This window comes from Mytilus californianus, unplaced genomic scaffold (assembly GCF_021869535.1).
Source record: "Mytilus californianus isolate M0D057914Y unplaced genomic scaffold, xbMytCali1.0.p SCAF_6, whole genome shotgun sequence".
NCBI classification, from domain to species: domain Eukaryota; kingdom Metazoa; phylum Mollusca; class Bivalvia; order Mytilida; family Mytilidae; genus Mytilus; species Mytilus californianus.
This window is the reverse complement of record NW_026262712.1, coordinates 77,087,188-78,240,620: the sequence shown is the minus strand read 5'-3', so window position 1 is coordinate 78,240,620 and position 1,153,433 is coordinate 77,087,188. Positions and strand designations below refer to the sequence as shown.

Below are 1,153,433 nucleotides of genomic sequence, written 5' to 3'. Positions count from 1 at the left end.
GGGTAAGCAGATCCTGCTCCACATGTGGCACCCGTCGTGTTGCTTATGTTATTACAAATCCGGTAAATAGTCTAATTCGGTAAGACACATTCGTGAAAAGGGAAGGGTATTGTAGTTACGACATAAGGAACATATCCGATATCATCTGTGAAACGGTTATTCCATAACGGTCAACCAACTCTTTAACTGTTAAGTCTTTTTTTTTGTGATATCCATTTTACGTGACTCTGTACTTATGTATCCCGTCATACTTTGAACGACAAAATTATTGTATGTCTACCTGCGCGAATTTCAAACGCGCGATTTTACGCCAGTACTTAAAACCTTCCATCATTTGTGGGTGGATTTTACATAGATAAATTAAATCGTATAATAAAAAAGCAAAATGAGGATGTTAAATTTGATGTATGCCTTTTTTTGCTTCTTCGTTACATTTGTTTGTTTTTATAGTGATTAAGATGATAACACAATGTTGACTGCTGTACCCCTATTTTTGACATTTTTACCTATTGTGTCTGTTTGATTTGTTCACGCATCGTTGTCAATAGAAAGGAATTTGATGCGACTGTCATACAAGTGAGAGGTTTAGCTAGCTATAAAACCAGGTTCAATCCACCATTTTCTACATAAGAAAATGCCTGTACCAAGTCAGGAATACTGTGGAATCATTATTATTCGTTGGATACCAATTTTCGTGGATTTCGATGGTACAGGGAAACCACGAATTCAAATGTTCAACGAATTACAAATTTGCTGTATGATTATATGCAGATTTTTAAAAAACCACGAAATCAAATATCCACGAAAATGCAAGTTTTCCTCAATCCACGAAAATTGGTACCAACGCAAATAAATGAATCCACAGTATGGCAGTTGTTATCCAATCGTTTGATGTGTTTGAGCTTTTGATTTTGCCATTTGATTAGGGACTTTCCTTTTTGAATTTTCCTCGGAGTTCAGTATTTTTGTGAATTTTCCTTTTTGTTATTCCACTGACCGAGTTTAAAAAGAGAAAGAGTTACTAGTAAGTATTTAAAAACCCAAATTATTTAATACAGCAACATGTACCTGTTCCATGGCAGTGGGTGTATCGATGTATAATATAAGTTTCTTTTCTTGGAAAAAATTATTGTTCATGGAGGTTCTCTTTTTTCAAATCAATTTTGAACATTTTATTCCAAAAACATATCAATAAAAAGGGAATAAATATCACGTCGAATTCAGTTAGCATCTCTTTACTAGGTGATAACTATATGATCTTTATCACTTTAAGTAAAATGAACTAGTCTATTCTATTATTTTCTTAATCGTTTCTGGTGTAATTGCAGTTCTTTATTAGTTTCAACCTGATTTTGATCTGCCTTTAATAAATGAAAACAGCACTTTATAAATTGCATACGTCCGAAGCGCGTTTCTGGTTTTACATGTACCTTCATCAGGAACGCTTAAAGCCGACTATTTGAAAGTCAAGGATGTATAAGAATCGCAACCGTTGAAGAGCTGTATAACCAAAAAGGACATAAAAAAAGCCAAATCCATCAAAGGTCAACTTTGCCTAAGGGAGTTGAAACCTTAGTTTCTTTATAATTTCAAAATTTATTAACGAACAATTTCAGAAAGGTTTGTTATAAATCATGTCAGTACCAAAGTACTGACTACTGAGCTGATGATACCCTCGGGTACTGATAGTCCATAAGCAGAGGTATTGATACAGTGCTGTATAAAATGAAAACAACACGTTTTAAACTAAACAGAACCAATGGTTTTTGTCTTCATATAACAGGAAAATAAGCATCAATGCCGTGTATAGATAACACCTTGTGTAAAGATTGCAGAAGTCAAATTTTTCGCAGGAAATTTTATGTATATGAATTTTAACGAATCTTTGCAATTTTTTCTGATTATATAATCCTTTACAGTAAACATATCTATCATATAAAAACTTACCATTGAATAACAACTGGCTGTGACATTGTTGTACTTAAACTCTAGTTCATCATATTTTACACGCCAGGAATCATTCAGTATATCTTTTTCATGTTTCTTATGTCTAGAATGTAGCAACAATAAGACAATTACATCATGTTCGATTGAACATATTCATGACTGGTATGACAATGTATGCGATGCGTATCCCCCTTTCCTGACTGTCTAAGAGTATTCACATCGAGGGATGGGGGTCTTTTGTTTTGAAACCATCTAAGACGAACAAAAGACTTTATAATTCGCTGCCTCTCTGCTACATTTGTAGCATTAATTGTTCAATTGTCCAAAAACCATAACAAAAATATAGGATCAAACGTCATGATATATTCAACTGAATCCACACAGCACTAAAGGAAAGCACCGCAATATCAAGCAGAATCCATATATAACCTTCTCAAAGACATAAGAAACAAGAATGTGTCCATAGTAGACGGATGCCCCACTCGCACTTTCATTTTCTATGTTAGTGGACCGTGAAATTGGGGTCAAAACTCTAATTTGGTATTAAAATTAGAAAGATCATATCATAGGAAACATGTGTACTAAGTTTCTAGTTGATTGGACTTCAACGTCATCAAAAACTACCTTGATCAAAAACTTTAACCTGAAGCGGGACAGATGGACGAACGAACGGACGGACGGACGGACGGACGAACGAACCGACGTACAGACCGAAAAACATAATGCCCCTCTACTATCGTAGGTGGGGCATAAAAACATTTTGCAAAGTGCTTTAATTTCACTCTATATGAATGATGTGTTATCACTCAATAACCAACACTTAAACAAGTGCTTACATTTCATATAAATCTTAGTGAACGTCAAGCTAAGGATACTACCGAAAGTAGACGATCTGCTTCATATCTTGATCGTTTCCTCGATATTGACATATATGGACGACTTCAAACTAGAATCTATGACAAACGTGATGGTTTCAACTTTTCAATTGCCAACTTCCCATTTCTCAGCAGTAACCTACCCTCTACTCCATTGTACGGTGTTAACATATCTCAGTTAATATGTTACACCCATGCATGTTCACACTATACGGAATTCAATTACAGAGGTGTGGTACCCAGTCACATTATGTCTGTATGAATACGATAGTTCGAACGCCTGGATTTTTTAAATTGCAACGATATATGCACGTACAAAAAGGTGACCTATTTCGGGGGAAACATATTTGCCCCTGTTACAACAGTTTCAGTGCTTCTTATTCTCCTCTATAATCCCACCTTGAAGAAAGTTCCTAATGTTTCAGGTATCGAACATGCACCAAGAGAGTTATAAGGAAGCAAGAAATCGTTATCAGTTTTCTATCGGTTTATATGTTAAGTATTTTGGGGGTATTTTGTCGGTTATTGTTTTTGTGCCAAGGAATTTGGACTTCCCAATCATAATACAAATAACCTATTTTTCATTTATTTTTAATTGTTCTCTATTGTTTTTTGTTATAGGATAACCCAGAATGTGTTAGATCTGGGGGCTATTTTTCCTATAACATTTGTCTATTTTTATTAGATTATGTTCAACAAGATGTAGAGTATTAATTAAATTCAATGAGTCGATTTATTTTTAACTGCTGTTTATTTCATTGTTACTAGTTATTAACATATATAGTATGAGATTAAATACAAATAAATGATATAATCTGTCTTTCTTTTCATATTACTTTATCGTATCTTTATTCAATATCCTTTTTAGGCAATCTTATAAATTAATTGAGAAGATACAATTCAAGGTAACAAAAAAACAATGAAAGAATCGCACAAAACCAAAAGGTGAGAGGCCGGGTGTGTCGCAGAGTAAGGTGAGAGGCCGGGTGTGTCGCAGAGTAAGGTGAGAGGCCGGGTGTGTCGCAGAGTAAGGTGAGAGGTCGGGTGTGTCGCAGAGTAAGGTGAGAGGCCGGGTCTGTCGTAGAGTAAGGTGAGAAGCCGGGTGTGTCGCAGAGTAAGGTGAGAGGCCGGGTGTGTCGCAAAGTAAGTGTCTCCTGCTAATCATGCATCATTACCATGCTGATCCACAATAAGTAAAAAATTTAAATCTGGAATAGGACATAATTGGTAAAGTTACAGATCAGACAACTGTTCTGTTACAGGTCAGACAACTGTTCTGTTACAGGTCAGACAACTGTTCGGTTACAGATCAGACAACTGTTCGGTTACAGATCAGACAACTGTTCTGTAGACTGCGAAAACTGTTGCTAGTGAGATGAGACAGTCAAATTATTAGACCAACACAATGTATCGGTCAAACACTTCGTGTGTGATGTTAACCATTGATCTTATGTACTGTCAATTATAGAGGTTTTTGATTGGGTTCATGTTGCTCAGTCTTTAGTTTTCTATGTTGTGTTTTGTGTACTGTTGTTTTCTTTTAGTCTTTTTCTTTCTTTTTTTTTGCCATGGCGTATTCAGTTTATTTTCGACTTATGATTTTGAATGTCTCTTTGGTATCTTTCGCCTCTCTTTTATAGTCGTTCTTCATCATCACTCAGTTGGAGAAGTTTTTTGTGTAATGAACCCCGTATGGTATAAATATGCACGACCGTAACGTATTAATTGAGATTTTAAACGTCATACCATGGGACAGAGGCCATGCTTCTGCTGATACAAGGAAAGTTAACAATTGGAATGTTGAAATCATCACGTTTGTTGTAGAAAAATAACAAAGAGAAAATGGTTCGCTAATAGAAAAATAGCATGAATGTTGTCAAACATTTGTTATGCTAGCCTTAGAGTTTTAATTATACTTGCTCTGTCTTGTTTTGTTAATATGCCTGATTCGACCAGTAGCGAGCTGTCGTTAATTTCAGGTTGTGTTGCTGGTAGAAAAGACAAGATGCTATTCTGCCGTTGTATCTAGTTACACACCTGAAGTGCTTTGTGCAATGCATTTTGTTTTAATTATAAACCTATAATTCATTACCCTTCGAAATTGAAATCTTTCTTTAATCAAATTTCTTACATTAAACGTTAAATTATTGAGAATTCAACTGAACCTTTGCACTCGTATTCATGTTCATGTCATGTTCATTGCATTTCTACATTAGAGTCTGGCGTATTAAAATTTAATCCTGGTATCTTTAATGAGTTTATTTAGTACAAAAATACAGTACGTTACCTGTAGAGTAGTACAATAAAAGCCATAATGAACAACACAACCATTGAGCTAAATATCACGGCATACATGTTGGCCTTCTCTGTAAAACAGTATTATATTTATAGACTTTTAATTGTAAATGCATTGCTTAATTACTCCTCACATCATTCATGTTACCATTTAAAGGCGCTTTGATTTGTATTTGATTTCAAAAGTATTGCATATCTCTATCTCCAACTTTAATGCAATAGTCTTATTAAAATCTACTGAAAAAATGTTCATAAACATCACTTAAGAACTTAACCTGCCTTGATCTTTTACTAGTGTAATTAAAAAAACATATTTGGTTTTTTTTTTCATTACTGAACTTCTGTAATTGAAAACGTTCATGGAATAAGATGTCGAGAATTTTCTTGTATCATTATCTCGCATTTTAATGCATTCATCTCATGTTAAGATAAATATAGATCCATTAAATATGATATCATAATGACTTTCAAATACCACCTCAAACGTAATTGTACATTGTACGCAATTAAGAACATCGTGTTGCTTTTAACGACACTTGGTTGAAGTAACTTCTGATTCTTAATTATCTTTTGTCTTTTGAAGTTCATATATATACTGACTAATTATTGACGATTATTTGTTTTATTTATCCTGTCTACCATTTATAACCAATTACAAAATGTTTTACATGAAAGACGAAAAAAACTTGCATTACAGCAACACAACAGCAACTAAGCCATGACTTGAGTTGTTTGATAATATTGGCATAAATGAAATCAACACTTTATTAATTTCGTGTGTCCGAGGGCGCATTTCTAGATTTGCCTTCATCAGGAACCTAAACTTAGACCTAAACTTAAAAAAAATACGCTGAAAATATGGAAGGATACGCTGAAATGTCACACAATTGCGTATTTACACAAGGGGCTGATAAATTAGAAGGCGTACATGTACATCGACTCAAATGATTTCGTTTGTTACTTCTGTGATCAATTTGAATATTCAATATTCTTTATAGGTTTGCTACCTGGCATTTGTCTATGTTGATTTTTAACATAAAGACTGATTTTAAAATGAAATGACCATCAACAATACCTACTGAAAGAGAGGCGAAGAAAACCAAAGGGACATTCAAACTCACAAGTCGAAAATAAACTGCCAACGCCATGCTGACTTAAGTTTGGATCATATGCTGGTTTTATTAACGCCATTTTGGAAATGACCTACTGAGTAAGACATATAAGAATTCACATGCGTCATGAATTTGAATAATGAAGGTGGATAAACTGTGCAGATAAACTTATCATAAATAATACCAAGATTTAAATTTTGTACGCCAGACGCGCGTTTGGTCTACAGAAGACTGATTAGCGACTCTCAAATCAAAAAAGTTAAAATGACCAAATAAAATTTGAAACAAAGCTACGGTAATCCATTCCTAGGGTAGAAAATCCTTGGTGTTTCGAAAAAAAAATGTTTTGCAAACAGTTAATTTATAATTATGACCATATCAATGACAATTCATGTCAACACAGAAGTGCAGAAACCAGAACAACTGAATGATTTATAATTGGTTCAGTGGTTTCATAGGGAAAAGACTTTGGAAGTATTTGGACAACGACGACAAACAAATTTCACTTCATTTGAAGTATGGTGGATAGTTCTCTCACTGGCAATCATACCACACCTCCTTATCTCCTTATTTTTAATAAGAATTGGTAATGTCAGCACACAGGTCTTATTGTCGCTGCGAGTCTTAAAATAAAGGTTCAAAATAATTTATATTACTAAATTGTATTACCGCTGATATGACATTCTGGATTGTCTCCTTCATACCAACAGAATGGTTCGTTAAGTGGTGGTGTTGTTCTTCCTCCAGCCCAATGAACATATTTACCAGGAACAGGATTGTAATATTGCCGATCACCAAAGAAATTGGCGACCACCTTTGAATATGTTTAATAATAAATTATCTATTACAATTCTGAATAAAAAGGTAATCTTGGCTGAACGTTATTCAGACAACAACCCTGCAACACAGTAAACAAAATAAAAGACTTCTACCAGTCATTTGCTAACCCACTACAGTTAGGAGCCTGTCGTTTAGCAGTTATCGTTGGTTACTGTCTGTCATATTTTATTTCCGTTGGTTTTGGACTCTGGTGGATAGTTGTCTCACCAACAATCATACCACATCTCCTTGAATTATATTATACATAAACGTGTGTAATACTGTTTTTGGAAATATTGGTTGTCCTTTTGACCTCTCTTTGTTCTCTTTGACATCTTTTCTATGTTATTGATTAACGGGTTACACTATGGACAAACCCATTCTCGCTCTGGTTTGAGTTCATTTGATTCCCTCAGATCTTTCTTTGTTTTGAATATTCAAAATGAATTTACGAGTTTAGGACATAGGTAAACTACTGCTCCTCCTTTCTGTGATTTGCCAGTTATTATATATACGTATCTTCCTAAACCCGTGCTGAGGAGGCGTTTGTTTAGCTCAGCAGATTATATAACTACGTAGGCACCTCTGGTCGGAATGGAGACATAACATCCTATGACACGTGTTGGTTATTATTATGCTCTCCGACTCTTGCTGTTAGTAGCTCTCTTAAGATCAATGAAAACTTACATATACTTTCTCTTTTTCTATGAGTTGTCTAAATTGTCCATGTTGTTTGACAGAAGATACTTTAGTTAGTTTGATATAATTGATTAATTTTAGTGATTATGCCATCTTGACTTCGGAAGTGGGACGGTAGTATTTGTAGGGTGCCATGTCTATCCAAGGCAATATCTTATTATCAAACATCTTATACTAAGTACATGTGATACCCTCCTCCCAAAAAAATCCTTGAAGATGAAAAAAATGGTGTAATTTTAAGGATTCGTACAGTTTTTGAGCTGATGTTTACACAAAATTCATGTATTAATTATTGAAATGAAACTATACAATTAATATACATATTATTAATAGTGTATATTTGTATATCACATGTCCCATCGTTAACTACCGCATGAAATACAAGATAGATAATCAATATCAAATATTCCACACCTTGTCCATCTATCTCCGAAGGGAAAATTATATCTCATTATTTGTCGCTTCCTCGTGATTGCGTTTATCGCAGGATTGATATTGACTTAATTACATCAAATATTAATATTGGAATTTTACGTTTTCTTAAATAAAATATAAGTTTACGTGCATCGGTACCTGTAACGAAAGAGCTCATTAGTACAGATCAAATAACTGTGTCTTTGTTTAAAGTTTTTGACAGATCATATACACTTTATGAAATTTATCAATGTGGTAGCAACGCACCTGAAACTTGCCAGTAACCGGGTCCATATCAAGGATGGAGTAACTGGTGTCTCTGTCGCCATTGTCATCAATAATTACTTGTCCTGTAATGCCTGAAATGTACTCAAAATGTATAAAAATTTCGATCACGAAGCTAAAAAGGAAAGTTATGAACCCGGTTTTTTTTCTCTTGCTTTGGTGATTTAAGAATCTGAGAAATGTTGTATGATGTTTTCCCATTGGCAAGACTTGTACTTGAGTCCCTCTTATTGACGGAATAAGCATAGACTTACATGATGGTGTTCTAAAGGAAGTCTTTCGGGTAAAAAAAGGTAAAAAAATGTATTCAGGTGAGATGGGAATTGTACTTAATAAAAAACGATTCAACAGCCGAAGTCGTTACGCGTATTTGACTAAGAATATAACTTTTTTTATATCTTTATACATGCTTAAGGTTAAATACGATGTTTTGATACACACAGCACTGGTAGCATGACACCCTTCAAGCACCGTATTTATTTAAGAGAACAACTGTTGTAATTTGTTATCAATAGGCCCGACTCCTATAGAACATGACTGTACATCCTGCACAGCCAAATGGTTGCTCTCAAGCATGGAACATGTATGACTGACGAACGGGAGACGTTAAGATGAACATATTGTATACCACAGTTAATGCTTTGTTTCATGGACATGGGAAAACTACAAAATAAATCATAAAAGATTCAAAAATAAAATTAAGGATACAAGCTACCGTACCGTATAGTAGGAGGAGCCGTAAATACTATTTATAGTAGGAGGAGCCGTAAATACTATTTATAGTAGGAGGAGCCGTAAATACTATTTATAGTAGGAGGAGACGTAAATACTATTTATAGTAGGAGGAGACGCAAGTACAAGATGTGTGCAACTCTGAAAAACACTGAAACTTTCTGATTGGCTAACGCTAACCTAAATCAACATAATTCAAAAGTTAAGTAGGGGGGAATAAGAATAAGAGAGGGCGATCTAAAAATATAAATCAAAGAATGTCTTTTAACATTCATTTTATTGATACTGCTTCATTACAGATTATTTTTATGTCAAAGTAGTTTTGGATGAATTTTGGATTAAGAAAAGTGCGACAACGACACAAAATGACGACACATGTGGCGCAAGACGACGATACATATACGACGCATGATGACTACACATACGACAGATTGTGGTCAATGTGTGTCGATTGTGCAACCCGATTGACGGAAACACCGGCAGTCAATTGTTTCCCGACAGACTCGTGTTTCAACAGAGATATACGAAATATCAGGAATTGAAAGATAACGATACTTGCAGATAAAATAGTCTCTTGACCAACTTTTCTGTATTCGTTCTAGTATACAAAGATGTATTGTCAATAGTAGAATTTGTGATCAATTTTCAAACAGATGATAGATGGTTGTTTAATAGTTTATGATTCGACATTATTTTTTCCTTAATAAAGCATTAATAATTGTTCCTGAACAAATGATATTGTGTTGAAAGATATGAAGAATTCGAACAGGATATTACAAGTCTGAAAATAAGAGCTTTTTACAGAGACAGGTTACAATCATGTACCGATAAAGGCAATCAAGGCAATCCAGGGAAAATAATAAATTGAGTATAGGATGTATTGATATGGATAAAAGCTAATGAATAATAAATTGGAATATAAAATGCTTATCTTCTATTGTATATTGTCACTCAGTACTTGGTAGACAACCAATATTGACCAATGTTCTTTCTTGCATACTATTGCTTAGGAAAGCATAATGGTACTTTTTACATCTTGTTTTCAGTATCCTAAAATTGTAACCGACTACATGTTTATAGATTGAATTAAGATTTTTAATATGTAAAATTACCATTGAATATTCTGTCCCACATATTTCGTGTAAAATTATAGCCGTCAATAGTGCCTGTTAAATTTCCCGCTTCTAGAGATTCATTCAATGCCATTCCAAATAATATAACAGCATCATGAAAGGCACCAATGAAAAAATTAACCTGAAACATATACATATAAATGAACAACATGTAAAGTGAGATATACATTTATGAGACTTTATGTATACCAATTAAATAAAAACTTGTATAACATGACACCGACTTTGATTAAACGAGTGTCGCATACGCAACAGGATATGAATTATCTCCCCGAGCACCTGATATCACTTTCGGTTGTGATGGCAATAGCGTTTTGTCTTGGGGCTTGGTTTTTGGGGTGTTTGTCTTTACCACTTCCTTTTTACGAAAGTTGATTCAGTCTCTTCTACCTCCTACTGACAGTAAGCATACTTTAGTACGTGTACAACTGTTCCACAAAATAAAATCTCTCTAGCTGGTAATGAGTGCAACGGTTGAACAGTGCACTGTATATGCAATATTTAACAAAAAATAACTGAAGTTCAGATAATTGTCATTTTGGTCGTTATTCCCTTAAATTAAAACAAACATTAGGAGTTCCCAAACCTTTCCAATTATGTAAATGTTCGCTCTACAGCTTAAATAATGCTAAGATATAGAGTCTTTTTGTGTTATATACGGGACGTCAAAAATTCCAATTTTACTTGATTTATGAGGAAATTAAATTTCAGTAAATGCCTACTCAAAGATTATATCTTACTTATATGGATAATTTGGTTATATACATTTTATCGGAAAAAGCCTTTTTGGATAAGATTGTTGAAAATAACTGCATGTAAATATTATTGGTAATATATCAATTATTGTTTACTGAAACTCAAGATGTGTAAAGATTTTCATATAATCTTCTCATCTAAATCACATTGGACAGTATGGGGGTATAGAATCATTTGAATAAGATATCTTTAAGTTTTAAATATTTTAATTTACACTGTCCTACTCACCTCTTCATTAGTAAAGTTGAACCCGTATTTCGACAGTGCAAGTATTTTAACGTCATTAGTAAAGTTTGTCCATTCTACTGATGTTGGCACCTGTAAACTAATTCGTAATAACGATTCATACGCATGCTTTGCGTCTTGGTCACGTAAGTCGTTTCTTAACCAATCATGATCTCCCCAATATTGTCCCGGAAACGGAAATAGCCAAACGTCCATAAAAACATATTCACCAGATTGTATTAAACCAAGATCAAATGCATCCAACATGAACTGTCGGAGTGAGTCCCCAGGCACGATGAGTAAGATAACTGTAAATGTTAAATATGTTATTCAATAAAAGATCTCTGCATGTGCATTATATAAATAGGAAGATGTGGTATGAGTGCCAATGAAACAACTCTCAATCCAAGTCACAATGTATAAAAAGTTAACAATTATAGGTCAAAGTACGGCCTTCAATCCTAATTTAATTAAAACTTTTTTCATGTTTTACCTTAAATGGTTTTTTTTTTTATTCTAAAAAGTTTCTAGTCTAGAAACCTTGTGTGTATGTGTGTCTTTCACAGGAGAACATATGATTTGTTTAGATGTGCATTCACCCTTTTCTTCCGAATTTTACAACTAATGGGAAACCCAATTTTACATTTTCTCCGCTGTGGGTATATACATTGAGGTTATTCTTTATTCATGTCTCGTATAATGCTGATTTACATCCCGAGATGACGTTTTGTCAAATTTGCCATCGCAACAAATTTCCATTCATGTTTTTGTCTTCTGTGTTTTAGAGGTCAGAATTATATTACAAATTCCATTACTAGTACTAGCATGTCTGAGATCACCCCCAGTTTTTGGTGGGGTTCGTGTTGCTCAGTCTTAAGTATTCTATGTTGGTTTTTTTTGTGGACTGTTGTTTGTCTGTTTGTCTTTTTCTTTTTTAGCCATGGCGTTGTCAGTTTATTTTCGACTTATGAGTTTGAATGTCCCTTTGGTATCTTTCGCCTCCCTTTTCAATTTATTCGGCAAATGGCTCGCTTTGACGGAGAATGGTTGTGTTTATATCTGAATGTGATTAAGTGCGATCCTCAGGAATTAAGAATATTGTGGTTCATGTTATCGCAATCCTTTAGTAAACATTTAGTACCATCTCATTGGTGCTAATCTCCGTCGGAGAGTTCATATTCGTTCCTTGCGTGCTCCGCAATATTCCACTTAATATGACCTCGGGTCCATATTCAGTGTAGTATTACGTAATATTAAATGGACGGATAGGAACTCTTCGACGGCGATTGCAGTGATACATAAATCCTATTTAGCCTCTAGTCAATCGTTTATCAGTATTTCATTTCTGATGCAAATAACACATGGTTCATCAAAGGGTATGGCAGGTTTAAAAAACATATTTTACGAGCAATCTATTTCATAAAACGGAATAATTCATTTCAATTGTGTTCTTTCATTATCGTTCGAATGAAAATGTAGTATCATTTGGCCTTTGGTGGAGAGTTATCTCATTGTCAATTATACCACATCTTCTTATTTTATAAGCACGTATATCTTTCAAGAGAGATCTGTAGTCCTAGGGGTGCAAGCACTTTAAATTCTAGCTAAAACGGAGGTGAGTGATATACGTCAACACACAATTCAAGAAATGATATTTAGAGGTCAAAATACGATCTTCAACAAGAGACAAGTGTCTGCGACTTAATCATTCTGAGTCTTGAGAAAATGTAATTAATTTTGATGGCTTTTTTTACTTCACATATAAAAAAGAAGATGTGGTATGATTGCCAATGAGACAACTCTCCACAAGAGACCAAATGACACAGAAATTAACAACTATAGGTCGCCGTACGGCCTTCAACAATGAGCAAAGCCCATACCGCACTGTCAGCTATGCACTGTCAGCTATAAAAGGCCCCGAAATGACAATGTAAAACAATTCAAACGAGAAAACTAACGGCCTAATTTATGTACAAAAAATGAGCGAAAAACAAATATGTAACACATAAACAAACGACAACCACTGAATTACAGGCTCCTGACTTGGGACAGGCACATACATACAGAATGTGGCTGGGTTAAACATGTTAGCGGGATCTCAACCCTCCCCCTAACCTGGGACAGTGGTGTAACAGTACAACAGAAGAACGAACTATAAAAATCAGTTGAAAGAGGCTTAACTCATCAGATGGATAAAAATACAAATACTACAAACACAAGTGGACGTGGCCGGGTACTTGTACATTCACACAACAAAAAGACACTAAGTACAGATCTGAGAGTACTCGCAGTTACTGACAGCTAGTTCAAAGCCACTAACAACTAATAAAAAAAATCATGCATCTAAGACTAAATTATGACATGTTTTCTTCATTGAAATGATATATATTTATATTTTTGTAATTGAATAACTTACCCCTAGAAACTTTTCTAACTTGTAATAAAATGTCTTGGTAACTTGTGTTTTGTCTTCCATAGTAACTAAACATTTTCGGAAAAATCTGTTGTTTTTGAAGACCTGTCTGCAGTGTTGTGCCCAGTACTTTTGAATAAAGATCGTTAATGTCATATATGATTGCAATGTCTGTCCATTTGAACTCTATAAATATACTTCCGAATACCTTTCTTAAACGACATTGGCAATAGGCTAGTCTTGTAAGTGTGGGGTATTCGGTTTTGTTCTTGAATAATCCACCATCTCCAAAACCTAAATAGGTATGAAAATTCAAAAATGTCTTCAAAGTTTATAAACTGGTCAAGGATATGCCTTAATCTGTTTTTTTTTTTTTTTCTTTCTTTCTTTCTTTCTTTCTTTCTTTCTGTAACAACCATGTATAGCTCATCGACTGGTTGGTCATATTAAAAGTATGAAAGTCTTTCAAACGGCATGTTAGGGGAGGGGTAGATGGGGGTTTGCCGAATAGAGAATAATGGGCAAAAAATTTAAAATTTAAGAATATAGAAAAATGGACCAAAAAAATAAAGAATAGAGAATGTTGAGGTGCTAAACTATAAAGAATAAAGCATAATTGGCAAAAAGTATAAAGAATAGAGAAAATTGACTAAAAATTGAAGAATACAGAAATGAAGAACCCCATCCATACCCTCATGTTGATTCGTATTAGGAAAAACCACATCTTCCAATTTAGTTGTCGATTTCAATCACCACAAGTATAATCACCAATAGATATGTTTCATTTATTTAAATAGTCCTGAGGCATTATATTTTCTGAATAAACGTCGTCGGGATTTGTTTTTTTATTATTGTTATTCCCTTTACTATACTTAGTATTTGACAAGTGCTGCGTAATGAATACATCAAAAATACGGCTAATGGGTTGAGCAGACCTAATGTCGATTTTTATGACGAAATAGCCTTGATTATAATTACACATTCTCAAATTTGTTGAAAAGAGATAAAACATAATGATAAAAACTGTCACAGGTGTATGTGTCTGTCCAATGTAAAAAACTTCTTCATTGGTTTTTCTTTTCACATATCCCCCACATCATTTTATATTCATAATACACCCATCAGAGTTAAATATATTGTTAACAGTTACCAAAATAACAAAAGATGTGTCATTTTACATTACTATCTGGTACAATAAATGTGAGTCGATAACCAAAACAAGAAATGATTGTAACAGGATGCTGTTACGAAGTCTCCCAAACGAAGCTCCCATAATTCGTAATTCCCATGGTCGCCTGAAATTGGGCAAAGTCCAATGAAAATTGGTTTGGTCCAGTAAAGTTATATGCATTAGTGATGCCTGGGAACTTACCCTGTATATCATTCAAATCATCTTGGCATGACAAACCAGAATATATATGGTTTAGGGGTGGGGATCTCGACCATTTACAAGATATTAGAACTTTCTCAAATGGCAGGGGGTGGGGGTGACCCCTGGGGACTAACCCTGTATTTCATTTGATGTGCTTTATCATGACAAACCAGAATATATATGGTTTAGGGGTGGGGATCTCGACCATTTACAAGATATTAGACATTTCTTAAATGGCAGGGGGTCGGGATGACCCCTGGGGACTAACCCCATATATCATTCAAACCATCTTCGCATGACAAACTAGAATATATATGGTTTAGGGGTGGGGATCTTGACCACTTACAAGATATTAGAACTTTTTTAAATGGCATGGGGTGGGGGTGACCCCTGGGGACTAATCCTGTATTTCATTTTATGTGCTTTATCATGACAAACCAGAATATATATGGTTTAGGGGTGGGGATCTCGACCATTTACAAGATATTAGAACTTTCTTAAATGGCAGGGGGTCGGGATGACCCCTGGGGACTAACCCTGTATATCATTCAAACCATCTTAGCATGACAAACCAGAATATATATGGTTTAGGGGTGGGGATCTTGACCACTTACAAGATATTAGAACTTTTTTAAATGGCATGGGGTGGGGGTGACCCCTGGGGACTAATCTTGTATTTCATTTGATGTGCTTTATCATGACAAACCAGAATATATATGGTTTAGGGGTGGGGATCTCGACCATTTACAAGATATTAGAACTTTCTTAAATGGCAGGGGGTCGGGATGACCCCTGGGGACTAACCCTGTATATCATTCAAACCATCTTAGCATGACATACCAGAATATATATGGTTTAGGGGTGGGGATCTTGACCACTTACAAGATATTAGAACTTTTTTAAATGGCATGGGGTGGGGGTGACCCCTGGGGACTAACCCTGTATTACATTTGATGTGCTTTATCATGACAAACCAGAATATATATGGTTTAGGGGTGGGGATCTCGACCATTTACTAACCCTGTATTTCATTTAAAGGGCTTTATCATTTAGAACATTTTCAATTAAAAAGATTGTGTCTATCACAAACGGTTTTCAATTTATAATCATTTGAAAATTTTTAAAAATAAAATCCCATAGGGTTCTATAGTAAAACCCTCTTTTCTCTTTGCCCCTTAAAGTACCCCTTTATAAACCCCATTGCACAAACAAAACCCTGATTGCACCACTAGACATGTTAGTCTAACATATTGTGAAACCCTAAGTTAATCTGACAAGCGGTTTTGGAGAACGGGTGCGGACAAGTTCAAATTTAAAAGCGGCGGAAGAAGAAGAAGAAGAAGAAGAAGAAGAAGAAGAAGAAGAAGAAGAAGAAGAAGAAGAAGAAGAATAATAATAATAAGAACTGAGCAAAAACAATAAGTCTTCCCAAACTTCGTTTGGGAGACTTAATAACTTAGTGTTATTATACATTAATGAATTTATTTTGGTGAGTTTCGTGTTGCTCAGTTTTACTTTTTTGTTCATGATCAACACAACAGGTGTCACAAGTCAAGCGGAACTTACTTACTCCTCCGGAGCACCCGAGATCATCTCCGGTTTTTGGTGGGGTTCGTCTTGTTAATGGCGGTTTGAATTTTTGTGTCAGTGTAATCAAGCATTTAATTGAAGATTGAGCGAATATATTAGCTACTATTCATACAGATATTAGATATTGGGTATCCTTGTTGTCATAGATTTAGTGTAAAATACCCATACAACCATTTCAGTATGTTTGATTATCTTGCTATCGGTTAATATCACTAGTGTGCATGCAACTGGTAAAATGGAATTTTTCTTTTATCACCTTTAGGAAACTGACCTTTCTTCAAATCTTGCTCACAAAATTTAAGTTTTGCGGTGATAAAAAAATACATAGTAGCCCTAACTACACAAAATACTGGTTTGTTCTATTAAGGGTGTATCAGTTCTACTTAAAACCTTTATTATACGCCACATGATTTTGATCCATCAATATTTCTCCGCCAAGCAAAAGAACATCCTACAAGTTCTCTACTACTGTTGAATGCTTTAAAAATTCGTCGTCAAAATTCTAGTTTGAATCATTTCTCTGCGTATAAATAAAAACGCCACTGACCAAACAAAAAATAAATATATTTTCTGCATTGCTCCAAGTCCCTAATGATAAATATAGTTTCTGCATTGCTCCAAGTCCCTAATGATAAATACAGTTTCTGCATTGCTCCAAGTCCTTAGTGATAAATATAGCTTCTGCATTGCTCCAAGTCCCTAATGATAAATATAGATTCTGCATTGCTCCAAGTCCCTAATGACATATTTTAGCGAATAGAAATGTTATACCACGGGGAACACATAAAGCATGTCTCCAGAAAGACAACAAAATGAATAATTCTTTAAATATATTTTAAATATTTTAACGCACGAAATTCAGAAAAACTTTAAAAGTTTCTTACATATGTCCTGATTCGAATCATTCAGTTGTGTATGACTGTTGTGTTCTTTCATCGTAAAAGCAGTAACGTTAAATATTAAAATATTAAATTGACTATATTTTATGGTGCGTTTAAATGCCATTTTATAGCTTTTTTGTGATGACCGGGGAATTAAAGGCTTATTTATAGAATCTGTATCATAATTAGGAATTCTATTTGTACTTTTGATAAAAGAATAGCTTATTTTTAAGTTACCCAAATGAAATCAGTTCAAGAATAACTTCAATTATTGGAAATAAAACTTTAGATCTAGATTTCAATTAAGTACTGTCATAAGAAAAGCAACCATGGCGGTTGAATACGACTTTCAAATCGATGAGTTGGTACATGCAATATATAATGAGGGTCATGACTTGATCATTTCTGTATTCTTAATTCAAGGCCGTTTTTCTCTATTAATATTTTTTCCCTTTTATTTTTTTGTTTGTCTTTTTTGCCTATTACTCTCTATTTTATAAACCCCCATTCAGACCCCGAAAATGTAGATTAATTCCTAGTCATTTCCAATAAATGCAAAAACACTGATAAATAGAATAAGATATGATCCGAGGACACAGTTATCGTCCTTTGATTATCGTTGTCAGAGACAAATATTGTTCCTAGTGTGGACAGTGTATAACTTGCAATTTTTTTTTCATACACTTTCCAAATTTATTTCTTTATATTTTATGCATGAAATATTAAGTAAGGGGATGAAATTACATGTTAAAAAAGTTTGGGTGCTGAATCTTAATGTTAAGGAGTGATTTGGTCCTGTTAAAAAAGGTCAAAAATTAGTATGTCTGAAGCTGTCAAACTGAATTTTAGACCCCCTTAACATAGAATTGTCAATATTTTGAGTTAGAGCTGGTAGACTTTTCTATAATTGTGATATTATTTGTCCCATTAGTAGTACACTTCACTGTAAACATCTTTTTGAGATAAAGCAGGTGTGATTTCTTTTTATTTGAATATATTGTCTAAAAGAAATGCACTACGAAATAACGATATTCTCGGGCCTAAGATATGGGAAGCGCAGACAGCAATCAAATGACACAATAAAACTAAAACAAACATCTTCTTTTTTTTTGGGGGGGGGGAAGGGGTGGGTGAAGTGTTTATTCCTTTTTTAGGGGAGAAAGGGGTGGGTGAAGTGTTTATTCTTTTTTAGTGGAGAAAGGGGTGAGTGAAGTGTTTTTTCCTTTTTTAGGGGAAAAAGGGGTGGGTGAAGTGTTTCTTCTTTTTTAGGGGAGAAGGGGGGGGGAAGTGTTTCTTCTTTTTTAGGGGAGAAAGGGGTGGGTGAAGTGTTTCTACTTTTTAGGGGAGAAAGGGGTGGGTGAAGTGTTTCTTCTTTTTTTAGGGGAGAAAGGGGTGGGTGAAGTGTTTCTTCTTTGGTGGGTGAAGTGTTTCTTCTTTTTTAGGGGAGAAAGGGGTGGGTGAAGTGTTTCTTCTTTTTTAGGGGAGAAAGGGGTGGGTGAAGTGTTTCTTTCTTTTTTAGGGAAGAAAGGGGTGGTTGAAGTGTTTCTTCTTTTTTAAGGGGAGAAAGGGGTGGGTGGAGTGTTTCTTTTCTGTATTTGATACCTGTTACTATTGGAATGTTCCAGTAGTTAGCCAACTTTGCTGTAGGGTCCAATGCATAGGCACAGGCGGGTCCAACCAAACCAATGATGGCATGGTCTTTTACAAGATCTGCAACAATGCCTGCAAAATAAATAGTGTTGTCAAAAAACTGTGAGTTAAATCATTAAGCACTAATGAATTAATTATGCCTATTTGGTAACAATGACGGTTCCACTGAAATGGCTCACTGACACTATCACAATGACAGATATTACCTTCTTATTATATTTTACAGTAAACTTCGGTTAAAAAGGGGAATTTAAAAAGTTTAGTTGGTCGATTTCAAACTACAGTCTCTTCATGAAATACATTGTGCTAAAAAAACAGTTCAACAAATGATTTAAATATTGAACAACTTATGTATGTGGTGAAGCAATCAGTTTATTGATCTTATTCAAACAATATTGATACTATTAAAAAGGAAAAAAAAATCTAGAAAACTTAGGAGAAATATCGTTTTGTAAACCCGGCGTTTTATTAATTCAAATATATTCAAATTCTTTCCAAAATGTATATACTGTATGCCTATACTTTAAACTTGAAAAAGATTAATACGATCCCACCTCATATATATAATTAAACGAATTTTATCTGTGATAACTAATTCTGTACATTCATTATTACAAATTTAATCTGTGATAATGAATTTTGCAATTCTTGATCAAGATTTTATAAATTCATGATCTCGAAGTCAAATTATATTTTTGGGAGGTCCTAAGTTGGCTTTCGGACGATACACATACCACTTCGATAAACTCAATATCATGGCATCTAGCAGGTTTTTAAGGGCTCAAAAACTTAAAGGTCAAGTTGCAGTTAATGGGTTATTTCACAGATTTTGGCAAAATTTTGCATATAACTTTGTCTCATTGAACTATAACTAAAAATAGAAAACATAATGTAATATCTTTTTTTCTGAAATATTTCTGAATTGATTCTTTCAAAATAAATGCAGATTTGTATAGAAAGCACAAAAATTCGGCGAAAACTTAAATTTGACTTAAAAATCATGAAATCTCCAATTACAAATGCATTGATTTTTCTTGAAAATTTTCTATATTTTCGATACACAAATTTCCATTTGCTGATAAGACAAAGGAAATTGTGTTGGCTTGACTTTGCAACCAGGTCGGGTTCTGGGATTTTTTTTTGTGTTTTTTTTTTTAGCATGAGCATGGTACAGGTTCATTATTCAATATATCTCGCTCCATCACGAAACTAATTCATATATGGTTACGAACTTTGAATCGGGTTTCACTTCTTATAACAGGAATGTAATATACCAGTATGTAATATTTTTTCTATAATAGTCAACTTGCTTTTGGTTTAATTTGAACACGAACCTTTCCTTCTAAAGTTACGTCTAAATTATACACATTAATAACAATTACGACTTCAATTTCACACCAATATGTCCATATTGAAAAAATAGTCCTCAATGAACCCATAATCGATTCATTTTGAGATTGTATACTTGGATTGTGTCGCCGGAAAAAAAAATAATTTGAAAATACGATTATGGTATTATGTAAAAAATGTCTAGAAATGAAATCAATCCAAACTTAAGTTCAATAATTATTTCTATATGAAAGAAAATAATCGCGTTAACAAGCTTGTCTTTGTCTTAATCTAACATATCTTGAAGAACATTCCATTGATACATTTAAACTTTAGATTGAATGTTTCTCCATTACAGTGATCCCTTTAGGGGGTTTTTAAAGGCGTTTTTTTTTTATATAATTCTAGTCTTTTGTTTCTAAACGGATTGTTGCCAGGCTTATTTAAAACGTTACTTATACTTTTTTAATATTTATTGTCTGTCTGTTTATTAAAACTCTTTTAAATGGTGTAAGGAAAGGTTACACGAATGTCAGATTCCGTGAAATATTATTTTTTTAATCAATTCCTGTTCAGGTAACGCAGTCATACGGTATTGCAATTTGAATAATGATGTCAGATGAGGATATCATGGATAAAAAATACAATCTTTAAACTATGCCATTTTAAAATAGGGAATTCCAGGAAAAGCAAATCCTGTACTGACTTGTATATAATGTTAAATTAGGAGGTGTTCATTAATTTATTAGGACTCCAACGGTTTTTTGGTGTATAAAAATAGGGTCGTCTCTACTTGTCCCGTCCTTGTCCGTTTAATTGTGTGGTAGGTCTTTGGTTTACTTTTATAAATTTTGACTTGGATGGAGAGTTGTCTCATTGGCACTCATACCACATCTTCTTATATCTCTTTACACACATGATAGATCGGTCAGAGTCAGGAGAATGGCACTCTTCTCTCTGCACATTAGAGAACCCTTGCTTGGGCATATACACTGACATATACTGTTAACGTTTGAAGAGAAGAACACGTTTCTGAGTGTTACATATGTTGTTAGGGTGGATGGAAGAAGTAACTATCAAAAGGGTGTTATCCCGCTCGCATCTGTAAGATACACCCACTTGATATAAGAGTGGCGTGGTCTTGAAAATTTTAATAGTCAACATGAATACTCACAAACTTAAATCTAAACTCTGATTTATTTAAAAAGAACAAAAATTTACTCTGATTTAACTCGGAGATATCAAAGACGGTGGTTTTTATATTTAACAAATTATCAGGTTTTTTTGTTATTTCTTCAAGAAAATATTTTGTGATGAAATATGATTTCAGCTATAAGTACTGTTCACAGACTTCACGTTCACTGATTACTGATTTTCATCAAATGTTTTATTTCTTATTATATGAACACATTAAGTATAAATTTTGTCCTGAAATTTTCTTTATATTTCAACCAAATTCAATTGTATAAAATCATTATACATGTTAACATCAGGAGAAAAAAAACCAACAAATTAAAAAAAATGAGATCAAATAAACAACAAATAAGAGATAATTTTGAGTCTTTCAACATATCGTTTGTTCAAATCCAACCATAAACGCCTTCAAAATAATTTTCGAAAAAAAAGTGTTTTTATATAAAATATATTGCATAAAATTGTACGTGTTGAATATTTATGGCCATGCACTGTGCAATGTATATTCATTTCCATGTTTCGACTTATGATATATTACTGTTGTCTACATTTAGTTTATTTACATGTTTGATTTGAGATAATCTTCGATGTTTCATTTTATACTGTATGTAGGTTACAATGTTATTTTATACTGTATGTAGGTTACAATGTTATTTTATACTGTATGTAGGTTACAATGTTATTTTATACTGTATGTAGGTTACAATGTTATTTTATACTGTATGTAGGTTACAATGTTATTTTATACTGTATGTAGGTTACAATGTTATTTTATACTGTATGTAGGTTACAATGGTTTTTTATACTGTATGTAGGTTACAGTGTTATTTTATACTGTATGTAGGTTACAATGTTATTTTATAATGTACACTGTATGTAGGTTACAATGTTATTTTATACTGTATGTAGGTTACAATGTTATTTTATACTGTATGTAGGTTACAGTGTTATTTTATACTGTATGTAGGCTACAATGTTATTTTATACTGTATGTAGGTTACAATGTTATTTTATACTGCATGTAGGTTACAATGTTAACAGTTTCACAATGAATGTAAAGTTTTGGGAGTAAAATATGCTGGTGTCATAATGTGTTTGATTTCTCGACAACGCTGTATTTTCGCTACATAAGGAAATACCTGTACCAAGTCAGGAATGTGACAGTTGTTTTCCATTCGTTTGATGTGTTTGAGCTTTTGATTTTGCTATTTGATAAGGGACTTTTCGTTTTGAAATTTCTTTGGAGTTCGGTATTTTTGTAATTTTACTTCCTAATGGTCTCTCTACAGAGAATTGAAATCGGTATATATCTTTATTCTGACAAACCTTCGTCAATATAATGGTATACAGAAGTTACATGTAATAAATAGTACAGTTATGAATTAAAATAAACATAATATGTACGCTATTTACAAATCTAAGTTGAATTTAGCCAGGAGAACACACACATGAATTAATATGCCTTATAAATGTACATAGCTTTTTTAAATATGATTGTTTTGTCATATTCATTACTTCCTTAAATTTAATTATATTTGGGTAATTAATATACTTTTTATCAATATACTTTTGTCTTTCTATAGCCATAAATTTACACTTCATTACATAGTGGAATTCATCTCCAAGATCTTTTAAGTCACATAATTCGCATATTCTTTTATCTCTCTGAATTTTTTTCCATCTACCACTTTCTATCGGTAATCTGTGGTTAATTAGTCTAAATTGACATAAAGTATAAATATCACGGGGTTCCAAAATATCTAAATACTTTTCGAATCCGAAAAGTTCCTTAAAAAGGCGGTAATTTAATGTTTTTGAGTTCGTTTGAATATCTGAGTACCATGTTTGTTTCAATTGATCTTGGAGAGATGTTCTAACAACAGTCTTTAACCAAATTTCATTTATACAAGTTTGAATTAACCATACATAAGATAAACCAGTATCATTTAGAATAGATTCTATACATTTCATCCAATAAAATTTAACATTGTTTCCATGAGATAAACTAAACATTAATTTCTATGCTATTGTTGATAATTTACTGGGTTTGCTAAAAATCAACTTTGCACAGTATGAAATCATGCGAACTTTGATTTCTAAGCTAATATGATAACGTCCTAATTCTCCATATATAACACAATTCGAGGTGGAAGATTTTAGATGGAGTAGAAGTTTACAAAATTTCAAATGAACTCTTTCTAATATATCATTATTTCCACATCCCCAAATTTCACAGCCGTAATGTAAAACAGGTTTAATCAATTTATCAAATAAATCTAATTGACAGCTTATTGATAAGCCATGCTTTCTCCCTTTTTTGATAACTTCATACATGGCTCTCATAGCTTTTTCTGCAAGATGCTTCTTATTTGCTTTAAATGAGCCATTTTTAGAAATTAAATTTAAGGTTAACAGGTTGTCTACCACTACAAAAAATCATGATTTTATTCTTGTCTACATTGACTTTCATTTTCCAAACATTACAATATGATTCAAATTTTTCTAATAGTAATTGAAGTTCTGTGGCTGATTCAGCCATTAAAACCGTATCGTCTGCGTAGAGAATTTAACATATATGTTTAGTTTGTCTTCTAGGGCATCTGATATAGTTTTTAAGCCTATCAAATTCCCTTTACAAAAGAAATCTTCCAAATCGTTCAAAAAAGCGAAAAAAGAAAAGGGGATAAATTCTCCCCTTGGCGTAGACCAATGTTGCTTGGAAAATAATTAGATTTCTCACCATTGTATGACAAGCATGATTTTATATCATCATACATAATATGGATAATTTTATACATATAACCATTAACATTATTTACAAGCATCTTATACCATAAAGCATCTCTAGTCACTGTATCAAATGCGTTCTCAAAATCGACAAAAGCACAGAACATTTTTTCTTTTTTAATTTCAAAATTAAAAAAACAGAGTGTAGTGTAAAGATACAATCACAAGTTGAGTAACCATTTCGAAATCCACACTGATTTTCATTAAGTAGTAAAACTTCATCAGAGAACCTTGCAAGTCTATTACTTAAAATAGCTGTAAATAATTTACCCATACAACTTACAATAGTAATGGGTCTATAGTTTTTAGGATCAAACTTATTGCCATTGTTTTTATAAAATGGCTTGATCGTTCCAATCACCCAAGATACTGGTACTATTCCAGTTCTAAAAATCAAGTTAAACAATGCAGCATAAACATCAATAAAAAAATCGCCAGACGTCTTAATATATTCGTTAATAATCATATCATCACCACAAGCTTTGTTATTTTTTAAATTCTTAATACATTTTAATATTTCTTCTTTCGTAATTGGACTATTCAAATTATCATTCAGTTCACTCATCAAATTTGTATCATTAGTTGGCAAGTCAATTGAATCTGAGTTACCTGAGTTTAGCTCTTTGAAAAAGTTGAGTAAATCCTCAAAATTAATATTCGGGACTTTTGCGCTTTTTAATAGGACATTTGCTATTTTTTAAATGTACATTTGCGCTTCAATTTTTGGACATTTTAAAAAATATACTGAAATACTAGTGCCTGTAACATTATTCATAACAACGTTGTAATGTCAATAAAGTAAGCGCATTTGTTACAGGCACTAGTATTTCAATATATTAACAGAAGGTGTTAAATTTTTACACATGCTGATCTTATATTGGCTGAAAGACAAATCATTTGACTCCACCAGATGTTTCAATTTTTTATGAAAACAACCCGAGACAATAGAATTGATTGCTCCGACCGCATAAACAGTTTATTTTTGTTTCACACATTGTTCATTGCAGACGGTTATGTTGTTTTTTTATAAATTCCAAATTCGATTGGAAAATGTTATTGATATCATAAATATTGTAAATATCAATAATTGATAAAAAAAAATGTAACATTAAATTGCCATCTAATGAAATGTTATATAATTATTATTGAAATTTGATAAATATTTTACGAGCATTCTACTTTAAAATCGACAGTCAGCTGAATGGCTGATAATTAATTTCACGTGGAATGATACACTAGACAATTGCTACCGAAGTCTGTCTTTAAATTTTACTTTCAGATTCAAAATGTTAACATCACATATTAATCTTTCGAAGATATGATCAGTAAATATAATTATTGAATGGTGTTGTGTTGTTGGTTTTTTTTTTTAATTTATACGATATGAAATCAAGTGATGAACACATTTCTATCGAGAAACGCGAGGGAAAAAAACATTCAATTTTACTAGTATTTAAAAGGATATCATTTTTAGATGAAAAATGTTATAAATGTTCAAGAAATTAATGAATTCTTGGTATTTATGGGTTTTTACTTGTACTCCAATTTCTCCTATTACCCGGTATTAATAAAGATGACACAAATACGACGATTTCCTATCAGTACGGGGTTTATACATATTTTATAGATCAAATGTTAACCATTATTTCTAAATTTATTCATACAAATGACACAAATACTACGATTTCCCATCAGTACAAGATTTATATATAGTTCCCAACAGTACGAGAATTATATATAGTAACAGATTACACGATTATTTCTAAAACATAATTGTGGTAAGACTTAATTTTCTATAGAATAAATAAATGAGTATGTAAAAGCTAATTTTGATATAATAATTGATACCTGGTGCTGTAGATCCACTACAGAATTTCCCGTATGGCTTCTCAATGGTAACTAACTGGTAACTTCCATTCAGGATATCTCTGTTCACTCTCTCGATGGCAATGTCAATTGCTGGGCCAATACGCTCGATGTCATATGGTGTTCCAGCAGAGGATATTAGAGGCACCCCTAACTTAAATGTTTGGACACTGGACACTTGTGTAGATCTACTTGATATAACGGTTATGAACAGATAGAGTCCAAACGGTAGCATAGTCCTCTTTATGGCCGTCTTGTTTTTTGCAATGTGAATTTTGCTCTGTTTTCTTGCAAAATAAAAAAATCGTTGTAAGAATTGAAATTGAATCTTGAAAATGCAGTTTTCTATGTTTAACAAAATTCCATTTTATTTCCCATTAATCCTTTTTCCTGGTTACATGATTGTGAATAAAACCCATAACCTTAGTATTAAGCAAATTGTCGCCTAAGCAATCAAGAATTACGTGTTGTAACTAAATATCAAGATTGACAATCGATTATAGAAAATTCAACCGCATCTATCAGAATGCAACGGATTACTAGAATCTAATGAACATCAAAGCGTTTAATGAGGACAGTTTTCAATATTGTGTTGAGTTATTGACAAATTGAACCGAATAATTGCCAATAATTATTCCAAATACCGGATGTAGGGTATAGATAAGACAATTCCAATTGTCGGTCACATTTTAATTTTTACTTTTTTATCGTTTAAATGTACTTTAGCCAGCAGCAAGAAAGAACAGAACTTTTGATAGCGTTGTTTATTTTTTCGTGATTTGAATATTCATTCCATACCTATGTTTTAAAATGCCATGAAATCTACAAAAACAGGAAATATCTTAGTATTTAAAAGTACTTTTTAGACCATGCATGACAAATCCGAAGCACCTGCATACGATGCTTGCGTCTCCCTTTTTTATTTTTTTCTTCAGTTTTTATATTATAGTTATAGATACATGGATATACATGATAAACGATAGGCGATTAATAAATTTCACATCTCAAATTCTATCAGCCTACCAAATAGTTTATAGACACAACACGCTTACTAGAAGATGGCATTCTTCTTTTAATTTAGAAAGGTAAGCTCAAATTTAAATTTGTTTTAAGAAACATTGTCAAATTAATTAAAATAATTATATGAAATGCTTATTGAATTAAAGGCAGTTAACAGTAGTTAACCGATGTCCAAATATAAATCATTAAAATAAAAACCTAATTAAAAAAATTTGGGGGAATCGTAAAAAAGTTCTATTTTGATAAACATAAGATCCATTCTAACACCATTTTACATCACACGGCTGTCATTCGGTATATCGATTTAAATGATCGTGAAATAATTTAAATGGCATTGCGATCAAAATTTTAGTCAAAATTGATCGTGAAAGATCAGACAACGCGTAAGTTTGATCGTTAAGGGAATGCGTGATAGGTTTCGCTCATCGTTGAAGGCTACATACGTTGACTTATGACTGCTTAAATCTACGTCGTTTGGTCTCTGATGGATAGTTGTGACATGACTAGAATTTCTCCAACATTGGAGATAAATAACATTGTTTTACAATCCAAATGATTTAGGCCCGTTTCAGATGGCAAAGGTTCCATACGGGAAAGTTGTTGTAAATCAATACACGAGACAGGATACATGAACGTTCAAATACTTTATTTTTCCATCCAACATATATACAGTCAGTTCATAAAGCATATTTACAAAACAGTAATCATACATTAACCCGCCGATGCTCGTAGATCGTAGATCGAGAGCGGGGCGGACCGGTGTGTCACATAGTTCTCTCTCTTTTCCCTACCTCCTTTTTTTTCGTTTCAAAATTAACCTTTTTAAAACATGATCATAGAAACGTTTAAACCAATGAAAATAGAAAAGGGTACTTATAAACAAATAGTTTCCAAACAATGAAATATATCAAAAGCAGATTAAATCAAGACTTAGTGTTAATAGACATTATTCACTCTATATACAGCTTGGGTGTTGACAAATAAATTACATTGATGACCATTGTTGTCAAAAAGTATTCTCACGACATAATCTAAATCTTTCTAAGTAACGCTAAAACGGCTTATAAATGTCTTTTATGAAATTATTTGAAAAATAGTTCAAAATCTTGTTTCCGGCCTAACAAAATGCACTTCTTCCGTAATAAAAATATTGAAACTTAATTACTCATAAGAAATAATTACTTTTGATACCAAACACGACATCCAGTATGGAACCTTTGCCATCTGAAACGGGTCTAAATCATTTGGATTGTAAAACAATGTTATTTATCTCCAATGTTGGAGAAATTCTAGTCATGTCAAATAACGAAAAATCAAGGGGTCATATTTACACCTATATACATATACATATTAAGAATTATTGAATTATGACAAACAAGGTACAATAATAAACCTTTTTGAAAATTAGCAGTTCACTAACTTAGGAAATGAATTGAGAATTCATGCTAAAAGACTAGGGTATAGTGAATCTGAATCAGCTGCTAATGCTTGAAATTTTGGCTTAGAAGCATTTGCTTGCTGACTCAACATAGAAGCGAAACCATGATGTGTCACATAAATATAGGCATTAAATGGTTGTGCCAAAACTTTCTTAATTCTTTAAGATTGGAGAAAACTTAGGGTAAGTGTGGTCGGAATTTTGACAAACTTTTGGGTTAGCAAATGATGACCACACTGCAAACATTTTACATGAGGGGAATGAGGCAACAGTCAAATCTAAGGCCGATGGTCTTGAAAATTCGTAGTAAGATGGGAATAAGGATAAATCTAATATTGGGAAGACATCTTGAGGGGATGAGGTTGCCGCACCAACAGAAAACATACTTATAAGGACTATATGGGTTAGAAGGAGACTGTTCCAAATAGTCAAAGAATGGCCTACAACAATATCAAATGCAGAAAGTTAGATATGCCAATTTTAAGGTGACTGAAAGTTGACGTCTCAACATACAATGTAGCACTAAGGAGTACAGAAATAACTGTAAAATAACATCAAAAGCAAATCCAAATTTCGAGATCTGAGTACAAGTAAAGCAACTTATCAGAATAGATAATAAACTAAGACATATATATCTAGAACAATAATCTCAAGCTAGCATTTCTTCAACCTATTATAACCAAAAGGTATATGAGTCAAAAGTAGAAAATGGTGAACCTCATAAGACATAAAATAATATACTATTAAAACTAAGGTGAAAATTCATTTTCATACACTTTCAAAATGGGTGGGGTGATACTGAATTATCCTATAATCAACAAGGGGGTGATACTGAAGTATCCTAAAGTAAACAAGGGGGTGATACTGAAGTATCCTATAATAAACAAGGTGGTGATACTGATGTATCTTTCTAAGAACAAGGTGGTGATACTGATGTATCCTTCTATGAACAAGGTGGTGATACTGATGTATCCTTCTATGAACAAGGTGGTGATACTGATGTATCCTTCTAAGAACAAGGTGGTGATACTGATGTATCCTTCTATGAACAAGGTGGTGATACTGATGTATCCTTCTAAGAACAAGGTGGTGATACTGATGTATCCTTCTAAGAACAAGGTGGTGATACTGATGTATCCTTCTATGAACAAGGTGGTGATACTGATGTATCTTTCTATAAACAAGGTGGTGATACTGATGTATTCTTCTATGAACAAGGTGGTGATACTGATGTATCCTTCTATAAACGGGGTGTTGATACTGATGTATCCTTCTAGGAACAAGGTGGTGATACTGAGGTATCATCTATGAACAAGGTGGTGATACTGATGTATCCTTCTATGAACAAGGGGGTGATACTGATGTATCCTTCTATGAACAAGGTGGTGATAATGATGTATCCTTCTATGAACGGGGTGTTGGTACTGATGTATCCTTCTATGAACAAGGTGGTAATACTGATGTATCCTTCTATGAACGGGGTGTTGATACTGATGTATCCTTCTATAAACAAGGTGGTGATACTGAAGTATCCTAAAATAAACAAGGTGGTGATACTGATGTATCTTTCTAAGAACAAGGTGGTGATACTGATGTATCCTTCTATGAACAAGGTGGTGATACTGATGTATCCTTCTATGAACGGGGTGTTGATACTGATGTATCCTTCTATGAATAAGGTGGTGATACTGATGTATCCTTCTATGAACGGGGTGTTGATACTGATGTATCCTTCTATAAACAAGGTGGTGATACTGAAGTATCCTATAATAAACAAGGTTGTGATACTGATGTATCTTTCTAAGAACAAGGTGGTGATACTGATGTATCTTTCTATGAACAAGGTGGTGATACTGAGGTATCATCTATGAACAAGGTGGTGATACTGATGTATCCTTCTATGAACAAGGGGGTGATACTGATGTATCCTTCTATGAACAAGGTGGTGATACTGATGTATCCTTCTATGAACGGGGTGTTGATACTGATGTATCCTTCTATGAACAAGGTGGTGATACTGATGTATCCTTCTATGAACGGGGTGTTGATACTGATGTATTCTTCTATGAACAAGGTGGTGATACTGATGTATCCTTCTATGAACGGAGTGTTGATACTGATGTATCCTTCTATAAACAAGGTGGTGATACTGAAGTATCCTATAATAAACAAGGTGGTGATACTGAGGTATCATCTAAGAACAAGGTGGTGATACTGATGTATCCTTCTATGAACAAGGTGGTGATACTGATGTATCCTTCCATGAACAAGGTGGTGATACTGATGTATCCTTCTATGAACAAGGTGGTGATACTGATGTATCCTTCTATGAACGGGGTGTTGATACTGATGTATCCTTCTATGAACAAGGTGGTGATACTGATGTATCCTTCTATGAACGGGATGTTGATACTGATGTATCCTTCTATAAACAAGGTGGTGATACTGATGTATCCTTCTATGAACAAGGTGGTGATACTGATGTATCCTTCTATAAACAAGGTGGTGATACTGATGTATCCTTCTATGAACAAGGTGGTGATACTGATGTATCCTTCTATGAACGGGGTGTTGATACTGATGTATCCTTCTATAAACAAGGTGGTGATACTGAAGTATCCTATAATAAACAAGGTGGTGATACTGATGTATCTTTCTAAGAACAAGGTGGTGATACTGATGTATCCTTCTATGAACAAGGTGGTGATACTGATGTATCCTTCTATGAACAAGGTGGTGATACTGATGTATCCTTCTATGAACAAGGTGGTGATTCTGATGTATCCTTCTATGAACAAGGTGGTGATACTGATGTATCCTTCTATGAACAGGGTGTTGATACTGATGTATCCTTCTATGAACAAGGTGGTGATACTGAGGTATCATCTATGAACAAGGTGGTGATACTGATGTATCCTTCTATGAACAAGGGGGTGATACTGATGTCTCCTTCTATGAACAAGGTGGTGATACTGATGTATCCTTCTATGAACGGGGTGTTGATACTGATGTATCCTTCTATGAACAAGGTGGTGATACTGATGTATCCTTCTATGAACGGGGTGTTGATACTGATGTATCCTTCTATAAACAAGGTGGTGATACTGAAGTATCCTATAATAAACAAGGTGGTGATACTGATGTATCTTTCTAAGAACAAGGTGGTGATACTGATGTATCCTTTTATGAACAAGGTGGTGATACTGATGTATCCTTCTACGAACAAGGTGGTGATACTGAGGTATCATCTACATGTATGAACAAGGTGGTTATACTGATGCATCTTTCTTCACATGTATTTTCTTGACTTGTCATGGTCACGTTTGAATACTGAATTCAAGTAGAGACTTCTTTGCATGAAATGTAGAAAAACAATGACTTGAAACATGACCAGAATGAGGAATAAAATAAGAGGGTCAGAGTGAAAACAAAAAAAAACTAATAGATAGAAAACGAGTTTACCGGTATCAATTAAAGTAGGATTTCCTGCGTTTTCCTTGTTTTGTCCATCTACTGTTAATGGAATCAGACATTTCTTCGTCAAAGCATGTATCTGGTTCCCAAGTACATGAACCATCAAGCCATTTAATATACATCTCTCTGCGTCCGTGTTTTCGGCGTCCTCGTAAAACTTTTTGAATTTGGTACCTTGTAGCAGGGTCAGGAAGTTGCTGAGGGATTGGGATGGGTTGTTGGGTCGCTTCAACTTATACATTTGGGTTTACTTCATCATCTTGTTCAACTTCTGGGTCTGAGTCAGAGTCTGAGTCTGGATCTGGGGGAATATTTTGAACTTCTTGAGCGAGTCTCTGCCGAGTAGGATCAGGTCGTATATATGGTTGCAGATTGGTAGCATTGACTAAAGAAGCTTGCTTTTTGTGGTCTGAGATTCTCCATATACCATATTTGTAGTTTGGGCCAATTTCTTCTATTCGATATGGACCAGAAGCTTTGTCACAAAGCTTTCGTGACTGACCTTTGGGAAATTTGTGTACCTTTAGTAAAACAAGATCTCCTAAATCAAATGTGCATACTCTAGCTGTTTGGTCATGCCTCACTTTGTCTTTTTCTTTTTGAACTGCTTCATTCTGAAGTGCAATCTTGTGTGACATCTTAATATTTGACAGGAACTGGTCAATGTACACTCGTGTGTCCTGTGGCAAGGAGTCTTTTGGCTCTAATGCAATATCAAATGGGATTTTCATCTCTTGGCCAAACAACATGTAAAATGGAGAAAAACCTGTGGATGCACAAACCGATCTTCGAAAAGCCATCATGATACCTGGGATGAGAGAAGGCCACTTGTCATGGGTATCATTGCAGTAAGTTCGAAGTGACTGAGCAAGTGTGTGATTTTATCTCTCGACAGTGCCATTCGTGTTAGGATGGTCAGATGTAGTATGATGCTGAGTGATTTGGAGGATTTCACACATGACTTTGACAATCTTTGACATGAAGGGCTGACCTCTGTCGCTTAGCAAAACTCTTGGGCAACAAAATCTAGAGACAACTCCTGTGTATAGATTATCAGCTATTTCCTTTGCAGTTTGGGTTTTCATGGCAAATGCTTCACACCATCTGCTGAAAGCATCTATGACCAATAAAATGTACTCGTAACCTTGAGAGTTTTTAGTAAGAGGGCCAAGAGCATCTATATGCCATCTATCGAAACAACCAACTTGGGGCATCTTGGTAAGACGGGGTCTGTTTGGGTTGCAGTTTTGCTTGGCTCTCTGACACCGATCACAGGATTTAACATAGTCTGTGATATCTTGATGCATACTTTTCCACCAATATTTTTGTATTAGAGAGTTGCTGACTTTGTCAATACCAAAATGTCCTCCTGCTGCCAATGAATCATGATATGATTGGAGCGCTTCAAGTCGAAGAGATTTAGGAAGGGCTATTAGCTTGATCTTAATCTAAATCCATAAATATTTCCAAGTAACGCTAAAACGGCTTATAAATGTCTTTTATGAAATTATTTGAAAAATAGTTCAAAATCTTGTTTCCGGCCTAACAAAATGCACTTCTTCCGTAATAAAAAAATTGAAACTTAATTACTCATAAGAAATAATGACTTTTGATACCAAACACGACATAAAAAGATGAAAATGCTAAAATTCCCAATTTCACGCATTTTTACAACATGACAACTGTCTCATTGGAAATCATACCACATCTTATTTTTATCAACTCTATTTTTCTAGAAATATCATCAGAAAATAAAATGTCTGTTACTGATTTACTTTTATTGATTGAAGCGTGTGGTATTTTCATAAAAACGTAATTTTTGGGGTGTAATTGACCACTACCGCATTGTCTACAAAACATATGAAAAAACTTGATTAAAGAATAAATAGTTTTTATATTTATATACAAAAAGTACTTTCATGGTCATTCACAGAGGAAAAAATAAAAAAAAACTTTTATGTTTAAAGCATGGTAGCGCTTTTTGTTCATAACAACCTGTTGATACGTATATTTTGACATTGTACAAGGTCATGTTTTTCTCTGACTGTTAATTACGTCTTTTCACTAAATCCATTGGATGTTGGATGTGTACTGATTGATAATTTAGTCTTAGACACATGATTTTTATTAGTAGCTATTGGCTTTGAACTAGCTTTCAGGACTGCGAGTACTCTCAAATCTGTACTTTGTGTCTTTCGTGTTTTAATTAGGCCTTGAATGTGCTTTATATCGATCTAATGAGTTTAGCCCTTTTTAACTGATTTTTATAGTTGGTTCTTATGTCTTTATATTTAAAGACTTAAAATACAACTGTTTATAATGTACATAATGGTGGCCTTCGGCTGTTGTCTGCTCTATGGTCGGGTTGTTGTCTCTTTGACACATTCCCCATTTCCATCCTCAATTTTAATTTTACATAGTTTTGGTATTTAACCTAAATTAATCCCATTGGGAGTGACCCTTAGAAAGGGTGAACCTACCAGACAGGAAACAGGTTACAGGTATGTCGTATTGTTACACCACTGTCCAAGGTTAGGGGGAGGGTTTGGCGCCAGCAAAAATGTTAAACCCCGCCACATTCTGTATGTGCTTGTCTGAAGTCAGGATCCTGTAATTCAGTGATTGTTTTTTCGCTGTATATCGTATTTTTCCGTTTATTGTTTTTGTACATAAAAAAAGCCGTTTGTTTTCTCGTTTGAATTGTTTTACATTTAACATAACGGGTCCTTTTATAGCCTAGCTATTATGCGGTAGGGGATTTTCTCATTGTTGAATGGCGTACGGTGACCTATAGCTGTTAACTTCTATGTCATTTGGTCTCTGGTGGGGAGTTATCATACCACATCTTCTTATTTTTATAGGTCTGGTCCAGAACTTTGTCGTAGGTCATTTCCGAGGAAAATCTAAAGAGTGTTTTGTTGATATTAAAAAAAATCGTTAAGTTGGAACTTTGAACCCTTGAGGTGTCCAGAAGGGCCCGGATCCCAAGACGATATTTAAGTGGGCAATGGCCTCGGTCAATACCATTGAAAGGTCTGTTCCAGAACTTTGCCGTAGGAAATTTCCGAGGAGTACGAAAGAGTGTGGTTAAAAAAAAAAATAATACGCAAATTATACAATAAAGCAAAACTTACTCATTAATATGCCGGTTTCAAATCTTCATGTGTGCCAGTCAATTGCAATACTGACTTGCGTGAGCTTCCATCTCATTTGATAAAACAGTAACGTGATCAGTGTCTAAATAGTAGTTCAAGCTGTCAATCATATTATTTCTATCATAAATCATATATACCACGTGTTTTACTCGTTGGCATATCTTAACAAACTCATCCTACAGATTTTGACCATGACATATATAGTACTAGTACTTGTCATTCCGCTGTCAAAGGTGCTTTTATAGTAGCTAAGATTTTGAGATTTTTGGAACTTATGAGTCTTATACAGTTTTTGTTTTTGTTTTAGACATATCATGAAATTTGGCTGTTGCCTTGATTGGCTCCTAAGTTGCTGCCAGCTTGAGTCTAGTAAAGGGTTTATGCTAGTTTCTATGTAATATCTGTATCAAAATGTTGGACATATTGTCGTAACTAGGAAAATCAGCCGTGATATTTGGCATGAAATTGTGAAATCGTTGATCTTTGTTTATAATCCGAAAAGTGTGTCTAATAATCAAAACAAGATTGACGTCATTCGGTGTTTTAATTTTTATTTGTCTGATTGAATGTAACCAAACCCAGAAACCATTATTGCAGGTAATTGCTGTCTAACAACAAATATAATAATGTAAGTGTATATTAATATGCTGTCTTATTCTTTTATAATACAATCATGTTTACCAGCCACGACAAGCCATTTGAATGGAAACAAATGAATAGACGCATTTACACGGATATGCACATTTGTCTGCCATTACTTAAAATCACACAAGTTCCCGCAAAATCTTGCATCACAATTAAAAAATAATTGAACGAATGGGCTTATCCTTTTTGCAATTACGCTTACACTATACTTTCATGTTAAAATTACTGATTAAGATTGAAATGTAATGCATTTACTTATAAAAATTCAGTAAAAAGGGGATTGTTGCTAGACGTCAGAAGGTTTTTCGGAGACAGATATAGGGTCAGTCGGAGACATTTCAGCTTAATACAGATATGTGTTAATACTTTTATTAATTTTATTGAAGAATTTAAATTTTTTGTTCAAAATTAGTATTTTCTCTTTCTTTTTTAACTCATGTATACTTTATATTAAAATTGAAAATAGATTATCTTCTTTTTTCAAATTGTAGAAACTTTGATAAAAGCGATCTTAACAAAGAACCAATGCAAACCTAATGGAAGTATCAATGTTTGATGCACGTAAGCTGTTGAGAATTTTATTCCATAGAACATATTTTGCAATTCATTTTGACCATAGGTGTGCCTTGTAAAGACAAAGACAGTTTATTTTACCGTTTGCGTAAAAATATTTGAAAACAACGTTGGAAATCTTAAAACTGTTACTCGGGACATTTTTAGGACAAAGTTGTGTTTTCCTATGTTTAACGTTCCACTTGATGATGGATTCACGCCCGGTCGGAATGAAGACGTTACATCCGTTTACTTCTGTAGGATGTGTTCTACACTCTCTGCACGTTAGATAATCCCTACGATAACTCTGTGAGGCGTCCGTAGCTTCATGTAGGTGGTAAAATCCCCCTATCCAACATACTTTCACTTTCCAGTGGCAGTACAAATTTCCCGTCCCCATCTTGGATTCATTGTTATAACTCGTCCTTAATTATGAATGAAATATTTGCTACTGGACGTAAACCAAACAATAATCAATCAACCTAGATATTACAGAATCCGGATATTAATACACATCTATCAATAACTCACAATACTTTAACTTTCATTTTTACGAAAACAAATACTGAAACTGCTGTTTTTTAAGACATTCTCATTTCCAGAAAAAGAAAAGAATACAAAAAAGGAAAACCAATACAATATATGTATACTAGTACAGGTTAATTTTATTATGCAAAACATTTGAGCCTTGTGTCAATCTTTGGTTGTCTACAGGAAAACAAAAAGTCTCGTTATTTTCTCTTATTTCCTTGTTATTGTGTATTAACACATAGCTATAAGCATACTTTCTATAATCTATAAGTTAAACTTTTAATCGTCCAATATTAAAAGAACTGCTTACTGTCTATTATAGCTTGCGTCAATCACGATGTCTTAAAATCTGTTATTATTCTTCCAATATGGAGAAATCGGATTCTATCTGATCAAGTGAATTGATTTTCTTACTTGATTACCGACGTTTATTAGAATTAATTGTTTCTTGATGTGGTTGTCCTTACTGGAATGGTCAAACGCTACACAATTCAAACTCGACCGTCAATTTAAGTATGTGGTGATTGATAACATCCGGGAAACCGGACGAAATTTTGAGATAGGAAGTATATTAAATGCACAAAAATGTAGTTGTCATTAATGATGTTTATTAGCAGTAAGATAAGCAATAACCATCTGTGTTGATTCGAGCGCCACTAGTGTAGACGAAACGCGCGTCTGGCGTACTAAACTATAATAAGCTTGGTATCTTTGGTGAGTTTTTACCACTGCTTAAAATTTGAAGGTAAAGAATACATGTTTTATACACCTAAAAAATCTTCATCAGTACTATTCCAATTTGTTTTATTTATGTACTACTAGTAGGGGTTGCATAACGGCCTTAATTGTTCATTTGGGCCAAATTTCATACATGCTTATCAATATTAAAACCCCACTCTTAAATACTAAAATACTAGTTAGTATTGATCTCACACAGCTTTATTTTGAATTCATATGATTTCTTAACATACAGATGTATGATAAATTGTAGTTTGCTTAACGTCTCGCGGTAAAAATTGTATTTATGACAGCAACCATCAGTGCTGCAAAATTTCAACATCATATCCTAACTAAAGAGTTCTAGGTCTGCAAATGTATATGCCGACTTTGCGATATTGGTTTCTCATTGTTGAAGGCCGTGCGGATGCTTATAATTGCTAACTTCCACTTTATTCGTACTGTGGTGGATAGTTGTCTCATTGGCAATCATACCACTTCTCTTCATTTTTGTATATGTGTACAAATGCAACATGCTTACATAACGGTAATTGTTTCACTTTAACATATCAGGTACTTGATTTGAATAAGATTTCTATAAGTTGTTAGTCGTTGTAATACTACGACGACAATGTACAACTAAAGATGATGGAATCAACACAGGGCCGTTTGCTTTAAAATATCAACTTATTGGTACTGTTTCGTTATCGTAGGTTTTCATTAGGGTGAGGTGGTCCAAATAGAATAGTTTGGTCGATTATTATAATTGGAAATCTATTTATAAAAGAAAATCCATATGTTTAATTTGCCTGTGTGAGAAACTATGCAGACGTAAAGAAAATTGTCACGTGATACGACTTTTTAAACCTCCACATTGAAATAACAATTATCTTATGGTTCTTCCCTGTTATCTATTTCTTGCATGACGAGATATATCTCGTATCACACTGCACGGAGTGTGATGCGAAAAAGTGATACGAAAATCTGCGTTAATTTGATTGGCTTATCCAGCATCATGAGACGATATTACAACATTTTAATTGGCTATTCGTTAGGTCATCAAAGGTTAAGACGATGTCTATTTCGTCCATGGCAACGGACATATGTGGATTTTTTAATAATATACAAAACACTCACACTTTTTACCTGAAAATAGTCAACTTTTAATACATTCTGAAGCGTACAAAAAGTTTTAAAATGACGTCATACTGGTATTTGCAAAAGACTAGATCAACGTTTCGTGCGGAATTTTTAATTAAACACAATGAGAGTGTTGACCATAAGAGAAATAGGTTTAACAACTAGTGAGAATTGGCCATGATATCGCTTGGTATCAACTCTCGTTATTTAAATTAAATAGTAATAATAAACTCGCCAAAGGCTCGTTTATTATTATATTGAAATTAAATAACTCGAGTTGATATCAAGCGATATCCAATTCTCACTCGTTATGAAACCTTTAACTATCTTGGAGTCTCCTATTGCTATTATATGCCGCAATATTATTCCAAGTTCTTACCAAGGTAAAGATACATGATACCGATATCCGTACTCAAAACTCGTGTTTTTAACCTGACAAATCGGAAATATTGTCAGATAGATCATTCTGGACATAGAAAATCGATAACAGAGTTGACTTGTCCAAAGTAAGATGGGGAAAGTAATATACACGTTAGATCAGCCCATAACAAATTTGTTTAAGGTAGATGATAGGTATATATTTCTTGAGATAGAATTATCTTAGATTTTGCCAAAATGAAGATTTTACTATGCTTTTTTCAAAGATATAATAAAAAATATGGGTCACCGTGCTATTTTCCAAGCTATGAGTCGTTGAAAATTGCCTAAATTTTGTTAGATTGTTCATGAAAAAACACATTTGTGTGCATAAAAAAAAATCTATGAGATAGAATTTTGAAATAAATTGTGAGAAGATAAGTTTTATAATATGTTTTAAGAAAATAAAAAGAAAAAATGGTGTCACCGAACTTGTTTTCTTGCTACAAGTAAAAAATAAAAAAAATTCCCTATCAGACCAGTATATATTTTTTACTAAAAGAGTTATCTCCCCTTAAATTGCTTTTTTGAAAAAATTTGTTATAAAAACACAAAATTTGATATTTGTTTAAATATTTTGAGTTATACAATAAAACACCAAGTTTTCTTTATATAAATTAACAGTCTTACCAATAAATTGCATATCTGTCTCCAAATTTGCAGATTTGGGCAAATAACTAGACCGATTTTGTACTGGGATTGTTCAATCCAAGATGGCGGTATACCATGAATCTACCTTAATTGCGACCATATGATAACGTCAGACGCCATATTGACTGGAATACGAAATTTCAAATAACATATTCCTTTTAAACCGTGTACCATTTTTACGATTTTTATTTTTATTTTTTTTGTTCAGTTGACAGAATATATACATGATAAGAACAATGTTTCACAAATATTATTTTGCCATTTTTCATGTTCAATAAGCTTGTTTAATGATCAAAATTATATATGTATTTAAATAAGCAGGTAGGACACTTAATAATATTATCATTTGATGTATCGATCATTATCAAAATATGCCAATGATGTGAAGGGAATTGCAAATATTGAAATATGTTCATTTTTTGTACATTAACTGTTCATGAAATGTTCAGGGGTAGAAAATGTCAAAAACTGAATTGGGTTCTGTTCAGAAATATCTACTGCGATACATAAAGTACTGTTCTGATATATTTACCGCGGTTGTGTTGAGTCGACTACTGTGCAGACATATCTAGAGCGGTACATTCGGTACTGTTCAGATATGTTTTAATTACTACGTTGAATAATGTTCTGATCATACATATCTACTGCAATAAGTTAGTTTCGTTCTGTTCAAACATATCCATTGCGGTAAATTTGGTTCTGTTCAGACATCAACTGCGATGAATTAAGTACTGTTTTGACATATCTATTGCAATGAATTGTGTATTGTTTTGACATATCTATTGTGATAAATTCAGCAGTGTTTTTATATATCTACTGTGGTTGTGTGTTGAGTACTGTGCCGACATATCTAGGGGGTAATTTAAGTACTGTCCAGATATATGCATTGCTTTAACTTGGGTTCTGTTCAGACATCTACTGCGATAAATTATGTACTGTTCAAATTAAACATGTTCGTTCCGTTCCCTATTAGGTAACAGTACATTGAATATGGACTCTGCAATATATTTTGTCATATAAATGGAGTATTGCGGATTTCCAATGTTTTGGTGTTGATTGTAATTGGTGGTGGCTATTCCAGATGATTTCCAATGTTTTGGTCTCGATCGAACTTGATAACGGCTATTCCAGATGATGTACAAAGTTTTGGTCTCGATCGTACTTGATGACGGCTATTCCAGATGATTTCAAACGTTTTGATCTCGATCGCACTTGATGACGTCTATTTTCAGATGATTTTCAAAGTTTTAGTCTCGATCGCACTTCCACTTTATGACGGCTATTCCAGAAGATTTCAGATGATTTCCAAAGTTTTTGTTTCGATCGTACTTGATGACGGCTATTCCAGATGATTTCCAAAGTTTTGGTATCGATCATACTTGATGACGGTTATTCCAGATGATTTCAGATGATTTCCAAAAGTTTTTGTTTCGATCGTACTTGATGACAGCTATTCCAGAAGATTTCCAAAGTTTTGGTCTCGATTTTACTTGATGAAGGCAATTTCAGATACACGTGTCGTGCACTCAGAAATGTTCTCTTGTTTTCTACAGATATAGCACAATTATAATAGAACGTTTCCACCCTTGTTTGTGTCAGTCGTCGTTTCATTATTGATCATTGAGTTGTAGTCAAATTAGATATTAATTAAAGGACAAAGATACATAGATGTTTTGTAATGGGTTTTATAATAAACAATTGAAAAGAGACACGGGTAGAGTTAAAATGATATATTTGCACTCTGAGAGATGACTTTTAGATGATTAACCGTTATATTGTTCAGTAATTGACAGAATGTCTTTGGAATCGAAGATATGTTTATTTCAGATAAGAGCACTTAAATACACATTTTTGGCACAAATGATTTTCATATGGTTGTGGCACAAATTCACATAGGTTACTGAGTAAATTGCAGTTGTCCACAACTTCGCGCAAAAATTCGTTATCTATAAGTATGTTGCAGCTAAATAATGTCTATTTCCTGAGATCGGGACACTGTTTTAAGATACGCAATAGACCAGATTTCGACAAATTAGTACATGATCTGAAAGTTAATTCTTTTAACTGAGAATGATGGACAGTTAGCTTTAAATTTTTACCCTGCTGAAAATCATTGCCAGACACTGTATCTGAATTCGACTTTTTTTTACGGCATCATCCATTTCGAATTCGACTTTGTTTTACGGCATCATCCATTTCGAAGTCACTACTCATTCCATTTGATGGTATGCACATTTTTGTCTCTGTTTGCACGTTAGATATTTCTTGTACAATTGCAAATGCTTCTTTGTCCGATATTCCGTTACAGTCTGAAACGTCAAACTGTCAAGCCATTCACAAGATGAAATAAAAAAAGATACTCCTTTTAGAGTGATTTTACGGCAGTTATTGGTACATACTTCTTTTAAAGTTTTAGAATGGCTACCAAGGGCAAAACGTGAGGCAGTGGTGATTTTGGAACCGCCATTTAGTTTGATATACATCAATCTCTTACAGGATTTGATTAGTTAAAGTATGCCATCATCATCAATATTGTACCAGCCAGTAGAAGGAAAATGGATAAGTTTCGGGCAGCCAGCCGCTATAGCCAAAAGACCACAGTTTGCTTCATATAGCTCATTCCTAACGTCTCCTTCCTGCGTATATGGGTGTCCAAATGATAAGTTTTCCAGTAAACTACAGCTGGCAACATGGCATAACCAAGAGCTCGTTATATTTTTCAATGTTGTATATTAAGTTTTCTAAGATTTTTAGTACGCTCTAGAATACAGGCAAGCTCAAAGTCAGAAATTGAAGTTGTTTGAATAATGAGTTCATTAAGCATTAATCCCTCTGAAGCACTCGTAAAAACCGTACCTGTTATACTATCATTTGAAAATCTTGATGCCGTACGACCTGTTATTTCGCGAAGAATCTTCACAATTGTATCATCATGAATAGTGTGGAACACTCGAATAGCAAGTTTCTTTAATTGGTGCTGTTTCTGTATTAACACCGACAATGGTTCATCCAACGTTCCCGATCCATAAAAATACCCTATATGAAACGATAACAATTGTAAAGGCGATAATAGGTCTATGAATAGTACCATATTAACTCGTTTGTCTACAAAAAGTTTGAGTTCTTCTAAATTCGGACATTATTTTACCATTTTGCGGACAAAAGTTTCCGACATCGTAAATTTGCATGAAACACCCAATGACAGTAAGTTCGAAGATTCTAGTTGACAATTTTGTGTGAATAGTTGTACCATATGAATAGGGTTTATGACCAAATTAGATACATGAGTCTGTATGTTGCTGACTTTTTGCAGTGCTTCGTAAATGTCTTTGTATGTTTTATCGAAACGAATATTCTGCCAAATAACAGATGAGTTACAAAGCGTTCTCCAGTGTTGCAAACATCCCTAACTGCATTCAATAATTCTTGTTTTCGTATATACAAAAATATACGTTCAACGGTGTCTGGTGGTAAGATGTTTATACCCACAGTAACAGAGTTGTATTGTCTGGAATTAAAAAAAAACATAAATAAAAAGTATGTCAATATGTTTTGCTTTTGAATTTACAATTATTTATTATGAACAACTATTGATACAACTTATTATGTGTATATTTGTAAAGATATAAGGCTTATGATTTAGTATGCTAGATGTACGTTTCGACTACATAAGACTCATGAGGGGCGCTCGAATCAAAACAGTTGAGAAAAAAAATCAATTGCGAAACTGAAGAGCCCTGAAAACCAAAATGTCTTTCAGTCGTGCCAAATCTGACCATAACTGGGCCAAAAAAACATCAATGTTGGATTGATTTTAACATTTTAGATACTAGTATTTAATTTACAGGAATCGACCACATCAATGAATTGTAATATAAAGACTGTCAATACACACTGGAACTTCGTTTTAACCGGCCGAGTTTCTCACGGAAAGGAATAACATTATTTAAAAATATTAGGAATTTCCGTATGAGCTCAAGTTCACCTTGAGTAAATAACGTTCAAATAAATAAAAAATATAAAATAACACGTTATAAATTGCATGCATCCCAAGCGCTTTTCTGGATTTACCTTCATCGGAAACTCTCAAAGCCGCATATTTGAAAGTCAGGGATGTATAAGAACCGAAACAGTTGAAGAGCTATATAACCAAAAAGTCCCTAAAAAATAGCCAAATCCATCTAAGGTTACCTTTGCCTGAGGGAGTTGAAACCTTAACGGTTCTATATAATTTCAATATTTAAAAAAGGACTATTTTAGAAAGATTTATTATAAATCATGTTAGTACTAAAGTACTGACTCCTGAGCTGACAATATTTTTCGAGTAGGTTCTTGGATTAATTTTGTTTATCAAATTTTATTGCTTGCCGGACTGGACATCAAGCCTCCATGCCTTATCAAATAATTTAGATTTTATGCAAAACTGAAAATTGAAAGTCTGTAGTCACTTTTTTCTAACAATTGAGAAATGATAAAGATTTCTTTGTTAATGAAAAATTTCCTAATTTATATGAATATCATACAAAAATAATGGCAAACAAACTATTCCATGTCGAATGACTACAAAAAAAATTGTATATTTTCTCTCCTCTCTTTGTTGTCCTGCAAAATAGGGTAATACTACCATTATGTTTCCCCTATTAGTCTTTGTTAAATTGCCATTTTTCAAAAAAATGTGCAGAATTTATCTTTGTTTCAAATAAATAAATACTTGACAAGTGAAAATTTCACATACCATTTCATTTCATATTTATAAGATAATTACCATCACCGGAAGTAAACCAATCAAATGTTCAACCATGTCACCACATGTTTAAAAAATATCTTATATATAGAAAAACCAAATAAAAAAAGAATGATGCTTTGAAACATCCCAGATTTATATTTATGACTCAGAATTTTTTTTCTGAAATACAGGGTTAATTTCAACAACTGTCAATTCGAGGTAATACGACCCTTTTTCGTCATGAAACCGGATGTGACGTACAACGTTGTAGTGTAATTACTACTGAATGTGAATTCAATGTTTTCTACAAGACGTTTAGTAGCTTTCGGATACTGACAAAACAATATTTGTCGCCATTGATGCATTTTGATTAAAATTAAATGTTTTACTTTTCTTTTTCGCTCACTACTTTAGTGTACGTGCTCTCCTGCATTCTAAGAAAATCAATAGCTATAAAATAAAATAGCTTTTGTATACCAGACAACAGGACTGCACAAACACCAATTCAAATATTTGTTTGTAAATCGGTTGAATTTGTTCTTAATTCAATTGACACTTAAATTCAAATGTCGTAAATTTATATAACTTATTTGTGGTTCATATAAGGAAGGTTCGACAACTCTGTGCAAGATGTCAGCGACATAAAATTTGTAATAAAAGTTACCTCAAAATCCTGATACATGTGTCTCACCTTCAAGTCTGTTATTTGGAGATAAACTTGTTAAAGACGATGATCTTTTTAAAAGAAATGCGATAGTCACTTGTTGACAGCGCATTTAATTTAAACAAGCATTCACATTTAAGTTAAATCATGTAAAATGTATATAAATAGCACAACATGTTAATTGGTCCGAAAGCCGGTAAAAATGAATACATTATTGCATATGAAGCTTTTCCGGGTCATTTAATTCTATTAGACCAGATTATGTTTTTTAGAAATGATAATCATGATCGGTCCATATGGACATAATTTCACATTATTTCATTGATTAAGAACAATTATTGTTAACATTTTATTGAATATTCACACTTCAAGAGTCTATCCTAAATTGAGGTAAATTGTATGGCTTTCCAAATACCGTTTCGATTCCTAACATCACTGAAGAGCCATTAATTGTCGAAATCCGGATATGGTGTACAAAAACCTTTGCACCTTTTGTTTGCGTTATATCATCTTTTCCGCAAGTTTATTGTTTTCTGTTTAGTATTAAATTTATAATTAAGATCCATTTATTACATCGGTGATCCGTTTATTTGGCAATCGCCAATGGCAGTCAGCAGGGTTTAAGAACATTTGTTGTTCGACCTGTTAGTCAAATGCGTTTTGTTAAAATATACTTTTTCACTTTTTTGGTCTTTTGGAAAATGTTGTTTGTGCTGTATTTAGACCCTTCTAACAAGAAATTTGTTTTGCATGCACACGTATAACAATTGCGGTTTTTATCCAACGCAATCATAGGTTTGAACGTTGTTTTCAATTTAGACTCAAAATTCAAGAGTCTATCCTAAATTGAGGTAAATTGTATGGCTTTCCAAATACCGTTTCGATTCCTAACATCACTGAAGAGACATTAATTGTCGAAATCCGGATATGGTGTACAAAAACCTTTGCACCTTTTGTTTGCGTTATATCATCTTTTCCGCAAGTTTATTGTTTTCTGTTTAGTATTAAATTTATAATCAAGATCCATTTATTACATCGGTGATCCGTTTATTTGGCAATCGCCAATGGCAGTCAGCAGGGTTTAAGAACATTTGTTGTTCGACCTGTTAGTCAAATGCGTTTTGTTAAAATATACTTTTTCACTTTTTTGGTCTTTTGGAAAATGTTGTTTGTGCTGTATTTAGACCCTTCTAACAAGAAATTTGTTTTGCATGCACACATATAACAATTGCGGTTTTTATCCAACGCAATCATAGGTTTGAACGTTGTTTTCAATTTAGACTCAAAATTCAAGAGTCTATCCTAAATTGAGGTAAATTGTATGGCTTTCCAAATACCGTTTCGATTCCTAACATCACTGAAGAGACATTAATTGTCGAAATCCGGATATGGTGTACAAAAACCTTTGCACCTTTTGTTTGCGTTATATCATCTTTTCCGCAAGTTTATTGTTTTCTGTTTAGTATTAAATTTATAATCAAGATCCATTTATTACATCGGTGATCCGTTTATTTGGCAATCGCCAATGGCAGTCAGCAGGGTTTAAGAACATTTGTTGTTCGACCTGTTAGTCAAATGCGTTTTGTTAAAATATACTTTTTCACTTTTTTGGTCTTTTGGAAAATGTTGTTTGTGCTGTATTTAGACCCTTCTAACAAGAAATTTGTTTTGCATGCACACGTATAAAAATTGCGGTTTTTATCCAACGCAATCATAGGTTTGAACGTTGTTTTCAATTTAGACTCAAAATTCAAGAGTCTATCCTAAATTGAGGTAAATTGTATGGCTTTCCAAATACCGTTTCGATTCCTAACATAACTGAAGAGACAATAATTGTCGAAATCCGGATATGGTGTACAAAAACCTTTGCACCTTTTGTTTGCGGTATATCATCTTTTCCGCAAGTTTATTGTTTTCTGTTTAGTATTAAATTTATAATTAAGATCCATTTATTACATCGGTGATCCGTTTATTTGGCAATCGCCAATGGCAGTCAGCAGGGTTTAAGATCATTTGTTGTTCGACCTGTTAGTCAAATGCGTTTTGTTAAAATATACTTTTTCACTTTTTTGGTCTTTTGGAAAATGTTGTTTGTGCTGTATTTAGACCCTTCTAACAAGAAATTTGTTTTGCATGCACACGTATAAAAATTGCGGTTTTTATCCAACGCAATCATAGGTTTGAACGTTGTTTTCAATTAAGACTCAAAATTCAAGAGTCTATCCTAAATTGAGGTAAATTGTATGGCTTTCCAAATACCGTTTCGATTCCTAACATCACTGAAGAGACATTAATTGTCGAAATCCGGATATGGTGTACAAAAACCTTTGCACCTTTTGTTTGCGTTATATCATCTTTTCCGCAAGTTTATTGTTTTCTGTTTAGTATTAAATTTATAATTAAGATCCATTTATTACATCGGTGATCCGTTTATTTGGCAATCGCCAATGGCAGTCAGCAGGGTTTAAGAACATTTGTTGTTCGACCTGTTAGTCAAATGCGTTTTGTTAAAATATACTTTTTCACTTTTTTGGTCTTTTGGAAAATGTTGTTTGTGCTGTATTTAGACCCTTCTAACAAGAAATTTGTTTTGCATGCACACGTATAAAAATTGCGGTTTTTATCCAACGCAATCATAGGTTTGAACGTTGTTTTCAATTTAGACTCAAAATTCAAGAGTCTATCCTAAATTGAGGTAAATTGTATGGCTTTCCAAATACCGTTTCGATTCCTAACATAACTGAAGAGACAATAATTGTCGAAATCCGGATATGGTGTACAAAAACCTTTGCACCTTTTGTTTGCGGTATATCATCTTTTCCGCAAGTTTATTGTTTTCTGTTTAGTATTAAATTTATAATTAAGATCCATTTATTACATCGGTGATCCGTTTATTTGGCAATCGCCAATGGCAGTCAGCAGGGTTTAAGATCATTTGTTGTTCGACCTGTTAGTCAAATGCGTTTTGTTAAAATATACTTTTTCACTTTTTTGGTCTTTTGGAAAATGTTGTTTGTGCTGTATTTAGACCCCTCTCTCTCTCTCTCTCTATATATATATATATATATATATACATACTGTCGAGAATTGAGCCATGATCTCAGCCTTGTTTTGTAAAATCTCGGTCGGTTTATAACACTTCGGGTATTTCCGTTCTTACTCGGATGTGTAATTAGGACAAAGTCTCCCTCTGCGACCGAATCGATCTCAACTAATTAACACCCACTTACAGAAAAGGCGGTAACATTTTTAGTGTAATTATCGTCTTTCGTGCACTCTCCTTCTCATATAACCTCCTTGATTAAACCATGGAAGTAATATATAAAACTAAATTTATCATTAAAAGACTATAATTAATGATGGTATATTATGTCCCACGGGTTTTAACTTATTTTATACCGTTTTCGTATGGTTTTTAAGTTTCTGCAATAAAATAGAAAGTTAGACTTGAAGAAGAGATTGATTTGATAAAAAAAATGTCCATTAGTAAAATATTTGACGTTTGTATTTATTGATAGCATATTTTAAATTTCCGGGAAATATTTATTAACAGCTAAGAATGTTTGTTAATTAAATTTCAATTCTCTTTTTGTTTTTAATAGTTCAACATTATAGAATCTAAATCTTTGCAATATGGTGCTATTTCGAAAATTGTATGCGTTGTGTTGACCAGCTATTCTACACACATCTTGCTTCATTTACATTATATTACATCCTGTTCACACGACACAACAAAATCAGATATATATGAAATCCGATTTGACAACAATATCGGTTTGCGTTCCCACAAGTTCCGGATTAAAAGGCAATGAACCCGTAGTCATACCACTTGAAGTAAGTAGTTTGACATTCGAAATCAACTAACATTAGATTTGAGCCTAAAATAAATAGACGTGATGACGCTAATGCATATTCTAATCCAGAATATCAGTGTGTATGCTTTCCATTTACCATTTCTTGCGCAAGAAAAACCACATGCATGAGTAAACAATAATTTCATTCGCGGAATTTGAATTTTCGCATTTCTTATCTTAATCCACGACACGACAGTAAGAGCTTGACAAGGGACTTTGAAGCATGGTCATCATAAAGGTTCTCTGACCTCTAGTTGTTTCTCTTTTCTTTTTCTTTATTTGAGTGACTATCCTATAACAAAAATTGAAATTTTCGAAAAAGGATTTCTTTCCGAGGAATAGAATGCCTTGGCTGTATTTGAAAGAACCTTTCGGAGTTTAAGGTCCTCAATACTCTTCAACTTTATACTATATTTGTCCTTTTTTTACTTTTTTAATTCGAGCGTCACTGATCAGTCTTTTGTATGCGAACCGCTGGTCTGGGGTACAAAACTTTAATCCTGACCACGTGTCTGTGATGAGTTTATTGACTTTTACCAAACATAATTTTTTTTATATAAGGGAGATACCATTTGATTTTTATGGGGGGCTAGGATGAAATTTGAAAAAATAGGCAGGACAGGAGTTTTGAGTAAAAAAAAGGCAGGATGAGACACTTTTCAAAAAAAAAAGGAAAGAAGGCAATTTATGTAAAAAAAAAGTCAGGATAAACTAAAAAAAAAGGCAGGACCAAATAGAGTGAAAAATAAAAATGGACAGAGATTACAATTAAAAAAAATGCAGGCATCCTACCCCCCCCCCCCCCCCCCCCCCCCCCCCAATAAATATCAAATGGTAGCTCCCTAAATTGGTTCTTTTGAGAGCATAATCAGGTATTCGTAAAACTTCTGAAAACAAGATTTTCTTCAAAACTAAGTTTTCCTGTCGAATATTTGAATTGATTTAAGTGATTTGAGGAAATTCTTAAAATTTGAAATGTTTTATGAGACCAAAATAATTGTTAGTATAAAAGAAGTCCTGATGAAGCTGGTGTGTTTGTCCTGATGAAGCTGGTGTGTTTGTCCTGATGAAGCTGGTGTGTTTGTTTTACTCTCAGTATAAAAGAAGTCCTGATGAAGCTGGTGTGTTTGTTTTACTCTCAGTATAAAAGAAGTCCTGATGAAGCTGGTGTGTTTGTTTTACTCTCAGTATAAAAGAAGTCCTGATGAAGCTGGTGTGTTTGTTTTACTCTCAGTATAAAAGAAGTCCTGATGAAGCTGGTGTGTTTGTTTTACTCTCAAGAACAAAATACGAAACCTTCTTATAAGTTGCATGCCACAGAGTAACACTTCACAGCAAAATTGGACTTTCAATTTCTCTATACCAGCTTTATCATGAGTAAAGACAGCTTCAATAATGATTATAAGAATAATATAAGGCATCCAGGCAACAAAATATGAAGACGTGAAAGATGAAATAAACGCATCCAGATTATAAAGCAAACTGAGTGCTGAACTTTATATTTCGATTGGTCTGTGTAATTTGCTTTAGACATCCGGTTTGCAGAAACTGAGAAACACGTAGAAAAAATGATGTACACTCCCAAATAGTAAATAAAGTAGTCAAGCCTTAAAATGTAAATTCACATGGTAGCTGTATACAATTTTATGTTTTCAACTAAAACCCAACAGTGCTTTTTAATTGACTTATGCAAAAATCTACACACAATGGCATATTTTCAATAAGGTCGTTCTAACATCATCATTATTTACCTCATTCTATTCACAGTAATTTTTTTTCAAATCAAAAGCAAAATAAATTCAGCAACAAGTTTTAGTGACCAGTCAGCTGTCTCGGGTTATCTTAAAAGAAAGCAACTTGTCTTTACCTGGAATTGTGAAGCGGAGGTTGCAAAGTGATCCTTTTGCTTTTTGTTCTTCTATATTTTGTTATCTAAACCAGTAATTGGCCTTTCAAAAAAAAAATTGCTGAATCTTTAGTTCCCGATGACATTGTGCATCTTATATTTCGTCTTATATCCAAGGGATTTTTTGTCGGAAAAGTTGAAGCTGGGGTCCTGTAGCAAGTATGGGCTTAAGTGACTCAACAAATGAAGACTGATATCGGTAATTCTTTCTACATCCCTGACTGATTTTAAATAACAGATTTTTAAGATTCTTCCATACATGTGTCATCATGCACCAGGGGTGGATCCAGGGTTTTAGGTTAGGGGGGGGGGGGGGCGCAAACTGAAATTTTTTTGAAGTAAAATTATCGAAATATACTTTATTAAGCTGAGGACAACCCATGCTTTGCAAATTTTAGGGGGCGCACGTCCGCCCCGCCTGAATCCGCCCCTGTGCACCTCCTATATATGTTGGTGTTGATACAAATGCCTTTTCAATTGGGTATCGATAGGATTTCTTCAAAATTACTAACTAGATTTCAATGATATTTACGAGGTAGTTCAGTCTCGCCTCAACAATGAATTAGTTTGTGATTATGTCAGTTTAAGAGGAATCGGCATGCAGCTGTGTAAGCATTGGTACATTTCATTTATATGGATATTATCCATGCCCACCCCCTCATCATGGTTTATTGACTTTAAGACTTTTGGATATTTAACATTGTTAAATTTGCGTTTAGGTCAGTTGAAAGGATAAGTCTTAGGTATGCAGTTGTATTATCATTGGTATTTCTTATTTCCACGGAGATTATTTGGACCTGGACCTTCAGTAATGGTTAATTGACTTGAAAATTGCACAGATTTAATTTAAATGTTTATATAAGTATTGCCATTTCAATTTTACATTTGCATCATATTATCGAAATTACATAAAGGCTTGACATATCTTTGTGTCAACAGTTTATTTATTGTTTTTCTATCTTTTCTACTTTTTTACATATGATATGAATATACATGACGTCATCAGTGTTTTCTGTTGGTATATTTGACACTAATCGACAATTGTATAACTAAAATAACTTTTATTTCCATTAAATTAAGATTAAATAGCATCCTGGGAAATAAATTGACGTTTTAATGTATTTGACTTGATAAAGATTAAAGTTGTAATGTCGTTGATATGTATACGAAATCTCTGTCTGAAACATTTAGATTGACTTGAAAAAAGTAACAGGATGTGTCAACAATTCGAATATTCTTTACAGTTTACAGTGCCAGAAAAGGCACAACCTCTGGTGTTAAGATTTGTGGATGTGTTTTAACGGTCATGGTAGTGATATTTAATAATAAAATGATAATCAGAAGACATTTATCATCTCCTGCAACTACATTGATGCAAGGAATTGACATAGCAGAGGCTTAAACTGCAATATGTTGATACATTTATTTGAAATAATTCTTCTGTCCAAATGTGGCGTCTTCTACGAAGATCCGGCTGACACTTACGTTTCTGAAATAAGTTTCTATGTATGCAGACATATTCATTTCGACACCAACCATGCTAACACTATCCCATAGTATACCGAAAGGAATTTCATTTCAGTTCGTTCATCAACCCCAGTTTTTCTTTTTAAATATCAACTAAATCCATGCAAAAAAAAAAAAAAAAAACAGAGCACGGGAATACTTATATAAATAAGGAGATGCGGTATGATCGCCAATGTTTCAGGACCAAAACGGGTACCTCCACAATGACATATGGTAAAGACAATGTTATGTTGTTAATTACTAGAACATATGCTCCCGTCTAGATGTCTTTTTTTGTATAATTTGTTTAAGAATTGTTTTCTCATTGACGTTTAGTCTCCAATTCTTTTTATTTGTGTGTAAAGGGGAAATAAAATACAATGTACAAAAATCTATTAAACAATTCACGTACAGTACAAATCAAAAGCCACGAGATAGATATGTAGAATAATAAAAACAGATATACTATTATGTGAACAATCAATAGAAGAAAAATAAACTAAAACTTACAACAATGAGATATTAGGATGAAGTCTATTGTTGATCATCTTCGCTAGCCAAGGGTTACGATCCAGTCCCCTCCTCTCCACCCTTGGCAGACTAAGCCAACATTTGTGGTTACAATGCTCTGCCATATACCGGCAGACAAAAGTCACGTCCATTCTGACTACATCATTCTTGACCAATGGCAGCATTTAAACTCTTCAGTGTGGAGTTGTAAAATGGTTGTGTCTAGTGTTTACAAATTTCGTGAAGCAGGAACCGAAAATATACGTTGATATTCCAACATTTGCGCAAAAAATATATCCAGGAACTTCAATTAGTTCATTAAGAACTTTAAAATCAATTTGTATCAATAAAGAAAAGAATGTTATAAATCATATCGGTACCGAAGCACTGACCATTGCACTAATTATGTCCTCGGGGGCTAGCAGTCCTTCAGCAGCTGTATCGATAAACTGGATGTCCGTAAAAATGACGGAAGCCCACTTGTCAGAGGTTTGTTTATGTTATATGTATACCTTTCATGTTGTTGTTATACCGACTGCTGATTTCCTACTTTATAAGTTTACTGGAATATGGTAAGCATATCAGTTCCATGACGAACTATTATAAGATGGTTAATACTATAACTAGAACGATACCCTGCTGATGAGAAATTAATAGATGGTTAATATTATAACTAGAACGATATCCTTGCTGATGAGCTATTAATAGATGGTTAATATTATAACTAGAACGATATCCTTGCTGATGAGCTATTAATAGTGAACCCCGCCACATTCTATATGTACCTATCCCAAGTCAGGAGCCTGTAATAGTGGTTGTCGTTTTTTGTTTTTCGTTTATTATTTTGTATAGTTTGTTCTTGTGTTGTGCCGTTACACCACTACTAGGTAAGGGCCGTGGGTAAGGGGACCGGGGGGAGGGGGTGCGCCTTCAAACATGTTTAACTCCGCCACATTCTTTCGGTGTCTGCCCCAAATCAGGAGCCTTTAGATGAGTGGTTGTCGATGGTTCGTGTCTTTTGTATTTGTTTTCCGAAATTGTTTGGTAATAAATTAGGTCGTTAGTTTTCTCAATTGAATTGTTTCATAATTTTCTTGACAGAGCCTTTTATAGCCGACTATACGGAATAAGTTTTTTTCTCTTGTTGCCTATAATTCCTTCCGTCTACTTCATTTGAACTTTGGTAATCATCTTTGCAATTATAGTTTATCTCCCTATTATCTTTGTATGAACTTAACAGTTGTAATTGTAGTTAAATGAAGCAATTTATAAATTATGAAAATATTAAATAAAGTGATGACATTTTGAACATCATCGTTTTTATTTCAAAATAATGATTAAATGAGTTTTAAGACCGTTTATAAAGCACGATTATAATTATTTGATAAATGACGGCAAGTGTTACTTGCATGTGATTGAAAATGAAACATTTTTTTTTCTCTTTTTTGGAAGGAAAAAGGGTAGTAGTATTGTTCTAGAGAAAAAAGCAACAGGAGTTGTTATAATGACAGCTCGATTTGTATTCACTGTATATACCGATAGAGAAGGTTTGATTTCCCGTGTTTGGATTAGTGGCTGTGTGTTGTCTTATATAGCAGTGATCTTCAATATAACAATCTTTATAGTTTTATGTAGGAAAAACCTAGCATCTCCAGCATCTGTGCTTATGCAAGGATTGGCTATAGCCGATGCCTTAACAGCTTTCTGTGCTTATGGATTCGAAATTTTATACCAGCTTAAATATATGGATAATTCATTCGACGAATCTAATACAAAACTGACCATAGCGTATCCCTATTGTGTTCTTTATGTCCATGTTTCGTTATGTATAGATTTATTTGTTATGGTTTCAACAATGCTTACACTTTGTTTAGGGATACAAAAATGTCTTGCTCTGAAGTTCCCGCTATGGACAAGATTGTATTTGACAAAGAGACATTCAATAATATGCTGTGTCGTTTGTTTGTTTGTGTCATGCTCTATTCATATTCCAAGAAATTTGACAATAATTGAGGAAGCATATCGAGCAGACCCTGATTATTGTAGTACAACGTACAGAAACGACCGTCTATTGACGTACTCTTCTTTTTATTTTATATTCATTAAAACCATGTTACTATCGGGGTTTACTTTCGCAATGCTGTTTTGTACTATTAATATTGTATACAAAATATGCACGTACAAATTTCGCGACCAGCGTAAATCTCGAAGGGTTCAAGAACGGAAGTCAGCTGTATTGGTCATCGTGATAATGATCATATTCTTAATCACCGCAATACCTGAAATATATCTTTATATCTTATTTTGTACGGAAATAACCCCGGATAATGAATTCTATTCCTTGTGGAATGTGGAAAATCACAAGTTTGCAATGACGACTATTGTAGCAGATAAAATCAAATTCCTTCAACAACTGGAAAGACATACCCTGAAAAGATGGGAAATTGTTCTTTTTGTAAATGAAGGCAGAAAGATGTTTTCACTTATAGGCTGTATGACAAATTCAATAATATATTTCGTAATGAGTGAAAAACTGCGAAACGAATTGAAGTTTCTGTGTCATAGACAACGACCGAAAAGGAATCTAAAGGGGAGCAGACATGCGCATTCAATAAAATGAAAACGAAAATATTTTGATATATCACGGTTCACTGTTCACTAATGCTTCAATCATGCTTAGTAATAAAACTTTATTCTTATATACAAGTAATCTTTTAAAAGTAAAGTCATCAAGTGCAATATTCTTGTTAGGATATTAGGGCAGAGGTGCGCAATTTTACTATGAAGTGCGATTTCTTATCTGAAAACGGACAGCTTGGTCATGTTGAAAGGTAAAAATTGAAATAACTGAATAAGTTTCAAGTGTATACAAAGTGCGAGTCCAGGTAGTTCATTTCCACTGTCATACGCGAGTATTACTATTGTAGACTAAAGGACGATGGGAAAATCTGTTTGTTTACGTCTTGAAAATACAAATAGAAATGATTTTCTTAATTTAAGTTTTAACACAGTTTCATAAGAATACGACTTTACTATGTACATTAACATGGTTAAAGTCAACAAAATGTGTTATTAATTTCTCAATTTTATTAAAGCAACAGAATCTAGAATATCGATTATTGAAAGCGATTCATTTAAACTATAAGTACGATGCATTATCATTGTTAGCGCGATCCTTTTTGATGTTGGATTTTTGGAGGTGCGATTTATTTTCATTGACTGTGATTTTATGTGATACCTGGACATGCAAAAACTGACTATATTCATTTGATAACCTTGATATTGATGATATTTACAATTTAAAATCCAAACTTGTCGTATATGCTTACTTCAATATTCACGGGGTATAACCGCCGTACAGTTGATTCCGATGAGCATGCGCTGTCTGTTGAAATAACTATGTTTTATTTTTTTATTGACTAAACTATTTGACATTTCTAACATTTCATATTGAAAATTAAAACACCAGAATTTTGTATATGTTTAACGTGAAACAAAACTTGCTGTAGAAATTGTCACTAAGGGACTTATCATTTTTTATCTGGGAAGGGGGGGGGGGGGGGGGGGGGCTGGTCAAAATGCAGGGGGGATCAAGTTTTTTTCTGTATGTGGACAAGGGGGGTTCAATTTTTTTTATAAATTCAAAGTGGGGGATCAATATTTTTTGCACTTGGAAATAAGTAGTTCACATACCTCAAGAGACAAAATGTCAAGAAGACATTACAACAGTCAAATCAAAATATATTTTTAACACCATTCATATACAATTAAGTAAGCCATCACAAGACTTTGGTGATGTAGGAAGCTGCCATTTTGTGTCATTTTGTCCTATATAAAACGCCTAGGTGCTTCATAATCCGAAAAATTCAGTTGTTATATTTCACTCACGTCGATCACTAAATTAACAAGCATTATTGCCAATGTATCTTTTTGTTTTCATTACAAGAGCCCTTTGGGTCCATTTATACCTCTCACTCCCTCAAAATTTGTACTTTTTAAGCTAATAAATCAAACATTTGAGGTTACTCTCACACTTTTATGAATGAAATGTGACAATAAATGAGTAATTGAATTGTTCAAGCTGAAAGCATGAACTATCCATATAAAAGTTTAGAGACTCAATGGAGGTTTCAATAAGGCCATACGTAAAACTTAAGTTTAAGCAGCGTTCAAAAGAGGGACATATAAATAATGTGTTGTTACTGTTTCAAAAAGTTTACTTTTTAATGTATATTTTTTACAGAGTTACTCAGAATCAAGTTTTCTTTAATAGCCCAATATAGGAACTTAAATTAGAAAAAAAGTCAGAAAAAGCTACCCAAAGCACTGGCTTGCTCTACCTACTAAAATTCATGGAAGAGCCCTATTTCAAGGCAATTTTCCCTCAAATAAGTTTTGGGACTCAATCCACTGAGAATATTTCAAATATTTCATTTTCAATATTTCCTTGAAATAACATGATATTAAGTGATTTGCATGTTAAAATTTTGGCATGTTTAATAGAGGGGGGGGGGGTCACATTTTTTAAATGTTTTTACAGGGGGGATCAAATAAAAATAGTGAAATATTATGGGGGGATCAAGATATTTTGTATGTATGATTTCAAAATGACCAGCCCCCCCCCCCCCCCCCCCCCCCCCCTCCCAGGTAAAAAATGATAAGTCCCTAAAAATCTAATATTTTGATCTCAAGGATTTTCAAGGTCACACGAAGGTCTAGATGATATGCGACACATCGTCTTGAAATGATTCACGTTCATGTCATGCATATTCAAAGATTTTCGGTCAGTTCGTTATTAGTGTCGGATTCGAAAATAGTTTGAAGTAAAAAATCAATGAATGCAACACATTTTTATGTCGAATGTTCAAAATGCACAGCGAACAGTACAAGAATTTGCAATGAACGGTACAAAACAAAAACAAAAAGAATATAAAGACAACGAACTATGAAGAAATTCGGAGTTTAGTCTTTAAACATCTATAAATGAAATATAACAACGGGTTTTTCATTAGTTGTGACAATTTTGAATAGACATGTGTATGAATTACTTGTAAATGTCTGTGTGTAACGCACACTTGATTAAACTATTAATAAAAGCATGGCATGTTGACTCGAAAACTAAATGTGACCGTGCGTTTTGTGATTTTTTGTTGTTTATAATCATAATGTTCATGTAACATTGACAATATACAATACTGTCAAGAAGCAGTTAACTTTTGTTGTCATGAACATTGAATACTTACTGCTACGACCATAAGTCTTTGAAGAAAAATATTTGAACGTTCTTTCTATCAACGTCGCTTCTATTCATAGCAACGTCCAGAATCAACTGTACGGCAGTTATACCCGGGCTGTAAAACCTTGAAAACTTGTAAAAATAAACTGTTCTCAATATGTCATTGTAATTTCAAACTTACCTATTTGCTTATTTGTCACAACAAACTGCAAGAAATTCAAACATAAACCAAGATGACTTAAATGTTGCTTGGATGTTCTTTACTGTGTAAGATGTGTGCACTAATCAAGATTCATGTGACTTATAAATTATCCAAAGTCATTCAAGCGTGAAATGTAAGTCAAGTTGTGTGGACGATGTTTTATGTATAAGATAATGGATGCCAAATACACCAAAATTGTCAGAATATTTAAAACCACAGTATAAATATATTCAAATACATCTATTTAAAGAGAGAGAAGATAGAAAATGAAAGGATATGGAGTAAACGTACATGGGACAAAATCGCACACAATACATAGAAAACATAGAAAAATATCAATGAACAGTGCTTTTATTCCTGTTCTTCATCTTGATGCTTAGTTGACAGACACATTTCAGAAGTCCAATAAAAATAAACAACATTATAGACAAAAAAAGCAACTATGAATAAACACTACACATAAAATTAAAGACTGAGTGACACTAACCCATCCAAAACTGGGGGTGATCTTGGGGTTCTGGAAGGATCTGTCAGCCGTTCCTGGCATAAAACTTCGTGACAAGCATTTAGTAAAGTAAAAATCGGGAAAGGTGGACGAGATTGTGGTAACGAAAAAGTGGAAAATAATCGTGGTCATTTGTGACACAGATCTTTCATACTGGTCCACCAAATTATAACGGGGTGCGTAAAATTTTCGAAGGAACGACTTCAATTTTCTCATATGGAACCCTTGCTGCAATAACTTCCTTTCTAGCAGTAATCCTCTATCAAGGAAACATGATAGCAAAGGAATATCGTACTTGGAGATATGTCCTTTCTACATTATGTCGTTGTTGTGATTATAGTACATAAAAACGGAAAGATCACAATAGGAAAATTGAAATCATCTTTTGTCGCAAAGTTTAGTTCTCAACCGAACCTCATTTTTAATTTCTAGATGCAAGTCAATATGAAGCAGACTTGACGGCATTTAAGTTATTCTTTATTTCAAGTTCATTGGGATATATATATAGTCGCTCAACTTTGAATTATTTATTGAAAGGGCATCATATCTATAACGGTATGTGAAGTTAAAGGTTAATGCCATCTTCTTTTCATTTTTCTTGGTAGAGTCAAAGAAATACTAGTACCTAGTAGAATTTTCTAGGTAAATAAGTAAACTTACTGCCAATCGGATCCCTAGACATTCTCAGTAAAACTTACTAGAAGGACAAATAAATTAATTAGTAAGACCAGTTATTTCAACTAGAAAGACTAGTAAATTAACAACTGTACTAGTTAGAATTTACCCTTTTACTAGGTAAGCTAGTACATGTACTAACTACTAATCTGTTAGTGCTTCTAGCAACCTTCCTTACTTCTATCAAAGAACTTGTTATTAAATTTTGTAATAAAGTTTATGAAAATAATGGTATTAATTATTTTTGGAGTGTTCAAAATTCTTAAGAGGTTTTAGATAAAATACGTGCTTTTGATGGTCCTTTTATTTCTGTTGACAGTTATGATTTTTCTACTCTCAGCACTACACTTTATCACACAATATTATCAAGAAAAAATTGTCATATTTAATTAAATGGTCTTTTGAAAAATCTCATTGCAAATGTATTTGCTGTAACTCGTTTAAAGCCTTTTTCTGTAACGAAAAAGGAAAGTATGCTAGATACACTTACTGGAAATGTGAAGATATGATTGAAGCTTTAAATTTTCTCCTGGACAACATATATGTACGTTTCGGCGATAAAGTGTATCGACAATTAGTAGGCATTCCTATGGGCACTAATTGCGCCCCTTTAATAGCAGATTTATTCCTATATTGCTATGAATCACAGTTTATGGCAAAACCAGAAAAGACACGTCATTGTTACATTAAGTTGACACATTCAACAATACATTAAGTTGACACTTTCAACAATACCTACCGTTATCTTGGTGATATTTTTTCATTAAATAATCCGGAATTCTCTAAATATACTACCGAAATTTACCCAAAGGAACTTACTTTAGATAAATCTAACATAAACAGCAGTAGTTGTCCTTTTGTAGATTTAGACATTTCAATTTCTAAAGGGAAACTCCATACAAAAAATTACGACAAAAGAGACGATTTTTCATTCCCTATTGTTAATTTTCATTTTTTAGACGGCGATGTTCCTTTGGCTCCATCATACGGTGTTTATATTCTCGTATATATACTCGTTCGTTGTGCCCGTGTGTGTAGTTGTGTCATAGATATTAACGAACGTTATCAATGTACCACTGGAAAATTATTAAGTCAGGGATTTCGTTACCAAAAATTACTTAAAAGATTTACTAAATTCTTTCATAGATACAAAGATTTGATTAGTAAATTTGGCTGTACCTGTAGAAAACTTACTAGTAATAATGGTATTTCACATCCTAAATTTTACGGTAATATTGTACTAAAGGCGCGGAAATCACTATGTGATTCGTATAAACTTATCGAACCTTTAAACAAACTTATTAGTAAAGGTTATCTTATTAATGTTGTAATAAGATCTTTGAATATTGTTTTCATTGGCACTAACATCGATTTTGTCATCAACAAATTAAAACATAACTAAATTTGTATTCTATCGAATGTTTTTTTGGGATGTATATATACACATCCACGTTTTTTTCTTCAGTTTAGAAATTGTTTTATTTATACATAACATCATACATATTTATTATAAGGTTAAATCCTAACTATCCTACTGCCTGTCGTTACTTTTATTTTGGCATTGCACAAGTCATGTCTTCTTTGACTGTCCATGGCGTTAAAACACTAAATCCCTGCCTGGGATGTGTTTTAATTGATTTTAGTCTTTGATGCATGATTTTTTATTATTAATTGTTTTTGGCTTTTTACTAGCTTTCAGTAACTGCGAGTACTCTCAAATCATACTTTCATGTTAATTTGACCTGTTGACACAATTTGTTATTCATTTCTGTTATTCAATGTCTACTTATTTTGTGTTATATCTCGTCTTACTATTTTTAATATGAACCAACTTTGATAAGTATTTAGTATGACGAAAACATTTTCACTTCTGTACTCGTACTATGAATAACAAATTTATTTTGTAAAATGTTTCTGTACTCATAACAACACAATTATTATATTTAAATTTACCTGTGTTCGTTACTTTATTTAACACCATTTTGTCCTCGGTTAAAGTTGTCTTTTTGACATTGAAACATCTTTTTTTATTTATATTGTGTCATAGATCAAACTTATTCGTTCAGTATATATTTACTTGTTTTTGTGTATTGTCTTTTTGATCGAGTTAAGCCATTTCAATTGATATTTAATTGTGTGTCTTTTTATGTTGTAATGTTAAACCACTGTTTCATGTTAGGGTGAAAATTGGCGCCTGTTTTATTTATGCATCTGTCCTAAGTCAGGAGCCTGTTTTTCAGTGGTTGTCGTTTGTTGGTGTGATTCATAAGTGTTTCTCGTTTCTCGTTTTACTTTTTACACATTGTGACTTGGATGGAGAGTTGTCTCATTGGCACTCATACCACATCTTCTTATTTATAAGTATATCTTTCAGTGATATAGGCAGAAAAGAACAAGTCGGCAAGCAGACAGTTTTTTTTTTTATAAAAATAACAATTGTCTGTTGAAAAACACATCCCCAAAACGAAAACTTTTTTTTGTAGAAGTCAGTTTCAGACGACGTTTTTATTTTTAATTGTAGAAGCTTTTTGCATAGTTTTAGTATAATTCACTCCTACTTAAAACAAGATATGTGTATGTGCAAGTTTGCGATTCTGCTTGATGAAACGAAGATGGACTAATTATTTCGGGTTGTCTTTAAGGTTATAATGAAGAATACATGTGTAAAGTGAAGAGATATTTTACACTATTGCACTAGGAGACGGACTTACTTAGATTTTTAAGTATCAACATCCGATTGATATCGCCCTAGGGATATGTACATATCTTAAGTAAATAACCTTTGAAGCCAAAAAGTCCTAAATAAAGCAGCGTAATTGAAAGTAAATAATTTTGAAATCCTTAAGGCCTTATGTAAAGCAGCATAGATTAAGTATCAATCTTTAAAGCTTAAAAATCTATATAAAGAACTGTATTTAAAGTATATAATCTTTTAACTCTTAACATAAAGTAGTAATATTTTCACTAGGCTAAGACTAAACCTTCTCGTATGCACATATAAGTAGTTTTCTATGGATCTGAATAGTTCAGTTTTTTTTAGTGGGATTCGTGTTATTCAGTCTTTAGTTTTCTAGATGTTAATAAAACAACTATAAGTCACCGTACGGCCTTCATCAATGAGCAAAACACATACTGCATAGTAAGCTATAAAAGGCCCTGGAATGACAAATGTAAAACAATTCGAACGAGAAAACTAACGGCCTTTCGACTCATGAGTTTGACCTTTGGCATCTTTCGCCTCTCTTGTAAACATTTTTGACACTTTTCTTTTACTGAAAGGTGGGGGAACGGGCCATTTTAGAAAGAAATATTGATATCGAAACGCTTGTACAAATGTACAGCTGATTTTAAACTGTAACATACTAAAATAATTTAGACAATTGTATACCCACCAACGCTAAAGACCAAATCTATTTAAAAACCATTAGTATTATGGTGCGTAAATATGAAACATTTTGCCTTCAGAAGGATGAGGTTTACAGAATAGAGAAAAATGGTCAAAATGACAATGAATAGAGAAAAATGATCGAGCAAAATATATAAAGGATAGAGAATAATTGGGTGCAAAAGTATAAAGAATAACTGTGAAAAATAAAAGAATTAGGTAATACAATACTGACCACAGAAATGAACGATGTACAGAATAAAGAAATCATAAAATTACATGAAAAATTATTAGTACAATCATTTTCCAGAGAATTTTTACTAAATAAGCATTTGTTTTAAAGATAAAGAAAAATACTCTTAAATTTAAAGAAACACAGGCATGAAGGACCCCTTCATCCAGACCCTCGTAAACGGGAATTCAATGAAACAGTGCAAAGATAAATGTTACTTTCTGATTTTAACGAATAGTGTTTGGTTGATATTTACGTTTGTTGAAACATTTGCTGTCAATGATAATAGAAAGATGTAATTATTTGTATGTAAAAAAGAACTTTTTGTCTATAGCGGTATACATTATGAACATTTGGTTTGTTTTAAGGACACCCATGAAAAGTAGCTATGGCTACTGATGTTATCATCTTTAAACAAAGCTTGTTTTTTTATTGTTATCATTCAGCGAAAAGAAATATGACCTTAAAGTTTCATTTTTTTTCATATTCATTAAATCACCATGTTACCTTTCTTAATAATCATATATTAACTGTGATTTCGAATCTTCGAAAGTTTTACGGATGCAATCATGGGTTTGATGACCGCTTTAATATCTTTATGCCACAGATGCCCACTGATATGTTCCAAATTACGTAGCCACGCTACCTTCCTCTTTTCCTCGATTTTGACATCACAGAATGAGACTTCATTTGTTTTACTAACAATGAGCAACAGAACGGGTATCACATGTGGATCAGGATTGCCTTACCCTTCCAGAGTATCTGAGTCACGCAGGTTTTATGGGGATTTCGTGCTTTTTTTTCCCCATTTTTTCTTGTTTTGCCATGATTTTGTCGGTCTTTCTTCGACAAATGACTTTTGTGTCACTTCTTCCTTTGGTATCTTTCGCCTCTTTTTAGTCGACCTTGGACAGTGTTGTAATACGATTTAAAACGTGACATATTGAATAGTGGGCTGTATATGTCTTCTGGTTTTGTTTTTTTTGTTTTGTTTTTTTTTTGGGGGGGGAGGGTCTTTAAGGTTGCTATCTTATTGAGGTATATCCCATGTAAAGTCTTCTTTTATTTATACAGCAGTTTTGTTGTATTCAATAAATATCAAGCCCCTTACTTGGGCAGAACAGATAAAGTATGTTACGGTGTTCTGAACTTAGAGTACTGCCAGCTACTAGAAAACTAATGGTTCAACTGGAAAACAAAGGAATCTCTTTTTCTAAGTACTCAGTATACTTCTGAATCCAGTTAATATAAAACATCATTAAAGGTAAAAATGGTATAAGTACGAACTATTGTTGTGTCTTGTGTACTATTATTTGTCTGTTTGTCTTTTTATTTTTTAGCCATGGCGTTGTCAGTTTATTTTCTATCTATGAGTTTGACCGTCCCTCTGGTATCTTTCGCCCCTCTTTTATGGTATGCCTAAGCTAAATTAAACTGAAAACTGGACGTAGGACAACACGTACAAACATATTATATCTCGTTTTGATATCCACTTAATCTACAATCAAACTTTACAGCCAACTATTTGTATCCTTCAAGAATTTTGTAAAAGATTTTAGGAATTAATAGATCATGCAAAAATGTTCAGTTGATACACAGATTACTTGTAAAGAAATCCAAACATCGATATCAAGGCAGACACGGGCATGCCACACAGGTATGCACACCCTAAGATGATACGAAGAAAACATCACCTTCTAGAAATTTAAAAATACGGAGTGACTTTAGCTAGCCGGACGAATAGTGCCAGGGCTATTTGTCCGACCATTGCAATGCGCATGTGCGTACGGAAGCGTGTGTAATATTATCTTCAGTAGCACCAGGGGGCGCGTGTAATCCGATCACTGATTTTCAATTTTAAGATAATGGCTGAAAACGGCGATATCAATATTTGTGATAAATTTTCCAGTTTTCAGAATTTGACAATGGAATACGATAGTATGAACTTCAAAGAATAATATAATCTTAAAAAAGGGACTAAAAAATAATTGAAATCACAAGGAAAATGGGAAATAAAAGCCGTTTACTTGATCGGGGAACTATAGTTTTACCAAATTATTCGACTTACTACAGCTGTATAAATGGTGGAAAAGATTTTCAAACAAGAAAAGTTAAGAGAGACAGAAAATTAATATTGCAAGTAGCCCTCGAAGTGGGATTATGTGGGGGGGGGGGGGGGGGGGGGGGTAAGATTTTTACAGTGTTGTTTACTTTTTTTTTGGGGGGGGGGGGTAAGATTTTTACAGTGTTGTTTACTTTTTTTTTGGGGGGGGGGATTATAGAAAAATCTCCCACCTCTTACTCAAAATATGGATAACTTTATGTCAAGGGGGTCTATAAATCTCTTTGACAGCTTCAGACATAATAATTTTGTACCTTTTTAAGCTAGACAAAATCCTTTACGTTAACTTAAAATACATGAGTCAAACACGACCCGAGTTTGTTTTACAAGTAATTTCATCTCTCTTCTTACAATGTAAGGCCATAGTAATACATATGGAATATATATGATTTTTTTCTAATTATTCGTTATCCACATTGGACTATATATACTAGTATGAAGAAAACAACCATTTCAATTACCAGTAACAAGATTAGGCCCTAACAATAAAGATTACAAAACATTGATTTATAAATGTCCATATATATAATTTGCTACCCCCTGCTGCTGCTGAAGTTAATATTACACGCATACACAAATAGTGACATGCGCATTGTATTGGCCGGACAAATAGTCCTGGTACTATTCGTCCGGCTAGCCGGACAAATAGCAACTGCCTTAAAAATAATAATCAGGTACAAGAAATTTTGAATATAAATGTAAAGTTTCCTTAAAAAACAAAATTATCTAATGCAATAGAGGATACGCTTTCTGGCCGTATCAAATTTATGTATGAAGGAATATTAAGGAGATTCCAATTAATCAGATAATTTGATTTTAAATAAGAGTATACACATGAGTAACAATACATTGTTTATCAAAGACCGGACCGGACTTAATTCAATTTCCCGTAAACTGTTATGTAATATTATTTTCTTAAAGGTTCACAGTTAGTGTTAACAGGCATTACTACGATTAGCCAATGAATTGTATAACAATATGGATGTTAATATTTAACAGATTTAATTTACATTTTTGCAGTTTCAGTGAGTAAACATAGTATTAAAAAAGTGTAAAAAAAAAACATTTTGCAATATTGCAGAAATACCATTTGACAAAATAAAAAAACTGTGTAAAGGAAATGTGAGGAGATTGATTTTGTAGTCACCAATAGTTTTCTGAGCTGTAATTTTACAGATTGTGTCCTATTCCTGATTTAGAAATTTTGACCGAGTATGGATTTGCGGTGATGCTTTTTAGCAGTAAACGCTTACCTGTTCGACGCAACCGGTCTTGCTTCTTTTAGAGTTCATGCGATGCGCTTAGTTTTTGTTTGTTGCCATTTTTAGTATCATCTTAATCGATGTGTGAGATTTGAACATCGGTTGAGTACTGTTGTCTTAATTTATAGGATTGTGGCGATTTTCATCAATACGTATTAAGATAAAACCTAACACATTTGAAAAAATTCCAGAGGATTCCAGAGTGCCTACGCGTATATAAGGTTTTACAGTTGTTTTAAAACAAGCATGGAGTTTCACTTACTGTATAATCGACATACATATGTACAAGCTTGATCAAGTATTAGACATAAATGTGTACAATCATAGAAAATATAAAATGTATCACACAGGATCTCTGTCTGAATATTCAAAAATATTTGTTTTATTTTTTATATCTCGTAGCTAATGCCCCTTTTAAGCATTGGTTAACTAAAATTCGAAGAAATTACAATAAATATCAATAGATCTTTAACTGGAAATAATGTTGGAAAAAAAAAAAAAAAAAAAAAAAAAAAAAAAAAAAAAAAACAGATACATTACATTAGGTATTTATTAACCATTACATATGAAATTTTAAATTTTGAAATGAGAATCTTGCCAGCACACAGGACACTTTACTCCCAGATCAAAACTGTAAAAATTTGTGAGAAGCACAACGTAATTCAAAGTTACCGAAGATAACACATGATGTCAAATATACCGCCATAACACCAACTCTAACAGACCGCAGACGATCCGTATCACGTGATGTATAGTCTATTGATTGAATTGCTAGCCTCAAAAATCTTATTTTTATTTTATTTTATCTGGCAAATAGTCAGCTTCTTTGGGTGGGTTGGGATGGGTTTTTTGTGGGGGGGAGGGGAGGTGGCGAAAAATGCACGACCTTAATGTCACACCTCTATGAACATGATTTTAGTCATATTTATAAACCTTCATATGTCTTCTAGAAACAAAAGAAGTGATCTTTGTCATTATCATGATAATATCAATATAACCTTTTTCGTGTTGGAAAATTAAAAAATCTCTTCTTTTGTTTTATCTTTATAACATAGAATTGTTATTCCGACGACTAAATCTGCAACATCTAATCAGAGCATGTCTAAATTGAGGCGTGCTCAAGAAATATATGTATGGATTAATTGTGTAGTTCAGAAATAAAAGTATATTTCCAATATGTCCGAACACAATGTACCATTCATCAATCATAGGACAGAAAGATTGCTCCAACACTCCCTTTATATTTACAGGAGTAGTTGTAATGACGTAAGCTAAAATTACAAGGGAGATTATTCTAGACACCCTTTTCAATGCAGCGTCTCTGTTCAGTAATGATGATCTTAAGGCTTTGGTTTTCAAAACATGAAGTGTTAGTAATATAGCGATTGGTACCACATAGCAAATAGCGGTATACACGTCATTTAAAATCGAAGCCTCTCTCTGGTAATCATGATTAATAAATGTAAAATAAATGTAAGGTGTCATAAGTATCAGAATCAAAATCCACAACAAAACGGACGAAACAACTGTTTTCTTTCTTGTTATCCAATATTTACTTTTTAGTGGGTAAACAAGTAGAAAGTACTGCTGAACTGCTAATAAAAGAACATGCGCAACTGAAGAAACACATGATGTCAAATATACCGCCATAACACCAACGCTAACAGCCCGCAGACGATCCGTATCACGTGATGTATAGTCTATTGATGGAATTGCTAGCCTCAAAAATCTTATTGAAAGTACAATTGAATCTGGTATAGATAGCAGTTGTATCCCTGTGTATATAGGATGGTTAAGATTTTTATCAATCTGAATGAAAATAAATACTAACACATTTGAAATAAATCCAAAAGCCGCCAGAGTTTCCAAGAATATATTCATAGGTTTACAGTTGTTAATATACAAACATGAAGTTTTACCATCTGTATAATTAACATACATACATGTATACCAGCTAGATCCAGTATTAGACATCGTTGTGAACAGTCCTCAGAAAAATATAAAACGATCCTTGAATATTTAAACAGAAACTAATTCGCATACCTGTATTTGCAACTTTATTTCACACCTAAGAGATATATCAACTTGCTTTCAGTCATATTTATAATATTTGATAGATCATCTTTATCAACCTCAGTAGTGATTCGTTAATATTCATGATATTTCATATATTTACATTTATCCGTTTACAAAGCTCTTTTTATCTTTATAACAAACGATTGGTTACACATAAGTGAACGATGGATCTTCGGTAACTTTGAATTACGTTGTGCTTCTCACACATTTTTACAGTTTTGATCTGAGAGTAAAGTGTCCTATGTGCTGGCAAGATTCTCTCTTCAAAATTTTAAATTTCATTTGTAATGGTTAATAAATACCTAATGTAATGTATCTGGGTTTTTTTTTGGTTTTTTTGTTTTTTTTTCTCAACATTATTTCCAGTTAAAGATCTATTGATATGTATTGTAATTTCTTCGAATTTTAGTTAACCAATGCTTAAAAGGGGCATTAGCTACGAGATATAACAAAAATTAAAACATGATTTTGTTTTGTTCAATCATTTATGAAAGTGAAATAGTGAAATAATAATTTGCTCTTTACAGCCAGTTTGGTTCAATTTTGTCAAAATAAGCTAAAAAACATCGCTGATGAATTATTCACTTGCAAAAAGGAAAAGAATGTCAACAATGAAAGCGAAACAAGGGTAACTCATTCTTATACAGGTACAAACGATGATTGACATATTGATTAACCTATAATATAAAATCAAACAGACCTAGAAAAATCCAATTGCACGTGTTCGCCATCTATTTATATCTATATTTATGTTTATATCCGGTTATATGACCGTCGGCAATCTTCGGAGGTCACCTCGATGGTTAAGCAGATGGCGTCCAGACTAAAATACACACGAAATGCTGATACATATTATCAAGTCCATGCATCGAAAATTGTTTATTTTAGACTTTTTATAATTTGGATGAATTCAATGGTCGACCTCATAATATCGGAGATGACTTGTGATTGACTTTTTACATTACTTGATGAAACCCTACAGTTAATCCAAACTGCATGTTAATCTGATCTATCATGGCCGTGCCTATTAATATGTATTCAAATACCTCCCGATGAACAGAATGTATCAGTTATACAACAACAACCGAATCACAGACTTCCGACTTGGGACAGGCACAATTAATAGCACTTTACAAATTTGGTGCGTCCGAAGAGATTTTCTGGATTCACCTTTAACAGGAACGGTAAAAGCCAAAAAATCTTAAATACAATGTTGTATAAAACATGAAAAATGTCATCAAAGATACCAGGGTTATAATTTGATACGCCTGACGCATGTTTGGTCTATTCAGTCGGATGTGCTGGAATCAAACAGTTGGAAGGCTAAATCATTTGTTGAATTTGGAGGTAGAATGTTCTAGCAGGTTGTCGGCATTCCTATGGGAATTAACTGCGCGCTGCTCCTTACCGACCTTTTCTTATTCTTAATACAAAACAAGACGATAAAATAAGCTCGATCTTTTTTCCAATTTTCACAAATAATCAAATCCAATGGTATTGAACCATCATAGCTCTATTCACAAACAAAAGTGAAGCGGAATAAGTCAAGCGATCCAATCTTTTGTTATACCAATTACAAATACAAATCATCTTTTTTTGAAAGGAAGATTTGATAATTTTCTTGGCTTTTTTGCAATAACGAATAAGCGGCAATAGAAGTTTCGCGATCCTTTATACGATAATCAAAATGCGGTACCCGATCTTTCACGATCCGAAATTTCAAATTTTTACAAATTATATTACAATTTTTGCAAAGTTTCTGATTGAACTAAATTAAAATAATTTTAAGAACTACTTTAAACAGTAATATTGGACGATATTTTTAAGAGAAAAGTAGTTTATGCATAAAAATTTTGAAAAAAATCATGTTTGTTTACATTTTTATTTCTCTGAAATTTCGATGAGCAATCTTCCTTTTGTATTTTTGTAAAAATGGAGTACTTTTAATCCATGATTTTTCTCGTATACTGATCATAATGTTGAACCATTTTGACAGACAGTTTTATTTTTCTAATATTTGTCATTATAATTGATTACATTAGATTATTTACTGGCGATCCTATAGTAGATCTTTCACGATCCAATCGCAATATTTGATCACCGTTACTTATTCTTTCACGGTAATTTTTTCTCGATATACCGAATGACAGCCGTGGTCTTACGCATTATTACAACACCAACAATGAAAGAGTCCGAAAGAAATCTGAAAGCTGAAATAGAAATACAACCTCTAATAGAGCACTGAAATAAAACTTGTTTCTCAGTCAATCAAAGACCATTGCTGTCCCTAGTATTACTGGTATTGTCCTCAAATTACAATCAGATGTACATGTTTGCATATCTGTACAAGAAATTGAGGTGTTCACTCTTGATTTCATATCTGTACAGGCATTTTGGACTTTGACTCTTGCTTTCAGAAGAAAGTTTATTTGACATATATGAAACTCTGGATGCGAACCGGCCATAGATGAAAGCTAAAGATGTATAAATACATGATTATATTCATCTCCAAAATAAAGGCTAAATAGGTAGCAAAATCCGTATAAGGTCAACACTGGCTTAAAGATTTGGAATCTGCTTTTATAAGGTTTAAATTGTAAAAAATGAAATTATACTTCAACTGCTAAAAACTTACAAACTTCGAATGTAAAAATCTTTCATTATATATGGACATTTCAGCTTGCTAGCTGTTACACGCTAAGGCTTTATTGACTTAAGATGATTGTGTCTAATTTCTATGGCTTCAATAGGCTACTTTACTTCCCCATACAAGTGACTTGTAATAAAGAAATAATGTTAAGTATAATAATAACTATCATTGTACTTTCGATTCAGACTAAGTTGATTAAAGATGGTTTTGACTATTTTTTATGCTTCTTTATGCTACATTGCTCCCCAAATTAAGTAGTGTCAGACAAGTCTTCTCTCAGCTTTTGGCTAAAATCCTCTCCTGCAGAAAGTTAATCCAGAAATACACATCGGAAAGAAACATAACGTTTTACACATTGACATATCTACTTTTAAATCAAAAATATTGATTTTCTCACACCAGGAAGTTAAAATATACAAAATGGTCTATGAATAAGGTGAGATAATATTTTAAAGCGTATGGTGAGTCCATTTATCTCTTGTACCTGCGTCAATTTCGCTGTGCGCGATATAGAAAAACGCAACCACGTCCGGTCAGTATGGGGGTGCTAAATCCGGCCATGTGTAGGGTGTGTGTCACGTTCCCTGCACGTTAACGAACAAATGCAACACATTTTCGAAGGGTCCTTGGGTGACCTGTTGCAAGGTTGAAGTTATGTCCCTATCCATTTTACTCTCATTTTACAGTGTCAGTTGAAATCCCGTCACTTCATCCCGATGCACCAAATTCGCAGAACCTAATTATTTAATTTATTAATTTGTTTTGTTCTGATTAAATTAAAAGAACTTAATGCTAAAAACTTCATAAATTTAGTTCGTCCGATATTTACCTTCATCAGGAAGACTCAACCCAAAGATTTGATAGGCAAGGATGTATGAAGATTTGAATACTTGACGAGCTATATAACCTACAGGGGCATTAAAATAGGCAAATACACTATGGTCAACTTTGCCCGAGGGAGTTGGAACCTTATTTTCTTAATAATTTCTAAAGTTATCAACGGAGAATTTAAGAAGTTATGTTATAAATCATGTCAGTAACGACATGAATAAAAAAAAATGTAGATCGACATACGGTCTTCATTTACAGATTATATCATTTAAAAACTTTTAAGTGGCTGGAGTCCATAAATTTTGAATGCATTCAATGGAGAGTACCGACGATGTGTACAAACAACAAAGATATAAACATTACCACGTCTCCTGAAAATTTTCAAAATGTTTATGTTTTTCCTTCCTAGTTTCGACTATATCTAAATAATTCTTCTACAACCTTGAAAAATACACCGACGAAACACGGAATTTTTGTCATGCCGTACTCTTTATAGATTATTATGATTTAATGTTTTATTTGACAACATACAAATTCAAGTAGACAACAGCGGCTGCTTACGTCTGGAACTCGTAATGCATATTTTTGTTGTCTGTTTTCAAAGTCAATTTTAAATGTTATGTCATCAAACCATCTTATTTCATGCACGAATTCAGAAAGCTGAAAAGGTCAAAAGTCACAATGACAATATGCTCCATTTGCCTTGAATATCTAGAACAACCAGTGTGCTGTATTCCTTGTGGACATCTTTACTGCAATCGATGTATCTGTGACTGGAGAAGGGGACACAACAATCGATGTCCAGAGTGTAGGGAAACATTTACAACAGTACAATCTATATACTTAGACACTGAATCTATCAAAGGTTAGTTATCAAAGTTAAACGGTTTTTGATGGGGTTTGTGTTGCTTAGTCCTAGTTTTCCATGTAATGTTTTGTAGACCGCTGTTTGCCTTTCGTCAATTTGCTGTTTTAGTCATAGTGTAAATAATCATTTCTGACTTCTTTCAATTTTTTCATTGTCACTTTGGTTTCTTCTGCTTCTTTTCTTACATTAGGGGTTTTCACAGTGCATTTTCTCTTCTTTGTCCAATTGTCCCACAATAATTATATCAAAGCTTTGTTATAAATAAAAAAACAAGTTGCACATTTCAATCATGTAATATTCACAAAAGATACTGAACACAATTTCTTAAAAAAATATACTTTATTACTACATATCATTATTATGATATTATTGTTGACATAGAGAGGTTTTGTTTTTAATTATTTCTATTTCTATTGCCATTTTAATTTTATTCTTTCATGTCAAATTATCCCACAAACATCTCCATGCTACCCTTAATTGCCTATTTGTTTGTTCACGTTCCATTCTGACAGTGCCTGATAGAATTTGTAGAATGACAATATCGGTGTTAGACTCATTTATTTCTTACTGGCTTTAAAGACAAATGTAGAGATCAGCGAAAAATACTCTAAAGTTCATATTGATCGTTTTATTCTCGTACCCCAAAGTACAATAGTGGTAAGCGCATAAATAAACATAAAATTACCAAAGTTTTACAGTAGTAACGATGTTTAAAAGCCACTTACAAATAAATCTTATATCTAGAGACAATATATTTATTTCACATTTTACTGGAAATAAGTCATTGTTTTAGAGTCCTTAACACAGACTCTGTTATAAATTAAACTTTTCAGAACTGTTTGTTGAAAAGACAAGACTAAATGGTTGTGTTAACGAGCTAACAGCAACTATTGAACATTTGCGCCAGAACACATCAAATGAAGGCAAGTGGGATAAATATATTCAGAAAAATATTTTTCGTATACACAACCAATACGATGTGACTATATGTAAAATTACTCATTTACATTCCTGTGTGAGCATTTTGTCTTAAATCTACATAATAACACCGAGTTCACGTGTAATTTATTCAGTAGAAACAGCCTAGTAGCTCAGTATTCTCTAAGAGTTCATTTTCGTTTATCCCAAAACCCAACATTGCCTTTTATTCAAACTAACTAAATCCAATAATGCTGAGGGTATTGAAAAGCGAAATTCCTTTATCGAGGGTGGATGCGCTGAAATGTCTTGCCTGCTTTATGATTATGACTGATGTTTTCTGTAGAATCTTTAAGCTAACGGTCTTATGTAGGCATTGCTAGGTACTGCAAGAACTTACCACTGATCAAAGATTGGTGAAAATGAGGTCAGGGTCAAGTGAACATGCTCCGAAGGTCAAGAAAACTTTTTAATGCTTCTATACAGCGAATATAACTGATAGGGACTGCGAAAATTAATCTAGTGAACGCTGTCAGACGGACTCGTACGTATACCTTGCAACGATGATATATATGATAGTTGGTATATAACTCATGATAACTAAATATACCACGTGATAAAAAATATATACATTTTCAATTCAGTCATTGCCAATGACTGAATTGAAAATGTATATATATTTTTTGGACCATTAAAATGAGGTCAAGGACAGTAGAGATATTCCAAATGGTAACTTCAAAACATAAGGCATCTGTTTGATTATATAAGGTATGGCGGATTGTTCGGCATTTTTACTTTCTGAAATAGAAAGTTTTATACAAATTATTAGGCGAGAAACACTTATCATGTTATTATGTCATGCCTGTAAATAAAACTCCTCTATTTCTTAGTATAACGTATGCAATTCGTTTGACGAAATTACACTATGTAAGCTCTGGGAAGTTACTGGTAATTATTACCATGTTTATTGTCATTTAACCTTTTCTTAAACAATTTCATAAAATTGTATTGTTCATTTATAAATAATCACTGATTTTGACATATCTGCAGAACCAGGCAATCACTGTTTATATTCTGAAGTAGAAGAAGTGCAGACCTTAAATGCAGTATTGTTGAGTGATATAGGCAAGTTTAAACTTGTGATGTCCTTCAATTCTTATTTCTTGTTTACCAATAAAACCAAACTTTTAAAGTCTGTATCAACGTGTTGTTATAAAGCAAAGAATATAAAATAAGGAGATACATGTGATATGATTGCTAATTAGCTTTCTATGAAGCAGAGTTCAAATAAACCTTAATTACTATATATTCTAGGAGCAGCGCTTAATGTTCCAAAAGGCCAGAAAAATAATGAAGGCCTGACTATGATTAAAACAAATAATTAAACGTTAAAAATATGGAAAATAAATAATTAATTGCTATTTGATGATAGCAAACAATATAATTTCAAAGACACTACATTATATTGTTAACTTGAGTTGTAGCGAGTACAGGCGAAAAAAATAATGCTATCACAAGTCATCTGCAAATTTTTCGTTACCGATAAACAATCTTCAAATCAGTAATCCCTTTTTAATTCCTGGTAAATGTCTCTTTAGATCAAAAGGTGCTAGAGTTGGAGGAAATGAAAGACAACTTTGAAAGAGCAGAAGCAACTTGTCAGAGTCTACAACTTCAAAGTAGTAAGATTTTAAGGTCTTGTTTACATCTTCTCTGTGATTCTTAATCCATATCTTCTCAACTTTAAAAGGCCCGTTTATAACTTTTTATAAATCAGATGAGGTGTATTACATAACTTATCAAGACAAAAGACATCTAGATGCATCAATGCTCTGATATTGACCATGTAACACTGGAGTATTTGGAGAAGGAAATTAGGTTTGTCTTAAAAGAGCCTAAACATTTCTTAGATGTCCTGGCGTAACTTGAATGTGTTAATTCATGTTAGAAACAAGATTAAATTGGGGTCAGCTTACATTAAACATGTAGGATTGCAATGTTTAAATATACTATGAACGTGCAATTTGTTTCACGTCATAATTATGAAAAAATTCACTTGGTTTATTTGATATTCCGATTGACAAATTGTTTTGAAAGGTATTAGATATGAATATATATTATCAGAATTTCAAACAAATATCGTAAAATGTCAGCTACGAGTCACAATATTGAGCTTCTTTGACCACTGAGTGCATCAAATGAGTTACAAAGCTTTCACATATACTTAAAAAAAAAATACGAACTACAAACTGTTAATCGTATGACTGGCTGTTCAAGTGTAAGGATATTTTGGCGTTATTTTTCTAAAATCAATATTAAATTAATTCAGAAAGTCTTCTGGAAATGCCGGTAAAAACTATTTGGGTCACTAAAACTGGGCTGGATGAAAATTGTGTAACCATTTTCCTACTTCACATATACAATACGTAATAATGACTATCAGAATGTAGAAAAAGGAATATAAGCACTTGTTGCTTGTTTTTGAATCCTGTTTGCCACAATGTTAATTTATATTGTATAAGATGTATTCAATTTCATAATTAAATATTGTTTACATAAAAAAAATGCTGATGACAAGTTTGACTTTATTATGAACTGTGATTATACTCAAGTTTTATTAGCAAAGACATTGCATCTTATGTTTAAGCGTAGGAAGATAAATTTGTAATTTTTCAAAAATCTTTTCTGAATGTATAATTGAATTTAAACGATTATTTGAAATGTTTAGTATCATATCAAAACTATTTTTAGTATCTAATTATTCATTTTTGATATTTCATTCTATATAAAAATAAGAAGATGAGGTATGATTGCCAATGAGATAACTATCCACTAAAGTTCAAATAAAGTGGATGTAAGCAATTATAGGCAACCGTACGGCCTTCAACAATGAGAAAAACCTATACCATATAGTCGTCTATAAACTGCCCCGACATGAAAAATCTGAAACAATTCAATAGAGAAATCTAACGGCAAAATATATAACAAAACAATTAACCAAAAACAAATATGACAGACATGAACCAACGACAACCACTGAACTACAGGCTCCTGGGACAGACACATAAAGAATGTGGCGGGGTTAAACATGTTCGTGAGCGCTCAACCCTCCCCTAACCTGAGACAGTGGTGTAAGATCACAACATAAGTACAAACTATAAAATCAGTTGAAAAAGGCTTAACTCATCAGATCGATACAAAGCAGAAAAACATAAAACAAAAACACAGACCGTACGTGGCAGGGTATTTATCAATTCCTCATCCCTAACAACAAAAAGGACAGATCTGAGAGTACTTGCAGTTACTGACAGCTAGTTCAAAGCCAATAACAACTAATAAAAAAAAATCGTGTATCTAAGACAAAATATCAATCAGTACACATCCAACATCCAATGGATTTAGTATAAAGACGTCATTAACAGACAGAGAAAAACATGACCTTGGGCAATGCCAAAATAAAGGTATCGACAGATTGCAGTACCGTTAAAGTGAATATGTGTATAACAAAACTATTTAGTATGATTTTAATTTACTGATAACAAAATCAATATTTATACCAATAAAAACAATATTCAAAGATCTAATTGCAGTGTTGAATTGGTAACCTTTTAAAATAAGTTTATTTAAAGGATTGATAGTTTTACCCGGATCGTATACAAATTTCCGGGCTAGCATATATTTTTATTTTGAAAAAGATGAAAGTGTCTCATATGTCTTAAAGGCAAGAATCTAATATGATTTTGAAGATTTATATATTGAACTATTTGCATACTTACTTACTTACTATTTCCTCCAACAAAAAGTACACAATTATTAAAATAATAACTGCTTATTCAAACAATCAAACTTGGAGAAGGCAATCATGGTGGACATTTTTTAAGGTTTTGTGGAGTCAGAAACAAATACAAACTTGCAGAAATGTTGCATTCCTTACTGCATGCCGCCGTGATACGGAATTTCCAATGTTGAGCACAATGATATAAATATCGGTAATATGAAACCATTTGGGTTTGTTTCTTTTGGATGTATGCGTATATTGATTGATTCATTGATTGGTTGGTATTTAACGCCACTCCCAGCACTATTGTGCTATTTCGTGGCGGTCAGTTTTTGTTGGTAGAGGAAGCTTTCAGAGAACCACATACCTTCGGAAGGAAAACTGAAAATCCTAGTCAATTTAGATTAGAGTCGAGCGCACCTGCCATGTGCGGGATTCGAACTCAGCCTTAGTGTTGAAAGGCTAGTGATACGGTAGTTCGACTATTTTTTTCTCTTGATAAATTTTTATTCAAATATTTACAATAAAAATTCACCAGAGAGTAGTTGGTGAAACAAACAAACAGTTACATGTAGTAAATTAAAACAACAGCAAAAGCAATTCAATAAAAGTTTAAATATGTTAACTCTATTACATACTAACTAGTATAGTTTAGAATTAATACAATATTGCTGCATGGTTATCTATTACTTTAATAACATGATAGTTTTGTCTGATATAAAATATGTTTCTAATAATAAATGTTCTTTTCTCAGATTAAAAAGATAAAAAAAAAAGTGAGAGATGTATTTGTATAACAATGTTTTAAGATAGTCTACTAAAATGAGTTTAGCTTGAGGATCAAACAAACGAAATGTCTTCTTTTATAAATACTTAATCTTGCTATACTCATAATAAAATTTGCGAAATAAATTAAAACAATTACTTTTCTTCAAAAAACCCATTAGCATCGTTTGGTCAAAATCAAGCGTGTTTACAAAAATTTATTAAATTTTTTTTCAGAAAATCAGTCAATTATGACAGATTGGCACAATTAATAAACATATAAAATTGAGAATGGAATTCTAGACTGTGTCAAAGAGGCAACAACCCCACCAAAGAGCAGAAAAAAGCCAAAGGCCACCAACGGGTCTTCAACACAGCGAGAAAATCCCGTACCCGGAGTCGGGCTGCAGCTGGTCCCTAAACAAAAATGTGTACTAGTTCAATGAAAATGGACGTCACACTAAACTCCAAAACATATAAATGAACTCAAATTAAAAAAACATACAAGACTAATAAAGGCCAGAGGCTCCTGACTTGGGACAGGCGCAAAAATGCGGCAGGGTTAAACATGTTTTGTGAGATCTCAACCCTCCCCGTATACCTCTTGCCAATGTAGAATAAACAAACACACAGCAATACGCACAGTAAAACTTAGTTTAAAAGAAGTTCTAGTCCGATGTCAGAATAGGTAACAATAGAAACTAGCAAAATGACAATGATACATACATTAACAAAGGACTACTAGCAGTTACTGAAATGCCAGCTCCAGACCTCAATTGAACTAATTCAAAGATTATGTCTTCATCATATGAAAATCAAGTACAATCCCTCCCATTAGGGGTTTAGTATCATACCATCATAAAATATATGAGAAGAACATAACCCGTATCATGCCAACAACTGGTTTTAGAATAAATGTGTTTATTTCCGATGCAAAGACCCTATGAGTGAATCAATATTAATACCAAAATTTGCCATCTTTAATGACCTGACAACAGTATCGTAACTATATCCCTTCTGAATAAGTCTGTTTAAAGGTTTGGTTAGCTTTTGAGGTGAATGTCGACATGTTTGTGCTTTGTATAGAATATTACCATAAAAGATTGGATGTGAAATAACTGAACGTATAAGATGTCTACATGTTGATTTTATATTTACGAATGATGTCTTTGTATCGTTGATTCAATTTAGTAAATATTTTGACTTAGTTTGTGATATCGAAAACCTTGGTGTAATAATTTTCAGTAATACAGAGATTTTTTTCGTTAAAATAAAATACGTTGTTACATACACGAGCAATCGAACAAGTTGAGATATATAAACACCATATACGAATGATGTCCTTGTATCGATGATACAATTTAGTAAATATTTTGACTTAGTTTGTGATATCGAAAACCTTGGTGTAATAATTTTCAGTAATACAGAGATTTCTTTCGTTAAAATCAAATACGTTGTTACATACACGAGCGAATCGAACAAGTTGAGATATATAAACACCATAAGATGGTGACAAGGGAACGTCACCGTCTAAAAATTGATAATTAACAATAGAAAATGAAAAATCATCTCTTTTATCATAAATTTTGGTATTAAGCTTCCCGTTAAAGATATAGATATCAAGATCCATATGTTCGAAATCTTCTCTAGATTGTTTACACATTGGACAAGTGTCATTATTAGACATGTAATATTTCAAAAGTTTAACTTTGGTAAACAACGTTCTATCAGGTACTTGAAAATTCAGTTCTTTGCATTCACCAGGCAGGATATGTAAATTTGAAAAAATATAACACTTTGAAAGTTCTAATTCTGGATACTTTTCAATCCGATAAGATTCTGATACAGGAGATTTATTAGTTTTATTAGATCATAAAATGTTCGAGTACTTTGTGGCATAGGAACTTGTTTATCTTCAACAGAAAAAGAAAAACAATCTGCAGTTATTTCAAAATTCTTTACAACTGGATTGACACTTTCATTGACAAAAAGTAAAACAACAAAAATACCGAACTCCAAGAAAAATTCAAAACGAGAGTTCCTTTACAATTGGCAAAATCAAAAGCTCAAACACATCAAACGAATATTCCTGACTTGCTACAGGCATTTCCTTATGTAGAAAATGGTGGATTAAACCTGATAAAATGATAAAATGTACCCATTCAGGAGGCAAACTGACAAGCAAATTTTAAAAAAATTTGCAAACATCATCGTATTTCAGATCAGGATCTTTCTCAGATAAAATTTCATGGATTGCAATAAATTTCAGAAAACCAGGAATTACTTCATACGTTAAATGTTTAACTTTTATCATTCCTGCAAAACTGAATGGTTTATAATTTAATTTACCGTCTCTTTTTATACTGGACTTTAAAAAAATGGTATCTCGTGAATATTGTTTTCATTAGCTTCAAAGGCAACATAAGTGTTCATTTTGCTCCATGCAAGCAACATTTCTCGAACGAAAAAAGGAAGTTTTGAATAAGAAGACTGTTTCAAATCGCAAAGTAAAATTTCTTTTCCAGGATTCATTTTTTCTATTTTCGAAAAGAAGTACGTACAAATATATTTTCACAGAGCAGAAGAATCCGAATTTAATAGTCTACCTAAAGGCAAACATGTTAAGCATTATGTCTGGAAACGGTATTTTTCTGAAATAAATGTTCCATAAGCTACATGGTAAGTTTTAAAATTCCATTAAAAATCAACACATATTTTCTTAATGTGTAAATAATATTTAGATGGAATTGTCTGCACTGTAAATGTGTACCATAATTTTGTAGAGATGGTATAACAGCAAATCTACCATGATGTGAAAGATATCTCTGTTTCCATAAATTTAAAACAGTAGTTATGGAGTTAATTTTTTTCTTCCAGTTTAAGATGTTGGGTTTTTCTTGAGATTTTCCTACCCGAACTCCTAAAACTTCTACTAGATTCTCACATATCTTAATACCTAATTGCTCAATGTCATTTTGTTGCAAATTACCATTTCCTAAAATTAGAATTTCAGATTTTTCTTTGTTGATTTTTGCACCTGAAGCACCACTTTAAATTTGAAGAATATCAAAAACAATCAAAATTTACTTTTTATTTGCTAAGGAAAAGGTTGTGTCATCTCCATGCTGAAAAATAGTTGAATAAATATTTGTGCAAGGTATTTTTATACCAGTAATTTCCGTGTTTTGTAAAAATTGCTTGTCCTTATGTTTCTGAAACAATTGTGTATAGGATGGAACTTAGAGGACATCCTTGTTTTATTCCTTTATTAAAGCTGAAATACGGGGTCAAATGTCCATTACACTTAACAGAACTTCTAACATTCGTGTAGAAAATTGTTATCCATTTTCTAAACCTTTCTTCAAAACCAAATTTTTCTAAAACACTAAATAAGAAATCATGACTAACTCTATCAAAGGACTAATACCACTCGGCCATCGAGGCCTCTTGGTGCGTATAACATTCATATCTATTTCGCTTTATCATATTTGTTTTTCATATACATACTTGTTTTACAGGTGTATTGAATCTAGAACTTAAACGAGCCAACACTCGAAATAGATCTACTCCAACTGGGAAAGGTATGAATTACCTTTAAACATCTTTCATTTTTAGATAACGGTATACATTTTTGTACCATTGCGTAAGCCTGCTGTATTGTTTTTTTTTTATTGTTTCCGGTTATATAGAAAGAATGCGGTGTTGAATATATTTTTTAAGGAATATTGACAAGAAAGTATAAAAAGTGATGTACCATATTCAAATGCTAGAAACCACTACGGATTCTTGAGAGTTTTATGAAGACTTGCCTTTATTTTGCTTTAAACTCTTAATTTTAATTATAAGGTTCCATTCATTCTTACCTGACATTCCCTGTATAAGTTTGTTTGCCTTCCATGTGTTAAGGTATAAGGTGTCTTTAATCATACTTTAACATAGAATGTATGTAGGTACTCTACTTTTCTAGTGATAACATATTATGCTACCATCCATATAAGCCTGGTAATACAGATATAATGGTGCCGGTTCTGTACATAACATTTATTATCATTATTACATGTAAATCTACACGTATTTTTTTTATCGCCAAGAGAAATTAGTACACAATCAATCGGTTAGCTGTTAAGATTTCAATACCATAATATATCAGAGTTAAGAAAACAACGATTTGATTTTGCTCTTATGGGCTTTTTTTTTCTGAGCACAGAAGCAGGTAAAAAAGATTCAAACAACATCTGGCAAGGATTACCTCTGTATTATCTTTGAAAAATATTATTTTTATATAGGTTTCAGAACTCCTGACTCAAGCGTGCCTGGAGACAATTATTACAGGAACGCAAGTGGCGCACACAAAAATCACTCAAACGTTTTTATTAAATATCGGCGCAGAATTTATTCATAGTTCATGCATATTTTTAAAAATATTTCAGGTTTCAGGCGGATGATCTTCTTAATTGAGAGAGGGGTCCTTGATTCAATTATGTTTATTGAAGGTAAGTTAAAACTAACTGAGTGAATATTTCTTTCCCTTTTTGTTATAACGTTTATTTTCATATAATATATATTTACAATAGCAGAAAAATGAAGTCAATTATTCAAAATTTTATATGAATCATAATTCTTAAAACCATAGTCAGGTGGAGATGTAATGGATTGTAAACGCCTGACTATCGAAACAAAGAGTTAAAACTTACATGTTTTTTCATGAAGATCAAATTGCAAAAATATGTAAAATGTCATGACGTATAGTTTGGATAATATAATCACATCGTATTAAAGTGCAGAAGAATGCTAAGTTGTGATAACATTAGTAGGAGAAAAATACTTAATCCAAAACGATCCATTACCCTTATGGTCTATACAAGAATATAAATCTGTCCAAAAGAATAACTATTTTATTTACAAAGGGAGATCCAGACCAAGGCAATATACAATGTTAACAACAAGAGTGCACACGCTGAAATGTCTCGACTGCTGTACTGATCATGATTAAATTTATGTTGAATCTCTTAGAAAAAAAGGTCATACAACAAGTATTACATAAGATTAACATTATCAATAATCCATGTAAAAGAGTCAAGGCTACGTGTTGAAGGCCGTACTTTAACCTATAATGGTTTACTTTTACAAATTGTGACTTGGATGGAGAGTTGTCTCATTGGCACTCATACCACATCTTCTTATATCTATATAAAGGTCAGAATTACCCTGTCAGACGGACATGCACTCCTTACAATTATACAATACACCAAATATAGTTACCCACCTAACCAAGAAAACTAAACTTTGACCAATGAACCATAAAAATGATGTCAGGGTCAGGTGAACCCTGTCAGATGGACTTGTACACTTTACAATAATTCAATACACCAAATGTAGTTGCGCTGTCGCTTATAGTAACTGAGAAACGGACTCAAAAACTTAACATTGACCAATGAACCATGAAAATAAAGTCAAGGTAAGATGAAACAATCAGACAGCGGCGGCAAAAAATATTTGTATTAAACTTCATACCGGTATTTCAGAGGTAGAAGACCGTAGTGCTTCATAACTTATTGTACACAGGTGCCTATATGTGTCATATGTCCGTTGTCCTTGACCTCATTTTCATGGTTCAGCGACTGCTTAAAATAACTATATTTTTTCTCATGCTAAAATATTACGAGCAATAGGATAACTATATTTAGTATATGGGTTCCTTTCAGGGTCTTAATATCCGCCAGACAGGGTTCACCGGATCTCGACCTTTTCATGGAGCAATATAAAGTTTTGTGGTAAAGTCCAATATTATGAGCAGCAGGTCAACTATATTTGGTGTATGGAATAAATCTAAGGTGTACATATCTGTCTGGTAGACATCGCAGGCGTGACTAAACAGCAATATAGTACTAGTACATAAAATGTGTTGACATGGCCTGCATTAACAAAGTAATGAAATTATTATTTTCCCTTTCAGATAATAGTGTAGCCCGTTTTGCTACAATCATCTTCCTGATCTTTACATCGATCTGCTTTTTATATCTTGGTGTATGTATATTTACTGAATGGTTTTCTGAAAAACCTGAGTTCCTAGAAGATATAGTAGTGCGACACTTACAATCCTTGAGTGGAAGCAGTGCTTTTATAACGTCGACTTTCTCATTTGCTGCATCAAGTGTCAATTATTTTATTGACACGTATACTCCAGCATGTATAAACTATATAAACATTTGTACTAATATCATTGCTGAGAAGGCAAGTACATATTTTAACGAAGATATACCCAATTTTGATTACAAAATTACTGTTTATTGGGCGTGTCTAGTAGTATATACTGTTCTTTCCGTATTATTTGCCCTTTGTATTTTTGCGATTTATGCCTTTATATTATTATTTATATGTTTATGCATGTCTTTCTGCTTTTTTTGTTGTTATGCTGTATTGATTTCTACCTATTGTTTCCTTTTGATTTGTTTATGTTCATTGGTCTTTCTAAAAAGTTTGTTAATGTTCTTTCTTTTGCGCTAATCATGATTGTTGTATATTTGTAATTGAAGAATCCCAAATGATAAGATGTAAAGCATAATAAAAATCTGAGATCATTTTCATGAATAATTATTGTGACTGAAGAGTGTTTTATAATTGGCTCACTATATTGTGCAAATATGTCACAACAATTAGATTTGATTATCAGAAATGTTTATTTATTTAAATAAAATAGAACTTGGAAACTAAATTGTCTATAAATAAAATTGAAAATGGAAATGGGGAATGTGTCAAAGAGACAACAACCCGACCAAAGAGCAGAAAACAGCCCAAAGCCACCAATGGGTCTTCAAAACAGCGAGAAAATCCCGCACCAGGAGGCGGGCTTCAGCTGGCCCTAAACAAAAATGTGTACTAGTTCAGTGAAAATATTCCTTCCATGAAAACATTGATTTTAAGTAAAAAGAAATTGTTCAAACGTCCCTTGCTCAACTTTTGTCATCTCTATGTTTATCGTCTGATGCCTCTTACGGTTTTAATTAAAAAAAAATCTTAAAAACACTGGGTCTTTGGAAAGCAAACTTTGTATGTCTATCTCATTTTAATTTTCAAGAAGGCAAAAAAAAATCTATGATGTGTATAAAATTCACAATTATTTCTATAGGAAGTCATGTGATACTTTGGAAGAAATCGAAAAAGCATTGGTAGATCATGAATTTCTCATAATTTTTTAACCTGTTTTTAAACTAGCATGTTACCCTTGTCTCTATTAAAACCATAGCGACTATGTTGACAGGTTTGTGGGTGAAACAAGTTTACATGCACTGAAATGTCTCACTTGTCTATCTGATTGATTGAATTTTATGTTGAAGTCTTTAAGATCAAGGTGCAGGTACAACATAATTACCATGAATAAGATTAAGGCCAGATAAACCCTCTCAGTTGGACATGTAGACCTTGTAACCATGCTAAAAACTCAATATTGTTGACCTATTACTTATTGACACAGATGGATACCGGTTCATCAGTTTCCACAATAAGTAGATCATTTTATGATAAACATTTCTTTGAAATACCTATCCATCCAGTTCAAGAAATCTTAAAAATTGAATGTGCAGATGGTCAAGAACTCCCTTATGAAGGTTTTATTGAAGCAAATATGAACATCTTAGGATCAAGAAGTAAACAGAATGAGGACAACACACTGAACAATTGCCTTTTCCATATCGTTCCTGACAGTAAATACAATATCAATGTTCCAGTTTTGATAGGTACTAATATTTTGTCTTCTTTTATGGAAGTTCTACAGAAAAGATATGGCGAAAGATACCTGCAGCAGCAGGCCGAATTATTTACACCAGTATACATGACCCTAAGATACTTGACACTTAGAGAAAAAAATCTGCAAAGACAGAATAATAAACTAGCTGTTATAAAGTCTGCTGAAAAAGAACGAATTACAATAGAACCCAATTCTGAAGTTGTAATATCTGGCTATTTAGACAAGAAAGTGCCATACCAACCGGTTTGTGCTCTACTGCAGCCTACACAAAGATCATCTATCCCACTTGACTTAGATATTACACCTGCGATAATTTCTTATAGTTACAGTAAACATGCTTTTGGAACAACAAATGTACTTATTTCAAATCCTTAGACAAGGACCGTTACAGTTTCACCAAACAGTGTTTTATGTGAACTTCAACCAGTCCATATTGAAAATATTGAACGATATGACGATGAACAACATCAAAAAGATAACACAGAAGTCATAGAAGGAATAACTATGTGTACAGATGGTCTTACTCAGACACAGATACAGAAAGGAAAACAACTTGTACAGAAATATGCTGATATTATGTCCAAAGATGACCTTGATATTGGACACAATAAAATGGTTAGGCATAGAATACAGTTAATAGACGAAACTCCATTCAAACAGAAACATAGACGAATACCACCATCAATGTATGAAGAAGTTAGAGATCATCTTCATCTATTATTAGCAAGCGGAATTATACGTCAATCCTTTTCACCATGGGCATCAAATGTAGTTTTATGCAGAAAGAAGGATGGTAAACTACGCATGTGCGTGGACTATCGCCAACTCAATGATAAATCTGTCAAAGATTCACATGCGTTGCCTAGAATCGAAGAAATTTTAGAAGGGCTTGCAGGAAACAAGTTCTTTACAGTAGTAGATATGAAGTCAGGGTATCATCAGATTGAGATAGAAGAAGATCATAAGGAAAGGACTGCGTTTACAGTTGGCCCGCTAGGCTTTTATGAATATGAAAGAATGCCATTTGGTTTAGCAAATAGCCCAGCAACTTATCAAAGATTAATGGAAACCATATTGATGGACCTAAATTTGAAGATTTGTTTTGTCTATCTTGATGACGTTATAATATTCTCCAACACATATGAAAAACATTTGAATAGAATAGATCTTGTCTTTAGTCGACTGAGAGAAGCAGGTTTAAAATTATCACCAAAGAAATGTTCTTTCTTTATGAGAAAAGTACGCTATGTAGGACACATAGTGTCTGAGGAGGGAATTGAACCTGATCCTGATAAAATAGAGAAGATCAAATCTTGGCCAATACCAACGTCACCAGAAGAAGTTAGAAAATTCTTAGGTTTTGTTGGCTATTATCGTCGTTTTGTAAAAGACTTTGCAAAGATTGCTAGACCACTTACCAATCTTATGCCAACACCTATCAAGAAGAAACAAGAGAAAGGAAAGAGAACAAAGAAAGTAGAGAAAAAACCAGAATGGACATGGGGAACAGCACAGGAAGAATCATTCAGTACTTTAAAATCTTGTTTAATGACACCACCGGTTTTAGCCATTTGAACTTCACACTGATGCTTCGGGTCATGGCCTTGGTGCAGTTATTTACCAAGAACAAGACGGATTGAAACGAGTTATTGCATATGCAAGTCGAGGACTAACTAAAGCAGAAAAACATTATCCTGCTCACCGTTTGGAGTTTTTAGCGTTAAAATGGGCTATAACTGAAAAATTCAGCGACTATCTGATTGCCTCCACATTTGTAGTGTTCACTGACAACAACCCGTTAACTTATGCAATGAAATCTGCAAAATTAGATACCACCACTCAAAGATGGGTTGCTGCGTTATCTTCTTACAATTTTGAAATCAAATATAGACCCGGTTCGAGTAATGCAGATGCTGATACTTTATCAAGACTGCCAGGAATAGTGTCTGAGAAAGAAGATACAGTTAACTTACAGAATGAAACAGTTAATGCAATCTGCAATATAACATCGATACCAGTAATAGAAACAATCTCTTTTTCATCAGAAATAGTTGATAATCGTGCAGATCCAAAGACAGGCTTAAAGATAGATTTAGCTGAAATTCGACGGAAAGATAATGTTTTAAAATACTGGATAGATAAAGTAAAAATAGGTCAAAAACCACTGACGATAGATACTCCAAAGACACCTGAATATCATGCTATGTATAAAAACTTTGAAAAGCTAAGCTTAAGTGAAGGAGTTCTACAAAGAACCATTACAGATAACATCAGCGGGGAAAATGTCAACCAACTAGTCATTCCATCATCACACCGTTCTATGATTTTAAAATACCTTCATGACGAAATGGGACATCAGGGTAGAGACCGTACACTATCATTGGTCAAAGATAGATTTTACTGGTATGGACAGACAAGAGATGTAGAAAATTATATAGCTGCTTGTGGAAGATGCTTACGTAGAAAGACGCCAAGCAGAGATAAGGCTGAATTAGTAACTATTCAAACATCACAACCACTAGAATTAGTCTGCATGGATTTTCTTGGTTTAGAAACATCAAAAGCAGGGTACCAGTATCTTCTTGTTATCACAGATCATTACACCAAGTATGATATTGCTGTACCAACTAAAAACACTACTGCTAGAACAACAGCTGAAGAATTTATGAATAATTTTGTTGTTCACTACGGATTTCCACATCGTATCCACAGTGACCAAGGTGCAAACTTTGAAGGCAAGTTAATGAAAGAGCTCTGTGATATAACAGGAATGAAGAAATCAAGAACTACTCCATATCATCCCATGGGTAACGGAGTATGCGAAAGATTTAATAGAACCTTGATTAGTATGTTAGGAACACTCAATCCAGACCAGAAGAAAGATTGGAAATTTCATGTTGGGACAATGACTCATGCTTACAACAATACAAGACATGACACTACAGGATTTACTCCTTATAAATTAATGTTTGGTCGAGACGCAAAGTTATCAGTAGATGTTATTTTTTCAACAAAATCACCAGATACCAGTAAAGTTCCTGTTACTAAATATATCAAAGATCTGAAAGAACGAATAGACACTGCATATAAATTAGCATCAGAAACAGCTAAAAAGTCTCAACAAAAGCAGAAAGAATCATATGATTTAAAGAAAAGGGGATCTATTATTCATGAAGGTGATACAGTACTAGTTAAAATAGTAGCCTGGGACGGAAAACACAAATTATCAGACAGCTGGGAAGAAGAACCATACACAGTACTGAAACAGCCAAACACTGATATTCCAGTTTACACCGTAAAAAGAAAAGATGGAGTTGGTAGAAACAGACCTCTTCACAGGAACTTGTTATTACCAATTGGGAACCTATCTGACGGAACCACAGATCGTCATTATGAGGATGAAATCGAAGATGAAATCGTCTATACAATTGAAGATTCAAGTACAAGTAGAATTGGTACAACAGATGCACCAGAAAAAGTTCAACTTGAAGTGCTTGATACAAGTAATTACACAATGTCAGCAGATGAGCCCTCTGCAACTGACACATGTGAAGAGGATATGACAGGGGACGCCCTATATCCAGAAAATATAGATGATGTTTCATCTCAAGATATTCATAGAAGCGAGACAGAAACTGAAACCATAACACACGAATCTCCTACTCAAGTACAGCATACAGTTGAGTCAAGTCCACATAGGACTGAACAACAGGGCCCTGATGAAGAAATTGAAGATGATGAGTCTGATGGAGAGGATAATTCTGAGAGGAGACCAGTACGGACTAAACGTAAACCAGCCTGGATGCGAAGTGGTAAATTTGTCATGTTGCAACAGCCAGACTGGATGCAGAAAGCTGAATATTTAAAACGTCTCGCTCTATCTGGAATGTTTCCATCTGCTGAAGAAGACTTTGGAAAAGCATTGCTTCGGATTGTGACTGAAAATATGTAGCTAATGTTGTATTTATTAAGTCATGTATTTAATGCCTTCTAAGAACATCTCTTGGAAAAATGGTATGGAAACCATTTTTTTGCAAGGACCGGGAGAATGTGATAGGGTCATTTATATATTGAAATTATTTATTTGCAATGTACATATATTTTATTATTTATTATTTTCCATGTCCAGATAATTGTAGTTTAAAATATATGTAGTATTAATTTATTACGAAAGTATGGACATAAACAGTAGATTAATACAGGTGATCTATACTTTATATACATGTTTTTACTATTGTGATGTCATATCGACTGTTTAGTTGTGATGTAAGTCTTGTGATGTCATTTCGTATATCTGTGTGATGTAGATTTGGTACAGGAGTTTCATTGGACGATTATGTCACAAGGGATTATTTCTATTTTCTGATTGGTTAGATTTGACCGAGGGAAATTACAAAATTTTGATATTGTTTGAGAGAAAGCACTGGATCATTTTGTCTTGTGTAACTTTCGGAAATTTATTATATTTCTGTGATTATTTATTAGGAAATGTTCCTGTTGTCTCTAAGAATAAAGATTTAAATGTTGACAGTTGAATTATTCTTACCATCTATTAAATATTTCCTGTACACAAGAGTGTCTAGTTTTTGTGATTAGCCAGTGGCCACCCCTGTTACAAATTATTGTTACCAGTACGTGTGGTATTATAACCTAAGTCCCATAGACAGGTAATTAAATGTTTTATGTTATAATGTAAACAATGATTAAATAATAATTGATCTTGATTGTGGTATTTAATCAGTGTTTGTATAATGTTTACATTCTTGAAACTTTTATAGTTTGATAAACGTATAAATAAAGAAATACTATTTAATAATTATTTGAATATTGTATATTGAATATTATAGCAATTTACTATAAAGAATAACCTTCTTTTCATACTTATGTATTTGTGATACTTTGCAATAGCACTTTTATTTATTTACTGTTAATTATCAGGGACTAGATGTACAATTGTCTTTTAATGCATAATGTGATATTATTGTTTAATACATCTGTTTATACATATTATATTGTTAATTGCAGGGTTATATTCTTACCATCTATTAAATATTTCCTGTACACAAGGGTGTCTATTTTTTGTGATTAGCCAGTGGCCACCCCTGTTACAGACATTGAAAGTTTCTTAAACTTCATAAAGGGAAAATGCAGAATGGAATTGTACGGTATGCAATATAGAGCGTGCACATTGCCGTATCACTGGTTTGTGATGGCTGCTTAGAGTGGTTTCACCGAAAATGCGCCGGACTAAAACATGCTCCAAAAACAACATACTGGATTTGTAGAAACTGTCATTGTAAATAAAAAATCAAAATATTGTATGCAATATTGTAAATATCAAATAAAATTTTCAAGTTTTATTTTAATACATATTTATTACTATTCCCATCGTACATTGCAGTGCGTTAATGTAACAATAACTCAATGTAACCGTAGACCAAAATATTATTGTTACATTCGTAATTAATCGGTTCCTTACCCAACCCTGCATTCCGGCAATTAGTCTCCAATGTAACAATAATTTTTATATTATTGTTACATTTCCATGTAACCGTAGCCAGTGCCTTATTTATAGTATCTGAGAACTGGAATTTATCACGAAACCTAGTATACCTGATGATAGTAAATCTAGAAAAGCGCTTCTGACGCATGAAATTTATAAGGTGTTATTTTCATTAACGTTGATTACTGAACATGAAATAAGGTCAAGGTCAGAAGAACAGTGTCTGGCCTACATTTTTACCTTGCAATGAATCTATATACCAATGATAGTTTTCCTATTACTCATAACTGAAAAAATAATGTAATAAAAAGCATTTAAGTATTCATAAGGGATAACAAGAGGCTCTCCAGAGCCTGAATCGCTCACCCGTATTTCAGAGAAGAAGATTTTTAAATGTTAGCAAACTTGATGAACAAATTGTGTAAAATTGTCTTTAAAGGACAATAACTCCTTAAGGGGTCAATTGACAATTTTGGTCATATTAACTTTTTTGTAGATCTTACTTTGCTGAACATTATTGCTGCTTACAGTTTATATATATCTATAATAATATTCAAAATAATAACAAAAAACTGCAAAATATTGTTAAAACTACCAATTCGGTGGCAGCAACCCAACAAGGGGTTGTTCGATTCGTCTGATAATTTCAGGGCCGATAGATCTTGACCAATTAAACAATTTTACCCCATGTCACATTTGCTCTAAAAGATTTAGTTTTTGAGATATAAGCCAAAAACTGCATTTTGACCCTTTTGTTCTATTTTTAGCCATGGTGGCCATGTTTGTCGATGGATACAAACTTCGGATACAATTTATAAACAAGATACCCTAAGGAACATTTAGTTAAAGTTTGAAGGTAATTGGCCCAGTAGTTTCAGAGGAGAAGATTTTTAAATGTTAGCAAACTTGATGAACAAATTGTGTAAAATTGTCTTTAAAGGACAATAACTCCTTAAGGGGTCAATTGACAATTATGGTCATTTAACTTTTTTCTAGATCTTACTTTGCTGAACATTGTTGCTGATTACAGTTTATATATATCTATTATAATATTCAAAATAATAACAAAAACTGCAAAATTTTGTTAAAACTACCAATTCAGTGGCAGCAACCCAACAATGGGTTGTTCGATTCGTCTGAAAATTTCAGAGCTGATAGATCTTGACCAATTAAACAATTTTACCCCATGTCAGATTTGCTCTAAAAGATTTAGTTTTTGAGATATAAGCCAAAAACTGCATTTGACCCTTTTGTTCTATTTTTAGCCATGGTGGCCATGTTTGTCGATGGATACAAACTTCAGATACAATTTATAAACAAGATACCCTAAGGAACATTTAGTTAAAGTTTGAAGGTAATTGGCCCAGTAGTTTCAGAGGAGAAGATTTTTAAATGTTAGCAAACTTGATGAACAAATTGTGTAAAATTGTCTTTAAAGGACAATAACTCCTTAAGGGGTCAATTGACAATTATGGTCATTTAACTTTTTTCTAGATCTTACTTTGCTGAACATTGTTGCTGATTACAGTTTATATATATCTATTATAATATTCAAAATAATAACAAAAAACTGCAAAATTTTGTTAAAACTACCAATTCGGTGGCAGCAACCCAACAATGGGTTGTTCGATTCGTCTGAAAATTTCAGAGCTGATAGATCTTGACCAATTAAACAATTTTACCCCATGTCAGATTTGCTCTAAAAGATTTAGTTTTTGAGATATAAGCCAAAAACTGCATTTGACCCTTTTGTTCTATTTTTAGCCATGGTGGCCATGTTTGTCGATGGATACAAACTTCGGATACAATTTATAAACAAGATACCCTAAGGAACATTTAGTTAAAGTTTGAAGGTAATTGGCCCAGTAGTTTCAGAGGAGAAGATTTTTAAATGTTAGCAAACTTGATGAACAAATTGTGTAAAATTGTCTTTAAAGGACAATAACTCCTTAAGGGGTCAATTGACAATTATGGTCATATTAACTTTTTTCTAGATCTTACTTTGCTGAACATTGTTGCTGATTACAGTTTATATATATCTATTATAATATTCAAAATAATAACAAAAAACTGCAAAATTTTGTTAAAACTACCAATTCGGTGGCAGCAACCCAACAATGGGATTTTCGATTCGTCTGAAAATTTCAGAGCTGATAGATCTTGACCAATTGAACAATTTTACCCCATGTCAGATTTGCTCTAAAAGCTTTAGTTTTTGAGATATAAGCCAAAAACTGCATTTGACTCCTATGTTCTATTTTTAGCCATGGCGGCCATGTTTGTCGATGGATCATAACTTCGGATACAATTTATTAACTAGATACCCTATGGAACATTTAATTAAAGTTTGAAGGTATTTGGCCCAGTAGTTTCAGAGGAGAAGATTTTTGAAATAGTTTACGACGACAGACGACGACGACGGACGCCAAGTGATGGCATACGCTCACATGGGGCCAAAGGGCCCCGGTGAGCTAAAAATGAGATCATGGACAACTAACATATGTCAATAGAAATTTCAGACCCTAAAATCTATATGTGAGAAGTGGATTATCCAGCTCTTCGATCTTCAGAAATCTGAAGCTTCATACAAAAAGCTAATGCAGCCACCACATGATTAGCATCCTTGTGTCTATCATTTTTAAGGCATTCGTCTCTTGTTTTCAGAGAAGATTTGTTTGCCCGCTGCACTAAATATCCTTAGCACATTTTTGGAAAATTAGTGTATAATGATCACTTAATAAAGTTTGCATTTTGTTATCATTGACTAACCTTTCCAGGATAAGGATGCAGGTGTGGCTTAAGTTTCCCACTAACACATCAAGTTTTGTTGCTTACTACAAACCCCAAGTAATTTCAAAAGCTCACATGAATCCGTTAGGGTGAAAGGCGTAAAATTGAGACTGCCACAGAAATTACAGTGCATGTTAAATAGGGGCAGAAATTTAACCTTGCAACAGACCACCTTCTGACCCCTTCAAAATGTTCTTGCAAATTTCTTTAACATTTAAAGAGTGTGGCACTCTCCCTATTTGAGGCATTGGATTAGGAGTCTTCAAGGGACATGGCTGCATATTTTCATATCCACAGAGCAAAAATGGAAGATCAACTTTAGCAACTTTACTGAATGGGAAAAGCCTTAATTTACCTTATTTATATACTGTAGTCAACCTTTTTAGGTCTTTAGTGACAAGGTTATTGCTGGATTATGTATACTGCACGAGTATAATTGTGAAATAAAACAAATAAAGTGCTCTTCTAGGCGCAGCTGGATACCACCACAGAGGTCAAACCCTGAACAGTCGGGGCAAGTATGGACACTACATTCAAGCTTGATACAGCTCTGAATTTGGATTGTGATTAAATATTTGACACATCATAGGTTTCTGTCAAAGAACAAATGTGGTCAAAGACCTGAAAAAAATGAAATTGGATTTTACCTATTATGGTTCAATATCCAAAATCTAAATACTCGGTTAGATTCAGCATATCCAAGTACACCAAAAATCCAATTCATTTATTTATTAACGGACCATAATATCTTAGTACACCAAGAATTTAATTTATTTATTAAAATCAATTCATTAATTCATTAATTTTGGACCCCAATTTGAACCTAAATTTAATTTTGGATACTTTGGACCTGAATGTGGACCAGTTTGAAAAACGGGCCCTAAATAAAAAATGTGGACCAGTTCGAAAAACGGGCCCAAAATAAAAAATCTAAACCACTGTTAGATTGGGCACATCAAAAAACACCAATAATTCAATTTTTGATGAAATCAAAACAAATTTTAATTTTGGACCCCAATTTGGGCCAACTTTGAAAACCGTGCCCAAAATCAAATAAACTGTTGACACAGAGATATGTCTCCCCTATCGGCATAAAATTCAAAAAAAGACAATCTGATGGACAGCAACATTGCTAATTAATTCAAAGTCGCTGGACCAACTAGTGGGTAGGGTTGATAAACTGAGATGTACAAACAGCAATGTAATTTCATAGAAAATATTGTCAATTGTAAGTAGTTCCTATCAAACTAACTTAATCATAAAACCTAACATTGAAAATTGTTAATTGATTGAAAGTCACTGGACCATGACCTGAGTGGCAGGGCCTTAAAATAGTCGTCAAACTGATATGTACTGATAGTAATGCAACTTCATACAAAATATCATTGATCTATCACAAGTAGTTTCTATCAATCTAACTTAAGCAGAAAAATTAACATTCAAAATTGCTAATTAATTCAAAGTCACTGGACCATGGCCTAGGCGGCAGGGCCTCAAAATTGTCATCAAACTGATATGTACTGAAAGTAATGCATCTTCATACAAAATATCAATGATCTATTACAAGTAGTTCATATCAAACTAACTTAAGCAGAAAACTTATCAATTGTTGACGCCGTCATCGTAGCCCTCGCCGCTGCTATCGCCGGAAAAGCAATCCCTATGTCTCGCTTTCCGTGACTTTCATCGCAGGCAAGACAAATATCTTAAACACTGTAGGATTGGACATATCAAAAAACACCAATACCGTAGAAAGGCTTGTATAGTCCGCGGTTTTATTCTCCAAAATTGGACCTTCCAGACGGGGTGCGGACTATAGAGTACAATAAGCAAGAAATAAGAGAAAAATTTCAATTTCGCGGTCGAGGTGGTTTGTTTACGTTCCGCCATCTTTGTTATTTCTATTGTAGAGGTCGCTCTTATCATTTTTCAAACTAATAATTTTAACTCATCCATATTAATAAGTTATTTCTATTCAATATCAAATTAATACTGATAAATATAAAAACTAAACCTTTCATTACAAATTTCTCGTTTCTTTTCAATGCATTGGTTGAAATAAACTGGTATCTGCTCGATTGAAACGATACAAACATAGTGAAAAAGACAACCGTAAACCAGCTTAGAATTTGTAAACTACAAAACCAAATCGGTTATTGTTCGTTCCGTTTTGGTGTTTCATACTGACTAATATGGTTTGTATTAGCTTAAGACCCTTCAAACATTAATGTGATAGATATATTAAAGACTGTTTTACAAAAGGATGGAACTGTTTTACTTTCAAAGTCGTATTATAGTGATATCTGTTATGTACGGATTTCGACTCTCACCGGTTAATTTCTTCTTTTACACATGCTTTTTAACCTTCCTGTTTAAACATATACAAGTTTCTAAATTGTTTTTTAAGTGAATTAAACTTATTTTAACAATCATGAAGCGTTCTAGAATCATTAACAAGCAGTTTCAGCTTCTGTTTGATGATGGAAAACAGATTTTTCCAAGAAAATACCGCAAACGACCGCACAGGATTTGAAATTACCAGAGTTTCATTAGACCTTTTCTAACAGTTACAAAAAGTTTTTTTTACCTAAAATTTCGTGGGGAGAAGGGGGTGCGGACTATGTACCACTGCGAACTATACAAGCCTTTCTACGGTAATTCAATTTTTGATGAAATCAAACAAAGTTTAATTTTGGACCCTTTGGACATGAATATGGATCAATTCAAAAACAGAGCCCAAAATCCAAATTCTAAATACAATAAAATATTGTTTTTGGCCCCTTTTTTCCTAAACCTTTAGGGTCATCACCCCCAAAATCAATCCCAACCTTCATTTTTTGGTATAACACCTTGTGGCACAATTAAATAGCAATCAATAGACTTATACTCAAGTTATTGTCCAGAAACCAGAAAATCCTAGTATTTTGCCCCTTTTCAGCCCCTAACAGGGTTAGAGCAATGACCCCCAAAATAAATCCCAACGTTCCTATTGAAGTATGGAACCTTGTGGTAAAATTTCATAGAGATCCATACTCTTATACACAAATTATTGTCCTGAAACATGAAAAATGCATGTTTTTTACCCTTTTTTGGCCCCTAATTACTAGACCGCTACGACAATAACCCCTTACATAAATCCCATCCTTCCTATAGTGGTAAGGAACCTTGTGCTAAAATTTAATAGAGATGCATACACTTATACTCAAGTTATTGTCTGTGAACCAGACAAATAATTGTTTTTGTTAGGCTCTTTTTGGTCCCTAATTCCTAAACAGCTATGACAATAACCCCCAAAATTTATTTTCAACCAGTAAAACTGACCTTTTTTGGCCCCTAATTACAAAACCGCTAGGACAATACCCCCCAAAAACAATCCCAATATACCATTAGTGGTATGGAACCTTGTGCTAAAATTTCATAGAGATCCATTCACTTATACTCAAGTTATTGTCTGCGAACCAAAATGTCTTTAGATGCAGATGCAGACATCGCCATAACATAATACGAATGCAAAATATTTTGCGGTTGTATAAAAATGATTAAAATATTATACCATTATGTGTTTTTTTTAGAAATGGACTTGGACACATAGAACTTAAGTATGATGAGCAAGTATGAAAGTAAATGCCCATTTCAAACTCTAGACACGGCTTACTAAAACAAACAAAAATTCAGTAGAACTTAGTATTTTTAATATCACATAATTTGCAGGTTCTTCATCTTGAAGAATTTATTTGAACATTATTTCATTAAATAAAAATAATTAAACAAAAACTGTACAGTTTGATCATAGCACTTAAATACAATTAAGGCAAACAAACAAAACAAAAAAACAAGTATGTGATCTCCAATATGGAGAGGAGATTCGTACTATTTCTGTGTTTTTAATTAACATAAAATATTCTTTATACCGTGCATTATCTTAGACAGGATAGAAAGGAAAGTTTGTTTACCCAGTAATTGAAATAAGAAAGAGGAGAAATAATCATTTACATTTAAATCCCTCCTACAGATGGTTTTCGAAATTCACATGAAATTTTGTGGAAAGTCAGGGATTTTTTTTGGAATTTCTATCAAAGTTTTATACATATGAATATCAACTCTAAATTTCTTACAACACATGCCTCACAACAATATAAAATTTAAGACACAGTCCTTGTGTTATAATTATAATTATGTTCATGTGTAAGAATTCTGCCTTCTTTAAAACAATAAAGAAGTGTATGAAAGATAAGACAAATTCATAACATACTTGTAAATATAGAATTTACTTTTTTCATCATACACTGAGGCTATCATTTACAAACTCACCAGTTATACTCAATTTTTTTTAAAACACATTTAGCTTATTCAACACATGCATGATACTTAAAAAATTAAACAAGAGGGAATCTTTAGCCAGAAAATATTCATGCAGTTATATTCACATTATACTTCATAAAAATTATACCTTATATTCGACAAATTGTTTTGTTGTTAAAAAAGGTTGTTAAGTTTTATAAAATAAAGTGAATAAATCCTCTTGAAACACCTTACAACACAAATGTCAAATGCCGAAACGAAAAAAGTCAAAATCGCAAGAGGAGAAACTGAAGAACAATACCACACAAAATCTTAAGGTAGAAAGTTTTTTCACCATTTCCCCCCCCCCAATTCAAATGACTTTCTTTTGAAATAAAATAAATTATAGGATTATATCTTATGATATTTTTTGTTTACAAATAGATTTTTTAAAATTTTTTATAGAATTTATATTTATGAAGGAATGTACATTAAATTATTTATTTTTTATGTTACCTTTTTATTTTTATTTCCTGGCATATTTTAAGAGCTAACTGCTAATATTTCATTTCAAAATTTTTCCTTTTTGTTTTTTATCTTTTCACATAAAAGTGCCTTTTCCATATATAATCCTTACAAAACTAAGGCAATTTTACACAACCTGTGCCTTGAAAACAAGCTTTGCAACCATACTTTTTATCCTTATTTTTTTAAAACCACAATTTAAACTATATATTTACAAAGTGTGAAAAAAATCTCTATCATTTTGTTGAAACTCCCATAAATTCAAACTTTAAAAATCTATTTGAAATCTCCTTTTTCATTAAACTGAAAAACTAAGGAAAATATATTTATTAACCCATGTATTCCTTATGAATGAACATTCTTTGTTTAATAGTCCATGGCATACATAATGACAAAATATTTCATGCATATTCAGGATGAGAGATGCAATTACGAAACAACACTACTGAGCTATAAATTAAAATTTGTGCAACTCATGCGTAATGCCTGAAGTTTTACTGTGAATTACAAGAGTCAGAAATGAGTATTGCACATTTCCTTAATGATCGAACTACATTTAGATAGCCAAAGTTATATGACCTTGAAGGTAGTAATATGATGTATTTCATGTTAAAGCATTTAAAAGATAGTGGCCAAGTATAATTCAGTACAAAATAAAGTGGAGACTATCATGGGAACAAACAAAATTTACATATAACAAAAATATTTTATTTTCCTTTAGCAACTAAATATTCATTTCAGTCTCAGTAGAAATAAATTTGAGCCAAAATGTTGCCTTAAACCAATTACAGAAAATTGCTAGTCACTGGTATATCATCATTAGAAGTTATCTTTGGTTTCTACCTCAAATCTTACTGAATCATTAACAATGTGTATGTGTGTATAAAGGAGTACACGTTTAGTGCCTATCGGATGTTTAAATTGTTGATGCTAAATGTTGGAAATTATTTAAGTTGTGTGTGTGTACGTATAAAGGAATACAAGTTAAGTGCCTCTAGGATTTGTTGATGTTAAATGTTGGCAATCGGAATAATGAACAATGATTTACAAACTGTTTGATGTAGGACTAATATAAAAAGGAAATGAATATTACATTGATGCTATCCTCTATTTGGCAGTTTTTTCCAGTAAACAAATGAAACTTTTCTACTGCTGAATAATCTACTGTAAAAGTCACTACCGTTACAAAAATGAGTAATAAAGGCAATCTGTTGTACCCAAAACAATGATGATTCTATCAGCAGTCATACATCCAACTTTTTATATAATTTACATGTTCAAAAATACATTAATTTAGCACAAAGGTATGTAATACTGAAACAAATTGGTGATCATAGATGCAGTCAAGAACAGTATGGATTTTAATGTTTATCCTAAAAATATGAAAACAATTCTAAATTGTGTACAAAATAAATAATTTAAGGCTTCAGTTTTTCTAGCTCATCTAATAAACATCCACTGCTGTTGGTTACTGAGTGTAAAATAAAAATTCTTACTCATTTGAAGATTCCGGGCCAACCCTCTTTTTTAAATGGGTTTTGAAACTTTCAAAAGTTGTTGAAAATCTTAAAGTATCCAAAACAAAATCTGTAAATGATAATTAATATAATTTTAGGTTTCAATCATTCAATGTTTGAACTGACATTATTTAGAACACATTGAAATCTTCCTACTCCATAATTGTGTTTGAAGGTTTACATAACACACACAAATCAGATACCTTTCATTCAGATATATATCATAGATTTATAAACACATTACAGCACACCAGTCTGATATTAGCACAAACACACACAATGCACAGACAAAGCACTCAGCTGAAAAATTACACCCTTCAATTCTTTGACGATTGCAGGAAACACTGTAGCTTTTAGAAAACATCTAATGTTTAGATGACATGATAAATAGGCTAATGCTACAGACACCAAGTTGTATACTAATGGATCTTAACAATATGACTATGGCAATGTAAATGTTATTGTAGTTGTTCAACTTTTAGCTAATTTCTTAATTCGTTCAAGTCTTTGTTTTAATTCTGACACATCTGTTGTTGAGGTTGATCGAGGCATTGTTTGGTCGGTCTCTATTTCTGGGGCCCTGATTTCAACCTGAAATCACAAATTTTCACTTAAATAATGATATTTATATCAAATTCACATAATGGACTGATATAATAATCAAAAATATCTGATATTTTTTTTCAAGATAGCCACTTTATCTTTTTGCTATAAATACAATTCATGCTATTACTTACTAATTAATTTTATAATTTCCTTAGGAAAAAAAAGTATAATAAATATTAATTTTGTTTTTCTTCTTTTGTTGTTCTATACATGAAAGTACAGTCAAACCTGTATTAAGCAGTCACTCATGGGAAGTATCAAAAGTGATCACTTAAGGGAAGTGACCTTTTAAATGAGGTTTGAAAAAATTCTGACCCTGACATCGCATGGGGTAAGGGATCGGGGCATATTGATTTAGTGTTGAAGCAGAAATATAAATAAACAGCTGCGCCATGAGCGCATGATACGCCCGTCGTCTTGTGTGTGAATTTTTATGCAATAAGCATAAATAGTTTCTGACATACGGCTTGACATGCGAAAACCCCCTTTTTTTTTAACAAAAACTCAATATCTCCAAAATATAATTTTGAATCAAAACCAAAAAGTATACAGATCTTTAGATTAATATAACTAAGAAGTGTGTAAAATTTTAAGCAATAATCATAAATCGTTTTTGAGATACGGCGCGACATGTGAAAACCCCCCCTTTAAAAAAAAAGAAAATCAATATCTCAAAAATAAAATTTTGAATCAAAACCAAAAAGTATACAGATCTTTAGATTAACATAACTAAGAAGTGTGTAAAATTTTAAGCAATAATCATAAATCATTTTTGAGATACGGCGCGACATGTGAAAAACCCCTCCCCTTTTTTTTACAAAATACTCAATAACTCAAAAATAAAATTTTGAATCATCACCAAAAAGTATACAGATCTTAAGGTTAATATAACTAAGAAGTGTGTAAAGTTTTAAGCAATAATCATAAACTGTTTTTGAGATACGGCGCGACATGTGAAAAACCCCTCCCCCTCTTTTAACAAAATACTCAATATCTCTAAAATAAAATTTTGAATCATCACCAAAAGTATACAGATCTTAAGATTAATATAACTAAGAAGTGTGTAAAGTTTTAAGCAATAATCATAAATTGTTTTTGAGATATGGCGCGACATGTGAAAAAAAACACACACCTGTTTTAGTTACTAAGTCCTGTAACTCAAAAAGTTTTAATCTTATTTTCACCAAAAAGTATACAGATCGTTTGACCATCATAAGAAACAACTATGTTAAGTTTCATGAAATTTGGATAAGTCATTCTCAAGTTACGGTGCGACATGTTTACGCCGGACAGACAGACGGACGGACGGCGGACATTTGTATAACATAATACGTCCCGTCAAAAATTTGACGGGCGTATAAAAATGGCGGAATTCTGGTGCTGAATATTTTCAAATTTATCGCTGTGTAAACTTGGCATTCATTATACTGTAAATCACGAGTATTCACAAAATTGATATGTAAACTGTTTTCACCCTAAAGGTGAAATAACATTATATATGAAATCAGTCTTTTGTGTTAACCGACAGATCACAAGAATGTGCATATTTAATTAAGATCTCTCTGTTTTCATAATAACATAATTGGCTAATCATACGTCATACTCGATATGGGATACTTTACATTTCTTATACGAGCCTCGTATTCAGGACACATCTTATATTTAAACGTTTCCGTTATATTTTTACCTGTAAATTGGCACACAAGCAGTAATCATTTTTGGCACATATTATTACTGCATTTTTTTAAAAGTTGGCGCAAATGCAATGTGCCCATGTCATACCGTTTGACAACACAGCAACCAGTGACAATGACTTGTTCAAAAATGTTAATCAGTGACACTCTATTTATTGTTGTTATAACCCAAACATTTTGCATATAATGTAAAAATAAAATATATTTCAATCACATTTACAGGGATATTTGCACAAATATGCGATTGTAAAAATTGTTAATTCATACCATCATAACCTTCAATTTCAGCATGCAGCAATGTACATAATTTACTTTCCTTGAACCTTGTCCACATTATGTATTTTAGATTTTCGATTATCTCAGTTAATAAAGATTATGTTGTTAAAATCTCTAACCGTTCTATACAGTGATTTTTTCTCATGTATTTTTCCATTCAGCAAAAATTATACACAGTGAAAATTTATCCTGTCCATTTTATCATCAAATTGCTGAAAAAAGCTGACAAGAAAAATACCTGATATACTGTATATTTTTCATCAGGCTTATATTTTGGTTTGTTAAAAACATGAATGTGACCGGTGTTCAAAGTTGAAGTGATGTTTTAGTACTAAAATTAGGTGACTTCTGATCACGTTAGATAAGTGACCGCTGAAAAGAGTTAAATTATATAGAGAAAACGTTTGGGAAGGTCTGAAAATGACCGTTAGAGACAGGTGACCACTGAAACGAGGTGACCGTAAAGGCAGGATTGACTGTATCATGATTTTTTAAAGTTGTTTACTAAAATGTAGAATAGGATAATGTACCTGTATTTCTGGTTCTGGTGATGGAGGTTTTGTTATCTCTGGTGTAATATCTGTGTCTAACTTGGCCTATAACAATTTATTATTAATAGTTTTTATCATTTATCAATAATTTGTACAAAGATTAGTTGTAATGATTTTTGTGTAGCAAATGCTTAATATAATGTGGATTCATTTATTTTTTGTGGATTGAGGTAAAATTGTATTTTCTTGAATATTTGATTTCGTGGTTTTGCCAAGTCTGCAAACAAGCCTAAAGAAAATCTGTACTTTGTTAAACATTTAAATTTATGGTAAACCTTTACTCTTGAAAATTGATATCCCACAATAATAATGAATCCACAGTAAATTGTGCTCTATTAATGACACAAAACACTTACACACAAATATTCTTATGAACAAATACTGATTAGAACTGAATGTTACAATTTATGTATTTGATCATACCTACCAACAATTGAAAATCTCAAAAGGTTGATGTGACATCTTTTAAACATAATCGGGTTTGTAAAAAAAAAATTTACAATGTGCAATGACAAATATGCATTTTTTAAATCTTTGCCATTTACTAAAGAATAATTAAAATGAAAAATAAATAAAATTTTGACTCAATTGTTGGCAATTTACCATTTAGTGCAAAACTGCATGTGCGTTTTAAGTGTATATGACTTGACCTGTAAAATAGAGTTTGTTTTCTATACCTCATTATCTAATCCACATTTGGCTCTTAGTATTTTGAGACGTTCCCTGTAATAATCCACCTGTTGTTTCTCTTGATGCCCTACTGATGAATCATTGGTACTCTGTAGATTGTCAGATCTCACTGAGACTAAAATAAAAGTTACACATTATTAATTTTGCATCAAGTTGTATTTGTCTTTGAACTAGCTTTCAGTAACTGTGATTACTCTTATTTTGGTGCTTTGTGTCTATTGTTTTTATGTAAGTGGTTTTTGTAACTTGTACAGATCTTTTCAGATGCCAAATTACAATTGATTTTTACAGTTTGTTCTAATGTTGAGCTGTTACATCACTGTCCCAGGTTAGTGGAGGGTTGAGAACTCACAAACATGTTTTATGTCACCACATTCTTTATGTGTCTGTCCCAAATCAGGAGCCTGTAGTACAGTGATGTCGTTGATTCATGAGTGTCTTATTTGTTTTTTTTTTGTTTTTTTTTAATAAATTAGGTCGTTAGTTTTCTCGTTTGAAATATTTTGCATTTTTTATGTCGTTTCATAGCCGACTAAACGGTATTGTTTTTTTCATTGTTGAAGGCCAAAGGAGGCCTATAACTGCTAACATCCTCTTCATTTAAACTCTGGTGGACAGTTGTCTCATTGGCAATGATACCACATCTCCTCATTTTTATCAAAATAATCAAAGAGCTGAAAGCTCCAAGTAAAAATGACGCCATTGTCTCTCATATTGGGATATTTTTGATACAAGTCTTGATTTTTACTTAATTTACCTACTGAATCTTAGGCGACGTTTCAATTTATGGTAGGTAGGGTGACTGATAGAATAGATATGAATTGTTTCCACAATCTATAGCGTTTTTATTTGTTTGTCAAGATATATATATATGTGTGTGAAGTGAAAATAACTACTAGTTGTTCTGCTGTACAAAGAAATAACTCAAGACTACCTGAACAATCTACAATATTCAAAGTAATATGTGAATGTGTTTCCCTTATTTGTAGAATTATTTAACAAAATGATTATGAAGAGCCTGTAGTAAGAAAGCTCTTATACCCAACATTATTCAAGAGATAAGTTACAGGTGACCTAGTGACAACATCACATTGTTATTTCATTTACCTAAACATGATCAATTTCTATAGATTTAGACAATAGTATTGTTATACTAGTTTCACAATTATAAACAAAGTGACACCATCTATACAACTTAATTTCATTGTGAAGAGGCTGTAGTAAGCAAGCTTACACTGAAATCTTAAAATGACAACATAAATTATTGCAAAATTATTTTTTTTCAAATGATTTAATGTTGAGTACCATAGTCATTTATTTCAAATAATTGACCCGTAATAAAATAAGGAGATGGGGTGTGATTGCCAATGAGATAACAGTCTGATGTACTATCTACCAGAGTACAAATAATGTGGCTGTTGGCAGTTATAAGTCACTTTCAGACACCAAACCAGTTTATTGTTTTCAGGTACCACAGGAAAAAGAGGAGTTGTGGCCAGGTGCTGCCAGGATTTAAAACTATTAGAATTACACAGTTTTGTCTGCATTCAGAGAAAATTTCATGGTGTAAACACAGCCATTTTTGTTGGTGTATATTAGATGAACCTTTAAGGTGGATTATCAGATTATTGGTCACAGGAATATTAAAGTGACTGTTGACTTTTCAAATATAAAAATATGCACAAAGAAGGAAATATATCTGATTCCTTGTGAAAATTAAAAGATAGAACATTGTACTTTAATTGATTTGGTAATTTAATTTCAAGAATCATGTATGATCTGTTACCATAAGGGAGCTACCATTTGATTTTTAAGGGGGGGCTAGGATGAAATTTGAAAAAAATAATCAGGACAGGAGTTTTGAGTAAAAAAAAAGGCAGGATGAGACACTTTGCAAAAAAAAAAGGCAGGATGACAATTTATGTAAAAAAAAGTCAGGATAAACTAACAAAAAAAAAGGCAGGACCGAATAGAGTGAAAAATAAAAAGGCAGGACAGAGATTACAACTAAAAAAAAATGCAGGACAAATTTTTTCATCCTAGCCCCCCATAAAAATCGAATGTAGGACAGAAAGTCACAGGACAAAAAGTCACGGACAAAAAGTCACAATTCAGTTTTGAGATTATTTTTCTTTGAACAAGAAAAAACTAATTTAAAAAGAAATATTTTGGTTTTTTTCTTAAACTATTATGTATAAAGCAACTTTGTAATTAAAATTTATGCAATAAATATTAATAATGATCAAATAATTGCTATGAAAACAAAATGTCAAACAGGCTTGATCCTTAAATGGCTTCATGGTGCCAAGAAATATATCCTTTGCACGATTAAAATTTAATAAGTTTTCATTTATCAAGGCTTATGAACAATTTTCTAAGCTTAAAAATGAATAAAAAGAAAATATTTCAAGATCTTTCTCTTATATATTCAAACAATTGTCAACAAACTATTTGTGACTTTTTGTCCTGTGACTTTTTGTCCTATCAAATTTGTGACTTTATGTCCTGTGACTTTTTGTCCTGTGACTTTCTGTCCGTTTACCTAAAAATCAAATGGCAGCTCCCTAAGTGTAAAATTTGTCCATTAGCTACTGTTTATTATGTTTATGGTTGAACTGTATCTTTGAACTTTGTCAATCAGTCATGATTTACTTCTTAAGCTGTGTAAGAACCTTCTTGTAATTGAAATTGGTCTGCCATGATCACGATTTCTACAATATTCTGAGTTCCTAACAAGTTAAAAATTTAGCACATTTGCAGTTGTCTCCCTTGGGAAAAGTTTGAGGAAAGTTCGAAATATTGGGAACAGTAGAATTTAACAAAATCGTGGTTTAGAGGTTTTTACACGATCACAATCGTGCAATCGTGACAAGGGGTCAAAATCGAGTATTTCACGCCTGAATCGTGCAAGTTGGCAGGTATGACAGGTTAAGAAATTAAAGAATGAAAATTACAAATTTAATTCTGTTACAGTTGTATTTCCAACAATATGATTGAAAATTGTCCGACGGTCATGAAGGTTAATGACCGCCATTTTGTACACAACAAGACATATTGAAGGGAGACGACACCATCTGTTATTTTAAAATGTACATTTGCAACGCTGGAGTTGTCTTTCTTTTACCAATGTATGAGCATACTAACATTCACTTTAAGTATGTAAAATACGGAACCGAGTTCCGAATGCGGGTTGGAAGTCTGGTCAATGGTAAAAGAAAATTGACTGCGTCATTTTCTAAAAACAAAAATCAAAATAACATGAAAAACAAATCAATTACAATAGAAGGGTTGGTTGGAATCCTTTACAAATTTTCATTTCTTTATTCTTCACTTTGCTATAGATTCCCTTTTTAACTGAGAAAAAAAATTTATTACCTCCAAAATCTGACGACACTTTTCCTTCTCTCTCCTGCTCAATATTTTTAAGACCTCTTTCTATATAGTTTTGGAAGAAATTAGATGACTTCTTCAGAAATGGTTCCAGATCAGCATCAGGATACTTCTTCTTAAAGTCGTACAAGTCATTCAGGCCCTAAAACAGATTTAAGGAATTTTATCTATATCTAAATCATAAACTGTTATCACAGAGATATGTCTCACTTTTTTGTAATTTTGATAATGCAAATGTTGAAATTAAACTAGAGGCTCTCAAGAGCCTGTGTCGCTCACCTATATTTACTGATGCTTTGGAAATCATGTAAAATAAGGTTAAAATCATAATTAATATTATTAGATATCAGATATTATAATGATATCTAAGATAATAACAAAAAACTGCAAAAGTTTTGTAAAATTACTAACTGAGGGGCAGCAACCCAACAACAGGTTGTCGGATTCATCTAAAAATTTTCAGGGCAGATAAATCTAAATCTGATGAACATTTTTGCCCCCTGTCAGATTTGCTCTAAATGCTTTACTTTCAGAGATATAAACCAAAAACTGCATTTTACCCCTATGTTCTATTTTTAGCCATGGCGGCCATCTTGGTTGGTTGGCGTGGTCATCGGACACATTTTTAAAACTAGATACCCTAATGATGATTGTGGCCAAGTTTGGTTAAATTTGGCCCAGTGGTTTCAGAGGAGAAGATTTTTGTAAAAAGCTAACGACAACGGACAACGACGGATGCCAAGTGATGAGAAAAGCTCACTTGGCCCTTCTGGCCAGGTGAGCTAAAAAGCAATACTTTCAACATGTAAGTTATGCAAATATTCAAAGTCAATGAACCATGACTGAAGGAACATGGCTAAACAATCTCCATGGAAATGAGATGTACCAATGCTAATACAACTGCAAACCAAAAACCATTGACTTATCATTAGTCATTCCCTTTAAATAAACCTAAACACAAACATTAACTTGTAAACTATGTAAAAGTTCCAAAGTCTATGAACCATGATGAGGAGTAGGAGCTATATAATCTCCATGGAAACGAGACTTGCAAATGCCAATACATTTGCATACCAAATATCATTGACTTAACATTAGTGGTTCATCTGAAACTGATCTAATAACAGACTAATACATGTAAACTAAGAAAAAGTTTCAAGTCAATAGACCATGACTGAGGGGGCAGGGCCAAATATTCTCCATGGAAATGAGATGTGCTAATGCTTAAACAACTGCATACCAATTAACATTGGTACCACCATACCACTAATGGTTCCCCTTAATCTGACCTAATCACAAACTAATACATGTAAACTAAGCAAAAGTTTCAAAGTCAATAGACCATGACTGATGGGGCAGGGCCAAATAATCTCCATGGAAATGAGATATGCCAATGCTTATACAACTGCATACCAAATATCAATGACCTACCACTAGTAGTTTCCCATAAACTGACCTAATCACAAACTAATACATGTAAACTAAGCATAAGTTTCAAAGTCAATAGACCATGACTGAGGGGGCAGGGCCAAATAATCTCCATGGAAATGAGATGTGCCAATTGCTAATACAACTGCATACCAAAAATCACCACTAGTGGTTCACCACAAACTAGACCTAGTCACAAACTAATACATTGTTGACGCCGCTGCCGCCGGAAACAGCATACCTATGTCTCGCTTTTTGACTCCGTCAAGGCGACACAAAAATGAAGTTTTATGAAATGTACGATGCTAAATTATTTTTTTTGAAGAGTTTTCTGCACCTTTCAGCCACGTGGTTGAAAAAAAGTTAATAAGTGATCAAGATAAAAACTCAATATTTTGTGCATGCAGAAAGTTATGTTGTTGTTAAGTCCTCTTTGTGCATGTTTATCCATAAGGTCATCATACAGAACAATGAAGACCAGCCATTATGTTCTGCAGTCATTAGCGTGTAATTTTTTTTAAGAGAATTAGTCAGTTACTCAAATGCATGATAAATGGTTATAATGAGGAACACTCTGATTCACTGGTCAGAGTTACCTAACTGTAGTTTTGACGAAGTCTTTGATTAATTAATGGTCTTTTTCATTTTTTATCAATTTCCATAGTTTTTCATATAGTAGTCACAGCATGTATTTTGCCATTGGAAGTTAAACAACAATGAATCAATCACGATAAGTATTTATTTTCTGTGTATATATAATATGCATTTCACGAAAATAGAAATTTATGTAGAGTACTATTTGAGCAAATTTGTAGGTCCATGAACAATAAATTAGAACAAATTACAAAATTTTCTACTTTCGCAGTATACCAACAAATTTACAATCTTATTATCCTTAAACAGTCTTTATTTTAACTTACCTCTCTAGTATTTTCTTTGGATCCAATCTTTTTAAATATCTCTGCTAATATGTCATGAGTATTCTTATTCAATTTCTTTGGTTTTTGGGTACTCTGTAAAGAAATATTATAAATACCTCAGTCCCATACAAGCATAGATCATCATACATATGTCTAGGAATGTCAAAATTTACTTCAATGAAAAACAAGAAGTTGCATGAGTTGGCATGTTTATAACAAACAGTAAGTTGGTGTCTGACTCATCTAAAAAGTGCTCACATATTACAACTTACAACTTATCACAGTCAAGCACCTGACCAAATATGAAGTTATTCTGTTCATTAGTACATGAGAAAAGTGTGACGAAAATATTTGTTGGACAGACAGACAAAGTGTATGCAATATAGCCCCACTCCTAGGGTGGGGTATAACAAAGTAGCCTTCACTCGTAGAATGGAGGTATTATACATAATAAGGATGTCATTTAAGTAGCATGTAGTCAAAATCAAATTGTTAGTTTTTTACATGTGCTATTTATTTGGAGTTCAATTTAGAAAAATACAATAAAATAATTTGTTTTTCTAAATGATCAGCCTTTAACCAGCTTATTTCAATTATTGAAATCATAATCAGATATAACATTTTTTGGGTACCTTTTAGTTACTTTATCAAGAATGTTCTTTTCAAGATGTAACAAATCACTGTTTCCAGTTTTACAACACATTAATTTGTGAATTAATTGGTTTTTATTTCAGTTTTGTATATTTTCTCCATTCATATAACATATTATATCAATAAATTGATCGTACAGAATATCTATACTAACCCTAGGAGTTTTCTGTTCTTCATTCCATTCATTCTTGGCATTAGGATCGTTGTGGAGAATTTTCTGTAGGTATGCCTTTACTTCAGAATTCTCAGCAGATTCAATTGAGCCCATATGTTGTATAATCTGAAAGGATAAAGAGCCCATTAACAAAATTAAATACCCAATATCATTGGATTACTAAATCAAGTGCAAATTTTTCACCTTTAAATTTCCAATTGTAACAGTATTAGGTTTGTCCATTACTGAATTAGAAATTTTTGAATTTTGTATTTAAAATATATTTTACACACACACTAAAAAATTGCCTAGAATAGCAAGAAAAAGCTCAACTAAACCAGTTTTCATAATTTTTTTACAGTAAATATTGGGCAACATGTTCACAATTAACAATATTCAAGGCTCTGATATTCCTGTTCACAAAAAAAATTTCTCTATTCAACATTTTTTCATCATTTCATGAACAACTTAAATCTACAATGTGTACTTACTTTTGCCCCTTTTAACTTGACTAAGGAATGTAATACTGTTTTAACTGTCCTCAATGGCAGATCACTTGGTCGATTCTTCCATGACGTACTTGGGAATTCTTTTAGAAACAAGTGTGTATCCAGTAAGATTCTGTCTAGATTCAGATCATTTATTATATCTGGTAACATTCTTATCATTTTCCATACACACTGGAATAAGAAAGTAATAAAACTAAATACTGACCTATCAATATTAACTTTTTTATTAGTAAAAGAAAGTCACAAACAAGAATATGTGTCCATAGACCACAATGACCGGCTCACACTATCACATTTCAATGTTCAGAAAACTATGTCTGGGTAAAATTTGGCATATATTTAAAAAGTTCACTTCATTATACCATGTGCATACTAAGTTTCTAATTGATGTAACCACAAACTACTTAACCAAAACTTTAACTCGATATGGGACAATTGTACATGCAGATAGGAAAACATTATAGAGGTTATTTTTAATGATAAAAAATTTAATTTATATGGGTTTTTTTTCTTTCCTCAATCACACATCTGGATTTGTTATGAATTAGTTATGGTCTGAAATGTGTATCTACTCATAATTTCACTGCTTTTTGAAAATAAATGGGAAAACTGTTGTAAGCTTGCATCTGAAAACAAATTTTGTAAACAGTTTTAGAGTGCAGCTTTTAAAATATTATTTTATTGTCATTTTGAATGTGATCTATAAATGATAGCAGCTGTCTCAGATGGTTTATGTTATAACAATATACCTTCATAATTAACTCTATAAACTTCACAGTACATGTTTCACTAGTAACACAATCTTGTAACAGTCTGATCAATGCACTGAAATCAAAAACATAATGATGTAAAGATGTAACTAACTGATAAATTTTCCTTAGAGTAGTGATAATAAACTCCTGCTATAAAAAAACCCATTTTAATTCTAACCAGATGATAGTGATTGGTGTAGTCACAAAGGACTCTTCTTCATTCAAATAACTTAATTGTGATGTAAGTAATCAGAGTTGTTTCATTTAAACATAGGTTATACCCATAGAAGGCAGAAATTTTACTATAAATGCACCACTAGAAATTTTTGATATTCAACTTTTATATAGAATTATGTTCAAATTTTAACATTGAAATATCCACTAGAACAGAGATGGAAATATCTGTGAAGTTTTTCACCATGACCTTCAATGTACCATTTTTATACATTTACCTTAATTGGCATTGTAAAGTCTGCACTGGTACATTGTCCGCATCCCCCTTTTCGCCACCGGGAATTCAGGAAAACTTTTTTAACTTGTAAAAAAAGTCTATTGGGAACTCCAGTAATTTCAAAGTGTGTGTGATCGTTTGCGGTATTTTCATGCAAAAAGCTGTTTTTCATCATCAATTAGAAGTTGAAAATGCTTGTCATTGATACTTGAACACTTCACAAGTGTTAAAATAAGCCAAAATCACAGGAAAAACAATTGCAAAAGTTGTAAGGGATATCAGAATCGAATGTGTAAATCGCAAACAAATACGATGAGTGTGTTGAAAATCCTTACTTAATAGATATCACTAAAGAATACAACTTTAAAACTAAAATAGTTCTGTCATTTAGTGAAATACTGTTAGAAATATTCATCACATTAATGTTTGAAGAACCTTTAAACACATGCAGCAGTATCAAACACCAAAAAGGAACAAATAACCGATGTTTTGTAGTTTATACATCGTTATGTTTAAGCTGGTTTCCTGCCGACTTCTTTTACTTTTTTCATAGCGTTGTATACAAGTGGTTTCTAGTATAAATTATGCAATGCTATGAAAAGAAATGAAAAATTTGTAAAGAAACATTTGATTTTGATAAGTATCAGTTAATATTGGATTTTTAAATAAAAATTGCATATTGATATGGATTAGGTAAATGAATAGTTTTGAAAAGAAATAAGGGCACCCTCTAAAATATCAACAAACATGGCGGACGTAAACAATCATCACGGAATCAAGTTTTTCTCCTATTTCTTGCTTATAGTACTCTATAATCCGCACCCCTGTCTTAATTTTGGAGAGAAATAAATGGGGAATGTGTCCTTGGGACACAGATGATGCCCCTGCTTGCATATAACATTATAAAGGGATATTACTCAAGAACTGTAAAAGTGACGCTACCCAAATTTGTACTTGATCTGAGTTTTGTGGTAATAAACATTGTTTATAAGTTTCATAACAATTTGTTGGGGCAAACTTAATTTTAGAGAACAGAAACGACAAATTCAGCAATTTTTCCATTTGTACAGGTGCATAATTCTAGAACGGTATAAGTGACACCACCAAAATTCGAACTTGATCTGTGTTTTGTGGTAATTAGCATTGTGCACAAGTTTCATCACATTTGGTTGAGGGAAACTAAAGTTAATGAAAGGAAACCAATTTTGGGACGTACGTACAGACGGACAAGGATTCATGATATATGCATGGATCTAGGCTCATATTTTGTCAAACGATCATGAGGAAACAGAAGTATGTATTATCTTATCACCTAAGAGCTCCGACCTAACTTACCTTAGTACACTAGTGTGATCAGCATGCTCCACAATTTTCACAACCATAACATTAACAGTACGTATGACCTGTGCTCCTTCCTCCAGACTAGTCAGTCTGTTATCTAACAGAATTGTTATTAAACTATTGACTAGATCTTTTAACACATCCTTAGAAGCTTTCTTTGCCAGGGATGAATTCTGGAAAATCTGTGGTAAGATACATCATTTTTTTGTAAAAAAAAAGGTGCATTTAAATTAATCAGAACAAATATCAAATCAGTGTTAATTGGAGCATGCCAGAAAGACAATATTTTTTCAATGCTTTTTTCCAAAGACTTCAAGGATTCTATCATATTGAAGATTTACTAGGTATTGGTTCACTTGTCTATTTTTGTTTTGTTTTTGGTGAATCTAAAAGTTTCTAAACAAATCTCTGTAATTCACTATTTCAGTTTGATCATAGATTTCATCTAATAAATGTATGACCCTAATTTAAAGTATTTATTAATATTACCTTAGTGATACCAAATTGCGAAGATTAATCCAACAATTAAAAAGAATGACCTACCATTTCTAATTGCCAAGACAGAATGATTTACAGCTAACAGTGCAAAACATACAATAATACACCTTACTCATATTTACTTGTAAAATTCATTACTTATGTGTGTAGAGTAAACTTACCGCTAATAGAGTGCCAAGTAAACACCTATACAACCGAGTTACATCGTCTTTACTGGTAAATTCACTACTCATGTGTGTAGAGTAGACCATCTTTATTTGCATGGACATAGACAGTAATAGCTGGTCGACATGGTTACTTAATACTTCTGCCTTTTCTTCATCTTTAAGAACCTCATCTATCTGTGAAATATCAACAGAAAATTGTCATATCAATATTTGAAATTAAGATGTTTGCTAAGATTTTCTGAACTGATAATTTGTAAGTCATTTTTTATTTGAACAACCCAAGCTGTTTGTTTTCACTATTATCAAATTAAAATCCCACCCAACCCCCAATGCATTATAAAGATTATTGCATTATAGAACCAGTTCAGACTTTTTAATTTTCATATTCTGGTAGTGGTATAATTGATTGATGTTTGATGTTCAACTGCAAATAGTAAATGCATATTTAAGACAATAACATGTGTTCATGAACCCAGTCTTGTTCTATAAAAATAGGGTGAGTTACATTTCTAGCACATTAACAGTCTGCAGGAGGAACTTACCCAACACTGATACATTACTTTTACTCTTACTCTTATATGCTATGGGTTCAGCTTAGAAGGGACAACTACTAATTTTAAAGTATTTAGTTTAAATAACTCAAGAGATCGAACCCACAACTTTTATAGATACTCAAGACAAGTATGATATTATGAGATACATGTAACAATGGCAGTGGTAAAAACATGAGAACATGCACACAATTCTACATTTAAATTAAAACATGTAACACGAAGTAAAATACCTGAGTCAAGGCTTGTATGCACATTGTTATATCTGATGTAGTTATTTGTGAGATCACCATAGCAACAGCAGCTGATGCATCATGGGAATTCATATTTCTCATAGGTGAAGCTGGTCTGGCTCTATTTCTACAAAGCATAGATAAAAGAAGTCTAAATTATTGAAAACTTCAAATCACTTTAAATTTCAAAGTTTTGTTTATCCTCAGTCTTTGATGATAGTACCAAGATAATATATTACCCAGTTGCAAAAAAATCTCCAAAAAATGATGTATTTAAAAAATAATGCAGACTGCAATCTTGTGTTGACATATATTGTGAACAGAAAACAATTGGTTCTTTTTTCAGTGAATTATTTGAATATCATTATCAACATAGTTGCAATGATCTATCCAAAAAAGTGTTGCAATGTATTTTTAAAAGAAAAGTAAAGACCTTACCCAGCAGATGGTAGTGACACGGGTTGAAACAGTTCATCAAGATCATACTGGTAAAGTTTTGGCATTTCTGGCTGAGACATTTGGTCATCGTCAACTTCCAAAGCAAACTCTTTCTTCACAGAGTTAGACGAGGCAGACTTAGGCATGGCAGTGTTTGGCCTTTGCATATTTGATCTTAAATTGAATGAAGATTGAACAATCAATAAATCCTGAAAATGTGCTTCATGACATTAAATGTAACAGTAGTACAGAATAAAATACTACTACAATTACTACAGGCTGTGAAAGTTGTTTCTTATGTTATATATTCACTGCATCACATCCACCTATTATCCTATAACTTTACACAGGGATTTTATTATTTATCATTGAAGCAATACAACTTTTTAAATCAAAAGCAGCAATTCTGAATTGGTGTAAAATATATCCATCATATAAATGATTTTCTTGAGTACAGGGTTCAAAAATTACCACAATCATTCTATGGAAATAAGTTAAGACAAGAGAATTAAAATTATCAGTTGCTCCATGGCCGACTCAGATTTTTTTTGGGGGGGATGGGGTTGTTCTTTTTGGTAACTTTCACATGTTTGTTCTTTAAGTTACACAAAATTTCAGTAACTATTATGTTACAGAAACATTGTTGAGTGGTCCCTTTGTTGTTCCAGTTGTTTAAGTAAAACATTTTTTTTAGCAAATTTTTCTGCATTATTGATTGACTGATAATTTTCCCAACTATCGCTGATATGAAAAAGTTGTTTGTTTGGTTTTTTTTATATTAATAAAAGGTAAATATTTCATTTAAAACATATATGAACAATAATCGTGTGGAATCCAAGATAATTTGTTCATGCCTGTAGATTCTCAGGAGTAAATACATAATCTGAAATCAGTGCAATACCAAAACAAAGTTCTGTAAAACAATAGAAGAGAGAAATGATTTAATTGACCTATCTATGATTTTAAACAGACTGAATCTATACTTACTGTGAAGGAGCTTTTTGAGGTTGTGGAGCTGTACGAGGTCGTTCCTCAACAGCTGCTTGAGCAGGTTTATTCTTCATGGCTCTCTTTATTCTTTCATCCAACATGCTTTGGTCTTTCTCTTTTAACTGAAAAATTCAAATGGAATTGTATAGATATCTTCCAAGACATCATATTATTCACAGATAAACTGTAACACCAGTTTATATTTACTGGGGATTCATTTTTTTTTCCGTTGGATTCAAATTTTCATGGATTTTTTGGGTACCGGAGAACCATGAATTTAAATATTCAACAAATTACAAATTTTCTATAGGAATATATGCTGACTTTATCAAAACCATGAAATCAAATATCTAGGAAAAGGGAAGTTTTTCGTCAATCCAAGAAAATTGGTACCCACAAAAATAAATGAATCCACAGTATTATATAGATCTATAATAGGATAATTGGTTTTTATTGAAAAATATTATGAATAATCTACTATTGAAAATTAAACTTAGTTTAATTGCATTGTTACCTATTCATTCAAATGAACTGTCTAGTTGTTGGTTAAAACATTTATGGCTTTCGTTTTAGCGTGCAATATTTTACAAGGTTTTAGGTAATGCCACATGATTTTTGGTTTTAATAATAAAAAATCATAATTTCTTTTTCTTTTAAATGTTTCGTTGTGAGTTAATCTTTCCTATATTCATTGATATTAAATAAATTAATCCAATTCCCAACAAAAGATTCTTTTAATTGTAAATTATAGAAGTCAAGTTTCATTATTCTTCTCTCAGCACTTGAAGCTCTAACCTCCACTTTATTACTACTTACTGAGATGTATTTAAAGAGTTTATCTTGTAATATCATATAAGCTACAACAGTGGTGTTGAGTGCTGCATTCCTCACGCCATTGTCCTTATCACCTATATTACCAGCTATTGTTTTGAGAGCCTGGGCTGGAGTTGGCTGACAGATATTAATGCCATGGCTTTCAATCAAACTGCCTAATTCTTCTAAACATTCTGGAAAAAAAAAGAAACTTTCTTTAAACAAGCATTCTGTGAGTATTGCATGGCAATACATAGTCCCCTACCAGTTACAAATTCATTGAAATGGAACGAAATTCTAACTTGATCTATAACTTGTCATGGTGTAAACTACATAAAAATATCAAGTCAAAATCTTTAAGCATGACGAAAAAAACTGTTGAAAACTGATTATTTAAGTGAATTTTTTATGTCCAAAGACCATAACTCTCGTCAGTAGGGGACTAATTAAGTACATACAAGATAAAACTTCACATTAAATATTATTCACAGATTCCACAACATAACAAATCTGATCAAATAAAACAGTCTATAATTACAAAAAAATTTTCTCAGATACATTGAAAAAAAAAATTTCAATCTGACATAATTTTTTTTAATTGAATAAATATCTATTAAGATTGAGCAATATATACTTGTTTAAAAATTTATGAGTCCATTTAATTTCTTTGTTCTTCACTATATTTGTTGTAAATATACTTTTTATCACATAAACTAAAAGAACTTTTCTTCTATTTCATTATACAATTTGCAGTATGGAGTAGAATAACAAATGTAGTACTAACCCATTCTCTGTTTGGAATTCTTAGACTTGAGACCATCAATAAGATAGGTAAACATTTTACTAGCAGGATACACTTTACATATCAATTTAAATATACTTCTAACTTCTCTCCGAACATTATCTTTATTCTCTCCAACCTAAAATCAGTAAATACACATATCAGTGAACCTATACCACTAAATACATACATGAATTAATCAACTTAAAATAATAAAACTTTTTTTAAGGGCTATCATAGAAAAAAATATAGGGGGGGGGAGGCACTTGAATTATTTTTGTATTGGTGGGGGCAGGTCACAAAGTTCATATTGTGTGGTTATGTATGCAAAGTAAAATACAATTGTATGAGTGATGGCCATACAAAAAAATGCCTTCCAACCCCCTATATTGTATTTTCTGGAATAGCCGTAAGCTTTTAACGTAGCTTCTTTGTACTTAAAGTTTATTTTTTTACTTTAAGTTACTATGTTTCAGACTGTCAGATCATTTTGGTTATACAGTGTGTTACCAGCATAAACAAATTATAGAACATGTATCAATTAAAACAAATATATAATAAACTATTTATACTAAGGTTTACCTTTATAATGAGGTATGGAATAAAAGATGAGGCTTCCAACTCCACCAGGTGATAATCTTCATCCGATAACATGGTGAATACTTCACGTACATATTCCATGGCCTTGTTTAACATGCTAGGGTTGGTATCAAAGAATCGAATGGTGAACCACTTCAATATCAGGTCAAGGTTTCCAACAGTTTCATCATGTAGAGTGTTTATACACTATAAAGGAAATCATATTGCATGTATCTCAGAATGAATTTCAATATTTTCCAGAGGTTTATACAATTCCTGTGTTCTTAAATCACCATCAAGTTATGCTGACCACTGTTAAATTATTTTTGTTCACCATTAATCATTTGAAAATTAAGGGCATACGCTAACGTAAAATGTTATTTTCGCGATGTCAAAATGTGACATATCGGGAAAAGATGCATTTTTAGACTGATTTTTATCATTCAGACTGATTTAACTTTATAACAAGTTCATGGACCCCTCTTTTTTTAAATGACATTAGGTTTGATTACGTATGAAGAATACTTGTACCAATTTCTATGAAAAAGTCACAGTTGATTTTTTTTTAAATTAGATAAATATACAGCCAAAAATGCCTTTTTTTTCTAAAATCATGAAACTTTGATAAAAATTAATTATTTCCAAATAGTTGTTACACAAATTTAGAGCATACTCATGTAAAGAAGATTTTCCAAATGTTTTTACAAAAATTTGCTTGTGTTTATCTTTTGAAACAAAAAAGTTAGGTACATGTATGTCTATCCAAAGGATAGAAATGTAAAAAAAAATGAAATTTTGAGTAAACGTCTAAAATTTCGACCCCATTTATCTCTTAAAGAAGCACATGAAGGTATGTTTTTTATTACATATTTGAATCAACTAAGTGAAAAATAGCTTGTATGCAAATTTTCGTAAAAAAAATCACTGTAGGATCAAAACTGTATCGTATGCCCTTAAGATATTATAAGTCCCCTTAAAACGATTCCTTTGATGATTGTTGTTTGAAATAATTAAAACATTACTTTTTTGGGGGCTAAAATGGGAAATTCATCAAAATTTACTGATCATTATATAATCAAATCCAATAAATCTGCCATGTTACAAGTAATTTGAAGCAGGATTTTACATGTTAGTGTGTGACATATGGTCTCTTGATCATTGTAAATGCAGGAAAACCATTTTAGACCCTAAAAAAAAGATGTGTAGGAGTTCCCCTAGCAAGGCTAACCTTCCAGATATATAGCCTTGAAATGTTAAGTGGAGCATATCATTTTCTTCTTCAGTAATTAATTGTATTTACAACCTTGCTGAAAAACACAAAGGCCCACTGTCAAACTACAAAAGTGGAAATAATCAGCAAAAATGAAAATCACAAAACACAAAGGGAACCAGTCATTGATCCATCTTATCCTTGTGCTGAAATATTGTGAGAATCAGTCTAACCAAAATTGAGTTCTTGTATGACTAACGAAGATGATGATTAGGCATTTTAAAAAAAAACAAAGTCCCATAAAGGCAAATAAAACAAGAATATGTCCATAGTACACGAATGCCCCACTCACACTATCATTTTCTATGTTCAGTGGACCGTGAAATTGGGGTCAAAACTCTAATTTGGCATTAAAATTAGAAAGATCATATCATAGGGAACATGTGAACTAAGTTTCAAGTTGATTGGACATCAACTTCATCAAAAACTACCTTGACCAAAAACTTTAACCTGAAGCAGGACAGACAGACGGACGAACGGACGCACAGACCGAAAAACATAATGCCCATAAATGGGGCATAAAAATCATCAAAGTAACAAAGAACCGTCATTTTATAGATGTACACACTATACAAGAAAATGATTGAAATCTGTAGTGGCAATGTTGACTTATTATACCACATAGAAAGTGCTGACAGATGGACAGACAATGACTAGAGTAATTACTATATCTCTTCACTTGTCGCTTGGGACCTAGTAAAATGTAACTAAGTAATAGGAATATAACTTTAGCAAACTGTAACTTATTTTTTTTACCTTCATTAAACTCTCTATTGCTTTTATATGTAATTTGAAATCACTTTGAAACATTTGGTCAATGATTGTTTTGGTGAAATTCTTCTCCATCTGAGTTCTCAGCTGTTCTATAAATTCCCCTCTCAGCTCAATGAAGTTCCATTTGAGTACCTATGTATGGATAAAATATCAAAGTACTTAAACATCAAAACTATTAGAACCTTTCTAAGTTGTTCCCACATTTATAATGTCATCAATTATATTTATTTTATTTTGAAACTGTACTATTTGCAGTCAAATTGCATTGTTTGTATAAATGTTGGCTTTATATAGTCACTAGTTGTATAAGACCTTGTTTGTAAAATTGATAGTGTGTTTCCGTAGAGTTTCATTTGGAACAGGTTTAAAAGTTGCAGTATCAGTCGATTTGAAAAGCTAACTAGAGCTTGTGTTTATGTAGTTGATTGAATATTGAAAATTTAAATAAAACTTTGATTGAATTGAATTGAATTGAAGTATAAGGAGAATAGCTAAACATTGAAACAAGATAGAAATGCTTGGCACAGCTTGTATTCTATAACACCTGTTCTAAGACTTGTACAAATAAATTTTATATTTTGAGAGTTGAGACAATGTAAAGTTATTCTATATAGCGCAGAGATAAAATCATGATTTACTAGAAATCCAAATTTTAAAAAATAACTGTTTTGTGGGTTTTAAAAATTATATGGTGTTCAGAATGTTTGCAATGTTTTTATTATTGAGATGGCATAGGTATTAAAGAATTAAAACTCGCATTTAACATTTTGATGGCATTTACTGAAATTGTAATAAATATATAGAATGAAATTGTAATAAATATATAGAATGAAATTGTAATAAATATATAGAATATCTCATTTTTGTCCATTCTTCAAAAATCACAATAATAAGGCATGCAAATATTCTGATTCTACAGTATACAAACATATACATTTGTAAATGTAAAAATGGATATAATTAATAATATTCTGAGCAATTGTTTCAAATTTTAATTCCAGAGATAGAATCTTAAAAAATTTGCAGACAAATGATAATTTACCTTCAGAGCTTTTTCCTCTTTAAATCTCTGTTCTTTAGTAACAGTAAGTGTCATCAATGGACCTGTATCCTCATCAGCCTTCTTCTTTTTACTGGTTGCTGGTGGAGGAGCCTGAAAAGTAAAACAAATATTTTCCTTTATAGTCAATTTGGTTCAACAACAAGGGTCCGGAAACGGTCATATTTGCCAGTCATGTCCTAAGATGAAAGCTATATGTCCTAAATGAGTAATTGGGATTTAGGACAAATTTAATTTTTTAACAGAAATAATTTCAGTCATTTCATTGACTTAATGTTTGAAATCGTGTTTCTTGATCGCCATTTTCCACTTGTGATCACTTGTTTTTGTTTATAATCCCTTTCCTGTAATAAAACTGCCACTCCAGTAGTTTGATAATCCTGAGGGCTCTCCTGTGGTTTTAATTCACACCTGACAATTGATCACATTGATCACAAGCTCAGAATAATATCTTTAAGAAATTAAAATTCCCTGACAAGTGTATTCATTATTTAATTACTTTCAGCAAAGACAATCATCAATTCTGATTTAAAAATAAACCTTACTTTAATTGACGTAGAAAAAAGTTTTTTTTCATGAGTGACACATGTGCCTTATTTACTATGTATTACGCATGCATGAAATTGTCTTCAGCAAATTTTAAAATATTTAATCGTAAAATGCAAATTGATTTCATGCTAAAATAAACGAGTGCAACTATAATCTGTTATATTCAAACACTTTTAAAGGTAATAAAATAAAAAGAAGCCGATGATTTCCTGTCAATTTGATAAACAAAACGAATCCCGGAAATGAATCCGGAATTATTCGTACTTTAATATTATCCCAAAACTTCAGGTTTTAATTTTGTCGAATCGAAAGAAACGTAAGCAATGTCTGAGAAATTAACCATTTTGAGTCATTAAAATCATTTCAATTTAATATGTTGCCTTCCCTAAACTGTTCTTGAAGGTTTTTAGAAAAATGGTAAGATTTACTTAGTAAATGCGATGAAACATCAATACAAGTTCGTTGATGCTGTGAATCTAATTTGACATCGACAATTTGAAAGGAGCACCAACTTTTCAATCATCTCAAAATAACCGAAATTGTGTGAAAAAATTTCCGGATCCTTGTTCAACAACATTTCCATCTTCACATGCATTAAAAAGTGATATTAAATATTATAAAGTTGGTATGAATTTAGGAGATATAAGTTTTCCTTATAATAATATTGATTAAAATACTTTTTTTTTAATAAGTGTGAATATATTATAAGATGTTATGAGAAAGTGACTTACTGCTTTTCCTTTAGCTTTTGTTGTCTTTGCTGGTTTGGAATCCCCCGAATCTGACAAGGCAGCAGACACAGGTCTAGATTTAACTGGTTCTGGTTCGTCGTAATCATCTTTGACTGGTTTACTGACAGCAGATGATGAAGCAGCTTTCTTGGCTTTCACAGGTTTAGCTGGTAGATTACCTCTGGCTTTCTCAATTATAGCCATAATCTGATCCTTAGATGCAGGCTACATGTAATAAATATAGTGAATAAGACCGGATTGTGATAATAATAATTCAAATTACAAAAATGTACCTAAAATTTGTGTTTAATAGGTTTGTCTTATACAAAGATTGATAAGACAACAACTCTAAATGGTCCAACATTCATGATCCTTTGTAAATACAAATAACTAACAGGCTAGTTATATTTGGTGGTTTTTGTTTGGTCCTGTATACTATTTGAGTGCCACAGGACAAAGAAAGAGTACTTGCTTGTGCCCTTTCTTCTCATATCTTATATAAAACATGCTAAAAATGTTTAAAAATAGTATAATTATCTCAGTAAGATAGCAAAAAACTTTGTGTTTTGAATCCAAATTTTAGCAGGAAAAAATGCTTAGGACCTAAATTCTTGTCATTCAAACGGTTAAGAATTTTTTTTATATCTTTAAGTTCCTTGCTTAAAGCATGTATAGTTACAAAAAATTAAAATATCTTTTATTTCTTCTGCAAAACATAGGAGACATACATGCAAGTAATTTGACATACCTTGAGTTTAGAGGTAGCTTTGAAGACACTGTCATACCCTGTATGAATCATGAAAGGAACAACAGCGTCCTGGGCTTTCTTCCTCACATCACCATTCCTATCTTCCAGGCACGACAGGAGATGTGGGATACACATTTTAAACTCTACAGGTAACTTTTTATGATCTGGTAGTTTCTCTGTCAACCATCCCAGTAACTGTATTGATCAGAGACAGAAAGAGAGAGATTTAATACATTGAATAATGTGTAATTACCATCATTTTATTAAATAGACACGTTTAAAATCATTTCTTAATCTTATATAGTAAAAACAAAATATCTCAACATGACAAAAACCTGCAATGTAAATGAATAAAAGTAATATCTAAAAAGATATTCAATGAAAACAAACTTTGGAAACATCAAATTAAACTAGAGGCTCTCAAGAGCCTGTGTCGCTCACCTGTATTTACTGATGCTTTGGAAATCATGTAAAATAAGGTTAAAATCATAATTAATAGTATTAGATATTAGATATTATAATGATATCTAAGATAATAACAAAAAACTGCAAAATTTTTGTAAAATTACTAACTCAGGGGCAGCAACCCAACAACGGGTTGTCTGATTCGTCTAAAAATTTCAGGGCAGATAAATCTAAATCTGATGAACATTTTTGCCACCTGTCAGATTTGCTCTAAATGCTTAAGTTTCAGAGATATAAACCAAAAACTGCATTTTACCCCTATGTTCTATTTTTAACCAAGTCAGCCATGATGGTTGGAAGGCGGGGTCATTGGACAAAATTTTTAAACTAGATACCCCAATAATGATTATGGCCAAGTATGGTTAAATTCATTTGTCTCAGTAGTTTCAGAGAAGAAGATTTTTGTAAAAGATTACAAAAATTTACAAAAAATTGTTAAAAATTGACTATTAAGGGCAATAACTCCTAAAGGGGTCGACTGACAATTTTGGTCATGACAACTTATTTGTAGATCTTACTTTGCTGAACATTATTGCTGTTTACAGTTTATCTCTATCTATAATAATATTCAAGATAATAACCAAAAACTGCAAAATTTCCTTAAAATTACCAATTCAGGGGCAGCAACCCAACAACAGAATGTCAGATTTGTCTGAAAATTTCAGGGCAGATAGATCTTAACCTGATGAACATTTTTACCCCCATGTCAGATTTGCTCTAAATGCTTTAGTTTCAGAGATATAAGCCAAAAACTGCATTTTACCCCTTTGTTCTATTTTTAGCCATGTCGGCCATGTTGGTTGGCAGGCGGGGTCATCAGACACATTTTTTAAACTAGATACCGTAATGATGATTGTGGCCAAGTTTGGTTAAATTTGGCCTAGTAGTTTCAGAGGAGAAGATTTTTGTAAAAGTTAACGGACGACGACGACGGACGACAAGTGATAAGAAGTTCACTTGGCCCTTTGGGCCAGGTGAGCTAAAAATGGACAAAATAATTGCTTACTAAAATCAAAATTAATAAGTCTCTTGATATGAAGGAAAATAAAGATTTTTTCTTTATTTTTCTAAAGAATTCAAGCATCTTTTTAACCTTACAACCCATTAGAATCTGATCACTATAACAGTATAATAACATAAATGTGGATAGTGTCCACATGTGGACACAGATGATGCCCCCGCTTGCATATCATATAGTTATAAAGGGACATTACTAAAGAACGGTAAAAGTGACGCTACCCAAGTTTGAACTTGATCTGAGTTATGTGGTAATAGGCATTGTGTGTGAGTCTCATAACATTTGGTTGAGGCTTACTTAAGTAGAGAACAGAAACTAAAACTTCAGCAATTATTCTATTTGTAAACACGCATAACTCTAGAACTGTTGTGTATAAGTTTTATAACATTTGGTTGAGACAAACTAAAGTTAGAGAAGGGAAACGAAAAATTCAGCAATTTTTGTGTTTATAAAGGGACATAACTCAAGAAAGGTAAAAGTGTCGCCACCAAATTTCGTACTTAATCTGTATTATGTAGTAATAAGCATTGTGTATAAGTTTCATATCATTTGTTTGAGGCAAACTAAAGTTAGAAAACGGAAACAAAAAATTTGTACTTGATCTTAGTTTTGTGGTAATGAATATTGTGTATAGGTTTCATAATGTTTGGTTGGGGCAAACTTAAGTTACAGAATGGAAACTAAAAATTTTGCAATCTTTCAATTTATAAAGGGGCATAACTCAATAATGGTTAAAGTGACACTACCCAAATTTAAATTGATCTGTGTTATATCAGTGGAAGTCAAAATTAAACATTGCATTGTATAAAGCATTGATTGTAGTTGATTCAACTATAATCATGGACAAAGGAAGATAACTCCAATTTTAATAAAATGCTTCGCTGGGCGCAGCTTGATACGACCGCAGAGGTCGAACCCTGAACAGTTGGGGCAAGTATGGACACAACATTCAAGCTTGATACAGCTCTGAATTTGGATTGTGATTAAATATTTGACACAGCATAGGTTTCTGACACAGAAAGAATGTGGTCTAAGAACTTCAATTTTTTTAATTTACCTATTATGGTCCAATGTCCAAAATCAAAATACATGGTTAGATTCAGCATATCAAAGAACCCCATATATTCAATTTTTGTTGAAATCAAACAAAGTTTAATTTTGGACCCCAACTTGGACAAACTTGAAAACTGGTCCCATAATCAAAAATCTAAACACATGTTTAGATTCAGCATATCAAAGTACCCGAAGAATTCAATTTTTGTTAAAATCAAACTAAGTTTAATTTTGGACCCTTTGGACCTTAATGTAGACAAATTTAAAAAACGGGACCCTAAATTAAAAATCTAAAAACACAGTTAGATTTGGCATATCAAAGAACCCCAATAATTCAATTTTTGATGAAATCAAACAAAGTTTAATTTTGGACCCTTTTGACCTCAATATGAACCAATTTGATAGCGGGCCCACAAATAAAAAATCTAAATACATGGTAAGATTCAGCATATCAAAGAACCCCATATATTCAATTTTTGTTGAAATCAAACAAAGTTTAATTTTGGACCCCAATTTGGACCATCTTGAAAACTGGGCCAAAAATCTAAAATCTAAATACATGTTTAGATTCAGCATATCAAAGAACCCCATATATTCAATTTTTGTTGAAATCAAACAAAGTTTAATTTTGGACCCCAACTTGGACAAACTTGAAAACTGGTCCCATAATCAAAAATCTAAACACATGTTTAGATTCAGCATATCAAAGAACCCCAAAAATTCAATTTTTGTTAAAATCAAACTAAGTTTAATTTTGGACCCTTTGGACCTTAATGTAGACCAATTTAATAAAACAGGACCCAAAATTAAAAATCTAAATACACGGTTAGATTTGGCATATCAAAGAACCCCAATAATTCAATTTTTGATGAAATCAAACAAAGTTTAATTTTGGACCCTTTGGACCTCAATATGAACCAATTTGATAGCGGGCCCACAAATAAAAAATCTAAATACATGGTAAGATTCAGCATATCAAAGAACCCCATATATTCAATTTTTTGTTGAAATCAAACAAAGTTTAATTTTGGACCCCAATTTGGACCAACTTGAAAACTGGGCCAAAAATCTAAAATCTAAATACATGTTTAGATTCAGCATATCAAAGAACCCCATATATTCAATTTTTGTTGAAATCAAACAAAGTTTAATTTTGGACCCCAACTTGGACCAACTTGAAAACTGGGCCCATAATCAAAAATCTAAACACATGTTTAGATTCAGCATATCAAAGAACCCTAAGAATTCAATTTTTGTTAAAATCAAACTAAGTTTAATTTTGGACCCTTTGGACCTTAATGTAGACAAATTTAAAAAACGGGACCCAAAATTAAAAATCTAAATACACGGTTAGATTCGGCATATCAAAGAACCCCAATAATTCAATTTTTGATGAAATCAAACAAAGTTTAATTTTGGACCCTTTGGACCTCAATGTGGACCAATTTAAAAACGGGGCCCAAAATCCAAAAACTTAATACACGGTTAGATTCAGCATATTAAAGAACCCCAAGAATTCAAGAATAAAACCCCATTGAAATTGATCAAGAAATAAGCAATTTATACGAAGTATCTTCTTTTGCACAATACTGTGCAATTGAATATTTCTTGCTATTGCGCAATACTGTACAATTGACAATTTCTTGCTATTGCGCAATATTGTGCTATTGGATATTTCTTGCTATTGCGCAATACTGTTAAATTGAAGATTTCTTGCTATTGCGCAATACTGTGCAATTGAAGATTTCTTGCTATTGTGCAATACTGTGCAATTGAAAATTTCTTGCTATTGCACAATACTTATTATATAATAATTTACACATCCTGTTTGGTGTGTATCTCCTACCATATCATTATTATTTGCTTTTAAATATAAATCAGAAATAACCAACTTAAAATGGAAAATTTTAAAAGAAAAAAAAAAGGAAAAAAAGAAAAAAAAAAAAAATCCCCCCCCCAATTTTTTGAACCCCCTTATGATTCATTACCCCCAAACTCAATCCCAGCCTTCCCTTTGTGGTATGGTACCTTGCAGTACAATTTCAGAGAGATCCATACACTTGAACACAAGTTATTGTCTGGAAACTAGAAAAATGCTTATTTTTGGCCCCTTTTTGGCCCCCAATTCCTAAATGTTTCGGGCAATTACCCCCAAACTCAATTCCAGCTTTCCCTTTGTGATATGGAACCTTGTAGTACAATTTCAGAAATATCCAAACACTTACACACAAGTTATTGTCATGAAACTAGAAAAATGCTTGTTTTTTGCCCCTTTTTTGGCCCCTAATTCCTAAAATTTTGAGGCAATTACCCCCAAAATCAATTACAGCCTTCCCTTTGTGATATGGAACCTTGTGGTACAATGTCAGAGAGATCCATACACTTACACACAAGTTATTTTCTGAAAGTTACAAAAATGCTTATTTTTGGCCCCTTTGTGGCCCCTAATTCCTTAACTGTTGGTACCATAACCCCCAAAATCAATCCCAACCTTCCTTTTGTGGTATTGAACCTTATGGTGAAATTTCATGGAGATCCATTCACTTAAACTAAAGTTAGAGTGCGAAAACCAATGTGTCTTCGGACGACGCCGGACGACGCCGGACGACGACGACGACGACGACGACGACGACGACGACGACGCCAACGTCATACCAATATACGACCAAAAAATTTTTAATTTTTGCGGTCGTATAAAAATTACTTGATATTTAGAAGAAAATAAAAATTTTGCAATTTTTCCATTTATAAAGGGGCATAACTCTAGAACGGTTAAAGTGACGCCACCAAAATTCTGTATTTTGTGGTAATAAGCATTGTGTATTAGTTTCATAACATTTGGTTGAGGCAAACTTAAGTTAGAGAATGGAAACCAATTTTGGGACGTACGTACAGACAAGGGTAAAACTTAATGCCCCCACCGCCACGGCGGGGGCATAAAAATTGTTTGTTGTTTAAATCGTATTACACTCCATTGATAGTGACCAGTATCACTTTTAGCATAGTAGAGTTTGAATAACTGGTGCACCAAAATAGACACTTAATTGTAAAAAGATCTACATTTTCATATAACATATAAATTATAATTCGTCTCTATGTAGCTGTATTCATCTATGAATTGTAGACTTTAAAATCTTTGTAAAGACAAAAGGTGACATGCATTGGTAATTGAGAAGAAAGGAATATAGAAGATTTCAAGTAATCATAGATAAAATTTTACCTCTATCCTAAGATTTGGATTTTCCATTTTCAGTGTATCACTGAGTGCTTCACATTCTACTAAAGGTATCAGTGATGTTTGATCTGTCCACAAAGTCAAAGCATTCACAGCCTGCTGACGTAACAGTGGCTGTAAGAAAAATATAACTCTTAATTCTTTAAAAATACAGGTATTAAGATCAACTAGAACTGTGAGTGAACTTACAAAAGAATACACCCCTTTTTTATATGTGATTATCTCCCCTTTAATACGCCAGCCTTGAATTATATTCCTATATGCAAATCTTCTGGTAGTGTTCTGCAACTGCGTAAACTTTCATCCATATACATCATGCCCTTAAGCAGAAGCTGCAGTTAAAAATGCACACGGACAGACAGACAGAAGGACAGAGTATTTCTATATACCCCATTTGTTTGTTAGGGTATAATAAAATATGGTTATCATATTGAATAACTAATCAATGGTTTCTTTCATTCAATCATTCATAAAATAATTAAAATTTGAATGAAAAGAAAAATCGATTTCATCAATGTGGGCAAGTCTTTATATTTCACATGATTTTTATTTAACTCACATTGTAATTAATATTATAACATACCTTCATATCCCCAAAACAACCAAGAAGGGCTGGTCCAATTGTTTTTACATGTGCTTTACAGTGTGGGCCCATGTTGGTCGCTAATGTCACACAAATGCCTATGGTCAAACCAACCTGAAAAAATATACTGATTAATTGATGGGTTTCTTGTCATTAATGTCCAGTGGAAAATACTACAGTCATCATGTTTTCATAAAATAACCCTGAGTTCTACCACTGGAAATTTGTCATACTCGTGAGTAAAATCTTTATGACTCCCTCTATATGTCTAAATACAAGTATTCTGTGGCATCAGTATCACTTCAGAAATATATATTTTTATACTTTTCATTGAAAATTGAAAACAATGAAATTCAAGAAAGACTATTGGAATATCGGAAAATGTAACATCTGAAAAACCAGGACAGTTGGTTTTGAAACTGAAAGAATCCCTATCTAAGAAGAATAAACAAGTTATGGTGAAATTCATACAAATGTTACAAAGTAAAACCTTAGTATACTTATCTGTAACTGGTGTATAAATAATTCACTTACAGAAAGATATAGTCAAACCTGCCTTAACAGACACCTCGTTTCAGCTGTCACCTGCCTCTAACAGTCACTTTCAGACCCATCCGAATATTTTCTCTACATAATTACTCTTTTTAGCGTCACCTGTCTAATGGTGTTAGCTGTCACCTAATTTATGCACAAAATCGTCATATTCAACTTTTAACAACAGTCTTTTTATATTATAAACTATCAAAATATAATCATGACGAAAATAGATCTGATCAGTATCGTGGTCAAAATGAGAATCGGAATCTGTTTGCAACCAAATAGACACAATAGGTGGAATCCGCCATTATTTTATTCGTCTGCTAACATAAAGGATAACTCTACCAATTGAAAACACTAAAATAATTTGCCACGATCCTGACCATGTGTCATGTCAGAATAAAAATTTTTCCGAAACATCATTTAAAAGGTCACCTCTCTTGATTGGTCACTTTTGATACTTCCCATGAGTGACTGCTTAATACAGATTTGACTGCAACTTCAGTGAAACCTGTATACATAGGTCATTTTCAGAACCAGAGAAAATGCACTACAGCAGAAAAACGAGAAAGTGAACTGCTGAGACAGATTTTCACTAAACTTTATAACAGGTGTGACTGCATATTAACAACTTTGATGACCTTCTCCACACTCATTTGCTATAGTAACATGACATTTACAGGAAAATAATTTTAGTTTTTGATGTAACTAATTAGTGATATCAGAGTACTTCAGAGTATTTATGGTTTAAATATATTTTAAACATACTTACCAAAACTTTATTATTATCACCCAGTCGAACTTTCAAACCTTCTGGTAAAGAGCCCAAGTTACCGGTTATAAACTTAGCTTCATTCAATATGGCTGAGATTTTTTCTAAAGCTTCTTTCCTTATCTTCCAGTTCTTATCTACCAATGATTCCATTAATTCTGGAGTGAATTTTTCTCTAAAAAAAAAGGTAACTGTCATCTAGCATTAACTATTAAAAGTAAACTCTTCAATGCAGATGTAGCAAATGAAACCTAGGAATCATGCACATTTCTAACATCACACAATGTCTCCCTTTTACAGTAATTTTTAATTAGTTCTGTTAAAACTCATATCTGTTAGTTTTGAAATAATTTAAGACAGAATATAATATGATAACAACCAAAACCCTTAAATATTTGGCCATTTTTGGCAAACAGTCAATTCTATTTTATACTGCAACTATATTATTTGTGCAGTCAAAATGCATTGACTGTATAAACTTGTTAGATTCACTGACCGTATAAAGCCTGGTTTGTGACTTTGATAATGTGTGTCCCTTAAGATTTATCAATGACATTGTAAAAGAATGCAGGTTTACAGAATTTTTAAGTCATCTGCTTCAAGTTCAAAATTGTGATTTTTACACAAAGTATTTTATTAAGAATAAGAGCATATGGCACGTGTCTCAAACTTAGTAGTAAATTTAAGATAAAGTCACCTAACAAAGATTTTTTTTTTAAATACATGTAGTTCTAGGTGAAATTCAAACTGAACCAACCAGCTGCATGAAAGTTAGTAAAGACTATGAATCTAGGTGTAAATGTTCCATGAATAATCATGTATATCTCAATTTACATAAATCCGTATGAGGACAATACCCTATATCATTTCTATCAATCAGATCTGCCATATTAACTTCCTCTTTGGGTGTATCTTCATCATCTTCCTCCTCCTCCTCCCCTTCAGCTCCTGCTACTACACCTCTAGTAGGAGCTGGAGGTTTTTCACCTTTCACCTAAAAGATCAGAAAAGAAATTTAGGCTCCACAGCTATGATGGTAAATTATCTATCACTGTAAAACCTTTTTATATATGCAGCATGATCTGTTTCTGAAACAGACCTTTCCAACTTCATAACAAAATTGTCTTGATTAAAGATGAATATACAATTTTTACTTAAGGTGGTACCCAACACCTTGACTAATATTAATTTGGCTCGTTTAATTTTCATAAAATTTTGACAAAATGTTTACTTTGACCCTTTGACAAAAATATAAAAATTTCAAAAATTTGAACCAACCACTTTATCAGAAAAATTTCATTGGTTATATAGCAGTTTGACAAACACTAATTTTGATCATTGAGAAGCTTAATATTTCCTTAACAATACAACGTAATTAAAACGTTTAGCTGATTTTTACAGAGTTATCTCCCTGTAGTGTTAGGTACCACCTTAAACAACATATCTTTCTTCCTGAAACAGGTATCAAAGCACCTCATGCTTTTGGTCCTTATACCCTTAATGTTTTCTAAAGGATAAAATAAGACATCTACATACAACAAAACAGGTAATCTCATGTGTTATTTTTTATTCAGATTAAATGTTTACAGAACAAATATATTTGCACAATACTGAACCTGACATGAACTCATCTTTTAAGCATATTCTGATGGGAAATATTCACATTTACTGCTTAAACTTATCATAATGGTTACAATGATACATCTTATTCTTTAACAAATACAAAAACTAACCTTTTCAAACTCAGCATCTATCTGCTGCAACAAAGCTGGTTTCTCATCCTCGAAAAACATCCTAAATTGTTGTCCCATGTACATATAGATAACAGAGGTTACAGTGATTGCTGATGCCCTCACAGCCTGAAAACAGATCATATAATTTAGACACTGACATTTTTGCAGGTTGTTATTTTTGCAATTTCGATGCATAAACTTTTTGCGTAGAGTTACTTTGGCAAATTAACAATAAGTTGGCACTTTACAACAATATCATTGCATTCTAAATAATATTCACACGGGGAATATTTTCATGCATTTTATGCAAATGAGGAATTAATGAGATTAAACCACAACCCATGTGCCAAAATTTCAAAGTTCACAGTACACATGTAGTTCGTTTTAGCTTGCTAAAGTTAAAGCAATAGTATTCTCAATTTAACAAAATATGGATAAGGGAGAACAATTCTCTATGGCTCAGATTTATCTATTCTCTTTGTTCAGGATCCAATATCAAATCAACTTCCTGTATGTGATTTTCTGTTTTTTTATAAAACGCTCTTTTGTTGTTCCTTTTGACTAAATGTTATAACACTGTTTCACATGATGAATATTTGGCATATATTCTAAAAATTTATACTATAATGAAATGTCAATGTTTCAAGTTAATGTTACCACAAAAACTCAATGGTACATTACACTAAATCAAAACTTAGATCTTATATGGGACAGACAGATGAACACACAGATAGGAAAACATAATGCCCAACTGCTATCATAGATTTGGCATTTAAAATAAAGATCTTTGTGCATTTTGGGAATATATTAGCATAGTGATGAATGTAACTTATTTTTTAAACAATCTAAAAAATACAATAAAGCATAACTTACTGGATTAGTTGCTGCAAAAGCTTTCTTTATATAAGTTATTAATGGTTTGACACTCAACCTGAAAATGATTCAAACAATTAAAACAATCTAAAGTGAAAGTCTATCAAAACTCTGTGCTATGCTGTTCTGCATAGACATAAAGACACAACACTTCACTATAAAATCCAATATATTTTGTTTCCTTCAAAGAACTTTTATATTTACAAGCCATATTGTTCAGACAAGGATTAATGTTCAAGTTAGATTCAGAAATTAAAAGTGCCAAGATAAAATCTAGAGTAACTATTAAGGTTGATCTCCCTAATAATACTAATCTATGATCCACCATTTTATTTACACTACCACGTCATATATAAAGGTCATTATTTCAGATATTAACCACAGTTGTTTTATGTGGGTTTTTCTTATTCAAAGTTTAATATAAAGTTGGAAAGTGAAAATGTAGTGAAATAATTTCACACAAATAATCGGCAATAAGCAATTTTCAAAGTAAATTGTTTTCTATCATTTTATGTTTATAGATACTTAAACTTACTTCAGTCCAAAGTCCTTCACAGCTTGAGCCAGCCACACTAATGTTTCAGCTGTATTCTTAGGATTCTTGTTCTCAAACCCTAGAGGTATTACCTATGATAGAAGAACATTTATAATGTATTCTAAGGATTCTTGTTCTCAAACCCTAGCCGTATTACCTATAATATAACATTTATACTGAACACACAACGGTATGTTTGAAATAGTCATTTATGAAATGATCTCCTCCTTTATAATCTGTAAGCATCACCAAATAGAACGAGAAAAGTGATATCTAAACAAGGCACATGAGGTCAGGTCTGAAATACACCTGATGGTAATTGAAATTACAATCATATATAAAGGACTGTAGTAAATAGAGATTCACACATTATATCAACACATTAGATGTTTTCTCTTTTCTCCCTAAAGTAGCTTAATATATCCTAATCAACCAATAAATTACTATTTCTACAGAATAAGCTGACTAATGGCAGACTTCTATTGTTACCATATAATTATTAATAATTTCATTCATGGGTAATAAATCATACTTAAAGTTTTCTTTACCTCTTTACAAATAAATTCTAATGATGTAGCCTCAGCAATGCAACTGAGACATTCCTGTACAGATTTGCCCTGCTTAACATCCCCAATCTTATCAATCAGGTCTGATAAAACACATTCTGCAGATACTTTTGTGAACTTGGCATTCTTGGCAAGAATTGTAATAAGTTCTATTCGTAGCTTCAAAACCTGAAACAAATTAATCAATTTGTGTAGCCTTTTGAATTTCAGATGAAAATATTGTAAAGCAGTATTTTATTTTTAGAATCCCTTTTTTTTTAAATAAAAAATTTCATACAATATAAAAAAAAGTATACTAGAGCCGAGTTTTAAATACATTGAGGTATTACGTATCTATTCAATGCATTTGGGTATTTTTACATCACAAACTTTAAAAATAAAAGAACAATATGTCTGAGGATACCAAAGCCAAGCTCAAGCTTTGCAATTTTCCAATGATAAAAAGTAGCATCACTCTAGAACAGTAACCGACTCATAACCCAAATTTGAACTCTGTCTGCGAGTTTTAGTTCTTATCATTATGTATGAGTTTCATAAAATTTTAATAAGGCAAACTTAAGTTAGAGTGCGGAAACGGAAATGGGACGAATAGAAAAGACGGAAGGAATTGACGGATAGAAAGACAGACAGTCAAGGGTAACACTTAATGCCCCCATTGCCTAATGCAGGGGCATTAAAATTATGGTAAATTGACTATTAGAAAGGATTAAAATTGATATATATAAACATGTTAAATGTATTAAATAAGTACAACTGAAATATTTTACTTAATCCTTAGTTATACCCTTATCTATGGAAACTTATCATTTTACAACTGGATATGCATATATGGTACAGAAGTCACTCTTTTGATATGATGTACCATGAATGGTAACACTCAACGTACAAAATGCAGGTATCATTTTGGAAGTCTATTGATTCAAGTTTTAATTTTTTAATTATAACATTTCCATCTAAATATTTCTAAAATTTTATTTCATATTCATTTCAAAATCCCCTTCATTTAGCATCACTGGAGACATTGCTGAAATGTGCATCAGGTCCAGTAAAATTGGTACCGTTTAGGACTGAACTAACCTGGAAATTGTTATCTTTAAGACCTGGTTTCTTAGCAACTGTTTTGACAACAGCCTGACATGGTATTTCATCTTTAGACATACCCTTCATTGTCTACAAATATAAACAACCTTCTTATTATAATATCAACATTGGTTTGCAAGAATCTTATTATTACGATGCTAATTCAAGTTAACAACTGTAATATCTTATATCTGGATGAACATGTATGATAATATATTCAAATTTACTGCCTATATTATGTATTGTGTGTATCATAAAATATATATTTGGTTAAGTAAGCTTCTGTTACACTGTCCTCAGCAGCAGTGTGTTCCCTAATCAACTATGAAACTACAACACAGTGTGTATATCAATGCTAACTTAACTCAATGTTTTGGTCTTATTACTCTAACATAAAATGTATTGTTCAAACTGTTTATACTTATTAACACTTTCAATTTGTTTCCTCTGAAATGGTTACACTTTGTATAATAAGTATAATAATGATTCACACATTGACTGAACATGCTTTTGCATATTTATATTTATGGAATACTTTCTTTTGTATTTTGTGTACAACTTAATTTCAAACAACACTTTTTTTGGCTAGTAACATGCATTTCCTTTAAGTATTGACCATTGTTTATCAAACCTGTGTGATATTTTCCATAGCAGCCAATCTATCTTTCCAATTAGCACTTGTCAACTGTTTCAATGTATCCCCAGGAAACACTGCACCAGCTTTATCCTCTACAGCTTCATCCTTATTTGTTTAAATTCATTAATATTAGTGCATGTGTTGCTTAGTACAATAAATTATTACTATTTGAATAAAAGAAAAACTTTATAATGGACAGAAAAACAATTTGCATAAACACATAAATACAACTATAAAGTCAAGAGAAAAGGAGTGAATCTGCCGTAAGACATTTTTCCATGTTTTCACATACTTTCCAGATTATCAATATGATTCAGTAATTTGAATGATTCAAAAAGGTTTTTATCTAAAGAAGTTTTAAACAAATACTGTACAAGTACTAATGTTTATAGACTACCAGTTTAACAGGATTTCAACGATTAACACCACAACAAATGTAAATAACAGTCAAACAAGTGAAACTGCGAGCTACTGCTCACTGATGATACCCCCGCTGCAAGTGGATAATTTTAATAGTGTAAAAATATGCAAGTGTTAGGTAAACAGGAAGTTGTTGAGTGATGAATCTGAAAACGCATCACACGGTATAGCTGACTTATATAAACCCTGAAACCAAATTTCAGAAATTCTTGTATTGTAGTTCCTGAGAAAAATGTGACGAAAAATATTCATGGGACGGACGGACGGACTGACTAACGGATGGACAGACAGAGGTAAAACAGTATACCCTCCGCCTTTTTTAAAGCGGGGGTATAATTACAAATTATCCATTCATATCATATACATGTATATGTATATATAAAGAGAATAAAACAAAAAGCTACAAATCAATGATTTCTCCAAGAAAATAATGATGTATGAACAAAAGTTCTGTGGTAGTAGTTACTTACAGAGAGAACACTTTCTGTAGGAAGTTCACCAGCTGCTGCACCTCCCTTCTTTCCTCCACCTTTACCCTTAGTATCTTTCTTTTGTGTCTGAAAACAAAATATAGAATGAATGAATAAGAAATATGTATCCCTGTAATCTGGAGGTAGGGATTCACTGTGTTAATGCTTGATTTAATAAACTATAAGACATATAGTATAGACACCTCTTTATTATTAAAAACAATGTGTTGCCCGATAGATGTCTTTTGGTTATCTTTGTTTTCAGGTTGATGTCTCATTCATAAATCCTTGACATATACCCGATAACTCCTTTTAATATTACTTTGGGCAAACTACACCATCTTTAAGTCATTTCATAGAACCTTTTGACAACTATTTCATATTGTCCATACTATTAAAGTAATACAAGCAGCATAGGAATGGGGATATAGGTGCATAGTTCTTCTAAAACTGTCAGTTTGAAGTACTGTATATATGAATAATGTCTAAGGAAATTAAGCAGTTTCTTACAGATACTTTGATCTTTTATAACTGTGATTAATTTTGAAAGTATTTTGATATTTCTGACACTATTCATTGTATATAATAATATGTTTGTAATCTTTCATCTTGCACAAAAATAATAATACACCAGACAAGAACACCATATATACCTCATTTAATATATTTGTCTTGACTCAGAAAAGTATCATACTCAACCAATATATGACATTCTATGACAAGCAATAATACAGTAACAGTACAGGTAAAACACTTTATACTTTATAGCATGAGGTACAAAATGAAGCTATGAATACTGATGTTGCTGTCACAACTAAATCAAATCAAATATTACATATTTAGTCTTCAAACTTACAGATTTTTTAGGAGCTGTTTTTGGTCTTTGATCCTAAAAATATAGAAGAAAATACAAGTATTATATAAATTTTTTATTAAAATTAACAGCTAATTAAGAACTAAGGATGCAACTCCCAATGTCAATGTTGACCTAGATGGTTTTGGCTAGTCTTGTAAGGCCACTTTTGGTTAAACATCTTTCTATGTGTGCAATGACTACACCATTTTTTTGGCTATGAGCATATACATCAAAAGTTAATCTAAAATTGTACATCATCCACACTAAACATTATGTTTCAAATTTTTTTAAATGTAATTTTAATATGATTTCTTAAAAGAATTAATGTCAAAACAGGTTTTGACATAAATTTTCAGTTAATCTGATTTGATTAATGAGTTTAATATGATTCTACAAGTCAAAATATAAAATACGGAAATGTAATGTTCAACAACCAAAAGATGAGATAGTGAACACATTTTTCTAGCTTTGTTCATAACTCAGTTTGAAACAATACAATCATGGTGATGTATTCACAAAGAGAATACAGTTATTCTTTAAACAGTAATTAAATCTATAATACACTTGGTACTTACAGGTTTAGCTGTAGACTTAGGTTTTGCTACAGCTTTGGGTTCTGGAGCTTTGGTTGGAGCTGGTTTACTGGCTCCACCACCACCACCTCCAGACCTGGGTTCTCCTTTAGCGTTCAGTAGTACAGCTTTGTCACAGCTTTCTTTTATCTGAAATCAAGAATACATAAATCACTGAAAATGTATTCCTTTAATTGTGTTTGTGTGATTATAGGACTGTTCCAAAAAATCATACACCTGTTAATCTTTAAATGCAATTATTTCATGCCAAATTATATGAGTAGAAAAATTATCAGTCATATCAAAACACTTTTACAAGTCTTAATTTAAAATTATGTAGATTTACTGCCATTGTTTAGTCAGAAGAAACCTGTGTAATGAATCCAGATTCATTTGGAAGTTATAATCAACTTTAGATATCCTGATAACATTACTTTTCTCAAAATCGAAAGTGGAGTGATCAATTCCTATGGAATTGACTTTCCCAGTGAATAAAATCATTCCAGTTTTAAACTTTTGCATGACACATATCATTCTTAAATGTGTGTTTTTTTTTAAAAGTAATAACATTTTATATAGTTCATTAAAAAGGGTAGTTGTCCATAAAACCAATTTTAATTTATTTAATGCATTTACCTTCGCAAGATGCTGCAAAAGAAACCCACCCCAAAAACCAATCCTTTCTGGTGTGTGTATGTTTAAATGGAAAAGCCTATTAAAAACCTCCATAGAAATCTTGATTCTACTTTTATCATAAATAACTGTAAGGAGTTACCTTCTGCATTTTAATACTGTCTACATCTGGTAGAAAAGGCATGATATTTTTCTCTGTTACAACTCTCATGGCCATACCAAGTGCTGCATACGAAGCCTCTCTTACTTCTGGTGTTGTATCATTGATCGTCTGGAATAAAAAATACTTCATGACTTTTTTGTAACTATGTCTACATTTAAAATTAAATCTCACAATTGAGCTATTTAAATAATCCTGAACAGATGCATATGCAATATGATTGTTCAACAACTCTCTCATAGTATCAATTCGTTCCTATGATAATGCAGTGTACATGAATACATTCTGAACATATTTTTCTGCTCTATGATGACACAAAATGAAAGAAGTCTTCACCAAAAATGATGCAGATAACATGTAAATATAGAACTAAATTGATCATTTAATCACATTGACAATACTATTAAGGCAGAATATATGTTATAAAGCAGTATTTTGACTTTTTTTTTATGTATTTAGAACTAACTGAACTGCATCTGAATATAGAAAAATATAATATGTAGCAGCTATTCTTCTTGATACTTATTAAAAGTTTGTGAAAAAACATCTATAAGTATATAGAATGCACTAAAAAAAACTGCAAACATACAATTTTTCACTTTAAAATTTGATTTCTAAAAAAAAAACATGGGCCAAATAATATTGTTTAAATTGATATGTTATTGCTATGAACAATTTAGATTTAATTAATATAAAATTAACATGCAGTCACCTAAACAAAACAACATAACATTGTGATGTCATTCTGCAAAATTGTAGTGTTTCATATTTTTTCATACAGTACAGTATAAAAGTCAATATACAAATCAAGATACTAATCGTAATTTTTCTTTTTCCGTCTTTTACATCTGTTCAGTAACCCGTTCTGGCTGAATCCATGTAATTTCACCTTTCAATGCCAATTTGTACTCAATCAACAAATACCTAACTTTTAAGAAGCATACTATTTCTCATAAATTTGTATTACCAAAAAATTATAATGGCAATGATAAGGACTTTGTTCTATTTAACAGTTAAGACCTGCCTACTACATGTATTTATACATCCACACTAATTAATTTCTTAATTCTTCTAAAAATACTATTGAAAGGTATAAACAAGAAAAAGGTGTATGTGTTGGTGTTAATAAAATTAGAAAAAAAACTATGAATACCTGACCAAAACATAAAAGTTCAAATTTAAACTAGTTCAATACACCAAGAAAAAAAATTATATCTCTATGACTTCTAATTTAATACCTTTATTTAACATTAAAATACCTTCATCATTCTAAATAACAAAATCCTTGTTACTATTAATTTATGTCCAATATTCTCAAGGCAGAAAACCTCTAATATATTAGACACATTAGTATGAAGAGGTCTGTTGGCCAAAACATGAATAAAACCTACTATGAAATACTGAGAACCGCAAACATTTCTATTTTGAGGAAAAAGATACTTTCCTACATTCACATTGGAACAGTTCAAATTCTGAAATCAACAAGTTATCAAATTATGTTTTTATTCAATTTCAAACAGAATATTACTTGTGCATTTATGTAAATAAAAGCCTCAGCATTCACATTTATATAAAAATACTACCAAAACCACAAAAAGATTGTTTCAATACTGCAACAAAATATTTGACCTACCTTGAGTAAAGCTGTACAGAACATCTTGAGCATTTTTTTAGGTAAAGTTGCTGTAGTACACTTAGCAAAACATCTGGATAAAAACGAGGCTGTCTCTGTTTTGATTTGAGGATTTTTGTTGTCTAGTGCTGCCACGACATCTTCAGAAATAGCTTCTAAAGTTGTCTGTAAAATAAAAAATTTCATCTTTATATTTCTTGGCTAATAAAGGCAAAACAAATCTTATATGCATTATAACTATAGATTATTGACAAAATCTTCTATTTTTAAAAAGATCTACATGTTGCATATATTCATATCTATTTCCTTAATACCAAATTAGCTTCAAATCATGATAAAACAAGTATTGCATGAATTAACGACAACTATCATAGAATATAATATCTTTTTATGTTGTTAATAAATGGAAGTACAATTTGAGGCTCATTTGAAACAAAATTATGTGCATTTTATTTAGAAATATTTTTAATTCTAAGGAGGTTACAGTCAAATCCCATCATCAAACTACAATTAATGCTAATTATTCTGCAAGTCTTTATTCAGACATTTAAATTAATGTAATAAACCCGATACAATACATATTCACTGTCCTTTAATTAATACAGTCAAATGAGATCCAAAATGTACCATCTACTTTTAATAGTAGTGTACAGAGTTGATCATTTTTTTTATTTTCCTTTTACACAAAGAGTTTCACACATGAGTAGGTCCAAGTTCAAAAGTCTTTTAACTGTTGAAAAAACTTCTGGACCTACTCAACTTTTACAAGCTTCGATGTAAATGGTATAACTCAGATCTAAACCTTACAGAAGGGTAAATTGCATCACTAGCATCTCTCAGTGCAGTTACAACTGTAGGTTTCTTTTCTTTAAATTTGTCCAATATCATCTGTATACACTGTAAATAAATAACACATATATATATATCAATTTTTTCTCACCATATGTTTGTATATACAACTGTGTAGTTCTGTGATATATTTAAAAGAATATTAAATAATGTGCTGCCTTATTCTTTCAACATCAATATGAATCCTAGGAATTAATTAAAATCTGATGAAGCATTATACAAAAACAAGCTAATAAAAAATTCCATTTTGTTTATTTTGATAATTGCTTGACCAGTTCAATCAAAAAGGAAAAGTAAACATGGCCAGTTAGGTAACTGCTCACTGGTGATCTATGAAAAAACTTGCCTTGTCTCAACTTGGACACAAACGATTCATTTTATTACATCTGCTTATATATAACTATTAATTCTCATGAAATGATATGAAATGGACTTGAGCAAAATAAAACCATACACTAATGAAAAACATATATAGATTAAACCTATCCTATTGTCAAAAATCAACAAGACACAAATTATACAATAAACTCATCATAGATAGCAGGATTAACTTGTAACTGTTATCTCTATCATAGAACCATCAACCCCGTCAACAGACATGTTCAGAATGAATTATTGGATTTTAACAACTGTTGGAGTCTCCTACATACCTGCCAAGACAAACCTATATATCTATATCATTTGTAAATGTTTCCTATGATAATCACACTTACATTTAGTGCATGAGGTGAAAATTTCTTCCTCAACCCAATGGCTAATCCAGTCAAACATTTGCTTGCAATACCCACTAATATAACATTGGTGTCTTTCGCAATAACCTGAAGAAATAAAGAGTATATCATCACATTTATATATAATACATTTTCTGCATGCTTACTACCTTTATACATTATCTTCTCGATTGTATTAGATGACCAACTTACCCTTACCTCTTAAAGTATCATATTAGTTATAATATCTTTAAATATATTTATTAGTAGCTAAGCTATATGTAATATTCCTGAATTCTCATCTTCATGGTCCAATTTGGTTATTTCACAAATTAACCCCTTTAAAAAACATGCACATTTTCAATTTAAAAACAGTTCATTTCAGTTAAGGATGTATTCTTCTGACGTTACAGTCTCGTTGAAAAACTTAACTCTGTGAAAAAATTGTGTATTTACAAAGAACAGTTTTTGAGTAATCAATTTTTCAAATTTTATTACCAATCAAGTCAGTCTTTTTAGCCAAAATTTTGGGAAAATGGGTGAGGGGTAGGGTACAAGAAATGATTTTACCAGAAACATGTACATCCCATATCACTTTCCAAATTTCTTAGATATGTATTTTTTCAATCACTTATAACAAAGAAGTTGAAATAATATGCATTTTGTTCATAAAACAGAGAAAAATCACAAATTTACAAAATTGACAGCATGGTTAATTTGACACAAAAAAGCATCAAAATATGATAAAACTTTCTTATATTAACACCTACCTATAGTTTTTTTAAGTTAAATTTATTCAGATTGGACCACTTCATCTTTATTGAAAGTATCAAAATTGGGTACTTTCAAAGGGCCGTAGCAAAAAAAGAAGTGCACCACCATATGATTTTTTCTTCACCAATTATTTTTTTACAGTCATATAAACCCAAAATTCAGGTTAAGAAAATAAGTTTAATTCTAGAAATTTTCTGCTCCTCAAAGGTGTACATCCTTAAGGATGGGATAAGACTCAATTAACTCAAATTTGTCTTATAAAATTTTGATGAGAATCTAGAAATGTTTTTAGTACATTTTTCATTACCACTGTTGTTATTTTGAAAACAAAAGCGTGTCATCAATAAAAGGCTTTTTATATAGTGTATATACACAGTCTTAATATTGTCTTTATGTTTATAAATGTCTCACTTGTCATTCTGGAGTATCTTAGACACATGTTCAGTTATACAGTTATATCCTCTCCTGTAAACTTCCATAAAATGTTCTATCAAGATATTGTCAGACAGATGTTTTCATTTGAATTCTCTAAATAACAAACCAGTTTCTGCAGTTATCTGAAACTCTTTTAGTACAGTTACTCATCAGAAAGAAAATAAAAGTAGATGACCAGCATCTGAAAAGCAACATTTGCCCTTTTATTAGGTCTCAGGCCTACAGGTAGTTTGTTCAATTTGACCCATTGTGTGTTTATTTATGTTTAAACATATTCATTATCTGCATAAAAGTTTGTGTCAGAATGTGACACTGCAGCAATTTTTTTTTAAAAAAGAACAAACAAAAAAACCTATGCACTTGTTCCTGAATTTAGATTAATAACAGTCTTACCTTTGAGATACACTTAACCAATGGACCAAAATCTCCATTTTCTATTTTGGGATTCTCCACTAATTTTAGCAAAGCATCTAAAGCTTCTTTCCTTTCCTGCCATTTCTTTGCCTCCTGTAAAGTAGATTATTAATTTAAAATTAAATAAAAGAAGAATGTGTCTGAGGACACGGATGCCCCCACTCAAGCTCTGCAATTTTCCAAGTTAAAAAAGGGGCATAACTCTACAACGGTAAGTGACTCACTGCCCAAATTCGAAACTCTGTCTGCTAGTTTTGGTTCTTAGCATTGTGTATGAGTTTCATAAAATTTTGATGAGGCAAATTTGAGTTAGGGTGCAGAAACGAAAAAATATGCAATTTTCCAAGTTAAAAAGGAGCATAACTCAAAAACCGTAAGTGACTTACTGCCCAAATTTGAACTCTGTCTGTGTGTTTTGGTTCTAAGCATTGTGTTTGAGTTTCATAAAATTTGCACGAGGGAAACTTAAGGTGGATCATTGGTATATATTCCCTCAGAAAGAATTTTCTTATACTTTGCCAGAATGTAGATTTTTTGGTGCTTTTTTCAAACATATAAAAAAAGTATGGGTCACCATGCTATTTTTCAAGCTACAAGTTGTGCAAAATTGCCCAAATTTGCATAGATTGTTCATGAAAAAAACAATTTTTTCTGAATAAAAAGAAATCTATGAGATAGAATTATGAAATAAAATATGAGAAGAAAGGTTTTAAAATATGCTTTAAGATAATAATAAGTGTCATTAACCTTGTTTTCTTGCTACAAGTTAAAATCAAAATTTGTCTATCATTCCTTTGTAAAAGTTTTACTATTTAAGTTATCTCCCCTTAAATGGCTAAGCTGACAATTTGATTCGAACAAACACATATATTTGGTATTGATAAATCAGTCTGAATAATGCAATAAATCACTTATTTTTTCTTCATTCCAATAACAGTCTTATCCATTAATTGCTAATCTGTCTCAAAATTTGCAGACTTAAGCAAAGAACTAGACCTATTGTGAACTGCTATTTTACAATCCAAGATGGCGGTATACAGTTAATCTACCTTTTGTTAGAGTGCGGAAACGAAAATGGGACGGGCAGAAAGACTGACAAAGGGAAGGTCGGTCAAGGGTAACATTTAATGCCCACGGCAAAGAACTGAATTTTTTACTTCCAAAAGGAAAATGTTTCAGTGTTGAAAGGGGCATTAGCTGTCAAATTCATGTTCACCGATTTGACTTAAAATCTCATATTTGATTTATAACATACTTAAACGTATATCCAAATTAAAAAAAGTCTAAAAAAAAAAATTAACAATGCATGGACTCATTTCCTGTGATTTTTTGTCTAGATGTCATCTAATTAACCATTGAGATGACCTCCGAAGACCTCCGACAGTCATAACCCGATATAAAAATAAATATAAACAGATAGCGACCCTGTGCAATTGGATTTTTCTAAGTCTGTTTGATTTCATATTGTAGGTTAAAAAGTATGTTCATCATCGCTTTTACCTGTATAAGAGTGATTTTTTTATAGATCGAATCAGTCAACCAAATGGTTCATCCTTGTTTCACTTTCAATGTTGACATTCTTTTCCTTTTAATAGCTGAATTCTTGCGTAACCCATGTCCAGCTAAGGGGTTAAATTGAAGGTCACATGAATACGGATTCAATGATGTGGAATTATTCACTTGCAAGCGAATAATTCATCAACAATGTTTCTTACTTGATTTTGACAAAATTGAACCAAATTGGCTGCTAAAAGCGAATTATTATTTCACTATATCACTTTCTTTAATGATTGAACAAAATAAAATCATATCTTGATTTTTTTTATATCAAGTAGCTAATGCCCCTTTAATATAATGTTGAACTTAAAACTAAACAGTGCATTGTATATAGCCAAAAAAATATATTTATTCAATATTGTGAATTCAGTTACTTCCCTTTGTCCATAAATTTAAGATACAACAGATTGATTGTTTCACCATGCAGTACTTTCTAGAACTTGTGTAATTTTTAATAAAATGGTATTCTTGATAAGTATGGTAAAAATGCAAATTCACACATCATTTTGTAAATTGGATACCAGAGCACATATAATTAATAAATTGCTAGAAATGGGTATGGAAAAGATCTAAGTAATGTTAGCATTCCTTCAATATGTTGTGTGTGTACTCACAAATCATGGTGGAGAAGCAGTTGATAAAAAAGCAAACCAGCCATCTTAAGCCTGGTACCACATTTTATTTGTAGTTTATATATATCTTTAGAACAATAAAAGCAAATTAAAAAAATTCCACCTGATTTTTGTCAATAACTTTTAATGAACTACTTTTGGGGAAATTATATTAAAAGTATAGAAATGTCTAACCACTCTAACTCAAAATATAGACACTTTATGTAAAGGGAGTCTTTAATTCAGTTTTACAGCTTCACATGTACTCTTTTTTCTTTTTTTTAATTGGACCAAATCACTTCTTTACCTTAAAATTTATGACCCAAATATCTTTTTCTACAGGTAATTTCATCCTCCTTGCTTTTTTATGAATAAACCATGAAGCATAAATTTGTAAGGTGTATGGAAAAAAATGCAAGTAGTACACTGTCCACACAAGGGATTATGTGTGGAGACGACAAAAATGAAACGGTGGTAATTGTGAATGTAAGGATTCAATTGCACTTGGGGAATTTTTCACACCAATGAAATCAGTTTACCTAGTTTATAGAAAAGATTCATTAATAGTGTTTTAAACAATAAATGGGGAATGTGTCCATGGGACACAGATGATGCCCCCGCTTGCATATCATATAAAGTTATAAAGGGACATAACTGAAGAACGGTAAAAGTGACGCTACTTAAATTTGCATTTGATCTGAGTTTTGTGGTAATAAGTATTGTATAAGATTCATAACATTTGGTTGAGGCAAACTTTAGAGAATGGAAATGAAGAATTCAGCAATATTGCTGTAAAGGGGCATAACTCTAGAACAGTAAAAGTGACGCCACCAAAATTCAAACCTGATCTGTATTTTGTGGTAATATGCATTGTGTATAAGTTTTATAACATTTGGTTGAGGTAAACTTAAGTTGGAGAATGGAAACGAAAAATTCAGCAATTTTTTCATTTGTTAACGGGCATAACTCGTGAACGGTTGAAGTGACACCACCAAAATTCAAACTTGATCTGTATTTTGTGGTAATAAGCATTGTGTATAAGTTTCATTAAATTTCGGTTGAGGAAAACTAAAGTTAGAGAATAGAAACGGAAAAATTCAGCAATTTTTCCATTTGTAAAGGGGCATTACTCTAGAACGGTTAAAGTGGCGCCACCAATATTCAAACTTGATCTGTGTTTTGTGGTAATAAGCATTGTGTATAAGTTTCATAACATTTGGTGGAGGCAAACTAAAGTTCGAGAACGGAAACCAACGTTGGGACGTACGGACGTACAGACGGACAAGGGTAAAACTTAATGCCCCCTACGCTACGGCGGGGGCATACAAATATATTCTGACCATTAAACAAATAGCATTACATCTTACAAGTAATAATAACATACAATTTTATCAAAGAAATCTGATGGAAGTTGTTTGAGTATGTCAACAGATGGCATTAGTTCATACGGATCTATAGCTTCCTCTTCTTCTTCTCCACCATCTGTAAATAATCAATGAATCATTACACAAAACATTATGATTGTTTAATAATTCAGTCCTAAATTGTACTGAATGTGAGGGATTTACCACCATTTGCAAGTATGAAGATCTTATGGAAACTATATCCCGAAACACTACATGCTTCAGAATGGGCTTAGAATAATTATGAATGCTAGCCTCAGAGTTGACAAAGATGTCATGTGTGGTTGTTTTGTGTAGCAGGATTGCCATCTATTTGATATAAACCCCACATCTCCTTTCCTTCTTATCATATCTTTGTTTAAATGTCTTGTGAATAAAGAAACGATCATTTTCAGAAACATAACTTGCTTGGCTTGTATATCAACACAGTGTGTACTTCAATGCTAAAGTCTTCATACAGTTTGAATATTCTCTTTTATTGCAACTGGTTTTTGATTTCTAACACCTATGTTATCTTCAGATATTTAAACTTTGTAGAAATCATAAAATACATTCAGATATTATAATACTTTTATATAGGAATAAACTTCATAAGGTTTTTTTGTATTGAAGTCATTGAATTTTGTATGGAAAACTTTATATTTTGTATTCTATAGATTACATTTGTTTAAAATTGTATCATTGACACACAAAATATATTTCTGACACAAAATGATAAATCTTTAATGCATTTAACCTATCCCCCTTACCATCTCCTCCCTCCTCCCCTCCTGTGGCAGCAGCTTCTTCCATCTTAGCTTTCAGGTCCTGTTGAGATCTCATAAATCTTTGCTGCTGTGCCTTCTCATTCCCTAACTTCTCAAACTCTCCTTCTAATTCAGTCACCTATTGTAAAAACGACAAAAACATTGAAAAATATCATTAAATGAAAGTAACTGGAGAAATGTAGATTTTTGAACTTAGTTGCTGAAATCTATCAAATATTGGTAAATATGAATCTACTGATTAAACCTAGTTCATATCTACCATATTGACAAATGGATAAAGGATGAATCTACTGATTAAACCTAGTACATATCAACCATGTTGACAAATGGATAAAGGATGAATCTACTGATTAAACCTAGTACATATCAACCATATTGACAAATGGATAAAGGATGAATCTACTGATTAAGCCTAGTACATATCAACCATATTGACAAATGGATAAAGGATGAATCTACTGATTAAACCTAGTACATATCAACCATATTGACAAATGGATAAAGGATGAATCTACTGATTAAACCTAGTACATATCAACCATATTGACAAATGGATAAAGGATGGATCTACTGATTAAGCCTAGTACATATCAACCATATTGACAAATGGATAAAGGATATCCACTAGTTATGTTTTGTCACCTGTAATGATAAGAAATATTAACAAATAAAGAAAAAGCTGGAAAGACTGCCAATTATATATACAATGTAGACACAGCATACAACACTTAATTTTACTAATTCAATAATTGATCAAATATTACTGACTTGCACTGGTTTAAAATGTGACATTTGTGGTTTGATAGCATTGCCAATCCATCTGTATATTTCTATAACTAGCTGCTTCGTCTCTTCACGGATGTTCTTATCTCGGTCTTCCAATAGTTTAGGTAAAATTTTCATCACTGGCTTAATTGGCATTACTTTATAACCAAATTCACTGAAATAAATAAAAGAAGTGATATTTATTTCCTAATCTGAGATGTTTCTGTAATGGCAGCTTCCATTCTTCAGTAGTATTTTTCAAGCTGAAAAAAAAAATTCCCAACTTTTATTTTAGTTTCAGAAAGTACAAGAGTGCACACGCTGAAATGTCTCGCCTTCTTTACTGACCATTGATTTTATGTTGATAGTCCTAAATATAAAGCTTTACTAAAAGTATCACATAAACTTAACATGATCCAAGAAAATGAGGTCAAGGTCAGATAAACCAAACCGGAAATACATGTACACCTTACAATCATTCAATACACCAAATATGGTTGACCTATTGCTTATAGTTTCTAAGAAACAGACTTAAACAGGAAAACTAAACATTGACCAATGAACCATGAAAATAAGGTCACGGTCAGATGAACCATGCCAGACAGACATGTACACCTTACAATCAATCTATGCATTAAATATAGTTGACCTATTGGTTATAGTTTAAGAGAAACAGACCAAAACACAAAAACTAAACACTGAGCAATGAACCATGAAAATGAGGTCAAGGTCAAATAAAAACTGCCAGACTGACATGTACATTGTAAAATATTTCCATACACCAAATATAGTTGGCCTATTGCATATAGTATTAGAAAAAAAGACCAAAACACGAAAACTTAACTTTAACCACTGAACCATGAAAATGAGGTCAAGGTCAGATGACACCTGCCAGTTGGACATGTACAACTTACAATCATTCCATACACCAAATATAGAAGACCTATTGCTTTTAGTATCTGATATATGGACTTGACCATGAAAAACTTAACCTTGTTCACTGATCAATGAAATGAGGTCGAGGTCAGATGAAAACTGACGGGCATGAGGACCTTGCAAGGTATGCACAAATTAAATATAGTTACCCTATTACTCATGATAAGAGACAAATTACCATTACAAAAAATCTTAACTTTTTTTTCAAGTAGTCACTGAACCATGAAAATGAGGTCAAGGACAATGGACATATGACAGACAGAAACTTCATAACATAAGGCATCTATATACAAAGTATGAAGCATCCAGGTCTTCCACCTTGGAAAATATAAAGCTTTTAAGAAGTTAGCTAACGTCGCAGCCGGATCACTATCCCTATGTCTAGCTTTCTGCGACAAAAGTTGCAGGCTCTACAAAAATGGATCATCTGATTACAAAATTATCTTTCATCATATGGAGAAAATGCCATATATAGTTTATTTTATGTTGGTCTTCATCCAAAAACTGTCTTCAAATAAATGCTTAAATAATATAACCACTTGCCCTTGTATTTTTAAATCAAATAAGATATCTGAGAACCAGAGATTTAATTCTTCATGGCCTAATATATTCCTATACAACATATGTCGGTATGTTTACTAAATGAAACTAGTCTTGTTTTAGGGTCAGAACAGTTATCTGTGAAATCTCTTTGGAATATAGCTGTTTCCAATCTTACTCTCCTCCATCCATCAGATTTTACCTTTTTTTGTTCAAGTGATACTTAAAACATCAGTCATGGTGGATGACAAATTCATTTCTTTTTTAAAATGAAATTGTAAAATCTGATTAAAAAAGAAGTTCAACAACTTACTGAAGAGCCATTCTCAATATCTGTATAGATCCAACAACTATTTTAGGATTTTTATTTTCTGTTCCTTGCAATAAACATTCCTGCAAGATAAAGGAAAACAAAATTATTTTGGACAGTAAATAACACATACAAATGTAGTTGAGGCTTATTTATGATTTTTAGAGAGGATTTAACAGGGATTCCCCTTTCAGTACTAACCCCCCTTTCCAAAAAAAATAATTTTGAAGAAATTTTCTTTTTGTAAAATGTGGCTTGTATAGTTCGCACTGGTACATAGTCCGCACCCCCTTCTCCCCACGAAATTTCAGGTAAAAAAAACTTTTTGTAACTGTTAGAAAAGGTCTAATGAAACTCAATTTCAAATCATGCATGGTCGTTTGCGGTATTTTCTTGGAAAAACGTGTTTTTCATCATCAAACGGAAGCTGAAACTGCTTGTAAACGATTCTAGAACACTTCACGATTGTTAAAATAAGTCTAAATCACACAAAAAACAATTTAGAAACTTGTGTATGTTTAAACCGGAAGTTTGAATAGTATGTGTAAAAGAAGAAAAAAAAACGGTGCGAGTCGAAATCCGTACATCATAGATATCACTATAATAAGACTTTGAAAGTAAAACAGTTCCATCTTTATGTAAAACAGTGTTTAATATATCTATTACATTAATGTTTGAAGGGTTTTAAGCTAATATAAAACATATTTGTCAGTATGAAACACGGAAACGGAACGAATAATAACCGATTACGTTTTATAATTTACACATCGTAAGCTGGTTTACGGTTGTCTTTTTTTACTTTTTTTGTATAGTTTCATTCAAGCAGATACCAGTTTATTTTAATCAATGCATTTATAATAATAAAAAGAAACAATTAATTTGTAATGAAGTGTTTAACTTTTAAATTTATCAGTTTTAATTTTCTGTTGAATAAAAATAACTTATTAATATGGATTAGGTAAAATTATTAGTTTGAAAAATGATGAGCGCCCTCTACAATATCAATAACAAACATGGCGGAACGTAAACTAACCACCTCACGATTTTATTTCTCTTTTTTCTTGCTTATTGTACTCTATAGTCTGCACCCCTTCTGGCAGGTTCAATTTTGGAGAATAAAACCGCAGACTATACAAGCCTTTTAACGGTACCAGTAATTTAAAAGACCCCTTACAGTAAAATGCAACTAAACCCTTCAGTCCAGAATAAACCTCATCGGTGGCTGTATTTGGTTTTGAATTCTCTCATTAAAATAATGTATACATGTAGATAGAAATCTCTGTTGAATTCATTCACAGCTTGTTTAGACTCCAGGTGATTTAGAATTTGACACTTTGTTATTGACACCTTATCTTTTTGGAGACCAAATCTTTTCATTTAGATTTCCTCTGTTGTTTTATTGTGCTGTCAGGTTGCTGCATCAGTGTCACATACCTATTTTTATGCCCCCGCCGTAGCGGAGGGGGCATTAAGTTTTACCCTTGTCTGTCCGTACGTCCCAAAATTGGTTTCCATGCTCTAACTTTAGTTTGCCTCAACCAAATGTTATGAAACTTATCCACAATGCTTATTACTACAAAACACAGATAGAGTTTGAATTTTGGTGGCATCACTTTTACCGTTTGAGAGTTATGCCCCTTCACAAATGGAAAAATTGCTGAATTTTTAGTTTCTGTTCTCTACTTAAGTTAGCCTCAACCAAATGTTATGAGACTTACACACAATGCTTATTACCACAAAACTCAGATCAAATTTGGGTAGCGTCACTTTTACCGTTCTTCAGTTATGTCCCTTTATAACTATACGATATGCAAGCGGGGGGCATCATCTGTGTCCACATGGGGACACTATCCACATTTATTTTATTATATTCATAGAAGGTTTGAAAATATTCTTATTTAGTATATAAGAGAGCAAGAATGGAAAAACACAACCCCCAAAAAGACAAAGATAACCTTTGTGCACTAGTATCATTTAGAAACTAAGACAATGTTAACTTTGATTTGATGATATTTTTATCATGGTTTGTATCAAACAGTATACATTTCATAATTATATCAAGACATAATCAGAAAGTCCTGATAACATTCTGTTAATGAAGGAGCATGCAGTGTTTTTGCTTTTAAAGGAATGATTATTTGGTGGTTGCTAAACATCCAGAGGCAAATATTTCGTGCATAATTGGGACAACTTTTACCTTTGAATTTTAATTTTTTTAAAGGTATTATAAATCTATCAAAAAAATCCTTCAGATGTTCACGAGGCATTTATAAGACAAGTCTCTGGTCTGTTATGATGTGAACTAGCACATTAAAACATCAGCTAGTACAAAGCAGGTTTCATATTCATATCTCATTAACATGTTCTAGTCCTGATATTCACGCAATATTTGCCACTTGACATAAAACACCAATTCATCATCTAATTTTACCAAAAACAATTTTACTATTTTTGCAATTTTAAATGGCTAGTTTCATATTCATATCTCATTAACATGTTCTAGTCCTGATATTCATGTAATATTTTCTACTTGACATAAAACACCAATTCATCATCTAATTTTACCAAAAACAATTTTACTATTTTTGCAATTTTAAATGGCTAGATCATGGGTCTTATCCTTCAACTCATTTCAAAAAGCCTTAAATGTTAAACACAATCACATGTAAAATAAATGGGGAATGTGTCCATGGGACACAGATGATGCCCTGCTTGCATATAACGTTATAAAGGGCCATAAGTTACTCAAGAACTGTAAAAGTGACACTACCCAAATTTGAACTTGATGAGTTTTGTGGTAATAAGCATTGTTAATAAGTTTCATAACATTAAGTTGATGTAAACTTAAATTAGAGAACAGAAATGAAAAAATTCAGCAATTTTTCCATTTTTAAAGGGGAATAACTCTAGAACAGTAGAAGTGACAGTACCAAAATTCAATTTTTATCTGTGTATTGTGGTAATTAGCATTGTGCATACATAAGTTTCATAACATTTGGTTGAGGCAAACTAAAGTTAGAGAACAAAAACTAATATTTCAGCAATTTTGGGATTTGTAAAGGGCATAACTTTAGAACGGTGAAAGTGACACCACCAAAATTCAAACTTGATTTGTGTTTTGTGGTATTAAACATTGTGGATAAGTTTCATAACATTTGGTTGAAGCAAACTCAAGTTAGAGCACGGAAACAAAAAATCAGCAATTTTTTCATTTGTAAAGGGGCATAACTCTCAAACGGTAAAAGTGACGCCACCAAAATTCAAACTTGATCTGTGTTTTGTGGTAATAAACATTGTGTATAAGTTTCATAATATTTGGTTGAGGCAAACTTAAGTTAGAGAACGGAAACTAAAAATTTTGCAATTTTTCCATTTATAAAGGGGCATAACTCTAGAACTGTTAAAGTGACGCCACCAAAATTCAAACTTGATCTGTGTTTTGTAGTTATAAGCATTGTGTATAAGTTTCATTACATTTGGTTGAGGCAAACTCAAGTTAGAGAAGGGAAACCAATTTTGGAACGTACTTACAGACTACAAAGGGTAAAACTTAATGCCCCCACCTCTACGGCAGGGGGCATAAAACCATCAATATTGAAAAGAAGATAAAGTCTTATGACAAACTCCGAGCATAAAATTTACCAGACATTATGATCGGTGATATATTTTTCAATATATAATTATCAAAGATATATAGTCTTCTTGTGTTTAACTACCTGAACAACATCTGGTTTTTCTATTTCGACAAACATCAAAACAATTTCTATTCCTTTATCTTTGGTCTTTTGCTTTGGTGCACCAAGACATTTAGCTATTACACCACTAACTACATCAGCACATACTCTGGAAATAAAATCAAGGTAATGTTAATAAACCTCATGTCACTATCTTATATTCATAGTTACATTATTGATGTAAGTCTCCAAAAGAAAAATACATCCAATTGTAAATTAAAATATCATTGAACCATAAAAAAAAACTCCGAGGATGGGAGCAATGAAGCCATCTATAATCATGGTTTTCATCTGGAATACAGTTTAGCTACATAATGAAAGTCTATATGAAGTTGTTTAATGTTTCTATTTGTGATTGATAAGTCAAGCAACTGTCTTACTTGGAAAGAATTTAATTGAACTGAATACCTATACACTCAATGTACAATTGTACTGAATGAAATGAGTTAATATTAAGGCGAAGTGTACGTAATTGCACGCCTCTAGCGGAATTTAGGATAAAAAACGTGCGTCGTTAGTTACGCGGGTTATCTCCCCTACTCCAAGAAAGGAAAAATGGGCACATGAAAGAGAAATAACTTCGTGCGGTCTATCATGAATTCAAACAAGTATTCATGTGCTATCTCAAAATTTCAAAGAAATTATTAGAATGACTCTAATCAGAAATCTGAGTATCCTATTGTGAGTTAGTATGACTATATTACCACTGTTTTTGTTTTAGTTAAACACGCAGGAGCAGGTACACAAAACGACTCGTGTTTATTTCAACAGAAGGTAAAAACGCCTAAACAACAAAATTATAACCAAATAAAAAATAAACCAGTGACAATTCTGCTTCTATTCGTTTCAAATTCATTAAAATCAAACCTGAATTGACCCCCACAATATTTTTTTGAAAAACCATAGTTTTTATTGAATTTCACAGTGTACTGTAGCGTAAAATTGTAGGTAACAAATAATTATATTGCATGTGAATTTGTGTTTTGAACAAGAAAGACGTTGGCATGTCCGTTTTTATGCAATTGAAAATTTTTATGATGTTTTATATTTTATTATTTAGGTAAAAAGTATAAAAGATACGGGGGTAATCGACCACTAGTACAACATTTATAAGCCGAAGAAAAAGCCAACAGCAAAAAAAAAAAAACCCATCAGATTCCGTCCACAAAACATTACACTCTCAGAAACTAAGAATTGAGCACTATTACATTTATCTCAGAATAAGTAAAATCTATGTCATCCAAATCTCAGTTTTCAAGGTGCAAAAAATAAACAGGTGTCTTCTCTTCCGTCCGCAATTTTTGGGGAAAGTAAAATCTAAATTTAGAACCATGGTTGAAACTGAAACTACACATGTATGATAAAAATAGAATGTGTTATTTTTTTCTTTATCAAATTCAGATTTCAAAGGGATAGCGAAACTTGTTTTCTTTTTTGTTGTGCTTTTGTGTATCATTCAGCAGTAGTATGAGGTAGGGGAAGGATGGGGAGGGGGTGAAGAAAATTAGTTCTACAATGTCGGGGCTTTTTATAACCGACTATACGGTATGGATTTTCTCATTGTTGAAGGCCGTATATATGATTGCCTTTAACAATTGCTTACATCCACATCCTTTAAGGTAGCTGGGGTGTCTAAATGTTGGACGATAGATTTTTCTTAAACTTCTGTAAGACTTCTGTGTCAATGTTATATAAATTTCAATATAAAAACTGGGGATCACGGACCTTGTTTTTTCGTAATAACACATTGAAATTAACGAAATTTGGGTTATTTTATATTGTTAATATAGGGGAAACTTAAATTTTCCTTATTGCAGAAACATTAAACGATGGAATTGGCTAAAAGTCGATGAGAGAATTGCTTTTCATTAATAACTCCGAAATATCAAATAAAAATAGGGTGTCACATGCCTTATTTTCTTGAAAAAAATCCCCAAATATTTTAAATATACTTTACGACACTTAATTTCTTGAAAGTTCAATCTTTAAATTTCAAGTTTTAGGTATTTTGTTGTATGTTGAATGATACTTGGTAAAATATTTTTAAAACAAAAAAGTTTTTGCAACATGATCAGAACGGACGCTCAGAAAAAGGAACCCGATCTACCTTAAACGTGGCAGATAGTTGTCTCATTTGCAATCATACCACATCTCCTTATGTTCATATTATATTAACAAAACTGCAATTCAAATTTGCACTATATACAGGAACAATTTGTATGGCACTATACTAGGTAAACTCGTATAGCATCGCTCTTGGTACATTCTTATAGCATTACACCAGTACATTTATAGCATATCACTATGCACAAAGCTTTAGCATTACACTATACACAATGCTATAGCATTAAACACGATATACACAATGCTAAGGCTAACACTGGGAATGATCTGTGCTACGTGAAGTTAAAACTCCAATCTGTTTTACCTTGCTAAAATTCATATGCGGGTTCTTCTTTTGACCTTATTACAGTCATAAAAATTCTCAAGATAATATGCAGATGCAGTTTTCTTATTTTTTGGAGTCTTGCATGTGGATATTTAACAAATAATGGTACAAAAAATTATTTCCTTTTTTACTTAAAATCTCCAGCAAACATTATATCATGCTTTGTCGTGTAGTTAAAGAAAAGGGAAAGCGATCGAGACAGGAAATTTTTTAAATAAAATTGCAGAGTTGTGTCACGTGCACGCGTGTGAACCTGACAAATAAAATGGGCTTTGTGCGCAATACCTCGAATAGCGCCGGAAATGGTGAGGATGAAAAGATGCAGCAAATTATATTCACTTTTTTAAAATACAAACATGCAGAAATAAGATTTAAAAAAAGACGTGTATACGCGATCCCAATATTATAACCGATTATTTAAATACGTATAGAATCATTCTGTCAACGCTGTGTTAACTGGGACAATTTCAAACTTGATATTTGATTCATAATTATTAAAACAATACACTATAAAAATAAAAAGAAGATGTGGTATGATTGCTAATGAGACAACTCTCCACAAGAGTCCAAATGACACAGAAATTAACAACTATAGGTAACCGTACGGCCTTCAACAATGATCAACGCCCATAGTCAGCTATAAATACATGCATTTCAAAAAAGATGTGGAACCCTGTCTAATTAAAAAAAGATGGAGTTAAAGTCTATACAGTAACTTTCTTTCACTTGCAGTATATTTATTTGCCAATTTGTTTTTTTTTTTGGCAGCAGAATTATCCTTAAAAACAGTTAGTTTATTTCCTTATCAATTGATTACGCTTGAGCATTTGCAATAATTAGGAAAATGGGTTATACCCACTCACGATTTTTTTACAACACTGTACGGTATAATAGCGTTATAGAGTAGAAATTGTGATGACGTTACAGTAGACATCAATTACGTCGCCGAATGTTTTTATTCTTTCCGCTAAAAATCAAACTTTAACAGGATATAGCTTGAAAACTAGCACGGTTGCTAAGGACTTTCTTTGCACCAATGGGTTCGTCGTTCATCTTTGAATCGCATATCGATTTTTAAAAAAATTCTGTGGACCAACGAATTAGAAAATCTTAATAAAGTAAAAATATCTGCCGATTTTTATGATTTTCCCTATATATCCTTTGTATTTTTGGCGTATCATGCTGTTAATTTCAACAGCTTGTATTTGAAAAACGAAAACGGTTACCCCTTTTTTTTATTTTATTGTCTGGTGTATTTTTACAAGCAGAATCCACATGTAAAATTTAAAAAAATTCTGTGGAGTAGTTAATTACGTATACTTCGCCTTAAACAAAATCCCAATATCAACCAATCCAGTCTTTCATTACAGTATCGATGATCATTGCAAAAAATATAAATAGCATGTTAGGCAGTTAATTTAATATTACACGTTTTAAAATTTAAGCAAAGAATTGTGTGTCAATAATAAAGTGTTGATGTACTAAAATAAGAATATGGACATGATGGAGCCTGTTTTGTGCTAGACTGACATGCTTGGTTAAATTCACTGACAAGTCCTAAAATCATGCTAACATATTTGCAAATAAAATGCTTCGCTGGGCGCAGCTTGATACGACCGCAGAGGTCGAACCCTGAACAGTTGGGGCAAGTATGGACACAACATTCAAGCTTGATACAGCTCTGAATTTGGATTGTGATTAAATATTTGACACAGCATAGGTTTCTGACACAGAAAGAATGTGGTCTAAGAAATTGAATTTTTTTAATTTACCTATTATGGTCCAATGTCCAAAATCAAAATACATGGTTAGATTCAGCATATCAAAGAACCCCATATATTCAATTTTTGTTGAAATCAAACAAAGTTTAATTTGGACCCCAATTTGGACCAACTTGAAAACTGGGCCAAAAATCAAAAATCTAAATACATGTTTGGATTCAGCATATCAAAGAACCCCATATATTCAATTTTTGTTGAAATCAAAAAAAGTTTAATTTTGGACCCCAACTTGGACCAACTTGAAAACTGGGCCCATAATCAAAAATCTAAACACATGTTTAGATTCAGCATATCAAAGAACCCCAAGAATTCAATTTTTGTTAAAATCAAACTAAGTTTAATTTTGGACCCTTTGGACCTTAATGTAGACCAAATTAAAAAACAGGACCCAAAATTAAAAATCTAAATACACGGTTAGATTTGGCATATCAAAGAACCCCAATAATTCAATTTTTGATGAAATCAAACGAAGTTTAATTTTGGACCCTTTTGACCTCAATGATTTAATTTGATAGCGGGGTCCACAAATAAAAAATCTAAATACATGGATAGATTCAGCATATCAAAGAACCCCATATATTCAATTTTTGTTGAAATCAAACAAAGTTTAATTTTGGACCCCAATTTAGACCAACTTGAAAACTGGGCCAAAAATCAAAAATCTAAATACATGTTTAGATTCATCATATCAAAGAACCCCATATATTCAATTTTTGTTAAAATCAAACAAAAGTTTAATTTTGGACCCTTTGGACCTTAATGTAGACCAATTTGAAAACTGGACCCAAAATTAAAAATCTAAATACACGGTAAGATTCGGCATAACAAATAAATAAATGTGGTCTAAGATTTTACAAATCTAATGCGCCATACTGTGCAATTAAAGATTACTTCTTGAAATTTTTCAATATTTGAAATTTGAAAAAAAAATATTATTTGAAGAATAATTCTTTTTAATTTCTGAAATCTGAAAAAAAAATTGACCCCCCCCCCTTTTTCCCCCAAAAAAATTCTTTCCCTCAAGATATGGTCATAATCTCAATTCAAATTTCCAATGGAGTTTGCAACCATAATTACCCATTTAAATTTACCATAGTGCTAACTTAATCTATTTTATAATAGAATTTAAAATATAGTGTCAAATCTTTCATATGGATTTTTTTGTAAAAAAAAAAGATGCAACATTTGCAGATATTTTTACTGGTCTTCCTTTATAAATATGCATTTCTTTAAACATAATTTAAAAGCAGTGTAAGGGAAGTAACCAAAACGTTGTATTTGGATTACCTCCCTTACACTGTTTTAAATTATCTTAATTGTTCATTAATCATTACTTTATACATAATTTAAAAGCAGTGTAAGGGAGATAATTTCAATGATGTATTTGATTTATCTCCCTCGCACTGCTTTAAATTATGTTTTGTACTAAAGTATTTGTCCATTAACCAGGACAACCTTGTTTTTCTCCCTTTTTTGCCCCTAATTCCTAAACGGTTTGAGCCATAACCCCCCAAAGCAAATCCTAACCACCCCTTTGTGGTATGGAAACTTGTAGTATAATTTCAGAGAGATCCATACACCATTCCACAGTTATTGTCTGGAAACTAGAAAATGCTTATTTTTTGCCCCTTTTTGGCCCCTAATTCCTTAACTGTTGGTACCATAACCCCCAAAATCAATCCCAACCTTCCTTTTGTGGTATTGAACCTCATGGTAAAATTTCAAAGAGATCCATTCACTTAAACTAAAGTTAGAGTGCGAAAACCAATGTGTCTTCGGACGACGACAACGTCATACCAATATACGACTGCGGTCGTATAAAAAGTAACTTCCATCAATTTGAAAGTTATTAATATGACCAAGCATGTGATGAAACTCAATAATTTCTGCACTTAAGCAGAATTTGCAATCAATTAAATGAGATTTAGGTCTGCATCAACGAGACAGCAATCTAACGGCACAATAAATGCAAAAGGTCATGCATATACCATGTGATTCCATATGATGGTGAAAGTAAGTGACAAATATCATACATCTTGCAGTCATACAAAAATGATCAAACCTGGATGCTACAGCAGCATTCTCTACAAATGCTAGAACAGCATCCAATGCTTTTTCTTGAGCCACGGCATTGGAATCAGTTACAAATTTCTTCATAAGGCCAGCATAGCGCTGAAATTCAGGAGACTTTGGGTCAGTCTGTTGGCTAAATATCTTTGTAACTTCTTCATATCCTGCTAGACGTGCTTTCCATGTCTATAATACAAAAAAAAAACAAGTTAAATTCCTCCTGCAACCCTAAAGCTTCTATTTACTAGTACTCTTCCCATTCTATTCAAGACAGTGGGTAGGTCACCCATGTCCAATCAAGTTTGAACCTCTCATGTAGTTAAAACTTTTTTTTTTAATTCATAACTAAACAAGTATTGCAATCAAGTTATAAAACACTTATTCAAGTTATTGTTCTACATCTTGTTGATACTAATATTTTGACATTGCACTATGTTATATGCTTTTCTCAGATTGCTTATGATGTCATTACACTAACTCTGTTGGTGGTGTACTAATTGATGTTTTAGTTTGGGATATCATATATAACCTATATCTATGTGAAAAAGCTTATTTTTTACCTTATGTTGGCACTTTTCTTCAGCAGGAAGTTTCAGCCATTCACTGTCATCTCCCATTATGGATTAATAATACTCCTGGAAAATATACAATTTGTATATACAAATGTATGTGGTTTATTTTAAAACAAAAAATGATCATTTGATATTTCTTGAAAATGTATTGATTATGTTTATTCTACATAACGAACAGGATGGAACATGTTGCCTTGTATAATCACACTCACCAGATAATACCTATACAGTTCAACCCTGCACGACAATTTCTGTCAGAACAAAAAAATCTACATCTTTCAATTCCATTTATGTATAAACTTGACAATTTTCAAATACTGAGTTAAATCATGAATTTCATGAAATAATTTTTAAAAGTTCATGGAGCTTACCTGCTTATTTACAGTTGTATATTCATTTTTTGGACGGACAAACATTTTAGCTATTTGGCTACACCAAAAGGTGTGTGTTTTAAAATGTTAATAAAAAATTTGGGTTTGAAGGAATATATTGATATTCAAGGGCCTCATAGCACCATGGTGCTATATTTTTTACCATGGTGCTATCTGAATGGATTTTTTGATAGAATGCATTATGAATGCAGTGCTATCATGGCTATAATTTAAAAGAAACAGTGCTATTTTCAAATCCCATGGTGCTACATGTATATAAGAATGTTGGAAAACACTGTTTAATCTTACTTCTCATTCTGATTCTGTGGTATAAATATTATATTTCAATGACACATGTCTATTATTTATAATCTATGAGACATTTTAAAGTGCAAGAAATCAGGGAGCTTTTTACTGTACGGTTACCTATAATCTCGTCCTGAATATGCATGAAACATTTGCCACTGGATGTTAAGCCACCAACAATCAACCTATAATTGCTTTAATCTTCGTCATTTGAAATCTGATGGATAGATGAAGTCCCCATTACAGTAAGAAAATCAAGAAAAACAAAAATCCATATAGTAATGAATCCAAAATTGTTAACTTTTTTGTTTATAACAGCTGCATTTGCACATTTACATAGCTGACCATGGCTGCTGTGTTGTGAAGCATACAAATTATCAGGGTTCGACATTAACTTTTATACCAACTTGTCCAGTTGGGCAAGTGCCCTATTACTTTTACTTGTCCGAAAGTGAAATCTACATGCCCAAACTTTTACATGCTATTTTTGTGGTTGTAATGTAGTACATGCAGATAAAATATAGTTATCATGTATATGGGGTGTAAATTGATTATGGAGTATGAAAATATACTATGAGGCATATATGAGCCGAGGAGGGAGGGAAAAGATCGATGAATATACGGAAATTGGATCATTTACATAGAGATACTTATTTCATAATAATTTATCTAAGAAATGCCATTTCAAAAAACCCTTCTTGATAAACTGACAACAACTGACAAATTTGTTAAAGTTTAATTTCATTTTCTCTTTCAAGCTTTTACGTTTTTCCATCTTAGGGAAATACACATCCGATGTCAAATTATAAAGTTAGAACAACGAAAATAGACCTCCGCTTTCCATTGGTCGGTGGGAATAACACGTGCGTCGGAAACGCCCGAGTGGTGTCCCGAAGGATAACGATAATGACGAAGCAATATTTTTAAACGTGATCTATTTTTGGTAAAATGGGGAATTCAGTGCGAACAATTGACGAAATATACGCATTGAAGGGGGGTTAAGACCACTTTACTCGACCGTGCGGTGTTATCACTGAGTAATCTATGGACAAAACAACAGACACTATTGATTTTGTGAAATTTTAATCATATAACACTTTTTTTTTCACTTGCCCGATCGGACAACCAAGATGATGTTTTTACTTGTCCGAATACGGCATTAGCTTGCCCCGGGCAATCGGACAACCGTAAGTGTCGGACCCTGAAATTCTCACAAATTTGTATATGTCTGACTACTGTAAAGCATCATGAAAATAATACTGAATATGACCTCATTCACAGGTAACACCTGCCTCATATTATAACTTCAAATGTTCTGTATTCTGCAGTACGATTGTGTGCATTCTGCAGCGGTGCAAACCAGTGGGGGGATTAATTGCTTAGCTGGAGGAGACACAAGGGAACAGTGCTCAAGGCTCGACTACAAAAATCTCCTCTGGTTAAGACTCATTTGAATCTCCGCTATCTAAACCAGCAAAGCAAGCATTCAAGTATTAGATAGAAAAAGAGGGGCCGTTATAATTAGTCTATGTGCTATTAAAATGTCACTTTAACTTTGTTGAATGCCATGACTTGGTGATATTCATTAATATATCAAAAAAGTATAGAGTATCGGGTTTTCTACACATTGATTTCATAAAATATCAGCCGCGAGCCATGCTGTGAACCTTTTTGCTGAGTGAGTGCAGCAGTTGATATTTTATCTATCGTGCTATTTATGTTCTTTGTCATCGTTTCCCTTCAAGAGTTTTGTGCTAGACAGAATTAAGCTTGATAATGTCTCCTCTCACACTCAGACATTGTGATGTCGCTGATAAGTTCTGCTTATGTGAATATGTCTCAAAATTATCTGTGATACAGGAACTATGTATCGACTGAGCAAGGTGATATAGGGGAAAGGGAAGGACGATTGGGCTATTCCAGAAATAATCCATACCCCCCCTATAGAAGGTACATGTGGTTTGGAAAAAAATCCATGGAAAATTTTGGATGTGGTTCAGAAAAAAATCTGGAATTCCATGTCGGTCCTATAGAAGGCAAATAGATAAATAAAAATATTCCATGGAAAATAATGCTCTTGTTATTAGAAAATTTCTGGAAATCCAGAGCCATCCTACATGTCCTATAGAAGGCAACTATAAAAGTTTAAAAATTCCATGGAAAATCTGGATTTTAGTCACTTTCAGTAAACCTAATTTTTGAGCTTGTATGTGTATGTCTGTAGTTCATTAAGTAATTATAAAGCCCAATATGTATCTTTACAAACAATGTATCAGAATGTGGTTTAGGTTTTTGCACATTGGTGAAGGCTGTATGATATTCTTAAGTTGTTAATATATATCTTTTGACCTCTAGAGGGGAGTTAGTCCAAATAATTGTGATGTCTAGGAAAGCTATTTTAAGTTTTTGCTTTGACGCGCCTTTCTGCATCAATGTTGAATCAAAAGAAGTGTAAATTGAAAAATACCCACAGCAGACGGCATGATTATCTGGACCTATAGTGGAGAGTTGTCTTATTGGCAATTTGGAAATTATACCACCTTTTATTATTTTCATACTACATCCATACATGTTGTAAGCCAGAGTTATCAGTACTGAACTTCAGTCTGAGATTTGTAAATTTGAAATCGTTTGCAATAGGACCTAAAAAGAAGATAAATGTGTACATTTGTTAATGTACCTCAGCTACTAACATTACATTCAGGGGTAAACACGTAGATGCTGATAGTGATAATGCTTCAAAGAGATGCCTACTTCCAACACCACATGACATGTTTGCTTTTTAGTTTATTGGGGCGTTTCTCAACTACTTATTGGAGAGATAATAAATATTATTCCCTCTTTTCTTTTACCATGGAAGTTACATGTTTATCAGTATATTGGCCTGGTATTATAGAACTTGTTTGCTCTTTTGCATTTTCAATAAAATATGTGTTATATTTCATAGCATAGGGGAGGGGGGGGGGAGGAAATTCTCAGACAATAAATGCCTGTGATTCAAAAATTTATTTTGAAACTTGCATTTCTAGAACTTCAAGTGAAATTGAATTGATATGAATACTGTGTATTCTATAATTCATTCATGACAAAAATAATAAAAAAAAAGCTTTATAAACATGATAAATGGTTCTGCATTGACCTATAATGGTTTACTTTTTTTTAAATTGTTAATTGGATGGAGAGTTGTCTAATTGGCACTCACACCACATCTGCCTATATCTAACATCCAAATTCCACTAATAATACTTAAAATTTTGATTTTATAATCAAACTTGATTGTAGACCCAAGTTTGTTTTTTATTATTATGAAGGAGTCATAATTTAATGCAGCTTTTAGATTAATGATAAAAAATGCAAAACATCCATACTCTGAGGCGGATCCAGAAATTTTCATAAGTGGGGGCCCACTGACTGCCTAAAAGGGGGCCCGCTCCAGTCACGCTTCAGTGATTCCCTATATAAGCAAACAATTTTTTTCCCAAAAAGGGGGGGGGGGGGGGGGATGTGCCCCCCCTTAATCCACCTCTGATAACAAGAAATGAAGAATCAAAAGAAATGACATAGTAAATATACTGGATGTTAATATCAAATCAAGATTTTTACAACTATTTACAAGTCAGTGTTTTAAAATAAAAACAAAAACATAGTTCACTATCTGGATTTACAGGGTTTTATTTATGTTCTCTACAAGTATGTTTGTATTGAAATTTGTGAGAAACCACACACCAGGACCCTCCAGGACCTACTGCTTTTCATAGTTGTTGAGGTTGAAGATTATTTTATCTAGCCTTTCAGTTGACTAACAATCAGTTGTTCAAGCTTTATGAAGTCCCACTGTGACCACATGGCCATTTATGTGGACTTTAATTATATAATAATATACTACATGTAATTACTTGAACTACATGTTATAAGACAAAGGAGATAAAAACTAGGAATTATGTATCCACAATCCCTTGCCCGGCAAAAATAAATATTAAGTCTCAGTTTTAAAATTAGAAAAGTTTATTTGTTTATTAATAAGTTGTTTCATTTATTTATCAATTATTATAATACATTGACTCTATTGTCATTTGATGATTATTACAAATTGTTGAAGTGGATTAACATGATTACATCTATTATATAAATATGTTTTGATTATAAACATAATCTATCATCTTTCAGTTTCATTATAACTAATTTTAACTATAAACATGTAAAAATTGAAAATGTCATTTATATTTTTATATTATACAAAATTAGAATTGAACAAAATTATTGTTTAAAAGTTTTGAAATTTTCTTTACTTTCATGATGTTTTAGGAAATTATATATATATAAATTATAACATATGTAAAGAAATACAGATATTTGGAAACAATAAGAACTTGTATAAATCGTTCCCAAAAGAAGGATTGTTATGTCTAGATTTGGTGACTTTAGTTGCAAGCGACAAATAGCAAATCATAAAACTGCATGTACAGGAAATATTAAAAATGTCAAGTTTTTGTTTTGGTTAGAGCAAGGACTTTATATGAGATTAGACACACATTTGTAATGAATTGTGAACTACTTTATAATTTTTTTTAAAAACTTGTGTTGAATTTTTGACACCATTTATATTTGGAGAAAACATTTTCAAAGCCTGTGATACGAGAACATTAAATTTGATAACTTCTCAAATTTCATTCCAGTATACAATTTTTTTTTTAGAAAATCAGTCTTTTCTTATTCAAATTTATATTGAACATTTTATAATATAGATATAAAGATAAAATACATACTAAACACAAATATTATTTTGCGGAAAAAAAAGAAAAAAAAGGGGGGGATGTCTGGAGCTTATAAAATTCAAACCTCAGAAGATTTTGCCACTAGCTGATTTTGATATCAATGTATTTATGTGGAACAATACTTTTACACTATATAGTACACATGTGGTAATTTCTGGTCAGTCATCTAAGATATTGTGGTAATCAGAAGATTTCATGCGGTGATGACAAATAAACAAGTGTTTGAAATTAATGATTTGTCAATAAGCTGTTAATTGGTTAATGTTCTGCCTATTTTGCTGAAGAAACTCAAAATCTGGTGTTTATCATGTATACAGCTTGAAAATCAGAGCAGATAGGTTTTTTTCCTAACAATAGATATTAGAAAATGATAAGTTCAATGTTATTATAGGCACCAATTATGATTTGAATCATCGTTATAAATATGATAGTAAAGTCACAATAAAACTATTAGAAGAAAAAAATATCTCCTTATTTTAAGCCACTGTAAAACATTTGGTCATAATGGAATTGTTTTGAGTTGTAAATATCATTTCAATTTTTTAAAAGGCTTTGTTTCATTCTTGGAAAAGTTTTCTTTTTCTTTTATGAAGTCAAGTTAACATGTACATGTATATAAATTTGCATTTCAAATATCTGAATTGAGAACCATCATGTTTAAGAATTGATTTTCAAATGTTTAGAAAAATATATCAAACTTGATGATTTCTTTCTTTGTGAATCCAGTACACAAAAAAAAATAATTAAAAAAATTGAAAATTTGTAAAAAATCATTTAATATGGTCATTTATGCCTTATTTATTCATATATCTCAAATGTGTTGGTAATATGCTTTAAATTACACTAAAATAGGAGACAAACTATCCATATTTTTTTTAAATTTATGAATTTCCTTGTAAATGATGTAGTAACAATTTGTAAACTGATCAAAACATCAGCAGACAGCTAGTCACTGATGTTTGCCAGGTCAGGTGTTGCATTCCCAAATAGCAATAAGGTTTATTGACTGTTAAAGATGATAAATAATCATTAATAATGTTTAAGATGATGTAAGCATACAAAAACACAAGCTCTTATGATCTTTTAAGTCAATCCCTATAACTTTAAAACAATGTCATGAATGAGTTGATATAAACAAGGAGTTGATATAAACAAGAAGATGTGGTAAGAGTACCAATGAGACAACTCTCAACCCAAATCACAGCGCATAAAAATTTAACAATTATAGGTCAAAAACATGGAGACTTGGCTCACACCAAACAACAAGTTATAAAGGGCCCAAAAAATAACTGAAAAACCAACTGTCGAATCAATATGTAAAAACAGAAACCAGAAACACCTATGAACAAGTTTCTACACCAACAAATGACAACCACTTAACAATGGCATCTGATTTAGGACAGGTGCATACAAAAAAATGCAGCATTTTAGACATAATATAACAGGAGCCAATCTTCACCCTTACTGGAGACTGTAATGTAACATTACAATATAAAAAGACTCACTATAAATTATCAATTGAAATGGATGAACTTGATCACAAAGACATTTAAACAAAAACAAGTAAGCATACAGATATATGCATACACTCAAATGAATGCCAGTTTGATATAATCATCTACATGTATGAAACAATATAATCAATATAAACAATATAAAATTTTCTGTTGGAAGTTAAATTTGCCTGGAAATTTTCTTTTGGAAGTTAAATTTGCCTGGAAATATTTATTTCCACAGGATACTTTCTTGGAACTTTTAGTATTATTCTCATTTTTTTCCTGGAATATTTTTTAGAATTTTTAAAATATTCTGGAAATTATTGCCAACTAAGAGAATATTTTCTGGAAAATCTGAGATTTTTACAGATTTTTTTTCTGGAAATCCTAAACACTCTATAGGGGGGGTATGGATTATTTCTGGAATAGCCCATTAGGCGGATTACAAGTCAGGTCAACACCTCTCATGGAGAAAAAACATCATATATGGCAAAAGTTGACAGTTTGTTACATTTCATGATCAGACAGTAAAACAAAATATGAATCACTGACAGCAGATTATGACAGTTGGCAACTTTACAAGTAAGAAAAACAGAGTACCTGCAAAAACAAAAGGGGATATCAAAGCAATTTTTCGTGACAGTTTCTGATGATGATTTGGTTAAGATCAAAGCAAAAACATACTTACATATATGCAACAAAATATTTAGATTTCTCATATGAGCGCTTGATTTGAATGGTAAATATTTCGGTCAACCGGAAGTTTCGTGGCGCCATCTATAAATTTGGTTTAAGTTATTATTTTTCTTTAATCAATCCAGAATTGTATTAATAAATCATGATCTTTATTTTTTTAAACTACAAAAACATTGTTTTCAACATTTATCAATTTGTTTAAAAGCAAAATGTTGTCACATAAGTTCGAGAACTTTAGAAAAAAAATGGCAGCCTCCATGGAACATACACGATTGACATTTTCCGAGGCAAAATCACTAATTTCAAAGTGCTCATTTTCCCACCTTGAAGCTGTTTCATCTAAGCGACATGTTGTTTTACCTCCTAAGTTTTTTAACAGTATTTTACAAGGCGTGAAGGAACATCTCAACTCCGAACTGCAGTTAGTTGCAAGCTGGTAAGAACCCAAGCGCTTTGCCTTTGGATATCCCCCTTTTAAAAAAATAATTTTCCGTGTACCACTTAAACGGGCACTTATATGTTTTTGCAATAAATTTCTCTACAGTTTCAGCTTGTATTCCCTTAAAATTGAGACAGATAATAAAGGACGGAGTCGGTGTAAAGTGCAAAATGGAGCATCCCCCCCCCCCCTTTTCCCATAAGGACTAATACTACAGTAAAAATTAATATGAGGCAGGCGTTACCTGTGAAAGGGGACGAAGTCTGTATGAATTTTTTTTTTTTAATTCAAACATATTTTAACTTCAAAATCTGTTCAAAAAGAAACGGAAATACCCTTACGTTTCCGATTTCAGTTCTGTTGTTTGGAATTTTAGTTGTGACGTTATTTATGTTATGACGTCATATTCAATGTAAACAAAGAAACGCTATCAGGTAACGTTTTTTCATATCAAGCCATTCAAGGAATTATTAAAAATGGAATTGGTATTGCGTTCCTTCCTATATTTTACTAGACTGATAAATATATATTTTACTCAAAGACTCATGCAAACGAGACTGGAAAAAGGATGTAGATTTCTGTGCAAATGCGGGAAAATATAAAAGTCTGAAAATAAAAAAGTTAATGATTTTGAGTTCATTAGTAGAATGAAAATTTCGGGAAATTTTCCAGATTTCTTTTTTTTTTTTTTTTTTTTTTTTTTATTGATTTTTCTACTGTAATAGGGGACTTCGTCCCCTTATTATGACGTCTTGAAAGGCTCATAATTATTTGGACTAGAGGACTAACAGACTAAGTCTGTATAACAGTCTGTACCAAAATCTTTTCCAACAACTAGTCCGAAGACCAATATTCTGACAATTTTCTTATATGTCTAAACAAAGTTCTACAATTACTTACTAGTCCAAATAAAATTTTACTAGTCTGGGTGCAGACTAGTATATTAAAACATGATAAATATCTATTTAAATACTGATTTTTGATTTTGGAATTTTTTTTACCTAGAGCATCATTAAATTCATTTAATTTTTACATTTTATAAATTATGACATTATATAAAATCACGATCATTAATAAAAACTTATGAATATATGAGCTACCCCACATTTTCATCTGAAAACTTCAAAGATGCAGCTAATTGTTGGCTCTGTTTGACCTAGGGGGCAGAATTTTATAGGGTCCTTCAAATGACGTCTTTGAATCAGACCAAATGACCGACAAAAATTTTATACGACCGCAAAAGGTCGTACATGTATGTTGCTATCACGTCGTCAAAAAGGGGCCCAAAACAAGTATTTTTGTAGTTTCAGGACAAAAACTTGTGTATAAGTATTTTGATTGCTCTGAAATTGTACCTTAATGTTCAATACCACAAGTAGAAGGTTGGGATTCATTTTGGGGGTAATTGCTCAAACTGTACTGGAATTAGGGGCCAAAAAGGGCCTAAAACAAGCATTTTTCTAGTTTTCAGACAATAACTTGTGTTTAAGTGTATTGATGTCTCTTAAATTGTACCACATTTTACAAAAAGAAAATTTCTTCAAATAGTATTTTTTTTGGAGGGGGGGGGGGGCAATTTTTTTTCCTCAAGATTTAAGAAATTTAAAAGAAAATTTCTTCAAATATTTTTTGGAAGGGGGGGGGGGTCAATCTTTTTTTCCTCAAGATTTAAGAAATTATCAATTTTCTAAAAAATTGGGGGTCACAATTTATTTTGCTTTTTCTTTGTATATAGTCTGAAGACAGATTTACTAAGTATTGCGCAACAGCTCAGTGTATTGCACAACAGCAAGAAATCTTCAATTGAATATAAATTCAAATCATATAACCAATTTCAAGTTCTTTGACTACATTTAATTTGTGTTAGAAACCTATAATGTGTCAAATATTTAATTACAATCCAATAATTCAGACCTGTATCAAGCTTGAATATTGTGTCCATTTTGCCCCAACTGTTCGGGGTTGGACCTCTGCAGTCGTATCCAGCTGCGCTCTGCAAAGCAGTTTATTACTGTTTGGGGTCGTCAAAATTGAAATTTCTGTTGGTCCTGGTTAACTTGGCTTCAAAATCAATTATTTAGTTTAAAAACATTAAAAACCAAAAGTTCTAATGACACATAATACGTTGGTATTAATTGTTTTTGGCTTTTAACTAGCTTTCAGTAACTGCGAGTACTCTCAACTCGTACTTTCGTGTTAATTTGACCTGTTGACACAATTTGTAATGCATTTCTGTCATGTCTGTTATTCAATGTTAACTTATTTTGTGTTATATCTCGTCTCACTATTTTTGATATGTACCACCTTTGATAAGTATTTAGCATGACGATAAATTTTCACTTCTGTACTCGTACAAATTTATATATTTTGTAAAAAAAAAATTTTCCATACTAACAACAATATTATTATATTTAAATTTACCTGTGTACGTTATTTTATTTAATGCCATTTTGTCCCAAGTTAGAGTTGTCTTTTTGACATTGTTCCCTACATCTTTTTTTTTATTAATATTGTATTTTTATTGTGTCATTGATCAAACTTATTCGTTCAGTGTATGTTTACTTGTTTTTGTTTACATGTCTTTTTGATCGAGTTAAGCCATTTCAATTGATATTTTATAGTGTGTCTTTTTATGTTGTAATGTTACACTACTGTTTCAGGTTAGGGTGAAGGTTGGTGTCTGTTAAAACATTTAAACTCGCTGCATTTGTATGCACCTGTCCTAAGTCAGGAGCCTGTTGTTCAGTGGTTGTCGTTTGTTGGTGTGGTTCATAAGTATTTCTCGTATCTCTTTTTTTATTTAGATTAGACTGTTGGTTTTCCTGTTTGAATTGTTTAACACTAGTCATATTGGGGCCCTTTATAGCTTGCTGTTCGGTGTGAGCCAAGGCTCCGTGTTGAAGGCCGTAGTTTGATCTATAATTGTTTACTTTTTGTCGAGCCTGCGACTTTTGTCGCAGAAAGCTCGACATAGGGATAGTGATCCGGCGGCGTCGGCGGCGTTAGCTTACTTCTTAAAAGCTTTATATTTTAGAAGGTGGAAGGTCTGGATGATTCATACTTTGTATATGGATGCCTCATGTTCCGAAGTTTTTGTCAGTCACATGTCCAATGTCCTTGACCTCATTTTCATGGTTCAGTGACTACTTGAAAAAAAAGTTCAGATTTTTTTTTAATGTTAAATTCTCTCTTATTATAAGTAATAGGATATCTATATTTGGTATGTGCATACCTTGCAAGATCCTCATACCCGTCAGACAGTTTTCACTTGACCTCGACTTCGTTTCATGGATCAGTGAACAAGGTTAAGTTTTGGTGGTCAAGTCCATATCTCAGATACTGTAAGCAATAGGTCTAGTATATTCGGTGTATGGAAGGACTGTAAGGTGTACATGTCCAACTGGCAGGTGTCATCTGACCTTGACCTCATTTTCATGGTTCAGTGGTCAAAGTTAAGTTTTTGAGTTTTGGTCTTTTTTTCTAATACTATATGCAATAGTTCAACTATATTTGGTGTATGGAAATATTTTATGATCTATATGTCAGTCACGCAGGTTTTATTTGACCTTGACCTCATTTTCAAGGTTCATTGCTCAGTGTTAAGTTTTTGTGTTTTGGTCTGTTTTTCTTAAACTATAAGCAATAGGTCAACTATATTTGTTGTATGGAAGAATTGTTAGCTGTACATGCCTGCTTAGCATGGTTCATCTGACCTTGACCTCATTTTCATGGTTCATTGGTCAATGTTTAGTTTACTTGGTTAATGTTAAGTTTATGTGAAAGTTGTGATAAAGCTTTATATTTAGGACTATCAACATAATATCAATGATTAGTAAAGAAGGCGAGACATTTCAGCGTGTGCACTCTTGTTATACATTGTGACTTGGATGGAGAGTTGTCTCATTGGCACTCATACCACATCTTCTTATTTATAAACGTGCTGATATAACTATAGGTCACAGTATGTTCTGGTATTGATTCTGGTTAGGCCATGCAAAAAAAGGTTGTCGATTTCCCCTAACCCTGCCCGGTCTGTTTTTTACCCTCCAGGTCAATTCTTTTTTATGCCCCCGCCGTAGCGGAGGGGGCATTAAGTTTTACCCTTGTCCGTCTGTACGTACGTACGTACGTACGTACGTCCCGAAATTGGTTTCCGTTCTCTAACTTGAGTTTGCCTCAACCAAATGTTATGAAACTTATACACAATGCTTATTACCACAAAACACAGATCAAGTTTGAATTTTGGTGGCGTCACTTTAACCGATCTAGAGTAATGCCCCTTTATAAAAGGAAATATTGCAAAATTTTTAGTTTCCGTTCTCTAACTTAAGTTTGCCTCAACCAAATGTTATGAAACTTATACACAATGCTTATTACCACAAAACACAGATCAAGTTTGAATTTTGGTGGTGTCACTTTAACCGATCTAGAGTTATGCCCCTTTATAAAAGGAAAAATTGCAAAATTTTTATTTTCTTCTAAATATCAAGTTTATATAATATATTTTTAAAATTGGAGTTATCTTCCTTTGACCATGATTATAGTTGAATCAACTACAATCAATGCTTTATACAATGCAATGTTTAATTTTGACTTCCACTGATAAAACACAGATCAAGTTGAATTTGGGTAGTGTCACTTTAACCATTATTGAGTTATGCCCCTTTATAAATAGAAAGATTGCAAAATTTTTTAGTTTCCATTCTGTAACTGAAGTTTTCCCCAGCCAAACATTATGAAACCTATACACAATATTCATTACCACAAAACTCAGTAAGGATCAAGTACAATTTTTTTGTTTCAGTTCTCTAACTTGAGTTTGCCTCAACCAAATGTTATGAAACTTATACACAATGCTTATTACTACATAATACAGATTAAGTACGAAATTAGGTGGCAACACTTTACCATTCTAGAGTTATGTCCCTTTATAAATATAAAAATTGCTGAATTTTTTAGTTTGTCTCAACCAAATGTTGTAAAACTTATACACAACTGTTCTAGAGTTATGCGTGTTTACAAATAGAAAAATTGCTGAATTTTTAGTTTCTGTTCTCTACTTAAGTTAGCCTCAACCAAATGTTATGAGACTTACACACAATGCTTATTACCACAAAACTCAGATCAAGTTCAAATTTGGGTAGCGTCCCTTTATAACTATATGATATGCAAGCGGGGGCATCATCTGTGTCCACATGTGGACACTATCCACATTTATTTGAACAGATGTTAAAAAAAGAGTTGGACTCTTGTAAGACATTTATCAATGATGCTTTAATTGTCTGATGATTTCTTAAAAATGATTTATTTATCATTCTAAAAGTTTAAAATATCAAACACTGATTAATAATATATAAATGTACTTGTATTTACATTGTGCAACCTTCCATTTACAGGACAGATGGAGTACTAATGGCCTATAACAATGTGAAAATCTTGGAAACAGTCGGAAGGATATTTGATGAATCTCCTTACATTCATTTTAATGTAGAAGCAGACTTTATAATGTTTAGACCTACAGTTGGGTGTTTGTTGAAGGGAATTGTCAACAAAAAGAGTACTTATCATGTTGGCTGTTTGGTCCATCAGTGTTTTAATGCTTCCATACATAAACCAAAAGACATGCAGTCAGAATGGGAAGGCACACAATTGCAACTAGGAGATGAGTTTATTTTCAAAGTCACAAACATTTATACTAATAATGGAGTATTATCACTAAGAGGCAATATTCACGAGAAGTAAGTTTAAAATTATATCGGTATATTTCAGAAAAAATGTGAGTTTAATTATTGCGATTTTAGGAAAAGCTTCATACAGACATATATGTACCAGATATCAGAATGTGAGTTCTTATTATTGCGATACTCAAGGAGTCACATTATTTGCATTAATAAAAACCTCACAATAATTTCTGAATTTACAGTATTAAGATGGTTTGTTTTGTTTGTTTCATTGATTGGCTGTCTCAATGATGTTTACCCCACATCTCCTTTTATTCATATATATACATTTTGAGCATTCATCTGCTGGAAGGACCATGACATATTGAGTCACATTGTTGCTACATACTTTAGACATATTTTGATATCCTAGAAAGACAGGATTTAACAAAAGCTGGGAAGAGGATAACTACTGGGTAATATATTAAGTACCAGACAAAAGGTAGTTCACTTGATGTTTGTACCAACCAAGCTTTATGTAACTTGAAACAATTTTAACTATTTCATAATCACTTTTACCTTTGTTTACAGTGGATTCATTATTATTTATTATTATTCTTTGATTTCGTGGTTACTGGTGAACCATGAATTTAAATGTTTACAGCTCTTCTATAAAAGCATGCAAAGCAAACCTTTGATCAACTTGCTTGCTATGTTTGTTTGGATGTTTGTAAACAAAAGGTAGATAGTCTGTTTCAGTCTGTTTACTATATAATGGAATTTGATTGGACAATAAGCATTAACTTCATTGCATGTCAATTTTTATTGTCCAATCAAATCCCAGTATATATAAAACAGACTGGAACTCCGCCTACCTATTGTTTGCAAACATCCAAGCAAACATAGCTAGCAAGTTGATCAAAGGTTTGCTTTGCATGCTTTTATAGAAGAACTGTAATGATTTATAAATGTACCTATAATGGTTTACTTTTATAAATTGTTACTTGGATGGAGAGTTGTCTCATTGGCACTCATACCACATCTTCCTATATCTATGTAGATTAGCTGTAAAAGAGCTGTAATCACAAAAGTAACATACCTTGATTTACATTAATAAGCAGCTTCTTAGTACACACATATATATATATATATATATATATATATATACCAGTTTTGAGTAGGCCGACTACCACTGACAGATAAAATTATGTTCATAACAATGAATCCAGATGAATGAGAAGAACCTATCGTTCATTTCAATACTAAATAACAGTGGGAATAATGGCTGAAAGAATATCAGACATTGCGGAATGAATGGGTCTTCATGGGCTAAAAAGGGAAATTATACATGTAGCACTTTTTATACGGCCGCAAAAAAATTTTTGTGGTCGTATATTGGTATGACGTTGGCGTCGTTGTCGTCGTCGTCCGGCTTCGTCCGAAGACACATTGGTTTTCGCACTCTAACTTTAGTTTAAGTGAATGGATCTCTATGAAATTTTACCACAAGGTTCAATACCACAAAAGGAAGGTTGGGATTGATTTTGGGGGTTATGGTACCAACAGTAAAGGAATTAGGGGCCAAAAAGGGGCCAAAAAGGGGCCAAAAATAAGCATTTTTGTAACTTCCAGACATAACTTGTGTGTTAGTGTATGGATCTCTCTGACATTGTACCACAAGGTTCCATATCACAAAAGGAATGCTGGGATTGATTTTGGGGGTAATGGCCTCAAAATTTTAGGAATTAGGGGCCAAAAAAGGGGCAAAACACAAGCATTTTTCTAGTTTCATGACAATAACTTGTGTGTAAGTGTATGGATCTTTCTGAAATTGTACTACAAGGTTCCATATCATAAAGGGAAAGCTGGAATTGAGTTTGGGGGTAATAGCCGAAATATTTAGGAATAAGGGGCCAAAAAGGGGCAAAAAATAAGCAATTTTCTAGTTTCCAGACAATAACTTGTGTTCAAGTGTATGGATCTCTCTGAAATTGTACTGCAAGGTACCATACCACAAAGGGAAGGCTGGGTTGATGATGGGGGTAATTGCCTCAATATTTTAGGAATAAGGGGCCAAAAAGGGGCAAAAAAACAAGCATTTTTACAGTTTCAGGACAATAACTTGTGTGTAAGTGTATGGATCTCTCTGAAATTGTACTGCAAGGTACCATACCACAAAGGGAAGGCTGGGATTGATGATGGGGGTAATTGCCTCAATATTTTAGGAATTTGGGGCCAAAAAGGGGCCAAAAAACACATTTTTCTAGTTTCCAGACAATAACTTTGTGTTCAAGTGTATGGATCTCTCTGAAAATGTACTGCAAGGTACCATACCACAAAGGGAAGGCTGGGATTGAGTTTGGGGGTGATGAATCATAAGGGGGTTCAAAAAATTTGGGGGGGGGATTTTTTTTTTCTTCATTTTTTTTTTCTTTTAAAATTTTCCATTTTAAGTTGGTTATTTCTGATTTATATTTAAAAGCAAATAATAATGATATGGTAGGAGATACACACCAAACAGGATGTGTAAATTATTATATAATGTGTATTGTGCAATAGCAAGAAATTTTCAATTGCACAGTATTGCACAATAGCAAGAAATCTTCAATTGCACAGTATTGCGCAATAGCAAGAAATCTTCAATTGCACAGTATTGGGCAAAAGCAAGAAATATCCAATAGCACAATATTGCGCAATAGCAAGAAATTGTCAATTGTACAGTATTGCGCAATAGCAAGAAATATTTAATTGCAGAGTATTGTGCAAAAGAAGATACTTTGTATAAATTGCTTATTTCTTGACCAATTTCAATGGGGTTTTATTCTTGAATTCTTGGGGTTCTTTAATATGCTGAATCTAACCGTGTATTTAGTTTTTGGATTTTGGGCCCCGTTTTTAAATTGGTCCACATTGAGGTCCAAAGGGTCCAAAATTAAACTTTGTTTGATTTCATCAAAAATTGAATTATTGGGGTTCTTTGATATGCCGAATCTAACCGTGTATTTAGATTCTTAAATTTTGGTTCTGTTTTCAAATTGGTCTACATTAAGGTCCAAAGGGTCCAAAATTAAACTTAGTTTGATTTTAACAAAAATTGAATTCTTAGGGTTCTTTGATATGCTGAATCTAAACATGTATTTAGATTTTTGATTATGGGCCCAGTTTTCAAGTTGGTCCAAATCGGGGTCCAAAATTAAACTTTGTTTGATTTCAACAAAAATTGAATATATGGGGTATTTTGATATGCTGAATCTAACCATGTATTTAGATTTTTGATTTTTGGGCCCCGTTATCAACTTTGTCCACATTGAGGTCAAAAGGGTCCAAAATTAAACTTTGTTTGATTTCATCAAAAATTGAATTCTTGGGGTTCTTTGATATGCTGAATCTAACCATGTATTTAGATTTTGGATATTGGACCATAATAGGTGAATGTCCAATTTAAAAATTTTAAGTTCTTAGACCACATTCATTCTTTGTCAGAAACCTATGCTGTGTCAAATATTTAATCACAATCCAAATGCAAAGCTGTATCAAGCTTGAATGTTGTGTCCATACTTGCCCCAACTGTTCAGGGTTCGACCTCTGCGGTCGTATCAAGCTGCGCCCTGCGGAGCATTTTATTTTTATTGTACATAGAATTTTAAGTGTTCCTCCAATTGAGATTGGATCTTTTCATCTATTTCAAAGACAAACACTTAAAGCTACATGTATGCATCCACAGATTTTGCATAGCTTCTTTCGTTTCCTAGAAAGGAAATAATTTGAACTTTTTTTATTTAATTTTTCTATTAGAACTCATTTAGAAAACCCAGATTTACTTTTTGAATGAGATTTTAGGAAGTTCTTATAACTCTCTCCTAGATATGAAGGGACCCAATGGAAGAAAATTCATTCTGTATGGATGTTCCTCTTAATGAGGGATAAAACAGTAATACAACAGACCATGCACACAACTCTTTCAGTTTCAAAGCCATCATATATAACCATAGTGGTAGAAATCACTCTTTTACATAGGGCATTTTCATACGTACAATATTGTATTTAAAGTCACTTTTGGTATTCACTTGTTCAACGATCTGTGTTGACATGTTGACATGTTGCCTTGTATCATGTTGTATTATTTTTCAAATTATGCTAAAATATTGTAAAGGACTGTTTAAGAATGTACTAAATAGATAGCACTTGTGACCTGAAAGTGTACCATACACATATAAGAGGGATAATACAAGATTACAAAAATCGAATAATAGATTAGAACTATATTTAAGTTCATTGAAAACTTTTGATTTCATTTAATTTTAGAACACCAAAAAAGAAAAAGAAATCCAAAAAGAAAAGTTTAGAAACAGCAGACAGTTCTTTGAAAGACAATGAGGACGACCTTGGGAAAGGAGATAGTTTTGTATCAGATTCAAATAATTCAAATGTGGATAGTGGGATTGGAGATATATCTCTTATAAAACCCCAAAAAAGGAAAAAGAAAACAAATGAAGAAGCAAACAATAACTTAGATATTAACAATGGTTCAGAAACACCAAAACATAAAAAGAAAAAGAAACACAAAAATGAACAAGATCCATACGAAAATGGTTTGGATATAACAGATGAAGACAGTTCCAGTCAAAAAAAGAAAAAGAAGAAACATAAACATGACAATAATGAACATGATAATAGATCAGAAAATGGTTTCTTGTCCAAAAGTATGAATGACGGTAGTTTTAAACAGAAAAAATTTAAGCAAGAAACATTGAACCAAAGTGAATCAGACTTACAGCATATACCTGAAACCAGTCTTATTACTGATTATAAAACTGGGAAAAAGAAGAAAATTAAGCAAGAATGTATAGATGAATCATTATCCTCAGAGAAAATTTCAAAGAAAAAGAGAAGACATTCTAATATAGATGATAGTCAAGACTTTACAGTCTCTTCAACAAAGAAGATTAAAAAAGAAAGAATGTAATTTTATCAAATTGATTAAAAAGTCTATATTAAAAGATTTATTCTGAGAAAGACCACATGAATTAATATAACAACAAATTATGAACATCATTTATCATGTTTATAATTATTGAACAAATCAATGTACAATGTATTGTTTCTCTATCTTCTCAGATTGTCTTTTAACTTGTATCCCATGTTACAAACTATTTGGCAGGACGATGATTTAAATATCTGTCATTCCTTTCTTATTACATGGATATCAATATTTGGACTCATTTGATTTTTGTTTCCCTCTACAACACAGTTCTGGGTAAGAAGAAATAATGGACGTCTGTCTGATCTTGCTTCTACATGTACAATTCTTGCATAATTTCTATGAAACTTATGTCAAAGGTATATCAGTACAGTCTTGGATGAGTTTGATAATCAATGCTGATCAAATAATTTTAAAGGAGTTATGCCTGGCAATAACTCAAGTTAGCTATAGTAAGTTCTTACCAAATTTTTACACAATGCTGGGTTGTATTTAAACATTAATTATTGATTTTAATAATTTTCAGTTTAGTCTTTCAACAGTTAAGACACTTTAAATCAACAAAACCAAGGTTTTTTTCATACCTTGCACAATAACCAGATTATGTTTTCATAAATCCTTATGATTCTTTACTTTTACAGAATGTTAAAAAGAAAATTCAAGTGATGATTTTCAGATTTGTCATTTTACAGTTAAGTAACTTTTGAAAGTTATAAAAAAATAAAAAATTAGTGTATGAAAACTTGTCTTTGTTCCCCAAAACACACGAAATTTTTTGGCAATGTCACAGTTCACAACAACTAATTATATAATAAAAGATTGCCCTGTTTTGATTTTGACAATTTACGAATTAGTTGTTCAAAAGTTCTTGGAGATTAGATGATAAAAATCTAGGCAATGTTTCATATGTCCCGCAATAGCTCAGTATAAAAATAAGAAGATGTGGTATGATCATGATGATTGCCAATGAGAGCACTTTCCACCAGAGACCAAATGACATGGAAGTTAGCAACTATAGGTCACTTCACAGCAACACCCATACCGCATAGCAAGTTATAAAAGACCTCAAAATGACAAAAGTAAAACAATTCAAATGAGAAAACTAATATCTTGATTCATGTACAAAACAATAAACTATAATCAAATATGATATACAGCAACAAATGACAACCACTGAATTACAGACTCCTGACTTGGACAAACACATAATGTGGCGGGGGTAAACAGGCGTCCAACCCTTCCCTAACCTGAGACATTGGTGTAACAGCATAACATAAGATCTATAAAAATCGAGTATGCTTTCACAAATCCTTTTGAAATTTTATCACAATGCTTGGGATTTGTCAAAACTTAACAACTCTATATGTTTATTACAACTTAATTTGCTATCACCCAATCACTAGCAATTATAAGCAATGTCACCACTAATAAAAGTAAGCTCGAGCTCCCTTTTCATTTTTTAAGATTTTCAACTTAATCATTCCAGAGTTAAGGGACTTTATTGCCAGAAACAATGCAATTTTTGTCGAGCCTACGACTTTTGTCGCAGAAAGCTCGACATAGGGATAGTGATCCGGCGGCGGTGTTAGCTAACTTCTTAAAAGCTTTATATTTTAGAAGGTGGAAGACCTGGATGCTTCATACTTTGTATATGGATGCCTCATGTTACGAAGTTTCCGTCAGTCACATGTCCAATGTCCTTGACCTCATTTTCATGGTTCAGTGACTACTTGAAAAAAAAGTTAACATTTTTTGTAATGTTAAATTCTCTCTTATTATAAGTAGTAGGATAACTATATTTGGTATGTGCGTACCTTGCAAGGTCTTCATGCCCGTCAGACAGTTTTCACTTGACCTCGACCTCATTTCATGGATCAGTGAACAAGGTTAAGTTTTGGTGGTCAAGTCCATATCTCAGATACTATAAGCAATAGGTCAAGTATATTCAGTTTATGGAAGGACTGTAAGGTGTACATGTCCAACTGGCAGGTGTCATCTGACCTTGACCTCATTTTCATGGTTCAGTGGTTATAGTTAAGTTTTTGTGTTTTGGTCTGTTTTTCTTATACTGTATGCAATAGGTCTACTATATTTGGTGTATGGAATGATTGTAAGGTGTACATGTCTAGCTGGCAGGTATCATTTGACCTTGACCTCATTTTCATGGTTCAGTGGTCAAAGTTAAGATTTTGAGTTTGGGTCTTCTTTTCTAATACTATATGCAATAGGTCAACTATATTTGGTGTATGGAAATATTTTATGATCTATATGTCAGTTGCGCAGGTTTTATTTGACCTTGACCTCATTTTCACAGTTCATTGCTCAGTGTTAAGTTTTTGTGTTTTGGTCTGTTTTTCTTAAACTATAAGCAAAAGGTCAACTATATTTGTTGTATGGAAGAATTGTTAGCTGTACATGCCTGCCTGGCATGGTCATCTGACCTTGACCTCATTTTCATGGTTCATTGGTCTATGTTTAGTTTTCTTGGTTAATGTTAAGTTTATGTGACAGCTGTAATAAAGCTTTATATTTAGGACTATCAACATAATATAAATGATTAGTAAAGAAGGCGAGACATTTCAGCGTGTGCACTCTTGTTCATCTTTCTCACAATAACTCAAGGTATGCTTTTAGAAATCTGTTTAAAACTCTTGCAAAATTTTGCCCATGTATTAAATTTACATACTATGTCTTCTCTTACTGATTTGTGGATTTGTTAGCTTTTGAAGGCATAATTTAGAATTTTATCTGAATAAGGGATTTAGGGTATAGATGACAATAAGACGGTAAACCAACAATACCAAAAAATAAAAAAATAAAAAAATGTCATCAACAATAGGCAGGTGTCTATAACATATGTCAAGCTATCTTGCGAAACAAAGATAACAGATTACATATATGCCTTGAAATATTGTAATAAACAATAAAACACTAGAAACAGTTTTGATTATCAATTAAAGGTAGTGTCAGTAAGAAAGAAACCCAAAAACACAAATCAGAAGACACATCTAGAGGCTTAATTTTTTAGCATTATTTCACAATTGCTTTAGAGAAGCAGGTTGATAGAATGGCTCCTCCGTCATTTAAGGGAATTCATCAGGGATTGGACATTAATTTTATTCTGTTGTGCTCCCTGAAAAAGTTTCTTGAGCATATAGTTATCAATTTGTCCTGTGTGCTCAAAACAAATGTATTCTGGATAACTAGAGTATGCATTGCTTCATTGGAATGAAATTTATACAGATGGAAGATTTTGGATAGTGGAAGAAGCCTATAGACCTTATTGCTATTTAGAAATCTGCACCGATTGACCTGAGAATCTGCGCCGTTGGAACTATTGACGTCATACAATAATCAATTTTCCTTTGTGGCGTCAGTTATTTTCTACTGTGACGTCAAAATTTTACGGGAACTTTTGTGATGTCCAGTAATGGCAGACAAATAGCGATAAGGTGTATTGATTTTGGTATGAATTGATTTTTGGGTCAACAGGTCAAAGGTCAAGGCCACCTCTTAAAATGTTCTCCAGATGATAATTTGAGTATCACTTGATTGATTGTGATGAAAATTATACATATGAAAGAATTGGTGATGGCAAAGACGCCAATTGATTTGGGGTCAGCAGGTTAAGGTTACTGTTACAAAAAAACAGAAATTATTTAAAAAAAAAATGGTTTCCAGTTGGTAACTTCAGTTTCATTTGATTGATTGTAATGAAACTTAGATTAGATGGAAGATAAAGGGAAGGGGAACGAGATCTATTTATATTGAGATCAAGGTCAGTCACTAAAAAAAAGAAATTATTTAAAAAAAAAAATGGTTTCTTTGTTATAGCATGAATTGCCCTTTTTTGATTGGAATGATACATATAAATATTGATTATAAAGGGAATGGATCAACAGGTAAAGGTCACTCATTAAAAATATTTCTTTTTGAATCAAGATGGTGACTTGAATTTTGCTTGATTTGATTAAATTGAAACTTTATCAGATGAACGATACAAGGTAAGGAAAGGGACTATTGATTTTGAGTTCATTAGGTCACAGTAACTGTTACTAGAAATCGAGAGAAAAAAGTACCCATATGGTAGCTCGAGTTACTCTTGCTTAATTAAATGGAAGCTTATACAGATGGATAAGTAAGGGAAGCTGATGAAGTCTATTGATTTTGTGTTCAAGAGGTCAAACTTAGGCCAAGATCACTTATAAATAGAAAAGTTTTTGGAAAATGGTTTCTTGATGGTAACTTGAATTTTGCTTGATTGATTGGAATTAAACTTATAAAGATTGATGATATAAGGAAGGGGAAGAAATCTTGATTTTGGAGTCAATAGTTCAATGGTCAAGATCACTTAAAATAGTAAAATTATGGTAGATTAGTTTACAGATGGTATTTTAGTATCTCTTGCTTGATTGGAAGGAAACTTATACAGATGAGTGATAAAGGGAAGGAAAAGAAGCATATTGATTTTGGGATCAACAGGTCAAAGGTCAAGGTCATTAAAAAAAATTGGTAAATGTTGGATAAATGGTTTCTTGATGACAACATGAGTTCCACTTGATTGATTGATTGGAATGAAACTTGAACAGATGGAAGAAATAGGGAAAGTAGCTTATTAATTTTTGGGTCAATAGGTCAAGGTCACTGTTACTAAAATGCATATTTTTTTCAAATGTTCTAGATGGTTGCTTCACTTAAACCACACTTATACAGATGGATGATATAGGAAAGGGGAAGAAACCTTTTGATTTTGAGTTCAAGAGGTCAAAGATCACGATCACTTAAATTTTTTGGAAAAATGGTTTCGGATTGTAACTTAGAGTTTTGCTTGATTGGTTGGAATGAAAGTCAACTTGTATACATGGAAGATATAGGAAAGGGAAAGAAGCCTTTTGATTTAAGTTCAAAAGTCAAGGTCACTGTAACTTAAAATGGTAAAATTTTGGATAAATGATTTCCTGATGGTAGTTTGAGTTTTCCTTGTTTGATTGGGATGAAACTTGTACAGATGAATGATATTGGGAAGGAGAAAAAGTCTTTAGATTTTTGGTCAACGGTTCTAATGTCAAGGTCACTTTTTAAAAACAGAAAATTAAAAAAAAATGCATCTAGATTTTTATTTGAGTTTTTCTTGATTGATTAGAATGAAACATGTACAGATGGAAGATATAAAGAAGGCGGAAAAGCCTTATAATTTTAGTTCCAATGAGTTGAAGATAAAGGTCAGAAAGAAAATTTAAGTGTGTTTCAGGATGGTAACTCTACCTTCCTTTTACCTCACCATCACTTGGCATATGTCGTCATAAACCTTTTCAAAGATCTTCTCAAAAACTACTAAAATCAATTTCAACCATAATTGGGGTGAATGATTATTAGGGTATCTTGTGCAAAGTTTGTGTTTTTTTTACCGGTCAGTCAACAAACATGTCTACCTTGGCTAAAAATTGAACATAGGGGTAAAATGCATTAATTATCTTATCTTGAAAACCATAATAGAAAGAGAAAATCTGACAGGGGTAAAAATGCTTAGAATGTCAAAATCTATCTACTTTCTATTTATAATAATTCTTAGGTTATGTAGTATAAAGTTTGGGGTTTTTTTTTGCTTTCAATCAACAAACTTGACTGCCTTGGCTGAAAATTGAACATAAGCGTAAAATGCCTTGACAACCATAATAGGTAGAGAAAATCTGACAGGGTCAAAAATATAAAGATCTAGCTACCTCCAATTTTTACCAACTAATCTTGTTGCAATATATCAATTTCTTTTTGGCAAAATTGCCAGATGAGCGATGCAAGCTATTATAATGAAACCTTTATAGATAAAAAAGGGGAAGAATCCTTTTGATTTTCATATGTTCAAAGGATAAGGTCACCACTGTGAAAAATGACCTGAAAATAAAGAAAAAACTAATTATAATTGCAATTGGTTTTTTTTAGTGACAGTGTTTAGGTAAACTTTTTATATAAAACTTATTCAAGTGATGAAGGCAGAAAAACATAGGAAGCCTTTCGATTTTAAGTCAGTAGGTCAAAAGTCAATGTCATACTGATATTTTCTATTACAGTGCTTATCCAATAGGCTTTGCCCTGTCACAATAAAATTGCTTATATATTTTACCAAATTGCATCTCAACAAACTAATCAACTGGTAAAACAGTTTAGCTCATATCAACTGAAATGTTGTTAGTATAAAGCAAGTGCAGTGGTTAAAATAGCCAGTCATGGAATTTCTTGACTTGAAAAGCATGGTCTCAGAAAGGGTTTCTGTATATATCAAATAAGAACCTTGACTCGGTATTTCTATATGAAATCTCTTAAAATGTTTTCTCTCAATAAATGTTCAGTCTGGGGAGCATCAGTTGGCAGCACCAGTTTATTTTTTACTCTACTACATCTGTCTTATTGCTGCCTTTCATTTACAGATCAAAGATATTCATTTTAATCACATTGATATTAAGTCTTTCATTTTACCCCCAAAAAACACAGAAATGGAGTAGGTTTTATAGTTCATAAAGGGTTAATAACTGCCCTATAAATCCTTGAAAAATTGTACTATCACTTTATATCATCTTATCTGTCTGTCTGTCCAACTTATATTTTCTGCACATTTTTCTCATGCACTATTTAACAGAATGGCTTTGTATCACATCACAATTTGTAAAAGTAAACCATTATAGGTGTGTATGCTTAGCATGATAACACTTGCATTCTTGTTCAAAACAGTATACTACTTTTACTGGAAAATGTTTTGATAAAAAAACTAGCAACAAAAGAAATTTTAGTCTCGCCTGCGAAGAAAGTCGTAGAATTTGAGACATAGGGATTACAGCGGCAGTGGCGTAAACTATTTGTATAAAGCTTCATATTATCGAAGGTAGAAGACCTAGATGCTTCATACATCTGCATACATTATGTTAAGAAGTGTCCATCTGTGATATGTCCATTGTCCTTGACCTCATTTTCATGGTTCAGTGAATAACTATATTTGGTATACGAGATCCTTGCATGGTTTACTTATCCATCAGACAGGATTCACCTAACCTCAATTGCAATTTCATGGATCAATGATCAATTCAGTATCTCAGATACTATAAGCAATAGGTAAAGTATATTTGGTGTGTGGAATGATTGAGAAGTGTACATGACAGACTGGCAGGTTTCATCTTACCATGACCTCATTTTCATGGTTCATTGACAATGTTAAGTTTTTCCAGTTTGATATATTTTCTCAGATACTATAAGCAATAGGGCCACTATATTTAGTGAATGGAATCATTGTAATGTTTACATGTCTGTCTGATAGATTTCATCTGACCTTGACCTCATTTTCATGGTTCATTGGTCAATGATAATTTTTCATGGATTATGTTAATCAGATACTATAAGTAATAGGTCAACTATAATTGGTTCATGAAATGATTGTTAGATGAACATGTCTGTCTGGCAGGGTTCATCTGACGTTCACCTCATTTTCATGGTTCATTAGTCAATGTTAAGGTTTCATTGTTATTTTAGGTTTTAGATACTATAAGCAATAGGTCCAATTTTTATACAACCGCAAAAAAAATTTTGTGGTCGTATATTGGTATGACGTTGGCGTCGTCGCTGTTGTCCGAAGACACATTAGTTTTCGCACTCTAACTTTAGTTTAAGTGAATGGATCTCAATGAAATTTTACCATAAGGTTCAATACCAAAGGAAGGTCGGGAATGATTTTGGGGGTTATGGTACCCACAGTTAAGGAATTAGGGGCCAAAAAGGGGCCAAAAATAAGCATTTTTGTAACTTCCAGACATAACTTGTGTGTAAGTGAATGGATCTCTCTGACATTGTACCACAAGGTTCCATATCACAAAGGGAATGTTGGGATTGATTTTGGGAATTTTAGGAATTAGGGGCCAAAAAGGGGCAAAAAACAAGCATTTTTCTAGTTTCATGACAATAACTTGTGTGTAAGTGTATGGATCTCTCTGACATTGTATCACAAGGTTCCATATCACAAAGGGAATGCTGGGATTGATTTTGCGGGTAATTGCCTCCAAATTTTAGGAATTAGGGGCCAAAAAGGGGCAAAAAACAAGCATTTTTCTAGTTTCATGACAATAACTTGTGTGTAAGTGTATGGATTTTTATGAAATTGTACTACAAGGTTCCATATCACAAAGGGAAAGCTGGAATTGAGTTTGGGGGTAATTGCCCAAAAAGTTTAGGAATAAGGGGCCAAAAAGGGGCCAAAAATAAGCATTTTTCTAGTTTCCAGACAATAACTTGTGTTCAAATGTATGGATCTCTCTGAAATTGTACTGCAAGGTACCATACCACAAAGGGAAGGCTGGGATAGATTTTGGGGGTAATTCCCTCAAAATTTTAGTAATTAGGGGCCATAAAAGGGCAAAAAAACAAGCATTTTTCTATTTTCAGGACAATAACTTGTGTGTAAGTGTATGGATCTTTATGAAATTGTACTGCAAGGTTCCATATCACAAAGGGAAAGCTGGGTTTGATTTTGGGGGTAATTGCCCTAAACGTTTAGGAATTTGGGGCCAAAAAGGGGCCAAAAAACAAGCATTTTTCTAGTTTCCAGACAATAACTTGTGTTCAAGTGTATGGATCTCTCTGAAATTGTACTACAAGGTACCATACCACAAAAGGAAGCTGGGATTGAGTTTGGGGGTGATGAATCATAAGGGGGTTAAAAAAATTGGGGTTTTTTTTTTCCTTTTTTTTCTTTAAAATTTTCCATTTTAAATTGGTTATTTCTGATTTATATATAAAAGCAAATAATAATGATATGGTTTGAATAGGTAAATTAAAAAATTCTTAGACCACTTTCATTCAGTGTCAGAACCTATGCTGAGTCAAATATTTAATTACAATCTAAATTCAGTGCTGTATCAAGCTTGAATGTTGTGTCCATACTTGCCCCAACTGTTCAGGGTTCAACCTCTGCGGTCGTATCAAGCTGCACCCCAGCGGAGCATTTTATTGGTATATGGAATGATTGCATGGTTTTCATATCGTCTCAAAGGGTTCATCTGACCTTGACCTCATTTCTATGGTTCATTGGTCAATGTTCAATTTTCGTATAATTAGGTCCGTTTCTCAGATATTATAAGCAATAGTCTAACTATATATTCGGTGTATAGTATGAAATTCAAGAATGATAAGTAAAGCAGGCGAGACATTTCAGTGTGCACTCTTGTTGTTACATGTATATAGGGGTCATAATATCATTATCACACAACAGTATTCCAACTAGAAATAAAATTTTGTTATGAATTTTGGGCTATTTCTGATTTCAGAAGATGACCAATGATTCTCAGATACAAAAAGATTTTTGTTATAACATGCAGCTTTTCATTGTTAATCTTTCAACATTTTTAATCTATTGCCAAAAAAACTAATTGTAATCATCCTTGTTCATATCCCACTTTCCATTCTCTATTCTATTACAATGTCAGGGTTATACTGTAAACCAACTTATTTTTGTAGATATTTTTCTCCCTTTTCAGCCAACTTTGTGGCAATTTCATTTTTGAAGTTATTTCATTCTTTATAGGAAGACCCTAATTTTACATAATAGGGTTATTTTTTACTCATGAAACTAAATAGCTCCCAAAACTAGTTGGTTTAAGAGTATGTATATCAGCAGTGGTGGTCTCATCAACATTCTGGTTCTGTCTATTTGTAGATATTTAAAATAACTTTGTTAAACCTTTATGGAATGTAAGAAAATTAGATTGACACTTCATTATAAAAAAATAGCATCTGAGGAAAAGTTTTATTTTCCTCAAATTTACTAATAAATAAGGGTCTGGATGGGGGGTCCTTCATTTCTGTATTCTTTAACTTTTAGATAATTTTTCTATATTATTCATATATCAGCACCCTATTTTTCTAAATTCTGTAATTTTTGGTCCCATTTTTCTTTATTTTTTATTTTTTTGGTCCATTTTTCTGTAGATTTGGCCCGTAATTCTCAATCTGTAAACCCCAATCCAGATCCTCATTAATAGACTTAGTTTTTGGCAGTCAACATTACACTTTTACACTGACAGTAACAATCTCAGTCAAGACATATGAAAACCCTTTACAATTATTTTATGGAATATACAGATGCTGTCAAAATAGGACTTCCACTGAGAAAACACAAGACGATTTTAAAAGTTGGACAGTGGCAAGAATAAGAAACTGGGTCCAAACCATGATAAACTTCAAATTACAACAAAGAAATAGTCTAAATCATAACAATATTTATTTCAAATATAACCCAATAACAAATGCATTTTCTTGGATGCAACACATTTAACAAAATATAACTGGCTAATATAGTGCCGAGACAACAAAACTTAACAATAAAAACAATCCTGTTGATTATCAATAACATTCTTTATCATTCAAATAATACAGGAAAAAATAGTTTCTCACTCAACTTTTGATTTGAGATGTACTTGTTAGCAACATAAACACTGAACTGTACTTTTAGACTTGTATTTATTAATGTGAATTTCAAAAGATAAAAATGTATGCATACTATTGAATAGTGATCATGTATTTCTGTCATCAATAAAAAATTTGAAACTACTGTAAATTCAGAAATTATAGCGATGTCTTTATTAATGCGATTAATGCAACTCCTTGAGTATCGCAATAATAAGAACTCCCATTCTGATATCTGATACATATATATATCTGTATGTAGCTTTTCCTAAAATCGAAATAATTAAACTCACATTTTTGTTCATTCTTCAAAATCACAATTACAAATGCACGCTATAAATTTCTGAATTTACAGTTAACTAATTTCTTTAACAGAGGAAATTTTAGACAGGATAGGATGCTATTTTGGGTACAATAGTACTTAAATAGTGCAAAAGAAATAAATTTAGATATTAAATGAAGTTAGTAAAGTGGGTGATCAAAATGAGTTAAAGACCAAAAATCATTTAGTGCTACAACATTTCATTCATAATGGACTCTCAAAATCAAATAGACCTAACCCTACTCAAACGTTTTTAACCATTTCATCCTGAATTATTTGGAAAAATGTTTCCCCATCAAACAATTTTACACTTTATAACCATACCAACAATTTCTATCAAAATCAGTCTAGTATCAAACATTTATAACAACAAACAATAGCCTGCTTTTCTTCTAACAATTCCATTCTACAAAAATGTCTTCTAACCAGGAACCGGCCATTATTTACAATTCTGTAAATTCTGATCAAGTTCATTTCAGTCAATCGAAGATATTGTACCTCTGCCTTTATGAATTTTCTTTTGTAATTTAAAAGCTGGTATTCTTGGAATCTTTTCCATTTAAGCAATGAAAAAATTAAAAACAAGGATATGTTACCGCTTATATATTTTTTTGTGATTCCTGTATCCCAAAGTCAAAGCAAATCAGATATTAGCACTTGACACCATGATGAAAAAGTCAAGAACTTGATCAGAAATTTCCATTTGGCGATTAAAAATCTTTAAAACTATGAATGAAATTAAAGACGCCAAGGTCCAGTCAGTCAAAACTTATCTTTGCACTAAAATGGGGTATAAAAATGTCCCTTCCTATCCTGATACACCCATCTGAATGGGAAAAGTTTAAGCTTGCCATTGCAACCACAAACTTATATCACCATCAATTTTAAGCAAAGCTCCACATAGCAAAATCTATATACAAACAAAGCCTTCTTTTAACTTTATTAAAAATTAAATAAAACACTCTGTTTTTTTCTATATACATTTATACATAAAAAAATATTAGCTTGCCTTATCTTTTTCTTTGATTCCAAAAAATATCTATATGTCTTTTGTAGTTGTGCCTTTAATTCCATTGTTTGCCATTATAATAACTTGCTTAACCTAAAAATGTTAAATTTTCTGAGCTGTTTTAAAAAAATATTGATTCAAAGCATAAAAAGCACAATATATTTGTTCATCACAATTTTAAAATATAATTCACTAGAGCTGGAAACTTATCTGTAATATCAGGAAAAGCTAATATGTTTTTAAATGGACTGATATTAAGAAAATCACAGTTCTAATGATATAGTATATTCTTCTTTAATAGCATGCTTCTTGTAAAACACCCAATTGATGTAGGGTAAATTTCAGATACTTCTTTCTATCAAAAAATATACATCTTTTTTAATCATTCTTAAAACTTGATCAGGATAATGTCTTCCTTTTCTGAACTTTAAAAAAATATACTCAATTTCATATATTTTACAAATTCTATACAGTATAAGATTTATTTACATACAAGTTGTTCAAAGAATGGTTAACAAAAATACTTTATTACATGTACAAATGAAAGGAGAAGGTAAGACAAGAGGTTACAGCCAGCTTTCACTTTTATCACTAGACTCTAAATAGAATCATAAAGTAATGTACACTTCTAAATATTGCATCATCACATCAACATTTTACTTTTGTACATTGTTATACCCCCGCTTTAAAAAAGTGGGGGTATACTGTTTAACCTCGGTCTGTCCGTCCATCCATCCGTCCCATGAATATTTTTCGTTGCATCTTTCTCAGGAACTACATTACAAGGATTTTTGATATTTGGTTTCAGGGTTTATATGAGTCAGCTATACCGTGTGATGCATTTTCAGATTCATCACTCAACAACTTCCTGTTTACCTAAATATTTGGGCAAGGGTATCATCAGTGAGCAGTAGCTCACAGTTTCACTTGATAATCTGGAGAAGGTTACTTAAGTATGATTTACTTGTTTCCAATCTATTTACTTTCATTATTATAATATGTCTGAAATAAACTTTACTTGGCGCCTAAAATTGTAAAGAAACTTCAGTCCTTGCAATTCAAAAAGGCTGTTGAGTACAATATACAACCTATACATAAATCTTTTAATAAGGAAAGGAACAACTTATTTCAAGTTAATTGTTCTTTTAGCAGAATTCTCGAAAAGTGGTGGTCTGAAAGTTTTGACAACCAAAATTTTGCAAGGACCGACACAATTTTGGTATCTTGAAATAGAAATAATTGTGAGGATCAGCAGATTTTCTTCAAGGACCACAAAGGGGAAAAAGATTTCGAGAATTCTGATTTAGGTAGCAGTTCATATGAAAATAGAAATGCCAACTATGCAAGTTCATTTATGAATGTCAAACTTGAGAGATCTTATCATACCTTCTCCTTTCCACAAATATACTGACCTCTAACGTATTCTAAATTAGAACTGCACATACCTGTGTGCAACTTTAGCCTCCCTTTACAAAAACTTCATTTCCAACATATTTTCCTTAGCGTTCTAGCATGTTTTATCAGCCCACTTCTTTATAACAAAAAAGTGCACTTGAAAAAAAAAACACATCCAACTTTTCAGAAACCTTCTTATCTTATTCAGTTTTTAAAACATCTAAAATTTAGAACGGAGAATGACCTTAAATACATGGTCATCAACAAGAAGAATATTAGATGTTTTATAAAACTAGCATCGATAAACAAACTACCACATCAACTTGATACAACAGGTAACAAATTAATTTTTAATAAAATCAACATCCACAGTGGATTTTTGCATGATCATCGTTAACTTTATAAAATACAACATATTCAAACAAACATCTTCACATCAATATCATAACTCTGATTAATCTATTATTGCCTACAAAATAGATAAATAATCCTATCAATCCATTAGTCCCCACAAAAAAAGAACAATTTGTCATAGTTATAATTTTATTTATTTCATCTTATACTTGTCGTTTTCTGGTCTTTTTTTCCATTTTGGCCATGTCTGTAAAAGAAACTTCAGTGGAAGGATTTATAATAAGGCACATGAAATTAATGGTTGGAGGAATGACCTTTAGAGAAGGCATTTGGTCTTTTAAAGTTATATTAATAATATGTTTGTTTATTCAATACCTCTGAACCCCATCCCTGTCTCCCATTCACACAAAATATTTTTTAGGCCTTATGAGAAAATTTGACAAAGTAATAACCTTAAATAAGTTTTCAAGATTTTGTGACCTACTTGGAATAGTTTATATACCCAGTATACCACTTATGAAGGGAGATAATCAATGTGTTTTTAAATTGGCTTGGGAGTGTATTATAGCACCTAGCATATCATAACATTGTACAACTTATTATTTGATATTTAAACATTTCTATGAATCAATCACTTCAAACTAATGGCACTATCTGTCCTTTCCATTCTGTCAGATCTTCTGTTGTAATCTGTGGACATACTTCTTGTTGAAACTCCTCATTCATGCTGTTCTGTAAAAAAATAATGCAAGTTTGATGAAATCTACATAAAACACTTGTGTGATGTATACATGATAAATCTGTCCCAAGGAATCAAGCCTCAAAGGCGTTTGTATTAGTCACCTGACTTTTATTCAAATAGTATAATTCAAGTACTAATTAATATTAATGTACCACAAATGTTAACAAAAATCTAGAGATGTAAAGCACCAAGTCACAGTAGTTTTATTCATGGTTATATAAAGGTAAAAAGACAGCTTTTTTCAGTAAGATAATATCAAAATGTGCTTTCACATCCAAAAAGACACTGCTATTAGCTATTTAGTATTTTTTTATGCCCCACCTACGATAGTAAGTGGGTATTATGTTTAATGGTCTGTGGATCAGTCTGTTCATTTGCCCTGTATCATGTTAAAAGTTTTTTTTTAATGTAGTTTACCAAGTGGTCACCTCAACTTGAAACTCAATACACATAATAGTGCAAGACTTTTAAAATATATGCCAAATTTGGGTTTCGACCCAGATTTTAGTGTTCACTGAATATAGAAAAGTGATAGACTAAATGTGTATCAGCTTCAAGTCTTGGTTGAACTAGTTTACCATGAAGTTGTGGTCACATCAACTTGATACTAAGTACATGTGCTAATTATGGTGTAAACTTTTAAAATTATATGCCAACATTAGGATTTTGAGCGAGATTTCATGGTCTACTGGACATGGAAACATAGTAGTGCAAGCTTGTCATGGTGTCATTTTGACTCGGATTCCTGTTTTTTTCCAGAAAACATTTAAAATGAGACAAAACAAAAATAAAGTAGGAATCACTTCCTTTTTTCTGCTTTTGAAAAATAAAACTTATGCAAATACATACCTATTCAATTTCAATTCAATAATTTTCTATAAGGGCTATTCCAGAAAAAAATATATGGGGGTTGGAAGGCACTTTCACCAAAAATATAGACCTCATGCAAGGACCAACCACATAATTAACCACATTGTTTGTCTATATGTACAGTGCCTATCATGCAAATATTTTTGTGGTACTCAATATATCCCACTTACAAATATGTGTGAAAATATACTAATTTTATTATATTTTGTAGAAAATTGATATTTTGCTATCTTTCAACTGTAAAATATCTGTAAATATTTCAAAGATCTTACTGTATATACTTTGCACACACTTAACAATAAGCTAAAATCTCCTAATTTTGTATAAATCGTGTTTTTTAGGCCAACCAAGATCCCTTAGTGCATCTCCTGCATTGAGGGTAGCCATATAAATGAAATATTAAATTATCCTGCAATTTTTACCTCATTTGATAATGAAATGAACCCAAGGTCATCAGCCCTTGTTCTGTCAAAGTGACATAACTGACTTTCTGGAACCATGTGAAAATCTCCTATCTCTGCATAAACCTCAACATTTTGTGCTATCATGTGATCCATTTGTATAACTGGTTTACTCAAAGTATAATGTGGTTTGTTCATTGTGAATTCTGGAACAACTGCTGCTTCTGAGGTATCTGGAACTGTTACCTGTTCTGAAATCTCAGGAACTAAGATCTGCTCAGATACCTTAGGTAAGATAACTCTACCTAGTGGAACTTCTTGCACATTATGTTCTGGTAAAAGGAAATGATAAGATTTGGGAATAGGTCTTTGTGGAAGGAGAATTTGTGGTTCTTGTTTGACTGAAAACATAACTTGATTGGCTCTAACTTCATCACTGTGGAATGTGTGGTGCGCATCATCTGTAATAGATTTTTTCAAGGAGAATAAATAATAATTCAATATCATAGAACTGTTTGGTTATGACCGTTACCAAAAACTTCTTCACTACATGCACCTTTATGATGTCATTTACTGGTTACTGTGAATTTATAATTATTTTTGGTTTTTGTGGAATGAGTTTAACAAGTGTTCCACACACAATAAATTTTCTATAGGCTTGTATGCAGTTAAAACTCTGAAATCAAGTATCCACGAAAATTCTAATTTTTCTCAATCCATAAATAATAAATGAATTCTCAGTAGCAGGAGCTACTGTATACCTGCCTGGCTCATTAGTTGAAGCCAAAATGATTTACTCTTATAGGAGAGATCTGGTCCAATGCAAACACACTTCACATTACCATATGACCTCATTTCTGATGTATGCCAAGACATGATCATTTATTAATTTCAATCTCAACTTACAAATGTCAAATTTTGACAAAATATTAAATAGTTTTTGCTCTACCTTTGGACCATGAGTTATTTGACTGTTGTTTGTCTTTGCTTGTATGTCAGTTTTGTTGGAAGAGTTTGGTGGTTGATGTGGTCTGCTATGCAGTATTTTTTATGAATCCTATTATCTATTACTACACAGTGCCTTATATTGTTATGTGCTGGCCTGGTGATCTAGAATGAATCAAGAGTCTACATGCTTTCAATATAGTGATATTTTTTACCATTACCTTTTTCAAAAGGTTTGACATCAAGTTCTCTAAGGTCATCGCTGAGGTGACTAGAATCTGATTGTGAACCTTCTAATGCTGCCATGGTAATAAATGTATCTTTCGTGTCATCTGGCATTTCTTGCCACATCTGTGAAACCTCACTGGCCATTTCACCTTTTAACATCTTCTCTTTATCACCAGCTACAAATTGATAGAACAGGAAATATCTGAAAACAAAACAAAAATATAAACTATAATGTACACAATATAGCCATGTTGACCCGTCTTATTTTTAGATGGGTACAATCCTCAATCTTTTAACTTATATATCTATGCATGCAGTTCCTAAAGGTAGATTAGAAGTATAACAAACAAAAAATCGTCATTACAGCAGATTCCATTGAGTGTGTAGTGAAAGGTAATATCTTTGGTTAGCTTGCTTGTTAGCTGAACCGTGAAGTCATTATTGGGTCAGGTATACTACCCTCCTTTCAAAGTAGCATAGTCCAACAGACAGATCGATTGGTTTTCTGTCGGACTAGTCTATTCTTAAAGTAGGGTAGTTTACCTAACCTAACAATGACTTCACGGTTCAGCTAACAAGCAAGCTAACCAAAGATATTACCTTTGGCTACACACTCAATGGAATCTGCTGTAAGTCATTCAGTTATTGCTGTATGTCCATTTGATATACTGTTATTGAAGAAAATTTTGTGTCAATTTATTATTTCAATCATTGAACAATTGGCAAATAAACTATCAATATTCAAAATTAACAGGTTTTTTTTTTCTGAAAACCTGGCCAGTCACAATTTTTGCAATAATAAAAATAATGTTTGGAGAATTTTTAAGTCCTCTAAATGGAATATTCCTCATTAGTTGGGTATTAATTTTCACGAATTGTGTTTCATGTGTAGGAAAACGTGAGTAAAAAAGATTCATCAAAACACAAATTTTCTATAGGCTTGTTAGTAGAATTTGTTAAACCTCTAAATCAAGTATCCACAATAAATGTATCCAAAGAAATGGATTTTTTGGCCAACCTGAAAAATAGTTTACTTTCTATTTTGAAATGGCAAAAAAAGTTCATTAGGTAACATTTATTGTCATAGATAAATGGGAAACAATCTATATTTCATTTTAACCTTAAAGAATTGGCCAGATGAGGAAATATTTGTTTCTCAATTTTTCTTCTCTATACCTAAAATAACTCTATTATTCAGGTTTTTTTGTTCACTGCAAAATTATCTTCCATAGCTATAAAATCTGCTTTGAAAGTATTGAATTTGGTGCTTATGATAGAAAATTTAAAGGGAAAAGTAAACATACCCATCAAAATCTAGACAATTTGTATCAGTATTATCGAAAACACCTGTAATTATTGGCAGATTGTCTTTTTCTGCTGTAAAGCACCTGAAAAAAAAATTAAAAAAAAAATTATCAATATTTTCCTATTGAAAAGTTCAGGCAATCATGAACTTTATGTAACAAATGCATAAAAAATTGTCTGTTTAACTTTTTTTGCATGAATTTCATAAATCTACTAGTTGCAAAAACTTTCAAACTTTTTCAACAAATGCACAATATTTTTTGATAATTCAATTTAACAGAAAAATCACAATCATTTTTCATCATCTAATTGCAAAATATACAAATAATATAGATCTTATTTGTAACGTATTCTAAAACTGCTTATTGAAACATATGAAAATAAACAGGTTTTTTTTTTAAATAAAATTGAAATAAATTAGCAGAACCTTGTCGAATTTATTGACTTGTATTCCAATTACCAAACCCTTTATCAAACAAAAATAATTTTGTGTCAGAAAACAAATTTTGTTGATTCACTTCTTTTTCTTAAATTTCACAACTTACTTTTCTAATTGCCTTCTACATTTTGCCTCTGTATTTCGACCTTTTCCTCCAGAGTGGTTCATCTGGGTTGAGTTACTTCCACTTGATGACAACGACCTGAAAATTATTTGCAGTTATTAAATTCAATACTTGTTTTGTTTGCAGTTTTTTCTGATAATGAATTCACAACCATTTGCTAGCTATATATCTTTCTAGCTAAATTCTATTTCATTTCCTCAAAGCAGAATGGAATATTGAAGCAGTAAAACATTTATATTAAGTCTTTTTTTTTGCAATAAATCTAATTAAATATTTTATGTGGATAGAAGAATCTATTTTGATTATTAGCCAGTCAAGGTCGTTAAAAACCCCCATAAGTCTTTTTTGATTATCATGCATGGGCTATTGGATTGTTGTCTCACTGATGCTAATTTCACATCTTCTTTTATTCATAGACAGTAGAACTTGATGTAAACAGTATAATGTGAAGGTATTTTTATACCAGAGCATTAATTTGTGTAGACAATAAATAATGTAAATTTTAACATCAAACAAAATGCACATTTTCCACAAATGTGTTTAAGCATGTGTCAATTTAGGTTTGAAAGTAAAACCATAAATAAATATCTGTCCATAAATCTGGGGCAAAATTTGAGTCCTATAATTAAAGTACTTCATGATGATGACAAAAATGGCAAAAATGATAAAAATTAAAGATGAGGTGGGTACTGTAATCAGCCTTGTAAAGTTTGCACTGATACATTGTCCGCACCCCTATTTGCAACACAGGAAATCCATGAAAAAAACTTGTTGAAAACATCTCGGGATACTCTGGTAATTCCAAAACATGTGGGATTGTTTGAGGTATTTTCATGGAAAATCCCTTTTTCCATCATCAAGTAGCAGTTGAAAATGCTTCTATATCATTCTGGAACACTTCACGAGTCTTAAAATAAGCCAAAATCACAAGAAAAACACTTGTAAAAGTTGTGATGACATTAACCGGATATCTGAATAGAAGGCGTAAATTGCAAACAAATACTGTGAAAGTGTGCAGAAAATGCGTGCTTAATAAATTACACCTAAGAATACGAGTTTGAAACTAAAACAGTTCAGTACTTAATTGAAAAACTGTCAGCTATATTCAACACATTAATGTTTGAAGGGTTTTAGCTAAAACAAAACACATGCAGCAGTATAAAACACAAAACGGAACAAATAACAGATTATGTTTTGTAGTTTATACATCGTTATGCCTAAGCTGGTTCCTGCCGGACTTTTTCACTTTTTTCGAAGCATTTTTAACAAGTGGATTCCAGTTTAATTTATGCAATACTATGAAATGAAATGAGAAATTTGTAAAGAAGCATTTGATTTTGATATGTATCAGTTAATATTAGATTTTTAAATTAAATTTGCATATTAATATGGATAAGGTAAATTAAAAGTTTTGAAAAGAAATAAGGGCGACCTCTAAAATTTCAATCACAAACATAGTGAAATCAAGTTTTTCTCCTATTTCTTGCTTATAGTACTCTTTAATTTATACCCCTGCCTGACAACTTTTATTTTGGAGTAAAAAACCGCGGACATGGACTTAATTTCACAGTGAAATATTACCATGGACAGTATTTCATGGTGAAATATTTTCCAGAAGGAGGTGACAAATTTCATGGACAAAGACACTAATTCATCATGAAATATTGTCCTGGACATTATTTTATTATGAAATTTTCATGGGAGACATTATCTTTATTACCAATACACGACTGAATTCGGTATTCATTAATGAGCAGCAACCCAACAAACACCTGAAAAGATCTGTTCTTTTTCACTCTTCATGCAGTCTGTAATTAAAATTTTCTAGTCTATTACCTGAACTTCTTGCCATTCTCAGCCATTTTATGTCTTTGCTCCTTCGGTTTAATACTGTTTTGAGGTGTCCTATAAAATTTGAAAAGTTGGTAGGTAAAAAATGTCAAAATCATAACCTTGTTTATTATTTTATTTTTTGTCTTCCCCATATCCACTGGCCTAAAGCCACCTAGCATTAGTGTAGATATGTTCATAAATAAATGACTATCTTATTTTTTCCACTGTGCATAACATTTTACCTATTATTTTTTACTTTTACTATTAAATCTAGGTTTTTGTAAGACATGACTCCTTCAAAACAAAAGAAATGGAATAAGATTGTGTGATGTTACAAGATTATTTCCATAAACTCTGTTCCTTTTCTTTAACTCACACGATATGACACGAAAATAACAAAAAATTCCAAGCAACAACACACCATAACACATCTAAATAAAAAAAAATGAGCTTGTACAAAAAATTACAATGTAAACTTTATGACAACCTTGGCAAGAAAACTAAACAAACTTTAACATACATTAAATATGAGAGGATTCATTCATTTTAACAATCTTTCTAATTTTGATCAATGATTTTTTGATATCTATATCCATTCAACTGCTTTTCATGGTAAATGCTTTTTTCCAAACACGAGTCTTTTTTTAACAAAATGTACAATTACCTGGAATTTTTCTTTGCTAAATCATCGTCGTCACCAAGATCCATGTGATCAATTGTCTCATCACACAACAAACTGGTCAACCCCATCTGTTCAGACCATGCATACTCATGGTCAAGGCGTTCCTTACTATCAGGACTTAAAGACTAAAAAAAAAATGTGTAAAGATTAAAATATTTGTCCATCCCATCTCTGCAAATTACACATCACACAATCATACCCTAACTTCTGAATTGTTATATCCTAGCTCCTTAATTATTGCATGCGTCCTGTTAATCAGGAACACCATAGGACTATTCCAAAATTAAATGTATGGGGGATTGGAAAGCACTTTTTCATCCCAGGACTCTCACACATACAATTTAAATTAGATATTAAATGCTTTATTGTGTGAAAATTTGTTTCAAACCTCAGTACCCATAAATCTTTAATGTTAGGTGCCTCTCAGGGCACAGGATGTTTAAGCGAAAATTCAAGACTATCAGTAAATATATTTGCTTTGACATTATATATAAAAATAAGAATATGTGGTATGATTGCTAAGAGACAACTCTCCACCAGAGACCAAATGACATAGAAGTTGACAACTATAGCCCATTTTAGAGCAGGACAATTCCATGCACCTTTATTCTCAATATCCCATATTAGCGCAGGAGTAATCCGTTTACCTGTATTCTCGATAGCCCATTTAAGCTCAGGATTATTCCTTTCACCAGTATTATCAATATTCCATATTAGCGCAAGAGTAATCCGTTCACCTGTATTCGGTATTGCCAATTTCAATTCCAAATTATTCCATTCACCTGTATTCTCCATAGCCCATTTTAGCATTAATTCATTCCATTCTCCTGTATTCTCAATAGCCCATTAAACGCCAAATTATTCCATTCACCTGTATTCTCAATAGCCCATTCAATGCCAAATTATTCCATTCACCTGTATTCGCAATAGCCCATTTCAGTGCTAAATTATGCCATTCACCTACATGTATTAGTGATAGCCCGTTTTAGCCCAGTATTAATCCATTGACCTGTATTCTCTGTAGCCCATTTTAGCAAAAATCTTAACAGGTCAAACAGTATTTTAATAGGTTGGTTTGGTTGAACATGGAAATAAATGTTGATAAAACAAATCAAAGAAAGGAATGTGTAATAGGAGTAGGATTTGGTTATCAGATCAACAGTATTAAAAGGCCTGGAAACCCAGTTAGATATGAAGAAGGAATACTGTGGATTCATTATTATTCGTTGGATATCAATTTTCGTGGATTTCGTGGGAACAGGGAAACCACGAATTTAAATGTTCAACGAATAGCAAATTTGATGTATGATTATATGCAAACTTTTGGAAAACCACGAAATCAAATATCCACAAAAAGTTTCCCCAATCCACGAAAATAAATGTATCCACAGTAGTTCCATTTTTCTGAGATTTTGTGATCATTCATACATATTATATATAATACCATAACACATGAAATTGGTTCTAAATATATATGTACCCAGAAACAGCTGATTTGATATTCCATACAAACTATTATATTAATTTTGATGGTGTTTAAGACGTCGTCATCTTTTTATACGACCGCAAAAAAATTTTGCGGTTGTATATTGGTATGACGTTGGCGTCGGCATTGTCGTCCGAAGACACATTGGTTTTCGCACATTAACTTTAGTTTAAGTGAATGGATCTCTATGAAATTTTACCATAAGGTTCAATACCACAAAAGGAAGATTGGGATTGATTTTTGGGGTTATGGTACCAACAGTTAAGGAATTAGGGGTCAAAAAAGGGCCAAAAATAAGCATTTTTGTAACTTCCAGACAATAACTTGTGTGTTAGTGTATGGATCTCTCTGACATTGTACCACAAGGTTCCATATCACAAAGGGAATGCTGGGATTGATTTTGGGGGTAATTGCCCCAGAAATATTAGGAATTAGGGGCCAAAAAAGGGGCAAAAAACAAGCATTTTTCTAGTTTCATGACAATAACTTGTGTGTAAGTGTATGGATCTTTATCAAATTGTACTACATGGTTCCATATCACAAAGGGAAAGCTGGAATTGAGTTTGGGGGTAATTGCCCAAAACGTTTAGGAATAAGGGGCCAAAAAGGGGCAAAAAATAAGCATTTTTCTAGTTCCCAGATAATAACTCGTGTTCAAGTGTATGGATCTCTCTGAAATTGTACTGCAAGGTACCATACCACAAAGGGAAGGCAGGGATTGATTTTGGGGGTATTTGCCGCAAAATTGTAGGAATTAGGGACCAAAAAGGGAAAAAAAACAAGCATTTTTCTAGTTTCAGGACAATAAATTGTGTGTTAGTGTATGGATCTTTATGAAATTGTACTACAAGGTTCCATATCACAAAGGGAAAGCTGGATTTGAGTTTGGGGGTAATTGCCTTAAACGTTTAGGAATTTGGGGCCAAAAAGGGGCCAAAAAACAAGCATTTTTCTAGTTTCCAGACAATAACTTGTGTTCAAGTGTATGGATCTCTCTGAAATTGTACTGCAAGGTCCCATACCACAAAGGGAAGGCTGGGATTGAGTTTGGGGGTGATGAATCATAAGGGGGTTCAAAACATTTGGGGGGGGGGATTTTTTTTTCCTTTTTTTCCTTTTTTTTTTTTTTTAAATTTTCCATTTTAAGTTGGTTATTTCTGATCTACATATAAAAGCAAATAATAATGATATGGTTTGAAAAGGTATATTAAAAATTTGTAAGTTCTTAGACCACATTCATTCTGTGTCAGAAACCTATCTTGTGTCAAATATTTAATCACAATCCAAATTTAGCTGTATCAAGCTTGAATGTTGTGTCCATACTTGCCCCAACTGTTCAGGATTTGACCTCTGCGGTCGTATCAAGCTGCGCCCAGCAGAGCATTTTATTGGATATGAATTGCAAAATGTTAATAATGTTGTCTTCAAGATGTTTGATACTAAAGTCTTGAACCTAAATTTACCACATGTAATAAGTTTTATTATACGACCGCAAATTTATTAATAAATTTGCGGTCGTATTATGTTATGGTGTTGTCTGCGTCTGAAGATATTTTGGTTTCGCAGACAATACTTGAGTATAAGTTCACAGATCTCTGAAATTTTAGCACAAGGTTCCATACCACTAAAGGATGGTTGGGATTGTTTTTGGGGGCTATTGTCCTTGCGTTTTTGTAATTAAGGGCCAAAAAAGTTCAGTTTTACTGGTTCATGGAAAATAAATTGGTTCGCAGGCAATAGCTTTAGTGTAAGTGTATGGATGTGTAAGAAATTTTAGTACAAGATTCCATTCCACAATAGAAGGGTTGGGATTGATTTTGGGGGTTATTGTCTTAGCGGTTTTGTAATTAGGGGCCAGAAAGGGGCCAAAAACAATTATTTGTCTGGTTTTAAGACAATAACTTGAGTATAAGAGATATTTATCCGGTCAATATTTCAGCACCAGGTTCCACACCACAATAGGAAGGTTGGGATTAATTTTGGGGGCTATTGTCATAGCTGTTAAGGAATAAGGGGCCAAAAAGGGCCTAACAAAAATTTTTAATTTTTAGTTTTAAAGTTTTTATTTAAGAGACAGTTTTATTTATTTTTTCTCTGTGTTTTACTGGTTAAATTTCTACCTTATATTTTCTCTTAGCTAAGTGAATAAATCCTTTAATGCAAATTTTTATAGGTTTTACTTGTGTATATACGGCAGGGAATGTAAATACTTATAATTTTCATCATTATTTTATTTAATTTTGGTTAACTGTTATATTCTAATATGTTTTTATGGTATTCATTGTGATATATATTTCCCCTTTCAATGCTTTTAATTTACATCATTATTCTATTTAATTTCTGTTTCATTCTTATGTTCATATATATATATATATATATATTTGCTATTATTGTATGCATTGTGATATATATTTTCCTTCAATTTTATATGTTAAGCGCTTAGAGTATTATGTTTATTAGATAGGCGCTATATAAAAGCTATGTAATAAAATAAATAACAAAAACAATTATTTGTCTGATTTACAGACAATAACTTGAGTATAACTGTATAGATCTGTATTAAATTTTAGCACAAGGTTCCATTCCACAATAGGAAGGTTGGGATTTATTTTGGGGGTTATTGTTGTAGCTGTTCAGTAATTAAGGTCCAAAAAGGGGTCAAAAACAAGCAATGTTCATGTTTCAGGACACTAATTTGTGTATTAGAGTTTGGATTTCTATGAAATTTTACTACAAGGCTCCATACTTTTAAAGGAAAGTTGGGATTGATTTTAGGGGTCATGGTCCAAACTGTTCAATAATAAGGGGCTGAAAAGGGACCAAAAAACTAGGATTTTCTGATTTCTGGACAATAACTTGTGTATAAGTCTATGTATTGCTATTTAATTGTGCCACAGGTGTTTTACCATAAAATAAAGTTGATTTTAGGGGTTATGACCCTATTGGTTTAGTTAAAAGGGGCCAAAACCAGTACTTTGTATAAATTGCTTGTTTTTTTAGCAATTTCAATGGGGTTTAATTCAAAAGTCTTGAATTCTTGTTTTACATTAATTTAAGATACCTTCATACAAATAGATGTGAATGGTGATTCAGGCAGCATAGAATCCATTGGCATTTTGATAGGAGTATATCCTGATGGGACATCTGAAAACTGACTTGGTGTACCATACTCTGTAGGTAGTTTTATGGGAGTAAAACCAGTGGGTACACTTGGTAGTTGTTTAGGTGTATCGTGATCCAGTTCTCCTGGAAGTTTGACTGGAGTAAATCTACTGTAAGTCTCAGGTTTCAACTGAAAAAATAACCAATAGTCCAGTTTATATTTAAAAGGGCTCTTAATCTTTGTATATATCAAGGGTCTTTAAACAATAATTTTTGCCAGTTTTGATTGACTTAAAATTCAAATGACTAAAATGAAATTTATAATTTAAGTCGAAATGATTTTTTGGTAATCAGTTCATATATCTTAATTGCAATGCTTTCCTGGAAAAAAACTGCCTCTTGGTATTGAATGATAATTGACAGGACCCTATACATACTGTTTTATCATACACATGATGGATAATCACTGTTTGCCAAGGTGACACCTGACAAGAGAATATATTGATCAAGTTCAGATGGTATACTTTATTGATTAATAAATTTTTGGCAATGGCTGCAGGGCTTCCAAAACAATTGTATTGTCCGGACTTAAAACGATAAATTATTTTATTATTGACTTGTTGTGCCGAGCCTGAAGTGGACAAATTACGTGGGGTTTGTCATTTTAAGAATAATTCAGTAAAAATTGAAGTTTATGCGATCTTTTGGACCTACCCTTTTGCCTAAAACAGCAACACATTTCCGGTCATAAAAGTGACTTGATGAATATATACTATCAAAACAAACCCTACTATAATACCACCTCATTAAAATCAAGGTTAATTAGTTGTTCGACAGCTGAAATTTACCTGTTCAGGTGACAGGTAAAGTATTTACTGTTAAATTTCAACAGTTTGCATCTTTCTAATTTTGTTAAAAAGATTTAGATTATCAGAAAAACATATTTAGATATGATTTGACAAAAAATTAAAAAAGGTAGTAATTAAGGTTTTACGCGAAAAATCATCAGATCCACATGTTTAAACTAGTACAGATGTGCGCATGTGTGCAGGTGTGAGATTTAATTATGCATCCGATTTCTTGAAAAATACTAAAATTATCATTGTTCATGTTGATACCTTTATCTTACATTCATTTCAAGTATTTTCTTGGAGAAATAACGTGCAAAGAGATACTTAAACTCAATTGTGCTTTGTAAATGTAAATGAATTTGCGTATTTGTCTCTGGTCCATGTTTTTACCATTGTCAAGTCAACATCCGGTATTCTGAAAGTGTGCTTTTTTAAACAAAAGTGAAGTTTTTGACAGTGTAATTTTGCACTACTAAAGAGTCTAAGGCAGATATTAGTATGCTGATGTTGCACAGTTCTAATAATGCACTGTCAATCAGGCCTCTACAATAACTTTTTTTTCAACTTGCCCAATAGGACAAGTACATACAAAAAATTACTTGTCCGAATGGAATTGTAACTTGTCCAAAAAAAACCTTTATATTAACCTTTTCTTTGCATTTTAGGTTAATTCAACATGTTCAATGAACAAAATGAATTAAATCAATACAACATAATTTGATTTATATCTCATGATATCCTTTTCAAAAATATGAGTCGAAAACAACTGAATCTAGTCATGTCTAGTCACAGGACTTAGGTTCTAGTTTTCATCAAAGCCAAAGTCTCATCAGACTCTGCACATAAGGCACAGTCTGGTAGGCCTCTCAGTCTACACTAATTAGGTTTGTATCCTGGTCTTTTATGCTGATAAAATATTGATTATTATGATTATTGCCTTACTACAATCAGCTTTGTTTTAATATCTTAAAATGCTTATTCAAACACAATCAAATTTTGTTTTTCTAAATATGATCAAATATGATTTTCTGAATTCTATGGTCAATAATTTCTTCATTTTTATTTTCAAAATATTTTTTTTTGTTAAATAAAATTTATCATATATTTATTATAAAGCAACAGAATAAGGTAGAGACGAGTAAAAATGTCTCCAACAGTGCCGAAATGTCTATTAAACATGAAGCTGATTCGTTTCCGTGCCGGTGCCGAACTATCTTGTTACCTTATATACAAAGCGCACCGCATCCGAGAATAGTATGCCTTTAATCTGTTATAAAGTATCTGACAAAGAACCAGTTTTAAATTATCGATCACAAGTAAACATGTCAAATTAATATTTGTTTTTATCTTCTTTTCTTGTTTTTTTGTTTATTTCTTTGAACATCAAAGTTGAATTTAATTTATTTTCTACAGATTGATTTTACTTGTCCCGTCGGACAAGCTTGATATAGCTTTTACTTGTCCGACCTTTTTTTCCTCTGGTACCGGACAATCGGACAAGCGTTATTGTCGAGCCCTGTCAATTTAACAGTTTGCGTCAGAACTTTGAATTTATATCAAAAGACTGAAAAGTCAAGTTTAATATCGTTTTTATGACAATCATTGTTTATATGATGCTAAACTGATTACCATGTTTGTTTTATGTTACTAAGTCTTATGGGATTTTAATCGGTATAAGACAAAAAATGTCAGCTGGCTCAAATTTTTCGGAAGCCCTGCATGCATGGTTATCAGCAATTAGGGTCAAAAATCAAAACTTTTCACTCATTTTCTTCCCAAAATTTTTTTGGGGATGTCCAACATGCTTTTATTTACCATGCAATATGCATGTATGCAAGTGTCCCCTATTTTAAAAAGTACAAGATTAGATTCTTAATCGTAAAATATGTAGTTATTTCATGCCAAATTACACACGTAGAAAAATTATTAGTCATTTACTGTTGTCGTCGTGACAGAAGAAACCTGTATCATGAATTTGAAATGCATTCAGAATTTATAATCAACTTAAAACTTCCAGTCTATATTTATTTTCTCAAAATCAAAAGTAGCATGATCAATTTTTAGTCATCCAAAATTAATCATTTTAGTTTTAAACTGTTGAATGACACATCTCAATCATTCAATGTTTTAACAAAGAACAGGAATGAAATCTTAGTAAATGTTGTTCAGGCAATAAAATCATTGACACAGGGTCGTCTTTGTCCTGAATTCTGATATGAATTTGACTGTTTGAAAAAAAATGAGCTGTACACTCTCTAGTCCACAAAAATAAATAACAGAAATTTCATGACAAAATTTCCAGACCCTTTGTATATATATATATATGAATTTCAATAAATACTCATATGTATATTGCTAAGGTGCAGAATTAAATGGCTGTCTTGAAAGGTAAACATTACCTTTGTTGAAATTCTCCCTGGTATTTTGTAATGTTGATGTTTGTGACTATTCTTTGGTGTAGTAGATAAGTAGGAATAAGCTTTATTTGGAGTTACTTCCCCTGGAGAATGGTATTCAAAGTTCTTCACACATGATGAGGCATGGTCTGTTCTTGACTTTGATTTCACTGGAGTTTTAAGCAAAGAGATCTGTTGAGGCACAGTCTGGAGATGTTCAAATGGAAAGTGGGTAAGATGTACTCTTTCTGTAGGTCTTAAAATTGGATTACAGCCTGGTGTATATACATTTTCTTTGTTCTTTTCTAACTGACTGTTAATCTGAAGAAAAAAAAATACAAATACACGTATGTTATTTGTTATATCTAAACCAACCATTTTAGCTGTAAATTATTTTCTGTATAAAACAAATATCCCTTTGTGTAATTTTATTTTCCAAACAAACTAATCTACCAGTAATTGCATTTAAAACTTACAGTAATCTTTAAGCAATTTACTCTAAACTTTCCACCAAAATTTAAATATTAGTAGGAACATTATTAGTTGAAAGGTATTAAAAAAAAATAGGCCTTACTCATATGCAGATCAAGGGTTCAAAGAAAAGGGGCATTATTGTTTGTACTAAATGGGAAAAAATAAAGCAGAGCATAGCTAGACAAAGTTTTGTTTAGACAATTTTATGCCCCTAAATTTTTTTTTTAGATCAAAGGTGGACATATGTAAAGCATAATTCTCTCCCAATGAAAAAACATCCAGCAAAAAAAATATTACATATGTTATTGTAAGATTCTTTCCGGAGGAAATTATTTCACTGCGAGATATTTTCCATTGACATGAAATTTTTACCGCAAAGTTTTACAGATAGAAGGTGTGAAATTGTTGTTTTCAGCCAAAGTAGTCATATTTAACGATTAAAATATCGAAAAGTTTATAAAAAACTAAATCTTTGCAAATACTATGGAATAATAATGGAGTAATTGATTAAAGCTAAAGTAGTGATTAAAAAACCTAAACATTTGTATTGTAATCGGAAATAATATCACAAATGTTAATTGTAAAATAATATCTGGAAATAATTTTACAGAAAAATATCGTCCGTTTGAACCAAAATTTTCTAATTTATAATCACAATATAAAAAGGAAAATAATTATCATGAAAAATATGTAACAAAACCAGAAATAATTTCATAGATCTTAATTGTGAAATAATATCCTGATCAATAAGAAAATAAGGTAAGTTAAAGACAGGTACAAGTGAGTTGTTTTCAGATGCGAGTACAATTAAAAAAGTAATGGTAGAAATATAGTTACATCACTATGTACAGTAAAGGAGGAATCAGAGTATGATGATATATTCAACTATATAAATTCCCAAGAATATCGCAAAATATTTCACAGCTGGATAGTATTTACCTGTAAAATATTTTCTGTCTATTTAATTTTTAATTAAAGTCATCATTTTGTTTTTAAGAAATTAAGAAACAAGAGGCTCATGAGAGCCTGATATCGCTCACCTGTAATTTCAGTTTCAGGCATTTGACTTATTTGTAGATCTTACTTTGCTGAACAATTTTGTCATTTCCACTTTCACTCTTTCTATAATAATATTACAGATAATACATAACCAAAAACTGTAAAATTTCCTAAAAATTAACTATTTCTGGACAGTAACCCAACAATAAGTCGGCCTATTGGTCTGAAGATTACTTGACAGGTAGATCTGACACCTATGTCAGTTTTGCTCCTTCTGCTTTAGTTTTTAAAATGAAAGCCAAAAACTTCATTTGACCCCCATGTTCTATTTTTAGAAACTGCCGTCATGTTTTTGAATGGATCAAATCAACGAATACAATCTATAAACTACATACCCAAAGGAACATTAAATTAAATTTTTAAGTATTTGGCCAAGTAGTTTCAGAGAAAAAGATTTTTGAAAAAGTAATTAGACTTTCATAAAAAATGTAAAAAAAAAACATTTTAAGGGCATTAACTCCTTAACCTTGGAGTCAATTGACTATTTTGATTATGTTGACTTATTTGTAGATCTTACTTAGCTGAACATTTATTGCCATTTATACTTTCTCTCTTTCTATTATAATATTAAAGAAAATAACTAAAAACAGTAAAAATAAACTATTTCCAACAGTAACCCAACAATGGGTTGTTGAACTTGTCTGAAAATTTTATAACAGATAGATCATGACCCATTTATCACTTTAACTCCCTTCCACTTTTGCTCTAACTGCTGTAGTTTTTGAGATATTAGCCAAAAACTGCTTTTGTCCCCTATGCTCTATTTTCAGCCATGGTGGCCATGTTTGAAGATGGATCAAAACTTCGGATACAATTTACAAACTAGATACCCTAAGAAACATTCAGTTAAAGTTTGGAAGTGTTTAGCCCAGTAGTTTCAGAGAAGATTTCTGAAAAAGTAATAGACTTGCACAAAAAATGTAAAAAATAAAGGTTTCAAGGGCAATAACTCCTTAAGGAGTCAATTGACTAATTTGATTATTTGACTTATTTATAGATCCTACTTAGCTAAACATTTTTGCCATTTACACTTTCTCTCTATCTATAATAATATTAAAGATAATAACCAAAAACAGTAAAATGTCATAAAAATAAACTATTTCGGACAGTAACCCTACAATGGGTGGTCCAATTGGTCTGAAAATTTCATAACAGATAGATCATGACCCATTTATCACTTTAACTCCATGTCACTTTTACTCTAACTGCTATAGTTTTTGAGATAAAAGCCAAAAAGTGCATTTGACCCCTATGTTTTATTTTTAGCCATGGCGATTATTGTTTGTTAATGGATCAAAACTTCGGATAAAAGTTATAAACCAGCTACCCTTAGGAACATTCAGTTAAAGTTTAGAAGTATTAGGCCCAGTAATTTCAGAGGAGAAGGTTTTTGAATTTTAGTAAACATGATGAACAAATTGTGTAAAATTGTCTTTAAAGGGCAATAACTCCTTAAGGGGTCAATTGACCATTTTGGTCATATTAACTTTTTTGTAGATCTTTCTTTGCTGAACATTTTTGCTGTTTACAGTTTATCGTTATCTTCAATCATATTCAAGATAATAACCAAAAACAGCCAAATTTCCTTATAATTACCAATTTAGTGGCAGCAACCCAACAATGTGTTGTTCGGTTTGTCTGAAAACTGCAGGGCTGATAGATATTGACCTATTGAACATTTTTACCCTGTCATATTTGCTCTAAATGCTTTAGCTTTTGAGATATAAACCTAAAACTGCATTTGACCCCTATGTTCTATTTTTAGCCATGGCAGCCATGTTTGTAAATGGATCAAAACTTTGGATAAAATTTATAAACTACATACCCTAAGAAACATTCAATTAAAGTTTGAAGGTATTTAGCCCAGTAGTTTCAGAGGAGAAGATTCTTGAAATAGTTTACGATGACGACGACGAGCGCCATGTGATGGCATAAGCTCGGTGAGCTAAAAAGGAAACAATTTCACTATGAAATTTATTCTGGAATGTATAGTACCCATAAAATGAAAATCTCATAATTGCCTCCCTTTGATTGATAAATTATGCAAATATGTTCTACCTTGGTGACACATTTATCATTATGGTTAGGTATATATACATTGAGAGTACCTTATATAGTAGACAGTGGGATTGTATTTCACAAGCTTAAGTGAAATTATAACCAGAAAGGATGTTCCACATAAGATGGAAAGAATTTCACTCCTCTGGAAGAAATCTACGCACGAAATAACATGTCTGGAAACTATTTAACGGTGACAAATCCTCCACCGCAAAAAATATCACAGAGGAAGAAATAAACTGTTACATATTTCACCCTCTATGCCCTCATTGATAATATTTTAGTTCTTACTGGTTCAACATCAGGTGTACTTGGAACAACTTGTTGTTGTAGACATTCAACAGGTAATACAGTCAGAGGACAGTATGTGGACCTGAGGTTGATTATCCCTGTTTCTATATCTGATGGAATGTTACTTCTCTTCCTTTGTCCAAAATTTCTATAAAATATATGTACACCATTAAAAAGGTAATCTGTTCATCAAACTTTGAAGCATAATAGCAATGCTAAACAGAAAATTGGGAAAATACAATACATGTATATCCAGCTCAGCTCAATTTTAAATTGTTTCTCGATTCTTTTATTTTGATATTAGAAATATATATATTATATTTATATTAATTTCTAGGTAAATACATAATCAGTGTATCAAAATCATAGTGCATTTGATTAAATGTCATTAGAAGAAGTAAGTGTTTTAACACAAGTCCTTATTTTCTTTTGATAATGTGAAACTGCCTGAAAATTATCACTTAGAATAATTTGTAAGGTAGGTAAGCTTGAAAAAACAAAGATTTAACACAGTCATATATTAATTTTAGAAATTTTTTATTGCAGAACTAAAATAGAGATTAATGTATACGTAAGTTGATTTAAAGATTCTTCAAAAACAACAAAACTTGATAAGAAGAAAACATACTGTAAATACATATTCTGCTGTTTTAAGACTAGGTCTTGCTGAACATCAGCCATGTTAGCTTCTACAAGTCCCTGATCTGTCTGATACAAAACAACTTTACCCCTGGACCGGGCTGGAAGAGATACATCAGGTCATTTAACTTCCTTTTCAATTAATAATATATGTTTATAAATAAAAAAAAATGCAAAGAGAAAAAGAACTAATTTTATAAAATTGTAAATGAATTTAGCCATTATAAATAAAATGGTATTGCTGCCTTTTAGGTCAATATGAGTAAGTCAACAACAAAAAAGTTGTGTGTATACAGTCTCCCCAATAGATTCTAATGTTTTATGAGAATTTCTTCAAAACCTTTCACCAATATATCATTTGTTGTTACTGTTAAATTATTAAGAAAAATATGCAACAGAAAATCAATCAAAACCAAGTTAGCCATCAGCATTTTGTTCATAGATGTGAGCAAAGGGAAATGTATATATAATACTGGAACTAGACTAGTTGAGTTAGCACTATATTTTTCTGATTATAACAACAACAACAATCTGACCTACTGACCCAATAACTTTAAGGTAGCGTTTAACCCTTAAAATGCCTATTTATTTTGCCTAATCTCCCCAATCTTACTTAAATCTTATTTATACACAAAAATTATATGCTTGCAAGGTAGATAAGAATTGGAGTATTTTCCTACAAACAATGATGTACATTAACTTTTGATGCATTTACAAGAAGTATACATGGAAAAGGCACTATTATGTGACTAGAAAGAAAACTAAAAATTATTGTATTTTAAAATAAAATAAAATATGAGACAACAGATCTTACAAAATGCTTTGAAACAGCAAATATGTCATGAAAATATGGTAAATACATTTTTTCTTGCTTCAGCACAAAATAGGATAAATTTACGGTACATGCTTCTAAAGTAAAGTATTTGATTTATCTCCCCTTCTGGAGCAAAGTTTTTTTCTCAATTTCACAAAAATTTTGACATTTGGAAAAAAAAAGATTATTATCATAACTTAAAAATCATATGAATATATTTTTTTAATGATAATGCACACAAATGAATTGCATTTCTGTAAATATCTGGTAGGATCATATGCAGTCATTTGCACTGCTAAGATTGTCAAAATACTTCCTTAAGAATATACAAAATTACTTACAATGACATCAGAAAATCACAAATCAATAAGGGGAAAAAAACATTAATTCTATTTTTATTCATATTACCTTTATCAGACAGTATGTCTGAAAGTACATTTTCTAAATTATTTATATGCTTCTCTGTTTCCTGCAAAATCAAGGCCTGTAAATAAAAAGTAAACCATTAAAGTAAAGAATTCATTTAGCCTGTCTGTCAATGTAACATTTCAAATCTGTTTTTTTTTTATAATGCTAAGTCATTTCAAAGACTTATACATCAATATTTATTGCTTCTCTGCTAGCAGCACAACATTTACAAGTAACATAAACAACGGGTTGCCTCAGAGTCAAAATGTGTTCTAACCTGGAACTGAAGGCTTTAAAGAACCTGTATGGTAATTGCCATCATTGTAAAGTAGTAAAAAGAAGACTTAACAATAAATTCTTTTTGGCTTTAGTAAATAAGACTTCTTTCTGCTTTAAGGGTTGTTTTTTGTGTGTGCTTTGTATTGATCTGATGAGTTGAGCCCTTTTAAACTGATTTTTAAAGTTAGTTTTTAAATTGTACTGTTATACCACTGTCCCAGGTTAGGCAGAGGGTTTGGCACTAGTAAACATGTTTAACCCGCCACATTCTGTATGTGCCTATCCAAAGCCAGGAGCATGCAATTCAGTGGTCGTCATTTGTCGCTGTATCACATTTGTTATTCATATATTGTTTTGTTCATTAATCAGGCAGTTAGTTTCTTGTTTGAATTGTTTTACATTTTTCACTTCAGAGCCTTTTATAGCTTACTATGCTGTTTGGGTTTTGCTCATTGTTAAAGGCTGTACAGTGACCTATAGTTGATTAATTAAAATTTTACCTTTGAAATTTTCCTTTTTGATATTTTATCACAATCTGGTATAACATGTTTAAGTGTTTCATAGCAAGTAGCAACACTAGCCCTCCATTTGGCGTCAGATTGGCGTCTTCTAACACGCATTGGTAATGATTCTCTTCGCATCTAGTTAAACACTGCAATAAATACATTATTACATGTATATAAACCAAAATTTTTCAACCTTAAATCTTTATCTATAACCACATGTTTTTGGTTACTGAATTTAAATTTGATACCAAATTTCAGCATCTCAAAATTTTCTATTTATTTCCTGTTTGTTTTTGTGAACTTATTAACATTACAATTAAGATCCATCTTTACTATCAATAGACAGTATTCTATCTACATCTGTTTACTAACAAATCCTTCAGTATATAAATAATCATTTGATATACCAAACTTTCTGGTGAATTAAATATGTTTTACATGAAATCTTCTTGATTATAGTTATTACATGTAACTTCAAGTGTAAGGAAATAGACTGAGAGTCACTAAAGTAAAGATCCTGTGTCGTTCATCTAGGTCTATTTGCATCTTCAACAATGGACACTCTCCAAAATTGTAGACTAATAATAAATAGAATTCATGAAAAAAAAATCTCTTTTTTCTTGGTCTTTTATTGCTGATAATTTTTTCTCTTCAGTTTCTCTTTATCTTCTTATAGTTTTTGCCCAAAACACAACAGAAGTTTTAAAAAAAAGTGTCATTTAAGGGCAATCACTACTACTTGTATAAAGAGTTTACTAACCATTTCAGCAAAATTTGAGTTATTTAAATATCTATCTTGCTGATTATTTTAAAGTGTCAATCTATCTTTTATAGTTTTCAAGATAATAGGCAATTGGTAAAACTTAGTCATTAGAGAGCAAGACCTCCAATAAGGAGTCGATTGAAGATTTTGGTCATGTTGACTTATTCTTAGATCATGTCTTGCTGATCAATTTTGCTTTTTAAAGTTTCTATCATTATATTATTTTTAAGATATTAGACAAAAACTAAAAAAATTGGTAAACATTTATTAAAGGACAATAACTCCAATAAGGCCACCCTTACAAAAAATATTTGTTTGATATTGCCTACCTGGGCCTTGTAGGGTTGGGTAGGTAGTAGGGATTTCATATATTTGGCCAACAACATGAGTTACCCGGTAAATGTTTTAGACAAGAAAATGATGTAAGAGCAGGAAAAAATCTTTAAAAATATTTGAAACGATTTGTGTCATAAAACTTTTTGGGTAGGCTGCTTTTTAGGTGGGCAAGTAGGCATCATCAAACAGTTCAAATTTCAATTTTGGCCTAGGGATTGGTGTGACAATTTCGACTTTGTTGCTTTTTATAGATCTTTTCCTGCTGAACATTTTTGCTCCTATAGTTTCTCTTTATCTATTATAATTTTTAAGAGAATAGGCAAAATGAAAAAAATTAGTAAAATTTGTTATTTTAGGGCAAAAAGAAGTCATCTGACAGTTTTGATGTTAATAGACAGTAAGTAGATCTCAACATTCTGAACATTTGTTAGATTTTTCTCTATTTATAGGGGTCTTTAAGATAATAGAAAAGCTTGAATGTTTCCCCTATGTTCTATTTTTAGCCAAATAGGCCATGTTAGTTGGCAGGTGGGGTAATCAGACACATCTTGATACCCTAAAGATGATTGTGGCAAAGTTTAGTTAAATTTGACCTTGTAGTTTCAGAGGAGAAATATTTTTATAAAAGTTTAAGGACAACAACGGACGCCAAGTGAGAAAAGCTCACTTAATTTTGGTTTGAATGTTCTGAGGCAAAACTCACAAAAACATGTAACATTTGCAATATAGTGAATTTGTCTAAAACAGCATTTTGTCGCACAAAACATTTACATTTTATGGAAATATTTAAAATTGATAACAAAATTTTTTTTTTAAATTATATAGACTTTTAATTCCTGGACCTGGAAGTGAAAAACATATTGTTGAAATGTGCAATGTACAAACAAATGAATAAAAATAGAATTATAACATTTCAGTCTATCAAGTCCAGCTATTTTGTTCATCAGATTTAGACATATGTTAACATTAGTTTTCCTCTTCCTAGATCAAATAGGTCCATGCATTTATTTGAAGTAACATTAAATGAGAGGACTCATGGGGCAAGACAAATTTTGATTCAATGTCATCATTTTATTGGCAACAGTCTATCTCTTGCATAGAAAGTTCTCAGCATCATACTTTATTTGTTAAAAATTGGATGGACCATTATATTGATTCACTCATAGGGTCTTTGCATCGGATATAAACACATTTATTCTAAAACCAGTTGTTGGCATGATACAGGTTATGTTCTTCTCATATATTTTATGATGGTATGATACTAAACCCCTAACAGGAGGGATTGTGCTTGATTTCCATATAATGAAGACATAATCTTTCAATCAGTTTAATTGAGGTCTGGAGCTGGCATGTCAGTAACTGCTAGTAGTCTTTTGTTAATTTATGTATCATTGTCATTTTGCTTAGTTTCTTTTGTTACCTATTCTGACCTACATTGGCTAGAGGTATAGGAGGAGGGTTGAGATCTCACTAAATATGTTTAACCCAGCCACATTTTTGCACCTGTCCCAAGTCAGGAGCCTCTGGCCTTTGTTAGTCCTGTATGTTTTTTTAATTTTAGTTCATTTATATGTTTAGGAGTTTAGTATGACGTCCATTTTCACGGAACTAGTACACATTTTTGTTTAGGGGCCAGCTGAAGTCCGCCTCCGGGTGCGGGATTTTCTCGCTGTGTTGAAGACCCATAGGTGGCCTTCGGCTGTGTTTTTTACTCTTTGGTCGGGTTGTTGTCTCTTTGACACATTCCCCATTTCCATTCTCTTTTTCAATTAATATCCATAATAATGTATAATTTTCATGTATTTTTTTTTATGAATATGGCACACATTTCTTGGACAAAAATAAGATGGGCCATTTGGTCATCTACTATCTCATCATTAAACCATGTTTGGAATTTTATAGTAAATAATTTCAGAGACATTTTTATAATTCTTTGATAGAGACATTTTTATAATTCTTTGATAGAATGCTGAACAAATTTTATCATTATCAAATTATGTGTATGCATGGCATTTACATATTTGCATTAATTTAGGACTCCTCATATTCTCTGTGCATACATGTACATGAAGAGCTTAGGATATAAATGTATATTTAGCTGAATATTGTCTCTGAATGATCATCCTTTTGATGTCACGTAACAATCATTTTGAATTATGTTGTAAAATGTTTTAAATTGAGATGCAATAGTATGTAGAAACTTGTGAAATTTAGGTAATGGCAGACATATTTGCATACAAGTGTAAATACTCAGAATACCTGTGTTTAACAAAAAATAATATAAATCAAAATAATTAACCCCCCCCAATTTAATGATTGATGTACATTGTAATCAAATTTTATGTTTGCCTGCCATGCTTTATTCTTGATACCCAGCAAGTGATATTGTGGAAGAGGTAGCCTACATAAGGCAAAACAGGTCATTGTCATCCTGGGTAGCATAAAAAAAGTTTCCTGTGTACTTTAACTTGATGAAATGGTACCCAGATTTATTTGTTTTTTCAAATTTGTGAAATAGTACCCAGGGTAACTTCAAAGGAAGAAAATTATCCAGATCATTGAGAATTTTGGCATATCTATAAGTTTTTATTCATCCAGGAGAAGCAAGACAAGTGGGCCCACTGCCAAATCGCCCCCTTTTTCACCAACTCGCCCCACTTTCTAAAAAATCGCCCCACTCTTGTTTACTAACTCGCCCCACTTATGAAAAAGGGTTAAATTCAGTTAAATTTACTCCTGCCAACCCTCCCCACTTATGAAAAGGGTAAAATCCTGATGAATATATAATAAAGGTATACCGAAGTTCGTCCGTTATGTCAGCAAAACATGGATCACCAGCTCTTTCTACCAGTTTACTACATGGTCTGTCTTCAACCAACCTACAAGGACAAACAAAGACGTAGAAGGCTGGCACAGACGCCTCAACAAAAAGAACGACGAAAAGTCAGCCTTCTATGACCTCATCCAGAAACTGCATGAAGAGTTGCAACAAGTCTACTACCCATCCAGATTAAGTTAGTGTCCGAGGGTAAGCTTACTCTGTACTAGCGCAAGCAAACCTGTATTACTCGAGTAGGTAGGCCTTAATTCAGTACAGTTTAATTCTTTTTTTTTATTAGTAGGGCGAGTTGGCAGACATTTATTCAATGGGATTTAACCTTTTTTCATAAGTGGGGTGAGTTGGCAGAACTAAATTTATCGGGATTTTACTATTTTTCATAAGTGGGGCAAGTTGGCAGACCTATATTCAATAGGATCTTACTATTTTTCATAAGTGGGGCGAGTTGGCAGACCTATATTCAACGGGATCTTACCCTTTTCATAAGTGGGGCGAGTTGGCAGGACTAAGTTCATCAGGATTTTACTATTTTTCTTAAGTGGGGCGAGTTGGCAGACCCATATTCAACGGGATTTTACCCTTTTTCATAAGTGGGGCGAGTTAGCAGACCTATATTCAATGGGATTTTACCCTTTTTCAAAAGTTGGGCGAGTTGGTAAACAAGAGTGGGACGAGTTGGTGAAAAAGTGGGACGATTTAGTGTGGGGCGATTTGGCAGTGGGGCGACTTGTCATGGATTCTCATCCAGGTAATGCTTAGCCTTTAAATCATTTTCTTTCACTCTTGTTATGACTGCAACTAGTGCAAGTGCGGGTTCAGCGTCAACTTATGGTCAGATCATATGTTTTCCTACGTCATATGAATTTCGTGCTTTTTCAAAGGAAATTGTGATGTCACAATGCTTTCTTAATAGGCAAAAGCCCATAATTCGAGGATAATTAACAAAAGGTTCCAACCTGGGTACTGTTATAGTGTTAAGATTGGGGTTATTAACCTAGGTACGCTTAACAGCTTTTATTTAGACATGTGTACTTTTCTTACCATTTTCCGGGTACGTTCTTATAGTACCCAGGACGACAGTGAACCGTTCAACTTCAGCCGACCTAAGGGAGCTACCATTTGATTTTTGATTTTTATTGGGGGGGGGGGGGGGGGGGGGGGGCTAGGATGAAAAATTTTGTCCTGCTTTTTTTTTAGTTGTAATCTCTGTCCTGCCTTTTTATTTTTCACTCTATTCGGTGCTGCCTTTTTTTTTTTATTAGTTTATCCTGACTTTTTTTACATAAATTGTCATCCTGCCTTTTTTATTTTGCCAAGTTGCTCATCCTGCCTTTTTTTTTACTCAAAACTCCTGTCCTGCTTTTTTTCAAATTTCATCCTAGCCCCCCCCCCCCCCCCCCCCCCCCCCCCCACACACACACACACACACACATAAAAATTACATGGTAGCTCTCTAAGGTGGCTTTTGTGTGACCTATTATAGTATTAGGGCCCTATACTATTCGGACAATATTCTTCGTCTTATTCTATGCAATGTTTAACTTTTCAGTAGATGGCTAAGATGCATTTATTATTTTTTTCACAGGTCTGTAATGATCTGTAATGTTTTAGCGTATGACGTTAAAATCGTTGTTTACCTTTTTTCTTCAGTTTATTTACGTGTGTCTGCACAAGTATGAAAGAAATGGCCGATGGCGCAATTTTGTGTTTTGTAAAAGTGCGCATTCCTAACTTATTACCACGTGACCTACTGTAATCGTCGCCTCTCTTTTCCCCCTTCCAAATTTATATTTTGTACGTTCAGTCTACTTACAAATTTGGATGACAAGTGTACGTACAAACAATTTGATTAGAAAGATTTAGGTCACACAAAGGTCACCAAGCATCCTCCAATCACGTGCGTAAGTGCAACAAACTATCGAGGTAACGTTCGAGTTCGAGTTCGAAGTCGGATTGTCAATGTATAGTTATTGGGACATATAGTTGGAACCCCCCTCCCCCCTCTTTATCCTGGGTTAGGAACCCCCTTTTATAAATGGCTGGATCCGCCCCTTCAAGCTGCTTGGTATTGATATCAATTAACAACTGAAATGTGATGGCCATATCAGCAGCCGTTGTGCAGAAAGGCGTCACAGCAACTAAATATTCTTAAACGACTGGGGTCTATGTTATCGAGACTAAATAAATTGACAATATTTCATACTTTTATTTTAAGTAACTTTAATTTTTGTCCTCTAGCGTGGCACTTCTGCACGGACACTAACTCGAAAAAGTTCGAAAAAGTGCACGAGAGGGCACTCCGTTTTGTATATGAGGATTATACCTCATCATATGAAACCCTTATAGATGTGGGAAAGGTTACAACTCTACAGGTGAAAAGAATCAGGACAATACCACATGTAAGAACAAGTATATACCAGTATACGGTAAGAGATCGTTCAGATATGCAGCCTCTTCACTGATTTCTTAAATCATCTCCCCTGATATGGTAAAGTTGAAAAATTGATTCGATCAAAAACAAATATTTGAAATTTGTGAAAACAGTCAAAATAATGTAATTAGTAACTTATTTTTCTATATTCGAATAACCAGACTTTAACGTTAGTTGCCAATCTGTCTCAAAATTTGCCGATTTGAGGAAAGAACTAGACTGATATTGTATTGCTATTTTACAACCCAAGATGGCGGTATACAGTTAATGTACCTTAACTATATCATCTTCTTCAATATAGTGTTAATTGTTGATTTTAGGTGAAATAAATTCGTGGTAATAATACAAAAAGTCCTAGGAGTAATCAAATGTACTCTACAAGCGAAACAGTCAGGCTCATAAAAATAATATCTGTGATTTCGCTTTTCTTATAACGTATAATAATATATTGTAAATTCTAAAAATCCCCCAGATCAAAAGAAACAATATGACACTATTTTCTTAAATTTTCCGTTTAATTTTAGAAATTGTTAAGAAACTAAAGTTTTCAAGTATATATATATGTTTCAACTCCATCCGGCACAGTTGACCTTAGATGGACTTCGCTATTATTTTAGGTCCTTTTTGGTCATATAACTCATCAACTGTTTCGGCTCTTATACATCCTTGGCTTTCAAATGTTCGGCTTTTAATGTTCCTGATGAGGGTTAATCTACAAAAGCGCTTTGGACGGATGAAATTTATAAAGTGTTATATTCATTTGTTTCTAGATGAAAAAACATGCATTCAAGAACGCAGTTGAAATTGTAAACCTTAAGAATGCACAAAAAAAACAAAACAATTCGAGATTTTCAAAAATGGAAGGTATGGCCTATGAGATACTTATAACTGTTACATATGCCACTTGACATTTGAAATACAAAATAACTATAAATTTTAGCTCAATGTTTAATTGCAGGATTAGTATAATGTATGACAATTTTTACTCGCGTCGAAACAGGAGCTGTTCCTACAAATGCATTTTATATTTTCCTACACTTTACATATGTTGTAAATGCATTGATGTTCAAGTCAGATTGACTGGCTCTCAGAATCAGCGATGCTTTGATTAAACTTAAATTTAAAGAAAGGTGCATCTAGATAGATATAGGAAGATGTGGTATGAGTGCCAATGAGACAACTCTCCATCCAAGTTACAATTTATAAAAGTAAACCATTATAGGCCAAGCTAGAACATATTTATCCGTAGTATTCACTGAAATCAATATATAGAATAAATTTATTACAAACTAGAACCAGATGTTGTAACATTACGAGTCGCGAGAATTCGCCAAAAAAAATAAATGAATGCAGCGGATTATTAAAAAATGTCACGAAATTTTACATAAAGTTAAATTTGGAATGACACTATCATTATTATTAAGCATGGAAACCATTTTGTGTTATTGGGACTGTCGACTTGTTAATATTATGCTTTTTTTGTTGTTAATCATTTGATTTTTAAGATTTTGTTTTTGTTAAATAAATTTTGTTTTTGTCCCGATTAAACAAATAACCTATTACTATGCTTTTGTAAACTTTAATATCATGGTGACATACTGGCGATTTAACAATGGTAGATATATTTTATCATCATACATTTCTTTAAGACAGTTTAAGATGGTAAGGGTGACTTGTATTTACTACTGAACAAACAGCTTACACAGATATTGATACCAATATAGGTCTGAAAGGACAATGCTCTGCCAATTTCATGCGTCACCCAGCTTATAGGGAAGCAACAAGTTTTAGTAAATGATTGATGATTCAATGATTCAATATGTGTGTATGCTTTCATCGCAATTTAGAGGACGTGTAGTGAGAAATGGTGAAGGATACACGTAAATGTCCAGTCGAGAAAACCACCAGTTGAGTCATATTTTAAGTCAACGCTTATTCAATAGTGTTTTGATCTAAAGCAGGGACATGAGTATTTCAATCAATTGTTTGTCCATTGCTTGTCATTAAATAATGATTTTGAAGAATAGAGCTCGTTAGTACTCTATTTGTTAGAGTTCTCATTCTATCTAATTTGTTCTTGTCCATAGGAATATTTTGTGTAGTTGACATGGCTTTGACATTCTTTGTTCATTTTTCTGATGGGATTTCTAGTCTTTTAGCTGTTCAGAATTGATTTATTAAATAGACACGTATCTTTGTTGAAGACCACATGTTGAACTGTTTAACGTTTTAGTTTACTTTCTTGTGTCGTTTGGTCGCTTTCTCATTGGCGTTCACACAAATTTATTAAAGCTATTGCATGTCATTCATACTACTGTTGCAATGACATTATTCGATATTGGAAAGGTTCGACGATAGTTCTGCCTGTGTTTATAATAGTATGCGTTTAGAAATATAAACATTGAAATAACCTTTGAAATGTTCTCTTTTCTATCTTACAGGAAGCAAGATGTTAATGAAAAGTTACATTTATGAGATATCGTCAATGTTGAAAGGACTGCATGTCAGAAGATTTCTAACAACCTCCGATTTTGCTTTGGAGACACGATGAACACCATAAAATACCACACATGAAAAGGAAAACGAGAATTACCAAAACTATTGGACAGAACAACAGGCCACACGAACCACCAACACCCGCCTCTGAAAAACAAAGACATACAAAGAAAAAGAAAGAACACATTGTCCAAATAGCTTAACAAGGTCATGTGTTTCTCTGACTGTTTATGACGTCTTTACACTAAATCCATAGGATGTTGGATGTGTACGGATTGATAATTTAGTCTTGGATGCATGATTTTTGTTATTAGTTGTTAGTGGCTTTGAACTAGCTGTCAGTAACTGCGAGTACTCTCAGATCTATACTTAGTGTCTTTTTGTTGTTTGGATGTACAAGTACCCGGCCACGTCCACTTGTATTTGTAGTATTTGTATTTTTATCCATCTGATGAGTTAAGCCTCTTTCAACTGATTTTTATAGTTCGTTCTTATGTTGTACTGTTACACCACTGTCCCAGGTAAGGGGGAGGGTTGGGATCCCGCTAAACATGTTTAACCCCGCCACATTCTGTATGTATGTGCCTGTCCCAAGTCAGGAGCCTGTAATTCGGTGGTTGTCGTTTGTTTATGTGTTACATATTTGTTTTTCGTTCATTTTCTGTACATAAATTAGGTCGTTAGTTTTCTCGTTTGAATTGTTTTACATTGACATTTCGGGGCCTTTTTGTAGCTGACTGTGCGGTATGAGCTTTGCTCATTGTTGAAGGCCGTACGGTGACCTATAGTTGTTAATTTCTGTGTCATTTGGTCTCTTGTAGAGAGTTGTCCCATTGGCAATCATACCACATCTTCTTTTTTATAATCTAGTATAAAGTCACAGCATTTGATGGTGTTAAACTTGATTTACGTACGCACTATTCTCCCCTGCGACTATCTAAACCATATATCGTTAAGATAAAAATCCTGCACAGTCAAGCTACCATCACAGGATGACATTTTACTTGAAAAAGGAATTCAAAAGCCGACCAAAATCAAAGACTTTAGGATTTACTTGAAAAAGGAATTCAAAAGCCGACCAAAATCAAAGACTTGAGGACCAGTGTGTTGTTTCTTCGATAAGCACGTGGCATTTAAGAGTATGGGAAAAGATTGGTCGGCTCAGAATCAGAATAATTCGTCCCGGCTCGGTGGGATATCATCCTGCGGACTGTTTCCTTTATGAACTATGATCAACTATATAGCTAGCACTTTAAAAACCCAGCTAAACGTATCGATTTAGTACAAAGTATGGTTCCTATCAAATTAACATGTTCTGTTACTTATATGTATGTAATATTTGTAAATCGGAAAACGGAAATAGGCATATAATTTTTCAATGCAAAATCTAAAACAAAATATCATTTATTTAAGAAAAAAAATAATTTCCTTAACAGAAAGTGGTTTGGAAAAATAAAACAGATTCCTTTTCTTTCAATTTCAGTTCCTTAATATAACATAATTTTACTTCTTTTATTATCATTATTAGTATAGCTGCTACTATCATTATCTACCTTTCTTTTTATTTTGTTAATCAGAACCAATTTCAAATGACAAACTAATGGTTTCTTTTTTCAAAATATTAATCTTCTGAATGATGTAAAATTAATACCAAAATATATATTGTGATAGATATTTGACATAAATTTTGGATATAGATGACGTTACAATTATTCCTTTGATTTTATGTTTCAAATGTGTCGGATAAGTGCTCTAATGAACTACTGAACTTGTTTGTTCTATAAAACTTCGGCTGATGCCAGACTGACCTCCAGTTGTATGTCTGGCAGAGTTTAACATAAGGTCTTAGAAGTTAGACAGCGGTCAACCTGCGTCAGCAACTTTATTTATAACTCATAAAGCATAAATTCTTTTGTTTGTTGCAATCAGTTAAGGGTTACTAGGATATTCAGAAATTAGTATATAAACTGATCAAGCCGTTATAATATTAATAGCGAGTATCTTGATGTTCTAGGTGAGTCTCTTGATTTTGGAAACAATTTAGATTTTAAATTATTTTTCTTTTAATTTTATTTTGGAAAAAAAAAGATAGATAAAGTTTATATTAAGTAACTAATATTTTAATTCAAAGGTTGAATTTAACAGTAATTAATATTGTTATTATTTGATATTTAATTGAATTGTTTGTAGTATTTTATTATTGTTTTCAACTTATTTTGACATTCAAACTTTGTACTTTGAAATTATATTGTAATTATTTCTTTATTAAATTAATAGCGAGTTTCTTGATGTTCTAGCGAGTTTCTTGATGTTCTAGTTTGGTTTACTTTCCTGTTGTTGTTCCCGGCCTGCCTCTACATCGGCAACAACGCCCGGCCTGCCTTTACATCGGCAGCAATGCCATACATCATCAAAGGCATTGTCAGTCACAGTTAGTTTCCCCCGAACATGTAAAAATCAGAATCAGCTCTCACAGAAGTAGTTCTTCTGTTGAGAGTCTGCAGAGAAACAACTGGAACCATATATATCTCAAATTACAACTAAATGGATAGTAACATCTAATTATTTAGATACATTAATTGGTGGAGGCCCGTTAATAAATGTTGGACGACTTTTAAAAGCTGACACCAAACATCGACATCCAGACCTTACAGCATGCTAGCGTTTCGACAATTCGAACAGGAATATTTACATTTGAACATTATTTTTGTACCGTTCGGACTATTTAATTTTATATGTTTTTCCAGTAAATGATTTATTTGTGAATTAATCAGAATACACCATTGAACAACGACACCAGCTGAATATCAAAGAACATATATATATATAATGCATTATTTTCAAAGAAGAACTTTTATCAACATCAGTGACATTAATAACTTTAAAGTTATATTGTTGTGTATTTTTATTGTAAACATATTTCATGAAACTGTGAGTATATCAAATGCTTATTTAAAATCTATTTTACAATCTAAATTTAAAATTTAAAATTTTCAGCTATGAAACAAAATGTTCATTCTCATTTCACAAATCGTATTGCGTTTCATGTCTTAAAATTTTAAGAAAATCTTTACTTAAATACTGTTTGAATAAGTTATAAAATTATTTTTTGATAAAATGTTGTAAAATTTTATTCATTTAAATCATCCATTGAATAACTTTTCAGAATGATGTTAATTAGAACTGAATGTTTGTATTTCAAACGCATGTCAATATTAATATTTGCAATCAGTCGTCTTTAAGATTAGGTTCAACTTCATTAAGGGTTACATAAAGTAAATCTCCTTGTTTGTAAGTTACCTATTAGGAACAAGTTAGATAAATTCTTGTTGCCGTCTACTGTTGGATAATCTAATACCGGTACAAAGTAATAATAATTTAATATATATATATATAGGCAAGCATATTGCATAGGCTACCTGAATAGCAGGGACGCCACACAAATACTAAATAAAGGGCTACCTCAGGAGCAGGGACGCCACAAATGCTTAACATAAAGGGCTACCTCAGGAGCAGGGACGCCACAAATATTTAATATAATGGGTAACCTCAGAAGCAGGAACGCCATAAAATCGATTAAACAGTAACTTAGAGACTGAAGTAAGCAATTCAAATTCTGTTAAAGTTTTATTCTAGTATTTTCATATTTCATATATTTTTGCAACATTTTGTTTAAAACACTTTGCATATATTTTTAATTAAATTTCATTAACTGTAAAAATAAACGTTCAATTGTAAGCATGCGGGTAACAAACTTTTAAGAACAACGATTTAAAATTAATACCAAAATATTGTAACATCATAGACATCGATTGATTTATAAAGAATTACAAACAAAAAAAACACCAATTAAACAGGACGATTAACATGCAGTCTCGAAAATGGAAAAAAAAAAAGAAAAAAAAAGAGAAAAATATTTAAAAAAGAGGATTCAAGTTTTTTTTTATCGCTTAAAATCAAAAACAAAATACTATACTTTATTTTTTTTTTGCATCGCAATCTTCTCAATTGCTTGTCTTCTATATTGTTTTGAGGTTTAATATGGATATTAATTATTTATTTACGTTAATAATTAAAAGTTATAAATCCATTTTCAGATTAATATAGTAAACATAAAATTGTATGCGATTTCTTTAAAATATTTTTTTTATATTTATTTAATTTTGGAGTCCAAAATTTCTAAGGAGAGTGATATATTGTGATAGATATTTGACATAAATTTTGGATATAGATGACGTTACAATTATTCCTTTGATTTTATGTTTCAAATGTGTCGGATAAGTGCTCTAATGAACTACTGAACTTGTTTGTTCTATAAAACTTCGGCTGATGCCAGACTGACCTCCAGTTGTATGTCTGGCAGAGTTTAACATAAGGTCTTAGAAGTTAGACAGCGGTCAACCTGCGTCAGCAACTTTATTTATAACTCATAAAGCATAAATTCTTTTGTTTGTTGCAATCAGTTAAGGGTTACTAGGATATTCAGAAATTAGTATATAAACTGATCAAGCCGTTATAATATTAATAGCGAGTTTCTTGATGTTCTAGGTGAGTCTCTTGATTTTGGAAACAATTTAGATTTTAAATTATTTTTCTTTTAATTTTATTTTGGAAAAAAAAAGATAGATAAAGTTTATATTAAGTAACTAATATTTTAATTCAAAGGTTGAATTTAACAGTAATTAATATTGTTATTATTTGATATTTAATTGAATTGTTTGTAGTATTTTATTATTGTTTTCAACTTATTTTGACATTCAAACTTTGTACTTTGAAATTATATTGTAATTATTTCTTTATTAAATTAATAGCGAGTTTCTTGATGTTCTAGCGAGTTTCTTGATGTTCTAGTTTGGTTTTCTTTCCTGTTGTTGTTCCCGGCCTGCCTCTACATCGGCAACAACGCCCGGCCTGCCTTTACATCGGCAGCAATGCCATACATCATCAAAGGCATTGTTCACAGCTAGTTTCCCCCGAACATGTAAAAATCAGAACCAGCTCTCACAGATGTAGTTCGTCTGTTGAGAGTCTGAGGGAAAAAACAGTAAGCAGACCATGTTACATTACGCAAATATCAACCAACTTCATATTACAATAAATGGTGGTTCATTCGTTTGATACAATAATTCGGATTCATTTGATACAAAAAGTGGTTCATTCATTTGACACAACAATTGGTGGAGTATTCGTTTATTCATTTTATTACAATAATTGGTGAATTCTTTAGATACAATAATGTTAGATACAATAGATCCTCCAGAAAATGGTTTGATTTAAGTAAATATTTTGAAGAAGACTACATGAATCAGTGAAAAATATTTTGAAGAATGAAGCTACAGAATGGATGCAAGAAATATTCAGTTTACCAGCTGACTGAGGGAAATTCAATTTCAATTTCAGTTCCTTAATATAACATAATTTGACTATTTTTATTACCATTATTATAATATATACTTTATTCCAAAAGCAAATACAGCTTATATAGGATACATACATATAATGATAATAATTTTATATGCACCTATAACAAGAATTCTTACAAAATATTGAGTTACACAGTATATAAACAGGGGCGGATCCAGCCATTTTTAAAAGGGGGGTTCCCAACCCAGGATGAAGGGGGGGGGGGTTCCAACTATATGTCCCCATTCAAATGCATTGATCGTCTAAATAAAAGGGGGGTTCCAACCCCCGGAACCCCCCCCCCCCCCCCCTCTAGATCCGCCACTGATAAATTAAAGGTGTACACGAAATAAAATATAATACGAAATACGAGCGGAGAATTACATACTTTTTATAAACACAATATGTGAGAACAAATATACTAAATACAGGCAATTAAATTCTGAGTTTTTCTGATGATTTAAAAATATACCTAAGTTATTTAATTCTTTAACATTTCTTACAGATAACAATTCGATAAGTTTGTATGATCTTTGTATGCAGATGGAATTCTCCAATAATACGTTTTAATATACTTTTCTCGGATTTGACTATATTTTTGACACATTAGTATAGCTGCTACTATCACATGTATCATTATCTAATTTTATTATTATCTTCTTAATCAGAACCTATTCAAATTGACAAAATAATGGCATAATATAATAATGATATGAAAGGAAGTTTTGTTTAGATATAGTCATAAGCTCAAAATTCAACCAGCATCATATTCTAAAATGAATGAAAAATTTACAGAACGGACGAACTAACAAATGAACAGTCGAAGTTATTTATTCCAATTCATATATTCTCTTTTTTCAAAAGGAGTCATATAATTATACATGTATTATGTGTTCATACAATAAATAAGATTATTTTGATGCATACTCTTTCACAAAATAATAATAATAATAACAAACGAGTCTTCTGAGGAAGACGTGTGTCGCCTCCCGTCTCCAAAACCAAAGCAGAAACGGAGAAGTCAATGTTTTTGTAAAGTAAACCACAGGCACTTGTCTATGGAAAAAAACCTATATACTTTAATATGTAGGTATTTTTTTCAGAAACAAGTGCCTGTGTAGGAAACCCCTAAATTCACTCAGATAAAAATCAATATAGCAAATGCACACTGCATCACCTGTAGGAGAATATGTGCAAGCTTATTTTTTATCAAGTTGTTTTCTAGGAAATTTCGATTAACAAAGTGTGACACGGACGACGACGCACCGTGACTGACGTTTGTTTTGTTAGCAACAACAACAATAATGAATTGTAATGATAATGATAATAATGATTATAAAAATAATAGTAGTAATATAATAGTAAAATAATAAAATAAAAAGATGAAGAGGAAAATACTAATAATAACAAATAAATATGTACAAGGAACACATAAATGACTATATTTAAACAAGATATAGCAGTTATAAAAAGAGGAAAAAACAAAAAGTCAACATGATACCGCACAGAAAACAAGATTGCGAACACGAACCCCGACCGGGGTAGGGGTAAGGGTGGGGAGGGGGGGAGTCGGGGGAAATGAAAACACCATTTTCAGGACAAAGGATAGACCAGACTGTCATCGGTAGAAACAAAGCAGACATTTAAAAAGGAAGACAAATACAATATGGAAAACTAAAGCAAAAACAGCACGAACCCGTATTTAAACAAAAGTTGGTTACTCCCGAATTTAAGACTACAAACATATATACAAAAAATTATTAACAAAAATACCGAACTCCAAGGTAAATTTAAAATGGGGAAGTCCATAAAAACTGACCCAAAAAAATCCCAATAAGCAAAGGTAATTATAAATACATAAACCAACAAGTAAAGCAGCAATTGGATCAAAGGCACCTTTAAATGTCATAAAAGCACATAAATATGATTAAAACAAATCATTGAAGAAAAAGCAATTAAAATTCACAGCACAAGCATATAGCAAAACATGTAGATAATAAGCAGGTAGCAAATAAGATATAACAGATATATAAAAAGGCAGATTTCCCTGTCACTGATCAATTACTTCTAGGATGCTTTATGATGGGATTTTCTACCCTAGGAATAGGTTACCTCAGCTTTCTTTGACAAAACCTTTCGGAATTTTTGGCCCTCAATGCTCTTCAACCGTACTTAATTTGACCTTTTTAACTTTATTTCTTCGGGCGTCACTGATGAGTCTTTTGAAGATAAAACACGCGTCTGGCGTACACAATTTTAATCCTGGTATCTATGATGAGTTAACTTATAGTGTTATGGTTTTTCTCGGGCAAATGACTTTGGCCATTTTGGCTGTAATGTTATGTATATGCCCCGTAGTTTTGATGGTTTTGAATGTTTTATGAATTTGGCTTTCCAAACTGTTGAGGTGACGGTTACTTCTGAAAATTATACCCACACGACTATCATTAAGTTGGAGCGCTGTTACACGAATGTTAATCGAAGAGGTAACAATCCGCCCTGTTGCCAATTTTCAATATTTAAATAGTATAAATGATATTTGTAAATTCTGAAACTGAGGTTACATCTATTCCACGCTGACAATAAGACGAAATTGGCTGATCTGTAGAGGCCGGCATGGTTTTTTTTTATGCACTTCAATGTTTTATTGTCAAACTGATTTGTCTTGAGCGTATCTGATAAAAATTATTTTGGAAATAAGTGTCGTGTGCATCAATTGGCATCCTACATTTTAAATACAATACATAACTGGTGAGATTTCCTGGAAATTCTGCCGTCGATTTGCAAAGAGAAAATAAGTATGTTTCTAAATGAAAACAACTATCTATAAATAATCATTTGACACTATCAACTTATTTTTCTAACTAATAGATTTTATGGTTCACGAAATAAGACTTTGTTTAAGGATGCAAATATTCTTCTCTTAAAAATGCAAGTCCACCAGAGTCTGTACGCTGGAGGGCAACCATCAATCTATATATGGTTGGTTTTATACTGCTGGATTGTTTCCATTTCTTCAAAATGTCATATAACTGACTATACATATCCTTGAAGTGGTTATGCATGGTTTCCTCGATACTATAGAAACTGAGTCCTAATTCAATACCAAGCTGTATGACACAGTTTCCTATATGTTTAGGCAGTCTGTTTAGAACTTCATCAGCAGGAATCTCTTGTAAGCGACTGTCTGCAATATCTGAAATGCCAATTTAAGATGAATTAAAGAAATATATAGAATGTATCGAGTGCCTTGCAATAATGTTTAAACATTAATCTAATACAAGAAATTGTTAAGAGCATCGATACAACAGTAGTGTATGCCTTTTTATAACATAGCTCAATAAAGATGCTGTTCACATTATTTTGCAATATTTGATTAATTGAATGAACGCGTTGAAGTTCATATAGGATTTTTCCCGATATATTTAATAATAACAACAAATAGCTGACAGGATAAAGGAGACGATTGTTACCCCTAGAAACAAACATTGTAAAGCATCTTCGGCTGTAATCAGCCTCTCACCTATGTGTTATTTATATAATGACTGCGACGACAACGATTGGGCATCCTTTTAAATTTCAGGGTTGTATAAATATACAGCTACGTCATGGAGGAATGTGGATGTTAAATCCTACTAATGTTTGGACAGTGAAACGCAGTCTGCACGTTTCAAACTTTCAATTCATATGATGGGTTCGTAGTTAGCGTATTGCACGTCTAGTTTCTGTTCATATCCAACACTACCTCTTTTTCATAATATAGATTAATGGAATTTTTAATTACCAGCTTCATTTTCACCCAAAATATTTAATTTTGAGCGGTGCAGTAAAAGGGAACAACAATACATTGTTTCCGATATAAAATTTAGTTGTACGCGGCACGAACTAAAATTTAAATGCTCAATCTGTTTCGAAGCCTCACAAAATACTTTTTATTTCAAAGACGATGTATGGTTATTCCATATTAGACATGAATACGGTTTTTTTGAAAACTATCAATTGTTATTTTTTTTTCTCGACTTACAAAAGAGAGGTTCGCTCGATATTCTTGCTGATAAAGTCGGTATCAAAAACACATATGCCATTATTCTATGTGTATTCGATTAAAGACAGGTTTGATTTGTTAAAGTTTTATTTAAAATGCATACGGAGATTTAGGAAACATTATGAACCCTAAATATAACTTCTTCGATGAATTTTAGTTTGGAAAATTGCACATATTATTATTATGGATTTTTTTTATTAGTATCACTAGTTTAATTGTAATATTTAAACCTCATTAAGGATTACAAAAGGGAAATACATAGACATATAGTTCCAACCCCGAATTGAAATCTGAAAACGAAGTTTCGATAATATTCATTAAACTGAAGAAATTTCAGATCCGTAAAAAGATACAGGAATGAAATCGAATACAAATTCCAATCATTTACATTGTTTCGCTGCGACGTTCAACGTTCACTGAATTTTGTATAAACCATATAAACATTTAACAGTTTTACTAATTCCTATTAAGTTATTCTAGCCGGTCTACAAACTTACCTATTAGGCAGGTATTTTCTCTCAGAATCTGAAAGTTAAATGTACAAATTAGCGACACCAATTACCTGCTCTAGCACTTGTTATAATTCCATGTATGAAACGGAAACTCATAAAGTAGATTACTTTGGATCTTGAAATAACGAGACAAAACAATAATATGGAAGAACCTTCTGTTAGCAAGATCACCTACCCAACACATAATGACAACAAAGTGAAGACGGACGAGCTTACACACAGACTAACGGTCGGATGAACAGTTATAAAACATAACACGCTTCGAAACTTCGTTGCATTGCGTATACTAACTTGGAATGACAATTGTAAATGATTTGATGATCTATTCAAATATCATATCATCTTCAAGATACGGTTGGATTATGATAATGATTGAAAATGAGTTCGTTTTCTATTTTTCCGGTCTGTCTGTGTTTAAAAAAGACATTTGATTGTTCACAATCTATAACTGTGACTTTTGTTGTTAAACTTGTTTTTGTATGATTCATATAGAGATTTTCAGTCATTATTTGTGCTTACTTCTGTGATTAAAAGCCTGAAATATGCCGGGTATGAATGCGTCATGCATACTAAAGGAAACCTATTTTTAGGCCTCTTGTGTGTGCTGTTCAGTAAAAAATTGAAAACAACACGTTTAATAATTTCATGCGTCCGAAGCGCTTTTCTGGATTTACTTTCATCAGGAACGCTCAAAGCCAAACATTTGAAATCCGAGGGATGTATAAGTACCGAAACAGTTGAAGAGTTAAGTTACTATCTTATGGTCGTAAATCGTATATTTCATGCAACTACAAATGAGGGGGTGAGAGAGCTAATAATAAATTTGCGTTCTTGATGTAAGAGAGGCTTAAATTGCTGTGTTGTTTATTCTTAAAAAAATATTCGAAAATTTTAAGTAAAGTTAACGATTTAAATATGATTGCAGTCTCATATTCAAGTTTTATCGTTATCAAAATTTTTATGACGGCTATTAATTTATCACCGTCGGTAATAAGATAGGGTTTTGATTCGTTTGTCAATCTTTATGAAAACAAGGAGATTTACGACATCTACAGGTCAACAGATGTTTTTGTGACCTATATTTCTGCTTTTTTGCCGTTCCCCTTTGGTCATGATTTTATCTGTTTATCGACTTGCGAGTATTACGGCCCTTCTTGGTATCTTCAGTTTTCATATAACTTCACAGAAGTCTTCTGTAAATGTTAAGGTTACTGTATAAATATCCTCTTGACAAAAATGACAAATTTGATCTTCAACTGATTTTCTTCGTGATTGATTTTTGATTATCAAGACTGTGCATTAAATCCTCATTGGTATACGATATATGTTCAAATTTAAAGATTTAACCAAACTGTACTTAGACAAAATGTAAGATTACCAAGTCTAGCCGTTTGATAGAAAAAATGTATTGAAAGACATAATTCATAATCAGACTGCACATTAATTGATGGCAGCATTACCTCACCGATGTTCTAAACTAAAACGTAGATATAAGCAGTCTATTTGCTTATATCTATGTCATTTAGTCTCTAGCAAATAGCCGTCTCATTTGCTATCATGTCGCATCTTCTTATGTGTATATCGTAAATCCATAAAACCAAGAGAAAGAAAACCTGATGGAATCGTATGAACTCAGAGAGAGAGAGAGAGAGAGAGTGCAACATCCGCTCAAAATGTTACAATAGGGGAATGATCATAATCGGTAAATATTACATTGTATCGGAGACTTATGATGTCGATTTCAGCCATTCTTGCGCATAACCCTGCCTGAGCAATAAGTTAGAAAATGTCACAAACCTGGCAAAGATAATGTTGCCTGTCAACTTCTATTAAAGCATTAGAGACCAGCTTCAATTTAACTGGCTGAAGCTTTGCCTCTCTCTTCTTTTTCCACTCATACAATGCCATTAGCTTCTTGCCGACCTCCCCATTTCCGTCATATTGATATACAATTCCTTCCCATTCTGCAGTAGTCAGTCCTAGATGAATCAGAAATTGGTCAAACACGCTAACCTCTATTTGTTTCGCTAATCGAACAAAATGTTGATCATTTGGAGTTAAATCAAGGGCATCACTTTCAAATCCTAAAAATATAGTACAGCTGAAACTATACAGAAACAAATAGGTTTCTTTACCCTTTATCTTGACAATAGAACATCAGTGATGAACTTGAAAACAAAAGTTCTGTTTGATTGATTGTTGTTTGCGTCGTCCAGTGGCCTGTTCAGGACGAGAACAAATTAACAATAAATACAATAAGGTCTTCAAACTTCATTGATGTTTTCAGTCATTTTGGCATTACATGAATACAAATATTTCTTTTTAAAGAGGATAATAGCTATCAAAGGTACCAGGATTATAATTTAATACGCCAGACGCGCGTTTCGTCTACATAAGACTCATCAGTGACGCTCAGATCAAAATAGTTATAAAGCCAAACAAGTACAAAGTTGAAGAGCATTGAGGACCCAAAATTCCCAAAAGTTGTGCCAAATACGGCTAAGGTAATCTATTCCTGGGATAAGAAAATACTTAGTTTTTCGAAAAATTCAAAGTTTTGTAACAGGAACTTTATAAAAATTACCATATAATTGATATTCATGTCAACACCGAAGTGCTGACTACTGGGCTGGTGATACCCTCGGGGACGAAACATCCACCAGCAGTGGCATCGACCCAGTGGTGTAAATAGTTATCAAAGGTACCAGGATTATAATTTAATACGCCAGACGCGCGTTTCGTCTACATAACCTCACTAGCCAAAGCTAATCGTTCTGAGGGTCCTCATAATAATTCTTGTATTCCTGAATATTTCTGCTGTTTTTAATATATATATAAATCTATGATAGTTTTAAAGATAATACGCCAAAAAAAATTTAAATTGACCAACACTAACGCCTTTACGGAGAATAACTCTCTAAAGGAGTCGTTTGATAATTTTTGTGTATATAGCCAATTGGTAAATATCTACATTCTGAGCAATTCTATCTTGACGACACATTTTCTCTGTCTTTTGTGACTATTCTCTGAATATACAACTACGATTTATTTAAGTAATAACTGATTATCTGGGAACAAATATGAAAACTAAACAACACCAAAGATGATTGACTTTGGTTTCAATTGGCCTTGGGGTTTCAGAGGAAACTATTTTGTAAAAGTTTATTGACGGACGACGGACAGAAGATATGAAACCAAAGAATTGCCATTTACGAATGGAAAAAAGAAGCCATACAACTTTTTTTCTGCCACATAAACATCTTACCTTTACAACTGGTAGGACAAAGTTCATTTGTCTGAAATTAAAAACAAATTAGATATTCTTACATTATGTTTACTATATCTATCTAATAATACAAAATTATACTCCACTATTTTGACGATTGAAGATTAAGATCACATCAAGGTTGACTGTCAAACAAACGGTATAAGACAAAAAGAGGGAACATATATCAAGGGGGCAACACAAACAATAGATCGAAGAAAAACAGAAATACCATAGTCAGAAAGAAACATAAAAAGAAACGACAAAAAGAAAAACAACAGTCAAACTAAAGACTAAGCAACGAGCTCGGCAAAAAATACCAGGGTGAACTCAGATGCTTCGGAAGGACAGTTCCTGCTCAATTAGTATCACCCTCTGCTTTACTCTTGTCAAAATGAGTTGTACATAGCGTCATGTACGTTGATAAAGCACAATGCAACAGTGGATTGGTAAATGTATTTGTCTACCAATAAAACTTGATCGAATGTGAAAGTTTAAAATGAAAACGGGTTTTCCAGCAAAAATCATAGACACGACTGTTACTGGTAGAGACAAAAAAAAACAAATCAAAACGTGACATATTGACGCTTCGAACTAAATTTTACGAGAATAACTATTTCTTATTAAACTTGTTTTGGCCGACGGAAGAATTAAATTTGCAAAACGATTTTTAGACTATTGATTGAATAGATTGTTAATGAAACGCTTATTTTTTTATCAAACAATTTTCGGAAATAATTAAACATTTGTTAAAACAGGTGGTTGCCTATGAAAAAATTGAGTGAGAATTCAATTAAACAATTTACCTTGTCAAATATCCAGTACATTGGATATTTCGTTTGATGCTTTACTTCGTGCTTGCATGTCCATTCTTTCTGTAGTTTAACATCCGACAACGGTACTAGGCAAACCTCTCTGTGACAAATCAATCCAACTTTAATGTTGAAAAAGCGAGAAACATCCAGGTCGACTGAAAACTTTCCAAAACTCTGAAGGTAAAACTTGAGAATGTTGGTCAAGGCTAATGTAAGACATTCTTGAATACTTGCCGCCACATCTGGTGATATCAAATGTATTGATTCTGCATTTGTGAGGTACACCATGACATGCTGTCCTTCAATCATTATACGAAGTTCATTGCGTTCATCAACATTCAACAAAGCTGACTGATAATATAGACACGGCCGACCGTTTTCTTCTTTCAGTGGCCACACCACCAAAGCTGTGGCAATTAACTTGAACGATAAGGCAGACGGGACAGCTAGATCAGTCATTTCATATGCTATTGCTATTGTGTGATTCGTTAAGAAATTTCATTTCCGCTTTGGTTATCAGTTTGACATCGCGCGATTTCATTTCGGAAATTACCAATTCTAACGGAACCCAAGCTATTGGCTTCCTTTCACCCCATGTTGGCTGTTGAAATGCAATTTCAACCAAATCAGCTGTAAGATTTTTGATTTCAAGATCTTTTGGATTGGTAGCATTTATAAAAAATACTCTGCCACAAACAATGTGTTTGTTATGTTTATGGATGCTAAACATTTTTGTCAGTTCCTCTGTATACTGTTTTGCTTTTCTTTTCAGTTCTTTCTGAAAATATACCAAATTTGGAAGATGAAACAGCATCTCTCTGTTTAGTTATCTAGAAAATTTAAATCTGGAAAATAGTTGATATTTCTTTCTGCAGTAATTTTTTTTTTTATGATTTGCAATTATTTAGAAATTTTTTGAAACTGCTTAGATAATTTATAGATAAATTCAACCAACACTTCTATCTTTTAGCATAGATAAAGCTTTACTAATTACCATAAGAAGAAAACAACCGATCCAATGAGACTGAATCACTCATTTGTCAGTTTGGCATAACTTTTAATCTTTATCACAATGTTTTCTTCCAGAAACAAACTATTTTTTTTAACAAAGATACCGTTTTTCATGTGCATTACATTGAAATCAAGGCGATTCATTTTTCAGTACCAAGATCACTTTTAAAAAAAAAAAACACAATCAAAATATTTCTAAATAAAGGCAACAGTAGTATACCGCTTTTCAAAAGTCATAAATCGATTAAGAGAAAACAAGTCTGGGTTACAAACTAAAACCGAGGGAAACACATCAACTATAAGAGGAAAACAACGGAACAACAGAAACACTGAACTGCAACAAAAACAAACGCCAACATACATAGAAACAGACTACTTGATAACAACTGCCATATTCCTGACTTGGTACAGGACATTTTAAGAAAAATGGTGGATTGAACCTGGTTTTATGGCTAGCCAAACCTCCCGCTTATATGGCAATGTTAAAAATACCGCTGACAACACTACGTGACAGGAATACAGTACAAACAAACGCAAGAACACTCAACACATATAAATACATAAATGAATAATATAATAGTATATTACAACCTGTAAACCGCAAAATAACAACGGACACCTCCCATGAATTTACGACAGCACACCAGGACACCACAAACGAAATATAAACTGCGCGTCACATGAATGGATCAATGTCACAAAAAGGAACGTATTTTTTGTGACGTTTATATTATCACGGGTAGATTTCAAAAAATAAAATAGATTTGTTTTATTTGTAGACACGTATAAGAATATTAAATTGGGATCTAAAATCTTCTTAAGTCCTAATCCCTCCTTAACTGAAATGGGTCTCGACTTAGCACCCATCACAATATTTAATTCCACTGAATTGATCACACTTTGCCATGTTTATCAATTTAATAAAATATATGAAAAATGAAATTTCATAAACGTCATCAATAAAGAGCAAAAATTCCAGTTTCAGTAATATCAGTTATCTGGAGATCTTTCTTTGCTGGTCATTATTAATGTTAACAGTTATTTTTATCTGTCAGAGTTTTAGAGATAATAAGGCAAAAACCTAAAATTGGTGTAAAACTAAATTTAATAACAATAATCACTTTACTCTAATTCTCAGCAAATTGGGATCTTTTGCCAAAATCTTACGTTGAAAAGAAATTTGTGTTACCAAACTTTCAATTATGGTCAAAAGCTCTCAAAACACAAGATTTGTGAAAGGTCTACCGAGAGCAAATGCGGTTGTCTAGAGCAAGATCTTGTCTATCTTAGGGTGTTTCTATTTCTTACCAATTTACGCGGCTTACGTTTGATTCTTATTAGGATTGAAATAGGAAGTCAGCATGAAAGGGATTGTTTTGTTGACACTTTTCTCTTTTTACGCTAAAAGTTCATCTATGCTGATGTTATGTGCACGAGAGAAGCCTCTTCTTTCTTTTATTCATATATGCAACCTCGATTGTTTATGTGGCTGAGAAGTTTAAGTTATGGCTGAGTCACGGTATCATTGATGGAATAAATCCACTTAATCTGAAATATTGGGTAGATTGAAAACTCATTGTAGAACGATGTTGGTCTCATTTGGATTTATTAGCTCAGTGCAAATGAGCTGTCGTCCAATTCCTCATTTATATAGTTATGATAAAGAATGTAATAATAAGACAGAGATTTCAAAGGAATTCTGTTGAGAGATTGGTAATGTAGGTATGTTGCATGAAAGTACCTTTTCCTTATGAGTCCATTTCATGTCAACGTCGTCAATGAAAGTCAATGAAACGAAATGAATAAACTCATCATAGATACCAGATTAAAATTTTGTACGATGTGAGGGTGGCAAAGAGAAGTAATTGCCATTAAGACACGAAAGCAACTGAACAAAACATTTAGTTGGTGAGTCTATAATTACCGTGAGATTTATATACCTATCCCTTTTAGGGAGTCAGAGGGGTTCGGAACATTTTATCTCCCACGGTTCTGTCGCCTATGACAGTCAATAAGTAAATCAATACCAATAAAATCCGCACGAATTCATCTTAAAGATATACAAAATAAAACAATTGCGATAAAAGAATTATTGCATGTTTACTTGGCATACATACACCTTTTTAAAATTGCCACATGGTAATTTTATAATGAACTAAATTGTATAGATAGTATTAATTTAAGATTGGAAACTGATCTTTAAACGTTTCGTCAATAGATTCTGATAAAAAAAACGTACTACTCAGATCAAAGGACTTTTTTTATATGCAGCTCAATACAAATTTGTATCAACGGACTGATTCCTCGATAAGCCGAATAACGCCATCGGAATAAGTACATAAGACACTGGGTTTTCCGATATGAATATTATACTAATTCATTACATCTGTATTATCCAATTTTTAATTGATATCAAAACAATTCACAAAACGTAAAATTAAATTCCATTCCACAATTGTGTAACATTATTATAAGAGTCGATACCGGTATAAAAGTAGCAAAATAAAAACAATGTTGTGTATACAAACATTGTATGTCTTAACATTTAAACATATCTTTTTGTAGGTATTGGATAACAGCTTTTTATCAAAAATAATCATATGTAAAAAGAAATATGTTCAGTCTTACCAGACACTGCAATATTTTCTATCATTCTATGTAAAATTTCATGTTCGAAAGAGAGTCGAAATAAGGGATCAAATTGTATCAACATAATCAGATTGAAAAAAAAAAAACAGGGAAGCTGAATTTTCAGTCGACACCATAAACCATAAAAAAACAAGTAAATACCAAACTGACCTGAAATTTGCTTGACAGATCTTTAAAAATTTCAAATGTCGTCAGTTTTTTGTAACTTGTGTTGTATCTGTTTGTTCAGTAACAGCTTGTGTATGCTATTAATTTATCAATATCGAAAAAGACAAAATAATGGTTTTAATTTTTTCTTTAGATTAAACTTTTATCAGATTAAACTTGCATAGATTTTTTTTCATATAAAAATATAAACAAACCTCTTCAAAATAGTCGCTATGCGTAGCAGCGAATACTATCATTGGCATTTTGTCATCACTGTCTCCACAATACGCAAGAACTGAATTGACCCAATGAGTAAGTATTGCTGAAAAAATATCAGCAAATAAAAAAAAATACTGAAATGTCTTATCAATGTACTTCTTCTAATGATTTTATAGTTGATAATGAAAGTATTGTGTAAGAACATCTTTTTAAAATGAGTTGCATTATCAAGTCAAATTGTTACAGTCATGAATTACTTGTTGTTTAAAATGAAAATGTTCAACAGCGAGTTTCTGGCTTTTAAATAGAGTAAACTTCAAGATATTTCCTATTTAAATTGTTTTTGAATAACATTGCATATTTCAGAAGAGTTGAGATAGTTACGTCTAGATATCGAATATCTTTTTTGATAATACATTACAACTATGTTGTTAAACGTACATGCCGCTGTGAAATTGCCTTGTGGATTTTCCTTCAGTGGTTCATATAAACCTATGCTTCCATCAAACATTAATACAAAAGTTCCTTTTTGCTGAATAAATAATTGATGAGTCATATCAAATGACCTTTGTCCACCAAAGTCAACAAGGTCAGAGGGAGCAATTTCCATGTTAAATTTCCCATCTTTAAGCTCTTTCAAGACGTCTTTATGAATGGATAAAGCTGTATAATCTGATACTTGGCGCCTTTGAAATGATTTCCTTTGTTCACCTTCAGGCTTACTGGCCTCTTGATTTTTTAATTTCGTGATATTACTTTTCTCTGTTTCAGTTGACATCTCTGCATTGATAAATTTTGCTGTGCGTATTTGGGTTGTGTTAGGCTCTACTGTATTTACATGATCAATTCGATTAACACTGGAAAGATCGTGTGTTACGGAAGCATCTTCGATGATTAAATTTGGCCTTCCACGCAGTAGTTTCAATATAACTTCATTGTTACCTTTATTAAAAACATATTACAAGGTAATTCAATCAATAACATCTACATGTTTTCAAATAATGTAACAATTCTTATATGAGATTTACAATCAGCAGATGAAATTAACTGTGAATTAATGAGCTTATAATACTTGGAAGGTAAATATATAAGACATTTCGAAAAACAACACCAAAACGCGATCAAGCAACAAAATACTTCTAAGGGCAACATTAAATTACAGAGTTGTAGCCTTAGCTGCTGTAGAACTACACTAAACATTTGCAATTTATATGCATTATTCAAATCATGCCAAAAGTATTGAAGTCTTGTCGACTAAGCTGAGGGCGTTCTCAAGAACTAAGAGTCAACCAGCAGCTAAACTGATCAAACGATAACAACATGAACGTATGACTGAATTAGCAGTAGTTGAATTACTTGTACACATCATGAAAACTATTGGACAGTACAACAGACCACACGAACCACCAACACCCGACTCTGAAAAACAAAGACATACAAAGAAAAAGAAAGAACACATTGTCCAAATAGCTTAACAAGGTCATGTGTTTCTCTGACTGTTTATGACGTCTTTACACTAAATCCATAGGATGTTGGATGTGTACGGATTGATAATTTAGTCTTGGATGCATGATTTTTTTTATTAGTTGTTAGTGGCTTTGAACTAGCTGTCAGTAACTGCGAGTACTCTCAGATCTATACTTTGTGTCTTTTTGTTGTTTGGATGTACAAGTACCCGGCCACGTCCACTTGTATTTGTAGTATTTGTATTTTTATCCATCTGATGAGTTAAGCCTCTTTCAACTGATTTTTATAGTTCGTTCTTATGTTGTACTGTTACACCACTGTCCCAGGTTAGGGGGAGGGTTGGGATCCCGCTAACATGTTTAACCCCGCCACATTCTGTATGTATGTGCATGTCCCAAGTCAGGAGCCTGTAATTCGGTGGTTGTCGTTTGTTTATGTGTTACATATTTGTTTTTTGTTCATTTTCTGTACATAAATTAGGTCGTTAGTTTTCTCGTTTGAATTGATTTACATTGTCATTTCGGGGCCTTTTTGTAGCTGACTGTGCGGTATGAGCTTTGCTCATTGTTGAAGGCCGTACGGTGACCTATAGTTGTTAATTTCTGTGTCATTTGGTCTCTTGTGGAGAGTTGTCCCATTGGCAATCATACCACATCTTCTTTTTTATAATCTAGTATAGAGTCACAGCATTTGGTGGTGTTAAACTTGATTTACGTACGCACTATTCTCCCCTGCGACTATCTAAACCATACATCGTTAAGATAAAAATCTTGCACAGTCAAGCTACCATCACAGGATGACATTTTACTTGAAAAAGGAATTCAAAAGCCGACCAAAATCAAAGACTTGAGGATTTACTTGAAAAAGGAATTCAAAAGCCGACCAAAATCAAAGACTTGAGGACCAGTGTGTTGTTTCTTCGATAAGCACGTGGCATTTAAGAGTATGGGAAAAGATTGGTCGGCTCAGAATCAGAATAATTCGTCCCGGCTCGGTGGGATATCTTCCTGCGGACTGTTTCCTTTATGAACTATGATCAACTATATAGCTAGCACTTTAAAAACCCAACTAAACGTATCGATTTAGTACAAAGTATGGTTCCTATCAAATTAACATGTTCTGTTACTTATATGTATGTAATATTTGTAAATCGGAAAACGGAAATAGGCATATAATTTTTCAATGCAAAATCTAAAACAAAATATCATTTATTTAAGAAAAAAAATAATTTCCTTAACAGAAAGTGGTTTGGAAAAATAAAGCAGATTCCTTTTCTTTCAATTTCAGTTCCTTAATATAACATAATTTTACTTCTTTTATTATCATTATTAGTATAGCTGCTACTATCATTATCTACCTTTCTTTTTATTTTGTTAATCAGAACCAATTTCAAATGACAAACTAATGGTTTCTTTTTTCAAAATATTAATCTTCTGAATGATTGTTTAGGAGATCCTCCAGAAAATGGTTTGATTTAAGTAAATATTTTGAAGAAGACTACATGAATCAGTGAAAAATATTTTGAAGAATGAAGCTACAGAATGGATGTAAGAAATATTCAGTTTACCAGCTGACTGAGGGAAATTCAATTTCAATTTCAGTTCCTTAATATAACATAATTTGACTATTTTTATTACCATTATTATAATATATACTTTATTCCAAAAGCAAATACAGCTTATATAGGATACATACATATAATGATAATAATTTTATATGCACCTATAACAAGAATTCTTACAAAATATTGAGTTACACAGTATATAAACAGGGGCGGATCCAGTCATTTTTAAAAGGGGGGTTCCCAACCCAGGATAAAGGGGGGGGTTCCAACTATATGTCCCCGTTCAAATGCATTGATCGTCTTAATAAAAGGGGGGTTCCAACCCCCGGAACCCCCCCTCTAGATCCGCCACTGATAAATTAAAGGTGTACACGAAATAAAATATAATACGAAATACGAGCGGAGAATTACATACTTTTTATAAACACAATATGTGAAAACAAATATACTAAATACAGGCAATTAAATTCTGAGTTTTTCTGATGATTTAAAAATATACCTAAGTTATTTAATTCTTTAATATTTCTTACAGATAACAATTCGATAAGTTTGTATGATCTTTGTATGCAGATGGATTTCTCCAATAATACTTTTTAATATACTTTTCTCGGATTTGACTATATTTTTGACACATTAGTATAGCTGCTACTATCACATGTATCATTATCTAATTTTATTATTATCTTCTTAATCAGAACCTATTCAAATTGACAAAATAATGGCATAATATAATAATGATATGAAAGGAAATAAATGACGAAGATTCAAGGACCCTAATTATTACATCATGGACATCGAACCATCTTACTGTCCAAGATATGAACAATACTTTAAAAGTATAGTTTTTATGTGGCTTATAGTTTGTTTAGATATAGTCATAAGCTCAAAATTCAACCAGCATCATATTCTAAAATGAATGAAAAATTTACAGAACGGACGAACTAACAAATGAACAGTCGAAGTTATTTATTCCAATTCATATATTCTCTTTTTTCAAAAGGAGTCATATAATTATACATGTATTATGTGTTCATACAATAAATAAGATTATTTTGATGCATACTCTTCCACAAAATAATAATAATAACAAACGAGTCTTCTGTGGAAGACGTGTGTCGCCTCCCGTCTCCGAAACCAAAGCAGAAACGGAGAAGTCAATGTTTTTGTAAAGTAAACCACAGGCACTTGTCTATGGAAAAAAAATTACCTATATACTTTAATATGTAGGTATTTTTTTCAGAAACAAGTGCCTGTGTAGGAAACCCCTAAATTTACTCAGATAAAAATCAATATAGCAAATGCACACTGCACCACCTGTAGGAGAATATGTGCAAGCTTATTTTTTTATCAAGTTGTTTTCTAGGAAATTTCGATTAACAAAGTGTGACACGGACGACGACGCACCGTGACTGACATTTGTTTTGTTAGCAACAACAACAATAATAATGAATTGTAATGATAATGATAATAATGATTATAAAAATAATAGTAGTAATATAATAGTAAAATAATAAAATAAAAAGATGAAGAGGAAAATACTAATAATAACAAATAAATATGTACAAGGAACACATAAATGACTATTTAAACAAGATATAGCAGTTATAAAAAGAGGAAAAAACAAAAAGTCAACATGATACCGCACAGAAAACAAGATTGCGAACACGAACCCCGACCGGGGTAGGGGTAAGGGTGGGGTGGGGGGGGGGGGGTAAGGGTGGGGGGAGTCGGGGGAAATGAAAACACCATTTTCAGGACAAAGGATAGACCAGACTGTCATCGGTAGAAACAAAGCAGACATTTAAAAAGGAAGACAAATACAATATGGAAAACTACAGCAAAAACAGCACGAACCCGTCTTTAAACAAAAGTTGGTTACTCCCGAAGTTAAGACTACAAACATATATACAAAAAAGTATTAACAAAAATACCGAGCTCCAAGGTAAATTTAAAATGGGGAAGTCCATAAAAACTGACCAAAAAAATCCCAATAAGCAAAGGTAATTATAAATACATAAACCAACAAGTAAAACAGCACATGGATCAAAGGCACCTTTAAATGTCATAAAAGCACATAAATATGATTAAAACAAATCACTGAAGAAAAAGCAATTAAAATTCACAGCACAAGCATATAGCAAAACATGTAGATAATAAGCAGGTAGCAAATAAGATATAACAGATATATAAAAAGGCAGATTTCCCTGTCACTGATCAATTACTTCTAGGATGCTTTATGATGGGATTTTCTACCCTAGGAATAGGTTACCTCAGCTTTCTTTGACAAAACCTTTCGGAATTTTTGGCCCTCAATGCTCTTCAACCGTACTTAATTTGACCTTTTTAACTTTATTTCTTCGGGCGTCACTGATGAGTCTTTTGAAGATAAAACACGCGTCTGGCGTACACAATTTTAATCCTGGTATCTATGATGAGTTAACTTATAGTGTTATGGTTTTTCTCGGGCAAATGACTTTGGCCATTTTGGCTGTAATGTTATGTATATGCCCCGTAGTTTTGATGGTTTTGAATGTTTTATGAATTTGGCTTTCCAAACTGTTGAGGTGACGGTTACTTCTGAAAATTATACCCACACGACTATCATTAAGTTGGAGCGCTGTTACACGAATGTTAATCGAAGAGGTAACAATCCGCCCTGTTGCCAATTTTCAATATTTAAATAGTATAAATGATATTTGTAAATTCTGAAACTGAGGTTACATCTATTCCACGCTGACAATAAGACGAAATTGGCTGATCTGTAGAGGCCGGCATGGTTTTTTTTTATGCACTTCAATGTTTTATTGTCAAACTGATTTGTCTTGAGCGTATCTGATAAAAATTATTTTGGAAATAAGTGTCGTGTGCATCAATTGGCATCCTACATTTTAAATACAATACATAACTGGTGAGATTTCCTGGAAATTCTGCCGTCGATTTGCAAAGAGAAAATAAGTATGTTTCTGAATGAAAACAACTATCTATAAATAATCATTTGACACTATCAACTTATTTTTCTAACTAATAGATTTTATGGTTCACGAAATAAGACTTTGTTTAAGGATGCAAATATTCTTCTCTTAAAAATGCAAGTCCACCAGAGTCTGTACGCTGGAGGGCAACCATCAATCTATATATGGTTGGTTTTATACTGCTGGATTGTTTCCATTTCTTCAAAATGTCATATAACTGACTATACATATCCTTGAAGTGGTTATGCATGGTTTCCTCGATACTATAGAAACTGAGTCCTAATTCAATACCAAGCTGTATGACACAGTTTCCTATATGTTTAGGCAGTCTGTTTAGAACTTCATCAGCAGGAATCTCTTGTAAGCGACTGTCTGCAATATCTGAAATGCCAATTTAAGATGAATTAAAGAAATATATAGAATGTATCGAGTGCCTTGCAATAATGTTTAAACATTAATCTAATACAAGAAATTGTTAAGAGCATCGATACAACAGTAGTGTATGCCTTTTTATAACATAGCTCAATAAAGATGCTGTTCACATTATTTTGCAATATTTGATTAATTGAATGAACGCGTTGAAGTTCATATAGGATTTTTCCCGATATATTTAATAATAACAACAAATAGCTGACAGGATAAAGGAGACGATTGTTACCCCTAGAAACAAACATTGTAAAGCATCTTCGGCTGTAATCAGCCTCTCACCTATGTGTTATTTATATAATGACTGCGACGACAACGATTGGGCATCCTTTTAAATTTCAGGGTTGTATAAATATACAGCTACGTCATGGAGGAATGTGGATGTTAAATCCTACTAATGTTTGGACAGTGAAACGCAGTCTGCACGTTTCAAACTTTCAATTCATATGATGGGTTCGTAGTTAGCGTATTGCACGTCTAGTTTCTGTTCATATCCAACACTACCTCTTTTTCATAATATAGATTAATGGAATTTTTAATTACCAGCTTCATTTTCACCCAAAATATTTAATTTTGAGCGGTGCAGTAAAAGGGAACAACAATACATTGTTTCCGATATAAAATTTAGTTGTACGCGGCACGAAATAAAATTTAATTGCTCAATCTGTTTCGAAGCCTCACAAAATACTTTTTATTTCAAAGACGATGTATGGTTATTCCATATTAGACATGAATACGGTTTTTTTGAAAACTATCAATTGTTATTTTTTTTTCTCGACTTACAAAAGAGAGGTTCGCTCGATATTCTTGCTGATAAAGTCAGTATCAAAAACACATATGCCATTATTCTATGTGTATTCGATTAAAGACAGGTTTGATTTGTTAAAGTTTTATTTAAAATGCATACGGAGATTTAGGAAACATTATGAACCCTAAATATAACTTCTTCGATGACTTTTAGTTTGGAAAATTGCACATATTATTATTATGGATTTTTTTTATTAGTATCACTAGTTTAATTGTAATATTTAAACCTCATTAAGGATTACAAAAGGGAAATACATAGACATATAGTTCCAACCCCGAATTGAAATCTGAAAACGAAGTTTCGATAATATTCATTAAACTGAAGAAATTTCAGATCCGTAAAAAGATACAGGAATGAAATTGAATACAAATTCCAATCATTTACATTGTTTCGCTGCGACGTTCAACGTTCACTGAATTTCGTATAAACCATATAAACATTTAATAGTTTTACTAATTCCTATTAAGTTATTCTAGCCGGTCTACAAACTTACCTATTAGGCAGGTATTTTCTCTCAGAATCTGAAAGTTAAATGTACAAATTAGCGACACCAATTACCTGCTCTAGCACTTGTTATAATTCCATGTATGAAACGGAAACTCATAAAGTGGATTACTTTGGATCTTGAAATAACGAGACAAAACAAAAATATGGAAGAACCTTCTGTTAGCAAGATCACCTACCCAACACATAATGACAACAAAGTGAAGACGGACGAGCTTACACACAGACTAACGGTCGGATGAACAGTTATAAAACATAACACGCTTCGAAACTTCGTTGCATTGCGTATACTAACTTGGAATGACAATTGTAAATGATTTGATGATCTATTCAAATATCATATCATCATCAAGATACGGTTGGATTATGATAATGATTGAAAATGAGTTCGTTTTCTATTTTTCCGGTCCGTCTGTGTTTAAAAAAGACATTTGATTGTTCACAATCTATAACTGTGACTTTTGTTGTTAAACTTGTTTTTGTATGATTCATATAGAGATTTTCAGTCATTATTTGTGCTTACTTCTGTGATTAAAAGTCTGAAATATGCCGGGTATGAATGCGTCATGCATACTAAAGGAAACCTATTTTTAGGCCTCTTGTGTGTGCTGTTCAGTAAAAAATTGAAAACAACACGTTTAATAATTTCATGCGTCCGAAGCGCTTTTCTGGATTTACTTTCATCAGGAACGCTCAAAGCCAAACATTTGAAATCCGAGGGATGTATAAGTACCGAAACAGTTGAAGAGTTAAGTTACTATCTTATGGTCTTAAATCGTATATTTCATGCAACTACAAATGAGGGGGTGAGAGAGCTAATAATAAATTTGCGTTCTTGATGTAAGAGAGGCTTAAATTGCTGTGTTGTTTATTCTTAAAAAAATATTCGAAAATTTTAAGTAAAGTTAACGATTTAAATATGATTGCAGTCTCATATTCAAGTTTTATCGTTATCAAAATTTTTATGACGGCTATTAATTTATCACCGTCGGTAATAAGATAGGGTTTTGATTCGTTTGTCAATCTTTATGAAAACAAGGAGATTTACGACATCTACAGGTCAACAGATGTTTTTGTGACCTATATTTCTGCTTTTTGCCGTTCCCCTTTGGTCATGATTTTATCTGTTTATCGACTTGCGAGTATTACGGCCCTTCTTGGTATCTTCAGTTTTCATATAACTTCACAGAAGTCTTCTGTAAATGTTAAGGTTACTGTATAAATATCCTCTTGACAAAAATGACAAATTTGATCTTCAACTGATTTTCTTCGTGATTGATTTTTGATTATCAAGACTGTGCATTAAATCCTCATTGGTATACGATATATGTTCAAATTTAAAGATTTAACCAAACTGTACTTAGACAAAATGTAAGATTACCAAGTCTAGCCGTTTGATAGAAAGAATGTATTGAAAGACATAATTCATAATCAGACTGCACATTAATTGATGGCAGCATTACCTCACCGATGTTCTAAACTAAAACGTAGATATAAGCAGTCTATTTGCTTATATCTATGTCATTTAGTCTCAAAATGTTACAATAGGGGAATGATCATAATCGGTAAATATTACATTGTATCGGAGACTTATGATGTCGATTTCAGCCATTCTTGCGCATAACCCTGCCTGAGCAATAAGTTAGAAAATGTCACAAACCTGGCAAAGATAATGTTGCCTGTCAACTTCTAATAAAGCATTAGAGACCAGCTTCAATTTAACTGGCTGAAGCTTTGCCTCTCTCTTCTTTTTCCACTCATACAATGCCATTAGCTTCTTGCCGACCTCCCCATTTCTGTCATATTGATATACAATTCCTTCCCATTCTGCAGTAGTCAGTCCTAGATGAACAGAAATTGGTCAAACACGCTTACCTCTATTTGTTTCGCTAATCGAACAAAATGTTGATCATTTGGAGTTAAATCAAGGGCATCACTTTCAAATCCTAAAAATATAGTACAGCTGAAACTATACAGAAACAAATAGGTTTCTTTACCCTTTATCTTGACAATAGAACATCAGTGATGAACTTGAAAACAAAAGTTCTGTATGATTGATTGTTGTTTGCGTCGTCCAGTGGCATGTTCAGGACGAGAACAAATTAACAATAAATACAATAAGGTCTTAAAACTCCATTGATGTTTTCAGTCATTTTGGCATTACATGAATACAAATATTTCTTTTTAAAGAGGATAATAGTTATCAAAGGTGCCAGGATTATAATTTAATACGCCTGACGCGCGTTTCGTCTACATAAGACTCATCAGTGACGCTCAGATCAAAATAGTTATAAAGCCAAACAAGTACAAAGTTGAAGAGCATTGAGGACCCAAAATTCCCAAACGTTGTGCCAAATACGGCTAAGGTAATCTATTCCTGGGATAAGAAATCCTTAGTTTTTCGAAAAATTCAAAGTTTTGTAACAGGAACTTTATAAAAATTACCATATAATTGATATTCATGTCAATACCGAAGTGCTGACTACTGGGCTGGTGATACCCTCGGGGACGAAACGTCCACCAGCAGTGGCATCGACCCAGTGGTGTAAATAGTTATCAAAGGTACCAGGATTATAATTTAATACGCCAGACCCGCGTTTCGTCTACATAACCTCACTAGCCAAAGCTAATCGTTCTGAGGGTCCTCACAATAATTCTTGTATTCCTGAATATTTCTGCTGTTTTTAATATATATATAAATCTATGATAGTTTTAAAGATAATACGCAAAAAAAAATTTTAATTGACCAACACTAACGCCTTTATGGAGAATAACTCTCTAAAGGAGTCGTTTGATAATTTTTGTGTATATAGCCAATTGGTAAATATCTACATTCTGAGCAATTCTATCTTGACGACACATTTTCTCTGTCTTTTGTAACAATTCTCTGAATATACAACTACGATTTATTTTAGTAATAACTGATTATCTGGGAACAAATATGAAAACTAAACAACACCAAAGATGATTGACTTTGGTTTCAATTGGCCTTGGGGTTTCAGAGGAAACTATTTTGTAAAAGTTTATTGACGGACGACGGACAGAAGATATGAAACCAAAGAATTGCCATTTACGAATGGAAAAAGGAAGCCATACAACTTTTTTTCTGCCACATAAAAATCTTACCTTTACAACTGGTAGGACAAAGTTCATTCGTCTGAAATTAAAAACAAATTAGATATTTTTACATTATGTTTACTATATCTATCTAATAATACAAAATTATACTCCACTATTTTGACGATTGAAGATTAAGATCACATCAAGGTTGACTGTCAAACAAACGGTATAAGACAAAAAGAGGGAACATATATCAAGGGGGCAACACAAACAATAGATCGAAGAAAAACAGAAATACCATAGTCAGAAAGAAACATAAAAAGAAACGACAAAAAGAAAAACAACAGTCAAACTAAAGACTAAGCAACGAGCTCGGCAAAAAATACCAGGGTGAACTCAGATGCTTCGGAAGGACAGTTCCTGCTCAATTAGTATCACCCTCTGCTTTACTCTTGTCAAAATGAGTTGTACATAGCGTCATGTACGTTGATAAAGCACAATGCAACAGTGGATTGGTAAATGTATTTGTCTACCAATAAAACTTGATCGAATGTGAAAGTTTAAAATGAAAACGGGTTTTCCAGCAAAAATCATAGACACGACTGTTACTGGTAGAGACAAAAGAAACAAACCAAAACGTGACATATTGACGCTTCGAACTAAATTTTACGAGAATAACTATTTCTTATTAAACTTGTTTTGGCCGACGGAAGAATTAAATTTGCAAAACGATTTTTAGACTATTGATTGAATAGATTGTTAATGAAACGCTTATCTTTTTATCAAACAATTTTCGGAAATAATTAAACATTTGTTAAAACAGGTGGTTGCCTATGAAAAAATTGAGTGAGAATTCAATTAAACAATTTACCTTGTCAAATATCCAGTACATTGGATATTTCGTTTGATGCTTTACTTCGTGCTTGCATGTCCATTCTTTCTGTAGTTTAACATCCGACAACGGTACTAGGCAAACCTCTCTGTGACAAATCAATCCAACTTTAATGTTGAAAAAGCGGGAAACATCCAGGTCGACTGAAAACTTTCCAAAACTCTGAAGGTAAAACTTGAGAATGTTGGTCAAGGCTAATGTAAGACATTCTTGAATACTTGCCGCCACATCTGGTGATATCAAATGTATTGATTCTGCATTTGTGAGGTACACCATGACATGCTGTCCTTCAATCATTATACGAAGTTCATTGCGTTCATCAACATTCAACAAAGCTGACTGATAATATAGACACGGCCGACCGTTTTCTTCTTTCAGTGGCCACACCACCAAAGCTGTGGCAATTAACTTGAACGATAAGGCAGACGGGACAGCTAGATCAGTCATTTCATATGCTATGCATAATGTTCTGTCTCCAACAACGTCCTTGTCGAGAAAGTTGGCTGGAGCTGTAGTTTTGACAATACAAGGTACCAGGTAATCATTTGCCATAGATTGTCCTTCTTTGTGACGTTTGGGCTCAATCAGAACATCAAGATGAATAAGAACCTGCAGAATGTATTTCTTGTAGTTCTCATCAGGCATTATCTCATTAAAAGGCTTCTGATTCCATAGTTGGAAAAGATCACTTTTTGTAATGGAGCCACCATCATGAAGATCTTTGTGTATCTTTGCTAGATGTTTTTTCCTTGGCCAGAAACATTCATCCGTGACAAACGACAGAAGAATATTTACCATAGCTACAGGTTGCAGGACAATGAAATCATCAATTCCAGGAAAGGCAAAATAGAGAATTTTACCAAAGGAGTGTTGAATTTTTAGAAAGTGTTCAAACTGAATATCATTCAGTACGAAATCATTGTGTGATTCGTTAAGAAATTTCATTTCCGCTTTGGTTATCAGTTTGACATCGCGCGATTTCATTTCGGAAATTACCAATTCTAACGGAACCCAAGCTATTGGCTTCCTTTCACCCCATGTTGGCTGTTGAAATGCAATTTCAACCAAATCAGCTGTAAGATTTTTGATTTCAAGATCTTTTGGATTGGTAGCATTTATAAAAAATACTCTGCCACAAACAATGTGTTTGTTATGTTTATGGATGCTAAACATTTTTGTCAGTTCCTCTGTATACTGTTTTGCTTTTCGTTTCAGTACTTTCTGAAAATATACCAAATTTGGAGGATAAAACAGCATCTCTCTGTTTAGTTATCTAGAAAATTTAAATCTGGAAAATAGTTGATATTTCTTTCTGCAGTAAATTTTTTTTTTATGATTTGCAATTATTTAGAAATTTTTTGAAACTGCTTAGATAATTTATAGATAAATTCAACCAACACTTCTATCTTTTAGCATAGATAAAGCTTTACTAATTACCATAAGAAGAAAACAACCGATCCAATGAGACTGAATCACTCATTTGTCATTTTGGCATAACTTTTAATCTTTATCACAATGTTTTCTTCCAGAAACAAACTATTTTTTTTAACAAAGATACCGTTTTTCATGTGCATTACATTGAAATCAAGGCGATTCATTTTTTTCAGTACCAAGATCACTTTTTTTTTAAAAAAACACAATCAAAATATTTCTAAATAAAGGCAACAGTAGTATACCGCTTTTCAAAAGTCATAAATCGATTAAGAGAAAACAAGTCCGGGTTACAAACTAAAACCGAGGGAAACACATCAACTATAAGAGGAAAACAACGGAACAACAGAAACACTGAACTGCAACAAAAACAAACGCCAACATACATAGAAACAGACTACTTGATAACAACTGCCATATTCCTGACTTGGTACAGGACATTTTAAGAAAAGTGGTGGATTGAACCTGGTTTTATGGCTAGCCAAACCTCCCGCTTATATGGCAATGTTAAAAATACCGCTGACAACACTACGTGACAGGAATACAGTACAAACAAACGCAAGAACACTCAACACATATAAATACATAAATGAATAATATAATAGTATATTACAACATGTAAACCGCAAAATAACAACGGACACCTCCCATGAATTTACGACAGCACACCAGGACACCACAAACGAAATATAAACTGCGCGTCACATGAATGGATCAATGTCACAAAAAGGAACGTATTTTTTGTGACGGTTATATTATCACGGGTAGATTTCAAAAAATAAAATAGATTTGTTTTATTTGTAGACACGTATAAGAATATTAAATTGGGATCTAAAATCTTCTTAAGTCCTAATCCCTCCTTAACTGAAATGGGTCTCGACTTAGCACCCATCACAATATTTAATTCCACTGAATTGATCACACTTTGCCATATTTATCAATTTAATAAAATATATGAAAAATGAAATTTCATAAACGTCATCAATAAAGAGCAAAAATTCCAGTTTCAGTAATATCAGTTATCTGGAGATCTTTCTTTGCTGGTCATTATTAATGTTAACAGTTGTTTTTATCTGTCAGAGTTTTAGAGATAATAAGGCAAAAACCTAAAATTGGTGTAAAACTAAATTTAATAACAACAATCACTTTACTCTAATTCTCAGCAAATTGGGATCTTTTGCCAAAATCTTACGTTGAAAAGAAATTTGTGTTACCAAACTTTCAATTATGGTCAAAAGCTCTCAAAACACAAGATTTGTGAAAGGTCTACCGAGAGAATGCGGTTGTTTAGAGCAAGATCTTGTCTATCTTAGGGTGTTTCTATTTCTTACCAATTTACGCGGCTTACGTTTGATTCTTATTAGAATTGAAATAAGAAGTCAGCATGAAAGGGATTGTTTTGTTGACACTTTTCTCTTTTTACGCTAAAAGTTCATCTATGCTGATGTTATGTGCACGAGAGAAGCCTCTTCTTTCTTTTATTCATATATGCAACCTCGATTGTTTATGTGGCTGAGAAGTTTAAGTTATGGCTGAGTCACGGTATCATTGATGGAATAAATCCACTTAATCTGAAATATTGGGTAGATTGAAAACTCATTGTAGAACGATGTTGGTCTCATTTGGATTTATTAGCTCACATCGTACAAAATTTTAATCCTGGTATCTATGATGAGTTTATTCATTTCGTTTCATTGACTTTCATTGACGACGTTGACATGAAATGGACTCATAAGGAAAAGGTACTTTCATGCAACATACCTACATTACCAATCTCTCAACAGAATTCCTTTGAAATCTCTGTCTTATTATTACATTCTTTATCATAACTATATAAATGAGGAATTGGACGACAGCTCATTTGCACTGAGGGTGGCAAAGAGAAGTATTTGCCATTAAGACACGAAAGCAACTGAACAAAACATTTAGTTGGTGAGTCTATAATTACCGTGAGATTTATATACCTATCCCTTTTAGGGAGTCAGAGGGGTTCGGAACATTTTATCTCCCACGGTTCCGTCGCCTATGACAGTCGATAAGTAAATCAATACCAATAAAATCCGCACGAATTCATCTTAAAGATATACAAAATAAAACAATTGTGATAAAAGAATTATTGGATGTTTACTTGGCATACATACACCTTTTTAAAATTGCCACATGGTAATTTTAAAATAATGAACTAAATTGTATAGATAGTATTAATTTAAGATTGGAAACTGATCTTTAAACGTTTCGTCAATAGATTCTGATAAAAAAAAACGTACTACTCAGATCAAAGGACTTTTTTTATATGCAGCTCAATACAAATTTGTATCAACGGACTGATTCCTCGATAAGCCGAATAACGCCATCGGAATAAGTACATAAGACACTGGGTTTTCCGATATGAATATTATACTAATTCATTACATCTGTATTATCCAACTTTTAATTGATATCAAAACAATTCACAAAACGTAAAATTAAATTCCATTCCACAATTGTGTAACATTATTATAAGAGTCGATACCGGTATAAAAGTAGCAAAATAAAAACAATGTTGTGTATACAAACATTGTATGTCTTAACATTTAAACATATCTTTTTGTAGGTATTGGATAACAGCTTTTTATCAAAAATAATCATATGTAAAAAGAAATATGTTCAGTCTTACCAGACACTGCAATATTTTCTATCATTCTATGTAAAATTTCATATCCGAAAGAGAGTCGAAATAAGGGATCAAATTGTATCAACATAATCAGATTGAAAAAAAAACAGGGGAGCTGAATTTTCAGTCGACACCATAAACCATAAAAAAACAAGTAAGTACCAAACTGACCTGAAATTTGCTTGACAGATCTTTAAAAATTTCAAATGTCGTCAGTTTTTTGTAACTTGTGTTGTATCTGTTTGTTCAGTAACAGCTTGTGTATGCTATTAATTTATCAATATCGAAAAAGACAAAATAATGGTTTTACTTTTTTCTTTAGATTAAACTTGCATACATTTTTTTCATATAAAAATATAAACAAACCTCTTCAAAATAGTCGCTATGCGTAGCAGCGAATACTATCATTGGCATTTTGTCATCACTGTCTCCACAATACGCAAGGACTGAATTGACCCAATGAGTAAGTATTGCTGAAAAAATATCAGCAAATAAAAAAAAATACTGAAATGTCTTATCAATGTACTTCTTCTAATGATTTTATAGTTGATAATGAAAGTATTGTGTAAGAACATCTTTTTAAAATGAGTTGCATTATCAAGTCAAATTGTTACAGTCATGAATTACTTGTTGTTTAAAATGAAAATGTTCAACAGCGAGTTTCTGGCTTTTAAATAGAGTAAACTTCAAGATATTTCCTATTTAAATTGTTTTTGAATAACATTGCATATTTAAGAAGAGTTGAGATAGTTACGTCTAGATATCGAATATCTTTTTTGATAATACATTACAACTATGTTGTTAAACGTACATGCCGCTGTGAAATTGCCTTGTGGATATTCCTTCAGTGGTTCATATAAACCTATGCTTCCATCAAACATTAATACAAAAGTTCCTTTTTGCTGAATAAATAATTGATGAGTCATATCAAATGACCTTTGTCCACCAAAGTCAACAAGGTCAGAAGGAGCAATTTCCATGTTAAATTTCCCATCTTTAAGCTCTTTCAAGACGTCTTTATGAATGGATAAAGCTGTATAATCTGATACTTGGCGCCTTTGAAATGATTTCCTTTGTTCACCTTCAGGCTTACTGGCCTCTTGATTTTTTAATTTCGTGATATTACTTTTCTCTGTTTCAGTTGACATCTCTGCATTGATAAATTTTGCTGTGTGTATTTGGGTTGTGTTAGGCTCTACTGTATTTACATGATCAATTCGATTAACACTGGAAAGATCGTGTGTTACGGAAGCATCTTCGATGATTAAATTTGGCTTACCACGCAGTAGTTTCAATATAACTTCATTTTTACCTTTATTAAAAACATATTACAAGGTAATTCAATCAATAACATCTACATGTTTTTAAATAATGTAACAATTCTTATATGAGATTTACAATCAGCAGATGAAATTAACTGTGAATTAATGAGCTTATAATACTTGGAAGGTAAACATATAAGACATTTCGAAAAACAACACCAAAACGCGATCGAGCAACAAAATACTTCTAAGGGCAACATTTAATTACAGAGTTGTAGCCTTAGCTGCTGTAGAACTACACTAAACATTTGCAATTTATATGCATTATTCAAATCATGCCAAAAACATGCAAGTATTGAAGTCCTGTCGACTAAGCTGAGGGCGTTCTCAAGAACTAAGAGTCAACCAGCAGCTAAACTGATCAAACGATAACAACATGAACGTATGACTGAATTAGCAGTAGTTGAATTACTTGTACACATCATGAAAAAGTCGCTTATTTTAAGAGCTTAACGGACCGACTTAACTCACGACTAAAAATTCAAATCAGGATAGAGTAAACATTATACTATCATTTTAGCTCTGACGTAGAGTTTTCACACTGCACACGTTTCGATTTTTTTCTTGTCTATCATCTAACACGAGAGCAGTTATATTCCCAAATGATGATCTCATCAGTAGTTTGCTATAAAATGTGACCACAGTTTATCAGGTTTCATCAAACATAGAACTTAAAATTATACGAAAGTATTAATTGGATGTTTTCGAATGCACGTGTCAAATTTTCAACCATACCTTTTGTTGAGGTAAATGTTTATCACATTGCCTCCGTAGCCAGTGTTGATAATAAATAGCAGACAGACCAATGCTCTAAAGGTTTTACCAATAAAAAATTGACAGAACGAAAAATCTAATTTTTACTGGCTGTTTAAAAAAGTTTCCATAGAACCTCATTGGTTTAACTGTTATTTGTTTTACTTATTAATTCATGTTGCTTTCCCTTCCACTACTTTCCCGGACATATAAAATGCAATGTTGATGATCATGAACAAAATTGTATTACATGTAATACCCCGTCGACTAGACCCAGGATTACTAAATTTAATCGTCAGAACTACCACACTCTATATCATGTATCATTCGATTCGACAATGTGTGTTCTTAAAGATTAATGTGACCGTCTTAGGAAAATAAGGTGTAGTTTTTCATAAATGAAATAAAAGTTAACCAACCTTTTTCCACCAAAAAAATCAGTGAATATCTAATCCCAATTTAAATACCCCTTTCGCATTAGATTAATTGCAACTTGTATAGTTTTTCACTATTTGATTTTTAGGTAGCCATCCTAAAATAATTTCAATGGCGTAAACGTATGCCATTTTAATGAAAAGGGGATATAAAGGTGTACTCTTTCAATTAAATAGTATAGTGGCCATATCATTCGGCTAAGTATTAAAACTTGCGGGATATAAAGCAAGTATAATATCGAGCGCTTCTAGAACGAATGACAAGTTATCTCTGTCCAAAAGGATTTTTTTTTTCGTTTTCGTTGCAACTCTAATTTGACGAAAGTTTCCGATCGTCGCGATTGGTCTGTTCTACACTCTGACCTGTATAAATTATTCAATATTTAAACTAGACTATCAGTGACCTCAGTACCTTTATTCCAATTAGATATTTGGTTATGGTAAAAATTTTGTTCTGTTAAACTGTCTTGGTAGATTTTATGAAGGAAGTGTGAATCACCATAGAGGTTTAAAGTGGTTGCAAGGCAAGGTGTTCATTTACCTGATTCTATATTCAGAGTGCTTGATCTCTTGTTTTTTTAATACAAAATATACATTCATAAGAGAAAATATAGACCCATTTAAACTTTGATACCCGTTACTTTGATATCATGGTTTGAGGCGGCTGATATTTCATCCGTACGTATCCTAGTGAATTAGAGGCAGCAATAACATTTAGCCTACTATTCATCAGAGACAAAATGACATAGTTGTAAGCAACTATATATCAACGAATGGCCTTCAACAAAAGACAAAACCATTACCGCATAGCAAGCTATAAAAGATCCTGACCTGAAAAAATGTAAAAGAATTCAAACGAGAAAATTAACAGCCAGATTAATGTCTAAAATAACAAAAGAAAGGTTTGATTTTGATTTTTTGGTGTTTTAACGCCACTTTTAAGCACCGCTTTTTGGGCTATTTCGTGGCGGCCAGTTTTTATTGGTGGAGGAAGCCGGAGTACCCGGAGAAAACCACCGACCTTCGATAGGAAAACTGACAATCCTAGTCAATTAAGATTGGAGTCGAGTTCACCCGCATGAGCGGGGTTCGAACTCACAACCTCAGTGTTGACTGGCTAGTGATTACAGTAGTAACTACTTAGACCACTCGGCCACCGAGGCCCCACAAAAGAAAGGAAACTATAAACACAGTATCAAACGACAACCACCGATGTTCAAATCTCATAAATCCATCTAACAGATACAAATCACGGTTAAAAACTGAAGGAATCGCATTAACTTCAAAAAGAGTGAGATCGGATGCGGTGACAGAATAAGCTTCTCTTGTTCTGCTATGCATTACATTATCCGCCATACGAATCCACACACAGTCAAAATGACACAAACCAGAATAGGTCACAAATGGTAAGTTTATATATTTGATCCGGTATTTAAAGATCTTAAACCGTGGACAGATGTTGGTAGTGAGTTTAGACACGGTAACGCTTAACGTTAACCCAATTCGTAATGATGACCGTAAAGTTTTTAATTTGTCCATTTCACCGTCATCCTGCTCCTGTTACTACAATTGAGTCTGGGCAGCTTGCTGATGCTCTTTAAAGGCAAACAGAAGGTCTATGCAATGATCTGTTATGAAATAGAAAAGCATTTTTGATGTCGATCTTGCAAGATACGTGTTGTTGCTATCTTCAAGAACAAACTGATAGCATGTATACAATGGCTTAACGATTTAGACAAATAAGATTTCGTATATTGTGTCCGAAGCGCTATTCATGATTTTCATTCATCAGGAACGCCTAAAACCAAACTTTTGAAAGCCAAGGATGTATAAGAACAGAAACATTTGAAGAGCTAAACCGCATAAAGTACAAACTAGAAAATCATTATTGTGTTTCCATTGTGGTTCACACTCAAAGAAGATAATGAAAATGAAAACAAAAAAAAATTTAGTTACTCAGTCAGTGTACGTGCTGCCAGCTGTATGAAAGTGTAGATGAAATATTCTGAAATAAATGCATGTTTTCATAATGATCCCATACCCACAAAAAAGATAAAACCCTTCATAACGCTTCAAAATGTTTCCAATTATGTCAAACATTGTGGTTCCAGAATGATCGCTTTTTCAAGCAAAGAAGAAAAACGGTATTTACGCATCTTCATGATCTTATCGCATCTTCGCTAACCAAGGGTTACGATCCACTTCCCTCCTCTCCACCCTTGGCAGATTAAGCCAACATTTGTGATAACAATCTTGCGCCATCTATCGGTAGATTAAAGTCACGCCCATTCCTAATACATTATTCTTGACCAATGGTAGCACTTGAACTCTTCAATTTGGAGGTAAAAAACGGTAGCGTCTAGATTCTACACACTTGGTAAAGCAGGAAACGAAAATATACGTTGACATTAATGCATTTGTGCAAGAAACATACACAGGTACTTCTATTAGTTGATTAAAACATTCAAATTGTCACTAAATATAGTCGTATGTTTAGGGATGTAAAGACTTGTTGGCAATTGTTTACATACACTTTCTACATTTACTAGTGATCATGTTAAAGGCGCTTTTTGATTGGATGCAGTGAGTTTCGACTGCAACCAATGAAAATCATTACCTTGTGTCTCCGAAATTCTATCTCAATCCGCCAAGGGTAGAGAGGAGGGAAGTGGATCGTAACCCTTGGCTAGCGAAGATGGATCTTATCGGTGCTATTGAATCAGTCGTATACAGCATACTGCCAGCTGCTCATGATACGACACGGCGTCTTCTTCTTCATACGAAAACGTCAGTTGAAACGAACCAATACAGGTATCATGGTTTGTTAAATTTAGCTGGTTCAGATATTGACACGTCAGCTGAAGTGTGAAGACAAAATTAATCACTGATCTGTTATAAATAAAGGCAACAGTAGTATACAGCTGTACAATAGTCATAAATCGATTAAGCGAAAACAAATCCGGGTCACAAACCAAAACCGCGGGAAACACATCAGCTATAGGGGAAAACAACGGAACAATAGAAACACTGAACTGCAACAAAAACATAAGCCAAAGGCAAAGTTAAATCTGTACATAGTGATTTTAATACTAAGAATGAAGTCTGAGTTTTCTAAAGATGCATTTTTCGTGAAAAAAACATGCATCCGATGCATTATTCATTATGTCACCTTGGTATCTTCCGTCTCTTTTTTCAGACAAAGAATTCTTCCAGTTCGTCTGGTTGATATTGCAAAACTCCAAACCAGATTTCCTTTGAAAATGAGTGGAAATTGGAAAATCCGTCATTTAAAAAAATGTACACCTTTTGGTTGTAAAGCGTTACAGGAATATATACCTATACATCTACCACTGTGCAACAAATTGTCTATTTTCGTGACATAGATTAATTGTCATCTCTGTGAATCGTACATATGCTTCGAACAGAATTTGTCATGCAGAAACATATGTTGTTCTCAAGGCGATTATGATGGTAGAAAATAGTTAACTCATCAAAGTATTTTAGAAGATTTCTTAGATGGCGAAATTGATGATGATATTAGTATCAATGCTCAATATTTCATATTTGTTATTGCCAGTGGCCTCGACTTGACACTGATGAGCTGGAGCTATTTATCTCTTTCTCTTTAAAAACCAACTTGAGACTTTTCCGTTTTGAATGTTGTACAAGTAGTTCTAACCATAGTATCAAAACTGATCAGATTTATCCTAGCCTTCCGTTTTCTTTTTAAATAAACGTACAAATTAATAGTCAAGTGTTACAGAAAAATTCAAATATCTACATAGACAGCTACAACTGTACGATATCTTATCGATGCTTGTGAGATAAATTAATCGTTTTCTATGTAAAAGATCGTGTATTACTGTTATATACAAACATATAATTGACCCAAAGGAACTTACTTTGAATATATCAAATATAAACGGTAATAACTGTCCTTTCCTAGATTTAGATATTTCAGTTTTACACGGGAAACTCTACCCTAAAATTTCCGACAAAAGGGACGATTTTTTGTTCCTTATTGTTAATTTTCCTTTTTTGGATGATGATGTTCCTTTGGCACCATCTTACGGTATATATCACAACTCGTTCGCTATGTGCGTGTCTGTTGTGACGTTTTAGATTTGAATGAACGTAATCTATGCTTTACTGGTAAATTATTAAGTCAGGGATTTCGTTATCACAAATTAGTTTGGTTGTACCTGTAGAACGGGATAGCACATCCTCATTTTTACGGAGATGTTGTTTACCGAGCCCGGAAATTAAGAAACGATCCGGATAAACTTATCGATCCTTTAAATGAAATTATAAAAGGTTACCAATTTAACACTTTAATCATATCTTTGATCATTGTTTTTATTGGTATTAATATTGATTTTGTTATCAGTAAATAAAAAGCAAACTAAATATTATTATTATTTACATATGCACATGCATGGCTCTACAATCTGTCGATACCTGTATCTTGGCATTGAACAAGGTCATGTTTTTTCTCTGACTGTTTATGACGTCTTTATACTAAATCCATTGGATGTTGGATGTATATTGATTGATAATTTAGTCTTAGATGCATGATGTTTTTATTAGTTGTTATTGGCTTTGAACTAGCTGTCAGTAACTGTGAGTACTCTCAGATCTGTACTTGGTGTCTTTTTGTTGTTGTACAAGTACCCGTCCACGTCTACTCTGTGTTTTTGTTAGATGTATTTCTATTTGTATCCATCTAATGAGTTAAGCAATTTTCAACTGATTTTTATAGTTTGTTCTTATGTTGTACTGTTACACCACTGTTCCAGGTTAGGGGAGGGTGGGTGCCCGCTAACATGTTTAACTCCGCCACATACTGTATGTGCCTGTCCCAAGTCAGTAGCCTGTAATTCAGTGATTGTCGTTTGCTGCTGTGTTACATATTTGTTTTTCGTTCATTATTTTGTACATAGATTAAGCCGTTAGTTTTCTCGTTTGAATTGTTTTACATTTGTCATTTCGGAGCCTTTTATAGCTGACTATTCGGTATGGGTTTTGCTCATTGTTGAAGGCCGTACGGTGACCTATAGTTGTTAATTTCTGTGTCATTTGGTCTCTTGAGGAGAGTTCTCTCTTTGGCAATCATACCACATCTTCTTTTTTATATATACAATACTTATCCAGCTTTTCTATTGGTTTGAATCAAGATTTTTCTATGATACAATTCCATGTTTTCCCGTTTGACATAAAGGTGACCAATGTTTTAAATGTGCAGTTTTTCTTGAAGTCATTTGAAATGAGTTTTTGGTGATTACAATGCTGATGAAAGTATTGTACCGATGCATGCATAAATACTAGACTAAGTCCTCTGTATATGTTTTTATTTTTATTACGAATCCGTAACGATAATCGACGAAAGATATCTAAAACATTGATTGTTCATCAAATTCTGGCAGCTTATTAAATTTTTGGGGATTGTGCCGAAGATTACCGATTTTGACCTTGATAAACGATTAACACAGAATCAAATAGAACGTGAAAAATAAGTGACATAATAATGCGATGTTTAGTTGATTTTTTTTAAATTGTCTATGCGTTCCAATTGGTTAATTAAATTTAGTCATAATAGTTGTTAAATGACTTGGTGTATTAAAATTTTCTTTGAGAACCTATTGCTATTATTACCTTTTTACGTTTGTTTTAACCTAATCTTTCATCACGGTTTATCCCTTCGCACTTGCATTGTGTGAATTGCCGAATTTCTAACAAGAGATAACATGGTTATGGTCATTGCATACGGAACAGTTATATGAGAATAAAAGTACGGGAAGACAATAATTTAATAGCAGTCCAGTTTTAAAGATTTGGATACCATAGAGGATTTTCTATAAAAAGAAAGACTATGTACTCAGGTTTTATAGTAGCCAATCAAGTAAATAAAACATATTCAACTTTTTTTGGTTAAATCTAAGGTATCAATTGACCTTATACTTATTGAATAATTTACATAAAATTTTCAAATAAGATCCTATATATTCTTTCGACTTCAAGCAACAAGACTAAATAAGGTTTAAAATATCCATAAAGGAGGTCATCATTGAAACTTCATTGATCAATTTCAAAGTACTGTACTCCATTCCAATTTGTTATTCAATGAATATTAGCCAAACTTGTACAAAAATGTTTATCTATGTTGTGAAATATTATTGCATATCTAAATCAAATATTTTACATTTTGGATTGAAAATTTAAGTGGATGAAGATATATTTTGTCATTACTTAACATGTTTGAAGCTGGGGTAGAAGTCATCAATCTCTGGCAATCTGTAGTAAATATAACAACCTTAATCTAAGCACCATTTCAAAGCATGATTCCTTTTTTGTAATATCTTGAATGATTTAAGGAAAATGTAAAAATAAATACGATTTTATAAAGTCTCCCTTTTTTACTTTGACCGCATTTAAAAACATGAATGCACTACTTAAGCATTTAACAATATGCTTTAATCGAAAGATATTATACTCATCTGTAAAATACGACCAAAATTAGCCGTGAAGTAGGTTTGTCATTAATGTTTTTTATTTACCTTTCTTATCATCGTATTAACGTAACTTGAAGCCAAATTATAAAAATTCTGACACGATGCAAGTTTCAACATTCATAGCTTCGTCCCTTTTTGTGTGCATCCCTTTCGTGTTATGTAAAAATAAGGATGTCTGAGATGTGGTAGGATTGTGAATTAGAAAAATATTCACCAGTGCCCAAACGACAAGGATGCAAACAACTAAAGGTCAAGTTGTTCCAAATCAGGCAATGGCTGGCGATAAAAACAATGCGAGTAATAAAAACTGTTAGCGGCACTCGAATGATCAAAATGGTATATCGTATCAATAAAGTATTTCTATTTTGTTTTTCTTTATATTTAAAAAGATAAACTTAAAGAAAATTCTTTGATTTTTTTCTTTCTTCTTTATTGTCGCTGATTCAAATAAAATATTTCTTACCTTTTTGTAACGGTATCATTTTCCTTTTGTTCAACAAAATCCCATTTCTTCCAAAGTAAATAATTAAACCATCTGTGGAGCGCCATTTTGTTACAACCCTTTCACCTATCAAAATGCTTGCCAAACTACTCTTGCCGGAATTGCACGGGCCCGCTAAAAACTCTGTTTCCATAAGATTCGAATGTTCCCTTTGCAATTAGTTTTTTTAAATTCATTTTCATCGCTCATTCCAGGAAACGGGAAATCTGTGAAAATAGCTTTACATTAGATGGCTCCTGAATCGAACAAAAGTGGGATAAATACGAGAGTAAATAGATTTTAATTAAAATACATTTATTTCAAATTCCATGTGAATGTTATCATGAAGATGGTATAGGTTGTAATCTAAAATCATAATCAGATATATATATATATATATATATATATATAAACAAGTCTAAATTGAAAACAACGTTCAAACCTATGATTGCGTTGGATAAAAACCGCAATTTTTATACATGTGCATGCAAAACAAATTTCTTGGTAGAGGGGTCTAAATACAGCACAAACAACATTTTCCAAAAGACCAAAAAAGTGAAAAAGGAATATATATATATATATATGATCCGTTCATCCTATTTTGACTCCTCAAAATTCAAGAGTCTATCCTAAATTGAGGTAAATTGCATGGCTTTCCAAATACCGTTTCGATTCCTAACATCACTGAAGAGACATTAATCGTCGAAATCCGGATATGGTGTACAAAAACCTTTGCACCTTTTGTTTGCGGTATATCATCTTTTCCGCAAGTTTATTGTTTTCTGTTTAGTATTAGATTTATAATTAAGATCCATTTATTACATCGGTGATCCGTTTATTTGGCAATCGCCAATGGCAGTCAGCAGGGTTTAAGAACATTTGTTGTTCGACCTGTTAGTCAAATGCGTTTTGTTAAAATAAACTTTTTCACTTTTTTGGTCTTTTGGAAAATGTTGTTTGTGCTGTATTTAGACCCATCTACCAAGACATTTGTTTTACATGCACACGTATAAAAATTGCGGTTTTTATCCAACGCAATCATAGGTTTGAACGTTGATTTCAATTTAGATTTGTTTATATTTTTTCGTTTAGGCTTGTATTATATTTTACTTCGGGTTTATATGATCCGTTCATCCTAGTTCGACTCTTCAAAATTCAAGAGTCTATCCTAAATTGAGGTAACTTATATGGCCTTCCAAATACTGTTTCGATCCCTAACATCACTGAAGAGACATTAATTGTCGAAATCCGGATATGGTGTATAAAATTTTTTGCACCTCAAGTTTGCGGTATACCATCTTTTCCGCAAGTTTATTGTTTATTGTTTTCTGTTTGATATTAAATTTATATTTAAGATCCATTTTGTTACACCTGGTGATCAATTTATTTGGCAATCGTCAATGGCAGTCGGCAGGGTTTAAGAACATCTGTTGTTCGACCTGTTAGTCAAATGCGTTTTGTTAAAATATACTTTTTCACTTTTTTGGTCTTTTGGAAAATGTTGTTAGTGCTGTATTTAGACCCATCTACCAAGACATTTGTTTTACATGCACACGTATAAAAATTGCGGTTTTTATCCAACGCAATCATAGGTTTGAACGTTGATTTGAATTTAGATTTGTATATATATATATATATATATAATCAGTCTAAAAGGGTACAACATCACCAAAAAATGACAATAAACGAACAAATGTAACTATAAATATTTCGGATAACAGATATCCTTCATCAGTATGAGCACGATGTAAAATGAATCAGATCAATCTATTCTGATTATTAAACAATAGCAATTTTGAAATCTATACAATAAAAAGAGTGAAACAGTTTCACCCGAACATCATATGTAGAGACGCGAATAAATTTTCAAAATTTCCAAAAAAACGACCCAAAGACATGCCTAAAATGAAAATAGTAATAAGAGATATGAACTGGCACAACACTAAATTTCCAAAATGACGTCAGTTAAGATGTTACAACAACTGCGTATAAATACATTCCCAAAAATACAGCACTGATCGATATAAGTTTGTAAAACATGTCAAACAGAGGTTGCGTATTTATCATTCCAAATAAATAGCAGTTTAATAATGAAAAGAAAAAATAATAGTAAATTTGGGCTAAGGTTAAATAATTGGACGTGGAAGCGTATTTGTACATCCCTAGCAAATGAAAAAACCCTATGATTGTGTTGGATAAAAACCGCAATTTTTATACGTGTGCATGTAACAAATTTCGTTGTAGAGGGTTCTATATACAGCACAAACAACATTTTCCAAAAGACCAAAAGAGTGAAAAAATATATTTTAACAAAACGCATTTTACTAACAGGTCGAACAACTGATGTTCTTAAACCCTGCTGACTGCCATTGACGATTGCCAAATAAATTGATCACAAGGTGTAACAAGATGGATCTCTATATTAATTTAATACCAAGTAGAAAACAAAAAAACTTGCAGCGTGCTAAATTTTTTACACCATATCTGGATTTCGACAATTAATGTCTCTTCAGTGATGTTAGGAATCGAAACGGTATTTGGAAGGCCATTTTATTTATATATATATTATATTCATAACTACTCTAAATATCAGCACAACAATGTTAAATCTTCAAATTTGCCCTGGAGAACAACATTGTTGTGCTGATATTTAGAGTAGTTATGAATATAAAATGTGTTTTCAGCCGTGTATCACCTTCACTGGTGATCCAATGAATGGATCTATCGTAGAGGTGTCACTTGTTTAGACGTACTTATCAATATATATATATATATATTATATATGCGTCTGAACCAGTGACGACTCTACAACAGATTTTTTTAGACGAATTATATATATTATATATATACATTATTTTCTAAATACCAAAAGATAAGTCACAAAATGGTTTACTGTAACAAAATACTTCAAAGAAGACATTCTGTCTTTTATCCTAAGTATATTTTTATGATATGACTCAAGTTTCCTTCTTGTTGCGTAAATTCAATTTGCATTAAAAATATTCGAGCACTTAAAGTATGAAAAAAGAGTGCTGATCGAAATTTCTAAAAATCAGACAAAAATACGTGCAAGGTCGTCCGAGATCAATGATTATTCACACTCATAATTTGTGAAACTTCTGTAAGCCTATATTTATTATACTTATTGATACTTACTTGTGAAGGATCAAAATACTTGCTAGAAAGTATTATCACCGACGCGTAAGAAGATGTGTACAACTAGTGGAGCAGATACTGCCTACCCTTCAGAAATACTTGAATTCACTCCAAGTTGTTGTTGGAGGTTTCGCTCAATCTTTAGTTTTCTGTGAAGTGTTTAATTGACTGTTGTTTGTCTTTTCGTTGTTACTTTTTGCCACCATGTTGTCTGTTGTTTTTGACTTATTGTTTTAAATGTCTCCTTGCCATCCCCTACGACTTTATTTGAAATTGGCATTTATCTAACTATATATCTTTACCACAAAATTTTGTAGACGAAACGCACGTCTTGGGTACAAAATTTTAATCCTGGTATCCATGATGAGTTTATCTAAAATACTTTTCTGATTTTGTAAGCATTATATGAGAATAAGAATTAATATAAAAAAGATCTTTATGTTTGTTTCTTAAGATCATGGAATAGTCTTTAAGTTTTAATAATATATTTGGCGTCTATTATCCTTATCATTGCAATGGTTTTTGATGTATACATTTCTATTTCAAAGTGAAAATCTGTTTTAAAAAACTAATTACATTTTTGAAATTATCAATGAAAACCAAAACATTATTCACACAATAGCTTCGAGAGTATCAAATAATTGACTGATCTATTTTTTCGCCAATTGTCAAAACTGCGGAATGAAAGTAAAGTTTGCAGAGTAAATTCTTACATTTCGAGTTCCACGTTATTGTGTTTAAAAAAAATAGGTGAATGGATGCAAAGTTCAAAAATTAAATCTTCGGCCTTTATCAATTCATACTCAGTGAAGAATTATTGCGAAATATATCATTATACAACAGGCGCGCTAAGCTTAAAACAAAAGATTTATTTATCAATTATAAACTTACGATTGCTCGGCGTGTTTGAAGCTGAGTTGGCTGCTTGTGTCTTTGATTTTCTCTTAAAAGTCTGTAATACAAAATATTTACCAACATTGCACAATGTCATGTTTTTCTCTGACTGGTAATGACGTCTTTACACAAAATCCATTGGATGTTGGATGTGTACTGTTTTTTTTTAATTAGTTGTTATTGGCTTTGAACTAGCTGTCAGTAACTACAAGTACTCTCAGATTTGTACTTAGTGTCCTTTTTGTTGTAAGGGATGAGGGATGTATAAATACCCTGCCACGTCCGATCTGTGTTTATGTTTGATGTTTTTCAGCTTTGTATCGATCTGATGAGTTAAGCTTTTTTCAACTGATTTTTATAATTTGTTCTTATGTTGTGCTGTAACACCACTGTCCCAGATTAGGGGAGGGTTGAGCGCTCACAAAACATGTTTAACCCCCGCCACATTCTTTATGTACCTGTCCCAAGTCAGTAGCATGTAGTTCAGTGGTTGTCGTTGGTTCATGTCTGTCATATTTGTTTTTCGTTAATTGTTTTGTTATAGATTAGGACGTTAGTTTTTTCAATTGAATTGTTTCATATTTTTCATGTCGGGGCCTTTTATAGCCGACGATATATTATGGGTTTTTCTCATTGTTGAAGGCCGTACGGTTGCCTATAATACCTTACATCCACTTTATTTGAACTTTGGTGGATAGTTGTCTGATTGGCAATCAAACCTCATCTCCTTATTTTTATATAGCAAAAGTTACCGGTATTCATGACTATTGAATAGCTGTTTCAGAGTAAACCAAAAAGCAATTCGATGCAAAAATATCAGTATTTTAAAAACTACTTTCTTAATCATGCTCGAAATCAAATATTTAAAAAAAATCCAAATATATCAAACTAATACCAGCAACCGATTGTTGTTGGTGAACGTCGACCTTGTGAAGTGATATTTTAACTATTCTTCCTCGTGAACCTGTTGGAATAGTTTACATATCAAATTGCTCTGTCATATCATATCAACTTTGAAAAAAATTGATGCAAATTAGATGCTACAATTTAAAAAAGAGAAAGATAACAAAAGGAAAACTGAAATCAATCAATCATCTCATTTGTCATGTATAACTTGCTCAGTCCTCTTAGGGACAAATTCTGGAAAATCTAAATAGAAAGATTTTTTTTTACATTAATATACATATTTAAATGCGTGCGTGTTTGTGTGTGTGTTTATTCGTTTGGTGTTGTATTGCCGCCTAAGACCAACGTGTTTAAATTATAAATTATACAGCTGGGTAGGTATTTTCATTAATGTAAACTCTTCGAAGGCTAACTGGTGTTCAGAAATATAGTCACCTGGCTTTTTCCTTTCCGGTAGTAAAACCCCTGCTAAAATGGAGCATCTGATTGCTGTGCGGGATGTATAAATTTGTAGCCATTTCTCGTCGGATATGGATTATTAAATGTGATGACAGCTCGTGTACAATTAGTGCCACGCTCCCTGTGTCAAGGATTTCGCGTATTTCATTTACTATGTAACTAACGTCACTAACGTTACCTATTGTTTACGTTATTTATTGTTTACGTAACGTTGCCTTGTGCGCAACGTCTCATTACATGAATACAATTTGTATGAACACAAGCCTTATTAATTCAAAGCGAAGTACTAACCACAAGATTCACGATATCCTGCACATTAAAGAACCCATATATCAACTCGATGAGAGGTCCAAAGGTGATCTACTGCAAGGCCAGATTAACCTTAACCAAATTGTGGCCTTAAATTTCAACTTTATCATACAATATAAAAACTTTGGTTCTTAATAGGACATATTTCAAAGATTAATGCTAGGTTAAACTAGAATATGTATTAAAGTATGTAATATGCTCCAATGTCAGCCCATTTTGGATATATTGTCATAACACTATGACTTTGGGCATTTTGTTTTACCTAAAAACTTTTTTTTTTAAATTGGCCTCTACCTACGATCCAAAATGATTTGTTACCAAAAGGTGACAAGGTTTATATTGAATTGTGTCGTCACAAAATTTTTCTGGTTCAGGGTTTCATCCGAAAAACTGTTTTTAATTATGAAAATTCACACTAAAATTGACATTACAACATAAGAAAAGTATATGGCAGAGTGTAACTGTATACGTCATTACGTCATACCCCAAAATTAAGTTATTTTTTTAAACAAATTATATCACACCTATTTATATGTAAAGTTTGTACTATTTTGGCCAGATTAAAACCAAATATGAATCAAAATATTAAGAACCATTTTAACATCCGTTAGCCTTCTACCTTCTGCCCCTATTCAACATACCCCTCCCCTTAATCACCGCATTCATCCAAGTCAAGCTACCGTACAGTAAGTACAAATTGTGATAATTGTAAATTTGTTCTCGTTCTGAATCTGCATGAAACAATTGCGTCTTGCAGTCAATCAAGCAGCAATTAATCAATCATATATGTCAACTGCGATGTATTATGTTTCCTCCTATATCTCATAAAAGAGGAAAATATTACCTGAATCAGTGTTTGCAGCTGTTTGTGTCTATACTTTACTGCAAGATCATATGGTGTATTTCCCTAAGATTATAAATATTATATACTCTAATTTTACTAAATGAAAATGAAGTTTTTGAATCGATCCAAACTTGTTAAATACAAATATCTTTAATAAATGAATATATCCGTCAAAAATACGAACGCCTCAACTCAATTGAATATAAAACTGTAATACTATGAAAACTATGAGCTTACAAAAATCTTACAATATGTAATATTACTTTTAACGTCATTTAAATCGACAAACAGTCAATAAATTGTAAACCTTTTCTGTTTACTCAAATTGACGACGTATCAAAAACATGTAGTCAGATCAAATGATATATGTTACAAGTATATGCATTTCACATCATTGAAAATTGTTGTATATTATAGAAATATGAAATATGTCTTACTGCTTTATCTTTTTTGTTTTTCTTTGCACCTCCTTCTAAAAGAGTTTGAACAGTAGTCACGCTTCCATTGACAGTTGCCCGATGAAGGGCAGTTTGTCCCTATATTCAATAATTTGATGATAAAATCGTATCAAACAGAAATAAAACAAGAGTGCACAAGCTGAAAAGTCTCGCCTGCTTATGATTGAATTGATGTTGAAAGTCTTCAATATGAAGGGTTTTCTAAAAGTATCACATAAACTTAAAATTAATGATCCATGAAAATGAGGTCAAGGTCACATGAACACTGCCAGACAGACATGTATACCTTACAATCATTCCATAAACCAAATATCGTGGTCCTATTGCTTACAGTACCCTAGAAACAGACCAAAAAAAAAAAGAGTAACATTGACCAATGAACCATGAAATGAGGCCAAGGTCAGATAAAACCTGCCAGTCGGACATGTACACCTTACAATCATCCCATACATATAGTATAGATTATAGTATCTTAGATACAGACTTGACCACGCAAACTTAACCTTGATCACTGGTCCATGAAATGAGATCGAGATCATATGAACCCTATCTGACAGACATGTAGACCTTACAAGGAATCCTTATACCTAATACAGTTATCATATTACTTATAATAAGTAAGTATTTCGCAAAAAAGTCAAGTCACTGAACCATGAAAATGAGGTCAATGACAATGGACATATGAAAGACGGAAATTTTGTAACATAAGGTATCTGCATACAATTTATGAAGCATCCAAGTCTTCTACCTTCTGAAATATAAAGCCATATAATTTACCTCAATTTAGGATAGACTCTTGAATTTTGAAAGAGTCGAAATAGGATGAACGGATCATATAAACCAGAAGGCAAATATAATACAATATAATATAAAACACGTCTAAATTGAAAACAACGTTCAAACCTATGATTGCGTTGGATAAAAACCGCAATTTTTATACGTGTGCATGCAAAACAAGTTCTTTGTAGAGGGGTCTAAATACAGCATAAACAACATTTTCCAAAAGACCAAAAAAGTGAAAAAGTATATTTTAACAAAACGCATTTGACTAGCAGGTCGAAAAACTGATGTTCTTAAACCCTGCTGACTGCCATTGGCGATTGCCAAATAAACGGATCACCAGATGTAACAAAATGGATCTTATTATTAATTTATTACCTAACAGAAAACAATAAGTTTGCGGAAAAGATTGGAATACCGCAAACATGAGGTGCAAACATTTGTACACCATATCAGGATTTCGACAATTAATGTCTCTTCAGTGATGTTAGGAATCGAAACGGTATATTAACAAGTCTAAATTGAAAACAACGTTCAAACCTATGATTGCGTTGGATAAAAACCGTAATTTTTATACGTGTGCATGCAAAACAAATTTCTTGGTAGAGCGGTCAAACTACAGCACAAACAACATTTTCCAAAACACCTTAAAAGTGAAAAAGTAAACAATAAACTTGCGGAAAAGATGGTATACCGCAAACAAAATGTGCAAATATTAGTACACCGTATCTGGATTTCGACAATTAATGTCTCTTCAGTGATGTTAAGAATCGAAACGGTATTTGGAAGGCCATATAATTTACCTCAATTTAGGATAGACTCTTGAATTTTGAAGAGTCGAAATAGGATGAACGGATCATATAAACCCGAAGGCAAATATAATACAAGGCCAAACGAAAAAAATATAAACAAGTCTAAATTGAAAACAACGTTCAAACCTATGATTGTGTTGGATAAAAACCACAATTTTTATACGTGTGCATGCAAAACATTTCTTGGTAGATGGGTCTAACTACAGCACAAACAACATTTTCCAAAACACCTTAAAAGTGAAAAAGAATATTTTAACAAAACGCATTTGACTAGCAGGCCGAACAACGGATGTTCTTAAACCCTGCTGACTGCCATTGGCGATTGCCAAATAAACGGATCACCAGATGTAACAAAATGGATCTTAACTATTAATTTAATATCAAACAGAAAACAATTAACTTGCGGAAAAGATGGTATAACGCAAACAAAAGGTGCAAAAATTAGTACACCATATCCGGATTTTGACAATTAATGTCTCTTCAGTGATGTTAGAAATCGAAATGGTATTTGGAAGGCCAAATAATTTACCTCAATTTAGAATAGACTCTTGAATTTTGAAGAGTCGAAATAGGATGAACGGATCATATAAACCCGATGGCAAATATAATACAAGCCCAAACGAAAAAAATATAAGCAAGTCTAAATTGAAAACAACGTTCAAACCTATGATTGTGTTGGATAAAAACCGCAATTTTTATACGTGTGCATGCAAAACAAGTTCTTTGTAGAGGGGTCTAAATACAGCATAAACAACATTTTCCAAAAGACCAAAAAAGTGAAAAAGTATATTTTAACAAAACGCATTTGACTAGCAGGTCGAAAAACTGATGTTCTTAAACCCTGCTGACTGCCATTGGCGATTGCCAAATAAACGGATCACCAGATGTAACAAAATGGATCTTATTATTAATTTATTACCTAACAGAAAACAATAAGTTTGCGGAAAAGATTGGAATACCGCAAACATGAGGTGCAAACATTTGTACACCATATCAGGATTTCGACAATTAATGTCTCTTCAGTGATGTTAGGAATCGAAACGGTATATTAACAAGTCTAAGTTGAAAACAACGTTCAAACCTATGATTGCGTTGGATAAAAACCGTAATTTTTATACGTGTGCATGCAAAACAAATTTCTTGGTAGAGGGGTCTAACTACAGCACAAACAACATTTTCCAAAAGACCTAAAAAGTGAAAAAGCATATTTTAACAAAACGCATTTGACTAGCAGGTCGAACAACGGATGTTCTTAAATCCTGCTGACATATATATATATATATATATATATATATATATATATATATACAAGTCTAAATTGAAAACAATATATATATATATATCCCGTTGAGGGACAAAAATTTGTCAGCATAAAAGTCTAATTCTAACACTGTTGGGTGTAATTTTCAGACTTATATAAATATTTGTATTAACCCTGCGTCTCAAACACACTGAGATCCAGTGGGCATATATATTGTATGGTTGTCACTTGCTTAGACTTGTTTGTATGATATACTTATTTCTAGTGACTGTATAATGAATTGAATCATTATCCCATACAGTATATAAAAATTGTTGAGTTAGATTGCTGACAAATAACAAATACATTGTGTATTTAATAATAATATAACATCTTCACACGCTTAAAACACATGTCTTATGTCTATCTCTAGATTCGCCTTACGTGACAAGGTAACACTACGACTATTGAAGTTATATTTTTTATATAGCGGATGTGGTCGTGTGGTCTAGAGCGCTGGACATGAGGCTAAGCGATTGGTGCTGTAGTGTATCAAAGGTGTGAGTTCGAATCCCGTTGAGGGACAAAAATTTGTCAGCATAAAAGTCTAATTCTAACACTGTTGGGTGTAATTTTCAGACTTATATAAATATTTGTATTAACCCTGCGTCTCAAACACACTGAGATCCAGTGGGCATATATATTGTATGGTTGTCACTTGCTTAGACTTGTTTGTATGATATACTTATTTCTAGTGACTGTATAATGAATTGAATCATTATCCCATACAGTATATAAAAATTGTTGAGTTAGATTGCTGACAAATAACAAATACATTGTGTATTTAATAATAATATAACATCTTCACACGCTTAAAACACATGTCTTATGTCTATCTCTAGATTCGCCTTACGTGACAAGGTAACACTACGACTATTGAAGTTATATTTTTTATATAGCGGATGTGGTCGTGTGGTCTAGAGCGCTGGACATGAGGCTAAGCGATTGGTGCTGTAGTGTATCAAAGGTGTGAGTTCGAATCCCGTTGAGGGACAAAAATTTGTCAGCATAAAAGTCTAATTCTAACACTGTTGGGTGTAATTTTCAGACTTATATAAATATTTGTATTAACCCTGCGTCTCAAACACACTGAGATCCAGTGGGCATATATATTGTATGGTTGTCACTTGCTTAGACTTGTTTGTATGATATACTTATTTCTAGTGACTGTATAATGAATTGAATCATTATCCCATACAGTATATAAAAATTGTTGAGTTAGATTGCTGACAAATAACAAATACATTGTGTATTTAATAATAATATAACATCTTCACACGCTTAAAACACATGTCTTATGTCTATCTCTAGATTCGCCTTACGTGACAAGGTAACACTACGACTATTGAAGTTATATTTTTTATATAGCGGATGTGGTCGTGTGGTCTAGAGCGCTGGACATGAGGCTAAGCGATTGGTGCTGTAGTGTATCAAAGGTGTGAGTTCGAATCCCGTTGAGGGACAAAAATTTGTCAGCATAAAAGTCTAATTCTAACACTGTTGGGTGTAATTTTCAGACTTATATATATATATATATATATACAAGTCTAAATTGAAAACAATATATATATATATACATATCTTATTTTTTTCTATCTTGAAATTGAAATCTTAAGCATATGTGTATCTGTAAAATCTTGTAAAGAATGAGAAAAAAATAAACTACATAAGATACATTAAAATTCTAAAGAATACCAACTGAAATATCACGTTGATTGACAACAGCATCATGCAATAAAAGCATCTCAATAACATCTGAGTGACCTCCAATGGCAGCATAATGTAAAGCAGATACATCCTAAAACAGAAGAATTTATATTATGATAACTTTATTGAATATCAATTCGAATAATGTAAGTAATCAAAATAAGTTAGTTTGCGGGTTCATTCAATCACAACAATATATATGTATGTCCAACCATAATCTGTGTCAAGTGACGTCATGACACTCAAATAGGTGACCCGTTCTTTGCTCAAATCTGTGTACTTTTTAAAAGGTAGACTTTTAATATGATGTCACTTAAATCTATGCTCTTTGGTTTCTCCTCAAATCTTTCTGACCATTTGTCCACCAAGGCTTCGTAATTTAAGTGACAAACATGAAAAAAGCACCGGAGTGTGCTGTTATCTCACAACACTTATTTATTGAGCTCATTGTATAGCTGTCCTTTTTCCTCTAGCCATTTACATCTTATTTAATGATATCAGTTACTATACTTATCAATATAGACAATGCAGTTATATACATGTATATATAATGTCTTCGTTTTGAAGGTTTATAATGGTGAAATTCTGTCCCATGGCAGTCTACCCAATATCAACCTTTTTTTATAAGCAAGTAAACCTTTAACTATTACTGACCGAGCAAACGCTCTACACAACAATCCGTCAGCTGGTTAGAATTATTACTATGTCAAATTTTGAAACTTTCATACTTTTTAAATGTCTTGTTGTGATAAAGGACGCAATGTATGACAGGCCAGGACGTGGTAAAATGGACACAGATTTGAGAAAAGAAGGGGCATAGATTTGCGACTCATTGACCAAATGAAATTTAGTACAAGTATTTGAAGAGGGAACATAGATTTGTGACTGGACATATATTTCACCCTAACATATATATAGACGGGAATTAAACTTCTAAACAGATACTTCTGTCAATGAACGTCTATCTAGGATACAACATATTCGGGATTTACTAGTATACAGACAAGTATGCTATCATAAATATTTAAGGTCGAAAAAAATTGTTGATCATTATGGAACATGCTTATATATATATGTATATGTTACAGGCATTTTCTAAATTTATGCATTTTGTAAGATTCAAGCATTTTATATACTGACTAATTTTTTTAGGCATTTTATAAAATCCCCGGAAAAATTGAAAGGCATTTTACAAAATGCCTGAAATTATTTTATAGTATGAAATATTAAAAAAAACTGGGCAATCGAAAGTATCGAACAACAGAGCAGTTTTATCTATGATAATTACTGAATTTTAAAGCTTGCATTCTAAGAGTTTAATAAATAAAAATAAATTCTACTGAATTATTGAATTTCCCACATGCACCTAACTAGACAATTATTTGTTACCGGTATTTCATATAATGTTTGGCTGGCAGGATCTGTTACACATTTTTGACTGATTATTTTGCAAATACATTGTTTGGTGTAAAATCTGGTCTTAGCGCTACAACCACATTTGGCGAAACCCGGACCATCACACATTCAGCGTTGCCAATATGTTTTAGGATAAAAACTTGACGTTCGACCACCGCTGGGTTTCGCAAAATGCACTTACATAAATATCTTCTTTTGCATGTGTTCCCAACAGATACAAAGTCACGTTAGCATGATTAGGTTGACTGACATCTTTCTGCTTATTAGAGTATTTAACATGCTGAGGCAGATATACGCAAGTGGAGTGATGCATCCAAAGCAGGCGACGCTTACCATGTCGATGCACCTTTATTTGTTTCTTCTTAGTCGATTTTCCAGATTTTAATTATGGTTAACTACTGTCGCATTTATTCATCAGATTGTAAAGACCTAATAATTCCCTTAAGGCAGTGAGGATGAAGATCCTCATATCTTTGCATCACAACTAAACATGGCCTTGTATGGCGAAACACATGCTATATATAAAGGGGGAATTCGTTAATCTGTGCAGGATATATAACTTTTGAGGCATCTCTCTGTTCATATCCAACATACCTTCATCTCAAGAGGAAGATAAAATTTCTGTCCTTAATCCGGATCAATCCATTGCCGAACTTACCTCTTTGATTTGTTATCAATTTTCTCTCGTCTTAAATATGCATGAAATATTTGCTACTGAATGCCAAAAAAAAAACATCAACAATCAGACAATATAAAAAATGCTTCTTTTTCGCTGCTTCATACTACACACTTCTGTTTTGAATCTAGATTTTCAAAAAAATCATTTGTAAAGTGTTTTTTTCTTTTTGGTTCTATTGCACGAAAAATTTGTCTTTCTGCTAACATAGATCATAAAATTACTTTCTGAAATACAGAGTGAGTACATATACTTAACGTAGTTTCTCTAAAAGAATACAAACTTTCCCAGCTGGTTTTTAAAGAATAAACTAAATTTTCCGGAACCATTAGATATTTTCTTTGCAAGATAGTGTGTTTTGGTCATATGCATCTCAATGATGATTATCCTTTTTTTTTTAACAAATTACCTGAAACTGAACAGGCAATTTGTTGAATTGTGCTTCAAAAGTTCAGTCATTTTACAAAATGACTAGGTATTTTTAGTCATTTTATATAATGCCTATCAAGGTAAGGCATTTTATAAATTGCCTGAAAATTCAGTCATTTTACAAAATGCCTAAATTTAGAAAATGCCTGTAACATATATAAGTGTAAGGGAATATATGTGCTTGTATGTATAGTTATGCAATTTCGCGATATTTTTCATTTCAGACACCATCCTTTGGACTCTTAAAGTCTAAGAATGACTTAAATCAAATGTCTATAATGAATACACTTATGACAATTGAACTGCCGTTAACACTCTATATAAAATTAAACAGAAAACACATTCCGTTGTTGAGCGAACAATTTGCATTTCGAATTTATAAATATTAGTTTGAAAGTTGATGTTTTTTTTTATTGTTATTTTTTTTTAACGAAAAGGCGATTCTCTGTTTATATTTTCCTTAACCAAAGTTATCTTTATAGTTTAAAGATAACGGTTTACATCTTCATCAATTTCATTTACTGACGTTCCTTTTTGAATAAGATGACTCACTACATGCAATTTCCCTGATTCCGCTGCCCAATAAAGCGGAGTTTCCCCTCCGAGGATAAATCAACTATTTAACACAGTACAATCATGTACATCAGAATTATTCTAACTAGTTTTGTCTTTTATTAGATAGAATTGACATTGATAATTATTTTTAAAACTGTCTGCTTCAACAGAGTTTGATGTTTAAGTCAGTCTCGCGAACAGGTTGTAATGAAAACGTGATAAACGTTTTTTTACAAATCTGTTATAGTCAATTATTATATTGAAGACGGCATTCTTAAGTCTAACAGACTTACAAACATATCGGTACAATCCACATGTGCATTCTTTTGAAGAAGTAACTTGACCATCGATAATGAACCAGCCCCAGCTGATCGATGCAAGTCAGTGCATTGCTATAACAACATAAAAAACATATTTTAAACTAAAATATATTGCATTAATATATTTTCAGGTAAGAAAATACGTTTACCAATGAAGTAAGACTGGGGACGATGAATGAACAATAGCAAACAAGAGATTTAGATTTTACCTCCTTGAGGGTGAAGGTATCTAATGCTCTCTTATGTAACTATATTATTGATTATTTTGTGCAGAGATATCGTTAAGAAATCTATATGTAAACTATTTCGTCATTTGTCATAATGACATGATGAACCATTCCAGATTTTCATTAAACATATATTTGTGTCGGGTTAATTAATTAAATTCTTTTACTTATGTTAGAATTCTGCGATCTAGTATTCATTGATACACCCACTTGTAGCTAAACTCGTTAACGGTAAAGTCAAAACAAAATTCAAATTGAACGTCACCTGTATTTTAATTATCAAAACACTGTGCTAAAATAAAAAAATGATTTTGTCAAACAGTACTTTTATTATCATCAAGGAAGACGGATTTATATAAGTTCTTCTTGTTTCCGAATCCATGTATTTCTATTGTATAATTGTAATTTGTGCACTTTTGAAAAATAAAATATTGTTTGAACCAAACAAACAAACAAAGTTTAAGGTAACTTAGGAATAAATATTGAACGCTTAATATCAAAATCATCAAAATTGAACTTGCCCTGTATTTTATGATCCATGTCATTCTTTTCAATTTCAAAATATGTGGTCAAGTGGTAATTTAATCAACATCTGAAAAAAAACCCAAACATATTTGAGAAAAATAAGGCGCATAACTTAAAAACAGTAGATGTCAAATCAATCAAAATCAATTAATGATCCATGACATTGAGTTCGTTCGAATTTCAAAACAATTTGTCAAGTGGTACTTGCATTATCATGCGAAAAAAAATAAATTTGTAAGGTAACTTACAAGCGGGGGTATAACTTGTAAAAGCCGGACATCGGGATATTTCAGTCAGTCAGCTAAAGTGTCTAAAAGGGTACGAAGTGCGTACAAATATCAAAATTACGTCAGTTTTTGTTTTTTGTGAGAAAAGAGTGAGTTTTTTTTTAATTTTCCATTCATTATTAATATTTATTATATATGTATTACATATTGATAGAAGAAATGAAACTAAAATTAAAAACCAATTGTTGAGAGAACATTTGAAGGTATTTCTATTCAAATCACATTCATTTTGATAAGGCAAAATAGACGCTGATGTCATGAGAAGCAAATCCCACCCTGATAAAAAAAAATAAAGTTTGTGGAATATCATGAAAAAATGGAAATAATGAGCCACTTCTAGAAAAGTCAAATTTACTTCTGTGTCAAAATAGCTTACTTTCCACTGATCCAAAAAAGATGCTTTTAAATAAGGGAGATATGTTACTACTTCCAGTTTTCAAAATTAAACTTCCTTTTTTTTATGATACGTTTCTTCACACTGATTCCAACTTTTACATGCAATAAGTACAAAAAGGCTATTGCCGGTTAACAAAGGGTAACTTCTGGTTGAATTTTTGCAAGTTCAAATGCTAAAAACCTTATGACTTACTCATGTACCAATATGAAGTAATGATAAAGGTCAAAATCTAAAATGTCAAATAATTGACATTGAGTTCAATTTCAGAGTCTTAAAGCAAAGACCTCAATTTAAAAGACTGTAGGACCCTTCTATATATGGTCAATCAATTATATTTCCATCAGCTAATTTTAACATAAGAGGGGAGAGCACTCTAATTTTCTACGTACCCTTTAGACAAAAAAAATATACGTAACGATATGTCGCGAGTAGAAATTAATTAATATAGCTTGTCAATGTCATACGGTTTCTTAGGAGTAACGATAATAATCAAAAGTAAAAATTATCTTATTTTCAACATCCTGCGGATGTGACGAGCAATTTGTACATAGATTTTTTTTTCAGTATCTGCTATGGCTGCGAATGAGTAGTTCCCACACGAAAAACAATGGTGGGGAGATAAGTCTTACAACGACAATTGCTTTGTTAAGCGATGCCAGTTTCAAAAGCGTGTAAACTGTTTGATATCATAAACGACATCTTGCGAAACATCAAAACAGTGCAAGTAAATAAAAATTGGCGGAAGAAGAAGGAAAGACTTTTTAATCAGAAAAAAAATGAAATGCCCTTCCACGGAAAAGATGAAAGACCTAGTAATGTTCTGAACAAAAGAAAAAAAAGTGGAGATGCGTAATAATAACTATAATCAAAGAAAAAGCAAAATCAAAGAAAAAGACCTAATAATGTGCCACTGATTTACTTTATGCATGATGTACTGTATAGCCAGTCAAGGTCGTTAAAAACTTCCATTTGTTGTTGTTCATGGTGTATAACAAAAATACGTATTGGTGAAACCTTCAGTTAGAACATGTTTTGAAACCTTACGCTGTTATCTTTGCAATTGACAGAAATTCCATTCTCAATCAAATCTTCTATCTTTTGTAGATCACCAGATTCAGCATATTCTAAAAAATCCTGAAATAGGAAAATAAATTGGTAAATGAAAGACATCTCCCGTATACGAATAAAAAGTGCAGAAGATACCAATCAAAAACCATAAATCGAAGACAAAAGAGAAATAAGGCAAACGTAAATGAGACAATCAAACGGCAAAAAGAAAAAGATATGACATCAATGGCAAATCTACTGCTTACCAAAAAAAAAAAAAAACCACACTGAGATAATCAAAAACCATCATCTGACGCGTTTTTTTTTTCGGACAGTCAAATAAATTTTTTTTGAGATTTCAATCATCCTCCATCAACTCTCGATCAGTAGAATAGCATGAACTCCAAAAGGAACGATACCGGGTGCGACGACAGGAAAAGCGTCACTTAATATACACGCATCACCCGCCATGCGAATTAACACTCAGAAAAAATGTCACGATCGGTCATAGGACATAGGATCACATTCATGTTAGCGTAGTCCGTATAGTGTGAAAATGCACGAGTGTAACGTATTAGTTGAGATATGTTTAGGCCATACCTTTGAACAGAAGGCTGCTGACAAGGAAGTTATTAAACCAAGAGTTCCAAGTGGTGAAGTTGAAATCATCCTACGTAAATTTTACGGACGCTTTCACGAGTTGGTCGATGAAACTTAAGCTGCATTTAGAAAATAATGCGTCCTATACACTATTATAAATGGCTCTACTTCGAATTAGATTTTGCACAGCAACATCATAAACCATACAATTTAAGATATTATGTAAAACAGAATTATATTAAAAACTAGAGACTTCTTAAGCCAAGGAACCTGTATCAGTCACATGTTACACGTTACTTAACATAATATATTGTTAGATGTTCGTGCAATATGATGAGAAGCGCGCGGTGCTTTGGCAGATTCAAATGTAATATAGATGCCTAGCTAACATCGATGATTTTTTTAAACGTTTGATCAGAGATTTCTCATGCAATGCCTCACCTTTGGAACCGGAAAGCATGATTTGCCCTGGAAATCACATAATATCTTTTGGGATTTGAACCTGGGACCTCTGTGTTCGAAATCAGAGCTGTAACGGACTAAGCTTGAGAAGTACTTCACTAGCTCAACCGCTTACGACTGGGTTGCGATAGAATAAGATTTGGGGCTTTTGAATGAGACACATTCTTTCAAAGATTATACGAAATCTTACCCTAACTTCGTCTTGCCAGTGGTATCAGGTTTGCACAACTATTTCACATGCAAAATGACACCTGGTATCGCTTGCAAGGCAAATATCTTAAAATCTGAATATAATCTAAATATAATCTTCATGAAACCCTTGAAAAAAGGAAGGTATGATTTTCCAGGATATTAGTAGTTGGAATAATATTTTTGAACAGTAAACTTTGACAACATAAAAATGAAGAGTTTTGCAATTTGTGGTTATATTTGAAACGATTATAAAAGAGAGAACATTAATAGCAAAAATGAACAAGAAGAAAATACATACAAATCAATCATTATGGCCGAAATAGTCAATCGATTCCTACAGGACGTTACTGCCTAAAATTGCGATGTTTACCCATTTTTACGTTTTTGGATATATTTTTGAAAACTGCAATAGATAGAAAAACTTTAAACAGCAAAACTATTCTCACCCCCAGTTTTTGGTGGGGTTCGTGTTGCTTAGTCTTTAGTTTTCTATGTTGTGTCATCTGTACTATTATTTGTCTGTTTGTCTTTTTATTTTTGGCCATGGCGTTGTCAGATTGTTTTCGATCTATGAGTTTGACTGTCCCTTGATTTTAAGAAAATAAAGCTCACTCTAAGTCATTTAACAATAAGCAAAATTCATACCGTATAATCAGATATGAGACCCAAGGATGATAAAATATGAAGAAATTCATACAAAAAAATACCCAACTGACTGTTTATGACAAAACAATAAAGGAAAAGTTAACTCCTTATAAAGATTTCCAAAAAAGTGACATACGTTCATAACTCGACATAAAGACCTAATGGGGCCGGTTATTGTCAACCTAAGAACTTACTTTGATACGTCGCTCAAGTTTAAACTAAGAATTCCAAGACTATAAAACCACACACTAGAACTTTCGTCAACATCATATAATTTTAGGTGAGGAAAATAATAAAAATTAGGTCCTTTTACAGCAGATTCCATTGAGTGTGTAGCCAAAGGTAATATCTTTGGTTAGCTTGCTTGTTAGCTGAACCATGAAGTCATTGTTAGGTTAGGTAAACTACCCTACTTTAAGAATAGACTAGTCCGACAGAAAACCAATCGATCTGCCTGTTGGACTATGCTACTTTGAAAGGAGGGTAGTATACCTGACCCAATAATGACTTCACGGTTCAGCTAACAAGCAAGCTAACCAAAGATATTACCTTTCACTACACACTCAATGGAATCTGCTGTAATCATCACGTGATTCTCAAGATAGCGCATATCAAAGGATTGCCAGTTTTCCTGTCGAAGGTAGGTATTTCTTCCAGGGCGCTCCGGCTTCTTCCACCATTAAAAACTGGACGACACAAAATAGCCAATAGTGCGTTAAAACACTAAAAGTCAACCAATCAATCATACACGTATCCCATACCTATCATTGCGACTGATTTGAGTTATATGTCATAGTCTTGATTATGACAATTTGTTTTCAATATACTCCGCTGATGAACGTTCCATGATAAAGAAACGTAATGTGTTCAGCTAAACCATAACATAAACCCGGTTTTTAATAAGGTGCAGTTTTTTACTCTCATTTCAAAAATAAGTTTTGAAACTAAATAATTATTAATAAAAAAAATAATGGAAATAAAACTTTGATAAATCGTGTAGCATGTCCTTTTAAGCCTATACGCGAAAGACCAAAGCCAGAGTTTTATGAAAACAAAAGACAAGACATCTAATTAAAACTAGTTATTAATAAATTCAAAACTCATGTATGTCACCAAATTCTTAATTGAGAATCGGGACCTTGAAACACTTCATAAGACATCCATATCATCTGAGTAAAATTCCCTTTTCATATTTAGTTTGAATATATATGTAGGACTCAAATCTATGGCGGGTTCCAGATCTATGGCAGATTCCTAATCTATGGTAAATATGACGTCATGCCATCTCAAATCTATGGCAGTTTTTTTAGAATCCTAATCTATGGCAACTTTTTAGTTTCCTAATCTATGGCATTTTTTTAGTTCCCTAATCTATGGCGGATTTCTAGATTTCAAATCTATGACAGATGTTCTGCAAAGGTCGGACCAGTCAGTACATCCTACTGCATAGTACCTGTTTGACCCTTTATTTAACCAAGTCCCTTAACAACACAAAAGCAGTTTGAATTTTTAACTAATATCTATTTGAGCGTTGAATAATATAAATCTTGTTGTACTGATGACGATTTAAGTCCTTTAATGAACAATGACTCGCCTCAAACACGTGGCTCTCTAAAAAAATCCTTATTTCTCCAACAGTACAGTTATTCGACATATTTATAGCGGAAAACGATATTAATATCTATTAGAAATCTATGTCATATTTATTTTTTCCAAATCTCAAGAAAGATTATTTGCTACAATAGTACAGGTAGTCACTGTTATATAGCTGACAAAATACTTTATGTTGTGTTACTTCTTACAGCAAATTAAAGAGATCATAGGAATACAAAAAATAGCACAAAAACACAAAACAGCAAACCAAAATGCACGGTAAAAGCTCGTACAATTAAGGGTGATGCCTACACCAGCAACACGAGAAGAAGAAAACAAGGGTAGAAACAAACACAATTCTGAATTATAATTTATTTATTAATTTGGATCCTTGCAAACTTGCTTTTCGATCTTTTTCTTTTGTATAACAAAATCGTCGTCGTCAGCGGCAGCTTCGACGTTACATGACGGTATTTAATTGTGACGGAAAATTACGTAGTATCCAAATCTGCCATAGATTTGGAGAAAACAAAATACTGCCATAGATTTGTGATTTGTTTGGCGTTTGTGATATCATATTTACCATAGATTAGGAATTTGCAGAAATTTTCCATAGATCTGGAACCCACCATAATTTGAGTCCTACATATAGTATCCATGTTCATCAAACCTTTAAATCTGGGTCAAACCCTAATTTGATATATAATTTTAAAGGTCTGAATTTGGTACGGGACAGATGCACAGACCAGATAATATAATATCTACATGTTAGCATAAGTTGAGCATAAAACTAAAAGAACCTTCTTAACAAAACTGCAAATGAAATATTCCATATACGTCAGTTTTTCAGAAATATTTGTCTAAATTATACGCAATGGCGTTAAATTATACATAAAGACTCTTCCTATTACCCATGCCTCGGTATAATCAAAGACAAGAAGTAAAATAACAACTGTTTTGATAAAGTGTAATATTTTTTTTTTCTTGAAGATGCATCCTCATAAAGTCCCTTTTATAGATTTCTATCGAAAGATTACAAACTACTATCTAATAAATGCATAAATGATCTGAATATCTGCCTCTTACTAAAGTATCTTGAAATTAATAACAGAAATATGCTAAAATAAGTAGCAAGTCGAGTACACCTTTTATTTTGTGTGCTTTAAACTCCTGGTTTAACCTATAACTTAAAAATCATAAATGAGAATATCATCTTGCTTCAGAATTCATCATTTAAACTTTTTCAGACCTAACTTCGACTTAGACGTTTTAAGAATTCACCTTTTAAAAAGAACTAAGTATATGGGTGAAGTGAAATGACCAAGTAATGAGAGTGCATTTGATTACATGTAACAGGATTAATTATTCCCTTAAAAGGTTGTTGTCAAAATAATCCTCTTGCATTTAGTAAAAAAAAATATGTAAAGATTTAATAAAAAGCAGATTTCAAGATCAATTCGATTCCAACACAATATGTGTATTCAACTAACAAACAATAGTTCATGCAGTCTATGCTGCCTTCCATCATGCTCCAATGCAATAAGCCGAGATACGTTCAAATAAGTTATTTATGTCATTTTATTGGAAGTCTCTAGTAGTAGTCAATGTCTTTCAATGATGGGTTTTTCCCATTTTGTGTTTGTAGTGAAAGCTAAAGTCGATAGAGACTGTAAACATCTAAATGATCATCAAGACAAGACCTTAAAGTTTACACCTTATAGTATTTATTGCCTTAAACAGACCATATATAAAATTTGTATAGATTTTTATTTTTTTATTGGGAGGGGGGGGGGGTAATTTACTTATTTAAAAACAATAGCAGACAGAGAATACAGCTGCTCTTATGATCAGCAGAAACATAACAAATTTGGGGATCGACTTCTTAGAAGAGTAACTGCCCTTTAATGACAGTTTTGACTTTTTGTTCATTTTTGCGCTAATCTTAACAACAATATAAGTCTAACGTTTGAATTTGTCATGCTATACGGAATATCCGTTTCACAGATGATATCGGATATGTTCCTTATGTCGTATCTACAATCCCGTCTCCTTTTCCCGAATGTGACCTACCGAATTAAACTTATTACCGGGTTTGTACTAACATGAGCAAATGACGGGTGCCACATGTGGACCAGGCTCTGTTTACCTTCCAGAGCACCAGTTTTGGTGGGGTTCGTGTTGCTCAGTCTTTAGTTTTCTATGTTGTGTTTTGTGTACTATTGTTTGTCTGTTGGTCTTTTTCTTTTTTAGCCATGGCGTTGTCAGTTTTTTTTTCGACTTATGAGTTGGTATCTTTCGCCTCTCTTTTATGGACTTCCATTTTTTTTTAATTTACCATGGAGGTCGGTATTTTTGTTAATACTTTTTGTAGATAATGTGAATACATAAATAGCAATACAAAATCAATAATTGACGCCTTATTGGAATTTGTTCTGGGAGTCTTTTGTTTTAGAAAATTATCAAGTTTAGACAGTGAGATGTTTCCTTTTTGTTCTTTTATCTTGAATTCTTACTGGTACAAAAATTTCATTATAATTATAAAATAATACATCTAATTAATCTAATCAATATGATATGAATAAATAGCTTTATACTTTTTGGATCAAATAGTTTCCCCTCTTTTCTATTACAATGGAAAAGATTGTATCTTCCTTGAAGTTAACTAAAAAATCCCTTAACTTAATCTAGTTTTAGCTCACTATAATCAAAGATCCGATTGAGATATTACACATGGTGTAGCATTCTTCTTTTTCATTGATTGTTACGATCACATGATTCAACGGGTATTTCGTGTACTTGAATCCTTGTTTTTTTGTTTAAGTAAATGGACGCTATATATATAGACAGTCAATTTAAAATAAATTGCAAAATACAATGTAATATACACAGAGAGAACATTGAAGTCGATTTCAATATTACACTATGCAATACGTAGATTTAGGGGTACAAGTCATATATATGCCTTTTTTGACACGTTTGGATTAAGGTGGCTGTTAGTGAAATGATCCTTAGATATGCACATTCAGTATCTATGTATCTAAGCATCTAACCAAAATAGCTAACTCTAAGATACTCCAACGATGCCCTTTCACAGACATATATACCTATATAGTACTAGAATTGTATGCATTTCGGAATCTATGCTGACCCAAACACACATAGATGGTTGACATTTCTTAACAAAAAGTAAAGAGTGTATGAATTATCAGCTTAGATTTGAATATAAATAAAAAGGTAAATTCTTTTAAAAAAACTTTTTACTATCCACTGTTTTGGGTAAAAGCTGAGATTTGAAATAACATACGCGACGAATTTTATATACAAACGTCCCTCCAGAAACACATGATCATAAGACAAGGACATATGCGGTTCTTTATTTCTTTTCTTGAAATTTTTAACTTCACTTATGGTTCCAAAATATTGAATCTTGCCTCAATATAATTCATCGTTGGACGGAAAACATTCTTACCAAAACTAATATTTAAGTCTTGTTTTAATCTATAAATTAGCAAATTTCCATCCAAAACATACCAGACGCAATGTTATGACATTTTAATCAGTAAATCTTTGAACCACTTTCATCAAAAAACATTAAAAAAATTAAAATAAAAGATTTGAAAGCCAATTCTTATAGTTTTAATTTTAATTAATATAAGGGGACACACAGGGTCTGATCTTATTCATGTTATTTACACTAAATGTAGTAGTATCAGACAATATCATAGCGTAGATAACTATTTACGCACTTTGTGACTTACTTACTTTTATATCTAGAGTTGTAATTCCCACCTCTTCCTACAAAAGTAAATTGAACAACTTCTGAGGTACCTTTATGAAATATAACGTAAATTAATGCATCATCTAGCAAAATAAATCTGGTTTGTACACATTTTTAGAAATATATTTTTAAACAATCTTGAAATTCTAAATAACTTCATTGTTCGTACTCGTATCGATCAATGTAATCAATTGTGGAAGATGTGTTATCCATTACGGCCAATCAAATCCTATGTATATTTTCCTTAAATCTGAATCTACAGTTCTTTTTAAATGAACCAAACAATTTACAGATCCAAGTCTTCCAGCAATGTTCAGCTAAGATGTAAGATAACCGTTTCTATTCTCTTTTCTATTGAAGTTAAAAGCTCAGTTTTGTCCTGTTATTGGAAATCATTTACCTGTTTGAAACATTTGAAAAATATACTTAATTCTCAGGTATTCATCATTCAAAACATGTATTTATTGTTTTCTTCATACATGCATTTTCAGCCTTTGCTAAAATAATTAATTTGACATCAACTTGCAACAAGTACTATATGAATGTTTTCAATTCAAAAATGGCCAGTACATGAAGTCTACTTAATATAGATAAAAGAAACAGTAGTGTATACGCATCAAGGCATCGACAGTTATCAATACAATACGTTAAAAAACAAACAGCAAATTTTCAGAATTTGCATGCAAAAATTACTGTTAAAAAGGCATCTCGGCACTTGAATGTTTTGAAAGGTATTGACAAAAATATATTTAAACTTGGACAACTTTCTATTCATATTTCATTTATAATTTCAAATCAAATTATTGCCCTGAAGTCAGGTCTTTTCATAGAGAGAACAATACAAAGAAAATGAATTTTATCAGTGCTTATGTGTTTGATTTGTGCATGTATTGGGTAACCTAAAAAATGCTTGCCTATTTATAAATATTTTGTTTGCTTGCTTGCATGTATTGTATATGTTTCTTACTAGTATGTAGGATAAAACATCCACACAGCTAATGTTATATATGTACGATTAACCTACTTTAAATAAAACCTTACTGATTATATATTTTACAAAAGCTAGTACTTTTGTAACATAACCAGTTCGTACCGTTGCCATTTTGTAACATTTACATTTCGTAGAAGGTAAAATAACAAAAATACCAAACTCCAAGGAAAATTCAAAACGGAAAGACCTTTAAAAAATGGCAAAAATCAAAAGCTCAAACACATCAAACGTATGGAAAACAACTGTCATATTCCTGACTTGGTACAGGTATTTCTAATGTAGAAAATGGTGGATGTATTATATCTGGTGTTATATCTAGCTAAACCTTTCACTAGTATGGCAGTCGCATAGAATTCCATTATATTGACAACAATGTGTGAGCAAAACAAACAGACATAATAGGTAAAATGTCAAAAATTGGGATACAGCAGTCAACATTGTAATATAATCTTAATCACTATACAAATAAATAACTTTTTCAATAACTAGTACTTAAGCAAAAATGAAAGACAAGAATACAAAATAGACCATAGCGCAATAACACAATGGCGGGGTGTACAAGTACCGAGCACGCCTTTAGTATATTTCCAAAAAATGGACTAAACAGTTAAGGTTAAAAATGTATAAGGACAAATAAAAAGAGCACTTTAAAACGTAATTAAGATGACAAACAACGTCAGTACCTACAATATGTACTTCAAAACCATCATGTATTATTTGTGAAGTTGATACGAAATGTTTATCAACAAGTTCTTGGTATCTTCCAATGAACTTTGTTTAGAACAGGACGAGACGTTCTTTGACATAACCTTGGCTCATCCACTTTCTGCTCAGACACCGGTGACGTTTTATAAAGTCTGAGTAGCAGCTGCAAGCTCTTGAATACCGAATGAGTTGGATATGCATATCCCATATGCAGGTGAAGTTGGTATACTGCTGCTAAAGTTGGGGGAAATTTATAATTTCAAAATAAAAATCGTCCGTCTCGTTTGTCATAAATGTTGGTACTGAGATGACCGTAGCACACTGCATGTATACCATTTCTTCCATATGGAATTAATAGATGCATACCATATGGTACTATATTTCTTGAAAGTCTTTGATACTTTTTACCAATATGTAAATTAGGAAATAACATATAAATAAACTTAAATACGCATTGTTAGGCGGTTAATGGGGACAGAGTTAACTCAAAATTGTTTGTTTTAGCTCTAAAATTATGAGGCTTACAAAAGGAATACTTATCTGCATTATCTTTTATAGTCTTCAATAGTTGTTTTCTCAATATGAAGTGGATAATGGACACACGTTCGTAAAATCAGTTAAGAATTTTGGTGTATGATAAAAGTAAACAAAAAACTTATTACAAATATTAAAAACTTTTTGATTATAAAATTCTTGATAAATCAACTTTTGTTAACTATATATGTCCCCATTAGTAGTTTACAAGTTACATGTTTCTACTTCGAATGGCGCGCGCTTGTAAACGTGTATACTCAATTCACAAGTTAAATTAAATCGTAACCTGCAGGCAAAATAATGACACAGTAGAGTTCCTTAAAAGGTATAAAATGGCAAGCAGGTAGTTGATCTATATTGTATTGTACATAAATCGTGTATATTGTAATAATTTGCATACTTATACATACATTCTTCTTAATGGTACGAAATGAATAAGTTCGTAATGACGTCCATTTTGTGTGTGTCGCTAATGGCAGTTAATGCTTAATATAACCCTGACATATTTGTTTATTAAAAACTGATTGTGCTTTTGTATGAATCATTACGTATAAAATGTTGCCTTTTTTCTTCGTACACTTGTGATATTGTCATGTCTATTCAACTATAAAAGATAAGTTAGATATTTTGATATAAATAATGTTATACCCGACAACGAAAACATAGGTACAAAAAAAAAACAAAAATAGCTTACAGTTACTGAACAACCAAAGTACGAACCTTCTATTTAGAAATCAAGCCGTCCTATCTACAATCTAATGCAGTGGTTGTAGTTTAAAAATTTCGTTCAGCAATGTCATAAAAATACAATTCACGTTCTTATACAATGCCTTGAATAAAATTCCTGCAGACTTTAAGTTTTATAAGAAAATTTATAAGAAACATGTAGTCTTATCTAAAGCTATAAATTAGGGAAAACTTTTGGGTGTGACCACTGACACTCAGCTAAAACTGAATAGTAATATCACAAACATATGTAAAAATGCTGCTCGACAGATGAATGTTTTAAAAAGGATTGGCAAAGTTTGTTGTACTAAAAATTCACTCATTGATTTTTTTTATAAATAGGATAAAAACGATATTTTTTTACTGGAGGATTACAGTCTACAGAATAACAGGCATCATAAATGAACAGAAAAAAAAGTAGCGTAAAAATTGAAAAATACAAAATTGGAGATACCCCATCCAGACCCTCATAATTTTTAAAAAGTTATTATTTAACTTTTTTAAAGTTTCTAATCTTAATGCCTCTAAATATAATTATATTCTGTATATCTAAAAATAACCGGTCGGCGGCGTTATGGGTCAGTTAGGTACAGTCTGTTGTTTTGTCAACATTAATTACTTTGTTAAATTTTATGAAACAGGGAAAAAAGTTTTTTTTATTAAAAGACTGTATGAATAGCACATTTTGAGAATCTTATTTTTTTCACGTTTTTTACTGATAAATATACTTTTTGGCAGTTAACATAAAAATACTACCTAAGGGTATAGTTTTTTAGACATTAATAACTTTGTCAACCCTTCATGGAATTTTACGAAAATTTGGAAGAAGCTTTTTTATGATTAAAAGACGCTTTTAAAAGCATAATGCTTATAATAGCATTTTACATATTTCTGTATCAAATCAAAGTTAATATTCCAAACCAAATACGAAGTTGAGGAGCATTGAAAATCAAAAATTCCGAAACGTTTTGCCAAATACGTCTAAGACCATTATCCCCGAGGTAAAAAACCCTTATTGGATAATCATTTTGTTGAAACTGGGCTGTATTCACATGACAGGTGATGGGCAGGAGACGCTTACCTTGTTGACACGACCGGTCTCGCTCCTTTTGGAGTTCATGCAATTCCCTCAGTTTTTGATTGTTACCTTGATTTTTCTCTTCCTAATCAATTTATGAGATTTGAAGATCGGAAAACTAATGTCATCTTACAGTATCTTTGGACCTTAGCAACACATATTGATACGTCCCAATAATTAAAAAAAATGATTTATACTAAGTGCAAATAATGTAAGAGAAAAGTCCTTTTGAAACTATAAAAAAATAAGAAGAACGCAGTGTAAATGTTATTTTTTTCAGACACAGCCTAGACAAACAAGATTGGAGAAAAACATTTTAGTCCAAAAATCTATGTTCCTACGTATACTGAGAAAAACAACGCTAAAGTTTATCGTACTATTTAGACAAAATAAAACCGTAATGGAAAACTTTACAGCAAGACCAAAAAGGAAAATAATTTTAAACACTTTGTGAACCTCACAGACTATCAACTTTTCAAACCATTTCATATTGGATAATTCAAATAGTTCGTTTCTATGTGTGTTGGCGTTTGTTTTTGTTGCAATTCTGTGTTCCTGTTGTTCCTTTGTTTTCCTCTTATAGTTGATGTGTTTCCCTCGATTTTGGTTTGTAATCCGGATTTGTTTTCTCTAAATCGATTTATGACTTTTGAACACCGGTATACTACTGATGCCTTTATTTATCAAATCATAAAACAGGCTTATTCTGATTTTGGTTCATTTTTAAAAGGAGCATCATTTACTTTCAGTTTAGATTATTTTCATTGGAGCTCAAAGCATACGTTCCATCAGCAGATTTTATTTTGCGTAAATGAGATGCAAATGTGTTTCAGAAAATAGACTTAGTTTTTATTTTTTGGCGAGTTGTTCAGCATGTTCTTGTTACTTTGTTGATGTGTTTGGTGCACGAATTTTAATTGGTTAAAGAATTTTATTAACTTTCAAACTCAGAATTTTAACTGCGAAGTTTGAATTGTGCCACATGTGTAACAAGAGCTGCTTACCCTACCGAAACACAATGAGATTATCCAGTTTCTAATGGGGTCGTGTTGTTCTATGTTTTCTACTATTGTTCTATGTAGAGTTTTGTTGGTTGTTGTTTGTTCTTTCGTTGTTTTTCGATTTGTTTACCGAAACTTTGTCGGTCTCTTCTCCACTTATGAGTTTTGATTGTCCCTTTGGTAATTTCCTCTTCTATTTTCATATGACTGTGTACGAGACAGACGTTTTTCTCTTTGATATGTTTATAGAAAGTGGTCTCTTCAGGTATAAAATGATTTACAACACACCACCCGGATGTATTGCTAAGGAACAGCAACGAAATTTGAGCTCCCGAAAAAAAAGGACATTACGTTGAATTTTGGAAGTGATTCTGAATGAATTAGTGGAGAAGTATTCAGTAATAGGATAATTTGTTAAATTGCAATTTTAGTTTATCAACATTTCAATGGCAACGTAAAGAATTTGTGAAAATTGTAAATTGAGCGATACCTTTGATTTGACGACGTCAACGCAACACTATCTTCAATAGCATCTATTGTTCTGAAGATTGTTTTAAATATGGCGCCTCAGAAACAGTACATTAGTACCTTAATACCGATATATTTGTTGATAAACTGAACGTGAAAGACTTTTTTCTGAAAGTATGTCTGAATATTGTTTTGACACCAAAACTGCTACGGTTCTGAATTTGAAGTTGTTCGTGATCTTCAGCATCAATTTGAGAAGTTTGAAAAGCAAATTGAGAAGATAGCTGTTATAAAATGCACGGTTAACTGACTTGCCCATAAAGGTAATGATGTAGAAAAGAAACTCGAGTTTGTGACATATCGGAGCACTGAAATTGAGGGGAGCGTTGAAAACATAGGTCATATAATGCACAAAGTGGTAGATAGGTGTAAAGAAAACAGTTCAAACATATCAATTTTGAAAAATGCAGAATTGCAACATACAGATCGTGGTGAAAACGTAGATTGTAGAATGCGTAACATTGAAGATGATATTATCGAGCTAAAGTGGCGCTCAATGAAAACCAACCTTATCTTTATTGGCATTCAATTTCACTCGGACGAAAACACAGAAGATACACTTAATTCGTTTATCAAACAAAAGATGAAAAAAATCAGTGAACCGATTCGGGAAAAGAGGTCGCAGGGGTAATCGTCCGATTTTAGCAAAATTTATATCAACTAAGGACAAAGAAATCATACTGAAAAACAGATTCAAATTAAAGGGGACAAATTTCGGAGTACAAGAACAATTTCCAAAAGAAATTGAACAAAAACGAAAAACTTTATTCTCGGTGGCAAAACAGGCGAGAAAGGAAAAAGATAAATTTCGGAGTACAAGAACAATTTCCAAAAGAAATCGAACAAAAACGAAAAACTTTATTCCCGGTGGCAAAACAGGCGAGAAAGGAAAAACGGAAACTACTCCTGGTAAAAGTCAAACTGTATTTTGATGGTTATTTGTTCAAACCAAATACTGAAGTAGCTGGAAACGAAGAAGTACAACATGCATGTGCATCTTGTATTATGCATCGGCAAAATATACCATAACTGTACGAAAGATCAACACAAAGTCATGAATCTGAATCATCGCACCTCTGAAATAACATGTGTTATACATAAAAAAGCAAGTTATTCTACTCAAATGTGAAAAGGAAACATTATTTCGTTAAATTATTAATTTCCTATTAATCTTTTTATTTTAAAAACAATCAGGTACATGTTTAAATATTTCTATGAAACCCTCATGTTTGCCATTGTTGTGACAGAGGGTGACTTTGTTATTATTGTTTTCTGTATAGCATTGTATTCACAAAGGTTATCGGAATAAACAGGATGACAAAATTAAGAACATCTCACTTAAAACTTCCCATCGAAACTGGGCGTTGGCATAATATTCCTGCGGAGGACCGAAAATTTAATTTATGTAAAGAAAATATTGGAGACGAATTTCGCTATCTTTTTATATGTAAGTCTCCTCAACTGGTTAATATTCGAGAAAAGTTGATTCCTATTTATTATACGAAGTATCCAGGTAAACAGAAGTTATCAGTCATGTTGTCTTATTTCAATGTTAAATCATATAGACAGGTGGCATCTTTTATTAGAAACCTAAATAACTTATTGTGATAAAATTATGTATAATGTTTTGTATATATTTTTTATTAACTGTATATTTGCCTCATGTTACACATATATATGTGTCTGAGCGTTGCTTTATCATTATATTAAAATCAATTCCTTCTGATGAACCTTAGACTGCTTTGAAATTAGCAGTTAACCTAAAGTATATATTTTGACTGGTAAACAAAAAAGATATGAAATAGAATTGAGATTAATTATTCAATTAACAATTTCATAGAAAACAAATAATTACTAGTTAGGGTTCCCACTTCCTTGATTGGTAGGTAAAAATAATTCATACAATTTAAAACAACTTTCAATTTTTTATTTGAGGGAACAACAAATAAATTGTTGGAGATCAATTTGAAAATGTCTTAATCATACTTAATCAGTCTATGGTTATTCAGTTAATAATTGTTGTTAATATTAGATATATTTGGACCTTAGTAATATTATAAAGCAAATTCCGCATCAAGGTAATAACAACTTAGAGTGTTATTGAATTTATCATTTAAATGGAATTCAGACGGATCCTTACTGAGTTTGACTGGGAATTGATAAAGTTTTATTTTCTCTATCAATATTGCACTGTGTTTACCACCTTCCAAAGTCAATCGATCCTACGGTGATACTGATTAACTATATTTTCAATGATGATGCTTTGACGGAATTTACATGTGGCTACTGTCTCTATTCTTCCGAACTATTCGATTGTATCATAGGTCATGCCACCTTCCAAAGTCAATCGATCCTACGGTGATACTGAGTAACTCTGTTACTCTATAAGAGTATATACAACTTTTATTTAATGAAATCATGTTCGGAGAACAATTAAGAATTTCTACATATGATTTAAAACTTAATCTTTATGTTCAGTTTAGTTACTATAAGAAATACTGTAATAACATTAAAAAACATACAGCATCTACAATAGCATAAATAGTATTTATTCATTTATTTACATAAGAATAACATGACACTGCAATTTTTCCACGGACATAAACTTTAATTTTGCTATTAATTTACAATTGAACGTATTTCAGAATTTAATTGTGGTTTGTATTTAAACGATATGTTGACAATTTATATATCCATAAAGAAATCTACCCTCGTGTCTCGTTTAACAGATGCACTAGATTCTTTTCTTATAAAACGACCTTGAATGGCAGGTAATAATCGATTTGAGACTCTGTTGATTTATAGTTATACATTAAACTTCCCTGTTTGTCGTAAAGTAATTCCGGACTAAACTGTTGACATTCTTTTTTGTATTAAACATAGTTTTCATTGGTGAAAACACCATGTTTCTCATGGAGTGTCTGCATATTTACAATTCAATATTAGAAAATATCGCTACGCCACATAAAAAATGGTTTTACTCGATTCACACTTTCCATAGACTGTTAATGTATTTCTAAAATATTCCACGGGGTAGAAGATTTCATTAACCATTTAATAAATGATTTACTTAACAATTTTAACTTTTATTCTATGACATAAGCAATTGCACATTTATTAATAAACCATATTAATGAACATGTTTTCTTTTAGACAGTACTTTGAGAAAAGAATAAAAGTAAAAAAATTAAATATTACAAGTATCTCTTAATTCTTTATTAAATTTATAATACTTGAGAAATTTATATTGCAATTATGTACATAAATGTGTTATAGGCAAGCAACTTACACGGCACATGCAACTTTATTAAAAGGTGCACAAATCGTCGACCGTAATTGCTGTCTCGATGATGACTTAGTCCTAAATATAAATCTGACGTTTCTGTTTATAAAACGTTGATTGTGCTTTTACACGAATCAGTACATATAAAATGTTTACATGACTTCTTTCGAAACTTTCGAAACTTTCCCGTTCCAACCACTAAAAAAAAATATGAAGGTTTACACTTGAAATTATTAAACAAAGGGTTGACAAATAATTCAATGCATGTAAACTCGGGAAAACTTTTAAAATGTAAAATATGAATTTTCTTATTCAATTTCTTAACAAATTTCAAATATCAAATGAAGTAAGTAATCAACACAGCTTATTCTTAAAAACACCCTTTCTGTTAAGTACATAATTAAAACTTACATCTTCAAGATCAAAAGGCTTCCTGAATATAAGAATACAAAATAAAAGTATGTTAATCACAAAAAATGCAAATAAACTTCTCTATAGACAGAAGTCCTACTCTTCATATTATTAATGTGAAAGGTTTTAAAAAATGAATATCCAATTGAGGATTGTAAAGTACATTCATATGCAAAATAATTTAATTCATTGAACCTTTTAGCATTTGGTAAGCGCATTAGAGTGTGCAGATCATTTATAAGTTTATAAAAAAGTTTGTTTAACTGCATATGTGATGCTGTTTCTAGTTTAAAACAATAACTAGCCGTATAGGCTGTATCTAATCGTATGCACCTGTTTCTTGATATACTTTTTTATATGATTTCAACGCGTTTTTTTTAATATTAAAACTTAATCACCTTAATTGAAGTCGTACCCCAAATCAAGTAATAAACTTACCAAGCAGTGTTTACACCTATATGGAGTTATTTCCTTTCAGAACGATAGTTCATTCTTTTGAAGAAAGAACTCGGACTATACCAAGCTTCAATGGAAAGTGCTTCAAGGAATAAAATAATGATCTGTGTCCGGTCATTATTTACCGAATACAATGCAAACTACAGTTTATCAAAATATCATTTGATAGTTATCGTGTGTTGTTGACAATATGGGGTTTCCTGTACCATCTCATTTTTTAAATATTCCTTTTAAGGTTTTAGGCAGAAACAATACTTACTCTATTTATAAGATTGAAATAATAGTACCAGAACACGTCTTTAACGCACAATTATGTGAGATAAAATTATATAATATTCTATCCTAATTCTCAATTTATAACAGATAACAATTATTCGGAATAATGTCCTTTCAAATTGTAGAAAAAATAATTTGTTTTTCGTGGTAAAAATGTTATAAAACCAGAGAGAGAAAACATAACACCCCTTTTTTAAAGTTCATGTAATAAATTACTTGCCAAGAGATTTGTATTCTTCATATATATTTCGTGCTGCATACAAATACAGTAACATTTTGATTTAACTGGACAGTGGTTACTAACATGTATATCTAAATCGATAGTTTTATTTCACCTTACCATTGAACCGTTTGGCGTTGTTATACCTAAGCGCATGAGAAAAGAATTTTCTATTTTAATGTGATCGGTGAAATGGCATACAATTTCCCGCAAATCTTTGCAGAACTGAGGATAATATTTGACGGTGTATAAGTCAGATAATGCATATTTTCAGGTTTTTCTTGTCTTATAACACACCAAGCGGTGTCAGGATTGTTCAAATGAAAGACTGACCGTATTATCTATAACAAATATCAGTCCTGTCATTAATATCAACCATATTATATTTCTGTTTACAATTTTTTCTATAAAGAAAAAAATTACATTTGGAAGTTATTGACTTATTTGCATATCCCATTAAGCCAAAAATAGAAAGAAGACAACAACTGGATCCCGCAAACTTAATTTTAAAATTGGATATTAGATATATGCAGATTATTGTGAAATAGACCATATTTATGATTCATAAACAGGATGAATAGCATACGATGCAATGTTATCTTACATATAATAATTATCAAAAGATTAACTTCAGCAGTGTAAAGGAATATAGCAGTATTTTATTTTCATGGCATAAGCTTTGTAAACACTACTCACTGGATGGAATTCAACATTGTGTTTTATGTATCATTATTTTATGCACATTTATTATTTTATTTCATGAACAACTTCAGCACACAATTTGAGCCACATGAACACATTTCTTTTTAGTTTTTTCAATAAAAGGCTCGGATAAATGTTTCAAAAATATGCCGTCACTTGACTTTAATTTGAAATTGTTCTAAAGTGCTTCTATCACACATAACCTTCATGTCCTGCTTTTTATATTAAAAGTAGATACTTAAGAAAATGCGAGTATTATCAACTCTGGCGGTAAAAATACTACCATTTTCCTTATATAATATTAAATTGTAGAATTTTACTCAGGTTAATTGCCTCAACAAACTAGAATTCGCGAACGTATAAACCTGAAACTTTAATGTTTAAAAAAAGTAGCGAATTCCGTAAATACACACAAACTTTTGCATGGAAATAGAACATTCCCCTGTATCAGATACACTAGACAGAAACATGAATAAGAAATAAAAGGTACATTGAATATTGGTGTTGCTCGAGAGATGGGTAGCAAAATAAAGGGTTTCATCTCAGATGGTATATTCTCACTCACAAAATGTGAAACGTGCGGAGTAGTGTTAGATATGTGGTATGAGCATATTTTGTTTACATTTGATACAAACAATGACAAACACATTATCAGTATAATTTACCGAAGCGCCTTTGGTTTACCTGCAGGTTATTTGTTTCATATTTTCAGTATGACACGAGAAGGTTATATAAACAACTAAGATCAATTATCAAGTAATAAAACTAAAGCAAAAAATATTCGATAGAAGGGTCGATTTGGGTCTATTTACTGTGACCCTGAAAAATCTTCAGTAACTTCTTTGCATTTTCTTACTTTTTCCAGAATTCTTAGTAAAACTTCATATAAGAGCATTCGATTTCCTGCATATTGTATCTGATTACACAAAAAGGAGTCGATACTTTTCGGAAATTTGTATACGGTATTTGTTTGCCGAAATATTTTATCATACTTCATGTTAAAATGACAGTTTTGATTCTTTTCTGTGAGTTTGATATTCTACTTTAACACATGGCTCTGCAGGTGACATTTTTGGAAAATCTTACTTTTGTGCAAAACAATCATTTAAATGTGGACAACAATAATTTAAAGTTTAAATCAATAACTTTAAAGGTAATGAGTTCATCTTAAATCCAAATTTTAATAGACATTGTTATTTAAATAATATCTTACTTATCAGTTGGAATCTTATTCAATTAACATTTAAATTATATTCCAATAACCTATTATATACGCATTGATATTTGTACTATGTAAAATCTAATATATTAATCTTTCAAATGTACACTGACATGTTTTTGTCCCGGCTGATAAAGCTGCTAATAATATCATTATAGTTTGACTGAAATTTTACATTGAGGTTCTGCAAAAGGAAATCACGAATTCACCAACATTCCAACTAACTTCATTTTCAGAAAACGATATCTGTAACAAACATAAACTATTAGCTACTTCTTTACAAGCAGAACCAAATACAATGAAAGTCCCAACTATGTACTGGCTTCCGAAGCTACACAAATCACCTTACAAATATAGATTTATTTCGACTTCAAGTCATTGTTCCACTACTAAATTGTCTATTCTACTTACTAGTACACTTGGTACAATCAAAAACCTGATAATAAATTGTTCAAATAAGGCCTTTGAAAATAGTGGAATTAATTACTTTTGGAGTGTCAAAAACTCGTTGAAAGTACTTGATAAATTGCATGCATATATTGGTGATTTTGAATCTGTTCAACGTTTTGACTTTTCTACCCTATATACCACTTTGCTTCATATTCTTATTAAGAAAAAATTCACACACCTAATTAAATGGGCATTTAAAAAGTCGGAATGCGAATACATATGTTCAAACTCTTTTAGGTCATTTTTAGTAGCAACAAACAAAAGAACTATGTCAATTGGACATGCTTTGATACTATATCTGCCCTTGAATTTTTACTTGATAACATTTTTGTTCGCTTTGGAGATTCCGTATATCGTCAAGTTATCGGAATTCTAATGGGGACTAACTGTGCACCACTTGTTGCGGACCTGTTTTTGTATTGTTATGAGTTACAATTTATGACTAAAATCAGCAAAGACCCATCGAAACAACATCTAATACAAAAAATTAACAATACTTTTAGATATTTGGATGATATATTGGCTCTCAATAATGACGACTTCAGTATGTATACTAAAGAAATTTATCCTGTTTTGAACTTACTTTAAATAAAGCTAATACTAACAATGACCACTGTCCTTTCCTCGATCTTGATATCTATATCATTAACGGGAAGCTTAAAACAAAAATTTATGATAAAAGAGATGATTTTTCATTTCCTATCGTTAATTATCCATTTTTAGATGGTGACGTTCCCTTGTCACCATCTTATGGTGTTTATATATCTCAACTTGTACGATTCGCTCGTGTATGTAACAACGTATTAGATTTTAGCGAGAGAAATTTATGTATTACTGAAAAATTATTACACCAGGGTTTTCGGTATCATAAACTAGTCAAAACATTTACTAAATTTTATCATCGGTATAAGGACATCAATCGTAAATATAACTCAACATGTAGACATCTTATACGTTCGGGTATTTCACATCCAATCTTTTATGGTAATATTCTTTACAAAGCACAAAAATGTCAGTATTCACCTCAAAAGCTAACAAAACCTTTAACCAGACTTATTAAGAAGGGATATAGTTACGATACTGTTGTCAGGTCATTAAAGATTGCATATTTTGGCTTTAATATTGATTCACTTATAGGGTCTTTGCATCGGAATTAAACACATTTATTCTAAAACCAGTTGTTGGCATGACACGGGTTATGTTCTTCTCATATATTTTATGACGGTATAATACTAAAACCTTACAGGAGGGATTGTGCCTGATATTCATATGATGAGGACATAATCTTTCAATCAGTTTAATTGAGGTCTGGAGCTGGCATGTCAGTAACTGCTAGTAGTCTGTTGTTATTTATGTATTATTGTCATTTTGTTTATTTTCTTTTGTTTCCTATTCTGACATCGGACTCGGACTTCTCTTGTACTGTGTTTTACTGTGCGTACTGATGTGCGTTTGTTTTTTCTACATTGGCTAGAGGTATAGGGGGAGGGTTGAGATCTCAAAAAACATGTTTAACCCCGCCGCATTTTTGCGCCTGTCCCAAGTCAGGAGCCTCTGGCCTTTGTTAGTCTTGTATCATTTTTAATTTTAGTTTCCTGTGTATAATTTGGAGTTTAGTATGACGTCCATTATCACTGAACTAGTATACATATTTGTTTAGGGGCCAGCTGAAGGACGCCTCCGGGTGCGGGAGTTTCTCGCTGCATTGAAGACCCATTGGTGGCCTTCGGCTGTTGTCTGCTCTATGGTCGGGTTGTTTTCTCTTTGACATATTCCCCATTTCCATTCTCAATTTTACTCATTGATAAACTCAAACAAAGGTAACTACTAATAGATGGTTCGATTGGATTTTCACGTACATTTGAAACACAATTATGAAAATATAATTTTCGATTGCAAAATAATATAAATACATGTCATGTATGTTTTGGTTTATTCTGGCTATTCCTACATTTGAATTTTATAGGTAAAATAGCAAAATTTTATGTAAGAGTTCCCAGAATTTTTATGTAAAAAAAGGGATTATGTAGGATTATGTTGTATCAACACTACACTAATGAACCAAGATAAATCCAGGTAAGTCCCCGATGGTATCTTCAGCTCAGTAGTCAGTACTGACATGATAAATAACAAACCTGTCTTAGAATATAGCAAAGTACTCTCGACCAATGAAATTGTAGAATTGGATGCCTCTTAATTGTGAAGAATGAATGTAAATCATGTTCTTAGTAAGGGATTATCTTACTATTTGGGTCTATTTACAGTTCAAAACAAAGAGTTTCTATAAATGAGTTACAACTGCCCAGAAGCACATTTATCAGATTGAAAGGATTTATCACACAGTGATTGAAACTGACTAAAAGTTGAATTGTGAAACAAACAAAAATCTCAAAATAAGTTGAAGTTAAATTACTGGTGCAGCAAAAAATTGGTACCGTGAATTTTATTATGAAAATATTAATAACTTCAAATTACTATAAAATTAAACAATACTTAAGCAATGCAAAAAAAAAAATATTTCAGATAAAAAATAACCTAAATCTACTAGCTTTCCAAAACTTTGATTACTTGATCAGCGGTTGGGAAGAATATTTATTTCCAATGCAATTATTCCGATAAAAAAACAGGAATCAAATTTTAAACATATTAAAAACTTTTAAGGGCATTATTTTTGAGCATTTCCCTGACATAATGAAACAGTATTTGATGTTAAAAGCCGGACCAAATTATTGGCTGTGAAATAAAATTTAGTTGTAACTCTAATGTATTAATTGATTTAAACTGTAAATAAAACAGGATAATTCCTCACTAAAATATTACATGATTTACATTCATACTCACAATCAGGAAACATACAATTCCTACCTTTTCTTTCTACTGTTGTGTCACCTAATATCTATAACGCATTTTTTTTAAAAATATTTCCCAAATGATAAGAAAGTCCTCACATCACTAAAACTTATCCATAAATGACATGCCGAAAAAGGAAGTCATGCATCAGTTATAAACATTGCACTGACAATGAAACTAATTCTTGAATAGATCATTTGAGCCTTGAGCACTTTCCAATATTCTAAGTTTGTAAGAGAATGGTAATCCCTTACTTCATGATAAGTACTTGCTAACGCTCGTACTTATTCATGAAGAAAGGGATTATCATTCGCTTACATATACTAAATTTGCCCGTTTATAAATTTTGAAATTACAAAGAAACTAAGGTTTCAACTCCCTAAGGCAAAATTGGCCTTAGAAGGATTTGACTATTATTTTAGGTCATTTTTGATTATATAGCTCTTCAACTGTTTCGGTTTTACACATCCTTGGCTTTCAAATATTCGGCTTTGAGCGTTCCTGATGAAGGTAAATCCAGAAAAGCGCTTCGGACGCATTAAATTTATAACGTGTTGTTTTCATTTTTTAATAAAGATATAATAGAGAGACAACACTGATTTAACCTCTTTAATTTTTCCTATTAATATGTATAGATATAATAAGACGTTCTCCTGTTAATTCATCGCCAACATTTCATTTCATATAGGCCATTTTTTTTCATTTGTGAGACATCTGAGTGCAAATTAATCGACCATGTTTTATTCCGTAAAAAAAAGTTATTCAAAGAAAAAGAACTAATTACGCTTTGGCTGATAATATTGACATAATTTTGACTTACATTATTGAGATGGCATAGTTCAAAACTTCCTGTTCACTGATTGGGATTCCCCTAGTGTTTTGGTGCATCTTATTTTAGCTTTGGGTTTTTTTCCGGTAGCTAATTTAAATATATGTGCAAAACGCTTTATAGTTCTATTTTACCTAAAGGTTTAGGTAGACAATATTTTTTTTCTCACGAGCACCCCCTTTTTCCTTATTTACCACTGAAGAACTTCATTTCAATAACTAGTATAGTGCTTATTATAACATTATACGATTCGTACTGCACATACTTTGTTTTCAAGTTTTATTCAGTTGTTCCCTTTAAATATATGTAAATACTTCGCTGACATAGATGAGAAGGTAAATATCTGTCACATACCTTCTATTGTAGATTTGACAAGGTTGAATCTCACTCCTACAGACTGGAAGTCTAGGGATCCAGACGCGATTAAAATAATTTCAGGACAAATTCGACAATAGAAGAAGAAAACTTAACAATGATGGGGTTCGTGTTGCTCAGTCTTTAGTTTTCTATGTTGTGTTTTGTGTACTATTGTTTGTCTGTTTGTCTTTTTCTTTTTTAACCATGGCGCTGTCAGTTTATATTCGACTAATGAGTTTGAATGTCCCTCTGGTATCTTTCGCCTCTCTTTAACAATGAAGAAGGCGCATTTACCTGGAAAGGCAATTTAGGGATTCAAGTACGATCAAGGACTCCTGAAGTAAGGTCAACGTTGAATCCACGGAAATCGACACAAAATATATCATGTGAATACTGTTATCAATCAGAAGGATAACATAAAGAGAGATCACGCCATTTGATTAGGGACTTTCCGTTTTGAATTTTCCTCGGAGTTTAGTATTTTTGTGATTTAACTTTTTGCTACAATTAATGTGTGTTCAAAGCCAACATAGTTTAAATTTGACACGGGATCTCAAGTGAATATTTTGCAAAAACCTGTTTTTGATTATTTTTTTATTTAGTGATCTACTCAAAGCGTCAGATTGTAGCTTATGGTAATCCCCTGCTCTCGCTTGGCATCTGCTGTCTCCCTTTTGAACATTTGTCTGTTAATAGTAAAAAAGGAGTCTATTGTAAAGATACTGATACCATTCCTATATGAGTAATGAAGTCTTGCTTAGATTTCAGGTAAATTTAGTTTACAGTACCCAAACTACATGTACTTTGACTCTAAGCCCTGTATGGTAGAACCAATGACTAAGGTGTCTGTGTTGAAGAATTAGCTTTATATTTTAATAAAGGTGTCGGTCTTGTTTAGGTGAAACTACTATATAATTTGTAAAAACTCTACCCAATGGGTTAATTCTCTTAACGTGAAAACAATACGTTATAAATTTCATGCGTTCGAAGCGCTTTTCTGGATTTACCTTCATCAGGAACGCTCAAAGCCGAATATTTGAAAGCCACGGTTTGAAAAAACAGTTGAAGAGCTATATTACCATCTATCACTGCCAAATCCATCTAAGTTCAACTTTGCCTGGGGGAGTTGAAACCTTAGTTTCTTATAATTTAAAAATTTATAAACGGACAGTTTTAGAAAGATTTGTCAGAGTATGCTAAGATTCGAAAGAACCAGCTGTTTCAGCCATTCTCGGAGTACAACATTTGTGCTCGAAACACCAAATCCAGTATGTTAATTGGTTGATTTCTGAGTTTAGAAAATTTTTATGACCGCATGGTTGTAACTCTGAGATGGAACTGCGCACTATCCTATGAAAACATTAAAAGATATTTAACCTCAGTTGTCAAACGGTCATCATATTACCGAATTCGATATCCAATCAGGATATTAAGCCGTTATAGTCTCCCCGAACCGTCTTCGCATTTAACGACTTCCAATATTCACCTAACGATCTATCTCGTTTCCAGCAACTAATCTTTAGCCTCAATTGCTCTCAAAAGACTTATTTCAATTCTAGATATAGATGCGAGTGCTACGTCCGACTTGACGATGTGGTCGCGATTCTCGATGACATACTTGGTAACAACTCGACTCGAGAGACACATGATTTAAACTTGCGAAAGAATGTTATAGATTTCGCGTTGGGTGGCGTGAAACGAAACGATGATAAATTAGATTTCGGGGTCACCGAGGTTACTTACTTTGGTCATGTAATACTCTCTTCTTGTCTGTAAGCCTATCATCACAAGGTCAGTCATGTTGGATCAGCTGTGTTGGATATGCCTTTCCTTTCTAACAAAGCTGAGTTGCAGACAAAATTGGATATTGGTCAGCAACCTCTCAAAATTTTCGCCATATTTAGCTGAGATCACTTGTCAAAGTCTGTTAATGAAAAAGATGCTGAATTTGCATGGGACGAACATCCTATTAAGACATCACAAAAGATTTAAAAAAAGGATTGCCAAGGCCAACTGATCTGATTGTATCTTATTATGACTAAAGATTTAACATTACGGGTTGATACATACTAATTTGGCCTTGGTGCAGTCTTGCTTTAAGATGACAAGCAGGTAGCTTATATTATGTCTCAAAATCTGTAATTGCATCAGAAATAAATTTCGCACAAATAGAAAAAGAATTGTACACAATCTTTTTCGAGTGTACCAGATTTCATTAATATATCTATGGTCGACCGATCAGGGTTGAACATAAATCATCAAAGATACCAGGCTTTTAATGTGTACGCTAGACGAGCGTTTCGTTTACACTAAACTTATCGATAGCACTCGAATCAAAACAGTTGGATATATAAATCGTAAGTTTGAAGTACGAAGTTGAAGAGCATTAAACATAGAAATTCCAAAAAGTTTGTTGAAAATACCACTAAGCCATATATCCCTTGGGTAGAAAAGACCTTAATGTTTTGAATACTTCAACATTGTATAAACATTGAAGTTACATAAAATAAATGTATTAATGATATTGCATGTCAACAACAAATTCTGATTACTGAGCTGGTAATACACTTGGGGACAAAACGTCCACCAGAAATGGCATCGACCCCCGTGGTTGTAAAAACTCATAAAAGATACCACGCTTATAATTTGGTACACCACTCATCCGTTTCGTCTATATAAGACTCAGCAGTGGCGCTCGGATCAAAACAATTGAAAGAGAAAATCAACATAGGAAGTTGAAGAACATTGAAAACCCCAAATTCCGAAAAACTGCAAAGTACGACTAAGGCTATCTATGCCTGGAGGTAGAAAAACCCACAGCGTATCAAATGATTCAACATTTTATGAACTGAAAGGAACCTATGGAAGATATTTCATGTCAACACAAAAGTGCTGACTACTTGACTTGTAATGCCCTCGGAGATGAAACGTTCACCAGCAATGGCATCGACCAAGTGGTTGTAAACATCATCAAAGATTCCAGGCTTATAATTTAGTACGCAAGCCAAGTGTTTCGTCTATACAAGACTCAGCAGTGGCGCTCACATCAGAACAATTGAAGTGCAAATCAAAATATGAAGTTGAATGGCATTGAAAATCCCAAGTTCCGAAAATTGTGCAAAATACGGCTAAGACTATCTATGAAGGAAGAAAAATCTTAGTCTATCGAAAAATTCAACATTTATGAACAGTAAGAACATATGAAAGATATGTCATGTGAACACAAAAGTGAGGCATCGACCCAGTGGTTGTAGAAACTCATTCAACACCAATTCACTTGGAAACTCAACATATACCCTCACGACACTTACCAAAGAGGAAATCCTGGATAATCATAGGTCTGTTCTATGTTCCTTTGGAATCTCAACCAAAGATGAAGAACTGGATCTTCCATCACTGTTACAGTATTGGATACCTAAACTACATAAGTGTCCTTACAAACAACGTTATATTGCTGGGTCTTCCAAGTGCTCCACGAAACCACTTTCTAAATTATTAACATCTATTTTATCAGCAATCAAAGCCGGGCTTCAAAGTTATTGTGAAACTGCCTATTCTAGAGGTGGCGTGAATCAGATGTGGATACTAAAAAATTCCAAAGATCTTTTAGAGTACATACAATCTAAGACTCTTTCATCTTGCAATAGTATTAAAACATTTGACTTTTCTACACTTTACACAAGTATTCCCGATTCCAAACTAAAACACAAATTGAAAGAGTTTATATTGCTTTGTTTCATAAAAAAGAATGGCGAAAGCAGATACAAGTATCTTGTCTTGGGGAGGGATAAATCCTACTTTGTAAAGAATCACTCTGATTCAAACAAAAATTCTCTGAAACTGACATTATCAAGGTGCTTGATTTCTTGATTGACAACATAATTGTTACGTTTGGAGGACGTGTTTTTCAACAGACTGTCGGCATTCCAATGGGAACCAATTGTGCCCCTCTTCTTGCCGACTTGTTTCTTTATTATTATGAGGCTGGCTTCATACAGGAACTTCTTAGGAAGAAAGATAAATAGTTAGCAATATCCTTTAACTTTACTTTCCGCTATATAGATGATGTTCTCTCACTAAATAATTCAAAATTTGGTCACTACGTTGAACGCATCTATCCCATCGAACTAGAGATAAAGGATACAACAGATACAGTTAAGTCTGCCTCATATCTTGACATACATCTAGAAATTGACAATGAGGGTCGGTTGAAAACAAAACTGTTTGACAAAAGAGACGATTTCAGCTTCCCAATTGTGAACTTTCCATTTCTATGTAGCAACATTCCAGTAGCGCCTGCATACGGAGTTTATATCTCCCAATTGATACGATATAATTAGACTATTTACCGGATTTGTAATAACATGAGCAACACGACGGGTGCCACATGTGGAGCAGGATGTGCTTACCCTTCCGGAGCACCTGCGATCACCCCCAGTTTTTCGTGGGGTTCGTGTTGCTTAGTCTTTAGTTTTTCTATGTTGTGTCATCTGTACTATTATTTGTCTGTTTGTCTTTTTATTTTTTAGCCATGGCGTTGTCAGTTTATTTTCGATCTATGAGTTTGACTGTCCCTCTGGTATCTTTCGACCCTCTTTCATCAAAGATGCCAGACTTATAATTTGGTACGCCAGACGTGCGTTTCGTCTTTACAAGACTCATCAGTGGCACTCGAACCGGGACAGTTGGAAGGCAAAATTAAACATGAAATTGATGAAGAGCAAACATTCCGAAAAGTTGAGCAAAATACGATTAAGGCTAACTATGCCAGGAAGTGTTTGGAATCATTCAACATTTTATAAACAGTAAATTAAAATGAAATGAACGTATTAATGAAATTTCATGTCAACAAAAAAGTTGCGACTACAAGACTGGTGATACCACCGTGGACGAAATGTTTACCAGCAGTCGTGAAAAAAATAAAGATATCAGGCTTATATTTGGTACATGCGTTTCGTGTGCATAAGACTGATCAGTGACACTCGAATCACTTGAAAGGTCATATAAAATACATAAAATTGAAAATTCATAATTCCGTTGTGTCAAATAATGCTACGGCTGTCTGTGTCTGTAGGCAGAACAAAACCCGATGTGATTTCATGCCCAAGCTTAATAACAACGTGTGATTTTACGAACTTGATATTAAAGGTTATTTTTTTCAGTCACCAATAACTTTGACAGAAGCTTTTATGATCAAGACAGTATCCAGAGCAAAATAATGAAAAATATTTTTTTTTTCATTTTTCCTATTTTACTGATGAAAGAACTTACTTTATTTTGCAGTAACAAGTAACAACAGTCTGGGGTTAAAGTTTGTCAAACGTTCATTTGTTTTCATGAAACTTTGGTAGGAGCTTTTTCATGATTAAGAGATAATTTGTTCGGCAAAATTTATTACATTCTTTGTTTCATTGTTCAGTATTTTACTGCTAGACATATATGTTAGTTTTTTGCAGTTAACATTAATTTGATAAGATAAATTTGCAAACCTTAATGGATTGGTATGAAACATGTACACACACTTATCTGCTAGATCAAGAAATAGCATCATGAGAAAACGTTTGATTTGTTTTTTTTAATCTTTATTTAACTTCAATCAATAAATATAAAATTATCTGGCATTCTCATTTATTATGATTATGTTTTTTTTTTCTCTTTAACAAATTGATCAATGGTTCGTATGAATTTGGCATTAAAATAAAATACTGTATTGACAAAACATTTGACACTCCAAAATTAAACCACTGCCTTTTCGGTAAAACATCAAAAGATCAAGATTTCAGTATTGATACACATGTATGTGAAATAATCAATTGTAAAAAAAATCTTTCAAAATGTTATTGGAAAAATAATTTTTCTTTATATCAAATTGAAATGAAGTATTGCTATACAAGTTCTTTCAAACGTTATCTGTGCAGTGGTTTATTCAACATCAAATTTAGTTCATATAATTATTGGGCTAGTAGTTTTAGAGGTGAGGATGAAAAGATGTTTTCTCACAGGATTTAGTGGTCACTTTTGTTGAATCTTTGCCGATATGTATGTCTCCCATTCAGCACAACTAAAGGTATTTCAAAACGTTATTCCTATAAGTTTAAAATAACTTGACCATAAATTCAGGAAATCAAATTATAATTGATATACCTCAATGGGCAATGTTTTTTCTTCATCTATACAAAATACAAATTTTAAAATAAAAAAAATAATCTTTGATAATTATCCCTGCCACTTTGATTCAAATTGGATCAGCACGTTGTGGGATGACGAAAATGTAAAAACATAAAGGGCAATGGATTACAAATCATACATTAGCTTAAAATTAAACATTATTTATTAACATTACTAAAGGTTACAAAAGTGATGCCAGTTTTATTTTTTAAATAATGGAATGTAAATGTTTATACACCAAAGGCATTCAGATTGTGATTTTAGAAGAAAAAGGATTTCGAGAGCATACCGTATCTGAAGTCCTTGCTTGTGACATCATCAAATGTGATTTTCACTGGTCATGTGTTAAACCACGAGGTAATAGTGGTGAAGGAACTGCTTTACTATCTGGAGCACCTGACTTTGTCTTGATTTTTATTTTGTTGGAATTCATGTTGCTTTTGCTTTTGTTTACTTGTGGTTTTTGTGAAATTTTATTTGTTAATGTCTGTGGGTTTTTTTCAGTCCTGGGCCTGAAAAGGGCTAAACATGAAATAAAGTAACAGCAAAAACATGTTCAACTTGGTTTGCATTTTTGTCTCGAAAAACTTTGTTCTTCACCCAGCAAACACACAACATTTTAAAAACATTTTTGAAATGTCATATCGACGTCTCACACAAAATATTTCAATAAGATATCATTTAAACATAAAAAAAATGTTTATTTTATTGTTTTTGAAATGTTTTATTTCTAACATTTAAGTAAAATGTTTTTTACAACATTAACAAAATATTATTTGCTAATATCTTTGATTCATGTTCTCAAACATTGTTCTAAAATATCCCGTAGATATTTTATAATATAAAAAAATAATATTTTCTTCAATTGGTATTTTATATTTTAGCAACATTTAAAGTAAATATTTTCCAAATATCCAAAAAACATTCTGCAAAAAAATGTTTTACAGAAAATATAGTTTTGCTATTTGCATAAAATGTTTTATAACGTAAAATTAAAATGTTTTACACAAAACATCTGAAAAATATCAGCTAAATGTTTTCTATAAAATATTCTGACATACACATTACTTAATAGTCTTACTGATATTTTATTCAACATTTTACGGATATAAAAATAATATTTTATTTAAACTTTATTCAAAACCCCACAAACAACGTTTTGTGGAATAAGCTCGTTTTTTTTTTCAGGATAAGATATAGTACTACATTTCATCAATATCATGACAAGCAAGATACTATGGTTGAAATCCTTAATTGATATCTTGAAGATCCTTGAAGTCAGATTTTATTCCTTCTTATATTAAAATTCAAAAGAGTCAACATTAAATAGAGCAATAATGTATTAATAAACAATCACCTTTCTTTAATGTTTATTCATTTCGTTCGTGTATATTTTAGAAATTAAGAAATGAAAACTGTAACTGTACTAAGTTCAATTTTCGTATCGTTTATATGCCTTACGGAAAACCGATCTTTTCCGGAATCGACTTTTGTTTTATCACCGGAAATGATTTTGAAATTTGAATTTTGAAACGAAGACAGGATATCAACAAAGAGAGCCAAGAAAATTGTTTGTTACGCGATATATACTCACTCGGTAAGAATGGTTAATCTGTTAAGATGAAACTTGTGCATTCATTGTGTGTGTTCAATCATAATCGGAACCAAATTACATCAGATCTGTTTCTGGAGGTGCGGATCAAGGTTTTGAAAAAAGGGGGGCCCCTGCCCAAGGCAAGCAAACGTTTGGAGTGATACTTGTAAATAGTCTATACATTTATCTTATAAGTAGCTCCATAAGGGGGTCGGGGCCCCTAAATCCGCCACTGTTCAAGCATCTACGTACACCAATTATGAATTTGTTCATTGATATAAAAAAATTATAAGGATATGTGGCTTGTGTGTTTGATTGCCAATACACCTTATCACTATTTGTCCGCCATTACTGGCCATGGACATCACAAAAGTTCCCGTAAAATGTTGACGTCATATTAAAAATATTTGGCACCACAATTGAAAGTAATACACCTTATCGCTATTTGTCCGCCATTATTGGACATCACACAACTGTCACAAGTTCCCTTAAAATTTTGACGTCATCATAAAAAATATCTGATGCCACAATGGAAAAGTGATTGTTTTTTTATGTCAAAAGTTCAAGCAGGATAAATTCTCGGGTCAAGCGGGAATAGCGATAAGGTGTATTATTGTATGACGTATGCTGACGTAAAAAGTTCAAGCGGGACAGATTTCCAAATACTGAAATAGCGATAAGGTGTATGAGACAGCTATCCACCAGAATTTAAATGACTTGGATAAAAGAAATTATAGGTCACTGTACAGCTTTCAAAACTGAGAAAACCAATACCATATAGTCCACTTTGAAGCCTTGACAAACAAATGTTAAATTTTTCTCAACACAATTGAAACAAAACAACTAACTGCCTACATTAAATACACATTATGAAAAAGAAATTTGACAGACTTAAACCAACGACAACTATTGCAATAAGCATGACTCAATACCTTGTTTCCGAGGCACACAAACAAGTTACAATAACACTAATATAAGCACCATTTGAATATGGAGATTTTTTTTTTCTAGTAAAATCAGTGTATGTATTTTTTTGCAAAACAGTAAATTAAACTTCCCTTAACAGCTTAATGAACATTACAAAGACTATGTAAGACTTCAGTACAAGCAAGATAATATAAACTGTTGCTTAAAATTATATTTATTGCTTCATACACACAATGTACATACTATGTATCTTTTATTTTTTTAACAGGAGCTAAAAGAAAAGCCACAAAGGACAAGTTCAATATGCAGGTTTACAATTTGGAAGTGGCGCAGGTTCTTTGGAATGTCTTCAACCTTTCAGGAGATTTTTTTTTTGAAGTAAGATTTTCATACAGAATTACTGTTATTCCATATTTAATTCAAATATTTAGCATAAACAATGCATTACATTCAAGATTAAGGGCATACAATACAGAAAAGATATCTGGATATTTGAATAAATTATTTTTTTGTGACAAAATAGAAACAAGTTATCTGTTTAAATCAATCTTTTAGTCCAACAGTGTGCTTTCATAAACAACATATTTGCTTTCCTTTGAAGTATTTCAAATACATATAAACAACTCATTTAATGACATCTGTGTGTTTCTCGGAAGTTAAGTTATATTATTATCATCATTGCGAAAACAATGCGTAACATTTCGATAAGTTGTTATGTGCCTATAGTATACTTCTAGGACTGTATCATATGCCCTTACATGTAGATTCAAATGACAAGTTATAAACTATGTCACTCTACAGAGTTTAACACTTAAAATAAGATGTTTAATGACATTATGTAGCACGGCTTTTAAAGGCCCCTACATGATACAATGCATTTAATGAAAACTAAAAAAAAACAAGAAAAACAACAGCCTGATTTATACAAAACAATAAAAGAAATAAAATATGATAGACAACAATCAACGAGTATAATGAAATAAGACTCTTGACTGGACACATATCTAGTCTAAAGTTTTTTATGAGGTTTTTTTGTCGAGCCGGCGACTTTTGTCGCAGAAAGCTCAACATAGGGATAGTTATCCGGCGGCGGCGGCGTTAGCTAACTTCTTAAAAGCTTTATATTTTAGAAGGTGGAAGACCTGGATGCTTCATACTTTGTATATAGATGCCTTATGTTACGAAGTTTCCATCTGTCACATGTCCATTGTCCTTGACCTCATTTTCATGGTTCAGTGACTACTTGAAAAAAAAGTTAACATTTTTTGTAATGTTAATTTCTATCTTATTATGAGTAATAGGATAACTATATTTGGTATGTGCATACCTTGCAAGGTCCTCATGCCCGTCAGACAGTTTTCACTTGACCTCAACCTCGTTTCATGGATCAGTGAACAAGGTTAAGTTTTGGTGGTCAAGTCCATATCTCAGATACTAAAAGCAATAGGTCTAGCATATTCTGTGTATGGAAGGACTGTAAGGTGTACGTGTCCAACTGGCAGGTGTCATCTGACCTTGACCTCATTTTCATGGTTCAGTGGTTATAGTTAAGTGTTTGTGTTTTGGTCTGTTTTTCTTATACTGTATGCAATAGGTCTACTATATTTAGTGTATGGAATGATTGTAAGGTGTACATGTCTAGCTGGCAGGTGTCTTCTGACCTTGACCTCATTTTCATGGTTCAGTGGTCAAAGTTAAGTTTTTGAGTTTTGGTCTTTTTTTCTAATACTATATGCAATAGGTCATCTATATTTGGTGTATGGAAATATTTTATGATGTACATGTCAGTCTTGCATGTTTTATTTGACCTTGACCTCATTTTCACGGTTCATTGCTCAGTGTAAAGTTTTTGTGTTTTGGTCTGTTTTTCTAATACTATAAGCAATAGGTCAACTATATTTGTTGTATGGAAGGATTGCAAGCTGTACATGTCTGCCTGGCATGGTTCATCTGACCTTGACCTCATTTTCATGGTTCATTGGTCAATGTTTAGTTTTCTTGATTTAGTCTGTATCTTAGAAACTATAAACAATAGGTCAACTATATTGAGGGTATTGAATGATTGTAAGGTGTACATGTATTTCTTGTTTGGTTTATATGACCGTGACCTCATTTTCTTGGATCATGTTAAGTGTATGTGATAGTTGTAGTAAAGCTTTATATTTAAGACTATCAACATAATATCAATGATTAGTAAAGAAGGCGAGACATTTCAGCGTGTGCACTCTTGTTTAAATAACTAAATGAAGTTCAGCGTGGCATATTGCTCTCTCTTAACACGGTCAGCCATTTATTTTCCCCTTCCGACAGACTATCATCGTTATTTGTTTCAAAACTTTAAAGGGGAGGGGATGTATATCCTTCAGGCAACGTGAATCGTTCTATGATAAAGGAATGTGCAAGAAGTTTATATATGAATGTAAGATTAATTTTTTTTTCAGAAGCATGGCACAGCAAGAAAAAGATATAAGACACTACAAGACATTCCAAGTGATTTTGAATAACACAATTGATTGACTTTTCAATGTATTCTTAAATAAATCAAATACATGTAGTTGATGTAAAATGGTGTTTTGTTCTCATCTCTTCAGCCAATTATCAATGATTATTGACTTAAGATGTAACCCTATTAGAAGTGTAGCGTTTTAGTTTAGAAAGAGAAGTTGTATTGAAAAATCTGAATTTGGGACACAAGTTTTAGTCAATGTAACTTGAACTTAAAAATGTGTATAATGTTTGCATAATGTCTAATGGCATATATGTCATGCATGTTTTGGTTGACATATGCATGATGTGTATAAGATAGGTAATAAAAGTTGAGAGTGAAAAACTAAACATTATACCATTGTGGTTGGAATGTGGGCATTCTTGCACTGTCAATCGTCTGTCCACCTATATTTGTCGGATTTTGTCCAACAAATATTTTCATCACTGTTTTTCCCAAAAATGCTGATAAAGATGAGTTCATATTTAATGAGCTGCTTGATAGTGATGAACTGTGATGTGTGAACATTTTTGTATCTAGCACCTGTTTCCTGTTTGCTTATACATTGTATTTCAAAATGTTGAATGTTCTCAAATTTTTCATTACTTTAATTAGTAATGTTGATGAACAGAATGACTTCATATTTGGTAAGTGGCTTGACCATGATGAGTTGTGTCTGCCATTTTGGATGTGTCAAAATTTGTAGATACTTCTTGTTTTTAGAGACTTTGAATTGTGAATTTCATATGCTTAGCAAAACAACTGATTTATTCTTGTTTGTATATAGAATTAATCACTGTGTATAAATACATTTAACTAATGATATGTTATTTAAAAAAGCAGGAAACTCAATCAAAAGGAGAGAAAATTTTATATTGATATGATCTAGATATCAACCAAAAACATCTTCCTAAAACATTTTGAAAACATTTTTTAGGGACAGTCTCACTTGCAAGAAAACATCCAAAAAACATTTTTATAACATTATTTGATGTTCATGATGTTTTTCAAACGTTCAGAAAATATTTGTAGAAAATATTTTTTAAAAGATTATCAAAATGTTTTATACGCCATTGTTTTTCACATTATCATGATATTTCTTTACAACATTTTAATTATATTATGCAAATATTTTAGAAAATATATTAGAAAACGTTTTAGCGATATATATTCTACCATACATTTAATGTTTTTCTCACGTTTTTTTGTGATATTTTCATGACATTAGACACAACATTTTAAAAACATTTTAAAGATGTTTTTGTGTTTGCTGGGCATCTATTAACATTTCCACTCAGTTATGTTTTAGCATATTTCAATTTGAAGAAATTCATTCAATGATGGTTTATTATTTGGTAATGTCTTTGGGTTAACAAGAAACATATTTCTATCTGCTATGGCAGAAGCTTCAAGAGTTCACTACGTTAGTGGACTGTTGTTTATCCTTTTCTTTAGACAAAGGTGTTGCCTGTCTTATGGTTTTTTATTCTTCATTTTTAAACAGGTCCTACCAGTATGAACTCTACTCATTCAGCATGGACCATGAAATTTAAAAGACCAGAGTGCACATGCTGAATATCTTTATTCTTTTCCCATTATGGATGAATATTATGTTGATTATGTTGAATGTCTTTAAGATCAAGGTTTTACTACAGGTATATCAGAAACTTAACATAATCAATGAATCACAAAAATGAAGTAAATGTCAAATTATGAAACATGTCAGAGGCACATATGGTAGAGGGTATGGATTTTGCTCATTGTTGAAAAGTGTACAGTAACCTTTAGTTGCCTCCATCCAGATCACTTGTACTCTTGTGGATAGCTGAAATCATACAGCATCCTGTTATTGTTATAAAATTAATGTACATCTAACAATAATTCTATTCACTCAACAGATTTGATGATTACATTTAGTATATGACAAATTTGTAAGGGGTTCTGTTGAACCCTGTATCTCTCCTGCGATTGCTGCTGTTAGTGTAAAAGTGTAATGTTGACTTATCAGTTGGCCAGAGAACACAGTTATTTCGTAGTGCATTTCTTTTAGACAATAAATTCAAATTAAAAAAATCGCACCTGCTCTATCTCAAAAAGATTTTTACAGTGTAGTGTACTACTATTGATACAAATAATATCAAAATTATAGAAACTTCTACCAGATCTAACTCAAAATATTGACAATTCTGTGTTAAGGGGGGCTAAAATTCAGTTTGACAGCTTCAGACATTCTAATTTTTGACCTTTTTTAACTGGACCAAATCACTACTTAACATAAAGATTCAGCACCCAAATTTTTTTAACATGTAATTTCATCCCCTTACTTAATATTTCATGCATAAAATATCAAGAAATAAATTGGGAAAGTGTATCAAAAAAAATGCAAGTTATACACTGTTCACACTAGGGACTATATTCGTAGACAACGAAAACCAAAGGACGATAACTGTGTCCTTGGACCTAATAGGATAGAAAGACTTGACCAATTTTAATAAAACTTTGCATGACATAAGCTTAGGAAATTATAAGATAGTTGGCTAAGTTTCATGGCCATAAGATATATATTATAGAAACTAGGGCCATTTTAATATTGAAATTTGGATGTATTTTTTTGACGTTTAAATCAAATATTTTCAACTGTCAAGATTTTGGCCTAAAAAATTTAAATATTGCAAAAATGTGCTTTTTAAATACTCTTGAATATAATATAATAGGTATTAAAAGCAACGGAACACTGGTTTGATTTATCAGATTTATTACAGCTATTCAAAAGTCAAATTTATATGAGTCTGTGCCTGAAAATAGAGATTTTCCAATTAAGGGAAGCCTTACATAAACATGCATTTTTTTCAACCAATTTGAAGTTTTTTAAGTTTTTTAACCATACATTATTCTTTCATATATATTAAATGTACTTTAAATGTAAAGAAAAAGTTACAAAAAGCATACCACATGAGAAAAAAATGGTCTTAGGCCAAGTAAGACTGAGAATTATTTAGAGTCGATTTAGGCCGTAGCCAATATTTACATATAAAAATGCACACAGAGGCTATAAGAAATAGAAATTTTTTACTTTTTGCTCATTTCTATACTAAGATGTCATGATACAAGAAGTCTAATTGCAAAAGGACTCTTGAATTCAACTTTTTTTTGCAGACAGTATGGTCTGATGACCAGTTTTTCACTTTTCAATGGAAAACTTGCATGTAGTTTTAGTCTCAATTGGCATATACTTGAACAACTTACTATCCTAAAGAAGAAAATTATGGTAGCATATGAAATGAATAGGGTGTACTGATCATTGTAGAGGTTTTTTTTTACAGACTTAGTGAAATATTTGTGATGGACTACAGATTTTATGTACAAAGCTCTTCACATTTCACATACATCAAACAGGCCATTTAACCAGGGACATAAATACAAATATTCTGCACATTTTTTCTGTGATAATCTACTTTTCTCTAGATTCAGAGTTCACAAATGGTTAATTAAATTTGATTTAAGCATAGAAACACAAATATCAGGAACATAAAAAGCTGTCAGATAGAAAGTCAGCATGGCTCTTAGGCATAAAATGGAAACTGCTTTAAAATGCTTATTTTAGCCGTATAATGCCAAAATGGGACATTTTAACAGAATTTCTGTCAAGCAAAGATGTAAATCCTTTACTTTTATTGAGTTTAACAAATTGAAACCAGCAAACCATTCAGGAAAGTTGCCAAAGTACAAAATCTACATTTACGGAATTCATCTCTTAGGCCCGAGAACACAGTTATTTCGTAGTGCATTTCTTTTAGACAGTAAATTCAAATTTAAAAAATCGCACCTGCTCTATCTCAAAAAGATTTTTACAGTGTAGTGTACTACTATTGATACAAATAATATCAAAATTATAGAAACTTCTACCAGCTCTAACTCAAAATATTGACAATTCTGTGTTAAGGGGGGGCTAAAATTCAGTTTGACAGCTTCAGACATTCTAATTTTTGACCTTTTTTAACTGGACCAAATCACTACTTAACATAAAGATTCAGCACCCAAATTTTTTTAAACATGTAATTTCATCCCCTTACTTAATATTTCATGCAATAAATATCAAGAAATAAATTGGGAAAGTGTATCAAAAAAAAATGCAAGTTATACACTGTTCACACTAGGGACTATATTCGTAGACAACAAAAACCAAAGGCCGATAACTGTGTCCTTGGACCAGTTAAATATAGAATTTATTAAAAAGAAATCAGACTTTTTCTTTAGATGCTATTTCTTGGTCTTGAAGATAAGCTTTTGTCCAAGATTCATAACAATCCATGAAGGTTTACAAATTTATCGTGTCAAAAATATTTAATCCCAGACTGTCTGTAAATGTTATCTGTAAAAAACTAAGTCCATTTATCAGTAAAATTCTGAAAAATGAAAATAAATATTTTAAAATTTCACTCTGGATACTGTCTTTTGGTCATAAACAAGCTTCTGTCCAAATTTCATAAAATTCCATGGAGGTTTGACAAAGTTATTGATGTCTAAAAAAATACTTTAACCACAGCCTGAACCTAATTGTTGATGACGCCAACAACAGGATCTAGGATGGCTCTGCCTCGCTTTTGCGACAAAAATGTCGCAGGCTCAACAAAACTGATCACAAAAACTTAACATTGATGAATGAAGCAAAAATAAATGAGGTAAAGGTCAGAGGAACCTTTTCAGAAGGACATATACACCTTACAGTCACTCTATACACCCAATTTAGTTGACCTTTTACTTATAGTATCTTAGAAAATGACCTTATTTTTATATTAATCATAACTTAACTAATATAATGAACCTGTCAGATGGACTTGTTCATCCTACAATCATTCTATACATCCAATATAGGCGACCTATTACTAACAGAACTTGAGAAAAGGACCTAATAACAAAAACTTAACATTGATAGCTGACTTATAAAATGAAGTAAAGATCATAGTATAGACATGTATACCATGGAATAAATCTTTTGTATTTTTTTTTTAACTTATTAAGAGCAACATGACAGGTTTAGCATCTGTTACCCTTCCAGAGTATCTGAGAATAAGCCAGGTTTTTTGTGGGGTTTCGTGTTACTCAGTCATTAGTTTTTCTATGCAGTGTTTTGTGGACATGTTTTTCATTTTTTGTGATGGCATTGTCAGTTTTTCTTCCGACTTATTACTTATAAACCTCTCATTGGTATCTGCCACCTATTTTTTTGTTGAGAAGAAATGATAAATTTCATCTGTCTTGGTATAAGAAAGCCATCTTTACATACTTAAAAAAATGCTTCGCTGGGGGCAGCTTGATACGACCGCAGAGGTCGAACCCTGAACAGTTGGGGCAAGTATGGACACAACATTCAAGCTTGATACAGCACTGAATTTGGATTGTGATAAAATATTTGACACAGCATAGGTTTCTGACACAGAATGAATGTGGTCTAAGAACTTAAAAAATTCTAATTTACCTATTCAAACCATATCATTATTATTTGCTTTTATATTTAAATCAGAAATAACCAACTTTAATAATAAACTGAAAATTTTAAAGAAAAAAAAAAGGAAAAAAAGGGAAAAAAAATCCCCCCCCCCCCAATTTATTGAACCCCCTTATGATTCATCACCCCAAACTCAATCCCAGCCTTCCCTTTGTGGTATGGTACCTTGCAGTACAATTTCAGAGAGATCCATACCCTTGAACACAAGTTATTGTCTTGAAACTAGAAAAATGCTTGTTTTTTTGCCCTTTTTTGGCCCCCAATTCCTAAACGTTTAGGGCAATTACCCCCAAACTCAAACCCAGCTTTCCCTTTGTGATATGGAACTTTGTAGTACAATTTCATAAAGATCCATACACTTACACACAAGTTATTGTCCTGAAACTAGAAAAATGCTTGTTTTTTGCCCCTTTTTGGCCCCTAATTCCTAAAATTTTGAGGCAATTACCCCCAAAATCAATCCCAGCCTTCCCTTTGTGGTATGGTACCTTGCAGTACAATTTCAGAGAGATCCATACACTTGAACACATGTTATTGTCTGGAAACTAGAAAAATGCTTGTTTTTTGGCACCTTTTTGGCCCCAAATTCCTAAACATTTAGGGCAATTACCCCCAAACTCAAACCCAGCTTTCCCTTTGTGATATGGAACCTTGTAGTACAATTTCATAAAGATCCATACACTTACACACAAGTTATTGTCCTGAAACTAGAAAAATGCTTGTTTTTTGCTCCTTTTTGGTCCGTAATTCCTAAAGTTTTGAGGCAATTACCCCCAAAATCAATCCCAGCCTTCCCTTTGTGGTATGGTACCTTGCAATACAATTTCAGAGAGATCCATACACTTTAACACAAGTTATTGTCTGGAAACTAGAAAAATGCTTATTTTTGGCCCCTTATTCCTTAACGTTACAGGCAATTACCCCCAAACTCAATTCCAGCTTTCCCTTTGATATATGGAACCTTGTAGTACAATTTCAGAAAGGTCCATAGACTTACACACAAGTTATCGTCATGAAACTAGAAAAATGCTTGTTTTTTGCCCCTTTTTTGGCCCCTAATTCCTAAAATTTTGAGGCAATTACCCCCAAAATCAATCCCAGCATTTCCTTTGTGATATTGAACCTTGTGGTACAATGTCAGAGAGATCCATACACTAACACACAAGTTTTGTCTGGAAGTTACAAAAGTGCTTATTTTTGGCCCCTCATTCCTTAACTGTTGGTACCATAACCCCCAAAATCAATCCCAACCTTCCTTTTGTGGTATTGAACCTTATGGTAAAATTTCATAGAGATCCATTCACTTAAACTAAAGTTAGAGTGCGAAAACCAATGTGTCTTCGGACAACGACGCCAACGTCATACCAATATACGATCGCAATAAAAACTATAGTTTAATATAAAATATCATGAATATAAGTATTGGAAGTTCATCCACATTTATTTTCATATGAAAATGACAATACTGCAAAATAATGCTGAAAAATGATAAGAGCTACTCTTTATTAATCATCCCATTAGTCAACAAAAAATCATATAATTTTCTTGTTTTGTTTACATCAATTTTGATCAAACTTCTTGCCTGTCCAAGTTTCAAGCATCCATTTTTCTTACACTCATTAATCAGAGTGTTACGAAATTCTACATAAGCCTCTGGAACCAATCTTATATTAGCACAGATCTCTTGTTCTGTCTCTGCTAGTTTTTCATAACCTGGCAAACTAGAAATGTCTAGTGGGGGAGCTGTTTTTCTTGGAGCATTTGGTAACACAACTAAGCCTCCTTTTGACATATTGTCTAAAACAGCTTGCCTATGAAGCCATGTTTGACAAGAGGTTTCATCTTTTAAATGTGATAATAGATCTACCATAAGATGTCTTTTTGATTTCACTACATTTCTCCTTGAATTCAGGATGTGATACATTTTACTCTGCTCCATGGAGGTCATGCCATTTTCTCTTCTGCTCTGAAGTTTCTTGATATCATGTTTTAATTCTCTCTCATAATGTAGTGCCTCAAGATATTTACTATATTCATCAGGTGATACCAATGTTATGAATACTCTCAACTTGTCAATAAGGTCCTTGATGGTGTAACTGTATCTACGGCTGGCAACTTGTACCTTTGGTATGTTGATCAGACCATAATCTCTGACAATTTTTTTCCGTTTCCATCTCTCTTTCATGCAATCGTAATACACATCCAGAACTCCCAACTGCATTTTACTATCTTCATCCTCTTCATCAAAATCTAAATGCTTGATTTCCAGTTCCATGAAGTTGTCATATTCTATTGTGAAATCACCCCTTCCAGCCATATACCCACTGAGGTCATTGTTTTCTGGGTAGCGTGGAGGGTCGTCACATAGTTTATATATGATCGGTTGTGGATACACAGTTCTCTCTGACTCTTTAAAGTGAGGTAAGTCATCATGAGGTTTATCAATGAAATATTTATTGTAATGATTCTGACATTCTGACTGACTCTTTGTTCGTAGCCTGTGAGCTACATCAGACCAGTTGCCATAGCCACAGTCTGACATGATATCAAGTAACGTGGTTTCCTCCTCTGCCGTCCATGTTTGCTCAAACAGTGGGAAATCTGTTCTACAAACAGTGTAGGGATGATCATTTTGATGAACTCCAAATATAACTCCTTTAGAAAAGCAATGAACACAGATAGTGATGGAGTGACATACCTCAGCTTTACATATAATATATGGCTTTCTTAATTCACATTTACAATTCATACAATAGTGTTCCTCCTCCATTTCAATGTTTGTTCAATAGGTCAGTATAATATTAAATTTGAAAGTTTTCTTAAATTCATTGTGAAAAAATGTCTAAGAATGAATATGAGATCACTTTAGCCTAATTTTGGCCCTCCATCATGATAGTTGCCTGTTATTGAAGCACCACTGAAGTCAAAACCAGGATTCTGCAAAGTGATAAATCAAAATCATAATATTTTTGCTGAACTTACTTAATTTTCTATAGATCAACTTACAATATTCTTGTCAGGTCATTATAGTTTCTGGGAATAATAACTGTGATGATTTTCCTAAACAGCTAATAAAGTTTTATATAAATAAATTGAAATTAAATTTTTCTGTAAGCTTTATTTAAGTTTCAATCAAACTATGTGAAATTGAACTAGACACCTAATTAAAGAACCAGATGTACAAATGTTGTACAATTTAAGACCAGAGTAGAATATAGTATATTTCCAACATGCGAAAATATCCAGAAGCATGCTCTTCTTACTAAAAGTACATGGTCTGTTTGATTAAAACTTTACAAAAGCTGTTTTCTGATTGTATATGATACTGAGGATTAATAAAGAAATTATCATGTGGTCCGAGTACACAGTTATTTCGTAGTGCATTTCTTTTAGACAATAAATGGAAATTAAAAAAATCCCACCTGCGCTTTCTCAATAATATTTTTACAGTGTGTTGTACTACTTTTGGGACAAATTATATCAAAATTATAGAAAACTTCATCGGCTCTAACTCAAAATATGGACAATTTCATGCTAAGGGGGTCTTCAAATCTTTTGACAGCTTCCGATGTGCTAATTTTTAACATTTTTCAGCTGGACCAAATCACTACTTTACTTTAAAATTCATGACCCAAATTTTTTTACAGTGTCATTTCACCCCCCTACTTACTATTTGAGTCATAAAACATGGAGAAATAAATTCGGAAGGGGTATAAAAAAAATCGACAAGTAACACACTGTCCACACTAGGGACTATATTCGTGGACAACGAAAATCAAAGGACGATAACTGTGTACCCGGACCTAATAGGGTAGAAAAAGTTGACCAATCTTAATGAAACTTGGTATGACTAAAGCTTATTAAATTATAAGACTGCTTACAAAGTTTCATGGCAATAGGATATATATTATAGACAATATGACTAATTCTATATTGAACTTTGAGTGTTAAATTTAGACGTTAAAATTGAAAATTTTCAACTATCAACAATTGAGGCTTAAAAAATTAAAATATTGCAAAAAAATACTTTTGAAATGCCTTAATATATAATATATTATGTATTAAAAGCAATAGAGTACTCATTTGATTCATCAGACTTATCATAATTATTAAAAAGTCAAATTTATATGAGCCTGTGCCTAAAAATGGAGGTTTTCCAATGAAGGGGGGCCTTACATGAAGATGTAATATTTTCCAGCAATTTTAAATTTGTAAAGCTTTTTGGTTATAAATAATCCTTACATATGTATTTAATGTACTTTAAATGGAAAGAAAACTTACAAATAACATATCACATTAGCTTAAAAGGGTCTTAGGCCAAGTAAGACTGAAAATAATTTAGGGTCAATTTAGGCCGTATCACATATTTACATTTAAAAATGCATATTGAAGCTATATGAAATAAAATTTTGTGTCTTTTCTATCATTTCTATACTCAGGTGACATGATACAATAAATCTGAGCACAAAAAGACTCTTGCATTCAACTTTTTTTGCAGACAGTATGGTCTGATACAAAGATTTTTCACTTTTTAGTGAAAAACATGCATGCAATTTTAGTCTCAACAGGCTTATATTTGAACCACTTGCTATCCTACAGAAGAAAAGAAAGGTATTTTGTGACATAAAACAGGTACAAAAGACATTGTTAAGTGCTTTTTATACAAATTTAGTGAGGTCTTTATAATGGACTTCAACTTTTATGTTCCAAGCTCCTCACATTTAACTTGATCCAAACAGGGCGTTAGACGATGATCATATATACAACACATTTTGCGCATATTGTCTGAGATAATCTTCTTTTCTGTAGATTCAGAGTTCACAAATGAGTAATACAACTGGATTGAAACATAGAAACACAAATATTGACACATAAAAACCTGTCAGATAGAAAGTCAGAATGCCACTTATGCATCAAAATTGAAAAAGCTATGAAATGCTTATTTTGACCATAAAATGCCAAAATTGGTCATTTTTTCAGAAATTCTATCAAATAAAAGTTTAAATCCTTTAGTTTTATGCTATTTGATAAATTGACACCATCAAATCATTCAGGGAAGTTGCCAAAGTACAGATTCTATATTTCCTGATTTCACCTCTTAGGTCCGAGTACACAGTTATTTCGTAGTGCATTTCTTTTAGACAATAAATGGAAATTAAAAAAATCCCACCTGCGCTTTCTCAATAATATTTTTACAGTGTGTTGTACTACTTTTGGGACAAATTATATCAAAATTATAGAAAACTTCATCGGCTCTAACTCAAAATATGGACAATTTCATGCTAAGGGGGTCTTCAAATCTTTTGACAGCTTCCGATGTGCTAATTTTTAACATTTTTCAGCTGGACCAAATCACTACTTTACTTTAAAATTCATGACCCAAATTTTTTTACAGTGTCATTTCACCCCCCTACTTACTATTTGAGTCATAAAACATGGAGAAATAAATTCGGAAGGGGTATAAAAAAAATCGACAAGTAACACACTGTCCACACTAGGGACTATATTCGTGGACAACGAAAATCAAAGGACGATAACTGTGTACCCGGACCATGTATCACCTAAAACAAACTAAAATTTATCATTACGGAGAAGAAGAAAAAATGGAGTAATGCAACCAGGGATGTCTGCATTGTGCTGACAGAACAAGGAAAATAATTTAACTACTTATGCTGCAATTAACTTACTTATGCTACAATTAGTTTTATTTATGGTATTTCCATTATTGTAAGCTGCATCAATTTGTATAATGATGAATTTTAAAATAAGGAGATGTGTGTGGTATGATCTATACCAACGAGACAACTATCCATCAGAGACCAAATGACATCATTTTTTGCACTTCAATATAATAAACAAGTTGCATTAAAGAGAAATGGGTAAGATTTGTGGACTTAACATTTAATTTCATGACAAAAATACTAACAAAGGAAAATTAGTTAAAATCATGATTTAAGGGTAATAGCTCCCATTAATTGTTTCCCCTTAAGTTTTATGGGTAGAGCTTTCTTTAAAAATATTACCAAAAAGTGAAAGCAGTTATTTTCTATATAGACTATATATTAAATGCAAAGGTAAACATTAAGATTCTTTCGTTTTGATAAAAAGAGAATAGAATTTTCCTTACTTTAAAATAATAAATATCCATGGAAAAAAAACATCTTTAATCAAGATTATAAACAAATTTGTTTAAAATTTTGTTTTTATATTCATGATATTGGGAACCTTCATTGCTTCTTCTTCTTTATCAAATTTAATTAAATACTGTATTGAAATAGACTAAACCTTACCCTATTTTTGTCTTTAATGAAGAAAATCTCCAAATTCTCCCTGAAATGGAGAATTAAACTTGTTTTCAAAGTAATTAAAATAAAAAAAAATTATATTTTCTAAAAATAAGTCCAATGAAGTAAAGACAGTCACTTTGTTTTGAAAAACAAAACTGCAATTTTTTCTATGTTTTCTATTGCTACACTTACATTATGTTACCTTAAAATTCTATATCAGCAAATTAAAATATTAACAATATTTTGTATTCTTATTGATTGTTCCTCTCTTATTGTCCAGTTACAAATATTTCATGTTTTTGTGGCATCATTATTTTATTTCATAACATTTAACACATTTCACTGGACAGTAGATGACAGTATTTGTAACTTAACTTTTACAGTTATTTTGTTAATAATATAATCTAGCATATGTTGGCATGAACAGAATCGATGAAAACCTACTTTGTAACCAGTGAAAGTTATCAGTTTTATTAATTTTTCTACAATTTGTTTAATTCTTATTTCTGAAGTCAATGTTACTTTATTTTTCACTTCTATCCTATTTTTTAATACTAAATGTACTTTTGGCATAAATATATTAACAATCTTTTAATAATTATTATAATCTATTATTTTGTTTAAAGTTTTATTACTTTAGATCGAGTCAAAAAATAACATTATTAACTAATGTAATTCAGAGTTTATTGCAATGTTTTTATCAATGAAAAAAATGCTGCAGTATCAGGTTCGCAATAATAAAAAAATTTGCATTCATAATTTCAGTAGTGATCTTCCTTCATAAACTTGTTGCAATCACATTAATTAGATTTCACATTTATACCAGATGCCAAGGATTTGCAATAATAAATGCACGCATTCAATAATTTCTGAATTTACAGTATACTCAATTGCCTTAAAAATGAGGTTTGATGAATATGCTGCTATAACCTTCAATTCACTTCAATTATACCAAAACTTTTAATTAAAATGAAATACAGACACTAAGTTCAGTATATCATTACCCTTAATTTCAGGACAGAGGGGAAAACAAATAACTGATGAAGAATTTTGAAATTTATAATATACATCTTTCGTCTAATCGAATATATCAGGTAATGGGATATTTTTGCTGACATTTTGAGTATCCAATTTGCCAGAGTCTACTGTACCTCGTTCTGAAATTTTTCCAATGTTAATTTCTGTTCCATCTGATCAAAGGTAGATGGATCAGCTTCATATTGTGATTTTAACAATGACTTCCAACAGTTGCCTGCAGTGCTATGGACCTTTGGTAAACAGATTCTTATCAACTTCTTATCTTCTGTAAATATATATGTACATCGTCAGTAAGAGAGTTTAAAAAAAAAAAATTAATGCAGATCTTTAAGTTATATTAAACATTCTCAGGGAATATTATACCAATACATGCATGACATACTTTAAAGCTGCAGCAATATCGAAAAATTTACCATTCATTATTATATTGTTTTAGGTGCATCAAGGGGCAAAACTCAAACTGGATCTATTACCTCACATTATATTTCAATACACAACAAATAGTTCAAGGTCTCTTTTCAGTAGCCAATAGACTTGCCTACTTTCCCGCTGCATAAGGGTGTTGATCGGACTTGTAAAAATCTTCATATATACACATGTCTATAAACTGAATACTTCAAAACTGGCATTCAAAAAAATTTAAATCATGGCATTTAAGCACATTTATACTCATACCAGCATAACTCAAGCTCCTCAATGTTGCACATCTAGCATGTCTAGTGAAGAGAAGCAAGGAATACTATTTTTAAAGCCTTAATTTGGTTAACTGACAAGGAAACTGACCAACAACTTCCCACATATGAGGTGAGAATGCTAACATAAGATCTCCAATGTTAATTTTACCAAATTTACTAACATTTGATCTGTAACTTCCGAATTCTAATAAAATGACTATATGCCAAAAGTTGTGTAAATACATACATTAAGGAGAATGCAGAAGATGTTGAAGTTCAAAGAATTTTCCAAGAGCCATTGAAATCAGCAAACCAGAACAAAACCAATGCTGACAATTCAATGAAAATTCTCTATCAATTGCTGTTTCACTTATGTCAATTTAATGTTTCATGTATTTATAAAGAGGAATTTGCCTCCTACATGTATATGATAAAAGATGAATATCAAATGACCAGTGATATAAGAATATGGCATGTATGTTTTCTTTATTCTCTTTTGAGTTAGACAGTTTTATATTATTGATTGCATTTTTTTTATTATAATTAAAAAAAAAAATATGTGGTATAATTGCCAATGAGACAACTCTCCACAAGAGACCAAATGACATAGAAGTTAACAGCTATAGGTCACCTTACGGTCTTCAACAATAAGCAAAACCTATACCGCATAGTCAGCTATAAAAGGCCCCAAAATGACAAATGTAAAACAATATGATATACAGCAACAAACGACAACCACTGAATTACAGGCTCCTGACTTGGGACAGGCAAATACAGAATGTGGCAGGGTTAAACTAGTTTGAAGGCGCCAACCCTCCTCTTACCTGGGACAGTGGTGTAACAGTACAACATAAGAAATGGGCCATTTTAGAAAATAAAACTATTTTTCATCTATTTTCAAATTTTGACACTCAGTCACAACTTTGATGATTATGTGGTGTTGAGAATTTTGAGAAAATAGTGCTTGATACCTTATATCATTGCTGAAATGTACAAAATGGTTTACAAAAGTACTTTATCAATACTCAGATTATTAAACAAATTACCTAATGTCCACACAGCTTCATCAGCATGCACAGCTTTATGCAAATCACCCTGGAAATATAGAAAAGATAAATTGCATCAACTAAACATTTCTAAAAGGTAACAAATCAATTATTTCAGAACAAATATTCAAAAAGTAAGAAGTGGATTTAAGAAATTTTTAAAAGGGACAAAGGCAGTGAATATCTTTGCAAAATCTGGTGCAACTAATATATATCAAAGTTTGTAAGATTAATAAGAGGCTTTGAGGAACCTGTATGGCTGGCCTGGCATTTATGCACATAACTAGGACTGAGTCTGGGTACCAGTTATGTTAAGTTTCATTGTGGGAGCTCGAGGTTTAATGTTAAGCCTTGCAATTATTCAAGTTTTGCTTAAACTGGTATAAATCTGGCTGTTGGTTTGCCTGTTTGAATTGTTTCAGTTTTGTCATGTTTTGGAATTTTATAGCTGACTCTATGCCTATGATAGAGTATCGGTTTTCCTCATTGTTGAATGCCATACAGTGACCTATAGTTACTTACATCCATCATATCCATGACATATCATTTTGACTAAGGTGGATAGTAGTCTCATTGGCAATCATTCTACATCTCCATTTTTATACTCATGTCTAGCTATAGTTGTTTCTGATGAGAGAATCACAAAAAAAAATCTAACAATATACTATATAAACAAGGAATTTCGTAAAAACAGACAGTTACCTTTTGCAAATTAAGATTTAGTTTTTATTGGAATTTAAGCGTGGAATACCTCCACACTACAATAGGTCATGGTGATCCCTGAAAATGGCAAGTTTTCCTAAATGGAAGATGTCATAAAGCGATGATGTCATGTTTCCACACGTGCATCTTCCCACAACATATTCAATTAATAGAAAATTTTGCATTTTCCTATCTTAATCGGATAAAGTCTGATCAAACAGAATGGAGTTTTTACAAATGAAGTAAAACATTTTTCTGATCATATCAGCAGTATGTATTTTTTTATGCAAGGCTTCCATTATTGAACAAAATGGCAGGTGACAAGAACTGGTCCTTGAAAAGTAGGGAGAGTATCAGGTACATGGACTGAGGGTAATGTTTTTGTATCTACATAAGAACAGGCGTCATAGTATGTCAACATTTATTTTAACTGTTATATAAGATGGTAGTGAGGAATGGGGTACCCCTCGTGACAAATGACAGTAAAATATTTGTTGATAAACATTTTACTCCATTTGACTCTAACGGTAGCTTCAAAATGAGATTTGATGAATGACGATAAAAAATTATGGCTCATTTGACGCTAACAGTAGCGAAAAACGAACGTTTGACGATTGATGATAAAGGGCATTCCTACCCTCTTATAAGTCAACCTCAAAAATGTATTAGTCAAAAATCTAAATACAAGCAGAATATTAATATTTACTAGGTTCTAACACAAAATAATTACACTGAACACTTCCTTCCCTGAGACAACCACTTTAATTGTTTTGGTTTTTATGTTAATTGATATTTCTTTACATTTAGTGCCTTCTGGCACTAAAACTTCTACAAATACGTCTTCTACTGTTTGCAGCCACTTTCCCCAAGGCGTATTACAAGGAATAATTCCACTTTTCTCATCAAAATTTGCCATTTCTTGCCATAACTCTCAAGTAAAGTGTTCATTTACTTATTTTAATTTTTTTTCGTCCTTTATCATACTTAAGCTTTGAAAGAATCCTATTGTGTAAGGAATTGAAGGAACAAATACAAAAATGATTATTTTATTAGATTACAGATGGTTCTAACAAAAAACATTAAAAAAACCCCAAATAGAACAGATTTACATGATTGTTGATTTCACGGTTTTATTATTTTCCGGAATTGTAATCGTGGTCTTTCCTACCAAATTTAGATGACTGAACATGTGTCTCTTGATTTCATCATTAAAATAATATATTTAAAGGATTTCCAATCCTTTGTAACAAACAGAATTTATTCGGCTGCTTAAGGTAAAGATAAGTTCATTGAGAAAACTATCCATGTGCATATTTAAGCGGTCTAATACAAAATTAATAATAAGCAGATGGGGATTTCAGTCCGGTTATTCTTTCACCAAGAAATTGAACTATAATTTTTGACAATACAAAAGAAACATGGATGGTACCAATGGGATTCGAACCCTCAATCTTGGGTTGTTAAGGCAGTTCTCTAACGGACTGATCCAAAGAAGATCTTCCCTTACTCAGTAAGACCTTTATATCTCAAATTATCATTTATGAGGTTTAAATTATACCACACTCTTCCCCCTTTTCTTTTTCTGTGCTGTGTACAATCCATCCGAGCAGCTCACAGGTCCACTACTGGACAACTCCAGTATTCAACTCAAAAACCATCTGGCTAGTACCTTACATGACACCCAGACATCATGAGATATGTCAGTCATACCTGCCAGGCAATCATTGTAACAGGTCTGTTTGCTTCCTTAACATGTTTGGGCCCTACACATTGGCATCCACATATTTGCACCGTGTTTTTAGTCAAATACAGGTTGAATTAGTAGATGTTTTTTTTTTATGTATATATCAAAATATTTATATTTTCATGAATAAAAAATTAGTAATTTGTTTTGATAACTCAATATTTGGCCCTGGCTACGATTACCCGCAAAAGGTAAGTATAAGAAATAATTATTGTTACTTCTGAGACTTATTGACAAAATGTATGTCTGGACAGGGACCCGATTTCATACGAAAATTGCAGGTAATACATATATTATTTTAAGCTCACCTGGACAAGTGCCAAGTGAGCTTTTGCTTTTCTCATTACTTGGCGTCCCTCGTCTTCGTTGTTAACTTTTTACATTTTGAACTTCTTCTAGAGAACCACTGAATGGAATGAAACCAAACATGGCATGAATGTTCCTTATGAGGTGCTGACCAAGTGTTGTTACTTTGTAGCCAATCAATCATCCAAGATGGCGGCCAGCGGTGAACTTAGTTTAACAAAGGATTCTATGTGAAATGCATACAAAAGTCTTCTTTTGAAGAACCACTGAATGGAATGAAACCAAACCTGGCATGAATGTTCCTAATGAGGTGCTGACCAAGTGTTGTTACTTTGTAGCAAATCCATCAACCAAGATGGCTGCCAACGGGGGACTTAGTTTAACAAATGGACTCTATGGGAAATATATACAAATGTCTTCTTCTAGAAAACCGCTTAATGGATTGAAACCAAACATGTTATGAATGTTTCTTTTGAGGTGCTGACCAAGTGTTGTTACTTTGTATCTGATTTGTCATCCAAGATGGGTGCCAGCAGGGGACTTAGTTTAACATAAGACCCTATGGGAAATACATACAAATGCTTCTTCTAGAGGAGCACTGAATGGAATGAAACCAAACATGGCATAAATGTTCCTTATGAGGTGCTGATGAAGACTTTAATACATGTATCTTTATAGATTGAGATATACTGTAAACTTCAAAAATATCAAGAAAAGAAGATGTACACATAAGTCAACATGAGCAAAATTGTCAATTGACATCTTGTTGGAGTTATTGTCCTTATAAAGTCATTTTCTACAATTTCAATGAATTTATTGGTAAATTCTGTAAACTTTACAAAAGTCTTCTGCTTTTGATTAAATTACGGGGCCAATATTATACCAAATTAGGCCTCAATCATTAGGGTATCTGTTATGATTTTAATCTATTTTTACATGATTTCCAAAACCAAAGTAGAATCAGGTGAGCGACACAGGCTCTTGAGAGCCTCTAGTTATTGTTACCTGCAGTTACATTGTACTGTCAGTACCTGCAAAAATATATTCAGACAGGCACTGATAAAAAAAATGTTTGATTTAGGAGCAATCTGATTCAAAAATAAGTAAAAACAAATTATAATGTAAAAACATTAACTTGGTTAAACTTTCAGATGTATTGACCAATCTGACGTTCACTTTTGTCATAGGGGGTCTATTAAAATAACTGTTTATTAGTGTGTGGTATAGACATGCATACATGTATATATATAAAGGGATCTATAGTTTGCAACAGGGGTCTTGAAAGGTACCACCTGAAATGTATTGGCCTCAAATAAATAGCTAAAAGGATTCTAAGTATGTATAAATGTACTTTCATTTTATCATTGCTATGTTCAATAAATAATTTTCTATTCATTTAAATGTGTTAAAATATGTTAAACAATGTATACGGAACAATGACACGAAGACAGTCCAAAGTATTACGATGCTACACACAAAAGACATAGTTTGCAAATGTAAAATTTTGCAGGTAGAAATAAAATGTATTATTGTTACCTGCAAATTCCGTATTAAATCTGGTCCCTGTCTGAATATACATTTCGTCAATTAGTCTAGGAAGTAACTATAAGTATTTCTTATTGTTACTTTTAGCGGGTAATCCTAGCCAGTGCCTAAATATTTTTGTGTTTGATTAGTTGATTAATTATTTATGATTATTTTTAATTCATAAATACAAAGCTAATATGATATTATTGTTATGAGCTTGAAAATCATGATCGTTGTTACATATAGCTTTGGTGTGGTTAGCTGGGTATGAGTGAAAACAGTAGTATCTTCTGCCTTTCTTTTACAAGTCTTGTTTTCATGAATGAACTGGGTCATTGTGGGTCTTTGATCATCATGACAATATTCATTATTTATTTTGTCTTAATAATTCACAACACCCTAAACAATCCTAAAGGAAACTTGTTATGTTTTTAGAATGTCACTTTATTTTAAAACAATTAAAAAAAACCTTATTGTCTTTTAATTTAAATCAATACACTATAAAATGTAACTAAAACCTGATTAAAATATTATTCAACACACAATCTTAAAAAAGGCTGCAAACATGAAAAGGGGTAAACCTGAAAAGGAGGGAACATGATTTTGGGTGAACAAACTGGAATACTGGATTTGGTAATCACAGATACTGGTATATGTGCCAGAAGTAGATACTTGCAAATTTTGATGAGAAAAGTGGAATTATTTCTTGTAATACACCTTGGTGGAAGTGGATGCAAACTGTAGAAGACGTATTTGTACAAGTATTAGTGCCAGAAGGCACTGAATATAAAGATAAAGAATCCCAGGTTATTTGATAACCCAGACTGGTGATACAAAAACTCAAGTGAGCTCATTAATTCCCAGATTTGACCAGCAAAAATTGGGTTAAATGACAAATATAATTAAGCAACATTTTAGCATCCCTTGCATACAGAGTTTATATCACCCAATTGATATGACAATATTAAAAGGAACTCATATCAGACTTAACTTGCAATGAGATACACAACAGTTGACTATATTGGGACATGAACTGCTTACCTCTTGAGCACCTTACACTTTGTACATTTTCCAACTAATTTGCTCAACTGAAAATGTAAGTGAATAAATATAGCAGATGGGTATATCTGTCAGTATGACTGCAACCCAGCACAACAATAGAACTTGAAAAGAACACAATGTCATCACATGGTCATCAATATGTCACAACTCTCAAGTGTGGAAAGTTAATTTGGAATGTCACATAAACATTAATAAATAAATGAATGTTTACCCATCTTTAGAGAACATGTTTTATTTTTATTTCAGCATGGATAGTGCTGGTCAACAACAGGTTGAAAGGAAGAGTACAGCTAAGCTAGATGAAATACTCAGTATAGAGAAACAAGTTCAGGAAAAATGGAATCAACAACATGTATTTGAGGAAGATGCTCCTTCAGATCCTAAGTAAAAATATATGTGATATATTTACTTTTAGTTGAATGATATGTTTTGTTGTTTGTATGGTCAGTTTTGTTTATATAGAACATGTAGACTAGCTACTTGTGCTACATATGTACATGTAAATTATCTAAAAATATAAAAAAAATCGTGTGCCTGCATTCTTTGCAATGTTGAAGACAAAACTCTGCAAAAATGTATTATCAATGTCACAAACAAGTCTTTATACCACAATAAAGCCATAGTTTATATGGTCAAAGGATTTTTGACTGCCAAAATAGCATAGTTGCGAAAAAATATATCTTTACATAACTATAAAGGAAAATTATGTTGGTTAAAAGCTCAATAGAGCTTATGTTATGTCCTTGTTTATATACTATGCAGACTCTAAATAAAGCTTATGTATGGTTTTATTTATTATCAGATTATAACTTGATTTTAGATTGCTTCTTCTTATATAAACTACAGAATTAACAATATATTGATATCTTTTCAGGCAGCCAAAGTATATGGTTACATTTCCTTATCCTTACATGAATGGAACACTACATTTAGGACACACTTTTTCTTTATCAAAATGTGAGGTAAAGTAATAAACTTACCTAAATTTAAGTAGTTTTGTTTTTTATGGATTTTTTGGGGCGTAAAGATGGCATTATAGCTTATCTTTCAAACCTCGTCTCTACCTTTGTGAACTCATATAACATAGTTCAGTGAGGTGAACATTCTTTAAATCAAAATTGTCACACATGGTAATAAGAGATGCCAGGTTTACCTCAATAGGTAGGCAACCTAACTACACAAGAGTGTATGACAACTAGGGTTCAGCATATTGTCTTCAACAGTAGAAAATATGTCAAGCTCTAAATTGTCTGGAATCTAAAAAAATTTAATTGATTTACATAAAAAATAAATTTATATAATTTGGGGGTTAAAAACATGAATATTTAGTTTGAGGATTTGTTACCCTTTTGAACTATTTAAATAATGTGAATTCTTATCAATAAAACATCTTTTGAGAAGAGACATTGAATTTAAGATCAATAAGACTGGTTGTAGATATTTTGCTTAAGTATAACATTAGCTTTAGAAAACCAATAACTGTGTAGAGCAATAGAATACACAATTTTTTGATAGCTATAGAAACAAAAGTAACATATGTACAAATAAACCATGTTGTTTCATTCTAATCTAAAATTAATAGTTTTGAATCTTTTGCAGTTTGCTGTTGGATTTCAGAGGATGCAAGGAAAGAAATGTCTATTCCCATTTGGATTACATTGTACTGGTATGCCCATAAAGGTATGTTGTTGACAGAAATCAGTTAATGAAAATTAAGACATGCTTTTCAGACATGTAATGACTATTCTGTAAAGGTGATAAATAAATAAGTGATTTTGCCAGCGCTTGTCATTTCATCATTTACATAACAATTTTCAAAATAATGAAATAATTTTACCTGGCAGCATGTTTATGACAAGTTAACGTCTCCAAGTTAATCAAGGGTCACAACAGATGTCATAATTTGTTATGTAATCTGCTTATCCGAAGGGCCATTAATGATCATTTGTCATTTTGAATTTTTTTTAAGAAACTTTTCATACAACCACACAATTTGCTTAGATTACTCTAATTATACCCCCGCTTTAAAAAAGTGGCTTTAAAAAAGTGGGGGTATACTGTTTTACCTCTGTCTGTCCATCTGTCCGTCCATCCGTCCCATGAAAATTTTTCGTCACATTTTTCTCAGGAACTACAATACAAGGATTTCTGAAATTTGGTTTCAGGGTTTATATAAGTCGGCTATACAGTGTGATGCATTTTCAGATTGATCACTCAACAACTTCCTGTTTACCGAACACTTACATCATTTTACACAACACATCCAAGTTGAAAATTTTCGTCACATTTTTCTCAGGAACTACATTACAAGGCTTTCTGAAATTTGGTTTCAGTGTTTATATAAGTCAGCTATATCATGTGATGTGTTTTCAGATTCATCACTCAACAACTTCCTGTTTACCGTCAAATATTTGGGCTGGGGGTATCATCAGTGAGCAGTAGCTCGCAGTTTCACTTATTTCATGATGAAAATGTAATTGACAGAAAGACGAAAACCGTAGTGAACTTATTAGAAAACATCGTTTTACTTAAAATCTGTTATAAAAAAATATTAGATTAAGACGATGAATTAATGAGCTGAATAAATTCATCACACCTAAAAGTTACACACTGTTTTGGTTGGTAATTGCTTATTTTGATTAGTATGAATGAATAGAGATGTTAGATAAACATCTACAAGACAGCAACCCAACTTGTGTTCCCAACAACGCAAGTTGTTCTAGAAAAAACATACAGAGGCAGCCACGCTACTACACGACCATCGATGCTGTTATCTAAAAAAGACATCAAAAATTTAAAATATTGATTTTTAAAATGGATACCAACACATCTTTACAGGCTTGTGCAGATAAGCTGACAAGAGAGATTGCTGATTTTGGATATCCACCACAGTTTCCACCAGAAGAGGAAGAAGAAAAAGAGGAGGTCACAGAAGTTGTAATAAAGGACAAATCAAAGGGTAAAAAGGTGAGTGCTGTAGGCTAATTAAGTCTCTCAAACAAAAGTTTGGAGAACCCTTGCAACAACTCTCCTAGTGATCTGTAGGTGGTAAACTATTAGTTCCTATCCAACATCCCTTGTTACCCGTAACAGTCCAAATTTCTATCTTTTTTTATTCATTATTAATTTGTTCCTGCAGTGAACATGCATGAATTATTTCCCAATGGAAGTAAAGTAAACAACAGTCAATTAATGTGTATGGCACATGACATTGCCAGAGACTTTGAGTAGGATGCACTTAAGGTTCTACAGTATGCTAGACTAATATATCTAATTGTACATAATATATTTTGTTTGTGTAAATGATTTTATTAAGGGGTACATTGAGGACTCCAAAGAAGGTTTGAATTTACTTCAGAATCCTATGAGCCAAAAAAAACTGCTTGTTAATTTTTTAATGATTACAGTACAATGACTTGATGAATAACCCTAAACATATGTGCGTTTTTATACACATTCATAAATATTCTGAATTGTGTTCTAGATGGTAATTTTTTTTTAGAGTCTATAAAGGGTATAAATGATATGACTTGGTTTTAAGCAGTATTGTATATTGCAAATTATACATAGAATCAAGGTGAGCAATACAGCTTCTTTTTATCTATATATTTATTAGTCTCTGTCAAACCAAACTGTTAATGAATTCTTATTATTATTTAGGTTTTACTGTAAAATTCAGCATTTTTTTTAGAGCAAGGTAAAGGCCAAAACTGGAGGATTAAAATACCAATGGCAGATCATGGCAGCTATGGGATTTACAGATGAAGAAATCAAACCATTCTGTGATGTTCAACATTGGTTAGAATATTTCCCACCTAAAGCTAAAAGTGATCTGATTAAAATGGGAGTGAAGGTATGTCAGATATGTATAAATCTTCCAACCTAAAGCAAAGAGGAATCTCATATGTTTAAGAATAAGATATGCCAAACGTAACTGGAATACTTTCTACATATAGAATAAAATAATATGCAAGCACACAAAGGAGTATGGAATTAGCATCCTTATCAACAACAAGATTCAAGATTTAAGAGTGTGCATCAAAGGAAAAACAATTTGTAGTTTAATTATTTAAAATAAATGTAGATATGCAAAGACAGATACAATAAGGAGTTGCTCACAATGTGATGTAAAATATACCCTCACATTGTTATAAGACTTGATGAAATATTCATAGTATCAAAAAGGAAGTTACTGACCAACTGACATACAGACAGATAAGGGCAAATGCAGTATACTTCCTGACATTGATTATGGTGCCATCACAATGACATTTCATTCAAAAGTCACTTTTGCAAATTAAACGAAACACAAATTTATTTTCATACTTGCTACAACACAAATTGACATCTTTCAGTATTAAACAAAAGCAAAAGTTTTGGTGAATATGTTTTGGAAAGGAATAGCCAAAGTGTAGCAATTAATGAAAACTACTCTTTGTAAATAGTTGATTGTTGTTTTTACAGGCAGATTGGAGAAGAACATTTATTACCACTGATGTCAATCCATTCTATGACTCTTTTGTCCGCTGGCAGTTTATAAGACTGAAGGAAAGGAACAAAATCAAGTTTGGAAAAAGGTAAGACACACACAACTACCTTTTTTATACGACCGCAAAAATTGAAAATTTTTTGGTCGTATATTGGTATGACGTTGGCGTCGTCGTCGTCGATGTCCGAAGACACATTGGTTTTCGCACTCTAACTTTAGTTTAAGTGAATGGATCTCCATGAAATTTTACCATAAGGTTGGGATTGATTTTGGGGGTTATGGTACCAACAGTTAAGGAATTAGGGGCCAAAAAGGGGCCAAAAATAAGCATTTTTGTAACTTCCAGACAATAACTTGTGTGTAAGTGTATGGATCTCTCTGACATTGTACCACAAGGTTCCATATCACAAAGGGAAGGCTGTAATTGGTTATGGGGGTAATTGCCTCAAAATTTTAGGAATTAGGGGCCAAAAAAGGGGCAAAAAGCAAGCATTTTTCTAGTTTCATGACAATAACTTGTGTGTAAGTGTTAGGATATTTCTGAAATTGTACTACAAGGTTCCATATCACAAAGGGAAAGCTGGAATTGAGTTTGGGGGTAATTGCCCTAAACGTTTAGGAATTGGGGGCCAAAAAGGGGCCAAAAATAAGCATTTTTCTAGTTTCCAGACAATAACTTGTGTTCAAGTGTATGGATCTCTCTGAAATTGTACTGCAAGGTACCATACCACAAAGGGAAGGCTGGGATTGAGTTTGGGGGTGATGAATCATAAGGGGGTTCAAAAAATTTGGGGGGTGGGTTTTTTTTTTGTTTCTTTTAAAATTTTCCATTTTAAGTTGGTTATTTCTGATTTATATTTAAAAGCAAATAATAATGATATGGTAGGAGATACACACCAAACAGGATGTGTAAATTATTATATAATAAGTATTGTGCAATAGCAAGAAATTTTCAATTCCACAGTATTGCACAATAGCAAGAAATCTTCAATTGCACAGTATTGCGCAATAGCAAGAAATCTTCAATTGCACAGTATTGCGCAATAGCAAGAAATATCCAATAGTACAATATTGCGCAATAGCAAGAAATTGTCAATTGTACAGTACAGTATTGCGCAATAGCAAGAAATATTCAATTGCACAGTATTGTGCAAAAGAAGATACTTCGTATAAATTGCTTATTTCTTGATCAATTTCAATGGGGTTTTATTCTTGAATTCTTGGGGTTCTTTAATATGCTGAATCTTACCGTGTATTAAGTTTTTGGATTTTGGGCCCCGTTTTTAAATTGGTCCACATTGAGGTCCAAAGGGTCCAAAATTTAACTTTGTTTGATTTCATCAAAAATTGAATTATTGGGGTTCTTTGTTATGCCGAATCTAATCGTGTATTTAGATTCTTAATTTTTGGTTCCGTTTTTTCAAATTGGTCTACATTAAGGTCCAAAGGGTCCAAAATTAAACTTAGTTTGATTTTAACAAAAATTGAATTTTTAGGGTTCTTTGATATGCTGAATCTAAACATGTATTTAGATTTTTGATTATGGGCCCAGTTTTCAAGTTGGTCCAAATCGGGGTCCAAAATTAAACTTTGTTTGATTTCAACAAAAATTGAATATATGGGGTTCTTTGATATGCTGAATCTAACCATGTATTTAGATTTTTGATTTTTGGGCCCCGTTATCAACTATGTCCACATTGAGGTCAAAAGGGTCTAAAATAAAACTTTGTTTGATTTCATCAAAAATTGAATTCTTGGGGTTCTTTGATATGCTGAATCTAACCATGTATTTAGATTTTGGATATTGGACCATAATAGGTGAATGTCCAATTTAAAATTTTTAAGTTCTTAGACCACATTCATTCTGTGTCAGAAACCTATGCTGTGTCAAATATTTAATCACAATCCAAATTCAGACCTGTATCAAGCTTGAATGTTGTGTCCATACTTGCCCCAACTGTTCAGGGTTCGACCTCTGCGGTCGTATCAAGCTGCGCCCTGCGGAGCATTTTATTCTATATATTGGACATTAAGACACATTGTAAATAAGTTTGTCCAAGTAATCTGAAACATAACATAGTATTAAAGTAGAATCTGACTTTCAACATCTATAGGTATACCCTCCTTGCTTTTCTGGCCATTATAAGTTAACAAATTTTTTGTGATTTGTTTGCACTGTTTCGAATTACCCTGTCAGACATAACCAGCAACCTCATATTTTGTATCAAAATTTTCATTTTCGTCTGTTTTTAAACAACCCTGTTCACTAGATTTTTCAAAATTGTGCCTAAATCTTACTTCTGACGGACACTGAAATCCATTTATTATGTTGATAGAGCGAAATTAGTTACATGGTATTTAGTTTCTTACATATTTACTGTAAAAAGAAAAAGAAAAGATCAGTAAGACTGAAAAGAAAAAAGAACAGTAAAACCTTAGAAACAATAAAAGTAGATTGAAGATGTGTTGGTCATTTTTTCTTTAAGAAATTTAGTGGTAGAAAATATCAAAGATTAAACCACAGAATTAATTCATGTTCAAACAGAAACATTTCTCTTTATATGATTAAAGTATAAAAAAATCTATTAATACAGATAGAATACTGTATGACAACTAAAATTTATTTTAAAAAGATGCTTTTAGACATGATCCACATCAGATATGCATTACATAGTTTATTACAATAAGTTAGGATTAGTGTTATTTTTATATTTATAGGCACACTATATTTTCACCTAAAGATGGACAACCTTGTATGGACCATGATAGAAGTACAGGGGAGGTTAGTTTGTAACAAGAGATAATTAAAATTCCTTATTATATGAGTTCTAATTATGTGGATTCTAAATAGAAAGGTTAACCACCAAGTTAAGTGTTAAACTAATTCAAATTTCCTTTATGCTTGTACTCCAAATTTGTTAAAACCTACCAAAATAGTACGTTTTCCTTAAAATTTCCACAAAAATAAATTGATTCACAGCATACTGCTTTCCTTTCCTTCCGGTGTAATGTTTATGCATTGTACTTGTTGCGTGTGCTTAGGTTTGGTATGAAGTGAAAAACATCTGGTCCACTGCTGCTTGTATATAGATGTTATATAACACTCCCATAGGTGGCATTTTTGGTGAATTTTTATTCATTAGCTCGCCATCCTGATTTTGCGACCATTTTCAAACCTTTGATATGCCATTAAGAATCCTGCCATGTAAAAATATCAAATATCAACTCCAAATTAATTGATTGTTAAACTATCAATTAATTTGGAGTTGAAATGTTACTGATTTATCATCTGCCAGTTTTTAGGCATCCACAAAAAGAATCACAACATTGTTATAAAACATTTTCATGAAGTCTAAAATTTTACAAATGTTTTTCAGAAAAAAATTAATTTATTATTATGTTTTTGTCCAGCATGCAACATGTTGCTGAAGCAGGACATAGTGATCCTGGGTGATCAGAATATCATTTCCAATACTTTAAATACAGTAATTTTTAAGTGCTTTTGCGATTGTTGAAAAATTTATAAATTGCAAATATAAGTTATTTAAATATTGCGATTTTATGGAATGCTGCCTACATATAATGCTTTCAAGATTTTTAATGCAAGTTTTTCTTTTTGCAACACCTATTCAATCATAGTTTTCACCATTATAAAATCATTGCAAAAAATTCTTAATATACAGTATTTTACTTTCTCTCTTTTTTTCAGGGTGTTGGTCCACAAGAATATACATTAATAAAACTTAAAGTGTTAGAACCATACCCACAGAAATTCAGGTAAGCTTGTTGTTCCCTTCGTCTGGTACACATTTTTTTATTGCTTAAATGTATGATGTACTATTTGTAATAAATCAGTTTTTTTTATTCAGGTTTCAAACTGTAATACCTTTCAGAAACTTAGATTGCAATTATGTATTCATTTTTATACATGCCTTCAAATAGCATTTTCACATACATTTCTGTCAAAAGGGTCCTCAAAAATATGGAAGTATACTTGATATCTGTTGAACTATTAAGCAATTTACTAACATTCACTTTCAAGCAGTGCAATTAATGCAATTTATGGTGAAAAACATGGACGAGGAATTAAACTAAGACTAATAAGCAGGACAGGTGCTCCATATCATCTTGATTCTATGAAAACGGCTTGTATCTCTTAAACTGCCTCAGTTGTCTTCTTATATAACAGGCTTATTTATCTTGAATATAAGCTGAATTTCAGCTTGTCCAAATAAAAAAGCAGCCTTTTACTGTAAAAAGCATTAATTTTCCTGCAACTTGGTTAATGCATTGGCATCAAACTTTTTTCGTGAATTTGCCTGTTTGGCAAACAAATAGATCATAATTAGATGATCATTGTATTTGTTGTTAAAACAGCAAATAAATAAAACCTAGTTCATCTATGCTGGCAGTGCCAAAAGTGGAGCCTTGTAAAGCTACCATTACTGAATTGCATGTGCCATTAAACTATAAATCAACCACACTTTTGTAAAGCTTAGTTGAGTACAGGAGAAGATATATAAAATAAATGCATTATCAAATTAAAGCTCGATATACATATTTCTCTAATTCTTTGACAATTTATACCTTTCTGCAATCATTGTATAAAAAAAATTTAATCAACGTGTGGTTGCCGGTGATCTCAGAAGATGATTGGATGAATTTAAGGGTCATAACCTTTATCAGCTCAAAATATGCTAACAGGTGTTAATGAAATTGACAACTTTGTGAAATGTGGAAGGCACTCGAAGGGGGTTTTGGTTTAACAAAAAATGAAAATGTATTTTATAATCATTAGAGAAACAGATTCTTACATAGTTACTCGTGAATTATCGGATTTATCCAATCTCGATAGTTAAATTATAGATTTTAAAGTCCTCGCCAAGGCTCAGACTTTAAAATTGATAATTTAACTATCTCGATTGGATAAATCCGATAATCCACTGGTATCAATGTAAGAATCTATATATAAACAATTTACTCACTTTTGGCAGCAAATATAATCAACTTTCAATTTTAACATTTTTTCTTTAGTAAGCTGAAAGCTAAGAACATATATCTAGTAGCAGCCACTTTAAGACCAGAAACCATGTTTGGACAGACAAACATCTGGGTTAGACCTGACATGAAATATATAGCCCATGAACTGAAGAATGGTGATGTGTTTGTTTGTACCAGGAGGTCAGCAAGAAATATGGCATATCAGGGTTTTACAAAGGAAGATGGGAAGATTAATGTTCTGGTTGAGCTGGTTGGACAGGTAATAATATTGAAAAAGATATTGCATGTTTATGAGTATCTATACAAAGGACTGACAAAACTAATTTAAGTGTAGTATTATAAATACCTGTGAAATTGCAAAAAAGTAAAACGATTATCAAGCCTTTCAAAATTATGTTAATTTTTTTGATAAATAATCAGGTTAATTTTGAGATGTCCATATTTTGGGGGCACATGTAACATTTTCATGCTCTTTTTACAATATTTTATGTCAAATAAATGCATACTGATTACACGCATATACACATGTATGGCACAAACAGTAAACTTAAATTGTTAGAAAGGAAGGAAAAGCAAAAGAATGGTTTAAATTTGAAAGGATCAATTTGTGTTTGTTTTCTGTAACTTTATTTAAGATAAGACTGTTTGGTATATAGGTTATTGCATGTTATAGTGTCAGTCTGTTTGACAAGTGTCACATGACCCCGCGTGCATCCAATAGATATGAAGAGATCTTCCAACTGAATTATTTCTACATTGACACTTAATTCAGATATAGCTTCTTTAAAAGTTGTCTAGATCTGTAATAGCAGGCAAGATATTTCTGTGTTTCATGCCTTTATGGTGTTTATTTGATAGGATATAATGGGAGTAGCCCTGTCAGGACCACTAACATCCTATAAGAAGATTTATACCCTGCCGATGTTAACCATTAAAGAAGATAAAGGTAAGACTGAATAGTGAGACTTCACATTAACATGTGTATTGTGTTTATGATAAAAATCCTTGGTATGAATAAAAGAAAGGGGTTAAATTTCAATGTGACTACCATCCAACATTATTAATATACAGAAGTTGACAATTTATCATTTCAATTTAGGAAAAAAAAAAAAAAAAAATTGGTTATGATATTTTATACTACCTATTATTCAAGGAAGAGTTGATAGTACTATTATTTTGTTTTATTAACTTGTGCTACATAGTGGTCACTATCCTGCTGTTTTACAATCTTATATTAAAAAAATGTTTCTTGTATATTACAGGTACAGGTGTAGTGACCAGTGTCCCATCAGATGCCCCTGATGATTTTGCTGCTCTCAGAGATTTAAAAAATAAACAGGTATAGTGACCACAGAAAAATAATGTATAATGCAATATAAATGATAGTGGTTAGGTGATGATTGTATGTTGAAATATGGTTATAATTCTCTTGGGAAATGTTTATAGATAATCAATATATGTAACCTAAGTATTCTCATAATTTCATGCTATTGAGAAAGAAATATCATTTAAATGTTTTTATTTCCTTCATTTATATTTTTTCATTTGATAACACTTGAAACTTAAAACATGACAAGAACATTGGTGAAGGAGATATTTTAACATCTGTCTTTTCAGAAAGTAGAGCTCCAATTTTACCTATAAGTATAGTCGTTAAAATTACATGTATAATAGGGGCCTTGGTGGCAGAGTGGTCTAAGTATGACTCCAATCTAAATTGTCTAGGATTGTCAATTTTCCTGCAGATGGTTGGTGGTTCTCTCTAGGCGACATGAAATAGCCAATAGTGCTGAAAGTGGCGTTAAACACCAATCAATCAAATTATGTTTAATATTATTTTATGTCAAAATCTGGGGAAAAGGTATTAGTCTTTATCTTGCAAATAATTTGTGACTACTTTTGTATGTCAAAAAAAAGAAAAATTAAATATTGAGCAGACTACATAGTATTGATATTATTTTCTTTGTTTTCAGCCATTTAGGGAAAAATATGGATTAAAAGATGAAATGGTTTTACCTTATGACCCTGTAAGTAGACATTTATTTTGTTCTCAGCTAGGCATCACACATTCAACAACATTTTGAACTTTTAAATTTACAATGAAAGTTTATATGTGGACAGTTATTTAAACAGTTTGTTTTGGTAGACAAAATGTGTTGTATGCAGTTTAACTTTCAGAATGAACTTTTCCAAGATTCACAGAAATAGATATAATTACAAAATTCAAGAAACATAGAAAATATGATGACATTTACATAAGGGAGAAGATACTAATAGAGCAATAAAAACCCCACAACACTGAGGAACACCATGGCCCAAAGAAAAAAGACAAAAGTTCACAAAAACTACATAAAAAAATAAAGATTGAGCAACACGAACCCCGTCAACAACTGTGGATGAACTTTGGTGTTTTGGAATGGTCACCAGTACTTGGTCCATTAGTTATACCTGTCTTTATTACTCGTTTAAAAATCTGTTGATGAAACCTATAATAGTGATAATCATTATGTTTTATTGTTAAAATACATGTAAGTGCATAAAAAATTAAACATTTGCAGTTTATTGTATAAGATATTTATCCTTTTTTCTTGGATCTACATTTTTAAAGTGTGTTTCAGGAACCTGTTATGGTCAAATATGGTCATGTTTAGTAATTGTTTCTGTAACATAACTGTTACAATTTGAGATTCACATTATGTGTTACTAGATCAGACTGTCAAATAGATAGTATTATAGATCATTTGTTTGATGAAATTTGGATGTATTCACTTAAGGAATTTTATTTAAATAGGGACAGGTAATGCTTTCTTGCTTTTAGCAACATTATAAAAATGTATATCTTGATTGTTTTATATACAGGTGCCTATTATTGATGTCCCTGAATTTGGTAATTTGTGTGCTGTGACAGTGTGTGAGCAAATGAAAATTCAGAGCCAAAATGACCGAGACCAGCTTCAGGAGGCAAAGGAAAAGGTCTATCTAAAGGGGTTCTATGAAGGGGTAAGTCACTAATAAAATGAAACGAAGAATTAAGAGACTTACATAAGGGACCATGGAAAAGGTCTATTTTTAAAAAAGCCATTCTATGTATGAAAGGGTGTGAAACCAATAAAATCCAGTTCAAAATAACAGAGATCTAGTCTTTGGAATAATAGAGTTGACAGAAAAGAGTAAAAACCAAATGTATTGAGATGGAGATTTAGGTTTCTGAAATATTTTATTTCAAGCATTTACAGAGGGTGGTAAAGGGGGGGTGCTTGCACGGAAAAAACGTGAAATAAGACATAATTTCACGTTGAACGTGAAATAATTTCTGTCATAAACGTTGCACGAAAAATAAAGACTTTGATGTGAACCTTTTGTGACTGAGTCACTGTTTTCTTGTATATATGAACTCTCTGTTTTACTTGATATTCCCGATTTAGTATACACATTTATGATATAAATGGTTTACGGCTTTTAAAAAAAGTATATAACAGTCTTCTTAACTTTTAAAATGCAAATATCCCGCAGACACGAAAGTGTATTCTTGATCTATTTCACTGTCTTTATTAACAAGAATACACACGTTGTCATGTTATCCGTGCCACCAGCTACCACGACTCATGGTTGAAAGTATCAGAAATAGGAAGTTTGAACTGACAGATGATGGAAAGTGCAAACACGTTAAAGCTCATCACTGTTAAGATGTCGATTTAAAGTCATTCTTTTCATTTTACCAAAAAATTCAAAGAATTAGCAATGAGGTAGCATGAATCTAGGAGATCCAAAACTAGTTCACAAGTTAAAAACATTTCAGATTTGAACTTAATATGAAGTCATTATGTAAAGTTGTTTCTTAGATCCCTGCCAAGTGTTTGAATTTTATTTGAAAAATACCGAGCACGCAAAATAAGCATTTGAAAATCACGATGCACGTAAAATTAAATAAGCAGAACACGTTGAACGAGGCACCTGTCTTGCACGACTGAACGTCAAATAAAAAAGTAAAAACACGTTGAACGTGAAATAAAAAACGGCGATCACGTTGCACGAAAATAACCCTTTACCACCCTCTTTACAATGAATATAACTTAATAAAAGCAGGGCAATACATCTTATTCCAGTGAAATAATTTTTATTTTAATACTGCAAAACTTAGAGGGCATTTAGCTACGAGATATATAAAAAAATAAAAATATGATTTTTTTTTTGTTCAATCATTAATGAAAGTTATAAAGTGAAGTAATAATTTGCTTTTAGCAGCCAATTTAGTTCAATTTTGTCAAAGAAACATCGCTGATGAATTATTCACGTGCAAGTGAATAGTTCTACCTCATTGAATCCTTATTCATGTGACCTTCGATTTAACCCCTTAGCTGGAGATGGGTTAAGCATGTATTCAGCTATTAAAAGGAAAAACAATGTCAACATTGAAAGTGTAACAAGGATGAATCATTTGGTTGGCTGATTGGATCCACAAAAAATCATTCTTGTACAGGAAAAAACAATGATAAACTTACTTTTTAACCTACAATATGAAATCAAACAAACCTAGAATAATCCAATTGCACGTGGTCACTATCTGTTTATATTTATATTTATGTTTATATCAGGTTATATGACCGTCGGCAGTCTTCGGAGGTCATCTCAATGGTTAATTAGATGATGTCTAGACAAAAATACACATGAAATGTTGATACTTATTATCAAGTCCATGCATTGTTAATTGTTAATTTTAGACTTTTTATACGACCGCAAAAAATTTTTGCGGTCTTATATTGGTATGACGTTGGCGTCGTCGTCCTCGTCGTCGTCGTCGTCTGGCGTCGTCCGGCATCGTCCGAAGACACATTGGTTTTCGCACTCTAACTTTAGTTTAAGTGAATGGATCTCTATGAAATTTTACCATAAGGTTCAATACCACAAAAGGAAGGTTGGGATTGATTTTGGGGGTTATGGTACCAACAGTTAAGGAATTAGGGGCCAAAAAGGGGCCAAAAATAAGCATTTTTGTAACTTCCAGACATAACTTGTGTGTTAGTGTATGGATCTCTCTGACATTGTACCACAAGGTTCCATATCACACAGGGAATGCTGGGATTAATTTTGGGGGTAATTGCCTCAAAATATTAGGAATTAGGGGCCAAAAAAGGGGCAAAAAACAAGCATTTTTTTAGTTTCATGACAATAACTTGTGTGTAAGTGTATGGATCTTTCTGAAGTTGTACTACAAGGTTCCATATCACAAAGGGAAAGCTGGAATTGAGTTTGGGGGTAATTGCCCAAAACGTTTAGGAATAAGGGGTCAAAAAGGGGCCAAAAATAAACATTTTTCTAGTTTCCAGACAATAACTTGTGTTCAAGTGTATAGATCTCTCTGAAATTGTACCACAAGGTTCCATATCACACAGGGAATGCTGGGATTTATTTTGGGGGTAATTGCCCAAAACGTTTAGGAAAAAGGGGCCAAAAATAAGCATTTTTCTAGTTTCCAGACAATAACTTGTGTTCAAGTGTATGGATCTCTCTGAAATTGTACTGCAAGGTACCATACCACAATGGGAAGGCTGGGATTGAGTTTGGGGATGATGAATCATAAGGGGGTTCAAAAAATTTGGGGGGGGGGGGGGATTTTTTTTTTTTTCATTTTTTTTTTCTTTTAAAATTTTCCATTTTAAGTTGGTTATTTCTGTTTTATATTTAAAAGCAAATAATAACGATATGGTAGGAGATACACACCAAACAGGATGTGTAAATTATTATAAAATAAGTATTGTGCAATAGCAAGAAATTTTCAATTGCACAGTATTGCACAATAGCAAGAAATCTTCAATTGCACAGTATTGCGCAATAGCAAGAAATCTTCAATTGCACAGTATTGTGCAATAGCAAGAAATATCCAATAGCACAATATTGCGCAATAGCAAGAAATTGTCAATTGTACAGTATTGCGCAATAGCAAGAAATATTCAATTGCACAGTATTGTACAAAAGAAGATACTTCGTATAAATTGCTTATTTCTTGACCAATTTCAATGGGGTTTTATTCTTGAATTCTTGGGGTTCTTTAATATGCTGATTCTAACCGTGTATTAAGTTTTTGGATTTTGGGCCGCGTTTTTAAATTGGTCCACATTGAGGTCCAAAGGGTCCAAAAATAAACTTTGTTTGATTTCATCAAAAATTGAATTATTGGGGTTCTTTGATATGCCGAATCTAACCGTGTATTTAGATTCTTAATTTTTGGTTCTGTTTTCAAATTGGTCTACATTAAGGTCCAAAGGGTCCAAAATTAAACTTAGTTTGATTTTAACAAAAATTGAATTCTTAGGATTCTTTGATATGCTGAATCTAAACATGTATTTAGATTTTTGATTATGGGCCCAGTGTTCAAGTTGGTCCAAATCGGGGTCCAAAATTAAACTTTGTTTGATTTCAACAGAAATTGAATATATGGGGTTCTTTGATATGCTGAATCTAACCATGTATTTAGATTTTTGATTTTTGGGCCCCATTATCAACTTTGTCCACATTGAGGTCAAAAGGGTCCAAAATTAAACTTTGTTTGATTTCATCAAAAATTGAATTCTTGGGGTTCTTTGATATGCTGAATCTAACCATGTATTTAGATTTTGGATATTAGACCATAATAGTTGAATGTCGAATTTAAAATTTTTAAGTTCTTAGACCACATTCATTCTGTGTCAGAAACCTATGCTGTGTCAAATATTTAATCACAATCCAAATTCAGAGCTGTATCAAGCTTGAATGTTGTGTCCATACTTGCCCCAACTGTTCAGGGTTCGACCTCTGCGGTCGTATCAAGCTGCGCCCTGCGGAGCATTTTATTGTAATTTGGATATACGTTTTAGTATGTTATAAATCAAATATGAGAATTTGAGTCAAATTGGTGAACATGAATTTGACAGCTAATGCCTCTTTAAAGCATAAAAACCTGAATTACTTTTAAAGCAATTAATGATTTTAAAAGTAGTAATATAGTGATGGTGTGCTGGCATAAGAGGTCTCTAAACACAGTAGCTCCAAATGGAACTTTAGTTATTGGAAGCCATATTAATTATGTGAATCAGTGGATAAAAGATATGTAGCATATAAAATATGGGATATGCCAAAACACATAATTAACAGCGCCTGGTGATGGTTCCTAGCCTGACTGGTTTCGATTCTTCAGAGGCCAACTAGATCTATATAAATATGGTGCAACTATTAATCCATCACTCTGCCTCTGAAGAAGGTCCTGAAGGACCGAAACAGGTCATGCTAGGAATCATCACCAGGCGCTGTTAGTATGTTTTGGCATATCCTATAATTTATATGCTACAATTAATGATTTTAACAGGAGAAAAAAAAGCATATTTATTTATTCTATTGTACAAGCCGTACAAGCCTAAAATTATTTTCATTGTGCAATTTGTTTGTGTTTACTGTGAAATTTCTTTACAACTAAATTTCATCCCTTCTAAATACAATGCTTTCTACTTTATTTAAGATTATGACAGTTCCAGAATACAAAGGTCAACAAGTTCAAGCTGTAAAGAAACCAATACAGAAGAAAATGGTCGATGCTGTAAGTATTGTTGATACTATAATCAATAAGAAGTTATTTTACTACCGATGTTGTACATTTTGTTGCCTTGCTTTTTAGAACTTAAATAATGGTATTGAAACCCTATGTTATTTGCAAGTCTTTGGAATATCGGAGTTTACAGAAACGGTAAAAACAAATATATTGAGAGGGAGATTTAGGTTGCTAAATATTTTATCTGTTGCATTTGCAATGAATAAAATTTAATAAAACATCAGAAATGTATAATACATTTATGATATGTTTTCCTTGGCCTCCTGGTCTCTGTCATTTTGGTACAAAATTTTCATTTATCCACACACTGTCACAGTAAAACTTTAAAAAGCAACACTATGTGTTTTAAAATATTATACCTTTACTGAAAAACCATGCTATGAGTCTAGATTCAAAAAACGACATTTCATAGTAGATTATGCGTGAAGTAATAAAGAATGTACATATATTGTTTCCCTTTTTCCTCATTTGTGTGCATTTAGTAAGATGGTTATGATTTTTTTCATGCAGTTTAAAGGCTTTTTTGAATGAATTCTGTATGATTTTTTTTACACTTCAAACTCTGTTAAAATCAATACTAATTGTTGTAGGGAGAAGCAGTTATATATTTTGAACCAGAGAAACAGGTGATGTCCAGATCAGCAGATGAATGTGTTGTGGCTCTCTGTGATCAGTGGTAAGGTTTATGTGCTAATTATGTTAATTTTATCAAAAGCTGAAAATTCAAGGTCATACAAATGGTTCTTAAGCTTTTTTCTTGGTCAAAGAAAAAAAACTTCTATGATACCAGTTCAGTTATGAAATACATTTTGATTATGTCTGACTTATAGATTGTTTTCTATATAAAAAAAAAAAATATGTATCAACAAGTACATTGAAAATGGTGTTACTTGGATAAATATCATTTAAAGCTAATTCTACATGTGGTTCTATTAGAATAAAGTAAACAGTAGTACATCAAATTTAGAATAACAAGATGCATAAATAGAAAATTTATCTTGATAGGTTGATAATTTTCAATTTGAAACATTTAACTTGATTATAAGAAATTTTTCAAATATGGTATTGTTTTCAGGTACTTGGAATATGGTGAGAAGACATGGAGAGAATTAGCTACCAAGGCTTTAAGTAATATTGACACTTACTCAGAAGATTGTAGACGTAACTTCCTGTCAACTCTAGATTGGTTACATGAGCATGCTTGCTCTAGGACCTATGGACTAGGTAGGTTGACTGTTAGCATGAGCTTCCCGGCTCTAGAACATAAAGACTAGATAGGTGGACTATTAGCTTGAGCTTCCTGTCTCTAGGACATAAATACTAGATAGGTGGACTGTTAGCGTGAGCTTCTTGGCTCTAAGACATAAATACTAGATAGGTAGACTGATAACATGAGCTTCCTGGCTCTAGGACAAAAGACTAGATAGGTGGACTGTTTACATGGCCAGGGCCCATGGACCAGGTAGGTTGACTGTTAACATGAACATGCTTGTTACAAGACCTACAGACTAGGTAGTTGGATTGGTTACTTAACATGCCTGCTTTAGGACTTATGGACTAGGTTGGTGGACTTGTCACTTGAATATACCTGCTCCAAGTAAACAGACTGGTAACATAAACAGGTCTCCTCTGTTTCTTATGACTTATGGACCATACAGGTGAAATAACTTCAAAGTCAAGCCTACTTTAGGACTTATCGTCTTGATTGGTTGATTTTTTTACATGAACATAACTGCTCATATAAACTATTTTATTAAACTTGTCACATCAACTTGTGTGTGTTGACTGTTTATACGAAAATGCCTGACTTATAAGTTAGATAGGTGGAAATAAACTCATCATAGATACCAGGATTGAAATTTTGTATTTGCGCCAGACGCGCTTATCGTCTACAAGGTTACCTTAATATGCCTGAAACTTGCAGATTTGAAATAGAGGTATATATATATATATATATATATATATATGGATGAATTATGTATTCAACTCTTATTTGAAAATTTAAAAAATAATTTGCAGTGAAGTTTTTTTCTCTTTCCTTGTTAGTCCCCTACCGACAAAGTTGAAGGGGACTTTAGGTTTGCACTCTGTCCGTCTGTCTGTCCATCTGTCAGTCCGGCAAATCAGTTTTCCACACTTTTTTTCTTCGTGCTTGAAGATATTGATTTGATATTTGATATATAGTTTTATCATGACAATTTACTGATCACGTACGAATTTTGTTTCAGTCTGATGATGTTGTCCAGAGTTATGGCCCTTGGACTTAGAAAATTTACTCAAAAATCAGTTTTCCACACTTTTTTCCGTCATGCTTGAAGATGTTGACTTGATATTTGTTATATAGTTTACACCATGACAAGTTATAGATCAAGTTAGCATTTTGTTCCGGTACAATGAATTTTTAACCAGTAGGGGACTATGTATTGCCATGCAATACCCACAGAATGCTTGTTTTAAATTTGCCTTAGCAGTGGATAATTATCATAAATGAAGACTGAAACATAAATGTTCAGATGTCACTATGGAAATAAGAAGATGTGGTATGATTGCCAATGAAACAACTACCAACCGTGCAGAGACCAAAGGATATAGATGTAAGTAACTGTATGTCACTTTATTGCCTTCAACAATGGGCAAAACTCATACCGCATAGTAAGACATGACAAAATGTAAAACAAATTAAACGTGAAAACCAATGACCGGATTTATGTACATAACAATAAACTAAAAACAAATATGATAGACAGCTACCAACGATAACCACTTAATTTCAATCTCCTGACTCATACTAGTTCCTTTGAATGTTAGATGTACATGTCAAGCCTTAAATAAAGTTCTTTAAAATATGACATGTCAAGTTCAAAGTGTAGTTTATTTTATAAATTGTAGGTACTAAATTACCATGGGATGAGCAGTACCTGATTGAATCTCTGTCAGACTCTACAATATATATGGCCTATTACACAATAGCACATCTGTTACAAGGTGGAGTCTTTGATGGAAAGTCACCCAGTCCTGTTGGTATTAAGTAAGTAGAAAATTAAAAATTTGACATTTGTTTTTAATTATGTACTGTGAATTCATTATTATTCTTGGAATACTGATTTTTGTGGATTTCATGGGTAAAGGTGAACCACAAATTTAAATGTTCAACAAAATACAAACTTTCTATAGGTTGTACTTCTGTAAATATAGACAATGCAATTTCCCATAGGAACTCCTTTTACAGCTAAAACTGTGCCACTTTTACTATGAAGTTTCGTAAATAAATATATCCTAGAATGAAAAGTTCATATGCACTACAATTTTTTTCAAAGGTCAAAACATAGGGCTGTGCGGCATATTTTCAACATCTATATACCCTGAACCTCTAAACTTATACTAAAATTCTGTACTACCCCTCCCTTCTCTTTGGGTCTTCCTCAGAATTCAATTTGGCCGCTATCCATGTTTATTTATACTGGTAACATTCCCAAGTTATGTCTCTATGAGATGCAACATAGAGATCATATCCGGGAAGCAGTATGATATACAAAACAAAATATCTATGAATATTATATATCTCCCCAAAAGAGGCATGATTTGTGAAACAGCTGTTTTTTTCAAAGTGCAACCTATAGGCTTCTATGCAGACCTTGGGAAAAGCATAAAATCAAATATCCACGAAAAAAATCAATTTTTCTTCAATCCACGAAAATTGATACCTATTAAAATAAATGAATCCACAGTCATGTATATTATAAAATATTTTTACCAAGTAATCTATAGTATTGCAAAACGTTTAAACCAAATTAACCACATGCATTTGATTACAAATTGAAGTTGTAAATAATGACTCCTCTTTTATTACTGTAAATTCAGAAATTGTTGTGTGCATTTATAATAGGGATTTTAGAAGAATTGACAAAAATTGAGATTAATTATGAGATTTCAGGAAAATTTGCATACAGATATATTTATCATATATCAGAATGCAACTTCTTATTATTAAGATACTCACCCAGTTTATTCACATTAATAAAAACCTCACAACAATTTCTAAATTTACGGTACTTGGTTTCAGTTATTTTTTATTAGTGTTTGCTTTTCACTGCCTCAGCACAAAAATTCTATATCGCAGCGAGGTTTCAGTTTTTAAGATAATAATTATAGTAAGCAGAAAGAAGTTTAATTCTTTAAACATAAACCAAGTTTGCTCATCCAAAAACTGAAGATCTAGTTTTTAACAAAATTGTGAATAATTTGTGATTGAAAGAAATTTGCCCATATGCAATTATTCAATCTTTATAATTTCCTCTACACTTTTTTCAGGCCAGAACAAATGACACCAGAAATATGGGATTATATTTTCTTCAAAGGAGTTCAGTTTCCAAAATCCACAAAGATACCAAGGAATGTGCTGGATAAACTGAAAAAGGAATTTGAATACTGGTATCCTGTTGACCTCAGAGTGTCAGGGAAAGATCTGGTTCCTAACCATCTGACATATTACATATATAACCATTGTGCCATCTGGCCAAATGATAGGTAGGTATTAGGTATAATATGAGGAGGAAATATTTATTTATTATGCAAAGAGATGAACTTTTAGGTTACTTAACATTAAATGGCAGTATTGCAGGCATACTCAGGACAAATACAAGTTCAGTAATACCCATTGCCAGTGAAAAGTTAGCTTTAAAAAAACCTGTCAACATAGTAACGTTGTATCATGATTCTCATGGCAGAGATATTTAATTTGAATTTGTCCAAAACCAAACACTTTATAATAGATGCTACTTCTAGACTTTAAAAATGAGGTAGCCGCCATAAAAAAAATTTACTTGATATATTTTTGATATCGCGATTTGAAGATATTGCCTGTTTGTCTGTACACCACATTTATTTTAATGTATTGCTTAATCAGGATGTATTATAAAATTGTTTACTAATATTTGATTTTTGTCCTTCTTTTGTATGATTTGGAAAAATTATTGAAAAGGAAAATCTGTATTAAATGGCACTGTTGAGTTTAAAGTATTATTGAAGAAAAATAGATATTTATTTCAGTTCAAAGTGGCCAAAAAGTATAAGAGCTAATGGTCATATATTGCTGAACTCAGAGAAGGTAAGTTACAGATCTTAGTTTGACCTTTTCTTTTTAGTTGCATACAAAAGCAATTGATGTTTGAAAAATCAATGCAGATATAATAGTGATTTTACGTTTAGTATATGAATGATGAACAAAACTCCTGAAGTAATATGGAATGTGAGGTTTTGTTGCAACACATTAGTCATGTATGAATATTTCCATGGATTGGAAAGTAAATTTATTGACAGTTGTATTTTCTGATTAATTGCAAAGAAAATAACACCTTCCATGAGAATAAGTTGGTTTTGGCTATGGTATTTAAAATTCTTGGAAGGTGAACTGTCTCATTGAATTGACACAATAGGTATCTGGAGTTCAATGGGAACTTTATAGGACAAGGTTTGTGTCACTTTTTTTACCCCCTGAATTCGAAAATCATAAATAATTTTGAATCTTCCAAATGAGATGCTTCGGATGTTTATAAGACATTATGCTATTAATCAACAGTATTTATATTTAAAATTTTGTGTTACATATTTGCATTCAGGCTTCAAACTTCTTGCATTTGGTGAAAAAATTGCAAAAACTGCAAAAAAAACCTCATTTTACAGATTAACTAATTAATCAATGAAAGATAGGCCTTTCAATGAAAAATTAAAATTTTTTATCGACTAAACTCCACAGAGATTAATAGGTATTGCATTTATACAAAGGGACAGTTCACCTCCCAAAAATTAAAATACCCTCACTAACACCAACTGATTCTTGTGAATGGAAATATTTCCATAGCAATTTTAGTTGAAGTATTAAATTAAAAGTTTAATATGTATCTTATGTCAATTATTAACTACAATGAAAGGTCTGTTTATTCATGGATATCATAAAGCCATTACAATCAGGCGTTATGAAATTGTGTGGTTTTGTTAACTCATGATAAAAATACTATATTATGTTATAATATTCAAATACTGCAGAGCTAATGTCGATTTCACAACATTTACATGTCTCATAATATATACTCTCAAACATACATAATAATATGATATTATTACGTGAGTATTTCTGTATTGGCCTTGTTATTGGTCCGAGGCTTGCTGTATTGGCCTGAGGCGAAGCCGACGGCCAATACAGCTGGCCGAGGACCAATAACAAGGCCAATACAGAAATACACGTAATAGTATCTTTATTAATTAACTACAGTGTTACAATATTTTTTTTATTTCATTTCACAAGAGATAAACATTTTTACCTTGAAGTGGAACTATCCAAATCTCAGTTTCTTTTTATAAGATGCAATATCTAATGATCTGGTGCCGTTTCCAGGTGTCTTCAGCATTTTCTCATCTGATGAATTTTTCTACCCTTTCCAGTCACTATAAAGTGTTACAATTTAAATTTAGACACAACACATAAATAGTAATTGGAAAGGTACTGCCATTGCATGTGTTATGTAGAAACAAATTGAATATATTTAAAAAAAAAAATAATGTAGGGGTTGAAAATGATACAACTATCCATAAGCCAACTGACCAAAGAACGAAGATTTGCACAATTATAGGTCACCCTTCCAGAATGCATATGCCTGGTTCGGGTTTATAAATAAATGACAGTTTACAAAACATGAGAAGCGAAAGTAAACAGTAAATCGATTTGTACCATCGTGAAATTATGAGGTCGACAAGAAATGAACTTTGTGATAATCTACTCGTTCCCCAAACCTGAAATAATTCCATCGTCTGCTTTCAAAATGCTTTTTAAATGAATGTGACCGTCTTTAGCCTGAAATATATTGCCATACTGAACGTTTCAGCATGTTTATGGTGAGTAAATGAAAACTGCGTCTTCCAAACAACTGTTTACTTTCAGTTTGTGTTTATCGTGACTTTCGATCTAAAAACTAGAGACGTTCCGAAATCCTGTATTGGCCGGATCAGAACTCGGCCAATACAGAAAAAAAATCTATATTGGCCGAGTTGACACCTTTATATTGCATAGGCAGTTTTCATCATATTAAGTCCAATAACAGTGTAATTAATTAATAAAATGTTATATTTATAAAAGAACTACTGTAACAGTGGGATTTCAAGTTGTCAGCACAATATTTATATTTTTATTAAGAAAAATTAAAGATATGCCATGTATAAACTAAATAAACAATAATATAGGAAACATTAATGATGTAAAAATTTGTATTTCAGATGTCTAAATCCACTGGGAATTTCCTGTCATTATCGGAGGCTATAAATAAATTTTCAGCTGATGGTAATATTATTTACTGACGACTGTTGCATAAAAATATATACATGGAACCATGGGAAGGCACTCGTACATCTCAACTATAAGTGTGTGTCAAATTCTTATTTGTTCAATGAAAATGAGCAAGAAATCCTAAAATTGCCTTAATACTGTGGATGCCATTATTTTCATGAGTACCAATTTGGATTAAGGCAAAATTATGTTTTTTTTGGGGATATATGATTTTATGGTTTTGCCAAAGTCTGCATACAAGCCTATAGAAATTTGAACTTCGTTGAACAGTTAAATTTGTGGTTCACCTTTAACCAAAAAATGGTATCCCACAGATAATATTGAATCCACAGTAGGTGGTTTAAGTCAAAGTTCTTTCTCTGGGTTCCATCTATATTTTAATGGAACAGCCCTTACAAAGTATCTTTAAAATTCTTCTTCCAGAAAAATGCAGGTATGTCTTAGCACAGAAAGAAAAAGAATAGTCATAAAAAAAATAATTATCTTTTGACAAATCTTTGTAAAATTGTTATGTCTAGAGAAATTTCTTCAGAGTAAGATTGCTTGTGCAAAATTAAAAAAAAGGATACACATTAATATTAAACCATATGTACACCTACCTTAAACCATATGTACACCTACCTTAAACCATAGAACACTATTGAACCTGAAACTGGGTTTTGAAATGGTTCCAGACACTGGGAAGTCTCAATAAATGATTAATGAGATAAGAAGCTCTAAAAAAGTAAGCTTGTTTAGTTCTGATAATGTGCACATAGCATTCCTCTTTTTTTACAGCATTTGACGAAAAACAAAATGTTAAATTGTAATTCAGAGGGAAAATATTTTTACAATAATCTTGTAGATTTTGCTTATTTTTTTTAAAGTTTAGAAGTATCGCTAAATGTTGTGCAACTTTTTACAGGTATGCGCCTTGCCCTGGCTGATGCTGGAGATACAATGGAAGATGCCAACTTTGTAGAAAAGATGGCTGATGCTGGACTTTTACGTCTGTACACTTATCTGGAGTGGGTGAAGGAAATACTGGCCACAACAGAATTAATGAGAAGTTCTAAAACTTTAACCATCAGTGATAAGATATTTGACAGGTTTGTTGAATATTTTTAATAAAGAAATAAGTGATACGGATCAGATTAAAAAGAACTGAAACTTGTCTATTGTTGATCTCTGTATGTTGATCTCTTGATTTCTAATATTTTTTGTGTTATTATGGTGCTGTCTCACTGAGATATACCCCACATCACCTTTTATTCATATCTAGAATATGTTGAATAAAAAATTGCAGTCTTTATTTACTTGATGAATATAAACAGTGTTTCTACCAGTCAAAATAGGTAGATTTAACAACATATCTGACAAACAGTAACTAGAACTATTTCAGATGGTACCATGTTTATTTTATTTACTACAGACTTCATTTATTAACTGTAAGCCTGTGTTTAATATACACTTATTCAATTTTGTTTCGGTATATCCATGCTTGATTAATCAGTTTCATTCTATGAATAAGTTACACACAAGTTTTACTTAATTGATATTGCTTAAAAGTGTACCTAAGGGTACCTTGCTAAGCTGACACAAGTTTCATTAGTGGATTTACACTGGATATGTATATCATTTGTGTATCCAAGAAGGGGGTTCAAGGGAATATCCCTGTTATCTTTTACAGAGTGAACCCTCTTGAATCACCCTTTTAAGAATGCTTGAATCCAACCTAGTGATTTGCAACATCTACTGTTCTGCAGACGAAAAAGCAGTTACATTTTATCTGTTTTATTCCAGTGAAAAAAACCTTGTCTTATCTTTTTTAGTGAGATGAACAAGGCCATAAATGAAACTAAGGGTCACTATGAGAAAATGCTATACAAAGAGGCCCTGAAAACTGGATTCTTTGAGTATCAAGTAAGGTTTTTGTTTATACAAATATTCACCATACATCTCAATTAAAACATATTCAATTTGTAGTTTAAATTTTGTTTTATCTGTAAATGAATACCAATGAAATACATGTAGTTGTATGATTCTGAATATTTTCATTAAAAAAAAGGTAAAAAGATACCAAAGGGGCAATAAAAAATCATAAGTCGACAACAGACTGGTCAATATTGTGACCAGAAGTAAAATTTTTAAAAGACCACCACACTGCACCAAAAAACAAAAAACAAAAAACATTTTTTAGACCCCAACCCCACATAATAAAAAAAATTCATTTTATTTATTATTATAAAATTTTAAGGAAAATGCAACCACCCAAAATTAATAATTTTGAGAGCCTCCCATTCCCCCACCATGACAATTTTGGAACAGCTCTAAGTGTTACACAGAAAAAAAATTTTTTTTATCAACTTCATGAAATGTGTATTTATGAATGAATATGTCACTTTGTAAGTTATTCTATAAATTTTGTCTATATTGCCCCATAGAATCATCTATTGCATTTGGAAGTGTAAAGAAGGGTCAATCTCAGGTACATCCAGTCATTTGGGTTGATAACCAAACCATCTCGGTCTTGACATTCAGATGTAATGATGACAAAATATAGTAAATGGACCATGCAGCTGCAGTATTCTTCAGCATTTTAGAATATATAAAAATTTATTGCAGGCACTTAGAGATAAGTATCGTGAATATGAGATGACAGGAATGAATTCTGACCTGATCTTTAAGTTTATACGCACACAAACTTTAATGCTTTCACCCATTTGTCCACATATTTGTGAATATGTCTGGGGACTTCTAGGAAATAAAGGAAGTATAATGAATGAGTCATGGCCAGTATCAGGACCTGTAGATGAAAAACTGATACAGATGTCACAGTACTTAATATCCTCAGCTCATGACTTCCGCGTCAGACTGAAGCAGTTAACAGCTCCAGGGAAGGGGAAGAAACTAGCAGGAAAACCAACACATGCAACTGTATGGATAGCCAAGTCATTTCCACCATGGCAGGTCACTGTATTAACATCTCTCAAGACGTTATATGAGGTAATTTATTGATGGTTATCATTACACCATATTCATTGGAGGTGGGTGCTATTTCATATACTTTAGATTCATTACCTGTATTATTTGTTTTTTTGATATAGTTCTATATATTTCCTGTAGAATTTTTATGGAATTAAAATACTATATTCTGTGATATTTTAACTAGTCATTTCTGGAAGCAATGCATAAAAGACTCTTCATTTCCTAATCTATGAAAACAATTTTGCAAATAGATGAATAGTTAGTTAGATTTAAATCCAGTAGATTCTAGAAATATTTCAAACTTTTGAAAAGATAATGCACTAGCAAACAAACAAAAGAATAACATTGTGCAATAAGAGATACAATTCCCCAATGAAGTACAAATTTTCTATAGGCTAATATGCAAACTTTGGCAGCACCACAAAATCAAATATCCACGAAAAATACAATTTTCCTGCATTCACCAAAGTTGGTAAATAAATAAAAGAAAAATAAATGAATCCGCAGTATGAATAAAAAGAGTGAAGAATTGATCAACAGACAGCAACTTAACAACACTAAAAACTCATGAAGGATTTTGAATGAAAGACAGAAATACCACTTTGTTTGAAATGAAGTCCTGTCAGTTTTGGCAGTGTTTTACTACTTGGTTACAGAATAAGAATACTTGTTTACATCTGCATTCAGTTACTCTGACAGTATTATATATTTTTCTAGAAAAACAATGGATTTCCTGATAACAAAGTAATAGCAGCAGAGTTAAAGGACAAGAAAGAATTAGACAAATATAAGAAAAAGGTCATGCCATTTGTACAGGCTACAAAGGTAAGGTTTGAAAAAGAAAATCAAAACAAAAACAGGAAAATGACCTGGCTTAATTGAAGTTTTCACGTGAAAATATGTCCCTTTTTAGTTCACCATGCCCAGAGTGCCACATGAGCTTTTCTCATCACTTGGTGTTCATCGTTGATGATGTTGTTCATTGTCTTAAAAACTATGATAGATAGATAAAACTTTGAATAGCAAAAATGAGCAGCAAGACAAGATTTACAAATAAGTTAAACATGGTCGAAATTGTCAGTTGACTCCTTGAATTTATTGCTCTTTAATATTTTGTTTTTGCCTATTATCTTGAAAACTATAAAAGATAACTAGACACTTTTTAAAGCAAAAATGGTCAGCAAGACAAGATTAACAAAGTAGTCAAATTATTAGAAATTGTTAATTGACTCTTTATAGGAGTTATTGTCCTTAAATAACAATTATTTACTCATTTTAGTGTTTTGGTCAAAAACTAAAAAAGATAGAGAGAAACTGTAAACATGAAACATTATCAGCAGCAATACAAAAAAGATTTTTGTCATAAATTGTTTTCTAGTCTACAATGTTGGAGAGTGTCCATTGTTCAAGGTGCACAAAGACCTAGAATACTCATTAGCATCTAAAACATGCTCTTTAAAGCCTCTAGTCTTAATGTTAAATGATATACCTTTTGAAAAAATTTGGAGTGTACAGTTTTAATGCTTAGACATCCATTTATCTTTATTTTAATTCTACAACATTTTTATGCCCCCCGTCACTGGAGGGGGCATAAAGTGTTACCCTTGTCCATCCGTACGTATGTCCCGAAATTGGTTTCCGTTCTTTAACTTTAGTTTGTTTCAACCAAATCTTATGAAACTTATACGCAATGCTTATTACTACGAAACACAGATCAAGTTTGAATTTAGGTGGTGTCACCTTTACTGTTCTAGAGTTATGCCCTTTACAAATGTTCCGTTCTTTAACTTTAGTTTGTTTCAACCAAATCTTATGAAACTTATATGCAATGCTTATTACTACGAAACACAGATCAAGTTTGAATTTAGGCGGCGTCACCTTTACTGTTCTAGAGTTATGCCCTTTACAAATGGAAAATTTGTTGAAATTTTTGTTTCTGTTCTCTAAATTAAGTTTGCCTCAACTAAATGCTATGAAACTTACACACAATGGTTATTACCACAAAACTAAGATCAAGTTCGAATGTGGGTGGTGTCACTTTTACTGTTCTTAAGTTATGTCCCTTTATAATATTATATTCACGCAGTCCCATAGACACATTCTCTGTGTATTCTCAATTCCTTTCTTTTGTTATTCATATCTAACCTGGATTATAATAACAATGGATTTAAATTTTATGATTTATGATTCTCTGGAGATTTTTAGTATGCAATGTGAGGCGACTCCAGGGGAAATCTGTCGAAGCTGATTCCAGCACAATTTGAAATCTTTTTCATGACAGATAATAAAAGAGAGGCGGAAGAAACCAAAGGGATGTTCAAACTCTGAAGTTAAAAACAAACTGAAAGTACAATGGCAAAAAAACCAAAGACGACCAAAATACAAACAACAGTGTACAAAACACAACATAGAAAACTAAAGACTAAGAAACACGAACCCCCACCAATAACTAGGGGTAATCTCAGTATATATTATAATAGAATATTCTTATTTTAAATTCTGTCTAATGGGATTAGATTTAGACAGATTTACTTTCTATTTTTGGTACGTACTTTTCTTTTTATTATTCAGGATAACTTTGAGAAAATTGGTTCAAAGGCTTTACAACTAGCAATGGATTTTGATGAGAAAGAAGTGATTACAATTTATCATCAGTATCTTGTTACAACTCTTGATGTAAGTAGCCGTTGATATGCATTAAAAATGTGATGTTGGTGACATGGTCATTATTGGAAAATATGGTGCCATGAAATTCACCATGTTGGTCTCTACGTACATCTGTTCATGATTCCTGTCAGCACAACTTGTCCTAAACTGTTGGATGACAATGAATGACACTTTACACAATGATAAACTCCTACAAGTAAACAGTAGTTTGAAAGACCATTGATAATCTGTTTACCGTTATTTATATTGCCTATGACGTTGTTGATGTTTACTTGACAACGGCACGTGCGCCCTAAATTTCTGACAAATTATCACAAAAAAAGATCAAGGGAAAAAATACACAAAATAGCGATAAAACTCGGGAATTTATTTGATCAATCTTATCATATTAATTTTGTAAGAATAACTCCTCTTAAATTATCAAATGGATCTTGATAAAAGAGCAAGGTAGTACACTGTATTGAAGAGGAATATTAATCAAAATTTTTTTGGTTTATATTAAATAGATAATTGAACATACACAGTTGGATGGTTTTATGTAAAAATTCACAAAATTGTAGTAAACATATGTTTTGTCCATCCTTCCACTAGTTTATAACTATAATTTGATTTGATTGAATTTCATTAAACTTGTATTAAAATATTTGAGTTGATGTAAAAAAGCTTTTGTTTTGATTTTAAAATTTATCATGTTATCTCTCAAAAGTTACAGGACTTTTACCATCAGATTTAAGGCAATTTTACTAACTTGAGTATGCTTGGGTCAATTTACTTCATAGCTTGAAAGTTCTCTTTTGATTTTGAAAATTTACTGCTCTGTTGTTCCAGAGTTATATATATATATTGGACTTTAACCATCAATTTGTCACATGGCATGCATTAACTTATGCTATGATCAATTAATGTGAATATTTAAATGTATTTTTCACGTTAATTAATCATTGCATAAGTTATACAGGTATTGCGTAAATAGTATAATGCTTTCCATCTATCTATCCACACTTTGTGCAGGTAACCAGAGTATTCATTTCATTCGATTTTTGATTTTTTCATACTGCAATATTCCATTTTTTTCTTGCAACAACAGTTTCAATTTTAATGAGATAAAATTATTTCAAATTTCTTTTTAGCTTGAAGGTTTAGATGTCAAGTTTTCAGATGATGGTGACGGCAAGATAAAGGATGATTGTACTCCAGGGAAACCATACATTACATACAGAATTGAGGTTAGTACTCTCATAGTGTTTCCATAATGGATGCATAATCTGTTATTTTCTATTTTCTTCATTTGTTATGTCTTTGTAGCTGTAGAACATTTTTGATATTAAACATACATATAAAATTAAGAAGATGTGGTATGATTGCCAATGAGTTCAAAAGAAGTGGATATAAGCAATTTTAAGCCACTGTACAGCCTTCAACAATGAGAAAAACCCCAATTACATGGTTCTTGTATAAGACTGGAAAGTGTTGAAATTGGCAGGTTCTTTATGAATTTTAATCGTACTTTAAGGCAATTGGAAGTTAAATTTACACCTGATGCAATTTATTATATTCCCTTTATAATGTATTACTTCCAACTATTTAAAATGAAGCATTTGGGTTAAAAAAAAATTAATATAATATAAAATATCAAACTTCTTTAATACATTCATTTGCTCACATCACAGTATATTAAAAGACTAGAAAAAGACATTGTTGTCACAAACATAATCAAATATATTTTTGAAATGGAAAAGGGATATGGTCTACTTATATTCATGACATGGACTTGAAAAAAACTTCACACACTTGAGTGACAAATGGAAAACCAAAGCAAAGAAACACTGCTTTTATAGCTGTTCTTCATCTCAAAAGTAATATTGAGGCCTTCAACATGACTTAAAACTTGCAACTTACTGCTAGTTCAATATGGTACCTATCAACAGAAAGTGGAATTCTTTGCCAGATGTGGACAATGCTCTACCAAAGTAGTTCACTAGAATGATATTATGTTCAAAATCTTTTTTTTGCAGACTTCTGTCACAGTTCAATGTATAAACCCACAGGCCTATAGTGGTTTATTTGAAGTTGCCTTACCAATATTTGAAGACGATACTAAGGTCAAAGTCCTAACTAGATTGATGAAAACAGACCGATCCAAGATGAAAGGTAAGAATTGTTTTTTTAAATATTTAAAAGATATTCCATGGCCTTTTGCTTATCTATCTTGTTATTTTTGTGGCCAAATTTTAAAAGTTTGATGGTCAGTATTTGTTTTTTATACATCCTTACCCCATACCTGTCAACCTCTGAAACTGAAAATGCAGGTCATGACCTGCATTGAAGAAGAAAATGTCAGGTCATACCGTGTACAAACTTTTTCCCTCCAATTTTAGTACATGTGTTGAGAGTTTTTTTTTATATACTATAACATACATGTACCACTGAGTTTCCTAAAATAATCACTTTTGTATTTGTTAAGTATATAAATATTTATCATTAATTAAATATCTTTCTAAGGCAATGCCCTTTTATTGTTTTATTCACACTAGTTTACTTTACTTCTTTTTATTAATGAATGTCATAAACCCCAGCTATACATGTAATTAGAAATCAATTATAGCTAATATGCTCCTATACTCAGGAGGAAGATAAATAGAAAGAAGTTTGTATGTTTCCTTTCAATGTAATATCTAGAGCATATGGATTTGATTTAAAGCTTTTACATTTAAGTGATAACAAAATTATTCTCTCCAACAGAAATGTATTTAAAGGTTCAAATTGTTTTAAAATGATTTTTACAGGATATTTGATATTTGCAAACGGCAAATCTTTTAATCAGGACATTAGAATTGTATGTCAAGCTTGACTGGGCTTCAACTTTCTGGGGTACAATTAACAAACAATCCTCGAATTGTTGCTTTTCAATCAAATGTAATGTTTTGATAGCTGTCATTGGCACAGTAAATAAGCAGATTCTAATTTCAATTGTTTACCTTTTCAAAGGAAAAACGCAGAGAAAACCGAAAGTATATTTGACTTCTAAATACCAGAAACAATACCGGTCAGAAATACGGGTGAAAACAGGTCATTTTCTGAAATCCTGTGTGAAGGGGGAAATTCTCGGGTGTGACCCGCAGAATATGGGTCAGTTGACAGCTATGTAACCCAGTGTACCAATTCAGTAATTACAGTTGTGTCATTGTGAATTACATGGTGCATCTTGGGCATTCATGAAAATGCAATTTGGACCAATCAAAACATCCAAAACAGTGAGATTCCCATAATGCATCACCATTTGTGAATTGGTCCATACTGAGTTGTCACTGTTACTTTATATATTTTAACTATGTATCTTACCATTTGGCATAGTTTCTGAAAATGAAAAAAAGAGGTTCTAAAAGAGACACTTATTCTTGTAAGTAGATATAAGAAGATGTGGCATGAGTGCCAATGAGACAACTCTCCATCCAAGTCAAAATTTATAAAAGTAAACCATTATAGGTCACAGTACGGTCTTCAACTCAAGGCATACAATCTGCTAGGCAAAATGATTTCCCTTAAATTGTACCAACTGAAACTAGAAGAATGCTAAATATAAGCAAATACATGAAATACACTAGGTTTTTATACGACCGCAAAAAAATTTGTGGTCGTATATTGGTATGACGTTGGCGTCGTCATCGTCCGGCGTTGTCGACGTCCGAAGACACATTGGTTTTCGCACTCTAACTTTAGTTTAAGTGATTGGATCTCTATGAAATTTTACCATAAGGTTCAATACCACAAAAGGAAGGTGGGGATTGATTTTGGGGGTTATGGTACCAATAGTTAAGGAATTAGGGGCCAAAAAGGGGTCAAAAATAAGCATTTTTGTAACTTCCAGACATAACTTGTGTGTTAGTGTATGGATCTCTCTGACATTGTACCACAAGGTTCCATATCACAAAGGGAATGCTGGGATTGATTTTGGGGGTAATTGCCTCCAAGTTTTAGGAATTAGGGGCCAAAAAGGGGCAAAAAACAAACATTTTTCTAGTTTCATGACAATAACTTGTGTGTAAGTGTATGGATCTCTCTGACATTGTACCACAAGGTTCCATATCACAAAGGGAATGCTGGGATTGATTTTGGGGGTAATTGCCTCAAAATTTTAGGAATTAGGGGCCATAAAGGGGCAAAAAACAAACATTTTTCTAGTTTCATGACAATAACTTGTGTGTAAGTGTATGGATCTCTCTGACATTGTACCACCAGGTTCCATATCACAAAGGGAATGCTGGGATTGATTTTGGGGGTTATTGCCTCCAAATTTTAGGAATTAGGGGTCAAAAAGGGAAAAAAAACAAGCATTTTTCTAGTTTCAGGACAATAACTTGTGTGTAAGTGTATGGATCTTTATGAAATTGTACTACAAGGTTCCATATCACAAAGGGAAGGCTGGAATTGAGTTTGGGGGTAATTGCCCAAAACGTTTAGGAATAAGGGGCCAGAAAGGGGCCAAAAATAAGCATTTTCCTAGTTTCCAGCCAATAACTTGTGTTCAAGTGTATGGATCTCTCTGAAATTGTACTACAAGATACCATACCACAAAGGAAAGGTTGGGATTGATTTTGGGGGTAATTGCCTCAAAATTGTAGGAATTAGGGGCCATAAAGGGGCAAAAAAACAAGCATTTTTCTAGTTTCAGGACAATAACTTGTGTGTAAGTGTATGGATATTTATGAAATTGTACTACAAGGTTCCATATCCTTTTTTTTCTTTAAAATTTTCCATTTTAAATTGGTTATTTCTGATTTATATATAAAAGCAAATAATAATGATATGGTTTGAATAGGTAAATTAAAAGTTTTTAAGTTCTTAGACCACATTCATTCTGTGTCAGAAACCTATGCTGTGTCAAATATTTAATTACAATCCAAATTCAGTGCTGTATCAAGCTTGAATGTTGTGTCCATACTTGCCCCAACTGTTCAGGGTTCGATCTCTGCGGTCGTATCAAGCTGCGCCCCAACGGAGCACTTTATTATGAGATTATATTTTCATTAAGATAGCAGCAGTAAGCTTAAGTCATGTTTGGTGAGGTTAAAATGAGGCCAAATTGAATTACAAAATAAAATGGATGTAGTACCCAATTGTTTGTTTAATTGAGTGACTTAATAATAAATGGGAAAACCAAAATGAAAAAGTAATGACTGCTGCACTCAAAATTGTGTTGTCTTTGTCACAGATAGTCACTGAAGGACCTATGCGTGCTATTTCTAATACGGGTGTTGTTGAAGTTTGTGATAGGGTCACAAAAGTAATACCTCTGTGTTACAGTTTTTTTAGTACAAGTCATTTTTATTTTTAGGTCAAATTTCTGCCAAGAGGCACTCAGTTTAATACCAGTACTTAACAGAATCTTCATACACTAGTAATAAAAATATATCTTTTCTTGTATTTACAGATACAAAGCAGATAAAACTCATGATGTACACAGATCATGATAAAAACAGTAGAACGATCCCTGATTACAATAATATAGAGAAAGGACTTGTAGCTGTGCCAGAAAATGTCATATTTAATTTGAAGACAGATTCAGTCATTATGCAAACAAATGGTCAGAAGAAGGAATTTGGAAGAAAATTAATCTACATTGTGAATTAAATTCTGACAACACAGATAATTTTATTTATAATTGTAAAAAGAAGGATGTGTTGGAGCAGGTTTATGAATAAATTATTATTTAAATTTAAGAATTTGCATTAGTTATTTTATTGGCAAAGGTATTGCTTCTGGTGTTATGGTTTACTACACATGGACATGGAATGAAATTTTGTCATTTAATATGGAAAAAAAAATTTTTTGGAACTTTTTACATATTTATGCAAATTAAGACTGCATCAGAGATGGGTCAGATTACTTTCAATGTAATTGATTAAATTACAATTACTTTGTCAATTGTAAGATTAAATTAAATTAATGATTACACCATTTCTCTTAAGTATTTATTTACTTAATGATTACATTTGCAATTAATCATGATTCATTACAATGAATTTCAAAATACCCATTTGAATGATGTTAATAAAAAAAGATTATAACTATAGCACTTTTTGAAAAAGGATTTTATTTGGTATGTTATTACATAACTTCAAACTTCATCAATTTGATAAACCACAAAGATTCACAACATACATACATGAACATTTTGACATGATATATTGACCATAAACACAATATGATTTTTTTTTCATTTTTGTCGAGTCTGCAACTTTTGTCGCAGAAAGCTCGACATGGGGATAGTGATCCGGCGGCGGTGGCGTTAACAAACTTCTTAAAAGCTTAATATTTCAGAAGGTAGAAGACCTGGATGCTTCATACTTTGTATATAGATGCCTTATGATATGAAGTTTATGTCTGTCATATGTCCATTGTCCTTGACCTCATTTTCATGGTTCAGTGACTACTTGAAAAAAAAGTTTTTTTTGTAATGTTAATTTCTCTCTTATTATGAGTAATAGGATAACTATACTTGGTATGTGCCTACCTTGCAAGGTCCTCATGCCTGTCAGACAGCTTTTACTTGACCTCGACCTCATTTCATGGATCAGTGAACACGGTTAAGTTTTCGTGGTCAAGTCCGTATCTGAGATACTATAAGCAATAGGTCTACTATATTTGGTGTATGTAATGATTGTTAGGTGTACATGTCCAACTGGCATGTGTCATCTGACCTTGACCTCATTTTCATGGTTCAGTGGTCATAGTTTAGTTTTTGTGCTGTGGTCTGTTTTTCTAATACTGTATGCAATAGGTCAACTATATTTGGTGTATGGAAATATTTTTAAGATGTTCATGTCAGCCTGGCAGGTTTTATTTGACCATGACCTCATTTTCATGGTTCATTGCTCAATGTTAAGTTTTTGTTTTTTGGTCTGTTTTTCTAATACTGTATGCAGTAGGTCAACTATATTTGGTGTATGGAAATATTTTACGATGTACATGTCAGTCTGGCAGGTTTTATTTGACCTTGACCTCATTTTCACGGTTCATTGCTCAATATTAAATTTTTGTGTTTTGGTCTTTTTCTAATACTGCATGCAGTAGGTCAACTATATTTGGTGTATGGAAATATTTAATGATGTACATGTCAGTCTGGCAGGTTTTATTTGACCTTGACCTCATTTTCATGGTTCATTGCTTATGTTAAGTTTTTGTGTTTTGGTATGTTTTTCTTAAACTTTAAGCAATAGGTCAACTATATTGGGGGTATGGAATGATTGTAAGGTGTATATGTCTGTCTGGCAGGTATCATCTGACTTTCACCTCATGTTCATGGTTGATTGGTCAATGTTCAGTTTTCCTGGTTAACTTTTTTTCTTAGATACCTTAAGCAATAGGTCAACTATATTTGATGCATGGAATGATTTTAAGGTGTACATGTCTGTCTGGCAGGGTTCAAATGACCTTGACTTCATTTTCATGGTTCATTGGTCAGTATAGAATTTCCATGGTTTGGTCTGTTTCTTTTATACTATAAGCAATAGGTCATCTATATTCTGTGCATGGAGGGATTGTATTAAAGGTGTACATGTATTTCCGGCATGGTTTATCTGACCTTGACCTTATTTTCTTGGATCATAAATGTTAACCCTTACCATGCTAAGCCTGTCATATGACAGGGTTACCCAAACCACCGTTATTTGGCTCCAATGGCTCTCCATACTTTTAGAGGTCAACTTTATGATACTTATTTCGAAATTGATGCATGTTCCCTCAACCTGAGGCTATCTATTGTCATGTTTCTCATGTTTAAGTTGCATTTTGAGCTAAAAAAACTTGGAAAATTGAAATCGGATAAAACTGGTTTTTCTGGAGGGGTGGGCTTCCCTTCGGTGTCTTACACAGGAAGTTCAGAGGCCTAAAACTTTCGAAAATAGTGTAAACCCGCAGGCATATATCTACTGATCATAATTATTATTGAAATACGCAGATGAAACGACTACTTCCGGTTTCAGGTCCAGTTGAAGTCCAAAATCGGAAAAAATCGTGAAATTCCGTATTTTTTGTCCAAATGACCTTCTTAAGACTGGTGTTCCCAGATCAGTTTCACTCCAACCTAAGAACTGTTGGGGTTAATGTGTTTACTGGGGTCCACTGATGTACATGCAGACTACAGCTGGATACCTATATCAGCATCCCTCGTTCTTTGGGGTCAAGAAATATGACGCTTTTTGCACCTGATGACCAACTTTGGGGCAAATTCCTGCCCACCCACTCCCGCCTGCTCACCCCGCCCCGTGATCCCCTAACTTAGATTTGAAGGAATCAATATGCTTCAGCAGCAGGGTAAAGCTCATTTGCATATAATTTGCATATTTTTGCAAATAAACGAAAATTAGACATTTTCTGAAAATAATTCAGCATGGTAAGTGTTAATGTGATACTTGTAGTAAAACTTTATATGTAGGACTATCAACATAAAATCAATGGTCAGTATAGTAGGTGAGACATTTCAGCATGTGCACTCGTGCGACAAATTTATTTTACTCGCGTAGTGGTATTAACCATATGTGGATTCTTAAAAATTCTAAAGAACTTCTGGACAATTTTAAATCTCGGTCTATTTCTGAAATTAATTCTAACATAACTTTTGATTTTTTAACCATGTATACCAACATTCCCCATGTGAAATTATAAAATTGTTTTGAATAAACATTGAATGACAAAATTTCTTCTTGTGTAACGTTTACATTTTCTGACGTCAGACACGCGAAGCAATGAATGTGGTTTTTAATTTGATAGATGCTTATGTGCTTTTTTGTAAATAATTGTTTGTTTTGATATTGTAACACAGTGGTGACTGCTGTACCCATATTTTGACTATTTTATTTATAATGTCTGTTTTGTTCACGCATCGTTGTAAATATAACGGAATTTGATAAGACTGTCGTACAAGTGAGAGGTTTAGCGCTATCAAACCAGGTTCAATCCACCATTTTCTACATTTGAAAATGCCTGTACCGAGTAAGGACTATGACAGTTGTTGTCCATTCGTTTGATGTGTTTTGTCATTTGATTTTGCCATGTGATTAGGGACTTTCCGATTGAATTTTCCTCGGAGTTCAGTATTTTTGTGATTTTACTTTATTTTTGCAAGTAATCAGTATGTAATAATAAAAAAGTAATCAAGGTATTTTGAAAATTAATTGATTAAATTAAATAACATGTAATCCGATGTTTGGATGATCAATGATTACAAAACTTGAAAATTTGTAATCGATTACAGCTGATTGATGATTACAATTACAATTACCCCAAGCCTGGTCTGCATACATTGAAAAAAATGTGTTTTTGGCTCACCTGGCCAGAAGGGCCAAATGAGCTTTTCTCATCACTTGGTGTCCGTCGTCGTTAACTTTAACAATATCTTCTTCTCTGAAACTACTGATCCAAATTTAACCAAACGTAACTACAATCATCATTAGGGTATCTAGTTTAAAAAATATGACGGATTACCCCAACAGCCAACCAAGGTGGCCGACATGGATAAAAATAGAACATAGGGGTACAATGCAAGTTTTGTCTATTATCTTGAAAACCACTATAAATAGAGAAAATCTGCAGAAATGTTTGGAATGATGAGATCTACCTATTGCCCATTTGCCCCCAAAATGTCAGACTTTTTAACTTTTTAACTTTTTGCCTATTATTTTGAAAATGATGATAGACAGAAACTTTATATAGCAATAATGATCAGCATGATAAGTTCTAGAAAAAGGTTAACATGGTTGAAATTATCTGATGACCCCTTATTGGAGTTATTGCCCTTTATTGACGATGTTTACTAATTTTTTGCGTTTTTGCCTAATATCTGAAAATGTGCAGTAGATAGATAGAAACTTAAATAAGCAAAAATGATCAGCAAGACAAGATCTACAAATAAGTCTTAGTAGTTGAAATCGTCTGACAACCCCTTATTGGAGTTATTGCCCATTAATGATGGTTCTGATCAATTTTTTGCCTTATAGCTGAAAATCTATAATAGATAGATAGAAACTTAAATAAGCAAAAATAATCAGCAAGACAAGATCTACAAATAAATCAACATGGTTTAAATTGTCGGATGATCCCTTATTTGAGTTGTTTTCTTTGATAACGATTTTTATCATTTTTTTTCGTTGTTGCCTACTATCTGAAAAACTACATTAGATAGATAATCAAAAATGATCAGCAAGACTAGATCCACAAAGAAGAGATTTTTTGTCATGAATTCTTTTCTAGACCATAAAGATGGAGAGCATCCATTGTTGAAAATGCACATAGACCTAGGTGAGCTACATAGGCTCTTTAGAGCCTCTAGTTTCATATCATAAACAATTCTGAAGAAAGTATTATAATGTATTTTGAGGCATTTTTTCTTACACTTATCACAAAAGCTTTAAAAATCATTTGCAGTGCTCATCTAATAGGTTTTCCCCTATTGTAATACCAATTGCTTAAATATTTTACCAAATTGCAGTTCGGATTCATCCCTACAAACTAAACTGTTTTACCAGTTGATCTGTTTGTAGAGATGAATTCAAATTGCAATTTTGGGATAATACTGTAGCAATTTGTAATGTGAAAAGGCAAAGCCTATAGGATAAGCACAGTAAAAACATACCAACCATACATTACTGATTCCAGGTACTAAACCAAAGACTTGTCACCTGGAGTCAGAATTATGTGTATGTGTAGGGTGACATGTCTATGTGGGGACTATCACCTTGTGAGCTTGCACGTTAAAAAAATGTGGCTCATTGCGTCGGTCTACAAAGCAAGGTTGAAATTCAAATCACATTATAAACATGTTGCTGTCCTGAAAATGCATTTCACTTACCGCTGGACATAAAACAACCATCATCATCATCATCGTTGTCGTCCTGGTCATCATCTATCATCATCTGTGATCCATCATCATCAATCGTCCTATACTACAAGGGCATCTATTTATTTTGAGTACTCATATGGGTGTTATTTCATTCACATGGTAATCCCTTTCTCTCTGTTGCAGCCTTTTGTAAATTGTCTTGCACATGTTCATTTTTTAAATGAAGACAGAGGGTAGGTACAACAATAAATTTAAATTTAGAGAAAACCCTTTTACTTTTTAAAACAATAGCTGTATGATATCTACTTGAAAGTACAGTGGGTGGTATTGTAGTACAAGAAAGTATATTATAGGCAGATTGATTATTTTGAGTTTACTTGCAGTTATTCATGAGAGCATTCTTTCACAAAATAAGAATCATATGAATGTCCTGATCATCTTTTATGCCTGTATTATAGAGTTGCATCAAAACTTTTGCAGTTTTTTTTACTACTTTTCATGTCTGAAAAATTCTTTTTTAATTTTATGAAGAGCTGTTTTAAAACACAAATTTCTGGTCTTGCTAATCACTTGAAGTACTAGTAAGCTGTTTCACCGGAGTAATATTGTTATCAACATAAGTTCTATGCAACTCTTTAAAATTCAACTGAAAGAGATAACAGGGGAGGACTATGCTATTGATAATAATACTCCACTACATGTTTATGTAACTGAAAAAAAATTTGGGGTGTGATTGCCAATGACACAACTATTCACCAGAGTCCAAATGATGTGCATGTAAGCAATTATAGGTCATCATACAGTCTTCAACAATGAGCAAAATCAATACTGTATAGACAGCTATAAAAGGCCCCAACATGAAAAATGTGAAACAATTCAACCAAGAAAAGTAACAGTGCAATTTATAACAAAAAAAATTACAATCAAGAGTGTACACACTGAAATGTCTTGCCTGCTTTACTGGTCATGCTTGAACTTAAATTGAATCTGTAATATGAAGGTCAGATAACCCCTACCAGACAAACATGTACACCTTACACAAAATATTGCTTATAACATCTGAGAAACAAACCGAATTACTAAGACGCCATGTACATCATGTTATCATTCCATACACCAAATGTAGTTGATTTATTGCATATAGTATCTGAGAAACAGAAATCATTATGAAAACATTTACCAATGAAATATGAAAATGAGGTCAGGTCAGATGAACCCTGCCACAGACATGTTAACCTTACAAATCATTCACAAGACCAAATATAGTTGACCTATTGATGAAAAAATTTGTAAGGGTTCCGCGAAACCCAGTGTCTCGCCTACTTTTGCTGTTAGTCGCAGGCTCAACAAAAATGGGGAAAAATTATGAAAAATTTTCCTCTAGATACTATCTTTTGATTGTAAGAAGTTCTGTTCAAGTTTGGTAAAAATCCAAGAAGGGTTATGAATCTAATAAATGTTTAAAAACTTTAACTGCAGACTGTACATAATGTTAACTGGAATAAAACTAAGTCTATTTATAAGTAATATACGGAAAAACAGGAAATAAATTTTTACAAAACTTCCTTCTAGATACTAGCTTTTGATCATAAACAAGCTTCTGTCCAAGTTTGGTACAAATCCAGGATAGTTTAAGAAAGTTATTAAAATTTTGAAAGCTTTAACCACAGAGTGAATGTTATGTTAACTGGCAGAAAAACTAAGTCCATATATGAGTAAAATACGGATAAACAGGATTTTTGTTTTTTACAAAATGTTCTTCTGGATACTATCTTATGATTATAAACAAGCTTCTGTCCAAGTTTGGTACAAATCTAGGATAGTTTAAGAAAGTTATGAAAATTTGAAAAACTTTAACCAGAGTAAATATTTGTGGACGCCGCCGCCGATGGAATGTAGGATCGCTATGTCTCGCTTTTGCGACAAAAAAAAAACATGAAATCTGAGCATTGACCAATGAACCATGAAATTTGAGTAAAAGTCAAATGAAACTCAGCATTCCAACATGTACACCTAACAATCATTCCATACACCAAATATAGTTGACATACTGCTTATATCCGAGATACACTCAACCTTGATCCTTGTAAGGATCCCATAAACTAATTATAGTTAGTTATTCTATTACTCAAATTGACAAGAGTATTTCACATGACAAAAAATCTACTGAACCATAAAAATGAGGTCGGTCTCGCATTCTGCGACTTTCGTTTTAGGCAAGACGAAAACTGAATAATTGTCGGAGTTTATACACTTTTGTCATGATGAATGTACAAACTTGTACTACTGGCGACTGGTCATTAAGAGCCTTTATTAACCTCGTTCATCTTCAATATTTTCAGAATATGAATATCAATATGATAAAGCTGACATGTCCTCATTCTGAATATATTTGCATGTACTACTGGCGACTGGTCATTAGAAGCCTTTATTAACCTCGTTCTCTTTAATACTTTCAGAATATGAATATCAATATGATAAAGCTGACATGTCATCATTCTGAATATATTTGCATGTACATGTAAGGCCTAAAAAAAAAAATCTGTGTTTCCGGTAACATCATTTTGTTAAATAGGGTCGGTAGGTCGGATTTTTTTTTTTTGACATTGTAAACGAAATCTGGAAAATTATCATGGTTTTTCCAAGTCCGTGTCCCTAATTAGTTTCAAATACCGGAAGTGCGGCCATTTGCAATGTTTTGAAGCACCTGCTGTGCAAATTTCTTGGATTTTAACCTATTTGGAATACCTTTTGACGTAAATAAAATGTTTTACTGGCTTTCTGTGCAGTTAGATAAATAATTATGTCGATTAACAGAAGCCTGTGTCAAAAACAGGGTCGGTTGATACCAATTTTTTTTTTTTTTTTTTGAAGATCGAATAAAAAAATTAGGGTCTGGGCTAAAAAAACAGGGTCGGTCGGGTTACCGGAAACACAGATTTTTTTTTTTACGGCCTAATGTTTTGTTGTTTACATTGAGAAACCAGTCATCTACCATAGTTCCAAGTTTTCTGTTGATTTAATATAAAAATATTATTTGCATCTTTTGAGGTTTAGTTCACGTGTGTATTCCTACTTTTTAAATTTGGATTTTAAGGAAGTATATTTTCCCTCCTTTGAAATTTTTGTCAAAATCTTAGCAAACTTTCCCAAAAAGATGAATGAAAGAACAGGATTTTCAAGATGAGAGCAAAAGCAGATATTACTCACGAAACATAGGCATGCCGTTTCCGATTATGTCAATTTTAGGGCAACCACTGGTGGTAGGTCAATTATGTTTGGTATGCAAAGATGGATGAACATTGAGATTAATAATATGTATATGCTATTAAGGAGATTGTTGACTATTAGCAGGTAATTGCTTTACACCTCGTTTCTATTTATTTCAAGAAGTAAAAGTATCATGCTGCTAATCAACCAGTTCTTAATCCACATCCACATAAACGATGGATATTTAAAAACAAGGAGATGTGATGACAAAAATTATTACTCAAATCCGTCACAAGTTCAAAGAACATAAATGAATAAAATGCTTCGCTGGGCGCAGCTTGATACGACCGCAGAGGTCGAACCCTGAACAGTTGGGGCAAGTATGGACACAACATTCAAGCTTGATACAGCTCTGAATTTGGATTGTGATTAAATATTTGACACAGCATAGGTTTCTGACACAGAAAGAATGTGGTCTAAGAACTTCAATTTTTTTAATTTACCTATTATGGTCCAATGTCCAAAATCAAAATACATGGTTAGATTCAGCATATCAAAGAACCCCATATATTCAATTTTTGTTGAAATCAAACAAAGTTTAATTTTGGACCCCAACTTGGACAAACTTGAAAACTGGTCCCATAATCAAAAATCTAAACACATGTTTAGATTCAGCATATCAAAGTACCCGAAGAATTCAATTTTTGTTAAAATCAAACTAAGTTTAATTTTGGACCCTTTGGACCTTAATGTAGACAAATTTAAAAAACGGGACCCAAAATTAAAAATCTAAAAACACGGTTAGATTTGGCATATCACAGAACCCCAATAATTCAATTTTTGATGAAATCAAACAAAGTTTAATTTTGGACCCTTTTGACCTCAATATAAACCAATTTGATAGCGGGCCCACAAATAAAAAATCTAAATACATGGTAAGATTCAGCATATCAAAGAACCCCATATATTCAACTTTTGTTGAAATCAAACAAAGTTTAATTTTGGACCCCAATTTGGACCAACTTGAAAACTGGGCCAAAAATCTAAAATCTAAATACATGTTTAGATTCAGCATATCAAAGAACCCCATATATTCAATTTTTGTTGAAATCAAACAAAGTTTAATTTTGGACCCCAACTTGGACCAACTTGAAAACTGGGCCCATAATCAAAAATCTAAACACATGTTTAGATTCAGAATATCAAAGAACCCCAAAAATTCAATTTTTGTTAAAATCAAACTACGTTTAATTTTGGACCCTTTGGACCTTAATGTAGACCAATTTAAAAAACAGGACCCAAAATTAAAAATCTAAATACATGGTTAGATTTGGCATATTAAAGAACCCCAATAATTCAATTTTTGATGAAATCAAACAAAGTTTAATTGTGGACCCTTTTGACCTCAATATGAACCAATTTGATAGCGGGCCCACAAATAAAAAATCTAAATACATGGTAAGATTCAGCATATCAAAGAACCCCATATATTCATTTTTTGTTGAAATCAAACAAAGTTTAATTTTGGACCCCAATTTGGACCAACTTGAAAACTGGGCCAAAAATCTAAAATCTAAATACATGTTTAGATTCAGCATATCAAAGAACCCCATATATTCAATTTTTGTTGAAATCAAACAAAGTTTAATTTTGGACCCCAACTTGGACCAACTTGAAAACTGGGCCCATAATCAAAAATCTAAACACATGTTTAGATTCAGCATATCAAAGAACCCTAAGAACTCAATTTTGTTAAAATCAAACTAAGTTTAATTTTGGACCCTTTGGACCTTAATGTAGACCAATTTAAAAAACGGGACCCAAAATTAAAAATCTAAATACACGGTTAGATTCGGCATATCAAAGAACCCCAATAATTCAATTTTTGATGAAATCAAACAAAGTTAAATTTTGGACCCTTTGGACCTCAATGTGGACCAATTTAAAAACGGGGCCCAAAATCCAAAAACTTAATACACGGTTAGATTCAGCATATTAAAGAACCCCAAGAATTCAAGAATAAAACCCCATTGAAATTGATCAAGAAATAAGCAATTTATACGAAGTATCTTCTTTTGCACAATACTGTGCAATTGAATATTTCTTGCTATTGCGCAATACTGTTTAATTGACAATTTCTTGCTATTGCGCAATATTGTGCTATTGGATATTTCTTGCTATTGTGCAATACTGTTAAATTGAAGATTTCTTGCTATTGCGCAATACTGTGCAATTGAAGATTTCTTGCTATTGTGCAATACTGTGCAATTGAAAATTTCTTGCTATTGCACAATACTTATTATATAATAATTTACACATCCTGTTTGGTGTGTATCTCCTACCATATCATTATTATTTGCTTTTAAATATAAATCAGAAATAACCAACTTAAAATGGAAAATTTTAAAAGAAAAAAAAAAGGAATAAAAAAAAAAAAAAAAAAAAAAATCCCCCCCCCCAAATTTTTTGAACCCCCTTATGATTCATCACCCCCAAACTCAATCCCAGCCTTCCCTTTGTGGTATGGTACCTTGCAGTACAATTTCAGAGAGATCCATACACTTGAACACAAGTTATTGTCTGGAAACTAGAAAAATGCTTATTTTTGGCCCCTTTTTGGCCCCCAATTCCTAAACGTTTCGGGCAATTACCCCCAAACTCAATTCCAGCTTTCCCTTTGTGATATGGAACCTTGTAGTACAATTTCAGAAATATCCAAACACTTACACACAAGTTATTGTCATGAAACTAGAAAAATGCTTGTTTTTTGCCCCTTTTTTGGCCCCTAATTCCTAAAATTTTGAGGCAATTACCCCCAAAATCAATTACAGCCTTCCCTTTGTGATATGGAACCTTGTGGTACAATGTCAGAGAGATCCATACACTTACACACAAGTTATTGTCTGAAAGTTACAAAAATGCTTATTTTGGCCCCTTTTTGGCCCCTAATTCCTTAACTGTTGGTACCATAACCCCCAAAATCAATCCCAACCTTCCTTTCGTGGTATTGAACCTGATGGTGAAATTTCATGGAGATCCATTCACTTAAACTAAAGTTAGAGTGCGAAAACCAATGTGTCTTCGGACGACGACGACGACGACAACGACGACGACGACGACGCCAACGTCATACCAATATACGACCAAAAAATTTTTAATTTTTGCGGTCGTATAAAAATCTAATAAATTGAAGATTTTACCCACATCATGCCATATGTACATCTATGTAAAACGTAAAACGTAAATCTAAATATCTATATAGTTTCAGATAGAGAAAATGAAACGTGTAAGGAGTTGTGATGACGAGGATGTTTGGCTGTCAAAATTATCAGGTAAAAGGACACTACTATGAAGGAACTAAATGGACTGAAAATCCTTTATCCATGAACAGCTGGATATTAAGGATTGTTATTATTCCAAATTAGGGAAATTAAACAAAGACATAAATTTATTTAGCCCCATTTTATTTTTCTATTCATCGTCTTCTGATCTCAGTCTGGCATTTGGATTGGTCACTTTGATAGACAACTGCTGAGCACGCTCAACAATTTCTTTTCTTTTTCTGCTAGATACATTGTGGGCAATCTCAGCTGCAAATGTTCTATTCTGCATCAGAAGTACTTCCAATTCCTATTAAAAGAAATGTGAAGAATTTCAGGTAAACTTTTTTCGAAATTGAACTACCAAATTATATTATAAACTCCTTGAAACATGTCCTTTTCAAAAATGTGTACAAAGATATAATAAAATCAAAAAGTACAAAAATAATACTTCTCATACAATAAGTTGCTTTTTGCTAAAATAAAGAAAGGTATGTTAAATTCCCATTAAAAGGTACTTATGGTATGGACTTGTTACTTCATAGTCATCTTTGTTTTGAACCAAGTCAGATGACAATAACAATGGAGATATTCATTACTCCAAGAAAGAAATATGTGTTCTACTTTAGTTATTCAATGAATTACCTCCTTCAGTGTAACAAATGACAGTCCATATTTAAACTATGGATACCCTTTGTACAAAAGTTCCCCATCAATATTAAGGCAAAATAAAGTGTACCACTTCCCTACAGGTGTCAATTATATGCAAGTTTGGATAAATTTTCTTTAGAGCGCGAGAGAAGTTCTTGCAATGAGATGTTGGCTCCCTCTGAAATATACTTCTAACTCCTGCTTGGCTATGGAAAGACCCCCAGAGAGTAAAGTGATTAAATAATTCTGGCAATGAAAAACTTTCTTAATGTATTGTAAGAAGAGGTCAAAGGTGTAAGGATGGCAGATGACAAGAATATTTTTAAGGATTTTCAGATATTTACAAGAAATTCAAAATAAAGTCAACTAGTTTTCATAAAGAAAAATATTAAAATTGTAAAGAAAAAATTGAAAATTCTTAACCAGGTGCAAACAACATAAAAAAATCCACATAATTTTGGAATGAAGATTTGGTCTCTACTTATAAAAATAAGATGTGGTATGATTGCCAATGAGACAACTCTCCACCTCAGACCAAATGACCTAGGAGCTTACAACTATTTTGAATTAGAATTTCATATTTTTTTCTTAATCTTAACTATATACTTAGCATTTCATATTTTTTTCTTAGTCTTATCTGTAAAATTGAAAACTGACAAGTCAGCAAGGGTCTGCTTGCACATTTTTGTCTACATAGTACATGTATCATATTTCATTAAATCCTACCACTATGAATGTTTTGTGTTTTTACTGGCCATATAGAAAATGACTGCTGATACAATTTCTTACACCGCAAATCAATTTGAAATAGCATGTTATACTGACAGTATAATTTTTGTTGAAAACCTAGCACAAACGGACATCTCTCAATTTCTCAAACGAGAAAGTCCGGTAAGGGCTAATTTTGGCCTAAAATTCGAAGTACATCTGATGAAAGGTTTTTAACATTTTTTAAACATTTAAGTTTCTTCTTCAGTCGATTCAATCAGTTTGTGTAAGAGATTTGAACTGATTTGGTCATTCAAGACTCTCAATTCAAGCTTAAATATGAAAAATCTATCAAATATATCAAAAACATCACTTTTCAGATCGTTTTTGTCTAAAATGGAAGTGGCCGCATTCGTGTTCAGTCTAAACCTTTATATATGTTATGTATTATCATCAAATACAACATATATTGGAATATAAGACTAAACACAAGTGCCGCCACTTCTAATTTAGACAAAACAACGTCTAAGAATTAGCACAAATGCTAAAATTGTGGATTTTAGTAATTTTGCATGAATTACTGATGCTAGTACCTGATGCATGTGCATTGTATTGTCAAAAAACAGCCCATATTTATGTAACAAAAGTATTCTACTTTCCAATAAATAGCTTAAAATTTACAATTTTAACAAATTTATAAAATGCTATATTTTGGGACCAAGAAGGGGTCTTACCAGGCCTCCTCCTTTGTGATTTTTTATAAACAGAGCTTTTACTGAAATCTTCCTCCCTCTTGAATTTCACAAATCTAATAAAACTAATGGTCTTTTCAAATAATGTCATTAAAGAATATAAATAAATGTGGATAGTGTCCACATGTGGACACAGATGATGCCCCCGCTTGCATATCATATAGTTATAAAGGGACATAACTGAAGAACGGTAAAAGTGACGCTACCCAAATTTGAACTTGATCTGAGTTTTGTGGTAATAAGCATTGTGTGTAAGTCTCATAACATTTGGTTGAGGCTAACTTAAGTAGAGAACAGAAACTAAAAATTCAGCAATTTTTCTATTTGTAAACACGCATAACTCTAGAACGGTTGTGTATAAGTTTTACAACATTTGGTTGAGACAAACTAAAAAATTCAGCAATATTTATGTTTATAAAGGGACATAACTCTAGAATGGTAAAAGTGTTGCCACCTAATTTCGTACTTAATCTGTATTATGTAGTAATAAGCATTGTGTATAAGTTTCATGACATTTGGTTGAGGCAAACTCAAGTTAGAGAACTGAAACAAAAAAATTGTACTTGATCCTTACTGAGTTTTGTGGTAATGAATATTGTGTATAGGTTTCATAATGTTTGGCTGGGGAAAACTTCAGTTACAGAATGGAAACTAAAAAATTTTGCAATCTTTCTATTTATAAAGGGGCATAACTCAATAATGGTTAAAGTGACACTACCCAAATTCAACTTGATCTGTGTTTTATCAGTGGAAGTCAAAATTAAACATTGCATTGTATAAAGCATTGATTGTAGTTGATTCAACTTTAATCATGGTCAAAGGAAGATAACTCCAATTTTAAAAATATATTATATAAACTTGATATTTAGAAGAAAATAAAAATTTTGCAATTTTTCCTTTTATAAAGGGGCATAACTCTAGATCGCCACCAAAATTCAAACTTGATCTGTGTTTTGTGGTAATAAGCATTGTGTATAAGTTTCATAACATTTGGTTGAGGCAAACTCAAGTTAGAGAACGGAAACCAATTTCGGGACGTACGGACGGACGTACGTACAGACGGACAAGGGTAAAACTTAATGCCCCCTCCGCTACGGCGGGGGCATAAAAATTTCAAAGAACCACAGGTGCATAAGCAGAGTAGTAGTACAATGTAGAAGAAACAGATTTTTGCATTGGTCAGTTTTTTTCATGGTGAAGACTAACAATTTGATTGAAATATTGATCCTGTGTCCAAGCTTCTCTTACAATAATCTGACAACGCTCCATTCTACTATCTGTTTTAAAGACCTTTCTGGATCCTCTTGATTAGTTTTAATAATGCACATCTTTCAAAATTTTAAGGCTAAAATTTCTTTGACTAATGTATAATTACCAGAACAGAAATTATAACAGTGTGTTGTCAGACTTTTATAAGGAAAGTTTACACAGAATCTATTTTAATCAGATTGACGACCCGAGGCAGATTTAAGGGGGGGGGGGGGGCAGCTACATATATGATAAATGCATATACTTTTTACAAGCATCAGTCCAAACTTTAGCTAACTAGGGGCCCCTTTTTTCACAGAAACTCAAAATGTTACCCCACAATACTCATCATATAACAAGCTGAGTTGGGGAGAACAAAAATATAAAACAGAAGAATTTCTCCTATTTGATTACCTTAACATTATGTACAAGGAATTTTTGGAAACCATCAGGCATCAAGTGTCTGGTTTTCTTGTTTGATCCATAACCAATATTTGGCATCAAAAACTGCCCCTTGAAGCGCCTCCTGACTCTGTTGTCAATACCCTTGGGCTTCCTCCAGTTAGTCTGAAAAATATAAATGTATAGTTAGTTAATTAGTTACATACTAATACATACATCAAATAGCTGGAGGAAGGTATCCTAACTTACTGTTAGAACACTTAAATGTGGTTAGTTTGCCCTTGAAATACTTGGGGTACATGTCTGCCCTTAAAATGGGTTATTTTACGGTAAAGACCTTAGGGGCTACATGCATGACCACATACATTTTGAAGAACTATAAAAATTCGGAAAGTTAACTGTGTATGATCTGGTCTTTTTTTAACAAAATCTGTCAATCACTCATTTATTTAAGCTTCAGAAATGCTGTAAATTTTGTTAATTTCATGTGAACTCCATAAATGGAATTCATGACAAAATACTGTTTAAAGACAGCCAACTTCAGAATATAACTTACACATCAAATTATTTCAGTTGAGGGAAAGTTTTTTTATCATCATTTTTGGCTTTTTATACAAGATTTGCATTCTTTATGCTTGAACAAACACAATCTTCTCTATTTACATGCAAACAATACTTAAGAGTAGTGACTAAAAGCATGCAAGACTAACTATCTTTGGTAAACAGGGTTCGACATAAAGTTTCCATTTGTCCAGGACAAGTGAAAGTTACATTTGGACAACCAAAGCAATTGGACAAGTTATTTTCTTCAACCTAAAATAAATTGAATCTGTCATGTTTAAAATTAGGGAGTAATTAACCACATTAAAAAAATCACTTATTAAAGTAATTTGAGTATTTTTCCCTGCCTTCTATTATGAATATTAAACAACTTTGGCCAAAAAATCTTTGTTTGCAGCTTGCTTACATACATGTATATAAATATACCTATTCTATACTTTTGTTACACTAATCAGATTGCTCAATTTTTTATGGCATATCATATGGATGTTAATATTTGTGTTCCAACATTTTCAATTAGGCCAAATTAAACAAAATACTTGTATTTGGAGTTTCCCTACCTACCCTATTTTTAAGCCTCTATATACTCATTATTTTATTGCAAGATAAAAACAAAATTCTTATCTTCCCTTTTTTCAGGGGGGGGGGGGGGGGGGGGGGGAACCCTAAACACAAGTATATTTTTGTTTGGCCCTACTTTTGAAATAGACATGAAAGAAGGAAATTGAAGAGAAACAATTTTTCAATTGATATCAGTATATTGAATATTAACCAAGTCCCAAAAAGAGAGGTGGTTTTGATATGGGTGACAAGTGGATTTAACTTTCATTTCAATTGCAATTGTCTCAAGGGACAAGTTAATAACAAAGTTAATGTTAAACCCTGGTAACATATGAACAGTGGATTAGTATTTATTATAAGATCACGTGTACATGTACTAATTTACCTTCACTTTAACATATCTGTCAGATTGATGTCTGATGAACTTCTTTGTTCTCTTCTTCAACTGTTTATTTTTTACAAGGGGTCTGATCGCCATTTTGGCTAACTAAAACAGAAATGAAAATAAACAATGCAAGATTTTTTTTTAGAATTAAGTCAAATGCATATTCTATAATCACTGACTGAAGAATGTTTTCACTTTTTTTTTACATCCCCACGGTTTTAAATATGCCAACACCTGCTCTTTTAAATATTAAGTGGCATCACTACCTTTTTCAACAAACTAATGCTTTCCAAATCTTCAGATTTTATTGGAACATCACAACGGGTATCCTGATCCGAAATCGAAGAACAATTAATGAAAAGTATGCAACAGAGGGTAGGAAAATCTGGATCGGATTCCCAAAGAAACATAAAATGGTATTCCAGATTTTACTGACCCACCATTACTTACTTTACATTAATTGTTCCTCCAGATTCAGATCCCTCCGCATAAATACAGATCAGGATACCTGGTGTGAACATGTCATGCTTTATATCTAAAAACAACATGACACTATAGATTTCTGTAGATCTTTGTAGTATTGGAAAATAAACTGTTTCATCAGGTTCTAAAATGTTTACAAATTTAAGTGTCAATGCCAAAAAGTCAAAATATTGGAATTTGTATATTTATCGTTTTATAATTACATTATACTGCAAGACTATTTTATGGTTATTTTGCTAGCGATCATCATTTTCGCCATTAACGAAAATTTTTGAAATGATGAAAGTATTTCTGATCGATTTCGTCACTTAAATTTGTAACAGTAAAAATATAAATTGTGCAAAATTTTACCTGGTGACAAGTTTATGACAAGTTTACGACCCCAAGCTAATTGACGGATACAACAGGTCTCATAATTTATTGTTACAGATAATCCTATCAGTTAGGTCAATAATGATCATCAAAATTAATTAAACACAGATGTACACATATAGAATCAGCGAGTCGGCATTTCGTCATTTCATATGAATTCTTCATACCACATGTTTGCCGTAGTTTCATGATGAAAACGTAATGAACTTAAACATATTGTTTTGTCTTTGCCTGCCGTCACTTGTGACAGATTCTTATATGACGTTCTACTTCAGCTTTGGAAACAAAGCCATGTTCTAATTTGAATAAAACATGGGCTGCACGTGACTTTGAATTGATAAGCAATTTTCAATGTTAAGTTTTCTTATTTAGTTTGATAGGATCTACTTGTGATAGATCAATGATATTAGTATAAAGTTGCATTACTATCAGTACATACCCTGCTATTATAGAAGAAAAGTAATTAACATGATTAAGATGTCCATCAACAAATATACAGACATCAAGGATAAATATAAATGTTAGTCAAAAGACAGCCAATTTCAGAATAAAACTTACACATCATAATATTTCAGTTGAGGGAAAGTTTTGTATCATCATTGTTGGCTTAAAATGTTGGGCAATAATTACAAAACAATTGTTATGTCATGAAGAAATTATTTTTAAAGAACAACATGCATAACTACTCAAGATGCAATCAAATTGAACACTTTTCCGATAATTTCGGATGATAGGGTGCCAAAATGGAGCTTTTTTTCAAGAGTTACTAGAACATTTCTGCCTCTGGTAAATTTTACTCATCTCGGTTTCACTTTCACTGTTTCAGCCAAGAAGGCTATTACTTTTTTTTTAACATTTTTTTGGTATGTTATACAGCAGTGATAAAGTAATGAAATTAACGATTACTTTAAAACAAATGACACATTAATTTACATTTGGTAAAATGTTACCAATTACACGGACAATTTTAGTTATCAATGTTGGCCATGGGTTACTTGGTAAGTGCATACACGATTATCATGTGGCAGAAATAGGGTTTTAAATATTTAAAAGTCATCATAATGAACATAGTGTTTAATTCTACAATTTGTTTAGTCAAAACATAGTATTTTAATAACAGATTTGTGTGGATTTTAAAGTAAATTCAATAACAGTCATACTTTTATAATATTACCGGAAAAGGAAGCTTTGTATGAACGATAACTCTATCTTCCTATTGGGATACGCCTAATAACCTGTTTGAGACTAAAAAAATCATTACAAATCACGTTCCATTTTTAGCCACTATACATAATAGTATATAGTTTCTTCAACTAGTTTTTGTATTACAAACTACTATCTGAATGGTCATAATAATAAAAATATATGTGACACGAATATGAGTCGGCTTGACACGTGTTTCTTATCTTGGTATGCCTGCATGTACCAAATTAGGAATATGACAGTTGTTTTCCATTCGTTTGATGTGTTTGAGCATTGGATTTGATACGGGACTTTTCGTTTTGAAAATTCCTTGGAGTTTTCGTAATCCCCTTATTGCGTTTTCGAATTCGCGTTTTCGACCTATAGAAAACGCGAAAACGCGAAATGGTCTTAATTATCAGGCCACCATATAAAACTGAAATATCTAAATCTTAAAATGGACAGTTATTGCTGTTTATATTGGATTTATTTTTGGATATATTTCGGCAGTATATTTAGAGACTTCTTGATTATTTAACAAAAAATATGTCATCAATATAACGGTATGTGTTGTTTAATTTAGCAATTAAATGGAATTGGTCATAAACTGATTCATAACAATACAGGAACAAGTCTGCTATATTAAGGGGGCGCAATTAGTGCCTATTGGAATACATATAACCTGTCGATTAACTTTATTGTCCAAACTTACAGTCAATGTTGTTAAGGAGAAATTTTACAGCTTCGGATCATCCGTCATCACACTTCAAACTTAGTATATTACCCAGAGGAGGGACGACACTCTGCACACGGCACGCAGATTTGTCTTATATTATTGATCAATCGATCGCAGTGAAAACGTGTCATTTTTTACAAGCAGTTCGTGGCGTGAACATCACCTGGACGTTCGAAATTTGTTAACTGAGATTATAAATATAAAAAGTTATATACAGTTGTAATGGTCATACAATATACATTCATGTACACATAATAAACGAATTTGGTAATTGTCATTATTTGTCGGGAATATATATACTTGTCATACTTACTCCGAGGGCTTATTTCATACGGCATGGTCATTAATAGAATTCATTTGATTGATTTTAAGTTTTATCTGAGACCAAATTTATTTATTACAAAATTATAAATATTGTTTTCATTCCTCATTTATCTGTACCAAAAAAACCGAGAAAACACAATAAGATAACGAAGCTGACCAATACACAAATTCTACACAATTTAAAAAGTTATTTTATTACATGGTTTTTCGATTGATACATTTTCATTTTATCTTGAATATAATCAAATACACAGAAAAAGTAGTTTTTATGCCATAGGGTTACGTATTTACTCACGTATTTGACAAATATATTTGGACATTTTATTTGAAAATCGTCGTTTTTTGCGTCGTACTATGCAGCAACGGATGGAGACTTAAGGAGACCTTTTATGTGTTAGGTTGTATGAACAATATTCTTTAACTGTTACAAATGTTAATGATTTCTACTGGCGAACTAACGAAATATTAACAAAAACTTGTGCCTCGTATTTTTATAGACATCGAATAAAATTCCCGCCATTACGGATTATAATCTTCAAACATACAATTTATCCCAAAAAAGTAAAAATACATTATTTTTTTTTTTAAGTAAAAGTTATTTTCGATCATCAATAAATCTTTCTCTGTGAAAACTTGCTATATTTTCCAGGAATGCAGTAGAGTATATTTGATTTTAAAACATGTACAAATCGACTCTTTCACAATATTTAAATGATTGCCAAACGGAAGCAGAAATCGTACCACGTGACATGAAAAGTTTTGCACACGGCACCTACACTATCGTCCCTCCTCTATATATTACCAAAGATTTGTATATACAAATAATTCTTTAAATCAGTTCATTGGTTTTATTATAGACTTCTATAAAACACAATATGTGCTATAGTATTCTCAGGTTTCGTATAAGTTTTTCCTTCCTTAACTTTTCATCGCGGGTCCATTCGGAACGCAGGTTATACAAGAAAAAAGTAAAATTACTAAAAATACGGAATATTTATCAACAAGGTCCTGGTATCTTCCGATGAACTTTTTTTTAGGACGAGTCGCTCTTTGACATAACCCTGGTTCATCAACTTTCTGCTCAGACACTGGTGACGTTTTATAAAGTATGAGTAGCAGCTACAAGCTCTAGATTACCGAATGAGTTGGGAAATGTAAATCCCATATGCAGGTGAAGTTGGTATATTGCTACTAAGGTGGGGGGAAATTGATAATTTCAAAATTAAAATCGTCTCGTTTGTCATAGATTCTGGTACTGAGATGACCGCTTCTGTCAAATTCGAGGTATAAGTCTAAAAATGAGGCAGAGGAAGCCGCCCGTGTCTGTTGTTTCTCAAGTTAATTTCTAGTTCTGGAGGATATATTATTAATGGAACACAATCAGAAAATTTTGGATTGTTAATGGAAAGAACATCATCAATATATCTGAAAGTGAAATTAAATGATCTGGTTTCTTTGATCTTGTTTTTGACAATTGTCTGAAGGAACTCCGACTCATATGAAAATAAGAAGAGGTCGGCAAGGAGAGGTGCACAGTTCGTTCCCATAGGAATGCCGACCATTTGTTAAAAAAGTCTACCTCCAAATTCAACAAATATGTTGTCAATAAGAAACTGGAGCATACTGATTACTTGTTTCTATGTATAGCATGTTTTACCTTTTTATATTGAAAAGCATTGTGAATTATTTCTTTTAGACGATTTTTCAATTTCACATGGAGAATGGTGGTATACAGGGTTGAAAAATCAAAAGTTTTGATAGAATTAATTTCAGAGAAAGATCGAGATTTAAAATTATCCAGAAGTTCTTTAGAGTTTTTTTAGAATCCACATATGGTTAATACCACTACGCGAGTAAACAGTTTCACAGTATTTCTAAAGACCCTCTTTCACTGCGGACAGAATTTTTGTCAATCTAATGGACAATTCCTTTGTAGAACATGCAGATGAGCCGGCAATGTACCGTTGTTTGTACGGAATTTTGTGAAGCTTAGGTTTCCAATACAAACAAGGTAAGTCCTCAGATTTGCTGTTCAATGTAATGTTCATTGAAGCCATGAAGGACTTATGATTCGCCAACATCTCATCCTTGTCAAATGATATGTTTTTGTATGTGGGATTACCTGAGTGCTCATTTAATTCCCAATTCTTTTATAAGACACTCGTAGTAGTACGATTTACACATAAAGACAATATTATTTGAAGCTTTGTCCGCAGGAACAACAACATATTTATCTCTTTGTCTCTGAAAACGGACTTTGATCGATCATTCACACAGTTTTTCAACTTAAGTATTCGACGTTCTATCAGAGACCTGAATGTATTGACCCATTCTGACAAAGTGTCCAGTTCAACTTATTCTCGTTTAGCCCATGGTCTGACGTAGTCCTCAATGGAATCCATAATTATTTTGAAGGTGTGGTTCCAATTGATGTGTTGGGGTTTTCTGAACTTAAGACCATGAGATATCACATTTCGGAGATGTTCATGTTGAATTATGTTTAGATCCCCAGTACTATAGATGTTATTGCTATACACCTATGAACATTCACGGTCTTACATTTTTTTTATACCTATACTTTGGCATTGAAAAAGATCATGTTTTTCTCTGACTGTCTATGGCGTCTCCACACTAAATCCATCGGATGTTGGATGTTTACTGATTGATATTTTAGTCTTAGATACATGATTTTTTATTAGTTGTTATTATCTTTGAAATAGCTTTCAGTAATTGCGAGTACTCTAGGATCTCTACTTTGTGTCTTTTGTGTTTTGTGTTTTTGTAAGTTGTTTTGATGATTGGTGTAGATCTGATGAGTTAACCCTTTTCAACTGATTTATATAGTTTGCTCTTATGTTGTGCTGTTTCATCCCTATCCAAGGTTAGGGGGACTCACAAACATGTTTAACCACGCCATATTCTGTATGTTCTTGTCCCAAGTCAGGAGCTTGAAATTTAGTGGTTATTTGTCGTTTGTTGTTGTATATCATATTTGTTTTTCGTTTATTGTTTTGTACATAAATCTGGCCGTTAGTTTTCTCGTTTGCATTGTATAACATTTGTCATTTCGGGGCCTTTTATAGTTTGCTGTGCAGGTATAGGCTTTGGTCATTGTTGAAGCCGTATGGTTACCTATAGCTAAATACTTCTAGGTCGTTTGGTATCGGGTGGAGAGTTGTCTCGTTGGAATTCATACCACACTCATAAGCCCGACCAGCTCTGTAAGGGAAACCTATTTCTATAGCTTTTCTGAGTGGGTTCCCGAAAGAGTTTTACAAAATAACTTATTCAGTTATCCCAAGGAAGTAATATCGTTCTGTGATTTTGAAATCACACGGAAAAAGTCGTAAGAAGACAAACATGGAAATAAAACCGATCAGAATTTTCTAAATAAACTAGTAAACTATGTTTACATGTAATAAATATCAATCATATAGTGAAAATTTACAAGACGGAAAGTGAAGCCACTACAAAGACCAGTAAAAGAATAGATATATTGCTTCCATCTCTCACAAAGCTGAATAAAAAGTAAATTCACTCTTTTTTCTATTCTTATGATATTTTGATTAAAGTATGTTATTTGCATGTGTTCCTTAAATTTACCCGTTATAAAAGTCATTGCCCCCAAATGACAGGTTTTAATAACTTATTATTTTTGTCCTCTATTTTGAACTATTAAAGATAGACAGAAAAAAGTAAAATAACAAAAATACCGAATTCCAAGAAAAATTCAAAACGGAAAGTCCTTTATCAAATGGCAAAATCAAAAGCTCAAACACACAAAACAAAAGGAAAACAACTGTCATATTCCTGACTTGGTACAGAAATGGCAAACAATAAAAATTATCAGCAATTATCAGCAATACAAGATCTATTATGGTCAAGGAACAGTAAATGGGCTAATTGCTTAAATCCACCTTATTTGAACTTTGGTGGATAGTTGTCTCATAGGCAGTCATAGCACATCTCCTTATTTTTACATATCACAGCTTATGGTAAAATTATGCATACAACTTTGGCTCGTTGAGCTTTAACTAAAAATCGAAAAGATAGATATTTCTGATTGAACTATTTCAAAGAAGGTGAACATAGACAGTCTTAGATATTTTAGTCTTAGTTATATGATTTTTTTATTATTTGTTATTGACTTTAAACTAGCTGTCAGTAACTACGAGTACTCTCAGATCTGTACTTCGTGTCTGTTTTTTGTGAGAGATGTATAAATTCCCTGCCACGTCCACTTTGTGTTTTCTTTAGATGTTTTCTACTTTGTATCAACTGATTTTTATAGTTTGTTCTTATGTTGAATTGTTAATCCATTGTCCCAGATTAGGGGAGTGTTTGGCATCAGCAATCATGTTTAACCCCGCCACATTATATGTGTTCCTGGCCAAAGTTAGGAACCTGTAGTTGAGTGGTTGTCGTTTTTTGCTGTTTCTCATATATGTTTTTCGTTTATTGTTTTTCATAGTTTGTTTTTGTGTTGTGCCGTTGCGCCACTGTTCAAGGTTACGGGGAGAGTTAGTGCCAGCAAACATGTTTAAGTTATAACCCCTCCCAAGTCAGGAGCCTAGCTGTATTTCAGTTGTTGTCGTTGGTTCATGTCTTTCATATTTGTTTTTTCGTAATTTTGTTGTTATAAATTAGGCCGTTAGTTTTCTCAATTGAATTGTTTCGTGTTTTTCATGTAGGGGCACTTTATAGTCTACTATACGGTATGGTTTTTCTCATTGATGAAGGCCGTACGGTTGTCTATAATTACTTACATCCACTCCATTTGAACTTTGGTGTATAGTTGTCTCTATGGCCAGGGGCGGATCCAGGATTTTGGAAAGGGGGGGCGTAGTATAAAAGTTCGCCGAGCGGAGCGAGGCGAAATTTATTTTGGACCTTTTTTTTGGCTAAAAAACATAAAATAAGTGTAAAATGCATTTTATAGTTAAAGTGTAGGGGTTGGACATTTTTGGTGCCTATTCTCTCCATCAATTGTCTATTATGAAATGATTGGATGGATCCAAAGCTATGAACTAATTAATATATTTGATGCGGGATTTGTCAGTAAAAATGGACATGGAAAATTCTCGTTTGTTGTATGGTTAGTTAGCATAACCTCACAGATTTCTTGTTGTAAACAAGATATACGGCTATTCAATGAAATTTACAATACGACCGACACGAAGAAAGACAAACAAGCAATTTTCATCCAAATGTTTGGTTGAAATGTTTCACCCAACAAGGGAAGTGAGGGGTTCCAAATCAACCAAAGGCTATGAATGAGTCGGAAATGACAATGAAGTTGTGAATGACGGTCGACACATGGAGACATATAGGCCACACCCAGCAGGCAGGTTGCAGTCGGGCCTTGAAAAAAGTATTCAGTATATCAGTTCGGCGAAACAGACATTCCGGTCAGATATGGGATTCACATGCAACCCCAACCCCCCCCCCCCCCCCACCCCCCTAAAAAAATTACGCCCGTTTTTCATTCATCATGTTCATTTAATGCTAATAATTCTGTTGAAAATATTTTTTTCTAATAGCAAAAAAGTGAACAAGATTATTGTTTTCAATACAGATACGGCCAGAATTTTTGTTTAGGCAAAAATCAGGGTCAGAATTTTTTCTCTAAAATATCTCAGACTGCCCCCTCAGATCAAATGGTCCGTACCTTAGACTTTAAATCTATATCTAGAGCTTACTGACTGGGCATCATGCACTATTCAGCAATGTTATTAATGGGCTGGGGCGTGTGGGGTTAAACATGTTTTCGTAGGTAAATAATATTGCTGTGGAACTTTTTTTTTATGAGAGTATAATAGAGTATTACTTTCTGTTGGGTGGAATTGTGAAATAGAAGTCAATACGTTCTTGCTCAATACTTTGTCGCTTTGAAGGCGTCATGCTTGTCATCTTCAGCCTAAGCAATGTGTTACTGTAATTTGAATTTCAAAATGACTGAGTGACGTTTTTTTCGACGAACTGGTCAACTCCACCCTAGAGAATCACATGACTTTGACATAATCAATAATATATTACAGTAAATACGAGCAAAAAATATCTTTATAAGTAAAGAATTGTCGCATAAAAATTAAATACACGGGAAATGGTAAAGTTCACGAAGTCTAGTCTGATTAATCATTTTACAAAAAAAAAAAAAAGTGCAAGCAAAGGGGGGGCGTACGCCCTCTACGCTCCCCTCTGGATCCGCCACTGCAGTCTACAGTGAATAAACTAAAATTCCACTATTAAACTGGAATAGGATACCAGTTACAGGATACGTACCCATGATTGAAGTCTCTGAATAAATTTACCATCTTTTTAAATGGGATATTGTGTAAGTGATAAATTAGTCCTGGTAAAATGTGTCCGGGCGGACAAATATTACTAGTATAAAAAGTCCATGGTTACAGAATTTACTAGTATATTTAGTCCGATGTCAGTTATTTATGTCCCCAGACTCATTTTCCTAGGAATTTATGTCCATGTCATCAATATTCCTAGGTAAAAACGTCCATGTCCTTTATTTTAATAGGAAACTGTGTAATAAAAGAAATCATTTACATGTAAACAATGGAATATTTAATTCTTATGTTTTAATGTTGTTTAACAGTTGTGCATTAATCTTTTAGTAAAATTTATGTGCCCAGACTAAATTTCCTAGGAAATCCTGTCCAGGCCATTAATATTGCTAAGTAAACACAACCATGTTCATTATTTGATAAGACAATTTGTAATGAGAGAAATCATTTACATGTGAACAATGGAATTTTTAATTATGTTTCAATGCTGTTATACAGTTGTGCATTAATCTTTTAATAAAATTTATCTGCCCAGACTAATTTTCCTAGGAATTCATGTCCATGCAGGCCATTCAATATTCCTAGGTAAAAACGTCCATGTCCTTTATTTTTATAGGAAATTTTGTAATGAAAGAAATAATTTAAATGTAAACAATGGAATTTGTAACTTATATGTTTTTAAATTGTTTAACAGTTGTGCATTGATATTTCACTATTTTATCAAAATATGGGTGTTTTTTAATAATTAAACGGACTTTTTTTCCTAGGAAAATTAATATCACAGACTTTTATGATGTACATAATCACAAATGTTCCTTTCTTGATTTTGATATTGATTAATTTAAGTAATGTCTTAAGAAATAAACTTCTAAGGGACCTTTTTCATACAAAAAAGGAGAAAACAGAAATATAAATAAATTCCTAGGAAAATAGGTGCCAGACATATTTTACTAGCTACGGACTTATTTTCCCAGGAAAATTTATCCAGGGACTTAATTTCCTAGTAAAATTATGGTCACGGACTTGATTACCTAGGAAAAATGTCCGGCGGACAAATTTTACTACCGGACCAAATTTACTATTACAATTGTACCAAGGAATTGAATATAATCAATCTTAAGTTAAGATGAAAATGACATATATGACAAGGTTGCTGATTGAATCTTGGATCATGGCATACGTATCTGAAACTATAATCAGATGTCTATTATTTAACAGGTATGATTAAAAACCAAAGTCGTAAATGCACCAGATATTTGTCAAATCTATTTATCTCTTTGTGAAATATAGCTTAAGCATCATAGCTTTAGGCATATTTTTTGTTTAAAAATATATATGATTGGGTATAATTTATAAAATATATATCTCTAATTTCGATATACTGCTATATAAGAGCATGCGAGTTAATATAGATATGAATTTTAATTTTATTTGTATGTAAATTTTTTTTAATGATCAAAATATATAAAAATGGTACGGTGGGGTACCCAATATCCGAACTGCTGCAACAAAAAGGTCAAAATGCCATCCCGATGGAACACTCATACCCAAAGATTTGAAATTCAAGGATGTTTATCTATAAGTCGGCCTAAACACGCGAAGGACTTACAAATCTCTACTTAAGCCCAATAACTCCTATAAGGAGATGATTGATATGTTTACCGTATTACTGAAAAACCTTGAATTGCTTTTATTTTTTTCCGTGTACAGTAGTTTCTATCTATTAATAATATTTTCTAATATAAATTGGCAAACAAGCTAACATGTTTCAAAAATTGTAAGTAAAGGGCAATGACTCATGTGAGGAGTCGGGTACTAGTTTCAGTGATTTGACATTTTTGTAGATCTTGTATATTGCTGATCATTTTTGCAAATTACATTATCTGCCAATTTATAATAATCAGTTTTCATGACCGAAGGCAAATACGCAAAAAAAATGTGTCAAAATCGTCATTAAAGGGCAACAACGTCTAACATGAGATAGTCAAGAAACAGTTTCTATCATATTGGCATTTTTTGTAAATCTTGTATTTGCTGTGTACAGATTCTGTCTATCTTTAACAGCTTTCCAAACTTGATAATAGGCACTTATTATAAAATTCGTTATATAAACGCCATTTAAGGTCAATAAATCCTATAAGGTATCAATTTATGGTGTCAGTCATATTTGCAATATAAACTCAAGTTACAGTAAATGAGCTACGTCACAGAAAACGTACATTTATGTATCAACAACATATACACAATTGTTTAGGAAAAAGTCTATGAATTTGAAATTGATGATTTGATGATTTTAAGACAACTTTATGAACGTTTTTCGCCTATTCTATGTCAGCGGCTTTCTTATGTACAGTGAGTCAGACTCACTGTACAGTACTGTAGCTTTCGACAAAAACTCACTGCAAAAAACTGAGACTACTATTTATTATCTGGGACTATTATATTAATAGTCCCAGATATTATATAACGGACAGGACAGACAAAAACAAAAATTATCAGTCTTTCGGTCAGACTGAATAAAAATAGTTATCTAATACTCTTGTATGTAAAAGAGTTAATTATGTTCTTTCCGATTTCTTAATTGATATCATTCTAGGCAGCAGTCAACAATCTAAGTAAACCAATGATGTTTTATTTGTATTTTAAAATTCGATCTATGACTTTTGAAAGATTTGAAAATCTCCCAACATTTGTCGACAATGCGTCACATCCTCTTTCGAAATAACCGTTGCGCATTTCGATCACGCATCTGGAACCCAGTATATTTATGTCGACTGCAACCGAAAGTAAACTTGACAGCAAATTTTATAACAATAACTGTTGCCTTCGATTTGTTGCATAAAGAATAACATTACATCATTTTCCAACATTCTAGTGAGGCACTGCAAAATGTTGAATCTGAGTGCAAAAACAAAACATCATTCCAAGACGAACCGATCCGACAAGTAAAAATGCATCAGAGAAAGTAGGACACAACCTCGTTTTCGTATCTATGGATGTCTTCGTGAGAAACCATCATGTGGACAAAAACACTTTTTATGACAATGTCATTTTATTTTACACATAATAGTCAGTCATAACTGTTACATTGTAAACATATTATTACCTATATGCACACATGATAGTATAAATTTAATGTGTCAAAGTATATATCGACATTTTTAATCAGTATCTCTTACTGTTTATGATAGTAAAACGTAAAAAAATGCCATTACAATAGAGTTGATGATCTCATGGTGATATCATTCCTTGAAGTTTTGCCCACTTATATCGGATGACTGTACCATCACAGATAATTTTCAAAGAATTTTTAATTGACAGTACAATTAGAAATTCAGAGTGAAGGGATTTAAAAAACGAGGATAAACAAATTTCTTAGCACAGATTATATTCATTATTTTGACATTGAACTCTCCAAATGAAACTCTAAACCTGTGAGAAACATGTGATTTTTAAGTGCATTGAAATATTTTACAAATGTCGCTTTATAACTTCCTGGATTCTGCAAATAGTTTGCATGATGAAGGTCATTAATTGATACAATCGTACATTATAACATTATTTATCTCATTTCCAAAACACTTCTACAGAACATTTAACAGGACAATATTCAACTAATGCTAAAATTGTGATGACTTGAAGCACATGTCACGGAAAAGTAAACCAGGAAATTCTGCTGCTGCTGAGAGATTGGCAGACTATACTGGTGAAACAGCAATGCCTTTTCCAGGCCCTGGAATGGGGTCCTCAGGGTCAGGTTCAGGATCGTTTGATCATGAGGAATATGCTCATGGTGGAGCTACTATGGTCAGTGTTGCTAGTGATACCAATGATTTAGATGACATGTCTTCATCTTTGGATGAAATGGATATTCAGCGAGACATATCAAAGGTATAACAAGGCCAGATGAATATAATCTTTTTGTCTTAGCTCTGTACACTTAGCTCTGCTAATATTGTTTGAATTTGTGCAAAAATATATGTAACAGTATAGATGTATATTTATACTAGGCTTCTTACTGCTGCATGTCACGATATAGCTAATACATTTACCTTTTGCTTGGTTATTATACCACTTGGTGAAATTTATCCCAATGATAACATTTCCCTAATGTTGAGTGGTAATCAGAAGTAAAAGTTGCTCTACGTGTCTCCATGAGTTAAATGCAGCTATTTTCTTCTGGTTTGTTGATTTAAAGGTGTAGAAACTTCAGTTCAAATTTTTTTTAACACATCTAATGCATAGGCGTTCCATAGCTGGTTTTGATTTCCTCTTTTCCAATAGAAGTTAAAAATAAATTTAATCAGCAAAAAACATCCAAATTCATGATTCAAAAATCAGCCTTAAAAAATAGAGAGATCTGATTGGAGTACTACTTGTAACACATGACTAAAATATGTAAGCAATCTTTGTATTTTTATTTTTCGTCTGATATTATAAATAGATCTATAATCATGATAATTGGTAAAAAATGTAAATCAAATCAAATCAAATAATTTTATTGGTGTATTTTCCAATACAGGCATGACAGGAATGATACCAGCTGACATTTACAAAATACAAAAATAAAAATAAACAAAGACAAATATACAGAGATATTTTTCTCAATGATAAGAGACACATATTTTATATCTACATTGAGTGGAGGTGTTATTCATACTATGTTACCAAGTTATTACAATAAGCTTTAATACTACAACATTTCTTAACATTATGTATGCTTTAAACAAGTTAAATGAATGTTCTTATCATTCATATGCTTATTCCAGCTACACATACAGTACAAATGTCAGTATCATTACTTTTCAAAATGAAACTTAATTTATCTTGTTCAGACATATTATCAAAAGATGGGACTATGTCACTTAAATTACAAAAGAGTATTTTTCTATTAAATTCTTACCCTTTACATTTAATGAGGAAATGGAATTTATCTTCAATTCCATCTTTGCAAAGTGGACAACTTCTCTGTTCTAAAATGTTCTAGTATATCTATCAACCTCTATTAGTAATTTGCTATTACTTATTCTGATTTTTACCATTTTAAAAATAACACTTTTTTTAAGGTCCAGTAGGAGATATTTTTCTAATTCAAAATTGATTTTAACTTTGCGATATGCTCTTGGTTTCTTACCATGACTATCTTTATTAGATTCAATGTAAAAAATGTAGGAGAAAATACATGAACTACTAAAGATAGGTGAATTTGTCCATGTGGTCATTGACGCCTGATTTTAATCATAGATTAAAGACAAAGTGTTCATGAGAAACTCCATACTTCTATATAGTTTCAGAAAAAAACATTTAATTGTCTATTTTGACATGTGCATTGCAGCTTTTGGTTGTTTAAAATCCTAACAGAATGTGACTTTGAATTGTCCTTGGCAATCAGATAACCTTTATATTGAACCCTGATGTTTTACAGTTTTCTAGTCTTTGCTATTATCCGGAGTCAAATCGTTAACCAAAAAAGGAGGGGTGCTCCATTGCTCCACAACCCTTTCATGTTATGCCACTCTTTTCAGTGTAAATGAAAAAGGGAGCTAAATTTTAAATTATTTTTCATTAAGTGATACAATCTGTCAAAATCGTGAATTTCTTCAGAAACATTTTACAGATAGTAAAACCTTATACTATGGATTCAGTATTATTCGTGCCTATCAATTTTCGTAGATTGAGGAAAATTTGCATTGTCGTGGCTATCAATTTTAGTGGATTGAGGAAAATTTGTATTCTTGTGGCTATCAATTTTAGTGGATTGAGGAAAATTTGTATTCTTGTGGATATTTGATTTCATGATTTTGTCAGTCTGCATATAATCCCATAGAAAATTTGTACTGTGTTGAACATTCAAATTTGTGGTTTACCTATATCCACAAAAATTGGTATCCCATAAATAATCATGAATCCACAGTCATGACAGTAATGGATAAAAACTCCAGTGACATGTTGTTAGGTAAAAAGATAGCTGTAAAGCAACTTAATTGCGAAACAAAGATGGCATGAATCGCTTCTATATTGATGTCTAATTAATTGTCTTCAACCAAGGCAAAGATTGTGAGAACTTATAACTTGTATATAAGGTTTACCTGTTAATCAGACATTGATTAAAAGGTTATAAGAAGTGCTTGTTTATCATGTTTATGAAATGAATTACAGTTTTTCTTGTGATGTTTATGATGTTAGTGTGTGTATTTAATGTTCAAATATATTATGTTATTTATTCAATAGTCATGATAGTCATGATAGTATTTCAATATCTTAAGGTAACGGTCAAATTTTAGAGTTCTGGTGGAAAAAGCCCATATGTTTTTCACCATTTGAACTATGCATAGTAGTTATACAAAAATGTATCTCTGAATACAATGCAGGTTCAATTCAGATGTTATTTGCATGTAATGACCTGCTTCTCAAAGTTCTTGAAAAGTGGTGGTCCGAAGGTTTTGACCACCAAAAATTGCAAAGGACTGACACAAATTTTGATGTTAATTTTGCAATAAAAATAATAGAGGACCAGCAGATTTTTCTTCAAGGACCACCAGGGGGAAAAAAACAATTTCGAGAACTCTGGCTTCCTTGAATTACTGTATGAAAAGACAATAATTCTGATGAAGACTTCATTCACTCATAATGTTTAATAACAAGAGGATTTCAACTGTCATTCAATTAAGAAACATTTTTATGTTTTTATCAATGTGAAACTGTAACAAGATTTTATTATTATATTTGGAATAGCAATGAATAGGTAGCTTGTATTATTTTAACAATGTTCTTTCTTTTGATTAAGTGCTATATCTTACAACAGAACAATTTTTGAACCACTTGTTTGAAAAGAGCAAGTGTGTAGAATTTTCTAACCCATAATGATGGTACATTTGTATTCTACAATAAATTAAAATGATATTGATGGCCAACAAACTGGCTTACATGTATAATTTTAGTAAAAAGCCTTATATAAAAATAGATGCCACAGTGACATTAAGAAACAAAATCTGCACTGAAATGATTTGGTTACTCTACCCTGCTTCCTGAAGCTGGCTGTACATGTATATATATGTAGTGATGGGCAATTCTGTCTGTCTGTCCATCTGTCAGTTCGTTAATATTTGTATTCACAACTGCTCCGGAACCTCTTGACAGAATTCTATGAAACTTTCACAGAATATTTTTCACGTGATGTCCTTTTGCACCGCCTGAATGATTATTGTGGTTCCCTTTAGCAAATAATGGACTTGGCAAAAGGGGGGAGAAGGGGGTGGGGGTACTATGCTTGCAGTACCTCTAATTTTAATTTAATTTTATAATAAAACCAATCTGATTCAAATCTAATCTTTCATTTTGCTGTGTGAGATCTAAAGACATCTCATAAGGAGTCATGTTTAGATGACCTTTCATACAAATTTTTAATTCAACCAATCATTTCTAATGACATGCGGGCGATTTGATTAACAAATTATTTCCTGCAAAAATAGAATAAAAATTCCGTTGTTACATGTAATTTTATGGGAGTCCTTTCTTCTATCTAGCCATTCGTCTTTTTGTCCCACTTTATATCCCCATGGCCAACTGCTCCGGAATAGTTTGACAGACTTTTGGGAAACCAGAAACTTGCATACTTGATTTACTTTTGTACCTCCTATTTCATTTCTTCATCTCAATAGTTTTCAGGTTTACTTTGTGGCATGCAATGGATTCTTGTCATACATGTATCTGCAAACATAAGTACAAATTTGTATCTGCTTCTTAAAAATCCTATTTTGTTTTTTGATCTGAATTATTTTTGGGGTTTCCCTAAGCAAATTATAGACTTTGTCATTGCTTTTCACAGGGGAGGCTAATATCATTTTGTGAAATTTGCTTGCAGTAACTCTACATGTAGTTAGATTTAAGATTGCAGATCCAAGACTACAAGGGTGCCACATATGGAGCAAGATCTGCCTACTCTTTCAGAACACATCATCTGGATCCCTGGTATTTGATGGGGTTCATGTTGGAAAGTCTTAAGTAGTTTTCTATGTAGTGTTTTGTATACTGTTTTTTGTAGTCATTGTTTTTGCCATAACGTTACCTTTTTCTCTTTTTCTCTTTTTGAATGTCCGTTAGGTACACATGTATCCTCTGCCTATTTTGATATTTTTTCTATCATGTCTTATCATTCAGCATGTTCAGTTTAGGCTTTTTTACTACATGGTTTAAATGTCTTTATTCCCTATGGGCAGATGGGTGAAGGTAATTATGGATAAAAGTGCATTTTCAAAATTATTGCATATACAAACATTTTACATGCACTTAACATTTGAAGTAGAACATGAGTAATAGTAGATGAGAAATGAGTAATAATAATCACACACACATATAATATATAATATTTATATATATTTATATACATGTACAGAGTAGATAGACCAAGAATAAGATGGGGGAAGAATTAAAACAAATGTCCACAAAAATCAGATGTCACATTTGTAACAGTACCTGTCAAAATGTATGAATAAACACATTTTCTGATTGTAGATTTTGCTAGGAATTCAAAATTTTTTGAAAGTTTTGCTTACCAGGAAAAGAGGATGTGTTCCCAATGAATTAACTCCAATAAGGTTTATGCACTTTCACTGAAATAGATTATTATTTCCTTATATCACTTATATGGAAAAAGGTCAACTAAAAACAAGTTCATGAATTAACATTATAGATTATATTTCCCCTTGTAGATTTAGTCATAAAGAAGTTATTTGGTGCTATGTCTGGAAACTTTGCAGATTGTTTTAACAGATGCAGGCATGTATTGCTGTCAGAAACAACTAGCTTTTAATTTGCCTTCTAAATTTATGCATTTACAGCATCCTCAAGATAAAAAGGCAAGTTCTGGAAGTATTGGTTCATTAGATCCAATTCGACAGAAAGAAGTGACAGTGAAAACACCTGGACAGAAGAATCCTAAGCCTACTGTGAAGAAAGCTACACTAAAAGCTGATTTAGTAAGTATACAGCCCTGTGTTTGATCCTTTTTTGGGAAAGTTTGGGTCCTAGTGAAAGGACATACAGCATGGGGTGACAATTTGTACTTTTCTTTTAATTTTAAGTCCTAAATATTGATTCACTTGTATAGCATAGGTCTGTCTCTAATAATTATTATACGGCCGTTTATGGGACTGATATGGTATACCGTTGTCTGTCCGTCATGAATAATAACTCAAAAATGTTTTAACCAATTTGCATGAAACTTTGGTGAATTGTTTATATCTATTGACGTGAGCTCCCTTTCGATTTTTATAAATTTTAGATTTTACGTTTCCGAGTTGTGGGGTTTTATTCATTAAAAAAGGGGGATTTTTCATTTTTCAGACAATAACTCAAAAATGCTTTGAGCAGTTTTCGGTTAACTTTGGTGAATTGTTTATATCTATTGACTTAAGCTCCCTTTTGACTTTTATAAATTTTAGATTTTACGTTTCCGAGATACATGAGATATGGGATTTTATTCATAAAAAAGGGGGATTTTCCAGTTTTCAGACATTAACTCAAAAGTGCTTTGAGCAGTTTTCATGAAGCTCTGGTGACTGTTTTATATCTATTAAAATAAACTTCCATTAGTTTTTTATAAATTTCTAATTTGCCATTGAGGAGTTATGGAACTTTATTCTTTGAAAAAGCGACAGGCGTATCATGCTCTCATGGCGCAGCTCTTTATTTTTATAGAGTTGGGGGTTTATAGGAATCGTCTTATCCATCAGTCCACCACACTTTTTGTTTCCAGATGGTAAATAGAGAACCACTTTTAGAAATTAAAATGTTTTCTTGTTTTGTTGAAACAAATGACCAGCATGAACACACATACATCATCACTACACAAGTGCAAGAAGGTGTTATAATAATTTTGAAGATTTATGTGCCTTTTGATTTACATATACTGGTTCAATTTGTAAGGAGAAATGCAGCCGCATTCAGTTTCTAAAAGTTTTTGAAGTAAGTTGGACACAGCAATAGGCCAAACATTGTATATTTACATAACTTTCAACATAGATTGAAAGATGTGCCATTGTGACAGGCTTTGCTGACGTATTATTAGAGTGGTCCCATAAGAGTTTTAAAGTGTGTTCTAGCTGTTTTTTATAAAAAAATATCTGATGTAAAATGGAAATTGCTGAAGTGAAACCGTACAAGTTCGTTACAATTTAAAAGTAACTTGAAGGAAGTTGTTTCATTATAGAAAATGTTGATTTTTAGAACCAACCATATTTAGATAGCTCTATGTAAAATTTAGATTAAACTGACTAGTTGCAAGAAAATGAACTAAACCTTGTATGAATTTTCTGTTTAAATAGTGATTTGCAATTCTTGATTTACTTGTACATGTTCTCTGAGATGACCAGATTTCATTCTCCAGTGATTGTGTAGAAGTTGTAAAATTTTATTTGAGCTAGGTGTATGTCAAAAAACAACTTTTGCAAAGAACGAAACTGGATAATAGGCACCTTCAATATAGGTCAAATTCTTAGTTTAATAATCACTGACAAAGATTTTTTATGTCCCCGCTGTAGCGGTGGGGCATTACGTTTTACCTTTGTCCGTCTGAAGTACGTCCTTAAATTGGTTTCTGTTCTCTAACTTTAGTCTGCCTCAACCAAATACTATGAAACTTATACACCATGCTTATTACCACAAAATACAGATCAACTTTAAATTTGGGTGGCGTCACTTTTACTGTTTTAAGAGTTATGCCCCTTTACAAATGGAAAAATTGCTGAATTTTTTGTTTCCGTCTAACTTTAGTTTGCCTCAACCAAATGTACTGAATCTTATACACAATTCTTATTACCACAAAACACAGATCCAGTTTGAATTTTTGGTGGCGTCACTTTTACCGTTCTAGAGTTATGCCCCTTTACAAATGGAAAAATTGCTGAATTTTTTGTTTCCGTCTAACTTTAGTTTGCCTCAACCAAATGTTATTAATCTTTTACACAATGCTTATTACCACAAAACACAGATCAAGCTTGAATGTTGGTGGCGCCACTTTTACTGTTTTAGAGTAATGCCCCTTTACAAATGGAAAAATTGCTGAATTTTTTGTTTCCGTTCTCTAACTTTAGTTTGCCTCAATCTAATAACGTTTATATGAAACTTATGCACAATGCTGATTATTTATGATATTGAAAAGCAAGGGTTTAGGGTTGACTGACTATTGTTTTCAGAATATTCTGGGTTATAAACAATTGTTAAGACTGTAACTATGTTGTAGGATGTTGCAAAAGAGTTCAAGAAATGCAAAGAGGAAGAGGCAAAGAGATTAGACTTGAGCAAGTCACAGGTAAAACACATCATCATTTGGTTAACTTGTGTCTTCCATGCCAACATAATACAGGAAAAAGAACAAGAATAGATATACTTTCTTGAATAGTCTTTCTTAAAACTTTGAATAAATTTATTATATTTAGTTTGGTAATATCGGTTAGAATTAACCTTTTTAATAACTCCATGAATAAAAAACCTGAATGTAGCAGTGTTACTGTTCAATATAACTGCATAAAATCTACACAGTGCACCAATTAGATTCTTTGGTGAAAAGTCTTGATTAGGATTTACTTGGGTTCTTTCCAGAGATCTCGCTGTCGGTGGACAAAGTTGTCATATGCAATTCCTTTATTAAGTTGTCACTAATCACGCTGCTGGCAATTTTTCTTGCTCCAACATCTTCCTAAAATTGGTCATTTTTCTTAATTATGTAATTAAGACACTGTTGAATTGCCCTAGAGATAATTTTATCTCCAAATCATTATACTTTATCAACCTTTTTCTTGTTTTCAATTGTTGTATAATACTGGGAGTTTATAATTGTTTCATAATTTTCGTCTAGTTAACTAAATAAGATAAAAGTAGAAATTTTAAAAAGATAAATCAATGAAGCAATTTGTTATGCAGTTTTATTTACTATCTTATTATTTGAATGGCAAATGACTGGTGCACAATAGTTTTTTTTAATCACGAAAAAGTCAAAAGACATGATATCTATGCTTTTGTTTCTGTATGTTGATTTTTCAATTATCATTTTAAAAACATTTTATTGACCAAAGATCTTTGTACTCAAGTCAATAACAAAAGTTTACTATTATATCTTATTGAATTTATAATCACGTCAGTAAATTGAGTTTGAAGATTTCATTTTAAAAAAAAGTATTTTAAGGAATCATGGGAATATTGTGCTGATTTTACTCTATTAGAACACCTTGATTTTGTAGGGTGTGATATAATGATGCATCAGTTGCAAATATTGATGAGTAACAATTTTATCACCTTCTGGTTGAATCTGATTCTTCATAAAAAAAATAAGGAGATGTGGTATGATTGCCTATGAGACAACTATCCACCTAAGTTCAAATGAAGTGGATGTAAACAATTATAGGCAACCATACGGCCTTCAACAATGAGAAAAACCCATACCGTACAGTCAGCTTTAAAAGGCCTGACATGAAAAATATGAAACAATTCAACAGAGAAAACTAACAACTTATTTAACATCCTTTAAAACATCAAGATACTTTGGCTCCAAAATTAGAAAAAAATAGCAACAAACATCCTACTATGGAAATTGTTAGGGTGACAGCTTTTTATACGACCGCAAAAATTGAAAATTTTTTGGTCGTATATTGGTATGACGTTGGCGTCGTCGTCGTCCGGCGTCGTCCGAAGACACATTGGTTTTCGCACTCTAACTTTAGTTTAAGTGAATGGAATTCCATGAAATTTTACCATAAGGTTCAATACCACGAAAGGAAGGTTGGGATTGATTTTGGGGGTTATGGTACCAACAGTTAAGGAAAAAGGGGCCAAAAATAAGCATTTTTATAACTTCCAGACAATAACTTGTGTGTAAGTGTATGGATCTCTCTGACATTGTACCACAAGGTTCCATATCACAAAGGGAAGGCTGTAATTGATTATGGGGGTAATTGCCTCAAAATTTTAGGAATTAGGGGCCAAAAAAGGGGCAAAAAACAAGCATTTTTCTAGTTTCATGACAATAACTTGTGTGTAAGTGTTTGGATATTTCTGAAATTGTACTTCAAGGTTCCATATCACAAAGGGAAAGCTGGAATTGAGTTTGGAGGTAATTGCCCTAAACGTTTAGGAATTGGGGGCCAAAAAGGGGCCAAAAATAAGCATTTTTCTAGTTTCCAGACAATAACTTGTGTTCAAGTGTATGAATCTCTCTGAAATTGTACTGCAAGGTACCATACCACAAAGGGAAGGCTGGGATTGAGTTTGGGGGTGATGAATCATAAGGGGGTTCAAAAAATTTGGGGGGGGGGGGATTTTTTTTTTTTCTTTTAAAATTTTCCATTTTAAGTTGGTTATTTCTGATTTATATTTAAAAGCAAATAATAATGATATGGTAGGAGATACACACCAAACAGGATGTGTAAATTATCATATAATAAGTATTGTGCAATAGCAAGAAATTTTCAATTCCACAGTATTGCACAATAGCAAGAAATCTTCAATTGCACAGTATTGCGCAATAGCAAGAAATCTTCAATTGCACAGTATTGCGCAATAGCAAGAAATATCCAATAGCACAATATTGCGCAATAGCAAGAAATTGTCAATTGTACAGTATTGCGCAATAGCAAGAAATATTCAACTGCACAGTATTGTGCAAAAGAAGATACTTCATATAAATTGCTTATTTCTTGATCAATTTCAATGGGGTTTTATTCTTGAATTCTTGGGGTTCTTTAATATGCTGAATCTTACCGTGTATTAAGTTTTTGGATTTTGGGCCCCGTTTTTAAATTGGTCCACATTGAGGTCCAAAGGGTCCAAAATTTAACTTTGTTTGATTTCATCAAAAATTGAATTATTGGGGTTCTTTGATATGCCGAAACTAATCGTGTATTTAGATTCTTAATTTTTGGTTCCGTTTTCAAATTGGTCTACATTAAGGTCCAAAGGGTCCAAAATTAAACTTAGTTTGATTTTAACAAAAATTGAATTTTTAGGGTTCTTTGATATGCTGAATCTAAACATGTATTTAGATTTTTGATTATGGGCCCAGTTTTCAAGTTGGTCCAAATCGGGGTCCAAAATTAAACTTTGTTTGATTTCAACAAAAATTGAATATATGGGGTTCTTTGATATGCTGAATCTAACCATGTATTTAGATTTTTGATTTTTGGGCCCCGTTATCAACTTTGTCCACATTGAGGTCAAAAGGGTCTAAAATAAAACTTTGTTTGATTTTATCAAAAATTAAATTCTTGGGGTTCTTTGATATGCTGAATCTAACCATGTATTTAGATTTTGGATATTGGACCATAATAGGTGAATGTCCAATTTAAAATTTTTAAGTTCTTAGACCACATTCATTCTGTGTCAGAAACCTATGCTGTGTCAAATATTTAATCACAATCCAAATTCAGAGCTGTATCAAGCTTGAATGTTGTGTCCATACTTGCCCCAACTGTTCAGGGTTCGACCTCTGCGGTCGTATCAAGCTGCGCCCTGCGGAGCATTTTATTACAGTTTAGCTTATCCCCAAGCATCTCAAGCAATTTAGATTTCAATGGCTATCTTTTCATAAACCTTTTAAAAAAAATTCCATAGAAATTACAAGTTGCGAGGAAATTGTTTTACAGATGAATATAATAGATTCAAATGTCTTGAATACATTTGAAATTATACATAGACCTCAATTCAGTACGCATGGAACACTCATGTTTTATTATTTGGAGAATGAGAGATGTTGGGTATATGTTAGTGAAACATTTTAATGGTAGAGTAAAACTAGAAATGACATTTTAATCATGAAACAATTGAATGATAATATAACTGACTTTTGCATATTGTTTTTACAGATTACAGTAATTCCAAGCTTAGTAAAAGAGGTGAGTATAAAAGTTTATAACTTCAAATACTTGTGAAAGAATTTTTGTTTTGATTGGCTGAAAACATGCCTGCCAGGGCAACTTTTGATTCTAATTGGTCAATTTAAAAAATTCTTCTCTTTGAAAAACCTAGGTATAGAAATGATGATTTGAAAAGTTTTATTTGTGTCAGTGGTATATAAATATGCAATATTAGACATCTAACTTGAACTTTTGCTACATGAATTTACCTCCCTTGAAATTGCTCTTTTTGAATCATACCAGTTTGGTATAAAACAGTACATTATGATTAATCAGAAAATACAATCACAACATAGCCGTGTTTAGTATGTTATAGAACTTACTCGAAATGAAACAGTTTATTTATGCATGTTAATAACCCCATAAGAGCTAAGTACTTACAAATTGTATAAACTCTAAAAATTCATTTAGAGCAATAAGGTTAGCCATACAGGCTCTCTTGAGCATATAGTTTATTTTAAAATGCTAATTTAATGATGATCATATTTTTTATCCACTAAGTAACTGCCAATGTATGAATCTGTTTTTATGGTTCTACATAGGATAAGCTTTTGAAAATGAAAATTAAAAAAAATAAGATTCTATGTTGAAAAAATCTCTTGTGTGGCTACTCATATTTATTGTTTTCATTCACATTGGAATGTAAATTTAAGTATTTAAAGAATGCTGTCTTTATATTGATTAGTTATACATTAAGCAAATGTTATGTGTCCGTATCCAGTTATTAGGGGTTAATGTGAAATTGTACATTTCATAATATATATATGAATATAAAAAAATGTTAATGTTTTATTTACTCTTACTTTTCAGTTAACACAACTCCAGGAGTTTTATTTGTATGGTAACAAATTAGGAACATTGCCATCAGAAATAGGATATTTAACAAATTTATCCAAGTTAGGACTAAGTGAAAATTCATTGACAAATTTACCGGACACTCTTGAAAATCTGAAACTGATCCGTGTTCTTGATCTCCGACACAATAGGCTGAATGAGGTAAGAATCATTTTGTTAGAGTCAAGTATTAAACAATGTTAATTGAAAGATAAGATTAATGGTCATTGATTTTATTGTTCACAATGAAAGGATTGAGTAAAGAAAAGAAGTGAGATACAGTACTTGTTAGTTATCAGTCAGAGATATAACTCTATAGGGTTATTACAGAAAATAACTTGTGTGTGTTATTACAGACACTTTCATGAGTTGTCTACTCTTTATTCCTTAAATTTTCTAAATCTGCAATAACATATGTTTGTTATTTGTAAAATGAATCAAACATATTTTTATTTATAATGGGCTCTAGGGAACTCTTGAGACTTTGCGCAGAAACTAAATGCATAGCCTTGATAATTAATTTTTTAATTAAATTAATAAATTTTTGATTAACCATGGTAAATCAATGAGACGAGGCTTTTAAGGGATAAACTTAGCTGTAATAACATAGCTTAGTTATTAAAGGAATGTAACTTATTATATGAGACACTTGGGAATTACTGGGAAGCTTGCGCAGAACCTCATTACATGCTCTGGTCATTACTTCTTACAATAAATTAAAATACATTGTAATTAAGCATGATGTATGTCTGAGAAAATGCTTTGGAGTGATATAGAGAAGCTGTGATAACACCCTTTAGTTATTACAGGCATATTTTTTCTGTAATAACATATAGGTGTACTATGCAAAATTGGCAAACTATGAACTGTTATATCTTTCTATAGTTGAGTATACACAAAGACAATAGTAATATCAATAGAACTTGTATGCATTTTAACTAAACTAGTGATGTATATTGTCCCTTTGAAACATGTAACATACATATGTTATCCCAGTTCTTTGATTTTTTAGTCCACAATAACAAATGTATGTTATTTTTCTGTAATAACCCTATAGAGTTATATCCCTGACTGGTTATGATATAATTAATGTGAATTAAAAATTATGAAAAGAACTACAGGATATTGGTTGATGAGACAGCAACCTCAAAAAACATGGTCACCAGAAATTAACTTTTTTAGTCCTGGTAAATTTACCAAAAACAAAACAAAATGTTTGAGTACATGAAAATTCTAGAGGTTACTCCCTTTATGTGAATCAGGTGAAAGTATTTTGTATAAGTTGTATGTTCCAATCATTCTGTTTGTCCAGTTCAATTGTTTTGTTTGTATGAACAATTCACTTTTTGAAGTGAATTGGATTGTCCTTCTGTATGAATATAAGGAGATGTGGTATTTTTGCCAATGAAACAACCATTCACCAGAATCTAAATGATGTGGATGTAAGCAAATATAGATCACTGTATGACCTTCAACAATGAGCAAAACCCATACCTTATAGGACAAAATGTGTAAGAAATTTAGCAAAAAAAGCCAATACTGATTTATGTACAAAAACAATGATCAAAAAACAAATATGACAAATGGAAATCAAAACACTGAATATACAGGCTCATGACTTTTGACAGGCATATGTTGCTGCGATATAGCCTTTTTGTGCTGATGAGGCATAAAGCAATCACCAATCAATCAATTTTACAGGCAAATAAAGAATGTGGCAGTGTTAAAAATGTTCGAGGCTCAAACCTTCCATAACCATGTCTAATCTAGGACACTGTTGTTACATCACAACATAAGAATGGACTGTTAAAATTAAAATAAGTTAGAAATGGCTTGACTCATCAGAAAGGCTATAGTTGTTAATTTCTGTATCATTTGGTCTCTTGTGAAGAGTTGTCGCGTTGGCAATTATACCACATCTTCTTATTTTTATATGAAGTGCAAAAGAACAATGATCCTAAACACAAAAGACAAATACTGAACAAAGAGTACTCACAGTTACTGAAAGCTTGGTCAAAGCCAATTACAACTAATTAATAAATCATGTTCTTTCAACTTAAAAAATACTAATCATACACGCCTAATGGAATTAGTGTAAAGACATCATAATCAATCTGAGAATAGCATTACCTTGTGCTATGTCAAAATATTAAATATAAATGGATTGTCTCCTTTACACATGTCTTCTTACTTTTTTCAGTAAAAATCTATGACATTACAAAGGAAAACAGGTTAACAATATTTTCACATTGTTTGCTTGTCTAAAATTCCATTTTTACCTTAATATTTGGCCCTGATTGGTGTTGCAGTATAACTAGAATAACTATACTCTAAATTTATTTGCAATTATCACAAAACACATACTGTACAATGCTGTACATGGGGATCCTTGACTTTCTACCTGTTTCTAAGCCTTTTTGAAAATATTTTTTTTGTTATAAGAGTATGGTTATTCCATATATCCTTAATTAGATCTGGTTACAATTTAGCGCATTTTATTCAAATTCATTTCAATCAACATGGAATTTTCTAGCATTCCACAGGGTTCGGTATTCAGACCCATTCCCAATGGCAAAACCCCTACATTTTTCCCAATTTTCTGAGGAAAAATTCCCAAACGAGATTTTTAGGGACATCTACATATTCAAATTACGTTTTCACCTATATTATTCATGACAGTGATGTTATTTTTGTTCAACAGCTAGCTTTATGTAGAAAATCAAAAACAAGTAATGTGAAAAACCGAGTAAAAACATATCCGACTGACAAAATACAACTTCGACAAATGGCCGCTGTAAACCGGAAATGTAGATAAATGCAATATCAGATCAGATTGCTGCAGCTGATAAGGCTAATTCCGGGTTTGCCGATCATATACAAAAAATATATTAAAAAAAATATAAGCTATTAAATATAAACTCTTGAAATGAAAACCAAAAGATATATAAAAAAGAAAGAAGAAGGACATATTTTTTACAGAAACTTGTAGACAAAAATAGACCACAAATGTTCATGTCAAAATCCAATTAATTGTTACATTCACTTTTCTTTATCACGAAAAAAAATTGATATTGGAGGTTTTTATCATGTAAACACATTATTACAGATTTGGGATGTAATTTCTCCTCAATTTTTAAGGGACAGTAAAAATCTGGAAGGGCAAGTGAATTTAGAAAAGTGTTAGCCTGCTTGGCCAGTTAAAAACAATCTTATTTAGGCTATCCCTGAATTTATTATTTTAAACTGTTACTGTTTTTGAAGGTGAAAAAGGGGTAAATTCTCATCACATGTGTGCAATAAGAAGTATGGTATTTAGATACTTAAATAAACTTGATTGCCTTGTTGTCAAGTTTAAAAACCAAAAGGACAGGAAAATAAAATTATAAATGGCAATCATGTAGTTTCTTGCTTTATTTTCACAAAAAAAATAATTTCTAATGAACTATCCACATTAAAACTCAAATCAGGTATATTTGTTGGGTTTTCCCAATTTCATTAAAAATCCCATGAAAAATTCCCAAAACTGCCCAGGGTCCTTTTTCCCAAAATACCCAGAAAAACCCCCTGATGATCAAATGCAATTATTTGATATATTTTAAAAGATATGTTGCAAATGAGGAATGAAAGACTTACACACAGAAAATGATAAAAAAAGACAACATTTTGAAGAAAAGTTGGACAATTACAAATCTGAATACATGTACATGTACATTTTTAAACAATAAAAGCTGTGGTTTACAATATAGATATATAAAGTATACATCAATTCTCTCGAGAATGTGAAGTTACTTTGGCCAAACTTCATGTGAAAAAGTAATGTTTAATACTGGAACCTAATATGAAATACATGAAATGATATAGATGACTTTCAAATTAAAGTGTTTAATCTGTACATTTCCTATGTCACAATGATTATGTTATTACATCACAGTAAGAACCGATTGTTCAATGACGTCATCGGTGTAACTGTTTCTTAAAAAAACAACTCGGGATTGATCTATTAGTAAATTCATTGCAAACAAATTAGCCTTTAACCATGTAAACACTATCTATGATATACTATTATCAAACCTAGTCATCACTTAAATTAGTGTAAGTTGTTTATTTAATTATATTTATTAGTGTAAGTTGTTTATTTAATTATATTTTTTGGAAGTCTTACAAAGCCGGTTGTAAGAGCTTTCTTAAGCTCATATTTATTGTTGATTTTACATATGTTCAGTCTCTTAATAAAATTTCTTACTTAATTTACAAATGAACTTATAACAAAAACATTTTTTTCTTTCAGATTCCAGAAGTTGTTTATAAATTACGATCCTTAACAACGTTATTTTTGAGATTCAACAGAATCCGACATGTAGATGATGCTATTAGGAATTTAACAGTAAGTACTGGAGCTTTATCAAGTGGAAGGTAGGGTTAAACAACTGGTGCTTTTCAACACCCTCATTTATTCATAGAAAAGACATCAAAATATAGTACTCTAATCAAATTGAGAGTGGAAATACATTATTATTTGTGGGGAACTAATTTTCCTGTATTTCATGGAACAAATGCTAATTTCATAAAGGCTTGCAAGCAGAATTTTCAAAAACAGTGAAATCCAGAATCCAGCAAAATTGGTACCTATGAAAGTAACTGAATCCACAGTATAATGGTGTATGATACTTCATTAATTAATGAGTAAAACAAATTATAAAGCAAGAAAACAGGTCTTTAAAATGCTGATGTTCATCTTGAAAGCTACTTATAAAATGATCTTCAGACCTTGACAAGATGAAAGCAGCTCAAATGATGAGCTAGTTATTTAGAAAGGTGATTGAATATTTGCAGAAAAAAACAAGTAAACATTTATATATTTTGTCTTTGTGTTACTTTGCAAAACCTGTTTGTGCTGATAATGGTGTAGATTACAATTTGTTAAAGTTTGTGTTCAGATCAATTTATTTTCAGGGGAACCACATATGGTAGGTTAATGTTGTTTCTTATGCTGTTGTATTAGCATTCAGACATCACATCTCCGTGAAGATTATTTGGCTTCTGAGTCATGGTTTATTGTTTTGTAAAGTTCACAACTTAAAGGTTTGCCATTTAATATGTTTAAATTTCAACATTTCCATTAAACTATCAAAATTACATACAGATAAGACATGTATCTGTGTCAAAAGTTTATTTAAGAAATTGTGTTATTTAATACACATTGTTAAAACTGTCTAGCGATGTTCTGATGATCAATTATATTTGCAAATCAATCAGTTTAGGCAATCTAATTGGATCACCCATTGTAAAATTTCAATAAATATCTGAAAGGGTTGGAGCCGATTTTAAATGGTTGCAGTATACTTGTAGAATCAATGCAATTGTGTTTTAAATCATCAAACAAGATATTTTGTTGTATATTCAATGAACTTTAAAGCATTGTTATATGCTCATTTACAGGACGTATTATGGTAAATCGTTGTCTGTCTGTTTGTCCGTCCCTCATCAACATGTCCGACAATAACTCAAAAATGCTTTAACCAATTTTCATGAAACTTTGGTGAATTGTTTATTATATCTATTGATGTAAGCTCCCTTTCGATTTTTATAAATATTAGATTTTACGTTTTCGAGTTATTGGATTTTATTTATAAAAAAAGGTTGGATTTTCCAGTTTTCAGACATTTATTTCTGATATGACATTGAGGAGTTATGGAACTTTATTCGTTAAAAAGCGACGGTCGTATCATGTGCTCATGGCGCAGCTCTTTATTTTACATTTGTATTAACGCTTCGAGAATGTTATTCATGATACTGTTGGATCATTATATACACAAATCATTACATAATAGATACTGTGAATTAAGAAATTTCCGCATGCATTTTTTATTGCGATTTTCAAAGAATGGACAAAAATGTGTAATTATTGGGATATTAGGAAAACCTGCATACAGACTTATATGCATCAGATATCAGAATGTGAGTTCTTAATATTGCCATATTCACCTATTCCTATTAAATAAAAACCTCAAAATAATTTCTAAATTTACAGTAGTGAGTTCATTTGTCTGAACCAATTATATCTGATCTGACATTTGTTGCAATTGTTTTATAGATTAAACAGTACTTAAGATCACTGCTTAGATTCTACTGTATCCAAACTTATAAATGTTCAAGTAATTCATTTTGAATTTATTTTCAGAATTTACAGATTTTAAGTTTACGAGAAAATAAAATACCAAAGCTTCCGCAAGGAATAGGAAAATTAGTCAATTTAGTCACATTTGACATTTCACATAATCACTTAGAACATCTACCAGAAGGTAAGTTAACCAAGTTCAAATATTTACAAATAAAGCATTAACACAGTTTAGCAACTTTGTTTAGTTGAAAATGTCAACATTTTCAAATTAGAAATAAAACATTTGATCTGGACAGTTTTTTTAGTATAGTCAGTTTGTATATATTGTACATGGTTTTTATGGCTATCACCTTCAGTTTTCAAGCTAGATTTAAAATTTTATATTTATGAACCAAATGTTTGCATAAATTATTAAAATTTGGTTTCATTCATTTTTTCGTTAATTTCAGATTATCGAAAACTTTAAAAAAAAAATTTTATGATACAAGCTGTCCATCTGTATATTCCAAGAACCTTTTAAAGTTTGATAAAACATGGCATATGATCAACAAGTAATAAATGAATGTTTGTACTTGCAGTATCTAAGTTAAATGCTTCAGTGTAGTATTTTTGTTGCTAAATTTCAATGAATAATTTATTTTGCAGAAATTGGTAATTGTGTAAATCTAAGTTCCCTTGATCTCCAACACAATGAATTAGTTGATATTCCAGAAACAATAGGAAATATGAAGAATTTATCCAGATTAGGTTTAAGGTAAGGTGCCATCGCATATATAGAAACCTCAAAATTGTGGCTATATCTGATAGAAAAAAGGACAAAAATGTTAATTAATTCATGTCATATAGGATATTGTAGGACATGAAGTTAGTGTACAATTTTGTAAAATTAAAAGAGCAAAACCCCAACACAAAGAAATACTATAACAACCTGCAATTGTTCGCACTTATCTTATTTTCGTGATATTTCAGAGACTTTTTATGCCCTCACCTTAGGCGACGGAGGCATTAAGTGTTACCATTGACTGTCCATTCTTCCGTCTTCCTTCCTTGCGATTTTCCGTCAGTCCGTCCCATTGTTAAAGATTGAGCGTGGGCATTCATGTCCTCAGACAAATTCTTTTATTTTAATCAGGAAAATGATAATAGGCTAAAAAAGATATACAAAAAAGGATAACCAAGTTCTAACACTTCTAACTTAAGGTTGTAAACTTTGTTAAGCATAGTTTTTGACAATCAAGTGCAAATATAGGTCCATACTGTGATCATTGTATCTTTGTCCATTTTTGTAAAAGAAATTTGTAGAAGAATTATGAATTCTTTATTCTGTTAAGCAATTGGGCATGCTATTATCAATGCTTTTTCCTAATTGATTTTCCCAAGCATGTTTAAAACAATATTCATACTGCATCCATTTTGGGTTGAATAATTATGGTAGAAACTTTTACCTTTTGCATTGATAGTTTGAAATTAAGATTCTTTCATTTACCTAGAAAGTCTGTTGTCAATCAAAAGTACAAATCAAATTCATGTTTTTATCCCAAATCATGAAGAAAATTGTTTTCCAGTTCTAAGAAACAAAACAAAAATAGACCCAATTGTTATTAACACAAAAAAAAAACAACAAAGAAGATGATAGAACGCAAAATTAATAAAGTTAAGGATAAGCATCTCAAAGCTAAAACAAATATTCAGGATCATTTCTTTAAATTATATATATATATATCAACTACACCAGTAATCCATAAGCACATGCAGATACATATAGTGAATGGTAGACCAAGAAATTATAATGTTAAAAATATGTACATAAGTATTGAATGTTTTTTCTTTTTAATTTCAGATATAATAATTTAAGTAGTATTCCAAAGTCCTTAGCTAATTGTGTTCTTATGGATGAATTCAATTTGGAAGGAAACAAAATTTCACAGTTACCGGTAAGTTAAAAATCAGCCAAATTTGTTTGCATTTTCTTGTTTTTTATTTTTTTTTAACTGAAATGTATCTTATAAATATGAGATCAGTTTATTAGTGGCCAACATACTCATCCTATAGGTTCATTGAAATCCTAATAGGTGTCCTGTTTTATTGTGAGCTTGATATTATATAGGATTAATTTATTGTTGTTTGCTTTATGTGCATTGGCACAGTTTTCATGCATATTCAGGATGATGACAGGAGTAACATTAAATCTAATAGGTAGTTTCTTAAAATTTGACTGACCAGATGACTGGAAAAAAGGGTATATTGGATAAGAAAGAAACTTTGCAACTGTAAAAAAATAGATGTGGTATGATTTCCAATGAGACTGATATCCATCATAGTCCAAATAACATTGATGAAATCCAATATAAGTCACTGTATGGTTTCCAACATGACTTAGCAAAACCAATATCATTTAATCAGCTATAAAAGGCCCTGACATGACAAAAAGTCGCAAAATGAGAAAAATTTCAAACAGGAAAACCATGGGTCTGATTTATAACAGGGCTGCTACCTAAGGATCAAAGAATTGTTTCAAGTGGTCTTTACTGTGTGTTGCACTCTCTCTACATGAGGCATATAGTCTTCAGACAATACTGTCAAGAGATAATGTATGTAAAATTATCCGTGAAATTTCTGACACATATTAAATTTGCTTATTAAAAGTAGTTTCTCTTGAAATTAAAGTATGTGTGTGTTCTATTTTCAGGAGGGACTGCTGTCAAATTTGACTCGACTGAATTCCATTACATTGTCAAGAAATGCATTTCAGTCTTATCCTTCAGGAGGGCCAGCTCAGTTCTGTTCTGTTTATGTAAGTGGAATTAAAGTTTTTAAGACAACATAAAACTACTTTAAAAAAAATATTATTTGATAAAATACTGCAAATGTAAATTTTTTGTGTGTATTAGTTATGATTGTTGAACTATGGACAACAATGAGAGAATTTATTCCTCTATTTATTTATTTATTGCTATATTGGAAATGCTGCATACAAATAATGCTATCAAAATTTAAAATGCAGGTTTTTATTATTTTGAAATCTATCTGTCCTGCAATAATAAAAACATCGCAAACATTTTTGAATTTACATTTATACATTTTTAATTTTCATAATTTTATCATGTTTATTTTTGTAATGATGAAACCATGCAATTATATGTAGTTTTGTTTATGCAACAGACATTATCTGTCCTGTAGAACAATTTGGACAGTTATTAAAATAATGTGGAACAAAGAAAATGTTTTGTTAAAAAAATTTTTTACAATTGAATCTTATTGGATTTGTTTAGTTTTTTGGTCTATAAGATATATGCATGATGTGAAAAAGTACGTGCATTAAATGCAGGGAGTAAATGTGAGGATTTGAAAAGAGCTGTAACACTATTAAATTTGAAAAGTTTTGGAAATTTTAAAGTTGCCAACTATGAATTTTGAAATTGCATGTTTTTGTGAAAGAGCATTATTTAAATTATTTACTTTTTTCTTACAGTCAATAAACATGGAACACAACCAGATAAACAAAATTCCACTAGGAATATTTTCACGAGCAGCCAGTTTAACGAAGCTCAATATGAAGGATAACCAGCTTACATTCTTGCCATTAGGTAAGTATTTTATTTATAGGAAAGTTTAAATGTGCATTATAGAGGATGGGATAATTGTCCCCTGTGAATGCCTTGCGGGGGACATAGAAATACCAGCTGGCAGTCCGTCCGTCTGGTCTTGTTAGCACTCTCACGTGTACAGTTCTTGCCAGATTTTTATGAAACTTATATCCTATGTTTATTTCAGCAATGTCTTAGACGAGTTCGAAAATCATTGCCGATCAATTATTTTTGAAAGCATTATGCCCTTTGGAAACATTAATTATATGGAAAATTGCATCGTTAGCGCTCTCATGTGTACAATTCTTGCCAGATTTTTATGAAACTTATATCATAGGTTTATATTAGCAATGTCTTGGACAAGTTCGAAAAACAGTGCCGATCAATTATTTTTAAAAGAGATATGCCCCTTGTTTTGAAATAAAAAGGCTATGTGGAGAAGTTTTTCTGTCACGCAAAATGTGATATTTGTTGTTTTTGTAAAGGTAAATACAATTTACTGTTCTAGATATCAAAACTTGTTGCAGTCTAATTTGTATCACACTTTAAGCAGTGAATTTTTACCAAATTGCACAGTAAGCAGATTTCAATTAAATTTTAGAAACTACTTTAAATGCTCTAAGAATTTAATTCAAAATCAATTATTATACTAAATTCCTATGTAAACTGTCAAAACAAATTAGAGCTATAAGATCACACTATCACATTTCAATGAAAGTGAACGTCAAAATTGGTGACAAAACCCTAGTTGGCATGTATTTGAAAAAGTTTACGTCAAATTGAAATGTGTACTAAGTGTCAAGTTGATGTGACTTCAACTTCATATCCTTGATCATCATTAAACCAAAGCTGATATGGGATTAAGAACTGATACATGAAAACATAATAGATTTGGCATAATAGAAAACTGAGTTAAAATGACATCTTATTTGAGAAACTTGTGAAATACTTAATTGAATGAAGGGGATCTTTTGTAAAACTGAGCAAAAAGGTTCAAGTGATAAACTGATGTCAATTTTTAAAAATTTTTTGCAGATATCGGTACTTGGGTAAATATGGTAGAACTGAATTTAGGAACTAATCAGCTGACAAGAGTTCCTGATGACATTCAGAATCTAGAGAAACTTGAAGTCCTCATTCTTAGTAATAATTTATTAAGGGTAAGTTTTCTAGAAATTTTGGAACGATGAGTAATTATAAATTTTTTAACTGTGAATATGTAGAAAATTCATTAGGTAAACATTTGAGCAGTCAATTGTTAAAAAAGGGACAATCAGAAACTAATTGTGAAAGAAAAACAGCACATAGACAAAAGAAAGATCCCAAACATACACCAGTCCATAAAACACAACACAGAAAACTATAAAATGAGCAACATGAATACCACCAAAAACTGGAGTTGAACTAAGGTGTCTTGGAAGGGTATCCAGTTCATGCTCCACTAGTGGGATCATTAACAACACAGTAGTTAATCCGAAACAAAATAGCACTCGATTTGTAACTCACAAATATAAAAGAAGTAACCAAAATTCAGCTCAATTAATGGCTACAGGCATATTGAATAAAATTAGAGACAGTATAATGTTCATGTATTTTTGAAGTTAGCTGTAATTCCTTTGAAAGTAGGTTGTTTATTTTACAAAAAATGAAACTAATCTATCTGACCATAAATCAATGAATCTAAAGGTGTAAAATAAGTATTGGAAGATACACCTGGTATATTTCTGTACACTGCACATGTTTATAGATAAATCATAAAAATATAAACTCTTTAAATTTTTTCAGAGATTACCTCCAAGTATAGGCAACTTAAAAAGATTGAGGGTTCTTGATTTAGAAGAAAATAAGCTAGAATCACTACCTCAAGAAATAGGTAAGCATGTTAAACTGTACTATCAATTTTATGGGAATAAACTTGACTCAAAAATCAATTTTTATTGTGTTACTGAAAAAGAATCAAAACACCAACAATATATTTGTCCAAGAAATAACAAAATCTTTGTTAAAGTTATGGTAGGTGTACTTATAAATAAATGCCCAGAGAAATCAGTTTGAAATTAATCAACAATAGTAGATGTTAACAAAAGAAAACAGAAATTACCAGAAAATATACAGCAGTACAACAGATCACTCCAACCACCAACACCTGACTCTTAAGAAAAGACAAAAAGACAAACAACAATGAACAACACATGGTCAAGATAGCCTGACGTTGTACAAGCACATAATGTGGTGGTTTTATTACCATTTTATGTGTGATCAATCTTCTCCCTTTGCCTGTCTAGACCGTATGTTGTAAAAGTAAAGCACACAATAAAAACCTGCTTATTCCAGCTGTCAACAGAATGAACACTTACTTGAACAAGAAAATAAAAGACATCACATATTACAATATGCAGGGTAAAAATGTGAACATACCTTGATTCAGAAAATTGATTGATTGTGACTAAAGAAATAAAACACTGAACCTAAAAACTCAATAAAACTTGGCAAGTAACCCAAAATGCCAGAATAATTGCATTGAAAAATAGTTCTATAGTAGAAAATTCATAATAATGTGAATGGCCTTATGAGAGAGGTGATCTTTGAATCAAGGTTCAAAATACATACAGCGAGACAAGAAGAGGGTGACCTGACAATACAGGATTCCGCTTAATAGAGATGACCTTCGAAACAGGTTTTATTGTATTATCAATATTTCCTCCTTATCTATGTATCATTTTTTTGGTAGATGAAAAGTAGTTTTCACTTGCAATGTCATGTTTTAATTATTTTATTGTTTTGTAAGGGAAATTAATGAATCGTTGTATTACTTTGTAGGTCAGTTACAAGAATTGACAAGATTAGTTGTTCAGTCAAATCAACTGACGAGCTTACCCAGAGCAATTGGGTGAGTCATTTGTTTTGTTTCTATGTCTGAAAACATAGGCTGTAAAGCACATGATATAGGAACATCTGAAAAACAAATGTAAAAAGTTTAAATTTCATACTCATAATCTAGTCTCACATGATCTATTCAAGTCGAAATACCTGGCTACTTTTAAGATAGTCTACATAATTTTGTCTGATGTGATGCAGTGTCAATTTTCCATAAATAAATTTATCAATGATTTGTCTGATAAGGCTCTGCTTTTGTTGACTCAATATAATACACTCTCATTTATCCGATAAACAAAATTATTTAGAAGCACTGTATATCACATGATAGTAGTGGAAAAAAATCAATATATTTATGCTTAAAGGTGTCAGCTCGGTCCATGGCAGCTTCAATCAAAATATAAATACAAAATGTAAATGTGTGTGTTACTCTTCATGAATGTTGTTTAACATCTCCTAAAGAAGATCATACATATAGGTAGATTTATAGTGATAAGTCTTAAAGCTGTGACTAAGTTATAACTAATTAGGATAGACATTTCAGTATGTTCTCTCTTTTTGTCTAAATTCAATACTTTCTTCTAGATGTTGCTGTGTGTACATCTCTGGTTTATTGATAACTTACTTTCAACTTTCATATTTTAGATGCCTGTCCAAGTTAGAGTACCTTGGTGCTGGAGAAAATAATCTCACTTCGCTTCCCGCAGAAATAGGTAGGTTAGATTTTGTCGGTGCTGGAATGGGGTATTAATATCAACTTCTGTTCAGATGATTAATTTCTATAAGAAACCATTTTGGATTTCTCAAATATATTACAATAAAGAGATAAATAAGAGAAAATACTTCTAAAATTCAGACTTTCGATTTCATACTATTTATACAAAAAAATCCTGTCGGTGCAAAATTGAGAACTCCTTTGTCTGGAGATAGTCAATTATAATATTCCAAAACTTGTCAAATGTTGAATTCATCAGAACAAAGACAAGATCTTCAGGTTTAGTATTACATTTAATATAAAGCTAAGGATAGTTTGTGAAGACCATATATCTTTATTCTCATAAACCAAAATCCATGGTACAGAGAAATTATAAACATTAATAATATAACATATAGTCATAATTAATACAAATGTATGATCTACAACTAGAAAAAAAAAATTCCAGCTTATATAAAAACACATGATGTATGTATACAATATGATATAAAAGTTATTAAACAATGTTTCCCCTAAGAGTCCAGCTGTTTATTAATCATGCTTCTAAGATAATACTTCCAACTTGAACCAAACTTCAACCAGTTGCCTGAAATGATTTTTTCATTAGCCATAAATTGATTAACTTTGATTTTCAGGGTCATTAGAGAACTTAGAATCACTGTACATTAATGACAACCCAGATCTTCACAGCTTACCATTCGAGTTGGTGTTATGTGGAAATCTACAGATAATGAGTATAGAGAATTGTCCATTAAGTCAGATTCCACCAGAAATAGTGGCAAAAGGTCCCTCACTTGTCATACAGGTAGGTCAGATTCAGGATTACATATCGTTGATAACACACTCACATAACATTGATAATGTTTAGTTTTTGTGATATCTGTCCTGATCTAAAGAACTTCAACATTAATTCAATCATATCAATTAGGCAGGTGAGCATTTCAATGTATGTATTCTTGTTGTATTCTTGTTACTTATGGTTTCAAACAGTTGAAACTTTCTAGAAATTACACAACTATCATCTAAATTCAGGTTGAAGTTTACATTTCTAAACTGTATTGCATACTTTACAAAAGTGCTCTAAAAATGCAGCAACAATTGCTCGGGAAATCAAAAAGGATTAAGAAGTTAATTGACTCTATACAAATAACAAGCGTGCTTCCTCTACATGCAGATAAATCATAAGGTCGTTATACTGTGAATTCATTTATTTTCATGGATACAAATTTTCATAGGTTGAGGAAAAATTGTATTTTCCTGTTTATTTGATTTCGTAGTTTTGTCAAATTTTGCATTCAATCCACAAACACCCATACCCATGTTATCCACAATTACTGGTAACCCATGAATAATAGTGAATTAACACACAGTGATAATAGTAATAACTGTTCTAAATATGATACATGATATAGTTTCTTACATCAGTTTCAATATCTGTCATAAAATTAAAAGACTTTTAACCTTAAAGAGTTAATGGGGTAGCAATAATAATAATGGGGAAGCAATAATAATTTTAAACTGCTGAAGAATAAATATTATGTAATGTCTGAAGAAAATAAACTATAAATGTAATTAGGGCTGTTCCATTAAAACATACATGGTACACAGGGAAGGCACTTTAAAAATGGGGTAACCACCTATAGAGGCAAATTAAAATTTCACTGACATTTCCATTATGCAAAAACATAGACCCACCCATAGTTGCGATTTGGAAGTGTCTTCCCTGGGTCCCATGTATGTTTTTATGGAACAGCCCTTAGTGAATGCTCATTTATATTGAGATAAATTATAACAAATCCTAATGATATTGAAAACTAGTTCTATTTCTTTTTCAGTACTTGCGTATACAGAGTCCATACAGCTGTCAGATGTAATGTCTGTGATCAACAAGGTCATGTGGTGCTCTGAGGGATACATCGTACATGTTTTGTTTTTATATATAAAAACTGTGATGAAAATAGGGACCATCTCAAAACTTGGTGCAAAATTATATAGTTTTCAAAGATATTTTGAAAAATAGAGGCTTGTGGTGTGTGGCTATACAATAATATTGTACTAAGTTTATGAATGGTAGTTTAAACCTGTTTTCCTGGGTTTTCAATGAAAATGTTGATGACAGTATTATCTGTATGACAACCTTCTAACTTCAGTTGTACTATGTATAGGGCTTGTTTGTATGAGATAGCAGTTTCAGGAATTATTAAGCATACAGCACAATATGTTTTTTCTCATTGTATAAGGCTGTAAGGTGACCTATTTTTGCTTATATACACATCATTTGAACTCTGGTGAAGTCTTTTAAGTTTTACAAAAATGACAAAATTTTATGGTTTAAGCACATCACCCACATGTAGACTTGTTGGTTTTTATTCACGCAATAACTGTTATTACAGTTTGCTTTCCTAACTGTGAACCATGATAGCTTAAGTGAGAACTTACTGACTGTTTTGATCCTTTAAGGAGGATCAAATCTAGCAATACATGTAAAAAGGGGAAAACACAAAATAAAGCTTTTGATAAATATTGCTTCAATAAAAAAATTAAAAAAAGATCTGATAGTGAATTTTCTTTACTTGCAACTATTATGAAGAGAAGATGGCTAATTTGAACCTAAATTTACATAGAACAGACAATAGTAAAATATATATACAGTAACTTTGACATGGTTCAATAGTGAATATATGCTCTCCAAATTAATTTAGGTATAGATAAAGGGTTAGAACAGTTATGTGCTTAAATCTTAAAATTTCTTTTATGAACAAATTCCCTATATATATTCTATAGCTGAAAATGTTGCCTGATTTAAAAGTCTGTTCATATATTTTACTTATTTGGTGCTTTTTATCATGAAATGTTGCCATATTGTTGTTTATTTTGTTTTGTTGTTTTTACTTTTTTGCAATAATTACTCATGTGAACACATTTTTGCTTTTCTTTCTATCACAGTCTTGGATAGAAAGAAAATTTTGATATTGATTGTTAAGGGCAACCTACAATAGGAGGCATTTTTATGTTTTCCAATCTGTGTGTCTGTCGTTGATCTGTTCGTTCGTCCGTTCCCTTATCATATTAAAGTTTTTGGTCCATGTAGTTTACCATTCATTTGTGATCTCGTCATCTTGAAACTTAATACACATGTTCAATATAATGGGTATTTTTTAATTTTTGACCCAATTTTTGCAGTTCACTAAACATGGGAATATAGTGTGAGTGGGGCATGGTGTCCTATGGGTACACATTCTTGTGTAGTAATGGTATCAGTCAGTGATATATAGGGCACAAAGTAAAAAGTTTTAAATGCCATGTCACCTTGTTTCATTTCTCTCTTGATGCAGCACAGCATTGCACTTAGTAGTTTAAGTTTATGGACAAATGAATGCAGTTTAAATAATTTGCTTCATCATTGAATGCAATAAGTTTGTAATTTTTTCAATAACAGGTAAAATCCTGAAATAAAATTTAATCAAACAAAAAAGTAAAAAAAGAAGAGAAACAAATATTGATAGAGAGAAGAATTTTTTGTTGTACTTAGTTATGTCATGAATGTCATCAATTTGTTGTCAAAATATCATCTGGAATTTGATTGTTTTGAGATGGTCCCTTAAATCTTCCTTGCTGAACTCAGTATTGTACATGCATGTTGTGTCCTGTCTTTGTTAAGCTTCATTTTGTGATCGTAAACCGTGATGGTGTAAACATTAGAAGTGGATTATTTATTTCATTGTGGACTCCCCCGAGAAGAACGACAACTGTGATGCTACTAATACAACATAATACACTTGAGAGTGATATTGTACCATAGAATCGTAATAGAGATTCAAGACATTTGTACAATGCAAATAGATATAATTGTTTGTGATATTAATTTATGTTAGAGATGTGTCAAATGTACCTATCTTGTTTTAATTGACAGTTTTATATTGTATCAAAGTTACTGATGTTTTATAAGAATACAGAGCTCAGCACTCTGGTAAATTTTATCTTCTTAAGCTACAGCTGTTCATAAGATTCTTGTTTATTATAGTCAAAATATTATTTGAGGTCTGCTTAATAGTCAAATATGTAATAGGGTAAACATAGTATTAGGTATTTATCTGGAAATAATCTTTTTAAATATGAAAATCTTCATTTAAGGGGAGTTGATACAGTTTCATTGGAGATATCTTAACAAGAAGAGTTCCATTCTTTTAAATTTTGTTTATGATGACATATTTTAATACAGGATTGTAATTGCCTAAATATGATCCCAACAAATAGATCATGATACAAAATTGCCAAATTGATCAATTACATAACAAATATTTTGTTGTTTTTGATGACTTGAAAGAAAAATGATTGTATTTAATCTGAGTGTTCAGATTTGGACGACATGTATAATTTGTTGCAAGCGATATTTATGTAAATAATGAGACGAAAATCTTGGAACTTCAATTTGAATAGTTTTTAGAGCTGTTCATATAATTCAAAATGCATAGTGAAAAATACAAGACACTTGCAAAAATAAGGTGAAACTTTTAATTTTGGCAGGTATTATGTACGGTGACCTATAGTTGCTAACTTCTATGTTATTTGGTCTCTGGTGGAAAGTCCTCTCATTGGCAATCATTCCACATCTTCTTAATTTTATGTGATTAAAAAATATGTATCAACTTTCAAGAAATCCCCAAAACTAAAAATGACATCACAACAAGAAACTCTTATCAACTCTCCTTAATAAATGAAACAAGAAAACTGACATGGGAATTTCATATTGCAGACATTTCAAACTTTTTAGAGGGACAATATGTATTTATTTCATAATCACTTTTTTAAATAAACTATAATACTAATGAAATACTGTATATGTATATATCTAACAATATTTATGCTTCATTCCTTAAATGAATCAGTGTGATGAGTTCCTGTATAGATATCTGTAAAACACAGTAACTTTTGTATAAAGGAAGACTGGAGTGTTTATAGACTGAACATATTGTTTGGTCTTCATATCATTATATGATTATCATCAATATTAAATGAATGTTAAACAGTTACTCAATTGTTTGTGTTATTTGTTTACAACTCAGTTTACATGGTTATACATGTATCATGGAATAACTCAATGAGTCGTCTAATTTGTTGTTTTATTCTGGTACACATAATTATGACATTTTGATTTTGTCTTACCTGGAATGAATGTTACAGTAGGCAAAACTTCGCTATTTCTTTCCAACAACATGTAGTTTGAGGTCAGGTTAACTGTACAGGATGAGGTCTATACCTTGGGTAAATACAAGGTATAGGATGAGGTCTATTCCTTAGGTACATACAAGGTATAGGATGAGGTCTATTCCTTGGGTACATACAAGGTATAGGATGAGGTCTATTCCTTGGTACATACAAGGTATAGGATGAGGTCTATTCTGTAGATACATACAAGGTAAAGGATGAGGTCTATTCCTTAGGTACATACAAGGTATAGGATGAGGTCTATTCCTTAGGTACACATACTGTATATGATGAGGTCTATTCCTTAGATACATACAAGGTATAGGATGAGGTCTATTCCTTAGGTACATACAAGGTATAGGATGAGGTCTATTCTGTAGATACATACAAGGTAAAGGATGAGGTCTATTCCTTAGGTACACATACTGTATATGATGAGGTCTATTCCTTAGATACATACAAGGTATAGGATGAGGTCTATTCCTTAGGTACATACAAGGTATAGGATGAGGTCTATTCCTTAGGTACATACAAGGTTTAGGATTAGGTCTATTCCTTAGATACACATAATGTATATGATGAGGTCTATTCCTTAGGTACATATAAGGTATAGGTTGAGGTCTATTCCTGAGGTACAAATAAGGTATGTTGATTGGAAGAGGAGTAATTATCTGATTGATATATTCTTTGTGATCTTGACCTGAATTTTATGCTCCAGTGACCAAAATGAGTTTTCATTATGAGGATTGTTCTTCAGTAACTATAGATGATTGGTTAACAGTTTCGGTATGTGAATTGGTTAGGGGAATATTTCTGACATATAGCATACGTTCTTGACCTCATTTTCATACTTTATCCACTTTAGCTACAAAACTGTTCCTCAAATTATACATGATAGGTTAACGATACAATACTCACCAGGTATATTTTAAAAAGTACACGTCTCTCTGAGAGGCTTCACTTGACCTTGACTTCATAGTCATTTTTCATTTATCAAGCTTGCTTTTGTGATTACATCAACATTTCAGTGATAATAAGTTACATTATTTGTTATGTTATATATATAGCACGACTTTTACGAATTAACGTATTTAATTCACGAAAAGCGCAGCTTTGAGTGGATTAAATATGGTAATGAGTAAGGCGTGGCTATATATGATTTGTAACATTAATGGGCTATGACACACGTCAAAGGTTAAATGCTGACCAATAAAACTTTACTGTACTTTTCAATATGTCAATCAAATAGTGGCGGGTTACTATATCTGATTTCCAAAAAATTAACACATGCAGCAGATGTCAGTTGGATTTGTGTATCAGATACAGGTACATTTAAATGAATTGTTGCCATGGGATTCAGGCTCGATAGCCATTTGCGTGTTGTAGAATATTTTTCTCCCTTGAAAGGGGGGGTGGGGGGTGATGCAAAATTTTATACGATGTTTATCTACCCTCCAACTCGAAAATGACGTGTAGTTTCAAAGGAGTTTATCGTTGTGATAAGAAGGAAACATTTTATAATACCAATATTTGAAGCATGATCAATTCACGGCGATAGGCCTTTATAGAATGAAGAAAATTACTATACATCCAGTGAGATATATTTTCATGCCCCTGCCGTAGCGGTTTGGGCAATAAGTTTTACCCTTGTCCGTCTGTATGTACGTCCCAAAATTGGTTTCCGTTCTCAAACTTGAGTTTGCCTCAACCAAATGTTATGAAACTTATACACAATGCTTATTACCACAAAACACAGATCAAGTATGAATTTTGGTGGCGTCACTTTAACCGTTCTAGAGTTGTGCCCCTTTATAAATGGAAAAATTGCAAAATTTTTAGTTTCCGTTCTCTTATTTAAGTTTACCTCAACCAAATGTTATGAAATGAAACTTATACACAATGCTTATTACTACAAAACACAGATCAAGTTTGAATTTTGGTGGCGTCACTTTAACCGTTCTAGAGTTATTTCCCTTTATAAATGGAAAAATTGCAAAATTTTTAGTTTCCGTTCTATAACTTAAGTTTGCCTCAACCAAATGTTATGAAACTTATACACAATGCTTATTACCACAAAACACAGATCAAGTTTGAATTTTAGAGGTGTCACTTTAACCGTTCTAGAGTAATTCCCCTTTATAAATGGAAAAATTGCAAATTTTTTAGTTTCCGTTCTCTAACTTAAGTTTGCCTCATCCAAATGTTATGAAACTTATACACAATGCTTATTACCACAAAACACAGATCAAGTTTGAATGGTGGTGGCGTCACTTTAACCGTTCTTGAGTTATTCCCCTTATAAATGGAAAAATTGCAAAATTTTTAGTTTCCGTTCTCTAACTTAAGTTTGCCTCAACCAAATGTTATGAAACTTATACACAATGCTTATTACCACAAAACACAGATCAAGTTTGAATTTTGGTGGCGTCACTTTAACCGTTCTAGAGTTATTTCCCTTTATAAATGGAAAAATTGCAAAATTTTTCGTTTCCGTTCTCTAACTTAAGTTTGCCTCAACCAAATGTTATGGAACTTATACACAATGCTTATTACCACAAAACACAGATCAAGTGTGAATTTTGGTGGTGTCACTATAACCGTTCTAGAGTTATGCCCCTTTACAAATGGAAAAATTGCTGAATTTTTTGTTTCCGTCTAACTTTAGTTTGCCTCAACCAAATGTTATTAATCTTATACACAATGCTTATTACAACAAAACACAAACCAACAGTTAAGGAATTAGGGGCCAAAAAGGGGCCAAAATAAGCATTTTTCTAGTTTCCAGACAATAACTAGTGGAACGGTGTATGGATCTCTCTGAAATTATACCACAAGTTTCCATACAACAAAGGGATGGTTAGGATTTGCTTTTGGGGGTTATGGCTCAAACCGTTTAGGAATTAGGTGCAAAAAGGGGAAAAACAAGGGTGCCCTGGTTAATGGACAAATACTTTAGTACAAAACATAATTTAAAGCAGTGTAAGGGAGGTAATTCATATACATCATTTGAATTACCTCCCTTACACTGCTTTTGAATTATGTATAAAGTAATGGTTACAGAACAATTAAGACAATTTAAAAGCAGTGTAAGGGAGGTAATCCAATTACAACGTTTTGATTACCTCCCTTACACTGCTTTTAAATTATGTTTACAGAAATGCATATTTATAAAGGAAGACCAGTAATAATATCTACAAATGTTGCATCTTGTTTTGTTTACAAAAAAATCCATATGAAAGATTTGACACCATATTTTAAATTCTATTATAAAATAGATTTAAGTTAGCACTATGGTAAATTTAAATGGGTAATTATGGTTGCAAATTCCATTGGAAATTTTAATTGAGATTATGACCATATCTTGAGGGAAAGAATTTTTGTGTGTGTGGGGGGGGGGGGGGGGGGGTGTAATAAGAAATTGTTAGGGGTCAATTTTTTCTCATTTCAGATTTCAGAAATTAAAAAAAAAAATTCTTCAAATATTTTTTTTTTGGCCAAAAAAAAAGTGTGTTTGACGGGGGGTTTAATACAGCATAGTGTATTGCACAAAAGCAAAAAATCTTCAATTGAATATAAATTCAAATCATATAACCAATTTCAAGTTCTTTGACTACATTTATTCTGTGTCAGAAACCTATAATGTGTCAAATATTTAATTACAATCCAAATTCAGGCCTGTAAAATCAAGCTTGAATATTGTGTCCATTTTTGCCCCAACTGTTCAGGGTTGGACTTCTGCGGTCGTATCCAGCTGTGCAAGGCGAAGCAGTTTATTGATATATTGTTGTGTATGCATTTTGTTTACATTTATTAGGACATTTTATGGTCATTGATTTCATAGTTTACTAGGCAAAGGAGGCGGAGCTAGACAGTGAAATAACAACTTTTGAGATGGAAGTTAGAGCACTGGTCTAAGGTCCTCCCATTCTTTGCTTTTCCTATGACAAGCGACACACGGCGGGACTGGAGAGTGCAATAACTAAAAAAAATCATTCAGTCAACGCACTCCTCTAAAAATAACCGAAGTTAACTCACTCGAAGATCAAAGGAAAAATTACCATTCATATTACAAGTAGAATTATTGTAAAGTTTAGGTGTACTTGTCTGTCTGGCAAGGTTCATCTAACCTTGACAAAATTATCATTGATAAATTGCTTATGTTCAGACCTCATAGAATTAGGTCATAATCAGAAGAGCGGGCATGGATTTTCAGTGCAGACACCCTTGTATTGTGCCATGAGTCAGTTTGAATATAAGATTTTGTAGTTGTGTTTTGGTTCCATTTTCCCCAACTCACATGTAAGGGAGATTCATTTTTTGATATCAGTCTCTGTTACAGGTTGATGAACCAAGGTTATGTCATAGAACGTCTCGTCCTTTTTCTAAAAAAGTTGATCGGAAGATACCAAGACCTTGTTGATAAATATTCCGTATCAGCTTCACAAATAATACACGATGGTCTTGAAGTATACAGTGGCGGATCCAAAAACTTACATTTCGGTGTTTTTGTTATTTTGCTTTTTACAATGTGTGTGTGAGCTATCTGTCGACTTGCCTTGTACATTTTATCCATTCAAACAGAAATTCAATGAAACTTGTCAGGATTATTTCATACTATTTGAAGTTGTTCATCCGGCTTTTTTTTTTTAATCAAAAATGAATTATTGAGTTTTCTATAGCAGGCAATGAACTTTTCCACACAACATTTTTGTCTCGTTTGTGAGACATAAGGATAACAATCCGTCGGCGGCATAAACTATTTATAAACTATATTTCAAAGGGTAGTAAACCTAGAGGCTTCATCTCTTGTATACAGTTGTCTTATGTCATGTGTCCGTTTTCCCTTACCTCATTTTCATGGTTCAGTGACTGCTTGAAAAAAGTATAGTTTTTTATTCGAATATCTCACTTATTATGAGTAGAAGGATGGGAATATGGGTTCCCTGCAAGGTCTCAATGTTCGTTAGACAGGTTTCCATTGACCTCCACCTCATTTCATTGACCAGTGATTAAGGTTAAATTTACATGATTAGGTCCGTTTCTCGGATACTGTAAGCAGAAGGGAACTAAATTTTGTGTATGGAATGATTGTAAGGTGTACATGTCAGTCTGACCGGTTTCATTTGACCTTGACCTCATTTTCAGGGTTCAATGGTCATTGTTAAGTTCAGGTGTTATGGTCTCTTTTTCTAAAATACTATTAGCAATAGGTTAACTATATTTGGTGCATGGAATGATTGTAAGGTGTACATTCTGTCTGGCAGGGTTCATCTGACCATGACCTCATTTTCCTGGTTATTTGGTTAATGTTTTGTTGTCCTGGGTAAGTCTGTTTCTCAGATGCTATAAGCAATTAGGTTAACTATATTTGATGTATTGGATGATTGTAAGATGTACATGTCTGTCTGGCTTGGTTTATCTGACCTTGACCTCATTTTCAATGTTCATTGATTATGTTAAGTTTATGTGATACTTGTAGTAACAATTTATCTTTCTGAATATCAACATAAAATAAATCATGAATAGTAAAGAGACATTTCAGCGTGTGCATTCTTGTTGAAAGTTGAAAGTTATATCAAAATCATTGCCAATGAGACAACTCTTCACCAGAGGCCAATTGACATAGAAGTTAACAACTATAGATCACCGTACGGCCTTCAGCAATGAGCAAAACATATATCGCATAGTCAGCCATAAAAGTCCCCGAAATGACAAATGTAAAACAATTCAAACGAGAAAACCAACGGCCTGATTTATGTAAACAAGAGGCTCATGAGAGCCTGATATCGCTCACTTGTAATTTCAGTTTCAGGCATTTGACTTATTTGTAGATCTTACATTGCTGAACAATTTTGTCATTTACACTTTCTCTCTTTCTATAATAATATCAAAGATAATACATTACCCAAAACTGTAAAATTTCCTAAAAATTTCCTATTTTGGACAGTAAACCAACAATAAGTTGTCCTATTGGTCTGAAGATTACTTGACAGGTAGATCTAAATAGATATATGAAGATGTGGTATGAGTGCCAATGAGACAACTCTCCATCCAAGTTACAATTTACAAAAGTAAACCATTATAGGTCAAGGTACGGCCTTCAACACGGAGCATTGGCGCACACCGAACAGCAAGCTATAAAGGGCCCCAGTGAATTTACTAGTGTAAAACCATTCAAACGGAAAAACCAACGGTCTAATCTATATAAAAACGAGAAACGAGAAACACGTATGAACTACATATCCAGACGACAACTACTGTAATCAGATTCCTAACTTAGGACAGGTGCAAACATTTGCAGCGAGATTAAACGTTTTAATGGTACCAAACCTTCTCCCTTTTCTGAAACAATAGTATAACATCACAACATAGAAAAACACACTATAAAATATCAATTGGAAGGCTTAACTCAATCAAAAAACGTAAATTAACACACAATGAACGAATAAATTTGACCTGTGACACCTGAATGCATATACACAGTTAATAAAAAATTACAAGGGATAAATAATCAAAGTCAATTATTATGTTTGTTAATGGATCAAAACTAAGGAACATTCAGTTAAAGTTAAGAAGTATTAGGCCCAGTAGTTTCAGAGGAGAAGACTTTTAAATGTTAGCAAACATGAACAAATTGTGTAAAAATTGTCTTTAAAGGGCAATAACTCCTTAAGGGGTCAATTGACAATTTTTGTCACATTAACTTTTTTGTAGATCTTACTTTGGTGAACATTTTTGCTGTTAACAGTTTATCTTTATCTTCTATAATATTCAAGATAATAACCAAAAATTGCAAAATTTCCTTAAAATTACTAATTTAGTGGCAGCAACCCAACAATGGGTTGTTCGGTTCGTCTGAAAATTTCAGGGCTGATGGATCTTGACCTATAAAACATTTTTATCCTAGTCAGATTTACTCTAAATGCTTTAGTTTTTGAGATATAAGCCAAAAACTGCATTTGACCCCTATGTTCTATTTTTAGCCACGGAGGCCATGTTTGTAGATGGATCAAAACTTCGGATACAATTTATAAATTAAATACCCTAAGGAACATTCAGTTAAAGTTTGAAGGTATTTGGCCCAGTAGTTTTAGAGGAGAAGATTCTTGAAATAGTTTACAACGACGACAGAGGACGACAGACGACGGACGACAACAGACGCCAACTGATGGCATAAGCTCACATGGGGCCCTTCGGGCCCGGTGAGCTAAAAACAATGAACGAAATACATATATGATGTACAGCAACAAACGACAACCACTGAATTACAGGCTCCTGACTTGGGACAGGCACATACAGAATGTGGCGGGGTTAAACATGTTATCGGGCGCCCAACCCTCCACTAACCTGGGAAAGTGGTGTAACAGTACAATATATGAATAAACTTTAAAAATCAGTTGAAAAGGGCTTAACTCATCAGATCGATACAAAGCAGGAAAACAAGTAACAAAAAACACAGACCGGACGTGACAAGGTATTTATACATCCCTAAAACAAAAAGTACAGATCTGAGAGTCTGTTTTAGTGAAATAAAACGCAACTTGACAATAAACTAATTCACAAAAATTAAGTCAAGCAACTTCTACTTTTGTTTTTTTTTCATCAGTTAAATTTCAGTTGAGAGATTCAATGAACCATCAAAATTCTATGACACTCATATAATGTAGTAGAAACTAAGACTTTAAAGGAATTTATACTAGACATTTTAATATAAACTGTAGTCCATCAATCTGTCCGTCTGTATGTCAACATTTCCTACGATAACTGTTATTTCCTTTGACGAATTCTCATGAAATTTGAAAACAACATTAAGACTGACGGAAGAAAGCTCCCTTTCGATTTTCACTATTTTACATTTTGTTATTCCAGAGTTGTGGAACTTTATTCATGGAAAACTTGAAATTTTCTCATATGTTGTAACCTGAGTCATCCATAGAACTTGTGAATTATTTTCATATACTTTAGTCAAGTTCTGAGATAAATGCTCAGAATGCAACAGTAATGATCATCTGGTGGCCGTGACAGGGTCTCTAATTCTTTAAAGCTCTATATTTATGAAAATGGAAGAGTTTGACGTTCCATATATGTTGTATTTTGTTCGCTTATGATCCAAAATATCCTTAAAGGCATTTGGCATTCTCATTGTTCACTGATTAACAGAACTTAGGTCAACATTAGTTTTTGTGAATAAATAGGAGTGACAAAAGTCATCTGATCTTGATCTCTTTTCATGGTCAATGTTCAGTTTCCATTCTTATGTCAGTTTCTCTGAGTAAAAGTTAATGAAAGGAGATGTGTGGTATATGTCTGTGTTTAGGATTCCACTAATGTAGAATTTCCAGGTGACCTTAGAACAACCAATGAATTTTTAAAAGTTTAAGATTTCAATGTTTTTATTTTCTGGTGAGAAGTAGGGGTGCTTATCTGGCAGCAACAGTGTAAACTATTTGTATGAAGTTCTATATGTCATAAGGTAGAAGATTTTGAAACTTCATATCTTCTTTATAGATGCCTTATATGATCTGATATTTTTCTCTTTTATATTTTGACTTTTTGTCATTTTCAAGGTTTAGCGACTTCTAAAAAAATACGAGGTTTTTTAACATAATTTTTTCACTTATGAGTAATATGATACTTTTATTGGGTATATATAATCATTGCATGGTATATGTGACCCTGATTTCATGTCATGGATCGGTGATCGTTAGATTTTCACCGTCAATTCCGTTTCTCAGATACCTTAAGAAACAGGTATTCTATTTTTGGTGTATGAAATAAAATGGTATTGATGTAAACATGTCTGTCTGTTAAACTTAATCTGACCTTGAACTTATTTTCAAAGTTCATTGGTCAATGTTAGGTTTTCTTGCTTAGATCCGTTTCAGTTGTGATTGTATGTTTGTGATGTATATTTTTACACAGTTTTTGCTGCTGGATCCTTATTATTGTCAGTTTACCAATTATGTCTGTTTAGGTTAATCACCTAATTTTGTCAATATAGTGGAACTATTTAAAAAATGTCATACAAGTGGAAAGTTTAGCTAGCTATAAAATTAGGTTTAACTCACAATTTTCTTTGAAAATACCTATACCAAGTCAGGAATATGCCAGTAGTTTTCCTTTGTTCCGTTTTTGATATAGTAGAGCATTCGTTCCGTTTGTTGAGATAGTCATGCGTTTGATTTTGTCAGGCTTTATGTACTTCCCCTTTTTTTGCATTTAACCTTAGAGTTCGGTATTTTTTTCATACTTTTTTACTCATGTACTAAAAGTAAAAGCTTAAATCCTGATCGGTAAATTAGGTGCGGCATTTCAGTCGTTGCGCTCTTTAATCTGCTATCAGCTGTCCTCATTGGTATAAAGTTGATTGTATAATGAGTAGTTACGGTTGACCCTATGAACATGTTTTCAGTTGCCTTGATTTTAATTATTTTTATTTTTTTCCGATCTCTCATCTGGCTTTCATCTGAATGATGGTCAGTGAGACTGCACCAGTTCTTTTATATGTAATGATTCATTCTGCAATTAATACTCATAGATTATATTTAAAGATCTACTGACCCAATTACTGCTAATGTTGGATAATTGGAACCTCATTGAATTTCATTTTGAAAAGGTTAAAAAATGGTTTCATTGTATTTTGACAAGGCATATTAAGTTCAATAAAACGATAAATTCATAAGTGCAAATATTTTTATTCTAGTCCACAAATGAAAAGTTGTATAATCGATAGATACACTTATTCTCATCTCGTTTAAAGTTCACACATTTCCCACTATATTCACTTTATATTTGACTTTTTGTACCTTAACGTATGAGATCTGAAATGAACCTTTTTATATTGGTAATTTCCGAATAAAATTGAAAAGAATAGCTATATCAAATATTACTTAAAATTTATTCTATGATTGATAACATTAAACATTCCATTAGAGAAGAATATCTTTTATATCAAATATTACTTAAATTTGTTCTATGATTGACAACATTAAACATTCCATTTGCATAAATCCCTCTTACAGTTATATAACTTGTTAAACCTTTAATTGATTTAATTCTTGGTGGAATGAAAAAGGTAATGAATGTATTTTTAGTTTCTTGCCACTGTATTATATCAGCACTACCAACAAAAGTTCCAGCAGAAACTTCGTAAAATGTGTCTTTATCTTCAGAAAACAAATCTTTCCATGATATCTGTACTGTACGATTATTAAAAGAAACATGTAAAGTTGAGGACCCTGAAAAAAACCAACAATAAAAATACAAGGGTATACACAGGGAAAATTCACATCAATGTATCATCACAGTTCTTATAACTTGAACTCTCTCAAGTCAAATTTCATGACAAATTTATTTCTGTTGCAGAAAACCAGACTGTAGTTATTATCTGGTTTCAGGTTTTAGACCATGCTACTAAAGTTTGAATAAATTCTAATATTACGATGATAGTGGATTATTCATTATTTTTATTTGTGTTTTATAATTTAGTCATACACCTGACCATCTGCTCATTCGTCCTTTCTGGTTTCCGAATAATAATTCAATTAACGCTTGACAAAATCTTTTGAAATTGTAACACAATATCATGAGACATAAAATACAGGTCAAGAATGAATTTGATGTGTTTTGCTATTAAAATGGGGATTTTCTTGGTTTCTTGATGATTATTGAAGTACTATTTGTCGAATTTCAAATCTTTTTAGATTTTTACACAATGTCATGAACCATAAAATGCAGACCAGGTTCGATTTTGACAGTGTTGGCATTTAGCATTTATCTTTCAAGAGCTATGTTACTTAATTATCTTAAAAATAGGGATTCATTTTGGTTTCTGTACGATACATTACCACTTGAAAAGTCTTCGTAGATTTTAGAAAATGTCATGAACCATGAATTTAAACCATAATTAAAAATTATTTGCATAAATAAAATGCAAGCCTAATCTTCAAACAGAATGGAACACAGCAATCATTAGTAATTAACTTACGTTTCACTTTAGGCTGGAATGACGAAATAGTAATGGACGCTTTAACTGGGTCACTCCGGACATACATTTTATTAATAGCTTGAACCACAACAGTGTAGTTACCATCCTTCAGGTGAAGTCCAGTCAACACACAGTATGAAATGTCTTGTTTTTCAGCTGTAATTGACCGTTTGATTATAGTGTCTTCATCATTGTCCATTTTAAATGATACCTGAAATTAGATTTAGTTACTTTGGCGGGGATTTTTTTTTTAGAATTTTGAATTTTTTACATTCAATGGGTATCAGACTCAAATGACCCGGTTGCAGTTCTTCTGGTCTGTAATTTAATTGGCAAAATGAATGATAATGACACTTGTATCTGATATGCTTTATGGATCACCTATATATATATAGCTATATGAATATTAAAAGGAAGTGTGAGATTTACTGATTTGACCTTCATAGAATTAACCATGAACAAGACATGTTTAAAGCAAAATCTAAAAAAAACCTATAAAATAGACATATTACATAAGATATTAAAAAAACATCAATTTGTATAATCATCAATACATACTAACCAGATAAGAGTCCAGACCAACAATGTCTTCAAATCCCGACCATTTAATTCTAATTGTATGTTTATTCTTTTGATATCCATTGTAAGCCATATATTCTGTATTAGAGAGAGGGAGGATATTAACTTGAGCGCTGGCACTGAGTGGAGGCAGATTAGACACAACAACGCCATCAGTTGACAGAGATGACTGTAGTCCAGCCTTATTTTTACATCTAATGGTCACGTATATAGTCTGCATAAACAAAAGATGGTATGGAAACACTTTCGACAATAGTCGTAATTCAACAGGTATTTTCTGAAACGTTTGAAGTTCATTGCCGTATAACTGGTAGCCTAGAAAATAGACAAAATATAATGTTTTATAACAGACAATTCATACGCCATGCACAACTTCTGTAATTTGCAATAACATAGTTTTCTAGACATGTATTTTTATTCAAATACACATCATTTTGTTACTTAAATTTCTGAGTTTAACATATCATTATAAATTGACTGACATTAACAGGATAGACTCAAACGAATGTTCACCTCACTCTACTATGTTGTTTTAACTAGCAAAGGTAGTGATAAACCCTTGAAAAAGTAGATATCAAGCCAATAACATAAGTGTTTTTGGTTGCATTTCATTCAATTTTTGCCCCACAAATATGTGTTACAAACTATTTTATTCTCTACATAGAGTTGTTTACTGACAATAAGGAAAAGTTGTTTTCGAAAGATAGACGAAGACGATGGTTATCCTTGTGATAATTAACTGACCAACTGAAAATTCGCAGGATTCTAATACAGATTCTAAATCGACTACTTCCCAGTTAGCAGATATTTCAGATTCTGACTGTGCATCTATATCTTCACCTTAAAAATAAAAAAAAAAAAAAAAAATAATGTTAAGATAACAATATAGAAATTATTTCCAATCCATAATTCATATAATCATTTATATAAGCAGGCAGAAAATATCGTATTGATTTTAAATAAAAACAACTGAATTCATTATCAGCCATCGTATCCAACTATCAAAATGTCTATTTTTAAATACACTTAAACACAACTTTGTCATGTCGAATAATTCATTTTAGCAATATTATAAGAAGTATTAAAAATTTACCTATACCATCATTTACAAATGTTATTTCCGGTGGAGTTTTATCTACAAGAAGACTTTCAGCGTGTATCTTTGTCATCAAACCTGCAGCATTCGTAGCTATAACGGTCACGTGTATCGTTGATGTATGAGGTAAAGATACATTGTAATTATATGCAAAGTTGCTGAGACCAACACTTTGAAAACCTTGAACCTCTGTACTTCCTTCTGTATATCCTGTAATAGAAGATACTATTGTTTTAGCATACACGTACAATTCTCTTGTTTGAAAATGAAATAAAGACATATTTGATTTTTTACTACTTCATATTTTCTCAACACGCAATGATACATTTCCCTGATCGTTTTACATATGTACCTGTTTTGTCACATCCCTGTGGTGACTAAGATTTATCTACACCAGACATACATGGCCTTTGTCATATTTAATACATTCTTTTGGTATGTTTGGTTTTCAACACCCTCCACCTTCGTGATCAATTTGGTTTTCCAACTGTTATGTTACTGTTTGAGCGCCATTGATGGGTTTATGTAGACAAAGTTTGCAACCCGCATACCAAATAAGCAACAATATATCTTTGATTGATAAACATGAAAAAAGATCACAACTGTACATGACTTTGGAGCTGTTTGAAGATCTTTACCGAAGATGCTCAAACGTCTGGACTAACTCCGATCTATGATTTATGACATTTCGGTTGTTTTCACTCGCATGGTTTTCTGTTTATAGTTAGACTTCAGATTTATCTAGTAAAATAGTATAGGACCGTCAGTTTGTGTTAATATGTTTAACATTCCGTATATTGTCCAAACATTCCCGTAACAATGAATATTGCCAAATAAAATAAATGATTGAAATTACGTTTTGCTTCGCATTAGCGGAGCTTGTTAAGCGATATACACCGAGTAACCTAGAAAAGCAGCTTCAATCTTACAGGTTTTTCTCAAGACTAAACAGTTAGTGTTTTTATAATTTGTCATTATGCACGCCTTTTAACATAACTAAATATATTTAAATGTACACAGAACGGTCACATTATTTACCAACAGATATAAGTATCCAGTGAAAAAAGTAAAATCTACGGAAACGTCGCATAACGTAGTCAATCCACCATTTTCTACATAAGAAAATGCCTGTACCAAGTCAGGAATATGACAGTTGTTATCCATTCGTTTGATGTGTTTGAGCTTTCGATTTTGCCATTTGATTAGGGACTTTCCTTTTTGAATTGTCCTCGGAGTTCAGTATTTTTATGATTTTACTTTATACGACGTCCACACAAAGTCAACTTTAAAAAACGAACAATTAAATATGTCACAGGCAACAATTTCTTACAAAATGCATAGTATTAAAGCATGGACTATTAGCAAATTGTACTAAAAATGTGGAATAATATTAACAAAATATCATTAATTCGATTTTTACGGATGCGAAATTAAGCATGAATGTAACGAAAAAGGAAAGTATGCTAGATACACTTACTGGAAATGTGAAGATATGATTGAAGCTTTAAATTTTCTCCTGGACAACATATATGTACGTTTCGGCGATAGAATGTATCGACAGGTAGTAGGTATTCCTATGGGCACTAACTGCGCCCCTTTAATAGCAGATTTATTCTTGTATTGCTATGAATCTCAGTTTATGACCAAACTCAGTAAAGACACGTCATTGTTACATTTGGTTGATACATTCAACAATACCTTCCGTTATCTAGATGATATTTTTTCGTTAAATAATCCAGAGTTCTCTAAATATACTACCGAAATTTACTCAATTGAAATTACTTTAACTAAATCTAACATAAACAGCAGTAGTTGTCCTTTTCTGGATTTGGACATTTCAATCTCTAAAGGAAAACTCCATACGAAAATTTACGACAAAAGAGACGATTTTTCATTCCCTATTGTTAATTTTCCTTTTTTAGACGGCGATGTTCCTTTGGCTCCATCATACGGTGTATATATATCCCAACTCGTTCGTTATGCCCGTGTTTGTAGTGATGTCATAGATTTTAATGAACGTAATCAATGCATCACTGGTAAATTATTAAATCAAGGATTTCGTTACCATAAATTACGTAAAACTTTTGCTAAGTTCTTTCATAGATACAAAGATTTGATTAGTAAATTTGGCTGTACTTGTAGAAAACTGATTAAAAACGGTATTTCACATCCTAAATTTTACGGTAATATTGTACTTAAAGCGCGGAAATCACTATGTGATCCGTGTAAACTCATCGAACCTTTAAACAGGCTTATCAGTAAAGGTTATCTTACCAATGTTGTAATTAGATCTTTGAATATAGTTTACATTGGCACTAATATCGATTTTGTCATCAGCAAATTAAAACATAACTAAATTTGTATTTTTTTCAAGTGGGATGTATAAAGACGCACCCACGTTCGTTTAGATCTATAAAGAGGTTAAACTCCTAACTATCCTACTGTCTGTCGATACATTTATTTTTGGCATTGCACTAGTCATGTCTTCTTTGACTGTCCATGACATTAAAATACTAAATCCCTGGGATGTGTTTTAGTTGATTTTAGTCTCTGATGCATGATTTTTTTATTATTAATTGTTTTGGCTTTTAACTAGCTGTCAGTAACTGCGAGTACTCTCAAATCGTACTTTCTTGTTTATTTGACCTGTTGATACTAATTGTATTGCTTTTTTGTTATTTAATGTTATTCAGGTCTATATACCAGCTTTTATAAGTGTTTGGTATAACTATAAATTTTCACTTCGTACTATGAACATCAAAATTATTTATTTTGTAATAATATTTCCTTTCTCTATTGGTACTGTACACGTATACCTGACAACAAAATTATTTTCATTTACCTGTGTTTAAAGTTATTGCAAATGGATGGTATTTTTGTTCGAGCATATTGTTTTTCTTTAATTGTTTAACATTTCATACCGATATAACATGTTACTTTTATTATTCTTCCCTTAGTTTATTTATTTTGTATTCAAAATTATTTATTTTGTAAAAATATTTCCTTTCTCTATTGGTACTGTACAGGTATACCTAACAACAAAATTATTTTCATTTACCTGTGTTTAAAGTTATTGCAAATGGATGGTATTTTTGTTCTTACCGATATAACATGTTACTTTTATTATTCTTCCCTTAGTTTATTTATTTTGTATTTACATTGTGTCATAGGTCAAATTTATTTGTTCAGTGTATGCTCAATGGTGTTAATATGTCCTTTGATTGAGTTAATCTATTTCAGTTGATATTTTATAGTGTGTCTTTCTATGTTGTGATGTTACACTATTGTTTCAGAAAAAGGGTGAAGGTTTGGTACCATTAAAACGTTTAAACCCGCTGCATTTGTTTGCACCTGTCCTAAGTCAGGAATCTGATGTTCAGTAGTTGTCGTTTGTTGATGTGGTTCATAAGTGTTTCTCGTTTCTCGTTTTTTATATAGATTAGACCGTTGGTTTTCCCGTTTGAATGGTTTTACACTAGTAATTTTTTGGGGCCCTTTATAGCTTACTGTTCGGTGTGAGCCAATGCTCCGTGTTGAAGACCGTACTGTGACCTATAATGGTTTACTTTTTTAAAATTTTACTTGGATGGAGAGATGTCTCATTGGCACTCATACCACATCTTCTTATATCAATTTAGGTACTCCTAATTACATAAATCTTGGGTCGTTTGGAGGTCGGTTCAAACTCATTTGTCATCGATTCAGTATGGATTAAAAATTAAAGGAGTAAGTCCGGTAAGACCCCTTTTTGGCCCCAAAATATAGCATTTTACCAATTTGTTAAAATGTAAACTTTTAGCTATTTATTGGAAAGAAGAATACTTCTGTTCCCATAAATATGGGCTGTTTTTGACAATACAATGCACATGCATCAGGTAATAGCATCATAAGTTCATGCAATATTACTGAAATCTTCACAATTTTAGCATTTGTGCTAATTTTAAGACGGTTTTTGTCCAAAATGGAAGTGGCCGCATTTGTGTTCAGTCTTAATATTTAAATAATGTTGTATTTGATGATAATACATAACATATATAAAGGTTGAGACTGAACACGAATTCGGCCAGTTACATTTTAGACAAAAACCATCTGAAAAGTGACGTTTTATTGCATATTTGATACATTTTTTCATGATTAAGCTTGAATTTGAGCGTCTTTGATGACTAAATCAGTATAAATCTTTTAAATGAACTAATTGAATCGACTGAGGAAGACACTAAAGTGTTTAAAATTTTTTTTAAATCTTTCATTAGATGTACTTCGAATAATAGGCCAAAACTAGCCCCTACCGAACATTCTCCTTTGCGGAACTTTATAGTAAATAATAATACAACTCCAAAACAAACACAGAATTGAAACTTTGTTTCTTAAGAAAGTGTAGATGAAAGAAATGTCCAAATAGGTGCAATTTGGGTACTCTCACGTTTGTCTAATTCGTGACCTTCAGAACGAATGGGTTCACTCTATGAACCTGTTTCCTGTTAGTTGTCATTTTGTGTTATTTTAATAATCATACTAATAATGTTACAGTAAACTTAAACTAAATAATAGTATCCGAAAACGAAAAAAAAAAAAAAAAAAACAGCAAAAAATAATAAATACGATGAAATAAAAATGAAACCCCCTTCTCATTCCTAAAACAGTACAAACACAAACACTAAAGCTTACGTAATTTTGATACTGCGAAGTACTACTACCTTTTTAGAAACTTCGTATTTTTTAAAAAATTTGTATTTGAAAAAAATGTAATTATTTATTGTTTATGAAAGCAATGTACATACATATTTATATTTGCAGAAGATTAAGTGATGTATGAAACACTTTGTACGGAATGGTCGATAGATGGTAATATTATTACATGTTCACGCCTTTAATGTCGAAAAGCTTCATTATCAACATCTGATTGCTCGATAAAGAAGCTGTAACGATCGAAGGTTAATGTCATTAATGTCATCACCTTTCAAATTTCACGGTCATTCCCATACTACGCGGTCAATGTCATTAAATATCTCTTATCAAACAGAAAAGAATGTCTCCTAATATGCTCAAGGTTATCAGGAAGACTTCACTACCAATTGGACGTTTTAGAATATAATGCATTCTGGGTAATATTTTCAAAAGCATGAAGTGATTGGTTAAAATAATAATGGACATTTAACCAATGATGTGCCGTTATTAACATTTTGGCAAACTGGAATAACCCGTAGTCCTCTGCCTCAGAAATGGCGAAATGATGATGTTGAATAATAATTGTTTTTTCAGAACATGTCTTTGTTTATTTGAAATCGTTTTGACTTTTTTCTGATGATCTGCTTTTATCATCTTTAAGAATTTTTACGTATTGGTTATAGGGAAAATATTTTTTATAGAAATACCATTATAGAAATAAAATCTAATTATCATACAAAATCTTTACCAAAGGCGGATTTTGTCAGTATTTTATAGTTATTTATTTTCATCCAATAAATTTATTGATTTACATTGATAATATTGATAAGCTAGTCAATAAATTTTAACAAAGTGTGTGAAAAATAACAAAACTGTTAAGCAAATTTAACCCATAATTTTTAGATTGAGAAGCCAAAAGATACATCTTTAGGAAATATCTTCCCTACTGAAAACATCTTTCCTACTGAAAACGCGTTCTATTCTTTGTTTCTCCATTTCGTTTATACTTAAGATGAACAATTTTGTATTTAAATCTTAAGTATACTAGATCCTCTTTTGTCTAAGAAATAATTATGTTTTTCCAAATTATACAACTGTGAAAATCGGAAATAGAATCTACTATTTTGTCGTAAATTTCAGTTCTCCTCCAATTTTCAGATGTAAGTCAAACTATGAAGCAGATCGAACTGAAACTTGTTCCTTTATTTCAAGTTAAATGGAAAAGATGCTATCAACATTACTGAACTATTAATTAAGAGAACATCGTCTTTATCATTTTTAAAACAAGTTGAATGATAATGCAAGGTTCTTTTCTTTCTGCTTGAGAGCTGCCGCGTACGAATTAAGGAGCACACAGACGAGAAGAGGATTACAATTGGAGCTCATAAGAATGCCGATTGTCTGTTGAAAAATACTTTTAACCAACCTTGTGAGATTGACAATAAAAAATATCCAGCGTCTTGATGTTTTTAGTTCGAATAAATCTTTGTTAGAATCAGTGTAGTGTTTTGTAAAGCATTTTTGTTTTTTATGAATAATGATTTATCCCTGCCGAAAACAACATACATGTATTTGTTTCTACGTTGGGTATTATTTATGAAACAAAGTTTGAATAAATTCTATGATTTTATGTTTCAAACGTGGAATACTTTATACCTTACAGTTCTGAAGCCAAGTATTAATTAATGCCTGTACCAAGTCAGGAATATGACAGTTGTTTTTCACTCGTGCCGTTGATTTATAACATTTGATTTTGTCAGTTTTTATGGACTTCCCCTTATTGAATTTACATTGAAGTTCGGTATTGTTGTTATACGTTTTTTGCTAATAAAATAGATGTAAGTTATAATTGAACTTTAAGACCTGTTTCAAATGCACAAATGTGTTTTATTTCTATTTTTTTTCTCTTATTTTTTAGAAACATAATTAAAAAAAAGTTTATATATTTACCTATGGCCCATGTGTAATCAACAATGGGGCTTTCTGGGTCCATGAAATGCCACGAGGCGTGAACTGATGACCATTGATGAATCGTTACAATATGGTTAAAGATATGTCTACCAGAGGTTTGATTACTGTCCGTTTTTAGCATGTTCACCTTTTGAATTCTTACATCATCAAAATAAAGTCCTGTATTTCCAACTAAACTTCCGAAACTAATCGTCATATTTTGTAAGACTGGTCTAAAATAAAATGTATGGTGATGCCAAGGAATATCATAAGTTTGTGCTGTATGTCTGTCCTGCTTTGTATATACAAAAAAAACATGTCGTTCATGTCCAATCTGAGCGAATCCTTCTTTATTTGCACCATCTGTCCCTTTCCAATAAGGATGTGCTGTAACAAACGTAATACGATACAGGTAACCTTCCTCAAGACTTGACACACTCTGAGATATCACGCCATTAATTAATACAAACGATCGTCCGTCAAACGCAATGTTTCTGTTTGATTTCAACACTATTACACAGGAATCAGAATTCTTTGTCCAATTTAGTAGTTGAACGTATTCAGTCATAACGCACAAGCTGCTATCATCTGTTACATTCTCCAAAAGCACGTAATTTCCTTTTAAAAGCTCAAAAGATGGATTTGAAGCAATATTGATGTCCAAATGTATCATTTCAACTGGAATGGGTTGAGTTATGTCAACGATTACACCATTTGACCGGACAGTTTCAGACTCATGTCCAACAATATCCACTGCATATACTAGACTCTGAATTTTCGTTCCTAAAATAATTACCAATCACAAAATGAACCAAGTGGCAACACAGGCCTTTTGTGCGAGACGAGCCATAAGACAAAGATTTATAACAGTCTGTACTTAGTGATAGTGTTACTTACACGTAAATAACACTTATTCAACAATATATGAGATACATTTTAAAGGGGCATTAGCTGTCAAATTCATGTTCACCGATTTGATTCAAATTCTCCTTTTTGATTTATAACATACTTAAACGTTTATCCAAATTACAAAACGTCTGAAATAAACAATTAACAATGCATAGACTCGATAATATGTACCAACATTCCATGTGTATTTTTGTCTAGACAATTAACCATTGAGATGACCTCCGAAGATTGCCGACGATCATTTAACCCAATATAAACATAAACATAAATATAAACAGATAGCGACCACTTGCAATTGGATTTTTCTAGGTCTGTTTGATTTCATATTGTTGGTTAAAAAGTATGTTTATCATCGTTTTTACCTGCCCCTTTAATAGAAACTCAATGTTATAAATGATATATTTGTTTTAAATAAAAATAAGAAAACTGTGTCAAAAACCAAAATAAAAATGTTTTTTTTCTGTTTTGTATCGTTTCTGACTTACTTTTCAAGATGTATTCTGTTTTTCAAACTGTTGATAATTACTCATCTCATATAGACAAATTAAGACTAGCAATCAATATAGAAAAATCTGTATCTGTGACTTTTTGTTATCATACTTGCTGAATAGAGCATTGAAACTCTGTATATTATCAGCTTTTTAGTAAAAAAATTATTTAATATACCTGACGAAAGAGAAGTTCCATTCAATTTTCGAGATACAGATGTCTGGATACCAACATTTTCCCAGGCTCTGATGTTACATAAAGTTAGCTCTGAAACCGTCTGCACACACCACATATATTGCGTAATGACGGAATCCAGGTCAGAAAAACCATGCCAAGATGCGCTTATGACTTGAGGTTCGTCTTGATAATCACAATCATAAATACCTATTCAAATAACAAGATAGTTACTAGCCAAAACTAGACATTTTATCTAAACGGATCACGAAAAATATGTTGTCAACGGGCAGAGCCTCAAACAAAAAAATTCACAACAAATCTTATGATCTTATATATACACCTACATAATGCATGAAAGAGGAAATCTTAGAAATCACAAATTCGTCTGTATTTCCTTTGATTTTGACATATGAGCATCAAAGCGCGATTTTTTATATCTCATTTTATATTGGATACCAAAACTTCTCAAGATTCTTCCAAATGTTCCAGTAAACGTCTTCGTGAGAATACTAATACCATTATTTATACAAGAATAAAACAATAAGCATCTTATCCAAACATAACATTGCAAACATAATCACACATCATAATCATAAATATCTTAGAACAACATAAAATTAGATTCTGTATCAAATATTCACATCTTACATCTTACAATTGTACTGTTTTGTGTATTTATCTATCAAGCTAGTAAGAGACCTACAATCGTTGGAAACATTATTTCAAAAGCTATTTTACAAAAAAGACGAAAAGTAGAGTGATAAGCATGTTTTACACCTGTTTTAATACATTTCACATGACTCAGCAACGGCTCGTGGTTCAAGATGCAGACAAGGTTTATCATATATGTCTGAGACCAATTATATTAACAATGGGTGTTAAATTGTAATGGGAATTTCCAAAACTACACTCTTTATCTATAAGTGTTTACAACAAATTAACAATGACTTTCACATTTCTAACTTGGTACAAAAACAAAAAATGTCAAACTTTATGAGACTGACATCTAGACTTCTTTGGAGTAATGGACGTTTCTCCTTGTACATTTTTGTATATCATGACATCAATATATCTTATATCAAAATAAAATAAAATTAATATGCCTCAAGTCCAACCTGTTCCATCCTTTACACTCCCTGCTGATGGCGGTACAATGTCAACTGTTATCCCATCAGATGTTGCTGTTGAATGTATTCCTGAAAAGCTATAAGCTACAACATTACTGTAGAAAATAATGCCTGGGGTTAAAGGTATACGACTGACATTGTATGCTGTGACTGTTCCAGGTAAATCTATGTTAGCGATATGTTCATCATAACCTAAATTAAAATATGCAAAATGTTAACAAATATTTAATATCCCAAAATACTTACGAAAACCAGCTTTTAGCAAATATATCAACATATTATTTAAAAAGTTAATGTTAATGGTCAACATTCGAATATCATTTATGTGTAATATGTTATGTGATATGCATCAAAAAGTGAAGTGAAAAACGTTTACGAAAAGAACGACTGAAGTTTAGAACACAAGAGTTTCATTTCATTATTTGTATAATTTTGATTTTGGTATTTACCGCCTGGAAATGTACTGAGATAAATGTTAAATCGTTCAATTATTTCATCCGCATCAATGAAAATGTTGCTCCACTTGATTGCAAAAGGAAATCCTGGTCTTATGAAATCAATATCCTTCTTCCAATGTCCAGGTCTTTGTTCACATACCTTAAAGTATAAACAATATTGCTTATTGTTAGTCGACATTTTCATTTTAATTCACTTAACATCAGGCTTTAATTTACAATTTCATTGTGTCAGAATGATTTAGAGAATAATATTTAATATATATATATGTCATGTTTTAGTGGTATTGAAAGTCAGTAGATAGATATAGGAAGATGTGGTATGAGTGCCAATGAGACAACTCTCCATCCAAGTTACAATTTATAAAAGTAAACCATTATAGGTCAAGGTACGGCCTTCAACAGACCCGTTAAGAATGAAAGCCACAGTAGTTAACCGAAATTCAAATCTCTTAAATAGATGAAGGAGACAGATCAACGAAACAAACAAAAACTAAGGGAATCGATTCAACTCCAAAAGGAACGAGACCAGGCGCTTCAACAGGGAAAGCATCTCCTGCTAGTTATCTGTTAAATTAAACTGAATGATTCTTTATTTAAATTTATTAGGGTGTTAAAGAGTTGACCGAAGTACATTTTGTTTGTAGCGCGGTATGAAATAACTAAAAGAAGAATCCAATACGATAGACGGGCGACGGATCTACTTATTAGGCGTCCCCGTTGGTAAAGCCACAGTTCCCCATTTCCATTCTCAATTTAATTATAATTATATATTTTTACTAGGATCCTGAAAACACGATTTCCAACAAGTTTTTCTTTTTTTTCACCTGTGCACTTAATTGTGGAAGCTTGTGTCATCATGAATGTTACATTTAATTTTGAAATGAAGGTTAATTTCAGAATGACGCGAGATTGCTGTTAGCCAATCAAAATAACGCCTTATAATGAAACATACATGCAATGTAATTATCTAAAATAATAGGCCATTGTTATATACATATATTATTAACAAGTCATATGTGTTGTCGTCTGAAAATGTTGATAAGGTGTATATTCTGTTCCCTTTCTTCGATCATTTTTAAAAAGCAGACACCACTCTTAAACTTTATCTGTTCAATTAGACAGACCATTGTTATATACACGTACATATATTATTAATATGTCACATGTTCTGTCGTCTGAAAATGTTGATAAGTGTATATTCTGATCCCGTTTATCAATCTTATTTAAAAAGCAGACCGAATAACACGAATAAAATTGAAACTACTAATGCTTATCAACTTACTGTAGATCCTTTTAATTTAGATATGGCTAAGGGTGTCGACAAAATTGTCACTCCATTTGTTTTGAAAACTGCATATGTATGATCACTAAACCATGCTCGAACAAAAAATGAATAGGTGACAAATTCCCTCAGTGGTTCTCTGCCTACATTTAGAATAAATCAGAAAATAAGATATTTTATTGCTCTTGTAGTTTTTAATTTAGAAACAATCAAAAAGCTGAAGATCATTCAACCACAATTATACCTGTGGAGAACTCTAATCACATTTCTGATTCGCTGACTGTTGATGTACAGACGTCTGTATGGTTGTACTGGATTCGCAAATATATAGCATCGCCCAATTATGTAATGTGTTAAGAGACTGTGTCGAGTAAATATTTGATTTCTTTTCCTTTAGTTATCAAGTAACAACAATGGATATGTTTATTACGGACCCGTTTTTTCTACTTAATTTTGTTTCTTATCTACTTAAATTATATGTTCTTTTAAGGTACCAGTAAGATAAGACACTCGTTATATTTGTTCAACCACATTTTATCGCCCAGGAAAATTTATTTATTATTATATTTCCTGACTTAGATGTACATAATAAATTTACCGTTTCTGGGATAAGCAAAAACCAATTATTCATTTATTAAACCAACTTCCGCCCATTCCCAATGTGGACGTCCTAAATGTAACAGCTAATAATGCTTTAAAATAATATTGAGTCTAAATTTGAATAAACGAAGAAAAGGCTTATGATACAAAAAAAAAACAAAGATGTAAAAATATTTTTGTAACACATTTGACTCTGTGATAAGAAAATACGTAACGTTGTTGTAGCAAGACTGGAGACAAAGCATCTCTTTTATAAATGCACCTTCTTTTAATCAAAAGTACATCGTGTATACTACCGCACCTTCATCCCTTATCAAAGACGACATGTATCTCTCCTTATGACTATTAGTATAGTATGAAATATGCAAATCTTTTTTTTTCATATTGGATACCTTAATCAAGAAGAAACCATATGAATAGCGTTGCATAGAGGGATAATGTAGATGTTCCATGAAATCCTTTCGAGCTATATTACATATTCATGAATAATACAGTCAATACTGTGAACAGGTGTTATTTACGCAATTCGCCAATCATATGATATTTTTTACGATTTGAACAGATTTGGAAGAATCTCAAAGTCAATAACATTTCAAACCTCATCAACACATTTACTAGTACTTATCTCCGGTCTACACCATTGTCCCTCATTTTAGATTAAATGCTGTTATCTTATAGCTTAACAAAGTATATTCAATTTTTCTTTTTTAATGGCGAATGAAATTTCTTGCTATAGGTTGTAATTTACCATTCTTGCGAAGTAACATACCACCTGTCCAAGCTTAAATCTTTTACAAATTTCAATTGATATGATACGACAGGTCTTATTATCATTAACATGTAGATTTCACCAATCAATCAATCAATCTCTAACAGACGTATACTCTGAACAAAAAAAAACTATTCCGACAGGGTTATGGGGAAGAATGTCACCATCATAAATTACTTGATGGCTAAAGTATCTCAATTTTCATATGCTCTTATGACAAAGTAACTTTGTCGTTTATCCAATATGTCAATTATGACAGTTTGACGTTAAACCCAGTTTTGTCATATTCCACACTTTGACATGTACCACTGATCGTTGTTTAAGAATGGGAGGTACATGCATAGCATGAGATGGTCATCGCCAAGTCTTTATCCAATTTGAGATCTAGCGAATCCGTTTATTTTCCCTTCATTGTTTGTCTGTTTTATATATATGGATTAATGCGTTATTTGAAGATCTATTTGATATCTTGAGATAAATTACTAGTACGTAACAAGTAAAAGTATATTCACAATTAAATCTTGTTTTTCTCTGCCATTTGTATTTAATTTAAATTGTCATTACAACAAAGATAATGAACAAATGTATAAACTTGCCTCTTTCAATACTCAGAAACGCTTGATTTGTTTGTCCACTATGTCTCCAAATGACATCGTTATCATTGTCAAAAACACCTTCTGGTTCATCATTTGTAGCTAGACCGACACTCCATTCGTACCTTTCAAAATAATTTTGTATGTGGTGAACCTCCTAAGTTATGCAACCTTTTGTTAATTTAACAATCTTGACGTCTTCCAACACTTCAACAGTGACCTATGACCGACGAAAAGTGTACCATTGATGTCATTTAGGTCAGGTTAAAATTAAATTCGATTAAAACTTACAGTTCAAATGACGAGAAGATTTTAAAATATCTAATTAGTATTTTTTGTAAGTCTTTGTCGTAAACTTGTTTATCAACAATTTCAGCTTTTCCTACTTTATTCTACAAGTGGTTACGTTTTTGCACCCTCTACAGAAGAATGCTGGCTTGTACTAAGGTACATGACAGAAAAAAGTTAAATCGCATAAATACTGAACTCCGAGGAAAATTCAAAACGGAAAGTCCCTAATCAAATGTCAAAATCAAAAGCACAAACACATCAAACGAATGGACAACAACTGTCATATTCCTGATTTGGTACAGGCATTTTCTGATGTAGAAAATGGTGGATTGAACCTAGTTTTATAGCGCTAAACCTCTCACTTGTACGACAGTCGCATTAAATTCCATTATATTGACAACGATGATAGATTTCAATGAAATAACATTTCAAATAAAATATTAGATGTCATAACACCCCGCCCGAAAAAGACCTAAAACACCAAAACATATTGCAAGGATCTTGTCCATCAAATATGGTTTTGTGTTGTTTTCATGTTTGAATGACATATGGCAATATAACGTGAATTGGTCTTTACTATTGAATGTTTTCATCCATGCTTTTGTCATTTTCGTGTGTTTTTGTTTGCTTTCTCACACAGCAACTTACACATACACTTATCAAACACATTCTTTTAATCATATTTGTTAGATCTCTTTCACTGGATTGTCAATTAATGTCTGTAATCCAGAAATGAAAAAAAATAAAATAAAATAAAAACAGTTTTATTTTGTTTTAATTAAAAAAAATAAATTCTGACACTGTATCCCACTGTTTCTATCAGTTCATCGAATAGGATCAAGAATGTTTGAATCAATCAAATTAAATCAATGGTCCCTTTACCAGCATGTTGTCATTTCGTTTTAACAATCCCAGTCGTTATAAAGACACATTTATAAGAGACAACATCTTTTAGCTAAAAGAGCTTAGTAACTTACCACAGCGGAGGCAACCCTTGAACTTGAATAATTTGCCACTTTGCCACCAGTTCAACTACAGAAGGGGTGTACTGAATATCATACAGGGGAACATCTTGCAAATTAGTTACATCATAAACTCCAATAACATTGTTTGGATTTTCTTCAATAAATATAAAAAATTTAAAAGAAGCAAGTACTAAAAAAAAAACAACAAAAAACAAACCAGTTAAATCTATAAAGTTTTAGCGACTCGTTATATACGATATTCATTGAAAAAAATGCAGGTATTCGTGGACAGTTACTTTGCTTCATTTATCACTTTTGAGTTGAACCGTTTCCAGGTGATTTTTTACAGTTGTTCTAATATATCACTTTTACAATACTGTTCCATATAAGGAGAGGATTGAGCGCTTAAATAGGGTTTAACCCGTCAGATTTTTTATGTGCATGTCCTAAACCTGGAGTCTATTGTCAAGTGGTTGTCTTGATTGCTGTCTGCAAAATTGTTTGTCTTTAAATGTTTTTGCTAAAATCATGTCGTTTGTTTTCTCTTTGGAATTCATTCGTCCTCAATAATTTCCATTCCGGGGGCATTTTTTAGCCTGATATCAGCTATTGGTTTTGATTACTTTTTACGGTGACGTGTTAATTCATCGTTTAGTCGTTATAGATAGTTGTCTCATTGGAAACTATACCGCATCTTCTGAATTTTATTTAAATGTGTCCTTGGTTCATCTGTGATTATTGCGTATGTTAAAGGGAAAAGCATATGTTCGCCATTATGTCACTGTGTTACTATTTATCTGGTTCATTGCAGTTTACAGTTTTACTTTACTTTATGAAAAGAACGTTAAAATCAAAAACGAAAAAAAATTAATGGGGAATGTGTCCATAGGACACAGATGATGCCCCCGCTTACATATCCTATAAAGTTATAAAGGGACATAACTAAGAAACGGTAAAAGTGACGCTACCCAAATTTGTACTTGATCTGAGTTTTGTGGTAATAAGTATTGTGTACAAGTCTCATAACATTTGGTTGAGGCTAACTTAAGCTAGAGAACAGAATTCAGCGATTTTTCCGTTTGTAAAGGGCATAACTCTAGAACGGTAAAAGTGACACCACCAAAATTCAAACTTGATTTGTATTTTGTGGTAATCAGCATTGTGGATAAGTTCCATATCATTTAGTTGAGGCAAACTAAATTTAGAGAACGGAAATGAAAAATTCAGCAATTTTTATGTTTAAAAAGGGGTATAACTCTAGAACAGTAAAAGTGACGCCACCGAATTTCAAACTTGATCTGTATTATGTGTTAATAAGCATTGTGTATAAGTTTCATAACATTTGGTTGAGGCAATCTAAGGTTAGAAAACCGAAACGAAAAATTCAGCATTTTTTATGTTTATAAAGGGACATAACTCAAGAGCAGTAAAAGTGACGCCACCCAATTTCGAACTTGATTGGATTTATTTAGTAATAAGCATTGTATTTAAGTTTCATAACATTTGGTTGAGGCAAACTAATGTTAGAGAACGGAAACGAAAAATTCAGCCCTTTTCCATTGGTAAAGGGACATAACTCTAGAAGGGCTATAGTGACGCCATCAACATTGCAACTTGATCTGTGTTTTGTGGAAATAAGCATTGTGTATAAGTTTCATAACATTTGGTTGAGGCAAACTAAAGTTAGAGAACGGAAACCGAAACGGACGGATGTACAGACGGACAAGGGTAAAACTTAATGCACCCTCCGCTACGGTGGGGGCATAAAAAACATACAAAGGACGAGCAAGTATATGCTTCATGGAATAACTATATTTGACAGCAGAGTAGTTGCTCACATCTTTATCCTGCGGTCTTTCGTGGGTAGTTTCACATTGGCAATTATATAGTTTCTCCTTATTTTGATTTGGAGGTTAAAAATACATACACACTTCATCTAACTAGATTATAGATTAAATTCGTTAGCCAAAAACAGTTTTGGCAAAACTCTTAGGACCTCTTTGGTTATATATCAAACTAAGAATGTTTCATTGTATCAATAACTACTGTATGCGGTCAACTAATGTAAATATTTCTCATTAAACATGAGATAAAAAACATGATGCATACCATTTGAAACGTCATGACACTGTTTGTCTTCAAGTGCACAGCGGCCATCTTGTGTAGAACAGACACAATGGCCTAAACAAGTTTTAGCAGTGCAACGGCGAACTAACTCTATTGAACCACCAGGTACCAATCTGAACTGAGAATGAATCATTGGACTAGACAATCCAACCTGCATAAGATAATGCACCTTTGATACCCAGATTTTGCGATGTTAGTGTATCTATAGCTTTGCGTTTAATGTTTTGTGGATCATCAACTAGCATTGTTTTTTTTTCTCTTTTAACTATAGTATTGTGTATTTTTCTTTGTCATTTGATGCTTATTGCTCCTTAGGTATATTTTTTTAAATTTTATAATTCCCGCTTCATGTTGTGTGGGTTGGATATAAGTATCCGATATTGCAGTTGATAATAGATTTTAATGTGGAATTTCTTCCTCAGAGGATCAAACCATTCCTAACAACAAAACGCTAACCAATGTTTGAACTATTTGCACTGCAATGTGTATAGTTATGGTGTACTTATTCAGAAAATAGTTTCTCATAAATGTTTATCAAATTAGTTTAGCAGTCCAGCCGACTATTCGTCCTTTCAAAAAATATTTCATGTTAAGTAACGATGTAACGGAGATCGCGATGTGCCTCTAGGTAGTCTTAATGTTATTACTTTGCAATAGTTTTATCCTTGTACGACATACAACAACAGTTTTTGTTAGATTTATTAAAGCGGCGCCAAATAATCGTCGCCGCCGACGCCGTCCTGAAACATCACACCCCAACTTACATGAGGAATTGGTGTTGCATCATTAGAATTGGTGCCATTGCATATTTAGAAACTAAAATTTTACAAAAGCAAGTTAGTTTTATTAAAACCAAATAATAACTAGAATTTACTGATTATTAGTGGAAAGTAAAGTCGTGGTTACCTCCTTAAACCAAAGACAAAGTAGTTGATCGCTTACCATGTATAAAGTAATGAATTTTCGGCTCTAAGTGTTGCTGTGGAACCTTAATCCAGAAAAGCACTTTGGACGTACGACATTCATATAGAGTTACTGACTTTTCTATGACTAAAATTGGAGCTACACGTGTGTTATTTCATTTAATTTTCCCTTATCATTTGACATATATAGTCAATAATAAATACAAGTTGGTTAGATTGATAACATTGCATCTACTTTATTTCTGTTCAAAAACTGCTTTGCAATAAGTTATTCTTCACATATTTAGCAGTTTTTAGGATTGGCGTTCAAATTGCAAGTTGAGAACGTTGGGCTAATTAGTAATTTTAAAGAATAAAGACTCTTCCATAAACAAAGCAAAATATAAAAAAAAAGTTTTGTTTTACCAAAACAGTTTTTTTTATGTGACTAAATTTGATAACTAAGTTTTAGTAGCCTGTAAGAATTGTGTTAAAAAATATGTCAACTATTAGTAGTACCAGTATAGGACTTGTCTTAGGCTCTATTAAGGAGATTGGGTGTGGTATTTAAAACAATAAATTGTCGAAAATTGTTACACAGCAGTTCAATTTGAAATCTAAATTATTTCTAATTTCTTGCTTTGTATGTTCGAAATAAGTGAATCCTTCCAGCAATACTGAACATAAAAACTGTAAACATAATGAAATTAATTACATTTTAGAGGGTGAAATTTGTATAAATCAACTGTCTGTATATTCCATAGAATCATGTCAGCAATTTGATATGTATAAATTAATGAAAGGTGTAAAACAATTACCACCAAAAAAAAGCATGATTAAGGCACCCATATAGGTTTTCTTTAATACTAATCTTGTTGGTAGTACACATTAAACCTTAAACTCTACCTTTAATTCCTGGACAGGCGGAATGTTAAATAAGGACAAATCAGTAAATATGTCCCATTTAGAAAATGTAAAAATAAGACACAAAATTTCCTGGAATTAATGGATTACACTTCAGAATAAAAATTTGCGAATACTTTACAAACTTTATGGTATAAAAAGTCGGGAAAACTGTTGTCCTGTGCATTAAATATAGTGTGTTATGTACGAATTAATTTATATAATTTCCAATGTGTTACACATACCTTATTAACAGCCCAAACGCTGACATATATATGTTCAAAAGGACTAAGACTGACTGTTTCCATGAAAAATGTTTGAACAAACCCTTCATCTCCTTTATCTATTCCTGATTCATTGTGGAGAAAAACTTCAGGAGACCCTCTAACCTTCAATGTAAAGTTCTATACTTATTAGGATATGGCTAAAACTTCTTCTGAAAAACATGTTGACATGCTGGATGTCTTTTTATTAAAATCAAATATATTTTGGTAAGTTGACATTATATTTGTTATATAAATAAGGTATAAAACAAATGAAATGAATTATCATTGAAAACAACTTCTTTATATCTATTAATAATTCAAGAGCTTTGATGAATTTAATCAATTACGACAAAAGCATACTTAAGATATTTCCTGAAATGTGTTGCTGTGATTAATAATTTTTAGATATTTCAGTATGGCTGCCATTTATTTAGTTTGCATGTAATAACTCTGATTTATGACATCAAAACTCTACTAGTTATCTATTTTCTCCGTAATATCTGAAAGATTGATTGCTGAGTATGTTATAACAAAACATCAACATATGGAACAATTAGTTATACCTTATTGATATCACTTTGCATATATTTACTGCCAACTGTCACACAATATTTTTCTATACCAGTATGCAAGTCAGTAAAGCCCAGCCAGGACAACCACAATTTATACTCTGACCATATCATCCAGCCATCAATCATTCGACCCAGCTTTGAAACATGATCCGTATTGATAGCAAACATACCTAAATTTACATCAAGAAAATATATACTAAGTCACATCAAAGAAACCACGGGTACACGATTCTGATTATTATAACTATTTATCGCATCCAGTTTTGGAGGGAGGGGAAGGAAAACTAGAAAGTATATTATGAGAATCTTTATACATCCAAGAAAACAATTAAAAATAATTTACACAGGACTTATTTCTTTTCTATGGAAAACCCCATTATAAAAATTCTCTATGATGAACAAAATATTTATCAAGAGGGGGAATTAACAAGTTTAGAAATACAGAATGCATTGAAAAATATGAAAATGGAATAATCCAGGGTTGGATGGTTTTACGATTGATTTATATAGTTTTGTTTGACACCTTATTAAATCATTCCGGCCGTGTTTTTTCAAAGAAGCATTTCAAATAGGCAAATTACCAATTTCATAAACACAAGGAGTTATCACTTGTTTACCAACAGATGGTAAACTCAATATTTTTTTTACAGGTTTGCTTGTTTTATTAGAGTTTGAGTTTCGATTCTCTAGAGTGGAACTTTATATGCTAGACTTAAAAAATTCAAGGATTTGGTGACACAATAGTGAAATGGTTTACCAGCCTATACTAAAACTAAAAAAAAAAATGGCTATCTTTCTGATTTTTTCTGTAATAGAGAGGGAGTACGGCAAGGGGATCCGTTGTCTACCTTTTTTTATATTTGGAACTGCTTAGTACATATATTTAAAATATGACAATAAAAATAGCGGTATAAAATCCAAAATTGTGAATTTGTAATCAGTCAGTATGCAGCTTGATCTTGAACGATAATGAAGAATCCCGGCCCTAAACAGCGGCGCTTTGAATCAGAAAGACTTGTTTTCCTCATGCTCTGGGTTGAAAGCTAACTTTGAAACAACACAAGTTATATAGATCGGGACTAAAAGGGACTAAGGAGCTCATCACAGATAAAACAGATACTATGGAACCATTCAGGAAATTTCCAAAAAGGCATGCAATACTGTTTGTCATAAGTTGTATAGACAACAACTTAGAAACAATCCAAAAAGTAAGAAATCTTATGAGTGAATGGTCCGTTAGAAATATTACTATATATGGAAAAAAATTATAGCTGTGAAAACTCTTGCCCTACCAATTCTAAATCAATGTTTTACTATTCTACCAGTTCTATTAAGGGAGTTACAAGCTATGCTATACAGGTTCGTGTGGTACGGATAAACGGGGTAAAAGTTTAAAGAAATGTACTTATCACAAATTATGAGTATGGCGGTGTAAAGATGCAACACTTAAAATCCTTTATAAAATCACTTAAGCTATCCTGGATACAAAAAGTTGTAATCCCTACAAATTAGTCTTCTGTTATCGGCAGATCCACTTTAAATAAATGTAAGAAAACATATTTTGTATTTATCAAAATCAGCACTCGATAAAATTAAAAATAAATTTAACCCTTTTTGGCAAAATGTGATTGCATCATAGGCATCACTTTGTGAACCTCTGTCCACAGCTCCCATTGTTTTTAAATGACAATAGTATAATTGGTGGGAAAATAGCTTTTTACAAAAGTTGGATAAAGAAAAATAAATTTTTCATAAATGATCTTTTGTATGGACAAATTGTGCACTTCCAAAGGAATGGAACCATGTTGTCCATTCACAAATCACTTTTAAACTAAATACAGTCATCATAAAAATGTAACCGCACTAAAAACAAATAAAGTATCAAAACATTTTAAAAATAAATCTTCTAGAAAATATAAAGGGAACCCTATCTCGTTTACAAGAGAAATGGAAAACAAAACTGGGAATCGATTTCCTGGAGATTGTTTTTTAGTCTTCCGTAACTGAAGATCCCACAATGAGGGCAATATAGATTACTCCATAGAATTCTAGGAACAAATACGTTACATATCAATATGTAAATATAGTGAAACAGAATTGTGCACTTTTATGTGCAGAAACAGAAGAAACATATATACACCTCTTGTATGAATGTAGATATTTTAGAACTTTCCGGCTAATTTCTTTTCGAACGTTGGAAGAGGTATATAGCATGAGTTTTTACCTAACTTAATCAAGTATGATCTTGGGTGTTATTTATCATGTATATTAAGATATCCTTAATACACGTTTTGATATTGAAGTGATATATTTACTTATTCCGAGTTAAATTTATAATTCCATCTGTTCTTGAAGGAATTGAATGGCTTATATATTATAGGATTGTTTACATTGACTCTATGATTTGTGCTTGACCAATACATCAAAGTAGATACAAGGAAAATTGTAAAATATTGATTATTTTGTATAAAGGAAAAAAGGCTTAAAGATGTATTAATCATTGTATTATTGACTGTTATTCTTTACTATACATTTATAAAGTTATTGCATTTTTTTTTCGTTCATCTTCATTTGTAGTTGAGACTTGAGAATGATAGGAAAAATAATATTGTAAAAACAATTAGTTTAAATTGACTTCATATGACCTTTCATACATAGATGATGCAAAATTGAATAGGAGCCAAGGCCCTATCCAAAAAGATATTTTATACACATTACATATTTGTATTTGACATTATGTACCAAATGATTTTTGGGTAATGCATTTGGTCAACTTATTAATAATAACAAAGAGATATAAAAAGTAAAATAACAAAAATACCGAACTCCGAGGAAAATTCAAAACGGAAAATCCCTTATCAAATGAAAAATTCAAAAGCTCAAATACATCGAACGAACGGATAACAACTGTCATATTCCTCACTTAGTACAGACATTGTCATATGTAGAAAATGGTGGATTGAACCTGGTTTTATAGCTAGCTAAACCTCTCATTTGTATTATAGTCACATCAAATTATAAATGAAGGTATTTTGACAGTTTTCATTATTTTCAATGCATAAACATGATAAAATAATAATAGTACGAACGATGAAGCCAAATAGAGCAAAAAATCTGATGTAGATTTTAAAACCATTGCAAACGATCTTAGAAATACCATAACATAATCAAGGTAAAGGTTAAAAGCTAAATAAAATATTCTGTTATTTATGATGTAACATCATCATTTTCCTTCATATTTCAAAATAAGCACTTATTATGAAATAATAATGACGTCTTAACATTGTAAATCTAATCTTATTTATTTCTTTATTTCTTAATCTTAAAAGATAATGTTTATTTACCTGGAGTAGGAGGGGAACTGTCAACTAAAATATGGTCTGACTTGGATCCTGTGCACAGTTTAGCTCTGTTGCAGGCAATCAGATGAACAGTATATTCAACGCCATCATGAAGATCCAGTCTTGAAAACGTATATTCTCGTACGATACCATTCAACTGGAGAATAAGGATCCATCAGTTATTAGATGCTGATACTGGATATGAAATTTGATAAATAATATAAACTTGCATGTGCCTGTCCAAAGTACGCTGGAGCCTGTCATTCAGTTAGTGCCGGTGTTTGCTGTCTATATTATTTGTTGATTTTTGTTTATTGTTGTGTTATAAATCAGACCGTCTTCTTTGCGTTTGAATGGTTTCACTGTTTGTCGGAGCCTTTTATAGCTGACCAAACAGAATGGAATTTGCGAATTGTGGAATGCCGTACAGTGAATTATTGTCGTTTAAATCCACTTTATATTGAATCTGTTAGAGAGTTGTCTCAATGGCAAACATACCACATCTCCTTATAAAATAAACAGTTACAGTAACAGTTAGTGCACAACTGGAGATTTGAAATGTTTTTAGGTTCATTGTCTTCAGTACATAACCAAACACCATACAATTTGCATAAAATTTTTTAAAATATTCGGTTTCGGAAATTCACCACCAGTAACTACTTTGTAATTATATCATTTTGGAATTAGTAGGGTGTAAGCTATCACAAGGTACAATTTTAAACCAAACATGGCACTTTGTAACTGCATGTTTACAATGTTGGATGCGTATATGATATCTATATTGACCTTTCATATGAAAATATCTGACAATGTTTATCAGTCTAGTTTAATTCTCAGGAGTATGCAATTGAAAGCGTACGAATCTCTATTTTGATTTAAAATTGCACGCTATTTCCAATCAAAATTAATTAACATTTTCATACTATGTTTTGACATATGGATGTTATAGCTATGTAAGAGTCACATCTTTGTCCAGCCTCAAATCCTTGTAACGTGACGGCAAGTCACTTAATTCTATGTCCCTTTGCCAAGCCTCAAATGTGTGTTCTTTCCTCTGATATGTGTCACGTGACATCATGAAAATCAAATGTGTGGCTGTTTGTAATCCAAATCTGTTTCCTTTCTATAAAACATACTTTCAGTATATGAGTCTCGACTTTGGGCGGGGTTAAAGCGATTAACATAGGGCAGTAATAAAACAACATAACACAAGAGTAAACTGTAAAAATCTGTTGGAAAGGACTTGGCTCATCAGATCGGCACAAAACACAAAAATCAAAGAAACAAAAATACAGAACGTTCCGATCTAAGAGTACGTAAATCTATTTCACCGGTTTGGCTTTCAAGGCTTCGTACTTATTAGACGAACCGAATAGAAACGTTTATGACTAATGATAAAACAAATTTCAAAATTGCTTTGATTTAACTTTTTTTTATAAAAACATAACATGTTAAAAAGGCTAATTACTGACTTTCTTTGCTATTTTCTTATTGCGAGAAATTGTAAACTCCGATGTACAGTGTTCAACACGCATAAACTTTTAAATGGACCTAACGGATATCGATTTAATTCGAAATTAAAAGTATTGATGTCTTTAATAACACAAATCTTCTCTTTGTGACTTTTGATACCTCTGAGGCTTACATGATTATATAATTGATGAGTAATGATTGATATTGAGTTATATCATATTATATTCTTTTTTGGCAGTAAGACTTATTAAGGCAAGTAAATTTAACAGTACATAATCTAGTTTCGTCACCTTATAACATTCATCATAAGCCATTTAATAATGTTTACATTATTTTTTTCTTTAAGTTAACATGCGGTCTACCTACACTTGTATGTTTTAATTGATGACTGTCTTGTCTTGGCATCTACTGTTTAAATTATGATTATCCACGAGTAGAACTATGTTTTTAAGATAACGTTTCATCGACACATGGTGGTGATGATTTAGTACTATTATATTTTGATTAGTTGTCGCATGTAGTCTTAAGTACAGATTCGTATTATTGTGTAGAAAAATATATTTGTTTAATTATGATAAACTAAAGTTAACTACTTGGATTTAACAAACTTGGAGATGATAATACGTATCATTCTTAGTACGTGTATTTGTAATATCTTATTTTGTGTTGTGTCTTATTTTGTAGAACATTTTTGTATTGATTATCAACAGTGAAGGTCGTTGCGCAAACACCAATCAGTCAATCAATCAGCAGTGAACAATTAAACCCTGCGCAGAGTCACAAAGGACCTACATTAATGATTTTTTCAAGAGAAGCCGGACTACGAATGATGCTATATATTTAATTAGCCATTGCAATCTTTTATTAACGGTTTTAATAAGTCTTACTCATATAAAGTGAGGTATTCGATTCAGGTTTGAAATCTAACAAATAGTATTCTACGGTTAAAAACAGATAACTTATTATTTCATTCAGATTGCATTGGAACAAAGTGCAATACTTTGTGTAATCCAGTATTTAATACACTTCAATGCGCTTTCTCAATATTCTACCGGTCCTTTAGTTAGGTAATAGAAGATTTTAAACTATTTAACTCAATAAAATTTTGAAAATATCTAAAATGATATTACGAATAAAATAGTGTACCTGAATAGACGACGAACTAAAATTTCCACCGATATGACAACCAACTGAAATATACTGACGGTCAATAAATGAATCTTTATCTTCAACCTTCCATTTCACTTTAAAAGTACTTCTGAATACTATTGAATCCTTATAAAAAGACCCAAAATCCTGAACCAAAAATGGTTTTTCAAAGAATATGGGCGGTGTTACATCAACAATGAAGCCATTCGACGATGCTTCAGAAAATAACCCTGTAAAAAAAAACAATAATAAATAATAACATTTATGTAAGAAGTGTTCATATTAAAGTCATCTTTTAAAAGAGGGACAAAAGACACCAGAGGGACAGTCAAACACATTGATCGAAAAACAAACTGACAACGTCATGGCCAAAAATAAAAATACAAACAGACAAATAATAGTACACATGACACAACATAGAAAACTAAAGACTAAGCAACACGAAACGCACCAAAAACTGGGGGTGATCTCAGGTGCTCTGGAAGGGTAAGCAGATCCTGCTTCACATGTGGCACCCGTCGTGTTGCTTATGTTATTACAAATACGGTGAATAGTCTAATTCGGTAGGTCACATTCGTGAAAAGGGAAGGGTATTGTAGTTACGACATAAGGAACATATCCGATATCATCTGTGAAACGGTAATTCCATAACGGTCAACCAACTCGTGATGGCGTCCGTAAAATTTTCGAAGGGATGATTTCAACTTCACCATTTGGAACTCTTGGTTTAATAGCTTCCTTGTGAGCAGCAATCCTCTATCAAGAAAATCATTATAGGAAATACAAGCCCGGGAATATCGTATCAATTGGGAGATATATACTCCGTATGCGCTGCTGGAATGTTGCTACATAGAAATGGAAAGTTCACAACTGGGAAGCTGAAATCATCTCTTTTGTCGTAAAGTTTTGTTTTCAACCGACCCTCATTAAACTTACTTCCTAATTAAAGGAGTTCGATTTTTCAAAACTTATAATGATACAGGAAGTCAATCATCAATATTTGATATTAAGAATATTTTTGACTTATGTATTTGAATATTATTTTGATATCCATCGCTGGCTTTTGTTTTAATCTAAAACAACCGTTATCTAACAAACGGCTGACATTTTTCTCAATTTGAAAAACTGAACTTTAACTGAAACTGTAAAGGTTCAGTGTATATGAAGGAATTCAAACTGTAACACAAACAAATATATTTTTTTTGCTCATTGGTATTCTAAAAGGGAAAAACCACTTGCATGAACACAGCCGTAAACGCCACGTTAGTTGTCATGTTTTCAGTAATTTATTCGAAAACCATTTTTTATGCACTCGGAATCTTTAAAATTTCAATTAACTTATAAAGAAATTATTGTGTTGCATTATGAGAAGTATCATTTTTGGACATTCTAATAATTGGAAATACGTAATTTACAAGGACAATGTGATTACGCATTTTTTCTTAAACTTTCAATTAAACAATCTGTAGATTGGTCCTTTTTTAACAAAATACCTGCTTTATTATACACTCTCACTGTTACAAATATTCTCTTTTGCAGTGGAAGATATGTGGTAAGATTCACGTTTACAATAGGGTTGGTAATTGGTATATCTGTTGATGGGACAATGTCATCGGAACCAGATTTTGTTCCAGCCCTCCATGATAATTTATCGATTCCAGACTGTGGATCAGTAAACCCGTACCATCGGCAAGCAATATAATTCCTCAAATAAATAAATTTAGAAGTACATAAGTAAATAAATTTGGAAATTCAAGGTCACTTTTTGCACTACTGAATGATCTGCTTGTTTAATATTTTAAAAGATGCAAACATGTATAATAAAATTTCATTTACTCGTTCTTTCTTGTCCTGTTAAAACAGCATTTAACAGTATTTCAACAAAAGCTATTTTTCTAATGATTTCATTAATTATATTTGTGTCTTTTGTCTTACTCAATAACGAGAAAAAAAACAACAACAACGAAATACCACCTCAATGCCTGATAGTGTGTATCGTCTTGTTCAATCCCGTCTTGAACAACTCCTACAGTAGGAGGACTATCATCAAGTACCACCCCATCTGAAGTCACCGATGTACATAAATCAGCAGTATTGCAGACAGTGACAGTTGTGAAATAATTCAAACCACTTGTTAAATGAATATTATGCAGAGTAAAATCTGAAATAAATATTCTAATTTTAAACATGGTTACAATTAATTAAAAAAAAACATACTTAAAGATACAGAACAGAACTTGACAATCGCTTTTCAATTACGTGTACTCTATCGACTCTATTTACACATTTGTATTCCGTGACAGAAATATTTTTGTGGTATTTCTAACGCTAATTATTGTTCATGCATTCGTGATGTAATATATGAATCAGAAGTGATGATATCCTATGCAAAAGGGTAAGCATTCAAACAAACAAAAAACAAAACAAAAACAACTAAATATGTCATCATTTTTAGTTTTGTTTATATTTTAATTTTTTTTTATTTCATGTGGTATTATACACGATAAGTGATCCTTACTTTATACCAAGAATTAAAATAAAAGTTTCGAACATTCAGAGTAAAACGCACGTACTCTAAATTACCGTCTGAAAAAAATATGATTTACAAGCTAAGATAAATATCAATATTATATGTTTTTTGAATCTGACGTTATTGGAAAAATGAAGAGAAAATATTAACCGTATATAACTCCAACAGCTACTTCGTGTAAAACATTCTGACAATGAGGGCATGTTCCAATGCTGATATAATACATTTTGATAACAGAATGTGGATCATAGAAGCCCTCCCAGTAACTGGATAATGTCTTGGAATCAACTTGATAATCTATGTCTCTCATGGAGTCCGTTGCATTCTGCCGATATCCATCATATACATATCCGGCTATGGGTGCTGATTGATCCACTTTATATGCCAATGATGACTGTGATATCATGAGATGGGCTCTATTAATTGCCTATTGAAAATGAGATTGACATGTGATACAACTTTAATAATTTTTTTCGTTATTTCTAATATTATTTTTTTCATTTCAAATCGACAGAAATAAGTCTGCAAACTGAAACACCAGTCATTTCATCAGCATGTACTGATATATATATATATATAAAGGGAATAAACCAAAGCATTGCAAAAAAGTTTAAGGATAAGAGATTCAAGATAACAATTCAAAACAATTAAACATTATTTATAACTCCATTTTATATGGAAAAACTTCACACTTATGTCGTACTATATTTGGTCTTTTTAACTTTTTTGATTCAAGCGTCATCAATGAGTCTTTTGTTAACAAAACGCGAGTCTGGCGTACAACATTTTGATCCCTGGTATCTTTGATAAGTCTATAAAGCAATTCAAAAATATTAAATATTTGTTGTTACATCTGAAAACATATATAATACGCATCTGAAAACATTCACAAGCAAATTAAATAATTTATGAGATACCTTAATTGTTATGAAGTAACTATGACCTTCGTGAATTTCAAAATCATTATGTGTAGCTGATACATCGCAGTCTTTATTTGTTTTAGTAAATGCGATGACGTCATCATGACCTTCTTTCGAGCCAACACCCCACATATAGTAGTCGATTCCACTTTCTTTGTCTACAAATACATCTCTCCAACTGATAGAAAAAACAGATAATATTCAGTATTATGGTAAATGTCAAAACACTCTACTGTGAAAAAAGTCTTTATCTTTATTTTTTATAAATAAAAATGGCTTAAAATTCCTTCGTTTGAATCATTTTATTCATATTATAAATCTGTACTATATATTAAAACGTTTGCAATATTATTGCCTGATAACTCCAAACATAAATCGATATCTGTGGTTTGGCATCCCTTCAACTGGAAAACAACTTTAGTTATCTGAGTGATGCAAATAAGGAATGCCAGAAAATGGATAAAGCCAGTACCAGACGAATTCAAAATTGGCTCTTTATCGGAATAAATGAAAGCAGTTCGTACATGCATTCAGAAGTACATACAGTAACTACATTTAACAAGAAGCACATGGTCCTCTAACTCCTTAACCAGGCCTGAGGTTGTGGATGCTTAATTCTGTTTTCACGGACAACGTTATTCAAGCAGACAAAGCCTAAAACAATATTGGTTTGATTTGAAAAAATCATTACTTGGGATGCAAAATAAAAGATCGTAAAATTACAGGAAATCTAGGCATCCCGCTTATACACCAACATCATTCATGAAAGAGCAGATAGTCACAAATCCGTCCTTCTCCAATTCGGTACAAATGTCGAAAAGGACGATGAAAAGCTACCATCTCAATATCGGATAAGAAAACTGCTTAACATACAAATTTAAATGACATATAGGAAACTTTTCTAGATCATCTGCTAAACATGGTTCTTAAATCCTTACTACAGTTCCTTACTATACCCATTTTATTAGCAGATGTTTGCTCCTTACAAAAAAATGCTCCAATCGTGTGCTTCTGTTTCTGTTTGATATCTTGATTCGTATTTTCAATTTCTGAGTTTTAAACATGGGCTACTGTTGCTTTAACTATCTACAATTAACGATGACCTTAACAATATTATGATCAGGTATTTTCAGTCAGCACAGTCAGTTAGATATGGATTTTGAAAATATCGAAAGATGTACACAAAATTCTTCATAAAAATCATTAAAAACTGGCAGTAATATCAAAAGCTTGCTTTCTCTACACTATACACTACTTTTCTTTATGCCTTTATAAAAATGAAATTGATTCCAATTTCTTGTTTAAAACACGAACAACGTACACTGACAAGAACTATTCTAATTCCAACAAAGCCAGACGAATTCCAAATAGACTTTTTTGCTTTTCAAAACAATTTCATTAGAGGCTTTGTCTGCTGGAACAAATACACCACAGGCGACTTGTTTGAAAGGTTGGACCTTTTTTTATCGATTTTGATGGATTGATATTGTAACAAACAGCTGATTTTCCAATAGTTGATAAATATGCACCACTACAGACCGACTTGTTTTTGTATTCATATGAAGTCAAATTTATGCAATACCTTCTCAAAGACAAAAAGTTTTTTAATTCCACATTCAGAAAGAAGGTGGATATGCCGTCGCTTAATAACCGGCATTTCAGCAAGTTCTGGTATATTATATATTTTACTGAACTTGATACTAAGGATACTAATGTGACTTGATGGTCGGCTTCATATCTTTATCATTTTCTTGAAACTGACACTGAAAATTTAGAAATTGTGTGCTTCATGCCGATCGATTGAGTTCAACCTTTTTCAATTATTTTTACATTTGATTTCTTATGTTGTGATATTACACCTGCTTCAGATTATATGGTAGTAGTTTGTTGCTGTTTGTCATACTTTTTTCGTTGATTGTTTTGTTTTATCATCAATCAGCACCTAAGTTTTCCTCTTTGAATTGTTTTACATCTTATCATGTCGTTTAATAGCTTACTATAAAGTCTATGGGGTTTTCTCATTGCTGAAGAACCTGCAGTGACCTAGTTTTCGGCTGCCAGGTCTTGCTGCTTTTTGAGTTCATACGATTCCCTCAGTTGTTTTTACTTGATGAGTATATTCAGAATTGAATTGCGAGATTGAAACATCGGTATACTGCTGTTGCTTCTTATTTGTGAAAACTGATTGGAACATATCGTAGAAACAATAACGTTTTTCTTAATAAACAGAAACAATCAACAAAGATACATGTACCAGGCTTATTATTTGATATACCAGACGCGCGTTTTGTCTTCAACTCAGATGGAAAGACATATTAAAGACGAAGTCGAAGAATACAGGAAATTGCCCTTTAATCGATTAGAAAACAGAAAATTGCTCCTTAATCGATTAGAAAGAGACATATCAAGGTAACAATCAAAAAAGAGGTAGGAAAACATTGCTTTACGAAAACAATTTATCATTTTATTAACAGGAAAATTACAAAAAATTGAGCATATCAATGTTATTTCATGTCAACACCAAACCACTGACTACAGGGTGATAGCATCGGAGAAGAAGCCTCCCCTTGGGAAGCTATATATTTTCACCCTTTTGCTATTCCTTTTTTAATTTTAAAATTTAAATGCAATGCTTAAACAATGTCTCTGCATCATTTGGTCTTGTGGATCTTGGTCTCACTTTCAATCCAATCTTATCACATGTATTTATCTTTATGAAATGAATATCAACATCAATAGTTCAGTTCTCAATAAAAGCAAATATGAAAATAAACATACCATGCATTTAATGCAGTAAAGTTTTTAATATGTCTTTCTGTTATTTGTATTTGATTTTTTGTTCTCTCCGGTGGTGTGTTGTCAATTATCACTGCGGGTGAAGTAGCTGTTGTGCTTTTTCCAGTAAAATCATAAGCTGAAGTAAAATAAGAAAAAAAATATACTTACAGACTTTAAAAACACAACACTGTTTTGTCTTATTATTGTTTAAAAAACCCAAACTTTTACAATACATATATAAACATACTTATATGCTTAATACTTGCTTATTTCGTAATCGCATAAATAAAATTGTCGGTTCTAAAGTTGAATTGAACACGTCACAATTAATATTTAAATCACTTCCTATGCACGGAAAACTTTGTTTCGTTAGTAACGGATGTGTCCACCGCCGTAGTCTATGACTTCTTGTAGTCTACGTCTCAATGATTGAAAGTGACGTCAAACCTTTCTGTGTGGTAGGGGGTACCGTATTGAGATAAGTTTTTTCCTTGCTGATTAATCTTCAGATTGACTCATTGCAGTCTGTTGTTGTTTTGTCAATGACCTGAATGAGTTTATTTCAACTGTTTACATTTCAATAGGTTTCTGGAAGAGAGAAAAGAGGGACGAAAGATACCAGAGGGACAGTCAAACTCATAGATCGAAAACAAACTGACAACGTCATTGCCAAAAATAAAAAGACAAACAGACAAATAATAGTACAGATGACAAAACATAGAAAACTAAAGACTAAGCAACACGAACCCCACCAAAAACTGGGGGTGATCTCAGGTGCTCCGGAAGGGTAAGCAGATCCTGCTCCACATGTGGCACCCGTCGAGTTGCTTATGTTGGAATGGATGATGTGGTATGTAAGTATACTGGAAACGTTGGACGTTGGAGTCGTAAATCTATCTCGCAACTGACGATGTCTAGTGCAATTTTATTGACGCAACGTTGGAACTAAATTAACCTGGTCATGGGAGGTCATTTACCAATCCCGACTGTCTGCATCGTTGTTAAAAGTACCGACAGGGGAATTTCTGACATTGAGTAGCAACAGAAAGATGACCTACACCAGACTATTGTTTGATTTAGATTGTCATCAATACCTCAACAATTGTTTATTTATTCATGTATTGGCAAAGATTTAAAGAAATGTTTCACTACGAAAATAAAACAAAATATTACATATTGGTATCAAATCTCACATATCAATCAATTCAGGTGATGCAATCACTCAGGTAAGTCTGGTATTTGATTTTTCTTATCAGTTATTTATAAGTTTTTTAAGGATTATAACAATAATATGGAGATTTATCATGGTTTGATGATAAAATTAACAAAATCTGTGTTACATTATTATAGGCAGTCAGTATATGTTTTGTAAGTTCACATTGAATATTGAAGGGGTCTGACTCGATTTTCAAGTAAAATAAAAATGACGGCTAATTTACAAATACATTTAGTCAATTTTGAATTTGTTTTTTAGGTGTAAAAATTGAATAAAACAGCTGTTGAAAACTGACAGTGATAATTTACTTTCTAATTACATAATAGTTATTGAAAAACTGGTCATTATCGTGATATATGGACTGCCCACAGGACAGTGGTATTGACTAAGACAGCGATAATGATCGAGCTCGATCATTATCGCTGTCTTAGTCAATACTACTGTCCTACAGGAAGTCCATGTATCACGATAATGACCAGTTCTTCAATAACTATTATGTTTATTTCATTGAGGAAGCATGTTTTTAAAAATTCTCATAAATTCAAATTGTTCAAAGCAAACTCGAGTTATTGTATGATTTCTATAGGAAAGAGTGAAGACCAGTCATAGTGATAACTATAAGTCACTGCCATTCATTTAAGTGTAAAGTTTTATATAATTTTACATGGTAATATCTAATTTTATAATTAACGAAATCACTCTAAACAGAGAAATCACGCCCATCTGGTCATTAACATGTAAAAGTCAGTTAACGACCGGTTTTCTGGTCCGTTTTTTTTCTGTTAAAGACCGAGGATTTTTTTTACTGAAGAATAATCAATGTCACGTGGCCCCTTGTTATCCAATAAGAAAAGCTAATTCTTTACCGATATGAAATAACACACGATGAAAAGCACCTGGTAAACAAAACTTAATATATACCGTACATCTTCATCACACCGATAAAAAATTAAGGCCTTGTGTCAAGCTGAAAGATTTGGTTACAGATTTGGTTCGACAGCGTTTTCTTTTAACAGATAGGAAGTTTCCAAAGACAGAATAACTCCCCAAAACAGATTCGAGGACACATTATTAATAAAATGTCAAATAAAAGGTCACTTTGATAGACGATTTTATACTGAAGTCAAACTTTTTTTTCTACAGTGCCTGATTATAACATCATCTTTATTTTTTTTTATAAAATTAATGAAATAGAAGGGCAATCATTAAAATAAGTTGATGAAAATATTTTCATTTTCTTTTACCTCACATGATTTTTACTCAAAATAACGTTTTTACCATGAGATGATAATTTTACGAATTATTACTGCCACTTAAAAAGTGAGTCGACCGACTGATATTGTGAATCGGTGACAAACAAAGAGAAAAATAACCTTTAACCGAAGCAAAGTATTCATGTCCATTCTGTAATCTGAGATTATGCAGAGTATAGTGGTTTGCTATCCCGATGTTTGTGAATGGAACAACGTCTGATCCACCAATTGTAGAACCTAAAGTCCAGAAACATAGAAAAATTGACATAATTAAATTGAAAATTCAGTGAACCAAGTACGAAATATGTTTTTTATCAACATACAGAAAAATCCTAATGAAGATGTAATACTAGTTTTCCTTAAAAATGAATGAGTTGAAAAATTAGCCTCAACGGAACATGATCAAATAAAATAAAAGGTGCATAACTGATTTCAGAATTTTTCTTCATGAACTTTTTGTCGTTAGAACTATTTTGTTAACATTATAAATTAACTAGCGGTTACATGATTCCTTAATTGATCACCTGGCAAATGAACAAAATAAGCAAAGAGAATATAACGTTTGAGAATGAAGAAATTATTATAAGGCGAAGTTTGGTGACTATCTTAGTCCATCTTAGGTCTTCAGGTAGTTTGAACCTTAGATTCTGAAGAATGTATGAAATTATGAAAGAAACAATAAGAAAGACATCCTACCAATTATGTAGGATCCGAATTACTGTAATACTGCACAACTTCATAACTTGAAAAAGTGAAAAAAGTTTGATACATTGCTATTAATATTAAGATATGAAACACAGTCTTCCCCTTTTTGCTACACGATATTTATTATGAAGCTGTTAATGTGGATAACATCTCTTATTTGGTAAAGCTGTGGATTTTATATTATTTTTCTTTCAGTTTTAGATTGCTTTGTTAACATCAATCTAAAAATAATCAAACATTTTGTCCTGTCTTTCAGATGATATAAATTTTGAACATTTGCAAAAAAAACTCACCAACGATGCAAGGCTTATAATTTTGTACACCAGACGTCCACCAAATAATCATCAGAACAAAAAAACATAAAAAGGCAAACAAAGTATGTTGAAGAGCATCGTGGAAAAATCATATTGGGTCTGGTGGTAATGCTCTCATCCGATAGAAACAAAACGAGAATAATAGATTATTTTCATATAACAGATTTTTGACTTCGGATTATATGATTTCTCGTTACCTTTTCTGTGGTAGGACATCCTGGTACTCGTTCAAGTAAGAGCAACCAAAATAAGTATAATCAAACATATAATCGGTGTAAATTGAGGGGAAATTTTACTGTTTTCCGATCATCTTGTAGTGTAAAGAATATATAAAGCAGTTAATTCTCTCCCAAAATTGTACAGATTGAAAGCTTGATTTTACTTTTTTACGTTGCTCTTACTTGACTTGGTACCAGGATGTCCTACCACAGAGTAGGTAATTTGTCGAAAAAATATAAACTTCGCAGTCAAAAGTAGGTAATATGAAAATAGTGTATTCATAGAGCCTTCCATAAACTAATTTGGTAAGTTCTTGGTAAATTTCACCAATTTTCAGTTGCTCCTAATGTGAACTATATTTCGATAATACCATTCAAGCATAATAATTGAAGATCGTCTCTTGTTGGTCTTGCAAAGAATTTTAAAACGTTTTGCAATGTTGTTTCAGTGTTGAAGACATCTGGAAATTTTCTAATCAGAATCAAGAATTGCCTTGGGTGATTATGTTTTTTTCTTTAATTCAGAACCAAATTGGGGTCATTTGTTGAAGAAAGTCCATACACTTTACCATCAAACTATTGTTGAAATATGTCGAATACATGTAGTTTCAGAGTAGAAGAAAATAAAATTGTTCAAGAATTTAAGAGCCACCTACATGTCACTAATGAAGTCATGTTGACAACAGAACTACTTCAATACAGATATTTCGATTGTAGTTTAAGAGAACATTTTGGAGACTAGCCAGAAAAAAAGGTTGCCTCCGACGGACATGTTTTATCTTATTGAATTACCCCAGCAGCTATGGTTTTTATAAAATCGAAACCAAATGAGGGCCAGTCGAAGAGGATGTTACATAGATAATTGCGGAAAATTGCGGTAAAAATCAAAGGAACGATTTTGGAAGAAAACTATTTGAAAAAAATGTATGGACGACGCACAACATTCGAAGACGGACGTTACATGATGGCAATTGCTCAAAATAGACATACTTATCAAGTGAATTTATATTATATATAGTTTAATACGATAAGATGCACAAGTTGGAATACTTAATTAAATCACACCACATCATTCAATTATTGTTTAGAATCTCTATACCTATTCCTAAATGATATTCCTTTATTCCAGATGTATGTCTGATTTCAACATTTTGCTCCACATCAAGAAAGGAATCCCAGTTTACATGAAGATCTGATATCGATGACTACAAGAAAAACAGTTTTCCTCTTTTTATCTAAAATGTAGCAAAAATCAGTACGCAGAATACTTAATTCGGATCTGCGGATGGAAAGTATATATTTTAATATTTCTTATACAAAAAAATATCAGAATTTTGTTGCATTGAATAAAAAAGTTCATTTTTTTGACAAAGGATGTGATTATAATTTTGGCAAGTAAAATCATCTATAACAAATAGTCGAATATTTCAAGCAAAAGAAAATCAGATAATAAGAAACAAGATCTAAAGGACCTTTATCCCTTTCTTTTCCAGTAACATCCATCTTTTTAGTTCTTCCCTAGACCTCTTTGTAGTAGGTAATAAAACACCAAAATATGTTCTAAATATATGTGAAGACATCTTGACATGCTGAGGGAACTATACCTGATAATGCTTTGCAGAGTCTATTCCAATATATACATTCCCCCGTATCGGTGGAGTTAAATCAATAGTTACACCATCACTACATCCTGATACTTCGTTTAATGTTTCAATCCATTTTTCATGAGTAATAACTGTTATTGGTGCATGCATACATATCCTATATCTCTCTCCATGTTTTAACTCTTTTCCTTCTCCGAACAGTACATTTACGTATTCTTTTTCTAAGGTAAAACAAAAATAATGTGCATGAAAAGTAGAAAAAGAATAAAAATTATCTTTAGTGAACGTAAATCTGGGTAAATGCCACAACATTTTGTTCTTGTACTTAGTCATGCAATATTGACTATATTCTGGTAGTTACTGTTTGCTTTTGTGTATAAAAAGAAAGATGAAGTATGATTGCAAATTAGGAAACAATTGAACAGAGTTAAAACGACGGGGATATAAGTAATGGTAGGTCAACGTTCGGCCTTTATAAATGAGAAACCCAATATCGTATAGTTTAATATAAATGTTCCCGATATGAAAAATGTAAAACAGTTCCAAAGAGAAAACTAACGGCCAAATTCATGATTAAACAATTTACGAAAAACAAATAGTGTCGGAGTGTTAGTGGTTGATGTGGTCGGTTATGCTGTGTGATATTTTTGGTGATATATGTTATTCTTTTTTATGTATTATACTATACTATTGAACAGTAGTATACCGCTGTTCAATAGTCAAAATTCGAAACAGAAACACTGAACTACAACAAAAGCATAAAACATAAGACATCAGAATTCTAAAACATTTTACCAGCCAATCTGGATAAAATTTATGTAAGCATCGTCAACACAAGAGAGTTACGTTATTTTTAGGAAATATTAATTCCCAAATTTGGTGATATCATACAGATATCAAGACCAAAACCGCTCTTATAAATGAATTGGGTTAACAAAATAGTATGCACAATTAAAAACAAATTAACACAATCATGCTTACCTGTTTTGCCACATTTAATAGCATGAGGACTTGAACATGGATCAGATAACTTTGGAATTTCTTCCCTGTAATACATGGTAATATCTAAATTGATAATTTCAAGAACTGCCCATGTGTAAGATCTATGGCGTAGAGTAGGCCAGACAGCAGATAATATATTTCTGTAAGGTATGTAATCGATATCAGATACTTTCCAAACAGCATTTTGCTCCAAGAATATATCCCGTCCATATCCTTCACGAACCTGACCATCTAAAATGTAAACAGAAAATGTAAACAATAAAATAATAGTAAAAACAGTTCTACGATGATACCATGATTAATGCAGGGGCATTCAATAAGGGCTACTAATTCACAGAACATAGTATAGATTATCGACTATATAATGCAAAATCTTTTTACAAAAAAGTAAAAGCCAGACAAAAGACTCAATTTATGGAAACGACTTATCACAAAAGGGAAAATAAACATAAAAAACGGGCAATTTGAAATCTTTTAGAGTAGAAATTTCCTGGAATTTGAAAGGTTTTCTCCTATTTTATTCAATTTGATAATCATTGTTTCCTTTTCAGTGGGAAATCTAGCGACAAAATATAACAACCCCTGTAAACACTGAAAACTAGATCTTCTCAATGTTTGTCCCATTCTAGCAAGGACGCTATCGATTATGGATTCACGGAAAAACGTTCTGGTAAATAGTGAAAATAGAAATAAGTCGAAATAAAAACAAAACTTCCACTCAATGTTATCATTTTCCTCCTGAACTAGCAAACGATGAGTACAGCAGGCTATAGAAGCTTGACGTAAAATTGGTTTAAAATGTTGCTTTGCGAATAAATTCCTGGAGTACCAACTTCAATTTATTTTTTTACTGTCTGTATACCTCTCTGGAACATGCTAATTATTCGTATAGATATACAGCTAGATCAGAGAAAGTCAGGGAAAAAAATCCAAAGGAATCGATTGATATGCAGCAAAGATTGGCACATTTGAAATTAAGTTACTAAGCAAATTCAAACAGACCTTATCTCGATGTAAACATTGAATGTAAATAGATCGAGAAGACCGCATATACTTGTACAACACTCGAGACGACCTTTTCTTAAAATTGTATACAAAATATTAGAAAGATACCTGCTTTATAAAAATAGTTATCTTTTTTTAACCTGCACAGACATTCTTTCAAATTTTTATATTCACAAAAAGACAATATTTCTCTACTGAATTTACATGCAACAAGAGCAGACCGGTGTACTCGATAACTTAGATGTGAAAAAATAAGCATACTTTGGGAAATTGTAACATGCTAAGGACTTTTTGGTGACCCGAAAGATCTTTCGATTTTGTATGTACATGATTTTTCCAATTTTTCTATCAATATGCAGCAAAGATTGGCATTTTTTAAATTTCATTTTCACCAGCTTCTAATGCAATTATCTCGATAAATATTGAACATAAAACATCGTGTATTTGCATGTATATTTCTAATAACACAGTTTAACAAATAATTTCTTTAAAATGTACAATTGTTATTTAGAAATAACGTTTGATCAGTATCGTCACCGGTATTGTTTTATTATTGACTTTCTCGACTCTATCATAAGAGGAGTGAATTTTCTTTTGTTTTCGTTCACTGGATATCCCACTGTTTCAAGACCTTTAGCTTGGATCATGTGGAAGGATGAGATATCAAAGTTTTGTTAAATATAGAACAGGAGCCTTGATTTTTCACCTGGAATTGCTAACTTGAGTATAACTTCCGAATAATAAAGCGATGGAGGGTAATATTTGATTTATATAGATAACCCTGCATGCATAATCCTTACCAAATCTGGTTTTAAATGCATGGCGAAGATGTTTTCGGAATGAAGTCAAACAAGTGATTTACTTGTTTTTTTTGAATAGAAACTATGCTAGTCATTTGATTGACATTGAAACGACGATTGATCGGAATCGTTTTAAGAGGGTATTGACTATAATCAATCCTACAACGTTGAAATCAGTCGGGCTCGTAGTTACAGAGGATATCTTTTTAATTGTTCAATCAGTACCAAGGAATAGTTCTGTCACATGTTGTTCATCCAATTAGAACTAAATGAAGATAATTTGAAGACAACCATGATTATATAACTCATGTAGTGTTTGATTAACATTAGCCAAGAAGTTTCAATGAAGATAAAAACATGAATATCGCAGACTTCCGTTTTATGTTAGATCTATATGATTCCATTGCTGCATTGTTTTTCTCCTGATCAAAATTAAATGCGAATGGTGAGGGTCTTCTAATCGCCAATCATAATAAATTTCAAAAATTGAAACTTTGTAGTTTCAATGGAGACGACGTAAGATACAAATAAAAAAATGTCTACATCAACGTTAGAGTTTCCATCTGACCGAAACCCAATAAGGATTAATTGTAGAAAACCTGTCAAACATTATTTCTGATAGTTTCAAGGAGATTTTATTTTATTAAATTGCCTAATCAGACATGTTTTCATCTTGTCGAATCAAATGAGTATTGGTCCTGTCATGATCTAAATGATATTTTGTTCTTAATTTTCAATTCATAAATTATTATTTTAAAGATAGAGTAAAAAAACCCTCATGGAATGTTGACCCTGTACAGTTTTGGTTATTCTGTTTAGGTCCTTATGACCCTTAATGTTTTAAACTTTTCATATTTTTTTTAAGCTTTTAAAAAATTTTGAAGCAAGCGATCGATTGGAGATATTCCAAAACCATGTATTTCAGAAATCTAAGGGTCGGTGCTGCTGGCTATGGAATATCATATCTCGGTGATACCATTCAACTAGAAGCCAGAACTGGCATGACACAATGATACAGTTTGATTGTAAATATTTAGTCATTAATCATATTTTTGGTTGTGTTCCTGCTGCTCGGTCTGAACATCTGTATAGTCTTTTATTGGCTGAATTTACTTTTTGTATGTTATCTTCAGTCACATCCTGCCAAACAAATGACACGTGCTAGCTTACATAAGTCCATAAAGGCTTTTTTTAATTCATCGATAAATACAAGTTCTTATTTAGAAAAAATCATTATGGTCATTATGGTTCTAATGAAAATACGTCACGACATAGGTTTGAATAATAGACACAATTGATAAAAATATGATTTTTAGTAGAATAATTTACCCAAATTACTTTAGAAAAAATCAATACGTTTTTATGGATATAATCAATTAATCTTTAACTGTATATACAAATTTGCAATTCCAAATAATGACAGCTATCACAATTCTTAAAACATTTCAAGGTCAGGAGTGCTTATATTTAGTTAAATTTTGTTTCAAATAAAATAATAAACAACATATTTTGAAAAGCATGGCGATGTTAAACTATGGTAATAAGCAAATTACAATTTATTTGACAGACAGACGCAAAACAATAGTTGCCAAATGTCGGGACTTACAGGTTCAAGTTATCCTGTCTTTCATTAATTCTACTTTTATTAAATTATATCAAGACATAAACGTAATCCATTTAAGAATTGAATAAATAAATAAATAAAATAAATAAATAAAAATAAAAATAATAAATAAATGCTTTTTTTTGTGTAAATTTATTGGGATGTAAAAGCGTTCACCGAAGTACATTTTGTATGACGAGCGGAAGCGCTTCATTCTAAAAAGGTGCGCACGGTCAACGGTTTTACAACCCTATAGAATTACTAAAAGAAGCATTCAATACTTATAATTACATTTTTATTTGCTAGGATCATGATAACACGATTTCTATCAAGTTTTTTTCTTTTATTTTCACGTGCACTTTATTGTAAAAGCTCGTGTTATCATGAATGTTACATTTCATTTTGAAATGAAGGTTTATTTCAGAATGACGCGAGATTGCTGTTAGCCAATCAAAACAACGTTTTATAATGACGCATACATGTAAAGTAATTATAATGTGATAATGAATTAGAATCGTGGTCAGTTGTGATGTTAAATTATTTTTTATATATACATATCAGTATGAAGTAGCCTTACTGCGAGTTTTATCCATGCATGAAGTAATCAGTATTCATGAAAACTTTCATAATTGAATGAAATTTTTTTTTGATATATGATTCCTTTTCATTATTGAAAATAATGAATGCAATTCTTTTTGACATACGTCTCTAAAGTAGCAAACTACTTAAGCACTTAATAATAACATACACAACACTTTTTGTTTTCATCGCCTTTAATTCCTCGATTACAGAAATTAACGTGTATAGTAAAAACTCTTACCCCCTCTTTTTTCCGGTTTTCCAATAGCATCAATAACAAGATTTGGGATAATAAACGAGTCACTGTCCGTAACATGGCAGTTCTTTATATCTGATGACACTACAGACCACATGCCAGCTTTGTTAAATCCTCTCACATGTACCTTCCTACACTTTGAATAATCTATGCTTCCATTTAGGGGTAACAGAAAACTCACCTGAAAAAGTTCTTAGTTTATACACGAAAATTAGTATGAATTGAACAGATGTTTTCTAAAAGCATAAAAATAAAAAATTGAATTGCCTTGCAAAGAAAAGTTAGGAATTGACTATTGTATTTTAAGCTCCGACGGCATCAATTGGTGATATGATGGTCGCATTAGCGGAGCCAGTAAACGGGTATTTGAGACCATTAAATCACCAATTGATGCCGTCGGAGCTTAAGATACAATATTGTTATCTCCATTCTAATGAAACTGACAGAAAACAACGTCAAATCATACATTTAAAATCTGCCATACGTCGTCTGCGCTTGCACGTACGTTTTCATAGCATCAATTATGAATTGATGCCATGAAAATTGTTGACGTTATCCAATCAAAATGAACATTACAAACGATGTTGCAATAGAATATTCCTTACACACATTTCAAATCTAAAGCATGCCGGAGTAAATTCCAAGATTTCAAATTTCATTTCTCTAAAACAAGGGTTGACGGTTTGATGATTTATTGATTTTCTTATTGTCTTCTTTATTAATTTTCCTCACCAATTTTACATTTAAATAAAGATTACTTACATGAGTGAAATTTGAAAACGAGAATATATCAATCTGCGTCCATTGTGTATGAACTCCAAGATCATTTCCTATTGCCCATTCATATTGATTAACCATACTCAAGGCTTCCTCCTTATCTTCCACGTCAGGATCATACATTCGCTCTACTGTTAATAAAACCTATAATAACATTATAACTCTTTTTATTACTTAAGTTTTGTTAACAAAAACCTATATATTTATACAAAACAATAAACTATAGAATGCATAAGACTAACATCAATCAACGGCACCCAACGAAATATATGCTCGATCTTGGGACAGAATGTTGAAGAGTTAGACACCCTGGACAGTAGTGTAAAAGGACAGCGAAGAACACACTGTAAAAATCAGTTGAAAATGGCTTGATTCATTAAATTGGCTCGAAACACAAAAAGTGACATGTAAAAAGACAAAAGACAAAAAGTACCAATTTAAGAGTGCTGAAAATACTAAAAGCTAGTTCGAAGCCAATTATAACTGATAAAAAATCATTTTCATGTTTCCTGACTAAATTATCTAGTACACATCCAATGGATTTAATGTAAAGACGTCATACGTGGAAAACATGAACATGCGCAATCTTATATATGCGAATCCACAGGATGTTGGACAAACTGTATAGCAATCCATATTTTAGTTATATTTTTAAATTACATGCATATGTTAGTACCGAAAAATGACAATATATAACATTTCTTGGTGTTCTCATGATAAAGCACAATAACACATACTTTTTATATATTTATTTTAAAATTCGCTCAAAGCCAACTAATGTGAATACAATTGCAACATGATAATACAAGAAATTATACAAATGCCCAAAAATATCAGGATATTGAACTTTTAGGAATGCAACATAAATTCAGTCAAAGTTTACTGCTTTCAAAAAGAGAGGCGAAAGATACCAGAGGGACATTCAAACTCATAAGTCGAAAATAAACAAACTGACAACGCCATGGATTAAAGAGAAAAAGACCAACAGACAAACAATAGTACACAAAACACAACATACAAAAACTAAAGACTGAGCAACACGAACCTCACAAAAAAAAACTAGGAATAATCTCAGGTGCTCCGAAAGGGAAAGCAGATCTTGCTCCACATGTGGCACCCGTCGTGTTGCTCATGTTAGTACAAACCCGGTAATAGGTCTAATTTGGTAGGTCACATTCCTGAAAAGGGGACGGGATTGTAGAACATATCCGCTATCATCGGTGAAACGGATATTTCAAGCAATTTTCATAACGAATTTTTACATTAACTCAATAGACTTTTTCATTGCAAAATTATCAGTTTTTGTAAATCTTTAGGTTGCCAGATAATTTCACCTAAAGTCCAAAACTTTCTAATTTTGTAATTATTTCCCTAAAAAACAAGCATTGTAACCTTTGTTCATTTTAATTTGCGAATGTCTTGCCTACGCTAGTAGAAAAAGAAATTATCTTTAAAGCAAATTATTTATACTGATTAATAATCAAATTCCATTGTATTACTTTAAACAATGATTCAATAAGTAAAAGTAATACAGAAGAAATTACCATACTTAGATCACCATAGGTTGATTCTAGGGTTTCTTAGTAGGTCCCTTTTGGAAATAAATTTCTTTTAGTATTTATACATCCTTGCTTTAAACGTTTGGGTAGAGCAATCCAGAAAATTGGTCAGGACAAGATTTATAACGTGACCTGCTTTCAAACAAATATTTAATTCTCTCGTGTTAAATTAAGAAATTATCAAGAAACTAAAGTTCTTACTCCCTCAGACAAAGCTGACCTTTGGTGAATGTCGCTATTCATTTTAGGTTCCAATAGGTCTTATACAATCGTTTGTTTCCAAAGTTTTGGGGTTATAAAGGTTAATAGAGAATCGTTGACCACGCACGAAATTTAAAAACTACTATTTTCATATTGTTACCTGATCAGACTCGCCCGATACGTTTCTATGGACGACCTCTATCGCACCAATTTTAGGATTGTTATGAAGCACTATAAAGCCATCACTTTTTACTGGTGGAAAACAGTAATTTTCTGCACAAAATCTTAGACTTGTGCGATAGAATCTTCCTGATTGTAGGTTAAGATTTCCAATGCTAGAGGAACCATGTTTTCCAACATACGTGTAGTTCCAAAATACCTTCCAAAATTCTGTAATAAAGAAATGGTAGCTGGAATGATTGATTGAACCTACTTGTTCCAACTTTTGGTTTATTTTGTGATTTACTTGTAGTTAACCCAATTAAAGGACAAATTCGCTGAATTAGATTGAAGATATACTTGCAGCAACCCAAACTTGTACAAAGATAAAAATTCAAAATATAGTAATTGTAACCTCGATGAAATGGTTTAAGCAATTGATGTTCTGCTTGACAGCATTGATGTACTTTTCTCCAATCAAGTTTTTCAGTACGTTTGATGCATTCCTATGGGGACAAATTGCGATATATCGTTGCTTAAAAACAATCTCAAATTCTCTGGCCATTCTGTACAACACTACCCTCGGAAACTGACTAAATAAATTTAACATCAATAGCAATGTCCTTTTCTTGATGTTGATATTTGCGTTTAAACAAAAACTACATGTTAGAATTAACAGCTAATGTGACGATTGTTCGTTCCTTTGTGTTCATGTTTTTACTTTGATGTTTTTGCCACTATTACGGTACCTATATTTTTAAGTTGTTTGCTATGCCCGTGTCTGTAGTGGTGACTTCGATCTAAATTATGTAATATGTGTAAAAATTGTAATGTAAATTATTAATTTTAAGATTTTGTTATCACAAATTACTTGAAACCTTTCCTAATTTCTTTTACATATCTCGATATTTAGTTTGGAAGTTTGGATGAATATGAAGAAAGCTAATTTCTAAAGGAAAATCATAAATAGTTTATCGGAGATGCAGTTTAAAGAGCCCATTACAGCCAAATGACTTGAGAATGTAGGTTCGAACAAAATCTTTGGTTAGCTTGCTTGCTAGCTGAACCGTGAAGTCATTTCTAGGTTAGGTATACTACCCTTCCTTTAAGAGTAGATTAGTCCGACAGATAACCAATATATCTGTCTGTAGGACTAGACTTTTGTTGATTGAACCTACACACTCAAATCAATTGGCTTTAATTAAAATTCCATCCACGTAAAAGTATAAGTCATTTGAGTTGAATTATTCTTAAATGATATTTATTCAACATTGTGGTTAGATCTTTGAATATCGCCTTCAACAGTACTTAGATTGAATTCATTTTCCATTCATAAATACATAACAAAATATATATTGTAATTGAAGTTTAAATATCATGGTACGCTTTACTGTTGATCCTTATATTTTGCGTTGCAGGAGGTCATGCCTTTTCCCAGACTGCGTCTTTACTCTGAATCTGTTGCAATGTGTTGTTTGCATGATATTTAGTCTTGATAAACATGGTCTAAAAAATTGTTTGAAGAATGTTTTGAGCAAGCTTAGGTTTCAGCAACTTTGAATGCTCTAAGGTCGATAATTTTTTTCCACTTCATTTCGCTAGATATGTTTGTACTGATTTAATGAGTCTTTTATCATTTCATCTGATAGTGTGTGTTTCTGATTAATGCTTAAGATATATATACACTTACCGCCAATATGAGCTCTTTCTTCCACTGCAATAAAACTCTCTCGTGTATAGTCAACATATTGATTAGGCACAGTCCAGTACGCAGTGACAGACGATGTTGAAGATTGACAGTCTATATCTACTGCACATGTTGGTCGCGTATCCTTAATGATATGTAAAAGCATTAAGTAATATGAATAATAAAATAAATTCGGACCAGTTATTAATTTACGAACTGAATTAGACATTTGAATAAATCAGGTTGTTGGTATTTTTTTTTTGCGTTTGAACATTTTTATATCTCGTCATGTCGATGCCTTATATAGCTTACTTTACGGTATAGGGTTTGCTCATTGTTGAAGGCGGTACGTTGACCTATAGTTGTTTACATTTACATTATTTGGTATCTGGTGAATATTTGTCTTATTGGCAATCATGAAATTGTAGTTCAAGGCTGTTGCGTCATTTTTTCTTATATTATATTTTCCAGTTCATAAAATCGAGGACACATGAGTAATATAATTTTTTTTAAACGGGTCAACACTTTCAGGTTTAAAAAAGAATACTAAAGACTTAAGTATAAGACTTACAATCACAGCAGGATAATTTGTGAAAATATGCACTGGGTATGTATACGTTTATATGCCACATGTATCTGTTGTATGATCCTAAAAACTTTTGAAGGACAAGTATTTAAGAGAATTGGAACAAAATAACAGTTCTAGATCACTAGACAATGCTAAATCTTAAAATATTAAACGACATGAAAAAAGTGTTGTGACTTCTGAAACGCCGTAACCGATTTTAGTCTGCAGTAAAAGTATGCCTGGAATACCCTTTTAAACGCTTCCTTGAATTTAAAATTTCTTGAATCGAAACACACAGAACAAATATTTCAAATAGCAATTACATTTTATAAAATTAAGTAAGTATTGGGAATAAACAACGCATGACATGAATTGTTTAAAGTTTGCCAAAATGTAGATTAAGGAAAAAAAATGTAATAAAAACTAAACGGCAATCAAGCTTATTTTCAATCTGCAGATGGTTATGAATTGACAATTTTTGTCATAATTATACAGATTAACCTTCATAACATTAAACCATTTGACTTCTATTCTAATAAGCAAAATTAGTGAATAAATTCTGTATTTGTAAATCAGTCTAAATAATAAGATTATAGAACACATTTTTTCTATTTAAATGAAAAGTCTTTAAAATGAATTGCATCCTTCATCAATTTAATAAAAGATGATTAGTTTGATTATTTAATGCGAAAATTTACGAAACTTACAAACTGATGATGATTTGTTAATAACTTCTGACCACCTGAAAAAAAAATAAAGTTTGCTCTTTCATTTTAAATAAAAAACGAAAACTTCTCTTGACATCAAACCATAGTTATACGAACATATTATTTATCTATATATCACTCCATTATATCTAAGTTATGAATACATATATCAATTTCAAGCTTTTACATTTTACCAGTTGAACATTACACTTCTTAACGTATAATGAGGATTATTAAGACATAAAAAAAGATATCATTACAAATTTGAACCATAATAAAACTAAATCATTATTGAAAAACTATTTCTACAGTCAATGTACAAAAATAAAGTGGGTGCCAAATTTACACACTATTAATAAGTTATCAAATTAAAGTTGGCGTGTACTCTTTTAATTGAAACATACCTGTACAGTTTGTACCATCGAAAACTGATATTCCAGACAGAAATTTTGTAATATCTAAAACAGTTACACCATTAGATGATACTGAAACTGTTCCAGTTGTTGCTTCTGCTTTAACTGTGATGAAATATTTCTACAAAATATATCTTTTTTTTACTTTTGCACGGAAACTTAGATAAAAATGTTTGAAATAGTATATATTTAGTCATAATTGAATTCTATTCTGAAATTTAAAATACTATCAAACATTACTATTCCAAATACTTGTTAAGTATGCTTTATCAACATAATTTTCCACAAAGAAAGTCTCGAATCACAGATAATTTCTCTCTATGGTGTTTTCACTTTTGTTTATGTCTTCTTTTTCTTGCTCAAATCAATGATCATATTAGTAATATAGATTCTTATAAAATCCAATTATGTTGCATTTTCACTTTACAAAATATATTGATAAATAGCATGGAAAGCAATTTTCTTATTGTTCTGTTGATTATTTCTAATCTTAAAAATGCAAAACAATTTGATAGTTAGGGAATTAAAGAAAAAACATGTACCTGAAAGGCTATTAAGTCCAAGCCTTTGAACACATAGTAGTTAAATGACGAGTTCCTTGTTACAACAGTGTTGTTATCACATTTCTCTTTTTCAGTTCCAATACATATGTGAAAAATGATATTTAAATGAGGATGTCTAAAACCCGACCATACGACACCGATGTCTCTTCTGTTAGAGGTAAAATCCACCTCTTTTATGTCCTGAAATAAAAACTATGCAATATCTTATATTTAGAAATTTAATTTTCGACTACAAGTAATCAGTTTTTGCGATGACAAAACAGTTATTTCAAACAATGAAACTGAAAAAGAAAAGAAAACCCTAAGAGGCTCATAGAAGCAGGTGTAGTTCACAAGTTACTTATGCAACATATATATATATTACATATAACTCGTCTAAAATTTAGCCCAACAATGTTAGATCTGTAAATTTGGGTTAGCAAAATTTAGTTCTTCCATCAGCGAGATTCTAACCCTTGCATCTGTGACATCGTTGCAACACCGCCTACAATGTGTCCAGCGCCCTAGACCACTCCACCAACTAGGCTATATCAGAAAACATAGCCTTCGTTAGTCGAGTAATGTCTTTCCTCGTCGGCTTTATCTAGGGTTGTAACACAGTACATGATGTATAGTGGCAAGTACATGGTGTACCTTTCAGATCAGCTATTTTGTCTGTGTCAACGATGATAATAAAACATAACCATGCCGCCACATCAAATCTTATACATTTATACACTTCTAAACATGTTACAACTGTATGACAGACATTCTCCATCGGATACAAGTGGTTATACAGGGCTAACACCATACTATACATTTATAATTCGTCTCAAATTTTACCATACATTGTTAGATCTGCATATTTGCGTCAGCGGGATTCGAACTCTTGCTTCTGTGACATCGCGGCAACACCGGCTGCGCTGTGTCCAGAGTATATGCCAAGTGTTGCTTATAACTATATACATGCCATATAAAAAGATAAATATGTAAACCCACAATAAAAGGCTAAATATCGGACATGTTAAATGGGATCCATAGGAGAATAACGCTTGCTTTTAAGCATCTTTAGTTAAACCACACTTAATATAAAAATAAGATTCTTGAATCTACAAGGGTTAAAAAATGTCCAACAAATAAAGATATTATGTAATTAACATGTCATTATCAGCACTATCCACTGTGTGGATTGTAACCTCCAAAGTTGGTGTTTTAACACAGCAATATGCAACAGTAGAAAAAGTATTCTCTTTAAGACATGGGTAATGTTTTTTATTTGTAAGTCTAGTAATACTTTCAAAGCAGTTATATCAATGTAGTGACTGATGTTGGCATACGAACCGTTTCATTTCCCTAAATTATTATAATCATTGATCGTAGTACACGATTTTGTTCTATATTTCACAAAAACTAAATTCTGATAAAGTCTATTCGATTTTTTAAAACAAACAACAAACAAAGTTGAATAATAAGGTCTTGAAAACCTGTATTTATATACAATTTTGTTTGTAATTTAGTAAGCACTAGAATACAACCGCAACATCGCGTGTCCGTGACAGAATTAAAGTACCTACGCCTCATTTAAGCCTAGAATTTTAGTATTCGTATTGTCATCTGATAATTTCATGCTGATTTTAATGTGCACAGTTTTCTCTGCCTTCAAAATCTTTCTTTTCGAACATGTCCTCGTTTTCATACTACCACCTTATCCCTAGGCTTATTTTGTATATAATAGTTTTTATATTTTGCATTTTTTATATTTTGAGGATGAGCGAATCATATTTTCGTATGTTTTATTGCATTGTACTTATTATTTTTGTGGAAGGTTAACTTTCTGGTAGTTAGACCCGTCATGGCCAGACTTGGAAAATGGTAAGACAAATGCTGACATTAAATCTGTACCGATACAGTGTATCCTCCTTTACACCATATCCCATGGTGGTGCTCCTATCAAAGAATGAAGATACAGAACATACATACAACCGGAAACTACATGTGATATATACTATTGGTATCGTTATCGGATTCGACCCGGATCTTGTTAATTATTGGTAGTATAAATTATGTGGAAAACAAAAGGGCCTGGAATGGTGTAATTTTTAATCAACACCATTGTCCTATATCATTTATATTTAAAGTTGAATTCTTTGATTCGTCGTTTTTTTCGTCATGTCGGCTAAAAATTGGACCTCGTTATTTTAGTAGTATAGATGTCGACTGATACCTTCATTCCATGGGCCTTTATGTCTTCAGGATGTACATCAAAAACAACTCCTTTAGATGGAAGTTGTACATTATATCTGAAAGGTGCTGATACCGCTGTTGATGATAAATCTGCAACATTGGTAACTCTTAATGTGATATAATAATCATGATTAGCATGTAAAGGCCACTGCAGGTCTGATATCAGAATAGCCGAGCACGTTGGAGGATAGGTAACAGAACATGGCCCAACACTGCTGATACTCGTAAAACTTTGAACATCTTGTTTGGAAGAAGTATGACCTGAAAAAGATTTTTTTTTGTAAAAGTTAAATTATATAGGGCTAACAAAAATGCAATTACCGCAAGTCCCCTAATTTTCCATTCTGCCACCATAAAGACTGATGTTATCCTAAACAAAGAGAAGCTGCTTAACTAAGATAAGAATATAAACTTTGACACCCATAAACGACAAAAACAATAACCAACAATTATTAATATACATCCATCGTATTGTCTACTGCGTCAAATCCAATGACGATTATAATTTACTTCTGGTAATTTTCATTTTTCACTAAAGGCAAATTTAAAAATGTGAAATCTTTTTTTAATATTTTGATAATTTTAATAATTCAATTTTTCAAATACATACAAAAAAATACCATGTTACCCGAAATGTCATTTTTTTCAGATGCACTTTATTTATTCTATTTTGTAGGACTTTATTTTTTACACTATAAACTTTGTACTTTTTTGGTACATATAAATAGGATTTTTTATTGAGATGTCAATGAGTTCGTCTTAATTAAAATATCTTAATTGGCAATTCTGTTCGTACTACATATATGTTTTATTTGTAGTATGGATATGCAGTTTCCAAAAGTGACCATCGCTTATTCAATTGTATTTGTATTTTTGGACGCCAAATAAAGCCTGTTACCATACCTGGTCTGTAGATTAAATTTAATTAGATGCATATATATAATGAAATGATAGTTACCAACTGCATACTCGTAGTACAACGGAAACGGATCTTCCTCATCAAATACAGTGTCATCTTGCCACGATAGAAGTAAATAATTATTTACATTGTAAACTTGTATCACATTATTTATAAACTTTGGCGGAGTTTTGTCAACAAGGAATGGTCCAATACTCTAAAAAAATAAAGAGCATAATAAATACAAAAACAAAATATAACAAATATCTTATTGTGGCACAATTTGCTTTAAGTAAAAAACCCATTCATAAATTCAATTTTCAAGGAAATGTATGTCAAAACAGTAAAAATATGTGGCAGACAGAGACATCCCAAATGTTGGATAGTTCATGCTTTCACCAGCTGATTTAATTTTAAAATGTCTGTCATGTGTTTATATAGAATATTAAAAAATTTAATCACTTAATAATTGACTTAGATCGATTGGAATAAAATGATCCACCTGATATCCATCAATGCCAGATCGACTTGTAGTTTTGACCATAATGTAAAACTCTTCACCCTCTGCAAGATAACTATGTCGAATTCTGAAATGGTTGTGATGTTTTGATGAACAGAAACTGTTAATATCAGGAGCCATACTACCTGGAGTTGAAGATATTCCAATGGCGTAATCATGTATTAGACTTTCTGGAACACCACTTTCCCATTTTATCTGAAACTAGTTAATACAGTAATAAAGAGTTCAATCACATTTCATTTCAAATTTTCACGTTCCGTAAAGTTTTAGGGTAAGAGAATTTACATGACCGATGGTTTATGAATTTACTATTATCGATAAGAGTCGTCTTCCAACTCGCTAGTGTGGGATGCTCAATTATTGGATATGACACATTGAAGAATTTGAACAGAAGTAACACTCCATACAAGTGGAGTATAAAATGCTGACCCTTCCAGAGCACATACATTCATCGCCGTTTTTTGTTTGGTTCGTGTTGTTGAATCCAGTTAACCTTGCCTAATGATTCATATGAAAATTATATTTGCCATTGTGTTAATGTCGGATTATCACCGATTTATACATTTTCATGATTCCTTGGGTATTTTCGCCTCTTTAACGTATGATTAGAAGTTGAATTTTGTGTCAGAGTTTCCCGCCAATCTTGAATGATTTACAATATTAATTCACAGCAGGCCTAAAATATTGCTTAAAGTTATATTCGAAGGTAGTATAAAGAACTTAAATTAAATTTCGTCAGTCCCAGTATGATATGAAAAACATGTAAATGATACTAACTGATTGATGTGTCGGTAAAACTCCTATGATTTCAATTTTTGATTTGGTATTTAGAAATTCGGATTCAATCTTATCAATTGGACGACCTTCGGGGAATGCTTTTAAATCACCACTGTTTTGAGACATCTCCGTTGCATTACTGTAAAATCTATATAAAATACAATGCAATAAATGTTTAATATTATTATACAAGAAGACACTCTTTTCATTAAGGGACGTTTTGTGACCTCTATTTGCTAATGCCTCAATGAATTAATCAGATATATATATATATTATGCTGCTAATATCCAGTTGGTACTTGCAATTTGTAATAGACATTGAGTTTTAATTCTAAAATCAATTTACAGAAAATATAAAAATGTATATTCTTAAAAGTACTCAAATACCTATAAACACACATATTTGTCAAGTTTTATACGCCCTAAAGTTAAACTAATAAAAAACTTTTAAAGATACCTATTTGATGACAAACTGGTTCAAAGTTACAATGCTTGGAAAAAATATTTTTCTCAAAATATTTCTGTTATCTTCAGTTTCAAAGTGGTGATTCGCAATGAGATGATCAAAAATAAATCGTTAGCGGACCGAGAAGCATAAAGGGTTGGCAATTATTTATCTGACCTTTAGCTTGTGGAGTTAAAAACCAATTTTCCTTACTTGGGTAATCCTGACAAATCTGTAATTCTATGTCGTATCAAATTACTATCTAGTAACCACCATGCGTCGTTGTGAATTTTGAAAACCTGATTCCTAGCCTTGATATCTTCGAATACAAAGTCTTTGATGAACGGAATAGTTGTAGTGACTGTAACTCCATCAGAGCATACCACCTTTGAACTTTCGCTTGCTCTATTAACAGCTGTCACTGAGACGAAGAAGATACCCTCTGAAGGTGCATTGAAGGTAGCATAAGTGTTGTAAGTAATCTGTTTCTAAAATAGTAGTCTGTCATTAAAATTCCAGAAAGTCATATATTATAAATGAAAAATTCTACAATTTTTACAAAATGCAAAATATGCTAATACGAAAACCCAAGGTATACCTCAAATTGATCTGGTGCAGATGGCATATATACACTAACATGTTATACATTTTGTACTCAAGAGAGATTAAATTCAATTAAAACCCTGTAACGAAACTACATCTTACAGCCAAGCGCTCAGGATCAAGTGCTTAGTACCACCAATACCATCGCGTTTGTAAGAATTTCGGGAAACCTAAAAACAAAGCTTTTGAAGAAAACACATGAATAGAGATTCATATAAGGTAATAGTATTAGCCGAATGAACTATTTGAAAGTTGATATGGACAGAAGAGAAAAGAGTTTTCACTTTGTTCTGACGCACTTTTGACAAATTTTTGAGAAAAATTTGAAATAAATTAAGGAATATTCTAAATTTGTAAACTATCCAAGATCTTTCCTATGACATTCGTATTTTTCTATCTATAGGCCCAAATGAAAGGAGAATTGCTCAGGAAATAGTACTTACGGTATGGATTTTATTCAATTTTGAAGGCCGAACGATGACCTATACTTGCTCAAATCAACTCACTTAGGACTCTGTTGAATAGTTGTCACAATGCAATCATACCACATCTTTTTATTTGATATTGACCTGGGAATAACGAAAATCAAACAGGTAGGAAGCATAAGGGTTTTTTTGGCAGAATTTTATAGATGTATGTTTGGGATCTGTAGATACACATCCATTAGAAAATGTTGTCGAAGAATCGGTAATGACGACGCAACGTTATATACAAACATTGGAACATTCATAAATTGTATAAAAAGCCAGTAAGACGACTACAAGCTTAAACAGTTAGTATTGTGTAACTGTTTTTGTTTCTTCTGTATTTTCTTTTTTCAATTATACATAAGTGTACAAAGGAACTTTCCTATCTAAAAAATGAACTGTGAATTCAAAAATTATCGCGAGGTTTTTATCAATGTGAATAATGCGACTGGGTGAGTATCGCAATAATAAGAAGTCGCATTTTTGTCCATTCTTGAAAAATCGCAATAATAAATGCACGCAATAATTTCTGAATTTACAGTATTTACTAAATTTAACAAGACCCCACCTTGTGTTGGGAGTTGTTGTCTATCTTTTATACTTTTCATGATGATAACCAGAGACCTGAAAATGGTTAAATTCTTCATATAAGGACAATATGTTCCTTTAGGTGTCGATTGAAAGTTCCATCATGTTTGCATTTTTGTAGTTCTCATATTGTTAATCATTTTGTGGTTTACAGTTTCTGTGTTTCTATAATAATTTTCGTGATAAAGACACAAAACATGAACATTGGTTAAAAATCGTCATTTAAGCGCAATATCTCCAATACATTATACGTATTCGATAGTTCTTTTCAATTTTATTAGCATAATTGAAGATCTGGTATTGGTGATCATATTTGCAGTTTACAGTTCCAAGTTATCTTTCATGATTATATTCAAAATGATGATGTAAATGAAAAATCATTATTTAAGGGTAATACTTAATTAGGGTGTAAGTTTTTGGTTTCAGTCATACTTGCAATTTTGTATATCTTGTATTGCTATTAGTGTTTTCTATTTACAGTTTTAAGAAGAGACAAAAGATCCAAAAGTGAGTTAACAAAATTCTTTCAAGGGCAATGGCTCCTACAAAACTCCATGAATGGTTTCACTCATGTTGACAGCTTTGGTGATTGTGGTTTGCAGATAATGTTTACTTACTACTATTTCTGTCGATTTACTATACTTTTAAACATAAAAGCCGGATATGCTGAAATTCATCAAAAACCTTCATACTACGTCCATGAGGGTCAATTTATATTTGTTTAAGTCATATTGGAGTTTTTGTAGATATTGTATTGCTGATAATTTTTACTGTTGACAGTTTCTGTTTATCTTTGATAGTTTTAAAGCTCATTGACTAAAATGCTAAAATAAGATTAAAAGCAATCGTCATTACTGGTAGCAGGAACTGTAAACAGCAAATATCTGTCAGATTTTCATGATATGATCAGATATTAGACAATAACTTCAAGTTATTTATTTTAGCCAGGGCTAGACGGGAATTAAAATAAGAAAATTTCATCTGAATGCCTTTAGAATCAATTATCTGAAGTTTTATTTACACATTATGAGGTCTAAATAAAATTTAGATTACTGTTAGGGAAAATAGATCCAACATATTAATGAAGCACAATAAGTTATTTAGATTTTATTTTGCGCTGTTTTCGGGGTTATACTATCCCTTTAATAATACCTGATTGTAATACGAAATACCTCTTTGCTTATTGTCATCTCATTTTTACTGAAACAATGGTCGCTGAAAATATACTGGTAAAAGTCGACTCCACTCTCTCTGTCAAAAAATCCTCCCCAATGAGCATCAAGATTCAAATCTTGCTGAAAGTCTACTTCAGGGTCTCCTATAAGACCATCATGAACGTAACCTTCATGAGGTGGTGACAAGTCAAGAGATATCTAGAATCAATAAATAACATGAAGAAGACATTCGAGTTAATATTTTAGTTTTAACTTAAATAGTTCATAAAATTATGGAAACTCAACAAAATGTATAAAATATTTGGTAAACATATTGTAAATGAAAGCTCCAATATTAACCCTTGCATACTTTATGTGTATGATTTGTTTTTATTACGATTCAATACTTTAATTTTCAAAATTTAATAGCTTGCATTGCAGTTTACGGAAAAACTGTATGACAAGTTGATGAGAAAATATAATAAACATAGGTCATAACCTATTACTTTTTCGGTTTCTCCCCAAATCGCCTTGAAAACCTTCATATAAAAATAAAAATAAAAACGTTGTCCAAGTTGAATTTAAATTCTGTGGAAAAGGATCAAATTATGACCTGAAATCACATCTTCGACGTAAAATTAATTGGCAGTCAATAAAGTGTAAAATATACCACACATGACATATATATATATTCTCTATAAACTATAAACATCTGAGGGGAGAAGAAAGCAAACATGCATATAATCTCCACTCATACTGAATAGTATTACTATATAACGAAACAATTGAAAGACATTAAGATAAATATTATTTAAAATGCTAAAAAGAATCTAAACATATAAATAGTAAAATAACAAAAATACCTCCAATAACTCTATGGAAATTCAAAAAGGAAAGTTTCTCATCAAATGACAAAATCAAAAGCTCAAAGACATCAAACAAATGAAAAACAACTTTATTATCCTGACTTGGTACATACAGACATTACCTTATGTAGAAAATGCCGGATTTAACTTGGTTTTATAGCTAGTTAAACTTCTCACTTGTATGACAGTCGCATAGAATTCCATTATGTTATTTTTGTTGAATAAGAATGATATCATTTTTTTATTTTAATGGAAATTATTGACCACCATTGGATTTTGTACTTTTTGTAGTTCAGGTTTGGTTGTTTTTCATAAAATTAAAAGAATATCAGAGAAAATATACTAAAATGTTGTTCGCATTGTTTAAAATTACCAATTTTTCTTTTTATGATAACAAAAAATGCAATGTCATTTGTAAATAGTTATTTCAAAGGCCTCGAGATAAGTTTTTTTATAAGAATTTTAATAGTGAAAGTAGATTAATACTTAAACTTTTGTTTTTGTTGAAAACATATACAATAATATTTTATTTTCATAGAGATTATGAACCGCCATTTGATTTCAGTACTTTTTGTACATCAGGATTGGTTGTTTTTCAAATATTATGCTGAATTTCAGGGAAAAGATACTAATTTTTTGTTTGTGTTGCTTAAAAATGCTAATAATTCTTCTTTTTTATCAGAAATAATGGAACGTCAATTGCAATCAGTCATTATAAATGCCTTTAGATAAGTAATTTTGTATAAAATGTGAATAATTGAAGGATAAATATGAATAAACTTTTGTTTTTGTTGAATTAGAATGCTATCATTTCTTTATTTTAATGGAAATTATTGACCGCCATTGGATTTTGTACTTTTTGTTGTTCATGATTGGTTGTTTTTCATAAAATTAAAAGAATATCAGAGAAAATATACTAAAATGTTGTTCGCATTGTTTAATATTATCAATTTTTCTTTTTATGATAACAAAAAATGCAATGTTATTTGTAACTAGTTAATTCAAAGGCCTCGAGATAAGTTTTTTTATAAGAATTTTAATAATGAAAGTAGAATAATACATATACTTTTGTTTTTGTTGAAAACATATACAATAATATTTTTATTTTGATAGAGATTATGAACCGCCATTTGATTTCAGTACTTTTTGTACATCAGGATTGGTTGTTTTTCAAAAAATATGCTGAATTTCAGGGAAAAGATACTAAATTTTTGTTCGCATTGCTTAAAAATGCAAATATTTCTTCCTTTATATCAGAAATAATGCAACGTCAGTTGCAATCAGTCATTATAAATGCCTTTAGATAGGTAATTTTGTATAAAATGTGAATAATTGAAGGATAAATATGCATAAACTTTTGTTTTTGTTGAATAAGAATGCTATCATTTCTTTATTTTAATGGAAATTATTGACTGTTATTGGATTTTGTACTTTTTGTAGTTCAGGATTGGTTGTTTTTCATAAAATTAAAAGAATATCAGAGAAAATATACTAAAATGTTGTTCGCATTGTTTAAAATTACCAATTTGTCTTTTTATGGTAACAAAACATGCAATGTTATTTGTAACTAGTTATTTCAAAGGCCTCGAGATAAGTTTTTTTATAAGAATTTCAATAATGTAAGAAGAATAAAACTTAAATTTCTGTTTGTGTTGAATACATATACAATAGTTTCTTTATTTTGATAGAGATTATGATTTCAGTACTTTTTGTACATCAGGATTGGTTTGTTTTTCATAAATTATGCTGAATTTCAGGGAAAAAGATACTAAATTTTTGTTCGCCTTGCTTAAAAATGCAAATATTTCTTCCTTTATATCAGAAATAATGCAACGTCAGTTGCAATCAGTCATTATAAATGCCTTTAGATAGGTAATTTTGTATAAAATGTGAATAATTGAAGGATAAATATGCATAAACTTTTGTTTTTGTTGAATAAGAATGCTATCATTTCTTTATTTGAATGGAAATTATTGACCGCCATTGGATTTTGTACTTTTTGTAGTTCAGGTTTGGTTGTTTTTCATAAAATTAAAAGAATATCAGAGAAAATATACTAAAATGTTGTTCACATTGTTTAATATTATCAATTTTTCTTTTTATGTTAACAAAAAATGCAATGTTATTTGTAACTAGTTAATTCAAAGGCCTCGAGATAAGTTTTTTTATAAGAATTTTAATAGTGAAAGTAGATTAATACTTAAATTTTTGTTTTTGTTGAAAACATATACAATAATATTTTATTTTCATAGAGATTATGAACCGCCATTTGATTTCAGTACTTTTTATATATCAGGATTGGTTGTTTTTCAAATATTATGCTGAATTTCAGGGAAAAGATACTAAATTTTTGTTTGTGTTGCTTAAAAATGCTAATAATTCTTCTTTTTTATCAGAAATAATGGAACGTCAATTGCAATCAGTCATTATAAATGCCTTTAGATAAGTAATTTTGTATAAAATGTGAATAATTGAAGGATAAATATGAATAAACTTTTGTTTTTGTTGAATTAGAATGCTATCATTTCTTTATTTGAATGGAAATTATTGACTGCCATTGGATTTTGTACTTTTTGTTGTTCATGATTGGTTGTTTTTCATAAAATTAAAAGAATATCAGAGAAAATATACTAAAATGTTGTTCGCATTGTTTAATATTATCAATTTTTCTTTTTATGATAACAAAAAATGCAATGTTATTTGTAACTAGTTAATTCAAAGGCCTCGAGATAAGTTTTTTTATAAGAATTTTAATAATGAAAGTAGAATAATACTTATACTTTTGTTTTTGTTGAAAACATATACAATAATATTTTTATTTTGATAGAGATTATGAACCGCAATTTGATTTCAGTCTTTTTTGTACATCAGGATTGGTTGTTTTTCAAAAAATATGCTGAATTTCAGGGAAAAGATACTAAATATTTGTTCGCATTGCTTACATATGCAAATATTTCTTTCTTTATATCAGAAATAATGCAACGTCAGTTGCAATCAGTCATTATAAATGCCTTTAGATAGGTAATTTTGTATAAAATGTGAATAATTGAAGGATAAATATGCATAAACTTTTGTTTTTGTTGAATAAGAATGCTATCATTTCTTTATTTTAATGGAAATTATTGACCACCATTGGATTTTGTACTTTTTGTAGTTCAGGTTTGGTTGTTTTTCATAAAATTAAAAGAATATCAGAGAAAATATACTAAAATGTTGTTCGCATTGTTTAAAATTACCAATTTTTCTTTTTATGATAACAAAAAATGCAATGTTATTTGTAAATAGTTATTTCAAAGGCCTCGAGATAAGTTTTTTTATAAGAATTTTAATAGTGAAAGTAGATTAATACTTAAACTTTTGTTTTTGTTGAAAACATATACAATAATATTTTATTTTGATAGAGATTATGAACCGCCATTTGATTTCAGTACTTTTTGTACATCAGGATTGGTTGTTTTTCAAATATTATGCTGAATTTCAGGGAAAAGATACTAATTTTTTGTTTGTGTTGCTTAAAAATGCTAATAATTCTTCTTTTTTATCAGAAATAATGGAACGTCAATTGCAATCAGTCATTATAAATGCCTTTAGATAAGTAATTTTGTATAAAATGTGAATAATTGAAGGATAAATATGCATAAAGTTTTGTTTTGTTGAATTAGAATGCTATCATTTCTTTATTTTAATGGAGCATTTTCGGGGAAAAAATCCCCATCGCGATAAAAATCGTTTTTAGCAGTCTTCGGGTATGAAAATATATAACCTAAATAAAAACGAAAATCACCATTCTTTTATAATAATATTTAAAATCAGTTTTATTTGCATATTTCTTTTCTTTGTAAATTCTTAAAACTTTGCTGAATAATAACTAAAAAAAGTTGATCTTTTGTACTTGAACGTTTCGTATTTTCGGGGCCGCCATTTTAATTAAATGAAACGAAACTAAGATTCCGTAATTTTTATTAGTTCATCATGTGACGTAGTAGAGTTCAATCCGTCAGAAAGGTCTATCGGTCCGATCCGTCAGATCCGTCCGATCAGTCAAATATTTTTACTATAAGTCTGACGGATTGGTGACGTGAGTTTGACGCGAACTTGACTGATCGGTGACTGATCGATGACCGCTGACTGATCGCTAAAACAGTAACGCCTAAGGTTGCAAGTACTGTATGAGCAAAACAAACAGACATGATAGGTAAAAATGTCAAAAATTGGGGCACAGCAGTCAACAATGTGTTATGATCTTAATCATTTTATAAACAAAAAGTATGTCAACAAAGAAAAACAAAATATTATGACTATTCCTACATTTTGTATTTTACTATTCTGGCTATTTCTACAATGGAGATTATGGGAAGAACTATAGATGTTGTTATTGGCAAAATATGATGTTTTAGTCATTAGTGTCTATTAAGTCTCAGGGAAATTTATCTGTGGAAATTTAAAAAAAAATGATTTATAAGAAATTCATGCAAAAAACGTTTTTTTTTGTTGTTGAAAACATGTATCAAGTATCAAGTGTTTTAATTAAGTGTTTCGAATATTAAATTTCTTGAAAATAAAATTATTTAAAAGAAAAGGTAGTTAAAGCATTTAGTAACCAACACTTTCAACTTAAGCTTCAAAGAATACATCAATTTCATTTTATGAATAAATTATGATTTTTTAAAATGAATATAATATCAAAAGTACTGTCAAAAGTAATTAATTATTATAGATAAGTGCATTAATTGGCCTAATAGATTAAGCAAGCTATCCCAAACAAGTAAGCATTTTTATAAAGATTTTTCCTGTGGTGTTCATTCTAAGTTCATCATGGCTAATGCACAGTTATATATCAGGTTTATTACAAATAGATTAGGCATTCAGAACTTAGTACACAATTCCTATAAGTTCCATATAAAATCGTGGAGATGTCATTGAAATTGCACTACCAGTAACTGCCCTGCCACTTTCAACACACACACAACAAACCAACCAAAGTGGATGCTAACAACAATGAACACTCAGACAGAATGAAACTCAGTGTAAACGATGTACTAGAACGTATGATATCCCATAATAAAGATGAAACCACTGCAATTCCAACTATCTATGAAGAATAATTAGTAAAACTCCGTGACCGGGAATAGAATGATGACACACACCAACTAGTTGAACACATACCAACCTTATCCTCATGCAAAGACCAGCTTTACAACGAGAGACACAAGACATTACCTGCACTACCAACATTGGAAGCAGACATCACAGTAGATGGTGAATGGACTGAAACTACTACTGGACAACATTTCCGACTTGCAGATTATAACACCAATGGTCGAATGCTTGTATTCAGTATCCAAGGGAAACATCAAGCAGCAGCAGACACCATCTACTGTGATGAAACTTTCTATGTATGTTCTACCAGCTATACACTATCCATGCTAAAGTTGATGTTACCATGTTTCCACTGGTTTCCAGTCTCCTACCCGGTAAGATCAGCAAATATACACAAGGCTACCCACTATTCTTTAAGATCTATGTAACCAATTCAACAAACTACTACAACCAGCCACAATTTTCCTCGACTTCGAAATAGCCATCAGAAACGCAGCCACGTCAATCTTCCCAGGAACCTTCATTAAAGGGTGATTTTTTTCACTACACTTAGTGTATCTAGAGAAATGCACAGAATCATGGTTTGCAGACTGCACACAGTGAAAAAGGCGACATTCACCATCTTTTAGCTGCAGTTCTGCCACTTTCACCACCCAACACAGTCGAAGATGTTTGGTTTAACGCACCAGAGGACATTGATGCTGCAGATACTGATACACCACTCTCAACTTCACAGACTATGTAACAGGCTAATGGGTAGAAACAATCAAAGTCTATGGAATAACTATGCAAAGGTCCTAGAACAACACATAATTTAGAAGGTTGGCACTACATATTCATTGAAACAAAGCACCGAAGCAGCATCTCCATACGGGACTGGCGTAAGTCAGTCAAGGCACCTCACCCTAACATCTTCAGCATGATCAAGCTGTTGAGACAAGTCTTCCATACTCTCACACTTATCCATTACAGATCCGGTGCGAAACGTGTTCCAAGAAAGAGAAAATACAGAGAAATAGATGACAGACTTCAAACACTGAAAAACAAGGTCAGAGAATGATGAACTTACGCCAGTCCCGTATGGAGATGCTGCTTCACATCTCCTGCACATTGATTAAGACTTTGTATTCTCTTGTGTATTCAATTTAGTGCAATGTATAACTTTGTTAGTCCATGTTTTAATGTCAATTTAGTGTACTTTTCGGTGCTTTGTTTCAATGAATATGTAGTGTAACTCAAAATTTAGTGCTTTGTTTCAAAGAATAATTAGAATAATTTTAATATATTTATATCAATTGATATTATTTACTTGTATATATTTTAACTTTTCACCTAAATAATTTCAGTTTCTTGTGAATAACATTGTGCCTATAAATTCATATTGTGCTTTTTAATATTATTTACACAAAATGCGCTAAGAATTTATTAAATAAAATATTGTAATATGAACTATTCTTTTTCTTTTTTTTCCCACAAGATTTACCTGGATTTACCTTGGTTCATTAGTTTAGTGTTGTTACAACATAATCCTACATAATCCCATTGTTAGCATAAAAATTCTGGGATCTCCAACATAAAATTTTACTATGTAGCCAATAAAAATTTAAAATGTAGGAATAGCCAGAATAAACCAATGTTATATTGACACTCTATAGACAAGGCAAATAAGCAAAAATTACAAACACAATGGCGGGATGTATAAAAACCAAAGGTATTTGAATACAGGCATTTTGCTACTAGTAATATAAATATAAGGAGATGTGGTATGATTGTCAATGAGACAATTATCCGCCAAAGTTCAAATAAAGTGGTTTCAAGCAATTATAGTCAACCGTGTGACCTTTAAAAATGAGAAAATCCCATACCGTATGGTCGGTCATAAAAGGCACCGACATGAAATATAATGTCTGTTTTTGTTGTTTTAATCCCAAATCCGAGAGAAAAATACTTAAACAAGGCCGTCTGTCTTTTAAATTAGGATTTTTGTATATACAATGGCATTGATTATTTCCGAATTAAAACAAATTTATATATTTTTTTGAAATCATAGTCCATTTGAAGTCTGCAAATCTTCTCCAATATATTTTAACATCAACATTTCATACGTGGTAGGTATTTTTATATCACATTTATTCCTTACTCTAATACGAACAATGATATTTTCAGGACTTCTGGAGCAAAACATGTGTCAATCATAAAAAAATGTACATTGGATATTTATAGCAAGTAATGCTTCATAATCCATTTACTACAGAGTGAGGTAAATATTATGAGCACATAGACAATTTAATTATACTAACACTAGATTGCCACAAATAACAAAATTCTCTAAAAAACAAGCGATAACATTTGACTTAGTTGAACTCATTTGATATTCAAATTATATTACAGAATTGTAGTTCCAATCGGTAATGTCTACAACACCTCACTATAGAAATGAAAATATTAGAACCAACCTGTATTGATTACCTGATAAAACCAGAATGAATTAAGTTTTAGAATTGATCTGTTTTGTCCATTAAAGTCGACATGTAAAGACTTACTTGAATTGTCTTCTTCGTCTTTAATAAGGCTTTGTTTGTAACAGTCACTTCAATGAAGTAATCAGAATCATGCAACCCAATCTCCTTCCCAGGAGTGATTCCTGAATCCTTAATAATATTTGGTCTTATTTGAAAATGTTTGTGATAGCAACCATGAAACATTGTACAGTAACAGGATGGGCCTCTTGGTGCTGAACCATACTTTTTGATGCAGTCCTCCAATGTCTGTTACATACAATCGAATAAAATATACATAAACACACATACAGTTTTGTTACATAATTTTAGAATGTCAGAATATACTTTTTCTATCGTACGTTAATGCATTTTAATTGGTTCTTAAATTGTATTCAAATTAACAAGTTAAATCATTTCACATCTAAATTTAGAAAGGCGATAGCTGGAAGCGATGTTTCATTAAAAAAAAATCTAAAATGTCAGCTAATTCGTAAGAGTGCATTCAGTAATATGATATGGAATTCAACTTTTTGTTTCATGCCTACCTTGGCCTCACCCTGCGCCGTAGGTGTTGCTTTACCATGTTCTTCTATCCCAGTATAATTATTATAAAGTCTCCATTCCACTTGGTCCAAACCACTGGCATAATCAAATGCTTCCCATTCTATGCTATTGACCGGGAAAGATAAATTAAGGCAACAGTAGCTTACCGATATTCTAATCTCATCAAACGATAAAGCAGACTAAGATTACGATTTAAATACAGTATATATATTTTTTAACAATGAACACAGTAAATGTTATGTAGAAGGGTAAATATAACGTTTAAAATTCTAATTGCAGCAACATTAGTCTTGGTAACCAAAAAATACTCAAATCAAAGAATTCAAAAACGACTGCATCACCAACCTGCATTTATTCTCACTGTCAATAGATGCCACTCTCCTACTCTTTTAAATGTATACAATTTCCTACTGTTCAGAATCAAAGATCAAAACTCTGTTTTTGTTTTATTGCAATTCAAAATTGACCATTTTACAAATTTTGATTAAGCAAGGCAGTTCATAATTTATCGCAAGATAAAACCAATACTTGTGATTTTAAAAGAATAAAAACAACAACGAAGCTTTGAATCCTTACACATTTCCTTATAGTTTCGTCTTTTTAAACAGATGAATTATGATCTAATTGTACACTTTTCGTAGTAATAATGTTTTAAAACGTAATAAATGTGACAATACTCACGTCATTTTAGAGAAATCTTCCATACTATGTACTGATATATTCACTCGGTCTCCCTTAGTTAACCATAAGTTTTGTATTAATGGCGAACTAACATCTTTATAAACTGATATTATATCATCCTTGTAAATATCTAAAATGTCAAGGGCTTTAACGGTGATATCAAGTCTATATCCATCTTCCCAAGTTATATTCAAATATTCAGCTTGATTTAATACATTTGCTGTTTGTGTGAAACTTTGGTTTTCTTTTAGATATGGTCCATATACTTCATACTTAATTTCAAATTTTACAATTCCTGTAAGAAAAAAAAAGAAAATTGAATTGTTATATCATCATTGGATGCAAAGTTAAGACATTATCTTACAAAATCATAAATGTTGACTGATCTTCCAAATTACCGAATATGTCATATGCCCTATCGTGACATTTTTCGTCATTCTCTCTTTGACTGAGTGTGGACTAGGGTGATGCATACATAACGGGAGATGCTTGCCCTGTCGACACACTGAGTCTTGTTTCATTTGGAGTTCATCCGATTGCCTTGGATTTTTCTCCTTAAAGTTTTATTTTCAAAATATGAAAACGATAATTGAACAAAGATCCGCTTTTGTTGCCGTTTATTCAAAATTCATGTACGGTACATGTTTAATGGTGTAATGGAATACGGTACATGTTTAATTGTGTAATGGTGTAATGGTGTACGGTTCATGTCGTATGCCACAGTAGGGTGTAATAGTGTACGGTACAAGTTGTATGATGTAATGGAGTTCGGTACATGTGTAATGTGTACGGTATATGTGTAATGGTGTAAGGTACATATTGTATGGTGTGATAGTGTCAAGTTTATGTAGGCATATCAATTAAAAATATTAATAGTGACTGCATACTTTTTGTTTGATCATATGCATTTTACTTCATGGTCATGGCAATGTTCAGTGAAAAAAACTCAGTGTAAAACCAATAGAAAACTAAGTCAGAAAACTGATGATTCAATAATCTTATTTAAAACTCACTAAGTCAATATGTTATCTTAATGCAACATTTTTTTTTATATCGGTCTTTAAATCAATAATAAGATTAAATAGGAAGCCACACTTTTTATATTCATAACCACAAATTTACATTTTTGTAGTATGGTATTTTTGCACATATATATATATATATATATATATATATATATATATATATATTATCGAGGTATTTGCCTAAAACGTTTAGGTCAGAATAAGGTTTGTTTGATCTGACTTATTGTCAAAGAAAAGAGCAAATATTTATTTATTTTTTGTGTTATTATTTTCCAACAAGTTATGGTTATTTAGTGGTAAACATTAAATAAAATGATTGATGATTGAAATTTACTTAAACGATACTGAATATGCAACCATCCACTTACATACCATGTATATTTTCAATAGGAAAGACATTTCGAGGTCCATATAAATCATCGTACTCCTCTTGAACGCCTACATAAGTTCCCACTCCGTACAACCAGCCGTGCTTTTCATGTCTCTCATTTAAAAAACGATCTTTCCATGTAACAGATATTTTCAAATCATCAACTGACACCCATGTATAGTTAGTTTTCGCTGAAGCCTCATTAACTTTGATTCTTTTTGTATGTTTGATGTCAACGACAGATCTATCATCATACAAAACGAGACATCTTGCTGACAGGTGGTTTCCTGCTCTGTCAATCGATGTCAGTATCATGGAATACATACCCGGTTTCGGCAGATTTATAATTTGCTAAAATGGAATAGATATAAATATGTATGGCAATAACCCAACAACACAATAACCTCGAAAAAGATATCAAGAGGTCAACATACGATTCAATAACAGGGAAGCCCGTAGGTTTGTATAGGCTTGAATTTGTCAGGCTAGGCAGTGAATAATCACTGAGATAACCCCCAGTTTTTGGTGGGGTTCGTGTTGCTCAGTTCTTTGTTGTGTTTTGTGTACTATTGTTAGCCTGTTTGTCTTTTTCTTTTTTAGCCATGGCGTTGTCAGTTATTTTCGACTTATGAGTTTGAATGTCCCTTTGGTATCTTTCGCCCCTCTTCTACTTAGCCAATGTGTATACATAGACATTTGATAAACATTACATAATTACTATTGTATTGTTATTGTATGTAAATATTGTCTAAGTGTATTAAAGAAAAAAAAGACAGAACGTATCAGTATATACAGGGGAGGGTTTCCCGACTGAACGATAGGTACTTTTGTTACCTTTGTTTAATTGTTCCCAATTTTTCATTTGAGTAAGAGTTGGCTTATTAAAGTATCGTTTGTAAGTTTTCCGACTTGCCACAATGTACAAAAAGAGGCTCATAAGTCAAGAGAAACTGACAACGCCTTGCAACGATAACGAAAGACGACGAAAAGACAAACATGGTCGTTAGACTCCGTATAAAAAACTATAAAAAGAGCAAAACGAACCCTAACAAAAACTTGGGGTGAACGAAAAGAGATGCGAAAGATATCAAATAGATATTCAAACTCAAAACGCAAGTCAAAAACAAACTGACAATGCCATGCCAAAAAAACGACGAAAAGACAAACAACAGTTTACAAAACACAACATAGAAAACTGCGGTTTTGAGCCATCTTAAGGCGATAATAAATTTTCTGTTTTGAAAAAAAACCCTATATTATTGTTAAAACTTCATACTACAGACATTGAGCTGTAATACTGTGAATATGCTAGTATGTCAAAATTGAAAATCATAACGAAAATAGCACAGGTTTGAAATACACTGAATCTATCACTTGGAATTTTATGCGACTGTCATACATGTGAACGGTTTAGCTAGCTATAAAACCAGGTTTAATCCACCATTTTCTACATAAGGAAATGCCTGTACCAAGTTAGGAAGATGACATTTGTTTTCCTTTCGTTTGATTTGTTTGAGCTTTTGATTTTGCCATTTGATAATGGACTTTCAGATTTGAATTTTCCTTGGAGTTCAGTATTTTTGTTATTTTACTTTTTGCAAAGCACTCAGTAGGGACATCTTTGTATCACTTTCAATAACAATTTTTAGAGTAATTACTGGAGAACACATTCACTGGTATACAACCTAACAAAGAAAGTGCACATGAATAATTTTACGTCTATGTGAATAAATAGTCACTGTCATGAATATGTATGAGAAGAAAAGTGTGCATCATACCTCCGAAATTTGGACTGATATTTTCTCGTTACGATGGACAGCTGGTCCAATTATATGATCCAACTGTCTTCCAGTAGACACTAACTCGTACAATTCAAGTTCAAAATGGTCTATGCCTGAAAGATCATCTTTCCATCCTCCCCATTCCACTTTTATGTCTGGCTAACATGTAATGATAAAAACAAAAGTAACAAGAAATGATTGTAACAGGATGCTGTTACGAAGTCTCCCAAACGAAGCTCCCATAATTCGTAATTCCCAGGGTCGCCTGACATTGGGCAAAGTCCAGTGAAAATTGGTTTGGTCCAGTAAAGTTATATGCATAAGTGATGCCTGGGGACTAACCCTGTATATCATTCAAATCATCTTGGCATGACAAACCAGAATATATATGGTTTAGGGGTGGGGATCTCAACCATTTACAAGATATTAGAACTTTCTCAAATGGCAGGGGGTCGTGATGACCCCTGGGGACTAACCCTGTATAACATTTCAAACCATCTTAGCATTAAAAACCAGAATATATATGGTTTAGGGGTGGGGATCTTGACCACTTACAAGATATTAGAACTTTCTCAAATGGCAGGGGGTCGGGATGACCCCTGGGGACAACCCTGTATATCATTCAAACCATCTTAGCATGACAAACCAGAATATATATGGTTTAGGGGTGGGGATCTTGACCACTTACAAGATATTAGAACTTTCTTAAATGGCATGGGGTGGGGGTGACCCATGGGGACTAACCCTGTATTTCATTTGATGTGCTTTATCATGACAAACCAGAATATATATGGTTTAGGGGTGGGGATCTTGACCACTTACAAGATATTAGAACTTTTTTAAATGGCATGGGGTGGGGGTGACCCCTGGGGACTAACCCTGTATTACATTTGATGTGCTTTATCATGAAAAACCAGAATATATATGGTTTAGGGGTGGGGATCTTGACCACTTACAAGGTATTAGAACTTTTTTTAAATGGCAGGGGGTGGGGTGACCCCTGGGGACTAACCCTGTATTTCATTTAATGGGCTTTATCATTTAGAACATTTTCAATTAAAAAGATTGTGTCTATCACAAACGGTTTTCAATTTATACTCATTTGAAAATTTTTAAAAATAAAATCCCATAGGGTTCTATAGTAAAACCCTCTTTTCTTTTTGCCCCTCAAAGTACCCCTTTATAAACCCCATTGCACAAACAAAACCCTGATTGCACCACTAGACATGTTAGTCTAACATATTGTGAAACCCTAAGTAAATCTAACAAGCGGTTTTGGAGAACGGGTGCGGACAAGTTCAAATTTAAAAGCGGCGGAAGAAGAAGAAGAAGAAGAAGAAGAAGAAGAAGAAGAAGAACTGAGCAAAACCAATAAGTCTTCCCAAACTTCGTTTGGGAGACTTAATAAATACATGCAAACATTAATTCATGTCTCTAATCACAATGAAATTGATGTATAATTATTATTATTGACTGGTTGTGATAAACATTTTCGAGGCTCTAATGTGAATGCATTTCTCATTTATCAGCCATTGATAATATCGATAAATATGAGTACCAGCAATGCGGAAATATGTTCTTTAATGGAAGTCTCTATGGTCGAATAAAATTTTAAACAAACCACATTTAACGTTAAATTCTTTTAAATCCAGTCTTGCTTTCGTTAAATATAAAAGAGTGCAAAACTATTAGTAAAACAATTATGACAATACTACGGTTAAAAAGGGGAAAAACGAAGAAAAAGTAAATCAACAGTCCACAAAACAAAGCTAAACGTTGTGAAACACAAACTCAATTTATAATATTGTAACTGGGCCTAGTTTGCTGTAGTGTATTACCAATACGATGAATAATGTCTCTTAAATGATGCTCGAGGGCGAAATATTTGGAAACTAAATACAAACGTTAACGTGCTGATACTATTTACAATAATTTATGTGTAAAACATATTTCCGAAATCGTTGTCACACTACATGACGATGTGTGAAATAAATCGTTTACCTTCTGAGTTGCATTCCTTCCCATGCAGTTTAGTTTAAACACTCCAAATCAACGATATTCAGTCAGCATGTTTTATATATGTTCTATGAATGTGGACCAAATTAATTTCGGCTGGGATTAGTTAAACTATGGTGATATTTAATAAAGTGATTCCTCTAATATTGTTCCACATATGATGTGTAGCAGAACTAATAGCATCCCCGGCCGTCTTTGCTAGGCATTACTTCTGAACTAATCTTCATCAAGTCAAGTCATAGAAAAAAAAGGAATAAGTGCATGGAAAAGAGAGGCGAAATATACCAAAGGGACATTCAAACTAATAAGTCAAAATTAAACTGACAACGCCATGGCTAATAAAGAAAAAGACAAATAGATAAACAACCATACACAAAACACAACATAGAAAACTAAAGACTGAGCAACACGAACCCCACCAAAAACTGGGGGTGATCTCAGGTGCTCCGGAAGGGTAAACAGATCCTGCTCCACATGTGGCACCCGTCGTGTTGCTCATGTTAGTACAAACCCGGTAATAAGTCTAATTCGGTAAGTCACATTCGGGGAAAGGGGGACGGGATTGTAGTTACCACAATTGGAACATATCCGTTATCATCTGCGAAGCTTTAGAGCTAATATTGCTCTAACATATAAATATCTAGCGCACCTGGTTCGATATTGGTATATGACGTCTTCCTTTCAAAACTCATTTCCTCTTATAATATTATACTAATGAAAAAAAGATAATTCGATTTTCAGTGATAACTAAGGGTATCTAACCATTTTATACAAAATGTTACGAGCTATTACATAGATTGAGTTTGGTTTTTGCGGATTTGACATTGACAATGGAAGAGCACTGTCTCGACCTCTTTATAATATTAAAATAACGGATTAATAGGTTTCAAGATCGAAATTGAATGTTTAGCAAATATCTATAGAAAATTTTCTCAATGGCTTAAACTATTTAAGATAACTTGTAAAGTTCTTTCTTTTTGCGGAGTCACAATTACTGTTGAATTAGTTGTATAAGAGTGTACCTTAATTATCCAAGTTGTAGATGAAAACATCTTTTAAAACTGTTTAACAACATATTCGGTAATGATATGTATGATGCTGTCGTGTTAAGAAAATTTGACAGTTATTATAAAAGAATAAATTTCCTTCCCAATATTAATATCAAACCAGACAAACAGGCAAATACAATTAAATGGAATTGCCGCATGACATTACAGTTAACCACTTTATAGATGAGTTTCCTCTGCAAACCTGTTTAGATAAGTCCTTGCAATCAACTGGTGGTTGGTTACAATCTGTTTTACTTCCCTTTATACATTCTTGGTATGGTTTTATATAATCCCATCGGAAGATTAAGCTACTTTGAACTGTTTTGCCTTTGAGTCTGACAGTTATCTCATGGTCATAATTTTCCCTATCGATATATTTTAGGAAACCTCCGTTTTCAGCAGTACATGTTATAGTTAACCTAAATAAAAGAAAATAACAATAAACACATATAATAAGTCAATTCTTCTCTGAAAAAAAGTCCATTCCTGTGTCGAGCATAGCCCTATGTAAAAATGAACCGTTTCGATTTAAACAAGTTTTTGCCCTAATCAATCCAAAAATGTATGATTGCATTCGAACTTGAAGGGAATTTACGGAACCGAAAGTTTCCCATTTTGTTGAAAATTATTACATGTGATAGGTCATGCTCTATGCAAAATCCAAAAATATACTGTTTTTTTACCAGGCGTATCTTTACCGTTATACAAAATGAAGTTGATGTCACTAACATTTTTCATCCTTTATCTGTTTTGTTTGGTATCGGCTACAGTTTCTGACATATAAAAATGTCCATGCTTGGTGTACTACTTGGCCTTCCATCTTTTAATCTTATCAAGTTCACATGTTTTAGGAGTCAAATGGAATAATTGTTACGAAGAATATTTTCCGAGCCATTGTCACTTACAATATTTCTTTATAACTGAATATGGGAATTATCTCCCATGGACTTTACCACTTTTACTCAGTATAAGATGAGAAGATGTGGTATGATTGCCAATGAGACAACTCTCCACCAGAGACCACATGACATTAAGTAATTGTTACTAATTTATCCTACGAGGTATAAAACAACTGATTCATAGCCCTTGGTTTGTATGTTAAATTCTGCAATTTCAAGCATTTACAGCTATTTTGTCTTAAGTTCAATTAAAGTGACAGTCATTTCATGTCAAAACTATACCTTATCCTGATTTGTGCTGAAAATTCAACATACATTTAATTGCATATTAGAGCACACTGATTCAGGAAAGTTTGGTAGACCAATGACAGTACTGTAATTTGAGCAACAAAGCAAATATGCCCTCCTATTTCAATTTCACATATTTGTTTTATTATTTAAGACAAACCTTCAGCAAGGGTTCTACAGTGATCCAAAGTCCTTAAGCATTCATTTGATACCATAGTTACCCAAATATTTTACTTATTAACAAAGTGACAGCTATAATAATTATATATTTTAAACATTTTGTTAAATCGTGTACTACTTTCTATGTGACCGGGCCCAAATTGATGGTTCTTTACCAAAACAAGATCTTTGGTGTAAAGGCCGCGATGTCAAAGTTTTGGCGTCCAGAAGACTGTCGGCTATTCAGTAATGAAGTTCGACGGAGTCGATTCAGATTTTTTGCGGTGTTATATCCTTTATGACTCTTTTGAATTGTTAAAATCAAATGTATTGAACTACCAAAGAATATTTCCCACCCTTCGGTTTTTCTCTAGTTTACTTCTGTAAAGCCTATAAGAAAGCTTTCGGCTTGCGGGGAGATAACACCGTCTTGAAAGATAGTTCAGTCTGCAAGGGTCGATTTCAAATAGTTTATGTAGGTTCGATACTTGATACAAAAGATCATTTTGATATTTCATGCATTTTCGATTTGACGAAATTTTAAAATGATAGAAATTTAAATTAAAACAATAAAAAAATCGGTTTGGTAGGCGGAAAGACTTTAATTGATACTAATATTGTTATAAAAATTCTTCTGAATACGTAGTTCAGGGTTGGAGCTTTATGATTCACTAAGTGAACATGAAATTCTAGATTAAAATCACGGTAAAATAATACGATACTATACATTTATTTCCCGTGCCGGAGGGAGATATGAAGATTTGTTCACCCAAGAATATTCATATTTCACGAGGGCTCTGCCCGAGGGAAATATGATTTTTCGAGGGTGAGCAAATCTTCATATCTCCCGAGGCAAAGGGAAATGAATGTTTTATTCCACTGCCTATGCTTTGTTTGCTATCAATACATTAAATATTATTTTGCATACTTTTTTTTTTCTTATCCGCTTGTTTTTGTAAGTCAAACTAAACACGACATACCCATTGATAAACAGTAAGGATCAAAATTTAATTATAAGTCTTTTTGTTTTATCGTCTGAAATAAATTTGAACATGATAATGATTTTTGCTATCACTATTTTAAGAAGAATAGGAAGTTCAAAACGTTATGTTCATTAACCGCGCGTAACGTCGCACGAAGTAATCCCGACATTTCAGAGGGGAATATGATCCTCAGAATGGAATATGAAGATTTGTTCAATGACACGTGGGATAGTCTCAACCAATCAAATATTGATTAAACTATCAATATGTTTAAACAGTGGAATAAAAACTTTTATATGAATATTGAGAATAAGTAACCCGGCGTTCAATAGGTTAAACAACTGTTCAATGTATTTGTGTAAAATACGTTGCTCTATAATTCAAAACAATGAGTTTAAACAATTTGGAATTGAATGATTATGATAATATCATGACAAAATTAGTCTGTCGTGTTTTTCTTTTTTAAATATTCTTGTCATAGATAAGGAAATTGATGTCTTTATACTATATAGGAATCAACTGGAAGCAATATAATTACAGAAAAATCAAATGAGTAATAAAACGTCGGTGGGGTATCATGTTTAATGATAAGGATTTGGTTAAGGCTATTTATATAATCCGCTTTATGTCAAGAAATTGTGAAATTTTAATTAATCGTAATATTTAAATATATTTAACTTATATCATGTAACATATCTTACTTATCTGCATGTTGGAATCCCCAAGAACTTATGCTGAACTTTTTATTTTTACCACAGTTTGTAATGTGAAATATTGGATAGGACAAGCCGTAACGGCAATTTAACAGCCGATGATTTTTCCGAGATACTCCTGCAAAAGAAATAAAGTTCAATAAAATGAATAACATTTGTGCATGTACCTTATCATATACCCATCCCACCTATACATGTGAGATAGTAGTTGATTTAATAGAGTGTATAAAAAGAACAAAACGGTGTGTAAATTCCTTATTTTTCATTTTTCAAAGGTTTATGTTCGTTGACATAAAAAGAGTGAAAATCGCCAAAAAGTTGAAACACTTATTGAACACCATCCTTTCTAACGTCGTTAATTTTGAAATAAATCTCTTAACGCATATTGAATTAGTTACGCCGACTGATAGACGGGCGCAGTGACAACGGTCAACCATAAAATTGTCGTCGATTGGTCATACTTTACTTATCACAAAGCAACTATACAAACGGCCAAGAGATAACGCACTATAGCTACCGAGATATTATATTTTCCTTTAGAGTGATAAAAACAGTTTATTTCCATAGTTTTATCAAGCAGACTTGCTTTAGAATTAAAACAAAAATCACAGATTGAAAGGCAATACACAAAAAGCAGTAAAATATGACCATGATAAAGACCGAAATACTGTGTGCTAAAGATTAAGTAATAGACATTTAATTCAATGAAAAATTAAGACTGTAGATTACAACATACATAATACTTATATTTCTTTATTTTTTTTTCAAAAAATGTTTGTGTATTTTTGTTTCTTCACACATGCACCTCTCAGAACTCTGCTCAATATTCAAGCAATTTGCAACTGCAGTTAAATAAAAACTATTTGTCCACCAACATAATGTTATAAAAAAATTACAAATATGTATGTAAACAATATTAAATCAAATGGGAAAAAATACATCTTGTGGCATATAAAAGCACAAAATAAGCAACTTTAAACTCCGAAATAGAGGTGACACACACAAGCTGGCTATATTTGGCTTTGCAATATGACAGTTGACATATTTAAGGCTTAGGGAAAAACCCTCATATGGAAAGCCTTTCCGGGTTCCTGTATATTTGCGTCCATTCGTATATGAAGAAAATGCTTTCAAAATATCTTATTTTCATCTGCAGTAAGAAATAAATTTGTTAAATTCTAGTAATAAATGTATCAATAAGTTTAAGTATTCATCAAAATATATTTAAATGGAGATGATTAATATATATTGGTATATATATGTAATATCGATTTTACAAGGGAGGTTACTACTGCTTAAAAAAGTCTGTTATATCAATCAATATAAAGTAAACAGAGGGGTTACCGTTCCCAGAAAACTAATATCAGAATTAATAGATAAAGGGACGAAGGAAACAATTAGGGCGCTTGATCTATACACTTGTGAAAGGGTAGAGTCGAAATCTTAAATGGTAAGGATTGATGACTAACATACAGCATCAAATATTACACACATATACACCAATCTCGAGTTGTTTTTTATGAATGAGTTACACCAGTTGAACCGAGGTCAATCGGCATAAACGACGTCATCGAACAATCGGTTCTTACTGTGACGTAATAACATAATCATTGTGACGAAGGAAATTTACTGGAAATTGCACGAATTCGAGAGTCGTTTATTCAAAGGATAAAATCAACGGCCTGATTTAAACAATAACCGAAAAACATATATGACAAACAGCAACTAAAGACAACCACTTTTTAACGGACCTCAGGCACAACAGAGGCGGAGTTAAACATGTTTTGAAGAGCCCACTCCCTTCAACCCTCCAAATATGATACATGATGAAACACTGTAACGTTACAGGCACTCCATAAGAACAAAGTTGGAATTTAAAACTTCGCAATAATTATCATCGAGGTCTTGAGGAGATGATAAACAAAACAATCATATTCCTGCAATTACTCAGTACAACATCGATAGAATAAAATCATAATATAGTCATTGATAGATCGATTGAATGATAGTATTGCTCATGCCACCCCGAACAAAAAACGTTACCGATTGTCATTTTTCTCCTTGTTGTTATCATTATTTTTATTATAACGATATTTTCCTCTCAATTTCCTAGATATAAATATGCTAGGCCCAATTACACTTCACCTAAGTGTTGCATATCTGTAAATATGCAAACTCTACTTGGAATTCCACAATTTTCCTCAGGTGAAAAATGATAATGTTCCCTTTCCCTCAATAGCTTTAAGTTTGCCTTAACTATTCTACGCAATGTTGGTATCCACGAAGTTAAGGTACAGGTTGATTTTAATAATTTTGCAAAGAAATATAATTGGGAAAATTTTCAAGAATTTGTCTGGAAATAACCATGTGGGAAAGCACATTAGTTGAATTTTCCTAAAGTTTACTGGAATGTAATGGAATGTTATAGGTTTGTAACCTGCAATGTTCGTTCGTTCGTTCGTTCATTCATTCATTCATTCATTCATTCATTCATTCATTCATGTCTTTATTTCCTCATGATTGAGACATAATGAATACATTCATTCATTCATTCATTCATTCATTCATTCATTCATTCATTCATGTCTTTATTTCCTCATGATTGAGACATAATGAATACACAAAATTAACTAAATATCACACATCAAAAAGAATAAACGAAATAGGAACAGATCAAAAAAAATTTTTTTTTACATATACAGAAAAATATACACTTTAGTCATTCGGCATAAAGTCCTTATGCAGTCTTGAATGATGACATATCATGTATTGCCTAACCTGACACAACGTCCATATGTTGCTACGCATTGAACAACATGGGCGTGGCAAAGCTTCTCAAACTCCGAATGTTCGGCAATGACATTTAATGGATTTCGTCCTAGTAAAAGTTGATACACATCCTCATCATCATATTCACTTAGTTCGCAATACAGTTGTAGTGAAAAATTCTCAATAATCATATTCCACCACAATTCACACAGCTCTGTAGTACAACTGCAAGAACAACATGCATGTACATAGACATCATCAAAGTAGTTTTTGCATGCGACGCACTTATTTCCAGATGAATTTGGTATATCAGTTAACAGTTTTGTGATAAAATAGGAATTTCGTATACTAGTATCTGCAAACGATTGTGCTTTTTTCCAGAAGTTGGTCATAGAAACTGTGTTGGGAATATTTTTAAAACGTATAAAATTGTCATTTAACGCAATACGGTTTAACCAGTTGACTGACTGCTGTTCGTTAACTGTTTTGTGAACAATCGATTTCCATTGACTTTTTGATGGAAAACTCCCAGTATCAATATATTCGGTAAGATATTGAATAAGTCCATATGTTTTTAAAATGTCAAAAACATCAGGAATGTATCCATAGTGACGGCGGTGAGGGTTTATGAGGAATGAAAATAGTCGAAAAAAGAACAGTTTTCTTTTGTGAATAAAACTCATAATCGGATGAATCCCAATAATGCTCTCGCACATATCAGATCTGGTAGAAGTTTTTAATGCTGAATTGTGTTTGACAATGAAGTGTTGAAAACAATTTAGCGTCGTTATATCACAGGATTTGAGGTTACTCAATGTTTCGCAGCCATAAAGGACGCCCGGTAAGACTCCAGTTTTGTATAATTTAACTTATACAGACGGATTAGTTGCTCTTGACATTACTCCCTTCAATGCAAAGTATGTGTTTTTACCTTTTCTACAAGCATTTATAGTTCTGTTCTTAGTTTTGAATCGAGAACTAAGTTCTATACCTAAATGTGTATAATTGTCAGATAATGGAATATTCTTATTTCCTATACACCAGTTGAAGATAACATTGCTTTCTCTTGTATTTACGGAGAATTGCATAATACACAGAATCGCCAATTTCTAGAGTACTCGAAACACACATCAAGCATGCGCTGAAGAGACAGTGGGGACGTGGCAATACAAGATATGTCATCAGCAAGAGCAGGTACACAGCAATTGATACTGTATATACCTGTGTTTTGATTGCATTTTTCAATTTCACATATTAGATCATTATTAAAAATTAAATACAATAAACCAGACAGCACACTGCCTTGTCTTTATACACCTTCCAACACTGGAAACAAATTTGACTAATGCTGGTTAACAACTATAGCACTTTTTGTGTTTGTATGAAAGTCATTAACTATTACCCATAATTTACTGTTCACACCTAGTTGATACAATTTGTACATGACACCTAGTCTCCAGACCGTGTCGAGTGCCTTCCTACTATCTAGAAAAGCTACAAAAATCTTACTACAAAATTCAAGATTATGGAAAATTGTCTCGTGTAGATTAAAGGAAGCTGTTAGGCAACCGAGGTCTTTCTGAAATCCTTGTTGTTGGCAGTTTGGGAAGTTTATATTATCCAGTACGATTAGCAAACGGTTTTTTATAACATGCTCTGACAAAGACCGTTGAAACACACGGCAAAAGTGTAATCGGGCGGTAGCTGTCAGGAGATGTTTTAGGTTTATTGTTTCCTTTATAGAGTGGTACTAGTAAACCGAACTTCCAATCGTCAGGTACACGACCTTTCTTCACTATGAGGTTAAAAAATGAAGTAAGGCAATGGATAACAACTTCTCCGCCGTATATTAAATGTTCGTTTTGAATTTTATCGTGTCCGCTGGCTTTTTTATGCATCAAGGATTTGACGATATCGCGTACTTCACATTCGTTGATGAGTCCACCAGGTAGGTTCTCATTGGAGTTACAACAGGTTTTTAAAATCTCCGAATATGCACTGTCAATAAATAGTTTCTTGGACGTATCAAAAGTGACAGTATTGTCCGTTGTGCAAACGTTTGAAAAATAGTCCATAAAGACATTAGCAATGCTTTCTGGGTTATTACATGTATCACCATTATGAATGATTTCTGGATACATTCTTGATGTTGATGGTTTATATCTTTTTATTAGTTTCCAGAATAAACGGATATCGCACTCTGCTGCTTCGTTTATATCATCGTAACATTTTTTGATATATTGTTCGTAAGCTGCGTGTTGCACATTCCGAAATTCATATTTGGCTTTTTTGTAATGTTTATACGATCCATGACTCATTCCTCTGGGCCGTCCATCTGCAAGCCATTGTTTACGCATTGACCGTTCCGTCTGATTAGCTTTCTTAACATCGGGTGTCCAGTATGGTTTTGTATATGGGTTAAATCCGCACGTAGGATTAACGGAATCTGCCGCAGCATGTTAAATGTTCTCAATTTCCGTGTTAACAGTATCTACTTCTACATTGTCTGAAATGATTCGGTCGGTTAACAGTTCCAGTGATACGTCTATAGATTCCTGATAATTTCTAATATGTTTGTCATTAATTTTATGCCAAGCTGGAAATTTGCTATACGAGTTCATTATTCTGTGTGGATTGTTATCTATCAAAAGTTCCACTATTATCGGTAAATGATCAGAAGTACTGCTAATCGAACCCTCGTCAAGAATTTCACAATACCTCAGTTGCCTAAGTACACTCTTATTTACAAGAAAATAATCGATCATAGTTTTCTTAGTTATAAACGTGTAATCAGGCCCTGTATGCTTAATTTTACCACCTGAAAATAACATATCATGTCTTTTAACAAATTTTTGCAACTCAATAGATTTATATTGGTTTGAATGCAATCTGTCTTTCGTACGACAACTAGCATTAAGGTCGCCTGCTACAATGACACTGCCATAATTACAATAATAAGAAACTAAAGTATCTAACATGTTCAATTAATTTCTGTAATTATCTTTACTATCGTCAGAAGGTAAGTATGCTCAAAAAATAAAAATTGACCCATTTGACTTGCTTTTGATCTGTAAACCTACATTTTTGTCAGAGATAATATCATGCATCTCACTAACAAGGAATTATAGTGTATTTTTGTACAATATAGCAACACCGCCTTTCCCATGATAAGCGTGATAACTATTTGGTAAGTCTTCAGCTTTACCTATACAAATGTAGCCCTGTTCAATAGTTGAAATGTAATATAGAGAACTTTTTTTAAGTTTGTGTTCAGAAATTACACAAATATCACAATCTGTATATTTCAAAAGACTACTTAAACAAACAGTGGAGGACATTATGCCTCTAACATTCCAATCTTATAATTTTAGACTAGACATAATCAAAAACAAAAGAAAAATATGCACTTTACAATAGTTAAGTTTTGTATTCCACATTTTGAAATAGAGTTTATTCATGGTGCTGTTCGTTTTCAGTTTCGTTTAAAAAACGGTGGTTCCACTCATAATTACTTAATCATTTCCTACATTGCACTCCATCCGGCCAAAAATTATGAGATTCAATAGAGTCTGCGCAATTTTCAACAACATTAAGTTTTGCTGATACTCACTGTGCACTATGTTTTGGGTTAAACAATCTTACGTATGTCACATGTACGTTTACTTTCTCAAGATAAGCTAGAATCCCTGATCTGGTGGATTTAGGATTAATGCCCGAGAGATAATATCTCGCCGTTATCTTTCTTTTAACACCAGTAAAGAAGTTTTCATCTGTATATGCGGGGGATGTATCTATGTCCTCGGTTACTCCATCCAATCGTACCATTATTTTATAAGTCATGTTCAATTGTTTATCAATTCCACGCAAACCGTTAACTTTTTTGCGGGCCCGAATTTGTGGTCGTAAACGACTTCGGAGTTGATAATGGTGAAATGTTACCGTTAGCTGATTTATTTACTTCGCTATGTAAGCCGATAACACGGGAATATTTATTTTTGTCTGCTGATTACTTCTATTCGGAATAGAGTTCACCTGTTTCAGATGCGATTGATTTGAGGCACGAGACGGGGTTTTTGTTGATACTTTTTCGGCGTATGATTTTTGGGTTGATAATTTTAATTCGTTCACTTGTTTTTCCAGAGAAGCTTGTAATTTGTTGAACCATTCCATCTCACTCCTATTTTTTGAACGCTGGTTGTGTAAGAATCAAAATTAAATTCTCCAATTGCTTTGGATTGTAGATCAAATAGTTTGTGGTAGCGTCATATTGTATAAATTTTCGCTCGTTCGCCAAACAGTGTCGACTTAATATGTCATTCACATTTTCGAGATCAGTTTTTAATTCATTGTTTTCGCTTTTTATGTGTTTGATTATTTTTTGGTTTTCCGTATCTGATCGCTCTAATTCTGAAATACATTCTAAAGCCGATTGTAGTGTGGCTCTTAGTTCAATAACATTACAGTTCGGTAGCGTACTTTGATCGCTGACTGATTTGCTATCGTCTTTTCTGAATACTTCTTCGATCCCAGAACTGTCATCATTGATAAACATGTACAGAATAAAACAATCATTTGCATACTAGTACTTAAGTGTTGACGAGCTCTTACTTGTACTTTTACGTGTATATAGTTTCCCTGCTGGGCACCCCATTACAGATTTTACTCTGCTAGTAAGGATACTCCGATACCATGTTATTGTATTTTTGATGTCGTTAGTCATTTCTATAAGTTTTGGAATATACAGATCTCTTGGGAGATTGAAAAGATTGTCATCTAATTTTGCTATAAATTCTTGGTTAGGGACAAAATCATCTAATTGAGAATTTTGGGACTCAATGTAACCATCTCCGGTATTGTTTACACTCGACCGACATAGAGTATTCATTTCGGTAAGAATTCGAACCATTTGGCTATTTCGGGGGGAATACTCCCTGAAAATCTCATTACTTCTTTGATTTACAACGTCAATCCCGTCAAATCCACTTTCACCAATAGAATTTTGACTTATATCGCACAAATTTGGATTGAAGTCGCCTACCGAAACAACACAGCCATTCACATCGGCAGCCATTTTTTTTTACAGAAATGTGACCTGTCATGCAAATATGTGCAGAAAGAGTTTGAAAAAAATCTGAATGACTGATGTTACTATAGAAACTATATTTCGTGATGACATTTGCGATTGATTGCAAATGTAATTCGATGTCTTCTTCTATCTCCTTTCCTGCACATTAAAGTCTTCACGACAGTTGGTTAAAATGGGTTCTTTGAGGAACCACAGAAAGGTAGGGATTATCATAGAATTTGAGGAGAAAAAAAATATATGGAATATTTTACCAGTTTTAACAATATGAATTGCTGAATAACGCTAAACATAACATATGTCAGAAAATAAACAACTCTCATAAATTTTTAAAATTGATCTTTCAGAAAGGAAATTATTGTTTTATAGACGCTAAAAGGTAAACAGAAATCAATTACAAATAAACTCGGTGGAACTGTTGAGGGAACTAGCACGTATGAAAGCCTTAAAGTATACATTCTATGACTTGGGATGGGGCCAAATAATCTCCATGGATATGAGATGTGTAAATGTTGATACAGCTGCGTACTTATTATCATTAACCTACCATATATGGTTCCCCTGAAACTGACTTAATTATAAACATGGATGTGAAGTTAGCAGCCGGTTCGTTATTCGATATTCGATATTCAAAATCCAACCGGCTGCTAGCAGTCGGTTCGATATTCAAATTTAGTTGAAAATCATAAAACATATAGTATTTCATAACATTAAAAGCATGATTTTTATAGTTGAAAGGAGTGAAAAGATACGTAGGAAATCGTTTTATAACCCCTTCAAGTTGTCTTTAACTCTCGTTGTCCTCAAATATAAACCCTTATCAATGCTTATGTAATTTGCATATTTGTCTTTATGTAATATAGATTTTTATCAATAAAACGACATCAAAACTGTAATGTTATATCTAATATTTCTTAAAACAAAAACAAAAACCGATCACTCTAGAAAAAATATTTAGCGAAAACCTACCTGAGACCGCTTAAATGACGGTGAGACCCCCCCCCCCCCCCACCCCCTGTTCTTTCAATGTCCATAAAATTCGACGAATTCATAGAGTCTGTATAAATTAAGACTGTATCAAAAGGATTTCTAAGAATAATGTCATCTTCGATATCTTCGGAGGGCTAAGATTGTTACTTTTCAGCTAAAAATTGTCAAAATTTTAGGACAAAGGGCACAGGGCAATAGTGAGAGCTCCCTGATCTCTCAATCTGCCTAATATTAAGCAGACAGTTAGTTAATAGGTATATACAAACGTGACTAAAACGAATTTGGGTACACTTCCTGTCTTCTATGTTTACGGAGGGCCCAAAGTGCCAGTTGGATATGCAAAATATATAGCGAAAACATACCTGAGACCGCTTAAATGACGGTGAGACCCCCTGTTATTTCAATGTCTATAAAATTCGACAAATTCATAGACTCTGTATAAATAAAGATTGCATCAAAAGGATTTCCAAGAATAATGTCATCTTCGATATCTACGGAGGGCCAAATTGTATCTTTTCAGCTAAAAATTGTCAAAATTTCAGGACAAAGGGCACAGGGCAATGGTGAGAGCCCATGATCTCTCAATCTACCTAATATTAAGCAAACAGTTAGTTAATAGGTAGATACAAACGTGACTTAAAGGAATTTGGGTACACTTCCTGTCTTCTATGTTTACGGAGGGCATCAAAGTTCCAGTTGGATATTCAAAATATATGGCGAAAACCTACCTGAGACCGCTTAAATGACGGTGAGACCCCCCTGTTCTTTCAATGTCCATAAAATTAGACGAATTCATAGACTCTGTATATATATAAAGATCGCATCAAAAGGATTTCTAAGAATAATGTCATCTTCGATATCTACGGAAGGCTTAGATTGTCACTTTTCAGCTAAAAATTGTCAAAATTTCAGGACAAAAGACGCAGGGCAATGGTGAAAGCTCCCTGATCTCTCAATCTGCCTAATATTGAGCAGACAGTTAGTTACAAGTTAGATGCAAACTTGACTAAAAGGAATTTGGGTACACTTCCTGTCTTCTATGTTTACGGAGGGCCCAAAGTGCCAGTTGGATATTCAAAATATATAGCGAAAACATACCTGAGACCGCTTAAATGACGGTGAGACCCCCTGTTCTTTCAATGTCCATAAAATTAGACGAATTCATAGACTCTGTATATATATAAAGATCGCATCAAAAGGATTTCTAAGAATAATGTCATCTTCGATATCTACGGAAGGCTTAGATTGTCACTTTTCAGCTAAAAATTGTCAAAATTTCAGGACAAAGGACGCAGGGCAATGGTGAAAGCTCCCTGATCTCTCAATCTGCCTAATATTGAGCAGACAGTTAGTTACAAGTTAGATACAAACTTGACTAAAAGGAATTTGGGTACACTTCCTGTCTTCTATGTTTACGGAGGGCCCAAAGTGCCAGTTGGATATTCAAAATATATAGCGAAAACATATCTGAGACCGCTTAAATGACGGTGAGACCCCCCTGTTCTTTCAATGTCCATAAAATTCGACGAATTCATAGACTCTTTTTAAATAAAGATTGTATCGAAAGGATTTCTAAGAATAATGTCATCTTCGATATCTACGGAGGGCTTAGATTGTCACTTTTCAGCTAAAAATTGTCAAAATTTCAGGACAAAGGGCACAGGGCAATGGTGAGAGCCCCCTGATCTCTCAATCTGCCTAATATTAAGCAAACAGTTAGTTAATAGGTAGATACAAACGTGATTAAAAGGAATTTGGGTACACTTTCTGTCTTCTATGTTTACGGAGGGCCCAAAGTGCCAGTTGGATATTCAAAATATATAGCATAAACCTACCTGAGACCACTTAAATGACAGTGAGACCCCCCTGTTCTTTCAATGTCCATTAAATTCGACTAATTCATAGACTCAGGGCAATGGTGAGAGCCCCCTATCTCTTAATCTGCCTAATATTAAGCAAACAGTTAGATAGATACAAACGTGACTAAAAGGAATTTGGGTACACTTTCTGTCTTCCATGTTTACAAAGGGCCCTAAATGCCAGTTGGATATTCAAAATATATAGCGAAAACCTAGCTGAAAAGTGACAATCTAAGCCCTCTGTAGATATCGAAGATGACACTATTCTGAGAAATCCTTCGAATACAACCTTTATATACACCCAGTCTATGATTTAGTGGAAGTGTATGGACATTGAAAGACCAGGGGGGTCTCATCCTCATTTAAGCGGTCCCAGGTAGGTTTTCACTATATATTTTAAATATCCAACTGGCACTTTGGGCGCTCCGTAAACATAGAAGACAGAAAGTGTACCCAAATTCCTTTTAGTCACGTTTGTATCTACCTATTAACTAAATGTTTCCATAATATTAGAAAGATTGAGAGATCAGGGGCTCTCACCATTGCCCTGTGCCCTTTGTCCTGAAATTTTGACAATTTTTAGCTGAAAAGTGACATTCTAAGCCCTCCGTATATATCGAAGATGACATTATTCTGGGAAATCCTTCGAATTCAACCTTTATATATACCCAGTCTATGATTTAGTTGAATTGTATGGACATTGAAAGACCAGGGGGGTCTCATCCTCATTTAAGCGGTCTCAGGTAGGTTTTCACTATATATTTTGAATATCCAACTGGCACTTTGGGCGCTCCGTAAACATGGAAGACAGAAAGTGTACCCAAATTCCTTTTAGTCATGTTTGTATCTACCTATTAACTAAATGTCTCCATAATATTAGAAAGATTGAGAGATCAGGGGGCTCTCACCATTGCCCTGTGCCCTTTGTCCTGAAATTTTGACAATTTTTAGCTGAAAAGTGACAATCTAAGCCCTCCGTAGATATCGAAGATGACATTATTCTGGAAAATCCTTCGAATACAACCTTTATATATACCCAGTCTATGATTTAGTTGAATTGTATGGACATTGAAAGACCAGGGGGTCTCACCCTCATTTAAGCGGTCTCAGGTAGGTTTTCACTATATATTTTGAATATCCAACTGGCACTTTGGGCGCTCCGTAAACATGGAAGACAGAAAGTGTACCCAAATTCCTTTTAGTCACGTTTGTATCTACCTATTAACTAAATGTCTCCATAATATTAGAAAGATTGAGAGATCAGGGGGCTCTCACCATTGCCCTGTGCCCTTTGTCCTGAAATTTTGACAATTTTTAGCTGAAAAGTGACAATCTAAGCCCTCCGTAGATATCGAAGATGACATTATTCTGGGAAATCCTTCGAATACAACCTTTATATATACCCAGTCTATGATTTACTTGAATTGTATGGACATTTAAAGACCAGGGGGGTCTCACCCTCATTTAAGCGGTCTCAGGTAGGTTTTCACTGTATATTTCTTGTTGGGGCTTTCCATAAACATTTCTATTTATATTTCTAAATATTTCTAGAGTTATCGGTTTTTCTTTTTGTTTTAAGAAATATAATATATAAAAGTACATCTTTGATGTTGTTTTATTGATAAAAATCTATATTACATAAAGACAAATATGCAACTTAGAAAAGGGTTTATATTCGAGAATTTACGACAGCTTGAAGAGGTCATTAAACGATTTCTTGCGTATCTTATCAGTCCTCTTTACTATGAAAATCATGCTTTTAATGTAATCAAGTATCTAATTTTTTTATGATTTTCAACTATATTTTGAATATCGAACCGACTGCTAGCAGCCGGTTGGATATGAATATCGAATAACGAACCGGCTGCTAACTTCACATACATATTATAAACTGATTCCGCCGACATTTACGAAAATAGCTAATTTGTTACATTTGACAGTGTTTTTCTCCAAAAGACAACGGATATGCTTTTCGAACTAGCACTGTGTAAGACATAATAGTGTCCTGTGAAAAAGTGTCCACCTGGACAGTTTTTCATAGAATTTTGGTATTAAATAATGTCCATTGCCATGAAATATTGTCCCTCAAGTGGACAGATTTTTACTGCAAAAGTTATGAAATAGTGTCCACCCACAGGACACGTTTTCATAGTAGTTGCTATTAAAATGTGTCCTCCAAGGGAAGTAATACAAAGGTCATTAAAAAGTTTTATTATACTTGAATTTTTATAAAATCTGAACGATTGATTAGAAATTGATTAATATACAAATGTAAACAAACAAATCATGGATGGAAGTGAATAAAGAGAAATTTAAGTTCTAAGAAATAACCAGCTAATGCTATATATGACAATGAAAGAAGAACAATAAGAAGGAAGTGTGTAAAGTATAAAATCAAATGTGAAGAATTTTACTATATTTATTATGAGAAGAAGACAAAAGAAAAAAAGAATTTTGGTATTTTTTGTCCATTGCCATGAAATATTGTCCCCTAAGTGGACAGCATTTTACAGCAACAGTTATAAAATATGGTCCACCTACAGGACAGTTTGTCATAGTAATTGTGATTGAATTGTGTCCTCCAAGGACAATAATACTGAATAACATCTGTTACTTGTCTGAATTTAAATCATTATACATGTATATATATTAAAAAATATAAATAAGAAGATAAGGATGGTATGAGTGCCAATGAGACAACTCTCTGTCAAAGTAACAATGAATTAAGGTTCGCAATTATAGGTTAAGATACGTCCAGTAATAACAAGGCAATGGATATCATTTAATACTTTAATGATATCAAAAAATGTCCTGGCGGACATAATGTCCTGTGAAAAAATGTCCACCTGGACAGAATTATAGTATTAAATAATGTCCATGTTCATGGACACTTTTTCATACCTGAGGACATATTTCCATAGGAAATTGTGTCCGGGACACATTTAGATAAGTAAATATTGTCCGGTGGACATTATTTCATTGGGGACATTATTAAATCCTACTTTTCGCCTATAAGTATTTCTACGTTAGTTCGTATGAGGTAGAGTCATACAAGACTTATTTGGAAGAAGGAATAAAAGATACCATTACCCTAAATTTAATATCATGAGACTATATCGACTCTATATAAACGATGTCATTTCAATAACAAAGTCATCCTTTGAGAAATATGTTGATCATATATTTCACATCTAAATACACAATACAACAGATAAAGTAGATCAGCTTTTGATCAGATTGATGATTTTTTTTTCATTTTGAACTATTCATTTCATTTTGTGTAGAACCACACTGATTTGAACAACAAATACATGGGGGATGTTGAAATCAAAATGCTAGCCATTTAAATCGACAACAGCTATTTGCCGAGTTTGGTGGATGTACTAAATGAAACATAATTGCTTGATATTGATTGACACTAATGGACGACTTAAAACTAGGATTTGAGAACCATGACGTACGTTATTAGTCACCAACAACAACACAATTGCCACTAGTAAAGCTGGAACTGCTTAGTCTCCAACAAAACATGACGTGTGTTCAACGATGGTTTTAGCCAGGCTCGTCTAGCAAGTCAGTCATGGTCTACATGCTACTTATAGTATTTTAAAAGGGCTTGGGACGCATGTAATTTATTAAGTGTTGTTTTTATAGTCTTTTAACGGTTTAAGTCACAAAAACTAGTGTATGGTAAAATTGTTAGTCCTAACACACGCTTTGTGATACACGATACATAAAACTTACCCTTACGTCTGTGTTCAATCTGGAGGAGAGCCTGTACAATGTCATACTGAAAATATGTTACAAAATGTTTTTGTCCAGTAGGGTCTGGTTCAGGTGGCCTTTCGAAGGTATGGTATTTCAGACTAAAATCTAGCTCTAAAAATTTCCATTTGTTGTTGTTCGACCATTTGACTGGTTGATTGTAGGGAACATTTGGATCATCTGGTGTTGTAAGGATCTGATTTGAGTTGTCTGATAGCTTAGCCTCTGCATTCATAATTTTTACATACTCTGTTACTAAAAAAAAATTTCAAAGGACCATAATAGAAAAGCTAGGAGCTCTGTATATTTAGTAAATCCTGATCAGCAAAACACTATGAATTACTCAACTAACTTCATATATCAAATATCTTGTTTTTGTTTCTTGACCCTATTCTCCACTGTGTCTAAACTACCCCGACCAAAAATGTTTGGACTCAATAGTATCATATATCCGTTACGGTGACGGACCATTATCAATCAGAGAAAAGGTAGGATTTCTGTTTATTTATTAGTTATTTTTGTGTTCTTGAAGAATATACATACACATATAACTGTTTTCGATTGTGAGATGTAATATTTTCTACAACGGTTCTAAACTAATGGATAAATAAGTGAAAAGGCACATCAAAATGATGAATTGAGTGAACCTTGCCTCGAATATGTTTAATTTCTCTTTAAATTGTGCACATTGTATGGAAAGAAAACTATTAACACGGAGATTGCAAGACAAGTCAATTTGAGCACCTCAATATTTGTATTTCTGTGCATGAAACGAAAGAAATGGGTCATTTCAAAATTGAAGGACTCTGTTTTGTCAATGTGCAAGACCCGGTTTCGTCCTAAATTTCACAAAGCAGGATCCGATTTCGTTATAGAAAAAAATGCATAATCGGAAGACGTAAATTAAAATCCGGCTTTCAACAGGAGTTTGATGGCTTGTTCGAAACAATGGAATAATTTTTTAACCATATAATTTTTTTTCAAAAGAGTAAAGCTAGTATGCTTTACATTTTGTACTATACTATACGCTATGTTAACAATATATTTACGATCATTTACTCATCCATTCATTCATAGACGGACAGTCAGAAAAAAAGACTTTAGTCTATACTATTCTGCACGACTTAATCATGCATGCAACCCCGCTAAATTTTCCGGTACTATATATATACTATGTTACTCGTACTAATGCCAGTGTTAACACTGGAGCACACACATAACATAGCTGTGGGAAACTTCAAGTTAACATTCGAAATAAATATATATTACTAGAGTGGGGTGCTCATTTTCGCCATAATTTTCCATGTTTTCTGCAGTTTATGTTCAGACCTTTAAGTTTTTGAAGTATACTGATATTTCTATATGAAGATAACATCAAAAGCAAAATAATCATAGCTTGAAAACGTGTTTTTCTGAAAAAAAATTCATCTGAAAAGTTAGATTAAAGGCTATTTGATATTTCCTGATGTTTTGTCATAGGGGACACATATTCGCCGTTTTTACACATCTATTTAAAACCAAATAACTGCAGGTTTAAACAATATTTATCAAATCAATTTCATTATAGATGAATAGCAGACATTTCAAAGGTGTAAAGAACTGAAATTTAGGGCAATCAGTCAAAGAATTACTAAGAAATACTTCTTTGAATTTTTTTTTTTCATTCAGGAAATTGGCCAAAAATCGTTGTCCGTTTTTCGGTCCTTTGCGGTAAGTGCCGAAATTTTTTCTAAGTTTAAAAAATAATCATATTTGTTATAAAAATATAATTTAACGGCATATTTCTTCCATTTCAGCAATTCTTTGAAGTTTCTACACCTCAAAATCATAAAACGGCGAAATTGTGTCCCAAGCGAATATATGCGCCCCACTCTACATGTATTATGTATTTTCAATGTGAATTAAAGTTGGTTTGCAACATATTAACGTCACTATACGTCTACGTCTTACAACAACTTAAGTGGCCATGTACCACGTAAAAAATCTCAATGAGCCAACAACTTTCAATCAGAGACCAAATGACGTCACCGTATGACATCCAACAATGAGAACAATGACAAACCTGAACATGTGTTGCGTCGCCACCACAACGTGTTTCTCCAGTCAGCGCAATGACCACTGATGAGACGACGACATATCAATGTGTATATATGTTAAATTAAACTTCCAAAAAGGTTCGACCTGTTACTATAACTATAACTGTTTTGGCTTTACAGAGACATAAAACTATTAAAGGTTCACACCCTGTTTATTTCTGTATTAAGGCACAACATGAAACTATGCAGTTTTGACAATAGTAATAAATTATACTATAAACTTATGACATTATATGATACACAAAAGGAGCCCCAAGAGGATACATAGATCTTAAAAAGGTATAAATTTATCGATCTCATAGTTAAGTTGAAATATATCTGGTGAGGTGCAGTTGCACCTGAGGTTCAATTGCACCTAAGGTTCAGGTGACGTTACGGTATAAATGAGGTGCTGTTGCACCACGGTTTATAATTTAGCAATAAATTGTCATTTCCAATCAGGGTACATTGCCTCATCAATGTATATACATTTTGCCTTATACGGTGCAGAGACACCGAAGTAGATGTGGTGCGCCAAATCAAAACTTGGATGCACCGCTAAATTTGACTACAGCTATAAACGGATTAAATATATTTAACGAATCAGCTGATTTGTAACATTATCTAAATATAAAACGTAATTTATAATCACAACTTTTCTCTAAAAGATCAATAATTTACGGAAGCTATTTACTGAATTATAATGCACCCGGTGCAATTTATCTTGACTCTCGGTGCAAATAAAGTTAAAGAATGGTTTCTCTAGTGGAAACACACATCAAATTACCTAAAAAGGCATATTTAAATTAAACTATCACGATAACGTACCATAGCTACATCTGAACGAATTTGTTGCTGCGACATGATAAGAAACAATTAAGTTAAAAATCTAAGCGACTGTTAAAAAAAAAACGTGTCTCAAGTAAAAGTGAACTGAAAAGAATGACGTGACGAGTACGCTGACTGTTTATATATATTAACCAATCAAATAATTCTATTTGCGATCTCCGGACAAACGTGCAGATTTGCGCAAAGATGGTGGTTCTACGTATCCTCCGGGGACTTATGCACAATATAACAAATAATTCATACTTCACAAAGGATCCTCACCTATCTAGATGGATTAATAAATATATTATTAAGCTAGGAATGCAGGATATACTAGTGACAGAGAATAATGTAAGTAAAATTCACAATTGAAGTTGATTCGTGACCTAACAAAATGGACATTCTGAACTGCATGTGAAAAGTGAAAGTAGACTGAAACTACAATATGAGAACTAATACATATATAAATAAGATTCTAAACAATATAAAAGTACACAATCATATGATTTCTACAACTTCAAGTGATAATTGTTACACAACAAGCGTAAACTACTAATTTATGGGTCACCGTAAACATGTAAACAAATCTGCATGAATCTATTTCCGGTGACATTCCAGAAATGTACTTTAACATTGGATGTTAACAAACGGATATTACAATGGAACCAGATGGGATTTAGCAGGGATGTGAATAACACAATATCTTAACAACAATAAATATTAACAATATAACATTTGAGACCATTTTAACCTATTCATGGAGCATAAAGGGACATAACAAGGAACCATTTTTTTTTCCGGCACAACACTGCCCCCTCCTAAGTATGGATTGGTCTCCAATTGGATTGTAAGGTAAGATAAAAAAATTATATTATCATCTATATTAAGTTAAAATATTATATACATTAATTTTCAAATCATGTAATAATTTAAAGAACATTTACAATTATATTATCACATCACATGTAAACTTACTATAATTTACAAGCAGAATATATTAGATTCTAATTTATACAGATATATACATTTTACCTGTAGCGACTCATCTGTTTTCAAAAAATTGAAAACGCTTCCTTATTTAACTCAAAAGAAAACTTTTTACAACTGGAATGGTGATAAAAGTCCAAGAATGCCATAGTACCACATGAAAAACTTGAAAAGGATATTCAATTATACACAAAATACCCATATGCTCATTCGAACACACATACTCTTTCACACATACTCATGTGCAATAATTATTATTAACAATATACATACCCTTAAACTACCTAACCTTTAAATACAGGATTTACAGTAAAGGGCCAAGGATGTCGCACGACTGCGTAGTAAATGTTGCATGAACAATATACATTTGTAATGGTCTACTGACCACTATATGCAATAAAAATTAAAAAATATACAATATCATTCTCTTTACAATTTATGATTAATCATTTATTGGTCTATTTATTCAGATATTTAATCATGCAGAAGGCACCATCAGGAATGGAGTTACATGTCCACAAAACTACTTCAAATCAAATAACTACTTGATCTTTAAAGAAAGGTATATATCTATATCATTCTTAGACTTGTCAAAAGATTTACAATTCAATTTGAAAATTTCATTAAAAATTATTTACATTTGATGAAATACACCTTTGTTGGTTATAAATATCTACCATTCCGCTATTAAAAACATTACAATATATTAAATTTTTACATATTTTTCCTAATTATAGTTAAATAAACATGAATAAAAGAACACATTATAAGTCCAAACAGTTTGTTTCTTCTAAATCTTCTCTCGGCTTCTCTTTCTGGGTCTTCTTCGTCAAGGGATTTATACATTGAGATCACAAATTCATCTTATAGTTTCTTGGTACTCTCTTGTACCGCAATTTTAAATTATAAGCCGTGTACACCTGTTGTACATAATCATGATGAAATGGATGGTAGGTCTAAAGATTGACGTCGAATTCGGACTCGATTAAGGTTGTTATTTATGATGTGGTCATGAAGACCCTGCAGCTGGAAATGGTCAGTCTCTGCCGCAGGTCATATAAGTATCTGAGCACAGAGGGCAGAGACTGTGAGGACCACGGGTTTCCCAACCTCAAGTAGTTGAGAATGTGCTTGAAATGAGCTGGGTCCCGGTCCAAAAAGTACATGGGGCTCCCATACTCATCTTTCCGGTAGGGCCTCATTGCCGTGCCACCAATGTCAAGCTCAACCATACCCGCTTGAACATCGCTCCAAGCGGCCAACTTCACGTCTGTCACCCTCTGGCTTGCCAGGTGATCCCAAACCACACGGCGGACAGGCTAAGTGGCTGGAGCACCCTCAGCCTTAACCTGTGTTGGCCTATGGGTAGCAGCCGCTGACTGTGGTGTAGGTTCCTCAATCCGAATGGGAGGCAGAGGAATACTTGGGACGTCCAGTGTCTCTTGGGGGCCAACTCCAATACTGAGTTGGTCCAAGACCTCTCCAGCCTCAACATCAGATGCTAAGGATGGGTTTAAGGCTGTCTCCCCAGAGACACTGTTGGCTGGCTCCTGTGCCTCTACGGGTGTGGGTGAGGGCTCACTAACCGCAGTGGCTGCCACCCTACAGGGAGTAGGATTTGGTCTGGATCTGTCTTGGGTGACTGATGTTGGTTTCCCACCCAGTGTTCTGGCTGTGACATACCTGAGTGGGGTAGGTGGTTCCACCCTAGCCAATGGTGAAGTGGTGGCGTTGGTTTGCTCCTGCAAATTAGAACTATAAGTTTTTATTTCTTCTTCAGGGACTCCAAGAACCAAATCTACCGGAAGAGTAATTTCCCGACCGAGCATCATATTACAAGGTCTGACACCAGTGGATTTGTGAACTGATGAACGGTACGCCAACAATAATACTGATAAATATTGATCCCAATTCTTTTGTCTCTCATCTACATAACTAGAGAGCATTTCTTTAATTGTGTTCATTGATTTTTCAACCATACCATCAGATTGGGGTCGTCTGGTGGTAGTTCGGGTTTGATCAATACCCAAAATTTCACACATTTCCCTGAAAACAGTTGATTCAAAATTTGAACCTTTATCACTATGTAAGCTACGGGGAACACCAAAGAGGGCTTCCACACCTTCAACTAGCGTTTGGGCTACAGTGGGAGCCTCTTGGTCTTTAATGGCAAAAGCCTGTGTCCATTTAGTAAAATAATCGGTTATAACAACTATAAATCTATTTCCATGATTTGATCGAGGAAATGGACCTGTGACATCTATTGCTAGACGTTCCATTGGCACACCAACTGAATACAATTTCAGAGGGGCTCAGAGGTCTCTTTATGGGCCTTTTACGGCAGGAACATGCACCACAGTCTTTGATCCAATATTCCACATCTCTACGTAGGCCATACCAAAAATATCTATCTCTTAGTTTGGCCAAGGTCTTTTTGATACCAAGATGGCCATTTGAAGGGGCATTATGTAAATATTTGAGGGCTGTTTTTCTTAGAATTGTAGGAAGTAAATTTTGCCACACTATTGTACTTCCAGTATCATTTTCCCATTTCTGGTATAAAATATTGTTTTTTATTACTATAGAGTCCCATTTGGACCAATAGTGTTTTAACTCAATGGTGCCGGCAAAAACGTCCTGTCATTCAGGTCTAAGACCATCAAGTTTCCATTTGAACAATTGACCAATAAAAGGGTCCTGTCTTTGTTCATCTGACAAAGGTTTGTCCTTGTCAAAGTGTATTTCTCCCTCCAACTTAGTTGCAATTCCAGAACTACCAGGTGTTTCTGAAATATCACCCTTCTTTATCTGGGACCTAGTAACCGTACAGACACTCAGGTTGTTCTTAATTTTGTGTTAATTCACAACAGGGATTTCAGGCAATTTCTCAGGGGAATCTACCTGTTTGCGTATTTCACATTTTTCCAGTGAAAATTCACATGTATTATCATATTTACTTTCAGCACGCAGACAGTAGTTACAGCCAGTTTCACAACAGGGGTGACGGGACAATGCATCAGCATTTGATTGGATTCGACCAGCTCTATGCTCTATTTTGAAATTGTAAGTAGCTAGGGTCTCTAACCATCGGGCTAGTTGACCTTCAGAGATTTTGAATTTAAATAACCAGGTAGGGAGCCATGATCACTTCTGACTAAAAAATATCTACCATATAGGTAGTGATGGAAATTTTTAATCGAAGATACGACAGCCAGTAATTCCCTTTGGGTAACACAATATCTGCGTTCTTGCTAAGAAAAGGCTTTGCTAGGTAGCAAATAACTCTTTCAACTCCGTTTTGGATAAATCTGATCCCATTCCATCATTACTAGCATCTGTATCTAGTATAAACAGGTCATCTGACGTGGGTTAACTCAAAATCGGGGTGCTTGTTAGGGCTTGTTTCAAGGTGTCCAAGGATGCTTGGCTTGGCTCAGTCCACTCGAACTTTCTGCCTGCCTCTGTTAACCTATGCAAGGGTCTTGCAATGTCATTAAAAATTTTAACAAACCTCCTATAATAGGAACAAAAGCCGAGAAAACTTCTCACTTGTTTTACATTTTTGGGTATTGGCCAATTAGTAACAGACTCTAATTTGGCTTGATCAGTGGCTACCCCATTGGAACTAACCACATGTCCAAGGAACTTCACTTGGTCTTTAAATAAGTTACATTTTTGGGGGTTGATTTTCAAATCTGCTTCTTTAAGGCAATTGATAACCTTGCTTAAATTTGTTAGGTGTTCATCGAAGGACTTTGAAAATAATATGATGTCATCCAAATACACGATACATATTTTCCAGGAAAATCCCCGGAGAACTCTCTCCATTAAGCTCACAAAAGTGGCTTGGGCATTACATAGCCCAAAACTCATTTTTTAAATTGCCACAACCCACTGCCTGGTATAGAAAAAATCTTTCTTAGGCCTATCCTTTTCTGCTATATTAACGTTCCAATAACCACTCCTTAAATCGAGAACCGAAAACAAACTCGGCCCAGACAAAGCGTCCAAGGTATCATCTATACGGGGTAATGGGTAGGAATCTTTGTAAGACAACTGATTTAGGCTTCTGTAACTATCGTGAACCGAATCTTTGGCTGAGTAATTAACACCACTGGAAAACTCCAAGGCCCATAACCCGGTTCTATGATATCTCGTTTTGACATTTCCAAAATTTCCTCCTCTGCCTTTTAAAGTTTGGAGAATGGGAGGCGGCGAGGGGGTATACGTATAGGTCTTGCATCGCCTGTATCAATGGTATGCTCAACCAAATTGGTTGTACCAATATTTTTAGGATCTTTTGAAAAAACATCCTGATATTTGACGAGGAGTGCCCTAAAGTGACATATTTCTTCCTCATTTAAATTCTTTGAGCAATTTTCATACAAGTCAACTAGATGAGCTGGTAACTCATCTGAAGTATTAATGTTGTTTAAACATACATGATCTATATCCTGTTTAGGAACCTGTATTTCTTTATTTTCAATATTCTCCATTTTAGCCGTTATGGTATCTTTCTTGACTTTACAAGTTTTATTTGTTAAATTCATTAGTCTAAGGGGAATAGCTCCATTTTCAGGTTTAACCAAGCAATTAGCCATTAAGAGACCTGTCTTGTTAACAAATTTTGACACTGCACTAACTATGCCAGTTTCAATATTCACAACAGAATCAACAATCTTTCCAGGGACAATAACTTCAGCTTCAGGAGGTACAACAACATCCTGAGTTTCAACAATCCTACAAATAGTAGGTTCCATATTTTTATTAAAATGGTTATATGGGATCTTGTCACCATTTATAGGTAAACAACTTTTACTTAACAAAGCAGCACAGTTATTTGGGGTAAGAAAATCTACCCCTAAAATTCCATCATTTTGTATATCAGCAATCAAAACTTCATGAGTTATGATATTTCTACCAATTTTTATTTCCATATTAAATTTTCCAATAAATGCGGAAGTTTCTCCAGTAGAAGTTACTAAATTTAAATTAACTGGGGTAACTAAGTTCTGAGATGAGAGGGGGAGCTTCTCCTAAATCTCTCTGTTAAGTACAGTGACACTTGCACCTGTGTCAACTAACATATTTACAGGGAAGTCCTGTATTTTAGTTGAAACAAATAAACCCTCATCTCCGACACATTAAGTGCAACTATCCTGGGCCCTGACTCATTTGTCTCACACCGGCCCCCGTGTTCGACAAGTCCCGGTTTCCCTGCCCATAATTCTGAGCGGTATTGCCATTTTGGTCATTGCGACCATTTTGATTCCTACTATTATTATTGTTATGACCATTATAATTATGGTTCCTATTATTTCAAGAGCCATTATAAATGTTTCTATTTTGATAATTACCCTTATTTTGGTAATTATTTGACCATTTTTTTATTATTATTAAAATTGTCATTTGTTTTTCCAGGTTGAGTATTCTGGGCTGATTTGACAACCTGCTTGATATCATTAGTCAAAGACTTCATTTCCTGGCGGAAACCATGTATGAAAGTCTTTGTAAACGACTCAGAATCATCAAGACAATCTGACTCATTTGAAGCCACTGCATTGATTGGATTACCACGATACCGATTGGTCTTCTGTTTGTCCCCGACCCTATAGGCCACAAGCTGTAGTGCCAAAATTTCAGCTTCAGCAATATCTTTGCTCTGAGCTTCTCTTATTCTGAGCCTCATATCTGACTCCGGTAAAGCATCTGTAAAGTGATCCCTTGCCAAAATAAAAAAAGTTGGAGGTGCTTTTGGATAAGCTTGCCGTGTGAGCTTTTTATGGATTGAGCCAGTTCAGAGATTGATTCTTCTTTACGCTTGACACGTGTCTGCAAATTGGCTCTGAAAATCTCAGCTCGGTTCATTGATCCAAACCTTAAATTAAGGATCATGACCAAGCTTTGATAATCTTTCCTTTCCATTGGGGACAGTTCAGTTAATAAGGTTCTGGCATCACCTTTAAGGCTACCAGCTAAGTACAAGGATTTAGTTACATAATTCCAGGAGTTCAACTCTGCCAAAATCTCAAATTGAGAGGCCTTCGGCTGTTGTCTGCTTTGACATATTCCCCATTTCCATTCTCAATTTTACAGATAATCATCTAGATCTTTTGTACCATCATAATATTGTGGTTCATTTTAATAGCACCATTAGAATTGGACGTTTGGTTCTGATGTGGAGTACGCACAACTGAATTAGGCCTACCCACTACCAAACTAGATACACCGGGGGCCAGGGTTGATGGACCAAACCATCTGTTAGCAGTTGCTAAATTGTCATTGTTAATATTAAATAAAACATTTTGGGTGGAAAACATATTATTAAAGCTATTTGCCTTCTCTGAATAATGAGATGTACGTTCACCTTGCATGTGTGGGTGAAATGTACTGCCATTGCAATCATTTATCGGTTGGTCAAAATCAACCAACGCATTCCTGGTAACATGAGTTTAATGATCACCTGACCCCAAACTTTGAACATTAGGCATGGTGACCTGGGCACGTAAAGCTGCAATACCTTGGTCAACTTTATCCATGGCCTTTTGGTCATGTACTGCATTTCTTCTTTTGTTTTTTTAAACATTTGGTCTATTTGATGAAGAAAGTCATCAAATTTATTTTGCATACGTCTCTCTACATTATTATAGTTTGGTGTAGAAGCACTTGCAGAAGGGGTATTATAAGTTACTACATCAACTACATGCATGTCCATTAAATTAGATGGACTGCTAATATCTTGGTCAAATTCAATCAAAGAGTCTGAGATTCTGTTTTTAAAAATAATTACTGAATCATCCAAAAATTTATCAATTCCAATAGTAACAAGTTGATAAAGATTTAATCACAACAGTCAAAACAGTGGGTTAAAAAATAAATATATTAAATGGGAGATAACTCAGTTAGTTATACATCCCACCGTGGATGCTAAATATGTTGCGTCGCCACCACAGCGTGTATCGATGTCAACGCAATGACCACTGATGAGATGACGACATACTAATGTGTATATACTTCCAAAAGGGTTCCATCTGTTACTATAACTATAACTGTTTTGGCTTTACAGAGACATAAAACTATTAAAAGTTCACGCCCTGTTTATTTCTGTATTAAGGCACAACATGAAACTATGCAGTTTTGACAATAGTAATAAATTTCACTATAAACTTATGACATCATATGATACACAAAAGGAGCCCCAAGAGGATACATAGAACTTAAAAAGGTATAAGATTTATCGATCATAGTTAACTTGAAATATATCTGGTGAGGCACAGTTGCACCTGATGTTTAATTTCACCTAAGGTTCAGGTGACGTTACGGTATAAGTGAGGTGCTGTTGCACCACGGTTTATAATTTAGCAATAAATGGTCATTTCCAATCAGGGTACATTGCCTCAGCAATGTATATAAATTTTGCCTTATACGGTGCAGAGACACCGAAGTAGATGTGGTGCGCAAAATCCAAACTTGGATGCACCGCTAAATTTGACTACAACTATAAATGGATTAAATATATTTAACGAATCAGTTGATTGGTAACATCATCTAAATATAAAACGTAATTTATAATCACAACTTTTCTCTAAAAGATGAATAATTTACGGAAGCTATTGACTGAATTTTAATGCACCCGGTGCAATTTATCTCGACTCTCGGTGCAAATAAAGTTAAAGAATGGTTTCTCTAGTGGAAACACACATTAAATTACCTAAAAAGGCATATTTAAATTAAACTATCACGATAACGTACCATAGTTATTTCCGAACGAATTTGTTGCTGCGACATTATAAGAAACAATTAAGTTAAAAATCTAAGCGACTGTTAAAAAAATGAACGTGTCTCAAGTGAAAGTGAACTGAGAAGAATGACGTCACGAGTACGCTGACGTCGCTTTATATATAGAATAATATTAACCAATCAAATAATTCTATTTGCGATCTCCGGGCAAACGTGCAGATTTGCGCAAAGATGGTGGTTCTACGTATGCTCCGGGGACTAATGCACAGTATAAGTCCTAATTATTCATACTTCACAAAGGATCAACACCTATCTAGATGGATAAATAAATATATTATTAAGCTAGGAATGCAGGATATACTAGTGACAGAGTATAATGTAAGCAAAATTCACAATTGAAGTGGATTCGTGACCTAACGAAATGGACATTCTGAACTGTATGTGAAAAGTGAAAGTAGACTGAAACTACAATATGAGAACTAATACATATATAAATAAGTTTTTAAACAATATAGAAGTACACAATCATATGATTTCTACAACCTCAAGTGATAATTGTTACACAACAAGCGTAAACTACTAATTTATGGGTCACCGTCAACATGTAAACAAATCTGCATAAATCTATTTCCGGTGACATTCCAGAAATGTACTTTAACATTGGATGTAAACAAACGGATATAACAATGGAACCAGATGGGATTTAGCAGGGGTGTGAATAACAAAATATCTTAACAACAATAAATATTAACAATATAACCTTTGAGACCATTTTAACCTATTCATGGAGCATAAAGGGACAAAATTAGGAACCATTTTGTTTTGCCGGCACAACACATGCAAAATGTAAAAAAAAATTCAAACGAGAAAACTAACGACCTGATTTATGTACAAAATAAAAAACAAAAACGAAGAATAAATATGATATAAGCAGCAAAAGACAACCACTGAATTACAGGCTCCTGAATTCGGGACTGGCAGATACAGATTGGCGGAATTGAACGTGTTATCGACCCCCCCCCCCCCCAAAAAAAAGAAAGAAAAGTAGTATAACAGCACAACATAAGAACAAACGATAAAAATCAGTTGAAAAAGGCTTAACTGATACAAATACAGAGTCTGTATAGCTAATGCGCGATTAGCACTCAAAGTTGTTTTCTCCTTTCTTTTATAAAATTTGCGTCCTTCAATTTCACAGGTATTCCACTATCCAAGTTTAAACACTGAAATTTACATCATTCATTAAAAAAAACTCAATTTGAGTTATAAAACCTTCATTTTTTTGTATTGCGTCGTCAAAGTGAACGTTTTTATAAAAAGCAAAAAAGAAACTTAATTTTGTTCCATTTATGCAGGAATTAAAGTGTTTACTGATTCAAATAAATAATAATTCAAACTCTGAAAGAAATCATTTCAAACTAGCTATCAAACACCTGTTGAACGCCGGATTTTAATTCACGTCTTCCGATTATGCATTATTTTCTATGACAAAACCGGGTCCTGCTTTGTGAAATTTAGGACGAAACCGGGTCGTACACATTGACAAAACAGGGTCCTTCAATTTTGACATGACCCATTTCTTTCGTTTCATGCACAGAAATACACAAATATTGAGGTGCTCAAATTGACTTGTCTTGCGATCTCCGTGTTAATATATTTCTTTCCGTACAATGTGCACAATAAAACAGAAATTAAACATATTCGAGGCAAGGTTCACTCAATTCATCATTTTGATGTTCCTTTTTACTTATTTATCCATTAATTTAGAAAGGTTGTAGAAAATATTACATCTCACAATCGAAAACAGTTATATGTGTATGTATATTCTTCAATATCACAAAAATAACAAATAAATAAACAGAAATCCTACCTTTTCTCTGTCTGATAATGGTCCGTCACCATATCGGATGTATTGATGATTTGTAACTCAGAAACTGATTTGAAATACACTAAAACATTAGTTATTATGGTTATGAATACGAAAGTTAAAATAATATTCATATCTGAGTCCTGCAAACACAGTTAAAAATTAAAGACAACACAAAACTCAATAAATTTGAATCACTTTTTTGCTTGACCTTGCGTCATTTAAATATTGATTCAACACTTCATTATCAACATGAATGAATGCTTCACTTTCATTTTTATGACATACTATAATGATTCTTCTCCGGCCTCACTTACGGATACGCTCACATATAATAGATGCAGATCAATAATTACCAATCAGATGGTAAGAAGGCCTTTACTTCATCACATGTTCTTCCGGAATAAGCTAATATTTACCAATGAGAATCCCTTGACAGATTTATCCCATTGTGACGTGCCCCGTATAACTAATTAGACTGAGTCTCATGTGACTCAGTAATAAGACACTTTTTATATTGTTATAATAAAACAATAGGCTACACACGCATCATTAAGTTTTTAATGAAATCATATGCTACATCAGGGACTTTCTATACTAACGGAACTCGTCCCTATTGATTTTAATTAATAACTAAGCCGCCCGTGTAAAGCTACCACCCAACAATAAACTTTGTTTCGTATCTCTAATATATGAAGCTAGTAGTTATTTGGGTATTTCAAAGTACATTGTAATTTAATATGTGTTAATATAACATCTGATTAATAACCATTTACCATGACAAAAAATATAAGATTTTAAAAGAATGTTAAATTATTAAACTGAGGCATACCGTTTCGAAGAATACTCCAGTCGTACAAAAGGGGTTACATATCGAACAAGATGGCGGCCACTCGAAATTTACTAACAAAATACCTCAAAGTTCAAAGATCTATATTTGAAAAACGAATCTTTTCAAAAACAGCATTTTGCAATGACAAAATGTATAAAATTTCATAAAAATGTTACTTCATTAAACTTGAACATATAGTTATGAAGAACACTTCGTAAATGTGAAATGATGATTTTCTATGAAGTCACGTGACATCAGCGACGTCACAGTTCTGTCTGCAAATTTGTATAGACATTGTTCACTGTGTATCATCGCCACCGGAAATTGGGTACTAACGAAGCGGAGAGAAATTGAAAAAAAAAGTAAACAAGGTAAGAATTCATTCAATTTAAAGCATTTCTACTGATTTGACGAGAGTGCCGCTTAAGAAATGATTTTCTGATATATAATTCTTTAAATTATTAGGCCGATAAGTACAAAATTAAGACAAGATTTTGTGTTATACTCAAGAACTTGCCACTTAGTACCTGAAAATTTCGAGGTCGATCGTCCTCTGTCGCCCCATTGTCAAGATATTCTACTGTTTTTCATTATTTTTCCAGACACTTTTTTAGATTATTATAGTGTGGAATCATATTTACTGAAATTTGTTGTCAAAATGAACGTTTTTAAAGAAAATAGACCATAACAAATAAAGTCTAGGGTACGGCAACTTGCTCATGTTGACAAATTTACTGTATGGCAACTTGTTTTCAACTGTATGGCAACTTGCTAATTTCAAAATATTTATTTGCCGTCTTTTTAAAGAAAATAAAGTATTAGGTTCAAATATCTAATTATGCATTTGATAAAAATACAATTCGCTTGACACCATTTAAGATGTATACACAATATAAGGCTTGAACACAGTCCTATTACATCTTTTACATACCTGATGTATACAATATGAATACGGCATATACAAAATCTGGCAAATGTTGTAACTTTCGGAAAGGCATGTCACTGTTTTACTGACCTGTTGTTCTGCCCTCACGTGGCGTTAAATGTTACCCATGTCCGTCCGACCCGTCTCTCCCGTCCGTCCAGAAAGTCCCAATAATTGGTTTCCGTTCTCTAACTTTAATATGCCTTAACCAAATGTTTTAAAACTTACACGAAATGCTAATCACCACAAAACACAGATCAAGTTATAAATTGGGTAGCGTCACTGTTACCGTTCTTGAGTTATGCCCTTTTATAAATGAAAAAAAGCTAAAGCTGTCGTTTCTGTTTAGATTGCCTCAACCAAATGTTTTAACCATACAACATTAGTCAGCATTTGCATATAAGTGATGAACATTTCGGGAATGGGTTGTGGGTGGAGGGAAGGAAGGAGGTAATGGCAGGAGAATTTTTCCGCATTGAATATTTAGAACCATTAAGTGAATGAATTCTCTTTCAACTTTCAGATAAAATGAAATATAAATGAGTTATCATTCTCTGCAAAAAAAAAGTTGTATTGCTACACCACGGCACCATGTTAAGGGAGGTTTGAGTGCTCACAAACATGTTTAAGCCCGCCTCAATATATATGTGTCTGTCCCTGGTCAGGAACATGTAATATAGCGGCTGTCGTAAGTTGCTGCCTGACATATTTGTTTATGATTTTGTCATAAATCAGGCAATTTTGATACGGTATGGGTTTTGTTCATTGTGAAGTGTATAGTAACCAATAGTTGGTCAAATCTATTTCATTTGGATTTTGTTTGAAAGTCCTCTCAGTGGAAACAATTCCACGTCTCCTTTTTCAATTAATGTTATTGTCTTATTTGTAAAAGGCAGATACAGCCAATATATTAGAATAAAGAACATTAATTTTCTAAAAAAAAAACTTCATCTCTATATAGTAAGAAATGAACAAGCTCGGTAGCTAGCACTGTTTAAATTCAAAAAAATATTAACCTTAGATTAATCATTTTTGGAAAGAATGAAAGAAGAATCCGATACAAGGGATACAAATCCGGCTGTGGCTACGGCATAAATTATTTATATAAACTTTCTACTTGAGAATAAAGATGACCTTGTATGAAGTTTTTTTTTGGTTGTCATCTTAATATTATATACTTATTAATACAATTCACAAAAGATAGCATCTTCGACTTGTAAGTTTAAAGAATTATAAAATAATAACATCTAATAAGGACAGGTTGAAATATTTTTGAATCCTGATGGTGCATACTCATAAATTCTGTTGGAAAAATCCACGTAAATTTAAATGTTGATTTGATAGCGTTCATTTATTTATTTGCCCTCGTAAACAGTTTTGTTAAAATACCGAAATCGGTAAATTCTTATCGTGAACGAATAAGTCGGGTACACCTTTTTACATTCAGGCGTGCTTACGTTGCATTTTTTTCTTCTTATTAAGAAAAAAGATTTTAATTTTAGCATATATCTAAAGATTAGATTATTTACACACACACAAAAATAGGGCTTACGGTTGATTTTGAAACCTTATGAATTCACATTTATATTCACCAAACAGATAGGCCGAGATCCGTACCTTTATAAGTTTCGAAACAGAGAAGGTGTGTTTGAAAACAAATAATCACGTACTGCTATATCTTTTAAGGCAAATGCAAGTCTTACTTGTATTAATTATATAATATTAATTGGCACAATATCACATTAAAATTTACTGAGAAATATTATACATATTAATCATGGAACTGTACTACCGTAACAATGAAAATTCGGACGAATACACTCCTTTTCACTACCCCTCCATCTACTCATTTAAGTTTAGGCCAAACAGCCTTAGCAACAGTCTTTGATTATTTTTTCCCTTTAAATAAAAAGATTGATTGAATTTACTTAAACTAAAAAAAAAAATACAATCTTATTTTCAATAAGAAACAAGAAAATTAATTCGAAACACAATTCATGATTTATTTCTCCCAATTTTCAATGAAAACAAAGTATTTCTTCACTTTTCTTTTAACAAATTATTCATTTCAGAAATTTAAAAAAATAAACAATAAACAATGTTGAAGACCGTACCTTGACCTATAATGGTTTACTTTTATAAATTGTGACTTGGATGGAGAGTTGTCTCATTGGCACTCATACCACATCTTCCTATATCTATTTAACCCAGCACATTCTTTATGTGTCTGTCCGAAGCCACGAGCCTGTAGTTTGGTGGTTGTCGTTGGTTCATCTCTATCACATTTGTTACTTTTCGTAAATTGTTTTGTTATGAGTTAGGCCGTTAGTTTTCTTGTTGAATCCTTCCACAATTTTCATGTCGGGGCTTTTTATAGTCGACTGTAAGGTACAATTTTTCGTTGTTGAAGGCCAAACGATAGCATATAATTGCTTACATACACTTTATTTGACCCTTGTGGATAGTTATCTTATTTGCAATCATACAACATCTCCACTTTTTATATTTAAAAAAAAAAACCAGCACCAACAAAAGATGAATGGTCGGTTTTTTTTTATTGAACTTACAAAATGTCACCCTGACAACAAATAAGACAAGTGTCGTTAGTATTATAACGATATATGAATGTATTTAGGATAATATGGTTGAAAAAAACCTTTTTGTCTTTAAAAACACAAAGTCAATAGAGGTACGCAACGACGACTTCTGAACGAAATTAACGGCATATATTTTATAATATTTGATAAGTCGTTTATTTTGTATATTTGTAAGCCGGTAAAGCTTTGATACAGCTAAAATTTCATCACTTCATATTATCTAAACAGTGATTAATTTCATCTTTAAATTACAATATATTGCAAGACGCCGTACAGACAAAAGTTGTTATTTTGCAATTCGCCGTACAACGTCCTGCAATTCGCCGTACAATAAACAAACAATGTTTTGGTCCACATTCTTTAAAAAACATCTTTATGACAACAGATTTCAGTCAATATGATGTCACACTATCATAATCTAAAAACGTGTCTGGAAAAATAATGAAAAACAGTTGAATATCTTGCCAATGGGGCGACAGAGGACAATCGACCTCGAAATTTTCAGGTATTAAGTGGCAAGCTTTGGAGTATAACACAAAATAATGTCTTAATTTTGTACTTATCGGCCTAATAATTAAAAGAATTATATACCAGAAAATCATTTCTTAAGCGGTACCCTCGTCAAATTAGAAATGCTTTAAATTGAATGAATTCTTACCTTGTTTACTTTTTTTCCATTTCTCTCCGCTTCGTTAGTACCCCATTTCCGGTGGCGATGATACACAGTGTTGTTATAAGTGACCAGTCCCGCTAGTATGGACTGTCCCTGGCTACACACAGCATGTTCAAGTGAACTATCGTTTGCTGTTTGTTCTTTGTTGTCTGTCTTTTTTAGGACTTGCAATTGCTCTTATCACTTTTTATCTCCCTCTTTACACATGATATCATGCGCTACGTATGCCACCTTGAAGAATATGATGACATGATACATTGTATTTTGAATATGACAAGTTCATCATGTTCATATCTTAGATAATATGATATGCTTCTGACTGTATTTAAATGTTTAAATACTTTAATACATTAAATGAATTCCATTTCTTTCATGTACCTTGTCACGAGATAATAGAGTTCCCGAGTATATGAAATTTAGCATGTGATATCTTAACATAAATCAGTGCATACCGTATCTATTACCGTATAATACACACAACATCATCAAATCTGCGATATAATACCATATACTACATAAGTTATAAACATATTCGTCTGTAATCATAATATCTTAGATATTTGTCATTGTATACGTATCTTCACGTTTAATCTTATCATACCTTACACAAGGTGTCATTGAGTCTTAGAAAATACAACACTACATACGGTATCTCTGATTTAGAATTATATAATAAGGGAGCTACCATTTGATTTTTATGGGGGGGGGGGGGGCTAGGATGAAAAATTTTGTCCTGCATTTTTTTTTAGTTGTAATCTCTGTCCTGCCTTTTTATTTTTCACTCTATTCGGTCCTGCCTTTTTTTTTATTAGTTTATCCTGAGTTTTTTTACATAAATTGTCATCCTGCCTTTTTTTTTTGCCAAGTTGCTCATCCTGCCTTTTTTTTTTTAACTCAAAACTCCTGTCCTGCCTTTTTTTTTTTAAATTTCATCCTAGCCCCCCCCCCCCCCCCCCCCCCCCCCATAAAAATCAAGTGGTAGCTCCCTAAGCTACGTACTGTACACACTGCAAGAATCCTATAGACGTAGATGATTTTATGTACATGTAACATTACATTCGGCAATTGCGTCATAGATAATAATAATAATAAATTACGCGGGGTTTTTTTTGGCATGGTGTTTTCGGGTTTTTGTCGACTTATGGATTTTTGTTGTCCCTTTGGCTTCTTCTGCCTCTTTTTACAGCAAATGCAAGTCTAAGATACTTGTACATACGGCATCATATAGTCATAAATGGTACCATAAACAATGAAGGTATTTTTAAGTCTTTGATGATATAAACCCCACATAATACCTCTTTAAGTCTCACAAGATGTGATACTTTGCACATACTCCTATCTTAATGTCTTAGACAATATGATACTCTACATATAGTATCACCAAGTCTTAGATAATCTGCATATGATATCTTCACTTTTATATCATATCATGCTATACAAAATCATCATACCGTCTCACATCATAACAAGCTACAAACAGCATGTTCAACTGCATCTAAATGATATGATATAAGTGCATACATCATCATCAAAGTTATGGATATGAATTCTGAAGTTTAAGATGAAACCATACTTTACAATCGGCATATGCGAGTCTAAGATGATTCCACACAGCCCATTAATTTATAGTCATATTGGATTTCTTGATAGGACAATCTCACTAAACACTAAATCAAAGCTTTCTAAGTAACATTCAGGGATTATTTGATTTCATATAACATCATCTTTTTATAATTTTCTGTATGGTTTCAATGTAAAAAAATATCCTCCTTATTTTGAGCTATTTAGTGAGAGAACGTCATCTACATAGTGGAAAGTAAAGTTAAAGGATACTGCTAACTTCTTTTCTTTCTTCCTAAGAAGTTCCTGTATGAAGTCAGCCTCATATGAATAAAGGAACAAGTCGGCAAGATGAGGAGCACAGTTGGTTCCCACGGGAATGCTGATTGTTTGTTGAAAAACACGTCCTCCAAACGTAACAAATACGTTGTCAATCAAGAAATCAAGCATCTAGATAATTTCAGTTGCAGAGAATTTTTTGTTTGAATCTGAGTGATTTTTTTTTTACAAAGTACAATTTACCAATGTTTCCCCCCTTAGACAAGTACTGGTATCTACGTTGGCCATTCTTTTTTAAGAAACAAAGGAAGCCCAACTCTTTTAATTTGTCTTCAAGTTTGAAATGGGGAAACTTGTGTATAGTGTAGAAAAGTCAAATGGTTTTAATACTTTTTAGTATCCACATCTGATTCACGCCACCTCCAGAATATGTAGTTTCACAATAACTTTGAAGTCCGGCTTTGATTGCTGATAAAGATGAGGTTGATTTTAGAACGTGGTTTCATGGAGCACTTGGAAGACCCGGCAGTATTACTTGTTTGTAAGAAAACTTATGTAGTTTGGGTATCCAATACAGCGATGGAAGATCCAGTTCTCTCAGTGGTTGAAATTCCAAAGGAACATAGAACAGACATATGATTATTCATTAGTTCCTCCTTGCTAAGTGTTGGGGTATATGTTAAATTTCCAAGTGAATTGTTAATACCTAATCCATTTATCAAGCAGTTTATGTAATGTGATTTTCACACAAAAACGATGTTGTTTGGGGCTAATTATCTGCGGGGATAACAACATATTTGTCGTGGAGGTAGGACAGGTGTTTTGAAACATTAGGATCTTTAAGGATTGGTGTAGCATGGGTATTCATAGAACCATTAAGTTTTTTTAATTATGATTTGTATCAACGACCTCGAAGTCTTTATCCATTCGGAAAGAGTATCTACGTCTTCTTTCTCGCGTTTAACCCATTGCCTGGCATAGTTCTCGACTGAATCCATCAGTATTTTGAAGTTGTGTTTCCAATTGACAGATTTGGGCTCATGATATTTCGGGCCATTGGATAACACGTTTTGTAGAGAAGAGTTATTGACAATGTCTAGGTCACCAGTAATAACGTGACCAGCTGGATTATATATGAATGAAGAACAAACACAGTTGCAATCAGGAGGTTAAGACTTACAATCGTCAATATTGAGATCCTGTTATACGTGTTTGTAATTGAAAATTTAAGTTGCAATTGGTTTTGTATAGGTATAAGAAATGGTAGGTACAAACTGATCTTTAAAATAGGGAGGTATTTTCGAGTGAACTGATTTATGATGAAGGACATTGCCCAAGTTGATGGCATCGAGTCCTATGTTAGCGATTGCAAGTTTTAGCAAGGATCTTTTCTCCTTTTCATCTTTTCCATTGCGAACTCTGGTTTACAAAGTCTGTGACTTGCAATATCCGAGATGATAGATGTAAGTTTGTATTGGTTTGAATGGGGGTTTGTAACAGTGGTTTCCAAACATTGGTTGTACAGAGAATGAAAGGGGTAATAAATAAAGCTTCGTACGAATGTGATGAATATCAAACGGCTTTTGTATAATCGGTAGCAGGTCATTAATATAGCCATAATGGAGAGTAGGTAATGTATAATGACGATAACCATGACTGCATCTACGTCGAGGAGTAGAGTTAAGCCGGGGTCACACATTCACGATTTTACTGCCGTCCTTTTACTGTCGTCCTTGATAGGACCATTCCCGATTAAAATTTGTCAAAGATATGTTTAAGATCCTGTGAATCGTGGCTGGAAAATTTAAACTTTTAATTTAAATTTATTAAAACATTTATTTAATCACGACAACAATCAGATATTGTTCAGGAAGCGTTTAAATTCAGCCGTTTTCAGCCGAATTTGTCCCGATTATCCCGTTCTCAATCCGATTCTTATCCGATTTGTATCTTTCGCATGGTAAAAAACGACAGAATATGTCCCGACATCGTCCCGATTCTGTCAAATGCGACCCGACAGAGATCAGACATTGATCAGACAGTAGACCGACGCTGACGGAAGAAATCCGATAGAAAACCGTTTCATGTGATAGTCCCGACCTATTAAAAATCGCCATATTCGGAATGATCCGGGTTCTGTCGGAACGCAATCTTATCAAAGTCTGCTGTATCGTATTACAAACGCCTTTTCTGTACTCAGTCGTATCGTGTTCTGCAATTATCGGTACTCTGACGTGGGTATAATTACCGAATTTCGTATCAATAACAGGACTGTTCCGGAACAAAGACGGTTCGCATTCGGTAAGATCTGAATGCAATCTTGACTCAATCGCCAAAACAGCAATATTTTTTTTCTCCAGATCATGCCCGTTCCACAGGACACCGTCCAGAATACACAGAACATTGTTACGATTTTAATCCGATACAGCAGAATCTGTCACGACATAGTCACGATTGTAATCCGACTAGACAAAATCGGCTGAGTTTCCCCGAATGTTACGGAACGCACCTAACTGTCGGGGTGCTTGACCGATCTCTCCGATCCGTAGGAACCTGTTACGAACGTATACGACTGCGTTCAGACAATGATGGACATTCCAGATTATTGAGGATAGTAATCCGACTTTTTCACTTTTCGTGTCTTAGCGCTGTCTTGATGTCAACGGGAGCCATAATCGGCACTGTGTGAATGCCACATTCAAAATATTCATCACATTCACCGACCTACAGGAAGGACTAGATAGAATACTTGTACCATCAATTTTGTCATTGAAACAATATGGTGTCGCAGTTCCCAATTGTCGAATCCGTTAGGTTTCTTTTTGTCTACGGAGAAGTGTTGCAAGATGAGGATTGTTAGTCTTGTGGTATACTTTTTCGATGCTGCGAGCTTGCATAAAAAGGATTGAATGATCAGGCTGGCAAAACTGCTTGTAAACGATGTAGCTTGCATTGTTGTTTACGTCTGATCTATGGCCGCACATGTGTTTATTTAGCCTTCCATTCGTTTCACCAACATAATGTTATGTTTCAGCCATACCGATTGTAACGTAGATACATCTTTTGGTATTCAGAAAGGTTGTGAGGAAAGACTATTACGTAAATTATGTTGATTAAATTCTAAAGTATCATATCTTATTTGAATGTCAGGGTTATCAAATGATCTGACATTATGGTAAATAAAAAAGGTAGGGCCCAGATTGTTCCATTTGAACTTTAATCTTTTCCTTAAAAGGATATAAAATTGAACAACAATGCAAAAGGACGCTAAATAACGACAATAGAACAAACTGAATATGCTTTTGATCAACATTTTTTTTATAATTCCACTATACTATACCTTTATCATCGTTTGTCAAATGTTGAATCTTTCAAAACAAGAATGCACGTGTGTTCGTTCTTAGCATACCCCTACTTATAAATCAAAGTATGGGAAAACAGGAGGTATGTGTCCGAACGATTCGGAAAGAGTCCATACATAACAACTAAACACTGTTGAATTACTGTTAAATATGAAGTCATTCCGTTCAATAGTGTGTGAGAAAAGTGTGAATAAAAATGTTTCAAAGTCATTCAACATACTGAAAAAATACTAAGAATCGGCAAACAGAAAATAGGTATTTAACAGACCAGAAAAGTGTCGGCAAACAGGAAATAGGTATCAGACAGGCCAAAAAAGTGAGCACACGTTACAACGCATTACGAGTTAAGATATAATTTTAAAAACTTACTTTTATCACACTGACTTCCCGCAAAGCCTCTAGTACATTTGCACTTTGATGCCAGTTGTCCATCACAGGACCCAGGATAACATCTAGTACTGTCAGATCTCCATGAACAAGCCTCTGCAATTAAGGGGGAAATTGAAGAAAAGAAAAATCTTGAAAAAAACTTTTAAATTATTTATCCTGTTCTTCAATAAACTGATGTTTTACAAAGACACTTTTTTACAATCCTTACACAGTTATGCCATAAATTTTCCAAATTTATTTACATTCAATCAAAATTGAACCACACGTTTTATTTAAAACATACTTACTATTGCAATTCCTGTTATCAGACGATAAAGTGTATGCTTCCCAATTTTTCTGGGGCTTGACAGATCCTTCACAGTATACACAACGGTTGTCAGAGTATCCACTGCATTGTCTATGGTTGCAGTGGGAAATCTTTGGACAAACTTTTAAAAAAGTAAGATATCAAATTGATCGTTGCAAAATATTAGATGGTCTGAAATAACAAACGACAGTTTCAGTATCGCTTGTTCAATATGCTCAATAGGTTAAAAGACCACTGTTTGTGTTGGATAACCTCCATCTCTCATGTTCAATTAAAGTAACTGCAATAGGTAATATCAACTTCTAGGTTTTTTTCTGTAGTTTGTGTTACTCCATCTTTAGTTTTCTTTTTGAACTGTTATACATCATTTCCTCTATAATTTTTCTATACGTAAGATTTTTCAGAATTGTTTGATTTATCTTTGTCAGATGCTTACTATTTAAAGTGAAGCAAGCTGCGTATTCGACAGTAATCAAAAGTTCATCAATCGTAATCCTTTTAAGAAATGAATGCAACGCAGATTGAACAGGCTTTGATTCATATGAATGCTAGTGACATAGGACATTTAAAACTTTATAAAGATAATTCCGTTTAGTACTTATCATTTACAATAACTATTAATCAACAAAATGTAAATAAAACTTTATAAATTTTATTCGTCCGAAGCACTTTTCTTGATTCACTTTTATCGGGAGCACTCAAATGCAAATATTTTATATAGATATGCCTTGATGCGTATGTTTGAGTTGATAGCAAATGACACTGTATGAAAAGGAGAACAAATATAAAGGTTTTACAAATGTTATATTTCAGTTGTCATCCTACGGCATTTGAGCATCAAGGTAATCAAATGCTATGCTTAACCACTGCACTTAATCAATAAACTGTTGACACAGAGATATGTCTCGCCTGTCGGCATAAAATTCAAAAAAACAAAAAAAAAAACAATCTGATGGACAACAACATTACTACTTAGTTCAGTCACTGGACCATGATCTAGTGGGCAGGGTCTGAAAATGGTCGACAAACTTAGATATACAGACAATAATGTAACTTTGTAGAAAATATTGTTGTTTATTGTAAGTAGCTCCTATCAATATAAAAGAAAAACTTTAACATTGAAAATTGCTAATTAATTCAAAGTCTCTACGACTGATATGTACTGATAGTAATGCAACGTCATACAAAATATCATTGATCTATCACAAGCAATTTTTATCAAACAGACTTAAGCAGAAAAACTTAACATTGAAAATTACTAACTAATTCGAGTTCACCGGACCATTACATAAGGAGCAGGGCCGCAAAATAGTCATCAAACTAATATGAACTGATAGTAGTGCAACTTCATACAAAATATCATTGATCAATCACAAGTAGATCATATCAAACTAAAGTAAGCAGAAAACTTAACATTTGAAATTGCTAATTAATTCAAAGCCACTGGACCATGTCCTAGGGGACAGGGCATCAACATAGTTGTCAAGGTGATGTGAACTGATAGTAATGCAACTTTGTATTAAATATCAATGATTTATCAAAGGTAGTTTCTATCGAACTAACTTAGGCAAAAAACTTAATAATTGTTGATGCCTTCACCGTCACCGTCGCAGGAAAATCATTCCCTATGTCTCGCTTTCCGCGGCTTTTGACGCGGGCGAGAAAAAAAAATGAATTTCTCAAAAGTTTCATATAAAATTTGGGAACATCCTGGTGTAATTTGTTATGTGAGAGGCAAAAAGATACTACTTGAATATTTTTGCTGTCAATAGAAGCGATTATAAATCGTTGAAAGAACAGTACACCAGTAAACAGTTTGGAAACCATATATCTCTTTGTATTTTACATTTCTTGTAAAGCAACACTCCAGCAGTACCCACATATGAAGTTATAGACAAAAGATGTTCTGAAATAGGCGCAGAAGATATTAAAGGGACACTAAAAATGCATAGGTAGAAGCCAAACCAAAAATCCCATGAAAAAAAACATAAACAACGAAAAGACAAACTATAGTTTACAAAACACTACATAGAAAACTTAAAATTATCAGAAACGAACCCTACAAAAACCTAGAGTTATCACATGTTGCTCCTGAACGGTAAGCCGATTCTGCTCAACAAAAAGTAAAATAACAAAAATACCGAACTCCGAGGAAAATTCAAAACGGAAAGTCCCTAATCAAATGGCAAAATCAAAAGCTCAAACACATCAAACGATGGATAACAACTGGCATATTTCTGACTTGGTACAAGCATGTTCTTATGTAGAAAATGGTGGAATAAACCTGGTTTTATAGCTAGCTAAACCTCTCACTTGTATGACAGTCGCATAAAATTCAATTATATTGACAACGATGAGGTAACAAAACAAACAGACATTCTAGGTAAAAATGTCAAAAACAGGGGTACAGCAGTCAACATTGTGTTATAATCCTAATAACTATAAAAACAAACAAATATGTCAACAAAGAAACACAAAAAGGCATATAGACAGCACATTAGCAAAAAATGAATACAAAAAATTACCATAGCACAATAACACAATGACGGGATGTATAAGTACCGAGCCACGTCAAATGGATATTACCAAAAATAAGACTAAACAGTAGTAAACTGAACTTTCTTTAGAAAAAGGACGAGACGTTCTTTGACATACCCCTGGTTCATCAACTTTTTGCTCAGACACTGGTGATGTTTTAGAAAGTCTGAGTAGCAGCTGCTAGCTCTTGAATACCGAATAAGTTGGGAAATGTATATCTCATATGCAGGGGAAGTTGTTATAGTGCTACTAAGGTGGGGGAAATGGATAATTTCAAAAATAAAATCGTCTCGTTTGTCATAGATTCTGGTACTGAGATGACCGCTTATGTCAAATTCGAGATATAAGTCTAAACATGAGGCTGAGAAGTCGTGTCTGTTGTTTCTTTAATTTGTAGTTCTGGAGGATATATTAATGGAACCCAATCAGAAAAGTTCGGATTGTTAACGGAAAGAACATCATCAATATATCTGAATGCGAAATTTAATGATCTGGCTTCTTTGATCTTCTTGTTTTTGATAAGTGTCTGAAGGAACTCCGACTCATAGGACAATAAGAAGAGGTCGGCAAGGAGAGGCGCACAGTTCGTTCCCATAGGAATGCCGTCAATTTGTTGAAAAAGTATACCTCCAATTTCAACTAACAATTGGCACCTGTCGCGCTGTTTATTTAGAATTTGATCGAAAGAAGAGGAAGGTAACCACAATTATAACATACCCGTTGTCATTTGTGATACAGATATTCAATAACGGTAAAAAAAATTGTAAATGAGGTCCGTAAAACTTTCAAAGGGATGACATCAACCTTTCCTTTAGTTAATTAGCTTCAATGAAATCAGAAGCACGCCATCAGGGAATTCGTGATATTTAACGCAGCCACTGGTATATCGTATCAACTGGGAGATATATACTTTACATGCAGGGGCTGGTGATGGAATATAGAGATAGAACGTTAACAATTATGAAGCAAAATGATTTTTTTGTGTTTTCGGTCTCAATCGACCAAGTTTGTCAATTTCTTGATTTAAGTCAAGATATGAGACAGACTAAACTGTATCTGTGGTATTCTTAATTTCAAGTTCAATGAGATAGATGCGTTCAAAATGATTTCTTAAGTTTGAATAAATCAGGGACAAGACATCAGCTATATAGCCGAAAGTGAAGTTAAAGGATAATGCCTTTTTCCTGATGTAAAGTCTGTCTCATATGAATGAAAGAATACATTGGCTAGAAGAGGAGCACAATGTATTCCTATTGGAATGCCAATTGTTTGTTTAAAAAACATGTCTTAAAACGTAACAAATATGTTGACAATATAGAAATGAAGCATCACGAGAACATCAGTTTTAGAGAAAGTTTTGTTTGAAAATGTTTTTATGATATTGCAAGAGGAAATAGACTTAGATTTTATTCACCCTTAATGTCTTTCTAATGCTTTATATATATACAACTAATTCACATCACCCCTAGAAAGGTAGTTTTACAGTAACATCGAAGTTCGGCGTTGCATGACCTTGAATGCTGATAAAACTGATCATATTAGTTTGGATATTTCCTTTTTTCCGCAGACTCATGTTTTTCACAATGAATTAAATATGCATTTTCTGAATTTTTGTAAGTAAGAATTTAGATTTGTATCAATGTTTGTGTCTTGTTTTATGAGGTAGTACAGATGTCAAGGTTTAATATCTTTTGAGGTGATTTATTCTTGTTGAGTTTTTCGAATAGACTAAATTTAAACCACAATGGAACACATCCGAATTAATCCGGAAAAAATATGGGCAGTGCTAATTCCATTAAATTATAAGAACAAATAAAATAGCTTAGGTCGTGTTATAAAGCCTATACATGTACAAGAAGAATAAATTTTAATAAGTTTTAATTAGAGAAAACCAAATGCGTGTTATAATGAATCAACTTTCGTTAAAAACTCTCCATGGCATTACCATTAGACTGGTCCAAATTGAATGTTTATTCTACAGACAAAAGTCATACAACAAGATAAACAACTAAGGCATGTCGTGTCATTTGAGCGTGCCGATTGTGTTTTAATTGACGCAAATTACTAGTCAGACTAACCAGTGGTAAGTTTACTCTCCATAAATTACTTCAAATACAAGGCGCTGCATCATTCAGCATGCATTGTTAACTACTGGCTGAAATGAAAAAACAATAACTTGCTTCTGACGCCTGAAATCAGTCGGAGCATGATGTTGCTTTCCAAAAACTAACAGAACGTCTACATGATGATCTGTTTGTGCAAAAAAAAACATTTTCGTTGTCGTATAGTTTGCTAGATACATATTGTTCCTTTCTTCCAGATCGTTCATGATGCGGAAAAAAAGGTGAAAAGCAGTTTACGATCGGTCGAAATTTCAAATTATTACGATCTATTTCCGTCAAAATTTCGTATTCAAACAGCTTTACAATGTATTCCTACCTTTCTGATAAATATTATTGCTGGATAGTAGATGGTATGGGTCTTGTACAAAGTCTTTATGTTAAAAGTACAACAGTTTTGGAGATTTCACAAAGGAGGTCTTTAAAACCCTAATAGCTTGATGTGAAAATTTCGTGGACGTGTTTGATCGATATAATGTGGATCATTCTACAAAATTAGCAGAAAGAATAATGAGTAAAATTGAGAATGGAAACGGGGATGCGTAAAAGAGATCACAAAGTCTATTTTAAATGGCGGTAGATCCAAGGTTATAAAAGTCATTGAATGCAGATCAAATAGAGATTGTAAGAGAAGGGTCTGTTTTAAATCATGTCAGTACTGAAGTACTGACTACTGAGCTGATGAGCTTGTGAAAAAAATGTGTGCACCTGAAAATAAACTGGGATTGATACGATTTATAGGTGACTGTGAACTGCCGCACTACAATGATTTTGATTTGCAAGACCATGACAAAATATTCCTAGCGGGATCTATCCAAATCTATAGACTGTGAAGCAATTTTGTGCCGGCTCTGTAAATAACTGAAGAGGCAGATATAAGGATTATTCTGCCGTCTCTTTTTGCTAATGAACAGATGGTAAAAAGTTATTTCAGGGGTCGCATTATATCAAAACCATCAGACACTGATGTTTTATTTCTGGAAGCGTTTCTTCAACGCAAGACGGTTTTTACCTATTCACGACATATGCAATTTTTTACAGTGATTGGACAGCTGATGTCCGGCACACTACCAGCTGCTCACGCTCTTACAGGATCCAACATGTCTTCTTTAATTGTTATTTGCAAAAAGGACAATTACAAGGCGTCGCAACAAAACCCATGCATATATCGAAGTTTGTCAATCTAGCTGGTTTTAATATTGACACATCCGTTGCAGTGAAATGTCAAATCATCGCGGATCAATATGACCCCAAAAGCGATGCTCATTCAGTACATTGTTATCATAATAAACTCAAAAGTGAAGTCGGTGCATTCTAATGGTGCTTACTTAATAAAATTACCTCCTTCAGATGCATCATTCAGACAGCAAATTTTTCGAGTTTCACTCAAAGTGTATGTCTGGATTAATGCTTATATCGCCAAACAACCACCCAGGTCACCTATGGAATATGGATATTGGGAATAGCTTCATAGTTTCAGTATACTGAACCCAATGTTCTCTGACTTTTAATAGAACCTTGTTTGTACATTTTAAGGCAAAACTATTTGTAGCAAATTTTACGTATGCTACGAACAGAATTTGTCGTGGTCCAGCATTTGTTGTTTTCAGGGCAGTGGTGATTGTAGAAACCAGCTCACTCATTAGATTGTTTTAAAAGATCGCTACGATAAGGAAGTTCATTGAACTATTAATCGCAATGCCTAATATTTCAAGTTTTCTGCTGTTAGTGGCCTCCGATTTAATGTGGTTAGGAATCTTTCCCTCTCTCTCTAAAAAAAAGGGAAAAAAATCTAAACCAGAACCAAACAAACAAACAAACATATCAGTGGTCTCGGATCTTGACGCGATGGGTTTCGCTTTCAAACCAACTGCAGATATTTTTTTGTATCGGAAGTATTACATACCATGAAATCCACATATTTTTTCCGTTACTTTTGCAAGTGGACGTGCATATTGATGTCTAGTGTTAGTGTATTATATACCTAGACAGCTTCCCTTGTAGCGTGATATCTCTGTTTATCGGTCGCCCCTCTGTCTATATCACTCTGCTCAGCCCTTAATAAAATTGCATATCACAGCTTTGTGACGTCAAATACTTGACCCGGCCTTAAGAACGTTGACCCGGACATATCACTGACGTCCTAATATATGAACCAACGTTGATATCACCTGCTTGACACAATATGAAGCATTTTTGATCTCGTTCGTTGTGCTCACTCGACAAAAAGCGTCATATTGTGACTCGCAGCTGATTTTATACGATATCAATGTGCAGACAACCTGATAATCGGTACGAATCGTATTTGTTTGTAATTCACATGTATATCGGGTTTAAGAGAAAGTCTCAAAAATTTTGTAACATGTGAAGTTATTCTTATATCCATATTTTTCTTGATACACATCTGTTATTTAAATCTTATCCTTGATATTTCTATATTTTTCATTTTTGTATTTGTTCAATGTCCATTTTATGATGTTGGAATATATTCTAATTATATGAAGTTAAAATACATTTATTTTGTTTATTACATTATTCTTACTTTGATTATTAGTTTAACCAAATATCACAAAAAGAAAATGAAATATGTTCACTGTAAATACAAACTGTTCTCCGTGTTCAATTGAAATTTTATAAGTTACATTGATTATTGCATATTCAATGTGTGCATTTAATATACTTCTACAGATTTGTTTTGTTTCCTTCCTTAGTAAAAATAATACAAACAACAAACAAATTGAAATTTGAAATTTGCCTGATTATATATTCAACAATATTCATTAATATAAACTAAAAAACAACCAAAATAAAAAAAAATGCCAAACAAGTTAAAACTTACTGACAATTGATCACTGAAGGGAAAATCAACAGTAAATGCAAAACAATTTCAGGTGCTGGGCAGATCCATAACAGCTCAACGGACAACATTTGAATAAATCACTGCCAATTGAGTCATGTTGATGATGACATCCAACGCACTTTCCATATTGAACGGAATGCAATGATAATAGACATATTTTTTTTCATTTATTACTGCAAATTCCTTGAAATTCCGGGTTGAAACGTGTGCCATTTTGGATGATACATGCCAATCTAATTGGAACATTCAATACATTTGGATCTGTTCAGAATACAATCGGAAAAATAAACTAAAACCGCAGCAATTTTGTTTATTAAAGGGAGGGAGGGTGGTTGTTAAAGCTTGTTAAAAAATAATCGTGGAATGAAAATTGAGAGGGAACACGTGTTTATATATAACAAAGGATTTGTATAGAGTTCTCACTATACAAATCCTTGATATAACCAAAGTCCACGAGGAGCTTCAAAGCATATTCTTTCATATGTTTAGATATATGGTTAAGTGAAGATTTAAATGGCAAACGTTAATAATGGACTGACTGTACATTTAAAACACAATAAACAACTAAATGTATTTTCAATGAAATAAAGCAATTTAATTATTAAATCATTAAAATTTATTAATTACCTGAAATTATCTGATACACTCATAAATTACCATCAAAACAATACTATAGTGTGTGATAACATTGTGTTAGGGAATTCCATGTTTGCTATGCCTACATGGTTCATTTCAACGCACTTACCACTATACCAATCAGAATGATTTTTTAGCAGTGTTTTAAGAAATGGTTTGACTTTGTATCCATGTATTATTTGTGAAACATTAAATGTTTTAAAAGGGCGAATTTTCTGTATCAAGTCAACAGTAATGTAGACTTTTGAAGCTCAAACTTTCTATTGCCTTAAATACCCAAATGAAAGATCCGAAAACTAAAACAGAATGACATCTTTTTGAAATTATAGCAAATCTTTTGGTTGAAAATTTATTATTCGTTAATGCAACAAATGAACTTAAAATATCTGTCATTTTCTCCCTACCCAGTTTGCCCCTATTATTATGATGTGGACCGTTCATTGTTATTGAATCTTACGCAATTTGATTGGATAAAGTTATGTATTAGTTTACCTTCAAACTGTCAATTTTTTTCATACATGTATATTGATGAAATCAGACATGCATGAATGTGTACGGTATTTTAGATGACCTTCAAACTGTACATTAGACGATAAATAAAATTGAGAATGGAAATGGGGAATGTTAAAGACCTCCTTTGTGAAATGGGGAAGTTAAAGACCTCCTTTGTGAAATCTCCAAAACTGTTGTACTTTTTACATAAAGACTTTGTACAAGACCCATACCATCTACTATCCAGCAATAATATTTATCAGAAAGGTAGGAATACATTGTAAAGCTGTTTGAATAAGAATTGCCACTTCTTATTTTTTAAACAAAAGTTTCCACATATAGAGTAGACAAATTAGCCTATTCCGGAGAAAAAAAGAGAAAGTTTACAAATCAGACGTTTTATTCCATTAAACAAGTCATTTTTCGAAGAAAAAAAGCCGAAATACATTCTACGCGAGGCTACGCAAGTTATAATTATTCTTTATCTTAACAAAAAAAAATCATTTTCAATTTCATTATAATGTTATGATAGACTATTTTCATATTACCGACTTTTGACTCCGGATTATATAATTTGTCGACTGGTTACCTTGGACATCATGGTATCAAGTCACCAATATATGTCCCCAAAAAGGTTGCCATCCTGCTCACTGTACTAAGAGCATCCCGTAGTTAGGCACTCAGTGTCAAGTAGATATGTTCTAACACAGAAACAACTAAAAAACTCAAGTCAACTCGAAACTCGCTTGAAGAGTAGGGCGATAAACACAGAACTATTCAAAAAAGTTTTCAGAAAGCGGAACCTATCCCAAGGAGTAAACTGTTAGAATACAAAGATAAAAAGAAAAAGAAAAGTACTCCATGTGTTCTTACTTACCACCCATGTCTCAAAAACAGCTTTGGTGTCATTTGTGAGCATTGGAAAACAGATAAAAATAATTTCAAACTATCAAAGATTTTTCCCGAGCCCCCAATGATAGCCTTTAGGCAACCCAATAGTCTGCGGAACCTGCTGGTGTGGACTGAAGTGTCGGAAAATGTCGTTTGTGTGATGTAAAACATTGCAAATGCTGCCTACAGATTCTTCAATCATCACCTTTTCACAGGAAGTTAAGGCAACCGAAAATAACTACAGGATATTTTACAATGTGACCTGCAAAAGTATGAATGTTATTTTCATACGATATGAAATTGAGAGGTTTAACTAGCTATGAAACCAGGGTTTATCCACCATTTTCTACTTAATAGGAAAATGCCTGTACCAAGTCAGGAATATAACAGTTGTTTTCCGTTTGTTTTATGTGTTTGAGCTTTTGATTTTGCCATTTGATTAGGGACTTTCCGCTTGGAATTTTCCTCGGAGTTCGATATTTTTGTTATTTTACCTTTTTAACCCAACAGTGTTAGAGTTAGATTTTATTGCTGACAAATTTTTGTCCCTAAACGGGATTCGAACTCACACCTTTGATTACACTACAGTATCAATCGCTTAGTCTCATGTCCAGCTCTCTAGACCACTCGACCACATCCGCTATATAAAAATATAATTTCAATAATTGTAGTGTTACCTTGTCATGTAAGGCAAATCTAGAGATAGACATAAGACATGTGTTTTAAGCGTGTGTAGATGTTATATTATTTTTATACAATATGCATTTTTATTTGTCATCAATTTAACTAAACCTGTTTTATATACCGTATGGGACAATGATTCAATTCATTATACAGTCACTAGAAATAAATATATCATACAAAAAAGTCTAAGCAAGTAACAACCATACAATATATATGCCCACTGGATCTTAGTGTGTTTGAGATACAGGGAAAATACAAATATTTATATAGGTCTGAAAATTGAATCAAACAGTGTTAGAGTTAGATTTTTCTGCTGACAAATTTTTGTCCCTTATATATTTTTGCGATAATCATGGATGTACTTTTTAATGAACATTTTTACTTTATCTATTCGCATTTCTTCAGTAAATTGGTCGTCACATTGGTAGAACGGGAAAACATAGTATTTCGGTAATTCAACGGTAGCACATAAATCCAACTATTAATCATCCTAGTTTCTAGAAATACGGTGACAAGTAAGGTAAATTAAAAATTTAATGTACCGAAATACCTCACGGCTTATTGTGGTTTTATTTTGAAGACATATATAATACCCTTTGATAAAGGCTTGTCGTAGAGTGCCAAAGTTGTGCAGATTTTTTAAAAATGTGTTCAAAGGTCAAAGAGGGGATTTTTAAAAAAATCGCAAATTTTGGACATTTTGGACAATTTGTCGGTAGTCCTTCATGATAACTGAAATTTTTTTTATGGAATCGTGCTCTAGGAATGCTCCGCGCATTCAGCTAGTCATATTTATGCCTGATTGCCAGAAATTATTGATGTATACCCCCGCTTCCAACATGCAAGAAAATGAAAAAAAATATCTTTGAAAATTATACATTTAATATATTTAGCTATGCAATGATATATGACAATATATAAAGATATTTTTAGGAAAGTTTTGTTAAAATGCCATAAAGAACAAAGGAGAAATAAGAACTGTTCAGTTAACACCCGGTCCATGATTTAATGAAAAAAAATAATGAAATTAGTTACTGATTGTTTAAACCAAAAACATGTTGGAACTATACAAATCTATTCTTGATGCATAAAGGTCAGCATGAACACGATAGTATATGAAGTTTTTATGTTAATAGGTCAATCAGTACAAGAGCAATTGCATATGGATAACTTGTGTTCCACGAAAGATACCAGAGGGACGTTCATACTCATAAAACAAGAAAAACAATGGCATATACAGCAAACTTGACCAAGGGAGCAACCATTTAACTTCAAAAAAGGGGGGGGTATGTTTTTTTTGTCTGAGTCAGAATTTTTTTTTAGTTTTTCGACGCTATTATTCAAATTATTTTTTTTTTTATTTAACACTTTAGGTTATGGTGAAATACTGGATTCAGGATATTTTTTTTTTGTCATCTGCTTGACTAAAAATTTATTTTCATCAAATTGAGGATCTGAATATTTTTTTAGGAAAAAAAAAATAACCCCTTTGAAGTTAAATGATCGTTTTCTAAAACCGATTTGAAAACCCGATATACATGTAAATTACAAACAAACACGATTCGTACTGATTTTCAGGTTGTATTTGCGTTTTTTGCATGAAAGAAAGTAGTGTTTTCATTGTTTTACAAGCAGATCGGAAGATGACGTGTTTAGTTCGGGTCAATTTTATCAACGTCTATTCATATATCATGACGTCAGTGGTATGTCCGGGTCAAAGTTATAAAGGCCGGGTCAACGTTTCTGACGTCACAAAGCCGTGATATGCCATTTTATTAAGGGCTGAGCAGAGTGATATAGACAGTGGGGCGACCGATAAAAAGAGATATTACGCTACAAAGGAAGCTGTCTAGGTATATAATACACTAACACTAGACATCAATATGCATGTCCATATGAAAAGGTAACGGAAAAAATATGTAGATGTCATGGTATGTAATACTTCCGATACAAATATTCGATACAAAAATATCTGCAGTTGGTTTGAAAGCTCAAACCAACCGCGTCAAGGTCCGAGACGACTGACAGGTTTGTTTGGTTGGTTTTGATTTGGTTTTGGGTTTGTTTTTTTATTTTTTTTGAGAGATACAGCTTCCTAACCACATGAAGTCGGAGGCCACTAACAGCAGAAAACTTGAAATATTGGGATTGCGATGAACAGTTCAACTTACTTATCGTAGCAATCTTTTAAAACAATCTAATGAGTAAGCTGGTTTCTACAATCACCACTGCCCTGACAACAACAAATGCTGGTACACGGCAAATTCTGTTCGTAGCATACGCATACCACAAATAGATTTGCCTTTACATGTACAAACAAGGTCCTATTAAAAGTCAGAGGACATTGGGTTCAGTATACTGAAACTATAGAGCTATTCCCAATATCCATATTTCAAAGGTGACCTGGGTGGTGGTTTGGCGATATAAGCATTCATTCAGACGTATACTTTGAGTGAAACTCGAAAAATGTGCTGTCTGAATGATGCATCTGAAGGAGGTAGTCTCATTAAGTAAGCACCCTTAGAAAGCGCCGACTTCACTTTTGAGTTTATTAAGATCACAATGTACTGAATGAGCATCGCTTCTGGGGTCATATTGATCCGCGATGATTTGACTTTTCATTGCAACAGATGTGTCAATATTAAAACCAGCTAGATTGACAAACTTTGATACATGCTTGGGTTTTGTTGCGACGCCTATAATTGTCTTTTTTGCAAATTACACTTAAGGAAGACATGTCGCATCCTGTAAGAGCGTGAGCAGCTGGTAGTGTGCCAAACATCAGTGGTCCAATCACTGAAAAAAATGCATATGTCGTAAACAGGTAAAAACCGTCTTGCATTGAAGAAACGCTTCCAGTCTGAAACCACAATTCATCATGTTTGGCATTTGAGGAAAGACCTCTAGAAATAAAACATGAGTCTCTGGTGATTTTAATATATAATGCGACCCCTGAAATAACTTTTTACCATCCGTTCATTAGCAAACAGAGACGGCAGAATAATCCTTATATCTGCCGCTTCGGTCTATTTCACACCGGCACAAAATTGATTCTCAGTCTGTAGATTTTGAAAAGATCCCGCTAGGAATATTTCGTCATGGTCTTGCAAATCAAAATCATTGTAGTGCGGCAGTTCACAGTCACCTACAAATCTTGTCAATCTCTGTTTATTTTCAGGTGCCCAAATTTTTTTCACTAGCTCATCAGCTCAGTGCAGTACTGGCATGATTTATAACAGACCCTTCTCTTACAATCTCTAATTGATCTGCATTCAATGAATTGTAGAACCTTAGATCTACCGCCATTTAAAATAGACCTTGTCTCTTTGACGCATTTCCCGTTTCCATTCTCAATTTTCTCCTTATTATTTCTGCTAATTGTTTAAAATGTTTCACATTATATCGATCAAACACGTCCACGACACACCCGAAGTTTTCAAAACAAGCTATTAGGGTTTTAAAGGCGTCCTTGGTCAAATCTCCAAAACTGTTGTACTTTTTACATAAAAACTTTGTACAATACCCATACTATATACTATCCTGCAGGCAATAATATTTATCAAAAAGGTAGGAATACATTCTAAATTTTGACGGAAATAGATCGTAATAATTTGAAATTTCGAACGATCGTAAACAGCTTTTCATAATTTTTTTCGCATCATGAATGGATCTGGAAGAAAGGAATCTAGCAAACTATATGACAACGAAAATGCTTTATTTCACAAACAGATCATCGTGTAGACTTTCTGTTAGTTTTTGGAAAGCAACATCATGCTCCGACTGATTTGAGGCATCAGAAGCAAGTTTTTTTTTCATTTTTCTTTATTTCAGCGAGTAGTTAACAATGCATGCTGAATGATGCAGCGCCTTGTATTTGAAGTAATCTATGGAGAGTAAACTTACCACTGGTTAGTCTGACTAGTAATTTGCGTCATTTAAAACACAAACGGCACGCTCAAATGACTCGACATGTCTTAGTTGTTTATCTCGTTGTATGAATTTTGTCTGCAGAATAAATATTCAATTTGAACCAGTCTAATGGTAATGCTATGGAGTGTGTTTTAACGAATGTTGATTCATCATCACATGAACGCATGCAAAATATAAAAACAATGTCATGGCTCTTTCAATTCACATATTTGTCATGCTTTCCACTTGCTCTGTTTTTACTGTTTATCAATGTCACGATCCAGTAAACTTCGGCAACAAACTCGAAAGTTAATTAGCTTGCGATCAACAACCACAGAATGAAATATTTTTTGTCGATAATACGTTATAGATATGTAATAAATATAAAAGCCGTGGATGCAAGACTTAGTTTAGTATATACATATGTATGCATGCATTGGTTCAATAATTTCGATAACATTGAAATTTCAAGAAACTCGTTTCATTTGACTTTAATGGAATTAGCACTGTCCATAATTTTCCGGATTAATTCGGAATTTCGGATGTGTTCCAATGTGGTTTAAATTAAGTCTATTCGAAAAACTCAACAAGAATAAAAATAACTCAAAAGATATTAAACCTTGACATCTGTACTACACAACGTTTTTCTCCCAAACTTGTTTCGTAGTTGACTGTTACGTAGTGGACATATTCATATGTTTTATTTTTTTCCCACAATCCCTATATTGCAATAGTTACAAAAATGATTCTATTCATCAAAGCACATACTAAGCTGTACACTGATATTTTTTTCATGATTTTCAAACCAGATAGTGAAGGAGATTTGACTCGTTTCGTAGTGGACATTAGAAAAAATACGGTATCAATCTGGTCCATTTGATGTGATCAATGTTTTTTGCTAACAATTTAATTGCCGTTATAAAAGCATCACTTCTTTTGTAAGACCCTAATGTTTATATCCAGTCCATTTCTTGCAAACATTGATTATATAAAACTGTTTATTCGCAAATTTAATGACTTCGTTTCGTAGTAAACATTTTGTCAGGGACACACCTGCTAAAATTAAAAATCATTTGTCAAAAACTGTTTATTAAAATATGTTGGCGCTAAACATACTTTTGAATAATTAAAGAACCTATATGAAGTAAAATTAACATTAATTTCTACCTTTTTTTACAATATTTTAGAGTGTGAATGTTGAGTTGGAGACTTAGGGACATGCCATTTTGGTTATTTTTAATCATTCAGGAATTAATATCTTATTAATCCCTCTAAAATAGTATGTTTCTTTGCTTAAAAATGTTAAATGTAATTAAATGTACTGACTGCACAAAAAATTACTTGTTAAGACAAAAAACATTTTTTTTAAAAGTGGCTGGGACCAGAATTCTCGTTTTTATTGAAAAACGCCCATATAATTCGTCTAAATAACAGCCCAACAATGTTAGAGCTGTAAATTTGCGTTAGCAAATTTTTTTGTTCATCCCTGGCTGGGATTCGAACTCATGCTACTGAGATATCGTGGCACCAAATCGCCTTGCACTGTGCCCGTAGCGCTAGACCACTAGACTAGAGACTAGGTGGTCGAATGGCCTAGCACGTCGGGCACAGTGGATAAAATCTGTTTTAGAGTCGTCACTGGTTCAGACGTACTTATATATATACATGTACAGGTCTTCCAAATACCGTTTCGATTCCTAACATCACTGAAGAGACACTGAAGAGACATTAATTGTCGAAATCCGGCTATGGTGTACAAATTTGTGCACCTCAATGTTTGCGGTATACCATCTTTTCTGCAAGTTTATTGTTTTCTGTTTGGTATTAAAACACTGGACACTTTTAATTTGCAAAACAATCATTTGCAAATCCGCCGCCGCCTCTCCTCAGACCTACAGTGTCGTGTATATAACCAAAAGGGCAAATCCCATGGGATTAACCATTATCCCATGGGATTTTGGTTAAATCCCATAGGATTTTTTGGGGTCCCATGGGATAATTGTAGTCCAATATATATGCATACATATGTATATAATAAATCCCATGGGACTATAATTATCCCATGGGATTTTTAATATCCCATGGGACAAAATAAAATCCTATGGAATTAAAATTATAAATATACAGTAATGTGTATGTTACAATGAATTCTGTTTGGTAGTAAAAAGTTTATAATATATCTGTGAGTGTATTTTGGGTTTTTTTTCATTTTGTCACAAACATGTTTTTAATTTGCCTATATGACAATAAAGATTATTATTATTTTTGAAAGTATAATAATATTTAAAGTCAAAAAATAAAATCCTTTAACTGAAATAAAATGATGACATGTCTTAATAAAAGAAAAAAATATTGATTTGAAAGCTTTGTCTTGTTTGTTTTATTATGAAAAATAGAACTGAAAAAAATATTTCATATTCTGACTGAATAAATTGACACAGCACAGTTAATAGTTTACTCTTTTAATGAGGTAAATTTTCTTTGTTATAGTTCCATTGCAATACATGAATATGCAAACGATTTGAATCTTATACCTTTGTGGTGTTCATAATATTACGTTTATATTTGCAAATTTATAAAATAAACACTTTTCCTGTTAAGTTTTAGTTTTCTTGTTTCAGCTTGCTATGTACAATTATTCAGTCCACTATATAAGAGTCAAGTAAATAAATTATTTCATCCACTGGAATATTCCTACAATTCTTAGACAAAACATTTTTGCAATCTGTTCTTCAAAAATCTTCCTCTGTACATCTTTATTGGATGGAGCAATTTAAATGAGTGGACAAAGCAAGTTCATTTGGACAACAAAATACTAATATATTTTTTTCATTCCTCTCTTCTTTCAATTGATAATTACATTGTTGTATTACATGATTTAGTTCTTGTGCATCTTTGATCATGATAATACGACTCCTTTTTGTTTATAGTCATTATGTTGAAATTTCCTCTTTCTTATGTAGGAAAAAAAACACATTCCATTTCAAATTAATAAAAAAATCAAACTATGTAGAAAAATATCAACTTTAAGTTTTCTGTTCAGTATTGACCTGTTGAATGATGATCATGTAAACCAGGATGTCTGACCTACAAATACACAAAACTCAAAAATTATAAATGAAGAGAAATACAGCAATAAAATGGCTATTTTATCATGTTTATGTACATTTTGATAAAAACTTTAATTTGAATATTTAGAATTGTAAGAACTCTTATTTCAGTGCTTTGTGTCTATGGTTTTCATATTAGTTGTTTTTTTGTGCCTTGTTGCAGTATTTTGAGTTAAACCAATTGCAACAAATGTTTACAGTTTGTTCAAATGTTGTGCTGTTATTAAAACCACTGTCCCAGGTTAGGGGTGGGTTGGGTGCTCACTAAATGTTTATTTTATTAGTTGATATTTGCTTTGAATTAGCTGTCAGTAACTGTGAGTACTAATAGATCTGTATGTTGAGTCTTTTTTGTTAAAGGGAAAGAATAAATTTCCAGCCACATCCGGTCTGTGTTTTTGGTAGCTGTTTTTCTGCTTTGTTGCATTCTAATGAGTTAATAAAATTGAGAATGAAAACGGGAATGTATCAAAATAACCTGACCCAAGAGCAGAAAAAAGCCCTTTTCAACTGATTTTATAGTTTTTATATTGAACTGACACTTACACCACTGTCCTTAATTAGAGGAGGATTTGGCGCCAGCAAATATGTTAAACCACGCCACATTTTGTAAGTGTTTGTCCAAAGTCAGGGGCCTGTTATTCAGTGGTTGTCAATTGTTGCTATATATCATATTTGTTTTTTGTTTATTGTTTTGTGCAAAAATCAGGCACTTAGCTTTCGCCTTTGTGGTGTTTCCCCCAAGCATGTTTAGCATGGATAGACACCATGCCCTTTTTAAATGACGCCATGCCCTTTTTGAATTGTTTTACATTTGTTATTTGAATTTCATGGCCTTTTATAGATTACTATGCAGTATAGGGTTTGCTCATTGTCGAAGGCTGTACAGTGAACTAATTTTGTTAAATTTCATGTCATTTGATCCTTATTGGAAAAAAGTCTCATTGGCAATCATACCGCTTCTTATTTTTATATCAACCCTGCCATATTTTGCCTGTCCAAAATCAGGAGCCTGTACATAGTTCAGTGGTTGATGTTGGTTCACGTCCGTCATATTTGTTTTTTCATAACTTGTTCTTTTTTATGAATTAGTCTGGTATTTTGAAGTTTGAATTGATGTTTTGTTCCAAATTTTGTTTGTGGTGTCTTTAATAGATGACTATATCATGTATAGGGTATGGGTTTTCTCATTATTTACAGGTCATCATTGGCCTCTAATAAGTAATTGCATTGCTTTCATCCTTTTAATTGAACTCTGGTGGATAGTTTTCTCATTTATCATACCACATCTTATTTTCATAATAATCATTATTCAAGGGCAATAACTTTTATAGAAATGGACTTACCATTTAGGCTTTGTTGACGTCTGTAAATCTATTTTTGTTGATAATCTCTTTTGTTTATAGTTCCCCTTTATCTTTAATGTTCTTGCCCTACACATAAAAGGGTAAACATTATCATTTAATGACAATACCTACTATTACATAATTAGTAGGCAACTGACAATTTTGGATCATTTGTATATCTTGTCTTGCTCATCATTTTTGCTGTTTAATATTATCAATATTCTATTAAAATGTAATCACAGTAATATTAACCTTGGCAGACAGACATCTTCTTATTTTTATATGACACCTTGCAGTTATTCCATACACTTACAAGTAGACATATGCTTATAACATCTGATAAAATGAAATAAACTGCTTCGCTGAGCGCAGCTGGATACGCCCGCAGAGGTCCAACCCTGACCAGTTGGGGCAAAAATGGACACAATATTCAAGCTTGATACAGGTCTGAATTTGGATTGTAATTAAATATTTGACATATTATAGGTTTCTGAATAAATGTAGTCAAAGAACTTGAAATTGGTTATATGAATTGAATTTATATAAAGATTTCTTGCTGTTGTGCAATACACAGTGCTGTTGCGCAATACTTAGTAAATCTGTTGTCAGACTATAAACAAATAAAGTTCAATTTCTTCTCAATGTCATATTTGAAATTTATGAAAATCAATAGGGAGATTACATCAATAGCTATGATTAATTCACCAAAGTTTCATGAGAACTGCTGAAATTAAATTGAGAATGGAAATGGGGAATGTGTCAAAGAGACAACAACCCGACCATAAAACAGACAACAGCAGAAGGTCACCAACAGGTCTTCAATGCAGCGAGAAATTCCCGCACCCGGAGGCGTCCTTCAGCTGGCCCCTTAACAAATATATATACTAGTTCAGTGATAATGAACGCCATACTAAACTCCAAATTGTACACAAGAAACTAAAATTAAAAATAATACAAGACTGACAAAGGCTAGAGGCTCCTGACTTGGGACAGGCGCAAAAATGCGGCGGGGTTAAACATGTTTATGAGATCTCAACCCTCCCCCTATACCTCTAGCCAATGTAGAAAAGTAAACGCATAACAATACGCACATTAAAATTCAGTTCAAGAGAAGTCCGAGTCCGATGTCAGAAGATGTAACCAAAGAAAATAAACAAAATGACAATAATACATAAATAACAACAGACTACTAGCAGTTAACTGACATGCCAGCTCCAGACTTCAATTAAACTGATTGAAAGATTATGTCTTCATCATATGAATATCAGGCACAATCCTTCCCGTTAGGGGTTTAGTATCATACCATCATAACATATATGAGAAGAACATAACCCGTGTCATGCCAACAACTGGTTTTTAAATAAATGTGTTTAGTGCCGATGCAAAGACCCTATAAGTGAATCAATATTAACGCCAAAATATGCAATCTTTAATGACCTGACAACAGTATCGTAACTATATCCCTTCTTAATAAGTCTATTTAAAGGTTTTGTTAGCTTCAGAGGTGAATACTGACATTTTTGTGCTTTATAAAAAATATTTCCATAAAAAATTGGATGTGAAATACCTGAACGTATAAAAAGTCTGCATGTTGAGCTATATTTACGAATGATGTCCTTATACCGATGATAAAATTTAGTGAATGTTTTGACTAGTTTGTGATATCGAAAACCCTGGTGTAATAATTTTTCAGTAATACATAAATTTCTCTCGTTAAAATCTAAAACATTGTTACATACACGAGCGAATCGTACAAGTTGAGATATATAAACACCGTAAGATGGTGACAAGGGAACGTCACCATCTAAAAATGGATAATTAACGATAGGAAATGAAAAATCATCTCTTTTATCATATATTTTAGTATTAAGCTTTCCGTTAATGATATAGATATCAAGATCGAGGAAAGGGCAGTGGTCATTGTTAGTATTAGCTTTATTTAAAGTAAGTTCAACAGGATAAATTTGTTTAGTATACATACTGAAGTCGTCATTATTGAGAGCCAAAATATCATCCAAATATCTAAAAGTATTATTAAATTTGTGTATCAGATGTTGTTTCGATGGGTCTTTGCTGATTTTTGTCATAAATTGTAACTCATAGCAATACAAAAAAAGGTCCGCAATAAGTGGTGCACAGTTAGTCCCCATTGGAATTCCGATAACCTGACGATATACGGAATCTCCAAAGCGAACAAAAATGTTATCTAGTAAAAATTCAAGGGCATATATAGTATCAAAGCATGTCCAATTGACATAGTTTTTTTGTTTATTGCTACTAAAAAATGACCTAAAAGAGTTTGAACATATATATTCACATTCTGACTTTTTAAATGCCCATTTAATAAGGTGTGTGAATTTTTTCTTAATGAGAATGTGAGGCAATGTGGTATATAGGGTAGAAAAAACAAATCAAAAAAAGCATTTTTGAGTTATTGTCCAAAAACTGGAAAATCCCCCTTTTTTAATGAATAAAACCCAATAACTCAGAAATGTAAAATCTAAAATTTATAAAATTCTAAAGGGAGCTTACATCAACAGATATAAACAATTCACCAAAGTTTCATGAGAACTGCTGAAAGCATTTTTTAGTTATTGTCCGAAAACTGGAAAATCCCCCTTTTTTTATGAATAAAACCCAGTAACTCGGAAACGTTTAATCTGAAATTTATAAAAATCCAAAAGGGAGCCTGGTCAATAGATATAAACAATTCACCAAAATTTCTTGCAAGTTGGTGAAAGCATTCTTGAGTTATTGTCGGAAAACTGGAAAATACCCCCTTTTTTAATGAATAAAACCCAAGAACTTGGAAACGGTAATTCTGAAATTTATAAAAAATAAAAGGGAGCTCACGTCAATAGATATAAACAATTCACCAAAGTTTCATGCATATTGGTTAAAGCTTTTTTGAGTTAATGTCCGACATGTTGACGACGGACGGACGGACGGTCAACAGTATACCATAATATGTCCCGTAACCAGGCATATAAAAACCAAGAAAACTTAGCATTGACCAAAGAACCATAAAATACGGTCATGGTTATATGAATCTGCCAGACAGACATGTACACCTAACAATCGTTACATTCGTCAAATATAATTTACCTGTTGCTTAAAGCATATGATAAACTGACAAAACAATGCAAACTTTTCATTGACCAATGAACCATGAAAATGAGGTCAAGGTCATATAAAACATGCCAGACAGACATGTGCATCTTACAATCATTCCATTCCCCAAATACAGGGGCCTTATTGCTTACAGTATCTGAAAAAAGACCAAACCACAAAAACTAAACATTGTCCAATGTACTATGAAAATAAAGTCAAGGTATAAAGATGAAACTTCTCAGTCAAGCATATCATGATATGCACCTTACTATCATTCCATACACCAAACATAGTTGACCTACTGCTAATTTGAAAATAAGAAAATAGAGAAACTGACCAAAAAACAAAAAAATAACATTGAGCAATGAACCATAGAAATGAGGTCAAAGTCAAATAAAACATGCCAGACCAACATGTACATCCTTAAAAATTTTCATACACCAAATATACTTGACATGTTGCATACAGTATTAGAAAAACTGGACATTTTTACCTAGAAATAGTGATGTCATGGACTAGGAAAATTAGTCTGGGGACATAAATTACTGACATCGGACTAAATATACTAGTAAATTCTGTATCCATAGACTTTTTATACTAGTTATATTTGTCTGACCAGACAATTTTTACAAGGACTAATTTATCTCTTACACTATTTCTCAGAGAGACATGTCACCTTACCTTGACACATAATTCTGACTCTGAACAAACCAGTATTTGCTCTTACTCCTTAATAATACTGCGTGCTTAGGGGAGAAGCAGCAAATACCAACTTTAAAGTCTTTGGTTTTAGGGAGCTACCATTTGATTTTTATGGGGGGGGGTCCTGTCTTTTTTTTTTTGCCAAGTTGCTCATCCTGCCTTTTTTTTAACTCAAAACTCCTGTCCTGCCTCTTTTTTCAAATTTCATCCTAGCCCCCCCCCCCTAAAAATCAAATGGTAGCTCCCTTACCCGGTTGGGTTCAAAATAAACAACTTTCTGCACTTGAGGTGAACACGCTACCACGAGACCAGGCAGTATAATATAATGAGTTTACCCAAGATTCAAAGTTTCCAAGTTTTTGCAAAAACTGGATCAAAATCATCATTGAAAAGCAATAACTTTTTAATAAGATTTAAGTTTCTCTTTAAATATAACAGTTTTCGAGATAAAAAGGCAAATTCAAGAAATATGAAGAGAAAAAAAAGGTTAAAATCTGTATTTAAGGCAACAACTCCTATGAGTCAGCTGCCAGTTTTGATGCCATTTAAATGGACAGTAGATATTTTTTCAACATTCTGAACATTTCTTACCCTTGTCAGATATTGTCTATCTATTTTGGCCTTTTGTAGCTTATTACACAGTTTGGCTTTTTAGCCCATTGTTGAAATCTGTACGGTGACCTATATAGTTGTTAACTTAGACTACGTCTTTAGTTTCTGTTGAAGAGCCGTCACATTGGCAATGATACCATATTTGTATATGTTTTTGTCATGCACGGAGGGGGGGGGGGGGGGGGCCCTATCCATATTAAGGTATATACATATGTGCCGCTGGAATGGGTCCGTATTTTGATGCATCAAATATATCAATGGGGTGCAATTTTACCGAGGAAATATATCAATGGGTCATAATTTTTCAGTTTGTTGTGCAACGATCTTCACTGAATGGGTTATGATTTCGCTGTGAAATATATGTATAGGAAGGGATTTCACAATTATTCAATATATGAATGGGGGGTGTTTTTTAAATCCCAGCTGCACAACTGTACCCAAAATCCCATGTTGAGACCCCCCCCCCCCCCCGTGTTGTCATGTAGGTGTAAGGAGACAACCTTTTGGTTTTCTGGTGGGATAAAAAGGGGAGACAGATTTTTTATCACCTGGCCTTGTTAGTTTTTCAGGATTCGTAAGGATAGAAAACCCGGCAAATTGTAACAAACCCCTGTGGTACGACCATATTTGCCAAAAGATTAGTCCAAATAATTATGGCGTCTTGCAAGGCTATTTTAACTTTTTTCTGGGCACGTAATAGTCAAAGTTGTGACTGAGTGCGGAAATATGAAGATAGATAGATAGATAGATAGATAGAAAAAAAAAAATAAAATAGCCTTGCAAGACGTCATAATTTTTTGGACTACCTAAAGATGTAACCTAATTCTTACTTGTTTGGGGGAGAGGGGATTAACCGAACCGCAATTCAATCTAAATCAGTGAACTGAATTACTGTCTTTTGAAGTAGTCCGAGTCGACATCTGTAACTTATCATGCACATTGATAGTCAACAGTATACCTTTTTCAGGTTACAATACACCATTAGATTTTATGGGCGCAGCCAAACATGGTATTCAGAATTAAGAGTATAGCTAATCCTGATTGATTGATATGTGCGCCCGTTATTTTTTGTTATTAGAGACTTCGTGCATTCTGCATTATACCAAAGGCCAAATAAATTATTTTCCTTAGCCCTAACGGAACTGAGATGTCTTTTAAACGCTAGGATGAGACACGTATTTTTAAGTGCAAAATTGATAGGCATGGGAGATAAGTACAAATTACGCTAAGAAAAGCAACGCGAACCTATATTTTTTGAACCAAAAAAATACTTTCCAAATAACTTTTCTTTAATTCTAGCAAGGTTTCGTTAAAAAAATCAACTTTCTAAAGTCTGTATCTCGAAAAAGGCTATCATTGTCGCCTATGGGGAAATTAATTGTTTATTTCAATCTTCAGAATGTCAGCGTACAACAAAGAATCACTGGTGGTAGGGGAGTGTAACCGATAAATTGATCCTGAATCAGATAAGATTTTCCCAGTAACGGAGAACCCCTTTCTTTGAGTGACTCTTGAGTGAATATAAATAGTGACGGGGGTCTCACAAATAAATATAAATCTGAATTACAGGAACATCGATTAGCAAAGTAAACTTACATATTAATCTCGAAGTTATTTACGGTCAAGAAAGACTGTGCTCCTGAATTAAGGTATTATACATTTGTGTATATTACTCGGGGAGAGGGGGGGGGGCACTTCTTCTATACAAGGTGATAGGACGTGCCGCTGGAATATGTCACTTTTTCCAGCTTGAAAATATGGGAATAGGTGGGGAAAACTATCAGAAATATATGATAAGGTCGATAAAGTTCCAATTACTTGTATATGAAAAGCCCTGTCATTTTTTCACAGCCGAAAGTCTCGCTGTAAGTAAACATTACACACAGAATCTTAGCCTTAAATATATCACTTTTCCAACACACCCCACGAAACCCAACCAATATGGGAAAAGGTTACAATTTTACCCACGCAATATATGAAAAGATATACATTTTTAAGATCTGAATTATATGAAAAGGGTGGGGTAACAGAACCCCAGCGACACCCCTATCAATTAAGTATTGAAGTTTTTTTCTTGAGACAAAAACTTGTTTCTATCTTTATTAAAAAAAAAATCAAGACCAATCATAAACTTTTTTTCAAAACTCAGTGTCGTATTTTATTGTTTTCCCAACAATTTTTAATAAAAGCTTAAAATGTTTGTTTCACTTCCCTCTGACTTCGCTCCTGATTTTTTTTCTCAAGAAATTATAGAATCAGTAAATGGATATATATATATATCTGTGGTCACCGTCATGCATTTAGAAAAGAAATTCATGCATCATAACAAGGAATTGTATATTTTACAAATCCTTGATCATAAATAGTTCATGTGTATTTGTGACATCAACATAACTGAAACATTATATTATTTCCCAGTAATTATGTAAAAAGTATATATGTCTGGGACTTATGCATGTATATATCTCACAGGCACTTGTCTCAGAAAAAAAAATTCTATATACTTTAATAAGGTGTATAGGGAAACAAATTCTGAGACATGTGCCTGTGATATATCTGTCAGTCCCAGAATAATAAATATAATTGTATCTTAATTTTTGGAAAAATTCGATTATTAAATTGTTAAATTCATTTACTTCATAATTATGTCAAAGTATACTTTCTAAAGTTTTAAATTTTAAAGTTAAAATAAATAATTTTAAAAAATGTTGAAATTAAAATAAAAATTCGTTTATATAAAATAAAGAAGAAAAAAGTAGCAAATAAACTTATGTCATTTGCTTATCCTGCAGTAGACAAGAAATTGAGGATGAATACCATTTCTTCTCAGTCTGTCCATGGAAGTATTATATTGACAGGAACTCCAACAAGCGGACTTCAAACGTTTATAGTGCGATGCCGCAAAATCGTTAAGTATCTGTTAATTAACTCGACATGTCGTATGGATGCATGGGTTCCGATCAAATTTTTGGAACCTCGTGAATAATCGTAACTACGGAACATACCGAAATAACCGGATGTGTACTTAATTGTCAAGGAAATGACATTTACCGACCATGTGAATTACAAATATAATGTCAGTGTTTACGGGTTTTGCTGCTTAATAACAAATAAAAAGAAAAGAAACGAAATTCCCGCGACTGTTTTCACCGATTAAAAAAACAAACAAAAAAACTGAAGAGTAAAAATACTCACAAGCCATAAACATTTCAGTTTAAGTTACAATCAATTTTAAAATAGTAAGATTTATTCATGAGAGTGCCGTTGGCTAAACACGCGTAACTGTTATATACAAGTTAGGCTTGAAAATCATAAAATTCTCATGTAAAGTAAATGGAAAAGTTTTTATCAGTAATTATTATCGCGTTTTACTGCTAACTTTGACAAATATTTTACTGAAGTGTTTAATGAAAGAATTTCCAACAAAAAATTAATCCAAAAGTTGGCCGGGGGGGGGGGGGGGGGGGGACGGGGTTAAAGAGCTTTGATCCGAAAAAAATATCAAATATTTTGATTTATTGTTTACTGAAAGTCCAATGGCAAATATTTCATGCAATTAAACAAGAAACAAAATCATAAATTGCTTAGCACACGGTGTAAGATGTTTCAGAACTGTTAAGCTTTTAAACACATAAATAAATTCTAATTTGGTTTCCATGATAAAAAAAAAATAAACTGCTTAGGGCCCATCATGGTGATCGTTCTTTAAATGCATCCACAAATATTTAAAGCCATCCGTAAAAATAAATCTGTCAGACGTCAGAGTAATCTTGGACTAGGTTGAATGTTTAAGGTTGTTTACAACTTTGGAATTATTATAAAAGGTGTAACAATTCATCTGCATGTCTCGTAACCTGATATTGCTATGTAGAGGTCATCACATGCGTGTAATTATTAACCTCTTTTAGTCTTTAAAACATATTTGATAAATAAGTTAATAACATTTTACGATATTTTACGATAGAGAAAACCATAAATATTTGTGTTACACTCGATAAAAGTTTACAATCTTTAACTTAAAATTTGAGTTATCCGGCACCATCCGGCACACTACACGCGCATCACATTATTTTTTGCAAACACTCTACTTCAGAATCATGTAATTTTCCTAATCGGATATTTCCCGATTTCAAAGTTCCAATGATTAAAACATACTCAACAAAACTAAAAATAAGCTTGCCCTCTTTCCGAATGCAGTTAATTTTCTTGTATCATTCTGTTAACTATGGACCGATTTTTTCGATCTTTTCAGCTTTGTTCTTCATTTATTGAACGGAAACAGGTGTTGTTATTCATGTGGCGATTCACAAATAACCACGGGAGTTTCCGTGTTTATTTACATTGGTAGGTAGATAAGACAATCGATACCAAATCACGTGATAAGACCAGCTAAATTTAAAAGAACAGGCGAAGGCGGCATCACAGATACCCCACAAAGGAGTTATCACGTACTTGACAAACTGAGTCGGAACCTTTTATTTTCTTAAAGAAATCAGTGGGATGGGAATGTGCTAATTTTTCGTTGGAGTTCCTGTCAATATAATACTTCCATGGTCTGTCCATGCTATACATCATTGAGGGATACCTATATACAAAATATTAATAAAAATCTTAATTTCAATTTTATTAAATTGCAGTCACCTATAACACTGAGGCAATATGACCGCACTTTTAAATAGCAGTCTGCCAGTCATTACAAAAATTACCATAAAGTATATTAATAATTGTTTTTTATTGAGAACATCTGTATGTTTCTTTTAATTTGTATCCTAATTTTGTTGTTATTTTTGGTTCATGAAAATTAATAATGTGTTAATTGTCGATACACACATATTTATAGTCTCCCCCCTGTGAATACCACTGTCACTCTAATAAAATTATAGTCAATTTAACTATTGTCAGTTTCTTGTCTCAATACTGTATGCCATAACCATTTAATGTAAATGTGTTTGTGCTAATAAATATTGTCTATTGTCTATTGTAACTACGCATTGAGTAAACATAATTTCACTTTACATGTACAAACCCTTGAGAAAACGTATATATAGATGTGTTTTAAAAAGGCCAATTCCCAGTGGATTTATTTCACACTAGGACCACAGGCACTTGTCTCAGAATTTTGTTTCCTATATACTTTAATATAACATTAAAAGTATATAGGAAATTTTTTTCTGAGACAATTGCCTGTGACTAGGACCTCAGATAACTAGAACTAAGTTCATTGGAAAGTCTTTTTGTCTGATACATGTATACCTATAGATAATGTACATAATTAAGTACAGCTTCAAATGCATATGTCTATAAATTAACGGTACGTCTAAAAACCGCTCAGGACCTCCTGAGTGCAGACAGGACATAAAAAGTCACTCAGGACATACATATGTTTTAGTGAGCGCTGAGGGTATACATTCGATAGATAATTTAATTTTTGATCTTATAATTTTGGTTTTGATAAAATCAACCCAACCTTAAAGAAGTTAATTGCATGGGAAACGTCATGCATGACCGATGATCATATTCAATACCAATCATCATTTTGAATAGGTCGTATGATCTTTAATAATTAGGACTGATTGGTGATGGTTATAAACACATACAAGTAAACTTTGTCAAAAAAAAAACAAAAAAACGTTTCCTTGGAAAAATTATAAAAATACATAAATTTTTCGTTTTGTATGTAAAAATTGAAGCCATTTAGAAATATAAGAAATCTTCACATAGTCGGGAAATTTTCAATTCAAGTTATCTCATTTGAAAACGTTAAAAAATATAGATCTTATTCGATGTAAAATGTGGCGTCCCTGGAGATCAAAACCCCGTTTAAATAAGATTTGTCTACTTTCGTCTATTGCCGAACATTCTATAATCAAGGAATTGTACAAATCCTTGCTGTAAATATATTGAATCGCGTCGCCAATATCATCACAATTACATAAAGTACAAATACAATCCTCGCCTAAATATTTGGCATCTAACAATTTCAATAGGAAATTTTGAGTCAAAACTGAAGTACCAAATCTACAAAAAGAATCACTATTTTTTGCAGTAGTAGGCGTCGAAAACTAAACTGTTTATAATCTTTTTTTTCTCCTAAATTAATTGAAACTCTTGAAATAATTTAACATTATCTATAGACAGATTACAAATGCAAATCTTTTTAGAAGTATGTGTGTGTAGAGTAATAATTTGTTCATTAACCCCCCTTTTTCCTTCTATAAAATTACATTGTAATCGATTTTATTTCCAAATTTGTGTTTGCTAGGATTGACACTTAGAACGTACAACAAAAAGTATCAAGTAAAAAGTCACGATTCAGTTTTGGGATATTTTTTTCTTTGAATAAACTTAATTTTAAAAAACGTTTCAGTATTTTTTTCTGAATACACTACATTTTTAAAAGGAAACGGACTTATGAATAAAATTTATTTTTGAATATTAATATTGAACATTGATTGTTAAGGAAACAATCTGCCAAAGTGGTTTGGTAATTAACTGGCTTCAGGCTGTCAAAAATGTCTCCTTTTTATAAGTTATTGATAAAAAAAAACTATTTGAAGGCGAATTAATCATTTCCTCAACTAAATACATTTATCTATAAAAAAAGTCAATTCGTCAAGAACTTTCTCTCATATATTTAAACAATTGTAAAATAATTAATTTAAACTTTTGTACTGCGACTTTCTGTCCGTTTTCCAATACATATTCCTTGTAAAGTTTTTTTCATATCCATTTACGAATACTTATAATGTGATAATTTTTCCGGATGCTATTTATCCTATTTTCATATCAAACAACCATGTTACCCGTAGAACGGAGTTAAGTACAAATTTAGGAATTTAGTATTTAAAATTTTCAACAACAAAATTTTACACTTTCATTTACCTGGATTGTTTCTACGCTTCGAAGCCGCCGCCCTGTATCAAACATAGCCAACACCTCGCATGGCGTATTCACGATGTTGAGGGATTGACAATATACAATCAAAGTTAGCAATATACAGCAAGTAAGTAATTGGGTGTTGAATGCCAGTAGATCTGAATTTGTAAATTGAATTTAACCTGTTTAGAACGTGTATTGTTGAATTGTTTAATAAAATTACACACATAATCTGGGCTGATATGCATAAAACCACTTTAAGTTCAAGGTATCAATGAAACTGGGTCTGCATAAAAAAAAGACTTATCACATAATACCAGAACCTATTTTTACTGTTAGATGATAAGAAAATATAGCTGTAGGCCAAGGATTTGTATAGTGAGACTATACAAATCCTTGAAAATCTTTACAAATTATTTATTCTTTTAATTTCTATTTGACTGTCTGGGTACTTCTTATGTGTTTTAAATGTTTGCGTTTTGTATGTTATAGTTAAGATTTATAGACTGTCGTCCGTCATTTGGTCGTTTTTAAGTTTTTGCCATGGCGTTGTCAGTCGACTTATAAGCTAGTTTTATATAATCTGCATCTCTTGTGCTGTATTTTAAAATGCATCTTTACACATTCATTAATACACCAAAAAATATGAATAAAAGCTTTCGTATATATAAAAATAAGGAGATGTGGTATGATTGGTAATGAAACAACTATCCGGGATATTTTGAGACAAAGTGCACGTATTAGTAGTCAGCCGAAACCACTAAGACGTTACGCACGGAACTGGTCACAAGCAACAATTGGTCACTATATTGTCGTTGCTACTGGAAAACATATAAATTTTACATCAAAATAAAGCTGAATGTCTTGGGAATTTATTTTAAGTCTTGAATGACATTTTAATACAAGTGTATGTGAATAAACCGAACACGATTTTAAAAAAATAACGTCATTTTTCTCCTGTCCCGCGTTACAAATAGATGCCGATATTTGGGCAAAATGTGCTGAAGATTGGTGATTTTTTCACCAAAAGTCACCATTTTCGGGCAGTGCAACGTTCAACGTCATAGCATTGTGACGTCAAAAAATTTGAACACAACCAGTACTAGAAGCGAAGCAATGGGCCCCTGAATGAGATATTATAGGATTAAACACATTTTTTCTAGAGGTTATTGATGTGTAAACCGGGGCGATTAACTCACAAACTGAATAAAAGTCCGAAGGACTTTTATGTTAAGTTTGTGAGTAAGAGCCCCGGTTTACACATCAATAACCTCTAGAAAAAATGTGTTTAATCCTTATAATTCTTCAGTCAAACATTCGCTATTTTTAGTTAAGATTTTTTGTTTGATGGCTACTACCATCAAATGCACATGTCGTAACTAAGGAGTTAGCCGCCATATTGAATTTCTAAAATCCGTAAATGTTCGATAAATGCAACAGAATCTAAAATGAAATAGCACCTACCTCGAAAACTGCATTTTAATGAGATATTATCCGAATTTGAAGCGTACAAGTAACGAAATAATCTTTCGCTTGAAAGTTTTCATTTGTATGACGTCGTGTTTTGCCATGACGTAAATGCGCTAAATCATTCATGACATTTCGCGGAATTTTTCATGAATTTTAATTTTATGCATTTTCAAAGCTTTAATGCACTATTTTTTTTTTGTTAACATTAAAATAGAAAAAAACTGTTATGTTTTTGTTTTTCAATCTCAATTTGCTGAAAATCCCGGACTCCCTGCATATGCATGTGTATCGCGCATGAATAGATGGTACGAAAGTAGTTTCGGAAACATGGTTTATCGAAGTGTAAACCATGGTAAAATTTTCTAATTGACCAATCCGTTTCAAGTATTTATAGATATGCAAATCATATCAGAATTATTAAAAAGTGTCCCACAAGCAGGGAAATATTTTAGCCGAACTTACGGACTTGATTTTTATGAACAGAATACTGGTAAGTTAATCAATATTGGTATCATTATTTTGTACAAAGACTCGCCTTTTAAATCATTTATTTTTTTTCTTTGTTGTTACGTCGGTTTACACAGGTCGGAATTTTTCTCATGTCCAAGAATTTGTCACAAGTACAGTTTTCACACAATTTCCGGCACTAATCCGTCGAATGAGATTAAATTAATTTGTGTTATTGAATATTTCCTTAATTCTATTTACCGCTTTAAAAAGTACAAACCTTTCTTCGCATTTTGAGCCTTGAAACATGACAATGCGCCCAGGTTTGCACAAATTACAAACAAAACCGCATGTCCAATAAAATGTCACATACATGGAACTCCGTTTTTGAAAGTTACACGTAACGTTACAGACGTTTTTTGTTGTTGATAATTGTCAAATTGATTAATGTATGCATTGTATGGCCTTTCGAGGGCCCCTGATTTGAATAGATAAATTAGTCTATTCAGAAGCGAGAAACAAATTCGCTCCTAATAATTTGAAGATTACATTATCTGTGAAAATCAATCGGATATTATTTAACTATTCAAGATTATCTGCAAGTGTTTGTATTTGTATTTATTTTTTGTCATCGTAAATCTGTCCTAATCGTATCTAAAATAAATTATATAATAAAACTTTCATAATTATTTCAGTGAAAAAAAAAGGATGTCATCTAAGGAAGGACTTGAACGGTACAAACAAGAAAAGCTTCAAAAGCGACGAGAACAAAAGCTTGAATCTTATTACAGAAATAGAATTCTAAAGGAAAACGAGTATGCTTTATCAGATGAGGCAGTACGCCAAAGACAACATAGAGAGAAACAAGAGAAAGAACAAATGAGACGGGTCAAAGAAACGGAGAGAAAACGGAAATATAGAAAGAGAAAACGTGAAGAAAATATCAATGATCAAAGACAAAACGAGGATTTAAATATGCGAAATACTTTCGAGAATAGAACAGAAAAACATCGGGCATTGAAGAAACTGAAACTGGCCCTACCAAAGAGCCCAGACAGGCGGGTGACAACCATGGTCGCATACTTGCAAAATTCGAACTCGCCGACTGTGAGAAAACTGCAATCTTCTGAAGTGATTTCTTCGCCAGAGGAAATAGAAGAACACAAAACATCAAAAGCCTTGACGGAAGATTTAAAAACAGTTATTGACAACTGTAAGAGGAAAAGATCGGATGACTCTTTGAAAACGATGAATGTTATTATTTCATCAGTAAGTGGTGAAAAAATCAGTGACAATAAATGCAAAAAGAAACTGGCTAGGAAATTGGGATTACCGGTAAGAAGAGTTAGCCGTGGTCATGCAATTAGAACAAGAATACTTAAATCTGAAAAATCAAGCTGGACTTACACAAATAGAAAAACTAGATCAGATGCAATAACACCTGACACGAAGAAACGTATTTATGAGTTCTGGTGTAAGCCTGGTATTTCTTGTCCGACTGGTATCAAGGCAGATATCAAAAGGGTCCGCATTGGTCCGAAAACTTATTCAAGCCACATGACACACATACTAGAAAAACACAGACCGATGTGTATTTGGATTTTATCGGAGAAAACCCCTCTATTAAAATAGCTCAAAGAATGTTCGAAAGGTGCAAACCCTACTTTGTGCGACCCGTCCGACCTAAGGATAGACAAACATGTTGCTGCAAGTACCATGTAGAATTTAAAACTGTCTTTAAATCGTGTATGGAATTCCGAAAGAAACTTTTGATAGAAAATGAACCGAATGAATGCTATTCTACTCCTGTGTACGATTCAATATCTGATGTCGTTAATGCAACATTATGCGAAAAAGTTGATGGTTCACACAATTTACAGTGCCTTAAAAGAAACTGTTCCGATTGTGGAGTTAAAATCTTGAATTTTCTGCCTTGTGAACTTGATGTATCTGACACTGCGGAATTTGTAAAGTGGGAAAAGTTTGAAAATGTAAGCGTTAATGTTAAAGGGAACAAAACCATAAAGAAACTAATGCTCGTGAAAAAAGAAAGTCAAGTTGGTGAATTGTTTTCATATTTCAGAAAACTAATTGAAACTTTTCCAGTGCATCAGCACAGAGCTACATGGCAAAATGAACAATTTCAAAATCTTGTTAGAAATCTCCCAGAAAAGCAATGTGTTTGTGTGCATGACTTTAGTGAAAATTACAGGTGTTCCGAGCTTACTGAGATTCAAAGTGCTTACTTTCAAAAAACCGAAGTGTCGGTCCATGTTACTATTCTACATAGACATGCATTGCTAGAATACGATGGTGTTGATAGTTCAGAAGACTTTCCTGAAATTATCACGGAACAATTTTTCGTTATAAGCCCAGACTTAGTTCATGATCAATACTTTGTTCACCAAGTCCAAAATTATATAACGGAATATTTACAGTCGATTTCATATTCAGTAGAAACTATGCACTAGTTTACTGACGGGTGTGCAGCCCAGTATAAGAGCAGACACTGTTTCGGAGATATTAGTCAAACAAGCGACGACTTTGGATATCAACATTTCACAAGAAATTTCTTCGAAACTTCCCATGCAAAAGGTATTTATAATAATTTAGTTTATTATCCTCGAACTTACTACTATGATTGCCTTTAAATACAGTTGAATGTCAGTCCGTCTGTCAGTCTCTACGCTAGATATCTTGGACACAGATTTAATGATTTTTCTCACATTTTCGAGTACAATGGAATACATATTATTTAGCTTTTGATTTAATTTTTATGAGTTATTTGTGTAAAATGTAAATATTTTAAAAGCGGTCGGGTATTCACATTATCGGTAAACTGTTTTCTTTCAATCCGTCACATTATGGGTTAATGTTTGAAAACATTATTCTAGAAAGTTTTTTTTTTACATGTTTTTTTTATTATATCGAATTTGAAATAAATGTATTTTGATAAAACATGTGCGTCGGACTAAATTACACCTGACACAAAAATAAATACGTTGTATCAAGGAACAGGGCTTTTATTTCTGTTCTTCATCTTGGCAGTCGCTGTAGGGTATTCAATGTATCTCTTATATTTCTCGTGACTTTCGGTATTGTTACTATTATAAAACTCATAAACCTTGAACGCGGTAAAATGGTAAGGTCCAATGTCATGCAGTTGACATAAAAAACTTATCTGTGCATTTCAGGACCACAAGACGCTGCTGGAGGAATTATTAAGAGACAAGCCGACTGTGCCATTTTACGCGGACAGACTCAGATAAGGACAGCAAAAGATCTCTATGAATACGCGAATTCATTTCTAACACTACCGAGGTCACATTGTAAGAGAAGAATATTCCGATATGCGGAAACGAATCACCGTGACAACAGACTGTCTTTTAAGCCGGTGCCTAGCATTCGATCTCTTCACCAAGTAAGAGCTAGTCGTGATTCTGCTAAAGGATTGATAAATATCAGTGAATTGTCTTGTTTCTGTGTAAACTGTTGTCATCACATGTATGACCAGTGTTCTAATTCGATAAAAACTGGTGGTTATACTGAATGGGAAATGAAGCGAGAATACAGAGCGGATGCACAAGAAAATGAAGAAAATGAACAAGTGTCTTTGCAAGAATTAGTTTCGGTGGGTCAATTAGTTGCGTTATATACTGACGACGATGAGGAGGAGTACTACATGCTGAAAGTAGAGAAAAGCATGGAAACGTTACGCATTGACACAACGGATTCTTGGGGATCTTTACTCCCTGCGGGAACACCTGTGTTTCGTGGTCTATATTACAACAAAACGAACTCGCCTTTTCAATATCGTCTTGTAAACAGGAAAGCGGTTGTACCTGCTGCGTCAGTGGTCTATATTTGTTCGGAAGTAACCGCAAACAATGTCATTCGAATCACAAAAGAAACACATTTAAATGTTTTAGAATGTAATAATGAAATAAAATGCTAGAAATTTATTAATCAGTATTTATCCCTATAAAGAAACAGTATTTATAGAAACCAATAATATATGAAAGGCAGTGTCTGCGCGTACCCGCATGCGGGTACGAATAGTCAAATTGCCATTCATAGGCTACGCGTACCCACATCCGGTTTTATAATAAAATGCCATCGGATCGGGAATGAAACGTGAAATATATACGAAAATTATCGATAATATGGGGATTTCGTGTAGAACGAGTGAAGAGTATGAAAAATAATATTTTCAAATTGTATTTATTAGATAATGATACATGATAAACATTGCAAATTAAATGCACACTGATGGAAAATGAAACTGTACAGTCCCTGTAATAGTAAAACATGATAAAAATTAATACTATTATAAAATGTAAATGCAAATTTAAAGAATAAAATTTAACTGATTTTGAAAAATACCCATATGAGATTTAAAAATAATCTTTTAGTAAAATGTAAAACAGAAACTGAAATTTTAAAATATCTTATTAAAACGACTAAAATTAGAGCTTGGGTGTCTATATAAAAATTAAAGAAGTAATAATGTCAAATTAAACCAATTATAAAAGATTCATGAAACTAATTAAGATTTGGAACAAAATTTACATACCCATTATGATTGTTTTGTCACATATTTCAAAATTGCCAGTCCAAACAACAATCACAGGCCAAAGAGTCCTGATCGTGTAGGTTTTTTTGACATTTGATACATATCCATTCGCATGATTCTCTTCTTTCGTCTTCCCCACGTGTATATCACTCTTCCATTTTAAGAATATTTATTTACTGAGAAAAACTGTTCACTTACCTATATATAAATATTTATAAAAATTGTAAGTAGTTTTAATCAATTTATTCACTAATTGCGACAAATTCCGTATATATTTCACGTTTCATTCCCGATCGGATGGCATTTTATTATAAAACCGGATGTGGGTACGCGTAGCCTATGAATGGCAATTTGACTATTCGTACCCGCATGCGGGTACGCGCAGACACTGCCTATATGAAAATATATACATGTACATGTAGGGAATGCTTTAAAGAGGTAAAAACGAATGGGGGGACAATCGTGACAAACATAAATTCATACGTTCGTTTAACAACAAGCGACTGGGATAAAACGTCAGTCAAAAAGTGTATTTCGACGTTATTTTAATGTAATGTCAGGTATCACCAGTATCGTGCGTAACGTCTAAAGCGTTTTGCATCCATACGTTTTTTTCGGGATACTGATTGCATAGTAAATTATCAATGTACTAGTTAATGTTCTCGAGGGGATGACCCTATTACAGAGACATATATACACATATGTGTATATATGTCTCTGCCCTATTACGTGTCAGTAACCTCCTCGACTCGGTTCTTTTTACGGCGGCTCATTTTTGTCTTAAGAATAAACATAATTGATAAGTTTCTTTCCCCTGCATTCCTCGATCGCACTTGTAAATAGCACATTGTCATTGGCCTCTAGACTACCAATACGTTACAACACTTGCCGTCAGTACTCAAAATTGAAAAAAATATTAAATAAGAAGGTATAGAAAATTAATGCACACACACTATTATCAACCACAGACATGATGTTTTTCTCAATTTGCCTAAATCGTTATTCCGCAATACAACGAGGGTGATGAAAAGAATCTGAAAACCCACCACTTTGAACACAGGCACCGGCATGCTGTGAATTTGAAAAAATTCCCAAATGAATAACTATCCATTACTTTTCTACTGTAAAGTTTTATTTAATACACATTTGAATTGAAATGGCATATCATAGAGATATATAAACATATATCATAGGCTGATCCAGGGGGAAAGGGGGGGGGGGGGGGGGGGGGGGGCTTGGGGGCCCAGGCCACTGTATATTATAAAAATAAATAAGGACTCCAGGAGTCAATTTCACAAAAATACTTACAACTAAGATTGATTATAAGTATACTTGAGTCGGTTTTACAAAAAAAAAGACTTACAAGTAATCGTAAGTATACTGAGGGGCCTGATGGAGGGGTCTCATCACGATTCACGAGTTGATTTTTTTGTCAATCACGATTCACAGAAAATAAATTTCCATGATCACGGATCACGAAAATATAAAAAAAAAAAATCTGTAAAAAAACGGATCACGATAGCGAAAATGCGCCGATCACGAAGAACGAAAATAACCCATCAGGCCCCTCTATACTGTATTGTACATGACTTGATTACTATCAATATTATTTGTAAGTTTTTTTGTGAAACTGCTGAATTGTTTTTCCATGCTTATGGTACAACTAAGTCGTAAGCTTTTTTTAAAACCACCTACATGGGTATAATGTCTGCTCTCCCATAGAATCAGATATAAGAATTCAATACAGCTCTCAGTCGCATTAATAAAAACCTCACAATAAGTTCTGAAAATCAGAATAAACAGTATTGCAAGATTCTCTCAGTGTCCACATGGAGTTATGAAACTTAAATTAATCATGCTAATTTAACATGTTAAAGATTGGCATACAACTTGGAGTAGCCTTATGGCATTGTATAGTGTAATGAATTCAGGGGATAATGGCACTTCCTCTTTGATTTTAAAGTCCTCAGAATCAATCTTTAATATTAATATGCATACTCTTGTACAAAGGAATATAAGTATGCAATAGACATATGGTCTTCAAAAATAAGAGGTATCCATGCTATACATTTATGACAAGATCTTAATCAAGTATTAATTTTGATTTGTTTAATTATTTCGGAGGTTAGTATGATGTCCTTTTTAGCTCACCTAGCCCAAAGGGCCAAGTGAGCTTTTCTCATCACTTGGCGTCCGTCGTCGTTAACTTTTACAAAAATCTTCTCCTCTGAAACTACTTGGCCAAATTAAACCAAACTTGGCCACAATCATCATTGGGGTATCTAGTTTAAAAAATGTCTCCGATGACCCGGCCAATCAACCAAGATGGCAGCCATAGCTAAAAATAGAACATAGGGGTAAAATGTAGATTTTGGCTTATATCTCTGAAACAAAAGCATTTAGAGCAAATCTGACATGGGGGTAAAATTGTTCATTAGGTCAAGATCTATCTGCCCTGAAATTTTCAGATGAATCGGACAACCCGTTATTGGGTTGCTGCCCCTGAATTGGTAATTTTAAGGAAATTTTGCCGCTTTTGGTTATTATCTTGAATATTATTATGAATAGAGATAAACTGTAAAAAGCAATAATGTACAGCAAAGTAAGATCTACAAATAAGTCAACATGACCAAAATTGTCAATTGACCCCTTAAGGAGTTATTGTCCTTTATAGTCAATTTTCATAATTTTTGTAAATTTTTGTAAATTTTTACAAAATATTTTCCATTGTAACTACTTGGCCAAGTTCATTATAGATAGAGATAATTGTAAGCAGCAAGAATGTTCAGTAAAGTAAGATCTACAAACACATTACCATCACCAAAACACAATTTTGTCATGAATCCATCTGTGTCCTTTGTTTAATATGCACATAGACCAAGGTGAGCGACACAGGCTCTTTAGAGCCTCTAGTTTGTGATTATGTTTTCGTTTAAAGTTGGAAAAAATTGTTTGTACCAACAAAAATAAATACATGAAGTTATTTCAGAATTATGTGTTTATCATTTTTTTTTATGTTTAGGTTGCCAGCAAGATGAAAAGAACAATGCAGTTCAAAGTCAAAATGTGGATAAGCTGAGGTACAAGGCCCTACTTTTGCAGATTTTCATATTTTGCATGAATGAATTTGAAGTTTATATCATGGAGGGCAGAGAAAGAAAAGAAACACTTCAATTTTCCTGCTTCTGAAGGATAAATGTAAAACATCTTGTTTGGTAAGTTTTATTCTCTGTTTTGATAGTGTTTGTGCATCCATCTGTCTTTCTCTAAATTGTATTCACTTAAAAGTTTTTGGTTACAGTTCACCATGAACTTCAGTTAGTAACTTATGGTTTTACATGTATATACTCAAAATTTAGTACTTTAAAATGTTCATGTATTTTTGTTGAGCCTGCGACTTTTGTCGCAGAAAGCTCGACATAGAGATAGTGATCTGGAGGCGGCTACAGCTGAGGCGTTAGCTAACTTCCTAAAAGCTTTATATTTTGGAAGGTGGAAGACCTGGATGCTTCATACTTTGTATATAGATGCCTCATGATAAGAATTCTGTCTGTCAAATGTCCATTATCCTTGACCTCATTTTCATGGTTCAGTGACTACTTGAAAAAAAAGTTCAGATTTTTTGTAATGTTAATTTCTCTCTTATTATGAGTAATAGGATAACTATATTTGGTATGTGCGTACCTTGCAAGGTCCTCATGCTTGTCAGGGAGTTTTCACTTGACCTAGACCTCATTTCATGGATCAGTGAACAAGAACTTAGTCTTAGATGCATGATTTTTTTTATTAGTTGTTAGTGGCTTTGAACTAGCTGTCAGTAACTGCGAGTACTCTCTGATCTGTACTTAGTGTCTTTTTGATGTTTGGATGTACAAGTACCACGTCCACTTGTATTTGTTGTATTTGTATTTTTATCCATCTGATGAGTTAAGCCTCTTTCAACTGATTTTTGTCGAGCCTGCGACAGCTCGACATAGGGATAGTGATCCGGCGGCGGCGTAAGCTAACTTCTTAAAAGCTTTATATTTTAGAAGCTAGAAGACCTGGATGCTTCATACTTTGTATATAGATGCCTTATGTTACAAAGTTTCCGTCTGTCATATGTCCATTGTCCTTGACCTCATTTTCATGGTTCAGTGACTACTTGAAAAAAAAAAGTCAACATTTTTTGTAATGTTAATTTCTTTCTTATTATGAGTAATAGGATAACTATATTTAGTATGTGCGTACCTTGCAAGATCCTAATGCCTGTCTGACAATTTTCATTTGACCTCGACCTCATTTCATGGATCAGTGAACAAGGTTAAGTTTTGGTGGTCAAGTCCATATATCAGATACTATAAGCAGTAGGTCTACTATATTTGGTATATGGAATGATTGTAAGGTGTACATGTCCAACTGGTAGGTGTCATCTGACCTTGACCTCATTTTCATGGTTCAGTGGTCAAAGTTAAGTTTTTGAGTTTTGGTCTTTTTTTCTAATACTATATGCAATAGGTCAACTATATTTGGTGTATGGAAATATTTTATGACGTACATGTCAGTCTCGCAGGTTTTATTTGACCTTGACCTCATTTTCACGGTTCATTTCTCAGTGTTAAGTTTTTGTGTTTTGGTCTGCTGTTCTTCAACTATAAGCAATAGATCAACTATATTTGTTGTATGGAAGGATTGTAAGCTGTATATGTCTGTCTGGCAGGTATCATCTGACCTTGACCTCATTTTCATGGTTCATTGGTCAATGTTAAGTTTACTTGGTTAAGACTGTTTCTTAGAAACTATAAGCAATAGGTCAACTATGTTTGGTTTATTGAATGATTGTAAGGTGTACATGTATTTCTCGTTTGGTTTATCTGACCTTGACCTCATTTTCTTGGATCATGTTAAGTTTATGTGTTACTTGTAGTAAAGCTTTATATTTAGGACTATCAACATAAAATCAATGGTAAGTAAAGAAGGCGAGACATTTCAGCGTGTGCACTCTTGTTATAGTTCGTTCTTATGTTGTACTGTTACACCACTATCGCAGGTTAGGGGGAGGGTTGGGATCCCGCTAACATGTTTAACCCCACCACATTCTGTATGTATGTGCCTGTCCCAAGTCAGAGCCTGTAATTCAGTGGTTGTCGTTTGCATATGTGTTACATATTTGTTTTTCGTTCATTTTTTGTACATAAATTAGGCCGTTAGTTTTCTCGTTTGAATTGTTTTACATTGTCATTTCGGGGCCTTCTATAGCTGACTGTGCGGTATGGGCTTTGCTCATTGTTGAAGGCCGTACAGTGACCTATAGTTGTTAATTTCTGTGTCATTTGGTCTCTTGTGGAGAGTTGTCTCATTGGCAATCATACCACATCTTCTTTTTTATATTTAAGGTTAAGTTTTGGTGGTCAAGTCCATATCTCAGATACTATAAGCAATAGGTCTAGTATATTCGGTGTATGGAAGGACTGTAAGGTGTACATGACCAACTGGCAGGTGTCATCTGACCTTGACCTCATTTTCTTGTTTCAGTGGTTATAGTTAAGTTTTTGTGTTTTGGTCTGTTTTTCTTATACTGTATGCAATAGGTCTACTATATTTGGTGTATGGAATGATTGTAAGGTGTACATGTCTAGCTGGCAGGTGTCATCTGACCTTGACCTCATTTTCGTGGTTCAGTAGTCAAAGTTAAATTTTTGAGTTTTGGTCTTTTTCTAATACTAAATGCAATAGGTCAACTATATTTGGTGTATGGAAACATTTTATGATGTACATGTCAGTCTTGCAGGTTTTATTTGACCTTGACCTCATCTTCACGGTTTATTGCTCAGTGTTAAGTTTTTGTGTTTTGGTCTGTTTTTCTTAATCTATAAGCAATAGGTCAACTAAATGTGTTGTATGGAAGGATTGTAAGCTGTACATGTCTGCCTGGCATGGTTCATCTGACCTTCACCTCATTTCCATGGTTCATTGGTCAATGTTTAGTTTTCTTGGCTAAATCTGCTTCTTAGAAACTATAAGCAATAGGTCAACTGTATTTAGTATATTGAATGATTGTAAGGTGTACATGTATTTCTTGTCGGGTTTATATGACCTTGAATTCATTTTCTTGGATCATGTTGAGTTTATGTGATAGTTGTAGTAAAGCTTTATATTTAGGACTATCAACATGATATCAACGATAAGTAAAGAAGGCGCAACATTTCAGCGTGTGCACTCTTGTTTATACATTATACACCACATTTACTGTTTTACCCTGATTTTATGGATCACTGAACATAGAAATGTCATAATGTGAAATTATAGTACATTCTTAGGTTAAAGTTTTAGGTTAAGGTACATAGCTTACCATGAAGTTGAATTTCATACACATGTTCATTATGTGGTGAACTTTTAAATTCAGTGCCAAACTAAGGTTTTGAGCCTGATTACATGATTGACTAGACATTGACACATGCTAGTGTTTGCCAGGCATGGTGTCCTGTACTAGGAATTTGTCCTGTACTAAGAACTTTAATAGTACTCGCTGAGTATGGAGTTTTTGTGAAAGTTTAATATTAGTGAGATTTTTGCATGACATCCTGTCAACTGCTTGTTGATCATGTTTATACATGTCTTAAAATTAATATCTGACACATTGGTGTTTTGTGAACTTGGAATAAGTTATTTGATAGAATAAAAATGTTTTGAGATTATCAAAATAAAAAATATCCCATTTTTACTATTAATAATTAAGTATTAAAAAAAGAAGATTTAGGATATATGTATAACCATATATAAAAAAAAGGCAGCAACCGAACAACACAAAAATAAAAAAAAAAACCAAAATAATTTTTTGTATCAATGTTATAATTTCCAACATGTCCAAAGAATTCAAGGTATTTTCTCATTGAAATAAAACACAAGTGGAACTCTTTCAGAACTTCAGAAGCCTAAATAAGTGCTGTTTCTATTGTTGGTGTTTTGTATAATATATTGCAAATTCTTGTGAAAAATGGAATGTTATTGTAATTGCCTAAAGTTTTAACATTGATCTATATATATATATATAACTGGGGAAAATACCCAAATGTTATAAAGAAGAATACATAAATTGATTGTTATATAATATTAGAATAGGAAGATATGGTATATTGCTAATTTGACAACTCTCCATCAGAGACCAAAGGATGTAGGAGGTTAGCAACTGATGACACTGGACAACCTTCAACAATCAGTAAAATCCATACCGCATAGCTATTTTTATTGAAAATCATATGTTATTGCTACATGTATGCAAACAATTTTTTATTATCCATAACTTCAGATTTTATTGGTTCTTTTTTCAGAAGGATTGAAATTCATCACTTAGAATAAAAGGAGAAAACACAGAAACAAGACCAGAATATATTCAAAGACAAAAGTCAGATCAGTTATTATTTCATCACTCAGTCAATGAATTGAAGTTCTATTAAATATCTCAAGTCAAAAGATATTAAAACCACAATAATGACAATGTTCTGTGCTGAATGGCCAAAAAGTGGACTATACATTACGATCACACAATGCTGGATGATAAGAAACTAATAATTTTTTGGGTGGAGGGATATCCTGAAAAAAATAGATTTATGTAAAAAGCTACTAGTATGTTAAGCCTAATAAAAGAGTTTTCATTGATTTCAAATGGGAAAAAATTGTGTTTCAAAAAAGTATTCTAGAATTCATAAATAAACATATATTGATACTTACATTATCTGCTTTGTTGTTTAAAAGTTTAGTTTTGAACAGTTATAGAACAATATAATTGCATTAACATTTCCAAGGAAAAAAGATATACAACCAAAAAGATTCATCTTAAAACAATTTACTACCAAACAGAATTCATTGTAACATACACATTACTGTATATTTATAATTTGAATCCCATAGGATTTTATTTTGTCCCATGGGATATTAAAAATCCCATGGGATAATTATAGTCCCATGGGATTTTTTTTGTCCCATGGGACTGCAATTATCCCATGGGACCCCAAAAAATCCTATGGGATTTAACCAAAATCCCATGGGATAATGGTCAATCCCATGGGATTTGCCTTATCCCATGGGATATTGAAAATCCCATGTTTTTCTAAATCAAATTACAAAATATATATAATAATAACAGCAGAAAAGCAATGAATTTATTGAATCCCATGTAATTCCGCACATTTTGGTTATATACACGACACTGTAGCGGTAAGGAGAGGCGGCGGCGGATTTGCAAATGAGTGTTTTGCAAATTAAAAGTGTCCAGTGTTTTAAATTAATAATAAAGATCCATTTTGTTACATCTTGTGATCCGTTTATTTGGCAATCGCCAATGGCAGTCAGCAGGGTTTAAGAACATCCGTTGTACGACCTGTTAGTTAAATGCGTTTTGTTTGAATATACTTTTTCACTCATTTGGTCTTTTAGCAAATGTTGTTTGTGTTGTATTTAGACACCTCTACCAAGAAATTTGTTTTGCATGCAGACGTATAAAAATTGCGGTTTTTATCCAACGCAATCATAGATTTAAACGTTGTTTTCAATTTAGACTTATTTATAATTTTTCGTTTGGGCTTGTATTATATTTGCCTTCGGGTTTATGTATGATCCGTTCATCCTATTTCGACTCTTCAAAATTTAAGAGTGTATCCTAAATTGAGGTAAATTATATGGCCTTCCAAAAACCGTTTCTATTCCTAACATCACTGAAGAGACATTAATTGTCGAAATCCGGATATGGTGTATAAATTTTTGCACCTCATGTTTGCGGTATACCATCTTTTCCGCAAGTTGATTGTTTTCTGTTTGGTAATAATTTAATAATAAGATCTGTTTTGTTACAACTTGTGATCCGTTTATTTGGCAATCGCCAATGGCAGTCAGCAGGGTTTAAGAACACCAGTTGTTCGACCTGCTAGTCAAATGCGTTTTGTTAAAATATACTTTTTCACTCATTTGGTTTTTTGGAAAATGTTGTTTGTGTTTTGCATGCACACGTATAAAAATTGCGGTTTTTATCCAACGCAATCATAGGTTTGAACGTTTGAAGTAACCCAACTAGTAGAAATTCTAGCATTATTGATTATGTGTTGAGTTCTTCTCACTTTCTATACAAAATTTGTAAATTTTAAGTGTTACAGTTTTGTAAACTTTTTTCGGATGTACATTATCCATTGTCTTTACAATTGTATACAAATGATGAAACAAAAGACAACTTGTTAACCAAAACATTTTGCTGTGGTGATGAAAAAGGTTAATAAGTGGAAAAATAAAAAAAGTAATGACTATAAGAATAATATAGATAGAGATAAAGTTGATGATATATGTAATAGATTGTCTGCATATGTAAATGATGTAAATAATGTTACTAAATATGATGTGAATAACATTGTTACTGATATTTGAGATACTTTAACCGAGTCTGCTAAGGCAACATTCGGAACTTCAACATTTAATAAAATTATGTTTAAGTGCTCAAAGAACCAGTTTAATAAAGAATGGTATAATAAGGACTGTAAAACAGCCCAACGAGAATTTAGAAAATCTCAGAGGTTATACAAACATTATGGGTCGAACATTCTTAAAGTAAGACTCAGACAGAGTGAATTACACTATAAAAAAGTTATGGATGTAAATATAAAAAAATATAATACTGAAATGAGGAATTAAAAACAAAGAATCCAAAAGAATTTTGGAAATTGTTCAATAGAGGTAGAACAAGAGAGAAAAGCAATATTTCTCTGCAAAATTTATTTGATTTTTTCAAGGACTTAAACAAAAATAAGTTCGAAAACGAGTTTTTGATAGAAAACGATATACATTCTGACACGGTGAATGAAAATTTGAATTGCCCAATTACACGGGAAGAAATTATGAAAGCCGTGAAAAAGGCTAAAAATAATAAATCACCGGGTGAAGACCAAGTGATTAATGAATATATTTCTTCTTCTCTTGATTGTATGGTTGATATTTATGTACATTTGTTTAATATTGTATTTGATACGGGAATCTTGCCTGAGGCTTGGCTTATTGGAAACGTAATACCTATTTTCAAAAACAAGGGGAGCAAATTGGACGCCAAAAATTATAGGCCTATTACACTTTTGTCTTGTCTAGGGAAAGTTTTCACGTCTATTCTTAACGATAGACTTGGTGATTTTATTGAAAATTATAATATCCTAAATGAAAACCAAGGTTATTCCACAACGGATCATATTTTTTCATTATATGCTTTATTTGAATTACTACGGGTGAAAAAGAAAAAACTCTTTTGTGTATTTGTCGATTTTGAAAAAGCTTTTGATTTTATACATCGAAATTCATTATTTTTTAAACTGATATTGTACCATGTAAACGGAAAATTTCTAAGAATTATTAAAAACATGTATGATGATGTCAATTCTAGAATTGTTCATAATTAAGAAGTCTCTGATATCTTTGCCTGTGAAACAGGCGTTAGACAAGGAGAAAATCTTTCTCCTCTGCTTTTTTCACTATATCTAAATGATCTACAAGAATTTTTAGAAAATTCTAATATTGATGGAATTCAGTCTGTTACACTTGATATTGAGAACGAACTTTTTGTATATTTTAAACTTTTTCTATTATTGTATGCAGATGATACAATACTACTTGCGGAATCTAGCCATGACTTACAATGTATGTTGGATAATTTTTCAGAGTATTGTAAAGAGTGGAAACTAAAAATTAACATCAATAAAACGAAAATTATGGTATTTTCAAGAGGTAGAAAACCTCGAAACTTGATATTTAATATAGATGGAAATGAAATTGAGATAGTCAGTAGCTATAAATATCTTGGTATTATATTTTCTAGAAGTGGCTCATTTCTTTCCACCAGAAAATGTCTACGTGACCAGGCGATCAAAGCAATGTATGCTGTAATAAAAAAATCCAGACTTAATAATTTGTCGATCGAGTGCCAACTAGATATGTTTGATAAGGCTATTGTTCTTATATTAACATATGGGTGCGAAATATGGGGATTCGAAAATTTAGATATTCTTGAGAGAGTTCAATTGCGTTTTTGCAAGCATATATTACGTCTAAAAAATTCAACCCCAAATTTTATGATGTATGGTGAGCTGGGAAGATACCCTATTTCAGTTACCGTCAAGTCACTATGATTAGTATCTGGTGTCGCTTACAAGAAGGAAAAGAGAGCAAAATACAATGTTTATTATATAATCTGTTATATGTTAATCTCAATAATTATGGTTATGAAAATGAATGGTTATCTTATATAAAGAACATTTTTAATAACTGTGGAATGTCAAATGTATGGCAAAGTCCTTTTGTATTTCAGAATCGTTGGGTTGTATTAAGTGTTCAGCAAAGATTAAGAGACCAGTTCACTCAAGAATGGTCATCAGAAATGAACAATTCGCCAAAGGGTTTATGTTATAGATTGTATAAAAATGTTTTTAAATTTGAACACTATTTGTCAGTGCTACCATTCAATTTATTAATAACCTTAATATGTAAATTTAGATGTGGAAATCACCGTCTGCCAATTGAGACGGAAGGTGGCACAACATACCATTACCAAGATCTGATAGATTGTGTCACCTTTGCGACTCAGTTGACATCGGTGACGAATACCATTATATTATGTCTTGTAATTTTTTCAAAGACGATAGAAACAAATATTTACCGCAATACTGTAAATCTAATGTAAAAGTTATAAAATTTAAACAAGTATACTCAAATCGAAATTGTGTTGAACTTGAGAAACTCTGTAGATTTATTAAATGTATTTCTGTGAAAGGCTTTCCTCCTGGTTAAAACAACTATTGTATATTTATTTATCTTTTGTCCAAATATATATTTATAATATTAATTAACATTAATTTGTATTTCACACATGCTATATTCAACATTTGTTATTATTGTAATATTTCTTCTCTGTAACTATGTATTTGGTTTATGAGAATAAAGATCATTCATTCATTCAACGTTGTTTTCAATTTAGACTTGTTTATATTTTTTCGTTTGGGCTTGTATTATATTTGCCTTCGGGTTTATATGATTTCATATACAAATGAAAATATTTTTGATTAAACATTAATTATAAACATAAATTCAAGAAATATAAGAGCTTAAACTATAACGAAGTCAGTTAATAAATAAATAAAATTCATTATGTAATTAAAAAGTCAAGAATGTTTCTAAAGTTCAAATGTTCGAATGTTCACAAACTGTCTCTAAAGATAAATTGTTCGAAAGTTTAATAAATCGTCACACGGACACGTAATCGTATGGTGGTATAATTATTCGGTCTTGACTGAGTAAATTCGGGTGGTAAGTGAATTGATTCCAGCCTACCTACGAGGGGAAGACAGAAGTTGTCTTGTTCTAGTCCGAAGCTGGATCTTACATAGTTCAGAGGGGTCTAAAATCAGTGCTCAACAATAGCCCATAACTGTCGGCAGTTTATAGAGACGTATTACTATTTATTGGAATACACCATGTTAAATATTGTTTTCTCCCAAATTGTGTTACACCCAAGACTGTTTTTTTATTTAATCCTCTATGTCTAAAATATGACTTGCAGGGGAAATCCCCCTTACTGTTCCCGTTTTGTAAATCACGACAAGATAGCTGCTCTGGTAAACTTCATTCATAAATATTCTCAGTAGTACCTAGAACAGATTCTGACAGCTCTATCCTTGAATAGTTCTAACACAGACCTCTTCTAATGTAGAACTTTTCTGGAACTGTTTACAACATATTATTTTGACAACTCTGACGAGAGGTTAGAACTGATCCCAACTGTAATAAAGCAACTCCGTACACTGAATATAATCATTTTGTAGGCCATGGTTTTCACAACCGCCTATTCCAAACAAATGTATAAGATATGACAAATAAAAATGAAATGACAATTTCTTGTTATATTGAAATAACAGATTAAGCTTTATATCATTCAGAGGTCTTGTAATGCCATAAAGTTCAGATGTTTAACGATTTTTTTTTTAATTTTTTTTTATGTACGCATGCTCCGGTGGATAGCCGCAGTATTTTAGCAGAGAGATAAAATATGTAAAAATAATAGTTTTCCTCCTCCTCTGGAGTTTAGGAGAAAGTAAAATTATCAATGTGGTATCTTTATGTGATATAATCTGACAGAAATTACTTTAAATTGGTGAAAACAAAGGACTTATCGTGTTTATTCTATGTTGGAATTTGTTATTGTTGGACTTGTGTGAGTTTCACTCATGGACCTTAGTAAGTGTTAAAATAATTGATCAATGAACAATACTTTAAAAACATTGACTCTGTAGATACTCACAACACATTACATACATAATATACATAAAAGATTTATGTTGATTTGCATTCTTGATAAATGTCACAAACACCAAATTTTGAAAAGCGCCAGGAACGTACGAGCAATCCTACGCCACCAGAACAACCCGACGCAAAAAGAAACAAATCTGATACTGCTAAATCTATTCCAGTGCCTGAATCTATAGACATGGCTCTATGTAATAAACCTGATCATGCCAATACGTCCGAACAACACGTATCTGCTCAACTGTCGCTGTCCGACTCAGATACAGACGATGCTGCAGAAAGTTCCGAAACATCAGCTGAATTCATCACCTCAGAAACGGAACAACCATATGATAACAACAACACGAGATCTAAGAAACAACCACGACAAATCATGGTACGGGTTATTAATCCAAACACAAAGATAAGAATCCTGAGATGTCGAAAACACCTCAAATCGTCAAGGAATTATAAAAATGTCTACATCAACGAAGACCTGACCAAATATAGGAACAGATTGTACTACCATATACCAGATGCCTTACCAAACAAAAAGGTGCTACACAATGCTGGACTGTCAACGGCAAGATCTACTTGAAAGATAAAAATGGCACAGTGTATTATATCAACACTGCACATGACTTTAACGGAGCAGTTATCAAGCAAAACTGGATTACGGGTATCTCTCAGTCGGCATGCTTATGAATCCAACTTATTAACACTTATAAAATCTTCATTAACTTTGAGATTGACTGCATTTAAACAGTAAAATTATTGTGACTTACTATTCACTTGAGCAACCTTGTATTTTAATCCTTATCTATATGTACAGTATCTTAAGTTTATCAATATTAACAGCGTTTAGTCAGTTATTTGCATGGTATGAGACCTAATTATTTAATTTTTTTTTCTTTCTTTTTATACGTGATTATGATATGTTGAATACCGGCAAAAAACTCAAATTCATAATGCCATTGTCCACTTATAAACTTAATTTAACTATACGTCAACGGTAAACTAAGATCCCAATTACAATGACCTTATTTGCTTGCCAAAAGTAAAACTTGTACTATGACCTAATTATGGTAATAGAAATTACAGAAAAAGATGTTGAGGACATATTGTTAAATTTAGACACGAAAGCTATTGGGCCCGATTGCGTAAGTCCTCGGTTATTGAAAGAAGCGAGTAATATTGTTAAACGTCCTTTTTGTAAATTATTTAACATGTCTATTTCTGTTGGTAGGTTTCCCAGGTGACTTGAAACTTGCCAATGTTATTCCTGTTTTCAAAAAAAATTCTTCTACGGAAGTATCAAATTATAGACCGATTTCCCTGATAAGTGTTCTCGGTAAAGTTATGGAAAGATGTGAATATAAGCATATTTACAATTACTTACTTGAAAATGATATTTTGACGGACAACCAGTCAGGATTTACACCTGGTGACTCCACTATCAATCAATTATTATATTTGACAAACGAATTTGGGAGGGCTTTAGATGCGGGTAAGGAAATTCGGGTTATATTTTGTGATATAAGTAAAGCTTTTGATAGAGTTTGGCATAAGGGGTTGATTCGTAAATTAGAAGCAATTGGTATATCAGGTCAGTTGCTTCACTGGGTCAAAGACTACTTAAGAGACAGGAAGCAACGAGTGGTTATTAACAATAAAACGTCAGGATGGCGAGACATTAATGCCGGTGTTCCTCAGGGATCAATCATTGGTCCTCTCTTCTTTTATATATTTATTAATGATATTGTAGCTGAAATTCAGTCAGAAATAAAACTGTTTGCAGATGACACAAGTCTGTATCTTATAGTAGAAAATCCAGTAAAGGATGCATAAAAGTTAAATGAAGATTTAAAGAAAATTCACTACTGGTCTGAGAAGTGGTTGGTTAATTTTAATGCAAATAAAACTGAGAGCATGACCATATCCCGGAAACTGAAAAAAACATTTCATCCACAGCTTTTCATGAATAATTTTCCTTTAATCTCTGTAAATGAACACAAGCATCTTGGTGTGATACTGTCAAACGACGGTAATTGGCACAAGCATATCAATATGATGGTTAAAAAAGCTTATTCCCGCTTAAATATACTTAGAAAATTTAAATTCATTTTAAACAGAAAAACTTTAGAACAACTTTATTTTTCTTATATAAGGCCGGTTCTTGAATATGCTGATGTAGTTTGGGATACATCTACATTGATTTTAGTTCATAAAATAGAAAGCGTCCAAATAGAGGCTGCAAGGATTGTGACTGGAGGAACACGGTTAACATCTATTAATTTACTTTATAAGGAAACGGGATGGGAAAAACTAAAGGGTAGACGGGAGGCCCACAAACTTACATATTTGTACAAAATGTCTAACAATATTACTCCATCTTGTCTTAATAATACTTCACCTGAACGGTTCCGTAATATACATGAATATAATACGCGTAATGCGAATGATTTTCAACCTATTGCATCTAGAACAACATTATACTCTAACTATTTTCTCTCATCAACAGTAAAATCCTGGAACTCACAGACAATTGAAATACAAAATAGTCCGTCCCTTCTCACCTTCAAAAATAATTTAAAAAGTAACCGAGAAATTAAGCCGGTATTTTATTATTGTGGTTCCAGATCCGGTCAAATATATCATGCGAGAATAAGAATGAACTGTAGTGGACTCAACAAACACCTCTTTGTCAGAAACTTGATACAATCCCCAAAGTGTGTTTGTGGAGACCCTGAAACAACGGAACACTATTTATTAAAATGCAAAATACTCAATGTACCTCGCCAAAGACACATTCACAACCTTCAGATTCCAATCAAAAATTCCACTAATGTCTTACTTTTTGGCTCCGATAGACTCACAGTAGAACAAAACATACTGATATTCAAAGCTGTGCAAAACTTTATAATAAGTAGTAACCGATTCACATCCACAATCAAATAATTCTAATTAATCACTCCTCCCCTATATAAAAAATATTGTTTCATTCTTTAATAACACTCTCATTTTTTAAAAACGCCTTTCACCCCTTTCCTTTGCTATATATTTTTTTCTTATGAATTTTCCTTTTGTTCTTGTAATTATTGACTGTATTTTGTTACATATTTATTCGTTTGCTATTCAGCATGTATTCATAGCTTGTAATTTTATTTTCGAAATTAGGGAGACGGATTTATATAAGAGCACTGCTCTTGTTTCCTAATCCCAATTATTGAATCTTTTGTATATTTCGTATTTATGTCTTTACCCTTGTAGCTATATATTATAACGATTTCTTTAATAAAATATGTTTACAGTAACAAAACTGTGTTTGATTTGTTTTAAATTTTATCTGATTGTTAATTACCCTTAGGCTTGACAAATACTAGTTATTATAAGTCATCCTAGTGAACACAGATAAGTGTTTGTATTTGTAAGAATTTTCTTTCATGTTAACATTTACTATATATATAGCTAGTAGTTTTAAATTATAAAAAATATTTCCGATTTTACAGCCTACATGTGATTATTGTGTGTCAGGAGAGGAGAAGAAAATTTAAATGACAGGATACTTGATTTAAACTCTTTACTTTGTACAAAATAATCTTAACAGAAACTAGTCTTACAAAAAAATATGTATCATTTCTAAGTGGTTTAAATCCAAAAAACATTTATATGACGATCTACCTTTGACATTAGAAAATTCTTATAAACAACATCACCGTAAAAATTAGCATGTGGTATTCTGTTTTAATAAGCTAAACTTTTTTTTTATCAAAACTCACTTTTTAAAAGACTTTATTGAATTTCATGACGGGCAACTGACGCAGACATTACAATTTTAGTCCTTACAAATTCAGTTGTCAAGTGTAACCCATGTTTCATTGGAAGTAGACTTACGTGACTTAAAGCGAAAGAAGAGCGTCATATTAGAATTGTCGATTATTTTTGGGCTTATATTGAATTAATTATTTCATAAAATCATAATTATAAATACTACTGTGAAAATCAGACGTATTTTGTCTGTTTTATTCTATCATCCACTTTATACATGTAGACTGCAACGACATAAAATGGTCTTCACCGAGACGTACTAACATTAGTTTGTTTTTGGAATATATCATAATGGGGATACGTTGTGCCAACATTCTTATTGAAGAAAGACGTACTTGTACAATAGCCACCATTGGCAAAAAATCCATCCTTGCAAGAGGAACATCTTCCTGGTGAAGTACATGTTCCGTCGCCACTATATCGCGTAGCTCTATGTCTGTAGATAATCTGATCATTTTCTGCTTCTTCATTACATGCTCCATTTTGAGGTGTCCGACCGCCACATATAGCTAAAATTGGGGAAGATAGAATTGTCTGTATTTTAATTAGATGAATCTTCTCATAAATGGAGATATATCATACATAATGTTTCTTTTTTCTTCTTTTTTCTTTTATAATAAGGCTAAACAATTCCTTTTCGGTTCTCCCAAAAAAATAACTTGAAATAGAGATCTCTAATTTAAAAAAAAAATGCGATCACGGATGAAATCGTTATCAATAATTGTATAATTCATTAACGCCAATCACTATACGTTATCACGTATTCAATAATGGAATTTGTTATAACGTGTATTTGTAACTAGGGATCCCAAATTATATTGGTACTCACAAGTTTTTATCATTCGTGGTGAGGGAATTTGAAAAATCATTGAAATTAAGTACAAATATATGTGATAACTATTTCCACAAATTCGTTATCACGATTTGTGATAACGAAGTATAGAATTCGCCTTAATGATTTTTATCCGTGATATAGAACTCAAAGGACAAATTTCAGCAACACGATGTAAACGAAACCCTATTTAAGACATCAAAATATGATTTGAATTCGAGATATGGAATTTGAAACATCGTAAAAACGGATAACAAATTATATTATTCGTTACATCAAATTACATTATTCGTTACAACAAATTATTTTTCATTGTCACGGTTTAAATTTGTACAATCCGTTATCCCAGATTAATAGACATATTGGTCATCATGAACTTGAAAAATTGTGATCACAAATTTAAAAATCATTACCACAGATTTAACCTGAAAATCTGTGAAAACGAATTTAATCTGTGATCTCGAAGTGTATATACTTTTGATAACTTAGTATATGTAAGAGAATGATAATCCCTTTCTTCATGAATAAGTACGAGCGTTAGCGAGTACTTATCATGAAGTAAGGGATTATCATTCTCTTACAAACTTAGAATATTGTAAAGTGCTCAAGGCTCAAATGATCTATTCAAGAATTAGTTTCATTATCAGTGCAATGTTTATAATTGATGCATGACTTCCTTTTTCGACATGTCATTTATGGATAAGTTTTAGTGATGTGAGGACTTTCTTATCATTTGGGAAATATTTTTTAAAAAATGCGTTATAGATATTAGGTGACACAACAGTAGAAAGAAAAGGTAGAAATTGTATGTTTCCTGATTGTGAGTATGAATGTAAATCATGTAATATTTTAGTGAGGAATTATCCTTTTTTATTTACAGTTTAAATCAATTAATACATTTGAGTTACAACTAAATTTTATTTCACAGCCAATAAGATTTAGGTTATTTTTTATCTGAAAGAATTTTTTTCTTTTTTTTTGCATTGCTTTGGTATTGTTTAATTTTATAGTAATATTTTCATAATAAAATTCACGGTACCAATTTTACTGCACCAGTAAACTTCAACTTATTTTGAGATTTTTGTTTGTTTCACAATTCAACTTTTAGTCAGTTTCAATCACTGTGTGATAAATCCTTTCAATCTGATAAATGTGCTTCGGGGCAGTTGTAACTCATTTATAGAAACTCTTTGTTTTGAACTGTAAATAAACCCAAATAATAGGAAAATCCCTTACTAAGAACATGATTTACATTCATTCTTCACAATTAAGAGGCATCCAATTCTACAATTTCATTGGTCGAGAGTACTTTGCTATATTCTAATTATATATATTCATTAAATACATATTATATCCGTTTAAATCTTCTAAAGGTGTGAGACACAACTTAAGCAAACTTATAAACACTTCTCAACAAGGTTATTCCATAGTCGTATCGTTGACGGTATAAACGATGAGGGGTCAATGAGAGTCTACAATTTGGTACAAAAGGTTAAAATAGAGCTTTCGTACAATTTGACGAAAGGTACGAACGCTTGACGAATCATATACGTAAGACCCATTTGAGGGATTGTTTATTGTGAATTTTGAATTCTTTTTTTGTGATATTAATAAAGCTTTCATGGGACTTAGGTGGCGTTTCGCCTCAATGTTTGTATATCAAGCATGCAACAACATATGTCAATCTTGAATTCTCACGCGACATCGGAATTTTGTGACGTACGATGTAAAAAAAAAATAATAAAACTAAGGCGAAGGAGACAACTGAACACAACTTGCTAAATATTGACTCGTCAGAAGACCCGCGCCCCAAACAATATAAAAAAACTTGCTAAATATTGGCTCGTCAGAAGACCCCCGCTCCCAACAAAAAATAATTTCAACTACACCTCCCCCTCCACTAAAAAACCCATCAAAAATAATCCATTTTCAAAGATTCAGTTAATTCAGAAAAAAATTATTCCCGTTTTACCGGATTAAAAATAGATTCTCAGTGTTCTCGTGGGAATAATACATGCTCTACTTACATTCGTTTGTACCTTTCGTTCAAATGTAAGAAAAATTTAATAGAGCTCGCTTACAATTTGATGAAAGATAAGTACACGTAAGACCCGTTTGAGGGATACTTTATTTTGACTGTTGAATGCTTTTTTTTTTAGAATATGACATATTTCTGTAATCTTAATCAAGGCTGTCATGGGACTTACCTACGTTTCGCTGAAATGTGTCCCTGTATAGGGTTATTACACTGCATGCACCGAAACATGTCAGACTTAAATTTTCATGCGACATATGAATTTTGGGAGTAGGAGATAACTAAGCAAAATTTGCTAAATTTCCTAGGCAAGTCTGTGGAAGTACCACTTAAAAAAAAATTGGGCTCAACTACACCGTAAATATTTGCTTTTTTGACACGAGTAAGTACTAAGACAAATAGATTGAAACCCTCCTCCCCCCTCCCCCCCCAAAAAAAACCAAAAAAACAAACTACAACAATAACAACAACAACAACAAAAAACCCCAAAAGGAACCAAAATATTTCACGGGACTCGCTTAATAACTTTAAAAGAGATTATCACCCCCGCCCCCGGCCGCCCCCCCCCCCCTTTTGGTACTAGTTGTCGCGTTGTGGCGAGTCCATACACCCGAATTAAATACAGGTCGTTAAGCCTACATGTTGAATTGTTTTTCAAGCGTCTAATTGCGTTTTCTTCTAAAAAATGTTTAAGTGTTTAATAATCCGTATCACATTATATATAATGCAAGATTGTTCATGTGTTTTCTTGTATGTAAATGAATAAAACAAGATCTATGATCATTTGATCTATAGTTAGAGCCCAAGGACAGATTAAAGCGCACCCGATGAGTATCTGCTTGGCAGATACTGTACAAGCCTCATATTCGGCGTCTGTAATATGTTCTGTTTCTGTCGGGTAATAGCCTCCTTCAACTAATTGAAGATTCTGCTGTATTAGATATTTTTGTTTTCTGACAAGTTCCGTTTGCAGGATATCTACATCTTGGTCTATTATATGCACATCTAAAACTAAGATAGAGGTTTAACTTGTTACTTGTTTGTCTTTTTGTGTTGGACCATTTAAAACTTGTTATACAGTGTGGTCTTTATAGATGCATATGAACTCCATTTGCACTGGTGTAGATGATCATGTCTTTGTTGTTTGGCTGGTGTCTCATGAACATTTATTGTAGATCTAACTAACTTTATCTAACTACTAGTATATAAATCACACATGTTTGTGAGGGTGAGTGTGTATGTGTGTGTGTTTATTGATCCCTTGAAATTGGACACTTGATCCACATGTTCGCTCGCGATCGTGTTAGCAACTTTTGTAAATTCTAAACGCACCACTGATTGATTCACAATTATTAGTTGATTTTAAACCAATTTACGATGTTTAAAAGAAAGATAGCAAAACAGTTGTGCATCTAGCATTAATTGAAGATATTACTAGTTGAAAATATACCATGAAAATCATTTTAGGATAGACCATTTTACCTCCATGTGGGGTATAGTTTTTAATGCTGTTGTTTCATGCGATCGCAAGTGTCGCATTATTTTTTGCTCACGTGTAACCTTTAATTTAATGGAAACAAATGGATGTCCAAAAGTAAAAAATAGAGCAAAAATACGGTTGTATTCAATTCTTTGCCAAATTTTATTGATCCAAATTAAATTATTCAAATAGGAATTAAGTCTTGTCACTAATCAAAACTACCGTAAAAGGACTCAGTAGCATAACGCCAGGACCAACAGAATCAGGACATGTCGAAACTGAGAAAATGCACAATTTTGGTGAACGGTTTTTCACAATTTGCAGATTTGAGTATAGAAAGTGGAGCATGTTTGTTCATTCTAGATGCTTTTACAATAAACACTTAGGTGTTACGCATACTTAAACAGCATAGAGGGCCATTTTTTTTAATATTCATTGTCTTTGAATCCATTAGAAACAAAATAAAAACATTTCAATTTTTTATTTCTATGTTGTATTTAAGAAAATGTTTAAAACATCTTTTTCATCTTTGTTCACATTTTTCAACGATCACCAGCACCGGTTTGGACCAAATCACCAACACAGAACATTCTCTTTGAAGACAACCATACCCACTATGTTTATGTTACATATGGATATTGAGGTTCCATTTTATACTGGAGTTAGAATCAGTGTCAGTTTATAAATTCGAACCTGGATTTATCTCTATATTTTCAATTATGAGGATATGATTTAAAACAAATCAGAGAAAACAACATTTATGTTCGGATTTAAGATTCATCAGAAGGAATTGAAAAACATGGCCGTGTTTAACCACAAAGAGAGTAAAGAGTCAGAATTCGGTCAGATTTAAGTAATGAAAATGCCATCTGCGTTGTGCTTCAAATATTTTTTGTTTTTTTTATACCATGTCTCTTGTAAAATTTTTAACTGACTTCACACTTGCTACATTTAGCTTTACCATTTGTGCGACTTTTACTATCATTGTTAATAGAGAGAGGTTGAGGCCTAGCCGCCTGTTTCACATGCTTGGTATTGTGTAATCCGTATTGACTGGGAGAACAATTTTCCCGCGTCCATCAACCGGTATTAAGATTTTATGAAAGCGGAGACGGGTCCGACAGGAATACTGCTCTTGGCTTTATAACCTACACTACCAATATCACATTTTTATTATACATTTCTACCCTCTTGTAAATCAGTACTGAACGGTTACATGATAAAATTGTAATGTTCTACTTTTGGTAAATTCACTATTGATTTCTACAGTACTGTAACTGTACTGATTTTTGCTGTACTGTAACAGTACTGATTTCTTCAGTACTATAACAGTACTGACTTCTACAGTACTGTAACGGTACTGAGTGTTTCAGTTCTGTAACAGTAGTTTTGTTTTCAGTAATGCTTCAGTACTGATTTCTTTCAGTATTATTCCAGTCCTGTTTTTAGACTGATTTATTTCAGTAGCGATTCAACACTTGATTGCTGTTCCTTATTGATATTTCATCTTGTGGAAATCACTATTTTGGTGAAGTCTTTTTTTGTTAGTTTAATATTCCATAATGATAAATAAAATTAAGGAGATGTTGTATGATTGCCGATAAGACAACTATCCACTAGATAGACCATTAAAATGTGGATATTAAGTACTCTTTTGTTAATTCAGTTTCTTATATACCCATGTTTATAAATTGAGTGGGGTTTAAAAATTTGAGTAAATACTCCTTGATGCTACAAAATAAAATAGCATCTGTAGGATTTTTGAAATTACACATCACATTAGAGTTCCAGCGAGACTAAGTTACGACCAATGTCAATCTTTTTTGAAAATTGTCTGAATAAGGTTTGTATAGGATGAGTAATAGAATAGAGACTGGAAACGGGGAATGTGCCAAAGTGACAACAACCTGATCGAAGAGCAAAAAAAAAAAAAGACAAATGCCACCGAGGGGTTAACGCACTGAGAAAATTCCACACTCAGAGCGGTCTTCATCTGGCCCCTAAACAATAATGTAAACAAGTTCTGCGAAATGGCCTCCACACTAAACTCCAAAACATACAAATGTACCAAAATGTTAAGAAAAACCACACCACAAGACTTGCAAAGACTAGAGGTTCATGGACAGGTGCAATATGATGCAGAGTTAAGCATGTTTTGTAAGATCTCAGCCCTCCCCTTTTCCTCTAGCCAATGTTGAATAAACAAACATCCAGCAAATCGCACAGCAAAACTCAGTTTAAAAGCAGTAAGAGTCAGATGTTATAATAGGAAACAGAAGAAAACTAAGCAAAATGACAATAATTAATATAAATTAACAGAGGACTACAAGCAGTTACTGTCATGCGAGCTCCAGACTGCAATTAAACTGAAAAAATATTTCTCCATCATGTGAAAATCCACCACAATCCCTCCATTTGGGGTTTAGTATCGTGCCACCATAATTCATACAAGAAGAGTAAAACAAGTATCATGCTAACAACTGGTTTCAGAATAAATGTGTTTATTTATGATGCAAAGACCCTACGAGTGAATCAATATCAATTATTCCCAAAAAATACCCTTATTCATGCAGCAACACTTTATCTTAACCAAAACTTAATATTAAAGCATATGCAGTTGTACAATATGAAACCCTGAAGTGGGTCTGTTCTGTATACATGTCAGTCAGTTCAATGCAATACAATACTCAATTCCAATCTTCTGCTAAACAAGTATGATATTTTGTACCATTTTTCAATGCTCAGCTATAGCGTTGTTGACATTTAGCAACAAATTCCTCTAAAACCTTTTCTAAGAGTCTAGAACTTGAAGTGATCCTGGTGTGAGCTTTTGCTCTTGTGTTAAAGGCCTATCTGTGGTTTTGTGTTTAATACTGAGAGCAGCAATAACAACCTGTTCCTTTGCTTTGTTTTGTCATTTCTGTGTACATAGGAATTTATTTTATGTCATGAAGTAATACACTAAATCAGATCTTTGCTATTTTAAATAACTTGAGTTATCTGTTCATAATATTCATTAGTGTATTGTGAATAGTATCTGCATTGAAAGTTACTTAGATGTGAACAAATCTTCCTTATATCGGCAATCTGTCCTATTAACCTTAACAGCAGAGCATATCTAACCAAAAATACATGCAATTTTCTGTTAGAATATATATAATAAGTATCCTGTTAACGTGAAGTTGAAGGAGGGTGAATTTTAAACTGCATTACTCAGTATAGCATGATCTCAAATGTTAAGTTTTCTTTTATCTACTACAATAACCTCCATTGCAAGTACAATAAAACATAATCTTATGAATGAACAGCATTAAAGTTACAAAATGTCCTCTCTCTCTCTCTCAATTTGATGTTTTAATCAATGTTTTCTTCAGTCTGCTTCAATGTCATTTTCACTCCTCTCCCAATGCTTATGATATATCTTTGCCAACTTGTATCTGAAAAGGAAAAAGTGCATAATAACACTGTCAGATTTCAATGTTATAATTTTTTCCAAGTCCAATAATTAGGTCAAATATAGGTCAACCTTAACAAAATGTGTACAATATACATGCATTGCTACAGGTGGTATTAAGTAAATACAAGGTTCATATTATACATGGAGAAAAATGAATAAAGAATTGAATAATGTATGATTTACCTATTTAAAAACTGATCTAATACGATTTTGAGAAGAATTTTAGCGCCCCAAGTCTGGGTTGGCAAATTTCCATGTTTTCTATATGGGCTCCACACTGACATTCCAGAACGAAAGCAAGTTCTAAAAAGGCTGTCAGACATCCGAGCTATATCGGACTTACTGGTACTATTTTATTTATTTTGATTTCTATAATCTATCATTGTCTTTTATGTCATTATACCTAAGACTTTTGGTTAAATGCTTTTCCAGGACTGGATTAAACTATATGTTTTGTTATGATCATTTTGTCAATCTGCTATTTAGGATAAGTACTGATTATAGTAAAAAAATAATGTTGAGTTCTACAGCAAACCAGGCTCCAAGGACCATCTTTGGATCGTCACCAAAAACACATATATTACCATAATCTGATTACTCAGGCACAATATCAATGCAATCTGTCAAACAGTTAAATGAGAAGTTGTGTGTACCCATATGTACTTCCCATAGGGTTCTTTGTTAACCATATTGACATCTGTCAATTGTTGAAGAATTGTATGTTGCTCTCTATTCGTTTGAATATTATCGTTGTTGGGTTGTTGTCTCATGAACACACTACAACATCTCATGTTATTCAAATGAAATAAAACGGACAAACTGAAAATACTTACCTCAAAAATCCTTATTTAGTGTAAAGTTAGACCTACCTTTCAAATTTTTTCCCAAATGTTCTACTGTCACCTTTCATACCAGTGCTATCTCGATCTCATATATTATCTGTTCATTATAGGTTTTAGTTGTTGATCTAAGACTTAAATTTTCCTCAAAGACTTATTCTTTGTGTTCTGGTGCGATCAACTTTTGGATACCTATAACAATAGATACTGCATCAAATACCTTGCATGATTTGTAAAAAGTTGTTCTTCCCAACATGCTTTTATGGTATAATTATTTATGGACCTAACACTTTATAAATTGTCCTTTGAAAAAGTACATCATAAGAGAAGGACTGTATCGAAGTTTTACAAAATTCTGTCAAGTGGTTCAGGAGCAATTGCTGATACATAAGTGGGACACTAGGACAAAAGGACAGACTCCCTCATCACTATATATACATGTACCACCCCTTTTAGAAAGTGGTTTAATCCTGCCACATACATGAACAGGAATTCACGTGCCTGTCCCAATTCAGGAACCTTTGCATTTATAATTTATTTGTCAAATCTTGATGTTTTTAATAAAACTGTTTTCTTATAATTTGATAATTTGGTATTGAACAGAAGGCAAATCGTTGATAGAACTTCTGTTGTCAAAAACTCAGTCAATACTAGTATTGACCAGGCCAGCATTAATACTGGTAAAAACTGGGAAATAGTGGTCAATTGAAATTTTATAAGACATTTCTATAACAAGAGTGCACACGCTGAACTTTCTTGCCTGCTTTACTGGGGCATGTCGAAAAAAAAAAACACAAAACAATAAAAGGTAGATTACTTCTAAAGGGGGTGATGAAATCCTACACAGGGTCATCTGGTAATACGTCAAGATGAGGTTTATCGATGGTCCAAATTTGGTCTTGATAACTCAAATACAAACGGGAGGAGGTCAAAAAAAGGAAAAACAAACATTAGAAAAATAATAAGGTCTTTCCTCACGTAGGGGAAAGACCTTCCTAAGCTTTATCTAGAGTCGGCATAGTATACAAACAAGGACATAGCTATATGGAGCTTTTAACCGACATAAATTCAATCATTGACCAATAAAAAAAAATATATCTACAAAGTCTATGTACATGACCTCCTTACATAAATGTCACATGTAGTTTCTGCTTGTAGTAAGAAAACCAGGACATGAGAAAGATTTTGAAAGCAAAGAAAACTGTGCACCTTATAAGAGGTTCTGGATAGGGTTTCTTCATTTCTGTATTCTCTAATATTTTATACCACTTTTCACTATTCATTATAAATTTTGCCTGTGATTCTCTGTTATTTATATTTTAGCACCCCATTATTCTCTATTCTTTATTTTGTTTTATCTATTTTTCTCTATTCTTTTTATATTTTGTTTGCCCTTTAATATGCACATTTTGCCCATTATTCTATATTCTGTAAACCCCGGTGCTTTGCTTTTGCGCCAATTGGCATTTCATTTGCGCCAAAATAATCTTTGATTTGCGCCACAAACCATATTTCATTTGCGCAAAAATAAAAACATTTCATTTGCGCCAATAATACAGGTAAATACAGGTAAATAGTATAAAAATATTTTTATTCAAAAGAGACTTTTAATAATAACTTAAGAAAACACATTTATTGATTGCATAATAAAACATATTCCTCCGAAATCAGTCATCGTAACCATAATGAAAGCTTAATACACTGATACGTTCTTAATAAGAGACTTTTCATAATAATGTTAAAACACAGTTCTGTTATAGATTAACGAGATCATAAAACATAAAAGAAAGAACTATATATACACTGGAGTAAAACAAAAAGTTTGTTCTGACACAAGACTTGTAAGCAACGCCTCGGATGTACTGATGTACACTGGATAACCTGTCTGTGTGGTCATAAAAAAATACAGACTTATTTCTTCTATATCAAAAATAAGAAAAACCCACACCGTATAGTCGGCTATGAACTGCCCCGACATGAAAAATATGAAACAATCCAATTGAGAATTTGTCTCAGAATTGACAATGTCCATATTGATACCTAAAACATGTGAACACCATATAGTTTTAAACCTAAGTGACTCTCACATTTATTTTAGAAACGAGTATGAACTTACTTAGTTACCGAGGGGGAATACTCTAAAAAAAAATCTTATTCACGATGTAGCAATGAATATTTTAAACTTTTCTGTTATATGTTATATAGCTGTAAAATAGCGCAAATGAAATATAACCTTGTGGCGCAAATGAAAGATTGGATTTTGTTGAAATTGGCACAAATGCAACGCGCCCACGTAAACCCAATACGCCTCTCTTATAATCAGCATGACTTTATCAGATGACTTAAATCAAGGCTAACAATAAGTCGTAGGTACATGTACTTCAATTTATTCACGGACCCACGATGTCGATGTATTCTAGTAGATATAAAAATAGGATGATGTGGAATGATTGCCAATGAGACAACTATCCACCAAAGTTCAAGTTTATCTATACTTTGCACTGTTATGACGTACTCTCGTACCTTATCGTGCTCTTCAATAACATTCGGAACATTTGTTGCAAAGAACCGGATTTAGAGTTGTCGCCAACACAATACTGACGTTAATTAATAATCAAAATACGACGACACGACGAGCAAAATTGATCCGTTCTGTCGATAGACGTCGAATTGTATTAAAAGTGCCGGCACTTTAAGAAGAGGAATGTTTGCGAAAACGAGTCATGTCCACTGACCCAAAAGAAAATTAATTATTTAATGAATTAGAATTGGGATTCCTCTTAGAATTCACGTAGGAAAATAGGTGATAAAGTACGAAGTGAGATACCTTATCTCTATATAATATCTCAGTGACCGCTGTGGATAGTAAACTTGGAATTGATAGTAAATAGCAAATACAAGTTATTTCTAGTATATTTATGTTCATATTATACAGTGAAAAGCGAAAATAATTGAAATTAATGGAAAACAAAAAAATAACGGATTTTGGAAAAAAGGGGGAGGGCCAAAAAAAAAAAAAGGTGTCAGTCCCCAAGTACCTATGATTTTTCCAAAACATAATAAATTTATCTCTGTTATTGTATGAAATATCACTGATTGAATTTTCTAAAAATAAGTAAACATTTGTATAGAAACCACACAAAATCAACGAAAAAAGTACTTGAATAATTATTATGTCTTTAAAGCATCAAATTTCCTAATTAAAATCCATAGATTTTCTCTTAAAAATACATGTTGGCTACAGAAACTTCCATTTTGATGATGTGAATTGATAATAGATTCACTTACCTAAATAGAAGAGAAATGATTGATAAATAATAGGTGAGCACTAAAAAGTAAGTACTGATTCGATAGGGAAACAAATTAGTCTATGAAATACACTGACAAAAACAGTACTGTTACCGTACTGCAAAAATCAGTACTGTTACAGTACTGTAGAAATCAGTACTGTTACAGTACAGCAAAAATCAATACTGTTACAGTACAGCAAAAATCAGTACTGTTACAGTACTGTAGAAATCAGTACTGTTACAGTTCTGAAAAAATCAGCACTGTTACAATACTGTAGAAAACAGTACTGTTACAGTACTGAAAAAATCAGTACTGAATATACCAAAAGTAGAACATTACAATTTTTTATCATGAAGCCGTTCAGTACTGATTTACAAGAGGGTAAAAATGTATAATAAAAATGTGATATAATTCTTGGTAGTGTACTATCCATACTATCCATATCTTTTATTTGTTTATGGAATGCCTCAAGCACGGAATCCCAAATGTCCATGTGTGTCTATTCTATCTTTCCATATGAGTTATATGCATTTTCTTCACTGTGTTTTGATGTATTTTTCTTTCATTTTTATCGATAGACTTGAATCGGCTCATTATGTGCAGCAATGTATTTTTACACTTGTTCTTCAATTAGTGGAGTTAAGGTTTACTGATTATTTTTTTCAGCTAACACTGGAATTATCGTATTGAGAACATCTAGAATGGTAAGTGCTTCAAAAAACTTGTCTGTAGTATTTTTCGTGTTGCGTTTTTCCCCCCCGATATCTCGAAGGTCACCAGAAACGGTTAACCTGTCGTGTATTTTGCTTTTGGGTTGCATGGAGGTTGTCTGGGCTATCTAGGTTAGACCTTTTGTTAGTATCTAGAGATGATGATGCATTATTAGGTTGCAAATTCGTTATCAAATTGTCAGAACTGTGTTAATTGTCTCGAGCCATGGAAGTCGCCATTGTTATTACTTTTGTTTTGATAAGAGCGAGTCGCATGAGTGTTTCTAAAAATTTCTCAAATGTTTTTGATTAGTATGTATTACGAGGTTTTTACATGACATAACTAGTCTGTTTGCTACGAAACAAGTTTTAACATCAACATATACCTTACCCAGCAAAAAATCCATTTGTAGTGAGAGATATTTTACACGTCCAAAGCAGAAAAGCGCATGCCAATATTAATGAGTTATGTGTGTAAATACATTATATTTTACACATCGACCCGGATATCAAATTTAGACTCCCTATCAGCCTGTCCCCAAGTAGCGCCAGCTGAGGGTCAGATATGGATCGAGGGATGATAACCGCGTCGATATTGAAACGGTCATGTATTAATCTGTTTATTATATACTTCCTTTTCTAGGTTTCATGCAAGAAGAAAACCAAACTGATATTCTATCTGTTATTTTTCAATGTGATAACCAGACCATTCGGAAAAGAATATCCGTGTACCGTTAACCTTTATTTGAAATTATTAACTATTCGGGTAGACAGAAATCAGACTGCTATTAAAAATCAGGGAATAATATTTAGAATTTTAATAATTTGTATACACATATTCACCAATCCTGTCAAAATACAAGGTAGAAATACCATACGGCAATGGCTTCTCGTATGAAGATGAACAGTTTATCCCGGTTTAAATGCTGATTTTCCGTTGCTTAATCTTGAAATAGAATTCCGTTTGTTCCTTGAGGGATCATTTGAAACCAGATTTTACTCTGATATTATTTTTCAACAACAACTATATGTAACGGGAGTGGGTTCCCAACAGACTTCGTCGTCTTCCCGTTGTCTACCAAAGTTCTGGGATGTTCTGCAATATTGGACAAACTACGTAACTACGTAAATATAATCAAGATGTTTATTCTAAAAAACATATATGGTTGAATATAATAACATACAAGAAATATTACAATACGGTGGCGGCTTGTCTGCTTGTCATTGTGAGAGTTCCATATATGCAAGCCCAAGTATGAGCGTCTGCTCATTCCAAATCCTCATCTGTAGACTGCCCTGAACCAGGTGAGTGACGTCATATTCATAGTTCCTAGGGACGAGCCCGGCCGGGATGTCAGGCACGTGCAAGAGACAGGAAGTAACCCGACAAGAATATTTACATGGCCGGTCTCGGGAGAAATAGTTACGGAACTATAAATAATACTAACATTAATCAATTTCCCCCAAATAAATAGAATAATCAAGTAAAGAAAGTGACCAACATTGCATATACATAAAATTGAGAATGGAAATGGGGAATGTGTCAAAGAGACAACAACCCCGACCATAGAGCAGACAACAGCCGAAGGCCACCAATGGGTCTTCAATGCAGCGAGAAACTCCCGCACCCGGAGGCGTCCTTCAGCTGGCCCCTAAACAAATATGTATACTAGTTCAGTGATAATGGACGTCATACTAAACTCCAAATTATACACAAGAAACTAAAATTAAAAATGATACAAGACTAACAAAGGCCAGAGGCTCCTGACTTGGGACAGGCGCAAAAATGCGGCGGGGTTAAACATGTTTTTGAGATCTCAACCCTCCCCCTATACCTCTAGCCAATGTAGAAAAAACAAACGTACAACAGTACGCACAGTAAAACTCAGTTTAAGAGAAGTCCGAGTCCGATATCAGAATAGGAAACAAAAGAAAATAAACAAAATGACAATAATACATAAATAACAACAGACTACTAGCAGTTACTGACATGACAGCTCCAGAACTCATTAAAACTGTTTGAAAGATTATGTCTTCATCATATGAATATCAGGCACAATCCCTCCTGTTAGGGGTTTAGTATTATACCTTCATAAAATATATGAGAAGAACATAACCCGTGTCATGCCAACAACTGGTTTCAGAATAAATATGTTTAATTCCGATGCAAAGACCCTATAAGTGAATCAATATTAAAGCCAAAATATGCAATCTTTAATGACCGTATACATACGGTCGCATGATGATGCTTATCAGCACGGGTATGTTGATATGGACTGTTTACTTAAGCATTTACTTGAAACAAATTATAATAAATAAATAGTGAATTAAATTTAGCTCGTTGCACCAATTTATCATAAATAAATCATTTGCAGTGAATTAAATTTATCTCTTTGTAATGAATCATAAAATGCTTGCTTGTTTTATAACGATTTTAATCTCTTATCAAGAAATATAGCGATCTGTGATAACGATTATTATCTGCACGTGTTCACGAATTAAAAAAAAATATCGTTGATAACTTTTACTTTAGGTACGTTATCACATGAAAAAAATCTTAAAAACTATATTAATGCATGATCGCGTTTTTCATAAAATTGTGATGACATTTTATTTTAGTTATTTATTCATTTTTACACAATATTGTTTTATTATATTTTTTGGAGGAAAAAGGGGGGGGGGGGTACATTTATGTTTTGTTTTGGAAAAGAAGGAATTAAGATTTTACATTATGAGCATCAATTAAACAATCTAATACTTACGCCACTGGCATACAAACTGGAATGGATCACTACAACTCTCATCATTCCAGCCTCCTTTATTGACTATTACACAGTCTTCATTACCGGCATCATTTGGTTCACCTACAATCAATGCCATGGTAGTAAAATCCTTTATTACCTCGGGTTCATACATGTTAATATGTTTAGAATAATATTGTGCTTTCAACTTTATTGTTTCATATTATTATTGTCTTTCATAGTTTCATTTTAAATTAAGTCTATCGACGGATGATATTATCGCTAATTAGAGATGACCAGGATATTGACGAACGAACGTACGAAAGCGTGACGAATCGTACGAAACGGGAGCTGCTGTTTATTCATTGTATATTAAAAACATAAATCTAACATAAAAACGCATGTTGAAGTTAAGTAATTCGCATCGTCTGTATTAAGTTTACATGAGATATTTCCTGTCTCTGTATAATTAACTCCTCACGTTGAATTGATAATTAATAACGTAATGTTTTCTACAATAGAAAAAGGTGCATTCGATATATATAAAACTCTGTTTTGACAATGAGGTTCCAAAAGGGATTTAAATGAGTTACTGAGTTAATACAAGGGTGATAGCATAGATATTGACGCTTTTATTTTGATATGATTGATGATCAATTTCAAATCAGTTTATTTTCTCACTAATTTTAGTTGGCTTATGCCCCCAGACCAACCGAATTAGGCTAGATGTAGAGAACCTCTGCCCAAATTAAAAAAAAAAATAATGTGTAGACAAAAGATTTTTTACGAATATTTTGTGATAAAAAGTTGATACATGTACTTCAAAAGAAATTGATATATTGATAATCAAATTGTAGTTGCAACTCGGCTATTGCATCTTTGATGCTCATTACATTTACTAATTGCAAATCCATGCGGAAATCAACGAGTTTACAGACCGAAAACAACAACAGACTCATGTAAAAACGCTCAAATTATCCAACAGACCACGTCACATGAGTTGCATACTGGTTAGGGTCCAACTTTCTTGGTAAAAACGGATATAACTCTAGGAAAGTTGGACCAGATCATCCTACTCACGCGTTCACATGGATATAAAGTACGTTTCACCTTGCTGAGTATCACATTATGGTAAAATATGATAAGATAAGGAGAATATCATTTTGAAATTTTGATTTAAACATACTTACGGCAACTAATTTTTGTGACATGTTTCCAACTACTATGGCTTGTTCTCTACTCATGTTGAAATTGGGACAAAACTTAAGTTTTTGATAGGTACAAAATAACTTATTTACTAGTGATTTCATGTTAACTGTTTTCTACACTATACCAATAGGTATATAACTAGCCGAAATAGTTTCTACATTCTAAAAGTTAATAAAAAAAAGACCTATAGGTTTATTATTGGGAGGACAGATATACCATATTTTCCCACGCGAGCTTAGCAAAACGGAAAGGCAATATATCAACATTCCGAAATAAAAAAAAGGTTGACGTACCATCATCAAAATAATATTTATTACTGATCATATCATTTGCCTTCTGGGTATTTTGTTAAGTCAAAGAAACTTGAAATAATTAAATAATTGAAACGTATTTCAACAATCGCAAAAAAAACATGTCAGAGGATGCCATGAGTATGTGCATATTGGAGAGGATTAAAATTTTTATAGTTGTAAGTATTTAAAGTTGTCTTTGTGTGCGTTATAAATGGACCCTTGTGTCAATTTAAATCCCCTTAAAAAAAAACGTTATTTACTCTTATGACTAGTGGTTTTTTTTTACACCTAATAAGTTTTGCCATCCTCAGAGGTTGACAAATATGATAAATAAAAAACACCCCGAAATCATTATTTTTAACTGGTTCAAAATACTATATGTTTTTGTTTTTTTTTTGTTAATTGAAAGATTTGTCTGTTTGAAATTTGATTGATTGATTGATTGATCTATTGTTTGTTGCTAAACGTCCAGTTGCAAATAGTTCATAGATATAGGAAGATGTGGTATGAGTGCCAATGAGACAACTCTCCATCCAAGTAACAATTTATAAAAGTAAACAATTATAGGTCAAGGTACGGCCTTCAACACGGAGCATTGGCTCACACCGAACAGAAAGCTATAAAGGGCCCCAAAAATTACCAGTGTAAAACCATTCAAACGGGAAAACCAACGGTCTAATCTATATAAAAACGAGAAACGAGAAACACGTATGAACTACATAAACAGACGACAACTACTGTACATCAGATTCCCGACTTAGGACAGGTGCAAACATTTGCAGCGGGATTAAACGTTTTAATGGTACCAAACTTTCTCCCTTTTCTGAAACAATAGTATAACATCACAACATAGAAAGACACACTATAAAATATCAATTGGAAGGCTTAACTCAATCAAAAAACGTAAATTAACACACAATGAACGAATAAATTTGATCTGTGATACCTGAATGCAAATACATAGTTAATAAAATTTATAAGGGATAAATAATTAAGGTCAAAAGTAAATAAACAGGTTTAAACAAAGTTAAAGTATGATACCACTGTGAAATGTTAAACAATATTTAGAAAATCATCACTTTTGAAAAAACCTGCGTCATATTATACACAGGTAAATGAAAATAATTTTGTTGTTAAGTATACTTCTTCTTCTGTGTGTAGAAAATCTTCCGTTTAGGAATACCAAGAAATTTCTTTAATATCAATAAAACTAATCTAACACTTGGTACATATGGGGTGAATATCAACAATAAAACTATACAATAAGTGCTAGATAAAACTTCCTGTACAGGTGCAAGAACAATATTTAAGGAGAAATGAAATAATTTTACATCCATGTTTAGAACGAGAACAAATTAACAATAAATACAAAGTAATTTATCCCATAGGTCGGGAAAGTTTAGATTACATTTGCAAACCGAGGGTATATATTGGAAAAGAAATTTATCCTTGCAAAAGGCCACCTACGTATACCTCTCATAAAATTGTTGCAAGGGTTTGACAATCTCTCTACATGAGGCATCGGATTTAACATCGCCATTCTGTCCGGATGTAGCTGAGTACTTGTACATCCTGCATTGCCAAACGGACGCCCCACTTTGGAAAAGGTTTTACTGCGGATCGGAAGAAGACCTGTAATGACTATATTTCTATTCCCCAGTCACCCTTGGCGGGGGGGGGGGGGGGGGGGGGAGGTTTGAAACTTTAATATCCAATAAAAAACATTGAACAAACATACAAACCGACCGACAACAGTTATTTAGTAATCTTATAATTTTAATAATTGTTTCAAATCTTCCAAATCCTGAATCACTATTTGTTTGAGCATTGCGAAAGTCGTCGGAGCACTCAAATAATCTTATGTGTGATGTACATTTCATCATGCTTTCAACGATAATAATCTCATTGTATCGTAGTAGATATGTTACACTTACGGAGACTTTAAAACGTCTTTCATATATATTATGAAAACCTTTTTAACATCGGTATGTTTTATGCGTGTCGTTCTATTATCACGATTACATGCCATCCAAATAATAACATCGTTAAGTTTAAAGTACGTTTTGTAAACATACAATTACCTCTCCTATTACGTCCGTTCGTCGAGATACGTTCGTTCGTCAATATCCTGGTCATCTCTATTACAACTTCCCGGTGTTAATATTACCTGGCCACCATTTGTAACCGGAGACGCTTGTTCCATCAGCCCATTTCCAACTACTGGTTTCCGAATAACGATGAGCACCAGTCCAGATGTAGCCGTCACCAATGCTTTACAAAAATAAAGCATAGAAAAAATATGAACTTGTAAATCAAAAGAGGGAATGCATTTCATTATCAACGTGATGAATGTAAATGTTATATTCATGTTATTTGTAAGAACCGTAACCTTCAGTTTGAAATATGCTCTTCACAGCTATTCACATACTTTTGTTCTAGTGACGGTTCAAAAATTCCCTAAAACGTTGACCTTATTACTGATGCTTTAATCTATCCTGTTTTGGTGTATGTGTTCCAAAATTCTATGTGTACTTAACTTTTACACAATCTTATATAGGTTGATGTTTGCTTGAAGCCATCTAAGGACAAAACGCTTTATTGCGGCTGAAGCCTGTAGATGTATCATTTGGAAAATAAATACAATAGTTTTAGGATAAAACAAAACCTTATATGTTAACTGACATGTAAGTCAAGGTGATATATATGGGAGACCGGGGATGAATGAGACACTTTTCACGTTTTTGTTTATGAACTTTATATCTACAAATCGACTGTACGCAGTTTTCTCACTAGATCTAGCAAACTAAAACAACATCTCGTGCACATTTAAAAAAGGGTTTAAATCCTCTAAGGCTGCTTCTTTAGTCACATCTGACGATTTGATGGAGGTTTTCGCATGTCACAACCTACCCCGTATGCAGGGTAGGTTGTGACAGAGGGTGGGGTAAGTTGTGACATACATACAGTAATGGCAGCCCTGTTTACATTCCCAACTGTACATGTTAACTTTGCTTTCTGTGTTGTTATATGTGTGCCCTAGACCAAATATCTGAAACTCAACGGACATTATGATAATATACGATAAAATCTTTAAATCAATTGTATGTAACCAATCTTGATTCCTCGAGAAAAAATGTTTCTTTTTTTGAGGGGGGGGTTAAAAAGACTTTGGCTTCTGCCGGAGTTCTTATTTGCAGATTAGGTTGATTCCGCATAAATAGATCTAACCTATCAACCCCTGCGCACTTATTTTCAATCCATGGCTGCGGCATTTGAATACTGAACTTGTTTGCACATTCATATGCTAGTCGTATTACTTCTTTAGTGGTAAGTCCGAAGTAAATGAACGAGGTATTTAGTAAATATCTTTCAAGTTACTTTCAATTTAATGGCATAATGTGCAGAATAAACACACGGATCAGTTAATTCCTATCTAACAGGTAGTAATGGAAATTTAAAAAGGACGCCTCAAAAACTTTCAAAATATGCCGTAATTTCTTCTATAAAGAGGCGTTTCCAGTCGCTGTCTCAGTCAACCCCAGTCTCCCATACATGTAGTTAAAAAATAAAATACGGTTCTAAAACTAAACGACAAAGCAACACGTAATTCATATAGAACTTTTAATATTTCGGAATGAATCCCAATACATATACTATAGAAAACTAGTATCTTTCAATAGGCGGTTTTGCCTATTCTTTTTACAGCCTTTGTCTAAGTATGTCTAGCTCTTGAATATGTAAAGATTTTAGCTTATAAACAATTCTCGAACGAACTTAGGGGCCTCGGTTGCTGTCAATTGTATTTGTATCACTAGCCTGTCAGCACTGAGGTTGTGCATTCTAACTCCGCACGTGGCAGGTGCTTTCGACTCCAATCTTAATTGAATAGGATTTTCAGTTTTCATGCCGAAGGTCGGGGGTTCTCTCTGGGCACAACCTCAACCAATAAAAATTGACCGTATAGCCAATAGTACTGAAAGTACCATTAAACACCGACAGTCAATCAATCAATCAATCAATCAAACGAATGAACTTTGTGTAAGGGCAAAACGATTGGATAACAAAATAAATAGAACACCCAAGAACAAAAATGGCATAAGCTAAATAGTTTCAGAGGGAGTTTCCAACCTTAAGTTTAGAAATAATTACAGGTGTGAATTATAAACAACCTTCACATTCTTAAGTGTTGATAATATTATAAAAATATGCAGATTTGTTTATAAACAAATGAAGAAAAATAGTAACTTTCTGAGTTCGAGCATAGCTTATCTTACACTGATTCCATAATACTATGATTTAAGTATTTGTATGAAATAATGGAGATAAATAGTCAAATGATAGATTAACAGTGGAAAATAAAGATTGCGTGACAAGACAGTCGAATTCTTTCTTAGCTCGAAAAATGTATTCGTTTCAGGACCAGGAACTCAAATGTATGGTTTATGCATTCACGAAACATACACTATACCAACATAATAACCAGATTCGTAATATACATCGTAAAACAGTCAAATACACTTGTATCCGTAGTCAAAAATGTAGCATACAGACCGTAATGGCAGCAAATATGAATCCAAATGTAAACAGTATAGATCATTGCTGATATTATTCGTATATATAATGTGGCAAAACATTAACAACCAACAAGTACAGCATTGCACAAATTTAAATTACAACCGTGTCCAATATAAAGATCATCAAAATGTGTCCTTTGTGACTCACAAAAACTTGTCAACAAGACTGAATGTATACTATTGGCTTCGTCATATTAAATACCGATATTTATTAAATTACACCAATGGTATAGCAACATCAGGACACAGGTTTATATAAGTACTGATAAGTGACATTGCACCAAATACTGGACCAAGGCGTCCAAAATTTCCATGTGGTATATGGAAAAAACTTGTAATCTCCAGTCAATAGCATGTGATGAATGTGATCAATGGCTGTACAAGACATGTATTGGAATGTCGACAACAGACATCAACTGACTTGGTAACAGCAGCGATACATGAAATGCCCCAGCTGTGCTTCACCTAATAATTCATTAGTAGTTTAGCCTTTACCTCAACTTGATGGAAAGAACTCCAATAAAAAAAATATCAAATCAATCTGAACGTCCATCATTAATTAACAGCGAGAGTCATATTCATCTCTTCCATCAACATCCAGTATTACTTACTAAACCAGATCAACTGTAAACACAGAACAAGACTAAATAAAGGCAACAGTAGTATACCGCTATTCAATAGTGATAATTCGATTAAGCGAAAACAAATCCGGGTCACAAACTAAAACCGAGGGAAACACATCAACTATAAGAAGAAAACAACGGAACAACAGAAACACTGAACTACAACAAAAGCAAACGCCATCATACATGGAAACGGACTGTAGATAACAACTACCGTAATCCTAACTTGGTACAGGACATTTTAAGAAAAAATGGTGGGTTGAACCTGGTTTTAAGGCTAGCCAAACCTTCCGCTTATATGGCAATGTTTAAAATACCGCTAAAATGACAACACTACGTGACAGGTATACAGTACAAATAAACGCAAGATAAACTTTTGATATACTACTAGAGACAAATAGGATCACTACATCATCACCTATAAAACCAAAATCAAAGATATTGAACAGAGCAATCAATATGAAGTGCTTACGAATCTTGAACGTTTATGTTCAAAGTCTCGGGAAGAAAGGAAAGCTATTAGAGCTCATCATAAAAGATACAGATCCCGATATCATACTGGGAACATAAACCTGGCTTGACGACACCATAGCATCAAATATTACGAAATGACCTTGATTATATTATCCAACGAAGAGATGACTAACCGATTGGCATGGAGGTGTTCTCATTACAACCGAAAAGCATCTCCATTTACAAAATGTACACAAAAGTAAAGCTACTGAAATGATCAGTGGAGAAATAACAGTTAATTCAAAGAAAATCACATTGGCATCATACTATAGACCTCCCAATAAAACAGACAACGAGTACTTAGAATATACTCCAAATGAATGCTACCGCTTAAAATACAAAAAATAACATCCTGATTATCGGTGGAGAATCTAACATTCCAGATATCAACTGGGAAAAGTTAGCCATAAATGATACACAGTATCCATCCAAAGTGAACTAAAACCTTTTTGGACATAGTGACAGAAATTAATTGAACAAAAAGTAAACTTCTACACAAGAAAAGAAAAAAAAAGAAAATAACTCTTGACATAATCTTGACTAGCCATTCGAACTTTAAGCAAAGATGTAAACCGATTCCAGCTATTGCTAACAGCGACCATGACATTAGGTCGTCTTAGTACACAATTCAAGCACAGAAACGAAAACGTATATTCCAATCATGGAATAGAACAAAGGTGAATGCCGTACGTTGACCTATAGTTGTTATCGTCTATGCCATTTGGTCTCTGGTAGGGAGTTGTCTCATTGGCAGTTATACGACATCTTATTTTTATATCAAACATAGATGAAATCGAACATGATGTAAAATTGAAAATGGAAACGGGGAATGTGTCAAAGAGACAACAACCCGACCAAAGAGCAGAAAATAGCTGAAGGCCACCAATGGGTCTTCAACACAGTAATACAATCCCTCACCCGGAAGCGGGCTTCAGCTGGCCCTTTAAAAATGTATACTAGTTAAACGAAAATGGACGTCACACTTAACTCCGAAACACATAAATGAACCAAAATTTCAAAAAAACTATACAAGACTAACAAAGGCCAGAGGTTCATGTCTTGGAACAGACGCAAAAATGCGGAGGGTTAAACATATTTTGTGATATCTCAACCCTCCTCCTATACCTCAAGCCAATGTGGAAAAAAAACACAAAGCAATACGTACAGTAAAATTCATTTTAAAAGAAGTCCGAGTCCGATGTTAGATAAGGTAACAGAAGAAACTTAGCAAACAGACAATGATGAACATAAATTTACAAAGGACTACTAGCAGTTACTGACATGCCAGCTCCAGACTTCAATTAAACTGATTGAATGATTATGTCTTCATCATATGAAAATCAAGCACAATCCCTCCCGTTAGGGGTTTCATATCATACCATCATAAAATATATGTGAAAAACATAAGTCATTACCCGTATCATGTCAATAACTGGTTTTAGAATAAATGTGTTTAATTAGGACGCAAAGACCCTATAAGTGAATCTAAATATAATTCCATAAAATGCCATTTTTAATGACTTGACAACAGTATCGTAACTACATCCCTTCTGAATAAGTCTGTTTAAAGGTTTGGTTAACTTTTGAGGTAAATGACGACAATTTTGTGCTTTGTATAAAATATTACCATAAAAGATGGGATGTGTAATACCTGCACGTATAAGATGTCTGCACGTTGATTAATATTTACGAATGATGTCCTTGTACCGATGATAAAATTTAGTAAATGTTTTGACATGTTTGGAATATTGAAAACCCTGGTATAATAATTTTTCAGTAATACAGAGATTTCTTTTGTTAAAATCAAATACAGTGCTACATACACGAGCGAATCGTACAAGTTGGGATATATAAACACCATGATATGGTGCCAATGGAACGTCACCATCTCAAAATGGATAATTAATAATAGGAAACTTAAAATTATCTCTTTTTACTATTGATGTCAGCGAGTACTCGAGTACTCGAGTATCGCTCGGTAGTACCGAGTATCGAATACCAAAATGATACTCGACTAATCGGTTTCTGTTAGAATGTTGTTGCCTAATTCTTAAAGAAAAAATAGTTTTATTTAGAGCGCCTCCCGAGAAATTAGATATTTATCAAAATTAGGATACGTTTCGACTGTTTGCGTTTAATTGTCATTTAAAATTCCCTCGCACAGATGCATGTTATGAACAAGAGCATCTTTTCAAGGCTTATACTTTTAACTAATCGTCTCTCAGTCATTCCACCACCTCTGTACCGTCAGAGCAAATATTTTCATCAGCAGGACTATAAGTTACGTTACAAAGTTGAGAAATCGACTCGTCCCAGAAAAAGTTGAAAAGATAATATTTCTAAATAAGAAAAAATTCGTTGCAACCTGTGTCGACCCTCAGAGAATGGTTAAAGGCATCAGTAAGTTCTAATCATCACCCCTTTGTTGATCATTAAATGTGTTTTTTTTACGATTCACAAATACTGTTGTTTGAGTAAAACATTTTTCTACAGATGTCTCTTAATTAATTGATTAGATTATTGCCAGTTTACATGAATACTACATGTAGTAAATGAGCTATTAATTATGGTATAAAATTCCTGTGACTATTATCTAGCCCTATGTAATAATGTTGAGGGATTTACGTCCAAAAGACAACGACCTACAATACGTGAAATTGGTATAACGTTGTGTTTCCCATTCGTAGATGTTTTTTTTTCGAACGCGTACTCGAGTATCGCTCGGTATATCCAACGCGTACTCGATTAGTAAATCTTCACCGAGTTGACATTCCTACTATTTACGTAAATTTTAGTATTAAGCTTCCCTTTAAATATATAGATATTAAAATTCGAGGTTATTTGCTGAAACCTTTTACCAGAAGACCTTTATTAATTTTGAAAACATGTGGAAATAGTTCAAAGACTAGTGATCAAAAAGTAGCAACAAAGATAACAACTACAACTAAACCCACCCTTGGATCAATGCCGATATCAATCATCTAATAAAGAAGGAAACAAAAAAGCGGACAAGAAATCAGGGAAAACAAGGAAGAAAAGAGATAGAGACATATACATGTATAAACACCTTCAACAACAAACACAAATGAAAATATGAAGAAAAAATCACAAAGAAAACATGAATGACATCATAAGTTTCAGTTTCACCGAGAAAGCGAAAAGATTTTTGCCATTCTTGAAGAGCAAAGGACAGGATTATGTTGGAGTTGCGCCACGCAAAAACAAGGAAGGTTTTATAAAATGCGACAACTAGAGTAAGCAAATATTTTAAATGATGGGTTTTGCTCCGTTTTCACCCAGGATAATGGCTACATCATTCATGATAAAGGCCCAGTAACGTCAACACGATAAATGGCATCACAGTAACTGAAAAAGAAGTATTCATACTGCTAAAATGTCTAGACATAAACAAAGCAGCAGGTCCAGATGAAATACCAATAAAATACTGCAAATTACATTTACAGAACTATTTCCAGTTCTCACAACTGTTTTTCAGTTTTTACATGAAAAATTCCACAAGATTGGAGTGATGCTAACAAAGTTCCACTATACAAGAAGGATATACTCACTTGACAGCTAATTACCGTCCAATTCTCTTAACTTCCATCGCCTGCAAGCTATTATAGCATATAGTTCACAGCAGCATTATGACACATTTCGATCAACAAAGTATACATGGTTTCAGGAAACGCTGATCATGTAAAAGCCCGCTTATCATTACCATTGACCTGATAGCCCAAAATATTTCGAATGGAAAAGGTTGACATCATACTCCTGGACTTTGAGAAGGCTTTTGACGAGGTTCGTCATTCAAAAACCCTGTACAAACTTCAATTTAATGGCATAATGTGCAGAATAAACACATGGATCAGTTAACTCCTATCAAACAGGTAGTATTGGAAGCGGCTATGTATGCACTATCGTATCCAGAATGAGTTGATAGACAACAACAAGAGTACTTACGTCAATGTTGCCGACAGTAGAAGTCGTGTTGGAGCAATCATGATATGGAATACATAACCTTTCAAGGTTGCCAAAGCGGGATCCGTTGAAGATTTCCGCTCAGGATTACAGACTACACATTAATACTGGATTTATCATTGTAAATAATTTAAACCGTAAGTCATCTGATTTTATTGTAATTTTTGTACATAGCCTAAGGGAACTAGTTTTGTAAGGCACATACACCACGCGTAGTCCCGCAGAATTAATTAATTATATTCATAATGGATGGTAAATCCTGACACTTAATTCACTTCAAAATAACTGTTTATAGCAATATATATAACTGCATGGCATTTGAAAGATAAACAGTTTTCATTGATCAAGTTTCGAAACTCATTAAAAAAAGTTTTTTTTTACCAAAAAAAAAGAAGTTTATTTTAAATCAATCGTTTTGCTATGTAAAAAGAGCAGAATTTTAAAGTGAAATGGAAGAAGAAGAAGAAATATAGTGTCAAAATTCCAAAAGAATCGATTGATATGCAACAAAGATTTACACTTTTGAAATTAAATTAATTAGCAAATCAAAATTGATGAAAACAGTGACTGAAAAAACATCAAGAAGACCGGAAATACATATACAAAAATCAAGACAAATAATTTTAAAATTAAAAAAAAAATAGTTGAAACTTTAACAGATAACATACTATGCAAAATATTTATCTTTAATTTTCAAAACTGCACAGACACAACTTTTAAATCGTTATATTCACGAAAAGACAATATTTCTATATTGAATGGTCACATGACAAATTTTAACAGGTGTAATCTAAAACTTAATTGTGCAAAATAGGTATATTTTGGAAAATTGTTGCATGCAAAGGACTATGTTGACCACCGCGAAAATTGGAGACCTAAAAGAGCTTTAGATTGTGTATGTACATTTACATGATTTTTTTCAATTGTTTTATTAAAACGCAACAAAAAATGTTATTTTTGCAGTTTTTCAAGCTTCTAATGCTGTTATTTTTATAAACAATGAACATAAAACATCGTGTATTGCATATACAGTTCTGATAACACAGTTTAACAAACTCTTCCTTTAAAATGTACTATTGTTTAGAAATAAGGGAGCAACCATTTAACTTCAAAAAGGGGGGGGGGGGGGTTATAGTTTTTTGTCTGAGTCAGAAATTTTGCGAACATTTGTATTTAATTTTTCGACGATATCAATCAAATTATTTTTTTTTTTCAAAATTTAACACTATAAGGTATAGGGGAAATCTGGATTCAGAATATTTTTTCTTCATCAAATTGGGGATCAGAATATTTTTTTTGGAAAAAACCATAACCCCCCCCCCCCCCCCCCCCCCCCCCTTTTTTTTGGAGCTAAATGGTCGTTCCCTAAGTTGTAATCAATACTGTGCGCCGTCATTGTTTTACTACTTATTATTGATTTTGTCGACGTTTTCATTGGAAGGATTACTTTTCTATTGTTCTCGCGTCATGCCATCGGTTTTACCACTGTTAATATTTAGCTCATGCTAAAACATTACATGATTTTTTGTACTTTTGCATGAAATTATGGGGATTATTTGCTACTTCTGCTTCACGATATGTCATTGAATATGCTTCTTTATTTTGAATCCAAAAATTTATAGTTTATTGAAACTTTCCACAAAATAAAAACACAAATAGCTACTTCTAATTACACAAGGTCACTTCGAGGATAGCTTTTTCAAGTGCTTCCTTCGACATCATGCCTAAACACGTTATTCCATTTCTTTTTTAATTTTATTGAACAGTTTCAGAGGAGAAGCGATAACTAAAAAAAGGTCAAAATCTAGAACTGCTTTTTTTTAATTTTTGACCTCACTTTCAATTTTGAAGAGCAAGGGTCCACATAAAAAGTTACTATATGTAGGTCTCTAAAATGTATGGTTTATATAAACTTGGGCTGATAATACATCTGATATGAAAAATGCCATGTAATAATCTGAGTATATAATGCTACAAAAAGGTAAACTAACAAAAAACTCCAAGGAAATTTCAAAACGGAAAGTCCCTTATCAAATGGGAGAATCAAAAGCTCAAACACATTAAACGAATGATAGAAACAACTGTCATATTCTGGACTTTGTACAGCAGAAAATTGTTTACAATTTCGACATAAGATTATTGCAGTTTCAATGTGGTTCAAGTTAAAATTTTGATAAAAAAAAAGGAGTATCGATATCAAGCAAAAGTAAAAATAATAGACCCTAGGTCTCTGTCACATACCACTGGCGTCGAGGCAATTTCTCTGTCTACTTTTTGGATAAAAAAACATCATTGATATTTTTCTTTTCCTACGCCACTACCTACGGTATATCAGAAACACTTAGGAGAAAAATATATAATGTATTTGAAGCTTGGCCTACGTAAAACGTTGGTTTTACTGTCGCAAATTGAGTTTACCAAGCGACGCGTAGTTAACCAATAAGAGATCCATCACTTTTATGCAAAATCGGTGCAAATTGGGTAATCGGTGCAATTTTGATAGTGTAACGTTAGACTATTTGACCATAGAAAAGTTTTGTTTTGTTTTGTTTTGTTTTTGCTGGTCACTTTCAGAAAATTGTATACAATTTGTAAAGCTTTAAATTGTCCCGACTCTGAAAAAAGTTAAAGATAAATTTAACAAAGACTATCAAAGCTCTTCCATCAACAACAATTTCTTTAAATCCGCAAATTTAAAACATTAAGAAATGACAAAAGAAATTCCATGTCACCTGACTATAATAATGCGGAATTAAAAATGTTTGTTAATCTCAATTCTAAATCCCCGTATAATCTTGATTAATAGTCGATCAAATCCTCCACCTTTTCCCCCAAAAAGAACGTACCATAAAAATAGAACAAGCACTTTTCTCTACAATAACACAAAAACACAAAATCATGAGATAAAAAAAACCAACTTACGTCTGGAATTATTTCTCATTTGTATTAAAATTTGGTAAAAGCTTGGACCAAATTATGAAATCTGTAACCTTTCTGTAAAAGTCTTTTAGTACTGACGAACTGTTGCAAAAGTAGTAATGAAAATATTCGTTCGTTTAAAATATGAGATTTTACTGCAAACACGCGCGGGAAAAACATCTGTTTATCGAAGCTGTCCTAGGATCTGTCCTAAGACATGATATCTTAGAAATAAATAAGGATAACTTTTGGACCGACTTACGACATGTCTCAGCATGCACATTGAAGCTATCTTATGACTATCTGAGCTAGGATGTCCTAACTGCTGTCTTAAGTGTAAGCATAAAGGAAAATAGCTATTAAAAATTAAAAATATATAAAAATTTATCGAATTTCACCAGTAGTTATAACGATAAGACTAAAAATTAGAACTATCATTAGTATTATTTTAAAATAAAATTGAGAATGGAAATGGGGAATGTGTCAAAGAGACAACAATCCGACCAAAGAGCGGAAAATAGCCCAAGGCCACCAATGGGTCTTCAACACAGCGAGAAAATCCCGCGCCCGGAGGCGGGCTTCAGCTGGCCCCTAAAAAAATGTGTACTAGTTCAGTGAAAATGGACGTCACACTTAACTCCGAAACATATAAATGAACTAAAATAAAAAAAAAAAACATATAAGACTAACAAAGGCCAGAGGCTCCTGACTTGGGACAGGCGCAAAAACAGGTCATAAATAATATTTTTCTAATAATTATACATAAAAACGTTATGAAACAAACACATAAAATAATGTAACTACGTTTTATATAAGTATTGAGCAAACTTTTCGTAAATAGTGACAATTAAAATACAATCAGTAAAAATAATAATTATTTTTGAGTAAGTTTAATACGAAGTGTCAGGGTTTTATACTGTACAGAGTTCACAGAAAAATCTAGTGCATCTTTCATATAGATACGGAGAAAAATAAATTATTTCATAACGGACCACATGCGCTTGGGTAATTCCTTTTACTAAATCATTTTTTTCGTGTGTTTTTACTTTTTTTTTAAAGTAAATATTCTTTATCATTTTAAACTATTTTCATTTATTTAATGTGATTCATTATGTATGATTCTCTTCTATACTTATTTTATAAGAATAGAGAGGCGTCATATATATACTACAGTTATTGTAATATCTTTCGGATAAGAGCATGAAAGACCGCATTAGATAAGTGAAAACAGATTAAAGTTTTAAAAAATAATTACTTAATAAAAAAAAAAAATATTTAGAAAAAGAGGAATCCATTTCTCAATCGCCTGTGTTACGGACGTAATAATCTATACCTGCGTATATTATTTTTTTTTATCAATGTTACTCAAATAGTTCAGTGGATTATTAAAGTCCTTAAGCGGTCTATTTCTATAAAAATTATGTGTTCTGCTCACTAAATAAACATATATAGGCGGCGGTCCTTTTTTATACAAATTAACCATTATAGAATTTATCCTAAAGTTAGGACCATCCTAAGACCATCTTAAGACACCCAAATAGGTGCCCTAAACTTAAGACGACTCCAATGCCTTTTCTGTTACGACATGTTTGATAAACTAACTTAGGATAAATATATGTCCTAAGATGATCGGAGGAAATGTCTTACATGTCTTAGCCTAATAGCGCTTCGATAAACAGGCGCAGGGTTGTTAACAGAGAAAATGTTTCTTAATCATAAAATCACGGTTATTCATTGCAACAAATGTAATTTTTTTTATCAGTCACTTATATGTTAAATTCAATCAGCAAACTATCTGGTAAACTATAAACAGTATTCTTGTTACTGTAAAAATGTGATGCAAAATAATAATTTTTAAAAATTAAACAATAAAGTTGAAAATTTGATAACATTTTCATAGAAATTATGCAAAATCACATGATTTTAGTTTTGTGACCATTTTACAGACTTAACCTCTTGTATCGTCTTTAAACTATAACTTGAAAGAGAACTTAAGGACAGATAGGACTGGTATCGTTACAAACAAGACAGAGATTAAAAATGGAAAACAAACAAAATGAAGTATCACATTATCATTGAAGTTCCTCTGCAAATAAATTAATGCATTTGCTTTATTCCAAGTAAAGCTACAAATCACAGACGCATCTTACATAAAAAAATAACAAATAATGTCATCTAAATCACTAGAAATCTACCCTTGCTTTAACATTATCTATCTGCGAAGGCATCTTATTGCCGACTACCAGTTAATTTTGGAATGACATTATAAAATATTTAAGATTGCTACAGTATTTTTGCACTCTGTCTGATTCCGTAATATCGAAAGATACATGTCTTTGTACAATGTATATGCAATTAAAAGAATTTTAAATTTAAATGTATATAACATTTATATATGAATTAGATAAAAAAAATACCTTCTGATTAAACTTGATGCACAATCCCACTTGCCATAAGTAGGTCTCCAAAGTTCTCCATCCAGATAGCTACAGTAACTTCTTGCATTGTCCCAATTTGTCGTATGTTGACTCTCAAATCGCCAACCGGAACAATCTCTTGTATAAGCAAAAACAGCTGTAATACAACGTACACATATTCAATTTGAGTTAGATATACATGTACAACTGTAGGGTTAGTGTCCGGTTGGTATTATCGGTTTTCGATCGATTAACTCTTATTTTTCAAGTACTTATCAGTTTTATTCACAATTGCCCATCTTATTATTGATGAAATCCAAGTTCAAACTCAAACCATGAATAATGTTTTCCTATTCCACTGAAAATACATATTTTTACATCGTCGAGGTTTTCTCGCATACTACAGTTAAAACATCCTCAAGTTTTAACGAGAAACGTTGAAAGAAAAAAGAAGGCGTTTGATTGTCTTTTTCGATGCAATCGGTATAGTTTCGATTTGATAAACTTGACCTTAAAGATGCTAGTAAACTAAAAATGGTAAATGTTAGGGGTTGTCGCCAATCTGTTCTCTGATTGGACAAAAATGATAGCATTGTTTATGATCGAACATTGGCTTTTTTATATTTCGTGATGTTCAACAGGAGAAAGTTTGCATTTACGCAAAAGAGGAATAAAGCGTGAAATAAAATTGGAATTGCTGGAATTACCTTAGCCTGTATCAAGCTATTTCTTCAACTGATTGCACAACTTATTCACAATAGTTAATCGTTTATCATCAGTGATAAAAGAGGAGTATGATATATACTTAATCCAAATTCTAAAAAATAACGACAAATGCATTGGTGACACATGGAAATATGCATCAATGTCAACAATTAATGACAAATAAGACGATTTTTCCTTCTTTTTGATATTTATATATATATATATTGTAGTATCGATTATCAAGTAGCATTTCTGTGTAGGGATTGGTGAAATGTCTTGTCTGCACTGTTTAATGCATGCGTAAGTACAAACCAGAGGTGCTTTGGCTAGGTCTTTAGCTCTTCGTTGATAACAATGGCATTATTTCAAACATATTAGCACAATACATATCAAAATCTAACTTACTTTGTATGCAAAGAATTCCAAAAACCAATACAATCATAGTCTTCTGGAATTATTAAAGGAAATAATAGTAATACTCTCAGCTCAATTACAGTTAATTAAAAAATATTGAAAATTTCAAAGACTCCATATATAAATGTATTAGAGAATAAGGAGATGTAGTATAATTTTGGTTTTGTATCTGTACAATTCAGCCAACAATTAATGTTGTGGTAAGTATTATACCAGTATGCTTAAAATTTAGACTTTTCTTCTTACTACGTTAACTGAAAAATATCATCGCGGATGAACACATCTCAACAATTATTCGACTGTTTATGGCTTCTATTGAACATCACAAGAATCCCTACTCATATACATTGGCTTCCCAAATTTTTCATTCATTATGTGCATCCACTATAATTATATATAATTATACAACTCTTGTGTGTTTCTAATAAGTGCTCTCACAACCGTAACGGAACTTCAAGATGTTTTACAAAGCTCAAGTTGACTGCGGTATTTACTATTCATGGAGTTTTAAATTTTTGTTGGAGGCCATGAAAGATACGTTTCTTTGAGATACGGTTTATCTCCTTTAACAAGTTGTCTTATCTGTACACAACACTGCCACATTATCATCAAAATCGGTAGTTGTTTTAGAAATGAACAGAAGAAAAAGAAAACCGACAAGAAAAAAAAAATTGACATGCAAAAGAACTTCAAGCTAAAGAACATATATTTTGAGTATTAGCCCCACATGCTATTTAGAACTTGATGTATTGTATATAGAATTTTATATTCCTGAAACTTTTTTTACCTCTAGATGTATTTTGATGTTTGTGTCGTTTGATGTCATTGAGTGTTGTCTGACTGACATATACCACTCATCTCATCTCATTCATGTCTACCTCTGTATATGGTAAAAACGCCTGAAAATATCAGTTGCAATTTTGAATTAGAAATATAATTTGTCTGTTCGGATCAAAACTTATAACTGCTATAATTGAAAGTCACGAGAATTATTGTTTTGTCGCATCACCTAGTCATCATTCAAATTATCACGTTTTGTGCAAGTTGATGGTACAATATCAGCTGCAAGAGCGAAACGTTCAAGGTCAAATATCTTATACAATTTATAAGATATCTTAAAGTTATAAAAAATAGTAAAACGGCTTGCCATAGAACACTCAGTCTGTATTACTTCGAAATACCGTTCTATGCTTGATATGTTGAGCGCTGGCCTAGCCAATGTCAAATAATAGGTAACTTAAGTATACTAGTACCTACTCTTAAATTTATTTATCTATCGGCGTGTTGAGCACTGGTGTCCATGCTTAGTGTGCGCACTTTGCAACCTGAGACAGCTAACCTCGCGTGAAAAAATCATTCGCACGCTAAACATGTATCCAAAAAGAACTTTCAAATGGATAAACAAATTATTCATTCACCCGAGAAAAGGAATGTCTAGTTAGCCGTTTTATTCAGGACTGCCTGATAAATCAGGTAATAATTTTGTGACAAGTAAAGAATGGGTGAAATTCATTATCATATGCATTTATATTACATAACATGTTGCCAAGGCTCACATTACTATCTCGGAGGTGAAAGGGGTGGCGGTGGGAACATTACTACAAAATAAACATGTATACGCTTGGAATTCTCTGTACAAATTAAAACTGCCAAATATTTCACGACGGACGCTGTTGAAAAGAGGTGACCTGGAGAATTGACACGCATAAAATATCATTTAAAGTATAGTTATGAAAATAACTGGGTAAAACACGTGCAACTATCATAAATTAAGACAAGAAAAGATAACTGTATCAAATGACAGCAGCAATGATATAAACACTAACATAAACTATAATTAATGAACATTAATACACATGAGAAAGAATCAAAGGAAATGAATTTCTCCCAATAAAAAAAGTAGTTCTTACATTGATCATCTCTAGATCGAAGCAAACTCATGACGCGTGTATTCATAAGCAATTGTACTGTTATAATCACTCGTAATTCAGATGACTGTTTGCAGCATGCTAAAGAATCTGCAATAGAGAAACGTCATCTGTCAAGAGATAAATTTTAATATCACCATACCTGTTAATATTTTCTTTGTTAAGAAAGCAATAGTCAATCAATCGTTATCATTGTTTGATGTACGTATTAACAGCCGCTGAATGAATCATGTCTTTTGTATGCCTTAAGGCTTTCTTAAAAGAAATAGATCTGAAAATATCACATTTTAACATATGATTGTAGATAGATTCCGTTGTAAACCATATAATCACTTGAAATATTTCGGTATTTCAAATATCCAGACCGTATTAAGGGAAAAGGGAGAGGGGATGGGGTGGAGTGAGGGTGCTGCGCTCTGGTGAATTTTTAAGAGTAATTTTTTGTCTGTGTTTTGTTTAGATTACAATTATTGCTTTGAAGTTCTTTAAAAAGGATGTATCTTTATAAGTTTCGTTCCTATCAAGCCAGGTTGCCGTCAGGAAATCGGTTTTTTTTTTCATTTGTTTTCGCTTTTTTGGAACAGTAACCTTAACCTTTGACCTGTTGACCCCAAACTCACAAGACTTCTTCTTCTTACATATAGCTTCCATTTATACTACTTTCGTTCTATTCAAGCAATGATATACTAAAGTTATTATCCGGACATCATTCGTATCGGATATATTGACGGACGGACGGACAAACCGATTACTATATGATATTAAACAAGCATGGCCGACATGGGTAAAAATATAACAAAGAGGTAAAATGCAAGTTTTCAAATTGTCTTTTATATTGGAAAAGCGCTATAGAAAGAAAAGAAAATGACAGGGCAGAAATGTTCAAAATGTTTAGATCTACACCTAAACTGTCTTATAGGAGTTATTGGCTTACATTACAATTTTTACCAATTTTTGTTTTTAGATTTTTGTCTTCTGAATCATTTTGAAAACAATAATAAATGATGAGAAACTTAAAATTTCAAAAATAATGAGTCATACAAGATCTACACAAGATTCCAAATTGCTGTCATTGTCAGTTGATTCCGTTAAGGAGAACTGCACTGAAATGACGATTTTTACCTTTTTATGTTTTGGACAAAAACTATGGAATATACAGATAGACAAGATCTACAAATAGTTCAACAAGGCCAAAAATGTAAGTCCATTTTATTTTCAAGTTATAATTGACCATGAATGAAGAGTTTTACACATTTGTATATGTATTTTTGGTTTTGGGCTAAACTATAGCAGATAGAGAGAAATCAACTATACTCCCTAATGGGTTTAAGGTATAAAAATTCGGCAGCGGGTAGTCATATTATTTGGATAATAGGCACCACAGTACAAACACTTAAAGGGAGCATGCACATGCTTCATATGTTATCCTCTAGAGTCTCAAGAGCAATCCTTTTCACATGTTTCCAGTAGCAATTGCATTCAGCAAACTAAGCTAAGCATATTGAAAAACTTACTATCTCTCATTTCAAGTTATCCATAAATTCTGATCTGTGTTCACTACACAGTTTTCAAAATACATACTTTGAATGATATTAAAGCTTTTGTTGTATAATTTTTATTTGTGAAAACGTCAAGTATAATCAAAACAGTGTTATATTTATGCATGCAATCGTTTTATATATCATTTGAGTAATTTTCCTAAAAGAAGCTGTTAAAAAATAAAATAATGAAATTGTTTAATAAAAGTATGTTTTAGTGTTAAAACTTAACATGCATGAATGGGTTCATTAATTCCAAAGTTCGTCTTACCTGCATTCTTTGATTAGTTTTGGATACTGTCTGCAAACCATGAAATCATTACACAATTCTTGTAAGTAACTTTTGATAATCTTGGTCAAGGTTAAGTTTAATAATATACTTTATATACACCATTCCATTTAATATGGTAGATTACGTAACTAAAAGTTTTATATTTTAGTATGCTAAGGCGTTCATCAGTTATCTGCATTTCTGCAGTTCATTTTAAAGTGTTGATTTAAATTATTAGGAAGTAACCTGGATATTTGCCAAACTATGTTTTCGGTTTTTCAATTTTCTGAAATGCACCCTCCTAAGAAAATGAGTCAAAGTGATGCAAGTGGCACGTTTCCAATTTCACACCTTTTATATCATATAATTTATTTATATAAATAAATTTTGGATAAATTTAAATAACTTGTTATATTCCCTTCTTAATTGTTTACTTTATTTTCCCTGTAAACTTTTAGCGAATTAAATTTAAACTTATAATTAATTTCCGGGATATTCCAAACTCCGGCACCGGACGGGAGTCTTTCCCGTACCAGGAAGAAGAAGAAGAACTGTCATAGTATATTTTGTTCAAGTTAAATGAAACGTATTGTGTAGTGTTTCCTTACATTTAGTCGTCTACTTGTTTCTTCAGCTTTCAGTTTCATTCATGCGCCTGTTATATTATCAACAGCAATATCCTTCAAAAGTTCGTCGCGTTTTAGCTCTTTTGTACTGACGCCATGTTAAGGGCATACGATACAGTTCCAGGGGAGGTAATGACGTTGCTAACGTAAAATGCTATTTCCCGCGACGTCAAACTGTGACATATCGGGAAAAGATGCATTTTTCGACTGAGTTTAATCATTCGCTTGAAAAACGAGTACATAGACCCCACTTTTTTTAAAATGACATTTGACTGTATAATGAGGGAAGATTATTTGTACAAATTTTTATGAACAAATCACCGATGATTTCTTTTTAAATAAGATAAATAAACGGCAAAAAATGACCATGAATGAATGATTTTACACATTTGTTTGTATTTTTGGCTTTGGGCAAAAATTATAGCAGATAGAGAGAAATCAACTAGACTCCCTAATGGGTTTAAGGTATAAAGATTCGGCAGCGGGTAGTCATATTGTTTGGATAATAGGCACCAAAGTATAAACACTTTCATAAGTTTTCTAAAATCTTGAAAATTTAACAGAAATGAATAATTTCCAAAAATTGTTACACAAATTTATAAGCATGCTTCTGTAAAGAAGATATTCCAAAGTTTTTACAAAAATCCGCTTGTGTTTTTCTTTTGAAACAAAAAAAGTTAGGTATGTCCTTCTGGAGGATAGAAATTTCCAAGAAACCCAAATTTTTAGTATATGTCTAAAATTTCGACCCCATTTATCTCTAAAAGGAGCACATGAAGGTATATTTTTTATTACATATTTAAATTAACGAGGTGAAAAATACGTTGTATGCAAATATTCGTAAAAAAACACCGTGGGATCAAAACTGTATCGTACGCCCTTTGTGTGTGCATAAGTTTATTACATTCTTACACACATTTGTCATGTTTGTTAATTCTTAAAGTAGTCTAAATGTTAAATTTGGTGTATCATGATTTTCTTTCTGAATAAATAAAAAGTGATAACCGTATTTTAACAAATATTTTGTTTTACACAAGGTCATATTTTTCTCTGACTGTTAATGACGTCTTTACACTAAATCCATTGGATGTTGAATGTGTACTGAATGATATTTAGTCTTAGAAACATGATCTTTTTTATAAGTAGTTATTGGCTTTGAAATAGCTGTCAGTAACTGAAAGTACTCTCAGATTTGTACTTAGTGTCTTTTTTGTTGTGGGGATGTATAAATACCCTGCCACGTCCGGTCTGTGTTTTTCTTACTAGTTTTTTCTGCTTTTGTATCGATCTGACGAGTTAAGCCATTTTCAACTGATTGTTATAGTTTTTTCATATGTTGTGCTGTTATATCACTGTCCCAGGTTCGGGGAGGGTTAGGAGCCCGAAAACATGTTTGACCCCGCCACATTCTGTATGTGCATGTCCCAAGTCAGAAGCCTGCAATTCAGTGGTTGTCGATTGTTGCTGTATATCATATTTGTTTTTCGATCATTGTTTTGTAGATAAATCAGGCCGATAGTTGCCTCGTTTGAATTGTTTTACATTTGTCATGTTGATGCCTTTTATAGCTGACTATGCAGTATGGGTTTTACTCAGTGTTGAAGGCCGTACGGTGACCTATATTTGTTAACTTCTATGGCATTTGGTCTCTAGTGGAGAGTTGTCTCATAGACAATCATACCAAATCTTCTTATCTTTATATACCCTCGATTTAATGTATACTTTTGATCTTCACATTGAAATATATTTCTATTCAAAATTGTAGACAAAATTACTATTTATATGTAAAAGATAATTGCCTCAAATTATTTTATCTCTCATAAAAAAGAAGCATGGTACAAGAAGTTTTGATATTCTAAACACTCTGTATTCTAATACTGTTATACAGTATTTGTGTTAGAGATGGACCGACGGAGTTGGATATAAGAATACGTAAATATGGTTTAAACAAATGTGGCGGAAGGTACCAAAGTGCAAATAAAAGTTCATAAGTTGAAGAGAAACCTACGACACCAAGGTAATCCACGAAATACGATATTGAGACAAACCAGTCTATGAAACCCTACATAGAAAACTATAGGCTGAGCAACACAAGTACGACCAAACAGTAAAAAATATGAATTTGTAACATTCATAAACTGTTGACACCGACATGTGTCTGGCTTTTTGTAATTTTTATAGTAAAATGCCGATTGTTATAACGGCATTATTTAAACATGCAAACTATGCAAAACATTTAAAATCAATGAACCATGAACCATGACTGAATGTGCAGGGTCAAATAACCTCCATGGAAATGAGAAATGTCAATACTTATAAAACTGCATACCAAATACCATTGATTTAGCATTGGTGTTTTCCTATAAACTAATCTAAACTAACCTTAACACAAACTAACTTGTAAACTATGCAAAGCTTTAAAAGTTAATGAACCATGATGATAAGGCAGGGTCATATGATCTCTATGGAAATGAGACTTTCAAATGCTTATACTGTTTCAGGGTTTCCGCTGGCGATCGACATTTTCGCAATTTTGCGAGAAAATAAAAAGTGTGGAGATTTAAATTCATTATAGGCGAAAGATTTATCGAAAAATCAGACAATACTGAAATTTCGCCTTAAACTCATCACGCGTTACGATTTTAATAGTTATCAATAATCAGCTGATTGCACTCTATAGCTATCGTCAACAATGGACTAATTAATACAAAAAGATGTTGATTGTTAGATTTAGTATATGTAAGAGAATGATAATCCCTTTCTTCATGAATAAGTACGAGCGTTAGCGAGTACTTATCATGAAGTAAGGGATTATCATTCTCTTACAAACTTAGAATATTGTAAAGTGCTCAAGGCTCAAATGATCTATCAATTAGTTTCATTGTCAGTGCAATGTTTATAATTGATGCATGACTTCCTTTTTCGGCATGTCATTTATGGATTAGTTTTAGTGATGTGAGGACTTTCTTATCATTTGGGAAATATTTAAAAAAAAAATGCGTTATAGATATTAGGTGACACAACTGTAGAAAGAAAAGGTAGGAATTGTATGTTTCCTGATTGTGAGTATGAATGTAAATCATGTAATATTTTAGTGAGGAATTATCCTTTTTTTATTTACAGTTTAAATCAATTAATACATTTGAGTAACAACTAAATTTTATTTCACAGCCAATAATTTGGTCCGGCTTTTTACATCAAATACTGTTTCATTATGTCAGGGAAATGTTCAAAAATAATGCCCTTAAAAGAGTTTTTAATATGTTCAAAACTAAATTCCTGTTTTTTTTTATCGGAATACATGTATTGGAAATAACTATTCTCCCCAACCGCTGATCAAGTAATCAAAGTTTTTGAAAGCTAAAGATTTAGGTTATTTTTTATCTGAAAGATTTTTTTCCTTTTTTTTTGCATTGCTTTGGTATTGTTTAATTTTATAGTAATTTGAAGTTATTAATATTTTCATAATAACATTCACAGTACCAATTTTACTGCACCAGTGAACTTAAACTTATTTTGAGATTTTTGTTTGTTTCACAATTCAACTTTTAGTCAGTTTCAATCACTCTGTGATAAATTCTTTCAATCTGATAAATGTGCTTCAGGGCAGTTGTAACTCATTTATAGAAACTCTTTGTTTTGAACTGTAAATAGACCCAAATAATAGGATAATCCCTTACTAAGAACATGCTTTACATTCATTCTTCACAATTAAGAGGCATCCAATCCTACAATTTCATTGGTCGAGAGTACTTTGCTATATTCTAAATTGGTTGTATTTAAGAATTAGTTTCATTGTCAGTGCAATGTTTTTTTAATTAATGCACGACTTCCTTTTTAGGCATTTCATTTATGGATAAGTTTTAGTGATGGAAGGACTTTCTTATCATTTGGGAAATATTTTTAAAAATATGCTTTATAGATATTAGGTGACACAACAGAACAAAGAAAATGTAAGAATTGTATATGTTTCCTGATTGTGAGTATGAATGTATATCATGTAATGTTTTAGTGAGGAATTCTCCTTTTTTTTTAATTTACAGTTTAAATCAAATGATACATTTGAGTTACAACTAAATTTTATTTAACAGCCAATATTTTGGTCTGGCTTTTTACATCAAATACTATTTCATTATGTCAGGGAAATTTTCAAATAAAATGCCTTTAAAAGTTTTTAATATGTTCAAAACTTAAATTGAATTCCTGTTTTTTTTATTTTTTTTTATTTTATCGGAATATTGGAAATAACTATTCTTCCAAACAGCTGATCCAGTGATCAAAGTTTTTGAAAGCTAAATATTAAATTGTTTTTTTTTATTTCAAAGCTTTTTTTTTCTTTTTTTGCAAATGCTTTGATATTGTTTAATTATTTAGTAATTTGAAGAATATTTTCATAATAACATTCACGGTACCAATTTTACTGCACAGTAAACTTCAATTTATTTTGAATTTTTTCTTTGTTTTACAGTTCAACTTTTAGTAAGTTTCAATCACTGTGTGATAAATCCTTTCAATCTGATAAATGTGCTTCGGGGCAGTTGTAACTCATTTATAGAAACTCTTTGTTTTGAACTGTAAATAGACCCAAATAATAGGATAATCCCTTACTAAGAACATGATTTGCATTCATTCTTCACAACTAAGAGGCATCAGCTCCTACAATTTCATTGGTCGAGAGCACTTTGCTATATTCTAAACAAAATTGTGTGGTTAAATGGCGTCACATGTCACCCTAAGGATTGTTTTAAAACTTCGACAGAAATAATTATTTTGAAGTGGATACTTAAAAATCGTTTTATCCACGCACGTATTTTATTTATATAGTTTTACACCCAACTTTTTCTTTTAACGATGTCCGGTGTTATGAAGAAAAATGTTCAAAAGTAAGAAAACTCTCTGGCTTATAAGTTATACAACTGCATTGCTGTCAAATATCATTGCTTAACATTAACGTTTTTTCTTAAACTGATCTAATTACAAACAATAACATGTATACTATGCAAAATATTTAAAGTCAGTAGACCATGACTGAGAGAGTGGAGCCAAATAATTAAAATGGAATTGAGATGTGCCATATACTAATACATCTGTATTCCAAATATCATTGACCAACCGCTAATTCCCTACCCCACCCCCTAAAATAAAACTAACCTTAGCACAAACTAATAATGTAACCTTAGCAAAAGTTTCAAAGTCAATAGACCATGACTAAGGAGGCAGGTCCAAATAATCTTAATGGAAACGAGATATTCCACTGCTAATACAACTGCATACCAAATACCATTGACCTACCATTAGTGGTTCCATAAACTGGCATAATCATCAACTAATACATGGTAACTAGGCAAAAGTTTTCAATTCAATATACCATGACTGAGGTGGCGGGGCCATAATAATTTAAAAAAATGAGATGTGCCAATGCTAATACAACTGCATACAAAATAACACTGATTTACTACAAGTGCTTCCCACAAAACTGACCTTATCACAAACTTATACATTGTTGACGACACCTCCGACGCCGCCGCCGCTGCTGAAAACAGACGGCCTAAGTCTCGCTCTTTCGACTTTGTCGAAACGAGACAAAAATGTATAGACATCAAAGAGACTACATTTTGAACATTTAATTAGTGATGTAGTGTAATAATAGTTTTAATGTTTTATTACATTGTTTTATTAGTGAAGAGGCGACAAAACCTTCATTGTCGTAGTAATCCAGCTGAAAGTTTGGCATCCATCAACCTACTTTAATCACATGGCAAGGTCATTCTTATCAGTTTTCTATTTTTTATTTATAGATAGGTACACATAGGATGTGAAACGTTTAAGCAATATATAAATAACAGCAATTAACAGAGAAAGCAAACTTTGGATTTAATACAAGTTTTTGCATTAGTTTGGAGATTATTAATTTGTCAAGATTGTTAAATACATGCAGTTATTCATGATGTGAACATAAATTAAGATACGAAATAATATATAAGCTATGTGAAAGTACTGTGTGACAATATGGAGTGGATTCTGTTTAGATACATCTTGATTCATTCACTGTTTGTTCTAACAGCTTTCAGTGAATATGTTAATTTCAAATTTGGAAGTGAATATGAATATAAATTTCATTTGGATTCCAATTTAAAGGATCTTGGCCGATTCCGTGTAGATGCAAAGGTAAATTTATTTATGTCTAAGTTCACGTGCCTGTGTTAACATTCTTTAAGACTTAGTGACTTTAAGATCATAGCCATTCTGCCATAAAGTAAATCAAAGAATGACGTTCTTTCAATTTTATATATTGCATATTTAAATACACTGTTTCCATCAAGTTCAATATTATAGTCAATGTGCTTTCTTTAAAAAAGAAAAGCAATACGTGAACCTAAGCCCGCTGACTGGTCATCAACACATTGTTGCTGATTTTTTTTTGATATGAAATAATTGACTGTGAATAGAATAAGGTAATGATGATGTTAAAACACTTTTATTGAATATATGTAATTGTGTGTAGATTCTTGCACAAGTCAATTGAAAGCAATGTTGGATTTTAGTTGAATAGAAAAGTGTATATATATACAGCTAATATTTGAATTTACCTTTTAAGGCTTGACTATTTTATTTATTTCTTGGGAGTGTATATAATTTTTTCTTAATCATATTGCAAATCCCAGTTTTTGCAAACCGGATGTCTAATGCAAATTGCACAAACCAATCGCAATATAAATTTAAGCACTCATAATCTGGATGCATTTATTTTATCTCTCAAATTTTCATATTTTGTTTCCTGGATGCCCTCAGTTATTCTTATACTCGTTATTAAAGATGTCTGTACTCATGGTAAATGATAGATAAATTTAAAGTCCAATTTCCATGTGAAGTGAAACCCTGTGGCATGCAACCTATTAGAAGGTTTCGTATATTTTCTTGAGGGTAGCACACCAGCTTCATTGGGACCTCTTATATACTGACAATTATTTTGGTATCATAAAACATTTCAAATTTTAAGGATTTCTTGAAGTAACTTAAATCAATTCAAATCTTCTACAAGGAAAACTTGGTTTTGAAGAAAATCATTTTTTCAGAAGTTTTATGAATATCTGAACATACTCTCAACCAATTTATATAAAAAGATATGTAGATATATAAAGATACCAGAATTAAAATGTTGTACGCCAGACGCGAGTTTAGTCTACAAAAGACTCATCAGTTGGTTGAAAGGCATTGAAGACCCAAAGTTTTGTCGAATACATCTACGGTTATCTATTTTTGGGGTAGAAAATCTTTAGCATTTCGAAAATGTCAAAGTTTATAAAAGGACAGTCACTCCAAAAAAAGAAAAAAAAAAAAGAAAAGAGAAGCAGCCAGAGGTCAGAATACTTTAAGTAATGACGACCATGCTTGAAAGTCACATGTCAAGCTCTTACTACCGTGTCCTGAATTTAGATAAGAAATGCAAAAAAATTTAATTCGCGAGTGAAATTAATATTTATGCTGCATGCACGTGGTTTTCTTGCGCAAGAAATATTAAATAGAAAGCATACGCACTGATACTCATTTGCGTCATCACATATATTAATCTAGGCTCAAATATAATGTTTCATAGTTGAATTCGGATGTCAAACTACCTACCTCAAGTTTTTTGACTCCGGATTCATTGCCCTTTAATTCGGAATTTTGGTAAACGCAAACCGAAAGTATGTCGTGTGCACAGGTTGATATATAATGTCATTGCATCAAGACGTGTGAAAGATAGCTGGTCAACACAATGAATACAATTTTCAAAATCGTATCATATTGCAAAGATTTAGATGCTATAAGGTTAAACTATTAAAAACAAAACAAAAAATACTAAGAAAATGAAATTAAATATACATTCCTGTTCATGAATCTTTTCCGAAAATTAAGAATATAATATCAATAAACACAAATTATTTACTGATGGACATTTTATTTATCAAATCAATCTCTCTTTTAAGTCTTACTTTCCACTATATGAATATATTGCTATACAAATATAAGCAGAGACTTATAAAACCATACTAAAATAGTATAAAATAATTAACGTAGTAATTATTTTATTCTAAGACATTGTATATTAATAAACCATTCCCAGGTTTATTATCACAATGCGTAACAGCACGCTGTATTAAATGCTAAAACATGTACACACAAAACACGTACATGGACCGTCCCAATGTCACATGGTAGCCTATTCATAGAGGGACCGTATCAAAGATATAGAGGTATAACTACCTGTATAAATGATCGAAATTTTCGAGATGTTCCGAGAATCTTGTTTCCGAAGATTTCCGAATGGCCCATAGACGATACCAAAACTCACCATATATAAGGGGTTCACGCAAAAAGGGACTACCTATGTGCATACGTTAAAATTGAAATGAAAGCCCAGAGACTATAAATAAAGGACATATGGAAAATGATTTCATTTCTTAGTTATGAAATATCCCCCGTTACAGTATTTAGTTACGACCTCAGGCAAATGTATTTTCATGCTACATCTTAAAATAACCCATTCCTGTAATCAAGTGGCCTATGTCAAATTTAACGCCCAAAGTGTTCCATACAGACACCATGACTAATATATTTATAAGATTTTCTGTAAGTGATGTGTTTAAACTGCTGCTTACAATTTGAACTGAAATATGTAAATATATAGATAAGTCCAGGAGTAAACAAACGACTTATGGCGGTACAAGCTGGTAGAGTAATCAGGATTGATACCGAAGTATGATATGATTGTCTAAAATCATAATTTATCCAAATTAAAGACAGCAACATCCTGATTAAGAAAAGGACATTGTTTTATTGTAGTCTAAATGTTTCGTCCCAAATATTGGTATATATGATGACGTTGAGGGCAAACGATACAGTTTTGATCCAATGGTGATTTTTTGACGAAAATTTGCACACAAGCAATTTTTTATCTAGTCAATTCAAATGCGTAATGAAAAATATACCTTCATGTGCTACTATCAGAGATAAATGGGGTCGAAATTTTAGACATTTACTCAAAATTAAAGTTTCTTTGACATTTCTATCCTTTGAACAGACATACCTAACGTTTTTGTTTTAAAGATAATCACAAGAGGGTTTTTGTAAAAATATTTGGAATATCGTCTTTACATAAGTAAACTCTAAGTTTATGTTACAATTCTCAGAAAATAATTCACTTTCATTTTTTTTCATGATTTTCGAAAAAAACGGCATTTTATGCAGTTATAATCCATTTAAAAAAAATCGATGATTTCTTTATAAAAAATAGTACAAATAATCGTCATAAATAATCAAGCCAAATGTCATTTAAAACGAGAGGCTCATGAGAGCCTGATATCACTCGCCTGTATTTTCAGTTTCAGGCATTTGACTTATTTGCAAATCTCACTTTGCTGAACAATTTTGTCATTTACACTTTCTCTCTTTCTATAATAATATTAAAGCCAATACATAACCCAAAAATGTAAAATTTCCTAAAAATTAACTATTTATGGACAGTAACCCAACAATAAGTTGTCCTATTGGTCTGAAGATTACTTGACGGGTAGATCTAAACCGGTTTAACACTTTCACTTATGTCAGTTTTGCTCTTACTGCTTTAGTTTTTGGTTATTTGACCCCTATGTTTTATTTTCAGAAACTGCCGCCATGTTTTTGAATGGATCAAATCCCCGAATACACAATCTATAAACTAGATATCATAAGGAACATTCCATTAAAGTTTTTAAGTATTTGGCCAAGTAGTTTTAGAGAAGAAGATTTTTGAAAAAGTAATTAGACTTTCACAAAAAATGTAAAAAAAAAAGTTTTAAGTGCAATAACTCCTTAAGGGGTCAATTGGCTATTTTGATCATGTTGACTTATTTGAAGATCTTACTTAGCTGAACATTTATTGCCATTTATACTTTCTTTCTATCTATTATAATATTAAAAAAATAACCAAAAACAGTAAAATTTGCTAAAAAATAAACTATTTCCAACAGTAACCCAACAATGGGTTGTCGAACTTGTCTGAAAATGTCATAACAGATAGATCATGGCCCATTTATCACTTTAACACCCTTTCCTTTTTGCTCTACCTGCTTTAGTTTTTGTGATATAAGCCAAAAACTGCTTTTGTCCCCATGTTCTTTTTTAGCCATGGTGGCCATGTTTGTTGATGGAATAAAACTTCATATACAATTTACAAACTAGATACCCTAAGGAACATTCAGTTAAAGTTTGGCCCAGTAGTTTCAGAGAAGAAGATTTTTGAAAAAGTAAAATGATTAAATTCGGTCGAAATTTTTGAAATCTATGGATTTGAAACTGGACATTTGATTCATTTAAGACAAATTTAAGAGCCTTTTTCGCCGATTGTATGTGCATTCTATACAAATGTTCACCTTTTTTGAAAGAGTTTAATCATTAATATTTCAGAGAGAAAAAAAGACAAATGCATTATTTTTTTAATTTTCAGTTACAGTTCAACGAGCCAAAGATATATGCAAAATTTTACAAAAATCTGTGACATAGCCCATTTACTGTTCGTTTACCTTAAAAAGAAAGTGAAAGTGAAAGTAAATTTATAAATGACGTAACTTTCTTTTAACTTTTCTGTAAACCTACATGAACCTCATTTTATGTTCTTCTCAGTGTCTTTATATTGTTTTGAAGACGCCACTTAAATTGTCGAAATATGTCGACAACAGATAAATAATTTCCTTGCCGGCGAATTGCAATAATCATATTATAGATAAGGAATTAAATTGAAAATTACGTATTTTTTCCATATTAAAATTTACCTAAATTCCTTTTTTTCACATTGTGTGCACATCTGGTGTAGTAAAATTAGTTTAAACAATATTAATTCACATAAATCATCACATAACGATATAATATAATTGAAATGAATATTTAGGATTCAAAAACAAGCAAATTTGCTTTTACAAATCCTATTACACAAATAATACACTTATTGAACAATGATACATAAATATAAATACTGGCATGCTCTGTAATAAATATATAAATATGAAAAAAGTGAAAAATACAATAGAGAAAAAAAAAAAAACAAAACATGCATTTTTGTAATGTATACAGTGTGAAATGATTGGGTTCTTATTAAATGATGAAGCAGTAACATCAAGGGTTAAATAAAACGTTTGCTTTTGATAATGTATTTCTGCACAAAACTAAATAAATGACTATTTTGCTCATCTGAGAGTACCGTTGATCCAAAAAGCAAAATTTTGTGTCAACTTGGACAGGAAGAACTGAAACAGAAGATAATAGTTCATGTCTTAAATCGGTGTTTATGGGACAAAATAACAGGAAGTGAGAATTTGTTTCTACATCACCACAACGACAGTTCGGGGAGTCTACTAAATTACGAAGGAATAGGTGAAAATTCAATAAACTTGAATCCATTCTTAAGCGAGCATGAAGAATTTGACCAAGACGATATCCTACATAGTAATACATTGGGACCTTACTATTTTGGGTACGAATTTGTTTTTATTTGCCCAAGGGGTTCACGTCTATATATTGGTGAGTTTTGGAAGCTTCTATGGGCCATTCGAAATCCTCGAAAACAAGATTCTCGAACGTCTCGAAAAGTTTCGATCATTTATACAGGTAGTTGTTTTTGTCTTTGATACGGTCCCTCTACGGATAGGCTACCACGTGACATTGTATAGTTCAACAATCAAAGTTCATTTGTAGATCGGAATATTAGAAAAAATAAAGACTAGATTGCAGTAAAAAATCATTTAAATATTGGCACCTATTTGCCTTTTGGCAGAACATGTGCGTTTTTAATAACGCGAAATAATCAGAATGTTTATTAAATATCAAGTATATTGATAACACAATTATATGATTCATGCTTTGAGACGGTCCCTGTACGCGTTGTGTGTAAAGTATTTTTATACAAAAGGCTATAGCGTATTGTGCATTGTGACAATAAAAACCTGGGAATAGTATATATACTAATATATTATGTCTGAGAATAAACTGAGAATATTTCTTAACGGTTACCACGTGACCGTATGTACTTTAATCACAGCCTGGGCAAATGTCGGAAAGCACGCCTGAAGAAAATTAACAAAACGATATTTCTGTTATAAATATTTATCTTAGGTCGGAAAGCATAATTATAATCAACAAAACAATATTTCTGTCAAAATATTTAATTTCATTAAGATACACTAACAGACCAAGTTTATTAAGTTTAAACTGAGACTAAATTTGTCATTAATAGAGTATCATGTGTAATGTTATATCATGTCCGACATGTCTGAACAGTGAATACATTTATGAAAATTGTATGCAGCATATGAGCACCAATTATCAGGAATGCCTACACAAAAGTTAGTTAAATTTAAACTGTAGTGAATGAAAAAAATACTTCACAACGATTTTAAATCCTTAAATCTCACAAAAGAAAACGTATTTAATATTTTACAATAATCATTTAATTACTACGTTAATTCAGAGACATACATGTATATACACATGTGTATATATGTCTCTGGTTAATTATTTAATTTCGTTTTAGTATGGTTTTATAAGTCTCTGCTTATATTTTGTATAGCAATATATTCATATACTAGAAATATAGACTTGAAGAAGAGATTGATTTTATGAATAAAATGTTTGTTTTTATTGATATTATATTTTTAAAGTTTTCTTGATTCTTTAACAGGATTATATGCTGATTAAAATTCATTTTTTTTTGTTTTGTTTTCAATAGTTTAACCTTATAGCATCTTAATCTTTTCAATATGGTGCGATTTTGAAAATTGTTTATTCATTGTGTTGACCAGCTATCATACACCCGTCTTGGTTTATTTATTTACATTATATTACACCCTGTTCACACGACACAACATCGGTTAAGGTTTAAGACAAATTTCGGATTAAACGGCCATGAATCCGGAGTCAAAACACTTGAGGTAGGTAGTTTGATATCCGAATTCAACTAGCTTTAGATTTGAGCCTAGAATAAATATACGTGATGACGCAAATGCGTATTATAATCCAGAGTATCAGTGCGCATGCTTTCCATTTACTATTTCTTGCGCTGCTCAAGAAAACCACGTACGTGCATAAATATTAATTTCACTCACGGGCTGTAAATTTTTGCCTTTCTTCCTTTGCAAATTCAGGACACGACAGTAAGAGCTGGACATGTGACGTTGAATCATGGTCATCATAATTAAGGTATTCTGACCTCTAGTTGTTTGTCTTTTCTTTTTCTTTTTCTTTTTCGTTTTTTTTTTAGTGACTGTCCTAATTTATCAACTTTGAAATTTTCGAAATACAAAGGATTTTCTTCCCAAGGAATAAATAGATTTAGATGTAATTGGCAAAACCTTTGTTTCGTAATTTTGGGTCTTCAATGCTTTCAACTTCGTACTTTATTTGGCCTTTTTAACATTTTTTATTCGAGCGTCACTGATGAGTCTTTTGTAGACGATATGCGCGTCTGGCGTACAACATTTTATCCTGGTATCTATACATTTTTATATATCTACATAGGGTACATATCTATTTTTTATATATTAATTGGTTCTTTTGAGAGCATATTCAGGTATTCATAAACCTTCTTAAGGACAAAGTTTTTCGTATAGAACATTTGAATTGATTAAAGTACCTTAAAGAAATCTTTAAAATTTGAGATGTTTTAAAAGACCAAAATAATTTCTCTATATATCTACCATGAGTGCAGACGGCAGCTTCAATAAGGAGTATAAGAATAATTGAAGCCATCAAGGAAACAAAATATGAAGATATGACAGATGGAATAAATGCATCCGAATTATTTTAGCAAACTGAGTGATTAAATTCATATTGCGATTGGTCTGTGCAATTTGCTTTCGACATACGGTTTGCAGAAACTAAGAACTGCAATAGGATTAGAACTTTGTATGTATATCAAACACGTAGAAAAACTGATTTACACTCCCAATTAATAAATAAAATAGTCAAGCCTTAAAAGGTCAATTCATATAGAAGCTGTATACACTTTTCTATTTAAAACTAAAATCCAACAGTGCTTTTAATTGACTAGTGTAAGAATCTGCACACAATTACATATATTCAATAAAGGTGTTTTAAAATCATCAGTACCTTATTCTATTCAGTCAATTATTTCAAATCTAAAGCCAAAACAATTCAGCAACATTCTTTTGGTGACCAGTCAGCTGTCTCGGGTTCACGTATTGCTTTTCTTTTTTTAAAGAAAGCAACTTGTTTTGATAATGGTAGAGATTCCCTTTTTATTGTGTTTAAGTTAAGTGTGTTCCATAGTCTTGTTTTTGCTGGGATAAAATATTCAAAATATAAACGGGTCCGTGTGTTGAGTTGTGTAATGTTATTTCTTTGATTTCGGTTAAAATGTTATTACTCTTTAAATGATTGTAAAAGTCTTTATACATACATCGTTCCATACTAGGGGCGGATCCAGCCATTTATAAAAGGGGGGTTCCTAACCCAGGATAAAGCGGGAAAGGGGGGGGGGGTGTTCCAACTATATGTCCCCATTCAAATGCATTGATCGTCCCAAAAAAAAAGGGGGGGGGGGTTCCAACCCCCGGAACCCCCGCATGGATCCGCCGCTGCATACAATTTTGATACTACACTCAATAAAGAAAAAGGTCTATAGTTTTTCACGTCATTCGGTTTACTGTTTTTATAAACTGGGGTAACATTTGCTCGTTTCCATTTATCTGGAAAAGTAGACGTACTTAAGGATAAATTAAATAGCTTACATGCTAGATACTTTAATACAGAAGATGCTTCTTTTAATGATTTGCATTTTCCGCTAAAAAAGGCTTTCTGAATTATATCATTTTATTGATTATATCTATTTCAGGTGGGCTACACAAATATTGATAACACGGACGAATTCCAGGAAATTTTGCTAAGAATATATACCTTCACAGTGACAGCAAATTCAGGTATCAAGAAGATTAGTAATACAATAAGATGTTTCTAATACATAAATCTTGTGCCTTGCACGGTAGAACAATAAGGCTCTAAATTCTATATTTTTTCAGAAGCATTTGTTTTTGCACATAGAGTAATAAATGCAGCAAATGGTATATGAGAACAAACTTTTCATACACAATAGCAATCCTCCTCTACTGTGATACAGGAAGTACGCGCTTAATGTTGGACCAGTTTCTAATGAATATTTGATGAATATACAAATAAAGAGATGAGGTATGATTGACAATGAGACAAATATCCACAAAAGTTCAAACAAAGTGGATGTAGTTCACAACAACTATTTCAATATTGTTTGTGTTGTGCATGCGTATGTTTGCCTTGCATTATATTTGCATTTACGATAGCTAATCATTATAATTTACTACAGTGTAAAGTTATCCTTCTGGGGCCAGTAACAAGAAGCTTCTCTTAATTAAGAATGTATTCTTCTGAGGTTTCAGTCTCGTTGAAATCTCGTTTGGGAATTATTTCCAAAACAAGTGATACAAGTGGAAAATATCAATGAATATAAAAATATTATAATCAAACTAAACTCTGTGAAAAAATTGTGTACTTACTATAAGTAGTTTTTGAGTGATAAAACTTTCAAATTTTGTAACCAATCTGGTAATTAAGTTTCATCAGCCAAAATGTTGAGAAAGTAGGTGAGGGTACAAAGAAATGATTATACTAAAAATATGTACATCCCATATCAATTTTTTTTTTCAAAATTCTTAGATATGTATTTTTTCAATCATTTATATTAAAGAAGTTGAAATAACATGCTTTTTGTTCTAAAAAAAAAGAGAAAAATCCCAAATTTTCAAAATTGACAGCATGGTCAAATTGACACGAAAAAAGCAACACAATTTCATAAAACTTTATAACGTTAACATCAACCTATATTTTTTAGTTATATTTATTCATATTGGTCTACTTCATCTTTAGTGAATGTATGAAAAAAAGTTTGATTGTAAAATTGTGATTTTTTTCATGATAATAGCTCAAAAATGGGTAAAAATTTATGAAAAGTGGGAAAATCATAAAATATTGGTACTTTCAAATGGCTGTACCAAAAAAATGAGTGCACCACCGACCATATTTTTCCTTCATGAATTACTTCCTTAAAGTCATATAAACCCAAAAATCAGGGTAAGAAAAAGGTTTAATTCCAGAAATGTTTGGCTCCTCAGAGGTGTACATCCTTACAGTAAAGTTCTCGTTATTCATATTTTACGATAGCACAAAAGAGCGCTAAGAATGAATCTTTTAAGAGTGCAACCAGAACCATTCTTTCCTCTCCTTTTTCTTTCTCTTAACATCGTTTAAGAATACCATTAAAGCGGTCTTATTCTAAGCAAAATTACTAACTTTTCGTCCTGTCCCGTCACTGTTTTCTTTTTGTGGTTAAGTCATTGCCAAATAAAAATCTCTCGTACGTTTTGAGATAACATAATTTTTTCTTACATAGTCTGCTTAAATATTGATCCTGATTAAGTTGACAACGTGGGAAATTTAAGAGAAACAAGAATATGATGCTTCAGTGCAAAAGACCACGAAAACCGAATTTTATTCAAGAGGAATATGCAGATGTATCCTCATCCTCCATCAGTTTTGGGGAATTTGAGGATCAGTATATATATATATGAGAAAATATTTCATAGTTTTAGAGGAAATTTAAGGATTAGTAATAGTACAAAATGTTTTAAAGGTTTTTGTGAAATTTGAGAATCAGTATATATACAATGTACAAGAGAATTGTTAAAAGTATAACGTTACATAAAACAGTAACTTCTTTAGTATTTTAGTGTCTAAAAGGGTCTCTTTTTGGGAGTATCAGGGATAAATGGGGCTTGGTATTTTTATGGGGGTAAAAAATGAAATTTTATTTTTATTCAAAACAAACAAATACTATGCGTATTGATGTGTGTTTGTTCATTCCACGTTAGCTAGAGGTATAGAGAGGTATAGGGAAAGGTTGAGATCTCACAAAACATGTTTGTTGCTTTTTTGCGCCTGTCTCATGTCAGGAACCTGTATTCTCTGTTAGTCTTGTGTGTTTTTTAAATTTTGGTTCATCTATATGTTTAGGCGTTTAGTGTGGCGTTCATATCGCTGAACTAGTATACATTATTGTTTAAGGGCCAGCTGAAACCCGCCTCCGGGTGCGGGATTTTCTCGCTGCCTTGAACTTGAAGACCTATTGCGGCCTTGGGCTGTCTTCTACTCTTTGATCGGATTGTTGTTTTTTCTTTGACACGTTCCCCGTTTCCATTCTCAATTCTAAATAGGGTGTACATATTATGACCGGACAATTTGGACTGTGCAATGAAATTAGTTTTTAAACAACATTTTATGAATTCAATTGTTTTAATGTATATTCTTGTTTTGCATTTATTTTATTATTCTGAACTTTGTCGTAAATTTAGGCATAAGTGTTTTACACGGATTATGTGTCATAATCTTGGACAAAGGACTTAAATTCATTTACTCTATTCATTTAATTATTTATTCTCTGTAACAGTTTAGACAATAATTTACTTATACGTGTCGGACATTAATTACTCTTCTAATCTATTGTTATTTCTATTTGGCATATGTTAATCTTCTTAATCCTTTAATTGCTTGTGCTTATATATACTGTTATTGTTTGTATGTTACGTTACATTTAGTTTGGAGTTTGTTGTTCGGTCTTGCCGGACTGCTAAAATAAAAGTTTAAGGAGCGAAATATTCCTTCTTGATTTCCATTTAGCCGGAACGCCATTTTACCCGGCTATATCTGGTGTTAGGACATCCGGGCAACGCATCTAGCGGGTACCTTGTTCTACTTTAGAAGCTGACCCCCCAGCTAACAGAAAAATGGATACGCGGAGAACCAGAAATTTTGGCCGAGACTGGAGATACCAGATGTCTGATCATGGAACTACCTTTCAGACAAGAAATTTTCAACATATGGACAACTACCTATGTAAGTTTTGTGGAAAGACTGTGAACAATCAATTTCATTTTAGACAATGTATAATAGCAAAAACGTCATTTTGCTATAAGTGCAGAAATTTTGGACATTTCGCCAGAATGTGTAACTTTCACAGACAACCGGACGTGAAAGTTGTTAAGGTTAAATCGAAATCCAAGTTACGTCGTGACGCAGAAAGAATGAGAAAATTTAAAGAACAGAAAGCTATGTCAATTTTTCCTTGTGCGGAACTTAATACCATAGAACTGATGGACTTCTTTCCAACCTTAGAATATAACAAGGAATTCATAGATAACGTAAGACTCAGGCACGACCGAGTGAATTCAGAGAGAGTAAAATTTAAAATCAAAAGTGTACACTATGAGAAGAATTTTAAAGAGTTAAATCAAAAGCATACCAGTGTTGTAAGCAATCTAGAAAAACTTCAAAAACAAGGTACAGATGATAAAAAAGATATGGAAAAATTACGGGAACGCATTACTGATCTTGAAGAAGCTAATTTTCGGATTTACGATCAAAGATGTGAAGCAATTGACCAGCAATACCAATTACAATGCGACAAAGAACATATGCGGGATCGAATCACTAAGCTAGAGACGAATTGGACAATTTTCGGAAAAATACAAGAGAAGATAACTATTCAAACCAAAACTATCGTTACAGAGGACGCCACAACCACAGAAGAAACTTTCGGAACCATAATTTTAGATGAACATTAAGACCCGGGTCGTGTCTTCAGAGGCCGCGGGAATATATGACCGGACAATTTGGACTGTGCAATGAAATTAGTTTTTAAACAACATTTTATGAATTCAATTGTTTTAATGTATATTCTTGTTTTGCATTTATTTTATTATTCTGAACTTTGTCGTAAATTTAGGCATAAGTGTTTTACACGGATTATGTGTCATAATCTTGGACAAAGGACTTATATTCATTTACTCTATTCATTTAATTATTTATTCTCTGTAACAGTTTAGACAATAATTTACTTATACGTGTCGGACATTAATTACTCTTCTAATCTATTGTTATTTCTATTTGGCATATGTTAATCTTCTTAATCCTTTAATTGCTTGTGCTTATATATACTGTTATTGTTTGTATGTTACGTTACATTTAGTTTGGAGTTTGTTGTTCGGTCTTGCCGGACTGCTAAAATAAAAGTTTAAGGAGCGAAATATTCCTTCTTGATTTCCATTTAGCCGGAACGCCATTTTACCCGGCTATAATATTAACATTACAGGTTAAAAAATTCAAAATTTGAAATCGGGGGAGGGGGTGATGAGGATTTATCCCCGGCTTAGTATATTTCTAGGATTCTGATTGGTTAACGCACGTCGTTACAAAACCCATAGCCCCTGGGTGTTGCTAACCCATATCCCCGGACGTTGCTACCCATTACATCGGGGAATTTCACGCGCGTTTTCCTTAGTTCCATGGTTGTTCCTTATGAAATATCGAATTCTGTAGATTTTCCATGATGTCTGTATAATTAAATATTAATCGACTAACGATTTTATCTTATTATATCGATTATCTGCACTCATTTTAGTAAATGCATCACTATGCAGCCACATTGTCAATGAATGGTACTACTGACCTAGCTATGCAAATGACCCACGTTGACGTCACACCGTTTATGATGTAACTCTCACAACATTGCGCGCCAAATTCGACCCATTTCAGTTTCTCTGTCTCTAATTTAAAAACGTCTTATATTTGTCTACCTGTAGGGTTCTACCAAAGGTAGTACCCTACACCCCGTTAAAAATATGTCAAATTCCCAAATTTCAAAAAAAGATATTTAAAAAATGAAAAAAACGTTGCTTTCACGTTTAACTTTGTGGTCGAATTTCTCCAAAGATCGCCATATTTAGACTAAGACCGGGGATAAATTCGTTATCTACGTTCATATCCGTAGATATAGATATTTTAACACCCTTCAGTACCCTGTACACCCTTCGGCTGCGCCTCAGGGTGTACTTGGATATTTCAGGGTGTTAAAATATCCATATCTACGGATATGAACGTAGATAACTTATAATAGCCATAAATAATATATTTTCGCTCTGTCTAACCGGTAGTTCTTGGTAATTTGTCCATTTTTCATAAAAAATCAAGTGGATTTAAGCGGTAACAGAATAAACGTCTTGTATAGCCATCTTGATTTTTTCGCCTATTATTCATCATATGTATAAAAAGCGCCAATTCATTTTCATTCAAAGAGTAGTTTAGGATTCTGGGGTTGGGTAGAACCATACTTACATTAAAACGTTAAGACAGAATCGTGTTATGCTCGTAATTGCTAAGTTGATGCAAAGAGTTCTTTCTAAAGGTAGGAAAACAAATTAAGATGTTTTCAAGCTACCATAATTGATAAGGTTTTGTTAAGGCAATGCAAAGAATTTCCATAAATCCGTAAGAAACTCGAATGTGTTGCGGGCTGTTAATCATTCTAAGATTGCGTCTTGTTATACTCTTATTCTCTAAGACAGTCTTAGATGATCCTAAGTGCTAAGAGAGCTTCTTATTACCGGCACTGGCTTTCAGTAATATTTGATTAGAAAAATGCAGCACGATTCGTTAAATAAAACAAGTTTTAAAGGAACATTATCTGACAAATTCATATTCACAAATTTGATCCAAATTCTCATATTTTATCTATAACATACTAAAACGTATATCAAAATTACAAAAAGTCCAAATGAAACAATTAACAATGCATGGGCTCGCTATAACATATCAGCATTTTGTGCATATTTTAGCCCGGATGCCATCTAATTATCCATCGAGATGACATCCGAAGACTTCCGAAGATCATATTACCCGATATAACTATAAATATGAATAAAGATAGATAGCGAGCACGTGCAATCGGATTTTTCTATGTATATTGGATTTCATGTTATAGGTTAAACATATATGTTCATCATCGGTTAACCTGCATAAAAATGATTTTAGTGGTCCGGATCAGTTAACAAAATGGTTATTCCTAGTGTCTACCTTGTTTCACTTTCAATATTGACATACTTTTCTTTTAAATGAATAAACATGCTGACCACCACATGCTGAATACATGTGCATAAAGGTCAAACTAAAGGTTGCATAAATACACCTTGAATTGATGTTTCTTGCTTATTTTGACGAAATTGAACCAAACTGCCTGCTATTAGCGAGTTTAGAATCTCCTTATTCCGCTTTAATAAATGTTTGCAAAAAATGTTTTTTTCGAATTGGTAGCTAATGCCCATTTAACGTTAATCATAATCCAGTGTGGATTCGATCAGTAATTTGTAATTACATATCTTCAGAAGAAAAAATTGTCTTTGTCTATAAATCGTTTTTTTTAATATTGTATGTCTGACATTATCATTAAGTAGAAGCCAATTATTAAATCCAATAAACTTTATTTTAGGCCACACCAATTTGATTAATAGTTCTTTGGACAAAAGCTCAAAAAAATATGGGGCAAGCGAGCGAAATTTTTTTGTTTTTATATATTTCTTGAAAATTAGTTTTTTTGAGGCGAGTGCTCTACAAGTGAAGCGAGCGGTTTCATTTTTTTTTTAAATTGTGTGATTAAGAAGTTGTACAATTTATGTACATGTTATAACTATGTTATTTCATAGAAAAATGAGGATCAACAGATGCTCTAATGCATATAATTTGATTTAATTGTGCCTGTAGCATATCAGACTTTCTTGTCTCACTGTGGTTTAGTTAATTTTGGTTATTTTCTTCAAGTAAGCTTTGTCTATGTGAATTTTCATTTAAATCCATTTATATATTTAGGAAGCATAGCAAGAGGGAGTATGTTAGTTAGGTAAAAGACACATGTTGAATTAAATTAAAATATGTGTATGTATCCAAAAAAATGCCCCTGAAAGATATTTGATAGTTTTCATTATAATGATAATGATTGTTTATTGTTGTAGTTCAGTGTTTCTGTTGTTCCGTTGTTTTCCTCTTATAGTTGATGTGTTTCCCTTGGTTTTAGTTTGTTACCCGGATTTGTTTTTGCTTAATCGAATTATGACTATTGAACAGCGGTATACTACTGTTGCCTTTATTTATTGGCTGCTTGACATCCAGTTGGAACTATTTATGCATATTTAGGATCAAAATAATGAGTGAGGTGAATATTTCTTGCTTTGTACTAAAACAACATTCTGAGTTAGATAGTCATATTGCTATACATGTAGATCCAAAGGTATCAAACTATTCTCTTAAAATACTTGTCACCCCATTCACACGAACTTTTCTTACTGAGCAATATACTCTTTCCTTTTGCTCCTAAAAGCTGTAATGCATTTAAAGCTCTTTAGCTTGACTATAAGTGGTTGAACTAATTACACACTCCTAATTATTATGAGCATGCCAATCACAATACGGCATCACCTTGTTCTCGTTGGAACTCTTTAAATTCCAAAAGAAGAGTTCTGCTTTCATGCCAAAAGACTAACAAGGGGATATGGGGTTTCATCAACATCAAATACTTCTGTGATTTTTCTGAAAGTTCATGGGATTTTACAATTCATTTCATCCAAAAGATAGATAGGTCTATGCCTGTTGAAACAAGGATCGGGGGTGACGATGGTTCTAACAAATATTAATGTGTTTGTTGTCATCTAATGAAAGATTTTTAATGTTTGCATCTAGAACTGGTCTTTAAAGGTAAAACGAGAAGCATTTCGGATAATTGTGTGTTCAATAACTACTTGTCCACGGCAATGAGCTGACACAACTGCATGTTGGCATCCCGATTTTTGACCTTTTATTTACAAATCGATCATCACACGTTCGTTTAAAACGATATAAGCATGATATGCAACAGATAAGCGTCTATATGAAAAAAAAAAATCAAGAAGAAACTTACTTTGTAGTGGCATTCGGATCAAAAATTTGCGGAAGCGGTAATTTTTTTTTTATTGAAAAGTCAATTTCTCCAAAACAGGAGCGGGAAAATCCAGAGAACTATTAATCAATTTGGTGTGTCCTTTTAAAAATACTTTTTTCATGTTTTGCAGAACATCATCATGGTTTGACAGAGTTTTCAAAATGGTACGTTACAGTTACCTATATTGATGAAAGTCTCCTTGAAAATGTACATTCATTGAGTGGCACCGTCGTCCAAATAAAACAATGAAACACTTTTCATGGAAGTAAAAATAAACATTATTGTTTAGGGGTCAGCTGAAGCCTGCCTCCGGGTGGGGGATTTTCTCGATGCGTTGAAGACCCACTAGTGGCCTTGGACTGTTTTCTGCTGTTTGATCGGGTTGTTGTCTCTTTGACATATTCCCAATTTTCATTCTCAATTCTATAACAAAAACAACATACTTTGTTGCAGTTTAAATTTCGAAAGCCTTAAATGCAAAATGTACGTGGCGAAAACAGAAACTACAAATTATTTATATGTGATCATATATAATACATTTGTATTACTAATCATTACTTCAAATTTGTTCTCTAAATCTTAGTCGATTTATACTTTCTCCAACTGGTTGATTATCTTTTTATAATTAACGTTTGGCTCGTTTGCTATCAGTTATTGTTCATCATTAGACAAAATTCAATGTGACATCACGACAAAAAGCAACTATGGCTGATTATGTCGCATAAAAAAAAAACAACACATCTTTTTGAAAATCATAATGAAACGGTTTTTCTACTACCGAATCTCGTATATTTCTGCATTCAGTTATAAATTTGAAAATTTAATTGTCTCAAGTGGATAAGTATCGGATTCTTATCACACTCGATTATACACCAAATCTCCTCCTGAGCTTTATTACTGTTCTATATGTTGTATATATTCTTCATTCTGAGAAATTGATTATGTTATCATTTGTGTTGTCTCATTTGGGCGTATATCCCTCATCTCCTTTTATCAATTATAAGGTTTGTGTCATGTATTTTAAGGTTTTCATTCGAAATTACTCGAAGAGGAGAGATATTGAAAGTCTACCATCCACCTGATGACAGCGAAGTTCTAGCCATAAAGAAAGGATTTGCTGCAATATTTTCTTCAAAACTACACAGTAAGGAAGAGGTACATATACATGTTTGTCATGCAACAACAAATGAATCTATACAATTCTACACTCAAAATGTCGTATGTCATTTATAAAGCATCTTCGAGTTTTTCAATTAGCGTAAATTAAGTTATAAAAAGCCAATCAATAAAAAAGTTACAAAAACAATAGTGGTATATTATAAGTTATCTACGTTCATATTCGTAGATGTGGATATTTTAACTCCCTGAAGTATCACAGTACACCCTGAAGCGAATATGAACGTAGATAACTAATTTATCCCCGGTCTTATAAATAAGAAGATGTGGTATGAGTGCCAATGAGACAACTATCCATCCAAGTCACAATGTGTAAAAAGTAAACAATTATAGGTCAAAGTACGGCCTTGGCCTTGGCTCACACCGAACAGCAAGCTATAAAGGGCCCAAAATGACTAGTGTAAAACAATTCAAACAGGAAAACCAACGGTTTAGTCCGAATCTGCCGATTTTTATGAAAATTGTAGCACATAGTGTAACGTGAAAGCAACGTTTTTTGTTCATTTATAAACGTTTACTAGTAATTGAAACTTGGAAATTTGACATAATTTTTACTGGGTATAGGGTACTACTACAACGTGCGTTATTCAATCAAAATCCGAGAAATATACTAAACCGGGGATAAACTAGACTGATACCCAACCGTTATTTGACAAGTTTGACAAAGAGGTTAAGGGACCAAAACATTGCCTCTCCTATTTAAAATCAATTGGAGGTCTTGTCAAAATCAGCGTGGAACGTTTGCGCTTTGTTATAGGACATTTATGTTTTTAAATAGACATTTTCTCTTCAATTTAAATGACATCAACAGGACATTTCGCTTTTTCTTCGGGATATTTGAGGTTTCTTATTTTAAAACTTTGTCCGTCTGTATCCTGTTTAGGACCGGCAGGTTTGACCTGGAGTAGTGATATTGTTAAATATTCAAAATTCAATTTATACCCAAACCACATTATATCTATATATTTATTTAGCTAAATGTTAAATTCTGAAAAACATATAGGACATGAACAGTCATACAGGTCAGTGTTTAGGCTTGATATATGTAGCCCAACGTATTTGACTCGCGTAATTTCAAATCTCAAATGAATGTAACTTTCAATAGTTACTTAGGTGCACGTTTATCAATATATCTGATGTAGTTGACAGATTGCTGTACATGCATATTTTCAATAAGACAAAAAAATGCAGAATTAGTTAATTTAAACTGTTTATCATAGTTGGCTTGAAATGATTCTGCAACCTTTGTCAATCGTTTACTGTAATATGACTGTTCAGTCCATAGTATATAGGTGAAAAGCTCAAATGTCCGGTAAATTCAGTACAGATGTATCAAAATGTAAAGCGCAAGTGACCATCATGTATGGAGCGAAAATGTCCTTCCGCGTTACAGTAAAAAAGCACCAACGTCTTGTGCCCATACAAATAATATCTTTAACTCTATTTCAGATTATAAACTTAGTTCTGAAAACGAAAAAAAAAAAAAAATTGCCGACAAGAGCTATAAATGAATTTAAAAATAAGTCCTGTATATTGATGACAAAGTATATATACAAAATACATGTATGTACATTGTCTGAAAAAATAAAATTTATTTGTACTAGCTTTAGAAACTGAACGAAAAGCGAGACTAGAATAAGATCTTAAATTTAAGACTTAAATAAAACCTATGCCTTTGTCAAAGCTTATAAGACAGTAAACGTTAACAATGTTGTGTTTGTTTTATTAAGTTTTACATCGAAATTTTACGTGAAGAAAAATTCTAAAACTTTTGTTTTGATCAATTTATCAGAAAAGAGCGTTACAGAAAGCCATTTAGTTGAAACTAAACATCTTCAAGCGTCAAGTCAAAATCACTGTCGAAAAATATGAACCGATATTAGACCATTTCTTAACCCGATTGCAAGTTTGGCATTGTTCTTTTTTCCTATCTTACGGAGTGTATATTTCTAATCTCTGTTAGATCAAAATATGTAGTACACGATTGCGAAATCCGTTGTATTAGAATGGCCACCGGCATAACAGACAAAAATCTGCTGTTCACGATAGCAAAAACGATTGTTTTTAATGAAATAGGGAACTCAGATCCTATTGAATCTACCGTTAGATAGTTGGTTCAACCCATTTGTAATAGCTAAAACAAATTGTGGTTCAATAGGGGAAATTGCGGTAAGTAAGGGGAAAAGGTAGTGATAAAAAAAGGGTGGGCGAAAATGTTAACTGTAGAGTTACTGTAGACAAAACTATTTGTTCTGCCTCCTATTTTTCATGCCAAACAATAACGATGTAAAACTTTTCCATTTAGAATTACTTTAAAATGTTCACAAAAATGTTATTAACTAAAGTAAAGTAAAACAAAACATATCTGTGAAGTATGCTTTTGAATTTATTTCGAAGACTATTAAAATTTCTCTTGCGAATTCCATCTAAATTACACCGCTTATCAATGTGTCTATATCAGAGATTATGTAATACAAACTTTTCATAGAGCAATAAAGTCTGCCGACTGAACCGAAGTGTTGTAAAATAAGATAACTAGACAGATAAGGTAATCGACAAAGTTTTCATCAGGAATATACTGTAGAATGGTATAATGTAAATAACATTCCATTCAAATCTAAAGAATAAAGAATTTCAACCATCACTTAAGAAGCCTGTGTATTTTCTCTTTATCACATTTTTCGCATTTTTAAATTTCCACTAAAGTACAGGACTTTAACATATGAAAACAGGCGAAAGATATCAAAATGACATTTAAAATTATTGTGTCATTGTTTCATTTGTATGCATGTAAATATATCTGTTCTACAATTCGAGTAGATTTTTAAGGGGAGATGCCAGCCTGTACTTCCACGTATAATCATAAGTCGAAGAGAAACCGACAACGTCATTCTAACAAACAAAAACAACAACAAACAAATAACCGAAAAACGATTTAAAATACAGTATGCTTTAATTTATTCACACTTAAACCAAACTTTTTTATATATCTAATATTCACAATTCCTTGCTTAAACAAACATACCACATCTTCCTATATCAATAAAATATGTATCGAACTTTAGATATGATCCCTATGGCCATGTTATTACGGGGTGACCTCAATATTGTTCAAGACCGAGAGGTTAAAAACTTTTTGAAAAAAGAACCAAAATATCGTCCTCCATCTAAAATAGATTGGAAACATTGTCGTCAGGTCACAAAAGATGCTCCTTCGTCGTAAAAATTGGTGTAAACGGGAAAAATCTGATAAAGAATCTCTTGATTCTTGTTTAAATAAATGTATGCATGTTGTGGATATTTGAAAATAATTCAGAAATAGATAAAAGAGTACATAATATGCCTTTTTCTAGAATAATAAACAAACTTCAAGTACTTTCAAATCGGTTTGTGTTTGTACCGGCCGACAAAGCAGCCAACAATGTGGTGGTGGTATGCCGTAAATACTACACGGATGTTCTTAAGAATGAGATTTTAAATTCTTCTACATTCAAGTCCGTGCGCTCCACAGAGAGTCATATAGTAAACAAACATATGATAATCACATCACAGCTTAAGGCCTTTTCTGAACATTTGAAGGTCCCTACTATGTATTGGTTACCTAAACTACACAAAAAAAACCCAGTAAAATATCGTTTCATCTCGGCCTCTAGTAAGTGTTCTACAACTAATCTTTCAGTGCTTTTAACAAGTTCCTTAACTTCTATCAAAAAAATTATCATTTAAAACTTTTGTATTAAAATATATGAAAATAGTGGAATTAACTATTATTGGAGTGTAAACAATTCTTTCGATGTTTTAGATAAACTACGTGCTTTTGATGGTCTTTTTTCACCCTTTACATTACACTTCCACACAATCTTATCAAAGAAAAGTTTTCCTATTTAATTAACTGGTCGTTTGTTAAATCTGAATGCAATTATATTTGCTGCAACTCATTCAAAGCCTTCTTCTCTAATGAGAAAGGTAAATATGCTTGATATACTTACTTGAGGTGTGATGAGATGATTGAAGCTGTTAATTTTCTCCTTAATAATATTCATGTACGTTTCGGCAATACAGTTTATCGACAGGTTGTAGGTAATTCTATGGGCACCAATTGCGCCCCTTTTATAGCAGACTTGTTCTTGTACTGTTATCAATAACAGTTTATGACCAAACTCAGTAAAGAACCTTTTAAATTGCATTTAATTGATAAATTCAACAACACTTACCGCTATCTTGATGATATTTTTTCGTTAAATAATCAAGAATTTTCTAAATATACTGCCGAAATTTACCCAAAGGTGCTTAAACTAAAAATATCAAATATAAATGGTAATAACTGTCATTTCCTAGAAATAGATATTTCAATTTCACACGGGAAACTCTACACTAAAATTTACGACAAAAGGGACGATTTTTCTTTTTTGGACGGTGATGTTCCTTTGGCACCATCTTACGGTGTTTATAAATCACAACTCGTTCGCTTTGCCCGTGTCTGCGGTGACGTTTTGGATTTTAATGAACATAATCTATGTATTACTGGTAAAGTATTAAGGGATTTCGTATCCGCAAATTACTTCAAACCTTTACTAAATTCTTCCATAGATATAAAGATTTGGTTTTCAAGTTTGGTTGTACCTGTAGAAAACTTATTTCAAACGGGATAGCACATCCTGTTTTTTACGGAGATGTTGTTTACCGAGCCCCAAAATTTAGAAACGATCCGGGTAAACTTATCGATCCTTTAAAAAATTTATTCTAAAAGGTTACCAATTCAGCACAGTAATTAGATCTTTGAATATTGTTTTTATTGGTATCAATATTGATTGTGTTATCAGTAAATTAAAATCAAACTAAATATTATTTTTATATACATACGCATATTCATGGCTCTACAATCTGTCGATACCCGTATCTTGGCATTGCACAATATCATGTTTTTCTCTGACTGTTTATGACGTCTTTGCACTAAATCCATTGGATGTTGGATGTGCTTTAGTATTTTAGTCTTAGATGCATGGTTTTTTAAAAATTAGTTGTTATTGGCTTTGACCTAGCTGTCAGTAACTGCGAGTACTTTCAGATGATCTGTACTTAGTGTCTTTTTGTTGTGGGGATGTAGTAAGTACCCTGCCACGTCCACTCTGTGTTTTTGTTACTTGTTTTTGCCTTGTATCTATCTGATGAGTTAAGCCCTTTTCAACTGATTATTATAGTTTGTTCATATGTTGTACTGTTACACCACTGTCCCAGGTTAGAAGAGAGTTGGGCGCCTGCTAACATGTTTAACCCCGCCGCATTCTGAATGTGTCTGTCCCATGTCAGGAGCCTGTAATTCAGTGGTTGTCGTTTGTTGCTGTATATCATATTTGTTTTTCGTTCATTATTTTGTACATAAATCAGGTTGTTAGTTTTCTCGTTTGAATAGTTTTACATTTGTCATTTCGGGGCCTTCCGTAGCTGACTATGCGGTATGGGCTCTGCTCATTGTTGAAGGCCTTACGGTGACCTATAATTGTTAATTTCTGTGTCATTTGGTCTCTTATGGAGAGTTGTCTCATTGGCAATCATACCACATCTTCTAATTTTTATATCAAAGCATACGTTATTTGATTGTTAAGTTGTAATTTGTAGTTTGGGCCGTCTAAAGTCTTTACATGACAATACAATTTTGAAATATGTTTTGATCATGTAGTATGAATTCCAAAGACGTTAAGCACTATATTGCGTCTCAATTGGTAACGTCAAAATTTGACAATTTACGCCGGTAATTGAGGATACTTTGTTCGTTTTGTCGGTAATCTTTTTTTTTGATCGATATGGATACTTCTAAGTCTTGAATATGCATGAAATACTTCCTACTGTGAGTTACGCAAGCAAAAAAACAATACAAAATATGTATTTGGGTGAGATAATAGTGCCTATAGAATGTAATATAATGCATTGTTCCCCATTTAAATCTGAGCTGAGAAGAGGGAGGAGGGAGGAAGCTACTCATTTTGCTTTAATAAAGAAGTCTGGGTGTTTTGTCGTGTTAAACACTACTATTTTTCATAACTGAACAGTTAGATTAAGAAAGAAAATGATTGCGTGAAAAAAATAATTATATTCATCTGATATGTTTACAAGCTTTGTATAATATCGAGGTGTAACTCTTCAGGTACAACAATTTTACTGTCACTTTCAAGTTCAGCACAAATGAATCGTATTGCAGAGGAATATCAAATCGCAGTTTTACGCTTCACAAGTTTGAAAATTAACGGTTGATTTTTTATCCTCTCGTAATACAGCCCTTTCACAACTTTAGAATCTCGGTTAAACGAACAACCCCAGTCATCTGAAATATTTTTTTTATAATGTGAGGTCTTTTTGACATTTTTAAAAGATAATACTCATAATCAATATCGTCTGCCAAAACCGCAATTATCATGTCCTTTTCAACAATGTCTTCAATTATATTATCATTTGTATTGCAATGGTCCTCATTTTTTTCGGAATTCGAGTTATCATTTTGAATCATTTTCGCATTTTAGAACTTCCTATAAATTGCGTTTTCTCACACTCGTTTATTTAAACAGTTATCACAATTATAACACGATAAGTCGCGGACAAGAAGATCTGTAGAATAATTTGTTGATATGATTTGGTGTATCTTGCGATTTTGATCCACGGGTTTAAAGTTTATAATATGGAGACGAGGAATTTCAGCAATGTATTTAAATAGCCGTATTTTTATATATTCCTGTCTGTGGATTCTGGAGATTTTTCTGAGCAAAATCATAAAGGTCACGCGCCGTCTGAACTTTAGTTTTACCCCGGAGCACGGCGGAGTCCGCTTGATTCTTTAGAAAACCACCGGCAGCATCGTGTGGGCCTTTGCCATGCGAGGTTTCAAAATAGTTTCTAATTAAAACGTCGTACCCTAGATCCGATCTATGTGTACAAACATCGCCCATACAGTTTCGGCTTTTATACTGAGCACTGCAACCGTCGGTAAATTCTGGCATAATCTTAATTTCAGCAGATATCGATTTCAAGTATTTTGAAATGAGGGTTTGGACATATCCAGTATAGTGACGGTCATGATTCAAGTTTGGACTAATGACAAAAAACTGTTCACTAACTATTACCGGTGAATCTATTGTATTGTAGATCCCGTCTACCTCAAGAATAGCATGCCTGTTTAAAATTGTAACGTATATGCTAACCTCGGTTCTCTGAAAGTATGCTGATTGGATTTCAGTCCGTTCGGAACATCGGTAGTTTTCAGAGAAATCGTGAATACAAACTGCGTGATTGGTTGGAAGATTTTGAACAATATTTCTATATTGTTCACTTTGCCAGTTAGCTCTATTTTGATGAGCCGGAAAAGTTTCGAGTAATGATTTAAAATGGTTAAACATTTCGCCAGGTTTTGTTTTTTTACTAACTAACATAAGTTTGTTCTTGTTTTTCTGCCTTTCACGTTTATTTCAGTGTATTCAAATTTTTCCCACTTAATGTCGCGAGCATTTCTAAATATGTCTAGTTCATTGTTGATGAAGGACAATTTTTCAACTCCACATTCTTTGCAAGACCGATTTAAACACTTTGCGTGCGGTGCAGTCCTATCACATAAAGTGTCAGCACATATGTCATTTAAATGTTCATAAACTGGTAAGTTCTCTTGGGTCAAGTCCAGATTACTTGCATGCAAATTTTTCCGAAATTCCATACATTTCTTAAAAAGAATTCGAACCTCTATATGCTGCCGACAACAACATGTATTGCGATGTTTTTGTTTGACTGGCATCACGAAAAAAGGCTTGTTACTTTCAAACAAACGTTGTGATATTTTAAAATCTGGATATTTCGCTTTGAACTCTAAAAACACTTCAGTTTGCGTTTTTTCGAGCAGGTGTATTTGATGCGAAACATATTCATCAGGCCCTATCCGTGAGCGTTTCACGTCTGTTTTGTTAGAACTTTTGCGCGAAGCCGTAGGGGATATCCAGAAATCATAAGCCTGTGTTTTTGTTTCATCAGAAGTAATGTCAGATCTTGTTTTCCTCTTTGTGAATTCGTAACAAGATTTTTCTGATCTCAAAACAGAAGTGCGAATTCTTTGACCACCAGAAAGTCGCCGCGGGTGCAATCCCAACTTACGCGCTGCTTTGCTTTTTTCTCCTTTTGAAATTTTTTCACCGCTGACAGAAGCCGATATTACATGCATAGCGTTACGTGCATCAGAATTTTCTGTTTTGTTTCATGTATGAATCCCTTCAAATTTTCTAAGACCTTTTCAGAGAGAGATGGACTCTGTCGTTTTAAAGATTGTTTTGCTGTTGGTGAAATACACAGATAGTGTTGTATTATAGCTTGTTTTTTAATTGGAGATGATGGTAGAGCGTCCTTAAGCCTTTTCAGTGCCCTGCATTTGGCCATTTTATTTCTAAATATTGCATTTCGAATTTCGTCATTTTGATTATTTATTTGTTTTACTTTTTGTGTTTTGTCTCGTGACAGACGTTTATATTGATTCTGTTTTTCTTTCTTTTCTTTGATTTTCTGCCTTTGATTTCTTTTATATAAAGCGCTTTTGGACACCTCACTTTTCGGACTTCTGATTCGGCTTGCGTTGTAATTGTCTTTATATTTAATTTATTGTAACTTTTATTTTTCTACTCTTTTCTTTTTAGTTTCTTCATCTCTTTATAATATTTAATTCTCTCTGTTCCGGACATAAAATTCTTCTTTTCTGCAATTAATATTTTACCTATTTATTGACAAATTACCATATTTGTTTCATTTTAAATAATAATTTAATTTCTTTTTGTTAAATACTACTAGTATATATTTTTCCTTTGCAGTTGTTATCTTCGTTTCTAACATAGCCGTATAAAGTTATTTCGATACTTGAACAGTTAATAGCGAAATTTATAAGTTTGTTATTCTGTTTTGTCCTCTGATCTTAACATGAAATCGAACCGTAATTGTTACTTGAAAACAATAGAATATCGTTCATATATTATATGATAATACGAATAGCTTTCAATTTCGATGGGCTAGGTGGGTGAGTGGCCTAAGGGGTTCATATAGTGATCACGAGCCTGGCGATTTTAAAATACGCTCGTGGCGAAATTTGTTGGACTCCGATCCTAATTAACAGTTAGTGTCAGTTATCTAACCGAAGGTTGCCTGATGTCTGGCTTCCTCCACCTATTAATATAGTTCGATAAAATACAATAAAGGTCGCTTATAGTGGCGTTCAACACCAAAACACAAAACAAACATTTAGATTTAATTTGAAAACACACATATATATAGCGTCCCGAATCGACAACGTTCAAAACGTAAGAAAATTGTAAAGTGGACAAACTTGCAAGACATTGGATTTGTTCAAAAACGAAGTCGTTTCGACTTAACAACTTATCAAAAAGTATATAACTGTTATGTGGGGTTAAAGTACAATTACGCAAAATCACTATTTTGTATGCTACAAATCAATTTTTTTTATTAAATGACGTCGAAACTGACAGTTTACTTGTAAAAAGCGGCGAAATTCGACATTGGACATTCTTGCAAGACATTTGTCCAAAGCCAATGCGTTTTTATTTGTGTTGTGAGTGTTGTAAAAATCCGGATTTGAAATGGTCTATCTATGTACTTTTGTGGGAATAATTTATGAAAACGAAATTTCATATCATCTAATATTTTAAAAAGCCATAACTTTTGATAACTTACCATTTTCTGAAATCTGACCATGGTGAAGATTATTCATTTTTGAAAAAATCAGCTTTGACCGTTGCAACAACGCAAAAATCAGCAATGACGTCATAAATTAAATATGTGGTTTATCATTCATGCGAATTTTCGCGGATTTTACACTCTTTCTAAGAGCACAAAAACTCCCGTAAAAGTTATTATGCGTATAATTTGTTAAGTCTGACACGCACATTTTTGACGTTTTGACAATATTTGTATCATTATTTTATACTATTAAGAAAAGTTATAAAATAATTTATTATCTTTTTGGAAACAGTAATACCTGCCTAGTCGATGGATATAAATTCTATAAAGCTTAACTATTTAGATTTCATAGAAGAGCTGTTTATCCAAGTGCTCTGTCGGATTTCACGGTATTGACGCAATAGCGTGCTTAACGTCATACGTTACGGAGTAGATGACGTATGGCAGTCCCAGGAAAATACGTGACACACGTTACGGAGTAGATGACGTATGGCAGTCCCAGGAAAATACGTGACACCATATTTTACACGCCGTTGTTTTATGTTACAGTGAATAAGTAAAATAAGCGATTTTGTAAGATACCTCAGGAGTTTTGTATTATCACCGATTTGACTAGTTAAGGAGTAGGTTCACGAAGGGTCCATATTGGCCCTAAATTTCTGTGAAGTTTAACTTTAGTAAGACAAATAAAATTTTAATAGTTTTTGCTTCAAATAAATGACGTTGGCCACATACATTATTCTCTATTCTGTAAACCCCCATCCACAACCTCTTTTTACATATCAACTGTTTAATTCAGGAAATTTAAAAAATAAAATATGATTTTTATTCACAACACTTTTTATTTGTTACTAGTAATCTGGATTTTCACAAAATGCAGCATGAACATTGTTAAGTGAGGTAAAATTGTTGAAGTGGATTTTTCAAAAAATCTAAATATTGGTAAGATGTGGTTTTTAAAGTATTCTGCAGAGATACAGACACAATAAAAATAATAAAAAACGACAATATAGACAAAGTAAGAAAAGAGGGAGACTTCACAAAATTCATGATTTTACAAACTTACTGTAATATAAATATTTTACAGTTTATTTGTGAAATCGGGTTCTTTGTAAAATACCTGAAATATGTAGAGATTTTGTAAAATCGCTAGTAGTTTTAATGACCTTTTTACGAGCCTTTTTCTTTAGTTGTTTCTGTCTCATGTATTGTGTAATTTTCATATTCGTTTGAATCAATGTCGTATGGCCGACTGTACGGTATGTTTTTTTTCACATTGTTGAAGGCTGTACGGTGACATATGATGGCTTACATCCACTTATTTGAACTCTTATGGATAGTTGTCTCATTGGCATTCATACCACATCTCCTTCTTTTTGTAAATATACCGTTGCAAGTTTAGAAAAAAGTATTAAAAAAAAAATAAAGAAAAAAGAAATTATCATTTTGCAATTCAAATTCAACGAGGAAACTACATACATGTATGTCATGTAGGTATTCTGTTTATGATATTCATTTGTTTCTCATTAAACAATGTTTAATTTAACAAAGTTAATCAATATAAAACAATAAAATGAATTTGAAACAATGCAAAAATTTGCATTAAAATATGTACTCCTAACTATTACATGTGTCAGATCCATACTTTAATTGATAAAATGTAATCTTCAAATTATGATCCATCCTATTTAATCTGTTATCTTGGTTATTACAATCAATATGATCTGATTTTGTTTGTTAATTCTTTCTTTTAATAATTATAACAATGTTTGTCTTAACTATATATATAGCTATTCAAGAAAAATAATCCCTTCACCAAAATAACCGAATTTTTAATACTCATATGAACTGCTTTTTTAACATCCTGTAAGGGTATGCCGTACGCGTTACTCTCTATTGGTAGGTGTTTGCTTCCTGCGCTGTTGTTTTTGGAAGGATGTCGGGCTCATAATTACCAGTTATTTAAGAATATCCTGCTGTTCATATTATATATATAGCACGCTTTAACGAATTAACGTATATAATTCACGAAAAGCATAGCTTTGAGTGGATTAAATATGTTTTATTAATAACGCGTGTCTATATACGATGTGTAACATAAATAGGCGATGCCACATGTCAAAGGTTAAACTTAACTGTACTTTTCATGAATTACATATGCATGATATGTCAATCAAATAGTGGCGCTTTTTATGACAAAACTCAGAAAATGATCTCATGGATCACATTTCTTAGTAGGATTTGATTTTATGATACATGTTCATGTAAAGGTATTGTTGCCGTGATAGGTTCATCAAGGTTTAAAGACCTGAGAGAAATGTAATTGTTATTGAAATGCTTTTCCCCGAAAATCCGTGAGGGGGCAGATGCAAAATCTTGTTCGATGTATACCATGTTTCCTGCTTTCAAAACCAATAGGACGTTTAGTTTTAGAAGAGTTAAAAGTTGTGATGAGAAGAAAACGTTTTAAAACTTATTATGAAGGTATTCTGCCTTTCCCAATAATAGGAAAAAAGATCGATTCATTAATTGATGTTTTGTTGATTGCGTGATGTCAAGAGACAAATATTGTAAGCAAGCTCAATTCATGAAGATATACCTTTGAAAAGGGGAGGAAATGAAACGACTGAACATCCAGTGACATATTTTTGGAATATTTATTTTGACACGCTGAAAACAAGTAAGTATCCACCAATTCATCAATATCGTCTCATCATTATAAACAACGTTATTCCTGTTTGTAGCTCTCCTCGGGCATTCATTTGCTTCAAATTTATGGAACTATATGTAATTTGGGTTTAGGTTAACAAGTTTGACAAGATAAGTGTTAGGATAAGCCATCCTTTTCCGAATTTATGTTTTGATAAATTGTTGTGTATGCATTTATTTAAATTTATTGGGAAATTTTATGGTCATTGATTTCATTATTTACTGGGTCAAGGAGGCGGAGCCAGACTGTGCAATAACAACACTGTGAATGAAAGTTTGAGCACTGGTCTTAGCTACTCCCACCCTTTGCTTCTCCTATGATAAGCGGTCAACGGCGGAATTGGAAATGGAATAAACATGCTTGTTGTTGTGTGATAGGTCATTGAGATGATAGACTTGCACCCCTTCAATGTCTGCAGTACTAAGCGGATCTCATGCCGCCAATGTGATGCTTTTCATTTATTTGGTGGTGTGGTAAATATGATCAATAAATTACCAAGAAAAAGAGGTATGGGGGTACTTTACACACAAGGCCAGGTGCTTTTCAGTCCTTGAGGGACATCGGGCATTTCCATGTATCATCCTATATATAATAGAGGCAGTAAAGATATCACCATCCTGCTTAATGTAAGAGAGGTTTACTTTAATAAAGAGTAAACAGATTATGCCTTTTAAGGACAGGATACTGTAGAAGATACATAAAGATAGACAGATTTTTGAGGTTTTGAATGGAAAATGGATGTGTACAGTGACTGCTCCATAGGCCCAGACAAAAGGGTTACAGTATGTGGAAAGCATTTATGTGAAAGCAAGCGTCAAGTGGGATGCTTTTGAGCAAAAGGGTAGGACAGGAAGTCCATGTGCCAATAGATTACATGATAACGCAATAGAAAAGTGATGGAAATCATCAATTGTCTCCTTGTCGGGATTAGTTATAGTCATTCAATAACTTATAAGCTTTAAAAGAATATTCACCCATTCGGATCAGGATAAAACATGGTCATATCCTTACTGTGAAAGATGGCTGCCAATAGCATGTATAGTGTTGCTAATGATATTAATGGAGTACTTTTGCCAAGTGAGCGATTCGTATTACAAATACATTATACTAGATTTTCACTTTTCAGATTAAAGGCAAATATGTGGATGATAAAAGATGGGAATATTTTACAGAAGAAGTTGGAAATGAAGGTATGTATATTTTTTTCTGTTGTCTGATATATAGGATTTAATTCATTCAGCTATAGGGGAATCTGTCATTATGTTAATTACTTCTTTTATGAAAAGAGCTGTCTTTTTTTGGCTCTAATGAGCTAAAAGTCCATGTGAGTTATTGCCGTCACTTGACGTCCGTAAACTTTAACAAAAATCTTCTCATCTGGAACCACTGGACCAATTTAAACAAAACTAACTGAATGATCCTTAATATATGTAGTTTATTTTCCACATAACTTTAAATCAGTAACAGCAAAAAAGGAATATTATCTAATTGCAAGGTATACATCTTTATTAATGACTGAATACGTAAAAAATCAACCAATTTAAACCACATATATAACAGAAAGGTTCTTTTTAATGAGTTTACTGACAACATCGTACCATTTCTTTGGTGTGGATCTACAACACAATAGCTTTAGGACAAGTTTTATTAAAATTGGCATGGTGGCATGATTGGTTCCTATTGTAAATATACAGAACAATACCGAAAACTACTCTTTCAATTAAAACCTAATATGTCTGAAAGGTTCCTGGCAGAGTTTTGTAACATATAAGTAGTGGGCTAAGTTATCAAAGTTTGGTGGCACGATTGTAAAATAATTAATATCAAACAAATACATAAAAAGAATAACTAAACATACTGAACTGTTTCAATCTCCAAAGGATATACTCCTTTAGTATCAAACTTCCTGTTAGCCTTTTATACTGTCGTACATTTACACATTCATCGATCATCAACTTCCTGTTTACCTAATACTTGTATAGTCTTTCACATAAAGACAATGTATCAAATTTTCTTCGTATTTTTAAACGTAAGTAAGAATCAGAGCTTCATTCTAAAATCTCACATAAACCATGGTCGTCATGATTTATTTCTAAAATAATTCCAACAAAGAATTTAAAATAGCGACAGTTTACACAAGTTTGTTAAAGGACGAAAAGAAAAAGAGATAAAGATGTGTCTAAAAACAACCACTGGAAAGGTTCAATTTAGTTTCATATTAACATATGGTGGAGTTATCGTCAGTATACTCAACCATCTCACTTTATATCTTTATAAGTGGAAGAAAACCATGAACAAAAAAAAAGTAAATAGAAATCAATTCAAATATGTAATTTCATTTATTCATTATTGAGACAACCAAAAGCACATTTTGAAGTTGAGCAACTAAATGATACTGTTTCAACGAATGCTCACAGGTACTGTTATAACAGTTATCATGCACATGCAAACACAATTGATTTTTTAGGACAGGAATCAATCACCCTGTCCCTCTTACCGTTCGTTCGTCTGTCCATGTGCCTTATGATAACAATTCTCCATCAGGAGCTGCATGGATATTGATGAAACTTTACATTAGTCGATCCAGAGGATGTGCAATAAATACAATATTTTATTCCCTGGCCAACATGTTAAAGAGGAGATATTCAAGTTTCCAATTTTTCATTGCAGTTTTATTTATGAGCAAGAAATTGTTAGAAATATGCATAATACTATGACCAATACAAATTTCAATATCTTAAAGGTCCACATAGTGCAATATACACAGCAAGAGAAACTCCAGTTGGAATTGAGTTTAAGAAGCAACGAAAAGGGCATGTGATACCTAATGCGAAAGGAACATTAACAAAGGTAAAAAAAAAAACACAGCAAAGGTTTTCACACTAATTTATAATATCACTCGTCAAATGAATATGATTGTAAAGAGTTTGTTTATTTATATAATCATCTATACTTGAACAGGAATTGTCTGCATAAATAACCTTTACTGAAGTGTCGAAAAAGTAAAGCTCATTCACTGCTGATCATGGATATTCTCCCTCACTCATTCTGTATGCCTTATTCAATTCTAAAGAGAAATATTCATCATTCCTTCTAGTGTTTTGCATTGCCTTTTCCTAATTTTAGCTCACCTTGCAAAATTGCCTTCACTTGGTGTCCGTTGTTTTTCTTCTGTAGTCCATTAACTTTTACTTTTTTCTTCTCTGAAACTACTAAGCCAAATTGGAACCAAACTTTGCCACGATCATTATTGGGGTATCTAGTTTAAAATACCTGTCCAATGATCTGGCCTGCAAACTAATATGGCAGACATAATAAAAATAGAACATGAGGGTAGAATGCATATATTTTGTCTATTTTCACGAAAACCGTTACAGATTGAGAAAATTTGACAAGACATAAATTTCAAAGTGTCAAGACCTTCATACTGTATTTTGTCAAAAATTGTCAGATGACTCCTAAAGTTTGCATTAGTGTTTTGATTTTCAAATATATTGGCATGGAGCATCACTGACGAGACATTATTTGTCGAAATGCGCATCTGGTGCAAAAAGATTAGTACCGTTTACGTTGTTATAGGAGTTATTGCCCTTTTTTCAGTTTTGTTTATTATCCTGAAAATTATTATTAACGGAGAGAAACATCTATATGACAAAAAAAAATCTACATATATGATACACATGGCCGAAATTGTTAGTGCGTGTATACTCCCCTTTGGAGTTATTGCCCTTTATTGGTGAAATTTACTATTGGTGAAAACTATAGAAGATATAACTGTAAACAGCAAAAAAGATCAAGAAGACAAGATCTACACATAAGTAAACAAGACAGAAATTAGTAGTCAACTTGTTGCATTACCATTGAAGGACGATATTTGTACCCCTGCTGAGATGGAGGGGTATACAGTGGAATACAAGTCAGAGCTTCTTGACATTTGTTATCACTCTTTACGTGAACATGCTATACTATATGATGAATTTCAAATCGATCGATCCTTATGTTGTTTACCAAAAACTTATATTTTCTAACACAATCATATAATGGTAATGTATGAAAGCAGTATCTCACATTTTTGTACCTGTTACCCTTTTTGTGTTTTGGGCAAACATATCTCTGTAAAGATAAAAATGCACAACAAGTCTTTTGTTGAGAAATTAAGTTCTAGTCTACCATTTTCAATAGTAGCCATTGATGATGATGGCCATGCTCATTTATCCTGGTGATCTACATAGACTCTTTACGGCCTTTAGTTTTTACTTCTCCTGGCCCAAAAGTTCAATGTGAGGATACTGCCCTCATGATAAGTCACACATAGAGTTGATAGACATCAAACATTTTGTTTTTCAGGTTCTACATTTTCACAATGAACTAGGATTCATCCATAAAGTAATGATAGAAGAGAATTTTACCTCACCTAAAGCGCCTGACAGGTTTAATTATCTATTTGTAATAGTGAAGTTTGGAGTGTTTAGTCCTAGATCAGATTTCATTTGAAATGTGGTTAAAATGAGAGGAATACATCAATACATTGTGAACATTAGTGACTTACGCATAGCTTGGAGATGAAAACCATTGCTTATTTATGTAACAATATCAGCCGTTAAGATCACAGTAGATGTAAATAAGACGGGCTATTTTAGATACTTTCTTGTTTCATTAAAAAAGTTTTGTTTGGTTAATCACATCAACGAATTTGCGAAAAAATAAAATTCTTCTCATAATAATTTCCTGGGCTAGAACGTGAACATATTTTCATCGAGAAGTATTATTTTTAACCGTTTTTTTGTTCTGAGGGAAAATCTGATAATTAATTTGCGTTGGTACAGCTGGCGGGTAGATTGGCGACACAAGCTGTTTCAACGCAGTGACTAGATAACTGTTCAACCAATGCTTCTCAAAATTTAAATTTTGTTACTGATGACCTTATGGAGGTTAATTAGAATATTTATGATTTTCACGTTTTTTGCTCTTGAGTTATGGTCCTTGATTGACTAGAGATGGCACTTAATATTGAATCATTATTTTCTTTTCAATTTTTCAAACATTATTTCTCATGACAAAATAGGTGTTTAGTCAAGTTCAGTCTGTGGTGAAAGTTTTTCAGATATCAATAACTTTGTTAAACCTTTTTGGAATTTTACCAAGTTTTTTTTTTCTTCCGTATTTTTCTTACAGCTTCTTTATTATCGAGTAATATCATCTAAACATGTTTTATATATCTTTTTTTTCTGTATTTTACTGATAAATAGTGTAAGTGTAGTAGTCAACATAACACGTCATTACTGAAATCAGCAATTGGGTGAAGAGACAAAGACTACCTTGGAACCCTAACAATTTTTTTTGCTGATTCATATTGGACCATCTTTAAATTTGATGGATGGATCCAACTTATCGAACCACAGATACATTCTATAAATAGAAAGAAAAAAAAAACATGAAAAGGGACGGATTTTGAAAATTATAATTTTTTTGTCACAAGGATAGTACCTTCATTTGTATGTATAATTGTGCTTTATACTTTGTGCTAAATGTATCTTTATTGAATGACAAGTTCTAATCGGCATTTGGAAAATATTGTATGTTTCCGTGAATACATTTATTTTAAAGGAATACATTGTTTCTTATTTCAGTTTTGATCCACATGAAAATATGAGGAAGGTCAAAGCTGACAATGATTTTGACAAAATTTGTAAGTTCAGTGTTGAAATATTTGAAATAATTTGCTCTTTATTGTTACAGAACTCTTTAATAAGTTAGTAGCAGGTCTGGAAATTTTATCTCATGTAAAGTCTTTATTGTCAAAAAGTTAAAGGTTAGTTATTAAGAAATCTAATTTTTATACGCCCGTCAAATTTTTGGTATTATGGTATACAAATGTCCGGCGTCCGTCCGTCTGTCTGTCTGTCCGTCTGTCTGTCTGTCTGTCAGTCTGTCTGTCCGGCGTAAACATGTCGCACCGTAACTGAGAATGACTTATCCAAATTTCATGAAACTTAACATAGTTGTTTCTTATGATGGTCAAACGATCTGTATACTTTTTAGTGATAAAAAAATTAAAACTTTTTGAGTTACGGGACTTAGTAACTAAAACAGGTGTGTGTTTTTTTTCACATGTAGCGCCGTATCTCAAAAACAATTTATGATTATTGCTTAAAACTTTACACACTTCTTAGTTATATTAATCTTAAGATCTGTATACTTTTTGGTGATGACTCACAACTTTATTTAAGAGATATTGAGTATTTTGTTAAAAAAGGGGGAGGGGTTTTTCACATGTCGCGCCGTATCTCAAAAACAGTTTATGACTATTGCTTAAAACTTTACACACTTCTTAGTTATATTAACCTCAAGATCTGTATACTTTTTGGTGATGATTCAAAATTTTATTTTTGAGTTATTGAGTATTTTGTAAAAAAAGGGGGAGGGGTTTTTCACATGTCGCGCCGTATCTCAAAAACGATTTATGATTATTGCTTAAAATTTTACACACTTCTTAGTTATATTAATCTAAAGATCTGTATACTTTTTGGTTTTGATTCAAAATTTTATTTTAGAGATATTGAGTTTTTTGTAAAAAAAAAAGGGGGGGTTTTCGCATGTCACGCCGTATGTCAGAAACTATTTATGCTTATTGCATAAAAATTCACACACAAGACGACGGGCGTATCATGCGCTCATGGCGCAGCTGTTTATTTTGCATTGCATCAACAAAGTCGCAGAGGTAAGACTTTGACGTGCTGTTTTTTGTTGTCAGCGTCGCTGGTGTAGGCGCTGTCAAAAATGTATTAGTAGTAATTATGTCAGTTTATGCGGGAACATTAGTGGTAGGTCAATAATATTTTTATGAGGTTGATTTAGCATTGGCGCTTCCCATTTCCATGAAGATAATTTTGATCCGCCGCCTCAGTCATTGTCTATTGACTTTGACACTTTTGCATAGTTTACGTGTTTAGTTTGTGTTTAAGTCAGTTAAAGGGAAACACTTACGATAAATCAATGGTAGTTGGTATGCAGAAGCATAATCATTTGCATTTCTTAATTTTACTGTCCAACTTCAGTGATGGTTCATTGACTTTGAATGTTTTGCATCAGTTTACATGTTCTAAAATATTGCCATTTTAATTCCAAAGTTTGCAATCAACTATCAAAACTACATACAAGCGACTATATTTCTGTGTTAACAGTCAATGATACTTTATAGATGAAAAGCATTGTTTTCCATACAATAGTGTATGGAATTGTAGTTTAACTTAAAACTTTTTCAAGAGTTGAAAGCAAAAGTGTGTTATGGACTGCCTACGATAGTTAAGACCATTATACTTTCGGTCTGAATTTCTGACTGTAAATCTGTTCTTCTGCCACAGTCAATTATGTTTCTTATATACTTTAAGCACTCTGTCTTCTATATTTGCTGTAGTCAAGATACTAGTATTAAGTTGAAAATGTCTGTGTGACAAGGTTTATCTGGCCTTAACCTTATTTTAATGGTTCACTCATCAATGCTCAGTTATTTTGGTTAGGCCCGTTTCTCAGATAGGAAATGCAATAGGTCAAATATCTTTGCTGCATGAAGTTACGAACTAAGGAAAATATCTATAGACATAAAAGGTAGCTTGGGTGTCTTAATTTTTGATTTTTTTTTTAACTTCTGTAAAGACTTCTGGGTCAATATACTTTCAAATTTCATTATAAAAACTGGGTTTCACGGACCTCGTTTTTGTTTGTTAAAATGCATTGAAATTAACGAAATTACAGTTAAATGCTACCGAAATATTAAATAGAAATAGTGGGTTACAGGCCTTATTTTCTTCACAAATCCTCAAAAATAAATTGTCCTATCAAATTCAATATAATTATCTGTTATTGATTTTAAAAGGATTTTTCTGTAAATTATGAATATACTTAATGACACTTAATATTTTGATAGTTTAATCTAAAAATTTCAAGGTTTAGATGTTTCTGTTGTATATTGAATGATACTTAGTAAAATAATTTTAAACAAAACATTATTTTTGCAACAAGCCCAGAATGGATGCTTAGAAAAAGACACCCGATCTACCTTAAGGCATTATTTATTTGAATTATTTTCAATCTTTTTTATAGCAATTCCTGAAATGAGTGCATTCGGTAAGGGAGAATTGGTATTTGTGACTAGACATGAAGTGAAGGAGTTACATGTCAAACCAAAGAATGTTTCAGCTGGGAATATACATGTTGATAAGGTAGGGTTATTTACCTTTTAGTATTGAAGAGGTAACGTATAATACGATGAATAAATTCATGTCATTTATTTTCCTCCGCAACGACCAGGTGTGGAGAACATAGAAATACTGGGGGTTCGTCAGTACCGATCAACTAATTTTAAAGGAGTACTAACCATTGAAAGTAAAAAGTAGACCTCATATGAAAAATTGCATCGTATGCACTCTCAAGCCTACACTTCATATACGATTTTTATGAAATGTATGTCATAGGTTTATATCAGCAATATCTGGGACAAGGTCAAAATTCAGTTCCGAACAGCTATTTTTAAAGGAGGAATGTCCCTTGGAAATAAAAGAAGTATATCGAAAATTGCATTGTAAGAACTCTCAAGCCTAAGTTTCACTGTCAGATATTAATGAAACTTACGTCAACGTTTTATATCAGCAATGGCTAAGATGAGTTTGAAAACCAGTGCCAAACAATTATTTTTACAAAAGGTATGACCCATGGAAATATAAATTCTATTGAAAGTAGCACTGTAAGCACTCGCGAGCCTTCACGTCCTCATATTGTAATGAAATTTATATCAAGGTTTATATCAGCAATGTCTTAGAAGAGTTAAAAAATCAGTGCTGATCAATTATTTTTAACAGATAACTTAGCCTTTTGAATTGTAATAAATATTAAAAATTGAATTGTAAGCACTCTCAAGCCTACATTTCTTTTCAGATTTTTATGAAATATATATCAAAGGTTTATTTAAGGAAGGCCTTAGACAAATTCGATAATCAATGGCGGTCAAATACTTTTATACCCCACCTACGATAGTAGTAGGGGCATTATGTTTTCTGGTCTGTGCTTCCGTTCGCTCTTCCGTCCGTTTGTTAGTCCGACCGTTCGTCCGTCCGTCCGTCTGTCCCGCTTCAGGTTAAAGTTTTTGGTCAAGTAAGGTTAAAGTTTTTGGTCAAGGTAGTTTTTGCTGAAGTTGAAGTCCAATCAACTTGAAACTTAGTACACATGTTCCCTATGATATGATCTTTCTAATTTTAATGCCAAATTAGAGTTTTGACCCCCAATTTCACGGTTCACTGAACATAGAAATTGATAGTGCGAGTGGGGCATCCGTGTACTATAGACACATTCTTGTTTACAAATATGTTATATCCTTGAAAATATTAATTATTTGGAAAATTGCATTGTAAGCAAATTTGTGTTTACATTTCTTGTGAGATATTTATGAACAAGTTTAAAAGAACAGAAACATGTTTATTTGATTATTATATCCTGCTTTAAGAGAAGGAGCTATTTGGCATTCACATTGTTGTCTCTCTGTGTGTACAACAAATGTTTTGATCACACTTTACAGGAGCAGAATGACTCCATATTTGATCAGCAGCTAAGCAAAGTAGTTGACAGATGTTCAAATTTCTTAAATCCATTCAGAAAGATACAAATCAAGGTTACAAACAACAAAAGAAAGCAGAGGGTATCACCTGAAGCCCACACGTCAATTTATTCAGAAAAAAACAAATCATGGTAAAAAAAAACAAAAGCATGAGGAATCGCATGAACCCAAAAAAAAGTCGGACAAGATTTGTTTCTGGATATGACGGGAAAGCCTCTAAATAATTATATAATGTATTCAATATGATTTCAGTTTGAGAGAAACAAAAAAGGACAAGTAAACGTGACTGAAATATTAAAGGACATCCGGAGTAATATCACATGTATTAGAAATCAGCCTCCACAAGGTATAACTAACTTATTTCTCTGCTACCACAAATACGTGCCATGAAAATTAAATTCACAAAATATCATTAAAACATTTACCCGTTATAATTGAACTGTACATTCGGGTTTTCATCACAAAATTTGTTTAGAACATATATCAATAAAAGGAGGTGTGAGGTAAACACTGATGAAACTTACAGCCAAGAAGACAAACAAATTCAAAAGTCTATCTGTGGTATCGTTAATTTTTTAATCTTTATGCAAAAAGTTTAAATTGAAGTATAATGAAAAGAGATCAAGAAATTTTCTACAACTTAGTTAAATCTTAATTTCACGTTCTTAATTGCTAACTTGTGTTTTGGTGTTTGAAAAAAAAATAATCAAACTATAACTTTCTTTTTTTAAGGATCACCACTTGTAAATGAATGTTTCTTTAGAATTGTCAGTATGTTGAAGTTATTATCAGATGACGAAATAAAAAAGATTGCCAATGATTACTTTCAACGTCTCCAAAATAGGTATGTTTATATGAATAAAAGGAATATTATATAATGATTGATAGAATCTGGTTAATCATTATATGTGGTTGTGGTTGCAACAACATTACCGGAGTCAATTTTTACTGCACCAGATGTGCATTTTGATTAATTATGTATCATGAAGGATGTTAGAAGTCAAATAATTTTTTAGATTATCTAATACAAACGTTGAAGAAGTACCAAAATTAAAGCCACACTTTGACAAGGAATCAGCAAATTATGAAGTTTACTTTATCGTATGGTATCTCCTATAAGGAATCTGGGTAATTGGAGACACTGTAATGGTATTCATGTTACTGTTACAACTTATAATTGTTGTACACAACTGAATATTTCGTATGCATGAATACATAAGCAATCCGTTTGTTGAAAAAATTGTATGAAATTTGAATGATCATGCGATTATCCAAGAATTTGAATGCATAGACATTCAATAGTAAACTATAAATGCATTACTAATGGCCTAGTTCAGTTTGGCATTGGAGGCTAAACATAAACTTGATGGAATTCAAAACTTTTATTTCACATTTTTGTCATTCATTTAGGTTCACTGTTAATGTAAGACAACAGTTCAACCCTTCTATAACAACCACAAGCAAAGTTAGGAAACTTTTATTAAAAATTCATGGCCCCTAGATAGTGTAATTTCCTGTGACCTTGATCTCATATTACGGGTAGGGTGATTACATCTAATTTTCATTGATGAAAATTAAACCTTTTATCAAACTTTAAAAGAAAAGTTGTCAGTAACTAACATGTAGACTTGTATGTTTCAAGTCATGTTAGCTTACCTGACCCTAACCCCCTCGAAGTTATGTTGTTCATGAAATGATAACCTATAACCTTTTACAATTAACCCTAAAACTATCTTACTTAAAATTGTATGAGTAATGTTTGAATAATCCCTTTTTTAAATTTCTGATATAGTTGAAATATATATGTCAGACACAATTCCTGATTCTGATTTGTCAAATACGCTCTATAAAAATCACCTTGTCTCCTTCCCTTTAACTATCTGCACATCTGCACAACATTTTAGAACCAATAAACCAAAAATTTTAATGTCAAAAAAATATTGGCTTTCTTTTGATTTAAAAAAAGAAGGTCAAATTATTCAATAAAGATTATGTGGTTAACACAAAATTTTCAACAATATGTTAGCGTCTATAGTTCAGCTACAAATCATCCTGGATCTAGAAAGTTGTGAATAAATCTAACACAGACTACCAGAAATTATGCGAATGGTATTGAAATTCACAAATGAAAAGAATAAAGATAACACTGCCAAGATCCTAGAGATTTCAAAACAAGCACCAACACATGGCGTTTTTTTTTATTGAACCTTACATTGTTAACTGTCTTACACCTTTATTTCTTGTCGAATTTTTAAAAAGTTTATATTAACATGTAAAATAACAAAAAATACCGAAATCCAAGTAAAATTCAGACATAAATTCCCTTATCAAATGGAAAAATCAAAAGCTCAAAAGGATTCTATCAGTAAGGTCTTGACAGAGAGCCGACCAAATATCTTACAAGATTTATTCACCTTGGAAATAGAAATATATATGGGAAATAACATTGTTAGTAACTCATGTCTACATTTCTTGTCAGATATTTATTAAAAAGTATTTTTTTCTAAGTATTGCCCTTGGCCAGATAAAATATGTTCAACACGGGGACGTTCGAACGCTGCTCTTATATTTTGTAACGTTTCCTATTCGAAGAAAAGATTGTAGAAATCTAAAAACTTTTAAATGTCTCATTTAAATATTGCTTCTGTGAAACTCAATATAATACGTTTTTGAGGTTCAATACAATTGAATTCTGATGAAATTTGTACACAATGTCTGCATAAAGTTAATGGAAACCAGTTACACTCTTTATAACCATTATGAAATATTTCAGTAATGAGAAGAATTTTGAAATCAAAGCAATAATGGTGGACGCTTTTGCAGTATTAAACACAAACAACAGTCAGAAGTTGATTGTCAAGTTAGTTATTTTAGCACCAAAACCAGAATACAAATTGTTTCAGAGATTTTTTATCCACGTGGCAGGAATGGAAATGCCTCCACATCAGGTATTAAGTTTATAAGTAGTACTAATAAAAAAGGAAGTTTATAATGAAGTGAAATAATTGTAATTTTAGCTCAGTACTTTGCATGGTGTCCATTTTCAAAATGTCAGTTGTTGGAAGTCCAAAACTTTTTAATGTGTAGTTTTGTAGTAAGCAGTCAGATGATATATATGAGTTAGTCCAGTTTACCCTTTTTAAAAATGATTACATCCCAAAAATAGTTTTATCTTGTGTTGTAAGCATTGAACTAATATTTGAAATATAACTGCAAGATGAATACTTGCAGTACATATGAGTTAAATTCTTGTTGATTTACTGTTTTAAAAATTACAACCATGGGACTCAGGAAACTTTAGACTTCCTCTGGTATCGTTGTGCCAACACTAGTAAACATATTTTAATCTGAAACTGTCATTTTGATCTGAGCAGTTCTTAAAAGACTGAACAATAAATGATAACTTCATTTTAGGTTTCAGTAAATTTTCAGACTTATCCACTACGGTAAATTCAGTAATTCGCTTGCAGTCTAATAAGAAGTGTTCCGTCTATGTTTAGACTGTTCAGTAGTTGTTTATCTGTTCAGATCAACTATTTACTGAATTGTCTGAAATGCAACTCAACAATACTGAATTGACTGCAAGCGAATGGTCTGAAGAGAACTGAATTTCCTTCAAACGAATCGTATGAATAGTACGGAACTGACTGCAAGCGAATCGTCTAAACAGTACTAGATTTACCACAATTAATATAACCTGAAAATTAATTAAAAGACTGAACATGACTTCATGATTTATTTTTCAGACTTTTCATATAATGTCAAGATCAAAATGACCGTTTCAGACTAAAATTCGTTTACTAGTGCAATATTTAGTATTTCAATACTCCATCCCAACAAGAAGATGTATTATATATACTGGTTTATCCTTGTCTGTCTGTCCATTTTACATTTCTTTTGCACTCATGTAAGCAACTACAAATCTTCATCATGTATTGCACCAAGCTTCATCTCTTTATGACATACATATATATACTTTCTAAGATTTTCTGCTTCCCGCTGTTGCCCAAATCTTAGATGCTTTTCTATAAAATGTGTAAAATATATTTTTGAAACGGGAGTAGTACTTTAAAGTACATGATGTTGTGTAATGAGTTACATATTTTGTATAGATTTTGTTCAATATACAAGTAATTACATTTCACTCAGTTGTATAAAAGTTTATATATCGTTGACCTACCTTAAATCATTTGAGTGTACTGTGGAACACTACCGTGGAACAAAGCCTCATTGAGCTATTGCCATCATTCGGTATCCATAGTTGTAAACTCCTCTGATCTCACCCGGCAGATCTGAATCAACATTCCCCACAGTCGTCCTTCGGGGATCTAGTTTCGAAATTGGGTGATGTATGGCTGCCAAACAAAAGTTGTGCCTACACTGCTAAAACAGAACATAGAGGTAAAATCATATTTTTGGTTGTCATCTCAATATAACAGACTTTGAAAAGCTGCCATCATATAACATTTAATATGAAGTGCATAATCTACACATGTGTACCATTCTTCATAGTAGTCGGAAATCATCAATCAATTTTTTAAAAGACCATTTTTCTTGTTTTTGTCTCGCCTACGAAGCATGTCACAGAATATGTTAGAAGGTAGAAGACTTTGATGCATCTTACCTTGAGTACTAGGATAATTTGGTATATGGGATCCTTGCAAGGGCTTCATGTCCATCAGACAGGGTGCATCTGGCATCGACCAAATTTCATGGAATAGTGATCAAGATTAAAGTTAAGTTCGTTTTTCAGATACTATATGCGTATGTCAACTATATTTGGTGTATGGAATGATTGTAGGATGTACCTGTTGGTCTAACAGATTTCATCTGACCTTGAATTTTCATGGTTTATTGGTCAATGTTAAGGTTGTTTCATAGATACATTAAGCAATTGGTCAACTATATGTGGTGCATGGAATGATTTTTAGGTGTATTTTTGTTTGGCAAGTATCATATTTTGCAGTTCACTTCCTATGGAAATTTTTTGTTAAGATGGCATGGTGTCCTATTTATACATTTTTTTGTTGTCTATTATCATAAAAATTATAATAATGATATCTCGAGATAAAATTTAAATAGCAAAAAAAAAGGATCATCAAGTCAAGATTTACAAATAAAAGAGAGGCGAAAGATACAAAAGGGATATTAAGCCTCCCACATAAGTCGAAAAAAAACTGACAACGCCATATAAAAAAAAACGAAAAACGACCAAAAGACAAACGACCGAATACAAACACAGTATACAAAACATAACATAGGAAACTAAATACTGAGCAACACGAATCCCACCAAAGTCTGGTATGATCTCATATGCTCCTTATGTGCTTCAGCATAATTGGTATTGTTAATAACTTTAAGAAGCAGTTGTTGTCCTTAGATCATCATGTTTACCAATTTTTACTTTTGGCGATTATCTTGAAAACTTTGTGAGAGAAAACTGTTTAACAGCAAAATTTACGAAGAAAAATCTACAAAAAATTTCGATGACCTCCATATTAGAGTTAGTACACATACCTTTTGAGCATTTGTCTTGAAAGAAATATGAACAGCAAAAATTACTATAAACACAGATCTACAAATAAGTAATTGATGGAAGTAAAAGCAACTTGCTTATAATAACTTCATTTGATCCCGTCGGTAATCTCGTTATTGATTTGGAGTCATACGTTGGGAGGGTTGGCGGATAGGCAACTGATGACAAAAATATAGGTCAAATTCGATATTGGCGATTTTCACTTTTGCTTTTCAGGAGTGATGGTCCTTCATTGTTTAAAAAAATGTATTAAAACCATTTGCTGTAATTTTGACAACCCGTTATTTGTAAAACTATTTTATAATACTAAACTTTCCAAGTGTGGGAATTGATCCTTATTAAAATGAAACAAAGTAACTGTTCAAGAAGAATTGATATATTTTTATTCATACTTTTTCAGAGTGTTATAAAAGTGTTAGAAGATATAGTTTTTCACAACGGAACATTTACCAACGTATCATTTGACAAACACATTTACAACTCTGCTATGTTGACTCTTGGATCTGTAGTACACAAATTATCCAAAAAGGGACAGTCAAAAATATCTTATGAAATCTCCGGCAAGATCCATGGAATGCTTGGATTGCATGGTATGTACTATTCAACATCTTTAACATTAAATGAGGAGTTGTTTTGTGTGAAGTGTCTTAAACCACAGGATCAAATTAATCAGTATGATTCTTCTTGTTTCCCAAAACTTATTCACCCTTTCTCAAAAATGGTTCAGCTCCTCAACCTAAAACCATATATATTCTTTATTACCATTCTACTTCACCTCTATTTTTGTTTCTTGGGACATGCACCACCCTTCGTATCATTTATTGTTATTTTTTTTTAAAACAGTTCAGATACCATCCCTAAACTTGCATATTGTTTAGTTGTCATGACAAAACCTTATCAATGTATAATATATTTTGTCCCCTGGGGTCTTGCCACGCTCCCATTATACCTTGAATTATGGAAATAATTTGACTTATCAAAAAAAAAAAATAACCATTTATATTCTAAATTGCCATGATATAGCTTTTCAACTGCAGCAATTGCTTTTTTCCAGGAGGATCATGGCTCGCACATTTCATAGTTTTAACCCACGCAAAAATATATTCAAATTTTACCCGATCTTATCTTTTGTTCCCATGAATCCATAAAACATAGAACTTCACATCAAACGTGAATGGTCTGCGACAAACTTTTAAAAATGAAAGAACAATGCTTTAATTGATGTGTTGCAGCCTTCTGTTTTCATCTTATTAATCAAAGATCTCATTTAAAAAATGTAGTTTTGCCGTTTTCATTGTCAATCATATATAAATATATAAATGGTGTTATCCAATAATTGTAGACATTTCACATTTTTCATTTCACATTTTACACAGTATCAAATTTCATATTGGTTGCCTCTGCTTTAAATTTGTAGGTTGAATAGACTGTAAGGTACTTTATATTACAGATCCTTGGGAATATAGGCAAAAAAGATCTTTACAAACAGAAGAGGAAAAAATAGAATATGACCATCGCCGTGTCATACTGCTGGAAGCTCTTGGAAATGCAAGAATTGATCACTCGTATGACTACATTATCTCTCATATCAATTCTACTAACTCTCCGTGGATAAAAAGGTCAGGAATTCATGCGCTTAGGAAATATGAACATGAATATGTAAGTAATAAAACCAACGATATAGATTGATTCTATGAATTGTTTAATTATACAACTAGCAATAACTAAGGTATTTTTTATAAGAATACACAATGGTAAAAGACAGATAAAAATTGTAAAATTTATCGTAATCCATAAAACATTAAGACAGTTTCATGGAAAAAATGCTGAGAATGTAAAAATCTACTTACTTTTCATTTCCATTAAAATTTTCAGTCTCTTGTCAGTTTTCTTTCAACTTTTCCAAAAATCTCCTTCTCTGTATTTACCAGGCCAGTTTCAACCATACTTGACCACACTATCTAATTTCAAAATTTTGTCAGATCAACGTTTTTTCCATATCTTGCACATATTGTAAAAATTATAATAGGTATAGAAAAACTGTTAACTGTAAAAATCATCAATGAAATATTATCTACTATTAAGTCTGATGACTGATATTGTAAGCTGACAGTTTATAGTAAATACTGCATTAACTTAACGAATTTTACAAATGTTTGGTATATTTTCCAATTATCTTGAAATAATAATAGAAAGAGAGAAACTATAACAGACAAATGACTCAAACAATACTGAAATTGTTAATAAACTCATTTAAGAACTTATTGCTCTTGAATTACATATCTATAGATATCTCTACCTTAATAAAATTATACCAGATATCGCACTTGAATGGAACAATTCATGAGGGTAGGAATGCCCTTTAACGTCAGACGCTAAACGGTCATTTTCGGCTACCGTAAGCGTCAATAGTTAAAATATCCTTATCGTGACTCGTAAGAGGTTTCAAATAATTATCGTTACCGTTATTTTTGGAAAAAATTTAACGTGATTCGTCAAAATTTATCGATTTTTTCATCGTCTCAAAGAAAGTGTACATTTTATCGTCATGCGTCAAAAATTACCGTTAACGTCATTTGGCAAGATTTTTTTACCGTTATTCGTCATAAAGGTACACCCACTACAACCCTCATTCATTGGTGATCAACTGCCTGTTTACCAAATACTATAGCGGGATATTATTTGTGAGCAATGACGCACAATTTCAAGCCTTATAATTTTGTCACCAAACGCGCTTATCGTCTACAAATTACTCATCAGTGCCACTCAAATCTAACTAGAGGATCCAAAGAGCCTGTGTTGCTCACATAGATCGATGTTCATCTTCAACATGATGACACTTCTAATGCTGATACTTTTTCTGTTTAAAGTTTCTCTCTTATCTTTTTTAGTTTTTGTCTTAAAATACAAACAGAGTAAAGAATATATAACATATGACATATAAGGACAATCACTCCTATAAACAGTCTACTAAAGATTTCGTCAAAGTTTGACTTATTTGGAGTCTTGTCCTCCTGATCATTTTTTACATTTAAGGTGGCTCTCTATCTATAATAGTTTTCAAGATAAGCGACCGAACACTAAAAATGTGCAAAAATCTCCATTAAAAAGCAATAACTCCAATAAGAAGTAAACTGACAATTTAGAACCATCCATTTATTAGTATATGATATTGCTGATCATTTTTGCTTATTTGAGGTTTTAACTATCTATTATAGTTTTCCAGACAAAAAACACATAAAAATTGGTAAAAGTCGTCATTAAAGGGTAACAAATCCAGTAAGGGGACATCGTACGATTTCAACTATGTAACTTACTTGTAGAAACTGTGTTGCTGATCCTTTTGTTTATTTAAGTATCTATCTATCTATTATAACTTTTCAGATATTAGGCAAACCTGCCAAAAATGATAAAAATCGTCATTAACGGGCAATTACTCCAATAAGGCGTCGTCTGACGATTTCGACCATTTCACTTGTTTTAGATTGTTTCTTGCTGATCGTTTGCGCTATTCAAAGTTTTATAACTTGTTTAATTTCAAGACAATAGGCAAAAATGACAACAAATTGTTAAAATTGTCATTTAAGGCCAATAACTTTTATAAGATGTAAATAGACAATGGGTAGATCTCATCATTTTGAACATTTCTGCTTCTGTCAATTTTTTTCTATTTATTAGGGTTTTCAAGATAAAAGACAAAACATATAGTTTACCCCTATGTTCTATTTTAAGCCATGTTGACCAGGTTGGTTGACAAGTGGTGCCATCGGACACATTTTTTAAAACTCGATTCTCTATTGATGATTGTGGCCAAGTTTATTTAATTTAGCCAAGTAGTTTGAGAGGAGAAGATTTTTTTAAAAGTTAACGACGACGGACGACGGACCCCAAGTAATGAGAAAACCTTACTTGGCCCTTCGGTCAGGTAAGCTAAAAAGTAAAAAAGCCAAAAAAACGTACAAAGCTGAAGAGCATTGAGGATCCGAAAATTGGAAAGGTTTTGCCACATATAGGTAACTTAAGGTAAACTACTATTCCACTCTAATACTTCTTTTCGGAAAGGCACAAGAACACAACATTAGTAGAGGAACAGCCTAGGTGAAGAATTTGGAATTTAATGTGCGCTATGGTTTTTGAGAAGCTGTATGTAAATATTTCTTGGATTCATTATGTTCCTCTATGGAAGTCATATCTTCAATTCAAAATCGCAAATACTCATATAGGATCATCGCAGTTACATAGTGTTTAAATATGCGAGACAACTGCTGATAAAAAGCTTTACATTTGTATTTCTCAAAGCTCTATGTTAGACTGTGTACAGTTGTGGTGGCCATCTTGAATTTGGATTGGCAACATAAACTCAAAATTGGTATAAGGCTATCTATGGATAATTTTTACAATATTAAAAAAAAATATGCAAAGAATTTCCAAGAAGATCTTTGCAATTTCAGGTAATAAAAATACATTTTTTCTCCTTGCAACAATTATAAATTTCAGATGTATACCAAACAATGCTTTTATTGTGTGTCTAGAAATGTTCTCTGACTTGACTTCCAAGGACTGGTTGAAATTATATGAACATTTTTTTCTAAGAATATAATATTAATTTTAATAAAATGGTAAATTCAATTCATTTGTTCATCATTAGAGATTTATAGGAGAAAAAGGAAATATGAAACATAAAATTTAATATCATGACCATAGAATTGAATTTATTTGAAATGTAGAATCAATTTTGTTTAAAATATTTGTATTGGAAACAATATAGATAATGAACCTTGCAAGAAAGGGGGTTTCGTCCCTTTACATACATATGATGAATAAATGAATGACCATTTGTACCAGGGACTCTACAGTAGGCAGTACAAATGGTTAAAAGTGTGTGCCAAAAACATCTGGCATCATACAAGTATTGCAAAAAGCAGTTTTGTATATTTAATTATGCTACATTTGTTTGGCTGTCTGGTAGACACAGAATGTGAGGTTCGAATGGGAATAGAATGTTTTAATATCTCAGAACAGTTAATGTTATGCTTCAATAGTACCATTTGCTGACATTTTTTTAAAAGAGATTCATAAATAGATTATGCAAAATATTTCAACCATCTTACCTTACAGTTCATATCATGCGCATGTAGATAAGGGTGGCATGTTGTCAAATCCTGATTCCATACAGAATGTATATGCATAACAATAAACCGAGCTCAATGCAAAGAACGTTATATCTACACATAGACAGAGAGCCCAATCCAGTGATATACTTTGTAAAACTGGCCATAATCATGATACCATGTAACTAGAATTTTCACTGTTTATTACCAAACTGCATGGAGATTCTGAAAAATAAAGCAATAAAATCTATAAGATGTAGAATATAAAGGATAATAGTAATGGCGGTAAAAATAGTAAATATTAATTGATTATTGGTATCTTAACGACACTATTAAGGGTAGTTTTTATTTAAGAAGGAAACCGGAGTTCCACCGACCTTCGATAGGAAAACTGACAGTCCTAGTCAATTGAGATTGGAGTGCACACGCACGAGCAACCTCAGTGTTGACTGGCTAGTGATTACTTTTATAACTACTTAGACCACAAGAACACCGATGTCCCTTAAAAATGGTAAATACACAAGATGACTGCATTAAAATATTTTAGTTTTCTGTAAATCAGCGATATATTCAATTTCAATTTATATTTCTTTACTTTTAGCAAACAGAAGAGCCATATTGTTATGTCCCTATCCCATTCGCAATGAGTGTCAAAATTTTACAAATCTATTCTACATTCAACATTTAATAACTTATTACGAGGTCAAATAAGCTTATATATAATTACTTACTTGTTCATTATTTTCTAATTTCCTTCATTTGCTTGCTGTAATTCTAATTAAATATCCTGAAACATGTGAAATAAATGATGAAATTTCATACATTATTGTAATCAGTATCACATTCACTTTTCTTTGTAGAACATTTTAACTAGTGTGCTTTATACAGGCTTCTGCGCTTGAAAAAAGCTTTACATAAATATTCCGGACGCCATCACGAGTGGTTGACCGTTATGGAATATCCGTTTCACAGATAATAGCGAATATCTTCCAAATGTCGTGTCTACAATCCCGTCCCCTTTTCCCTGAATGATAATTCTACCGATTTAGACTTATTACAGGGATTGTACTAACACGAGTAACACGACGGGTGCCACCTGTGGAGCAGGATCTGTTTATCCTTCCGAAACACCTGAGATCACCCCCAGTTTTTTGGTGGGGTTTGTGTTGTTCGTTTTTTAGTTTTCTATGTTTTGTTTTGTGTAACATTGCTTGTCTGTTGGTCTTTTCTTTTTTGCCATGGCGTTGTCCGTTTATTTTCGACTTGTTAGTTTGAGTGTCCCTTTGGTATTTTTCGCCTCTGTTTTACAGACATTACATTCGATTGAGCCATTGCTTTGTTGCTTTTTCAGATGTCTTAATCAACCATTTTCTACATAAAGAAATGCCTGTACTAAGTCAGGAATATGACAGTTGTTTTCAATTCGTTAGATGTGTTTGAATTTTTGATTTTGCCATTTTATAAAGGACTTTCCGTTTTGAATTTCCCTTGGAGGTCGGTACTTTTGTTATTTTACTTTTTAATACTCCACGGTGAAAAACAAATGATTTGTTACATATACTGCACATGTATTTCGAGCAATCTGCTATATGTTCCACTATTTAACGCACCTTTAAAAAGTATTCAAGTAGAAAAAGGAAAAACTAAACTAACAACTTCATTTTCCGGCGATGCTGAAATTTTAAACAATATAGCATCAGAAATAAATTGCATTTGAAATATAATTTCAGGCAGCAAATGCTTTGTTAGATGCTGCATTATTTGATGATGACCAGAATGTTAGGTATGAAGCCTTACTACAATATCGATCTCATCCAAAGTCAAAAGTGATTGAACCATTGGATACTAGGTAATACTTAACATTAGGGAAAGACTCAAAGCTTAGTTGCTAATTGATAGGTTGAGACAATTTCATGTTGTAGTTAACAATGTGCTGTTCCCCTCACAAAATCGTATTATCTAATTCAGTGTCCAATATATGTCCATTTAGGTTTAAACTAGAATGCATTAAAGAAAATTTAGACACAGATCAAAAGAAATTGTTCATCTCCGCTGAGTACATGCTTAATGGAAGGCGTTTGAAGGGAAAATTGAACTATTATGTCAAAAAGAGAAAAAAAATAATGTAGATGTAAACAGACCTATCATCCATTCCAGGGATTATCCTTCAGTGCAACCCAATTGTGATGAACATTTTATTTCTGAAATGATTCACAGGCTTGTAAATTTTTTTAGATTTGTGCTAGTTTGGGATAATGTTAAAAAATTGGAAATTAATTATTGTGATTTCAGTAAATGCTGCATACAAATAATACTTTCAACATTTTAAGTTCGAGGTTTTGTTTTTTCAATACCTATTCAGTCGCAATATCCACATTGATAACATTTTAAAAAATTCAGAATTAACAGCATTCCGCAAATTTATATACCCAAAATGAATTGAAATCAAACATTTGCTTTTGAAAGCACCAGAGGGTAATATAGGTGAAAGTTTACAAAAGAATTATGAAGGTCTTAAGGTCATCCTTGTTGACGAAAAGTCCTTGATTGGTTCATTAACCTTTGGATGGACGGAATTTCTGTGCAGGTATTGAGTTTAGATTGGTCAAAATATAGCTGAAACATGAGAGGGACTTCAAGAAGAAGTGTTTTATGAAGATAATGTATAGCTACCACCAATATTAGACTCTTCCGTTTAAATACTAAGGGAAAACTACCAGCAAGTTTGCGTGATGTTCTTGTGTTGCAACATTTCATTTGTGCTGCTTATTTACATCAAATAGTAAGGCAGGCTCATTCCCAGCAACACTTGAAGGGGATTCTTTTTGTCATACGGGAACATATAAGCACATCAGATCGATCAATTTCAATGGAAAAATTTGGAGGTAAAATAAGGTTAAGGTTTTACAAAGGAATGTCCGAGAAAGGTATCTTAATATTTTCACCACTTGATGAGGTTTGAGGTCAAAACAAACCTGATAGTAGTTAATTATGAGCATCCAATTGCCAAAATGAATGCAGTATGTCATTGTTATCATTCGAAATCACCAATCGCAGTTTTGGAATAATACAAATTTTGTTTACCAAACAAAACTAAAAGCACATGGCAAAATGGATAAGAGAAAACGGAAACGTCTAGGGGAGAAATGAAATGATTGATGCATTTATTGATAGTTAGAAGCAGATTGAATATTGCTTTGTCCATTCTAAAATAAATCGTGATGTTCACTGAAGTTCTTGAAGGAGAGTGTTGAAGGTTCTCGGTGTTCTTTTATTAAGCAGATTATTGTTCACCTTCATCCGACTCTTTTACGATTTCTAATTCGTCTTCTCTAATGGTTTTTACACAGAATATTCAGTGAACAATCAGGAAAAAATGTTCTTTTTGGAAACATTGTACTCCTTTCTTTTCTTTGACCAATTTATTTATGATTAGTAACTTTAGCAAAAAGTGCTTGAACAAATTATCAAGAGGTGATGGGTAAGATCATAAAAGTAAAAATATATGCTCATCTACGAAATGATATATTAGAAATATGTTGATTAAATGTCTACTATGTTACGTTTCTTTCACAGGTGTGTTGGAAATAATAGTGAAACAGTTGATCCTTATTCCTCTGATATTAAAGTAGTGGGTCTTCATCTCCGAAAGAAAAGAGGATTTTTTGAAGATTTTATGAAAGGATTTAACTTTAAAATTGAACCACCTGGTGTAGATTTTAAAAAGATGTTGGGTACTAAGGATGTTGGAGCATCGTTTGGAATCATTATTAAGAACAACATGTATTTAAAAGTTGGTAGGTTTATCAGTTGACTAGTTATATTGATATACTGATATTTATCTTGTTATCTATATTCTCTAAAAATCTGAATAGACTAGACTGAAAACAAGTCTTATCCATTTATGCTTTGTAAATACCTTAACCTTAAAAATCTTGGTTTGAAATACTGTTTCTTCTTATATACATATTGTCTGTCCTTTCATTTTTTATTATACGACCGCAATTTTTTTTTGCGTTCGTATTATGTTATTGCGATGTCTGGTCTGCGCCTGAAGACATTTTGGTTCGCAGAGTATAAGTGTATGGATCCCTATGAAATTTTAGAACAAGGTTTCATTCCACTAAAGGATGGTTGGGATTGTTGTTTGGGGTATTGTCCTAGCGGTTTTGTAATAAGGGTTCAAAAAAGGTTAATTTTACAGGTTCATAGAAAATAAATTGGTTCGCAGACAATAACTTTAGTATAAGTGAATGGATCTGTATGAAAGTTTAGCATAAGGTTCCATATCACAATAGGAGGTTTGGGATTGATTTTGGGGTTTATTGTCATAGCTGTTTAGTAATTAGAGGCCAAAAAGGGGCCAAAACAATTATTTGTCTGGTTTTAAGACAATAACTTGAGTATAAGTGTATATATTTCTATTAAATTTAGCACAAGGTTTCACACCAAAATAGGAAGTTTGAAATTTATTTTGGGGGTTATTGTAATTGCTGTTTAGGAATAAGGGGTTCCCAGACAAAAACTTGAATATAAGTGTATGGATCTTTACTAAATCTAAGCACAAATTTCTATACCACAATAGGAAATTTCGGATTCATTTTGGGGGTTATTGTCGTAGCTGTTTAGTAATTAGGGGCCAAAAGGGACCAAAAACAATCATTTTTCATGTTTCAGGACAATAATTTGTGTATAAGAGTATAGATTTTATGCAATTTTACCACAAAGGTTCCATTCTTCAAAAGGAAAGTTGGGATTTTTTTGGGGGGTCATTGCCCAAACCGTTTTTTTGGGCTAAAACAACAAAATGATTTTGGAGGTTATTGTCATAGCTGTTTCGTAATTAGGGCCAGAAAGAGGCCAAAAAACAATTATTTGTCTGGTTTTAAGACAATAACTTTAGTATAAGTGTATTTATCTCTATTAAATTTTAGCACAAGCTTTCACTCCACAATAGAAAGGTTGGGAAAAATATTGGGGGTTATTTTCATTGCTGTTTAGGAACTAGGGGCCAAAAAGGGCCTAACAAAAACAATTATATGTCTGGTACCACTATAGAAAGTTTCGGATTTATTTTTTTGGGGTTATTGTCGTAGCTGTTTAGTAATTAGGGGTCAAAAACAAGCATTTTTCATGTTCCAGGACAATAATTTGTGTATGAACCTCTATGAAATTTTACCACAAGGTTTCTTACTTCAAATGAAAAGTTTTTGGGGGTCATTGCTCAAACTGTTTAGTAATTAGGACCGGAAGAGGGCCAAAAACTAGGATTTTCTGATATCTGGACAAAAACATGTAATGAGTATAAGTCTATGGATTTCTAATTTATTTTGCCACAAGGTGTTATACCATAAAAAGAAGGTTGGGATTGATTTTGGGGGTTATGACCCGAACGGTTTAGGAAAAGGGGACCAAAAACAACACTTTTGTAATACTTTGAATAAACTGCTTATTTCTTAACCAATTTCAATGGAGTTTGATTCAAATTCTTGAATTATTGGGGTTCTTTAAAATGCTGAATCTAACCGGGTATTTAGAATTTGTAGTTTGGGCCCTGTTTTTGAATTGATCCATATTAAGGTCCAAAGGGTCCAAAATTTTACTTTTTTTTGATTTCATACAAAATTGAATGATTGGTGTTGTTTGATATGCTGAATCAAACCGTGTATTTAGATTTTTAATTTGGGGCCTGTCTTCAAATTGGTCCACATTAAAGTTCAAAGTGTCCAAAATTAAACTTTGTTTGATTTAAAAAAAAAATGAATTGTTGGGTTTTTTTTATATGCTTAATAACTAAGCGTGTATTTAGAAATTTGATTTTGGACACATTATTCAAGTTGGTCCAAATTGGGTCAAAAATTAAACTTTGTTTGATTTCATCAAAAATTGTATTATTGGTGTTTTGTTGATGTGCCCAGTCTAACAGTGTTTTAGATTTTTGATTTAGGGCCCGTTTTTCAAATTCATCCATATTAATTTGCATTAGCTGTCAGGTTCATGTTCACCGATTTGACTCAAATTCTCATATTTGGTTTATGATATACTAAAACGTATTTCCAAATACAAAAAGTCTAAAATTAACAATAAACAATGCATGCACTTCATAATATGTATCAACATTTCGTGTCTATTGTTGTCTAATTAACCATCGATATGACCTCCGAAGACTGCCGATGGTCATATAACCCGATATAAACATAAATATAAATTTAAACAGATAGTGACCACGTGCAATTGGATTTTTCTTAGTCTGTTTGATTTCATATCTTAGGTTAAAAAGTATCTTTATCATCGTTGTTATCAGTTAAAGAATGATTTTTTTTATCGAATCAGTCAACCAAATGGTTCATTCTTGTTTCACTTTCAATGTTGACATTCTTTTCCTTGAAAACTGAATGTATGCGTAACCCATGTCTAGCTAAGGGTCAAATTGAAGGTCACATGAATACGGATTCAATGAGGTCGAATTATTCACTTGCAAGTGAATAATTCATCAGGGATGTTTCTTAGCTTTTTTTTTGACAAAATTGAACCAAATTGGCTGCTAAATGCGAATTATTATTTCACTATTTCACTTTCATTTATGATTGAACAAAAAAAAATAATATTTTGATTTTTTTCATATCTCGTAGCTAATGCCCCTTTAAACACACTGTATTGATTGTGAATAATGTTTTTGTTATTCTGTATAAATCAATTTTGAGAATGTTACATATATATGTTTTTATGAAGCAAACCCCTTTAAAAACTAATATTGTCCTTTTACAAATAAATAAATTAAATTGTTGGTGTACTAAGATATTATCGTAAATTAATAAATAGATGAATTAAATTATTGGTGTACTTGGATATGCTGAACTAAACCGAGTATTTAGATTTTGGATATAGGACTATAATAGGTAAAATCCAATTTCAACGTTCTATGACCACATTTGTTCTGTGACAGAAACCTATGATGTGTCAAATATTTAATCACAATTCAAATTCAGAGTTGTATCATACTTGAATGTAGTGTCCATACTTGCCCCAACTACTCAGGGTTCAATCTCTGTGGTCGTTTTTCCCGCTGCGCCTTGTGAAGCATGTTATATCTTTTGTGAAGAGGTAGACTGTGTTTTTGAAATGAGTTTTACTGGCATTATTGTATCTCTTTTTTTTTCTCAAAAAGTAAATGATATACTTTTACAGCATTTTTCACTTTGCTGACCATATATTTAATCTCAATCACTGGTATCTATATAGTTTTTATAAATTTTAAATAATGACATGTGTTCATTTAGCATAAATCCTTTGAAATTTAGAATTAAGATCAAATCATTATACTGTCTTTTGTGTTTAATGTTCACCTTTGTTAATATGATTAAGTTACCAATCATTTACATTCTATACATGAGTTTGAATTTTTCTTTTATAGCTCCCCTTGGTAGCGCCTTCAAAGTTGATATTCACGACGAAGCATATGCAAAAGTACATCTTGGTATCATTAATAAAAACCTGGATTTCCTTGTAGCAAGATTATGTTTTAAAGGAGATACTTCCTACAATTTGGACTTGTTTCAGGTATTTGTTTTGACTCTAAATTATGACTATTTGTTATGAATATGCTTTAAATATGTCGGTTTGGGTTGTTCACCCAATTTGGTAAATATAACGGAACTATAAACAACTGTCTAACAAGTGGGAGGGTTAGCTAGCTTATAATCCTGTTTTCATTAATCATTTTCTTTGGACGATGTCTGTACCAATTCAGGAATATGACAGTTGTTTTCCATGCGTTCGAGATCCATTGGTTGAAAAAGAATAACGTTTAGGTTGTCATTTTTTATGGAGTGCCTCTTTTTGAATATACCTTGATATTCTGTATTTTAGTTATACTTTTTGAATTATTCCGTGTGCATAAATTGTTTGTTCTAAATTTATGCATATGATCCGTATGACCTGCATATATCAAAGATATTTTACTCTTTATCCAATATAGTAAATGTAGCTTGTAAACCGATGTGCATTAATTAATTCCCATGATTAGAAGTACCCAGAGAACAAAAGGAAATAAAACGGGATCTCAATATCTTTATTCCAAGTGAAAGGATATTGCTGAAAATGGTGGGTTGATGGAAATAAAGCTTTCGTCTGTCCTACAGAGGGTTAGTTCTTGGAGTTATAAATTCGTTGAGTAAAATAAATAAGGAATCGATAGATGTATAATTTATCATTTATCTACTCGAAAATGGGTCTATTACACAGCTGTCATTCAGTATATCGAGAGAAATTATCGTGAAAGAAAAAATAACGGTTGTCAAGTATTGCACTGTTATCATGACATATCTGGAATAGGACAATGAAGACAATCTTATCGCGAAAACATTAGCAAGATTAATAGATAATCTAATTTATCAAGTTATAAAGGCAAATATTGAAAATTTTTTTTTTTTGTCTAATTCATAGTTCATCATTATGATCAGTATCTGCCAAAATCTGAGTTAAACAGGTCACCCTATAAGGCAGGTTGCTCTTCAACATTCCAATAACAGGAAAAGTAGAATAAAAACTAAATTTATTCATCATATGAATGACTAAGTTAATATTCTATAAACAGTGTTGTTCGTTATTAATGTTTAAAAAAAGGCTCTTAATATTATTTTGTAGTAGCATACTAAGTGTGGAAAAATAAGAACATTTATATAAATTTGATATTTATGATCATGAAAGATCGGTTCCACTTTTTTTGTGATCGTGAATAAACCCACAAAAGATCAGGTATTGCTTATTTGTCATCGCAAAAATCAATGAAAGCTTTCAAATCGTTGTGTAATTATATGACAATTTATCATTGTAATTGGTACAGCAGAAGACTAAACTTCCATCACTTTTTCCGACTCACTTTTATTGCAGAATCAAACTATGCGGCTATGACGGTTATACACTACCAAGAATTTACCCACGTTTTTTTGGTACATTTCTACCCTCGTACATATCAGTACTGTTTGTTGAGACTAAAAATTTGTAATGTTATACTTTCTATTATTTCAGTACTGTTCATTATTATACAATAACTGTACCGTAACTAATTCTATAAATTCAGTACTGTTTTTTTCAGTACTGTTTCAGTACTGATTTCGTCAGTACTGTTTCAGTACTGATTTTGACAGTACTGTTTCAGTACTGATTTTGTCAGTATTGTTTCAGTACTGATTTTGTCAGTACTAGTTCAGTACTGACTTCGTCACTAATGTTTCAGTACTGATTTTGTCAGTAATGTTTCTGTACTTATTTTGTCAGTATTGTAATTGTACCGATTTTATTAGTTCTATTATTGTACTGATGTTTGTCATTTGCTTTTTTAGTAAATACTTACCTTTTAGTGCGCACCTTATCCATATATCAAAAATAGTTGTTTCTTTAGGTATAGCTGTAGCAGTCGATTTGGTGTGGTTTATCTTTTTAATCTGAATGCATATTGTTTCAAAAAATATTGGGAACTGAAAACTTATAAACTAAGTAAGTATAGTATGGTATATTGTGACATGTTGGTGACTCTTTTTTATTTTTTTTATATTTTGTATCTTGTGTAGACATCGCTGATTCAGTGTTGACCTCTATCATTAGAGAAATTTTGACACCTGTACATCTGTACAATTGGTATCCAAAAATAGGTTGGATAATTATGTGACTATATTATTATAATTCTTGTTTAGCTGGTTACATATTAAAACTTATGGTTTTTCTCTTCGACTATATCACTCTGCTGAGCAGGACTTTTTAGCGACGTGAAAATGATTGAGGAAAAGTATCAAGCTTACTTTCGTCTATCAAAAAACTATTGAAGTGAAGGGAAAAACAACAAAAATGAAGCAAGATAAGCAGTTTATCGGATTTTCTCAAGGGAATTGTTTACCCTTTAGAAGCACATGAATTCATTCCCGGTTTTTAGTCGAGTTGGTGTTGTTTTTTTTTATGTATTTTAACTGTTGTTGTAAATGCACTTTGGTTTTATGAGTCTTTGTTTACTCCTTGATTTTGATTGCGACTGTCTTTCTGTGTTAAAAAAAAATACGCAATCGACACCAGAGAGATTTACATTGTGGTTCGAGGCTGATATTTTACAATATCAATGTGTATAAAACCGCACAATTTATACAAATATCTAACAAGATAAGAATCTTCAATACTTTTCATTTTTGGTATTTTGCTATTGCTTAAAACATGTTGACATTAATGATTCCATATGTTAATATGTTGGGTAATGTATTGTAATTAACATAAAACAATGTCTCATATCCTTTTTTTTATCATAACTGGAATTTCTTTTATTTATCATAACAATTGTTTTAATATAATAATCTTTATTGTCAAATAAACATATGAAGTCTGTGACAAAAATGTCAATCATTTTCATGCCGATAATTTGTAAAGTTGCGATTGATTTTTCTTTCATATTTTCCTTTCAGAGTAAGAATACTTGAAATACTGGGAGGATTATTTTGAGAAAATTAAGATAATGCCTTTACCAAGTTAAGAATGTGACAGTTGTTTTCCATTCGTTCTGCTATTTGATGTGCTTTAGCGTTTGGTTTTGCCAGATGTTTATGAAATTTCCCCGCTTTTTAAAATTTTTCAGAGTTCAGTATTGTTGTAATCTACCACTACATTTTTTTTATATAACGGTGGAATAAGATTTGCACATTTTAAATCATTTAAAGAATATTTCTGTTGATATATATATATTAAGTAAAAAATATAGTTAAATTCAGCAGAAACTTAGGATACAATTGTACTATATAACCCCTTGATTATTTTATGACCCTTGTAATTAAGGTTCATAAATAAAACAATCAAAGAAACACTTAATTTTGCATGTATCATGTTTTATTGCTCTCCCCCCTTTGCCATCTTTTCTTTGGAATGCTTTATAGAATGTCAGTTTCCTGGCTGGTGTCTTTTCCTCAATTCAGTCTCACATATGATGTGTCTTGCTACATGTAGATTGGTAATTCCAGAGGACTCCCTAGTTCTAATATGAGCTCATTACAAGCATCCATCTTTTATGTTTTGGTACTTGTACGAAACTCGGAATTACATGGTTTATGATTAAATATTGTCTTTTCTGATGAATGCCATATTAAAATACATCCTTCTGTATATAGGTCTTTAATTTTCACATCGTACGTTCCCATTTCAGCGGCTGTCTTCTATGCTGTTAATCATTCTGAGAATTTATTCCTAAATAAAAAAAGCAAAATATGATAATTAAATCCATCAACCTCGAAGTATTGGTGTTTGCCAGTGACAAATATTTCATGCACATGTAGCTTTAACCATCAGTCTATTTATGTGCTCTTTATAATAATTATAACATGTCAAAAGTTTGCAGTTGATGATTAAAATGGTGTAGAAAGTTTCTGCAAGTCATAAAAACACATAATTAGTTTCATGATATGTCTTCAACTTAGTATTTTGCACCATCTCAAAAACCAGAGTGATCGCATAGATCCAGCATGGCTGAATAAAAAAATCCAAAAGTAACTAAAATTTTATTATAAAACATTTAAGGAATGATTGTAATATTTTTTCTGTCTATGAAGAAATAACATCAAAAATGTGGTGCACACTGAATAACCCGCGTAGCACCACATTTTTTATGTTATTTCGAATAGACAGAAAAAATATTACAGTCATTTCTTATAATTTAATTCTAAATTCCATTTTAAACCGGAGTAAACCATGAAAAAACGTTGATGACGTCACGGTCACATGACAAAATTATGTCTATGAGCTGATAAACAAAACAACGTCAGCCAATCAGAAGACGCGTTACATCCAAAATTAAATTATTTCAAACGAGAAAAATAATAAACAATATATAGCAGTCAATGTGGCGGGATTATATAAGTTTGTTGGCACCTGGGACAATGGTGGACTAATATCAAAATGTATCACAAATAAATGAAGCGGTAAAAAAACCCCGTCAAAATAGGAACAAGTGGGATCGGGACAGATGAGAAAGAAGTGGGAAGTGGGAAAAGAGGGTGGTAAAGGGGGCTCTGAACACGGAAACACGTGAAATAAAAATCGCAAAAACGTTGCACGGAAAATTAAAATCGGGAAAAACGAAGCACGAGAAAAACAATCGTAAATATTAAGGAAAAAGTACTAGAAGTTATTACTCAGCCGTTCTTGAAGATCATGCAGTCATTATTAATTGACATAAAGACCCTGCGGTCAACTCTTAGCGTCCACTAGTATCTAATTTGAAAAAAAAAATATTCATAGTAATTTGATCAATTAATATTCTGGGAACACATAATTCAAAACAATCTCTGACTGACTTTGAATTTAGTCCTGGTTTACTTTTTAATCAAATGTGGGACAAGCACGAGAAATTTAGAGTACCAACACGAAACACGGAAAATAAATAAGAAAAAACACGAAGCACGCACATCGAACCTAACACGAGAAAACGAGAAATAAAACCTCAAAACACGAAAACACGTGAAATAAAAAGGTCGAAAACGTTGCACGAAAATAACCCTTTACCACCCTCGGAAAAAAATACTGTGTGGCAAAAACACAGGATTTGAGGAAATGAGCATGTGTCGGTCGGATCCAGCAATTTTTAAAAAGGGGATCCAAATCAGGAGATAGGGTTCCCAAATTTATTTTTCCTTTCAAATGCATTAATCGCCAAAAAAAAAGGGGGTTCCAACCCTCGGACCCCTCCCCCTGGATCCGCCGATGCCCACCCCCCTTTTCCTTATCATACGTTCAGAAACATTCAGGATTTATCATTCTCAAATATCAAGTATTGATTGATATTATTTCATAACGTTTGGTCAAGTAGTAATAATATGAATATTCAAAACAACCCACGATTTAGCGTCTCCATTCATATTTTACAAATGCCATGGCATTAATTTTGGCATTTACAGAAAGTTCTGTAACCAGGGGCGGATCCATCCATTTTTTAAAAGAGGTTTCCCAACACTGGATAAAAGGTTAGGGGCGGGGTTCCAACTATATGTCCCAATTCAAATTCATTGATCGTCCCATAAAAGGGGGGGTTCCAACACCCGGACCCCCTAGATCCGCCAATGTGTAACGCGTATTCTCCTACTTAGGATATGTGTTTTAAATTAGCCATGCGACAATTTTCTCAATTTTAAAATATTCAATATATACCATACCTTTTGTCCAGAAGAAGTTTGAACTGTTGACTTGTTGAAATGTCAGTGCGAGTGCAAAAATAACGTTTGTAAACAATGAATGACGTCATGAAATCCAATCACATAAACGTAGGCAATATTGTAATACCATGCTTACAGACAATAGAAATTAATTTTAGAGAATTTCTTCCCTCGTTTTTCTGTTTTTTTTTTTAATTCGTATTTTCAAACATTTCTCTAAAATTTTGAGGAATAAGTGGTCAACAAAATAATAATAAACATGATTAAAAAATAAACAAAATGAATATGGATAGTTATGTCTAGTATAAAAATTATTTTCTCGCCTACCGAAACAAGGCTTGGAATGAAAATTTTAATATGAAACGTTTGATACGTTACAACAAGAAGTAGTTCATAGAATCCGCTGCTCGGAGTTTTTATTTATTTTTATTTGTACACGCATTGTTTTTGTTTTTATTTTTATTGGGGGCCGTTGTTTTGTTTATATGATTATTTGAGAGATTTTTTTACGGTATTTATCAATTATAACAAGGTTTACTAAGCTAATCGGATAACAAGGATAAATATATTTTAGTATTTTAGAGGTGGTTAAGAATCAGTTATGCATTTCACTTGACAAAGATAAAAAAAAAGCACTTATAAAGCTAGTAGCAATGGGTATATTATTTTCATTTTTTTTTTAAAGACAAAAAAGATAAAAAAAACTACATTTCAAGGTTAAAAGTTGTATTTTTAAATAATATTGTATTAAAAACATCGTTTATAACAATCTTAGAGCAATAGTTTTCATAAAATTACTTTTACATCGCTCTTCATAATTACGGCTACATTGACGCGGGAAAAATTATGGACGGCGGGAAAGCACTGTTCTACAGAGAGGCACAAGTTTTGCAACGTCACAGATATGAAACGTCAAGATGCTTTTGGCGCGACAAAGCAAGAAAAAAACTCGGCAGCAAGAGGGTTAAACCTCTTGCTGCCAAAGGGACATTTATGTCGTAACTACAATACCCTTCCCTTTTCACGAATGTGACTTACCGAATTAGACTATTTACCGGATTTGTAATAACATAAGCAACACGACGGGTGCCACATGTGGAGCAGGATCTGCTTACCCTTCCGGAGCACCTGAGATCACCCCCAGTTTTTGGTGGGGTTCGTGTTGCTTAGTCTTTAGTTTTCTATGTTGTGTCATCTGTACTATTATTTGTCTGTTTGTCTTTTTATTTTTGGCCATGGCGTTGTCAGTTTGTTTTCGATCTATGAGTTTGACTGTCCCTCTGGTATCTTTCGTCCCTCTTTTATGGCTTCTACACACAAATCTTGTTGATTGTGTAGAACGTCAAAGGTCCATAGTAACGTCACAATACTGAGGAGCACTGACAATGTCAAAAGACGGCGCCAAAAGGACGATTTTGGCGGGAATGAAGGTCATGAAGCAAACTGAATTAAATGCATTATTTGTATACTTAAAACGGATGTCAAATAATGATACAGGATCATAAGCTTGTTAGTACTGTAATACCAACTTATTTAACGTGTTTACTAATTATCTAGTTCGTCATTTTCATGTAAAATGTTGCATACTAGTACTTTCGAGAAATTTGTTAAACGTCAGTTTTTTTCCATACATCTTTCAATCAGAATATCTCATATAATAATCGCATTCCTAATAAATAATCATAGAAAAGGTAACTGTTATACTTGATTACGCGAAATATTAATATACACAATACACGCTTTATTTTAGAGAACTGGAAAATTTCTTTGGGACTCAAATGCCGCGATTGATTTCTCAGTGAAGATTTTTTTTGTAAAAGTACACAAATGTTACCCGATATACTTGTACTGCCATACGATATTTCAATACATTTTATTCCCGTTTCATCATTGAAGCATTAATCTAAAAAATATTTATTTTCATTCGAAATGGGGATGTTAAATAAGGGAGCTACCATTTGATTTTTATGGGGGTCTAGGATGAAATTTGAAATAAATAGGCAGGACAGGAGTTTTGAGTAAAAAAAAGTCAGGATGAGACACTTGCAAAAAAAAAAAGTCAGGATGACAATTTAGGTAAAAAAAAGTCAGGATAAACTTAAAAAAAAAGGCAGGACCTAATAGAGTGAAAAATAAAAATGCAGGACAGAGATTACAACTAAAAAAAAAAAATGCAGAACAAAATTTTTCATCCTAGCCCCAAAACCCCCCCCCCCCCCCCCCCATAAAAATCAAATGGTAGCTCCCTAAAAAAAAACTATATTTCAAGGTTAAAAGTTGTATTTTTAAATAATGTTGTATTAAAAACATCGTTTATAACAATCTTAGAGCAATAGTTTTCATAAAATTACTTTTACATCGCTTTTCATAATTACGGCTCCATTGACGCGGGAAAAATTATGGACGGCGGGAAAGCACTGTTCTACAGAGAGGCAAAAGTTTTGCAACGTCACAGATATGAAACGTCAATATGCTTTTGGCGGGACAAAGCTAGAAAAAAACTAAACAAGACGGCGGCAAGATTTTGAGACTACAGCAGAGAAAATATTGTTCTACAAGCCACTTGCAAAAAGTCTTAAAGTTATAGAAACAGGCGATTTCCACGACAAGTCAGAGATGGAGGGTCCTTTTCGAATCGTCTACGAATTGCTATTGTTCATGTAAGTTTTACAAACTTAAGAAATCATACTTTTACTCGTTTTTTTTTGTGAACATCCTGATATAATTTCTTATATTTTGTCTTCTATTTCGACAAAAAACTAGGCCTATTTGATCCTATTTCAATGCACTTTTTTAGTGCTAAGTCAATAGAGTGGGGTGCTCATTTTCGCCATAATTTTCCATTTTTTCTGCAGTTTATGTTCAGGTGACTGGTCTTTATGTTTTTGAAGTATACTGATATTTCTATATGAAGATAACATCAAAAGAAAAATATTCTTAGCTTGAAAACGTGTTTCTTTGAAAAAAATTCATCTGAAAAGATAGATTAAAGGCAATTTAAAATTTCCTGATGTTTTGTCAAAGGGGGACACATATTCGTCATTTTTACACATCTATTTGAAACCACATAACTGCAGCTTAAAACAATATTTATCAAAACGTTGTCCGTTTTTTTGGTCCTTTGCGGTAAGTGCAAAAATTTTGTCTTAGTTTAAAAAATAATCATATTTGTTATAAAAATATAGTTTACCGGCATATTTCTTCCATTTCATCCATCCTTTAAAGTTTTTACACCTCAAAATCATATTTAAACGGCGAAATTGTGTCCCTGGCGAATATGTGCACCTCACTCTAATAATTTTTCTGAACATAAATACACACTTCATGCATGTAATTATTAAGAAAAATACATCCAAAAAAAACGAAAAGAATAGAATATTAACAATATCAATGAATGATTTTTTCCTCAGTGTCATCTGGATTATATAACGGTTTAGCACATAAAGTTACAGTATAAAATTACCTTAGAGTCTACCTTTTTATTTCCGTTAACGTCAGACGTATGCAGTCAAATTCACAACTGTATTCACCCAAATTGTCTTTTCAAACAAACAATAAAGTGTGTACATTTGGTTCACATGCATGTTGACATTTATGTGTAAGACAAAAAAATTATTATGTCAAAAAATGTCTTTCCTTTGGAATTTAGTTCAAACGGGTTCCATAAGGGGTAACAGAACGTTAGACTTGCATATATTTGTTTATAAAAAAGAAGATGTGGTATGATTGCCAATGAAACAACTCTACACAAGAGACCAAATGACACAGAAATTAACAACTATAGGTCACCGTACGGCCATCAACAATGATCAAAGCCCATACCGCATAGTCAGCTATAAAAGGCCCCGAAATGACAAATGTAAAAACTAACAGCCTAATTTATGTACAAAAAAAAATGAACAAAAAACAAATATGTAACACACCAACAAACGACAACCACTGAATTACAGGCTCCTGACTTGGGACAGTCACATACATACAGAATGTGGCGGTGTTAAACATGTTAGCGGGATTATATTTTTCACCTATATTCTTTTATAATAAGATACAAACTAAAGAGACATAAATTTTGCCTCCAACGGCAAGTGAGAAAAGACCAAGAAACAGAAAACAGACAATTATCCAATGTCCCTTCTTTTTTCACGGATTTAATGCAACTTTAGAATGGCAGGCTTTCATATCAGTCCCTTTGTTGTCTTTATGAAGTAGCCATGAAGAATAGAGAATAATGTGGTGCTTAAATATAAAGAAAAGAGAATATCAGGCAAAATTTATAATAAATAGTGAAAATGGTATAAAATATTAAAGAATACAGAAATGAAGAAACCCCATCCAGACCCTTTTATAAAGTGCACAGTTTTCTTTGCTTTCTTAATCTTCCTGTTTGAACCGGTCTTGTCCTGGTTTTCATACTACAAGGGAAACTGCATGTGAAATTTATATGAAGAGATCATGTACATACACTTTGTAGAAATATATTTTTTTTTATTGGTCAATGATTGAATTTATGTCGGTTCAAGGCTCCATTAGTCCGACACCCCAAAAGTCCGACGACCCAATGAACCGACACATAATTATTGAACAAAATTTCGTATAAATAATCTTTATTTCAAGAGGATAAACCCATTATATAAAAATAATCCTACTGAGTCAGTGAGAGTCCTCAAAAATACTAACATATTCATAAAGTACTTACAATACATGTATTCAAAATGTGCTTAATGTCCAGTGGCAAATATTACATGCATGTTCAAAACAATTTAATTATATAATAGTTATTGAAAAACTGGTCATTATCGTGATATATGGACTGTCCTATCTATGATTATAGAATTGACTGTCATAATTTGACAGACTCTTATTTCATTGTCATGGATCATTGAACATGTCAAGTTTCTGTGGTACTTTTATGCATTAAACTTTCAAAAGAAATAGTGCATGGTCAGTAAAGCAGGCACGACATTTCAGCGTGGACACTCTTGTTATATAAATGTGTTATAATATTTCAATTGACCACTATTTCCCAAAGATTCCTGAATTAGGAAAGGCACTTTTATTCCTGTTCGTGTATGTGGCGACTTAACCCACCTGCTAAAGGGTATGGTACATGTTTTTAATGATGGGGGAGTCTGTCCTTTTGTCCATATGTCCCATGTGTCATCAATTGCTCATGAACCACTTGACAGAACTTTGTAACACTTCGATACAATCTTTCTCTCATGATGTACTTTTTCAAATGACAATTTATAAAGTATTAGGTTCATAAATAATACCATAAAAAGCATGTTGGGAATAACAACTTTTTACAAATTGATGCAAAATATTTGATGCAGTATCTATTGTTATAGGTTTCCAAAAATGGATCCCACCAGAACAAAAAGAATAAGTCTATGAGGAAAATAAAGGCATAGATCAACAACTAAAAACTGTAATGCACAGATAATATATGAGATCGAGATAGAACTGGTAAGAAATTAGGATTTTTTTAGGTAAGTTTTTTCAGTTTGTCCGTATCATTTTATTTCAATTACATGAAATGTTGTAGTGCGCTCATGAGACAACAAACCAACAACGATTAATTCAAAAGAATAGAGAGCAGCATTCAACAATTGGAAGATGTCAATATGGTTAACAAAGAATCCTATGGGAAGTACATATCCGTACACAAAACCTCTCAGTTAACTGTTTGACAGATTGCATTGATATTGTGCTCGAATAATCAGATTATGTTTTGTTTTGGTGCCGATCCAAAGATGAGTGTCACATCAGGACATAGTTTAACATATGAACCTAAAGGAAATCTAAACAAAGATCTCCTTCTCTGAAACTGGATTACAGATTGAAATGATAATTTAATCAGAATTGCCACTGTTACAAATAATGAAAAATTCAACAACAAGAATACTTTTTAAAAATTTTTAAACTGCTGTATAAAATAATGAAATGTTGTATGCTTGCCAATGAGACAACTACCCACCAAATTTCAGATGAAGTGGATATTAACAATCATATATGTGCAGCCTTCAACAATGAGAAAACCCATACCGTATAGTCGGCTACAAAAGACGAAGACATGAAAAATATGAAACAATTCAATTTAGAAAAGTTAACGGCATAATTTATAACAAAACAATTTCAGAATGTCAGAGTGCAGCCTATATTGAAAACATGGAAATTTGCCAACCCAGACTTGGGGCGCTTAAATTTTTCTCCCAATCGTATTAGATCAGTTTTCAAGTAGGTAACCCATACATTATTCCATTCTTTTTTCATTTTTCTCCATGATAATATGAACCTTTATTTACGTAATACCACCTTTAGCAATGCATGTACACAATACATATTATGTTATGGTTGACCTATAGTTGACCTTATTATTGGACTTTAACAAACATGATAACATTGAAATATGACAGTGTTATAATCAACCTTTTATTTTTCAGAAACAAGTTGGCGAAGATATGTGATATCACATGCATTGGAAGAGCAGTGCAAAATAACATTGAAGCAGAATTATGAAACAGTGATTGAAAACATCAAATTGAGAGACAGAAATTTTACATGTTGTAACTGTATCATGCTGTTCATTCTTAAGATTACTGTTTATTGTACTTGCAATGGAAGTGAATGCAGTAGATAAAAAGAGAAAGTTAAACATTTGAGATCTTCATCTTGTTTTATTCAGTTAACAAAAAAATCAATGTTGATGAGCAGAGCATGTATTTTAATGGTCAACAAATGTGTCACTACACGGATTCCACTGTACAGTCGCAGCTCTCGATGGGTGCTCCGTAAACGGAGGGATCTACGTACATACATACATACATAGCCACCTGACCACAATTGTCAGGAATAATGGAAAATTAATAATCATGTTTTTTAGTACTAGTATTGAAATATCTTCAAAAATTAACTCAAATCCATGTAACTTGTAATAATTTATGTAATTTGTAATGTGAGGTATATTTGATTAAGTCATTTTTCATGAAAGGAGAAGGTCTTTTTGTGGGAATTTATGCTAAAAAATCCAAAAGGTTAATTTATGTACCAAATGACATCCTTGAGACATTTTAAAATCATTCTGTTGGAAATCGGTCTTTAGATTTTGATACTTTTTTAACCTCTGTATGTCTGTCTGTAATATGCAAATCCATCACAGTTATCTGAGGAATTACAAATCAAGAGTTTCCTGAAAGTCATCAGTCCTCATGTGAACATGCTTTACTGAGTAATGCAGTTTAAAATTCACCCATTCAACTTCCCGTTAACAGGATACCTATTAATTCTTACACAAAATTTCATTTATTTTTTAGTTAAATGTGCTTTGAAGCTAAGGTTAATAAGACAGATTACAAGGGGGGGGGGGGGGCTAGGATGAAATTTGAAATGAATAGGCAGGATATGAGTTTTGAGTAAAAAAAAAAAGGCAGGATGAGACACTTGCAAAAAAAAAATTCAGGATGACAATTTAGGTAAAAAAATGTCAGGATAAACTTAAAAAAAAGGCAGGACCGAACACAGTGAAAAATAAAAAGGCAGGACAGATTACAACTAAGAAAAAAAATGCAGGACAAAATTTTTCATCCTAGCCCCCCCTAAAAATCAAATGGTAGCTCCCTTACCATGGGCAAATAAACGGAAATGTATTTATGAGAATTAGGACTGGAAAAGTGGTTGTATTATAATTATTCCCTCAGCACACAGCGTAAACTTTTTTAAGGAGAAAAAACATAGACTGTTGAATCTGAAGGTACTTGTCCAGTTAGGATGACATGTCTTCTAGCAGATTCTCTCCTTGTGGTGAACTAGCATGTCAAAAAATCAGCTCAGTGTAATATTGGTCTAGTACAAAATAGTGTCATTATTTATATCTGAGTATCAAGTCCTCGTTCTGATTATGCACTTAACTTGCCACTGGATGACAAAACATCCAACCATCCATCTTCTCAAAAGGAATATACCCAGTTCCAATGTTCAAGTCTTGTTAAATACGTTTTGATTTGACCCAAGCAAGACACAGATACATGTAATATGATATTGTCAAATATAAAACCTATATTAATAAGAACTTACTAAAAACATAAACCATATCAATTGACCGCACCAGAATGAGATGCATATTTGACAATGCCAAAATATTGAAAAAAACAGCTAAAATAACTGTTGAAGAGCTGGACCTAAAGTAAAACAAAATCAGAACAAAAAATCAGAGAAATAAAAAAACATAACGAAATCATCAACATGTCACAGTATAAAAAAGGATGGAAACGGGGTAAGTGTCAAAGAGAACAATTAACCCAACCCAAATGTAAAAAAACAACCTAAGACCACCGATACCTTAATTTTGCTATTGATACATAATTACTTAGTTGATTAGTTTTTCAGTTCTTTTTATTTTCAAATTGGCATCACTGTATGCATTCAAATGTAAACATTGTAACCAATTGTAAGATAAATAAACTGAAGTGCACAGCTACGTACTTAAAGAAATGACACCTCTTTTTAAATGAACACATTAATCCATGCACTGAAAAAAAGTAAGAATATACTTAAAACAGTAATGAAATATTCCGTACAGATACAGTACTGACTTAATCAGTATCATAATGAAACAGTACTGAAGAAATCAGTACTGAAAAAGTACTGACGAAATCAGTACTGAAACAGTACTGACAAAATCAGTACTGAAACAGTACTGAAACAGTACTGACGAAATCAGTACTGAATTTATAGAATTAGTAATTGTACAGTTTTTGTATAATAATAAACAGTACTGAATTAATAGAAAGTATAACATTACAAGTTTTTAGTCTCGCCGAACAGTACTGATATGTACGAGGGTAGAAATGTACCAAAAAAACGTTGGTAAATTCTTGGTAGTGTATGCCTTTGGTCTGGTTTTTAAAGACAACGACAATTAGTCCGTGGTACTCATAGCAATTTCTGGCTGTCTGTCTGTCTGTCCGTCCTGTCTATATCGTATTATAAGTCAATTTTGCCTTATGCGATATCAATCTTTTCTAAAAGCAGTAATTATTTCTATTCGAGGAAGATCCTCGGCTATGTTTTGTTAAGAAAAGGATTGGTCAATTTTGGAAATAACTCTTTCTTTTTGTTTATATCAAAAACTCAATTTTTAAGATATGTCTTTTTGAGCTAGGATTTCAATGGACAATGGTAATAGATTTTTTTACAAATTAAAAAAAAATATATGATTTTATCTTTACATGCTGTATGTGCTAGGATTTAAACAACAATTGATATTTAGGTATAATATTGAATTCCAAAACGATTCCGATGGTGAATTTTTCTATAAATCAATAAAAATAGTTCTTGATACAAAAACTACAATTTTAACAAACTTTATTCAAGTTTCAAGGACTTTTCATTAAATGAAAATCACTAAGTTTTGTTTTATGATTGTAAACGAAAATTGAAACAAAGATATTATTTCCATTTCGAATTGATTCCCGGTGTCAAAAGTTATCCTTTGCCTGCCATTTACGGAATGACCGTCAAAAAGCATGCACAATTTCAATGAAGAAATTTTATAAGTACATAGAACATATATCCCGAAATATCTCTTGGTTTAAAATGGTTGTGTTTAAACATTTCAATGCTATGCAAAGTCTAAATAGTGGTGGTGGAAACAATGAATGATACGAGTCCTGCTTTATTGTTTTAGATTCGCCAAACTGAATTTTTTTAAGTTCGATCTGTAAAATTGTTGACAGTTTGCAGGATCACTTTATCCAGACATATGGTTTTCTCATAGAGTTAGACAATTTTAACTTTTATTACTAGTGCAGGGTGCATGCATCACCAGGCAAGTGAATCCGGACTAATTACGATCGGGAATAAAACACAAGCAATTAATTTACAAGCAATTAATTTACAGACAAAATTAGGGAATCGATCAAACAACAATCGAAGATCGTACGTCCGTATTTTTACCACATAGATCAATGCGTAAACATTCAAAGTATTTTAAGGGAAGACTTATAGACCTCCTCTATCTTTGTGCATTCGCAAATACATTAAGCATTATAGATACAAGGATAATAATGTTTCGACGAGTTAGGCTCCTGTTGGCATTATTATCTTATATGTCTTGAATGTCTAGGTATGATTGCCTCTTAACATGGAAAATTTGTGTTTATATATTCAAATAATAACTTTTAACATGTAAGTTGTAATTTTTTCTTTCCTCTGTGAGTAACCACGATTATACTACTTGGATATAATTAAAGCATTTTTTGTTGTTTGGATTTTTTCTAAGGATTTGTAGAAAATGAGGAGGTAATCAATTACCAATTACACCAACGACAAAAAAAGTATGATCTTACTAAGATGTCACCCGAATTGATCAGTTAAAGTACACCAATTAGTAAAAAAAATCTAATTTTCTGATGACTAATATAAAAGTTAGATGTGGTATGATTGCCAATAGTAAAACTACACAAAAGATACCAAATAACCCAGATGTAAGAAACAAAATGTCACCGTACGGTATTCAATAATAAGCAAAACCTGAACAGGTTTGGTCACTCACTACTTTCGCCATCAAAATAACGCGTTGCTTGATCTTGTATAATCAATTTTGATTTAAAATTAAGAATTTTTTAAAACAATTTATCTTAATTTTTGTGAAGGAAAACATCAATTTCATTTTACTGTACTAATGTATGTGACATAAACTATTTTGTTTCAAATATATCATGAGTTATTGGAATGTGACCATGATTAATCCTAAACGTGGTTGTTTTTAAATTATTTGTTTAGAGTAATGTGTCGCCTTTGGTGTTTTCTTAAAAAAGTACCGCAGATTTTCCTATTCCTTAGTACACAGTATCATCCAGGTAGTTTTTAACAGACATACTTCATTTTTTTTCTGATTTTTTCCATGTTTGGATAATACAACGGATATTTTGACAGATCTTGGGATTGAGTTGCATTTAATTAATTCACGATGCGACACTAGATCATTCAAGATCCATTCGGAATGCCTGATCACCGTAACTTATTTTTTCAAGATCATTTATATCGATATACCGAATGATAGCCGTGTATAACGATTTCGGGACAGAAACTTGCCGTCCCAATTCTGGGTCAGAAATTACAATGTTTCCTTTATGAACTGCATCTGACGTCTCTCAGCCACAAGTCCAAAAAGGATGTAACACGTCAGAGTAATTATGTGCTACTGACTTTTAATCTATTCATTAAATGGTAAAATACAAAATTAGGTAAATTGTGTGTGAGTGTAAATACAATTTGAACTATATGAATAAAAGGAGATGTTGGATATACATCAATGAGACTGCAACACAATGACAAAAAAATTAACACCAAAAAACGCTTAGATATAAACTTAGTCTTCAACAATGGACAGAATTGATTCATTTTAGATTACTTGTATTATGTGTCCTTATTTTGTTTACACAAAAAAGGTCTTTGACATAAATTCTATTTTTTGTTCAATCTTAACTAACTGAAAAGGGATAACAGAAGTTACTTACTATGCCAATTAATGACTACTTGTGATTTTTTTCCAGGATAATGACATGAAAAATGTTGGTAAAAGGGCGAGCGGATTTGGTTCCATTATCACTGACATTGTAGACCCAATAAGATCTGCAATTAGCCTCTTCAAGAAAATAATCCAGGGAACCCTATCAATAAAAAATGTTTTCCAGAATTTTGTTAGAGTATTTGAAGAACTTCCATTAAAGGTAAGAAAATAAATTTCTTAATTAATATTCGCTATATGAACCAAAGAGAGATTTGGTCTGTGATAAATCAATTAAGAAATATTAATTGTAGGTTACTATATTCGTTTTGTTATAAATTAGGCCGTTAGTTTTCTCAATTGAATTGTTTCATATTTTTCATGTCGGGGCCTTTTATAGCCGACTATACGGTCTGGGTTTTTCTCATTGTTGAAGGCTGTACGGTTGCCTATAATTGCTTACATCCACTTCATTTAAGCTTTGGTGGAAAGTTGTCTCATTGGCAATCATACCAAATCTCCTTATTCTGATATCAAGCTTACCACTAGCGCTACAACCACATTTTATGAAACCCTGCAGCTGACAATCACACAGAGAAACTTTACTGACAACTTTTCTTAAGGATATTTCATTGTCAAAATTTACAGATTGAATCAAATTATTATCAAACAGTTCAAACTGAATTCTGTTGAAAAGCCGGCTAAGTATTCCGTCTTTAATTTCTAGGTTATAAACGTGCTCTTCTTTTCCAACGTCTATTACGTTAAGCTGTTCCCTTTTCCGCGAACACATTGAAATTGGAATCAACACATTTGCTCCCACTTCCACCTCTGTCGAAACTCTTTCTGATAAAATCTATCACAGCTTATTTGCATAGAGTCTGATGCATGCCTTCTTTCCTTTGCTATTATCTCTTCATTTGAACACAGGTGACAAGTTATAGTGTCAGGTGTGTATGTACAGTGCACAAGTCCAACAATGAACATTCTAAAACATTGATTTTCACTAGCAACACGCAAATGAATATCCAGTTCTGTTCCTGAGTTTCCAATTGATTCAACTCTGTATTAGGCTAGCTTACCTGATCTTGCTTATCAGAGTTTACCTCATCTTGCTTATCAGAGCTTACCTCATCTGGCTTATCATATATTTCAAGATGCTGAAGCAAATTATCTTAAGACTTTAAAGACCAAAGAATCTACTGCGGTAGTGATGGTGACGATAATCCTATCTTCGCACCAAAGCCAAACATGGCCTTGTATGGTGATATGTTAATACCGGAGTGATGATTGTTGTTTTTCTCAAACTGCACACATTTCAACCCTATATTCTAATTTGAATTCACCATCTCGGATTGACTGCATATCGACTAGGTAAACCTGCGCTCTCTTTCAGTCCTTACTATTCAACGGCCTTTACTTGCAATTTTCCTTTTATGAAACTCGTATATAGTGCTAAGAACCAAAACTCACAAACAGAGTTCGAATTTTGGCAGTGAGTCACTTACCGTTCTAGAGTTATGCCTCTTTATAACATGGACAGCTGCAAATTTTTCAGTTTATACTCTCTTAATTAGGTTTATCTGACCCTAGGTTTATGAACTCATATTCAATGCTGAAAACTAAAACACGCAAGTAGAGTCAGAATCCGGGCAGGGAGTCATTTACCGTTTCGAGTTATACCCCTTTTAAACTTTAGAAATTGCAAAGCTTGAGCGGAAGCATTCGTGTCCTCAGAATCATTCTTCTTTTAATTTAAGTTGAAATTCTTTGCACATTTCTTTGAACAAATTCAAAGCATCTCTTGTCACATTTGCATACTTCCTGTTGACTACTTTTAACATTTATTTTTATTTCTCACCATGTCCAGTGTTCAAATGTGTTCTGTTACAATGCTGTATATTTCCTCTGCATATGCATAATGCAACAACAGATCTGTCAATGACTGTCGTTTTTTTATCAATTTTTCTACATCACCGCATTGTAGCACATCAAATCCGCAAATTAATAGTAGTGTAAATTTGTCTATTTATAACTTTTTTCAAGGGTGGCCGTATACAATTAGCTTCAAAGAAACGACCGGACAGGGTCACGATAACGAAACATTTATTTATAACAGGTAGAGAAAAACAACAAATAATAAATCCCTCAACATTAGGTTTGAACGACTAAAAAAAGACGAAGTTAAAATAATAATTCTTAATACTTTGTCAATTGATTGTTGCATACGAAACGTCCAGTGGCAAATACTTCATGCATTTCAGTACGGACATTGTGGAGAACTATTAAAATAGACTCGCTAGACAAGATCTAGCAGAAAATCAAGTTACTCTGTATATGCATGTGTTAATGTCCTTATATGACTTGACCATTTGCTAAAAATATTCCGTAAGTGCATCCAATTTTTATTTTGCATATTTATTTAGGTGAGCCATTCGGGCTCCTAAGAGCCTGTAGTTTTTTCATTAACTGCTTGTTATGAAAATTGTAAAACAATCTTAACGCTTGACAGCAGAAATCCATCAACTTTTGCATTATGGTAATTATCAAAAGAAATTTAAGAATGCTCTTTTATCCCAATCTTGATTTTGTTCAAAATAGTTTCATAAATTGTCTTTGTTCCATATAACACACTTCTGATTGGGATATATGTTTTCTATTAATTGGTTTGTAAATCTGTGTTCTGTTGTAAGAACAATTTGCCCTTCTGCCATGAAGAGAAGATAATAAATTGACCTTCTCAAATAAAGAGTGAGTGCATACTCAAACTAGTTTATCTATGAAGTTATTATAGACATTTTTACTAATAAAACCTTAAAAATTTACCTGCAGGCTTCATTCAATAAGAGTAATATTTGTTTTTTAATGAACATTGTTTTCTTTGCCCTTACAGATATTTTTTTCATCTGTTTCAATGTATTTAATTCCAACCAATTTGCCTGAACCTGAACAGGCAATTTATTAAATATGCTTTAGAATTGTAGGCATTTTATAAAGTGACTAGGTATTTTTAGGCATTGTATAAAATGCCTGTCAAGATTAGGCATTTTATAATATGGCTAAAACTTAAGTCTTTTTACAAAATTTAGAAATTTAGAAATTACGTGTAACATATATATTAAATTCAAAAAATCTCATTCTGAATTAGCTTGAATGGATTGATGTTGAAGGACATGTAACGTATTTCAGGAAAATTGTTATGATTTATGTATCATTTGTCAACTCAACATCTGTATTGATATGCCTAGTTAACATATCAATAATTGGCTGACAGGAAGACAGAAGACAATTCGATAGTGTATTTAACTTGAGGCTGACAGGTCTACTGGACAGTATATTTAAACATTGGATTGACAGGTCTACCGTTTACAAATCAACATTGTATTAAACTCCATTGTTTTGAAGCTAAAGTTCAATTCCTTTTCAATTTTTACTAAAAATATTTATTTAAAACTTATCTTAATTAAGAACTGTTAATGGTATTCATTGTAGATGTTTGGTTGTTAATTTATATAAGGTGGTAATGAAAACTTTGTACCATATGCTCATTATATAAGAATGCCTTGAAAATAGCACATGATCCTTCTGTTTGCGTGTTTTCTTGCTTTCAGTTCTTATTCAATATCTTAATATTGTTTTCTTAAAACGTTATGTCTATATGACATTTATGTTCGTTAATGATGTTGTTATTCCTCTCCTAATTTCGCAATATAGGGATGTTCTATAAGGGTTTTTAACCAATTTAGTGCTCTGTTTAATTCCATTCAGGAAATGGCGCTCAATTCTTGTAGCGTCGGACAGAAAGCGGAATGTCACAGTATTTTTATCCTATAACCATGGAAAATCAAAGATGAAGGCCAAAAGAATCCTTATTGCAATGAACGATTGCAGTAGGAGTCAAATGACACAAGCCTGGCCCAAGAACAGAAAGATCAATGATTATAACATTTTCGTTTAATTAAAAGAATATGCAACATCATTAATCTGTAAAAATATATACATTTTCCAAACTTAACCTATTACAGTACCGTGTACATAAACACATATGTTTTCCGTCAACTGTTAACCTGTTAACTAGTAAAACAGTTGATAATTTTTTTAACATGTAAATTATCTGCCTATCAAATATCAACCTAGCAACCTGTCAAAAGAATTCCGTACACTCCATTTGATCCCATTTGTCTTTGCAGATAGCAAACTTAAGATCCAATGCAAGGAAGTTGGTTGATCAGATTGGATCTATAGATGAAAGTCAGCTTCCACCATTTATAAAACCAGTGAAGAATCTTGTCGAAAAAGTTCAAAATGTTCTTAACACAGTAAAAAGTGATATACTTGGATTTTTTAATGTAAGTAATAAAGTGAAGTATATTGCCTTTACGTTAATGTGACACAAACAAAAAAAATGATAACCTCCTTAACCTGTCGCAGTCAATATATCTATTTCAACTTGTCATTAAAATCTGTGTGGATATTAAAAGACAACGTTTTCTATGAATTAACTTATATTCTATATAACTTATGATAAACTTCTAATTATCAAACCTTATCGTAATCATAATTAAACAACTGTTCATTTACGTTTCAATCGATTTATTTATTGTTAACATAACTTACACATGCTTAGTAACTTCAGTCCTGTTTATTTCAAAAAGATGGTCTAGAGAATTTTTCCAAATCTAGTCCTACTAACAAGAAGTAGAGATTGGTTTAGAGGACTCGACGACAATGACCTATCTGCAAATTACATTAATTTTATTTGACTGTTAGTTGTGAGACTTGAGAGAACCTAAAATGAAATTTATCAATTATCGATCATTTGTAGATTCAAATTCAGCGAAATTTGATAAAAAAATTGTGAATGATTCCCTATACAATTCCTTTCAGTATTGATTTTCATGCAAAACTATGTATACATTTATCTTGTATGTTGTATAAACATATAAAATGATGTAAAAGTGTATAATTTTTTATGTTTAAGAAATTGATGCAAACAATAACAGTAACAATACCAGACAGTGGGCGTCAAATATTTGAATCTATGAAAGAAATCATTGAAGGATTTGGAAATATTGTAAGAGATCCTAAGACTGCACTGGCAAAAATTGGAAAAGGAGCTGTTCAGTATGTTAATATCTGTTTTAGAACATAAGCTACTTTGTAACTAAAGCAAAAATAAAGAAAATTATGTTATATATCTGTGGTTTAGATGTCATGTACTGATATGAATTTTTTGGAGGATAAATTTTCAATAAAACAGCACAATTTTCTCTGTTCTTGAAAAAAATTGAACTATCTCAAATGGACTTTCCAGACGATAACGAACGTTTGCATTGAAGAAGGACTTTACAACTTTAAGTTTGTATACCTTCTTTTAAGTTTGTTTTTCACTTTTGCTGTCATTCTTGCTCAAGAGCTAAGAAAAAAAATCTTTCTGAAGAAATTAATCATGTTCATTGGTATTTATAATGGTAGCCTTTGAAATAACAAAGTAAGAATTCGCAATACTTCATTTTACAGAGCAAACATATATTATTGAATTCCAAATCCATGTTTGCACACTGGTACTCTAAGGTTGTTACTTTTGTCATTTTTTTACAGGATATTTATGTCTGTTATGGCATTAATAGAAGCTAAAAATACCATCCAGGAAGCTTGTAACTTTGTGAAAGGTAATATCTAAAAGCATAGTTGCTACCTCTGGCAATGAAAAATCATGACATAAAATGACAAGCTAAAACAAAATGCGTGTAAAAACGTTTGCGTACTTCTTTGCTTGGAAAAACATAAAATCAAAGGCTGATAATGGTTTGACTGCTTGTAAACAACAAGTTCCAAGTAATTTTAATTTTAAATGTCTAATTTTATCCCTTTTGACAAACAACTGAGGTAAGTATAAATATAGAAAAGATACGAGGGTGCAAAAATGAAAAGAAATGTAATGGGCTCATGATCTTTTTCTTATCAAGGGCCGATCAATGTTTTTGTTTTTGCATCCTCACTTTCTTTTATTCGCGTTAAACTCTGATTTCCGAATATTTATAAAAGTAAAAAAAAAAAAATTCCGCTTAAGCTTTCTGTCAAGAATACGATCTCTTCAAAGCACTGGGTAAAACTTTGGAGCTGAAGCCAGGGTAATATAAGTAATGGAATGGGAAACCATTCGCGACCTTGATGTAAGTAGTCATCAATGAAAAAAATCCAAAAATCTCGAACCAAAAGCCAATAAATAAAAACTAAAAAAATCTTAGAATTACAACAGTGTACGAGAATTCGTGTGCTCGTATGTTAATACATGTAATGGGTGTTCATGAAATGATGAAAATATCGTATGTAAACAACTGAAAATGCGTGTACAACACGCATGTTAGTTGTAAACTATGTGTAAAAAATCGATATTTTCCTTGTTTATTTGTCTGAAAGTTGTATGAAACATGTGCCTGTATCAAGGTTTAGTTTTCATCCTATCTAAATGATGGATGATGAATGTCATGTGATTTCAACACAAATTCTTGTAACGTGACAGGAGTGCCTAGTTAAGCAAGAACTGCTATAGAAACCCTGATTATTGGTAGGGCTTTTGAAAGTCATAAATGTAAATATACCTCGTTTGTGTTATCATAATAGAGAACTTAAACATTCTTTACAATAAAAAAACAAACTTTTTGCTGAGTCACAAAAGTTAAGTGCAAGAATACTTGAATAAGTCAATATTTGTACTTGTGTTAACAAATATCTATATTCAAACACTTGTTTTACGGAAGCAATTGGTAGCATTGCATGCAGTAATCCTCTATAGATTGATAAAGAAATTGTCAAATGTAAGAGAACAAGGGGGATTTTGATTTTCTATAACGTTTTCATATCTTTAGCATAAAGTGCTAGTCTGCCTAAGGATCAGGTAGTGACCAAAACATGAATGTCTCAGATTTTGATGAAAACTTGCATAAATCATCTGAATTACATATTTTAAAGAAAAAAACATTTTTCAGACCAATTAGATATGGTTGCTATGGAAACAGAGTCATTGGATTTTTTCAAAGCAACAAGTATTGGAGGTTAACATAAAACCCACAGTTTTCCACTTTTTCAAACTCATGAAATTTGCTGTTTATATAAAATTTAGTATTTCTCCATTGTACTGCAACTTTTTCAACTATCAAATAATCTTGAAGAACAGCTGTTTTGATGAAATTCTATTTCAATCTAGAAATAATGGGGTACAGATGGTCTCTAGGGACCATAATGTCCAAAAAAGCCAAAAATGGCCAGAAATGAAGTTCAAATATTTTCTATTACCAGAACAACACATACATTGTGTTACCTGATATGGAACAAGTAGTAGTCATACTTGCATTATTTCATAAAAGTTCGGTGGGTTTTTTTTCCAAATAATGTGTAACCATAGCAACATAGTTTACCCTATAGCAACAAAACTAAAACACAAATTGTAACAAATTTATTCAATATTAAAGTCTGAATACATATATATGGAGTAATTATGATTTATTTAAGTTTTTCACATTAGAGTGTTGTCAATTGTTTCCATTTTTGCCAGGAAAGTATTACATATCAACCAAAAAATGTCCAAAATGAACAAACTAAAAATCATACCAAAATAGACTCCTTCCTTCCATGCCAATAATTAAAAAAACAAAAAAACAAAAATATTATAACTCTAGCAACTTGTAATACTTCTTTTTACCTAAAGATGTTTTTAATAAAAATCGAGGTAAAGCCATTATAAATATTGAGATGGGTTCTCACTATACCCCCCCCCCCCCCTTTACTAAAAACTGGCTATTCAAAATCCTTGGCTATCTTTAAAATTTTCACGTACCCTGATTTCTAATTTCTATTTCTAATAAGTTTCCATCGTGTTGCTTTATTTTTGTTTAACGATTTGATAAGAATTTAATTTTATATTTTTATTTGATTTCGAGGATAATCTAAAAAATCAGTTAAGTATATATGGGCCTAAAACTTTTGTTTGTTTCAAAAAAAAATTTTTTTGTGTAACATCAAGTTCTGAAGTGCCAAAAGGAAACATTTTGAACTTTTACCAAGTTTTTTTTTTCAGGTTAAAATAGTTTAACCTCATTGATGATCATATTTGAATTAACTTAATTTATAGGATTGATCATAATATATTTTTTATACATAATTGATAAAGTTCAATTAAAATAAACACAAATTCACGTGTTACTCAGTGTGTACCACATGATTGCATTCTTTTCTTTATGAACCTAAAATATGTTACTTGTACATATATATATATATATATATATATATATATATATATATATATAGAGTCTATAAGAACCTACCAACCAGTAAACTTAATAGGTATTGGATCATCAAAATTGACAATACTACACAAACAGGGAAAATTATATGAGTCTAAAAGATTGTGTAACAATACCGATAAATAGATGGAAAACAAAAATACAACTCGTCTAAACATCAATGTTAGATCTGTAAATTTGCTTTCGCAAGTTTTTTTTTATTCTTCCCTCGCCGGGATTGGAACTCATGCTACTGAGATATCGTGACACCAAATCGCCTGCACTGTATCCGCCGCACTAGACCACACGACCACCTAGGCTATATGATAAATGTTGTACGTTGCTGTCTGTCAAAAATTTTTTTTTTCGTTTGATTTGTTTCACATTTTGTCAGGTTGGGGTCATTTATAGCTGACTATAGGTTGAACTTTGTAAATACAGCTGTTTCTCAAACCACGCCTCTTTTGGGGAGATATAGAATATTCATAGATAATTAATTTTGTTTACATACTGGTTCTCAGTTATGCTCTCTATGTTTCATCTCATAGAGACACAACTTGGGAATGTTACCAGTAAATATACATATGCATATTGTTTATATTGAAATCTGTGGTAATCCTACAGTCAAGGTAGATATAGTTGAGAAATTTAGTGTTAGTTTAAACTCTTAGAAGTTCGGGGCATATAAACGTTGAAAATATGCCGCACAACCCTATATTTTGACCTTTGAAAAAAATTGTAGTGCATATGAACTTTCCATTCTAGGATATGATTTCTTTCAAAACTTCATAGTAAAAGTGGTACAGTTTTAGCCGTAAAAGGAGTTCCTATGGGAAATTGCACTGTCAATATTTACAGAAATGCAACCTATACATTATTGGTTTAACTCATTGTTAAATGCCGTGCAGTGACCTATACTAGGATTTACTAACAAAATGTAAATATGCCTAATTTGGACTCTTTTTGACACTTACATGTATCGCATTGAAAATCATACCAAATCTCCTTACTTTAAATTGTGTTATGCACTTGTATGCTCTTATTAAGTTGGATCAAATTCATGGCAATATATCTAATACTCTGAATGTACTGGTTTAGGGCTATCCCATTTCCATGTGCAGTATATGAAGTGAACCACACAAAATCTGGTCAAATAACCAGTTTGGCATATAATTAAAAATATGTAGGTAAAATTGAACATATAACAATTTTCGAAAACAAAAAAAAAAACCCCCCAAAAAAAAAAATTAGAAATAGTTGCATTCATTAGTTATCGTGATTCTTAATTACTGACCAAAATAAGCGATTAACGAATAAATCTTAGAAGACAACACGGTTCAACTAGGTGGCAAGTAACTCAGCTACGACAAGTTACTTTTATTTCACTTTTATTTGTTGTAAATCAATTTATTTGCGGCCCGCAGTATGTTGGAAGTAACGCATAAACATAACGTTCTCGCTGCCGCTATTCATTGTAACGTCACCTAAATCATGTAAGTGTGACGTATTGATATTATAGTTTGAATAGAGATCGATACATGCTAGACGACTTTGTTATTGTTAGCCAATAGTTGCCCGATTAACCCACTTAACGATAACAGGTACTAGAGCGATTGGACCAAAGAAGAAAATGAATTAGTGCAAATGTGAATCAGGGCGAACGGACCCGGATTTACAAAATATGAGCCCCCCTTTTTTATATTCATGTTGAATCATTTTTAATTTCACAATAAAATAAGGGAGGAGGGAGGATAGTGTATTCCAAATGAATATGATATTAAATGTTTACACTAACCTTCGATTATATATAAATGGTGTACATGGTCTAATTGGCACAATGTTTCCGTACACCCAAGAAAAGGCCCTGGTCATTTGGATGGTAGCTGCTCTGTCTGGCTTTGGTCTTCTCTTGTGAGACGGTTGTGCAGACCAAACCTTTCTTCTCAAGCATATCCCTAAGTTGTAATGGTGTCTAAACAAACGAAGTACGATTGTAAGTTAGAAAAGATCCCAACACAGAAAAGGTCAAATGTCCCTCCGACTTGATTTTGCATATGTTAATCATAGATTTGCTAAGTAGTTATCAACAATTTTACTTCATTGTCCAATAAGGGTGTTGTCTTTTTAATCCTTAAATTACTGTGAATAACCACATTCATCGCAAGAAAAAGGTTAAAAAACTACTTTCTGCATTGTCTGACAACATGCATGATATCCATATTGTTTAGATTAGAGTTCTGCTATGGGAAATTACTCTGTAAATTTTGTTCTAGCATGGAAAAAACAACAGAATCTTGGGAAAGGAATTTTGACAATCCGACAAAATAGAAAAAAAAAAAAAAAAAAAAAAAAAAAACACGAGACGGAAGCTTACGTCTGAAATTGATATTTTTACAGTATCCATTTTTGCAATCATTGTGATTGTGCAGTTCTGGTAATAAAAATCGTTTGAAATTGAAATTGGCTGAATTTACATAGGATATATAGTAAACATATAAAACTTCGAAGTGCCAATACATAATACTGCAAGCAATTTTCAAAAATTTAATGATACATTTCTATTTTGACTGACTTAAGGTATTATATTTCATACATGTGAGGAATATTCAAAATAGGTCATGTTTTAGAAATTTACGAATTTGCATGATTCTTAGACAGACTGGCACTTAAAACAGCAAAATGGTACAATGTACATAATCCGTAAGGCCGCCTTGATTTTCATTACATAATACCTAGTTTTTTTCATAAAAGAACATATATATCAGCCAAGGTTGGTTTAGACAGACCGTATGGTTTAGAGATTTTACTTGAAGCTTCCAATTTAGATCTTCTAAACGAAGTTTGTTTATTTTTAATCTTCTGAATGATTGTTTAGGAGATCCTCCAGAATGGTTTGATTTAAGTAAATATTTTGAAGAAGTAAAAGGACTACATGATTCGGTGAAAAATGTGTTGGAGAATGAAGCTACAGAATGGATGCAAGAAACGTTCATTGAAAGTGAAGACTCAGTTTACCAGCTTACTAAAGGAAAATTCACCACGGTTTGTACAAACTTGTTTTAGCGTTTAGAAGGTATTCATGTGGTATAATTTTCAAAGATTTTTTATTGAATATCGATAAATTTTATTTAAAAAAAATTGATAAATTTCTGAAATAGATGATGAATCTAAATATAAAAAATCGAAAGCAGATTCGTGTCCATGTTTCTTTGTAGGGTATTATATCTCTAGAAATTTGATATATGATTTCATTGATCTTCAGTTGTTTATTGCTTTTTTAAAGTCATGCTAGGAACATTTCTTTTAGGATAAACAGAATGTTGCTGCTTCATATTCTATAATTTTGATGAACTATGTAAAATAAACTGTTGAAAAGAACTTGAAATAGGTAGAAATTGTGAAATAATTCTAATAACATTACAATTTAAGCAAACAATGAGAAGGGACGTGGTTTCACGATTAAGATCGACTGTTGACGAAGTATTAGACCCTTTCAGTATGTTGAATAACATTGCGCAACCATTCATTGCTGCTTATGAGTCCGTGTTTGGTATAGTGAAGGCAGTGAAAGATGCTTACTATGCTTTGAAAGATGGGTATGGTTATTAGAATGTAGAAAAATGGGTGTGGTTATCACCATATGTAGAAAAATTATGTCGTCATTATTTGTAGAACAATCCGAATGGTTATCAGTATATAGAAAAATAGGTATATTTATCAGTATATGTATGTAAATGAATGTGGTTATTGTTATAAATACAAAAATCACTGTAGAGTGTAGTTATTGGTATATAAAGGGAAAATTACTGTAGTTATTGGTATTTATGCTTTCCTCGTACAACCCAAACAAACCCCAGAGGTTCAACATTAACTTCTATGAGTCAGCAAGTAGCTTATGTATTTTACATTATATTGTGCAATTCATAAATGAAAAGAGAAACAAGAAGGTAAATTACGAAATTTTTACTTATTTATAGTACATTTTTTTCTCATATAAAGATAAACAATATATGCATTGTACATATACATTTGTACAACAAGATAATAATGAATGAAAAACACAATAATGCAGAATACAATAGCTTGGCCTAGGAAGGGGTCAACTAAGCCATATAAAAATATTGAAATGCTAAGTGCATAATAACACCTGCAACACAAGCATTCAGAAATGAAGATGATCACAACCTAAAATTGGTACATCTACAAAAATACATTTGTAATGGGCAAAAAGTATAGATGAACGTCTAACAAACATTAAAAAATAAACAAAAAGAGCTTAAGGTGGTGAAAGGGGATGGAGGGAGGGAGAGGAAATTTATAAAACCCCAAATAAAAATCTTGTTTACAAAATATCGATCTGCAGATCAGCAGAAAAATGTAATAAGATACATTGTGTAGAAACTGACCAATGGTCATCCAGCAAAAAGATCCAAATGCAGGGTTTCCAAAAAAGTTAGGAAAATGTAAATTTTCAAACAAATTAAGGGTTTCCTTCGTCTGCATAAAATAGTTATTAAAATAACTTGCCTATATAGAAAAATGAGTGTTAATATCAGTATATGTATGAATTACGATATGGTAATTAGTATATGTAGAAACATGGGTGAGATTATCAGTTTGTGTATGTAAATTCATGTAGCTATTAGTATACGAAGACACATGGGGTGTAGTTTTTGGAATAGATAAATAAAAAGTGTGTTTATCGGTGAACAGCGGTATACTACTGTTGCCTTTATTTATCAATACTCTGTAAATGTAGAAATATGGGTATGGAATGCAGTATATATGGAAAAAGTGACGTGGTTCTCAGTATATAAATATAAGAAGATGTGGTATGAGTGCCAATGAGACAACTCTCCAAAATTTGTAAAAGTAAACCATTATAGGTAAAAGTACGGCCTTCAACACGGAGCCTTGGCTCACACCGAACAGTAAGCTATAAAGGGCCCCAAAGATTACTAGTGTAAAACCATTCAAACGGGAAAACCAACGTTCTAATCTATATAAAAAACGAGAAACGAGAAACACTTATGAACCACATCAACAAACGACAACTACTGAACATCAGATTCCTGATTTAGGACAGGTGCAAACAAATGCAGCGGGTTTAAACGTTTTAATGGTACTAAACCTTCACCCTTTTTCTGAAACAATAGTGTAACATCACAACATAGAAAGACACACTATGTTTACAAATGGTTATCAATGCATGTAAAAATGGCTATAGTTATTTGTATATGTATAAAAATTGGAATAGTTATTAGCATATGTAGAAAAAATTGACGTGGTTATCAGTATATGTAAAAAAAGAATGGATTTTGTTGTGAGTATATGTAGGAAAATGTGAATGGAGAAAACATTTGTCCATTATTATAGTCAATGAAAGATATTTGGAATTTGATTTTAACTAACAAAAATTTAATGAAAATACTATCAAAATTCCATACACTTCAATGTTATTTCGATTCCAGACATTTTTACGATCTGCAAGATAGGATGAAATCATCGAAGGTTTGTTTTGATGATTTAATTTAAAAAAAAAAACAAACCATAGTTGAGCGTACATAAGAAGTTAATAATCTAGACTTATTGTCCACAATTTACTATGTCAAAGTTGATAAACTTCTCTTAAGTCTGGATTTTGTATATTTCTACTGTGAAAAGTTAATCACAAAAATACTGAACTCCAAGGAAAATTCGAAACGGAAAGTCCCTAATCAAATGGCAAAATCAAAAGCACTAACACATCAAACGAATGGACAACAACTGTCATATTCCTGACTTGGTACAGGCATTTAATGTAAAAATATGTGATATATGCTTTGGGTTCCAGAAAAATCAACATCAGGTAATATTGTATGACTTTACCTATTTACTCAATATATTACAAAAGTAGTAAACATTCTCACGGAATGTAATACGAAAAAGTGATACGAAAAATGCGTTAACTTAAGTGGCTAAATAAAGGCAACAGTAGTATACCGCTGTTCGAAATTCATAAATCGATTGAGAAAAAAACAAATCCAGGTTACAAACTAAAACTGAGGGAAACACATCAAATAGAAGAGGAGAACTGCGACACACAGAAACACAACATTAAAATGTAACACACACAGAAACGAACTATAATATAACAATGGCCATTTTCCTGACTTGCTACAGGACATTTGAAGAAAAAATGGTGGGTTGAACCTGGTTTTGTAGCTAGCCAAACCTCCCGCTTTTATGGCAATGTCAGATATAACATTAAAATGACAACAACATCATGAAACGATAGTTTGACATTTCCACTGGCTATTCATTAGGTAATTAATAACTTTCAAAATTGAAAACTTTGTACATTTCCTCCTTGATAACGGAAATATACATTCGCGTGTCTTTATACATATGCATCAAAAAATAAATTAAACCAGTCAGAATAACACGCAATTTTTAGATCGCACATACTATATTTACTATTTTGATTTCAATAAAAATAAATTGTTGTAAATTATAAAAATATCCAAGTTTTCTTATTATATAATAATATATAATTCTTGTTGGATTGCTCCTTCATTTCTAAACGGATCCTTTTCAAATTTATACGAAGGTTTCTATTCATTAAAAATCTTGGATGAATTTGATATTAAAACATCTTACATGAGATACAATTGTCGGGAGGAGGACCTGTAAAGGTATACCTATATAAATTTTTGATTCATTGATGGTGCATTTTTCATTTTCTCATTTAGAAGGAGGTTTCAGCTCATTAAAACCTTGGAATAGTATAACAATTAAGGAAGCATTATTTTTGGAGGGGACTTGAAAAAAATCATTTTAATTCTTGTCCTAGGGATAGAGCCTTCATTTCTTCTCAGATCTTTTTCACCTTCAGATTTGTAGGTTACGTTCTTTAAAGTATTATAAGAGTTTGATAATCAGAAATCATCTGACATGTGATACCATATTTTTCTGAAGGGGGACTTGTATAAACATCCCATATATTGATAAAATCACTGGTCAAAGGGATAGGGATTTCAATGTTTATAAGATCCTTTTACAATTTTGATGAAAGTTTCAGCTTATTAAACTATGAATGTATGAATTCGCTCACTGAAGGGTTTTCATTACTTTCCAAGTAATTTACATTACAGGGACCCCGTTGGACGTTAGAAAGATATGATTTCATGTGTAGTTTTTGGAATGATATCAATAATTGGTGAATTTTAATGCCTGGTATTTAGCTCATATTGTTATGTTTATATTTGCATTATATTTGCAAATACTTGATATAAGATACATTTAACCACTTACCTGTATTTTCACTTAGTTATTGCTTTTACCAGATGTTTTATTTTTTAAGCTATCATTTAGCACTGTCTGCCATAAACAAAATATTTGGAGCAAAAGCACACAAAAAGTTTCCAAGAAAGATTAGGTTGGCTGGTAATGGTTGTTATCGACTAGGTACTTACCCCAGCACTGGTGGTGGTGAATACTGGGCTACAGGCATAGATGTAGAGATAAAAGTTGGGGAAGTGGTATGTCTAATGGACATCTGTTCATATTTATTAACTCTACAGTGTTTGCTATTGTCAGTTTTATGGTGTTTACTATTAATATGTTAACTTTGGATACTGTCTTTTCTGAAAGATGTTTAACCACCTAGGCAACTAACACCAAATGGGCTACAATCATATTTCTTTTCTATTATCAACATATAAATGTAACCAATTTTCCTGTTAATCAACCAGAATAACCATCTAGACTAAATTAAAACAAATATGTAAAACCATTAAAAACAAACAAATACCTTACAAAAAACCTATGTAGGTCGAGAAGCAGCCTGGCTTTCGGCAATTCATGCGTTCATGATTCTTTTTTACAATCACATTTATTATTTCGTCTTTGTAAAAGATATAAGACGATAACAGTTCATTCTGTAAAATATTGAACAGGTTTAAGGCCGCAGGCCGTTGACATGTTCAATATTTTACAGAATGGACTGTTAGAGGCTTATATCTTACTTAAAACATTGTTTGACATGTGAAAAAGGTGAAAAAGCAAACAAATACATTTTTTTCAAGATTTATTTTCATCGAGTGTGTAAATTGTTTTAAGGATAAACTTAATTAATATTATCCTACAAGTAGGCCCCTTTAAACAGTAGCTCAACTGAAACAATAGACAACAAAAAAGTACAGTTGAATGTATAGCTACATGTACATGAAGACACAGTGCATGAGTATCATGTTTTTTGCGTGCGCTAGGACTACATTATATATTGTCCGTGAATACCCTCACATGCGTTTGGTATCTATAAAGTATATTCTTAACGCAAAAAAAGAAGAAAGTGATGTCGTATATCGTGATTGTGTTGTTTCAAACTTTGGATTAAAATCAAATGTGTATTCAGATATATCCGATTTCAGTGCGGACAACAAGGAGGATATAGTTATAACAGCTAATAATGGCAAGTTTTATATAATTTTAAAATATAGTCCTCTTTTAGTACTTCCCTATTCCTTCTGGGTTTTTATTTCTTATTAGGTGAATGAGAAAGAAAATAAAGAGAAAACACATGTAGTTTGAAAACAGGTTCGTGTTGCAGAAAAAGGTTCAACCATATCGAGTGTACCGCAGTCGATTTTATTTCAAATACAACACTATGAAATATAATGAATGAGCACAAATGAATAGAGATAAAAAGAATGCAATCAATTTAAATTCTTTTGTTTTTTCATTGGAATTTCCCTATCTTATATTATTTCAATGAATTTTAAGAGAATTATGATCAAAATATCATATCTTTTATTTGTAAAAATAAATTTATATAGTTATAATTTATAAATTCATCACCATGAAATGTCCGGAGATCAAGAAATCGATCAGACCTATACACAAAAAAGAGTTATTCACAATGTTCCCGATTGACGCAGGCCCCCTCCATTTACCTAGAATCGGCGGTTGTCTTGCAAGTTTACTCAAACCGTGCCACCTAAATACCCCCTCCTTTTTCTGTTTTTTCTGCAAGGTTCGTGTCGCTCTTTGCGTAGTTTATTTGCATATTGCTGTCCCTTGTGGTTTTGTTTTCATGTTACCGAAATATAATTTTGTCCCTCGATTTTGTTTTGGAAATAACGCTTTCTTTCTTTGTTTTTCTTTCAAAACAAAGCATTGCAAGTGTACATATTTTTGTTTCTGTGCTTAATGTATAATCATTGCATTTAATCAGTTTTGTCTTTGAGATGTAAATTAAAGTAAAGTGTTTGAAAATATTCATAAATACATTGGAAAAAAACCAAATGTTATTCGTATTTTGATGTTATGTATAGTAAAAATACTTGTACTAATATCCCCTTTTCAATCAATGCAATGCAGCTAAGGGTTTTATGTTCAAATGTATATAACGCAATTACAAACTGTCTATTACTTATTTTACAAACATATGATTAAATCTATCACCAACGTTTATTTAATTTCAAGAGAGTAAATCGGTTTCTAAAAAAACAAAAAACGATCACTTTACGAACACAGTGCGAATCGGACAAACGATTGATTGCTTTAATCTGCGGTAACGTGTTCTTTTTCTGTTCCCATATTTATCGTCGTTGATACGCAAAGTTTTGCTTTATATTCCTATACAGGCAATAATATCAGATTTTCTTACACAAAAAATACTTCCGAATCAACGCCGATATCTGACAATTATAAAAGCTGTTGGAGCCCCCTAGTTCGTTCATGAAGCAAGTTCTCGATTTGTACTTTGCACACAGGATGAGGTTAAGGCTATAAATCAAATTCTTGATTAGCTATTTTGTCAAAGGAACAATATGTGGCTTGCATATCAACACTTAGTAAAACATCTACTTCAGAAGAACGATTTTCTCCTAATTATGATAATAAAATTAGTTTACTTGTGGTCCTTGTATTGTGGCATGATCTGTCAAGTGTTAGACTCATTATTTTATCTTTTTTAATTTTTATTGTAGCTGAAAATGATGCTAGGAAGAATATGAGCAACACCATAGGTCGATTTTATATCAAAAGACTGACCAGGATAAAACTTTTGCAAATAAAAATATTTAAAAGCAACAAAAACAAAATTTACAACGAGCATCATCAACCAAATTTATGCTAGAGGAGAAAGAGAAAAATGGCCGTGAAATAAGTATTGACGCTGGCTGTGTTAAAATCAATTTGAAAGTTTTTTTCTTCTTTAAGAAACTGTATTGATGAGTGACGAAATTATTGTATTAGAAGATGACCGTAATAAAATGTTTTTATGTAATTGTCATTTGTTCTTTCGTTGTATGTTTTTTTATTATGAAGAAACAAATTGTGTGGAGTGATTGATTTTTTCAGTCCTTGAACTATCATTTACCTGTAAGAATCAATTATGCTACTTTCAGGTGTCAAATATGTTTAAGAAAGAGAAGGGTTATTCTTAAAAATGTTGACAGTTAAAGGTAACATAATGGTTTCAAACAGGTACATTCTAGTCTAATCCCTGAAATAAATAACGGGTACAACAATAGAATGACGTCACAACAATGTTTTAATGATATATACTATGGTTAGTTTCGTCAGATGCCATTTAGTATGTTCACTACTTTCCCTAAAAATAGAAAATTGAACAAAAGAAACTTTTCTTGTAATAGGCTTAGCATTTGAAGAAACAATGGGTTTTGATTCTAGACTATAAAATATGTGTGATGACTCCAATCATCATTAAAAATGGCACAAACTGTCAATTAAAAAGAAAACGTGACTAAAGTTTCAATAGATACAGTAAATCCGAAGTTCTGTGTTTTACTCGGTTTTGGTCCAGTAAAGATGGAGCATTAACTGTACTGAATAAAATGTATCTAGACAAATAAAGACCTTCATTTTTTACCCTTTTGAATATTGTCTCCCAACCACAAAATTGTTAGAATGTCCTTAGTATAAATTTTGTTACCCTCCTCCATACAAACTTTATGAATAGATAAAGTTGCTTTCTTTTACAAGGATTGTATTAATAAGCACTTTGCCTACATCTTTCGCCTCTCTTTTACATGTATATTAACATTTGGGTTGTTCTTCTTTTCTTTTTTTACCAAATAAACATTCCTATTTGGTACCAGCAAACGTGTATTTCAACAAGACTACGTTTAGGGTTTATTTCTAATAAATAACAAGGTAAGTGGGTCAAAAACTGGGAAAACTAAAAAAATGTTTTGACTTCACTGAAAACCAATGGCTCCAGCATCTGCTCTTTGTTTTATCTTTTGTTCTCCAAATATAGTTGGTTAAATATTCATGTTAAGTGTGTTACTGTGCTGGGGATTGTCACTGTTAATCCTTAACCTTATTCTATCTTTTTTTCTGTGAACTATCACTGAGTGCGATTTTAAACTATTTACATATAATACATTGGATGCTGTAATTAGTAATGAAGATAGACAATTTGATTAAATCTTCATTCCTGTCGTTTGTTTGTCTGAGAAACCACATTTGTTACGCTTTTCTCAAGTACTACTGAACTGAATGACTTTTCATTTGGTCTGCAGTTAGAAAGTATTTGATTTGAGCATGTGAGCACTCTTCAGATCTGGCAGGTACCTTAAGCGTACTCGTGTTTTCCAGTTATGAATAACGAATGAGGATAGGCTTAGCACGACAACGCATGCTTCTTTTTGTTTTTTTATCCTTTTAAACATTTTATTGATTCTAACAGTGTGATACAATATGGACACTCCAGTTAAAAAATTAGTTTGGATGTCTCTTCGATATTATGAACACGCGGAGATTGATGTATTTTACCCAAAAAGGCCATTTCACACATCTTTGTTTCGGAAATAAATTTTGAGCAAAATATCATCCAAAAAGATATTTAACCCACATACACATCTTTGTGCTTGCCATCCTGTAGCAAAGTGCATTTTAAGTAAAGCCTTTAATTATATCTAAATATTCATGAAATCATCTCTAAGTAATCATTGCATGGACGCTTGAACTCAGAAAGCAAATGTTTAAGATACATTTAAAATATGAATACTGATATCTTGACAGATTGATGTCTTAAAACATCAGAATGTATTACTTGATGGATTTATAATACTTTTTAGTTTTTAAATTCAATCGCCCCCCCTTACCCCCCCGCCCCGCCCCCCCCCCCCCCCCCCCCCACCAAACAAATTTCCATAATTTCACCTCAACATTTTCAAATGCAAACGAATGTTAGTATCTAGTCTTCATTTTCGATAATAATTTGATCTTATGATTACATAAATCCTACATCCAAATCAGATAAGAAGATAAATATTGGAAGGTGGAATACTTGAGTGTTTCTTGCGTGACATAGTTAAATATTGCACAATAATGATAACAACTCTGATAACAGATAGTGTCTCTATCTGAAGTATTTCTTTAAGTCATAGGTAATTACAAACTGATGATTACTAAAGGAAATGAAAACACTAGTATCTTGATTGTTTGTAAAACAATTGAAAGGTCTTTCCTGTAAAATTGATGTTTTTGTATTGTACTCTTTAAGACATTTCATTTGATATACGACAAGCAAACCTTCTAAAAATTTCCACTTTTTACACATAATGACCCATTCCGCCTACATTTTTGATATCGGAAGTATGATATATGTTATGTAGACTTGATGATCTTTCATATGATATGCGACAACGCCATGTTCTAGAAAGTTTGATTTTTGCACTTAATAACCACATCCACCTAACTTTTGGAGGACAGGAATTTGATTTTGGAAATGTACACATCTTGACCTTTCATTTGATATACAACAACCTTACCTTAGAAGACAATTTATTTTCTGCACTCAATGACTCCACCCAACCCATTTTTTGGGGACGTCAATTTGATATTTAAAATGTACGCTTTATGGACTTTCATTTGATATGCGACAACCTAACCATCTGAGAAGTTTGAATTTTTTGCACTAAATGACCGGAGCCTTCCAACTGGAATAAAAAAAAGGGTTTAGAATTTTCATTTTTGAGTAGAGCTCATTAAGACCTTCAATTTGATATATCAAATGACCCCATTTGGCAAAGTGTATGATGCAATACCAAACTTGAGAACCGGTAGTCGTAGAGACATGGGACTACCACCATTCAACTCAAGACCATATTGACCTTTCAAATATAATAAGGTCAAGGTCATAGTAAACTTTGAAGGTCAAGGTAAAATTTCATCATGACCTGACATTGACCTCAAATTGAAGGTCTTAAAGTACTGATCATTTTTGCAATTTATATTAGGTTGATATCTGCTACCTTTAAAAAGATATACACACAATACTATACTTATAAGAATTATCTCGATGCAACTTTTGAACAGACGGTCGAACAGTTTTGAGCTTAATGTATGAAATGTAGAGCTCGTCGAGAGGAACATTTTATACACAGTATGTACGCAGCAAACTCTTATCGTTTTCTTAATATGTTAGCTTAAAATTGCAGCGTAAATGTTTTTTACACTCAATGACCTTTGACCTTGGGTGCAAATTAAAGGTCATATGAATTAAAGATTATTGGTGAAGGTCCAAAGTATCTAGTAGACTTCCGGTTCTCGAAATAGAATTTTTCAAAAATTGTGTATAATTTTTAAAGGGAAATAACTCCTTATAAGGGTTGATAACAAACTAATTGTCTATGTTTATTAACATTGCCATCTGTTCTTGTAAAAGCTGCAATTTTCAGTTCGATTCTATCTCTAATACTGTTGAAGAAAAATGCAAATAAAAGAAATTGCTTCAAGGGGATATAACTCTCAAAGGGGATGATGAAATTCTACGCAGCCTCATATGGTAATACATCATAATGAGATCTACCTATTGTACAAATAAGTTCATGATATCTTTAAAAACAATGAGGGGGGCCATGTTAAAGAAAACCAATAAAAGGGAGATAACTTCTAAAGGGGATGATGAAATCCTTAACAGGGTCATCTGGTAATACTTCATGATGAGGTCTATCGATGGTCCATATTTGGTCTTGATAACTCCAATAGAAACGAGGGGAGGGCAGGTCAAAAAAATGTTGGAAGAAAAAAAAAAGAAACAAAAAGAAAAAAAGAAAAAAAAAAAAACATTAGAAAAACAATAAGGTCTTTCCGAACGGAGTGGAAAGACCTTAAAAACACACAAAAAACCGTATTAGGCACTAAGACAAATTCAAATTGACATCTAACATCACACATATTTTCGTAACACGATTTTCTGTTAAATTGAATCACATAAATATGTTGTACCTACATGTAGCAATTCTTTTTCAGGTTATTGCACCATTTCCAGGTTCTATAATGCTGTCCAAAAAGAGTTCAAATGAAATAATTATCAAAGCTAAAGGCGGATCTATCAAAGATATGGATATCATAATAACAAACGTTGAACCCGACAAGGATATAGTGACTGAAGATGATCCATCATATGTTGAGAAAAGGGTCAGTAAGATGCTCCCCTGTTAAAACTAACACTATGAAAATAGGGTGATGTGGTTATCGGTATTATTGTCATTAAAATAAATGAGTCACCATATGGTCTCCAAAAAATAGCAAATGCCCATACTATATATTAACCTTCAAAAGAACATAAAACAATTGAAAAGAAATACCGACATTAATTGTTGTTAAAAACAATTAACAAAAAACAAGACAGATAGCAAGCAACGATAATCATATAATTACAGATTACTGAATTGGAACAGGCATATAAAGAATGTGGCAGGGTAAACTTAGAATTGTGTGTAAGAATTCGCCCTAATTTTGGACAGTGGTGTACAACATAAAAACAGTGATACTGTGAAAATCATCTGAAATTCTCTTGACTCTCAGATTGCCACAAAACAAAACAACTAACAAAAGACAAAACCAATAAGTACTAATCTAACATTACTTTCATTTACTGCTAGAATCAAGCCTATTTCAAATATTAAATAAACCATGTATTCAGACACTTTCAAATATCAATCAGGAAACAATAAAATTGATTTGCTATCAAGATATTATGAAAGGACAGATTAAATCATGACCTATTGCAATGCAAAATATATATATCAACGGGATGCAGGACCATAAGTCTACATAGCTGTATATTGTTTTTACAAAATGTAGTAGCGATTAAGACAGTCTTCAATGATTTTACTACCGTGTTAAATTGATAAACTTTAAGAATAAGTTTTTTAAAAGTATCAGTTAGTTTAAAAATGTACATAGATTGTATCAAAATCTACGTTGTCTATAAAGAACATCATCGTTAAAATTTGGATGATTTCCGTTTTGTAGTAAGGTTTTTATAGGTACAGCTAAACTTACAACTTACAACTTAAATCTATGATTTTATCAAAGAATTTTTTAAAGGTTTTCAATAATTTGTTGTAAAAGATTACCTGAGTTAATAATTTACTAGTTATAGATTACGTTATTGCAGTATTTATCTTTGGCGAATCAAGCAATTTTATCAAAAATAAATGCTCAGATATTAAATGTACATCAACTTAAGTCTTATCAGAAGGGCTCAAATCAAAACCATGAGAAGAAGTTGAATAGAATTGAAAACCAAAAATTCCGAAAAGTTGTACCAAATACGGCTGAAGCTTTCTTTGCCTGCGGATGGAAAAACCAGAGTATTTCGAATCAGTTTAATTGAATCCCAAAAAAAGCTTTGAATAAATGCAGTGTAAACAAAACTTTTGTTCAAATTTTAATGTTTCTGTTATTATCTTTTATCTTTTATAAAAGAACCAAAAAAAAAATCATGATATGCAAATTAGCCACGTAACTTAACAACCAATAATTTGGTTATTTGGTAAAAATATTACTTCAATGATGATTTTACTGAATTTTTTTTTACTTTTTTTCAATTTTAACAAGCAAATTGAGATAATTTCACAGCGATATTAAATTCATGTGTTAACTTATTTTCACAAACACAAATACGCTTATAGACTATTTTTTATTTAGGTTGCTGCTGGTGCACCAATTGGTAAAGCAGTTAAATCTGAATGCACAAACCATATACACTTGGCAATGATGAAAGACGAGGGGTTTGTTGATCCAACAAAATTCCTTGAAAATAGATTTTTCCAGTTCAAACCATGGAAACAGTATTGTGATGACTATTTATTAGTTTGGAAGGTATTAATTTCGCAATTGTTTGTTGTTAAATATGTAAAATCATTTACATAATGGATACCCATTTTTATAGTGTTGTTTTTCCCCCAAATATTTTTAACTTCCAACAATGTAGGTGCATTTGATAAAAATAAAAGGTTAACATACAAAACAAAAAGAACTGTATTTATGTATAATCTTCTTAGCTTTAAGAATTGAGGAACACACTTGTGTCACTTGATGAAACCTGAAAATGGGCTGTTACAGTGTTGATAAATGATTCTAGAACAATCGGAGTATTAAAATAATCCCAAATCACCTAAAATCAAATACGTTTTTCATTGAATAGAAATTTATTAAAAATAAATACTAAGAAAATGTCAACCAGTTCGGTGCAAGTGTAAATAAATCGGGTTTTATAGTTCTGGTATTTGAAAACTATTAATGTGAAAGTGAAGCAATGTAATAATAATGCAAATCTGTGTTTGAAATACTCATGGCTACTTAATATTTGAAAGATTTTCAGCAATGAGAAGACCTGCTACTGTCCAAAACATCAAAATATCATAAGACATTCCTCACTTTATACATATTTAGAGCATATTCAAACTTGATCTTTCCAATTGCACGGAACTGGAAGACGAATCTTGCATTTAGGTTTTCAAAAAAAATATACTTCAGCTAGTCTGAACAATTTTGTTATCCGTTTTTAATATGTATTGCTTTTGTAACTGTAGGCGTACAAGTTTATCAATATAGTCATTTTAAGGATAAGGGGCTAGGAATTTGGTTACAAAACATGACAATATGTACTTCGTTTGTAAAGTGTGTTCTTATGTTGTGTTGTTACAACACTGTCTAAGGTTGGGGGAGGTTTGAACATTCACAAAATTTATTTTGTTATCCTTCCACATTCTTTTTGTTACCCTCTTTTTTCAGGGACCCGTATCCATATTTTTTTTGCGTTTAATGTCTCTATCATAACGCAGGCTGATTGTTTTCTCTTTTGAATTGTTTTACAATTAACCATGCCAGGGCTTTTCTAGGTTACTATACGGAATAGTTTTGCTTATTTTCAAAGGCTGTCTGGTGACCTTTGATTGTTTTAATCCATGTCAGTTGTTGGATAGTTGTTTCATATGCAGTAAAACAGTATAATATAATGTGTCGAAATTTTTTGGATAAAGATAATATTCATATGTATATACTCAGATAATCAAGTTACAAAATGTTTATGGATGTGTATAGCCATACCTTTAATTAGTTGTACATGGTACATGAATCTATATATGTCATATAAAAAGCAATAATGAGAGTGTGAAGTGTAATATTCAGAAGTTAACTTCCTTTTAACAGTCAACAATTAGGGATTAAGAAAAATATTGCCTTCTTATTTATACAATGATCTATCAAATTTTTAGTTCCCACTGCGAAATGAAGCATTGTTTACATTTCAGTTTGACAAGCACGTTGATTTTTACTTTTATTTATGCATCAACACATTGATAAGAAAGTTTACTAGCACAAGATTTGTAATATTTAGTCGATTTTGACTCGGCGCATATAAAGCTAAGACCTGAGATTGTATGAGTGAGATCTGTATACATTTTTGTTAAACATTATCAATAGTTATAATTTTTTCTTTGAACAAATATAGTATACACACTTTAGGCTAAGTAAAAGTTACAGACCTTTGCACACACTGCAAACCAATTAATTTTTGAAAAGAGTTATAAGATGTCCCTTGGAAATAAAAAGTATATAAAAATAGCATTCAAGCCTACATTTCTGTGAAGATTTTTAAGAAATTTATATTGAAGGTTTATATCAACAACGTGTTAAACTTGTTTTATTATCAGTGCTGATCAAATATTTAAATGCCTTGAAAACAGAAATTCGATAAAAAAAATTGCAAAATTTGCATTGTAAGTGATCTCACACATACATTTCTTGAAGAAAATATATTTTTAAAAAGAAACAAAAACAATTATTATTACTCCTATGGCTGAGCTCTCGAGTGGGAAATAAAATGCATACACCTTGTCAATCCATATCCCGTTCCTGTTTCAAGTCTTCCAACAAAATTTTCATCACACCTTGAGTTCTTCAGTGCTACTGAACGGAATAGTTCTGGTCTGTGTGAATTCTTTTTTATGGAAATTGCCCTTGAACATATACAATTTGTGCATTGGCAGGGGACATTGAGAGGCCGTTCTGTTATTATCATCTGCGCGTATCGTTGCAGGGACGTAGAACTACAAGGCATCAGTTAGTCCGTGCATCTGTGCGTACGTAAGTCTGTCTGTCCGGTCATGTAAGCGTTTCCACATGTACAATATTTGCGAGATTTTATATATAAATAATATTCAAATCAAAGAGATCTTCAGCATTGTCTTGGATAAGTTCGAAAATCGGTGCTGATCAACTATTTTTGAAAGAATAATACCCCTTTGAAATATTTATGAGATGGAAAATTGCATTGTTAGCGTTCCCACGTGTACAATTTTTGCACGATTTTTACCATATTTATATTAACGGTTTATATCATCAATGTCTCGTACAAGGTAAAATACCAATACTTTTTTTATGTTTTTAAACAGTTTTGTCCGTTGGAAATATTAATTACATAGAAATTAACATTGGAAGCTTTCTCATGATTTTTTTTTTATTCTTTTCGAATTTTTATTAAATAAATATAAAAGGTTTATATCAGTAATGTTTGGGACATGTTCAAAATCCAAGCAACTTATTTTAAAAGAGTTATGCACTTGGAAATTTCAATTATGTTGAAAATTTATCTCAAATATACATTTCTCCAAAGGTTGTTTTGATATTTAGATCAAAAGTTTATATTATCAATGTCTGGAACAAGTTAAAAAACATCGATGAAAAATTTTTTTTTTGAAAAGTTATGTCCCTCATAAATGTAATTTCTATAGAAAATTGCATTGTAGGCGCTCGCGAATGTGAAATTCATGCCAAATATTTATGAAATTTATATCAAAGGTTAACATCAGGAATGTTTCGTACGAGTTCGATAATCAGTGCCGATGAATTATTTATAAGAGTAATACCCCATCGAAATATTAATAATATGGAAAATTGCATTGTAAGTGCTCTGCAGCCTACACTTCTACATTAACTATAGTTTTGACTTTTATCTTTTTAAAAGGTCGACAGTAATTGTAAAAAGCAAACACGATTAGCAATACACGATCTACATAAATACCAACATGACTGAAACAACTCATTGATAAGTTATAGGAGTATTAACATTATATGATTATGTGTTACACAATAAAGCCATCTGCTTGAAAAGTTTAACAAATTAAAAGTACTGTTTAAAGCAAAATTACTAGCAATAAACGATTTTTCAGAGATGCCAATACGACTGATACAATTTGTTTACTTATTGAAGGATTTATTTCCTTAAAATTTTGTACATAGTTTTAATATTATTAGAAGTTTGAATATAAGGAGACAAGATAAGTATTATTTACGAGGTCAATTTATCAAAGGTGAAGGTCATAGTAACTTACCTCTCATTACAAAGTATATAGTGTTTTACCCGTCCGTCAGTCAGTCGTTTAGTCAGTCATTTGCATTTATGGATGCTAACAGAAGATGTGATATAATCACCAATGAGACAGCTAACCACCAAAGACCAAATGACGTAGAAATAACAAGTCATCGTTATGCTTTCATCTATGAGAAAACCCCATACTTCATAGCAAGTTATAGAATCCCCGACGTGACAATAGTAAACAATCCAAACCAAAAATGGCCCTGATTAATACACAAGGCAATTAACAAGAAGAACAAATATGATATACTGCAACAACTGACAACCACTTAATGACAGGCTCTTGACTAGGGACAGGTACATACAGAATGTGGCGGGGTTAAAAATGTTTGCAGCTGACAAAGTCTCCATTTGACGTTTGACAGAGGTGTAACAGCTCAAAAAGGGAACTATAACAATAAACGGAATTGGATTTACTCATCAGATTGATACAGAGCACAAAAACAACTAACAAAATCACCAAACACACTTGATCTGAGAGTACTCACAGTTACCGTACCATTACTTGTTTACAGTCAAATATAATAAAAAAAGAGCATTTTATTAGATTTTGGGGTCATTTTGTCTAAGGTCAAGGTAAACAATGTTGAAAATATTCTTGAATTTGTTCCAAAAGATGGTTATGAGAAGCTAAATCAAATATTACACATAGGATTGCAACCTTCCTTTCATGGATATGTTGTCACTTATTCTGAGAGGAAGATTGTTATTCATTTTGACGTCATTCGATATAAAGGTCAAGTACAAACTCAATTGAAAGAAACTCTGTTGAACGTGTTACAGTCTTAACCTTAGCAGAATTGTTTAATTAACTGTTATGTTGGGAGTGAGGAGTATAAACATTTACTCTAAAATGGTTCTCATTTTTTTTAGTTTGAAACATTGTATTCAGGCGTCATTGTTGGATTAGGTGGACGGAAAAAAAATGATACAAGCCCAGAATTAAAGAATGACAAGGTTGATAAAGAGGACATGCCAGATGAAAGTGACTCTCCTGACAGTGGAAAAACAAAACGAGGTAATATGAAAGATCTTGTACGAAAAAAAAAACGTGATCTTGTCATTAGGAAATACAACAGATCATTTAATAGTTACACTAAAAAATGTTTCTTTCCCTCAAATATGTCCTATCACCAGAACATGTCTTTATGACGTCACTACACTTGTTTGTTGAAACCTGTCCTGTTCATAAACGCCAAATCATGTCCATATTAAGAGATGCCAAGATGTGTCTACCTTTATAGAAAAAAAATGGTATAAAGATTGTTTGAAAATTAATTCAGTCAAAGCTTCTGTATTTTCATTTATAGATATGATATTCAATACAAAAATGGAAGAAAATATGTTTATCCAGTAACTCTTATTATCTGGAGACTTTCACAAATAGGATATTGCTAAATTAATCTGACATAATGAGACATTTTTTAACATTAAAGATACCAATTTACTGCACTTTGTGTCAAACTGTTCCACGAATACATTTCTGTGTAGATTGGACATTAACAACCTTCTCTTGAATATAGATAGAACTATTTGTTCCAGACGACCTAAACAGTTTAATTCCTGTGTTAAACTTTTAACAACACCAACTACAACTATTGCTCTAGATGCGCATTCAGACAATTAATGTATCTGCAGTGATGATCGAGACCAAACTATTTTAAATCTCAATCTTAATACATACTATGAAGGGCTGAAATATTTGAAATCACGATCCTGCATGTAGTCCGTTATTTGAGATCGGCATGAACCTCAAAGTAGTGCAGCATCCAAGAGAATATAAGCACACCATTTGTTCCTTAATGAATACTGATTTCAACTGTAGAAAAATGAAAATAAAATCAATCTATATCGCGAGAAGAAACAAAAATATCAAAACAAAAGAAATGATCAAAGTCTAAAAAATCAAAGAGTCGATTTTTAAAAAAAATTTAAATGTTACTATTTGCCACAGTACTGACATGCTGTAAACAAAAGCTTTTTACAAATGAACAAAATTTTTCAATTTCCATCTGCATAAGAGAGGCGAAAGAAACCAGAGAAACATTCAAACTCATTAGTCGAAAATAAACTGACAACGCCATGGCTAAAAAAGAAAAAGACAAACAGACAAACAATAGTACATAAAACGCAACATAGAAAACTAAAGACTGAGCAACACGAACTTCACCAAAATGGGAGTGATATTAGTTGCTCCGGAAGGGTAAGCAGATCCTGCTCCACATGTGGCACCTGTTGTGTTGCTCATGTTAGTACAATCCGGTAATTGGTCTAATTCGGTAGGTTACATTCGTGAAAAGGGGACCGGATTGTAGTTACAATAGGAACATATACGTAATCATTTGTGCATGTTCGTCATAAATGTGCATGCCATATATGCAATTGTGACCAACCTAAGATTTTCACTGTATACATTTATGGAATTCTTGTAAAAATACAAATGTACTTCCGTTCAGGGTATAAAAAGAAGATTGAATAATGTTTCATTATAGGAATATATTGAATGGCCAGTGTTTGCAAACTAATTAAATACCTATGTGATTCATTTAACAACTAAAAACTGAACATACAATGTTTGATAGAAGTAAATCATCCGTATTGATTGATAATTATGCTAGTGCATAGATAAGATAATATGGGTTGATGATGCGATTTTGGGGTAAAGATTAAACTAACTGCATTCAGAAACTTTATTGTCATTGGCTTGGTATTTCAGGTCTATACTTAATTTGTGATAGTACATACAACATAGTGCAGTTAAGTGAACATTTTTTAGATCATAGCTTTTCCAATGTCATACAGTTTATCAAAAATCACTACTTAGATATTCAATTCACAAAATAATTTGTCAGAAAGTATTGCATGTCTATGAAGCTACATGTATTTAATGTACCTACAACTTTGGACTAAGGGATATAACTCAATTCAAAATACACCTATGTAGTTGTTGAATTTCTTCTTAGCTTTTAATAATTTGTTCACATTGCAATATTTACAGCGTAATACTCACAAGCACTTTGATTATTAATTTTACCTTGCACACAGTAGCTGGTGCGTTACTACGAATGTAACGGATAGACATTTTTTTGCAAAAATTATCAAGAAGCCTGATTTCTCATAATGTCTGATACTGAAACAAATATTTCATTTTATTATGATATTTTGGTGTTGAGGGCACATTATTTTATAGAAGTCTGTATGTGATCCTCTTTTTGTCTTTTTTTTTGGTTATTTTTGTAGTTGGGTTTGCTATCTCTTATGGAGCTATACCTCACATTTGCATTCATTCGTATGTATTAATAAGGTTCTGTTTTTGCCTTTCCCTTTTTAAGGGATAGGCATTCTATTGATATATATAATGTTTGTCTTGTTTGAACCGAAAGTCGCAGAATGCGAAACTAAGGGATTACTATCCAGTGGCGGCGGGGAAGCACCATAAACGGTATGAAGCTTTATATCTCAGAAGGTAGACGAACTTGATGCTTCTTACCTCGATTAAGATTTTTGATGGTAAGAAGTTTCTGTTTGTCATATTTTTATAGTCTTCTACCTAACTATTATGGTTCAGCTTGTATTTTTTTTGTGCTTTGAATTACTCACTTATTATTTATTTTTTGTCATATAGTTTCACCTGATAATGACCTCATTTCATGTATCAGTTTTTACGGTTCAGTTTTCGAGGTCAAGTCTATATCTTATTTACTATAGGCAATAGATAAACTATGTTTAGGCAATAGGTAAACTATGTTAAAGTTTTGTGGTTTTAGATACTATAAACATTAGATCTGTAGTTGGTGTTAAATGTACATGTCGTCTGTCGGGCATATTTCTTTTGCACTTGACATTTTCATGGTTCATTAGACGATGTAAAGTTTATTGTGGTTTGGTTTTTTTTCACATACTTTAAACAATAGAACCGCTATATTTTGTGTATGAAATGATTGTAAGGTGTACATGTCTGTCTAGCATGATTCATCTGACATTGAACTCATTTTCTTTGTTCATTGGTCAATGCTAAGATTCATGGTTATGTCTAGTAAATGAATTTAAGTCTTACACGGTCATTTTGATCTTAACATCATCTGAAAAGTCTGAGCAATAAATTATTTTGTCATTGGCAATTTTCAGACTTATTTACTGCGATAAATTAAGTACTACTAGAACACACCCGCGAAATCGTGGGCATTTAGAGCATGGTTGAAAGTATGTAAACTGTTGTAGGATAAATTTTTGTAAAAGATTTTATGACAAGATAATTTTAGGAAAGGTATCAAAATTCATAGGTACTTTGGGGGCAGGACAATTAGTTTTTAGCCCTCCCCCTTTTTTCCAAAATCCGTTATTTTTTTGTTTTCTATTAATTTCAATTATTTTCGCGTTTTTCTGTATACTATGAACATACATATACTATAAATAAAGTGTATTTGCTATGTTATATCAATTCCTAGTTTAATATCTACGGCGGTCACTGATATATTATATAGAGACTCTATTTAATATATCAATGACCGCCGTGGATAGTAAACTTGTAATTGATAGTAAATAGTAAATACACTTTATTTATAGTATATGTATGTTCATAGTATACAGAAAAACACGAAAATAATTGTTCTGTCCCCAAGTACCTATGAAAATATTATGTGTTCTAAACGGAAGACTTGTCTATGAGTTAAAAGTCCGTCCCATGACGGAAACTATCTCCGAACGCCTTTATTTTCCTTTTCCTTCCAAAATAATCCAAACGGAATAATCATAAGCGAGGATGACAAATGCGACTATGCATGGTACCTATAGGACACAGAGGCATGATGATTTATTAATTGTGGAAGGAAGAGAAGCGACACACAAAATGAGGTCTTCTCATTTAATAGTATAGATTTAGACTATTCGCTTGCAATCAAATCAGATCTGTTCAGTTGTTTTTCAGACATTTTTGTGAATTAAATAATGATGCTTACAGGTAAATTAAAACAACTGAACAGTCTGAATAAAGACTTAACAGACTGCAAACAAATGTTCTGAACAGTACTGAAAATACCGCAGATCAAACCTGAATTACTGGTGACAATAGGTTAACTATATTATGTGTATGGAATAATTGCAGGTTTATGACAGGGTCATCTGACTCTGAGCTCATTTTAATGTCAATGTTCAGTTTTCATAATAAAAGTCTTTTTCCCTGATGTTATAAGCAAAAGACTAAATATATTTATTATATTATATGATTGTTATTATGTGTAAATGTCTCCTGGCAGGATCATCTGAACTTGACCTCATTTAAATGAATCATGTTAACGTTAAGTTTAAAGAATACTTGTATTAAAACCTTCATATTACAGACTTTTTACATTACTTCAATCATGAAAGAAGAGTGAAGCAGGCGAGACATTTTAGCGTTAAATGTTCAAAACATATCAAATGGAACAATGCATTTATGCTCATGTATTAGCATATTACTTCTACAGAGAAAAATGTAAAGAAGAAAAAGGTGAACAAGCAAACCAAAAAATAAAAAAAAACAGCCCTAAAAACCTATGAAAATGAAGTGGAAAAAAAGAGAGTAAAGACCATGTCTATGAATGAAATTTGTATAAAGGGTATGGAAAACAAATATAAATTTTAAAATGTAGTAATTAAATACCTCTCAATGGTGATTATGAATTCAATGTATTCAGTTTATTATGTTTATTATGTTTATTATGTTTATTATGTTTCTATAGATGCATTTTTTAGTAAGCTAAAACGAAATGGTGATAAGACACAGAATGCTGACAAAAAAGGTTAGAAGATAAATGTATATGCTATAAAGTAATAAAAGGTTCATTAATGTGGTTTTTGGCATGGCCATTTTAGAGTCATTTTGACAGTTTTTACATGAATATGAGGTCATATGTGGAAATTGATATTTTCAGAAATTCTGCATGATTTAAAGAATAACTAATCCAATAATTCAAATATAGAAAACTGTTCATAGAATGAGCAAACAACACATTAATTCACCAAAGCGCGTAGCACATGATTTGATTATCAGTGTTGTTCGGTCACGAATTGAATGTTTTTCGATATCTTAATTCTGGGATTAGTTATTCTTTTTAAAACATTAACTATGGACTTGTTAATGGAAATACAATATCAAATGGAAAGAAATATATTTTTTATACGCGTTCTCAATTCGTTTTGATGCAAAGTCATCGAAAACGTCTTGACCACACTTATTATCGGATTTATTTAACATCTGAAAATTTTGGTTTTATTTTACTGTGAAATCTCAGTTGTTATTTCAACCAATGTAATAAGATGCATTAATTCTTATTGGAAATGGTTCCTATTGCTAGACTGAGGAATTTCTAGAAAAAACATATATGATTATGAATTTGATAGAAAAATGCTTTTTATATATAAGACTCAAATATTTTTTTCGTTGACAATAATGGCAGCTGTACAGATTTTGGAAGTGCCATCAAATATTATTTTTCTAGAAAGGAGAAATTTCTGAACGCTGTCTTCTGATGGGTATCTTTTAATGTCCAAATTTCTCCATCTTGCTTCGCTGCACGTAGTGGTTTGATTTGTAAAATTGACATGCTACTGTCAAAACATTGATACACACATCATGCAGGGCTCGACAATAACGCTTGTCCGATTGTCCGGTACCAGAGGAAAAAAAGGTCGGACAAGTAATAGCCTTACCAAGCTTGTCCGAAGGGACAAGTAAAATTATTCTGTAGAAAATACATAACATCCAACTTTGATGATCAAAGTTATAATAAAAAAAACCAAGAAAAGAAGATTAAAACAAATTTTAATTTGACTTGTTTACTTGCGATCGATAATTTAAAACTGGTTCTTTGTCAGATACTTTGTTACAGATAAAAGGCATACTATTCGCGTAAACCAGTCTTACGAATCACGGCGCTTTGTAAATAAGGTAACAAGACAACTCGGCACTGGCAAGGAAAGAATCGGCTCCATGTTTAATAGACAGTTCGGGTACTGTTGGAGACATTCCGAGACCAAGACAAACCAGTACATCGTTTCCCTACATTATTATGTTGCTTTATGATAAATATACGATACATTTTATTTAGCAAAAATATTTAAAAAATTAAAATGAAGAAATAATTGACCATAAAATTCAGAAAATCATATTATGATCATATTTAGACAAACAATATTTTATTGTGTTTGAATATACATTTTAATATATTAAAAACAAAGCTGATTGTAATAATTATCAATATGTTATCATCATAAAAGACCAGAATACAAACCAAATGAGTGTAGACTGACAGGTCTACCAGACTGTGTCTGATGTGCAGAGTCTGATGAGACTTTGGCATTGATGAAAACCAAAACCTAAGTCCTGTGACTAGACATAACTAGATTTAGTTGTTCTCACCTCATATTTTTTGAAAAGGATATCAAGATCGAGATATAAATCAAATTCTGTTCTATTTATTAAATTCATTTTCTTCATTTTATCAACCTTAAATGCAAAAAAGGTTAACACAAAGGTTTTTTTTTTAGACAAGTTACAATTTCATTCGGACAAGTAAGTTTTTGTATGTACTTGTCCTATTGGGCAAGTTGAAAAAAAAGTTTTTTGTAGAGGCTTGGACATGTAGGGTAATTTATGCTGGCCTTGCCCAAAGTATTGTTGTGAGCTATTGCAAACAAAAGACATCCTTGGTATGCTGCATATAGTCCGTCGCTTGTGAATTAAACTAGATATAGGGTATACCGCACTGACGCAGCAACCAAATTTAACCAAATAAATCTCTAATGTCCTTTGGCAATTTCAACCAAATTCATTTGAATGAGAAAAAAAAAGAATTTAGAAGCTTGGAACATCAAAAATGGTATTTTTTTTTATGGCTTTTCATGTAATAAGGTCAATATTCTCATATAACAAAAAACTTAAATAAAAATACTCTACAGTGCAAAAAAAAAAAATTCGTAACTTCCATTGTTTTGCTATATATTCATATAAAAACACATGTTTAATATGGCATGGTATTGGTTGCAAAAATTTGATATTTTTCATTTAAATGCAATATTTCTTATTTAATTGGTATATTTCTTCATTTAAATGCAATATTTTTTTATTTGAATGGTATATTTTTTCATTCAAATGCAATATTTTTTATTCAAATGGTATAATTTTTCATTCAAATGGTATAATTTTTCATTCAAATGGAATAATTTTCATTCAACTGCAATAGTTTTTATTCAATTGGTATAATATGTCATTTGAATGCAATATTTTTTATTCAATTGGTATAGTAGTTTTTTATTTATATGCAATAATTGCATTATGGGAAATTCTTTGAAGTCATAAGGTCAAATTTGCAACAACGTTTGTGATTGGTCGGAAATTGTTTTGATTTCTCCCCTTTCTTTCTAAACATGGGTGACCAAGAATTAAGAAACGCGTCAGAATATCGCCCCTCTAACTAAATCTAACGTTCGTGCGAGTCCTGCACTGGCTGTTAAAATCTTGTGGTCATAACTAGTATTTCTATTGCAAAATTTCGATGGTCAAAACGTTCGGTCCACTTTTCAAAAACCGTTTCATTGTATATGGATTTATATGCAAATTTATCGTTTTTTTTTAATAGATTAGACACCGTTGGTTTTCCGGTTTGGATGGTTTTACACTACTAATTTTTTGGGGGCCCTTTATAGCTTGCTGTTCGGTTTGAGCCAAGGCTCCGTGTTGAAGACCGTACGTTGACCTTTAATGGTTTACATTTACAAATTATGACTTGGGTGGAGAGTTGTCTCATCGGCACTCATACCACATCTTCTTATATCTATATACAACGTAAACCAGACGTTTCTCAGACTGTTTTCTTTTTTTAATAAATCCTTTGCCGCGCGTTGTGTACTGATTGACAACTCAGTCTGGGATAACAAGATTTATTTCAGTACCAGTTGTAATTAGGTTTGAGCAAACTTCCAGTAATTGCAAATACTCTTATGTCGGTGCTTTGTGTCTATTGTCTTAATGTTAGTTTTTTTGTGTGTCTCGTACCGATCTTTTGAGTTAATTTGCTGATTTGTGCAGGTTGTTATTTTATTGTACTGTTACACCACTGTCCCAGCTTCGGGATGGGTTGCTCACAAACATGTTGTTGTACTGTTACACCGCTGTCCCAGATTAGGGGGAGGATTGGGATCCCGCTAACATGTTTAACCCCGCCACATTCTGTATGTATGTGCTTGTCCCAAGTCAGGAGCCTGTAATTCAGTGGTTGCCGTTTGTTGCTTTGTTATACATATTTGTGTTTCGTTCATTTTTTTGTACATTAATTCGGCCGTAAGTTCTCTCGATTGAATTGTTTTACATTTTTGATTTCGGGGCCTTTTATAGCTGACTATGCGGTATAGGCTTTGCTTATTGTCGAAGGCCGTACGGTGACTTATAGCTGTTGATTTCTGTGTCATTTGATCTCTTGTGGAGAGTTGTCTCATTTGCAATCATACCACATCTTCGTTTTTATATCCACCCTGCCATATTCTTTATTTGCCTGTCCCAGGGATGGAGCCTGTAGTTTAGTGGTTGTCGTTGGTTCCTGTCTCGACTCATATTTGATATTTTGTAAATTGTTTTGTGATGTATAATTAGGCTGTTAGTTTTTTCGTTTGAATTGTTCACACTTTTCATGTCGGGCCTTTTATAGACGACTTTACAGTACTAGTATCAGGTTTTTGTCATTGTTGAAGGCCTTACGATTGTCTACAAAAAGCATTTGTCTACATGACGGCAAAAAGCTCTACAGAGCTTATGTTTGTAGTATTTCATGTAACCCGACTTAAAATAAATTTTTCTTATCTTATCTTATCTTATCTTATCTATAATTGCTTACATCCACTTCATATTTGAACTCCGGTGGATACATGTAGTTGCCTTATTAGCAATCATATTCCATCTCTCCATTTTTATATTATATACGTGACTTCTAAACTCGTGTTTTCCTGAACAAGCATGAAATAATTTTCACTGGGCGTTAAAATTAGCAACAAACAATCAATCAATTTAAACTTGTGTTAAATAAGAGGAAAACCATTTGATATTTATTTATTTGTTGGGGTGGGGGACAGAAGGATTTCATATATGAATATGGTTGCCTGGTAAGAGCTGAAAAATAGGCATGATTAGCGACAGATTGAAATGAATAATAATGCCCTCTCTTCCCTTCCCCATCCTTCATCTATAAATTTAAACTGACCACCACGGAATAGCCCAATAGTGTTGAAAGTAGCGTTAAATACCAATCAATAAAAATCCCTTCCCTAGAATATCAAATAATCGTCCCTTAACTGTTATTGTCCGTGTAGTTCTTATATTTATCCAGCTAATCGTCCTACAGGGATGTCCTACTAAGGCTGTCATACCATAAAAACGTTTATAAAACAGCTCACATTCTAATATATCTGCATTCATAAATTTATTAATTTCATTTAGACTAAACGACGCCATGTTTGTTATGTGCCTCTGTTGTCAACCTATCAAAAAAGAAGAGGTGGAAGAGAGCCAGAAGATCTTCCAATGGCAAAAAAAAAACCAGAAATGGACTTCTTCTGGCTCACTTCCGAAGAACAAAAAAAAACACAAACGCGCCCCATTGATATGTTTTAAAAACGCCTTGCCCCTACCCTTTTTTCCAAAAAAAAAATGGCATTATTAAATATATAAACATATATAATCATCAAAATTAAAATGCTATTGTATTTTTATAAGACCTACTTTATTACATGACCTGGGACTAATGACATCTATCTATAAGTCCTAGCATACATTAATTATTATAATATGAATATGTTTCTTGTTTTAATAACCACATTATCACTGAACTAGTATATATATTTGTTTAGGGGCCAGCTGAAGGACGCCTCCGGGTGCGGGAATTTCTCGCTACATTGAAGACCTGTTGGTGACCTTCTGCTGTTGTCTGTTCTATGGTCGGGTTGTTGTCTCTTTGACACATTCCCCATTTCCATTCTCAATTTTACATATGATGCTATGCATGAGTCACCATTTATCAGGACATGAATTGGGTTTACATAGAGAGGATAAGGGACGACATCAGAAAATCAATGAAGGATAAAAAACTTAATTCAAATAGTATTTTTTTTTTTGGGGGGGGGAAATTGCTGCAAGTTTTGTTTAATAAACATCGATTTTATATATATCGTTATTGGTCAATCAATTTTTTCCAAATTAAGTTAAGAGGGGGGGGGGGGGAGGGGGGGGGGTAGGGGGTCAGTGAAAAAAACTATATGAAATAAGTTTTTTTTATCCTACATTGAACTTTTGATGTCGTCCCTAATGTGCAAAAAAATAGATAAGGGGCGGGACCAAACCTATAGATAACATAATAAAGAAATGATGAAATATACAGAATGCGTTGATTGACTTTTGGTTGCCTTATGTCCATTGGCAAATATGTCACGCATGTTTAGGACAAATATAATCGAGATCAAAGGATAGAGAATAGAGTGAAATGGTAAAAACTAAAAGATATAGAATTATAGAAACGATCTTTGATCTGAAACCCCTACCCTCACTCACACACCATAACCATTGCTGCCAATACCTACCCCCCCCTCTAGACACCAAGGTTTTGGATCCGCCCCTGTTAAATGTGTCTAATTATATATATTTTGTACGGGTCTAGATAATAGCTAAACGTACAATCATATAATTTGTTGGATACCTAATTATATTGTATAATGTGTCACAAAATAAACTTGTATACCCCCCTTCCCAATGCAGTATTGAAAAGTAAATAATTAAAAAGTCCTGAAGATAAAATATGTTTTGAAATATGCCCTGCAAACTTATTTATGCAAAGACATATAGTAATTATTGAACTACTGTGGGGCTTGGAAAAAAATCTATTTAAGGGATTCGGAGACGAGAACAGTAAAAAAAATCTCAGCAACGAATCCTAAATGTAAAATGATTTGCAGCATAAGACATGAAAGCACATATTATAGATAGTATTAAATATGAAGTTCACGCCTCATATAGTGAAGTCCTATGTCATAGGACTATTGTTGTAACATGGGTTAGTAAATGGTTCCAATTTATCCTGAATTGACTTTATTAAAGAATTAGTTCCGGAGTATAACAGCTTATGTCTCTACTTGTGGGTTTCTGGTTCTGCTGTCGTAATTAGGTGATTTTTTTTCTACATGTAGTAAAAAAGAGGGGTCCGAGTCCAAATAATTGTAACGTCCTGGATGCTTTTTATTCTTTTTTCATGTGTGCCTTCCTGCAACGTCTCTGAGGATCAAGAAAAGTAAAAAATGATATAGCACTAAAGAACGTCATGATTACATGTATCTGGACTTAGAAGGGGGAAGGGGGCTAGCTATGTTTTTTTTTTTATTTCAATGTGTAGACTGTTGGAGAGTTTCTTCAGAAAAGGTTTTCATTGGAAGTGTTTTTGCCATGCACGCATGCATCTGTTTCTATCCATGAACAAGTTGTGTGTCAAATTAATTATTATTACTTGTCACTCGCATTTTTTGCTCGTCCTGCCCATTACTGGCATTAACAGCCAGTGCACGAACTCGCACGAACGCCAAATTTAGTTAGAGGGGCGATATTCTGACGCGTTTTTTAATTCTTGGTCACTCAAGTTTAGAAAGAAAGGGGAGAAATCCAAACAATTACCGACCAATCACAAACGTTGTTGCAAATTTGACCTTATGACGTCAAAGAATTTCCCATAATGCAATTATTGCATATAAATAAAAACTACAATACCAATTGAATAAAAAATATTGCATTTAAATGACATTTTATACCAATTGAATAAAAAATATTGCATTTGAACGAAAATTATACCAATTGAATGAAAAATTATACCATTTGAATGAAAAATTATACCATTTGAATGAAAAATTATACCATCTGAATGAAAAATTATACCATTTGAATGAAAAATTATACCATCTGAATAAAAAATATTGCATTTGAACGAAAATTATACCATTCGAATGAAAAATTATACCATTTGAATGAAAAATTATACCATTTGAATGAAAAATTATACCATATAAATGAAAAATTATACCATTTGAATGAAAAATTATACCATCTGAATAAAAAATATTGCATTTGAACGAAAATTATACCATTTGAATGAAAAATTATACCATTTGAATGAAAAATTATACCATCTGCATAAAAAATATTGCATTTAAATGAAAAATATCAAATTTTTGCAACCAATACCATGCCATAGTTTAAAAAAAAAATATTTTGAAGGCATCTATGGTTGGATTTTTAAAACTAGGTGTTGAAAGACACAGAAAACTATATATTTTTTTTTCATTGTTTGTCTTAAGTTTTTTTTTCTCCTAACGTGAACCAGTATAAAATTTTTGCACTTTTTAATTGGGTTGAATTATATGGCAAATTATCTAAATCATCTAAAAAATATAACTTGTGTTTATATCATCAGAAAATGAAAACGCTAAACAAAAAAAGTACAACCAAATATTCAGATACACCTGTAATAATTTTGCTTCTTTTGATTCCAAGTTGGTTAGAATCCAACCCAAAATGACCCCACAATATTTTTTTGAAAAAAAGCCACAACGTAGTTTGATATGAAATATATAGTGACAAATTGAATAAACATAGCCAAACACTGTCACTGCATAAATTTGGCACATAAATGTAATTTTTTTATGTTATTGATTGATACAGATAAAATACAAATAGTAATTTCGGATGCCTCCTTTGAACCATGGCTTCCAAAAAAACGTAACAACATAAAAGTTGAATGATTGAATAAAAATTAATAAAAAGTCTTTTTTTGCGTAATGTAAACAAAAAATATGCTTGAGAGTTTTGCCACTCTGTAAACTTTCAACAACAAAAATTCACTTCAACAACTTTCATCAAAGTGACGGAATAATTTTCAGATAGCTGTTCTCTAAGCTAAATTTGAAGATATTGTAGTAACCGGTATTTGAGAACCTGTTTCTGTAGCGGTGTAAACCAGCAACATTTTACTGAAAGTTTTAAATTAGTGCATTTGCAAATTATATATATGTTTTTTTAATATTTTAGATTAATTTATATGAATGCATTTTTTTTTAGATCCTTTGAATATGCTTTTGAAAAAAGCTAATGCTTTTATGGAAAAGTTCTCAATCAAAAGGCTTAAAATGGGTTCAATAGTTAATCTTCTGGACAAACTTGATATGTATGAAAGTAAAGAGAAAATGAGCAAAGTTTTAGAAACCGTAAAGGTATGTATAGTTTTGGTCTTTTTTCGCTTTTCATAATTGAAGGAATTGTCTTTCATTTCCATTAACTTTTAAAAAATCTCATTCTTTCTCTGAAACTACAAGAAAATGGAACCAAACTTGGCCACAGGCATCCATACGTTTTTTTTTTAGTTTAAAAGATATGTCAAATGATCCAATCTGTCGACAAACATAGCTGTTAAGGATAAGAAAATATCATAAGGGAAAATGCATTTTTGTCTATTATATGAGCTGCGTCGGATAGAAATCGACCATATGCAAATGAATATTAATACATCTGTTAACCTATTTTGGGTTGCAAACATCTGTATGCAAAGTCTGTAACTGTTTGAAAATTGAGTTGATATAAAAAACCTATAAAATAGACCAATATTCATCTTTTATTTCGTATTTGAATGTTCGAAAATCAATCAAACTCCTATACATGTACATATATGCTTGCACTTGCATAAGGGTGATTTCTGTCAATTGTAAACCATTAAAGAAAGAGAAAATGTGACAAGGACAGAAATGTTTAGAATGTTAAGCACTTTCCATTCAATTAAACCAAAACTGTCAGATGAAATTTTATATGAGTTTGTGTTTTTAAACGATCGTGACCACTTTTTGTGCAACAGTGGCTATTTATTACCTGTAGAACTATTGTAGATAGCGCGGAAACTGTATTGCAAAACAAAAGGTCATTAAGACATGACCTACAAATCAGTTTTGAAATCATCAGTCTTAATGAATATATAGCCCTTTGAGAATGATGTTACATTTTTTTGTGGTTTTTTTCTTCTGGAAACTGCTTGAGATAATCTCGTTACATTTAACAATTTAATACAAAATTGACAAGTGAGGAATACAAGATCCTTGGAGCCTCTAGTTTTTGTTAACATTATATAAGAGAACCCATCTAATTGTCAAACTGGACCACATTCGTAAACATTTTGCCAAACTAAATTAAAAGTAGAAGGTATAATTTGGGGTCAAAATATATTCATCATGTACTCTATTATACACAACAACAAATAACACAATATCCTGTTTGATGCACCCAAACGTAACCCGTCCCAAACAATTTGCACATGAAATATATACTGAGTTAAGCAAGTTTGGTAACATATATATATATAAATATAAATAGCAGCACATGACATACAAATCTATGGGAGTGTGGATTAATCAGTACAGAGATTAATTCAATTACACAAATAAAATTATAGATTGCCTAACAAAGTTATTTTAACACACTATTTAGTTTGTAAATATAAGAATGTTTAAAATATTTACAAAATGATGAAAATAAACGCAATATTTCGCTAGACATACTAGCTTTATCAAGCGTGCATCTATCCAGGTGAAATCGGATGTAGATGATAAGAAAATTTTGCAGCTCAATGTATATGTTGCACTTGAATTTAGCTGCCTTGAAAATAATACATAATTTGGATGAAGTTCAAGATTTTTACAAAATTGGTAGTTGAAGTTAGCAACATCCATTTGCCAATATTACAGGATAAAAAGGACGATGCTGTGTACTAAATTATTCTTTATCTTTCCTGTATCTTTTCTCATCTTTTTCGTTAAGACCATCAGGTTCTAAAGTGTGGAGTTGGTGGATCCAAAAATTTTCTCTTCTCCTTCTCGCCATGGTGTCCCACTCGATGTTGACTTCTATGATTTGGAAAGTAACATTATCAAAAGAATGTTTCGTTGAACGAAGATGACTTGTGAGAGGACAGTTTTTGTTGGTTTTGTACCATGAACGATGGTTATTGAGCCGAATATTAAATTTGTCCATTGTTTCTCCCACATACTGAATGCCACAAGTGTCACATGTTAATATATAAATTGAGTCATCCGTTTTACAGTTGAAATTTAAGTAGATGGTATAATTTTGTTTAGTAACGGAGCTGATGAAAGAACTGCTTGTATTGGCAGCTTTACAACACAAGCAGTTCCTTCGATCACATTGTTTGTAGCAACCGGGAGATGGAGTAGGCTGCTTTGCTAATACAGATGTCCCTAATTTATCACGGATGTTTTTAGGTCTTCTGAAGGCAATGACTGGTGGTGAGGAAAATACTTTTTTAAGATTTGAATCATTTTCTATAATTTTCGAATGCTTCTGAACAATGGAAGACACATTTTTAAAATCAGGATGGTAAGTGAGTACAAGGGGTGTTCTGTTAGCTGCTTTATTCTTATCTTTGTACTCTAGAAGTTCTTGGCAACTAGTTTTGTTTGCTTTTTCGAAAGCGCTATCAATGATGTTGTTATTGTATCCTCGAACAACTAGATGTTTACGTAGTCGTCCAAGTCTAGCATTTTGCGTATTTTCAGTAGAGCATATTCTCTTGATTCGCAATGCCTGGCTGAATGGGATGCCACGGGAGCAGTGTTTAGATGGCAACTTTTAGGAGAAAGGAATTGATATTTGTCCGTTTGTTTGGTATGAAGGTCCGTTATAATGGTTCCGTTCTTGATGTAACTCGTAGTGTCGAGGAAGTTTATTTTCTCCATAGATGATTCATATGTAAATTTTATTGAATTGTGGAAAGAGTTACAGTGTCCTAGAAATTCATTAAGATGTTCTTGTGATTGAGGGACGAAAGATACCAGAGGGACAGTCAAATTCATAGATCGAAAACAAACTGACAACGTCATGGCCAAAAATAAAAAGACAAACAGACAAATAATAGTACAGATGACACAACATAGAAAACTAAAGACTAAGCAACACGAACCCCACCAAAAACTAGGGGTGATCTCAGGTGCTCCGGAAGGGTAAGCAGATCCTGCTCCACATGTGGCACCCCTCGTGTGAATCTGTCCATTTGAAATCAATATCGTCAATGAATCGGAACCATGATAAGGGCTGGTATGGAGCACTAGCCAAGAGGCGTTTTCAAGTTGGCCCATAAATATGTTGGCATATGACGGGGCCATTTTTGTGCCTATACTAGTACCGTCTATCTGGAGATAATGTTTTTCATTGAAAGAGAAGTTGTTGTTCTCTAGCACTAGTTTCAGAAGTGTAACAAGGCACTCAGTTGGAGGATTTTTTTCACTACGAGTGTTCCATACCTCTTCACACGCTGCTATTCCTTCGTCTTGTGGAATGTTGGGATATAAAGAAGACACGTCCATGGATGCAAGTATAGTATTGCTTGGTAGAGGATTGAGGCTTTCCATTTTCTTTAGATAATCAGTCGTATCTTGGATGTAAGAGGGTAGTTCTTTCACCTGAGGTCTTAGATGATGGTCTACAAATTCTGATATCTTTTCAGTTGGATGACTATTTGCTGAAACAATTGGTCGACCTGGATTGCCCGTTTTATGTATTTTAGGCAACATATAGAATCTTCCGGCCTTTGCTTCGTTCTCAAGAGGTCGGAGATAATCAAATGTGTCATTGTCTATATGCTTTTTGTCGAACATCTCTTGAAGGATGGTGTTGATCCTTCGAATAGTATTTAGTGTTAGATTTGTGGTTAATTGTTTATAAAAAATGGAGTTTGAAAGTTGGCGATTTCCCTCTGCTATGTAATCTGTTTTATTCATGACAACCACAGCGCCCGCTTTGTCGGCAGGTTTTATTACGATATCCTCTTGATCTTTTAACGCTTTCAAAGCAATGCTTTCTGACTTGGATGAATTATAATTTCTTGTATTTGTTATACAGGACTTTATATCAGACCTCACGTAGTTAATGAATGACTCGAAGTTATCATTTTTACTCTTAGGTGGTTTCCATGAACTTTTTGTCTTAAATTTTGGGATGGGGGTGACTTCTTCATTGGTGTCAGTATCTGAATCTGTTAATCAAGCTTCTTCAAGGTTTTTCTTGCCCCTATTGTAGAAAAAATCTTTAAAGCGTAAACGTCTAGCGAATTGGTCTAAGTCCTCGTCTAGCTGAAAGTTATTTACATTTGATGGGATAGGACAGAAGTTTAAACCTTTACTTAAAAGAGATTCTTCAGCAAGTGTAAGTTCTTTAGATGACAAATTTACAACAATGCTTTCAGTTTTTTGTTTCCGTCCTTTTAATTTTCTTTTTCTATGGACCTTATGGTTTGTTGTATTGCTATCATTCATATCCTGATTTAAATAGACAGTGTGAATTTCATCTCTTTGAAATTTATTCCTTTGTTTTTCTTTATGTTTGGATAGTTCAATTTTTTCGATATCTGCGAGGCGACGTTTAATTATTGGTAAATCGTCACGTGAAATGTTACTATTGTTGATGATATCTGATATTTCATTTACAATTTGTTTGTAATTTGTGGTTGTAAAAGAAAGTAACAGTTGAAGTAGCTGGATTGAACAGTTAAACAGAAATTCATTCCAACGGCTCATGAATCTTTTGGATTTATGTCCCGGTGCCTGGGGACTCACTTTGATGTTTAAACCTTTTGGTACAGTTCTACTTTGAATATATTTTCTAAGTTTGATAAATTATGTTCAGTTTGTAGTTTCTTTTTGGTTAAAGATCTTAATTTCTTGAAATGCAGTGCGCTATCCATGTTTAATATTCGGCTCAATAACCATCGTTCATGGAACAAAACCAACAGAAACTGTCCTCTCACATGACATCTTCGTTCAACGAAACATTCTTTTGATAATGTTACTTTCCAAATCATAGAAGTCAACACCGAGTGGGACACCACGGCGAGAAGGAGAAGAGAAAATTTTTGGATCCACCAACTCCACACTTTAGAACCTGATGGTCTTAACGAAAAAGATGAGAAAAGATACAGGAAAGATAAAGAATATTTTAGTACACAGCATCGTCCTTTTTATCCTGTAATATTGGCCAATGGACGTTGCTAACTTCAACTACCAATTTTGTAAAAATCTTGAACTTCATCCAAATTATGTATTATTTTCAAGGCAGCTAAATTCAAGTGCAACATATACATTGAGCTGCAAAAGTTTTTTTTCATCTACATCCGATTTCACCTGGATAGATGCACGCTTGATAAAGCTAGTTAGTCTAGCGAAATATTGAGTTTATTTTCATCATTTTGTAAATATTTAAACATTCTTATATTTACATACTGAATAGTGTGTTAAAATTACACTGTTAGGCAATCTATATATATATATATATATATATATATATATATATATACTAAAATAACGATGTCCAATTTATTAGCCGGCATGACGTTAGAATGACGAATCAAAGAATTCAACTGTATATAGAACCAATATAGGATAATGGTGTTGTTTAACAATTACACCATTCCGGGCCCTTTTGTTTTCCACATAAATAATACTACCAAAAATTAACAAGTTTCGGGTCGAAGAATGTTTTATGCTGCATTCATATTATGCATAAGTTTTGGTGAGATTGCCCTGCTACATGCATATCATTTATTGCTATTTGAATGTGTGTTTCATACTGCATTCATATCATGTATAGTTTTCGGGAAGAATGTTTTATGCTACATTCATATCACGAATAGTGCTTGAGTGAGTTTGCCCTACTACATGCATTTTATGTATAGTTTTTGGGATGAGTATGTCTGACAGCATTTAAAACAAAATAGTTTGTAGGTTGAGTGTGCCCTACAACACTCATATCATGTATAGTAGGGGTGTGTGTTCCATGCAACATTTATATCATGTATAGTTTTGGGATGCATGTTTCATACTCCTCTCATACCATGTATAATTTTTTTAATGAATGTACCCTTCTAAATTCATATCATATACAGTTTTTGGAGTGAGCAATACTACATTAATATTTGGTACAGTGTTTTAGGGTGAGTGTGCCATACAATATTTCTCTCACGTTTGGTTTGTGAGGAGTGTGCCATACAACATTCCAAGCAAATATGGTTTTGGGGGAAATGACGCTGACCAGAAGTCATTTACCGCTTCCAAGCCGCTTTCCGAACTCGGTTCCGTATTTTACATACTTATGTACTATACAGAATTTCATTCTTAACCTGTCCATAAGTTTATTGTTATTAAATGGTATTTTTAGCTATGCCTTTGGTATAATTTTCATATTTATACGAGCTTTCGCTTTTATGTGCAATCCGTAAAAAATCAGAATTAAAAAATAGATACGTTTTTTTATGGTTTTGGACATTTTACATTCCAATGATAACCAATCGCTAGACAAAATAGTTCATGAAAGAATGTCAACCTTTCTTGTCAGTTGAACTTTAAAATCATTAAAAAAATAATAATCTGAATCATCTTGATATCCATACGAAAGATTATGCATTTTATCAAGATTTACGAAGTTTTTAAGAATCGAAAATTAGTAATACGGTTATACCCACGCTGTGCGTATGTATTTTGTTTACAAAGTTATAGCTGCAGACAGTTGAACGACAAACGCCTTAATCTGGCAGATGAAGGTCAATCTGTCGACAAAAAAACTACCCGTATGTTAAATGTTCACGCCTATAAACAGCGCCACCTATATTATGAGAACGATGTTCTGTTCTGTTGGAAATTAAAACATTAAATCAACTTAAACATAAAATAGTAAGTGTAGAAAACAAATTAAAAGATATATTTTTACATGACTGATAATGCATGATATGCTGACAATGTGCACAATGTCCTTTAATCCAAGATTGAAAATAAGTTTGTTTCCTACGTCAAAATGGCGAATTCCAATGTTTACATTTTTTCCATCAAAACAAAAGCTGACACAAGTGCGTGTCCGCCATGAATATGCAAATTATTTATTGTTTCGACTAGTTTATCCAATTACATTTACTGTTATATAAGTGGCTATACGTTACCATCCACCGTTACAAAAGAAGGATGTGTTTAGTGTGTTCTCTGGAATGTTGTGTATTCATTTTTTTACGGTAAAAATCAATGTTATCTTCATTATATTTCCATGCATACACAAGTCATAACAACAAATAATTGTTTATGAAACTTAGAATGAAAATAGAAATATTAAGCGTCTGTCTTAGCAAAAATTTCGTGTAAATAAAGCTGATTGGTTGTTTTATAATTCAAGCATACAGACAAACACGTGGTCGTTCATTGATGTTTGTTAACTTAAAATGCACTTTGTTGTTACTGCATACTTAGAAATAACCACTATGTTGTTATTATTGTTACTGTGACTTGACTATGGGTGTTGCTGTTTACCTTTAACTCTTGTTCAACCAGATTTAAAAATTGACAATACAAAAGGGACACTTATATTGACCAGTTGGTATTGTTAGAGTTGAGTCTACCTTGATGCTACCTGTAAAGTTTTTTATTCACCTAACACAAACTTTCAGCATGCTTTTTTCCTGAAGTATTTCTTCACCAAGGATTATTCTATCAAAAAATTGAAAGAGAAGAAAATATTTTTGATCACTCAAGCATTTTAATTTAGTCTACCTAGATTCTATCCTATCACTTCGCCTGTTTAATTGTTACTGTTGTAGTATAACTGAGATAGGTTTTTCAAAACTTATAAAGGTGGCATCAAGGCTTCGATTTTTATCTTTATTGAATAAAATAATATGCATTCAGTCTTAATTAGTTTCTATGGTATGAAAAAAACTAGAATATGATCACTAGACGCAAATTTATTTCATGTTCTTATAATGGCTAAAAACTGCTGATTTAATGAAAAAAATCATTTTCTTGTGTTTTTTATTAGAGAATCCTAAAACAGGCAAAGGAAATAAACATTTTTAAAGTCTTTTTATTATTGAAATGGACATTTTCCCTAAAATAATTGGTCAATAAAACACAACATTTAGAAGGAAAAAAGAGATTTTTATTTTACTGTCATTTCAAATTTTAGGAGTGAGCAAGCCAGAATAGGACTGTATATGTTTTTTGCAGGGAATTTAATTGCATGTCATTTAATGCACTAAATTTCCTCTGAATGTTTTCATAGACAAATACTATGAGTGCTTGAATTTCTTGTATAAATTTGAAAAGACCACTTTTTACTATCTCTATGGCTTTTTCTAATTGGTGATATCTCAAAAAATTTGTTTTATGCTACTGTGGAAATCTGAATTTCTTGAGTAATTTCCAGGATTAACAATGAATAATAAACACAAGAACAACTGTGTGCATTCCTTCATTTAGACATTTGTTTAAAACTTATCGACTTAATGTTCCCTGTTCCTTGTACAAATTGTTTATGCATATTGAAATATCAAAATCATATTTGAGTTAACTATTTTATTTACTCTAATATTGATACTGATTTTTCATCTCATCCAGTATTCCATTTTCTTTATTTGAAATAATTAATAATATTTCCCAAATTTTATGAAAGTTTTGGAATATTTTCTCACACTTTTCACTTTTCTATATAACTAGATTTGCTCTCTATATCCATATTCTGTTTAATTTCCCATGATATATATATCCCCAAAACAGATGCAGAATTTTGCAATATTTGATTATTTCCATGATTATATTTAAAATGATTATCCTCACTTTACAAATATTTTGGATAATTTTATTCATATTTTTCACTATATCACTTGATTTTACTATATCCACAGTATTGAGTTTTTATTTCATAAAACAAAGTATATATTCCAATTAAACAATATTAGGTCCTGAATTTTATAATGATTATTTCCAATTTCACATTCACGTTATCAAAACGTTAGGAATATTTTGGAATATCTTACTTTTACTTTTCACTTTATCACTAGATTAGACTATATCCATTTAATGAATTTAACATTTTATTTCATTTCCATGATATATATCCCATTTAAACAGGTGAATCACTCTTATAATATATCCTGAAATTTATAATGAATGTTTTCAAAATAGCATTTAAAGCCACAGAAACATGCTGAACTTATTTCTCCTACTTTCTAGTTTTGATTTTTTATAACCTTTTAGATAACTAAATCCATATTATTAAAATTGAATTTCCTTGAGTGAACACAGTATTTTTTGCACAAAAGTACTCTTATAATAGATTTCAAAGAAAAACACTGCAAGGTATACTCCAATATAATTTCTAGTTTTACATGTTCATCATCATGTTAAAGCCACACAACACATTTTAAATGAATTAATTCCTCCTTGATACCTTCATGACAATCCATTCTGGGGAAAAACAAGTCACATTTTAAGACGCAAAATTACTATAAAAAGGCATCTGAGAAGTGAATTCAGATAAAATGAATCCAATATTTTATGCACATTGGTACCAATAGATTTCAAATATTTCAAATATTATAATCCAAAATAAAAATCTTGAAGGGACATATGAAGAAAATTTATGCAGAACATATCAATCTGAAAATTGAAACTGAAAACACCTGGATAGCTCTTACATTTTTCACTGACAACTGGACAATACTATGTATAAGGGTTAAAAATTTGAAGAATCATTAATTATGTAAAAACTGTTTTAATTTTCATACATATTAACATATTGTTAATAAAATATTTTACTGATTTTGATTGTTTGGTAAATTTTAGAAATATTATCAAAATTGGGGATTTAGACCAATGCAAACCAAAAATATTTTCTTCCCTTTCAATTTTTTGATAGAATAATCCTAGGTGAAGAAACACTTCAGGGAAAAAGTATGCTGAAAGTTTATGTTAGGTGAATAAAAATTTTTACAGGTAGCATCAAGGTAGACTCAACTCTAACAATACCAACTGGTCAATTTAAATGTCCCTATTGTATTGTCAATTTAAAAATCTGGTTGAAAAATAGGTAAAGGTAAACAGCAACACCCATAGTCAATTCACAGTAACGGCAGATATAATTAGTATTTACAAAGGGATTGTATTGCTTTAAGAGTTATATAATACACCTTGCCTAAAAAATAGGTCTAGCTAGGTCCTTGATAAAAAAAAAATGAGCCTATAATGATGTAAACTACCATATTTACATAACAGCTGCATTTTTTGCATTTATCAATTAAGGCAACAGTAGTGTACCGCTGTTCGAAACTCATAAATCGATAGAGATAAAAACAAATCCGGGCTACAAACTAAAACTGGAGAAACGCATCAAATATAAGAGGAGGAACAACGACACAACAAAAACACAACATTAAAATGTAACACACACAGAAACGAACTATAATATAACAATGGCCATTTTCCTGACTTGGTACAGGACATTTTAAGAACAAAATCATATATGTACATAGAGAACAACAGATTAAATGCACATGGGTTTAATTACCACCCTAGGCATTAATTTTAATAGGAGGCGCAGCAAATAGGGCAGATTGTCCTATATATGGGGTGTCCCCACATCTACTCTGTTGTTCCTAAGTCTCAAAATTCTGCTGGCCTTGGCTAAGTCCTCAACATCTTTTTTTTTCTAAGTATAGATCAGCAGCTTCTCTAAGGATTAGTAATGAAGCACTTTATATATAGTCCAGTGGCTTAGTCCTATCTCTTTTGCCTCTCTTATTTTCTTATTTATATTATTATTATATTTCTTATATTTTCTTGTAAGCCACCAAGCCACAACTCTTCTTTTTCCTATATTGCCTGAAAACAATGAACCGGTTTTGTTCATTGTTGAGGTCTGTAAAGTGACTTATAACTGCCAACAGCCACATAATATGGACTCTGATGGATAGTTATCAGACTGTTATCTCATTGGCAATCATACAACATCTCCTTATTTTAGTACGATAAATTATTTAAATGACTAACAAACATTAAATCATTTGAAAAAAAAAAAATTCTGCAATAATTTATGTTGTCATTTTGAAAATAAAATTTGGTTGTATAAATGGTGTCACTATGTTTGTGATTGTCAAGCTAGTATAACAATACTATTGTCTGAATCTACAGAAATGGATCATGCTTCAAGTAACAGAAATAACAATGTCACCAGGTCACTTGTAACTTATCTCTTAAATAAGACTATATGGGGTATAAGAGCTTGCTTACAACAGGCTCTTCATAATCATTTTGTTAAATAATTCTACAAAGAAGGGGATAGTCTGTTAATGTATCCTTGACTAAGAATAATGAAATTGCAAGGAACAAATTCACATATTACTTTGAATATTGTAGATCGTTCAGGTAGTCTTGAGCTATTAATTGTACAAAAGAACAACCAGTAGTCATCTTCACTTCACACACACATATATATATACCTTGACAAACAAATAAAAAAGCCATAGACATTGAAAACAATTCATATCTATTCTATTGTCAGTCAGCCTACCTACCGCGAACTGAAAAGTCTCCTAAGATTCAGTAGGTAATTTATGTGAAAATCAAGACTTGCATCAAAAATATCCCAATACTAGAGACAATGGCGTCATTTTTCCTCAGAGCTTTCAGCTCTTCGATTGGGACGAATGTTATTGCTACATCCATATTATGTATAGTTTTGGGATGAATTTTCCCTACTAAATTCATATCATGTATGTGTGTTGGGATGAGTGTGTCATACTCAATTCATATCATGTATAGTTTTGGGATGTTTGTTTCCTACTTCATTTATGTTATGTACAGTTTTTGGGATGCGTGTGCCCTACTTCATTTATATTATGTATAGTGTTTTGGATGAGTGTGCCCTAATTCATTCATATCGTGTTTAGTTTTTAGGGCAAGTGACATATTACATTCATATCATGTATAGTTTTTGGAAGAGTGTGCCCTGCGACATTCATATCATTTAGAATTTATAAATGCATGTGCCCTTCTTCATTTATATTATGTATAGTTTTTTGGATGAGTGTTCCCTACTTCGTTCATATCTTGTATAATGTATTTGATGAGTGTGCCCTACTTCATTTATATCATGTATAGATTTTTGGATGAGTGTGCTCTAATTTATTCATATCGTGTATAGTTTTTGGGGTGAGTGTGCTTTCTACTTTCATATCATGTATAGTTTTTAAAATAGTGTGCTCTTCTACATTCATATCATGAACAGTTTTGGAAGGCAATTTACGTACTACATTCATATCATGTATGGTTTTTAGGATGAGTGTGCCCCACGACATTCATATCATGTACAGTTTTTCGGTGGAGTATGCATAACAACATTCCTAGAATGTAAAGGTTTTCGGAGGGGTGTACCATACAACATTCTAAATATGTATACTCTTTGGGAGTAGTGTGCCATATATACAGGGTTCCATTCTGGTATAGATTTTAGAAGGGGTTTCCCATACAACATTCCTTTATATATTCATTTATAGTTTTTTGAGAGGATTGTGTCATACAGCATTCCATGTTTGTATAGATATTGGAAGGAGTGTGCTATACATCCTTCTTGGCCTGTAAAGTATTTTAAAAGAGTGTACTATATTGCATTCCTATATGAAATGATGAAAATGGGGGGGGGGGGGGATGGAGGGGGTATGATTGCTAATGAGACAACTATTTACCAGAAAAGACCAAACAACGTAGGTTTAAGCAAATATAGTTCACCGTACATCCTCTCACAATAAGCAAAAAGTTTGCAGAGTAGTGAGTTTTAAAAATCCCTGACATGAAAAAATGTAAAACAGTTCAAACTAGAAATCCAACGTGGTGGTTTAAATACAAAAAAAGAAAGGAAAAACCAACATGGCTCACAGTAACCAACATCATCCCCTGAATTAGAGACTCCTGATTTCGGGCAGGCACATACAGAAGATGGCATGGTAAAACATGTTTGCAAGCAATCAACCACCCATCTATCTACAGATAGTGAAACAATATTACATAAGAACTAAATGTAAAATTCAGATAAAGATATTGTTATTGAATGAATACTACTGTAATCTTAGCATGCACAGTCTTAAGTATTTGATTTTTACATTTGAAGAGAATTATTGACAACAGACAATGTTTTAATCCAAAACAAGCTACAGATGAACAACTCAGAACAGAACTTACTGAAAGAGGAAAGAGTGCTGATGGAACTAGAGAACAGATGATCACTAGGCTGCTTCAGGTGGAAAACCGTGAGTATATCGATCATTATCTATATGAGTCTGTAATATTGTCGTATCCTGAAATGAACAGAGATCATTAGATGTTGGTTTAACATTGACGAGTAGGCAACCAATAATTGAAAAAAGTATTAGATTGTATTAAAAGCCTCTAATAATGGATTAGCTTTCATAACACATCAAGCTAAAAATTGAAGTCTAGACCTCTATTTGTGAATGAATTCAAAACAGACCAAAATCCTGAATGATTTTTTTTTTCAGAAACAATGACAGCCAATAACAAGCTAGGTTTCTTATACGTGGTTCATTAAATAAATTAGACATATAAATGGACGAAACTTGAATACATGATTTAAAAATAATATTTTTTTTCAAGTTTTCTTGTTCTAACATTTATAAAAAAGTATGCTTTCTGTTATGGTCAAGTATCAGTAAATTTTAGAAATTCAGAGCTTTTCTTATATTTTATTTCGCAGAAATTATTTGCAGCAATATCATATTTTCATGTAACAATGTACAATTGTATCAAATATTTGGTAAATCACCACAGCTGGAGTCTTCCTATGCGTATCAATAAAAACAAATCATTAGTGTGAATCGTCATCATTATTGATTCATGTGACATATATTGTTTGTCCATGGACCAGTTACTTCCTCTTATGAAAATATTCACCAAATGATAGAAGTTATTCCCTTATCTTAAGTTTATTACTTTTTGCTTTATGTTTTGCTTATGTCTAGAAACAAGGCACAAAATGTGTTCTAATAAAGATCCCTTCGTATTTACATTTAAGCTCTTACGATTTATTGCTTCTTGAAATCAACAACATGAATTTTACAAAACATGATTATAAAGTTTGATTTTGAATTCTTTACCCATAATTTAAATTTTTGGAAATACATTTGTATTTTACATCAAGCTGAGACATTACCTTTATCGGAAAATGCAAATGGCTCTCTAACATCCAATGTATGATGATATGTTAAACTGTTGGATTTTTTTAAACAAAGAATTAATATTATAAACTTATTCAGATTGAATTCAAACAGAGACCATTTATAAAAACAATTAAGTTGTTCTGAAAAATCTTAAAATTACCCATTATTATTTACTGCTTTGTGAAACACGTCATCGGATTGATATACACAATTTTCCTACGTATATGTCAAAAACATATTCATCATTATCTAGATTTGAATTCTCATGTTAAAAATGCAGTTTCTAAACTTGTGTATGTGTAATAGAGGATTATTATCATTCAATTTATAACGCTTTCATGATATATGTTTATGTTAATGTTTTGCAGAGTGTCCATTCATGTCAATTACTATGCCAGACAATGTTGTATGTACATTTGATCAAATGTGCTTGGGAGTTGAGTGTTGTATGCATATTAAACTGGCAATATTCCGATCATCTATCAGTGTATTTGCTCGATTAGATCCTAAAGAAATGAAATTTGTCTATGGAATCAATAGCCATAAGTGGACAATCAAGTTAGCATCAGGATCAAGCTTCGATGGTAAGGTGAAATAACTGTGAAAAAAAACCCAGTATATCCCACATCTGACTTTGAAAACACTTTTGATTATGATTGAGTTTTTTAAAGTCATGTTTATAAGTAAAGTTATTTTCATGAGCATTTAGATATACTAGTAACTTCATAGAAGTTGATGTGAAATATGGTTAATGATATTTTGGTATGCAGTTGTAGAAGCATTTGCTCATCTCAATTCTATTGAGATTAGTTTGCCCGAACCCTCTCAGTCATGGTTCATTGTCTGAAACTTTTGCATCTATAGAAAATAAAGGATATGGGGTATTCATCCATGGCACAAAATCAGTATGTGCATAGCAAAAAACACAAAAAGTAAAGGAACGGCGATTTTATTGTTGGTATTCATCTCATGGTCACAGTGAGGCCTTCGACACAGAGCAAAACCTAGCACCGGTTTGAGCGGAGTTCTTTGAAAACTGACGATCACGTCACATCTGTGAATTGAAGAACAAATCCAATGATTAATATCAATCAAAGAAATCTGGTAAAGAAATGAAACATGTACTGTCATACATGTTGAAATTTGTGATTAGGTCAGTTTAAGGGCAACCTTTTATGATAAGTCAATGATATGTGGTATGTAGTTGTACAGCGCATTGGCATATCTGATTTTCTCTGCACCTTAAGTTATGGTTGTTTAAATTTGGACGTTTTGCATTTTCTACATGCAAAAGTATTGTCAGTTTTCTTTTGCCATCGGTTTGCGTTCGTCGTCTGTCGTCTTTCTTCCGTTAAATTTTCTTTGAAAATTCTCTTTCCTAAATCTCTTAAATGAATACAAATAAACTCATAATACATACCATGCTTACTATGATATTTCAACATTAGCATTGTACTAACAAAATTGCACACAGGCTAGACATATCTCTGTGTTAATAGTTTATTATTGCTACAGTGAAATTTCTCGGTGAAATAGTCCTTTTCATGTAAACTTTGAGGATAAAATGCATCTACGGGTGCCACATGTGGAGCAGGATCTGCTTACCTTCCCGGAACACCTGAGATCACCTGCAGTTTTTGGTGGAGATCATGTTGCTCAGTCTTTGTCAGTTTATTTTTGACTTATGAGTTTGAATGTCCATTTGGTATCCATCGCCTCTCTTTATATATATATACTTTATTTATAAAATCTTTTTTTCTTGCTTTGACACTTTTTTTTAAACACATTATTTATATGAAAACATGTATATAAGGGAGTATATTTGTTTGATTTACCTTTTGCTTTTTGGGTACAAAAAATATTCAGCTTTGATCTTTAAAATCAAACATGTATTCTTTTCTTTCTTTTGTTTATTTGAAGAATGCAACTTATTGCATATTCTAATGAGATTTATTTCTGATGTGAAAAAAAAGGTATAAATAAAAATTAAAAGGAGTTCTGTTAACATTTATGTTCCAAATTAAATACATGAATTAAAACATATTAATTTGTTCAAATTGTCACTGTTGGTAAGATTTGTTATTTAAAACAACGTTTGGTTATAGGTGTTGAAGGAGAAAAGCCTACAGGAATACAGTTACCAGTGTTTGGTGGTGTTGAAGTAATTGTCAGGTAAAGCATGATAGATAATTTCAGTATAAGTCATGTGATACTTCAAAGTTATCAAAAAAGTTGAAATGGCTAAATTACTTTAAAACCTGTGTACATAAACTCCCTATTAAAAGATAATTTTCAAAATTGTTAAAAAATCTTCAGAAATGTACAGCCATTGTATTATTGTGTTCCGTATTCTTCTTCGACGAGAGCTTTTTGTGTACAGTGAGGATCTTAATCATGACACTTCGGCAACCGCACAGTGCGAGTGCGAGGGAATACATGTGATGAAAGAAAAGGTAAAAATAACTTGAAAAGAACATAGTTTTAATTGAATCTGAAAGAAAACAATTAATTCGCCAAATCGTTAAATAACTGTTATGCCAAGGTTTAATTAATAATGGAAACGCATAGAAAATCAAAATAAAAACAAATAAACATCGTTCTTTCGTCTCAATTATTTTCCACGTGCTCCATGATTTTTTGTCGATTATACTTTATGGATTTGTAATAAATAAGAAAATACGTGAAAAAAGGATTAAGTTTAGTATATATGCATGGATTGATGTCCTAACATTATAAATAACAACCAGAATCTCGTTTCATATAACTTAAAACTACATTATGTAAAAAGTTATTTGTGGAGATATAAGTTTGATTAGATGAAAGAAGTGTAATTCTTTATTTTTTTAACAGTGTTGATATTTAAATTAATTTTGAAAATATACTTAGAAACAATGGAATTCTAGATATCTGATGTTTGTTGAAAAAGCTCATTTGTCGTTTGTGAACAGTAAGTGGAATACATGTTTTGCGAATAATTTAATTTATTCTATGATTTTTTTTTTGTATATGGCCTGATGCTTGTTAAGTCATCTAGTTTGTTATCAGGGGTAAACCGACTGCACCAGGATACATCTTTTACGATGAAAAATTATTAAAAGGACAACTTTTCGATTTTCTGCGTGTGTGTTGGGGGAGGGGGTAAGGGACGATTTTGGAAATGAGAATGCTAGCCAGGCTAAATTAAAAAAAAAATAAAACGTTATGAATATACAAACATAAAAATAGGTGAAATAAAATTCCATGCACGAAAAATACTCTTGACACATCTACCACTTGATACCAAATAGCATGTATAGGTTTTCTATGAGATCTATATCAACATTTTACTTGTCAAATAGTTAAGATACCACAAACAACATATATTGCAGCTCAATATGGACAAATGATGATAATTGATTGGTGCTTGCCTTTCAGTGTCAAATACTACAAAAATGTCAGGTTGAAAATGTGTAAGTGTGATTTGAGTTTTAATCATGCTTCGTACTAGACTTGACAAGCTAAGCCGCCGGAGTATTTTGTACCTGTTACCTCACTGGGTACAAAGGAACACTTGTAGTTAGAAACATTATTCTAACATTAATTGCTCCTATATATGTCCATCTTCATTAAAAGTGTTTTCATAAGACTCTGGGATTAAATAATCCAGTCTTAGAAGCCGTTAAAAGATGAGTAGATTATTTTCATATTTAATTTAACATAAGTAACCATGATAACTAACATTAATTACTGTATGATTTTGTAGGTACAAACTTGATAAAACTAGTTCTGAACTGTATGTTACACTTGGTGCAGGATTTTGTTACCAAGGGGACTATAAATCTTGTCTGATATTTATCAACGTATTAGAAAATGCTATGTTGGCCATTCCAAACATTCGAACAGGAGATAGAGTAGAATGGCCGAACAGTTAGTATTTATATTTTGATTTGTATTAGGTAAATTATTACAAAAAATCAATATAATTGGAATATTGTAATTCAGATATTTTTGGAAGCAAATATTAATAAAAAAGGAAAAAAATGCGAAGTCAGTTATGGCGATTTCAAGACAACCTGCATACAGATATATATATCTGATATCATAGTGCGAGTTCTTATTATTGCGATACTCTCATAATTTCATTACATGTATGTTTCACAACAATCCGCTAAAAACAATCGTGCGTCATTCAAAAAATTAACCTTCATATCAAAATGAAATTTTACATTCGTGATGACACGTGCTTCCACAAAAAAGTGCACAGGTAAATAAAAGAAAAACTTGATAAAACATTTTTTTCATGGTCTTATTAGCATAAAAATGTAATTATAAGAAATGAATGTTTTTTCTTGTAATTTTATTGGGGTGTAAAAGTGTTGATCGTGCACACATTTTTAGAATGAAGCGCGGAATTCATACAAACTCTGCTTCGGTCAACACTTCAACACCCCAAAAAAATTACAAAAGAAGCATTCATTTCTTAATTAATTGCATTATTCGCAATAATAAAAACCTTACAATGATTTCTGAATTTACAGTACAGTAAAACATGTCTAGACAACCATCTGCTGTATGCGACCCCTTTTCAATCTCAAATCTTTAAAGAGTTCCTATAGATTTCAAATATTAAGCGACAATCTATTTGACAGGAATAGACACCCTAGTAAATTGTTTGAAACTACCACCAGCACTGATTTAAACAACAACTTCTCACTTTGATATATTAAGGAAAGGACTACTTAAATAATCTTGCCGCTAGTATATGATACTGGAGTATAATAAAACAAGAATTATTTGTGTGATGTTAAATACAAAATAAAATATAAAAACAAGCATGAAAATTTTTTTATATGATGCGATATTTATATTACAACACATACAATTGTACATACAATATCAGTACAGTATAATTCATTTTTATTAGAACATGCCAAAAAATAAAAAATAATATAACAAAAATACCGTATTCCAAAGAACATTCTAAATTCAAAATGGAAAAACCCTTTATCAAATGGCAAAATCAAAAGCTCAAACACATCAAACGAATGGAAAACAACTGTCATGTTCCGGACTTGGTACAGGCATTTTTTTGTGAAGAAAATGGTGGATTAAACCAGGTTTTATAGCTAGCTAAAACTATCACTTGTATGACAGTCGCATAAAAGTCCATTATATTGACAACAATGTGTGGAGAAAACAAACAGACATAATAGGTAAAAATGTCAAAAAATGGGGTACAGCAGACAAAATTGTGTTATAATCTTAATCACTATAAAAACTAATAACTATTTCAACAAAGATAATGGCGTGTAGACACTCTATAGATAAAGTACATATGCAAAACGAAAGACGGGAATACAAGAACGTCCACAGCACAATTGCGGGATGTATAAAAATCGAGCCACGTCAAAAGTATATCACATTGTACACAAGTAAAATGGACATAACAGTATAGTTGAAAAATATACAAAGATATATATAAGGAACAATGTAACAAAATCATGTGCATACATTAATCCTTCTAGTCAAATGAGTGAGACTGTGTTAATACAATCTGCATTAAGAGACCACTTTTGTCTTTTCCATTAGTGATCTCTTAATTAAGTCTTTCGCCTGTATGCTTTTAATTAGCCACTCTCAGGTGTCAAAGTGAATCAGTAATGTGTATTAAATCAATTATTGTAATAGACACTGGTAGTAAAATAATTCATAACAGCAAGTAATATCTGTACTCAAATTATCAAGCTCCTATTATATTGTCAGGAAATGCATAATTCAATTTGTTTTGATGTGAAACAAAATTGCCGAAATGTAATTGTCCTTGCAATTATGCACTGTGACACCTTGTGATGGCAACTCTTTCTGCAAGAGAAGATACAGAAAATACCAATTTTATCTTCAGATTCTCTTGCAGTTTTAGAGTCCATCGTGTATTCAATAAAAAGCAACTGACAATTCATTTCTGCCAATCCCAATAAGAAATTTTACAACTTTTCATGTCTATATCTACTTTTTAGCAAACAAGAAAAAGTTCTTTGGTGAACATTTACTGGAAGGAAAACTTAAGTCAGTAGGGAAGGAAGTTACGAAAAAAGAGAAAGAAGAAATAACAGAGAAACTGTTTAGTATATTAGGCTTGCCTGAGGTATAGTATCATGAATAGCGCATTAACCATATTAACAACAGAAAGTTATTGTATTTCATCATATCTGTATCACTCTATTTCATATTCGCAGAATACGTCTGAAGTGTTGAATTACTCCACAGGACGCCAAGCTTCATTTGAAGCCATTACTGACACTATGATGGATATCTTTGAACTGAAGTTACAATCTTGTAAAACACTTTGACTTTGAAGCAATACTATGATTTTCTGCCTAAACTCATATAGATAATTTATATTTATCTTTAAAACCAGAACATGATGGGTTGCAAATTTTTATCGGGCAGATTTATTTACTTACAACAAATAATAGATAGTTATTTTAAATCTTCAAAAATAAACTTGAAGGTAATAAGTAATTGTTTAAAAAAAAAGTTATAATTAAACATAATTAGCTCAATGGTCATAACACAATTGCTAGGAAGACAGTTTTGTTGTTGAAAAAAAATCAGTACCTGATTTAAACCCCCATTTTTTAGCTCACCTAGCCCACAGGTCCAAGTGGGCTTTTCTCATCATTTGGCGTCCGGCGTTCGTCGTCCGTGGTTGTCCGTCGTCTTGAACTTTTACAAAATTCTTCTCTGAAACTATTGGGCCACAATCATTATTGTGGTATAGTTTTAAAAATGTGTCCGACGATCCCGCCTACCAGCCAATATGGCCGCCATGGCTAAAAATAGAACATTTTGTTGTTGGGGTGCTGCCTCTGAATTGGTAATTTTAAGGAAATTTTGTAGATTTTTGATTAACATCTTGAATATTATTATAGATAGATATAAACTGTAAATAGCAATAATGTTCAGCAAAGTTATTGCCCTTTATAGTCAATTTGTAACAATTTTTCGTAATTTTTTGTAATCTTTTACAAAAATCTTCTCCTCTGAAACTGCAGAGACAAATTTAACGAAACTTGGCCACACTCATTATAATGGTATGTAGTTTAAAAAATGTGTCCGATGACCCCGTCTTCCAACCAACATGGCTAAAAATAGAACATAGGGGTAAAATGCAGTTTTTGGCTTATATCTCTAAAACTAAGGCATTAAGAGCAATCTGATATGGGTTAAAATGTTCTTCAGGTTAAGATCTATCGACCCATAAATTTTCAGACGAGTCAGACAACCCGTTCTTGTGTTGCTGCCCTTGAATTAGTAATTTTAAGGAAACTTTGCAGTTTTTGGTTATCATCTTGAATATTATTATGGATAGAGATAAACTGTAAACAGCAATAATGTTCAGCTGACCAAAATTGTCAATTGACCCCTTAAGGACTTATTGCCCTTTATAGTAAATTTTTAACAATTTTTCGTAAATTTTTGTAATCTGTTACAACAATCTTCTCCTCTAAAACTACTGGGCTAAAACCACACTTGGCCACAATCATTATTGGAGTATCTAGTTTAAAAAATGGAGTTAGTGTCCTTAAATGACAAATTTTACCATTTTTTTCTCCATTTTTGCCTATTATCTTGAAAACTATAATAGATACAGAAAACATTAAAATGCAAAAAAAGATCAGCAAGACAAATTCTACAAATAAGTTCACATTGTCGAACGTCAGCTGATTCCTTATCAGAGTTATTGCCCTTTGATGATGATTTTTACCATATTTTGGGGTTTTTTGCCTTATATCTTAAAAGTTATAATAGATAGATGGCAACTTAAATAAGCAAAAATGATCAACAAGACAAGATCTACAATAAAAACATTAAAAAAGAAATTGTCCGACGTCTCCTTGGAGTTATTACCCTTTAATGACAATTTTTATTTTTTTTTTTTGGGGGGGGGGGGGCTTTCATGATAAAAGTTATAAAATAGACACTTTAAATCACAAAAATTATCAGCAATGCAAGATCTACTAACAAGTCACATTTCGCTGAGATCGGTAATAATAGGAGTGATTGCCCAGCCCCTTGAATAAGGAATTATTTACCCTCTTTTGTGTTTTGAGCAAAACTAAAGAAGATAGAGAGAAACTAAACAGACTAAATGATCAGCAATACAAGATCAACAAAACAGATTTTTTTCATGAATTCTATTCTCGTCTACAATGTTGGAGAGTGTCCTTTGTTGAATATGCACATAGACCAAGGTGAGCGACACAGGCCCTTTAGAGCCTCTAGTTCGTGAATGAGAACGTCTTTCACTTACAGATAGATTACAAGTACTTTAACTAACCAACGAAGTATAATGACGAAAGTGGAATTTCCATCTGTTTAAAGACAAAATGAAATGTTTCTCTTTACTCGATCTGTCCTATATAATTTCCACTCAAAGTTATTATACTGCCAATCATAACCTCCAAAACCAGATACTTAATTGTCTATTTGTTACAGCTCTGACAAAACAGAAAATTTCTTCACTGCAGTTAATGAAATTGATGAAAACATAATGTTTGATTTACAGGATATATACATTTTACCAGGGTGGTTATTAATAATGATACATTTGCACGTTTGGAAAAGTCAACTTTTAAGAACTCAATTACATAACCTATTTATCCAAATTTGATGCTCAGTTAAAAAGAGTGAAACCTACCCATTCTCAAGTTCTCAACCAGAGAAACAGCATAATTTATCCGGGCTTTTAGTGAAATACTCAAGTAATGTATGTATTTAGCCGCAAAGGCCACGCATACACAGATCCCTGTGATAAGATTCCAAATTTCTTAACCGTTTCGGTGAAGAAGTTCATATGAATGCAAATAGTTAAATATATGTATACTTTATAGAAGCTGATAACCACAAAAGGACCTTGTCGAAGACCCGATTTAATGACAAAGAAACAGTTGAATGATGAGTTGCAATCTCGAGGCTTGAGTTTAGATGGCAGTTTAAAACAACGGCAATCTACATTAGAAACAGATGATAGAAGTATGAATAAAGAAAATGTAGAAAAATAGTCGTTATATATTATTCAGTTGAAGGGAAGTAGTTATTTATATCAGAAACCACCGACACATACGTTTACCTTGTTCTTCCCTGTTGTCAGTGCTATGTAGATTGCTGCATGCAGCAGCACCAAGACTGTAAATATATCCCCTCTTTCTTAAATACAGTGTTGGTTCCAGTGGATCTGTGCTTCAGAAATTCTCTAATGTTTCATAAATCTAAGGTAGTGTTTTAGGAGAACTGACAAGAGACACAATCAAACAAAATCCATTACCAAATAATTCGAAAAAAGACCATAAATATACAAGATAAATAGATTTACAAAAAGACACATGGAATGGGATAATAGGATGATATTAGCGATGGTGTCTTTATCACAAAGAAAACACTATTGAATAACATTTGCATGGTTTTTTTTCACACAAATCTATGTGTTTTTATTACACTACAATGTTATTTCTAGAACCTTGAGTTTTTTTTCTTCCCAGCATGACTTCAACTAAACATGGTTTTCAATATATTTTTTCAGAGTGCAAACATCTAACTCTACCGGACATCAGAAATAAAAGGCTCAGAAATCTTCTGTATTATTCTGTATCACCTACCTGTTTACGATTGGATGCTTGCTTCAGTCCACTTATAAAAATCGGCAGGAAAAAGATAAGGAAATCATTCAAAGCGTTCGTAGATGTTGATAACTGTAACTTTATTGTGACGCTTGGATTTGAAGGATGGAGAAAAAGTGTAATTTTAATCAGTTATGATTGGGGTATGTCAAATAAGAATAATATGACAGTAGTCACAATGATATATGAGGTAACGTGTAAAATATAAAGGGAAGCAGAAATTATTAAAAATTTCAAATTATGACCCCAAAAAAAACCAACGAAATCTTGAATTAAAAAAAGACATGAGAAACAGAGTCAATAAGTTTGAATTAAAGGGAAAATAATTCGAAAACAAGTTTATCAGTACAACCTTTACCTATAATGATACTGTATATCCTGAAAAGTCTCCTACTAATTGATGTTTTCATAAATTTTTACAAAAACATAAATTATTTAAAAAAAGGCAGTTACAGATTTAATGGTTGGTGAATGAAATGTAGAAGGTGTCATAGTTCACGTCCTTTAATTGTCTTGCCCTTATGATAGAAATAGGAGTTAGTTGGTCATTTGCCATATCAATCTTAATTCCCTAGTAATGTAGCAGAAATAGACATTACAAACAGCTCCGATTCTTTAAAAAAAGTCATGGTTGTAAATGCTGATAATATTTTATCAAATGTTTCTAATTTGTTATGTTATTTTTACTTGCACTTTCCTTAGGCAAGAGCAGATCTAGTAGACACTCCTCTCTACCATTTTGTCTGTCTTCCACCTGTTTATCAGAAATACATAGATGGTACATGTACCTTGTTGGTGTCATGTGTAGTTCCATCATTGTTCCTTCAAAATTATTCAAACTTTGAACATGTATTGCACACAGACTGAAGATTTGCCCTTCATATTTCGAACAGATTTAAACAATGATTTTCTCCGTTTTCTCATTTGTGGAACTAAGGTCTTTTTCGTCTTTGAATGCTTTAATAGGTTCTTAACTTGTGTTTACGTAACTATAACAGATTTCTTTAACCTTGTCTAAACTTTGCAAAGTGATTGCTCACAGGACCCAATGGGAGTTTTTCTCTCAAATTTTCAAAATTGTTTTATATACTTTTTGGTCAATAGCAATTAAAAAATGATGGTGATCTGTTAGTTTCCTAATCGAATCACTTATATGCTAAGACAGAGGTATTGCTTTGCATGTGACACATATAACCGACCCTATTTATTTTGTTTTAAGCTCGACATATACGACCATGTGCTGCTGTTGTCTTTTACCATACATTGTATGGAAGGGAATTTTGCATTGTTCTTTATATTTTCTCATTTCTTGAAGATAATAGCCTATTAATTGTTGCAGTTTAATATATTTTAATCGACAAAACCCTACATTAAGTAATGATAAAATACATTTTCCCATGTTTTATGTAATTTATTGTAGTTAAAACGTAATGTGTATTTATTTCAGTTTTGAACAACATGTCTATTTATTTCAGTTTTGATCAAAATGTCTATTTGTTATTTTTTGCCATCCTCAATGGCGTTTAAATATGACAGTTGAACTGACAATGCTAAGTAAAAATAATTCATAGATAGTATTTGCAATTTTCAAGACTAAAATTGAATCATTGTATGTCTGAGAATTTTCTTTACACCCACCAGAACTACAATAGTCAATGCATTTTGAATGGTTCGCCTTTTATAACAATCTTTTCGTTTTAGAATTTTCCAATAATCTTGATAGCACTGAAAGCTGATTTTTAAAACAGCACAATGTAACACAGGTCCAGACACTTTAATGGTCTTGTTTGGATTCTGAAAAAACATAAGAAATAAATGCAGTATTGAAACTTAAAAGTTTCAGCATGGTAAATTTTAATATGTGATTGTCAATATCTTTATATGAAGGAAAGAAAGAAGAACTACATATAACAGATGAAATAAAAGTAATGTAAGTAATTTACTAAAAACAAATATGATTAAAATTAGACATTGCCTGAAAAGGTCAGCTTAACATTTTGATGCTTATTACGAAGAAAATAACATACTGAGTCAGAATATTGGAATCAGTTAACGTTTCAAGCATTCAAATCATCTGATGTTCTTACAAAAAGAACATCCAGAAATTGGTTGTTACTCTTTATAAGGAAACAGAAAGAATGAGCAAAAGATTGCAATAAACAGGTTGCAAAAGCAACTGAATTGAAGCAGCTCTTAAAAATTACAAGACTCCCACTAGATATTTAATCCAAATTTGTAAATGAAACTTTGTCAATTTGTTTGATATCTGCACACATTCCATGTTTCATTACACATATTTCAGGTCTTCTAATAAGTTCATTTTTCAAAGAAATTTTCATCAAATATGTCACTTTGTGTTGATTTGTTACGCAATGTATTTCACTACTACATATATTATCAAACATAATTTTCCAAGCATGGTCTCCTGATCGATCTTTATCTTTAATATTGCAGTTACATCAATTCTATTTTTGCCTGTACATGCAACCTTCAAACTAGTTTTACCTGCAAAGAAATAATTTAATTCGTTAGTTTTTTGCTTGATAGTATTTATGTTCGTAAAGTCAAGTTTTTGGTTTCTAATGTGGACTTAGTGCCTAATTTAGATTTTGTAGAGAGAGTGCCACGGTCTCTGCACGTTACTCTTGTAACAACTCTTTGAGGGGTATGTAGGTGACATGTTGCAAGGCGTAACAGTCATTAGACTGCAACATGACTTTTATATGTGGTCCTATATAAAATAAGAAACTTTAAAGAAGGATTGCACATTTTTTTAGACGTTGTGCACCTGTTATTAGTGTTCAATTATTGTTTGAGAGTTCCTTCGTCTTTTTTTTTTTTTTTTTTTTGGAGAGATGGTTTTTCAGCAATCCAATACGATTGTGAATTATTCCTGATGGTGAAATTTTTACAGAGTGTGAATTCACATGGAGCATGATGTTAGCATAGCATGAGACCCGTACTCTTTCGATGCACCTGGTCTCACTTCTTTACTAGTTCATGCGATTCCCTCAGTTTCTTTTTGTTAACTGGATTTGCTTCTTCCTAATCGATTTACCAGATTTGAATATAGGTGAACTACTGTCGCCTAAATTTATAACATACCATAGTTCAAAGTGCAATGCCTCTCAAACTAAATATTTTGTGCTTTTATCGTTGCAAGTGATTTGAATTATTCCCCAAACACAAACCACAAACACAAACACATAATTTCTTACGTTTTTATTATTTCTCCATGTAAGTATATTGTTTTTCATATTGACATGTGTATAGCAGTATAACAAATAAGATTATTTTCAAGTTAACTCATTAAAAATACCAAGCCAATTGGCGCTATATTTCACTTCATTTAGATAATCACCGTAAATAAAATTTAAAAAAGCAGTAAAGTACTACAGTCATGAATCGTTAGAAAAAAATTGTCTATATTTTGTATTTTGTAAAAGCTTAAAGGAAATCTTTTGCACATTGTTTTGGAAAATACAAAACTAGGTGAGTTAATTGTTAAAGAACTCGTATTCGTGAGAAATATTCTTCTCTCGATTTATCTGAATATGGTATGATTGCTAACGTAACAACTATCCAGTCAAAATGATATTGGGTAAACAAGTTATGTTACGTTTGTATGCCTCAACGTTTTATACACTCTGCTCTAAAAGAACTGGATTTTACCTAAAACAACATGTGTGCATACTTTACCGCGTGATGTATTTTAACATTCATCAACTTCCTATTCACAGAATATTTATATGTTCCTACACATAATGATCATGAATGAAATTTGTTGTTTTAGCTCACCTTCCGAAGGAATGTGAGCTTCTGCCATCAATTGGTGTCCGTCGTCGTCCGTCGTCGTCGTCGTCCGTCCGGTGTAAACTATTTCAAACATCTTCTCCTCTGAAACTACTGAACCAATTCCAACCCAACTTAAGCTGAATGATACATAGGGTATCCAGAATAAGTTTTTAATTTATGTTCTGTTTCGTCAAAATACATGGCCGCCATGGCTAAAAGTAGAACATTGGGGTAAAATGCAGTTTTTGGCTTATATCTCAAAAACTAAAGCATTTAGAGCAAATCTGACGAGGTTAAATTTTTCATTAGGTGAAGTTCTATCAGCTCTGAAATTTTCAGATGAATCTTATAACCCTTTGTTGGGTTGCTGCCACTAAATTGGTTATTTTAAGGAAATTTTGCTGTTTTTGGTTATTATCTTGAATATTATTATAGATAAAGATAAACTGTAAACAGCAAAAATGTTCAGCAAAGTAAGATCTACAAATAAATTTTATATGACCAAAGTTGTCAATTGACCCCTTAAGGAGTTATTGCCCTTTAAAGACAATTTTTCACAATTTGTTCATCTAGTTTGCTTACTTTAAAAGATCTTCTCCTTTGAAACTGCTGAATCAATTTCAGCCACACTTGGGCTGAATGAGTTTCAGGATATCTAGTATAAATTATGTATTTTATTTCCTTGTACGTTAAGAAACATAGCCACTATGGCTAAAATGAAACATAGGGGTAAAATGCATATTTTTGCTTTGAAGAAGATATGACAGATACAAAGAACATTTAAATGGCTTTTTTAAGCCACTCATTAATATATATTGAAAAGCAAAAATAATCATTGATGAAAGATTTAAGCAAAAAATTACAGGTGAGCGATTCAGGCTCTTGAGAGCCTCTTGTTTGTTTTTCTCAGGAACTACGAACCAAAGCTTCCTGAAATTAAACATTATTACGTTAGTTGTTATGTTTACCAATCAATGGACTAAATCTTTTGTGAGCTATGTAAGATGAAAATGACTCTCTTTAATTACATCCTAAACTTTTTTAATAGGTTTTCCATCAGTCGAATTGATGACAAAAATCAGTTTTCTCTACATCTTGGAGTGATGCTGTCTATTCAGGGATCAGTGTTGATTGATGAAATGTTTATTCAAGATATGCATGTACCGATTCCAATTTGTGATTCTAGCTTCACATTGCCTGGTAAGTACACGTTATGCAAGTTTTAATTTTCTTAAAACAAAATTACTAAATTCCTGCACCTTTCTTTCAATATAACCAAATGAAAAAAAAAACAACACTTGTATTGCTTTTAATCATATTATAGTATCAGAATATGTCCAGTTCCTGGAATTGATATATCATATAAAAATATTTTCATCAAATGATATCATTTCCATTGTATTCAATATTTTTTCGCAGCATTGTAAAAACTTACTGTACATGTAAATCTTTCTTGATTTTGTAATTCACAGTATGATTTGGGGTATTTATTATCACTTTTACAACGTACAAGAAATAAATAAAAAATGAAAGTGTTTACCCTTTTTTTATAATTTGCTTTTGTTTAAACTGAAATATCATCTAAATACATGAAAGTGATGAAAAAGTTCATGATAAGATTTCACTCAGATATAGCTTGGAAAATCTTGCTTGAAGAAACACTAACTCATATTGATAAATTTACAGGAGATGGGTCGTTAAAAGGACTGGTTGAATCTTTGGGTAACAAAATGACATCTGAAGGATTCAAACTTGTTTTGAAACAATTTGGATTAGATGTAAGTACAATGAAACAATTTGGATTAGACCAAATTACTAATTCCGTTGTTTAGTTCTTTATTGGATAACAAGTTATTGTTATAAAACTGAATCATACACAATTCTGTAAAAATTTGTTTAACCAGCGTCAGAAGGCTGATCTATGTTACTTTTCAAATGTTGACATCCACTTCTATTGTTGTTTTTTTCAATTAAAGGACAAAAAAGCAATATCAGGTACAAGATACAAAACTATTTAAAAAAAATAAACTATATAGAGAATAAAAAATCCAAATACAGAGAACAATGCACTGAAAGATTAAAGGCAACAAAATAGGTGAACTAAAATCATAAGTCACAAAAACGTAAAAGCATAAAAGAAATATACAAATTAGAGACACTTGTAGGAAAGTTTTCGGCACTCCAAACTCCAAACTAGTAGTTGTATCAGAAATCCGGACTATATTGATGCCTCCCAATGAGTCTGATATTAAATGCCTTTCTTGATGGTATCAAAAAAGAAAAAAATCACATCCAAGAGACGAAGACTGAAAAACAAATAAACTTGTATTCTTTCTGTATGAGTACTGGTTCTCAAACTTTGATGATCCTAATATGTCATATGTCTATTTTATAAAATTGTATATATTAAAACAGTATTAAAGTTAAGGATTAACAGGCTTTAAATTGTAATTTGATGGTTGCAAAATGAATTTACTAGTGAAATGTTAACAGATGATAATTTTGAATCAGTTACAACATCTCCGCTTGCTCAGATAATTGCTGACTATAAGTCATGCAATTGATGCCATGGAATTTGTGGCGTTATCTTTTCCAAATGAATGTTACAAACAATCATTCTCTAGAGTGTGACATTACTAAAATTTTTCAATTATCTGACTTTAAAAGGGAGTATGTCTACAAGAAATATATTTTTTTACTCAAATCCACGTTTTTTCCTTGCAAAGCAATTTTCAACTGTGGAATTTTTATATCTGTTGGTTGTATGTTTTTCTGTATAACTAAAATATTCTGATTTATCTTAATCTGTGCTTATGTTACTAGAAGTTGTTAATACTGGTATTTTATTATGCAAATTTTAGTTGTTAGTACTGGTACTTTACTATGTAAATTAAAAGTAAAAGTTTAAGATACATGTTTGTGTTGTTTTACTATTTATGTCAAATTAAGAAAATTGCTTTACTAATAAAATATACTGTGGATTCATAATTGTGACTTGACTATAGGTTTTATCCTTTACCTATACATATTGTTCAGCAAGATTGTAAAATTGACAATACAATTTGGACATTAAAATTGATTAGTTGGTATTGTTAGAGTTCATGAAAAGGTGATCACTTATGCATTTAGAGTCGACTATGATGGTGTCCCATCACTTCATCTGTTTTATTTTCACTCTTGTGGTGTTACTGAGATAATTGTTTGAAAATGTATCCGTTTGGCATACAGTCTTCAATTTTTATCGGTGTTAAGTAATATTACATGCATACAGTTAGAATTAGTCTAAAATTAAAAAAGATGTGGTATGATTGCCAATAAGACAACTCTCCATCAGAGACCAAATGACGAAGAATATAACAACTATAGGTCCCGTATGGCCTTCATCAATGAGCAACACCATAGTATATATTACATGACTAAAGATAGAGTATGGCCACACGATACAAAATTGTTCAAGACCAAATATATTTTCCTGTTCTAATATTTGCTGGAAAAAACGCTGAATTTAATTTCATTTCCCCTTAGCTTGTGTTTCATTGGAGAAAATCTTTTCCTATCCTTAAGCAATATTTCCTTATACTGTGTAATTTACTTCTAGTTTTTTCTATATCAACGGTATTCTGTTAAATTGCATTTTCCATGTTATAATACAACTAAACAGGCACAGAGTCCTAATATTAGATCCATAATTTTGTAATGATTATTTCCAATATTTAATTCAAAATTAATATCATTACTTTCTGATGTTTTGGGAACATTTTTCTTTTATATTTCTCTTTATCACTAGATTGGACTATATCCTCTGTATTCTCATTTTATTTCATTTTCCATGATAATATCCCATTTAAACAAGTGCAATATCTCCATATTAGATCCAGAATTTTATAATAATTATTTTCAATATCACATTTGAATTCACATTAACATATTGGGTGAACTAACTTTTACATTGATTTTTGGTTTCGTTTTTACCTTATAGATTTTTTAAATCCCAGTTAATATAAATTGAATTCCTTTGAGTGAACACAGTAATACTGTCAAATTTCAAACAGAAACACTGCAAGGTATACTCAAAATTATAAATTCGAATATAAATTGTTCATGTGAAAGCCACATAAAGCATTTAGGATGAACAGCATTTATTTCCTCCTTGATAAATTTATTTTCAAACTAACCCATTCGTGTAACTAAAACAATTCTTATGTAAGAAAGTATGGAAAAGGTGAAATAACAAAAAATACTATACTCCAAAAAAAATCAAAACGGAAAGTCCCCTATCAAATGGCAAAATCAAAAGCTCAAATACATCAAACGAATGGAAAACATATTCCTAACTTGGTACAGGCATTTCTAATGCAGAAAAATGTAAAATCACAAAAATACTGAACTCCGAGGAAAATTCAAAAAGGAAAGTTCCTAATCAAATGGCAAAAATCAAAAGCTCAAACACATCAAACGAATGGATAACAACTGTCATATTCCTGACTTGGTACAGGCATTTTCTTATGTAGAAAATGGTGGATTAAACCTGGTTTTAAAGCTAGCTAAACCTCTCACTTGTATGACAGTTGCATCAAATTCCATAATATTGACAACGATGTGTGAACAAAACAAACACAATAGGTAAAACATGGCGGATTAAAGCTGGTTTTATAGCTAGCTAAACCTCTCACTTGTATGACTGCTGTACCCCATTTTTGACATTATAACCATTTATGTCTGTTTGTTTTGCTCACACATAGTTGTCAATATAAATGAACTCTGTGTGAGCAAAACAAACAGACATAAATGGTAAAAATGTCAAAAATGGGGTACAGCAGTCAACATTGTGTCATATGAATCATTTTGTTTATTGATTGCTTGTGCAGGGGTAATAACCATGAATTGAGATATTCAATTAAACACTTTTGGTTCTTTAAATAGTTGCAAATAAAACACAAAACAAAGTACTCTTGGAAAGCATTTTCTTCTCCAAAAACCAAAATTGATATCAACTAAATGTGAATCCCATGTAAACACATAGACGTGTGTTGAATGCACGTAGGAGAACAGCATAAGTTCAAAATTAACCAAAATTTACAATTTAATTTCAGAAAATAATTCCCAGTAGCCCATGTACTGTCCCAGATTTTACAGGAGGTAAGATTTTCGAGGCAGTTTATATTCTTCAGTTTTTACTAATTGTTTTGATATTGAAATGCTGATATTGTCCAACATTGTTAGCATTGTTACACATACAATTTTCATTTAATTGAATTGATGTCAAAAGTTGACATAATTGAAATCTTAGATTTGGTCGGTAGTAAGGCTGACCGATTGATTTTTTAGGAGTGAAGTAATACCCCTTGCAAATGTATTTATAAAGAAAAGGACTAAATTCAAAGACCATTTGTTTTATTTATTTATTGACTTATAACCAAAGACTTCACAACTAGGCGTATGCTGTTTCTCTACCAAAGACTTAACATTTATTAGTAAGAAAACATACAAATCATATTTCCAGTTGTAGTGCAATGTTTTGCTGCAAACATTTAGTTACTATTTGATAAAGCACATTACAAATTCGGATCATGATGTTGGACCTGTGTCAAGCAGTATTAATATTCAGATGACATTAACATGTCCAAATAGTCAATTATCTGGTTTACATTTTACCAAAGTGTAAGTATTCAACCTTTAAAGGAAAAAAGTGCTATTTTTCAAATGAAATACTATGTTATTTAGATTCTAGTGTGTTGCTCTATTTTTAAAGTGTCTAGAAAGATATATTGTAGCTTCAAAAATAAAATTATTGAGATGAGTGGTCACTGAATGTTTGTTTTTTCAGACTGTCCTTTAGACATTAATCCAGAAAAATATCTGCCATTCAATTTACACAGAATGGTTCGGTGCAATATGACGAACGACTGCTTTGGTTTACACTGCTGTCTTGATTTGAAATTCACAGTTCCTTTGGGTGTTGACATTATAGAACTGAGTGTTCCCTTGTTATTCAAAATGAACAGCTGTGAATTTGAGATAGAAGCTAGATTCGGAAACTTTAAACATAAATCAAGCATATTGAATTATGACTGGGGTAAGAAATACTATAAGCCAATAATACCTTACCTTTTGCATATCACTTTGCATATTAAATCTAAAAAAGTATTACAAAATTTACGAACTCCAATGTAAATTCAAGAAGGGGATGACAGTTGTTTATAGCTCCGTTACATTGACAACATTGGGTGAGCAACGCATACAAACATGATAGGTTTTTGTGACAATTATTGAGATCCAGCAACCAAAATTGTGTAAAAATATATCACAGACATACAACTCAACCGTCTAATAAAAATTCAAAACAAACAAACAAAAAAATCTAGCAAAGACGCCATCAAAAAAGTTGTTGTAGTTGATAGTTAGTTTGACAAAGAAGACAACAAAATGTTTTTGTAGTGTATATTAAACTGATTGATTGATTGGTGTTTAACGCCACTTTCAGCACTATTTCACTATTTCGAGGCCGTCAGTTTTTATTGGTGGAGGAAGCCGGAGTGCCCGTAGAGAACAACCGACCTTCGGAAGGAAACCTGACAATCCTCGTCAATGACGATTTGAGTGAAACACACCTGCCACGTGCCGGATTCGAAATCACAACCTCAGTGTTGACAGGACAGTGAAATGACAACACGCCGATAAAAAAAGTTTTTGTATTTCATAGTACATACCGTATATAGTATACACTTTTTCGAGAGAAAAAAAATAAGTAAAATATTGATACAAGGGTAAAAAAATGCATACATGTATTTGACAACTTTTCTTTTAACTGCAATGCAATCCCAATACGTAGAGAAAAATTGTGGTATGAACTATAAAGCTTTTAAACATTTAAATTATAGAACTTATAATTAAGTTCTATAAAAAATACTAAAAAAACTTTTATAGGTTAGTTTGATATGTTGTTCTATGTGTTATTCAAATTTATAATTTGTTTTTTAAATAGCACATTTCATTCCTACACTTTTATTGTTTGATAGGTAACGAGCAAAGTTTGAAAATTGGAAGTGGAGATCCAGCTCCAATTGATATAAGGTATTTGAAAGCTTGCAAATATGACGTTTTGATTTCAAAACTTTTACTTTCTGTTAAAGCAAATGAAAAAGAAGGTTGTGATTGATATGTGTAAAGTTCAGCTGGCCTTGAAAACCACTTTTTAAAATCAATCACCGTAACTTTGAGACCATTGTATTGGATATGAAATGTTCTGAACCTTATAGATGGGCGCAGTCTTAACATGTACAGCAAAATAACTTTTGACTGGATAAAATCAATTTGCGGAAGACTTTAGGTCCGCTAAACCGGTCCTTTGACCTTAATCAATGTTAAGTTAAAAAGCAGACTTGATCCTATGATCTTATTTATGACTTTCGATAAAAGTTAACTTTTCACAATTCCGCTACTGCAAATAACTCCAAACCAGTCCTATACAAAGTAAAAATCCACTTTTACAACTCCAGTTGAATGAGGCCTGTTCTCCTATGTGATCAACACTAATATAAAAAGTGGGCCTATAGGGCGTATGCCTACCATTTGATTGGAATGTATATTCAGAAAATAAATTTGCCCCCATGCATCAAAATTGACCATATTAGTACTGTATAATAAAAAATATTTTACAGGATCATCAAATCAGAAATATTTGTAACACAGGATAAATTGTATATCATAAAGGACAGGAATATGATTACACAACGACTACAAAGTTTTGTCTTTTTTAATTTAGGATGCCAACATTTTCAGTTTTGAAATCTCAAGTTGATTTATATGATAAAAATATTTGCCTGCATCAACCAAAACTGAACATATTTGTATTTTATAATAATCTGGTTAAAAAGTGTGTCAACATTTCTTCTTTTTATTCAAAATACTGAATTGGTCAGTAGTTAGGAAGTATTGTTTTTCTAATTTGTTTTACATTTTTTCTTCGTTGCAAATGTTAGAGAGCTTATATAACTGAAATCAGAGAGATATAGTACATATGTCTCTGCCAAAATTGACAAGATGGTTCAAAAGTGCTACATGAAATTATACAATGCCTTATATACTCATGCACTGTACAATTTTGGTTTAAACATTCCGTCCAAAATATATAATCATCAATTGAAGTCAAGCAAAGTCAATTATGATTAAAATCCGTATAAAGCACAAAATATATTTGAATAGGAGGATACTGTTATCATATTTTTCCAATGCATTGGAAATTTTTTTAATCGGTCATCAAATAAAAAATATTCCTTACTTTAATGATACCTGAATGTTTTTATATCAAATTTCGATCAACAAATGCGAAATTTTATAATTATTATTTTAGTTTATCTATACATGTTATATAAGAATAAATAAAGAAAGACATGTGTATGTATATATATAAAGTCAGAGTGTAAAGAGTATACTAATTACACATAATAATTTCTTCCTTACTTTAATTGATTTTTTTTTCCCTCAGATATTCTCTTAACAAAGATTACAACAATGACATTATTGTGAATGTTCAGATCACAATATGTTTCACTATTGGCGAAGAAACGTTCTGTATACCAGAAAATGGACTGCATATTTTAAATAACCAGATTATTCCTACTTGTTCAAGAAATTTTACAGACATTAAAAGTGGGTACAATTAAATGGTTTAGTGCAATAGGAAAAAATGGAGGTTTGTTATGATTGCCAGTGAGAAAACTGTCCACCAAAGGTGATAAGAGTTAAAAGACCCAATCATGACAAAATGTGAAACAACCAACGGGCTGATTTATGCTAAAGAAGATAAACGGGAAACAAATATGGCAAACAACAGCGAATAACAACCAGTAAATTGAAGACTCCTGATTTGGGACAGACATATAAAGATTCTGTTGGTGTTAAACATATTCGTTAGCCCTACTCGTAACCCTGGACAGTTATTCAACAGCACCAAAAGTCTATTGGATTTTCAATTTTAAATGATAATTGTTTTTATTTATGCCATAATTTTGACAAATGCAAAAGAATGCAAACATAGGTATGATAATCTTGCAGTGGTTACAGTGTAAACAGTTTGAATACAACTTTTCCCTCAATTACTTTTAATAGTTCAGCAAAATATTTTATTTAGTCCAAAACTCTAAATCCTACTGCTCAAATAAAGTTATGGTTTCATTTGATATTTGTGTGTATTAGTGTCCATTTAATTCATTTAGCAATTTGACATTTTCATAAAGAAGTTTTAATTGCTTATTATAGAATTTTCTGTATCAAATTGGATGAAGGAGACATCAGTAGGTTTACATGATGGGATGAAAGAAGCTGCAGTACATTATGTATTAGAAAAACTTGACCTAGAACTCTTATTTGAGGGATCAAATTGTGATCGTAAAAGAAAACCTTACATACCAAGTGTCCAAGGATGGCATAATGGTAAAAATATGTAAAACGCAGAGCTAACAAATTTGATTTGCTTAATAGATCATTATCAATTTAAAAATACAAATTTGAATTTGCAAATACATCTTATATATGTAACATATGATTGATATCATTGTGTGATTATAAGTTTATCTTAAGTCATAACGAGGAGCAAAGTTATCAACAGTCATTAAAAAAGTTGACCAACAGGCATAAAGGTTATTTTTTGTTCATCTAATTTTAGTCTAATTGCACTTTTGTTTTGTTTTTTTATTTTGACATAATCAAAATGGTATTTTAAAAATCGAGCTTGTGTTTTCAAACTTTCCTGTCATTAAAATGATAAGAATAAAGGCTTTAAATAAGAACTCTCTTGTATGCAACTCTGTTTATCATTTAGGATTTGATCAAATGTTTTTTATTTTTTATTTTTAGAATGTAAATTTGGGGTATTCAGGTTACCAGACGTTGAAAACATGATGTCATGTCATTTAACAGAATCGTGCACAGGAATACAGTGCTGTGCAGTTATACCAGTGTTTGGATTGACGCTAGAACCATTCCTTACAATTGATCCTTGTGAATATGTCATCTTTTATGGCATAAATACAATTAATAAAAGTTTATCTCTATTTGACTACGAATGGGGTAAGTGTATTTTTCTCGTCATATTAAATTTTAGGATATTATTTTTCAAAATGCAAACTATTGCATTTTCTAGTTAAAATGACAACTTTGTTGTAAGGTTCTTTTAGCCACTACAGCCACTGCTATTACTGTGTAGAATAGCATGATTTCATATCATCATTGAGCTTGCTTTCTGTAATTGCAAGCATTTAACTGTATTATGTAGAAAGTAAAGCAACAAAATTACCGAACTCCAAGGAAAATCCAAAACTGAAAGTACCTTATCAAATGGTAAATCAAACCTGGTTTTATAGCTAGCTTAACCTTTCACTTGTATGACAGTCACATAGAAATTGTAGCAATTATTGGTACCAAGATGATACATATACAGTTTAAAATGCCACCGTTTTGTTCAGAAGTAACTGTTTTAAACGGATATGCTTTCAATCACCTTGTCTGTCTGTCTTTCCCTTCATCAGTCTGATTTTTTTTACACAAATTATTAGTCACACTATAATACTTCATAAGAATGGCAGCTTGACATTTTTGATGACTATGTTAAACGCATCTATCCCATTGTACTTGAAAAAAGGATACAACAGATAAATTAAAGTATGCCTCATATCTTGAATTACCCCTAGAAATTGACAATGAGGGTCAGTTGAGAACATAACTTTACGACAAAAGCGATGGTTTCAGCTTTCCAATTTTGAACTTTCCATTTGTATATAGCGACATTCCAGCAGCGACTGCATAATAGGTATATTTTTCCCAACTGTTACGATATTCTAGAGTTTGCATTCCCTATCATGATTCCCTTGATAGAGGGTTGCTGCTAAAAAAGATGATTTTTACTAAGAATAATAAGTGGTTAAGTTGAAATCACCCCGTTAGAAAATTTTACGAACGCCATCACGAGTTGGTTGACCATAATGGAATATCTGTTTCACAGATGATGATGGATTTATTCCAATGATTGTAACCACCACAATCGTGCCTCCTTTCCTCGAATGTGACCTACCAAATTAGACTCATCACTGGGTTTGTACTTACATGAGTAATACAACGGGAGCCAGATGTGGAGCACCTGAAATTATTCCTGATTTTTCGTTGAGTTCGTGTTGCACATTATTTTGTTATTGTGTTTTCTATGTTGTGTTTTATATACTGTTGTGTGTCGATTGGTCTGTTTTCGTTTTTTGCCATGACATTATCAGTTCCTTTTTGGGTTATAAGTTTGATTTGCCCTTTGGTATCTTTTGCCCCTCTTTCATCTATATATGTTACATAAACTTAATTTTTTAGTCATTTATGGGTCTAGTACTACCCAACAGAATGACTTCATAGGTTGTCTGCAGATTTATAGTTATTACTTCATAGTTCGTTGTTCGTAGGCAGCATGACAGTAATAACTTGCAATCCTGATCGATGTTCAGATCCCCCAGACACATGTTTTGAGATGCTTTGAATTACAAGTGGTAGTATGATTAAATAGCATGACAACACATTCAACTACTTGTTGACCAATACTTTCATTTATTTGTTTTTCTATTCTACAAATATTTATCTATTGATTGAAATAACAGTTGGATGCAACGAGAAAATTAGTGTATTTTCTATTGGAGTATATTATCAATATTTTAATACAAAAGGAAAAGAAAAACTTTCACAGTAATATAATTTGAGTGACATTTTCCAGGAAAGAAGATTCAACTCTCATTCGCAAATGATGTCATTAAGATAGAGTGAGTATTGAACTGTAACATATTGCACTGATGATTTGATTACAATGTTTTTGCAAAATATATAGGGAGAAAATTATTTAAATAGAGATATAATTAGTTATTGATCAACAAAACTCCAGTTTTTTCATTGATACACAGCTACTTTTTCACATGAACTGTATTTTACATGTTAGCTCATTATATATCTACACGATTTTTTTGTGCAGTAAGCATAAATCAAGATTGCAAGAAAATTTATGTACACTCAAATTGAAGCAACGTTTGTTTCAACAAAAGATGAACAAATCACAGCTTATATCAACCATGTTAATTAATGGTTATAGTCTGTAAGACAGACTTTTGAGAGATTTTGCATTAAACTCATAACATGTTGAGATATATGAAAAACAATTCTTTAATAAAATGTTATACCTGCCCTTAATAACGACATCTTATAAAATATGCACAGATTTAAAATTATTTTGTATCACATATAGTTTCGGTATATAAAGTGTTTCGGGTAAAGGTTGAAAATTCCTGAAAATGTTGAAATAGGAAGAACCATCTATTTATACTTTGAAACCATAAAACAACATTTCAGGAAATTCATCCCAATACAAATTCTATAGAAAATGATTGAATCAAATGTAATTTATTCTTTTAAGTACTTGCCATGAAAAAACTACATTTGAATTTTGTGATTTCAGATTTTCAATTAGAAAACCACCAGGACAGAAAATATTTATAATTGACCTGTCAATTATGGCATGTTTAATTAATGGGGAAAAATGTGTACCTGATATTAAAATATTGGACTCAACACAATTTCGACTGATTGTTTGTGATCTTGATGTTACATTCAATATTAAAAGTAAGCAGATTGTTTTGTTTAGAATGATTATCATTAGAAATGAAGTTTAACTAAATAATTCAATTCTCGTGAACAGGATTACTCAGCATGCGGTTAGTGAAATACAGTTCAATTTTAATTGAAACTTTGTTTTCAGAGAAAACATTTGAAGTAATAACATTTGAACTGTTATCTGTATGAAAAAAGTCATAACGCACTTTCCTAAAAAGGGCATTAACTACCAATTAGACACAGAAAATATATTTTGTTTTGTTTCAAACATTGATAAAAGCAAAATATAGAAATAATTTTTCGCAATTATCTGTCAGTTTGGTTCAGCTTCATCAAAATAAACTGATGTAATATTGGCTTGCAAATCAAAAATTCAACTCATTTAAATCCAATTCATGCAACCTTTGATAGTGGAGATACGCAGAGTATGTGTTAAACATATGATAAGTATGTTCATTCCTTAAAAAGAAAATAATGTCAACATTGAAAAATGAATGAAGGGAGCCACCAGGAATAACCACTCCCTTAACTGATCCGGCTAACAAAATATATCTTTTTTTACACAGGTAAAACGATGATTTACATATATGTTTAACATATAACATGAAATCAGACCTAGAAAAATCTGCATTAACCGATTGGCCGTGTTTTTCTGTTTATTGTATTTATATTTATGTTTCTATCTGGTTATATTACTGTTCTTCGGAGGTCATCTCAACGGATAACTAGATGGCGTCTAGTCTAAACTACGCACAAAAAATGCTGATACATTTATCGAATCCATGCATAACATATACATGTATCAATTGTTTTTTTAGGATTTTTTTTGTAATTTAGATAATCGTTTTAGTACGTAATAAGTCAAAAATGTGAATTTAGGTCCAATCGATGAACATGAATTTGACAGCAATTGGCCCCTTAATACTTAGATCGTAGATAATAAATCAATGTTTTTTTAATGTTTTAAGATTTTTCTCTAAGTAATTGGATCCAGCAGACCAGTAGTAAAGTGTCGGGTATGTTGAGTACATCACAAGTACGACTTCTTCTACAGCAGCTTGGACTAGTCAAATATATGAGCTCTACTGGGTGTAAACGTACAGATGAGAAATATGTACCAGCTGTCAAAGGATGGAAATCAGGTACTATTTTATATAATTATCTATGATAGTGTTAAAATTGTATTTAATAATCATACTTTCATGTTTTTCTTTTACTTTTTTTAATTTTATTTTCAGATTGTACCCATATTTCAAGTTCAGATCTTGTGGAATTACCAAAGTATTCGTCTTGTTCTTTATCAAAAACTTGCACAGCTGTTGACTGTTGTATGGACTTCTATTTACTGAATTTAACACTTAATTTTCATGTTTCTGTGGATACATGTGGATTTATCATTAAAGGTGCAATAGAAAAATTCATCTTTGAAGTGCCATTCTCCAATTATATTTGGGGTAAGAACAATAAGACATAGTTTGGGATTTTTTGCCTATGTATATACTCATTATATGTTCAGTTTATTTAGAAAAATGCTCATTCCTTGATTAAAACATAAACATCTTAACATTAATTTTCATAAATCTTTTTTTATCTTTTATACAATAGGAATTCAACTTTCGATTCATCATGCTATATTGTTTATTATGTTTTGTTTTATCTAATAATTTCAATGAATTATCTATATTCCTTTACTTTTGCTATAATTTTTAAGTAGTCACTTAGAAATAATGTTCTTAACTTTTCTGTGATTTCCCTCTGGTTTACTTAACCTGAACCTACCTTTAATTTCAGGAGATATAAGAGAAGAAAGACTTCAGGAGGTTATCAGGATAATGTGAGTGATAATTAATTTACCCCTGATCAAAGATAGGGGCTATACCGGTTTAATGCTGTCCTTCAATATATCTGTCAATCAGTCAGTGAATTTTTTTTAATTTTTTTTCGGGAACTTCAATTGGGAGCTTTGTGAAAATTGGAAACAGACTTCATGTGAGCGTGCTATACTGTGTCGTGCATTTTCACGTTCATCGGAGATCAATTTCCTTATTACCGAAGACTCACAGATAATTTGTAATGTATGAATTTTTGGACGAATTTTTCTCAGGAACTTTTAATCAGAGCTTCTTGAAATTGTTTACCAAGCTTTAACTGAGGATTTTACACTATGTGATGCATTTTTATGTCCACCACTTACTGAATTCTTGTTTATCAAATTAGTATTGTGGGGTAATTATTGAGCAGTAGCTGGCAATTTACCTTGTTTTTCCTTCCTTTTGATAATTTGTAAAACCACATTTGAATAGTATCTATATCTAAAGAAGAATGAGTCAGTCTGCATATTATTTTTTATGTAAATCTAACAGATACATATACAGACATGCAGTTGGAATTTTAATCAATCATTTTGGTAGTGCTTATAAGTATTGAAAGGCAAAATTAAACATTGATATATTAAAGGCATTCCAATAGAAAACTGTATCTTATCTTTTTTACCAATGTGAGTGTGTTTAAATGTAGAGAGTTTTTCTATGCAGCTCGCAAAGAGAAGCACAGTTCGAGATAACTGTTGTATCATACTCGAACATCCTTTAAAGTTGTGCTGAGCCGGGTTGAAGTGACGTATAGAAAAGTGTAATTTTCCATTTTTTCGTATCTATAAGTTGTGTTAAGTGATATTCGTCGGACAATGTGGCATAATTCAGATTTATATTAGTAAAAACTGTATGTGTCATACTACTATGGTTCTGCTTCTCTTCGTTGCAGGTACCCAACACAAAAATAATGTAACAAACAAAAATTGGATGCCTTTTAAGATATTTAAAATCTTTGTAAAGGGACAGAATGATACATTTTGAATAGTGGTAATGGTTTTTTTAAGCAGAATGCTATTTATTTAAAAAAAATTTCTATTCCTTTTTGTACATTTATATACTTATAAAAACAAAGAGATGTTGTATGATTGCCAATGAGACAACTATCCACCAAAGTCCAAGTGAAGTGGATGTATGCAATTTTAGTTGGAATACCAATATATTAGTAAGATATAACGTTTACTGCGATATCTTAATTTTATAGAAGGTTTTCATCAATAAGGAAAATGTGACAGGGTGAATATTGTAGAAATTGTATTTTAAATTTGTGCAAGCAAGATTTTACAACATTATGTTTTTGAATCCGGTATTATTGTCGGGTTTCTTAATAAGCAATACAAAATTTCGAATTGAAAGTATCTGACTAGAGAGGTTTATGCTGCTTAACATGCTCATATTTTTTTTTTATTTCACTTTTCAGATACAAGATTGAACTACTTTCTGATCAAAGCCTGATCATTTTAGATTTACAATTCAGCATATGTTTAGAACCAGATGTGTGTCATCCAGTTGTTGATGTATTTAAATCTCAGCTATTACCTATACCGCTGTGTGGAATGAACATGGATTTCCATTCAGGAAGTGAGTACATGCATGTATATTCATTCTGTATGTGCCTGTCCCAAGTCAGGAGCCTGCAATTGAGTGGTTGTATTTTGTTGCTGTATATCATAGATTTTGTTTAGTTTATTGTTTTGTAAATAAATCAAGGCCGTTAGTTTTCTCGTTTGAATGTCATTTCTAGGCCTTTTATATCTTCCTATGCGATTTGGGTTTTGCTAATTGTTGAAGGTCGTACGGTGACCTACAGTTGTTAATTTCTATGTCATTTGGTCTTTGGTGGAGAGTTGTCTCATTGACAATTATACCATTTTCTTAATTTTATATTAAAAAGAAATGATAGTTATTTATGTTTAATTTGATTATACATTGATATAGTTTTCAGCTTGTTTGACAAATTGACTACAGGAAACGGAATTTTCAAAAACGGATACTCACTCAATTTATCTGCAGCATTTTGTTTTATCAAAGATATAATAAAAACCCGGTTTGAAAGGAGGGGTATACTGTGTCCGTGTGTCTGTCTCATGAAATTTCTCTCACATTGTTTTCAGGAACAACTATTCAAAAGTTCCAGAAATTCAGTATCAGGCTTAATGTATTATTGTGTGATAAGTTTTCAGATAAATCGATCATCAACTTTCTGTTTACTGAACACCTGCATATTTTATCACATAATGGCCATGTTGTCATCAGGCTTCATGTGAACATGCTATAAAATTGTGATGCAGTTTTATATTCATTACGCATTAACTTCATGTTTACCGTTGACTTACTAATTCTTACACATAATGTCAATGCATGACATTTTCATCATTTTTTTTCAAGTCAGATATTTTGTCAGAGTAGCCTTAAATTTGGTATCACTATTTTAGATGAGCATGCTTGTTTTCATGGGATAAATCTTAAAAATATGAAAAAAAATAAAAAACAATAAAAGTGTGTCATTGCAAATCTCCTATTTATAGAAAGTATAACTTTTTAATCCCCTACTCACAGAGAGGGTTTGTATACTGCAATAATCTTGTCCATTCATTGATCCATAATTCTGTTACATTTTTTCTGAACTTCTGTATTTAAAAATGATAGATATTATACCCCTGCTCCAAAGGAGGAGAGTATACTGTTTGCCTCTGTCTGTCCGTCCGTCTGTTCTATGAAATTTTTGTCGAATTTATCTCAGAAACTGCAAATAAGAGCTGCCTGAAATTTATTACATGACTGTATGTCAACATGATATACTGTGTGAATTCGAATTTTTTTTTAGAGAACTACAAATCAGAGCTTCTAGAAAGTTGTTCAGCATGCTTTACCGTGTGATGCGGTATCAGTTTCATCCTTCATCAACTTCATGTTTACCGAATACTTATATACTATATACTCTAAACACAACAGCCATGTATGAAAATTTAGTAACATTTTCACGGGAACTACTAATCAACGCTTGTTGTGATTTGTTATATGGCTTCATGATAACATGCTTTACCGTGTGAAGCGGTATCAATTTCATCTTTCATCAACGTCTTGTCGAATATTTGTATATTATACTAACAGATACAGGCCAATAAAATAATTTGTCGTCATATTTTTCTAGGAAACTGCAAATAAGACCTTCCTAATATTTGATAACAAACTTCATGTGAACATGTTCTCGTCAATTCTATGTTTGAATTTAATGGACTTCTATATCAACAATGTCTTGGTGCTGCTATTTGGGGCTTGCTGTTCCCCGGAATGTTGTAATATTTTAATGTACAAAATCATGAAAGAAATTCTTTCTAAATTTCAAAAGAGAAATAATATATTTTATTATGTCAGATACATGGACGACGGTTTTATAATTTACCACGGAAACAAGCAAGAGTTGATCGATTTTTTTGAAATGGCTAAAAGCCACAACAAGTTCCTAAAATTCACATATGACATTTTAAATGCTGAAACCACATTTTTAGATGTTCACTTATTCAAAGGGAGAAGATTTCTCAATGAAAACATATTGGATTTAAAATATTAAGAAGCAGATGTGGTATGAGTGCCAATGAGACAACTCTCCATCCAAGTCACAATGTGTAAAAAGTAAACAATTATAGGTAAAAGTACGGCCTTCAACACTGAGCCTTGGCTCACACCGAACAGCAAGCTATAAAGGGCCCCAAAATGACTAGTGTAAAACAATTCAAATAGGAAAACCAAAGGTCTAATCTATATAAAAAAGGAGAAACGAGAAACACTTTTGAACCACACCAACAAACGACAACCACTGAACAACAGGCTCCTAACTTAGGACAGGTGTATACAAATGCAGTGGGTTTAAACGTTTTAATAGGCGCCAACCATCAACCTAAACTGAAACAGTAGTGTGACATTACAACATAAAAAGACACACTATAAAATATCAATAGTGAAAATACATATAAACAAAAACAAGTAAACATACACTGAACGAATAAGTTTGATCTATGACATAATATAAATACAATATCAATAAAAAAAGATGCAGAACAATATCAAAAAGACAACTTTAGCCTGGGACAAAATGGCGTTAAATAAAATAACGTACACAGGTAAATTTAAATATAATTATTTTGTTGTTAGGAGTACGGAAACATTTGAAGCCCACCAATTCATTTTTATACCTAAATCGGAACAGTTGTCACATTAAACGTGTGTTTTCCGGTTTTATCAAGGGTGAGGTAATACGATACATCAGAAACACAAATAATATAGATGATTTACAACAAATTCTTTCATAATTCAAATTGAACTCGATCAACAGAGAGTATAAGGAGAGAGAGATTAATTTCTGTATAAATGAGGCAACAACAAGAGAGAGAAAATCTCTACTGAGAAAAATTCTGAAAGACAAAAAAAGGAAATTCCTTTAGTTCGGTCAACAAAATATAATCCATGCATACGAAAACAGAGAAAATACATCATCAAACATTGGCATATTTTACAGAAAGACGTGATTTGCAATAATATTTCCATAGAGAAACCAACTATAGCATATAAAAAGGCACAAAAATTTAGCAAATATGCTAACATCAACTAAAATAAAAAAAATTAAGAAACATATGACAATCCATGATGATGGCGGGCCTATATTTAAAACCCATTATAGAATCTATAAAAATGCCGCCGAAACACTAGATTAATGTAGGATTGATACAAACTATCTTATAGATCTATCCATTCAGTTCAAGTATTTTACTAGAACATATTAATGCCCTCATGAATGAAGTATTTTCATTTAACAATTTATTAAAATATAGGATGACATGAATTACATAAGGATGTTGGAATTCGTTGATGTCGGGTTTCATTTGAATTGAAACTATTCCTGTACATGATTTTTCCATGATGTTTTCTTAAATAAAAGCGTCAGCATGTATTTGTACCTTTGAACCAAGATAAATGAGATAAAATTGTTCTCTCACTTGTTTATGAATCATGTACTTACATGATGCCTAAAATGCCACATGACGGTAAATTGTTCTAGAACAGTATCACCCATTGTGCTTTGTTACTGTTTTAAAAGGAATTGTATGATGTAGAATCTAAAGACTTATAAACAAATACTTTATTCAGGTTAATATATTAAATAATGGCCCCCATGAAATATTGTCCTCCGGACAAAACTTTATAGAAAATATTGTCCGCAGACATTATTTTATAATGAAATTGTGTCCTACTTCATCATGGAAGAGTGTCCTTCTCTATAAAATTTTGTCCTGTTCTTCGTTTCCTGGCAATATTTATTGTGAATTTCTGTCCATGACAATATTTCCTAATCAAAGTATGTCTTTCTTCATGATATTGTGAGAGTGTATCTGGAATCTTGTTCTTGGATAGTATGACTTTGTGTAACAGTGAAATGCTGCGTAAAATAATTTTAATCTAAAGTAAACAATCATGAAGCATGCACGTTTTTATATTTATAACTAACTAAACATTTTTTGAAAGGTAAGTTATTTTATATATCAAACAATTCTAAATTGTCATGACACGCCATCAATAAAATATTGTCTCAATATACACAAAATGTAACTTTGGATAACCTCCCTTTAACGAGACCAAATTTCATTGATATCAATCTAAGAAATGTCACATGTAGACGAAGTTTCATATGAAATTTCGTCTTTCTCTGGACATTTTTGCGTAGATAGGGACAAAATATCATGATACGTCTTTGGGACAACATTTCAAGGGACAATATTTTGCTTAACAAATACACCAAGAAATTCAAAACTATTTTTCAGATGTTTCTTTGGTAAGTTGGATGAAAGATAAGGGATTAAAAATAGGACAGAGTTTGACAACTGCTTTAGGGAATGAATTACTTGACAGTTTTGGTCTGACAAATTATATGAATGATGAACAGTGTAATAGATTTGAGGGCATTTATGCTGGAGCTGTGAATGGATGGAACCACAAAGGTACATAAATTTTTAAGTGTTTCATAAATTACAACTAGATGATGATGCTATTTGAGATTTTGCAGCATTTTATTAAATGAAGTAGATTTTTGGGATTTTTGGATACATTAAGACCTTAAAGTGTTCATGTTTGTGTTTTAAAGCAGAATATATAAAACACTGTAATAAGTAAAGCGCGTTTTTATGGAAATTTGTTAAAAAAGAGGGATAATTATTATATTGTCATATTAAAAACAAACAAATAAAACACGAAGCTTTTACTATTTCAGATTGTCCAGTTAATATGACATTACCAAGAATTCATAGCAGTATAACTTGTCATGTATCAGAACTCTGCACTGGGATAACATGTTGTATAGAAGTTGGAAAAATAAAGAAAACATTTACTGCTGTTATTATACTGGATTATTGTCACATGCAGCTTAGTATTGGTATAGAGCGAAAAACATTTGAAATATCATTGCTTCGGTACAAATGGGGTAAGTATTACTAAAAGGAGTTCATAAAGACAGCAACTGAACAACACAAACAAATATTTAGGAAAGTGAAGAAAAAAAAGTCTCCAGTTACAGATCAGCCTCGACGCTGTAAGTCAAGTTCTAATTTGCTAATAAACTAGAAACGTTAGGATTTAATTAAGTAGACTCTACTAACGATCTGACTTTAACAACAATTTCTCTAGAACATTGAGGTTTAAAATTCTGTAACATTTGACAGTGTTTAAATGCATTTCAGTGATTATCTTTTCAATTAATTTGTTTTTCAGGACAAAAAGAAAGTTTAACGGTGATGAATGTTATTCGATTAGAGTAAGTTTTATTTCATATGTTTATATAAGTACTGTATTTTGTGTCTTTTACATACACATGGTATTTTTAGCTCACCGGGGCCCGAAGTCGTCGTCTGTCGTCGTAAACTATTTCAAAAATCTTCTCCTCTGAAACTACTGGGCCAAATACCTTCAAACTTTAACTAAATGTTCCTTAGGGTATCTAGTTTATAAATTGTATCCGAAGTTTTGATCCATCGACAAACATGGCCGCCATGGCTAAAAATAGAACATAGGGGTCAAATGCAGTTTTTTGCTTATATCTCAAAAACTAAAGCTTTTAGAGCAAATCTGACATGGGGTCAAATTGTTCAATTGGTCAAAATCTATCAGCCCTGAAATTTTCAGACGAATCGAACAACTCATTGTTGGGTTGCTGCCACTAAATTGGTAGTTTTAAGGAAATTTTGCAGTTTTTTGTTATTATCTTGAATATTATTATAGATAGATATAAACTGTAAACAGCAAAAATGTTCAGCAAAGTAAGATCTACAAAAAGGTTTTTATATGACCAAAATGGTCAATTGACCCCTTTAGGAGTTATTGCCTTTTAAGGACAATTTTACACAAGTTGTTTTATGTTTTTTTAACTTTAAAAATCTTCTCAAATGAATCTAGTATAAATTTTGTACTTCATTTCCTTGTACGTCAAGAAACATAGACACTATGGCTAAAATGGAACATATGGGTAAAAAGCAAAAATAATCATTGATGAAAGATTTAAGCAAAAAAAATAACAGGTGAGCGATTCAGGCTCTTGAGAGCCTCTTGTTTTATTTGAATACATCAAGGAGATTTTTACTGTCCTATAATATTGAGTGTTTCCTTTTTATATAATTTGACATTAGTCCAAATCTTGTTTATGGATAGTGTTTAAAGCAAATGCCTTGCCTACTCTACACACTAGAAGCCAGCATAGTTCAAACTAAATTCAAAAGAAATATATAGCATGCCCAGTAATTCCCTTTTGCAAAAAATAGTATTTATTACTTCAAGCAATCATTGACAGGAAAAATATGTACCTATACTACGTGAGTTAGTCATTTTATAATATATTTTTACATACCTTAAACATTTGGTGTTGTACTTTTAGTGAGAACTGTACTAGTAGAAGTATGTTTGCTTCAAAAATGTGTTTATTTATTAATGGCTATCTTTCAAATCTATATAAAAAACAGGTTTTCTGTTTATGATTTGGCTGGTGAGAACATGTTCCTGTTGAATTTGAACATCAGTGTTTGTTTAGAAGTTGAAGGATCTTGTTTGATACACATACCTATCTTCAAAAACACTAAACTTCCGAAGTACCAGTGTAATTGGTCTAAAAACTTAAATTCAAAAGGTAAGTAATATAATTTTGAATCGAACGTTTTTGCTTTCAGTTAGGTTAGTATCATAGAATAGTTCTTGAATTGGTTTTTGGCATTATGACAGTTCCAAAAATAGATTTAATTTTTCAATGCATTTTTTACAATTTTGTTATTGTATGATAGAAGTTTGTAATTAGTTATATTTTGGAAAGTTTGAATTCAATAATGACAAATTAATTTGTACTCAAGTGGATTTTGATTTTTGATTTTGGTGTTTAACGCTACTTTTAAGCACCGCTTTTGGGCTATTTCGTGGCGGCCATTTTTTATTGGTGGAGGAAGCCGGAGTGCCCAGAGAAACCACCGACCTTCGATAGGAAAACTGACAATCCTAGTCAATTAAGATTGGAGTCGAGTGCACCCGCACGAGCGGGGTTCGAACTCACAACCTCAGTGTTAACTGGCTAGTGATTAGAGTAGTAACTACTTAGACCACTCGGCCACCGAGGCCCCTACTCAAGTGGAATCACTAACAGTAAGTCAATGATACTTAGTAGTTAGCTATATAAGTTTTGGCTCATCTCATATACCGAGGTTATTTTGTCCTCTCCTCAGTCATAGTCTATTGGTTCTGACATTTTTCTGTAGTTAAAATTTTGCAATTTATAAGTTTTGCTGTATACTGTCGACATTATACAGATGAAACATATCTTTGTGTCAACAGTTTATTTTCCGGATAACATTTGGTCCATGCATAAATAAAGCTTTGATATTTAATAACATAGTTTTTTATTCAGGATTTTCCTTGGAGAAGTTTAAATTGGAGAATGATATTTTTGGTACAGTTAAGGGTGTTGTTTCAACAAGATTGCTGGAAGAATTAGGAATAGCTAAGTATTTAAAAGAAGAACAGTGTAATCGACTTACTAGTCCATTTTCATTGGCAAATTCAAATGGATGGAATGATGGTAAGAATTATGAAGGACTTCTCATGACCAGTAAAATTGCTACTTAACTTGTATTCATCTTGTCACTTCCGATTCCAGTGTATAAAACTTGTATGAACATGATGAAATGTGCGGGGAACACCAATGAGACGGACACATGGGTGACAGGGAAATAAACATACGGTCACGTTTGAACAGACAAAAAAACCTTGAAAAGTGGGGCGCCTGTTTGGTTGTGCAAGATGTATAATTACGCAGCCTATTGGTCAGAATGGAAACATTCAATTCGATGCTTCATGTTCAAAGTGCAAAAAGTGCCACAATTTTTCAGGTAATGAATCCTTGCAATAACTCGTTGAGGGGTTCGCAGGTGACCTGTTGAAAGGTTAAATTTCTGTTCCTATCTAATATATTTATCGTTTTCCGGTGGTATTCCAAATAGTTCCTTTCCGTTATTCCGTTCGACCCCCAAAGCAGATAGAACCTACCAATTGAGAAGCTGTGATTCTCAATGAATCTACGGAGATTGTTCATGAACTCAACTAGTTTATTAATGAAAAATTGAGTTATTGTTACACATTTAGTTGTTGGGGTAATTGTCTTTCATAGGGGTAACTTAGTATATAAAACTTAGTGGAGAAAAATAAATGCTATTTTTCTTTTACTTCCTAATATTGCTCATATATATATTTCATTTTTAGAATGTAAACGTTTGCAGCGGAATACTTTACCAAAACTAAAAGGACCAATCAGTTGTTACCTGACTGAATCGTGTACTCACGTAGAGTGTTGTATATTTGTTACTCAGATAAATAGAACTGTATCCCTGTTTCTAGACATAAATGCATGCAATTACCAGATGTCTGTTGGAATTGAGACACTTATTTTTCGTAAATCCTTACTACATTATGAATTTGGAAAGACAGATATGTTTAGAATGGGCAATGTTGTTGGATTAAAGTAAGTGATTTGTGCGGCTAAAACTGATCAAATATACATGAGATTACAACAATCTGCAATGTGAAGCACTTTTACTACAATCAAAAATATAGTGAAAACGAATTTATGGTGGAAACCCTTTATTTTTAGTTTTAACTACTTTAATACTTTATTTTAAACTTGATTTCTCTTTATGTATTGTGTTTTGTTGCCATCCTTTACCATGTTTACTGAGATATAATATCTAATCAACATTAGAAAATTTGCATTTGAAACTAACACAATTTAATCACATTAAAAAGATCCTCATAAAACTCTGATTAATGATAACGTAATATCTTAATTAAAGATTTAAAAATAGTAAACTGAATGGAAAACTTTACGATTGGTTCAGGTTATTGCTTGTAAAATATTTCTCAATTACTCAGCTATATATATGAATTATTAAATTGATTTGCAAAAAAAAAAAAAACATTCTTATGACTTTGACTTCCATTGGAACTTATGTTTTAGAAAAAATAGATAATAATCAAACGTTGAATGATGTCACCTTTATCATACACCACGGAACAAAATACGTTAGGACTTATTATGTAGATGTGCATGTAGGAAGTTTTGATTCAATTTTTTTTCTAGGAGTTATGCTCCTTTGAACTTAGAATTCTGGCCTAAATATACTACTGCAGCACTTTGTCATTGAAACTCCTCTGAAACTATGCAACATGATTTCATTAAACTTTGTACATTATATGGACATACTATGAAGATGTGCATACCAAAAAGAAATTTTTATCAGTTGACTTTTGTAGGAGTTATTAGTCTTTGAACTTTGGAATCGGGTGAGATTTTATTTAACTAGTGACAATGTGGGGGCGTGGGGTATGTGAGTGTGGTCACAAAGGCAATTTTAACTTATTTATCATTTTTAATCTGGTAATACAAACATTTCATTTTTCACTTCTTTCAGATATAATATAGAGGATTTGAAAGGGGAGCACATGTTTTTATTGAATATGGATTTAAGTGTATGTTTTGAAACAGAAGGATCTTGCGTTTTAAAGCTGCCATTATTTAGAGAAGCGTTGCTTCCAAAGCCAGTTTGTGATCTTGACCAGGGATTTCCAAAACTTGGTAAAACACTGAAATTACATGTATTAGCCATAAAGAATTTATGGAAAAACTTTGTAACCCCTCTTTTGACAGAACAAGTATAGGCATACGTTTAATTGATAAAAAGGGCAATTTTGAATAATGTATAAATCCACATTTTTTCTGTTTAACAAATTTTTATATAGAGCATAAAAATAGTTTCCCTGTTACCTATATGTAATAAATTCCGGAGAAGCATACCAATGGATGTGCATGAAATTTATACTCTATAGCAATTTACTTATGTAAAAAAAATGCAAAAAATCAAACTTCGAAATTTAAAGCAGCAGAATAGGACATCTGAATTATAAATGAAAACAAGAAGACTCCACATGTCTGCAGTATTTGCATTATTTGATAATATTTATATTTTCCAGATTTTTCGTTGCAAAAGTTTAGTCAAAATTTTGGAAAGAGCAAATTGTCGTTGCCACAGTTTGCAGTAGATATTTTCTTGGAGCAGTTGGGAATAACTCAGTTTTTGGAATCAGATTCTTGCAATAGAAAAATATCTCCATATTTTCCAGAAGAGAATGGCTGGAACAATGGTAAATTCTTTCTAATATTCGACCTTATCTTCTATGCTTTTATTTGACATTATCATAGCCATAGCAATTCTCTCTCAAGTCTCTCAAGTCATATATAGCTACAACAATTCATTAATAAATTTTCATTTTCATTTGTTGTCACCAGAGCAACGCCATGCAGGGGATATAAAAATACTAGGTGTTCATCTTTCAAGTCTCATAATTGCTCTCTTGGAGTTATCTATTTTTGTTTTTATGCGCAATTATTGCCAGATTTTTACAAAATTTAAATCACATGTTTATATTAGCAATATCAGACGAGGTCAAACATCGTGCAGATCAACTATTTGTATACGACCGTCGAAGTCATGACATATCATGGTATACCAATGTCCGTCCGTACATTCATCCGTCCTTCCGTTCGTCAACACTTCGCACGATAACTCAACTTCGCTTTACCCAATTTTCATATAACTTTAATACAACACTAGAATTGATGGAAGAAAGCTCCCTTCCGATTTTTTTTTGAACTTTTGCTATGTCTTTCCAGAGTTAGGGAACTTTTACCTTAGATTTAAGACAATTTTTCATAAATCTTGCACTAACTCAAATATTTCTAGATTAGTTTCCTCAAAACTATACATAATTTTGGGGATTGATGAAAAAAAGCTTCCTTGTGATTTTGTTTTATTTTCCGTTTTTTTGTTCCAGAGTTGCGTAACTAAAAATATTACATTTAAGGCAATTATTCACAAATCCCGCATTGACTTCAGTATTCTTTGAATGATGTCCTCCAAACTGTACATTATTGAGGGGATTTGTGGAAGGAAGCTTCCGTTTGACTTTTTTAATTTTCCGTGTGTTTTCCAGAGTTAATGGACTTTAATTGTCAGTAAGTTTTTCCCAAAGTGTACCCTATCTAGAGTTTGCTTGGATTCATTAAGTGGACACTTTACATATATATATATATATATATATATATATATATATATATATATATATAATTGTTGGAATTGATAAAAATAGCAAACTGTTCTATTAAAAAAGAGAGTATTCTCAGGCATGTTTTTCTACGGATCCATTTTATTCGTATTATTTGCTCATGATTAGATGCCTTCCAAATATCGAATTTTATTCTTGCAACTATTTCAATATGCACAATAAAGTCGTATCATGCGCTCTTGACGCAGCTTTTTAGTTAGGAGTTATATGCCGCTTGGAAATATTAATTATATGGAAAATTGCATTTTAGCTTCTTTCAAGTCTTCATTTTTGGTATGTTTATGTCAAAAATTTTCATGATCAAAGTCTGGGATGAGTTAGAAACTCAGCGCTCATAAATAATTTTCACACTAGTTGTGTCCCTTGGAAATGTAAATGGTACAGGAAAGGGGATGGTAAGCAGTGGCAAGCCTACATTTCTTATCAGACTTTGTATGAAATTAATGTCAAAGGTTTTCTACCAGTTTTTTCTTGGATGAGTTTGAAAATCAATGCTGATTAACTATTTCTACAGGAATTATTTTCATTTGAAAAATATTATTCATTGTAAACACTCTCATACCCACATTTCTTGTAGGTGTTTTTTAGCTCACCTGGTACAAAGGGGGCAAGTGAGATTTTCTCATCACTTGGAGTCCGTCGGCGTTATCCGTCGTAGTAGTCCGTTAAATTTTACAAAAATCTTCTCCTCTGAAACTGCGCTGCCAAATTTAACCAAAATTGGCTACATTCATCATTAGGGTATCTACCTTAAAATGTGTCTGATGACCCTGCCTGTCAACCAACATGGCCAACATGACTTAGTAAAATGCAAGTTTTGTCTATTACCTTGAAACCCGCTTTAGATAGAAAAAATCTGACTGGACGTTCAGAATAATGAGATCTTCCTATTGTCCATTTACATCAAAACTGTCTCATGACTTCCTATAACAGTAATTGCCCTTAAATGACGAATTTTACCTATTTTTTTATAATTTTGCCTACTATATGTATGTTAACAATCATAATAAATAGAGAGAAACGTTAAATGGCACTAACTGATCAGCAAGACAAGATCTTGAAATAAGTTTACATAGCTGGCATCGTCCGACGACTCCTCATTTGAGTGATTGTCCTTTAATGACAATGTTTACCAATTGTTGACGTTTTTGTCAAATATCTTAAAAACAATAACAGACAAATGGAAACTTAAATAAGCAGAAATGATCAGCAAGACAACATGGTGGGAATCGTTCAATGACTCCTTATTAGAGTTATTGCTTTTTGATGGCGGTTTTACCTATGTTTACTCTTTTTTGTCTATTATTTTGAAAACTGTAAAAAGAGATATAGACACTTTAAATAGCAAAAATTATCAGCAAGACAAGTTTTATAAATAACTTCAATTTTGCCGAAGTCGTTAGTAGACTCTTGATAGGATTGATTGCCCTTAAGTAACGATTTCGTTTACCCTTTTCTATATTTTGGTCAAAAACTAAAGAAGATAAAGAGAAACTTTAAACTGAACAAATGATCAGCAAGACAAGATCAACAAAAAAAGAGAATTTTGTCATAAATTCTATTCTAATCTACAATGTTAACGTTAGAATGTGCCAATTGTTGAAGCTGCACATACTAGTGGCATTCTCTAAATACTGGCCTGTAGAGAGACTTTTCGTATTATAATATTACAGTAAACGAGGACTTCAGAGAAGACCATCGCACTTCAGCGTGACCATCTTGTCACCGGTGTACCTCTGAGTCCTACAAATATACTACTGTTTTCAATGCAAAAATATAAATGTTATTTTACATTGTAGGTTGTAAGTATCAACTTGGACTACCAGTTCTGAATAGTCCTGTGGCATGTCATATAACAAATGCATGTTCCAAAATAGAATGCTGTCTTGATGTAAAACCACTTCAGAGATCCTTCCATGCATATGTCCTTCTTGATGCTTGTTCAAACAGGATAAAACTTGGAATAGAAAACTACAATTTAGATACTGCTTATTTTGATTTTAAATTTGGTAAGTGTAATAAATCTATGAAAATTTATAGATATTTCATTTATTTTACCGGTTGGTTTAGTAAAAACACAAACCTTGGTAGGAGGAGAGGTATTTATCAGGAAATTGCAGTTGCCAATATCTTAATCATTGAAAATGATTTATATTTATCAGTCAAATCTCAATAAGTTTTATAATGAAAGAACCCGTTTTTACATTTGACTGATCTAAAGTAAAATTCATATGAAGCCATGAGTTTTCAAATTGCAATAGTGCACAGTTTACATTCAACATGATATGAAAAACGCTAAAAACTTTGTTTTAATATTCCAGTCCATCTGCATCAACTTTCTCTTAAGCTGCTAACTGGTGTTGTCCATTTCTGATTTTTTTTTAATCGTTTTAATCTATTGATTTCATTTCTTATGATTTTTTCATCAAATGGATGTTCTCTTGTTCTGTCTGTGCTAATACAAAAGGCTTTGTTGAATCTACTTATATAACTTGAATTTTTAAATTAATTTTATGTATTTGTAGTTAAAATAACCATTGCACAGGTATTAGTTTTCTTCAACTATATGATTTTGAAATTAAAAATTATTTCATACAATTTCTTGCGTTAGTTCACTTTCAACTAGTACGTAATCTAAGTAAAATATAAGTGTTAACTTAGACACATACTTACACATGTGTTGGAATATATTAAAATGTGGTGCTATGTCATCTTTTCGTTTTTATCGCCCCACTTTGTTCCTGACAAATCCCATATAGTAGCTGATAATTTACTTAAACATGAAAGTTGGCTTTTACAAATAGCATTTTGACTTTGAAGTAAAATATAGGGAGTGTTATCATTGTTTAAGGTAGAATGTTTTATTTTAATTGGTCAAAACTCTGCAATAGTTTTTTCAGGCTATTAATATACAAATAAGATGAGATATGATTTCTAAGATAACTGTCCACCAGAGACCAAATAATTTTAATGACTTGAACAACTATCGCAGTGTATAGGTTACCATACTGCCTTCAACAATAAGCAGATCCCATACTATACAGTGTAATCAATAAAAGGCCCTAACATGACAAATTATAAAAACAAAAACAAAAAAATAAACCAAGGTCCAGATATAAGCAAAAATCAATAACGGCAGCCATTTTGAAATTCAAAAGTCAAAGAGTGCATCTTCACATGCCAATTAACATTATTGTAAAGTTTCATTAAGTTTGAAGCATTTTGAAATTTTTGACATTTTTGCTGTTTCCATGGTAACGGCGGCCATCTTGAAAATGCCATACCCCGATTGCAAATCTGCACATGCTGGTTAGCATTATTGTATAGTTCCATTAACATTGGTTTATAAAATTCCGAGATATAAGCTGGACAAAAACCATGGAAGAAAAAAAAGAAAAACTAGATTTGTAATTGCTAGCAATAACGGATGGCACCCTTCCCCCATTGCCAGGGTAACGGCAGCCATTTTGAAAATTCCAAAGTCAAAGAGAACATCTACACATGCAAATTAACATTTCTGTAAAATTACATTACGTTTGGAGCACTTTGAAATTTTGGACATTTTTGCTGTTTCCATGGTAACGGCGGCCATTTTGAAAATTCCATACCCCGATTGCAAATCTGCACATGCTGGTTAACATTATGGTATAGTTCCATTAACATTGGTTCATACACATCTGAGATATAAGCTGGACAAAAAAAGTGGAAGAAAAATAAAAATAACTAGATTTGCCATTGCAAGCAATAGCGGATGTCACCCTTCCCCCATTGTCACTAGATTGCTGCCAGTTTTAAAATTTTGTGAATCGAATATATACTGATGGCTATACATCTTTCTGTAATTTTTTAGAATATTTAGCGAATTTACAAATTTTACGCATAATTTTTCCTTTTTTGCCTTGTTTCCATGGTAACGGCAGCCATTTTGGAAATTCTAACGCCAATTGCTGCTTCCACACATGACAGTCAACATTATTGTGAATTTTCATTAAGTTTGAAGCATTCTGAAATATTTGAAATTTTTGCTCCTGTATCCATGGTAACATAGAAGTTCCAATGATTGTCAAAATCATTCCAAACCTGTATATAATAGACAACTATATTGTATAAAAATTTGATGATTTTAAGTTAAAGCATACCAAAATTATTCACCAAACCCTGAAGTTTTTGGAGCATTTTGACCTTTTTGCATTGTTTCAATGGTAACGGCAGACATTTTGGAAATTCCAACGCCAAATTCCACATCTACCAATGTTACTCATCGTTACTGTGAAGTTTCAAAAAATTTTGAGCATTTTGATATATTTGAAATTTTTGATGTAGTTTCCATGGCAACATAGTAGTTCCAATGATTGCCAAAATCATCCAAAACCAGTATATAGTGGGCACCTACATGATATTAAAATATAATGATTCTAAGTTTAAGCATCTCCAAATAATTCACCAAAACCAAAAACTGGATTTTTTCACATATGTTCCGTTTCCATGGTAACGGCAGCCATTTTAAATGTTCTTAAGACCTACTGCAACCCGAAATTTTGTGTTCCTCATTATAGTGAACTATTATTAAGATTGGTTCTATAAATTTTCAGAGCATTTAGAGCATTTTGAAATTTTTGATATTTTTTGTGTTTCCATGGCAACAGGAGCCATGTTGGAAATTCCAATGTCAAAAGTCTCATCTTTACTTGCCAGTTAACATTAATATTAAGTTTCAGTAAATTTGAGGCATTTTTAGACATTTTTGAATTTGTGCCGTTTCCATGGCAACAGTGGCAACAGTGATCGTTTCCAAAATTTCGAAGATGGATGCTACTGAAAGAATTTTCCCATAGGGTCCAATGTTTTTGACAATCCAAATATTGTCTTGACATCTTAGCATACTGGGTAACATTTTCATAAAGTTTCATCCAGTTGGGTCTTATAATGAAAGAGTTAGAATTTTTTAGCTGTTTCCATGGTAACGGCAGCCATTTTGAAAATTCCAAAGTCAAACTGCAAATCAGCACATGCCAGTTAACAATCCTGTGGAGTTTCTTCCAATTTGGAACACTTTGACTTGTTTTCGCATTTTTGCTGTTTCCCTGGAAACGGCGGCCATTTTTTACCATTCCATAGCAAGGTGCACAACTTTACATGGGGGTCCTCATTATAGTAGAGTTCCATCAACATTGGTCCATTGGATTCCAAGAACTCGCGCGGACAAAATGTGTGGAAGAAAAATGAGAAAAAAAAGAAACATAGAATAACAGTATGTCACCCCAACTCCGTTGAGGGTGCCATAACTAGATTTGCCATTGCAAGCAATAGCGTATGGCACCCTTCCCACATTGCAACTAAACTGCAGCCATTTTGAAAATTAAAAACATTCAAAGCACTTAAATGCATTACAACAAACTTGTCTGTAAATTTTCGGAAAACTTGTAACATTTTTTTTTTTTTAATTTTGCAGTTTCCATGGCAACGGCAGCCATCTTGATGATGCCATACCCCGATTGCACAATTTTATATAGTGGTCTACACTATGGTATAGTTCCATCAATATTGTTCAAGCCAATTCTGAGAAATAGCATGGACAAAACATTGTGGAAGAATAAATATAATAATAAGAAAAAAAGAAACGAACAATAACAATATGTCACCCCAACTCCGTTGACGGTGCCATAACAAGATTTGCCATTGCAAGCAATAGCGGATGGCACCCTTCCCCCATTGCCAGGCCCGCGGCAGCCATTTAGAAAATTCCAAATTCAAAGAGTGCATCTACACATGCAAATTATCATTTTTGTAAAGTTTCATTAAGTTTGAAGCATTTTGAAATTTTTGACATTTTTGCTGTTTCCATGGTAACTGCGGCCATTTTGAAAATTCCAAATTCAAATTGCAAATGAGCAAATGCCAGTTACCATTTCTGTAAAGTTTCTTTCAGTTTGGAGCATTTTGAAATTTTTGAAAATTTTGTCATATTTGCTGTTTCCATGGTTACAGTGGATAATTCAAAAATTCTAAAATCAGACATCTCATTGCCACATGTCATGTTTTATAACAATACAGTTTCATTCACTTTGGTGTAATACTCTTTTAGATAATGCTGATTTTATGCATTTTCCCATAGGGTCAATGTAAAACTTCCCCCCTGTTTCCATGACAACGGCGGCCATTTTGGACTATCTAAATATTGTCTTGACATCTAAACATACCGGGTAACATTTTCATAAAGTTTCATCCAGTTGGGTCTTATAACGAAAGAGTTAGAATTTTTGACATTGTAGCTGTTTCCATGGTAAAGGCAGCCATTTTGAAAATTCCGAAGTCAAACTGCAAATCAGCACATGCCAGTTACCATTCCTGTGGAGTTTCTTCTATTTTGGAACACTTTGATTTTTTTCGCATTTTTGCTGTTTCCATGGAAACGGCGGCCATTTTTTACCATTCTATAGCAAGGTGCACAACTTTACATGGGGGTCCTCATTATAGTAGAGTTCCATCAACATTGGTCCATTGGATTCCAAGAACTCGCACGGACAAAATGTGTGGAAGAAAAATAAGAAAAAAAAGAAACATAGAATAACAGTATGTGACCCCAACTCCGTTGAGGGTGCCATAATATTAATAATAATAATAAGAAACGGGACAAAAACATAAAGTCGACTTAGCTAGATTTGCAATTGCAAGCAACAGCGGACGGCACCCTTCCCACATTGCCACTAAACTGCAGCCATTTTAGAAATTAAAAACAGCCAAAGCACTTAAATGCATTTCAACAAACTTGTCTGTAAATTTTCGGAAAATTTGTAACATTTTTTATTTTCTTTTATTTTTGCAGTTTCCATGGCAACGGCGGCCATTTTGGAAATTCCGAAGTTCAAAGTCTTATCTCCAATTGTCATTTACCATTTATTATTAGTTTCATTTAGTTAAGACCATTTTGGATATTTTTGCTGTTTTCATGGTTACGGTGTCCATTTCGAAAATTCCAACAACAGTTGCAACATTGACTTATGTCATGTTTTATATTCATGATGTTTCTTTGAGTTTGATCTTATATTCCTTTAGAAAATGCTGGTTTGATGTTTTTTCCCATAGGGTCAATGTTAAACTTTTCTCCAGTTTCCATGGCAATGGCAGCCATTTTGAAAATTCCAAGTACTGTTGGTACCTCAGGGCATCACTGCCAACATTTACATAAACTTTCAAGAGATTGCCTCTTATAACGAAAGATTTAGAATTTGCATTTTTTTTCACATTTTTTCAGTTTCCATGGCAACGGCAGCCATCTTGATGATGCCATACCCCGATTGCACAATTTTATATAGTGGTCTACATTATGGTATAGTTCCATCAATATTGTTCAAGCCAATTCTGAGAAATAGCATGGACAAAAAAGTGTGGAAGAATAAATATAATAATAAGAAAAAAAGAAACGAACAATAAGAATATGTTACCCCAACTCCGTTGAGGGTGCCATAACTAGATTTGCCATTGCAAGCAATAGCGGATGTCACCCTTCCCCCATTGCCACTAAGCGGCAGCCATTTCGAAAATTTTAAACAAGGACTGCACATATATGCATGGCTATACATGTTTCTGTAAATTTTCAGAACATTTAGAGCATTTTTGATGATTTTAAAATTTTTGACATTTTTGCAGTTTCCATGGCAACAGTGGCCATTTTGGAAATTTCAAATTCAAAAGTCTCATTTAGACTTGCCAGTCAAGAATCATATTAAGTTTCATAAAGTTTAGAGCATTTTGAAATTTTTGAAATTTTTGACATATTTGCTGGTTTCCATGGTGACAGAGACCATTCCCAAAATTTAATCACAGATACCACATTGGTACATGGGAAGGAACATACTATCAAAGTTTCAATGGATTTGACCTACCATTTTAAGAGAGGAAATGCTCCTTTAAGGTTTTTGAAGCATTTTGACCTTTTGCATTGTTTCCATGGTAACGGCAGCCATTTTGGAAATTCCAACTTCAAATACCACATCTACAAATGTTGCTCATCGTTACTGTGAAGTTTCATTAAGTTTGGAACATTTTGATATTTTTGAAATTTTTGATGCAGTTTCCATGGCAACATTGTAGTTCCGATGATTGCCAAAATCATCCAAAACCAGTATATAGTGGACACCTACATTGTATCAAAATTTGATGATTTTAAGTTAAAGCATACCCTAATAATTCGGCAGACCCTAAAATTTTATTTTTTCACTCCGTTGAGGGTGCCATAATAAGAAAAAAAACAACGTAGAATAACAATGTCACCCCAACTCCGTTGAGGGTGCCATAATAAACAGCGACATGTTGTGCTTAAGATTGCGGATGCACAGATGTACAAGTCTTATTCAGCTAACATTTTCCCTGGCATAACAAAATGTGAATAAAAATCATAAGATAAATCTAAGGACCTGGTTTATACTACAACTTTGAAGGTGAAACAAATATGACAGACACCAACCAACCAGAACCACTGGCTTACAACCTTCTGTCTTGGTAAAGGCACATAAAAAAATATGGCGGGGTTAAACCTGTTTGTGATTTTTTCATGATCACTTGGTGTCGGTCATCTGTAGTAGTCGTCCCTCCTCTTCGTAATCGTTGTCGTCCATAATTGTTACAAAAATCGTCTCCTCTGTAATTACTCTGCCCAATTTAACCAAACATGGCCATAATCATCTTTAGGGTATCTAGTTGAAAAAAATGCACTGATAGAAACTTACAATTATAGCAACAATGATCAGCAAGACAAGATTTACCAATAAGTGAACATGTCCAAAACCACCAGCAGACTCTAAATATGAAATATTGGCCTAAAATGAAGTTTTTTCTCCCTTTTTTTTGCGTTTTCACCTTTAAATTTAGTAAGATAGAAAAAGCAAAAAGCAAACCATATGACAAAAACCAATTATCGACCTATTAAAAAGGTAATTGATCATGAATAATGATTTTACCAACTTTTTAACTAAAACTAATGAAGATAAATAAAAATCGAAATCAGCAAATTTATCAAATAGACATGATTTGCAAATAAGGCAAATAAATGATAGAAGTTGTCTGTAGACTCCTTATAGGAGTTACTGCCCTTTAATGATGATGTTTACCAATGCCATGCACAATATGTTATAAAAATGTAAACAGCAAAAGAGATGAACAAGACAGGATCAACATAAAAGATAGCATATAGTCATAAACTATATTCTAGTCTTTGGTGTAAAAATGCATATAGATCCAGGTGAGTGACACATGCTCTCTGAAGCCTCTAGTTTCTTCTAGAATAGAAAAGCTGGAATAAAACTGCAAATGCAAGAATTATCTGCAAAATGTAATCTTATAATGATTAGAATGTATAAAGGATGTATTTCCATATATGATGGTATTTTCCCTTTTTGCATTTTTTGACTTTTTTCTTTGAAACGTTAACGGATACAGGTAAATTGTAAGCAGCATAAGTGATCAGCAAAACAAGACCTACAAATAAATTGTTTATGTGAACGATTTGTACTCATTTTTGTGCTTGATATTAGCTTACATGAAAAATATAATATATAAAGATAAACTATGAGCAGAAAATATGATCAGCTAGACAAGAAAAACATGAGGTTCAACTGATGTTGTTCATTTGATTTCTTATAAAGGTTATTGATGACCAAATCATTTGTTAGAAGTGTTCAAGTCGATATGGATCAAACCTGGTTACAGCCTTGCTAAGTTTGTTATGAGGTGGCTGCCATTGTGTTGCGTGTTTATGCTAGGTTAGATAGTCATGCTCCTTGTAGGCACTTCTTAGAACAAGCAGTTAATTTTAGTTTAAACATTCCATATATCTTTTCCAGGAGTGATTCATCAAGTTTCGTTGGGGAATATGCTGATTATGGAGTAAGTATACCTTTTTTTTTATCTATGACTAAGGAATGGAATGCAGAGTGAAACGAATTTTGAAAACCTGTAAACATGTACTTTCAACACTAGTCTACCTCAGCCCCTAACCCTTTCCTGGAGACTGTATGTTGACCTGTAAATGTCAATCATTGCAACAAATAAGTAGATGTGACTTTTTGTTGTTGTAATGTCGTCTTATTGACACATTTATAATCGTTTTTAATTTGAAGTTAGGTTATTTGTTAATATAGATAAAGCTCTTACCCATCATTTGCCCATAGTTAAAATTGTCTCATATACTTATTGCAATGTAGAATTTTTTAATGATCACTTCGTTTAGGTAGCTTTAGTTATTCCTATATAGATATTCCTTTCCCTTTTATTCTACTTCTTGCTTTTGTTTGATACGATATATACAAGGCGAGTGACATTTTTCAAAAAGACGCTTAACGACTTTAACCATTCACCTAAAATACGGCTATATTATATCATTCGAAAGCTTATTTTCTATACCCTCTGTTTTGCCCAGTCTTCAATAATTAGAACGCTGCAATGTTTGTTAAAAAAATCCAAAAGTCCAAAAATGAACATTGCAAAATTTATCGAGAATTAAACAAAATGCCTCTAATGCTGATAAAATTGCTCTAAAATCAGAATATTTATATATATGTCAAAAATTAAAAAAAAACAATTATCGTTTATAGGTCAGGGAATTTTTTCTTAATTTCGTTGTTTTAATCTGCAATTAATATGATATTTGTCAGGAATCATCCTTTTAGTGACAGTTTTGCTTCGGAGGCATGAAATTTATTACGTGTTGTTTTCATTTTTTTTCAGTTGCCCTAAATATTACCATCTTCAAGTAGAGATCATTTTGCTTATATTGTAAAGATAACACAACGATTGTTGTCAATATCAGAAGAAAATAATTTATCATATTTAGAAAAGGGGCAATAAAGGTGCTTTGAGGAATATACAAAGTATATACAGTAAAATATGTTTTTTTCGATGTCGAAAGTGGAAGACATGTTAAGAAGTTTATTCTCTTTCAACACTTAAATAAGCTATGTTTGCACCATGCACTTAATCATCACAAATTCGGCTATTTTTGTATATGTACATGTAGGAGCTTTATTACATTCTTTATAAGTTGGTGTATCAAATTTGACTGAACATTAATATATTGAAAGATTGAATACCCTTCCTGAGTAACTGCGATCCACGCCGGTTTTATGTGGTGTATATTTCAGTGTAGTGTTTTGAGGACTGTGGTTTGTAAATGTAAGTGAAATTCAAAGTTTAAAGTGCACATATGGAGATAATACATGAAGGGATTTTATTCACAATCAACAGAAAGAGATAAAAAGTAAGCAATTCAATTTCACCATTACAGACCTGCTTTTGAATGATCTCATTTTTAACGTTTTTTTTTAGAATGTGAAAGACGATTTTACTTACTGTTTAGATGAAGTTTTTAGAAAAAACAATACTAGTACTTCATACCAACTTGTTTGGCAAGCAATTTATTCACGCGACTTTTGTAAAAAATAACGCAAATAAAATAAACCTCGTTCTTCTTTAGCATAAAATGAAAGGAGAAAATCGCCAAAAAATTCGTCACAGATCAAAAACAGAGGGCTTACCCCCCAAAAAAATATATACACGAAAATAAGTAAGTTTAGATGACTTAAAACCTTATAAAAAAATATTATAAATTCAACCACAATTTTCATTACTCACAATTGTCTGAATATTTTAGCTAAAGCGTAACTTTATTGTAACCATACATATCCTAATTGTACATGTAATATCTTGTTATATGCAAACTTTTAGCCAATGCGTGACAAATTTTCTACCAAAATAGCACTCTGGTTTTCTGAATGCAATTACATAAGAATATTATGTGGCACATCTACCATTAAATTTGACTGCAAAATAATGACCAACAAAAAACGCGTATTTTATCTCTCAGTTTCAATTAAGCAAATTTATTTATTACATGTAGCTGTAGTAAACAGCATATCAAACGTGTTCTGTTTTGTCTGAGGTTACTTTCTTTTACAAAACGTTTCTTATTTTAACTAGAATTTTAAAATCAAAATTAGGAAATCGACTGTAAGCTGATGTTACTGCTATATGTAAAAATTACGTTGTTTGATAGGGTTTCCTACTTCGGACTGACACAAAGAATATTTTCAGTTTCTAGAATATAATAGATTTTACTTCCTTCGTCATTGCAGGATGTAGTTAAAGCAACCAAGAAATCAAAATGTATAATTTGTTTTGAATATATTTGAAATTCAACTTTTAATCAATCAATTTGCAACTATGTAATTATCTATTTAAGCATTTAGTGGGTTGGGGTCCGGCTTAATATTTTTAAATAAAGTCTTATATTTCTTTTAATGTTCATTATGAAAATACATAAACAATATCAAGAAAAGAACGAATAGTTATTTTCATGCTGGCAATTAAAATACATAACTGAAATATCAAGTTTCGCAAATACGAAATTGTTCGTCCTTGACTTTGCCTAGTGATTTGATGGAAATTGCACTATACGAATATTGACGACCGGGCAAAAAAGATAGGAAAGATAACATGCTTTCGAATGGTATAAGGTATGTTAGGTGAATGTATGAAAAAATGTATAATGTCAATCGTCTATACTGCTATTAAAATATCACTGTTCATTATAAAAAGAGATAAAAAGCAGGACTGTGTTCAAATAAACTAATGATCAAACAAATTTTAAGTAAATATCTTCTATAAATATTTCCAGCTATTCCATTCACAATTTCCTAGGGGAAAGGAAGTATTTGATTAACTTAAACATGAGTGTGTGTTTGGAAGCTGACCAATGTTCTGTTATTACGATACTGGATGACACGTTCCTGCCATATTCAATCTGCAACTGGAACAAAACCATGTCAGGTATCATCAATAAACTCATCATAGATACAATGCCTTTGTTGTTATTCTCGTAAATATATATATAGAGAAAGCTCTTAAGTGCCAGTCTTTGTCAGAATCAGGCAATTTAGAAGAATTTCAAAACATGGTCGAGGAAAAACCCGCCTACCTAAGCATCCTATTTTGAAGTTACGCTAATCCTGTGTTGGAAATGGTAGGTCTTTCGTTTCTGCGTGTCTGGTAATTCGAGAAATCTCTTGATAACTTTTGGTTAGAATAATAGCAAATTACGGAGTTAGCTCCCCTTAATTGTTAATTTCTTGTGCATTTCAACCAAATTATAACTTGAAATATCAGAACAGGGAAAGGAAATGAATGTTATATTTGTGTATTATTATACATTTTGAACTTAAATTAATGTAAACTTGAATGGGTTTTTGTTTGTCATGTTTTACCACTGCCTGATTCTTAGGCAGACTGGCACTTAAATGAGATCAGCTGTACTTATGAAATTTAAATGGCCTGTTTGGTGTATGAATTCTTATTGTACCTCTAGAAACTTGTTTTTTTCTTAACAGTCATGTTATAGTGTTCCTATATGTTTACGAATACACATGTAAAGGTCACTATGTACATATGCAATCATCTTATCCTCATAAATGCATATCTAACATCTTCATTATAGTTCAAGCTTTATGGAGCCAAACAGGCCAAATTATTCTTGTACTCTTTCAAACACCGAAGTTGGTATCCTTTTTAATTCAGGGAAGCACTAGCTAACATTATGCAAAGGTGCTAAGTGAGTGATACAGTATGCTTGGAAACTCAAGTTAAAAAGCAAAACAAGATTTTAAAATAAACATCACTCTAATGATTGAATATTTAAGGTTGATGTGTTACCTTCAAATATATAAATATTTAATTTATAAATAATACACAAAGATTTCTTTTAACAGATTTTTCTCTGAAAAAATTTCTTACAAAGAAAGGATTGCCACAGTTTGTACAACAACTTCCAGCCACTATTGTTTTACAAGTCCTGGAACAAAGTGGAGTAAGAGAATATTTGCAAAGTCCAAAGTGTAACACTCTAGATCAGATTTACAAGCCTTCAAGGAATGGTTGGAAAAATGGTAATTCTAGGTGGAATGCTAAATATTTGATATGATATTATACATGGTTGTGATATTATTTCAAAGTTCTTATGTAAATGCATGGTGGAGGAAATATATTTCTGAAATAATTATCACGAGGTATGCCTTATACCAAAGGTTTTAAAGTCAAATCAGATATAATATTTTGGATCGAATTTATCGTCTCACCTCAACATATTCGTAGAGAAAATGTCAGCATGCTGTTTCCGATAACGATTTAAATAACTGTGTAAAAGATTATTTGATTTGTGATTTGGTTAGTTTAAAGGTTTTAAAAGGGTTACCACTAATAGTTAGGCAATTTTTTTGTATGCAGTGGCGCATCTTATTTCCATAGAGATTATTCGGTCTCACCCCTCAGATATGGCCCAGTAACTTAAAAGAATTTCCATTGTTAACATGTTTAAGCTTGTGATGAGATCGTTAAAAAGGAACCACCAATATTAAATCAATGATATTTGGTAAACCACTCTATTAGATTTGACACATCTCATTTTCAGGGCTATTATATTGCCCCGTCCCCTCAGTTATGGTCAAATGACTCTTTCCCCTAAGTCTTGGCCTTTTTACTATAAATGTTTTCCAATAATTTTACATTAAAGATTGTAATAATTTCAATTATAGAGGCAACACAAATAATAAGTCATTGATACTTGGTAGTGAGTCGTATAAGCATTGTCAACTCTCATTTTCCTACAGACTATTTGCCCCCATTAGAAATATTAAGGGAAATTGATGATATGAATTGCTTTGAATAATGTTTTGCCTGTGTATTTATGAATGTTATGAATGGTGATATGGTCACAGAATGGTAATCTAATTTTTTACTCAGATTGTCTCACCTCAAGTTGTCGAGGGATTTCCAAAATGTTGTATATTTTTTTTTGCTAAACTATATTTTCACACAAACCAAAATATCATATATTTAGACAAATCAAAACCTTTGAAATAGAATATGTAACAAAATTGCCAATCTCAATTGTTTGTAAAAGAGGGACGAAAGATACCATAGGGACAGTCAAACTCATAGATCGAAAACAAACTGACAACGTCATGGCCAAAAATAAAAAGACAAACAGACAAATAATAGTACAGATGACAAGTATGTTTCCAAAATCATTAAAAAATTATATATGTTGTATGTAAACTTGAAAATTGTTGTAAAATGCTTATGTGAATCAAAAACGTGTACATTTCTTTATTTCTGTGAGAAAAAGATTAGTTTTGTGTTATTCGGAAATGTCCAAGTTTTTATTTCACATCCATTTACAAAAATATTCAATATAAATAAGAAGATTTCACATACATCATTTTGGAAGCAAACTTTTTAACCAAATTTTCAAAGCCTGTTTGTGAGATTTTGTTGTTGATAAATGAGTAATTGACTACATTTTGGAAGCCCAGCGACTAAGTTATTATCATGAGTTCATGAAGATGTTCGAAATAAGCTTACAATTTGATGATTTATCGGTTTTTATTTAAAACACAATTATTAATCAAAGGTAAATTGAAAACGACTTGCCACAATGACTTAACCTAGGTTTTATTCTATATAACATATTTTATTGTGGCAGGTGTTACCTGTAATATAGGACCAAATCTGTTACCTATCTATGTAGAACCGTTACATATTTGTTTTTCTAAAATTAAATTGATAAAATTATTTTAATTCATATGCGTAAAGAAATCATTATGTTCTGTTTTTCTTTGAGCAAAAACATTTCAAAAATCATATACAATAACCAGAAATGTAAAGTGGTTTAATTTCATACATGTACGTTGAATAAACATTAGATACTTGCTTTTATCAAACAAACTTTGCATTTGACCTCTTCCACGGGAAACGCCTACCTCATATTAAATGTTGGTAATCAGATGTACAAAATTGCTGGACATCCCCGACAGAAATTACACCGGAAAGCCCAAATTCAGAAGTGTGAAAAAAAGTTTACGATTTAAATTCATTATATAAACTTTCATTTTCATTTTTATTGATTTTTGGACTACAGTTGAGGACTAATTGAGGAAATAAGTGTATTACACCAGTTATTTTGCAAAACTAGGAAAGTTTAGACGACAGAGGTTTTCAGATTGTCATCTTCTTAAAAAGCGTCCTAGTTAAAGATTTAATGAAATCTTTTCAAAATGTGCCAGCATAATGGCAGGTGTTTCATTCTATTTCTCAGTTGTTAAATGTTCGTATGAAGAAAAAACCTGGAAACATCACAAGACATTGTGTAAGACAGGAATATATTACTCAATACCACCCATGTTATAGTTGAATATTATTTACTTTTATTCTCCGTTGAAGGTTGTTCCTCAGCTGCCGGCAGTCTTTCATTCCTTTATGGTCCTGTATCATGTATAATATCATCAGATTGTAGAACAGTAGATTGTTGTTTGAATGTACCTTTGATAAAAAGGTCCTTTCATGTGGTGATGGATATAGATTTGTGTGCAAGGAAAACAACATTGCAAATTGAAAAACTCAAATTGGAGCTTTCAGTACTGGATGCAAAATGGGGTGAGTATCATTTACAATAACTATGTATGATAAGCAGACACGTTTTTCTATGGATAAAGGCAGGTTTAATAGGATTCTACGGTTCTTCTACATGTGGACTTTAATAGCAAGCATTAATGGTATACCTGTGATATTTTACTATGGACTAATTCTGAATTATCTTTTTTTATACATCTGTTGCAAAGAAAGTTGTCCTTCCTTCTGGCCGTCCGTCTCATAAAATATCCGTCGTATTCTTCGAAGGAACAAAGCGCAGCTTCCCAAAATTTGGCAACTAACTTTCAACAATTTTGCTCTCCCCACTAAACTTTAAAAAACTTGTCAAAACAAGTGTTTTAAAAACCTTTTTAACAGTCGATATGATAATTGGCATTTCTTTGACAGATAATTGGTGACCTCTGTAAGATGATAAAAATTGCGAATTGCAGATTTGATAATTAAAGTTGTTTTATTTCCTAATATTGACAGATATGAAAGACCAATTCAAACTAATGGATACAGTAATAATTGAGTAAGTAGAAATGGATGAGAAAAAATCTTTTAAATGATTGAAAAATATAGAAGTTATCTTTGAATGTTTAAACTATCACATGAAAATAAAAGGTTTTTGTTATTATTAGGTTGAGTTTGTAGGAATAACCCTGTTAGTGTATCTGTCGATATACCCATCTGTCTGTCTGTCCATAAACTATTTAAGTGCAACTCCGCCTTAATTGATAGACGGATTTTGATGCAAATTTATATAATTTTAGAACACTACCCAAAGTTATGCATATAAAAATATAATTCTGGTCCATTATGTTGAATTTGAGGAAATTTATCATAAATGGCTGGATATATAGTGAACCCACTTTACAATGCTGTACAACACTACCTGAGGATGAACTCAAAGGAATCTAATCCCTGTCCAGGTTCTCAATGGGGAAAAAATTAAATTTATTTGCTTCAATATATTTCTGTCTGTCTGTCAGTCTATGTGCCTTGTAGAGCACTACCCAAAGTTATGCATATAAAAATATAATTCTGGTCCATTATGTTGAATTTGAGGAAATTTATCATAAATGGCTGGATATATAGTGAACCCACTTTACAATGCTGTACAACACTACCTGAGGATGAACTCAAAGGAATCTAATCCCTGTCCAGGTTCTCAATGGGGAAAAAATTAAATTTATTTGCTTCAATATATTTCTGTCTGTCTGTCAGTCTATGTGCCTTGTAAGCACAACTCCTTCTTGATGTCTAATTTCAATTGGTATCGATGAACAACTATAACATAGTTGTTAGAGGATTGCTGCTCACAAGGAAGCTATTAAACCAAGAGTTCCAAATGGTGAAGTTGAAATCATCCCTTCGTAAATTTTACGGACGCCATTACGAGTTGGTTGATCGTTATGGAATAACCGTTTCACAGATGATATCGGATATGTTCCTTATGTCGTAACTACAATACCCTTCCCTTTTCACGAATGTGACCTACCGAGTTAGACTATTTACTGGATTTGTAATAACATAAGCAACACGACGGGTGCCACATGTGGAGCAGGATCTGCTTACCTTTCCGGAGCACCTGAGATCACCCCCAGTTTTGGTTGGGTTCGTGTTGCTTAGTCTTTAGTTTTCTATGTTGTGTCATATGTACTATTATTTGTCTGTTTGTCTTTTGATTTTTGGCCATGGCGTTGTCAGTTCGTTTTCGATCTATGAGTTTGACTGTCCATCTGGTATCTTTCGTCCCTCTTTTGTAGAACGCTATCAGTGAATATGCATAAAAGAATATAATCCAAGGTTAGCATGTTAAAAAGGGAAAACCAGAATTTATGCACTTCATCAGTTTGATGCTGTCTAAATCTTCACATGAAAAGGGTTGTATAGGAAGGTTATAAGAGACATGTGATATTGTATTTGCATCTCATATTCAGAACCTTTCTGCTTATGTGTAAATGAAAAAGATTAAAAAAAAAGTTCAAATTTTATTAGATTATTGATATTTCATATGCTGTATTATTACCATTCATACATTTTTTATTCCGTCCTTCCATCAGTCCATTCGTCCGTCTTTCTGTCCGTCCCATTTTAGTTTCCTCACTCTAACTTAAGTTTTTCTCATCTAAATTTTATGAAACTCATACAAAATGTTAGGAACCAAAACTAGCAAACATAGTTCGAATTTGGGCAATGAGTCACTAACCGTTCTAGAGTTATGACCCTTTTTCAACTTTTTAAAATTGCAATGCCTGAGCGGGAGCATTCGTGTCCGTGGAAACATTCTTTTTCTATGTTCGTTTGAATTGTTAAAAGATGCATGTTTTTCTTAATAGCACCATGTAAGAAATACATATCATTAGTAATGATATTTGCTCGTGCTTAGCATCTATATCTCTGTTTAATGGAATATTAGAACTGGACATGAAAGTAAATTCCCATAATAGCAATGTTTGTTTTTTGTGTACTACTTTCAATTTTAGTGTTTTAGAAAATATGCTGAATATTGGAAGAGAATATCATATCATAAAACGATGAAAATAAAAAGTGTAAACATGTTCATGTTTTAGCCCAACTCGCCCATTATGCTAGTTTTAGCTATTTGACTAAATAATGTCACAAAATACTTTTTTAGCTAACTTGGCAGCAAGCGTCAAGAGCTTTTATTATAAAAAAAAATATGTCCTACACATATCCCTTAGATTGTCGCATTTTGATCTTCTCCTCTAAAAATCTGAACCGAATGAAATCAATTTTAACAGGCAAGTAAATGTAGTTTACGAGGCCCTATTTTTGTGTATTATTGGTGTTGATTTGTAAACAAATATGGCTGCATATATACCTTTTCAAATTTCTGATCACCTGTAGTTTTTCAAACTTTTTTTGAAAAATGCTGAAAAATAAAAATAATAAAAACTTGACAGATATTGCCCCTTAAAGGTTATTAACAGGTGTTGTTACTCAGAATTCAAACTTGCGGCAAGCAAAAGCCAAAGTTTACATTGAAATCTTACGGGGAATTACACTTTGCTTTTCTTTTCACTTACAGATACACTAAATGAACAAACGATGCAGAAATGTACCTTTAGAAGGTTCTTACCAAGTGTTGTTTCTTTAATTCTAATGTTAAGTCCAATGTGGTGGCAAAAAACGGACAGATTAGTTCTATTTTCAAAGATCTTTCGACAGAACTACTGAACCGAACTTACAATAAATGTTCTTGCGAGGAGGATGTCGTAACTAAACTATGCAACAAACACAGGCATAAAACAATCACTATATACAATGTGGATTGCATTTCTGGTTGACCTTTTCTGAACTACTTATATGCATTTGAATTTAAAAAAGTTCATTTTTATTTTATTTGTCTTTTGAACAAATTCTATAAAACGTACTATTTCAATGGAACATTTTTACTTGGTGTATGTCATACTGATATATATTTATCTTACCTCCTATACATTTCTAGGAATATCATTGGTTAAAAGCGACCGCGTTGAGACTATGTATATTTAATATGGGGTTAGTCGGCGTGGTTTATTTTAATACACTGTTAGTAGTGGTGTTACGTCCCTTTATAGAAATAACACGGCGTTGAAGACAATCCGAAACGTTTCGCCCGGATAACAGATGAAGAAATTGATGATGTAACGATTGAAATAAATTCAGAAAACACATTAAAAGATAACATGTTGTTATTTTTGGCATTTGTTTTTGTATAGACCAATGGAAGTAGGTTCTTTATATTGAAAACTTGATCACTTTGATAGGTCACTAGTCTAAATGCCACATGTTAAGATAGTCGGTAAGATAAATTCTGTGTAACTAATAATATAAGAAATCTGACAATCAATTTCATATTTTTTGACAAATTTTCAATGAAATCAAACGTACACTAGTTGGTTAATTCCATCTATTAACACGTAAATGAATATGGATACATCTTTTGCAGATACAAGATGACAAGAAACCAATATATGTTCAATGTGGATTTTAATATAAGTATTCAGTTCGATCCAGGATTAAAAATATTCAAATATGAAATATTACAGAATGCAAGTTTGGCACAACCTATGTGTGATTGGAACACAGGTTTTCAAATAAATGGTGAGCAAACAGTAAAGTCATTTAATTTATGGCAATTTCTTTGTTTTCTAGTGTATATGAAAAGTATTTTCTTATAATACATGCTTAAGTGCCAATATGCCAATAACTTTCAAATAGGATGGTTAGGTCGGTGGGTTTTTTTTTGCCATGTTTTGAAATTCTTCTAAATTGCATGATTCTTACAAAGACTGGCACTTAAAACTGATAATTCACAGGATTGTGTTAGTTGATTTATCAAGTAACTTATGAAAACTTCAATTAATTTTTCATTGGTTTAGTTAACATTTTGAAATTTTAATCATGATACTGTGCCTAAAGAAATCATTGTGTTCATAAAAACATAAGTGGCAAATGAAGTTTACTTCATATTTATAAAACTATATTTCGTTAAAGATTGTGAAATTGAGTTTTAGATTAATATCATGATCTCAAGTAAATGCCTTATCGATGGTTATCATATTGGCAATCATACCCTTTATCCTTTTATCCCTTTATCCTTTTTTTATACTATTGCGATGAAATTGTAAAAGTGTAGAGTATTTCGTTACTTGAGTAAAACTCAATTAAAAGTCATATGAACCTAGCTGTTTCGTCTGAGTTATATTGATTTTATTACTGAAAAATTGTCTTAATAGTTATTGTTGACATATTGATTTAATTGACAGGTTGCATGAACGTTAGTTTACACAAAATTATTGCACGTTATTAATCTGCATGTACTAATTATCATATATTTTTCAGAATTTTCTTTAAACAAATGGTTACAGGATTCTAAAATACCAACAACCGATGTGCTTACTAAACCAATGGCATCACAACTAATTGGAACACTTGGTATTGGCAATTTAATAGATAGCTCATCTTGTGAAAGGTCACACAGTAAATATAGTCCGTCTGTTAAAGGATGGAAATCAGGTAGATAGTTTTATTTTGTTATGTATATATGGAACTTAGTATTTAATCACACTGATTACTTTGGAGCCTAGTTTTCAATTCTACCTCCACAGATAAAACTAAGGAAATGTGGTATGATTTCCAATGAGACAACTATGCACCAAAGTTCAAATAAAGTGGATGTACGGCCTTCAACAATGCAAAAGATCCATTTTGTATAGTCGGGTATAAAAGGCCCCAACATAAAAAAATGAAACAATTAAATTAGGAAAACTAACGATCTACTTTGTAACAACAGAGTCTACGAAATTTAAATATGACAGACATGACATCAAATACAACCACTGTTCTACAGGCTCCTGACTTTGGACAGGCAACATTAACAATTTGTCATGGTTAAAAATATCTGAATGCGCCAACCGTTCCCCTAACCTGGGACAGTGGTGTAACAGTACAACATAAGAACAAACAATAAAAATCAGTTCATTGATGAAAAATAAAAATAGAAAAGATTTGCTTTATTATATATAGAATTCAGCTCATCAAATATCTATATCATTTGCAACTCCTTAATGGCAGTACTTTTCAAAAGTGTAAATAAACACTAACAATGTTGACCCGTTTGGCACCAAATATTTCGGACAACAGAGCACAGGTATAGATTAAAAGGCCATTGAAACATGTTGGGTTGATTTTTTATGTCTTGATAAATTCTCATTTTCAGAATGTCCACTTAGTGTATTACCGACAAATCTGGAAATACCAGCTACATGTGTCATTCTGTCACACTGTACAGCGATAGACTGCTGTGTTGATGTAGACCTCTTACACAGATCTCTCCATGTAGTGTTTGACCTAAATGTTTGTAACAATACATTTACAGTTGGAATTGACAAATTACAGCTTGAACCAATCAACCTCACAAATATTGAATATGGTTTGTATGACTTTTTATGATTTGTTTTTGATGTTTTATATTGCAATGCTCTATTATAAATATAATGTTGCATACAATGTCCCTGAATAGCCCTGATTATTAATATTGTAAATTCAAAACATTCTAAGTTCACATCCAATTGGCAAATTGTTTACTAGATTTTACTCGACATTGTGAACCGTTAGAGAATGTATACATATATATATATATATATATATAATATTTTTTGAATTCAAACAAGCCATGATAGCATCGACAAATTTCATGTTTAGAGGGTCTTGAACATGAACATGTTACATTACCGTGTGTTTCTTTGTCCTATATATTCTCTCATTTATTTGTATTGTGGTCCTGTCATGTGATGTTGTCGTTTTGGTGTTGTGTTTGACGTTGCCATAAAAGCGGGAGGTTTGGCATGCCACAAAACCAGGTTCAACCCACCATTTTTTTCTTAAAATGTCCTGTACCAAGTCAGGAAAATGGCCATTGTTATATTATAGTTCGTTTCTGTGTGTGTTACATTTTAATGTTGTGTTTTTGTTGTGTCGTTGTTCTCCTCCTATATTTGATGCGTTTCCCTTTTAGTTTGTAACCCAGATTTTTTTTTTATCTCTATCGATTTATGAGTTTCGAACAGCGGTATACTACTTTTGCCTTTATTTATATTCTAACAATATTGCAAGGGCATTAGCTGCAAAACCCGAGACCGCCGAATTGGTTCAAACTCTCAAATTTAATGAACTTTATACTTAAACGTGATTGAGAACATTGAAATCAATACACACTGTATTGAATCGTTATAAAATATCAATATTTCGTATGTATTGCTGACTAGATGCTATCTAATTAACCATGGACATAACCCATCCAAACTATCGATGGGCATATGTGACCCGAATATAATCATAAATATTAACAGATGGATAAACATTAATATACGTGTAACACCAAAATTTTGATTTAATTGAAATGTTTGATCTCATTGCAAAAATGTAAATCATTTACATATAATCTGTTTATTAAAATGTCCTGTACCAAGTCAGGAAAATGGCCATTGTTATATCATAGTTCGTTTCTGTGTGTTTTTGTTGTGTCGTTGTTCTCCTCTTATATTTGATGCGTTTCCCTCAGTTTTAGTTTGTAACCCAGATTTGTTTTTATCTTTTTCGATTTATGAGTTTCGAACAGCGGTATACTACTTTTGCCTTTATTTATATTCTAACAATATTGCAAGGGCATTAGCTGCAAAACCCGAGACCGCCGAATTGGTTCAAACTCTCAAATTTAATGAACTTTATACTTAAACGTGATTGAGAACATTGAAATCAATACATACTGTATTGAATCGTTATTAAATATCAATATTTCGTATGTATTGCTAACTAGACGCTATCTAATTAACCATGGACATGACCCATCCAAACTATCGATGGGCATATGTGACCCGAATATAATCATAAATATCAACAGATGGATAAACATTAATACACGTGTAACACTAAAATTGTGATTTAATTGAAATGTTTGATCTCATTGCAAAAATGTAAATCATTTACATATAATCTATTTAAGATTGATTTTTTGTTAGTCGATTCAATCACTGAATCAGCTAATTTGATCTTCCTGCTGCTTCCTTCCGTAGTATCACTTTTACGCTAGACAATCGTTTTAAGCACTGTCATGCTCAGTCCATGCTGAGGGTCAAATAAAGGTTGCATGAATATGGACTAAAATAAGGTCAAATGTGTTGATTGCAAGAACAAAATTTGCAGATTGTAGGTAAAGTCGTTTTAACCAAAATAACGAATTTTATAATTTTCTATCTCATTAAATTGTCTTAATAAATGCTTTCTTTCTACCTTACATCTCATTTTGAAAGTATAAACAGGCAGTTAGGATCCTATTAAATTTAAAGGAGTTGTTTAGACTTGGTAATTATTGCAGGTATTGAATGAATTAGAATTTCCAATGTATTTTCAGGAAAGACACACCACTTCAACCTGAAAGGAGTTGCACGTATTAGGTTAGTATACTACTTGAATTGCTGATAAATTTTTTTTCTCAGTTCATTTCACGATCAGCACATCCTTGCATGCTTTATGTCAAAATCATTATATTTTGACAGTTTGAAAATATTGTCAATGCAGAGAATGTTTTTTTTTTAATTCTGGGATATACACTTGTTTAAATGATGTTCCTGTTTTCTTATAGTGAATGTTTATTAATCAAGATCCGTTCCTTACAGAAGCAATGAACAGACTCACACTTTAAAACAAAATGTTAATGGTCAAAAGGAACATACAACTATATAATAAATGAATGCTTGAGGTTTACACTTTTAAAAGAATGACGTTACTTCTATAGAACGTTGCGTAATTTGTATATAATCCAGGTTATAAGTTTGCTTATGAATCAAATTTTCCAAAAAATGTTATAATATAAATTTTAAAAGTATACAATATAAATATGATAAACCTTCAATATATAAATGAGGCTATGGTAAAGGTTGGAAGACGAATTGAAAAAATTGGTGGGATATCAATGCTATAGACGGAAAAAAAACTATTGTTTAAACCTTAAAATAGCCAATAAATAAAAAATCATTTCTTAAAATTCATACATAAATTAACAAAATTGACAAACCAGAATACAGCGCTGTCTAACACCTTGTTATCTACATAAATAATCATAAAACTACGTTAGAGTTGACCACTGATACAACCAAACTCTTGGATATGTGTTCCCTTAACAAAGCTGAAACACAGGACCTGATGTTTAGCTTCATGGGGTGAGTTTCGATTCTTTTATTTAGAAGCCAGAAACTGTTGGGTTTTTTTCTACCGCCTTCTTACTTTGCTTAATTAAGCTACTTTTTCTGAATTTGTCACCGCAGTGTAAATACTTATTCATGAATCAAAGAATCTGAAATGTTGTCTGCTTACCCTTCCGGAGCACCTGAGATCACTCCTGGTTTTTTGTGCGGTTTCGTGGTGCTCTTTTTCTGGTTTTCTATGTTGTGTTTTGTGTACTATTGTTTTGGTCGTTTTTCATTTTTGCCATAGATTCTCAGTTTGTTTTCGACTTATGAGAATAAAATGGTTACTGTATTTTTTATGATTTAGATAATATCTCTTCAAAATGCAAGTTTTTAAGTTAGTTATATTGTTTTTTTTTTTTTTTATTTACGAAGGATTCCCCCTTCATAGTCTGTAGAAATTTGTTCAATTTTGAATGAAAAGTTTTGAATGATTAGCTTGTATCTTTTTACCTTTTTAATTGAATGTGTATATGTAGACACTTTTGGTAAATATTCAAGAAAATCAATACTCTATATACCCGCATTGTGATTCAAGAAGCTTCAAACTTCTTTCATGTACTGTTTGGTTTCAAATTGCTTCCAACAGACAAGGATTTTTTTTTTGTAATAACTTTTCTCTTACAATTTTAACTCAACATTTTCACAGAGTACTGGTAAGTATACTATTGGTTTTATGGCAAAATTAGTATTTCTATTAGCTTTGCCGTGTATTTTGGAAGAGTTTTATTAAAATTATAAGTGTAACTTTTACACAAATCACATAACGTTTGAAGAGACAAGTGACAAAATAGACAAATTTTTATCATATTTAACTTTCTGGAATATATGGTTTGGTGAGAATGCACTATTCAATTGAACTTTTATAGTGTCATTTCCATAAGTTTCGATGTAAAATGCACGAAAAGGAAAAAGTTGAAAATAAATACAAAATTTATTATACTCCTGTAATCAGATAATTGTAAAAAGTGTATGTAGTATTCAGGCATCATTCTTTCAGCCTGGCTGTCTGTTGTAATTGTGTCCAATTCAGAATGGTAGGATACCTCTTGCGTTTTGTTCTGTTATATGATATAGAATGTATAACTTATAAAATGAATATTTATGTATGTTACTAATACACTCTTTATTAAACTTTTTTATCAGATATTCCATTGATGATTTAGCAGAAGAAAGGAAGTTTCTTGTTAACATGAATATAAGTTTGTGTTTTGAATCAGATGCACCATGTTTGTATGACTTTGTATTGTTTCAAGATAGTTTGTTACCCAAAATTATGTGTGATTGGGAGTCAGGATTTTCTATTCCAGGTATGTTTTATTATATATTTGATTAATGACTGGTTGAAATGATGATAAATTAGAATAGGCAAAATGTGATTACTGAAGATTAATTGTTCATTGATAACAATTGATATAGTCATAACAAAATTATTTGAAATGCATAGAACTAGAAATATATTGTATTGTTGTTTTTTCATCTTCTTTAAAATGATGTGATTAGTGGTTGCTTTATTCACATAATCGATAGTAAGTTATTGATTGTCAATTGCTTAAATATAAACTGAAACTTGAAGTTGCTCTTTTAATGGACTTTTCATATCACATGACTCAAATGATAAATTGAGCTAGTCTCGTTACTTGGTGTGTGTCTTTGTCGTCTATTGTCGTCCTCCGTTTTCTTTGTCATCGTCGTCGTCCGTTGACGTTTATAAAAAATCCTCTCCTCTGAAACTACAAGATATACCTACCATTCAGTTAAACTTAAACTGTCTGACAACTCTCTATATGAGTTATTGTCATAAAATGATGATTTTAAATCATTTTATGCTGATTTATTTGTGTAAGCTTAAGTAGATGGAGAAAAGCTATTAAGATTTAAATTAATTAGTTGGACACAGCATACCTGGCATCTTTAGTCTACGCCTTTAGGAGTTATTGCCCTTAAAGTATGATATTTTATTATTTTTTGCATTTTTCCTGAACACTTTTTAAAATATTGCATTGCATTGTCTTAATTTGTAAATGCTTATAAGTTTTATTGCTCTTGAATAAAGATAATACCCTTATGGTTTTCATAGAAGAAAGAGACAAACTTTCAATTGTAAAAATGATCAGCAATTTGCGATCAACAAAGAGGTCAACAAAGCCGAAATTCTCATTCAACTTCTTACGGGTGTTATTGCCTTTGAATAAAGTTCTTACCTATTTCGTAATAGTTGATTTAAAAGAGATTTAGTTACTAATTAGATTCAAGTCTACAATGTTGGATAATAAGGAATGTTCAAAAATAGGAAACCATTTTAAGTGAATGTCATAGCGCTAGCACAAAGAGGGAAACGTAGTTCAATACTAATTATGCATTTTACAATTTCATTGCTGTCAAAGTACATACTATCCGTATAATCATATTTATTGTGCGTACCTGCGACCCTTACGGCAAAACCGGGTCAAGTAAACGCCCCACTCCGTCAATCATTCCGTCTTTCCGTAAACATGTCTTTACGTTAATCCGTCTTGCTGTTCGTCCGAAAGACCTTGATTAGAAACTTTTGTTTAAAGAAAAAACAAGAAGATAAAATTAGCTAGATTATTCAATTTTACATACAAGTATATATATATATATATATATATAACAAATTTTGTTGATTGGTTCCTATGAATATATATCCTCCTGAACTAGAGTTTTAAAAATTTACAGATATAGATTCCACTGCATCAATTTTATACATATACATGTACCTCGAATAATAGCTGTCATGTCAGTACCAGAATCTATGACACACGAGACGATTTCAATTTTGGAATTTAACATTTTCCTCACCTTAGCAGTAATAAATCAAATTCACCCGCGTATGTTTTATACATTTCTCAATTCATCCGATATTGGAGAGCTAGTCAGACTTTGTAAAACGTCATCGGTGTACGGGCAAACAAATAATGAGCCAGGATTTTTTAAAAGAATATCTAGTCCTTTTTCTCAAAAATTACCAAAGTTGCTTAACGCCTAGGGGCCAATATTTCATGCATGTTCTGGACGAGATCAATTTAACAGTAAGTTCTTTAATGTGTACCGTCTTGGAGGAAGGTCGGGGAAATTTGGACTGTCACTGGAAAATGAAAAGGTATAAAAATATGGCCTTGCAACAGGCCACCTACGGACCCATAAAAGAATTGTCGGCATTCCTATTAGAAACAACTGCGCACCTCTCCTGGCCGACATTTGCTTACATACATATGAGTCGGAGTTCTTTCAGACACTTGTAAAAAACAAGAAGACCAAAGAACCTAGATTATTTAATTTCACATACAGATTAATTTTCAAGGTGTTCTTTCTATTACCAATCCAAAATTTTCTGATTGGGTCCCATTAACAAACCCTCTTAAACTAAAGGGAAAAGGTCCACAGATACAGCTTCCTCGGCTTCAGTTCTAGACATGTACTTCAAACTTGACTACAGCAGTCATTTCTGTACCAGAATCTATGGCTAATGAGACGATTTTAATTTTGCAGCAATACACCAACTTCATTCGCGTATGGAGTATACATTTCTCAATTAATACGACATTCTAGAGCTTGCAGCTGCAACTCAGACTTTGTAGAACGGTGTCTGAGGAACGTTTGTCTCTTCTCTTTTCTCCTGTTGGTCGTATGACTCTTAACCTGGCTCGGTATATATTTGTCCAGCTATCGTGTTTTTGACTTTTGGTGCAGGTGGACCAAGACGTGCGATCCGGACGCAAGATAACTTTACCCTTGTATCTATTTTTTTACTTTATTTGTATTTTTCCGTTTATGTATTTTCAGGGTTTTCACTGGATAGTTTTGTTCAAAATTATGGTTACAACATTTCTGATACATTGCCACAGTTTCTTGTCAATACAGTATTCCAAAAACTTGGCATTTCCTCCTATCTGATTGATTATCCTTGTAGTCTCAGAGATGGGATGTATTTTCCAAGCAAAAATGGTTGGAAGAATGGTAAGCCATACTTTTTGAATGATTATGTTCAGAACACTTGAAAAATTTTTTTTGTAGTTAGTGTTTTGGTTTTTTTTCTTCCAGAAATCAGTGGTAGTCAAAACTGAAAAAAGTTTGATATAATGAAGTATCTCGCGTTAACTCATTAGGGTACTGTGAACTATTGTCATCACATTTATATCTGTCTTTCGTCCATTTGTAGACAACTTAGATTTTACAACATATCCCCTGAAAGCACATTGCCAGTTTGAAGAAAAACTTGACAGGAATTATATATGTAAGGTGCTTTTAGAAATAATGCGTAATTTTGTTTCCGATCACATGAACAAAATTGATGCCAGAGGCAATTTTTAATTATGATTTGCCAATTAAAAAAAAATAAATTATTTTTTTAACAATTTTTGTAGTTGAAAAATGATCTTTACTTAGTCTATTAAGCCAGAGAGAAAGACTTGAGTGACAATTCAAAAAGTTGTAAGCTTTATCAAATGTATAACAGTAAAGTATGCATTTCCCAGGACTGTGAATTATATTGTTTCTTTTCTGTATTGCACAGACTGTCAGTATGATCTGAAATTGCTAAAACTACCGGAAAGCACTGCCTGCAACCTGGGTCAATCTTGTACATCGATTTATTGTTGTATCCAAGAAAATAATCTGAGAAGATCGTTCAATGTTTGGTTAGACGTAAATACATGTACCTATAAACTAAGGTTTGGAATAGAGAAGTTAAGTCACCAGATAGACTTATTTGGATATAAATGGGGTAAGTATACTCATACATTTTATCAATTTTTTTCTTAAATAAATAAAGCATCAAACTTTATTTGTCAAAAGTCCTGTAAAGAATACATCGCTCTAAATAAAGTTTAAGTGATTTGATTTTGATTTGCAACAATTGTTTGGAGTAAACATATGCGAATGTTGACTGCAGATTCGAAGTTGTATATAAAAAATTTATATTAAAACTCTAAATTCATTTCAGGAACAATTGAAAGGAAATACCTGATGAATGTAGTTAGAGTTGAGTATGTATTATTTTGTCAGTTTTTATTCAGTTAGAAAATAGTTGATGTATACCATTGTATCAATAATTTAAGAAATTTGCCAAGATATCGATAAAAGGAAAGTAAGCTCAGATGGAATAAGTTTTTGGCTGAAGAGTTATTTCAAACCATACTGTCGTCATACAATATTGATAGATACTTGAGGGTATCAACGGAATCGTGAGCAGACTAGTAACAAGGATAGTTAACTGCTTTATATTCATTGCTATTATATCAGCATACATAAAACAGTGACTAAGATCACTCAGTTTGACAGATACTTATACAGAGTTGATACAATTGTTTTAAGCTTCAGAAGAAAATATTTTCGTTTTGAATTTTAATAGCAAATTTCTACATACACCTTAAAGATATGAATGATTACCAGAATAGCCTTGAAAATTTTGTAACAAGGTTGCATTTGTCAACTCATATCAAGATAACTATTTTAATTGTTAAACTTGAATAAAGGTCTTAATTATTGTAAACACTTTGCAGGTTTATTTTGAAAGATTTGAAAGAAGAAAGAAAATTTGAAATTGACATGAATATCAGTATTTGTTTTGAAGAGGACAGCTGTATATCAAGTTTTATTGTTTTTCAAAAAACAACCCTTCCAAAAGTTTTCTGTGAATGGGGAACTGGTTTCTTGATTCCAGGTAAAAAAAACTGTAATTTTATATAACTTAGAAAAGACAAGTCTTTTTAGTTTTATTACATAACATAGTTTTGATAACGTAGTATCAATTATATGGTGAAAGAAAAATGTAAAATCACAAAAATACTGAACTCCGAGGAAAATTTAATCGGAAAGTCCCTAATCACATGGCAAAATCAAATGACAAAACACATCAAACGAATGGACAACAACTGTCATATTCCTGACTTGGTACAGGCATTTTCAAATGTAGAAAATGGTGGATTGAACCTGGTTTTATAGCGCTAAACCTCTCACTTGTACGACAGTCTTATCAAATTCCGTTATATTTACAACGATGCGTGAACAAAACAGACATTATAAATAAAATAGTCAAAATATGGGTACAGCAGTCATCACTGTGTTACAATATCAAAACAAACAATTATTTACAAAAAAGAACAAAAGCATCTATCAAATTAAAAACCACATTCATTGCTTTGCGTGTCTGACGTCAGAAAATGTAAACGTCACATAAGAAGAAATTTTGTCATTCAGTGTTTATTCAAAACAATTTTAAAATTTCACATGTAGAATGTTGGTATAAAGAAATTTCCGTTTTTGTAGATAACCATACCATTAAGCAAATGTCGTTTGAAAATGGAATGGAATTTAATTTCATTGTTATCTGTTACTTTTCCCTTTTTGTAGGATTTTCATTGAGTAGATATCTAGAGAATTCGGGATATGCAGTCACGGATTCATTACCAAAGGACATAACTGAAAAATTACTTTATTATCTTGGACTGGACACATTCTTGTTAAAACCCGATTGTATGAATGTTATTTCACCATATTCAGTAACATATTTGACAGAAAAAACAGGTATTTTAAAGTGTGAAATCAATTATTGTTTTGTTGAAAGAAAAATAAATAGGCACATCTTTATTCGAAAGTAAGGATATGATATCCCTGTGAGAAGACATGTATTCAAACTTTTGAAAAAAGACTATTTTTGTTATCTGGAGACTTGGTTTTGGGTATTTGGAATTATTTGGTATCAATATAATATATCACATATACTACAACGTTTTTTCCAAAACAAATCAAGAAGTCATTTTATTGCATTCATATTGTGTACTTCCTATTGCATATGATACTTATCGGTTATTATACATAATGTTAAAATGACACTTTTTGAATTGTTAATTTGGTGGGTTACCTTCTACTTCAACACATGATTCATTAGACACAAATTTTTGTTTATATCATACCCTATGGTATAAAAAATTGGCAAATGGAAAAACGAATAGACAATGTAATATATTAGATAACACATAGCCGAGAGGATGAGGAAGCAAATTGATACCCTCAAATAAATGTTTGTCAGCAGTAACCATCAGCTCTTTCCTCTTAAGGTATGTGGTATTTGTATAATTAATATACAATCAAATTGTCTGACTAATCTCTACATCTTAAATGATATATAAATAAGGAGACAACTTATTTTCACCATTACATGCTGAACAGCTAACAGAAAAGTACTTTCAGCTAGCCTGGCCAAAAGGGCCAGATGAGTTATCTTCCTCACTTGGACTCCGGCATCTGGCGTTCTGCTCCGGCGTCAGTAAACTTTTTCAAAAATTATCATTTCTTCATCAATGAGTTATCAAGGGGTTTTAAAAATGTGTCGTCTGATGATCGTGCACGCGAACCAACGTGACCGACATGGCTGACAATAGAACATAGGAGTAAAATTCCAGTAAAACACCGAAGATGTCAAACAACTTTTTTTAAGGGGTAACTGCCCTAAACGGGCGATTTATAAAATTTGGATATTATTTTTAATTTCAAAACAATAATAGCCGAATAGATAAAGGGAGAAACGTTTAATAGCACAAATGATAAGCAGAACAACAAAATAAGTCAACATGGATGAAATTGCCAGTCCATTCCTTAAATGATTTATTGTCCTTAAATGAAGATTTTACCATTTTTTTTTTTGCATTTTTGCCTTCCATCTTGTCAACTATAATAGATAGATAGGAAATGTCCAAAATGATCAACAAGGCAAGTTTTTCAAATATACAAACCTGTCAAAATCGTAGGTCGACTCCTTGTAGAAGTCATTGCCCTTATATGATGATTTTAACTATTATCTTGTAAAGACTATAATCGATAGATAAACTACCAGCAAGACGATATTTTTGTGATAGACTTCTTGTGAATTATTGCCTCTAAATGATAGTACAGCCCTTGGATGGTGTAAACTTCCCAAAAAAACGTGTATGGTGTAATGGTGTATGGCATATGCTGCAATGGTAGAAGGTGTATGGTGCTATGGTGTATGGTGTAAGGGGAATTGTGTAATGGTGTAACGTGCGATCGGGAATGTTGTGAATGAATGGTGTACGCCATTTAAAACTATGCAAAATATTGATAAGAACTGATTTTTTTGTTTTATACATTAATTTACAATATTGTGATCAAAAATCGTTTTTTTAAATAAATAAATAATTTTTTTTAGTTGCACGCTTTCTTTGAAATTAAATTGCATTATGGTGTAATGTGTAAGGTGTATGGTGCAAAGGTGTAACGTGTATGGTGTAACGGCACAGGGTGTATGGTGTAAGTGGGAAGTTTACACCATCCAAGGACTGTAAATACCATTTTTGCGATTTTGCTTATTATCTTGAAAATCATAATAGTTATAGAAACACTCAAAACTTGAAAATTATCATCCGGACAAGATCTAGCAACTTGTCAATATGTCTAAAAATGTTCGTAGACTCGCTTCAATTGGTATTGATTCTTACAGACGATATATACCATTTTTTTGCTTTTTTGATCGGAGCTATAGTAGATAAAATAAACAGTAAACAAGATCAACAAGAAAGTGATCTAATTCATGAATTATATTCTAGTTTTAACGTTGAAGAGGCTTTTATGTCAGGGTGAGCAACACATCCTCTTTAGAACCTCTAGTTATATAATTATGTGTTAACAATGTATGCTTTACACGCAAAATTGATATTACCGTGAAATTTGTGTTTCATTGTAGTTTGTCCTGAATGTGAACAGCAGGGAATTGTTTTTAACAATTCAGTTTCTTGTGATTTTGGAAAGACCTGTTCTGATATTAGATGTTGTGTTGGAGTCAGCTTATTACACAGGGCTTTATATATCAGCATAGATATAGATCCATGTGAATACATAATGCAGCTTCAAGTTGAATCTTTAGAAGTCACAAAGTCACTTTTGGATTATAAATGGGGAGTAGAAGATAGTATATCACTCCAAGGTGGATTAATATTTCAGTAAGTATGCAAATAAAATAAATTAAAGGACAATTTCTTGAATTTGCAGGACATACTTTCGAGAATATATACACATGCACAGCAAATTGTTTGAGAAGAATAAATTGACAACCCTTTAACTTGGTACGCTGATCCACAGATACTTCCGGGAGAATCACAGATTAAGTGTTCCATTTCCAACCTGTGACAAAACAATAAAGATCTCACGAACTGATAACAAAATCGTCAAATTTTTTATTGAATGTTTTAAAAATTGCGTCCATTCTTGATTAAAACCTTAACAAGTGTTTGCATCTAAAATTACGAAGTTGTATTGAGTGAACGTTGATAGTGTTTTTTATATAGATTACACCGTTAGTTTTCCTGTTTGAATTGTTTTAAACTCGTCATTTTGAGGCCCTTTATAGCTTGCTGTTCGATGTGAACCAAGGCTCCGTGTTGCAGACCTATAACTGTTTACTTTTTGCACATTGTGACTTGGATGGAGAGTTGTCTCATTGACACTCATACCACATCTTCTTATTTACATTAACTGTTTGAATTACTAGTTTAAATTTAAAACAAGCATGGCATCATCGCAGGGGAAAATAAAAAAATAAACTCCACAGAAATGGATGACATATGAATATGTCTTCTTAAGCAACTTTGACAAAGGGATCTGGTACAATTTCCACCTCAAAATTATCAAATATATTTATGCATTTTCAATGAGCTAATATATAAATGGGTTATACGTTTTATTTTCTGATAAAGTTCTGTAAATACTTTGCACCGTTCCATTTGTTAAATTAGTATCAATGATCTCATATTGATAACATCTTTATCTGCTGGGAATTTTATTGACACAAGTTGATATAATTCATCTTATTAAGGTGTCACAAGTTATATAATGGATATCTGAGAAACGTTCTGATTTTACTATGAATTATATGAAATGGTCAGGATCCCCTCATCACCCCCAACTTTTTAAAATATGTGAGTAAGGGTTTTAAACTACAGATGCTTGTCTGTACCAAAATGTGTATGTACAGACCCCGCCCCTGTGTTACAATAAAAAAATTAACAAAATCGACGCAAACTAACCAGACGATAACTCGTTCAAAACAAGTTCCAAAGGTGATCTTAATGTTGAACAGGCAGAATTTCCAGAATGAAAATCACTATGACAATTAAAATTGCATTGAGTCTTCATTTTCAGATCCAGATTAAGACAAAATATGCAAATTGGAAACTATGATTTCCAATCTATTGAAAATTGTAGCTTGTCAAATGACACCACCTGACTTAAATGCAGACAGCGATATTTAATGTGTTTCTGTTTTGAGTTAGGAAGATCTCAGATGACACATGAGACAATGTGGAAGATGCTGTCTGTAAAGTCTAACATTAAATGAAACTTGTTATAAGTTGAGTCCAAACAGTTAACATTGAATTAGGTAAAGACTGTAACTTCGGATTATGTAAAAGGCATGTGTGATATATACAGAATTTAAAAAAAAATTAACACTTGTCGAATACATTTAATATATGCATGATTGTTGAATGATTGACATAAGTTTGAAAAAAAAATGTAAAAACTTTTTAATTTCTGCCGACGATGAATGTGTTACATAAAATTGAATGTTTATCAAAACAAAGAGATTGTTTGTTATATGTACCTAGTCAATATGTTAAATGGTATTATCTTTTTTAGATTTGTGATAGATGATTTACCAAGCCAGAAGATGTTTATGGTTGATTTAAAGCTGTCAGTTTGCCTTGAAGCAAACAATCCTTCAGATTGTATTTTCAATGTTGATGTTTTCAAAAACTATAAAATAAGAAAGCAATCATGTAATTGGAACATGGGATTCAAAGTGAAAGGTTAAGATTTTATGAGATAAAAACAAAATGTAAGATTACAAACTTGGTAGTTCACAGATCATCTAACAATATATGATGTGTAGCAATTGCCAGTGTAACGTATACTTTTTTTCATTACTTTGTGTTAGTTATTCATTTATTATTTGCCAATTTTTTATTCCAAAACTATAATATTTTTTTCATATGAAGAAAAGAAGTGTGGTATACGCCAATGAGTAAATAACCCATGAACAAAAAAAAATAAACAAAAGACATCTAGAGATCAACATATAATCTTCGACAATAAATAGATTCCTTTACAATATGTCCAACTCTAAATCTTTCAGTCAATAAAAGATGTGAATAAATTTAACAGAAACAAAGAACTGCCGCCAGAACCCAATTTTCAATATTGCTTTTAAAATAGCAAAAAAATTTGTCACTGAATTTTGTAAATTATACACTTGAAATATGAGATGGAAATCATGATTCATTGTAGTCAACTCAGGGGTAGATAATTAGACTTTAATTTGTGAAATTAATTTTCTTGACTAAAATATAGAAAAGATTTATGGTTCTCCAATGATGTGATCTATTGTAGTTTATATTTTGTAGTTGTTCTTCTTGTAGATTTTTCATTAAAAGAATGGATGAATGGAAGGAAAATACAGCTTACAGATCATTTAACAATTTATGATTCTCAGAAACTACTTGAATACATGGGTATTCAGAAATATTTAAATCAAGATGAATGTAAAATAAACATTAGCAAGACTGAACATCCAAAGGGATGGAGTGTGAATGCCGGTGAGTTATCATCTTATTATAATTGTTTCAATTGTTCAGCTGTTGTTATAATATTGTTTAGCCCACCCAAGATATGGTCATATTTTTTGTTGGGAAAAAGTAAAAGACATTCTATAGATATTACAGTTACTCCTTCACATATTCCTGTTGTTCAACCAGATTGTAAAATTGACAAAACAATTGAGACATTTCAAATGACCATTTGGTATTGTTAGATTTGATGAATGAAAAGATGATTCAAACTTATGTCATACCCTATCTTTTTCTTTTTCAAATATTTGCAGAAAGATGTTGATTTTTTTTCTCTGAGAACTCTAGATGTTTTATGAGGGTATCCTATGCTTAAGAAATATATATTGTATTTACAGTCTTTTTGCATTGAAATGAAGTATTCCTCGAAGCATTAGTGGCTATACAATTTACTTAAAAACACACAGAATTTAGAAGAAAAAGAAGAGATTTTTATTAAATTCTCTCTCTCTCTCTCTCTCTCTCTCTCTCTCTCTGTGGATTTTTTTCTCCATATTTTTAAAGAGAGACCAAGCCAGAATTGGAATACACAAATGTTTTTTTTTCTTGCAGAGTACTCAATTTTGTCTTATATTGCTCTTATATTATATAAATAACACATAAATGAGAGGGTGATAGAGCTGATTGTTACCCCGAGAAAACATTGTCCACTGAGGCGGTAACAATCTGCTCTATCACCCTATCAGCTATGTCTTATTTAATTTATTATACTGAATGTTCTGTTAGTACTGTCTTTTAAATTTTTGAAATTCAAAGTAATAAACTATGACGTCTTATACATAACAATCATCCGTATTTGATTAAGCGCACACTTAATCAAGCGTCTCCGTGAAGGGTAATATAGTGTGTGCCATGGGATAGAGTAACCTGTCTCCCTCGTATTAACCAATCAAATCAGGCATTTTGACACGAAGTATAATAATATCTGTTATTGTTTTCACAGCTAAATACTATGAATGCTTGGATTTATTTCACAATGTTGAAACAACTTTTATCTTGTTGACTTTTTTCTAATGGGAGATAGCTCAAAAACCTTTTTCTTGCTGTGTAAATATTAATTATTCCATACCTTTACAGGATAACAAATGTTCAAACATATTAGAATAAGTGTGCGCATTCCTCATTTAGGTTTTCTGTTCAAAAGCTATATCAGCGTAGTACAGAGTGTGTATGCATTTGTAAAATATCAAAATAACAGTTACCTGTATAAATGAACTGTTTCGCTATTGACTTACACATGTAATTGATTTACCATCCAGTACTCCAGTTTCACCAGTTGGAATCATAAACATTTTACCTAAATTTTTTAAAGTACTTGGATTTTTAATCTTATATTTTTCACTATATCACTAGATTTTACTACATCCACAATTTTTGCTGTTTGTTTTATGAATCATGATATATATTCCATGAATAAACAGGTGGAATGTAATAAAGTAAATAGTTCCAGATTTTTTTAGATATTATTTCAAAGATTACATTCAAAATTATTATCCTCACTTTATTATTTTTTGGAACATTTAACTTATATTTTTCAATTTATCAGTATATTTGACTTTATCCACCCATGGTATTCACTTTTTATTCCATTTTCCATGACACATATCCCATTTGAACAGGTGCAACTTATTAATTTTAGATCTATAGTTTTGTAATGATTTTTTTTTCATTTAAGTCTTTTTTCATCAGTGTCCTTTAAACTATACTATTATGTTTTCTTTTCAATAGAATGTAAGGAACCGTATAATCTACAGCCTATTGTTAATGCTTTGTCATGCAACATCACAGATGCATGTACAGAAATCATGTGTTGTATATTTGTGGACAAGCTGAAGATGTCACTAGACTTTTTCCTGAAAATGGACTCTTGTAATAATAAGTTTACTATTGGAGTTGGAAAACTTAGAAAAACAGAATCCCTTCTGTCTTTTGATTTTGGTGCTGAAGAAGTATTCTCTCTTTATGGATTATTGAAACTTACGTTAGTAATAAATTGTAGAATTAGAATATTAGAATATCCCCTCTCTATCCTACAAAGTTTACTCGCTTACATGTACTGATAAATTGGTGTGAGCAGTTACATAATGAATAAAAAAGCTTTGTTCTATATCATTTAAACTTATTCGTTGCGTTTCAAAATAAAAATAAAAGGATTAAAGTTTATTTCTTGAGAAAATCAATAGAATTTAATAGATACTAATTACTTCACTGTACTTTGTTCTTTAAAGGAAATTTCTGCTTTTCTCTTGTCATGTTTTTATGTTAATACAGTGGGACATCCGGTGGCAAATGAATTATTGTCCTATTAAACACAGAAAAATAGAACTCTCCAATGTAACGCCTGAACAAGAACATGCTAAATAAATAAAACGATTACACTATAATGTTAACATTTCCCTCTTAATAAAGCAAACAATGGAACAGCTAGCTATATGAGTTTCGTGTGAAACTGGTATTTTATGTGTATGATTAGATTTCACAATTAATTTTACTACTGACTGCATACGTTACTGAATCATGCAATTTTTCCGTATACTGTTAAAAGTCCCTAATACATCTCCAGATGAAGAACACAACTACAAATAGAAATAGAAAAACCTCAATGTAATGATATTTTAATAATTGACTGAGCATAACCAATTGTGCTTTTTTGCAGAGCATAAGATAGAACAATAAATATTTAAAATCTTTTGGAGTTAATAGTGTTTGTAAAGGATTGAAATTTCAGGGAATTTTTATGTGTGAAAATTAGAATTAGGTCTTTTTACCTGCTGAAGTCGCATAACATGGGGACTTTAGGGGTTTCCAACTTGTGAAAAAAGTAATCACTCTTCGTACACCATAAATTCAACCAAATCTGTGAAAATGTCTCAGCTTCAAAACGAGTCATCATACTATCCAAGTTTACATTTTGGACGAAGGAATCAAAGAAAAAGCTAACAATGTCGTCTACCTGAAACGGATTGCGCAGATTGACCCATATGTACGCAGATTGACCAAAGAGGTTCAGGGAAATAATAACAAGAAGCTTGATTAATATGCAGCAAAGAACAACATTTTTGAAATTAAGTCAATAGGCAATTAAATTAAAACGGACCTTATTCCAATATAAATGTAAATTAAATACATGGAGAAGACTGCAAATGTATGGACAACAAAATAACTCTAGCAAACATATTCTAAAATTCGTTTAAAAAATCGTATAGTGTATTTAGTATGTTCATTATCTAAAATAAATTTTTAAAAAATCAGTATGTAGCAAAAATAAGCAATATTGATTATATATCAGTGTAACATGCTTCTAGTGCAATTTTCTTGATAGTAATGAAAATAAGACAAAATGCATTTGCATGTATATTTCAAATAATGTCATATACTGGAAATTTAGAAATTATTTCCTTTTTTTTATTCATTCAAAAATTGGGACGGGATATTTTTCGCAAAAATAAAATCTCCCACTCTAAGTAATAAAAGCATTATTTGTAGGCAGCCATTCTAGAAAATCGCAATAGTTGAGTTCGCATGTGTGTTCATTGTTCAACAATCTCAATAATGAATGCAGGCAACAATTTCTGAATTAATAGTAACAGATTGTTTTTCAATTGTGATTCAAAAACAACTTGGAGAAGTATGAGTAATGCAGTAAAACAATCTATTGATTTGGTTCACCTTTTCAAATAAAGTGTTACTAATCTATTTTTATTGATCACACTGAATAATAATGATTATGAAAAGGAAAATTCATAAAGCGCCCTATGTAATAAAAACTGAATGTTCCTCTTAAAAGTACAGTACATGTATATAGACAAGTATCATTTTCTTCCCTTATAAATAAATATTTTACTTTTTTATCAGGTACAAAATCAGTGACTTCCAAAGTGAATATGCTTTTGTTGTCGCATTGAACATTAGTGTTTGCTTCGAGTCGCATATGCAATGTGAAGTGGATTTACAGATTTTTAAAGATGTTAAACTTTACAAGAAGTTGTGTGATTTAGAAGAAAAATACTCAATATCTAGTGAGTAAAATGATTGTATTTGATAGTGTGTCTAATAAGAAATATACAACACTTAACAATGGGGTAAAGTAACTGTTATTATATTGATATGCTTTATTGTAATATGTTTTGGGTCAACATCAAATACAATTTCACAGGTTGAACTACATTCAACATTTTTATCATTGACAGATGTTTGGATTAGATGTTTACCTTTCATAGTCTTTAGATAACCACTTTTCATATTGCAAATTTCCGCCATTGAATTTCCATATTTGAAATTTTTGTTCATCATTTGGGTAGTTGAAACCAATAACTCTTTAAAATAATATAATCTGGTCCTAAATGGTTATTACATTTTTTGAAGATTTTTCCTTATCCCGTTGGTTGTTAAATCAGAATATAGCTGTAGGACAGCATTTGCCAGATTATGCTGTAGACCTGTTAACAGAACAGTTGGGAATAGCTCAGTATCTACATGACAAGCAGTGTTCAAAACAAAATATGTATCCTGTAAAAGCTGGCTGGAATACATTAGGTAATAATGTGATATTGAAAGCATGCCATGATCCCTATGGACACTATCACTGTTTTAAGTTATATCAAGTAGATAAAGGTTTTTTTGCATCAGCATGAAAAAAAGTGTTCACGATGGTAATTTTTGTGCCAGTTAATTATTGGTTCATGAGGTACGATTCGAACACACGAGGTTTTAACCGTTCTGTTTTCATTTTGTTTTTCCTTGTCTTTATATTTTACTTATTTTCTTGAACTTGAACTTTATCGAGAAAGTGTATACTATATACTGTATAAACTATGAACTACACAAAAAAAATTTTTGGCGTCTTTGTCATTTAATTATTGGTTCCAGAGGTGCGATTCGAACACACGAGGTTTTAACCGTGCTGTTTCATTTTGTTTTTCCTTGTCTTTATATTTTACTTATTTTCTTTAACTTGAACTTTATCGAGAAAGTGTATACTATATACTGTATATACTTTCAACTACAAACATATTTTTGTTGGCGTCTTTGTCAAGTGTACTATCAACTATAATAAAGTTATTATCTATTATACAAGTGGGATGTTTAGCAAGCTAGAAAACAAGATTTAACCCAGCATTTTCTTCGGAAAATGTCTGTACAAAATTAGGAATACGACTGTTGTTTTCCATTTGTGCCGTTGGTTGATAATGTCCAACGTTTGATTTTTTCAGTTTTTATGGCCTTCCCCTTTTTGAATTTACCTTGGTGTTCGGTATTTTTATGTTTTTTTATGCATAGTGCAATATTGTTAAAAAAAGTAGGGAAAAATTATATTGCTTTTCGTATTGTCATTGCTATAGTTGATTTAAAAGACAATATTTCTGTTTTTGTTTAATTTCTCAGCTGTTTATTTAGTCCTGATTATTGGTTTGTATTTGCATTGTAAAACATGAGTATGGTTTTAATATTAAACATTCGTTTTGATAATTTCTGCATTTGTTTGTAGGGTGTGAGAAAGCACCTTTAATGCAAAAATTATCGAGACATCTTGCATGCAGATTACCAGAGTATTGTACCGGGGCATCTTGTTGTGTGGACATACCATTGTTAAGGACGTCCATTGAGACGTTTGTTTTACTTGATGTATGTAATTATAAAATAACATTAGGAATAGAAAGAATGATTAAAAAGATATCTCTTTTTGACTACAACTACAACACCTGGCAAAATGTAACACTAGGAAATGTGGTGAGATTAGGGTAAGGAAGCTTTTTTTCTTTATTTAAAAGTTGTTTCATTCATTTATATTCCTGAGTTGACCTACATGAACTTCTGAAAATGATTTGAACTGAAAATGTCCCAATGAAACTCCTTTGATATAATAGACTTTCTTTTGTATTTGGTTTGCTTTATTTCAAACCTTTACCGTTACGATTTCCAGGGAGTAAAGATATATTTTATAGATTTTAGGTCATTTGTAAAGGAAATTGAGTCCTAATTATATTTTTACGAATGAGGACATTTTTATTCTGAATAGGTATAAGATAGAGGAGTTATCTGCAGAAAAAATGTTTCTGTTTAATATGAAGATTGATATTTGCTTTGAGACTTCTGGAGATTGCAGGTATTCCTTCATTGTACTGAAAAATATTAAGCTACCAAGACAACCCTGTAATTGGAGTGGTGGACATGTTATTCCTGGTAAGCACAAGTCAATGTTCAGAAAGAAGAAAAGATTTTAATAATAATGATGATGATAATGTTGTTGTGCTTTATTTGCCATATCAAGTTTTTTTTACACTCAAATACTTAAAGCGAACTGTATAGCAAATTCATCAAATTAAATACTTGTATGATGATTTTTTTTTTGTATGAAATAACTTTTTACTTTTAAATACGATTTTTAAATAAGGGTATGCTTATTTTCTTAAAAATAATAATATAATGAAAATGTTTTTAATTCTAGGTTTCAGTTTGAATCAATGGCTCAATGATAAGAATTTACCTTCAACAACAACAGTACTAAACAGTTTGCTGGCCTCACATCTTTTGGAAGATCTTGGTTTGTCTGACTACATGCTGTATCCGTCCTGTGATTTCAGTACCTTCAAGATGAAGCAGCATGCAGGTCGTGGATGGAACTCAGGTACTCTTTTGTGTTTCCTTAAAGTTTTGTAAAATATGTGTTTTCTCTTTAAATGGCGGATTGACTTAAAAGGCGGTGGTCATAAATTACAAAAGCTGAGGCTTGTTAGTTTTATTGAGTGTAAGGGAATTTTAACTTTTGAAGGACTGGGGCTTAACTTATGCAAGGGCACCACGATGCAAAAACCCTCATTTAAAAACTCTGATCTGAAAAATAAACTTGTTCAAACATGTCAGGATTAAATTCATGTTAATTTTATATTTTTGCTCATCTGGCTCATAACTCTGAACTAATTTTTATAGAACTTACATCTATTATTCAGTAGGGTAGCTATATGATATTTCATAAATTATATGTCGGTTGATTATTGAAAAAAGAGATATAATTCTTGTAAGTGTTCAATATTTTTAACCTCAATAAAAAAAAGAACATATTCTTCGTGTCCAGATCTACCTATATTCCAATTCTAAGAAAATTATTGTGGAACTCTATCTTTAAAACTTTTAAAATAGGCTTTAATAGACTGTGATTAGCATAACAAATGCGTATACGAAAGAAATAAAAATGTACTCCTTAAAGGAGATTTTGCTCTTAACATACACAATGTTAGATGAAGTTCTGCATATTGCCAATCATCATGCAAAAGAGAGGCGAAAGATACCAAAGGGACATTCAAACTCATAAGTCGAAAATAAACTGTCAACACCGTGTCTAAAAAAGAAAAAGACAAACAACAGTTCACAAAACACAACATAGAAAACTGAAGACTGAGCAACACGAACCCCACTAAAAACTGGGGTCGATATCAGGTGCTCTGGAAGGCTGCACAGATCCTGCTCTACATATGGCACCCGTCGTATTGCTAGTGAAAGTACAAACCCGAGGACAAGTCTAATTCGGTATGTCTCATTCGGGGAAAAGGGGACGGGATTGTAGTTGCAACAATTGGAACATATCGATCCGTCGTCATCTTTTAAACAGATATTCCATAACGGTCAACCAACTCGTGATGGCGTCCGTAAATTTTACGAAGGAATGATTTCAACTTCACCACTTGGAACTCTTGGTTTAATAGCTTCCTTGTGAGCAGCAAACTAGATACAATGTGTATGTCACACATGATAAGCAGTAAAAAATCTTCCAAAAATGCGAATTTAACTTGATAGGAATAGTTGCCCTGCAAGTAGATTTTATATATTCTCTATGGATTTTGCCGTCTATCTTAAATTTCTCTGACAAGATGCTTTTTGTCATACCTACAACAATTATTTTTTGGCGGATTCGAGACATTTCTATTCTACATTCCTTCGTCGGCGTGATCAACATTTATGTTGAGTCTGTGGTTAAAGTTTCTTAAAACATAAAAAAAAAATTGTCAAAGCTTCGGGGATTTTTTTGAAATTTGGACAGAGGATAAATATTACTAAAAAGACAGTATCAAGAGCCAAATTTGAAATCAAAATATTTCATATTTCAATATTTTAGGGAATTTACGTTTTAAATTTTCCTCGGAGTTCGGTATTTTTGTTATTTTACTTTTTACTGATAAATGGACATTTTTTGCAGTTGACCTTTAGATACAGTATAAGGGTAAAGTTACTAGTAATCAATAACTTTGTCAAACCTTCACGTAATTATATACAATTTGGTCAGAAGAATCTTTTTTATGATAAAAAAAACAGTATCCAGACTAACATATCGTAAAATGTATTTTTCTCGTTTTCCGTATTATACTGCTAAAATAAAGTCGGGAGTTAACTTTAATTAGATATCAATTACATTGTCAAATGGTCATGGAACTAGGGAAGAAGCTTCTTTATAATTAAGAGATTAGGTCTGATACACAATTTTTAAACTATATTCTTTTAATTTTTCAGTATTTTAGTGATAGACTGACTTACTTAGTATGGGATACATTTTTCTTTTAAATATTTGTCGAATGTTATGAAACTTAGACAGAAACCAATCTTCATGATCACAAAATTGCATCTGACTCACTTTTTACATTTAACATTACAGTGTTACACTGAAAGCAGCAATCGTAGACGAGATGCAAGGTTCTGGGGAACTCTTTGCGAATGTTTTAGATAGTTTTGATAATTTTTGTGGCATATCTTGAAATAGACAGCCACTGTAAATAACAAAAACGAGAAGCAATAGAACATATAAAGATACTTACATGATTTAAACTATTTATTAACTACATTTGTTATCGTCCGAATTTGTTTAAGTTAAATGTGAATTAAATTACAGCTTTACAAAGATCTAACATTAGCGTACTTGATAGAAACTGACTATTTTCAGAGTAATTGTCCTTTTGTTTCTAGATCTACTGCCCTTCAACAACTAAACTAATTTCATTCGAAGTGATATGGGAAATCGTTTTGCAATTTTTTCAGATTTTAGAATTATTATATTGTTGTGAAATCAAAATTAAAGTTGGAAACTCTTACAAGGGGTAACATTCTCAGAAAGACTAGGTCAACTGGTAAATCATTAAATATGATTTGTTTATTCTGAGTTCTACATGTTTTATCTAAATATCAATTTGCAAAGATTTACCAGATGTGTGTTCCAGCTACCTGGTGCTTACTTTTGTGTGTGTGTGTGTGTTTTTTTTTTTTTTTTATTTTAATTATAATTGCAATTCATTTTACAAAATATTCATGGATATTTTTTTAATGATTTATTTGATAAACACACATTTCTTACAGCTGTTTACAAGTTTAGAACCACCATCTTATATCTATTTTGATGTAAACTTTTAGTAACTTATTTTTACAGAATGCAGTTCAAAAGTTGAGTTGCCAATTCTACCAAAAGAAGTTGTATGTCATCTTGATTCTACATGTAATGGGATAAACTGCTGTATGGAAGTAAAACTATTGCAGAAAAATATAAATGTTTTCATTGATATAGATTCCTGTAACTATCGTGTCAGTATTGGTATAGAGAAATATCAGTTCCAATTTTCTTTTGGAGATTTTCAGTTTGGTGTTCAGCAAAATATTCACATTTCAAAGGTCATTGAAATAATGTAAGTTTTAATTAGGTCTTTTTATTATTTTTACATAATAAAAATGTATAATTTTGTTTTTTAATACGAGTTTGTTCAATTCATTTCAAAAATTTTGTACATAGACCTGGAAATATCAAAATGGAAATACAAAATTAGAAGTATATACAACCACTTACATGATATATTGTACATTGGACAAAAAAAAAATACAATTTTTAAATTTTCAAAGCATTATTTAATTCAAGATGCACTAAAAAGGGGTTTATTTGATTAGTCAGTTTCACATATATTTAAATTTGAAGTCTCTTCACTATGAGGATTTTTGATGAGACACTTTGTATAAGACAGGCAAAAACATTGGCATATTAAAAAGTGATCTGATCATCTGAGAGAGAAAAAAAACAATAAGATACAAAACTTCATGTCTATAAAAGTAATTAAAAATAAAATGCAATTGATGAATGTTTCTATTTCAGTTACAAAGTTACAGATTTTCCTGGAGAATCAGTTTATTTTATTGATTTCAAGATAAAGATTTGTTTCAACGACAAAGGACACTGTGTGATAGATGCAGATGTATTTTATAATGCTAAAGTTCCAAAGAAAAGGTGTGACTGGAGCAGAGGATATAAAGATATAGGTATAATTGCATATACAGTTAAATTATACATTGATTGTTTAAGAGTAGATAATCAAACTGACTTACAACTATTGCAATTTAAAATGATAGTCTGTTGTAAGTTCAACTCCTCCTTACTGCTAAATGGATATGAATAAAACTTCACACAGCTGTAGACGAACACTACCTGAGAATGTGTATGAAGGATTATAATCTAGGTCCCACATGTTAAAGAAAAAGATTTATAGAACTTTATATTTTCAATTTTGCAATATGCATGAAGGATAAAATTGCATGTTATAATATAATACAAGCTTAAGGCTTGATAATCAAAGTTGGATGAGTACATTCACGGTTCTAGTTCCTTTTTTTAGCATAAAGAGGGCATTTTTTTTATTTCTATAGGCTTCTTTACCTTTAGTGTCGATTGGATGGGTATCGCCATTTGGATTGTAAAGAAGCTGAAAATATCGGTCTTAAAATCTAATTGAATATGCAATTAATTTGTAAGAATTTTCATCCAAATACAAAGAACAATATGTAATTCATCTTCATATATCGACTGATAAATCAGAATAGAGGAATTGAAGCAATAACAGGTGTATAGCTTAATTCAGGTGACAGCTTCGTTGAATTACAAAAGAGTTTCAACACCTGAAATAAAATGTACTTAAAAATTAAAATTGACAGTCGTTAGAAAACTGTTTAGCATGTGTATTCTTTATTCTGTAAAACACGCAATTCAAAATTACAGATTGGTCGTTGGAAAACTGGTACAAGGACCAAGGAATAGGATTGACGAGGAAGTTATCATCGGAAACTACTTTACTTTTGCTCGATAAACTGGGGATAGCAGAATTCTTACTGGACGATCAGTGTGATAGACATGACCATTTCTCAGTGTATGCTTCACAATTTGAAGGATGGACAACAAGTAAGGACAAACTGTAGATTTATTTTTATGATGGATAAAAATAGATTGTTAAATGGGAAAATCAAGAAAAAAAATCAAAAAATGATTTTGGTACCTTTTGTATAAATAAATATAAATTCAATAATGTGAACGTTTTATTCTGTAAAATACGTGAACAAAATGTATTTCGAATCTGACTATTGAACCAGCATGACTTACCGTTGGTCGTCGAGCAGTATCGCAATGATTCGCAGAAATAATACATAAAACTGATTCCTCCTTTCCATTACGGACGTCGATTTAATTCATGAAATCATTGATTGACAAAAATAAAAGATCGATACATGTCACCTAAATCTTTTCTTCCGAGATGACAGGCTATAACGGGGTTTTGAATCTCCCATCTTCATTTCGTCGTCTAAATTCTATCAACTACACCATTGATAACATGTGCCAATATGAGTAGTCAGATTTTGAAAAATTATTGTTACATTTTCATTAAATATTTGAGAAGGGGAAATGTTTTAAATGTAAACTATTTGTTTCCTATTATTTTCTCTGTGTGTTACAACAGGATCAATTGGGTCTGCGTTTGGAATGACAATAAATTGCTTCTTTATTCATAATACAGAAATTCGTTGTTATGACTTAAAATATTTTCTTGTGTTGATACAGTGAAAATGGTTAAACTCCGAAATGTAGTAAAAAAGAAAATTTGATTACGAAAAAAGCTAAGGTTATCTATACCTAGGGTAGAAAATCCTTAGTATTTCGAAAAATTCAAAACTTTGTTTACAGTTTATTTATGATTATGGCAATATCAATGATAATTCATGTCAACTCAGAAGTGCTGACTACTGGGCTGGTGAAATCCTCTCCCAGCAGTAGCATAGACAAAGTGGTTGTAAATAAACGCATCATAGACTAAAGATAAGTGTGCGTGTTTTTTTCTTGATATTTCCTTAATTGTCATATAATGCAGTTCAACACCATTCGTATACATCCTTGGCTTTGAGTGTTCCTGATGAATGTCAATCAGGATCAGCGCTTAAGATTCATGAAATTTATAAAGTGTTGCATTGTTTTCATGTTTTTCAGGTTTTTTCGTAAACTGACGTGTTAGTGCTTTTTCAGGGGAGGACGTGCGACCATTGAAAAAAAATCGATACGTACATAATACAAAAACTGTTCATTTGTAATTCTGAAGATTTTTAATGTAAAATCAAAATTCGATTTGCGTAAAACTATAGAACAATTAAAATCAATCAGGCAAAGCGCATCTTTTAAGCGTAGTTTTAAGTCTCCTCATAAAGATACATATTCGCGTATACGTATTATCCCATAAAATCTATCATCATACAACACATACACGTGTTATTTTAATTATTTCAAAGTTGGATTCAGGAAAAGTTCCACGACTCGCAATATCATCATTGCCTCCAACATCCATTTGAATTGTTGACTTGATTTGAAATCAGCCCAGGTAAGTTCCACACATTCAGATGAAATCATCGATGCATTTAACATTGTTTAAGTAAAGTTTCTTTTAAGATTTTTTTACAAATAATAGGGTGTTAATCACATGCCCTGTTGGCACAGCTCTTTTTTACCGCTATATCTACATATATAAATAACTCTGTATATTTTGTTTAAGATTGCAGATCAAGATCAGTAGAGTTATTACCCTTGGATGATTCTGTGATAACATGTTACCTTGACAAAACATGTTTAAGTTTACAGTGCTGTAGGGAATCAGATTTCATAGGCAGATCATTTTATGTCAGAATAGACATTGACCCTTGTAGCTACATCATGACCTTTCAAATAGAAAAACTTATCATCAATACAACATTAAACGATTATGAATGGGGGAGATGGAGCCACGTGGATCTGTATGGTGTCTTTAGATTGAGGTAAATATTATGAGTATAGGCGTAGACCAAATTAAAAACAAATATGAAAGGCTTTAATTGGTTTCAATTATATGCACTCAAATATGTATAAAAAAGAGATCCGTAGATTTTGAAATATTTAAGTACACCTGTAACAAAAGGCTAGTTAACCAATTTTGATCTGAAACGGTAATTTTGATCTTTTAACATCTGAAAGTCTGAACAATAAATCATTCAGTCATGTTCAGTCTTTCGTTCAATTTTCAGACTTGTACAATGTGGTAAATTCTGTACTGTTCAGATAATTCCCTTGCAGTCAGTTCATTACGATTCAATAGCTTTTCAGACAATTCAGCATAATGTTGATGTGTACAGGCAAATGGCAACTACTGAAACGTCTGAACATAGATTGAACAGATTTTAATTGAGTGGAAGCGAATTGTCTGAACAGTACTGTATTTACCGCAGTGTATAGGTCTGAATATGGGCTAGAAGACTAAAAATTATTTAATGATATATTGTTTATTTTTTCAAGAGCTGTTAAGATCAAACTGGTCGTTTAAGATCGAAATTTGTTTACAAATGATGGCTAGTATGAGGTCATTCATATTAACCTTATGAAAATGAAGAATTATAATTGTGTATTTTTGTTTCTTCAGTCTCCTTTGGAAATTTCACCACTTCATTGGCTAGTCCAAAGAAAGCTTGGTCAGAATCATATTTAAAGTTTCATTTTAAGTGATATGTGTGGTAATCTTGCTGTTCATTCAACATAGATGCTGCCAAATATGAATTTTAAAGATATAGGTATGATGAAGTTTTCTTGATCATAACAATTAAGAGGAGGCAATAGGATGGTTGCGCAATAGATCAAAGATGTTTAAAGATTATTATTTTTCAATAAGCTATCCGTAGATTTTGAAATATTTTAGTACACCTGACGTTATTTGGCATAAATAACAGCATTGTACAATTGACTTTAACATAAGCATTATGACATACAAGAAGATGAAAGGAACATTCCTGTACTCCTATGATAATTTGTGCATTATTTAGTTGTAATTCAATACCTATGATAAGGTAATACCTCACACAATCTGTTGAAATAAGTGGAGAAAATAAGGCAACGGCACAATTCTCTGTGATAGTTTTAAGTCCCGGTTATTGGCATTAAAGAATATGTATGTATGGAATAAGTTTGAAAAGATCAAATAAATCGCGAATTTCTTTTAAGGAAATTTAATGGATGTATTGAATGTTATTTTTATATAGGCTCAGATTAGTTGATCTATATGCAGACGAACATTATTTGATTTCATTAATCCTGAGTTTATGCTGGGAGCCTACTGAATGTGTAGATCATCATATTTTTACAAATGCCGTACTGCCTAAACCAACTTGTGACTGGAGTAATGATTTCAAAGTGAAAGGTAAGACCATTTAAAATTTGGAAATGATATATAATGTTGTAAATGTTTTGACACACAGTACAACATATATGTATTTTTTCTTTAACGAATACAATTATACATTGCCGTATAAATCTAGAGCATGTCATGAAGTCAAGATGTATTTCATATTATTTTCTCCTTATCAAAGATATTTAAATTAACTGGAGTTTTACATTTTAACCTAAATGATCAGGTGCAAAGTTTCAATGTTATTTTATGTGGTATGATGTCAAAAGGGACAAAGATATTAAAGGTCTCAAATAGTTATTTGCAGGTTCATTGCTTATTTTATTTTCCTACAGGCTTTTCACTACATCATTATATGAAAGAAAACGGTTTGACAGCGCTAACAGAACTTGACAAGTCTACAGTCTTGGAAAGACTTGGAATTTCTACATACTTAAAATCAACAGACTGTTCACAGATGTCCACAGCTCAAAAAAGACATGATGGTTTGATAAATAGTTAAGTGTGCTCGCAATAATGAAACAAATATGGTATTTAATTCACAAGGTTAAAAATAAAATGCGAACTTTTAATCACCACTTTGCGGCTATCTTCATCATTGTCCGTCATTCGACTTAAACTTAACCAAAGATCAACTCTTAAACTACAAATCTTTTCAAGCTTTATTTTACTTGATCCTAGGGATATGTAGTTTAAAGTTTGTGTGTTTTATTCCAATAAATTGACAAAAAGGCCACCATCAGTTAAATAGAAATTAAGGGTTAAGTGCATCAATTGTTTTGTTTCTTGAAAACCGTGATAAAAGAGAAAATCTGACAAAGCAAAAATAACTAGAATGTCATGGTCTACCTATTTGAACCAATTGCAAAATTATCAGATTTTTCACGAGCTTGATACAAAATTTGGAAAATTTGGTATTATTGCCAATGAGACAACATTCCAAAGGAGACTGAAGAAACAAAAGATACACAACTATAAGTCACCGTGATACCTTTAACGATGAATAAAACCAATAACGCATACAAACTATAAAAGGTCAAACATGACATATTTAAAACAATCAAAACAAGATAACTTACGGCATGATGTATGTACAAACAGTAATGAAAAACATATGACAATAACTGAATTACGGGTTCCTGGCTTGGGACAGGCACATACACAACTAAATAGAATTTAACATTTTTGCAGGCATCAATATCTCCCCTTACCTGTGTAATAGCACAACGTAAAACATAATATAAAAGTCAGTTGAAAAAGGCTCGACTCATGAAATCGACACAAAGTACGCAAAGTACTAAAGACTTGAGACTCAAAGTACCGATCTGAGAGTACTCGAAGTCACTGAAATCTAGTTCAACTAGTTTAAACCGAAAACATCTGATAAAACAAAATCATGTATCAAAGAATAGAAAAACAATCAGCACACATCCAATTGAATTACTGTTAAAATGTCGTAAACCGTCAAAGAAAAACTTGATCTTGTGCAATGCCAAAATATAAGAATCTACAGAATGTATGACTGTTTGCCTATGATCCAAAATATATGAAAGATAAGTGGAAATGTTTATACATGTACGCAAAGATGATCATAAATACAAGTTTATTAAATATCGAATCAATTGAATGACTCCTAAAGGAGTTACACACATAAAATGACATTTGTTGGCTATATTTTATCTACTACTCGAAAACTATAATAGATAGTAGAAACTGTAAGCAGCAAAAATATCAGCAATGCAACATCAACAAAAAGTCAATACCACAAATATTAATTGATGACTCCTTATGAAGTAACTGTACTTAATGACGATTTTGACCGTAACATGGGTGCAGACTAATCGAATAGTATGCCTGCCAGTAAAGAGCTTGTTAATGTTTAACTAATTAAAATGATAATCTTTTCGAGGACCATGTAACCAATAAACACAAAAAATGACGAAACAATGTGGCACTTTATAAGAGTTGTTACTTGAATGGCAATTTTGGACTAATCAAGTAGAAAATATAGAAAATTCCTCTATCAGGTAAAATAGAGTATGACACAAAATTCTTTGTGAGGCATTGCTTACAGTGTACTTGCAAAAAATGAGATAATTGAATTTACAAAGCATGACTACCGTGTAATATAATAAGGTTTATATGCAAATGAATACGTTTTCAAAGAATAAAATGTGAAACTGAAATTGGAAATATACATAACACACACTTTATTTTAATAGATAAGAGTTGTTGTGTTATTTATTTTATATATTGTATGCGGAAAATTCTATGAAATTTCAGAGTGTCCTTCAGAAGTCAATTTATTTGAAAATATTTCATCATTTGCTACATGCAGAATTCCAGTGAAATGTACTGCCATTGACTGCTGTTTAACATTGCCTTACTTTGGGAGGAAGTTTAACTTCTTCATAGATTTAGATATTTGTGACTTTAGACTTATGATTGGAGTAGAGAAGATCGCTTTGAACTATTCTCTGTTGGACTATGAATGGGGAAAGTTACAGAGTTTAAATGTATATGGTGTCTTTAATGTGAAGTAAGTTTTATGTTCCTAAACATTATGTACTGAAATATGAATATACTTAGCCTATCACAATTTGACATGCTAACCCATCAGTTGTATCATTTTACAAACACTACTTCTCTGATACTTTTTCCCCAAATGCCTTTATACTCAAAATTTTTTTTGACATCCGGTGTATTTAACCTTAATAAACTTATATGTTGATTTGACCATTTTAGCTAAGTTATCGGGTTTCAATCATTTATGTGCCTTGTAATAAAGCTTTGAGAATGCTTTTCCTCTGATAACCTTCTTACCTGTTATTAAAAAAACCTAACAAACATAAACTAAAAAAAAATCTTTGCAAGGCACTCATTGTCTGTTTTGAGTGTTAATTTTCTTTTTGAAAAGCAAAATATAAACGAAGTAAGTTTGTTGAATATGAAAGAGATAGAGAAACCCAGTAACTTTAGTTAAGAAAAAAACATTGAAAGACCCCTGTACGAATATATTACTCCAACAAGAAAAATAAATATAGTATTTCTTTGACCTTCCTTGTTTAAAACCCATTTAATGAATTGTATATTTTCTAACCTGTGTATTGTAACAAAAAAATTCTTTAAGACTATCTTCTTGGATTGCAAAAACAAATAAATACTTTTTTCGTAAAACTATTCTTTTTTTCAAAATGTGTCTTAATTATTGGTCAAAGTGCGTTATGGTTGCTTCTTACACAAACAAATTATTTATTTTTTAACAAGATGTAGTGAATAATGTTGTGTTTAAAATATACTATTTATTTCATCTTTATCAATGGTGCCCTAGGAGTTGATTTTTTGTTCTACATCGTTTGAGTCCATTGTTTTTTTCAGCTACACCATTGACGATTTCAGCAGTGAGAATGTTGTTGTATTTAGTGTAAATGTATCAGTCTGCTTTGAGTCACTTAAAAAATGTGAATTCAGTTTTACTGTGTTGAAAGAAGCAAGACTTGCAAAACCTTCCTGTGACTTTGATAAGACTTTTACAATAACAGGTAAGCTTTCTAATGAAATAAGACAAGTATACTTGCAGTTAATACAGATAATAATACTTAATTAAATACAATTAGTTCATTACTTAATATTATATAAAAAAAAATTAAGTGAGTAAAACTGTTCAATAATTGCTGATAAGCATGTTGAAATGAGTATGAAAAGAAAGTGAAATGTAATTGTTTATAAATATTTAGTTTTATAAGGTTATGTGACAAAATCAAATGTGTCAAGTAAACAGTATAGCTGTACGAGTGTAATTGTCTGCAATTAGAAAGGTAATATCTTTCAATATCTTATTTTCAGACTTTTCTTTGAGGTCATATTTAACTGAAATTGGTTTAGATGGATCTACCTCACTATTACCAGCACACCAAATATCAGAATTATTGCATTACCTAGATATAGCTCAGTTCTTACTTCAAGACCAGTGTAATCAGCAGGAACTACCATTTGCTCCAAGCAAAAATGGATGGAATAAAGGTGATGTACAATATACACACAAAATTAAAAGTGAAATGCCTAATAGTTGTGCATGTGATTATTAGGGAATTGATTATTTAGCATATTGTCTTCATGGGATTGGCCAAACTCTTTGCATAAGCGATGAATAGTTTTTAAAATCTACCCAAATGAAGGTTTTAATTTTTACAGATTTTTTTACCTTTAAACATTGTATTTTGAATATTTGATGACAACAAATTTGTCTTAGTCCTCTTACTCTATTTGGCAAGTAACTGGTTATCATGCACTATGTTTACAAATTTTAGTAGTTCAAAATCTGTACACAATCATAGTCAAACTAAAGAGCCAATTAGAAAGCAAGGAACATGAGGAAAGAAAACATGTAGAAAGCATTTATTTAATCGAATACTTGATTTTGCGGATACTTTTTTGCACATACAAATTCAGGAGAATGGGTTCAGTAATAAATTCACAGTATAGTGTAATAGATGCTTATTTCTTCCCTCTTTGCATCACAATATGCAAGACATAAGAGGAATATTCGGTGCCGGCGTTAGCATTTTGTATACAGTTTCATATTGCAGCAGATGAAAGAGATGAAGTTCCTTATCTTGCATACAGATGCATCAATTGTCTGAAGTTTCCACAATTCTACAATAAGTAATTTGTCAGCTTTATTATTGTTATGGGTTCTGACATTGACCGCATTTTTATGGTCTATGGTATGCCGTTTTATACAAACCACCCCCACTCCTATTTATCTGTAATGATTTTGTTTTTCAATTGAAAGCATTACTCTTGATCGATCTCTGTGTTCTCAGTCATAGCTTACTTCGAGAAAGGCCTCCTTTTTACCAAATATAGAAAGTTCAAGGGAGACAATGTATATTTTCCTTTTACAGGATGCCCGAAACAGTTGAGTCTTCCACCACTTGACAACACAACCAGATGTCATTTACATGATTTTTGTACTGGTGTTACGTGTTGTACAGATGTCAGAATACTTGACAGGACTGTAACAACTTACTTCAAGTTAGATCCTTGTAACTGGAAACTTTTTATTGGGATAGAGAGAATGACTCATACTATAAATCTTTTAGACTACAAGTTTGGCAAGTCAGAACATTTCAAGTTACATGGTCTTATTCACCTTGAGTAAGTATTTATAGATAAAATAATATTTTATGATTCATTCCCTATGACAAGTGAATAGGATCATAACTTAATTATTTTAGGTCGTTTGGTCTTCTGGAATAAAACTGCTGCCCTTCCTTTTTCCCATTGTGCTTTTATATATTAGCTGTTTGGAATATATAATTAGGGTTTGCAGCCGAACTACGGCGGTTTACGTTTAATTTTCCCCCACGCAATAAAGTCGTGAAGTATACAAAGTGTTTAACCGTCAGTCCTGTTCTTGTCATCGCAACTCCTCTGAAACCACACCACAGGATTTCGTGAAACCTATTAGATAACTGGGACATACTATGTAGATGTGTATATCGACAGGAAATTATGATATGCATATTGACAAAAAATTAGAATTTAATGTTTTTTTCTAGGAGTAATGCCTCATTGAAATTGAAATTTAGACTTAAATATACATCTGCAACAGTTTGTCAGCGAAACTTCTCTGAAACCATACACCAATATTTCATGAAACTTTGTAGTTAATGAGTACATAATATGTAGATGTATATATCCACAAGAATGTTTATCAGTTTACTTCTGTAGGAGTTATGAATCTTTGAACTAAGGAATCTTTTTGAAATTTTTTTTTGTCCTGTGACAATGTAGGTGTGTAAGTTATGTGAGCGTGCTCTTAAAGGCTCTTCCCTATCAGAATGCATAGTTTAACAGCCCTGTGATCATCAATATATTTTATTTAAGTAATTACTACATGTTATTGGATATAATGCTGTATCATTACTTAGTTTACTTATTGAATTATAAATGAGCTAGGGTTGTATAATAAGAGTTATCAATCAAGTTTGTGTTCTGTTTAAGACTCTGATGTACTTAGTCTTATTGGTTGCAGTAAGTCTTATGTTTGAAATGATTAAAATGTGTGTTATGCTTTTGATATAGGTCACTTTCCACTATTACTCAAAAAAGTATAGAGAACAAAGATTGACAGTATGGAGAGCTAGCTCAAACTCATACTTATTTGCAGACAAAAAATAAAGTTAACATTTTGTATGCTTTTGAATTGACATTAGAGTGTATGCTTTAATATTTGCCATAATAATATATCAACTAAATGTTCTTTACTGAAATTTCATGTACTAGAATGACGAAATATCTTTATATTTATATCTATATATTTTTTTTTCATTTGTAGTTTTATCATTGAAGAATTTAAGATATCAAGAATGTACATGGTAAACTTAAATTTGAGTGTTTGCTTTGAAACACATTATCCTTGTGTTATACATGTGACTGTGTTGAGAAATACACAATTACCAAAGCGAATCTGTAACTGGAAGAGTGATTTTATTGATTCAGGTAAATTTTGAAATAGATTTATTCGAATATTGCACTAGATTTAAGTTGCAGCTATTCTGACAAAACGTCGGTTCACTTGGGTAGTAAAAGTGTATATATGGAATTAAAAATGTTTTGAAATTTTAACTTATGAATGAAAACTGAGCTATTTTTAGTTAAATTTGTTCAGACATTTTCTCTTTTAAATGTAAACGTACACTCTAAAGGGATTCATTTGTCCGATGAGTGATTTGGGTGCCTTTTAGATTTTAATTTTACATTAGCTTAAGCAAGTGAAAACAAATTAAATCAAGGCCGCAAATACATTTATTGTTCCTGTGTAAATATGATTTAATCCACATGCCATTAGGTTTTTCAGTCTTGATTGTTTCTACATTAGAAAATGCCTGTACCAAGTCAGGAATATGACAGTTGTTATCCATTTGCTTGATGTGTTTGAGCTTTTGATTTTGCCATTTGCTTAGGGACTTTCCGTTTAGAATTTTCCTCGGAGTTCGGTATTTTTGTATTTTATTTTTGACCAAAGGTTATTCAGATTGATTTTTTTCAGATTTTTCATACCGAACATTTTTACAAGAAAAAGGACTACCAGAAGATCAAACTCTAACTAACTATCATATGAAAGATTTGATGGAAGAATTAGGGATCAGTGAATTTCTGCAAGGACAAGAGTGTTATAAAAGTCAGAGATCATTGTCTTCATTAATGAATGGATGGGAAAATGGTATTTTATTCATTTTTAAACCTCCCCCTAAAAAAGAAGAAATGTATAGAGACTCTTTTCAATGTTCGAGAACTACATCATAAAAATAAGGAGATGTGGTATGATTGCCAATGAGAATACTATCCACTTACATATAAGTTCAAATGATGTAAATGTAAGCACTTAGAGTCACCAAACAGCCTTGAACGCTGAATTATACCCAGTTTATAGTATTTTGAATATTAAACAGAAGGGAAAGACAATCTCTGTTTTGTTCAATCAGCCTCCACAGTGTTTAACCAAAAGCCTGCAAACATTTGGAAAGTTTGTAATTACGTTTGACGATGGGCAACTTATCTTGTATAGATTAATTCAAAGAATTTTTGCAGGAGATTTTCTAGTGATATAATGAGTAGGTTTTTATAAGTATTCTTGATAGATTTCCTTTTTTGTAGCCAACTGTTCCTTTAACACAAAGCCTGCAAATTTTCTTGAATGCGTGTGTAAGCATTAAAGATTTACTTCCCACTTTGTTTACCCATTTAGAGAACTTTTGCTGTTTGTTAGAGTGATGAAACTATTAAAGTAAAATTTCAACAAACGTATTTTCAAGAATTTTTGAAGCTGTGTATCTGATTGACACGTATGAAATTTCAGTTTCTGCATGTATTTTCGATATATTAAATTGTTTGCTCCATTTCACGTCAATTGCATATCATTATTACAGAATGTAAAATACCAATGTCAAAGCTGCCTAAAAATCCAGAATTCGTTACGTGTAAAATTAGAGAATCCTGTACATCTTTAGAATGTTGTTTAATCGCTGGAAAACTTGGTAGATCATTTAAGCTATTTATAGAAATTGAACCATGTCTTTTCCAACTGAGATTAGGTATAGAAGAGATGACTTTTAGCCTGCTTTTATTTGAATTTGAATGGGGACAACCAGTTGAGGCCTGGTTGTTTGGTCTTGTGAGAATGAAGTAAGTAATTTTGAAAAAAAATGGTATTGTGCCAATATCTATCAACAGCTATTATCACAATTAATCTTAAGAAAAAAGCAATGACTAGTCCAAAAAATCAGCGCTTATTTAATTCTATGATTAGCTATCAATTTTCACCGAATTTAACAAAAAAGGCAAAAAGTAAAATCACAAAAATACTGAACTCCGAGGAAAATTCAAAAAGGAAAGTCGCCAATCAAATGGCAAAAACAAAAGTTCAAACACATCAAACGAATGAAATTTCAAATATTTTCGGGACTTTTTTTTGTTCTAATGAACAAAAATATCTAACATGAATATGTAGTGTGTGGAACCCTGTTCTATACTTTTCATAAATTTGAATTTAACTGAAATTAGGAGATTTTGCCGAATTTCAACCAAATCTCTAGTATTGGCCTATTTTGTGAGTAAATGCAATCTTCATTAGCAAAATTCTACTAAAATCTTTTCTATTTCACTTTCTAACATGTCAATTTATAGAATTGAAACACTTTTCTTCTTGAAATAATGAAATTGGATTTGAGCCAAATTATGTCTACTCTACTCCTTTATTAAATTTTTTTCAAAACTATTGATATTATAGAAGTTGCAATTTGTAATTCACATAGCTCAATATAAGCTATTGCCATTCCGAACATTGAACGGATGATAACATTGTCTTTTGTGTTTTCTTTGTTGAATTTAATGTTTGCCTTTTAGATTTACCTTTACTGACTTAAGTGCCGAAAATCAGTATTTGTTTGACCTTTCTGTAAGTGTATGTCTGGAAGCTGCGAAAACAGAACCGTGTTATATTGTTGTTAATATCCTGGAAAAATACAGACTACCAAAACCAAAATGTGATTGGAATACTAAAATTTCAGTAGCAAGTGAGTATAAATATCATATAAAAAATAAATAATACTACACTTACAAATGTACTAGAAGCGTACAAATGGAAATATGGTAAGAATGTTATTTTTTTCAAATGCCATGTTAAAGGTATTATACACTGTTTAGCTGAGTTAAAGTACCAGGTCTCACGTTTGAAAAACCATCAAGATTTGCAAATCTTCTAAAACTTTTTAAAAATCAGGATTTTTTTTTTTATTTAGGACAGATATTGAATTGTGTGATGTATGATTAATGTGTAATAGAATGGACTGTTCCTTTGAATTTTTGTGTGTATTTTTGCTGTGCCTGTACTGACTTCGTGTCATTAGTGCAAACCCCATAGTCTTTGTTTTTCTATTGAAATTCATCCAACACTTTTATTTTGCATAATTATTTTTCTTGTAAACTTGTAATTTTATATTAGCCATAAAAATTCTGTTGTTTTAGATTTTTCTTATGCTAAATGGTTGAGAGAAAAGACGGTAAAACCAACTAAAACCCTTGCACCTTACCTGACATCTAAACTGTTATTTGACATGAAGGTTGCTGCTTATTTGAAGGACACCACTTGTCATTTTAACATTCACATGGGAAATAAAACGTACAATGGATGGACCAATGGTAATTTATACATACTTTTTTAACGTGTGTAGCTTTATATTCTAAATTTTGGGCTTTAAATCCAGCAGCAAAAAAAGATTTCATTTTTATTTAGGGCAATACCATTTTAATGATATACACATACTTGTTTTGAATAAGACTGAAATGATGTGTCTGATACCCATCTTGCTGTCTCGGTTTGACGTATTGCATGGACTACCTGGCATCTATATTAGTCCATACTCATAAAAGATGAAAGCATCACTTTATAATTATCATCTATGATCACTGCAAGTATAACATGCACATAAGTAAGAAGTTTTATGAAGTATTAGATCAACAGATGTAATGATTAATGGAGAAAAATTGAACTAAGAATTATTTACGAAAAAATCATGGTACATATATCTTTAATTTTAGGCTTAGCTTAATCTTCTCATAGCTGTTGATTTCCTATGATGGACTTTACTTTCAGAATGTAGAGAAATTCTTCATCTGCCAAATTTACAAAGTAATATAAATTGTCATCTTGGTAGAAATTGTACTCAGTTGGATTGCTGTGTCCATGTTCCTCTACTGAACAGAACATTTACTTTCTATGTTTATATTGATCCATGTTATGAGACATTTATAGTTGGCATAGAGAAGCTGTTCAGAAAAGTCAAACTTTTATCTTATGACTTTGGGACCCAAGAACATTTTAATCTTTTAGGAATATTAAAACTTCGGTATGTATTTTCCTGTAATTTAAGTGTATTTAAAATTATTATAAAATGACAATAGTGTTTTGTCTTAAGAAGGTAAACAATATGTTTTATTATATTCTGATAATTTGGGAGGACTTGACACATTATGTTAAATTTTGTCTAAATAATGTATCAAATAAGGTGAATTTTGTAAAGATGATTTGAATGTAATGTTTATAGCTACTTTTGTAATATTGTTCTAAATTGAAATCCATTTGTAATCACATTATAGTAATAAGAATTCACATTTAACGATTTAAAAAAGGTCTAGAATATGAATTTGATTAAAAATGAAACAGATAAGATGAATGAGTTTTAAAAGAACATGGTGAACTATTATAATTCCCATACACATGCTATGGCTGTTCATCAAATTACTGTTAAAATATTTATTATACAAAACAATTACTTGATCTAAAAATGCTGACCACATTTCTTAATTACAGTAGAATAATTGTGTTCTTGTTAACCCCCTAAATGAAGCATCATGATTTTAATTATTTAATACAGATACAGTTTGTATGATTTCCAAAGTGAAGGAATATACATCATGAATTTAACATTTAGCTTTTGTTTGGATGATACATGTGACAGTGAAGATAGCTTTTCAGTGCCTGTGCTGGAAAATGTTAAACTTCCAAAACAAAAATGCCATTGGAGAGATAGTTACAGAGTTAAAGGTGAGGCTGAATTTGTTCTTAATCTCATTTTCATGATTAAGCGTGTGCTTAAAAAACTGTATTTTATTGTCAAGGAAAGAAAAAGGTATACTATAAAGCCACTTTTTTACATCTTACAAAGTTCTTGAATTGTGTGCAAATCTAAATCTGCATAAACACCCTCAATAGCCTAATTTTGAAATATTAGCATTAATATTTAGATTTGAACAACAGCTCAAACAATGTTTGCTTTAAAATGTATTTTACCCAGATGTTATTGTGTTTTAAATATATCTTTCAGGGTAAGGATGGTGCTTATATTTTTTTAGTCTAAAAACTATGTGTAGAACTCTTTGAAACCGTAAATTCCAAAACGATGTGCCAAATAAGGCAATAATACATATAAGGGTCAAATCAGGCAATTATATATATTGGTCAACTATGTTTGGTGTTTGCAATTGTTGCATGGTTTATCTGACCTTGACCTCATTTTCACAGTTCGTTTGCCAAAGTTTAAGCTTTCATGATTAGGTGTACTTTTCTGATACAGTAATAGATAGGTTAACTATAATTTATTTGTTGTAGGCAATGATTGCAAGATTTAACATCTGGCCTTGACCTCATTTACATGGTTTTATTGACCAAGGTTAAGATTTTTCATGGGTAATGTCTGCTTCTCGGATACTTTAAGCAAAATGGTCAACTATATTTAGTGTATGGAATGATTGCAAAGTCTACATTATAAAAATAAGGAGATGTGGTATGATTGCCAATGAAACAACTATCCACCAAAGTTCAAATAATGTGGATGTAAGCAATAATAGGCAACCGTACGGCCTTCAATAATGAGAAAAACCCATACCATATAGTCGGCTATACAAAGCCCCGACATGAAAAATATAAAACAATTCAATTGAGAAACTAACGGCCTAATTTATAATAAAACAATTTACGAAAAACAAATATGACATACATGAAGCAACGACAACCACTTAACTACAGGCTCCTGACTTGGAACAGGCACATGAAGAATGTGGCGGGTTAAACAAACCTAACAACTCAAAAGACGCTAACTACATATCTGAGACTACTCGCAGTTATTGACAGCTAGTTCAAAGCCAAAAACAACTAATAAAAAAACCATGTATCAAAGACTTAATTATCAATCAGTACACATCCAACATCCAATAAATTTAGTGTAAAGACGTTATTAACAGTCAGAGAAAACATGACCTTGTGCAATGCCAAAATATAGGGTTATACTTAGCTTGACGTATTTTTCATGGTGCATTAGTCACCATTACGATTTTTTGGTTAAGTCTTTTTCTCAGATACTATATTTAATATGTTAACTTTTGTTGGTGACTTAACTGATAGGTGGTGTACATGTCTGTCTTGGCGGTTCATCTGATATTTTTGTGCTTCGGGCGCATGAAATTTATAAAGCGTAGTTTTTATTTTTTTCATGGTTCATTGGTCAATATTATGTTTTGGTGGTTGGTTATGTTTCTCTTATACTATAAGCAATATGCTACATGTAACTATGGAAGCTGTATGGAATGATTGTAAGGTGTATATTTTTGCCTGGCTAGATTTATCTGACCTCGATCTCATTTAAATAGATCATTGATAATGTTAAGTTTATGTGATACTTGTAGTAAAACCTTTCCACATGAATACAATCATTAAATAGTGATCAGTGAAGAAGGTGAGACATTTCAGTGTATACACTCTTCATTGTTGTGTAGTTATCTCACATAAGATTTCATAACTATATTACCTAATCTTATGTTTGAACTTTGGATTCCGACATAAGAGCAGTGACATTCATACACCCCAAATATAAACATTTTGGATAAAGTTGACAAAATATTCTGAATTTCAACCTCACATACAATACAGTAGGTTTGACAACTTAATATTCAAGTTAATCGTATTATGGGTTATATAAAACATACTGCGAAATTATTTTTTTTTTGTAAACACACATTCTTTATCTTTCAGGGCTTTAAAAAACAAGTGACCTTGTTATTGAAATTGTTTGAGAATTAGAGTTTATCCCAACTATGATGTCTTAAAATGAACTGATGTGTTAATTATAAACAAGAAGGCATATTTCCTTTTTAATCGCTATGAAGTGCTTGGTCCTTTAATCCTTATGTTATTCAGTCGTTGAGAATATTTTTGGCTTTGATTTTAATTAAATCAATGTCAAAGCTCAAATTAAATCAATGTCAACGCTCATGACTTTTACTAAAAGTGACTGATTGATATACATATGTTTGAAAGCAAAATAATGCTCTCAGGATGTTTTGATAATAAGATTCACTTTTAGCAGGATGCTTATGATGTATTTGATTCTTGCTTTGTAGATTTTTCTTTAGGACAGTGGTCAAAAGAAAAGAATACGGAACAATCATCAGTACTTCCTGACTACTACATTTCTGAATTGTTGGAACAGTTAGGACTGACATATTATTTAATGGAAAAACAGTGCAGAGTAAATAATGAAACTAATGGATGGAAATCAGGTGATTCAATTTGAAATATAGCAACGTTTTGAAAGCTTAATAAATCTGCTGATTCACTTAACGCAATATCACAATCAGCTTGACTGTCTTGACTAATTTATTTGTCTAAAGTTTGAATTCATTTAAAAAATTAGTCTGTAGAATAAAAAAGTTTGTATGAAAATATCACAGAAAAGGAATGTTACTACCGCACATGTTATCTTAAGAACTGAGTTTAACAAGTATGCAACCGTTTTGGAACTTTAACCATTTTTTACGTATTAGAGTTTTTTTTTGTCATGTTTTGATGTATGGTTGACAATTTTGTGATAGGTTATTGAAGTTTGACATTTTTTTTTACCTTTTGTAGCATTGTGGCACTTTGTGAACACTACTGCTATGAGATTATATATATATATATCCAAAAACTTTCATACTTAAAAATATTGCTGGTCGTCATATTTATATACATGTATATGCACATATGATGTTGAAAATACTATACAGCATTTTGATTTTACTGTTTTTGCATGACTTCTTGGACTTTGACAGTTTTGGACTATTGTAACATAATGACAGTTTCTGAACTTCAATTCTCTGCGACCGTGTGTCAAAAGCTTTTATATTTCAATAGTAAATTGTTTCATCATGAGTAACACTATTTTCAATTAAATAAAATTTGATTGTAACATAATGACACTCTGAGACCTTATGTATTTCTCATTACCATGAGCCTTTTCTGATAATTCGGTCGGCAAACAATATAATTGTACATGCAAATACAGTATTATACACACATTTTCATATGGTAAAGATATGATTTTTTGAGAGAGAAAACATATTGTCCGATATTCAATAACATTCAATTAAATTTTTTCCCCTTGCCCAGTGATATTATGCCAACCGAGGATAATAAATGTAAAGTTTAAACCTGACGACCTCTCACTCCCCAATATTTAATAGAATAATAAGTTGTCTACCATGATAAATCCCTATTTCTTTAATTGTCAGTCCATCAACTTACGACCTGAAATTTTATGTGTCTTAAGTAGTAATAAAATCAGATGAGTACATGTAAACAGAATAGATATCTGTATACTTTATTTGAGTTATTTCATCTCAGTGATATATCAAACTTTGTACATTATTTTCATTTTGTTAGAATGTGCTGAACTAAAATTTCGAGGGACCATTAGGAAATACATGTTTGCCTTGAATATTTAATCCTATGCTATGGCAATTTTTCAGTCTTGCATATGACCATTGTTTCATTATAACTTGTATATCTCCAGTAGAGAAATCCTTAATGAATAATTAATAATTTATTGGTTCTATTGTTTTAAAGACTGTTTATCTGATGTAGTCCTTCCTGATCTATCACGATACCCGATAAGTTGTCAGCTATTGAACAACTGTACAGATGTGATGTGTTGCATAGATGTACCATTCATCAAAAGAACATTTCAAGTTTCATTTGGAGTTCACCAGGATGATCGGCTGTATTCTATTGGTATTGAAAAATTAAATTTTCGAATACCATTTCAACATTTTACATTTGGTAAGTAAGTAAAACAGTTCCAACAGATTACATTCAGTAATGCCACGCAAAATCGTTCGTCAGATTTTCTTCGTGTTACAAAATGTAACATACATGTATCTTTTTTATAACCAGCATCCAATGTTGGATACAAATTTACCCATCAAAAAAGTAAAAGTTTAAAATATATATGCTTGGTGTTGATTTCGTCCGTCTTCGTGAAGTTAACGAAATGCATGAACTTGTCTTATAACAGGTCTTGATTGCAATCTTGTTTCTTTAAGAATCTTATTGCAATTTTGATGTCTAGTGAGCTTTGATAATTTTTATATCCAAATGTAGACATTTTGGCCATTGCTTAAGTGGTGAAGGCAAGCCTTTAGCGTGCTGTTTTCAGTGCGGTGGCGTGAAAAATGTATAAGTTTGTGATGAGTTCAGGTTAAGGGTACTTCTAGTAGTAATTCAATGGTATTTTGTATGCAATTGATCTAACATTTAAATATCTGATCTCCATGGAGATTATTCTGCCTTGCCCCTAAGTCATGGGCATTGGAACTAGTAATATGCATAATGAATATGAAAAAATTTGTGGATGATTATGTTAGTTTAAGATTAACTACTAAAGTAAAATCAATGATATGTGGTATGCAGTTTTATTAGCATTTACAAGTCTTTTTTCCATGGAGATTAAATGGCCCTACACCCTCAGTCATTATTTTGTTGACTTTAATACTTTTGCATAGTTTACATGTGAGTTTTATTCACTTTTCTTTAAAAGTTACCTCTTATGCTCACCTGACCAAAGGCCATATGAGTATTTGCCATCATTTGGCTTCCATCAAATCCTACTGTCTGTTTTATTTTCATATATGAAATTTCACATTTAAGAAGCACTGACCACACAGAATAAAACCAAATTTCGTCAATAAACATGACTGCACTTTTTATAATTTCTGTTTGGCTGAAGATCAACATTTTTTTGTTAAAACGCTTTACCAAGTTTACTGAATTTGACAAATATGTTTCTGTGAAGTTTTAACTGCAAAGGTCAAAGTAAAAATTGAAATCAAATGGGAAATTACATCATGTTTTTCTTTTGTATAACGCAGGATGGAGTAAAACGAAAACAAGCCATGTAGAAATATTTCTTCAAAATTTCTTACCAAACGTAACGTAGTTTCTATTGTCCTAATGAAAACATGGTTTCATGAGGAGCAAAGAATCTAACTGGTCTGATTTCAAAGATCATCTGGAATCGCTTAACGAATGTTGTGAATTTTTGTTTCGCCTGAGACAGAACAAGTGGTAACTGAAAACACTGTCTCTTGTTGAAAGTCAATATACTACAAACCGTCTGTGCAGAAGTACGATTTAAAATCATAACAATAATTGTACTTAATAAATCATAAAAACAAGTTTTAAAATACACTTCAAAGTTCTCATTAAAATGTCCTTTCATTATATTGCAAAATCAGTTTTAGATATACAAAAATATATTGCATCAAGCAGTGGAAATAAAAAAGAAGGAACTCAACCGGCTTAATTTTTTTTTTCTTTACAGTTAATGATCATGAGTATATTTTAAATGGCATTCTGAGATTAAGGTAAGACCTCATTAGTTATTGTATTAATGCCTTTACCTTTATGACCTCCAATAAAAACTGACCGCTACGAAATAGAACAATAGTGTTGAAAGAGGTGTTTAACACCAATCAATCAATCAATCAATCCACCAGCAAGACAGTTATCTCGCAGGAAAACAACTCTTTTTCCCCTGTTTTCATTGTATTAAACAAAATTATACAGACCTACAAATTATAAATTTGGGAACTGCAATAAGTCAAGAACTCTTCTCAAACCAATAGTTGAATATTGGTGAAATTTCATGATTAGGCTGTCATTTATAAATACGGAAGGTGACTAAAATTTGGCATTTACATTGTAAAGCAGTGTTTGACAGACAAAATTGGTTATTAATTTTGAATTGTTTCCACGCAATAACTCGAGAAATGTTCAACCATTTGTTTTTATTTGTATATGTTTTTACTAATGATGACATAATGTAGGTCATGTCGAATATTTACTATTTTCATTTTTGCCATTCAGAAGTTATTGTCCTTGATTAATTTGAAAATAAAGTTCGTAATAAACATTCAGAATAATTGATCTTATACTTTCTAAATTTTGATTTGATATTTCTCATCCGACAAAATTGAGGTCAAGATAGGTTCTAAAGATTGTCACGTTTGCTGTTCCCTGGTGATGTGGCCTTGATTGATTTTGATGTGAAAAATATGTATTAAAATCCAAATTATTGGAGTATACGATTTGATAAGGTATAATAAATAGATGTGTATAAAATAGTTTATTCAAATGACAAAAAGGAGGCAAACAGTTCATCAAAGTGCAGTCAAAACAGTTATTTTTATTGAATACTTTATACTTTTTAACTTAATACTCTAACTATCAATTTCCAAACTTTTTCCCTTAGGTATAACATTGTAGACTTAGCGAGTTTAAACCAGTACCTTGTATCGTTTGAAGTCTCTATGTGCTGGGAGAGCTACAAAAATTGTGATTGGCAGGTGATGATATTGGACAATGCAGTATTACCAAAAGGGATACAAAACAGACATATGGGTTATGCATTAAAAGGTATAATTATGAATTTAAGTAAAATGTTTGTAAAGGAAATATCAGTTTTACTATAAATACTAATTAGACAAGCATAACGGGAATATGTGTATATTCTTAATTATGCTTGTAATCTTTTAGATAATTGATTTTCTTTTTATTTTTGAAAATTCATAAAAGCAATCACAACTAAATGAACTTGTCTATTTTTTATGGAGAAATGATAAAAACTATTATTTGGCCTCTGAAATTTAAAAAAAAATCTTCGATCCTTACAAAATTACGTTAAACAGTCAGGGGTATTACTTAAATAAGTAGCTTTTACTTACAAAAGTTACTTTGTAAAAAAAAATTTGTAGGTGTCTATTCGTATAGATCTTACTAGCTTTAACAAATTTGCACAGACATCTGGCTAGTTTTCCCAATGAAATATAAAAACTAATCCTCCTGAATCACTAATTGCTTTTCTGACGCACTTATCGTTCATATCGACGCTTCTTGTTCAAAGATTGGTCCCTTGGGACTATCAAAATATCATTTTCATTGAAAATCTTGAGGTAGACAAATATTTATAGATAGAAACTTGTGATTGAATAAAGACTTGAAGTTATTTATAATTTGTGACCCAAAACAATTACATGTGTTCCTAAAATAAGTGTAATTACTAATTCTTTCAAAGATGTATAAAGTAACTTAAACAAGTAACATTTTTGTCATTATTTGTAAAGTAACTTTGTATCTCAATACTTCTTTCAAATTTAAAAAATTCTTAATTTTATGTGATAAAATGCTGTAAGATTTCATAAAAAAAACATTTAGTTCATGCATCTAAAGAAATTTAAAATAAATTTATTGAGTAATGTGATGATTTTAAAAATTATTAAATTACTCAACAAAAAGTCCATGCTTCTAATGAAATTTAAAATAACTCTATTGAATAATTTAATAAGTTTATAAATTATTAAATTACTCAACAAAAATTACCTTTACAAGTAACTAATATAATATTTGACACAGTATGGCTTTTGGAAAGCTATTGAATAGATTAATGAGACGTTTCAATTTTTTAAATTTAAGGGGGCCAAGGAATAATTTTTTTCGCATGTACCTCCTCCTTTTGTATATCACAAGCAAAGCAGATTTTTGTACAATGAGTAAATCTCCTCTGTAATTATAACTTAAGAGTGTAGATATGATTACAAATCTATATATATTTTCTTTTCATATTTTTCTTCATGCAATTTTTTCTGATGTATTATTTATAGAAAATATCTTAATTCTAGGATATTCGTTGACATCCTGGGGCATTAGCAATAGTGTTGACATACAAAACCTAAATAACTTTGAAAAGTCACTTTTGTACAATGACCTAGATATTGGATGGTATTTTTCTTTGAAATGCAAAGGAGGAGAAAAAAAGTTGTCTGATGAGACCAATAGTTCAGGTGAGTGTATTTAAACTTATTTAAAAATCCCGATGATCAGAAATGTTTGTTCAATTAAATTTTATAACTACTGTAAACTACTCAAATGTTGGTTCTGATGTCAAATTCCCTTGCAACCATTAAGTAATATGTTTTGTAATTATTGTGAGAAAGCTTACATGTACCTTAATAGCAGAACAATATATTTCTGAAGTTTTGAATTTGTTTTTGAATTTTTAGATAAGCCTCTTTTATTTGAAGGTTAGTTTGTTCAATTGACTGTTATGATTTGTCTACTCTTTATATTACACTACCACATAATCTTATTAAATGGACATTTTTAATATTTGATAAATAGTTTTTTAAAAAAATCCCGAAAATTTTATATCTATGGATTTTATGTATACATAGGCACCTTTTTGTTACAGAAAATTATACATCATCGGTGAATGTCAAGGTTTTTCTGAGTTTTTAAGGTTAACAAAATGTACAAAAGCATCATGTTTTGACAACATATTCAAATTATGCAGAATTTGGATAATGTTTTTATCCCTTATGAAGAGACATGTTTTACTTAGCATTAAGGATTTTAGACATATTTGATTACCAAAGAGTGGCGTAATATTTTATAATAAGGTTGAAATTCAAGGCTAAATTTTGTGTGAATTGGTCCTTTTATACCATTAAAACCGAAATTTGTACGTCAACAATATGGGAAAAGGCACTTTAAAGAATAAAAATGCATTTTTGCCACTGTTTACAAATGTTTCACCTTTGTTGAAATAACTGTTTATCTGGAAGTAAAATTCCTACATACATATTTTTTGTTATATTCAATGCATACAAAATTTCATACAAATCCCAAATATCACCCAATCATGTATATATAAATACGAAGATGTGGTATGAGTGCCAATGAGACAACTATCCATCCAAGTCACAATGTGTAAAAAGAAAACAACTATAGGTCAAAGAACGGCCTTCAGCACGAAGCCTTGGCTCACACTGAACAGCAAGCTATAAAGGGCCCCAAAATGACGAGTGTAAAACAATTCAAACAGAAAAACCAACTGTCTAATCTATATAAAAACGAGAAACGATAAACACTTATGAACCACACCAACAAACGACTACCACTGAACAACAGGCTCCTTGTCTTAAAATGATTTTGACCAACACAGTAAGATTGATAGTCACATTTTTTTTTCATTTTCAGGTTGTAGCGACAATGTATTGGCTGAACATATTCCTTGTCAGTTTATACATACATGTACGGAGATTCAGTGCTGTATACCAGTACCAGTCCTACAAAGATCATTCTATTTTAGCCTAAATCTGGACGTTTGTAACTATAATTTAACAGTCTACATAGAAAATTTGGTGTACCATCAGATGTTGTATGATTATGAATGGGGTACAGAGGACAGTTTCTGGTTGAAAGGTTTATTCAGAATTAGGTAAAATGTTTGATAGTATTTATATGATTTATATATGAACGGAATTATATTTGCAGTAAAACATGTCCATCGATATATTATCAAAAAGGTAAAACAAAAATCAATATGAGAGAAAAACAAGCCAGACTTTGAAACAAGAGACTGATTGATCTATTTTTGGGTGTATTTTAAAGTTTTGCTTCTTCCATGCCTTGGCTTTTCCTTTTTCACCTTTATGGTTACTTTAGGAAATTCAAATCAGTTTCAAGTCTTTATTATTTGTTTCATCCGGAACAACTCCCATTAAATGTAAACAGTTCATGGAAAACACAGCGGTTATAAGCCATGGCCTTCATATGCAATTGAGCTCGTTTGTTCACATATATGATTCAGGAATTATTCAAAATGTATTAGTCTGTGAATAGTCACATCAAGGTAATGTTTGTCTTGGAAGACATATTTGTAGTCGCCAACATCGCTTATTAACATACACTCCCAAACCCATCAGTTTGTTTCTTTTAATCGGTGAATAGGTTTGACCTTATTGAACATTTGTAATATTTCATATCTCTATTTTTGTGATGGAAAAAGGCGAACTGCCCTCAATAAAGCCATGTTACAACAATTTAAAAAAAAACTCCATAACGCACAATTATTTTAGAGTGAACTTACTCTTGATAAAAAGATGAAGTAAGGTTCCAACTTCTACAAATGATCACTTTGCCCTCAAAACCGCTGCTTAATAATGTGTTTGGAAGTCAGTAGTTTATAATATTTATTTTTCTGTTTTAATTTTTCAGGTTCAAGATATATAACCTTAGGCATGCAATGAAAGTTAGGATGACTTTATATATAGATATTTGCTTGGAGGGAACCCCAAACTGTGCAATATCATATTTAATCTTGAATCATACTGATCTTCTTAAAGCTGTTTGTAGTTGGAAGCAATCATACTTGAGGTCTGGTAAGTCTCAACTTATATAGTCATAAAACAAATGTTTGATATCATTTTCAAAAGTTTCTGATCCTGAAAAGAATGATCATTCATGGCAGCAAATGAGTCACTGCCTTGAACAGTTTTTTGTATTTAAATTTTTATGATGGATTTGTTGAAATGGCTACTCTTGCTTTCTGCGAAAATAAAACGCATAAGTTAATGTTGGATTCGTAACAATAAATTGCTACTATATTTCTCAGACCCGAGCTAAGTTTGGCATTGAAAAGCAACTCTCGTTACTTCAATATAGATATCTTACTCTATCAGTGGGGATATTTGCACTCACCTTGTCTGTCTGTTCGTCCAACACATATTTTCGTCATACTTTTCTCAAGTACTCAGTCCGCAGCTTGGCAGTGCAGAGCTGTAAAATATGAGTGTTTTTGGGATCTATCAGAAACCCATTTCCTGCTTTCCTGTATGCTGAATAACTAGTCAGGATATTCTTATCACAACAACGTGTACATTCTTGTTTGAAAATGCTTTTTATTTTAAATTTTGCTCTTAATTTTTTCTACAGAAAGCAGAACTCAAGATTTGAAACAGATGTTAGTCATGATAAAGGATGGACCTCTGGCTGATTATCAAGTTTATAAGTTACTGGAGGAAAGTAACATTGGATACCATCTAAGCAAAGATGAATGTAAAATACCTCAAACTATGTACAAATGGAATAATGGTACATATAAGTATTATCGCTTGTCATAACGATGATTTTCATTATGTATTTCAGAATGTTTACATTATAAACCATAAGGTTTATCGACAGGATGTAGGTATTCCTATGGGCACCAATTAGTCCCATTTGATAGCAGGCTTGTTCTTGTACTATAATGAATCATAGTGTACAACCAAACTCAGTAAAGACCCGTCTTAATTGCATTTAATTGATAAATTCAACAACACTTAACTTTATCTTGATGATATTTTTTCGTTAAATAATCAAGAATTTTCTTAATATGCTGCCGAAATTTACCCAAAGGAACTTAATTTAAATAAATCAAATTTAAACGTTAATAACTATCCTTTCCTAGATTTAGATACTTCAGTTTTACACGGGAAACTTTACACTAAAATTTTCGACATTTCTTTTGTGGACAAATGTTGGATGGTGATGTTCCTTGGGCACCATCTTACGGTGTTTATATATCACAACTCGTTCGCTATGTCCGTGTCTGTTATGATGTTTTGGATTTCAATGAATGTAATCTATGTATTACTGGTGAATATTTAGTCAGGGATTTCGTTACCAAAAATTATTTAAAACCTTTACTAAATTTTTCCATAGATATAAAGATTTGGTTCTGAAGTTTGGTTGTACCTGTAGAAAACTTATTTCAAACGGGATAGCACATCCTAATTTTTTCGAAGATGTTGGAAATTTAGATACGATCCGAGAATACTTATCGATCCTTAAAATTAACTCATTCTTAAAGGTTACCAATTCAACACTGTGATTAGATCTTTGAATATTGTTTTTATTGGTATTAATATTGATTTTGTTATCAGTAATTTAAAATGAAGCTAAATATTATTTTTATATACATATACACACTCATGGCTCTACAATCTGTCGATACATGTATCTTGTCATTGCACCAGGTCATGTTTTACTGTTAATGACGCCTTTCACTAAATCCATTGGATGTTGGATGTGTACTGAATGATATTTTAGTCTTAGATGCATGATTTTGTTTTATTAGTTGTCATTGGCTTTGAACTAGCTGTAAGTAGCTGCAAGTACTCTCAGATCTGTACTTAGTGTCTCTTTGTTGTGGAGATGTATAAGTTCCCTGCCACGTCCACTCTGTGTTTTTGTTAGATGTATTTCTATATGTATCCATCTGATGAGTTGAGCCTTTTTCAACTGATTTTTATAGTTTGTTCTTATGTTGTACTGTTACACCACTATCTCAGATTAGGGGAGGGTTGGGAGCCCGCTAACATGTTTAACCCAGAAACATTCTGTATGTGCCTATCCCCAAGTCAGGAGCCTGTGATTCAGTGGTTGTCGTTTGTTTCTGTGTATCATATTTGTTTTTCGTTAATTATTTTGTATAGAAATTAGGCCGTTAGTCTTCTCGTTTGAATTGTTTTGCATTTGTCATTTCGGGGACTTTTATAGCTGACTATGCGGTATCGGTTTTGCTAATTGAAGGCCGTACGGTGACTTGTAGTTGTTAATTCTTTGTCATTTGATCTCTTGTGGAGAGTTGTCTCATTGGGAACCATAACACATCTTCCTATTTTGATAGTATATTTTGCCATCTGATTTTTTAATGAAATTAACCGATTTGGTATGATTTCCAATGAGACACCTATCTATAGACAAAATAACATAGATGTTACCAATTTGCTACGAAAGATTTAGAAACTTCAGTGTTATTTGTTCATAATCAGGCTTTACTTTACCTAAAAGTAAATTCGACTTTCATTGGTGTTCTTCTGAGCTTTATAACTTTTACTTGACATCTAATTCTTACTGTTATGACATACGTTTCACTTTAGAAAAACAATTATATTTGCCAATTTTCAACAAATGATCAGAATGACTGCGAATTCGGAAAAGGAATACAATTATTTACTATATATATAGTAAAAACGTTTTGGATGATTTGTGCTGGTTTCTATGGTCGAGGATTGAACTCCGATTATAGTATTAATTTATTTTTTATCTATTAGGTTGTTCTACCTTAACTTAATTCTGTTTTACTGATTTAGTTAATGACTTGATCTTGTTTTCTTCATTTTTTTTTTAATTTCATTACAGCTTGTCCACATTACCTTCAATTAGGTGTTCTGGATGGTCCAATATTTTGTTGGATCAGCACAGAATGTACTTCAATAATATGTTGTGTCCATGACGATGTTACACAACACAATTATCAGATGAATTTACATATCAGTCCATGTGATCGACATCTTGAACTTGGAATAGAACAGTACAGATTTAACCAATCACTTCTAGATTTCAACTATGGTAAGATCTATCAAGCGTCTCGGTGGTTTTGTTGTAAAGTGTTCGCCTCCAGTACGGGAGGTCGAGGATACGAAATCCTGCCCGGTCAAAAACCTAAGAATTTAAAATTGACATTTGCTGCTTCATCGATAAGCACGCGGCATTAAGGAGAAGAAGCAAAGACTGCGTAGCTCGCTGTTAGAATAATGTGTCCGGTTAGGGTGACATTTTTTTCTGCGAACTGTTACCTTGTGAACGAGTAAGTAACAACATAGACAAAGCCGGTTCAGTGTGACGGTCAAGTACAAAGCAGGGTTAATATTCAGATCATATTAACATGTTCTCGTCCTGAATATGCATTTAATTAGCCGCTGGAAGTTAAACAGGCACCCATCATCATCATTTTGTAAAAGTTAATTTGACATAACCTAAAATAGTGGATACTTAAAACATAATCAGATTGTGATTGATTGTTACCTTCAGCTTTAAGCAAGTACTTTTATCGTATAAAAAGATTTTCAACACCAACAAAAAAAACCTGAAGGTTTACACTTATCTTCATATAAGGGCAAGTATTATTGAATATGTTTTCATACCATGGAGACTATTCTATCAGCAGTAAATCTCCCAGACCCCCAAGGGTATAATTTTGCCAAGATCAAAATCATTTTCATCAAACAAACAAAATTTACCAAATTCACCAAATTATCGTATATACTAGTCATATCATTTCTTTTTACCCAAAATGTTCATTTCACTATATGGAGAACTAAAAACACAAAATAATAATTGATTAACAACGAACAACTGCTAGTCCTAACGATTAAGAAGCCACTTCCCTCAGTTAACCAAGACTTCAGTCAGTAGGTGAAGCAAACTAAATGAACTTCATCAAAATCGCATTACAGGAAGAACTAGCTGTTTTCGTTGATAAAGGTGTACATGTTGATCAACAATTATTTTCAAAAACAACTATATTTTGGCATTTTGGGATGTATATATAGATTCTACAACTCCACTCGTGACAGTTACATTTTCCAGTTTATATCGCGAGGCTCGCCGAGCGTTTTAAATATTTAAAATTTAACTGTCGAGAGTGGATAAATATCGTATTACACAAGATTTGGTGATGGAATCTGTTTCTCTAATGATTTTTAAACGATATGCAGACAAACTCAATCCTTCTTTTCGCATGATCTGCAAAAAAATGTGTTCTTTCTACGTGACGTCATCAGACAAGGTCGCCTTTTTTCATGACGTCACAATAGAAAATTCAGAGAAAAACAAGAAAATTTGCCGTCATAATCGAATTTTGACCATGAACAAATGAGATCAAACTAACCACACGTTGATTAGATAAAGATAATCAACAAGTCAGGAAAAAAATAAATCGTGTAAGAATTAGAGAAAGGATATAGCCACATTAATACAGTATTGATAATTGTTTGGTTTGATAAGGTGTAGGATTTCAAATTAAATAAATAGTTAAACATTTATAATTGAGTTTTTTTTTAGGCAAACAGCTATTTTTATTGTATTTTTAGATAAGAACATTGGCACTGAAGAAGACCATTTGTTTTCCAAAATATTTGTTTATTAAATTTTAATATCTTGTTCGTATATTACTATCGTATATCAGTATCGTCGCTCAAATCATTAGACTTGATATACATATAAATGAATATATATATCAAGTCTTATATATATGTTTGTGTGTTTTTATAACCAAAGTTACTAAAATCATTTGTCATACTGTTGAACAGTCATTCATATTTGAAGTTTGTTTGTTGATATTTCATACAAAACATTTTGTGTTACAGGTTATACATATGCTGTACACTTGGGAGGAATTTTCAAAATTAGGTAACAACACAATTTATCAGCTAAATTAGAATAGGGAATATCATTATATTGGTTGCAATGATATACCGTGATTTCACGGTAAAACAAAAACCGATGATTCCACTCGTCTGATGTCATACAACTATTATTATTGTTAAGACAATTGTCGATGATTTATCAAAACGAATTGTTAATGTGTAGTAAAGACATAGTTCCTTGTATTTTATACTGTATTTCCATTGAAAATCCCATTACCAATAATATAAAAAGAATAACTAATGAAAGAATTCAATTATCAAAAAATAACTCATGACTGAAAAACAAGGAAAGTTAACTCATGCGCTACATGCATTCGTGAATTAATGTGTTGTCCGGTCGCTCGTTAGATATTTTTTTATATTTGAATTCTTATATTAGTTATTTTATAAGTAAAAACAAGGATATATATTTTTTCCCAAAAACAAAAGCAGCTTTTCGTAATCATTAAATATTATATATCTAATATAAGTGATATGTTTTCATCAATATTAGGATTTATGCAATAGCAGATGTATGTTTGTAATTAGACATCATTACTGGTAACAATTTTGAGCAAAGAAAATATTATATATATTGTTGACATGAAAAACTGACAACCAAAACGCATCGACTATCTCATTGTTGTAATAAATGATCTGAATCCGATAACGAACTGTACAAAGCAGTACATATGACATGACATCTTTTCATGTAATTTACAGTGTGGTTATTGATGACTTGGTTAAAACAGAAAGCTTTATAGTGAACATGAACATTAGTATTTGTTGGAGTTATAATGAAGAATGTGATTATAGTGTGAAGATATTAGATGATTTAGAATTGCCTAAATTTAGTTGTGATATGGCTAGGGATTATCAAACAAAAGGTAGGAATGTGAAAGGATACTTAATTGTTTGCAAAATATTACAGTTCATCAAATGTCCAAATGAAGGTTCATATACTCAAAGTTATACGTTGTTACAGTGTGTTAGATAGCTAGAAGTCTGTCCATTTCAGGAATATGATCATGAACAGCAACTCTTAATATTCTCGCTCCACATTTATTTATAGAAGTCGTTGCAATAAGTTCTAATCAACATTCAAATATTCGGAATGTTTTATTATTCGTAATAACAGGATCTGCTTACACTTCCGGAGCACTGGAGATCACCCCCAGTGTTGGTGGGGTTCGTGTTGCTTAGTCTTTAGGTTTCTATGTTGTGTCATCTGTACTATTATTTGTCTGTTTGTCTTTTTATTTTTGGCCATGGCGTTGTCACTTTGTTTTCGATCTATGAGTTTGACTGTCCCTCTGGTATCTTTCTGCCCTCTTTTCCAATATACATTTGTAGAGGTAACTATTCCCTTGCCGAACAACTTATCATAAGGCAAGAGTCTGTTGTCAATTGATGGATCATGTTGAGTAATGAAGGTCTACAGTAAAACAAAGTCAATTTTACCTTGATAAGTGATTAAAATTAGGAACATTAGTAACCTTGAAGATAATGTTTGAGGGAATTGAGATGTGTTTGATGGTTACATTCCTTTAAATGAATATTGTAGATAACTGCTTAAGTTGATGATAAGGGCTGTCTTGATTTCTATGTAAAATGTGAAGTATTTAGGACATGTTATATTTTTGTTTATAGTAATTTGATTAAGAATTAAATCTGTCTCTGGCGTGCCTATATTTACAATTATACATTTACTTCTCATTTCAAGTTATAGTAGAAGTTCAATTATAAGTTAATATTGAAATTAAAAGACCTACGAACAAAAAGGGGTGTTAAGATCCACGAGCCCGAAGGGCGAGAGGATTTTAATGCCCCTTTTTGTTTGAAGGACTTTTAATTTCAATATTAACTTATAATTGAACTTTTACTAACTTACAAACCATTTTAAAAAATCCCAAAATAGCATATTTGTTAATAAATACAAACACCTTCTGTCACTTTTGCGGGCGAGTCTATAATTTTATTATAATTGATTTGTCAGTGCTCTCTATATATAGCAATTAAAAGTGTTTACAATACAATACATATGTGATAATGAAATAAAGAATATATAAAAACGGACACAAACGTACAGAAATTATATTTTGTTAAGCTACTTCCTTAAGTAACTCATTTTGTTTTACGTTTATTAAAGATATAATGAAAAAACATGATGTAACTTATTATTTTGAAAAAAGCTACGTCTTTAAGATGTGAATATGTTATTGAAAAGTACTTTTTTTTATTTGCACCTAATATAAAAACCTATATCAGACCTCAATCCGTAATAAGTCTTCGAAAATTCACGTGATTTAGCGTGTGAATTTATATCGTGCTAGAAGATGCATTTTCGGCATTTATATTGATGGATCTCGGCGATGAAGATGTTTTTCTTACGCAAAATTAATTCTCTCAAGCCTTTGAAAACGAGGAATTGGTTGAATATTGATTTTTTTCGCACCATGAAAGTCTTGACTTTCTTAATTTGTCCGAGGAGGAGACTACTGTAGAAAAGAAAGATACAGATGCTTCCAACCATTCATCAAAACCAGGTACTTATTTGAGTCTGAAGTTTTGTATTTTAGTATTAATATATATAATCGAAACAGTGGCCTCGAATTCTCCTATCCCCGTAAATCTTCCATACAATTCTATTTTAGGGTCATTCATTAAGATATGCACAAATTGAGTTGATGCACATTCCCTGATGGGCACCGTTATTCAATATATAGACTTTCATTCAATCTGTTTACTATATTGGTCAAAATTCTGTCCTGAATGACCGCGGTAGATTTTTTTGGGCGAATATGGGATTGATTGATTGGTTTATTATTTTTTCCTTACGTTTCAAATACGGGATCAAGTACATATCATGGGTTATACAAAATTCCAGAACAAATAAAGAAACCCAGTCGATTCACTTACTGTCCATTTGTAAAGGGACATAACTCGTAAACAGTATAAGTGAAGCAACCAAAATTCAAGTTGATTAGTGTTTTGTTGTAATAAGCATTTTGGATAAGTTTCATAACATTTTGTTAAGGCAAACTAAAATTAGAGAACGGAAACCAATTTCAGGACGTACGGACGTACGGACGGACGGACAAGGGTTAAACTTCATGCCCCCTCCGCTACGGATGTCGAAAAATAGGCAGATCGATCATATTTTGACTTTATTAACAGACTACTTTTTTTTTAGCTGAGATAAACAATAATTTTACCTGGCGTAGCCGTGCGTTAAATGTATTTCGGTATTTCTCTTCGAAAAATAAAATGTGTAATGGAATTAAACGTCTGATTTGTAAACTTTTTCTTTTTTCTCCGGAATAGGCTATTGAAAAAATTAACTTATCTACTCTACATGTGGAACATTTTGTGAAAATATATTAAGAAGAGGAAATTCTTACCTTTCATACCTTTAGTTTAATTGATAAAAAATGACATGGACTAGTCCAGTGGCCAGTTTGGAGGTCATTTAAGTTACTGTGCACATTCATGCATTTGTTTTATTTTATCAATACACAGGTATGAAAAAAAAAATAAACCGTTTAAATGTAAACTAATAATAACTTAATCCAATCGAACCGCGTAAGATTCAATAACAATGACCGGTCCGAATCTGGAAAAGTAATAGGGGTAAACTGGGTAGGGAGAAAATGACAGATATTTTAAGTAAATGTTTTTTTAATAACGAATAAAAATTGTGTACCAAAAGTTTTGCTATAATTTCAAAAACATGTTGCATGTTCTATATTGATATAGTTTTCGGAACTTTCATTTGCGTATTTAAGGCAATAGAAAGTTTGGACGTCAAAAGTGTACATAATTATTGACTTTATACAGAAAATACGCCCTTTTGATAGATTTCATGTTTGACAAATAATACATGGATACAAAGAAAAATCATTTCTTAAAACACTGCAAAAAATAATTCTGATTGGTAATTGGTATTGTCATAAACTGCTTTGAAATGAACCGTGGTATAGCAAACATCGAATTCCCTCACAAAATGTTATCACGCACTATAGTGAGGTTACAAAACTTGATACTATGGACACTATATTCCAACTTGATACTATGGACACTATATTCCAACTTGATACTATGGACACTATATTCCAACTTGATACTATGGACACTATATTCCAACTTGATACTATGGACACTATATTCCAACTTGATACAGCTCTGAATTTGCATTGTTATTAAATATTTGACGCTTTATAGGTTTCTGACACAGTATAAATATGGTCAAGGAACTGAATTGGACTTTTACATATTATGGTCCAATATCCAAATCTAAATACACTGATAGATTCAGCATATCATAGAACCTCAAGATTTTGAATTGTTTGATGTGATCAAAAAAAAATTAATCTTGGACCCTTTGTATCTCAATGTGGCCCAATTTTATAACAGAGCCCAAAATATAAATACACAATTAGATTAAGCTTTTAAAAGAACCTCATATATATTCATTTTTTGTTGAAATCAAACAAAGCATAATTTGGGACCCCGATTTGAACCAACTTGAAACCTTGCCCCAAAATCAAAACTTTAAATACACCGCTGGGTTTGGCATATCAAAGAACCCCTTGAATTTAATTTTTGTTAAAATCAAACAAAATGTAGCTTTGGACCCTTTGCACTTTACCGTAGACCAATTTGAAAAACTGGTCCTAAAGTAAAAAAAAATCTAAATATACGGTTACATTCAGCTTATCAAACAACTCGTAGAATTAATTTTTTTCTAATAAGTTCAATTTTAGACCCGTTGGATTTTAGTGTGGTCCAATATGTTGACCGGTCCCGAAATTGAAAATCTTAAAAAACGGTTAGATTCGGTATTTCAAAGAACACCAATACTTCAATTACAATGTCTTAGGTTTCTTGGTTGGACTTAGGTTCAAATAAAATTGAGAATGGAAATGGGGAATGTGTCAAAGAGACAACAACCCGACCAAATAGCAGAAAACAGCCGAAGGCTACCAATGGGTCTTCAATACAGCGAGAAAATCCCGCACCCGGAAGCGTGCTCCAGCTGGCCCTTAAACAAAAATATGCACTAGTTCAGTGATAATAGACGTCAAAGTCTGATCGGATAAGAATAAAATACATTTCAAAATTAGAATTGGATGATTCTCCTGTAAACCTCAGTATACTGTTACGTATAAGTTTTGGGCGAAGACTAGTCATTTTATATTCAGTTTAAAATATCTGTATTCAGTAAATTATATCATTGCGGTCTTTGAACGTGTAAGTTTATAATTTTTATACGCCCGTAAAATTTTTGACGGGACGTATTATGGTATACAAATGTCCGGCGTCCGTCCGTCTGTCTTTCCGTCTGTCTGTCCGTCTGTCTGTCTGTCCGTCTGTCTGTCCGTCGTAAACATGTCACACCGTAACTTGAGAATGACTTATCCAAATTTCATGAAACTTAACATAGTTGTTTCTTATGATGGTCAAACGATCTGTATACTTTTTGGTGAAAATAAGATTAAAACTTTTTGAGTTACGGGACTTAGTAACTAAAACAGGAGTGTGTTTTTTTTTCACATGTCGCGCCGTATCTCAAAAACAAATTATGATTATTGCTTAAAACTTTACACACTTCTTAGTTATATTAATCTTAAGATCTGTATACTTTTTGGTGATGATTCAAAATTTTATTTTAGAGATATTGAGTATTTTGTTAAAAAAGGGGGAGGGATTTTTCACATGTCGCGCCATATCTCAAAAACAGTTTATGATTATTGCTTAAAACTTTACACACTTCTTAGTTATATTAACCTTGAGATCTGTATATTTTTTGGTGATGATTCAAAATTTTATTTTTGAGTTCTTGAGTATTTTGTAAAAAAAAGGGGGAGGGGTTTTTCACATGTCGCGCCGTATCTCAAAAACGATATATGATTATTGCTTAAAATTTTACACACTTCTTAGTTATATTAATCTTAAGATCTGTATACTTTTTGGTTTTGATTCAAAATTTTATTTTTGAGATATTGATTTTTTTTTTTTAAAGGCGGGGGGTTTAACATGTCGCGCCGTATCTCAAAAACGATTTATGATTATTGCTTAAAATTTTACACACTTCTTAGTTATTTTAATCTAAAGATCTGTATACTTTTTGGTTTTGATTCAAAATTTTATTGTAGAGATATTGAGTTTTTTGTAAAAAAAAAAGGGGGGGGTTTTCGCATGTCACGCCGTATGTCAGAAACTATTTATGCTTATTGCATAAAAATTCACACACAAGACGACGGGCGTATCATGCGCTCATGGCGCAGCTGTTTATAAAATAAAAATAAAAGCAAGTTTTACAATTTCATATATTAACGTGCTATCGTTCTAAATATGCTGTGCATATTTGCAACAGAACTAATAAATAGTCAATTAACTAGTTAAAATGCAACTTTTCATGATATATGATTTGTAACAACTTTTTTCGAACCTATCAAATTGTATTGATTTTTTTTTTCAGTTTTAGAAACTGATTCAACCTCAAATTGTAGTGATGCAAATGGTCCAGCGTATAGACATAAACTACCCGTGACCCCTGAAGAAATTTCGAATTTAATAGAGTCTGCATTATAAATGGGGATATAACGTGTTCAATAATTGGCAAAATGAGAGGAGGTCTCGCCCAGTTAGCGACAATTTACCCATCCCAGTCAAAGCAATCACACAGAGTATTACTGAAATGGAACCATGTATAAGGGACACAGCATTGCAGTATTTCCTAGCTGAAGTTAAAAAGACCGATGGAAATGACTACCCGTCAGCGTCCTTGTACCAGTTGTTTGTGGCTTTACAAGGACAGATAAGATTGAGTGATCCATCCGTTAACCTACTTACTCAACCTACTTATATCAAGTGCCGCAAAGTACTGGACTTTGTGATGAAGAAAGGATCAGCAGAAGGGTTAGGTGCCGCGAGTCGAAGAAGAGCAGAACCAATTACAAGTCTGGAGGAAAACATCTTGTGGGAGAGAGCAGTCATAGGGTCTGATAATCCCCAAAAACTGTTGGATACAATGGTGTATTTGAATGGCATACATTTTGCATTACGTGGTGGTAAAGAACATCGTTATTTGAGGTTGAACAAAAATCCACAGATAACAGGGCCTTACATTGATTCGGAATTACATAAAAGATATATTCTTTACAAGGAAGACATATCAAAAACAAATTCTGGCGGCATTAAAGACAAAAAATATACACCAAAGACTGTCAAAGCTTATGAAAATATAGCATACTCAGACAGATGTATTGTTACTCTGTTTGAAAAGTACAAACGCTTATGGTATGTTAATACAATAACAAAATTAAGTTTTGTACGATATTAAAATCATAATCAACACTGTACTTTATTGATAGTCAACAAATCTATGTTAATGTTGTCCTTAAAATGCATGAAATCTTTGCCTTTGGACACAAAGCAACAGACAATCAATAAATCTAAGTTTTTATAGAAAAAATATGTACAGAATAAAGAGGATGTCATTTTTATATTTCAATTTCTTAATCTTTTCAATTCGGATCTTTCTTGCCTTGACTGAGGCGTCCTTTTTTGGCGTCAGCTTTCGAAGTGCTTACAGTCTTTAAAGTTTATTATTTGTCATGTTAAGGGGAATTCCAGGATATATGAAAGGGGGTGTTATTTCTGATTATTGAAATGTAAGGCCAAGCAAAGCGAGACGACATTATGTAGGATCATTTAATACTAAAACTTATAAATATCGTGATGAGCACGAGTTTTAAAATTTGTTTGCGATCAAAGGAGTGGCGTGCGCTCTCGCTGGACCACATAGATCCGCCACTGAGCCCCTAATGGTATGGCAATGATATTTTGCTGACAATTGTATTCCTATTGTCAAATATCATATCTCATAATATCCATATTTCACATCCCAGTCATATTTCTATGTAAATAGTTTCCTTTATTACATTCAGGTTATTTCTCAAAGTTTCCGAAAAGTCCTACTTTAAAGATGTATGTTAATTTTCTTTTTTTTTAAGATTTTCAACTGATAACGTTTAAACAAGTGTAAGGCAAATTGCACTTTTTCTTTATAAATCTTGCGTATAATGTAAAAATAAAAGCATTTTATACCACATCTTATTTTATATATACTTCTGAATATTTTTGCGACTAAAAGGAATATTTAGCCATGAACTTTTTTTTTATTGTCGAAGAAGAAAAGGTGTGTTTGAATACTGATGTGCTAATATGTATAAGTAACAATACAAATTCCATCAAAATTAATCTATCACTCAAATTGTTCTGTTTTTCTTTTAATCTAAAAATTATAACAGTAAGACTAGTTGATTCATGTATGAAATAGTTTTACAAAAAGAGGAGTCATTTATATATTTCATTACTCATTGATCTGTACTTCTTTACTAAAGTAATATTTTTATTATTTACAGTCCTAAAGATGAAGTCGATGCATTCTATTTTAAACCACTGGCCAAATATACAACAGACCAGTGGTTTTGTAAAGTCCCAGTAGGTCACAATATCTTACAAAAAACTGTGAAAAGACTATGTACAGCAGTTGGACTAGAAGGCAAGCGAACAAACCACAGCTTAAGGGCGTCGACAGCAACACGACTATATCAAGCAGGAGTGGAGGAACAACTTATTAGCGAGACAACTGGAACGTAGATACATACTTTTACGGAATTGACAACTTCATATTTTACATAAAAGAGAAATAGCTCGATAATATCGATTCAAAAATAGAAAGGAAAAAGGTATTCTCCGAGAACCGCTCAACATATTGCTAAGATCAACTGGGGGAGGGGGCATGATGATTTTGAAATGAGTATTCTGGCCAGAGTACAACCGAAAAACGAAAGCATTGATTAAGACAAAATACGAAAAAAAAAGTCGTACCAGCAAAGGTTGTAAATAACCATTCCGCCCGGAATATTTCTCACGGAATTGTGATCCTTGCAATTGTCCTGCTACTATAAATTATAATGAAAACTATATACTTACAATTTGGACACCACAGTTGCATTACGAAACTGTTAAAACTATTCAACTGTAAGACATTTAAATACATTCCGAACTGATAACAAAATAGACTTTTTGAAAAGAGTCAATAGGTCAATTTTTGCGTGCAAGACATGCAAAAAAAACTACATTTGTAGAATTTAAAAATAATCGAATAGGTATAAATGCTATTTGTACATTTTTTTCTAAATATACAATCGTTACATAATAGTGAACATTTTTTGTATTCTTTGTCTTCAATCATGTTCTAACTTAAAAGAACGCATTTTTTTTTCGTTTCTAGGTCATCGTAGTAATGCTGTTCGTAGTTACAAAAGGACAGCAAACTTCAAACAAAATGAGTCATCAGAGATCTTGTATGGCAAAAGGCAGAAAACTAACACGTGCACAGAGACGAAATTACAATCGGAAGAGGAAAAAATTAGTCATGACACATCATACCAAGTTGTAAACATAGAGTCTGTCCGAAGAGAATCCGTCGCTGAGCCAACAACACTTTGAGTCACATTCAACATAAGGCTTTAAATATTTCATGTATAATTACGTTATTTTAAAAATAAAAGTGTGAACGTTGTTTAAATGTTCCTAAATTGTTTATCGGTCTATTGTACTTTTTGTAGTGTATTATTGTGTATGTTTTGGAGAGTTTCGTTATAGAGCAATTTCCTATGGAGAAATCAACGTTGGCTGGTGGTTTTTTCTCTCATTTCGTGACCCCCATGGGTCATTTAATGGGCGTGTCTCATTAGTGAGAACGTGAGTGAGCTTTTAAAATTCAACCCCAACTTAAGACCCACACCGGGTCTTTAAGTTAAAAGTACAATAAGTAAACAATGGTCATCTTTTGTTAAATAGGATCGTCCAGTCATCTTAAAATATAATTCTTCTTTGAATAACAAAGGAATTGTCATGAACAGGTTTGTAAGGGAGAGATATCAAGGATTCGGAGACATTTATTGTTTCCTTTATCTGTCCTCTCTTTTGCAGCACACTGTTAGCATATCAGAGATATATGTTTCAGTCTTCTATTTCCCTCAGTTAGATTAATTTTTTCTTACATGTTGTAAACACTATTGTAGTCATTTATGTTTTACAGAATGTGCATTCATTTTCATTTTGTTGTGCTTTTTAGGCTTTTCATTGATGAATTGGTTTAGTAAAACAGGCTATAAAAATGCCAAGACCCTAACAGGCCAGGTATTGACAGACCTCAATGAAGTTTTAGGAATAATGAAATATTATCAATCAGATGAATGTGGTAGGCATGTGTTGCCTTACAACTCATCTAACATGAATGGATGGAATAATGGTAGGGTTTACCAAGGTTTCCACAAACAAAGTTTCATATAATAAACTTATCATATTACCTTGTAAATTAAAATTTTTTTTTCAGTAAAGATAAGTAAGTCTCCCTTTTTAACCAGTAAAGTAATTGGGGATTCCTTATGCAAATTTTGAATTGAAAAAAGGGTTGCATTTAAATTTATTAATAGTCAAGTTTTGTCATTTTCATTTCTTTAAATTTGCACACAAAATAAAGTCAATTACTCTCCAGATTCCATTGATTGTAATTGATATTTTTTCCAGAGTGCCCTTCAATGCGGCATTTGTTTAGTCCACTTCCATCAACTATTATGTGTAACATACAAGATCCTTGCACACTTGTGGATTGTTGTATAAATGTGGAATTACTAAATAGATCGTTTCATACCTATATGGACATAGATTCATGCTACTACAGACTGACTGTTGGAATAGAGAGGATGAATTACACATTGAACTTGTTTGATTACAAATGGGGTATGTTTAGTTTGTCTTTTTACTCCCTTAATGAAAAGTGGGATCCTTAATTTCTATTTGTACTTAAGTAATAACAAATAATTAAAAGTCACAATGATCAGCAGACCTCCATCACATAAATCAGGTTCCATTCCACATTGGAGATCAAGAATATGCATTTTTAAATGTACCATAAAATTAAACTATGATAACATTTAACAACATGTTGAAAGTGTTTTCTCAACATTTGCCTCCCTCCACCACCCGTTAAATTCTAACAAAACAAAAAGTTGGCAAAACTAGTATAGTAAACTTAAGTGATACCAATCAGTGCACTTTTAGTGAGTGTTTGATGTATTTCTAATGATATAACTAATTCATATGTTTTAGGAACAGTATTGAAAATGTCACTTGATGGTGTTGTCACTATCAGGCAAGTACTTTAATCTTTTCTTGTGTGCATTTTTTATCGGATGGTAAGCTTAACATTATTCTACATTCGATCAATGAATTAGCTTGTACTTTATGCTTGTAAGCTCCACGGAATTAATGAAAAGCACATCTAATGACATTTGTTTACCTCTTTGTTGGTTTTTTACATTATTCTCTCTGAAACCTGTTTGTAAATTACAAAAATAGCTGTTATAGACTTCAAGATCATTAAACAGCATCACTTCATTTCCCATTTATGAATTTCACAACAGAATTTAGAAGCTTCAATTTTTGTTCTACCATTCAAAACGATTCGTTTACATATGGGTTATAATTTGGATAAAGGTCCTAAAAGCCAGGGGATCCTAATGAGCTAAAGAAATGGACACGAACTTGCATATTTTGAGTCAACTTCTTTCAATTGCATATAATTCCTCAAGCTACACATGTTAATTATTGTATACAAACACAAAATATAAGAGGTTCTCCCTGGCATACCTTTCTACATAAGCCCATTAGTTTGAAGATTTTAGGAAAGTTGCATAAAAATGCATGTATTCATTTTTAATGAAACTACATATATATATATATATATATATTACGTCTGATCTCTACTGTCAAATAACAAAAGTTTTTTTATCAATTTCAAAGATCATGCAACTCTACCATTCATCTATAGATAATATATTTAGTCTTAACTGTTATATATATCCATTTACGTGTTATAATTACTTTCATTCATATTGATTTTTTGGGAAAACAGAAGCAACTTTTTTACAAAATAATTACTTATATTTATCAGCATTTCATTTTACATATTTAGTATATAAATCTGTAAAATTGGTGTTATTTAAGTAGTAAGTTTGCTTGAAGCAGTCATTCATATTTTCGAGTATTATATTTCTAACCATTATCCATAAATAAAACACTCTTAAACGTGTCTTCCAAAACCTACTGTCCTACTTTCCCCCTTTTGCCAACAACAACAAAAAAATCACCCTTTGAAAAACAACATTCAGGGAAGACTATTCAATAACCTTATCGAGTATTTTTCTTTCTGTGCACTTCAAGTCTAAGGTCCCTGTAATAATATCGACTGGATTTTATTTCGAACAACATTTGTCATAACGAAAAAACTTTTTTTATTTAGGTTAAAACGTTCGGGCGTTGTTAAAATATGAAAATTTATGAAATTGACACGTTTTGGCGTACTTCATCAACTAGACATGTTTTGGGGTTCAACAACGTCATATGGACACGTTTGTGAGTGTTACATATATTTATCTTAAACTGAGTTTTACTGTGCGTACCGTTGTGCTTTTGTTTTTGCTACATTGGCTAGAGGTATATGGGGAGGGTTGAGATCTCAAAAAACATGTTTAACCCGGCCGCATTTTTGCGCCTGTCCCAAGTCAGTAGCCTCTGGCCTTTGTTAGTCTTGTATCATTTTTAATTTTAGTTTCTTGTGTATAATTTGGAGTTTAGTATGACGTCCATTATCACTGAACTAGTATACATATTTGTTTAGGGGCCAGCTGAAGGACGCCTCCGGTTGCGGGAGTTTCTCGCTGCATTGAAGACCCATTGGTGGCCTTCGGCTGTTGTCTGCTCTATGGTCGGGTTGTTGTCTCTTTGACACATTCCCCATTTCCATTCTCAATTTTATGTTTAATTTTAACATATCAGTGCTGTACACTGAACACCAATTCAAAAGTAAACTTTTTGACGACGTGTCATTAATTTTAATCAAGTTTCGGTTATAGATAATGCATATTTTAAGGTTTTTCTTGTCGTATAACATACCGAGGGGTGTCAGGATTGATCAAATGAAAGACCAACCGTAGGGGGTCTTTCTTTGGGCAATTCTGACATCCCGAGGTGTGTTATACGACAAGAAAAACCTTACAATATGCATTATCTGACTTATATACCGCCAAAAATTTTCCTCAAAGATTTACAGGATTTGCATCCTCTTTTACCGACCACACTAAAGTGGATATTCTTTTTTTTTTTATGCGTTTAGGTTTTTATACGCCTACGGCTAATTTATATTGTAAAATACAACTCACTAATTATAATCTACATATTAACTTTAGAAATCTTTATCCAGTTACAATAAAAATATTACTGTAACTACATGAAGCAGATAAAATGAATTGTTACGGTATATGAAAAATACAAGTCACTTTGTAAGTAATTTATTGTACCAACTTAATTTATGAAAAGAGGGATGGTATTATTATTTTTTTTTTTACATTTTTACCTCGAAAGCAGATTATTTTTTCAACAATTTTTAAAATAACTATTGCGGATAGTTGTTTTTTCTCTTTTGTTTGACAATATTTTAAACTGATAATAATGATTATATCTTATACATCCCCCCCACACAGGTCATTATTTTATTCCTGGAAGCAAATTTCATTGAAACTTGGTATCGTCCGGGTTGATTCTTCAAAAGAAAAACCTATCGTTCTGAAAGAAAATAACTCCATATAGGTATATAATTTAAAAGGAAAAAAAAGAGTTATGCCTTTTATAAAGGGAGATGTGTTAGTTTCATGTAAATCTAAACAGTTTATTGTTATTTACATAAAAATGTAAACAAACACTACACTTATGTACATGATTTAATCGTTATCCATATGATTGGTCGAACTTTTCTCGTTTTACAGTTTTTCCATACACGATTTAACAGCAGAAAGATATATACTTCTGAATATGAACTTGACAGTTTGTTTCGAGTCAGGAGGACCTTGTTTCATGTCAACTCAGATTTTAAAGAATTCGTTGATGACAAAGCCTTTGTGTGATTTCTCGAGGGAGCATAACACAGAAGGTATTTACATTTGACTTTTAAAGGAATAATAACACAGAAGGAGTAAACTAGTATGTATGCATTGAACAAAATGAAACTTTTTTATATATATACCTGGAAATCTGAACTTTTGATGATTGCTCTATAAGAATATTTGTTTGTTGTTGCTTATAAGTTATAAATATAAAACCTATGAATGAAGACCAAAAACCAACTATTTTTTTTTCAACTAAAATTAATTTGGACTTATTCATAATTGACTGCTTCTCTGCAGTACATAAACTTGCAAAATATTTTTGATAATAATTTATTTATTTGTTACTCAGCCTTTTTCCTCAGTCAGTGGCTTACACAAAATCAAATGAAAGATAAAGCGGTCTTACCAAAAACTACAGCTTTGCATTTGATGGAGGATCTCAATATCTCACCATACATCAATGCATCATTATGCAGGAGGAAGTTTGCAACTTTTAAACAAAACTCTGATGGATGGATCAAAGGTAATATAGGCTATTTATGGTTAACTTGTGTTGTTTGGTTCTAACATTAACTCAAAACTTGCATATCCATGATAACAGGGATTCAAATTATCATAATTTTTGGGGAAATAGATAACTTTCAAGCTATCATATCATATGAGGATTATGAAAATTGATTTACAAAATAGGAGTTGTCTGCCTGTTTTTTTATTCGTTTACCAGGAACTGCAAAACAAATGACTTCATCTTTTGACAGTGATGAGTTGAAAGATGTGAACACGTTTTTGATCCGTGAGAAACCGACCTATTTTTTTAGATCGTTAATTTGTGCAAAAGATGAATGAGTTGAATATTGTTTTTACAAATTTATACAGTACTATCGATTTCATTTGATACCCCTTATCCAGGATTGAAGGTTATATTGCTTTTATATTGTCACTTTGTCCACCCAGCCTCCAGCAAATATTATTGTCCTACTTTCTCAGGAACTACTAAACAATTAATTGAATATTTAAGTCAGCAGCTTGACAATGTTGAGTTGAAACTAATTAGCACTTTTCAGACATTGTCTGACTTCTAATTCCTGTTTGAAGGTACTTTTAGATTTTCAATATGTTGAATACATAGGATCATTTTCTGGAACTTGTAAACTGAATTAATTTTTATTTGATCAGCACCTTGACAGTGACAAGTTGTAATAATATGTAAGACAGCTACTTCCTGATATCCATTGTTTTGAATTACAAGTGGGTGTAAACCTAGCACAACAACGCTTGCACTTTTTTGTTTGGTAAGCAGCTTGATAGTAATGAGTTGTTAATGCTATTCGGATTGGAAAGCTGACTACTTCCTGTTCACCAATACTTTGTTTTTCAATGCGTGAATGAAATTTTTGTCATGTATTTCTTCAATACTACAGAATAGAATATTGATATATAAGGTCTGCAGCTTGCCAATCATAAAATGTGTTACGGCTTTTCTGATCCGTCAGATACATTTTGTACCTACATCCTGTTCTCTGATACTTTGAATGATGAGTAAGGTTATGTGGGAATAACGTCTTGTTGATACGTATAATGATTCTTGAGTTTCAATATGACATCAATCCTAGGCATACTTTGATAATAAACAGATCAAATGTGAAAATAATTTTGCCATGGAATTTATTTACAGAATATGTTCGGACATTTATGAGTATAGTAAATATATTTATATTTGAATTTAGAATGCAAAAAAACAGTTTCCGTTCCTAATTTGAAAGACACAGATATTACCTGTATTTTGGAAGCATCATGTTTAGACATTAAATGTTGTGTAGATGTTGGTATATTGGACAAATCATTTATGTACTTTATAAAGATTGACCCTTGTAAGTCAACACTGACCATTGGAATAGAGAACATGTGGTTTAAACAATCTTTGATAGAATTTAAATTTGGTAAGTAAAGATGGTTCGATCTTTTAATTAACGTATGTATAAGTTTTTCTTTTTCTAATATTTTGGAGCATTATTTTCGAAATGCGCATTAAGTGCATTAAAATTGGTAATGTTACTTTTATCGTCTCCCGCTTGACGCGTTCCGATGAACATATAATTCATATAATCTGTCCGTCCGTTATAAGCGCTCTCACATGTACAATTCTTGCAAAATTTTATTGAAATTTATATCAAGGGTTTATATCAACAATGACATCGTAAGCGCTCTCAAGCCTACATTAGTTTTAGGAGTATGCAGAAATTTATCAAATGTTTTTATCAGCAATGTCGTATGACCAAGATGAAATTCAGTGCTGGTCAATTATTTCTACAGGAGTTATGTCCTTTAGAAATGTAATGTCTATATGAAATTGCATTGTAAGCGCTCTCACGTGTATAACTTTTACCAGATATTTATAAAATTTATATCAAGGATGCATATCAGCAATGTCTCGGACATGTTTGGAAACTAGTGCATTTAAGCATTCTCATATCTACATTTCTTGGGTGAGTTTCAAATTCAGCGTTGATCTATTATTTCTAAAGGAGATTTTTTTAAATGTAATTTATATTGAACAATGCATTTTTAACACCCTTAAACCTACATTTTTTTGCCGAAATTTTATTTATTTCTGACATTAGTTCGTCTTTAGATGCTATAGATTGGTTATAAACAACGAACTTTACCTTAACCCTTATCCTTTATTCTCTCCGCTTCAAAAGTTGCATAAGGCCTCCTTAAACAACAAACATTGGTGTATTAACTTTAAGGAACAAGTTTTAGAATTGATTTTTTAAAACTGATTGACCTATTTTCAATAAAGTAGTTTGAGATACACATGTAAGTGTTTATCTGCAAAAAAAACTCGTCACCATGTTTTAAATTATCTCTTTATTATGCTGCCTGAAAATAATTTAGGACAATGCATATAGTAATCGTCTTGTTTGTCCAACTGTTTGTCCGAAACAAATGGTTTTGAAAATGATATCCTGAGTATTATTCGCTGTGACTTATTCAGACGAGAAATCAGGTAAGTGAAAAAGTCAATTAATTTTTGGGCAAAAAAATTTGGTCAAGGTCAGTTACAAAAAATAGAAAATTTGGAGGAAAATTGGTTACCTGATGGTAGCTTTAGTCTCCCTTGCTAGCATTGAACGAAAATTTAACAGACACAAGATATTACGGAGTGTGAAGAAGACTATTGAATCGTTCTGGTCAACAGGTCAAAATTCATGGTCACTTTACTAAAAAAGATTTCCTGAAAAGTTGGTTTCGAGAAAGTATCACACCATGAATTGAAACACATTTATACAGGCGAAAAGTTAGCAGTTAAAGTACGTGTTTATTTGTCTCTCCTAAATAACCGGTACTTTGAACCCGTGAAAAAAATATTTTCTCTCAATAAATAGTCACTTCGAGAAACATCAGTAGGCACTAGTTTTTTAAACCTTTTTTAACTATAAAGACCAAATAATTCCGATCTCTTGATTAGGAAATTTGAGGTCCAAACATTTGCAAAGCCGACTCAATATTTCAATGTGTTTCAGGAGAGAGAAACGAATTCTACGTTAAAGGAACATTAGGAATGGAGTAAGTATTTTTTTTGGTACTTTTTTGTGTATTTTTGATTTCCACCACAGTGATACCATACTTTTGGTTTGTAGCAAGGTATGCTATAGACGTTTTTTTTTTCCTTTTTAAGTTAAAAATATTTTTCCCCAAAAAAATTGTTAATTACATATTTAACCATGTTAATTTGGCAAAAATATCACACGATTTATCGGAATCTCAAAAATGTGAGTTTTTTTTTTTATTTTAAGGACATCAATGTGTTGAATAAATTTTTATTCGGAAGGATCGAAGTAATCTTGTAAAGATTTTGCTGATCTCTTTCTACTCTAGGAAACATAACATTGACCATTTACAACAGCTGTACTAACTAATACACTAATCTCCAGCTACTGAAGTGGACTTATTTTGACTATAAACAATAGTTGAACTAAAAAAAAGAGGCAAAAGACACTACAGGGACATTCAAACTCATAAGTCGTAAATAAACTGACAACGCCATGGCTGAAAAAGAAAAGGACCAACAAGCAAACAAAAGTATACAAAACACAGCATAGAAAACTAAAGACTGAGCAACCCGAACACCACAAAAAAACCGGAGGTCATGTAAAGTGCTCCGGAAGGGTACGCAAATCCTGCTCCACATCTGGCGTTCATAGTGTTGCTCATGTAAGACCAAATCCGGTTATAAGTCTAATTAGGTAGGTCACATTCGGGAAAAAGAGGACGGGATAGTGGTTACGACAATTGGAACATATCTGTCGTCATCTGTAAAACAGATATGCCATAACGGTCAACCAACTGGTGATGGCTTTCATAATGAAATAATTTTTTGAAATGATAATTTGGAAATAAGATATGCGGGGTTATAAACTTTTTTTAAACCTGACATGAAAATGTTATATCACTGTTACTTTGCTTTCATGGAGGCTATATATCTGTGACAACTTACTTCACTTTCAAGACAGAGATCTTTGGTAATCACATAAAGTTTTGGAATGTTTCATGTGAGATTGGATTCTTGAAATAGTATAACTAAATCAAGTATCTATATTTTTTACAAAAAAATCTTTTTTTTTTTTAGATATATAGTTGAAGAATTACAGAGTAGTAAAGAATATTTGGTGTCTGTTAATATAAGTGTATGTTTTGAACCAAACAAATCTAAATGCTATATACAGAGACCAATAGCCAAAGATCTGCTCATCAGTAAGCCCCAGTGTAACTGGAATATGGACTTCAAAACACCAGGTAAAAATTCTGGAACATATTATTTATGTATTACATTTTTTTTTTACCAATGAGAGTTGATACAGTTTCAGGAGAGTTACTTTTCAACACCAATGTACCGTTTTTGTTTATTATAACATCATTGTAAAAGAATCTAGTCACATGGCGGAAAGTTTCATTAGAACAAAATTGTCCAAAATTAAACCAATGTTTCTTTTGTCATGTTTGTTGATTGTCGAATGGCTCATATCAATCTACAACATATCTTAAAAGGACACAAATGAAAACACAATGATACCCGAGTGTCCCTTGGTCTTGAAGCATGGTATTCAAGGAAAAGGAATTTCATTATTGCATTACCTGTAGACTAAAATATGGATATTCATTTCCCACAGGAAATAATGTGTATTTTACATTCATAAGTTACCAAGAGAATTGTAATAGGTTTGACATGTTTATATCATAGAAAGGATTTGCTTCAGAGAAAGATATTAAAATAAATCTGGATTAAGTCTTTGGGAATATTTGAAAGGTAAAGATTATTCAACATGAGCAGTATGACGATGTCTAAATAGTTCATTTCTGAAAAGATTTTATTTATAAAAAGTATCCGTAAAATAAAACAATTGAAAATCTAAAGATAACCAGCTGTCAATTGAATATGCTAATGTGTTTGTAAAGTAAGACAATATACTGTTTCTAAAATTTATTTACCAACGTAAAATGTGTATATAAATATGTTAATGATTTACCAGCTTATTTTATTGAATTGAAAGTAAAGTAATAGAATTACCCAAAATACTACAAGAGCTTTTATTGATAATGTGATATATTTGTCTACTTAGGTTTTTCATTAAAATCTTGGATGCAATCAAACCAATTCAGCATTCACAATAAACTTCCTGTGTATGCTAACTATCTGTTGATGGAAAAACTTGGTGTTTCTAATCACCTTCTTAAACAATCTTGTCATCAAAATAGGAAACTGGAACAAATGACAGTGAATAGATGGATAGAAGGTAATATTATACACACATTCAAAAAGATTTTGATTTCAGTGCACAGGACACCTGTTTTTCGAGTAACCTATGGTGTATAACCAATATTACATTTTTATTGCGTTAAATACATAAAAATGTTTTTGAGCATCAAAACTAATTAGAGATTAAACCGAAATTCCCTATTTAAGAAGAAAAGCGAAAGATAGCAAAGGGACATTGAAACCCAACAATCGAAAATAAATTGGCAACGCCATAAAAGTAAAAGACGAAAAAACAAAAACAATATACAAAAAAAAGAATTAGAAAATTAAAAACCGAGCAACACCAACCCCACTAATGTGGAGAAGGAGAAAAAAACCCGTTGACTTTTTTCTTCGGTGATATATATAATTGATCATCAAAGAAATGATTAAAAGAAACTACTTTTTCAAGTTAGATATCGCCCTGAACTATCATTTAAATAATTATAGAATCGAATCATGCAATATAACATTTGTGAAAAATTATCATGTTTGCTTTTTTCTTTATTTTCATTAATTGCGAAATCTTGTTGGTTATGAAAGGGAATAAAAAAGGATGTGTTTACATAGAATTGAGAGGAGGTTTGGTACATATCGATCAGCAAGCAATCCTAGTTATCCAAAATAAGCCGTCTTTAAGAAATGGCAGGCATCAATTACCCATTATAAATTCTAGATTGCCACGAGTTGAGATAAATTGTAAATGTTTTTACAATTTTGAAATCAATCTTGATCCATCCACCTCTAACTTCTTCTTATAAAAATAAGGAGACTTAGTATGATTGCCAGAGAGACAACTATCCACCAAAGTTCAAATGAAGTGGATGTAAGCATTATAGGAAAACGTACGGTCTTCAACAATGAGAAAAAAACCCATATCGTATAGTCGTCTATAAAAAGCTCCGACATGAAAAATAGGAAGCAATTCAATTGAGAAAACGAGGACCTAATTTATAAAAAAAAATTACGAAAAACAAATATGACAAACATGAACCAACGACAACCACTGAATTACAGGCTCCTGACTTGGGACAAACACATAAAGAATGTGGCGGTTTAACATGTTTGCGGGCGCCAAACCCTCCCCTTAACATGGAACCGCGATGTAACAGGACAACATATGAACAAACTATAAAAATAAGTTGAAAAGGGCACAACTCAACAGAACGATACAACGCAGAAAACCAAGTAACACAAACACAAACCGGACGTGGCAGGTTATTTATACATCCCCACAACAACAAAAATCGCTAAGTACAGATCTGAGAATACTCGCAGTTACTGACAGCTAGTTCAAAGCCAATAACAATAACAAAATCATGCATCTAAGACTGAAATATCAATCAGTACATATCCAACATCCAATGGAATTGGCATAAAATCGTCATTAACAGTCAGAGAAAAACATCACCTTGTGCAATGCCAAATGACAGGTATCGACAAATTGTAAAACATGTGTATAACAATAATATTTAGTTTTGTTTTAATTTACTGATAATAAAATCATATTTATTCCAATTAAAACAATACTCAAAGATATAATTACAGTGTTGAATAGGTAACCTTTTAGAATAAGTTTATTTAAATGATCGATAAGTTTACCCGGATCGTATCTAAATTTCAGGCCTCGATTAACATCACCTTTGTAAAAATTAGGATGTGCTATCCGGTTTGGTACAAGTTTTTCTACAGGAACAGCAAAACTTACAAACCAAATCTTTTTGGAATAATTCAGTAAAGGTTTTAACTAATATGGGGTAACGAAATCCTTAACTTGACAATGTACCAGTAATACATAGACTACGTTCTTCAAAATATCAAATTTCACTACAGATACGGGCATTGCGACCGAGTTGTCATATATAAACACCGTTAGATGTCAAAGGAACATCACCATCCAAAAAAAAAAGAAACTATAAATAGGAAAAGAAAAATCGTACCTTTTGTCGTAATTTTTTGTGTGGAATTTCCCAAGTAAAATATAGTTTGTTACCAGTAAGTAGATAGTATTAGTTTTAGTTTATACATTTCAGAATGTCCATTGACTATTGTGAAGCCACAGTTACAGAATGGAGTAACATGTACACTAACGCACTCATGTACTGGTGTAGAGTGTTGTCTTGATGTAGAATTAATTGATAGATCTATTTTTTTCAAGCTTGATCTTGATCCATGCAACCATATCTTGTTACTCAGCATTGAAAATCTTTCATACAACATTTCACTGTTTAACTTTGATTGGGGTAGGTTATTAAATTCTTCATTAATTACTTTTGTTGTCATACTTAGATATTGGATTAAAACAACGGATGAAAATATACTCATCGTAGATACCAGGATTCAAATTTTGTACCCGGAACGCGCGTTTAGTCTATAAAATACTCATCAGTAACGCTTGAAGAAAAAAAAGTTTAAAAGGCCAAATAAAGTACAAAGTGAAGAGCAATGAGGACCCAACATTCCGAAATCTTTTGCACAAAACAGCTAAGGTAATCTTTTCCTGGGGTAGACGATCCCTAATTAGTATTTCGAAAAATTTAAAGTTTGGTAAACAGTTGATTTATCGTTATGACTATATGAATGAAAGACAGCATTACTTGAAAACTATAAGAAGAGAGGCGAAAGATACTAAAGGAACATTCAAACCCATAAATCGACAAAAACTGACAACGCCATGGCAATATTAGATAGGAAATCACTGTATAAAGATTCAAGGCAAAAGTTTACTATATTTAAGTCATTGACTAGAATACGATTGTATATTTATTGATCTTCTTTCCCTTCCGGAGGGGTAATGGGACTTTGACTATTTTGTGGGAATGTGTGCCGATAACTATTTGTGAACGTAACTCCATTTGACAGAAAGCTCTAATACTTGGTACTATTGTTTGCCATTATGTGTACTCGATCACATTATACCGTCACAAGTAATTGACGATTTGTATCGGGGTTGTGGGACATTTTCCATATTTTGACCGCTACGGCACAGCAATCTTGTTTATATTATTTATATATTTAAAAGTTGTCCAGTTTCCTAAACTATTATAAACTCTAAGGTGATAAGGTTGAAAGTTCTTTGAATAAAACTTTGTTAATAAAGTAAAAAGTTTAATGTATCGAGTATCCAATTGGCTTGCTAACATCATAGATAATGCTATGATTTATAGTGTTGTCTGTTTTTGTTTCAGGTCGTGACATTCGGTTTTCTCTTGAAAATGTATTCCGAATCGAGTAAGTAAATTATATACAAATTCTCTTCCTTTTCTAATGATCAAAGATAATTAAATACACTTCACCATCTTTCCTTTTTAACAAAAATGAATATGTTAACTCACTTTCAAATGTATCAATTTATGAGGAACATTATAGGTATGAATAAAAATAGAAGATGTGGTATTATTGCCCACGAGACATCCCACAACCAGAAACCAAATGACGTAGAAGTTAGCAACTGTAGGTGACAGCACGGCCTTCAACTATGAGCAAAACCCTAATCACATAGCAAGCTTTAATAGGCCGCGAAATGACAAATATCAAACAATTTAAATTAGGGAAAATAACGGTCTGGTTTATATACAAAACAACAAACGAAAAATAAATATATTTGATATACAGCAACAAACGATAACCACTGAATTAAAGGCTCATAACTTGGAACAGGCACATACAGAATATGGGGGTTAAGTATGTTTGCGGGAGCCTAGCCCTCCCCTTAACCTGGTACATTTCACAAAACAAAACCTTTCGCATGATATCAAAGAAAAAAAATCAATAAGTTATATACTCTGTCACTGTGTTTTAGCATGTTGGGATAAATAAACTTTATCTATGTCACGGTGGTATACTGCATTTTTCTTTCTTTACATATTACTCGCCTCCTGTCCAATATGATAATTTTATATTTGATCTGGAAGTTTCAAATGATGGCTTGTACTTTCTAAGCTGTCAGTTCATTTTTGACCTAATTTCCAGATTTGTAAAATAAATCCCATATTTATTCTGTTCACCAGGATAACACCTACATTTTTCATCAGATCCTCTTCAAAAATGTTTCAACTCACAATAAGAAAAAAGCTGAAATGGGAGATCACTGCGCTGGATGTAGGACTTGTAAATTATCCCATATGAATCCTTGTCAACAGGATGTTGTCTTCTTTTTATCAGATCCTCTTCAAACTTGGAGAAGTTTAATACTTAGAAAAAACTACGTTCAGGTCTCTATTATCTCTTTTTATTATGTGGAGTCGTTCAATAACTGAGATTGCACAGCAGAGTATCGTTGTAAAGATCAAGAATGATAAGTTTTCATCTTCAAATCTAACACTCAGATGTAGCGAGAACTTCCCAAGTACAATTCTTGTTGACATCCCTATTTATATGTAAATTTAAACATCTCGACCAAATTAAAGATGATTGAATATATATGCAGCATTTCAGGGTTATAGTTATCTGAAATATTGGTATTCCTCAAATTGTGACCCTAAACAAAATATTATTAAATGTTTATGGTTTGATTGGCATAAAATCAATTGGTTGAAATGTAAATATATAGTATATCATTTTGTACCTTATAGCTACTCCATTTATGACCTATCAAGTAGCAGATTGTTCCAGATTGATATGAACATAAGTGCTTGTTTTGAAACTACTGGATCTTGCATGTTTTCCCAAAGAGTATTAACAAAGACTCTTCTTGTAAAGAAACCATGTGAATGGGTCACAGGTTTTGTAAATGCCAGTAAGTATTGCATTTTATCAATTGTTTATTTTTTAAAATACATAAAACTAGAACGATATTCACTTCTTACTTAGAATAAAATGTAAATATGATGATATAGAGTTAATACTTTTGTATTTTCTACTTGCGTTGTGTCAAAAAGTTTGTTCAATTACAAAGGACCTGAAAATCCTGTAAAAGACCAACTGTTACCCAATTTTTAGGAAGCTATATTAAGGTGGTACCTAACACTACAGGGAGATAACTCTGTAAAAATCAGTAAAACGTTTTAATCACGTTGTATTGTTAAGGAAATATTAAGCTTCTCAATGATCAAAATTAGTGTTTGTTAAACTGCTATATAACCAATGAAATTTTTCTGATAAAGTGGTTGGTTCAAATGTTTTGAAATTTTTATATTTTTGTCAAAGGGTCAAAGTAAACATTTTGTCAAAATTTTATGAAAATAAAACGAGCCAAATTAATATTAATGTTGGGTACCACCTTAAGATCCACTTCATGAATTATATTTTACAACCCCGACCAACATCAAACATTGATAACGCTTTTGCAACAAGAATCATTTAAAAAAAAATCATGAAAAGCCTCAATTCCTATTAACATTAAACAATCAAAACATTTAACAACTCTTATTAAAATAAAAAACTGGACTTAAAAATTTTCTTTAAAACTATATGAATTTTTTTTAAAAAGCAGAACATACACTAATTACACTTGCAATAGTATTAAAACATTTGACTTTTCTACACTTTACACAAGCATTCCCCATTCCAAACTAAAAGACAAATTGAAAGAGTTGGTATTACTTTGTTTCATTAAAAAGAATGGCGAACGTAGATACAAGTATCTTGTCTTGGGGAGGGATAAATCTTACTTTGTAAAGAATCACTCTGATTCAAACAAAAAATTCTCTGAAACTGACATTATCAAGATGCTTGATTTCTTGATTGATAACATATTTGTTACGTTTGGAGGACGCGTTTTTCAACAGACTGTCGGAATTCCAATGGGAACCTATTGTGCCCCTCTTCTTGCCGATTTTTTTCTTTATTATTATGAAGTTGATTTCATACAGGAACTTCTTTGGAAGAAAGATAAAAAGTTAGCAATATCCTTTAACTTTACGTTCCGCTATATAGATGATGTTCTTTCACTAAATAATACAAAATTTGGTGACTATGTTGAACGAATCTATCCCATCGAACTAGGAGCTTCGGTGGCCGAGTGGTCTAAGTAGTTATTACTGTAATCACTAGCCAGTCAACACCGAGGTTGTGAGTTTGAACCCCGCTTATGCTGGTGCACTCGACTTCAATCTTAATTGACTAGTTTTCCTATCGAAGGTCGGTGGTTTTCTCCGGGCACTCCGGCTTCCTCCACCAATAAAAATTGGCCGCCACGTAATAGCCCAAAAGTGGTGCTTAAAAGTGGCGTTAAAACACCAAAAATCAAATCAAAATCAATCCCATCGAACTAGAGATAAAGGATACTAAGTCTGCCTCATATCTTGACTTACATCTAGAAATTGACAATGAGGGTCGGTTGAAAACAAAACTTTACGACAAAAGAGATGATTTCAGCTTCCCAATTGTGAACTTTCCATGTCTATGTAGCAACATTCCAGCAGCGCCTGCATACGGAGTATATATCTTCCAATTGATACGATATTACCGGGCTTGTATTTCCTATCATGATTTCCCTGATAGAGGATTGCTGCTCACAAGGAAGCTATTAAACCAAGAGTTCCAAATGGTGAGGTTGAAATCATCCATTCGTAAATTTTACGCCATCACGAGTTGGTTGACCGTTATGGAATAACCGTTTCACATATGATATCGGATATGTTCTTTATGTCGTAACTACAATACCCTTCCTTTTTCACGAATGTGACCTACCGAACTAGACTATTTACCGGATTTGTAATAACATAAGCAACACGACTGGTGCCACATGTGGAGCAGGATCTGCTTACCCTTCCGGAGCACCTGAGATAACCCCCAGTTTTTGGTGGGGTTCGTGTTGCTTAGTCTTTAGTTTTCTATGTTGTGTCATCTGTACTATTATTTGTCTGTTTGTCTTTTTATTTTTGGCCATGGCGTTGTCAGTTTGTTTTCGATCTATGAGTTTGACTGTCCCTCTGGTATCTTTCGTCCCTCTCTTAAGTGGTTTTTTCCTTTTTATTCTAAAAAGGAATATGTTAAGTAAATAGAATTTCAAATGACGTGCTTAGATACCTTACATATTTCAATGGAAACCTCTTTATACAAAAGTATAACAAAAATACTAAACTTCAAAGCAAATTCAAAAAGAGAAGTCCATTGAAACTGACAAAAGCAAATGCTATCAATCAACGGAACAAGTGAAAAACAACTGCCATATTGTTGACTTGGTATAGACAATTTCCCCAAAAAAGGTGGGTTATACCTGGTTTTATAGTTAGTATAAAACTCCCACTCGTATGACAATTGTTTATATTTCCGTTATTTTGACCAAATTGACCAATTTGCATTCTGTTTATTGTCCCCCGTGATACGCGTTGCGGCGGACATAGAAATACCGGGCGTCCGTCTTTCCGTGTGTCCGTCCGTGTGTACGTCTGTCCGATCTTGTTAGGGCTCTCACAGGTACAATTCTTGCCAGATTTTTATAAAACTTTTACAATAGGTTAATATTAGCAATATCTCGGAAAAGTTCTACAATGGTGGCCGATCGACTTTTTTTAGAAGAGTTATGCCCTTGGAAATATTAAATTTATGAAAAATGGCCGCGTAAGCGCTCTCACGGGTACAATTCTTGCCAGATTTTTATAAAACTTATACTATAGGTTAATATCAGCAATATCTCTGATAAGTTTTATAATGGTGGACGATCGACTTTTTTAAAAAGAGTAATGCCCCTTGGAAATATTAGATTTATGGAAAATGGCCTCGTTAGCGCTTTCACGGGTAGAATTCTTGCCAGATTTTTATAAAACTTATACTATAGGTTAATATCAGCAATATCTCGGACAAGTTCTATACTGGTGGACGATCGACTTTAAAAAAAAAAGTTATACCCCTTGGAAATATTAAATGTATGGAAAATGGTCTCGTTAGCGCTACAAAAAAGTGTTTTAGTTATTGCCCTTGTATCTTGGATAGATAAAATATGTTTAACACGGAGGGCATTGGAACTCTGTTCTTTTATTTAATAGATTTTTCAGTGGGAAAGTGGAAAGCAGATAATAATTTACAAGACAAGCAGTATTTACATCCAACAGAAATTTTGAGACTGACAGAAGCCTTAGGAATCAAACCATTCCTACAAAAAGACAAATGTGACAAATACAGAGAACCTTATAGCAAAAATATACAAGGGTTTAGTTCAGGTATGTTCGTCCTTTTGTTTCCAAAATAGCTATCATTTCTGCATAATCAGACTTACCCACTACCTCGATTCATGATGATTTCCCCTTTATGAGGTATTGACCTGACTTTTATATTTCTTTATATATAGTGTAATTAACTAAATAATAAGAATGTTTAATTTGCAACCTGCAAGTCTATTTGATTTCTAAATATTTGAATGTGAATTCTAAAAATATTGGAGATGCAATTAACTTTATTGAGGCTTTGAGAAATATGTTTTTTTTTAGGTTGTAATGAAGTTTTGCGTACTATAACCATACCTCAGGATGTCGTCTGCCATGTTGGAGAATTATGTACTGAAATCTCCTGTTGTACAGAAACGGAAATCATAGCAAGAACTCTTGAGACTAAACTTATAATCGATCCATGTGATTTTAAACTGACAATAGCCATTGAGAGATTACTTTTTGAAGTTGATTTATTCCATTTTGAATGGGGTATGTATTCTATAAAACCTAAGATTTTTCTGATTTTTTTTTAATGTAAAGCTAGGTATAAATAACCTTTCATGCCAAACATAGATAATATATGAGTAATTTATAGTTAAGAAGTTAAAACAGATTGTCACATACCCAAAAGGTTAGTGTTGAAGTGTAGGTCAAATAAAACAAACAAATATCGACGAAAGTATTTTAGGGCTTCATAGTTTCATCTGTACAAAGTCATGGGATGATTTTTTTTGGCTATCATAACACATTTTTGGGAGTATATAGTCACGTTCGCATTACAGTCTACCATAACATGTAGGACAACTACAATTTTCTATTTTGATGTCAGTATGGTGTTAAGGGAGCATTTGTTAAATGTATTAACTTTTTAGTTGTTTAATTTAGCTTGAATAATAGGAAATATCTGATTCTTCGTTTAAATTATAATAATAAAAATGTATATGAACATGACTTCTGGATAATCAGTTAAAAACTGTTGCACTGCAACTCTTACTCAAATTACTGATTGAGAAATCATTTTTAAAACATTTAAGATATTGTATGTATAATACACTGTATTAGTTAATGCACTTACATAAGAAAATATAGAGGCATTACAAATTTATTGTGTTTACAGGTCACCAGAAACAGTTTGATTTGTATGGAGTCATGGAAGTTTCGTATGTATATGTAACGTTGGTGCATGAATAATATTGATGCACATTTTTGGTAACTGTTGTAGATAATTTATGAATATTTTTAAAGCACACATACTTCTTGTTATGGCCTTGTTCATAAATATCTACATATCTTTTGTAGCTTTTTCAAATTCATGGTCCTCGATTATAAAGATTCCCAATGGTGAGATATACTATTGGTCCATTCCAGTTAATATTTTACAGGTGGGGATGGATGGGGAGTATTTTTTTTTGATAAACTTACTGACTAATCTTCCCTCTTTTTCCTAATTTGGCACTTGTTTTGATTCAGATTGTTTTTGGAAAATTTATATGAAGAAAAGAAGTACTTATTGAACCTGAATCAGAGTGTTAATATTCAAGCTGACGAACCTACTTCTTATGTTCTGTTTGTAAACTACTTATTACCAAAGAGGACTTGTGAATGGAGATCAGACTTTTTCATTGAAGGTATACATTGTGAACAATGCAAATGAATATCAGGAGATAATTATGTTGCTATAATTTGAAAAAGGCAATTAAAATCAGTGTCAACATGTTTTTATCCCCCTCATAACCAAATAAATATGAGGCAAGTGCTACTTGATGAGATCCTGCAGGTCATATTTGTTTTACTTATCATCATACTTTTCGGTATAATTTTACAAATTTGCGTGAAATCATTCCATTTTGCCCTTCATATACAAGTATGTGGAAAATCAGTTCCTCTCTTCTGAATTTCTAAGAAAAATCCTGATTATTCCTACGATCTCACACGAGACTATGTGACGGGAAGTTATCGTCGTCATGTTGGTGACGTTTTTGGTAGTGATAGTTTCAGAAAACTTCCTCCATTTGTGCTCCCTTCTAGATCATATGATAGATTGATAACCACCTGTCATCCACCATTAACACCCTTGTCAGCACTATTACGCTTATATAAAAATAAAGCTTTGAGGTCTGATTGCTAATGGGATAGCTGTACATCAAAGACCAAAGATGTAAAACATGAACAATTAACCTGAGACATAACGATCCTTAATTTTGTCATTGTTGACATCCTAAACATTTAGGTGCGCTCTGTGATTTAGCTTTAAAACCAGATTTAATCCACCATTTTCTATATAAGGAAATGCCTGTAACAAGCCAGGAAAATAACAGTAGTTCTCCATTTGTTTGATGTGTTTGAGCTTTTGATTTTGCCATTTGATAAAGGACTTTCCGTTTAGAATTTACCTTCGAGTTCGGTATTTTTGTTATTTTACTTTTTTGTCAAAATTCCCAGTTTTTTTTTCAAAATATCTATGATTCAGCAATACTATTTGAAGCAAAATTTTGCAAATATATTTATTTTATGTTTCGATATATATTCTTCTGATAGATGGACTTTTTTAGTTAGAATTTAGATATAGTTTTTGAAACCTTCATTTAACTTTATAAAATTTTACAGAAGCATCTTAATGATCTAGATATAGCATCTTAAGAACAGTTTTTATGCCCCACTTACGATAGTAGAAGGGCCACTATGTTTTCTGGTCTGTGCGTCCGTTCGTTTGCCCGTCCATTCTTCCGTCCGTCGATCTGTCCCGCTTCAGGTTTAAGTTTTTGGTCAAGGTAGTTTTTGATGAAGTCCAATCAACTTGAAACTTAGTACACATGTTCCTTATGATATGATCTTTCTAATTTAAATGCCAAATTAGAGTTTTGACCCCCAATTTCACGGTCCACTGAACATAGAAAATGATAGTGCGAGTGAGGCATCCGTGTTCTATGGACACACTCTTGTTTTTTCCATTTTTAACTGATAAATGGAATTAGTTTTTTGAAGTCAACACTACAGTTATACTCACGGCAGCAGTTGCTGGCAAGACAAGTCTCTTTGCAACTGTTTATGAAATAAAATCGTTTTCAGCAGCCTTCTTTCATTTTGGTGTTATCTGTATTTTTTTGTATGATTATACTATTTATCAAATTTTATATATATGCCACTATATTAAATGTGAGCCACAATGTTATGAAATAAATTTTACTTTTATTAATTTAGATTTCTCACTATATAAATGGATGATAAACAGACACTTAATACCTGATGATACTTTACCTACATACATCTTATATCGACTTTATGAGGAAACAAATCTAGCAGCATATCTGGAAGAACCAATGTGCCAGAAAGTATCTCCTCCATACAATGGAGATTGGTATAAAGGTATGTTGTTCTGATATAACCTTAAACATTTCCGAAGCAAGAAATCGGCCAACTTTTGAAATCTAATTTACCAAACTCTGAAAGAAAGCAAGACAGTTCTATCAACAGGATTGATTTATTTTTTCCTAATTTGTTGTAAGTATCTATTCAAGGTACCAATAGTTTCTCTTTTTCTAGATCAGTTGTGGTGGCAATATTTGTTCTTCTTCTATAAAATCATGAACTGGTATAAAAATTCTGTTGTGTATGTACCTCATGTAGGCTTCTATAAGTCTTGTTACTTAAACTTATGTCAATAACAATAAACATTGTCAATTTTCATTTTTGATCATGTAATCTATGTCCTGTAATTATAATTGAGTAATTTTATCCCTCAGTATGGATTTTTTTACATAAAAGGAAAGCAGGTTAAGTTTAAAATTGCAAAATTGCAAATGTGTTGTGGACATCTATGAACATGCCGATAATTTTTTTTCATCTAATATTATTGACTGATATTATAATTGTCTCTTTGATTAGTGTTTACTCCTATTCTAAGCAATATAAGTCTATATTGAAAATTTGTCTGCAATGATTAAAAGTGCTAATATTTATACTGTTTTATTATAAAGGCAACAATAGTATACAGCTGTTTAATAGTTCTGCAATAAGCATTGGCACGTCTCATTTCCATGGAGATTATTTTGCCCTGTCGCCCTCAGTCATGGTCTTTTGACTTTTAACAATTTCATAATTTAAATGATAAAGTTTGATTGTGATTATGTCAGTTTAAGATGAACCACTAATGGTAAATTTATGAAACGTTTGCATATTTAACATTTCAAAGTTTGTGGTAAACTATGTTTAAGGGGAACCACTAATATAAGAAAATGATATTTAGTATGCAGTTGTATTAGTATTGACCTAACCTATCTTATATCTCAGAAATTATTTGGCTCTCTTTCTTCAGTCATGGTTCATTGACTTTGAGTATTTCGCATTATATACATGTTTAAGTATTGCTATCTTAATTTCCACATTTGCATGTTAGTTTCAAAATAATATACAGGCGAGACTTATCTCTGTGTCAACAGTTCATTTACCAATTTTAGAGGAATCACTAGTGAGGTGTGATTTTTTCTGTTCAGACTTTCACCGGAGGTTTAAGATCTTAAAAAGAATTAGTTTAATCCTGCCACATATTCATGTGCCTGTCATGAGGGAGAAACCTCGTCAGTGGTTGCTTGTCTCTTTATCATATCATCATATTGTTTTTGATATTGAACATTTGATATTGATGACAGATCTTTGACTGTTTCGAATCTATTTAGAGCTGGACACATTGTATAGACGCTTGTCTTTTGTTGAAGACTGTATGTTGCCCTATAGATGTCGTTTTGTTATTTTGTTTTTTGCTATCTCTTACCATTCATCTATTTTTTCTTTATTCATATTGACTATATCAAATTTGATTTTTGCCACTCATTATTTTTGTATAATCATTTATATTCTCTTCATATACAGATAAAATGAGAAATTTTAACTACTTGTATTACAAAATCAGTTTGTCTGTGCAGGTCATATCTGATTTTTTAAAAAATCTTTTTTTTTTTTGTTTGTCAGGAAAGGATATTATTTGTACTGGGTATTATTGTAATCAAGGTCAAGAACTCATTTCTGCCCCAAGGAAGTGATTTCACTTTATCTTAGGAATATGTGATTTTGAATAGTAAAAAAGTAAAAGTGGGCGGCTATGCGGTATGGATTTGGCTCATTGTTGAAGGCCGCACGGTGACCTATAGTTGTTAACTTCTATGTCATTTGGTCTCTAGTAGAGAAATGTCTCATTGGCAATCATACCACATCTTATATTTATATATATTATGCACTCGTGGCACAGGGTGGTTTTTTTTTTCATGCAAATTGTTAAATAAATAGACACATAATATATAGATACAAGTTCGAATTCAATTGACCAACACAATGTTATAACATTTTCGATATCTGTGACAAACTCTGGCCGGTATTTTACATAGATTATAAATGAGGGTTCCAGAGAACTTGGGGCTATAAATTATGAAATATGCATCTTTCTTTCAGAATGTGCATTTAATATGAGTTTACCAAATTTGTCTCCATCAGTGGCTTGTCACATACTTGATACATGCTTGGGACTTTCATGTTGTTTGGAAAATGAATTTCTACAGAGAACATTCCAAATATATTTTGAACTGGATCCTTGCAGCAGTAAACTAAGTATTGGAATTGAAAAAGTGTTTTACAATACAACAATGACAGATTTTAAATGGGGTAAGATATTTATTTAGTATAGTTAGTCAGTTTCTTCAAATCATATAGCATTCATATCAAATCAAATTACTTGTCGTTCTAACTTACTATTTAAAAAACCTTTCTATTTTGTGGTTTTATTTATAAATAATTTGATACTAAATAAGGCGACAGTAGTTGCCCATTCTGATAGCATTCTTTTTAGTTTATTTCTACTTTATACAAGGATGGAAATGAAAACGAATATTGTTTTGCAAGATGTATAAATATGAATTTGTATGGGATATACCTACTTCCAAGGCTTTCCTATGTGCATTTACACTAATAATTAAAGATTTTGTCATATAATACACATCTTGGTATGATCAAATCATTGGTTAACAATGTGCCTTTTTTTAAGCAATATAACGATTGCATGATATAATTCACGTTAATTAAGGTATGGAGGCAATTTTGAATATCTCAAGTATATTTTTATCAATATCTCTATAAGTAAGTTTGTTATTACAATTATAACTAAGTCCTTGATAGAATATAAAAAGTCAAATACAAGTCTTTCTCAAAACTACATTTTCCAAAACTGGTTCTTCAGAGCCATTTTTCATATGACAATATTTGTGCTATTTACACATCTATTGAGCAGAATTCTAATGAGCTTCAGAAAAGGTATACAAAGCCGAAAATTAATGTTTACAATAACCGAAAATTGGAAGTTTTAGTGTCATAAAATATATAAAGCAAGTGAAAAACAATACTTCAGATTGAACAAATGAATTATCTTTTACATAATAAAACTTTGTAACCTTCCTGCAATGATTTACCTTTTTTTTTAAAAGCTAAGAATATCTTAGATATTCACATTATTGTCCAGCTAACAAACTGCCTTTTATTTTTTCAGGTTTTGACAACTATTTTAGCCTACAAGGAATTGTGAGAGTAATGTTAGTATTTGTTTTCATAATTTTAATTAATCTAATACTCACATTACCTATTTATAGGATTTTTGTAATACTTTCATGATAATAATAACAATGGCTCTAATTCATAAAATTTTAGATGTTAGAATTCAATGCATAGTGATTCTTTTTATTTGAAAACTATCTTTTAAACCTTTGCCATATCAAAATGTGTGGCCTTACTTAACTGTTATCTTCAGGTATAATATTGAAGATTTGCACACAGAGAAGATGTATCTTATAACTATGAAGATCATGTTTTGTTTTGAGAGCACATCACCGGAGTGTTCAGAGAATGACCAGTTTACAGTTCTTGAGAATACAATGTTACCAAAAGGTTTATGTGATTGGTCAGATCATATGTCACCTTCAGGTAAGAACACAATGATACCAAATGGTTTATGTGAGTCTTCGAATTATAAATCATTCTCATGTAAAAGAACAATGTTACCGAAACGTTAAAGTGATTGGTCAGAGCATATGCCTCCATCACATAAGAATTCATTGTAACCATTCATTACCTTCAGGGACTTTATAATTAGACGCTAGGTTTTTTAGGGTGTTTAGAAAGAAATACTTATGATTTATATTTATGTTATATGCTGTTACATTTGCATTAATTAACTTCAGTTTTGATGAGAATTTGAGGCTTCATTCTCTCAGTCCTGGTGATATGATACAATGTATTGAAGTTGATGGTGACATAATTTCCAAGATCACTCATAATTATCGATTTATCCTACTTGTTTTCCATCGTAGAAGAGCGGAATATAACGACTAAATTATTGCGATTATGGAACCACAAGAATACACGACTTTTGTATTTCCCAATTTTTGAATAGCGTTTAGTTTAAAATATGACCAAGCCTTAGATGTGGATGGTTTATATGTTTACATTTACGTCCATTCAAATTGAAGTGAAATGTTTTCATTGTTACTGTGACTTGGCTGTTAGTGTTGCTCTCCACCTATTGCAACTTATTCAAAATTCTAACCAAATTGCAACTTGTTTTAGAAAACCAAACTGTTCAACTGGTCAGAAATTTGAACAAACTGCTGTAGAAAACCACAGCCAAGTCATGAAAGTGCAAGGTGATATAATAAATCATACTTACAATCCTATAAGACTTTAACTCCAATTTAATGTTGTTGTGAAAATTCAGTCCAACAGTTTGTATAGATATTTTATAGTCATTTCTCATGCTAAAGGTGAAATGTTGTAATATTGAATTGCTATAAAAATGTCAAAACTAAGCTGTCATATATTTTTTCTTTCGAAAAGTCTTCTATATTCATAAGAATCAGACATTATGTGAATTAAAACATTTCATATTCAGTAAAATATGTGTGAAATTACAATATGTTTGTAGGAAGTTTCCATGGGGAGATAATCATTTTTTCTTTCAAAAAGTCTTTATTCAAAAGAATAATCTTTTAGGTTATCTCCCCATGGAAACTTATCAATAACGTATTGTTATTTTACACATATTTTACTGAATATATGATGTTTTAATTCAAATGATGTCTGATTCTTACGAATATAGAAGACTTTTCAAAAGAAAAATTATACGAAAGCTTTGTTTGGACATTTTTATAGCAATTCAAATTTACAACATTTTACCTTTAGCATGGTAATGACTATAATATATCTATACAAACTGTTAGACTGATTTTGTCACTACAACATTAAAGTGGACAAAAATCATATAAGATTGTTAATATGTTTTATTTTATCACCTTGCACTTTCAGATTTTGACTCAACAGTTTGTTCAAAAATCTGACCAGTTGAACAGTTTGGTTTTATAAAACAAATTGCAATTTGGTCAGAACTTTGAACGAGTTGCAATAGCTGGAAAGCAACACTAAGAGTCAAGTCACTGTAATCAAGTAACCAATTTACTGGACAATTGGTTCCATTGAGTTCCCCAAGGATAATTTAAAATCAAGTAATCAATTTATTGATTTCTTGTATTACCATAATGTCATTTACATAAGAATTGAAAAAGGTCCGCTAACCCAGGGAACTTGTTTGGTCCTTCCGATGACTAACTGTCAACCGTTGGCAACACTTGTTTAAATGTTAATCTACTGTAATATACACGCATTTCTGTGGCAGTTTATTGAATTATGGTTTTTCGGGGTAAAGATTGCATCCATGCCATCAAAATCATTACGGTACTGGCTTGATAGTTATAAATATTCCAAACTTATCACTACTTTTGAAATAAAAAAAAACAACACTTCATTTGACACAACATTGTCCGGATTGTGGTTACGATAATTAGAACATATCCGTCGTCATCTGAGAAACAGATATTCCATAACGGTCAACTTACTCTTGAAATTTTCTGAGGGATGATTCCAACTCACCACTCCTGCTTGAATAGCTACATTGTGCAAAGCAATCCTCTTTAAGGAAAATGATAATAAAAGATGCAAGCTACGGAATATCGTATCACCTTGGAGATATATACTCCATACGCAGGCGCTCCTTTAATGTTGCTACATAAAAATATTTCACAATTGGGAAGCTGAACTCGTCTCTTTGTAGTAAAGTTTTGTTCTTCACCAATCCTCAATCAATTTTTAGAGTTTAGTCAAAATATAAAGCAGACTTAACTGTATCTGTTGTATCCTTTATTTTAAGTTCAGTGGGATAGATCCTTTAATATAGTCACCAACGTTCGAATTATTTAATAAAAGGACATCATCTTTATAGCGGAAAGTGAAGTTAAATGATTGTGCTAGCTTTTTTTATTCTTAAGCTTCCTAAGAAGCACCTGTGTGACGTCAGCGTCATATGAATAAAGGGAAAAGTCGGCAAAAAGAAGAGCACAGTTGGTTCCCATGAGTATGCCAGTTATTTGTTGAAATACGCGTCGTCCAAACGTACAAAATATGTTGTCAATCAAGAAATCAAGCATTCTCATTGTGTCCGTTTCAGAGAAGTTTTGTTTGAATCATAGTGATTCTTTATAAAGTACGGTTTTATCCCTCCTTATAACAAGATACTTGCATCTACGTTGGCAATTACTTCTTATGAAACAAAGCAGGACCAATCAATTACTGATGACAAAATGGAGGTCAAATTTGATATTGATTACTTTCACTTTTATCGTTCAGTACATATGCTACTTTATAAATGAGGAAATAGGAACAGAACGTTACAGGTCAAACAATCCTAAAAGCGCCATACATTATAATACACCAATTTCATTTGTATTAGTAGCCATCTTAAGTTCAACAATGGTTTCCTTCAATTTACAGAAAACTCGGTTTGTTGTCAGTTTGGCAGCTCATCTTTTAGAGATTTCATAGATAGTTATTACTTTCTAAATACTTTTGATCTTTGTTATATGAACCAAATGATATCACTTCAGGCTTTTCTCTGAAGCAGTGGTATATAGAGAAAGGACTAACACCAAGTGACACATTACCAGACTGGATGATATCACAGATGTTGAATGAAATGAGTGTTTCTTCATATCTTAATATCCACGAATGTCGTAGGTCTGATATATATTATTCTCAAAGTACCAATGGTTGGAAGAAAGGTAATTAAATACGTATTACTGAAAAGATTTATAGATCTGTTGTTGAAGAATCAACTTTAGATTTTATTCATGTATAGGGGTTTTCTGACATCTTGGATTGTAAAATAGCCGAACATATTTACTGGCGTAGACTTTTAATCATGTCAGTAGATGACTATGCAGAAATGAAATTAACTAATAAAAACCTTTATTTGAATGAACAAATTTATATGATTTTATCCTATTATAACTAATATTTTTGCAATGGTAGAACATTTTTGTTTGATTCCATTTTTTTTAACTTCGCGGAGGTAACTGAGATTTTGCATAATTCTACATGAATTTTTTTTATACCATGTAATAGCAGGAAAAACGTATGGTGACCCAATATTTTCTTTTGATATTCTGAATGCATTTTATGAGAGCTGTCTTCGTATATTGTATTTAAAAATTCTATCATCTATTAATTTTTTCTATGTATAATTAATGCGAAATGTGTCATTTTTCAAAAGCTCGCTCTACGACCTATCTTTTATTATTATATTTTTGACCATATTACAATATGTACTTAATTTTGGCAAAGTATGAAAAAATTCTGTCATTTTTCGTTTATACACCTATACTACCTTAAATCAACTATCATGTTGTTGTATACAAAAAAATACTTATCTTTATTTTCAGACTGTTCAAATACAGTTTCATTACCAAAAGTGGAAGACCCAGTGTCCTGCCTCCTGTCTTCGGAATGTACTTCTATAGAATGTTGTGTTGATGTTCATTTCATTCCAAGGTCATTTATGTTCTACCTTAACATTGATCCATGTGAATATCAAATAACAGTTGGAATAGAAAAATTCTACAGGAATATATCATTAATTAATTACAGATTTGGTGAGTAACTTTTTTAGAGAAGTAAATAGATATTTTTGCAATATATGTGCTTCATGTTTTAGTTCACATGGCCCACAGGGCCAGTATGAGCTTCTCCAATCACTGGACGTCCGTCGTTTTCGTCATCGGTATCCGTTTTTTTTTTACATAAATCTTCTCCTCTTAAACTACTGAGTCAATTTGAACCAAACTTTGCCACAATCATCATTAGGATATCTTGTCTATAAAATGTGTCCGATGTTCCGTATGCCAACCAACATAGCCAACACAGCTAAACATGGAATATTGGGGTAAAATGCAATAATTTTCTATTTTCTTGAAAACCGGTATAGATAAAGAAATCTTATTAGGCAGAAATGTTCCTAGTGGTAGATCTACCTACTGTCATCAGGATTCTCAGACAAATTCTTAATAGAGATATTGACTTTAAATGACGAATTAAACAGATATGTGTTCCCATTTTTATGATAGAGAAAGACTTCAGATAGTTAAAATAATCTGCAAGACAAAATCTAGATCTACAAATAATTCAACATGGCCATAAACGTTGGTCACCTTTTAATAGGAGTGTTGCCCTCAAATAACCATTTTATACAAAGTAGCAGTTTTGCCTATGATCTTGAAAATTATAATAGATAGATAGAAACTTAAAAAAACAAAAATGATCAGCAAGAAAAGTCTACAAAAAGACAAAATAGCCGAAGTTGTAAATTGATTCCTTATAGGAGTTATTGCACTAAAAAGTATTTATTATATACTTAGTAGTAAATACAGATAACTTGTATGTGTAATACGGTCTACGGCAATTGTGCTGTATCAGCCATCCGTGATGATAACTATATCAGTCACGGTTGCAAAGGCTTTATCACACCTTTAATCTGTATGACGTCACGTCATCGATATCAGTCACTGTTGCAAAGGCTTTATCAAACCCCTAATCTGTATAACATCATGTCGCATAAAACATCTACTTGATCTGTATATGATATGGTTTCAATATCACACACCGTATCAACCCTCAACCAATATAATCCCTCGAGCAGAGCTCTTGGGATTAGATTGGTGTCTCGGGTTGATACGGATGTGATATTGAAAAAGCCATATGATATTCTCTATTTATTATTTTTTTTGCGTTTTTACCTTTTATCTTGAGAACTTTATTTTAGATAAATAGATGGAAATTTAAAAAAAAACATGATCAGCCCGACAATATCTACTAATGAGTCAACAGGACCAAATTGCTCGTCAACTATTTATTGGAGTAATTGACTTTTTTTGATGATTTACTTTCATTTTGTTTTATGTTTGCCTATTAATATTGAAAACTGTTATAGATAGAAAAAAATGATCAACAAGACCAGATCTTCAAGAAGTCAGCATAGATTCAATTATCAGTTGTGTTCTTATAGGGGTTATTGCCCTTTAATTTTTAACAGTTTTTTTTATGTTTTAGAGGGAAACTTTTAACAGAATCAATAGGGAACATAGGCTATTAAGAGACACTAGTTAATTTCATGCCTTTTAATGTCCATTAGGGCCCACATTCATATGTTGAAGCTCTGTAGTTTTCAGCTTGTTTGTATGTCAGAAAAGTTTGGAATCTTAATTGCGTTTGAGTTATTGTGGGACATGTATGAAATTTTGTATAATTGTTATGCTTTTTCTGTAGAATTATCTGTTGGCCATCCTTTTTATAAAACTATCTTAGACGAATTATGGTGTAGGTATTCTGTCAGTCCGTTGTACAATAACTCAATTTTTGATGAAACCAATTATCACGAAACTTTATCATAACAGTTGGATTGATGGAAGAAAGTTTCTTTTCCATTTTGAAGACTCTATGTTTTGTTAATTCATAGTTATGGGACTTTATTATTGGAAAATTTGGCATTTTTTCAAATGTTGTATAATAAAAACTTTCCTGTGATACTTTTTCCATAAATTTTATCACAGGAATGAAATTGATCAAATTAAGCATTGAATTTTCATGTGTTTTATCATTGTCATTCCAGAACTTTTTGACTGTGTTCATGAGATATTGAACAGTTTTCACTTATCGCGCACTTAACTCCAGTGCCAATGAATAGATATCCTTAAAACTATACACTGTTATTGAGATTGATTACAGGACGATTTTCTGGTTTGTCGTTATAGAATTGGTAACAGTCATATAGATGGCAATATTCAGACACCGAAGTATAGCCTCTAGCAATTTGTTCAATAGAGCCATACTTATTACTTACTTCTTATGAAAAACCTTTTAAATATTCAATATTATTCTAGCAACAATTTCAATATGATGGGTGTATCAGGCACTCTTTGTTTCTTATAACATTACCCGAATTAATTGCTAGTGTAAAATATGTGTTGCTTTGTTTGCATCTGTTTTTTTTTTTTTTTTTTTTTTTTTTTTAGCCTCACACATACATGTGTAAACAGGTCCATTGCATGAAATGTCAGTTTTATCATTCAACTAATTGCTGCGGTTTGAGCATATTTGAAAAAGAGCAGTGTTAATGCCATAAAATTGTATTAATTTCATTGTAAAATCGATTTTTGGTTAACATTCTTTTCTCTGACTTCACGACCTCTCGACTCTCCTATTTCTATGAATTGATATGATATGTTATTATCAACTGTTTTAAAGGTTTATATATAGCAATTTATTGTAAGTTGACAATACTTACAATGAGATTAAGTCAAAATTAAGAAGGGAAAAAAAAAGATATGTTAAAATGAACTTATTGTTTGAAAATAGGAAGTCTCATTACAACGGCAAAATGATTCTCCACGTATGTAAAAATATCTCAGCTTCGAAACGAGCAATCAAACATGTCCAAATTCACAATATGTGCATAGGAGTTGCGAAAAAGGATACCATTACCATCCACCGGAGATAATGTATTGATTTATTATTTTTAAAGCTTAAGTGAAACTAAACTATTAAATTCTGAAAACCATTAATTCAGTCTAGGACAAAGTAGGTTAAGATGTATGTGTTCCTTGTTAATCAATTATTTTTTTAATAGGAATTACACAAGATCTCTGGTTGGTGGGAGTGTTTCACGCCTCTTTCAACATCAGAAGTTTTCCAGGAGAAAGAATGTATGTTGTTTCACTCAATATAAGCATTTGCTTTGAAGATGAGAAGCCTTGTTATCTGTCTGTACAGATTCTGCATAATACTAGACTGCCTAGACGTCTTTGTACCTGGGAAACTAAATATTATATAGAAAGTAAGGATAATGTCTTTTTAAGTGTAAAGAAATATATTTATCTTGATTATAACAAGACAAAATGAGTATACTATTCATATCTTGTCTGGTAATACTTTGAATTTTTTGAACCCACTAAGCATGGTTGTTTTGTCAATGTCTAATAAGAAATTAAAGTAAACTTCAATGCCGTCACCTGCAACTACATGTTATGGCCTTTTAACTTTAGACGACTTATAAAAGCTATGGTTAGACTAAGCTTAAAGTTTAATTTGGTTAGGGTTAGACAAAAGCTAAGGTACGGCTAGGATCATAGCTAAGTCTATTTTGAGCACTCTAAGGTTGACCAAAAATGCGAATCATTGCTTTTGTACACTATATTTACAAACCGCATTGGTTTTCTTCGTCTGCTTTTATGTCTCATTAATATGTAGACAGGACTTCTTATTGTTGACAATCAAAATATGTTTATGCAGCAGGATTTTAAACTAATTATACTTATGTCAACTGTAGGCTGACATGTAGATATCGTTTTTGTTTTTGTTTTGGTTGCTGTCACATTTATTTGTAGCCAATCTGGTTTAACCTTTAAGTAAAATTTAAAAGACCATATAAAGATAAAAAGATGTGGTATGATTGCCAATGAGACAACTATCCACCAAAGACCAAATGACGTAGAAGTAAACAACTATAGATCACCATACGGCCTTCAACAATACCGGTGTTTCATCAAACTTTTGACCTTATGTTTAATGTATAAGGTTTTTTTTCAATATAGAATTCTCATTAGAAAAATGGAAAGAATCCAAGTATATCAACAGAGACCAACATTTACCAGCATATGGATTGTCACTTTTGTTTGAAGAAATTGGTATATCACCTTTCTTAAAGAAAGAACAGTGCAGTACAGAAATAACAAAGTACAGTAAAGATCTTCCAATCAAAGATGGTAAATGTAGTTAGTTTTACATTTCAAACTAAGAAAAAAGGTACCAAGGATAATAAAGTAGACACATCTTACTTAGATAAACATTATCCTAAAAACCAACACAATCTTGAATTTTTATAGTGGACTGTCCCAAATATATATTTCAATGATATACTAGTTACAAGTTTTTTTTTTAAAGCCTGCCACAGAAATTAATTATACATATTCATCCTAAGAGATGTAGTGTTTGTTTTACTGAAAATATGTTATGACGACATAGTATATGTTGGATTAAATAGTAAATAACACATACTCGACCTTCTGTGTCTCGAACACTGGAATTTCTGATGAGTCCAAATTTAGAAAGTCTTGAACTGGAAAATTTATAAATGTTAAGTATTTTACTTTTTTCAAGAAAAAAAAATCAATATTTTGGTTCATCTCAACTGAAATTGCAGCCATCAGACAGATGATTTCTACGCAGCTACATTCAATTCATTTTGGCAAATTATTCTTGATGTGTCCAAAAGAATAATTTACCTGCTTACCAAGCTTCTTTTTAAATGTCATACTTATTCGTTTATTGGGAAATGCTGACATTTTACCTTTAATGTTAAGAAGTACATTTCAAAAATAAATTCAGTTGCTTTTTGTTCCTTTATTATATAATCACGGTTGGGTTTTTTTTCTGTCTTGATATAAAACAAAATTATGTTAAAATTAATGAATGATATTTGACCAGATAGTTAGTTTTTATATTTGTTCTTGTTGTTTTTTACCCTAAAAAGTGATTAATTAATGATATTCTATTATTTTCAATTATTTTATTGGTCAAAGGTTGAAGATCATTATTAACGTGTGATTTTTTATCTCAAAGTTCGAAGCAAGATGGGTAGTTTTAACCATCCAAGCAGATTGGTCTATTTTGGTATTAAAAACAAAAGTAAAAGGAACGGATTATATTTTTCTGACAACTTGAGTTATGCTACCAAACTTTAAGAAACAAAATGTACAACTTTATTTTATTACTTTGAATTACTTTTTAATCACACAAAAACATGTTTTAAAAAATTCGACACATCTAATCACCATAACAAGATTAAAAGATGAACAGGAGGGAAGAATTAAAATATATTTTGATAAAAAAAGTCATTCTCAAATTTAATTTTGATTGCTGAAATTTTCAGACTGTCCTTTGAAAAGACCATCTGAGATCAACACGAATGTTCCATGTTATATTCCATCTCTGTGCACTGGTATCGAGTGTTGTATCCACGCTGATGCTCTGAGAAGAGCTTTCGAAGTTACTGTTATTCTGGATCCCTGTCAGTTTGTTTTTACTATTGGAATTGAAACATTTAGGAGGAACCTTTCTGTTGCTACGTTAGAACTAGGTATAATCTGTGTACCTTTAAGCTGACATGATTGATTACGGCAATGTTTTAATGCTATTGCTATCACTCGACATAAGCTGTTTTCAGAAACTTTCTCCTCAGATGTGATTTGAATTTTCATTGCGACCAACTGACCAACGCGCGGTTGCTAAAAAAAATGACAAAAGGGTCAAATGCAAGTACTTGTCTATTATCTAGAAAACAATATAGATAATTTCTTACAGGCATTGTAGGCCATTAATGACTTTTTTTAACAATGATAGGGTTTGTTGCCACTATCTTGGAAACTATAATAAGAATATAACAGAAAGGGGGGAACATTAAAAAACAAAATAACTGGTGTAACCAAGTTCTTCAAATACATCAACATAATCAAAATGGACTACTGTAAATTCAGAAATTATTGCGTTCATTTAAACATGCAATTTTTGAAGAAAAGACAAATATTGGAGATAAATTATTGCGATTTCAGGACAAATTGTCTACAGATATATGTATCTGATATCAAAATGCGAGTGCTTATTATTGCGGTTCACAGCCAGTCGCATTAATTGCATTAATAAAAAACACGCGATAATTTCATATCAAAACAGTACTTCATCTTGGCTTATGCTGAAAAATTAAACATACCTTTAATTGCGTATAAGATCGCACTGGTTCACGGAAGTTTGGTAGTACAAAAAAAAGGTACTTTTGGTCTGAACAACTGGCAAAATATACTCTTCTATTTAAATATTCATATTTTGTTTTATTAATCAAAAAACCTCATCAAAGGAGGTTTACAATTTTGTACGCCAGACGCGCGTTTCGGTAGAATTACTTAGATTGTGACAGGACTGTAGTTCTTCCTAATGGTAAACATTTTAGATTATTTTGAATTTTCCAGTTGAGTAATACAGGCTCGTAAGAGCCTGTATATTCAATGCATCATCAAGAACATTTGTTTAATGAAATTTTATAGTTCACAGTGTTAAAAATAATTTCTTTATTATATGAGTAATACTGTAGAAGAATCTTTATTGAAAGTAGAGAAACATAGAGAACTTTTGTTATTAGTTGATACAACACTTTGAAAAAAGGAAACAAATATCATTCACATATTTATAATGAATGCACATGCTGTTTTTGAACAAGGTATGGTTAAACCTTTATGATATGTTATCAAGTTTGATCAATACATAATTCAAGAATGTATTTTTTTCACAGGAAAGCAACAGCAGTTTTCATTAGGAGGGATAGTTAATATATTGTAAGTTTTCAATTGTCTGAACTAAGGTTCATGGCATATCGCTATGATGAGTTTATTTGTCTATAGAGTGTCTATATGCCATTTTGTTTTACTTTGTTGACATAGTTGGTTTTTTTTATAGTGATATCGATTATACACAATGTTGACTGCTGTGCCTGACTTTCACCTATTACTGTGTGTCTGTTTGTTTGGCTCACACATTATTGTCAATATAATGGAATTATATGCGAGCTCTATACAAGTAAGAGCTTTAGCTAGCTATAAAATCAGGTTAAATCCACCATTTTCTACATAAGGAAATGCCTGTTGCAAGTCCGGAATATCACAGTTGTTTTCCTGTCGTTTGCTGTGTTTATGCTTTTGATTTTGCCATTTGATAAAAGACTTTCCGCTTTGAGTTTTCATTTGAGTTCGGTATTTTTGTTATTTTACGCTTTATCACTAATATATATGCCCTTACCATTTAATTGTTTTTCAGACAAATTTATTTGTATATTATGTTTTATGGAAATTCATGTAGTTAAATGAATTAGTTAAATATTCTGAAAAAAATCAAGAAGCGAGTTTTTTTTTTTTCTTAAGCGGACTGAAATGATAAATTTGCATACTTCAAAATACATGAAAATAATGGAGGAAGACCACAAAATCTAAGCAGATTGATTAATATCATATCGATACAGGCATTTTAAACTGAAAGTCAACAGATTACAACATTTTTATGGTACTAAATACTCAACATGTAAGACAACTAAAATTCTATGTTTCTAAACAAAATGCATTTATGAAAAGGAAACACTTTAAAGAAAAAACATGATTATGAATTTTTATAAAGTAATTCGAATCCATATACCAAGATCTGGATAGAAAGATATATTTATCAACAATTCAGTTACCCTTTTAAAAAAAGTATTAACAAAAATACCGAACTCCAAGGTAAATTCATATAGGGAAAAGGGGGGTCATAAAATCTGATAAAATCAAAAGTGAAGACCATATCAACAAACGGAACAAATGGAAAACAACTTCCATATGTCTGTCTTGGTACTTGCATTTTATGAAGAAAAATTGGTGGGTTAAACATTCTTATCACTCAGTTTTCTTAATATGTTAATGTTGTTAATAATTAATGTGTGATGACTTTCTACCTTTCAGATTGATAATTGACAAGATTGAGAAGGAGCATGTTTATGTTATGTCACTGAATGTTACAGTATGTACAGAAAGCAACCAACCTTGCGAACAGAACTTAGTAGTGTTAAGAAATGCACTATTCCCAATACTACAGTGTTCGTCTGATATGAGATTTATTACAGAAAGTATGTATTAATTATATTTAAATCAAAGTGACTTTTATAACCATACATGTCACTGTATATTAAATTTCATTTTGAGTCCATGGTTAGTTTTGCATATTCATAGATTCATTAATGATGAGAAGACAATCAGCTAATCAATATCTATTTTTGTCAAGGAACACTACTTACTATGAAAAATTACACATACATGTGCAAATGATGAAATAATGGTTTTTGGAGGGTATGAATTTTCCAAATGAAACACTAACTCTATGAACATAATTCTAAAAATGTTATCCTATTATTTTGTTACAACACTCATCCTTGCATTTGTATTCTTAGAAAAACGTTCTCTGCTTTTTTTAAATTCCAGCAAACTAGTGAGACGGAGTACAAAAATGTGAATTGAGATATCATTTTGAATCAATCATGAGTAAACACGAATATTTGTTAAGTAAATGACTTACATTATTGGGAATATGCTTAACTGATAAGGATTGATTTTTTCCAGGTTTTTCACTTGTTGACTGGAAAGAAGAAAATAACATATCAGGAGAACAATTGTCAGAAAATGAAGCTTCCAAACTGGTATCTGACATAGGACTATCCTATTACTTGAAAACTAAATCCTGTAATAGTTCCAATTATCCTTACATGCCATCAAATTCAGGCTGGAATAATAGTAAGATAGTTATTTAAAAAATGAATGATTTCCGTTTTTGTTAGATTGTTTTTGGCGTATTCATGAGCTTCAGGGAAAAATTGTAACGTTTGAAATACAACTTATTTCTTTTGTTGTTAGTTTCGTGGTTGTCAGGACTGATATTTAACTGTACCTTTTTCCTGAACTTTCAGTATTCCCCATTACCATTCTAATGTTTAAAGGTTGGAAAGAAAGATGACAGAGAATGCAACAAATGTGAAAAGTCCTCTAAGTTTAGCTTTTAAATTTAATCATTGTAAAACTCAGGCTGTATGACAGTCTCTTTAAATTGTCCTGCACATATATTAAGTGTTCTGCACATTTTTCTGAGCAACTTCAAAAAGTGCATCTGCTTAATCAATACCTATTGACCCGTTTTGAGTTTCTTTTCATCACTATGAGAATGGGAATAATAAGTGAACCATACTTCATTTAGGTTTGTTGGTTTGGTTTTGTATTTTTATTTGCACATTTTTATTTTTCAATGAAACTATGGTTGCGTATTTTGTTAAGAATATGATATCTATCATAAAAAATATTTACTTATAATCTCAATACCATAAATTTTATACGGGTTTCTATTAACAGATTTTTTTTTTATATTTGACAGTGTGTGGGAGAATAAAATCTTTACCTTCTCTGCCGTTTGCTGTTCATTGTTCCCTGGATACCACATGTTCTAATATAACCTGTTGTACCGATATACCTGGTGTGGGTAGAAGTTTGTCTATAACATTGTCAGTTGACAGTTGTCATTATACAGTATCAATACAAATTGAAAGATTGCAAAGGAATATATCCCTGATGAAATATGAATGGGGTGAGTTTAGAAATGTCCAGCTAGTTAAAGAAGTGAAATTTAATGAACACTTGCAAACATTGTCTGAAATGATAGACCTTCGGTCAACGTGAAAAAAAATGCACAAAGCATATGGAAAAAAGTCGATAGATGTCAAAAGGACAATCTAAGCTCATAAATCAAAATAGATGAACAAATTGATGTTAGACTGGAAAACAGCTAAAAAGACACACAAACATACATAGAAAACACTGCTTAAAAAAGACTGAGCAACATGAACACTACTTAAAACAATGGGTGGTCACAGGTGCAAATTACAATAGTTATGCTATCGTAAACCTAAAAGTCAAATCATATTTTATTTTACTTCCAACTTGATGTTTCAAAGCTGGAAATTTTCAAAACTTTGATATTCACTAAGAAGATTTATAATGTATGTAATCAATTACCTCAACATCTATCAGATAGTAAACAATGACATATCAAGGGGTACTGCTTTTGATATAAAGTTCATATTTAGAGTTATAATAATAAGATAATAGAGAAATAATGTATGAATGATAAATAATGTGTTAATTATAAATAATGTATTAATGACAAATAATATATATATATACTAACAGAATTATAAATATATACCTGAAGATACCCTGGTCTTTAGGTACTAATATACAGGGATTTCCACTGAAATAGCTGTACCAGTGAAGAAATCTGTTAACAGCATGTGCAATATTGTATTTGAATAAAAATTTTAAAAAAAAACAAGTACTAGTTGGGAAACCAGAATTGTAAAATTATAACGTTTGTGTTATCATCTTTTTAGGTAGTATTCTTCAGTATACGTTGGTTGGTGTTTTGAGGATATAGTAAGTACTTGCTTCTAAATATCATAAAAATGTAACCCATTTTGATAATTTAAGAAGTTGACACAATTCTTCATGGAAGTGAGAAAGATAGTTGAACCAAGGGTCATGTTATTGTATTTCAGATTTAAAAAATCTAATTTTTATGATGTTAGATAACCTAGAAAAAAACCAGTTGACCAATAAACTTCTAAACAATAGGGATAATTTCATTTCTTTTATTATTATCAAAATGAGTAATGCTATGTCATTGCAAATATATTAAAAGTTAAGGATGTTTCATGTATCATCTATATACAGTATTTAGACAATCAACATAATTCAATAGATTCTGACATTGAGACAGCTATATGTACACATATTTACTAGTGTCTGATTTTATTAAATATCATAAATAGGAGGTTTTCCATGGGTTCCTATTGACGAAATCCGCCAAAAATGTGATGAGTTGCTGAAGCTTCTAAATTTGCCATAGAGGTAGAAACCTATTAACCATTATTTCAGTCCTTGAAAAAAATACGTAATTTTGCACACCATCCCTTAAATTATTCCCAGAAGGTTTGCAGTAGACATCTTTTGAGTAACAATGATAAATAAAGAGTTTCAATATAGGGATCCAGTTAATTGGTTTTCTGTTTGTACTGAAAACAATAGAAGAGATCATGATATATTAGAGGAATGTTTATTGAAACATAAATTCATGTTATATTTTGTCAAATTACCATACATTTTTTTTATCTTGTGTGAAGAAAATCATACATTAAATACATAATTGGCGAATTTTCTTAGTTCTTCAACATTTGTAGTTTGACAACTTGTCTTTTCTAGTTCAGTCGTAGAAGAGATTGGTTTGGACAGAATTCACAGTTATTGTATTTTATTTTTGTGTTTTTTGCTTGAACTCTGATATAAATATATTTTCTTGTAAGTTTAAAGATAGATGATCTGCAAGTAGAAGACAAGTACATGATTAATTCCAACATCAGCCTGTGTATGGAATCAGATGGACCTTGTATGATAACTTCTCCTGTTTTAAAAGATACAAAGATACCAAAGGCTTACTGTTACTCACCCATTAAGTCAGGTATACATTACTTAATGGTAAACCATCATTTATTCTTTATAGACTATCATCATTTCTGTATTATTGCTCAAGAATTAGATTATTAGAGAAAGTACATGTAGTTGCATTATTCAGCTATTAAGCAAAATAAGCAGACTCTTACTATTGATATTGATGAACACATATTTCCAGGGAACTACTGTACAGAAATGACTTCATATTTAGTCAGCAATTCAGGATGAAGAATTAAATCATTTGGGTCATGAAGTATATATACCAAAGTCACATTATGCTTAAGTATGAATCTGTTATGTGATGCTCACTGATTTGATCTTAGACATTGGACTAAAAATGTTGAGTGATGAGCTAGTTCTACAGTCAGAAAGGATTAATGTTTTTGAGTCAAGTTTGATTAATTTTTATACTTACATTTAGTAATCATTTTTTGCTCACAGATTTTTCGTTGGTATCATGGTTTTCAAGTTACAGACTTCCTATAGTTACAGCCAAGGAAATTCCCCCAAAATGGGCAATCTCCAAACTTCAGGAAGATATGGGAATGGAACAATACTTGATAGGAAAAGTATGTAACATGGATCTGATTCAACAACCGCTTATAAAAGGTAATAAGTTAAGCAAAATCTGTGAATTTCTTTTTTCAAATTGATGTATTGCAAGTAACCCCCGTTGAATTCCCGTTGGAAAATCATTATTTACTTGATAATAATGGAAAATCATTGTAGCTTGAGGTTTAAAAACCAGGATTTAGACAACCAAGGCTCTTCTATATTAAATGTATTACCCTGTCACAATACAAAGGATACAATGTATAACGTGAATCTACATTTGATCAAAATCACTCCCTCTTATATTAAACAATAACATAATATTATGAATAAATGCAGATGTGGAGTATCTATAATATAAAATCCAACAAGATAGAAGCCTAGTGACAGTAAATACACAAAGATATCTACATGTATAAGTCAACATCAGTTAACTTTTCCAGTTGTATGGTTTATAATAGACAAGTTAAATACTTATAATACATGTGAATTCATTATTATTATTATTATTATTATTATTATTATCACAAAGTACATGTATACAATCAATTTGGATTTGCAAAACACATAGTCATAAAATAACCGGCATCATACATGTTAGAGACATGAATGCGTTATTATCAAAACACGTCTTTATAGAACTTACATGACTTATGTCCTTTAAATGACAAAAAAAGTGTTTTTTTTTACATTTCATAGTAAGATTTGAAAATTAAATAATCATGAAAAGCGGAAATTGTAATATTCACATTGATGAATCATATCAGTAATTATTATGTTTCATTTTTCTCTATAGAATGTTCAAATCAGTTTCAAGATAATCCTCTTGACGAAGATGGTGTGATTTGTGTCATGTCATCATGTTATGGATTTGTATGTTGTGTGGACACACCAATACTTAACACATCTGTGCAGATAGCATGGGAAATTCTGGAATGTAGAAATACAATCCACTTACAGATAGAAAAACTACACAAAAAGATAAAAATTCGTAGTTCTGATTTTGGTAAGAATGCCTCTTTTGTAATTTAAGCTATCTTATAAGATAAATTATTAGAGAAGAGAAAGGTTTATAGCAAAACTATCTTGCATTCTCTACCGTGCAACCACTTTCTATATGCCAACAGTTTGAAGTTTTCAACACCCATTGTACAAAAAAAGTTTTCCTCAAAGTGTTTTTGGTTTTAATGAAATTGAAATGAAACGATCAGTTATGATTCAGTATACAAGTAACCTTAATCAGTTGGATGAATGCATGCAGGTCTAGTCACACTATTGAACTGATTTAAGGGAGTTTTACACTGGAAATGTAAATAATATCAACAATTTGAATTGTAAGCTTCCCCTGCTCTCATTACTGTTTTGTTGGATATTTTTATGCCCCACCTATGGATATTATGTTTTTCGGTCTGTGTGTCCGTTCGTCCGTCCATTCGTTCGTCCGTCTGTCCCGCTTCATGTTAAATTTTGTGGTCAAGGTATTTTGTGATGAAGTTGAAGTCCAATTAACTTGAAACTTAGTACACATGTTCCCTATGAAATGATCTTTCTTATTTTAATGACCCCAATTTCATGGTCAACTGAACATAGAAAATGATAGTGCGAGTGGGGCGTCCGTGTACTATGGGCACATTCTTGTTGAGAACTATATTAAAGATTAATATGAGTAATGTCCATGAAAGCTTGACAATCTTTGCATTTGAAATGATAAATTATTGGAACTTTTTTCCTTGGACATACAGAATATTTGTTGCTGAGGGAGTTGTTCTTTAAATCCTCTTATGTTGTTAAATTTTCAAAAAAAAATGTTTGAATGATTCAAGCTATGTATCTGTAGAACCAATTCAATCATATTTATGGACTTTTTACCCTACCACTTAAGGGTTGGATATATATTTTTTCGTATTTGTGTATCATTCTGAAAGGTAACAGTACCAATAATTTCATTTTTATACATATATTACTTGAATTTGATTTGTAGAATCATATTAATGAGCTACTTATCATCTTTGTGTCTTTTTGTATGTGGTTTTGTAATGATTAGTCTCAAACAATTGTCTTCATTTAGAAAGAGAGGCTCCATTTTCATCATATATCATAGTATGTCATGTATTAGAGGAAATCTAAATTTTACATGTTTTCATTTGACAAGATTGGTTGCATAATTTCACCAAATTAGCAAATGATTGCATTAATTTACTATACATGTAGATATTAGTTTTCCGAATGCATGAAAAATTCATCATGCAAAATCTTCCATAAAGAATAGTTATTTGGTGGATATCTCCCATAAAACATTAAAATATGTTTAGATTATACATAATTATTTTACGTTGAGTAATCTTTTTTCTGAATCAATGAATCAAACTGGACCATTGTACTTGTCTGACCAGTTTGTGTCAAGCTTTCATAAATAGGCAATTTATTTCTCCATATTTGTGGTATGTAATTGCGTAATCGTGCGTTAAAGTTACACTCAGTTTGACATGCTTTCTTAGAATAGATTGAAGTGAAAGATAACAAGCATTCTGTGAGTATTGCATGGCATTACACAGTCCCCTAATGGTTTAAAATTCATTGTATTGGAACAAAATTCTAACTTGATCTATAACTTGTCATGGTGTAAACTATATAACAAATATCAAGTCAATATCTTCAAGCATGGCGAAAAAAGTGTTAAAAACTGATTATTTGAGTGAATTTTCTAAGTCCAAGGACCATAACTCTGCACAAAATCATCATATCGGAACTAAATTCGAACTTGATCTGTATCTTGTCATGATAAAGCTATCAGACAGACAGACAGACAGACAGACAGAGTGCAAACCTGAAGGCCCCTTCGCCTTTGTCGGTAGGGGACTTAAAATAATTATGCATCGTGAAATAACATTCAGAATATCTTAAATTCTTTTAATAGGAAAAGAACACACGTTTTCTTTATTAGGAATTTTAAAGATGTGGTAAGTAAAACCATTAACGTTATCAATTTTACTGTACAAGATGCGCATTTCGACAAAAAGTGTCTCTGTTGTGATGTTCGACGCCGAAATACTTGAAAATTCTATGGAATAATACGAAAAAGAAGATCTTTCAACATTTATAAACAAAAAGGGGCAGCAAGTTTAGCCAAAACCGCGTAAGGAATCGGAGCTTAGCATGTGGAAGATATATTCCTTATTTCAAAATGATATCCAAAATTCAAAAATTTTGCAACTGCAAATGTTAATAACACAATATCCGTATGTTCATGCCAGTACCGAAATACTGGTTACTAGGCTGTTGATACCTTTGAATATTAGCAGTCCACCTACAGAGGTACCCACACAGTGGTATTATTTACATTAACTGTACCACTTTTTTTCTGCACCAGATACGTTTTTGGACATGAATGCCTCTAAAAGGTACAGTTTATGTACACAAGTGTACAATTTTTGTTTTTCGAATTTGTTCTCGATCCACATTCTTATCATTGTTTGTTGAATTTTTTTTACACTTTAAAACGAATAAATTGATACCTTCTAATCCCCAATTTTTTTACTGCATTGAAAGTAATTTATTTTCAATTATTTTGTTTTACAACATAAAGTGTAAAAATTTGTATTGTACCTAAACGATTTTAAAGACATAAGTACCAACTGCAGCATAGAGGGGAATTTGTAAATTGATATTGATCGTGATAACTTCAAGGTATGAAGCCTATAGCATTAGAAATTTGATAATATTTCATTGTGGTTGAAACACTGTTGAATTTGAAGATGACTGACATAAGCTAGCTTGTCCTTTGAAAAATTAATGTCAGAGTTTAAAGGTAAACTTTATCATACCAAACGATGGTGCATGCCAAATGATGCCCTAAAGCATCGTGATTTCTGTTCATTAGACCGATTGACGACCCAGTACTGGCGCGTAACATAAAATGTATTTCAATGCTTCGTTTTTACAATCCGACCATTTTAAACTGGACAAATAGAGTAGGAATTTCGTATAAGAAGAGGACAAATAAAGGGCTTCATTCCATGCAGAAACTAGGTTTTCAAAGCTATTTATTTCAATGTTGATGGTTTTAACATGCGTCCTCATTTGTTTATAATTTTCAATCTTGAAAAAAAACATGCTACAAACTTTTTCAAAAATATTTATGTTGTTAAAACTGACCTTAATGTGTAAGACTTGTTCAATTTGTATTACAGGTACCAGATAGACTCTGTTGAGATTAATAATACATATGTTATAAATGTAAACATAAGTGTTTGCTACGAAACAGACAGATGTGAACTGAATTTGAGAATTCTTATAGATCATGTAGTTGACAGGAAACAGTGTGATTATAGAAGTGGTTTCCTGGATAACTGTAAGTTTAATCGGGTAAAATATGAGAAAATATTCTCTAAAGGCATATTTAAATTGTATTTGGTTCAATTTCTTGAATGTAAATGATTTGTTTTTTTGGGGTCATATTTTGGCATCCCATACAAATTAATTGGGGAGGGGGCGATTTTGTCTCAAATGAAATTATGTAAACAGCCTGAATATTTACTTGCATTAATATACCTCTAGTTTTGAAGAGATTAGCTATTTACATCTAATTCTGGGAAATTGAAAGTCAACCAGTTATATATATCATCTTAATAAATGATCTACTCCCGTATTCTTTAGAAATTATGTAGGACTTAAATTTCATGCGGACAACACATTTTACCTGAACTACGATCATCATATACACTCAAGAAAAAAGTTAAGAAAGCAACAAAAAAAATAAAAATTGTGGAACATATAAAAACCATAAGATCCTATACAGAACAATCAAAACTGTCATAAGTCAACTTTGCCTGAGTTTTAGTACAATTACTGACAACTTGAATCATTTAAATCAATTTGCAGTTTTATACAAAACATTATGGTACCAATTTCCATTACGTGTTCTGTTTTTCGTCTCCCTCTGTCCTTTTGTCCTTTTTCAGCTCGTCTGAGCATTCGTCAGCTGTGCCATGTTAGGTAATTTTTTTTACTTTTTTTTGGGGGGGGGGGGGGGGGTAATCTTCTTTATTGTTCACTTTCAACTTATAACTTTGTACACACGTATGGTATGGTGTGAACACTTTGAGTTATATGCCAATTGACGCTATTGACCCTCATTTCACGCTTTACCGAACATGGTAATATGATATGAAACCACTTCTTTTTTGGTTAAGGTTTTTTGCAAAGAAGTTTTATACTCATTAATATCTTTGTGAAATACATTTTGAAGCAAAATATCTTTTTGGGTAAAGCTGTTGCTCATATATAAATATTACTGACCAGATCTTTAAATGAGGCTATTTTGACAGTGGGCTGTTTTGTGCTAAATATAAGACGTTTGAACCTGTAATGTCAAAAAGTAAGCACAAAATTAAAATAATATAAATAAATGATGTCCAACAGAATAATGTCTTATGAACATTTGTAGATGTTATTTGATAGATTTATAATTCTCATTGAATTAAAGGGACCAAATTAGTGTTTTTATCATACTTTCACCATTTTCAAAAGTTTGTTAATGTTTTATCTGTTGTGATTTAAAGAGTGAAACAATAAGATACGATTGTATAGAAAGCTTCTCTTTTCACAGCTTTCAAACTAGATCAGTGGATTAGTGATAGACACATTGAATCAAAAGTTACCAACGGTGATGTCCTTGCAAATGAATTAATGGTAGACCTAGGCATTGATGATTTCATTGAAAGTTCAAGTCAATGTGATATCAACTTATCACCATATAGTGAGGCTGTAAATGGATGGAATAATGGTAATAACATCATATCACTAATAAAACATTTACAGATGTATTTATGTGGAAATTAACTACCCAGGTTTTTTTGTAGTAACTTGCTTACAGTTAGTTTTGTAAGTCCCGTATTTGTGCTCGGTTAAACCAATGACAGTGAATTGGTTCTGACAAATTATTGATATTTAATTGCACAAATTTTCATCATTTCCATGGAACCAGCAAGGTTTTAAATAATTACCTTTTAAAAACTTATCAATTGTAAATAATTGTTGAAATCGATTCGGTGAAAGTGGTCTACATGACACGGCTCAATCAAGAAACATGCCTAAACTGGACTGTGTCGTTGGCAAAGTAAGTGCCTTTTTTACTTTAACTGTCTAAACAAGGTTATTTCTAAACCTTACAAAAATTATAGGAGAAAAGCTACCTCATAGTTCACTTTATTATTTCTGATAAACATCAGGATCATGCTTAACTTGTTCTTCTATGGGTGCTCTAGTGTAGTGATTTTGTGTCATTGATTAATACACAGTTTCCTTTCTAGTCCGTTATTATTTTTTTAAGCTCTTGTTAGTGTGTATAAATTTTCCCTGTGCTTGAGGAGTGTGTTCTTTGTACATTTTTGACAAAGTTGAGATGATCTGTTCTTCGCTTTTTTATCAATTTGTCTGAGCAGTACTGATCATTTTATCTAAATGACCGTTTAAGACCAAAATAGATTTACTATTGATAGTGATTTTATGTCATAAATTGATACACCATAGTTATTTATTATACGTGTAATATGTTAACCAATGAAGAATTATACCAAGACTTTTAATTTTCTAAATAAGGACATATATTGATTTGATATTTTATCTTGAGTCAAGTCCTAGTCTATATAGCTACATGTAGTTAACTTGATGACCATACTTTATGACTGGTGAAATTTAACTTGGAACAGGATGAATGACTGCTGCCACCGGTCCTAGAACATTATTCGTGTTATTCTATAAATCAGACTTAGTCATAGGACTGTTTTTATGACTGTTAACCTTTTGAAAGGTCTAATATTAAAGTTAACTCTGTCAAAAGTTAAATTGGGAAGAGGTCTGCTATTAAAAGCAGATATCGATCTGAACTACTTTGTCCGAACCAGACCTGTTACATATTCTCCAAGTAAAAGTTGACTTGATCCAAAGTTTACTAGTAAACAGAACCATTTTGATTGATGAATATCATATAAGTATCCTATAAGTGAAAACATAGGACCGACTCAAAAGCAGACATGCCTTCGTAACTGAAATGACTGGTCTTTCAAATAGCATGACAAGTTAACATAAGACCTGTTGACAAGTCTGTTCTGGTCAAGCTGGTCTGTCCATTGGTCTGTTCTAGTCAAGCTTACCGGTTCACTGTTGTAGTCTGGTCAAACTGACCAGTCGGAAGGTTTGGTCTGGTCCTGGTCACGTTGACCTTACCACATGTCTGGTCTGGTCAAGCTGACATGTCTTAGGTCACGTCGTGTCAAGCTGATCTGTTATGAAAACAAGTCTGCTTCATCAGACTCAGGTCTAAAAAAGCAGACCAAGGTCTAGTTTGATAATGATACAGTTAACTTAGCAGGTCTGCTAAAAGTTTCTTTAGTTGATATAAGAACTAATCAACATGAACTTTTGTGCATGTTAGGACTGCAACCGTCTATATATATCAAGGATTTAAATTTTCTTTATAGTCATTACGTCATCAATTTTAGGAAGAATTATAATAGTATTATAGAGATAAGGATAAACTAGAAAAATAGATTTCTCTCATACTATGCTCAGCAATGCATTTCCTACCGTTGATGAATATTACATGATAACGATTGGCTGTTGATTTTGAACATCACAAAGCCGCAACTTGAAAGCTCACTTAAACCTTAAAAGGTTCTTTAATGGATTGGATTTTGATCAGACTGCAATATTAAGAACTCCAGATTACAGCATTGTATTATTTGCCAATCTGTACATGTTTATATTTTTTTTAAAAAACCTGTATTTTTCAAATGTGCCAGTTAGTTTCGGGATCTGCTAACACTACCAGAGCATCGCAATTAACCCATGTTTTTATGGGTATCGTGTTGCTAGGTCTTTAGTTTTCTATGTTGTGGTCTTTGTACTATTGTCCTTTGGTCGTTACTCATTTGTTTGCCATGGCATTGTGAGTTTATTTGTGAGTTATGAGTTTACATATCCCTTTGGTATCTCATGTATCTTTTGCCTTTCTCATATGCAATCATATATAAATTGCAACAAGATATACCGTGTCATATATGTTCCTTTTGTTTTCTTTCAGCCTGTGCAAAAGACACTACTCCAGTAACTGTACTGCCGGACAACATTAAATGTTACATGTCACCTGCCTGTAATATGATATCTTGTTGTGTATTCGTTGATATATTCAGACGTTCATTGTTTGCCTCTTTAGAAGTTAATACCTGTCAGTATATGTTGGTAGTTTATTTGGAAAATCTCATTTATGAAGTTCATCTTTTGAACTACCAATGGGGTAAGAAGTTATATTTTTATCTCGTCTCGCCAAAAGTCACAGTGCCATCACTTAGTGTCCGTCTTAAATCCTTGTCGTTTTTATACCGTTATACGTCCGTCTGTCTGTCCGTCCGTCCGTCCGTCATCAACATGTTTGACTAAAACTCAAAAACGCTTTAACCAATTTTCATGAAACTTTGGTTATTTGTTTATAACTATTGACAGTTAACGTAAGCTCACTTTCGATTTTTATAATTTTTTGGATTTATGTTTCCTTGTAGATAAAATGCAAGTTTTGTTTATAATTCTAAAATCAGCTATGTATAGAAACAAATCTAAGGGGCAGAAATGTTCAGAAATTTGAACTACCCACTATCCATTTTCACGAAAATGCCAGATGAATACTCATAGAAGTAATTGCCCTAGATGACCAATTATGTCGATTTTCTTTGCCTAATATCTGTAAAAGATACAGAGAAACTTTAAACATCATAACGATCAGCAAGATAAGATCTACAAAAACATCAATATTGGTAAATTTTATATTTGGTTTGAAACTTATTTTTTTATGGTTCCTTTACCAGTGAAACCATTGACATTTTGTTACTTCTGTATGGGCTGCTGTCGGCGATAGGATTGAATAACTTAGTTATGAGTTGTAATAAATCTTGAATAAATCAGGCCCATGTGAAACCATACATGCATTTTCTATGTGAAAAATGTAAAACAATATATTCAACTATATAAAACAAGAATATTGATGTATCGTTGTTCATTTACTCATGGTTATATAATTAAAAGCACTATATTATGTTTCTTAGACAAAGATGAAGAAGTTCAGCTACATGGAGTTTTCAGACTTATGTAAGTTTTTATTTTATTGAAAGGTTTTGTTGCTGTTCTGGAACATTGTAAAATGTATTCAATGAAGATTGAACTGTGTATGTGATGACAAAATAACAAATAACAGAAGATAAATGTTAATAACCATTTTGATATTCGTATCTGTTTTCAGTTTTACAATGTATTTTGCACTTGCGGTATGTATCTATGTTGTTTTACCTGTTCAAGGTCATTGACGCCGCAAGTCATCATCTGACAACAGCCGTTTGATGCCTGAAAGTATCACCTGTACTGACAGAGAAATGCCTCAATGCATCATGAAAACATGGCAAATTACACCGTCTTCTTTCAGTTTTATTATCAGATCACTTACGTAAAGCTGCAAATCGTCTGTAGACAGAGGATGTTAACAGGTTTCGAGTTTTCATTTTATGTCTAAAATTTTCAGTAAAAGTCATAATCATGTCATTTATTCCTGATGATCTGATTACTTCGATTTATAAGTCTGTTAATATGACAATTGGACAGATTATTTGTGCAATCGTTAAACAAATACATATTTTATTGGTCAGTCCTACATGTAGTAATTGAAAAAGATCAGAAATTATGAAATGGTTGTTGTCCGTCAAGTTAAGATGAGTTCTTTCTCTTCTGTTGAAGTTGACAGGAACATTGCTTTTGAAATGGCGGATTTAAGTCGATGGTATTTAAAGATTTTTGGTCATTTATCAGCTTTAAGATTATTCATTGTAACAACACAAAACATCGAACGTAAGTTAAAATATGAAAACGGAAAACAGTCAGAAGAAATTTGTCTTATCGCTGAAATAGATTCTGACACGTGCAGTCAGTTAACACAAATTCCCTCTCAAAAATTGAATGTTAGCCTTACTTCCTTTTTTAAGAACTTAAACGAAACCACAACTCATAACAAGTAATATAAAGACTTTACTTTAGAATATATTTCGACGCCAAAAAGCGGAGATCGTTGTTTGAACTTCAAGCCATGAAAAACTTCATTTGAAAAATCAATAAATTTAGTCCGACCCATACATTTTTTTTTACCGGTGGCACGTCTGTGTATACATTTATATAGGAAAACCTGCATCCCATCCACCAACTTTTACCCTCACCCCAAGTGTGCTTTATGTAATAAGACAAAATCAATACGGAAAGTGTTAAAGTCGTTTAGGGAAATCTTGCAAACAGTTATGTCAGGGTTTAAACAAAATAAAAATTTTATTTTGAAATATGATATCAATGTAGTATTACAATGATTATTATACTCCAGTATTTGTGAATTGTAGATTTAGAGTGAGAAGCATACCCTCTGATAGTAAATTTTCTGTTGATGCTGATATTAAGGTTTGCTTTGATGCTACAAGTAACAATTGCCAGACAGACGTATCTGTGTTGAAAGCCTCTGATCTATTGTACACAGTTTGTTCTTCTGACGATGAAAGTGTTCCGTTTAAAGGTAAACATGTATTCTAGCTATGTGTTTGTGGATTGACACAGTTCATGTCACTGTACTATCTTCAAAAATAAGCAAACCCATACCATATAGTAAGCTATGAAAGGCAACAAATAACAAATTTTGGAACATAGAAGTATAATGGCTTTATATTTGGTCAGCAGTTTGACAGTAATGAGTTTTAATGTGTGATAGCTTTTTTGGATCTATTAAACACCTACTTTTTGATTGACGATACTTTGAATATTTCAATCTGTTGAATGAACTTAGATCTTCTTTTCGTACAATAATTCTCCAGTGCTACTAAACAAAATAACTGCATTATTTATCATCAGCTTGAAAATAATGAGTAGTAAGGTGTGAGCACTTTTCAGATCTGTGAATGCCTCATCTATAAACTACAGACTACTTTCCTATGTGCACTTAACAAACGTAAACTCTATTTTAACAAAAACTGAAATACCATGATATAATGTCTGTATTCATATTTTTGATTAATGCATACATTGAATTTATTTTAGTGAGTTAAGACACAGTTATCTATGTGTTTATATCATTACAGGAATTTCTTTTGATTTTTGGAAAGTGACAGATTCATCCTTGGTACCAAATGATAGAGGTATATTTCTTCATATGTGCTTTGTCTATATGCCATTTTGTTTTCCTTTGGTGACATATTTATTTGTTTTTATAGTGATTAAGATTCTAACACAATGTTGATAGCTGTATCCCTTTTTTTTTGACATTTTTACCTATTATGTCTCTTTGTTTTGTTCATACTTTGTTGTCAATATAATGTTTTTTATGAGACTGTCATGTAAGTGATTTGGCCAGCTATAACAATCAGGTATAGTCCACCAATTTCTGCAAAAGAAAATGTTTTTCCAAGTCAGGAATAGGATAGCTGTTTTCAATTCATTTTATGTGTTAGAGTTTTTGATTTTGCCATTTGATAAGGAACTTTTCACTTTGAATTGTCCTTGCAGTTCGGTATTTTTGTTCTTTTACTTTTTTCTATCCGAAGTATTATTCGGTGAATTGCATACTATAAGGTGATTCTTTTTCTTCTTTTTTGTGGAGGGAGAGGATGAAGGATAAAGCAGCTAAAGATTGAGGTGACTTTTTTTTCAATGTTAAAAGCCAAAACTCATTATACAGTAAAAAAGGGATATTTCATTTTTGCTTTTCTATATATTTATTTATCTTTTCCTGGAACTGTGGAGTATTTTTCAATAAGATAGACATGAACCAAACAACACACGAATTAGACATCTATAGATCAGTATACGACTAGACAGTAAAAGTGTTAAAATACTAATACCTTCTGCAAAATGTTGATGACCCTTTATATTTAGCTGTAGGAAAATTGTTCATAATGGATTCACTTGAAAGGAATATAAGGCTATTTAAAAGATTTTTCTTATCTTATTATACATAAGAAATAGATGCAGAAATACTGAAAGAGTATTCTAGTATCTAATCATACATTTAGAAATAGATGCAGAAATACTAGAAAAAGTATATTTATAATTGATAGACCTTTGCGTGAGTGCATAATGCATATCGAGTTATTTTTACATTGTTAAAATGTAAGTCTTTTTACAGCATGTTCTGTGATGATTCCCAATGCACAAAATGTAGTATGTCAGATGACAAAAGATTGTCAGGGTTTACAGTGTTGTGTTGATGCTGAGTTTGTGATTGGGGAAAGAAAAGTGTGTACATCTTTTGAAATAAATGCGTGTGATCAGCTTGATTACAGTATAGAAAGGAAAAAGTTTCAAAGAAACATCCTTACAGGTAATATTTATTATTTTTACTATATGTGTGCATTGAGTTGACGATGATGCATGATTTGACTTTCTTTAAAATCAGTCACTTTACGAGTTTAAATATTTGTGATATATTGAATTTTCTAATGTTTTCTCTTAATGGAAAACTACTCTGAGGCACGAATTGTGTCAAATTATTGTATATAAGAAACTCCTGAAAAATTTCAGAAACTCCATAATTCTAATTCAGGACCTATATGCAGACATTACTTTATACCATGCTTGTTGAGGTTTTTTTTTCTTTTTGTGTATTGTTCCAATGTAATAGAATTCAAATTAGGCATGTATTTGAAAATATATTCATGTAATAATGATTCACTATTTAAATTTGATATAATGCTGCATTGTTGTGTCAAAACCTCCTCTTCATTCAAGTACCTGAAAAATATTGTCGTTTAGCACACCTGGTCAATAGGGCCAGGATGATCTTTACACCCATGTCTATTATCCAAGTATACTTTTGAAACAATCTTTTTTTTCATACTTCCTGCATCACCCCTACTTAATAATAAATATGAGTACTACGGCTTTAAAGAAATGCACCTTGGGGTAAAATTTCAGATTTCATTTTTTAAGTCTGACAAATCCAGCTATCAAAACTTTTGGAAATGATTACTTTAGTGATCCCATTCATAAATTATTGATCCCGATCATTGATTGTAAATCAGATGTTTAACCAAGTGCTAAAAGAAAAGAAACTGCTGCAATAAAAGAGAAACAGTGTTTCATCTGAGTCGACAACGAATTAAATGCTAATAAAAATGTATTTCAAAAGTTAAAAAATAATAAATCTCAATTGTTATTTTGTTGAGTTTTATGGGATTATTAGTGCAATTCCGAAAAAATGGAAAAGCATGATAGAAGGTAGATCCACATTTGACAATATCTAAAAGAAACTGGTAAATAAGGTTTAAAAAAGAACCAAATCCTGTAATTTGTTTATAGATTATATTTGGAAGATAATAAGTATAATAAGAAATCGGAAATAAATTGTAGGTTTAAAGATGCAGATTGAAGATTGAAATAATATTCACTCCTTGCCTTTTACTGAAAAATGAACTACAATTAACTCGTCCCCCCTAGATGATATTTAGGGACAACAGCTATTTCAGTAACGCATTTTGTGGTCCAGTTCTGCAAAATGGTCATATGTGCCGACTAGGGGGTTTAGTTTCGAGTACTGAGGTGATTGTACCAGCCCTTTAGAGCCTCTAGTTTGTATTGTGCAGAGTTGTATAGGTACCTTTAGTGCTATCTACACCTTTTGTAACGTTTAATTAATTTATTGTTATTAAGTTTATTCATATATTTATATATAGAATTTATTTTTACAATTGTGACAATCTTCTGTAGATGATGTGATATCTGAAACTACAGGAGACGCATTTAAGCTGAATGTCAGTGTTGTAAAACATCCAACTAAATACATATTGACAGCATCTTTACAAGTTCATTATCTGACTTCTGGTATACAGACCTTTGAACTTTTAAAAGGCATAGACATTAAGAATACAGCATGTCATAGGAGGAAGAAAAGAAGAAAACGTAGTACCAACATGTATGTGCTAATATTATTGTTTATGTTTTCAAAATTGAGCTTTTTTAATGATCATAATCTTATTTTGGGAGAAGGGGTAAAATCGTGTAGTTCAAGTCTTATGTTATGTGAAGTAATAGAATTTTTTCAAACGAACTACACGTTTTATATTGATCAATTTAAACTTGTCAGAAATTGACAAAACTGCTGTAGACAAATGGTAGAAGAACCACAATCAAGTCATCAATGCAGGAAGCTCATAGAGAAATGAAAGCGTAACTTACAATCCAATTTAAATCCACTATATATTGTGCTGCTAATAATTTATATCCTTATCTATTGTAATTGTGCATTCGAAAGGTAAGGTAGTCATTTTATAATTGCTGACCTAACTGTGGTTCTTCTAAATCAGTTTAGTAAAATTTCCTACAAGTTGAACAGTTTCATATGATGAAACAAATTGCAAAAGGCAAAGAGAAATAATTTGAAATCAAGTCACTACATATGCATATTAATGGTTTTTATCATTTTTTGTCTCATTTAAAACAAAAGCTGGTGAAACAAATCTAATGTTATGCTTTCCCTAGTGTAAGTGACATCACTAATTATCTAATTTAAAGATTAGGTAAGTTCAAGAGCAACTATTTACTTTAAGTGATTGATAATTGGTATGCTTTGGTTGTAGCCTTTCCCCTAAGTAATAGTTCATTGACTTTAAAAATATTTATGTAAATGTGTATGAATTGGTCAAGTTATTTACTAATATTTCAGAATTTGGATGAGGAATGGGTTGAATTAACTGTTAAATGATATTTTATCATTTTGCCAATATATTTCAAATTTCGATTTTTCAATTTCTTTCATAATTAAATTCAACTAAGACAAACATAACTTGGTCTTTCAATTTTTCAGTGGAAAGACCTATTGATTTTCTTCTTCTGATTATTATTTTTTTTTCTTCCGCCATATTTTTTCTTGCGGCTTATAGTGGTTTCGCAAGATGTTGCATATTTTTAAGTCTCCCAAACGAAGTTTGGGAAGACTTATTGTTTTTGCTCAGTTCTTATTATTATTATTCTTCTTCTTCTTCTTCTTCTTCTTCTTCCGCCGCTTTTAAATTTGAACTTGTCCGCACCCGTTCTCCAAAACCGCTTGTCAGATTAACTTAGGGTTTCACAATATGTTAGACTAACATGTCTAGTGGTGCAATCAGGGTTTTGTTTGTGCAATGGGGTTTATAAAGGGGTTCTTTGAGGGGCAAAAAGAAAAGAGGGTTTTACTAAAGAACCCTATGGGATTTTATTTTTTAAAATTTTCAAATGATTATAAATTGAAAACCGTTTGTGATAGACACAATCTTTTGAATTGAAAATGTTCTGAATGATAAAGCCCTTTAAATGAAATACAGGGTTAGTCCCCAGGGGTCACCCACCCCCTGCCATTTAAGAAAGTTCTAATACCTTGTATGTGGTCAAGATCCCCACCCCTAAACCATATATATTTTGGTTTGTTATGCTAAGATGGTTTGATTGATATACAGGGTTAGTCCCAAGGGGTCACCCCGACCCCCTGCCATTTGAGAAAGTTCTTATATCTTGTAAATGGTCGAGTCCCCACCCCTAAACCATATGTATTCCTATTTGTCATGTCTCGAACATTTGAATGACGTATACGGTCAGTCCCCAGGGGTTCCCCCCACCCCCAATGTTCTAATATCTTGTAAATGGTTGAGATCCCCACCCCTAAACCATATATATTCCTGTTCGTCATGTAATGAACATTTGAATGACGTATAGGGCCAGTCCCCAGGGGTTCCACCCCACCCCCAATGTTCTAGTATCTTGTAAATGGTCGAGATCCCCACCCCTAAACCATATATATTCTGGTTTGTCATGCCAAGATGATTTGAATGATATACAAGGTTAGTCCCTAGGCATCACTAATGCATATAGCTTTACTGGACCAAACCAATTTTCACTGGACGTTGCCCAATGTCAGGCGACCCTGGGAATTACGAATTATGGGAGCTTCGTTTGGGAGACTTCGTAACAGCATCCTGTTACAATCATGTCTTGTTATGCATATGATATCGAACAGTAATTGTGCTTTTTAGACTGACCCTGTTTAACCGAACTCTTTTTATTGTAAGAGTTAAAATCATTTCACCAATTTGCTCGTTATATCCTCAGGATCAGAAGAATTATTTTGACCGAAGCCATCCGGAGACTCCATATGAGAGTTATTTTCTCTTTTGTTTTTAAAAACTAACTCTCTGTCTATGTCGCCTCTTCCCAGAAAGAGTTAAAGGTATCTACAAAACAATTTAACCAATATGTTTGTTGCGACATGTCGTTACTGAAATTTTTTTGTCAAAATGGTACGTATTTTTGTTAGCACTTTAAACACCTGCGCGGTCCGCCTGATTGAAAAATTAAAATCATTGACGTAAAAATCGCTCCCAAATTCGCAAATATTAGTGAAATCCTACAATCAAATTTCTATACACGCATTAAAATACAAATGTGTGCTCCAGTAAATATGTGTACGAAAAAAGCATGCATGATCCGACATCAATGACCTGTAAAAAATAAAATCAATAGTTATTGTGTTTCTCTTATCAATACACATTTGCTCTGAAAAGATATTAATATTCAAGGCATATATATTTTAACGTCACGTGACTTCACAACACCTAAATTTAGATAAAAATTCCATATCCAAATATAGAAAGTGAAACTTCCAAGACAAAATGTTACTGTGCTCATAGATGTATTTTATTTATTTTTTTTTTTTTTTTTTTTAGAAGAATATGTTCTCCTATGCTGTATTATGGTTCACATTATGTTTTATTATCTAATTATTTGTTAATAAAAGGCTGCATATCACATATTAATTATTCTCTGATCAACGTTAACGTTTATTGTACAAATAGATTAATAAAAATTGATTATGTTTTTTTCGAGGTAAAAGAAATGAGAAGTAGGGATCGATACTGTATAATGTAATTATCCTCGACCTGTATCCATATAATTTGAATTTATGCTTTGCTTGAAATTGATGTCAGAACTACAGTTTTTCTTTACAGTCTTGATCCAAATAAAATGATGCAAGGCTTAAGAATGTTGGCAGGACAACAAGCACCAGAAAGTGCTTATCTAGACTTTTTTAGAGCGGTAAAGGAAACAGAGGTATTAATATCTAACGTTACTTAATTATCCAAAATTATCAGGAAATAGTGTCACTTAAATCAACAGTGTTCCTTTGCCAATTATCTTATGTTTCATGATTCCTAAAATGATTGCCTAAAATAATGTCAGCTTAAGCAAAGGTTAAATTATGCTGACATATCTTTTTTTCATTTTTTTCATTTTTGCATTTTCAAGCGTTCTGTGATTGCTTACAAATGATGACACCTAAATTAAAGCAAAGAAGTGTTTCAACTCTGCTGACATATCATCTGTTCACTGTTTCTTTTATTACCTTGAAACGGTGTCAGCTAAAGCAAAGTTTAACTATGTAAATGTATCTTATGTTCACTGGTTTTGTGATTGCCTGGAAAAAATGTCAACTAAAACAAAGGCTAAACTATGGTAAAAAAAGAATTGCGACAGATAGCAAAGGGATATTCAAAGTCATAAGTCGAAAAAAAACTTAACAAGGCCATGGTAAAATACCAAAAACGACCAACAGACAAACACCAGTAAACAAAACACAACATAGAAAACTTAAGATAGATCAGATAATATCTTCTTTTGACTGTTTCTGTAATTGCCTTGAAATAATGTCAGCATAGCAAAAGTAAAAATGTTAACATATTTTCTGATCACTGGTTCTGTGGTCGCCTTGAAATAATGCCAGCTAACGCAAAGTAAAGGTTAATAGTAAGTAAGTAAGTATACTAAGTAAATTATCAATTATAGTGACATGTGTAAATAGGCACAGATCATAAATATATAATATATGATGAATAGGAATACACTGACAAAAATTCCTTAACAGTAAGCTGACTTTTTATAAATATTTGTTCCATATTTGTTTATGTGAATTCCTTAAAAAAAATCAGGTACACTTCACCTCTTTCTGAAGACATGTTTGAGTTGTTGTTATATTTTTCTAACCAATTGCAGCTTGAATAAAAAAATCATTTTAAACTATAAAGGCATATATTTAGATTGATTTTAGTTATTAGTGGTTATGTTTCTATCTAATGATGAATTGCGAAAACTAGAAGTTCTTAAGGATGTAGTCAGGTGAAATTAAAAAATCTGGAATATAAAATTGATACTGTAGATCAGAAGAGCATAAGTAAAGGAACGAAAATAGCTAAAAAAAATACTAATAGAATACGGAACTCCTTTTAGAGATATTAACCTTTTATAGAAAATAGCGGGGGAAAAGCTGACGTGTTTTAGCCTAACACACAATGCAAAGATATCTGAAATATTTGTTTTAAAATGGACTTTTATACATTACAGAATCAAAAGAGACGCCAAAACTTTAGAGAGACTCACATTCCTGAAAGTGACAAGAAGACTGGTCCTAGGTCTTTACTTAAAGCCCTTGGTAAAAACAATCCTGCAACAATTCCTTTTGCAGGCATAGCTGGCCTTCTTAATCATGTTATTGGAGGTAAGCAGCAGTTATTGTATTACATTCCCACTATATATTTTTGTTTGTGCTGAAGCGGCGTAAAACAAACATCAATCAATCATTCAATACGGTATACCATTGTTATAAAGAATAGCTTCTATATAGCAGTTTTTGTGAGTTTTTTTGCACTGTTACCAGTCTGTTGCTCCTTTTTTTTTTGAGTCATAGGGTTGTCAGTTTATTTCGACTTATGAGTTAAAATTTTCATTATGTAACGTTCGCCTCTCCTCAAAAAAATAGATAATGCAATAATAAGAACTAATCCGTAAAATATTATATTGGCCAGCTGGTTGACACTAAGTATTTGAGAAACTATGTTTCGAGCCCGTTTTAGAAAGCACGATTGACTCAACATACGACACTGAAACAAAGTTTCAAAATACTTTACTTCACGCAAGGAATGGGTATGTTTTGCATTCATCTTTTACATTTGTTGGACCTGCATTATGTCTATCCATCCTTCCATCAGTCGATAAGTTCGTTCTTCTTAACTATGTATCACTTTTCTCCGGTACTTCTTAATCAACAATGTGTTAGTGATTAGTTACAATGTGTGAGCTCTGTTCGGATCTGTCAGACATATACTTTCTGTTTGCCGATACTTTGATATTCTCAAAACATGTATATTGAATTTACTTTTTCGTTACATTTTTTCAAGTACTACTTATATTCTGTCAGCAGCATGGAAGGGATAGAATGAAATTTGTGAGCCTCTGTTTGATGTGTCAGACACCTACTTCATGTTTTCAGATACTTTTGGGATGTGCTAATTCGTAGAACGACAATGCGTGCATTCTTGTTACTAATAATTTTCAAGCGGTAGGACATCTCTCTATTGTATATGTTTCACTTACATGGTAAGGATCTCTTAAATGCTTCAAGTTAAAATTGAATACTACTGTAGTAGTTTTTAGTGTTTGCAATGTTAATAATGACGACCTAATCGTAACCTTAAAAGTTTGTACTTTCAGATTTATATATGAAATAGGTGTATTAATTAGAGTATATAGATTATTTATGGTTCTCAAACCTAGCTGGTACTTTTTTTTGCATAGCCTTGAGTAGAGATATGACCGAGAAACTTCCATTGGGTTGATAAAGCATGGATAATCTATTTATTGCTATTTTCGTATGCAACTTAAACGACTTTGGCTCGTCAGGTCATCAAGTTCATACTCTACTCGGCTGTAAAAAATACACAGTACAATCAAAGAAAGAAATTGAGAAAAAGGCCATCTTGACAAATGCAAGAAGAATATGTAACTAGCATTGTCTAATAATTAAAAAAAAAATGTTATTTCGAGTCTTTGAAACAGGTAGAATGAGAGGCTTTGTTGACTATGTCAGGACGATTAAAAATATGATCAATATTTCGAGACAATGAATGGTTATTCTCTCTAAACTGTCATTCTTACCATTGCATCGCCATGGCATTTTCAGTTTGTTTTCGACTTATGCTTTTGAATAATACTTTGGTTATTTTCGCCTCTCGCTTACTCAGAATCTAAAATAAACTTGATTGGGTCAAAACCATTAATCTTGAATTTGAAGAGGATTACGTACAGAAAATATCGAGAACCTTTATTGACGTCATGAATAAAATTGTACGGAAATGCATTGTCAACGTCATAAACAAGGTGATATATGGTCAGTAACTGTATACATGTATCACAAATCAATAATCGAACAATGCAGTCTGACTGACCAAATATCACAGTTGCAATATAAAATAGTAGTATATACAGCTGTCATGCCACCGGTGGCCGAGTGGTCTCAGTAGTCGACCTACTGCATGAACTGTTTTACTAGCTTGTCAAAAAAGAGGTTGTGAGTTCGAGTTCAGCACGTGGCAGGTGCGCTAAATATCAATCTTAACTGACTAGGATTGTTAGTTTCCCTACCGAAGCCCTGTGGTTATCTCCGGGCACTCTGGCTTCGTCTACCAATAAAAACTGACCGCCATAAAAAAGCACTATAATGCTGATAGTGGCAAAAACACCAATCAATCAATCAATCTTTAATGTCATTTTCATCATAAGGCAGAAGATGCCATGATAGCAAACATGTCTTGATCTAAATCAAAATGCAGTCTTGTCATATTGGAAAAGAAACCCAATGAATGAAAAAAACAATGATTTTTAAATATTATTTAAATATTGATTACCCTGTATGCATATTTCCTTCTGTTCTGTCAAAGTAACTGTAAATTATTGAAGGATTGCGAGTTTTTTAGTGTAAATATTGTATGTTTATTCATGTGCAGATCAATCGATTACAAGGATGTTGAGTGGAAGATCAAGGGAGCAGAGGTGGCGTAAAAATCAACCATTTACAGTTGGTAAAGGGTTAACTAATGATGGAATCAAGTTGCTAGGCAATAAACTAGCAGCTATGACTATTGCTGACCTGGAAAGTATGCTAGAGATGAAGAATGTTGATCCATTAGAAGTCTTGAAACTTACAAATGAAGTTAGAGATTTAGCAAAAGCTTTGGTAATAATGGTTTTAACTGAATCAAAAGTTATTATTTTTAGTTTAAAAATAAGTTGTGATAGGTTGACAAGAGAAGATTCTTGCTGTTGATTATTAGAAAAAGACATTGTGCATAGTTGATGTCTTTATTTTGCCAAAACATTTTGGCAAAAGTGATATTGATATTGACAAAATTAATCTTGTGATAGTTTTACGACAAATGAAATTAAAATCAAAATTGATAAAACGTTGGCTTCTGAGGACAAATAACAACATAAGCATAACATAAGTTTTAAAGCGAGATAAATAAAGATATTGTCATGTGAACAACATGAAATTGAATTCATACGTTACGCAATGTCGGGTATATTTCCTTTAATATTGAGTTGTTACCTGTATTGCCAGTATTCGTCGTTATCATAATCTGATAAAAATAAAATATTTTTCTACCAGAAATTAATGTCATTTTTGTAGACTATATCTTATACTAATTTTTCACAATTTTACTTTCAGCTGTCAGAACTAATTTCTAAAATTCTAGGTGGAGATGGAAATGAGTTTAAATCCTTTGATTTTACTCTGGATGGGGATTTTTCTATGCCAAGAAAGCAAGTCAATTTTTTTGACTTTCATTACTCATATCCGTTTGCTGGTCTCATATTATTAAGTTTTGGTATGTATTTGTTTAATTAAAAATCAGTTACACTATAGTTACTTTTTTATATTTTTACGCCCCGCCGCAAAGCGAAGGGGTCATAAAGTGTTATCCTTGTCCGTACAGTCCGTCCGTCCCGTCCGTACGTCCGTTCTTTAACTTTAGTTTGCCTCAACTAAATGTTATAAAACTTATAGACAATGCTTATTACCATAAAACACATATCAAGGTCGATTTTTGGTGGCGTCTATTTTACCGTTTATGAGTTATTCCCCTTTATAGAAATAACAATTGCTGAATTTTTCGTTTCCGTTTTCTTACTTTAGTTTGCCTCAACAAAATGTTATGAAACTTATGCACACTGCTTATTACCACAAAAGCCAGATCAATATCAAAATTGGGTGGTGTCACATTTACCGTTCATGAGTTATGTCCCTTTACAAATGGAAAAATTACTAAATCTATCGTTGCCGTGCTCTAACTTTAGTTTGCCTTTAGTTTGCTTCAACCAAATTATAAAACACAAAACAAAAACAGATCAAATTGGAAATTGAGTGGCGTCACTTGTACAATTAGTACATTGACTCATGCATATTAACAAGCAGGGCATCTGTGGCCCGTAGACACATTCTCCGTTTATTTTGGTTTACGTTTTATACAACATATTGATTTGTATAAACTGTGCTTAGTATTGGAAACATAGCTCCTCTTTTTTGGTAGAAAGTTGTCTAATTTTAATATTCATATTATACAAAAACGTGTAACAAAAATAAAAACTCCAAGGTAATACCAATAAGGGGAGGCTTACTCTTAAGACAAATGACGAAACTTGCAAAAAGTCTACTTCCAACTTTTCACATGTAGTTTATCCTTTAATTAAAAAAAAATAGATCGAAAAGCAACTTTATCAAAATATACAATGTAAATCCGAAATTATAACATATTTCTACTCATATTCATGTTGACAGGTAATATATTAAACTTATGCAGTTGTTTAGAATTATGAAAGTATTCTATCAGTATATTATGTAAGTAATGTCTATGTACATCCGCACAAATGAACTGTGAACAATTTTGGTTATTTAATTAGTTTGTTCAATTATGATTATCAGAAGTTTGTCTACTTTCTTGCTAGTATATAAAACATGTTAACTTCGAAGTATCATATGGCTTAACGTAAGAGTACTGATACATAACCAGTACAATTGACAGCATCATGATGCACAAAAATTACAGAAGCAAGATTAGCAAAACAAACGCAGAAGCCAGATAATTCAATTTCACATTCAGATATATTGATGATGTTTTTTTCATTAACAATCCAAATTTCTCTGATTGGGTTCAATTAATATATCCTCCAGAACTAGAAATAAGAAAAAAAAACAAAAGAAACGGCTTCCTTTGCCTCATATTTAGACTTATACCTCAAATTTGACATAAGTTTTCATCTCAGTACCAGAATCTATGACAAAAGGAAAGATTTTAATTTTGAAATTATAAATTTCCCCCAACTTAGCAGCAATAAATCAACTTCACCTGCTTATGGTATATACATTCCCCAACTCATTCGGTATTCAAGAGCTAGCAGATGTATATTTTTAACCATTACTATTCAATTCATTTGTGCTTATATCTTTTTGGCATGGCTTCTTATGGTCATTTTATGTAATCTTGTCTTTCATTTTGCACATGTGCTTTGTCTATTGGGTATATACATGCCCTATTTGTTTTTCTTTGTTGACATGTAAAAAAGAAGATGTGGTATGATTACCAATGAGAAAACTCTTCACAAGAGACTAAATGACACAGAAATTAACATCTATAGGTCACCGTAAGGCCTTCAACAATGAGCAAAGCCCATACCGCTTAGTCAGCTATAAAAGGACCTGAAATGACACAATTTAAAACAATTCCAACGAAAAAACTAACGGCCTAATCTATGTACAAAATAATGAACGCTAAAACAAATACGGAACATAGCAACGAACGGCAACCACTGAATCACGGGCTCCTGACTTGGGACAGGCACATAAATACAGAATGTGGCGGGGTTAAACAAGTTATGGGCGCTCAACCCTGCCCAACAATAGTTGTTTGATCTATAGTGATTACTAATTTAGCTCAATGTTGACTTCTGAACCCCAATTTTTATAATTTTTACCTATTATGTCTGTTTGTTTTGCTCACACATTGTTGTCAATATAGTGGAATTTTATCTGCCTGTCATACAAGTGAAAGCTTTAGCTAGGTATAAAGGGGCCTTCCTTTTTGAATTTTCCTTCGAGTTCGGTATTTTTGTTATTTTAATTTTTACATGTACACTCAACAATAGCTAAAAATGGTGATTTGTTAACATTTTATATTTCCATAGATTTTATTTTTTAATAATTACAATACATGTATTTTTCTTTATAATACGTCATTTTGATTGGCTAAAAGCAATCTCGCGTCATTCTGAAATTAACCTTTTGAAAATGAAATGTAATTCATGATGACATCAGCTTCCACAATAAAGTGCACAAGTAAATAAAAGAAAAACTTGATAGATGTTATGATCTTAGCAAAAAAAAGGTAATTATAAGTACTGAATGCTTCTTTCAGTATTTTTTAGGGTTGTAAAAGCGTTGACCGTGCGCGCATTTTTAGAATGAAGCGTTTCCTCGCTTCATACAAAATGTACTTCAGTCAACGCTTTTACACTCCAATTATTTTACAAAAAGAAGCATTCAATTCTTAAATATAGACCCGTGTCCATTGTTTAAGGTCTAATCTGTTTAATCCGGCAGGTAAAATCTTTTATCCATTTAATAAATAAACATCATGATATTTCGTACCTATTCATTGTGGCTAATACAAATTACCTTCACTGAGTTTCGTGATGTTTTTATGGATCATCCTTAAAAAGATAATACACATTCTTATACTTTTTTATGGGAATTTCATATGTTTTTTATGTGAAATAGAGGTAAATGCCAGCATAAAAAGATTGCAAATCGTCGGAAAATTTCAGTGTACGTACAAAATTTCATATTGCTTTCTTCTCATTTTCCTCGAAAACAAGCACAATTAATTTCTTATGTTTTATTTTAGGATTTTAACAAATAATCATCATCATGATCATGATCTACTAACCATACATTGTTAATTTATTAAAGCAAAACCATGAAAATAGATCTATGTAATAATGTCTTTAACAAAGCTACAAATATTGATACCAAGTTCACAGTCTTACACATTTTAATTGCTGTTTTTTTGAAAGACATGATTATTTCTGTTCAGATATTTAAAATCGAACATGAATCACAATAACAAATACTTTAGAATTCATTCTGAACAATCATAGGTCTGATATTTGTTCCTTTGCAATTTTAGCCAAAAATCTTAATTTTGTTGGATAACCAGATTGCTTTTTGATATTGTGTACACCTGTTCCTTTCCCCTGATATTTTCAATATAAGGGGGGTATGCATAGCATGTGCATTCTTGGTTTTTTTTTGTTTTTTTTTGCCAAATAAATTTGGCTTTATTTGTTTCTAGAATTTGGTTGCGGTGCATACTGGGGCATTAAGTTTATTGTTGGTGCGAAGATTTTCAGCATGACTGTTTTTACTGAAGTTGAACCATACGCAGGCCTTAATGTTCATGGAGCGGTTGGCCTTTGTATTTTTATAGTATGTGGTAAACTACAACTTGAAGGAATGATCATGGAATTACGATTTCCTTCCGGTGCAGAAGTCTCATTTAATAAGTTTCCTATCGATGTTGGGTAAGTATGTGTCTAAGGATATTTTACGGAATGTTTGCATTTTTTTTGCCAGTATTATATTATAAATATACACAAAAGGGGAACATGTTTACCTGTACATCCATCATTCAAGGATTTATATCATCATCAATGATATATGTATAAAGTAAAATCACAAAAATACTGAACTCAGAGGAAAATTCAAAAAGGAAAGTCCCCAATCAAATGGCAAAATCAAAAAAACAAACACATCAAACGAATGGATAACAACTGTCATATTCCTGACTTGGTACAAGCATTTTCTTATGTAGAAAATGGTGGATTGAACCTGGTTTTATAGCTAGCTAAATCTCTCACTTGTATGACAGTCGCATCAAATTCCATTATATTGACAACGATGCGTGAACAAAACAAACAGACACAATAGGTAAAAATGTCAAAAATAGGGGTACAGCAGTCAACATTGTGATATCATCTTAATCACTATAAAATCAAACAAATGTAACGAAGAAGCACACAAAGGCATAGATCAAATTTAAAATCCTCATTTTGCTTATATTACACGATTTTATATATCTATGTAAAATCCACCCATACAGGATGGAAGGTTTTAAGTACTGGCGTAAAATCGCGCGTTTAAAATTCGCACAGGTAGACATAAAATAATTTTGTCGTTCAAAGAATGAGGGGATACATAAATACAGAGTCAAGTAAAATGGATATAACAAAAAACAGACATAACAATAAAAGTGATATAATAAATAAAATAAAATAATTGTGTGGTACAAAGTATGACGATATACATAAGTACAGAGTCACGTCAAATGGATATCTAAAAAAACAGACTTAACAGTAAAAGTAATATTAATAAAGATATATAAAAGAATACTATAACACGTTATTAAGATGATAAACAACGTCAGTACGCAAAATCTATACTTCAAGACCATCGTGTATTATTTGTGAAGTTGATACGGAATATTTATCAAAAAGTTTTTGGTATCTTCCGATGAACTTTTTTAAAAAAAGGACGAGACGTTCTTTGACATACCCCTGGTTCATCAACTTTCTGCTCAGACACTGGTGACGTTTTACAAAGTCTGAGTAGGAGCTGCAAGCTCTTGAATACCGAATAAGTTGGGAAATGTATATCCCATATGCAGGTGAAGTTGGTATATTGCTACTGAGGTGGGGGAAATTGATACTTTCAAAATTAAAATCGTCTCGTTTGTCATAGATTCTGGTACTGAGATGACTGTGTATATCAAATTCGAGGTATAAGTCTAAAATGAGGCGGAGGAAGCCGTGTCTTTTTTTTCTTTAATTTCTAGTTCTGGTGGATATATTAATGGAACCCAATAAGAAAAGTTCGGATTGTTAATGGAAAGAACATCATCAATATATCTGAAAGTGAAATTAAATAACCTTTTGATGAACGGTATTGATAGCTTCTTTGATCTTCTTGTTTTTGACAAGTGTCTGAAGGAACTCCGATTCATATTAAAATAAGAAGAGGTCGGCAAGGAGAGGCGCACAGTTCGTTCCCATAGGAATGCCGACAATTTGTTGAAAAAGTCTACCTCCAAATTCAACAAATATGTTGCCAATAAGAAACTCCGGCATACTGATCACTTGTTCCTCTGTGTAGCATGTTTTACCCTTTTGTTCACTATTAACAAAATATGCCTTATGGTATCCCAAAGTAATAAATTTATAGCGTATGCTACCATTTTTATGATGAAAAGCATTGTGGATTATTTCTTTTAGACGTTTTTTTTCAATTTCACATGGGGAATGGTGGTATACAAGGTTGAAAAATCAAAAGTTTTGATAGAACTAATTTAAGAAAAAGACCGAGATTTAAAATTATCCAGAAGTTCTTTAGAGTTTTTAAGAATCCACATATGGTTAATACCACTACGCGAGTAAACAGTTTCACAGTATTTCTGAAGACCCTCTTTCACTGCGGACAGAATTTTAGTCAATCTAATGGACAATTCCTTAGTGAAAGATGCAGATGAGCCGGCAGTGTACCGTTGTTTGTACGGAATTTTGTGAAGTTTAGGTATCCAATACAAACAAGGTAAGTCCTCCGATTTGTTGTTCAATGCAATGTTCATTGAAGCAATGAAGGACTTATGATTCGCCAAAATCTCATCCTTGTCAAATGATATGTTTTTGTATGTGGGATTACCTGAGTGCTCATTTATTCCTAATTCTTTTACAAGACACTCGTAGTAATACGATTTACATATAAAGACAATATTATTTGAAGCTTTGTCCGCAGGAACAACAACATACTTATCTTGAAGAGATGATGTATAGTTCAAATACTTTTTCAGGTAGTTGTGTTCAATTACTGTAATTTTATAATGAAACTAAATTTCTAATCATTTCAGTAAGTCTTTCCTTTGTACTTATATCCTGATTATTTCCTTAAAATTATCTGTAAATTCACCCTGGATAATTGGATACTTGGTTTCAAGAGAAGTTGACTATCATGTCAGTTACCCTTAAACATTTATGGTTTGATATTTTTATTGCAACAGCTCTGACAAAGCAAATGTATAATATCAGTTAGTATGGTATTTACTGATTGAATGTTCTAATTGGAATGATCACATATTCAACTGGATAATATATAAAGCTACTGCATTGATTTTTTTTTCTTTTTCAGAATATATATGTACCTGAAGTTGATTCCAATTAAATTACGATTTTCTGCATTGGTTACAATCGAGTTTACAGTTCCAGTTATAATTCCCAGTGTAACATTCAAAAAGGTGTTATTTAAGAGAGATTTATGGGCTTACGAAGCACCAACTATCAGCGCTAAAATTGTGGATACAAGAAAAAAGGAAAAGGATAATTCACCACCACAGATAAAAGATTTTGTGGACGATCCTTCTAAAGTAATATATCTTCTTAATTATAGTCCGCATCAATAAACACCTTTTATACTGGTTTTGACAGCTATACAACGAATGTCCTTTTGATTGATTTTATAGTGAGTCATTTCTTAAAGAAGGCGTGACACGATTTTTTTTTAATAATTCAATAAATACTAGTCTTAAAACATGTTTTTTTACAACTTTGCTGATCAAAACCTTCCCAATCGGCATTTTTTATGTCAAAGAATCCAGCGCTTGTCATAATCAATGATTTTTAACTAGATAACGGGCACGTGATCAAGCTTACGTCATAGGTTACAAGCTGAGAAAATCTCTTAAATAAAACGATGTCAATAACGTTTCTGCACAATTTCTCGATGAATGGTATTGATAGCAGTTGTCACGATTACTGGCAAACTAAAGACAATTGACCTTATTAATTCGAGCCATTGAGTGTTGAAAATAACAAAAAAACATTACTTCTTCATGCGCAGACCCCAACATCGACGATTTTTCAGTCAATACATATCTGCTTCTTACCATACATATTGGTACATATGATAAATACATTTAATAAAGCGCTTTTTGCTTCTTTTTCTTTGGCCCCGTAACAAAGCTGTCGGGGCAATATAGTTTTACCCTTATCCGTAAATCCGTAATTCCGTTATTCTGCAACAAACAGTTGTACGGACTTTTTATCTAAACGCCTTCACATAGTGAGCTGTTTTTAAGTATATGAGTCTACTATGATAAGCTACAGATCGAGTTTATATTTGGTTCCGCTCCGCCTATTACTACCGAAATTACTGTATTTGGAATTGGACTCTTATTCTCAAATTTCCTCTTTAAAAATGGCGTCAAACTTTTTATTGCGAGCTGGGCCATTGGTCTCGTTTCGACACATCTTGATTTTAATTAGAGTTAAACATTTTTGAGTCATGATCGAAAGTATAATTTTATAAGTATTAATGATCAAATAGTCCGTTTTTTCTCTGTTACAGTAACGTTATAGATGTGCACCAGAAGCAGAACAAAAGGTTCAAAAAATCAGATAAGGCGTTTCGTTATGGATACCTTTTTAATTTTACCTTTTTTTTATGTTACAGATGGATTTTTAATAGGTATGAATCATCATCAAAATTTATGCCTCAATATATATTTATTTTAATTGGAAACCGTACATCACACTAAGACAAATCAAACTTTATTTTCTGCGTTTGGAAGATTTCTGTCGCATTTTAGGGGGATTAAGTGTTCACAAATATGTTTAACCCCGCCACATTCTGTGTATGATTGTCCCAAGTCAGGAGCCAGTAGTTCATTACTTGTTGTTGGTTCATTGTTCTTTGGAAATGTTTTTGTTATATATTAGGCCGTTAGTTTCTAATTTAAATTGTTTCCCTTTTCTAATGTTTAAACCGAATATACGGTATGGCTTTTTCTCATTGTTGAATGCCCTATGGTTATGACAACTGGACATATTCTCTCTTTTCTTTGTATTTTAATATATCTACCAAATCTAACTAAAGGTGCGTGTTCATTAGTCTTGTTGTCAATAATTATATTCGACGTCCAACACTTTTGATCTCGGAATGATAAAGTACCGCTTGACATAATCTTTTGAATTTTAAACCAATTTTCATTAACCATAAAATACAGGTAAAATATTGCATTTTATGAAATTATGACAGAAGTTTTTTTATGAACAAAAGACAAAATCTAAAGCAAAATTCTGTAAATATTAATTTTTATTTTTGGCCTAGTTTGACTCAAACAAAATCGAGATATAGTATGATGGTGATTGGTGGGAGGAGAATGGGCGGTCGGGGGAGTAAAAGTGGGTACCTAGGATGTTTATACATATGGTGAAGTTGTGCATCTGCGATTATGAAATTGTCTTAGGGAGTATTTCTTATGTTTTCAGACTTTGGAACTTAGTGAATTTTCAGCAAAATTTATGAAAGAGGGTTCAAGTGTTGTGTAATCAACTATTCCTTCAGTTTTCAACCCAGATCCCTGAAACTTCACAGGAAGTTTTTATATATGTTGAAGGTGTGCTTACCTGCTATTATGAAATTGTTTGTGGGAGTTTTATCTATTCCACAAGACTTTGGAACCTAGTGATTTTCAGCAATATTTATGAAAGACGATAGAAGTTTTGTATAGTCAACTTCTCCTGCAAAAGTATTTTTATTAAAAGATAGTATCCAGAGCAAATTATGAAATATATGTTTTCCATTTTTCTGTACTTGACTGACACAATTAGGCAGTTAACAAGGATATGCAGTCTGAGGTTATAATTTGTATCAGATGGACTACTTTGTGAAACCTTTATAGATTGTCATGAAATTTTGCTAGAAGCTTTTTAATATTTAAAAAATAATGTCGAAGCAAAATTTGGAAAATTAGTAGACTCACCTTTTACAGTAAACATTACACTTTACACTGTTACACTGACAGCAGCGACGGGACTTGCAGATAGCATTTACAAGCAGTCTTGGATTTAATTTTATGACAGAATTGATTTGTAAACCTTCATAGATTGTAAGGAAACTTACACAGAAGCTAATCGCATATTAAAAAATGATTTTTTAACTCTGTATTTTTAAGTCAAATAGTCCCTTTTTACCGTCAACATTACACTTGAACGCTGACGGCAGCAGTCACAGGCAAAAAAGATGTTTCCGGTACACCCTTAATTGTTTCAGGAACTATGAACAGTCAGAGCTTCTTATAATTTTATTTCAATTTTCAAATTCCTCAAATATCAACTTCTTATTTACCGAAAATATTTTCTTACAGTAAATAACCATTGATGAAGTTCTCATATTTTTATCAATATCTACGAATCAGAACGCCTTGACATTTGCTATCAACATTTATGTGAGCATGTTATACTGTGCGATGTGTTTTCACATTCATTGCGCTTCAATTCCTCGTTGACGAAACACTTATAGTGAGAGTATAATTTTTCATCAATATTTCACATATCCAAATTTTTTAGACCATTGTCTTGTCCCTGTCAAAAAATTGTGTCCTTTGACATCAGTTTGGATGTTTGGCACATCTGAGCATCACTTCAATTAAACATATGAGCTATTGACCTCAAAGTTAAATAACTGATTTTAAGGGACATTTTAATGTCCATCCCGAAACCATATATTATTGCTTGCTTTTAATAAAAGAAGACCTGTCTAATACACCAGAGGGTTTGTCACGAGAGGTTCATGCTCTGCCCTTTATCCTACATATTGCTTAATATAGTTCGGACCCCTATTACTTAATCCTGTGTATTTAAACCTGCTCCTAAAGGAAGGGTGATTATGCTCGGTTACACCCGTCCATGTTTTATCCGTTTGTTTGTTGGCATGATATCCACTTCATTTGAACTCTGGTTGATAGTTGTCTCATATGCAATCATATATCATCCCCTTTTTAGCTCACCGGGGCCCGAAGGGCCCCATGTGAGCTTATGCCATCACTTGGCGTCCGTCGTCGTCCGTCGTCGTCCGTCGTCTGTCGTCGTAAACTATTTCAAAAATCTTCTCCTCTGAAACTACTAAGCCAAATACCTTCAAACTTTAACTAAATGTCTCTTAGGGTATCTAGTTTATAAATTGTATCCGAAGTTTTGATCCATCGACAAACATGGCCGCCATGGCTAAAAATAGAACATAGAGGTCAAATGCAGTTTTTGGCTAATATCTCAAAAACTAAAGCTTTTAGAGCAGATCTGACATGGGGTAAAATTGTTCAATTGGTCAAGATCTATCAGCTCTGAAATTTTCAGACGAATCAAACAACCCATTGTTGGGTTGCTGCCACCGAATTGGTAGTTTTAACAAATTTTTGCAGTTTTTTGTTATTATTTTGAATATTATTATAGATATATATAAACTGTAAGCAGCAATAATGTTCAGCAAAGTAAGATCTACAAAAAAGTTAATATGATCATAATTGTTAATTGACCCCTTAAGGAGTTATTGCCCTTTAAAGACAATTTTACACAATTTGTTCATCAAGTTTGCCAACATTTAAAAATTTTCTCCTCGGAAATACAGGTGAGCGATTCAGGCTCTTGAGAGCCTCTTGTTTTTTGAGTAATGCATTTTGAGATTCATCCCTCATCAACTTCTTATCAAATACTTATATATGCTAACACAAAATGGCCATGAATAAAATTTTCATCACATTATTATTAGGAACTACTAATCAGGGCATGGCATTCTGAAATTTGAAATCAAGAAATATATGTGAATGTTTTACCGTAATGCAGGGCATTATGCATTTTCCGATTTATCAATTAATCACTTTCTGTTTTCCGAATACTTGTTTATTTGTACACATATTCGCAGTGCATGAAATTTTCAAATCATTTTTCTCAGAAACTTGAAAAAATAGTCCTGAAATTTGGTATGAAAACACTATACATAAACTGTGTGAAGCATTTTCACAGTATTGCTCATCCACTTTCTGTACGTATACCAAATATTTATATTTACGTACACATAATGTTCACGTGTTAAATTTTAATCGTTTTCTTCTAAGGATAACAATTCAAGGCTTTCTTAAATTTGTAATTATGTTTCAATCTTTCATACTTTACTGTGAGATGAGTTTTCACATTCTTAATCTCATTGACTTCCTCTTTACGGGAAAACTAATAGCGAGGGTATCATAAGTGAGTATGGGCTCAAATTAGCTTAATTGCCAAAAGAAGGCCTTTCTGGTGCATCATAGCTTTGGTCCCAAGGGAAAATCCTCTGTTCCCATCCAAATATCTTTTACACTGTTCAGATTGTGACTCGTAAATCTGGATAAATTTATAATAATGGTCATGACAAGAACTTTCTGTGCACCACACGTTTTTTTTTTCAAAAAGGGTCATGCTGAACCCCCTTTTATTTATAAATGGTCAATATTTGAAATCATTAAGATATATTCATGAAATTGGCGATACATATTCTTATTCATTATAACCAGACAAGAACTTTCAAATGCATAAAGGATTTTTCCCCAAGGGGGAATGGTGTCTTTCACTGCCTGTCCTCATTTCACTAGTTATTAAAAACATGTAAATCAGCTAAAATCATCTAGTTAATATGTATATGTTGAACTTCCTTTGGCAAGATGTTTCCAGTAACGGTGTGTTGTGCATTTTTAGTCCGCAATTCCTGCTAGTTTACATGGTTATACATTGTTGTACTATGCACCGTAATTGTAGACCTGCCCCTCTTTTTCTTCCTACCCTTTAAACAATGTCAAAAGGTCAACATTAATGTCAATTTAATCATAAGGTGTTTTCCAATTTTTGTAAGACAAAATAACTCAGTTATCAGTATATAATATATATATAAAATAACAACTTTTCTCTTGCATTGAGCTGATCTTGTCAAACTAAATTTGAATAAAAATGTTATTAAACTCCAGATGTATGAGTGTTTGGCCCATTGGTACCCTGGAAGATCACAATCCGTTTGTTTTATAGGCATGTTCATTGCGGGAGACCACCCAGAAACTGTTTAACAATAAAAACACTTAAACAACTAAATTTGAGAACAAATGTTATTAAACTCCAGATGTATGAGTGTTCGGCCCATTGGTACCCTGGAAGATCACAATCCATTTATTTTATAAGCACAGGCAAACTCATTGTGGAAGACCACCCAGCAACTGTTTAACAATAAAAACACTTAAATATATTGGTTATTTCATTCATGATAACTTTAATACATGTTAAAACAGCTACTCACTGTATATTTTGTTTACAGAGAAGAAAAAGATCATCAGGAGGATGCATAGTAAGACAGTTACCTGACCAAGATTATACAGAACCTCTTTTTGAAGTGTCCATCAGAGCAAACGATGATAAAAGTGATGTTACACTTTACTTGGATGTAGGAACGCGTCCTGGAGGTTCTGATGTGTTGAATGAAAAGCAGCTTGGTGGTCCATCGACAATAATTAAGGATGTAAGGTTTAAAACAGGTCAACTCAAATCACAATTGTGTTGTTGAATTTCATGCAGAGTCGTCATCTACCGCTGTAGGAAATAAACGAAAGCTGATAAACCTGCGAAGATTCTTGACTGATTTTTCATTAGGTCGCATAACAGGTCATTGAGGAAAGGAAAAAATATCCAAATTAAATGTTGTTTGATTAAAATGATAGCTATAAAATAAAAACAAAATATATATATATGTATTAAAAAAAAGGGTTCGTGAAACACAGCACAATTTCTTCTTTACCTCCTTAAAATATTTGAATAATATGTGTTTAATCGATATTGTAATTAGATAAAGCTTTACAAATATGGTACTAACGTGATAAAATATTTGTTATAACCAATGTGTGTTTTATAAATATTGTTTTCTCCATTATAGAAGTTAACAGAATCAGGTGTTCCATTGTATTTCACTGTGATAGCTGAAAATAGTGCTGGCATGAGATCAAAAACATCATGCTTTTTACCGACTTATGATTTGACATTACCAGACGGACGTTTTCAAGAAGAATTTATAACGTCAAGCAATCCTGATGAACTTAGAGCTGCACTTAAGATTAATGAAGATTCAGAAATATACCATAAAATGGTTGGTGTTGGATATGGAAAAGATATCTATGGAGATCAGATTATTCGCTGGAGTGATGTTGTTTTACAGGTTTACAGTCATGGTAGCATTGGTATGGCTAATATAACATTATAAATGAAAAGCACGATTAATGATACTTTAAATGATAGGAGTCTATTTTTGTTTCAACATAGTAGATATGATTTAAGGAACAACTTTTGTCTGTCTCGGTATTTTATATTTCATATTTTGGTTTGTAACAATCCCTTACACACCACTTTGAAGAATGCAACTGTATGTGAACAAATTCTACAAGACGAAAGTCGTGTACCTCTCTCTTCCGTAATTAGTTAAACTTGATCTAGAAACAATCATGTTTTACAGTTATGTCCTTATTTTAATGAGAAAATAATATCCTATTGTTCCCAAAAACATTCATCAGACAAACAAGCTATCGTAGTGGAAGATACCAAAGTGACAATCAAAATTCTTGAATTTGATTCATTGATCAATAGAAATCGTATACTGATTTTAGTTTAGAGACAAATTACTTAACAGAATTTGACTCAAAAAGTAGAGCTATAGTAAGCGAACAAATAATAAGTAAAACATGAAAATTTCACATCTTTCTGGTGAAACAAATCCCAAGCAAAACACAAAATACTGATTAAAGTATTTGGTATGAAGTAAAAACGGTGACCAGTGGTTTTTTTTAAAAGTAAAATAACAAAAATACCGAACTCCAAGGAAAATTCAAACGGAAAGCCTCTTATCAAATGGCAAAATCAAAAGCTCAAACACATCAAACGAATGGAAAACAACTGTAATATTCCTGACTCGGTGCAGGCATTTTCTTATGTAGAAAATGGTAGATTAATCCTAGTTTTATAGCAAGCTTAGCCTCTCACATGTAAAATTCCATTATATTGACAACAATGTGTGAACAAAACAAACAGACATAATAGATAAAAATATCAAAAATTGGGGTACAAAAAAACCAAGCAGTCATCATTGATTTATAATCTTAATCTAAAGAAACAATGTCAACAAAGAAAAACAAAATGGCATATAGACAAAGCACATAAGCAAACATGAAAGACAAGAATAGACCATAACACAATAACACAATGGCGGGATGTATAAATACCGAGCCACGCAAAAAGGATATTAACAAAAATGGTGACGTTTTAAAAAGTCTGAATAGCAGCGGCAAGCTGTTGAATACCTAATGAGCTGAGAAATGTATATCCCATATGCAAGTGAAGTTGGTATATTGCTGCTAAGGTGGGGGATGGGGAAATTAATGATTTCAAAATTAAAATCGTGTCGTTTGTCATCGATTCTGGTACTGAGATACCGCTTATGTCAAATTTGAGGTATAAGTCTTAAAATGAGGCGGAGTAAGCCCAGTCAATTGTTTCTTTAGTTTCTATTTTTGGAGGATATTTTAATGGAACCAAATCAGAAAAGTTTGGATGGTTAATGGAAAGAACCGTATCAGTATATCTGAACAACTTATAATAACACAACATTTCAGTAGATTACTTGAACATTCGGCTCCAAAACTAAAAGTAGGAATTTGTTTATTTTTGCAGATTTCCCAAAATTATCCCCTAACAGAAATTTAATCTTTAAGTAAAAACCTGCCACCCAGGTTTACCTCAATATAAACTCCGCAAACATTAACAAATTTACAATGTCAGTTTTTATCCAATCTTTATGATAAGTTTTTAAACAAACAAGGTATACACATATTTTCTTGTTTAGACTCTTCTCTTGGTATAAATATTTTTCAGGTGATGACCCTTTCAATCATAAGGTCCTAGAGAAAATGTTCACAGGAATGCGAACAGGCAGGTTAATAGGACCAAAAGCTGGTCCTGATAGGAAAACAGCTACCGAAGGAGACTGTGCCAGATACTGTGCTGACTTTCCTGTCACCAAGTGCTTAAGTTTTAATTATGACTTTGGAACTGGCACCTGTGAAGTTATGGAAGCTATTGAAAACCAGAGATATAAACTATCCAAGTCTAAACTTTTTGAACATTTTGAAAAAGTGGGCGGAATGACACAACAGTTTGTTTATCAGGATCTTTATCTGAAGCACAATTCATTATTTTTTTTTAACTTTTGGGTGAAAAATGTGCTGAATTATGAAAACGTTATCAGCTCCAAAGGAATTCTTATTGATCTAACAATACCAAATACAGGTATATCATCAGATTCATACGTAATGTCTTGTAACTAATGTCACATTACTTTGGCAGAATCAAGACAGTGGCATTCTACAAAAAGCTAGCTCACATCCATATAAAAAAGACATCAATTCTCTCTAGCAATCTTGAAGTAATCTTCGTATCGCCACGAAGATTTTGGAATTTAAAACGTAAATCAGTCTTTGAATTCAATTTCTAAAGTTACTTCTATTAAATCTGCAAATGATAAAGGAATTGAATAACTTCTACAGCTCTATATGCACTTCTGAATTCTTACTGTGACTTGACTGTTAGTGTTGCTCTCCACCTATTGCAATTTATTAAAAATTCTGACCAAATTGCAATTTGTTTTATAAAACCAAACTGTTCAACTGGTCAGAAATTTGAACAAACTGCTGTAGAAAACCACAGTTAAGTTGTGAAAGTGCAAGGTGATAAAATAAAACATACTTACAATCCTATATGACTTTAATTCCACTTCAATGTTATTATGAAAAATCAGTCTAACAATTTGTATAGAAATTTTATTGTTATTGTCATGCTAAAGTTGATAGGTACTAATTTTGAATTGCTATAAAAATGTCCAAACTAAGCTTTCATACAATTTTTCCATGGGAGATAACCTAAAATATTATTCTTTTGAATATAGAAGACTTTTCGAAAGAAAAATTGATTATCTCCCATGGAAACTTCCTAACAATGTATTGTAATTTCACACATATTTTACTGAATATAAAATGTTTTAATTCAAATGATGTCTGATTCTTATGAATATAGAAGACTTTTCAAAGGAAAAATTGTATGAAAGCTTAGTTTGGACAGTTTTATAGCAATTGAAAAATACTACCTATCACCTTTAGCATGACAATAACAATAAAATGTTTATACAAACTGTTTTTTCATAATAACATTGAAGTGGAATTAAAGTCTTATAGCATTGTAAGTATTTATTTTGTCACCTTGCACTTTCACGACTTGACTGTGGTTTTCTATAGCAGTTTGTTCAAATTTCTGACCAATTGAACAGTTTGGTTTTAAAAAATAAATTGCAATGTGGTCAGAACTTTGAATAAGTTGCAATAGGTGGAGAGCAACACTTACAGTCAAGTCACAGTAAAATGAAATTTGAAACTTGATATTATATATTTTTTGTTTGATAGACTAAATACAAATTTCGTCATGCTATAGTAAAATTTCAGCCACTGACCGTTTATACTTTCAGGATTAATACAAAATTCTACATCAGATTATACAGAGAGAGTTCCTTGTTTAACTCTGATACCTGAACACAATAGACCTGATTGGACAATTCACTGTAGAGGGGTTAACCCAAAAGTAAAAAATCACAGGTAGATTTTTCATTTAACCTCTATCTGTTGTTTTAGGCATCTCCAAAGACATATAGTATTGGAGGAGACTTTTGTATTTGGGGCATTGTTGGCTGATTATAGTAATTATTTAATATCATATAAAATCTTCAGTGATGACCCACTATGAATTTTATATTAAAAAACGGAAATATTCACTTCAATAACACACAATTTAAGGGATCGGCTTCATCCATAAAAATGCAGCCAGGTTAGTCTACAAATCGGTACGCACTAAAATAAAGTCCCCAATACCTCTCTTGTTTATGAAAATATGTAAAAATGAGTTGTAAAAATTTGGGTTTTTTATTGGAGCTTACATACAAAAAAGAAAATTGTGGCCTTATGTCCCACTGGGGATGAAGAGGATAAGTAAGTAAGTTACGTACAAAATTACAAGCTAGGTATTTCCTCACCCAAGGGTATCACTAGCCCAGTAGTTAGCACTTTTGTTTTGATAGATATGAATCCTCATTGATAATGTCGTATTCAGAAATAAACTCTTTACAAAACTTTGACGTTTTTGGAATAATCCTGATTTTCTAATCCAGGAAAAAATTAGCTTATGTGTATTCGGATACACCTTTCGGAATTTCGGGTCTGTTCTTCCACTTTCTACTTTAGTTAACTATTATCTTTTATCATTCGAGCGTCACCGATTAATGTGTTTAGACGAAACGCGCGTCTGGTGTACAAAGTTAGAGATCTTGTATCTATGATTAGTTTTATGCCCCCGTCGTAGGCGACGGGGGCACTTCGTGTTACCCTTGATCGTCCGTCCTACCTTCTTTCTGTCTTTCCATCCTCCTGTCTTTCCGTCCTTCCGTCTTTCCGTCCTTCCGTCTTTCTGTCCTTCTGTCTTTCCGTCTGTCTGTCCGTCCTATTTTCGTTTGTTTGAAGCTTGAGCGGGGGCATTTGTGTCCTCAGACACATTCTTCTTTCGTTTATTGTTTATATCTTAGACCATTTTTGTCAATTGACTGGTTAGTGTGATCTTGTTTTATTTGGTAAGAGTACTCATAAAATACCATTATGACTGACAACTGCCAAGATCATCTTCCTGAAATCAATAACGAATAAAAATAATTCATCTTTCTGTTCATTCTGTCATTTATAATAAATGAAATAAGTACACCTTCTTAAATTAAAACATTAGAACAGTTTGCTTGAAAAAATAGGAATCTCCATCTTTAGACAATAGAATAAAATCATAGTAAGATTGATGAAATAAAAACTTCCCTATGCTATCCTGTTACCATTTTGAAAGACATAAGCACTTTTGTTTCAAGTCTCTTTTTCCATTAGTCCCCGGCTTTCAGAGGAATTACGATGATAAAAGTTTATGAAGAATCTTTTTTTTATGTCATGTCTGCTGTTTCAAAAAGTGTAAACTACAGTTTCTTTGAAATTTGAAACTGTGAGCATGATTTTAGAAAAATATTAATTTTAATTAAAAAGAAATTATATGAATGTATGTGACCTTCTAATGTTAATATACATTACGCTCATTGTATATATTTATGTTGACTTGTCTTTTTTTAAACTGCAGTGATGCAACTTATGCACACAGCTTTATATGGAGTTCATATTGCTCCGTTTTAGTTTCCTATGAAATTTTTATGTCACCTGTTTTTTCATTGTTTTTAATGTTTTGCTAGAGCGTTGTGGGTTTGCCTAGGCCTTATGAGGTTTGAATGTCACTTTTGTATCTTATGACGGTTTTAAAAATGCACAATTGTTTTGTTCAACATCATATACTGCAATAGAAGATAATACGATATGGTGCAAATATTTGCTTCACATGCAAATTTCATTTTCGCCAATAATCCAGGTAAATGGTATAAATACTAGAATATTTTTAACAATTCAGTTTATGTTATCCCCTCCTCTGTTCTCCAGCATAACATGTTGCCCCTTGTCACCATCTCGAGGTTGACCTATGGATGGTAAATAATTGAAACAAGAAAACCAACAGCCTGATTTTTGTAAAAAGAACTTGTCTTTATTCTTCAATTGACTGAACAATTTGTATGGGTTGTTATAAAAACAAATATTTACTGACTTCGTTTGTTAGTTTCCGTGAGAATTGCGTTCACATCGTCACCTTCCATTTGTCAACACTAACAATGTCATACCCAGGTTAATTTAAGAAATGTATGGGATATAGACTCACTGACATTTTCAGACTGTACTTTCAAACTGTCTTATATGAGCCTCGCATTTGGGATACGACTTACATTAAAACTTTAATCTTAATTTATATGTATAAATACTTTTTTGGTGCAACTGAATTGTAACTTTCTGGCGCAAATAAAGTATCACCTTGTCGCGCAAATGAAATACTGCTTTTTGTTTTAAAAACTGGCGCAAATGCACGAGCCCGAAAAAAGCATACAACTCAATGACTTATCTTTCTTTCGGTGATTTCTATCACTTTCATTGAATTCTGTGGACAGCATTTCCAGTCAATTTTAAAATCTGCGTTTTTCGCCACTCTATAGTACTTTAGGACATTTTATACATGTTTAAATGCTTATTATAATGTATCTTTAATTATAATATCTCTGAAAGTATAAATGCTTAACATATCAATTATTTAATATTCGGATGAAGTTCAGCATGTTCTAAATGCATAGAATAGAATTCCTTAACTGTCAACCAACTCGTGATGGCCTCCGTCAAATTTTTGAAGGAATAACCCCATAACTTGAAACCCTTTATATATAGCTTGGTTTAGAAGGGGTTTTTTTGTAATCAAAAACTCTCTTTGAAGGAAATCATATGATAAATGCAAGCTTTGGAATATTGTTTCAACTAGGAGATACATACTTCATATGCAGAAGCTGCTGGAAAGTTGCTACATAAAAATAGAAAGTTCACAATTAGAAATCCGAAATCTTTCTTTTTTTTTTTTGTGTTGTAAAGTTTTGTATTCAACCGACCTTCAAATTAAGATTTGACCCACATTTCAAGGTTTACTGAAGATTGAAATATAAAAGTGTGGGCGGGGTATAGTGGACAAATTCTTGTTTGTATTTCTATTATTTTTTAAGTTTTACATTTTAATAGGATGTACTACTTTCCGTAGGTTAATAATTGATGGACCAGGATCTAAAACAGTTTTCAATGGACCAGAACAAGAGACAGGGACATATTATACAAAAGCAAATAGATATATTTCAGGTAAAAATATATGCCTATTAAAGAAGTATACTGGAAAATTATTTTATAAATAATCAGAGCTTCAGAGGTATATATGCCTAGTAAAGACGTATACTGCAAAATTATTTTATAAATAATCAGAGCTTCAGAGGTTTATTGTTTACGCCATGTCTATTACTGTAGAGCAGCCAATTCGATTTTTTGCCATTACTTTGAAATTTTACTATACTATAAAACAAAAGATTTTAATTACTTTACATTGGATTGTTTAAAAGAATAGGATTTTATATTTGATCTGGAAATGTATGCTGTCACGCTCTTGTTATTGATACTTTGAAATTTTAATACATAAAATTGCTCTCATTGACATTATAAACAGTATAAAGAGATTTAAGAAGATGTGGTATGAGTGCCAATTAGACAACTCTATATCCAAGTCAAAATTTATAAAAGTAAACCATTATAGAGCTTCTTTACACAGTCATTTCATATAATATTGATCTAAAGAGGTGATTATTTTTTTACTTCAACACAAAAAACATAAATTTTATATTTGATTGCCATTATAATGTGCATTTGATTTCATTCCCTAAATTGTGCATACCTGCTACACATACCTGTTTTTAAGCATAAAGATATCTGAATAAAATATTTTATATATCGAAGATTTCAAAAATTTAAATGTTTACAGCAAACTGGGATGGTTTCCATGACCATGATACGGGAATCCTTGGATATAGTGTCACAGTTGGCCAATCAATATGTGAAGATTTAATCCACCCTCATCATGATCCACATTTTCATCTATTTGATAAATCTCAATGGACACATTCAACTATGATTTCACCCATTCCTGCGCCTTTTACAATACTTCCAGGTAAGCTATGCAGAAAGGTAATAGAGTTAAACAAAGCTCTTCTGTATTAAAAACAAAAGTAAACAGAGTTGTAATCTTTGCGGATTTAACGAAGTTGAAACAGTCTTTTTATGTTAGTAAGTTTGGTTTTTGTTTTTCGTTATCTGGATCTGGATCTGCCGGGTAAAAGCTTCCTTTAACAAGTCCAATAATTGTTTTCCTACAAGTTATGTTTGCAGAAGAAGACATCATGTAAAACATTTGTGTTGAGATCCGAAGTAAGAACTATTTACAAGTGAAATTATAACTTTAACAATTAGCTTATAACAATGAGGTTTTGCTAGCTTGATACTAGGGCTTTGAAGACACCTAGTGTTGGTTGGGTCCGATGGTAAGATGTTTCAGTCCCTTATAGTCTTCGGTACGCAGTACATCTTTTGTCCATCAATAATTGAGTGTGGTACTTCATATGCTTGTGGATGTAGATCCTCCTTGGTGCAATGTTGATGGGGGTTGTCTTTCTATAGATATTGCAAACATGTTATTCTAGATTGTTGGTTTTTTGTCAATTGTGAAACATTAGCAGTTGGTTTAAAATCATCTGGCGGCTCTTTTTTGCATCTGTTCTTTTTTGTAGATTCATTTGTGACTATATCCCAAACAGTTGATGAGTAGTCTAGTTGTGGTCTTGCTAGTCCAATGTATGCTGAGCTTTTGACTTATGTTGGTGAAATTCAAGTGCTATATTTGCTTTGTCCGTTTTCTTTTTTATGTGTCATCCCATTTGTTTTCTAACGTGAGACCTAAATATCTGGCTGCCTGTGCTTCTAAATTATAGCCATGATAATACGTTGTTTTACTTGGCATCCTCTTGTTTGTTACCCGCAAGCTGCTGCAATAGTCAGGATAAAATTCCACGCAATTTAAGTGTTCCCATCTGACTAATTCATTTAAGTCCTCTTGTCCCACATTATTAAGGTGTTATTTGAGGTAGGCGATGGTATCATCTGCAAACTGGCAAACAGAAGAATATAAAATCTCCCTGCAAGTCAATGTGTGAAACAGAAAAAGACTTGCGCAAAGTTAGAGCACTAGTGTGATGCCGAATCTACAGGGAGGACTGATGTTAAATTGGTCCCTTTTAATGCAACAATTTCTATTTTTCCACTCCGTCATTTCTGTATCCACATATTGGTTTTGTCTTTTTTTTTTGTAATTTGTGTATGAATAAGCTCTAGTTCACTTTAAAAAAAAACGAAATCCATTATCAGTACATCAGTTTGTTGTCCCGCATTCTTTAAATCATCAATAAATTCAGTGTGTTCAGTTTCAAAGAATCTGCCCTTCAGATGACAAAATTGAGTTGTTCTAACCATGGTTCATTATTAATGATTTAATTACATACTCCATAATTTTACAGCATATTGACGTCAGTAGGATGGGCCTGTAGTTGTAACAAACCTTCCACCCTTATTGGAGACCAGAGACACATATGTTGCGTACAGTAATTTAAAACAATTCATGTCTCTAACGAGTTTGTAAAAAGTAACTGTGGGAGCTGTTTTTGCTTGTTTGATGTTATTTCCTGGTTTACCCCATATTTTCCACTTCCCAAGAGATTTTATCAAAGTTACTTTGAAAATAATAAGATTTATATCCGAAAGAAACTATACAAAAATAAAACGTTCAGTCTTTTGATTGCTGTTGTTTCTATACCCTTTTGCCCAGTGACTTCACATTTATAGAGATCTATGTAGACAAAACGTGCGTCTGGGGTACACAATTTTAAATCGGGTATCTATGAAGAGTTTATTTTCAACCAAGAGTACGTTATCCAACAAATATTGATTAAGATCTGATTTATGGCCTTCAAAATATTGTCCATGCCGGGAACCAATATTTTATAAAAAAAAAATAGTCTAATGTCAGACACCGTGACCTTGAACTTTGTATTAATAAACTCAACTTTTTTGAAACGTAAATGTTGATGCCTGAGAAATTTCTAAATTTTTTTTATATCTTCAAAAAAGTTTTTTTTTCAGATCTGTACTAGTCGATTGATTCCTTTATTTTCAATTTAAACTTGACATGTGAATTAATGATTTTAAGATGTGTTTACTCCTGCAAAATATTAGGCAGTTTTTGTTAAACGTTAAACTCATGCCATTGCTAATATGACAGCAATGGTTTGTTTTTCTTAATATAAGTTCTAAAAAGTTAACTCAATAAGCAGAGAAAGCAATTTGCCACATGGTTGAATGTCTGGGAACCAGATACTAGTAAATCAGCTTACACCTAAGATAAATCTGTATTATGTTTTGTAGATGGTCCATATTATGTAACTGTAAGAGCATTGAACAATGTTGAGTATGGAGGACCACTTGCAGTTACTGTTTGCCATACAGCGCAATACATTGTTGATATGTCACCACCATTTGTCTGGGAACTTTTTGACATACGATATAATGAAGACACATTTGAACTGAAAGCAACACACAACTCAAGGTACATTTATGCATATAGCAATATGTTAATATTGTTTTCTTACATGTAATATGTATCTTGAATAAGTCAAACCATTGACCAATTAATTAATCAAAACAATTAAAAAAAAACAAATCAGATATACCAGGCTTATAATTGTGTACGCCAGGCACGCGTTAGTTCTGCAAAAGACTAATCATGAACGTTCGAATTAAAACAAATTTGATAAGCCAAATAAAGTGCTTTTATTGAAAGTTAATTAATGAAATCTTTTGGACCACTTCAGACAGGTTAATTTAAATTTTCACTTTTACCATTCCAGAGTAAAGATACGTTATCGTTGGAAAATATTTTAACTTGTTTTCGGACATCAAATGGAGAACTGCTTTTTTCCAAAAATTTAAATAGTATGTTTTGGATCACTAAACATAAGCAACTTCCAAAAACTTTTTTGTTTGTCTATACATCAGAAATCAGATGAAAACCTGACTCAAATAGAATAAAATAGGAAATGGAAATGGGGAATGTGTCAAAGAGACAACAACCCGACCAAAGAGTAAAAAACAGCCGAAGGCCACCAATGGGTCTTCTACACAGCGAGAAAATCCCGCGCCCGGAGGCGGTCTTTAGCTGGCCTCTGAATAAAAATGTGAACAGAAAAGCCAACATTCTGGTAAAGTCTGTTTTTATATTGACATGCCTTTGAGCTCCGACAGAAACATCTTACAAAATTTCACAGTATGTGGTTTTGGAACACATTTACCATATCTTAGTTGCTGCCGGTGAATGCATATGTGATCACTAGATCACTTTTCTATGTGTTTTTTTGTTAAATTTCAGTGACCCAGATTCTGGTTTGGAGTATAATGACTTTTGTCTTGGTTACACTAGAAGAGATTGTAATGAATTAAGTTGGACTCGATTAGACTTTAACCCGAATATATCATACATCACACAACTGACTGATGGTATTCCTATCTGGTTAAAAGTTAAAGCAGTTAACAGAGGTATGTAGTAAATATTTGCTGCCATTTTGATTTCCATTCTCGGTAAGCAGCAACACAGTTTTTACACATAGCTGATGGTATGACTGGTAGTGTTCATGCATTACCCATTACTCTTGGATGTTTTTTCAAATGCGCATTGGTTACTTTTTAATCCTTTGTTGAAGAGGAACAATTTGAGGATTTAAATGTCAAGTACATCAAAGTTGCTTAATAGAACTACGCTTTAACACGCTTTTTACTGTGACAATGTAACGGTCTTTTCATTATTTATCTGAGTGAAGGGAATGCAAGCTTGCTCAATGCAAGTTTTTAAATATTCTTCTATCTAGTTTCGTTGTAATTTTCATTAATTTTGAAAACGAAGGTTGGTGTCTGATGATGCCTTGTATTACATTGGGATATAAGATTTGTTATTAAAATTCCTTTAACATTTTGTAAGTCACAACAGTTTTTCAATCTTATAGTTTGTCCAACTGCATATGTCTTTTGCATTGAATTTTGCAAATAGTTTGCTAAAAAAGTAATTTTATAACGCTAGCTACACCTGGCTGGATGCTTTAAATTGAATTACTTATAGTATATCAGTCAGGAAGAATTTTACAACGTTAGTGCTTATTGTAAATTTGTCTTATGAATGTGATATTTAACACAGTAGATAGTGTCAATTTATAAATTAATTCTATAATTTTGTTTTAGTGGATTTGAGAACAAAGCGTGTAGCAGATGCACCAATCATAGTTGACAAAACTCCGCCAATAGCTGGACATGTATATGATGGTCCAGCATTTGATACTGATTTAATGTATACAAAAGATTCTGAACAGGTAAAATTGTGGTCGACCAGACAATTCATAGTTATGTACTGCTACTTTTACAATTAGACAACAACCTTAATACATGTGCAGACAGGTATATAGATATGGAAGGATGATTTTATTCTCAACAGTGCATGTTTTCAACCCTTTCCCTATAATATCCTTCATAGTTTTATTCAAAGGATGTAATACAAATGTGAGTATTTGAATTTAAAAGAGGTTTCTTAATTACATGTTAAAGATCAATTTCCACTAGACATCTCAAATTGAGATATTTATTTTTAGATATAAAAATGGCTGCAATCAAATATGTTTATTTTGATAAAAACTTTTTAGATTCGCATCATTTTTAAGGCACATTTTAATCCATTTTTCTTTTTAATTAATAGTTAAAATTTGATTCTTCTTAATATAAAAAATCTGTTCAAGATCAGGAAATATATGGTATGTAAGTCGGCTAATATGAAAATGTCTATATGAAAGTTTTTATAAATAATCTTACAAACCAATGACTAAAAATATAAATTATTAAATGGATTTTTCAATTTGATATTTCTAGAGGAGATTGGCATTCTTTTAACTACACTGGTATGATGAGATGCATGCTTATAATGTTATATATCTCACTTACTTATCTAAAAAGTCAAGTTCATAGTAACGAAAAATTAACCAAAATCTGTGCACAAAATTAGTTGCCGGATACTATATTAAATACTGCATAAAGGTTTCGAAACTTGCCTGGATATATGATCCTATATGGGACATGAGACGAAGATCCCTATTGATTTTGAGATTACCACGTCATAGGTTAAACTCTTCACTTCAAAATTGATCAGCAACATCACTTTTTTCCAAAAATACCAGGGAAACAATACAAATAAAGGCTCCAAGAGGCCTTGTTTGATGAAGCGATAGAAAGTTTCTCAGAAATATTTTTGAAAATATTCCTTTTGTTGATTAATCTTATAAACTGATTTTCAGCTTTGTTCGAACTGGCATCGTTTTTATGATCCCGAGTCCGGGATTGGCTATTACATGGTTAGTGCTGGATCAGAACCAGATATTAATGTAACAGATGTTGCAAACCTGACTGAATATGATAGAAAAACACATGAAGTTTGTATTGAACTTACTGCAGACAACTACTTAAAACATGGACAGACATATTATACAACTGTTTGGGCTTTTAATGCAGGGATCAAAATAAGAAATGTATCAGCGATTTCCAATGGAGGTAATTCCATATGGAACTATCATTTTAATATCTGAATCTTAACTGTGAAAAAAAAATTAGCAGGAGAATAGACACATATTTTGGTTTTGTAGGTACAAATTTGAGCAACCGCCAGCATTCATTGATCAATTTAAGAAAACAACTTCTAATACTCCTTTAATTATTTTGATTGGATCCTCACTGATGAGTTGTTTTTTTTTTGTAGACAAAACTCGCATCTGGTGTATAAAACTTTATTTGGAGTTCGGTATTTTGTTATACTTTTAGCTCACCTGGCCCGAAGGGCCAAGTGAGCTTTTCTAATCACTTGTCGTCCGTCGTCCGTCGTCCGGCGTCGTCCGTAGTCGTCCGTCGTCGGCGTTAACTTTTTACATTTTGAACTTTGTCTAGAGAACCACTGAATTGAATGAAACCAAACATGGCATGAATGTTCCTTATGAGGTGCTGACCAAGTGTTGTTACTTTGTAGCGGATCCATCATCCAAGATGGCCGCCAGCGGGGGACTTAGTTTAACATAGGACCCTATGAGAAATACATACAAATGTCTTCTTTTAGAGAACCACTGAATGGAATCAAACCAAACATGGCATGAATGTTTCTTATGAGGTGCTGACCGAGTGTTGTTACTTTGAAGCCGATCCATAATCCAAGATGGCCGCCAACGGGGGACTTAGTTTAACATGGGACCCTATGGGAAATACATACAAATGTCTTCTTTTAGAGAACCAGTGAATGGAATGAAACCAAACATGGTATGAATGTTCCTTATGTTGTGCTGACCGAGTGTTGTTACTTTGAAGCCGATCCATAATCCAAGATGGCTGCCAGCGGGGGACTTAGTTTAACATGGGACCCTATTGACAATACATACAAATGTCTTCTTTTAGAGAACCACTGAATGGAATGAAACCAAACATGGCATGAATGTTCCTTATGAGGTGTTGACCAAGTGTTGTTACTATGAAGCTGATCCATAATCCAAGATGGCCGCCAGCAGGGGACTTAGTTTAACATTGGACCCTATGGGAAATACATACAAATGTCTTCTTTTAGAGAACCACTGAATGTAATGAAACCAAACATGGCATGAATGGTTCTTATGAGGTGCTGACCGAGTGTTGTTACTTTGAAGCCGATCCATAATCCAAGACGGCCGCCTGCAGGGGACTTAGTTTAACATGGGACCCTATGAGAAATACATACAAATGTATTCTTTTAGAGAACCACTGAATGGAATGAAACCAAACATGGCATGTATGTTCCTTATGAGGTTCTGATCGAGTGTTTTTACTTTGAAGCTGATCCAAAATCCAAGATGGCAGCCAGTGGGGGACTTAGTTTAACATAGGACCCTATGGGAAATACATACAAATATCTTCTTTTAGAGAACAACTGAATGCAATGAAACCAAACATGGCATGAATGTTCCTTATGAGGTGCTGACCAAGTGTTGTTACTATGAAGCCGATCCATAATCTAAGATGGCCGCCAGCGGAGGACTTAGTTTAACATAGGACCCTATGAGAAATACGTACAAATGTTTTCTTTTAGAGAACCATTGAATGGAATGAAACTAAACATGGCATGCATGTTCCTTTTGAGGTGCTGACCAAGTGTTGTTACTTTGAAGCTGATCCTCCATCCATGATGGCTGCCAGATGGGGACAATGTTTAACAAAGGACCCTATGGACAATACATACAAATGTCTTCTTTTAGAGAACCACATACTGAATGGATTGAAACCAAACATGGCATGAATGTTCCTTATGAGGTGCTGACTAAGTTTTGTTACTTTGAAGCTGATCCTTCATCCATGATGGCCGCCAATAGGGGGACTTCCTTTAACATAAGACCCTATGGGAAATACATACAAATGCTTCTTCTAGGTGCACTGAATGAAATGAAACCAAAACATGGCATAAATGTTTCTTATGAGGTGCTGATTAAGTGTTGCTACTTTGTTGCCGATTTACTGCTCAAGATGGCCACCAGGATTTTTTTATTAAATTACAGGACCAATATTAAACCAAATTTGGCCTCACTCATTATTAGGGTATCTGTTTTGATTTTAATCTATTTTTACCTGATTTCCAAAACCAAAGTAGAATCAGGTGAGCGACACAGGCTCTTGAGAGCCTCTAGTTTAAGACTGGTATCTTTGATAATTGTATTCATCTGAAGTGGTATAATTGCCAATGAGGCAACTACTCACCAAATACCAAAATTACATGGATATAACAACTAAGTGTCAATGTACAGCATTCAATAATGAGCAAAGAATGCCCAGGCCTTGGACATCAGCATTTCAGTTTGCTTTCAAAATACGTTTAGCCATAAATAATTCGTTTGCCAAACTTGATAATGCCTCATTGAATGAGGAAGAAACCTATTGATTTTGGAGTCAAATTTCAAGCCTTTAGATCACATCAGCTATCAATAGACTAGCATAAAAAATTTTAATCATATTTTTAAATTTACCAACCTTGCTTGGAAAACATTCTTTGTTAATAGGAAGATTCCCTTTTGATTTCGTAGTCAAAAGTTCTTATAAGGTCAAGGTCACTGTATCTACTGATAGACTGAAGTTTACGCAAGATTTCGATCTCAGGATTTATCTTTTGAACCATATGTCAAACTTTTACAACATTTTATGTATGGAGACTTGAATCACGTGATGAAGACGACCCTATCGATTTGTTGGGCACTACGTCAAAAGTCAGGGTCACAGTAGCAATATATAGTCTGAAATATTTCGTTTCCAGGTGATATCTTTTTAATCATTTGTCCAACAGTTCCCAAACTAAGCTTAATAAGGATCAATTGTGAGAGCCTGTACTGATTTTGTGGATTCAAGGTTGATATACTGTTTTTTTGAGAATTTTTTTTATTCTAGACAATATTGGTTAAGCCAAAAATCAGATTGTGGATTATTTTATTTGGGTTGATAGATCCCTCTTGGATTTGTTACCCACTAATCAAAGTAGCGATTGATAGACTGAAAGTTTAGAAAAGTTAGATGTGCGTATGATATCCTTTCAGTAATATTTCAAACTTAGATATAGAACAACCATCTCTGAAAGAACTAGATTCCTTTTGATTTTATTCTTAGTTGGTTAAAAGTGATGGTCTAAATGAACTGCTATTCTATGAAAGTGTTATTAAGGAACAATATCTTGTCAGCAATAAATCATTTAAAAATTTCTACATGTACACACTCTTCTTATTGTAAACAGTTACTATTGATCTGACAAAACCTGTACCAGGAAGTGTAAAAGACGGAATAAATGAAGATTTTAGAGACATTCAGTTCTCAGCCAGTCCAGCAAAGGTTGAAGTACAGTGGAGAAACTATACTGACCCAGAGTCTACAATTCATCAGTATGAGATTCAAGTACAGTCTTCAAAGTTAGTACAATAATTGGTTACAAAATTGAAAAGGCACAAGTAGGAGGTCAAATCTAGGGTATTGAAATGTATAATCAATTGGATTATAGAACAATGTTTGTCTGAAGCCATAATATAAAGGCCCTTTCTAACCATTGGAAAAGAGCAAAGTCAAATTTTTAATAAATCATTTTAGGTCAAGATTTAAAAATCAGTTGAGAGAATTTCATGGTTTACTTTTACATTAATGTAGTTTACCATACTCTATACTGAAAACTCGTTTTATATATAACTAGAGACATAGAAAATGTATGAAATTACAAGTTAATGTGAAGCTAAACGGTACAGAGAAAAGCATTTGCGTTTGAAAATCATATTTTATTAATATAGGAATCAAGCATATAAGGGGGTCGATAAATCTTTGGAAAGAAAGCAAAATATTCCTCACATGTTATTCCATATGTATTATTACACTAAAAATGGCACATAACAATACTCTAATGTGTGCTAATTGACAGTGACAAGATTTTAACGGAAAGTATAAACTTAGTTCAGCAATCGAAAAATTAGCATTTGAAATTTTTGCCATATATTGGAAACTCTACAATTTTATTTTTATCAGCTAGTATATATCATACATGTGCGTTGCTTGTAATCGTTATTTAAATTTTGCAGTCCCCTATAGGACTAATTTTGAAAACTATATATTTGTTCATACATTATGACTGTTCACCTCCTATTTCTCGTTGATACGATTTAAGTTTTCCATTACACAAACATATACTATTGTATACCAGTGAATTTTGAAATAAAGGATACACCAAATGCAGTTCAGTCTGCTTCATATCTTGACTTACATCTTAAAATTAGCAATGCAGGTCGGCTGAGTACAAACTTTACGACAAAAGTGATTATTTCAGCTTTCCAATTGTGAACTTTCTATGTCTATGTGGTAACATTCCAGCAGCGCCTGCATATGGAGTACATATTTTCAAGTTGATACGATACCCCAGGGCCTACGTTTCCAATCATTGTTTCCGTGATAGAGGGTTGCTGCTCACAGGGAAGCTATCAAATCAAGAATTTCAAGTGGTGAAGTTGAAATCCTCACTTCGAACATCTTCCTGAATGTGACCAACCGAATTATACTTATCACCGGATTTGTACTGAACAACACGACGGGTGCCACATGTGAGAAAGCCAGATCCGTCACCTTTCCGGAGCATCTGATATCAACCCCGGTTTTTGTGGGGTTGTAGTTGCTCAGTCTGTAGTTTTCTATGTTGTGTTTTTTGTAAACTGTTGTTTGTCTTTTGGTCTTTTTCTTTTTTTTAGCCATGGCGTAAGCAGTTTATTTTCGACCAATTAGTTTGAATGTCTCATTGGTATCTTTCGCCTCTCTCTTGTATCCAAAAATGAGAACAGCTCTTTTTCAATATCAGTAGTCCGAAGCGCTTTTCTGGATTTAACTTCATCAGGAACGCTCGAAACCGAATATTTGAAGCTAAGGATTATATGAACCGAACAGTTGAAGAGCTACATGTATATTACCAAAAAGGACATAAGATGAAAGCCAAATCCATCTAAAGTCAACTCTGCCTGAATGTATTGAAACCTGATTTTTTTTATTATTTCTAAATCTATAAACGGACATTTCTTATCTGCTGTAAAGAAAAAAAAGAAATTTCAATTTACATGATAAATGCAAAACCCTTCAGCATATAATAAAAGTTTCAATGAAGTTGCTTTATTTTCTAGCAATGGTTCAACTGATTTTAATATTATTAGAAACTGGGTGTCATTTAACAATGATACTGAGAGTGTAAGATGGTTAAACTTTCATCTGCATCACAATGATTATATCACATTGACACTGAGAACAACAAATGGAGCTTTGAACTCTATTGTTAATGAAACGGATGGGTTTCTTGTTGATCTGACCCCTCCTAAACTGATTTTTATAAGAGATGGTACTGATGATAAAGAAGATGCTGAATTTCAGGTAGGTTTTTTGAACTCTTGTTTGATCGATCCTTTTTGTGATGAAATGTCAAAAGATAAGAACTCGAACTATAAAATACAACGATAGGACACATAAATTGATAATTTGAGCTCAGTGAAAAAAAACTTAAAGTCTTTAACCAAGGTGTGTGTCAGAATCATATAACGGGCATATGTTTTACAAGCAATAAAATTTACTGAAACTAGCATTTTCAACAACAAATCCTTAAAGGACAAAATATCTAGTTATAATCACTAATATGCACATAAAATAAAATGAAGACATCTGACAATCCCTAACTATCCCCTTTCCAATCCTCAGTCATATTTTGATGGGTTTTTATTTAGTTCACTTGACCCAAAGGGTCAATCGAGATTTACCCATCACTTGGCGTCCGTCGTCTGTCATCCGTCGTCCGTCGTTCGTCGTCGTCACATTTACAAAAATCCTCTCCTCTGAAACTACTTCCATAATTGACCAAACTTGGCCACAATCATTATTAGGTTATTTAGTTTTAAAAAATGTGTCCGATGACCCGACCTTCCAACCAAGATGGCCGACAAGGATAAAAATAGAATATAGGGGTAAAATGCAAGTTTGTCTAATATTTTGAAAACAGTAATAAATAGATTAAATCTGACGGAGAATAAATGTTCAGTATGTTGAGCTCTACCAATTTTCTGATTACGTTAAAATTGTAAGGGTACTTTTTATAGGAGTTATTGCCCTTAAATGACAAATTTTACCGTTTTTTTTTCAATTTTGCCTTTTATCATGAAAAATATAATCGATACAGAAAATCTTTAAACTGCAAAAATGATCACCAAGACATCATCTACAAAAAAGGGTAATGATTGAAATCGTCAATCGATTCCTCATTAGAGTCATTGCCCTTTAATGACGTTTTTTTTTTCCATTTTTTTGCGTTTTTGCCTTGTATCTTAAAAAAATTGTAATAGATAGATAGAAACTTGAATAAGCAAAAATGACCAGCAATACATAGTCTACAATTAAAAAAAAGATGGAGTAAATTGTCTGATGACTCCTTTGATGCAATTTTTACCATATTTTTTGCGTTTTGCCTTGTATGATAAAAATTATTATAGATAAATAGAAACTATGAATAACAAAAATGATCAGCAAAGCAAGATCTACAAACAAGTTAAATATTGTCGATATAGTTAGTAGACTGTCACTCTTTATTGGAGTGATTGCCCTTAAATGAGGATTTTTTTTACCCTCTTTTGTGTTTTGTGCAAAAACTCAAAAAGATAGAGAGAAACTAAACAGACAAAATGATCATCAATACAAGGTCAACACATAAGATATTTTTGTCATGAATTCTGTTCTTGTCTTCAATGAGAGTGTCCTTTGTTGAATATGTACATAGACCAAGGTAAGCGACACAGGCTCTTTAGAGCCTTCTGTTATTTTTTCTAAAATCTTCTCGTATTTGTATATGATTGTAATGAGATGTTTTGAAAAAAAATTTAGCATAATGAATACATTTATTTTCTGGGAAAAACCATATCTGAAAGAGTGTAGTAAGACACCTAGGCCAATCTATAATATAGACAATTCAAACTGTCTATGAAGACTTTTGGATCTTCAATAAGGATGACTTTACCCGTCAATAATGCCATGGTTAATGTAAATTTTTGTAAACGTAGTAGATGTAATCCAAGCTGTCTTTCTTTTTATACTGGACTAGTTGCTTTGTACCAAAAAGCAAAAGTGGTAAAAATAGAATTAAACGATCGTGGTACTTGACTTATACACAACCACACCACGTACCGATGAGATTTGCTATTACGATAATAATGTGAAATAGATACTAAAGCCAAAAAATTACCTTTAACAAAATTTCCTCAGTGTGATCTTCAACTAAAATTTGTACACTTTCAATATGTATCAATACAACTCCTAATAATAGTTAGATAAAATAAATAAGATAGTTGTGAATAAAAAAGTGTACCATTATATTTAATAAATTTAGTGTAATTTACAGTCCAATGTGACAGCTTTTTCAGCACGATTCAAGTTTATAGATGAGGAATCAGGCATTGGACAGATTAAAGTCCAGATTTTCCAAAAACATCATGGAATCAGATCTCAAATTTTACCAGGTATGGTGTATTATTTTCTGTATTGATGCATTTTAATATAGGAGACAATTTTCAATTTTTATAAAAGGACCCATAGCAAATTTCAAGCAAATATAAAAGAAGGTTGGCTCGTAATTTTTAATTTACTTTTGTATGAAAGGATTAACAAAAATGTATAGTATTTCAATACGTTTCGATTTTTTTAGCCCATGTGGAAGGTTCAAATGTGATTTTGCAATCACTTGAAGTCTGTTGTCTGTATATTTTTTAAGAACTACTTCTCTGAAACTAAAGAACAAGTTAAAAATTCAATTTCGATCGATTTATACTTAGGGTATCTAGATTTTAAGTTTTTGAAATTTAATACGGCTTGTCAACCAACATGACTTTGTTCACTGAAATAGAGCATAAAAGAAAAATAATGGTAATTGTCTAACAATTTGAAAACCGTACAAGGAATAGAAAATCTGATTTTGAAATGTTCAAAGTGTTGTGTCTACTTTTTTTCCCTTTTCCTCCCAAATTATCTGATGACTCTTTAAATTATAATTTTGTATTACTTTCTTCGTTTTTGTCTACCTTCCTTAAAAACTAATATAATTAAAAGATAAAAAAATGAAAATAGCAAATTTGATAAACAATACAGGATCTCCCAAAAAAGGCCAATATGACTGAAACCCTCAATTGACTCCATACAAGGGATATTGACTGCTGATTTTTATTGACTTTTAATGTTATAGGATATTATCTTGAAAAAGCCACGGGTAAAGAAAAAACTGTAAATTATAGAATTGATATACAAGCAAATTAAGATTAACATAATATTTATTGTGGTCTTTGATATTATGATGACTTCTCAGAGGTGGGCGATTTGAATTAAGGCGGAATTGAGATAGTGGGCTTGGGAGATTTTGCTAAAAATTTGATCCCGATTTAATTCATAAATAACTTTTGTGATCTTAATACCAAAGAAACAATAGGTCATTCGCCTTGTTTTAAATTGAAAGCCCTCAAGATGCTGACAATTTGAAAAATATTTTTTATTTGCAAAAAAAGTAAAAATAAATATCCAGATGCCATGGGTTTGTCAGGTGAGCAATTGAGACTCTAATGACCCTCTTATTTTCATTTAGGAATGTTCTTATTTTGAATGTTTATGGAAAGACAAAACATTTGTCCTTTCAAAAATGAAAATCAAGACCAGAATTTAGCCCATATTTTGCCCATATTTTCAGTTCAACACAAAAATTCTTATTTCATTGGATCGATTTTATTCGAAATTGTCAGGTGACGATATGCAGCCTTAAGTCTAGCCGTCCATAATATGGATGAAATATTTTCTATTTTAAATTTTAAAAAAGCAATAATCGAATTATCTCAAAGATTGATTCAAGTTGTTCTAGGTTTGATTTTAATAAATTAAGAATTAAAAAAATGTTGAATGTTAAGTTTTTTCTAAAATGATGCTTGCTTGCATAGTTTACACTCGGGTTTTCTTGCATCATGCATTTTAAGGGTGCTGTTTGTCTCAAATTATTTTATTAAGGCCACATATTCACTGATATATAAAATTGAATGCTCTTGTTCAGTACATTTCCTTTTGCTAAAGATGAAAGTAGCTGTAAAAGTAAAATATTTAAAGTGTCATGTAGTTGGGGATCTCAAAAACTCAGGGCCTCTTAAATATGATACAGTTATATAACTGTTTTGATACTTAATGAGATTTAAATATTATGTTATTGTTTTAGTTAAACGAAGTGAATGGATTGAGGTTCCAGATGATGAACTAAAGAGTATGCAGTTTACCGTACCTGGTTTGTCTCTCAAACAAGGAGGATTCTACAGTATGAAAATAAGAGCTGTAAACAATGCTGGTATGATTGCAACGTTTGAAACAAATGGTGTTTTAGTTGATACTACTTCTCCAAAGGTTAGTAACGTTGGACATGTAGGAAGAAAACCACGTCTCATTATTTATACTGCTTCAACAGAGTTTATGTGAATTTAAATTTAAGGTGTGTTATTTACTACTTATACACAAATAATGTCTTAGACCCTTTAAAAAGTAAAATAACTCCAAGAAATATTCAAAACGGAAAATATTTTTAGAATTTCAATGTTTTCAAATTACTCTGAAGGTTTTGCACAATCAAAATGTTTAGAATAGATCTTGATATTCCAAAGAGCATGCAATGACATGCGTATTGATCATATCCTACCTAAAGCAAATCGTCCTATGACTACAAAGCAGAAAGTATCATGAGGGCTTTCTTCAAGTTCTTAAAACAACTTCATTATTTGCTCAAAGTTTAAAGAAAATTTCTAATAATGTTTTACATAGGACCATACAAAATAGTTCTTTCAAACACAGTCTCTTATTTGTGTTCTTTTTTTTCAGTTTGAAGCAACCTTTGAATTAGTCTTACAACATTTCTGAGAAACTTTACCTTAATAATCAACATGTAATCTTTAGAGTAGAAAGAGAATGCATTGAAAACTCTCATAGTGATATTTTTTCAACTTACTCATGCTTTTCAAAACCAAATTAATGCAAATAGTCATATTGTGGACTTTTTTTAATGTCTGTCAGTATGGACTTATGATACAATATGCATGGTTTGTGACGTCACATCTTTAAAAATTTCCTTTTTAAAAGATTTCAAAACTACATTCATGGGCATTATGCAAATCCGTAAGATGCTACCTTTCAGATTTTGACCTAATTCTACAAGAAGTGTCTTGATCTTAATTAATTGGCATACATTCCGAGTATTTTGACACTGTATATTAGTTAACAATGAAAGATATTAGAATTATTTTGACATGTTTACTCCATCATCACAGATACATTGGCTGCGAGTGGGTGAACTTGTAGGTGATAGAGAGGAGAAAATCAATGGTTATGTATGGCAAGCAGATACATCTGGAATTAAAGCTGCTTGGGATGCTGTTGATCCTCAGTCCGGCATAAAAGAATACCTGGTTTCAGTTGGTACCAACAAAGGTGTTTTTAATAAGTAGTTTACTGCAGTTGATAATTTTTTTCTTCAGCTAAATGAATTAGAAACACTTCATGTATCCTTGAAAGCACGACTTATTAAAATTGAAAGTTCAGAATTATATAGAACCTAGGACATATTATTTACAAACCAGCTTTTTATTGAACAAAGATAGTTTAAGCTTGACTTTTATCTAAGGAACGACTGTAATATTTTTTTCTGTCTATCAAGAAATAACATCAAAAATGTGGTGCACACTGAATAACCCGCGTATCGAGTAATTTAATGGTGTGCACCACATTTTTGAGGTTATTTTAAATAGACAGAAAAAATATTACACTCATTCCTAGTAATTTAAATCTAAATTTCATTTTTAAGGAGTAAATCATTAAATATTGATGACGTCACGGTCACATGAAAAAATGATGTCTATGAGCTGATATACAAAAAACTTTCAGCCAATCATAAGACGTGTTACATCAAAATTTAAATAAGTTGTGGTTAAAGAAGTTTAAAAACTATGAAATCTCGTCCATAAATGCATAAAAATTACAACTTCATATCTATTTTGTCAAAAGAAGGGTGTGAACTACATATCATAGTACATTTATATAATTTGAATGATTACGTTCATATTTAACCAGTAATGCCACCTTTTCCCCTGTGGATACATATGTTATGAAATAGAAGTTCCTTCATAATTAAGTTCCTATTGTGTAATATTATTTCCACTGGAACATTATTACAGGTCATGTAAGAACATATATTGTATACCCTTAATTCCATAAGGAAACAATACACTAACTGTAATATTTGTTCCTTACGATGGGAATGTTTATAATATAGTTGCTATAGGAACTTCTGTTAGTTGAACAAATATACGTTGACAAATATAATAAGTTGCATATAAATTCTTGTATCATAGGATTCCTATCACCAAATATGATACTGTTTACGAGAGACGGGTGTGAAAACTTTAATGTTTTGGGTAGTAAATTATTCTTACCATCTGAAATTAGACTGTTCAACCACATCAGATAAGGATATCACGACAGTTAAGAATATAGGATAGATAACATCTTGTTAGCAAAGATTTTTTTTCATGAAGGATGCTTCGTTTTCCCCCGCTTTCATGCATATTATACTATTGTGTTTAATATATTTCCAGGAGGAACAGATATTTTAAGTTGGAAGTCTGTAGGTACTAGAAATGATGCCTACATTAATGGTATATCCCTGACCGTGACGGATGAGGATACTAAATGGCCAATGTATTATGTGACAATGAAATCTGTAAATGGAGCAGGAATAATCAGTGAATCTATTGTATCCACACCTATCATTGTAGTGGATGAAGATCAACCTGGTATGTATAGCAACAACCTTGTCAATTTTCAAAACAATATGTTGTTTTGTATTCATTATTGCATCCGTATATATAGTGCAACCAACTGTTATTACGTTTATGACTTGGAAAGGTTTTAAGTTAAGATTCATTTTATGAAAATCCTAAAGGAATATATTCCTTTCAATCATAAAAAAAAGGACTGAAATTCACTTCTTGTAGCAGTTGATATCCTCATATGACAATAATTTTGACATATTTTTTTGTATTTGCCTATGGCCTTGACAAGAATGACAGACAGTAAGAAAATGGAAACTGGAAAAAATAATCTATGAAAATTAAAACAGTACTAGTTACACTGTAACGTATGTTTGTGTACACTTAGATATGCATTTTCATGAGTGATTTATAGGCATGCCGTTTTCTTTCTTTTAGCTAACCTGTCCCGGAGAGTCAAGTGAGCTTTTCTCATCACTTGGCGTCCGTCGTTCGTCGTCGTCGTCGTTAAATTTTTACATTTTTAACTTCTACTAGAGAACCACTGAATGGAATGAAACCGAACATGGCATGAATGTTCCTTATGAGATGCTGATCAAGTGTTGTTACTTTGTAGCTGATCCATCATCCAAGATGGCCGATAGCGGGGGTCTTCGTTTAATATAGGACCCTATTGACAATACATACAAATGTCTTCTTTAAGAGAACCACTGAATGGAATAAAACCAAACATGGCATGAATGTTCCTTATGAGGTGCTGACTAAGTGTTGTCACTTTGAAGCCGATTCATTATCCAAAATGGCCGCCAGAGGGGGGCTTAGTTTAACATAGGACCCTATGGGAAATACATACAAATGTCTTCATTTAGAGAACCACTAAATGGAATGAAATAATACATGGCATGAATACTCCTTATGAGGTGCTGACCAAGTGTTGTAACTTTGTACGCGATCAATCATCCAAGATGGCCGCCAGCTGGGACTTAGTTTAACATAGGACCCTATGGGAAATACATACAAATGTTTTCTTTTAGATAACCACTGAAATGGAATGAAACCAAACATGGCATGAATATTCCTAATGAGGTGCTGGTCAAGTCTTGTTACTTTGTAGCCAATCAATCACCCAAGATGGCTGCCAGCGGGGAACTTAGTTTAACAAAGGACCCTATGTAAAATACATACAAAAGTTTTCTTTTGAAGAACCACTGAATGGAATAAAAACAAACATGGCATGAATGTTCCTTATGAGTTGCTGACCAAGGGTTGTAACTTTGTAGCAAATCCTGCAACCATCAATTTCAGTTGGAACAGTTTTAAAAAAAACGTGTACAGTGACAAGCAAAAACATTTTTTAGCAAAATTTAGAGAGTTGAACTCGTGTATAAGTATTTTCCAATGATTTGATACCACTTATTGTCACATAAACCTATTATGTATGTTTGGGTTGCTTAGACCACGTGTCCACCAAAGCCAATTTTTGACATAAGTGGTGAATGAAGAGATATTGTTAACAATAAAAAATTGAAAATAACAATAACCGTTAGGTAATTTACTTGTACCTGAATAATCAAAAGAATTCTCTAACTTATGATTCATCCCTTGTTTTACATTTTAATCTATAATTTATCAAATGATAAATAAGTCTCTTTTAAGTTATAGTTGTGCATTGTTGCAAAGTAAAGACTCATTATGATCCTGAATTTCCTTTTGTTATTAGGCATTGTAGTAGATGGAACAGAAAGCTATTATACAGTTGGAAACGATATCAACTACCAGTCTGATACATCTACAGTATCAGCACAGTTTAGTGAATTTACCAGCCATTTGCATGGTGTTATGTCCTATGAGTGGTCTGTAGGTACAACACCAACAGCAGAAGATGTTCTGCCATTTACTTCTCATGGAATTGTTCATAAAGAGGAGAAGAATGTAAAGGGAGATGGTAATGATACTCTGAAATGTTACAAAAAAATTGTAGAAAATAACGGAAAGATATAACCATATTTTGAATTTATAGATTTTAAAAAGAATAAGAAAAAAAAAAATGTTGCTCGTTTCTTCTTAATCTGTCCTATATAATACTAGTGCTAAGCAACTACGGTGAACCCAGGGATATTGCATGACCATCTAGATTTCATTGTAAAAGTTCAAATATAAATAAAAAATCTTAACATTTAAAAAAATCATCAAAAGTATTCACATAATGCCTGCAATACCCTTTCTGAAATCATTTGGACTTTTCACATTTCATTCCATGATATTCGAAAACAAACTATCCCAACACCATCCCTCTTGTTTCTTGAATTTGCAATATATTGATGCCAATTTTTGACATTCATTATTGCCGATGAGACAACTGTCCACCAGCGTCCAAATAATGTTGATGTTAGCAACTTTCATTGTTCGTTAAATATTTATTTGAAAAGATGCATTTTTTAAATTTTAATCCATATTTTGAAAAATTTCAATCTATGGTATTATATTTCTATGGAAATATAATTAAATGAGACAACTCCAGTGAAACATTAAAGATATGTAATAACATGTAATGCGTGTACGAATCAGAAAATTAAGAGAAATGCAGGTGGCCTTTCATGTCCTCGTTGGTAGAGGATATAATGCTTTCCTGGAGGAATCAAAGTTGGTAATTACATACGAATTTGCTGTTAGTATTACTCCTTAGGATAGAATTTCAATATAATAATAATGCAGGTGAAAACTCATGATTTATTATTTAGGTGTGACAAGTGCTGGTTTTGCTCATACAACAGTACAATTACAACCAAATGTTACTTATTACACTACTGTTAGAGGAATAACAAATGTTGGGAATGTACTGGAGTCTGTATCTGATGGATTTACTGTCGATCGGTCACCTCCAACTGTTGTAATGGACAGGTATATAGAAAGGCGTTGTTTAAGATGGACTTACTTTGATGATAAAGTCGTTGAGACAATTTTCAAACTTATCCACGACAGTCAATTCAGATCTGTTCAGTCTATGTTCGGACTGTTCAGTAGTTGTAATTTACCTGTACACGTTAATAACATACTGAATTGTTTCAAGAGCAGCTGAACTGACTGCAAGTGAATTATCTCAGTACACTTACAGTTTATCATCTGTAATTTACCCGAAACGGGTATCTTGAGTACACAATTTTAATCCTGTTATATATGATAAGCTTCTTTACAAACACTGGGTCGATGCCACTGTCGGTGAAGTTTATTCCCCGATGGTATCACTTGCCAAATAGTCAGCACTTCTGTGTTGACATTAATCATCATTGATATGGTCATAAAAATAAATTAATTGTTTATAAAACCTTGAATGTGTCGAAAACTATGGATTTTCTTCCCCAGGAATAGATTACCTTAGTTGTATTTATCAAAACCTTTTGGAATTTGGGTCCTTAATGCTCTTCAACTTCGTACTGTTTTTTGCCTTTTGAACTCGTCGCTGGGGGTCTTGTTAATACGAAACTTGCGTCTTCTGACATACACAATTTTAATGCTGGTATCAATGATGAGTTTGTTTAAAGTTTTGAACCTTATATATTTACTGTTGATATGTTCATAATGGATAGGTATATCTTACAGGTTTGAACTTTATAGATTCAAAAAAGTTTTGTATCTGAAGGATTCACTTTTAATAGTTCGTCTTTACTTATGGTGACGCACATGTATATCTAAAGACTTTGTGTCTGATGAATTTATTGTCAATATGTCAATTCTTACTATTATAAATGACACGTATACCTTAAAGCTCAGATGGCTTTACATGCAACAGGTCACCTCAAATTATGGTGATGCTCAAGAATATTTAAAATTTAAAACAGAAAACGTTTTATAAAAGCTTAAGCTTTCGGAAAATGTATTGAACATTGAATCGTTTGTGTGACTAGAAAAATATTAATAGTTTCATGACTTTTTTTGCAGGCTGACTGATAAAACCTCTTCAGAGACATACATAGGAGCAGGATCAACCATGTATCAGAAAACACCAGATGCTTTATCTGCAATGTGGCATTACAATGATACAGAAAGCAATGTAAAAAGAGCATGGTTTTCTGTTGGGACATATCCTTATGGCAGTGATGTATATGACAAGAGAGAAGTTAATATCTATGCCACACTAACAAGCAACTTGCCATTGGCATCAGTGTTACCAGACCTGTCAGGTATAAATTAATGTAAAACATTAATAATTTTGCATTTAAGAAATGATGTGTTTGAAGTATCTTCTGGAATTACTACCAAGAATGCTCAGATTTTTAACTCAGAAATTATTGAAATCAATATCATTACATAAGGAGTTATAGATGTAGAACCACTGTTTAATGCCAAGTCAAGAAGATTACACCAGAAAGTAGTCTATCTTAAAACAAAATAGTTCCTATACATAGGGAGTTACTTTCAAAATATGTCGAATATTTTTTTGTAACTCTGGTTCAAAATCCAAGCTTAAGAACTTGAGACCATTTTAAATTACTTTTGACTAATTGTTTTAATAAGAAACTAAAAATATAATATTCAAAGAGGAGCAACATATTTTTTATGTTGTACCTGCTTATGGTACTTGCAATGTTTCGATAATCCGTACGCTCTAAACTGCAAAAAAAATTGGGGTTTTTTTTTAGCACAAACCACACTAAGCTGTATCTTTGACTTGACGTCATTTTATTTGTACTTCAAAAAAAGTGTTATGGATGCCTAAAATTGATGAATTTAACATAGAAAGCAAAGAGGGCATACGTCACTGGTTTATTTCTATAATGTAATAACAAATCATACGAAATAACCTTCCTTCCATTTTATAGGAAAACCAAACATACGTCACTGGTTTATTTCTATAATATAATAACAAATCATACGAAATAACCTTCCTTCCATTTTATAGGAAAACCAAACATACGTCACTGGTTTATTTCTATAATATAATAACAAATCATACGAAATAACCTTCCTTCCATTTTATAGGAAAACCAAACATAATCAGTATTTGGGCAGAAAATGCAGCCGGTCTTGTGGGGCGAATTACATCAGGAGGAGTGATATTTGATACAACATCACCAGGTCCAGGTGTTGTTAAATGTCCAGAGTATGTAGGGGTAAGTTATATATGATTTTAATGTTTAGACAACGTAATTCACCAAGTCATCATGTTGTTACATTTAGATCATTTAAGAATAATTCATATTTATAATGTGCTGTTTTAACCAGGATTCAAGCAGAGTATGAAGGGATATAACGAGTGGTTCGATCTGTAAATTTACAGATTGTGTCCTATTCCTGATTTAGAAATTTTGAATGAGTATGAATTTGTATGATGGTGGTGCATGCATGGCAGGATATGCTTACCCTGTCAACGCTGTCTCACTGATTTTGAAATGCAAGCGAATCCCTCCGTTTTTGTTTCTTCTTATTAATTAATCTTTGAGATTTGAACATTGGTAACTACTGTAATTATACAATTTACACAACTTATCAATGTAATATGTAGTGACATATCCTGAGGTCATAAGTGATAGATTCAAATAGAACATTAAGCAATATATTATCTGGTTACTTCTGTTTTACTCCTCTGATATGATGACTGTATTACGTTTTGTATAAAAAGAAGATGTGATATGATTGCCAATGAGACAACTCTTCACAAGAAATCAAATGACACAGAAATTAACAACTATAGGTCACCGTACGGACTTGAACAATCAGCAAAGCCCATACCGCAGTCAGCTATAAAAGGCCACGAAATGACAAATGTAAAACAACTAAAACGAGAAAACTAACGGCCTAATTTATGTACAACACAATGAACGAAAAACAGATATGTAACACAGCAACAAACGACAACCACTGAAATACAGGCTCCTGACTTGGGACAAGCACATAATATATTTGTGAATATTAAAAACATTTATTATACAGACCATACTATGTATGTACCTTTCACCTGATACCTTAATTACTAAAATATATGCTACATAGTATAAGATTTACCTTTATGCGTAGGGACTATTCTGTTTTAAATATGTACTACTTTCAAGTAAGTTTTTTTTTTTACCGGGCCAGATTAGGTAGTGTTACATATTACAAGGTCTAAAACTTGCAGTGAGGTATTACTTTGAGTTGAATAACTGCAATAAAAGCGCTGCTCCTTTGCTTTTTGTGTGTTTTTTTGCTGTGCAGATACTGATTTTGTTTCATTGATGAATTCACCATATCCTTTGTTTTTCTATGTTTTGACTAAAAGAGTCCAAAATGGGAATGAATTACTAGTGGTATTTTATAATATTTGAGTATCAAAATGTAAGGAAAAATGTCTAAATATTTTGGCCATTATATATCCACTATCCTCTTATATTGCAGATTTTGGTTCCTATTTATTGTAAGTGGACAGGATTTCTAGACAGTGAAAGTCCTGTTCAAAGATTTGTAATTACAATGGGTTCTGAACAAGGTGCCTCTGATGTTTATTCTATGGAGGTACCAGGGTATTTTACAGAACATTCTATTCAAGGTAAACATCATTCCATAGCTTGTGAAAGCCTTAGCGAAAAACAAATCTGATACATAGAAACAAATGATACCACTGAAATACAGGCTCCTTACTTGGGACAGGCACTTACTTTAATTAAGTCTAAAAAGTTTTTTTTTATAAATTCCTTCCGTATTGCATGAAAGGTGAGATGATCTTTCAAACAAGTTGATTTTAGGATGACAATCTTAATAGGACTGAAATAACTATGAAATATGTTACACTGTTGTAAATACGCATGCTAAAATTTCAAGGTTAAGATCTAGTGCTAGTAATTATAAGAATATATTTAAATGAAACCATCGTTTACTCATTTTACAATTTTCACAACAGAATAGTTCAAAACACATTATAGTCAAACATTAAATTAAATATATATATATTTTTTTAGGAGTCACGAAACAACTGAAACATGGTAAATCGTATTATGTTACTGTGACTGCCGTTAATATGGTTGATTTTGAAACGTACGGCTTCTCTGGATCAATCGCTATAGATACCACTCCTCCAAAATATGGGAGAGTGATAGATTTACATACAACATACAGGTTAGATGTGACAGATAACGAGGTTACTGTCAACTTAAATGCCAAAGTGTGCGATGAAGAAGAAGGTAAGAGTAAACTTAACCTCATGCAAATATCTGTCAAGTTCAGATAGGAGATTGTAAAAAGAAAGGGTACATGTAGTTTAACTACAAGGATTAATAAAGATTGAAATACTAAATGATTGTCAACATCATAGACCAAATAAACAATGAGCTAATTAATTGCACTTGTCCAACATGTAGACACTTAATAAATAAATTACTACTAGACTTAAGTGTTGCAAACCCTCTGATACATGTTTGATTCATACATCCATATGAGTTCTAATTATCAATAAAAAAATAAGCAATAAAAAAAATAAGCACACAATATAAAGTATAGAACTATCATTATTAAGTTTTTTAATATAACCTGAAGAAATAGAAAGACTAAAATTTCAAAAACGGCAAGTAAGAATTATAAAACAGGACATTTTTCAAAATTGCAACCAATTCAAAATAAAGTACGAAGTTGAAGAAGTTTGGTAAACATGTATAGTTAATTCATATATATATATATGACCATTTCAATGACAATTCATGTCTACATAGAAGTGCTAACTACTTGGTTGGTGAGAAATCGTTATAGTATCAAATTCAAATGCCTAGCCAACTAAATATTTATTTATTGTCTAATATGCCATAGCTTCTCACAACTATATATATCTTTCTCTGTATAATATAACGGGGAGAAAACCTCCACCAACCGTGTCATCGTCTCAGTAGTTGTAAATAAACTCATCCATTGTTGCTTTAATATATGTAACAACAATGGTTGTTTCTAAGGACTTCCTTTCAGATTGAAAACCAAACAGAAGCATGAAAAGATGATCAGATAATCAAAAATAATTAATAAATAGTAATTTTTTTTTATTTTGTACATTCGAAGCGATTTTCTGAATTTAAAATATCATCTGAAAAACCCAGACCCAAATATTTGAAAGCCAAGGATGACTAAATACGTTGAAACTTTAGCAGTTTTCTTGCAAAATTCTTCAAAGGTCATTGTTGATGGAGTTGCAACAATAGTTTCTTCATTATTTCTTGTTTTATTGACGGGCAATAAGATTTACATGAAAAACGTGCATATCTGCGTATAAGACTGGGATGTTAATATTCATAACAAAAAATAATTAAGCAAGTCGAACACTTATTATTTCTATTCTAGAGTGTGATTCACTTGATGCTACATGTTCAGAATCCTTATCCACTGTATCAGTTACTTGGCAACCATTTAGTGATTATGAATCAGGAATTGTGAGGTATGTTACACTCACATCTTTATAATGAAAATTGATATCATTACCTTAATATAGTCTTTTTTTTATTGTGTCACTGTTAAATGTTGTTTATATCACTGTGGATTGATAAGTTTTCATTAGGAAAAAAATTGTTACTTAGGGGGGTAGCTTATTTCTTAGTTATATCATCTTACTATGCTTCTGCATATCCAAATTCAATGGTTTCTTCAATACAAGATTTCACTCATGTCTTAGCTGTCACTTTTATGCTAAAACTATTATAGAATGTTTGATATTTTTTTCAGATATCAAATAGCAGTAGGGACAACTCCTGGAGGAGGACAGATAAGGTCATTCTTTGACATACCAATAGATGCCAAATATCATACAGTTACTGGTCTTAATTTAATGGGATATACAACGGTAAATTTTTCGATACTATCCAAAAGCTTGATTTTGCTTTATAACATATTTTATTTTTTCCCACATCAAAAGCGTTTGATCTTGATATGCTACAATGAGGATGCATCTGATGGACATCATAGCTCTGCACATTCGTCATATATCATAATCCAAATATCCCTCACCCTAACAATATCTACAAATAATCAAACTTCATATGTTGATGATTCTATCCTGTTTAAAATATCTGGTAATAACACAAAATCTCTTGCACAGTCATGCGGTTCATCTTGTTACTATAAACTTAATAAAAAAGAGTCCGTGTTTTACACTTACCTTTTCATAACATTTTGATGAACAATTTTTAATTAATGAAATAAGGAGGCTGCGTGTAGGTGTAAATACCAGCGAGAAAGTCACAGTAAAGGTTATGCACAGTTGACACAAATCATGCTGAAGGACTTTGCTTTAAAGATCTTGTTCAAATGAATTGTTATCGTTCATCAGGAGTGTTTTAAGAAAAGGGGGATGGTTGTCTTAAAAATACCTGTAAATTGTTACATCTAACTAATTTAATCATAACGTCTAATGACAGCTCAACTGGCCCAAATTTTAATTATATTGTTAGTTGGAAATTATCTTTTTGTAAGTATTTAAGTATAATTGAATTATTTTGAAAAATGTTTCCATTATTTTGTTAAGGTGTATGTATCAGTAAAAGGTGAAAATGGAGCAGGGTTAGCCAGTGTTGCTACATCAAATGGCTTACATCTATCTTATTTAAGTCAAGGATTACCTCCTGTGTCTCATATTGGAATAAATGACATTCTTAGGAACTCCATAGGAGATGTGTAAGTATATCAATCTGTTCAATAATAATTTGTTATCTGCTCTTTTCCTGATCTCAAGACTTGATCTATTTTCTTTTTATAAGAAGTGGATTGAAATAACATTTTTAAAGCATAATATCTCTATCCATTTGACTTTGGATTTGAAAGAAGTGAAATAATTGTTTTGTTGTTTGTCCAGTTGTATATATGTAATCTTTGTTTATTTTTTATTTTTTCATTCATGGAGCCTTTGTCGTCAATTGGTATCTGTTTTCTGTTGATAACCTGTCGTTAGACAATGTAGATTTTCATCAGAGTCAAATAATAATAAAAGAAATGGCAACTAATTTACTTCTTTTATGCTTATAGTCAAGCGTCAATTTTTAAAAACCCCATCGCCTGTCATCATGCTAATGAAAATCAAATGCCATGCTGATGAAAAATGAAAATAAAACCTTTCAAATTTCAACCGTCGGAAGCTCTTTTCTCGATTTGTTTTCAACAGGAACGCTCATAGCCGAATATTTGAAAGCCAAGGATTTTCTCAAATCCGGTACAGTTGAAAAGACATATGACTTTAAAAAATGCCTAAAACTAATAGCTTAATCCATCTAAGGTCAACTTTGCCTGAAGGAGTTAATAATAATTTATAAACAGACACTTCAAGAAAGGTGATATTATTTGCTAGTCAGTCTGTAAGATCGACAATTCCTGTCATTTAGTTCTGATTAAAAAAAAAATGATGGCTTGTAATATTGTTAGATACACATGTATCAAATCATGTATCTTATGGATTTTATGCAAATATTTATCAGAGATTTTCAGGAAAGTTTTGACACCTACAGAGCATCATGGGTTGTTTCTGGTGATCCATGTTCCATCCAGAAATATGAGTGGCAAGTACAAAGACTTGATGGCCAGATCATTCAGCAATGGCTGGATATGGGAGGTTTGTTTCACATTCTTAATGATATTTTTTAAAACTGTACAATTTTAAGTTATCCTACTGGACATGCAGACCAGAAGAAAAAGAGATAAGATATTCAACATTCTTAAATATCCTTACTGTTGAATACACAACAAAACAATTGCAATTTGAAAAGATTCTTGTCTTGAATGTTACACCATTATTTAATACAAATTATAAAATACAGCAGTGCTTTAATTGTATATTAAAGTAATGACTATAAAACAATCTATAATAACTGATAATGTTGGGAATTAAAAAATGTTTGCAGCCTTGTTTTAAGCTTTTCCCATCAGTGCGCGTCCGTCATTTGTCGTCGTCTTTCATCGTTTGATGTCCCTTAACTTTTACAAATGTCATCTTCTCCGAAACTACTGGTCCAAATTCAACCAAACGTGGCTGGCTACAATCATCGTTAGGGTATCTTGTTTATGAAACTTGTTCTATGACTCTGCCGTACAACCAAGATTGCCGCCATGGCTAAATTATATCATAAGGGTAAAATGCAAATTTTGTATACTATTTTGAAAACTGCTATATAGCCGAAATCGTCAGACAACTCTTTATTAGAGTCAGTGGCCTTTTATTGACGATGTTTGCCTAAAATCTTGAAAATTGATCAACAAAATAAGATCTACAAATAAGTATTATGGCCAAATTCTTCAGTCAACTCTTTATTTCTCTTCAATGGCGGTTTTTACCAATTTTTAGTGGGTTTTTTTTTTGGCAAATTAGCCTGAAATTATAATAGATAGATAGACACTTTAAATAGCAAAAATGCCCAGCAAGACAAGAAATACAAATAATGGTTGAAATCAATTGTCGACTATTTAAGGTTATCGGATATCTTGCTCTTTAATTACTTTTTTTTCCAATTTTAGCGGTTTTGGCTTTTATTTTGAAAACTAGAAACATAGATAGAAAATTTTAATAACAAACATGATCACCAAGACAAGATCTACAAACAAGTAAAATTTTGCCGAAATAGTAGACTCTTTATAGGAGTGATTTCCCGAAAATAACGATTTTTTTACACTCTTTTGTGTTTGTAGAAGTTATAAGATAGTGAGACACTGTAAACAATATAAATGACCAGCCATAAGGCCTCTACTGATCGTGCTTCTAAAGCTCAAATAACTATTTTTCAGATTTTCTGAAATGTACATATATTGTATATACGTATGATGGTTTTTTTAAGTGAGAACCTCTGGAATGAATGATGAACTACACATGAAAAGTGGAGCTTTGTACTATTCATTACTAAAAGTAACCAATGCACTGAATTATACATATATTATAAGATCTAATGGTGTCACAATTCAACAAGACCCACTAATCCCTGGGAAAGTATTTGATGGAGATATAACTGGATATGACCTTAACTTCCAGCCATCTAGGACAAGGGTATCAGCTAACTGGGATGGTTTTGGGTTACCGGCTGCCGCTAAAGCACAGTTTGATGTTATTTCAGGTATTTTCATTGTAAATAATGGTATAATTGCATTTCAGTATTCCCATGTTTGGTTTGTATAAGAATTCTTTGACATATTATCCAAAAATTTCAAAAATCTCAATGTGCTTAATTCTATTTCCGTAGCCAAAAAAAACATGCACATATGCAGGTTTTTTTTATTAAATTTATCATTAATATATTATTATTATTTAGTCATTTGAGTTCCAAAGAAATAGATATATTTATTTTAGATAAAAAAAAATTATGCTTTCAGAGAAAACACTAAATATTTCCCCAATATAAGCCACAAAATATGGTCACAGAAAAACAATTTTTTATTATCTAGGCCTTTTAAACTTCATTCTTTTCTGTTTGTAAGGAAATCTATTCTTTTGGTAGTATGAGTACTAGCTATGACTTACCCTCCATTTACTGTAACCTTTTTCAGAGATTTTTTCATCTAAAACTGTTGAACCAATTTAATTAAAACTTCACATGACGATCCTAAGAGGATTCGAGGAAAGTTTGTTCATTTATTTTCACTCCATCACGCACCATGAATGCCATGGCGGAAGATATATAAAAGGTTAGAATGTAGAAAAATGGCTAATACCTGGAACCATGTATTAGAACAACATTGTACAGAATGTCAAGATCTACCTATTTTGTGTGTGTACCAAAATTATCAGATGAATGCTGATTAAACGTTTACCTTTAAATGACATTTTATTATCAATTATTTTATGTTAAAGTAATGACTATCAAAACAATCTATTACAATTAATGACATTTGTTTCGATTATATTTTTGATTTAAAGGAAATCCTGGACTTCATGTAAACAAAGGAATACTTGAGGAACAAAATGACAACCAACAAGTTACCTATTATGAGGTAGCTGTGGGAACTGACAGAAGATTTCCTAAAACAAGGGATAACATTGTACCATTTACTGATGTTGGCAGGAATACATCTGTAACCTTCTACAACCTTGATCTGGTTCCTGGTTCAGGATTGTACTATTCCACTGTTAAAGCCTATAGTGCATCTTACTCCATTGCCACTGTAACATCTAATGGATTCCGTGTTGGATTTGATGGTAGTATTGCAGGTATTTATCAATACAGAATAGAGAAATAATGAAACAGGACATTGTTAATTGACGAAGTTCATTTACTATACTGATATTTCTGAAATCTGCCCTTTCAAGTAAAAAAAAAAAGCATTGATATGTACCTATTGACAGTTCTTTCTGTCCTTTCTGCCATTCTAATTTTAAAAAATTCCAGAACAATTTTTTTTCGACTTTTGAAATATTATTATTGACTTCAAAATGTTATATTCTTTGCTATTGATATATTGAAATAGTGTTCACTATGTTAATATTTCCTTAATATAATATTGAACAATCTTAATAGATTACAGCTAAAGTGTTAAATATTCATACTTTTATAGATGTCTGTATTTGTTTTTTGCATTCAGGATTCTTATTTAGTAGTTTAACGTTTTATATCTATTTATCATAGTTTTAAAGATTATTGACCAAAAATGAAATAATGATCAAAACGTTTATGAATAAGGGCTATACATTGTAAAACCTTTAAACAGTAGCCTGATCATTTTTGTGGGAAAAAGTAGGTGGATATTCTAAGCATTTTTGTCCCTTTTATTATACACTGTATGATGCCTTTCAACTCACTTTTGTACAAATATTTCTTAGCTTTGATATCACCAACCATACATTTTTTTATCAAAATTCACTTATCGTCTCCTTTAAGAAGTAATTGCTTTGAAAAAAAAACTATAACGGAAAACTGTAAACAAGCCTAAATGATCAGCAGGATTAAATTTATGTTGTTTGTCAAATTACTAGAACTGGCAATTCACTACTTAGAGGAGTTTCTCCCCTTAAAAGATGACTTGTTTACGCTAAATTTGCTATTTTACAATTGATTTCAAAACTTTAAAAGATAAAGAGAGAATTGTAAGCAGTAAAATGATCCAATATTAGTCCTACAAATAAATCAACATGAATAAAATTGCCAATTGCCTTGTTATCTTTAAATGACAATTATGAAAACTTTTGTTACTTTAAGGACATTTTCTTGAAAACTTTGTTAGGTAGAGAAAAACAGCCAAAAAAGAGACAGTTGATACGGAGTACAAATTAGCAACCATAACATATAGCTCTCTGTTTTATAAAAATAATATTATGATTAAGATTTCAAAAGTAGCTGAAAAAAGACTTGGTAAATATGGTATAAAATCTTATCTTACCTCCTATACATTTCTAGGAATATAATTGGTTAAAAGCAACCGCGTGGAGACCGTGTATATGTCATATGGGGTTAGTAGGCGTGACTTATTTCAATAAACGGCGGTTAGTAGTGGTGTTACGTCCTTTTGTAAAAACATCAAGATGTTGAGGAAAAATCTGAAATATATCAACAGACGAAGAAATTGATGATCAACGACTGAAATAAATTCATAAAGCACAATAAAAGCTAATTGTGTATATACCAATGGAAGTAGGTTCTTAATAATAAGTATTGAAGACTTGATCACTTTGATAGGCCACTAGTCTAAATACCACATGTTACGATAGTCGGTAAGATAAATTCATTACACAGTGTGCTAGTGACCTAATACGATATACAACATGTATATGGGGTCAGTTTATTCCATATGGGGTCACTAGCACACTCTGTAAATAATAATTTAACGGTTGTTTTGTATTTGCTAGCTGGGAAAATGATAATGGCAGATTTTGTAAAGAACAGAACACAGGTTGGAGTACAGTTTGAAGGATTCCAGTCCAAACTAGATATATTAATGTATTATGTTGCGTTATCTAACCATTCAGAGGCCGATGGGACAGATTGTCAATTCTATGTATGCTTTATATATATTTGTTTTTTGTCTTTTTATTATGATAAAACAAATAAACTTGTTGTGAAGAAAACGGAGATTTTTGCATTTTTCTGTACTCTCAAAACGTTAATAGTAGAATTGCAGATCATATTGTAAACATATATATATATATATATTATATTGAAAAACTATAAAGTCACAAACTTACTTTGACGAACAAAAAACAAAAGTTAATATTGCCTAACTAATTGCATTCATTGTACTTTTTAGGCGAAAATTACAATCTTAAAAATTCATTAAATTCGAAGTTAATAAATAGCAGCATTTTGAAATCAAATGTATCTCAATATTTCATAACAGAAGTTTTAAACTAAAGTTTTTTGTAATGACTAGCTGCTTTATCGGTTTATATCCAAAGATATAACGTCGAAATGTATAGATAATGCCAAGCTATTTTATCAGTTGAAATTTAAAGATGGAACATGATGCAAAAAATTTGACAAAAAGCATATTCTTTAAAGAATTTAGTGTAAAAGTATTTTTTTGGTCTATACATTATCATATGATAATACATTATGATTAGTATATGCCAATCTGACATTTTATATGGACTTGACTTAACTTCACTTCAGTTTCTGAGCATTATGGTGGACAAAATTTAATGTGTGACTTGGCTGCAAGGAATTAATATATTTATGCACATGCCATAATTTTCAAGCTTCAGTTGGAAGGGTTTCTATTTTTGGACTACATCTGTATTTCAGAAATAAAAGAACAAAACATATATGCATGATATATTGAAAATATTTTCAAGATTCTAATGCTACTTTGAACCCTGAAAAACATGGAATTTTATTTAAGTTGTTCCATGCAGGATTTTTCTAATTTTACAAATTCAAGATATTATCTTTTATTTTCAGTTTGGAGCAGAATTATTTTAAATATATGTAACAGGCAAACATTTCATACCTATGAATATTGCTCTAAATTACTGACCATGAGAAAAGCCTTTGAAGTGTTTGTAAAAATGGTATTTGGTTTTTGCTATTGATCCAAACTGTTCTTACCATATTTAGTACATGTAGCTCATGATGTTTTTATACAATTATTGAAATTAAAATATGCTGGTTAAATCCTAAAAAAATCTTTAAGTGTTTGGATTAAAAAAGAATGCGAAAACTGTTATTTTGATTATGAAGGAAATTGTACATCTGACAAGCTTTATCTGACCTTTATCTGAAGTAAAATAGTTCATTACCTTTTGAAAGAGTTTGAAAATTGCTGAAGGTTTAGAGATTAATGTGTGTCAACTCTTGAAATATAATTAAGTTAAAAATGAAGCATAATAAGTTCTATGTTATTCTTGTTTTTTCTTAGATTGAAGGTGGAAAGGCCTCTAATGAAGAGAGGGATAAATTGTACAATATATTCTCTCTCACAAATATAAATGAAAACACCTATTACAGTTTTGAGAATCTAGAGTTGGAACATGGAGAAAGTTATTTTGCCTGGGTTATAGGTTAGTATTAAGTCGGTTGTATCAGTGTGTTAAAGTTTACAGTTCTCAATTTACCCTAATGAAGTTGAGGAGAGCTGTTGGAAAACCTATTCCGTTTATTTAAATTATTTGTCTGTGTTAAGTAGATATAAGAAGATATGGAATGAGTGTCAATGAGACAACTCTCCATCAAAGTCACAATTTGTATAAAGTATACCATTATAGGTCAAAGTATTGCCTTGAATACAGAGACTTGGCTCACACCGAACAGCAAGCTATAAAGGGCCCCACAATGACTAGGGTAAAACAATTCAAACAGGAAAACGAATCCGGGTCCGTTCGACCTGATTCGTGTTCGCCCTAGTACCAGGTTCGCGCTAATACCTGTTCGCTCTGGGTCCGTTCGCCCTGAGTCCGTTCGCTCTTGATTTTTATTTTATTTTGTTGTCTTGTTGTATATTATTATTTGAAAAGAGTATGTTAAAGTTTGTTGAAAATTTCGCTGAATATTTATGCTGTATTGCTGCTACCAAAAAATTATTTTCCTTTGATCTGCACTGTAGAGTACCGGGAATACAAGGTATTTGATATAAAACAACTAAAGACCATGTTATCTGCATGTATTTATCCTTATTGATAAATATTAACAATTTCAGAACAATCATTAACAGTATAAGATCCAATTCGAACTTCGCATCACAAACCAGTTATGTCCTTAATTTTTTACACTATTATTTTAAAGAGCACTTATTTTTTATATAGGAAATGTGTCAAAACGAACTTGTGTGCGAATCAAAAATCCCTTTTATGTCTTACAATTCGTACATCGTTGTTTTTACTCATTCCAAGCTGACTAGTTTATTTAAAAAAAAATATTACTTTCATTATTAATCCAACAAATATAATTAATACAAAAATAAGTGAGCTCAAAAACATCATGATTATACCTAATCAGCATTCTAAATAATTAAAAGTGGGAGAAACAGATATCATATGTCACCCTAAATTACAATAAACAGTCATTAAAATTTATTCTAAATAAAACAAATGTAAGAATGAAGCCCATTAATGCTCCAAAACAAGCCATTAATTTTTAAATATTTCCATGTTTTTTCATAATTTCGAGAATATATATTTTCGGTAATATTGATCATATAAATATCTGAATATGTTTATTAAACCTTAATACCACTATATTAATTTAGTTTTAAAGTAGGGCGAACGAACCTAGGGCGAACGGACTCAGGGCGAACGAACCCAGGGCGAATATGTAATCAGGGCGAACGGACCCGATACCCAGGAAAACCAACGGTCTAATCTATATAAAAATCGAGAAACGAGAAACACTTATGAACGACATCAACAAACAACAACCACTGTACATCAGGTTCCTGACTTAGGACAGGTGAAAACAAATGCAGCGGGTTTAAACGTTTTAACAGGCGCCAACCTTCACCCTAACCTGAAACAGTACTATAGCATTACAACATAGAAATACACACTATAGAATATCAAATGAAATGGCTTAACTCGATCAAAAAAGAAGTATTAACAAACACAAGTAAACATACACTGAACGAATAAATTTGATCGATGACACAATATAAATACAAAATGTAAAACAATGTCAAAACGACAACTATAACCTGGGACATAATGACGTTAAATAAAATAACGTACACAGGTAACTTTAAATAATAATTTTGTAGTTAGGAGAACCGAAATATTTTTTACAAAATAAATTTGTTGTTCATAGTACGAGAACAGAAGTGAAAATTTATCGTAATACTAAACACTTCTAAAACGTGGTACATATAAAAAATAGTGAGACGAGATATAACACAAAACAAGTAATTATTGAAGAACAAAAATGCATAACAAATTGTGTCAATAGGTCAAATCGACACGTAAGTACGATTTGAGAGTACTTACAGTTACTGAAAGCTAGTTTGATTTAAAAAAGCCAAAAACAATTAATAATAAAAAAATCATGCATCAGAGACTTAAATCATTCAAAACACATCCCACGGATTTAGTGTTTTAACGCCATGGATAGTCAAAGAAGACATGACTTTTGCAATGCCAAAAATAAAAGTACAGGCAGTAGGATAGTTAAGACTAACCTTATAATAAATATGTATAATGTATATATAGAAAATAAACGTGGATGTGTATTTATACATCCCAAAAAAAACATTCGAAAAGAATACAAATTTAGTTATGTTTTAATTTGTTGATGATAAAATCTATATTTGTGCCAATGTAAACAATATTCAAAGATCGTATTACAACATTGATAAGATAACCTTTACAAATAAGTTTGTTTAAAGTTTCGATGAGTTTACACGGATCACATTGTGATTTCCGCGCTTTAAGTACAATATTACCGTTAAATTTAGGATGTGAAATACCGTTTTTTATACGTTTTGAACAGGTCAAATTTACTATTCAAAGCTTTGTATCTATGAAAGAATTTAGTAAACGTTTTAAGTAGTTTATGGTAACGAAATCCCTGACTTAATCATTTACCAGTGATGCATTGATTACATTCGTTAATATCTATGACATTACTACACACACATGCATAACGAACGTGTTGGACCCATTTTTGCTGAAATTGTGATATTTAACCACTTCTCATTTTGATGCACAAAGTCTTGAAATGGTTACATGCCTTATCAAAAGTATGATCATATTGCGTTAACCATAGTGTAAGCTTTAGTGATTTAAATGTTAATGTTTAAAGATCTTAGACAGTATGAAGTAAAGAAAGTAGTTTTTCATTCAGTTTGAAAAAGGTTACTTAGAATTACTTTATGTGCCACTTGATGGCATCATATATGCGAATAAGATGTACAATGTATATAATATGCTTTTTTGGAACAGTTCGTTTATTGCTGACTATAACTGGAAGGTTTTTAATTATGTGTTCATAATGTACAACAAGAACGGTATTTTATAAAATCTATTTTTATATTAGTTTCATCGGAGCGCTGCTTTTTCTACCTAGCAGAATGATTTGGTATCATCATGTAGATACCTGGACAATTTCAAATAAGAAATAAATCATATTGTCTCGGTCTAAATTATTAATCAGCAACCTTTAATGAATTTAGTGTAAAGATGACTTTAGCAGGCTAAGCAAATCAGGATACCAAAATAAAATCATATTAGTGTTAATATCTGGATATCTGGATAGCAATTAACGGTGTAGCTTGCAAAATAATGTAGTGTACACAAAACCTATGAGCAAATTGGAACATGGTTACAAAGCGACCCACCCACCTGACAGAGATAGTTTTATGACAGGGCGTATGTGGTCGTACATCTGCATATATTTCTTGTAAGATATCAATCTGAAAAGATTTAATATAGAGTTATTGTCCATGTACATATAAAATGTGTGCTACGCGGGGGACAATTGAAAGGCAGTTTTGTCAATCATTATTTTATGTAAATGCATGTAGCTACACAACTGGCAATTCATGTTAAGTTATTTTTTGAATTATCCAAACATAGTCGATTTTAGTTTCATGAAGGGCAATATTCAAAGATCTTACTGCAATGCTAATTCAATATCCTTTGTTTACGAATAAGTAAATTCATAGGGCAAATAAGACGAAGTTGTAAAAATTAAGGTATTGTATTCCCTCTCTAATATAAGATTTTCAGGTGCAGACAAATTTCCAAACCAAATCATAAAATCTATGACAGAATTAGGTAAAATATATGATTCCTTGGAGTTTTGGTAAAAAGATTTATTTTTCCAGGTGTTGATGAGTCAGGTGAATGTGCAATGACTTCCTACCACTTTGTTGTTGATTTGACACCTCCTATCAAAGGCATGCTAACTACAGGCTCATTGTATGATATGGTAAGTTATATTTGGCTGGGAGAAATTTTACAACTACATAGGATTATTTTTCCATTATAAATGTGATCGTGGCCATTTAATTGTACCCAAAGAAAACAAATTGGTAAATACCCCTTCCTTGTAATCTTCACATCTGGTTTTTGCTGTTCTTGAGAAGAAAAAGAATCCTAAATATTTCTTGAGGTTCCAATGTTAGACCAGTAAAGGGACATTCTAATGCAACATCGTTTGTAACGCTCATTTTGATTTGAAAACGTCACTATTTTTCATGGCATCAATTCACAATTGATGCTATGAAAACGTACGCGCAAACGCAGACGACGTAAGACAGATTTTAAGTGTATTGTTTGACGTTGTTTGCCATCAGTTTCATTAGAATGGAGATAACAATATTGTATTTTAAGCTCCGAAGGCATCAATTGGTGATTTGATGGTCGCAAATACCCGTTTACTACCATCAAATCACCAATTGATGCTGTCGGAGCTTAAAATACAAAACAGTTATCTCCTAAAACACTGTGGTTTTTGTTGTACAACTAATTTTACAAATGTATTTGACAAAAAATTGATTTGGAAAATATCTATCTTATCTATTTCTAAGAAAAAGGTAAGAATATGTTTCAGTAAAGTAAAAAGGCGTGCAATCAGATTTTAATTGCAACATTTGTTACTTTTGCAAAGTAGTTTATTGTTGTTGTTTTATCCACAGTCTGTTACCTACACTGTTGATAACAGCACCATACAAGTACTATGGGAGGATTATAATGATCCAGAGTCTGGTATAGAAACCTATGAAGTTTCTTTATGGAATTCTTCTTCTTGTTCATATCAAAATGTACAAACATTATTACATGACTGGATAGAGTTGACAAGTAATTACACGGGGTACAGCTTTGTTGATCTACAACTTGAGGTATGTTTTACACATAGTGTTATTCATTCAATGTAAATCATTATTTAATGCTTTAAAATTGTAGTGACCAATAAATATGATAATAATGACTATAATATGACTATAAAATGTTTCTTTTCTCATGGGCCAATAACGTAGTGAATCTTCCTTGATGAAACATTATGTTCGACGGGTAAAATCTTGATTTTCCTAGACAACGTCAATGACGTAGGTTCATGACGTCATGCAGGTTCTCGTTTTTCTTCTCATTTTGATGGGTTTTTTATAAGTGTAATTTATCTAATATTTCAACTTATTAAAGTTAACAACTGCAAAAGCAGATTTGAGCTGTTGACACAATTTTTAATGCATTTTTGTTATTCAATGTTTGCTTGTATTGTGTTATATCTCGTCTCACAATTTTAGCTCACCTTTCCGAAGGCGTCCGTCGTCGTCGTCCGTACGGTGTAAACTATTTCAAACATCTTCTCCTCTGAAACTACTGAACCAATTCCAACCAAACTTAGGCTGAATGATCCTAAGGGTATCTAAAATAAAGTTTGTGTTTTATTTTTTTTTTCGTCAAAAAAACATGGCCGCCATAGCTAAAAATAGAACATAGGGGTAAAATGTAGTTTTTGGCTTATATCTCAAAAACTATAGCATTTAGAGCAAATCTGACATAGGGTAAACGTGTTCATAAGGTAAAGTTCTATCAGCCCTTAAATTTTCAGATGAATCTAATAACCCATTGTTAAGTTGCTGCCACTAAATTGGTAATTTTAAGGAAATTTTGCAGTTTTCGGTTATTATCTTGAATATTATAATCGATAAAGATAAACTGTAAACAGCAAAAATGCTCAGCAAAGTAAGATCTACAAATAAATTTTATATGACCAAAATTGTCAATTGACCCCTTAAGGAGTTATTGCCCTTTAAAGACAATTTTTCACAATTTGTTTATTTAGTTTGCTTACTTAAAAAAAAACTTCTCCTTTGAAACTGCTGAATCAATTTCAGCCAAACTTGGGCTGAATGAGTTTCAGAGTATCGAGTATAAATTTTGTATTTTATTTCCTTGTATGTCAAGAAACATAACCACTATGGCTAAAATGCAACATAAGGGTAAAATGCATTTTTTTTTTTTTTTGCTTTTGAAGAAAATATGACAGATACAAAGAACATTTAAATGGCATTTTTAAGCCACTCAATAATATATATTGAAAAGCAAAAATAATCATTGAAGAAAGATTTAAGCAAAAAATTACAGGTGAGCGATTCAGGCTCTTGAGGGCCTCTTGTTTATATGTACCCTCTTTGGTAAGTGTTAAGTATAACGGTAAATTTTTACTTCTGTTCTCGTACTATGAACAACAAATTTATTTTGTAAAAATATTTCGGTACTCCTAACAACAAAATTATCATATTTAAAGTTACAAATGTACGTTATTCTATTTAACGTCATTTTGTCCAAGGTTGTAATTGTCTTTTTGACATTGTTTTACATATTGTATTTATATTGTGTCATCGATCAAATTTATTCGTTCAGTGTATGTTTCCTTGCTTTTGTAAAAAAAAATTTTGATCGAGTTCAGCCATTTCATTTGATTTTTATGTTGTAATGCTATACTAATGTTTCAGGTTAGGGTGAATTTATCTTTTTTTTAACTTTTTTACCATGTGTACAGGAGGCATACCTTTCTGTTTATCCGTTTGACGTACTCAATTGGTTGAAATAAATTTTTTGATATGGGGTCTACTATGGAACTCTATCTAATAAAATGCAGACTTATGTTATTCTATTGAAAAGACTTAAACAACTTTATTCTTCATCTTTAAAAAGAACTGATGACAAAACTATACCAGTTTTTTCTAACCATTCTTTTGTCCTCGATAGCAGTACAATGGTAAATTATACTTTGTTGTAATGAAACCAAGATGCATATACATTTTAATACAACGTGCAGTTGGAATTATCAGTAAATTTCATAATTTTATTCCAATTTCATTATCAGGAATACACACCATATATTGTACAATTTAAAGTAACAAATAAAGCAGGATTATACACAATAGAAGATTCTCCGCCAGTATTGTATGACTTGTCAACACCGACACAAGGGAAAGTAGTTGCTGGAAGAGATTTCTTAAAAGAACAAGTATGGTTCAGTTCAGGAAAAGCAGTAACAGGTATAATAGTATTAACAAAAAACAAAATTAAAAGGTAAATTAAAAAAGGGGAAGTCCTCACAAAGGAAACAACTGTTATATTCCTGACTTAATTACAAATTTATTTTGAACTATGTAAGATTGACTTAATACTAGAATTTTCGGACGAAAATGGAGGGTTAAATCCGATTTCATAGCTAGCTAGTATATCACTCTTCTATCGTTAAAGGTCTTATTTTGTATTGAATCAAAATTCCTCTTTAATTATTCTTGTTTTCTTATTATTTTAAGTAAGATATGTTTAGTCCCCTAAAAAACTGAGCAACACACGAGTGCTAAAAGGATGTAGAAAACATTTCAATTGATCGCCAATTTTTTATCAATTTTGTTTTTTATATATATAATTATTAAGGAGGGAGTTGATTTTTACCCAACAGTGTGATGATACATTCACTTGTGGGATATTTCCTTATTGGTTATAATCAAAGAACATAAGCTCTAAAATAATCAATATTATCACATATTATTTCTGTTAAATGCAGGTACCTTAATACACTTGCCTAGCCCTGATGGTCCAGGATGCCCATCCAGACATATATCTATGATAAACGATAGTGATTGGAGAAGACTTGAGCAAATAGGATTCAGAGATCCCAGCGGTACGATATGGAAGTTACATCACCGTAAAGAGAACATCGATACACTGATCTATGACAATGCTATCTCTGTAAAGCTCGCTAGACACAATAATATGAATAAAATGTTCACAGGTGCTTATGTTAGACCAGCCGACATAGAAAATGGTGGAGTTTATCATGTAAGTTGCTTCAAAGATACCATTTTATGACAGTTTTCTAAAAATATAATAATCTTTTTTTAAAACAGCAGTGTATGTTTAATACTAAATAAAAATGAAAATTTAATACTTGCAAATGCTAAAATTGTTTTAGTTTGAAATATTCTTATTAAAGTCTGTTTGTGTAGCTGATGAAAAGTATTACTAGTATAGAGATCAAAATAATAGTGCAGTTTCAGAACGAAAAAAAAACTGTGCGAGGTTGTATTCAATTGAAGGAGTAAATCAAATTGCTTAGAAATTTTGTTATTTATTAATACGAGTGATAAGGCTATAAAATGGGTTCAAATTAATACTAATGAATGACATTATGAAACAAAAAAGAGGAGGATTTATACATATGCAGATATTCGGAGCTTATCATTTTATTCCTTTAAATGATGCAGTATTACTAGGCTAAAAATCATATTTCCATTTTAGTATAGATGTTTACACCAAGACTTTCGTTGATACTTCAGGTAACTATTAAAGCAGCGGGAGGAGATGGTCTAGCTATCACTGGTGTCATGTTCTGGGATGGACCAGAAGCTGAAATAGCTACATTCACTTATGAAGAAGACTATGATTGGGCAGCCCATGTTTGTGAATGCTGTTTGATGGATCCAGTTCCAGTTGTATGTATATTACCGGCATATAATACATTAGTATCGTAAAGAAAAAGCTGATGCAATACTTTGATTATATGCTTAAGTTGGATATAATCATATAGATAGAAAACAATCAACTTACAGTCGATACCATATATATCGGGGACTCAATATTTCACGTAATTGAGGTTTGAGTTATCAAAGGTTGTGAGTTATAATTCTGTGACAAAGAAAAAAAAGTACCCATCTTCAGTCTTTTTTATTCTTACATAGTTCAAAATAAATTTGTAAGTCCGTAATGAATTGTTCATGTATTTAGCTTTTTCCTTAAGCCCCATTCTGTTGAATCTTAATCTTAATCTTTTTATACATAAGTTGGATCAATTGATTTTAATTTCTATGATTCTGTAACTTTTAATGGAGTTCTCATTTAGAGATGCCATTCCTCTCCAAATTATCTTCGATAAAAGGTATTCCATTAACACAATTCATGATAGATGTCGAAACAATGAGTAAGTAAGGAAAAATCATTTTGATGCTCTGACATTCAAACATTGAATTTGACTTTTCCGACTTTAAATGTTATCTTTCTGTCTGTAGTTTCCGGTAATTTCTTGACAGAGTAAAATCATGCTTATTGTCTTTGTCAGAGAGTGATAATAAAAATACTCAATCTAACAGAGATTTTTAATCTACTGAGTTTTACAAATCATTCGGAATTTTAACTTGAATGACAAAATGTGCCAACTTGGTTAAGAGTTTAATGCCTTCTATATTGACACCACTAGTTTGATTTTTTTTTATATGAGATGAAGGTGACAACTTTAAATGGGCTTAATTTTCAAAAGTTATTAGTTTCTCACAATGACTGGTGTGCATTGCAAATAATGTGTTGCAATCAAATTAAAATCAATTTTATGTATCATTGATGAAACTTTTGTAGACAAAACTTGGGTCTGGCGTACAAAATGTTAACTCTATGATGAGTTTAGTTAGTACACATAAATGTAAGATGTGGTATGATTGCCAATGAGACAACTCTCCACCAGAGACCAAATGAAGTACAGGATAACAACTATAAGTCACCTTACGGCCTCGATAATAAACAAAACTTATGCCGCATAGTAAGCTACAAAAGACTCCGAGAAAATTAATGTAAAACAATTCAAACGAAAAAACTGACCACCTGATTATATACAAAACAATAAACGAAAAACAATAAAAGATGAACAACAACAAATAACAACCGCAGAATTACAGGCTCCTGACTTGGGACAAGAACATACAGAATGTGGTTGGGTTAAACATGATTGCCGGTGCCAACACCCCCTATCCTGGGACAGTGGTGTAACAGTACAACATCATATAAAAACTTCAATTGAATAGGGCTTAACTTATCTGATCAATACATGATCATAAGGATAGAAAAGTGTTAGAATATTTATGGTTTGTATCCTTATTTCACGGTTTATTGAATATAAAATATATTGGATTGAAGTATTGGTTTACGTTAGCTTACCATGAAGTTGTGGTCATTTACTTGAAACTTCGTGCACATGTTCCTTATCGTGTTGAATTTTCAAAAGTTATGCTAAGGGAGAGAGTTTACAAAGGATTAAGATTGTTCCTTAAACTTCGATGTTTAAATGATGTGTTTGAAGTACTACAAATTTTGACCTTTGATACTTTCTGAAACCATTTTTTGGAATATCAATGACGAGTTGATTAATTCCTAAAGTATGCATTATGAATGTTTAAATCTCTGTTTTGGTCCCTTTTTCATAACTTTGAACATATTTTTGCATAAATATCGTTGGCCCCTACCTATTTTTTTCCTGGAATTCAATTTAACCAAGGCACCTTTTTTGGTGACAGAACATGTTGGACCATAGATTGAGGCTAAAATTTTCTGAAGCATTCAGGTCGATGAAATGCACAAAAATCTTCGTGTCTTGACAAAACATCCAAAATGTGCTGTGTTTTGATCATATCATGCACTCTTGTAATAAACTGATTTGCTTTATTTACCATTACAACTTTTGTTATAGAACCTTTTAAGACCCAAAATGTGTCTTTTTTTGTATATTATGATAAAGTTAAAATTCAAGGCTAAAATGAACTTGGTCTTTCAGCCCAAGATGTTTAGGTGACTAAACAATGAAATTAATAGTGCGAGGGTAGCATGATGTGCACATATTCTTGAGAAAAAAAAAATTTTCTCAGAAATCCTTGTCTTCTGTAGAGTACATTTGTTTCATGAGTGTATTCATTAATGATTTTAGGCTTGTAGTTACTGTAATTGTACAGAATATTTATATAACAAATATGGGAACAAAACATTGCCAGTTTTAACAACTTCAACAACAACAGAACAACCAGTGCTAAATACAACAATACAACAGTATGAAATAGTAAACAATCCTGATGGAAGTATTGTAGATACTCCAATAGACACTAGTATACCTATCACACAGGCAGCTTGTGGTATACAGATATTTTCTGGTAACTTTTTACAAATCATAATTTTTCATTTGTAGAGACTCCATTGGACACAATCATACATGCTACTACAGGCATTATTTTTGTATTCAGTTGAATTTATTTGCATTACGGGTATATGTCATTCGGAAGGCAACCAATAATTCTTAATGTAAAAGGGCCATAAATCAAAACTCGAAGATGTATACTGTAAAATGTAGATATGAGAGATTTTTGAGATTCCCCTATTAAAACATTGCGTAAGACATTTCTGCGTACAAAAACATTTTATTCAACAAGCAGTTGTGCCCCTGCTATTTTGATATTTTATCTAATCTTTTTTTGTGTTTCCCCATATGTGTAGCAAAACATAGACTTCGCAATTTCTGCTTATATCATTCGGAGGCACCTTCCTTGGCAGACTCAAACATTTTTGAGTGCTTTGCAAAATAAGTTTTTGTAAAAATTGAAACATTTATTAGCTGGGAATTGTTTACAATTTATTAATTAAGTCTTGACCAATGTAGAAACTTTAACAACATATAAGGTAATACTTACCATATTAGGACTAACAGTTAACTGGAATGGAACCCTGTGGTAATAAATCAATGTAGACTATACTAAGTTTTATATTACAATATTTATATACACACACTTCACATCAAAAACTGTTTTATAAGCAAGGATCTTGCATGTTATAAGTTAATCCACAATTATGGTCTTGGCAAATTGTAAAACTGAATAAAATAAACATTGCAAATGGAATTGTCTTCCTTTACAATAAAAATCCTGTAGGCAGAGTGTTTTTCCTTAGAAAATCATATAACAAGGCCAACAGTTTCACTTTTCTGAATGTTAAGAAACTTTTCAGAGTTCATGGCTTGAAAAAAGCATCATCCAAATAATGATTAAAGGCAGTATGTAGTTTTCTTTTTCCTTCGATATTTTATAATATGCTCATTATTTGTTTTAGGCGAAGACCCAATGATTGTAACCTGGTGCCAGTCTTACAACAACACATTTAACCCAATGAAGACAAAGATGAGTTTAGGGTTTGACCCTTCTGAAAATTTTCACGATTTTAAGATAGAAATCAGACCTGAAAGAGATGATGCTGTTGATGTTAGTAAAATATTTGTTAATTAAGTAAATCGATTTGTTAGAATTTTTTATTTTTTATATTTATGACTAAAGAAAGGCCAGTTCTTTTGCATCTGATTATTTAAATACCTTATTAATCAAAAACCATGTTCATTTGAAAACAATATTTTGATTCGGATATGAACTTTACACAGATCAGCATGTCAATCTCCAAACTCTGAATGTCTATAAATAAATATATTGGATACATTGTCTAATACCTAGCATTTGCTGACATTTTTATTTCATCACAATTTAGAACTGCTTTGTCCTTATTGTTTACAGATTTCATGGTGTTTATTTGTGTTTGTTGATGGAGAGGAACTAACAATGATGTGTGGCATTCCATATCTCAGTAATCAGGCAAAATTAGTATTACATGTTTGGAATCGTGAAAACACAGTTCCAGAAAATGCAGACATGTTTAATAGATATTCCACCAAAGCTTTTTTTAAAGATCTGATAATGCCGGCACCACAAGGTTCCCTTTGTCGCTATGGTGACCCATTCAGAGGTGGAACAAATCCAGTTATAAAATTTGAAGCCGGTATAGGGAGTGAAAAACTGTTAACTGATGTGTCACCATTTATTGAAGTACTTGCACCATGCTTACCATGTCAAGGACTGTGTTCTAGATATATGTGTAATTCAGCCTGCAATCTTAATGATACAACAAATTATATATTTACCTTACAAGATACAAACCTAGCACCAGTAAAGACATATGTTAATGAAACAGGTCATCAGGAAAATAAAACACTGGCTTACTATATAACAGGTAGTGACATGTTCCATACAAACTATGTATACCCTTAATAACGTCAGTCTTCAATGTGCAGATAGTCAATTCCTATAATGAATTATAAAATACCATTTGGAATCTGCTTTGTAGAATGTATGAAAATGAGGAACTATGTTACGTCACCGTGTTAAGTTTAATGTTGATTTATTGTTTTGCCATTTCAAAATCTAACGATTTCTGTGTAAGTTTTTTAAAAGTATATACAAAGTGATTTGATCGGTTGAAACGTCATAAACCGTGTAATTTCATCCAATGGTATGATGCTACATTCAGTTTTGTGTACCAACAATGAAATTACCCATAGTCCTTTAAATTCTGAAGTGGCAAATCAGTTGAGAACTTGAGTTAATTAAGGATAATATTGAGTAAACAAAAAAAAGTAACCTTGCATATACTATTTCCTGTTTGATGTTAGACCAAAAACAGGAATGAAATTGTACCTAGAGGTGTCAATTCAATATATTTTTGCATTTAGTTTTGAAAAAAACACAAATGATTACTTACTTCCTCATTCACATTATAAAATTTTGTATACTTGATTTCCCCATTTTTATGGATTTTAGTGAAAGCTGTTCTTGGATCCGGCCTAGAAGCTACTAGATCATCAAGCGCCTTTTATGTTGATGACACACCACCTGTTTTTGACACTGATATAATGAATTCTCAAATCTATATAGATGTCACCCAAGGAGAATTTACGCCAGTAAATTATCAGGCATCTAAAGATACAATAAAAGCATTTTGGAGATGTTATGATGATGAAAGCCAAGTTGTGGTAAGCGGTTATCTAATTTTCTCTGTTTAAACCATATAAATAAACTCATCATAGATACCAGGCTTAAAATCTAAAATGATCCATTAACAATAAAAAAGCGATAAGTATTGCAACCTGGTTATGTGTGTCTTTCACCAATTTTATGTTACGTGTATGCACTATTTTTACCAAATATCAATATCTATAAAAACAGTAGGCATGGCCCCAGCCACCACCTTGGACGAAGTCTTTGTTTGTACATAAAAAATCAAATGCGTGGTTTAAATCATTTTCACAGATGGATCAAATTCACCACTTTGTTTAAAAAATGACATCTATTTATGTCTTATTTAGGATATTCAATGGGCTATTGGTAATACAGTTGGAGCAGAAGACTTGCAGGAATTTCAGTCTGTTGGTAGAGAAATGGTAGCAGAAAATAAAACCTTTAGTGGAATATTACATCACAATACTTCATATTTTGTTTCTGTTAGATGTATCAATGGAGGTGGGGCATTCACACAGTGGAATGAAACAAAAGGTACGTACATAGTCTTATATGAAAATTACGATTGAGGCTTACAGTTTTTAAAAAATTGTGTAGTAAATACAAAAAACAAATAAAAGATTATAGTAAATTCAGCATTTTTTATTTATCAAATAATTAGAATTGTCACAAATTGTATTAATAAAATGATGAATTGTGCTATACATCTTTGTTTTCAGGAGTAATAGTATTGTTAGTGCCACCAGAAACAGATGATTTGAACAATACTTTACCTGGAACAGAAGAATTTCCAAATAAAGTCAATCCTAGAGATGCCAGGGAATCAACTGATCCCACATCTATAGGGATGACATTTACTGCCAGTGAAGATAAATCTGTTATTAAATATGGTAAGTGTGAGATGTCATTAAATATTATCACTATTTTTTTGTTGGAATGACCGTGTCTGCCAAGCTTGAGACAATCCATAATAATATAGTTATACATGTAGAGGAACATAAAGAATTTGAATTATTGAATTCTTATATCTATTGTTTCTAGACACAAATTTCGATTCTCAAGCAGCATTACAAGTATTGCTTTGTATAAAAACCAAAAATTAAAGCAGGATAAAACAATGAAGTGACATAACCGTACATAACACATCTCAACACATTTTTAAAATGGAATACTTGTTGTTTCTCTGTTTAAAATAAATATAATACTGAACTTCTTCAAATGAAATCATATATTCCGGCGGAGTTCGGTATACTGTTTTTTCCTGTCTGTCTGTCGGTCTGTCAATATGTTCGTCTGTCGTCTGTATGTCCGTCCAATTAAATTTCCGTCGCATTTAAGTTTCATGTCAGCATGCTATTCCTTTTGACATGGTTTCAGGTTCATCGCTCAGCAGTTACCTGCTTAACAAATACTTATTTATTCTGATTTTTTTCATACCGTAGTATATTGTATTTAATACAGACATCACTTAATTAAATGTTACCAAAACCAGAACAACAGTATGATAAGTATAAATGAAGCCAAACAATGTCCTATTTGCACCCTCTTTTTCATTTTAGATATGTGTATCGGAAGTGCTGAATACATAGATGACATATTACCTTGCCAGTGGGTTGGATTAAATGCATCTGGGTCAGCAATGATAAAGGATGGTTATCTTTATATAAATGGATATAAAACTAGACCATTATCAGTAATGCAGATTCAGAATAATAGCAACAATTCAAGTGTTGATGTGAGTGAAACATTTCACATGGAACCTGGTAGAACTTTGTTTATGACAATGCGAGTCTGTAATGAAGCTATGTTGTGTTCTAATAAATCCCTTGGTTCTGTTACTATCACAAACAACACGACTAAACTACAAACTTCAGAACATGGGGAAAGTATCCGTATTGATTATGATATGTCTTCTTCTAGAAGAGAAAAAAGAGAAACTCCAGTGTTATCTGTAACAACTCCTGAAGGTATGTTTGATCCTAATGCCATTAAGCTAAAATGTTGCTTTTATGCCAATGTACAACTTGGCTAATGTCATCCTTAGGGTGTCCACTTTGAAAAATAGTTCTGTACTTTTCTGCTGACATGTTACTGTAAATAAAACAGAGGAATCATATTGTCTAATTGACACATTGTAATGGATTGAAATTATTTGATTTCAAAGCTGTAGTACCATACATAGCTGACAAATACTTTAAGATATTTTGGATGAGTTCTGGTATCAGAAATTCCAAATTTGATAAATATCCTAGATGACTTGGAATAAGAAGAGAAAAAGCAATTACATTATCTAAGGATTTTAAAAGATTGCAATTATTTTACTGAATATTTCAGGATTAAAATTCAAATTGATGTTTGTTAACCATAAAGTGAATGCTTGAATTTGATAGTAACATGGCACTTTAAAATTCGTTACCTTATCTTTCATATCACTTTAACATGAAAGTTATTAAGCCAAAGTATGAATGTAAAGATGTAGTGAAAATAAAATCTAATAGGATTGTAACAATATTTTTTTTTTATTTTTGCACTTGCACTATAACACAGTGGCTCTTTGAGATTAGATTGGATAAATTTCTGAACAGATTGATTTTGATCTAATGAAACTCAAAACAATTGGGTAAAATTGGAGATGAATTGGTGGGGATGATCACCAACACTTACATTAAAATATATTTTGAAAAAAGCTTAACTTGATGTATTATATTTGATTATAATAAGTACTTGCAAGTACTATGTTCTAGTAAATTTAAAGCTCAGGAAATAATGAAAAATCTCATGAATTACTTAAATGTTTTGCCATAGATATTCCAGGGCTTGTATTTCCTATCATGATTTCCTTGATAGAGGGTTGCTGCTCACATGGAAGCTATTAAACCAAGAGTTCCAAGTGGAAAAGCTGAAATCATCCCTTAGTAAGTTTTACGGACGCCATCACGAGTTGGTTGACCGTTATGGAATATCCATTTCACAGATGATAGCGGATATGTTCCTAATGTCGTAACTACAATTCCGTCCCCTTTCCCGAATGTTACCTACCGAATTAAACTTATTACCGGGTTTGTACTAGTATGAGCAACACGACGGGTGACACAGGTGGAGCAGGATCTGCTTACCCTTCTGGACCACCTGAGATCACCTCCAGTTTTGGTGGGGTTCGTGTTGCTCAGTCTTTAGTTTTCATGTTGTGTTTTGTGTTTTATTGTTTGTCTGTTGGTCTTTTCTTTTTAAGCCATGGCGTTGTCAGTTTATTTTCGACTTATACGTTTGAATGTCCCTCTAGTATCTTTCGCCTCTCTTTTATAGTCTGTAGTAACGCTATTAGCAGTAGCATATATCCTTTGTAATAGCCATAACTAGTCTTTATATTTTTACCAACTATACTTTTGACAGGATTAATGCCAGGACAAAGTATAATGCTGCAGCCATTAGACGATGAAGACTTATCAACAGACTTCAGAGCTGATGTTGCACTTAATTTCCAGCCATATATTGTAAATCCTTCTGAAACTGAGGATATGGTAGAGAGATTATTGTATAAAAGGTTTGTTTATGACTTACAATAAGTGAACACCTTTTTTTCTTTTTTGTTCACTCTCATATTATATAGACTGAAATCTTTTCTGGGTAAAGATTGATAAAAAAAACTTATTTGGGTTTCGAAACAAGGGATATGATATAGTCTTTGTTTTGGGCCTCTAAATAGTAGTTGTAAAATTGTTTCAATCCTTTCAGAATAATATTATTTTATTGATTATTGAGTTTGATGATATACTAGTAGTTTTGTCTGGTCACTCTTTCACAGGAAGGTTATTTTTTATGTCCTAATTTACATTTTTGACAACAAAGTGCCATGTGCATATTGATTGTGATTTAATGGATGTACATGTACTTACCCCCAAAGATTTTTTTTACTCAAACCAGCAATTTGCAAGAAGAAGTGCAAATTGCACAGTTGTTGCTCAAATATAAATACACTGATCGAAAGATCTAAAAAGACAGTAATTTTAAAAGTTTAAATTGTGAGAAGATTAATGTGTATAGGAAATATGTAGGACAAAATTCAAGTATATTTTAACTGATTCTGACAAACTAATGTCCAATGTATATCTGAATGATGGTATTTGATATCTTAAAAGTTAATATATATAATGGACCAAAACGGGCTTTACATTCTTCTTTCATTTGAAAATCTGTTTTGTATGCGTATTCATATATCTCATACATTCTGCCATTAATAAACACATACAATATTATAATGATTTCTTTCATATCATTGTAGGATAAGATCTATTCTATATTCTTTCTCAATAACACCAGTTGGTCACCTGCCTATGCCAGGACCTTTGAACATAACAGTTGAAAGAAAACAGGATGAAGATGAAGTTTCAAGAATTTCTCTTATTCATTGGAACCCAAGTAAGTATCATTGAATATTATTAGTGTAAACATATATTGTCTTTTAACATTATCTATGTTTTTTCTTTCCTTAGTTTTTCTTTATATTCATTGTTTATTTTTTTTTATTCTGCTCATAGAGAGTAAAGGTTGGGTTGGCAAAAACAAATATAACCCTGACATACATACTTATCCAAAGTCAGCAGATAGGATATATTCTTACTTGGTTTTATTCCTCAAATTGTGTTTGTTGATAACAAATCTTTTTTGTCCAAGTAAGACCATGACTGTAGTCGTATCAATCACTTTCCTAGGCTTGGAATGTTTATAGTTTAATATATGTTAATAACACTATCCTTTTGTCAGCATTCTCCCCAGTTTGATCAAATAGCACCATTGAATTTATATAGCACCGTTTTCTAAAAGGAGTTGGTTCGATAAGGCCCCTAAAAATGGCCCCTACTTCAAGCTAAAATTTCAAATTAGGATTCATTGACCAATATCAAAACGAATCATTGCTAATACAATGACTAGATAAGAGATATGTCTTTTTGTTGAAAATTTAAGTACTTGTGATCTTATTCATGACGTCACAAATATCACTCATTTTGATTTTTCCACGAAAATTCAATGAAAACGGGTAAATTTCTATTGATGTTTTGGACAGGAAACATAGGGCGCATGCGTCGACAAATAAGATCTTACAACATAATGTTTGTTAAGACATTTTACATTTCTGACTTGAATGTTTAGTTTGTCGACTCCTGCGCTCTATGTTTCCCAAGCTTTAATTTGGTAAAAATCCAGACGATTTTGTCAAATTTCGCAAAAATCTAATTGGGATGTAAAAATCAACGTATTATAACAAGACTTTGACAAAAGAGTTCTATTTCACTTTTTCACATGTCTTTTCATCAACTTAATAAATTTTTTATCTTGAAACATTGAACTTAATAATCGGGGCCAAAAATAACCCTTACCAAACTTACTCCTTATCCCCACATGTGCAATACTTTCTATTTTCAGATCTATGCAGATAGCACCATGGTATCATGGATATAAGGCCCCTGCGAAATGGCCATTCAGGTGTCTACTTTTATTGGATTTTAGGGTTGCCGTCACATAAATGTATACATACATACTTTTAATTACCCCACCTGAAAATAGGGCTATGTGAGCCGAAGTCATCAATTTACCATGTTGTTTTCCATTCGTTTGATGTTTTTGAGCTTTTGATTTTGCCATTTGATAAGGTACTTTCCGTTTTGGGTTTTCCTTGGAGTTCGGTTTTTTGTTATTTTACTTTTCTGTTTTCTGCCTGTCAATCTTGTTATCTGTTTGTTGTTAGAGAATTGACATGTTCGTCTCTTTTTAAACCACTGCCCGAAATTGAACCAAAGTTTGCAGAATTAACATAAGGCTATTAACATAGTAAATTTTCAAAAATCGTCTCAGAAAATTACAAGGCAAAAAGGTTTGGAAACTACTTGAAGGCCATTTTACATTTAATTTTGATTCAGCCGAAAATTTAAATTTGTATCTTTAAGACACATTAAAAAGGCAGCCATTTTGAAATTTGAGAAAGATAAAACGTTATAGAAAACCATTTATTTCTCGATTTAAAATTGAAACTTACTTTTAGAGTGATCTTTATTTAACTTCCTAGCGAACACACCAATACAAATGTTCATTTTGATCTACGGCGTTGTACAAAATACAACAGCAATTGCAATTTTGATTGTGACGTCAATCTTGTGCAACTCATGTTCTATTGGAATAAAAACATGCGTTTGTCTGCAAAGCGAAAGAAGGACGTCATATTAGAATACAGGATTATTGGATCCTCTTGTTAATACTTATTATATTTGTTTACATAGTTGAACAGCAGTGGATGCTTTCGTATAGGACATGTGATGACTCTGATGGAGTAACAAAAAATACAGATAGAACTCAGACCTTTTTTGTAAGTATTTAGTTGTAGTTTCCTTTTACAGTAACTTGTAGTTTCCTTTTACAGTAACTTGTAGTTTCCTTTTACAGTAACTTGATTATAAGTGTTTCTCTCTACCTATTGTAGTTCATTAAAAATGTGCAATTAGTTTTATCAAATCACAGTTCAACTCGTCAAACTTTTTTAAAAAAATGCTGAAAAGAACACAACCTTCAAAGTGCAAGTTGATAAAATAAAGCATACTTACAATACGATTTGAATTCCACTTCATCGCTATTAAGAACGTGTTGCTAAACATTTCTTTATATATTGTTATTGTAAAGAGTCATTGAAAAGGTGAGAGATAGTAATTTTTGAAATGCTATCAAAATGTCCAATCTAAATTTGCATACTGTTTTTCTTTTAAAAATTCTTCTATATTTGTAAGAATCAGACATCAGTTTGAATTAAAACATGTTATCTTCCGTAATATGTATGTGAAGTTACAATATGCTGTTACTGGTAAGTTTCCAGTGGAGATAATCTAATATCTTTTCCTCATACTCATTGTCTAATATTCCTTTAAACTTCATGAAAAATATTTAAGCTACATGTATAAATACATTTCATGTAGTAGTTTAGATTTTAATTTAATGACAACTTTGAACCATGACTAGAGAAACAACCTAAGGGAGAGATACTTAAAACCTTAATTTTGACATTTTTTTTAACAATTCGAAAAGTAGCACCTTTCTTTTTAAATGACCCATTACAATGAATATATCCTTCAAAATTGTTTGAAGTGGAATTGACATTTTATAGGATTGTAAATATGCTTTATTTTATCTCTGTGCACTTTTATGACTATATTGTGGTTTTCTACAGCAGTTGGTTAAAATTTCATACAAATGGAACAGTTGGATTTGATAAAACAATTTGCAGAATTTGGTCAGAATTTTAAGTGAACTGCAATAGGTGGAAATCAACTCTAACAGTGAAGTCACAGTTGAATGTTCATCAACATTCATTGCCATTATAGGACGAAATGGGTTAAATTATATTTTCTTTTAGAGAATGTATGTGCTTCACTTGGGTAAAAAAAGGTTCATAAAACCTTAAGATTTTAAACATCATTAATGTTTGTAAACAAAAAAAAATGATGAAAAATATAACTTCTGTAGTGGTCGCTTGGCAGTATTTTTTTTCCAGAAGACCGATATAACAGTCTCAGAAATGAATGTCTTTCAGATCTGCCTGAAAGTTTAACAAGGAGCCTGTGTACGCGTATATTCTAACATCCACCATCAATTTGATAAAGACTTAGTAGGAATAATGTATGTAAGGTCCTATGTATAACAAAATCCACATTGCATTTAGCTTATATGAAAAAGATACCTGCTAGTGGCAGTCCTTAATTCTTGTGGGTCAGTTTTAACATTCTCCTCTAAACAAACAACGCCAAATATTTTCCAGCTGTATAAGAATGCTGATTTGAAGACTCTCTTTAAATAATCCTAATTGTAACTAATTAGTTGGTATTCATAGTGGCAACATAACATGTACCACATCAGATGCGATTTCTGTGTAAATTCAAATTTTCTTCATGTTTGCAGAGTTGGTCTAGAGGGTGGTTTGTGTCGTCAGACATATATCATTCAAATTGACAATGTATTTAGTACATACTCTCAACTTACTGTTTAGGTTTGTAATACAAGATCAGTACAATCAGACACCATAAAGAGGAAGAGAAGATTTGCTGAAGGAGCTTATTTCTCAGAAGAAACACAGTTTATTGTTGCTGTTGTTGATAAGAATGTTTACAACTCACCACCTGTATTGTTGAGTCCTGATATTTTGATAATGGACGAAGATCAAGGTGTGTTCTTTATGTTAGTTAGTCTTGGATGAGTTTGAAAAATTTCTACATTCCTGCAATATGTGCATTTTGCACAAAAAAGGCAATAACTGTTAAATCTTGGGTTAATTTTTAGTCCCCGAAAATACTACAAAATGTTTTCAGATGAAAACTTGAGTTAGCTATCACTCAATAATTTAATATTTGAAATTGTTAGGAGTGATTTAATACAGATTAATTTAAAATTAAAGCATTTCAAATAGGCTTTTCAGAGTTATTATAAGATGTGATATGATTGCCAATGAGACAACTCTCCAATACAGACCAAATGACGTATAATGCCTATTTATAAACATTCTAGTCTGAAATACTTGATGCTTCTCCTGTCTCCATTATATTAGCAAGGGTATCTGTGTCCAATGACCGTATTCCATTTTTGTTACACAACATGGCGCAAACAAAAATTTTAGATATTTTCATTATGACCTATGTTGGTTGTTTATAAACTTTTTCGTAAAAATATTCCTCCGAAAATGCTTTTTTAAATGATATGATTAAACAAAATAGTTGATCAGGTCGAACTCAGAAAGATGGATTGTAAAATCATTTGACATCAGCTGTTCACTTTATCAATATTGAAATAAGAATTGGACAAATATTTTAAAACGTCAAGGTTAATGCAACTGATCAGTTTCAAATATAAACTCTTGAATAATGGTTTAAATGGTTTGATGCAAGTATGTGTTTGTAAATCAAGATAATATATTCTAACCTTGACAGTTTTCAGTGGCAAAATGAAAGGTGTTCATATAACCATTGCATTTTAATTTTCCAGGCACCATACAATATACTCTGAGAGCTTCTGATGAAGAAAATGATTTGATTGAGTACTTTATTGAACCATCCTTCAATGTTTCTGATATAAATGGAACATTATTTTTAACTAAAACTGGAATGTAAGTTTAGTTTAATGTCAACTGCGTTGATATGCATATAGATCTTTCACTGTCTGTGTCATTATCACATACTGTCTTATCTGTGAAACCTTTAAACTATTCAACCGAAATTATATAACATCATAACCAGGAAGTGTTGTATTGTAAGATTAAGTTAATTTCCTGATGGCATTGATATTTTATCCCAATGCATTTAGTGTTCCATTGATGAAATGAACTGACTTGCCGCCGGACAAACAAAATAACGAGATTTTAGCTTATGTATGTTTTCTGCTCTTTGGTCGGGTTGTTGTCACTTTGACGCATTCCCCGTTTCCATTCTCAGTTTTATAAAACCTAATTATTAATTTATATTGATTATATGTTGTTTGCCATGTTTGCCAGAATTTCCTGACATTTTAAAATTTATGAACAAGTTGTAACCATTTCCAAACTTAGAAAAACAGTAAAGTTTCATTGTTCTATTCATTTGGTGTATTTTGAATTGTATGTCGATAGTTAATCCACATAACGGTGAAATTTTGATTTAGTATTGTATAGATCTATCTTTGCGGATAAAAACGTGTAAACAAAGTGCCTCCATGTCACTCAAAATATGATTTTGTTTAGGGTGAACATTGCATTGTTCTGCTTTCAGATTACTTTATACCCCATGTAGAGATTGTACTGGTAAGGAACAGATACCAGTTGTTCTACAGGAGGTTCAGCGAGATAATTCAATCACTGCTGTTCACAGATTGATTACGTTGACTATCAGTGTTGCACAACTGAATGATCCACCAATTGTCTTTATGACTCAGTATGGACAAAACATTCTCCATGATGACCCGACAGAACCTGTTCTGGTACATAATTCTTGTTATATCTTAATATAGATAGTAGAATGAAATGTGACACTCAATCCAGAGGAAGAGGGGTGCAGTGACAAACACAGCAAGAAGAAATAGTGATGTTGATGTATTTTCAAACAGTTTTGGGGATTATTTCTACAATTTCATATTTTTTGTAATGATTGATATTGCTGACCAATTATTCTTATTTAATTTAAGCATTTCACAGTTCACAGTACAAGAGAGGCACAATATACCAAAGGGATAATCAAACTCATGAGTCAAGAACGAACTGAAAATGCCAGGGCAAAAAAAAGACGACCAAACCGAAAATACAAAATATAAAGCTCATGACTGAGCCACACAAACCCCATCAAAAAACGAGTATGATCTCAGGCGCTCCGAAATGGTAAACAGATTATACTCCACACGTGTCGTGCTGCTCGCGTAAGTACAAACCCTGGGATACACCTAATTTGGGAGGCCATATTCACGGAAAAAAGGACAGGAATATCATTACAACAATTGTATCATTTCCGTCATCATCTGTGAAACATATATTCCGTAACGGTCAACTAACACGTGATCGCGTCTGTTAATTTCCGAAGGGATAATTTCAACTTCACCACATGAAATTCTTGGTTTAAAAGCTTCTTTTATGCAACATAGGAAATTTTGATAGGAAATATAAGCTCTGCAATATCGAGAGATCTATACTCCATATGCAGGCGCTGCTGAAATGTTCCTACATATAAATGGAAAATTTCACAATTGGGAATCTCCAACTTTTGATATACTTGTTTATTTTTGGGAAAGTTGAAATCAAAACTATAAAAGATTTCAGGTAAAACAAAATCACTCGATAAATACAGGAGAAGTATTAGTTTATTCAATTATATATTAACGATTTAATTAAGCATTCAAATCTAAAAACATACCATAAAGTTTTATTTCATAACTCTATTGTGATTATATCATATATATGAAACTGATGTTTTGCTTTTTAAACAGATAAATATAGAATAACTAATCCAAGAACTCACTTATTCTTTCTATTACATTGGCAATGGGCGTTTTAATGGAAATAAAATAGAAAATGCAAGGTGACCATATCTTTTTCTACGCATTCACAATTTGTTTTGATGTAACATTATCGACAACAACACTTATTGTTGTATGAAGTCAGAGGAGTGAAATAATCGTGTATATTTCATATGTGAAATTATCAGTTTTTATTTCACTGGGAAATCACGGTTATTCATTGCAAACAATGAAATAAAGCAATATAAACTTGAGTAAGCCTTCAAATAGAGTCTATTGGCGTAAATGACTGTCTCACCAAAAATATGTCAATTTATCAAGATATCTGAGGGTTAAAGTTATATATGATCAATACAATCTTTTTATAGGTCTATTTAGAGCAAATGAATGCTTTTAATATAGAAAAATGGTCCGGTGAGTTTTCTGCAACCTTTGGTGCCTATGATATAGAAAAACAGGATTTATTTATAACTGTGTCAGAACCTTCACATGGTAGAATACTGTTATCAAAAGGAAGAGAATCAGTTCCAGACCTGGAAGCTTGTCCTCCTTACAAACATGTATGTTTCAGTATTTTTGAAAAAATATGGTATGGAACTTTTGTTCAAATCAAGTTAAACTGACTTAACTGTAGGAAAGACAGTTTTACCAACACATATTTTAGTTTTCAACTTTCTAATATAGTATTCCTCTTTCATACAAAATTAAGAAAGTACGTTTTATCGTTAAAATTGATAATTTGGATTGTAAGAAATACATTTACTATTACCATTTCATTAATTTCATTAATATTTGTACCAAAAATGAGTGTTTGAAACACAGCCAACACCATGGCCAAAATTAATAAGATAAAAAAGACAAACAAAACCGAAATACTACACAGAAAACTAGCATGCACTTCATTTGATTAGTTGTCTTATTTGTAATCATACCCCATCTCTTTATTTTATATAAATTTATAGTAATTTGAGTCCTTTAACTTTGGTTTTACGCAAGTGATTTGAAAGGTTCCGCAATCATTGATTCATCAGTGACACCTGTTGTTTTATTCCTCTCGAAATCTATTGATAAGTTATTGTTGGTAATGTATGCTAAATGTTCTTGCTAATAGAAAAAAAAACTTGTTTGTTTTAACACGAAATAATATTGCAGTTTAGTGTATTGTAAAAAACAAAGGGCGTGTTATTATCTTTTCAGTTGACAACTGAACCCTGTGGAAATTTCAGTCATAATTTACCACATGACAAAGATACTTTGTCTTGGATTTATGCTAATATCACATATAAACAGAATATGTCATCATCTGGGAATGATTTTGTAAAGATCCATATAACAGATTCTTTGAATGCTACCTCTACTGTGATAACCGTCCAATTTGTTCTGATGGAATCCCCATGTCAAAAGAAAGGAGTTTGTACACGTATGTGCATATGTATCCATAATCATTTTTACAGACCTAAATGAATATTTATGATTTAGAACAACACTTGAAATAACTTGTATAGAAAATACTTAACAAAGCAAAATCTTCATTTTAAAGTGAAAGGAACAAGGAAAATATGTTGTAAAGATTGAAATACCATTAAAAATAGGCTAAAAATTGAGAAATGGTGAAACTTTTATCATAAAAAAATATATTAGATATAAGAAGATGTGGTATGAGTGCTAATCAGACAACTCTCCATCCAAGTCACAATTTGTAAAAATAAACCATTATAGGTCAAGCATTTTTATAGAATTGAGCATAGTTCATCTATTCACGATTTTTTTGAGTTCGGCGGCTTGAACCAAATAGTCAAAATCCTTACATGGGCAGATTTCTAGATGGTATTATAATTCATGCTTTTATTCATGCAGTAATTTACATAGTTTTACGTAAAAGATAATTTCAAGCCTGGTATCTATGATGAGTTTATTCAAACCTAATATATCTTTGACAGCAAACATTCATCAGTCGTTTTCACAAAAATTAGCAAACGATTTTTTTTTAGATCGATCTATAGGCAGATACATTCATGGTATACAATGTTTTTATTGCAATTTTAATAAAAGTTGTATCTTAAAAGTCAGGTGGCAGATGATCATGACTTTTGGTATAATGTAACAATCTTGTTTTTATGTACATCCATCATCCACTCCAGTTTTCTTCTATCAAATGTCCACTGCTCGTTTATTTGTTAATTTTATTCTGCAGGAGTGATCTGACGTCAATCTTAAATTTTTGAGGGATTAGCTTAGTTTCTCTGCTACTGCAGTACTTAAAAGACCCAGTTGAAAATAATGTGAAATACCTGTGTTCAAAAAGTTCGCAAGATGTATTTGTATGTCTACACTTGCATACTTTTAAATTTCTCTTTTAGTGTAAATATAGCTGATAAATATTTGTTGTGTTTACCAAAATGACCAGTTTATATATCTTTCAGCCAAAAGAAATTACCCTTGTAGGAGTGCACATAGAGCAGTAGACTTTGATAAGAACTACATATGTACATGTACTCTAGGATACACAGGGAAACACTGTACAGATGAAATTGATGAGTGTCAAAGTTCGCCATGTGTTCCACCTTATGTGTGCTATGACGTTTTGAACGGATATTACTGTGATTGTCCAGCAGATGATCCCAACTGTGTACTTCGTGCTTGGGCGATATCCCTGATAATTCTAGCAGCATTATTTGTAGTTATTTGTATCATACTTGGATCAATTTTGCTTAGAAGAAGGTAAAATTATTTTATGCAAGTATTGAATAGAATAGTTCTGTCAAATTTCACCAAAATCTCCACTTTTGACATATCTGGGTTGTACATTTTAACGCTTTGTAAGAAAAGCTGTACACAAATTATTATTAATTTTTTTCATGATACGATGGACTGATTTTGAGATACAAAATGATAATGTTATAATTACATTTTAAAGTGTGTATATTTCACGACAAAGAAGAAGATTGTGAAATAGGCGCATATAATGAAATAGTTATATCATGCCATCACGATAAAAAAAAAAAAGGGGGATATGGTTTTGATGTACAATTAAAAACTTGAAATAATAGGATTTAACCGATATCTTCTGTGTAGTGCTTGTGTATTGTTGCAAATCTTTTGGAAAGGTCATATATGCCAGGTTTGTTTATAATAAATTCAGTGTAAATGTTTTTGTAACTGCTTTGCAACATTGTCCTTAGTTGTACATTTTAAGTGTGAATTTAAAGTTATATTGTATTTGATTGAATTTTTTTGTGTGTGTATTTTCTCAATTCAATAAAATGTGCTTCTTATGGAATATCAAATGATATGTATTGCTTAAAAGTTAACTATATATCTTATTTTTGTTGAAGACTTTACAAGAATAAAGACCCTTTGCTTTTGTCTTGGAGATTTAGAGAAGGTAATTTTTTTGTTATTTCACTGACAGCAATTCATATAATTTTGCATATTTCAAATGGCCTGGCATATTTGGAAAATGAAACACTGTCATCTTTTTTATAATGTATACTGTTATACCTGTATCATGTTTTACCATTTACTTTATCCCATCATTCTGGTTACACTGCATAGAAACCGAAACTCTACTTATCCACTGTCTCTACATGTAAATCTTAGTTCCAATGAAAGAGCAAACATCAAAACAAATTATACATGCAAAACAATTAAACTTTTCTACAATATATTATTGTTTAACAGCTTTGATATTGTGTTTAATCTGCCCTGCATATGCTGATCTTGTCTAGATAAAGGTTTTATGTTGTACAAAAATAAATTCATTCACATAGTATACCATTAGTATAGCAGCAATGTAAATAACAATTCCTTAAGTCAGCAAGCACTATAAAAGATCCTTATAAACCGATATACATGATGCACTTGAATTTGGTGCATATTTTTCTACCTTGTTGATAATTAAAGTTTTTGGATTCTCATTTCCTTTTTATTTTAGTGAGACTGCATATGAATTTTAAAGATAATTTGTGATAAAAAGTTATACTGTCAGACTTATTCAAAGGTTTTTAATTTTTAAAAGAAACTATCGTATGTCATTTTTATCAACTTTTCTTTTCAGACATGAATGGAGAGGTAAATATATTGTAAAATCTGTATAGGATAGTTAGAAAGTAACTGATCAGCTCACGTGTGAGAGTGAGTATATAGTATCCTGCCTGTAAAGAGTAATAGAATATACTGGTTTACCCAAGAAAAGTGGGTTTCTATCTTATGCAATCAACTCCTACTACATTTTAATTCCAGATCTTTGACACTTCATATTGTACACATATAAATGATGTGAACCTGCTTTCATGGAACTGTTCGAGGATTTTTTTCCTTTATTCTTAGATTTGCGAACTCGGTAATTTTCAATAAAATTAACAAAATATAATACTAATTTGGTTCAATTTAGTCTCCCTACAGGTTAAATCCCAGTTCCTTGACAGTTCAAAAAAGGACTGGACATACTAAAGTTGTCCACTGCTATCATGGAAATGTTTTTAAGATTTGTTTCCTCACATTTTCCAGACTTGGAAACTTCTACAATGTTTAGCAAATTAAAAAAAAACCAATACCAATTTTGTGTATTTTAATGTCTACATTTTGTAACCCAGACCAAGGAGATTTTATATAAAGATTGCAGAACCATTAAAGTTGTGCCCCCGTTGTTATCAAAATGTTTGAGTATCAGTTTGCCAATTTTCCAGACATAGAACCTTATTAATATTTTCAGCTTTATTTTCTAAAATTGTTCCAATTCATTTGAAACGTTCATATATTGAAACTTTGCACCTGCTTTTCAGGAATTGTTTGAGGAATTTATCTCAATTTTTTTTAGCTTTTTGTCAGCATAGTTTTAACAAAGATATCAGTTCCTTCTATTTGAGTCTTTTTCTCAACAGCTTTAAATCAAAGCTGCTTGATAGTTTTGTTTCCATAAGAAATACCATTTACACATATTAAACACCAAAGCAGGGTTTAAGCGAGCAGTAGTTCACTGTGCAGTGTATGTTCTTAATGTCAGTATAGATCATCAATCTGGGTTTCGTACTTCTAGTATCCATCTATTAAATATTGATTCATTAAATGCAATATATATATGGTTAACATTGACGTATGTCAGCAAAAAAAAATCACAAATTAATCATGATCTTTTTAAATATTCAAGGATGACATATTTCATGTGATGCAGCGAAGCATCTCAATTAAAAGAGGTCAAATCCTGACCTATGGCTTTGACGTAGCTATACCCTGCTATAAATACTGCGGCGGTTACCTGTTTCAATCAAAATTTGAAGTTTGTTTGTGCAACAAAACATGGGATGGGCAAATTATACCCTCCAAATCTTCTCGAGCCTCAGGATCCATTTCTAGAATGAATCTCATCCTTCACATTCCAAGTTATGCTAGGATGAGAGATATTGGGATTTCAATAACCATTATTTGTAAACAACACTCTATAAAAGTCAGTGAGAATCGACCAAATGTATGCAAATAAGTTAACATGTGTTCAGATTGGAATGTAAATGGTCTTTCTTCCAATATTTCAGGATTATGATACAGAGAGCCAACTTAGTGACCATGGAATCTTCTTAAGAAACCTCATAGCCAGAGAAGATATCCCATATGCAGATCAAAAAGTCAGTGATTATTTTTGTGATTGAATAAAACGGTAGCGGTAGTTCAACCAGTTTGATTGATTGAATCTAATTTATGCCAAAATATTTTTGTTTCCAAACTGTCCATGTTGTTTACTGCACGCACCATAGACTTCTAGGAACAAATATACAATATGGATAGTTAAAAGTCTAATACCCTCATAATTATACCTATATGTAACATTGCTAACCTACATATAGATACTGTACCTTCAAAAAAATGCAATAAATGCAAATCCTTGTTAAGTACATGTACAGGTTAAAAACAAGGACATGTGGTATAATTGCCAATGAGCCAACTATCCATCAAAGTTCAAATGAAGGGATGTAAGCAATTATAGGCAATTGTACGGCCTTCAACAATGAGAAAAATTCGGCTTTTAACGGCTCCAACTCACGGCCTTTTTTTATAACAAAACAATTTACGAAAAACAAATATGACAGACACGAACCAATGACAACCACTGAACTACAGGCTCCTGATTTTGGCTAGGCACATAAAGAATGTGACAGGATTAGGCATGTTTTTGAGTTCTCAACGTCAAAAGATGGGAACGAGGCTCAAAAATTACTAACATTAAAACAATTAACACAAAGCGCCAAAAAAAGGTACTCGCAGTTACAGAAAGCTAGTTCAAAGCCAAATACAATTTAAACATAAATCATGTTCTCCCAGACTAAGTCTAGATCTTTTTGTACTGAGAAAAAGGACAATTCGGGAAAGTGTCGACATTAACTAACTTAAGTGTATTTTTTTTTTGTTAAATTGATTTTAAACCTTACACATGTATAAGAAAGATGAAGTCTGTCAGCAGATATTTATCATGATGTTTTGAAGTTCTAAAGGGAAATACTGGGTATATTTAAACAACTATCTTTTTTTTTTAATATCACTCCAAGTTTAGAATTACAAGAAATTCGTTAATACTAAGATAATGTACTTTATTCTTATTACAGAATGTTGATACAGAGAGCAAATTGAGTGCCCAAGATACCGTTTCAGTTGAGGTATTAAAACACTTTCGGTTAAATTTTTATTAGTTAGATACATTTGTAACCTTGGATATTGTGAAGTATGTAAAAGAAAGTTTATCATAAATCAATAATGATATTGGGAAGTAATAAACTAAAGAATAGATATAATTCCACTTGAGTAAGTTTGCTTATAACAACTGCTATTTTTCTAAACAGCACTTTATATATTATGATGTTGAATTAGAATGTATCAAATTTATCAATAAAAGGTAACCTTTCTACAAGTTCTAGTTTGAATGTTTAACTCCTTCTAATGTTACAGGATGTCGATATAGAGAGCAAACTGAGTGACCAAGAAGATTCTAGAAAAATCCTAGACATGGATGATAAACAGGTCAGTGGTGATCCTTGAATTGATTAAACGGTAGTGAATAAACTCATCATAGATACCAGGATTGAAATTTTGTATTTGCGCCAGACGCGCGTTTCGTCTATAAAAGACTCATCAGTGACACTCGAATAAAAAAAAGTTAAAAAGGCCAAATAAAGTACGAAGTTGAAGAGCATTGAGGACCAAATATTCCTAAAAGTTTTGCCAAATACAGCTAAGGTAATATATTCCTGAGGTGATAGTGTAAATTAATTCGTGAATTACATTTAATTTAGGCCAAAAATATGTCACTGTCTGTTTCCAAACTGTCCAAAATTTTTAATGCTTTTATAAAAAGAAAAACATTACTTACCAACTGACTTAGCCAAATAATTATGTTTTTTTTAAATCCAGGTTTATGAAATGTACTCAAATATATTGTTTAGGATTTCTTGCCTTAAGGAATACTCATATCTAGGGAAGTTGATGCATTCAAGTCATTTTTGGTTTAAGATTTATTTGTTATGCGTTTTTGTCCTTAAATATGAGCATATGATGAAATCTGTAAACGACAGTTTTTTACGACTGTCTGTTTTTAAAACTTCACTGCATAAAATTTAGTTATAACTGACAAGTTGAATTAAATTAGAAACTGAATTCAAAAAACTATTGCATGCAGTTTTTATTATGTTTATTGTACAATGAGCAAACGTTTTAAATTAATTGTTGGGATTTCACGAAATGCAATTTACAAATAATGAAATGAACATTTAAATTGCGAGTTATTAATTTTGGAACCTTTCGTGCTTGAATTTTCGTTATAATAAAAAAAACAATGTTCGTGTGTAAATGTTCATTATTCTCTTCTGTTGTCTCAGGATCTTGATACAGAGAGTAAACTGAGTGACCATGAAAGATTTTCAAGAAACCTCCTAGTCAGGGAAGATGAACAGGTCATTCCTTATTTTTAATGAGATAAATGGTAGCGATAAAGTTTACTAAATCAATAATACACTTTTAAATATAGTCAACCGTACGTAATACTGTCCATGAATGATGTTAATTGCCAACACCTATGTTTTAGTGCCAAATATACAATATGAACACTAAAAGTCTTATGCTTGTATCTTTATAAAGCATTTGATAATCTACTGTTCCAAAACAAACTTGTACAAACTCAAATACTGATAACGTAATTTATTTGTTCATGTTTTCTTGTTCCATATTATATGTATTACCTTAATCAAGAATATATGTTGAAGCCTGTCGTCAAAAGTTTATGATGAATAAAATAGGCTGAGTAATGAACTTAATAGAAGAGAAAGGTTATATTTTTATATGAACGATTATTGTTCGAACAAATGTTGTTTTTGTTTTTATTAATTTCAAATGACGCATAAAATGATTAGAATGGACCAATTGTATGGAAATGAAATAATATGTTAGGTGGAAATTTTCTTGACATTTCTTTGATTTACAGGATATTGATGCAGATAGCACAACAAGTGACCATGAACGGTTTTTGAGATACCTCCTGGCCAGAGAAGATATCCCATATGCAGATCAAAAGGTCAGTGTGTATTTAAAGAATTAAAGGTTAGCTGTTGGTACAATCTATCCAATTAATTACATCTAATTTATGCCGAAAATATAGGACAAGGACGTATATTCAGCAGCTAAGATATGACTCATCACATACAAGTTCAAATTTGATCTCAATTATTTCAGCCACATCCCAACATGTCAACAGAGATATTTGTCGTCATTATCAAAAAGAAAACATATGGGTTGATGATTGTAATAAAAACAAACTTTTGATATATGAGGAATAAACAAATATGTCGGAGGTACAGCACATTTGTTGCGTTTTTACATGCCAGTCTTCAATCCTAAACTAAAATTTAGATTAATAGTAAAGGCAATGACAACCATAGTGATATACAATTTTATGTGCCGGATTTCCATTTACTACATTAGTGTATCCATTTACAATTCTTTTTAATTCATATTTTTCTCACAGGGTGACACTGAAACCTGTCAACCGATATTGAGTACAAGTGAAAACAGAGATGTCAATGATGAATAAAAAATGGCGATCTGAACCCTAAACTTTTTAATAGTATATATTGTATAACTATATTAGACATATTTATTGGCATTGTATATAAATAAAAAGCTTGATGAACTATTCTTGTGGCATTACTGATTATTAGGGAAAATACAGATCAAAGTTTATGCTTTCCAATGTGCTCATGGCAACCATTTTTATTTTTAATGATTTGAAACGATAGTTATTCTTCAGTTCAATGAGATTTGAAGAAAGGAAATGAATGTACAGATTGCTTAAAACAACTATCCATTACCTATTTTCGATCTTTTTTTCATGTTTTGATGTTTTCCTTTTTTATATGCCTTCATTTTTCTGATCTGACAAAATGGAGTAATGAAAACATAATACAAACTGTATCTTTATTTTAACTGCATTTAAATGTTTTATATCTAGGTGACAGAAGTTTAACGTTGTTCAGATCTAAAAAATATGTTTTTGTATGACAAAACAAGGTAACAAACAAAACCAAAGGGAATCTTATGAACTTCGAAAGCAGCGAGACCAGGTGCATGGAGAGAGTAATCGTCTCCTGCTATGCATGTATAGCACGCCATGCAAATCCGCACTCAATCAAAATGTCACAATCTGAAATAGGGCTTAATGGTAAAATAATAGGTGAGACGACTTATCTACTACCTTAAGATCTAAGAACGCGAAACCATGTCACTACTGAATTGCGACACCGACACATCGTACCATTCAACCAATTTGTAATGGTGACTGTAAAACTTATGAAATGTTGATTTCAATCGTTCTTCCTTATAACTCTGTTGGGGCAGTTTGTTTGTAAAGAGCACACCCCTGTATTGAAAATTGAAATATGTAAACTACATACGATTGGCAAAAAGTTATGTAACTGCTGAGAAATTATAAGTTGGCAATTGAAGAGTTGAAATCATCAAGTTTCAGGTGTTCGTAATATCCCTAATTTTAAGTTCACTAGATGTATGAGATGCAAGCACTCACTGAAATATTGGTTATTGAGTGACAGGATATCATCAATGTATCTCAAAGTGAAATTTAAGAAATTTGTAAGATGCTTGCATTCTTCTTTTGTTTTTGAGAAGGTTCAATATTAATTCTGCTTCAAATGAGTACAAAAAGAAGTTGAACGATAGGGTGCAAAATAAGTACAATAATAATCTTGTCACATTTGGTTAGTGATGAAACTTACATACTCGCCGCCATATGATTCATTCGATAAATACTTAACATTTTGTTCCTTCATACGCTTAAACAGTTTTATCTATGTTTTGTGCATTTTGTCTGATCACATTAGGAGAAAACACTTGCTATTGGAATGCATAGTGCTTGAATATAGGGCTTCTTTCAAAATGTTGTCTTTCCGTTTGCATATTTAATAACAACTTTACTTCATTTACTGTAAAATTAACAACGAATTAAAAAAAATTGTCATATATATCTGGACAATACAACAAATGAAGATTTAGACATTTATTGACAAAATATACAAGAATTCGACAATAACTGAAAATAATCTACAAAATTTGTACAACTAAACATTTGTTTTACAGCTTCTCTGTTGATGTAAAACACACAAAGTCAGCAAATTCATGTTCACTTTAGCATAATGTTAAGGGGTAAAATCTATCACAGGGGAATTATTCTCCATTCTGTGGTTGCAAGATTTAAAGCATTTGCTTGAAAGTTTTATTAGATAGTGTTATTTGCAAACTAAAATGAAATATGTTAAATATTGAAACAATTGTAGTGTGTTTTACACTACCAATCCGTTTTATACATTTTATACAACCAATCAGTTCAATCTTGTTTTATACAACCAATCAGTTCAATCGGTTTGTTTTACACAACCAATCAGTTCCATCGGTTTGTTTTACACAACCAATCAGTTCAATCAGTTTTACACACATCAGTAAAACATTTTGCAACCTGCTAGGGAAGCCTAGCAACATGTTACATAGAAACCGCAATTTTTGCAAAGTCTGTATAACTGATGATTATTTCAGTGCCTCTAATGTTAAATGCAAGGCGCACTGAAGTAAACAAACTGTTAACAATTTTATTTTGTTAAAAGTTTGACCCCTGAAACGCACTAACAAAATGAAATCAAAATATGGGCATTTGCTATTTATTATCTAAACGATGAAACAAAAAACTTCAAATTCGAAGGAAGTCGACATAGTCTATCAACGAATGTAATCCATCATATTTAATATTATCTGGTTAAATGGAGACATATTCAATGTAAAAATGTTTCATCACTTCAACAGTGCATGCATTGTTTGAGAGGTAAGTCTGATATTAAAGTTGGAATTACGTCGCTTCTCACGAAGTCTCTATTAAAGGGGCATTAGCTACGAAATATAAAAAGATTAAAATATGTTGTTTTTTTTTGTTCAATCATTAATGAAAGTGAAATAGTGAAATAATAATTCGCTTTTAGAAGCCAGTTTGGTTCAATTTTGTCAAAATAATCTAAGAAACATCGCTGATGAATAATTCACTTGCAAGTGAATAATTCGACCTCATTGAATCCGTATTCATGTGACCTTCAATTTAACCCCTTAGCTAGAGATGGGTTACGCATGCATTAGAAGTTTAGAAGTGTTCAGTTATTAAAAGAAAAATGTCAACATTCAAAGTGAAACAAGGGTTAACCATTTGATTGACTGATTCGATCCACAAAAACTCATTCTTATACAGGTAAAAACGATGATTAACATATATATTTAACCTATAATATGAATTCAAACAGACCTAGAAAAATCCAATTGCACGAGTTCGCTTTATATTTATATCTATATTTATGTTTATATCGTGTTATATGACCGTCGGCAGTCTTCGGGGGTCAGCTTGATGGTAAATTAGATGGCGTCTTGACTTAAATACGCACAAAATGCTGATACATATTATCGAGCCTATGCATTGTAAATTTTTTATTTAAGACTTTTTATAATTTGGATAAACGATTTAGTATGTAATAAATCAAATATGATAATTTGAGTCAAATCGGTGAACATGAATATGACAGTAAATGCCCTATTAAAACTAATATTTTTGCTTTCCGAAAATACATTTTATCACAATTAATAGCACAAAAACAGTCATTTCATTACAACATATTTATGATTTTAAACTCCTTTTTAGTATTGTATATCAATTTCAATTCCCCTTATACTAAAGTATTCTGGATTTCATTTTTGGGGTTAAATCTTTTTTTTTCTTTTGTTTTGTAGTTTGAAATTCAGATTTCGAGTTTGGTTGACTAGCAGAAAGGATTATGTTGTTAAATTTCATAGTAAATTTTTAGTACACATTGTTATTTCATGTAAGACCAATTATCACAAGTGCCGACTAACGATAAAAGCATATATTTGTCTCTGCACTTGGTTGGTTGTATTTTAAGCACCTGTACTCTGAAGCATTTACAAATAAATTAAATACCTTTCAATTTAAGTTTTGTGAACACAATGAATTATGGTGACAAAAGTGACCGGGATGTATAATTGAGAATCATATTTACAAGTTGTTTGACAACTATCAATATTTTAAATGTAAATTAACCAACATATATGTACACAACTCTAGTATCGTCATACAATATGTACAAAAGCACAAATCCGGTCCAACTGCATCACATTTTTGAACCAGAGAGAGGGATCCTTTGAGTATAGTGTACAAATTGTGTCACATTTTCCATCATCTATGGGAAACGTATGTAGTCCTCCAGTATCTGCCACTATTTTGAAGAACTAGAACAATGACACAATGTCAGAATGTGTTCACTATCCCACGTCTAGTCATGAGGAAAAGAATCTTCTGACTTTAGAAGTCAATAGTTTAATAAATGACTGTGGCATTAGTGTATGCGATACATTTGCATACTTAAAATAATTTAATGGTTGTGCTATCACTTCCATCAACGCGTTCAACAGTTTCCTGTCCTGAAAAAAAAGGTTGATGAAATATGAATAGTTCATTGAAAAAAGCATTAAGGCAAAACTTAATGTAATGCTTTATAAAGAATAACAATTAAATGAAGACTAGTAAAATGCTTTACCATTCATTATTAATAATTACACAAATGACTTGATGGCGTAATATGATAAAAAAAAAAACTGTATGCAAAAACCTATTAACGAATTCAAATGTCCTATCGAGACTTACCCAAAAGTTTAAAAAAGAAAGTTTAAAGCTAATTTTCTTAAATTTTATACAGCATTTCATCGATCTATAGCCAGATACTTAAAGAATATTTCTTTAATCAAGTTAGTAAATCCATTTCTTCACTACTGCAGATATTAAATGACTTTTGTATATAGCTGTGAATTGATGAGCTTCACTTTTATGCCAAGTCCAATGAACAATCGAATCTATCGCTGCACATGATTGTAAAATGAATTTTTATTGCATAAATCTCTGTTGAACGTATGGTAGCATTATCCACTGTATATCGGTAATTCATAAGTTAGATGACGGCCGTGTCAGAAAAAAACCTTAACTTAGTGCTTCCCTGTTAATCATGTGTCGTCCAGGTGCTTACGCATAGACTTGTCGATTAGTATTTAGCATGATAAATAGAATAACATTCTTAGTTTTGCGTATCGATGTACTTCAAAAATAGTTCATTCTTAAATTTGCAGTTTAACAATGAGTAGTCACAGTTCGAATTTTAATTTTGTTTGTTTTGAAATTATTAAATTACATAGATATTTTACAAGGAACAAATAATTTCAATTGGCAGACAACAAACTTAAAGAATTTTAGAGTGATATTTTTATGTCCTAAAATTGCGCAACATGACTGCACGTGTCCTCCATATTATTGTTTCAAAAAAGCTTAGAAGTATTTTAAACAATACAAATACAAGTCTTGACTTAACTGAAACTTTACTGGGTTGTCGTCTGTTTATGTAGTTAATACGTGTCTCTCGTTTCTCGTTTTTATATAGATTAGACCGTTGGTTTTCCCGTTTGAATGGTTTTACACTAGTAATTTTTTGAGGCCCTTTATAGCTTGCTGTTCGGTGTAAGCCAATGCTCCGTGTTGAAGGCCGTACCTTGACCTATAATGGTTTACTTTTATAAATTGTTACTTGGATGGAGAGTCGTCTCATTGGCACTCATACCACATCTTCCTATATCTATTTAGTATTAAAACGTAATTAAAAGACGGGAGAATTGAATGCTTTTTTGTAGTTGTATCGGAAGTAAAACGTCTTGACAATGTGCATATTAACTTGAGTGCGAGGACTCTCAGACAAGTTCTTCAAATAGCTTATTTCATGTCATATAGTAGTATCGATACGTCAAGTTCATTTCTTACCTTTAAAATGTGTTGGTGTTGATATGAATTGTATAGCCGTCCATCTTTTACAATGTCTTCTATAAGTGGTTGATATTCCTCTGCAATAGAATACAATTATTAGTCTGTATTTTTTTTGGAAGAGACAAATATCCTTTATCTTACTAATAGTGGTCAGTATCATAGTATGTTTTTGTTTTTTATTATCTGGCTAACTGTGTCTCGGAACATTACTGCCCCTGATACATGAGATTTGCTTTCTAGTTGCAATTTTATTCTGGTGCAAACATTTGAGAATACATAACGGGCATGAATTCTCCGAGTTTCCGTCTAAAAAAAGCTATGATGGCAATAATTTGTTTCGTGATATTTTCACTTCTTACTTTTAAACGGACCAATATTGTAATTTCAAGACAACTTAAAACTAAATTGCAGCAAAAATATAACCCCAATATTAAAAGATAAAAAAAACTCTTCTGAGTATAAAACATTGAACTGTTATGTCAATGTCTTCTTCAGTATGTAATTGATATTTGCCACTTGACTTCATGCAGCCAACCGCAAAAGCTCTTTACAGTTTCCATATGATTTAAGATTTTCAAATATTTTGACCTCGAGCATCACTTACGGGAAATTAATTGTCGAAATGCCCTTCGGAGCTATATTAAAACTCTAAGAGCCTTTGTCGCTCACCTTGGTCTATGTGCATATTCAACAAAGGACACCCTACAAAATTGTAGACGAGAATAGAATTCATAACAAAAATCTCTGTTTTGTTGATTTTGTACTGCTGATCATTTAGTCTGTTTAGTTTTTCTCTATCTTCTGTATTTTTTTGCTCAAAACACAACAGAGGGCAATCACTCCTATAAAGAGTGACAGTCTACTAAATATATTGGCAAATTTGACTTGTTAGTAGATCTTGTCAGGCTGATCATTTTTGTTATCTAAAGTGTCTATTTATCTATTATAATTTTTATCATATAAGGCAAACGCAATAAAAATAGAAAAAATCGTCATTAAAAGGCAATATCTCCAATAAGGAGTCGTCGGATGATTTCCTCCAAATTGTCCTAATTGTAGTATTATAATTTTTAAGATATAAGGCAAAAACGCAAAAGAAATGTTAGAAATGTTCATCAAATAGCAATAACTCTAATAAGGAGTCGACCGACGATTTCGACTATTAGACTTATTTGTAGAACTTGTCTTGCTGATCATTTTTGCAATTTAAAGTTTCTCTCTATCAAGTATAGTTTTCAATTTAATAAGGGTAATAACTCCTATAAGAAGTCGTCTGACAGTTTTGACGTTTATAGACATTTGGTAGAGCTAAACATTCTGAACATTTGTGCTCTTGTCAGATATTCTCTATTTATAACGGTTTTCAAAATAATAGACAAAACTTGCATTTTACACCTATGTTCTATTTTAAGCCATATCGGCTATGTTGGTTGGCAGGTGAGGTCATCAGACACATTTTTTTAAACTAGATACCCCCATGGTCATTGTGGCCAAGTTTGGTTAAAAAGGACATTAAGAAAATAGCCAAAGTCATTTAGGGTCAACTTGTCTGAGGAAGTTGGAACCTCAGTTTCTTATCAATTTCTTAATCTGAGAAAAGGGATTTTTAAATCTGTCTATGTTAAAAAAAAGTTAAATAACAAAAACACTCCAAGGAAAATTCAAAACGGAAAGTCCCTTATCAAATGGCAAAATCAAAAGCTCAAACACATCAAACGAATGGAAAACAACTATCATATTCCTGACTTGGTACAGTCATTTCCTTGTGTGTAAATGGTGGATTAAACCTGGTTTAATAGCTAGCTAAACCTCTCACTTGTATGACAGTCGCATAAAATTCCACTACATCGACAACAATGTGCGGACAAAACAAACAGACATATATAAATCATACTAGTACCGAAGCACTGATTACTGAGCTGATTGCTCGTGATACCATCGAGGACTAACAGTCCTCTAGCAGCGGTATCGACAAAGTGATCGCAAATGAAATAAACTTAGTTTGAAATAGCTCTTTGTTAATAATAATATCTATATGTACCATTATAAGTTACATATGGTATAGAAAATCCAGCTGCTGTATTTTTGCCATCAGATTTGAACTGAATCCACATCCTTTTGGATCTTGAAGTGAATGCAATTGGTCGTTCCTTGGTCTCACATGCCTCATATGATGTTACAGATGATGGCTTTTCTGCAAATTACGTTCACTATTATTAATAACTGAATAGCAAAAAATCTAATAATTTTATAAAAAGATATAATTTGAAATGGGTTTCAATTTTATCTTTTCATACTTCAAAATCAGAAAAAGAGGTACTCACCGTTTCGATAGTCATTATCCCATTGCTGATGCATCAATGTTTGTCGTTTTAGTATTTCACTTCTAATCGTTATGAAATACTTTGAAACATTGATTTTACATTTTTTCTATAATTTGGTTAAAACAAACGAATGCCCAATCGTTAGGAACTAAATCATGCTATTTACTACAAAACAATTAAGTTGCTGTTTTGATACTATCATTCAAATGAACTTATATATATTAAGAACTACACTGTTTTGGCCAACTGCTATAAATACTGCTCGCATATAATATTCATTTTATAGTAATATAATAGTAGATTGATGGTGCTATACAGATGTGTCTGCTAAACAGATATGATTATACCTAATGGAAGAAAAATACTCATTCATAAGAATGAAATAGTTTTAGTTTTCTTCATTTACCATGATGTGGTAATCAATACACCTACTAGATATTTGCTTACTGGTTTTTTAGTATATACATTGTGATCATCGTAAGCCTGGATTCTTAAATGATTTTTTCAAATAAAATATGAAACAATTATTTTGAAAAGTTTGATATAGCAATAACAATTACTTGATTGTCTCATTACTAGGATATCACCGCATTTGTCTATCTGTTGCAAAAATACTTCAGGAATGATGACAAGGATCCTTCTTTTCTTCCCAGGTTTTATTTTCCAAATACATTCTCTATTGTTTGGATAATTTCCTGGATAATTTGGACTTTGAATGAAGCCATGTAGCTTTCCGATGAGTCCACCACATGCTGCGTCTAAAAATGAAAATGTAACCCTCATTTAAAAAGAAATTCTAGAATTTTGTGGTACAATATGTATATTGAGTCAAAAACAAGATATTAATAAATGCAAAATTGTTTCTTTATTGCAGTTTCAAATTTTGCTCTGTCATGAGTATTTAAAAATAATTTTCTTTTGAAATAAACCATTTAACAAAATGTGAAGCTAAAACTGGATTTGGTTAGTTTGTATTACTGTTTCAGGACATAAATTCCAAATAACAATCTTATTACAATACAGATCCTGTGTCCAAGCTTTCCTTACAAGGATCTGACAACACTCCGTTTCACTTTCTGCTATGGAAATAATTACATCAGCCAATGAAATTTCAGACTTAAAATTTTTGAAGGTGGGTATCATTCCAACAAAACCAGAGTATCCCGAAAAGTCTTTGAAGTAGAAAGATACGTTTTCAGATCCTTGTTTCTGTATTTTTATTTAATAGAATTATTATGTGAAATGTATCAGTTTCTTTGTTTCAATACACACTTTTACATTCAGAAACATTTGTGGTTGCATCTTGATCTGTAATGGTATCACCAGGACAAGCTGTGCAATAGTTCTGACCATATTCCATTTGGTAACTGCCGGTAGGACAAACTTGACAAGTGTGTGTTCGTATGTCGTAGAAATGGCCAGGTGAACAAGTTGCTAAGGAATGGAAAACAATAAAATAGTCATTCCGACTTTTGTCAGAAGGAAAAGTCAACTTTGTCAATGTATTTATTGTCAATTCTATCTATTTTAATATTGTTTTTTCGTTCTAAGACTATTTTTTACAAATATATTGTAGTATCTTTTCTATAACCGAAATAACAATAATTCAAAAATTATGTAACTTCTAAAGCATAAATTTAAACATGGAAACATCCAAACTATGTTTATGATTAATTAGTATTCACCTTTAGCAGAGCATTGTTTGAAGCTACGTGCTCCTAAACCAGTAGTTTCCAATCCTCCTCCGCAAGGAACACACCTGAGTCGACCATATTCAGACTGATAGAAACTTTTTGGACAGTCAAGGCAAGGTAACATCCCATCTTTGGAATACGACCCCGGTGGACATAAAACTAAAAGAAATCCGGTTTTGTTTTACATTTAACTTATTTAAGTCAGTATTCACCATTTAGTACAGTAATCATATTTTTGCTTTTATCCTTAGAATGTAAAATCTTCAAACAAATAATGATGCTATTATTTTATCTCGTGATTCATTTCCCTCAAATAATTCTCCATTTCAAAAACAAAAAACTTGTGCAATTTGGAATAAGATTTTACGTTTCAATATATAGTTTAACAGTATTTGTAGTATCATGGGACATACCTGTACATTGTGTTATGTTGACAGCTCCAAGTATTCCTATACCGAGTTTGACTTGAGGACAAAGATTGCACAATGTTTGTCCTTCTTTTTCTTGATATGTTCCTCGTGGACAGATTTTGCATTGCTTTTGTTTCTTGTCAAAGAACGTTCCAACACTGCATGCCACTAAAATATGATAATTAAATACATAATGAGGTTATAGATCAATAAATAATGGTCGTTAAAATTAGTTCACCTGATTGTGTACCTGTGTCATATCACCAGCTTTATCAGTTGATACTTTCTTACTCTGAGTGAATCCTTTTAACTTTTCCGACCTCTAGTCGTATGTGTTGGAATTTTCTATTTTTAGGGGAAATTTAAACGTGATTGAGGATCTGCTCATTAGCGGAAACGTTTCAAGGGTTTGCTGATGGCCGCCTTCGCTTATTTTGTGACTGTCCCGACAATATTAACTTACTATCTGTGTTACACTGGCTTATATTAGTTATCTTATTAGAGTAGTGACAAAATTCATTGTTTTAAATAGATGAATATTACATCTGATATATAAGAATACAAAGTTTTCTGTTTATTCACACTAATTGTATAGTGCATCAGACTTAGGATTAATCGTCGAAGAAAATGTACTGCAAGATTAATTAAAAGAATTGTGTCTATATAAGTCGCCGAACGATTATGAACATGCTATAACCATTAATGACTGTCTTAAAATTGAAAGTATTATACCAATGTTTCTACATAAAAATACTGTTCAAGGTATAGACGGCTAAAATGGGAATAGAACAATCTTGATCGCATTACTTCCAAAAAAAGTGCGACATTGTGTGTCAACAGTGTAAGCATCTCATGTTATGAATACAACGCCAATAAACAATGTGTTATAACTTTATGTATGACCTCAAATAGGTGTTTATTTCTACTTTTTACAGTGGAGGAGTCAATTTTGCATTTCCTAAAATGTAATTTCTACCTTTGTAGTTATATTTTAACTTACCACATGCTTCCCCGACTAATAAGAATCCGTCCGAACAAGAGAAATACACCTTTTTCTTAAATTTTAAGGATTTTTTCAGAATATACCGATCAGCATTGTCATATCTACAATATATATTTATTATTTAAATAATATTAAACCACTTTGCAATAATCATAATGTTTATTATCACGTCAATGTAAATATTTTCTGGTCTATATTACTTGTTTTATACACATTGTGATTTTATGTGTTTTGTGGTCAGATATAAAAGTTAGAGCTTAAAATAAAAAACAAAGGCATACACTAGATATAAAAATCATGAATTTAATGTACCCAATAATTAGATGATATCAAGTGCAGCTATATGCATAATCGCTCATGCGACTCGAAAATCTGCTAGTGAGTATACATATCAATCTAATGATACGCTAGGGAGACCGATGAACGGAAACTTTTTACCTATTATGTCCGTTTGTTTTACTCTTACATTGTTGTCAATATAATGGTATGCTATATGACTGTCATACAAATAAGAGGTTTAACTAGCTATAAAACATGGTTTAATTCACCATTTTCTGCTTGGGGAAATGCCTTTACTAAGTCAGGAATATGACATTGTTATCCATTCGTTTGATTGTTTGAGCTTTTGATTTTGCCATTTGATAAGGAACTTTCCGTTTTGAATTTTCCTTGGAGTTGGGTATTTTTGATATTTTACTTTTTGGTCATTTGTAAGTTTAAATAGTTACGTTTGATTTGAATATTGAAGTTAAGCTGTTAAAAAAAAATCAAATCTAGTGCTTTACTTTGGCACACATTTTGCATTGCCATCTTGGTAACTTTTTTTCTTTCTAGGGACACACTTCCTATGTAAGAAAGCACAAATTGTCATAGCTACCTAGCACACAACTACCTTTACAGATTTAAAGCCTGTGAACGACATTGATAGGATGCCAACATTGTAAATATTTGTTATCCATGTAAAGGTAATTTTTCTGCAATTTTCGTTTTTTCTTATTAATACCTTTAATATGATTTACCTAAAGAAAAAATCTTTTTTATTTGCTGCTTTTCTCATCTTTTTCAGTGCTTTCTTCATTCGACGTTCTGTCCTTTTCGCAGTACATGCAGCATCACATTTTCCTATACATTAAAAAGCATTGGTTTCCAAATTGTTTTGGCACATTGATACGGATTAAAATGAATCTCTGTGCCAACTATTATGTGTATCAGTTTCTGAAAACTTTGTCGAATGCACGTATCGTAATTGCCAAAATAAATAATATTTAGCTGAACTGATGTTTAATTGATTTTAAATATTTATCAACTCCTTTGACAGCTTAAACATATTAAGTGTGCAAGCTTTATTTCCCTATAGTATCACACTTACTGTAACATATATTATATACAGCATACATGAATTTCGGCATCTGTCGCATTTTGTTAGCAGGAAAATATATATTCAATTGCATTTAGATTCTCCATTGTCTGCACGTTGCTTGCGATTTTCTTAACCTAAAATAATTTGTTTACTTTTCTACCTCAATAACACATTTGCGTATTTCCCTTTTTCCCTGTGTGAGAAAATAAAAAAAGCGTGAAAAAGAAGATTCTTTTTCCTAATGATTTAAGAATTTGAGCTCGTTGGTACATAACGAAATTATAGAAATTAGTTGTTCTTAGAACAGTTATGCTTAATTATCTTAAAAGATCTACTTGTTACAATACATCTTTCTTACCTCAATGACAAATATGTTGTCCCTCCGAACAAATCACCAACAATATTGTTTTATGTGTAAATCACATTATATAAACATCTGGTGTGGAGCAGGATCTGCTTACCCTTCCGGAGCACCTGAGATCACCCCCAGTTTTTGGTGGGGTTCGTGTTGCTTAGTCTTTAGTTTTCTATGTTTTCTCATCTGTACTATTATTTGTCTGTTTGTCTTTTTATTTTTGGCCATCGCGTTGTCAGTTTGTTTTCGATCTATGAGTTTGACTGTCCCTCTGGTATCTTTCGTCCCTCCTTTGTTAATATAACTAGAAATTGACCATTAATTTTGAAAACCAACATATACTACAACAGTACTTACTACAAACATTGTTTTATGTTCCTTTAAAATATTAAACCAAAGATGATGATCTTGTCTTCCTTCAATTTACTGGATACAACAATTACATAAGTATCCTTTCAACGACAAGGTTTTGAACCCCTTGACATAGCGTGTCTTAACCGTATTTGGTCCAATATTTTATTTTCGGATTTTAATGCTCTTCAACTTTGTATTTGACTTCGCTTCCAACTGTTTTGATTTGGGCGCCACTGATGGGTCGTATGAAGATAAAACGCGCTGGCATCACTGATGAGTTTTTATATTAATGCATAGTCTATCAAATGATCCACGAAAGGAACAAAATCCATTTTATCAGCAATCACAACCTGATACAAAGTTTTATGGAATCAGATGTGGTTACAAAAATATTCCAAATATCTGTTATAATGCACAGAATATACGTCAATCTCCTCGTGCAATGGTGTTTAATATTTGACTAATCTTTTCCTTACAAAAATATTTCTTGTTCTAAACTTAAAGATGGGATCTTAGTTAGCAAGGCAACATTAGCTAAATTATCAGATCAAAATATTACCTTTAACAGGCAATGAATCAATTTCCATTTCAAGTTCTGCCGCCACAACAGCCTGCTTAGCTTTTGTGTACTTTCGGAATTTCTTCGGGAGTCTAGCATTGCAATCAATCTCAACAGTATTCACATTACACGTCTGACGACATTTATACTTTTTCTGTTCTGTAATATGATATATCATATTGTTACTAATCTAATGAAAATGTATTTGAGTCAAGTTCTGCTCTTAAAATGTAATTGCTCGCACAAATATCAAATCAAATTCATGAATCATAAACCATTAAGAAGTAGTTGTAGTTAAGATATATGTTTTGAATAGAATTCCCTGAAATTTTGGTTGATAGAGAGGTGCTCTTAAAACAGTGACAAAGTTCAAATGAACATAGTATAAGATAACCTTATAAATTAAAACGTCATCAACCCCACATTTTGGCCTTAGAACTATAATTTACATTTGATTAGGGACTTTCCGTTTTGAATTTTCCTCGGAGTTCAGTATTTTTGTGATTTAACTTTTAACATATATATTTTTCTGCAAAATTTATCTGTGTAATGATTCTAAGTATCATTTATCAGATTCTTTTATTTTACAGTGCTTACCATTGAGAAGTATAAACTCATGCTTGAAACTAATACACTCTGTATTAGACTTTTGTAAACATTTTTAATCACTCAATTGGTTTTGGTATATGTATAAGAAACCGTGTTTTACCGTTTAACTGTTGTGTTATGTTCCTTCGTATCAGCTCACGTAAACTTCTCCTTGTTCGACATTTGTCTGCCACAAACAAAAATGTTACAGTTCTTTTAAGTTTTGGTCCTTTTATAGTTTCTGAAATGAATGTGATATTTTGTTTAATTAGAAATATTTCATAGCTCGTATACGATCTTTTACGTTGCTCTGTACCCTCTGGTATTTGTTTTCCTGATAGATCTACTAGTATTTTGAAAGATTGGAAATATATTTGTGATTTTTACCATTCATAAGTCACACCAACAAATAGGCAGTATAAAAAATGATATAATTTTGAATAAGCTTTACGAAAAAATATAATTGCAACACAATTGCATGCGTCTGAAGACTTTTTGAGATTTACCTTCATTAGGAACGCTCAAACTGAATATGTGGAAGCCAAGGAAGCATAAGATACGAAACAGTTGATGAGATATATGACCAACACAACCTAACATTTATTGTTTATGTTGCTCGAAACAAAATGGGAACTTCGAAAAGTATAAATTATTGAACAGCAGCCAACCAATGTATATCATATTATTTATTTCTAATTCCGTCATTACAAAACAATTATTTAAAGCAATATATCTTATTTACCTCAAACCGCTACCAGAATGGAATACCCTCTGCTATTATGAAATACTTACTGGAACAGTGAGGAAGAGACGTCACAGTTGAGTTACCAAATTTCCATTGGAATTTTGTATTCGGGCCACATTCTAGAGCAAAATTGTCTTTTGTTGTGGCTGATTTTGCCGTTCTTTGACATTGAAAGTTGCATGTTTCTTTATCTCCTTGTTTTAGACAGTCTAATCGCGAATAACTAGGTTGTGTCAGTTTATCACAAATGTTGTTAGCTGTAATAAGATAACAAAATATATGCATTTGAATAGAATTGCTTCATTTCATCCTTCATACCAAGAACAGATATATAATAAACATAAACATATATATATATACGAAAGTTCAATCAATGTGATTCAATTAACGTTTGATTTTGTCAATTAGAATTAAAATATAATCTTCAACATGCAATAATACAATGTTATCAACAGTACCAATTTAACTGCTACATATTCGCATTGCAACAATTTATGTCTCATCGGTGATGCTTTTTGACAAAACTTTTAAATAAAAAACCTAATACTTACGTTGAAGGGGCTGATGAAACCCTAGGATTGCCAAATACGGACAAGGAATCAGAGCTCTGATAGGGGCAAACATATTTCTTAATTTTAAATGAGTTTAAAAATTTCATAACAGCAGATTTCAATCAAACAATATCCGTATGTTTATGCCAGATTCGAAGTACTTGCTGCTAGTCTAGTGGCACTTACGGATGCAATCTTTTCCATTTGAATGTAGTTTAAACCCATTTCTACAACTACATCTGAATCCACCTTCGGTATTTTCACAGTCATTTTCACATCCACCCTCGTTAATGGAACATTCATCAATATCTGTAATAAAATCAAACATTTTTTTATACATTGAAAATTCACAGGACAAAACGATCCATTATGGTTTCCTGGCCTTCTTTAAAATTAGATCATGCGAGTTTCACATGTAGATATGACTGTTACTTTCAAAATTTAGACAAATTGGTGTAGCATCGGAGTATAGACCCCAAAAAAAGATTTTTAAACGACAGTAAGGTTCATATCGTTCTATTTACGAAAAAGTTAATTAGATTGATAATATAGATCACTCTTGATTTATTTCAACATACAGGCTCAATCAATTTTTTTTGGCAAATGATAGTTTATAAATTATACTATCTTATAACTACAAAGAAAGAAATATATACTTTTTTGATAAATTGAATCCTAAAATAAAAACAAAATTAAACAGTGTTACGGAACTCGTTATAAGGCTTCGTGGCCAAATAGATACATTTATAACAATAAAAGTAAATTATCTGAGTTATCCCTCTTTATTAAGCAATAGTTCTTAAGTAATTGAATCAGTGAAAAAATATTATGTACATGTAAAAAAAGTCATAATCATAAGATAAATTCATATGACTATCTTCAGGCAAATGAATGAATATACAAACAAGTTCAATTTTGCATCAAATACAACAGACGTTTTTACCGTTTATCTGTAGTAATTTAGTATCCAAGATGACGGAATACTCCAATACTAATAGAATTTTAAAGTTATGAAACATTACACGAAAATTTAAATTTAAATTATAAACATGATATACATGTAACCGTTCCAATAATCTTGAGAATGCATAGATAATATATCAGTTTATAAATGGCATTACAATTGTGCCTCCAACATTTATATATATGATACAGTTCCAGTTTGATATCATTGGGGAACCAGTTTTAAGAATCCTACCTGCACAATGTGTTATTCCGTACAGTTGATATCCTTTATCACATTGACAATGATAACTTCCAGGGGTATTGACGCACGTGTGATCACATGTAGTGTTTACCTCACATTCGTTTATATCTGGTGTGCAAATGGAAAACAAATATCTCAATTAATACAAATTATTCTTCAAATTTTATGAAAGTAGTATGCTATGCAGTTACAAGAATTAAGGCATTAATTTCACATCTTCATACATAAACGGTTAAAATAACTTTTTACTTAAACATTTTGGTAAAAAACAAGCAAACAAAAACTAAAGGGATACCCTCATATTAAAATACACACTCATTTATTTAACATTAATTGGTGAAATTTCTGTTATCTTTTTCATAGACTACTGTACACATGAAAAAGTTATGCGTAAACCAACTTTGTGAGCCCTGTTTTGATTACGTTTGTCTTATCTTCGTACCTGATTTGGTTTATTTTATCAGAACTTATTTCAGAATTTTATTTTTGTTGAAATAGTTTTTAAATTGTTAAAGAAATCTGGTAGGAAATATAGAAAACCGAAAAGACTTTGTGGTCTGTACCCTTAAAAAAGTAGAAAATTATCGTATTATTAGAAATTGGACTATTCCACTACTGCCGCTTCAAGAAATTCTTTTATTATTCAAAATAGAATAATGTAATAAACCTATTATAACTATTTGTTAATTGTAAAGTAGAAGAACTTCAAAGACATACCTACACAATTTCGCTGATTTATTTCAACTTTGAATCCTTTTGGACAAACACATTCATAACTACCAACATTGTTCACACATTGATGACTACACTCGCCGTTATTTGTTTCACATTCGTTAACATCTGTATTAAACAAAGATTATTTATTATTCATATACAAAACAATAAGACTGAAAAATACTAAAAAGAATTGAAAAATCTCTAATCGCTTAAGTTTTCAAAATATCTCATTTTTTCTGAGGTAAGTTCCATCAAAACAATGAAAAATCTAGATGTTTTGGACAATTCATATATAAAACCTGTCAGAGACCTGATGCTCTCATGCAAAATATTAAAGTTGAAAGAGGAAAGTATTTTTTGGTAAAATATATACAAGTTACATTATTTTTAAGTACATGGTCATTGATATCCACTGAATATACTATCATACTTCATTAACACAATCTCTTACCTAGACATGTTCGTCCATCTTGATGAAGTTTATAGCCTTTAGGACACGAACACTTCGGACCTTCTTGTGTGTCTGTACATTTTCTATCACAACCACCATTGTTTACTTCACATGTAGCTAAATAAGGCATTATTGTTTTTTTTTTAAATAAATAAGACGATATACGAGAAATTTAACAAATAATGGGAAAAGGTAAGGGTTTTTATTTCAAATAATCCAAAATGAAAAATAAAGGGAAGAGCCAGTGGTTTTTCATTTAAAACATTCACATTCCGCCATGTCCAGATTTATAATATTATTCTGTTAAAAATTAATTCGTTAAATTTCTCTTCATTATTACATGCTCGAGACCACATCTTTGGAGTGTCAAACAACTTGGTGTCTTCAAAACCAATTCGGCTGAATTATACTTGTAAGATAAGCTAAAATTGCACACAAAACGTTTGGTGGTTTTAACGACATTATCATAAAAAGCAACAAAATCTGTTTTTAGAATTTATCGATGTTCAAATTACCTACCGACACAAGTTCTTTTGTCACTCATCAGTAAATATTTAGGAGCACATATACATGCTGTACCCTCTGGTGTATTTGTACAGTTGTGTTGACAACCACCATTACCAGCAGAACATGTACCTACAAAATAATTATTTAAATATGTTTCATGAAATAGCGTAACCATGATAGCTACAGGTAAAGTTCTTGAAAAAAAAATATATGATAGACAATTTTTTTTTGTTATTCAAAATATACGAAAAGGGTTGTGTACTTGATGTCTCAGCTGCTCACCGCTACCATAAGAAGGTTGCATTGCCCCCAACCCCAGGACATGAACAAAAGAACCATCCGCTCTCCTTCTTAGATATATTTTTATACTCTACCATGATTTATACCTCTAAGTTAAGGATATTATGCTTTGGTATATTTTTAAGATTCGGTCAGCTAAGGCTAATTTTAAAAGCATTAACTATATATGTAATTACCTTACCAAGAAATGCATTATTTTTAAAAATGGCCACGAATGATTCAAGAAGGTTTTACAAGACACAGATGTTAGCAGCATACATCAAAATAAATAAACCAGAAAATTATCAAATTAACAAAAATATGCTTTCATGATTTGAAATATATCTTTTTATCTCCTTCTCTTCATAGACGACGGATTATACTCACGTAAACAGTGCTTGCCATCGGAATGTAATCTGTAACCTTGTCTACATCCACATATACCATTTGTCTGACAGAAATGTTCACATTTCAATCTATCCTGACACCAACGTCCAACTATGAAAATATCAATAGTTATTAGATAGTTGTAGAGTAAAACATCTTGATAATTAGGTCTTTCCACTTTTCTGTGGAAAGACCTACTGTATTTGTTCTGATTATTATTTTTTTCTTCCGCCAAATTTTGTTATCGCGTAAAATTTTTGTTTCGCTATATGTCGCTAAGATATTTCTTATATAGTATCATACAGTTTATGCGCTTTTTATTTTCACCCATTCTAAGCCGAACAATTTTCTTTGTAAGAGTTATCTCCCTATTCACTGTTTATCAAGTGTGGGCATCTCCTTCGTAACAAAAAAAGATGTCGACAAAATTCTTTTTCTAAATTGTTCGTTACATCCTCAGGAATTTTTGGCTAATTTGGATCGAAGCGATTCAATAAAATTTTAATAATAAGATGCCAATTTTAACTTGAGTAAACACGAAGTAGCTTCTTTCCAATAAATTTAAAAATTGCTGTGGAAAGACCTTCAATTGTTCTCTGAACAATTGGTTTTTTATTCGATTTTTATTTCTTTCTTATCAGTTAAGCTTACATTTTAATTTAACAATATAATAGACAACACTTCAAGTTTACCTCTATGTTTTATTTTTAGTCATTTCGGCCATGTTGCTTGTCGGGCGGGATAATTTTTACCTATTAAGTCTGTTTGTTTTGCTCACACATTATTGTCAATATAATGGAATTCTGCATGACTGTCATTCAAGTGAGAGATTTAGCTAGCTATAAAACCAGGTTTAATCCACCATTTTCTGCTTGAGGAAATGCCTGTACCAAGTCAGAAATAAGACAGTTGATTTCCAATCGTTTGATGTGTTTGAGCTTTTGATTTTGGCATTTGATAAAGGTCATTCCGTTTTGAATTTTCCTTGTAGTTCGGTATTTTTGTTATTTTACTTTTTATACGACCGCAAACTTTTTGAGTCCGTATTATGTTATGGCCATGTCTGCGTCGGCGTCTGAAGACATTTTGGGTATAAGTGAATGGATCCCTATGAAATTTTAGCATCAGGTTCCACACCACTAAAGGATGGTTAGGATTTTTTTGGGGGTATTGTCTTAGTGGTTTTGTAATTAGGGGCCAAAAAAAAATCAGTTTTACTGGTTCATAGAATATAAATTGGTTCGCAGACAATAACTTTAGTATAAGTGTATGGATATGTATGAAATTTTAGCACAAGGTTCCATACCACAATAGGAGGGTTTAGATGGACTGTGGGAGCTCTTGTCGTTGCTGTTTTGTAATAAGGGGCCAGAAAGGGGCCAAAAACAATTATTTGTCTGGTTTTGAGACAATAACTTGAGTATAAGTGTATATATCTCTATCAAATTTTAGCACAAGGTTCCACACTACAATAGGAAAGTTGTGATAAATTTTGGGGGTTGTTGTTATAGCTGGTTAGGAATAAGGGGCCAAAAAAGGCCTAACAGAAACAATTATTTGTATGGTTCACAGACAACAACTTGAGTATAAGTGTATGGATATCTATTAAATTTTAGCACAAGGTTCCATACCACAATAGGAAGGTTGGGATTTATTTTGGGGGTTATTATAGTAGCTGTTTAGGAATTAGGGGCAAAAAAGGGGCTAACAAAAACAATTATTTTTCTGTTCACAGACAACATATTGAGTATTAGTGTATGGATCTCTATTCAATTTTAGCAAAAGGTTCCTTACCACAATAGGAAGGTTTGGGATTTATTTTAGGGGTTATTGCCGTAGCTGTTTTGTAATAAGGGGCCAAAAAAGGGTTAAAAACATGCATTTTTCATGTTTCATGACAATTATTTGATTTTAGGGGTTATGACCGTAACGGTTTAGTTAAAAGTGGCCAAAAATAATTCTTTTGTAATACTTTGTATAAATTGCTTATTTCTTTAGCAATTTCAATGGGGTTTAATTCAAAGTCTTGAATTCTTGGGGTTCTTTAATATGCTAAATCTAATTGGGTATTTAGAATTTGGATTATGGGCGCTGTTTTTGAATGGATTCATATTAAGGTCCAAAGGGTCCAACATTAAACTTTGTTTGATTTCTTCAAAAATTGAATTATTGGTGTTCTTTCATATACTGAATCTAATTGTGTATTTAGATATTTTAATTTTGGGCACGGTATTCAAGTTGGCCCAAATTGAGATCTAAAATTAAACTTTGTTTGATTTCACCATAAATTGAATTATTTGTGTTCTTTGATATGCCCAATCCAACAGTGTTTAATGTTTTTAATTTGGGCTTGGTTTTCAAAGTTGGTCCAAATTTGGGTCCAAAATTAAACTTTGTTTGATTATATCAAAAATTGAATGATTGGTGTTCTTTGATAGGCGCAATTTAACAGTGTTTTAAATTTTTGATTTTGGGCCCGTTTTTCGAACTGTTCCACATCAAGGTCCAAAGCATCCAAAATGAAACTTAGTTTGATTTTAACAAAAAAAGAATGCATGTGGTTATTTGATATGCTGAATCCAAGCATATAATTAGATTTTTGTTTTTTAGCACAGTTTTCAAGTTGGTTGAAATTGGTGTCCAAAGTTTGTTTGATTTTAACAAAAATTGAATATATGGGGTTCTTGAATATGCTGAATTTAAGTGTGTATTTAGATTTTGGATTTTGGGTCCTGTTATCAAATTGGTTCACACTGAAGTCCAAAGGATCCAAAATTAAACTTTGTTTGATTTCTTCAAAAACGGAATTCTTGGGGTTCTTTGATATGCTGATTCCAAACATGTCTTTAGAATTTGGATATTGGACCATAATTGGTAAATGTCCAATTATAAATTATTTAAATACTTATACCACATTCATTCTGTGTCCGAAACTATGCTATATGAAATATTTAATCAGAATCTAAATTCAGAGATGTATTGCTCAATTAACAGAAATTTTAAGTTGAGTCAAAGTTGAAAATAGATACAGCATCATATCTGATTTTGGAGAAGAAATTATAGTTTGAAAATTACTTTCTCGACCGATTTCAATGTGGTTTAAAAGTCTTGAATTCATGTGGTTCTTTGATATGCTGTATTTAACAGTGTATTTGGATTTAAGATTTTTGGCCCCGTATTTAAATTGGTTCAAGAGTCCAAAATTAAACATTGTTTGATTTTTGAAAAAAAAAGAATTCTTGGGGTTCTTAGGACAGGTTTTCAAATTGGTCCGCATAGTCCAAAAATATTAAACTTATTTAGATTTTATGAAAAAATAAATTCAAGGGTTCTTTGATATACTGAATCTAAACATGTGTTTAGATTTTTGATTTTGGGCCAAGTTTTCAGTTGGTCTAAATCGGGATCCAAAATTAAACTTTGTTTGTTTTCAACAAAAATTTAATATATGGGGTTCTTTGATATGCTGAATATAATAGTTTATTTAGATTTGGATTTTGGGCCCCTTTATCGTATTGGTCCACATTGATGTCCAAAGGGTCCAAAATTAAACTTTGTTTGATTTAATGAAAAAAATGGAATTCTTGGGATTCTTTGATATGCTGAATCTAACCGTGTATTTAGTTTTTGGATATTGGGCCATGATAGGTAAAAGTCCATTTTCAAAATTTTCAGTTCTTTGACCACATTCATTCTGTGTCAGAAACCTATGCTGTGTCTTAAATATTTAATCATAATCCAAATCCAGAGCTCTATCAAGCTTGAATGTAGTGCCCATACTTGCCCCAACTGTTCAGGGTTCGACCTCTGCGGTCGTATCATGGAGCATTTTATATATATATATATATACAAGTCTAAATTGAAAACAACGTTCAAACCTATGATTGCGTTGGATAAAAACCGCAATTTTTATACGTGTGCATACAAAACAAATTTTTTGGTAGAGGGGTCTAAATACATCACAAACAACATTTTCCAAAAGACCAAAAAATTGAAAAAGTATATTTTAACAAAACGCATTTGACTAGCAGGTCGAACAACAGATGTTCTTAAACCCTGCTGACTGCCATGGCGATTGCCAAATAAACGGATCACCAAATGTAACAAAATGGATCTTAATTATTAATTTAATACCAAACAGAAAACAATAAACTTGCGGAAAAGATGGTATACCGCAAACATGAGGTGCAAACATTGGTACACCATATCCGGATTTCGACAATTAATGTCTCTTCAGTGCTGTTAGGAATCGAAACGGTATTTGGAAGGCCATATAATTTACCTCAATTTAGGATAGACTCTTGAATTTTGAAGATTATATATATATATATATATAGATAGATAGATCTAAGATCCGCTAAAACATGTCACTAGTGAGTTCAGACACAGATACATCGCATAAGTCAACCAATTCGTGATGGTGACCCTAAATCTCATAAAGTATCGATTTCACTTGTTTTCTCGCATAACTCTGACAAAATGTGTTCGTGCCGGGTGCACAACCCTGTTAATAAAGTCCGTATATTGTTAAAATTCACAGGCGTTATGTATTAATTGAGATATGTATACACTTTACGATTAGACAGGGGTAATATTATTGCTGGATGCGGAAAGTGTGTCAATATCGAGGAAAATAACCTTCTAGTTTTGTTTGTATCCTTAATTTTAAGTGCACTTGATTATATGAGATGCAAGCACTCGCTGAAATGTGGGTCATTGTGTGACCGGATATCATTAATATATCTGAGGATACCTGGAACAATAAATTCAAATAGAAGATGAGCTACTATGTTCTATTTGATAGCACAGATGAAAAATTTAAATGTGAGTACGTCTTATTCAGATAGGAAACTACACAAAAATTGCAATTGTCATTTATTTGTTAAATAAAACCTGCAGTTTTGTTTTTTCTGTTTACTTCTGTTAAGCAAAGACCGTTTTCACATTGAGCTAAATTCGGTGAAATATTGGTGTCCTCTACACTTTAACTAAACTCTACTACATTCCCATTGAAGAAAATCAATATTTCAAATACGTAGTTTAAATCATGTTTTGATTACATGCAGTCTATAATCATTGTAGGTCTTATGTGGGATAAGTGCACATTAAACTAGATATCCAGAACGTAAATTTTATTATAAATATTTAAGGAAGACACATCTATTGAATAAAAAAAGATTACAATAATATTAAGAATTAAGTTATAAACCAATTTATATGATCAAAACTCATGTATTGCTCCGTCATTAAAAAAACGACGTTTTAAGGTAGCACTACAGTCTAACAATGATTTTTTGAAGATATTTTTTTTATCACATAATTTTGAAGTAAGTATTATTCTACACAGTTTGTAAAAATCCCAAAGTCATTATCATATCACAACAGGGAGTAAATTGATAATGAACTTATGTAAATAAAAGCACATGTAATTAATCTAAATATATAGGCATTTGGGAGGGGCTAATATGGTCCGAGTACACAGTTATTTCGTAGTGCATTTCTTTTAGACAATAAATGAAAATAAAAAAAATCCCACCTGCGCTTTCTCAATAATATTTTTACAGTGTGTTGTACTACTTTTGGGACAAATTATATCAAAATTATAGAAAACTTCATCGGCTCTAACTCAAAATATGGACAATTCTATGTTAAGGGGGTCTTGAAATCTTTTGACAGCTTCCGAAGTGCTAATTTTTAACCTTTTTCAGCTGGACCAAATCACTACTTTACTTTACAATTCATGACCCAAATTTTTTTACAGTGTAATTTCATCCCCCTACTTGCTATTTGAGGCATAAAACATTAAGAAATACATTTGGAAGGGGTACTAAAAAAATTGGCAAGCAACACACTGTCCACACTAGGGACTTTATTTGTGGACAACGAAAATCAAAGGACGATAACTGTGTACTCGGACCTAATAGGATAGAAAAATTTGACCAATCTTAATAAAACTTGGTATGACCAAAGCTTAATAAATTATGAGACTGCTGACAAAGTTTCATGGCAATAGGATATATATTATAGACAATATGATAAATTCTATATATAACTTCGCGTGTTAAATTTTGACGTTAAAATTGAAAAATTTCAACTATCAACATTTGGGGCTTTAAAAATTAAAATATTGCAAAAAAATACATTTTAAATGCCTTAATATATGACATTTTATGTATTTAAAGCAATAGAATACTCATTTGATTTATCAGACTTATCACAATTATTTAAAAGTCAAATTTATATGAGCCTGTGCCAAAAAATGGAGGTTTTCCAATGAAGGGGGGCCTTACATGAAGATGTATTATTTTCCAGCAATTTTAAATTTGTGGAGTTTTTTGGTTATAAATAATCCTTACATATGTATTAAATGTACTTTAAATGGAAAGAAAAATTACAAATAGCATACCATATTAGTATAAAAGGGTCTTAAGCCAAGTAAGACTGAAAATAATTTAGGGTCAATTTAGGCCGTAGCACATATTTACATTTAAAAATGCATACTGAAGCTATAGGAAATAAAAATTTGTGTCTTTTTTATAATTTCTATACTCAGGTTACATGATACAATAAATCTGAGCATAAAAGGACTCCTGTATTCAACCTTTTTGCAGACAGTATGGTCTGATACAAAGATTTTTCACTTTTTAGTGAAAAATTTGCATGCAATTTTAGCCTCAACAGGCTTATATTTGAACCACTTGCTATTTAACATAAGAAAAGAAAGATACTATGTGAAATGAAACAGGTACAAAAGACATTGTGAAGTGCTTTTAATACAAATTTAGTGAAATCTTTATTATGGACTTCAACTTTTATGTACCAAGGTCCTCACATTTAACTTGATCCAAACAGGCCGTTAGACGAGGGTCATTTATACAACACATTTTGCACATATTGTCTGAGATAATCTTATTTTCTGTAGATTCAGAGTTCACAAATGAGTAATACAACTGGGTTAAAGCATAGAAACACAAATATTGACACAGGAAATTCTGTCACATAGAAAGTCAGAATGCCACTTATGCATCAAAATTGAAAAAGCTTTGAAATGCTTATTTTGACCATATAATGCCAAAATGAGTAATTTTTGCAGAATTTCTATCAAATAAAAGTTTAAATCCTTTAGTTTCATGCTATTTGACAAATTGACACCATTAAATCATTCAGGGAAGTTGCCAAAGTACAGATTTAATATTTACTGATTTCGCCTCTTAGGTCCGAGTACACAGTTATTTCGTAGTGCATTTCTTTTAGACAATAAATGAAAATAAAAAAAATCCCACCTGCGCTTTCTCAATAATATTTTTACAGTGTGTTGTACTACTTTTGGGACAAATTATATCAAAATTATAGAAAACTTCATCGGCTCTAACTCAAAATATGGACAATTCTATGTTAAGGGGGTCTTGAAATCTTTTGACAGCTTCCGAAGTGCTAATTTTTAACCTTTTTCAGCTGGACCAAATCACTACTTTACTTTACAATTCATGACCCAAATTTTTTTACAGTGTAATTTCATCCCCCTACTTGCTATTTGAGGCATAAAACATTAAGAAATACATTTGGAAGGGGTACTAAAAAAATTGGCAAGCAACACACTGTCCACACTAGGGACTTTATTTGTGGACAACGAAAATCAAAGGACGATAACTGTGTACTCGGACCTAATAGGATAGAAAAATTTGACCAATCTTAATAAAACTTGGTATGACCAAAGCTTAATAAATTATGAGACTGCTGACAAAGTTTCATGGCAATAGGATATATATTATAGACAATATGATAAATTCTATATATAACTTCGCGTGTTAAATTTTGACGTTAAAATTGAAAAATTTCAACTATCAACATTTGGGGCTTTAAAAATTAAAATATTGCAAAAAAATACATTTTAAATGCCTTAATATATGACATTTTATGTATTTAAAGCAATAGAATACTCATTTGATTTATCAGACTTATCACAATTATTTAAAAGTCAAATTTATATGAGCCTGTGCCAAAAAATGGAGGTTTTCCAATGAAGGGGGGCCTTACATGAAGATGTATTATTTTCCAGCAATTTTAAATTTGTGGAGTTTTTTGGTTATAAATAATCCTTACATATGTATTAAATGTACTTTAAATGGAAAGAAAAATTACAAATAGCATACCATATTAGTATAAAAGGGTCTTAAGCCAAGTAAGACTGAAAATAATTTAGGGTCAATTTAGGCCGTAGCACATATTTACATTTAAAAATGCATACTGAAGCTATAGGAAATAAAAATTTGTGTCTTTTTTATAATTTCTATACTCAGGTTACATGATACAATAAATCTGAGCATAAAAGGACTCCTGTATTCAACCTTTTTGCAGACAGTATGGTCTGATACAAAGATTTTTCACTTTTTAGTGAAAAATTTGCATGCAATTTTAGCCTCAACAGGCTTATATTTGAACCACTTGCTATTTAACATAAGAAAAGAAAGATACTATGTGAAATGAAACAGGTACAAAAGACATTGTGAAGTGCTTTTAATACAAATTTAGTGAAATCTTTATTATGGACTTCAACTTTTATGTACCAAGGTCCTCACATTTAACTTGATCCAAACAGGCCGTTAGACGAGGGTCATTTATACAACACATTTTGCACATATTGTCTGAGATAATCTTATTTTCTGTAGATTCAGAGTTCACAAATGAGTAATACAACTGGGTTAAAGCATAGAAACACAAATATTGACACAGGAAATTCTGTCACATAGAAAGTCAGAATGCCACTTATGCATCAAAATTGAAAAAGCTTTGAAATGCTTATTTTGACCATATAATGCCAAAATGAGTAATTTTTGCAGAATTTCTATCAAATAAAAGTTTAAATCCTTTAGTTTCATGCTATTTGACAAATTGACACCATTAAATCATTCAGGGAAGTTGCCAAAGTACAGATTTAATATTTACTGATTTCGCCTCTTAGGTCCGAGTACACAGTTATTTCGTAGTGCATTTCTTTTAGACAATAAATGAAAATAAAAAAAATCCCACCTGCGCTTTCTCAATAATATTTTTACAGTGTGTTGTACTACTTTTGGGACAAATTATATCAAAATTATAGAAAACTTCATCGGCTCTAACTCAAAATATGGACAATTCTATGTTAAGGGGGTCTTGAAATCTTTTGACAGCTTCCGAAGTGCTAATTTTTAACCTTTTTCAGCTGGACCAAATCACTACTTTACTTTACAATTCATGACCCAAATTTTTTTACAGTGTAATTTCATCCCCCTACTTGCTATTTGAGGCATAAAACATTAAGAAATACATTTGGAAGGGGTACTAAAAAAATTGGCAAGCAACACACTGTCCACACTAGGGACTTTATTTGTGGACAACGAAAATCAAAGGACGATAACTGTGTACTCGGACCTAATAGGATAGAAAAATTTGACCAATCTTAATAAAACTTGGTATGACCAAAGCTTAATAAATTATGAGACTGCTGACAAAGTTTCATGGCAATAGGATATATATTATAGACAATATGATAAATTCTATATATAACTTCGCGTGTTAAATTTTGACGTTAAAATTGAAAAATTTCAACTATCAACATTTGGGGCTTTAAAAATTAAAATATTGCAAAAAAATACATTTTAAATGCCTTAATATATGACATTTTATGTATTTAAAGCAATAGAATACTCATTTGATTTATCAGACTTATCACAATTATTTAAAAGTCAAATTTATATGAGCCTGTGCCAAAAAATGGAGGTTTTCCAATGAAGGGGGGCCTTACATGAAGATGTATTATTTTCCAGCAATTTTAAATTTGTGGAGTTTTTTGGTTATAAATAATCCTTACATATGTATTAAATGTACTTTAAATGGAAAGAAAAATTACAAATAGCATACCATATTAGTATAAAAGGGTCTTAAGCCAAGTAAGACTGAAAATAATTTAGGGTCAATTTAGGCCGTAGCACATATTTACATTTAAAAATGCATACTGAAGCTATAGGAAATAAAAATTTGTGTCTTTTTTATAATTTCTATACTCAGGTTACATGATACAATAAATCTGAGCATAAAAGGACTCCTGTATTCAACCTTTTTGCAGACAGTATGGTCTGATACAAAGATTTTTCACTTTTTAGTGAAAAATTTGCATGCAATTTTAGCCTCAACAGGCTTATATTTGAACCACTTGCTATTTAACATAAGAAAAGAAAGATACTATGTGAAATGAAACAGGTACAAAAGACATTGTGAAGTGCTTTTAATACAAATTTAGTGAAATCTTTATTATGGACTTCAACTTTTATGTACCAAGGTCCTCACATTTAACTTGATCCAAACAGGCCGTTAGACGAGGGTCATTTATACAACACATTTTGCACATATTGTCTGAGATAATCTTATTTTCTGTAGATTCAGAGTTCACAAATGAGTAATACAACTGGGTTAAAGCATAGAAACACAAATATTGACACAGGAAATTCTGTCACATAGAAAGTCAGAATGCCACTTATGCATCAAAATTGAAAAAGCTTTGAAATGATTATTTTGACCATATAATGCCAAAATGAGTAATTTTTGCAGAATTTCTATCAAATAAAAGTTTAAATCCTTTAGTTTCATGCTATTTGACAAATTGACACCATTAAATCATTCAGGGAAGTTGCCAAAGTACAGATTTAATATTTACTGATTTCGCCTCTTAGGTCCGAGTACACAGTTATTTCGTAGTGCATTTCTTTTAGACAATAAATGAAAATAAAAAAAATCCCACCTGCGCTTTCTCAATAATATTTTTACAGTGTGTTGTACTACTTTTGGGACAAATTATATCAAAATTATAGAAAACTTCATCGGCTCTAACTCAAAATATGGACAATTCTATGTTAAGGGGGTCTTGAAATCTTTTGACAGCTTCCGAAGTGCTAATTTTTAACCTTTTTCAGCTGGACCAAATCACTACTTTACTTTACAATTCATGACCCAAATTTTTTTACAGTGTAATTTCATCCCCCTACTTGCTATTTGAGGCATAAAACATTAAGAAATACATTTGGAAGGGGTACTAAAAAAATTGGCAAGCAACACACTGTCCACACTAGGGACTTTATTTGTGGACAACGAAAATCAAAGGACGATAACTGTGTACTCGGACCTAATAGGATAGAAAAATTTGACCAATCTTAATAAAACTTGGTATGACCAAAGCTTAATAAATTATGAGACTGCTGACAAAGTTTCATGGCAATAGGATATATATTATAGACAATATGATAAATTCTATATATAACTTCGCGTGTTAAATTTTGACGTTAAAATTGAAAAATTTCAACTATCAACATTTGGGGCTTTAAAAATTAAAATATTGCAAAAAAATACATTTTAAATGCCTTAATATATGACATTTTATGTATTTAAAGCAATAGAATACTCATTTGATTTATCAGACTTATCACAATTATTTAAAAGTCAAATTTATATGAGCCTGTGCCAAAAAATGGAGGTTTTCCAATGAAGGGGGGCCTTACATGAAGATGTATTATTTTCCAGCAATTTTAAATTTGTGGAGTTTTTTGGTTATAAATAATCCTTACATATGTATTAAATGTACTTTAAATGGAAAGAAAAATTACAAATAGCATACCATATTAGTATAAAAGGGTCTTAAGCCAAGTAAGACTGAAAATAATTTAGGGTCAATTTAGGCCGTAGCACATATTTACATTTAAAAATGCATACTGAAGCTATAGGAAATAAAAATTTGTGTCTTTTTTATAATTTCTATACTCAGGTTACATGATACAATAAATCTGAGCATAAAAGGACTCCTGTATTCAACCTTTTTGCAGACAGTATGGTCTGATACAAAGATTTTTCACTTTTTAGTGAAAAATTTGCATGCAATTTTAGCCTCAACAGGCTTATATTTGAACCACTTGCTATTTAACATAAGAAAAGAAAGATACTATGTGAAATGAAACAGGTACAAAAGACATTGTGAAGTGCTTTTAATACAAATTTAGTGAAATCTTTATTATGGACTTCAACTTTTATGTACCAAGGTCCTCACATTTAACTTGATCCAAACAGGCCGTTAGACGAGGGTCATTTATACAACACATTTTGCACATATTGTCTGAGATAATCTTATTTTCTGTAGATTCAGAGTTCACAAATGAGTAATACAACTGGGTTAAAGCATAGAAACACAAATATTGACACAGGAAATTCTGTCACATAGAAAGTCAGAATGCCACTTATGCATCAAAATTGAAAAAGCTTTGAAATGCTTATTTTGACCATATAATGCCAAAATGAGTAATTTTTGCAGAATTTCTATCAAATAAAAGTTTAAATCCTTTAGTTTCATGCTATTTGACAAATTGACACCATTAAATCATTCAGGGAAGTTGCCAAAGTACAGATTTAATATTTACTGATTTCGCCTCTTAGGTCCGAGTACACAGTTATTTCGTAGTGCATTTCTTTTAGACAATAAATGAAAATAAAAAAAATCCCACCTGCGCTTTCTCAATAATATTTTTACAGTGTGTTGTACTACTTTTGGGACAAATTATATCAAAATTATAGAAAACTTCATCGGCTCTAACTCAAAATATGGACAATTCTATGTTAAGGGGGTCTTGAAATCTTTTGACAGCTTCCGAAGTGCTAATTTTTAACCTTTTTCAGCTGGACCAAATCACTACTTTACTTTACAATTCATGACCCAAATTTTTTTACAGTGTAATTTCATCCCCCTACTTGCTATTTGAGGCATAAAACATTAAGAAATACATTTGGAAGGGGTACTAAAAAAATTGGCAAGCAACACACTGTCCACACTAGGGACTTTATTTGTGGACAACGAAAATCAAAGGACGATAACTGTGTACTCGGACCTAATAGGATAGAAAAATTTGACCAATCTTAATAAAACTTGGTATGACCAAAGCTTAATAAATTATGAGACTGCTGACAAAGTTTCATGGCAATAGGATATATATTATAGACAATATGATAAATTCTATATATAACTTCGCGTGTTAAATTTTGACGTTAAAATTGAAAAATTTCAACTATCAACATTTGGGGCTTTAAAAATTAAAATATTGCAAAAAAATACATTTTAAATGCCTTAATATATGACATTTTATGTATTTAAAGCAATAGAATACTCATTTGATTTATCAGACTTATCACAATTATTTAAAAGTCAAATTTATATGAGCCTGTGCCAAAAAATGGAGGTTTTCCAATGAAGGGGGGCCTTACATGAAGATGTATTATTTTCCAGCAATTTTAAATTTGTGGAGTTTTTTGGTTATAAATAATCCTTACATATGTATTAAATGTACTTTAAATGGAAAGAAAAATTACAAATAGCATACCATATTAGTATAAAAGGGTCTTAAGCCAAGTAAGACTGAAAATAATTTAGGGTCAATTTAGGCCGTAGCACATATTTACATTTAAAAATGCATACTGAAGCTATAGGAAATAAAAATTTGTGTCTTTTTTATAATTTCTATACTCAGGTTACATGATACAATAAATCTGAGCATAAAAGGACTCCTGTATTCAACCTTTTTGCAGACAGTATGGTCTGATACAAAGATTTTTCACTTTTTAGTGAAAAATTTGCATGCAATTTTAGCCTCAACAGGCTTATATTTGAACCACTTGCTATTTAACATAAGAAAAGAAAGATACTATGTGAAATGAAACAGGTACAAAAGACATTGTGAAGTGCTTTTAATACAAATTTAGTGAAATCTTTATTATGGACTTCAACTTTTATGTACCAAGGTCCTCACATTTAACTTGATCCAAACAGGCCGTTAGACGAGGGTCATTTATACAACACATTTTGCACATATTGTCTGAGATAATCTTATTTTCTGTAGATTCAGAGTTCACAAATGAGTAATACAACTGGGTTAAAGCATAGAAACACAAATATTGACACAGGAAATTCTGTCACATAGAAAGTCAGAATGCCACTTATGCATCAAAATTGAAAAAGCTTTGAAATGCTTATTTTGACCATATAATGCCAAAATGAGTAATTTTTGCAGAATTTCTATCAAATAAAAGTTTAAATCCTTTAGTTTCATGCTATTTGACAAATTGACACCATTAAATCATTCAGGGAAGTTGCCAAAGTACAGATTTAATATTTACTGATTTCGCCTAATAGGATAGAAAAATTTGACCAATCTTAATAAAACTTGGTATGACCAAAGCTTAATAAATTATGAGACTGCTGACAAAGTTTCATGGCAATAGGATATATATTATAGACAATATGATAAATTCTATATATAACTTCGCGTGTTAAATTTTGACGTTAAAATTGAAAAATTTCAACTATCAACATTTGGGGCTTTAAAAATTAAAATATTGCAAAAAAATACATTTTAAATGCCTTAATATATGACATTTTATGTATTTAAAGCAATAGAATACTCATTTGATTTATCAGACTTATCACAATTATTTAAAAGTCAAATTTATATGAGCCTGTGCCAAAAAATGGAGGTTTTCCAATGAAGGGGGGCCTTACATGAAGATGTATTATTTTCCAGCAATTTTAAATTTGTGGAGTTTTTTGGTTATAAATAATCCTTACATATGTATTAAATGTACTTTAAATGGAAAGAAAAATTACAAATAGCATACCATATTAGTATAAAAGGGTCTTAAGCCAAGTAAGACTGAAAATAATTTAGGGTCAATTTAGGCCGTAGCACATATTTACATTTAAAAATGCATACTGAAGCTATAGGAAATAAAAATTTGTGTCTTTTTTATAATTTCTATACTCAGGTTACATGATACAATAAATCTGAGCATAAAAGGACTCCTGTATTCAACCTTTTTGCAGACAGTATGGTCTGATACAAAGATTTTTCACTTTTTAGTGAAAAATTTGCATGCAATTTTAGCCTCAACAGGCTTATATTTGAACCACTTGCTATTTAACATAAGAAAAGAAAGATACTATGTGAAATGAAACAGGTACAAAAGACATTGTGAAGTGCTTTTAATACAAATTTAGTGAAATCTTTATTATGGACTTCAACTTTTATGTACCAAGGTCCTCACATTTAACTTGATCCAAACAGGCCGTTAGACGAGGGTCATTTATACAACACATTTTGCACATATTGTCTGAGATAATCTTATTTTCTGTAGATTCAGAGTTCACAAATGAGTAATACAACTGGGTTAAAGCATAGAAACACAAATATTGACACAGGAAATTCTGTCACATAGAAAGTCAGAATGCCACTTATGCATCAAAATTGAAAAAGCTTTGAAATGCTTATTTTGACCATATAATGCCAAAATGAGTAATTTTTGCAGAATTTCTATCAAATAAAAGTTTAAATCCTTTAGTTTCATGCTATTTGACAAATTGACACCATTAAATCATTCAGGGAAGTTGCCAAAGTACAGATTTAATATTTACTGATTTCGCCTCTTAGGTCCGAGTACACAGTTATTTCGTAGTGCATTTCTTTTAGACAATAAATGAAAATAAAAAAAATCCCACCTGCGCTTTCTCAATAATATTTTTACAGTGTGTTGTACTACTTTTGGGACAAATTATATCAAAATTATAGAAAACTTCATCGGCTCTAACTCAAAATATGGACAATTCTATGTTAAGGGGGTCTTGAAATCTTTTGACAGCTTCCGAAGTGCTAATTTTTAACCTTTTTCAGCTGGACCAAATCACTACTTTACTTTACAATTCATGACCCAAATTTTTTTACAGTGTAATTTCATCCCCCTACTTGCTATTTGAGGCATAAAACATTAAGAAATACATTTGGAAGGGGTACTAAAAAAATTGGCAAGCAACACACTGTCCACACTAGGGACTTTATTTGTGGACAACGAAAATCAAAGGACGATAACTGTGTACTCGGACCTAATAGGATAGAAAAATTTGACCAATCTTAATAAAACTTGGTATGACCAAAGCTTAATAAATTATGAGACTGCTGACAAAGTTTCATGGCAATAGGATATATATTATAGACAATATGATAAATTCTATATATAACTTCGCGTGTTAAATTTTGACGTTAAAATTGAAAAATTTCAACTATCAACATTTGGGGCTTTAAAAATTAAAATATTGCAAAAAAATACATTTTAAATGCCTTAATATATGACATTTTATGTATTTAAAGCAATAGAATACTCATTTGATTTATCAGACTTATCACAATTATTTAAAAGTCAAATTTATATGAGCCTGTGCCAAAAAATGGAGGTTTTCCAATGAAGGGGGGCCTTACATGAAGATGTATTATTTTCCAGCAATTTTAAATTTGTGGAGTTTTTTGGTTATAAATAATCCTTACATATGTATTAAATGTACTTTAAATGGAAAGAAAAATTACAAATAGCATACCATATTAGTATAAAAGGGTCTTAAGCCAAGTAAGACTGAAAATAATTTAGGGTCAATTTAGGCCGTAGCACATATTTACATTTAAAAATGCATACTGAAGCTATAGGAAATAAAAATTTGTGTCTTTTTTATAATTTCTATACTCAGGTTACATGATACAATAAATCTGAGCATAAAAGGACTCCTGTATTCAACCTTTTTGCAGACAGTATGGTCTGATACAAAGATTTTTCACTTTTTAGTGAAAAATTTGCATGCAATTTTAGCCTCAACAGGCTTATATTTGAACCACTTGCTATTTAACATAAGAAAAGAAAGATACTATGTGAAATGAAACAGGTACAAAAGACATTGTGAAGTGCTTTTAATACAAATTTAGTGAAATCTTTATTATGGACTTCAACTTTTATGTACCAAGGTCCTCACATTTAACTTGATCCAAACAGGCCGTTAGACGAGGGTCATTTATACAACACATTTTGCACATATTGTCTGAGATAATCTTATTTTCTGTAGATTCAGAGTTCACAAATGAGTAATACAACTGGGTTAAAGCATAGAAACACAAATATTGACACAGGAAATTCTGTCACATAGAAAGTCAGAATGCCACTTATGCATCAAAATTGAAAAAGCTTTGAAATGCTTATTTTGACCATATAATGCCAAAATGAGTAATTTTTGCAGAATTTCTATCAAATAAAAGTTTAAATCCTTTAGTTTCATGCTATTTGACAAATTGACACCATTAAATCATTCAGGGAAGTTGCCAAAGTACAGATTTAATATTTACTGATTTCGCCTCTTAGGTCCGAGTACACAGTTATTTCGTAGTGCATTTCTTTTAGACAATAAATGAAAATAAAAAAAATCCCACCTGCGCTTTCTCAATAATATTTTTACAGTGTGTTGTACTACTTTTGGGACAAATTATATCAAAATTATAGAAAACTTCATCGGCTCTAACTCAAAATATGGACAATTCTATGTTAAGGGGGTCTTGAAATCTTTTGACAGCTTCCGAAGTGCTAATTTTTAACCTTTTTCAGCTGGACCAAATCACTACTTTACTTTACAATTCATGACCCAAATTTTTTTACAGTGTAATTTCATCCCCCTACTTGCTATTTGAGGCATAAAACATTAAGAAATACATTTGGAAGGGGTACTAAAAAAATTGGCAAGCAACACACTGTCCACACTAGGGACTTTATTTGTGTACTCGGACCATATGTCAATCATCTGTTGATACCAGTGTCCAGCTGTTAATCCCTGACCACAAGATAAATATCTCATTGCATTGCAACAAAACTAATTTATAAAACATGGAAGTTTAGAACAGAGAAAAAGAAAAAGATATGAATAGGAAAAAATTTAAAGGGAAAAAATCTACCAAAATGAAAAAAAACTATGGAAAAGAGTGTGAAAGTATCTTTGAAAGCCTCTGACTGCCTGTATAAATTTCTCGTCTTTGGTCTTCTACATTTAAAAATAATTTTAGGCATTTTAACTAATTTTAAGTTTATGTGAAATTTTTTAATTCCATGAAACTCATAAATCATGTTGGACAGTCTATTTTCAAGAAGGGGATGGTCTTGATCTTTTTATGAACATGTATTTTAATTTTAATATTTTAGCTAATTTCAGTCATCATGGTCATATTATATCTCTTTTTAAAATTCAAATGAAAATTATTCTTTATAGTGAGAATAATGATGTTAAATATTAATTATGATGCAGCTGGCCAATCCTGTTATTCTCTTATCTTAGACTGTCTGGACAGAGGCGGAGCTTTGTCTTTATTTAATTACTACATCACAGATGTTGGTCAAATCTGTGACGTCAAACTCCCGCCAAATGCCAAGTTAGTGTTATACAGTGCACACAAAATGCAAATTTTACAGCATTAGAGCATCAAAGACACAATGTGTGTGGTTCTATTGATAAAGTAATGGTGTCAGAACACTCCTGGGGTGTTCCCAGTGGAATTTTTGTATTTATGTGGCATTTATAGGGGTTCTTAAGAGGAAATTCAGTTTTAAGGTCATTTCTCAGAACAATTTTTCATGAGAATTGTAAGAAAAAAATGAAAATAGAAACTTTATGGGTACCCCCTTTGGCTTGACTTTGATATATGTGATTGAAGGGAGTATTTTCTATAATACCGTGTCCCAGTTTTTGGATAATTTGTTTCTAAATGAATTTATAGGTCTCCAAAGATGAAAGGTGAAATGAGGTTTGGCATCCAGCAGTAAAAATAATATATCTTATTACTGGAGGCATATATCAAAAATCTGAGACACGGTTTTGTAGATTGTGAATGGTTGATTAAAGGGATGAAAACAAATTTTTACTACCATTTGACCTGAATGTGCCATTTTCATCCAAGTTGGAAGACCACTTTTTTGGCAATTAATGAGCTATATTTTGAGATTAATCATACCAAAAATAAATTTATCTATAGATTAAGAAAGAGTTATATTTCAGCTTTAAAATGAGTTAAAGATTTTAAAAATCCATTGAGTAGTTTTGGAGAAATTAATCTTTAAAGACTGTTGGTTGGAGTCAGAAAATTCTGACTGTAGTGCTACCTTAAATAGACTTAGAGGTCAACCATAAGATTTCAGGAGATGGTGGTGGTGGTGGTTGGGGAGGGGTTGCAGGAGATTTTTTGTGAATGGAATATTCATTATACGCCTGTTGGTAGTACGGCTTATTTAGTTCGTGAAAATAAATTCGCAGAAATCAGTTTCATACAATGTTCAATTGACGACGGTTTCTAAATTGCGAATACTTCTTTTAGGTGCAATACCATGTGTAACGAACGTAAAAGTTGAAAATGGATTTATCCTGCGTTTTTTAATAACCCGACCATTTCAACCCTTTTCGGTTTGCCTATGGTAACACTGCTGCGGTCTGCTTAATTATTATGCAATCTTTATAGTGACAAAGTTACCCAAATAAAACAAAAACTTTTTGCATGACTACTACAGAGATTGACAGAGAATTTTGCATTTCAACACAATGTAATGTTCTCTTAATTTACTTCTAGTTTAATCGTGTGAACAAATCTCCTTTACAGGTAGGTAATAAAAACCGGTGAACAGATGAGAACAAATTGTATGTGAAACCAGTGTTTATTACATGAGGATAATTGTAAATAGGTTTACAGTACGCGACGTTTGGTGTGAACACGTCCATAAAGTCTTCACAAAGTTGTTTTTTTTTAAACTGCATGGTTAGTCTTTATCTTTCTTTACATTAATGCAACCATATGTCTTGTTCTATATAAAGTCACTATCGACTAACGGAATAGAGATATGTTATGTAGCCTATTGTGGTATCCCGAGGCACTGGAAACAGTGTCACAGTACAAAGGATTCAATTTCCGTTCACAGAAGTATACAAATTTGCTATCGTAAATTTGCAGATCTATTAACATTGTTAGTTTTAATTTCAGATAAGTATATGTAATGTGATGTGTTAAACTTGTATAATCCTATGTTATCCGATGGAGAATGTCAATCGTATAGGTATCTCATATTCAAACGTTTAAAATCGGAACATATTGGTGTGACTGGTAAGTATTCATTATTCTTTACGACTGGCAGAAACATTCTTATTTTTTTTTTTATTATTTATTATTTTCTAATTGGTCGAGTGGTCAAGGGTGTTAGACATAGTGCCAGTCAATATAGCACAATGTCACAGACGCATGATTTCAAATCCCACTGAGGGGTTGGACAAAGTCTTCCGCAAATTAGAGGATTTAACATTGTTAGGCTTAATTTCATGGCTGTATATATAAAATTTGCTATTTAAGCCGCTTTTTATCAATAACAAAATAGATGTACATACGTTACGGTTTACACCCTGAAAGACATGTGCAGATTTGCAGGTCATTCTAAAAAAACAATTAACTTCAATTCATTCGAAAAACCACATTTTACACTGCATTCTACCAAAAAACAGGTTTGTAGAATTTAATTCCTCTTCTTTATTTTATAAAACAACGTGTCAATGGAAAAGAAATTCAAAAACGTGTGCACATATATGAACTCACATTGGCAAGATTTGGAATCTGCTGAGGATAAGGAGTACCCAGCATTACACCTACACTCATAACTTCCCATGCTGTTAACACATTGGTGCTGACATCCACCTTTGGCCGTAAAGCATTCATTCGCATCTAAAATTTAATCGAAACAGACAGATGAATTAAATAAGTAAACGAAGGTTTGCAGCAACAATTTATCTTTTAACAGATACTTAAGTGCAAGTAATGCAAAACATTATTTGTGGAATTAGCAGAAAAATGCAGCTAATTAAAATTGCATTCGTGTGTCGTAAATAAGTCTTAAGTAGCGAATCGGCAATTGAATACCTTTGAATACAACATTCAAGAAATGATCTGCTAAAGCCAACAAATTTCATAAATCATAGATACAATATCACTCAGGGACAATTTTGTAATATCATTAATTTAACCCGTTTTACTGCACCAGATGCACATTTCATATTCAACTAATGTCTTTTTAGTGTTGTTCCAGGTCTAAATATTTAAAAATCTAAATCTAGTACAAACATTTAACAGCTTATTTAATCAAAAAGGGCCAAAAGGCATAACCAAATCCGGACAAGAAATCAAAGCTATGCATGAGGAAGATACATTCCTTAATTCAAATTGATTTCTATTTTTTATAACAGCAAATTTCAAGTAAAAATATCCGTATTTTCATATCAGTTCCGAAGAACTGAGCTTCAGGGCTCAGAGACTTACAGTTTACCAGTAGCGATGTATATGTCATTCTGTGATGTCACAATTGAGGAAAAGAAGACGGGTTGTGGTACAATAAATTGAAAAATATCCGTGGTCATCTGTGACACAGATATTACATAAAGGTCACCCAACTCGTAATTGCGTCCGTAAAATTTCGAACAATTACATGCTGGAAAAAATTCAACTGCAGTTTTGCCGAAATGTGTTAAAAATTTGATCCTCGACACCAAATTTTATGACATATGGAGAACTTGGTCGTACACCAATAGATACGATAATAAAAGTTAGAATGGTGTGTTTTTGGAATAAACTTCTCGCCAATGAAAACAAACTAAGCAATACCATGTATCAAATAATGTTCAACTTAAAAGATGATTACACGTTCAAGTGGATTGACCAACTTAAATCGATTTTAGACAATTCTGGACTTCACTATGTTTGGACTCGGCAATTGCCAGTAGACATAAATCAATTTGAAAAACGTTCTGAAACAAAATCTTAAAGATGCATACATTCAATAATAGTATAGTCAAAATGACAATTCTTCCAGAGGTGAATTTTACGGTCTATTTAAAACAATGTTTGGTCTAGAATAGTATCTTGTACAATTATCACCACTCGAACGTGAATATATTTCAAAATTAAGATGCTGTAATGTGAAAATTCCAGTAGAGCTGGGTAGATGGTACAATATTCCGAAAGAAGAGAGGGTATGTAATATGTGTTCGAATGCTATTGGTAATGAATACCATTACTTATTCGAATGCAATTCCATCTTAGTAAAAAAATATCAGAAATCAACACATTCCTCAGTACTATGTTAAATATCCCAGCGCAGCAAAAAATGAAAGGATTACTATCATTGGGTAATATAAAGGTACAAAAAAATGTATCTTTATTCGTTTCAACGTTTATTAAAGTATTATAAAGTATAGTTATTATTAATGTATTCCATTTTAGAGTTGTTTTATTTCTTTTTATGATTGTATGTGATTGTATTTTGTATATGTTTACCTCTTGTTGCACATGTGAATAAAGCATATTGTATTGTATTGTATTGTATTGAAACGATGACTTCAAGTGTTAAAGTTGAAGTCATCGTTTCAATACAATACAATACAATATGCTATATTCACATGTGCAACAAGAGGTAAAGATGCGTTCAACGCAGTCACCAAACTTTTGATTATTTAGTGAGAGGACAACATATGCACACCGGAGCGTGAGGTTAATGGATAATGCTAGCTTTTTTCCATTCTTCATGAGGAGTTCCTGTATGAAGTCTGCCTCAAATAAATGAAGGAATAAGACGGTAAGAAGAGGAGCAAAGTAAGTTCCCATAGGAATGCTGATTGTTTGTTGTAAAACACGTCCTCAAAACGTACGAAATATGTTGTCAATCCAGATACCAAGCAGCTTGATGATGTCAGTCTCAAAGATGTTTTTATTTGAATCAGAGTGTTTTTTTTACAAAGTATGATTTATCCTTCCTCAAACAAGACAGTTGTATCAAGGTTAGCCATTCTTTTTATTAATTTAAGCAAACAAGAATGAAATCCTTCAATTTGTCTTAATGTTTAGAATTAATCTACGGATAGTTACAGTGAGAATGTATTTTTCAAATTATGCCAGTCCAGTGGAGAAACATTGGCACCTGATTGGATGGATGATACTCTCATGGACTGACAGCCCATCATCACAGACACTGACCCAGTGGTAGTTACTTAAACATTTGCATCGATTTCCGTGGTACGCTCATAGTAAGGATGTAGAAGGTGGTTATATCATTATGCTACTCTTTATGAAAAAACTTCGTGCATATTGCAGATTATCTCCGTCCGCCACATGTCCTTGCCATCTTTGTGGCGGTAATTCAACATTCATTCTTGGGTTGGAGCGTTAATTCCTTTATAAAGCTTTTGATTAGCTGAATTATTATATTTTTTTTTAACTCGCATCCAAAGTGGATAGAGAAAAATCAAAGAGAAACCGGTGTCTGGCGATGCGATACTTATAATCTTCGTTTGAAGCACTCATCTCTTTTATAATTCATTGTTACCATTGGTCGTCTTACTGTTCTTGTTTTACGACTCACCTATACAGTTCTGGCCATCTTTGTCCAGGATGAAACCTGGTTTACAACTACATGTGTAATTTCCTGGTGTATTATGGCAAAAATGGACACAACCTCCATTATCATAATTGCATTCGTCTCTGTCTAAAATGTATACATAAAGATAGTTTTAATTGTGAATATCGTTCAAATAATTAGCAAAAGTCTCAAATAGTAATTACAAAATATATTTTGTCATCTGATAGGTAAAGTAAATAAAGTAAGTTATTACAGGTAATTTAGAGAAATATGCGTACCCGGATTTCTTTATGTGCCTTTCCCAAGACAGGAACCTGTTGTACATTGGTTACCGTTGGTTCATGTCTGTCATATTTGTTTTTCGTAAATTGTTTTGTTGAATTGTTTAACATTTTTCATGACGGGGCCTATAATAGCCGATTATACGGTTGGTATGGGTTTTTTGCTTATTGTTAAAGGTCACACTTCATTTTAACTCTGGTGGATAGTTGTCTCACTGGGAAGATTACCACATCTCCTCAATTTGATATAGGATGCAGTTATAATGATAATTTGACACATGTCTTACCTTTACAAACCTTTTTGTCATCATAATAACCCGGATTACATTTACAAGTATAACTTTTTCTAGTACTAATACATATTGCATCTTTGTGGCAGTCATGGGTTCCTTTTTTGCATGCATCTTCTGGAAATATATAAGAAAAAATTAGAAACACTATTCAAGATAAGGTTCTGATATTGGCGCCAGGCACACATTGGTGAATGTTAGTTTCACAAATATTCACCAAAATAGAGGGAAAGCACAAATCCTAAGTTGTATTAACAGGGCAAGATCCTGTTATGAGTAGTAATATTTCTATATATGACCATATATGATTCAGATATGTAAGGCTTTCATGTTTTAAAGATTAAAGAAAATTCTGCTTCCCTGAATACAATGTATTTGTAAATCAATCTATCACAGATTAATGTGCTTAAGTAACGTATTATTACAATTGTATGTACTTTTACGGTTACGTAACATGAATTATGTTTGCCAAGAATGTTTCAGTCATGCGATTAGTAAATCATGATTACTCTATGAATTTATTTTCTGGCCCATGTTCAGCGGCTTAAATGTGACAGCCATACATGGAAATTTCCGAATCTTCAAATTAAATTCTATCGCATGATATTTTTTTCTGGTTTGCCTCCAGTTGTAGTTGATAACCTTTTGGGGTATTGTACCATAAAATTTTGACCGGTTTTTAACCCTGTCTACTTTAGAAACTGAAACAGGAATTTTAAGTGAAAATACATGTATTTGAAAGTGCCTATAAACATAAAAGAAACTTTTGTAAAACAAAATGCAAATAAAGGGTACCATCAAAAACATACATGAAATTCAATATGATACAATACTGGAACAAAATCTATATCAAACAACAGAAAAAAATACAAGGATCCCCGAAAGGAAACGATTTAAAGACAATCAATAGCCTACAAAACGAAGGATTAACAAGCATTACCAAACAATCTGGTAGATTAACAAGCCTTACCAAACACAATCTGGTAGAACTCAGTGGCATGGTATAGCAGTATGGCCTTCCCAACAAGTGTTATAGTACAGACAAATATATATTGTGAAACAGGGTACGTATAATACTGCAATTCGAATTCGAAACGAGTTACACACAAATAAATCGTGGTAGATTTCAAACGTCCCATTAATCACACATCTTTGGGTTTATATAGAGTTATAAGTTTACCGGTATCCAAATCACACAAATCCATTCAAAATGTACAATTCAAGATAAAAAAAACTCTTAAACTCTCCAAAACGAAACGAGATTGGCTTAGTCGACAGGGCAAGTGTCTCCTGCAGTGCATGCATCACCAACTATCCGACTCCACACAAAATCGGAATGTCACAAAAGAGAATGAGACACAATCGGTAAATAGAAAGATCAGACGACTCTTCTAGTATATATCTAAGGAACATAAGACTTCGAAAACATGTCGCTACTGCATAAAGACATAGACACATTGTATATTTCAACCAATTCGCGCTACTAACCATAAAACTCATTTATAGTATCGATTTCAGTCGTTTTCCCTCTCAACCCTAGAATCAGTATTTGTATCAGGAGCACACCCCTGTATAATGTAAACACGCATGGGCGTAACGTATAAATAGAGAAATGTAAACGCCATGCGATGGAGCAGAATGTATGTTACTTCTGAGAAATGGGAACTTCGCAATTGGAAAACTGAAATCATCCCGTTTTTCATAGAATTTTATTGTTGGAGGAACCCGACGAGCCCGGAGATAACAACCGACCTTCGCCAGAGAAATTGAGAATCCAAGACAATTAAGATTAAGAAGAAATTAACACATACGATTACATAAAGCAATAAAACACCAATTGGATCATCAAATGCTATAAATCGAAATAAAACAAACAACAACATGGCCAGCCGAAAAAAGACGAGTTCATGAATATTTCACAAAATGCTAGATATTAAGCAAAACGAATCCCACCAAAATTGTTGGTGAACTTAACTGCTCTGGAATGGTGAAAATTTCCTGCTCCACTAGCTACATCTGATTATGGCGATTATGCTCGACCAAAACAATTACTACAACCTGGCAATAAATAACAACTTGCACGTTCAAGGAAAAAAGTGAATAGAATATTTCAGAGTTAATCTGGTCAGATGTCATGTTTAAAGTATATACATAATCCACAAAAAAGTTTATTCATAAATAGTGTGAGAAAATTATTACGGTAACACTATCTCTCACGTGTATCCAATACTATATGTGTACTTGCTGAACAATACTTAGATTTTTTAATAAAAAAAAGATAAAATACTATGATATTAGATATGTTTTTATATATATATTAATTAATCGAACTAAAGTAACAGTCATCATTCTGATATGTAGAATTGAGTATGAATTTTGAGGTTAAAAACTGCTCGTATTGTAACATTTCTGAAAATCAATCTAATATATATGTTAAATTATCCTCGGATATCACACAATAAATCACTTATGTAGTAAATGAAATCTTAAATTGAATATTAAAACGACCACCTATATAGTAGCAACTCAAATATGAATATAATGAAAGCATATGAAAGTGATACATTGCCCTCTTCCTGTAGGTAAAGCATTAAAATTAATGTTGTCTTATTGTTATATTATGCAACTTTTAAGGTGCATTCAAGTTTAATTTATCATTTAACTACTAATATAATATTTTATAAATATTTTATGCCCAATTTTTGATATTATCATTATACGATAAAATCATGAATCATACGGTTATTTATTTTTACGTCAATTGTGGTAAAATTGGTTAAACGAAATTCAGTACACAATGTTTCTGACTGAATGCATGTTGTTGGTTATTCAGGTTGCTCCAAGGTATCAACGAAGTACGTATAAACGTAAAAAAATGTAATACAATATCAAAGAATTTAATTATGTAATCATTGAGTAAACTTTTTAAAATTTTGATTGATGAATTAAAATCTCTAAATCAACACTTTTGTTCGAACTTGGGAGCATCCCACTTAAGGACTTTTGTTAGCTGAATGTACCATACATTTTTCTTAAAATTTAACGATGTTTATTCAATCTTTCAAGAACAAAATCAGCATTATCCTCGCACAGATAAACATTACTTTGTTCTTATGTTGTGTTATTGGGTCCTCTTTGCTCTTCAACTTCTTACTTTATTTGGCCATTTTCACGTTTGTGATTCGAGCGTCACTGATGAGTCTTTTGTAGACGAAACGCGCGTCTAGCATACAAAATTTTAATCAATGTATCTATCATGAGTTTATTTTTGTTACACCGCTGTCCCAGGTCAGGGGAGGGTTGATTCCCGCAAACTAGTTTAACCCCGCCACATTCTGTATGTGCCTGTCCCAAGTCAGGAGCCTGTAATTCAATGGTTGTCGTTTGTTGCTGTATGTCATATTTGTTTTTCGTTTGTTACTTTGTACAGAAATAAATTGGGTCGTTGTTTTTTTATGTTTTAATTGTTTAACTATGTTGTACTGTTGTACTGTTAAACCACTATCCCAGGTTAGGGGAGGGTTTGGTGCCAACAAACTAGTTTAACCCCGGCTTATTCCGTATGTGTCTGTTCCAAGTCAGGAGCCTGTAATTCAGTGGTTGTCGTTTGTTGCTGTATATCATATTTGTTTTTCGTTCATTGTTTGGTACATAATTTAGGCCGTTAGTTTTCTTGTTTAAATTGTTTTACATTTGTCATATCGGGGCCTATTATAGCTTACTATGCGGAATGGGTTTTGCTCATTGTTGGATGTCGTACGGTGACCTATAGTTGTAAACTTCTATACCACATCTTCTTATATCTGTATTCTATGTCATTTTGGTATCTGGTGAAGAGATGTCTCATTTGCAATCATACCACACCTTATTTTTATATATACCCACCATGTTTTTAACCCATGGAGTCCATCAAAAATACCTCAGCAAAGATGACTCTCTTTTGCTTTAAGGTGTTTTGGAATGCTGTCTCGTTGACGTATACCTTTTATTTATTTCCTATGTTAACACATTTTGTTAATTGAAAGAAATGTTTTACAAAAGCTATTTTTTATTAGAACACCTTATAAATGGTTGTAAACAGCTATGATATTTTACTCGAATTCTTTATTGTAGGAAAAAAAAACATTCATATGTAACGTAATGTTATATTAGGCAGAGTTATCGAAAACAACTACAATGATACTCTAACATAACAAATAGGACAAAATATGTGTACGGATAAACCAACACAAATTTGTGCAAGCACTGAACTAAACAGTCCTTACTTCAGTTTTGGACGGAGGTATAGAAATATGCTTATCCCTAACACTGATGAAATACTAACATGGAAAACTAAGCTATGCCATCTTAATATCTAATGAAAACGATGACTATCTATCGAGTTGTCGGGGAATTTTGTGTGAAAACATCAAACTACAGCATCTTCTCGAATGTACTTTTTATGGAATTCTTTACAATGTAAATGAATGCTACCAATCCTTAGGGAAGAACTTGAAGTAACTGGTAAATATAATAATAGACTGTGAATGTGTTTAACAACTTCAAGTTAAGATGAACATCAATTATCTCATCCAAATGTCTGCACGTTTACTAATTTTTTTAAAAAGAAAACGACCACCCATTAAATCGAAGAAAATCAAGATTTATTTTTGTTTTACAACCCGTTGGCGAAACAAGTATGGTAATTTGTTTATGTTGTTTCTCTTTTAACTTTATTGTCATACTAGTGATATATTATATAACAAGTAGTTGTAATATCTTCAAAGAATCTTTGTACCATGTAATATACATTTATATTATGACTTTTCTACTTTGCGAATATTTTTATGACAAAAAGGTTTATTATACTTTTCAAATTATACATTTGTTACAACTGATTTCCAGGTGGTTTTACTGTCAAATAAAACTTTTTATAGTGGACTCTCATACTATATCTTATAAGTTAACACAAAATGAAAAAAATGTCATGCGTTTAAACCATGATAGTATGTTACTTTCCTTCTTGAATTGTAAATGTACGTTGTTTAGAATCAAATAGCCTTAACATGGTCACTGAAGATGTAAAATAACTAGTATATAATTCAAAGTTGTTGAGTGACCATTGATAAATTTCGTGTGTTGATTTTCCTCTGTTTCTGTTTTTTTTTTTTTTTTTTTTTTTCAAAATCAAATTGTTCTCATTATGTGTTGTTTTTACAGCAATTTGTGATCTTATGGTGTTCAGAAATCCACTGTATGTATATATTAACAGCTAAATAAATAGTTTTTGCAGATTAAGAAGATTTGATCACCCTCGAAAAGTCTTAATGCCCTCGGTCGATATGAATCTTCCTGGGTGAACAAATCTCAATATTTCAATAAGGCAAGGGAAACAACTGTATAATATTGTTAGAACCTCAAAGCACAACCATTAGTGTATGATACTGTGAGTTTTAGTTAGTTTGAAAGTCGCTCTGAAAATTACCCTCTGATGAAATAAATTCGGAGGGGACATAAATCCTTTTGTTATTTCCGACAATTTAATTTTGAAGTTTGTTGATTCCCTCTAAAATTCCACATTTTCTCTCTTTATCATGGTTGGTTTTATTTAATCATGACCAGATAAAGTTCTTTAAGTAGCACTACATATCAAGGTTTTACATTCGTTTGATGTGTTTGAGCTTTTGATTTTGCCATTTGATAAAGGACTTTCCGTTTTGAATTTTCCTTGGAGTTCGGTATTTTTGTTAATTTACTTTTATATATATATATTTCCATTCAATGAAATGGCTCGTGTAAACTTTAAACTGGTATCTTATCCTCGCCATAGGATTAAACCAGATATATTGTGCTTATAATATATTACAATGAACTTGAAATTAAGATACTTTAGTGAAAGGAAAGGGTCTGCTTTATATCTAGATCTTTTTCTTGAAGTTGACATGGATGGATGACTATAAGAAACAGTTCTCCAATTGTTAACTTCACATTTTTCAGGATTAACAAACCCTCTGCCTAATCGTATGGTGTTCACTTTATTTAATTGATACGTAACACATGTGCAAGTTTGCTTTAACATTTTTCTGCTGCTAACACAAAACTGTTTATGCAGCGTTATGATGAAGAAAGACTGAACTATACATTTTTTCGGTCAACATAACGAATTGATGGCCAATACAATGTGTATGTATATCTCGACATGGGAAACCTGTTTTCGTGGTTGAATATCTTAAGATATAAGAAGAGTCGTCTGATCTGTAATTTTCCGATTGTGACATATTCCATAACGTGATGTGCTTGTTGTATTTGGCAGCACAAGACGATGCGTGCATAGCAGGAGACGCTTACCCTGTCGGTCCACACAATTTTGTTCGATTCCATTATGTTAATCTTTTACCTTTATTTTTATATTTAAAATGTTAAAACGAGATTTGAACATTGGTAATCTACTGGTGCCTCTTATGACATTAGCATTATGAAAAATATATGACAGTGAGGCAGGTAGTGTCAAAATATTATTTAGACGAATCGTATGAAACTTCTATATAAAAATAAGGAGATGTGGTTGATTGTCAATGAGAAAACTATCCACCAGTGTTCAAATGAAAGAGATAAAAGGAATTATAGGCAACCGTACGGCATTGAACAATGAGAAAAATCCATACCGTATAGTCGGCTATAAAAGGCTCCGATATAAAAAATGTGAAACAATTAAAACGAGAAATCCAACGGCCTAATTCATAACAAAAATTTTTACTACAATGACGATTTTGATTGATTATTTCATCATAGTTTCAATGCAAATGTTTATTGACCGCTAATCCGATTTAACATTCTTGCTGTCTAGTCATCAGACTAAATCTAGAATATAAAGACAAAACAGATGACAAAAATGTGTACAGCTTCAGGAACACAAAAAGGATGATCGTCTTAAGATTTAAACGATGAACAAGGTCACACAAGGTCACACAAACTCACAAGATATACTCTTAATCTCCTGGAGTCCACACAATTTGAGATATACATTCAACAATGACATTCACTTAAATGACAACATCAAATTCTGAATTGATGAAAAACGTAAGGACTGAAGACAAAACCCCTGTCAAACTTCAGGACTTTTAACAGGCACACAAGAATGCTCGCAATAACTGAAAGCGAGCTCAAAGTTTTAAAGTATTGAACGGAACTTCATAAATGTTTGATTGATCTAACTCGTGTTGTTGTGTTGCTTTCTCTTTCATGTCTACCCACATCTTTTATTCATATAAAAAAAATCGACCATACTTAAAATGAGTTGATTGATATGATTAAAATGAGAGCAAATGCTTCTATAACACATTTACCAATAATTTGGAAATATAAACGGCTAAATATAAAGATTTTTTTACATTAGGATCATTTTTGAAAATTATTTCAATATGTTCAAAGCCTATATAAGGGTGACTGGGGTATAGGTACGTTTGGTCTTCTTCATACCGGCAGTTAAACCCTTGCCAAAGTGGGTGTCCGTTTTGCTGTATGGGGTGTATAAGAACGCAGCCACGTCTGGTCAGAATGTGGACGTTAAATACGATGCCTCGTGTTGAGAGAGTGTGTCACGTTATTAACTTTAGAACCCTTGCAACAACCCTTTGAAGCGTCCGAAGATGGCCTATTGCCAGGCTTAATTTCTGTCCCTATCCAAAGTACCCTTGTTTTCCAGTGGCAGTCCAAATTTTCCGCCATTCATCTCGGTCGATCTCTATTACAGGACCTACCTATTGTTTTTATTGTTAATTTGAGTCATTCAATAGAAAAACAAAGGATATGGGGTATCCATCCATGACACAAAATCAGTAAATGCACAACAACAAAAATACAAAAGCAAAGGAACAGCGCTTTTATTGCTGTTCTTCATCTCAGAGTCACAGTGAGACCTCAACACGGAGCAAAAAAACTCTCATCTCACTGCAAGTTTAAAATGGCCCCAAGCACCAGCTTACGCGGAATTCTTTGCAAAAATAATTTGGATAGATTTGAAAGATGTAACACCACCCAATCGGGCCCAGTCGAAAAAGAACATACTGGAAAGAAGTACATATTTAAAACAAAATAGTTCCTAAGCACAGGAGTAAATCTTAAACTATGTAGCATATATTTTAGTAATTAAGGTATCAGATGAAAGGTGAAGGACTGGTGATCCTTGTAGAGCACACAATTTACTAATAATTTTGAATAATACAAAAATGTATGATTGAATTCTAAAATTGAGGGCATATATAGCCTGTTTCTCAGATATGAAGTGCCTCTCATTTGACCAAATTTAGGTTCCTTTTTGTTTGATCAGCTCTTCCGCGTTTGTATAAGTTTGGGATTTTCAAATAATTCTGTCTCGGGCATTATTTAAGAAACATTAATTGTCGAAATGCGTATCTGGTGCAATAAAATTGGTACCGTAAATGTTATTGTAGTCGTCCTTAACATGCATGAAATATTTGCCACTGGACGTTTAGCAAACAACAACCAATCAATCAATATGTGTACTATACTTAATTTACTACAACAGCTTGATAGGCGTGTGTACTGTGAGGTTGAACGAACAATGCGCCCTGTTTCTAACATGTAAAAAAATCATAAATGCTTTACAAGATGTCTTAATTCTGTGATGATTAAATTTGAATATATATTTTGAAAAATAGAAATACAATTCTTAAAAACAATCTTGTAATCTATAGGAAGTGAAGACATGTATAGTCTTTCGAATACTAATCAATTAATTTTTATAGGAATGTCCTTCAATAAAAAAAGAATATACCAAAAATGTAAAGTTTAAATAATTTATCAAAATTGTATTCAACAGCAATGCATAAAACTAAAAATTATTCCAAAACCTCTAAGTATGTTATTCATTATTCAAACTCTTAAATATTCAAATTTCACTTGATGTCAGCAAACTTGAGAGTGAAACAAATTCTGAATAAGTTTTAAAATATAATTTTCCATGCAGATTATTGAAAGTGTGGAACATGAGGTAGCTGTAAATTAAGTATTGTGTACAACACTTGAGGGGGGGGGGGGGGGGGGGGGGGGGGGGGGGGATAATTCAAAATTTCCTTTGGGCCCATGTTGATCATATGTAGCTTTTCGTGTTTTTATCCAAATTTGGCCGTCCCATCATTAAGCTATGATTGTTCCCGGGAAGTTTTTAAGCAAATACTACCCAAACATACCAAAAGACTTTGTCATAAACATTAAGAAAAGTTTTATACCCCGAAAATGCGTTCATGCTGGCATATTTGACTATTTGTTTCAGATTATAAGTAATTTTAATTAAATGATATCAATACATGACGTCAGAATAACAACTGTCTTAAATCAATTAAACATCGGTGCAAACCATGCAAAACATGTGGCAAGATAGATATACAAATCTGTAATATCATTTGCGACGAGTATTTAGTAATTAATCCTATGATTTATGAGCATATTAGCCCGTTCCTTTTTTATTCTTATTTGCACTTTGCAGTACTTTGTAGTACATTCCTTTCAGTTAGTCTAATGAATTTACGAAATATATCATTGTCATTTGGGTGGATTTTTTTCAGAAGAAAGATTTTAAGCTCCGAAGTCACAGTAATTGCGGATCGATTTGACCAGTGGATGACCGTTCTAAGTGCGCATGAGCAAATTCTCCAAATATTGACAAAAATATAGCAACTTAGCCAATGCTACTTAAATTTCTGTTGTGCTAGGACCCTAATACAGTTGTTCAATGAATATTATGATATCCATAGAGTCTGTTTCATTTTTGGGTACACAGTACAACAAAATTAGGTATATAACTTATTATAACTTCATTGATAGTAACTACATCATTCAAGCCAAAAAGGTAGACTGTTGATCAATAATAAAGTAGTAAAATCATCTATCAGTCAACAATAAATGTCCCGCCAAAATACCACACACATACTCATTGATCAGACGACATCTGCCCGAAGCAACTTTTTGCTTAAAAAAATAAAGCATATTTAACTAAATGAATGAGAATATATTATATCCTATTAAATTGTGCAAAGATAAAATTGCCTACCTTTTGACTTTTTCCGCTTTCCTTTCTTAGCATTGGCTGTCGGTGCAAAAATAATTAGCAGGAATAAGACTGTACAACCACAAACTAATAATGTCCTATTAAATTTCATGTTGAAAATAATTTATCGATTTTAACACTTCAAGTATATTAATATTGACTATCCTACAATTAGGTAATTTTTGAATCCATCATCATAGTATATATATCACCTTAGGAAAGACATATTTCCGTCCCTCGTAAATGTCAATTGAATTGTTAGTTCACGTCTTTTTAGTTGTGATGCGATGCAGATTCTTTAAGATGACAAATTTTTTAGATTCCATTTTCACGCTTTCTTTTAAAGTCTTGATTTAATTATATTCAAATGATATCGTATCACAGGATGTAAAGTTATGCACTCCAACTTTAGCAGAAGAACGATTAATAAAATAGTGAAATTTAAATGTTTTCTCTGTAAAAAGTGCATTATCCACCGAATGCAGGTTCATAACAAAATGTTGTTACATTGCCATTATTAAAAAGTTATCGTTTTACACTTCGGTTGTTGATGCAAATAACTTCTATGTTACGTCTAGAATATCGAAATTTAGCAAGTCATAATGAATTAAAGTTAAGAAAATTATAATAAACTTAACACATATCTATTTACTATAAGCAACAAGTTGTTAAATCAATACACAAGCATGCGCTTTCCACAAAGGTTTGAAATTATACTTTATAATTTGATCAAATGTATCCAGTATACAGTCACAAAATTACAAGAAGTTATCGAGAAGAAATCATAAACGACAAAATAATGAGAGATATTAATCAGCGATATTAAACGGACATATATACTCATAATATAATGAAAGTCATTTGTGATCAGACTGATTTTATCTGTCAGGTCAAAAGAGTTCCCGTTTACACAATGATACCAATTATTTCAGGAATATTATCGAATTAAAAAAATTATAAGTCAGCCATTAGAATTATTAAATCTTTGGGGGGAATTTTTAAATGCGACAATTCTTGACAATTTCACCGATTTTTTTTGTTACGTGTAATTTTATAATTGAAGATGATGAAGTGGACAGCGATCATTTTAGAAATTCGCTAATCGCAAATTTATTATTACAAATAATGGAATGTAATACATAATATTTGTTATGATTAATAAAGATAGAAACGTATGATAAACATTGCAATAAGTAGACCGGTACAGATATTACACATATAGTAGATATCAGAAGATGTGGTATGAGTGCCAGTTAGACAACTCTCCATCCAAGTCACAATTTGTAAAAGTAAACCATTATAGGTCAAAGTACGGCCTTCAACACGGAGCCTTGGCTCACACTGAACAGCAAGCTATAAAGGGCCCCAAAAATGACTAGTGTAAAACCATTCAAACAGGAAAACCAACGGTTTAATCTATATAAAAAACGAGAAACGAGAAACACGTATGAACCACATCAACAAAAGACAATCACTGAACATCAGGTTACTGACTTGGAACAGGTGCAGACAAATGCAGCGGGTTTAAACGTTTTAACAGGCGCCAACCTCCGCCCTACCTGAAACAATAGTGTAACATCACAACATAGAAAGACACACTATAAAATATCAATTGAAATGGCTTAACTCAATCAAAAGACATATTAACAAAAACAAGTGAGCATACACTGAACGAATAAATTTGATCTATGACACAATGTAAATACAAAATTAATAAAACAAGGGGATTAGATATAAAACAATATCAGAAAGACAACCATAACTTTGAACAAAATGCCGCCAAATAAAATAACGTATACAGGTAAATAAAAATAATTTTGTTGTAAGGTATAATACATGGAGTACGGAAATAGTTTTTACAAAATAAATTTTTTTTTTGTTCCTAGTACGAGAACAAAAGTGAAAATGTATCGTCATACTAAACACTTATCAAGGGTGATATATATTAAAAATAGTGAGACTAGATATAACACTGTATTAGTAAACATTAAATAATAAAAATACATTACAAATTGTATCAACAGGTCAAATTAACATGAAAGTACGATTTGAGAGTACTCACAGTTACTGAAATCTACTTAAAAGCCAAAAACAATTAATAATAAAAAATCGCTACCAAGAAAAGGAGCAATTGTGTTTCATCATTAAGAAGTGAACGATAGCCTCAGTTATTTTGTCGATTTTACTAATACAGAAAACACTAGTCAATCTACCTCAATAAGCATACTTTAGAATCATGGGTTTTTTTTAAAGCTGAAGTCACTTCATCGAAAGTTTTACGAACGCATCACGACTTGGTAGTGGTATTGCATAGCGGAAATATGTCACGGATGACCATAAATAAGTTTCATTTGTCGTAATAATAATCCATGTTCTATCTTCCTCTGTTTTGACATATTACAAAACAAGTTTTTCTTATTCATTTATTATGCAATTCTAATGCAGAAAACACATGTCAATCGTTCTCTTTTATAATCTTGGGATCTTAAAGTCATTCCAACGAATGTTCATAATACAATTTGCGCATATACTCTATATAAAAAATGTTTGTTCGATTGACAGACCTGTTAAAAAGATGTTCGGCTATTCCTTTTTGGTCGTTGTATATATCTCCGGATACGTTTTATTATCTTAGCTTTTCACAAGCAGCTTACTGCTTTGAAACATATGAATGAAAATGTCTCCTTTAGCCAGAAATGCGTATCGACCCTAATAAAAACGACAGCATGATGGGTTGTTAATTCGAGAGGGATCCATACTAATAGACATTGTTGGACACAGACCAAACTTCATACTTATCTGTTATTTATCATGTAAATTATGATAAATTCTAAACTCATAATTCTTATTTATTTGATTAAATAGTGTTGTTACTCTCTTTAGAAAAATGGCCATATTGACTTTTGCCTTTTTAATGCACATTTAGGTTATGAAGCTATCCGTATATTGTTACATCTCTGGTGGTTAGCAAACTTGATGAAGGTAAGTTTATCGCATCAAAAATGGAAGTAACATCACATCCTGTTACTGACTATCGGTACTTCAGATGCAATAGGTCACACGGATGAAAGCTGATGATTACGATTGCAAAATCCATTGTATTGCAATGGTAGTCAAAAACGGCATACACAAGGTCTGTTGTATACACGTGAGCAAAAAAATATTTTTAAGGCAATCGGGAACACAGATCCTATTGTATCTGCCGAAGAGATAGTCGGCTATAGGATCCGAAGGGATAGTCGCGGCTATAGGATCCGAAGGGATGGTCGGCTATAGGATCCGAAGGGATAGTCGGTTATAGGATCGAACACTCTGATATACAGCATCATATTGTATTTGCCGAAGGGATAGTCGGTTATAGGATCGAACACTTTGATATACAACACCCTATTGTATCTGCCGAAAGGATAGTCGGTTATAGGATCGAACACTTTGATATACAACACCCTATTGTATCTGCCGAAAGGATAGTCGGTTATAGGATCGAACACTTTGATATACAAACACTTGTTTGATACAAATGCTTGTTCTACCCAGTGGTCAATATTTTGTCACGTGGCTTATCTCACAAATTTTGATCAATTTCCAGCTGACAAATTTGATAAATTATGCCAAAAAGTAAAGATTGCAACTATCTTAGGCGAAGTTGATATTATGGTTGGCTTTGAAATCAATGACATGAAAGAATATCTATATATATATAAGTACGTCTAAACAAGTGACAACTCTACGACAGATCCATCCATTGGATGACCAGTGAAGGTGATACACGGCTGAAAACACATACTAGTATTATATTCATAATTACTCTAAATATCAGCACAACCATGTTAAATCTGCAAATTTGCGGAAGCAAATTTTTGTTCTTCCCTCGCCCGGATTCGAACTCATGCTATTGGGATATCGAGACAACACCGCCTGCACTGTGTCCAGCGCTCTAGACCACTCAGCCACCTAGACTGAACTAAAAATTCAGCTTTCGGTGGCCTAGTGTTACCTTTCCTCGTCAGTAGAATCTAGATTTGTAACACAGTACATGATATATAAGGCATGAAGATGGAATTGACTGCAGATTAGCTAAATTATCTATCGTAAAGGATCGTAAGATGCAGTCACAGAAATAATATATATATATATGTGTGTGTGTGTGTGTGTTAAAGAGTTAAGACCAATTATACATGAATTTCTTTCACACAAGGGCCAATTTGGGCCAAAAGTCATTCAATCTGTACTTTTAATTCATAATATCACACTGCGTGTACTTTAAGGATTCAACAAACGCCAGAATATAGCACGAAACTGCATTTTCTTATATTTTGGCAAATTTGAGTATTTACCCCAAAAAAGTTTAAAAAGAACATCGCTAAACAAAACTAAAACTATGTTTGATGTAAAGCTATTGTCTTTCAGATACAAATTATAGTTCGATTTGGTTCGCGACGTCCTTCGATGTAAATTTTGAAATTTGTATCAATATGCTTTCAACAGCAACATGTAGCATTGCATACCATTCTGATTTTATAAAAATATGTAAAATTGTATAGAAATATTTTAAGTATATGATGTGGACTCTTTTAATATAGAATTCCAAACAGGATTTGACAACTTTTATATTCTGTGTGAGTGAAACAAATACAGGGGCGGCCCTACTTCTTTGAACATACAAGAAGAAACAGTGCAACACTATTGTACTTATATCGTAGGTAAATAAAGATGTTTTGTTCTTACCAAGAACGTTCCTTATTATGCCTGTTTCTGAAGCTAAAACAATAAATTTTACATTTGCCGCAAATGTACGTATATTGTATAATTAACAGGTTTGATGATTAGAGATATAACTAAGAAATTACAAGACCGTGTTGATTTTAAATTTACATACATAAATCAGTTATTTTACACTTTTTAGTAACACTTTCAAAGATTCGGCTTTGAGTGTTCCTGATGAAGGTAAATCGCTTCGGACGCATCAAATTTATAAAGTGTTGTTTTCATATTTTTGTTTATACAACGTATATATATTGTACTGTATTTTTCCGAGAAACCGTTCTTATTTGTATTTTTTCTCATATATTAACCATTATCAGACGATTTGATCCCTGCATACCATTATCCAAAAGTACCTCATGCAGCGATAAAAATCACAGGTGATTTTTTAATCTACAATTTTCGAATTATATTTAATCTACAAAGTAAAACGATTAAAGCGTCTGTCAAACTATAATCCAAATAAAATTTCATACTCTCCATCAAAGAAAGTAGAAAGTTTTGATTTAATATTAAAAAGGATTGTCCTGCCTTTTACAACCGTAATTATTATACCTTTATTGTTACCGTTAACGTATTTCCCTTTGAGGAATTTTTATCAACCTTGTGTAATGTTTGTAATAAAATGTATATCATTATTTTTCGTTCAGTTGGTTAAACTTATTGTAAAAGTGATCGTTGGAAATTTTATAGGACATCATTCTCATAGGGGTATAAATGGGACTGAATGTTGCATTCTAATTCAGTATACAACAAATTAAAACAAAGATATCCACTTATAAAGTAAACCTAAAATAGAGTAAAGGATCAAGCCTAACTTATATGTACACGTATATACTATAGTATTTAAATTCAGTTAGCATTGCCATTTTTAAGTTAATTCTATACTGGAATACCTTAAGAATACCCTAAATAATCGTGGGACGATATTTATCAATTGTTCAGAATAAATTACCACAGTACTGTGAATAGCTTACGTCGGATGCAGGTTAAATTCCCAGACATTATTTTGATGAACTGAGATGACCCGGACGAATTACCTATACGACTTCCTAAGGCCTGTAAACCACAAACATGATTATAAAATATTTGCTGTCGTTTACTGCATGTTTTATGTATTATGTTGTGTCGTATACTAATTCTGTGGTAAAACTTAATCATAACTGTCCGAATGTTTTTTACATATTTTCTTTGTAAGTATCAAATCCCGATTTATGCTATAAAAATGAAAAGGACACAAGGGTGAATGAATTTGTAGAATGCCTATTAATTATGTATATATTTAACAGGGAATTCTTATGCTTTTTCTGGTGTTGTTGTATTACGTCTGTGCAGTAAAGAATGCTATATCGAGGCGATTAATACTTTTGTTTAGTCAGAAGCAAAAGAAGTCTAACCTTGCCACTAGCTTTGAACTTTTTCGTTAAAAACTCGAATGAAATAGTTTGGTCAAGATAATTTCAATTTTCTTATAAAAACTATAGTACTTATAAATTACAAAATCCATTAAAAATTTCTAAGAGATGAAAGGAAACTTCCATCCTTCCCGAGCGTCTGAGTTCTGTCCAAGTTTTAGCATGTTTAGTGTTACACAATTTGTAGTTTTCTGTATTATAGTGTTGTCCTTTTCTTTCTTTTTTTTCTTATTTGCCATGACTTTTCTGTCCTTTGTCAGTGTAGTACTGTTTCTGATTGCCCTTGGAATGTTGCGTAACAGTTAAAAAAAGAATCGAATGATGACTTTTTTAAAAGGTAATAAGAACACTAACCCGACTAATCCAGTCGTTATATTCCGACTAACTATCGATCGCTACATTCACCTCGAGAGGACACTGACCGATAGAGGGCGCTGAATCATTCTAGTTATAAGAACACTATTTAAACAATCCAATTAATCTCCCAATTTATTATTTATCAAATTCTCTTCAAGATTAGGGGTAACCAAACATAGTTTTATCTATGGATTTTGAACTTGCATGATTTCTGCACTTTATTTCTTTTATTCGTCGCTTTATTGAGATAGGAAGATGAGATAACCATCCATCAGAGACCAAACGACGAGAATAAAAGCAACTACAGGTCACCGTACGGCCTTCAAAAACTAGCAAATTCCATACCGTATAAAAAACTATAAAAGGCCCGACATGATATGCACATACTTTTATAGTCGACCAACACCATAGGGTATCGAATGACAGCTCTAAGAAATATCCGGTCTAGGTGCGAATGTGATTATTTTTTTACACATTTCATTAGATCGTCTAGTCTAAGCTGTCAGTATTTTTTTTAAATTTTCTTAATGTTTTTTTTTATTTCCAAACTTGTAGCCTCGAATTTTATAATTGAGACATAAATTGTGTAAATGTTCACATAACACATCAAAATAAGTTCTGTATCTATGTTTTATTACAACATTTGATTGTTTTATATTTAGCATTCCAATCTTCATAAGTACTGCAAACAGAATGGCGTAATGACTTTAATCTGTATATTATTTCAAGCAGAAATGAACACAATCAACTTGGAAGAGTTTGATATGTATTTTGACAAATGAAACAGAAAATTCTCAAATACCTTTGCGATCAATTAACATTCATTTGTTAATGAAAATAGCAGAACACATCTTGAAATAAGATTTTATCATATGCCATAGAGTGCGACAACATACATTTACCTGTTGCTTTGGGTTTAAACTTTTTATGATCATTTTCGGAATGTGTTTTATAGAATAGTAGGGACACACGTATAAACAAATATTGTAAAGAAAATTCTCAAAAGGTATAAAAACTCCAAAACAGTGTACTACAAGTTTTGTCGCCTTTTATTGTCTACTCCTTAATTTTCATCTGTTTACTGGGGAAATATTTGCGGTGCATTAAGTGGTTCACACAAATATATTTTTTTTTATTGTCAGATTATTGCGATAGAAATTAGTTTGGGGTCTTCAAAATAGTATTGTACATCCATTGTTCCTTATAAAGCAACATCGTTTTGTAACGTTCATTTTGATTGGATAACGCCACAAATTAACGATGTATGGTCTAAAATTGTGCACATAAGCGCAGACGTCGTGTACTTGATTTAAAAACATTTGATCTGGCAAAGTTTCAGTTGCGTTATAATGGAGATACAGTATTGTATTTGAAGATTTGCGAGCAACAATTTTTTAACTCAATTTACGATCATGAAATCATCAGCAAATTTTTAAATACAACACTGTTTTCTCCTAATAAATGCAATTCGGGATGTGCATCTATGGGACTGAAAATGTTTTGATTGCTTCATCAATTTATGGAGTTCACTTGCCCAATCCCGATCGCTTTTTTGACAGTTTTATTGAGTTGAATATAAAAACGGAAATGTCTAGCATTCCATTGTTTATCAATTATTCTTTTGTAATCTTGAAAGTGTCAGTAACTGTAAATATCAATTTCTAAATTATGATTTCAAATATGTACGTAGTATCTCAACAAGGGCGCATTAAGCCCCCCCCCCCTTTTTTTGGAGCTACATATATGGTTAATGCATAAGAACTTTTACATGTTCTACTCATAACGTTGCCTAGTTTGCCCCTCCTTTTTCAAAATCCAGGATCTGCATCTGAATTGGTGTTATTTTAGTGGACAAGCTTAAGGGCTTAACGGTGTATTTTGAAAGACACCAATTGATATCTATCTGTGACATACCATAATGGCTTGACTGATTATTCTAAATGACACCAGTTGATATTAATTGAGTGACACGATCCTATTTACAGTGTTTTCTGAATGACACCAGTCGAAACAACTAAAGGGATTTACAGTGGGTTTTTTTTTTAATAATCCAGTCGATATACAGTGATTCACTGGGTATTCTGAATGACACAAGTGAACTTTTATCTTTTTGTTATAACGGAGAATAAAGATTGCACGCATTACCATTACATTTACGCGCAAAAATCATTGCATTTGCGCGCATTCTTTTACAGGAAACTCGGGTAAATACAGGCAGATTATACTTATTTATGTATTTCATTATTATTTTCGAGCAGGATATGTCCGTTTTATTATACACCAGCACTTAGTCCTGGAAATACATTCAGATAAAAAATGTAAAAACATAGGTAATCTAAACATATGGCTTAAAAGTACTGATTATAAATGTCGTAACGTGCTGAATCTTTGAAGCTCACTGCTTTAAGAAAACACAAAACGCAAAAATACATGGATCCGTGTGCTGAATAAAATTGCTCATTGTAGTGGGCATGGAATCATTCTGGGCCGTTTTTAGTACGCCTGGATTCAGCTGACGGTAGTAATGCCCAAAGACTTGGAGGAAATAAGGAATCTGGCGAAATACCATTGCAATTATGTACGGTGCATCGACATAAAATATCCCCTGACAAGTGTTCTGTCGATACGGAAAGTAAATCCATCGTAAACTAATGAGTTTTCCTCCGACTTGTTTCTGACAAATGAAACTTCATGTGTGTGCCTTGGTGCAATTTTACAAACTGACTTAAATAATTTACTAAAGCGATCACCATTGGTAAAATAAGGAAACAGAATAGTATTTACTTTGAAATATTCTCAATTATGTTACATATGTACATGTGTGTCTAAAGTTATTACAGGATTTTTCATGATCAGTTTATCTTTTATTTTTAAAACTCAATATGAAAAATATTTAATTTAGATTTACAAATATGTTCAAAAATCATAATAACTATAGTCTTTTTACCTGTTTTAACTGTATAATGAATGCGCGCAATTATAATCAAAAGCTGCGAGCAAACGTAAAAATAAAATCCCTAAATGCGCGTAAATGTAATGCGCCCAATGTAGTGACCTCCTCGTACCATTTCCCAGACATGATACAGTCAGTTTTTTTCATCTTTACCATTATATGATAGATTCTTCAGAATTTTTTTCCGAGTTTTTACAGTTAATGCAATTTCTAATTTCGTTATATTCAGTTTATTGTTAAAGAGGAATTCACACTTGTGAGGTTATGTATGGAGATCTGTTGGTCTTGTACAGATAAAGAGTTGTGGTTTTAAAAGTCACTGTGACGCGGAGATGTAATTTAAAAGTCTAGCATTGGAGATTAACGTCAATTGCTGGAGATCTACAGCACTAGACTTTACATCTACAGCGCTTAACTTTAAAAACCACAACTCTTTATCTGTTTGAGACCAACAGGGCTCCGTAGCTATGCCTGTGTGTGCTTATCTAACCAGAAAAAATATGAGATTGACCAGACATTTTCTTTATTTTAAAAGCATTTAACAGTACCAATTAATAAATATCAAATATTCGGTGTGTTATTTTTATATTTTATTAAAGCTAAAAATTGAAACAACATTGTGCATTATGTAATTTCTTGTCTGTTTATTATGTTCAACGTGCAATTTGAATCATTCTATATGATCTTGAAACAATCAAATTCACACATAAAGTGCAATTTATATAACATAAACCCGTCAATGCAACCTCCCATCGCGGGTTTATGACATGAACTAAGAGCTTCCTTAGCAAGGGAAGAATATAAATCTATCTAAAATCGATGCTAGCCAAGAAAACTATTACTTCATCATAATAATTACGCCGTTAAAACTTAAGTTTGTGCTTGGGTGGTTGTCTACGTTCCATTAGGTACAAACGTCTTCTATCATGATTAACATCACAAAATGAATTTCTTGTAGGAATATATACACATTTTGTAAAATAAGAAGATGTGGTATGACTGTCAATGAGACAACCAAAAACCAAAAGAAAAGGATATAATCAACAACTGGCACGTCATCCTACGGCTTTCAGTCAACAATGAACAAAACCTTTACCGATTAGTAAGCTATGAAAGGCTCTGAGATATAGATTGGCCATTAATCGTTATGACTATCATACAGACCTTCCATGAAAAATGTCCAATATAAAGAAAACAAAAGAAATCACGGTAGCAATTAAAAATCAATTAAATGACAATTATTAATATCATTTCACAGTTAAAAACATTAGTGTTGAAAAAAGGTATCATGGTAAAACACAAAATGACAAAAACGATTCCCACAAAGTACACAGACAACAGAAGATTGAGCAACACGAACCCCGCCAAAACCACTGGCGAACTAGAAAAGAAGTTCCTGCACCCCCATGTGACTTCATGACATGTAAAAATGCGGTGATAGGTCGTATCTGGTGATGTCATCAACGCAGAAACAATGCTGGAATTGTGACTACGAGAAATGAAAAATATTTGATGTCCTTCGTGACCATACATTCTACAGAACGGTAAACCAAATGATGATGACTCTGTTAAACTTTCGTTAACGACACCTTTAACATTAAGTGCATTTGGTTAAATAACTTCCATTTAAGCAATTATCCTATATCAAGGAAATGGTTTTCAAATATTTTGCATCAGTTTTTATTGTAAAACAGGATTTATTAACTAATACTCATTTTCTTGATATTGCTATGTATGTGCTTCTCTTAACTTACTTGAAAAGGAGAGGGGAAAAAACAAGCACAACCCTTCGTCGGGAAAGATAATTGGTTCGTTTCGATTAATGTTATTGTTGAACAATTGAATTTTATAATTGACGTCAACTTTTTTTTCAAATCTTCATTATTCAAAGTTATATGTGTGTTTGTGGTTCAGGGGGAAAATTGCCTTAGGGAATAAACTAGTTTCAAAATGTGGTTGTTTCTAGTAAGCTGACTATTGTAATCATTATTATGGGTTCAAATGGCTGGACGTGTACTCGTATATCAATATTTAAGTTGTATTGTTCAGCATTTTTGTCACCTTGCGACCAACACCGTTCATTACTGCATTTTCAGTTACAGGTGGTTGCAAACACATTTTTTATGAATAACTGCAATGCAGTACAAAGTATCAAAATGAAATTTGGCATTTAATCCTTACATTGTCAGAAACTTACATTTACCATGACGAGTAATTTACCGCTGTGAAGTAGAAGTCAATTGTATTATACGGAAGATCAATTAAGAGGCTTGTTTAGACTAAACATGCTGTTGTTAAGTGTTAGAGTGTTTAAGCTCATATCGTACTTAAACTGGCCTCTATCCAGATGTATCAGTCATTCAAATATATACATCCTGTAGACTTACACAATAATATTGACAGATATATCCTCATTCAAGTAACCAAATAAGAGTAGTGAATGAAAGGGATATTTTCCAAGTTAAAAGATAATAAAATATTTCCTTATGCTTTAAGTTTTCTATAAAGAGTTAGTGTTCAGTTCAAATTATTCTTTGATTGATACTGTATAATTTGTTTATCAAGCTATGAATGATATTTAACTGCAATGCAGTACAAAGTATCAAGCAACTACGCTAACAGAGTAGTAGTACAAAGTATCAAGCAACTACGCTAACACAGTAGCAGTACAAAGTATCAAGCAACTACGCTAACAGAGTAGCAGTACAAAGTATCAAGCAACTAAGCTAACAGAGTAGTAGTACAAAGTATCAAGCAATTAAGCTATCAGAGTAGCAGTACAATGTATCAAGAAATTAAGCTAAAAGAGTAGCAGTACAAAGTATCAAGCAATTAAGCTAACAGAGTAGCAGTACAAAGTATCAAGCAATTAAGCTATCAGAGTAGCAGTACAAAGTATCAAGCATTTAAGCTAACAGAGTAGCAGTACAAAGTATCAAGCAATTAAGCTAACAGAGTAGCAGTACAAAGTATCAAGCAATTAAGCCATCAGAGTAGCAGTACAAAGTATCAAGCAATTAAGCTAACAGAGTAGCAGTACAAAGTATCAAGCAATTAAGCTAACAGAGTAGCAGTATAAAGTATCAAGAAATTAAGCAATCAGAGTAGCAGTATAAAGTATCAAGAAATTAAGCAATCAGAGTAGCAGTACAAAGTATCAAGCAATTAAGCTAACAGAGTAGCAGTACAAAGTATCAAGCAATTAAGCGAACAGAGTAGCAGTACAAAGTATCAAGCAATTAAGCTAACAGAGTAGCAGTACAAAGTATCAAGCAATTAAGCTATCAGAGTAGCAGTACAAAGTATCAAGCATTAAGCGAACAGAGTAAGTAGGTGACAAGCATTATTTCCTCTAGTTGGAAGGGTAGTATTTATGTATTAGGAAAATCTGCAATTTTACATACTGGTGAATTTCTTTTTTTTATTTAAGATTTTTTGGAAAAGTTTGTATTCTATGCATATAAAATGCCGCAAAGCACCGGTAGCATTAGGTTGATTAAGTTAACAGAGTAAGACGGTAGTCATGATACAGATTCACATACTTCCTAACACCACAATGCAAATACTTCAGTAAACCTTGGGTCATGATTAGAAACTGGTGAAAATGCTAACAAGTGTACAATTACCCATATGGCTCAGAAATTTCTACCATACCACCTTATATACTTACCGGGCAATGAATACAATGTAATGGTCGCCCTGCATAGGCCACTTCCGCTCCTGTAACTTCCAGCTACGACACGATTTAAGCCAACATAAACACTATAATCCTTTAATCCATATTCCGTATCTTGTCCTTTTAGTGTATATAAAAATCTTGATTCTATATAATCTTTCGTTTTTCCTGATTTATATTCGATTCTTTCATCACTAATATCCATTTTTACACGTGACCCTTTTCTAATAAAGTCATCGATAGTTCGAATCAAGAGCCCACCATCTGACGAAGCATCCATATGACCTTTCAAATTGTTTCCATATATACGCAGTTGCTTATTATGCAATTGTATTTCTGCCATATTACTCGTGGTACCATTATCTCCCCCGTATCCGTCTCCTGTTGGAGAATCTGAAATATCTATGGTCCACATTCTTGGAGGTTCGCCATAATTAAACATAAATCTGGCTCCATCGTACTTTCCAGAGAAATCAATTTTAAGAACTACCTGTTTATCACACGAAAAGCTACCACTCTTTGTTGGTTGTTGAACGAAAGATATATAAGGACTATATCCTTTAACGACGCCATTACGTAAATCTAAATCTACAACATTGTCTTGTAGAGCTGCAGTTTTAAGACATAAACACAAAACTGAAACACAAGAAACTATTGTTAATCTCAACTTATATGAATTGTTATGTTTGCTTAATTATAAATAAATGTCGAATACACACAAAGAAAAGGGATTACGCTAAAAAAAAAACATCAGTTTTGTCACAATTGAATGGAGCCGCGAAGTTTCAGTCAAAATTACAAATTCTTTCATTACTACTTCTGTGAGATAGAAATAACTAGTTTCAAAATATAATGCAAAGGACAGATCTAGGCTTCTCGGAATGATTTTTTTTTCTTAATCCTTATATACTGAAAGGTCACACGTTCATTAACTTCACGAACTTCCAGAACACATGAGTTGAACCCCATTTTTTGGTGGGGTGCATGTTATTTTAGTTACATAGTACGCAGTGTTTTGTAAACTGTTCATATTTCTTTTTGATAGCCTGTTTTTTTCTTCGACTTGTGGATTTTGATAGCTTCCTTGGTTGTCTTCTCCTCTTTTTGACAAGAGCAGATATGAATAAGAATATTTACTAGAATTGAATGGCGAGACCTGTAAAAAAAACTAAATCTAGAACGTCAAACGAAATGTCTTTGATTTTTTTCCAATTTGAATACAGTATTGTACCTTAAACACATGCGTATTGTATAAACTGACACTTTATTGACAGTGCGATTACTGTTACAGAAAGTACTTAATGCATTAATTATTGATATCTCGCTGCAGAATGATTTGTGTATCACTCATTTTTCTATTTATCCAAGGGTATGTCATTACTTAGAGGATCAAAACCTCTGTCTTCACATTTCAGTATGGAATTCGACTCACAGTTAAATGGATTTAAATAAGGATAGTACATAATGTATCGTATGAGTAAAGTTGTATGTATATCGATGTTATGAGACACAGAAATGCTTTTCAATACAGTCGGATGGGGCGGGGGGTCATTGATAAAAAAATTATTTCAACTGTTAATGTTTTATAAATTTTTCTTTGGTTACCTAACACGGGGCGATACCTGTGCATTGTCATCATTTACCAGGTCGGCAGTAGTTTGTCATCATTTACCAGGTCGGCAGTTGTTTGTCATCATTTACCAAGTCGGCAGTAGTTTGTCATCATTTACCAGGTCGGCAGTAGTTTGTCATCATTTACCAGGTCGGCAGTAGTTTGTCATCATTTACCAGGTCGGCAGTAGTTTGTCAATGAACTTCATAAATCGAAAAAAGGAGAGACAACATTACAGCAAAATACACAACAGATGGAGAAAAAACAGAGACCATAATGAAACGTGAAGTTTAAGTATAAAGAGGTGTTCGTTTCGTTGTTCTTGACAAGTACCTGTATGACGTCTGTGTCAAACACGTCTCATTCCGGACAAGCTAAAATGATTTCCGACCATTTGTTTTTGAAAAAACACGTCGTAGGGACTGGTCATTTTCTTTCATTTGGAGGGGGTGTGGGTGTGTGGGGGGGGGGGGGGGGGGGGGGGTTGAGGAGGTAACAGTGGAATTTCTCTGATTTTTTTCATGTCCCTACCTTGAGGAAGGTAGATAAATCCAAGACCCCCTTCCAAAGACGTTAACATTTCAACCCCACCCACTTAAAAAAACATTTCTCGGATTTTTTTATTCTTTATAACAAAGATACATGCATACAATTTCTATTTATATTATTATCGTTCAAAGAATTATTGCATCAGTAGTGGATCTAGAGCTTAAAGTGAGAGAAGTTGTTTATGACTTCAGGGAACTTTATTTGGATATAACTGCGAATGAGACAGCTATCCAACAGAGTTAAAACGAAGTGGTAGTAAGCAATTATAGGCCACCGTACGGCCTTCAACAGAGTTCAAATGAAGTGGAAGTAAGCAATTATGTCCACCGTACGACCTTCGACAATGAGAAAAACTCGTACTGTATAGTCGGCTATAAAAAGGCCGACATGAAAAATGTTAAACAATTCAAACAAGAAAACTAACGGCCTTATTTATAACAAAACAATTTACGGAAACCAATACATGTATGACATACCTGAACCAATGACAACCACTGTACTACAGGCTCCTGACTTGGGACAGGCACATACAAAATTTGGTAGTGTTAAACAAGTTTGTGAGCTCTCAACCATCTCTTAACCTTGGACAACGGTGTTACAGAACACCATAAGAACAAACCGTAAAAATCAGTTACAATTTGCAACTCAAAAGATCGGTAATAGGCACTAAAACAGAAGACACAAAGCACCGAAAAAAGAGTACTCGTAGTTACTGAAAGCCAGTTCAATGCCAATTACAACTAATAAATAAATCATGTTTGCCCTGACTAAAGTATCAAGAAGTACACATCCAACGGTCTTAGTCAAAGACAGTCTGAGAAACGCATGACCTTGTGCAATGCCAAAATTTAAGTAAACAGCTCTCTACATGATGTAGAATCATAAGTTATCATAACTGTATGTATATCAACATATAGTCAGTTATGTTTTAATTTTTCAAAAACAAAACAAAAACAATGTTAGAAGTCCTATATAGTAATATTTAAAGATTTCACTACTGTGTTAAATTGATAACCTGGCTTTAAGAATAAGTTTATTCAAAGGATCAATTAGTTTACATTGAATGTGTCTAAATTTACGGGCTTTATAAACAACATCACCGTAAAACTTGGATGGGATATCCCGTTTGTAATAAGAATTTTACAGGTGCAGCCAAACTTTCTAACCAAATCTGTATACATATGAATGAATTTGGTAAAGGTTTTAATTAATTTGTGGTAACGAAATCCCTGCCTTTTGGATTTACCAGTTATACATAAATTACAGACACGGACATAGCGAGCAAGTTGTGAAATATATTATCACACCGTCAGAAGGGGCTAACGGAATATGCCTGTTATGGTCTCATTGACATTTACCACACCTTCATTAAATTTCAGCATATTGTATATATATTCTTTATTAAAGAAGTTTGTAAACTAACATTAGATTAGAATACATGCTTGGAAGAAGATGTTGAAACTTAGGAATTGAAAATTGAATCTTAACAATTGAACCGAGCAGAGCGAGGCGAAAAAAAAGATTTTTGTGCCAAAAAAAATATATTTTTCAGTTATGTGGAAGAGGTGGGTGTGGGTCACAAAATTTGTTCGATGCCCCCCTATCTGAAGTATAGAAAAATTGGACACCCCCTTTGCAGGTTACAAATGACCAGTCCCTAATACAAAACAATAAATATGGTGGGAAGAAGATTTACGACAAAATCAACGATAGCTTTGATTCATTTAAACAATAATACGCTGTTGATTGATAAAATTGTAGGAAGTATGTGATGCATTTTTGTCAGTTCCTTAATGAAAGCATTGCGTTAGTGTTATGTTTCTTAATATCTTTACGTAAAGTGTTTAGTAAACTTTATTCATTAATAATATTGACCTACACAAATGGTATTGTCAACAGTCAGACAGAGATTTGTTTAAAAAGTTGTTAAGATGTGTTTAAAACATGTGCGAATTTCACAGATTTAATTCAACATTATTAGTAGACAATTTATCTTTTATCAATACATTTTACAGTTCAGATGGTTCATATTAATAAAACTAGCTATTTTACAGTGATTCCAATTGAACTAAATGCATTATAGCCAAACGATTAACGTATAACGCCAACTGAACTTATTTACATAATATAAAATTATTATGTCAATCAAATTTACTAAAAAAAATATTAATTAGTATCCTATTTCAGTCTGTCAATCGTGTATCTGAACATTCTTAGTAATCATATATAATTTCTGTTAAGATTTCTTTTCAGAAAATGAGTATTGTATTGTAAACATGTGTAGATAAGATTGCTATTAAGAGTTTTGCCTTGATTTTATCTTTTAATTTCCAATTAACTTGTCAACATATTAATAATCGTATAGGTAGACAAAGAAAACGGGTTTTAACAAGCTTTTTAAACATGAACGATTCGGAAGAAAATGGAGCTAAGGGAGGTTACTCGAGTGCAAAAGTTAAATGAATTATGATTAATATTGCAATACTAGTTCAAGTACAGATGATTTAAGTGCAAATGCTTAACAGATTGGGATGTTTAAATAAAGATCATATAAAAAAGTCAGACGATACCAAATGTGCAATTAAAAAACCACAAGTCGAAGACAGAAGGATTACACCATGACGAGAAGAAAAAACGAAAAGACATTTTATAAATCAACAGCGTATTCATGTTAAAAAAAATGTAGCACTACATTACTGTTCAAATTAAGTTATTGAATTTTCCTTTTTAGTTATTAGACATGTTTGTTTAAATAACTGTTAAAAGGTTGCTGTTAAACAAGTGGTGCTGCAGAGAAAGCTCGAGATCACAAAATGATAGCCCCGTTCCCCACATAACGCAAAGGCAAAGTCTATGATTTGCTAAAACGAAAAAGGAAGTGCATCACAAAGACATTATATAGTGTATATTCTGAGAAATTTAAATTAAATTCTGATTAGGGTTTAGAATCTCAAATAATCTGCACATATCGGAAGTGCAAAATGTCCAAATCTCGAACAATAACCTTTAGAATGATTAAAGACTACAATCTTACTTTTAAAATCAGATTCGTCTACTCAGTACTGTAATGAGGACTGAAAAAGTTGACCATGGAACGAATGTCATTTTTATTGCTTTGTTGCACATTATTCTGTTTTGAATCTGATATTGAAATTTGCGGGAAATGTTATGCTGGTTTACGAGTTTTTCAAACTGTTAAGTGGTAATCGGGCATATGAGGAAGTACTGACGGGAAATTTTTTTTTTAAGTTTTGGATTCAGAAGTATTGGCCTCTTAATATTGATTTTTTTACTGATATTCCAAATTAGTAAATATATGTCATTTAAGGTTAAAAAAAAAAACGTCTCGGGTATTACGCATTGCTTATCATTTTGATGTTTATAGTTTCTGTCTGTCTGTTATAGTTTTCCGTTTTCAAGATGAAAGATAAAACACCAACATAGAAAATCGTCATTTTAGGGCAATAACTCCTACAAGGAGTAGTGTTATAATTTTGGTGAAAATCAAAATATGGTAAATCTTGACGTGTTCAGCATTTTTGTTTTATATATATCTTTATTATGATAAACCTTTGTCAATACAATGGTATACAGAAGTTACATGATATAAATAGCACATATATAAATTAAAAGAAAACATAGTATGTTCACTATTTACAATTATAAATTGAATGATTCAGTCAGGAGAACACACACATGAATTAATATGCCTTATAAATGTACATAGCTTTTTAAAATTTGATTTTTTTGTCATATTCATAACTTCATTGAATTTAATTATACAGTCTTACATCTAAACCCTTCAGAGTGAAAATTAGATATTTTCTCTAAATTATAAAATGGTTAATTAGAGCTGTAAATCTATCATCTCATGCGGATAAAGGGACAGATAATATTATTTAATAACCAGATGTTTAAAACATGTTAACAGTAGAGATGATAATACACATTGTGTCCAGTTTCTGATATTACCACTCCAGCACAGGAACAATGAAATTTTTATTTTGACATTTTTATAACTAAACATGGAAATCAGATATTAAAAAGAATGAAGGAAAGTTTTTGATGTTATATATCCCTACACATAAAAAAAAATTTAAATTTGTATTTGTTTTCTTATAATTTTTAATTTGTATTACATGTTTACATTTGTAATTAACTAAATATTCACATTTGTATTTACTATTAATTCATTCATGCAACAATTACCACCTATTATCAAGAAAACAAAACATGTGGTATTCATCAACTAACACCCTTATAATTGGAGAGACAAATTTATTTGAAAATTTTGTGTTTTTGAGTGGTGTGGCTGATAAGCTGATTTTCAATCAAACATCATTTTGATGGGATTTGTTGGGCATAGATGTAGATCTGTATATTTGGTTCATCAATATATTTTTTTCTTTCTATAGCTATAAATTTACACTTCATTAAGAAATGTAGTTTATCTCCGAGATCTTTTAAATCACATTGTTCGCATATTTCTTTATCTCTCTGGATGATTTTCGATCTACCACTCTTTATTGTTCCAGTAGATTTTCTCTATCTATTTTTTGGTTTTCATGATATAAGGCCCTTCTTGCATTTTACCCTTATATTCTAATTCAAGTAATGACAGCTATATTGGTTGATTGACAGGAACTATAATAATAAAATTTACACAAGATACTATAGAAATCATTCAGCCTAAATTCGGAAGACATTGGTCCAGAGAAGATTTTTTTGAAATTTTTTCTTATGAAGAACTCCAAGTGATAGCAATAGCTCACACGGCCAATAGGATCAGTTGAGATAGATATGACATATATCTTTCTTAAGTCACTAATTTTAAACGGATAAAAGAGCATTAACAGAATTCCATAAATCTAACAAACACAATACGGGGTGCATGACGGCGAATCATGCATAGTAGGAGACGATTACCGCGTCAACACACCTCGTCTCATCCCGTTTGACTTAATTCCGACTGTTTTTATTTCAAGGTTTGTCTGTCTTTACTTCGATTTATGATATTTCATAATAATTTTTGGTAGTCCAATCGAAAACGTCTTGTAGAAAACTTATACAACGGTTGCTTATGTCTTTACATTTTTCCTATTTCATATAATTCTTCTCAAAGTATTTTTCGCTTCCCAAACAGATGAAATCTTTTAACCCTAAATCCAAAAACGTTTCTAAATCTATTTAATAAATTGTAAAAAAATGTTTCAATGGGAGATAACCGTGCTTCAAATTTTACTTTGATAGACCTGAGTAGTCTTCCATTTAAGCAAAAGCTTTTCGGTACAATAAGTTTTGTTCTTTTTTTTTTTTGTATTTTTATTTTTTATTTCTGTTTTTTTTAATATTCATTTTAATGAAACATGTCAGCCTATCTTTCAAACAAACTATGATTTAAAGACCTACCTTTTTATATATATTTACATATTACAAACAATAATAATGATAAAAAAACAAAGATAGTTTTCAGTATAATGTCTTATGACACGTGCACTATTTTTACTACTAAATGCTGGATTCTTCGTCTAGACATTGTAATTTTTTACAAACGAAATTCTAAATTATCAACAAAAGTATGAATTGATTTAAGATACATCTTTACATTTTACCCGAAAGCAATTCAATGCAAACAACATCTTAATATGTGCTTTAAGAAAGAAATTTAAGGCAGACACAGTGATTATGATAGTCATTGAAAAGTAAGCTAATTAAATAACTTTTCCAACTGTGATGAAAGGAAATGACTGAAAACAAAATTTGGATACTAGTAGTTCTACGTTCTCAGTCACAAAATAGTTCATCATTTTGGTGTCTCGAGGACTCATTTATTCGATGTTTATGTATATAAGCTGTCATATTTCTTGTATGTATCTTCTACCGGTATCTAGTTTAAATGTTTGGTAAATTTACTGATCTAGACTATCACTTTGGACTGCAATTGAAATGCTCATAATGTAGATGGAAAAGGTTACCAGGTCATAGCACTTGGATTCAATGTATGATTATTTTACGCGGAAATTTACTCTACTTTTGAGATGAATGATTATTGATTGATTGATTGTTGGTATTTAACGTCACTTTCAGCACTATTGGCTTTGTCATGGTGGTCGTTTTTATTGATGGGATGCCGGAGAGAATCGACCTTCAGCAGGAAAACTGACAATCCTGAACGCACCTGTCACGGGCCGGATTCAAAATCATAACCACAGTGTTGCCAGGCTAATGATACAGTAGATGAACTACTTAGACCACTCTGTCATCGAGGCCCCATGGGATGATAGAAGTAACTTAGTTAGATATCTTAAATCAATTTTCTAACTTCTGTTGAAAGATTTGTGATGTACAATTCAATCATTTTAGCAATGTCTTGATATAAATTTTAATTACTATCTAGTATATTGGATATTTTAAACAGTAACCTACCTAGTATTACCATGTTCAAAATTCACATAAATAAAGGCAACAGTAGTATACCGGTAAAACAAATCTTTATTTCATAATGTTCTACTTTAAAATTAAAATTTTTAAATTAGAATAAAAACAATCGAATATGTCATAAATATGAAAGATTTTCAATAAACATATTTTGAGGTATTCAATTGTAAGGTATGGCCAGATCCCAAATACATAGCGATCCAATACTTACATTGCATAGATTTTTTTTTAATTTCACAATGTGAAATAACTTTTTTGAAAAAATAAACTGGCTATTGATGATTTAACCAAACCTTAGATTAATATACTCATTACCTTGAATTATTATCATCATGAATTTAGATACGATATCCTCTTTTCCTTGATTGTGTTTACCACCGATTGAAACTTTTCACGGAATATGTTGTTATACAGAGCAACATGACGCTTGCCACTAGTAGAAGCGGATCTTCTAACCCATCCGCAGCAACTAGGATCACCCAAAGTTTTTGGTGAGTTTAGTGTTGCCCATTCTTTAGTTTTCTATATAGTGTTTTGTGGACTTGTCTTTTCGTCTTTTGCCATGGCGTTGTCATTCTCTTCTACATCTGACCTTTGAATGTCCCCTTGGTATCTTTCGTCTCATATTTTAGTACGAGAAATATCAAGCGCACAGATTTTGGGTTTTCTTGAGTATTTCAGATATTTTACTAATTTGGAGTACGTCTTCAAAATAACTCAAAACAAAGATTTCATTTCCCCCAAGCCAATGTGACCTTACATGAACTTGCCTATTCTCTTAATGTCTCCTTTCGATTATATCGCTCCTCACATTTACAGGTCTTATACATACTTGGCTTTATTTTTTTTATTTTGTTTTGGGGGGGGGGGTAGGGTTGAGCGTTCCTGATGAAGGTAAATCCAGCTAAGCCCTTCGGGCGGACGAAATTGTTATTTTCATTTACAAGCACTGGATTTACTGTTAGCCCAAAGGGTATCATCAGCTCAGTAGTCAGGGCTTCGGTACCGACATGAATTATATTATTTTTTTCTTACATTCGTCGTTGATGAATTAAGCAGAATTACAAACTAAGGTTCAAATACACTGAGGCAAAGTTGACCTTAGCTGCATTTTGCTATTCTTTTTTTTATCCTTTTTTGGACATATTGCTCCTCACGTTTTCAAGATTTATACATCCATGGCTTTTCTTTTTTTTTTTTGGTTTAGGGCGTTCCTGATGAAGGTAAATCCAGAAAGTCGTTTCGGACGAACTACTTTATATCTAGTGTTCAATCTAATTAAAATATAGATCTCGGATTTCGTTATACTACGTTATACTACATACCTCGTATGTAGTATAACGTAGTATAACGAAATCCGAGATCTATATTTTAGTTCAATCTAATTAAAATATAGATCTCGGATTTCGTTATACTACGTTATACTACATACTTCAATCTAATTAAAATATAGATCTCGGATTTCGTTATACTACGTTATACTACATACCTCGTATGTAGTATAACGTAGTATAACGAAATCCGAGATCTATATTTTAAATAGATTGATCTAGTGTTATTCTCATGTAATGAAGCTTGGGTTAAACAAAACAAAAAACAGAAAAAAAACCTAAAGAACAAAAAAGAAAAAACTCTTTCGGTTGTGACATTGCTCAGACGTCTTTTCATGTACATGTATATCTCTAAATGTGTATGAATACAACTCTACTATCTGATAAGAACATATGTATACTACTATTGCCGCTTATCTACAATTGATATCTTTACATACTGGACACCGACTTGAGTTTTTAAAAAAATACATTGTTTGCGATGCGTAATTTGAAAATGTAAAGTCTACTAACGCTCAATTTTTTCGCTTAATCAATTTATGACTATTGAACAGCGGTATACTACTGTTGCCTTTATTTACAGTAAGGTATAAGGTATTTTCACAACAGGTTTTTTTTATTGCAACTAATTGGTAGTCGAGAAGGTAAACACTCAACAAAAATAACAGGATTAGAATCTGGTACGTCAGAAGAGCGTTTCGTCTACAAAAGACCCACCGGTGACGCTCAAATCAAAACAGTTAAATTCCGAAACGTTGTGCCAAATACGGCTGAGTCAAACTATGCCTGGGGTAACGAAACTTTAGTGTTCGAATAATTCAACATTTTATGAACAGTGAATTTACAGAAAATATCAATGATATTATGTCATGAGTGATTTCCTCGTGGACAAAATATCCACCAACAGTTGTGTCGAACCAGTGGTTGTAAAAACTCACCAAAGATACCAGACTTATAATAATCTGGAACGTTAAACGTGCGTTTTGTTTACATTATACACATAAATGACGCTCAAATCAGAACAATTGGAAGGGCAAATTAAAAATGATATTCAGGATCATAACTACCGAAAAAGGTGAAACAGTTTTCAATCTTTGAAAATTCATCAAAAATAATAAAAACGCCAGACATTAGACTCATTAGTGGCGAAACACCAATGTCGATATACTGCAAAATCTGGCTCACGCCATCTATCGCTACAGGTAATTACAACTGAATAATTCAAAAGATTTTAACCTTATGTGAACAGAAATTTAACAGAAAATGACCGAATTCAAAATATTTCATGTCCAACCTGAGTATTAATTACTGAGCTGGTATATAACCCCTCCTCCCTCGAAATGTCCACCAGCAGTTGTATCAACTCGAATCACTTTTAATTGCCAAGTTGAGGAGCATTGAAAATAAAATTACAAAAAGTTGTGCCAAATTTGATTTAAGGCCATCTTTATTAAGGAAGAAGGAAAGGAAACCTTCTTATTTCAAAAGAATTTAACATTCTGTATATTGAAAGTTTGCATACAATGACAACATCTATATTTCAAGTACGCGACGGAACATTGGCCACTGGTCTGGTGATACTTTAGAGGAGAAACATCCACAAGAAGTGGTATTGACCAAATAGTATCATAAATTCATCAAAGATACCAGGCTTATGATTAACTCGAACCTTATTCCAGACAGATTAACATTTCAAATGAAAGTGATAAACCAACTCCATTCGAGAAAAGAAGTGAGTAAGTTATCTAATCCAATTTTAAACAATGATGTCAACAAACATGTGAATATGAAAAAAAAACACATTTAATACAGGAACTGAGAACACAGCAATGGTTTAATAGGCATAAACTCAAAGACAACTATCTCCTGATTTTTATAAATGCATAAAATCATTGCTATTTCACTGATTTTTATTAAACACTTCTTCTTAACTTTTTGGACTTTTTAATGTTTTGACGTCTTTCAATTATTCCCTTAGGTGAAACTTGATGTTATCCAATCGTTTAAATCTCTGGATTGTAAACTATCTTATCGATTCAAGTCTTGTTATCATCGCAAAGCAGTTATACAAAATTTTAAGATGATCTGAGCGGTATGATAAAACCTTGAGGAAATATCATAGGATTAACTTGAAGATATCTCTTATGTTTAAGAGGGCCGTCCGGTCGGAATGTGAAACTGAAATTTGTTTTCTCGTGTAGGGATATGGCTGTCTTCTAAACTCGTAACTCTTTGAGGGATGACAGAAAATGTCTGCATTATCAAACAACCCCCCCCCCCCTTTCCATTTCCGATTTGCCAGTAGCAGTCGAAATCTCCTCACTTATTGCCGGAAGATCCACTTGGTAGAACGTACCTATTGGATCTATTGTTAATTTGTTCTCGTCTTGAATATGCATGAGATATGTGTACTCGATGTTAAGCAAACAGCAATCAATCAATTATAGAATAAAAAGTCCCAAACATGAAAAAACTGAATTATAATCTCGATTTAGTGCGATTGAATTTTTGTATTTTTGTTGCTATCGGAGCCAATTATAACTAAAGTATCTATAATGCATTCAAAATTTGATTTTAAAAAATGTTTCAAGATCTGAAATATTTTTTTTTTATCTATTGAAAAAATGCTTTTAAACTATTTTTAAATTAACAACCATCATAAGTGCAAGAGCACGTATTTTTCACATAGAGATGGTTAATGTTTATCTGGAAACTCTTGCTTTGTATGTAAATTGTTTGTTTAAGGTGCATGGAACTGAAACTAACTACAATTGTTTACGTCTTTTTTCAATCAATATAAACCAAAAAAAAAAATGAAATAAACAATTATTGTCTTCAATATTTTTGTAGAACTTGATATTTCAAGTGGACATTAAATGCTAATATGATAATATTTATGTATTTTTCATTTTCGTATTTTGTCAATGATGTGTTAAATAATTATAATAGTTTAACAATAAAACCAGATATAAGGGTTCATCAAGGTTAAAGTTGTACCTTTCATGAAAAGAAACATACATAAAAGTAAAAAAACAAATGACTGATCAGTGGGTATACGCCTTTTTGTTGTATTGATGTTTACACGCCATTGTGACAATTATGGGAAAATTTTTAGTTTTTTTACCAAAATATTTGACTGCAAAGAGTTTTCTTATCTATCAAATAAGTTCTTGGTTTCTATTATTTGCATTGAAAATACAATAATAACCATTTTAAATAATCCTTGTTTTTTACAAAACAACGATACTAGTTTAATTTTCAAAAAAATGTTATAGTTAAGAATTGGACTTAATAAACCTTTTACGCTTTGCATAAGGTATCACAAAGCAAACTAACTTTGAATAGATAAATGAAAAGTTTATTGCTGAAGCTGGAAAAAAACAGTCATGGTTTTTAAGTTTTAACAAATATGACTTGAAGAATAAATTGTTTGAAATCGAAAAGCACAAAACTTAATTCAGTTATGGAAAATAAAATCACAATAAAAATATATATTACGTAAAACTTACTTGCGAATAAGGTACTTCTGTGACGCATTGTTTACAATGAGGGTATCCGGTTGAGATACTATTGTCACCGTGCCTTAAGAAGTGTCATCCAATATAGAAAAGTTATAGTTGTTGACATGGCTGTGGGCGAAATACCAATACACTGGCGAAAGGCTGCAACGGTTCGCTTGTAAACGATTACTGTAACGTTTGAATTCCTAAGGATGAGCCATAGACACATCTGTTTATTTATTCCAAAGTTGTTCTACAAACGTTCAAATAGTCGCTGAAATGTAAGAAATATTCCAGATTCAACCACTCTTTGATAAATGTAAATGAACAACTTCTTCACAAAGCCAATAACTGTCAATAGAACGTATTTAAACACCAGGAATTAAGTCTTATCAAACTTTACTTTTTCAATGCTCAAAAACATTGATATTTTTTTTCTTTCATGTTTAATTTCCACTCCTTTGAATTAAAGAATATAAAATTTATATTCGAGAACGACTTTATTTAAACAAAAAAATTGCAGTACAATAAAATAAAATAGTTTTCTTTCAAAATTTATTTTCTTAATCAAATATATGGTTTTCCTTTTAATATTTATTTTAGCGGCAAAGCTTTTGTTGGAGTTTAATCAACTGTTTGGTGTTGACATGGGAGGGGAGAGTGCCATCGTGTAACCTAAGCCGGGTGATCTCTATTGTTTCGCCACCGAATTGACAGCAACTTTTGTCCTACTTCAATTCAATTCAGATATTATCTTCCCGTCCGACAATATTTGGCTTAATAAGCGAACATTGTGAAACAAATTATCTACAACTTTTCAACTGAAAGGAAAAATAAAATTGATATCAAACCAAAATTGTCAATTATTTCAACGAAGGACAATTTTCTTTTGTATGAAATCAGACAATCTTGATGAAATCATACAAATGAACAATCTTAACAGCATAAAAATATATTTAAAAAGCGGAAATTGAATGAGTGAATGATTAAATATATATTATTAAGATAGGTACAAATTATCTAGAGTTCATTAAATCTGAGCCTACACATGTATTGAATTCTAGGATGATGTTTTGCGCAGTGTCTCCGCATAATTTTCAGCTCCGCTAGCTTTATTTATTTGCCCAGATCCGGGTGTCGTAATTACCAGACCGGCAGATAGTGAATGAAGCGAATGATACACAGTATCAGAGTTATTGTAAAGAGATAAGTGATAGCATG

At 32.1% G+C, this 1,153,433-nt stretch overlaps 19 protein-coding genes and 2 long non-coding RNA genes across 24 annotated transcripts; 14 read left to right on the top strand and 7 right to left on the bottom strand.

Moving 5' to 3' along the window:
• Positions 1-29,746: 29,746 nt before the first annotated feature.
• LOC127706628 (putative surface-exposed virulence protein BigA) lies at positions 29,747-31,986 on the top strand (the record flags this gene model as incomplete). Its single annotated transcript, XM_052211285.1, has 10 exons — positions 29,747-29,819; positions 29,853-29,885; positions 29,952-30,017; positions 30,149-30,214; positions 30,644-30,676; positions 31,038-31,070; positions 31,269-31,301; positions 31,500-31,598; positions 31,632-31,697; positions 31,730-31,986. Coding segments are annotated over 10 exons (759 nt in total), but the record flags the coding sequence as incomplete, so codon positions are not given.
• Positions 31,987-100,323: 68,337 nt separating this feature from the next.
• Positions 100,324-170,962, bottom strand: LOC127706310 (cytoskeleton-associated protein 5-like). Its single transcript, XM_052210826.1, has 46 exons — positions 170,888-170,962; positions 163,240-163,314; positions 162,672-162,865; positions 156,362-156,488; positions 152,649-152,728; positions 150,863-151,034; positions 150,077-150,212; positions 149,309-149,406; positions 145,736-145,849; positions 144,137-144,241; positions 143,382-143,471; positions 142,575-142,739; positions 140,924-141,052; positions 140,152-140,298; positions 139,577-139,609; positions 138,721-138,807; positions 137,825-137,935; positions 137,191-137,283; positions 136,096-136,281; positions 135,548-135,639; positions 135,013-135,070; positions 134,140-134,265; positions 133,264-133,400; positions 132,407-132,581; positions 131,098-131,211; positions 130,500-130,628; positions 124,744-124,938; positions 123,996-124,220; positions 122,698-122,808; positions 121,638-121,787; positions 119,615-119,818; positions 119,036-119,171; positions 118,255-118,445; positions 117,436-117,560; positions 116,449-116,622; positions 116,011-116,137; positions 115,221-115,400; positions 114,556-114,743; positions 112,767-112,842; positions 112,000-112,188; positions 111,509-111,634; positions 110,704-110,796; positions 108,341-108,497; positions 104,953-105,080; positions 104,255-104,320; positions 100,324-101,739 (listed from the first exon to the last, which is right to left on the bottom strand). The coding sequence occupies exons 2-46, from the start codon at positions 163,294-163,296 to the stop codon at positions 101,620-101,622; spliced, it is 5,916 nt and encodes a 1,971-aa protein (XP_052066786.1). The 5' UTR covers positions 163,297-163,314; positions 170,888-170,962; the 3' UTR covers positions 100,324-101,619.
• Positions 170,963-171,133: 171 nt separating this feature from the next.
• Positions 171,134-182,206, top strand: LOC127705996 (DNA-directed RNA polymerase I subunit RPA43-like). The gene is made up of 3 exons (XM_052210392.1): positions 171,134-171,331; positions 176,731-177,072; positions 181,300-182,206. The coding sequence occupies exons 1-3, from the start codon at positions 171,141-171,143 to the stop codon at positions 181,958-181,960; spliced, it is 1,194 nt and encodes a 397-aa protein (XP_052066352.1). The 5' UTR covers positions 171,134-171,140; the 3' UTR covers positions 181,961-182,206.
• Positions 182,207-196,041: 13,835 nt separating this feature from the next.
• Positions 196,042-203,467, bottom strand: LOC127706627 (uncharacterized). Its single transcript, XM_052211284.1, has 8 exons — positions 203,456-203,467; positions 203,050-203,192; positions 202,389-202,457; positions 200,535-200,630; positions 199,989-200,072; positions 198,678-198,886; positions 197,533-197,972; positions 196,042-196,230 (listed from the first exon to the last, which is right to left on the bottom strand). Exons 1-8 carry the CDS (start codon positions 203,465-203,467, stop codon positions 196,135-196,137), a joined length of 1,149 nt encoding a protein of 382 aa, XP_052067244.1. The 3' UTR covers positions 196,042-196,134.
• A 30,122-nt stretch (positions 203,468-233,589) lies between these two features.
• LOC127705994 (uncharacterized) lies at positions 233,590-261,444 on the bottom strand. The gene is made up of 7 exons (XM_052210388.1): positions 260,950-261,444; positions 260,505-260,611; positions 256,034-257,275; positions 255,229-255,259; positions 238,053-238,339; positions 236,241-236,268; positions 233,590-234,894 (listed from the first exon to the last, which is right to left on the bottom strand). Exons 1-7 carry the CDS (start codon positions 261,284-261,286, stop codon positions 234,599-234,601), a joined length of 2,328 nt encoding a protein of 775 aa, XP_052066348.1. The 5' UTR covers positions 261,287-261,444; the 3' UTR covers positions 233,590-234,598.
• Positions 261,445-318,106: 56,662 nt separating this feature from the next.
• On the top strand, positions 318,107-322,282 carry LOC127705997 (uncharacterized). Its single transcript, XR_007984142.1, has 3 exons — positions 318,107-318,792; positions 319,985-320,094; positions 322,158-322,282. It is a non-coding gene; the product is annotated as an uncharacterized LOC127705997 (long non-coding RNA).
• A 6,912-nt stretch (positions 322,283-329,194) lies between these two features.
• LOC127705995 (nudC domain-containing protein 2-like) lies at positions 329,195-338,397 on the bottom strand. 3 transcript variants are annotated; one of them, XM_052210391.1, is made up of 5 exons: positions 338,188-338,397; positions 336,756-336,804; positions 335,149-335,300; positions 334,001-334,040; positions 330,499-330,647 (listed from the first exon to the last, which is right to left on the bottom strand). In XM_052210391.1, exons 1-4 carry the CDS (start codon positions 338,371-338,373, stop codon positions 334,014-334,016), a joined length of 414 nt encoding a protein of 137 aa, XP_052066351.1. In that variant the 5' UTR covers positions 338,374-338,397; the 3' UTR covers positions 330,499-330,647; positions 334,001-334,013. The 3 variants fall into 3 exon arrangements, with proteins under 3 accessions (XP_052066349.1, XP_052066350.1, XP_052066351.1); XM_052210390.1 differs by lacking the exon at positions 334,001-334,040 and having other exon boundaries at positions 330,437-330,647; XM_052210389.1 differs by lacking the exons at positions 336,756-336,804; positions 338,188-338,397 and having other exon boundaries at positions 329,195-330,647; positions 335,149-335,285.
• A 221-nt stretch (positions 338,398-338,618) lies between these two features.
• On the top strand, positions 338,619-377,864 carry LOC127705993 (leucine--tRNA ligase, cytoplasmic-like). Its single transcript, XM_052210387.1, has 29 exons — positions 338,619-338,731; positions 342,343-342,480; positions 342,971-343,058; positions 343,696-343,776; positions 344,935-345,063; positions 345,788-345,949; positions 346,561-346,673; positions 349,304-349,367; positions 350,295-350,362; positions 351,620-351,845; positions 352,445-352,532; positions 352,849-352,925; positions 353,560-353,613; positions 354,446-354,586; positions 359,079-359,156; positions 359,759-359,844; positions 360,244-360,392; positions 362,058-362,196; positions 363,480-363,695; positions 364,218-364,275; positions 366,438-366,501; positions 367,412-367,595; positions 368,319-368,409; positions 369,112-369,492; positions 370,192-370,299; positions 372,046-372,150; positions 373,272-373,367; positions 374,157-374,292; positions 377,573-377,864. Exons 2-29 carry the CDS (start codon positions 342,344-342,346, stop codon positions 377,770-377,772), a joined length of 3,519 nt encoding a protein of 1,172 aa, XP_052066347.1. The 5' UTR covers positions 338,619-338,731; position 342,343; the 3' UTR covers positions 377,773-377,864.
• An 11,774-nt stretch (positions 377,865-389,638) lies between these two features.
• On the bottom strand, positions 389,639-394,925 carry LOC127704862 (60S ribosomal protein L32-like). Its single transcript, XM_052209086.1, has 3 exons — positions 394,780-394,925; positions 393,285-393,437; positions 389,639-389,821 (listed from the first exon to the last, which is right to left on the bottom strand). Exons 1-3 carry the CDS (start codon positions 394,870-394,872, stop codon positions 389,663-389,665), a joined length of 405 nt encoding a protein of 134 aa, XP_052065046.1. The 5' UTR covers positions 394,873-394,925; the 3' UTR covers positions 389,639-389,662.
• An 11,991-nt stretch (positions 394,926-406,916) lies between these two features.
• On the top strand, positions 406,917-438,248 carry LOC127706477 (leucine-rich repeat protein SHOC-2-like). Its single transcript, XM_052211131.1, has 17 exons — positions 406,917-408,066; positions 413,016-413,153; positions 415,418-415,486; positions 419,031-419,060; positions 419,892-420,077; positions 424,204-424,299; positions 426,097-426,217; positions 426,682-426,790; positions 427,877-427,970; positions 428,726-428,830; positions 429,509-429,623; positions 430,659-430,783; positions 431,409-431,496; positions 432,444-432,513; positions 433,146-433,213; positions 433,851-434,020; positions 435,051-438,248. Exons 1-17 carry the CDS (start codon positions 407,821-407,823, stop codon positions 435,087-435,089), a joined length of 1,869 nt encoding a protein of 622 aa, XP_052067091.1. The 5' UTR covers positions 406,917-407,820; the 3' UTR covers positions 435,090-438,248.
• A 9,850-nt stretch (positions 438,249-448,098) lies between these two features.
• LOC127706327 (uncharacterized) lies at positions 448,099-655,427 on the bottom strand. The gene is made up of 56 exons (XM_052210860.1): positions 655,331-655,427; positions 653,504-653,611; positions 651,585-651,627; positions 650,475-650,631; positions 637,615-637,718; positions 633,967-634,068; positions 618,896-619,069; positions 565,052-565,192; positions 564,744-564,857; positions 540,629-540,904; positions 526,172-526,301; positions 523,344-523,560; positions 520,074-520,235; positions 518,298-518,646; positions 516,901-517,195; positions 516,201-516,324; positions 515,698-515,922; positions 507,207-507,407; positions 504,590-504,864; positions 503,932-504,079; positions 503,137-503,355; positions 502,695-502,851; positions 501,717-501,997; positions 499,493-499,693; positions 498,942-499,071; positions 498,538-498,572; positions 497,266-497,407; positions 495,577-495,806; positions 493,642-493,800; positions 492,865-493,060; positions 488,616-488,867; positions 487,635-487,855; positions 487,130-487,235; positions 484,914-485,030; positions 482,325-482,460; positions 479,544-479,724; positions 478,777-479,053; positions 478,071-478,257; positions 477,590-477,801; positions 476,094-476,326; positions 473,478-473,631; positions 470,125-470,303; positions 469,541-469,684; positions 467,473-467,641; positions 465,376-465,517; positions 464,107-464,232; positions 462,146-462,284; positions 460,855-461,002; positions 460,394-460,597; positions 459,279-459,485; positions 457,704-458,486; positions 451,083-451,295; positions 450,734-450,829; positions 449,973-450,304; positions 449,411-449,621; positions 448,099-448,661 (listed from the first exon to the last, which is right to left on the bottom strand). Exons 2-56 carry the CDS (start codon positions 653,510-653,512, stop codon positions 448,375-448,377), a joined length of 10,452 nt encoding a protein of 3,483 aa, XP_052066820.1. The 5' UTR covers positions 653,513-653,611; positions 655,331-655,427; the 3' UTR covers positions 448,099-448,374.
• Positions 543,738-550,843, top strand: LOC127706329 (uncharacterized). Its single transcript, XR_007984422.1, has 5 exons — positions 543,738-544,404; positions 545,010-545,101; positions 546,320-546,413; positions 547,503-547,602; positions 549,961-550,843. It is a non-coding gene; the product is annotated as an uncharacterized LOC127706329 (long non-coding RNA).
• Positions 655,428-661,826: 6,399 nt separating the features above from the next.
• On the top strand, positions 661,827-805,032 carry LOC127706626 (uncharacterized). Its single transcript, XM_052211283.1, has 36 exons — positions 661,827-662,124; positions 670,823-670,907; positions 678,948-678,981; positions 679,843-679,972; positions 693,544-693,607; positions 695,161-695,267; positions 696,765-696,847; positions 698,048-698,106; positions 700,521-700,639; positions 702,280-702,373; positions 702,760-702,871; positions 704,801-704,975; positions 707,964-708,153; positions 709,014-709,222; positions 714,405-714,523; positions 716,251-716,471; positions 720,089-720,234; positions 737,411-737,587; positions 741,555-741,713; positions 742,346-742,488; positions 742,966-743,036; positions 748,525-748,691; positions 749,079-749,245; positions 752,992-753,169; positions 759,918-760,085; positions 761,604-761,777; positions 766,210-766,426; positions 779,459-779,610; positions 792,374-792,512; positions 793,808-794,023; positions 795,545-795,611; positions 797,182-797,345; positions 799,436-799,563; positions 802,313-802,454; positions 803,002-803,241; positions 804,986-805,032. Exons 1-36 carry the CDS (start codon positions 661,966-661,968, stop codon positions 805,030-805,032), a joined length of 5,022 nt encoding a protein of 1,673 aa, XP_052067243.1. The 5' UTR covers positions 661,827-661,965.
• A 22,294-nt stretch (positions 805,033-827,326) lies between these two features.
• Positions 827,327-832,635, top strand: LOC127706625 (uncharacterized). Its single transcript, XM_052211282.1, has 6 exons — positions 827,327-827,396; positions 828,163-828,205; positions 829,404-829,567; positions 830,333-830,503; positions 831,184-831,442; positions 832,389-832,635. Exons 1-6 carry the CDS (start codon positions 827,327-827,329, stop codon positions 832,633-832,635), a joined length of 954 nt encoding a protein of 317 aa, XP_052067242.1.
• A 23,245-nt stretch (positions 832,636-855,880) lies between these two features.
• On the top strand, positions 855,881-872,989 carry LOC127706624 (uncharacterized). Its single transcript, XM_052211281.1, has 13 exons — positions 855,881-855,959; positions 856,289-856,501; positions 858,482-858,524; positions 860,463-860,626; positions 863,124-863,297; positions 863,854-864,063; positions 864,283-864,325; positions 864,842-865,002; positions 865,692-865,865; positions 868,042-868,297; positions 869,991-870,160; positions 870,770-870,946; positions 872,976-872,989. The coding sequence occupies exons 1-13, from the start codon at positions 855,881-855,883 to the stop codon at positions 872,987-872,989; spliced, it is 1,878 nt and encodes a 625-aa protein (XP_052067241.1).
• A 4,024-nt stretch (positions 872,990-877,013) lies between these two features.
• Positions 877,014-879,489, top strand: LOC127706623 (uncharacterized). The gene is made up of 3 exons (XM_052211280.1): positions 877,014-877,159; positions 877,425-877,604; positions 879,482-879,489. Exons 1-3 carry the CDS (start codon positions 877,027-877,029, stop codon positions 879,487-879,489), a joined length of 321 nt encoding a protein of 106 aa, XP_052067240.1. The 5' UTR covers positions 877,014-877,026.
• Positions 879,490-887,906: 8,417 nt separating this feature from the next.
• On the top strand, positions 887,907-899,102 carry LOC127706622 (uncharacterized). The gene is made up of 10 exons (XM_052211279.1): positions 887,907-888,004; positions 888,844-889,007; positions 889,312-889,488; positions 890,373-890,625; positions 891,809-891,972; positions 892,523-892,696; positions 893,403-893,658; positions 894,379-894,552; positions 896,409-896,578; positions 898,930-899,102. The coding sequence occupies exons 1-10, from the start codon at positions 887,907-887,909 to the stop codon at positions 899,100-899,102; spliced, it is 1,803 nt and encodes a 600-aa protein (XP_052067239.1).
• Positions 899,103-902,178: 3,076 nt separating this feature from the next.
• On the top strand, positions 902,179-912,939 carry LOC127706621 (uncharacterized). Its single transcript, XM_052211277.1, has 10 exons — positions 902,179-902,208; positions 903,096-903,259; positions 904,522-904,683; positions 905,879-906,119; positions 906,899-907,062; positions 907,616-907,774; positions 909,866-910,075; positions 911,875-911,917; positions 912,637-912,800; positions 912,932-912,939. The coding sequence occupies exons 2-10, from the start codon at positions 903,154-903,156 to the stop codon at positions 912,937-912,939; spliced, it is 1,257 nt and encodes a 418-aa protein (XP_052067237.1). The 5' UTR covers positions 902,179-902,208; positions 903,096-903,153.
• A 14,729-nt stretch (positions 912,940-927,668) lies between these two features.
• Positions 927,669-941,202, top strand: LOC127706620 (uncharacterized). The gene is made up of 11 exons (XM_052211276.1): positions 927,669-927,877; positions 929,465-929,507; positions 930,571-930,737; positions 931,562-931,735; positions 933,771-933,980; positions 934,926-934,968; positions 936,312-936,475; positions 939,669-939,842; positions 940,110-940,319; positions 940,948-940,990; positions 941,199-941,202. Exons 1-11 carry the CDS (start codon positions 927,784-927,786, stop codon positions 941,200-941,202), a joined length of 1,326 nt encoding a protein of 441 aa, XP_052067236.1. The 5' UTR covers positions 927,669-927,783.
• A 4,077-nt stretch (positions 941,203-945,279) lies between these two features.
• LOC127706619 (uncharacterized) lies at positions 945,280-1,072,973 on the top strand. Its single transcript, XM_052211275.1, has 89 exons — positions 945,280-945,485; positions 946,363-946,405; positions 946,621-946,793; positions 949,802-949,975; positions 953,875-954,081; positions 954,839-955,009; positions 956,176-956,382; positions 957,589-957,631; positions 958,784-958,947; positions 959,438-959,608; positions 960,240-960,449; positions 961,252-961,294; positions 962,221-962,375; positions 962,810-962,977; positions 963,717-963,926; positions 965,865-965,880; positions 967,111-967,271; positions 968,529-968,705; positions 971,004-971,216; positions 972,019-972,061; positions 973,348-973,517; positions 974,077-974,133; positions 975,120-975,314; positions 976,700-976,904; positions 979,969-980,071; positions 981,359-981,512; positions 983,797-984,026; positions 984,519-984,678; positions 988,198-988,426; positions 991,083-991,317; positions 997,068-997,268; positions 997,680-997,980; positions 999,665-1,000,078; positions 1,001,307-1,001,433; positions 1,004,540-1,004,634; positions 1,005,305-1,005,490; positions 1,007,794-1,007,974; positions 1,008,794-1,008,960; positions 1,009,657-1,009,784; positions 1,010,757-1,011,009; positions 1,014,245-1,014,416; positions 1,016,154-1,016,397; positions 1,018,406-1,018,523; positions 1,020,251-1,020,432; positions 1,021,347-1,021,506; positions 1,022,670-1,022,867; positions 1,024,564-1,024,788; positions 1,025,585-1,025,744; positions 1,026,783-1,027,024; positions 1,027,824-1,027,954; positions 1,029,216-1,029,366; positions 1,029,776-1,029,997; positions 1,031,139-1,031,232; positions 1,031,517-1,031,634; positions 1,032,316-1,032,464; positions 1,033,259-1,033,392; positions 1,034,609-1,034,881; positions 1,035,682-1,035,972; positions 1,037,605-1,037,753; positions 1,039,110-1,039,251; positions 1,043,001-1,043,104; positions 1,043,814-1,044,017; positions 1,046,012-1,046,186; positions 1,046,708-1,046,982; positions 1,047,480-1,047,635; positions 1,049,891-1,050,110; positions 1,051,060-1,051,208; positions 1,051,512-1,052,004; positions 1,052,592-1,052,803; positions 1,053,137-1,053,323; positions 1,053,509-1,053,679; positions 1,054,349-1,054,756; positions 1,056,183-1,056,333; positions 1,057,072-1,057,208; positions 1,059,065-1,059,150; positions 1,060,819-1,060,993; positions 1,061,808-1,061,928; positions 1,062,566-1,062,773; positions 1,064,168-1,064,359; positions 1,064,997-1,065,219; positions 1,066,223-1,066,520; positions 1,067,135-1,067,184; positions 1,067,857-1,067,870; positions 1,069,331-1,069,420; positions 1,070,396-1,070,446; positions 1,070,736-1,070,807; positions 1,071,662-1,071,736; positions 1,072,264-1,072,353; positions 1,072,804-1,072,973. The coding sequence occupies exons 1-89, from the start codon at positions 945,290-945,292 to the stop codon at positions 1,072,867-1,072,869; spliced, it is 15,144 nt and encodes a 5,047-aa protein (XP_052067235.1). The 5' UTR covers positions 945,280-945,289; the 3' UTR covers positions 1,072,870-1,072,973.
• Positions 1,072,974-1,074,333: 1,360 nt separating this feature from the next.
• Positions 1,074,334-1,152,545, bottom strand: LOC127704333 (signal peptide, CUB and EGF-like domain-containing protein 2). 2 transcript variants are annotated; one of them, XM_052208346.1, is made up of 23 exons: positions 1,152,222-1,152,545; positions 1,138,777-1,139,418; positions 1,115,567-1,115,686; positions 1,115,002-1,115,124; positions 1,112,190-1,112,315; positions 1,091,695-1,091,805; positions 1,091,041-1,091,157; positions 1,090,522-1,090,638; positions 1,090,071-1,090,193; positions 1,089,345-1,089,461; positions 1,088,333-1,088,455; positions 1,087,643-1,087,852; positions 1,086,972-1,087,091; positions 1,086,263-1,086,421; positions 1,084,654-1,084,756; positions 1,083,632-1,083,735; positions 1,082,635-1,082,799; positions 1,082,213-1,082,380; positions 1,081,800-1,081,961; positions 1,081,088-1,081,285; positions 1,080,245-1,080,397; positions 1,078,201-1,078,280; positions 1,074,334-1,076,819 (listed from the first exon to the last, which is right to left on the bottom strand). In XM_052208346.1, exons 1-23 carry the CDS (start codon positions 1,152,247-1,152,249, stop codon positions 1,076,676-1,076,678), a joined length of 3,513 nt encoding a protein of 1,170 aa, XP_052064306.1. In that variant the 5' UTR covers positions 1,152,250-1,152,545; the 3' UTR covers positions 1,074,334-1,076,675. The 2 variants fall into 2 exon arrangements, with proteins under 2 accessions (XP_052064306.1, XP_052064307.1); XM_052208347.1 differs by lacking the exons at positions 1,138,777-1,139,418; positions 1,152,222-1,152,545 and adding an exon at positions 1,125,621-1,126,197.
• Between the last annotated feature and the right edge of the window lie 888 nt (positions 1,152,546-1,153,433).

What these genes read in the sequence shown, in the direction of transcription:
- LOC127706477 (XM_052211131.1), top strand. Translation starts at nt 407,821, where the DNA reads ATGTCACGGAAAAGTAAACCAGGAAATTCTGCTGCTGCTGAGAGATTG. An exon ending in CTTAGAACATCTACCAGAAG is followed by an intron (nt 426,218 to 426,681) that starts GTAAGTTAACCA and finishes TTTATTTTGCAG; the next exon opens with AAATTGGTAATTGTGTAAAT. An exon ending in GTCCCTCACTTGTCATACAG is followed by an intron (nt 434,021 to 435,050) that starts GTAGGTCAGATT and finishes TTTCTTTTTCAG; the next exon opens with TACTTGCGTATACAGAGTCC.
- LOC127706623 (XM_052211280.1), top strand. Translation starts at nt 877,027, where the DNA reads ATGTTTCTGTTTAATATGAAGATTGATATTTGCTTTGAGACTTCTGGA. An exon ending in TGGTGGACATGTTATTCCTG is followed by an intron (nt 877,160 to 877,424) that starts GTAAGCACAAGT and finishes TTTTAATTCTAG; the next exon opens with GTTTCAGTTTGAATCAATGG.
- LOC127705993 (XM_052210387.1), top strand. Translation starts at nt 342,344, where the DNA reads ATGGATAGTGCTGGTCAACAACAGGTTGAAAGGAAGAGTACAGCTAAG. An exon ending in TAAAGGGGTTCTATGAAGGG is followed by an intron (nt 354,587 to 359,078) that starts GTAAGTCACTAA and finishes ACTTTATTTAAG; the next exon opens with ATTATGACAGTTCCAGAATA. An exon ending in ACATTACATACAGAATTGAG is followed by an intron (nt 373,368 to 374,156) that starts GTTAGTACTCTC and finishes TTTTTTTTGCAG; the next exon opens with ACTTCTGTCACAGTTCAATG.
- LOC127706624 (XM_052211281.1), top strand. Translation starts at nt 855,881, where the DNA reads ATGACAGACATGACATCAAATACAACCACTGTTCTACAGGCTCCTGAC. An exon ending in CCTCACAAATATTGAATATG is followed by an intron (nt 856,502 to 858,481) that starts GTTTGTATGACT and finishes ATGTATTTTCAG; the next exon opens with GAAAGACACACCACTTCAAC. An exon ending in CAAGGTGGATTAATATTTCA is followed by an intron (nt 868,298 to 869,990) that starts GTAAGTATGCAA and finishes TATCTTTTTTAG; the next exon opens with ATTTGTGATAGATGATTTAC.
- LOC127706622 (XM_052211279.1), top strand. Translation starts at nt 887,907, where the DNA reads ATGATTGGAGTAGAGAAGATCGCTTTGAACTATTCTCTGTTGGACTAT. An exon ending in GAGTGATTTTATTGATTCAG is followed by an intron (nt 891,973 to 892,522) that starts GTAAATTTTGAA and finishes GATTTTTTTCAG; the next exon opens with ATTTTTCATACCGAACATTT. An exon ending in AGATAGTTACAGAGTTAAAG is followed by an intron (nt 896,579 to 898,929) that starts GTGAGGCTGAAT and finishes CTTGCTTTGTAG; the next exon opens with ATTTTTCTTTAGGACAGTGG.
- LOC127706620 (XM_052211276.1), top strand. Translation starts at nt 927,784, where the DNA reads ATGTACTTTATAAAGATTGACCCTTGTAAGTCAACACTGACCATTGGA. An exon ending in ACTGTTTAACTTTGATTGGG is followed by an intron (nt 933,981 to 934,925) that starts GTAGGTTATTAA and finishes TTTTTGTTTCAG; the next exon opens with GTCGTGACATTCGGTTTTCT. An exon ending in TATACAAGGGTTTAGTTCAG is followed by an intron (nt 939,843 to 940,109) that starts GTATGTTCGTCC and finishes GTTTTTTTTTAG; the next exon opens with GTTGTAATGAAGTTTTGCGT.
- LOC127706627 (XM_052211284.1), bottom strand. An exon ending in TGTCAAACCTTTTGAAAAAG is followed by an intron (nt 197,973 to 198,677) that starts GTAATGGTAAAA and finishes AATCTATTACAG; the next exon opens with ATGATGCGCACCACACATTC. An exon ending in TCATTTCATTATCAAATGAG is followed by an intron (nt 196,231 to 197,532) that starts GTAAAAATTGCA and finishes ATTTTTTTACAG; the next exon opens with AACAGCATGAATGAGGAGTT.
- LOC127706621 (XM_052211277.1), top strand. Translation starts at nt 903,154, where the DNA reads ATGTGCTGGGAGAGCTACAAAAATTGTGATTGGCAGGTGATGATATTG. An exon ending in TATGGGTTATGCATTAAAAG is followed by an intron (nt 903,260 to 904,521) that starts GTATAATTATGA and finishes TCTTAATTCTAG; the next exon opens with GATATTCGTTGACATCCTGG. An exon ending in GGAGGAATTTTCAAAATTAG is followed by an intron (nt 911,918 to 912,636) that starts GTAACAACACAA and finishes TGTAATTTACAG; the next exon opens with TGTGGTTATTGATGACTTGG.
- LOC127706327 (XM_052210860.1), bottom strand. An exon ending in TTTTACCGACACATCAATCA is followed by an intron (nt 503,356 to 503,931) that starts GTTAGTATCATT and finishes TGTATTAACTAG; the next exon opens with TTTCAGATAAAATGGGAAAG. An exon ending in ATTCCAGCCTAAAGTGAAAC is followed by an intron (nt 448,662 to 449,410) that starts GTAAGTTAATTA and finishes GGTTTTTTTCAG; the next exon opens with GGTCCTCAACTTTACATGTT.
- LOC127705994 (XM_052210388.1), bottom strand. Translation starts at nt 261,286, where the DNA reads ATGTCAACTGAAACAGAGAAAAGTAATATCACGAAATTAAAAAATCAA. An exon ending in TTGTCCTACCAGTTGTAAAG is followed by an intron (nt 238,340 to 255,228) that starts GTAAGATTTTTA and finishes CTATATTTTTAG; the next exon opens with GATTTGAAAGTGATGCCCTT. An exon ending in AGAAAATACCTGCCTAATAG is followed by an intron (nt 234,895 to 236,240) that starts GTAAGTTTGTAG and finishes TTGGCATTTCAG; the next exon opens with ATATTGCAGACAGTCGCTTA.
- LOC127706625 (XM_052211282.1), top strand. Translation starts at nt 827,327, where the DNA reads ATGAATGATGAACAGTGTAATAGATTTGAGGGCATTTATGCTGGAGCT. An exon ending in ATGAATGTTATTCGATTAGA is followed by an intron (nt 828,206 to 829,403) that starts GTAAGTTTTATT and finishes TATAAAAAACAG; the next exon opens with GTTTTCTGTTTATGATTTGG. An exon ending in GGCAATGTTGTTGGATTAAA is followed by an intron (nt 831,443 to 832,388) that starts GTAAGTGATTTG and finishes CACTTCTTTCAG; the next exon opens with ATATAATATAGAGGATTTGA.
- LOC127704333 (XM_052208346.1), bottom strand. Translation starts at nt 1,152,249, where the DNA reads ATGCGTCACAGAAGTACCTTATTCGCAA. An exon ending in CGATGGCAAGCACTGTTTAC is followed by an intron (nt 1,091,158 to 1,091,694) that starts GTGAGTATAATC and finishes ATTATTTTGTAG; the next exon opens with GTACATGTTCTGCTGGTAAT. An exon ending in CCTAGTAATGAGACAATCAA is followed by an intron (nt 1,080,398 to 1,081,087) that starts GTAATTGTTATT and finishes CGTAATTTGCAG; the next exon opens with AAAAGCCATCATCTGTAACA.
- LOC127706619 (XM_052211275.1), top strand. Translation starts at nt 945,290, where the DNA reads ATGAGTTTACCAAATTTGTCTCCATCAGTGGCTTGTCACATACTTGAT. An exon ending in TTCAGTTGGTACCAACAAAG is followed by an intron (nt 1,021,507 to 1,022,669) that starts GTGTTTTTAATA and finishes ATATATTTCCAG; the next exon opens with GAGGAACAGATATTTTAAGT. An exon ending in TTATTTTGCCTGGGTTATAG is followed by an intron (nt 1,039,252 to 1,043,000) that starts GTTAGTATTAAG and finishes TTATTTTTCCAG; the next exon opens with GTGTTGATGAGTCAGGTGAA.
- LOC127705995 (XM_052210389.1), bottom strand. Translation starts at nt 330,480, where the DNA reads ATGGAGGAGGAACACTATTGTATGAATTGTAAATGTGAATTAAGAAAG.
- LOC127705996 (XM_052210392.1), top strand. Translation starts at nt 171,141, where the DNA reads ATGGCAGCCTCCATGGAACATACACGATTGACATTTTCCGAGGCAAAA. An exon ending in CTGCAGTTAGTTGCAAGCTG is followed by an intron (nt 171,332 to 176,730) that starts GTAAGAACCCAA and finishes TTCCATTTACAG; the next exon opens with GACAGATGGAGTACTAATGG. An exon ending in AGAGGCAATATTCACGAGAA is followed by an intron (nt 177,073 to 181,299) that starts GTAAGTTTAAAA and finishes ATTTAATTTTAG; the next exon opens with AACACCAAAAAAGAAAAAGA.
- LOC127706310 (XM_052210826.1), bottom strand. Translation starts at nt 163,296, where the DNA reads ATGGGAGATGACAGTGAATGGCTGAAACTTCCTGCTGAAGAAAAGTGC. An exon ending in AATGCTGCTGTAGCATCCAG is followed by an intron (nt 156,489 to 162,671) that starts GTTTGATCATTT and finishes TTTTATTTCCAG; the next exon opens with AGTATGTGCTGATGTAGTTA. An exon ending in GATCACACTAGTGTACTAAG is followed by an intron (nt 112,843 to 114,555) that starts GTAAGTTAGGTC and finishes TTTTGATTTCAG; the next exon opens with TGCATTGATCAGACTGTTAC.
- LOC127704862 (XM_052209086.1), bottom strand. Translation starts at nt 394,872, where the DNA reads ATGGCGATCAGACCCCTTGTAAAAAATAAACAGTTGAAGAAGAGAACA. An exon ending in ACAGATATGTTAAAGTGAAG is followed by an intron (nt 393,438 to 394,779) that starts GTAAATTAGTAC and finishes TATATTTTTCAG; the next exon opens with ACTAACTGGAGGAAGCCCAA. An exon ending in TCCTTGTACATAATGTTAAG is followed by an intron (nt 389,822 to 393,284) that starts GTAATCAAATAG and finishes TTCTTTTAATAG; the next exon opens with GAATTGGAAGTACTTCTGAT.
- LOC127706626 (XM_052211283.1), top strand. Translation starts at nt 661,966, where the DNA reads ATGGAGTGGATTCTGTTTAGATACATCTTGATTCATTCACTGTTTGTT. An exon ending in GGAATATACATGTTGATAAG is followed by an intron (nt 700,640 to 702,279) that starts GTAGGGTTATTT and finishes ATATGATTTCAG; the next exon opens with TTTGAGAGAAACAAAAAAGG. An exon ending in TTTCAACGTCTCCAAAATAG is followed by an intron (nt 702,872 to 704,800) that starts GTATGTTTATAT and finishes GAAATATTTCAG; the next exon opens with TAATGAGAAGAATTTTGAAA.